The following is a 1,129,983-nucleotide window of genomic DNA, read 5'->3' on the forward strand; positions in this document are numbered from 1 at the left end:
TTGTTACAAAAAAATGTAGGATTAGCACTAAAAATGTTTTTAGTGATTTACTCTTCTTTGTTAATTAAATGTCACGACTGGAAAATCTCTCATACCATGGTGAGGTTTCCCTTTAAATCAGGCTGGTTCCATCACCCCTGGCGTTGACTGAGATGGTGAGGTCATTCCACATGGTGATTTGCGGCTGGAGAAACCATTTTCAGCAGCACACCTCCATTTTTCTTGGAGCATTTCTCCATTATACTTAGCAGCACGGCGGAGGCAAAGCACCATTTAACTTGTCACATTGCTCACCTCCTTGGTAAGGGGACATCAATAATGAACCTGCACTGGAATTAGTTAGCTCTAAACTCAGTGAGCTCTCTGTTAACTAATGCAGCGTTATGACAAAAAGTCATCCAGCAACATCATGCAATTCACCATGCTTTTGTGTCAGGTCATTTTTGTGGGAGTTCGTGCACAGTTAGGAAATACATTACAGCATCACTTATTAGGGAATGAGGAAACTCTGGGGCATTGCTTAATATGAGAGCGATAGTATTGTATTTATTATTATTATTAATACAATTGTAAAGGTGGCATGTGGCTTTACAGACAAATGAAATACACTGTCCCTTCCCTGAAAGGCTTACAATCTAGAAATAATATAGGGAAACATGGCAACAGCTCTAGAGGAAACTTTTGAGTCTAAGGGCATAAAACTACCACTTGAGCTAAAGAACCAGGTGCATTAGCAGACTCAAATGACTACACAGGGTCTAAAAGACACACTGTGTTGGCATAGGCTACACATGAACAACCCTGACCCTTCCTCTGTGTTCTCACTTGCTGAGCTTTGCATCACCTCCCTGGTGGCCCTACACTGCAACCCTCATCTGCTCTTTGTGAGCTTACACAATTGCCCCATCCCTCTTTCTGCACAATCCCCTATGCATAGCACCACCTCCCAGAGATCATCAGCAGAGCCCCTCTCCTGTCTACATTCAAGTCCCTCTTAGAAACCCACTTCTGCCATCGAGCTTGACCAGTCTGGAGCAGGCCAGGAACCAAAACCACACAGGCTGGTTCAGATTTGAAGGTTCAATTCAAAGCACTCTGGAGGCCCTTTAGCGGTACTAGTCAAGTCAGGGATGTGCTGGCCCCATGTGGGTTTGGAATGCTGAAGTCATCCTGGCCTCTCAGGGAAAATTTAGAATCATGCTCAGTCAGGGGAAATAAATACAGGTCATTCACCAGACGGGTAAAGAGTACAGTGGGGGATCTGCATTATGGAACAGGATGGCTGGGAAGATGGAGAGGGTGAGGGAAATCAGCATGGGTTGGGTATCTGTGCTCGGGGAATGAAGCTTTATTGACTCTGGCTTGTGCTTGTATCATGGCATCATGGCTAGTGACCAGCCAAGATGGTCCCCTCCCTCTGGTTGTTCTCCTTCTCTCATCTTTTTCCATGGTATTGTAGTTAGTAATGTATCAGAGCAGATACTTTCACTCTGGGGAGGGGGGGGGGGGCGGGGAGGGTACGTGTAACTTTGATACAGCAACTATTGAAACCGGGGCATTTCCAATGTGGTGAAGTGACTGCAGAAAAAAAGCCACTGCAGGAGAGCTCCAGCTTCAGTGGCATGGCTTCCTGAGGAAACAGTATGCACAATCCACATGCACGGGGAGCATCTCCTCTGCTGGCAGGCCCGGCCCTGCTTAATTTACACAGCTACAAAGATCTAATGAGACGTTTTGGAAAGTCATTAATACTATGGGGCTTTCACATTGTCATAAGGCATTGGATTTGCTAACATGTGATGAGAGTGTGGATTAGCGGATGGTGCATCCCATTAACCATCTCACCGGAATAAGTGAGCCATATCTGGCTGACTGCCAGGGGCCTCTTCTCCCAGCCTGGGCTCTGCCACCCTAATTAATTGCTTTAGACAGGCTCCGAAGCCACAAGGAAGTTTTAACTTCTCTCAGAAGCAACTTAGAGTTTGAATGGTCATGAGAAGTCCAAGTAATGATTCCAAACCAACAAGCAGTAGATAGACCTTTCTCTTTCCCCTTTAGGGTCCTCCCTTTCCAGGCCTATTCTTGCCCCCCTCTTCTCCTGAAGTGACCCTGTCTGAAAAGTCCTCCCATGCCACCCTGCCTCCCCTTCTGCCAAGCAGGCAGAGAGCCCCTTGATTCCTACCCTATTCTCATTGCCTGCCTGCCACACCTGGTTCCATACCTGCCCTTCTTCCACGTCCCCCTGTCTGCCATCTTGATGAAGGGATTAGGAGCTAGCCGTGGGAGGTGGGGAAAGATAAATCACTTAGATAGCATAGTCAGGGGTTGAAGGATAGAGCAGAGACAAGTTAGGATTAGCCCCTTTTAAGAGCATCTCCACGCTGCAGTCATGGGGTGTGACCGCAGCTCAGGCAGACATACCCCAACTAGCTTTAATCTAGCTTGCTCGGGTCCCGGAGGAGTGAAGCTGCAGCAGTATGCATGGTATTGTAATTACCCCTCCTCGTAATTACCAGGGTTATTGGTGGGCTTGTACAGCCCGTGCTGCCACAGCTTGACTCCTCTTGTACCTGAGCTAGTTCCTTCATGTACGTGTACCGGAGCTGCAATCACATCCCATGACTGTGGTGTCGACACGCCTTAAGACTCCCAACTTACTCCCACCACTTGAAAGCCAGAAACCTTGCCTTCTGCTCAGAACGATGCATCTATATGTCAGAGACAGACACTCGGGGGATAATTTGACTCTGAACAAAATACCACGATGCAGTCTTCCCTTGTAGAAGTGCAAAGTATTACCGTCTAGCACAGTGCACTGGTGGCTTACCTGCTTCCACTGGGCCTTACGGAGAATAAGGCAACGTTCAACAGTACTGCCTAGGACAGGTGTCCATTCTGACTGCTGCATTAGGGTTTCTAAAGTAAACAGGCTCCTTTGGGACAGGCTTCGTCACAATCACTGGGCTTATAAAGGATAACTGACATGTCTCTGTAACACATCACAAATTACTGAGTCCTATAGAAACATGTATGCAAACACACACAGCATGTATGCTATAAACATACTAAAGCTGGTTGAAATTTTCCACTGAAGTGTTTTTTGATGAAAAATGGCTCCCCCCCAAAAAAACCAAATAATTTGCTATTTTATTTCTGCATTTTCGACAAAAAATGTTCAGATTGTTATTTGAAAATATTGCCCCCAGTTTTGTCAACTGAAAACAATGTTTTGGTTTTCAGAACAATATTTCTAATGCTGAAACCCCTCTGTCTCCCTGCAAAAAAAAAAACGCATCAGTTTTTGGGATGCAGGGGATCTGCCATAAACAAAAATTTAAGAAAATTTTGACAAAAATGCAAATGTTTGTTTTCATTGCATTTTTTTGTGGGTAAAAAATAATCCTACTGACCCGCTCCAAAACACAATACACCTTAATTAATGTTTTCACCACACATATGAGCCGTTGCTGGGACAAAAGGCAGCCACAAATTAATATCATTTAATCTTCATGCCACAACAAAAAGTGAAGACTACTCAACACAAATTCTCCACATTAACCATTGAAAATCCAGGGAACTGTAGGAGTTACAGTGTGTCTGCATTCCTTCATGGACACTTGATTGGACTCACTTCCCATATCTTTTTTAAAAGTTCCATTTGATCTTTAATGAGCCAAATCTGAAGGATGACCCTTCCAGCAGCCTGCAACTTTGCACCTGGGACATCGGTTCCACAATGGAAGACCACTTACCTTTTGACTCACCAGGATCACTTTGTTTGGCATGCAGGTGTCCCGTTGAGGGCTTCCATCCAGTCTGAGGTGGCCTGATGCTGCTTAACGTGAATGAGGATGGAAAGCAATCAGAGCTCAAGGTGATATATCTGCAAGTGAAATTCACCTTCCTAGAGGAAGTGTTGGATGTTCCACCATGTCTTCAAACTTCTTGCCTTCCTTCAAACCCCAGGGGCGCAGATCTTTCTAGTTACACTCTAAACTCCTTGCTGTGCTGCCTGCTGATTTACAAAGACAAAGCTTGATGTTAGGATTTAATGAGACATTTGACATAAAGTTTCTAACTTAATTAAGCCATTAAGATTTTTTTAGGGGGTTTTAAGTACAGGCAATTTGAATGTATAATTCAGCTTGCACACTAGCTCGCCTTGTGCTTCGCTCATTCTGTTGTGAAACAGATTGCGAGGGGGGGAAGACAGCTGCGACGGCACCCTGTAGCGTCTGACTGAGCCTGTTCCTCATTTACATTGTGGCCTCCGAGATGAATTAATGAGGCTTTCGCAGCTTGAAGCTGCCATTAAACTCACAGCCCCATGCTGGGCAGGTGCATCTCCTTTGTCCAAGGACTGGCCCTAGAGGTCATGATCTATCGATAGGCTTGCTCAGGATTGCCCTGATTACAGAGAGATTGGAAAATATTGCCTGCAATTAACTGATCCACTGGGACGCACCATGATGTTTGGGCTGTTTTTTAATTTTTTAACTGAAGTTCTCTTTGTTTAGGAAAAAACAGATCAGCAGAACCTACAGAATGCTTGACTCATCATTACTTTAAGTAAAGTTCAGATGGGAGATTGAATGACTAGGGGATCAAGAACTGAATATGAAGCTTGCATCTTACCATGTCATCAATCTGAAACCAGCCCAGGCTTGCAATGCTCAAAAGTAGGTTTTCCGACGGCTATTTGGTGGCTTTCTATTAACTATGCAAGTGATCTCAGTGCAGTTGCAGGTCCCATAACAACCAGTGTATGCTGACATTCTGCTGAGACTAAGGAGTGGAAGCATATGGGGAAAATTTCCTTTTCACTGCTAGAACCATCTCCTGAAATTAAGAGAGGAGGCAAATGGGTAGTTGGAATTAGACCAAAAATCTACACAGATGTTTTTCCCTTTAAAAAACAAAGGAAATAAAAAATGTTTTTTGATTAAATGGAATTTTTTGCTGAAATCTCTTGCACTGTCCATTGTCAGAGACAGGCCATTGGGGTTTGGGTCGGGGCCTGTGTTCCTACATAAAACAATCTCCATGTTCAGCTTGCAGAAGAAAAAAAAAAAAGGAAAACAAAAATTTCAGGTGCTGAAAACGGGTTTTGCTTTGTTTGACAAAAATCACACACATTTAAAAGAATACAGGGTGACAATGAATTCTGTTTTGTTTTTGTTGAAAAGGGAAAAAATATATTTGCCCAGTCACTCGTGGGGTGCTGTGATGCCTGGGAAGTTTGTCCATCTGATGCCTACATTGTGGATAAAGGTGTTTGGTTGTCAGGGCTGTAATGTCGGCACATTTCATCAACACTAAACAACGAAATGCTTTCACTCCTGCTTCAGTGCATCATCAGATGCATTTAAGTAGGTCTAAAAATGATAGTGTCCTTTAAAAGACTAACAGACATTTCTTCAAATCTTTTAAAAAGAAGAAGAGATTTGCCAATTCTGTTCTGCTTCCCATCAGTCAAACCCTGACCTGCCTCATCTCTGTCTTCTGTGCCGGCCTCACAAAGTACAGAAATAAGGGCAAATATTCACTCCAAAGTTCGTCTTGCTCACCAAAAGAAGTTGGTCCATTAAAAGATATACCTCACCCACCTTGTCTCTCTAACACACACACATTATTGGGCTCCATGCAGGAGTAAACTGGATGAAATTCTCTGGCCTGTGTTGTACAGGAGGTCAGACTAGATTATCATAATGGTCTTTTCTGGCCTTAAACTCTAAAGCTCTGAGCCAGCATGTCACACAAGGGATGGGCAAACCAGCTTAGATAAAGCAAGCTTCCTAGCTGCTTTCTGCTCCGAACTTCACCATGATCCTTCAGCCAAAGTCAGCATTCCAGTTCTGTGCAGCCAAAAAAGTGTATTTTATTTCATTCTTTCTATTTTTTATTTTTATTTATTATTGGTATTTATTTTAATTTTATTTTTCTAATGTATTTATTTATTTTTATTTATGTATTATTTTTATTTATTTTATTTATTCTTATTTTATTTATTTGTTTCATTTGTTTCATGGCCAGTAACAAAATTAGTTCCTTTTTAAAAGGACACCCTCTACCAATTTTTTGTTCCAAGGTAATTGCTGAACTCATCAGGGGCTTCAACCCCTGGGAAGCGCCCAGGCTGGTGTGCTCAGTGATGGATAGCAACAGCAACTGGTTGTTCTGAGGCATCTGGCCAAATGGTTTCCATTCACAAGCTTAGAGATACTCAACTCTAATTATTTTGCCACACACATCTCTCGGAAATAGCTGTGTGGGTAAGGCATGCGGTGTGTGTGTGTGTGTGGGGGGGGATATTGAAGGAGAAGAGGTTATAAAGTCAAGCATATTAGATTTCCACTGTTTTCCTTTGAAGAAATCTATGAATGCCAGCAGTTGGACTGGAGCTCAGGGAGTCAGACTGAAGTGGCCTCCTAGGGCATTCTGGTAGTTGGCGAGGTCATTAAGCTTTTAAAGCTTGATGTCCGTTGCCTTGAAGATGTAATGCTAACAGACTCTGGTTGTCGGTGAGCAGCATTGAACCTGCAACTTCTGGAGCTAAGTGCATGAGCCTCTACTGCATGAGCTAAAAGCCATCTGGCTCTTAGCCAAGGCTGCTGCACACTCATCAATTGCTAGCTGAATTAGATGCCACTAGAAGGGGACATTGCACCACACTGCACAGGCCTGGGTTACAAAAGCAGAATTCAAATGACCAAGCTGCTTGAGATGAAAAGAACATCTGTCTCTTCATTTCCTCCAGTCAGCGCTGTCCAGAAGCTTTGAATATGCTGGATGTAACCAGGTCTCAGCAAGAGGGAAGAATTCTGCAGCTCTCAATATAATAAGCTGGTGGGTTCACTATATCTAGGAGAATAGGATCCCAAGGGCAGGGGAAGTTCTTCTGGTTAAAGTATTTGCCATTTCAACCCTGAGCATAACCCTCCAAAACCTCTTCAACCAAAAGGAAAGTGATGTGATCAATGCAATTATTAGTATAAATATATTGCACTTCTGCAGTACAGTTAGTGAGGCAGGATGGGCTTGGCATTAATAACCTAGATCAGGGCTCAGGTGATCTGGGAGTCAATTCCTGGCTCTGCCATGAATGCCATATGTGACCTTGGGCAAGTTACTTCATTTCACCATGCCTGAATACCCACCTGTAAAATGCATAGAATACTTTCTTTCTCATACCCTTTATCTTGTGTATTTAGAATGTAAACTCTCCGAGGAAAGGATTGTCAGTGTCTATGTGTCTATACACTGCCTAGGGCCACGGAGTCCTGATCATGGTTGGGTGCCTCCAGATGTTGCACTTCTCCTAATGCCAGCTAGTGAATAGACTGTGCTCCTCAGATGAGGACCTTGTGTCAGGAGACGGGCTGTAGGCAGTCATACCTAGTGGTCAGAGCAAGTGTCAGGCCTTGTGGTGGAGTCAGAATGCCAGAGCCCAAGGTCAAGGCAGAGTCAGAACCAGGGATCAGAGCTAAAGGTCCGAACTGAAGACAGCGTCAGAACCAGGAGCCAAGGCTGAGTGGCAGAACCCTCGTCAGAGTCCGAATGCTCCAGCCAAGGGTCGAGACAGCGTCAGAGCAGGAATCAGGGCCAGAGATCAGAACCAGATTACCTGGAGTCAGAGAAGGCAGCAGCAGTGCTGGTTCCAAGGCAGGAGCGAGGCTGGCATGGGACTGGAACAAGAGAATCCCTGAATGAGTGCATTGAACAACCACTGATCCACTGCAGCTGCTGCGCTTAAGAGTGAGCTACCTGATTGCTGTAGCCAATCAGGTGGTTCTGCTGTGGCCCAGCTGCACTCATTGGCTGCCTGACGAGTGGGAAGCTGCAGCTGCAGACCCTCAGTCCTGACACCTTGCCATCTTCACAACCAGACTAGACCCATGAAAGATCTCCTATCTGGGCGTGTGTGAGAGCAACACGCAAAAGCTATAACTTATTCAGCACACACCTGCCTGCTTTTTAAACAAGAGCGAATGTGTATCACGTGTCACTGCTCCAGGCATGCCACTAAATCCCTCTTCACTTCCAGAGGAAGTCCAACATCCTGATACTAATCTTCAAGGCCCTAAACAGGTTAGGACCAGACTGTTTTAGAAGATGTATTGCCAGCCATGACTCATCCCCTCTACTCTTCATGAGGGGAGACCATGGTGCATCACAGGAGATGTAGTCTAACTTGGGAGCCTAACCAATGAAGGAGCATGGAAGCATAAGGCATGCAAATTGCAACTTCCCAGAGGCGCCACAATATTTCAGTCTAGTTTTGGGCTGAAATATTTAAGGTTTTCATTTTTTTACCGAAAAGTCAAAACTTTCTATGGGGGAAAAAAAATCCAATTTTCTGATCAGCTCTATTTTTTAGGCTGGGATTTCCAAAGGCAATGGAGGGAGATGATGAGAAATTCAATAAGAGTTGGGGAAATAAAAGCTGTAGGCTCTTTGAAAATCCCACCCAAAATGTCTAAAATTCCCTGATCCTCCTTGTCTGCTTTGTCTTTCTCAACTGCTGCTCCTCCCTCGGGTAGTTAAACCAATCTTAACTCATCTCACTGCTGGGACACTGCATCCAGAGTACAAAACACTCACAGCAAACTGCTCATGCTCAAGTCATAAAACACAAATGCACTAGCAAAAGAAAGAAAGAAATGAATTGTCTACATTTGAAATAAGAAATCTGAGAAAAATGCAATCTGCCCAAGGCTATTTTGAAATCAAGGAAACATATTCGCTGGTTGAAATTGCGAACCATAGCAAGAATTTTTTTTAAGTACAAAAATATTGGTTTTTGACCAGCTCTAGTTAAATTTATTTGCTAAATAACTAGGCTCTATTTAGAAGTCTAGAGGCCAAATTGCATCAGCCAGGATTTGAACTTGTATTTCCATTATAGTCCAGCTATTATAAACGTAGAGTGAAATCCTGGCTTTATTAAAATATACAGAAGTTTTGCCATCGGCTTCCATAGGGCCATGATTTCACCCCTGTTGCTTAGTTATGCATAGAAACAGCAACTGTGTGTTAATATAATATTTGTTTTCTTTAACAAGAAAATAAAAAAATTTTCTTTCATGAAGCCGGAGCATGAAATGCCACTTGTTAAATATAACAAATTAGACATAGAAGACCATCCATCATTGTGAAGGCTGCCAGTGGCTTGCTGGGCATAAAGAAACTCTACGCTTTTTGGCTTTGTTTGTCTCCGTACTTATTGAATTTTATTTTCTTAATAATCAAGTTACAGCTGCTGCAAACAAAGCTCCCCAGTGGCCACTCTGAAGCTATATTGCCACTCAACGACATATTGTACATAAATACTCATCTTCTGAATGATCTTTTATGGAAATGGGAATCTTACTCTGAGCACGAGCCAGGGAGCATGTGGACTCTTGGGAGTTTTTTAAACCAAAGTGTTGCAGGTTAATGATCCAGGGATTTTTTAAGTGGACAGTGCTGCTTTCTTTGAAGTCCCGGGTACTCGGGGATTGCACGCTTCCCCCTGGAGTCATATACCACGACTAGATTGGCCAATGGTCTGATCTAGATATGTGATTACACCTGTCATATGTCAGAATGTGGCCTCCTTAGAAAAGGAGTGAATTCTGGAAGACACTTCACATGGGGTAATATTAACTTTCCAGGGTAAACTGAAATCCTTTAATCATGATTTGAGGACTTCAGTAACTCAGGCAGAGGTTAGGGGGTCTATACAGGAGTGGGTAGGGGAGGTTCTGTTGCCTGCAATGTGCAGGAGGTCAGACTAGGTGATCATGGTGATCCGTTCTAACCTTAAAGTCTAAGAGACATTTTACAAAATCAGGGATGGTTTAAAGCCATCAAAAGCAATTCTGGCACATTGCAAAGGAATGTAGTAGATAGCATGTGAGAGGTTCTTCCCAACTTACAGACTGGATTCGGATACTCTTACTCGAGTTGAATAGTATCTTTCTGCACAAGCAGCTCACCAAAGTCAGCAGGGCTACTTGGAAAATAAGGTGCAATTCCATCGGAATAAGGAGTTCAGAATCTGGCCCTAAGTGGTCTCATGCTTCATTTCCTTTCTGGTTGATTTTAAATGATCCAACAACAAAGGACAGATGTATTTATTGGAAAGTATAACATGGGGTTTGAACCTTAACCTGATCAAGAAGCATTTAGTTGCTCCAAAATGAATCCTCGGTATAGAGCATGACTCTGGTTGCTGATTGTCCAAAGCCACATTCATAGATTCATAGATATTTAGGTCAGAAGGGACCATTATGATCATCTAGTCTGACCTCCTGAACAATGCAGTCCACTGAATTTCACCCACCACTCCTGGGAAAAACCTCTCACCTATGTCTCACCTAACTTGCTGCTTGGGGGTATTTTGTTGATGGCACATTCATGCACCAACACTTGCTACTGCACACCTGGGACCTCACCACTTACCTAAACATACAAAGTCTCACTGTCATTGTGCCAGGCTCTGATCTCTGGTGCCCTCCCAGCTGTAAATGCAGAATATCACTAGTGTCTTTAACAGAGTTTCCTTGGATTTAAGCCCATGAGACTGAGATCAAAAATTGTCCTGTAACCCTTTATAGGTGCAGGAAAGAGAAAACTCTCTCCATGCTCCCCTTTTTCCTCTGAGCCCTCGACTTCCTCTTTGCCCCCTCCTCTCCTCTCCTCTTTTACTCTTATTCAGTAAGCCTTAAACAGCTCTTAACATACGCCAGATTAAGTCAATGGAAGGACTCCCACTAAGTGTCCTGGGCTTTGGATCAGATCCATAGGGTTGGATCCTGCAAAGTACTGATCGCCCTCAGCTCTCACTGCCTTTGATAGGAATTGCAGATGCTCAGCAGCACCTTGCCGTGTCAGACTCTCATTTGAATCAGAAGGAGCCAAGCTCCTGGAAAGCAGGCTATAGAAAGCAACGGGAGCTAGAGAAAATAAGAGGTGGGTCAGGAGACCTGAGTGCTTGCTACTGAAGACAGAAGCGGCTCAATGCTAGATCATCCTAGTGAATATATCTCTCCAGGCTGTAATGCCTCCAAGGTCTTCAGCAGTTCAGGTATCAGTCATGTAGATTATACCTCCCCAGGACAAGTACGACACTGTGACTTGTACACTTGATGATGCAAATTGTATTATGGGTTCTTTGCCCAGACTGGCTTATTCTTAGCTAGTTTCATTCCGTTTCCTTCATCCCTGGTTCCCATTTGTTTGTAAGTTTCCCCTCCATCTCCACTCTTCATCCTTATCTCAACACTAAAAGAGGAAGGCTGGTCTGGAATTCAGGGCTTTAGTTTAGCACTTGGGAGACCTGCTCCACCCCAGACTTCCTCTCTTATGAAGGGGACTGCAGATAGACTGCCATAGGAGTTGGCTGTACCAACTCTAGTCTCAGTGGAGAACCTCTGAGATGCAGTAAACCGCCAGCAGGGAACATACATTTTGGAAAGGAGCTTTGTAAAGTTTAAGTAGGGTGCGATAGAGAAATCTGACACAGTTCCAGTTATTTTGGCAGAGGTTCTATGTTGAGCTTCTCAAAAAATGATCCCCATAATAAGGAACTGATTTATGTGGTGCCAGTCTATTGTAAATTAAAGCAAACTCACGAGGAAGCGGTTGTGCTTTGGATAGCTAAGAGAGTTTGCTAAGCCCATAAAACATGTAAATCTTTGCTTAAGTCTTGCGTATGTCCATTAATTAAACATTTTCATTGTGTGGCTGATAAAAATCTTCCATTAAGTTAACATAGCAATAAATAATGAATGGAGCATCCAGTTTCAGTGTGACATCAACAAATCTTCTAGTCAACTCTTACAGAAATACAGTGTATTGTTTTACTGCCTCTCATTAGAGCTACTTGCCAGAAACGGTGCTTTTGCACTGCAGTTTCAGCTTCAACATACTGAAAACAGGCAGGAAATAATGATTCCAGCAGGTTATGGTAAAGTCAGCTATTGCATTGGTTTGAGTCTTAGCAGACAGACCCCCAGCTGGGATAAATCAGTATCACTCCATTGCTTTGTGGTCATGAAAGTGAGGCATTAAAAGCATTTGCTAGAGCACGATCTGAGAGGAAGGTCTTGGGAAAACCTTTCTTTCACACTTATAGCAACACCTGTCAGTCTCCAAACTTCAGCAAACACATATTGCATTTAAAAAAACAAACAAACATCAGAAGCAGGAAGCTTGCCAAACAGGCAGTGGAGCAACTGGCCGATCAAGGCTAAGGGAGCACTCAAGGAAGACAAGGCCATTGCAGAGAAGCTAAATTAATTTTTTGCATTTGTCTCCACTAAAGAAGATGCGGGGGAGATCCTCACACCCCAGCCATACTTGTGAAGTGATATTTTGAGGAACTGTCCCAGGTGAGGTGGCTGTCGAGGAGGTTTTGAAACAAATTGATAAATGAAACAGTAAGAAGTCATCCAAGAGTTATGAAGGAACTCAAATATTCAACTGCAGAATAACTAACTGGTACATAACCTATCCCCTAAATCAGCCTCTGCACCAGAAGACTGGAGGGTAGCTAATGCAACTAAGGTTTTTTTTAAAAAGGCTCCAGAGTCAATCCTGGCAATTACATGCTAGTAAACCTATCCTCAGTACTAGGAAAAATGGTTGAAACTATAGTGAAGAACAGAATTATCAGACGCATAGATGAACACAATATGTTGGGGAAGAGTCAACACGGCTTTTGTAAAGGAAAATCATGCCTCACCAATCTACTAGAATTCTTTGAGGGTGTCAACAGGCGTGTAGACAAGGGTGATCCAGCTGATGTAGTGTATTTGGAATTTCAGAAGGCCTTTGACAAGATCCCTCACCAAAGGCTCTTAAGCGAAGTAAGCTTAAATAAGAAGGAAGGTCCTCTCCTGGATCTGTAACTGGTTAAAAGATAGGGAAAAAGGGATAGGAATAAATGGTCAGTTTTCACAATGGAGACAACTAAATAGTGGGATTCCCCCAGTAATCTGTACTGGGTCCTGTGCTGTTCAACATATTCATAAATGATCTGGAAAAGGAGGTGAACAGAAAGGCAGCAAAATTTGCTGACAATATAAAATTTATCAAAATAGTTAAGTCCAAAGGTGACTGTGAAGAGTTACAAAGTGATCTCACTAAACTGAGTTATTGGGAAAGAAGATGACAGATGAAATTCAATGTTAATAAGTGCAAAGTAATGAACATTGGAAAAAATCATCTCAATTATACATGGGAAATGATGGGATCTAAATTAGCTGCTGCCACTCAAGAAAGAGATCTTGGAGTCCTTGTGGATTGTTCTCTGGAAAAACAAATTAAAAGCCATTAGGAAAAGGATAGATCATAAGACAGAAAATATCATAATGCCACTGTATAAATCCATGGTATGCCCACACTTTGGATACTGTGTGCAGTTCTGCTCAACCCATCTCAAAAAATCTATGTTAGAATTGGAAAAGGTACAGAGAGGGGCCAAAACAATGATTAGGAGTCTGGAGCAGCTTCCAGATGAAGAGAGATTAAAAAGACTAGGACAGTTCAGCTTGGAAAAGCAATAACTAAAGAGAGAGATGATAGAGTCCTGAGCAGCGTGGAGAAAGCGAGTAGGGGAGTGTTATTTACCCCTTCGCATTACAGAAGAACTAGAGGGCACCCGATAAAAGTAATAGGCAGCAGATTTCAAACAAACAAAAGGAAGCACTTCTTTATACAATGCACAATCAACCTGTGGAATTCATTTCCATGGGATGTTGTGGAGGCCAAAAATATAACTGGGTTAGAAAAGAATTAGATAAATTCATGGAGAATAGGTTCATCAATGACTATTAGCCAAAATGGTCAGGGACACAACCCCCATGATGCTGGTGTCCCTAAACCTCCACCTGCCAAAAACTGGGACAGGATGATGGGACGGATTACTCAAAATTGCCCTGTTCTGATCATTCCTTCTGAAACATCTGGCACTAGCCACTGCTGGAAGACAGGATACTGGACTAGATGGACCATTGGTCTGATCCAGTATGGCCGTTCTTATGTGTACGTTTTTATTGGGGAAAATATTTAGCGGTCACAGAATACTTTTGGATATCTGGATACTGTGATGAGTTGTTTATCCCACACAAGTTACCAAAGGGTTAACAGGAGTCAGAAAGTTCAATTGCCTTGTCTGATTGGACCTGGAGGATGTGCCACATAGAATTGATGATGGAACCCAGCTGGGAAAGGGCTGGGTGGTGTTGCAAACAGAGGAAGTTTGGAGCAGAAGTCTGCAGGGAGAAGCTCTGTAGCCACTCTTCTAATAGCTGGAGTAAAGGAGCCTGTAGGGAACAGGAAAGCTCTTGCACTGTGAGGAGAAAGCCCAGGAGAAGGTGTAGAAGTATTCTGACTACTTTGGTCAGAAGTATTCCAGGGAGGTGGCTGCAAGGAATTGAGTGGAGTGAACCTTGATTGCCTGAGCTAGGGTCCCTGGACTGGAACCCAGTGTAGAGGGTAGGCCTGGGTTCTCCTACCAGCCACTGGAAAGGTGAAGCCCTTTAGAAGGTGACGTGGACCACTAGAAACCCTGAGAAAAGGTATGTGAATCTCTGGGCCAAGAACTGAGAGCAGCAGGCTGGCCAGAAGCATCAGACATTCGTGGCTGTTGTGTTTTTGGTTACTTCCCCCTGGACTTTCTGTTACCCTGGAAGGGGTGAAGACTAAAACACAGCCTGGCTGGAGGGCTGAGTCATAGGGGAAATGACAAAAGGCAAAACTACCATGGCACTGGAGCAACCATGAGCAGGGGGCATTACACTGGAAAGAACTGTGATGCCCACTCGTAAGGGGGCACTCTAGGCATTCTTCTATAGATGCTATGGTGATAGACACTGTGGAAGTATCTTAGACATACAAATAGACACAACTGTCATAACAAGGGCCTGATCTTGTTCCCATAGAAGCTAATGCCTAACCCCACCATTCCTTTCAGTAGTTACAGGATCAATCTTGAAATGAGCAATGTATATTCGGTGGTGGAGATCCTTATGTATTGTTGGTTCAGTGACTTGCAGATAGAACTGGTTGCAAGAGGAGGTGGTGGGTTTTTTTTTTTAATAGTAACAAAATTTCCTTTTTATTTTGCACTGAAATTTTGTTTTTACTGAAATCTTCAACTTGCTCTATTCATAAACTTGCAAAATGCAGCTGTTCTTTTAGCTCTAGGTGAAAATTAACAAAGTTCTTATAGCATTTTGAGTCCCTCCATTCTTCCTGATTCACCTTTGATGTGTTCTGCCATATCTAAAGAATATTTCTCCCTTTAGGGATAGTAGTGATGCTTAATATTATGCAACATTAAACTCATATTGTTTTCCAAACATACCATCTGCAGAATAATAATTTCCTATATGTGAAGCATGGAAGCCGATGCAGTGAGTTAAACAAATTGCTGAGGAAGTAGAATTGAACTGATCTCTTTATGTCTATTTCCTTCTTTCTATTATGGCCCCCCATGACTATTAAAATGTTTACTATATATGAACTGTAGCTGTTCCTCCTTTGACCTTGTTCAAGGTCAAGTGTCTGCAGCTGGACCAGGATGTGTGTGATAAGCTTTGTGATCACAACACAATTGATCTTGCCTCAACCAATATTGTTCTTGTGTAGCTCAAACTCGAATAAAAAAAATCTAAATATTGTAGTACTTCAAGGGCTATGTCTCATTTCTTTTAGAATGTATTAAAAGTAGGGTAGTTGACAGACCAAACTATGAGATCAGGGCCTAGAATGAGGTGAGTTTTCATAGTTTTTACATCTAATATGCAACAATGGCAGGCACCTTAGAAATACTGGACTCCACTAAATTCAGTAGAGTTACCCAGATTTACACCAGATGAAGATCTGATGCTGTAGCTGCATAGAATGGATAAACTGAACCAGAATCCACATAGTCAAGGCTTATCCTCCGCTCATATGCGGTGTAAGCTGGGTTTGCAATACCTCGGGCCTGATTCTCCTTTCACTTCCCCTGGTGTGAATCAGAAGTCACTCCACTGCAGCTGTCCCAGTGTACCGCCATTGTAAGGTGGAAGAGAATCAGGCTCATTAATAACTTTTAACACTTGTAACAGAACAGAAATAAGTGGAGTTCAGAAAAGACTGACAAACTTTTGTGCCCTGCGTTTGCTGTTGTTCTTAATTCCAGGACAATTTGTCTCTGTCCCTCTACAGGAGTCAGCCGCAAATGTCACTGCTTCAGCAGAACACCAGCCACTCTGCACGATCCCAATTATCACATCCCAGCTTTGGCTTCTTGGTCCTTGATGCAACTCAATACCAGACTGGTTGGCTTGCAAACAGAGCCCTGGAGACCTTCATGACATCTTGTCAGTAAACCACCTTCTCACTTAAAACTCTTGTGCACCTTGCATTTTTATTGGCTGTTTGCTAATTGCTTCCTTTCCACGTAGCTTCTGACCATAAAATATTGACCCTCAAGTTGTTTTTCCAGTGTGTGTGAAATGACTGATAATGACCTGTTATTGTAAGTTGCACCCAGTGAGCAGCAGGTGTTTTTTGTTCCTGGTGGTGGGTTTTTTTGTTTTTGTTTCTTTGTTTTTTGGGTAGTCTAAAGGTTTAAATTGGTTTTGTCATCTTTAGCCTTGAATGCTGTGTATATTTCCAGGCCTCATGGTTTGCCTTCATATGGACCAAATCTTGCACATATTCTTATGTGAGGAGTCCCAAATGACTTCAGTGGTGTCGGGTTACAAATAAAGTCAGCAGGATTTTGCTCAACAGTGGACCACATCCCCTGCTGGTGTAAATTGGTGTTGTTCTGTGGACTTCACAGAGCTTTAGGAATATCTGTCCCATACTCTTGACAATTTCTGTTTCTTAGGGAAAACTTGAATGTTTTCTCCTTGATCATAAGTGAGATCCAGATTCCCCTCTCACTTCACATGAGTTTTCCACTTTGTAACTCTATTTACTTCAATTCAATTACTCCTGATTTGCAGGGGTATCAGAGGAGAATCGGCAATGAGTAGTTTTCCCTTGAAATAAGAGAACGAACCAAACCAAACTCCAGGGGGGGAAAAACACTCTGACATTGGGAAACCCTTGGATCCAGAGCTGGATTCAAGCTTTGTAGGTTAGGTCTATCCTCCACTAAAATAGCCCGTTGAAGTCTTTTAATTCTTTAGATGAGGCCAATCATGCATAGTTACCAAAAAATCTAGAGAGTGAAACATTTAAATCTGGATTTAAACAATCCCAGATATTAAGTGTGGTTTGGGTCTTTTGTGGGTTAAGTGTGGGTTTTTTGGGGGTTAAGTGTGGGGTTTTTTGTTTCAGACCATTCTACAAGCAACACAACACTGTGGCTTTCCTACACAAGCTGTGATGGAGCCTACGGAAGCCACCTCAGTTGTCAAATATACTCCAAGCTGGATGGATACTCCAAAATAATTTCAGTGAATACTTGTGCACATTTAAAAACAACTTTCCATTTCCCCTGTTCATCCCCCTTCTGTGGGGACTTTTTGGGGCGTGTCACTCACATGAATGTTTAGGGTAAGTAGATTTTCAATTTGCTCACTTGAGTAAATGCCCCAGACATGGTATGTTTTTGATACTGGCTGGAACTGCATGATAAGAGTTCCCTTGCCTGAGCCCTCACTCCAGGTGAGGAGGTTTGGGATGTGTGGTTCAGAAATGAAAATCTTTACCATTTTCTAAGATTTCCTACTCAAGGTATCTTTCCCCAATTTTGTACAAGATTCTTGGGGTCAAATCTTCCTACCCTTACGGAGTAGTCCCTTAGAAGTCCCAATAGGCCAGATGTGAAATTTTACTCATCTTGGTGAGCACTTACTCATGAGGGCAGTGCCATTGATTTCAGTATGGGAATGATGTTCACTAATGTAAGGATTATTGAGTCCGGCCCATGGATTCAGTGGGGCCGTTTGCAAAGCAAGATACTCTATTGCATGAGCAAGGGTTGCAGAATGTATCCCCAAATGAAGGCAATCCATACCCTGAAAAATGTACAATCAAGTCCCTGATTGTGGGGTCCTTATTCACACTGGCAAGCACCAACTTATGCATGAAGTGCCATTGAAATCAGTGGGACTGGAGTGCACAATCTGTCCCCTTAAGGAATGCAAACTGCCAAGACAGGATGCACTGGAAAGCACAGAGGAAGGAGTAACTTGAGTCGTTTCTTGTAGGCAGATATTTTTTGGCTTGTTTTAGTGATATTTGGTTTGGATCAATTAATAACCATATGCACAAACATACTATACCACTGTATTTGTATTCCCTCCACGCCCCCAAAGACGGCACTACATAACATTCAAAAATACCCAAGATAAAATACAAAACTGTGACTCCACTACCCAGCTCACAGACCCAATAAGGCACACATGAGAATGTATCATCATTTCTTATAGCCAGCATCTGTTTGTTCATGTTTCCCTCTGGATCACACGACACCACTGCTCTTGGGCCTGTCTGCAAATGGATCAGAACCCTTCTGCAGGATTGGCAGCCAAAACAGGTTTGTTCAGCAAAAGGGATTCTTCTCTCTGCTCCAAGAGTTGCAAGGACAAGAACCCCTGAGAAGATAGTGATGTCTGACCAGTTCTACAAGTGCTCCACTCAGCTCTTTCTTTAGGCAGCATATAAAGGGTCACTTAGTTATTCTGTCCGTTTAAATAAACAAAATGAAACACCTGCATGGCTGCTGTAAGAAAGCTATTTCCTCGGCATTCTCCATTAGCTGGGCAGCTTCTTTAGGATCCTGATCAGCGGCATGGGAGGCACTGAGACTGTAGTTAGCTGGATAGAAGGGGAGAAAAATTGTCCATGTCAAATGTAAGTCTTTCCCAATGTGCCTACTTAGCAGGACTTATATCCTTTAAGATTTATCCACAAGCCCCATCAAAGGAGACACCAGCTTAATAGTTTAAAAGGCCTCATTAGTACCAGCTGTTTACTAGCTGGTTGTGCTTGGCTGACATCCCAGCCCTTCCCCCTTTGCACACAAAAACTGGGATAAAAGATCTGGGTTGATGAAGAATAGCCCTAAACCAGAGACAGACTGTAACTGTTTGGGGAGCATCAATCAAGCACTGACTTAAAAATCTATATACAACTAATAGGTAAGCAGTTTTACCCACCCCCTCCCAACAAAAAATAGCAGAAAGAATACAAGGAAGAGACTCCGGGGCAGATATTAGAGCTTCGCTGCCTGAGCCCCCCTCCTTTTGCTACTTTCCTTTCTACATTAACCTTCATGGGCTGCGGTGTTCAGTAGGGAGTATTTAATTGAATGACCTTCCACTGAACTATAGAACAATTTATTAATGAAAGTTGTTTTCCCAAAGACATGCCATATGTAGGAAGACACTACAGTAGTTTAAAGGCAGGAGACACAACCAAGTTGGGATGTGGGTTTTCTTTTTTTCCTTTTTAACTTTCTCTGCTGACATGAAATTAATTTATTATTTAAACAAGGCTTTTTAAAAAATGCCCCCTTTCATCCTCACTAACTGTAATCTTTCCCAGGGATCTGAATGCCTTGTCAATTGCCATTTAGCTCTCTGTAATGACTCCCTGTTTAACAGCAAGGCCCCCTCCTTTGCCAGCGACTGGGTGAACAAAGTACCGTTTCAGAGTAGCAGCCGTGTTAGTCTGTATCCGTAAAAAGAAAAGGCATCTTAGAGACTAATAAATTTATTTGAGCATAAGTTTTCGTGAGCTACAGCTCACTTCATCGGATGCATGCAGTTGAAAATACAGGGAGGAGATTTTATATTCACAGAGAACATGAAACAATGGGTGTTGCCATACACACTGTAAGGAGAGTGATCAGGTAAGGTGAGCTATTACCAGCAGGAGAGAGAAAAAAAAAAAAACTTTTGTAGTGATAATCAAGGTGGGCCATTTCCAGCAGTTGACAAGAACTTCTGAGGAACAGTGAGGGGAGGGGGAATAAACATGGGGAAATACTTTGTGTAATGACACATCCACTCCCAATCTTTATTCAAGCCAAAGTTAATGGTGTCCAGTTTGCAAATTAATTCCAATTCAGCAGTCTCTCATTGGAGTCTGTTTCTGAAGTTTTTTTTCTTGAAGAATTGCCACTTTCAGGTCTGTAATCGAGTGACCAGAGAGACTGAAGTGTTCTCCGACTGGTTTTTGAATGTTATAATTCTTGATATCTGATTTGTATCCATTTATTCTTTTACGTAGAGACTGTCTGGTTTGGCCAATGTACAGAGGGGCATTGCAGAGGGGCATTGCTGGCACATGATGGCATATATCACACTGGTAGATGTTGAACAAGGTGAACAAGGCTCTGGTGCCCCAAATTCAAACTGAATTTTTCAGGTTGGATTTAAGTAGCTAGATCTCCACCTGTCCTCACCATTTTGCCTCTGGGGCTGATGTGTAACACACAGAAGTTCAGTTCTGGACCTGGTTCAGATCCCAGTCACTAGGAGAGAAGCGGCAACCAGCCCTTCCTCCTGCCCAACAAGTTCCCCAAATTCCCCTCTCACTTCCCCAGTGGACAGGCACTAAGGGAAGGTCTACACTTAAAGATGCCGTGCACCACTGTAGTGCTTCAGTGAAGACACTACTATGCTGACGGGAGAGCTTCTCCTGTCAACGTAGTTAATCCACCTCCACGAGAGGCAGTAGCTACATTGACAGGAGAAGCTCCCCCATGGACCTAGCGCTGTCTAAACCGGGGGTTAGGTCGGTATAACTGCATCACGCACAGGTGTGGATTTTTCACACCCCTGAGAGACGTAGTTATGCTGATGTACGTTTGTAGTGTAGACCTAAAAAATCCCCCCAGATCCCTCAGCACCTCTGTTGTTACCCAGAAGAGGACTTCCTTACGGCAACAAGGTGAAGTGTATATATCTGTGACTACTTCGGGAGTCTTGGGCCATGCCTACACTGGAGAGCTTGCAGCGTCACAGCCGCACCGCTGTAAGATCGCTCGTGTAGCCGCTCTATGCCGATGGGAGAGAGCTCTCCCATTGACATAATAAAACCACCTCCATGAGCGGTGGTAGCTCTCCTACCACCATAGCGCTGCCCACACTGGCTCTTGTGTCAGCACACCTTATGTTGCTCAGAGATGTGTGGCGGGGGGGGGGGGGGGGTTAAACCCCTGAGTGACATAAGTTATATCAGCAAAAGAGGCAGCATACACGTGGCCTGGTGTACAATGTGCCAAAGGGCTAGCACTGAGGCTGAACAAGTTCTCTGGGGCAGCCTGTTGTGCTGGCCTACTTGGGAAAAGTGTTAGACACCTCACTGAAAGACCATAATGGAGAGCAATCAAGACCTCCGTCTGAGGGACTCTGAATTATTGTTAACTACTGGTCCCATCTCCATGGAACAATGGACTCTCTATACACGGGCCTCAGGCCTGCAAGGGAGGGAGAGGCAAGCAGGACCATTTGGCATGGGAAGTGACAATGCGGATTTGGCGTTTGAGTACATGGCACAGAGACAGGGGGCGTATTTAGGAGGGGGACCCTGCTTTGTCTGTGCTGAGTTGGCTAACCATTGTAAGAAGCACTTGCAGGAGGGATTCTACCCAGTCTGAAATGCTGACGAAGTTCAGACTGGAGAAAAGGGATGAGCTCAGATGAGGGGAGAGGGTGCCTCGGGTCTTCTGTTATTTTCAATGATCTGTAACTCTCAAGTGCTTGAATGCAAAGCCAGTGCTGTTAAGAATATCCTCTCCTGAGCCTCTGTTCCTTGCTTTCTTGTGTCTCTGAAAGGGTTAAACAAGAAGCCCAGAGTGACCATGGCAGGGATGGAGCTCTGACTGAGTGCGTTTAGAAGGAGGGGTCTCAGACGCTGTTTTCAGGGTCTACGGCAGGTGGATAGCAGCATCCCATGTCCCAAGGAAGGGTGTCAGGCAAGAGGTCTGCACCCAGACATGTACCTAAGGGTACGTCTACTCTGTGATAAAAATCCATGTCTCTGCGCTTGATCAGTTGACTCAGGATCATGGGGCTTGGGCTGTGGGGCTATAAAATTGCAGTGTAGATGTGTGGGGTCCGGCTGGAGCTCCGGCTCTGGGACCCTTCCTTATCACAGGGTCTCACAGTCATGGCTCCAGCCTGAGCCCAACCATCTACACTGAAATTCATAGAATCATAGAATATCAGGGTTGGAAGGGACCTCAGGCGGTCATCTAGTCCAACCCCCTGCTCAAAAGCAGGACCCATACCCAATTAAATCATCCCAGCCAGGGCTTTGTCAAGCCTGACCTTAAAAACCTCTAAGGAAGGAGATTCTACCACCTCCCTAGGTAACGCATTCCAGTATTTCACCACCCTCCTAGTGAAAAAGTTTTTCCTAATATCCAACCTGAACCTCCCCCACTGCAACTTGAGACCATTACTCCTTGTCCTGTCCTCTTCCACCACTGAGAATAGTCTAGAACCATCCTCTCTGGAACTACCTCTCAGGTAGTTGAAAGCAGCTATCAAATCCCCCCTCATTCTTCTCTTCTGCAGACTAAACAATCCCAGTTCCCTCAGCCTCTCCTCATAAGTCATGTGTTCCAGACCTCTAATCATTCTTGTTGCCCTTCGCTGGACTCTCTCCAATTTATCCACATCCTTCTTGTAGTGTGGGGCCCAAAACTGGACACAGTACTCCAGATGAGGCCTCACCAATGTCGAATAGAGGGGGACGATCACGTCCCTCGATCTGCTCGCTATGCCCCTACTTATACATCCCAAAATGCCATTGGCCTTCTTGGCAACAAGGGCACACTGCTGGCTTATATCCAGCTTCTCGTCCACTGTCACCCCTAGGTCCTTTTCCGCAGAACTGCTGCCTAGCCATTTGGTCCCTAGTCTGTAGCGGTGCATTGGGTTCTTCCGTCCTAAGTGCAGGACCCTGCACTTATCCTTATTGAACCTCGTCAGATTTCTTTTGGCCCAATCCTCCAATTTGTCTAGGTCCCTCTGTATCCTATCCCTGCCCTCCAGTGTATCTACCACTCCTCCCAGTTTAGTATCATCCGCAAATTTGCTGAGAGTGCAATCCACACCATCCTCCAGATCATTTATGAAGATATTGAACAAAACCGGCCCCAGGACCGACCCCTGGGGCACTCCACTTGACACCGGCTGCCAACTAGACATAGAGCCATTGATCACTACCCGTTGAGCCCGACAATCTAGCCAACTTTCTACCCACCTTATAGTGCATTCATCCAGCCCATACTTCCTTAACTTGCTGACAAAAATACTGTGGGAGACCGTGTCAAAAGCTTTGCTAAAGTCAAGATACAATACATCCATTGCTTTCCCTTCATCCACAGAACTAGTAATCTCATCATAGAAGGCGATTAGATTAGTCAGGCATGACCTTCCCTTGGTGAATCCATGCTGACTGTTCCTGATCACTTTCCTCTCATGTAAGTGCTTCAGGATTGATTCTTTGAGGACCTGCTCCATGATTTTTCCGGGGACTGAAGTGAGGCTGTCTGGCCTGTAGTTCCCAGGATCCTCCTTCTTCCCTTTTTTAAAGATTGGCACTACATTAGCCTTTTTCCAGTCATCCGGGACTTCCCCCGTTCGCCATGAGTTTTCAAAGATAATGGCCAATGGCTCTGCAATCACAGCCGCCAGTTCCTTTAGCACTGTCGGATGCAACTCATCTGGCCCCATGGACTTGTGCACGTCCAGTTTTTCTAAATTGTATAGCCCCTGCAGCCTGAGCCCTAGTCAGCTGACCCAGGCCAGCCACAGGCCTGTTACTGCAGTGTACGCATACCCATAGAGATCCAGAGCTGCAAACTTTAGACTAGACCAGTGGTGTCCAATACGTTCACCACGAGCCACATGTGGCTAATAGGCTATTGAATTGTGGCTAACGCATGTGCCTTTTTTATAATGTGGCTTAATGTGGCTTTTTTATAATGTGGTTAATAAGAAAAATTCAAAACCACAAGTGTGGCTAGCAGTGTGGCTAGCATCGAATTTCTATTGGACAGCTCTGGACTAGACACTGCCCAAGCTCAGTTGGCTTGGGACATGTGAGACTCTGCGATTGAGTCTGCTCACATCACACAGGTGACCATACAGAGGGATACCAGCCCAGTTTCCAAGGCTACCACAAAGTGCATTCCTAGCATTCCCCAACCCACCCTGGTTCCCCCTTAGCACTAAGACCCTAACCCTACAGTATCATCCCCTGGCTCCTCCAACCTCTTTCAACTCCCCATGCTTGTCCAGTCTTTCCAGCTACCCCATGAATCTTGGAGTTCCCTTTTCCCCTAATCACCCCTGACCTGAGCTACATATTTGCACTGCTGTCGGCTTTCGCAGTCCTCTTCCTCTCGCTAGCACTGAGGTCCTCACCCCTTAGATCTGTGACATATTCCGCTGGATTAAAGGCTTCATATGACCACAAGGCACAATTATTATTAGGTAACTCCTATTTGTTGAGCCCCATTATGTACAAAGAAGCATGTGGTGCCATCCCTAATGCATGACTTGGCTGCACCCCCAAACTTTCTGGCGCGCCCAAGTTCAGCCCTGGAAAAGTTCCTTAATGGCCTTAAGTGGTGGAGAAACATTCTTTTGTTTACATTTTGTTGTTTCTGTCACCTCCTCCTGCTCCAACAATGCTAAGCAGTTCAGCGTCTTGCCAAGAAATGGAATGGCAATGCTCCTATATTGAATATGCAGAAAATGCCCCGTTCTTACAAATCTCAATGGGAAATAAGATTTATCATGAGCCTTTTTAAGCCCAGTCAGTTTCATCAGCGACGGTCTTTATACAATATTTGTTTCACTGATGCTGTAGAATATGGATTTTCTGAACGCTGATGATGCTGGAACTAGGACCCAGGTCAGAGTCCTATCTCACTTTCTGGAGTGCAGTTGATTGTGAAGGTAGAAAATCAATATACAATAAAGGTGGTCCATGTTGAAACTAAATTGGAATGATTGATTTTTTTTTCCTCAGGATCACTTAGATTCCTCTCCAAAATCTCTGTCTGGTTATAGAGCAATGTTTACTCTTCATTTAAGGTTTTACAGTGTAGTAAAAAGAGATAAAAATCCAAATTTTATCTGAGGGAGGGGGAAAAAAACAAAATGCATCAAAACACTGCATTTTAGATGCACTTTAAGGGATCATTGCAGATACAATGTAATAAACTAAGGGTATTATTCTCTGCCCTTGTAACAACTAGAAGTCAATGTAAATCTCTAAAGACATTGGGCCAGATCCTCAGCTGGTGTAAATCAGCACAAACCCAGTCTGGCCCACGGAGGCTAAGCAACACAGCAGACTAGTGCAGCAACCTTTGACTTCAGGAAACCTGGGTGAAAATCCTTCTTTGAGTCTGTCAGACTGACCGTCTGGGAGAGTGAGATATTCTCTATCCACAGGACAAGTAGAGCACAGGAAGCCGCAATGCTGGGGATAAACAGCCTTTGCCACCCTGCCCTACTCATGTGCCTCAATATTCTGGTGGGGGGCCCCTCTTTTGGGGTAGGAGTGTAGTTAAATTTCCCATGGTCCATGAGGGCTAGGTTATGAGCTGGACTATTTTCCCTCAATTACAGCGCACATCATCTGCCTGTGTCACAGAATCATAGAATCATAGAATATCAGGGTTGGAAGAGACCTCAGGAGGTTGTCTAGTCCAACCCCCTGCTCAAAGCAGGACCAATCCCCAAGTAAATCATCATTTCCAAGTGTGAATTTAATTTGACTTGTAGTTATAGTATACTTGTTTACCTCAGAAAATTAATCCACTTTGCTGTCTTTTCCTTATCTAGTTTCATACTTGTTTTTCAAGGTACAAAGACATCTGTACAATAACATTCTAAGTGTTAGTGGACCAAAGCGTACAAATAGCATTAGACTGCAGTGACATGAACTGTTCTGTGCTAAAGGTACCCGACAATTCATATCTCACACTCTTAAGAAGAATATACATCTTGTTTCTGACGGTAGCTACATGTGCATGGAACAGGAGTTACCGATAGTTTACCTATTAGTATATATCCACAGTAAAGCGCAACATAAGCGCAAGGCATCCTGGGCATATGGTTCATAGTTATACAACTTAACATGCATACAAAGTCTTCAAAAAATATGATAGTGCCTTATGCCTTGATTGCCATAATCTTTGTCCTCTCTGGCCTCCCAGATTTGCCCTTCTTTATTCTATCCAAATCCATGCTCATGAAATCCTTTCTTTCACTAATTAAAACGAATCAGCCACTCTCAAATTAAGATTCCACAGACAACCTTAACTCTGGTCTCATTCAACACCCATCCTCTATCCAGTAAGTAACAATCCCATGGTACCAAAAATAACCCAACTTTCCATGCCTCATTCATTTTTTTCCATATAGTCCCTAAATCATCAACACAATACTGGAAATCAAACAGTCAATATTTTCTTATGACAAGGTTCTAATCATGTGGTTTTAATTTAACTAAAATCTATATGCAATCTTAATATTTTAAGTAACTTATGCTTTCCACCTACAAGTAAAAAAAAGTTACCAAGCCAAAGTCTGTAGTGGGTAAACCCTGTGTCACGCCATTGCAAAAGGTCCCTAGGTGTCCCGCTGATAATCAGAGGCGGTTGAAATTTTACCAACAAAAAGTCTTCTAATCCAAAGACGGCCTTTTAAAAAAACCCAATTTTCAGAAAAGCTTGTTTTTCAAAATGTTTTTGTTTTCAGTGAAGCACACTTCTCTTTCCATTTCTCTCTTTCCCCCCTCCCCTTTCCCTTCCTTTTTCAGTGGTAAAATGTGGAGAGAAGAAGAAATAATTATGGCAGAGAAGTGGCAGAGGGAGTGAAAACTAACTCCCCGCTCAAAAAAAATGCCCAAACTAATTCTTGGGGGAGGGGGGATTTGGTATAAAAAAAGTTGTGGGGGTGGCGGGGGGCAGGAATTAATGAACAAAAGTTTGACCATTTTCAAAACCTGCAGAATGGAAATTATGTTGAAAATGTCAACATTTTTCATGAAAAAGCTTTGATTTTTCCCCCCAGCCATCTCTATAGAATCAGCCACTCTATAGGTAGCAGCTGTCTTTGAAAACAAAAATGATGGATGGATACATGGATGTTTCCCTCTTTTAGTAACTCCGCAAAGAAGTCAGTAGCGTTGCACTGTGGTAACACAGCACAGCTTTCCAGACCACTGCCTCTTTGGCATATGGGAAGATTGAAAATAGAGGTTAGATTATTTTTTTTAAACTCTTTGTGTGTGTATTTCTCTAAAGAAAAAGATGGTCTCACAGTCGGTACGATCACAGCATGACCTGCAAAGAGGAAAAAATTGGAACAGGAGATGTTAACTCATTGAGCCAGATCCTTACCTGGTGTAACTCAGCATAGCTCTATTGAAATGCAAGTGAAGTCAACAGAGCTATGCAGATTTACACCAGTGAAGGATCTGGCTGTTGAAATGTAAAATGTTTGGAAATTTTCCATTTTATAGATTGGATGAAGTAAAAGGGTCTTCAAAAGTGCTCAGATGTAGTGTTTTGTTAGAATAACTTCTTGTTTAATGCCCTATAAATCATTTCAAGACAAACTTGACTGAGAATAATAACGTTATTTACTAAACAAAGTCCACCATGGCATCTCTCTTGCTGTGCTCTGTATTCCAAGAGATGTTTCAGGACAGTGGGGCCCAGTGGTTAGGGTACTAACAGGGGACTCAGAAGACCTGGATTCTATTCCCAGCTGTACATCTAACCTGCCATGTTATATCAGGCAAGTTACTCATTGTCTGTTTTCCTTTTTTCTGTCTTGTACATTAAGATTTGTCAGCTCTTTGGTACAAAATCTGTCTCTTACTATGTTTATACGACGTCTAGCAGAGTAGGGTCCTGATCTTGTTTTGTGATTCTAGCTGTAATTGTAAAATAAATAATATTTGATTCTGACTTCAGTTTGCCTAGAATATCAAGCATCTTTAGACACTGTTGTTTTATATTTGAGCAGTAGGAGGTAGTGTTCTCCAGTGATACTAACCTGGAACTGGGCATTGGTACCCATAGGTTCTCTCTTGGTCTGCCAGTGGCTCAGTGTATGACCCTGTACCAAGTCAGTAATCTCCCTCTGTTTCAGTCTATCCATCTTTGGAATGGGTATTTTAATACCTAACTACATCCTAAGGGTGTTATGATGCTGTGCTAATTAATGGTTGTAAAGTGCTTTCAGATTCCCAGAAGAAAGGAGCTTGATGACTTCCCAGCAGAATGCTAACAACCTACCACTGTGACAGAGCTCCCATGGTGTATGGCTTGGCAGAGAATGTATGATGATTATTTTAAGATAATTAGCTGATCAGATATCTAGCGCAGTTGGTAATTCTTATTTAACATGACCAATTTGCAAACATACACACTTCAGTGCATGCACAGCTCTAATTGAAACATGTCTAGAAGGAAGACTTCTGAAGCAGGAACACGGTAGTGGTGCTGAGATCGCTATGAAACAAACGCTAATTGATTAGAAATGAAATGATCCTGGGAAATAGAAAATTATCATTTGTTCGGTCCCAGAATGGCCTGACCATGAACCAAGAGAGGCGGGTAAAAACATATGTTCCCAAGAACTATGATCTGGATGTACAAATATGCAGAAAAGCAATAAATAAACCGTCCCACTAATTCTAGAGAAGGCCGTCGCTCCTTCACGCCTGGTGATCCAGCTATATAGAGCATAGCGTAAGACGCAGTTCAGACAAAATTGGAAGTAACTTCTGCATTAGGGCTTTTTTGAGGCTGTTTTTCTCCCATGAGTAATTATTTCAAATACATCTTTTTCCATTAAAGAGACATTGCCAAGCAGTTAAATAATGTAGTTCTAGTTCTCTTAAACCAAAAACTGGGACTGGGATGTTAAAAAGCCAAATGGGACTAGGAAGACATGATTCAGAAAAATCAGGACCCTACACTTTCAAAAGTCCTGATGGGCTTTGTATGCTCAACCTCCTGCACCGTACAGGCACACGATTCTCAGAAGGTGTTGTACACCCTCTCTCTGAAAACCAGGCCTCTTTAAGGAGTCTCGAGCTAGGCACCCCAAACTCACTAGTAGCTTTTTTAAAAATTAGGTCAGGGTTTTTTTTATAATTATTGGTATAGTTTAAAACATCCCCATGGAGTTACAGAAAGCAAGGCACAAAAGGAATCAAGCTAGTACATGAGAATGAGAAAATGAAAGTGACTAGAAATCAAAAGTGAAGCTGATCAATCTGATTTCATTGTGTAAACTGAGTGAAAGGCAAAAATGGTAAAAATTAAATTAGGTTCTCAAAATTCTTCCAATAACCTAAGGGATAGTTTTGGTAACAGAAAAGAGAAATATTAGTCTATATAAATAAATCACTTCCGTATGGAGAGAATCCCTAATTAAAATAATAGTAAAAATCCCATGGCATTAATGTTGGTGGATGATCCTGCTAGGGGGTCAGCGGGGAAACATGTGGTTGCTAACTCAGCTGGACCAGTTTCAAGCAGCCCAACTGGACCAGTGTCTGCTTTCCTTGGGCTGCTTACTACCAGCTCCTGCAGATGTTGTTCTGTCGCAGCTGGGCTCTGGCTCGCAGGCTCGCGGTCAGGTGGCCCTTCCTCCAGCCTCTCCTTGGAGTCTTCCGTTTCCTCAGGCAGTAGATTTTTGATCTTGTCTCTGTGGTGGGTTTCTGGACCTCCATGAGGGCTCAGCTCTCTGGGAGACACATCTGCCTCCTTCCCCAGTCCACCCACAATGGATTAGCTGGGCCTTACTCTTAAACTTCCTGCCCACCCCTGCGCTTCATGTGAGGTGGGCAGGGTGGGGGTTAGCTGTGTCTCCCAAGGGAAGTTAACCCCCTCTGCACTGGAGGGAGGCCACTTTGCTTTACTACAATGTGACAAATCAAAGGGTAAGAGACTAATTTTTAGTTCCTAGCCCAGTATTACCAAACCCAAATGTTCAAAAACCATGAGTCAGACCTGAAAAACTCAAGAGTTTTTTTTGATAAAAATATAATACATGTGGGGTTCTTCTTATTAGTCTTTGAGTCTTTGGCCCTCATGTTTTCTCTGCAATCATGAGGCTGGAAATGTCTTTTTGTTTAAATTAAAATTGTGATTCTCATGTAATTATGTCATTCCAATAGCAGGGGTTTTAAGAAAACACCAAATATTGAAAGTCACAAGAGTTAGCAACTCTGCTTGCTCCAGCCACATGATATGAATTAGAGTTAAAATACCCCCATCACACTGGAGTTCAGACCATTGTCAGCCCTTCTATTCACCCTTCAGGCAAGGATAACAAACACCTTATCTATCTATCTTAGGTACTTATATGGCCCCGATCACCACAGTATTTGAAGCACCTCATAATAAATAATGTATTTATCCTCCCAACATCCCTGTGAGGAAAGAAAGTGCATTATCCTCATTTTACAGATGGGGAACCAGGGAAGAGGGGGCAATTGTACTGGAGCCCCAAGCTCAGAAGCCCTCCCCCCCCCCAATGTCTGTGTAAATACAATGAAATGAGCAGGGATGGGGCCCCAGCAAGCATGATGTACTTGACCCTCAAATGTCTCAAGAGGAACACAAAGGTTAAGAGACTCATGCAAGATGTCACATGCAGTCTGTGGTGGAGCAGGGAATTGATGTTGGGTTTCTCAAGTCCTCAGCTAATACACAAACCGCTGGGCCATTCTTCTACTTACAGTCAGTTATGAACTAAACCACATTGTGTTTTTTGCAGTAGGTAAGTCTTGTCTTGTGGCTCAGCTAGAGATTATGGTATATGACCAGGAATTGGAGATTTGGGTTCTGTTTCCAGCTCTACCTCTGATTTCCCTGGAGTCTGTGACAAAGTCAGAATGGCTGGGGTCAATGAGATTCCCATCTACTGAGCTAATGCTATGCTTTTAAAAATAGACAGCATATTGGATGATTACCATTTTGACAGTGTCGTACAAGTACCTTCACAGCGGCGACATACCAGGCTCTTCAATCTTGCAAACAAATGCATAACAAGAACCAATGGCTAGAAATTAAAGCCAGACCAATTCAAATGAGACATGAGGCACAAAGTTCTACCAGTGAGGGTGATTAATCATTGGAACAGGAAGTGGTGGATTCTCCATCTCATGAAGTCTTCATATCAAGGCTAGGTGCCGTTTTGGTTGATATATTTTAGCCAAACTCAAGTTTTGGGGTAAATGGGTGAAATACTCTGGCCTGCATTACACAGGCAGTCAGACTAGATGATCTCATGGTTCCTTTTGGCCTTAGTGCCTCTATGAGGTTCATAGATTCTTTATGTGGTAGAGAAAAAAATAAATAATTTCTAGACAGTAAATATCCTTGTGGGCTGTGAATCAAAATAACACCTTCCTTTGCTTTCACAAGGGTCCTCCTCATGCAAAACCTTAATCACGTGAACCCTTTCACTTACCTCAATGCGAGCACTCATGTGAGGAAAACCTGTTTGTATGAATTATGAGGATTAATTATTTAGGACTCTTTCCCCTTTTCGGTGGACAAAGATTATCCCCTTTAAAATGAGAGACGAGTGTTACGTGCTGATTACAAGTCCACATGGCTGCCATGTGTGTGTACTTTGCTGCCCTTAAAAAGAGTTCTGCTTTTGCCATTGAAGGCCCATCTTTATATTCAAGGCATGGACTCAGAAAAGAAACATCATTGCCTGTGATGAAGGACTTCCAAGAACACCAATTCTGTTTTGATTGGTAGAATCTGAGCTGCAATTATTGATCCTACCAAGCCTCAGAGCTCCATCAAGTACAATATGACTAGGATAAATGGAGCCAGAAGTAAGAAATCTTAGCTCTAAACCAACGGTAAGCTCTGTACTGATCCAATGGTCATTTAGCAGAGATTTGCTTGTATCCCCTGTAATGAGTCTGTCTTTAAGGTTCCCTTTCATTGATCTAGGCTATGCCTTTCCTTATCAGAAACACAGCAAGAGGGAGGGCTCACACATATATAGCACAATTTATCTAAGGAGGTATTTTTTTTAATACAGAGAAGCAGAACAATCTGACTGATAACCAGATAGGGCTTCTAATCTTTCTTTTATGTGACCTTGGACAAGTCACTTCACTGCTTGACTAAGAGATGACTAATGGGGGGTGGGGATATGATAGAGGTCTATAAAATCAGGAGTGGTGTGGAGAAAGTAAATTAAGGAAGTTACTTCTTCTCATAACACAACAACTAGGGGTCACCAAATGAAATTAATAGGCAGCAGGTTTAAAACAAACAAAAGGAAGTCTTTTTTCATAACGCCAAGTCAATCTGTGGAACTCCTTGCCAGAGGATGTTGTGAAGGCCAAGACTATAACAGGGTTCAAAAAAGAACTAGATAAATTCATGGAGGATAGCTATGGCTATTAGCCAAATGGACAGGGATGGTGTCCCTAGCCTCTGTTTGCCAGAAGCTGGAAATGGGTGAAGGGATGGATCACTTGATGAATACCTGTTCTGTTCATTGCCTCTGGGGCACGAGGCATTGGCCACTGTTGGAAGACAGGATACTGGGCTAGATGGACTTTTGGTCTGACCCAATATGGCCGTTCTTATGTTCTCTCTCTACCTCTTTCCCCTTCACGCACTGAGTCTGTGCTGTCTATTTAGGCCTGGTCTACGCTCGGAAATTAGGTCAGTATAATCACGTTGCTCAGAGGTGTGAAAAATCCACCACACCTGAATGATGCCGTGAAACCAGCCTAACCTCCAGTGTAGACAGCGGTAGGTCAATGGGAGAATTCTGCTATTGATGTAGCGACTGCTCCTCAAGGAGGTGGATGACCTACGTTGACAGGAGAAATCTTCCTGTTGGCGTAGGTAATGTCGTCACTCAAGACAAGCCCTTACAGCTCTTAGCACAAAAACTCAATCTCAGCTGAGGCTTTTTTTGGTGCTACTACAATACAAATAACAAATATTTCACCCATTTTCATACTATTGTGTAGTCACTTGCACCGGTGCAACGTGAGTATAAAGCAGGTGCAAAAGCATAAGCGTTTTGATATAGTGGCATTACCGCCCGCTTTGCACTGGTGTAAATAACACAGGTTATAGAGCAGCAGTGAAACAGTGGCAGAGAAGTTGTCATTTGCCCAAACTCATACAGAAAGGGATGGTAGAACAAGAAATAGAATCCATGTGTTTTGACTAGCGGGGGAGGGGTGTAAATTCTGTGAAATTCTTCAGCTAATAGTTGATTTGATGAAAAATGCAGTTTGCAGCCTGAAGCTATTTGTGAATTTGACAAACATAGTTTTGTCCATTCACAAAACAGAGGAGGAGATGCTGGTGGTTCTTTTTGCCTTCCTACATTTAACTTTTAGCCCAGTGGTTTGGCTATTCAGCTAGGCTATGAAGACCCAGGTTCAAATCACCGTCCTCGAACAGACCCAGAAGGACTTTTTTAATTCACCGAAAATTCAGATTTAGTTCAATCCAAACTATTTCCCCCACCCCCAAGTTATAGGAACTGCCACTAAACCAAAAAATCAATTATTCATCCAGCTGTAGTCTTGACTTCCATTCTGTTACTTTCTTACCACTAGAATCGACACCCATGTGCCATCTCTAATGGCAGGGTCCTCCAGGTATAGGACATTTTGGAATCTGACCATATGTGCAATCATTACAAGTGATTTAAGGCAGTTGGGAGCCAAACTGGACATGAAAAATGGCGCCTCCAAAGTTTAGAGGCTGCATGTGGAAAGGTGGTCCTTAACCTAGGCTAAACAATTATTTTCAAGATCATTTGACCTTTTTAGGTGCCATTATCCCTCACTGTTCATGGCTTTCATCCTCCTCTGTCCTTTGCTAAACAGCGAAGTGACATCTTATGAATGTTCCAGCAGACCATGAAATATTAACTAACAGGAAAAGACACATGCCTGTAAAAGATGATATGGGAATTCAGCAGCTCCTGGAGAAGAACTAAGCATCGTTTGTCATCTTTTAAAGGCTGCTGAAAATCTCAGGCAGCCACCTGTTATTTTTGGAATTATCAGTGTACATTAGCAGGGCCAATTTTCAGTCTTTTAAAGTCATTTCACAGCTCTGACTTGTAGTGAATATTAATGCACTGACAGTAACTCATGAACATCAATGAGCCCTGAGCGTGGCAATGAAGGGTCAAAATTTGGAGTCCCTTTGAATTGTACCTGTTTCCAGGCTGGCTTTAGAGCATCCAGTGCACCATGAGAGAAAGGATTAATGGAATGAAGGGTGGAAGATGGTTTTTCAATGGGGATTTTCTATCTGAGATGGAAGAACTTGTTCCATCTAACTTTGCACCCATTGGAACATCATGAGCCAGATTGTGTTGCATCTTATAGCTAGCATAGTAGGGGCAGCCTAGGTTGGGGAGAGCAAAGGATGGTTTCTGCCACCATTATGCCCTCCAAATTATGGGTCTTGCCGAGACCTTGTTTACTGTCCAAGTAGAATCTAGAGCAGCCCCACAGGCTCCTTTCCTCTAGTCAGCCTTGCATGGCTGCCTCTGACTGTAGCCCAGAATAGCCTAAGTGCAAACCTCTCTTATGCCTCAACCTTCCAACGGTACCACTCCCTCTTTGTCATCTTCCTATGCCATGGGTTGCATAGGAAAGTGGCCTAGGGATTTCTATACTGCCAGGGAAAACCCTCTATGCCAAGTGAATTCCCCAGGGGGCCGTTTGGCACCCTTTCTCCTGGAGTGGCATAAAGGTGTTGTAGAGGGGCAAAACATCAGGACCAGTAGGTGTGGAAAGTTCAGCCATTACTGGGCTCCTATTAGAGCTGAGCAGGACATGGATTTTCTCTTTGGTGGAAAATTTGGTGAGTTAAAAACAAATTCTTTCTGCAACAGAACGAGACCAAGATTTTGAAATTTCTGAAAAACAAAATACTGTTTTGGATCAAAGTTTTTCATTCTAATTTGGGCTTTTTCATTTAAAAATGTATCATATCAAAGAAAAAGTTTTGAAACAAAAAGTCATTTTGAAACAAAATTGAAACATTCCATTCCAAAAATATCAAAACTCAGTGGCATTTTCACCCCCACCCACCCAATGCAGTTCTTGTGCTTGAGCAAGAACATCTCTTACAAAGACCTTCAATCTTGGTTTGAAGACTTGAAATGATGGAGAAGCCTCAGCATCCCGTGGGAAGTTGTTCATCTTGTATGTGGCTAAATAATGATGTGGTACCAGTGGGTAGGAGATTATATGGATTTAAGGGCCTAGAAGTGGCTTCAGGTTGGAAGCTCAATGGGCCTGTGAGAATGCCTAATGTGACACATCCCGAACTCCTCTCTCCTTCTCCAACACAAGTAGTTTCCCCATCATACAACAGTGAAATAAAAAGAAAACTGAAAGTCAATCCTTTTGGAAGCTGCTGGTAATTCTGAATGGGCATTGTGACCGCGTGTACCAGGCCCTTTTTCGCCCTCTCTGCTGGAGGCCTTATGGTCCTAGTACACCCCACCCAAGAAAAGGTGCAATAAAGGTGGGTCCTCCAGGCTTGCCTAGAAAGGCTGCAGAGAAGCAGGCAATCAGAGCCCATCAGGCTCAGATAAAAAGAGCTTCAGGGAATAAGCACATCAGTTCCTGGCAAGGACCAGAGAAGCAAGAAAGATGCTCCTTGCTGGAGCAAAAGGGAGAACCAGAAGATGGGTTATGGTGACATTGGCATTCCATGAGGAAGAACTTCAGCCCTGAGGACAGGGTGAAGCGGAAGGGGCTACGTGGGAAGTGGCCCAGGGAATAGCAGTAGTAATTATTAAAGAAAGTAGCTCATGGCTCTTATTTGTAGGGTCCCTGGATTGGGACCTGGAGTAGTGAGCAGCCCTGAATCCTTCCCCACTGGGGAAGTGGCCTATGCCCCAAGAAGGGGATAAGGCTTGTTTTGAGGCCCAAGTGAAGGGCAGGACTTAGAGTGTCCCGGGAGAAAGACCTGGGGGCAATGATCTATACTAGGGCAAAGAGGGACTTAAACCTAGCCCAAAAGGGGCTGAGAACTGAGCCCAGAGACAGGGCAGCAGACATTACCAAGGGCACAGGGACAGGCCCTGTTGGACCCTTTACCCTGGAAGGGGTTTGTTTGTTTGTTCACATATTGACTATGTGTAACCTGGCTGGAAGGCTGGGCCAATGAAGACCTAGCTGATGATTATAACAGCTAACAGGGGCATGGGGAGCAGAGAGAGAGAGAGTGCAGATTTGCACCCGACCAACAGGAGATACTCACAAAAGGGGAGTGGCCCCCGTCACAGGCACCATTGAAAAGTTCGATGGATCCAGAACTTTAGCTGGCTTTTAAACCAGAGTAGTTCCACTGAAATCAAAGGAGCAATGCTAATTTCCTGCAGATGATCTGGGGCCCATTGAAGTCCCATCTTTCGAATGATTTCATTATACCTTGGATCAGGTTCCTGGCGAGCTCCTGCGGAGTAGTAGGGGCAAAAAACCTACCTTGTTTGAAGACAGAGCTCAATAAGTTTATGGAAGGGACAGTACGATGAAATTGCCTACAATGGCATATGGCCTATCTGCAACTGCTATTAGCAAATATCCACAACAGCCAGAGATGAGACACTTGATGGGGAGGGCTCCGAGTTACTAGAGAGAATTCTTTCCCAAGTATCTGGCTGGTGGGTGTTGCCCACATGCTCAGGGTCTAACTGATCCCATATTTGTGGTCAGAAAGGAATTTTCCCCCAGGTCAGATTAGCAGAGACACTGTTTTGTTTTGGATTTTTTTTCCCCTCCCTCAGCAGCTTGGGGCACAGATCACTTGCTGATTTGAACTAGAGTAAATGGTGGATTGCCTTTAACCTAAAGTCTTTAAATCAAGAATTCAGGACATCAGCAACTCAGCTGGAGGTTCTGGGTCTATTGCAGGAGTGGGTGGGTGAGGTTCTGTAGCCTGCAATGAGAAGGAGCTCAGACTAAATGATCGTGATGGTCCCTGCTGACCTTGAAGTCTATCAGTAAGTCGGAACAACTATGGAAACATAAGAAAATATACTATAAAAACACAGGCATGATGCTGCACTGACACTGAATTGATCAGATGGGCTCATACGTTTTATCTTTCTTTATGTCCTATAAATATATATATATATATATGTATATATATATATATATATATATATATATATATATATATATAAAAACACAGTAAGGACTATTAATATTCTAATAAGACATTATTTTCCAGTTATGTGATAATCCATTTATGTTTATATAGCTGCAGAGCCTTTTCTTTGAAAGGCTCACAAGGCGCTTTACAAATTTGATAAACTGATGTACAGGGAGCGTTTCATCCACCACTGATATGCAGCAATCTCTGGATGAGAGGTGGCAGCTGTTTAACAACTCAATGTGACCTCACTAAATTTTAACAGAGCAACTGAAAGATGGTAGGCTGGATCCTCAGCTGGCATATACTGGTGTACTGCTAATAAAGTCATGAGAACTGCATTAATTGACAACAGCAGAGGATCTGGCCCAATGTAGGTAGGCAGAATGCAGAGGGGGAAGCCATGTGATCAACAGGACTTGTCTGGGAAGTGTGCGCATGTGCATGGGGGAGACTCGGAGTGAGATTCCTGCATCTTTGCAGCCATGCTCACAAATTGCCCCAAGTGGCTGGGACAACAATGCAGATGCACTTCCTGGAATTTGGCCACCAGCTCATGCATCATATCCCTTCTCTGCTGAAACATGCCCTGTGATCTTGATTAGCTACGCAGGGACAAGACAGCTTCTGCTTCATGCCTCATCCACACGACTGCACTCCAGCAGCCCAGTGCCCCTCAAGACATTATTTGATTCAGTACCAAAAAAAGGGAAAAGTGATATCCCGAGAGCTACCACCACTATTTTCTAAAGTGCCTGGATGTACCCGGTAGAGCTTCTCTCTCAGCACTCAGCTGCCCTGGCCCTATTGGGCTTGTTTCACTATCAGAGGGGTGTCTAGTGACAGGCAAATTAAGTTTGCAGGCTTGACAAGCTGATGGACACAACACCTTGGTGCAAGCACCCCAGCAATGCAAAGTGATCCAATACACATGGCACATGCTGTCACGACTGAACCAGGAACCCCTAGAACTAAAAGCATGAGCTGCCAATGCTCTATCGCTGGACTCCTCCTCTCCAGATCAGCACAGAGGGGAACCCCCTAATGCCCACTTTCCAGTGGGTTACACACTTCCTCTGCTCAAAGGAACCTCATCTCTAGCATCAGAGGCACACAGCAGTTTGAATTTCAACGGGGGATGGACCACGTGATGATTACCTTTTCTGTGGCAGTCATCTGATCATGGAGAAGCCTTAGGACCTTAATAAATTTTGGACAGCAGCCATATCTGGCCAGCACCCTTCACAGAGCTTCGTGACAAAAGCCTTTGTCAAATCAATGAAAGCCATGTACAAGTCCTGATTTTGCTCCCGAGACTTTTCCTGGATTTGGCGGGCAATGAAGATCATGTTGGTTGTTCCGTGGGATGGTCTAAAACTGCACTGAGATTCCGGCATGGTTCTCTGTACACGTTTTTCTGTAATAGCCTTGAGACGGAACCTTTCATCATCAAAACTGAGGTTAAGCAAGGATGCTTTACTGCCCCAACCCTGTTTTCCATCTATTTATCAGTCATTTTGGTCCTTGTTAAAGATCACTTCCCCAGTGGAGTTGACATTCAATATAGAATGGATGAGTGGCTCTTTAATCTTCAACGTGTCCGCTCAAAGTCAAAAGTCTTCAGGGTGTCCATTACTGATCTTCAGTATGCTGATGATTGTGTCATCCTCATACACACTGAGAGTGACCTTCAGTCCAAACTGGATTTTCTTGCACAAGCTTACCGAAGCCTAGGACTTTCACTCAATATTGAGAAGACAAAAGTGCTCCAGCAATGTGCTTCCACAAGCCACCACAAATCACCATCAAGTGTCAGTCTTTGGGGACAGTTGAGCACTTTTCCTACCTCGGTAGCCAACTTTCTCAAAATGCAAAAATCGACAATGAGATCCAGCACAGGATTCAGTGTGCAAGTGCTTCCTTTGGGAAATTGCTCTGACACGGTTTCAAGGACTGTGACCTATGGCAGAACACCAAGATCCAGGTCTATAAGACAATTGTTGTTCCTACACTCCTCAATGGATGTGAAAGCTGGGTGACCTATCAACAGCACCGCAAGAGTTTGGAGAGGTATCACCAACGTTGCCTCCGGAAGATCCTTCGCATCAAGTGGCAAGATCACCGCACTAACGCCAGCATCCTCACTGAAGCCAATAACACCAGCATTGAAGCAATGATGCTCATGCACCAACTTCGCTGGGCTGCACATTGTGCATGGATGCCCGAGTAGTGCTATCACAAAACAAGTCCTCTACTCTCAGCTCACCCGTGATCAGAGATCCCGTGGTGGTCAGAGGAAACGCTACAAAGACAAACTGAAAGCGTATTTTAAGACAACTGATGTGGACATCACAAGCTGGGAGGAGCAAGCCGTCAACCGCCCCGAATTGCGCCATATCCTCCATCAGGCAGTGGCCCACTTTGAGGAGAAGCGCCTTGCCCTCAAAGCTGAAAAGAGAGAGAGAAGGAAGGAAAAAGAAATAACTTTCTCCCAGCAGGCAGCTGGCCTGCCAAAAAATGTCTGTACCTACTGCAGGTGGATTTGTGGTTCCAGGATCGGATTCATGAGTCATCTCAGGACCCATATGTAAATCTGTGGTAGAGATCATCCTCGAATCGAGGGATCGCCAATCATCAATCACCTGTTCTGTTCATTCCCACTGAAGCACCTGGCACCAGCCACTGTCAGAAGACAGGATACTGAGCTAGATGGACCTTTGGTCTGACCCAGCATGGCTGTTCTTATGTTCCAGACAAGCTCCTGCTTGATGGATGTCCTTTTAGCTGCCACACCAGGTATGGAACCAGAGAAGTTAGCAGCTAAAAGGACAAGGTGCTGCAGTTTGAGTTAAAGAGCCAAACCTTTATAGGGGAGGTCTGTAACAACTTGTATCAGCTGTGGATTAGCACAGCAGGGGCCATGTCACACACTCCCAGTGGTAGCGTTCAACTCTTCAGGCCTCCTTCTGTCTCTGTGGCATTGGGTTCCTTTAGAATGCCTCCCCATCAAACCACCTGGCATTCTCCAAGGTATGCCCTAACTTCTTATCATTCATAATGTGGATTTATCTCCCGTCTCTTGTTTAATTTAACCTCTTGAAATAAACATAAATGAAAACAATGATGTGCCAGGAAGAGGACATTATTAAGAGATACCATATGTAACTGACTCAGCAGGCTCTTTCCAGTGCTTAGAAAAAAGGCTTGGGGCACCAAAAACCCTCCAGGATAATTATCTCAAGATAATCCTTAGTGCTCAGATGGATTATTACAATTGACAGGAGATGTTAAAATAAATAGACTTCTGAAAACTAAGTAGCCACTTTTCCTGTGCCGCTTTCAACAGCTGTGAGGCTTGTGCAGGTTTCCTCACTTACACTGGTGAAAAAACGAGGGATGGTAGGTGAGAGGAGACTCAAGCCTGGCAGCTTTTAAAGATCCTGGGACCAGATCCATAAATCGTGCAAACAGGTGTAACTTCACCTATTTTTAAACACAGACTAAGGGGGGCAGATTCTGCTCTGATTTAGCCTGCTTTAAATCAGAAGTAACTCCGCTGAAAGGACTCCTGATTTACAGGGGGTGGCTCCGCTGATTTCAATGGAGTTATGCTGATTTGCACTTGCGGATGATTAAATGCCTAGACAAATCCTGCACTCATTTTCACAGTGGTAACTCTTTAAATCAGCAGAGTCAGACCAGGTAAATCAGGAATAAGTTCAGTGGAATTACTCCTGATTTACACCAGTGTAAATGAAAGCAGAATACAGCCCCTTTAGTCTGTTTTAAAAATAATCAAAACAGCTGTAGTCCCCAAGCTGCATATCAAATCCCCTTCTTTCATTTTTAATCTCTCCTTTTAAAAAAAGAGTAAGAACATTGACAAGTAGTCAAATGTTCAAACACTGCTAGGGGAGAAAGGATCCTTCAGTCATGGTGAGCTCACCCTGATAAGCCTTTTTTAATTAGCCTGAGTGCGAACATTGTATAAAGCACGGAGGGGTGCATGTCTCCATGCTGCACATGTGGGGAGGAAATGTAGGAAAGGCAACAGAAAGCAGGACCCCAAACACAGCTTCTCTCTACCGCAGAAGGCAGTATATGATTATGAATTGGCTACATCCACAATAAGTAAAACGTAGGCTATGTTCCCCAGCACTTTATGACAATGTCTAAGCGGTAATAAACCGATACGGCAGGCATTTCCTGGCAGGCAATGACAGGGGCATTAGCAGCGATGGCCCTTCCATCAAAGCATTGCCTGACTCAGCAAAATGAGAAAATAAAATCAGCGTATAACAAATGTACCTTCTTCTTCATTTGAGGTGCCATTCACAGCTGTTAAGTTAACAGAACAGCTCTTCCACAGGAGGGGCTGATGCAGAGAAAGCAGTTCGGGGCACCAAGCTTGTATTTTCCACTGAAGGGTTGCCTTAGTGTTTGGACTACAACAGCACTCACAGTGTGTGTGCAGTTCCCATACTAAGGGCAGGGGAGCCATAGATGTAGCTGGATAGACAGAGAGCCAGCAACTCCTCATGTCTTATCCCTACATTGGGTCACTTCACGCATCTGTGGCTCAGTCTAGTTGCTTAATCTCTCTCTGATTCAGTTCCCCTATCACATACAGAGTTTAATTATAGCAGTATTGCCACCCCATAGTGTTCAAAAATAATTAATTATGCCCCCATTCAAATCATAAGATTGACTTAAAAAACATGCAATTTAAAAAAAATAATGTATTTGGGGTTTTCATTTTCCTTCTGATTTTTAACCTTTAAGGTTGGCATTTTCAAGCTTTCCTCCACAACCACAAGGACTAAAAGTGTATTTTTAAATGAAAACTGAGATTCTTAGAAAAATAACATGACTCCAGAAGCTGAAACTTCAGAAAAACTACCAAATATCATGAGACTCTTGATAAAATTGTGAGAGGTGGCAACACTGCAAGACCTCTTACACTTCACAGGGGTGGTGTTGTGATAACTGGGCTGACAAATGTACCCTAATTGTCAGCTCAGAGTCCGTAAGATATCACAACAAATGTTGATGGGAAAAGGTACACAAATAAGACAAACTGAATTAGCCTAAACAAAAAGGCTTACTACTATACCTCCAGGATTGTGTTAATCTCATGCTTGGTAAATGAGAAAATGTGGGTCCAGAAATCCAATATTGGTGTGTTGGAAATTAGGCCCAATGGGTGGACAAAATAATGAGGGGATAGGCTATTTCACCCACCCTTCCATTTGTGGCTCCTTAAAGAGACTTTTGCGGGGAAAGAATGGAAGAACAGACAGAGGCTACTGGAACAAGCTTCATCATCATGGCTGCCACCCTGACTGTCTCCTGGGACCCTGGACCTTCTTTGGCCGAATCCTGAGAGATGCCTTGACCAGCCTGGGCCGGAGAGAGGGATCCAGATGACATTGCCCGGCTCTAGCTGAATCCCGAATAGCACCTGGGATGAAATGGGATTGGACTTTTGCAGCAGCAGCAGCAGCTCCAACCCATCTCAGATATGTCTTCTCTTTCCCTTGAAAGGACACTTACTGCCATCTTTGCTGCCATCTAAGACTGTCAAACAAGGGAGGGTTTCCCTTCTAAATCTCTCTCCATCTAAAGAGAACAAGGGATGTTGTTAAAATGAACACCTTATTTAATACTTTAATTGTTTTCCCTTCTTTTCTGTATCTTTAACAAAAGGTTTAAAAGAGTTTTTAATGGTGTGTTTACCAGGGCACTAAGCAGATTGAGGTTTTGATATACCAAACCCCGAACCTTGTTTAACACTGTTTAATTTTGGACATATTCTGGGTTCTGATAACACCTTTGGCCCATATTTGCCATCTAAATTAATACAAGAGTGGGCAAAGGAACTAACAGGAGAAACAGCAGGATTCTTTGCTGGCGTAAATCTGCATAGCTCCATTGACTTTACTGGAGCTCCGCTGATTAACACAGCAGCTAAGGATGTGGCCAAGTTGTGTAATGGTCATAGGTATTGATGATAGGGGATCATGCTGTTTAGAAAGCTTTATCGTTTTTTAACATTAAATCCTTTCTACAGGGGTGAGGACATCAGTTGAAGTGATCCAGTCCATTATCTATCACTGACGGTGGGACTTAGCATCTTAGCATCCATCACATCTTTTGGTTACTAATTAATGGTCTTGGTAGTGTCTTTCATCTCTAAAGAAATCAGTGTGTTTAAGTTCTTCTTATTATTTTATACACAGGTTGTGCCTTCCGGGGGAGGAGGGCAAAGCATTTCACAGCATTTATTTTCTGAGCCTCACTCACAAGCCTGGGAGGATGTTACAGCACATGTTATTAGAGCTGGAATGATACTTCCCAGGAAAGAATAATCTGAGCATTCACCCACATTTTAAAATGGAGGTTCTTTGGGGTGGGCTCATGACCCTTTCATATTTATTCCGTCACATGGTTGAGCTTTGCTCATGCATAGCCATTTTTAAAATGATGTACTTGAGTATTTGTTCCAGAAAGGGTCTATTTTATAGTATTCAAACCAGAGGGATGGTTTTTTTGGAATACTGCATCCAATTCTCATGACCCATGTTCCTGACAGAGGAATTTAAATTGGGACAGGTGCAAATAAGGGCTGCTAGGGGGCTCAGGGGAACAGAGAGCCTGTCTTCTATGAGGAGATAAAAGAACGTGGGTTGTTTAGCCTAGCAAAATGGTGATCTGATTGCTTTCTGTAAGGACACGGGGTGTGTGTGTGTGGGGTAAACTCCAGGGAGAAGAGCTAACAAAGCAAAAGGACAGTGTTGGAACAAGGACAAATGGGTGTCAACTGGCCATGAATAAACTCTGGCTGACAATTAGAAGAAAGGCTTCTAATCATTACAGGAAAGAGGTTCTCGAACAACCTCCAGTCGGAGCAGTGCGGGCAAACAATCTAACAAGTTTCAACATGGAGCTTGGTAAATTTCTGAATGGGATTATGTGATGGGTTGCCTGGGTTAGCAGGGGACTGGATTTGATGACCTAGGAGGACTCTTTGTGATGCCTACACTGTGTCCTATCCTTATGCTTTACCATGTCCCAAATTTTATATGGGATGGGAGAAAAGCTTGACACAGCCTAGCAAAGGAATTCTCCAACCCCTTTCTAGAGCCCTGACACACAGACTGGTAAGCAAGCCAGACAAATATCTGATTGCACCCTTCACAGACAGGATCAGATGCTTTAACTTTGTGTCAATGACACCAGTGATTACAGACCAGTAAATGCACATGGCACATTTTATATGGGATGGGACACTGATGTCGCAGGAGCATGGGGTTCCCCAAACCTCTCACCAGAAGCCAGGCAAAAAAACATTTACATGAACAAGACAAGGATTGGACTGTACCCTTCTCAGCTAGGACAAAGCACACACATGTGGTTATTTTGTGTGTAGATGTGTCAAGAGAAAAATTTAAACCCTGTACTCAGTCTATGAATCCTACAGGAGTCTAAATTCTTTAGTTGTGATGTCTTTTGCATGGGCCTATATGGCCCTGTAGTGAGGCGGTGTGGCTCCCCGCCACCCCAGAGAGGGACGAGCCCTTCCAGATGCCAGAGTGGGCAGAGCGAGGGAACTCTGAGCCCGCCCCTCAGAGGGTCAAGCGGGGCCCCAGAAGTACAAAGGCTCAACCTCCAAACTCACTGGAGAGACAGCCGCCGGGGAGGCCAGACGCCTCCGTCCTAGCCCGCAACTGAGAAGTCCCTGTGGCCCTAGTTGCACCCAAGGACTGGCCTGACCTGCCCCACGCCAGCTACCCGGAGGAGTTGCCGGGCCTGTCCCGCGCCAGCTACCCGGAGGAACCCGTGGTGCTGGACCCCCCAGAGGACACCACCGGGACCCAGGTACTACCCGAGGGAGAGTTAGGAAGTAGCTCGGGGGCAGCCGACCCTAGTCTGGCTGTAACACGGCCAGTGCCTATGTCAGTGTGTTGCGGTCTTCTGCCACTGCTAGGGCCCCGGGCTGGGACGCAGTGGAGTGGGTGGGCCTGCGTCCCCCCTGCCACCCGACTCGTGGGTGGCCATCTCCCCCTCTCCCAGGGCTTTTGGGGGCCTGGGTTTAGGGCTACATTCGCACTGCTGCTACTCACCCCTGCCTGAGGGGCCTGAGGGCTGACCCATTGTTGCCACGCCCTGACCCAGGGCCTGGGCTTGTTTCTATTGCATTACTACTGCTCAGCCCCTGCCTGAGGGCCTGAGCGCCTGATTCACTGTTGCCCCGCCCCGCCCTGGGGCCCGGGCTTACGGTGCTTATTTCAGTTACCGCAAGGGCTGCCGAGGGAGACTCCCGTGGCCGAACTAATTCTCCAAACCTCAACTGTGTGTAGGGAGTCGGTGTGGCTCCCCGCCGCCCCGGAGAGGGTCGAGCCGCGGCTCGCCCCTTTACAGGCCCAAAAAGGAAAAGCTTTAAAACCTGCTAAAATTCCCTAATCCTTTGAATCCTTTACCTCCCACCGAATGCTTCCTCTCTCTGAGAAAGTCAAATCCACAGTTGTTCGTTCCAGCCTTCCTCCAGTTTATAAATATTAAACCAACCCAGCTCAAATTGTGGCTATGGAGGATCTGGTGCTGTAAACTGTTCACAATGGATCCACACAGCAGAAAACCTGTAACAAAATTCAGGGAGTAAATTGTGATCTACACACAAAGAAGAGGCTAATTTTATTGGGCCAAATTATTTGCTGGTGCAAACGGATACACTGGCACATTTACACTAGGGGAAAATGTGGCCTATTTCGTGAATTATTCACTCATCTTCGATGATTAAAATATAGTTTGATGACCTGATAAACAGAGAAGTTAAGGACCATAACTGGGACTAGAATCCAACGGTCCTTAGCTTCATGTTGCAACCAGTGGACAACACTTTTCTTCTCACACCTGCAACTGTTAGTTGGAGGAGCTGGTGCTTTTTAACAAAAATCCAAGTTGGTCCATACTTTGAAAATTCAGAAAGAATTACGGATCTGATTCTGAATTAAACTAAGGCTCCTTTACACTTTGGCAGTGTAATGAAATGAATACATGCACTTGATACCCATTACGTATGAGGGAGTAGTTGAAAAAAGAATCAAACCATGTATATCAGGCTGTTAAATGGAATTTTTAACAGCTATAGTAATGCCCCATGTTTTGAAACTTGACAGTGCTTGAGAAGAAAGAGTTGAAAGAAGATCATTTAATGCTTTTTTATACCTTCACAGCAACTGAGATGTCTTTTCTTCCCCCTTCTGGGTCATAACCTATTCTATTATCTTCATGCAGTTACACTTTAAGTTAATGACCTAGTTAATTAACATTGAATCGAAGCTGAAATTCTATAGAAGTACTTTTGACAACTACATGAATAACAGAGTGGTTCATCAGAATTAGTGTTATGACAGTACATACCAAGAAAAAGAACCATGATTAGGTCATTATTCTACATTGTCCCCCCTTCTGCATTCAGCTCTTCTAGACAGGAGTATTTCATGAGGAATAGGTATGTCGTTGCTTCATGACTTAAGATCTCACTGCCTTAGATTCTTTGAATCCCAGAAAACAATAAGGAAATGCTACAAGATAGGACTTAGTTTTCACTCAGACATTTTATCACCACAGAATCAGATGCGAGAGGGTGGTAAAAGATGTCTGGGTACATATATCCCTCATTTCCTTGTCTAACATATTTGTGAAAAGAGCTGAGCGAACAACAGATTTTTCAGTCACCAGCAATTAAAAAAAAAAAATTATTTGAGTCAAACCAAAAATCAAATTTTTGAACATGGCAGTGACTTAAATAATAATTTTAGTAATAATTTCAGGTTGAAAAAAACATGATTTGCCACAAAATAGTTTCATTTTTTAATGTTTTTTTAAAAAATAAAATGAAAGGAAATTCCCAAATGCATGATTTCAAATAAAAAATTCAAAATCTTTCACTTCCAAAATATCAAAATGAAATATTTCGATTTTCTTCAGAGTGAAACAATGTGGTGAAATCTACATGAATTCACAAAACATTTCAGTGTCGTTGGGTTTGCATTTTTCACCCCCAAAAAAGTTTGGGTCCAAAAGGGTCACCCAGCTCTGTCTGTGAATATTTTATTATTAATTATTTGTACTATGAAAGTGCCTATGGGCTCAAACATGGAGCAAGACCCCAATGTCCTTTGCACTGTACAAACTTATAGTAAGAGAGAGTTTCTGCCTGGAATAACTCACAGTCTAAATAGACAAAGGGTGGGAGGGAAAACAAAGGCACAAAGACATCAAGTGCGTTGCCTGCAATCACTCAACAGGTAATTCTAGGAATAGAACTTATGTCTTCTGCCTCTTGAGCCAATATTTCATCCGGTGCAGTTTGCTGCCTACTTGTGAGTCCCAATTTTGCCTTGTAGGGACCACTTTGCAGAATGAAAGGAGGACTCCCTGAGTTCTCTGAGTCTGCTAGGAAAAGGAGGCACGTAAAAATGACTGTGTTTTGTGATGTGAATACTGGATACTAGACTAAGGACCCGCGTTTTCTTTGCCAGCATGGTGAAATTTTATCATTTTAGGTGGATTTTTGAGGCAAAGAGGACTGACCCAAGCTTCAAAGTTCCCTAAAGAGATCAGACTGTGGGATCTGACAGACTGAGTGAGATGCAGTTCAGCAGGTCCATAAAATATAAGGACATCCATTAGAATAACCTTCCCCACAACACATATCAGTGCAACACCACCAGCAAGATGTCTGGAGACATCTTCATCAAAGCAAACTCATGAATTTGTAAATCCTTCTTTCCCCAGGGCAGCTTTGTGAACTTTCTACTCGCACAAAACCAAACACCCTTGCCCTGCCCCTCCTCCGGGGCCCTGACCCCTGCTCATTCCATCCTCCCTTCCTCTGTCACTTGCTGTCCCCATCCTCACTCACTCGCTTATTTTCACCTGTCTGGCTCAGGGTTTTGGGGAAGTGTGAGAGCTCTGGCTGGGGTGCAGGCTCTGGGGTGGGGCCAGGGATGAGGGGTTTGGGGTGCAGGAGGGGGCTCCAGGCTGGGGGGGTGGGGCCGAGGGGTTCAGAGCATGGGAGGGGGCTCCAGGCTGAGGCAGGGAGTTGGGGTATGGGAGGGATACAGGCTCTGGGCTGGGGGTGCGGGTTCTGGGATGGGGCCAGAAATGACGGGTCCAGGGTGTGGGGGGGCTCCAGGCTGGGGAAGGGGGTTGGGGTGCAGGGAGTGAGGGCTCCGGCTGGGGGTTGCAGGCTCTGGTGTGGGGCTGTGGATGAGGGATGAGGGATTTGGGGTGCAGGAGGGTGCTCCGGCCTCGGACCAAAGGGTTTGGTGGGCGGGAAGCAGTCAGGGGTGATGGTCTCTGGGCAGTGCTTACCTCAAGCAGCTCCCAGAAGCAGTGGCATGTCCCCCCTTCAGCTACTACACCAAGTCATGTCCAGGTGGCGCTGCGCACTGCCCTGACTGCAGGCCCTGCCCCCGCAGCTCTTATTGGCTGCAGTTCCTGGCCAATGGGAGCTGCAGGGCTGGCACTTGGGGTGGGGGCAGCATGCGGATCCCCAGGTTGCCCCTAAGTGTAGGAGCTAGAGGGGGGACATGCCGCTGCTTCCGGGAGCCACATGGAGCCACAGCAGACAGGAAGCCTGCCTTAGCCCTGCTGTGCCACCGACCAAACTTTTAATGGCATGGTCACCAATGCTGATTGGAATCACCAGGGTCCTCTTTTGACTGGGTGGTCTGGTCAAAAAACAGATACCTGGCAACCCTATCCCCAGAGCCGCTCACTTGCTGTCCCCCACTTCTCTAGCCTTTATTTAAAGTGTAAGGGCCAGATGGGGCAAGACTTCTTATCACAGGGTATACTCACCACTGGGCACCTTCTGTTGGCTCCCTTTGAGGATTAGCTCCACTCAGGTCTGTTGCCCCCCACCCGCAATGGTTGCTCACACTGAACACCCCCCTCCCAGAACTCACCGTGACTCAGCCCTCTGGTCAGCTCACTATGTTGTCTTCCCCTTCTGAGGTATGACATTCCCACTTGATTGATTTTCCTCATGCTTTTCCAGTCCAAGGCCATGTCCCATGCCATTTTCCCGGAAGCTGGTAGGGGAACCTGGGCCCACCCACTATCCCAGGTTCCAGTCCAGGTACCCTATATCCAGCAACTATGATTTGCTTGCTCCCAGATCCTGTGGCTATTTCATTTGACTCCTTACCTTCCTGTTTTATCCCCTGTTCCCCCCCCTCCTCCCGGCCCTTCTGGATTTTCCTGTCCAGACTCCATCCTCCTAGGGAGTAATTGCAGATGACTTAATTCATAACCCCAAACACACCTTCCTTCTCCCAGGGAGAGACTGCAGATTACTTCTCCTGCAGCCCTCTTTTCTCCTTTTTCTGGCAAAGCAGACTTGATAATAGTCTATCACTGCCACCAGCTATAATTCCTCAATACTTAGTGGTTTATATCCTCACACTCTTCCCTGTGATTTCAGGTAATGTAACAGCACTATTTAAATAACATTCCATTTCCCTGATGTTTTTACTAGCTAATAATGCAATTTCTTTTTTAGCTTAAGTTGTTTGAATGCCTCAAAAAGCTTTTCTCTTTCTTTATCAAAGCCCTTACATGCCCATAAAAGGTGATGAATTGTTTCTTCCACCTCACAGAGTGCACAAAGTTCATCTTTATGTCTATTTATTCAAAAAAGATATTTGGATATCCAAACAAAAGATATCCAAACAAAACTGCTTCCGTAGTCCTATCCAGGCCTTGAAGTATGTTGTAATCCTCAACTCTAGGGCCCAATTCAGAAAAATCTTCCTCTTTTTTCATTAATCCAAATTTGATGCCCTTCCTCTTTTAAATTCAACCTTTTTCTGTTCTCAGCTTGCTGGCTTTGTACAAGTTCAGCCTATCCCTGCCCAGCTGGGCTTCATCATTAGTTCAAGCCCTGGATCTCCCCATGGTGAAGCCTATTGGGGTAATTGACCAAATTAACCTGCACTTTATCACACTTCATCATATGTAAATCATTGTAGCTCTGGTGGCTTCACTGGAACTATGTAAATTTACCATCACTGAGAACCTGGTCCTTTCAGCACTATACACATAATACATATAATAAAATAATTATAATAAAATAATTGATAGTTAGTGTGACGTTCGCCTCTGGTGTTATATGGACCGGTGATCTGCTAGGTCACTCCAATCCTTGACTCTGGGAGCCAGCCTTACCTTGCTCTGCTGTGAGAACCCCCACTCCTGGGCTGTTCACGCACAGCCTCTGGCAAGTAAGCTGCTCCTTGGACTGTGCAACCAAACAACACTAGCGAATATCTCCGGTCCCAGACACAACCCTAGGAACCTCCGTCTTGCAGTGTCCAGTTGTATCCCAAGCAGGATCTCTGACATGCTTTAAACCAAACGCACTGCTTCAGGTAGAATAAAACAAATTTATTAACTATAAAAGATAGATTTTGAGTGATTATAAGTCAAAGCACAACAAGTCAAATGAAACAAAAGCAAAACACATTCTAAGCTTATCTTAACACTTTCAATGCTCTTACAAACTTAGATGCTTCTAACCACAGGCTGGCTGGCTGCCCGTCAGCCAGGCTCTCCCCTTTGATCAGTGCTTCAGTCGCTTGGTGGTGATGTCTGTAGATGGAGGTGGAAGAGAGAGGAAGAGCATGGCAAACGTCTCTCCCTTTTACCATGTCCTTTCTTCTCTCTTGGTTTTGTCCCCCACCCTTCAGAGTCAAGTGAGCATTACCTCATTACAGTCCCAAACTGACCAAAGAAAGGGGGGTGACTCACTCGAGAGTCCAACAGGTCCTTTGTTGTTGCCTAGGCCAGTGTCCTTTGTTCCTGTGAGGCTGGGCTGGGTTTGTCCTATACATGCCCTGATGAGGTGTGAACTGCCCCAATGCTTCTGGAGAGTTTTTGCCTGGGCTTGCTTTAAGCCATGAGGACATATTTTCAGCCTCATAACTATATACAAGAAGTTACAACCTATAACATTACTATAAGATTACTATAACAACGATTACTATAACATTACCATAACAACAATGCTCAGTACATTACGAGCCTTCCGAAGACACCCAACATGACAAACTTTGCATTAGATACCACACAAACATATTATAAGGATGAATATGGGGGTGTAGGGTGTTCTCCTGAGCTACAGAATGTCACAGTTCACACTTACAGGGTGCTTTAAATGTTCAATGTGCATACAAGTATTAATAATTAAGGTACAATTATACACCAAGGCAGAGGAAATTAACCAACTAAATATTAGTCCTTAGTGTAATGACATTGCGAAAAGGCCAGTGTATTTCATCTGTATAACCAAAAAAAAAAAAAGGCTCTGGTGATCAGTACAGCATAGATTTAGCATCACTGGATAAACCAGGTGTCAGGAATCAGGGCCTGTAAGAGAGCTAGTCTCCAGCAAGCCTCCCCTGTATAGCTAGCCTGCAGCCTGATTGGCCATGCCACCGAATTGAATGGAGGGATGAGTTTGACATACCGTGGTACAATCCAGTGCGGGCACTGTGTCACCCCTGCCCTGCAACCTTAGGTGCTTAACAATGCCTTTCTGGTAGTAGCTCCTACATGTGCTCCTCACAAACAGCCTTTCTGAATGCAACCCACACCCTGAGTGTCAGTGTGTAACTGCAATCTGCCAGCCACACTTGGGTTACATGCTGGCTTTTACCAGCCTGGGTTACTTCTGCAGAATGACCCCAGCACACTCCCAGTTCCAGATTTCCACCCCAAAATGTATCTCTTGTACTGCCCAGCCCTCCACACAACGGTTCAAATGTATTAAGTCCTTTAAGGGAATAACATACATGAGCTTGTTATCTCAAATAGTTACCCAGACAGTTTAACTTAAACACACTGGATTAATTAAAACATTAAAACAAGTTTATTAACTACAAAGAGATAGATGTCAAGTGAATCAGAGCCGGGCGCTAGGCATAAGCAGACTAAGCAATTGCTTAGAGCCAGGAGAAGCTCAAGGGGGCCCCCTATTCACTTTTTTAGAATGCCTGGGGCGGGAGCAAAAATATTGCTGCTTAGGGCCCCCACTGGGCTAGTACCAGCAATGAAGTGAGTACAAAGTAATGAGGCATTAAAGTCAGAAACGGTTAAAAGAAAAATAAAGATAAGACACTTTCTAGTGCCTGACTTAAATTAGATTAGATTCAAGCAAAATTTCTCACCACATGTTTCTAGCAGCATTACTGACCAAACTCTTCAGATCAGGCCCCCTCCTCCAGACTCTAACAACTGTTACCTTTGTGTTAGCTGGTGCGGAGAATGAGGTGGGCAGGGAGAAAGAGAGAGGGGTCACTTGAGCTGTTTGCCCCTCCTTTTTATAGTTTCAGTCCCCTTCTTGAGAAGCATTTCCAGCTGAGAACCAGGAAACAGGCAGTCTGCTGAAGGAAGGGTGTTCCTGCTGCATTTTTTCACCTGTGTGAGCTTTCTTTGTTTTCTCCCTTCCTCTTTTCTGCTTGATGACTTTGTTTACTGCTTAAATGCAAATTAAGACAAGCATACACTCCACTGTTCCAGACCAGTCAGGTTGGTGCTACATGAGTCTGAATCTGAACCTGTATTTTTAACATCATACAGGGGAAATGTAAAACTTTATACATTAAAGTTTCTATGCACGTTTTACCATGATATGATTGATCAGTAAGTTATGAGTTTTCAAATGACACCTCACAAGACATACTTTGTGCAAAGATTATTACAATAGTGTCTAGGGTGTGAATGTGGGTGTGTTCCGTCACAGCCGCAGGCTGGTTCTTAAGTCAGCAGCAGCAGTTCAGTGACTGCCAAATGCTCATGTCAACCTTTGTGACTGTTCCTGTGTTACCTTGTTCCTGCTGCTCCTGACTTGCACCCAACCTTGCCTTGGTCCTGCCCCTGCCTTGAACCCCTCCTTGCTCCAGTTCCTGACCTCTGGTGTGTCCCTTGGCTCCAGCTACTGACTCTGGCTCTGAGCCTAATCCCTGATTCCAATGCCTGGTTTCTGATGCCTGCTCTGACCACTAGAACAGACTGCCCTCATCCTTTTGCCTGACACCAGGGACTTAATAATTCTTCACTAAATAAGATGGACTACACTGAACATTGTACTCAGTTCTGCAATACAAGGAAGAGCAATGAGAATGGTACAAACTTAGAGGAGAAGACACATGAGGAGAGACTGAGGGAGCTAAATCTATATGGTGTGGAGGACTTGAGGGGACATGATCACAGTCTATATATGCCTTCATGGCAACAGCATAAATGAAGGAAATGAATTGTTCACAGCTTCAGAAGATGGTGGGAAAAAGAAGCAATGGCCTGGAGCTGAGTAAGGAAAAGTTTAGGCTAGACAATAGGAAAAATTCTTTGCACTCAGATATGAGAGGAGAGCGATGAAGGCACCTTCATCGCAGGGATATTAAGGAACTGGATATACACCATGAGCCAGCTTCTCAACAGTAGTAGATTCATGTCATTTCATTGACTTGAATGGAGCTATTCTGAATTACACCACTGGAGGATCTGACGTACAACCTCCACGAAAGTCAATGGAGCTACACTGGTCTACATCAGCTGAGAATCTGGGCCAGTAAGTAAGTCAATGGAGCTTCCCTGACTCACACCAGCTGAGGATTTATCTCGGTAGCTCTACTGAAATCCATGGAACAACCCTGATTTACATCAGCTGAGAATCTGCCCCACTACTGGTGGGTGGTGTAGGATGCAATTATTAAGCGATGAACTTTCCTGTGGTAGCCTGAGGCTGACCTTTTACCATCTTTGCAGAGCAATGTCTCCATTTGTTGTTTTTCCACCAGCAGAAATGGTTGAGGGGAACAGCTTGTCTGGGCTGCCCGATGCTACATTTGTCAATATCCTTCTTGGCTTAATCTGGGAAGCTGGAAGTGTACAGCAAAATATACCCAGGTTTTTGTATTTCTGAAAATAAATGCATAGACCATGACACTTTTCCCCATTATCTACTGGAGTGGCATGCAGATGAAAAAAGCTAATGTGTGAACTTACCAGTAATGGCCCTAAAGCCAAACATAACTCTCTAAATACATAACATGGATTAACTCTCTCTTGCCATTGTCCATTTCAAAACCAAAATAATGTCCTGTCCCTTTGAGGACTTGTCTCTGGCAGTGACTGTTGTTGACTAGTTACAACAAGGAACTAAATTTAGGCTATTTTTAATAAGCAATTGAGTTATATAATGTGGTCCAATAGGTAGTTGATTTAGTTGGGGATTGGTCCTGCTTTGAGCAGGGGGTTGGACAAGATGACCTCCTGAGGTCCCTTCCAACCCTGATATTCTATGATTCTATGTAGGACATTGGACTGGGAGCTGAAAGACCTTTTTTTTCATCCCCACTCTGCCACTCACTCCCTGCGTGACGGTGGCAATTCATTTAACCGGTCCATGCCTCCATTTACCTGTCTGTACAATGGGGATTGAAATACTTCTGTATCTCAGAGGGTGAGGAAGAGCTTTGATAAATCATTAACGTTCATAAAAATACTGTAAAATCCTCAAAAAAGAATACTGTCCATTGCAAAACACATTCCTGTGGGTGTCAAATTAATATGCCACAGTAAATGACTATGCTGTACATTTTTGGCATATGTCGTCTGTAAAATGATGTGCAGAGACTAAAATATTTTGTGAGGAATCTCTCTTTAGTAATGTCTATTAATTTTTTAAAAATGCTTTTGGGATGACATACGGAGAAAGCAGCCAATTTGCAGCTCTCCATTCTAACAATATAATTTCTTTGTCTTTGTTTCTTGCTGGATTGCCAAAGACAATGGGATCTCGTACTGTGATTTAACCTACAAAAATATGACACTCACCAGGATAGAGAATGGCAAAGTTGTTCCAAGAAATGCAAGATGTATATACACGCCTGTAGAAATACATGTCAAAAATCATCTTCAAATTGCCGGCAGAGCTACCAATATCAAAGTGACCTTTATATCTTAGTAATATGCTAAACCTCATAAATTGTCTGGTTGCCTTAAGAAAGAAAAGAAAAAGGAAAAAAAGGAACATGAGGGAAACTCCTTGTGCTGATTTTAAAAAAAATATTTCAAAAATGGTTAAGAGCCCTATGCTCAGCTGATGTAAACTGGCAGAGCTCCATTGCCTTCAATGGACATTGCCTTCAGTGGAGCTAACCTAGTTTCCATCAGGTAAATGGTACAATGGACTTTGGCAGCATGTCTCTATCTTTGCACCCTTGCCTTCAGTCATTTCGAGTTTTATCCTGGGAGTAGGCACTGGGCACCCTCACCCTTGAGCTTAGCACCTTGCAGGACTGAGCCCCTAAACGCTGAACTGAAATGACAGTGTTAATGTAGGGGGAATACCCATACAAAAAAGCACATCCAACATTTTCTGTCACTAGCCATGGGTTCAGAATGTTTCTTTGGGGCACATGGAGTTTCCATTGCCTTCTGCCTCACTGCTACAGGGAATGGCAACCCGTGTTTGATAGAAGCCCACATCCATGAATGTAAACCAGGCCAAGAGGAGATGAATCCATGTGCTGCGGACAACAGACACCATTACTTTGTACAACAACACCGGGGAGGTCACCCTTGTCCTTTTGCTTTCACATGAATGAAAGGAGAATACTCCTAGTTAAAAGTAGCAGCAGGTCTCTTGTTAACTTTGTTGTCCACCCATCGGGGTGTCAATGTCATACATATATATGCACCTGGTACAGGGGTGTGGATCAAAGTCTGCTCAGCAAGTGACATTTCAAGTTTCATTAGTGATTGTGGACCTGAGTCAAGTGACTTCAACTTGACTTAACAAGACTTTGGGTCACACCCTAGAGAAGCAAAGAAAACATCACTAAAATGGCTTCTATCTTTCCAGATTAACGGGTCTGCTACAGCCTTAGCTAAGAGCCATGTGGCTTGTAGCTAATGCAGAAGAGGCTCATGCATTTAGCTCCTCCCAGATTCAATCCCACCCGCCGATGCCCAGGGTCTGTCGGCGTTACATATAGAGGTGCACACCCTTTTTTTAGTTCAGTGCAGTGCAGCCATGTAATGTTTCATATCACAGTCAGCCTAACTATGAAAGAAATTAGTGTCTAGGAAGACTGTCTAATGCGAGAAAAGTTAATTCTCCAGAGGTAGAAATCAGATAAAGAAATGTAAATTGCTGGTTGGTACGGTATATACAGACTTGCCCTTTAAAAATCTTTCCTGTAAAAAGGGACTATCTTTATTTACAGGAACTCAGTGTTGTTAAATGCAAGACAAAAAGAATTTTGCAAGGTTAAGTCTGTTAGCCTAAGTGACTGTGTCTGTCTTGAAAAGATGTTTCTGCCATGTAAAGAAGTCCTGTAACACACTATTTTGGCTTGAACTGCATAGGAGATTGACCACACATGATGGAACAGGTGCATCACTTTCCTGAATTTCTCTGATTCCAGGTAGAGCGAATTATAATAGTCCAGTCTGGTGGTGATAGCCAGATGGCCCGCCATAGCCAGGTCACTGTTAGAGGGGAGTGGGTGCACCACCATTGACTCCTACTGGATGGAGTCAGAACTGTCATTGGCCCGTTTCTGCTCACAGTTGGGGTGAATCTCCTTCAGTTCAACTGACAGGAGGCCTTTCGTGATTTGGGAGCAGACAGGTCTAAATTCTAACCCCGCTGCTGACACAAAGTTCCGAGTTCCCTTGATGAGTAGTCCTGTGTGACTATGGATATGTTAAACCTAATTTTTCTGTTCCCTAGTTCACCCATCCATAATGTAGGGATGACACTTTCCACATAGGGTGTTCGGAGACTTGGTGTTTGTAAAGTTCCACCTGACCTTTGGTGCTATTGAGTTGTTGTTGTTTTAAAAAGTGCTTCTGCAAGTGTAAAAGGGCACTGTCATTCAAATCTCTGAGAATGGCGTTGTTTGGCTGTACCTGCCCCTCTGTGTATACTAATATCACGCAACAACCTTCCCAGTGGGTATGCTTCCAGTGTTGTCAGAGTAAGTGTCACTCCAAGAGATCATTGCTTGCTCCTTCTTTTCTAAGGCTTCTCCGGCCTGTCTGAAAATATCTCCAAACTCTCGCTCTGAAATCTGGGTCTAGTGAAAGATTTGCTTGTCTCAGCAACAACCAATGTCATTGTGACTCGAACAGCCCCACCAGGACAATATTATACTGAAATGCCTTTTCCTGCCATGCATCTTGTGAATGAAGTATTTTACTTCTAGATCACTGAGGGGTTTGTAATCTTGCGAAGACAGGGAAGAAGCCCCTGCTGGCTTCAGGAGATGAAACCCTGGATCTGAAGTTATGCACATCATGGTCTTTGGGTTCTTGTATTATTTCCCATGGCTGTTTGGATTGTTAAACTCTTAAGGGCCTGGATTAGTCTTCCTTGTCAGTCCAGGATCTGGATTGGTGATTAATATAGAAAAGCCAGGACAAGAAGGGGTTGTGTCCTTTGTGAACAAGAGATAAGAGAGGTTGTCATCAACGAAATAGCCAATGGCAGGACCCAGTGCCTCTTAGGGCTGGTGAATAAAGCTGTGTGGGAACTAAATTTTTGGTTTGGAGGGAATTTCTCAGTTCTGAAGTTTTTTCCATTCCGGCACGGAACAAAAACAAAGTTGTGACATTTCTTGCAAAATGAACTTCTGAAAAATGCCAAGACACTTTGGGTTGATCCATATGTTTCATTCTAATTTTCTTTTAAATTTAAAATGTTATAATATAATAAACAAATCAAATGAAACATTGTGATGGGGTGCCTGCCCCACACTGGGCTCTAAGGGGTTAATAGAGCCCTAGGGAGGCTGTGCAGAAGGCAGCCAGTCAGAGAAGGACTCAGGGGAACAGCCAATCAGGGCCTGGCAGACCCCTATAAGAAGAGCTGCAGGGCAGAGCAGGTTCACACCCTGAAGCTTGAGGAGGGAGGAGGACTGGCTGCCTTGCAGGCTGAAGGCAGATAGGACCCTGGACAGAGCAGTGCTGCAGGCAGAGACCTAGGGAGCTAAAGGCAGCTCCTGGAGGGCTGCAGGGATTGGCAGGCTGTGGCCCTGCAGCAAGGGCAAAGAGGGTGCCGGGGCCATGAGGAAGTGTCCCAGGGAAATGTACTGAGGAGTCGGAGTGGGGCGCGGCAAGCAGCTGCCTTCTACAGGGTCCCTGGGCTGGGACCCAGAGTAGTGGGCAGGCCTGGAGTCCCATCCCCCACGTGGAAGTGGCTAGACAGTAGACTGCAGTGGCCAGTGAGAGAAGTGGCTGGACAGGGATTGCAGAGACGTCCCCTGGAAGGGGGGAGCACCAAGTCTGGCACAGCCGAAGGGATAGGTCACTGAAGAGGACACTGCAGTCCTTGGAGGGACGTGGGTCCAGGAGCAGAAGAGGTGATGGGCGGAGCACCACCAGAGCAAGGCGCACTGGCTGCCTGAGCTAATTCCCGTATCGACCACGAGAAGGCGCCAGAGTGGTGAGTGAACCCATTTCCACCTTACCGAAGTGCTTTCTTCCCATTTTTGTTTCAAAACAAATTTTTGACAAAGGGGACACCTTTTCACAAAATGTTTTGCTTTCATCAAATTGGCATTTTCCGATGGAAAAATTCTGATCAGCTGTTCTAGTAAGGAAGGATCAAATATGAAAATATGGCCAGCAGTACTAATCCTGCATTATTTGTGGCTCTTCAAGCTGGGGGCAGGAGGTGACAATGGAAAAGGCACTCTCTCCCCTGTGTAATATGCAATGTTCTAGTGGCCAGATCATCCAGTAGCTGCAATAGCAGGCAAGAGACTTATGTCTGTAAACGCTACCGCAGATTGAATCAGAGATGGGAACGACCTATAGGGACAACTTGTCCTCCACCCCCACCACTGAAGGACTGTCCCATCCAATGCTTTTTCAGTGACTCGAATGATGGGGCTTCTACCACTTCCTCTGGGAAACTAATAGACCTTTCTGAGCCATTTAATTGAATCATGGAAATTAGTTCATCTAGTCTGTTCCCCTCTCTGGCACAGCATTACCTCCCACAGCAGCTTTCTTAGTGCTCTGTCTCCTCTTGTTTTGTATGTCTCAACCAAAGGTCAACCAACACTTTCCTTTGGAGACTAGGCCATAGGCTAAGAAGTTATGAGTCAAATAGAAGCATGAAGTGGTCAAAATCTTGGCCACACTAAGGACTGAACCAGGGACTTCTAAAGCTGAAATTATGAGCTGCTACATTTTGAGTTTAAAGAGCCAGCCTTTGTTGTGGGTGGCTGCAACAACCCCACATCCTCTGTGAGCTGGGCACTGTGTGGGGACACGTAATACATACAGGCCAGTGGATTACAATTACCTTGAGCTATCACTCCAAGCTGCAGGATGGAATATTCATTGTTTTGAATCATAGATCTTTATTGCTGACCTAAAGCTTGCTTAGCCTCACACTAACTCAATAAATAACCCATGTCACCACAGTGTCTTAACTCGGTCTGCCGCTCATTCATGAAGCAGAGTCAAGGCTGGTTCATCCCTTCTTTGAGCATAAGAAAAACTGTTGCCTATTAGATAGAATTAGATAGAAAACTCTGAGAATTCAACTGTGATGCTGGCAGACCAGATGCCAGCTCATACCAAGGTCCCCATATCCTCAACTGAACACTGACAAACACATGGCAGAAGACAATCTGGCTCACCTGTGTGTTAGCAGGTATTCGAATGATGAGAATGTGTTTAGACATTGTTGAACGTCTGTGAGTTGCTGCATGCATTGATCTCACTTAGATATCTGTAATCCACATTGTAAGGTCATATTTGAATGTTGGTATTGTAAGCCTCTGTAACTGTGTGTAACCAGAGAGGAGAGAGACATGAACTAGTGTGAAATGCCAATCTCTAACTGAAGGAGTCATGTCCTGTCCAGCAGCAAAGGTCTATCAATATCAGATGGACTATTGTGGAACATTAAAGAGAACAAAAGGCCTTGTTGTTCTACTCTTCCCCCTCATGAAGACAAGTCATGTGTAGCTCCCCCTCCCCTGTTCACTGGCCCCAGTATGAGGCTGTTTCAGAGAGGGGAAGCCTGCCTTGAGACTTTTTACACAACTTTGAGAAACTGGGCGTGAGGCTCCTTTGTGTGCTCTGCGTTGTATGTCAGTGTGTGTTCACCTCAGACCAGATCCTCTCAGACAAACCACCAGGAACAAGGCTTTATTCTGTAAAGAACATAGAACAGGATTACAGTCCAGCAGCTTCCTCTCTGCTTGCCTGCTACAAAAGTATAGGATTGGCTACAAGCCAGTTGTCTTTGGTGTGAGATCTAAAGTGCAATTGACCTGGGGTAAGTGACTGGTTTGGGGGGATTGGGATTAACCTGAATATTGCTGTGATTCTTGGTGTAAGGGACCATCTATCACAAAGATAGGCTCGCCAAGGTGGCAAGACAGATTGGAGTACCCCAAGGGATGTCTGTGAGTCCATGTTAAGGCTGTCCTAGTGCCTCAGGAGTTTTAATTGGTTGGTGAAATCTAAGTATAGAACTCACAACCCATTTTGGGTTTGTGCTCTGTTTCCTGATAGTCTGCCCTGAGGCTAGTACTCACGCTCTTGAGTCGCTGTAGACAGCTTGACATCAACTTTGCACTGTCAATAGTCAGCAGTGACTAGTAGGCCTGTTTCTACATGCCTGGAGACAAGAAACTGAGAAAGATACATTACAAATGCTGTAGAAATATGCACCTTCTGGGATAGATATTTCAGTCTAAAAGGCACATCAAATGATTAATTGCAAATCTCAAGCCTTTATGATGAACTTTGCTTAGAATATGGGTGTTATGAACAGAAGAATCCAACTGACAAAGGTGTTAGCTGAGCCATTAGCCATGATAACTGCTTGATTTCATTAGCCAACAGTACAAACAACCAGCAGTAATGTTTGTTTGAAATAAGAACAGGTCTTCAAGAAGTTCTGTTATCTTGAAGGCTGCTGCTTGGCTAATTAAGACCTTTTGACTTCAGCCTGGATGCAAGATGTGTGAGTAACCACTATAATTACACACACAAGTGCTTTGTTCTGTGTCATGTAACCTCGCCTGTTCTCCCCAGCTGGTCATACGCTATCTTATTATGTTTTAGCTAGGGGACATGAGTCTGGGGATGTGTTTTTGGATGTGAAGAGCACAGTTGGTGCCGTCTACTCCTATAAGCTCTGCACTAAATGATAGTGTCCCAGATGTGTGTGTTCCTGCAATTTAGTGGCCTGAATCTTTTAATTATGGCTTTGGAAATAGACAACTGGAGGGTAAATGAGGCTGAAATTGGTGTGGCCGTAGGGGTCAGTTCTCGGAATGTTTCTTTGTTTGTTCACTTCTGTGTTCTGGGAGCAGTTTTGCAATCAGAGAGCTCTGTCTGTATGGAACACGTCTCTCCTTTGTTCACACAGGTCCCTGCCATGAGGAAGATAAAGTAGCCATAATAATTAGTGGCTTGGTTTTTAAAAGAATTTAAGGAACAAAATAAACAAGCTTAACCCTCAACTCTCTCATGAGACTCTGGTGTCCTGAGGGCCGGATTTACACCTTACAGGGCCCTATGCAGAGCACATTCAGCGACCCTCGGCCTACAGCTGACCTTTATGTTTTCTGTAAAAGAAAAAAAATAATGAAAAGAAATATAAACATAGCCTTCCCGGGAAGGCATGAGACCCTCCACCACTCACGGTGCTCCCAGTCCGAGCCAGGACACAGCGCACCTGCCCCAGGCGGGGTGCAAGATGGGGGACTGTACCTCTTCCCATGGCGAGCGGTCCCTGGGTATCTTCCATTCCTTCCACAGCCCTTCCGGCTCTGCCCATGCATGTGAATGGGGCATCAGCCACGTCCCTCCCACTCCCTCCCCAGCATGGGGTGGAGGCAGCGGGGCGGCCAAGATTGGGAAGGGGCTGGGATACTCCCAGCTCCTTCAGCAACCACCCCACCAGGCCGTGGCTCATAGCGCCCCCAGGTGGCCTGACTCAGACGCTCCCCCTGCTCCAGCCACACATGCTGGGCAGCCAACCCACGCCAGGAGCCTGGCTGACCGTAGGGGAGCTGTATGTATTAACTTTTTAACTTTGAACCCACTTTTCACTTTTAGGCAACCCTAGAACACCAGCACCCCTAGGCATGAGCCTACTTGCCTAATTAGAAATCCGGCCCTGGCTGTCTTTAAAGGAGCATTGACCAGTAGTGAGAGCAGAGCAGTGGGACAGGGATGTGATCCTGATCATGGTTCTGACACTAATTCATTGCGATAGAGCCTCAGCTAGTGTAAACCACCAATGCTTCATTAAGGTCCCTGGAGTGATGACAGTATACACCGGCTGAGCAGACACTGCCCTGGGTCCACTGCTCGGTGCCCCCCTATAAAACTAGTCTAGTGATACTGATCTGCCTCCTGGGGAGGAATTGTGAGGGTTTAATGTATGTTTGCAAAGCAAAGGTGTAGGTTGGTTTCACTCGTGTCTCACAGAACGGTGCTACCTTGACAGCCCAAGAGAATGTGGTAGAACCCATGGGAGTTGGGCACCTCCTTTAGCACCTAAGGAATTGCCCTTCATGTCCTTTGATAGTCACAGAACTAGTGCAGTGTAGGTAAACGTCGGGTGAGCATACCCCACATTGCTCCACCCAACTGCCTCACGAGCATGGTCAAGATTGCCAGCAGGGGAGCTAACTTTGGTGGTGATGAATTCGCAACCTGGATAACTCACATCCACTGGGAACTTAGTTGAGTCCACAAATTCGTTTCATATGAGTCCACGAAAGGACCATCGAAAAGCAATGATTCTTTGCGACTCTTCACCTTCTCTGGGTATGTGAAGTTGCTGGCTTAGGCTTGGCCTTCTCCCTCCTCTGGGTCCCAACTAGTCCATCCCCTGTAACTACATTTCAGAAAATGATCTGGGCATATTTTATGAAAATCGTATCTAGCTACTGAAACCACCGTCACATTCGGCATTGACGTGCTTTACTGTGTACTTACCTTGTACAGCACTGTAACTGGGTTGTCCTGTTACGTGCATTGTGTGATGGTTTCAGGTTCTCCTTGGGAAAAGACTTCATAATTAATAAGCTGTCAAGCTTAACTGGGACATCATGTACATGTATCATTAAAAAATAACAAAGAACTCTTCCTCGTGACTTCACTGTACCATGTTATATGAAAGAGGAAGTAATCCAGTGAATTTAGGAGTTGGCTGTAGTAGCCTGGCATTTGGAGTTCAAGGCCTGGCTCTCATGAGAATCACAGTAAAACACAGAGCATTGATGCCTCGTGTGTCAGAAGGGCTTACGAGCCCCCAGGAGCGGTGGAACCAGGTGGGGGTGGAGAAGGCCAACAGCACCCTGCCAATGGCAATATCAAGGGGGTGGAATTATGTTTCCAACCCCACAACATCTGGTGAAGGTGAGAGCGGGACCTGGAGAAGAAGCTGGAGCAGCTGTCATAGGATGCAAAATCAGGTCAGCCGCCAGGGAGCAGGTAGGACTCCCCGGCCCAGCCTGATCCCACCTTCCAGTCACTGAGGTTCCCGGAGGGGCAGAAGCACCTGCACCAGCTGGCAGGGTGGGGTGGGGGGACAGAACAGGACACAGGCATTTGAATCTTAGCACACGGAAGCCATCTGCCAAGGGAAGGGGGAGAGGCTCACAGGTCACCAGCTGCCAAGGAATTGCCATAGGAATGACAGGAGGAACAACTAGGATTTCCCTCCCCAGGCAGGAACTGGTTCCCCCCCGAGTCTCAATAGCCCTCCTCCCTCCCCGTCCTATCCCTCCACCTCACATTCACAGGGAGCTTCCGCCCCACCCCGCAAGCACAAATGAGCCTGGGGCCACGTTGTGCTTAGTGATATACAAGCACATGGGAAAAGAACGTCCCCGCTCCAAAAAGCGTATAAACATCGCTAGGGCCAGGAAGGAGGAGCCAGTGGTTAAAGGAGCTGACTGAGGTTTCAGAAGATCTGGTTTCAATGCCCAGATTTCATCTCTCTGTGCCTTAGTGAGCCCTCTTTCAAATTCAAGGCGTGGATTAAAGCCAGAAGGGACCATTACATCACCAGGTCTGCTCTCCTGTATGCCGCAGGCCATAGAATAACCCTCAGTTACTCATGCACTGAGCCCAGTGATTTGTGGTTGTTTAATGATACATCTGCCTAGCATCTATTTAGACTATAAGCTTTTGAGGGATCAGATCTGTTGCTTGTTATGTGTTTGTACAGGGCCTAGCACAGTGGGGTCCTGATCTCAGTTGTGGCCTTTAGCAGCGAGTGTAATAGTACACAATAGTGACAGAGTGTGAGCCCCTCACTCACACTGAGCACCCGTTACTCACACCCATGGAGTCCCACTGTCTTCATTGATTTACAAGCTGTCCCTCACTATTTTAAGAACCGTCAGACCAGCAGCCCACGTGCATTTCTGCCTGCAGCCGTATTTCCTCGGGCTGTGATCTTCTCAGATTTCAGACACCAAGAAAGGTCAGGACTGGGAGAAGAGAACTCCCCGAGAACCTCAGGGTGCTGCCGGAATTGATATGAACTATTCACTCTTGTGAAGCAGGGTGGCAGTGATGCCTCGGCCTGCTGCTCAGGGGCACTCTGCTGGTGGATGGGCTGTCCCTCTGCCGATGGGGAAAAGCACAGGCCTAACTGGTCAAATCCAGTCAAATCCCAGTCTTGTGGTATTTCATTCCCCTGCTGGACATGGTACTCTTCTTCCCTTCTTCTCCTAACCCGTTCTCCAGGTGTGACTTTGGCCCATCTGGAAGAACTCAACCCAGGAGCGCTGGATCTAAAAGCATGAGCCTCGACGGCCAGGGCCAGCTCTAGGCACCAGCAAAACAAGCAGGTGCTTGGGGTGGCACGTTCCCGGGGCGGTGCTCTGGCGCCGGCCATGCCGCCCCTCGAAATGTGCCCCAGCTCGCCTCCGCCTGCTCCCCTGAGCGCGCCGTCGCCGCTCCGCTTCTCCCCCCTCCCTCCCAGCCACGAAACACTGATTCGCATGAGAGTTTGGCGGTTGCCTTCAGCGGGGCCAGGCTTTCACCCCATGCAGTAGCAGGCTCGTATCACGGACTAGGCCCTCGGAGGGAGACAAAAAGGGTTAGTGTTCCAGCGTGAGCTATGCAGAGTTTGCTGGCCAGTGTCCAGCAGGTGCTACATTCCATCCCAGAACTAGGTTCCTTTCCCTGGTGGATCAAGTGATCTCTACACAGAGCTCTATATAGAGCTAGGCTGTGACCCTTGGTGCCCTCAGGGGTGCTGAATGGCAGCACCATATTGCAGACAGAGTCCCCAGGAGGAATTCTGCTCAGCCTTCTCCCACAGGTAAGCCACCACCCCACCCCATCCCTTTCAGGTATCTAGCATCCATACAGGTGCTGTGAGGGGACAGGGAGTGAGTTCCCCTACCACACTGAGCATGTCTATACTGCACACTAAGCCCAGGTGTGTGGGACCTGGACTTGTGGGCTTGGTGTTCCCAGGCCCGAGCTAGAGAGGAAGTACAATTGCTGGACCCGGGTCTCACAGCCATGCTAATGTGTCCAGACTGCACCGTGCTGACTTTCTGACTCAGGTCTGTGGCTTGTTCTGTGTCCACACTGCAAAATGACAGGGCTTGGACCTAAGTCTCAATGAGACTTGGGCTCTGACCCATCCGACTTAGCAGAGTCCTGGGTCCTGAGTGCTTGCTGACCCAAGTCAGCCTGATTTGTGTGTGGATGGAAAACAGGGCTTAGGCTCAAACCTGAGTTAGAGCCTAGGCTTACTGTGCGATGTAGACATACCCATTTTGGCTGCTCGCTGTGCAAGGGGCGGGGTTGGAGGGGCCCTTCTTACCTCCCTCTCTTCCTCCCTTTGTGTATTTGCCCAGGGATTGGTCACTGTCAGGGGCAGAGCGCATCATCAGTGCAAAAGCCACTGCTTCAGTCCAGTCAGTCCCTTAGTTACAACCTTGTCAGGGTAGTTCTGAATGCCCAATGAGGCTGCCCTAACAGTGATGGGATGAGGATTTCAAATTCAATGGGCCAAGTGGCAGAAAACCTTGGCTGTCACTGTTGTAAAATTAGAACTTGGGTAAACTGAGTCACCAGTCAAACCCAGTCTTGGGAAACAGCTAAGGATACAAGGCAGAAGATGATGGGTTAAAGCAGAAAAGGGGCAGAGGTCAGCTAGATGATCATAACAGTCCCTCCAGGCCTTAAAATCTGCAAAACTATGAACTTGAGGAGTGGGGCGGGACATGCTGAGCCTCATTTTGAGCCCAAAGGTTTGAAAATTGAACTCAAATGTTTCTGGGTTTGCAGCCTGTTTAGGGGTTAATGGCACATGACCAGGGCATGGGCTGTCATGACTAGTGGTCAGAACAGGAGTCATGCCTAGTGGTTAGAGCAGGAAATGGTGCCCAGGGTCAGAGCCAGAGCCAAGGGTCAGAAGAAGGTTACCTACAGTGGGGCAGGACTGGGGCTAAGGCAAGCATGAGAGCTATTGCAGATTTGAGTAGGGTGACCAGATGTCCTGATTTTATAGGGATAGCCCCAATTTTGGGGTCTTTTTCTTGTAGAGGCTCCTGTCACCCCCACAACCCCGTCCCGATTTCTCACATTTGCTGTCTGGTCACCCAAGTTTTGAGCAGCCACTGAACTGCCGCTACTGCTGGATTTAAGAGCTGGCCTGCTGAGTCTTCCAGCCAATCACATGCCTACTGCTCATTAGGTAGCCCAGAGATTGGCTCTGCTGCAGGCTCTGATTCCTGACAGTCAGTGCACTATGGAAAGATACCCAGATAAAACACCAATGGGACTGTGCTAAGAACCAGACTAGAATAGAGGGAGGATGTTCTTTGTACAGCACCTAACACAATGGCGTCATGCTCCATGACAAAAGGTGCTACAGTAATATGAATAATTAGTAATAGTAATTAATAATGTGATTTATCCTATTCCCCGGTGCAAGTGAGAGGAGAATCAGGCCCAAGAATGCAAATTACAATGAATTTTTGAGCCTGGCTTAGGAGGATTTGCTAAAGCTCCCAGTCTTTGAGGTTCACTTTTCCTTTAAAAAGTCTTTCAGATCAATTTGAAATTGAGCAGAGCTAGCACAGAAGTTTTAACGTGGGAATGACTCGCTGGGACAGCGGCATCCTGGTGGGGATGGGAGCTGCTGCATTTCTAAATATACTAAAACCCTCCATTAGTAACAGTGAAAGGCCTGAGTGCAATGTGCAAATGCCTAGGACAGTGGGAGCAAAACCAAAAGATCTCAATGTGCAGGGCTTACATTACCTTCAAGCGGTAGAAAAAAAGGGATTTTAATCAGCAAAATATTTCTATTGTTGCAAAAGAGCCACATAACCATCCCAACTTAGTAAACATAAGGCCTCTTTTATCTCAAGGGCTGGTCTCTGTCAAATAAACGGGTCTGGAAAATTGTCAGGCCTGATCCTCCTCCTGGGGGATTTTGCCATTGATTGCAATGGGAAAAGGCTCAAGTCGTTTATTATTGCTCCTGTGAGTCTTTAATGCCTGTTTTGCTTCAGACCTCACTAAAAAGGTTAATAGTGACCAGATACTGAACACAATTAAGAACAAGGGCCGGAGCGTGCACGGGACCTGTGGCTGGAGAAGCAGACTCTCCCCAGCAATGGAGGACCTGGTTCTCCCCTACAGTACAGCTTCAGGGTAGTGGAGTTCACTCTCTCCCAGACAGCCGGAGGAGCTGGATCTCCTCCGTGTGGTCCCATGGCTGGAGGAACTGTCATTTCCTGGCCTGGCTCTCCTCGGCCCAGCCCCAGAGGAGTTCTGTGCCCCCACTGATGGAGGGGGCATGCCCCTGCTTCCCCTCCCCCCCCCTTCCCCCCGCATGTCCCTGAACAAGGGGAAAGAACACACAAGCCAAAATAAGGTCTAACTCAGGGAAACATACGGCATTTACTGTCTTTATTACTAAAAAAGAAAAGGAGTACTTGTGGCACCTTAGAGACTAATGAATTTATTTGAGCATGAGCTTTCGTGAGCTACAGCTCACTTCATCAGATGCATACCGTGGAAACTGCAGCAGTTTCCACGGTATGCATCTGATGAAGTGAGCTGTAGCTCACGAAAGCTCATGCTCAAATAAATTCGTTAGTCTCTAAGGTGCCACAAGTACTCCTTTTCTTTTTGCGAATACAGACTAACACGGCTGTTACTCTGAAACCTGTCTTTATTACTGGGGATGTTGAGCAAGGCAGGAAGAACCAACTTAATTTTAAGATCCCAGGGTGAGTTTCCAGGGCTAGGGGAAGAATAACATCATGTTTCCCTGTAAAATAAGCAAATTTGACCTGGAAACTACTGAGAGACAATCAACATGGAACTTGTAATAGCCTCATTTAAGTGTCATGTTTCAGAGCTTAATATATTGAAAAGGAGAAAGATGCAGGACGTGATTGGGCCAGATTCTCAACTGGCGTCAATCAGGGTAGCTCTACTGAATTACACCGGTGGAGAACCTGGCTTCAGTTGTGCATCATGCTTTCACCAGATTGAATCAAAGTTTTACCCTTACCCCTTAAACCCCCTTCCCCCCAACTCTTTGTAGATGGAATTGATTTCCCCGCTTCATCATGCAGAATATACCATGGTATTAAACCAAACACCCAGTGCATCTGTGATTGGCTAAGCCGCTCCTGCTTTCTCTACCTCTCCGATGTAGCAGTTTCATACAGAGCCAATTCTAGGTTTTCATTTTCTATCTGAAAAAGCTCAATTCACTTAAAATTGAAATAAATAAAACCTCACATAGTGTAAATTGCATTCAAAGAGTCCCCAGTGCCTGGACGGTGGCCAATATTGAGAGATTATTTTATCAACCTTGAAAGGAATATTCATCACCATTTTGGCAGCTTTGTCACTCAAATGGCAGAAGAATGCAGCTTGCCTTCAACAGGAGGCAATGAAGTGATATCAAATCCTCCGCATGGGGGGGAAAACATACATGCGGCACTTTCTCCCTTAACCTCTTAAATATAAACAATTGAACAGTTCTGACCTGAAAATGTCATGGCCAAGTTGTTATTTTGTGCCCTATAAACATGTGGGTGGTGACTGCATTTTTCCTTCAGGCAGGAGAGGGAAAATATCAGGTCAGAACTGTTAACAAAGTTGGGGACTAGCTGAATTTCTCACTTTAAACTCCCAGACTGCCAGCTCACATCTAGGAAGTTTTGCCCACGTTCCATTCCATTCTCCTGCATCAGCAACTTAGACTCCAACGGCTTTGGGTGTTAGGAGAATGAGACCTCTAAAGGCACATCTACCCTGCAATAAAAACACACACCAAAACGTGGCTCCAAGTCTCAGAGCCAGGTTAGACTGACTCAGGCTTGCAGAGCTCAGGCTGCAGGGCTAAAAACTGCAATTTGGGCAGGCTCTGAGACCCCCAACCCCTGGCACGATTTCGGAGCCCAGGCTCCCGCCCGAGCCCGTATGTTTACACTGCAATTATTAGCCCCGCAGCCCAAGCTCCCTGAGCCCCCTGGGTCAACCATGACCATCATGCAAGTCTTTATTGCAGTGTAGACATATCCAAAGAGGGACAAGGGTCGAATCTGACATAAAGGAGCATTGACTAAAGTGAGGGAGAATAAGTAGTCTCTTCAAAGGCCTGGCTACTGATGTTTTCATGATGTGCTATGTTTCTGCCTCCCATTAGAAGACCACAGGCATGGGGCATGTTTGCTGGCCAGGAAATCTCTCTGTGTTGGACTTAACAGCATGAGCATTTTGTTCTGAGTTCCAAAACAGTGCTGCCCTTTCAAATTCCTCCTGTGCTGCAGAGTCTCAGACACAGCAAATTCCATGGTGTAACAGGGTGTCTTGCCTCTTTAAGGGTTAGAGGCCTAGGGCCAGCCAACCCTAGATACTCAGGTGGCATACCTGAGCAGGGATCAGCTGACTCCCCTAGAAAGAGGAGCAGGAAGCTGCAGAAAGAGGATCTCCAGGGAGACCAGAATGGGGGATAGAGCAGGACAGAGAGTCTGCTGGGAGTTTGGAGGCTTCAGGAAAGGCCCGGGAGAGGCCTGGTAAGGAGGTGACCGGATGGACTTGAGAACTCTAGTTTGAATCTTTGTTAATTTACCCACTCAGAACTGGAAAGGGGCTGCGAATAGGCAAAAGGGTTTGTGAGTTATTGAAGAGGTCCCTTGAAGGGGGAAACTGAGGCAGGAGCTGCTTGAAGGGCCACCTGGAGGCCACAAGGGTGTGTTCCAGAGGAGGTCACACTATGACACACTCAAGAATGTGGAGCTTCTATGTGGAAAAGAAAGATACCTGATGTACAGGAAGAATTTGAAAGGGCCTGGTCTGTATCTGTGCTTCAACGTGATACACTGGGTATCTACCCACATCGGATATGGAGATGCACTCCAGGACTCCTAGGATAAGTTAATCCCCTAGCTCCAGAAATATGGGTGGGGAAAGTTTGTAAGCATGAATTAGCAAGTGTTGGGGGATGACAGAGTTAACATGAACCATACCAGCTTTCTGTCTGAGGAAGTATGTAGTACCCTGCCAGCAGAGATTCAGAAAGGGCCCATCCAAACTCAGAGCCCCTTACTTATCATGGAGGCTTGACTGATGAACATACCACCTCCTGTTAAATCGCCACATCCATGAATGTCATTACCAAAAGCAGCCACTCCATTTTGAACTATGCATGTGTTTGGATGAGTGGAACCCACAAATCTATGAAAGGCCCAACCGCTCCAGTGTGGGAGAGGTCAAAAAGTCCAGAATTTAACACATTACAGAGGACAAAAAAATGAAAAATCAGGGAGTAGGATGCAGGTCACTGGTGGATGGCTCTTAAGACTGAATTTTTCTATGCACAGAACAAGCATGTTTCCTCCATCCAAGAGGCACCTCCATCTGAGTATGCAGATTACTGCTGGGGATGAGATGATATCTCAGTCTTCCTTACCCCTTCAGGTCATGGCATCTCTGATGTAACCAACCCACAGCAATTTCTCTCATGAATTTTGCCATTTTTCTGTGATTTCAAATTGCCCATGAAGAGATCCAGAAATTCTCAAATTTGTTTCTCGTTCAAAAATTATTTGAGACTGGTTTTCTTCTAGAAATACTTGTACCTTGAGATCTTGTAAATTGTGACTATTACAATCAACTGGGTAATCTGCATTGCGCTTGTTAGTTACATAAACCACATGGTATTCTTTCTGTTCCCTGATTAGACAATGTATGTAGCTACCTAAGCAATACATAACAAACCCGAAACTATATCTATTCAGCTGTTAAATTCACAATACACATCCTTTTCACATCTGGAATTTACTAGAACTGATAAGAAATGTGACTTTTTGCTTGCAAAGAGTTCATCAAAATTTTTCCATCAGAATTTTGACAAAAATAGTTTTAAAACATTAAATGTTGACCGGCTCTAAAGTTTTCTCTCACTCACACACACACACACGTCATGTGCCCCAAACCTTTTAAAAGCACGCGCCAGCCAGTGCAAACACACAGATATTACAGAAAAAGATGCCATCTTTTAGATTTATTAGTAAGGCCCTAGCTCCTCTCTATTGCTCGTCCATCTTTGCTGGAAGAGATGCTTTCTGCATCTCTGATTGTTTTTCAGGACAACAGAGAGTCAAAGTGACAAAATTGTTCCTGAACTGACTCCCGTACACACACAATGATCTTTCCAGAGGATGACATTCAACAACATAGATTACTTCAGCACAATGAAGAGATGTGGCCAGATTGTCCGCTGATGTAAAATAGCATAGTTCGACTGACGGCGATGGAGCTATACCAGTTTAAACCAGCCACGAATCTGGCCTATGGAAATTAGAGTTGGAGAGCATACCAACAATTTTCCACAATTATTTGCTTGGAATTAAAAATGAAATTTGCTTTGGGCTGTGCATGTGAGCCCTGCCATCTTGGTCATTACTGAGGATGGAGCTGGGGACATCCTGACCTAAAAGAGCAGCGTGAGAGAAAAGAAAATCACCTGCAGCTGGGGCATGTAACAGTCTCCTATCCTTTGTTGGTGGGGCACAGAAGAGGATGCAAAACGCACAGAGATCAATGAGTTCCATACATACCCCATGTGTGTGTGCTTCCTGGAGTGACTGGAAGCTTATTCACGTGAGTGCTTGGGCAAAGTGAGTTGTAAGTTTTCTTGCTCAAGTATTTGACTTGGGAAGGGTAGGACTGGTTTATTTTGTATGGGATAATATAGCAGAGGGACAAGATTTCTCTGGCCCAAAGGGATTAAAACATGACAGAAAAGGATCTGACTGCACTGGAGTTGTTCACACACAAAGCTCCAATCTGTGTCAATAATGGTGATGACTGAAAACTACAGACTAATGGTTGCTGTGCGTTTGGAATATATTTATATTTATGCTTGACCCAACCCAAGCTCACGGCTCCCAAAGATCCATGCTTAGAACCATGGTACAGTGAGAACGAAGTGAGCCAGACAAATGACCTTACCACTTCCCCATGGGCATGTGCCATATTGAAAGTTTTGCAATTAGTGAACCTTGGGTAAACATGCCATAGTCCTGGCTTCACCAGAAAGGAGTTTGCTGCATCCTGCCAGCTTTTAATTTTGTTCCCAAAGCTGGGGCCATCGTTGCTGGTTGCGGATGAGCCCCAGAAGACAAATAGTATTCTGGGTGTCCATGTGCAAATGACTCTCCTTTAACAGAGCAGAGAAAAGCTGGTAAAACAAACAAACAAAAAAAGACTTTAAAATAAAAGATGAAAAGCAACTGCTATAAAATTTTAAGGTAGGATCTAAGCCTAAGGCAGATGAGTGTTTAGACTAATAATAGAGGTCTGTCTGTGAACAGACAAGCTCACTGTGGGAATTTCTTTTAACCTGATATTGATCGCTGTGACAAAGTTCTTCCTCTACCTTGGTGGGTCTTGTGCTTATTGGCAGATTTGCTCGCCTCAGAGATTCACAGCAGCCCTCAGTTTGGCCGTTTTCGTGAACCCACAGTCCAGGTCAACTTCTCCTGTGTCTGACCAGGAGTTGGGAGGTTTGGGGGGAACCCGGGCCCACCCTTTACTCCGGGTTCCAGCCCAGGGCCCTGTGGAATGCAGCTGTCTAGGGTGCCTGCTGGAACAGCTGTGCGACAGCTACAACTCCTTGGGTTACTTCCCCATGGCCTCCTCCAAACACCTTTTTTATCCTCACAATAGGAACTTCCTCCTGGTGTCTGATAATGCTTGTACTCCTCAGTCCTCCAACAGTCCGTGTTCTCACTCTCAGCTCCTAACGCCTCTTGCTCCCAGCTCCTTACACACGCACCACAAACTGAAGTGAACTCCTTTTTAAACACAGGTGCCTGATTAGCCTGCCTTAATTGATTCTAGCAGCTTCTTGATTGGCTGCAGGTGTTCTAATCAGCCTGTCTATCTTAATTGTTTCCAGAAGGTTCCTGATAGTTCGGAACCTTCCCTGTTACCTTACCCAGGGAAAGGGGACCTACTTAACCTGGGGCTAATATATCTGCCTTCTATCACTCTCCTGTAGCCATCTGGCCTGACCCTGTCACATAGCATTATTGATGGGGTTTTTTTAAAGGCATAGGTATGGAATGATTGAGAAACAGAGACACATCTCCCAGAGCTAGCACTTCAAAGCTACTTTCTTGTAAACTTTGCTGAGTAATCTTCAAGATCAGGAGCCATTTTGGATTCTAGAAATTATTAGTTAGATGCAGAAGACCAAATCATCTCTCTCAGCAAGCCATTGGTGATGTGGGACACTGGCTGGGTCAGAAGGTCATTAGACAACATCATTAGGCTTAACCCATTTCAGTCAAATCACATTGCCAATTTAGTCAGCTGGCAGTGCATCTGCAAAGTAGTTCCAGCTGACTAGATCAGGCTACAAAATGCCTTGCAGCATTCTCTTGGTCTTGCAGTCTCAGAGACATTGTGAGTAAATAGATGAAATAAAGCATCTTAAACGTGTTCACTAAAAGATGGCCCATGAAGTAAGGTAAATGGTAAAAACTCCCAGCAGCCATATCAGATGCTTACCAAAAAGGAGAATGGAGGAGAAGAAATTGCAATAATAACTCGAGATATGTGGAGACAGGAGATCCATTTCACAAAGGATTTTGAGATTTCAAAACTTGGCTTCGTTCCAAATATAAAAAAGGAAAATTTAGAAATTCTCTGCGAAGGAAACTCAGGGAAAAAATTGTTTGCGGTAATCTAAAATATTTTGCTTTGACATAATCAAAATGTTTCATTACTATTTAGAGGCAGATCAAATCACTTCTTGCAGCAATTTCTTTTCAAATTCAATTTTTGGTATTATATAAAATACAAAAAAATTCAAAACCAAAATGTATTTCTAAATGAAACATTGAAATGTTTTGTTCTGAAAATGTTGAAACAGGATGCTTCAACATTGTCAGATTCCTCCTCTCCCACTCCAGTTTTTCTCTGAAATGAAATTCCAGTGAAATCAACCCAATTTTGTTAAGTGTTCAGTTTCAATGGAACAGCACATTCCGATAGATCTGTCAAAGCTTCTCTGACCAGCTCTGCTAGCCACGCAGCAGTCAGTGGCTGGGATATGTATTGACAGCCATTGTGAATGTTGCTTTTTAAAGAAGATGAAAACTATGTTTAGCCATTAATAGAAAGCACCAAATGCAGCTGTACTATAAATAGATGTATTCCTTTTTGTTGCATGTCACAAATATCTGTTACACCCAGGTGCTGTCCAATACTAACAAGGCATATGCATAAATTCAGATAAACATTAAGGTGAAAACCAAAAATACGTGGGCCTAATGAAACCTCACGTCTAAAACCCTTTGAATTGTGAGTGGCGGGTTCTAGCACCCGCCATCCAAAAACCACACTATGCTTGTGGTTCAGATTGGGAGACCTATTCTGCATTTCAGGTTTAAAAAGAGTCAAAATCTAACTAGAATCTCTTTTGCAATTTCAAACTGAAATGGAAAAAATTGTATGAGATGGTTTATATCACATCATGGGTATGCGTGTGGCTTTTTGAACCAAAGGGTTTGTGCCTCAAAGAGTTTACAGTCTAAGGTCCTTTATCCTACACCTATTTGAGAGGTAAGATGGTTTAGTTGGAATCTAGGGTTCAGGTCTCTGCTCTCCTACAGACTGTCAGCAGACTGGGTGATAGGCAGTAATGCCCAGTGGTTGGAGTGGGAGTCAGGCGTAGTGGTTGGACTCTGAGTGCCAGATCCAGGGGTTGAGGAAGAGTCGGACTCAGGAGTCCAAGCTGAGGGTCGGAACTGGATTACAGGGAGTCAGGGAAGGCAGGAACAAGACTGGAACAGGATGGGAACAAGGCCTGCTGCAGGGCAGGATCTGGGCTGGAGCAGTAGAGGAGCAAATTAGGAGCAAGGGTTGGAGAGATGAGCACAGGGAGGCAAAGAGTGCGTGGGCATGGGCACTGAGCAGCCAGCGAGCTGCTGCCACTGCTAGGTTTAAGAACCAGCCTGCTGGCGTCCTCGGCCAATGAAGCAGGGTGGTCCAGCAGGCAGCCTAACTGGCTTGTTAGGGCACCAGAAGCACTGTGCAGGTGCAGCTGAGGGCCTTACTCCAGACACGGACTCCTGTGAACTTGGGCAAGACACTTCATTTCTCTGAGCCTCAACTCCCCGGTTGGAAAATAGAGATAACAGCACTGCCCTGCCTCACAGGGATAGTGTGAAAATAGATGCATTAGAGAGTGCAAAGTGCTCAGATACTATGGTGACGGAGATCGGATAAATACCTGAAATAAATTGAATTGTCTCCAGTAGTGCAGGTCCTTGTCCCTGTGCAGGGGAAGCCGCTCTGATCGCAGGGTCCGGAACTCAGTTAAGGCAAGAACAACAAACAGAAGGACACCATGACATATCCAGAGGTTAAATAGAAAGCAGTTGTTAAAAAAAGGGGTCATGTTTGTGTGGTGCCCCAGGAGATGTAGCCCAGAAGAGGGGAGACAAAGGTAGCTTTACACGACCTTTACGCTGTCTGGGTTTTGGACAGCTGTGGACCAAAATGGCCCTCTGGTCTAAGTCAGAGCAGTGTCGGCTTTAACTCACAGCATCCCACACTACACTGCCTATGGGCTGCAGTGCAGCCCAGAATTCTCATAGTGCTGTGTGCTACTGGCCTGCACGGGGTCACTTCCTACCCTGGGCTTGTGAAGAAAGATGGCCCGAAGCTGTGTCTGCACTGAGGGAGTTGTCCCTCAGTCAGCTGCATCTCAGACCCCTGTATGCCACCAGAGAAGCAAGTAGGGGCCAGAGCAGGCTAAAGCATCTGTCCAAATAGAACCCCTTTGGAAAGTCATTCCCATACCCTGGAGGTTATGTGGATTTGCTTCTATTTATTAGCCTATAGCTATCAGCCTCCTTCAAAATCTCTTCAGATTTTAGAGCTGTTGAATCCAAATCTGCAACCATCCTAGGAACACGAGCCCACATCCCAGACTAAACCTAATCTGGATGCTCCATCTCTTGTTATCATATATTTTTCAGATCCATAGAGCAAAATTAAAGTCCTCTGTTACTTCAGGTGGTTAATGTAATGTGTTACAACCCTGGCTGAGATCCCCCAGATGGGTACTCACCCAGCTGCTGAAATAAACTCAAACCTTGGTCCCATATGCTCATAGGCTAGCTCAGTTAGGACAGAGTCCAGGCACTGTTTCTGGACCTCTGGGCACAGTTGACACTTAGGGTGCAGATCCTCTATCTTGCATACCTTTCTGAGAGATTAGACTTCACAGTCCAACTGCCTACATCCTGAAATCAGTGCTGGCCCTCCCAAGGCTTCGGAGATGATGACAGTTAAAGGGGAAGGCACACTCTAACTTTGTAAAGGAATTTCCAAACCAACTCATAAGCAAAGTACAAGATATATATGGATCTATGGGAAATAATAAAGACCTGCACACAAAATGGTCCCTCTTGTGTCCTAATCGCTCTGAGAGTCCTTTGAGTGTTAGTCAGGTTCACAGGACTCTCCTTCTTCTTCTGCCCCATTTTGTATTCTTTTTTTTTCTCATTTATATGGCCAATGAGAGAGCCATAATGAGTCAGACCAATGGTCCATCTAGCCAGTATCCTGTCTTCCAACCATGTTCAATGCTAGATGCTTGAAAGGAAATGAACAGAACAGGGAAATTGTCTAGTAATCCATCCCCTGTCATCCAGTCCCAGCATCTGGCATTCAGAGGCTTAGGGACACCCAGAGCATGAGGTTCCATACCTGATCACCTTGGCTAATAGCCATCGATGGACCTGTCATCCGGGAACTTATTTAATTCTTTATTGAATGCACTTAAAGTTTTGGACTTCACAACATTGCCTGGAAACGAGTTCCACAGGTTGACTGTACTTTATTTATGTTCTGAATGTTCCATTTTCCCCTGTCAGGTGATGTCTCTGAGCAGCTTCAAGACCTTTGTCAGGTGATTCATTGCTTGGTTACAGCCCATCTGCAATCCAGAATGGGAAAACTGGTCCCCATCCACCCCCCACCTCCCCACCCCCTGCTGCAACCAGCTCATTATTCTAGGATTTTTCCATTTCAGTGGAAGATCACCCAAATTAATGACTCTTGATTACTCTCCATTGTTCTTCTAGGGCAGGGTTATTCAATTGTTGATAGAAAAGGAGTACTTGTGGCACCTTAGAGACTAACACATTTATTTGAGCATAAGCTTTCGTGAGCTACAGCTCACTTCATTGGATGCACTCAGATGAAGTGAGCTGTAGCTCACGAAAGCTCATGCTCAAATATATTGGTTAGTCTCTAAGGTGCCACAAGTACTCCTTTTCTTTTTGTGAATACAGACTAACACGGCTGCTACTCTGAAACCTGTCAATTGTTGATGTAACTTAATGACTGTTCCATTCACAGACAGATACCCAGCTGCCACTCCTCTTAAGAGGACTCAGGGAAAATGCATCAATCAAGGTATAAACATACAGAGAGTTCATAAAATCAAACTGGAAATCATAAATTCCCATAGACAGGTCCCCAAACTGCACAGCTGACTCTATAGGCTGCAGTAGCATTGGGCTTTAACACATTCCTGGTCTAGTCTTGCTGTTCTTATATTTGAATCTGCTTTGTTTGCGTCTCTCAGTGCTTAGAGGTGAAATATTTTTTTTCTTCTCCATCTCTGTGTGGGAGAGAGAGATCAAATACAAACTCAGCTTTCAGCGGTACTTGCATTGTGACGTATTTATTTTTTTTATGCCTGACACTTATACTTTAAAAACTCCATTGAGATTCCAGTGTCCCATCCATATTACAGACATTTACGTGGCTTTGCTTCTGTTTTCTTTTGGCTAATTAAGGCTCACCAATTTATCCTGGAAATTCTGTACATATGCCTGTGTCAAGAGATAATGGAACAGATGGAAACTGCACCTTCCATCTAATTTCACTCCAGATTTCAAGTAGCGACAAAAGATGGCTCCTACATATGTGTAATGCTCCCATAAGACTTTGGGATTTGGGAAGATCTAAGTACACAGATATTGGCAATGCGCTTTTGTTAGACTTTTAAGATAACCATTCACCTTTATTTTTTTCCCATTTAACTCTGATTTTCCCAGTTCTTTGACCATTATGGTATTATTTTGCCAGCCATTGTAACAAGAATTATAATCCAAAGGAATCATTTGAATGAGAGGTTTAATTAGGGTTACTATACGTCCAGGTTTTCCTGGACATCGTCTCTTTTTTGAGGTCTGTTCTCTGGCCGGGCAGATTTTTCAAATAACAGGAAATGTCCAGGATTTTTGCAGAGCCTACATTGCAGCTCAGAAAAAGCCCTGATTGGTCCGCTTCCCGATTAGTCCCTCCCCTGCATCCACAGCTGATTGGTCCATTCCCCTGCAGCCAAAGCTGCTGGATCCCTCTCACCCAGGCCCCAGCTCCCAACCCTGGGGAAGGGGTCCCACAGGGAGGCACTGACTAGTGGCTGTTGCTGCATCCTGGACTTCCGCCAGCCACCCCGCCGTCATGACAAGGAATAACACTGCTCCACCCCTCCAGTGAGTACCCCCACCACAGGTACTCCCTCCAGTACCCTCAACTGCACACACTCCCCTCCAGTTCCCCGCCCCCCTCTGGCAGTGTCCTCTTTTGGGGAACCTGAAATATGATAACGCTGGTGTAATTAACCTGTGGCAGTCACTACTGCAGAATAGTATTAAGGCAAATGTGTTGGTGAGGCTAAAAAAAGAAAAGAAAAGGTGAGGCTTATATATACAAACTAGACTAGCCTGTACAATTATGCTAGCCCAGGAGAGCAATGGACTAAGATGTATCAGAGAGGAAAGCTGGTCCAGTGATTAGGGTACTGGTCAGAGCTGTCGGGAGAACAGAGCGTGGTTTCAGAACTGGACTAACAGGGGGACTTCAGTTCTGGACCAGAGATGCATTTGCAGATGTGAGGGGCTCCAAGCTTGGAATAGATGGAAGTGCATTAGCAGGTCTGCAGAGGGAGCCAGGACTAGAATAGCACTGGGAGCTAAGGGTAGGAATGAGGCATATTAGCAGGGCTGCAGAAGGGACCAGGTCTGGGATAGTAGTTAGTGTTGTAATTTGGGATTAAAGTCAGCGCTGTCTGGGGGGCCCAGGTCTAGGACCAGAATGGAAGATGTGGATCAGGATTGGGGTTGCAATGCACAGCTGCAGTGAGGTCCAGAACACGGGCAGTCGCAGCTGTTACAGGGCAGGCATGAGCGAGCAGTTAGCCCCTCTTTTCCAGGAGAACTAACACTCACTCTCCAGTGCTTAGAGATGTGGAGAACATCCGATTGTTTTTAGCAGGGCAAGCGGTTTGATACTGGGTGACAGAGCTCTCTGCTGCTTCTACTTGCAGGCAGTATTTTAGAAATGAGCATTCCCAGGAGTGAATTGCTCAAAGCCCAAGAAGTATAATATTGATCTCTTCTCCTCATTTCTAGTTCCCAAGTTACTCTCAGGTCAAGCGAGTGATGAGGTTGGGTATTTTATAATGGTCAGAAATTAAACAGACCTGACTCAGTTCCAGGTTTCCCTCCAGATCATTGACGTTATCTGTGCTGTCTCCCAGCATTATCCTCTGCGCTGAACTTCCTGAGGGACCGTGTGAAACAATCTGAAAACAACCCAGACACCTTGAGCAGCTCCACACACACACAGCCTGCAGGAGAGCAACCCCAAAGGCAGCTGACAGGGCACGGCTGGCTGAGATTATGCACGCTCTCCCCAGATCCCAAAAGTAATAGGGCAAAACTGAAGGAAAGGCAGATTGTCACTTTGTGGGTGGGCTTGATAACATCTTATGGATCAAAAAATGCAATCTGCATTAAACACCTGCAATCTACCTCTGCTCCAGCCTTTTCCTCTCCCCTCTCCCTCAGCCCCAACAGTTCTGACTGAGTGAAAATCCCATTATTTTAAGACAAGAAGGAAACCCAGTCCACATACCAATGACTTGCTTATTTCACCATGCTTTTCTAAGCCCGGTTTCAGCCGTATGTTCAGGTTTCCCCATTACAAAGGTGAAGGGGATGAGCTTTTTCTGCTCTAGTCAGACTCTCAATTGCTGTGATACCTGTGTCCTGTCCAGCCATGGCAACTGGCCCTCTGTCTCCCAAAAGGACATGTGGTGCATTATAGCTATCTAAAATACTTACCACAGTATCTGAGCACCTCACAATATTTCATGCATTTATCCTCACAAGATCCCTGTGAGGTATGGCAGTGCTATAGCCCCCATTTTACAGATGGGGAACGGAGTGCCTAACTGATTTGCCAAGGTCACCCAAGACGTCTGCAGCAAAGCAGTGACTTGAACTCAGGTCTCCGGCTAGCGCTCTAACCACTAGGCCATCCATTCTCTCTAATAGCGTTACATCTCTGCAAGAGGCACTGCAGCCATGTGAAAGCCAGTGCTGTTCTCTTTGCTGTGTTGCCAGATTAATTCATGCTGGTCTCAGCCCAGCTGCCTGCAGCGGAACACGTCTACCTTCTGGGTTGGTACTGGAGTGGTAACTACATTCGTGTGGTGACCACTAGCGCAAATTTCCTCCGTGGCGGCCTGGCCTGAGTTTCTTGACCAGCATCTGTTGGTCTCTGTGGCCTAGATTCTGTTCTCAGTTACACTTGTGTACATCCATTATTATAAATGCTGTTTATTTCTATTATGCTCACAGGTGGAGGTCCCAAGCAAGGCCAGGTGCTCGGGGCTGTACAGACACCAAAGGAGAGACAGTCCCTGCCAAGGAGTTGACAATCCAAGCAGCTTAGAGTGGGAGATGAAAAAGATTCAGGAAACAAAGCACACAGAAATGAAATGATTTGCCCGGCTTCACACAGGGAGCCCGTGACATACCCAGTCATTGAACCCAGCTCACTGGAGTCTTAGCCTAGTGACTTAGCTTCAAGTCTGTCCTTTCCAGAGATGAATACTATTCAAATCAAGTCAATGGAGTTACTCTCTGCATGTACTGGTGTGTACACACTGGCTGGGACTGTGTCTATAGCCTGACGTTGGCGGCAGTATCTTGGCTGTGGTGTAGTGGGGTAGGAAGGGCCAGTTGTACTGCCTGTCTTTATAACGGCAAGAATGACTGTTTTGGGACTGGATCCAGAACCCACCGAAGCCAATGGACATACTCACCTTGACCTGAACGGATTTTGGATCAGGCTCTTAGCAGATACAGAATACCGTATGCTTGCAAGAAATAAAACATTCATCTCATCCCATTACAGTTAAGCAGCCTTCTCTCTCCCCTCCCACAGTGACGAACGCTTGATTGGTAGAGCCAAACCTGAATACTTTGTGTCTCACCCTGTCACACACCTTGTTTTCATCTCTCAGTAATACCTTAGTAGTTCCACTTGCTCTCCTCGCTAGCATTCGCTTTGGGGGGAAGATCGATATCTACATTTAAATGCCCAGACCCTTAGCATGGACACACACATCTCGTATCATAAATCTCACTTGTGCTAAACAAAATCCTTCTGGGTTTTTCTCGCCACTACTTCTTAGAGGTTTGAGAGTTTCTTGTGGAATTAGTCTTAATGCATTTCTGGAGAAGTGTTACAAATAATTACATTTGACATTTGTCGGCGGAAAGCACAGAACAGGGAGAGTTGAAGTCACTGAATGCAGAGAATATTAGGTGGGTTGTCATTCCCCACCCCTCCCCAGCTCTAAGTACAAACCAAGGTGGGATTTTCCCAAACCCTCTCTCTCTCTCTCTCTCTCTCTCTCTGTTCCTTGTGTCTCATTAAGTGCTGCTGCTCGTCATGTGGATTTGCCACATCTCATCTCAGCAGGTATATTTCACTTATTGAAACATTATTTGAGAACAACTTTATTAAAGATGCAAGAAGCCAATACAATATGACATGGTGTATAGAGGCTTGTATCCCAGACAGATTTACAGAATTAAATAATACTAGACAGCAGGCAGGGGATGGTGTGAATTACAGAAAGGAGCAGTGTAAAAATCATTCCTTAGTGAATAAATTAAAGCATTCAGTCATAGGGCTAGAAATGCAGGGAGACAGGAGCTGAAAGGCACAAGCAAAGCAGGAAAGCTGTGTTGGAAAAGAAGTGCAGAGTTGATGGGGCAGAGAGATCCAGGAAAGCTACTTTCAATTGGCAGGATTTGCAGAGAAGAAGGCTCTGATGAATGGAACCCATCACTATGTATGGTCAAATAATTGGTCCCACTTGTGGAGGGGCAAAGTGACTGTAGGTGCAGGGCTTCCCTTGGTAAATGAAGAAGCCACGATGTGGGGTGAAATCTGACAGCTGCTTTATTTTGCTGTTATAATTCTTCTAATGAATTATCACCCAGATCCTCAGTGTGTGTAAATTAGTGGAGCTACGTCATACACCAGCTGAGGATCTAGCCCTGACACACTTTTGAGACCTTAATCCAACCAAGCCCTCTAAGCGAGGATATCAACTGGCCATTAATAAATTTAGGCTGGCAATTAGAAGAAGGTTTCTAACCATCAGAGGAGAGAAGTTCTGGATCAGCCTCCCAACAGGTGAAGTGGGGGCAAAATCTTAACTGGTTTTAAGATATAGCTTGATGTTTATGAATGGGATTATATGACAGGAGGACTGGATTTGATGACTTTCCCAGTCCTATGTTCCCGGGCAGAGTTTGTTGAATAATGAGAAAAATATCCACAAATAATGTAGTTGATGATTAGTGGGGGGAAAATCCTGGATTATATATTTGGTGAAGAATGTCATTCGACTGTCTCCAGAGGTGACTGAATACTGGACAAATTTGTATGCAAAATTGAAAATTGTTTGAAGATTGTTGAGAATAAGTTTGTGCAAAGCACTAGTAACTGGAGCCAGTTGCAATTCTGGATTGCATTTCCCTGGGAAATGTCTATCTTCAAGTAATTTTTTCAAGATTTGGGGAAAAAAATATGGAAAATTTTAGGTGGTCAGCAACCAAAAACTGAACTGTCCTGGCTTTTAGCCTTTTTATTTTTTCAATTAAAAAGTTGCAGTTGATTTTCAATGAGAACCCAAACACTCTGAAGAAAAATTTCAATGAAAACAAAATTTGAACAATATTTACATGGGAACAAAAATTATTTCCTAATCAGCTCTATGAATCATGACTATTATTCTAACTAGGGCTGTCGATTAGTCTCAGTTAACTCACGTGATTAACTCAAAAAATTAATTGCGATTTAAAAAATTAATCGCGATTAATTGCACTGTTAAACAATAGAATGCCAATTGAAATGTATTAAATATTTTTGAATGTCTTTCTACATTTTCAAATATATTGATTTCTATTACAACACAGAATACAAAGTGTACAGTGCTCACTTTATATTATTATTTTTGATTACAAATATTTGCACTGTAAAAATGATAAACAAAAGAAATAGTATTTTTAATTCACCTCATATAAGTGCTTTATTGTGAAAGTGTAACTTAGAAATGTAGAATTTTTTTGTTACATAACTGCACTCAAAACCCAAACAGTGTAAAACTTTAGAGCCTACAAGTCCACTCAGTCCTACTTCTTGTTCAGCCAATCGCTACGACAATTTTGTTTACATTTACAGGAGATACTGGTACCTGCTTCTTATTTACCAGATCACCAGAAAGTGAGAACAGGCATTCACATGGCACTTTTGTAGCTGGCATTGCAAGGTATTTACATGCCAGATATGCTAAACATTTGTATGCCCCTTCATCCTTCGGCCACCATTCCAGAGGACATGCTTCCATGCTGATGATGCTTGTTAAAAAAAAATAGTGCATTAATTATATTTGTGATTGAACCCCAAGGGGGAGAACTGTATGTCTCCTGTTCTGATTTACCCACATTCTGCCATATGTTTCACGTTATAGCAGTACTCGGACGATGATTCAGCACATGTTCTTCATTTTAAGAACACTTTCACAGCAGATTTGACAAAACGCAAAAAAGGTACCAATCTGAGATTTCTAAAAATAGCTACAGCACTCAACCCAAGATTTAAGAATCTGAAGTGCATTCCAAAATCTGATCGGGACAGGGTGTGGAGCATCCTTTCAGAAGTCTTAAAAGAGCAACACTCCGATGCTGAAACTATAGAACCCAAACTATGAAAGAAAAGAAAATCAATCTTCTGTTGGTGGCATCTGACTCATATGACAAAAATGAACATACGTCAGTCCACTCTGCTTTGGATCATTATTGCGCAAACCCTGTCATCAACATGGATGCACGTCCTGGAATGGTGGTTGATGCATAAAGGGACACATGAATCTTTAGCACATCTAGCATGTAAATATCTTGTGACCCCAGCTACAACAGTGCCATGCGAATGCCTGTTCTCACTTTCAGGTGACATTTTGTAAACAAGAAGCAGGCAACATTATCTCCTGAAAATTATAACCAAACTTCTTTGTTAGAGCAGTTGGCTGAAGTAGGACTGAGTGGATTTGTAGGCTCTAAAGCTTTACATAGTTTTATTTTTGAATGCAGTTATCTTTTGTACATAATTCTATATTTGTAAGTTCAACTTTCATGATAAAGAGATTGCACTAAACTACTTGTATTAGATACATTGAAAAATACTATTTCTTTTGTTTTTTACTGTGAAAATATTTGTAATCAAAAATAAATATAAAGTGAGCAGTGTACACTTTGTATTCTGTGTTGTGATTGAAATCAATAGATTTGAAAATGTAGAAAACATCCAAAAATATTTCAATAAATAGTATTCTATTGTTGTTTAAGAGTGCAATTAATCAAGATTAATTTTTTTAATCACTTGACAGCTCTAATTCTAACAATCCCACTTCTAACTTTTCCATTTCCAGCTGTAGAGGATTTTTAACTGGTTCCTGATAACATGTGGAGCCAGGGCGGGTATCCGAAAATACATTGTGATCATCCTTCTCAGCATAGGCTTTTCCTCTATTTTGAATACTTTTAGGGTTACAGGTGTAAGATTCCCACCCCATTCCATAGGTCTGGGGCATGTGCATAGAGCTGTATGTTCAAAATGCTTTACAGCTATTGATCCATCAGTGCTATTAGTAAGTTAGTAACCATCATGCCTCTGGTGTTTAGGGCAGCGACAAGGCTCTTCCACTTCTTCTGTTTCTGGCAAGTCTTTCAATGGTTTCCCAGCTGTGCCCCAGGTTATTCAGCTCAGCTTCCACAGCTCTTCATCATGTTGTTTTCAGGTGGCCACATTTTCACTTGCCTTCAGGTGTCCATCTTATTGCTATTCTGGTAATGGAATCAATTTCCATCCAAAGCATATGGCCAATCCAACTCCAGCGCCACCTGGCAGTGCTGGTGCTCAGATCCTCTTGGCTGCACTGTGTCAATAGATCTTGGTTTGAGATTGTTCTGGGCCAAAAGATAGGTAGGATTTTTCTGAGGCAGGTTGTATGGAATGAAGACAGTTTGTACCCGTCATACTTTGTTACTCCCCAGGATTCTGCACTATAAAATAGTGTTGAAAGTATACAGCTCTGATAAATCTTCAGTTTGGTGTTGCATTTTGATGATTTCCAGACTGTATTTAAGCTCCTGCAACTGTTCCTGGCTTTATTGATTCTGTTCCGGATATCCTGGCTTGTTCCACCGTCCTGGCTGATGCTATGAGATACCACAAATTACTCCTCCTTGCACCAGTGGGGCCCGTTGCATTTCTGCTGGGATTCACCCCAGAGGATGGAGGGTGATGTTTCACCACCACTCCTCTGGGGAGGTGGGCTATGTCACAGGGAAGCAACTTACAAATTGATCAGGGGCTGCGATGGATTCCATCTGGCAAAAGCTGTTGAAGGTGACGTGCCCTCCCACCATGCCCCTCCCAGACTAGCACCAGACATTTCTTGGACATGTGCTGACTAATTGCAGAGCCACTTCCTCGCTGGGGCATAAAGGCACTTGCGGCCACAATCTGCTAATGCGACCTCCCCATCCCCTAGCGGATTCATCCCACAGGGAATCCTCTGTGCAGGGCCTGAGTGAACAGTCCCCAAGCTGCTGGGGGAAACTGTTCTAACCTAGGTGGCCCCAGCACACTTGCAGTTTGACTTTGATTTACAGCCTCATTGCCTGTGCAGCGCAGGCTCCTTCTTATCGCTCTTGCTTTTGTTTTCCATCAGTGATGCCCTCTCTGTGCATCTGAATCAAAGAGGAGATGTCAATGGTCTTTGCCTGGGAAGAGATGGGGAAATAAAGCTTGAGCATTCTCACAGAAAAGAACAACCCTGCTTTAAAGTGGCAGATCGCTGGTGGCACTTCTCTGTCACTCCAGTGTCTCCATCAGTCAGGTAGGCCATTGATGACTGGTTGTTGTTTTTTTATTCGTTTCCTCACTTCATTGCCAAACCTCTCATTCATAGCAAGTCTTTGTGTGTGTGAGTGTGGTGTACTGACGACTGGAATTGCAAGCTATCACTTTAAAAGTGTGGGGGAGGTGGGGAGGTCTGGGTCCCACTTACAGGCTAGGGGGCTCTGAAGGAAACCATGTGGTCTGGGTTGTCTGAGTCAGTCAGCAGATGATCAGTCTGAAAAAAGCCAGGTTAAAGCAAGGTGGGGTGTCTTTTTTTCAGAGCAGCCTGTTTTGTCTTGCTCTGTTTTGGGGGATTCTTTGATGTTCTAGATTCTAAGAAATAAGTAGTGTTACACTGCAACCTTCCTGCAAGAGTATGCATGTTTTTATCTAATTTCTGTTTGTATGGTGTGAAACATAACAGGGGGCAGACCAAACCTCACAAACTGCTCTGGAAGTACAAATGGCCTAACCTTAAATAAAGGGCATGACAGAGAAGGTGTTTAAAAAACAAGAAAGATAAATTTAATTGTTCCATTTCCAAGGGAATTACACTTGGGATGGCTGATCGGTTTCAGATAAAATATGAACTGAAGCCAAATTTTAATCCACAGCAACCAAATTGAATCAAACATGATGAATACACAACACCATTTTCAGGCCTCGGCATTCTGATTTGAGCTCAGGTCTACAAATAATGGTACCAAAACACTATGAAAGAAAGATTTGTTTATGCAGCTTTTCCTATTAAACTGGGATAAGAAAGCACCAGAAATCTGTTTTCTGTCAAATCTGAATCAAATCTGTGAAGATTCCCAACCTGTTTTGGAGACCAAAGGTGGATTCCTTCAATACTGGGCAAGCTTTAAGGAAGTATCTGAACTTTGGGGACCACCAAAGAGTCACCAGTTTGGAGAGTCACCAATCATTTACATTAAAAACAAGAGTCAATACAATCTTGCGTAGATACACATGTATTTAGATATAAGCTCCTAGGGGCCGTAATCATGCCTTCCTTTATACATACACAGTGTTCTCGGGTGCATTAGATATGGGCACAAGCTCAAGATGACCTGGGCATAAGTAGAGGAGGTGGTCAGCTAGCTTTCCACATCTCAGGAGACACTATAATAGCTTTGGGAACATGGAGGTCACTGATTGAAGAGTTTCTGCCCACTTGTTTGTCTCTTCACACTGCAAATAACTGAGCTAAAAAAGGGACACCCTACTGGAGTGGGAAACGATGCAGATAAAGGACGGGGTGGAACGCTGAGCTGGGTGGGAGAGAGTGCTGTCAGTTCTATCTATTCTCCTGGAGCATAGTTCCTTGGATCTGTCCTGGTTCAAAACAATGTCAAATCCAGACGACCCAATACTCTGTCTGCACCTCAAACTGCAATTTATATTACGGGCTTCATTGAAACCCGGAACTGAATAACCACAAATGCTTGGAAAGTTCAGCTCCAGGCCATGACCTTTGTGACTCGGGTCCATCTCTACTTTAACAGCCTTAGGAGATTCTTCTTTTGCCAAGGAGCTATGGATTGATTACACGTCCCTCCTGTCATGTCTGGATTAGGCTACTTCAGCCGAGACTTGCAGTTTTGAAAGCTGTTTATAGACAGGTGCTTGGCAAAGAGCAGCCCATTAGTTATAGTTCAGTATATTTGAAGGCCAGTTGAACAGGGTAACATCCCAGAGCTTCAACTGAGGATTCACGCATAGCAGACTGTTATGAACTAGAGAGAGTTCTCCTTACGTCCACAAGGTGGCACTGTGCCTGCCATTGCTCTACCAAGAGCTCTGTTTATGTTTTGTTTTCAGACCTGTACGGGAGAATATTATTTCCTTAGTTACAATGGTTTTCACAGACACATTCGTTTTGCACTTCACATAAACAACTCTGAGGAATTGCCCCCAAACAGATGCAGAGAGCTGACAAAGCCCCTAGGAAAATCTTCTTTCCCTAGGCCGAGTTACAGGAGCTGGGCTTCTTCAAAAATTAAGAACAACTTACCCCCCTGCATGAGCTGGTGCTGTAATCCAAGCCACATTTGAGATTCTGTCTGGGGAAGATGGCGTATTAGAAGCTTTCCTCGATTTTATTATTAGATTGCCTCTTGTTAAATAATAGCAAAACAGTGGGCCAGATTCTGATTTCAGTGACACCAGTGTAAATTGCAAGAGCTTTGCTAAAACCAATGGAATCGCTCCAGATTTGCACCGCTGTAGCTAAGTCTATTAGTATGATTTGTACTGTGTAGTGTCTAGGGGCCCCAATCAGGGATCGAGTCCTCACTGTGCCAGGTGCTGCACACGCATACTTCAAAGACCGTGCCTGCCCAAAAGAGCTCACAATCTAATGGCCAGATCCTCAGCTGCTGTAAATAGAGCTCCACTGAAATCAGTGGAGCTATGCACACCAGCTGAAGATGTGGCCTGAAGTATCTATGTGGTTAGAGTAGGCGGGGCTAATAGTCAGGATCCCAGGTCCTGTGGCCCTGCCATTGGCTAGCTTTGTGATCTTATGCAAACCACGAAATCCCAGCTTACACAGCTGTGAATTATACTGTGACTTCGCAGGTACCGCCCCTCCTGGGCAAGACAAGACACTGCCTTCTCTGATCACTTGACTGGGGGCCTTCACACTGCTATTCTGCGCTGGGGTTTTGTTTCCCTCTTTTGACAGTGGGAATGTGTGCGAGCGATGGATGTTCAATACTTAAAAAGGAAAAGGTGCAGTATTGCACATGTGACAGCATATGGCTCAGACAGCTGTTATCTGCTCCGGGGACCCGGAACACCTCCCCCACAGCCCACCATCCACTTGCTAATGTATCCAGTGCTGCAGGATGAACCCTGGTACTTTCCTACAGGAAGCAGATCTGGTTTGCACAATGAGCTGCTGCTCCTACCTGAATTTAAAGTCTTTTTTTCTGTTTCCTTTACTATCTCACTACCAGCTTGGACCCAGAAGGAAGGGAGAGTCCAGGTCCCTGATCACTCCCTCTGGCCTTACAGACACTCTGTTGCCTACTCCGAACACACACACACCCCCACCTCTAGCTGCTCCATGCCACCAAAAAAAAAAAAGAATAATTTTATATTTTGACTCATAAGGAGAGAAATATATTTAGCCTGGCCACATGAAGGCTAACAGGATGTGTAAACGACTGCAAGTATTTGCAGGAGTTGTGGTTGTTCATCAGGCAATGTGATGTGGAGGAATGAGTCAGGATTCTGGGTTTTATTCCTGACTTTACTGACTCACTATGTTCTTGGGCAGCTCACTTCACTTCTGTCTTGGTTTTCCCATCTGTAAACTGGAAAGGCCCTTATTTGTGTAGGTGGGATTGGTTAGTTACCGTCTGTATGGCACTTTGAACATACCAGGACATTTGGCTCCGCCGGCATATCTTTTCTTTGTGTCCTCCACATTTTGAATGTCTCCTTATCTGCCACTATGTACTATGAGGTCACATCTTTTATTGAACCAACTTCTGTTGGTGAAGGAGGCAAGCTTCTTCCCAGACCTGAAGAAGAGCTCTGTGTAACTCGACCGCTTGATTCTCTCACTAACAGAAGCTGGTCCAATAGAAGATATTACCTCACCCGCCTTGTCTCTAATATCCTGGGACCAACACAGCTACAACACTGCATATTATCTACTATGCTTGTATAAATTGCACAGCTATTAAATCAAGCACTGGGTGGCTTTTCTTGACTCTTACATAAACTGATAGACCACGCTAGGGAAAGGGGTGCGGGGTAGGTGTTTGTTTTTAGTGAATTAAGGTCAGTGATGTCTCTGCTTGTGACTGGAGTGCAGAGATTTATTGCTAGTCAGTTTTTCAACTTTGTTAGTAGAACCAGGCACAGGAGAACTTCAGAGGCTTTAGCTGATATAAAGACCTGCTGCTTTTACTTATGAATCTCCAGTGAGAGCTATTGCCTGCAGCCAGGCAAAAGATGCACATGCATTTCAGTACTAGAGCGGGTCAAAAATGGTGTGACTTTTGTTTTTCTAGAAGTTGGTCAAGAAGCAGTAACAATTCTCCTGATCGATCTAGCTATCTATCATTTTCCTCCACTATATATATATATATATATATATATATATATATATATATATATATAGTGGAGGAAAAAGTCTTCACATTTTTGAAAATTAACAACAGTGGTTGTAAGTCAGTGTGTGGGAGCAGAGAGACCGCTGTCCGGCACAGCGGGGGTTAAAGAAAACCTTTGGGTTCAGCTAGGCCCCACCCCCTACTATACCTGCAGCCAATGCCAGGCCTGGAGGGGAAGAAAAGAAGGGAGCCAGGCTCAGTTAGGGGCTGACTGGCAGAGAGTTAGGAGCTCTCTGTCTGCCTGCCTGCCTGAAGGGATGGATCAGTGACCTGCCAGCCAGTGCAGCCACTTGAGGCAAGTAAGGGCTCCCCTGCCAAGGGGAGGCTGCAAATAAACCCCAGCATTCACTGGACTAGCAGGGCCATGCCCCCAAACTGAGGAGACTTGTAGGAAGTAGCCTAGGGAAGTGGGTCTTGACTCTCTCGTGGGAGGGAGACCCCATCTTCTGTGTTTAGGGGTTGATCTACACAAGGCCCTGGGCTGGGACCTGGTAGAGAGGGATGGTCTGGGTCCCCCTACAATCCCTTCTGGCATTACAGATTAAAAAACCCAGTGATCTAGTTGCTAAGCTGCTCACAGAAGACCCTATCACAGTCAGCATGTGAGAAGCTCCCTGTAGCATTGGCTGACTCTGGAGTCTGATATAATGCAAGGCACTTTGGAAACAGTTAAAACTCTCTTTTGATCACTCAGGAAATGCCTGTTTTCATAAGTTACTTCTGTTTATTTTTGCTGGGATTTTAAAAGTAGCCTATGGAAATCAGGCAACCAAATCCCTTGAATTCCAGTGTAAATTGGGAACCTAACATCTTTAGGTTCCATTGAAAATCCAGCATTAAAATGACTGTTCAAGAGATAGTGTGATAGGTCTGACTAACTGGGACAACGGGCTTGTCTTCATGGGAAAATTAATTTGGTAATAAGGTAAGGTGAGAATTTAAAGTGGAATAGTTACTCCTGAATAACTCCTTGTATGGATGCTTTTATTCCAGAATCAGTGTCCACCCAGGGAGTTAATCCGGGATAGTTATTCTGGAATAATTCTCCATGTAGACAAGCCTTATGAGAGATCCTGCCCTCCGCTTTTCTTGTCCTCACAGGAAATTAAGCTCATTAAATAGAGATTGGTTTCTCACTGCAGTTCAGTTACTCAGAAACTTCTGCCAACAATTCCCTGGCTGCATGTTCTCTGCCTGCCCTCTGAAGGCTGAACATTGTGGAGTTTTGGAAAAAGCTGCCTTCGTAAAGGCCTTGGGGATTTTTAGACCTTGTAGCCTAGGAACATCTAAAACATGAGAGTGGAAAAGACCCATGGATCCTTCTAGAATTGGATGTACGCAGAAGAAAGGGTATAACCTCGAAACCTGACTTCAGTGTGAAATAGTCTCTCTCCTTCTCCACACATGCAGTGAGAAACAGCTGTGGCTCCTGGACATATTGACAATACAATGGCATGAGTGTGGGTGCCAACCCAGCCAACACCTGGGATGTTAGCAAACCTGCTGATCGCACTCTGTGCCAGCTACCTTCACTTTAACACATCCAGATGGCTTGGCACATCTGTGCATAATAGTGTCATTACAGAGGAATGGCCTGATTCGGTTGCTCAGGAAAGTGCCAGTGGGCTAATTCCACATAGCTAGGACCCCTCCGGGTGTACTCAAATGCCTGGATGCCATCATAAAGGAGCCTAAGTATTGGTGTACAATAAAACACATTCATGATCCTTTTCCCTTCTCCCTCTCTGCTCGCGCTATGTTTACTCGCAGGACATTTCCTTTTCTTTACGGCCATTTCCAGACTCTCCTCTATTTATTATTCGTTTCAGGCACACTAGCTTAATGAAGATAAACGATTCTGTAGCCCCCCAGAATACAAAGCTGCCTGGCAGCCTGCAGGAAATGGTTTGGTGGGTCTGCGTCCGGTTCCAAGTGGACAGATGTTCACATTGCAAGGGCTGCCACCAGAATTGTCACTCATTGTCACCCTTGTTGACAGCCTCAGCAAACAGGCCAAGGACTGAGTGGACTGAGTGGATCGTGGAAGATGAACGTACTCTTAGAGGTGGTCTTTCGAAGGGGATGCAGACATACGCTGGCAGGGAGTAGGATGAGGGAGGCTTGCAGAACAGCTGCATGTATTGTTCAGTGGATAAACAGAGGACCTTTCTTCAGTGTTATCAATATGACATTTCTCAGGAGCACCAGATCTGCTGTGCAGGGTCCGTCACCGGCTGCTCTTTCAAGAGCATGCTGCTTACTATTACTTGCATGGCTGAAAGGTGCCATGGGTAAAACTCTCCTCCCTTTCAGACTTGACTAGCCTGAGCTCCTGTGGTTTGTAGGGAAAATAGTCTCACGATTCTGGACTGACCATCGTGTGACCTCTCCCAGGTGTTGGAGGCTGCAGTCTGAATTGTCCCAGTACAGAAAAGGTTGAAAAGAAATGCACAGCTCAGAGGAAAGGTGACAAAGGTGTGGGATTATCGGGAGGGAACATTATACCTGTCTATGAATACATAGAAAAATATTGTCAAGTCAGGGGAAGAATAATTTCAGGTGGACAAAAGTGAGCTAGGGAGCCGTTGGTCATGTCTACAAAAGGGAAAATGTATGTTAAAGACTGGGAACCATTTCACAGAATGAGGTCAATGAGCCAGTGGAGGAATTCACTGAGTCAGCCTCTCCAGTGGTGTTAAAACATGTATTGGTTTAATCCATCCTGCACTAATGCAAATGGATGGGCTGGATAACTCAGGTGTATTTTATTGCATTCTATGCAGGGATGAGTGAGTCTCTGGACTTATGCTGGAGGAAGGGATATCGAAAAGATAGTTTAAATCCACGAATTCCCTCGCCCCTCACCTTCTTGTCTAATCTTTGTCTTCCCGAATGTCTCCCCATCCCTCATTGCCATTTCTCCTCCACCAATCTAAGTTCTCTTGCCCAGCCAATCTCAATCTCCCTTCCCCTACAGCTCCCAGTCCCATTCTCTACCTCACAGGCTCCTTTGCCCAAGCCATTCCCACTCCACCAACCCAGTCTGGTTCAGGTCTTATACCATCTGCATTCATGTTGGGCAGCTTTTCCCCCCACGCTGCCTGGACACCAGTTGGGGGATCACTGGTGGCAAAGAGAAGACAGTTTCCCTACTTTCAGTTCCAGTGCCCGGACCTGGACCTGGCATGGAGCATGGCAGCTGGGAGGAGCAATTGCCAGGAAAATATTGCTCAGCCCCTGTATCTCTGGGCTGGAGCATGCTCAGTGCAGATCGAGATGTTAGCTGCCATACTAACAAGTCTCTACTGAGCATGTGCAAACTGAGATTTTTCAAAAGTTTACCAGTGGGCCAAATTTGAGCATTTTTCCACAAGAACTTCAAAAGTACATTCCTGACATGAGGGTGACCCACTACCAAATTTCAGACCATTGCTTCAAACTATGAGGGTGCTAGAGGTTCTCAATTAAACAGTTGTAAGATTTTGTTAACGTGGCCCGAACAATGTTGTTTTCAGGAACAACGACACCATTTTTGCTGAAACTTTCCAAAAAGGCTCAGCATGAGGGAGACACACAGAATGGAAAGATCGAGCCAGAATGGGCAAAGTTCTAAGCAACTGAAAGCAGTTATAAGAAGACGTGTCAGGCAATCTTAGCTATATACAGAGCTACCAGCTCACCCTATAATATATGCTATATTAATTTTTTACTTTATAATTTTTCTCTCTCCTCTTCTCCACTTCCTTTCCCCCCAACAATCTCTCTCCATTTTGTTTCAGTCCACCTGTTCCATTTTTGCCCTCTTTTTTTTAATTGGATTTTTTTTCTTTGCGTGTCCTTCTTTCTCCTTATCTTTCTCCTAAATCAAAGGTGTTCCCCCGCCCCTTATTATTGAAGTGCAAATCAAGTTTTCCACCCCATGCAGATTGAGTGGATTCAAAAAAAAAAAAAGAAAAGAAAAAAAGAATTTGTCCATCCCCATTCTATAGTCCACATACCAAAGGAGCTTGGGATCCTCACTGGGAATAACTGGTCTTTAGGGTCAAAGGCACAAATGAATGCAAGCCAGTATACTTCAATGCAGAATCTTGCCTGTATTATTCCCCTCTTTTTACCACACACCTACCACCTACTGAAACGAATGAGTCCAGAAGTGAGTGTTTGTTCAAGGTAAGTAGCTAGTGCAGGGAAGTCATCATAATTATCAATATGTCTGTTGGAAAATAAAGGACTATTCCATACTGGCCTAACTCCCTAGCTTATAAAGATGGCACTTACTATGGCATTGAAGAGAAATGCAGTATGACAAGTGCTTTGTAATGATTTACAGGCTTTCCCTTAATTGAAAAATCAGTTGTTTGTTCCGGCTAATTGAGTTCCCTTCCAGTAATTATCCTTTGGAGTTCTTCATGCCACTGTGTTGCACACTTGACTCTTTTCACAGCTACACTGGCTCTATGACTTCCCTGGACCCTGCAGTCTTGATCAGCTGAAATAGAATCACCTTCCAAATTGCCCTGGAAGAGATGGTGGGTTTTTGCAGCCCGCATTCCACAATCACCAGGTGTCAGGCCCCGGTGAGGTCCTGGGAGTCATCACACTCCACTGTCTGTGAGCTGCCGGCACTGGGGTCCATGAAGCCCAACTGGGGCACAAAGCTATGCTCAGATTTGGAGAGCTCCAAGGCTCCTGATTGGGCCGCAGCCCCTATTTAAGCCAGAGGAGGAAACAGGAAGTTGTCTGAACAACTGCGCTTCACCCCACCATGGACTGCTTATCTGGTGTTTATCTGTTCCTGCCTTCTCATCCTGACTCTTGGTAACTGAGTCTTGAACCCTGCCCTCCAGTTTGCCTCTCAATTCTGGCATTCTAGCCCAGCCTGATGCCTGATAATTGGCTCCCAGCCCCATGGCCCATGCCTGACACTAACCCCAAGACTGAGCTGCCCACGCCCCAGCCCTGATACCAACCTTGCAAAGTGCTGAGATTTCTTCTCTACCCAACACCCCTGTTGTGGGGGTACCTCGCAGTAGGAACCCATGCAGGTTTCCATGCTTTTCAGCAAAATCCATCAATGCCTCAGGTTCTTTCAAACCTTGCTGTCCTATTGTTACCTAGGGCTACACAAAACAGGAGAGTGCAATTCTATTTTGCATAGCCTGACACCCTCCTCTCTTTGTAGTACCTTCAAAAGGCCCACTTCTGACATAATACCCACAAGAAATTGACCAATGTTTAATGATGGGACCAAGGGGCAGTTGGGGAAAGTGAATATTTATTTTTTGGATTATAAAACTAAAATTTTTAAGAAAAGTATGAATATAAAAATGCATGTATTTGATTGAAAGAACTATGGTGACTAGGGTGGGAGATTGGATATGAAGACAGATTCAATACCTGTTGCAACTATGTTCCGTGTACTTCCCCATAGCTTGTTACATTTTCAATAGGCTTCTCTTAACCTCTCCATTTTCATCTTGTTCACTGCATCTGCTGGAGTCTTCTGAGGATTAGCCCTTGCCCCACCTCTGCAACCATGGCGGGGGGATCCAGAGTACAATGGAGCCAATTTCAAGGCTACAAGACCCTGGGATCTTCCCCAGGGGGCCTGTGGAACACAGCTTCTTGGGAACTCCCTGAGTCTGAGCAATGCATGGGGATTTCAGACTTGGACTGAGATGCTTCTAGCTCCTGATTGCTGTCAGTCTGATAACCCAATAGGATGTATAGCAGGAGCATCCATACCAAGAAAACAGGTCCTGACTGTTGAGGGCTTGTGAAAGCACAAGAGAAACCAACACAATGTAAGACAAGGCAGTGTGGGTACAGAGCAGTGTATAGCCATTGGAGCGTGGAAGCTTCATGGTGCTTTATTTCGTGCTGAAAAGGAATATTAAATCTGAAAGGAGAGACATAAAAATTGACTCTGCACCAGGTTCCCTTCCAGTAAGTTTAATTCCTTAATTATTTTGGGGGGTTATTCCTTGGAGCTGCCAAGCCGTGACTCATTTCCACTGAAAAATCACTGAGCTGCCTAAGCAGTCATCATCAATAACCTTCAGCCATCCATTCCTTCCAGCTGAAATTGCGTCCGCTGCAAAGAACTCCATTGCTGTCGTAATGGTGACCAGGAAACTCACCCCTGCCATGCCAAGAAAGAGAGACCTTTCCTTTACCCCAGGCCATGAGCTCAGGAGCCTGGATGGCTGACGTCTAGGGATATGTCTGCACCCCATCTGGGAACAAGCTGCCCAGTCTGGGTTGACAGACTCACGCGAGCTGGGCTCGAGTTAGCACTGTGGACATTGCAGCTTGGGCAGCAGTCAGAATGCTCAAGCCCACCTAACTCTCTGGGTCTGAGCTCGGGTGGCGAACCCACGCCTCCACAGAGCCACAATGTCTATGCTGCTACTTTTAGCATGCTAGCTCAAGCCCCACTAGTGCTCGTCTGTTAACCCAGGCTGGGAGGTTCACTCCGAGCCACAGTGTGGACAAAACCTACATAGGAGACCTGCTATGGTGCTTGGGACCACTGCTTTGGAACATACCATCTTTGTGGTAAGACCCAAAACTGGGGACTCTTCAAGTCATAGTCATTTGCGATCTCAGGGCAGTTTTTGCAATAGTAGGAGGTGCTGGCCCTGCTGTCCTGGCCAAATTCCATTCTCCAGTTTCAACTGGACACAGAATCATCCACTTAGCCTAGCCTGTTGTAGTATCTGCTCCTAAACAGCTGTCATGTCCCACTCCAGGGGTGATTCCATTTCATTTCAGTGGTGGGTGAAATTATTCCTGTATAAACAGAGGGTTTTTAAAGTACTTTGGGCTAATTCAAGATAAAAGGATGCTTTAGAAATGCAGGATGATTTATTATTAGTCTCTCCATATAGCTTGAGGAAGTACAGAGAGAGACTCTGAGCAATGGCTGATTCAAGAACACTCTTAAGAATTTTAGAGCAATTTGGCCCTGTTCATTAAAGCTATTACATTATAAATTACCACTGAGATACAGTATATAGAATTCTAATGACCTCTGGTAAGGCTGGCACATTTATTTTCAGAGAATAGTTAAGAACATTTGCTTAGTCCTTATTAGCAGCAGCAAGTAAGAATTAACTGTTATGAAAACCCGGTTTGCTCTGTGTGTTTGCTGGGGGGAGACAAATGTGGGGACACGGGCCTTAAATGACGTATAAATATTAGCCAGTAAACCTTCTTGCTGCAACAAATTTCACAGGAAATGCTTCAGTGAATCTGTGCCATGTGTGGACAAATAGTGTTGCGGAAGCCCTGGATTCTCAATTCTTACAGCTGCAGTCCTAAGGTCAAGTCTGCATATCGCATCCTAGCTGCAATAGCCACTAAATTGCTCTCACTCTCACAGTTATCAAGGTGTCCTGGCCAAATTCCAGTGCCTTTGCTAAATTATCACCACTGTTTAAACTGGGCGATGGTGTCTGCTTTATCACCATCCAGTCCTGCATCAATCAGGGCAACAAAAATGATTAGGGGTCTAGAACACATGACTTATGAGGAGAGGCTGAGGGAGCTGGGATTGTTTAGTCTGCAGAAGAGAAGAATGAGGGGGGATTTGATAGCTGCTTTCAACTACCTGAAAGGGGGTTCCAAAGAGGATGGCTCTAGACTGTTCTCAATGGTAGCAGATGACAGAACGAGGAGTAATGGTCTCAAGTTGCAGTGAGGGAGGTTTAGATTGGATATTAGGAAAAACTTTTTCACTAAGAGGGTGGTGAAACACTGGAATGCGTTACCTAGGGAGGTGGTAGAATCTCCTTCCTTAGAGGTTTTTAAGGTCAGGCTTGACAAAGCCCTGGCTGGGATGATTTAACTGGGAATTGGTCCTGCTTCGAGCAGGGGGTTGGACTAGATGACCTTCAGGGGTCCCTTCCAACCCTGATATTCTATGATTCTATGATTCCTCTTGAACATTGCTGCGCACTGTTATATGGCAACTATGTTCCAACTCAGAAGTGGCTGCCACTCTTTGTACATGTGGAGTGTGATCCTTCAGGTATGTTAGTACAGGCATGTTGGGATCTGGGTGGCTTCAGATGAGCTCACAAGAACCAGACAGGTGAATGTAGGAATGATTTTATTAAATAAGTGAAGCTGTCCTGTGACTGTCTTCAACTGTGTGATACGCAGAACATGAAGTGTATGGAGTGGTCCTTCTAGGTGGCTTCTTAAAGATATCCCACACTCTGCTCTGGAGTGGAGCCTCTTTAACCTGCATTGGGGCATATATTTGAAGGCTTAGAAAATAACCTCTCTTCTGCATATTTGAAAAGGGGGTGAGGAGAAGGGGTCTTCTTCCAAAATGTCAGACTGGTCATCAGAAAAACATTCCTATCGACTGGGCTGGGGAATACGCTCCCAAGGGATGCAGTGAAAAAGCTTTAATACGTGCCCCTTGAAGTAGGCTGGCCAGCAATGGTTGTGTGGCTAAAGCATTGGCTTAGAACTCAGGAAATCTGAGGTCAAGTCCCACCCTTGCTACCGATTTACTCTGGGCAAGGGTTTGATTCTCTCCCCTACACCCTAGCAGTCTATAAGCGGGGAGTTGATAACATTTCTCTACCTCACAGGAGTGGTCTGAGGAAAAGTGGGCTCATGTCTGTGAGGTGCTTGGATCCAGCTGTCATGGGGGGTTAGGTAAGTAGATGCTAAAGCACAGAATGAAGAGTAGTTGGGGAATGTTCAAAATGCCAATGGGGAAAAAACAGAAACATTTTTGGGCAGGGAATATGTCAGGACCATCTCCCAGAACAACCCGTTTTATTTTGACTTGTTGGTCACCTTTGTTTCTTATATGGGGAGGCAGGTTTCTGTTCCACTGGGTGTGTCCATACTTTCCCATCAGCAGGGCCTGAGGTGAATTAGAACATCCTAAGCCAGTAAAACCTGCCGCTAGAACTGTGCGCTGGCCAGTGTGGAGGGATTAAAACCCCAATATTCTTTACCAATTCTGCAAAAAGTTTTTTTGTTCTGCTTTTAAAGTGCTTGCTTGGTTGCCCCTCCGCCCCCCATTTCTCTCAATGATCATTATAAGACTAATTTAGCTGCACTTGGATTTCATCAAGAAAAGTGCTTCCAAAAAAAATCACACCATAACTGCTCATTTAGGCTTCTTTCTATTGCAGAAATAAGCGCTTTGCAGTCTCTGTAGCCTGTGCTTTACTGGAGTCCCTCTGCTTTTTTCTGCGGAGCAACAAAGTTTCTTTGTGATAACAAAAAGCAGCATAAAGCAGAGATGCAGTGGAGTGGGATGAGATAGCATTAGCAGACCTGCTGCTCAGGTATTCTGACCCTATGAGAGTGAGCACAGCAGCAAGAGCTGTTAATGAGGCATTCCCTTCCCTTGGCAGGTGGCTTTCCCCTAGAGATTATCCGTACCTGCATTTGATCAGACTCTTGTTCATGGCTTTATACAGAGGCCTGATCAGTGATTACAGTAAGAGCCCTGCTTCCCTGGGTTTCTCTTTTCAGTTGCCCTTACCCACTTCTTTGCAGTGGAAATGTCTGTCTGTTTCAAGATACCACAGGCTGGTCTTGAAAGGAGAATTAGAAATACAGAGTACTGGAGCGTTCTGGCTAGGTTAGAAATTTCTAACCAGGTGATCCTCAAAGATCAAGAGCTCAGGTCCTCAGAGATGTAAAATGGAAAAGTATAAGAAGGCAGGCCAAGAAAGAATTTGAGAAGCAATTGCTAATGATGCAAAATTTTAACAGTATTTTTTAAAAGTTTATCAGAAGCAGGAAGCCTGCCTAACAGGTAGTGGGACCACTGGACAACAAAGGTGTTAAAGGAGCATGCCAGGAAGGCAAGGCTGTTGCAGAGAAGCTAAATGAATTCTTTGCATTGGTCTTCACTGCAGAGGATATAGGGGCAATATCCACATCAGAGACAGTCTTTTGGGGGCGACAAATCTGAAGTACTGTACCAAACTGATGTGTCAATGGAGAAAAGGTTTTAGAGTAAATCTAAACAGTAATAAGTCACCAAGACCAGCTGGTATTTACCCAAGAATTCTAAAGGAACTCAAATATGAATTTGCAGAACAACTAACTCTGGTCTGTAACCTATCTCTGAAATCAGCCTCTGTACCAGAAGCCTGGAAAATAGCTAATTTTTTAAAAAGGGCTCCAGATGAGATCCTGGCAGTTACAGTGCAGTGAGCCAAAGGATCTTAAGCAAAGTAAGCAGTCATGGGGCTCTAAGAGGGAAGGTCTCTCATGGATCAGTAACTGGTTGAAAGATAGGAATCAAAGAGCAGGAATAAGTGATCAGTTCTCACAAAAGAGAGGTGAGCACTGGGATCCCACAAGGATCTGTACTTGGAGATGTGCTGCTCAATGTATTCATTAATAATCTGGAAAAGAGGGTGAACAGTGAAGTGGAAAAGTTTGCAAGAAATAAAAAAAAAATTCAAGATAATTAACTCCAAAGTCGACTATGAGGAGTTGCAGAGGGATCTCACAAAACTCGATGACTGGGTAACAAAATGGCAGATGAAATGCAACATGGATAAATTAAAAGAAATGCACATTGGGGGGGAAAAATCCCAATTTTACATATAAAATAATGGGTTCTTGTCATAAATATAAAGGGAAGGGTAAACCCCTTTGAAATCCCTCCTGGCCAGGGGAAAGCTCCTCTCACCTGTAAAGGGTTAAGAAGCTAAAGGTAACCTCGCTGGCACCTGACCAAAATGACCAATGAGGAGACAAGATACTTTCAAAAGCTGGGAGGAGGGAGAGAAACAAAGGGTCTGTGTCTGTCTGTATGCTGGTCTTTGCCAGGGATAGACTAGGAATGGAGTCTTAGAACTTTTAGTAAGTAATCTAGCTAGGTATGTGTTAGATTATGATTTCTTTAAATGGCTGAGAAAAGAATTGTGCTGAATAGAATAACTATTTCTTGTCTGTGTATCTTTTTTGTAACTTAAGGTTTTGCCTAGAGGGGTTCTCTATGTTTTTTAATCTAATTACCCTGTAAGATATCTACCATCCTGATTTTACAGGGGGGATTTATTTATTTCTATTTACTTCTATTTTTTTATTAAAAGTCTTCTTGTAAAAAACTGAATGCTTTTTCATTGTTCTCAGATCCAAGGGTTTGGGTCTGTGGTCACCTATGCAAATTGGTGAGGCTTTTTATCCAACATTTCCCAGGAAAGGGGGGGTGCAAGTGTTGGGAGGATTATTCATTGTTCTTAAGATCCAAGGGTCTGGGTCTGTAGTCACCTAGGCAAATTGGTGAGGCTGTTTACCAAACCTTGTCCAGGAAGTGGGGTGCAAGGTTTTGGGAAGTATTTTGGGGGGAAGGACGCGTCCAAACAGCTCTTCCCCAGTAACCAGTATTAGTTTGGTGGTGGTAGCAGCCAGTCCAAGGACAACGGGTGGAATATTTTGTACCTTGGGGAAGTTTTGACCTAAGCTGGTAAAGATAAGCTTAGGAGGTTTTTCATGCAGGTCCCCACATCTGTACCCTAGAGTTCAGAGTGGGGGAGGAACCTTGACATGGTGGCATAGTGGTGGGATTAACCTGAAATCATTTTGAGATCCAGTTGAGATTTTTTGAACTAGAAATACAGATTTTAAAAAGGAAATTTTTTTTTCCTTTGGAAAGGAAGTCCAGAAAGCAGTTTGTTTTTTCTCTGCTTTGTGGCCAAGCAGAGATAAAAGGGGATTATCTTTGTGAATTGCAGGTTTTCTTTGCCTGGAGGCAGGGTACTTAACTCCTGCAGGGAAATTCACAGTCTTCCAACCCAGAGTTTTTTTTTCTTTCTTCCTAAAAGTAAATAGGGGGTGTGTGTTCTACCCATTTGCTTTTTCTTTGGGCTGGGTAAGCAGGTTTCCAAGTAGTTGGAGGTTTTTTGCTTTAATTTGGGCCCAGAGCAGAGACAAGGGAATTGTCTTTTTCTGTAGGCTGACAATCATTATCAGAGAATAGGTATTCTATTCCAGCACAGCAAAATTTTACAGCCAAGTTTTGATTGTTTATTTCTAAACCTCGGGTGTAAAGTTAGTTAAAAACAGAGAGGTTAGAATGACCAAATCCTCAGCTCGACTACAGCTGGAATTAGCCAAATTTCAGGCTGAGGAAAAACAAAGGGAACATGAAAGACAGATAGAACTCATGCGGCTGGAGAAGGAAGTACAGGAGGCTGCCCACAAGAGGGAAATGGAGGCAAGGAAGCATGTGGAGGAGGAGAAGGAAAAAGAGAGGAAGCATGTGGAGGAGGAGAAGGAAAAAGAGAGGAAGCATGTGAAGGAGGAGAAGGAAAAAGAGAGGAAGCATGTGGAGGAGGTGGAGAGGATAAAGGCCCAGCAGAATATACTAACAAACCCTAGCAATCCTTCTCCAGGTACCACTTCCCATCCCAGAAAGTTCCCCACCTACAAGGCAGGTGATGATACTGAGGCCTTCTTAGAAAACTTCGAAAGGGCCTGCCTTGGGTACAACATCTCTACTGACCAATACATGGTAGAGCTGAGGCTGCAGCTCAGTGGACCCTTAGCTGAGGTGGCAGCTGAAATGCCTAAAGAACACATGAACAAGTATGAACTGTTTAAATCCAAGGCGAGAGTCAGAATGGGGATAACACCCGAGCAGTCTCGTCGGAGGTTCAGAGCCCTAAGGTGGAAACCAGACACGTCATTTACCCGACATGCCTACCACATTGTGAAACATTGGGATGCCTGGATATCAGGAGCAAGTGTTGAATCTCCAGAAAATTTGCCCTTCCTAATGCAAATGGAACAATTCTTAGAGGGTGTTCCTGAGGAAATAGAAAGATACATCCTAGACGGGAAGCCCAAAACTGTAATCGAGGCAGGAGAGATTGGAGCCAGATGGGTGGAGGTGGCAGAGAAGAAGAAAACTGGTCGCAGTTGGAGCAGAGACCAGAAGGGACCACCCCAGACCACACCCTATTACTGGGGGCCGCCCAAAGCCCCACCTACCTCCCAAAGAACCCTCCAGACCCCTTATCGTCCCACCACCCCGTTCTCCAGCAACCCTCCTCGCCCCAGTGACCTGTCAGCTGGACGATGTTTTAAATGTAACGAGCTGGGGCATGTAAAGGCCAACTGCCACAAGAACCCCAACAGATTACAGTTCATTGCACCGGAATCACACCAGAGGTCCACAGGCCCAGATACCTCCCAGATACCCTTGGAGCGGAGGGAAACTGTGAGTGTGGGCGGGAAGAAGGTCACCGCGTGGAGGGACACCGGAGCACAAGTGTCAGCTATCCATGCTTCCTTAGTGGACCCCAATTTAATCAACCCAGAGATCCAAGTGACGATTCAACCCTTCAAGTCCAACTCTTTCAATTTGCCTACAGCCAAGTTGCCTGTCCAGTACAAGGGCTGGTCAGGAATGTGGACTTTTGCAGTCTATGATGATTATCCCATCCCCATGCTGTTGGGGGAAGACTTGGCCAAGCATGTGAAGCAGGCCAAGAGGGTGGGAACGGTCACCCGCAGCCAGGCTAAACAAGCCGTGAGGCCTAGCTCTGTTCCGGAAACTTCTATCAGGACCCGGTCAGAGGTGATGGATCCGGACCCCAGGGCAATGTCTGCAACAGCAGTGGTGGATCCAGTCCCAGAGACCCAGACGGAACCAGTCCCAGAACCGGAACCAGCCGAACAACCAACACCAGACCCCGTGTCAGCACTGAATCCAGTACTTGCAACCTCAACACCAGAGGGCCCCACCGAACCTGAACTGGCAGCAGCCGATAACCCTACACAAGAGGCTCAGCCGGAGCCTGAATCCCAACATAGTGCACCAGCGGAGAGCGGTTCACAGTCAACAGAAACAGCTCCATCCCCTATATCGCTTCCCGAGGGACCAAGCCTAGGTCCCCAATCCAATGAGGGACTGATGTCTCCAGCATCAAGGGAACAGTTCCAGACCGAACAGGAAGCAGATGAAAGCCTCCAGAGAGCTTGGACGGCGGCATGGAGCAACCCACCGCCTCTCAGCTCTTCTAATCGATCCAGGTTTGTTGTAGAAAGAGGACTTTTATACAAGGAAACTCTTTCTGGTGGACACCAGGAAGACTGGCATCCTCAGAGACAGTTGGTTGTTCCAACTAAATACCGGGCCAAGCTCTTGAGCTTAGCCCACGATCACCCTAGTGGCCATGCTGGGGTGAACAGGACCAAAGACCGTTTGGGGGGGGTCATTCCACTGGGAGGGAATGGGCAAGGATGTTTCTACCTATGTCCAGTCTTGTGAGGTGTGCCAAAGAGTGGGAAAACCCCAAGACCAGGTCAAAGCCCCTCTCCAGCCACTCCCCATCATTGAAGTTCCATTTCAGCGAGTAGCTGTGGATATTCTGGGTCCTTTTCTGGAAAAGACACCCAGAGGAAAGCAGTACATACTGACTTTCATGGATTTTGCCACCCGATGGCCGGAAGCAGTAGCCCTAAGCAACACCAGGGCTAAAAGTGTGTGCCAGGCACTAGCAGACATTTTTGCCAGGGTAGGTTGGCCCTCCGACATCCTCACAGATGCAGGGACTAATTTCCTGGCAAGAACTATGAAAAACCTTTGGGAAGCTCATGGGGTAAATCACTTGGTTGCCACTCCTTACCACCATCAAACAAATGGCATGGTGGAGAAGTTTAATGGAACTTTGGGGGCCATGATACGTAAATTCGTAAATGAGCACTCCAATGATTGGGACCTAGTGTTGCAGCAGTTGCTCTTTGCCTACAGAGCTGTACCACATCCCAGTTTAGGGTTTTCCCCATTTGAACTTGTATATGGCCGTGAGGTTAAGGGGCCATTGCAGTTGGTGAAGCAGCAATGGGAGGGATTTACACCTTCTCCAGGAACTAACATTCTGGACTTTGTAACCAACCTACAAAACACCCTCCGAACCTCTTTAGCCCTTGCTAGAGAAAACTTACAGGATGCTCAAAAAGAGCAAAAAGCCTGGTATGATAAACATGCCAGAGAGCGTTCCTTCAAAGTAGGAGACCAAGTCATGGTCTTAAGGGCGCTCCAGGCCCATAAAATGGAAGCATCGTGGGAAGGGCCATTCACGGTCCAGGAGCGCCTGGGAGCTGTTAATTATCTCATAGCATTCCCCACCTCCAACCGAAAGCCTAAGGTGTATCATATTAATTCTCTAAAGCCCTTTTATTCCAGAGAATTAAAGGTTTGTCAGTTTACAGCCCAGGGAGGAGACGACGCTGAATGGCCTGAAGGTGTCTACTACGAAGGGAAATGTGCTGGTGGTGTGGAAGAGGTGAACCTCTCCATGACCCTTGGGCGTATGCAGCGACAGCAGATCCAGGAGCTGTGCACTAGCTACGCGCCAACGTTCTCAGCCACCCCAGGACTGACTGAACGGGCATACCACTCCATTGACACAAGTAATGCTCACCCAATTAGGGTCCAACCTTACCGGGTGTCTCCTCAAGCTAAAACTGCTATAGAACGGGAGATCCAGAATATGTTACAGATGGGTGTAATCCGCCCCTCTGAAAGTGCATGGGCATCTCCAGTGGTTCTAGTTCCCAAACCAGATGGGGAAATACGTTTTTGCGTGGACTACCGTAAGCTAAATGCTGTAACTCGCCCAGACAACTATCCAATGCCCCGCACAGATGAACTATTAGAGAAACTGGGACGGGCCCAGTTCATCTCTACCTTGGACTTAACCAAGGGGTACTGGCAGGTACCACTAGATGGATCTGCCAAGGAAAGGTCAGCCTTCACCACACATCTCGGGCTGTATGAATTTAATGTACTCCCTTTCGGGCTGCGAAATGCACCCGCCACTTTCCAAAGACTTGTAGATGGTCTCCTAGCGGGATTAGGAGAACATGCAGTCGCCTACCTTGACGACGTGGCCATATTTTCGGATTCCTGGGCAGACCACCTGGAACATCTACACCAAGTCCTTGAGCGCATAAGGGAGGCAGGACTAACTGTTAAGGCTAAGAAGTGTCAAATAGGCCTAAACAGAGTGACTTACCTTGGACACTAGGTGGGTCAAGGAACTATCAGCCCCCTACAGGCCAAAGTGGATGCTATCCAAAAGTGGCCTGTCCCAAAGTCAAAGAAACAGGTTCAATCCTTCTTAGGCTTGGCCGGTTATTACAGACAATTTGTACCGCACTACAGCCAAATCGCCGCCCCACTGACAGACCTAACCAAAAAGAAACAGCCAAATGCTGTTCAGTGGACCGAAAAGTGTCAGAAGGCCTTTAACAAGCTTAAAGCGACACTCATGTCTGACCCTGTACTAAGAGCCCCAGACTTTGACAAACCGTTCCTAGTAACCACAGATGCGTCCGAGCGTGGTGTGGGAGCAGTTTTAATGCAGAAAGGACCTGATCAAGAATTCCACCCTGTAGTGTTTCTCAGCAAAAAACTGTCTGAGAGGGAAAGCAACTGGTCAGTCACTGAAAAAGAATGTTATGCCATTGTCTACGCTCTGGAAAAGCTACGCCCATATGTTTGGGGACGGCGTTTCCACCTGCAAACCGACCATGCTGCACTGAAGTGGCTTCACACTGTCAAGGAAACTAACAAAAAACTTCTTCGGTGGAGTTTAGCTCTCCAAGATTTTGATTTCGACATCCAACACATCTCAGGAGCGTCTAACAAAGTGGCTGATGCACTCTCCCGTGAAAGTTTCCCAGAATCAACTGGTTAAAATTGTCCTTGAGATGTGGAAAATATTGTTAGTCTTTATGTACTTGGTAGTATATTTAGAGATGCATGTGTCTTATTAACTCTGTTTTTCCTAGAGCTCCAGGAAGAAATCCCAGCCAGTGTTTCACCCTAGCTGAGATTTGGGGGGCGTGTCATAAATATAAAGGGAAGGGTAAACCCCTTTGAAATCCCTCCTGGCCAGGGGAAAGCTCCTCTCACCTGTAAAGGGTTAAGAAGCTAAAGGTAACCTCGCTGGCACCTGACCAAAATGACCAATGAGGAGACAAAATACTTTCAAAAGCTGGGAGGAGGGAGAGAAACAAAGGGTCTGTGTCTGTCTGTATGCTGGTCTTTGCCAGGGATAGACCAGGAATGGAGTCTTAGAACTTTTAGTAAGTAATCTAGCTAGGTATGTGTTAGATTATGATTTCTTTAAATGGCTGAGAAAAGAATTGTGCTGAATAGAATAACTATTTCTGTCTGTGTATCTTTTTTGTAACTTAAGGTTTTGCCTAGAGGGGTTCTCTGTGTTTTTTAATCTAATTACCCTGTAAGATATCTACCATCCTGATTTTACAGGGGGGATTTATTTATTTCTATTTACTTCTATTTTTTATTAAAAGTCTTCTTGTAAAAAACTGAATGCTTTTTCATTGTTCTCAGATCCAAGGGTTTGGGTCTGTGGTCACCTATGCAAATTGGTGAGGCTTTTTATCCAACATTTCCCAGGAAAGGGGGGGTGCAAGTGTTGGGAGGATTATTCATTGTTCTTAAGATCCAAGGGTCTGGGTCTGTAGTCACCTAGGCAAATTGGTGAGGCTGTTTACCAAACCTTGTCCAGGAAGTGGGGTGCAAGGTTTTGGGAAGTATTTTGGGGGGAAGGACGCGTCCAAACAGCTCTTCCCCAGTAACCAGTATTAGCTTGGTGGTGGTAGCGGCCAGTCCAAGGACAACGGGTGGAATATTTTGTACCTTGGGGAAGTTTTGACCTAAGCTGGTAAAGATAAGCTTAGGAGGTTTTTCATGCAGGTCCCCACATCTGTACCCTAGAGTTCAGAGTGGGGGAGGAACCTTGACAGTTCTAAATTAGCTGTTACCACCCAAGAAAGAGATTTGGAGTCACCACAGATAGTTCTCTGATAACTTCAGTGGTCAAAAAGGCTAAAAGTATGTTAGGGACTTTTAGGAAAGGGAAAGAAAATAAAACAGAAAATATCATAATGCCACTATATAAATCCATGGTGTGCCCAAACCTTGAATATGGTGTTCAGTTATGGTTGCCCAATCTCCAAAATGATCTAGTGGAACTGGAAAAGGACCAGAGAAGGGCAGCAAAGATGATCGAGGGTCTGGAACAGGTTCCATATGAGGAAAGGCTAAAAAGATTAAGGCTGTTCCGTTTGGAAAAGAGACAATTAAGGGGCAATATGATTGAGGTTTATAAAACCACGAATGGTGTGGAAAAAGTGAATAGAGAGGTGTTGTTTAGCCTTTCACACAACACAACAAACAGGAGTCACTCAATGACATTAATAGGCAGCAGGTTTAATACAAACAAGAGGAAGTGCTTTTTTACACAGTGCACAATTAACCCGTGGAACTCATTGCCATGGGATGTTGTGATGGCCAATAGTACAAGTGGGTTCAAAAAAGAACTAGATAAGTTCATGGTCCAGTAGTGTTATTAGCCAAGATGGCAAGGACACAACCCCATTCTCACGGTGACCTTAAGCCTCTGACTGCCAGAAGTCAGGTAGGGAAGACGGATAGGTTATTCCACAATTGCCCTATTCAGTACATTCCTCCTAAAGCTGTGGTATGGGTCACTGTCAGAGACAGGATACTGGGCTAAATGGATGATGGTTTGACCCAGTATGACAGCTGTGATGTCCTTATGTTTAGGCATCTAATTAATTCCTACTGAAGTCAATGGAAGTTAGACCCCTGCCCTGGTGGCACAAAGAGATACAGTTTGCACCTTTCTTGCCCACAATGCCAGCTGTGCCTCAAGCAGTCTTCACTCCCACAGAGGGAAAGCAGCTTTTCCAGCAGGGGAAAGGAGATTTCATTTCCACTGGCAGTGTCCACAGCTGTCCCAACGGCAGAGGCTGGTCTGAACTGGAACACCTGGGCCAGCACAGCCTGCTTTGGCGGGTCTCCAGTAGATGCTGTTAGACTTTCTTCCATGCTGGGAGCTCTCTGCCCCATTTTATATGGAAAGAAACCAGGTGTGCACATGTAGTGAAGAAATCTCTGAGCTGACCTCTAGCTAATTGGGAAACTCTAGGGGAGGAGGGCCTGATCCACAGCCTAGCCATAATCAAGGAAAGAGGGGCCTAGGATGCATCCATAAGGACTAACGCCCAGTGGGGGTGAAGGGAAGGGGCATAGCAGGGGATACAGTTTGAGACAGAAGAAAAGAACAAAACACTCTTGCCTGAAATGATTTCAGTTTGAGAAGCAAAAAACCCATCAAAGCAGCTCGCAAGAAAACAACTCATTCCCACCCACTAGGACTCTGCCGGCAGGTTGGAGCAATCGCTAGGAAAGTTGGCCGTCTCTCTAGCAAACCATTATCAGCCCATGCAATAATGTACAAATCTTAACTGAGAAGCTGAGTGACTGCCAAAAAAACAGCTGCAGGGGGGAGCGGGGAGGAGTAAGATGCTCAGAACTCCTGAATCATTTCCATGGGCATGGAGAATGCAGTGGCTTTGTCCTTGGCCTTTCCTGCTTGCCAGCTTCTCCTCTAGCACATGATCTCTTTTCTCCTTCCCCATGGGCCCCATATGTTCTTTCCTAGTAGCCCAGCCCTTAGTTCTGGCCCCTGATCTTTACCAGTCTCCTTCTCTTCCCCACTTAGCCTTTCTTCTCTTCCCCAGACTAGTCCCCCTCATGCCTCCTCCAGTGAGGACTGATCCACAGTTTTCTGTCACAGCTGTTTTTCTGTGGGAAATTTGATTTGTTTGTTTGTTTGTTTTTCAATCATGCTTTCAATGGAAAATTTCAGTTTTTCATCAAAAAACCCAAACTCCTTTGGCTGAAGACGGAAACATTTAAATTCTGACAGGTTGTCACAGTGCCTCGTGGAACTTCTAGTTCAGTTGTTTTTTTGTCACGTCCCAGTTCTCCTCTGTGTGCTGGGCTCCCCAGCTAGACTGCTTCTCCCATGAGGCACTGCCTATCCTCACCAAGAGGGAGGACCGCAGTTGAAGTTCACTTTTTTTTAACCGTGCTGCCACTGAAGGCCTCTCATCTGATTGAAGTTAAGCAAGTGCCTGCAGGCTCTCCTGAATCAAGGCCTTCCATCGAACTCAGTGGCAGCTAGATGCTTGTATACCTTTGAGGACCTGGGCCTAAGTAACTTACCCAAGGTCACCTGAGAGTCTGCAATAGAATGGGCTATTGCAAAAAAACCCAGGACTTTCCCTTTGAAGACAGGTCATCTAGCAACCCGAGAGGGCGCCCGCTGCCACTGCTGTGGTTGCTTGCGGTGCACAAAGGAACATTCCCTACCTCAGCCATTATTATTAAAATAATAGCTTTCTATTGTCAAATAACAAGCCTACTGGAAGGTGTTCATTCTGATTACAGTGGGACATAGCTGATCTATTGTGACAGCATCTAAAACTAAACGACCAATTAACCTTGAGGTGCAGCAGGATGTCTGTAGCTCTGTATTTATTTTTGCTGCACAGAACCTCCTCTTTCCCATCCCTCCCACATCCTCATATGCAGCAATGTCTGAAACCTTGCAAATGCACCACATCACAGTTCATGAAACACCCGATTCCAACCTCAGCTCTTCCAAGGGAAATCCAGAGTAACCCTACAGAAGTCAGCAGAGTCATTTCAGGGTCAGAGTGACCACATATCCCTAAAACTGGAACTGTCTGTTTGATGGTGTCCAGATTGGTTTTTATCAAAACTCATGTTTTATCTTGGTTTTGTGAATCCTGTAGACACTAGGAGTCATCAGCCAGCTGAGCTGGTGAAACAGAGAGCAGGTCTGGCTGATCACCACCCCGTCGGTTCTGATGCATTAGCACTTTGCTTTCTGTCCAGACAACTCCTCCAAGAACCCCTTCCTCTTGCATGTGTCCTGGAGTCAGCCCTCCACTTGCATGTCGAATCAAATCCAGGTAGTGGGAGAGACCCACGCTGATACTAGGCAGTGGTGAACTTCTAGCATCTCAGCTGCAATGCCACCATATACAGGTGGATATAGACCTGGGCTTCCACCGTAAGACACCCTTCCCTGCAGCCTCTGCCTCCCAGCCTTTGTCTACTGAAACAACAGAACTCTAGCGGAACCTTGTCTGAGGTTCTGGGAAATTTGACGTTAGTGGCAGGCCAATTTCAAACCCATTCAAACACTGGGGGTTCCAAAATCAACTTGGAAGTGAACATTACTGGGGGGGCTAAGGAGGTGGGGAGTTAAAATACAATAGAGGGAACTGCTCCAGGGCAAGCATGACAGAATGCCCCAGCTTCTAATGGCTGCCTCCGGATATTAAACCACTGAGATCAGATGGGTAGGGGGAGAAACACAAGATCTTGGAGAGCAAATCCCTCTTCCAGAGAAAAGAGACAGCTATCCTAAATGGTCACAACACTGAGAGGGGGAAAAGGGGCCAGATCCCAGCCCTGGCTCAGTCCATTTGGCAATATGTGGGGCAATCCTGAAGTCTCCATGGAGTAGGCCAATTCTCCTTTAACTTGGTAGAAGTCTTGCCTAGAAACCAGAGGGCAGGTACTCCCCCTCCTACTCATGCTCGGTCATCTACCATACTCTGAGTGAATGCTGTTGACATCAGTGGATGTCCTTGTGCAAAAAGAGTGGCCCATCCTGCCCCAAAGTGAGGGGTCTGCCGTGGGTCTCCTCTGATGACCAGACAGTTCACTTCCATGGTACAGCATGGTCTTTCCATTCCAAAGGAGAGCAACGGTTGAGAATGTTTGGTATTTGAGTGACAGTTGGCATTCCCATGCTGTTTGAAAAGAAGCGGGCTAAGGCCTCTGGGAAGGGCCTCAGAATGCAGCCCAGTGTGCTGAGTTACCACAGTCACACTGCATTGTATAGACATAGATACTCTTTGCAGTCATTGCTTCTGTAACACACAGGTTCTATATAGAACCTGCTATGGTTTGCAGCGAGGTGAAGATAATGGGCATCTATAGTGAATCTTCCCATTTCCAGTTAATCCCAAACACAGGATGCCATTGTGCAGCTCTGCGAACCTTTCCTACTCTTTATGATCTCAGGTTTCAGAGTAACAGCCGTGTTAGTCTGTATTACCCCTCAGACAGAGACAAACACCTACAAGATCTCTGTCAAGCTTTCTTACAACTACAATACCCACCTGCGGAAGTAAAGAAACAGATTGATAGAGCCAGAAGAGTTCCCAGAAGTTACCTACTACAGGACAGGCCTAACAAAGAAAATAACAGAACGCCACTAGCCGTCACCTTCAGCCCCCAACTAAAACCCCTCCAACGTATTATTAAGGATCTACAACCTATCCTAAAGGATGACCCAACACTCTCACAAATCTTGGGAGACAGGCCAGTCCTTGCCTACAGACAGCCCCGCAACCTGAAGCAAATACTCACCAACAACCACATACCACACAACAGAACCACTAACCCAGGAACTTATCCTTGCAACAAAGCCCGTTGCTAATTGTGCCCACATATCTATTCAGGGGACACCATCACAGGGCCTAATAACATCAGCCACACTATCAGAGGCTCGTTCACCTGCACATCCACCAATGTGATTTATGCCATCATGTGCCAGCAATGCCCCTCTGCCATGTACATTGGTCAAACTGGACAGTCTCTACGTAAAAGAATAAATGGACACAAATCAGATGTCAAGAATTATAACATTCATAAACCAGTCGGAGAACACTTCAATCTCTCTGGTCACGCAATCACAGACATGAAGGTCGCTATCTTAAAACAAAAAAACTTCAAATCCAGACTCCAGCGAGAAACTGCTGAATTGGAATTCATTTGCAAATTGGATACTATTAATTTAGGCTTAAATAGAGACTGGGAGTGGCTAAGTCATTATGCAAGGTAGCCTATTTCCTCTTGTTTTTTCCTCCCCCCCCCCCCAGATGTTCTGGTTTAACTTGGATTTAAACTTGGAGAGTGGTCAGTTTGGACGAGCTATTACCAGCAGGAGAGTGAGTCTGTGTGTGTATGGGGGTGGGTTTTTGGAGGGGGGTGAGGGAGTGAGAGAACCTGGATTTGTGCAGGAAATGGCCTAACTTCATTATCATACACATTGTGTAAAGAGTTGTCACTTTGGATGGGCTATCACCAGCAGGAGAGTGAATTTGTGTGGGGGGGTGGAGGGTGAGAAAACCTGGATTTGTGCTGGAAATGGCCTAACCTGACGATTACTTTAGATAAGCTATTACCAGCAGGACAGTGGGGTGGGAGGAGGTATTGTTTCATATTCTCTGTGTATATATAAAGTCTGCTGCAGTTTCCACGGTATGTATCTGATGAAGTGAGCTGTAGCTCACGAAAGCTCATGCTCAAATAAATTGGTTAGTCTCTAAGGTGCCACAAGTACTCCTTTTCTTTTTATGATCTCAGTGAAGCATTTTCTATCAATTTCCAGGTAAACGATCTCCACCTTTCAGAGTAGCAGCCGTGTTAGTCTGTATTGAAGTCTATTTTTATACATACACAAAAGGAAGATGCAAGGTGCAAAAAATCCAATCCAGATCCAAAATGTAGAGTTGTTCAAACCAAGGGGGAGTTTGCATTAGCACCGTCTGGAATAACAATTGCTATGACCTGATGCAAGCCCCCCCCATAGGGTTTGGATCAGCCCCTCTGTTGCACAAGACTGTGCTTGCAGCTTCATGTGTTATTGCAAAGTCTGATGCATACTGTGCAGAATCCAAGAAGGCATCAAAGTAAGTAAAACTGAAATGAAGGATTGTCCTTATTTATGAAGTTTGCATTCCAGCAAAACAGTGAATAAGGAGCTTCTGCATTGGAAGTCAGTAGGGCTACATGCTGAGCTGAAGTAGGATCTGTTTTTCCCTCACTCTTAGTACTGCTAACATTCTCTTTTAATCACCCAGCTGCGACCCCATAATTGTTTATTGGCTCCCATTCTTGATTCATCCAGGGTGTACCTGCTCTATCATTATCTTTGCTTGTTATATCTTTAGCTTGAGAATTGTTTAAATCGCTGCGCAGGGAAGAAGTGGGAAAGTTAGGGGGAGATGCTGCTGCAAAGGAAGGCTTTGCTGAATATTGCTCTTCCTAACAAAGCAAGGTTCCATGTTCCAAGGTCATACTTAGTAATTATGATGCATGGTAAGTACAGTTAATTAAAGTGTATCTTTTCAATGCCAATCTGAGTTTTTTCTCCCCAAATCAGCCCATTAGCTGTCATGATACTGGGCACTCACGGACTATTTCAGACCAATAACATATGTCTTGCTTGCAAACTCTTCACTTTGACTATTTATGGTGTGTCATTGGTCCCAGGGTACTGTGTCCACTCCCTGAAAAGAGGATGATGAACAGGAATTAATGAATAGTTGATGCAAACATGGTGCAAGTTCATGAAACTTGGGATTCAGGAACATCAGAACATTTACAAGAGTGCCCAGTAGTTGGTCATTTGAATAGTGTCAGATGCCCAGAATGATCCCATGAGTAGAACTGAATTACAGGTCATCTGTTCATTCACAAATATATTACTGAGTCAGTTTGTTTACTCTTCAGACAGCTTTATTAAGTCTTGCCAGGACTAGGACTCTTTGGACTTGTATTTCCTAATGGCTGCAGCTCCCATAAAGGTTAATCCCTAGCACTTTTATGTTCAAAGCACATCTGAACCCTGTGCAGACATTGACGAACCCTCACAACCCCCCTGCAAAGTAGATCAATGTGTATGATCCGCATTTACAAATTGAGACAGAAAGACACAGTGACTCACCCAAGCCCATGCAGTGAGTTGCAGAACTGGGAACAGAATTCCATGATACTGGCCAGGTATCAGATTCAGAAGATAAGAATTGCCATACTGGATCAGACCAGTGTGCCTATAACTTTGGAACTCAGTCCAGATTCTAGCTTGCATCTGAATATTGTGGCTTGGCCCCAGCTCAATAAGGGTGGAACAGAAACATCCATATTCAAAAAAAATTACCTTTGGGCTCAGAAATTGTAACATAACCCCACTGGTGAGTGAGTGTGTATGTGTTCCTCTGTGCCCAACCCTCAGAGAATATGGGTCTATTACAGTTTTGAGATTGAGCCGGCTTCTTTAGCTCAAGCTATAGGGAATCATGCCTAAGGGTGGTTGGTTCAATAATCAGTGTTGGCTTCCATGGCAGTAAATCACAAAGCAAATCATCCTGGGAAGGGAAGAAAGTTTTAAACTAAAATAAGGGTTTTGAATGCAAGCTCTATCTCAGTGGAGCGGCTACTACTGTCACCCTATAGAATTGATCCAGATCCATACTTCACATACACTGGCTATGTCAATCGTTGCAAGAGATCTATCAGATCTATGGTAAAGGTCTGATTTATTTTCCCCTAAGGCAGATATAACACCCGCCCCCCCGGGCAGAACCAACATTAATATCCTCCAGCTCATCAGATGATGAATTCAGAGACCGTGGGAGACCCCGTTGATGCTTTCAGTTCCGAGCCAGCTGCAAATGCACAAAAAAATAAGATGGGCTTTAAACTTTGCTTTATTCCTTCCCCACCAGGGTCAGACTCTGATTCATCCCCAGCCACTCCCAGCATCTTCTAAAATATGCAGTAGCTAAAACTGGGGGAGAGGGCGAGAGACTTAGTTGCAATGGTACTAACTACTACCAGAACCTTCACATACATCAGAGATGTTGCCTCTTTAAGACAAAAAATGATGCATGTAACTGGTCTTCCGCCCACCACTCTGTGCAAGGTTGCTTAGCAACCGCAAGACACAGAAGAGGGGAGGATACAAGAGTCAAATGCAGAAAGACAAGAGGAGTCATTAGCTCCAGAGACACTGAGCACGGTGGGTCTGATTCTGATCTCAACCCCGCTGGTACAAATCCAGAGCCACTCAGGGGACTTCATTGTGGATTTATCCAGACAGCACAAGATCCGTGCACCAGTGGAGTCCCTCGTAAGCCCTGAAAACAGGGACAAAGTGATGCGTAAGGGCCTGGCGTGTATACGGTGAATTACATGCTAAATGAGAGCAGAATTTGGCCCGCTCTCTGGGCCCTTTTCACCTTTTGACTTTGTTGATCTCTCTAGAAAAGACATTTGGGTCTTCAAGGCATTTTGCATCCCAATTCACCTCTCACTAAGGGCACGTCTACACTGCAATAAAACATCCGCAGCTGGCCAGGGTTGGTGACTTGGGCATGCAGGGCTCAGGCTGAGGGGCTATAAAATTGCTATATGTGGAAAGACAGCCCCCCAACCTGAAGCAAATACTCACCAGCAACCACATACCACACAACAGAACCACTAACCCAGGAACTTATCCTTGCAACAAAGCCCGTTGCCAACTGTGTCCACATATCTATTCAGAGGACACCATCATAGGGCCTAATCACATCAGCCACACTATCAGAGGCTCGTTCACCTGCACATCTACCAATGTGATATATGCCATCATGTGCCAGCAATGCCCTCTGCCATGTACATTGGCCGAAGCAGACAGTCTCTACGTAAAAGAATAAATGGACACAAATCAGATGTCAAGAATTATAACATTCAAAAACCAGTTGGAGAACACTTCAATCTCTTTGGTCACTCGATTACAGACCTAAAAGTGACAATTCTTCAACAAAAAAACTTCAAAAACAGACTCCAATGAGAGACTGCTGAATTGGAATTAATTTGCAAACTGGTTACAATTAATTTAGGCTTGAATAGAGACTGAGAGTGGATGGGTCATTACACAAAGTAAAACTATTTCCCCATGTTCATTCCCGCCCTCCACTGTTCCTCAGACGTGCTGGAAATGGCCCACCTTGATTATCACTATTTCCTCCCACCCCATCCCCGCTCTCCTGCTGGTAATAGCTCACCTTAAGTGATCACTCTCTCGTTACAGTGTGTATGGTAACACCCATTGTTTCATGTTCTCTATGTATATAAATCTCCCCACTGTATTTTCCACTGAATGCATCCGATGAAGTGAGCTGTAGCTCATGAAAGCTTATGCTCAAATAATTTTGTTAGTCTCTAAGGTGCCATAAGTACTCCTGTTCTTTTTAGTAAAGCTAATGTGATTCTTTCCACAGTCTGCAGTTGGCTCTGGATCACAACCCCACCTGTTTGTGTTCTTCTCCAGAACAAACCTGAACATCTAAGAGGAGTTCACCCACCACTAGCTCTAACTGTGGTTAACAGACCCTTTCTACCGCTGCATTATAATCACGGCAATTGGACGTGTGCTTCAGAAGCGAGGAGACCCGATTTCTCCAGAAATCCTTGCTGATTTCATTTCCTGCCTCACTTCACTCTATTCCCATCAAAAGAGGAAAGGATAGTTTCAAAAGGTTGGCCTTCATGAAACCACCAGTGACTTATTCCTTATTATTGGGTACCTCTCTTTCCATTGCTAGCGAGATGCACTGCCAGCAAATAGGAGGTGGACGTACGACCTCTGGGTGGGGATTGGCTGCTTCAGAATCCTTTCCCTCAGCATAGAAATGAGGAAGGAGTTGATGTCACCCCTTATTTACTGGGGCGAAACCGATCGGTCCAAAAGAAATGAAATGTACATTTTCATTCCAACAGTTTCATTAGCTGATCTGATTGTGTCCCAGATGTATCGCTTGCATCAATCTATGACTGGATGTCTTCGTGATGCAGGCCTGGAACTAAGGAGATCTGGATTCAGTTCCTGGCTCTGCTGAAGGCTTCCTGGGTGACCTTGGCTAAGTCACTTCATGTCTATCTGTGCCTCAGTTCCCCATCTGTAAAATGGGGATAATAATATTTCCTTTCTCCCACCTTGTCTCTGTCCTTTCTATTTACACTGCAAGCTCTATAGCTGGAACTATCTCTTCCTACATGTTTGTATAGCTCCTAGCAAAACAGGGCACCAACCTCATCTGAGTCCTCTAGGCACAACTGTAATATTAATGATAATAATCATAATGGAAATATTGTGATAACCATATTTGCCTACACGGGGCCAGCACTGGAGGGAAACAAAGAATCCCAGAGGTGATTGTCCATTATTGCACTGAGTTTACCACAAGTCCCCGATCTCTGTGTGTGTTTCCTCCAGCACATGGTGCCTGTAGCATAGCAAAAGAAGGAGCTCTAATATTCCCTCAGGAGGCATTGGTGTCTGCACACTAGCGCCATCCCTCACAGCATGGTCATCTCTGTGCTTTTGCAGTGCAGAAGGAGAAGACCACTGTGTTCTCCCATATCACAAGTGCATGACATTCTAGCTGTCTTTCCTCAGGGTCAGCCCTCTTAGCCTCCGGCAGAGGGGCCATAATTTCATCCTTTTATAGAAATCTGGCTTCAGGCAGAGGAGAACGTCAGTGTATCATTGTATAGGGTGGCAGTTGTACCTCTCTCAAGCACCTTGTAAATATAACTCAACTCAGTGAATCCTTGATACCATTCCTTACCTAAGGGAGACAAAGGAAACCCCATGAATGTCGGTCTCTTTGTCCCAGGGTCTAGAAGCAAGACACAGACAGCTTCTGGAAAGCTCAACTTATTGGTTACATTGTAGGAGCTGGCATGCTGAGTGTTCTTCATGATTCTAACAGGGTTCAAAAGAGAGCTGGATAAGTTCATGGAGGACAGGTCCATCAATGGCTATTAACCAGGATGGGTGGGGACGGTTTCCCTAGCCTCTGTTTGCCAGAAGCTGGCAGTGAGTGACAGGGAATGGATCACTTGATGATTATCTGTTCTGTTCATTCCCTCTGGGGCACCTGGCACTGGCTACTGTTGGAAGACGGGATACTGGGCTAGACGGACCTTTGGTCTGACCCAGTATGGCCATTCTTATGTTCTTAGATGTAGATTGAAGAGCTCTCCTTGCACTTCAATGAACACAATGCAAGGTGACAGCAGCACATTATACATGGACATTGTCCCCTATTGCCTTGTATCTTGAGGTCCGTACACACACAAACTCTCCACAATCAGCAAGCTATATTTGATGAGGGCAAATCCCTTTTCCCCAAGCAGGTAGCTGTTTGTGACAGTGACACAGAGAACTCTCTCTCTTATTGAGGCACAGGTATTCTCCCTGCTTCGCACTAGGTTAGATTCTGATCTTGCTTTCACTGGTGTAAATTCACACTAAATCCACAGTGCTTGAGATCAGAATCTGGCCTTCTGACCAGTGTTCCAGCCTGGTGCTAAGCCCCTGTCTTAACAGAAGTTCCACCTTACAGAAGGAACTGACAATCTGGTCCCCGGTTGTCTTTAAAGACTGCATGCTACATTTGGAAGAGTTTGCCCCAGCGTGCGGACACCCTTCCAGTTTGGGTTATATTTTACCTGCTCCAGAAGGTCCCTTCCTGCGTCTGTTGGCTACAAGGCCCTTCTTCACTTACTGCTGTGCAGCATTGCCACACAGTCAAAGAGCTGGTGCCTTTCACCCCCAGAGGAAGCTGACTTCAGCGGTAGTCAGAGCGATTATTATCTAGAGGGCCATATTGCAGCTGGCCTCTGCGTGGGTACAAAAGGAGGGAAGAGGGCACATACAGCTGCAAATGGAGCCACTGCATCACAGCTCTCCTGAGTTCCCTGCTAGCATCCTCTGCATCACTCAGTAAGAGAGAGAGCGGAGACTCAGGGATGTCCCCTGTTCCCCAGGCCCCTTCTCTGCACTAGCTTAAAGGGTAGCCTAAAGAGCGCACTCCACATGCATGCTACCGCAGAGCTCCAGCTAGTACCATTCCTGCCTGAGGCAGAGTGCTCCCCAAAGCTCTGCCTGGGGCGATACGGCTCCCCACCACCACCGAATCGGCCCTGTGCTTTAATGGTACAATCTAGCCCTTGTGAAAGCTTTCAGGGTGCTCTGGGGCCCTTCTGGTGCTCGTGCAGTGTATAAATCTGCCGTCGTCATTGCTGAGCCCTGGCATATTTTTCCCCCCATCATAAAATCAGATGCTATTTTGCAGGCTGGAGGATGCTGGCTTTCCCCAGATACTCACACCACTGGCTGGGTGGAATCTATCTACCTGATTTTCAGGTAGTGCCAGGCATGAAGGATGAGGCCCGTCACAGTGGTGCTAAAAGAACAATACATCACCTGTCCTAACTGATATCAACCAGATTAGAAATGGAGCTACCCCGCTCTTCAGCACATCTCTGTCGGGCTGCTGACAGCACTGTATTGTACGGGTGACATAACATCCCCCACAGCAACACGCTGATGCCCTTGACCTCTCTGAATCATCAATCAACCAGGCACCCTTTCTATACCAATGGGAGGGAGCTGATCCTTCTGAGGTTTTCCTTTGAATGACTTTTGTGCAGTGGAGGGCAGCGGAGTTGAAAGACAGCTGCTGCCAGCTCAGTGTCAGATACTAAAGAGCAAGTATTGCAAAAGCATCAACCAGCCTCTACATACAGTTAATAGTGATTTTTTTGAAAGGCAGCGACCATTCAGAGTGAACGGAAATAGCAATAAAGAGGTTAATGGTAGACAGTTGAGTTAAAAGAATAACGGCTAAAACATTAGAACGTAAGACTACAATCAACAGGCTGTGTGACTGCTGCCCTCTACGGGACTGAATCAGAACTGCTCAACTGTGTGTCGTAAGCCCCAACTGAGCTTGGGCATGTCAATTCTCTCCCTGTGCCTCAGTTACTCCATCTGTAAAATGGGGATAGTGATCCTGCCCCCTTTTGTAAAATGTTTAGCGATTTCTGGATGAAACGTGCTATAAAAGAGATAGGTAGTATTAGGGATTATTCGGCTACTAATAGCTATTCTACGTTAGCCTGACTAAGAGCCTGCACTTCAGGAACAGGTGCCTCTTGATTCTAGGCTTCACTGTAGTTGTAGAAATTTTGATTGCCCCTGGTGTACAGCCCAGTACATTTCCTAGAGAGCAGTTTGTTTGAGATAATGATTCTTATGCTGTAGGACATCTTTCACGCAATGATCTCAAAGTGCTGTATCATTAATGAATTAAGCCACACAATACACTTGTGTGATAGGTGTTATCCCCCTTTTACAGAAGGGAAAATTTGAAGCACAGAGAGGTGATGTGACTTGCCTAAGATTGTCTAACCCAGCTGTCCCTTCTTCTCCCCTGCATCACGTCACCCACAATCTATGGAGCAGAGGTTGAAAAGTGTCTGTGACTTTGGGTGTCCTCTTTTTACTCCTCAAAGGAGCCTGATCTTCAGAAATTACTGAAAATCAGGCTCCTTTACTGGGTCTCAGGTTGGGCCCCAAAAGCTAAGGTACCCCAAATTACTAGACACTTTTGAAAATATTGGCCCTAGATATTTGCTACTGCAGAGCTGAGGAATGTTCCATTCTCTCTAGTCCATCCTGTGCTTGACAGAGGCCCATTCTGGAGCCTTCAGTGCCATGGGCAATATTCCCCTCAATGAATTATGCAATGTCAGGCTTTGGGGGGGGGGGGAGGGATAGCTCAGTGGTTTGAGCAATGGCCTGCTAAACCCAGGGTTGTGAGTTCAATCCTCGAGGGGGCCATTTCGGGATCTGGGGCAAAAATTGGGGATTGGTCCTGCTTTGAGCAGGGGGTTGGACTAGATGATCTCCTGAGGTCCCTTCCAACTCTGTTATTCTATGAAAATATCTCCTGACCCAATCTGGTGATCAAGTCAGGTCCTGATGGATGAGGATTGACACCTGTTGTCATCTGCATCCTCATTAGTGTCACTGAGGTCATTACTCTTGTCTTAAATTCAGTGCCCTCCTGAGCCTTTTCCTCCAACAATATCCTGCAGCAGTGAGTTTCTTTCTGAAAACAAGCATGAATCTCCCAAATGTCCCTACAGCCATTAGCCCAGGACACTTCTTGTTATCCCCCATCAACTGCTCCACATGGTCTTTTGCAGTCCCCTTTTGCAGTCCCCATCCGGTCTCCCTGTGTTTTACCTTTCAACAGTTCTAGACACACACAACACCCTAGTGAACTAGCTGTTAGATGTTACTTACCGTAGCAAGTTGCTGTGAGGATTTTAAACCGTGATAGACAGATAACTGCTTTCAATATGGTCCCAGAAGACTCCAGAGTAAATGAAACAGGGATTTCAGACATTTTCCCCCATTCCCACTCGCTGTTTGCAGCCTGTCAACAGACTCCATGTAGTTATTCTTAAATATTAAAGCCGGGAGCGTGTCAGCTGGCACTGGCAGCTTGCCAACCTCAGTGTGACTTGGGGTATTTTAAATCAGCAAAGATCTGGGTGAGGTTCTTGCTGCTTTCCGTTGCCAGGCAGAAAACAATGACAGCCTCACGTTTTAACCTGATGCAGATGTTGGTCTTTTGGTGTTAACATCATTTGGTGATATATACCCGGCTGGGGAGAATATTATTAGTCCACAGCTGGACTGGAATATCCTTCCAGATGTCTCAGTGCGAACGCTAGCCCCCACAGCTCCACTCGAAGCTGAAAGGTGTGTGAGCAGTAAAATACCTAAAGCTGCATGCACTGCAGACAAATCTGCTCCTCTCAGGTAATCCGACCAGCAGCAAATTATATACAAGGCAGTCAAGTGCTCAGTGCATGAATGTAATGCTCATCAAATCTTTCCCCGGAAGGTATAGAGATTTCCATTTATTTCAGCAGCTGGTTTTGATAGAGAGAGAGATCTAGCAAGCCACGGAACTGATCGGGCCCCCTTTTACAGTTGCATCTGAGCACTTCACAGTCTTTCATAAATGTATGCTCACCACAAATCCTGCAGGGTAGGGCCATGCTATTATCCCCATTTCACAGATAGGGAACAAAGGCAAAAAGAGACTACACTGTAAATAATGCTCACCCTCTATCTGAACAGCATCATTACTAGTGTTATCATTAATTATTACAATCACGCAGTGCGGCTAGAATAAGCATTTCATCATTTACCCATATGCACTATCCCTGCCTCAGTCGTCTTCTGTATTCAATAACTAACAGCAAATAACTATACAAATCGCCTTTTGGCTATCAAAAAAAAATACTAATAATCCTGCTATGGTCTACACAGAAAAAGAGAAATCTAAAGAGTCTGCAGATTCATTGTTAAATGAATCCAGGCGTAATCCTTACATGGAGACAGCAGCATAGTTACTTGGGGCTATTTGCAGGGTGTTGTGTTTGTGGTTATTTGCATTTGAATTTGTTTGTGGGCTTTTTGCTGAATGCCTCTGGGAGTTGAAGTGATATATTGTATATTTAAAAGAAATGCAATCAAAACAATTTAATACCTTTTCCCTGCATCTGTGTTTGTTATTTGGCACTCGTAGGAGGGACTACATTGGAAAAAAATATAGATTTTTTTTTTTAAAATGGCAAAATTGGGACTTGCTGAGCTGGAGGCAAGAACATTGTCCTTAATGGTGAGAATTGTTCTCTCTGAGACAGGATTCACTAAGTTTAATACGGGTTGGGGATTGACTCCTGAAAGTGCAATGATGACCACCCCAAATGCTTTATCCCCTTGCAACATCCCCTCACATGCTGTTGCCCCATGAAAATTGCTTCTGCCGTATCTAGGGTTTCCAGGCATCAGGTTTTTGACCGGAATGCCTTGTCAAAAAGGCACTGCTGAGCGGGCCGTTAAAAATCTGGTCAGTGGTGCAGTGGGGCTAAGGCAGGCTCCCTGCCTGCCCTGGCTCCACGTGACACCCAGAAGCGGCCGGCATGTCTCTGGAGCCCCTAGGCGCAGGGGCATCAGGGAAGCTCCGTGTGCTGCCCCTCCCACCCCCAGTGCCAGCTCTGCAGCTCCCATTGGCCAGGAACCACAGCCAATGGGAGCTGCAGGGACGGCGCAAGTGGACACGGGCAGCACGCATCATACAGAGCCACATGGCCACACTTCCACCTAGGGGGCCAGACATGCCAGCCACTTCCGGGAGCAGCGCAGAGCCAGGGCAGTCAGGGAGCCTCCCTTAGCCCCACTGTGCTGCCAACTGTGAGCCGCCTCAGGTAAGCGCCGCCTGGCCGGAGCCCGTACCTTGAACCCCTTGCCCTAGGTCGGAACCCATCCCGCACCCTCACTCCCTCCCAGAACCCGTACCCCCAGCCAGAGCTTGCACCCCCCGCCTCCTGCACTCCAACCTCCTACCCCAGCCCGGAGCCCCCTCCCACACCCCCAACCCAACCCAGTGAGAGTGAGTGAGGGTGGGGAAGAGCAAGCAACAGAGGGAGGAGGGCTGGAGTGAGTTGGGGCAGGGGTGGAGCTTGGGGGCAGGGGGTGGGCAAGGGTGTTCAGTTTTGTGCAATCAGAAAGTTGGCAACCCTAGCCGTATAGCACAGGAGACTTTCATGGGGTGCAATTGTTGCAGCCGCCATCTTGTCCAATACACCTGGCATTGAACCAGGGACCTCCAGAGCTAAAAGGAGGGGCTGCTAAAGCACTGTAGACGGGGCTGTACCAGATTCATATTCTCTGTGGATTGGGCACTGTCATGGACCTGTAACACACACTCACCTGTGGGTTACACAGTAACCCGACACATCATGAAAATACCACAAGAAGTCCAGGTCCTGTATTATTTCTGTGCTCCCAGCACAGGCAGTGAAAACAAATCACAATGGTCTTCGGCTTTTGGCTAGGAGTTTAAATGGCACCATTTTTTAATGCCGGTTCCCCAATATAATAACTTGGGGCTTTAGTCGCGTTACTCTGGAACCTGAATGCACAACTCTGCATGCGCTACCTTCTTTCCGCTGGAGGTAGGAGAAGCTCTGCTTGTTGAAGTATTTCAGGGAATGGCTCTGAAAGCAGCAGTCCATTCAGCCCAGCAGAGGGCAGTGTTGTGCAAACATGAACCAGCCTATCACACCACAGATTCCTCACGGGCCCTCTCGATGTACCCGTGCAAACACCCCGCGCACTAGCAGGCTATCATTATGAGCCTGGGAGACAGGAAGGATAGTGGTGCAGATATAGAAAGGAGGGTCAATCATTAGGGTGACCAGATGTCCCGATTTTATAGGGACAGTCCCGATATTTGGGGCTTTTTCTTATAGAGGCGCCTATTCCTCCCCGCCCCCGTCCCAATTTTTCACACCTGCTGTCTGGTCAGCCTAGCAATCATTGCAGATTCTGAATGGGCCATTACTTTTGAATACCCGGGTATATTTTATAGGATACTTACCTGCTTCCTTGAGGGCCTTTCATTTCTGGAGAGCATCAATAGTAGCAGAATAGTCTATATGCGTTTTCTTATAGCTCTCCTAAAGTGGAAGAAAAAGGAAATGCAGAGTTTCCCTTTCTGATTGGCTAACCTGAGTAAAGTAAACAGTTGTGTAAAATTATGCTTCTGACCAAAAGTCGACGACCATACAGCTAGACTTCACTTCGTATGCTGGGATCATTGAAATAATAACAGATCTAGATTTCTTGTGATAATTCCATCATATACCATGTTACTGCACCCTATGAAAAGAACAATTTCAGATGCAATACAAATAATGGGAATAATCACTCTAGAGTGCATAGGCATTATAAACATTAAATTCATGTGTACAGCTGTCTCACTTCCCTAAACCAGGGGTGGCCAAACCATGACTCATAAGCCACATGTGGCTCTTTTACAGTTAAAGTGTGGCTCTTGGAGCCCCCCCATACCTCCCCCCATTCTCCACCTACCAGACTATCTGGGGGAGCTTGTGGCTTCTGCCCTGCAGCGGATGTGGGGCTAGGAGCTTCTGCCCAGAAGGCAGGGGTATTGGAACAGTTTTTGTAGTGGGGTGCTGAGAGCCATTGAACCAAACTGTAAACCCTGTATATAATGGAAACCACTTCAAGCCAGGGGGTGCGGCAGCACCCTCAGTTCCTCCGCCTATGCCAGCAGGGAGGGGGGTCTTGGGGCTTCAGCCCTGCAGGAGGCACCTGCTAGGGCTCGGGGCTTCAGCAGGAGTGGGGCTGAAGCCCTGAGCCGCAGTAGTTTTGCCCCATTAGGCTGAAGCCCTGAGACCCCTCTAGTCACACAGAGCAGAAGTCCCTACCGCACCACCCCATCACAGGGCTGAAACCCTGAGCCCCGGCAGGCACACCCCGGCTCTCGAACGTCTGAAGATTGTCGTGTGAGGCTCGGAGGGTCAGTGAGTTTGGCCACCCCTGCCCTAAACCACTGATTTTTGCTGAGCTCTCTAATTCCAGTCCTCGTAACAGCCTCAGATCTGAGCATCCTGCCTCATATTTCAGTCAGTGTCGGGGAGTAGTGAAATGTTGCCTCTCATAAACTAGCTTGAAGCTGACCAGTGAGAAATGAAATGAAAACGGTGGTTTAGCTGCATCACTTTCAGCCTGTAACATTGACTGATCTAACTGTGCTCAGAATCTATCACTCAGATCAATCTGTTGCCGGGGTGACCTTTTTATCAGCATAGTTTTAAGCCTCTCCAGTTCTCAAATTTAATGGGATTGTTTTAGCTTATCTGAAATTCAGCTCACAGAAATACTGCTGTTAGTCCACAAGACAAAAGGATTGTAGGTCTATATAAGTGAATGATTAGGAGGCTAAAGGAATGTAAATTTCTATAAAGGCATGTAAGAAACAATTTGCATAAAGGCATGTTACCCTCGGGTTCCACATTGGTAACAGGTGTTGATCCTTGTCATAAATATAAAGGGAAGGGTAAACCCCTTTGAAATCCCTCCTGGCCAGGGGAAAGCTCCTCTCACCTGTAAAGGGTTAAGAAGCTAAAGGTAACTTCGCTGGCACCTGACCAAAATGACCAATGAGGAGACAAGATACTTTCAAAAGCTGGGAGGAGGGAGAGAAACAAAGGGTCTGTGTCGGTCTGTATGCTGGTTTCTGCAGGGGATAGACCAGGAATGGAGTCTTAGAACTTTTAGTAAGTAATCTAGCTAGGTATGTGTTAGATTATGATTTCTTTAAATGGCTGAGAAAAGAATTGTGCTGAATAGAATAACTATTTCTGTCTGTGTATCTTTTTTGTAACTTAAGGTTTTGCCTAGAGGGGTTCTCTATGTTTTTTAATCTAATTACCCTGTAAGGTATCTACCATCCTGATTTTACAGGGGAGATTTCTTTATTTCTATTTACTTCTATTTTTTATTAAAAGTCTTCTTGTAAAAAACTGAATGCTTTTTCATTGTTCTCAGATCCAAGGGTTTGGGTCTGTGGTCACCTATACAAATTGGTGAGGCTTTTTATCAACATTTCCCAGGAAAGGGGGGGTGCAAGTGTTGGGAGGATTGTTCATTGTTCTTAAGATCCAAGGGTCTGGGTCTGTAGTCACCTAGGCAAATTGGTGAGGCTTTTTACCAAACCTTGTCCAGGAAGTGGGGTGCAGGGTTTTGGGAAGTATTTTGGGGGGAAAGACGCGTCCAAACAGCTCTTCCCCAGTAACCAGTATTAGTTTGGTGGTGGTAGCGGCCAGTCCAAGGACAACAGGGGGAATATTTTGTACCTTGGGGAAGTTTTGACCTAAGCTGGTAAAGATAAGCTTAGGAGGTTTTTCATGCAGGTCCCCACATCTGTACCCTAGAGTTCAGAGTGGGGGAGGAACCTTGACAATCCTGCTTGGAGAGGGTTAAATGGGGTCTGCTAATTCATGGAGGCAGGTGGTTTGTTACATCACCTGACGATAAAGGAGGTGGGAGTGGTTATCTAGAGATGATCTAGACTGTGGTCTGACTAGCATTGAAGGAGGAACCCTAGGACTAGCTAAGCAGAGTAAGAAGACATGCACTGAATTTAATTAATTTCTTTGTTAATAAAGCCAGCTTGCAGGAGGAAGATGAGTTTTGGAATCTAGAAGGAGAAAGTAGTTAAGGACATTGAGGTCAGTGGTAAATGGGACAAAATACAACATGGTTTTACAAAAGGTAGATCATGCCAAACCAACCTGATCTCCTTCTTTGAGAAAGTAACAGATTTTTTTAGACAAAGGAAATGCAGTGGATCTAATTTACCTAGATTTCAGTAAGGTGTTTGATATGGTGCCACATGGGGAATTATTAGTTAAATTGGAAAAGATGGGGATCAATATGAAAATTGACAGGTGGATAAGGAATTGGTTAAAGGGGAGACTACAGCGGGTCCTACTGAAAGGTGAACTGTCAGGCTGGAGGGAGGTTACCAGTGGAGTTCCTCAGGGATCGGTTATGGGACCAATTTTGTCTAATCTTTTTATTACTGACCTTGGCACAAAAAGTGGGAGTGTGCTAATAAAGTTTGCAGATGACACAAAGCTGAGAGGTATTGCCAATTCAGAGAAGGACCGGGATATCATACAGGAAGATCTGGATGACCTTGTAAACTGGAGTAATAGTAATAGGATTAAATTTAATAGTGAGAAGTGTAAGGTCATGCATTTAGGGATTAGTAACAAGAACTTTAGTTATAAGCTGGGGACACATCATTTGGAAGTAACGGAGGAGAAGGACCTTGGAATATTGGTTGACCACAGGATAACTATGAGCCGCCAATGTGATATGGTCGTGAAAAAGCTAATGTGGAATGCATCATGCGAAGATGATAAGGAGGTGTTAGTACCATTGTACAAGGCACTGGTGAGACCTCACCTGGAATACTGTGTGCCGTTCTGGTCTCCCATGTTTAAGAAGGATGCATTCAAACTGGAACAGGTACAGAGAAGGGCTACTAGGATGATCTGAGGAATGGAAAACCTGTCTTATGAAAGGAGACTCAAGGAGCTTGGCTTGTTTAGCCTAACCAAAAGAAGGCTGAGGGGAGATATGGTTGCTCTCCATAAATATATCAGAGGGATAAATACCATGGAGGGAGAGGAATTATTTCAGCTCAGTACCAATATGGACACAAGAACAAATGGATATAAACTTGCCATCAGGAAGTTTAGACTCGAAATTCGACGAAGGTTTTTAACCATCAGAGGAGTGAAGTTCTGGAACAGCCTTCCAAGGGAGGCAGTGGGGGCAAAAGACCTATCTGTCTTCAAGATTAAGCTCAATAACTTTATGGAGGAGATGGTATGATGTGATAACATGATTTTGGCAATTAATTGATCTTTGACTATTCGTGGTATATAGGCCCAATGGCCTGTGATGGGATGTTAGATGGGGTGGGATCTGAGTTACTACAGAGCATTCTTTCCTGTGTATCTGGCTGGTGAGTCTTGCCCACATGCTCATGATCACCATATTTGGAGTCGGGAAGGAATTTTCGTCCAGGGCAGATTGGAAGAGGCCCTGGGGGTTTTTCGCCTTCCTCTGCAGCGTGGGGCTCGGGTCACTTGCTGGAAGATTCTCTGCACCTTGAAGTCTTTAAACCATGATTTGAAGTCTTCAATAGCTCAAACATAGGTGAGAGATTTATTGCAGGAGTGAGCGGGTGAAATTCTGTGGCCTGAGTTGTGCACGAGGTCAGACTAGATGATCATAATGGTCCCTTCTGACCTTAAAATCTATCAGTCTATGAGACTCTTATTTGTTGTAGAGGCAAGGGGGGAAAGGCACCCGCTGACATGGTTCATTGGATTACTCAGCTGCTTTGCCTGCAATGGGTTGACAAATGTAAGTTTCTTTTGTGTTGGCAGCTGATTTGGCACTAGGATGGCCCTGTTCCAGCATAATTCAGATAGTTCCGCCAAGTGATGTACAGTAAAAGAATGTTACATTTTTATCACCAGGGAAAAAATGCATGGAAGTTGGTAAAGTAATTAAAGTAGAATCTTGCAACAATGGAAAAGAGAAGAAAGAAACCAGAGATCAAATATGAGATCCCAGGCCTGAGATGCCATTGTATGTCCTCTTCTGAGCATATAAAAACCCTTCTCACCAGGCACGTTAATAAGACAATAATATATGCAAGATAATAAGAGAATAATAAGAAGTGATTCAAAACTGGGATGTCAGATCTGAATTTTTTTCTCATTTAAGGAAGGCAGCGTTAGATTTGAATCTCTGGACCTAACCTGACTGGATCAGAACCTGAGCAGAGCCTCTCTGCATCCTGTATAAGAACAGCTTCATTATTCAGCCTTTTATTGCCAATATACTTTAAGGTAAAAATCAGATTTGAAACAAAAGTACAACTCACACAAAAAGACCCAAGGCTGCAACAAAGACCTGATTCAAAATCCCCTGCAGACAATACAAAGTATTCCATTGTCTTTGATGGGCTATGGATCGGGTTTCTAAACAGCCAGTCTTGTCACTCTGGTTTGAAGGTATAACCCACACTTGAACAGCAGGACACTAGGGCCCCGTCTAGTGGCTAGGTCACACATTGATGTTGACGAGTGTGCTACAGCCTTGCCACTAACAGATCTGGCTCTTCTACCCCATTCAGTAGAGGATTTGCTTTTAGATCCGGTAGTTCAGCATTCAACTCCCCACCGCCAATAACCCATCCAGAGGTGGTGCGTTATAAAAAGTTGTCATTCCTTGGGTTGCTTATCTGATGCAAACTGTCACCTCACTGTGCCTAAGTGGGTCACAGATATGTATCCCAAATTCAGGACAGCCTGTATAAAACAGGGCAGACACATCCCAAACGGGTGGCTATTTTATCATTAGAGTTTACCAAGCCAGTAACAAAGGTGAGCTTCTATATCACCACACTAGTCAACAAGAAGCTAAAAACACCATCCTGTTAGGCATTCCAGCCCTTGGCTCATCACCCAAACAACTGGAATTTATTATGAGAGGTTACTGAAAGCCTGATCCATCAGATATAAGGTTCTTCCAATCCCAAGGGATCAGCCACCTCACCTGGTCAATATATAACTTAGATCTTACTCAAAAAATCATTATGGTAGCCAATACTTTAGTAACTAAAAACTAAAGGTTTATTAATATAAAAAATAAAGAAAAGAAGAGAGTTATAAAATGATTAAAGAATCATATACAGTACAATTGATTTTCAGAGATTGCAGGTGAGGATCATAGCAGTGATGTAAATCAGCTAGCTTGTGAAAAGTCGCTCTCTGGGCTCCCAAACTGATGGGGAGTCATTCAGTCCTTTTGTTCAAAACTTCCTTGTTAGACATCCAGTCCAGAGAAATGAAGAGAAATAAATGATGTCACAGTCTCCCTTTTATACCTTCAGCCCAGGTGTATGGGAAGTTACTGGCAAAAGATGAAGTGTTAGGTCACATGTCCTTGTCACATGTCCTTACACACCATGAGGCCATTGTCTCAGTGTTTTCTGAAAGGTCTCCAAGAAAGGCTCATTGGGTGTGTTTAGTCTCTTCAATGGCCATTATGAGAGTTGAGTGTCCTTAATGGGCCATCCATACATAGTTGGCTAGCCCTGACGCAAATCTGTCTGGGGAGTGTCACCCAGAAACACAACACGTGTTTGAGATGCAAATACATAGCCAACATTCATTACTTCAGATACAAAGACGATACATGCATATAGACAGGATTATCATACTTAGCAAACCATAATTTTTCTATTGATATCTTCTATGGCATACTTTGTATCAGACTTAATGCAGTTTTGCAACAGTGCTAACACTAGTGATATGAATGGTCACCTTTCTTTTATACAGCATCACACAAACCAAGGTTCTTCTCCCTCTGGGTACCAGTAAGCCAATCCCTGCTTTTGGCTGTTAGCTCCTGACATCGTTGTTGGTCAGAGGTCCTACCTCGTCATACCTGTTCTTTCCTAGTCCTTGGGCTTGGGAAGCAGGGAAATGTAACACTGTGTCTGCATATACTAAAGCAGGGCCTTGTCCCTGTCACCCAATAGTAAAACTTGAATTCTTTGCAGAGTACGTTAATACAATAGGATGAACTTTGACCTTTGGTATCATTTCCTCGTGCATAATGAGAAGATGTAAGTGAGAAGGGGAATGTAAATAGACCAGTCAGTGGGGTGGAGAGGTGACAGGGAGTGGACAAGCTTCTGATGGAGTCTCCATAATATTTTGCTTAGACAGATGACTTATTCTCCAGCTACCTACAAAAAGACCCTTGGGGTAGAGAATCAGGGATGGAATAGATATGTAATTCTTCCATTAAGACAGGTGAGGAGAGCTTTGTTTCTCAAACCTTCTTACTCAGCTGTTACTTTGGATGTCTACAGCACCTTCCCTCCCATGTGTTCTATTCACTTTGCAAACACTGCCGAATTAGCCTGAGTATTATTATAGAGACAAGGTAATATCTCTCATGGGACCAACTTCTATAGGAGTATTATTATAGACATTTTTCGGAGAGTAAGCTGAGGCACAGTGAAGTATCTCCAAGCTGTTTTTCATACTGCCTCTTTGCCTGGAATTCCCTACTCTGGTTCTCTAATGTACTGCCCTCCCAAAAATTTACCTCATCTGTGTCTCTCATCTAAAAAAAGTTGCTATACAGGTTGGCAGCTAGGTTTGAACCTACCACCTTTAAGAACGACAGTGCAGACTGCAACCACTTGAGCTAAAGGGCTACCTGCTTTCAAGTTATCAAGGACAGCAGCTGTCTACCTGGAGTGACACTATGAGATGTAACTGCAAGACTGGATGGAACTGTGAAGCCTTCACTGGTTATGATACACGTTGGAGTCAATGATATGGTATCACATGAAACTACACACGTTATTGGAGACTTCAGGAACCTTGGAAGAGAGCTGAAGAAGAAGAAAGTCCGGGTAATCTTCTTTGAGTTCCTTCCAGTTCCCTTGGGACACTGGGCAACACCTCAGTGGGAAGGGGGGGGGGTTGTAAAAATGGGACATCTCATAGGTTGGGGAGGGAGTAATTTTCTGCGTTGGAGACAACACATCATCTCAAGAGGGAGGAGGGGATGAATACATCCCATTTATACACAGAGCTCTGCATCATCTCAGGAGGTGGGTGTTGGATATCTGTAACATGCTGCATTTGGGAAATGGTCCACAACTGAAAGTACATAAGATGTAATACTGGGGGACTGTATTAAGGCTGGTGGTACATATTTGAGTGGGGGAATATCGGGAAGGATCTGAGGATTTTCAATCCTTGGCCACTTCGTTAACTCATTTCCCTTCTTCTCGTATCTCTTTTTCTTTTGCCTTCTGCTTCACCGGTTTGACAGGGAAGAAGTGAGTTCCAGAACTCACAGGATTACACAAAACGGGCCTGCCACTTACAAACCAAGCCACCAGAGTCACCTCCCACCTTTCTCAGACCCTTCGCTAACCCTTTGATGCCAGCAAGTCAACTGGACCAAAGGCCACAGCCACATTAAAGAAGACTTGATCCTTCCCAGTATGGGACCCAGATTAATTTCACTGTGGTCCTTCCAAGCCTCTGGTTTAACCTTTAAATGCTATATTCTTCAACACTTCTAACACTGCGCTAGCCAAGCAGAATGGAAGCCCACTCTTTCCTAGTTGTACCTGAGATGATTTCCATCCCCACACCCTACTCTGAAGACGTTAGAGTGACTGTCAGTTAGGACCCCTTTTCCATGCTGTCTGCAAGGACATTGTATAGCTCCTGCATCTTCTAACTCCTCCTTTTTGAAGATTCTCTTGCTCAGTTACTCACTATATACCATACAGAGAAGTAGAAGGTTTTTAGATGATCTCTTCAGCTGGCACAGGACCTGGGGACCTTGTCATAATGCTTTGAATTTCTGTAGCACCTTTCAATCTAACATCATCATCACCCCTATGCAGTAGGATAGTATAACTACCCCCTCTCAGCATTAAGAAAATGGAGTTATGGAGCAAGAATTCTGAGTGGCTTGCCCACTTCAGCACCAGCTGGGATGAGAATGTAGGTATCCTGGCTCTCATTCTTCCCCTTTAAGCACTAGAAAACACAATTTTGTGGCATCTTCCCACAGTGGTCACCTATATTTTTAATTAACATTCTTCTTAAAATAAATAAAGTGGCAGACAGTCATATTTATTTTTTTTGTGGAATTGATGAATGATATTCTGTCAGCTGATAACAAATCAAAAGTGTATTAATACTTCCTACCCATGTTCCATACACAGATTCAAGAAATGAAATAAATGCACACATGATCACCTTTTCTTTGCTTTTCATCAAGTTGCCCTGAATCTCAAGTTCTTACCACAAAATCCATAAAAGGGCAAAAAGTGCAAAGGGAATCTGCATGTTGATGCATGAATTATTAGCCACACCAGCCAATACCCGCAGACAGAGACAAATGACAAAACAGATAGTTACTTCAGGAGATATATCCCAGGAAAAGCCACTTTCAACACAATATATTACACCATATAAGCAGTGACATGAATATCAAACAAACTACATGTTCAGTGGAAAGTAAGATGGTCAACCAGAGGCAGTCTGGTTTAGACCACTGGGTATCAAGAGTTCTATCCGCAAGTCTGCTACTGACTTTCTATGTGACTTTGGGCAAGTCACTTTATCTCTTTTTGATCTCCCATCCATTGCTTGCCTTATCTATATAGATTATAAACTCTTTGGTGCAGTGTCTGTCTCTCACTATGTGTTTGTACAGCACCTAGCACAATGGGGCCCTGACCTCAGTTGAGATCTTCAGGCACTAATGTAATACAAAATAATAATAATGTCATTTACATGATGAAACAATGCACAGAGATAAATGGTTCTGCAAGAGAATTCTTTCTGAATAGGTCCAAACACCGTTGCTCAGGCAAAGTGACCACCATAAGTTTTGCCTGGGAAGTAAGAAAGGTCTCCAGGATTGTGCCCAATGCCTATTATCATGTGATCTTCCACAGAAAACATGGCCATTCATGGAACAGCTGTTCAGCATGTGACGTCTTCTGTGTAATGCAAAGCCCTGTACATTTTCCATGATTCCCTAAAAGCTATTTCTGGTGAGCAAACTGCTATTTCAGGCTTTCAAAGCATCTCTTTTTAGTTCCTTGACAAAGAATTTATAGCCAGCTTTGATCATTCAAGCCTGAAGTGCTTTATATTTTGGCAAAACTTCACATCCTGCCGTATATGAGCTGTGTAAATAAAAGCACTGATTATACAGTAGGATGATGTAATGAATGTTCTGATTTGTACAGCAGGACAATGGAGTGAATGTTTCTGATTCCCCTGTTATTATTTTACATATCCAATTAATTGTTTTTATTTTAGCACAATGGGCTTTGACATTTTCTTCCCAAAGTAAGTGTGCTCACAAATTTGGTACCTCTCCAATCTACCTATTGGATTTTGCAGTCTACTGTTTTCATGCTGTGAAGCAATTAATTTTGTGAGCCTGTAATTAATGTTGTTGTTTTTCCAGTTTAATCTTTTATGTTCCACTCATTCCATTTTTCAGCACAATTGAAACTGAAGTCCTGAGCACTCATTGCTATTAAAGATCACAAGACCATCTTTCTTCACTAAAGATAGCAACCAAACCTTCATCCTTCTTAAATCTCACAGATAATGGCGATGGTACAGATGAAAATGTAAATACAATGATAATACTGCTGACTTGTTTCGTTCTCTTGAGATTGACTTTTTCATGTTTCTCTTCATTTGCTTCCTCTTTTGATTTTTGAAATATTCCTCCTCTGTTCCGTTTTGGGTATCTGATTCCGCAGGCCTGGCACATCTTATCTTTCCCCTTCTTTTCTCCAAATCCAACTCCCTGGTAGGGTGATATAAAATATCAGTTTGCAGGAGTCTTAATAAAATGAGAGAAAGGACTCCCTGATGCAGTTTACTTACATTCTTATTTTCATGTTTGCACAAAATGGAACAGAAATAAAACACATTGCATTTGGCTCCTGCTTCTTCTTACTATAGACAAAGGAATGGAGAACAAAAGTCTTCATTGCTGTCTATCTTTCAGACACATGCAATAAACCTTTCTATATGCAGAGACCCCACAGGTTGGGTTCCCCTTTCTGCTCTTTCTCTGCCAGTCAATGGAAATTACAGGACATGAAGATACTGGAAGTTGTGGGAAGCAATTCATGAGTTTTCCCAACTAGAGTTAGGTGACCTTTTTGCAAACTAAACATTTTTAGGTCAACCAAACCATTTTGCAAATTCATGTCAAATTCACCAAATAGTCTCAACCAACCCCCTTCCCCCCCAAAAAAACAACAACAACAAAAAAACCCCAAAACCATTCCCCAAATGTTTTGATTTTTTTTCAATTCAAGTGACTTTTCTTTTTGAATTTTTCTTAAATTTGTCGTTGGGTGTTTTTTTAAGTAAAAATCTCCCTAAAAAATGAAAGGAAACATTTTGTTTCTGGTTGCACTCAATGTTTTGTTTGACCCAAATTATTTTTTTTCCAATTTATTTCACTGAATTTTTTTGTTTTGCGTCGACCAGAAACTATTTTTTCCCAATTTTTATCGGCTATTGGCACAGAGCTCTCATCCCAGCTCACCGAAAGCACCCGTGATGGTGTCTGCACCTCTCCAAACTCAAATGCTGGCAAATTTGTGTTCAGCAAGCATTTTACAATCTAGAGGAGGAAAACATTTATTATGTTATGATAATGTTTTGTGGTGCAACACAGACCAGTGAGGGGTTGTATCATCACCTGTCCCATAACCCTGGGTAGCTCACAGCCCAAAAACCAACAGCCAACAGACCAGCATGCCATTCCCTGAATATTTGTGTGCTGTGCGGCCGGCACTCTCACCCCAGCAGTCTGCTTACAACACAATAGCCCCATCCTGGTCTCCAGAAGCCTTGCTTACTACTTGCAGGGTGACTCCAGCGCAGCCCCAGTCTTGAATTTTCCCCAATCCATCTGCCCTAAAGTGTCCAGCCTGCTGCTGGAACACTCAGAGAAGTAATAAGGTTCATTGCTCCTTTAAAGAGACAAAAACCTATTACAGCTTATTACTGGATCTGGAGCTAACAATCACTTCAGTTCAAACACAGCACTGGGTTGGTTTCGATTAAAAGTAAGACAAGTGTATCTCATCAAAAGGAGAGAGATTTTAAGTGTGTTCTGTTACAAAGTATAAAGACAAAAATGGTTACAAGAAAATAAAAGTAAAAATATGCTCTCTAATGGCTAAGATTGAATTTAACAGATACAGTCTTTGTCCAAGGTAGGTTTCTTTCCAATCGTTCTTTTCTCCAGCCATGGATGACTTTCTCTCTGTCAGGACCTTCCACAGAAGTACAGAGTGCTGGTTTGCTTGTCTTCCTAGGTGAAAGATGCTAAATGACTCCCCCCCACTTATATTTCTGAGAGTTCAGCCACCCAGTTCAAGAGACAAGATGACTCCACACTGTCCCTCCCTTCCCGTGGACTTCCCGTCTCCCTGTTGATCCATATATAAATGGGTCTGCCATTGTTTTGATTCCACGGTGCTACCTTCCTTCCTATCTGGGAGAAAACCTGTTTCTCCCTTTGTTTGGTGAGAGACTTTGAAGCATAATATCAATAGGTATCAATAATTTCTCATATAACGTTAATACATACATTTCACAACTATATTAATCACCAGTGTGTCACAGGCTTTTATACAAGACATTACTCAATACGTTTCGCATACGGTATTGCTGTATAATAAATCAGTTGATTGAATTGCTTATTCTTTGGGGTTCAGGCCCCCTGTCTTTATAAACCAGTAAACCCTTGAGAAGTATTTGTAGATAAAGTTATTTTTCTCCTGCTGGGAAGAGACGCCATGCGGTCTGGTGAAGTCTTCATGCTGGTTCCTCCTGCAGTGGTGATAGATGAATTGTTACCTCTTCCCCTTGTTAGCTTGATGGCTTGGTTTACCTTTTATGTAAATGGACTTTCATTGTCTCTGCCTAACAACCAGGCTGGTCAGACATGCAAATATACCCATTGCTTTGTCTAGGGCAGACTGCGCTTATGCATTGCTTCCCAAACCCATTTTAAGAACATAATTCTAGCACATATCCATCGATTACTTCAATATCGAGGTTTCTCCTTCCCATTGAATATCTGCGTTTTGCACAATGAACTGTGACCATTTTCTCCAAGTTGAATTTTGGCCCACATTTTTAACCTCTCTCTGTCCCTTTGTATTATTTCTCTGTATTATTTTTCATACACTCTGATATGGTACGGGCACATTGTGTTAGGACAAGATGAAATACATCTCATTACGGTGGAACACAAATATCTCTATGGGCTGCTGATCAGCTCCCTATTCAGGGACCCCGTCCCTGCCATGCAGAGGGTAGTGTTTGTTTGTGTTCTCTGATTAGAGCTCAAATGCAGATTTCCTTAGAACCAGCCGATGATGGGGTGTCAACATCACACAAGGCCTGAGGAGATAAAAAGGGCCAATTAACCTTACAGGCTATACCTGGAAGAGAGCCAGGGATGGATCAAGCCTAAGTGAAGATGAAGCCCAGCTGGGCAGGACAGTCTGGGCTTATATAAAGCCAAGAAGTTGAGTGCAAGAGGGGGACGAGCTGAGGCTTAGCTGAGGTTTGAGTCGGGCTGAGGTTTGAGTCCGGCTGAGTGCTGGTATCTTGCTGAAGAGGGTGGGACTGGGCTGCGACAAGCCCCGGCACCCAGCTGAAAGGAGGCTAAACATTGAAACTGGCAATGGAGGCAGAGGCAGACGAAAAGAGAAAGTTGCCTTGGACTATGAAGGAGAAGCACCAGGAGATGACCAATGGTCTCACTTCAGGAAAAAGTAAAGAACAGACTATCTGTATCAGGGTTTGCGGAAGGAAAAATTAAAAACAAAACCAGGGTAAATTCAACATTTCATAATTGTCCAATCAGTGACAGAAGAGGTAAAACTAGGAGATGTTAACCCCCTGAACTGGTGACATACAAAGAAGTAAAAGAATCCAGGGGGAGACCTCCTGAGAGCATGTACACATAAGGAGCGAGCTGAAAATCTTCTTAAAACTGTAGCCATAGGGAAAATGAAAGTTACTTGTCCACTGCCTAAATGCCTGACAGAAGCAAGAGGGACTGCCAGTGGGTCTGGGCATATCAGCTGTTGCAGACCTTGGCAAACAGTTATAACTCAACACCCCAGAAGTAAGAGGGATTCGGTATCGGGTGCTGCTAGGATTGTCTGAGGGTCATCTCAAAAACAGGATAGGTGAAGATAAAGTATTTTTTGTTAAACGGCTACTTAGTAGGAGAGAGGGGAAAATCCAGCTATCTATAACACCTTAAAAGTGGGACATTACCAGATAGGCTTCAAATAGGGTATCAAGCTTTCAGGCTTAAACCATATATTCCCTCTCTTTGAGAAGCTATAATTGTCAAAGGTTTGGACATGCAGCAGCCATTTGTAAGGAGGTGCAGTGAATGTGGAGGAAATCACTCAGATGAGAACTGTGTAGAAGGAACAGAACCTAAATGCAGCATATAAATGCAGCAGCAGAATGAGCTAGTGAAATACAAAAATTAAAATAATTCTAAAAGGATTTTATGCAGAGGCTACCAAAAAGTACCAGCTGCAAAAAACAGAAAAACAAATACTCCAGTCAGAGAAAAGATATACACGGGTAGCAGAACACATCTCTGGTCACGGAGGAGAATATGAGAGGAATGAGAGATGATATATTGCTTGTAGGTATGGAGAAGTTTATAGTGTTCATTATAGAAGTTAAGTGTCATTTGCCGACAGGAGAAAAAATGAAAAGATTAAAACCATAGCAAAAGCAGCAGAAAAAAAATCTAAAGATAAACTATCTCTTAGTAGACCAGAATCACACAATTTTAAATGAAGGGAATAATATAGCTTAAATAACATGGTCTTAATGATCCTTAGCTGGAATGCAGATCGCTTAATAATGGATAGACAGGAATTTAAGAAAGCCATCTTTGAAATGGGAAAAAAGTCTGATGTAATATGTTTGCAAGAAACATGGCTAATAAGTAAAACTTGTGTTCAATGTACCGGGATATGATATACTCACGATGGATTGAAGGGCTAGCAGAGGGGGAGTCATCTATAGTTATAAAAGAGGGGCTTAGTTACATTGAAATGTATGGGCAGAAACTAAGTTTTGAATATAATGCTATTGAGATTCCCATGTAGAACAAAACCACTTACATATGGATTTACAATCTTTATAACGCATGTACAAATTAATTATTTTAGAATTAGAAAAAAAACTAGTTAATGTCAAACCCATTCATAATTTGTGAGGAATTTCATAGTCATAATGAGCTATCAGGAAGTAAGAAAAGAGACCTACAGGGTAAACACTTAGAACAATTTATTGATATGCATAACCTGGTAATACTGAATGCATAAGCACTTACTAAATTTAATTCAGTAGATGGATCCTTTTCTGTTTCGGATTTGGTAACTGCAACAAATAATATCACTAGTAAACGCAGCTGGGAAAGTCATAAAGAAGGCAGAATGAGAAGTGATCGCTTCCCTATGGTCAGGGCCAGCTCTAGGTTTTTTGCCACCCCAAGCAAAAAAAAAAAAAAAAAAAGAAGAAGAAAGAGTCAGAGTGCCGTGGAAGCAAAAAAAAAAAAAAAAGGGGGGGGGGTGGAGTGTCGCCCCCATTGAAAAGTGCCACCCCCAAGCATGTGTTTGGTTTGCTGGTGCCTAGAGCCGGCCCTGCCTATGGTTATTGCGTACCAAGGCTGAGGAAATGTCAAAAACACAAAACAGAGTTCCTAGCTGGAATTTTTGAAAAGCTGACTGGGGCCTTTTCAAGACTAAATGTGGTGAATATTGATGCAGTAACTGTACAAGTGACAACCAAGAAGAATTCTATAACAATGTAATAAAAGGAATTATAGCAACAGCTGATCTGGCCGTCTACAAAACATCAAATTGCTCCCAACCTAGAAATCTGGTTCCTTGGTGAAATGAGGATAGCACTCAAGGAAAGAAATAGAGCATACAAGTAAGCAGAAGCACACAATAAATAGTAAATTTTTAATGAATTATAAAAGATGTAAGGTGGTATCACAAAGGATTATCAAAAGGACAAAGAAAGTTGGAGGAATTTCTGTGGGAAATTGAACTGACTGAAAGCTTTCAGAAATATATAAGGATAAGTAAAAGTAAATGTGTACCTGGTGTGACAAGGCTCTGTCCTTGCCTCTGTGAGTCCCGCATTTCCTGGCAGATTTCGCTAGCCTCAGAGGCTCATTGTGACCCTCCACATAACCCTTCTTTCTCTAGAGACAAGGGTCACAGTCTACTGAGCCATTTTCATCATAAGCCAGCAAGGGAGGTGAGGAGAACTTATCCTTCCTTGCACAGTCTCTGTTGTCTCCCAGTCTCAGTGATTAATCAGGAGGCAAAGGTCAGGGGGGGAGCCCGGGCCCACCCTTTACTCCGGGCTCCAGCCCAGGGACCCTAATAGTATCAGCTATGGTAGCTGACCTTTTAGAAACATGACATGTACAATTCCCTGGGCTACTTCCCCCACAGCAGCCCTCACTTCCTCAAGCTCCACTTCACCCTTACCTCAGGGCCTCCTTCCTTGTGCCTGATATGGTGTGTACTACTTAGCCTCTCCAACAGCACAACTTCCTCCCACAGCTCCTGACATGCACCCCCAACTGACTAACTGGGAGGCTTTTAACTCGTTTCAGCCAGTCCCTGATTGGCTTCAGGTGTCCCAATCCACCTAGCATTCTCCCTGCCTTCTAGAAAGTTCTTAATTGGCCCCTGGTGTCTTAATTGACCTGGAGCAGCTTCCATTTCACTTAACCTGGTACCAGGGATTTGTTTATATCTAATATATATATATATAATATATATCTATATCTAATATATATCTAATATATATATCTATATATATTATATCTATATCTATATATATATATATCTCCCACTACTTTTCTATAGCCGTCCGGCCTTGCCCCGTCACACTGGTCTTAATGTAAACAATGACATTGAGGGCTCCAACTTAGGAATGGCAGACATTTTAGGAAAAGAGTTCCAAAAAGTCAGCAGTCATAGGAATGAAAGCAATGAGTTTCATGAAAAAGGGGAGTAATTGAGGAAAACTGTGAACTATTAAGTGGCAGGAGAGAATATACACATGATGTGTTAAAAAAATTTAGTAGGCAGGAGCTAATTGCAGCTGCTAGAAAAAGTAAAAATACAGCTCCAGGTAGAGATGACATAAGTAACGAAATGCCCCAACATTCATCAGAAGAGAGTTTAAAGGTTTTATTTGGTTATATAATAATAGATGGTCGGGAGTGCGGGGCGGGGGGGGAAGGGAGGGAGAGGACTGCTGCCAGTAGAATGGAAACAAGCATTGGTGTTACTATTTAGGAAACCAGGCAAGCTACATACAAGACCTGATGCTAATAGGCCTATTGCCCTCCTATCGTGTGTGGGGAAAATCACGAAATAAATGATAAATGTCAGACAGGTAGAATACTGGGAGAAAAATGATATTCTAACTGAGGTACAAAGTGGTTTCAGAAAAGGAAGATGCACAGTTGACCATATAATGAGACTAGAAACAGAGGTACAGAAAAGCATAAAAACTAAGAACGTCATGATAAGTCTTTCTGGACATGGAAAAAGTACAGTAACTCCTCACTTAACATCCTCTCGCTTAATGTTGTTTCAATGTTACGTCCCTTCGCCAAGACAGAACATGCTCGTTTAAAATTGTGCAATGTTCCCCTGTAACGTCATTTGGCCACCTGCTTTGTCCACGGCTGGCAGCTGATTGCCGGAGGGATGGGGGGAGGCTGCGTGCTGCATCTTCGCTCCTCTCCCCAGCCTCCTGAAAGCCGCAAGACAGCTGATTGCTGTGGGCAGGAGGCAGGGGGAGCAGGGGGAAGGCGTTGATCTGCAGGGTTCGCCGGTGGGCAGGAGGCGCTGGGGGTATGTGTGTGTAGGAGAGCTGAGAGGGGGACTGCCAGCCTGTTTAATAGCTGTATTAAATTGCTTGTTTAAAATCTATATAATGCCTTTTTTGTCTCACAAAAAAAAATTCCCTGGACATGTGCAGACAGGAATAAGTATTTCCCTATTTTAAACGACTTTGCTATATGGACCAAGCATAAAGGACTTTAAGTAGCTATGGAAAAGACTAATGAGGCACTCTAGAGAATTTCCAAGTGGGCAAATTATTGGAGGTTTAAATTCTGACTTGCAAAAACTCAGGGAATGCTTTTAACTCGAAAGAAAATTAGGGGATTTATTTATTTCGTTAGGGTGGAAAAATCAGATAGTTCAAAAGTTTATGTTCCTAGGAGTAGTGTTGGATAATAAATTAATTTGGGATGGTCCTATAGATCAGTGGTTCTCAAAGCCGGTCCGCTGCTTATTCAGGGAAAGCCCCTGGCGAGCCGGACTGGTTTGTTTACCTGCCGTGTCCGCGGGTTTGGCCAATCGCGGCTCCCACTGGCCACAGTTTGCCGTTCTAGGCCAACGGGGGCTGCGGGAAGGGCGGCCAGTATGTCCCTTGGCCTGCGCCGTTTCCCGCTAGCGGACCGGCTTTGACAATCACTGCTATAGATAATACCATACAAAAGTGTAAAGAGAGGATGAACGTGACAGAGTAGCTGGAAACAAAAGGGGTACAGATGAGACTGTATTGAAGATGGACAGAGCATTGATAAGACCAGTTTTAGACCATGGATGCCAAGCTTTTGGTTCAGCCTCAAAAACAGCTCTTAGAAATTTGGAACTGTTCCAGGCCCAAGCTCAGTGATTGGAATGTAGCACAATGAGGATTGGTCCATCAATGACTATTAGCCAGGATGGGCAGATGGTAGCCTCTGTTTGCCAAAAGCTGGGAATGGGCAACAGAGGATGGATCACTTGACAATTACCGGTTCTGTTCATTCCCCCTGGGGCACCTGGCATTGGCCACTGTTAGAAGACAGGATACTGGGCTAGATGGACCATTGGTCTGACCCAGTATGGCCGTTCTTATGTTCTTATGATAACAATAACAGTCTGTGTGCTACAAATAGCCCCTGAAGAAGCACCTATAAATCTAACAATGAAACTATTAGATCTAACATTTTGGGAAAAGGTAAAAGGGAATCATGAAAACAGACATACACAACAGATTTATGAGGCTTGCTGGAAACTTAGTAGACAAAAATATATGGATTGCCACAGACTTCCTCATAGTATTAGGGCCAAATATGGGTAAAGGAGATATGAAAAAACAAAAATTGAGAGAAATAAAAAATTTTAGTCACAGGAAATTATAGCTGGACAGGAATTCCTCCATTTGTGGATCTGGAATTGTATGAAAAAAAAAACAAGGGAAGAAAAACTATACATTGTGACCAGTGAAATTTCTGAATGTATGTATGAACAATGAGGCCAGCTTTGCCGAGGCTATACACATGGATCAAAAGACAACAGCATGAATAGAGTGGGAAAGTCTTCTGCATTCTAGTCTTGGGATCCAGAAATCTAAAAAGCTGTCAAATTATTTGACTATTCTGACAGCCGAACTAATGGGGATAATCTTGGCGCTAACTTAAGTAAGAGACATGCAACTGACTACAGCTGTAATTTTATCTGATTCCTTGTCAGGCATTATGACAAGCAGGACAGGGACTTTGGAAAGAGAAATGACATAATAAGTAAAATAATGTCCCTAGCTAGAGAAATAATGCAAGCATGTATCTGTGTAACAATAGCATGGATTCCTGTGCATATCGGAATATCTGGAAATGAAATGGCTAACAAAGCAGCAAAACAAGCTCTTGAAAAAATGAGGAGGTGGATATTAAGATACATTTATGTTGACAAGAACTTAAAAGTGTGGTCACGAAGGAATGGCAGGAATGGCAAAAACTGTGGACTAAGGAAACAAAAGGACAGACGTATTATGGGGTATGCTCAAAAATTGAAGATACTATCATACTCCGCAGTCATGACAAAGTTAACGAGTCATTTTTAGAATCTTAGCAGGTCATTGTGCCTTAAATGATAAGCTAAACCTCTTTAAAAGACATAAAAATGGACTGTGTAATGTGTGCAAAACAAAACAAAACAAAAACTGTGATCAAGTTTTATGACATTGTGGGTAATTTTCTGTGGGGAAAAAAGAAAAGGAGGACTTGTGGCACCTTAGAGACTAACCAATGTATTTGAGCATAAGCGTTCGTGAGCTACAGCTCACTTCATTGGATGCAGCTGTAGCTCACGAAAGCTTATGCTCAAATAAATTGGTTAGTCTCTAAGGTGCCACAAGTCCTCCTTTTCTTTTTGCGAATACAGACTAACACGGCTGCTACTCTGAAACCTGTGGGGAAAAAGTTTCTTTATGAAAAACGGAGAGAGCTTGGAATCAAAGTTTCTTTCCCTAAGAGGACTAGTGAGAATGCCAGAAAAATGGAATAATGCAAGAAAAGGTCTTGTTTTCTTAAGGATATTCAACTGAGTGAAAGGATATGCTAAAAATGAATGAAAAAACTGGCGGTCATAGTCTCGTATGATTAGACTGCTGCACCAAAAAAACAAAGACAAAGAGGGTTGCAGGAAGGAGGTCACTCTCTAGACAGATTGGAGATGGCTGGGGACAGGAGCAGTTCTAGGGGCAGAGTAAACCCTGGGATCCTGCTCTGGACAACAGAGTCTGGCAAGACGCCGAGTGGAAGGAGTTGCCACTCGGAGTGGAACAAGCTTGGCCTGGTAAACCCAGACGTGGGCCAGGAACTAGAGAAGTGAGGTAGGACGGAGACCAGGAAAAACAGCAAGAGGATCTGAGATTAAGCAGACCAGAGTTGCTGGGCATACGGTCCCTGGGCTGAAAATTAGAGTAGTGGGCAGGCCCATGTTTCCCTGCCAGCCACTGTGAAAGCACTGGACCTGGACTTGGCCCGGAAGACTGCCTGACACGGCATGCAGACAGCTTGTCCAGTGGGACTTTGACACCCCCGAATGGGAGGACAAACTAGTGACCTGGCCAGACAGCTGAGTCATGTAGAGAGAGCACCCAAAGTCCCACAGAGAGAGAGAGAGAGAGAGAGAGGCCACAGTATGAGCAACCGGTGGAAAGGGGCACCTGATAAGGTGAGAACTAATCCCCAGACTCAGCCAGAAAGAGGTCCCCCAAGGGTGAGTGTACCCCATTATACACCCACCCCTATTAAAAACAAGGGAGAAGAATATCCAATGTGAGGGTATCAAGTAGTCATATCCACGAAGACCAGTAGTTCTCAACCCGTGGCCCATGGGCCGCTTGCAGTCCAATCAGTACCCAGCTGCAGTTCATGTGACATCCTCAGGGCCATACCAGTAGTATATATATTGTGTGGATGCGGCCCACATAACACAGAGAGAACCACCAACAAGGACACTGCATCAAGATTGGTGGTCATTAGTCAGGGTTATCACCCAAGCAGTGAGGGACCACATGTTGATTCTGATGTTCCTAAAGAAACAAATATATTTGAAGCTTTTTTTGTTTGTTTTTTAGCAATTTGTAAGCAGCAGAAACCAGAACTATAAAGAGGACAGTTGTCCTGCCAGACTCCTGCAGGAAAAAGTGAGTTAGAGAAATGCTAAGCAGAGAAATCATTAACTAATTAGAGAGCAGGAAGCTGCTTAAATGACCACAGTGACAACTTGTTTGCTATCTCAGAGAAAAAAGAAAAGGCGTACTTGTGGCATCTTAGAGACTAACCAATTTATTTGAGCGTAAGCTTTCGTGAGCTACAGCTCACTTCATCGGATGCATACTGTGGAAACTGCAGAAGACATTATATACACAGAGACCATGAAACAATACCTCCTCCCACCCCACTCTCCTGCTGGTAATAGCTTATCTAAAGTGATCACTCTCCTTACAATGTGTATGATAATCAAGTTGGGCCATTTCCAGCACAAATCCAGGTTTTCTCACCCTCTGCCCCCCCCCCCCCACCCACAAACTCACTCTCCTGCTGGTAATATCCCATTCAAAGTGACCACTCTCTTTACAATATGTATGATAATCAAGGTGGGCCATTTCCAGCACAAATCCAGGTTTTCTCACCTCCCCCCCCTTTTTTCCAAAAACCACACACACAAACTCACTCTCCTGCTGGTAATAACTTATCCAAAGTGACCACTCTCCTTACAATGTGTATGAAAATCAAGGTGGGCCATTTCCAGCACAAATCCAGGTTTTCTCACCCCCCCCCCCCCAACAAACTCACTCTCCTGCTGGTAATAGCTCATCCAAACTGACCACTCTCCTTACAATGTGTATGATAATCAAGGTGGGCCATTTCCAGCATAAATCCAAGTTTAACCAGAACGTCTGGGGGGGAGGGGGTGTAGGAAAAAACAAGGGGAAATAGGCTACCTTGCATAATGACTTAGCCACTCCCAGTCTCTATTTAAGCCTAAATTAATAGTATCTAATTTGCAAATGAATTCCAATTCAGCAGTTTCTCGCTGGAGTCTGGATTTGAAGTTTTTTTGTTTTAAGATAGCGACCTTCATGTCTGTAATTGCGTGACCAGAGAGATTGAAGTGTTCTCCGACTTCTGGGTGACGGCTAGTAGCGTTCTGTTATTTTCTTTGTTAGGCCTGTCCTGTAGTAGGTGACTTCTGGGAACTCTTCTGGCTCTATCAATCTGTTTCTTCACTTCCGCAGGTGGGTATTGTAGAGCCAGAAGAGTTCCCAGAAGTCACCTACTACAGGACAGGCCTAACAAAGAAAATAACAGAACGCCACTAGCCGTCACCTTCAGCCCCCAACTAAAACCCCTCCAACGCATTATTAAGGATCTACAACCTATCCTGAAGGATGACCCAAGACTCTCACAAATCTTGGGAGACAGGCCAGTCCTTGCCTACAGACAGCCCCCCAACCTGAAGCAAATACTCACCAGCAACCACATACCACACAACAAAACCACTAACCCAGGAACCTATCCTTGCAACAAAGCCCGTTGCCAACTGTGCCCACATATCTATTCAGGGGACACCATCACAGGGCCTAATAACATCAGCCACACCATCAGAGGCTCGTTCACCTGCACGTCCACCAATGTGATATATGCCATCATGTGCCAGCAATGCCCCTCTGCCATGTACATTGGTCAAACTGGACAGTCTCTACGTAAAAGAATAAATGGACACAAATCAGATGTCAAGAATTATAACATTCATAAACCAGTCGGAGAACACTTCAATCTCTCTGGTCACGCAATTACAGACATGAAGGTCGCTATCTTAAAACAAAAAAACTTCAAATCCAGACTCCAGCGAGAAACTGCTGAATTGGAATTCATTTGCAAATTGGATACTATTAATTTAGGCTTAAATAGAAACTGGGAGTGGCTAAGTCATTATGCAAGGTAGCCTATTTCCCCTTGTTTTTTCCTACACCCCCCCACCCCAGACGTTCTGGTTAAACTTGGATTTATGCTGGAAATGGCCCACCTTGATTATCATACACATTGTAAGGAGAGTGGTCAGTTTGGATGAGCTATTACCAGCAGGAGAGTGAGTTTGTGTGTTTATGGGGGTGGGGGCTGAGAAAACCTGGATTTGTGCTGGAAATGGCCCAGCTTGATTTTCATACACATTGTAAGGAGAGTGGTCACTTTGGATAAGCTATTACCAGCAGGAGAGTGAGTTTGTGTGTGTGGTTTTTGGAAAAAAGGGGGGGAGGTGAGAATACCTGGATTTGTGCTGGAAATGGCCCACCTTGATTATCATGCACATTGTAGGGAGATTTCAGAGTAACAGCCGTGTTAGTCTGTATTCGCAAAAAGAAAAGGAGTACTTGTGGCACCTTAGAGACTAACCAATTTATTTGAGCATGAGCTTTCGTGAGCTACAGCTCACTTCATCAGAGTGGTCACTTTGGATGAACTATTACCAGCAGGAGAGTGAGTTTGTGTGTTTATGGGGGTGGGGGCTGAGAAAACCTGGATTTGTGCTGGAAATGGCCCAGCTTGATTTTCATACACATTGTAAGGAGAGTGGTCACTTTGGATAAGCTATTACCAGCAGGAGAGTGAGTTTGTGTGTGTGGTTTTTGGAAAAAAGGGGGGAGGTGAGAATACCTGGATTTGTGCTGGAAATGGCCCACCTTGATTATCATACACATTGTAAAGGGAGTGGTCACTTTGGATGGGCTATTACCAGCAGGAGAGTGAGTTTGTGTGGGCGGGGGCGGGGGCGAGGGGGGGGGGGCGGAGGGTGAGAAAACCTGGATTTGTGCTGGAAATGGCCCAACTTGATTATCCTACACATTGTAAGGAGAGTGATCACTTTAGATAAGCTATTACCAGCAGGAGAGTGGGGTGGGAGGAGGTATTGTTTCATGGTCTCTGTGTATATAATTTCTTCTGCAGTTTCCACAGTATGCATCCGATGAAGTGAGCTGTAGCTCACGAAAGCTTATGCTCAAATAAATTGGTTAGTCTCTAAGGTTCCACAAATACTCCTTTTCTTTTTGCGAATACAGACTAACGCGGCTGTTACTCTGAAACCTATCTCCGAGAAGTAGCTGTTCTCTGAAGGGAGGCAGGCAGATGTGTGCAGACATTCTAGGACAACTTACAGAGAAAGAACGCCGGAGAGGGAAAGGGGAAACAAGGCCACCATCGGTGGAAGAGGCCCATACCACAGTCACTCCAACAACAGAGCCATGTGGTTTCTTCCCCATTGCTCCTTTCGCTGTTGTGTAGAGAACAAATACAATTATTGGAGAGTAGGATGAGTTAAGAACCAATTTTCATAATTTCCCTCTGGCGGGCATGGAGTCTCAGTGGACCAAATTTGTGTATGAGGTGTGTAAATTGTGTCCGTAAGCAGGACTTGAGTCTGAGGGAGTTGACTTTTATACAACAGATACTTTGAAGGGCACCAATAAAAGGTACAATGATAACTTGAACTCTCTCTAGAGTCAAGACTAACCTCTGAATTTGGCCCAGTCCCAAGCTTCCCTGCTGCATTTCTATAGACACCAAGTGCAGAACCCTCCGTGTTGGGAAATAAAGAAACACGCAGGCTGGTATCATGGTTCTGATCTTGTGTTCATTGAAGTCAATGGGAGTATCTCCGCTAACTTCATTGGGTATTGGACCTGGACTCACCTGTGTAGCAATGATAACCCAAAGCCATGTTTTTGCAAGCTCCCTCCAAGAAGTGTCATACAGCAACTGTTACCCCAGAAAATTCTATACACAGCACTCCGTAGCTTCCCAGGAGAGGCAAGAGGGTGATATGTATGCTTACACTGGTGGCTGGCATAGAGCGTTGGATTGAATTGTCCTTGCTATGGGCAGCTCCAACAATAACATTAACTATGTGACATTAACTGTGTGGCACAGAAAATTACAGCATTGTTTTACTGTTGTATCTGCTTGTTTTCTTACCCCTCATCCCCTATGCATCAGAATTCTAGGGCATCATTGTCCAAGAGCAATTCCTAGTCCTCTGCTTTCCTTACGACTCTTGGATTTTATTCTCAACCGTGCCATGGACTCAATTTGATACAGGGCAACTGCCCTCTCTGTGCCTCTGTTTCTCCTATTTTAAAGCTATTAGCTAACTATGGGTGTGTCTCCAGGGTGGGGTAATATACTCTACCAGGGTGTGATTTCTGATGCGCACTAATTCGTCCCTATAGACCAGGGGTTGGCAACCTATGGCATGTGTGCCAAAGACAGCCCGCGAGCCGATTTTTAATGGCACGCTGCTGCCTGCCAAGTCTCAGCCGCCAGCCCCGCTCAGCCCGCTGCTGAACCAAGGCTGGGACCCTGGCAGGGAGCAGCATGCTATTAAAACTCCTGCCTGCCCCGGCCCGGCCCGGCCCAGCCTGGCCTGCTCTTCTCTGCCCCCTCCCAGGCAGGATGAAGAAGCTTGGTCCTTCCGGCTGCTGCTGCAGGGCAGGCGAGGTCCCCCTCCCCAGCCTCTTCCCCCAGTGTGCTGCATTCTGGCACCTCCTCTCCCTGCCGCCGATCAGCTGATGGCCCTTGTGAGGGAGGGGGAGAGGCGGAGCCACAGAGCGCTCGCTGCTCCGGGGAGGAGGCGGAGAAGAGGTGGAGATGGGGTCTTGGGGAAGGGGGGTGGAATCAGGGCATATCCCCTCCAGCCCCCTGCCGTGAGCTGCTCTGAGCAGGGGCATGGGAGCACACCCATGACCCCAGCCCACACCCCCAGCCCCCTGCCCTGACCCCTGCAACCTCCCCCCACACACCCAGCCCTCTGCCCTGATCCCTGCACCCTCCTCGCACACACCCAGCCCTCTGCCCTGACGCCTGCTCCCCTCTCACACACACCCAGCCCTCTGCCCTGACCCCTGCATCCCCACACATACCCAGCCCCCTCACACCCCATGTCCTGACTCTTGCACCCCCCACATTCCCACCCCCACCCTAAGCACCAAACACCCTCTCACATTCCCACCTGCACCCCTCGCACCAAATGGGAGCTGCCCGGGTAAGCACTCCACACCCAAAGCTCCTGCCCCAACTCTGACCTCCCTCCCTTATTCTAGCTCCTGGCCAGACCCTGCACCTCAACCCCCAGCATGCTCCTTCACCCCCAGCCCTGTGCTCAGCACACTCCCACTCTCAGCTGAGTGCAGAGAGAGAGGAAGAGAATGGCCAGAACCAGGGAGAAGGTAGGTACCCGTTCTATGTGAGCAGGGCCGGGATCCCAGACCGGCAGCAGGCTGAGCGGGTCCGGCAGCCGGGACCCTGGCTGGCAGGACCCGGTGGACTGAACCCCAGACCAGCAGTGGGATGAGTGGCAGCCGGCTGAGCCACTCAGCCCACTGCCGATCTGGGGTCCCGGCCGCCAGCCCCGCTCAGCCCACTGCTGGTCTGGGGTCCTGGCCGCATCCCCCACTCAGCTTGCTGCCAGCCTAGGTGAACAGAACCCCAGGCTGGCAACGGGCTGAGCGGGCCGGCGGTGTAAGATCAGCATTTTAATTTAATTTTAAATGAAGCTTCTTAAACATTTTGAAAACCTTGTTTACTTTACATACAACAATAGTTTAGTTATATAATATATAGACTTATAGAGAGAGACCTTCTAAAAAACATTAACATGTATGACCGGCACGTGAAACCTTAAATTAAAGTGAATCAATGAAGACTCGGCACATCACTTCTGAAAGGGTGCTGACCCGTGCTATAGACTCTCCTGGTGCACACTAAAGGTTCCTCATTGCACTTTAATATCGTGCAGGTTCAGCCAGCACTTTATTAAAGTGCACCAGCCGGATCTACACAGACCAATGAATGAGCAGCAGGCTTAGAGCACTTTAAAATCATGCCCCTGTAGATTGCATTACTTCACCATGTAGACAAGATCTATGTTCTTATCACTCAACTAGCTTGTTTGGAATAAAAAAAGAAGCAATTGTTCTGCTTAACCAGGAGCTGGGGATTGGTTCACATCCACCTCCCAGTCTGCAATCCGACTATAATTCTATTTCGCATGTCCTTAGTACTTCCCATCCAAGGATCCCACAGAGCCCTACACACGGTGATGAATTTAACACCACAACATCTGTGTAAGATGGGGACCTGTTACCATGGCATTGCACAGATGGGAAAAGTGAGCAGTCAAGAGGTTTCGTGCCTCATCCAAAGTTCACATAGCAAGGCTGCTGCTGAGCCAGGAACAGGACCCCAGGTTCCCTGTCTTGTGCCTGAACCATAAGATCATCCATCTGTGATGTCAAACACGTGTAAATAATTAACAGCTGTGAGTAAGGTGAAAAAGGCACATTTAGTACAGTGCGTATAAATGATCTAGCAGCAGTCCATGGCAGCGCTTTAAAAGTTGCATGCACGACATTCAACTTTAACATATAACATGCTTTCGAATGAAGTATGAACCAGTTAGTACACAGTAACTTCTATGAATCTGATTCCCTCAGTAGGTTTTTTTTTTCTCCAATGGTTAAATATTTGTGCCTTATTTCTAAAGCCATTGGTTCTTGTTATGCCCTTCTCCACTACTCAGCCCTTTTCTCAGGAGGTGCTGGGTAGCGGTCTTTCCTCTTCCCTGGCCTGCCCACAAGTGAGCTGCTCTGTTTCCTTTTACCTCGTTCTCCAAGATGTGCATCTCTCGCAGGTGTGGCGTGGCGGGGCTGGCTTAGCTCAGATCAGATTGTTGCCGGCACCCAGTGCCGAGAGGCTGAACAACAGCTTGAGTTGGTTCGTTACCCGGTGTGCTACACCCAATAATCACAACGGGGTGGAGAAGCAGAAAAGTTTATTTGCAGCTGCAAAAAGGTACAGGGAGAATAAAATCTCAAATCCTGCACACAGAGCAGGAAGTTACACAGGCTTTTATACATCCTTTTTCCCAGCATACTTATCCAATAGCAAGCTGCCCCAAATATCCATATAGCCAGCCAATGCAGTTCCCAGCTAGTTCCCTGATTCTCTGTATCATTTGTTAAACTATACATAAAGCTGCTTTATTCAGCATTGTTCTTCCATATCTCCCCTGTTTGGCCTTGCTTAGTTTCAGGCAGTCTGACTCTGCAACATACTGTTGCAGATTCTCAGCATAACTGCTGTGTGTGCCTCCAGGCGAGGGGGCCAAGGACACTTGGACCTAGTACGCAGAGCTGCTGCGAGTGCCTCCAGGCAGGAGGGGGGGCCAAGGACACCTGGGCCTAGTGCGAGGGGGCTTCATCGACACTCGTGGTCTTCCATCCCCTCGAGTTACCTAGTGGCCATGCCCCAGTGTCCCCAACAAGATACTTAACTCCTTGTTGCAAAGTGTGGAGTTTGTATACCCTACACAGGCTCATGTTCTCAAGTGATCCAAATGTCTCTGTACAAGTGACCTGTCCTCCTCATTATTTACCACTCTGCCAATCTATGTCATCTGCACATTTTGTAAGTAGGTGATTTTGTATTTTCTTCCAGATCATTGATTAAAAATGCTCAATGTCTGGAATAGTACCAAGCCATGGAGGACCCATTAGAAACTAGAGCTGAGCAGAAAACAGCTTCCCATCCCGTGAAAATTTTCAAGATATATTTTAAAAAATCCCCTCCCAAATCAGGATTAAAAAGTCAAAACCTCAAATTTTCATGAACCAATTTATCTGAAAGGATTTTTTGGATCAGGTAAATCAAAAATTTTGTTTTGATGATTTCTATACATTTCATTTCAATTTTGACTTTTCACATTTTTAAAACTTTTTTTTAGTATAAATTAGCTGAAATGCCAAAATGAAAAGTAATTTTGAACCAAAACATCAAATGTTTTGTTTCAAAAATATTAAATCCCACATCAGCTTTTTCATTGTTTTCCCAGATTTGCGGCCTTACAGCCTATAATTATCTGGGTCTCCTGCTTGCCCTTTTTGAATAATGGCACAACATTATCACTCTTCCAGTGTTCTAGAATTTCTCTGGTATGCCAAGATTTATTAAAAATTAATGTCCGAAGGTCTGACATCTTCTCAGCCAACTCTTTTAGGATTTTCAGGTACAAATCATCCATGACAGCTGATTTTAAAAATATTTATCCTGCACAGATTCTGTTTAATATCTTCCTTAGTTACTCATGAACTGGAAAGTACCTCATTATTATCATATGATATAGGTACATCATACTACATCTTACCAAATATAAAAGAGAAATATTTATTCCACACCTCTGTCTTTTCTCCATCATTGTTAACAATTTTACCAGATCCATCTAGAAATGGTCCTGTAACATTGTTAGTATTATTTAGTTCCTAAGATAGTTGGAAAAAAAAACCCTCTTTCTTACTGTCCTTAGCCCTGCCAGCCATAGATTATTTCCTGATTTATTTATTTTTGCTTCCTTTATCAATTTTCTACACTTCACAGCTTCTAATTTATATTCATTGCTACCATCTTCCCATTATTATATATAGTTTGGGATTTTGAATTATTTTTAACTGCTACTGTCATTTCCCCCATTTAAAGCAGAATGGGCTTTTACCCAAAGTTGTCCTCCTCCTTGATTGTAGAATCATGGCTTTTTGGCCATCTAATACCTAATGAATCCCTAACTCTGTTTTCTGGAGCTTTTCATGGTTGTGTCCTATACAAGCACTGACCAAGCCAACTCTGCTTAACTTATGACAGTTGACAAAAATAGAGTGGGGGGTGGGGAAAGAGAATTTTGGCTAGTAATCATAGGACTGGAAGGGACCTCGAGAGATCATCTAATCCACTGCCCTGCACTCATGGCAGGACTAATTATCATCTAGACCAGAGGTTCTCAACCCACGGCCCACGTGTGGTCCAATTAGCATGCAGCTGCGGCCCAGCTCAGCTGTGTGCTAAAGGCAGCCTGAGTGCCCAGGTTCCTGGCTGCCCAGGGGAAGGCATCCAGGCTGCCCTGCTGCCTACTACATCGGGGTTGGGCTCCCAGCTGGCCCTGTGGGATCAGGGGTCCGGGACAGCCGTGCGGTGGGGGACTGGGGCATGGGCAGCTGGCCCATCCCGCATGGCGGGGGCCACGAGCTCTTGGGGCCTGGGCAGCTGTGTGGCAGGGGTCCTGGGATCCAGGGCAGCCACCCACCCCCATGGGGTCAGTCTGGGGTGGGCAGCCAACTAGCCCTGCATGGCGGGGGTCTGGGTTCCAGGGTCGGGATCCGGGCTGCCACTGCCATGTCACCTGGGCCCTACAGCCCAAGTCAATGTGTAATAAATTGAGAACCACTGATCTCGACAATCCCTGACAGGTGTTTGTCTAACCTGCTCTTAAATCTCCACTGACGGAGATTCCACAACATCCCTAGGCAATTTATTCCAGTGCTTAATCCCCCTGACAGGAAGCTTTTCCTAATGTCCAACCTAAACCGCCCTTGCTGCAATTTAAGCCCATTGCTTCTTGCCCTACCCTCAGAGGTTAAAGAGAAAAAAAAGTCTCTCTCCTCCTTCTCCTTCTTGTAACAACCTTTTATGTACTTGAAAACTGTTATCGTGTCCCCTTTCAGTCTTCTCTTCTCCAGACTAAACAAACCCAATTTTTTCAGTCTTCCCTCATAGGTCATGGTTTCCAGACCTTTAATCATTTTTGTTGCTCTTCTCTGGACTTTCTCCAATTTGTCCATATCTTTCCTGAAATGTGGCGCCCAGACCTGGACACAAAACTCCAGTTGAGGCCTAATCAGCACAGAGTAGAGCAGAAAAATTACTTCTCGTGTCTTGTTAACAACTCTCCCGCTAATACATCCCAGAAGGATGTTTTCTTTTTTTGCAACAGTGTTACACTCTTGACTCATATTCAGCTTGTGATCCACTATGACCCCCAGATCCTTTTCTGCAGCACTCATTACTACACCCCATCACACCAGCTTTCAGAAAGGTTTTAACCCTCGGAACAATACTGGTTTCCAGACTCAAAATGAAGTGGACAAACTAGAGAAATGGTCTGAAGTGAATAGGATGAAATTCAATAAGGACAAAAGGAAACTACTCTACTTAGGAAGGAACAATCAGTTGCACACGTACAAAATAGTGGAGGAGTTTCCTTTTGTCCTTATTGAATTTCATCCTATTCACTTCAGACCATTTCTCTAGTTTGTCCACTTCATTTTGAGTCTGGAAACCGGTATGGTTCCGAGGGTTAAAACCTTTCTGAAAGCTGGTGTGATGGGGTGTAGAAGCACCAACCTGGCAGTGACGGGACCAAGGAGAGCCGGGGAGCCCAGTTAGATCATTCTGTGGCACCTGAGGGGGAGACAGGTCGTTAAGAATTAGACCAAAAAACAGACCGGGTCGTTCCTATAATGGTAGCAGGGTTGGTGCTGTGAAAAGAGGCCACTATCACAGGGCCAGGCAGCTGTCTGGGGCTGGAGGAAACGAAGGCAGAGTCCCTGCAATGCCGCACCTGGTCAGTGCGTTCACTCCAGAACAGCTGACGTATCTCTTTCACCTCTGCACCATGCCAAGCTGGAAAAAAAATCATCCATCTCCTTTTTTTTTTTTTTTTTTCAATTCCCTCTTTAGTTCAACCAATTATAAATTTACAAGGGGAAATGCCAACACATTAGCAGTGATGACTGTATGTCACTAATTGGATACCTAACTTTCAGAACAGCAGCTCCGTTTCTAAATCAAACTGATAATTAAGGCTGTTAGCCACTCATCTGTGTGATAGCTGGGAGGAGGAAGGGGTTTATGAGTTTATGCAGCAGTATCTTGGCAAATCCATCCCAGAGACATCTTTCTCACGGACAGGTCAATAAAGCACATGTGTAACTAATTATGGGCTCTTGATGAGCTTTCCACTCGGTACTTCGCACAGTCCTGACATGGCGTACACCAGCCAGGCTTTCAGTAGTCTCTGTTACATCCAGAAAGAGGCTGCTGAGATATCAGGAATATAATCGCCAAAAACAAGGGGCCACATTCAACCAGGTGGTAATTCTATTGACTTCAATGGAGTTACGCACAGGGTGCTGGCTTCCTCCATGCCCAGGGGGTGCTCAACCCCTGCTTCACCCCAGGCCCCACCCCCACTCCACCCCTTCCCTCAAAGCCTCACCTCTGCCCCACGCCCACCCTGCTCCGCCCCTGGACCACCTCTTCCCACCCACTTTCGCCCCCCCCAGCACACCCCGTCCCTGCTCCTTCCCATCCCCCCAGCACCTCTTGCATGCTGCAGAACAGCTGATCGCAGCCGGCAGGAGGCCCTGGGAGGGCGGGGGAGGAGTTGAGGTCAGTGGGTCCGCCGGTGGGTGGGAGGCATTGGTGGGGAGGGGGAGGAGCTGGCTGCTGCTGGGTGCTAAGCACCCACTAATTTTTTTCCATGGGTGCTTCAGCAATGGCACCCATGAAGTCAGCCCCTTTGGCATTACGCCAGAGATGGAATTCTCTCAGGATGAAGAGGAATTACATAGCTAGCGTGGACTGGTCGTGAAGCACCAGCCCTGTGTCTTTAGGTTGCTTGTTTAAATCCAACTAGGATTAATAATGAAACAAAGTCTTTATCAGGAAATAAGTTTTGATAATTTTCCTCCAAATTCGGTTCACGGTGTGCCAGTGTCCACATCCTTGGCAGCGGTCTCAGCAGCACTGCGTTAAAGAGATGACTCCGAATACCCCACATATTTCTTGAGTATCCCTTGTGCGATTATTCATTGCAGGGAGGAATTTGCTCTCTGTTAGGATATCACTGTAGCATAAGGTTTTCAATCGATTGCATTCCACACTGAACACTTAAATTCACTGCTAAGCAGAAGACCAGTCAGAAGGTTACGGTTGAATTGTGAACATGAGCCAAAAATTGATGTCCCTATACTGAGACTGTCAATTCTATTGATGCCTGTTAACGCCATATAAATCTTAGTTAATGGGTTTTCTAATTCTTATTCCTTCCCCTCATGCTCCACTGTAAACTCAACCCACCATTAGCACTTTCCTCCATCAAGAGTAAAAAAGCCAATGGAGACATGTGAAGGGAATGGAGGGAAGCAAACCTGTAGTACAAGCAGCCCTATGATTCACATTATATAGCTTCACCAATTGGGTCCATGATGGGTTTGGATGGATAGTTTTTCATTAAGAATCAATAAACAGGTTCCCAAGTCAACACAAAGCACTGCTAGCAAAATTCCCACGTTCCCATTCATCATTGCTACAGCAGGACAAGAAACTCTATTTGTTTCCTCGGAGGCTGACAAATGTAATTTATGGGCTTTAAAGACCTAATCATCTTTTTGTCATACACAATTAAATACAAGTATTTTTTTTGAGGGGCGTGGGAGGAAGCATGAGTTTGGGTTTTTTGGTGCCGCCTACTTTGATGCAGTGTGTGCTTGTGAAAGTGGCTTCCATTTATTTTGGAGATTCTGCTTGGCCGTGCAAGTGCACCAGTTCCCCAACACAGAAAACCCGGGGCCTTTGACTATTTCAATGTCTGATTTGAAATCTATCATTCTAGGGGTAGGGAGGGAGATAATCTGATTGGAAACTAACTCTCGATCTTTGAAGTTGCCTTCAATTGACCTTAACGGTGCCAATTAAAATGAACTGAATCGATAATCCTAACCTGCCTGTTTTTTTCCATTCTGTAAATTCCTCGTGTTATTTAATTGGGAAGCACTTTACCTTGATTTCTTTTTGATACCAGATCAGCTCTATTGAACAAAGCAGAAGTAACAAATGAGTGTGCTAATTTAAGGTGGCAGGACACTGGAGATTTCATTAGAGGCCAACAGATAGACTCAAGCAAAATCAAACACTCTTCTCCCCCACCTCATCTCCTTTTCTTATCTGTAGAAAATGAGTCTGGTTAAATCCCTCTTTAGTTTTGTGGAATTTAAAAGCAGGTGGCAATGGTACAACATGTCAGATGCAATAATAAAGAGGTGATATATATTTATAGAAACTATAATATTAGAATAGGGGAAAGGAGCATTAGCAGGAAGGATCACTGAATGATTACATTATACTCAGCCAAAAACTACCCCAGAGCTCTCCAGTAAGGAAATTGAACTCTCAGCCTAAGAATATTTTTGCTCTTTTACAAATCTTCGGATAGTTCTGGGAGGGTTTGGTTTAGGCTCATCCCTACCTAGTTTTTCTTTTTAAGGGAAATTTTTGAGAGATCAGTCCCTATTGCCATGCAGGCTTTTCTCTTTTATTTAAATGTTAAAAAGAGAATTTTAAAACAAAAATGTTTAAAATGTTAAAAATTAACAAATGTTAAAATGTTAAAAATGTTAAAAAGACACGTTTAAAACAAATAAAAGGAAAAAGAAAAGGAGTACTTGTGACACCTTAGAGACTAACCAATTTATTTGAGCATAAGCTTTCGTGAGCTACAGCTCACTTCATCGGATGCGGTAGCTCATGAAAGCTTATGCTCAAATAAATTGGTTAGTCTCTAAGGTGCCACAAGTACTCCTTTTCTTTTTGCGAATACATACTAACACGGCTGTTACTCTGAAATAAAAGGAAGTTCTTCTTCACTTAGCGCACAGTCAACCTGTGGAACTCCTTGCCTGAGGAGGTTGTGAAGGCTAGGACTATAACAGGGTTTAAAAGAGAACTAAATAAATTCATGGAGGTTAAGTCCATTAATGTCTATTAGCCAGGATGGGTAAGGAATGGTGTCCCTAGCCTCTGTTTGTTAGAGATTGGAGATGGATGGCAGGAGAGAGATCACTTGATCATTACCTGTTAGGTTCACTCCCTCTGGGGCACCTGGCATTGGCCACTATCGGTAGACAGAATACTGGGCTGGATGGACCTTTGGTCTGACCCAGTATGGCCATTCTTATGTTATGTTCTTATGTTACGTTCTTATGTTTAAGTCAAGGCGAGCTATTAATTCTTCAAGTCCCTGGAAAATAAGATATTTATGTTATGAAAGGGCTGGCTCAAGATCAGAGAAGGTTTGGAATGCAGAATTAAGGCCGAAATTGGGCTTTAAACTGATCCAGTTGCAATCACTCACTTGGCTTTCTTCAGAGTGGCTGATGTTAGAGCACAGAAGATGCCATCTAAGTCCAGTATGGTGAATGTGACAGAATAAACAATCACATGGCAGGAGGAAAAAAATCCAAGCAGCTGACTTCAATTAACCTATCCTCTCAGAGGCTGCTGGGTAGGAGAGGTCTGGCATATAAATACAAGCCACATCCCACTAATTCCAGAGAGAAGAGGAGAAGTGGTAACACCCAAGAAGATTGGAAAGCTGAAGGAAGGCTGAGGTAAAAAAAACAGCTCCAGAAAGGGGCATGAGATGAGGCAATTACCTTGTCAGGGATGGTGGGAAGGGAAGATATGGAATTTGGAGAAAGTTGGACACCAACTGTGGCTGCCTCCCTAGGAAAGTTGGGACTTGTCTGGGAGGTAAGAAGACTTATGGGGAAATGGGCCTGAAGAGTTTGGGTGCAGATGATGATAAACAGTATGGATACACCACTTTTATAAGTATTCTTACATTCTCTCTGGAGTCCTTTCTTCTCCCCTTTCTGCAGTAGTTAGGTCATCCTGGCCCACCAGGCAATGGGTTGGTGACATTTGGGACTTACCCACAGGGCCAATTCACCTTTGTGATCATATGCTGGACTCCCTGTAGCTGGTCAGAATCCATCATTCACAGTGAATTAAGGAAAGAGCCTGCAGATAATCTGCTTCAGACTGTATCTTTAAAAGCTAAAGAGGGTCAAACTGGGTCGGTACATGGAAAGGAAAATCCAGTTACTGCTGGGAGTAGTGTTGTTCTTACAATATGTAGCCCTTTCCCCTTTAGTTCAGTATTGAACCACTGCTGGAGGTTTTCTTTCAGATGAGATGTAAAATGGAAGGCCAGAAAACTTTAAAGTCAACGGTGTTGCATCAGTGTAAGTCGGAAAAATATCAGGCCAATTCTTTTTTTCCAAGGGGATGTAGCAGACGTTGCCCCAGTGAGTGTAAACGTTGTTGTCTTCAAGATACATACATCATTCTTCCAGAGCAATATGAGGCACTCAAGGATAAAACGGGTTGAACAGGTTCTATCACTTTTCCTTTTTTTTAATAGAAAATGGCTGTTTGTCTAAAGGGAAAGTTCTGAATCACTGAAAATCTAAAAACCCAAACACTTTTTCCAGTTTCAAAAATTGAAAACTGAAAAAAAAAATTCTGGTTTGGGCTGCCAATTATATATCTATACATATACATAAAATGAAAACTTTCAATGACAAAATATTCCTTTTCATTTAATTATTTTTTCTGGGGAAAAAGAAACAAGCAGCTCTACTCATGGAATTTGCTTTGAAGAGTTAGTTAATACGTTAGCCAGAATAGAAGTCTGCTCAAGGATATCACTGAATATTGTAAAAAGAAAAGGAGGACTTTTGGCACCTTAGAGACTAACACATTTATTTGAGTATAAGTTTTCGTAAGCTACAGCTCACTTCATCGGATGCATGCCGTGGAAAATATAGTGAGGAGATTTATATACACAGAGAACATGAAACAATGGGTGTTCCATACAAGCAGGAAGGAGAGTGATCAGGTAAGGTGAGCTACTACCAGCAGGAGAGCAGGGGTGGGGGAGGACCTTTTGTAGTGATAATCAAGGTGGGCCATTTCCAGCAGTTGACAAGAACGTCTGAGGAACAGCGGGGGTGGCGGGGGGGGAGAATAAATCTTATGCTGAATTAATTTGTTAGTCTCTAAGGTGCCACAAGTCCTCCTTTTCTTTTTGCGGATACAGACTAACATGGCTGCTACTCTGAAACTGAATATTGGGGAAGTTCTGTGACCTCTGAATATTACTTTTGCTGCTTATACAGTAAAACCTCAGAGTCCCGAACACCTCGGGGCTGGAGGTTGTTCGTAACTCTGAACAAAACGCTATGGTAGTTCTTTCAAAAGTTTGCAACTGAACATTGATTTAATACAGCTTTGAAACTTTACTATGCAGAAGAAAAATGCTTCTTTTAACCATCTTCATTTAAATGAAACAAGTCCAGAAAAAGTTTCCTTACTTTGTGAAATCTTTTTTTTTTAAACTTTCCCTTTATTTTTTACTAGTTTGTGTATAACACAGTATAACACGGAGCTGCCCTACTGTATTTGCTTTCTTGCTTTCTTTTTTATTTTGTCTCTGCTACTGCCTGATTGCATACTTCCTTTAGGGAGCCAGGCTCCCCTCCAAACCAGAGGGTAAAGAGCCACCCTCTGGCCCTGAGTGGGCGGGGCCAGGCCAAGCTTCTGCCAATCCCCGGAAGGGGAAGGGTGGGACAGGAAGTACAAAGGGCGGGGCCCTCTGCCCAGTGAGGAGAGCACCAGGGAGGGAGACAGACACGGGCTGCTCCCTCGCGATCCTGCTGCTGACCCAGGCGAAGCCCTGGGCAAGGAGGAGCCTGACCGGGGGGAAGGCCTGTGGCAACCAGGGCTGCCGGCCGCTGAATACCCAGAGGACCTGGAGGGGCCTGACTGCAGCCCGGCCCAGCGTGAGTCCAATACCGAGGGGGGGTGGGGGTGGCCCGTAGCGGAATATCCGGAGCTGCCCGCAGCGGAATACCCGGAGGAGATGGAGGATCCGGAGCTGCCCGCAGCGGATTACCCGGAGGAGATGGAGGGACCGGAGCTGCCCGCAGCGGAATACCCGGAGGAGATGGAGGATCCGGAGCTGCCCGCAGCGGAATACCCGGAGGAGATGGAGGATCCGGAGCTGCCCGCAGCGGATTACCCGGAGGAGATGGAGGGACCCTAGCGGCCCGCAGTGGAATACCCGGAGGAGATGGAGGGACCCTAGCGGCCCGCAGCGGAATACCCGGAGGAGATGGAGGATCCGGAGCTGCCCGCAGCGGAATACCCGGAGGAGATGGAGGATCCGGAGCTGCCCGCAGCGGAATACCCGGAGGAGATGGAGGGACCCTAGCAGCCCGCAGAGGAATACCCGGAGGAGATGGAGGGACCCTAGCGGCCCGCAGTGGAATACCCGGAGGAGATGGAGGGACCCTAGCGGCCCGCAGCGGAATACCCGGAGGAGATGGAGGATCCGGAGCTGCCTGCAGCGGATTACCCGGAGGAGATGGAGGGACCGGAGCTGCCCGCAGCGGAATACCCGGAGGAGATGGAGGATCCGGAGCTGCCCGCAGCGGAATACCTGGAGGAGATGGAGGATCCGGAGCTGCCCGCAGCGGAATACCCGGAGGAGATGGAGGATCCGGAGCTGCCCGCAGCGGATTACCCGGAGGAGATGGAGGGACCCTAGCGGCCCGCAGTGGAATACCCGGAGGAGATGGAGGGACCCTAGCGGCCCGCAGCGGAATACCCGGAGGAGATGGAGGATCCGGAGCTGCCCGCAGCGGAATACCCGGAGGAGATGGAGGATCCGGAGCTGCCCGCAGCGGAATACCCGGAGGAGATGGAGGGACCCTAGCAGCCCGCAGAGGAATACCCGGAGGAGATGGAGGGACCCTAGCGGCCCGCAGTGGAATACCCGGAGGAGATGGAGGGACCCTAGCGGCCCGCAGCGGAATACCCGGAGGAGATGGAGGATCCGGAGCTGCCCGCAGCGGAATACCCGGAGGAGATGGAGGATCCGGAGCTGCCCGCAGCGGAATACCCGGAGGAGATGGAGGGACCCTAGCAGCCCTCCTGAGAGAGACCGGGTAGGAAGTAGCCCAGGGGCCCAACTGCACCGTGGAGTGGGTGTGTTTGGTCAGCGGGTGCAGATTGCCCCGCTGACCCAGCAGCGGGACCTTCGCCTCCCACCACTGTCAGGGCCCTGGGCTGGAACGCAGGGGAGTTGGGTGGGCCTGCGTTCCCCTACCCCGGCCAACCTGCCTGAGGGGCGCGCTGCGTGACTCTGGCCGGCACCCCTTCCCGCTAATTCCCCAACGCCCGGGAGGTGGGGCCGAGGCCTCCCATGGAGACCATTGCTCTCCATCGCCCCTAGGGGCTCGGAGGACCGACCGATGCCTGTCACACTTCCAATTCCAAGGTGTGTGGTTGTGACCGGTCAGTTTGTAACTCTGGTGTTCGTAACAGTGAGATTCTATGGTGCTGTGATTTGTTAGTTTTCCTTCTTTTTTGCATCCATTCTAGTTAATGGGGACTATAGCAAAATTTATTGAAAATGTTAATCATTATCTTTTCTTTTCCTTTATAAATATATCTCCTCTCTCTACTAACTAAAATGTGTAAAATTACTCTCTGAGCTGAGAGAAAAACCTCCCACAGACCAGCTCAGTACCATGGAAAATACCAGAAAATAGCCTACAATTACAGGCAAATCAAATACATAAGTGATCATGAAGAATTAACCCCATTCCCACATCTACCTCTGAACGGCCTTAATTGCGGACAGTATAAGATCATAAAATGAAACATCCCTAACAGTCCTGATTCAATAAAGCCTAACCATAAGCACATGGTTAAGTCCCTTCAGGGAATCTTAAGAAACCAGTAGCTTCTTTTTCACCTCTAAAAAGTTACAAGAAATATGGCCACTGTATTCATGAATATATAGTCCCTTTATTAATTCATAGGATTGTTTTGAATGCTGAATAGTAAAATGTGTTTCTACAATGATTTCAGGTAAAAACATGTTCACTTTATTTAACTGATCTGCTTTTTGGTGCATATGCAATGGAGCTGGTTGAATTCTTCATTGTGAGTAAGAGTTATTGTGATTTTAGCTCTTTTTTCTGCTTGTGGAGTGTTCAAAACCCAATCCAGCTTTCTGAGAATATATTGATTATTCCCCATTACTTGCCAAAGAGTTTGGATGAACAGGTTTCAGCCTCTAGGTTCTGAACTGTACACTCCAGCCATTTGATGTGCAATATTGATTGCCCGTGATGGGTTACCTGAATCTTAAACTTTCCGTTCCATGACTGGATAACTTTCAGAGTGAACAAACACTTTCTCAAATGATTTGTGACTTTGATTGAATACTGGTGTGTAAGCAGTTGCATACTGGTGTGTGAGCAGTTGCATAACCCCTGGGAAACAAAAAGCCTTAACATTTTTATTTTTGAAAATATTCATACGTGAGGGTTTTGTTTAATATTCAGTGAGGTCTAGTATTCAGATTCTCATCTACCTATTTCAGTGGAAAAAAAGCCATATATATTACTTCTGATAGACCTGCTATGGGAGAGTGAGTTGAATTCTATTTTGGCTCACACATTGTTGGATGAATTGTTAACTAAGCACCCACTGCTGGATCTCACATGACCCTCTCTTGAAGAAAACAGTTTCACAAGTGGAATTCGCAAAAAGAAAAGGAGTACTTGTGGCACCTTAGAGACTAACCAATTTATTTGAGCATAAGCTTTCCTGAGCTACAGCTCACTTCATCGGATGAAGCTTACGAAAGCTTATGCTCAAATAAATTGGTTAGTCTCTAAGGTGCCACAAGTCGTCCTGTTCTTTTTGCGGATACAGACTAACACGGCTGCTACTCTGAAACAAGTGGAACTGATAGCAAAATCTGAAGATGGAAGGTTGCACAGCTGTAATTTAGTGGAATTCCCCTGGGCAATCTCTTTCTTCCCAATGGTGTGAAGCATAAGACCCCAGTTCAGCTTTCCAATCCTTGGTGCAGTTTTCAGGGTTAGTAGTTTGGAAAAAAAAAAACCCTTTGTTGTAAATGGAGCAAGTTTGATTCGGAAGCTATTGAGAGTCCATAGATATAGAATCCCATCGTGGTATTTTTTCAGATTAGAACCACACTTAAATGAACTCAGTGCTAGGCAAACCAATCCACTGCTCATTAGAATTCTACTGCTGGATTTTCCTCCCAGAAAAGACGGAGCTGTTTGCCCCTCTATCTGAAAAATAGCTGCAGCTTTCCTCAGGCCCCTTCACAACCCCATTGCCCACCCTGGGTTCCCTTAGCGTGATAATGCCCAGCCACCTGTTAGCATGAAATTTAACGTCAGGTGGCAAACTTTTATTTCTTTAATTCAGTTTTGAAAGCTCCAAACTTTCCAAATCTGGTGGCAGATGCAGATTATCAAGTGTATGTCTATTTGGCCTGCTGTTCCCCAGTGAGCGGCCTGTATAACACGCTGATTATACATATGCAGCTAATTTGGTCCACAGTTAGGATAAGGTCATTGGTTTCACCGCCAACCATAGTTAAAGAGCAGCCTCGGAATTAATATAGTAGGAGGAATTTCCCCACAGTTACACACATTGTTCCTGCCAGCCAACCTGCTGAGGCAGACTGAATATTTCTTCAGCAGTAGACTGCCTTCTAAAATGAAGAAAGCTGCATGGGGAAAAGAATAACACCCTTACGGACAGGAAAGGATGGTTGTTACTGAATGTAAAACCTGCGTCACTGCTTTGTTTGCTTTCCATGAAGTGCAGAAGGCCTCTGGCTCTGTTTTAATGGTCCTTCTGCTGGAAGGAAAACAGCAAACTTTCTGCACATTGTGTAAGTCAGCTCATAGTTTATCAAAGCTCCTGGTCTCTGTGCTAAGTTTACTTAGAGGTAATGATGGGTGAGGTCCTTGTATCAGGAGCCAACTATTGGAACCTCTTTCTAGCCTTTTTGTAGCTGTCTTCTGTAAACTATGTGTGCATTAGTAAGGCAAGCAGCTTAGTAATTAAGGCATTAAAATATAAGAACAGCAGTAGCAATCACACCAGCCAGGACAAAATGTCTAGACTTGTCGGGCCTTTGTAGTAGGGGGACAATAAGCTGACCATCAGTCAGGGGTGAGAAGCCAAGAGGGACCACCAGATCATCTAGTTTGACCTCCTGTGTATCAGAGGCCACCAATACCCCCTCAGCACCCACACACTAAACCCAACAACAGACATTAGACCAAACTGTCACAGCCCACAGGAGACTAGAGTATTACGTACCACAGGCAGAGACTAGGACAGCCCGAGGAGCACCAGTGGCCAAGGCCCCGCAATAGCAGGGAAATGATTAAATGGGATATAGGCAGATAATTCTGGCAAATGACCATCACCCACACACTGCAGAGGAAGGTGGACACCCCTCAAAGTCACTGCCAATCTGACCAGACTGCACCACTAGCCTGTTGCACGGCCTTGAGCAAAGTTACTTCTTAGTTCTGCAAAAAGAAAAGGAGTACTTGTGGCACCTTAGAGACTAACAAATTTATTTGAGCATAAGCTTTCATGAGCTACAGCTCACTTCATCGGATGCTTATGCTCAAATAAATTTGTTAGTCTCTAAGGTGCCACAAGTACTCCTTCTCTTTTTGCGAATAGAGACTAACACGGCTGCTACTCTGAAACCTTTCTTTGTTCTGGAATATGGCGATTAACTGGCCCATCTCACAGAGTGGTTCTGAGAATTAATTAAGCAATGCTTGTAAAGTGCTTGTAGATCCTTGGGTGGAAGAAACTGTAGAAATGCAAAGATTATAATATACATTTCTTTGTTTTAGGGGACTCCAATAATCCACTCTATATTGGGTCTCCACTAACCTGCCTCACTATTTTAGCCAATGGCGTCACACTGCTTAGTCTGGGGATATTATGAAGCTGACTCAGGTAGATGTCTCTAGTAGTCATGTTTCAGAGTAGCAGCCGTGTTAGTCTGTATTTGCAAAAACAAAAGGAGTACTTGTGGCACCTTAGAGACTAACAAATTTATTTGAGCATGAGCTTTCGTGAGCTACAGCTCACTTCGTCGGATGCATAAAAGTGGAAAATGCAGTGAGGATGTTTTTATACACACAGACCATAAAAAAAATGGGTGTTTATCACTTCAAAAGGTTTTCTTTCCCCCCACCCCACTCTCCTGCTGGTAATAGCTTATCTAAAGTGATCATTGTACACATACACATTGTAAGGAGAGTGATCACTTTAGATAAGTTATTACCAGCAGGAGAGTGGGGTGGGGGGAAAGAAAACCTTTTGAAGTGATAAACACCCATTTTTTTATGGTCTGTGTGTATAAAAACATCCTCACTGCATTTTCCACTTTTATGCATCCGACGAAGTGAGCTGTAGCTCACGAAAGCTTATGCTCAAATAAATTGGTTAGTCTCTAAGGTGCCCAAGTACTCCTTCTCTAGTAGGCAAGGAAGGAGACCCATAGTTTGCGCTGAGTGTTACCCTTTGAATTCTGACCAGTTTGGTATATTTGTGTCTTTTTCCATTTCTATAGCAGCAGTAATAATTTGTGCTGCAGTTGGGCGGTAAAGTGAGGCGAGCACTGGTAGCCTATTTCCCCTTGTTTTTTCCTACCCCCTCCCCCCCGATGTTCTGATTTAACTTGGATTCAAACTTGGAGAGTGGTCAGTTTGGATGAATTATTACCAGCAGGAGAGTGAGTTTGTGTGTGTCGGGGGGTGAGAAAACCTGGATTTGTGCTGGAAATGGCCCACCTTGATTATCATGCACATTGTAGGGAGAGTGGTCACTTTGGATGAGCTATTACCAGCAGGATAGTGAGTTTGTGTGTGTGTTTTTGGGAGGGGGGTGAGGGGGTGAGAGAACCTGGATTTGTGCAGGAAATGGCCCAACTTGATTATCATGCACATTGTGTAGAGAGTTGTCACTTTGGATGGGCTATCACCAGCAGGAGAGTGAATTTGTGTGGAGGGGTGGAGGGTGAGAAAACCTGGATTTGTGCTGGAAATGGCCCAACTTGATGATCACTTTAGATAAGCTATTACCAGCAGGACAGTGGGGTGGGAGGAGGTATTGTTTCATATTCTCTGTGTGTATATAAAGTCTGCTGCAGTTTCCACGGTATGCATCCGATGAAGTGAGCTGTAGCTCACGAAAGCTCATGCTCAAATAAATTGGTTAGTCTCTAAGGTGCCACAAGTACTCCTTTTCTTTCCACTGGAACAAATGTGATTGATGGCACCACCTTTGTTTCTAACTATACTTCAAGCTGATGCGACACTCTGATGTTGTGTGTATAAAATTAACCCACTTTGCCACTGCCTCTCTTCGGACACTTTCAGCCCCTGGCCCCCTTCACTGCTTTCCATCCCCTTTTGCCCTCCTTCTACAACAAAGCCTGAATGCTTTGGATATATCCTTTAAACATGTGCATTGTGGATGATCAGAACAAACTCCTGCACAGGACTGTAAACCAAATGGGGAGATAAATCAAAGGCCAGTAAGGAATTCTCAAGAAGCTCAGGGCTGTGCAGAGACTGGAGAGCTGAGGTCAGAGGCTGAAAGTTCTGTTCCAGCATCTTTACATTAAGGGAGAAATTTTCTTTACCGCGCTGTCTCCAAGGCTCGTTAGTGAAGATGTAGCTCTGGTGAACTGCCTTTGCCCTTCTATTAATCTCAGATAATTAAACAATCCAAGCAGTTTTGTGTGACACTGCATTCCCTCCCCTCCCCCTCCTCCCACGGTATGTAGTATCTGCAAACCTGAGCAGTTTATTGTCAGGTAGGTGGAAATGCCTACTGGCTGGAGGGGATTGAAGCTGATGGGAAGGGATCACTCTCCAGGGCATGGATTTCCTCATCTTCTGTGATTGCATGGCAGCCACCCCAATGGTTCCTGATCCCACCTGGAGCCTGTGGTTAGTGGTAGCTCATTGGGCAGCCAGTATGTATTTAAAAGGATGCTTTTAAATCACTGCCTGGGCTATTTTATGATCAATAGAGATTTCATTGCTTCTTCACTGAGGTCCTGATTTGGCGCCCAACTCAGAAAAACATGATAGGGAAGTTCTTAAGCATATGCTTACAGTATGCACTGAAATGCTTTGCCGAATAGGGTCCTCCACAGTGTATTTAAGCATCTGCCTTATTGTTAGCATGTGAGTGGTCCCACTGGAGTCAATGGGACTCCCACTGGCCTCCAGGGATTCTCACTGGAGTTTCATGTGCTTCAAGTCAGGCTCGTGTTTAAGTACATTGCTGAATCAGGGCCCTTAGGTGGAAACCCATTTAAATAAAAAAGTCAAGTAAAGGCTAGTAGTTAGAACAGGGGCCAGAGAGCCAGGACTCCTGGTTTCAAGTTCCCAGCTCTGTTGCTGACTCACTTTGGAAAGTCACCTTAACCTTTCTGTGCTTCACTTTATCCATCTATACCAGATTTTAGGTTTCTTGGAGCAGGGATCCCTGTATTTATCTGTAAAGTGCTGTTTACACCCAGGGCGCTCTAGAGATAATGATCAATAGTAATAAAATAGGCACAATCATAATTACAGTACTTAGTGATTGTGAGGTTTAATTAATTAACATTTTAAAGACTTCTAAAGTTTTAGCTGATACCACTATAAAAACCTCAACAAAGTAGAAACTAGGAAGAGAAAATCACCACTTCAAAAAATTCTCATCTTTTCTCCCATTCAACTTGTTCTCTCTCTAAATCTGAGTGACTGTTTCCTTTTATTAAAGAAGCAAAAGAACTTACTTCCAAAATGTAGGTTTTGTGTTGTAAAAATTCAGCTCGGGGGAGAGAAGATCGAAATGTTTCCAAAACTCCCTCCCTACCTCAGTCACTTAAAACAGTTTGCTGACTGGCTCTTTTTTTCTGGTGAGTTAGTCCACAGTTTTACATCCCACCCAAAGTCTTTTCCTCAAGGGCAAATACTGATAGCAATAGATAAATATACGTAGTAGTGCATGAGAAGCAAAATCTGCGACCGATTAAAGAGACAGGCACTGTCATCAAATCACTAGCAGTGGTGAAAAGCAAACACAATTCCTAGCACTCTTTCAGGTTTTCACAGGCTAGGGCAGTGGTTCTCAAACTTTGTTAGGGCGACCCCTTTCACACAGCAAGCCTCTGAGTGCGACCCCTCCTAATAAATTAAAAAACACATTTTTTATATTTTAACACTATTTTAAAATGATATTTGCATGTTTGTTAATATCACTTATCACAGCAGACTTACTAGTGCAGACTTCACAGCAGACTTACTAGCTTGCTGGGAGGTATGTACTCGTGACCCCCACGTAATAACCTTGACCTCCTGGGGGGCCGTGACCCCCAGTTTGAGAATCCTTGGTCTAAGGCCCCAGTCCTGGAAGACACATACATGTGAGAACAGTCTCTCTGACTTCATAGATTTTTAAGGCCAGAAGAGACTGCTATGGTCATCTGCTCTGAGCTCTTGTGCAACACAGGCCAAAGAATTTCATCCAGTGACTTCAGCAGTTTAATTAGGCTACTTACTGGCTCAATCCTGCAAAAGAGCATAAGCTTTACTTTAAACATTAGCCAAGTTGACTCCTGCATAAAATTAAGCATAGACTTGTTGCATTGGCACCTAAGGTGGCCTTGGTAACATAGGGCCCAGTCCTGCATGATAGTAAGCAGCATGCCTAGCTTTATTATGCAGGATTGGACCCATAGGCAAGGAATTTGAATACACAGACATATGCAGACAAGTATATACACATACTTATTTATATACCTGATCAGAACCTTTTTAACTCAATGCATTTTGTGGAGAAATGCCATTGTGTCAAAACTGAGGTGTTTCATGGAGACATATCAATGTCAATGACATTTCCAATGGAAAGGTTTCTGAAGTCCAGGGTAGATCTGGTCAGTTCCAAGGAGGCAGAAGAAAAGGAGGAACTGAATCCTGACCTTTTTGATCTGAAAACGGACGATTTGACACAATTCTATTTCGTGAAAACATGTGAAAGGTGGAATTACCATTCCGACGCAGAACACAAGCAAACATTGAAACATCAAAAGTCTTTGCAAAATGGAATTGTCGGTCTCCGAATCATTGTTCTGACTTTTCTGGTTTGGATCCTTTTTTAAATAGGTCACTGTTTTCACTTTGAATTCTCTGGTACTGTATTCCATATAATGATTGTCATTTTCTTTGGAGCACGTTTACAACAACAAAATAAGTCAGAAAGGAAAAATGTTTGTTTTGCTTTAATCCTTCAGTTTAACAGACAAAGTCTCCACTTGGAGGAGTGTCAAACTGCTCTCATCCCCAAAACAAACAGTTTAATTTGCAAATCTTTCATTTTTATTTCGGTGTTTGTTTACTTTGGGTAGGTTAAAAATTCTCAGTACCTATCATATTTAGCATGAAAATACTTTGGCAGGGGAACTCGGAAGCACTTTTGTTGAATCACATTCTTAAACAGTTTTTCTCTGAGATAGAAGGATGATGAACAAAGCCCTCTGTCACTGCTCCATTAGATTTTGTTCATCTCTGGAATGTCTGTGGTGTTTCAAAGGAAGGGAAAGGAAAGCAGTGACTCAAACCGTCTACTGCTACCTTAGGCTCACCTCTGCACTCACATATATGCATTCAGCCCCCATTGGGGTCATTGGAGATTGCAGCCATCTGCCCTACACGGGAGCAGATTTATAAATCACTAGGAATTGTAGGTCTATTCTGAGCAAGGACATGAACAATGGATGAAGCATGAATTCACCGTAGCCTTGTGAATGTGTAGAGGAAATAGTTAATAGCAAAGAGCTAGTAGGATAGTATGCAATGTGTGATCGCTTGCAGCAGGGGCCTAGCATGTAGTGCAGCATATAAATAGCTCGTGATATAGATGGGGATTGACTACAAAAACAAGTGACCCAATCATAAAGCATGTGACACAATGTATTAGCCAACAGTATTGAGCATAAGTGTGTATATAAGTTGATCCGTGATTGTGCACATTGGATGATTGGTATATCCTGTTCCCAACCTCTACCCTTGAGCTTGATCAACTGAAGTGTACTTTCGTTGTATACCAATAAAGAAACCTCACTGACAAGTTCTGAGTTGAGCGGAGTTTTTGGGAACCAAGTGGATAAGCTCTCAGAAGCCACTCCAACATACTCCTGAGCGGATAAGGTCTCAAAGGCTACCCCAACACGAAGTTATTGTAGTGTCAACGGTCAGCTCCTGGTAGGCACTACCAAGAGAGCCCATCAACCACTGCTACTCCTGCTCTGCTGCCAGATCTCAACACTGTCTTCCCTTTCATCAGGCAGTAATTTAGAATGACCAAGGAATAGGAGCAGTCTTCCTGGTTCTTAACAAAATGTCTTGGAAGAGACATAAGACCAGATCCTCAGCTGGTATCTGTCGGTTGTAGCTGTCCGAAAAGTTTTCAGCAGAACAGCTTCCTATTGAAAAATGCAGTTTTGTCAACATTGAAACATTTCGTGGGAATATGTTGACTTCGTTTTAATTTTTGACGAGAAACAATCTGAACAAATTGTTTTTACTTTCTCGGTTTATTTCCATAATGTCAATGTTCACTTTCCTAAGGTAATTTTCAATTCATGTTGATTTATGTGATGTTATAATATTGATTCAAATGTAATATGTATAGATATACTTAATATTATATACACAGTAAATGTGTATTTTGTACTGATGTTATCAACACATTTTGATGGATCCAAATCAGAATTTTTGTTCCAGGGGAAATTTTGAAATTTCAGCTATTCCCTTAGGGTTGTTGTTTTGTTCATATCAGAATTTCCCCTGGAATGGAAGTTCTATTTTCTGACCAGCTCTACCGCTGGTCATGTTGTGTTGAGTTAGAGGAGCTATGTAGTCTTATACTAGCTGAGGATCTGGCCCCTTTGGTTTTGTACAAACAGATCTACCGAAGTAGCCCTCCACATATTAATACCAGAGAACTTCCTACTCATCAATGCATTTAACCATGCAACACTCCTGTGAGAGAGGGAAGGATTATCCCCATTTTACAGGTGGGGAACTGAGGAACAGGATAAATAAAATAACTTGCCCCAGATCATCCAGGAAGTGTATGGAAGAGGCAGGCTTTGAACCCATATTTCTGAAGTCCCAGTCTGGTGAAGTAACTATGAGACCATGCTTGCATCACGTAACACAGGTATCCATAGGTGCTGAGTCCACAGGTTATTCCTCATAAGAGCTATTTTCTAATGGTTGCTTAATGGTATGCCCCACCAGCTCTCTTCCCCCACCCCCTCGCTGCGGTTTCCTTTGGCTACAGCTCTGTCTCCCATCACATCTTCAAACGCCATAGGCCCTTTTTAGTCCAGAAACTGAAATGAACTCAAGAGGCAAGGTCTCAGACAGAAACCACTTTTCCAAGGGTTTGCATCCTCCTCTTGTAGATTTCAGTTGCTCCCCAGAGAGTGATTTTCTGGTCAGGAGCCTGTAGCTTCTTAACTTGGAAACCAAAAGACCCTTGTCATTCCCCTGAGACTCCGAAATCATTCTTCTCCTCAGTGGCTCATACTGCACTTCAGTAGCGTACGTGGCTCCACACTCAAGCACTTTGACTGGAATAGGTAGTTCGCTCCTGTAACTGTGCAAGAAAAATAGACACTCAGGAGAAGAGAGGGGCAATTCTCACAAGAACTGGGAGCTAGCTCAACTCCCTGCGGCACAGGGACCTGGGAGGGGCTGTGTTGACGGGCTCCAGTTTGAGCCAGGAAGCCATGTTGGTGTCATGGATGGGGCCGCAGTGGTGCTGGCTAGGCCAAGCCAAGCCCCCTCTGCCAATGACACTTTCTGAGGTGCGCTTGACTGCATGAGCCAAGATCTAATGTGATTCGTACTATTGTTACCACGCTAGGGAAGGTGGGCATGTCATTTCACATCAGTTGGAGACTTTTTGACGTTCCCAGGAGATCAAGCTGGGACAAGGGACCTTGCCCCAGAAATTGGCACAATCCTACAAAATTCAGGTTGGTTTACACCCCGGCAGGGCTACACATTGTTATATGGGACACCACAAATAAGCTCCTCAACATACACCATGTAGCCTGTGGGTCATAGGCTGTCTGGTATGGAGTGTAAATTCGCCACACTGGGCCAGGCCAGAAAGGGGTTAATGTTTCCGGCCTGCAGTCAGCTCTGCCCCCAGAAACGCCATGTCTGGCAGAAGGGACGATCAGCAGTAGAACAGGAGGAAGCAGATTGTAAAGGAGAGTTAGCTTGGTTGGGAGCAGGATTTCAGAGGCAGGGACACTGTGGCCTGCCCAGACTAGGAGCCGGGTTCTCTGAGGGAAGAGAAGCTCAGGGTGCAGACTCATCCTTCGCTCATCTATGGGGGGAATGACCCGGTCTCCCTCAGCTAAGGTGAGCCAGGCTGTGTTTGAGTTTTTGGTTTTCAGGAGGAACATCCGACCCCCTGCCCTCCCACACAAGGCTCACTCCGCACCCGATACAGGCTCCCTTGAAACTCTGATCACTGCCCAAGCACTCCAGGGCGCTTGGCACACACCTGAGGCCCCCTGCTGTGGTCCTAGCCACAGCCCAGAGAGGCAGTTGGCAGGAACTACCAGCAGAAGACCAAGAAGGCTTCCAAAACTCCTGCTGTCATGTCACTAATGTTCATGGATTTTCCTGACTTTACTTACCCACACTAGAGCTGTCTGCTGAGCTCAGGGGGCCCTCCTGCCACCATTCCTCTTTGGGCTCCTCTCCTTTCCCAAGCAGCACTGGCCTTTCCTTGCACAAAGAGTGGTATGGGGCCACTTTCTTCCCCCTCAGGAGCAGCAGCAGGGCACCCTATGGGAGCAGAAATGACAGCCCAGAAGTCCCCTCTTCACTGACAAGGCGGGAACAGCAGCAGGGGACTCTGCCAATCCTTTCCCCAGTAGTTGGGGTTTATGTGTTTGTATGGATGGATGGCCCCAATGCACTCTTCTCTTGCTACCCACAGAGTCCACTGCTGGATTGGGTTTGGCAGGAACTTCCAGGGCAGAGGATCTTGGAGTCAACACCTCATTAAGATGGATGAGGCCATTCCTACTTTTAGAGCTATTGTCTCAGGCTCTCTGAGACTCAGGCAGTAGGCACTGAATTCGTTATACTCAGGTCACATTTTCAAACTCTTTGTCAGAGCCACAAAGGCTTTTTAAAATAATAATATCTAGCTCTTCTGTAGCACCTTCCCTCAGTAGCTTTACAGAGGAGGGTGGTATCATTAGGCCCATTTTTCAGATGGAGAAACTGAGGCACAGAAGGGGAAGTGACTTGTCCAATGTCAGGAATGGAATACAGGTCTGCTGAGTCCTAGTCCAGTGCAAGATACTGATGTAACCCTATCACTCCAGGAGCTGGGTCTCTAGGCACAGATGCCTCTGCCTTAGTGTAACCCTGCTGACAAATCCCTCTTGCACCTCAACTCCACAGTGAGCTTCATTAAGGGTCTGTCTACACGGCCCATGGCAGCCAGCTTCTGAGTCTGGGTTGGCAGATGCGGGCTTGAACTGCAACACTAAAAACAACTGCGTAGACATTGCGGCTCAGGCTCTGAAGCCTGGGATGGGGTTGGGGTTAAAAGTTCCACCTACCAAGCTATTTTTGGCGGTACTGTGGGCCCCGCAACCCCAAATCTGTTGACCTGGGCTCGGAGGCTCGCTGCTGCAGGTTGCCACGGACTGTATAGATATTCCCTCCACCCCATTGACTTCAGTGGGACCTCAGCAAATACTTGGGTGGGTGCCATTCGGCACTGGGGCCTGCAGCACTGGAAACACCCACAAAAAACACAAATACCGGGCCACGCCTCTCCTGGCAGTTATGCACAACAAACCCTACAGCATCAGCAGGTCCCTGGAGCCCTAGGAGAAGCAGCTTCACCTGTTCAGAGTGACCATACTGAAGCAGTCTCCAGCCTGCCTTCCACCATGCCTGAGTGACTGGGCTCATCTTCAGCTTGTGACAATCACACGGATGCTGCGCTCCCTGCCAGCACCTGGCAGAGATAATACATCCTGGGTTCAAGATGTTTCTCTTCCCACAGGCACTTCCCACCCACTTGGTAATGAATGGCATTAATTTTGGCTTCAAGGGAGCAGCTTTTGCATATTGTATCTCATAAGGCTTTAAATGAAGAATGAATTGGATACGTGCTGTAGAGTGAGCATACGCAAGTAAATAAGGCAGATCTTATGCACGAAGGGAAATCCCATACGGAACTGGGAATTTGCACTAATGCTGGTTAATCTCTGGGGGGGTTTATTCACTGCAAAAGAATGGGGGGGGGAAGCATTTGATCACGTGTCCCAGCTGGTGGTGTAAGCTTTGCTTTGTGTACATATGAGCCCACGCGCAGACCTGATTTTGAGCACCCCATTCATCCCATTGAAGTTAATGTGCACTGCAGGTGCTGGAAATCTTTGACCATCAAGCCTGCCCGTGCTTATATTTGCATATAACCGTGTTTGTGTTCACTCTGAAACATTTCATTCTAATTGTGCTTTCAGGTACAAAATGTTTGCCGGAAATTATCTGTGCCCATGTAATTGTGGTGCAGAAAGGGAGACCAGGTTGCAGTTCCTAAAAGTGCTGGACCATTGAATAGGTGTATCTGTGTGTATATATATACACACACACACACAGGGCTTTAAAACAACCCCAGCCTCTATTTGTGTGTTGAAAACACAGAAGAAAAGGCACACAAAGAGCTATTTAAAATAGAGATTTTTTTTTACAGCCTCTTCATGTCTCTTCCAAATAGCTGTTGAACATTACCCTGTCAACTCTTCAAGTATTTAACTACAAAATACACTTTGTAAATAATGTAGGCAGATTAACTAAATGGTACATAATTAGTGAAAATGTAGAGTCCCATCGCAGAATTTGTTTTATCCATGATTACAGTGCTGAGAGACTTTCCAAACACACTTGCATATATTTGACAGTAAGCCACGGGAAAATTTCAGCAGCTGACAACTTCAATTCAGAATCTATAATAACCTAGATTAACATGTTATTAAAGACTTTGATTCAGGAAACACCTAATGTTTTCCTCCCTTTTCCTTCCCTCAAAAGTTGTTGTTTTTTTAAAAAATTTCTTGAGCTTGAGCTTGCAAACTGATAGTTTTCAAAGTTGATTGTAGGTTCACAGCTCTGTAACAAGGTACATCTCTTCCGGCATGGACTCAAACAAGACAATTAAGAGGAGCAATGAAGCAATACAAGGAGTGAGGAGGGTGGTTTTTTTCCTTCTTTTTTTAATTGGCGCTAGGGAAAGGCAAGGTCCCCTCTAGGCCGAAAAGAACGGAGCCTTTGGAGTAATTGCCCGAGTGTTTCTGTAAAAAGGCTTTGAAATTCCAGTGAAGCAAAATCTTGATCTTGGCATAGAAAGTGACTGAACGGCAAAGTTGTGATTCCTCAGCAGAAGCCCATGAGGGTTTGCATTGATTTTAAACTGGTTATTAAAAGGGACTGAAATAAATGGCCAAAGCGGAGCTAAGCTAGGGGTTTGATACTGCTCCTTGTTAAGGCTATGGGAAAATCCCCTTTCACTTCAATGAGAGCAGGATCTAGCTCTCTTAGGTACTTCCTCCACTCTGGGTTCACAGACATGAATCCTCTCCTGGAGTATTGCACCTAAGCGAGGTCAGCCCTTTCTTGCAAGAAACCCATGGTACAGCAACACTTCTGTATACTAGTGGTTAGCACACTCAGCTGGGCGATGAGAAAACCCAGCTTCAAATCCCCACTTGACCTGATCTGGAGCAGAGACTTGAATCCAGGTTTCCCTCTTTCTCCCAGCTGAGTGCACCAGGCTACAGGGTGCTTCTGGAGTGAGTCTTTCTCAGTCACTCCTGCTGAAGCTGTTCCACTTTGTACAAACAATCATATTCACGGGAGCAGGGACTGGAACTCGGAGCTCCCCAGTGACTGCCCTAACCACTAGTCTATAGAGTCACTCTGTCTCTGTCCCAATGAATATTTAAGTATATTATACAAAATAGACTGGATCCAAATCCCATTGAAGTCAATGGGCTTTAAATGAGGCTTGCTGGGAGTAACTCTTCATCTTCTATTCACAGTTAAGCTTCATAGGCTTCTTACCATAATAAAAACCAAACAAACAAACCCTTGAACATGGCGGATTGACATGAGGACACAAGCTAGACCATGTCTGTCACATAAATTAATTCAAGGCTAAGTGTTTATTAAAAGACATCAGGCTCTGAAAGATAAGTCGTTTGCATTTTGCTGAAAATGCTACCCCTACAGTTCCTGGGGCAGCCTCTCTGATGTACTGCAGGAGATTTTTTTTATTTTATTTTATTTTTTGAGGCACGTTGAGGGAAGATTTAGCCTGAAATTGGAATTTCACCCTCTGCTTGAGAGCAATCCAGATACAGCACGTAACAAAATTCATTGTGTGTTCACTATAGGGTCTGGTGTCTCTAAGGGTATGGCTACATGTTGAACTGAAGGTGTAAATCCCAGCTCAAGTAGACACACTCACATTGGCTCTGAGTCAGCTAGCATACTAAAAATAGCAGGGTAGATACAGCAACGGGAACAGCGGCAGCTACCCCGAATACGTACCCGGGGTTCTCAGGACCAATTTTCTGGTGGCCTCAGAGTGCGGCCATCAGCTCTTTTTGGTAGCCGTGCTCACACTTTTCCCTAAAATACTTAATTAGCTTTAGGAAAAACAAATACATATGCACATAGACACGTCCAAATCATTATAATTTATTTATTGATAGCGAGTAAGTCTGTTGTGAAAAGTGATATTAACAAACACGCATGTATCACTTTTCACAGCAGACTTGCTCAGCCCTGCGAAACCCGGGGACAAATTAAACCCCGGAAGGGGGGTCGGGGGAGGCAGCGGGGGCCTGGAGCAATGGGGGTTGGTGGGAGAGGGGCCGGGGGAGGCAGCAGGGGCTGGAGTCCGAAGCCGCGTGACTGGAGTCTGGGGCTGGCCGCTCCACAGCCAGAGCCCAGAGCTGGAGCCTGAAGTCCCTCTGCCAGAACCTGCTGCTCCACCACCCCGGAGCTGAGGCCCAAAGCCTGAGCCTCACTGCCGCGGGAAGGTGTGGAATTCACTGGCTGCCTTCTCCTCCAGCACCGTACCCCAGGTGTCTCCAGAGTGGGGCAGATCCCAACCCCTGCTGGCGATCCCAGCAATCAACACCAAGGTGACGCATCCAGGAACAACAGAGAGAGGGAGGGGCCATTATTTTTCCTCCCATCCCCACCCCATCACAGCCCAGAAGGCTGTGGCTGCAAGAAAAGCCCCTGGTGGCCGCATTTGAGAAACTCTGACCTAGGATCTAGGATGGGATTGTACTCGGGGCAGCTAGCCCTTCCCTCTGCTGGCACTACTGAGGCTACACTGCTATTTTTAGCACACTAGCTCACTCACAGCTAGGGTAAGTATGTCTGCTTGAGTTGGAAATTACGCCTTCCAGCTCCAGGCTAGGCATATCCTATGTATTTATACAGCGCCTAGCACAGTGGATCCCAGATCTCAGCTGGGGGGCCTTTAGGTGCTACCATAAAACAAATAAGAATAATACCACAACGGAACCCCGTCCTGCTGCTGTCAAACTCTTTAATTTAACTCCCCCATTGAATTCAGCAGGTGCCAGCTTCGTTTCTCCTTGACAAATATCCAGAAACTGATCATAGCGCCTGGTAATAAAAGCAACAATATCGAAGGCAATCACTCCCTTTATTTTAGCTGTGCCGTACATTTCACTTGCACCGACAACTCTAAATAACAAGTGATAATCTGAGCACTATATGTATTAAAATAGTTAGACCAGATCCACCCCACACAATGTTTAAGAAAACATCTTTTGCCCTTTGAGCATGGGCCTATGATAATTTCCTTTTTCCTTTTTGTTAGTGGTGAGTGGGTAGGGGAACTGCAGGGAAATAACTTTTAAAGTGCACCGGACCTTTAAAGTCAAAACAACGTTCTGCCATCAAAAGAGAGCAGGTTGGCTCTGCTTTGAGAGAGTCCCAAATTTCAAGCATGAATAATTATCGGGGGATGGTGGGGGCTGAACATCACAGTTCTACTCTGCTGCATTTTTCATTCCAATTTCTCCTCTATTGTAAATCAGAAAGGGCGTGCAATACATCCGGTCCACACACTGACCTGTGTCTGGGTTGAGTCTTAATAGCTGTCCAAAAATAATAATGCATGAAGGTATTAATTTTCTGACAGTGACATACCTTGGGGCTTCCTCATCTGCTGCATTGTAATAATTTGCTCTTTCAGGTAGAAGTTTTAGCTCATTTTATCCCACAGGATTTTAAAGAAGGAATGAATTACATAAGTACTGGAAAGTAAGCACATGCATGCAGACCTTCTGCCTGTAGTGATATCCCTCAGGAACTGCAAATTTTCCACTGATGCCAATTAATCACTCAGGTTATTGGCCAAAAAAGAATGGTGGGGGTGAAGCAGGAGAGAGAGCTAATCACCCATCCCAGTTTGGTCTTGGTTTTATAATCTTTGTTTTATGTTCCATAAAACCCCCAAAGCCTAGCCTGGAAAATGTCCCATCTCACTTTTTTTTACACTTCATCCAACACTCAGGTGAATTCCTACAGACTAGGGACCGAGCGGCTAGGCAGCATTCTGCAGAAAAGGACCTAGGTGTTACAGTGGACAGGAAGCTGGATATGAGTCAACAGTGTTGTCTTGTTGTCAAGAAGGCTAACAGCATTTTGGGCTAAGTATAAGTAGGAGCATTGCCAGCAGATCGAGGGACATGATCAGTCTTGATAAAGCCCTGGCTGGGATGATTTAGTTGGGGATTGGTCCTGCTTTGAGAAGGGGGTTGGACTAGGTGACCTCCTGAGGTCCCTTCCAACCCTGATATTCTATTATTCGATGATTCCCCTCTATTCGGCATTGGTGAGGCCTCATCTGGAGTACTGTGTCCAGTTTTGGGCCCCACACCACAAGAAGGATGTGGAAAAACTGGAAAGAGTCGAGCGGAGGGCAACAAAAATGATTATGGGGCTGGAGCACATGACTTATGAGGAGAGGCTGTGGGAACTGGGATTACTTAGTCTGCAGAAGAGAAGAATGGTCTCAAGTTGCAGTGAGGGAGGTTTAGGTTGGATATTAGGAAAAACTTTTTCACTAGGAGGGTGGGGAAGCACTGGAATGCGTTACCTAGGGAGGTGGTGGAATCTCCTTCCTTAGAGGTTTTTAAGGTCAGGCTTGACAAAGCCCTGGCTGGGATGATTTAGTTGGGGTTGGTCCTGCTTTGAGCAGGGGGTTGGACTAGATGACCTCCTGAGGTCCCTTCCAACCCTGATATTCTATGAGTCTATGAACCCACTGGAGTTTGTTTCAATAGGAATATCGGGTTTCACCCTATTTGTTTCAGTGCTTTCATTAGGGTACATTTTCCTGAGCTATCTGAGACCGCCAATTCCTCCTTCTTGCCTTCAAATCCCTGCACACCTCTGCCTTGGGTTTATGTCATAGAAATCATAGTAATGTAGGCTGGAAGGGACCTCAAGGGGTCTAGTCCATCCCCCTGCACTGATGCAGTATTAAGCTTTCTTAGACCATCCCTGTCATATATTTGTCTAACCTTCTCTTAAAAACTGACAGTATCCTATAGTATCTCTGATCTCATTCCCTGTTGGGTCCCCTCACTTCCTCTTTGCTCCATCAATGAGACCAGTCTTACAACTCTGTTCATTTCCATCTCCTTCTCTAACACCTACCTCCATGCTCTCTGTCATGCATTCGAACCCCACAACACCAAACCCCATTTCTACCACCCCGACCAAAGGCTCCCTTCCTCCATGTGGTCTAGCAAACATTAACTCATGTCAGTCAAACAGCCCTTGCACCCTAGAATGTTATTAGTGGAGGGTTAGAGAAGGCATCAAACTAACAAAAGTTTCTAAGTTAAAATCTTCCTCTGGTTCTCCTTATACCATGGGCCAACCCCTCGACCTGCATCAACCTATTCCTGGGAGTTTGCTAATAGTGAAACTCCAGTCTGAAAGACCTCTCTCCATTACTGATAAGAGGAGCAGGAATTACAAATTAGAGCTGTTTTGATGTTTATTACCACGCTATAAGATTTCTATGTTGGTGTCAATAACAAAACTGTGGCTTAGAACAATATCAGATTAACAACAAATGACTTTTCTATGACAGTGGTCTTCAGTTCCCACAATCCTCTTTTGCAAAAAATGTAAAGTTAAATTGAGTATTTTTCTTTTCTGGGATCAGTGTTGACCAGTTAATAATCTTTTATCAGCCAGGGCAAAAACCTACTTCTATTAAAGTCTATCTATCTCTGCTGCTCATGGATCTCTCATTACTGTAGCATCTAAGAGCATCGCAATCTTTTATTTAGCAGTACAAAATCCCTCTGAACTCCCGTTTTACAGATAGGGGACAGAGGCACAGAGACTGTGATTTGCAAGCACTCACACAGGAAGTATGTAGTGGCATTGAATGTTAGTATCCCACTGCTCCACTGGCATTCTCTCCATTGGATTAGCCTTCCCACATTTCCACAGCTATCTACTGCACTAACTGGCTTGCTTGTCGGCAATCTCGGCAGAGGTTGCCAGGGACTGAAAAGGCATAGGGAGTAAACTCCTAAGGTAGACATGGTCCCTTTCTGTCTCTGTTGAGGCACTTGTGTTTGAATCTTGTGCTGCTGATGCCACTATGGAGACAATCATGGACATAAATATAAGAAGTCAATAGCTGGAACTGAGCCCTCTGGCAAGGGGTGCGAAGGGTTCTTTACCTTTGTCTGTGTGACAGAAACAGAAGTCCTAAAGAAAGGGGGTAGTGTAAACAGGACTATACATTCTGTAGCCCAAATTGCATAGTTAATCCTGATGTTTACTAAGTGGCTTGTTATCAAAAAGACCCCATGACTGGTCAAATGTGACTATTTGTAATTGGTCAAAGATTGGAATTTCTGTCTTGCGGGAAATTCTGGTATTTCAATATTTGTTTGCATTCCAAATCAGGGCGAAAAGCCTAAGTACCACAATTTCCCCCAGAAATGGAAAGATCTGACACTTCGAAATCAAATTTTTCAGAACACTTCAGCTTGGTGTGACACTGAACTGTGTCTGCCTGAGTCCTGGTGGTGTCTTATGGGACTTGTAACTCAGATGTTTCATGCCTACATTGTCTTCTATGGAGTGGGTGCCCGGACTGGACTACCTTGCCCATGAAGTGCCATGGAGGTTCAATTATAGGAGAGACTGTGGTGCATCATGGAAGGTGTAGTCCAGCTAAAGGGCTCATACCATAGAGGAGAAGGTGGGCACGAGGCATCTGAACTACGGTTCCCATGAGGCACCATAGTAGCTCAGGCAAACACATATGCATGTCAAAGTGCTCTGATGTTTTATTTTGGTTCAACAAACCAAAATGTTTTGATTCGGATCATCTTAATCCCCAATTAAAATATTTTTGTTCTGATTTTCCCAGGGAAAGTTTGACTTAATGGAAACAGCAGCTTCTGTAGAAAATCCGCTGGTAACAGAAAATTCCCACCCAGTTCCAGTATTTATACACACACACACTTAGCCCTACAGGTCCCACTGCATTTCCTCATGAACTGCAGTCACTGAGGGGTCAATTTTGCCTCACAGGCATAGCCCTGAGTTGGATTCAGCAGATTCCTGGTTGACACGGGTGAAGTGAGACCAGAATTTGGCCTTAGAATGAAAAGGTTCCATATCTATTACCAATCCACTTCTATTCTAACGTAACACTTGTCCCACTAACTTCCTTCAGCTGTTGACTTCAGATTTTCTGTGGTTCAAATGAAAAATCTTTAACCACTGTAATTTATTGTAATTATTTAAAAGTCGTACTGTCACCTGTCCATCTGTGGTTGTCATGTTAATTGTTCTTACACTGCTCCACCCTTTAAAAGTTTGTTATATAAACCAATAAACAATAATATTGAAAACAATGGGAACTGGGAGGGGTGACTCTTTTTCTTTGAAAGCTTTGGGCACAGTGGGAAACAGAAAACAAGCAGACTGTGCAATAACTCACTGGTCATTCAGTCACTCATATACAGCACAGGACCAATTGGTTCTTAATGATGAGTGTGATGCTGGCTGTTAGGGGGCTTATTCGTTCACCCACATACTTCCCTGGTCCTTCTCGCATGAACAGAGAGCAACAATACTCGAAGTCCAAAGGTGCAAACAATTCAATGTTTATTGGGGTGAACTTCCAGCAAGCATGATTCCAGTTTCCTTCCTTAGTGTCCCCCTTCCCAGCTCTGACACCACAGAGCCTTACACCTGTGTCCCTGTTCCCATTCCTGCCCTTAGCCAAACATGATTCCAATTTCCCCACCCCCATTCCCTGTTCCCATTTCCCCCCCTTAGCGAAACATGATTCCAATTTCCCACCGCCATTCCCTGTTCCCATTTCCACCCCACCCACTTCCTGGTTGACTGCAGACTACATAGTAAAACTTGAGTTCTGCTTAGCTATATCTTAACCAATCATTTTACTGAAATTTAACTAACCAATCCTAACATATTGTCACATGATTATTTAACCAATTATATCCCACCACCTTAATTAGTTTACACCCAGCAAAATTAATTATTCAGCAGACAGAAACAATCACAGAACCAGACAGAGATTATGCAGATAAACAATAGAGAAATGGGGACTACAGTGATAGAACAACAAAGAAATGAGGATTTCACATCCCAGCTATTGATAAGTGAGTTCTTGCCAGACAGGATGCTATCAAACTAAGTTTCCTTTTACATCTTCTGGCTCTTCCCTTTCTCTGGAGGTGATCGGCATGATCAGGACAGGATTGTATTCCTAACAGCCCAATAGCACCTTCTTTCAGTGTGACTGGTGAGGACGTGACCATTCGCTTCCCAGCTTATGGCTGCCTCTGCTGCTTAATCAAAGGCCTTAGCCTAAGAACAAGGCCTCAGACTGTCACAGTAAGAGAAGAACCTTACACCGGCAGACAGTGAATTTGATTCTTTCTTTTATACCTCTAGAACTCGCTAAGTGATAAGAATACACCTAAATTCTTAGAGTATAGGCCTTTACAGACAGGCCTGAATATCTATATCCTAGCACGGGCACAGAAGGGAAACAGCTGCCTATGGGGAAAGTCAAAAGGAGAGCAACAGCTCAGAGTGATTAAGTGCCATGGCTATTAAGCTGCAATGAAAGAGGGCAAACGCTGTTTTTTTTTTCCTCTTGTGCACTTTATTTCAAAGCACCAGGAAGCATAATCTTTAGATTAATGTTCTCTTCCATAAAAACTAGTGTTTGGTTCTAATACGGTGCATTTCTGTTACTACAGAAACATTTTGAAATCGCTTTACCAAAACTGTAGCTTAAAACAAAAATAGTACATACAACAAAAGCCACTGAGTTACCCAGAGGCAAGCCGTCTGCAGCCAGACTGAGATCAAGCCAACGAGGGTAGCTTTAGCATGGGTTTATGGGCTCAGTTTACTCGCAGGAATCATGAAACTAGAGTGAGAGTGAGCCCACTTTAGGTGCTGTAATCTGGCACGCAGGGTTGTAGGGCCACGCAGGTTTGGCCCTGTTGCCAGGGCTGCAGTGCCAGGGAGAGGCTGGTGTCCCCTCAGCCGTTTCATATAGTGCAGCCGTTGAATCAGTAGGCTGCACCTGCCTCTGTGAGATGCACTGCACACATCCGATGAAGTGAGCTGTAGCTCATGAAAGCTTATGCTCAAATACACGTGTTAGTCTCTAGGGTGCCACAAGTCCTCCTGTCCTTTTTGCGGATACAGACTGACACGGCTGCTACTCTGACGCTAATCCTTTTGGTCATTAAATATCTCTGGAGTCTTCGTCAGAGAAGATGTGCTGCCACCGGTGTCCCGGCCAAATTCTAACTTGTGCACTTCTATTGTGACAACCTGCAGTTTCCCTCTCCAGTTTGATACGTCTCCAGGAGACTTTTTCTGGACTTTCCTAGGGAATCCTATTCATTGTCGCTCCCAGCTTATGGACTCAGTTCTGCATGATGCTGAGCATCCTTTGCTCCCCACAGACATCACTGTGAGTTGAAGATGTTCACTGCGTTGCCTTTACCGTGGTGAATTCATTCCCACAGGTGGGTCTGGGCTGTGATCTTGCTGGCATCCTACCCCTTGAGTTGAGACTCTTGCTTCCCTGGTAGGTCAGTTGGCTGTAGACATGTGCTCTCTTGCAGTTTTGGCCGCAATCAGTAAAAAGGTCCCATCTCCTTATAACCATATTCTGGAGGACTCTAGGAACCTTCATATCCCCCGGACAATACCACAAAAGTAGATGGGGAGACAAGACATGTCTCTTCCCAAAAGGAGCAGGCAAAGAGATGGTCTCTCACTTCTAGCTCATTGCTGCCTCTGAGTTGATATCCACATGAGGACTGTACCCAGCTGAGTGAACAAAGGACAGAAAATAAGTGTTTGTTGGCTAAAGCTAACAGCAGAAATGGCAGAAATGATGAAAGCTCAGCTCCTGTAACATGGGAAAGGAGTCCTTCCGAGACCTGCCCTTCCATCCACCAACTAGAGCTGGCTGGGAATTTTCTGGCTAAACATTTATTCATCTGAATAAGCTGATTTCTCAAAACCAAAACTTTTGGTGGGAACATACGCACGGGAAGGGGAGAGCAATCAAGAGTGAGTGCATACATTCCCTCTCAGATTAACCAACCGCCCAATGCTTAAGGTACTCCCTCTCAGGATTTGAGAAACCCAGGTTCAAGTCCCTCTTCTGGATCCTGAGGTAAGTTGATCTCTTGCCCCGCAACATTTCAAAAGATCTCAAGTTTGTCCCAAAGTGGAACAGGAATTTATTTATTTATTTATTTTGAAATCTCAGATTGTCACAAGACCAGGAAAACAGTTTCCTGTCCAGATCCACAACCAACAATCCGCCACCACCTTCCGGCCCCCTGAAGCCTCTACTTACCCCCCTCCAAGACCCCTTCCCCCTTATCACTCATGGTACCCTTGAAAAACCAGAAAAAAACTCAGAATCAAAAAGGGTTGTGGATACTGAAGCCCCCTCACTTTTGCCCTAAGAGTCTCTAGCACTTAATTTACCAATGGATAATAATCAATTCCCACCTCCAGCCCCTCCCCCTACAGTGGTCTCAAAGTCTGGTTCCTTGAAAGCTAATGGGCATTTTATTTATAGACATACAATATTTCTGTACCAACAATTCAACTCCTTAGCAAGGTCTGTTGACTGTGGTTCTCGTTATCAGCGAATGATATTCTGATGGCTGCAACCATCTAACCCGCTGAACTTACACGGCAGGTGTTTATGACTCCAGCTGATAGTTCTACTTCTTCTTTTATTCCGCCAAATGAAAACTTCATAGTTTGTGATTCAGCTCCAACTTTTCCCAGGAGATAGTTTATTAAACTGTTTGCCACGCCAGACACTTCTGGGCTTGAAGCAGAGCTTGTGGGAAAAGACAATAGATGGATGGGGTCTGATTGCTGGAAATGCTGAATGGCTCAGTGAGGTTGATATTGGGGAATGGGACCTTTCATGCCTAATTCACTGGTTTGACTCTAGCTTAGATCTGTAGTGACAAACTATGAATGAATTTTAAGAGGTTTGGGTCAGTTTAGACAAGCAATCAGGATGATTGCTTTAGGCTGCAGATCTCTTCAGGAAAAGGGCTTTTTCATGAGATTTCAGTGTTCCCAAGTTATGCCTTTCTATTGTATTTATATGCCCCATTGTCTTAGAATCTGAACACCTCACAGGCTTTGGTACGTTTAGAGTCACAACACTCCTGCAAGGTAGGGCAGTGTTATTAACCCCACGATACGGATGGGGAACTGAGGCACAGAGAGGCTAAGTGACTTGCTAGAGGTGACACAGGAAATCTGTAGCAGAGCAGAAAATTGTATCTGTCTCTCCTGGGCCCTGAAATCTCAGGGCAGCTTTTCTTTCTGTGTTTCAGCCCCAAGGGTCTCATTGCTGGTTACCACCAGAAATGCATAAATGTTTAAAAAGTGAAGCAAACCCTTCTTTACCTTGAAAAAGATTCACTTTGGCATCAGGAGACAATTTAGGTGGTTTCTGATCATATCTCAATTGGTCACCCATGCCTACCGATATTCATCCACCACTACTTTCCTCACTCCCCTCCTCATCTATGGAAACCCCCCCACACATCATCTACTTTAGCCTCATGGTAAATCTACAAACCAGTCTGGGGATGAGTAACATTTTTTCATGACTGGACAAGTCTGTTGTTCTTTCTGGGCTTGGTAAAGGTTCAGGGTTTTTTGAAAAGCTTGTGTGTGTGTGTGAAAGAGAGAGACTTGGATTTAAATATAAACCTGTTGTTGTTTTGCATTCAGAAAGGTATCCGACAAGCAGTATAATTATTTGAACAAGCCACATCTCACTGAAGATTCCCTCTATTCTTTTCAGAGTAACAGCCGTGTTAGTCTGTATTCGCAAAAAGAAAAGGAGTACTTGTGGCACCTTAGAGACTAACCAATTTATTTGAGTATAAGCTTTCGTGAGTTACGGCTCTGTAGCTCACGAAAGCTTATGCTCAAATAAATTGGTTAGCCTCTATTCTTTGCCCATTCCAAGTGACAGAGCCCTCACGAAGAGGGATGTTCAAAGCCATCACCTCTAGAACCTTTGCCAGAGGCGCACACAGTCGTTTGAAAGAAGGTTTTTATTTTCCCGGTCAGCTTTAATGTTGGACACACCCACTGAAAGCTGAATCCTGAGTATAAGGTCACTGCTCGGGAGCTTTCTAGCGACAGAGCTTGAAAAGAAATTGTCCCTGAATTTCATTTTCAGCTTTTGCTGACAGTGTAGTCATATGCTGTATTCACTAATTGCAGACCTCCTCTTATGCAGTAAGGGTCCTGGTCTCATTTGCACTGTTCCCCCGGTTTCATCTGTGCATTCTCCACTACAAACCTCCGAAGTTTAGTTTCTAGCTTAATTAGCACAACAGAGAGTCTCCTGGTTCACAATTTGGTAAAGTAGCATTTTGCCTGCTGAAAAATCACTCTTGGACCACAGGTAACTATGGACAGTCAATCAAAGGCATGTGAATCAGCTATAGATAGGTGTAACTTACCCACCTAAGCCAGATATACTTATTATTTATTTGTACTGCAGTAGCACCTGGGAGTAGGGTGACCAGATAGCAAGTGTGAAAAATCAGGGAGTGGGGGAATAATAAATGCCTATATAAGAAAAAAAACCCAAAATCGGGACTGTCCCTATAAAATCAGGACATCTGGTCACCCTACCTGGGAGCTCCAGTCTTAGATCAGGGCCCCCTTGTTCCAGGCGCTGTACAACTACACATCACAGAGACTGCCCCTGTCCCACAGAGTTTGCAAGCCAAGTATAAGGGCGTGTCTACACTGCAAATGCTACAGCAGCACAACTGTGCCACTGGGGCTGAGCCACCGTAGCGCTGCAGTGTAGACACTCCCTATGCCAAGGGAAGGGTTCTCCCTTTGGCATACGTAATCCACCTTCCCAAGAGGCATTAAAATTCTTCCACTGACCTAGCCGTGTCTACAACGGAGACTTATGTCAGCTTAACTACTCCACTCGGAGATGGATTTTTCACACCCCTAAGTAATGTACTTATGCTGACCTAATTTTCTAGTAAAAAGAAAAGGAGTACTTGTGGTACCTTAGAGACTAACCAATTTATTTGAGCATAAGCTTTCGTGAGCTGCTCATGAAAGCTTATGCTCAAATAAATTGGTTAGTCTCTAAGGTACCACAAGTACTCCTTTTCTTTTTGCGAATACAGACTAACACGGCTGTTACTCTGAAACCTAATTTTCTAGTGTAGACCTAAATCGAGGCACAACAGAGGGATGCAAGAAGCAGACAGTACAATGCAAAGTAATAATGAAACAATTACAGCACTTGACTTGAATGTTCTACCTAAAGGTGTGGGGGGGGGGAGGGGGCGGCGTTGGCTGGCTTTTCAGACAAATTCCACCTTAATTAGATTCGACCTGTTTGAGGGTCGGCTCTAAAGCTCTTTAGAATTAACAGAAAGACCCCCATGGACTCCAATCAGCCTTAGATTAGGCCCTAAATTCCCTCTGCAGTCGCAAATGTAGGAGGTATTTCTTCACTTCCTGTCCAAAACTATTGTGTGTTGCATTTCTGGGGACTGTTGTATAGCTTTTGCATTCTGCTCCAAAGGTTCCTGCATTTCAGTGGTGATTAAAGCGAATCTTGGTTACAATTTGGGTTGACAAGTGTCATATCAATGTAAAATATTTGTTTTCTTTTTCTTTCATCCATTACTGCACCAAGCCGGGTCTGTGTGGTGAGATCCTCAGGTCCTGGAAAGAGCTGTGAAGCTCTATAGCTTTGAAACAACAACAACAATTACATGTGTACCGTTCTTTAAAATATATCTGTGAATAAAATAGAAGTGCCCCAGTTCGTGATGCTTAGCGTACTAGTCCAGATCCTCAGAAGTATTTAGGCACCTGCTCTGATAGATTTCATGCATAAAAAGTGCCAGCCAGTCATTCTACTGTTCCTTCCATCTCAGAATCGGAAACTCAGGGTACAACTTTCAAGAGTGTCTAAGCGGCTTAGGCACCTAAATCTTACTTTCAAAAGAAAAGTCATTTTCATTGATGGAACTTCTTTTTCTAAAGTCACAAAGGCTGGATAGGAATATTGGATAGGATATTAGATAGGAAAAGGGGAAGCAGATTTTTCAAATTATTACCAGTTAATAATTTTTAAAAAATCATAAAAAAAGGACAGTTGTTTTAAGACAAAGTTGTACTTATGATTAAATTATTGATTGAATAATTCTTATAATGCCATGCTGTCTCCTTAAAACTCCTTGTCCTGAACAAAATAAATATTTTTTACAAATATTCAGTGTAAATCAGTACCGAATGGTAGACATTTTTAAAGGACAGAAATGTACATGTTCCCACCAAAAGAATCTGAAATGAAAATGTGTCATTAAGGTGGATCATGCTTATATATAACCAATACTTGACTTGAGAATATATACTACAATGTACAATGTAAATTCTACATTTCTGTGCCATGTTGCATGTTGTCAATATTAGCTCTATTTTTAAATAAAATAATAATAATAGTATCTATGGCATAATTTCAATTTTGGGCTATGAGATTTTTCCTGACTATAGATATTGTTAAAATGCGACCTGCCCCTTTAAAAAAAAAAAGGTGTTATCAATTACGCTTATGCAATTTGTCACTAAAAGAAAACCAGAAAAATGTCACTCTCTAATAAGTGTGCTGAAGATGCTTAAGCACAACCCTACAACAGCAAAACCCCGAAGGAAACTTCTTTCACTTGAGCACTTCCAAGACTCACAAGGAGGAAAATAGCTTGGCCAGGACCTTTGAAGACCAGCACCAGGAATAAAATTCCCATTTCCCTTTGATTTGATTTGCACAATCCTTGCCTTCAAAAGCTGGCTCTATTGCATTGTGACAGAGTGCTGGGCCTGCACCCTGGTCACTGTTTCACCAGTTATGCCGCCACAGAGGGCCTGTTTGAGGAGACGAGTTCCTGCTTACCAGAGGAGATTGGGGCAGCCAATAAGCTAATTAGTCCATTAGCAAGGAGCCTGGATGAAAAACAGGAAGGACAGAAGCAGGAGATAGAAAAGCCTAACAGGGCCTGACAAAAGGAGGTTCTCCGAGAGGAAACATCTCTCCCCCTCCATGGAGAAAGGGTAATAAAGCTTGATAATAATGTGACTGCACTAGTATGTAAAAGCTAATGGAGCAAAACACCGTCAATAAACTACACACAGCTATCTACAGGGGGGAAGGTGTCTGAGTAGTCTGTGAGAAGCACAAAAGGGATGGGAGCGGTGGGACACCATCAGATGGACCATGAGGATTTTGAGTGGAATCCTAACCCCATTGAAGTTAACAGGAGTTAGGTGCATAACAGGCTTAGGTGCCTTTGGAAATCCCACTGGGCCCATATCAATGACCTTAGGTGCTTAAAAAGCTCTGAAAATCTGGCCTTCAGTCCTTATTCAAGCAGCTAGGAAGTGGCCCAATCCATCTATGCTGGGAAGCAGTGACTCTGAAAAAAGACTTGAAAGATATGCTAGAAAATCAGCTGACAATGATCTCCCAGTGCAGCATGTGACGGGGGCACGACTCACCCCTGTGGCATCTCCTGCTGGTTCCTGGGGATTAGCTTTGTGTCCAGCTCCGGAGCACCCTCTGCAGGCCCATGTCCCGCTTGCCGCTGGCCCCATGTCCCTCCTGGACCCCAGTGCCCCTTTTACCTAGGGTGCTGCCCCCTGGCAGTACCCCCACAGTCTCTGGGTCTCCCCTCCCCGGGGACTCCCCACCCACTATCCCCACCTTGCCTCAGTATAGGGTGACTGCCAGTCACTATCTAGCCCCCATTCACTGGAACGGACTGCAGTATAATTGCCACTCGTCACAGCCAAGAGGGGTTTGGACCTGCTGCCTTTGCCTACCCGTGGGCTGCCCCCCGCAACCGTAGTACCTATTTGCCTTACTCTAGGCCTGCAGCCTGGGGGGGTTTCCAGGCCAGAGCTCCCCAGTTCCTCTGGCCTTCTCCCAGCCTTGTTCCACCTCAGGTACTCAGGTACGCTCCCCAGCAGCCAGGCCCTTCTCCCTCTAAAGGCAGAGAGAGAGTATCCTTTTTGGTTTCTGGCCCACTGCCCTCCTATAAGGGCCAGGTGGGCCTTAGTTAAGATGGCCACAGCTGTGGTCAGCTACTCACTCAGCTTTCCCAGATGTTCTTAATCCCCTTATTTCCAGCCACAGCCCTCTGCAGGGCTGCTTTAACCCCTTTCTCCAGAAATGGGACAATCACCCCACTACACAGCACTGTGGCCAAAACAGCTAATACGATCCTTGCATGTATAAACAGGGGAATCTCAAGCAGAAGTAGAGAAGTTATATTACCTGTGCATCTGGCACGGGTGTGACTGCTACTAGCATGTGTCCAGTTCTGGTACCCATAATTCAAGAAGGATGTTGATAAATTGGAGATAGTTCAGAGAAGAGCTACGGGAATGACTGAAGGATTGGAAAACATGCCTATGGTGACAGATTCAAAGAGCTCAATCTATTCAGTTTAACAAAGAGAAGGTTAAGGGGTGACTTGATCACAGTCTATAGGTATCTCCACGGGGAGCAAAAATTTGATAATTGGCTCTTGGGCTAGCTGACAATGTTATAATAAGATCCAATGGCTGAAGTTGAAGCTAGAAAAATTCTGACTGGAAATAAAATGTAAATTTTTGAGAGTGAGGGTAATTAGCTATTCGAACAATTTACCAATGGTTTTGATGAAGTCATCATCATCTGGCAATTTTTAAATCAAGTTTGGAGGTTTTTCTAAAATATATGGATAATCTCTAATTCAAACAGCTGTTAATTCATGGAAGTCAAATATTCATAGATCCCAAGGCCAGAAGGGACCATTGTGATCATATAGTGTGACCTCCTGTATAACACAGGCTGTAGAATTTCCCCAAAACAATTCCTAGAGCAAATCTTTCAGAAGATCTGCTGGCCATTAATTTCTTCTTGTGTCCCTTGGCTTCCCTTATCAATTTTCTACTATTCCTAACTTCTACTTTTATATTCATTACTATCAACTTCCCCTTTCTTCCATTTGTTATATATTATTTTTTATAACTGCCTTCATTTCTTCTCTAACCCAGGTCAGTTTTTTAACTAGCACAGCCTTCTTCCTCAATTGTGGGATTGTGGCTTTTTGAGCATCTATTAAGGTATTCTTAAATTATTCTGAATGATCATTCACACTGTTCTGATTACATTCTTCCTCCCAGCTGATTTGGTTCATAATTGTTTTTAGCTTTGTGAAGTTGGCCCTATTAAAGCACCAAGTGTATATATGTATATGTATCTATATATTCGTGGTCTGGACTTTATTGTGCTTTCACATTTATAATATGAAAGCAGAATAAAGTCATGATCATTTGTACCTAAGCTACCATTAATTTTGTAATTCTGTGATCAGTTCCTCTTTGTCTGTTAAATTAAGGTCTAATATAGAATTCCCCCATGTTAGCTGCAACTCTTTTTGAGTTAGGAAATTGTCATCTGTAATATTTAGAAAATCCAAGGATGTTTTAGTGCTGGCAGAATGACACCTCCAGTATATATCACTCAAATTGAAGTCCCCCATGATTACACAGTGTTGTTTTTTTCTACATATTATAGATAGGTGCATAAGGAGCTTGCCATATAGTTCTGTAGTGTGACTTGGTGGTCTGTAGCAGACATCAACTAATACCCCATCTTGTGCTTTATCTATTAGGACATTGATCCATAAACATTCCACATAATTTCCTTCTGAGTTATCTGTGATTCATAAACAGGTAATTCAATTTTTTACATAGAGTGCCACCCCGCCCCGCCCCTTTTGCCTACTTCATCCTTCCTAAGACCCATGTTATACAGGAGGTCAGACTAGATGATCCCAGTCTTCCCTTCTGGCCTTATAACTAGGGCCTACCAAGTTCACGGCCATGAAAAATGTGTCATGGACCATGAAATCTGGTCTCCCCCCATTGAAATCTGGTCTTTTGTGTGCTTTTACCCTATACTATACCGATTTCACAGGGGAGACCAGTGTTTCTCAAATTGAGGGGCCTGACTCAAAAGGGAGTTGCAGGGGGGTCACAGGGTTATTTTAGGGGGGTCAAACTTCCTTACTCCCACACTTACTTCTGCGCTATCTTCAGATCTGGGCAGCTGGAGAACAGCGGCTGATAGCCAGGCGCCCAGCTCTGAAGGCAGCGCCCCGCCAGCAGCAATGGAGAAGTAAGTGTGGCAATACCATACCATGCCACCCTTACTTCTGCACTGCTGCCTTCAGAGCTGGGCGGCCAGATAGTGGCGGCTGCTGACTGAAGGCCCAGTTCCGCAGGCAGCAGAACAGAAGTAAGAGTGGCAATACCATACCATGCCACCCTTACTTCTCCGCTGCTGCTGGCGACGGCTCTGCCTTCAGAGCTGGGCTCCCAGCCAGCAGCCGCCGCTCTCCAGCTGCCCAGCTCTGAAGGCAGCGCCGCCGTCAGCAGCAGAGCACAAGTAAGGGTGGCAGTACCGCAGCCCCCGGTACAATAACCTTGCGACCCCCCCCCCAAGCCTCGTCGACAACTCCTTTATGGGTCAGGACCCCTACAATTGCAACACTGTGCAATTTCAGATTTAAATAGCTGCAATAATGAAATTTACGATTTTTAAAATCTTAGGACCATGAAATTGACCAAAATGGACTGTGAATTTGGTAGGGCCCTACTTGTAAATGATGACTGTGCTATCCTTGCTTAGACCAGGATTTAGACTGCAGGATTTGGCTCATATGTAACAAGCAGTTGATTGTGATCTATATCTCTGCAGAGCAGGATCCCAGAGACAGAAATGTGCTACCTGCACCTCCCTTGGCTGCCACCACGTCTTTATGCTATAGCATGATACATGCATAATTCACATTGTCAAATGCATGCATGAAATGATTATTAAAATATATCATCGCTCCAGTAGCTTTGTGCCTGTACTGCTGCCGACAGCATGCAGAGCAGGCGTTTCATTTGTTTTCGCTGAAGAATGATTTGGGGTTTTATATGTGGGCGTTACAAGAAAGTACTGGGTAGCTATGAGGTTAAAGCCCCAGTCCCATAGCGATGATGGATTATACTGTGTGTCTGGGGATCATTTTTACAGGCTTATGAGTGTATTTTGACATTCATTGATCAGGGAAAGCACAGGAGGGAAACAGAGGCACTTAAAAGGTAGTGAGGATACGTGCTACATAAATGTGGATAGACAAAGATATAAGGTAGGAAGGCAAGGTTTTACCCCAGGCGCAATGTGCATCCACCAAAATCACGTCTACATTTTTTGTGTGTGTGCCTGCATACCGGCAGATACCGGAAGGACCGTGTAGATTGCTCAGTATCTGTGTGTGGACACCAGTAAAGTACATTGCCATCTAAGTCTGGGGTTTTCAGTCAGGTGCGTGTGATAGTGAGCATTCTGCCCTTCCCATGGAAGGAGAGTCCTAGCTAGGTCTGGACTAGATGAGAGAGGGTTCTGGTATGAAAGAAGTTGAGAAGCACTGATCTAAGTGATTGGGTTGGAACCCACAAAACGGGAGGCCGCTCTCTAACAATCCAGCCCATTATTAGAAAGTAGGGTGTAACAAACCTGTGGATTTGTTTAGCTAAAGGTTGAAGTTGGCTCCCTTTCCGCAACAGCATCTAGCCATCAAGTTTATGCCTCACTCTGTTACTTTTGCCAACTCTGCCTTCTCTCTTCACAGCACCAATAATGGCCACTGAAACCAAATCACTTTCTGAATCATGAACGTTGCACTGAATGACTGGTTTGGGGGAAACTTCTGTTTTTCCTGGATCGCCTGTCATGTGGATCATGCCCAGTTGTGTTGTTCTGAGTTTGAGCTTGTTCCTGCACTTAGCACCTGGTCCTCTGGCATTCAAGAAGTTTTGCCATTGAGTTCAGTGGAAGCAAGTTCAGTCCGCATTGGGCCAGATTCCATTCTTGGTCCATCAAATTAGTCTGGTATAAGTGAGGTTAGAACCAGGAACTACATATCCATCTGAACTTTCCTGTCTGCCACAGCGAAGGACTCAGACTTTATTCCCTGAATCCAGTGCATACGAGCCCGGATCCTGTGAAATGTAAGAGTAAAATATGAATACATCTTACTGTATCCTACTTGGTAGAAACATACACCATCATTACACTCACCATAAGCACTATAGGACCTATTTTGTAAGAAACACTCAGACATAACAGCCTGCCACAAAAGCATGTAATTGTGCTGTGCTTCTTAAGCAATGCAATCCTCTGAAATGATTAAGGGAGAACTTGTTTCATGTTATCTTTCTCCTTTTTGTGTGTTGGAGATTAGCAAACACCAATTCAAATGACGGTAGTATCTGAAATACAAATTACTGATAATTTCTTGATGAGGGTTTTTTTTGAAGCAAGTGCTAATGAAGCCAGCACTGAGTTCTTTATCACCAAGCTCCAGGTTGTATGTGTTTTTAATATGAGGAAAAATTAGAAGACACAAATTCATAAATACATGGATCTTGGGGACATGATTGCTCACTTAATAGAATATCAGATTATCTCCAAGAAAGGTTAGTTGGAGAATGAACATGCTCAGTTGTACTATTTTGGGTCTTTTCCCAGAGTTGTAGAAGCATTAGTAGTAGACTAGCTAGGCTGATCAGCAGATTTGGATGGAGCATGGTCTTTAGGAAAAAGCAAGTAGCTAGGACTCCTGGGTTTTAATTCTAGCTCTGCTACTAATTCAGGGTTTGTCTACCTTGAAACATTACAGCACCACAGCTGCAGTGCTGCCAAGGGGAGGAATTCTCCCACTGGCCTCTCCCCAAGAAGCAGTAGCTAGGCCGATGGAAGAATTCTTCCATCGGCATAGCACTGTTTACACCAGGGATTACGTCGGCTTAACTTTGCCACTTAGGGGTGTGTATGTTTCAGACCCCTGTGCAATGTAGCTGACTCGACCTAACTTTTTAGTCTAGACCAGGCCTCCCTCAGTGAGCCTGAGTAAGTCACGTAATATTCTCGGACCTCATTTGCCACAGAAAGTGGCTACAATAATACCTACCTCACAGAGGAATTCTGAGTCTGAATTTTTATGAACAACTCTGAGCTCCCTGGATAAAATATTTTTCTGCCCCTCCGTCGAGCAGTAGCAGATGTTGAGGCTTTGCAAGTTGGCATGCTGTGGAAGAAGAAATATTAGTGATGCAGAGGAATGGGTATAGTCTCAGTGCAACTTGATTTGTTTGTTTTTTGTTTGTTTTTTTACACTAAATACACCAGTCTTTGACTAGAGGTGAGCCTAAATGCCCAGTTCTCAGGAAGCAACTCTGCCTCAGGAATTGCCTCTCATTAGAGATTAAGGCAGATAGCAAACTCCCTAGCTACTTGCAACAGCTCCCCTAAAAAGAAATCAGCCTTGCAAAAACTCCTACAAAAACTTCTTCAAAAACTGAATAGTGTTGTACATCAAGAAAAGCAACTAGTAAGACTACATGAAACAATGACACTCAGTGGCTCCTGTTAGAACAATATTCAGTGAGTCCAAGCTATCAGATTGTTAATATTGGCCTCTGAACTTTGAAGCACCCAATCCTCTATGAATTAGATGCTCATTTCCAAACTTGCATGGACAGTATGGTGAGGATTCACCTGGAAACAATGGCAACTTCAACCAAGAAGGAATCAAGTGTTGTCCCATTGGGCAAAAAAATGTGTGGGAAATGTACTGCCTTATTTTGCTTAGAAAGGAGATACATGCTCAGGCATTTGGGCATTAAACCAAACTAACTGACGGGGAGCACTTCCCCTATAGCAGATTATTTCATAATTCTCCACTAAGAAAGCAGCTGGCACTGGCCATTATCTGAGGCAGGATACTGGACTACATGGACCATTGATATGATTTGGTATCCTGTGCTCCTAAAGCCAAAGGACCTTTCTTTTCACAATGGCCTACAAGGCAAAGCATGCATGGTTCCTTCTCAATTAGTATTTCTTGGCGTGTGTATGTGCTTATATGGATATCTAGGTAGGTGTGTATGTATATAAGGAACAAAGGGCCAAATAGCCTTCAGATATACTTGGCCCCAGGTCTCCAAAGATATTTAGGTTCCTAATTCCCATTGATTTCAATGGGAGTTAGGCACCTAAATAAGTCTGAGGGCCTGGGCCTTGATATATAGCAATTAGAAAAGCATTCAGACGCACAGAGCCCATAAAGACTGGGAGGGAAAACATGTTAGTGAAAATAGACACACAGCTAAAGCTCAAAGCTAAGTTGCAAAGTCTTTTAATAGCTGGGCTCTGATCAGGGGATGGGGGAAGGCTTATTTCTGAAATGCTGCATTTCCTGTAAAGACCTGCAAAGCAACTTCAAATGGTTCAACCGCTGAGTCTGTACAGCTTGAGAGGAACTGCTGCTCTAGTCTCTGCCATTCTGCAGGGACCTAGTCTTTTAAGCATGCAAAAATTGCAAGAGAGAATACCAAATGCCCTCATGTACACGCTCATTATTACTATGGGCTATGAATTCCCTCTGCATCTATCTCTAGGGTCTACATATGACATGGCAAATTCTCAGCTTGTATAATTTGGTGCAGCACTCAATGAGGCCCTAAGGATCAAATATTGCACTAACTTAGAGATGCAGGGCAAGGCAAAAGAGCTCCCCTAGGGATGAATTTGGCCCATGATGAGTTCTTTCTTCTTCACCAATTGAGGAGGATCAAACATGTCAGATATATTTCTATTCCTAGCAGTCACTGAGAAGAATGTAAGTACAACCATACACCCAGTCCTGTACAGCTCAAGCAGTTAATCGTGCAAAGCAGATACAAAAAAGGGCCATAAACGTACATGAGTTGCCTGTATTTCTCGGAAGAAGCAGGGGGAGGAGAAAAAAACCCAGATAATCAAGGGAACATGTTTTCTGTGTCTCTGAGCTTGACAAATAAAGATGATTTGTGTAAGTGATTTCAGCAACTAGAAACCTTTCTCGTGTCTGCTTTGCATGTTTACATGCCGGAGCGATGTGGGACTACGTGTAAAGCAATACCCTTGTTTCGTTCTTTAAGAGGTGATTCAGAGGTTGATCTTGCTTAAGCATGGAAAAGCACCTGCCATATTATGCATCTGTGATTTCAACACTCAAATGCTATTGGTGTGCAAGATGATAAGAATTCATCTAGGAATGCAGGCTATGCCAAGCATCAGTCTGACATCCTGCTGCTGCAGACCAGCAGAAGGTAACTCCCCACATCCACACCCACACACAGCCCCCTGCTAAGAAACTGACCAATTGTCTCACATTGTACCTGAGGGACATCCTTCCTTCCTGATCCCTGCAGTTATCACCTCCTGCCCTGAAGCATGAGGGTTAATTATCCAAACTGAGTAGCAATGAAGACAGGACCTACACTATGAAAGACCTTATGCAAAGTCAAACATCCAGTTATCACCCCCACCCCACAGCTTCTTCTCTGCAGAACAGAGGTGTATGTTGGTGGACTGTTTAGAGCCTGCATACCTTTACAAATCTGGGCATAAATGACTTGACCATGGTCACACAGGAAATCAGAAGCAGATGTGGGGACGGAACCCAAGTTTCCTAATGCTTAAGCCTGCACCTTAGTCACAAGATCTTTCCTCCTTCCTATTTACAATTACAGCAGTCCAGATTTTCAGCAACAGCCTTCATTGTGAAGGGTGTGTAGTTGCTGTGTAGACACACCCTTAATACTTATATGAATTGTGGATAAAAAAATACTGACACATAAAAGAGACCCAGGTTGCAGCCTAGTTGAAAATCTAGCTTTTTTACATATATACCTTTGTGTACAGAAATGTATTTGCCATCTCTCTCCGCACTGATTTATGGCACTGAGAGATACACAGATGGCTTGCTATAACCTGGCTGCACCTCTTGGAGAGTGGAAATACATCCCAGGTGTCCTTTCTCGGAGGGCAATGGATTACCATAGTTTTTGCTTCAGCGCCTTCCAAATGTATAATTCTTCTGAGAATGGGTGATCCAGTTCAGATAAAATGAGAAGGATTCCAGACCTTTTTAAAGTTTAAGTGAACTGTCCAGCGGAAGTGGTTTTAAGTGAAAGACTGCAGTTCTTGGAGATCTCTGCAGTAGTTGTCTTGCTTCAGAAGAACACTGTCAAAGTTCATCATCCATCCAGCAAAGAGGGTTATAAAGCCCTGGTAGATCTGGCCCCAGAGATGCAGTGACTGATCTGTAATTATCTCTTAACTTCAGTTATTTTAATGCTACAAAAGGTAAATGAATCAAGTTAATTAGAAACAATTTGGATCAACTTCACGTCTGGGATCCTTGGGAGAAGGGGGTGAAGGTACTGTAATTAGCTGTCTATCTCATCATAGCACCTACAGGCCTCAGCCAAGATTGGAGTCCCATGGTTCACAACCAGAGAGTCCCTGCTTTGAAGATTTTACCCCTGAACAAAAAGTGACAATTAAATGGTGAGAGAAAGGAAGTGCTACTATCCCCATTTTACAGACAGGGAATTGAGGTGCAGAGAGGCTTGCTAAGGTCATAGAGGTAGAGCCAGCAATTTAACCCGCATCTCCTGAGTCCTGCACTATTGCCATAACCACAAGCTCATTCTTCCACTCCTCTCTAAGTTGTTTCCCAAGAAGGAAAAAAATAGATTTTTTTTAAGGCTTTAATCTTTCCTAATGAGCTCAATATCCTTCCTCTGTCACCCTTCCACCTAATCTTCTTTCCAGTTGAACTTTAGGAGTTGAACTGCCGGAGTTGAACTGCCCAGACTAATCTGGTAGTCAGAGGTGGAAGTAAGCCGGTCCAGTCCGGCGTACCGGCAAGAGCTGGTACACAGCCGACCGTACTGGCAGGGGGCAGCTTCCCCAGGGTGGCGATTTTAAAGGGCCCGGGGCTCCCAGCAGCAGCCGGATCCCCAGGCCCTTTAAATCCCCGCCAGAGCCCCGTTGCTGGAACCCCCGGGTAGCGGCAGCAGTTGTGTAGTGGTGGTGGCTGGGAGCCCCGGGGCTCCGGTGGTGATTTAAAGGCCCCAATTCTTCAGGTTGAGGCCCTGCCCCTTTCTGGTTGAGGCCCCACCCCCCTGCTCAGGACTCCGGCGTACCAGTAAGTCCTTTAAGTTACTTTCACCCTGCCGGTAGTACCATGAAAAGCACACTTTGTAGTCTGAACAATTGTTTTATTGTTCTACAGTGGATCGGGTGGGATTGTGATACAAATGTATTGTTGTTTGTCAGTTGTCTGGCATCTGTTGTCAACATCTGCCAACAGTGATGATAAAAGACACGCATGCTTGCCTGGAATGTGCCTTCACCCCTCCAAGAGTTGCCTTGCAATGACCAAGCAACGACTGGACCGTTAAAGCTTGCAGGAAATTTCTATCACAGCTTCATAGCAATCCCCCTTCTCCATTAGACAACTTCTGTGTGGCATGTCTCCATTCCTCCTCCTGGCTACAAACAGAGACACATTTCTTTATAGGCTGGCCTTGGGCTTCAGACACCTTCGTGCTATAGAAATGATCACAGACTGATGGACCTTGTTGTCACATCCTGCTGTGCTTCACAAAACTACAGGTTTCAGAGTAACAGCCGTGTTAGTCTGTATTTGCAAAAAGAAAAGGAGTACTTGTGGCACCTTAGAGACTAACCAATTTATTTGCGCATGAGCTTTCGTGAGCTACAGCTCACTTCATCGGATGCATACTGTGGAAAATACAGACAATGTTTTTATACACACAAACCATGAAAAAATGGGTGATTATCACTACAAAAGGTTTTCCCTCCCCCCACCCCACTCTCCTGCTGGTAATAGCTTATGTAAAAGTGATCACTCTCCTTACAATAAGAAAAGGAGTACTTGTGGCACCTTAGAGACTAACCAATTTATCTGAGCATAAGCTCAAATAAGCATCCGATGAAGTGAGCTGTAGCTCACGAAAGCTTATGCTCAAATAAATTGGTCAGTCTCTAAGGTGCCACAAGTACTCCTTTTCTTTTTGCGAATACAGACTAACACAGTTGTTACTCTGAAATCTGCCTCCTTACAATGTGTATGATAATCAAGGTGGGCCATTTCCAGCACAAATCCAGGGTTTAACAAGAACGTCGGGGGGGGGGGGAGGAAGGGCGAGGGAGGTTTGTAGGAAAAAACAAGGGGAAGTAGGTTACCTTGCATAATGACTTAGCCACTCCCAGTCTCTATTCAAGCCTAAGTTAATTGTATCCAATTTGCAAATGAATTCCAATTCAGCAGTCTCTCGCCGGAATCTGGATTTGAAGTTTTTCTGTTGTAATATCGCAACTTTCATGTCTGTAATCGCGTGACCAGAGAGATTGAAGTGTTCTCCAACTGGTTTATGAATGTTATAGTTCTTGACGTCTGATTTGTGTCCATTTATTCTTTTACGTAGAGACTGTCCAGTTTGACCAATGTACATGGCAGAGGGGCATTGCTGGCACATGATGGCATATATCACATTGGTAGATGTGCAGGTGAACGAGCCTCTGATAGTGTAGCTGATGTTATTAGGCCCTGTGATGGTGTCCCCTGAATAGATATGTAGGCACAGTTGGCAACGGGCTTTGTTGCAAGGATATGTTCCTGGGTTAGTGGTTCTGTTGTGTGGTATGTGGTTGCTGGTGAGTATTCGCTTCAGGTTGGGGGGCTGTCTGTAGGCAAGGATTGGCCTGTCTCCCAAGATTTGTGAGAGTGTTGGGTCATCCTTCAGGAAAGGTTGTAAATCCTTGATGATGCGTTGGAGGGGTTTTAGTTGGGGGCTGAAGGTGACGGCTAGTGGCGTTCTGTTATTTTCTTTGTTGGGCCTGTCCTATAGTAGGTGACTTCTGGGAACTCTTCTGGCTCTACCAATCTGTTTCTTCACTTCTGCAGGTGGGTATTGTAGTTGTAAGAATGCTTGATAGAGATCTTGTAGGTGTTTGTCTCTGTCTGAGGGGTTGGAGCAAATGCAGTTCTATCGCAGAGCTTGGCTGTAGACAATGGATCGTGTGGTCAGGGTGAAAGCTGGAGGCATGTAGGTAGGAATAGCGATTAGTAGGTTTCCGGTATAAGGTGGTGTTTATGTGACCATCATATATTAGCACTGTAGTGTCCAGGAAGTGGATCTCTTGTGTGGACTGGACCAGGCTGAGGTTGATGGTGGGATGGAAATTGTTGAAATCATGGTGGAATTCCTCAAGGGCTTCTTTTCCATGTGTCCAGATGATGAAGATGTCATCAATATAGCGCAAGTAGAGTAGGGGTGTTAGGGGACGAGAGCTGAGGAAGCGTTGTTCTAAGTCAGCCATAAAAATGTTGGCATACTGTGGGGCCATGCGGGTACCCATAGCAGTGCCGCTGATCTGAAGGTATACATTGTCCCCAAATGTAAAATAGATATGGGTAAGGACAAAGTCACAAAGTTCAGCCACCAGGTTAGCCGTGACATTATCGGGGATAGTGTTCTTGACGGCTTGTAGTCCATCTTTGTGTGGAATGTTGGTGTAGAGGGCTTCTACATCCATAGTGGCCAGGATGGTGTTATCAGGAAGATCACCGATGGACTGTAGTTTCCTCAGGAAGTCAATAGTGTCTCGAAGGTAGCTGGGAGTGCTGGTAGCGTAGGGCCTGAGGAGGGAGTCTACATAGCCAGACAATCCTGCTGTCAGGGTGCCAATGCCTGAGATGATAGGGCGCCCAGGATTTCCAGGTTTATGGATCTTGGGTAGTAGATAGAATACCCCTGGTCGGGGTTCCAGGGGTGTGTCTGTGCCAATTTGATCTTGTGCTTTTTCAGGGAGTTTCTTGAGCAAATGCTCTAGTTTCTTTTGGTAACTCTCAGTGGGATCAGAGGGTAATGGCTTGTAGAAAGTGATGTTGGAGAGCTGCCGAGCAGCCTCTTGTTCATATTCCAACCTATTCATGATGACAACAGCACCTCCTATGTCAGCCTTTTTGATTATGATGTCAGAGTTGTTTCTGAGACTGTAGATGGCATTGTGTTCTGCACGGCTGAGGTTGTGGGGCAAGTGATGCTGCTTTTCCACAATTTGAGCCCATGCACGTCGGCGGAAGCACTCTGTGTAGAAGTCCAGTCTGCTGTCTCGACCTTCAGGAGGAGTCCACCTAGAATCCTTCTTTTTGTAGTGTTGGTAGGGAGGTCTCTGTGGATTAGTATGTTGTTCAGAGGTGTGTTGGAAATATTCCTTGAGTTGGAGACGTCAAAAATAGGATTCAAGGTCACCACAGAACTGTATCATGTTCGTGTGGGTGGAGGGGCAGAAGGAGAGGCCCCGAGATAGGACAGATTCTTCTGCTGGGCTATGAGTATAGTTGGATAGGTTAACAATATTGCTGGGTGGGTTGAGGGAACCATTGCTGTGGCCCCTTGTGGCATGTAGTAGTTTAGAAAGTTTAGTGTCCTTTTTATTTTGTAGAGAAGCAAAGTGTGTGTTGTAAATGGCTTGTCTAGTTTTAGTAAAGTCCAGCCACGAGGAAGTTTGTGTGGAAGGTTGTTTTTTTATGACAGTATCCATTTTTGAGAGCTCATTCTTTATCTTTCCCTGTTTGCTGTAGAGGATGTTGTGAATCAGGTGGTTCCGCAGTTTCTTTGAGAGCATGTGGCACAAGCTGTCAGCATAGTCTGTGTGGTATGTAGATTGCAATGGATTTTTTACCTTCAGTCCTTTTGGTACGATGTCCATCTGTTTGCATTTGGAAAGGAAGATGATGTCTGTCTGTATCTGTACAAGTTTTTTCATGCAGTTGATGGATTTGTGCTGGAAATGGCCCACCTTGATTATCATATACATTGTAAGGAGAGTGATCACTTTGCATAAGCTATTACCAGCAGGAGAGTGGGGGTGGGGGGAGAGAAAACCTTTTGTAGTGATAATCACCCATTTTTTCATGGTTTGTGTGTATAAAAACATTGTCTGTATTTTCCACAGTATGCATCCGATGAAGTGAGCTGTAGCTCACGAAAGCTTATGCTCAAATAAATTGGTTAGTCTCTAAGGTGCCACAGGTACTCCTTTTCTTTTCACAAAACTAAAGGATCTTGCTGAAAACAATCATGTTCATTATATAGTTCATTGCTAAGCCCCAGCCCCAGCCTGGGGTCATGCCAGCTTCTACCAGGACAAACCCAGAAAAGGGATCCTCAAGGAATAGCTCCTGAGGAATGGCAGATTTCAGAAGCAAAAAACAGCTGTCACTTCCCAAATGACAGGAACGCTCTAGGGGATCATCACAGCCCACAAAGTTGGCACTTACTAGCTGGGAAAGGGCATGGCCAGGAAAGCGTTGAGACAGTGCATCCATTCAGCAAAGGGCTTCCACCTACCACCCCTGGATGTAACTTATAGCCCAGCAACGATACCTCCAGGGGAATGAGAGATCAGACTTCCTGCCCTTCCAGGGGGGATCTGCCCTGGGGTTCAGTGGCTTAGTGGAGACTTTTGAAGAAATAATGTGGCACAAGTAACCAGCTGTAGAAGTGCTGAGATGAAAAAGTGGTGTGTGTCTCTAAGTGCTTTGCCCTGGTTTAGATTTAGCTTAGGTGTAATGGCATGTATTATAAACACCATCCAGGGCTTTGGCAAGGAAAAGGTTAACCCTTTCTTCCAGATTGAAGGCTATCCCAGTGTGACCCAAATGTAGGAATGGTCAGGGCTCAGACAGTTTCCTCAGCACGTTAGAATTCCGGTATTTGGGCTATACAGTGTTGTTGTAGCCATGTCGATCCAAGGATATTAGAGAGACAAGCTGGCTGAGATAATATCTTTGATTGGACCAAATTCTGTTGGTGAGAAAGGGAGAAGTTGGACAGAAGTTGTTCCAATATTAACTCAACCACCTTGTCTCTATTTAGGCTGACCGCTGGCATTACAAATTGAGGAAGGGAGAAAGGGAGGCATTGGTTTTGATTGATTCATCCCTGGGTTGAAAGAAGCCATGCTTTTTAATCAAGTTCATTTAGGGCCAAATTTTCAGAAGTGCTTAGCACGCAACAGCACTGAGAACCAAGGGGGCGTTTTTGAAAATCCAGTCCCAGGCTGGAAAAGGCCTCTTAAGCCCTAAAAGCTAAAGCTCTGGTTGACCTCACCAGCCTCCCAATGAGGGGGAATCAGGAATCAGGAACATTGAGTCCGTACATGAATGCAGCTTACCTAACCTGTTCAGCTTGGGTTTGAGACCACATTAAGGGTTAAAGTTTGGATTTGCTGCTGCTACAATCTCTCTAACTGGCCCCATGAAGGGAGAGGAAAAACCTCTCAAAGTTTCTGGCATTTTGATTGGTGCAAATCTTGCATAATCAATCATTCTTGGGAGATTTCAGCTTTGTCGAAAACAGAAAATGACACACTTCCAATTCTGGAGCCCATCACAACTGCTGGGGAAATCTTGGCGTCTAATCTGACCCCCAAATTTGAAAGAGTTTGGGTCTGAAATGCTGGTGTTTGACCCATCACTAGCGGAAAGCCTGAGAAACAAATACATTGGCTATAGGATAAATTGCTAAACAAAGGAATCATAGAATCATAGAATATCAGGGTTGGAAGGGACCTCAGGAGGTCATCTAGTCCAACCCCCTGCTCAAAGCAGGACCAATCCCCAATTAAATCATCCCAGCCAGGGCTTTGTCAAGCGTGACCTTAAAAACTTCCAAGGAAGGAGATTCTACCACCTCCCTAGGTAACGCATTCCAGTGTTTCACCACCCTCCTAGTGAAAAAGTTTTTCCTAATATCCAACCGAAACCTCCCCCACTGCAACTTGAGACCATTACTCCTTGTCCTGTCCTCTTTTACCACTGAGAATAGTCTAGAACCATCCCCTCTGGAACCACCTCTCAGGTAGTTGAAAGCAGCTATCAAATCCCCCCTCATTCTTCTCTTCTGCAGACTAAACAATCCCAGTTCCCTCAGCCTCTCCTCATAAGTCATGTGTTCCAGACCCCTAATCATTTTTGTTGCCCTTCGCTGGACTCTCTCCAATTTATCCACATCCTTCTTGTAGTGTGGGGCCCCAAACTGGACACAGTACTCCAGATGAGGCCTCACCAATGTCGAATAGAGGGGGATGATCACATCCCTCGATCTGCTCGCTATGCCCCTACTTATACATCCCAAAATGCCATTGGCCTTCTTGGCAACAAGGGCACACTGCTGACTCATATCCAGCTTCTCGTCCACTGTCACCCCTAGGTCCTTTTCCGCAGAAAAGGAGTCTTCAGATCAAGACTGGATGCCTTTCTTGAAGATATGCTTTAGTCAAAACCAAGTTGTTGGGCTCAGGCAGGGGTAGCTGGGTGAATTTTTATGGCCTGTGATATGCAGAAGGACAAACTAGATGATCTAATGGCCCCTTCTCACCTTAAGATCTATGATGACCAAAGGCTGCTAGTCCAAGAATAGTTCCACAGTAAATCATTAGTTCCAATGCATGTTCTGTGGAGGTAAAGCTGAGTCTCCTCCTGTTTTCATTCCAAGCTTTGACTGGAGCTCAATTAGGAGAACAGAAATAGGAAACTCAATTTTGCAGGAAGATTTGTTTCTAATCAGGCTAGAGGATCGTGTAAGTGGAGAGGAAGGGGGCTGCTTTATCAGCTCAGCTGGGGGACTCTGGAGACCTATCAAAGACTTTAATTTATTTGTATTTATTTTATATTTGTGCTCAGTGGGCTCAGCCTCTGGAGGGTAGCATCAAGTTTCCTGCATACTAAATCTCAGTCAAACGGATCCAGCCCACATTTGTCTCAGTTAGAAAACTTCTATGTGTACGCAATAAATGTGAAACCGCAAAAATGCATTAAATTAAAACATTATTAGTTAAAGCAGTTTGTGGGGACTGCTTATAAATAATCATCACGGCCTTACTCCAGGGAGGCCGCCATGAATATCTCAGGCAATTTGTTCCATGCAGCCCAGGGAACAGGCAAGCTTCATACACATACATTGTCTCATTTGTGTGTGTCTGTTCTAATAAGTGAAACTCCTGATTGTCTCGCTGTGCCAGAGCTGTAATTTGTTCCCTGTCTCATAGATCTCTCATTTTCCTAACTTTGGAGACATCTATGCAGATCTACTAGGTCATCTTGTCCTACACACCCATCCCTATCCCAGGCTTTGGGTAATTCAAGAAGCTGTGCAAGTATGAGACTTACTGCACAGGTTGGAGACTTAGGGCAGGTCTACACTACAGCCCGGATCAACGCTCTGAGATCGGTCCACCGGCAGTCGATTTAGCGGGTCTAGTGAAGACCCGCCAATCGACAGCAGATCGCGTTCCAGTTGATCTCTGTACTCTTCTCCGATGAGAAGAGTAAGGTAAGTCGACAGGAGAGTTTCTCCCATCGACCTCCCCACGGTGTAGACCCCGTCATTCACGTAGCTGGAGTTGCGTAGCGTAGGTCGACTTACCGCGGTAGTGTAGACATAGCCAAAGGAACCAAGCGATCTGGTCTCTGTGTTGGGTCCCTGGCCAGTAAAGGCTGGAAAAGAGGCTGGGGTGGGGGAGAGAAACCATCTTGAACTCAGACTGCATCTTGCTCGATTAAGTTTTAGACTTTTAGATGTTTGTTTTCACTCTTGTTTGCTTGTAACCATCTCTGCCTTTATCCTTTACTTGGCATCACTTAATCTGTGCTCTTGTTTTTACTTTTACTATAACCCAATTCAGAGCTGTGTTCGAAGGGAAGGGCGTATTTACCCTAGTATGATAAATAAGCTGTGATGTACTGACTCCAACACAGCGAGACCTTTAAGTCTTTTGTGGCTGCACAGTGACAGGGACTGTGCATTGCAGAGAAACATCTCTGAGGAGCACAGGGGCTGGAATTCATTGATGGTTACCTGCTCGGTGAGGTGTGCTGGGACAGTCCTAAGGAGTTTGCCAGTTAAGAAGACAGACTGGTGCGGCAGGGAGCTGACACATAGCCTAATCACCAGCAAAATCACTCTTGCTGAGGCAGAGTGGTGACACAGAGTCTCACCGCTCTGAGTATGCCCAGCAGTACGCTACAGTATTAGTCTGAGATTTGGAAACTGCAGCTCTATTGCCTTTTCTGCCACACATTTCCTGTGTGAACCTTAGATAATCACGTAGTTTCACTAGTCTAGATGTGCAAAGGTATTTAGGTTCCTAACATCCACTGAAATTATGGATCTATGCGTCAGATCCCCCTCTGTAAAATGTGGCCAGTTCCACATTCCTCCCTAGTAGGGGTGTTATGAAGATAAATATGTTCATGACTGTGCAACATTCAGATACAATGGTGATAGGGCCCACATAAGTACCATAGACAGATTCCTCCTATATCTTTCACCTCCAGTGAGGATGGATATTGTCTGAACGGCAACAGAGCACACCGTGAAAGACCTGAAGGAGGATATTTATTACAAGAACATCCTTTCCTAACCTTCCAGTGTTTCGTTCCTTAACCTATCCCCAAGAGGATGGAAATTGTGTGTATGCCAGTGAAGGAAGATAAGACTTAAATTATATATCTATGAAAATCAAGATACAACCTTAACTGTGGTGCTTCTGGCATTTCCCCACATTGTTTATTCGCACATATGTATTAATCCTGATCTTCTTTCACTTGAGATATTTCCCCTGCTGCCAGCTACTATTATGAATAGAACCGGTTGGTACTTTTCGTTAAAACATTATTTTTTTAATTAAAAATTTCACTGTTTTCTGAAATATTCAGTTTTTTCGACAAAATGAAAAAAAAATCATTTTTTGGTTGTTCAGGGTATTACTTTCTGCTCTTCTTTTTTCTTTTTTCCCCTTCTCCTTTTTAACTGGCAGAATGGAGGAAAGGGAGAAAAGGATGAAAACAGAAAGAAAGGGTGAAATGCTGCAAACCCGCACAACTGAAAAATGTTGCTTTTGAAAATTTATGAAGCCCAAGATTCTTGATAAAACATTTTTGTGAACATTTTCAAATAAAGGACAAATCATTCCTTTGGCTACGTGTGGACTAAAATTATTTTATTTTCAGAAAATATTTCCCATTTTCCAACCAGCTGCAATATTAAAGTCCTTAGATTGTGAGTTCTCTAGAACACAGATTGTCAATGTCTCTAGATTTGCCCAGCACCTTCCACAATGGGACCCCAATATCTGTTAGGGGCCCCTGGGTGCTTCTGCAATTTGAATATTAATAATAATTCCTAACTCTTAGACAATGCTTTTCATCAATAGACCTCAAAGCACTTTTAGTCAGTTACCTGTGACTGATGTGGATCAGATCAGTGGTCCATCTACTCCCATGTCCTATATCCAACACTGGCCAGGACCGGCTGCTCCCAGAAATGATGTAAGAAACTCCATGCAGTAGGCAGTTATGGAATAACCTGCCTAGAAGGAACATTCTTTTTTAACCCTTGTGATTAGTTATAAAGATCATAAAGAGCACATAACAAAGAACAGTCCCAATGGCTCTAAGATGGTTGCATAATAAAAGGTCTCATTTACGGAGCTCTCAGTGATCCGTGTTTGAGTGGAAGTGTTCAATTAAATATCAGGACATGCTGTAGAACTGACCGTAACACATTGTACTCTATCAGACAGCATGGTGGCTTCCCTTCCCATAAAGTCCTCACGAGCTTTGAGCAGGGGTTGGACTGGATGACCTCCTGAGGTCCCTTCCAACCCTGATAGTCTAGGATTCTATGAGTAACTCTGAACAGCTATGGTGTGTTGAAAGCAGAGAGTCATTTTATAGTCATCCAAGGGTTTCTATCTATTATGTTATATTTGGGGTCTCATATTTCACCTATCACCTAGGTACTGAGCACTTAGAATTCTTTGATGTCTAGGATTAATGGGATTGATAATCAGCAAAGGGAATATTTTAAGCTATCATGAGAATTTGTCGAACAGTGAGATTCATTAGACTGTGGAATAGTCTCCCAAAGAGTTAGAAGCCTCAATCAAATGCATCATTTAAAGGTAGGCTGGACAAATCATTGAACTGGGCAAAACCTCCATTTGTAAGAGAATAGACTACATGATCTCTCGGTCAGTACTATTATAGACATTTCAAACAGAGATGAGATGATCCCAGAAACTACATAGCAATCCTTGAGTGAGAGCTCTCGGGAGAAGGAGCTGACTGCTTCTTTCATTTGTAGAATGCCTCGCCCAATGTTGCCTACCCTTGATTCAGGTCTCTACGTGCTATTGCAATACAAATTACATATGATTTTTACATATGGTCTCTACTCTCATTCCCTGCTGGAATTGCTGGATCCCACTCTTTCCCATCCCATGCCATGCGGAAGCTGCTGGGTGTAATACATCTTTAACCTCAGCAAATGATCGTGCATAGCAGGAATGCTGGGCTGGCACAAATGTCATAGTTAGGGTCCTACCAAATTCACGGTCCATTTTGGTCAATTTCACGGTCACAGGATTTTTAAAATCGTAAATTTCATGATTTCAAATATTTAAATGTGGAATTTCAAAGTGTTATAACTTTAGGGGTCCTGACCCAAAAGGAGGTGGGGGGGGTTGCAAGGTTATTGTAGGGGGGGTCACAGTATTGCCACCCTTATTTCTGTGCTCCTGCTGGGGGCGGTGCTGCCTTCAGAGCTGGGCATCCAGAAAGAGGTAGCTGCCGGCTAGGGGACCAGCTGTGAAGGCAGCAGCAGCGCAGAAGTAAGGATGGCCTGGTATTGCTACCCTTACTTCTGCACCACTGCCTTCAGAGCTGGGCGCCCGGTCAGCAGCCGCCACTCTCCAGCCACCCAGCTCTGAAAGCAGTGCAGAAGTAAGGGTGGCAATACCACACTTCCCCTCCCCCTACAATAACCCTGCAACCCTCCCACAACCCTCTTTTGAGAAATGCCAGTTTGAGAAATGCTGGTCTCCCCTCATGAAGTTTGTATAGAACAGGGTAAAAATATACAAAAGACCAGATTTCATGGGGGAGACCAGATTTCACAGTCCGTGTCTCGTTTTTCATGGCCGTGAATTTGGTAGGGCTAGTTTTCACTGCTGACCTGTGATCTTTATGAACAGTCTCAGCTCATTTGTAGCGATATGGGCTCTGGTGAAAACAAATAAACATTACAAAGAGGCTGATGAAGGTCACTGGCTCACTCCCACTGGCCCATCTTTGACCCACCTCCCACTTTGTAGGTCAAATGTCTGAAGTTAGCTCATGACGGTAGTGTTTGAAAGTTGTTGCAGCTGGACTATTAAGTAACTTGATTTCACTCTGAAGGGCCCAGGATCTTATAGGGAATCCCTCCAGATCAAGGCTAATATAAATTAAGGTCCCAGGACAAAGCCTATTGAAGTCAATGGAAGGAATCCCACAAACTTCAAAAGGCTTTGGGTCAGGTCCCAAGGGAGCAGTATTGGCGACCCTACTGATTCCCTAGATGAGCCATGTCCATTCCATGGTTCAGTAAATGGTTTTGTTCTCCAAGCCTATGAACCTGGTACTTTTCACCAGCACTGAATTCATCTTCCGGGAAGAAATGCACTTTTGGAAATGGATCAGAATGTTGGAACGCTACAGATTCCCACTGTAATTACTTCTGAAAGGTCATAAAAACCACAGCAGGGCAACATAACTCCAGAGTGACTCACCACTGGAGCAGAAAGAGGCGCAGGAAGATGTGAGTGTAACTCATTATTTTCAGTGAAAGAAGCATAAAATACAGTACATAATTTTGGAAAAAAAAATCAGTTTCCTATTAGCAATAAATGACTTACTTCTTGTTCTTTCCAAGCTAGGTACTGGTTAGTTACCAAGGTGATAGATGCTTTAGAAATACCATAAATAGAGAGGCAATATCTAACCAGAGCATTAAGTGACCTTGGCTGTATCTTCACATCTGGGTCTTCAATATCGTACTTATTTCTTTCTTTTATATATATATATATATATACACACAGAGAGACAGGATTATGAGAAAGGAAAGTAAGGAATTCAGTACATAGCTTATCTGAAAACCAATCACACGTTTGTAATATCTGGGGATGCCAATCAGGGACTTATCTGTCCATCAAAGCATTTAACTTATCTGTTCTGGCAATTACACACTCCTCCTCCTCCCAGGAGGGAAGTTGGGAATCTGTATCCTGCCAATTAGGTGCTGCAGGGAATGGGCAAGTGGTGATGGCTATCAGTGATGGTCAAAGTAGCCACTAAACAGGCCACCACTCTGCACATGGTAATAAAACTTTCCATTGATAAAGCAGTAACACAGTGTCACCCTTACACTATGCGACACCTTGCTCTGCAACTAATCTTACTGAAATCCATAGGAGTCCTCGTAGAGTGGAAGGATCTCACCCTCAACAAGGACAATTTCCAGACATGTCACTAAACCCCACAGTTCCCTAATTCAGTTGTAAAATGCAAACAGGACGCCTTTTACAGGTAGCCGAGAGATGTGCTATTTCCATGAATGCTACTTTTTCTACAAGGTGGCCTCATGCGATATTCTTCAATGGAAGTTTTTCATCAGCGGAATAGAGCTATAAACATGCATGTGCGTTATATATCTAAAAAAAATTCTAATGATGGCTTTGAAAGGAAAGAGTAAGAACTTTGATTAGTTGCCAAACATGTCTGGCGTATTATGGATACTGGACGGTATTTTTTCATAGCAAATTGCATCATTTTATTGACTCTCAAGAAAAGAATTCAAATTTTAGGACCTCTCTTTGCTTCTTTCTATTCCTTTTCAGCCTCCTCTTTATCTGTGGCACTAAAATACATTCTCTTTCCAGAGCCATTATTCTGTTAATGCACTCCTATTCTGGTGCTACAGTGCTTTCCCTGCTTCTGACGCAATACCTTTCTTCAAGTCTCTTTCCCACATTTTGAAATTACAATACAAAAATGAAATAGAACAGATCTTGTATTTTTTTTAAATATAAAGAGGTGAGACAAAAAGTGTATGCGGGTATTTCTGTTTGAAACAATTGATATCATTATACAAAAGGAAATGGAATGAGATGAGTTTTATCCAGTTCCTTAGGGAAATCATTCACTATGCACTCTTATCAAAGTCTTATAATGGCCCGACTGTTCCTTGTTTGCATTGATGAAGCTGATAATAACAGAAATTTACAGTTATTTGCATTTTGTCCTCTAGAATTCACTGACACGTCTCTGAATATTTAAAGTATTAATTTAACATGTGTAGGGCTGTGAGTAGCACAAAATATTAAATAACAAGCGGTCAGGTAGAAACTAGCAAGACGGGGTTAGGTTTGGTGTGATGCTTAACCTCGCCTGACTTTATTATTTACTTGCGGCTAGAAGCCCCAGACGAAATCATGGCCTCATTGTGCTCAATGATGTACAAATGCATAGTAAGAGACAGTCTCTGCCCCCAAAGGATTTACAGTCTAAATAGATCTGACAGAGGGTGGGAAGAAGATGAAGTGACTCTCAAGTTTATACAACGAGGAGTCCTTGTGGCACCTTAGAGACTAACAAATTTATTTGGGCATAAGCTTTTGTGGGCTAGAACCCACTTCATCAGATGCATGGAGTGGAAAATACAGTAGCAGGTATAAATAGGCAGCATATGAAAAGATGGGAGTTTGCCTTACCCAGTGGGAGGTCAGTCTAATGAGACAATTTAATTAACAGTAGGCTACCAAGGGAGGAAAAATCACTTCTGTAGTGGTAATGAGAGTGGCCCATTTCAAACAGTTGACAAGAAGGTGTGAGTAACAGTAGGGGAAAATTAGGTTTTGTAATGACCCAACCACTCCCAGTCTTTATTCAGGTCATTGGCAAAGCCCATATCTCCGGAGTCGCAGGACGTTGCTCAATCCATTGGACCACAGCATCTCCTCTCACAAGGCATCTTCTTGAGGCTTTGCCCTTGATGTGTCCATTAAATTGCCTTCATATCACTGTCACTTCCCTTCTCTTGCAGCATTCTTCTACTGCCTGGGAAGCATAACTTCTCTTCCGCTAAACTGGCTTTATTCTGTACGCTGCCCCATGAAAAACACTAGTAAAATGAAATCATAGAATCATAGAATCATAGAATATCAGGGTTGGAAGGGACCCCTGGAGGTCATCTAGTCCAACCCCCTGCTCGAAGCAGGACCAATTCCCAGTTAAATCATCCCAGCCAGGGCTTTGTCAAGCCTGACCTTAAAAACCTCTAAGGAAGGAGATTCTACCACCTCCCTAGGTAACGCATTCCAGTGTTTCACCACCCTCTTAGTGAAAAAGTTTTTCCTAATATCCAATCTAAACCTCCCCCACTGCAACTTGAGACCATTACTCCTCGTTCTGTCATCTGCTACCATTGAGAACAGTCTAGAGCCATCCTCTTTGGAACCCCCTTTCAGGTAGTTGAAAGCAGCTATCAAATCACCCCTCATTCTTCTCTTCTGCAGGCTAAACAATCCCAGCTCTCTCAGCCTCTCCTCATAAGTCATGTGTTCTAGACCCCTAATCATTTTTGTTGCCCTTCGCTGGACTCTCTCCAATTTATCCACATCCTTCTTGTAGTGTGGGGCCCAAAACTGGACACAGTACTCCAGATGAGGCCTCACCAATGTCGAATAGAGGGGAACGATCACGTCCCTCGATCTGCTCGCTATGCCCCTACTTATACATCCCAAAATGCCATTGGCCTTCTTGGCAACAAGGGCACACTGCTGACTTATATCCAGCTTCTCGTCCGCTGTCACTCCTAGGTCCTTTTCCGCAGAACTGCTGCCTAGCCATTCGGTCCCTAGTCTGTAGCGGTGCATTGCATTCTTCCGTCCTAAGTGCAGGACCCTGCACTTATCCTTATTGAACCTCATCAGATTTCTTTTGGCCCAATCCTCCAATTTGTCTAGGTCCTTCTGTATCCTATCCCTCCCCTCCAGCGTATCTACCACTCCTCCCAGTTTAGTATCATCCGCAAATTTGCTGAGAGTGCAATCCACACCATCCTCCAGATCATTTATGAAGATATTGAACAAAACCAGCCCCAGGACCGACCCTTGGGGCACTCCACTTGATACCGGCTGCCAACTAGACATGGAGCCATTGATCACTACCCGTTGAGCCCGACAATCTAGCCAGCTTTCTACCCACCTTATAGTGCATTCATCCAGCCCATACTTCCTTAACTTGCTGACAAGAATACTGTGGGAGACTGTGTCAAAAGCTTTGCTAAAGTCAAGAAACAATACATCCACTGCTTTCCCTTCATCCACAAAACCAGTAATCTCATCATAAAAGGCAATTAGATTAGTCAGGCATGACCTTCCCTTGGTGAAAAGTGATCTCCTTCATTAGAGCCAGGCAGAGGAGCTCCAAATTGACCTTGAACTCTACCAAGCTGGGTTTCCAGTTACTCAAAGCCCACTTTTAAGTAGTAAGAGTGTCTTTAAGTTTGCCTGTTTGGATGAACTGGAGTTATGTATGAGTCAGGAAGTTCCGACCCAGATCTAATTCCAAGCTTCCTAAAGTTATGTGGAGAGGGAACATGGGTCTGGTTAATTTGGGAAGATGTTTCAGGCCCATGCCTGAACCACACAGTTCAGATTTGCTATCTGACACTCCCTCGCAGCTCTGGCATCAAACTTTGGAAGAGTTTAAATTCAGATTTCAGTGCTGATCCAGGCCCATTTCTACTAACAACTGACCTGAACCTTTGCAAAATCCCTAAAAAAACCTAAAGTAAATATTTATCCTCTTATCTTTCCCCCCACTCTTCATATACCTCTGAATCAACTTGTTTGGAAATGGAGGTACCTAAATATTGCAGTAAAACCTGATTTCATGGTATAACTGTCCTGACCCAAAAGATTAAATACCAGAAATCTCTTGAAAGATCATATCCGCACCAGATTTCTAAGAGGTTTGAATAGTTCCAATAGGATCTGGAAAAGCATTCAAGCCTCTTAAGGCTCACCCATACTGAACCTTGGAGCCTGTAAAAGTATATGCATCTCTAGTACTTTGGAGCCCACGGATATGTCATATCAATGCATTGCTCTTTCCAAAGGAACAAATATATCCTCTTTGCTCAGGTCCATGTACTGTGATTGTTGAGTCTTTCTTACATGTCTACTTTTCCTTCACTTACAACAAACCTTCACGAACCTCTCAGCTACTGCTGCTGCATGCAGCCAAAAGATGCTAATCGCAACTCAACCTGTTTTCTGTCGCCAGCCCAATAAGGGCCCTGTATTGACTTAGATCTGTCTCTCACAGGAGCAATAGGCAGCTTAATGTCCCCAGTGTGCCCATAATCTGAATCAGGGCCTGTGAAGCAAAACTGAAAATGAGCTCCCCAGGCTTTAGCTCCAGGCTGTTATCCGTAACAGGAGTTCTTTTTTATGCTCTTACTATTTACTAACATATGCACCAGTTTTAAAAGCTGAGCTTCTGAGTTTGAACCTGCAAATTGCAAGCTTGCATAGTGTGTCCACGATTCTTTGCAGGTACAACCAATGTCACTTTGTTAGCTAGGGCGTGAACTCCGTGGGTGCTCAGGGACTCAAACACCCATGGAGAAAAAATAAGGGGTGCTCAGCACCCACAGGACTGGCCGAGGCTGCTACTCTGGTGGCCTTGGGGCTAGCCACCAATCAGCTGTTCAGCTGCTGGCCCTAAGCTCCCAGCAGCTCTTCCGTGGCTGTCCCCATCAACTGCTGAGCAGGGCTGACCCACCACTCACTCCTCTCTGCCCCCTCCCACACTCACTGCCCTGAAGGCAGGAGGGGGCAGAAAGAAGTGAAGGAGGGAATGGGAGGTGCTCAAGGAAGGGGGTCTCAGGAGAGGGTGTCGAGCAGGGTGGGAAGAGGTGGAATGGGGGTGAGGGTCCAGGGACGGAGCCTTGGGGGAGGGGGTGGAGCCGGTGTGTGGCACCCACCAGCAAAACGAAAAGTCAGCGCTGATGGCTGAACATAAGCATTCATCAAGGACTTAGGTGCGCTAGAGGATGATGGTTCTAAACATATGAAATGACTTTGGATGGTATAATTTGTATGGCATAAATATAGCAGAGGGGAATAGCAGCTGGTAGGGTGAGCAAGCTTCCCCAGACAGAGAGAAAGTTTGCCTGATTAGTTGCATGTGGTGTAAAAAACAATACATACAGTTTTATGGCCTTATCAAGGTGTTTTCCAATAACATTATACTAGTCACAGTTAATCCATCAGCCAGAGCTAATGAAATCAGTTAGAAGCCGGTGAAGACAAATATATCTTAAGCTCATAAACAAAGCAAAGACGTTGGGCCAAAATCTGCTTTCAGTTACAGCCATGTAAGTCTGGAGTAAATTCACGGCCATCCATGAAGTCACTCCCTTAAACTGCATATGCAATCAGACCACTCCAAGCGCTTTGCCAGAGATTGATCTGGGCAGCGCTCAATTTGCACAGAGGTCATATCCCTTTGGGATTTGCCATGATGGTGATGATAATGATGAATGGAGTTACTCCCGATTTACACAGATATAGCTGAGCCAACCGGGTGTGGCCTGGGCTCATTCACACTCTGCATTATTATTTAGTAATATTACTCCTTGATTTATATAGGGCTCAGTTTTGCCATTGCCGGCCTCAGGAACAGCCCAGGAACCATACTGTGACCCAGACCATCGGTCTAGTGCCTGGTTTCATCTCTTTCTCCAGTGCTGGCAGAGGGGAAGTAATTGGCACTATGCCTATACTTAGTCCAGATTGCTTCCCTCTCACATGCCGGCTCAGCTGCATTAGCCAGCACATTGGGAATACAGAGCACAAAGAGAAGGCTCTGCCCACCTGTGTACAATGAAGATAAGCCACCCTACACCCCCAATACAGATAGCCAGTGCAGGGGAGTAAGGGACACCTGATGCAGCTTTAATTCTCCATGTTGTCATGTGGAACAAGTTACTAGCTCACCCTTATTTATTTAATAGCTGTTTGGTGACCCTTACATGAAAATAGTCATTTGTCTCAATCCAGTGGCTGGTGGGCAGGTGTCCACACAAACCACTATCACAGCTGGGAACGAACTAGAAACCTTAATAATCAATTGTCAGCAGAAAGGCTGACAACTGAAAGGACCACATTATTGTTAATTAATAATTGAATAATTTGCCATTCATCACTAACCAATTAATTGATAATACTTCATACATTTTAAAATTGAGACTATGTGTTTGTTGAGAGGAGTTTCCTAGATTAGTTTAATAACAACAACCTTGGATCAGTCAGCTTGATTGGATTTGTTGATTAATAGTTAGTAAAGACAGCACATTGCAAAGAGAGGCATATAACTACACACAGAGCTACGGAAGACCTTTGAATGTAGTTGTCTCTGACAGACTGCATGTAAGCTGCACGTGGTCTCCTTCCCCTTCATATATGCTTAGGGTGACCAGATGTCTCAATTTTATAGGGACGGTCCCAATATTTGGGGCTTTATCTTCTATAGGTGCCTATTACCCCCACGCCCTCTCCCGATTTTTCACACTTGCTGTTTAGTCATCCTACAAATGCTTAGAGACATTATATCTTTGTTTCCCCCTTTTGTTACCAAGGCAACCCTTATCTACTTCCTCCTTTTTGGTCCATACTTCTTCTTGTCCTAGGTTATGTTCTAACCCCTCTGTTCCCTTACAACCTTCCAATCGTCTCAACACCTCGTGGTTAGTGATTATTCCTTTACCTGGGAGCTTTTAGCCATTCTGCGTTTTGCTCCAATTTTGGAGCGAGTACAGGAACCAAAGGTTACAGCTTTCAGTAAAATTCCACTCTTTAAAGTTAGCTTACCTGCAAAGCATCATGGGACTTCTGCTCCCAGGCAAACCTTAGACACTTTATTCGCCCTGTTAAAAGTCAACAATATAGACCAAAACACCTTTTCACTGCAGAGACTGTCTCTCCAATGTAGGGCTCACATTTATGACTGGATGGTAATATGTGAAGAGCCTTTCAGCGTCATTTCTGTACATCAAGACAACACTCCAACAGCATTAAAGTCGTGAAAAAACTCTAACATTTTCTGGGTAAAGGAAGAACTTTTTTTTTAAAATGTGTTGTAGTCATAGTAAATGGCAAATTCACTCAGAACAGCAAAGAACCATTAAGAATCAATAGGCCAAATTCATGTCTGATGTAATTCTTGCAGTGAATGGACTTAAAATAAGATGAAGGAGGAGGATGCCTGTCTGTCTGTCTGTCTCATAAAGGGTTTCAGTGGAAAAAAATCACAGTTATATATTCTGTTTGGATTTTGTACTTCTCTATGAGTCAAGGAAAATCTCTAAAGCCATGTGCTCTTTGCCTGAGATCTACTATAACAAAGGTAAGTATGGAACGAACGTTATGGCTCAGATATAAATAGTTGAAGGAACTTAGTGATAGAAACAAAGAACAGAGAGGGTGTTGCCAGCTCCAGACAGAGCCACTAATAAATTTTTCAGTGGTTGGAGTTATTCATATTTAAAGGAAAGTGATTTAACGGCAACCAGAAATAGCCACACAGCACATCTTTGATTTCACTCTAGGCAGAATGTTAATGGAAATGTACACTGACTGTAATTTTGCTGCAGAAGTACGACAGCGGGAGATGAGGGGTTATATTAGTGATCCACAACAGACCTTTAGGGGAACTCAAAAGTACTGTCATCCCTACTTGTTGACACACATCATGTTCTTTTGCATTCATTTTTTCCCCATTTTTTCTAACTTCTCCTTCATTTCCCACTCAGATCACTCTAGGAAATATTTATGGGAATGTATAAACATTCTAGTTATTAAGGACATCATTATGAACCTAATGAAACATTGAATGAAGTCCTGCTTTACAATATTGGTTAATGTACCCACATGGGCTTACTAGGGAAAGCCTGCAAAAGGAATCTCTATTCCTGGACAGGAGTACACCATTTAGCCCGCAACTCTCCAGCAAATAAAATAAGATTGAGCTGGATAAGAATCAAACCCCAACATCTGAACACCCCCATACTTCCCATCCTAATCCAGATTAAATATCTCAGGCTCATTTTAAGAGTGGGTGGAACCAAAACCCCTGGTCCCAACACCCCAAAACTCTATGGTGTGGCCTTTCCCTTATAAAAAGTTAGTTACTTAATTATTTTTTCTTTATTGTCATGATGTATAATAGCAAGAAAGGCAGTTAATTGCTGACTGGGTCAAGGGCTTTGCCTCAGGTCCTCCAGCCAATCAGGAAATGGCAGGGAATATCCTTCATATTGTACTGCTTAAATGAGTTTGAAGAGGCCCAACATGAATACCCATTACCTTTACTGGAGTGAAAGGTGTGGGGGAGGGGATCTTCACATGCATGGGCACATTTTGCTTTGAAACTGCCTCCTTCTGAGGGAAGAATCTGACCTACCAAATTCTCAGAGTCCTAGGGAACTCCGAAACACCATCCCCTCACTTAGCAGAGTCTTTCTATACCGAAAGGTCATCACTTAATAAAGGGGGCCCCATTCTCACTCCCTTTTTAGAGGAGAGGATAGTTCTGTCTTCATGGCCTGTCAATAATATAGAGCCATTTGTGGATACCAACCCACCAAAAACTTCTCTGAAACCTTCAGACCATTGGGAAGCTGTGGTGCTTGACTGAGCAGTGAAACCTAAGTTCTACTCCTGATCAGTTCTGGAACCTTGGGCAAGTGACGTAATCTCTTAATCATCTGTAAAATGGGGATCAGAATGTCTGCTTAGTGTTTGTAAACTTTCTGAGATCCATGGAGGGCAAGTACAAGGATAAGCACCCTATGAATGCTGGGAATTTTCCGATTCTATCACAAATACTGAGACACCTGTGCTTAATATGGATCACCTCCTGAAACCACTGCTCACATTGGTGAGTTGTTACACCAAAGAGTAGCCCCGTCGATTTCATTTGGACTCCTCGTATTCCTATGTACTCCTCAATAGCATTGGTTGGAAAACATTTTTGGAGGGTTGTTTTGTTTTGTTTTGTTTTGTTTTCTCCCATAACAAATGTTGACTTTGGATCAAACAGCCAGAAACTGAAGAAGAAAAAAAGTCAGCTGAAAACAAAAAGGTTTTAGCCCATAATGTTCAGGTTTGGGGTTTCCAGTGAAGAAGCAAATATTTTGGTGGCAATTTTCCAAGCAATTTTTCATTTTGTCAAAAAGCCCAATTTTCCATTGAAAAGTTGAGAGGAATAATTGTTGCCCAAAGTGAGTAAGTGGCTTGAAACCAGTCCCTAAAGTTGCAGTCAGAGTTTCTCAACTTCTTACCTGTGATGGGCAGTCAAGAGACTGCAGTATCAAGGATTTAGGAACTCTGGATCGTAGGCATTATAAAGGGAATGTTTGCCTGCTAGACTTTATGTGCTTTGTGTTTTTTTTCCCCTCCATTAGACCCAATATGCTCAATTGCCTTTAAAAAAAAGAAAAAAAACCAACCCAAGTGGCTCTACCTCTTGATCATCTTCCATCAACACATCAATTAAAAGACTTATAGACTTTAAGGTCAGAAGGGGCCATCCAGAGGTGAAAGTAAGCCGGTCCGGTCTGGTACGGCGTACCAGTAAGAAAGTGGCTGCCGGGACACAGCCAACTGTACCGGCAGGGCGGCTGATGTGGGGGGGCAAAAGGGGCAGCTTCCCTGGGATCGGAAATTTAAAAGGGCCTGGGGCTCTGGCCACCGCAGCCGCTACCCTGGGTCTCCGGCAGCAATTTAAAGGGCCCGGGGCTCCCGGTGGCCGCTGCTGCTACCACGTCCTGGTAGCGGCCAGAGCCCCATGCCCTTTAAATTGCTGCCGGAGCCCCAGGCAGCGTGGGCCGGGCAGTGCTGAAGGGCTGGCTGGGGGAGTCCGGCCCCAGCCCTCCCCTTCCGCCCATGGCCCTACGTTTTCCGGGGACCCAGAGCCACCCCCATACCTGACCCAGGACCCCGACTGCCCTGCGGACCAGTAAGTCTGTTAAATTACTTTCACCTCTGGGACCATCATGACCATCTAGTCCAGCGGTCTCAAAGTCCCGGCCCGCGGGCCAGCTGCAACCCAAGAACCTCCCCACTGTGGCCCGCAGAGGAGAGACGCATGCAGACATGCTGCTGGCTCTGTCTGCTGCAGGCACCGGCCCCCGCAGTGCCCATTGGCTGGAGGAGAGGGACAGAGATACCATCACTAGTCACCGGGCAGAGTCAGCCATGGAGACAGAGTCACTTTTTCCCACAATGAATATAAACAAGTCAAAATACCAACTCTCTGATGCACACCTTGCTGCAATCCTGAAGGTTTCAACTGCTCAGTCACTGAGGCCAAACATCAACAAACCGACAGAACTGAAGCATTGCCAGGTGTCTTGCAAACACTAAAAACTCTCTGGCAGGTGAAGAATTTTCTAAAGTTGTATGACAGTTTTATTATTTCTAAGAAATTCGAAATAAAAAATGCGATGTGAACATTTTCTTTTCTGAATACCAACTTCAGTGATGTTATTGGCCCACTGGGAGGGTTTGAGGACTGGCACTGGCCATAAGGTCAATTGAGTTTGAGACCGCTGATCTAATCTGACATCCTGCACATTGCAGGCCACAGACCCTCACCCACCCAGCCACCCCTGTAATAGACCCCAACCTCTGGCTGAGTTACTGACATTCTCAAATCATGATTTAAAGACTTCAAATTAAAGAAAATCCTCTATTTACACTGGTTTAAACCAGCAAGTGACCCATGCCCCACCCTGCAGAGGAAGGCAAAAATCTGCCAATCTAACCCGAGTGGGAGGGGTGATTCCTTCCCGACCCCAAATATGGCAATCACTTAGACCCTGGGCATCTGGTAAAGACATACCAACCGGATGCCTGGGAAAAAAATCTCTGTAGTAACTCAGAGCCCTGTTGGTAAAGGCTTAGAAATCAATTTAACCATTTTCAGGTGCTATAGAGTTAAAAAGATACATACTTCCAGTCATAATGAAGTCTCTGTCTGTAATCACCTGCCTTCCTTTGGGGGCTGGAGGCAATGTGCTATCATACAGTACTGAAAAGTAATTTTTTTTTATTTGTATTGATTCGTCTCTTCTAAATCTGGCTTCCATTGCATATGGGTTAGCATGTCTCAACAGCCTTTGTCTGGCTTGGATATAAAGGTCTGATTGCTGCTTCAGCATTCTTTGGGCCAGATAGTCAGCTGGCATAAATTGGCCTCGCTCCATTGACTGCAGTGAAGCTATGCTGTTCACAAGCTGAGGATCTAAGCTTCTAAGTTTTGGACGTGGACCCATTTTTTTAAAAAAAGAAAAGGAGCAGAAACCAAGACAGGAGAAAATCACCTTTCTGAAAACCCGTTTACAAGGACAAACAGAAGAACAGTGATTGACTTATTCCCACAGAATCACTGGCTGGGGTAGATAAGATGTATTGAATTTTTAATTGTGTTCCATCATGAATACAGGTGTTTTGCATCAGCCACAATGTAACAGTCATTTAACAATTCTCTGCTAGTTTCCCGACAAGAGGAACCTCAAATTTAATTAGAATTGTGAGATGTAGCCAAGAGCTTGAAAACTAAGGGCCATTCTGATGGAACTAAAAACACCAAGAAGTTGGACAGCAAGAGATAAGATTTGTTTTAAAGAGACACAGTGAATGCATTTCAACCTTCAGGTCCCACAGAGGCAAAGGTAATAGAACCTTTACACACAATCCCCAGGTTAGGTTGCACAGGGGCAATACAGTGTCAGCTGTCTTATTGCCGTTTTTCTTCAAATGATTGACACATCAGAGAACCAGCTCTATTTGGATAGGTGAGTAAAGTATCAGCGGGCTGGATCTCACCAGGCACAGATACTCAGTGCTCTTAACACATTCAAAACCTGAAAAGCCTTAAATAAAACACAGATGCCCACCTAGTAGTGTTTATACTGACGTATCATGCTGCACAGATGTGGAGGATGGTGAAGGGGAGCATGGAATGGGAAAGTGTAGTGAAAAAGCTAGCAAAATAGTCAAAAGTGCATAGCTCTTATGTGAGATAACAAACCACTTTCAAAAATGTAATTAATTTCTGACCACGGTAATAAATATTTGTAACAACTGCGATCACAATAGCAAAAAAGTCTTAGTCAGTGGTTAGTTTAAGTGCACTGGGAAGTATGTACGAAAAGAACACCTCTTTATGGTGCTTAAGTTGGGACTCGCTCATGGAGGCAATTAACATCACCAGTGCCTTTTGAAAATGTCGGTCAAAAGATGGGCAGTAGTGTACAGGTGTTATCCTCACAGTTGAGTGATATTGCCGTCATAACTCAGTGGCGATGAAGAGAGAACTGCCCCTGCCTACGTACATGGGCTATAAATAAATGCCATCTACTTTAGTGTAAGTTAACACCTCTGATTTCTTTGATCCCTTTACCACTACAAAGCCCGCAGAAAGAACAGGAGGACTTGTGGCACCTTAGAGACTAACAAATTTATTTGAGCATAAGCTTCCGTGAGCTACAGCGCACTTCATCGGATGCATAGAGTGGAACATATAGTAATCAAGATGGCTCATTTCAGACAGTTGACAAGAGGCGTGAGGATGCTTAACATGGGGAAATAGATTCAATTTGTGTAATGACCCAGCCAATCCCAGTCTCTATTCAAGCCTGAGTTAATGGGATCTAGTTTGCAAATCAATTCAAGTTCAGCAGTTTCTCATTGGAGTCTGTTTCTGATGTTTTTCTGTTGCATCTTGATTATCACTACAAAAGTGTTTTTCTCCTGCTGATAATAGCTCATCTTAATTAATTAGCTTCTTAGAGTTGGTCTGGCAACTTCCACCTTTTCATATTCTCTGCACGTCTCCTCTTACTATATGTTCCATTCTATGCATCCGATGAAGTGAACTGTAGCCCATGAAAGCTTATGCTCAAATAAATGTGTTAGTCTCTAAGGTGCCACAAGTTCTCCTGTTCTTTTTGCGGATACAGACTAACACGGCTGCTACTCTAAAGCCCACAGAGTGCATGTAAGCTACCGTATGCTACATTTCTGAACTGACAGGGTCATTAATCTGAGTGGTATGCACCTTTTTCCCCTGATGATAACCCCAGGATCATTAATGTATAACCTTAGGGTTTTAGAAACCTTTTTTCCCTTGTTTTTAATTCCTATCTAACACGCCCAACCACCATGCAGCTAACATTGTGAGCAGCTCTGTTAAAGTTTGGTTATGCAATAATGCCCGCCAGCCATCTGTACCACTGTCCGAGTTGACATGTCTTAATAGCCTTTTTGCCAGAAGCACTTCATACTGTAGGTGCTGCTTGAGCTCTTCGAATGCCTCCTTCCCGCCTAGATGAGAATGCGAACTCCCGATTGTTTTAGGTAATAATGTTAGAGTGGCTTATTCCATAGCATCTGACAAATAAATAGGGGGTGCAGTTTGAGTGATGCATCCTTTTGCTTTTATACCTTCAGCAGATGCCTCAGGCCAAGTGGCCATTCATCTGTAGCTCTTTTCATTGCACTGTTATTCCTAATGAATTCTTTTCTACTGGATGTGGATATAAATACATTACAGTAACACAGACCTCTGCAGCTTTTTGCTAGGCACCATTACTATTGAAGTTTCTCTCTTTCCCATGGCCAAAAAAACACATACAAAGTTACCCAGTCGGCTTTGTTTCAAAGAATGGTTGGTAGGAAAATAAAAACCCCAGAGTGAATACCACTTTTTATCATGGATTTTCATAAAGGCAGTACCTCTGAGGGCAGAAACGAGAGGGAGACTGAGAAAGTGGAAGAAATAATAACATTTGGGGAGTTGCAATTAAGATTCTTAGACAAAAGAAATGGCTTTTTATGCCGGTGGATGGCATGATAACTCTTGATAGCCAAGGTGGGCCAGAGCTGGAACCAACTCAGAGTTGTGTGTGTGTGCAAGTGTTGTTATTGGTAGTTAGGATAAGGAAGGGGGACAAATAATTGCACTTCAGTCCCCAGCTCCAAAACATCTCCTATGTTTTTTCCAAGTTGAATCCAAAACTGGAAAGGGACTTTTTTCTTGATCTGATTTGCCATGAGGCCCAAATTGGCTAAAGTCTCATGAGAACAGCTGATTTTGTAAGGCTTCAACTATTTAAAAATGCCTGTTGCGGCCCGTTTCTGACACAAACAATTGGTAAAGTTGAGGCACGGTTGAATCTGAAAACTGAACCCCAGCCTTGATCTAACTGAGATCCAGAAAACTGCCTTTTCAATCTATCTTCATTACAAATACATTGGGCCCAGGTCAGCCTTGGCTTAGAAACAGCTGTGTCCCTGGACAGTTGTAGAACATTGGATGGATGTCGGTGAGGTAAAGATATGGTGGCACGTTTGAAATTTACTTGGAGAATATGTAGTCATCAACAAAACAGCGTTCACATTTCTCAATGAATAACAAAACCAAGCATTCAGTGTGCTCAACTGATGACTCAAATGGCTAAGAATACTGAAGGGCAGATTTGGAAGGATTTCTAGATATATTTTTGATGTAAAAAAGATGCCTAACAGGAATAAGTTTTTTATACCCATATATTTAACCGATAACCTTTATTTGATCTGAATGATGAGTTTAGATGACCTTTAGAGTAAGAACATGCCAGCTGGGTTTTGAGGCAATCTCAGCCATATTCCTGAAAAGAACCAATTGCAATCCAGAACATGGGACTGTTTCCATCACATCAGGAGGGCACAAATATCTTAAAGTTATCTGCTGAACTGGACTTGCAGTGATTTGGTTGGGAGAGATTCAAACATGGTTGGGTTGGGCAAGATCAGTGTTCTTTCCCAAATAATTCACCCGCACAATATGCACCTCATTGTTTATATTTGTTCAAGAGCAACAGCTGTGTCTCAGAAACAACATAGAAATCAGGGGACAAATTCAGCTATGGTATAAGGGATTCATATTACATGAGAACTGAATTTTACCCACAGACTTTCACATCGAGGAAGTGAATCCAAATTTTTCTCTGGCTGTTATTGACCAACAATTATTATATTCTTACTTCAGTAAAGCACTTAATCACGTATTTAAGTGCTTTGCTGAATCAGGACCTATGATCCAATGCCTCTTCAATAATCTGCTTTATTTAGAATGAGTTGCTGGTTCCTAGTGGGAAAGTGTCTATCCCAAAACCAGCAGCTGGTTTACTGTCCACTAGGCCACACTGCCTCCCTCCTAAGTATGGAAATTTATTCCACTAGGCTGTCTGTCCAGCACCTGTCACCAGAGCTGTATTACTTTGCTAAGAAATATCAACTCGGGCATGTAGATGTTTATCAGTGTGGGATACATTGCCATACTTACCCATGCTTTTCCATGTGGCTTCCTCTGACACAATGGTGGATGGCATGCACAATACAGAAGCAAATCATTCTTCCAAGAAGCATGTTCCTTGCTGACTTCCTTTTCCCTATACACTGTTCCCAGGACAGAGTTGCCCTCTTTTTTCCCCAGCATGCCTTTTTGAGGCTCAACTTTTAAATATGGCAGATCCGTGAAGCTATAGCCCTGAAAATGACCATTTCCAGGCTGCATTTCCCTCTCTTCCAGCTAATATATTTCCCTCAGCCTGATATACTGGTTTTTCCAAACTCCTGTGTGGTCTATTCATATGGTTCCCTTTTCACCTCACCCACAATAACATAGTCCTAGCACCTAATCAATATATAATCTCAAGTTCATGTCACCTAACAAATGTAACTCTGGGATGATGCACTGAAACCTGCTTCTTTCCCGATGGATGGAGGATATTTCTTTACAAAGCAGCCCAGTGTTTTCCATTTGAAAGTTAGTTGAACACATCAGCCGAATGCACTTCTGTTACTACATCTTGACACAGAGATGTGTGACATGCATTGCTAATATGTTCTGTCTGCTGCTGAAAGAATAAAATAGCGTGGGAATAAAGAGCATCTCAATAGGATGGGGTAGTTTTTGCACACGCAAAGGCGTGCATTTCCATTAGTGTTGTTGCTGCGTGTGTTATGGTAACACTTAGGCACACCTCCATCACAAGAAGAAACCTGCGGCATCGAATCTCAGAGCCTGGGTCAATTGACGCTTTCTCACAGGGCTTGGGCTGTGGTGCTGAAAATACCAGTGTAGAATTTTGGGGTAGGTCTATACTGTAATTTAAAATCCACAGCTGGCCCATGCCAGCGGACTCGGGCTTATGGGGCTGGGGATCAGGGACTGTTTAATTGTGGTGTAGATGTTTGGGCTTGGGCTGGAGCCCAGGATCTAGGTCTCTGCAAGGGTGGGAGAGTCCCAAAGCTCAGGCTGCAGCTCAAGCCCAAATGTCTACACGGCAATTAAACCGCCCCTTAGCTCAAGCCCAAGTCAGTTGTGATGGGCCAGCTGCAGGTATCTAATCACAGTGTAGACATGCTCTGGGATTTGGGCTGGAGCCCGGGGTCTCAGAGCCTGGGCTCCAGCCTGAGCCAGAATGTCTACACTGCTCATTTAGCCCGTAAGCCAGAGACCCATGAGCCCAAATCAGCTGACCCAGGCCAGCCATGGCTGTGCCATGGATCTTTTATTGCAGTATAGATTTACTTTTAGAGACCCCACGCAAAATCATGGCTCCATTGTGCTAGGGACTGTACAAACACACTCTGCCCTGTAAAGCTCACAATTGAAAAGAGACAATAAGTGGGAGGGGAAACAGAGGCAAAAACAAATGGAAATGAGTTACCCAAGGTCCCAGAGCTGGTTTGTGGAAGAGACAGAAACAGAAAACAGAGTCTCCTGACTCTCAGTCCAGGGACCTGTCCATTAGATTGCACTGCAGTCGAAAACAATTCCACCCACAAAACAAGCTCCTTTGCACATTCAGAATGCATGTGGGTGCACAGCCACCTGGGCCTTGTGTTCAAAGGACCATTTTCCTGGTGAGTGTTGTTGCAAATACAAGAGGCATCCATTCATTTCCCAACCTCTGCCCCCTTGAAAACTTGGCCCAGCATGTCAGCATTAAGTGTCTGCTTTCGAAGGCTCAATTTCACCCTTCACTGGCATCAGTCTAAGGAGGGTTGAGCTGTGCTTTCAGAGAAGGATTCGATTGGAGCTCTTGGGTCAGGTCTGGTGCATTTTGATATATTCCACCTAGTAAACAACTCTGTTATGAGAAGCACTGGGCAACGTTTGCATTGGAGAAAATAGAAGCATTTCTACTTAATTAGTCCTTTTAAAACCTTGCTGTTTGGTTGTCAAATAACGCTCAATGCAAGGAGCTTTTAGATACAATCTCATCAATTAGGTTGAAAAAAGGTTTCAATTATCCTTTACCCCCTGGAAGAAGTAATTTTAAGAGACTGTTCTCTCTCCTTTTCTGATCTTCACATTGTGACTTGTTTCTGAGGCTCTTTTTGTTTGTATTATTTGGTTGTTTGAAAAGTTGCTCTTTTGCTAAACTGAGATTGCATTCAAGCTCAATAGCTTTGAACTAAAATGAACCTTTCTGCTTTGATGTTGGGGCTAATAGGCTCTGGGTAGGATTTTGAAACCTTTCAGGATGGTTCACTGCAGCATTATAGTGACAGACCCTGTGACATAAAACCTCCTAATCCATCAGGAAGTATATTTCAGAGCCTTTGCATGCCTGGTTGGACAGCTGGTTGGTTTACAGCACTATATCTCAGCTGCAGTCTACTCTTCCTCCCCATATTCCAACCCCAGTACCCTCCCCTGAATCATGTACAGGTCCCTAATCATCCAAGCCAGAAGAGGTAGATATAAGTCTTCTTAATAGTCATCTGGATGATCCTCTTCTGATGGATTGGGACATGCATAGTGTCTGCTAAGCACTCAGAAGTCAGGTGTTTAGGGAAAGAAGGTGCAGTAATTTATTAATTACACAGGTATTCAGCTCAGCCTGAGTCTGCTCAGGCTTCTGCAAACATTTCATTCACACTGGGCATCTTCAGAGGCTGACTGGACATTACCCGTGCAATTCCCATTATGATGTTACATCCCTTCATTCCCATACTCACTCAGATACTTTTCTTTACAAGAGGCCAGGATGAGCTTGCTGCATGATATAAGAGTGGCTTCCTTAATCCTGAAAACAAGACAAAGCCAAGGAACTTTGGGCTTTAGTGGATGCTGTGCTTACATGTGGGAACCACAGTTAGCTTGGCACCTCCCCATTCCGTCTTTTAAGAAATATTGCTTCTTTGGGGTCTGATCTCCTGTGATTCTGAACTACAAGAAGCCTGTAGAAAACACTTGATCTGATTAAAAGTTGTGTGCTTTCAAGCAGTAGTTACACACAGGATCGTCTGTGTTATTTTGTACCAAGGTGGGTGCAGGTCCTTTAAAATTATGTTCTGTCCTGTATTTTTCATCCAGTTGATCTTTATCTGTCATACAGTTTTCTTGTAGGATATCTCCATAGCAGATGGGTCACTGTCATAACCACTGCCCTCTATTGGCAGGAATGTGTCAGTCACAGTCAAGCTATTTGCAACTGGCTCATCAACTGGTCTGAAAACAGGACATAAAATCCTATTCTATCAAAGAGGGTCATTAAATTTGATACCCTTAAGTCACATTGAATAGCACCCGTAATCACATAAATCCCCATTCATTTGTGGAGTAATGTGCTACAGTATGCAACCACAGTCACAGCTCACCTTCAGGGAATAGGCAGCTGCTATCAGAGAATGTCATGTGGGGTGAACTGGAGAGAAAATCCTGTCCTTTCCTCATGTTTTATCTGCTGTCCAGTGGATTTTCTGTGAAGAAAGTAACCCTACCCTTGCAGAAATACAAGCCCACCTTACATTCAGCCTATGCCCATGTAACACCAGAATAAGGAGCTCTCCCATTTGTAGTCCAGTCAGGTTCAGAATTAGTAAAATAGACACCATGACCTCCATTCTGTATCCGGCCACCTGAGAAGAAAACATTAAAGTTGCTATGACACGTGTCCCCAGTTCAAATACAGACACCTACCGTTTTATTCTGGGACCATTCATCTTCCACCCAGGCACCGTAGCTTCCGTGGCTCCAGCTGTTGCCACGTTCCCATTCTGAAGCAACCCAGCCAACAGGAGGCAAGACATTTGGGTGCAGGGGACTGTGAACACCTCTAGCTTTCAAATGGAGTTGTGTGGTGTTTAGCCCAGGGCATCTCACATTGGGCACGAAAAATTAGGGGACTCTTTTGAAAAATCCTAGCCTGAGTGACTTGTCCAAGATCACACGGCAAGTCCACAGCAGAGCTGGGATCAGAACCCGGCAGATTTGCCTCACCTCTTTTAACCACTATATTGTCTCAATATGCTTTAGAGGCCTGTCCAGCATGGATTCTCCTGAGGCTCTCAAACCATACTGGTATCCATGAGGGCTGACCTTCTGTTTTGTCATTAGCCTCCTCTCCCCAGACAGTAGCTTTCACAGACATAAGGGATTCCCTAGTGGCTGTCTGCAATGTTTACTCTCAGCAGAAGCTTTCACGGGGTTGTCAGGTTAGGACCCTCATTTGGTAATGCTAGATATCACTCTGGGGAGGCTTCTGTGGAGATGCAAGCTAGAGGAAGCAGAAGGTGCAGCATCCATATGAAGATTCGCACAGTTCTATGCCCAAAACAATAAGGACTTCGGGCCAGTTCCCCAGCTGGTGCAAGCCAATATTGTTCCATTCATGTCAGTGCTGCCATATCAATTTATACCAGCTGAGGATCTGCCCTTCATCCCTGAGTTTCCAGGTTTTTTTTATTGGATTATCACAGGGAAAAGAGACTGCTACTCTTTGAGAGGAAAGATGGCACGGATAGAAACCGCCCCTCTCCCAGTCTCTGGTTATGTCTACACTTCAATTGGAGATGTGATTCCAGCACATCTAGACATACCTGAGCGAGCATAAATTTTTAACAGTGAGAGTAAATAAACACTGGAACAATTTACCCAGGGTCTTGGTGGATTCTCCAACACTGACCATTGAAAAATGTTTTTCTAAAAGCTCTGCTCTCGGAATTATTCGGGGGCAGTTCTATATCTATATACAAGTGGCCAGATGACCACAGTGGTCCCTTCTGGCCTTGGACTCTATGACTCAAGCTACAGGGTTTAGAGAGTAGTGAAGCTGCAGCTGCTGGGATTTCAGCATGGGCTCCTGAATAGTTACCCAGCCTCCTGTGCAGGCCTGCACAGCCCACGCTTCTGTGGCTTCCCTGCTGTCTGTACTCATGCTAGTCAGATTAAAGCTAGCTCGCGTACATGTACATATGCTGCAATCACACCTGGGATTGCTGCGTAGATATCCTCAGTGTCTGAGCTCCTAAGCTACTGTGCTTCTGTCATCTTGCTCTCTTTTCTCCGCATTGCACTTTACACACTGGTGTGACAGGTTGCTGAGAGCAGTGGTTGATCAGAGGAAACTATTCTGCAGGCAGGAGTGAAATTATAACACCTGTGCTTTAGTTTATAAATAAAAGTGTCCCAGGTATCCTGCCCCTTTAAGACCCAAATGTAAATACAACAGAGCTTCCATCCGCTCAGTAAAAAAGGTTTAACTATGACACCCAAAGCCAGCTTCCAGAGCAAAAGAGCCTTCGTTTTTGCACTGCCTTCCCTGTGAGTTTATATCTCCTCCCCGGAAGCAGATACTGTAATTCCTCACTTAACGTCCGGTTAACGTTGTTTCCTTGTTGATCAATTAGGGAACATGCTCGTTGAAAGTTGCGCAATGCTCCCTTACAATGTTGTTTGGCAGCCGCCTGCTTTGTCCACTGCTTGGAGGAAGAGCAGCCCGTTGGAGCTGGCTGGTGGGGGCTTGGAACCAGGGTGGGCCGGCAGCCCCCCTTATCAGCTCCTCTAAGTTCCCTGTGCACCAGCGGCCCAGCAGGCTACCAATTACCGGGCAGTTGAGCTGTCCCTCCCCCACTGCCATGTTCTGCTCCTGCCCTCTGCCTCGGAGCTGCTCCTGGGAGCCTCCTGCTTCCTGTGCACAGGGGGAGGGAAGAGGAGTGCTAATGTCAGGGTGTCCCCCTCCCCCTGCTCCTGCCCCCCGTTCCTGTACCCCTTCTTCACAGAGCAGGGGGAGACAGGACATGGCTCAGGATTGAGGGAGCTTGCTAGCAGCAGCTGCTGTCTCAACTTGCTGATCTACTTTAAAAGGCAGTGTACTTAGAGTGGGGAAGCGTACTTAAAGGGGCAATGTGCATCTCTCTCTCACACACACGGTGTGTGTCTCTCTCTCTCACACACACACACACGGTGTGTGTCTTTTTCTCTCTCTGCCATGCTGTGTCTCCTCCCTCCATTTGTGCTGCCTTGTAGAGTGTGAGGCTACATTAACAACAATGTGTTAATCCTTAAGGTCTCGGCCGAGTGCTAGTTCATCATTTAGCAGCAAGGCATTCCCTGGGAAATATCCCACCCTTTTACTCCACCTCAACCGAGCTTCACAATCATCATCGCTGTGTACAGTATTAAATTATTTGTTTAAAACTTATACTGTGTATGTGTGTGTATCTAATCTATCTATCTATCAATCAAATATAGTCTTTTGTCTGGTGAAAAAAATTTCCCTCGAACCTAACCCCCCCATTTACATGAATTCTTATGGGGAAATTGTATTTGCTTAACATAGTTTCACTTAAAGTAGCATTTTTCAGGAACATAACTACAACAATAAGCAAGGAGTTACTGTATGAGCTGCCGGCATCTAATCACCCTCGTCATGATATGTACTGTACATAAAAAGACACATTTGGGGAGCGGATGCACATGGCAATTGGAGAGCAATGGGGACTGGCCACAGTTGCGGTCTTTGCCCTCTCTGAGTGCAACTATAGCTGACCCACTTGAGTCAGCAACAGGGTTTGAACTTGGAACCTTCAACACTAAAAGCATGAAACTCTGCTGGAGCCAAAGGACTGAAACCAGAAACAGCCTTATAAACCTCTTATGTGGATCAACCACGAGAGGAGACAAAGACTTCCCTAATGTGGGTAATACAAGGATTTCTTCCAGCTAGCAACACTGCATACATCTATGCACACATCCCTACCTGCACCCCAAAAACATAGCTTCTGAAATCATCTTTTAAACAGTGCACAGTTAAGAGCATGAGACAGAAAGTCAAGATTCTTACCCAGCTAAAACTACAAGGGGACTTTATTGTTGATCAAACAAAATCCAGTTATCTGATTGGGATCTGGCCAGGACACGGCTAATTCCAAAAGCTGAGAAGTAGAGGGGCAAGAATATTTTTTGGCATCCTTGAAAAGGCATTTACATAGGAGTTAGTGCTCCAAAAGCTCTGACCCTCTTGTGACAAATGTTATTTAGCCCTTTTAAGGGCTGTGAATTTGGATTTCTACAGCAAGTGTTCTCTCTGCTTCTGAAATAAGGATGCTGGAGTTTCTCCTCTCTTAAAATGCCCCTCAGAATTATTGTCATGCCATTGATCTGATATCAGAAATCTACCAATGCTGATGATCCGACGCCAGAGGAGTCTGACTAACACCGCGATCAGATAGACTGTTAGATCTAAAATGTGTTCTGGATTACTTGGATTGTTGGCATTGGTATGAGGGGCTCAATTGTCAGGAATTCTGATGTCCAAGGGAAACAGGAAGTCCACAAGAGGGTATGGTGGCAAGGCAATATGGATGAGGGGCCAGCTCTTAGCTTAGCTCTCAAAAGACTTGGTTTCTATTGTTAGGTCATCTGCTATGTGACCTGAGGTACTTCTGTTCTAGAATGTAAGCTCTTCCTTGTGCATTATAGTTAATACAACTGGTCCATGATCTAGGAGCCATTGGGTGCTACTGTGGTATAAATAAAATAATAGGCAGCTTTATTCAGTGATAGGTGAACCAGTAGGTGCAGGACAACTGAGAGCCCAGACGTCTTGCAAAGCTTTTTGGAACTGGAAATACCAGCTGTTGACTTTTTCCCGATGCTTCTATTGGGGAGGAGCCAAACTGCAGAATTTTTTCTTCCATTTCTTCCCCCTAAAATGTTTCACAGCATTTTCCACAATTTCATTCCACCTGGTTTGGCATCCCTTGAACTTTGACAAAATCATTTGAACAAAATCATTGGGCAAGGCACGGCAGAATGACATGTTTTCTTTGAGAAAACCGACATTGCTGAGAAATAGGCTGATTTCATTCCGATTTCAGGAAAAGTGGGTGAAAGGTGGAGACGATTTCAAATTTGCAATGAAATGTGGAAATGATCAATTTTTCAGTTTCATTGTGAATACTTGTCCCATTGTTGTTACATGTCTACAAGCCCAAACCAAATCAGGCACACATTGGGACAGGTACTGTACAGTCATAGAGTGAGAAACAATCCCTGCCCCTGAAAGTTCACGGTCTATATAAACAAGACAGATAAATGATGGGAGGGGAAATAAAGGCATAGAAAGGTGAAGTGACTTACCCAAGAACACCCAGCAGGTCAGTGGTAGAGCATAGGTAGGAACCCAGGGGTCCTGAATAGAGCTGGAAGGGAAATGGGTTTCCCATCCCACCAGTATTTTTCCCCATATTGAATTGGGATGACATGTCAAAATATTGAAATATTCGAGGCCCGAAACCCCCACAATTTTTTGTTTGCTTGTTTTGGGTCGACCAAAATGTTTCTGTAACCCATGTGCCTAATAGGGAGATATCTCTTTAAGACACCCATTGGCGGGAGGTAGGAGTGTGTTGTATCTGGGTCATTGTTGCTAGGCAGATTTAGCACTCCACGTCCAAAAGCTTCTGGGATTGGGTGTGATAGTTTTGGGTCTGCTCCAAGAGGTTCCCTGTTGCTAGAGTCAGACTCCATGAGGGCGGCAGTCACGGCAGCTGCTTTGCAGAAGGTCATGTGCCCTGTGTGAGCTGGGAGAAGCTGAGCCCAGGAGCAGAAAGCAGATTGTTGTCCCGGACTCTGAAGCATTTTGCAGCAGGTTATGATATTGTTAACCCTCTGACAGGGAAGCCTAGGCAATGCTAATTATAGCCAGGGGAAATTGGGAGGGAAAAATAACTTCTATTTTAATTGTATGCGTTGAATGTTGTTTTGATTTTAGCCAAACTGTTCTAGTTAAATTGTCTCAACTGCTGCGGTTCACCAACTTTTCTTTCAATGTAGCAGTGGGGGAAAAGTCATTTCTATTTTGCTATTCTCAGTTTTGTATTTTCTTGTAACAGGGTTTTCTTTAAATCTATGCATTTGTGACTTAACTGAGTGATTGGTTAATCAGTCAGCTGACTGGCTAGTATATGTCACCGGGAGGTCAGATTTCCAACCTCCAAGAAAGTTTTTGGTTGGCGATTTGGATGAAGGTTCAGGACAGTTCTTATTTTGTTAGAACCGGTTCACCCACCTCTTGTTTTATCCTGATGTTTGAACTGAGATTAGGGATTATCTAGCTGCAATAGTTCTCTTTCTCACCCTTTTCTTATTCACTTTGGGTTAGTAAAATTGGCGCCAAACCAGAGCTCCACTACGGTGAACATTCAGAAGACTTGGAATCCTCAGGCATTCAAGTGCTTTGGGCGGGCTAAACGCTCCTTAGTTCTTTAGATGCTACGCTGACAAAATTTGGCTAGCTGGCTTTTCCCTTTCTGTGTGAATTGCTCCATTCACAGTAAGCCACTCCACTGTCTCCACTGGTTGCTTTGATGTCAGGTGGTCAATACATACTCCATCTTCTTTGCGTATTAACAGAGTTCAGGCAACAACGTATAACTTTGCAGTGCTCCACAGACCCACACTTCCCAACAACGCTCTATACCAAAACCTGGAACAGCCACACATCCTGGTTTAACTAACTGTCTTCTCACCCTAGTGACTGGATTTTTATAAACATTATAACAGGTGCCCAATGTGTAGAATACCAGCATCCAGTTTGAGATTGGCTCTGTTGTGACGGCTCATTGCTGCCTGCCATTCTACATTCTGTGCAAAGGGACAGAGACCTTGGGACATTTTCCAGGAGCCTTTTTAAGAAAGAGCGTCACTAAATATTTCTAGTAATGACTATTGTTCCCCAGGCCAGGTCAGTAGCAGTAAATCCATGCACTCCTAGTGAATGCTAGTTACAGACAATAATCAGGTAGCAAGAGGATGGCAATTTCCCTTCTTATATTTTGGCTCGCCTGACTCTTCCCTCGCTCACCAGGGTCAACTGCATTCACTTCACTGGAGTTGCTCCTGATCTGTGCCGGTGCATGAGATCAAAACCAGGTGCTGTCTCTTAAATGCCTAGTTGAATGCTGCAACCCTGGAAATACACTCCTGGAGACAGATCCGAGATGCAATGCAGAGCAGCAGTATTTCTGAGCATGAGGCAAATCCACAGCCTCCCTAGCCACATTACTTCCTATCATACTGTGTTCCACATGAACTTTACAAGTAACATTAAGAGAGCGTTATTTTACATAGACACACCTTTGCAGGACTACAAAATAGCCAGGGCAAATGGAATTAGTTTAGGTGTTGTCATGGAGGCCCAGATCCTCCAAGGTATTTCGGCACCCAACTCCCACTGAAGTCAATGTGGGTTAGGCACCTAGGTTCCTTTGATTACCTGGGCTTGCGTATTAGCAGAATCATGATCACGGTTAACATAAGCACTTGCCATTAGAGCAGCTGCTTTTAGCAACAGCTTCAGCAGAACCTTCTGGAATTTTCCCATTTATGTTAAGATTGTGAAAAGTCAAAGGGCATGACTGTCTAACTCTGTAGAGGAGTCAGGTCTTCGAAGGGTATGTCTACTCTGCAAAGAACCCTCCCTTCCCAGAGGCAGCGAGTCTCAGAACCCGGGTCAGCTGACTCCGACTCACGAGGCTCATGCTAAAAACAGTGCAGACATTCCCACGTGGACTGGAGCCATGGTTCTGAGACCCTCCCCTGTTGCCAGCCAAAGTGGAACGTCTATGCTGCTATTCTTAGCTGCATAGCACAAGCCCCTCGACCCAAGTCAATCGAGCCAGGCTCTGAGACTTGCTGCCATGGTTGTTTTTTGGCCGTGTTGTGTAGATGTACCCACAGGTTTCAAGACCAGAAGGGACTACTGGCTCACCTAACCTGACTTCCTGTCAGCTAGTCTGACCTCCTCAATGGGTTCATTGATTGAAGGCTTGGACAACTAGTCCTTTATCACTAGGAAGTGGATGTGGACACTGTAGGGTATAGGACTAGGGTATTATACCTTTAGCGGCATGCACTGTGTTCTGTATTTCAGATGCCAGCCAGAGCAGCAGCATGTCTATGTAATGAGGCTTTGCATGTCATGAGTATTCACTAAACTTGGTTATTTGGACCCCTCTGTGCCTATGTAGTCCCTTCATATTATGTTTGTTGTATAAAGGGGTGGGGGGGGGCACACATAACAAGCACCAACTCATTTCACATAGACCATCTGTCAGAGAGTAGCTGGCTCTTTAAGGGGAGTTGGACCTAGCCCCATCTGTGACTTATCAGCTGCCTCCCAGCTGATGTTGTGAAGCCAGGGATTAAGTGATAGCTTGAAGATCACCTGGTCCTCATAAGAGCCAGCAAATAGTTCAGTTGCTGGGGACAACAGCAGGTGTATGTCCCTGGGTCTGGGTAGAGAACCCAGTTTGTATATCACACTCAGATGAATGGCCTGCAAGAGCAAGTTAGGAAAGAAAAGGGAGTGAAGGGGATTGCCTTGACTCCCAGGCTGTTGGTGTGTGTAGTGTAATCTTGTAGGGAGTACACAGGCCCCTGTAGGACAGCCAGGGCCAGGCAGAACAGACATGAGTGATGTATTGAATGTGAGTCATTTGAAGAAATAAAGCTGATGCCCTAAAGGGAAAGGAACTGAAATCCTGTGTCTGGAGAATTCTTTGGTGCGCGGGCCCGTGAGTTAGCCCACTTACTTACACCACTAAACAGCCATCGGATGGAGAAATTATTGACCTGAGCTGGAATTCAACCAGCAACCTACACCTCTGCTGCTCCGCGCTCAAATTGCTAGAGGAGAAAAATCTAGTGCATTAGCCCTACTGCGCTACCAGGGCTCTTGTTCAAACGTTTTTGAATCTTTTATATCTTCAATATTGGGAAGAAAGGGAATTAAAAACAACACTACTGCAGCACTGTTGAACTGAAGGCTCTGTAGAAATCTCCTTTGATGCAGCACTTACTGCCTTCTTGGCCAGAATCTTCCATGTGTAAAATGGATCACAAAATGCATTAGGAGATATTATGCCATACACTCCAATTAACATCAGTGCCATCCCGTTTTGGTAGCTGACTGTCCAAAAAATTAATTTTATTGCTTTCAAAACTTTGAACAAACTTAGATGATCTTTCAAGCAGGTGTATGAGCCATTAAAAACCACAATTACATTACTTTGAAGCCATAATTAAAAAATTTGGTACCGGTTCCAGTACTTAGCCATTGATTTGTAAGGGAAACACATTTTAGTCGTGATGTAAATCCCAATAAATCTGGGCTATGAGGGAAAAAATAAAGTTTAGCTTTCACCATAAAAAATATAATGCAGTTTTATTGGGGGTGGGGGGGGGAAGAAGACTAAATCATTGTAAATTTGTATTGCTTTTTTATAACTGCTTGTATTTGAAGTCAAGTATAATTTGACATTTTATTGATATTTCCAGTATTTAAAGCTGACAAGCAGTACATTAAATTTTACCATGTAAATCTGATGACAATAAAAAGCCTTTCGCACTCTGCATTGGAACTGTTGCAGTAAAATAAAATAAGAAGTGCCATGCGGGAAATGATTTTTTTCTTCTTCTGCCCAGTAATCCTTCTGAGCCCTCTACAGCACTTGCTAGTAGCTGCTATGACCCTCTAACAAAATATATAGGAATGACAGAGTAGGTCACACTGTGAAAACTGACCATTTTTCCCTGCTCTTTGACCTTTTAACCAGTTACTGATCCTTGAGAGGACCTTCCCTCTTATCCCATGACAGCCTACTTTGCTTAAGAGTCTTTGGTGAGGGACCATGTCAAAGGCTGTCTGAAAATCCAAGTACACTATATCAGCTGGATCACCCTTATCCACATGCTTGTTGACCCCCCTCAAAGAATTCTAATAGATTGATGAGGCATGAGCTCTCTTTACAAAAGCTGTGTTGACTCTTCCCCAACATATGTTTATCTACATGTCGGATAAGTCTGTTCTTTACTATAGTTTCAACCAATTTTGTCTGGTCTTGAATTTATGCTTACTGGCCTGTAACTGTGGGGATTGCCTCTGGAGCCTTTTTTAAAAAATGGTGTCACATAAGCTATCCTCCAGCCACCTGGTACAGAGACTGATGTAAGCACTAGGTTACTTACCGCAGTTAGTAGTTCTGCAATTTCACATTTGAGTTCCTTCAGAACTCTTGGGTGAATCCCATCTGGCCCTGGTCACTTGTTACTGTTTAATTTATCAATTTGTTCCAAAACCTTCCCTACTGACATCTCAATCTGGGACAGTTCTTCAGATTTGTCACCTCAAGAGAATGGCTCAGGCGTGGGAATCTCCCTCACATCCTCTGCAGTGAAGAGCAATGCAAAGAATTCATTTAGCTTCTCTATAATGCCCTCGCCTTCCTGGAGTGCTCCGTTGTCCCGTGGCCCCACTGATTGTTGGCAGGCTTCCTGCTTCTAATGTACTTTAAATTGCTGTTAGTTTTTGTGAATTTTGCTAGTTGTTCTTCAAATACTTTTACACTTGGCTTGCCAGAGTTTATGCTCCTTCCTATTTTCCTTAGTAGGATTTGACTTCCAACTTTTAAAAGATGCCTTTTTGTCTCTAACAGCCTCCATTAGACCATGTTTAGCCATGATGGCATTTTTTGGTACTCTTACTGTTGTTTCTTTTAATTTGAGGTATACATTAAGTCTAAGCCTCTATTAAGGTGGGTTTTTTTAATAGTTTCCAGCAGCTTGCAGACATTTCATCCTTGTGACTCTTCCTTCTAATTTCTGTTTAACGAGCTTCCTCATTATTTTGTAGTTCCCCTTTTTGAAGTTAAATACTACTGTGGTGGGTTTCTTTGGAATTCCTCCCCCCCATTATGTTAAATTTAATTACATTATTTATGGTTGCTAATTATTTATGCTAATAAACCTATTACCAAGCAGTGCAGCTATATTCACCTCTTGAACCAGATCCTGTGCTCCACTTAGGACTAAAATCAAGAATTGCCTCTCACCTTGTGAGTTTCAGAACTAGCTGCTCCAAGAAGCAGTCAAAATTTGTAGACACCATTAATATCCCTGCATTTCTTCTGACATGTACCCAGTCAATAAGGGAATAGCTGAAATCCCCCATTATTTATTGGGTTTTCTGGTTTTGTAATTTCTTTAATCTCCCTGAGCCACTCCCCCCCCCACCAATGTGACCTATTCTGTCATTCCTATATATTTTGTACTCTCCTGGGTGGGGGGAGGTATTTTTTCATGCTTTGTGTGTATAAAAAGATCTTCTACACTTTCCACAGTATGCATCCGATGAAGTGAGCTGTAGCTCACGAAAGCTTATGCTCAAATAAATTGGTTAGTCTCTAAGGTGCCACAAGTACTCCTTTCCTTTTAGCTTATCTAAAGTGATCACTCTCCTTACACTCCAGCCAGAGACTGCTGAATTGGAATTCATTTGCAAATTGGATACAATTAACTTAGGCTTGAATAGAGACTGGGAGTGACTAAGTCATTATGCAAGGTAACCTATTTCCCCTTGTCTTTTCCTACCCCCGCCCCAGATGTTCTTGTTAAACCCTGGATTTGTGCTGGAAATGGCCCACCTTGATTATCATACACATTGTAAGGAGAGTGGTCACTTTAGATAAGCTATTACTAGCAGGAGAGTGGGGTGGGGGGAGGTATTTTTTCCATGCTTTGTGTGTATAAAAAGATCTTCTACACTCTCCACAGTATGCATCCGATGAAGTGATCTGTAGCTCACGAAAGCTTATGCTCAAATAAATTGGTTAGTCTCTAAGGTCCCACAAGTACTCCTTTTCTTTTTGCAAAAAAAAGCAAACATCATTCTGGGATGTATTAGCAGGAGTGTTGTAAGCAAGACATGAGAAGTAATTTTTCTGCTCTACTCCACACTGATTAGGCCTCAACTGGAGTATTGTATCCAGTTCTGGGCACCACATTTCAGGAAGGATGTGGACAAATTGGAGAGAGTCCAGAGAAGAGCAACAAAAATGATTAAAGGTCTAGAAAACATGACCTAAGAGGGAAGATGGGACAAATTGAGTTTGTTTAGTCTGGAAAAGAGAAGACTGAGAGGGGGACACGATCACAATTTTCAAGTATGCAAAAGGTTGTTACAAGGAGGAGGAAGAAAATTTGTTTTTCCTTAACCTCTGAGGATAGGACAAGAAGCAATGGGCTTAAATTGCAGCAAGGGAGGTTTAGGTTGGCATTAGGAAAAACTTCCTAACTGTCAGGGTGGTTAAGCACTGGAATAAATTGCCTAGGGAGGTCGTGGAATCTCCATCATTGGAGACTTTTAAGAGCAGGATAGACAAACACCTGTCAGGAATGGTCTCGATAAATTAGTCCTGCATGAGTGCAGGGGATTGGACTAGATGACCTCTCAAGGTCCCTTCCAGTTCTATGATTCTATAGTCCCAACTACACATACAAAATGATGAGGCCTAAATTACCTGTTACCATTCAAGAAAGAGATTTTAGAGTCATCAGGGATAGGTCTCTGAAAACATCCTTGCAGCAGCAGCAGTCAAAAAAGCTAACAATGTTAGGAACCATTACTAAAGAGATAGATAATAGGATAGAAAATATCATGCCACTTTATAAATCCATGGTATGCTCACATCTTGAATACTGCCTGCAGTTCAGGCTGTCCCATCTGTAGTGGGGTGCCTGACCAACTCCAGCAAAACAGGGGATAAAAGCAGCCCTGGAGAGGGCTGCAGCTGGGGAAAAGAGTGAAAGCAGCTGAGGGAGTAGCTGACCACAGCTGTGGGCAGCTTAATTAGGGCCCAGCTGGCCCTGATAAGAGGGTTGGGGGCCAGGAGCTGAAGGAGTCTCACTCTAGCCTTAGAGTGGGAAGGGCTAGCTGCCTGGGAGCAAGGTACTGTTGCCGGCACCCAGTGCTGAGAGGCTAAACAACAGCTTGGGTTGGTTTGCTACCCGGTGTGCTACACCCAATAATCACAATGGGGTGGAGAAGCAGAAAAGTTTATTTGCAGCTGCAAAAAGGTACAGGGAGAATAAAATCTCAAATCCTGCACACAGAACAGGAAGTTACACAGGCTTTTATGCATCCTTTTTCCCAGCATACTTATCCAATAGCAAGCTGTCCTAAGTATCCATATAGCCAGCCAATCCAGTTCCCAGCTAGTTCCCTGATTCTCTGTATCATTTGTTAAACCATACATAAAGCTGCTTTATTCAGCATTGTTCTTCCATATCTGCCCTGTTTGGCCTTGCTTAGTTTCAGGCAGTCTGACTCTGCAACATATTGTTGCAGATCCTCAGCATAACTGCTGCGAGTGCCTCCAGGCGGGGGGGCCAAGGACACTTGGGCCTAGTACGCAGAGCTGCTGCGAGTGCCTCCAGGCAGGGGGGCCAAGGACACCTGGGCCTAGTGCGAGGGGGCTTCATTGACACTCGTGGTCTTCCATCCCCTTGAGTTACCTAGTGGCCATGCCCCAGTGTCCCCAACAGTGCCTAGAGTAGAGCAGTGCTGGGGAATAGGGCAAGGGAGCTGGGGAGCTCCAGCCTGGTAAACCCCCAGGCTGCAGACCTTGAGGAAAGCCTATGAAAAGGTACTGGTGCTGCAGAGGGGCAGCCGAAGGATAAGCAAAGGCAGCAGATCCTAACACCTTGCCAGTGATGAGTGGCCATTACAGACTGCAGTCTGCCCCAGTGAGAGGGGGCTAGATGATGACTGGCAGTAGCCACTGAGGCAAGGTGGGTTTAGAGAGTTGGGGGTTCCCCTGGGAGGGGAGATCCAGAGTGTGGGGGCACTTCCAGGGGGCAGAACCCCAAGGAAAAGGGCACTGGGGTCTGGGAGGGACACAGGGCCAGTGGCAGGTGAGACACCGGCCTGCAGAGGGCGCTCCGAAGGCTGGAAAGAGCTAATTCTCGAGACGACCAGCAGGAGGCGCCGCGGCGGTGAGTCGTCACCTTGCTACACCGTCTCAACAAAGATATATTAGAACTGGGAAAAGTACGGAGAAGGACAACGAATGATTAGGTGTAAGGAACAGCTTCCAAATAAGGAGAGATTAAAAAGACTGGGCCTGTTAGAAAAGAGACAATTAAGGACGGATATAATAGAGGCCTATACAATCATGAATGGTGTGGAGAAAGTGAATAAGGAAGTATTATTTACCCCTTAACATAACACAAAAAACAGGAGTTTCCCAATTAAATTAATAGGCAGTAAGTTTAAAACAAGCATAAGGAAATACTTCTGCATACAACTCAGAGTCAACCTGTAGAACTCATTCCCAGGGGATGTTGTGAAGGCCATAAGTATAACTGGGTTAAAAAAAGAATCAGATAAATTCATGGAAGATAAGTCCATCAATGGCTATTAGTCAAGATGGTCAGAGACACAAACCCATGCTTTGGGTGTCCTTAAACGTCTGACTACCAGAAGCTGGGACTGGACGACAGGGGATGGATCACTCAATAATTGCTCTGTTCTGGTCATTCCCTCTGAAGCACCTGGCATTGGCCACAGTCAGAAGACAAGATACTGGGCTAGATGGACCATTGGTCTGACCCAGTATGGCCATTCTTATGTTGCATAAATAGTAACAAGGGGGACAGACACTTAGGGGCATTGTGCAGATAGGGAAAGGGAGGGATGTAGGACATGATGGGTCTTCATCTTTCCCTCAGTATGCAAAGCAATTCCAATCTCAGTCCCTGCCCCACAATTTGGCTCTTCCCAAATACAGAAACAGTGGCCATGAACTGAAGGTGAGAAGTCACAAGTCATGCACTGAGAGGAACTTCCTATTCCAGCCTCAGAAACACGAGTGTCAAGAAGGAGATTCGCTCCCATCATTGGGAATTGTCAGAGGCATCTCACCAAAAAGCCATGAGGAAGAACTGCAACTGACCCTAGGGAGGGCAAAGATGGCACTGCACTAGTTAACCACCAGCCAGCAGCTCAGGAATGGATACGGAACCACATCCAGTGTGTAGCCTTATCCTGGGTCCATCATGGACACCTGTCTCTTGTTTACACTTTGGCAGGGCTTGTCAAGTCAACAAAGTCTCATTGAATGGTACCGAATTGAATCCCAGTCTGAGACAGTCTCTCCAGCGTGGTGATGAGGCTGTGTTCCTGCCCCCTAAGTAGAGCTGTGTCCTAAGGGGCACAATCTAGCCCACCAGTTATCCCCATGAGTGGTCCCATTTCATTCACCTATGCATGAGTAAATACTGCCACTGAACTGAAGGGGAATCTTGCCCATTGATTTCAAAGGAAGGTGGACTGGGCCGTCACTGTTCTTTCCATTTTTCTATCGCCATCTGTAACAGGCAAACCCACTGACTATTTAAAGCTATAAATAGCTTTACTTTTACACTTTTACTTTTACTTTGCACTTTTACTTTTCTTGCTATACTACTGACCTTTTTCGAGCTCTAATGGGGAAATGCACTGGGCTGGCTCAGTGCGTATGGGCAGTGGAGGTGAATAGAACAGCACCGTACAGCTGAGCAGCACATCTCTGCAAGTTAACTTCGCCTTTGGGTAACTGGTGACTCAGTTCCTGGGGGATGCACTATGAAGTCTCCCACTGCTTTGCCCCCAGTGCTACTAAATGGGCTCAGATAGTTACATCAATCCAGTGGCAGCCCCATGTGAAAACGTAAAGGCGATGTCAAAGAAAGAGACCCTGAGTTCTCAACCCACTGCTCCATTCTCCCCTCCCCGACACACCGCTAGTTCCTATCAGCACTATTGTGGCTGCCTGGCCTATTTATTTGGCATGTGCAATCTGCTCAAGCCAAGCCACAATGTTCTTATCAACAATGTTCACGGCACGAAGACTTCCAGGAAGTTGAGTCATTTTGCAGTCCTTGATCATCTGTGTCATGGTTTTGTGGCTGCCCACATTGACATAGTGGACTGTCTCTAGAACGCCACTGAAATTCTGCTGCAGCACAAATTCCATGTCTGGTATGAAAGCGGTTGAGAAGGCTCCATTGCCTTCATGGTAAATCAAACCCAGGTTGACGCTGAGTGGGGTCCGAGATAAGATAATTATTTGTCACTTCGTCTGCAGACCATGAAGCTAGCAACGTGTCCTCTACCGTGAATCCCTCGCCTGATAAACTTATCCACAATGGGCACCATGAGGGCAGATGACCATATGGTGGATTAAATAAGTCTTTAGTTAATGGAAGTTGTGGCATATCATGCAATTTCATTTTGACTTTTGCTATGCTTTCCTCTCTTTGAACACTTGGTGGAGCAATATTGCCGAGAACCAGTAACCATGGCAGAGGAGTAGATTTAAGGATGCCGGAAATAATAACGCGTGGTGAAATTAAGTTGTATGTCAGTCATCTTTGTGTGAGATGAGCTAGCCCATACTGGAGCGTAATACTCCACTGCTGAGTAACAGAGTGCCAAGGCCGAAGTGCATAACGCTTGGACGTTGGTGACCTATGTTGTTTCGGCCAATTTTCCAAGCAGGTTTTTGCATGTTTTGATCTTAGTCACTGTCTTTGTAAGATGGTCACGATATGTGAGAGTTCTATCCAACGTGACACCTAGATAGACAAAGTGTGAATCGTGTTTTATTTGCTGACCATTGAGAACTCTCTGCCCACTTGTGCATGATGTAAGTGGAAGACACTTGACATGCTCTTACTTCCACTTGGTATCAGGAGCCACCAATGACAATAATCAGCCAGAGCCGCCATATCTGCATTCAAAACGCTCTCAAAAAGTATGTCAAAGGAATGTGACTGAGTGCAGAGTCATATGTCGTCTGCATAATCAAACTTGCAAGACCCAGTATACAGTAGGTCAATCAAATATAAGTTGAATAACATTGGAGATAATACTGATCCTTGCGGGAGGCCATTCTCGTGCCTCCAAGCATTTGTTCTATCACCAATATGCACACAGAAATGATTTCTCAAAAACAGAGCCATTGCTGAAGCAAACCAATTTGGCATACTTCTAGACAATTTCACCAAAAGGCTCATATGCCAACCTGTATCGTATGCCATGGGCAGGTCATGAAAAAACTGAACCAGTCTTCAGCTTATGTTGGAATGCCTGAAAGAACCTATGTTTCCTTTGCAAAATTCCAAGCATTCCCATGCATGGATTTCTATTTCAGGAAGTTCGGGTGACTCTGACCCTGGGTGCAATGTCATTTTTGTCTGCAGATATGGGATGGCTTTTTTTTTTTTCAGAGTGATGAATGGAACTGCAATGGGCTGATGGAGAGAATACTGCAATGCAGGACGGCAAAGCGCTTTTCCCAACTCTGCCATTATCTGCTTGTGTGGACTCAAGCACATCATTTGACCGTTCAGTGCCTCAGTTTCCCCATCTGTAAAGTGAAGATAATGATACACGTACCCTCTTTTTATAAAGTGCTTTGGGATCGTCAGTATAGTTCCTCCTATTTCACCTCTCCATGTCTTTAAAAAGAGCTAGTTTCCTGGTGGTATCTACCTTAGAAATGACATGTTTCCTAAGGGTTAAAAGAATAGCTCCATTGACAACATTTTTCCTGTACTAGGTTTAAAAAAATCATATTTATGGAAATTCAGACAAGTCCTTTAGAAATGAATATCTGATGAAGGAATAAACTTGAAAAGACTCTAAACACCCAGCGGACCAAAAGATCGTATGCAACAGAAAACTGAACTGCTTAAAAGACTAAATCTGTTTAAATGAGGACATTTTTTCTCTAGCATCATATCAAAATACATTTCATAAAACAGCCGAGCCCTTTTAAATGAAGTCCTGTTAAAGGAAATTGAGAAATAAACCAGGAACAAGTCGTATTGGCGTGTCCAGGAGAGAGGAAAAATGCTTATCTTAACATCTAGTGATCTGTCTGGGATAAACCTCCTGAGAGCAGGGTTCACAAGCAGAGATCAGAAAAATGCCTTAGCTTCCCCAAAGATTGTCTGTTCTTAGCCCTCAGTTCATCTGTGTTACCAGGCTCTTATGAGAATGACACATTGCTGCAACAACGCAGTCTGTTTAGCCAGTTTCCACTGAGTTAGGAAATCTTGCTCTTTACTAGGTGTGCTAGAGAGAGCCTCAATGGTTGACAAATGCATCACCGCCTCCTCTGGCCCATGCTGGAAAGGGACCATCTCACAAGATCATTTGAATACTTTCACTCTTGGTGGAGAGAGCCAGAGGGAGATGTCTGCCCAGTTGTTAGAGCACTAGCCGGGGACTCAGCAGCCTCTGATTTAGTTCTCTGCTTCATCCCACAGAGTTCCTCTGTGAGGTTGGGCAAATCACTTAGGCCCAGCTCTTCAAAGGTATTTAGGATTCTAACTTGCATTGAAATCAATGGACATTAGTAGCCTACGTACTTCTGAGACTGTGGGCCCTAGTTTCAGTTCCCCATCTGTATGATAGGGATCATTGCACTTCCCTACCTCCCAGGAGCGATATGAGGATAAATACCTTAAGAATGTGAGGTGCTCAGATGCTGTGGTAATGGAGGTCATATAAGTGTCTAATCTAGATGGATAAACAGGATCTTTTCTGGTGTTCAGCAAAGTATGCTGGCAAATATAGGATGGCAAATATAGGACATTTGCAAATTTCAGCAGCACATCTGCAGTAGGCTTGCAGTGCTACTTTCTTGCAATGAGTGCCTTACTGGGCTGGATCAGTACTTGTGCTAGGGATCAGCCAGCTGCTGCAGGAGGCAGGGGCAGTGCTGGGGGGGAGCTTTCAGGGATGATAGCCACCCCAAAATTTACCTTAGCATCCCACCCTGCCCCTTTGCAGCCACCACTCTCCAGCCACCCAGCTCTGAAGGCAGTCCAGAGACGGCGGTAGCTACTCGCTGGCCAGGTGCCCAGATCTGAAGGTGTCAGCAGGAGCAACGCAAGAGTAAGCCCAGGCGGGCACTGGGAGGCCCGAGAGCAGTCCCCAGCCCATGTCCCTGCCCACCAGATGACACCACCCAGGGCAGGTGGAGAGTCCAGGGCTCCTCACAGCTGCCTGGACTCTCCCACTCCAGCCTGGGCTCCAGCGCCCTCCCCCCCCCGGCCCCCCAGCCACAGTCGCTGCTTCCCAAGGGCTCTGCCAGCCTCAGAGGTTAGGTAGCCCCACCCTAGAGGCTGTTACCAGCTGCGAGCGGTCAAAGGGCAGTGGGGAGCTGAGGAGCAGCAGCAGCTCTGGCCAGGAGGCAGGGCCTTAGAGGAGGAGGCAGGGCTGGAACTTTTCTGAGGTAGAGCGGAGGCAGGGCCATGAAGAGGGGCGGGGTCTTGTGGCGAAAGTGGGAATGCCTCATCTGGTGTACTGTGTCCAGTTTTGCCCCCCCCCCCACTACAGAAGGGATGTGGACAAATTGGAGAGAGTCCAGTGGAGGGCGATGAAAATGATTAGGGGCTGGGGCACATGACTAATGAGGAGAGGCTGAGGGAACTGGGCTTATTTAGTCTGCAGAAGAGAAGAATGAGGGGGGATTTGATAGCTGATTTTGATAGTCCTGGAGTTTGAGTTTGATACCTAGAGAGGTGGTGGAATCTCCTTCCTTAGAGGTTTTTAAGGTCAGGCTTGACAAAGCCCTGGCTGGGATGATTTAGTTGGGGATTGGTCCTGCTTTAAGCAGGGGGTTGGACTAGATGACCTCCTGAGGTACCTTCCAACCCTGATATTCTATGATTCTATGAACAGCCCACCTAATTCTCTGTCTAGCCCACCTCAGCCCCCTGCTGGGAAGAGGCTGGCACCACCACTGGCAGGAGGTGACACTGGTGTCACAGCAAATAGAAATTTTCCGCTCTCAGTGGAAGAGGATTCGGTAGGTGTGGCTGGGAGCTGCATCTTTATCATGACCCACAAAACCAAAGTCCTGATTCATAGCATTAGTTCAAGATCCCATTGAACTGTCTTTGGGACAAGATGCAGTTAGTCCTGGAGTCCAGGCTAGATTCCATCCGGGGTAATTACATCACAGATCTCTAAATACAAAGGTTATTTGCTCATTAGAAATTCATAAATAAATTATTTTTGAAATCTCAACTGGAATACAGAATTCTTCACTTTCTGTCCTAAACAGTAGTATGTAAGTATTGCAGTTCATTGTTAAAGAATTACCCCATTCCACCCCAGAGATTGGTGGGTGAAGCATATTCATTGGTGGGTGAAGCATGTTATTTTCTAGGGGTAAGATTTTCAACAGTACCTGCAGGAGTTCAGTGCCAAAATCCTATTGATTTTCAAGTCAGTCCCACCCTAAAGCATTTTAGGATCCTTGAAAAGGTGTTGCTTTTGCATATATGTAAGTAGCTGGTATTACCATGATTATTAAGCCCAAAACAATGATTGTATGAGGGAAAAAAACAAGAACAGGCTTAGACTTGTGGCAATATTGAAGTTATGAAATTCCAAATATCATATCAGCCTTGCATGTAAAGTTAACAAATACAAAGGTAAATCAAGCCTTGGAGAAATGTCAGGACCCAGCTGTGACGGGTTGGATCACAGAAACCCCTTTGGGACTGCCACCTGATGTGCCTAGACTACCTTTGAGCCCATTTTCCCTGCCAGCTTGGGACTTCAGTACCTTGCCTTGTTTGAGCCAGACACATTTGCCTGCTACAAACACAGATCCAAGTCTGAACCACGTCCCCCACAAGCTGCAGGCTTAACGGAAAACAGGTTAAGAAGTGCTCCTGTCTCCAGCACTCAGATATCCATCTCCCAATGGGGTCCAAACCCCAAATAAATCCGATTTACCCTGTATAAAGCTTATACAGGGTAAACTCATAAATTGTTTGCCCTCTATAACACTGATAGAGAGATATGTACAGCTGTTTCTCCCCCCCCCCCCCAGTATTAATACTTAATCTGCATTAATTAATAAGTAGAAAGTGATTTTATTAAATACAAAAAGTAGGATTTAAGTGGTTCCAAGTAATGACAGACAGAACAAAGTGAATTACCAAGCAAAATAAAATAAGACTTGCAAGTCTAAGCCTAATACAGTAAGAAAGTGATTACAGATGAAATCTCACCCTCAGAGATGTTCCAATAAGCTTCTTTGACAGACTAGACCCCTTTGTAGTCTGGGCCCAATCCTTTCCTCTGGTACAGTCCTTGTTCCAGCTCAGGTGATAGCTAGGGGCTTTCTCATGACTGCAGCCTCCTTTGTTCTGTTACCCCCCTCACCCTTATATATCTTTTGCACAAGGTGAGAATCCTTTGTCCCTCTCTGGGTTCCCACCTCTCCTTCTAAATGGAAAAGCACCAGGTTTAAGATGGATTCCAATACCAGGTGACATGGTCACACGTCCTGTGAGACCCCAAGGCTTCATTCTTCCCAGCCTGACTCACAGGAAGGCTTGCAAGTAAACAGAGCCATCCACAGTCAATTGTCCTGGTTGATGGGAGCCATCAAGATTCCAAACCACCGTTAATAGCCCACACTTTGCATAATTACAACAGAACCTCAGAGTTATATTTCATATTTCTAGTGTCAGATACAAGAATGATACACTTATACAAATAGGATGACCACACTCAGTATATAAGCTTTGTAATGATACCTTACAAGAGACCTTTTGCATGAAGTATATTCCAGTTACATAATATTCACACTCATTAGCATATTTTCATAAAATCATATGGAGTCATCACACCAATACCTTGCAATATTTGCCTTTAGCTTGATTCAATGGCAGCTAATGGAGGGCATCAATTAGTGGTGCCTAAACGAGTCTGATTTTCAAAGCTTCTGCTGAGCCTGTGTCGAACTTCATCTGAAATTAGGGGTTTTGCAAATCAAGCCATCTTGTCTCAAGCTGGGTTCCCAGAAAACTGAGTACCTAAGTACTATGGCATTCATTCATTGAAGGGCTGGTCAAAAAGTTTCGAATGAAACATTTTCCCATTGGAACATGAGATTTTGTCAAAACTGAAATGTTCTGTGGGAAACGCTTGATTTCAGCAAAATTTTTCATTGGAGGAATTGAAACAAATTGAGCTATTTCTGCATTGAAATGTTTTGGAGGTTTTCATTCTGTATGAAGTTCAGCTATTCCTGACGAAATGTCAAAATATCAGAATTCCCCTCAGAACGGAAATTCCATTTTTTGATTGGCTCTAATGAACAGGTTAGTGAAAAGAGACAGTTTTATTTATTGATTTTAGTATAATGAAAAGTGTAAAGTTAATATAAATGAGGGTATAAATCTAGTAAATACTGTCCCAATTGAGTGTCACTGTACTTACAGTACCAATACAGTATGTGTTTGATTCACTTTTAATTTCAATAGGAGTCTTGTCCTCCAAAAGCAGTTATACATGGGAAAGTGCCTGGATATGAAAACTAATTAAAATTTGGTGGTCTAATTAGTCATGCCATAGCTGAGCTCTATAACCCTTGCTTGATCTCTGCTCTGTAGGGAATTATATAAATAGAGCTTTGTAGGGAATTATATAAATAGAGCTTTGTGCTTCTCCATGTATAGTTAGATTTATAAAATAACATTCAAATCAGCTTTGCTAAGGGTGGCTTCTGTTTGATCATGGGCTACTACAACGCTCAGTACACAGACTGCAAAATCGATTTGGAATGTCCCTCTTTGCTGGTAATGAAGTTAGATGGAAAAGCCATCTTCAGAGGGGGTAGGCAGCAAATCTCCCCCAGATATTAAAGAGACAGGACTCAGAAACTGTAGTACTTTTCATTACATGCCTGTTGTCTGTTTGGTTTATATTCAACAAATCAAGTCAAATCCTACTGAGGCATACATAATGCTCTCAGTAACAGATGCAGACGAGTGCATTAATAAATCATCACCATCATTAGAATTCTTAAACCAATTTTCTGCAGTCAGGCATGCTGTTTATTGCCAGCCTTGTATTGTTGGGGGTAGGATGCGGAGGGGGGATTATTATTTAGTTAGCTATAAGATTTTTTTTCTTTTTTTATTAAATTAATAAAATGGCAGGAGCAGATTCATTTACAAAGGTCACTAACAACACAATGAAGGTGTGGAGCAGATGGTTGACGTAGTGACATGCAAGATGAATGTCAGGACCCTGGAGGTGATGATGATAAGGGTTACTGGTGAGATGCTGCCCATTGGCAGTTTAGCGTCAAGCGCAAACATAGACAGGATCTAGGCTGAGATAACCCTGAGAGATCTGGCTGAAATGGGCAGGAAGAATGGAATTAGGAATGAACCCAGGAGAAATTAGCGCATCTCGGAAAGTTAATTTGGCTTCAATGTTCTACACTGGGCAGCAGGGGCCAAAGATTTCTGTTCCTCTGCTGGTGTTCCTCCCATCCCTAAATAGTCCCTCTCCGCTGACACAGGAGTCCTCCCTCCAGCCCAGCCTGCATCATGCAAACTGGTCTGAGGCCACCCTTTTCTGGATAAAATGATGGCAACAAAGGTACCTTGCACTGAGCGGCCACCACTGGCCAACACGTGATTGGGGTTAGGAGGTGTAAGTGGTGGGCTCCCGGGACTCAAGCCATGTGCGTTGTCTCCTGAATATCCTTCATTGTCTCACGTCCTCGCAAGCCCCATTCAATGAGAGGAGGTTGGAAGCAGCCTTCACAGATAAATCACCACCAGCAGTGGTCTTGGAAAGGCTTCCATTTGCCTGATCCCCAGCGGCAGAAGAATGGGCTTGAGGCGTGGCCCTCATGGTCCAAGCCCATTCAAGTGGCTGAAGAAACAGGCCATCACCTCTTGCAGCTGTAGTAGAAAGAGAACCTGAGACAAGAGGCCTGGTATGAGGCCCTGTTCTTGCCAGGTTCTGTGAGCCTGCAAGCAGGCAGAGCCTGACATCTGCTTACAGCCTGAGTTTTGCTAACTTTGTTTTATATCAGCAAAACTTGCCCACTACTTTACCTCAGGCGTCAGGCTTCATACCAGGCCTCTCCTCTCAGGCTCTCTTTCTGCTACAACGGCCACCCCTATTAGTGAGGGAGCCACCGCGGAGGGGACAGCCGCCACTGGCAGCACAGAGCATTCTGCCTCAGCAAAGTTGCAATCTACTTAAGGCTCAGTCATGGGTCTGCTTATGAGCTTGCACATGGAAGTGAGGGGGCATTGATGGTCAGTATGCCGGGAAAGAAGCTGCACCACCACACTGCCTGTTCCTCAGGGGATCTGACCTTCTGGGTATCACACGCCATTAAACATCAGCCTGCCACCCCCCACACCAAGCTGAACAACCAGACTCAAGGAGCTCAGTCTAAGCAGCTTAACAAAGAGAAGGTTCAGGGGAGACGTGGACACAGTCTGTAAGTACCTACTTGAGGACCATACATTTGATAACACAGAGCTCTTCGATCTAGCAGACAAAAGTATAGCAAATTCCAATGGCTGGAAGATGACACTAAGCAAATTCAGACTGGAAATAAGACATACATTTTTAACGGTGAGGGTAATAAACCATCAGAACAATTGATCCCGGGTTGCGGTACATTCCACCCCACTGTCAATTTTTAAATAAAAATAGGTGTTTTTGTAAAAGAACTGATCTTGCTCAAGCAGAAGTTAATTCGTGGAAGTCCTATGGCCTGTGTTATAGAGGAGCTGAGACTAGGTGATCACAGTGGTCCCTTCCGGCCTTAAAATCTGTTGAAACTCCACCCAAAGCTCCGAGTGCCTTTGGCACATGCTTGCAAATACCGGAACTCCGTAGAAGTTGACTAGGGCGACCACATTTCTTCTTTCCCCAACCTTGTAACAAGGCTTGCAGCTCCTGGCACCTGTGAAAAGAAGATTGGTATTTCAAGTGCTGGTGTATTATCCCTCCAGAAAAAGGCAGGCCATAAATGGGCAAAGCTGAAACACTTCCCTGAGCTCTCCCTATTGTGCCCAGACTTTGCTGCTCATCTGATTTTTATGGGATGCTGCATGGTAAAGCAACGCAGCAGAAGGGAGGGGAAGATCCTTTCACCCGCTGGATTAAGCGAATATACGACATATTCCAGCAGTGTTTCCTCCTCATAACGCACATTTCTGAAATTATCTAAATATGCATATGTCTGACTAGGCTGGAAAGGCTCCATCTGGCTGGTGGAGATGCAGCTGAGGATTTCTTAGTACTTTTTTTTTTAACCTGATGGCCCTTATGGTCTGTCAAATAAATATGTATTTTGACCAACGTTGCAGCATGCATTATTTACTCTACTGACATTAACAGCTTTCTGGAGCTGCTCTCGGAGCTGTGACATGGCACCACTATCATTTAGAGCAGTAGGAAAATTAGCAAATGGATCTTTGACGTGATACCTCATAACAGCTTCCTTGTGTCAGCTCGTGGCTATGGAGTCTGGAGTGCATGGATAATAAGCAGGGTCTGATTTTCCAACGTACTTATAAAACTCTGTGATGCATGGAGCACTTGCCTCACTGTTGAAGACAATCAGAAGCTGCTGTTGTGTCGTGACTGAATAACTAAATGGAGCATGTCCTAGAAATAATTCCTTTTGAACAGCAAGCCTTGTGTATTAGATTTTGATATACATAAGAGGCCAGAGGTTCAAAAGGGCTCAGCACCAATCAGAACTACCCAACAGACAAGGAACTGAATGCTTCTAAAAGCCTGGCCCTAAATGAACTTAATTACCAGGATGGCTTTCTGAAACCTAAGTCTGAGTCCATCAAGAGAGAACTTCTCCAGCTAGTCTTCTCTGGCCTTTTCCATAGAGTTCAGTTTCTACTCCCAAGCAGCAACCCACTAGAATCCACAACCCATTGTGGGTACTGAGCACTTCTGAAAACTCTGGCCCAATGCTTTTACTGGACAATACGATACACTATGCACTTCTCTGCATGGTAGAATTGCCCCAGACTCATCCACAAGGCTCTCTGCTGTGCTGGCTCTGGGGAATCTGTATGTAAAATCTGATTTGTTGTTTCCCCATCCCTGATCTCTGTCTGGCTGTCCATCCATTCAATATGAGCTACTCAAGGCAAGGACTTCTTGGGTGCCACTGCCAATAATAATAATAAATATAATAGATTGCTGAGGTTGGTACAGTGTACAAGGTGCACACTACACAGCTAAAAGTCAGTGTGGTCTAGTGGATCGTTCCAGCCCAGTGCTCTTAGGAGAGGTGTGGTCTAATCCCAGTTCTCCAAGTGGCCTGCTGGGGGACCTTGAGCAAGTCACTCTCTGCGCTCAATTTCCCCATCTGTAAAATAGGGATAATAATACTGCCCTCCTTTGTAGAATGCTCTGAAATCTACTGATGAAAAGTGCCGTGGAAGGGCGAGAGATTATAATCAAGATGTGTGGCAGTGGTTGGTCAGCGTCAGGCTGATCAGCTCCACTTGCAGAGCGATTCCACTGTAACGGAGTCATCCCTCTGTTTTACTTCGCAAGTGATGCCCGGGGCCCTTGCCTTTTCATGGCATGACCCACAGCCAGAATCATCTGCAGAACTGGCCGGCGGCTCGTGCTAAGGGGTGTTTCCGCAACCTAAAAAGCCAAGTTTATGTTGTAAAAGCGAAAAAAAGATGCTGATTTTGTGCAGCATCTATTATTTTTAGGGTGAGATTGGCTCTGGCCCTTCAAGGATGGCCAAGGGAGCACAAAAGTGTCCTACCCTTGCCCTTCCGGCAGTCACCACTGCATTCCCCCCGAGTACAGGCAGTGCTTTTTCCTAACCCCTGGGAGGCAGTAGCCACCTCAGTAGGGTTGAGGGGTAGTAATGAGGACTAGATACGCTAGAGAGCACCTGACACCCTACTAATGGGTGACGTAGCGTGCAAATTTCCAACTCCAAGCACTGAAAAATGGTGAGTTGAGCCCCCTACCCAAAAAATCATGAGATTTGGCTTAAAATCTCAAAGACTTTACAAAAAATAAGATTTATGGGGGTTGTGTTTTGTTTTGTTTTTGCTATCTGGTATTGTAGCCCCATGGGGGAGTGTCATATTTTCAAGTTTTCCCCTGAAACCACAAGTGCTAGAAACTGACCTTTAAAACAAAAAGGACAGCTGAGTCTCATATCATCACATGACTCCAGGAGTTGGGGCTTTAAGAAAAGTAAGAAATATTACAAGACTCCCCATAAACTCATGAGAGCTGGCATCCCTGATGCTTCCCTGCCTTTGTAAAATTGGACTGGATTAGAAAATACACTGTTAGACAACCCAGTCCTGCTTTGACCCCTCAAAGGATGGACAAACTGATTTAACAGCAAAGACCCATTTCTACTGTGTTTGACTCCATAAAGGAATGACGGCCCAGTAGTCAGCAGCCCTAGTCTAGGACATGGGTCCCTGTGCTAGGATAGACTTCCTGTGTGACGTTTAGTTTCTCTGTGCCTCGGTTTCTCCATCTATAAAATGGGGATAATAGCACTTCCCTACCCCAGATAGTGGTGTTGTGAGGATAAATACATTAAAGATTGTGGGGTGCTTACATACTATGATGATGGCGGTCATACAGGGACCAAAGGTTCTGAAAGGTTACATTCATTTAGGAATAAACTTGGCCTCTCTACCCACAGGATAAGGAGTAAGAACCCTGCTTATATACCCATGTGGGCTACTTAGACCTTGAATGCAGAACCATGCACCTGCTTACTCCCTCAATGGAGAAGATGGACAGCAATTGGGTGACAGATGGTGGGGTATTGGCTCCAACCCCTCTACTTGCTGGTTGGTCTGGGGGCAGTAGTAATTTTTGCTGATTCATAGATTCATAGACATTTAGGTCAGAAGGGACCATTATGATCATCTAGTCTGACCTCCTGCACAACGCAGGCCACAGAATTTCACCCACCACTCCTGCAAAAAACCTCACACCTATATCTGTGCTATTGAAGTCCTCAAATCATAGTTTAAAGACTTCAAGGAGCAGAGAATCCTCCAGCAAGTGACCCGTGCCCCATGCTACCGAGGAAGGCGAAAAACCTCCAGGGCCTCTTCCAATCTGCCCTGGAGAAAAATTCCTTCCCGACCCCAAATATGGCGATCAGCTAAACCCTGAGCACATGGGCAAGATTCATCAACCAGATACTACAGAAAATTCTTTCCTGGGTAACTTGGATCCCGCCCCATCTAATATCCCATCACAGGCCATTGGGCCTATTTACCATGAATATTTAATTACCAAAACCATGTTATTCCATCATACCATCTCCTCCATAAACTTATCAAGTTTAATCTTAAAGCCAGATAGATCTTTTGCCCCCACTGCTTCCCTTGGAAGGCTATTCCAAAACTTCACTCCTCTGATGGTTAGAAACCTTCGTCTAATTTCTAGTCTAAATTTCCTGGTGGCCAGTTTATATCCATTTGTTCTTGTGTCCACACTGGTACTGAGCTTAAATAATTCCTCTCCCTCTCCAGTATTTATCCCTCTGATATATTTATAGAGAGCAATCATATCTCCCCTCAACCTTCTTTTAGTTAGGCTAAACAAGCCAAGCTCCTTGAGTCTCCTTTCAGAAGACAAATTTTCCATTCCTCGGATCATCTTAGTAGCCCTTCTCTGTACCTATTCCAGTTTGAATTCATCCTTCTTAAACATGGGAGACCAGAACTGCACACAGTATTCCAGGTGAGGTATCACCAGTGCCTTGTATAACGGTACTAAAACCTCCTTATCCCTACTGGAAATACCTCTCCTGATGCATCCCAAGACCGCATTAGCTTTTTTCATGGCCATATTACATTGGCAGCTCATAGTCATCCTATGATCAACCAATACTCCAAGGTCCTTTTCCTCCTCCGTTACTTCTAATTGATGCGTCCCTAGCTTATAACTAAAATTCTTGTTATTAATCCCAAAATGCATGACCTTACACTTCTCACTATTAAATTTCATCCTGTTACTATTACTTCAGTTTACAAGGTCATCCAGATCTTCCTGTAGGATATCCCTGTCCTTCTCTAAATTGGCAATACCTCCCAGCTTTGTATCATCCGCAAACTTGATTAGCACACTCCCACTTTTTGTGCCAAGGTCAGTAATAAAAAGATTAAATAAGATTGGTCCCAAAACCGATCCTTGAGGAACTCCACTGGTAACCTCCCTCCAGTCTGACAGTTCACCTTTCAGTAGGACCCGTTGTAGTCTCCCCTTTAACCAATTCCTTATCCACCTTTCAATTTTCCTATTGATCCCCATCTTACCCAATTTAACTAATAATTCCCCATGCGGCACGGTATCAAACGCCTTACTAAAATCTAGGTAAATTAGATCCACTGCGTTTCCTTTGTCTAAAAATCTGTTTCTTTCTCAAAGAAGGAGATCAGGTTGGTTTGGCATGATCTACCTTTTGTAAAAGCATGTTGTATTTTGTCCCATTTACCATTGACTTCAATGTCCTTAACTACCTTCTCCTTCAAAATTTTTTCCAAGTCCGTGCATACTACGGATGTCAAACTAACAGGCCTATAATTACCCGGATCACTTTTTTTCCCTTTCTTAAAAATAGGAACTATGTTAGTACATGCAGTACATTTCCACCCAATTGTGACTCTGAAATGTGTGTCTGAGATGGGGCTGTGTCCGGAGTGGTGGTGTTTACGTATCATTCTTTGCTGAGGATTGTGATTAAAGTGACAATCAAGTCCTTACCCAGAAATCTGGAAAACGCTAGCGCACAAAGAGGGTTTGTTTCTTCTGCCGTAAATCAACACAATGTTTTCTTTTCTTTTTATTTTCAGTTTATTAAAACATTTAAAATAGAATTCTAGGCAAATTTGAACAGAAATGATTTGACTCAGATCTACCTTCCATGGGTTCAAGAAAGAATGAATAATTGTTTTGGGGGTGCAGTTGTCTCGTTGAACTGTGAATAATTTCACACAATCCAGTTTTGTCAAGAGCGGGGATGAAAAAAGGAAGACATTTATATTGGCACCATGATGCTACATGTTTGGCAACAGCTAAAACAGTTTCTATTTCACAAAGGGCTCTCTTTGTACATTGCCATATTTATAGCTTTAAAAAATACTTAGAAGGCTGGAATTGATACTGATTGCCTTAAATTTCTACTTATTTTTGTGTCTTTATCCCAGCAAATCTCTCTCTAATTCATTTTAAGATTTGGATGATGGTCAAAATCAGTGAATGAGGTGAGTTTAAGCTTAGGCTGGTGTCACAAGCTGGGTCTTTAAGGGAAGATGGGTTCAGCCCCATGTCCAACATACTTTGCTCACCTGCCCAGGTGGTGAGAATGAGTAGTGTCATGTGACAGGTGGCTAAAATCAGGCCTCTGGACTGTAGATAAGAGAGGCTGTTGGAGAGTCAGGAGAGGTTCCAGGCTGGAAGTCCTGGGAGCTGTTGTTTGCTCGGGAGTGGCGTGAACACTTCTATACAAATAATCTTCTTAGCTCCAAGCCACAGGGGTGCAGAGAGCCAACACCTGCTAGAAATGCAAGAGTGTAGGGAGCTGGTAGGCTAAACGAAAACCATCATCTGGAAGCTTTGTTTTTTCCTTTTGAACTTTACGTTAATAAACCAGACCCCAAGCCTGGGTGTTATTGGACATGCGAAAGTCTTTGTGAGTTATTGAGGAGCCCAAGAGGGGAAACTGAGACATCAGTGAGATTGGACTCAGACCAGGTAAGGCAACATGGTGACATCTGGTTTGGATCCAAGTCCCACTTTATCTGACCTCCAAATGCTTTTTTTAAAACGTGAGTAAGTTATTATTAATTATCTGCATGCCAGTAGTGCCTCCAACAAAAATCAGGGCCACGTCATATTAGGTGCTGTACAAACACATAATAAGGGAGAGTCTCTGCTCCAATGAGTTTATGATCTAAATAGACAAGACAGAGTAAACGGCAGTTTGATTGTCCCCACTTTACAGGTGGGAAATAGAGATAGAGAAATCGGTTACATAAACTGCCCACGGTTGTGCAGGAAGTCAGTGTCAGACGTGGGAACCGAATGGCAGTCACATATGTCCCACTTCAGTGTATTAATCACAAGACCATTCTTTTTTGTTAAGAGGAAGGATGGTTCAGTGGTTAGGACAATAATGGGGCCTTGTGAAATGGGTGTCACTTCCCTTATCTGCCACAGACCTCCTGTGTGAGCTTGTACAAGTCACTTAAGGCTTGTCTACACCGGGGACGTGGCGGGTGTTAAACCAGATTGAGTTCATGTGCATTATTTAACTTTTGAGACGTAACCCTCAGTAACAGCGTGCACACGAGATGCTGTTTCTTCTTTCAGTTCACCTCATCGTGTAGGCATGGCAGTGACTCGCTGCCTATGAAGAGTGGGGCATTCCTGAAGGGTATCAATCGTCCTTTCCTCTGCTGCTCAGCAGAGTGCATTCTGCGATTTTTTTTTCCACTTTGCATTTTGGGATGCACAGCAGAAGCAAGGCGGGGTGACATATTTTAAAAATCCCATGGTTCCTTCCCAGGCCTGCTAGCACCCTAGTCAAATTGCGTCAGCCGGCATGGACCCAGGAATGCTGTACGCTGCTGTGCTAGCAACTGTGGATACGTACAGGCTGCTTGGGCTGTATTTCAGCACGCAAAGTCGGAAGAATTCAGCGTTGGACATCACAGGCACTGACTTACTTCTTTCCGGAGGGGTGGTGTACCCCTGCTCCGCCCCATGGCCACACCCTTGCTCCACCTCTTCCCGCCCCCATTGCACCCTCTCCCCTGGGGTCCCGCCCATGCCTCTACCTGCCCCCACCCCGCCCCCTTCCTTGAGTGCCCCCCAGCCTCGCTCCACCTCTTCCTGCCTCCACTCTGCACCCTTCCCCTAGTGCCTCCCACCCGCCACTGAACAGCTGATCGGTGGTGCTCACCGAACAACGGATTGGTGGGGATCGGCCTGGGTGGCTGGTGGGTGCTGAGCATCCACTATTTTTTTGTCCATGGGTGCTGCAGCCCCAGAACACCCACGGAGTCGGTGCCTATGTTGGACTTCACCCACCATATCTCCAAGTAGATGTTGTGGCAACAACTGCAGTAGCTCCACCAGCAGAGAAGGAGGAAGTGGGAGAAGCATGAGGAAAAGAAGAGGCTACTGAGCAACTGATACCAGAGGAGCAGGCTCTGCCACCGCTTCCCCCCGTGCCGTGTTGTTTCTGGGCTCCGGACACCAGTGTGGATTGGTGGGAAAGGCTCATTTCCAGAATGGCAAAGGCAAATGTTTGGAGAGATGTGGGGAGCTAGCCCCGTGGAGGAGCTAGCAGGCCTGTGGAGGAGTGGGTTGCCATGGCCATCTGGCCATGGCTGCGTTAATTTTGTTGAAATAAGTGGGCCCAAAGAGTCAAAGGTGCTAACATAACCATGAAACTGTCCAACATTAAATAGTTTTAAAGAAGGTTTTGTATACAGAGACTTCAACCTGCTTAGTACTATGACAAACGCACCATTAAACAGCACTTTAAGCTTTTCTTAAAAATACGGAATGAGAAGCAAAAACAGTTTTGAAGCGTTTGAAATGTAAAAGTACTAAGCAAGGCTTTCATTTTAACCACATCTCTTGTTCCCTTTCCCTGTAGCTGTAGAGAGGTTTTATAAGGAAAAACTCCTTGCTGGACCGTCTTTTAGACGGTAATAACTGTCTTTTGTTGGGAGAAAAGAGAAGATGGTTAGTTGAGATGTGTTGGATTGTTGTTATTGCTGCTGGAGTTCAGTCCTCTTTGCTAGAAGATGAGACAAGACAAACACACACAAAAGGGGAGAGAAAAGAACAGCAAAGATAGAACATCCAGCTTCTGTCTCTGTGGTTGACTCTCACTAGCAATCTCATTGCTGGAAAAACACAGGCCCACCACGTGGTCTTAGCAGCTACTCTGAAACCTGGCAAACTTGTACTAGCACCCGGTGGTTTAAGGGCGTTGCATTTAGCTGCCTCTTTCTGGTCAGAGGCTCACAGCAGTGTTGCAAAACATGAAGTCTTGGCCAGCTAAGCCAGAGTCTTATTAGACGGAATGAAAAAGGAGACAGATAAGGAGAGAGGAGAAATAAGGTGGGGAAGGAAAAGCAAACAAGGGACAGGAATGGGTTGGGGGCGACAAAATATTCAGGATTTAGCTGGAGACAATAAAAGTGGCGATGACATTTGGATCCTTCTTCCTGGTCCGGTCTGGTCAAGGTCACCACAAAGGCACATTTGTCTCACTTGATTCTAGGGCGCCAGGGGATGGTGGGGGTGGCATCTACAATGGGCACCCAGAACAGAAGCTAGGGCAGCAGAAGAGCACAATAATAATAATTAGGGCTGTCAATTAATCACAGTTAACTCAGACAATTAACTCAAAAAAATTAATCACGATTAGAAAAAATAATCACGATTAATTGCACTGTTAAACAATACAATACCAATTGGAATTTATTACATAGTTTTGCATGTTTTTCTACATTTTCAAATATATCTATTTCAATTACAACACAAAATACAAAATGTACAGTGCTCGTTTTATATTATTTTTATTACAAATATTTGCACTGTAAAAATGATAAAAGAAATAGTATTTTTCAGTTTACCTCAAACAAGTACTGTAGTGCAATCTCATCATCATGAAATTCAACTTACAAATGTAGGGTTTTTTTGTTACATAACTGCACTCAAAAACAAAACAATGGAAAACTTTAGAGCCTACAAGTCCACTCAGTCCTACTTCTTGTTCAGCCAATTGCTAAGATAAACAAGTTTGTTTACATTTACGGGAGTTAATGCTGCCCGCTTCTGAATTACAATGTCACCTGAAAGTGAGAACAGGCATTTGCATGGCACTTTTGTAGCTGGCATCGCAAGATATTTATGTGCCAGATGTGCTAAAGATTTGTATGTCTCTTCATGCTTCAGCCTTCATTCCAGAGGACATACTTCCATGCTGATGATGCTCGTTAAAAAAATGTGTTAATTAAATTTGTGACTGAACTCCTTGGGGGAGAATTGTATGTCTCCTGCTCTGTTTTACCCACATTCTGCCATACATTTCACGTTATAGTAGTCTCGGATGATGACCCAGCACACGTTTGTTTTAAGAACACTTTCACTGCAAATTTGACAAAATGCAAAGAAGATACCAATGTGAAATTTTTAAAGATAGTTACAGCACTTAACCCAAGATTTAAGAATCTGAAATGCCTTCCAAAATCTGAGGGGGACGAGGTGTGGAGCATGTTTTCAGAAGTCTTAAAAGAGCAACATTCTGATGCGGAAACTACAGAACCCAAACCACGAAAAAAGAAAATCAACCTTCTGCTGGTAGCATCTGACTCAGATGATGAAAATGAAAAGGCATCAGCCCGCACTGCTTTGGATCATTATCAAGCAGACGCATCATCAGAATGGAAGCATGTCCTCTGGAATGGTGGTTGAAGCATCAAAGAACATATGAATCTTTAGTGTATCTGGCATGTAAATATCTTGCGATGCCAGCTACAACAATGCTATGCAAACACCTGTTCTCACTTTCAGGTAACATTGTAAACAAGAAGCAGGCAGCATTATCTTCTGCAAATGTAAACAAAATTGTTTGTCTGAGCAACTGGCTGAACAAGAAGTAGGACTGATTGGAGTTGTAGGCTCTAAAGTTTTACATTGTTTTATTTTTGAATGCAGGGGAGAATTTTGTACATAATTCTACATTTGTAAGTTCAACTTTCATGATAAACAGATTGCACCACAGTACTTGTATTAGGTGAATTGAAAAATACTATTTCTTTTGTTTTTTACAGTGCGAATATTTGTAATAAAAATAAATATAAAGTGAGCACTGTACACTTTGTATTCTGTGTTGTAATTGAAATCAATATATTTGAAAATGTGGAAAACAAAAAATATTTACATAAATGGTATTCTGTTATTGTTTAACAGCTCGATTAATTGTGATTAATTTTTTTAATTGTGTGGCAGCCCTAATAATAATACTAAATTGTAAAGATAGATCCTTACATGCCAAAATCCCCTCAAGAGAATCTGCCTCCTCAGTCCCAGCCTGGGTTTCTGGCTGGGAATCAAGCTTGGCTGCTGCATAGTGGGAATTGGGCTCGCCTCCTATATGACTTTCTGCGGTCAACTCTTCCCTCCTCGTGCTCATCCTCCTTGCGCTCATCCTCTGAGTCTTGCTGAATGTCGTCAAGGTTCTATGAAATTCTGGCCCCATGCCAGTTCTTAAATGGGGTAGGAGACATCTGGGCAACTTGACACGAGAGAAGTGGAGGACTCACAGGTAAACAGACCAGTCAGTAATGGTCACCCACAAAGTAATATGGAATAGCAGCTAGAGGACCAACAAAGTAGCATGCAGCCGCATTATGAGCACTCAAAAAACAACCAAACTAATTCTATTTGCAGCAAACTTAGTTCACTCTGAAAGCAGACTCCAGAGTTCCCGATTAAATATGGAGTTTGTGCACGACAACCAATTTTGTCTTGTTTACATAAGTGTTTTTCAAACTGGTTTCACTCTACTTAAGCCTCCCCTTCACCCCCATGTAGACAAGCCCTTAGTCTCTCTGTGTCTCAGTTTCCTACCTGTAAAATGGAGCTAATAGCACTGCCCTACTTCACAGTGGTGTAAGGATGAATACTTTAAAGGCAGTGAGGGGCTCAGATACTATGGTGATGGCGGGGCGGGGGTGGGGGGGGAGATCAGTGCCTTAGATAGATGGAAGGGGAGTAGTTGGATGAAATGGTCTCACTTTTGGTCAATTTCTAACCCAGCCCTGGAGACCCAAGACAGTATCCACAAAGTTCAGCAGCTGTGCAGGCTTCCCTCAAGTTGCTTCCACCTTAGCCTGGAAGGTGAGGGATGTGGCAGTTGAGCCTCCATCCCATTCGGTGCTTAGATTCTTTATTAAGAATCAGACCTCACTGTGGTGACAAATGATTAACTTTCATGCGTCTTCAGTATTCTGTCCACACGTTACAATGTAAGGAAGCACTTCCAGTAGCCACAGAAACCTGACGGGTGGTTAGTAATGATATTTCTGTAAGGCAATGCTTTCTCTGTGATTATGTATTATATTAGCTCCTGTGCCCTGCTGAGAAAGAGTATTAAGTTTAGCATATGGCGAAAACAAATAGGTGGGCAAGTGCTAGCCTGAGGGTTAGAGGAGCTCTTAATTCCTTCCATTTCCTCCGGTCTTATTGATACCTGAGTTGGTTAGGGTGCACATGGGAGAACTGATATAAGATAAAGGGTGGCCAAAAGAAATGAACTTCTCAATTTCTGGATGGTGCAGTATTTCTATGTTTCTAGTATATTAAGAACAGCTATGCTAGAAGACACCAGTGGTCCTTCTAGCCTTGAATGGTATATGCCCACTGGGAAGGGGTTGAAAATGTTCAGCCATAGCATGAGCAGTAGCGGGAGCCCTCTCCACGCTGCCCCACCAGCATTCCTCAGCCCTGATATGGAGGAACCATCTCTAGGAGTCACAGGGAGTCCAATCCCAAAGGTCCATTTAGTCAACGTCCCTGCTACGCCTGCCATCAAGGGGCTGTGCTGTGTTTGGTGGTGCTGGTGACGTGGAGGCTCGTACCTGAGCAAGCCCCATTATCTATTCTTCCGTTACACTGTAATATCTCCTTCTCTCCTGCCCTTGTCTTGTGGCTTTTCCCAGCCTTACAGCTGTTCCACCTTGTGCTTTGATACTGCAGGACTGGGCTGGGTTGAATAGTTGAATAGGTGACTATAGAAATGCAAAGTATCCTTAGTCCCTTGAATACTATTTGCTGTTTTACTGAAGACCCTGGTTCAAGAGAGGCCTTGTGGTCCACTGGACAGGGTACTGGACATGGGGAACCGGGTTCTACTCCTGATTCAGCCATTGACCTGCTGTGTGATGTTGGGTATATGACCGCCCCTCTTTGTGCCTGTTTCCTGTCCCAGCCTTTGTCTGTCCTGTCCATCTAGACAGGACAGGAGCTCTCTCTCACAAGACGTATTCAAATGCCTATCACAATGCAGACCTGATCTAGAGGCCCCAGCCAAGGTACTCCTGTAATATAATTCAAAATATTTCCATCTATATGCTAGCTGCGCACAAGAGGTGGGTCTTACTCCTTAACAACACAGGGCATTAATAGGGACTCTAACCAAGACATCAGTTATCATGACACGGGAGAGCTGGCAACACTGAGAACCCTCTGGGGGTGCTAAGTGGTGGGGTGGAGGCTACTCCTGCCCTCTGCTCCCCCGTGTTTTGTGTTTTGCAGCCAGACAGGCTTCGACGGCATTCTAGATTGAAGAAACATAACTGAGGGGGAGCCCCAGATGAATGAGGCAAGTTAGCTTGTTTGCCTGGTTGCTTCAATGATTAAGGGTTTCAGACGGCTCACTACTGAGCCAGGTAATTATAATGCATAAAACAACCCAGCTAGAACGCAGCCGGTGCCAAGAAGGAACCGACTCGCAGCTCCTGCAAGTATCTCCGCTGCGTTATTCCAGGCATTTGAGGAGGCGTCAGCTGTCTGCGAGTGTTTCTTAAAATGGTGATAGGAGAATCTTTCCTTTTGCAAATGGCCTCCAAATGCATCAGGACAGCTGCCTGGGATACACCTCATTTAGCTGCAATTGTCTCTGCTATGTTTATGACCCTCCCAACACCGTGCAAGGTACAGCCATCACTTATAATCTCATTTGCCTAACACGGTGTTAAGATGCCCTTCCAGTGCTTCGCTGTGTTTCCTTCCCCTTCCTCTCTGCTGGGGTTGTCATCATATCTGCTAAAACCTATCTCTGAACAAGCTAAGCATCTGTGTCAAAGATTGCTTGCTGAAGGATGCTCTGTCTGCTGTTTACCCAGCAGCTTTCCCATCCTATTTAACGACACTGTTGGGATACAGGGTGTAATCTATAATGCCTGATTCATTATATTTAATAGCTGCAGATTTTGGACTCTGGAAAACTGGCCAAGCATATGGAGCACATTAATTTGCTAGTGCGACCTGCCCTTCTTAAACCATGAACACCACAGTCTGCTCAGCCAGAGGTGTGTTCAAAGCCCTAATCTGGAGATTTGTTCAGCAGTTGGGACTATCTCTGCAATGCATGCTGGGAGTCCCATGCCTGTGGTGCATCATGGGAGATGTAGGCTAGCCAAGGAATGCAGCCCATAGGGGAGAATGGGAGCACGAGGCAGTTGAACTCCAACTCCCATGAGGCACTGCAGCAGCTCAGAGAGGCAGAGATGGATGTTGAACTGACCCGAATTGAAATGTTTTGATTCAATTTTCCTGTTTTATCTCTAATGACATCCAAGTATGACCAACTTAATGGTTTCAAATTAATTTCTCCTTGAGCCGCTGTGTCTTTGATGTTCAAATGAACTCACCCTGAAGGGTTAAAAACCGACGTGATGCAAGGAGACAAATTTTCACGGAGCCGTGCAAATGGAGGACTCTGGAATATATATATCTCTAGAAATGGGCTGATTATTCATATTTCATAGTGGTCCTGAATGCTGTTTAAAGAGTTTATTGTACTGTCATGGTTTGTGTTTTAATGGGTATGTTGATTATGTCGTTAGAGAAATCAGAGCTTTGAAAATAGGTTGAGGGCACTTGGAGTGGGCCCATAAGCAGGTTTGGGTTGCTTTGCTGAGATCTGTCGGCACTTGGCATTGGGTGCCTGAAAGAAGCTCCTGAGAAAGGGTGCAAACTCAAACCCAGTTATCATCCATGAAACGAAAGCCTGATTAGTGAAGCTGTGAGACAGCTGAGCACCCCCTCCCCACCCAGCCCTCATTTACAAACCCCTGGAAAAAGACAATTCAAATGGAAAGTGATGACAATCCTATATATCCAGCTGGGAAACCTGCTGCTACTAAACACGAATCTCTTGTGGAAAGAGAAGCCTGCTTTGTTATCACAGGACACAGCTGATAATGACTTTTGGATCAATAGCTGGTGGACCTGTCTGTAACTTCCTCCTAGGCCAGAGGTGGGCAAACTACGGCCCGCGGGCCACATCCACTCCGCGGGACCGTCCTGCCTGGCCCCTGAGCTCCTGGCCGGGGAGGCTAGCCCCTGGCCCCTCCCCTGCTGTCCCCTCTCCCCCTCAGCCTCAGCTCGCCGTGCCGCCAGCGCTCTGGGCCGCAGGGCTGCAAGCTCCTGCCAGGCAGCGCGGCAGCGTGTCTGGCTCTGGCTGGGTGGCGCGGCTGCCAGTCCTGCTGCTCTGAGCGGCATGGTAAGGGGGTGGGGAGTGGGGTGGTTGGATAAGGGGCAGGAGGTCCCGGGGGGCAGTCAGGGGACAGGGAGCAGGGGAGGTTGGATAGGCGTGGGAGTCCCAGAGGGTGGGGAGTGGATAGGGATTGGGGCAGTCAGGGGACAGGGAAGAGGGGGGTTTGGATAGGCGTGGGAGTCCCGGGCGGCTTGTCAGGGGGCAGGGGTGTAGATAGGGGTCAGGGCAGTCAGGGGACAGGGAGCAGGTGGGGTTGCATAGGGGATGGGATCCTGGGGGGAGGGCGGTTAGGGGCAGAGGGGGTCCTGGGACAGAGAGCAGGCCAGGTTGGAAGGGTCGGAAGTTCTGAGGGGGGCAGTCAGGGGGCAGGAAGTGAGAGAGGGTGGATAAGGGGCAGGAGCCAGGCTATTTGGGGAGGCACAGCCTTCCCTACCTGGCCCTCCATACAGTTTAGGAACCCCGATGCAGCCCTCAGGCCAAAAAGTTTGCCCACCCCTGACCTAGACGGACAGACTCATTCAATCTAGATCCTTTATTGAGGGATTGATGGCCACTATGCAACTAACACTTTTGCTTGTTGTTTTCAGCTACATTCAGCTACTGGCCCCATGCTGTAGGTAACATTTTGTTCCTAGGCAAATACACTTATACTAAAACAAATTGTGGTATCGGAAATTATACACTTGGAGGTGGTTACCTATTATTTCTCTGTGTGTGTGTGTATGTAAGAGAGAGAGTTTTTGGGTATTTTCATGACTTTGTGGTGCCTAAGTGATTGCTGAGCCAAAGAAAGGCGAAGGGCAACGAAATAATCAAATGCTTCTTTATTATGACGGTGTCTTCATTACAGAGTGCTCTACTGTAACTGCTGTTGGCTAGAGCTCCTCAGTAAGTGCTTTACTGCTGTATGTCAAAAGGCTGTCTGCTGCTGAAAGGGTGGAGTTGCAGCCCATCTGAATCTCTTGCCTGCAGCAAGGTGTGGAAGGTGGGAAAACTGCAGAGCCTGTAAACTATACCACAGTGCAACAGTGTTAGGTGCGTTATTTGTACAGACAGACATCTCATTTTGAGCTGTTTACGGGGATAGCACATAAAGGGTCAGATGGAAAATGCTCTTAATTCAGTCAAGACACCCATTGACTGAAAGAGGCTTTACATCAGGCCCAAAATGAGAGACATCTGTGACTGTCAGTTGATAAAGCTCTGTGCTGGAGGTCTAACTGCGAAGAAGCTAGGACACTTAGTACAATCGCAGAAATAAAGTGGGCAGGGCTGAAACAATGGCAAATTGAGAGATTATAATGGTTAATTCCAGATCATAATGGTTTGTGGCTGACCATCAACTCCATGGTTTTAATAGAACCGGTCACAATCTTTTGTTTGAAAAAAAAAATCTGTGAAAAATAACCATTTTGGGAAACTTGTGGTTGTTTTTGGCTTTAAAGGTTTTCATTTTTGATTTCTGATTATTTTTCATTGGAAAACTGGATCACTCTGTAGGGGGGGAAGCAATTTTAATTAACTTTTTGTTCCTCTCCAGACTTATCACAGAAAATACTGTTTTCCACCCAGCTGTGACACATAAGCAGTAGGAGGAAGGTTGGTGTTCGGGGTTAGCAAGGCTAACTTTGGATTCATGAGACCTTGGTTCAATTCCAAGGAATTCCTATGTAAGTTTGTGCAAGACGCTTAGTCTCTTTGTGTCTCAGATCCCCATCTGTAAAAATAATAATAGATGTGTCCCATCTTACAGGGTGTGGTGAGGATAGATGTATTAAAGATTGTGGGGCACACAGATACCCTAGTAATGGGGGGCTATATAAATGGATAGATAGAAGTGGCAGAATCATGGCACCACGTCATGAGATGCTGCAGATTATTTGGTGGGCTGAGCTAATGGAATGTAGAACAGGATACCCACATTTCCTGACAACAGAGTTGAACTCAACCCTAAAGGACTTCAGTAGGATTTAGACACATACACAGACTGAGCCGCCAAGAGATGCGTACCATTCGATGTGTCAAAATGGGAGGTTACGCTCGGCCCAGAACACAAGAAGCAATCTGTCCGGGGAAGGGGAGCCATTTCAACAGGCCGCATTCCGCAGGACTTTCTCAAGAGAAGGCTGCTGATTGCTGAAAGTCAAGCAGGCTCTTTCCAAAGAGGCCAGTAGGCCAAAGTAGAGCCATTATTTTTAAGTCTAGAGAAATGGTAAGAAAACGTAACAGTGCTTTTTGGGAGAGTGCACTTAAAGTATTGCACTGAAAGACATGGGAAATGGAGGAGGATAAGAGGAGGGAGGAGGGAAAAGGAAGATATTAGCCCTTAAAAGGATGAGAAGGCTAAAGGGTAGATTTTCTCTGGTTAAGGAATAGAAAAGGGGCTCTTTAATCTCACAAAGAAGAAAAAGTGATAATCAGAGCCGGCGCTAGGCATAGGCAGACTAGACAATTTCTTAGGGTCCCAAGCAGCCCAAAGGGGCCCCCTATTTGATTTTTATTATGAGAACTTGCCTGTTTTTGTATTGGGGGAGCAAAAATATTCCTGCTTAGTGCCCCCAATGGGATAGCACTGGCGCTGGATATTGAGAGAAAAGATGGACATTTTTAATATCCACAAATAACTGATGATAAAAGGGTGGGAAGGAAGCAGGGATGGGAGTCATAAAATCTGGGGGGTTGGTGAGAACAGACACCCAGAAATTAGGGGCTAGATCCCCTGGGGAGATGCAGCTGCTCTGCTCTGTTCTGCAAGTGTCATCTGGCTGCAAACCTGGTTTACCTGAGACCGGGAGGATTGTCCCAGCATAGGACTGATGTACCAGTGGTGTGGAACCCGTGTAAGGTCTCTTGTACCACACATACTTGCTGCTGCTGGAGGAGCAGGGAAAAGGGGACATGGGTGGGTTTCCCTTGGTCCACGCTGAATGGTGGACCACAGTTTCAGCTCTTTGGGCTCCCAGCCGCTGGTATCTACTAGAGTAGCCCTCAGACTGCTCTCTCTTGTCATAGGATGGGATGTGCCAATTTTACAAGCCTACACTTTGGTGGGTTTGTCTGCTGTCGTGGTGAGTCAGGGACTGGATGACTTCAGCTGTCGCCCATTCTAAAGCACTAAGCCGTGAAAGCAGGGCTGGTCTTTTTGTCTAGTTTCACAACTGTCTGACCAACAGTGGTGTTAGGATATAGATATTCAGGCCTGTCTGTGAAGGCCTATACTCTAAGAATTTAGGTGTATTCTTATACTTGGCTAGTTTTAGAGGTATAAAAGAGAGAATCAAAATCACTCTCTGACTGTATAAGGCCTTTTCTCACTCTGACAGTCTGAGGCCCTATTCTTAGGCTAAGGCCTCTGGCTAAGCAGCAGAGGCAGCCATAAACTGGGAAGCGACCGGTCACCTCCTCACATTCTAAACTAGTCACATTGAAAGAAGGTGCTACTGGGCTTTTAGGAATACAATCCTGTCCTGATAATGCCTATCGCCTCCAGAGAAAGGGAAGTAAAAGGAAACTTAGTTTGATAGCATCCTGTCTGGCAAGAACTCACTTATCAATAGCTGGGATGTGAAATCCTCATTTCTGTGTTGTTCTGTCACTGTAGTCCCCATTTCCCTATTTGTCTGCATAATCTCTGTCTGGTTCTGTGATTGTGTCTGTTGTACAATTAATTTTGCTGGGTGTAAACTAATTAAGGTGGTGGGATATAATTGGTTACATAATCATGTTACAATATGTTATGGTTGGTTAGTTAAATTTCAGGACAATGATTGGTTACAGTATAGCTAAGCAGAAGTCACGTTTTACTATATAGTCTGCAGTCAATCAGGAAGTGTGTGTGTGGGTGGGGGAGATGGGAACAGGGAATGGGGGTGGGGAAATTGAAATCATATTTTGCTAAAGGGAGAAATGGGAACAGGGAATGGGGGTGGCAAAATTGGAATCATGTTTGGCTAAGGGCAGGAATGGGAACAGGGACACAGGTGTAAGGCTCTGTGGTGTCAGAGCTGGGAAAGGGGACACTAAGGAAGAAAACTGGAATCATGCTTGCTGGAAGTTCACCCCAATAAACATCAAATTGTTTGCGCCTTTGGACTTCGGGTATTGTTGCTCTCTGTTCATACGAGAAGGACCAGGGAAGTATGTGGGTGAAGGAATAAGCCCCCTAACAAGTGGTATTGGCCTCAGTGCATCAGCTGAATTTAGGGTGACCAGATAGCAAAGGCAAAAAATCAGGGGGGAGGGGATAATAGGTACCTATAGAAGACAAAGCCTTAAATATTGGGAGTGTCCTAGCACCGTCTGATCACCCTCGCTGAATGACGTTTACAAATGAATTTCAGTTTTTGGACTTTTATCCATCCAGCAGCCTGCTCCTGCAAACACTTAGATATGTTTTGCTCAGTGAGGACCAGTCGCATCCATGAAGTTACTCACATGAGTGTTTTCAGCCTCAGAGCCTGGGTTCTCCAAACGGCACCCATCACCCTAGTATCTGAGCATCTTCTAAGAGTTACGACCATTAAAAGCCACTCAATAAATCACTGAATAAAGAAAAGGAGTACTTGTGGCACCTTAGAGACTAACCAATTTACTTGAGCATAACCTTTCGTGAGCTACAGCTCACTTCATCGGATGCATACTGTGGAAACTGCAGAAGACATTATATACACAGAGACCATGAAACAATATCTCCTCCCACCCTACTCTCCTGCTGGTAATAGCTTATCTAAAGTGATCACTCTCCTTACAGTGTGTATGATAATCAAGTTGGGCCATTTCCAGCACAAATCCAGGTTTCTCATCCTCCGCCCCCCCCCCCCCCACACACACACACACAAACTCACTCTCCTGCTGGTAATAGCCCATCCAAAGTGACCACTCTCTTTACAATAGAAAAGGAGTACTTGTGGCACCTTAGAGACTAACCAATTTATTTGAGCATGAGCTTTCGTGAGCTACAGCTCACTTCATCGGATGCATACCGTGGAAACTGCAGCAGACTTTATATACACACAGAGAATATGAAACAATACCTCCTCCCACCCCACTGTCCTGCTGGTAATAGCTTATTTAAAGTGATCATCAAGTTGGGCCATTTCCAGCACAAATCCAGGTTTTCTCACCCTCCACCCCCCCACACACAAATTCACTCTCCTGCTGGTAATAGCCCATCCAAAGTGACAACTCTCTACACAATGTGCATGATAATCAAGTTGGGCCATTTCCTGCACAGATCCAGGTTCTCTCACCCCCTCACCCCCCTCCCAAAAACCACACACACAAACTCACTATCCTGCTGGTAATAGCTCATCCAAAGTGACCACTCTCCCTACAATGTGCATGATAATCAAGGTGGGCCATTTCCAGCACAAATTCAGGTTTTCTCACCCCCCCACCCCCATAGACACACAAACTCACTCTCCTGCTGGTAATAGCTCATCCAAAGTGACCACTCTCCCTACAATGTGCATGGTAATCAAGGTGGGCCATGTCTAGCACAAATCCAGGCTTTCTCACACACCCCCTTTTTTTTTTCTTTTTTTTTTTCCAGGGACACACACACACACACACAAACTCACTCTCCTGCTGGCAATAGCTCATCCAAACTGACCACTCTCCAAGTTTAAATCCAAGTTAAACCAGAACGTCTGGGGGCGGGGTAGGAAAAAACAAGGGGAAATAGGCTACCTTGCATAATGACTTAGCCACTCCCAGTCTCTATTTAAGCCTAAATTAATAGTATCCAATTTGCAAATGAGTTCCAATTCAGCAGTTTCTCGCTGGAGTCTGGATTTGAAGTTTTTTTGTTTTAAGATAGCGACCTTCATGTCTGTGATTGCGTGACCAGAGAGATTGAAGTGTTCTCCGACTGGTTTATGAATGTTATAATTCTTGACATCTGATTTGTGTCCATTTATTCTTTTACGTAGAGACTGTCCAGTTTGACCAATGTAAATGGCAGAGGGGCATTGCTGGCACATGATGGCATATATCACATTGGTGGATGTGCAGGTGAACGAGCCTCTGATAGTGTGGCTGATGTTATTAGGCCCTGTGATGGTGTCCCCTGAATAGATATGTGGGCACAGTTGGCAACGGGCTTTGTTGCAAGGATAAGTTCCTGGGTTAGTGGTTCTGTTGTGTGGTATGTGGTTGTTGGTGAGTATTTGCTTCAGGTTGGGGGGCTGTCTGTAGACAAGGACTGGCCTGTCTCCCAAGATTTGTGAGAGTGTTGGGTCATCCTTTAGGATAGGTTGTAGATCATTAATAATGCGTTGGAGGGGTTTTAGTTGGGGGCTGAAGGTGACGGCTAGTGGCGTTCTGTTATTTTCTTTGTTAGGCCTGTCCTGTAGTAGGTAACTTCTGGGAACTCTTCTGGCACTATCAATCTGTTTCTTTACTTCCGCAGGTGGGTATTGTAGTTGTAAGAAAGCTTGACAGAGATCTTGTAGGTGTTTGTCTCTGTCTGAGGGGTTGGAGCAAATGCGGTTGTATCGCAGAGCTTGGCTGTAGACGATGGATTGTGTGGTGTGGTCAGGGTGAAAGCTGGAGGCATGTAGGTAGGAATAGCGGTCAGTAAGTTTCCGGTATAGGGTGGTGTTTATGTGACCATTGTTTATTAGCACTGTAGTGTCTAGGAAGTGGATCTCTTGTGTGGACTGGACCAGGCTGAGGTTGATGGTGGGATGGAAGTTGTTGAAATCATGGTGGAATTCCTCAAGGGCTTCTTTTCCATGGGTCCAGATGATGAAGATGTCATCAATATAGCGCAAGTAGAGTAGGGGCTTTAGGGGACGAGAGCTGAGGAAGCGTTGTTCTAAATCAGCCATAAAAATGTTGGCATACTGTGGGGCCATGCGGGTCCCCTTACAATGTGTATGAAAATCAAGGTGGGCCATTTCCAGCACAAATCCAGGTTTTCTCACCCCCCACCCCCATACACACACAAACTCACTCTCCTGCTGGTAATAGTTCATCCAAACTGACCACTCTCCTTACAATGTGTATGATAATCAAGGTGGGCCATTTCCAGCATAAATCCAAGTTTAACCAGAACGTCTGGGGGTGGGGGGGTAGGAAAAAACAAGGGGAAATAGTCTACCTTGCATAATGACTTAGCCACTCCCAGTCTCTATTTAAGCCTAAATTAATAGTATCCAATTTGCAAATGAATTCCATTTCAGCAGTTTCTCGCTGGAGTCTGGATTTGAAGTTTTTTTTGTTTTAAGATAGCGACCTTCATGTCTGTAATTGCGTGACCAGAGAGATTGAAGTGTTCTTCGACTGGTTTATGAATGTTATAATTCTTGACATCTGATTGCGAATACAGACTAACACGGCTGTTACTCTGAAACCTGTCACTGAATAAAGAGATTGTTCTTAATGCCATTTTGCCAAACTCATCTTAGTTTCCTAGGCTTGTATAGCCTCACAATCTCACTTAGTCTAGCTTATGACTTGGTAACCTAAAAGTTAGGTGAATCCAGGATTAGGAATCCTACAGGTTCAATATTTTAAAGTAATTTTAATGAATAAATAACATGTTCTTTTTAAAAAACTGTGAATTATACTGTCTGGTAATCCCAAAGTGGAAGATGAATCCCACTTGGAAGATGACAGGTTTCAGAGTAGCAGCCGTGTTAGTCTGTATTTGCAAAAAGAACAGGAGTACTTGTGGCACCTTAGAGACTAACAAATTTATTTGAGGATAAGCTTTCGTGAGCTACAGCTCACTTCATCGGAAGATGGTATCTGAAAGCCTTCGCAAGGCTTGCAGTTCAGAATTTCAATGAAGCTGTGCAATCCACTTCATCTAATGGAAATCTTGTGCAAGCGAAAGTTCCCAGAGATCCTGCTTAAAAGTGAATCCAATATTCTTAGGAAATTATCTTCCTAGGCAGTTATGTATATGAGAGGACTGCTGAGCACAGCAAGGGCTGGTTTGATGGCTGGTATATTATACAGGAGAAAGAGGAGGAGAAGAAAATAATGTATTTCATCAGTTGCCAGTTGCTGGGATTTCATACACAGCAACTTAAGGATGCTTCCCTGGTTTCCCTCATTTTTACCTTCAGAATGGGTTCACCGTGCCTTAACAAAAGCCTGGTCAGTATTCAGGAAGCTACAGATTTAAATATACACTTCTGTCTCCAGGAATGATCTGTGCCCTATGGACTCATCTCGTATGAATTATTTATCTTTCAGTTCCAACTTTTCAGCATGACTCAATGTTGGTTGGCTGTTCTCTTGTTTATCTTTTTTTCTGGTTGTTTTTGGCTGGTGGCTGGGATGGCCCAAGCAACTGCACCAGCCTTCACCTTGGTCATTGCCTGAGATTCAACGCGGGATCTCTAGTGATACGGCGTGAACTACCGCAGCTTGAGTGAAGGACTAGGAGCTGCAGCCAATGCTCACGTGTTCAGTGGGTCAGACATAGGGGGAGAGTGTGCAATACAAGCTGAACAGAGGGTTACAGAAGAGTCAGGTCTTTGTTTATTGAGATACAAATTGTGACCTGAATAGTTTTAAGATGAACTGCAGATTTTACTGGACTCCCCTGTACAAGGTCTGTGCAGCAGTTGAGCCCTCAAAATAGAAATTAAGTGGGGCTTAAGTGGCTGATAAGCCTTGTGAAGTTTCTCTATACATGGGTGAATTTCACCCTTGCCGAATATGGTTTGGGAATTCCAAGAAATGGGGTGAAGAGAGTAAAATAATGTACCACTTATCAAAGGGTTGCTGAAAGATGATACAGAGCCTTGATGCTGCAGTGACTTGAACTATATGGATACCTTGACCCTGCAGAGTCACACTTCTTGTACAAGAAACTCTCTCTAATGCAAACTCAACTCACAGTCAGTTCAGGACTTGATCTAAAGCTCATTGGAGTCAATGGGAGTTTTTCAATGGGCTTTGGATCAAGGTCTTACTGAACTGCGTGTTGTGGCAAAGACACAGTCTGAAACTTCTTGATATATTACTAGGAGTTATAGTTGATATAGCTGGGAAAGAATCACTACAGCTTGGCTTAAAATACCATGAGCAGGTGCTTATATGCCCCCAATTCAGCAAAACACGTAAGTGCGTACTTTATCATTAAGAATGTAAGTAATCCTATCCCCATTCAGCAAAGCATGTAGCCATGTCAATGGGACTTAAACACAAACACAAGCAGGACCTTTGTGAAGAATTTAGGCAACCAACTTCCCCTGGTCTCCACTGAGAGGGAGCTACCAGAGCCGACTTACGCTGTGGTTCCCACCGCTCCTAACACTGGTTCCATACTGCTGGGTACATACTTTCTTCCTCCCTTGATTATCCCTTTTATTCTTTCCTTCCTTTTCCCCACTCCCTGACCTTACTTCCCAGTACCTATTACTCCCCCTTTGTCCCATCACCACGCTAAAGAAAAACACCAGCTGTGGCACTAAAAGCCACATGTGCTATTCTGCCCTGATCACTGTTTGTATGTGCAGCCCGTTCCCCCCTCTTTGGCTGTTTCAGACCGTGAGCTCCTCTGGGCAGGGACTGGGCTTTCCTCTGTGCTTGGGAAGTGCACAAGGGGCGACATGATCACACCTGCTTGGGGAACAAATATTTGATAATGGACACTGCAGTCTAGAAGACAAAGGTCTTAACAAGATCCAGCGGCTGGAAACTGAAGCTAAATAAATTCAGCGTGGGAATAGGGGACAAACTTTTAACAGTGAGGGCCATTAACCCTTGGAGCCATCTGCCAAGGGTCATGGTGGATTCCTCAGCACTGAATTTTCAAATCACAATTAGATTGAAAAAATGCTCTAGTTCAAACAGGATTTATCTGGGGGAGGTTCTGTGGCCTGAGTTACACAGGAGCTCAGACTAGATGATTATAGTGGGCTTTACTTCACTATAGAACAGGGGTGGGCAAACTTTTTGGCCCTAGGGCCACATCTGGGTGGGGAAATTGTATGCAGGGCCGTGAATGTAGGGCTGCAGCAGGGGGTTGGGGTACGGGAGGGAGTGTGGGGTGTGGGAGAGGGTGCTGTGTGCAGGAAGGGGCTCAGGGCAAGGGGTTGGGGTACAGGGTGCAGGAGGGGTTCAGCGTGTGGACTCCAGCCCAGCGCTGCTTACCTTGAGCAACTCTAGTGTGGCAGCGGCATGCAGCGGGGCTAAGGCAGGCTCCCTGCCTGCCCTGGCCCTGCGCTGCTCCCGGAAGTGGCCAGCATGTCTGGCAGTGGCTCCTGGGGGTGGGGTGGGGCAGGCGGCTCCGCTGCGTGCTGCCCTCGTCTGCAGGATCCACCCCCAGAAGCCCCCAATGGCCGCGGTTCCCTGTTCCCAGCCAATGGGAGCTTCCGGGGGCGGTGTCTGCAGGGGAGGGCAGCACCACAGGGCTGGCAATCCCACAGGCCTGATTGAAAGTCCTGATGGGCCAGATCTGGCCCACGGGCCGTAGTTTGCCCTCCCCTGCCGTAGAAAATAATAACTAATAATAAAAGGTTCAGGGATGGATACTTTCAGCTTTGGCTAAAGAGTCAAGCTGGTCCTTATTGCACCCAAGTCAAGTCTTCTGTCTGACTTCAAAACCCATCACCTCACCCCCCTGGGATCACCAAACAGAGACAGAAGTCAATGGGGGCCTCCTTGAGAATGAACACATGTATTTTAAGAGTTTTTCCTAGGACAATGGCTCTTCCCCTTATCGGCAAACATCCCAGACACCTTTTCACTGTTGCACAGATCCCATGGCCTTTCCTGTCTATCTGCTGCGTCTAACGATGTGCTTACCTGGTGTCAATCATCGTAACAGAGTCTTCTCTGTGACAGCTTGGGAGGCAGGTGGTACTGCAGCTACCTAGCAAGCAACACTGCACACAAAAGCACTCTAAAATCAACCAACCAGGAGTAAAACACGAAACAACTTACATTCAGACCTGAATGACATTCCTCAGCAAGGAACAATCATGCAAACATTAAACCAGAGGCCCACACAATCCTGGTTATTGTTTTACTTTAAATGAGTTGTGGGAGCAAAGGAAAGCTTCAAAAATGTCTGCTGTTGTAATGGTGGGGACAGCAACAAAGAAGGCTTACTTCGTGGAGGCGGCGGGAGTATTTAAAGAGACACAGTTTGGAGATGTTTGAGAGCTAAAGGGACCACTGCTGCATGCCGTCAGCAATCAAGAGAAAAATGTTTTCATGATCGTTTTGTGAGTCATTCATAAATTATTGACTCTAGAAATGGGGAAAGTCTGATTGAAATAAAATGCTTATGTCTGTCTGTCTATGTACGGGTTTTCGATAGTATCCTTTACTAAGTGTAACGCTGACAGACCCCGGTCATCAGCGGGCAGGACTGAACCGGGGATCTCAGTGCATAAGCCTCTATTGCATGAGCTAAAAGCCAGCTGATTATTAGCTCAGGCTGAAGAGCAGACTCATTTAACTCTCTCTCAGTGCCACTAGACGGGACACAACACCACCCAAAAGGTGTGTGGGTTACATAAGCACTTCCCAAGTAGATTAACTATGCACAAGGGGGTCCCTAGTGTGACTTCTTGTAGCTTTTTCTTTTGTCTGCTACTGGTTAGAGGAGGCTGTGGTTTGGGGGGAGAATTATAGAGAGTCAGGAAATGTTTTTTATTCCTGGAAAATGTTTCATTTTCAGGTTATCTTTGAAAAACTAAAACCAAAAATTAATTTGTTTTTTGGCAACTGAAAATTGAAGTATCTTTGATTTTCAGGTGTGTGTTTGGACAAAAACCTGACAAGTTTAGTCAAAATTGGACAGTTTCTGCAGAATTTTTTTGTCCAAAAAACGTAGAATGAAAAATGTCAGTTAGCTCTAGGGTATCCACAGCTAGGTGATATGTCATTGTTGTGCTGGCTATGGTGAAAATGCTTTGTCAAAGGGGAAGGGGACTTAAAGATGCCCTGAAGGTGGTCAGAATGTATTAATCTGGTGCCATCTATAAACCCATTCCACAGCTGAGCCTTTCAACCAAGAACGTTTTCCTCCAGCTCTGCTGGGCTGCATCCTGGGGTTTGTAAGCAGCATAGTTGCAGAGGGACAGAACTAGGCTAGGTGGTTATGGATGGAGATGAGATCACTGATGGCACTAGGCTTTGACCCACTGACAACATCTCAGGCCCTGTAATCTCCTTAAAAAGTGACTCTCACTCCGTTATCTTCATTCCGCTGAACGACCAAGGAGATCCTCCCTTGAACCACACATTGGTGATACTAATGGGACTGTCCAACCTGCTATTCCATCCCAGAATGCGCTCTGATCAAACTGTAAACTTGTCTGATGGTTTGCCATACACTTGTTGTTGTTATTTATTATTGTACATAGCTTGAAAGCCACTGTGGTTTACGTGCAAGCAGGAGGAGATCATAGCTTCCAGATGGTGGTTGGACAGAATTGAAAGATTTCATTTGTGCAAAGACTGTCAAGGGATGTGCACTAATTTTTAATGGGAGTTATCTGCTGTTCATGTCAAAGTAACAGTAATGACTGGTAGTTTCTTTAAGACAGAAGTAAGTTTGCAAGGGGATTATATGATGCTGTTCCCTTCTATATCTCTAGCAGAATATACTCCAGGTGGGCACAGAATTAGATTTCTGGTTACATTTCCCTTCATGCCACTAAAGTGCAGAAGCACTTTTAGTTTGGTAGCAAGTCAATTCTTGGTCAGACAATATCTGCTCCAAAGCTCACTGCCATCAATGAAAGTTTTTAATGGGCTTTGGATCAGGCCCCTGGTGAAAATAATCCAACAGAGAAGAAGAGCAGTCATTGGTTAGAATAGGGCATCAGGACTCCTAGATCCTATTCCCATCTCAACACTTTCTTTGTGGCCAAGGATTAAGTCATAACCACATTGTGCCTATTCATCTCTACCTGCCTTGCAAGGAAGCCATTAGCGCTCCTAAAATACTTTGAGATTCTCAAATAAAGACACTATCATAAATTCATACATATTAATATCAGAAGAGACTGTTACACTAATTTAGACTGACCTCCTGCTTAACACAAGTCCAGATTTCATTCAGTAGTTCCCTCATCAAGCATAAAAACTTTTGGTTGAACTAGAGCACATGTTTTAGAAAGATGTTTGGCCTTGCTGTAAGGACTCCAAGTGGTGCAACTTTTGCCACCTCCTGTGGCAATTAGTTCCAATAGTTAATTACTCCCCTTGTTAAAAATTTGTATCTTATTTCCCATTGGAACTTTGTTGGCTTCCGGGTCCAGCCATTGGATCTTTAAATGATTAAATATTATGCTGATTCACCTGGACATTTTGCAGGTAAATTTGCCTAGATGTTAGGGAAGGCATGTTTCTGAACACCCATTCACAATTATCACGGTTCCACAAGCACACTGACTGTATCTGCATGCCTAAGCAGTCAAAAATCTACCCTGCTAGGTTCTGCCCTATACTAAGAGGCAATTAAATTTTATTTGTAATACACTGACTTAGTGTGTGGGGTCATGTCTTCCTCTACTGGCTGGGCCCAGTGACTTTACCAGTCTATTACTTACAGCTAGTAAGGTTGTTGTTTTTTTCAGATCAAGCATTTGATAGGTGCTTTTGAGGCAGAAAATCTTGGGGTTGATGCCTATCAGTGATGATAGTGCCTGTATGTATGAACCCACGGTTCATTACATAAAAAAAAAAAAAAAAGGATCAGAAGTGTGCGATTAATTATTTTTCTGCTTACACTGAAAGAAGATTTTTTTTTTTTTACTAGATTTGTTTTCCCATCATATGTATCTGGGGGCGTATAAGAATATACTGTCTGCAAGGGTTGCCATAATTTCCACTGCACGGGAAGCAGCATTTCAGTTCATTCTGCTAACTCTCAGCTAAGTATCACATTGTGCATAACACATTCAACCATGGCAGGAAAAGGGAAACAACACCATCAGACATGCCCACCCCAATCTGTTCTTCCTGTTCAGTTCACTGCGGTACAGATAAATACAGGCTGAGGAGTGTGGCCTTTCCTAGTACATGGATTTGTATGGATAAGGTGGCCATGGACTCATCCCCAGAGTCCAGGACTTCCCCATAGTCGTCCCTACCCCCACCTGCATGACCCTGCCCCCAACAGTGTGCCCTCTCACACACAGGGCATGCAAGATCATGGTGCACAGAGGATACCATTTTGCAGAGTATGCCACCACATTCCCACGGGCGTCACCTCACACGCTCTATGCGGGAAAAGTCGAACCGGTGGTGTGGGGGAGGAGGGAGCAGCATGCTCTGCAAAATCATGTCCTCGGTGCATCCATGACAATACCAGATTAAACTACGTCCAGTTTTACATCACTACCAGACAGGGGCACACCTTACCAAACCAGGAGTGCCTATCTTAAAACCAGACGAATGGCATGCCTTGGTATGGCAGATCTCAATCTGGAAAAAACATAGAAATTTCCTTTCTGGATCAGAAGCCCATTTGGTCCAGTATCCTGTTTCTGACAATGGCCATTAGATGGAAGGTATAAGCAACCCTACAGCAGGCTCAGAGGGAGTTGTTGGCTAAATCTCATCTTAAACCCTGAATTGTGTAAGTTCATATCCCTTCCAAAACTCTTGGCCTAATTTAATCCACACTATTGCAACTTTGGCTATTCTTTTTATCCAGAGAAAGTTCCCATCCGGTTTTGAATCTTGCCAGACTCTAAGAACAAAAACATTTTGCTTTCCCCCCAAACTATTAACATATTTTGGTTTTTTGCCGTAGAAGAAGGATTTTTTTTCACATCACTTTACAAGTCATGCAAAATAAAATCCATCAAAGACCACCCACATTTGTTCAAAGACTCTGCCATTGCGATGCATGCTGATCAAGAGCAGACATTTCATGCTGGAAAAAGTGCTTAACAAGTAAACATGAATAATTCATGAACTGGGATTAAAAACAACAATAAAACTAACAAGGTGGGTGTCAAATAATGTTTGTTATTGTGAGTTTTATTATTATTTGTAACCCCAGTTCAGTTGCTGGGTTTAGCATCAGGGTGTCTAGTTGTGTGGGTGGCCTGTGATACACAGGTCAGACTAGATGATCAGGTCTTAAATTCCATGACTCTGCTATGACTCTGTTTGTGGACATACGTTTCCTCACGTCATGTCACAGACTAAAGATGTATATAAAGACTGCACCATGTATATATATAAGCCTTTTGGGCCTGGCCTATAGAACATGGTTAGGAATTTAGCTTTAAGCAGGGCTGGATTAGATATAAGATAATTAGCTCATCTGCCTTCCCAATGGCATCTCTGAAATACTTGCCTTTCTGTAGTCACCATACACTGGGTATCTGAGGCTGTAATGTCCCAGCTGGAAGTATCACCCTTAATAGTACTAGTTTCTGAGTGAGACAAGGTGAGTGAAGTAAAAACAGTTATTGGACCAACTTCTGTTGGTGAAAGAGGCAAGCACAGATTCTTTGGGTCTGGAAAAGCTTGGAGTGTCAAAGCTAAATACAAGGTGGAACAGATTGTTAAGTGTAAGGAGTTAACGCATGTTGCAAGAAACCATTCAAAATGAAATGGGCAATTAGCAGCTATGCAGTCATCAGAAAAAGGAGGGTTAGTGGGTTACAGGTTGTTGTAATGAGACATCAAACCAGTGTCTCTATTGAGCCCATGTTTTTGGTATTAAGTCAAGAGTTATGAATTTAAGCTCCCAAGCTCATCTTTTGAAGGAGTTCTGTGCAGGTTTCCTTTGATGATGAAGACTGAGAGATCAGATATAGAGTGATCCCTTTATGAAAAAGTGGTCACCCACTGTCGATACAGTGGTTTTGTCTTTTATCGTTTTTCTGTGTGAATTCATTTGAGGGCATAGTGATTGTCTGGTTTCACTCACATTATTGTTGGGACATTTGATGCACTGGATGAGGTACACCACATCTTATAATGATCACGCGTAGGACCGATAGATCTTGAAAGGTGTGTTGGGGGAGGAGGGTATGGGCCAGTGTAGCACTGGAGATACATCTGCCGGTTTTGCATGTGTTGGGATGGCACAGTCTGGTGCTGCTTTGAGTTGGTGTGTGCTGGTGTGTGCTGAGTGACATTTATGCGCCTACCTGCAAATATATGGGACTTGTGGCCCCATATTTACAGTTGGTTGAACTGCTTCAGTCCACCTCTGCCATTAAATAGCTCCAGCCATGCCCCACTTTGCTGCAGGTCCAGGGAGTCATTCCTTAACCTTTAAGAGGGAAAGTTCCCACTGACCTCAATGGAAGTAAGGTGAGGTCAATGCTGTTTGCTTTAGAAAATCCCACCCTTAGTGACATCAGCAAGTAGGTAATATCATTGCAGACCCAGGGGATCTTTATTTGCTGTTTCTCCTGGCTAAAGATGTCCATCAACATATGTTCAGGTTTCAGATCTCTGCCCCGACAACCCCATCACCCTCCTTCATTAAAAAGAATTGGGGGCATCACCGAGGGGGAACTGTTTTTCCAGATTGCTTCCATCTAAGGTGTTTCATTGAAACGCCCACCTGCAGAAGTCAATATCAGGACCTGATGACAGTTCATCTTTTAACAATGCATTTGGTAATGAAATCCTAAGAATCAAAAACACACAGAGAGAGAGAGAGAGAGAGAGATCACTTGCACAATCTCTGAATGATACTGTCTGCAGCAGACTGAGATAAAAGGAGTATGCAGAGGTGAATGGATAGCAATATGGTGCAATCAATCCCCCGTAATATGCTTCAAAGATCCTAATGTGTCCAAGCATACCCTGTGTGATTTGTTGTGGCTGGGGCTGCTTTGTCATAAATCCAGTGCAGAAAAGAAGCAAAGAAACCAAACAAATTGCTACACTTCAGAGAACCAGCATAACTGGAAACTGTTATACCCGATAGATTTCCTACCATGTGCTTGGTCAGTTCCCATGGTATTAACATTGCCTTTTCACTTACTTGCTACCTTGTGATTTAACAACAAAAATACCCCTCTAAGCTATCCTTTTATCGCTCAGACACAATAAAGAGTGTCCTTATCTAGCTTGTAACACACCACAGTTTCCAGCTTTCTTTATACATCTAGGGCATAGTGAACATGCTGAATCAGCCACGCATGCTGTACTTTCCTGGTCACCTGTTCATACTCCCAATTCTCTCGGCAAACCAATGCACAACATTGTCAAAAGCTGAACTCCCTGCCTGGTGCTCTCAGACACCAATTAATTTTAAAGGGATGCTGTCCAGAGTGATGGGTTGAAACATGCAATGGTGTCCATCACCAGATGTCCTGTTTCTTTTAATGCAAATGCACTTCTCATGGGATGTTAAGAGTAACAAGAAGGGTTTCTTCAGGTATGTTAGCAACAAGAAGGAAGTCAAGGGAAGTGTGGGCCCCTTACTGAATGAGGGAGGCAAACTAGTGACAGAGGATGTGGAAAAAGCTATTGTACTCAATGCTTTTTTTGCCTCTGTCTTCACGAACAAAGTCAGCTCCCAGACTACTGCACTGGGCAGCACAGCATGGGGAGGAGGTGACTAGCCCTCTGTGGAGAAAGAAGTGGTTCGGGACTATTTAGAAAAGCTGGACGAGCACAAGTCCATGGGGCCGGATGTGCTGCATCCGAGAGTGCTAAAGGAGTTGGAGGATGTGATTGCAGAGCCATTGGCCATTATCTTTGAAAACTCATGGCGATCGGGGGAGGTCCTGGACGACTGGAAAAAGGCTAATGTAGTCCCCATCTTTAAAAAAGGGAAGAAGGAGGACCCTGGGAACTACAGGCCAGTCAGACTCACCTCAGTCCCTGGAAAAATCATGGAGCAGGTCCTCAAGGAATCAATTCTGAAGCACTTAGAGGAGAGGAAAGTGATCAGGAACAGTCAGCTTGGATTCATCAAGGGCAAGTCATGCCTGACTAATCTAATTGCCTTCTATGACAAGACAACTCGCTCTGTGGATGAGGGAAAAACAGTGGACGTGTTGTTCCTTGACTTTAGCAAAGCTTTTGACACGGTCTTCCACAGTATTCTTGCCAGCAAGTTAAAGAAGTAAGGGCTGGATGAATGGACTATAAGGTGGATAGCAAGCTGGCTAGATTGTCGGGCTCAACGGGTAGTGATCAATGGCTCCATATCTAGTTGGCAGCTGGTATCAAGTGGAGTGCCGCAAGGGTCGGTCCTTGGGCCAGTTTTGTTCAATATCTTCATTAATGATCTGAAGGATGGTGTGGATTGCACCCTCAGCAAGTTTGCAGATGGCACTAAACTGTGAGGAGAGGTAGATACGCTGGAGGGTAGGAATAGGATACAGAGGGACCTAGACAAATTAGAGGATTGGGCCAAAAGAAATCTGATGAGGTTCAACAAGGACAAGTGCAGAGTCCTACACTTAGGACGGAAGAATCCCACACACCGCTACAGACTAGGGACCGAATGGCTAGGCAGCAGTTCTGCAGAAAAGGACCTTGGGGTTACAGTGGACGAGAAGCTGGATATGAGTCAACAGTGTGCCCTTGTTGCCAAGAAGGCCAATGGCATTTTGGGCTGTATAAGGAGGGGCATTGCCAGTAGATCGAGGGACGTGATCATTCCCCTCTATTCGACATTGGTGAGGCCTCATCTGGAGTACTGTGTCCAGTTTTGGGCCCCACACTACAAGAAGGATGTGGAAAAATTGGAAAGCGTCCAGCGAAGGGCAACAAAAATGATTAGGGGTCTGGAACACGTGACTTATGAGGAGAGGCTGAGGGAATTGGGATTGTTTAGCCTGCAGAAGAGAAGAATGAGGGGGGATTTGATAGCTGCTTTCATCTACCTGAAGGGGGGTTCCAAAGAGGATGGATCTAGACTGTTCTCAGTGATAGAAGAGGACAGAACGAGGAGTAATGGTCTCAAGTTGCAGTGTGGGAGGTTTAGGCTGGATATTAGGAAAAGCTTTTTCACTAAGAGGGTGGTGAAACACTGGAATGGGTTACCTAGGGACATGGTGGAATCTCCTTCCTTAGAAGTTTTTAACGTCAGGCTTGACAAAGCCCTGGCTGGGATAATTTAGTTGGGGATCGGTCCTGCTTTGAGCAGGGGGTTGGACTATATGACCTCCTGAGGTCCCTTCCAACCCTGATAGTCTATGATTCTATGAAAAGGAGACAATGGAGTATGAAGCTGTGTACTTAGTCAGGGTGCTTTAGCTGTGAGTTTCCATACTTGCAACTGTTTTTTTTCCAAGTTAGTCTTCACTCTCAGTTTCCTGGTTTCCTAATGGTGACACTTTTTTATAGTTACAACATTCTTCCAAGCTTCTTTTTTTATGCTTCTGTTACTAATATGTCCTCAACTTAACAAAGCCTTTTTGGGGGGTGGGTCTGGGAATTTCCTTTGGTTTTTTGTTTGTTTGTTTTTTAAATGTTGGAAATGTTTATGGCCCCAGGTGTGGAGCAGAGCAGGGTTTCTTCACTGCCCTGTGACACCTGCATGGGACCTGGGGAGCTACAGGATGTGGCAGGGAGAGCGGGGCAATGGGTTTGTAATTCCCAGGGAACCTATTCTCCTCCCACAACCTCAACAAACCTTCTGGCTACTCAGCCACCCAGTGAGCCTAACTAGGAACATCAGCCATTTATGCTCAACCAGCATCTGAGGAGCCCACAAAAGATTGTGTTGGAGGTGAGGGATCAGAAAGGCAGAGTCTCATGGGGATACGCAAGGGAAGTAGGGGAGGGAATCTTTTCTCCCCTGACATCCTCTGTAGGGTCTTGGGGAGCAACTACAAGAGGACAGCATGAGCAGAGAGGGTTTCCCTCACCATTCCCCATCTTCTCCTTCCCTTATGCTCCCCTACCCAGAGTTCCACTCTCCAGTCCCCTTTTCTTTTTCTTCCCCTGCTTCTCCCCAGATTCCTCTCTTTTGTTTCCCCTTGCTCAGACCTTCTGCTCTTCCACAGTCCCCCATCTCCAGTACCACCTCCTCCTCCTTCCACCTCAAGTCCTTTCCTTCAGTCTTCACCTTCTCCCTATCATGCTCCCACTGCCTACCTTCCCACCTCTCCCTCCTGGTGTCCCTTTCTCCAACACTCACTATCCCCTCCCATCTCCAAGATCACCAAAAGATATAAATATCTGCCAGAGGTTTTCCAGAGGGATCTGGCATGCATTAGGGCAGAAGTGAGGGAGGTGCTCAGATACCATGCAGATGAAGGCCAGATAAGCAGTGCATTCATCAGATAGACGTGAGAGATGGAGACACTTCTCCAACTGTTGACAGAAAACCTGAAATACATAGGGATCCAGCTGAGATTGCTTTATTTACTTTTTGTGACTGAAAAGGAGTTGTGATGAGATACAAAATATTGTCTGATTTAGAAGCAGTTGAAGCATGTCATAGTGCCTCTAATTCTGTGGTCATACAGACAGTGTCAGATAAGTTGAAAGAGTTGGGAAAATATTATTTACTTCTGTAAGGGCCTCGTGTCCTCTACACACAAAAAATATTTGCAAAGACTTTGGAATCAAGCTACACCAGGGCTTAAAGCTATTGCAATTTCCAAATCTGTGGCATTTTCTAGAATTACACTTAATAGGGTCTGTAATGTTCAAACACGTGGTTGATTTCAGACATACAGTCATGGGACATTATTCAAATAAGCAAGCAAATTAAAGCACAGGTGCTTTGCTGTTCGCTGGGGTCTAAATGGAATTCCAAAAGTGACTCCTGCTGTGACTCAAAGTTGGTGGCACTCAATTATTGAAGCAAATGATGGGCTTTTTGGCTGTCCAGTGCCCCCTTCAATATGTTCTTGCTTCACAAGAAACCTACTGGGGCAAATGTTAATCAGAACAGAGAAAAAAATAACATGATTTATTTGTATTGCCAACTGAGATTTATGGTGGATTTTTCTTTTTGGTCATGTTTTATACAAAGGTTCCATTTCTGAATAATCTATAAAGATTTAATAAATGATTAATGATTAATTGTTATAGAGGCCACTACGTCAATAGGTTGCTCATAACCATGGCCTACTGTCATCTATAACACCTTCTACTGATGTGCATATAACATAATGTGCAATATGCAAGCCTGTAACATATTTATAACTAGAGCTACTTGGAGTTGTGATTTCATCTGCCTCATGCTCCCAGTCTTCTTTATAGGCCAGGTTTCCTGGTCAAACTACATCTCCCATAGTGCACCGTGATCTCCCGTCTTGAAGAGGGGAGAGAATGTATAATGGGAATCCCTGGCCATGGTGCATCAGGGGAGTCATAGTGAAGGAGAGGAGCACAAACAATACATGTGAGTGGAGATATGAGGCAAAGAAACTTCTACTCCCATAAAGCACTCTGGCAGCATATAAAAATCAAAATATTTTGCTTTTCTGGTCTTTTCAATTAAACACCTAAATTTTTGTAGACTTTTTATGAAAAATTTTGTTTTGTTGATAACCTGTTTTCCATCATAAAACAGGTTGGATGGAAAATGTACCTGCTTATAAAAACTATGAATAATCTTTATAAACTAGTTATAAATGGAGCCTTAATATAAAGAGTGACTAAAAATAATCTCAGAAATTGATTAAATAAAAGAGTGGGAATCTGAAAAAGATCTGTATCCACCAGCTGATTTTGCCAAATAAGGAATGGACTTGAGCATATGCTTAAATGCTTCGCTTAATCAGGGCCTAGAAGACAAGTAGTTGCAGGCGGGTGAAGCAAACAAACAGATGGGTGATAACAGTAACAGTGGGAGGTTTTAGCATAGACTAGCTGTGTGCACAATGTGCAGTCACGCAAAAGCAGCAACAATCACATAACCATCCCTTCTGGATGACGAAGGAGCACTGGTTGGCTTCAAAGGGGTATGCCATGCATATGCATTTGATCTTCGCCCACCACCCCCTCTCTGCTGTAACTCCATATCCTCTCCGGGGGGGTGGGTTCTTTTAACTGCTGCTGTTCAGTGTTTCAGGAAGGAAAAAGTTCAGTTTCTCAAATGGTTTCACTGTTATGAATTTTGTATAAAAGCTAAAAGGGGTGCATTTTCAATAGCGAAAACCCCAAAGGGAGAAACTAAAGTTTGTATTATGTCTCTGAACTATTTCTTTCTGCTTGACCAAGAAACAGGCTCAGTGGAGCATGCAGGCTATAAGTAGGAAATTTCAATACTGGCCTCCCAAAGGACATCTCTAAAATAAACTGTCTCTGGCCTGCGTTCACCACAGGCTCTGGAGGGAGTGTTGAACTCTTCAGTCATCTCCGTGGATGGCGCCGGAGATTCTGAAGCCCGTGTTCTGTTGCCTTTCCCTTCAGAGCACTCATGATCTGTTCTTTTGCCGGTAGAACGCACATGCAAGTGATTGGAGGGAGAGCACGTGCTGCAACCCTCGTCAGGCCTTCTGTACAACCAGCAGTCTCATCTCAAGAGTGCTCACTGTGTTGTGCAAAGTGTTGTCACATAGGACAAGTCTGAGAATTGGTTTGAGACATTCAAGCAAATCGCTAAGCTACCTGCGTTGCGTTTTTTTTTTCATAAATGGTTAGATTCCTCGAGTGACATTTCCAGGAATTTGAAGGATCTGGCCATTCTGTAAAACGCTCTTCACCCTCCACTGAGCAGAGCTACGTCCCAAATAAAAATAAATTAATTAAGCTTAACAAAAACTACTGAGCAATTGGTTTGTATTTTTATCCCCATTTTAAAGCTGGGGAATCTTGGCACATAGAAGTGAAGAGATTTTATTTGTGGTTGGAAAATAGATCAATGATATAGATATAGAACTAGATATAGAGACCAAGAGTCCTGACTTCCGTTCATTATTCAGGGTGTGCGATTGGTAGAATAATTAGCTGTTATGTCTTAAGTCTTGGATCTCAGCTCTGGTCCAGTTGTTGGTTGATTTGTCCATAGGCATTTCGTTGACCTCTGTGTCTGTGAGGCTTCCTCCCCCTTCTATAGGAAAAGGCCGTTCTTCCTGCTCCTCTTCCAGCAATCAAAATAGACAGGCCTCTGCCACCCACACAAATTGTGGGTGCTTAGCACTTGAAAATCTGGCCCTAAATGCACTGCGTTCTTTAAGGTGGAAAAATAATTCTTCTAGAGAATCTTCAAGTTTCCTGGAGTAGGATTTTCTCTGCGGAACATGGCTAACTCGTTGCTATTTATTGTCCCGAGTGCCGGTTTTTGTGCAGAATCTCCAAGAGTGGCAAAGTCACGTATTAAAAAAAAAAAAAAAAAAAGGAGAGAGACACAAATTATGGCTCTCAGCAGATCAAGCAGCCTGGAGAACAGCTTACAGGAGGGCGACTGTCACTGAACGCCCAGCCGGTGTCGTACAAATTCAGATATATCAATATTTTCCTTCATGGAGACACTGGTGGGAGTGTTTAGGGAAAAAAAGGCAGTAAACAGGCTGTGCTAGTTTGTGTGGCTGCCCGTGAAGAGCTAAATTGCTCAGATATTGTAGCAGGGTCCCCTTCTTGACACAGGGCCTTTGGGAGCCCATTCAGCCTGTCTGTCTCCCTCTCTGTGTATGGATATGATACATTTTCATAAATGCAGTATTGCCAAGCATAAGTGTACCAAAAATATGAATCAGCCCCCACTTCCAAATCATGTGACTGGCTTAAAAATCATGCAATTTTTTTTTAATGATAAATTTTGAGTTCTTTTTGTCTCCTGTTTCATGACCCTTTAGGGTAGACTTGTTCTAGCTTTTCTCCACAGCCATAAAGGGGGTAGAAACTTACTCCCCCCCGCCCCCCGTGAAAGCTGAGATTCTCTCCAGGAACGTGAGACTCGTGATACAACTGCAAGAGCTGGCAACACAGGATATGTATTTTACTGTTGAACATCAATAAATGATATCATGGATAGTTGTTTGAGTAACAGTCTGCTTTGGAGTTTATTAGCATTCATAACAGTCTCAGCTTTTTGTTCTGTGGTAGCAGAACATGACGTAAAGCAGATGTAAAGGCTGCAAAAAGGGATCAAGACCCGATTTATGGATTTTAAAACCAATAGGATGCATTGCGATTATCTAGTCTGACCCAATGTATAACCCAGGCCATAAAATTTCACTCAGTGTTTCCTTCATCAAACCCAATGGCTCTTGGTTGAACTAGACCATTTCTCTTTCGAGAAATATTTCCTGAGCTTTACTACTGTTAATAATTTGATGTATCAAACTTTTTTTCCCACTTTGCTATTTCTTGGTATTTGAGAGGGAAAACACCTGGTGCAATATGATGGGTGGATGATGGAAAGATATGTAGGCTGACCGATAGAATTGCACTTTCATTCTTTAAGGAGGATAAGAAGATAAAATACCACCTAAGGAGGGAAATGCAATCAGAACGAGTATTTCTGTTAATATCAGATTGCACAGACTGTGTGGTGTATTTTATTCTTAAAACTGTACCTGTGAAAAATCGTTCAGCGCCTTCCTCTCAAGGAGAGAACAGGATGTGTCACAGGCTGTGTAAATGAAGGCAATATTTGCTTTCATTAGGGTTTATTTTACATTATGCTTTGTTTCACATTATGCTTTTTTTGTCACACAACTTGTTAAAATGACGGGGACAGTGTTGGGTTTTTTTTTTCCCCCCTAGCATAAAATATTTTTACTGCTTGTGTTTCATAAAACTCGGCAGGGAAATGCAAGGTGCTATTTCTGCACTAATCAGAGTGCACCTATGAAACTTAAACTCCAGGAAGAATGTTTATTTTTCTTGATTTTAACCTATTAATCTAACAAGCATAAACAGGCCATACCAATCAAATCTAGCTCCTAAACTGAATTATTGTCTGTCATGTAGCAATGGTAAAGTGTCGCTGTCTTCCAACACTGAACAGGGAACTTTATTATTCATTTCCCTAGAATAAGGAAAACACTGTTATCCCTAAAGTTACTCTGTCTCTCTGCTTTCATTGCAGTGTCTGGTCAGAAATTCCCAGCTCCCAAAATGTTCTCATAAAAAAAAAAAGTGTTTTTGCTTAACATCAAAAAAGTATAAGGGTCCTGTGCTAGACTGAGGTGAAATGCCATATATTTATAGGGATCATATTTTAAAATTAAAAATAGAGAAATATTTGGGACATTTTTAGGGTAGAAAAATACACAAAAGATAAAAGTACACTCTTAAACTCTGTGGGTTGATGTTGCTACTGCCAGCTTTTGACTCAACATCAATACATAGATATTTTTCAGAGTGGAAGATTTTTTCCAGTTTCTTAGTGTTCTGAATGAGTTTATCATGAAACACTGAACAAGTGCCCTTCATGTTCATTCTGAGCAAAAAGGACAGGGTTGTTAGCATCAGCTCTGATTCAGCTTTTCACTCCAAATGTCGTTCATTCCCGTGAACACTCCTTCTGCTAGAGTTCTTGGTTGTTTTGTCTTTGGTCAGACTGCTCAGAGGAATGGCAATCCACGCAGGGTAGATAAATCTAAACAGAGTTTTTATGAACAAGACTTTTCCAGTACACACTCTGCTGTCAGCAGCACAACTCAACACAGAGCCAGAGTGAGTGAGAGAGGGAGACAGAGAGAGTATATCCAAATCACTTCATCTCTTAAAAGGGCAAGTGCTCCAGTTACATAGGTAACCCTTCTGCCAGGTGGAGCCAGCAGCAACAAGGGCTGGGTTCAGTATTTAGGGGTTCCTTTTCAACAATACAACACAAAACCAGCTCAAGCCCCCATCCGGTGAATTACACACCACTCCCTTGGCATCTCTAAGAGGCAATACTTCCCCTCTCGCAAGCACAGAGTCTGAGTGTAGCAAACACTTTTAATAAAAGGAGGGAAGTAACAGCATTAATTTGGGAAAACACTGCAACTCACAGTTGCTGTCCTTGGCCAGTGCAGCCCCAGAGTTCAGAGGTTCAATCACAGAGTTCACCTCCCACCCTGAGTGGATTGGGGGGTAAGGAGGCACCTTACACTGCTGCTCAGGCACTCGCTTGTTGCCCCAACAGCCAATTGCCGCACCTCTCTGCGGGTCTCTGCTCTGGCCCTCCGCCCTGCTGGTCACTCACCGCGCCTCTCCGCCAGCCTCCCTGCTGGCCACTTGCCAAGCTTCTCTTCCAGCTGCCTGCTGGCTGCTTGCCACGCCTATCTGCCAGCCACTCTGCTGGCCGCTGGCCACGTCTCTCTACCAGCCACCTGGCTGGCCACTCACCAAGATGTCTTCAGGGCCCCCCACTTAACACAGCTCTCAGTGATTTCAGCTGTTAGTGGGGGGGGAGCCTCACTGCTGGTGCACACTGGGCAGTCTTTTGCAATAGAGACATTGTCCCAAAGTAGGTGTAATACTTAGACCTACATATCAGTGATTTCAGATCTTTAGCATGTAACAAGACTTTCAACTGAGTCTAAATTAGCTATTTTATTATACCGTGCAGAGAGGAAGGGTCAGATGTTGTCTAGGACCCTTAAACTGGACCCACACCAGCAAGTGCAAGTACCAGTCCCCACCCCCTCTCAACTCATTGGGCTTTGGAACCCATGTCCCCTGCCTAGTGAGTGCCTTTCAGTTATGGGTAAGTCCCTCCATCAGGGCATGCCAGGTACAGTTCTGCTGCCCTCCATTCACACAAGAAGGATAACAACCCTTTATTGCTCCTGCCTCAATAACAAGGAGACTGGGCATCCAACACCAGCCACAAGTGACCGTTTGGGCAGGCAATAATCTTTGATTAGAACATACAGAGCTGCTCTACCCACATGCTGTGTTATGTCCCCCCATGCACAAAAATCAACCCTGTTCTTCCCGTCTTCCATTTTCAATTAAGGGAAACAATAAGTCAAGAAAGGACAAAAGTAAAGTCTCCATGACACAGCACAGCACGTACATCTATTCTGTAACATGCTTTGCCTCACAAAATGGCAGCTGCCCCCATGGACAGAAAGACTCCTTTGAAATTTTAAGATGCAGTACAGAGAAAACAACCCCATAACAGCGACATGGCTACAGAAAAATGTGGCTGTGAGAAAATATTGCACAAGTAGGTCAATTATGGGGAGTCTCCGGGGCTGGTTATGCCTTCCTTGGAAGCATCTTTCCTGAATCACTGCCAGAGAAAGGATTAAATGGACCATTGGTGTGATCCTCTACAGAAATTCCAATGAGAACACAAAGTGAGCATGAAGCCCAGTTGTGAACCAAGATCTCTTTAACATCCAGCAGTTAAAGAGGGAGGGGGAGGAGAGAGCCCCTAAAAGCAGTGGGGAGATCCCTCTCTCCTTGGCTTGGGAAAGCAGTTGAACCTCACAGCCCCCCATTTACTTGGTGAAGTCTGCCCCTTACTGTTTCAGGCTACTCTAAGCGCCATTAACATATACACATGGGATTTGAGGCAATTTTATTTTTTCCAAGTTTGCCTTCTTTTTATGGAGCATATTTGGGTCCCTTGGCAAGAACCTGGGGTTGATTCACAGTTATTCTATGTGGGAATGCCCCCCTGAGAATATCCCCCCTGCCCCCACTGATGCAGGAAGCCTCCCTGCCCACTGTAGAATTTCTCTACATTGGCTCTCAGCCCCTCAGCACAGAGCCCTGCAGAATGGCTATTCAGAGGTTCCCATGGCCTCAGGCCAGAGACCGTATGTTAGAGCAGCCCTAAGGGCTGCTGTAGCTTACACTAGGGGTTGAATGGTCCTTCTGCACAGCCCCCTATGCAGGGAGCAGAATGCTGTCTTAAAGCTACTTTTTACTTTCACCCCCTTCCATCCTTGCCCTAAGCACATGTAAGCAGTGTCAGGATGAGCTCCACCCTGACATCTGGTGGTGAGGTGTGGCAAGTTGTGGAAAAGAACTTCAGGGGCTGATCTCATTTGCATAGGCACACCCACCACGCCTAGAATGAGACCATAGCTGCCCAAATGGTCACTTTGGCTGCTGTGGGATCCCCAGTGTCTCTGTTATTGGGGCAGGACGAATAAATTGTTATTACCCTGATTATGGGAACTGTGCTTGGAACTGTACGTGGCCTTTTGTTATGATGGAGGGATTCACCATCAACTAAGTAGCACTCGCTAGGCAAGGGTCATGGGTTCCAAAACTGTGTGAAGGGAGAGAGGCTGGGGACAAGTATTAATACTTGGTGGCATGGGCCCCTTGGTGGGGGCCTTACATGCTAATTGCACTTCCTCCTCTCTCCACTGTAGAATATCAGAGTTAATTTTGATTTCATTAGAAGTCTAGTTATAGGCTGCTGAGCTCACTTTGGGCTGACAGTGCACCAGCACTGGGGCTCCCCTACTACAAGCTGAATTTACCTAAGAGCTGAAATCACTGAGTGTTGTGTTAAGTAGTGGGGGAGCCTGAAGATATATTGTGGAGCAGTTTGCGGGACGGCTGGTGAAGCAGTTCGACGCGGAGCAGTTTGTGGATGGCAGGAGCTGCTTGTGGGCTGTGGAGCTGAGCGAAGGAGTTCGTGGGGCGGCTGGCGGAGCGGAGCGCGGCTGAGCGAAGGAGTTCGTGGGGCGGCTGGCGGAGCGGAGCGCGGCTGAGCGAAGGAGTTCGTGGGGCGGCTGGCGGAGCGGAGCGGAGCTGAGCGAAGGAGTTCGTGGGGCGGCTGGCGGAGCGGAGCGCCGCTATGGAGCTATGGGGCGGTCAGCTTCAGATCATGTAAGGTGTCTCTTACCCCCGTCCCATTTCCACCCAGGTTGGGAGGTAAAGCTCCGCAGATAAACTTTCGAACTCTGGGGCTGCCCTGACCAGGGACAGAGACTTTTTGGGGCATTGGACTTTTGGGACTTTGAGTGATTTGGGGTTGCTGGACTCAAGAACCAAGGGGAAAAGGGCATGCCCCAATTTGCTTGGGGTGGGTTTTTTTTTGCTCATGGGTTGTGTTATGAATCCTGTTGGTGGTGTTTCCCCAACATAATGCCACATTGTTTCTCTCTGTTATTAAAAGGCTTTTGCTACACTCAGACTATGTGCTTGCGAGAGGGGAAGTATTGCCTCTTGGAGGCGCCCAGCGGGGGTGGTATATATTTGTCCCAGGTCACTGGGTGGGGGCTCGAGCCGGTTTGCATTGTGTTATTGGAATGGATCCCCTAGATATTGAACCCGGCCCTTGTTGCTGCCAACTCTGATGGGCAGAAGGGTTACACACACAAACGGAATAATGGAAAATCAAGCCCTATGAGTCTAATTCCCCACCCCCATCCTCCACTCTAACTGGCTGCTCCAGATTATCTGGCTGTGTTTATCTAACTCATTCATTAATGTGGTCTGAATGTAGCATTCGTGTCTTACATTAGTTACTTTGCCTTCATTAGGATCATGGCCAAAGCTTCCTCCATTTTCTAGAGAGAGATACCCCATCTCTTGCATCCCCTTCAAGTGGTACGAAACATGCTCTCCCAAAGGATAACAAAGATTTAGATTCTTCCTCCCCTAGACATATTATTTGCCTTAACGATTCCCCAGAGCAAGCAAACATATATATATATATTTGTTTGCTTAATTTCTAATAACACTTTCCACTATGATTTTATTTTGTTAGCCTCTTGTTACATTTTATTTGGCTCTGGCCCAGTTGAAACGCTGCCCTGTTTATGCTTTTCAGCAAGTGGCTCTAGCTTTGAATACTTAACATTTAATTTGTGGTTATTTGTTCTTGCATTTAGTACACATCCATCTTGTCAGCTGTGTAATTTCCTAATGAGAATATTATAGATGCCGGGAGGCTCGTTAAATGTTGGGCTTTTCCCCCTCTCTTTTTTAATTCAAATGCGAGATGCTTTTTTAATATTTCATCCATTTGAGTCAATGAGTTACCCACACACATTATGGCTAATGAACTGCAAATATCTCCTCTCCATTAGGATCTTGGTGTGGGGGGAGGATGGGAGAGGGTGCAGGTTCGCCAAGCTCTGTCATTTTAAATAGCGGACTGGTACTGTCACAGGCACCCCTGGAGTAAACCGCTCCAGCTGAGAAGCTGCAGCTCTCCAAGAACAGGATATGCTGAATTCATTCACAGTGGGCCACAATAAGCTATGGGCTTGTTGCAAAAACTGGAGCGAAAGTCTATGGCCTGTGTTATTCAGTAGCTGAAACTAGATGGTTATGAAGGTCCTCTCTGTCCTCAAATTCCATTAATCTATTAAATCTGGCACCCTCGCTAACATGGAGCTGTACACGTCTCCACCAGGAGTTCCATTAGTTTCATTAAGGTACTAACCAACATGAGCAGCAGTGGAAGAACCAAGCCCAAAGTGTTGAAGATTTGATTCTGCCACCCTTTCTCACCGTGAGTAGGACTGTACTCTGAGAACATCCCCATTGTAATAGGAGAAGTTGAAGAGTGGGGTTCTACTTGACATTACTTGGGTAATAAAGGAGCTGTTATTGGGGTAATTCAGAGAGTAAAAAATGTCTAACTGCTTTAGTTATCCAGCCCTTCCTTGGGTCAGTGAGGGGAAGATGTGGCAAATGGCCACGTCTCCGCAGACAAATTGCCACTTAATGCTAAAAAATCCTAGGAGTGCTGCTGAGGATGGTTGTATATTTTTGTACCGTGCAATCCCAGGGATTAGATATATTAAGGTCATCTCTCCCTTTGTATCCAGCACTGGTGAGACTAATGCTGGAATACTGTGGACAGTGCTGGTGCCCAGATTTAAAAAGGATGTTAAAAAATTGGAGAGGACGCCCACCAAAATGGGCTGGAGACAATGCCCTAGAGTGAGAGATTTAAACAGCTCAGTCAGGTTTGATTATCAAAAAGTTCAATAGGCGACTTAATCATTGTGTGTAAGTATGAGGGAAAAACACTGGATACTCAAGCCCTCCGTAATCTAGCAGAGAAAAGTATAACAAGAACCAATGGCTGGAAGCTGTAGCCAGACAAATTCAGATGAGAAAATCATCGGAACAAGCTACCAAAGGAAGTGGTGGATTCTCCGTCCATTGGTGTCTTCAAATAAAAACTGGATGCCTTTCTGGAAGATATGCTGAGCCAAACACCAGTGCTGGTTTTTATACAGGGGTAGCTGGGTGAAATGTAATGGCCTGTGATATTCAGGAGTTCAGACTAGATGATCTAATAATCCCTTCTGCCTTCAAATCTAGGAAGTTTACCTAACTCCTTCCTCCACTCCCAGTCAATACAATCTTAGTCCTTACAGCATATTTCCCAGCCCTTTGTGCTGATTAGTTTTATATGTCTCTAGTGTTGAGGTCTCCAACAATACCTGTGAAAATCTATTCAGCTGTCGAATAGACTTGATTGGAGGGAAAAAATTCCTATAGAGCTTAGGGGAAAAAACAAAAACAGGAAAACAACTTCATAAACTTTCAAAATTGTTCCTATTTCCCAGGGTCCAAAATGGAGCCATTTTAGGTGATGTTTCCCATAATATTTTTTTACCCAAATGCCTATTGAAACCGTTCTCAAAATCATTATTGAAATGTTTGTTTTATTGAAAACCCAGTTTTTGGAAAGATAAAAATGGTGTCCATGACATGAAAAATTACAAGAAAATTGCCAAAATGATTTCAATAAATTTCTGAAACAGCTTGGTAAGAAACTGTGGGAAATTTTGCAAAACCTGGAAAAATTCAATAAAGTTGACAATTTGTCATGGCCAGTTTTGTTTTTCGAAAAAAGTCATTTTTCATTGAAAAACCTTGCTATGCAAAAGTTCCAAACCCCTCTAGTTTCATCCCCTTCTTAGCAATCACCTTCCACACTTCCTCTACCTCCTTGCTACTCCAAATAGTTGTAGACAGTCACCATTTCCCCTTTCACCACCGTGTAGCCAAGCCACAAGAAACAAGTTCAGCTCTTTGAATCTTCCCTAAAGTCCATCATTCATGCCCCTTAATCATTTGTACTGATCACTTTTGAAGTCTGATATATGGGTCTGATCCTACAAAAGGAGCAGTGTGGCTGGAGGCTTATGCAAGGGCAGGGGCGTGTGGCAGGACTGGGGATTACGGTAGCAAACCACTCTAGGGTTAAGATGCCTGTTGCGCAATACTCTAGGTGAGTTTCATCAGGTCCATACAGGAAGAGAGGCATCCGCCTTCTGTTCTGTGATATGATATAGCTTAACATGCAGTCCAATACTGCATTCGGCCACCGAGTTTTATCTGCAAGCTGTTGTCATGTCTTTGCAAGCTCCTTCACAGCTTCCTGACAATCCACCTTGGAGGCACTGAGAAGTCTCCTGCAATCGTTTTCTGCACTAATAAACCAGCAGGGTGTTTCTATTTTCACAGGAGAGTCAATGGTTTTGACTTACTTTGTTAACTGCAAATAAATCAATACAAATATTAATTTTCTTATTGGGTAATCAATGTGATGGATATAGTTCACTAACTGTATCGTGCGGTTAGATCTCATGGTGCCTTTCACAAGAGCTGGTATCTGAGGGTACGTCTACATTAGAGCTGGGAGGTATGATTCCAGCTCGCATAGACATACCCATGCTAGATCTAGCATGCTAAAAATAGTGTATCCAGGGTAGCATGGGTGAAGTTGCCAGAGTACCTACCCAGGAGGTCCAGGTAGACATGCATTGGGCAGTTAGCCTGAGCTATTGCTTATGCTATCCTGGCTACACTTCTGTGTTTAGCACACTAGTGCAGGTACCTCTATCTGACCTGGAAATCACACCTGCCAGCTCAAATGTAGAGGTACCCTTAGTCCCATTGTTCTGGGTCAGTTTCATTTTTGGTAATTTATATTGTGCTTTCTGAAAATCCCTCTGCAATTAGAAATACCTCACTTCCCATCCTAACCTGTCATGCCCTGATGACATCAAAGTTTGCTGTTAACAACTATCTCTTTCCAACTTGTCCGTGTTTGCACTAGAGGTGGTCAGGAAATTTTTGATGAAACGTTTTATCATAGAAAAATATCGCTTTGTCAAAACCAAAACTGTTGGCGAAACAGGTTTGGATTAGACAAATCTCCCAACTCAAAAAATGTAAAAAAAGAACCCCAAGTTTTGAAATTGTCAGAATGTTGTGTTTTGACATTTTCATAACAAAAAATTTTAGTTTTCTGCTTTAAAATGACCTTTAATTTAGAAATGTAAGTTAATTAAAGTAAAAAAAAGAATAAATGAAATAAATGAAACATTTTGATGGGCCTATACTAAAATTTGTTTTTGATTTTTTAGTTCATGAATATTTTCAAGATTTTGACTTTTCCTCTCAATTCGAGATGGGGGGAAATTTCAAACTTTTGAAAATAAGTAAGATGGGAAAACCATTTCCTGAACAGCTGTAAATTGCACATAAACAACATCTGGAATTCTTTCTGAATCTACATGGCACGTCAAGATTTTGCATTTGTTGTTTCTGGTTTTGTAGGTTTCTGGAAACCTAAAGCATTCATGATGACAGGGCATATTGCCCTATTAGCTGAAGCAACATTATACAGGAAACAATTGTTTGCAGTGGGCAAATATGAGGTCTCCAGGATACATATGGCAACCTAAAAGTCTTTTCCCATCTCAGATGTCTTTGGTCATTTAAAAATGTTGCTGTGAGAAGCAGAAGTTTTGCTCTGGTGTATGACTTTGAAAGCCTTTTAAAAATTCACTGGTGTTGATTCAGTAGAGATTCCAAACACACCAGCTACTTCCTTTCAGGTCCAGTGGTAGCCACTTCAGTGCACAATGTCAAAAGTCATAAAACTCTGGTGCTCCCTGTTCTTCAAACATCCGGTGTAGAAACCAAGAGAATGAGCTTTCCATCACTGAATAGAGCTTGTTCCCCAGTTGGGCATTGACCATGCAGCTTTTTTGCCCTGGACCCATGACATAGAAACTAAGCAACAAAGAGGAGGTTTTCCAAAATGGTTGACAAATACATGGCACAATAAAGAGGCATTAAACAAAGATCCACAGGCTGGACATCTGTTTTGACTTGTCCAGCTGGGACCACTGCCCCAAAACAACCCAATATTCAATGCTTGGATGTGGTCTCTGGCCTGCTAATGCTCATGCCCATCTGCTTGGAGGGCAAGGTGCCCACTTGTAAGTTGCTCAGATGGTTGGCAGTGCTCTTGGGCAGCTGAAGGTTTGTGAGGGCAGCCTACACAGCCCAGCTAAATTGCATCTGTTCTGCCAGATGTCCCACCCCTGTGTCTATTGGCTATGCCAGTGTGGCTGCTGCATATCTCTTATTTACATCACATCTGCCTACACTACCTGCCAAGTCAACCCAACAACACTTAGACAGGCTCAGTGCCAGGAGGGGCAAACTAAACTGCATTATGCTGAGTCCCCATGCACTGGGCACTGAGGCAGAGATAAACTTGACAACAAATGCGGCCTGTATATAGGGCAAAGGTAGCATGGGAACGCTAGACCTGAGGAAACCCTCCGAACCTCCGTTCAAAGCAGACTCACCCAGCATTGATGCTCATGTGGATTTGTAGGCCCTGCTGTTCAGGAAGTTTAGGATGTTGATTTCCAGTTCAAAGTGCTGGCTTTAATCTACAAAGACCTAAATGGTTTAGCACAGGGATAGGCAACCTATGGCACGCGTGTCAAAGGCGGCACACAAGCCGATTTTCAGTGGCACTCACACGACCCGGGTCCTCGCCGCCGGTTTGAGGGCTCTACATTTTAATTTAATTTTAAATGAAGCTTCTTAAACATTTTAAAACCCTTATTTACTTTACATACAGCAATAGTTTAGTTATATATTATAGACTTATAGAAAGAGACCTTCTAAAAACGTTAAAATGTATTACCGGCACGCGAAAACTTAAATTAGAGTGAATAAATGAAGACTCGGCACACCGCTTCTGAAAGGTTGCCGGCCCCTGGTTTAGGACTTGGTTAACTGAGGGATCATCCTTCTCCATTATATATGACTGAGATTGTTGTAGTACTTACGGGCCTGAGCCCTGGACCAGGACCCCATTGGGGTAGGTGCTGTACAAGCACAGAAGAAAATGACTGTTCCTGCCCCTAAGAGTTTACAATGTATTATTATTTGGATTACACTAGCACCTCGAAGTTTCATCTGGTCAACGCTGTACATGCATCTCAGCCCCTGCACCAAGGAGCTTCCATGCAATGTAGAAAAGACCAGTGAAGGATTTATTATTTCTATTTTATGGATGGAAAACTGAGGTCTAGAGATTTTAAGTGACTTGCCCAAGGTCACACAAAGCCTGTGATGGTACCAGGAATTGAAACCAGATCTCCCCTATCCCAGTCTATCAAGCCCATCCTACCTGAAGCAGATGTGACTAATGAAGAAGGAACTTAAGAACGAGGCTTGTCGGGAGCATAGGAGAAGAGGGGAGACAGCAAGAGAAGTGTGTGTTTTGTACAAGACGGAGATGAGGACAAGGAACTTCAACTTGATGTGGATAAAGACAGAAAACCACTGAATGCATTTGATGTCAGAAGGGTGACAAAGGAAGATGACTTTGGTAACACCATTTTGGATAGACTGGATGGAGAGCAAGAGGTAGAGGCCAAAAAAGAGGATACAGCAATTCCCTACTGACCTCTGCCAGTGATGTTCTTCTGCCCTGAAGCATGAGGATTTGGTAACCTTCGGTGAAAACAGAGCCATGCTAATTAACTTAATCATCATGAATGATCCCAAAATAGAGAAACCAATTAAGAAACAGGGAGAGGAAGAAAAAGACTCCAAACTTGTATGAGCATTGCCATCTAGAGAGATTGGTGACCATTTGCATGGAGAAGAAGCCTTTGGAGTGGCTGAACACGCTATGGGGTTCCTCCAGCAGATAAAACAAACTGATCCCTGCACGGATATTGTGGGCCCCTTAGCCAGTCTCCTGTGTTTCTCAGTAGCAGAGCCATAAACAGATGTCTGAACTACTAAACTAAAAGAGAAGGGGGAAGAATCACAGACTTACCTGCAAAGCAGTTTTTCCCCTCATGTTTCACGCCCTGATGTATTTTCACCTCTGTTATTGTATAAGCCACGTTCCAAAGTCTCTTTCCTGTCAACATGGCCAAGATATATTCAGCCTCCCAGCTTCTTATGACAAAACTAGTTTGATAGTGAAAGAAAAAATAGCTCTTGTTTGTTTGTTTTTGTTTTCCTCCCTCTGAACAATTTATCTTATGGATCTTACTCAAATTACCCTCTAACTGCAATTTCATTTTCAGTGTTGACTTTTTAGACAGGCCTTCAATTCCACCCACTGGACCAGTAAATGAAAGCCGGGACTCAGGACTGGAATTGGCAGGCACAGTTTGGCTGAGACCCATTGCTCCTGCCAAATAGCAGCCCTTTGCGAATGCTAAACTTTGCTTACGAGTAAAAGACTCACAATAATCTAGCCTAAAGAAAATTACTGTACAATAAATGAAATAGACTGAAAAGTGTCTGGGGGGAGTTGGGCCTTACCTTGCCGGGGTTCTGTTCTACTGTGGAAGGACTGATCTCCCATCATGTTATTGGTGGACACATTTCCTTTTCAGTCTCTTAGCAAGCTGTTTCTGTTGTTATTATCTGTATTAAAGTAGCACATAGAGGCCCACCTGAAATCAGAACTAGGCAATTTCGAAACACATAGTGAGAGAAAGTCCCTGACTCAAAGAGCTTACAATCCAAATAGACAAAGCAGACAAAGATTGGGAGGGGAAAACACAGCAGGAAGAGCTGAAGCAACTTGCCCAAGGTCATAGAGAAGATCAGTGGCACAGGTAAGAGGGCTAGTCTGCTACTTTAAGCACCAAGAAGCCCTGGAGGCTGGCTCAGCCTGTTTAATTAGACCCATCTACCACACCTGAGCTGGGTGTAGAGCTTAAAAAGAGTGGAAGCCCAGCAGTTAGGGGCTAGGTTTTTGCTGGAGAGCTAAGCCCCCTGAGTGGAGCTAACTGCTGTGGTGGGCCTCTGGAACAACTGGCCAGGCTGCAGGGAGGCAGTCTGGGGACTAGTGTTTCACAAGAGGAAGAGGGAGCTGAAGAGTTGAGCCCAGGAGAGGTGTAAAAGTAACCCAGACATCTCCTGGGGATGGTGCTCAGTCCCATCTAGTGGCACCAAGACCACTTAGAAAGATATTAATGAGTCTGCTCTACAGCCTTAGCTAAGACGCATATGGCTTTTAGCTCATACAGTAGAGGCTCATGCATTAAGCTCCAGAGGTCCCAGGTTCGATCCCCCCTGCTGACGACCGGGGTCTGTCGGTGTTACACAAGACCTTTCATTTATTTTAACTTGAAACTCTTGTTGATTTGGGGACTTTGAATATCCCGGAAGGGGGTTGAACTTTTAAGTGATCTGGCCATACCTGGGCCACAGAAGACCCAGATGGAGGTGACCAATAGGTGGAGGTGACCAAAGGAAAGGCCCAGCAACCCTGCACCCAGCCACAATGGGGTGGCAGCTGATAAGTTGCTTCTGTGAACATGGGGCTCACTCGGGGGTGTGACCCCCTAATTGAGAACCAGGAACAGAACCCAGGTCTCTGGACACCCAGTGCTTTGCCCCATCCAATAGAGAGGCACCATGAAATTCTGCAGAAGGGATGTTCTGAATCTGAAATAATGAGATCTGAAATAATGTCCTAGCCTCTGTGTGTGGGCAAGAGATAGAGAAATAGCCCTAACAGATGGGAAGTGACCTGTAACTACCACTGCCATCTAGGTAGCCACCTTTAACTGAGGTGCTAACGCATGCATTTAGCGTAGGGATTGGTCCTGCTTTGAGCAGGGGTTTGGGCTAGATGACCTCCTGAGGTTCCTTCCAACCCTGATAGTCTATGATTCTATGCACTTTTGGAGTCAAAAACCCAGCACTCTAGTCCCAGCTCCCAAGTGGTGTATGTACCTATGAATATCTAGCGATCGTGTGTCTCTTTGCCTGGAACACACTGATTCACTACAGTAATGGACTCTTTAATAATAATTCTCCAGGACATTAAGGCAATGGAGCAGCAGATGACTGGGAAATTCTAGGCCCTTATTCCACCAGCTCTTACTGTGAATGGTGACATGGAAAGAACCGGAAAAGACCATTGTGGCATATATGAGTGTATCATGTGCCATGTAGAGCTGGTCAACATTTGTTACCACTAATCATTTTTTATCGAAAAATGCCAATTCATCAGTGTGCCGAACCTGTTCGTGAAACGGGGTCACGTTTGCTGAATAGCCTGATTCGAAAAAAATGTAAAAGGGGAAAAAAAGATTCAGATTATGGAAACATTTCATGTGGGCAGTTTCAAAATGAACGTGTTCCAATTTTCCTGTTCAAAATGACTCTGCGTTTTGAAATTTCAGCTAAGTAGACAGAAAAAAATCAGTGGGAAAAAAAATCTGCGGAAACAAAATGTTTCAACTGAGCTGACCCCAAACCATGGTTTGGTTTTTCGGTTCATTAAGAGTTTTACTTTTTTGTCTTGATTCAAGACAGGGAAAGAATTCAAACTCTCAGACCTATTTGAAGTGTGGAAAAGAATTTCCTGGCCCGCTCTAGTACTGTGATTGTGAAGTCTCTGGCGTAATAGAGCAAATCCACCTCGACCCTAACAGTTCTTTTAGTGATGAATCTCCGGCACTGCTTTACGGAGCACTTACAGCCCACAGATGCGACACATTGAGCCAGAGAATCAAATCTGGGTGGCATGTAAGGCAATACAGAGTACTCTAAGGCATTGCTAACCCCAACCCCTTGCTAAAAGAATCCCAGCCAGGTCTAATACAGGGCGGTGGGGAGTACAACACAATCCCAACATTGCTCTTTGGCATTCTTATTGCCTTTGTGCATTCCTCACAGCTGACCATTTTCTAAAAGTTTGCTTAAGATAGAAATTAAAGATCTAAGAACAGCAGATAAAGAGATTGAGCCTCCCGGGACCGTTAATAATTAGACGACTGAGGTTTTTTTTAAAAAAAGAGGAAGCAAGCACTAGATTTGAATGGGACAGTCTTGCTGAGACACCTGCCCAGTTGTTGGGTTTCAAATGCCAGCAACATCTGAAGTGCACCAAGACCCCTTTTCTGCAAGGGAAGGGGACTAGAGCATTTTTCTGGCACATTTCCCCCTGATGGTTCATATTCTGCACCAGAGGCTCCCCAGTCATTCAAATTACAGCACCATCGTTTATTTATTTATTTATTTTATGTTCCATTTCCCTCTCCTCCTCCCCACCCCTTCTTTGAATGATCTCATAAAGTTTGCACTATGCTCTGGGGGGAGAAAAAGAAACACCCAGAAGCATGCAAACAACAGACACAGGCAGCACAAAAACAATCCAGACAAAGAGGAATTCTTCTTTTTTTAATTGGGGGGGGGGAATATATTGTATTAAGGTTTCCAAATAGGAATCCAAAAAACCAAGAAGAAATAATAATATTTTAAAAATGCAATTATGTTCTATTTTCCCAGGAACAGAGTAAGCAATTTCAGTACTGCACAGATTAAATTCTCTTATGGGGTTGCTCAGAAATGTCAGAGATTTAACTAAGGACACTGCAGGAAAAGTCCATTATAACACAGTGGGTGGCAGAGACTATCTTTTGCATTTTTGCCCTATTTTTCCAAGTTTGTTGTTATTAGATAAAGGGGAGTGTGTCCATAGGTGAAGATCGGAGCTGAGCAAAGGTAATTTACCCAGTGAAAGTTGACTCTTTTACTCTTAGATAATTTTCCCCCAAATGATTGCAGTTTTATTGGATTTATCCATCATTCAAAATTATCTGCCAATTGATTTCTGTGAATAATTCAAGCTGTTCATTGATAATAAGAATACTCGAAATGTGAACTGATTTGACTGGACACATGGGTCATGTGGTTTGTTTCTGCTGTCTGCCTGGAGAAGCATCAGCTCTCTAGAGAAAATACTGATAATGATGAATATGCGATTCTCTTTCTGGAAATATTCTGCAGTGTTTATTCAAAACTGGCTGGTTGGGTGCTCTTTTGAGATAGAAAAATCATTTGATAGAATATTAGCAGAAAGCTGGAGCCATCATAAGCAGGACAAAGGGGCTCACACTCAGACCTCTGGCTTGGCACTCAGTAGATCTTGGTTTGATTCCCAGCTCTGCCACAGTCCTCCTATGGTACTTGAGGCCTGATTTTTTAAAGGGATTTAGGCACACAATTCCTATTGAAATCAATGGTCGTTAGGTACCTAAATACCTTTAAAAATCTGGCCCTTAACTTCTTTGGGCCTCAATTTTCCCATCCGTGAAATGTGGGAAATAAGGTAATGAGCATGCGGTGATGACAACTCCATTATTGTGGGTGAGCTGCTTGTTTTGTTAGCAATGGGTGATTTTCTCATGGAAAATTAAAACGTTGCTAAAAGTGACTTTTCCACTGGAAAATTATTCTGATGTAAAATTCCCAATCAGCTCTAGTTATAAGGCACGAGGCTGTATTAAACGTTCCGAGAGGCCAGTGTTACATGCTGAGGCTTTGCTGTTTGTACATCAGCAGCCAGCTACTGGCTTGCATTCTCGACTCTCTAGTCACTCACCCATCTGGATCTCTCCTGAAACCTGATCGTCTTTCTCCAGTTCCATTCATCACACTAGTGACGCAGGGCCAATACAAGAGTTGGAGAATGAGAGCAGACTCCAAGGGATACGAAATGGGAATGTGTGGGTTTATTTTATTTTACTGGAGCAGATGAAGTCTCCAACACTGTGCTTTTCATAATGGGTTTTGACTCTCAGACTTATGGGCTGTCAGGGCTGCAATAAGCAAAATGCTTTGATCATCTGTTTGATAAAATTGAGCAGCTCTAAGGTGCAGTTAAAAGCACAAAAGAAGGCATTGTCTGAATCACTGACAGTAAACAGAGATAGGCTGAGGTTCTTGCTCTGGCCCATTCTCGCATCTTTTGTTTTAAATGAGCACGTTTGGCAGGGTTTTTGCTGTACAGTTTCCACTCTGCTTGCATTCCCAGCAGCTTGCATTAGGTATTAGTTGGAAAGAGAATGGGGTCTCATGGTCAGAGTGAGGCATAGGAGTCTGGATTTCTACAGTCTCTTCCCATTTCTGCTGCTCACTCACTATTGCCTACCCCCTCTGTTCATCAACATTCCCAAATAAAACCTGGCGTCTGGCCCGCCCCCCGCCAATTCTGAAGGAGCAGGTCAGACTCAGATCTGAATGTATTATTTGAGCACACCTATCATAATGTATTAACCCATGTGAGACACGAGGAAAGCACACGGGGTGGGTTGGAGGCAGGGGTGCAAGAGAAAGGGTTTGGGGTGCATCAGACACAGGGATACATGGGACCGTACATGGGGTGCATCGTGCATTGGAAATGAGGGTATGTGTATTATAGCAGGCATAGGAAAGAACATGGGACGGTGGAGCCAGAAACCTCTGGGTTCTCAACCCGGTTCTCATTCCCTCTGTGGCCGGTGGAAAGCCAAATAACTAAAGATGGACCCGAGCTGTAAAACTTCCCCCAAATTTGTGTGCTGGGGATTGGACCTAAAGTTTTGCTTTGATTCCAGCTCTACACTTAATCTCCCAGGGTCTCAGTGCCCACCTATGTAATATGGGGCTAATAGCCTTTACCCACCTCACAGAGATGTTGAGAAGCTTAATGTGTGTCGTATGCTTTGAAAGTAGAAGGTGTTATGAATTATTATCATTTGGGAGCATCAGGATTAGGATGTTGTGGGAGACTGGATACCACACTAGAATGCATCCGATGAAGTGAGCTGTAGCTCACGAAAGCTTATGCTCAAATAAATTGGTTAGTCTCTAAGGTGCCACAAGTCCTCCTGTTCTTTTTGCGAATACAGACTAACACGGCTGCTACTCTGAAACCATACTAGAAGGGCCATTGATCTTCTCTGACAGGACAGTTCCTCTGCTCCCCGGTACATGAAGATAAAAAAAAATAAAAACATGTTTATCCATGGTAGAGATAGACCAGGTGACCCATATCTATGTGGCACTATAGCAAACTTAATAGTTTGTGAAAATGAGAAAGTGTCACCACCAAATGTTAAATGATGGTTGCTTGAGATACATAGAGAGGAACACAAAACCACTCATGATGTGTTGCAGGTATCAAGCTGCCTATCCAAATGCCAAGTACAGCTGAGTTAGTGCTGTACATGGAAACAAGACACACATAAAGCTGTATGGGAAGCTAAGCAGGGTAGCTGGGGGTGTTACTTCAGTGTCAGACCTCACAATCTGAAATCTAAACCCCAAATGTCCTGTCTCATTGTTATTATTTCCCATGATGGGCTAATGATGGAACGAATTAGGGAAGTGGGGGCGGGGGCATTCAGATTAGAAGCATTGTCGAAATCAAACTCTGCTTGTTTAAAACAATGCATAACAACTGTGAGTGATTCTCTGCCCCCCCGCCCCTTGCCTCCCTCTTACAGGCTGCATGGATTTATTGACTATTTTCCTTTTGAATGTCAAGGCTATATTCAATTTTGCCAACAACAATGTATTGTGATTGGATTGAATTGAATTTTCTTTTCCATTCAAAAATGATTAGATGTGTACTGTAGAGCTGAATAAATAAGCAACTGGCCATAAATGTTACGTGCATGGCTATATTGTATCCTATGCCTTCAAGGTTACTATACATGAAAGATGACGTACAAGAAATAAATTGTATTGACCAAATGGTCATTTCTGATCAGTTGTATCAAATCCTACATCAATTCTGTGATCCTAGGGTAAAATTCCTTTTCTGCTCCCTAATAAGAGTTCCTAAAGAGTAGAATGCTACTATTCACATTTGCAAAATGGATTAAGATTACACTGGGATTTGGTCCCTGTAGTGGGGCAGCTGGCTTCTAGCATGGAAGGGGTTACAACAAGCCAGAGAGGCTGCACAGAGCTCCAGCCAATCCTGGAAGGGCTTATTGGGATCCAATCAAGTGGAGGCTTGAAAGCAGCCAATCAGGGCCAGGCTGGGCCCTATAAGAAGGCCGCAGGTAAAAGGGAGAAGAACTGGCTCTTAGAGAGAGAAGCACCTAAGATGTCGCAGGGCTGGGCATGGTCAACAGAGGCTGGGGGAGCTCTAGCCTGATGACTGCCAGGCTGGGCCCTGACGCAAAGGGGCAGAGAAGGTGCTGGGCTACAGGGAAGTGGCCCAGGGACGCAGGCAGTAGAGGAGAGTTGGAAGAGGGCAATAAGTGGCTGCCACTAGAGGGTCCCTGGGTTGGGGCCCAGAGTAGCGGGTGGGCCTGGGCGCTCCTCTCCTTCCCCCCAGTTGCCAGTGATGAGAGTAGCTAAGCCAGACTGCAGTTTGCCCTTGGAGGACGGGGCCAGACTGAGGATGGCAGTGAGCCACCGAGGAGAATGATAGAACCAGAAGCTGCCGGTCCCCCAGAAGTGGGGGAGAGCCAGCAGAGCGGGCACAGCCGGAGGGCAGTGTCCAGAAGTGGACGCCGCGGTGTGTGTGACGGGGGTCCAACGGTCGGGACAGTGGAGACCGAAAAAGTAAAGGAAAGCGAGACACCACTAGCAAAGGCATGCTGCTGAAAGAGCTAATTCCCTAACCAACCAGCAGGAGGCGCCGTTGTGGTGAGTCTGGCACCGTTACAGTCCCATCCCAGTACTCTATTTCCCCAGCCCTACAAAGATATAGGTGGACATGTTCAAATGTAGGAGGCCAACATTAAGCTCCAAAATCTATAGTTAGGCATGAAGGAACTGATTGGAAACTTGCTGAAGTCAATGGAAGCCTATTGACTTTAGTGGGTTTTAGATTCAGTCCCTAAATGAGTGTCCTGATTTTCAAAGGCACCAAGCACTTTTCAGCATCAGACCAGTGATTTAGGTGCTGAACTATAGATATCCAAATCTGAACATTTTTGCCACAGCTCCCACCCCAGGCAGACATTAGGGTGTGCCAAAAAAGCCAGCATATCCTATTTCTACATTGCAATTAAAGAGCTGTCTCTAAGACCTTGCAATGTGTGAGGATCCCTGGCAGTCTACATTAAAATTAAATATCCCCTTAGCCCAAGCCCTGTGAGCCCAAGTCAGCTACCACAGGCCAGCCCCGGGTATCTAATTGTAGCATAGACATATCCTGAGTTAGAGTCATATGACTTCCAGATGCTGCTGATCCTCTTCCATCTTGTTATGGTGACAACCTAGCAAGAAGTGAGTACTCAGTGGGTATCTCCTCCTTCTTCAGGTGCTGCTCAAGGAGCAGGTGGCCTTCCAGTAGCCATCAGCTGACCCACCTGCTGCTCACTGATTCACTGCTGCGTTGTGCACCTCTTCTCATTGTGAGGGTTTGATCCCAAGGGTGTTGGCCTAACCTGCCCCTCACATGTAGAAGCTCTGTGTGACCTAGGCACACTTAGTCTTCTGACACTTCTGAGACTGGGTCCTTAGGTTTGGGTGATGGTTGGAATCAGCCGATTTTCCCTTAGTGAACCCGAAATCAGCTGTAAGGTTTGATAGAGGAGAGTGGAAAAACATTCCGTTGATTCTCAGGGCTTCTGCACAATTCTAATGATTTTGGTACCATTCTCATTACAAAAGTGACAAAAAGAACCTAATCACACTTAGCATGGCCAGAGTCCTCGGGAAAGCATGTTACCTTAGCTGGCTAGGAGAAGTCAGTGTTTGACACCAGTGTACCAGCTCCAGTCATGCCTCTGGCACACAGAGACGTCTGCTCAGATCCAGCTGCAGGGTTGGGGCCAAAGTGGGTTACCATCTCTTTAAAAACTTGTCCTGCATCTGTGTGCAACGATGCATGTTTAAGAGCAGTGCAAAAATAATCCTATGGGGGCAAACCCGGGGCTATGGGAACCTTGATATTATCATCTCTGGATATTTTGGTGTGTTTGTGGCATTACATTCTCCATCTTGACATTTCATTGACATGATGTGGCAGGGGGAGGGGGTTAGGAGCCGCATTGACTGACATTTTAAAAGTAGTAATGTAACCCCGCGGCCAGTTAATTCCGCTCCTTCTCTGCCCCCCTTCCCCCCCCCCCCCCAGTTCAAAGTAGTGTGGAAGCTGTGCATCCAAGTGGTCTGGATTGGGATTAGGACCCAGAACTCCACAGTTCTGTTTACAGCCATGCCCCTGACTTGTTGCATAAACTCAGGCAATTCCCTTCATGTTTATGCGCCTCAATTTCCCCAGCTGCAAAATGGGTATAGTAATATTTACTGATGTCACAGGGGTACTGTAAGGAGTAATGCACTTAAACTGCTGTGTGCTCCTAAAGGGCTATATGCATGCAAAGTATGATAGTGCTCCCTAGATGGGAGAGGTTGAAATTCTCCCTAGAAGTGCAGTGAAACAATGTTATTCTTCATTTTGACACTCCCTGCTGTCAAACTTCCTTTAAATCACCGTGTAATCAGCTGGGAGCAAAGAAATACAAAAGCAGTAAATCCGAGATGTTTGAAGAGGAAATTAGGCTGTTCACTTTATTATTCTTGATTAACAGCAAATTATTCCCCTAACATTTACTGTTCTTTTCATTTATTTGAAAGTGATTAGATACAACTAGTGGTTAAAAACATCGGAGCTTTTTAATAATAGTTTTATTTATGGTTGTAATTGCTTCTGTTGCTCCTCTGCAGTCAGACACACCTCCTCCTGACACGCACACACTTAAACAGACAGCCCCCACTGCTTTCTGTCTCACTCACACACTCACACAATATGTCTACGTGGAAGCTGGCAATGCAGACATACCTGCGGCCGCTAAAAAGAGCAGTGTCGCCAGAGCGGCGGGGGAGCTGGATGATCCTGTCCAAGACTGTAGCCCCATACTTGGGTGGCTAGTCTCTCCCGCTGCTCCTGCCACTGTTGAGCACACTAGCTCGATCAGAATTAGCCATGGGTACGTCTATATACAGGGCCGGCTCCAAGCACCAGCGTTCCAAGCAGGTGCCTGGGGTGGCAATCTGAAAGGGGCAGCAGTCCGCGCGTCGTTAGGGTGGCATGGGTTTTTTCGCCGCGGCGGCAATTTGGCATCAGCTTATATCTTCACAGTCCCGTGGCGGCAATTCGGCGGCAGCCCCCTTCTTCAGGCAGCAATTCGGCGCGCTGCTTGGGGTGGCAAAAAGTGTAGAGCCGGCCCTGTCTATATAAGCTGGAAATTACACCTCTGGCTCCAGACATAGCCACAGTCTCATTCAGAAGACACGCTAAAGGGCAGCTCATGGACCCGCTGAAAGCAAGAGCAAAATACCCATTGACTTCAATAGGATCAAGATTTGCCTGGGTGGATGAGGTATCCACTTATCCCAACTTCCCCTTCCATTACACAGCAAAGAAACCCCCTCCCAAGGGGATGTCTGCACAGCAGTCGGGAGGCATAACTGCAGCACACACAGATGCACCCCGGCTAGCTTTGATCGCTAGGAACAGTGATGAAGCCACAGTGGCCCAGGCAAGCCAGCCTGGGAAGGAGAGTATGTATTCATGGGGCTAGGCCATGCTGCTGCCTGCACCATCACCAGTAACTAGATCGCGGCTAGCTTGGGCATGCCTGCATGTGCTGTAATCAGACCTCCCAATTGCTAGCTAGCCATACCCTTAGACAAACATCACACATGCTTTTTAGAGACACACTCCACTTCCAAAAAAACATCACTCACTAAGGGCCGGACTGTGAACCCCTGACTCCAACTGGGGAGCAGTTACATAAGTACTAAAGTAAATGGGATAAGTCATGTGAGTAACTCAGTGTTCACCAATAGGAGTGTTATTTTTTACTCCACTCGGAGGCCCGTTATGCTAAGTGCTGTACAATCATATAGCCCTTAAGATCTTAGGGCCAGATTTGTAAAGGGATTTAGGTGTTACTTGGCTGAGCAGATCAATGCCTAACCCCGAGGTTACCCATCACCTAGGGGGATTTTCAGGCCTGAGTTAGCCAGCTCCCTTCTGCATAGGCTTCCTATAAAGTGCAGGGGAATAGCTAAACCCCAAAGAAAGAGATTCTCATAAGCTTGCCAGTTGGGCAGGGAATCAGCTAACCTCACCAAGAGGAAGGTGAGACCCATACACGGCAACCTGGAAGCAAAGATGACACAGGGCAGCTCCAAGCATGGTGGCTGGCAGAGACAAGTGCCCCAGTCAAGCTCAGCTCTGAGAAGTTGCTGTTGTTGCAAGTACAAGGACATATTGCCATCTAGTGAAATGCTGAGAGAAACGTGCGGGGTGAAGTGGGGGGAAGGAGAGGAGAGAGACTTAGGTGCCTAAGGAGCTGACCTGGTGCAACCTGACTGATAAGCCAATGATAAACAGTTCCTCCTGCTATGGACGCTTCAGCCACAAACCCTCTCCTGGAGTTAGGCACTGAAGCCAGGTCAGCTCATGACTTGTCTCTCTGCTGACTCCCCCAAACCATCTCTCTCTCTCCTCTCTCAGTCTCTCTGTCAGGCTCATCCTGCATTTCCCGGTGCCCCTGACTGGTTTGAGAGGCGGGGGGTTGTGCTGTCCCTGCTCCTATCTGTGGCCTGCATCTAGCCCCATTGCTGCGGGGTCTGGCAGGTGTTCGACTTACAAAAAGAGGCTGGATAGTCATCTGCCTTGGACAGGTTAGACACAACAAATCCTGCCACTTGGCAGGGGGTTAGACTAGATCCTTGTGATCTGTTTTAACCCTATGGTTCTGTGATTCTATACTCAGAGGACTCCTACAGGATTGAGCCCTGCTGGTGAGGTAGGGCTTTCCAGAGACCCCAAAGTGGAATTTTTAGACTATAGAGGGGGATTTGGCTTAAGATAGGGCTTAGAGCATCTCATTACTAGTGGGGTGGGTGCAGGACGCAGGCAGATTAGAACATGCTCACTGGTGGAAACTTGAGCATCTGAGGACTCAAGCCTTTATGGGGTTAAGTGGCAGGTTTGGAAATGTCCATGGTGCCTGAGATTACACAAAGTGAAATAGATTCAGCAGGAGAGATTGAGCAAGCTGCTCCAGAACACCCGACAGCCCAGGGGTTTGAGGCCTCACCTGTAGGGTAGAAGACCTGGGTTCCAGTCCCTGCACTGAGTCAGGCGGAGTGGGGGCTTGAACCTGGATGTCCCAAGCATGGGTGAGTGCTCTAACCATTGGGCTATTGGGTATAAGGAGGCTACTGCCACCACCCCCACCTTGTTGGCTGTGATTAGGGGGGTGGCAAGCAGGTCAATGTGGTCTTAGGCAGCCTCTGAGAACACCTACTAAATTGGGCCCCACAGGTAAAATAGGCCTAGTTTTAGAATCCTGCAAGTGCTTAGGCACTGAGCATATTGGCAATGTCAGGACATGGGCAGCTGTACGCATGCCCACTAGCAGAAATTTAGATGCCCAGGGGACTTTACTGACAGAAACTTAGGCACCTAGGGACTTACAGGTTTAGGTGGCAGCTGAGCAGGAGTTTTGAAGATCTAAATTTTGGTCTTAAATGCCTAAAGTTGCACGTACACATCTAAATCCCTTTGTGGATTTTGTCCAAAGTGTCTGTTGTCTCTTAGATCAAATTTTGTTCCATGTAGAATTTATTTGCTTCTAACTGCCAGTTCTGCAAATCTCCCAGGATATCAGGGTCTGTTTAGACTACATAGGCCTCCAACAGAACTTTCCTTTCCTTTGCACAAGCAACGTGCACCCCCACACACATTTTCTCCCATTTATGCTTTTCTGGACATCCCTCAGTGCAAGTTCTCCTACTTGCTTTCTGATATAAATTTACATCAGTGGAAGCTTCATCGTCATAGTGGCAAGCTAGACACCACCCACTTCCAGGGTAGCACAACTGATACAAATGATCTTTTTATTCTGGGAGTCGAACTGAGGACTTTCTGTCTTGTGCATCATTCCCAGAAAGGCTTCTGCAGCTGAAATTCTGCTCTGTGTGTACATCTGTGCAACCTCATGGTCTCCAAAGGTCTAAACGAGGAATTTCTCCCTGCAACTGGAACTCATTTAACAGTCCTGTTGACAAAAAGGATTGAATTTACAAAGAGCAGTAAAAAGCAGTGAAAATGTCTTAAAGCAAATGGTGGTCCGCTGAGGGTGCCCAGGGAGTAGATGTGTTCAATAAGAAGGTGCTAGTTTTACAGAGTCACTTTCTGGTTTAGAACCTTACTTTTAAACAAACTTAATTAAAATTCAGATCCAGTTATGGAGAGGTACAGTGCTCCCTTAACAAGCACAGCCTGGCTGGAGGCAGTGAATCTGTCTTTGTTGCTAATGATGTTTGGATTATTTTACCATAACAGATTTAAGAGATTTTGGCATACGAAACCAGACTACACGTTTTTGCAGTCAGTTCTCTGTCAGGAATTCCAGCAGGCACGGACTTTTAGGCTGCGTGCATCAAGAGGGCTAAAAAACACCTAAAACTTTAGGTTTCAGAGTAACAGCCGTGTTAGTCTGTATTCGCAAAAAGAAAAGGAGTACTTGTGGCACCTTAGAGACTAACCAATTTATTTGAGCATGAGCTTTCGTGAGCTACAGCTCACTTCATCAGATGCATACTGTGGAAACTGCAGCAGACTTTATATATACACAGAGAATATGAAACAATACCTCCTCCCACCCCACTGTCCTGCTGGTAATAGCTTATCTAAAGTAATCATCAGGTTAGGCCATTTCCAGCACAAATCCTATTTCCTATTTCCTCTTGTTTTTTCGTACACCCCCCCCCCCCCCAGATGTTCTGGTTTAACTTGGATTTAAACTTGGAGAGTGGTCAGTTTGGATGAGCTATTACCAGCAGGAGAGTGAGTTTGTGTGTGTATGGGGGTGGGTTTTTGGAGGGGGGTGAGGGAGTGAGAGAACCTGGATTTGTGCAGGAAATGGCCTAACTTGATTATCATGCACATTATGTAAAGAGTTGTCACTTTGGATGGGCTATCACCAGCAGGAGAGTGAATTTGTGTGTGGGGGGGTGGAGGGTGAGAAAACCTGGATTTGTGCTGGAAATGGCCTAACCTGATGATTACTTTAGATAAGCTATTACCAGCAGGACAGTGGGGTGGGAGGAGGTATTGTTTCATATTCTCTGTGTATATATAAAGTCTGCTGCAGTTTCCACGGTATGCATCTGATGAAGTGAGCTGTAGCTCACGAAAGCTCATGCTCAAATAAATTGGTTAGTCTCTAAGGTGCCACAAGTACTCCTTTTCTTTTTGCTAAAACTTTAGGACAATGAAATCCTCCAGGTAAGGAGTCTGGGGAGTTTAACAAAATAGTCAATTATTTTAATAGCTGGAAAACACGGTGTTTTACACTTCAGCTGCCGTAACCCAGTTTATTTTAAAAATAATAGTCTCTGACAACCAGATTGTTAAGTAACCTGCATCTTTTCACTCTAATGAGTGTGACATACAGAAGGGTAGCTTTATAACACCCTCACTCGAGATATATGATTTTTAATTGCAAAGTTGACGGCAATGCTTTTGAAAGTGAAGGATTCATAACAAAGGTTAGATCCAGGCAGAGAGAGAGCACATGCACTGGGAAAACTTCCCCTATATGTAGCTCAAACAGTTCCCCTAAAGCCTTTCTTTTCTTTTTTAGTGAATTAAGCCCCTGTCTAATGTCCCAGATTTTATCCACTGAGTACTAAGGGGCAGAGACCATGTGAGCTTTTCCCCACAGTGCTCTGCCAGTAGGTCTCAACCCTGAGCTGTGTAGACCATCTCTAGGGATGAATTAGCCTTTTTGCTACCTACGATGCACACCAGTACTGCAGTGGGCATTAAAAGGTAGGGAGGCTTCTTGGAAGACTATTGTACCTTGTCATTGTGATATAGTACAGGGATATTGCCTAATCAGCTGTCCCCATCCTCTCGCCCTCATAATCAGGGGGATGGTTCTAAGAGTGGCTGCTTGGGAGACAGAGTAGGGAGCGAATGCCTGGAGAAGGAATCCTAGGACTGGTCTGAACCCTTTGTTGAATGGAGGGAGTTCCACTTGCTTGGTGACTAAGCTTACTTGAGATAGGACCAGATTGTAAGATCCTTACACTGGATATTGAAAGGTATGTGCTGTTTAGGAAAGACAGAAATAACCACAAACGTGGTGGAGTAGCATTGTATATCAATGATGAAGTAGAATGTAAAGAAATAAGAAGTGATGGAATAGATAAGACAGAGTCCATCTGGGCAAAAATTACATTGGGGAAGAAAACTACTAGAGCCTCCCCTGGGATAGTGCTTGGGGTGTGCTATAGACCGCCGGGATCTAATTTGGATATGGATAGAGCCCTCTGTAGTGTTTTTAATGAAGTAAATATTAATGGAAACTGTGTGATCGTGGGAGACTTTAACTTCCCAGATATAGATTGGAGGACAAGTGCTAGTAATAATAATAGGGCTCAGATTTTCCTAGATGCGATAGCTGATGGATTCCTTCATCAAGTAGTTGCTGAACCGACAAGAGAGGATGCCATTTTAGATTTGGTTTTGGTGAGTAGTGAGGACCTCATAGAAGAAATGGTTGTAGGGGACAACCTTGGTTTGAGTGATCATGAGCTAATTCAGTTAAAACTGAACGGAAGGATAAACAAAAATAAATCTGCAACTAGGGTTTTTGATTTCAAAAGGGCTGACTTTAAAAAATTAAGGAAATTAGTTAGGGAAGTGGATGGGACTGAAGAATTTATGGATCTAAAGGCAGAGGAGGCCTGGGATTACTTTAAATCAAAGCTGCAGAAGCTATTGGAAGTTTGCATCCCAAGAAAGGGGAAAAAATTCATAGGCAGGAGTTGTAGACCAAGCTGGATGAGCAAGCATCTCAGAGAGGTGATTAAGAAAAAGCAGAAAGCATACAAGGAGTGGAAGATGGGAGGGATCAGCAAGGAAAGCTACCTTATTGAGGTCAGAACATGTAGGGATAAAGTGAGACACACTAAAAGTCAAGTAGAGTTGGACCTTGCAAAGGGAATTGAAACCAGTAGTAAAAGGTTCTATAGCCATATAAATAAGAAGAAAACAAAGAAAGAAGTGGGACCGCTAAACACTGAGGATGGAGTGGAGGTCAAGGATAATCTAGGAAAGGCCCAATATCTAAACAGATACTTTGCCTCAGTCTTTAATAAGTCTAAAGAGGATCTTAGGGATAATGGTAGCATGACAAATGGGAATGAGGATATGGAGGTAGATATTACCATATCTGAGGTAGAAGCGAAACTTGAACAGCTTAATGGGACTAAATCGGGGGGTCCAGATAATCTTCATCCAAGAATATTAAAGGAATTGGCACATGAAATTGCAAGCCCATTACCAAGAATTTTTAATGAATCGGTAAACTCAGGGGTTGTACCGTATGATTGGAGAATTGCTAACATAGTTCCTATTTTTAAGAAAGGAAAAAAAGGTGATCTGGGTGACTACAGGCCTGTTAGTTTGACATGTGTAGTATGCAAGGTCCTGGAAAAAATTTTGAAGGAGAAAGTAGTTAAGGACATTGAGGTCAATGGTAAATGGGACAAAATACAACATGGTTTTACAAAAGGTAGATCATGCCAAACCAACCTGATCTCCTTCTTTGAGAAAGTAACAGATTTTTTAGACAAAGGAAACGCAGTGGATCTAATTTACCTAGATTTCAGTAAGGCGTTTGATACCATGCCACATGGGGAATTATTAGTTAAATTGGAAAAGATGGGGATCAATATAAAAATTGAAAGGTGGATAAAGAATTGGTTAACAGGGAGACTACAGTGGGTCCTACTGAAAGGTGAACTTTCAGGCTGGAGGGAGGTTACCAGTGGAGTTCCTCAAGGATCGGTTTTGGGACCAATCTTATTTCATCTTTTTATTAATGACCTTGGCACAAAAAGTGGGAGTGTGCTAATAAAGGTTGCGGATGATACAAAACTGGGAGGTATTGCCAATTTAGAGAGAGACCGGGAAATCATACAGGAAGATCTGGATGACCTTGTAAACTGGAGTAATAGTAATAGGATGAAATTTAATAGTGAGAAGTGTAAGGTCATGCATTTAGGGATTAATAACAAGAATTTTAGTTATAAACTGGGGACACATCAATTAGAAGTAATGGAGGAGGAGAAGGACCTTGAAATATTGGTTGATCATAGGATGACTATGAGCCGTCAATGTGATATGGCCATGAAAAAAGCTAATGTGGTCTTGGGATGCATCAGGTGAGGTATTTCCAGTAGAGATAAGGAGGTTTTAGTACCATTATACAAGGCACTGGTGAGACCTCACCTGGAATACTGTGTGCAGTTCTGGTCTCCCATGTTTAAGAACGATGAATTCAAACTGGAACAGGTACAGAGAAGGGCTACTAGGATGATCCGAGGAATGGAAAATTTGTCTTCTGAAAGGAGACTCAAGGAGCTTGGCTTGTTTAGCCTAACTAAAAGAAGGTTGAGGGGAGATATGATTGCTCTCTATAAATATATCAGAGGGATAAATACCGGAGAGGGAGAGGAATGATTTAAGTTCAGTACCAATGTGGACACAAGAACAAATGGATATAAACTGGTCATTGGGAAGTGTAGACTTGAAATTAGATGAAGGTTTCTAACCATCAAAGGAGTGAAGTTTTGGAATAGCCTTCCAAGGGAAGCAGTGGGGGCAAAAGATCTATCTGGCTTTAAGATTAAACTTGATAAGTTTATGGAGGAGATAGGATGATGGGATAACATGATTTTGGTAATTAATTGATCTTTAAATATTCATGGTAAATAGGTCCAATGGCCTGTGATGGGATGTTAGATGGGGTGGGATCTGAGTTACTACAGAAAATTCTTTTCTGGGTATCTGGCTGGTGAATCTTGCCCATATGCTCAGGGTATAGTTGATCACCATATTTGGGGTCAGGAAGGAATTTTCCTCCAGGGCAGATTGGAAGAGGCCCTGGAGGTTTTTCGCCTTCCTCTGTGGCATGGGCACGGGTCACTTGGTGGAGGATTCTCTGCTCCTTGAAGTCTTTAAACCATGATTTGAGGACTTGAATAGCTCAGACATATGTGAGAGGTTTTTCGCAGGAGTGGGTGAGTGAGATTCTGTGGCCTGTGTTGTGCAGGAGGTCGGACTAGATGATCGTAATGGTCCTTTCTGACCTTAGTATCTATGAATTTGAGAGCAGCTACCCAAGTAGTCTCACAGGGCAGAACTAGAAATAGAACTCTGAACTCCCAACTGCCAATGGGAACTTCAGTGGGACAACTCTCATGAGGAAGTGCTACCAGATTTGCCCATAAATACAAAGCTTTAAGGAAAAGATCTTGCTGACCAAACCTGTGGTGTATTCACTGCTGAATAACTTCATCAGCTTTCTCTAATAAACATTACCACTAGGAAACCGGTCCAGATATCTAGCCTCAAAAGTCAACAGCTAGTGTTCCCAAGGTATTTTTCAGTCCACACCAGTGCTTAATTTGTGCCAAGGCTTGCCAGGCATAGCTCCAGCACCTCTGGGCTTGCTGCATCCATTATGAATGTAAAAAAAAAAAATCGCTTGAGCCCCAGCCCCTCTTTCATTACAAATTAAACGGTGGTCCACACGTGAATTGAGCCTTGCAGTATCTGTGCCTCTGTTGGAAGAAACAATCTCATTTATCTTCAGAGAGGAAATTATTTCATCCTTTTAATCCCGAAGTCAAAATGTCGTCATTATCACCTCAGACTAAGCGCTTCACGTGCTCAGGTATTAAAGGTTTGGAGGAATTAGTTTTTTTAAAAGAGTGGAGGGGGAAAACAAGAGGGCATAATAGAAAAAAGGAATTCTTGGTCTTTATACTTTCATTATCTGGCTCAGCCTTCTTGGCAGCTCAACTTCAGAATATTTCATGTGTGCACATTTATGAGTTCTACATAAATTGAGCGATTAATTAAGGTGCTTATCTAAAACTTCAAGTACAGATTAAAAATAATCCCATTTGAGGATTGAATGGGAAAGACATGAAGGAGGGGGCCCTAAATCTTTCACAGGTGACTACTGAATTTGGGCGTCCTGGTGAAGTTTGATTGTCAGAAATTGCTGAGCACCCACCCTCTGGAAATCAAGCCCATTTAAGGTGACTCCGGTTGGCATCCAACATCAGAAATCACAGGTGAAAATTTAGGCCAGAGTATCTGCTCCATTCTAAGGCTCTGAACCTGTAGCTGTGTGTGCAGAACAGTCAATGGAGAATCCACCACTTCCCTTGGTAGTTTGTTCCAGGGATAAATCACCCTCACTGTTAAAAATTTGAGTCTAATTTCCAATTTGACTTTTTCTGGCTACAGCTTCCAGCCATTGGTGCCTGGTCTGCCTTTCTCTGCTAGATTAAAGAGTGCTTTAGTACCTAGTATTTTCTCCCCATGAAGGTACTTAGACACTGTTATCAAGTCACCTCTGTCTTGTTTTTGATAAGCTAAACAGATTGAGTTGTGTAGGCCTTTCACTGTGCCATTTTCGCCAGCCCCGAATCGCTTTTGGGGCTCTTTCTGCGCTCTCTTCACTTTTTCAATGTCCCTTTTAAGATGTGGACACCAGAGCTGTACACAGCATTCTAGTAGCGACCCCACCGATACTGCATACAGAGCTTAGCTCGCCTCCAGACTTGACTGCTGCAGCACACTGTACTTGAGAATGAATCCACGGACCTATCCGTGCGTGCAAAGTGCTGCAACTCACCTGCAGAGTAACAGACTTACAAGAGCACCTCACTTCAGAGCATGGATCACTGCACCCATTAACTAGCCAACAAATACAGGGGCAGCTTACTGTAGTGGCTTCGCTCTTCAAAGCTTTCAATGGGATGGGCCCTGCCTCTTTCCAGGGCTACAACTCACACCACAACCAGAAGCTACTGTGGTAGCTGTGGTCCTCAGGAATAATGGACTTTTCAGTGAAACCAGTAGGAGCTAGAGCTGGAATTCTTTTGGCAGCCGATCCATAGCTGTGGAACCTCCTTCAGTTAAGAATGGCCATAATTTGGCTGACAACAGGACAAAATGCAAGACCCATGTCTTTGCTGCAGCTCCCCCAAACAACTTCCTCCTGCCCTTGGAAAGGAGGCAAGCAGAGAATACCTAAGTCCCTGTATAACCCATTGACTTGGGCCAATGTAAATTGGTAAGGGATTCATATACCACAGCAGGGAGTGTGTTAGAAATGCCTGAGTCAATGCAGAGACAGATAGATGAATGCTACTAAAGGTCACGTTTCAGAGTAGCAACCGTGTTAATCTGTATTCGCAAAAAGAAAAGGAGGACTTGTGGCACCTTAGAGACTACCAAATTTATTTGAGCATGAGCTCACAAAAACTTATGCTCAAATAAATTGGTTAGTCTCTAAGGTGCCACAAGTACTCCTTTTCTTTTTGCAAATACAGACTAACATGGCTGCTACTCTGAAACCTGTCATTATGCAAGGCACTGAATTTAGCTGTATGGAGTGGAAATCTATCAAAGCCACTGAGTGCATCCGATGAAGTGAGCTGTAGCTCACGAAAAATTATGCTCAAATAAATGTGTTAGTCTCTAAGGTGCCACAAATACTCCTTTTCTTTTTACTAAAGGTCATGAAATTATTCAGTCCTTGTCTTGCTGCCTTCCTTCACCAGTGAACTATAGAGGTTGATTCTCTATTGTGTGAAGAAATATTTCTTTATTGGTTGCCCTCCTTTAAAATGTAGCGGTGAGAGGGGAGGGAATTATTCACAATAAAAACCAGAGGCACTGTAGATTTAATAGATGGTCTTCTCTTGTGCTTCATGAAACATTAACTGATGGCGCAGTATGTAGTATTATCCCAGATCCCAGTGAATTTGAATGTCACAAATGCAGCTTTAATAGACAAATCTGATTTATCTTGTGGGAACCGTTAGAGGGGTTTTCTGAGCTATGCTCTGATTTCCTTTCCCAGCCAAAGGATGGGCTTGTTGTCCGAATGACATGGCTATCTGGACCCCATTCCTGGCTCTGTGTGACTGGCCAGTGGTTCATTAGCAGTAAGTGATATCGCAGGCAGGCAGAGTTGTAAGAAAAAGATCATTGTGGAGTATGTTGAGAGGCCAGGGTTACTTGTTGAGTAGAGGTTGTGAGGTAGCAAGCAGGCCCCAGCTTAAATTCCTAGGGCCACATCTAACTGGGTCCCTGCTGAAACTTGACCCTCTTTCTCCAGTTCCACTCATCACATGACAGCCAAGTTATGTAATCTGTCAGTAACTCACTTTTCCATCTGCAGAAAGCCTGCTAAACAACCAGTGGGGCCCCTGGACGATCAAGATACAAAAAGAGCACTTAAAGATGATAAAGTAATTGCAGAGAAACTAAATGAATTCTTTGTTTCAGTCTTCACAGCTGAGGATGTTAGGGAGATTCCCAAACCTGAGCCATCTTTTGTAGTTGACAAATCTGAGGAATTGTCACAGATTGAAGTGTCACTAGAGGAGATTTTGGAATTAATTGAGAAACTTAACAGTAACAAGTCACCGGGACCAGATGGCATTCACCCAAGAGCTCTGAAAGAACTCCAATGTGAAATTGTGGAACTATTAACTGTGGTTTGTAACCTGTCCTTTAAATCAGCTACTGTACTCAATGACTGGAAGATAGCTAATGTAACGCCAATATTTAAGAAGGGCTCTAGAGGTAATTTCGGCAATTACAGACCGTTAAGTTTAATGTCAGCACCGGGCAAATTAGTTGAAACAATAGTAAAGAATAAAATTGTCAGACACATAGAAGAACATACATTGTTGCGCAAAAGTCAACATGGTTTCTGTAAAGGGAGATCACGTCTTACTAATTTATTAGTTCTTTGAGTGGGTCAACAAACATGTGGACAAGGGGGATCCAGTTGACATAGTGTACTTAGACTTCCAGAAAGCCTTTGACAAGGTCCCTCACCAAAGGCTCTTACGTAAATTAAGTTGTCATGGGAAAAGAGGGAAGATCCTTTCATGGATTGAGAACTGGTTAAAAGACAGGGAACAAAGGGTAGGAATAAATGGTAAATTTTCAGAATGGAGAGGGATAACTAGTGGTGTTCCCCAAGGGTCAGTGCTAGGACCAATCCTATTCAACTTATGCATAAATGATCTGAAGAAAGTGAGGACCCTGGACTTCAGGAAAGCAGACTTCGACTCCCTCAGGGAACGGATGGGTAGGATCCCCTGGGGGACTAACATGAAGGGGAAAGGAGTCCAGGAGAGCTGTCTGTATTTCAAGGAATCCCTGTTGAGGTTACAGGGACAGACCATCCCGATGTGTCGAAAGAATAGTAAGTATGGCAGGCAACCAGCTTGTCTTAACAGTGAAATCCTAGCAGATCTTAAGCATAAAAAAGAAGCTTACAAGAAGTGGAAGGTTGGACATATGACCAGGGAAGAGTATAAAAATATTGCTCGGGCATGTAGGAAAGAAATTAGGAGGGCCAAATCGCACCTGGAGCTGCAGCTAGCGAGAGATGTTAAGAGTAACAAGAAGGGTTTCTTCAGGTATGTTGGCAACAAGAAGAAAGCCATGGAAAGTGTGGGCCCCTTAATGAATGAGGGAGGCAACCTAGTGACGGAGGATGTGGAAAAAGCTAATGTACTCAATGCTTTTTTTGCCTCTGTATTCACGAACAAGGTCAGCTCCCAGACTGCTGTGCTGGGCATCACAACATGGGGAATAGATGGCCAGCCCTCTGTGGAGAAAGAGGTGGTTAGGGACTATTTAGAAAAACTGGACGTGCACAAGTCCATGGGGCCAGATGAGTTGCATCCGAGAGTGCTAAAGGAACTGGCGGCTGTGATTGCAGAGCCATTGGCCATTATCTTTGAAAACTCGTGGCGAACGGGGGAAGTCCCGGATGACTGGAAAAAGCCTAATGTAGTGCCAATCTTTAAAAAAGGGAAGAAGGAGGATCCTGGGAACTACAGGCCAGTAAGCCTCACTTCAGTCCCTGGAAAAATCATGGAGCAGGTCCTCAAAGAATCAATTCTGAAGCACTTACATGAGAGGAAAGTGATCAGGAACAGTCAGCATGGATTCACCAAGGGAAGGTCATGCCTGACTAATCTAATCGCCTTCTGTGATGAGATTACTGGTTCTGTGGATGAAGGGAAAGCAGTGGATGTATTGTATCTTGACTTTAGCAAAGCTTTTGACACGGTCTCCCACAGTATCCTTGTCAGCAAGTTAAGGAAGTATGGGCTGGATGAATGCACTATAAGGTGGGTAGAAAGTTGGCTAGATTGTCGGGCTCAACGGGTAGTGATCAATGGCTCCATGTCTAGTTGGCAGCCGGTGTCAAGTGGAGTGCCCCAAGGGTCGGTCCTGCGGCCGGTTTTGTTCAATATCTTCATAAATGATCTGGAGGATGGTGTGGATTGCACTCTCAGCAAATTTGCGAATGATACTACACTGGGAGGAGTGGTAGATACGCTGGAGGGCAGGGATAGGATACAGAGGGACCTAGACAAATTGGAGGATTGGGCCAAAAGAAATCTGATGAGGTTCAATAAGGATAAGTGCAGGGTCCTGCACTTAGGACGGAAGAACCCAATGCACCGCTACAGACTAGGGACCGAATGGCTAGGCAGCAGTTCTGCAGAAAAGAACCTAGGGGTGACAGTGGACGAGAAGCTGGATATGAGCCAGCAGTGTGCCCTTGTTGCCAAGAAGGCCAATGGCATTTTGGGATGAATAAGTAGGGGCATAGCGAGCAGATCGAGGGACGTGATCGTCCTCCTCTATTCGACATTGGTGAGGCCTCATCTGGAGTACTGTGTCCTGTTTTGGGCCCCACACTACAAGAAGGATGTGGATAAATTGGAGAGAGTCCAGCGAAGGGCAACAAGAATGATTAGGGGTCTGGAACACATGAGTTATGAGGAGAGGCTGAGGGAACTGGGATTGTTTAGTCTGCAGAAGAGAAGAATGAGGGGGGATTTGATAGCTGCTTTCAACTACCTGAGAGGTAGTTCCAGAGAGGATGGTTCTAGACTATTCTCAGTGGTGGAAGAGGACAGGACAAGGAGTAATGGTCTCAAGTTGCAGTGGGGGAGATTTAGGTTGGATATTAGGAAAAACTTTTTCACTAGAAGGGTGGTGAAACACTGGAATGCGGTGCCTAGGGAGGTGGTGGAATCTCCTTCCTTAGAAGTTTTCAAGGTAAGGCTTTACAAAGCCCTGGCTGGGATGATTTAATTGGGTATGGGTCCTGCTTTTGAGCAGGGGGTTGGACTAGATGACCTCCTGAGGTCCCTTCCAATCCTGATATTCTATGATTCTATGATAGGTGGCAAAGTTTGCAGACGATACTAAACTGCTCAGGTAGTTAAGACCAAAGCAGACTGTGAAGAACTTCAAAAAGGTCTCACAAAATAAGTGATTGGGCAACAAAATGGCATATGAAATTTAATGTGGATAAATGTAAAGTAATGCACATTGGAAAAAATAACCCCAACTATACATACAATATGATGTGGGCTAATTTAGCTACAACTAATCAGGAGAAAGATCGTGGAGTCATCATGGATAGTTCTCTGAAGACGTCCATGCAGTGTGGAGCAGCAATCATAAAGCAAATGGGATGTTAGGAATCATTAAAAAAGAATAAGACAGAGAATATCTTATTGCCCTTATAAATCCATGGTACGCCCACATCTTGAATACTGTGTAAAGATGTGGCCCCCTCAGCTCAAAAATAATATACTGGCATTAGAAAAGGTTCAGAAAAGGGCAACTAAAATGATTAGGGGTTTGGAATGGGTCCCATATGAGGAGACATTAAAGAGGCTAGGCCTTTTCATCTTGGAAAAGAGGAGACTAAGGGGAGGATATGATAGAGGTCTATAAAATCATGAGTGATGTGGAGAAAGTGAATAAGGAAAAGTTATTTACTTGTTCCCATAATATAAGAACTAGGGGACACCCAAATGAAATTAATGTGTAGCAGGTTTAAAACAAATAAAAGGAAGTTCTTCACTCAGCGCACAGTCAACCTGTGGAACTCCTTGCCTGAGGAGGTTGTGAAGGCTCGGACTATAACAGGGTTTAAAAGAGAACAGGATAAATTCATGAGGAGGTTAAGTCCATTAATGGCTATTAGCCAGGATGGGTAAGGAATGGTGTCCCTAGCCTCTGCTTTTCAGGTGGTGGAGATGGATGGAAGGAGAGAGATCACTAGATCATTACCTGTTAGGTTCACTCCCTCTGGGGCACCTGGCATTGGCCACTGTTGGTAGACAGGATACTGGGCTGGATGGACCTTTAGTCTGACCCAGTATGGCCATTCTTATGACGATAAAGTAAACCTTATCTACCTCTCAAGAATGGGAGGCTGAATTCATTATAACCCCCCTGCATGGAAGGTACAATAGAGATGCACTGTATTGCTGGTGACAGATACATGCTGACGTCTGGTCCCCGGGTTTCTGGTAATAGGTATGCATTAACTGGTTAGGAAGTTTTGCCTGCAGCAGGCCATTTCTCCATCTTTGTGTAGCATTGCTTTTTCCTGCTCTCTTAGATACTCATATGCCCCCCACTACTGTAATATGCAAGTGCCTCACAGTCATTTGTGCATGTGTCCTGCTTAGGGTTACCATCTTTGAAATACAAAAAAATAGCAACCCCCCCCCCCACCGCCACATAAGGCAAACCTGCTGCAATCCCAACCACAAGACAACTCTGAAACCACCACCACCCTGAACAGCTACTCACAGTATCTAGAGAGAGAAAACATTATAGGTAAGATTGATAACATCATTAAAACAAATGCCAGTTTGTTATCATCAGCACATTTTGCCAGCTAGTCTTTGTAGTCTCTTTTGTTTAGCCACTTGTCATTGAATGTGTAGTTTCTAATGAAAGCTTTCCCCCCCCCCCCCAGCGGTGTAGTAGGATCACTCACACCATCACCCTGATCTTCCATTATCTAATATGCCTCGCACTTCTCCTCACTCATGCATGACAAGCCTTTCACACACACGCACACGTGTTGGTGGGCAAACAGCTGCTGTATTTTCATAGAATCATAGACTATCAGGGTTGGAAGGGACCTCAGGAGGTCATCTAGTCCAACCCCCTGCTCAAAGCAGGACCAATCCCCAACTAAATCATCCCAGCCAGGGCTTTGTCAAGCCTGACAGTAAAAACTTCTAAGGAAGGAGATTCCACCACCTCCCTAGGTAACGCATTCCAATGTTTCACCACCCTCCTAATGAAAAAGTTTTTCCCAATATCCAACCTAAACATCCTCCACTGCAACTTGAGACCAGTACTCCTTGTTCTGTCGCCTGCTACCACTGAGAAAAGTCTAGATCCATCCTCTTTGGAAACCCCTTTCACGTAGTTGAAAGCAGCTATCAAATCCCCCTTCATTCTTCTCTTCCGCAGACTAAACAATCCCAGTTCCCTCAGCCTCTCCTCATAAGTCATGTGCCCCAGCCCCCTAATTATTTTTGTTGCCCTCCGCTGGACGTTTTCCAATTTCTCCACATCCTTCTTATAGTGCGGGGCCCAAAACTGGACACAGTACCCAGATGAGGCCTCACCAATGTCGAATAGAGGGGAATTATCACTTCCCTCGATCTGCTGGCAATGCCCCTCCTTATACATCCCAAAATGCCATTGGCCTTCTTGGCAACAAGGGCACACTGTTGACTCATATCCAGCTTCTCATCCACTGTAACCCCTAGGTCCTCTTCTGCAGAACTGCTGCCGAGCCATTCGGTCCCTAGTCTGTAGCGGTGCATGGGATTCTTCCATCAGAAGTGCAGGACTCTGCACTTATACTTGTTGAACCTCATCAGATTTCTTTTGGCCCAATCCTCTAATTTGTCTAGGGCCCTCTGTATCCTATCTCTGCCCTCCAGCGTATCTACCACTCCTCCCAGTTTAGTGTCCTCTGCAAACTAGCTGAGGATGCAATCCACACCATCCTCCAGATCATATATGAAGATACTGAACAAAACCAGCCCGAGGGCTCAAATACAGCACCACTGGGGCACTCCACTTGATACCGGCTGCCAACTAGACATGGAGCCATTGATCACTACCCGTTGAGCCCGACAATCTAGCCAGGTTGCTATCCACCTTATAGTCCATTCATCCAGCCCATACTTCTTTAACTTGCTGGCAAGAATACTGTGGGAGACCGTGTCAAAAGTTTTGCTAAAGTCAAGGAACAATACGTCCACTGCTTTCCCCTCATCCACAGAGCCAGTTATCTCATCATCGAAGGCAATTAGATTAGTCAGGTATGACTTGCCCTTGGTGAATCCATGCTGACTGTTCCTGATCACTTTCCTCTCATGTAAGTGCTTCAGAATTGATTCCTTGAGGACCTGCTCCATGATTTTTCCAGGGACTGAGGTGAGTCTGACTGGCCTGTAGCTCCCAGGATCGTCCTCCTTCCCTTTTTTAAAGATGGGCACTACATTAGCCTTTTTCCAGTCGTCCAGGACCTCCTCGGATCGCCATGAGTTTTCAAAGATAATGGCCAATGGATCTGCAATCACCTCCGCCAACTCCTTTGGCACTCTCAGATGCAGCGCATCTGGCCCCATGGACTTGTGCTCGTCCAGCTTTTCTAAATAGTCCCGAACCACTTCTTTCTCCACATTTTCAGCAGTTTTGATCTGTTACCACTTAAACTGCAGAAGTGGGAACACTGTAGCATTTTTAGCTGGACAGAGAAACTTTTGACATTAAGTATCCCAGTGTATTGTGATAGTCATGCAAATCTTTAGACCCATTGGGGAAAAAATGGCAGATTACATTATTTTTCTGGCAACTGGCAAATCCATAAAAAAATCCAGCTACACCGGTCAAATACCAGGCAGATGGTAACTGTAGTCCTGTTTGGAAGTGAAGTGCTCTTATCCTCATTTTAGCAGTTGGGGATCTGAGGCTAAGTGACTTGCCTTAGTTCATGCAAGAAAATTGTGGCAGAGCAGGGACTCAAACTCAGGTCTCTACCCACTGGATCATGTGCATTGCTAGATGTAGGGTCCACTCTCTGTCATGCCAGATCTGGCACGGTAATTCACTCTCCATTGTAATAGTTACTATACGTATCTTCTCCAAAGGTTTGAGTGCTGGTCACTGAGCAGTGTTAATGTTAATCAGCCATTAGACTTGCTGTAGGGCTGGGGGGCTCTCTGAAGAAAGGGAGAGGTTTGATGGATAATTTTAGACTGACTCAGAAAGGAACTACAGCACCTCAGGTTATGGGACTGCCACATCTCATAAGTTAAACTGTTTCGTTTGCGGAGGACAGTCCCAAAAGAAAACCCACAGGGAGTGGCGTGTGCTGGTGATTCAATAAATGGCAGTGGTCCCTCTATGCTAATGATGCAATGGTGCTGTATTTCACATAGGATGGAAACCTTCTGAACTCTTGTCCCTTTCACTTTTCATCCCTAGTGTCAGAGCCAAAATCCACCTAGAGTAGCTTATTCTACCTATCCAAAATTCCTCTCTCTCTTTCATACAAAGCAGGTATCTCTCTTCACTTCCTGTCCTAAACTCTTGAGTTGTTTCTGTGCATTGTTTAACAGCTGCTGTGTTCCACTTCAGAGGCTATTTCATGTTAGGGATGAGTTGGTGACACATCCGACCTGAGACTGAGTATTGCCACATCAGGCTGTGGAGTGATTGGCTCTCACACCGTCGCTGATGCTAGCTCTGACTTACTTTGGTAGTCTCTCCTGGGCTGCTGGAGGGACAGAGAGTAGGAAACCATGGTCATGATTATACCCTTTCAATCCCCATTACCAATTGATGTTGCTGGGGAACGGATTATGAAAATGGAGGAGAATTTAAAGCCTTTTTTGCCATGGTCTGCCTGCTCTACCATTGGCTTCAGCAGGGGGCAAGATCAGGGCCTTCCAATAGAAGTGATCCAGAAAGCTAGATCATGTGGCCATCACTCCCTGGAGGAGGTTTGCCACACTGGGCTCCAAATCCCACACAGAGAGCCATGCCCTCTCGAACTCTAGCAGCAAAGAGCTGAGAGCTGCCATCTGGTAGACCGCAGCTTGTGTCCCCTGATCCACACTGAGAGGAGGGGTGGCTGGAGCAATTGATTTTTATTTTGATTATAAAAGCTGTTTTGTTTCATGGCCAGATGACAAAAGACACTTAAAACCTGGGCTTTGTTAGGAAATGTTTCTCAGCAGACATGGATCTGCTAGGTTTAGACAATGGGCTGGCCACCTGCTTGTACTTAACATCCTATAGAAATTAAAGAGCCAGTTCCAACCATCATGACTATACTTTGGAACCTGAGAAATATGGCAAATGGCTAATATGAAAAATGGCCCGTGTCTTGTTCCATGAGCTATGCTGCAATCTGTGAGCAAGGAGAGAAGTGTAAACTAACCCAGGATAAAGGAGCAAAGAAACTACCTGACTTATGAATTCTCCTAGCACTTATCGCTTAAAACATTTTCCGATCCATAAAGTTAATAACAAATATATTACCCAGGAACAGCTTCAGCACTTGAGATAAAACTTCACAGCTTTGCAAAAGGAAAGAGAGAGGGGAAAACATTCGCTCTCGCAGACCATTAATGTGGGGGGTTTTTTGTTGCAATTAAATAAATTGAACGTAACGAAATTTCTTCGTGTCAGAATCGCAAGGCTGTGTGCAGTTCTGCTGCCCTGGGTGTGGGAATAAGGGGTCCCTGGGGCATTCGCAACTATCCCAGACTCTCCTCGGAACCAGGAACAGTCAAATTGTCCCCCTTTGCTTGTCCTTACTGCAACAGCTAGCTCCACTCCAGCTGTGGGCCACGCTGCGAAACAACACTCAAGCTAGGTAGAGTGACTTGATGAGCAGCCCAGGAGTTGTAACTTGAGCTGCTGCATCCCCTTTTATTACAAGATTGAGGGGATGTCTGCACTGTAAGGAGAGGTGTGACTGCAGCTTGAGCTGACATTCCAGAGCTAGCTTTAGTCTAGCTAGCTTGGGCCCCAGAGCAGTGAAGCCACAGCAGCAGCCACTTCCGCATAGGCTAGCGCAGAGGTGGGCAAAACATCTGGCCCACGAGACCGTCCTGCCCGGCCCCTGAGCTCCTGGCCCAGGAGGCTAGCCCCCAGCCCCTCCCCCGCAGCCATGCGGGCAGCGCTCTGGGCGGTGGGGCTGCGTGCTCCCGCAGGGCAGCCCAGCAGCGTGTCTGGCTTTGGCCAGGCGGCGCAGCTGCCAGACATGCTGCTCTGAGCAGCATGGTAAGGGGATGGGGCATTGGATAAGGGGCAGGGAGTCCCGGGGGGCAGTCAGGGGACAGGGAACAGGGGGTAGTTGGATGGGGCAGAGGTTCTGGGGGGGCAGTCAGGAGACAGGGAGCGGTTGGATAGGTGTGGGAGTCCTGGGGGGGCCTGTCAGGGGGTGGGGGTGTGGATAGGAGTCAGGGCAGTCAGGGGACAGGGAGCCGGGGGGGCTTGGATAGGGGGTGGGGTCTCGGGGGGCAGTTAGGGGCACGGGGTCCCGGGAGGGGACGGTCAGGGGACAAGGAGCAGGGGGGGTTGGATGGGTCGGGGTTCTGAGGTGGGCAGTCAGGGGGTGAAAAGTGGGACAGGGCGGATAGGGGACGGGGGCCAGGCTGTTTGGGGAGGCACAGCCTTCCCTACCCAGCCCTCCATAGAGTTTTGGAACCCCGATGTGGCCCTTGGGCCAAAAAGTTTGCCCACCCCTGGGCTAGCGGCTAGTCTCACAAGTCATTACCCAGGGTTCTGGGCAGGTACGCTGCTGCAGGTTCTCTCCTCAAGTACTCAGGGTAGCTGAGGTGTGTCTGCTGCAGCTGCAATCACACACAGTGACTGATGTCTAGACATCCCCTAGGTGTCAGTTGCACTTGAGCGTCAGTCCCCACACACCCACCCAGTGGGCCAGCTAGCTCAAGTTTAAATCGCCACTTAACTTGCGCTAGAGAATTGTGTGTGCGGAGTGGGGGTCAGGTTAGGGGTAACACTCGAGGTGTAGTTTGAGCTCACACTGCAGTGAAGACAAGCCCTGGAGAGGTTTGCAGAGGGGTTTGAAATAACACCCAAAGCAGCTTTGGATCCACACAGATGTATCCTTGATTTCTGCACAAGCCTTTTGTCTTCAGGAGGCTCTGTGTAGGTATGGGGGGTCCTCCCACAATGCATTCCTGCTCAAGCTGATGGGAGGCCGGGTATGCTCCTTCAGAGCAGGTTGCAGGATTTGAGCCCAGATCTGGCTGGACAGTTGAGCTGGGCAAATAGCAAGAATGATTTTTTTTGTGGCTAACTACAAACCAAATTTCCATCCAACTATGGTCACACCCTTTCATGATCATCTTGGTGTGATGTTCTCCCCCCCCGCCCATGCAGAGAGCCATCCCAAACCCCATGCATCACTTGAATGTGATAAAAGAAAAGTGTCCTTTTAACTCTCACCCCATCCTTTGCTATTACAAGTATTCATTCTTGTAGCCGAGGCCTCAAGCAAAACCAGCTTCAAATGACCCAGAAACAACAAGGTTTAAGACCCAAATCCTCTCATCTTAGCTCCTTCTAATTCCAGAAGCTGCCCCCAACTTCACCCCAAGAAAATCAAAGGACATAGGGTCTTGATGATGATTTTTATTTCAATTCCTCAGGAAGTAGATCCAATGCTGTGTGAGTAAGGTAACCAAGCACACCTCATAGTTAAAGCGTAGTGAATGCACATCACAAATCTCACTCTCGAGCAATCAGTGGACTGACATTGATTTGCACCAAACATTATTTGAATTACTTGCAGAGTGATAGCACCCACAAATACTATTGAACTTGGTGGTGTACAAACACATGGTCCCTGGTCCAAAGAGCTTAAGAAAAAATGCAATAAGCTACCGTGACACAAGAACAGGAAGAGATGATGATAACAGTAATGATATCACAGTTACATAGGACTGCAGTGCTAAGAGCACACAGTTATATAGGATAGCAGGGCACATGATTGAAATAGTCTGTTTGGAAGTGGTAGGCTATGAAAATTGATCTGTTATTGTGGGCTCCTTATACTGTGCTGTATACACTAGTTTGCAGCATTGCTAATGGAAATTTTTCCTCTTCAAAAAACAAAAACAAAAAGGGTGACTTTATTTAAACAGACACAATATTTATCTGGAGTTTAACAGATAGAGGATTAAAAAATAGATCCAATTTCCCAACCAACTGTCCCATTTTTTAATTGAATCCATATTGTATAGCTAGACTTTTTAATTACTTTCCCATTATTTAATGAGTGGCTGCAGTCCACAGCAAGCAGAGATTTCCCCTGAGATTGTTCCAGCTTCCCTACTGGTTATACTAGAAAGGTTGGCTCTAGCGTCTAACTCAAAGGCTGAGCATCAAACAACATAAAAGCCTATTCCTGACAATGAAGCCTGCAGAAGCAAAGGGCTTGTATCATTACAGCTATGGCTGGCCCAGCACCACTTCCACAGGCTCAGCCTGGTCAGAGGGAAAGAAGTCTCAGAGTATGCTGGAACTTCCAGGCCAGTCTTTGGCTGCAGACTTCCTTCTCTCTGACCAGAGACTCATTCCTGTAAAAGGAAAATATTCAAAAGCTGGTTTGGCCAAACCATTCAGATGTTCCGTTTTTTACCCACTTATTGCTGTGACCTCCTTGCTATCAGTGATGGCCAATGAGGAGCTTTGATGCTTCTCCCAATGACCAAAACACCCGTGGATTTCAGGGGAAGTAGGATTGGGCCTTAAGAAGCCAGAGCCCTGTTTATAGTAGGCCTCATCCTGTCAGGTGCGAAGCTTCTTCAAATCTGATTGGCCTCATTGGGAGCATGATCGGGGTGTGAGGTGCCAGAGCCCTTTCCATACAGGACCCACTGTGATGCACTCAACATAAGGATCTAGACAAAGATTTCAAACAGCCAGACTGTGTTGGTGGGCAGGGGAGAGGAGATGCTCTGATTTAGTGGGTCCCACTAAAAAGATGAAGTCCATCTGCACAGTTCAAATGCTGGTTCAGATTTCAAATAGACATCAGAGAAGACTGAAATCAAGTTTGCTTGGCGTTTTTTTTAATACAGGCTTTTTGTTGGCTCTCACCTCCATAGTATCTGAGCCCATTGCATACATGAATTAATTAACCCTTGGAGGTAGGGAAGGATTGATATCCATTTGATATAGAGGAAACTGAGGCACAAGGAGACTCCCTTGGTCACAAGGGAAGTTCATGGCAGAGCTAGGACTAGAACCCCCATCTCTCGACTCCTGCTCCGGAGCCTTCGTGAGAATCCAGTCCAATCTTTGGTCTGTCTTTTCTCTGGGTATACACACGCACACTAAACTATGTCTTTGATACTCAACACTGAGCTTTTGTCTGGAAATCTGACACAGTGGGAGCTCAAGTTTACCACTTGCTTGGTTTCACTTGTCATTTGCAGATGTAGAATAGGCTATAACAATTGGCAAATGTTGAAATTTCAAGTTTACTTATAGGCTCCATTAAGCTCTCCTTGTCTATTTCGAGAACGATAAGGTAAAAGCTATAAGACTTTTACATTTCTTTATTATGCCTTGATGCTTATTGCTACAGGACAGCCAAAAAAATCCCGCTCCTGAAATGCTTCTATCTCCGAAAAGCCCTCTGGCCTATTAGTTACATTACAATTAGCCAGGCCATCTTAACTGTGAATCATTGTCTAAACACAGGCTAAAAAGAATTAATCGGCAATGCACAAGCCTAGGGAAATTAAATCCACCAGTAAAATTAAAATCAAAGCTGAGGCATCTGTACTCAAAATGGGAGAACAGAGGAGAAAAGGAGGAAGTGAAAGGGGAAGAAAGGGGGAGAGAGAAGCAAATAGGTAGCAGCCCAGAAAATGAAAGAACTGTAGAAACCAGGACAAGAGCAAGAGTGCAAGACTAAAAGGTAGAAAGATAAATAAAATACAGAAGGATAAAAAACAGAACGAGAGGTGCAGGTGGGAGAGACGGAGAGAAGCTCTGAAGGAATATAGATGCAAGAAACAACAGGTGGAAATAAGGATGGTAACGGGAGGAAGTGTAAATAACTGATTTCAAATTATCCACTGGGCAAAGCAGGATTCTGTGTTTATGAGCTAACTCCTGCCTCCCGTACTCAGTCCATTGACGGCAATAGGAGATTTGCTGAAGTGAAGATTGAGGGCTCAGTTGTGGCGCTTCACCCACAGCCAGGGTTGCACCGTACCAGCCGAAGATCTGAGAACCATTGTGGCTCAGGTAGCGCAATTCTCAAGGATGCCTCAGTCACACCCTTGTGCACTGGGCTAGCTCTGCCATGACCTTCCCTGCCCCCAGTGGGCTGTGAAACATGAGGACTCTGTCCAGCCCATATGCAGGAGAACAATAGATTGGGCAGGTTCCTTGCGTCCTCTAGCCCAGGAATAACCAAGCCCTGATCTAGGCTGCAGTGCCACAAATCACTGACCTTAAGCATGTCCTTAAGTTCCATTGAGGTCAATGGGACTTAAGCGTTTCTTTAAAGTTAAGTACGTGGTTAAGGGTATGTCTACACTACGAAATTAGGTCGAATTTATAGAAGTTGGTTTTTTAGAAATCGTTTTTTATATAGTCGATTGTGTGTGTCCCCACACAAAATGCTCTAAGTGCATTAACTTGGCCTCCACAGTACTGAGGCTAGCGTAGACTTTCGGAGCGTTGCACTGTGGGTAGCTATCCCACAGTTCCTGCAGTCTCCGCTGCCCATTGGAATTCTGGGTTGAGATCCCAATGCCTGATGGGGCAAAAAACATTGTTACGGCTGGTTCTGGGTACATATCATCAGGCCCTCCCTCCGTGAAAGCAACGGCAGACAATCGTTTCACACCTTTTTTCCTGAGTTACCTGTGCAGACGCCATACCACGGCAAGCATAGAGCCCGCTCAGCTCACTGTCACTGTATGTCTCTGGGTTCTGGCAGACGCGGTTCTGCATTGCTACACAGCAGCAGCAACCCATTGCCTTGTGGAAGCAGATAGTGCAATAGGGCTGAAAACCATCATCATCGTGTTCGAGGTGCTCCTGGCCACCTTGGTAAGGCCGGTCAGGAGCGCCTGGGCAGAAACGGGTGCAGGGACTAAATTAGGAGTGACTCGACCGGTCATTCTCCTTAGTTCCTGCAAGCAGTCCTATTGTACCATCTTATGGTGAGCAGGCAGGAGATGAGGATGGCTAGCAGTCCTATTGCACCATCTTCTGCCAGCCAAAGATGTAAAAGATAGATGGAGTGGATCAAAACAAGAAATAGACCAGGTTTGTTTTGTATTAATTTTCCGTGAAATCATAGAATCATAGAATATCAGGGTTGGAAGGGACCTCAGGAGGTCATCTAGTCCAACCCCCCTGCTCAAAGCAGGACCAATCCCCAACTAAATCATCACAGCCAGGGCTTTGTCAAGCCTGACTTTAAAAATATCTAAGGAAGGAGATTCCACCACGTCCCTAGGTAACCCATTCCAGTGTTTCACCACCCTCTTAGTGAAAAAGTTTTTCCTAATATCCAGCCTAAACCTCCCACACTGCAACTTGAGACCATTACTCCTCGTTCTGTCCTCTTCTACCACTGAGAAGAGTCTAGATCCATACCTCTCCTTTCAGGTAGTTGAAAACAGCTATCAAATCTCCCCTCATTCTTCTCTTCCGCAGACTAAACAATACCAGTTCCCTCAGCCTCTCCACATAAGTCATGTGTTCCAGTCCCCTAATCATTTTTGCTGCCCTCCGCTGGAATCTTTCCAATTTTTCCACATCCTTCTTGTAGTGTGGGGCCCCAAACTGGACACAGTACTCCAGATGAGGTCTCATCAATGTCGAATACAGGGGAATTATCACTTCCCTCAATCTGCTTGCAATGCCCCTACCTATACATCCCAAAATGCCATTTGCCTTCTTGGCAACAACGGCACACTGTTGACTCATATCCAGTGTCTTGTCCACTGTAACCCCTAGGTCCTTTTCTGCAGAACTGCTGCCAAGCCATTCGGTCCCTAGTCTGTAGCAGTGCATGGGATTCTTCCGTCCGAAGTGCAGGACTCTGCACTTGTACTTCTTGAACCTCATCAGATTTCTTTTGGCCCAATCCTCCAATTTGTCTAGGGCCCTCTGTATCCTATCCCTACCCTCCAGCGTATCTACCTCTCCTCCCAGTTTAGTGTCATCTGCAAACTTGCTGAGGGTACAATCCACACCATCCTCCAGATCATTTATGGAGATATTGAACAAAACCGGCCCCAGGACCGACCCTTGAGGCACTCCACTTGATACCGGCTGCCAACTAGACATGGAGCCATTGATCACTACCCGTTGAGCCCGACAATCTAGCCAGCTTTCTATCCACCTTATAGTCCATTCATCCAGCCCATACTTCTTTAACTTGCTGGCAAGAATACTGTGAGAGACCATGTCAAAAGCTTTCCTAAAGTCAAGGAACAACACGTCCACCACTTTTCCCTCATCCACAGAGCCAGTTCTCTCATCATAGGAGGCAATTAGATTAGTCAGGCATGACTTGCCCTTGGTGAATCCATGCTGACTGTTCCTGATCACTTTCCTCTCGTCTAAGTGCTTCAGAATTGATTCCTTGAGGACCTGCTCCATGATTTTTCCAGGGACTGAGGTGAGTCTGACTGGCCTATAGTTCCCAGTATTCTCCTCTTCCCTTTTTTAAAGATGGGCACTACATTAGCCTTTTTCCAGTCGTCCGGGACTTCCCCGGATCGCCATGAGTTTTCAAAGCTAATAGCCAATGGATCTGCAATCACATCCGCCAACTCCTTTAGCTCTCTCAGATGCAGCGCATCTGGCCCCATGGACTTGTGCTCGTCAAGCTTTTCTAAATAGTCCTGAACCACTTCTTTCTCCACAGAGGGCTGGTCACCTCCTCCCCATGCTGTGCTGCCCAGTGCAGTAGTCTGGGAACTGACCTTGATAATCGTTTTGGTGAGGTCTGTCAGGGGCAACTTGAAAACTTTAATGGAGATTCAGTCCTGTCTGAAATGGCAGAGGGAGGGATAGCTTAGTGGGTTGAGCATAGGCCTGCTAAACCCAGGGTTCTGAGTTCAGTCCTTGAGGGGGTCATTCTGTGTGACAGTTGTTTTTGTTTCTCTTTGATGTAAAGCCACCCCCTTTGTTGATTTTAATTCCCTGTAAGCCAACCCTGTAAGCCATGTCATCAGTCGCCCCTTCCTCCGTCAGAGCAATGGCAGACAATCGTTCCACGCCTATTTTCTGTGCAGACACCATACCACAGCAAGCATGGAGCCCGCTCAGATCACTTTGGTAATTAGAACCACATTAAACACCACACCCATTATCCAGCAGTATATGCAGCACCAGAACCTGGCAAAGCGAAACCGGGCAAGTAGGCAACGTCAGCGCGGTGACAAGAGTGATGAGGACATGGACACAGACTTCTCTCGAAGCACGGGCCCTGGAAATGTGGGCATCATGGTGCTAATGGGGCAAGTACATGTGGTGGAATGCCACTTCTGGGCCTGGGAAACAAGCACAGGCTGGTGGGACCACATAGTGTTGCAGGTCTGGGATGATTCCCAGTGGCTGCGAAACTTTCGCAGGCCTAAGGGCACTTTCATGGAACTTTGTGACTTGCTTTCCCCTGCCCTGAGGCGCAAGAATACCAAGATGAGAGCAGCCCTCACAGTTGAGAAGTGAGTGGCAATAGCCCTGTGGAAGCTTGCAATGCCAGACAGCTACTGGTCAGTCAGGAATCAATTTGGAGTGGGCACATCTACTGAGGGGGCTGCTGTGATGCAAGTAGCCAATGCAATCAAAGATCTGCTGATATCAAGGGTAGTGACCCTGGGAAATGTGCAGGTCATAGTGGATGGCTTTGCTGCAATGGGATTCTCTAACTGTGGTGGGGCCATAGATGGAACCCATATCCCTATCGTGGCACCGGAGCACCAAGCCGATGAGTACATAAACTGCAAGGGTACTTTTCAATAGTTCTGCAAGCACTGGTGGATCACCAGGGACGTTTCACCAACATCAACGTGGGATGGACGGGAAAGGTACCTGACGCTTGCATCTTCAGGAACTCTGGTCTGTTTCAAAAGCTGCAGGAAGGGACTTTATTCCCAGACGAGAAAATAACCATTGGGGATGTTGAAATGCCTATAGTTATCCTTGAGGACCCAGCCTACCCCTTAATGCCATGGCTCATGAAGCCATACACAGGCAGCCTGTTCAACTACAGGCTAAGCAAGTGCAGAATGGTGGTAGAATGTGCATATGGACGTTTAAAAGCACGCTGGCGCAGTGTACTGACTCGCTTAGACCTCAGCGAAACCAATCTTCTACATAGAGTACTTCCGCCGACGTGCACGGGCTGAAATTGTGGAAAAGCAGCATCACTTGCCCCATAACCTCAGCCATGCGGAACGCAATGCCATCCACAGCCTCAGAAACAACTCTGACATCATAATCAAAAAGGCTGACAAAGGAGGTGCTGTTGTCATCATGAATAGGTCGGAATATGAACAAGAGGCTGCTCGTCAGCTCTCCAACACGAGTTTCTACAAGCCATTACCCTATGATCCCACTGAGAGTTACCAAAAGCAACTACAGCATTTGCTCAAGAAACTTCCTGAAAAAGCACAAGATCAAATCCGCACAGACACACCCCTGGAACCCCGACCTGGGATATTCTATCTACTACCCAAGATCCATAAACCTGGAAATCCTGGGCGCCCCATCATTTCAGGCATTGGCCCCTGACAGCAGGATTGTCTGGCTATGTAGACTCCCTCCTCAGGCCCTACGCTACCAGCACTCCCAGCTACCTTCGAGACACCACTGACTTCTTGAGGAAACTTCAATCCATCGGTGATCTTCCTGATAACACCATCCTGGCCACTATGGATGTAGAAGCCCTCTACACCAACATTCCACACAAAGATGGACTACAAGCCGTCAGGAACACTATCCCCGATAATGTCACGGCTAACCTGGTGGCTGAACTTTGTGACTTTGTCCTTACCCATAACTATTTCACATTTGGGGACAATGTATACCTTCAGATCAGCGGCACTGCTATGGGTACCCGCATGGCCCCACAGTATGCCAACATTTTTATGGCTGATTTAGAACAACGCTTCCTCAGCTCTTGTCCCCTAAAGCCCCTACTCTACTTGTGCTATATTGATGACATCTTCATCATCTGGACCCATGGAAAAGAAGCCCTTGAGGAATTCCACCATGATTTCAACAATTTCCATCCCACCACCAACCTCAGCCTGGTCCAGTCCACACAAGAGATCCACTTCCTGGACACTACAGTGCTAATAAACAATGGTCACATAAACACCACCCTATACCGGAAACCTACTGACCGCTATTCCTACCTGCATGCCTCCAGCTTTCACCCTGACCACACCACACGATCCATTGTCTACAGCCAAGCTCTGCGATACAACCGCATTTGCTCCAACCCCTCAGACAGAGACAAACACCTACAAGATCTCTGTCAAGCTTTCTTACAACTACAATACCCACCTGCAGAAGTAAAGAAACAGATTGATAGAGCCAGAAGAGTTCCCAGAAGTTACCTACTACAGGACAGGCCTAACAAAGAATATAACAGAACGCCACTAGCCGTCACCTTCAGCCCCCAACTAAAACCCCTCCAACGCATTATTAAGGATCTACAACCTATCCTAAAGGATGACCCAACACTCTCACAAATCTTGGGAGACAGGCCAGTCCTTGCCTACAGACAGCCCCGCAACCTGAAGCAAATACTCACCAACAACCACATACCACACAACAGAACCACTAACCCAGGAACTTATCCTTGCAACAAAGCCCGTTGCCAATTGTGCCCACATATCTATTCAGGGGACACCATCACAGGGCCTAATAACATCAGCCACACTATCAGAGGCTCATTCACCTGCACATCCACCAATGTGATATATGCCATCATGTGCCAGCAATGCCCCTCTGCCATGTACATTGGTCAAACTGGACAGTCTCTACGTAAAAGAATAAATGGACACAAATCAGATGTCAAGAATTATAACATTCATAAACCAGTCGGAGAACACTTCAATCTCTCTGGCCACGCAATCACAGACATGAAGGTCGCTATCTTAAAACAAAAAAACTTCAAATCCAGACTCCAGCGAGAAACTGCTGAATTGGAATTCATTTGCAAATTGGATACTATTAATTTAGGCTTAAATAGAGACTGGGAGTGGCTAAGTCATTATGCAAGGTAGCCTATTTCCTCTTGTTTTTTCCTACCCCCCCCCCCCAGATGTTCTGGTTTAACTTGGATTTAAACTTGGAGAGTGGTCAGTTTGGATGAGCTATTACCAGCAGGAGAGTGAGTTTGTGTGTGTATGGGGATGGATTTTTGGAGGGGGGTGAGGGAGTGAGAGAACCTGGATTTGTGCAGGAAATGGCCCAACTTGATTATCATGCACATTGTGTAAAGAGTTGTCACTTTGGATGGGCTATCACCAGCAGGAGAGTGAATTTGTGTGGGGGGGTGGAGGGTGAGAAAACCTGGATTTGTGCTGGAAATGGCCTAACCTGATGATCACTTTAGATAAGCTATTACCAGCAGGACAGTGGGGTGGGAGGAGGTATTGTTTCATATTCTCTATGTATATATAAAGTCTGCTGCAGTTTCCACGGTATGCATCCGATGAAGTGAGCTGTAGCTCACGAAAGCTCATGCTCAAATAAATTGGTTAGTCTCTAAGGTGCCACTAGTACTCCTTTTCTTTTTGCGAATACAGACTAACACAGCTGTTACTCTGAAATATTCCCACTGTTATTACTGCTTGCTGTGCGCTCCACAATATCTGTGAGAGTAAGGGGGAGACGTTTATGGTGGGGTGGGAGGTTGAGGCAAATTGCCTGGCTGCTGGTTATGCACAACCAGACACCAGGGCGGTTAGAAGAGCACAGGAGGGTGCGGTGCACATCAGAGAAGCTTTGAAAACCAGTTTCATGACTGGCTAGGCTACGGTGTGAAAGTTCTGTTTGTTTCTCCTTGATGAAACCCCCCACCCTTGGTTCACTCTACTTCCTGTAAGCTAACCACCCTCCCCTCCTCCCTTTGATCACCGCTTGCAGAGGCAATAAAGTCATTGTTGCTTCACATTCATGCATTCTTTATTAATTCATCACACAAATAGGGGGATAACTGCCAAGGTAGCCCGGGAGGGGTGGCGGAGGAGAGAAGCACCGGGAGGGGTGGTGGAGGAGGGAAGGACAAGGGCACACAGCACTTTAAAATTTTAAAACTTTTAAACTTATTGAATGCCAGCCTTCTCTTGCTTGGGCAATCCTCTGGGGTGGAGCGGCTGGGTGGCCGGAGGCCCCCCCACCGCGTTCTTGGGCGTCTGGGTGAGAAGGCTGTGGAACTTGGGGAGGAGGGCAGTGGGTTACAAAGGGGCTGTAGAGGTGGTCTGTGCTCCAGCTGCCTTTCCTGCAGCTCAACCATATGCTGGAGCATATTAGTTTGATCCTCCAGGAGCCTCAGCATTGAATCCTGCCTCCTCTCATCACGCTGCCACCACCTTTCAGCTTCAGCCCTCTCTTCACCCGCTACTTGCTCTCTTCAGCCCGCCACCTCTCCTCCCAGTCATTTTGTGCTTTTCTGCTCTCTGACATTCTCTGCCTCCACGCATTCGTCTGTGCTCTGTCAGTGTGGGAGGACAGCATGAGCTCGGAGAACATTTCATCATGAGTGCGTTTTTTTCGCCTTCTAATCTTCACTAGCCTCTGGGAAGGAGAAGATCCTGTGATCCTTGAAACACATGCAGCTGGTGGAGGAGAAAAAAGGGACAGTGGTATTTAAAAAGACACATTTTATAGAACAATGGGTACACTCTTTCACGCTAAACCTTGCTGTTAACATTACATACATAGCACATGTGCTTTCGTTCCAAGGTCGCGTTTTGCCTCCCCATACCGCGCGGCTAGCCCCTCACCCCTCCCCATGGCTAACAGCGGGGAACATTTCTGTTCAGGCACAGGCAAACAGCCCAGCAGAAACAGGCACCTCTGAATGTCCCCTTAAGAAAAGCACCCTATTTCAACCAGGTGACCATGAATGATATTCTGAGGATAACACAGAGAGATAAAGAACAAATGTTGTTTGAACGCCAGCAAACGTACACTGCAATGCTTTGTTCTACAATGATTCCCGAGTACGTGCTACTGGCCTGGAGTGGTAAAGTGTCCTACCATGGTGGATGGAATAAGGCTGCCTTCCCCAGAAACCTTTTGCAAAGGCTTTGGGAGTACATCCAGGACAGCCGCGAATGCCAGGGCAAATTAATCATTAAACATGCTTGCTTTTAAACCATGTATACTATTTTAAAAGGTACACTCACCGGAGGTCCCTTCTCCACCTGGAGGGTCTGGGAGGCAACCTTGGGTGGGTTCGGGGGATACTGGCTCCAGGTCCAGGGCGAGAAACAGTTCCTGGCTGTCGGGAAAGCTGGTTTCTCTGCTTGCTTGCTGTGAGCTATCTTCCTCGTCCCCAAAACCTGCTTCCATGTTGCCTCCATCTCCATCAAAGGAGTCAAACAACACAGCTGGGGTAGTGGCGGCTGAACCCTCTAAAATGGCACGCAGCTCATCATAGAAGTGGCATGTTTGGGGCTCTGACCCAGAGCGGCTGTTTGCCTCTCTGGTTTTCTGGTAGGCTTGCCTCAGCTCCTTAAGTTTCATGCGGCACTGCTTTGGGTCCCTGCTATGGCCTCTGTTCTTCATGCCATGGGAGATTTTGACAAAGGTTTTGGCATTTCGAAAACTGGAATGTAGTTCTGATAGCATGGCTTCCTCTCCCCATACAGCGATCAGATCCCGTACCTCCCATTCGGTCCATGCTGGAGCTCTTTTGCGATTCTGGGACTCCACCATGGTCACCTCTGCTGATGAGCTCTGCATGGTCACCTCTCTGCTGATGAGCTCTGCACTCACCTGCAGCTTGCCACGCTGGCCAAACAGGAAATTGACATTCAAAAGTTGGCAGGCCTTTTCCTGTCTACCTGGCCAGTGCATCTGAGTTGAGAGTGCTGTCCAGAGCAGTCACAATGGAGCACTCTGGGATAGCTCCTGGAGGCCAATACCATCTAATTGCATCCACAGTACTCCATATTCAACCAGGCAAGGCTGATTTCAGCGCTAATCCCCTTGTCTTGGGTGGAGTAAGGAAATCGATTTTAAGAGCCCTTTAAGTCGAAAAAAAGGGCTTCATCGTGTGGATGGGTGCAGGGTTAAATCGATTTAACGCTGCTAAATTCGATCTCAACTCCTAGTGTAGACCAAGGCTAAGTGCTTTCCTGAATCTGGGCCTACGCCTTTCTGTTTATGACGCAAACTGGAAATGTTTGATGTCTCCAGAACTAATCAGGCGCCCAGCCACAGGGGAAAGATCCAAACCCCTGTTAACCTGGCCGCTGCTAAAATGTCAGCGGGTATAATTCATGAGGTGGGAGAAATCACAAACTCCGTTGTCACTGGCTAAGGGGAACCTTTTATTAGTAATATTCTTATTTTATCATTAAAGATGGAAATTTACCCACACAGCAGGAAATTCACTGCTCTAATACAGACACAGCCAGCATCTGAAAATAATCCTGTTCCATTAACTATCTCCGCTCATGCTGCTATTGCTCATATCACTCCATTTAACAAGATTAACAAATGAACAGCCATTTATATTTATTTCCCCCTCTCTTTTTAACATGTTTGAAGGGGGCATTTCTCTTTCCTCTCTTTCTCTTTTTTCCAGATTATGAAAGGGGTTTACGATCCTTTGTGTTTCAGAACCTTCTCTTCCAAAACTGTCTGAGGCCGTCGTTCTGGGTTAGTGACATCACCACGACTCAGAGTAATCCTTCTAGAGATATTAACCCCGATCATGATGTTTAAATCTGGATCCAAACTCCCTCCAGCTTTGGGGGTATGCAAAATCCAGGGGAGGGGGGGTCGTTCCCAGGCACTCAATCAAGTCACCAGCAGTTCTCATCCCGACTGCACCAGCGGCAAAGTTGTGGGTTGGGAGAGCTCCTGCAGCGCCCACAAGAAATGAGCCATCTCCCATTCCCAAACCTTTAATTGCGTGAAGGAAGCTTCATTGGTGCCTCGGCTTCTTGGGCACCATCTAGAGGTTGGGCTGATGTGAACAGAGAAAACCTGGGTTACATAGGTAATCACGGAATCTTCTTAATGCCGCCTCATCCATCTCTACTGTTTGCTCCCCCTGCTACTCCAAAGAGCTGGTAAGCTCTCCAGGGCAGTGACCATATTTATGCTAATAAAGCATCCCGCACAATTTGAGGCTCAAATAATAATGTTCAGATGTATGGTGCAGCCCACCCTCCCATCCCCTCCCCTCTACCCACTCCGAACATCTCTCTGGCTCTAGAATCTGATCTCTGCATTCCTAAAGTGCCATCCTCCCCAGTTCTCTAGGCTCCAGGGAGCCAGTTTGGAATTGCATTAAAATGGCAGATTTGGGCAACAAAATCAGAGGTTCCAGTGAGCAGGGAGGAGAGTTTATATTTTCCAAGCCAATTCGGCTGCATCAACTTTCATGAGCACAATTTTCTCTTCTCACTTAGTTGAAATTTGCCAGAGGAAATCCACAATTAAAAACAAAAAAAATCCCTTTTGCAGTGCATCTCTTATTGAGATTTCCTCTACTCCGTTTACAGAACGGAAAACCACATTAACAGCTTTAATGGGCAAAATCTCCTTCCAGTCATTGCACCATGCAATCGAAGCCACGTTATCTCCCAGAAACAAAAGCAAGCACTCTTTGCTTCCATCCTCTCCAGAATGAAAAGCACAAGAGAATAAGGTTGAGGGTAGCTGGGCATGTCAGAGGCTGCTAGATTTCAGACAGCATATGCTGGTAAGCGCTTAATTGGCTCACCTGTTCTGTTACTCATCAGATCTGTACACTGTTTGGAGCAAAGAGCCAGCATTCCTGTCTCCTGGACACCAACATCAGCCTTGCAAATGCAATTAAACGGAGTTTTGACATGTTCTGTGCCATAACTACACTGTATTTACTAGACTTTTCTGCAGCTGGAGCGTGAACTAAATCTACATACTCTTGCAACAATTCTGTTTTTGACAAAAGAAATCAGATGTGGCCCATCAATAATAAACATTTTACCACAGGTCTATTCACAAGAGAAAGATGATATTCAGGCCAAATCATAGCTCTGCAATTCAGGTACTGTGAGTTCAAACCCTGGCTTTGCCATGGACACATTCTGTAAACAGGGACACGTCACTTAATCTTCTTGCCTCTGTTCCGCCATCCGTAAAATGGAAACAACACTTCTTGCCTATTGTCCTTACATCTTGTGAGGCCGCACCGGTGTTTGCAAAGTGCTTAGGGATCCCTGGGTGGAAGTCGCTGTAGCTGTGCAAAATCCACTTCCTGGAAACTACAGTGGTAATAAGCAATGGTCACATAAACACCACCCTATACCGGAAACCTACTGACCACTATTCCTACCTACATGCCTCCAGCTTTCACCCTGACCACACCACACGATCCATTGTTGACAGCCAAGCTCTACGATACAACCGCATTTGCTCCAACCCCCCAGACAAACACCTACAAGATCTCTATCAAGCATTCTTACAACTACAATACCCACATGCTGAAGTGAAGAAACAGATTGACAGAGCCAGAGGAGTACCCAGAAGTCACCTACTACAGGACAGGCCTAACAAAGAAAATAACAGAACGCCACTGGCCATCACCTTCAGCCCCTAATTAAAACCCCTCCAACTCATTATTAAGGATCTACAACCTCTCCTGAAGGATAACCCAACATTCTCACAAATCTTGGGAGGCAGGCCAGTCCTTGCTTACAGACAGCTCCCCAACCTGAAGCAAATACTCACCAGCAACCACACACCACATAACAGAACCACTAACCCAGGAACCTATCCTTGCAACAAAGCCCGTTGCCAACTGTGTCCACATATCTATTCAGGGGACACCATCATAGGGCCTAATCACATCAGCCACACTATCAGAGGCTCATTCACCTGCACATCTACCAATGTGATGCATGCCATCATGTGCCAGCAATGCCCCTCTGCCATGTACATTGGTCAAACTGGACAGTCTCTATGTAAAAGAATAAATGGGCACAAATCCAATGTCAAGAATTATAACATTCAAACACCAGTCGGAGAACACTTCAATCTCTTTGGTCACTCGATTACAGACCTAAAAGTTGCAATTCTTCAACAAAAAACTTCAAAAGCACACTCCAAGGAGAGACTGCTGAACTGGAATTAATTTGCAAACTGGATACAATTAATTTAGGCTTGAATAGAGATTGGGAGTGGATGGGTCATTACACAAAGTAAAACTATTTCCCCATGTTTATTCCCCCCCTCCACCCTCCACTGTTCCTCAGACATTCTTGTCAACTGCTGGAAATGGCCCACCTTGATTATCACTACAAAAGGTTCCCACCGCCCCCAGCTCTCCTGCTGGTAATAGCTCACCTTAAGTGATTATTCTCTTGTTACAGTGTCTATGGTAACACCCATTGTTTCATGTTCTCTATGTATATAAATCTCCCCACTGTATTTTCCACTGCATGCATCCAATGAAGTGAGCTGTAGTTCACGAAAGCTTAGGCTCAAATAAATTTGTTAGTCTCTAAGGTGCCACAAGTCCTCCTTTTCTTTTTGCGAATACAGACTAACACGGCTGCTACTCTCTAACCAGAAAGAGTTTCAAGATTTTTTTTTTAAGTTTAAAGAATGAAGAAAAGTTTGAAAGAGAAAGTTATCTCAAATAGAAAAATCAAAACATTTTGTTTAGAATGTGACAATGTTTTGATTTTTTTGTTGTTGCAAAATTGACCCCCAATTCACAAAATGTTTTATTCCACCCAAATCTGCATTTTTAGCTTAAAAAAAAGTTCTGTCCAAAAAATTCACCAGCTCTAATTGCAAACTATATTTAGGGCTCCCTTCTTCCAATCCTGCCTCTTCTAAGGCAGCAGCTGCTTAAAAGTTTTCAGGAGCCCAGCACAGTCTAGGACAAGACATGAGGAAGAATACTGGAGACAACTGAAACTGCAGGGGAATTTAGATAGGCGAAATGTAATCACCCAAACTGGAATTTGGCTAGGATATGGCAGCTTATTCTACTGCTGAAGCAAATGGCCTGGGACAGAGGTTCTGCCGCACCCCTGGTTTGAAGTGGTTTCCATTATATACAGAGTTTATAGTTTGGTTCAATGGCTCTCAGCACCTGGGCCTGGGATTTTTAACTGTTTCACGTGATCAGGGCTTCAGTTTTAGTCATAGATTCTCAGAAGGGAACATTCTGATCACTGTACTCTGTATACAGGGTATACAATTTCACCCAGTAAGCCCTACATTAAGCCCATAATTGGGCTTGTGCTATGGCATGTCTTTTAGATAGACAGCCAGTCTTAATTTCAAGTTTCTAAGTGATCTAGAATCCACTATATTCCTAGGTAAATTGTTCCAATAATTGATTACCCTCGCTGTTAAAAACTTGTGCCTTATTTCTAGTCTGAACTTGTTTAGCTTCAGCTTCCTGCCATCAGCTCTAGTGCTGCCTTGGTCTGCCAGATTAAAGAACCGTCTGCTGTCAGCAGTCTTCTCTGCATGGAGGTACTTATGTCTCTTCCGAAATCAACAGAAGCTCCAGTAGCACATTGGCTCAGAGCTGGCTGTGAATGACAAATACCCCATCCCAAGAGACCAGCATCACTTCTCACAGTTCCTTGAAGGGGCCCCATCTGAATTTTGAACAAGCCCAGGGCTGCTTAGCAGTTGAGATCTGATGCATAGGGTGTGAGGAATATTGTCGTCCCAAGACCTCTCTTCTAAGAGGCTCTGCAGCATTCGAATGGGAACCCTCAGACAGTTGGCTCTCTGAATATTTGACTGCACCCACTCTTTCTTGTATGCAAACGTTTCTATTTTTTAAAAAAAATTTTTAGCAAAGGATCATTGTCTCATCAAGCAGACGGTAATTGCAATTATTCACCAAGTATTGTGAATGGCAAGTGAGGATTGCAAAGTCAATTGGGAAACAATTTGTCTATAAATACATGGATTAGAAAGCCTAATGAAATCCGTATTGCTTTAGAAACTTCCACCCTTGTTTTCATCAAGGGTTCTGTAGCAGTACAAATCTTGATAAATTATCCCTGTCTCTGCAACATGGAGACAAAAGGAGTGCTGTACCATACCTAACAATGTTCCATTGGCTGCTGAGGATTTATATTGGTGGTGGGGGCGGGGGGTGTCATGTCTCCCTCAGTACACAAAACAGCGACCTCCCGCTTTTCTGGCACTTCAGAACCTCTGAGCCTACATGCTTGGCGCTACCATTCAAGTTAGGCTATGAATGCTTAAGAATTGGAGAATGATCAGAAGGGGAGGTGCAGGGGGAGGCATCTGCGAGGAACAAGAGCTTACCTTCCCTGGAAAAGCAAAGGAGTAAATCGTATTGATCCTGGCTTATCTTGCTCTGGTAGGTACGGTTTGGCATCATGGCATCAGATTCTGCTTTAACAGCCTCTTCTGCGGTTGTAACTCCACTGACTTGAATGAAGCTGCTCCTGATTTGCATCCATGTGAGATCAGCTTCAGCTGGCTGGGCCCTGTGTCTCCCCAGCTTTGCATTTCATGTATTCTGGCCCACCTGTGCCAAATGGGTGCGAATGCTCCCACCGGTGGGAGGGAACGTGGAATTCTGCAGTGGTAACATTTCACACTCGTGGGACACAGGTGTATGTCAGGGCATCAGGTGCAGGGCCATGGAGAATCTCACTTAGGCCACTCAGAAGACCACATGCTTTTCATGGAGTCTTTGATGGGGAATGAAACCATAGAGATTCCATTTGGTGTGTGGGAAACACCCTAGCTAGCAGCAACCCTCCCATCTGTGTAGGGCCAGACCTGGATATGTGCTGGAGGGGTGACCCAGGCACATGCCCTGACAGCACACCCGACTCAGATACCTACATCCTCCCTCACTCTTTCTCTGCCCTGCTAGGACCAACTCCCTGCCTCCCCCCGCCACAAGTACCTCAGGCTAGCCCTCTGTGGTGAATTTGGAGCTGCTCTGTTATAACTTGTTAACACTGTAGTTTGGCCTGAGTCTGGCCTGGTGATTTCTGTATCAATATTTTGGTTTAAGTGTTTCTCAACAGAGGATTGTCTGAGATGGGACCAGTGGGAAAGAGGAGATGGCTGAAGGTGGTCACCCATCAAAAAACCTAAACCAAGGTTGAAAAGTGTGGGATCTTTTAAGTCAAACTTTGAAAACTTTCAAGGAAAGTAGATGCTCTCAGGGGAAAATCTTCATTTTCTCAACCGCCCAGTTTTCATTTTGGGGAAAAGAGATGTTTTGATGGAAAATTTTTGACCAGACTTAGGACGTATTTTAGGTAGGCTGGTAAATGGGATTATTTTCTCGTGGGGGTTCTGTGAGGAGCAAAGGATCTATTCTGCCTACATGTGTTTGATTACAGTAAACAAAAAGGATGCTTGCAAGCAGCAGCCATTGCCACCTGGGTGGTCAACATTTATGTTCTGGATGCTACAGGAAGCCTGTCTTAGCCTGAGGAGATGGTAGGAGGCAGAGCTCGGGGGCTATGGATCTATTCTGCAATGGCATCTAGTAGATGTCAGTAGATACTAGTAGAACCCATAAACACATACAATAAGAACAGTTATCGGGGGGTGGGGGAGGAAGAGGAATGGAAGCCCTAGCCTATATCTGAAGTCCATGGATCCACACAATGTGTTTGAGAGAGAAGACGACAAACTGTGGTGTACAAATAAAAATGCTCCATCTAATGAGGGATGTAGGACAGCTGTCTGTTTCCTCTTCAGAATCAAACAGAGGCTATGAACTTCATTCTGAGGCAGTCACTAGTGAGGGAGGTTAACTCAGGGCGCTGGTAGTCAGGACTTCTAGGTTGTCTTCTCAGCTCTTCCCCTAAATTGCTTCATGATCTTGGGGAAATTGCTCAGCTTCCCTGTGTAGCAGTTTCCTTCTTTGCTCAATGGATGGAATTATATGAATGTGCCTCAATGGGGTGTTGAGAGGGTTAATGTGGGGAGGTTTGCAGAGTGCTTGGAGATCCGTGGGTGCAAGGTGGTATGAAGGGCAAAGTCTGAAGAAAAAGCGAGCTCGTTAAATGGATCTTCAAATGACTGACTGCCGCAGGGAAGGGATCGCTCACCTCAGCTTCATTTAAAGGGTTTTTTCTGATGCGTAGGGAGTCTTATTCTTTCAAATGTGTGTGCACTTCTAATGCATAGAAATGAAGTTAAATGTGGAGCACTTTGCAACTGACGAGAAAATATTAAACATAAACTAGTTGCATTGCGTTGGGAAGGAAAGCAAATCAGTGCTGCTAACCGCAGGGTTGAACAGAAACGTGTGGCTCAAGATGCCGTTAATATGCTAGGAAGATGTAAAATATAGAGATGGGAATCAGTATGAGGTAAAAGATGCCATTAAACTATCAGAGAGAAAATGGGGATAGAGAAGCAGTGGAGGGGAAAACTACCTATGTCTCTTGGCTGGAAGTGTTAGATGCATAATATGACCATCGAGCTACGTCAGAGGATGGTGCTCCAGTGGCTACGGCGCTTGGGTTTTAGTCCCTGACCTGCTGTGTGGCCTTGGACATGTCACTCGTCTCTCTGACTCTGTTTCCCCTCACAGCATTTGTCTGTCTTCCCAAGTTAGATTGTAAACTCTTTGAGGTGGGAAATGTCTCTTGCCGTGTGTCTATACAGCATCTAGCACAATGTGGCCCTAATCTCAGCTGGAACAGCTGTTTGGAACTGGAATCTAAATCATAATGACATAAAAGAACACCAAAATTACAAATGCAAGCCCTCAACAGGTAGGAAATGCCAGGAGTAAGGTTGCCCCTAATGCGGGAGCGTTATGGTTAGAGCGGGGTGAATAACCGATTTTTTATTTTTATTTTTTTGGTTTGGCCAACAAACCAATACATCAGAAAAAAATATTTGGTTTGATTCTGAAAATCTTGAGCATTTGTCAGCCAATTAGAAAAGGCCGGATAAAACATTTCATTTTGGTCTGCTTAGAAAAGTGTCTGTCCCTTATAAGGTTTACCCCAGTGGTTAGCACACTTGCCTGGGACATAGGAGATCAGGTATGAATCTCCCCTCTGAAATGGGGCTGGAGCGTGGATTTCAACTCAGATCCTTCCTAAGGGAGTGCTCTAACCCCCAGCCCCGTCTAGGGTGAGTTACCCTCAGTCTCTCCTACTGAAGCCGTTCCACTTTATATAAATATTCAGTAGGCCAAAGAGAGCGTGAAAGCAACTCTATAGCATGGTGATCACCTGAGAGATAGGAGATGTGATTTCAAATTTTCCCTCTGCCTGATTCAGAGGAGCATTAACATGTAATCTGTTCTCATCTAATTCAAACAAAGTAATAACACGTTTGCATGCACTCTGTGTTGTGAAGGCTTCTGTCAAACTTTTGTCTGGCTCATTTCATGGCACTTGTGCCAGGTCTCTGGCTGGAGGTTTAGGGAGAACCCTACTCCTTCTATTTCAAGCAGGGGCCAGTCCACTGCAGTCCAGGTGCATTGAAGCCATGTAACTGCAATATATCATTACTATACTCATGGACACAAAGTAACTGCATGTGCAGATGAAGTCCTAGCGGCCAAAGCTGCAGTAATGTGTTTTGTTCCCCAGGGTGCTAGGGTCTTGCGAAGGGATTTAAGAGACCCGTTCCCCTTCTTCACTAGGCAATACCAACATCAGTGCAAATGTGTGTGTACAAGCCTCAACCTTGTCCTGGTAGGACCATCTTTACAGGTATCCGGTCATTTTACTGGTTTCAGAGTAGCAGCTGTGTTAGTTAGTAATCGCAAAAAGAAGAAAAGGACTTGTGGCACCTTAGAGACTAACAAATTTATTTGAGCATAAGCTTTCGTGAGCTACGGCTCACTTCATCAGATGCATTCAGTGGAAAATACAGTGGGGAGATTTATATACACAGAACATGAAACAATGGGTGTTACCATACACACTGTAAGGACAGTGATCAGATAAGGTGAGCTATTACCAGCAGGAGAGTGGGTGGGTGGGGGAGACCTTTTGGAGTGATAATCAAGGTGGGCCATTTCCAGCAGTTGACAAGAATGTCTGAGGAACAGTGGAGGGGGGAATAAACATGGGGAAATAGTTTTACTTTGTGTAATGACCCATCCACTCCCAGTCTCTATTCAAGCCTAAGTTAATTGTATCCAGTTTGCAAATTAATTCCAGTTCAGCAGTCTCTCCTTGGAGTGTGCTTTTGAAGTTTTTTTGTTGAAGAATTGCAACTTTTAGGTCTATAATCGAGTGACCAAAGAGATTGAAGTGTTCTCCAATTGGTGTTTGAATGTTATAATTCTTGACATCAGATTTGTGTCCATTTATTCTTTTATGTAGAGACTGTCCAGTTTGATCAATGTACATGGCAGAGGGGCATTGCTGGCACATGATGTCATATATCACATTGGTGGATGTGCAAGTGAACGAGCCTCTGATAGTGTGGCTGATGTGATTAGGCCCTATGATGGTGTCCCCTGAATAGATATGTGGACACAGTTGGCAACGGGCTTTGTTGCAAGGATAGGTTCCTGGGTTAGTGGTTCTGTTATGTGGTGTGTGGTTGCTGGTGAGTATTTGCTTCAGGCTGGGGAGCTGTCTGTAAGCAAGGACTGGCCTGTCTCCCAAGATCTGTGAGAGTGATGGGTCGTCCTTCAGGAGAGGTTGTAGATCCTTGATGATGCGTTGGAGAGGTTTTAGTTGGGGGCTGAAGGTGACGGCTAGTGGCGTTCTGTTATTTTCTTTGTTGGGCCTGTCCTGTAGTAGGTGACTTCTGGGTACTCTTCTGGCTGTGTCAATCTGTTTCTTCACTTCAGCAGGTAGGTATTGTAGTTTTAAGAATGCTTGACAGAGATCTTGTAGGTGTTTGTCTCTGTCTGAGGGGTTGGAGCAAATGTGGTTGTATCGTAGAGTTTGGCTGTCGACAATGGATCGTGTGGTGTGGTCTGGATGAAAGCTGGAGGCATGTAGGTAGGAATAGCGGTCAGTAGGTTTCCGGTATAGGGTGGTGTTTATGTGACCATTGCTTATTAGCACCGTAGCGTCCAGGAAGTGGATCTCTTGTGTGGACTGGTCTGGGCTGAGGTTGATGGTGGGATGGAAATTGTTGAAATCGTGGTGGAATTCCTCAAGGGCTTCTTTTCCATGGGTCCAGATGATGATGATGTCATCAATGTAGCACAAGGAGAGGAGGGGCGCTAAGGGACGAGAGCTGAGGAAGCGTTCTAAGTCAGCCATAAAAGTTTTGGCTCATCCAGTGTTTACTGTTCATGGCTCATCCAGTGCTTGGTCTTTCTGTTGAGACTGTCAGCCAGCGAGTCAGTTGTGAAGGTCGGTTTTATGATGTGGATAAATTCAGCTGTGGTGTAGGCATGCATAACTTCATGGATTTGCCCCAGGGCTAGGGATTGGATCTGATGCTCATTCAAGCCAATGGAGGAACTTCTGTCAACTTAAGTAGGCTTTGGATCCAGTCCTGCGTTTGGTCTTGATGTCCACAAGGAACTGGAGACAGACATCATCTCTCTCCCCAGGCAGTAGGGCACTGATTGTTGTCAGAAGGTAATGGCTTTGGTCCCTATGGGGTTCCCGACCCCACTACCCTAGTTGTGAGGCAAACCTGCAACCAGACTAGCCACTAAGCCTCACCCCTCCTGCAGAGCCTGCAGTGACCCAGCCTTCAGGCATGCTGCAGCAGCCTGTCCTATGCAGGGCCCGTGGCAGATGAACCCCAGGCAGAGGTATTTCATGGATCCTGTCCAAGCTGCAGATTAGTCTGAGCAACAGCACAACACAGCCAGGAACCCTTCTGCTGCCTCGCAGGGTTACAAACTGCCTAGGCTCGCAGCCTGCTCTTGATCCAGTTCCTGTTCTTGTCCCAGCGCTCTTCAGTCTTCTCTGTGCCCTACCCTGACCCAGCCATCTCCCTCCTGGGCCCCAGACCCTGGGGCTGACTCCAGCCCTGCTTCAACTTGCTTCCTTACTCTGACTACAGTCCTGAGTTGGCTCATCCATGGACCCTGACTCTGGCTCTGACCCAGGGCCTGTGTCCAGATCCCAGTTTCAGCACTGCCCTCCGCCTGGGCCCGACCCTACATCTGGCTTCAACCACCACTTCAACCATCAGGCTTGACCACCTAGAATCCAGTGCCTGACACCAGTCCCTTTCCAATCTTCCAAGCACAGTGTCCTTTGGCAGGTGAATACGGCCAGGAGTGGGCTATCAGTGGAGCACTGGGTATCACTTCTGGGTTAGCCAAGAAATCCTCCATTCATCACACAATGGCAGCATGTTGGAGAATTGTTGAGTTGGAAAATGTTAGCTTCATTTAGTGATTGTTTATAAACCCTTGCTGAGAGAGGAGACGGCTAGTTCACATTCCAGGCCTATTTTGGGAAACAATTAGCGATTAATTGGGCTGTTTTTGCTTTGAGCTCTCAGGGTTTCTCTTATGCCAACTGCCTTGGATCACCAAACAAGCAACTGAACCTCACGTGGAATCGCAGAGCCTGGCTCAACAATCGAGTGGTTATATAAAGAACGACTGTGCGAGGCTGGGGGAATCTAGGTTCACCTGTGAACATCCTGTCGTGTTCAGCTCAGGCCTTAAAGCCAATTTTTCAAAAAATGGCTACTGATTCTGTCTGCCGCTGTGTTTTGGCCTATCCTGAAGTGCTTTGGTCCTGACTTTTCAGATGTGCTGACCACCCACCACTCTCGGGGAAGTCAGGGGGAGCGGTGGGTGCTCAGCACCTCTCAAAATCAGCCCCCAGATGGCTCAAGCTGGGGACCCCAAAAGCAATGGCAACTTCTAAGCTAATTTTAGCTGAACTCACACCCCTTCCCCAGGCTGACAGGTTGAGTGGCACTGAGGGAAAGCTGGTCCCAGCTCTCCTTACCCGAAGGATGGGTTGCCTGAAAGGTGGTTTCCCTATAAATTCCCCAGGCAGCTTCAAGTGGAGAAATTATTCTCCAGTCCCCCTCCTAAAAGTCCTGTCACATAACTGCAAGCAGGCCTGCAGATTATGATCATCTCTGTTAGGTGCTCAGCTATATTGATGAGCATCGTATAAACGCTTCTATTTATCTATCCGTACAAAGACTCGAGAGAGGCAGTTTTGCTGATGTAGTCATGGCTGCATTTTAGTACTGGGTATGTATTCTGACTCCTAGAAATGCTTAGCCACTCTCTGGTGCAGATAACCTGGCACCACCACCTGCACTGTTGCTGCAATGAGTGCTCATTGATGCATGTTCTTCCCAAGTGAATTAAAAAGATAGGTCCTCTTTTTCCCCCCCACAAGACTGTTTAAGTGCCCCAAGTCCACCTGGAATTGAACTGGCCTCAAGGATTCACTGCAACACGTGTGTTAATCTAGCAACCCTTTTTGAGAGAGATCATGTCCCTGTTCCTATCATCACTGTTAGGTCCTATCCCGATGCCCCTTACTATAAAACATGGTTGTATTGCCTAGTGACTGGAGTCAGTCTCCCTTCCACACAGGGCTGCGTGGCCCAATGGCTAGAGTCAATAGAGTAGCCCTTCCACGCTGCCCTGGGTGGCCTAATGGCCAGAGTCAATAAAGGCACCCACTGCTGGGGTACCGTGTGGCCTACTGGCTCTTTGGGGAAGTGGAGCACCACCTAGGGGTATATGGCACCTAGGGTAGGGAGATTCAGGCCCTCCCTGTTCCTTCGAGTCCCTGCCCAGAGCCCTGGCAATGATGGGGGTGCTCACCACTGAATCAGCGGGGATCCTCCCAAAACACCCTGACTGGTTCCCCAGTTCACTCACCGGAAAAAGTCTAAGTCCCCTGGGCTGCTTTCTACCTTTTCTCCCTTGGTGATGCTCCACGGTTCCCCGGGTCTTTGAGGTCCTCAAGTGGCCTAGCCCTTGCCAGCGTGGTTTCTTCTCTGGGCTCATCAGGCAGTCTGCAGTCTGTCTGGAGCTCTGCGTGCCATGGCTCTGTAGTCAGGGCCTGTAGCCGCTCCCTGGAGAGAGCCTGCATCCTCCTGCTTCAGTAGCCTGCCCAGAATGAGATGGGCTGCTTCATTTTATACTCTGCCTCCGGGGTGAGCATGCCTGACAGAGTTGGAGGGGCGGGGCTTCCTCAGCCTGCAAAGCTCAGTTAACCCTTTTGGGACTGGTGCAGGGTAGGTGCACCCCATCACACAGAGTCAGAACAGAATTAGGACATGTAGCAAATTATGAGCAGAATCTAGAGCACTAGATGCTGCTATGAGCACTAGACTGCACTTCCTCTGAGTTTTCCTCCCCAACAGAGGTAGTGTAACATTAATACAACCAGAGGACTACAACGAAATGGCCCCAGGGGGAGAGGGGGCTCATTTGCCATGATTTCTGAAAGAAACCTGTTACTTTAATTTCTCCCTACAGTCAAGATCTTGGTTCTCCCTTAAAGATGTTTATAGAGAGCAATCCCTTTGATTTCTCAGGAAAAAAGTGAACCTATTCAACAATGAAGTATGTAAATTGGAAAGGTAGAAAAGCCTATTTCATAGATTGCTATCTGAAAAGCATCTTCTTGGATAACCAGCTGAGATATGTCTTCTCCCTCCACCTGCCCACCCGCCTATCCTCCCCGCTCCCACTACAATAGCATGAAATATTGCAGTGTAGAAACTGAAAACTCACTGATGAGGACTGAAGAGATTTAAGAGCCATTAAATTGTTATACTAATGGGTACTGCAAGTGGTTCTAGGGAAACAAATAGACTACAAGAGGCAGGAGAAAGGGAAAGCCGTCTGAATGAAGTTAGGTTAAACCAGGAAATGTACCTTGGCCCTGGCAGAAATATAAGGTACTGGAAATAACAAGCAGTGAGGGATTGAATGGGTCCAGGGAATATGGAGCCTTTCACCTCTAGGGGGCCTGAGTCTGATCTTACTTAATGGTATAAAGCGCAAATAACTGCACTGAGTTAAACAGATACACCAGCATTTGGGCAGAGTAATTGGTCTCAGAATCAGATCCTCAGCTGGTGTAAATCAGTGTAGCTGCACTGAAATCAACAGGGTTACACAGATTTACACCAACTGAGGATCTGTCCCTGGATATGTGTGTTATTTCCTAAAGGTCTTTACAACCTTATGTAGGTTTAGCATTTCTAGAGTGATTTGGTGGGATCAATAAGGTTCCTAGTGGAGAGGTGTCCTGGGGACGGGGGAGGGGTTCGCCTTCTTCAGCAGCATGGGGCACAGGACACTTGCAGGTTTAAACTAGTATAAATGGTGGATTCTTTGTAACTTGAAGTTTTTAAACCGTGATTTGAGGATGTCAGTAACTCAGCCAGAGGTTAGGGGGTCTATTACAGGAGCGGATAGGTGAGGTTCTGTGGCCTGCGAGATGCAGGAGGTCAGACTAGAAGATCATGATGGTCCCTTCTGGCCTTCAAGTCTGAGTCTGCAAGTCTATGAATCATCCCTATTGGTCCCCTTGTTCTCAGATTTATCAGAGATGTCAATGAGCATCTGGATTATGGAACTTAAACATCTTTCTCATTGCTAGGGAATGTTCTTTCATGTCAGAGATGATGCACAGTGATGGGTTATAGATGGCTTGACCCCTCCCAGAAAGTCTATCAACTGGCAACTTTCAACAGGAGAACATTCCCTCCAGATCTTAATCCTCATTGTTCACTTAATCTTGCCCATTTTCCCTTCCAGTTTGATACTGCACTGCAGTCATCCTGCCAGTGTTGTGACCATGTAACCCATGGCACTAGAGACAAGGACAATGACTTCACTGCCTCCTCTGAAGCTCACACAGAAATTCCTTACTCTAGAGAAGGGCGTAAAGAGTCTGATCATTTCCCACATTAACTGTGTACTTTGCCTACCCACTTCTGTTTTGTTCTCTCAGTCCATCCACGTATTGGGTATTGATGGTTTCTTACCCTGTTTATCTGTGACCTGCCCTCAGGTCAAAGGGACCTGTTCTGTGCCCATACCCCATTTGGAATTTAGCGAGAACATGAAGTAACGCAGGGAAAGCCCAGTACAACTCAAATAGTCTGAACACAATTGGTCTTTCTTTTTCCTTCCTGCTACATTTTATTTACATAAGTTCTTTTTTCCTTTTCCTTCTCCCAATACTTTTTCACCCTGAACCATCTAATGTTTCCCACTCACTTCAGTGGGAGCAGTTTGGGCTGGGTTCTTTATTACTCCCAGTTGCTATTTCTCCAAGAAAGTGAAGAGTGTTAAAAGCAATAAGATTAAACGCACTTTCAGTGTTGCTATTGTTGTGATTTTATCAGGAGTCTTGTGATATTTTTCTTGTTTTTTGTTTTCCCTTAAAGCCCCAGCTCCTGGGTTTATGTGATTATGAGAATCTATGCTTTATAAATAATGTAAGTTTCTAGTCCTCATGGTTGCTTGAAAATGTGAACCCTAATGGCTCAAAGCCAAAGGCGTGTGTGTGTATATATGTATATATTGGCCAATCTCTTCATTTGGAGGGGGCGTCCTGACTCATGGTTTTTGAGCATTTGGGGTTAGCAATATCACTTTCATTTGCCACCAGCCCCCACTGCCAGAAAGCAGGTAGCTATAAAATACCTCTTCTACTTGGAACTGGTTGAAATGCTGCAGATCTCTTTAAAAGGAGCTGCACAGAGACAGCTCTAGCATGGTGATAATCCATTTAGCAGGGATTTTATGCAACTTTTAAATATTGATATGAGAAACCTCCTTACCTCCTTGAGCTAGCTTATGTCAGCAGATACTGAACACCTTGTTAGACATGCGATTACCAATAAGTAATGTGTAATTCCACTGCTCTTGAAAACCCCACAAGGCATGTTACGTGACATAATGGGATTTGATTTAACCCCTTCTCCGCCTTCTGCCCCTCCAATATGTCTAGGCAAATTTGTTTCTTATGCAAATCCCCTTCCTTTTTCTTTGAACTAGTTTCCCAAACTCTAACACATTTTATGGTATATCACCAAAGAGAGAGAAGATAGCATCAGTGTCTAGGAGGAGAAAGGGGTAGGGAGGACAGCTGATTTATGTGCTTCTTAGGGTATGTCTACACTATGAAATTAGGTCGAATTTATAGAAGTCGTTTTTTTAGAAATCGGTTTTATATATTCGAGTGTGTGTGTCCCCACAGAAAATGCTCTAAATGCATTAAGTGAATTAACTCAGCGGAGCGTTTCCACAGTACCGAGGCTAGAGTCAACTTCCGGAGCGTTGCACTGTGGGTAGCTATCCCACAGTTCCCGCAGTCTCCGCTGCCCATTGGAATTCTGGGTTGAGGTCCCAATGCCTGATGGGGCTAAAACATTGTCGCGGGTGGTTCTGCGTACATATTGTCAGGCCCCCGTTCCCTCCCTCCCTTCCTCCGTGAAAGCAAGGGCAGACAATTGTTTCGCGCCTTTTTTCCTGAGTTACCTGTGCAGACGTCATACCACAGCAAGCATGGAGCCCGCTCAGGTAACCATCACCGTATGTCTCCTGGGTGCTGGCAGACGCGGTTCTGCATTGCTACACAGTAGCAGCAACCCATTGCCTTGTGGCAGCAGACGGTACAGTACAACTGGTAGCCGTCATCGTCATGTCCGAGGTGCTCCTGGCCATGTCGGCCAGGAGCGCCTGGGCAGACATGGGCGCAGGGACTAAATTTGGAGTGACTTGATCAAGTCATTCTCTTTAGTCCTGCAGTCAGTCCTATTGAACCATCTTATGGTGAGCAGGCAGGCAATATGGATTGCTAGCAGTCGTATTGTACCAACTTCTGCCAGGTAGGCAAGAGATGAGGATGGCTAGCAGTCGTATTGTACCATCTTCTGCCGAGCAGCCCTGAGATGTGGATGGCATGCAGTCCTTCTGCACCATCTGCTGCCAGACAAAGATGTAAAAGATAGATGGAGTGTATCAAAACAAGAAATAGACCAGATTTGTTTTGTACTCATTTGCTTCCCCCCCCCCCCCCCCCCGTCTAGGGGACTCATTCCTCTAGGTCACACTGCAGTCACTCACAGAGAAGGTGCAGCGAGGTAAATCTAGCCATATATCAATCAGAGGCCAGACTAACCTCCTTGTTCAAATAAGAACAATAACTTAGGTGCACCATTTCTTATTGGAACCCTCCGTGAAGTCCTGCCTGAAATACTCCTTGATGTAAAGCCACCCCCTTTGTTGATTTTAGCTCCCTGAAGCCAACCCTGTAAGCCATGTCGTCAGTCGCCCCTCCCTCCCTCAGAGCAACGGCAGACAATCATTTCGCGCCTTTTTTCTGAGCAGACGCCATACCAAGGCAAGCATGGAGGCCGCTCAGCTCACTTTAGCAATTAGGAGCACATTAAACACCACACACATTATCCAGCAGTATATGCAGCACCAGAACCTGGCAGAGCGATACCGGGCGAGTAGGCGATGTCAGCGCGGTCGCGTGAGTGATCAGGACATGGACACAGATTTCTCTGAAAGCATGGGCCCTGCCAATGCATGCATCATGGTGCTAATGGGGCAGGTTCATGCTGTGGAACGCCAATTCTGGGCTCAGGAAACAAGCACAGACTGGTGGGACCGCACAGTGTTGCAGGTCTAGGACGATTCCCAGTGGCTGCGAAACTTTCGCATGCGTAAGGGCACTTTCATGGAACTTTGTGACTTGCTTTCCCCTGCCCTGAAGCGCATGAATACCAAGATGAGAGCAGCCCTCACAGTTGAGAAGTGAGTGGCGATAGCCCTGTGGAAGCTTGCAACGCCAGACAGCTACCGGTCAGTTGGGAATCAATTTGGAGTGGGCAAATCTACTGTGGGGGCTGCTGTGATGCAAGTAGCCCACACAATCAAAGATCTGCTGATATCAAGGGTAGTGACCCTGGGAAATGTGCAGGTCATAGTGGATGGCTTTGCTGCAATGGGATTCCCTAACTGTGGTGGGGCCATAGACGGAACCCATATCCCTATCTTGGCACTGGAGCACCAAGCTGGCGAGTACATAAACCGCAAGGGGTACTTTTCAATAGTGCTGCAAGCTCTGGTGGATCACAAGGGACGTTTCACCAACATCAAAGTGGGATGGCCGGGAAAGGTACATGACGCTCGCATCTTCAGGAACTCTGGTCTGTTTCAAAAGCTGCAGGAAGGGACTTTATTCCCAGACCAGAAAATAACTGTTGGGGACGTTGAAATGCCTATATGTATCTTTGGGGACCCAACCTACCCCTTAATGCCATGGCTTATGAAGCCGTACACAGGCAGCCTGGACAGTAGTCAGGAACTGTTCAACTACAGGCTGAGCAAGTGCAGAATGGTGGTAGAATGTGTATTTGGACGTTTAAAGGTGCGTTGGCGCAGTTTACTGACTCGCTTAGACCTCAGCGAAACCAATATTCCCACTGTTATTACTGCTTGCTGTGTGCTCCACAATATCTGTGAGAGTAAGGGGGAGACGTTTATGGCGGGGTGGGAGGTTGAGGCAAATCGCCTGGCTGCTGGTTACACGCAGCCAGACACCAGGGTGGTTAGAAGAGCACAGGAGGGCACGGTACGCATCAGAGAAGCTTTGAAAACCAGTTTCATGACTAGCCAGGCTACGGTGTGAAAGTTCTGTTTGTTTCTCCTTGATGAACCCCCCCGCCCTTGGCTCACTCTACTTCCCTGTAAGCTAATCACCCTGCTCTCCTCCCTTCGATCACTGCTTCCAGAGGCAATAAAGTCATTGTTGCTTCACATTCATGCATTCTTTATTCATTCATCACACAAATAGGGGGATGACTACCAAGGTAGCCCAGGAGGGGTGGTGGAGGAGGGAAGGAAAATGCCACACAGCACTTTAAAAGTTTACCACTTTAAAATTTATTGAATGCCAGCCTTCTTTTTTTTGGGCAATCCTCTGTGGCGGAGTGGCTGGTTGGCCGGTGGCCCCCCCACCACATTCTTGGGCGTCTGGGTGGGGAGGCTATGGAACATGGGGAGGAGGGCGGTTGGTTACACAGGGGCTGTAGTGGCAGTCTGTGCTCCAGCTGCCTTTGCTGCAGCTCAACCATACACTGGAGCATACTGGTTTGATCCTCCAGCAGCCTCAGCATTGAATCCTGCCTCCTCTCCTCATGCTGCCGCCACATTTGAGCTTCAGCCCTGTCTTCAGCCCGCCACTTACTCTCTTCAGCCCACCACCTCTCCTCTCGGTCATTTTGTGCTTTCCTGCACTCTGACATTATTTGCCTCCATGCATTCGTCTGCGCTCTGTCAGTGTGGGAGGACAGCATGAGCTCAGAGAACATTTCATCACGAGTGTGTTTTTTTTTCTTTCTAATCTTCACTAGCCTCTGGGAAGGAGAAGATCCTGTGATCATTGAAACACATGCAGCTGGTGGAGAAAAAAAAAAGGACAGCGGTATTTAAAAAGACACATTTTATAAAACAGTGGCTACAGTCTTTCAGGGTAAACCTTGCTGTTAACATTACATACGTAGCACATGTGCTTTCATTACAAGGTCGCATTTTGCCTCCCCCCACCGCGTGGCTACCCCCTCAACCCTCCCCGTGGCTAACAGTGCAGGAAAGAACGGATGTTGTTTGAACGCCAGCAAACATACACTGCAATGCTTTGTTGTACAATCATTCCCGAGTACGTGTTACTGGCCTGGAGTGGTAAAGTGTCCTACCATGAAGGACGCAATAAGGCTGCCCTCCCCAGAAACCTTTTGCAAAGGCTTTGGGAGTACATCCAGGAGAATGCCAGGGCAAATTAATCCTTTCACATGCTTGCTTTTAAACCATGTACAGTATTTTAAAAGGTACACTCACCAGAGGTCCCTTCTCCGCCTGCCGGGTCCAGGAGGCAGCCTTGGGTGGGTTTGGGGGGTACTGGCTCCAGGTCCAGGGTGAGAAACAGTTCCTGGCTGTCGGGAAAACCGGTTTCTCCGCTTACTTGCTGTGCGCTATCTACAACCTCATCATCATCTTCTTCGTCCCCAAAACCTGCTTCCATGTTGCCTCCATCTCCATCGAAGGAGTCAAACAACACGGCTGACGTAGTGGTGGCTGAACCCCCTAAAATGGCATGCAGCTCATCATAGAAGCGGCATGTTTGGGGCTCTGACCCGGAGCGTACGTTCGCCCCTCTGGTTTTCTGGTAGGTTTGCCTCAGCTCCTTAAGTTTCACGCGGCACTGCTTCAGGTCCCTGTTATGGCCTCTGTCCTTCATGCCCTGGGAGATTTTGACAAGGTTTTGGCATTTTGAAAACTGGAATGGAGTTCTGATAGCACGGATTCCTCTCCCCATACAGCGATCAGATCCCGAACCTCCTGTTCAGTCCATGCTGGAATTCTTTTGCGATTCTGGGACTCCATCATGGTCACCTCTGCTGATGAGCTCTGCATGGTCACCTGCAGCTTGCCACGCTGGCCAAACAGGAAATGAGATTCAAAAGTTCGCAGTTCTTTTCCTGTCTACCTGGCCAGTGCATCGGAGTTGAGAGTGCTGTCCAGAGCGGTCACAATGGAGCACTCTGGGATAGCTCCCAGAGGCCAATACCGTTGAATTGTGTCCACAGTACCCCAAATTCGACCCGGCAAGGCCAATTTAAGCGCTAATCCACTTGTCAGGGGTGGAGTAAGGAAATCGATTTTAAGAGCCCTTTAGGTTGAAATAAAGGGCTTTATCGTGTGGACGGGTGCAGGTTTACATCGATTTAATGCTGCTAAATTCGACCTAAAGTCCTATTGTAGACCAGGGCTTAGTCATTAGAGAGGTGCAAAGGACATAGGTAAATAAGGCCTCTTGGCCACATTCACAGTTCATGTCAATGGGCACAGCCCCATCGGTTCCAGTATATCTGCACCCACCGACACCAGCTGAGGATCTTTTTCTTTTAAGTCAAATAGTCCATACCTCTACCGCAGAGTCAGAATGTAACTCGCTGATGAGTAGCTCTGCCCCTGATAAACCAGGGGGACTTACCGTTGCTCAGGAACACTGGAGTATAGAGGAGGCTAAGTCTGTGATATGGCATGCTTTGGTTTGACTAACTGGTTCAGACATGGTTACCTAACTGCTCCCCTGACTTCATTCCTAAGGGGAAACTCAGTCCGTAAGATTAAATGAATCCTGGGCTTTGGAAAAGTCAAGCAGTTATGCATGCAGCACGGGAGAGCCTTGTATCTAGTCTCTTTGAGTTGAAAACAAAATCTGAGTGAGAAATACATGCCTAACGATGGCTGGAGATTGAGCAAACAATGGAGTTAGAAAGCCTAAAACTTCCCTATGTGCTTAGGAATAGGGATGATCTTCTCAAAGGAAGTGATTGCAGGAAAGAACACCCATTCTTCTAATCATGCTGTCTAATGCATCATGCTTATGTCTTATCTCTCATTCAGATGACCAAATTTCAAAGGCCTTTATACATTGCGGGTCAGATTTTCAAGAAGTTATTTGTTATTAAAGTATATTTAATCCTGCCTCAGTACCGGGGACAGACTAGAAGAACTCTTGACGTTGCTTCCAGCCCTACATTTCTATGATTCCTTGAGTCTGTGATTATGCCCACCCAGGATTAGAGACCCATTGTGCAATGCTGTGGCCAACGGGGCTAATGCAATCCTCGGATGCATAAACAGGGGAACCTCAAGTAGGAAGAGAGAGGTTATTTTACTGATGTATTTGCAACTGGTGCAACCGCTGCTAGAATACTGTGTTCTGGTGTCCACAGTTCAAGAAGGATGTTGACAAATTGGAGAGGGTTCAGAGAAGAGCCTCTAGAATGATTAAAGAATTAGAAAACCTGCCTTATAGTGATAGACTCAAGGAGATTACTCAGTTTAGCTTAACCAAGAGAATGTTAAGCAGTGGCTTGATTGCAGTCTATAAGTACCTACATGGGGAAGAAATATTTAATATTGGGCTCTTTGTTCGAGCAGCAAAAGGCACAACCCGGTGGCTGGAGGTTGAAGCTAGACAATTCAGACTAGAAATAAGGTGTAAATTTTTAACGGTGAGAGTAATTAGCCATTGGAACAATTTACCCAGGGTTGTGATGGATTCTCCATCCCTGACCATTTTTAAATCAAGATGGAATGTTTTTCTAAAAGCTCTGCTCTAGAAATTATTCTGTTGAAGTTCTGTGGCCTGGAGGTTGGACTATGATCACAATGGCCCCTTCTGGCCTTGGAATCTATGAATTGATATATTAGGTGCTGTACAAACGCATAGTAAGAGTTTCTGCCCCAAGGAGCTTACAATGTAGGTACACAAACGGGGGGAAGGGGAAACATGTGAAATGACTTGCCCAAGGTCATGCAGAAGGCCAGTGGCAGATCCAGGAGCAGGGTTAGGGCTGCCAAGAAAACGAGAATTCCGTTTCATGAGAAAATGTCAAGGTTTGGACATGTGTTGCCATTCCAGTGTGGAACGACACCAAGACCATTTGAAATTATTCACAAAAACAAAACAAACCATGAGAGAGAGACCTGATTGCCCACTGTAGACTGGCGAACAGCTCAGTGGTTAGGGCACTGCTGCGGGAAATCCCGTTTCAGGTCCCTGCTATGGCTAATTTAGAGTCACTCTGGCCCAATGAACTTTAAATGACTTACGGACAGTGGAACAGTTTCAGAAGGAGAGATTGGTGAGGGATACTGAGTCTATAGCCGGACCATTAGGGCTCTTGGTGTGCACTCAAGTATTAAGGAGGATTGTGGTTTCACAATTCATCTGAAGTAATAGCAGAATCTTTCCTCATGCCGTGTTGGCACTATCTCTGAGGGAAGATTAGTATCACCTGAATCAAAAAACCCATTCCTCCAGCTCTTCAGTCAGAGCCTCAGATGATGTGAACCAACATAGCTCCACTGACATCAATGGGGCTATGCTCATTTACACCCAATGGGGAGCTGTCTCCTGGAGTTTTCCTTGGTGACTTCTCTCTGACCGGACCTGATTAACATAGGAAGTGTGATACGTCCACAGTTCAAGGTGTCATGGCTACAAGTTCTCCAGTTTGCTAGCACTGTATTATCATGCCATGCATAAATATTTTACTGCTACCTATCAAATTATATGAGTTTTTATAATATGCTTTATAATAACTAAATTCATGCATGAAAGAGGCATTTAAATTGTTATAACAATATCTACCTCCTATAATCTACTTTATGGCAGCATGTTATGGCTTTATCTGCTAAAAATGTGTTAGCTTTTTTTAACAGGAGGATTTACAGTATAGCACTTTAGCAAAAGAAGTCACTGCCCATTTGGCTGACAAAAACAGTTCTGTGGCAAGACAGTTGACTGTAGGATATTCATCCCAATTCTTCCATCCAAGAGCATCTATCAAAAGGAAGGGTGGTAACCCCATTGGTCTGCAGGGGATTTTTAATGTTCTTTTAAGGGGAATAGCTTGGACCAAACAATAATCAACACTTTTGTGCTCTTTGGACTAAACTCTGCCGTGAAGTGCCTCGGTGGACTAGATGGGAAAGAGGGTGTGGTGTGTTCCTGAGCAGAAACCAAAATCTCTTCTGGAGCTGGATACAAACATTGTCGTGTGTGTGTGTGTGTGTGCGTGTGTGTATAATCAGGTCCATCTTTTTGTTCTGTGTTTTTACAGCACCTAGCACAATGAAGTCCTAGTCTGGCTAGGACACCTAGGCGTTACCACAGTACAAACTCTACATAAAATAGTGAATAACATGTCAGCAATGGGTCATATGCTCAGACCCCTACTTTGGCTGAAAGCTTCAACAACTAGAGTTGAGTAGAGAATTGATTGATTGCCCTTCTGGCTAGGGTTGCCAATTTTAGTTGGGATATAATCTTTAATTGAAAATCAATCTTTAATTCCTGGAGACTCCAGGATAATCCTGGAGGGTTGGCAACCCTGCTTCTGGCTGGTCGCATTGTGTCTTTTCTAAGGTTTCGAAAATGCTTAGACACTACAGACAGAGGATCTGTAGGAAGACAGACAGATGGCTTGGTGTACCCTGTGCTGCATGCCATTGCTACTCGGAACTGCCTGGAGAAAGCAGGGACAAACCACAGAGCCTTTGCTTCAAAACAATAAGCTCCTACCTTTTGAATCTCTGTTAGCAGTACAGGGTCTAAGACCCATAGTTGAGGAATTCTAAACCTATCCAGCAGTGGGCAGCAACATGTATATGTAGCTACATGTACACATGGGATAACATTTGCAAACATGCCTAAGTCACTAGGAACCTAAGTAGACTAAGGGTACACCTATGCTTCAAGCTGGGGTGTCTCTACTGCTCGAGGAGCCAGACCTGTTCTAGCTCTGATCAAGCTACCAAGCTAGAAATGGAACTGCTGCATTGTGACCTGCGGAAGCAGCTAGCTGCCTGAGAACCTACCAAACATCTCAGATGGGACTCTATGAAGGTGGTTAGGCTCTCCTGCTGCTTGCACCACTGTGACTACACTCCTCTTTTAAGCATGCTAGCCCACCCAGAGCTAGTGTTGGTATGTCTCCTCAAGCTGGACTTTACACCTCTGGCTCCAAGTGTAGACGTAGGCTCCTGAGGGACTTAAGTGGTGTTGAAAACTTTATCCCCACACTCTCCAATTCATTAGAGCATCTCTATTCATACGGATATTTGGTTCTTCTTTGAAACTTGCTCAATTAATTTTAACAGACAATGGAGCTGTGTACTATCAGTATTGAATACGTGTTAGTAAAACACATTTATAAACAGGTTTTTTTCTATCAAGGGGCTTTCTCTAGCTTCCCAAGAACACAGCCACAGTCCCATTCAAAATCTTTCACTGTTGGCTTTTCAAAATACTTTTGTTTGTATTTCTTTGAACAGGCCTTTTACTGAGATTAGAAATACTTCTCTGGGTTACTCCCAAAAGGCGAGCCCAGACACCTGAAAGAGTTTCAGTGATAGAAACCCTGACTCTTTTGTTACAGCATCTTTGATTGTACTCTGTGCCAAGTTTCCAGAAGCTTTCAGAGAAGGTGCTTGAAGCAGATAAGAATGACAGAGGCACCAAACGTGGCCATGACAATTTCCACAGTTGTACACTGGGAGATGTACTTTTGGGTGATTTTTCCAGTGCATGTTTTTGTATGGAATGAAAGAACAGTTAGGAAGGAGTGGGGGAAAATACAAGGCGTCATTCTTGCTTTATTATACCGAAAGCCGGAGAAACACAAATTAATGAGCAGTAACAACAACACACATCGGTGATATTCCGCCAACACAAAGGGTTTCCTCCATGGCCAATGTGAGACGCGTGTTTGGGATGATAAAAATGAATGCAAGCAGGTTCGCACAAGGATTGCTCTGTTGGGTTTGTAACTGGAAGTGGCCTTTCCAATCTGGGGGGGTCATGTGCTAAATCGGAGCCAAACAAAAAGCATTTGATTTCGGTTTAACAGGATGACTGTAGGTTAAATGAATGGAATAGGAAAGCAAATGTATTGCCCTGATAGTACTCATGGGCCTGATCCTCAACTGGTGTCAGTCGGTGTAATTCCATTAACGTCAAGGGAGCTACACCAGTTTTCAGCAGCTGGGGATCTGTACTTATTTCCCCAGGTGTTTTATTAAACCTATCGTCATGGTTCAGAACTAAGTGTACCTCTGTTCCCTCTTCTTGTCCCGCTGAGAGCTCTTCCCCTCACCCTCCCCCCCTACCCTCTTTACCCCTCACTTGCAGGCATTAGGCCTTCTGGCTTCACCAGTCCTGGAGAGGGGAGGGATCCCATGATTCTCCCGCTCTCAGCATACCTTTACATGGGAATTAGGGTCTGAGCATAGTGCGATTAGACATACCTGCACTAGCTTTCATTTAATATGTGCCAAGGGACCCGGCATGCTTGTATAGGGATAGCTAGCTCATGCTGAAGACCACTCAGCCACGTCTTCACTATTACTGTTGCCTGTACTAGCTACATTAAAGATCATGCAGGTATGCCTGCCTGCCCATGCCACCATTATACCTTAATTTGTGGTGTAGACATACCCTTAGACTGAGTCACCGGGCTATAGCCCCCTGGGTACCAACCGTGATTGCTCAGCAGGTCTGGCTGTGATTCTTCCCTTCTCCTGCAGTGAGCACGGTGCCCCAAACCAGCCTTTCCCAAATGAAGCATTGTTTAATCTCAATGGTAGAGACGGGTTTTTAACACAGAAAAGGTCTACTCACCTATCTGCCTTACCTAAAGCTCAGGTAGGCCTCGCTTTTCCCAGCTACCCCCGCCTCTGGAGGCTAAGGGCCAGTCTGTTCCCCCACAGTCATCTCTGCCACTCCCTCAGACTTCCTCCCTTAGGGAGTGCGTCCCTATATAAAACCCGTCAATTCCTTTGTCTTCTTCTCTGCCCCTGGAGTGTGGTCCCACAGGGTTGAGGATAGACAGCAAAGCAGCTGGTTTTCTGCGCTGTCCCTTAAGTATTGGTCTATGGTGTGATCTAAAGCTGCTGTCTCTTCCTGTGACCCTGCAAGTCATCCCCTGCTGGAAATGAGCCCTCACAGGTAATCATCTAGCAAATACTAAGCATCAGGCAAATGGACAGAACGTGTAATCAGAAAATATAACAGGCGGCTCCCACACCCTTCACATCCACGTTCATGTACTAAAACTGATTTTGCAGGCTTTTTGCCTTTCCCTTTTGAAAATTAAACTAGATAGTGCAGATTGCTTGTTGTTTCTAGTCACTTTCACATTCTGTTCTCCTGCTCTTCAGGGCCTGATCAGTGGAAGGGGAAGCATCTTGTGCGCTTCCCTGACTCTTTGGTGCATGCCCCTTATGGTAGGAGACTCTTGTTTGCACTGACAACACAATCTGCGCCTGCAGGGACACAGTTTAACATCAGACTGATCCACAACAAAACATTTAGACATTTGCAAACAAAAAAAAATGTCAGAAAATCTGTTCTGTGAACAATATGAATCTCTTCGTCCTGGGTTGGGATGAAAAATTTTGGAACAAAGGGATTTCCTGCAGGATGGAAACTCTGACTTTCAACCAGCTCTAGTTTTCATGGACATCTAAGGAAAAATGTTGGAAAATATTTCTGTTCTTCCAAGATAAGACAGTTTCTCTTTTGTTTTTATAGAATCTCTATATATTTTATATAGGAGTTTTCCAAAATACCTAAGTCCCATTTTCAAAAGTCACTTAGGCGGCTAGGTCTCATTGACTTTCAGTTGAACTTAGGCCCCTAAGTCACTTAGGTCCAGATCCTCAAAGGCATTTAGGCACCTGATTCCCATTGAAATCAATGGGTGTCAAGAACCTAAATATCTCTGAGAATCTGGGCTTTAGGTACTTTTGAAAATGTTACCTCTGGACAGCTTGTCCCTTGTTATACACTAGCTAATTTGTAGATACCAAACCTCACTAAAGACATGTCTGGTAATTAGGTGCTATTTATTAGGAGATGAAGGAGTCAGTCTCGAAAGGTGTTGAGCATTCTCTCTCCCTGATTCAGCAAAGCACTAGAAAATGTGCTTAACCTCAAGCACATCAACACTCCCAATGAAGGCAACACTCACGCTAAAAGTTAAGCATGTACTTCACTGCTGTCCTGGGTCAGAGATGGAGCCAGAGTACTTCGCAGGACTGAGCTCTAATTTGCTTATGAAATTTAACCCTTCAGATTTAATAGTCCAGTTATTATTATGCACCAGAATAAACATCTGACAGCTGGTCTTTAATTAGATGGAGCCAGATCACTCCTTCTAGACCAGCATCTGGAGGGGAGAGACAGTGTTAGGCTTAAGGTCAGGGTGATGAGCATCATGTCCAGGCCACAAGTGTTAAATCTGTTGACGTTTTTCAGTTTCAGGGTGCATTAACCTTGTCGCACCTGCCTGCAGCTCTTCCCCAAGCTGCAGGCATTAGCTAAGAACTGACAAACTCACAGCTGAAGACCAGACCAGTTCACTTATGTCCTAGTGTTGCTCAAAATAGGTATTAGTTTTTGTCACTGTACCTCAGTGGGTGAATGTCAGATTCAGGACAAACAGCCGAGAAATAGAGCAGACTCACCCTACACTGGTGGTAATTCTATCATTCGAGTTTACCAAGCTGGTAACAAAAGTAAACTTCTGTCTCACCACACTGGTTACCAAGAAGTCAAAAATGCCGTCCCCTTAGGCATTCCAGCTCTTGTCTCACCCCCAGACACTGGACTCTAGGATAAGTAGTTACTGAAATATACTATTTAGTCCTGCCATGAGTGCAGGGGACTGGACTAGATGACCTCTCGAGGTCCCTTCCAGGCCTATGATTCTATGAAAACTAATTTAATCAAATATAGGGCCCTTCCAATCTCAAGAGATCAGCCACTTAGCCTGGGCTAAATATAACTCAGATCTTACTCAATAATCAAGCTGTTGCCAATCCTTAGGAACTAAAATCTAAAGGTTTATTAATAAAAGAAAAGAAGAAGAGAGTTAAAATGGTTAATAGATCATATACATACAATAATTGCAATATCCTTATACCAGGTTTGTAGCAGTGAATTTACAGATGGCTGGCTTGTAAAGTCTCTCTGGTAACTTCCAAAAGATTGGAAGGTCCTCGGTCCATAGTTCAATATGCTCCTTTTAGTTGTAAATCCACAGTCCAGAGAATCAGGGCAGGAAAGAAGCAAAATGGAGTCATTCCAGCCATCTTTTATACCCTTTGTCATGTGCCTGGAAATTTTCTCTTTCAAGCAAAGCTCAGTCCTGTTGGTGGAAAGTTACGGACCCAAGATGGAGTCCAGGGTCACATGAACATATCACATGTTCTTACATGGTTTGATTACTCACAGGAGGTCGCCATTGGCCGCTTGGAGCCTGAGGTATCCGCCAGAAGATCTATCTGGGCAGAATGAGTTTCTTCTCTGGCCCATTGTGACAGCTAAGTGTCTTTGATGGGCCATCAAGCTTGAATAGTCCATTCACAATGACTGGCTAGACTGGATATAAACTACCTTGTGGGTGTTACACCAGGAGTAAACACATCTGAGGTACAGAAACATAGCCAGTATTCATTACTTCACATACTGTGATGGCACATTTAATCTTATTTAGCAAATCATAATTTTTCCATTGACACCTTACATGACATACTTTGTGAAAGATTTGTTGCCATTGTCTAACAGTGGCAATATCAATGATATACATGATCATATTTCCGTCATAAAGTATCACCGTTTTATTAAAATGTGGGTGAATGCCCGAAAGCTTATGCTCCAATATGTCTGTTAGTCTATAAGGTGCCACAGAAGTCTTTGCCGCTCTTATAGATCCAGACTAACACGACTACCCCTCTGATATTTAATTCAAAGGCTTTTATGAGGATTAATTGATGAATGTTTGCAATGTGTTTTGAGGTAGTAAGATGGAAGATGCTCCTGGGTGCATATTATTATTGTATCATAATCTTCTCTGTGCTGTGTGTGTCAGCAACAGGCCTTTTTCCCTAAGATTTGTAGCCTTGTGTTCTTCAGATTCAGCAAGCAAAAGCCTGCCTTGTGCTGCTGAATTTCAGCACCTGTGCTTTCACTTTAGCAAGGAACTGCAGTAACAGGTGAAATTTCACATTAACCACACTTCTTTGAGCCTCCATACAGAATGAGAGCCAATTTCTCCGCTGAAGCCACAGAGATGTTCACCACTTTACATCAGCTGCAGATCTGACTCTCAGCAGGTTGATCTAGCCTTGAGTTCAAAGAAAGGCAAGAGTTTGAGCATGAAAAACAGGGATGAGGGTGGGTGGTGATGAGATGGTGGGGGAATCTGCTACTTTTAATCCACTGTGCCAGACTTTCAGCTGGTGGAAATCAGCGTAGCGTAAGGTTCACAAGGGTTCAGATTTTCAGCCAATGTGGCATGCTCCAACTCTGCATCAGTTTTATTATTTCTTTAAGCCAGCCCCATGTATTCACACCGGTTCAAAGCCTCAATCGGATCCATAGGTCTGAAGCCAAATTTTTGCTTTTAAAAATCCAGCCTTCTGGATTCTTCCATGGTCGGTTTAAATCTAAGCCACTGCCGCACTGGGGCAAAGACACAGAGAATCCCTAAAATAATCTACTGGGAAGATACCAGTCTTCCACCCTCACTTAACCTCCCCTGTTAGACTCCATTATCCTCCCGTGCTCTTCTTGACTCCAATCGCCCAGGCCCAGAAAAGAGGCGGGGAGACAGTGGTGACCTTGCCATCTATAATAACCGTCCGCTCTCGTGGTGGTTTTAATCATCATCTATTGCGTGATGTCAAGATGAAAGAGATGTGACATTTGATTTGTTGGGGTTATGAAGAATCCCTGAACAAAGGATCACCAATTAAACTGCAAATTGCAACCCTGGCATGAAGCGTAATGAACTTGTGTTGCTCTCTGTGATCTGATTCGTAGCCATCACAGCTCTTCGGGATGACTTGATTTGACATCAATTAGTTGGTGTTCACAAGGGAAAGTCCCTTTTTACCAGTAGCCCACCCTCATCAATGGGATTTCCTCCTAAAACATGACCAGGAACACACATCTTGCTGCCTGGGTTGAAACTCATCACTGTTGGCGTTTAGAATAGGGTGAGTGGCGGGGAGCAGAAAACCTTCACAGGAGAGGGTTGAAGGGCCGAAATTAGGCTTGCAAGCCCCACCTCCCGTGCACCATTCTCCCATTTATCAAATTCCAACTGAAATAATGAGAAATGTCTGGAGTGATTTAACTTCCCAAAAATTAACACTAAAATTACAAACCCAGTCCTGTCCTCCCAGACTGTGCTCTTTCTCAGTGGGCTTGCCTACCTTATTGTCATGCTACATGGAGTCAGCGTTCACCTTAAACACGTGGTGTTCACTGAAAAAAGCAGCTATGGGTACAGGCACAAGAAGGGCAGCTTCCACACGGCACAAGTCCCAGCTCTGTCTCCTTTGTTTACCATCTCCTGCCTTGAGTTCTGCACAGCACACAGAACCACCTAGTGGCTGTATAATAAAGTGCAGGTAAATAGATCATCACATTCAAAACATTCTGGCTCAGGGCACTAGGGTGCTGCACTCCCAAGAAAGTAGACATGAGGGGGCAGATTACCAGCTTCCAGGGGTTAAAGCAGATCACAATAAAAAGTAGCAAGGATGCTACCAATTTTGTTGGCCACCATGACACTTCTTGATACCACACACATTGCATCATCTTGTGCTGATAGGATGCAACAAGGGGAAGAGGAATGTAGCCGAATGGTGAGCCCTCACCATCCAAGGAGTGGGGGAGCAGTGCTCCCGAAGCCAGGGAGAGGAAGGGGAGCTCTCATCCTGTTTTAGTAAAGGGGAATGAACTGCACTGTCCCTTACCTCTGTTAGCTTTGCCTATGATAGAGGGTCCTAGTTACAACAGTGGTCCCTATTTCTTAGCTGCAGCCTTAATAATAACACTTTGCACTCCAGTGGCACTCCCCTCAAGGTGTGTTGATCCACAGCCACCCTATGGCAGTATCATTATCCTGGGGTGAAGTGACCTGCCCAAGTCCACACAGCGATTCAGTGGCAGAACAGGTGTTAAGACCCCGTGGTGATGGTTGCAATATAAATACCTGGAAAGAGTAGAAGAACACTTGGGGAGGGATAACTCAGTGGTTTGAGCACTGGCCTGCTAAACCCAGGGTTGTGAGTTCAATCCTTGAGGGGGGCCATTTAGGGATCTGGGGCAAAAATTGGGGATTTGTCCTGCTTTGAGCAGGGGGTTGGACTAGATGACCTCCTGAGGTCCCTTCCAACCCTGATATTCTATGAGCGCACATCTCACATTCAAGCCATTTGGAAAGACAGAGGTGTCTAATAAACAAACCCAGGGTTGTTTTGAGGCCTGCTGCAGGTCTAGAAATTTTTTTACCTGCAGCCTTCTCTGCAGAACACTGGGCGCTGTTGTATTTTTGACACCTTCCCTATATCCCACCCTCTGCAGCATTGCCTCAGTAGTGTCGAAATACCAGCAACCCTAATTGACGACTGCTTCTTAAACGAAATACAGCTTGTAGGAGAAATGAAAGGGTAAGCTCTGCAAGCCAGAGATGTGTCCCTTTAGGTCTCTGTAACGGGCCATGCACACATGGTGCTGCATAATGTACCAGCTCGGGCTGACTGAAGATTTTCCACCAAAGCTGTATTTTGATGGGAAAACTCGTTTTCATGAGAACTCCCTTCCTGTGGAAAATTATGATTTTTTTCCATTGAAAAGTGAAATATTTCAATTCTGAAATGCTGCAATGGTGCCTCATGGGAGTTGTAGTTCGGGTGCCTCTTTCCAGGTTCTCAAACTGGGGGTCGTGACCCCTCAGGGTGTCATGAGGTTATTATGTGGGGGTTGTGAGCTGTCAGCCTCCACTCTCAACCGCCTCTTTGCCTCCAGCATTTATAATAGTGTTAAATATTTTTAAATGTGGTTTTCATTTATAAGCAGGGCCAGATTTACATCTTACGCGCCCCTAGATACAGCATCTTCAGAACTGCCCTGCCTACAACTGAGCTTCATGTTTTCTGTAAAAAATGAAACTTTTAACCCACTTTTAACGATTAGGTGCTCCTAGAATGCTGGTGCCCGATGGCACGTGCTTACTTTGCCTAATTGGAAATCCAGCTCTGTTTACAGGAGGGTCACACTCAGAGACTAGCTGTGTGAAAGGGGTCATCAATACAAAAGCTTGAGAACCACTGCTCTTGTCTATGTGCCAAACTCCCCAGCTGGACTGATCTCCTATTAGAGCACTATGGTCATATGACTGCCATGATGCCTTACCTCCCTCTTCTAAGAGGGGAGACCATGGTGCATCATGGGAGATGTAGTCAGACCAGGGAGCTTGTCCTATAGAGGAAAATGAGAACATGAGGCCCTGGAACTACAACTCCCATGAGGTACTGCTGTAACATTTCCAAATCATTTCCAAACATTTTTGTGCCAAAAACTCAAAATTTTCCACAGAATCACCCCACCCTCCCCGCATTTTCCAACCAGCTATAGTAGCAAGCTGTTATTTAAGCTATTAGAGCAGAGGAGCATACTGTGATGTGCAATTGATATCTATGATATTGGGATACGTAAGAAAATAGGGACTAAGGGATAAGCAGGGGCATTAAAGTAAATGAAATGTTACATTCTTTTCATAAAAAGAAAAGGAGGACTTGTGGCACCTTAGAGACTAACAAATTTATTTGAGCATAAGCTTTCATGAGCTACAGCTCACTTCATGGGATGCATTCAGTGGAAAATACAGTGGGGAGATTTATATACATACAGAACATGACAATGTATACCTTCAAATCAGCGGCACTGCTATGGGTACCCGCATGGTCCCACAGTATGCCAACATTTTTATGGATGACTTAGAACAACGCTTCCTCAGTTCTCGTCCCCTAATGCCCCTACTCTACCTGCACTACACTGACGACATCTTCATCATCTGGACCCATGGAAAAGAAGCCCTTGAGGAATTCCACCACGATTTCAACAATTTCCATCCCACCATCAACCTCAGCCTGGACCAGTCCACACAAGAGATCCACTTCCTGGACATTACGGTGCTAATAAGCGATGGTCACATAAACACCACCCTATACCGGAAACCTACTGACTGCTATTCCTACCTACATGCCTCCAGCTTTCATTCAGACCACACCACACGATCCCTGTTCTACAGCCAAGCTCTGCGATACAACCGCATTTGCTCCAAACCCTCAGACAGAGACAGACACCTACAAGATCTCTATCAAGCATTCTTACAACTACAATACCCACCTGCTGAAGTGAAGAAACAGACTGACAGAGCCAGAAGAGTACCCAGAAGTCACCTACTACAGGACAGGCCCAACAGAGAAAATAACAGAATGCCACTAGCCATCACCTTCAGCCCCCAACTAAAACCTCTCCAACGCATCATCAAGGATCTACAACCTCTCTTGAAGGACGACCCATCACTCTCACAGATCTTGGGAGACAGGCCAGTCCTTGCTTACAGACAGCCCCCCAACCTGAAGCAAATACTCACCAGCAACCACACAACAGAACCACTAACCCAGGAATCTATCCTTGCAACAAAGCCCGTTGCCAACTGTGCCCACATATCTATTCAGGGGACACCATCATAGGGCCTAATCACATCAGCCACACTATCAGAGGCTCGTTCACCTGCACATCTACCAATGTGATATATGCCATCATGTGCCAGCAATGCCCCTCTGTCATGTACATTGGTCAAACTGGACAGTCTCTATGTAAAAGAATAAATGGACACAAATCAGACATCAAGAATTATAACATTCAAAAACCAGTCGGAGAATACTTCAATCTCTCTGGTCACTTGATTAGAGACCTAAAAGTGACAATTCTTCAACAGAAAAACTTCAAAAACAGACTCCAACAAGAGACTGCTGAATTGGAATTAATTTGCAAACTGTGTACAATTAACTTAGGCTTGAATAGAGACTGGGAGTGGATGGGTCATTACACAAAGTAAAACTATTTCCCCATGTTTATTCCCCCCCTCCACCCTCCACTGTTCCTCAGATGTTCTTATCAACTGCTGGAAATGGCCCACCTTGATTATCACTACAAAAGGTCCCCGCCCCCCGCTCTTCTGCTAGTAATAGCTCACCTTAAGTGATCACTCTCTTGTTACAGTGTCTATGGTAACACCCACTGTTTCATGTTCTCTATGTATATAAATCTCCCCACTGTATTTTCCACAGAATGCATCCGATGAAGTGAGCTGTAGCTCACAAAAGCTTATGCTCAAATAAATTTGTTAGTTTCTAAGGTGCCACAAGTCCTCCTTTTCTTTTTGCGAATACAGACTAATACGGCTGCTACTCTGAAACCATTCTTTTCACAGGGATTTATTCTGGCATCCAAGCTGGATCTTTATATACTGTAGAGAGAAAGGGAAGTATTGCAAAGTACAGCCTTCTGGCTATAACATCACAATGTGTCTCATTAGCCCCCACACTCATCACGAGTATCTGGGGAACATACCTGCAAGCCCCAGGAGGCAGAGAGTAATTTGATTTTGAATCCTTGTCTAGGAACCTGAATAACGCAGCTACAGACTGCTTTAGGACTCCCGCGTCTTTGGCAATAGCATGCACGTCCACAGCCAATACAGAACGTTTTAAATGGAGCTGGCTGGGAATTGTCCTCTGAAATGTTTTGTGTGTTGGAAAATGCAAATTCGTCCACACCAAAACGTTTCATGGTCAGCTTTTGCCAAATGTTTTCAATATGAAAAAAGTTTTGGAAAAAAAAAAAATGAGTGGAAACGTTTCAACGTGCTATGCCTGAAATGGAAAGTTCTGTTTTTCTGGCTTTAAACAATGTTTTCTTTCACAACATAAGCTAATTAGAGTACCAAAAAGCCCCATTCAAAATCCAGACGATCAGAATTGAAATGAAATATTTTGAAATTATCAGAAATGAAAGATTTTAATGAACCTGAAGTGATTTTTTTTTTCCAGATTTTTAGTTCATGAACATTTTCAGGATTTTATATTTTCTTCCTGATTTAGGATGAAAAGCATTTTCAGCAACTCAAAGGTGGTCAGAGGTCGGGAAAACCATTTCCAGCCCATGTTTAGTTTTAGAGGCAGGGGAGGAGAAGGTTTCCATCTTGATGATGGACCATTTAATCGGCAAGCCCATTGAAACAAACCAAACCCTCTGAGTAGAGGTACAACCACCTACTGGCCTGCCACAAATGACCAATGTGTTCTCAAAATGGTACCCAGGTATGCTCCACAAAGACAAGAGGAAGCCATTGCTGCCTAAGGGGTAGACAATTCATTGATTCTAAGGTCAGAAGGGACCACGCTGAACATCTAATCTGATGGGCTGCATAACACGGGCACATAGAACATTCCCAAAATAATTCCTGTTGAATTAGAACATATCTACAGTGAGGACAGTAGTCATGGGAAGAGGAGTTTGCTGCAGTCCAAGCGACCACTATCCATCAAATAAGAGAAGGGTTGGAGCAGCAGGGTGCATATCTCCACCAGTGGGAGGTGTTGTGTCTTCCTGAACACCCAGTTTATCTGGAGAATTGTCCTGGGCAGGGAGATGTTTAATAGTGGCATGTTCCATATGAAGTTCAGATCTGGATCTAAAACTCACAGCAAGCCCCGGCAGTATTTCTATGTTCTGGGCTGAGCCAAATCCCCATCCCTGAACAGCAGGAAAGTTTGGATGAGGATCCGGAGCTGAGCTGTCAATCACAGACCTATTTTTCAGCACCACCTGGAAGCAGAAGAGTTTCACGTGGTTGCGGGATCTGTGGTGATGATTTCACGTCTCTGTCTAATAGGTCTTTTCCATCCCTAATGTCTGTGATTGGACTCTGCATATAAGTAATGTGCTAAGCATGTACTAGCAGTTAATAAAAATAGATCTCTTAAAGCATTTTGCCTGCTGTTAAAGGTTCGACTGACTGGACAGGCCTGTACAGTGTGATCCCAACCTGGTATTTCTAAGAGAAATAGCATCTCTTTGCTAATAATAAAGGAGCTGCAATATAAAGTAAATGGTTAGAATGAGACTCTTCTAATAACCGTGATTCAGTGAAATGCACAAAAATATCCACGTGATTGTCGAGGCTGTACAGCCGACCCGGGTCCCACTGATAGGGACCATAGCAACAGAGTTTCTCGTGGTGCAGCAGCATCCATGTAGAATCTCTATATGAAAATGAGCCTGGATTTGATTCAGGTAATGATACTCTCTACATACGGCCCACTCCTAACCTCGACCAGTCAATTATCACACAGTGCATTGGGTGTAAGGCAATTTGTCAGGAGGCCACTCCATGATCGATAGATAAGTAAAAGATGGTTAATGTAAATTGCATTTCCAAAATCCATTACACCAAGTGACAGGCAGCCAGGTCCTTGAGATTGCAATTGAAAGACTGCAGTGAGAGCAGGGAAAGTTTGGGCCATTTTCCACTTTTCTTAACGTTTTCTTCCTAAGAACACATTTAATGTGTCCTACTTACTCTTCTCATTACCATTGCCACTGAAAAGCATTGTGGGAATTTGCCCACTGTATTCTGCGCCCACATTATTACTGGTAGATGATCCCCAATTTTGAATGCTGTCATTATAATGTCACTGCCACCTGAGCTCTCAGTTTTTCTGGTGATCCTCGGAGGAGCAGCATAGCACGGGGCAGTTTTCTAGTTCTAGTACATAATTCCCAGTGATCCCAGTATTAAAGATATTTCCTGGAATTGTCTATCCATCCAGCTTTGGGTTTTATACTGGCATTCAGCACCACGGTGTCTCTAACTTTAGAAGAAGAGGGTTCAATGTACATTGACAACATGGTATTATTATTCCCATTTTACAGATGGACAACCGACATACAGAGAGACGAAAGGATTTGCAAGGTCACAGAGGATACCTGTGGCAAAATCCAGAGCCTTAACCACAAAACCATCCTTTGTCCATGGGATTTTGATGGGATTCTAACCACGGAGCTGGGGAACAGCAACATCAGCATTAACAAAAAAGGAAATTCAGTAGCAAGTCGTAAACCCTGGTGGTGCACCAGCAATAACATTAGCATGATACAGCTTTACAAGGTAAAAATACTGTCCCATCAAGAGGATAAATGGCGGAGTCTTAAGCTTCATCTTGCCCACTCAGGGACTGGATGAGTGCCTTGCCGTAAAACGAAGCCACCATCCCATCCCTGCAGGGTTGGGTTTTTTTTTTTTTCTGCCTGATGTAGTCATTCCTCTTAATAAATTCTTGTTTATTGCATGTTATATCTGGAGTATTCCTGGCTGGTTGATATGCTGCATGGTTTGTGGTGTACATCAAACAGGCAGAGGTGCTAAATAAACCAGTCCAGGACCGTCTTCTTCATTACCCCTGAAATTTTCACTGTCCTGACTTTGCTCTTTTTTTAATCGGGTGTTACCACTGGAGATTAATAATGGGCTTGGGGGTCTTTTACCACTGGCTCCCCTGTACATGTGCCATCTGATTGTTTGTGACAATGAGCTTTGCCATGGGATGACTCTTTGATGGCCTATATATTCGCAGCTTCCAGGCAGTCTCTAGGACCTGATCCAAAGTTCACTGAAGTCAGTGGGAGCTTTTCCTCTGTGGGGTCTAGAAGAGGATCCCAGCAAATATTACTGATGTTCACTGGCCCCCTGGTTGGCAGTGTGGGCAGCACAGCCATACACGGCTTGAGAATGAGGTCCATCTGGGGCAGCTTTGAGATACGCTGCTGAGACAGTGTCAGGAAACTTTCCCTGCCTGTGCGGTTCCTATTTGGGGGCTGCAGGGAGAAAGAGATGGAGTGCCACCAATTTACACCCACTGAGGATTTGCCTCACAGCCCCACTGGTCCTATAGCAGCTATTAAGTAAAACATTCAAACAAGATAAAATTAATGGGGCACTTTTTAAATCTCATTTGCACTGATGTAAATCCAGAGTCACTCCAGTGCAGGAAGGGACTGTACTGGTAGTGGAGGATCACCTCCAACTATCAGCTTTCCATCCCCATTCCCTACACTGAAGGGCAGGAAGCTGGGGGCACATAGGAGCCACTACACATCCCTATAGACTTTGTGGATTTCCCTACCCCACGGGTGTTAAGCATGAGTTACTCCTGGACATACGGCAAGCAGGGAATGAAAGGCAGGAGTCCTGACTCACTCCATGCCTCTGACCATTGGACCACACTCCCTCCAATGAAACAAGCCTACTGTTAAGGGGCTTATTCCTTCAGCCACTTACTTCCCTGGTCCTTCTCGCATGAACAGAGAGCAACAATACGCAAAGTCCAAAGGTGCAAACAATTCGATGTTTATTGGGGTGAACTTCCAGCAAGCATGATTCCAGTTTCCTTCCTTAGTATCCTCCTTCCCAGCTCTGACACCACAGAGCCTTACACCTGTGTCCCTGTTCCTGTTCCCCCCTTAGCAAAACATGATTCCAATTTCCTTACCCCCATTCCCTGTTCCCATCTCCCCCACCCACACGCCCACCCCCTCACTTCCTGATTGACTGCAGACTATGTAGTAAAACTTGAGTTCTGCTTAGCTATACTGTAACCAATCATTGTCCTGAAATTTAACTAACCAATCATAACATATTGTAACATGATTATGTAACCAATTATATCCCACCACCTGAATAAGTTTACACCCAGCAAAATTAATTATACAGCAGACAGGAACAATTACAGACCCAGACAGAGATTATACAGACAAACAATAGCAAAGTGGGAACTATAATGACAAAACAATACAGAAGTGAGGATTTCACATCCCAGCTATTGATAAGTGAGTTCTTGCCAGACAGGATGCTATCAACTGAGTTTCCTTTTACATTTTCTAGGCACTTCCCTTTCTCCGGAGGTGATAGGCACTATCAGGACAGGATTGTATTCCTAACAGCCCAATAGCACCTTCTTTCAATGTGGCTAGTTTGGAATGTGAGGATGTGACCGATCGCTTCCCAGTTTATGGCTGCCTCTGCTGCTTAGCCAAAGGCCTTAGCCTAAGAACAGGGCCTCAGACTGTCACAGTAGGAGAAGGCCCTTACACTGGCAGACAGTGATTTTGATTCTCTCTTTTATACCTCTGGAACTAGCCAAGTGATAAGAATACATCTAAATTCTTAGAGTACAGGCCTTTACCGACAGGCCTGAATATCTATATCCTAACACCTACCTTCAGTCCGGATGTTGTTGTTGCCCTCGGAGCTCTGGCTGTGGGAGAATAAAAGAGCCATCACCTTCTTTGTCAATTAAGAAAAGCAAATAAGAAGCTGTCAAGGTTCCTCCCCCACTCTGAACTCTAGGGTACAGATGTGGGGACCTGCATGGAAAACCTCCTAAGCTTATCTTTACCAGCTTAGGTCAAAAACTTCCCCAAGGTACAAAATATTCCCCCCCCCCCCGTTGTCCTTGGACTGGCCGCTACCACCACCAAACTAATACTGGTTACTGGGGAAGAGCTGTTTGGACGCGTCTTTCCCCCCAAAATACTTCCCAAAACCCTGCACCCCACTTCCTGGACAAGGTTTGGTAAAAAGCCTCACCAATTTGCCTAGGTGACTACAGACCCAGACCCTTGGATCTTAAGAACAATGAACAATCCTCCCAACACTTGCACCCCCCCTTTCCTGGGAAATGTTGGATAAAAAGCCTCACCAATTTACATAGGTGACCACAGAACCAAACCCTTGGATCTGAGAACAATGAAAAAGCATTCAGTTTTTTACAAGAAGACTTTTAATAAAAAATAGAAGTAAATAGAAATAAAGAAATCCCCCCTGTAAAATCAGGATGGTAGATATCTTACAGGGTAATTAGATTCAAAAACATAGAGAACCCCTCTAGGCAAAACCTTAAGTTACAAAAAAGGTACACAGACAGAAATAGTTATTCTATTCAGCACAATTCTTTTCCCAGCCATTTAAAGAAATCATAATCTAACACATACCTAGCTAGATTACTTACTAAAAGTTCTAAGACTCCATTCCTGGTCTATCCCTGGCAAAGACCAGCATACAGACAGACACAGACCCTTTGTTTCTCTCCCTCCTCCCAGCTTTTGAAAGTATCTTGTCTCCTCATTGGTCATTTTGGTCAGGTGCCAGCGAGGTTACCTTTAGCTTCTTAACCCTTTACAGGTGAGAGGAGCTTTCCCCTGGCCAGGAGGGATTTCAAAGGGGTTTACCCTTCCCTTTATATTTATGACACGCCCCCCAAATCTCAGCTAGGGTGAAACACTGGCTGGGATTTCTTCCTGGAGCTCTAGGAAAAACAGAGTTAATAAGACACATGCATCTCTAAATATACTGCCAAGTACATAAAGACTAACAATATTTTCCACATCTCAAGGACGATTTTAACCAGTTGATTCTGGGAAACTTTCACGGGAGAGTGCATCAGCCACTTTGTTAGAAGCTCCTGAGATGTGTTGGATGTCGAAATCAAAATCTTGGAGAGCTAAACTCCACCGAAGAAGTTTTTTGTTAGTTTCCTTGACGGTGTGAAGCCACTTCAGTACAGCATGGTCGGTTTGCAGGTGGAAACGCCGTCCCCAAACATATGGGCGTAGCTTTTCCAGAGCATAGACAATGGCGTAACATTCTTTTTCAGTGACTGACCAGTTGCTTTCCCTCTCAGACAGTTTTTTGCTGAGAAACACTACAGGGTGGAATTCTTGATCAGGTCCTTTCTGCATTAAAACTGCTCCCACACCACGCTCGGACGCATCTGTGGTTACTAGGAACGGTTTGTCAAAGTCTGGGGCCCTTAGTACAGGGTCAGACATGAGTGTCGCTTTAAGCTTGTTAAAGGCCTTCTGACACTTTCCGGTCCACTGAACAGCATTTGGCTGTTTCTTTTTGGTTAGGTCTGTCAGTGGGGCAGCGATTTGGCTGTAGTGCGGTACAAATCGTCTGTAATAACCAGCCAAGCCTAAGAAGGATTGAACCTGTTTCTTTGACTTTGGGACAGGCCACTTTTGGATAGCATCCACTTTGGCCTGTAGGGGGCTGATAGTTCCTTGACCCACCTGGTGTCCAAGGTAAGTCACTCTGTTTAGGCCTATTTGACACTTCTTAGCCTTAACAGTTAGTCCTGCCTCCCTTATACGCTCAAGGACTTTTTGTAGATGTTCCAGGTGGTCTGCCCAGGAATCCGAAAATATGGCCACGTCGTCAAGGTAGGCGACTGCATATTCTCCTAATCCCGCTAGGAGACCATCTACAAGTCTTTGGAAAGTGGTGGGTGCATTTCGCAGCCCGAAAGGGAGTACATTAAATTCATACAGCCCGAGATGTGTGATGAAGGCTGACCTTTCCTTGGCAGATTCATCTAGCGGTACCTGCCAGTACCCCTTGGTTAAGTCCAAGGTAGAGATGAACTGGGCCCGTCCCAGTTTCTCTAATAGTTCATCTGTGCGGGGCATTGGATAGTTGTCTGGGCTAGTTACAGCATTTAGCTTATGGTAGTCCACGCAAAAACGTATTTCCCCATCTGGTTTGGGAACTAGAACCACTGGAGATGCCCATGCACTTTCAGAGGGGCGGATTACACCCATCTGTAACATATCCTGGATCTCCAGTTCTATAGCAGTTTTAGCTTGAGGAGACACCCGGTAAGGTTGGACCCTAATTGGGTGAGCATTACCTGTGTCAATGTAGTGGTATGCCCGTTCAGTCAGTCCTGGGGTGGCTGAGAACGTTGGCGCGTAGCTAGTGCACAGCTCCTGGATCTGCTGTCGCTGCATACGCCCAAGGGTCATGGAGAGGTTCACCTCTTCCACACCACCAGCACATTTCCCTTCATAGTAGACACCTTCAGGCCACTGAGCATCATCTTCTCCCTGGGCTGTAAACTGACAAACCTTTAATTCTCTGGAATAAAAGGGCTTTAGAGAATTAATATGGTACACCTTAGGCTTTCGGTTGGAGGTGGGGAATGCTATGAGATAATTAACAGCTCCCAGGCGCTCCTGGACCATGAATGGCCCTTCCCACGATGCTTCCATTTTATGGGCCTGGAGTGCCCTTAAGACCATGACCTGGTCTCCTACTTTGAAGGAACGCTCTCTGGCATGTTTATCATACCAGGCTTTTTGCTCTTTTTGAGCATCCTGTAAGTTTTCTCTAGCAAGGGCTAAAGAGGTTCGGAGGGTGTTTTGTAGGTTGGTTACAAAGTCCAGAATGTTAGTTCCTGGAGAAGGTGTAAATCCCTCCCATTGCTGCTTCACCAACTGCAATGGCCCCTTAACCTCACGGCCATATACAAGTTCAAATGGGGAAAACCCTAAACTGGGATGTGGTACAGCTCTGTAGGCAAAGAGCAACTGCTGCAACACTAGGTCCCAATCATTGGAGTGCTCATTTACAAATTTACGTATCATGGCCCCCAAAGTTCCATTAAACTTCTCCACCATGCCATTTGTTTGATGGTGGTAAGGAGTGGCAACCAAGTGATTTACCCCATGAGCTTCCCAAAGGTTTTTCATAGTTCCTGCCAGGAAATTAGTCCCTGCATCTGTGAGGATGTCAGAGGGCCAACCTACCCTGGCAAAAATGTCTGCTAGTGCCTGGCACACACTTTTAGCCCTGGTGTTGCTTAGAGCTACTGCTTCCGGCCATCGGGTGGCAAAATCCATGAAAGTCAGTATGTACTGCTTTCCTCTGGGTATCTTTTCCGGAAAAGGACCCAGAGTATCCACAGCTACTCACTGAAATGGAACTTCAATGATGGGGAGTGGCTGGAGAGGGGCTTTGACCTGGTCTTGGGGTTTTCCCACTCTTTGGCACACCTCACAAGACTGGACATAGGTAGAAACATCCTTGCCCATTCCCTCCCAGTGGAATGACCCCCCCAAACGGTCTTTGGTCCTGTTCACCCCAGCATGGCCACTAGGGTGATCATGGGCTAAGCTCAAGAGCTTGGTCCGGTATTTAGTTGGAACTACCAACTGTCTCTGAGGATGCCAGTCTTCCTGGTGTCCACCAGAAAGAGTTTCCTTGTATAAAAGTCCTCTTTCTACAACAAACCTGGATCGATTAGAAGAGCTGAGAGGCGGTGGGTTGCTCCGTGCCGCCGTCCAAGCTCTCTGGAGGCTTTCATCTGCTTCCTGTTCGGTCTGGAACTGTTCCCTTGATGCTGGAGACATCAGTTCCTCATTGGATTGTGGACCTAGGCTTGCTTCCAGAGGGACCGATATAGGGGATGGAGCTGTTTCTGTTGACTGTGAACCGCTCTCCGCTGGTGCACTATGTTGGGATTCAGGCTCCGGCTGAGCCTCTTGTGTAGGGTTATCGGCTACTGCCAGTTCAGGTTCAGTGGGGCCCTCTGGTGTTGAGGTTGCAAGTACTGGATTCAGTGCTGGCACGGGGTCTGGTGTTGGTTGTTTGGCTGGTTCCGGTTCTGGGACTGGCTCCGTCTGGGTCTCTGGGACTGGATCCACTACTGCTGTTGCAGACATTGGCCTGGGGTCCGGGTCCATCACCTCTGACTGGGTCCTGATAGAAGTTTCCGGAACAGAGCTAGGCCTCACGGCTTGTTTAGCCCGGCTGCGGGTGACCATTCCCACCCTCTTGGCCTGCTTCACATGATTGGCCAAGTCTTCCCCCAACAGCATGGGGATGGGATAATCATCATAGACTGCAAAAGTCCACATTCCTGACCAGCCCTTGTACTGGACAGGCAACTTGGCTGTAGGCAAATTGAAAGAGTTGGACTTGAAGGGTTGAATCGTCACTTGGATCTCTGGGTTGATCAAACTGGGGTCCATTAAGGAAGCATGGATAGCTGACACTTGTGCCCCGGTGTCCCTCCACGCGGTGACCTTCTTCCCGCCCACACTCAGTTTCCCTCCGCTCCAAGGGTATCTGGGAGGTATCTGGGCCTATGGACCTCTGGTGTGATTCCGGTGCAATGAACTGTAATCTGTTGGGGTTCTTGGGGCAGTTGGCCTTTACATGCCCCAGCTCGTTACATTTAAAACATCGTTCAGCTGACGGGTCACTGGGGCGAGGAGGGTTGCTGGAGAACGGGGTGGCAGGACGATAAGGGGTCTGGAGAGTTCTTTGGGAGGTAGGTGGGGCTTTGGGCAGCCCCCGGTAATAGGGTGTGGTCTGGGGTGGTCCCTTCTGGTCTCTGCTCCAACTGCGACCAGTTTTCTTCTTCTCTGCCACTTCCACCCATCTGGCTCCAATCTCTCCTGCCTCAATTACAGTTTTGAGTTTCCCATCTAGGATGTATCTTTCTATTTCCTCAGGAACACCCTCTAAGAATTGTTCCATTTGCATTAGGAAGGGCAAATTTACTGGAGATTCAACACTTGCTCCTGATATCCAGGCATCCCAATGTTTCACAATGTGGTAGGCATGTCGGGTAAATGACATGTCTGGTTTCCACCTTAGGGCTCTGAACCTCCGACGAGACTGCTCGGGTGTTATCCCCATTCTGACTCTCGCCTTGGATTTAAACAGTTCATACTTGTTCATGTGTTCTTTAGGCATTTCAGCTGCCACCTCAGCTAAGGGTCCACTGAGCTGCGGCCTCAGCTCTACCATGTATTGGTCAGTAGAGATGTTGTACCCAAGGCAGGCCCTTTCGAAGTTTTCTAGGAAGGCCTCAGTATCATCGCCTGCCTTGTAGGTGGGGAACTTTCTGGGATGGGAAGTGGTACTTGGAGAAGGAGTACTAGGGTTTGTTGGGACATTCTGCTGAGCCTTTATCTTCTCCATCTCCTCCACATACTTCCTCTCTTTTTCCTTCTCCTCCAGTTCTTTGTCCCTCGCTTCCATAGCTCTCCTGTGAGCAGCCGCTTGGTGTTGTTCTGCCTCCCTTTCTTGTTCCTTCTTCAGCTGCATGAGTTCTATCTGTCTTTCATGTTCCCTTTGTCTTTCCTCAGCCTGAAATTTGGCTAATTCCAGCTGTAGTCGAGCTGAGGATTTGGTCATTCTAACCTCTCTGTTTTTAACTAACTTGGCTGTAAAACTTTGCTGTGCTGGAATAGAATACCTATTCTCTGATAGTGATTGTCAGCCTACAGAAAGAGACAATTCCCTTGTCTCTGCTCTGGGCCCAACTTAAAGCAAAAAACCTCCAACTACTTGGAAACCTGCTTACCCAGCCCAAAGAAAAAGCAAATGGGTAGAACACACACCCCCTATTTACTTTTAGGAAGAAACGAAAAAAAAAACCTCTGGGTTGGAAGACTGAATTTCCCTGCAGGAGTTAAGTTCCCTGCCTCCAGGCAAAGAAAACCTGCAATTCACAAGATAATCCCCTTTTGTCTCTGCTTGGCCACAAAGCAGAGAAAAAACAATCTGCTTTCAGTTTCAACTGCTTTCTGGACTTCCTTTCCACAGAAAAAAAAATTCCTTTTTAAAATCTGTATTTCTAGTTCAAAAAATCTCAACTGGATCTCAAAATGATTTCAGGTTAATCCCACCACTATGCCACCATGTCAAGGTTCCTCCCCCACTCTGAACTCTAGGGTACAGATGTGGGGACCTGCATGAAAAACCTCCTAAGCTTATCTTTACCAGCTTAGGTCTAAAACTTCCTCAAGGTACAAAATATTCCCCCCCCCCGTTGTCCTTGGACTGGCCGCTACCACCACCAAACTAATACTGGTTACTGGGGAAGAGCTGTTTGGACGCGTCTTTCCCCCCAAAATACTTCCCAAAACCCTGCACCCCACTTCCTGGACAAGGTTTGGTAAAAAGCCTCACCAATTTGCCTAGGTGACTACAGACCCAGACCCTTGGATCTGAGAACAATGAAAAAGCATTCAGTTTTTTACAAGAAGACTTTTAATAAAAAATAGAAGTAAATAGAAATAAAGAAATCCCCCCTGTAAAATCAGGATGGTAGATATCTTACAGGGTAATTAGATTCAAAAACATAGAGAACCCCTCTAGGCAAAACCTTAAGTTACAAAAAAGGTACACAGACAGAAATAGTTATTCTATTCAGCACAATTCTTTTCCCAGCCATTTAAAGAAATCATAATCTAACACATACCTAGCTAGATTACTTACTAAAAGTTCTAAGACTCCATTCCTGGTCTATCCCTGGCAAAGACCAGCATACAGACAGACACACAGACCCTTTGTTTCTCTCCCTCCTCCCAGCTTTTGAAAGTATCTTGTCTCCTCATTGGTCATTTTGGTCAGGTGCCAGCGAGGTTACCTTTAGCTTCTTAACCCTTTACAGGTGAGAGGAGTTTTCCCCTGGCCAGGAGGGATTTCAAAGGGGTTTACCCTTCCCTTTATATTTATGACAGAAGCTCATGCATTTCATCTAGCTCTACTCTTGCTGAATGTACTTTGTTTCAGGGGAAGCAGTTCCCACTTCTGTCCTCCCCCTCCTCCGCCTCTTCCCACCCCATCCTATTTGAACCGCAGCAGCTGGCTAATAAGAAAAAGGCTTATTAGACTTTGTTTCTCCCATGTAACTCGTGTCTTGGAAATAATATTGAAGATTACAAGATGCCAACATGCTCTACAAATATTTGCATTTTATAATTGTTTCTCCAAAGAGTGGAGCAGGCAGGACCACGCTGGAGGGACTGTGACTTCCCACCCACCAGCCTGGGAGATGCGGTGGAATTTTAACAAACATCACTTCCACTCCCTCAGCAGCTAATTTAGTACTTTGCTTTCTCTTTGCGTCTCTCCCAGCACATTGCCTGCTTCCAAATAAATTGCTCAGAGCACACACCAGGAAATCACTGGAGGGAGGTGATTGCAAAGACGAGCAATGTAAATGGGAGGTGCACAGAAGGCAGGAGCAGAGAGGGCGAGTCTGCCCAGAGAAGGGGAAGAGTATATGAATCTTTTTGCTGATGGGCCTGAACCAAAACAATGGATCTGCCCCCACACTTGGGGAAATTCACTTTCTAAGCTGAACTTTGGATCCCACTGAGCTGCACTTGGGGTACAAGATGAGGGGATCCAATTCTGGAGCCAGCTGGGAGCCACAATATAGAGCAACCTCAAGGCTGCTGTAAGCTGCAAGAGTCCCCTATAAATGTTATACCAGACAGGGAATACTGGATTGCAAGGTATTCTGGCCATGCCTGTGCAGTCCCCAGAGAGCCACCAACATGCTGCCTATGCCAGGTAGTGGCCAGGAGAAGTGGCTGAAGGAGAGGGAATCCCCAGGTGCCACCCTAGAACAACTTTATGGCTGCACTGCACTGTCTGAGCAGTGCAAGGTCGCAGGAAAGAGGGATGGGGAAAAGAGGATCTCACCTGTCCTGTAAACACCTGACCTGACCCATCATCATTAAAATACCATTGTAGGGCAAGTTTCAGGGTCTCAGACTTACCAATTATCAGTGGCTCCCAGAGCAAAATGGCTCTGCTTTGCAAGTTAAAAGCAGATGGTGTTTCTAACTAACTGTAAAGCTGAAAATCAAGCTGGGTGCTTGCTAGCTTAGCAGTTGAGACATGTGTTGAATTCTCTGCCCAACTCCCTGTGTGACTTTGAACAAGTCACTTTGCCATCCTGTGCCTCAGTTTCCCCATATGTACAATGGGATTAACAGCACTGCCCTGCCTCACAGAGGTGTTGTGAGGATGAGTACGTTGAAGATTGTGAGGGACTCAGGTATCACAGTAATGGGGGCCATATAAGTATCTGAGATAGATTTGATAATGAAACCTTGGCTGCACTGTATTGTTGGCGTGATAGAATCCAGCTCCCACCCTGAGCTGCGTTGGCTCTGCAGAGCTAACAGGACCATGAGAAGATTTGTCTCGGAGACACACAGGGAGCAGAGTCGTTAAGTGATCATTTGCCATTTTTAGACAGGGACTGGGAAGAGTCACATGACTGGGGAATCACATGATTCAGCTAGTGCTCAAGAGGCAGCAGATCTTAGCCAGAGGGGCCGCCGTCTGCTTGACAGGTTCTTCCACTGAGCAGAGGCATTGGCTGGAAGAACTTGCCAGAGGCTTCTCCATGGAGATGAAGCCTGAAAAGAGGTCTAGGAGGAGATGGCCTGTGTAGGAAGTGGCCCAGGGAAGACTGAAGTAGGGTGGGGATTTTAGTGAAAGAGGCAGGTACCTCACAGCTTTGGGGTATCTGGGGTAGAGGGAGGCTCCTTCTCAGCTGCCCCTGTTAGAGGAGGGTAAGCTGACACCCCTGTCAATAGTAGCCAAGGGCTACTGAGCTGCGGAGGGCTGGGAAAGGAGGCATGAGGTCAGAAAGGGAGCAGAAAGGCTGTTGTTTAGTGGGCTGTTTGCCATAAGGGAGGACTCTTACTGATGTTTGGCCCAAGGGCTAACCCTCAAGTCGACCAAATGCCCATGGAACCGTGGGGAAACTGAGGCAGCGGATGTCTTTCCATGATAGGGAGAGGTGAGCTGCTGTTTCAGGGTCTCTGGGCACTATTGCACTACAAGATTCCCTGATCTCCAGCCCTGAGTTCAGTTCACCACAGTTCACAACTGCCCTCCGTGAATGGGAGCTCGGAACTTTCATTTTAGACCACCCTGGCTCAAGCCACCAAATTTCGGTCTGGATGCTGCTGATTGCATCCTACACCCTCTCTGCATTCATGATGACTCCAGGTGCAGGGCAGTGGAGAATGGAGCCATGAGGCACAAAAGGTGAATACCCAACACTCCTCCAGCTTCTATTTGGATCCCTCATGCTGGCCTTCCAAATGTTTTTTTTTTAAAGGTATCTTGGTGTATTTCAGAATTTCCCCCCATGTTGCAGAATCTACTTTCCGTGGGTGCTGGGATCACATACACTGAACACAGACAAAGGATATGAGAAATGTCACATGGCTAGTAGGGAGATCCAATCAGGATCCCTCTGAAGAATATAAAAAGAGGCCACTGCACAAAGATAAAGAATAGTAGCTGTGGAGGAGGGTGGTAATGGGGAATCTGTATTGGTTAGAAGAGAGCTGATGAGTAAGAAGCATCCAGAAGTGGCAAAGGTAGCCAGAGCTGGGCAGTCAGGTACAGCAGTTGCCATCTTGGACTGTCTGTGGGAAGAGTTTAGATTGTAGAGCATTCCTTGGCTCTTGATTTCAGCTTTAAGTAGGAAGCTAGGCCAAAATAGAGCCTGGATCCCTAGGTGGGAGATTCTGAGGCAGGGATAGAAAAATTCTTGTCTATACAACTTCATGGCCCTGCAGACAGAACATCTAAGAAAGCTAATCAACCTACAGCCCTATGCTGAAAACCTAGATGCTCTCTAGGGAGTTTATGGTTCTCCATATATAGGGCATTTCTGCACAGTGCTCATACATTCTGGGTAACAGGTTGCAGCCCAAGGCTAATAAGGACATTGCTACCAACAGAGACGCTACACCCGCTAGTGCTTTTCAGCATGCATAGGTGACTAGCAACAAAGGGGAATCGGGCTAACTGGAAATTTGCCTCGTCCAGGTGCAGAAGGGAAATTGATGGTTTGAGAGTAGAATTTTTTTGGTGGAGGTTTAGCTCTTTAAGCAGGCAAAAAGATGGCAAACGGTGCTTGGAGGAGCATCCTCAAACCTTTGGCACACATACCATGAGTAGAGGGATTATTTGTGATGTCCCATGCTGCTGACAATAGAATTTGGCCCTGTATGTTTTCATCTTTTCACCCCACAGCTTCCAAGTGCCCAGTTGTAAGTGCACGTTCAGGTTCCTGAAAAGCTTGACAGCTCCGAATGCAGAAGTCCTCTGTTTGCCCACAGAAAAGGTGCAGCGCAGGGAGTGACAGCTCAAGCTTCCTCCTTGCTGCCAAGTGCATCGGCCCTAACCCAGAGGTGACATAGGGAGTCCGTTCTCTCTGTGGCCATCATGGGCTTGTCCGCACGGTGCGTGCGTTTGTACTAGAAGGGTGTGAATTCTAGTGCTCACTAGTGTGCTTTGCACTAACTGGCCCATATGGACCCTGCTGGCATGCACCGAAAGTTCCTTGGAGCTCATTAATGAAGCCCCATTTCGAACAGTACAACTTGAATGAGCTAGGTAACTCTTAGGGTGCACCAGCAGGGTCCCTGTGAGCCAGTTAGTACACAACACACTAGCGTGCACTAGAAGTTACCCCCCTCTAGTGCAGACCGACATGCTGTGTAGACAAGCCCTCGGTTTCTGTCTTGATGGCCATTGTAGGACCTGAAGCTACTCTTAAACTCACACTCTGAAACTGACCAGTCTTCAGGTTCCTGGTGTCCCTCTAAATTGCAGCTTATGTGTTTTATGTGGCACTAGTAGTAGGCCGGTTGTTTTACAGACTATCTGGGATGCTGGATCTCCTTGTCTTGAGGCGCTTACAATATAAGGCCCTGATCCTGCTGTGACGCTGTGTAGAAGAAAGATGACCATTTGTGTCATTGTTGCTACCAGTGTTATACAATTGCAACAAATCTTGTACAAAGCATGTCATGTGTGGAGTCAGTGGAAAAGTTATGATTTTCTAGCTGTGATGATCATGTTTATATGCATGCATCATCTTTGCATCTGAAGTTATGAATATTGGCTATGTACTTGTACCGTGAACATGTGTTGTATTCCTGGGTGACACCCGTCAGATAGGATTAACACGAGGGCTAGACAGCTGTGTGTTGATGGCCTATCAAAGACACTCCGCTCTCACAGCGGGTCCCTCTCTCTCTCCCACTCCCCGTTGCCTCTTTCCTGCTCTAATTCTTTGGACTGTAGGTTTACAAGTTGCATCTTGAACTAAGGATCAAGGACCCTCCAATCTTTTGGAAGTTAATAGAGAGACAGTACAAGCCAGCCATCTGTAGCATCACGGCTGCAAACCTGATATAAGGACTTTGCAATCATATGTATGTATATGAGCTATTAATCATTTATAACTCCCTTCTTTTCTTTCATTAATAAATCTTTAGTTGGTTTACTAAGGATTGCCTAACAGTGGGTATTTGGGTAAGAGCTGAGATTCATATTGAGCTGGGGATATATGTCTGGTCCTTTGGGATTAGAAAGAACCTCACATATGGTGAAATGGATTTTCAGTAATCTCCCACTATATTAGCCTTGGCTGCTGGGTGGGAGCCGAGGGCTGGGATGCCTAACGGGGACAGTGTTTGGTATCCGGTTAACCAGTGTGATACTGCAGAAGCTCTTGCCTTACTGATTTGGTGGATCTAATTATAGAGTAAATCACCAGCTTTGGGGATTGTCTGCCCTATTTCGTGCAGCCTGCCTCGAGTGTGGCATTATCAGTGTGGTCTATCCCAGGCACCTGGTCACACCGGTGATGAATCTGCAAACCTACAAAGTCTCCCTGCCTCAAAGGTATCCAAAAGGTAAAGGATAGCAGTCAGGAGGCTGGTTCTGGGTGGAGTGGGAGGATTTGATGTTACAGCAGCGGAAGATCTCTAGATGGAAGATTGGGGTGCTGGTGGAAAGATCTTGTCTGTTTTACTCTTGGGTAAAACTCACCCCTGTGGAGAAACACAGCATAAAATTTATGCAGCTGTTTAGAACTGACCTATGAGAACTGAGCAAAATAAGCTGATGAACTTAGTCCCTTTTTCTGTTTGTGGAGATTTCCTCAGACATATGCGTCATTCCAAACTCAGACCATTTGGGGAATCATTTTAAATGGCTGGATCGCAAAGAAATCTTGGTGTTTGAGCTTCAGTCAGCAGTTGTGATTGGTCGGACAATGTAAGTCACGTGGTATTGCGTCTGCCCACTGACTGGATGAATGTGCAAGCGGTTCTCGTGCAAATGTTTGGTTTTTGTGTGAAACTTGCCTGCCAGAGAAACTCAAATCTTCATGGAAATTGTCCCAAAGGGTCAGGATGTGAATTCATTTAACACTTCAGGTAAACATTTGCTGAGTTTTTCTTACACTAGCCACCTAGCAGTGCTCATTAATCCAATCTGTTTCCAACACTCTCTGTTTCCTCAGACAAATTTTGTCTTTTTTGCTACAAAGTATCTTTTAATCTGTCAAAAATCCTCATCTGTTACATAGCTCACACTATAAACTGCCGTCTAGTGAAGCAGCTCTGATTGTCTGATATATCAAAGCAACAGGATGATCCCACAAGGACTTGTTTAGAGTGTGTGCAAAAGAGATTTATAATGAAGGGACGAGTGCAGAGAAGTGCTAGGATTCAGATTTCTCCTTGGGGAATGATGTCCACAAATTAAATTGACCGCTGCGGTGGATTATTAATTGCTGAAGAGCGCATTCTTGAGCATGATGCAGGTTGAATATACCACCTGGATCCATGCACAAATGGAAAGACATTAGGGATTCGCTTGTAGATACAGCGTGTTACATATACTGCAAAGGGACCAGAGGTAATTCAGCCGCTTTTCGCATTGTTTGCCTTTGGGATGTGGATTTAAACCCAGTGCTCTGAGACACTCTTAAAATCCAGGCACGCTTGGAAGTCTCAAACATTTCAGACAGCTTGCCTGGATTTTAATTCTGTTGCAGCGAGAGCTCTAACCATGAGTTGATGCTAGCCCAGCCGTCTCCTGAAGCCACCCAGCAAAAGCACTGCACCAGCGGGGCCAGCTGCTTCATCAAAGTGGGTTAAAATGATTTAGCATCAAGATATCATCTTAGTGAGGTTTTGCTCTAAGATTCATTACACTGTGAACTGGTTGCTATAGCACGGCATTAAATGCATTAGACTACTGTTAAGAAGTAAAGACCCTCAGGTTTTCTACAGAACAATAAAGCAACGCTAGAAACGGCAAATGGAGCTCCTTTTGTCTTGCATTTGTGCGGGGCCATTCCTTCATTCCTATAGTACATATTGCCAGTACATCATATATCCATATAATACATTTATAATAGAGCAGCTTGCGTCCCTAAGGTGTCTTTCCAAAGTACTTCACAAATTCTGAGCCAGATCAACTCACGCAATCACAGTGATCTTCACTGAAATTGTGAAGGGTATAAATAGAATATGGCACTTCCAAGTTTACGGCTATGTTATTTTCCGTACCACCACCACTGAAGTGCAGGCTAACTTGGATGGAATGTTCACCCCTTTCTACTGGCTCATATCAACACTAAGGAATACTTTAAGATCAGAGCTGGCTTACAAAAGAGATTGCAATCTCTTTGGAGCAGGCACTGGTCTTCGTCCTGCGTTTGTACAGCACCTACCACGATGGCCTTGTGGTCCATGATTTGGGGCATCTAGGCTCCCCTGTATGACAAAAAATAGTAATAAAAAGAGAAAAATTAAAAATTGTTTCCGTTTCCCCTGGTTTGAAGGAGAACCACTTCAGTTTGCGGGTTTGAAAACTATTTTTGATAAACATTTTGTGGTTGAAAATAATAATAAAAAAATATTTATCAAAAGCTGAGATTTTGGTAAATGGGACATTTTGCTTTTGATAAAAATGATGCCAAAATCAAAATTTTGAAAAAGTGAACAGTTGGGGGGGGAGGGGTTGTTCCACAATGTGTCTTTTTAAAAGATGGCTTTTCAGTAGAAACCACTTCATTTAAAGAATTCTTAGTGGCCCTATTTAAGATGGGAAGAACATCTCTTTCAACTGAAATGACAAGGAGAATTTCAACTCAATCCAACCTCTAGCATGAGAAAGTAAAAATAAAGTTGGCCACCACGAAGGGCAATTTTTTTTTTGTGGGGGGGTGCTTTTGTTTTGACACCATGGTGGGTCTGAGTGTTAACACAATTTAGTTGGGGCTAGGTCCTGCTCTGAGCAGGAGGTTGGACTAGATGACCTCCTGAGGACGCTTCCAACCCTGATATTCTATGATTCTATGAATTGTCCCCCACTCTCCTGTGAAAAGCATTATTTCCTGGCATTGTTCTGTTACTTGCATGGAAGGACAATATGGGAGTTGTGGGAATGGATATTTGTGTCTGCTTCTGTCAGGCACGCTCAGCGGTACCTTGCTGCATTGAAACCAGCAGGGCTATTTGCAGAATAGAGCACTGCTCAGTGTGAGGCTGGAAGAATCAAGTCCACAATGAGTGAAAACTGTGGAGAGGGTCCTCTCCCCCCCAACCCCCACTAAGGATTTTTAAATCCACTCAAGTGCAATGTTGCTAATTTCCGGGGAAAATTTTGCCAGTCACTCTTTTGCGGGGAGGGAGACAGGAATTCTAGGAAAGCTTAATCCAACTATTTCCTGGGCAACTGTATCAAACGTCATCAAAAAGTGTATGAATTTCCAACAGGAAAAAATAGTGTCTCTCCACACTGAAAAAACTTCATTTCTCTTGTGGTGCTGTTCCACCCCACAGAGCCTGCTATGAAACGAATGGCCAGAGGAACTGCAGTCAGAAAAAGAACTGCTTTTTACTTTCTTGCCCACAAGGGGAATTAAGCAAAATTTCAGAGGCCCACACATTCCTGCTGTCCTCTTCACCTGCCAAACAGCTGTTTTCACACAAATCCAACTGCTTCTTGGGATCGGGGGAGGGGTTTTGTTTTCAAAATGTCTGATGGGACAGTCAGGACTCCTATCCCCTTCCTTCCAAAAAGTGGGGAAAAGAGGGGATGCTCCTAGCTGGGAATCCTTGTGACACTGTGGGGTCCACCCAGACTGGTAATGGGTTCTGTCTCTGCCTGCTCTTTAACATTGGGGGCCTTTGTTCTGTGCAGCTATGGTACATTTCCCTGATGCCAGTAGCCTGCCCACAAGCATAAGTTCTCCCCCTGGCTCTTACCAGCCTAGTTACACTTTGCAGGGTGATGCCAAAGGCCCTTTCATTCCCAGGTCTCCCCAAATACATCTTCCCCAATTTCTGAAATACCCGACACTTGGACTGTTCTTCTCTGGTTTGTCATGCCCGAAGGCATGAAACCAGCCTCCCCTCCCAGTTACCGCCTTACTTCAGTATACGCACGTCACACAGTTTGCCCATCAGAGACTTGCTTGGGCTAAAGATAAACAATGTTTATGTAATAGGAAAGCCACAGTAAGGGGAAACAAACATATGCAAGTTGCAAAGAAAATAACCAAGAAGACGTAACCTCAGGCTTTATGCTTTCACATTAGCTAAAATTCCTTTTCTAAGAAGAGTTACATATTGTCTTTTATAACAGCTTCCCATCACACTCCTGCCCCGGCTAAGAGGCGGGGGGTCCAGTGTTCCCAGACAGCTTCCTGTCTCTAGATTGTCCCCCAAGTTTTGGATGATCTTCAGTTCAAACCCCTTCCATTTTAAAAGGGTTTGCAGGATATATTCCCCCTTTCAGTCCCCATAGATATTCCAAGTGAGGAAAACTCCCTTCTTTCTTAGTTTTAAAAGATGGGGTTTCTTGTCAGTTTCAAGCTGTTCCCATTTGCTTTGATTCGATTTCCTGGGCTGGATAACTGCTATGTGCCTGAAGTCAGGCTCCTCTGATTGAGCAGGTCGCCCCTCTCTGCCTGATTGCTTCACTGCTTTGTTATGAGATGATGCTGAAGTCAAACCATAGTACAATTCAATTTTCTATAGCTACACATACATCCGTTTAACCTGTATCCATATCTCATCATAACTCCTGAGTTCAGTGTATTACAAGCTTTCATAATGTGTTGCTGGAAATATTCTTATGGTAAAATAATATAGTATGTAATCTGTTGGTGGTTTAGCTGAGGGGGAGAGGGGGGGTTAAACTTTCTGTTCTCCCCTTGGAGCATCTGGACTCTTGTTGGCACAGTCTTTATGGGAGATCTGCTTCCTTCTGGCTGGAGACTCTTCTCAAGGAGGTGAATTTACAGGCTCCCTTTCCAAAGAGTTGTTTCCACTTGTATTTTGCCATGTCAATTGGCATGGTAGTCCCATGAAAGCTGAGAGCAATGTTCTTTCCTAACAGTTAATACTGTGCCCTGTTCCATCTCCCTGCCTGGGTTTGCCAGGTGATGCAATGGTGGCGGTTAGCTTCCTTCTGAAAGTTAAGGTCTCAAGGGTACAAAGAAAAGGTGTTTCAGAGAAGGCCTTTGGAATCCAGGTCTAATCACGACCTCACCCTCTACAAATATTTGAAGGGGATGCTCATCGAGAAGGGAGAGGGCTGAGGCTTTGAAATCGCTGCTGCAAGGATCTCAGGGCATGCTGAATGTGCTGAACCCTGTGGAAGTATGCTCAGTACCTGTAGTGCAGCCTGTGATCCTAAGCCCCTCCATGTACAGGGATCCACCCCATGCAGCAGAAGACAGGCCCCCATAGTGATGTAGCCGAGCAGCACAGGGTTTTTCAACAGTACAGGGAGGAAGATTATTAGGGTTCACCTCTCACATGAGTTGAGGTGGGGCACCATAGGCTGGTGCCTTCACACGTGCCCCAGCTCCAGCAGGGCTGCCTGTCTTTAGGATCCTGGTGCCGCTGCCAGGTCCCTGAAGTTCATGGTCTAATCCCTGTCTGCGTGGATGGCTGCTGTGCTTGGGTGGTGTGCTAGGTATAGGGGTGTGCATGCATGCATGTGCATGTGCACATCCATAGATTGCATGTCCGCAGGGGGTGTAGTGCCTTCCCCTCCCTCATGCATGGCCCTGGCCTTTCTGCCCTCTGCACACTCCTGCAGAGCTGGGGGCAGGACATCCTGTGTTACGGGGCACCCATGTCAGGTAATAGGACCTGTCAACATTTCGTTGTTGTTGCGGCAACTGGTTTTTTTTTAATGGAAAACTTGGGTTTTCCACCAAACTTTTTTTTAAGTGTCTGGTTCCCATGGAAACTGTTCCCTTAAATCTTGCAATTGTATTTGCGAGAGAAACAACCCCATCTCCATAACCACCTCTTTCTGATCAGCCTCCGTGCATCTCTCTGTGTGTCAGCTGCAATGAAAGATACACACCAGGAGGTTGCCATGCTATGCACTGAGTAGCCTACCTGCACAATAGTGCTAATCTGTGTGCCCCCGAAAAGACACTGTGCTTATCTAAAGTGGTGCAAGGAGACTTAACTCGGTGTCTCTAAATCACAAGGGAGTGCCTCTATGGAAGGTATACTGTAGTCAAGCACAAGTTATGGAGTTCAATACTGGAGTAACTAGATGAAAGTTTACAGCCTGTGTTAGACAGGAGGTCAGATTAGAAGATCTAATGGTTCCTTCAGCGCTTAAAACCTGTGAATACAAGATGAGAAAATTAGGGTGAACTGAAGGAAAAATTTCATAGTATGTACAGTGTGATAATAGGGTCCTAGTGGAACTAATGGAGGTTGCAATTCATTAATCATCTATAAGAGGGCAAGTTATAGCAGTGGAGAACTTAGGGAGCAATCTTGCTGTGCTAGCAGGAAGGTCTAAAGTTGGGTTTGGGGGGGTTTGGTTTTTTTCCCCATCTTTGATTTCTAGAAGTCAGTCAATTCCATCCACCACTTGTGGTAGGAAACTGACCTTTTTGGCAGCTCTTGGCTGGAGAAAGCAACTGGGGTACAGAGCTGGCCTGCCCTTTGATGAGTTAACATAACAAATTTCATTCGATCCCTCCACCTTTGCTAAAGCTGTGCTGTGCAAAATAAAAAATAATAAAAAACAAACAAACAGAAGCCTGCAATAGAGAGAGATGGAAACCTGGGCTATTTAAAGAATGAAGGTATTGACTTTGACAAAGCTGATTTGTAATGTATCATCCTCAACAGAATACTATTGAATAGGAGCACTTTAAGGGGAGGCCAGGACTGTGACCTTTTTTAATAGTCTATTTGCCAATTCATCATTTGTTTAAAATCATATGCTTCAGTTATTTTGCAAAGAAGAAACGTAGGTCTCATACATTCCCCATAAGCAATGCCGACGAGCAACCCTGCAATCAACAGGAAACAGCTGCAGAGGTTCTTTCACCTGAGAACCAATGTCAGGAAGTTTCATGTTGTGCCACTCTTTCACATAGCTCTCGACAGCAGAGAACAATTCCATGCAAGCTGTTAATGACTTGTACTATAATTGCCATCACCTTTTAATTTAAAGAAATGTTTTAGCCAGTTTCCGAGAAAGTGAGAGAAGGGAGGAGGTACACTTTTCATAAGGACCGGTTTCAGAGTAGCAGCCATGTTAGTCCGTATCCGCAAAAAGCAAAGGAGGTGGCATCTGATGAAGTGAGCTGTAGCTCCCGAAAGCTTATGCTCAAATAAATGTGTTAGTCTGTAAGGTGCCACAAGTCCTCCTGTTCTTTTTGCAGATACGGACTAACCCGGCTGCTACTCTGAAACCTGTAAATAAACAAGTTGCATTTCGAAAACACCCAGACTCCATGTCATTGATTTTCTCTTTCAATCAGAAAATGACGTGCAAGGCCCTGAAATCTCCCTCCATACAGCACCGGAGTGACACTGATTATAGCATGGGATAATGTGGTGGGTTTTTTGCTTCCTAATTGCCTTTTATTCTGCCTGTATCATCAAGCTGAGGCAACTGAGCCGGGTAGGCTTTTTGAGAGAAGAAACAGGAATTGTGCCTAGCCATGGCTTCCCTTTCCCACCCACAAGTTCTCTCTGCTCAGATAAATGAAACTCTTGCAACGGACAGTATCACATTTTCCATCTTTTCTTGTTCCTTTCCACTTCACTGATTTCCATGGAAATTTCTTGATCCTCTTTTTATTTCTGCTGGGACTAATTCTACATACCAGTTCATTGCTATAATTATGGTAAATTACTACGCTGGTTTATCTTTTTGATCCTTTAAATAAAGTACCATTTATTGCCATGGGATAAAACCATCATATCTGTATTTATGGCTGAAATGAATGAGTGTCTTTATTATAGCTTTGTCTTTGTCTTTGTCTTATAGCTATGTCTTTATTATGAGCTCATGAAAGCTCATGCTCAAATAAATTGGTTAGTCTCTAAGGTGCCACAAGTACTCCTTTTCTTTTTTTTATTATAGACAGTGATAGAATGAAAGGTGAAAAGGAGGCATAATCCAGTTGGAAAGTGACAAAGGCAAATAAATTGTGGCCCATTTAGAAATGTTCAAAAAAGTGTCAGTGTTTCTTAAAGAGACTGGTTTCAAGAAGTAATTTCTCACCCTACATGTTATTTTAGGCAAGTTGCAGAGTTTCTGTAACTTAGAGTTCCAGTTATTTCTTCTTACAGCCTGGACCCTTATCTCAGTCTGGACTCACCCTTGCCTTTCCCTTCAGGTTAGTTCCTTTGTCCTGCCAGGTACTTTCAGCAGTCTTTCTTCTTGGGTATGCAATGGAGGAGAGTACAGATTAACCCACTCCCCAGCCTTAAAAAGGATTCACCTAAGGTGGCAAACCTTTGTTTGATCCCCATCTCCCTACAGAGGAAAAGTATCAGCATGTCCAAGGTGATGTTTTGTGTCAGGTTTCAGAGTAACAGCCGTGTTAGTCTGTATTCGCAAAAAGAAAAGGAGTACTTGTGGCACCTTAGAGACTAACCAATTTATTTGAGCATGAGCTTTCGTGAGCTACAGCTCACTTCATCGGATGCATACCGTGGAAACTGCAGCAGACTTTGTATACACATGTGTGTATATAAAGTCTGCTGCAGTTTCCACGGTATGCATCCGAGGAAGTGAGCTGTAGCTCACGAAAGCTCATGCTCAAATAAATTGGTTAGTATTTGTGCTGGAAATGGCCCAACTTGATGATCACTTTAGATAAGCTATTACCAGCAGGACAGTGGGGTGGGAGGAGGTATTGTTTTATGATCTCTGTGTGTATATAAAGTCTGCTGCAGTTTCCACGGTATGCATCCGATGAAGTGAGCTGTAGCTCACGAAAGCTCATGCTCAAATAAATTGGTTAGTCTCTAAGGTGCCACAAGTACTCCTTTTCTTTCGTTTTGTGTCAGGTGATCTTATCACATGACCTTGCAGTGTCAATACAGAATCCCAGGAAACTCCTCAGGAAGGCAGGAGATTAGTATCTTCAGAATTCTATTATCCTTAGATGCTCATTCAGGATGACTGCCTACTGTCTGGTGGGTGTTTCCCCAAGTACACACACAGCTGTAATTGTTACATAGTCAATATTCCTATAATTCCTGCCCAGCAAGCTAAGATCAGAGGGGTGCTGCATCCGTACCGACAGCTGGACTCACTAATCTGACTGTCCACTGGGTGCAGAAAGGATCACATCCGCCGATAAGATGCTCCCCCTTCCGAGTCACAGGGAAAACTGCTCAGGACCTGGAAAGGCAGGGTCAGGAACTCATAGAGCCCCAGAGGGGTGATAAAGGCCGATTTCAGCCGGGCATCTGCATCCAGCGGCACTTGCCAGTATCCCTTTGTAAGATCCATGGTGGTAAGGTATCGAGCTCCTCCCAATTTGTCTAGAAGCTCATCAGGCCTGGGCATGGGGTAGGCATCAGATACAGTGATGGCACTGAGCTTCCGATAGTCCACACAGATCCGGATCCTTTTTGGGGACTAGCACCACCGGTGAGGCCCCAGGGCTGGCAGATGGCTGGATCACCCCCAAAGACAGGCTTATGCTCAAATAAATTTGTTAGTCTCTAAGGTGCCACAAGTACTCCTTTTCTTTTTGCGAATACAGACTAACACGGCTGCTACTCTGAAACCAGAAATGATACATGCATACATATTGGATAATCACAATCCAGTAAATCATAGCCTTTCCAATAATATCTTATATGAGCCATCTTGCATAAAGTATATCTTAGTTATGCCCTATTCATATTATAACCATATTTCTATGAAGAATATGTGGTGTAATGTCACATCTTGGTCATTAGTACTTTGAAGCATCTTTCCTCCCAAATTTCCAAATTCTTTACAAATGCATCTTTTCTAAACCCCGTCGCACCGTTATGATGGAAGTATGATAAACATGTACAGATGGAGACAGAGACGTTAAGTGAGTTACCACAGTCACACAACCAGTTCATTTCATGGGTGAGAACAGAACCCGTGACTCTGCTGTCCAATTCCCTTGTTAAAATCCACCCACGCCAACTCAGTGAGTTGTTTTAGAACACTTTCATAGCATTTAAGGCCAGAAGCACCCATCAGATCATCTAGTCTGACCAATATCACAGGTCACTACATGAAAAGGAGGACTTGTGGCACCTTAGAGACTAACAAATTTATTTGAGCTACAGCTGTAGCTCACGAAAGCTTATGCTCAGATAAATTGGTTAGTCTCTAAGGTGCCACAAGTCCTCCTGTTCTTTTTGCGAATACAGACTAACACAGCTGCTACTCTGAAACAGGTCACTAAATTTCACCCAGCTACCCCTGTATTGAGCTCAATAATTTGTGTTTGGCATCTCTTCCAGAAAGGCAGCCAGTCTTCATATGAAGACTTCAGGAGATGGAGACCTCACCACCGCCCTTGGTCCAGTGCCTAGTCACCCTTATTGTTTCAAAACTTGCACCTTTATTTCCAATTTTGAATTTGTCTGGCTTCAACTTCCAGTCACTGATTCTTCTTCTTCTGCCTTTCTCAGTTAGATTTAAAGAGACCCGTAATACCTGGCATTTTCTCTCCATGAAGGTACTAATGTACCTTGTCATATGATACTAATGTCTTCAATGAATGCTGTGCCCTGGGCTGGGAGGTGGAGGTAGCTGATCATTGATGAAAACTTCTCTCATGGAGCTCTGCTTTTGAACATCCAGCTCCTTCGCGAGTGTAGTTCGTTCGTTATACTCACTTATCATCCTGAGAGTTTCCTTGCAGACACCCTCACCTGGGAATACTATTTTGCTTAATTTAAACAATTTCTTTCTTAAATGCACCATCTTTTACACCCTTCAAGGAAGACTTAATTAATACTAACCTCTGGTCACTCCTAGCTAGAGGCTTTTTACTGAAGCTATGGATTTTCCTTCTTAGTAGTCCAAGCACGACCTCTTGCCTGTTAATCTAGCCTATTCGCCTTGGGTAACATCTGCATCTTTACTGACGTTGCAGAGGATGCAGTGGTGTAAACAGAAAACATTTAGCGCTGGGCAACACACTGATCATTGATCTGAGGAATTTACGCCTCTTTTCTGTTTGCAACCAGACTTTGTTTTCTGAAATCAGTTTTAATTATTTGATCTACCCACTGGATGCTGTGGATTGAGAGGACATTTTCCAAGAGTCTAGACACCAGCAGTTCTTCAGACCTGTCAAGCAGTACAATACTATTTTTTTAAATGAAGGGGGGTTTTTGTTTTTGTTTTTTACTAGCCTAGCTGCACAGGACTGGAAGATTCACATGCTGGCTGCATACAAGTGATACATGTGATTTGCTGATCATTTGTTCTTCTAGATTCATGGATTCCAAGGCCAAAAGGGACCATTATGATTATCTAGTCTGTCCTCCTGCATAAAATATGCCGAAGAACTTCTCCAGAATAATTTTCAGAGCAGATCTTCTAGAAAAAACACTCATTCTTGATTTGTAAACTCATCAGAGGTGGAGAATCCACCATAACCCTTGATAAATTGTTCCAATGGTTTATTTCGCTCACTGTTAAAAAATGATGCCTTATTTGTAGTCAGAATTTGTCTAGCTTCAACTTCCAGCCATGGGACTGTGTTAGACCTTTCTCTGTCAGAGGATCCCATGATTAAATATTTGTTCCCCGGGTAGGTACTGAGACTGTGATCAAATCACCCTGAACCTTCTCTTTGTTAAGATAAATAGATTGAGCTTCTTGTGTCTGCCACTATACAGCATGTTGTCTAATCCTTTAATTGTTCTCACGGCTCTTCTCTGAACACTCTCCAATTTTTCAGCATCCTTCTTGATTTTTGGGCACCAGAACTGGACACAGGGATCCAGCAGTTGTCGCACCAGTGCCAAATACAGAGAGAAAATAAACTCTCTATTCCTGCTCGAAATTCCCCTGTTCATGCATCCCAGGATCACAGTAGCTCTCTTGGACACAGTGTCGCACTGGGAGCTCATGTTCCGTTGACTATTCATCGCAAACCTCAAATCTTTTTTTCACAGTGATCTGGACCTGCTGATTTTCAAAATGTCTAACTTCAGTAGCTCCTGTTAGCATGCTCCAGGGATACTAATGGAATGGAAAGAGTGTTTGTTTGAAGTCTTCTGTCCCCGAGTAGATGACAAATAAGAATCAAGTCACTCATTTCCAAAGAATAGAATAGCCACCGATGAACACTTCTTTCCATGCACAAAGGCCTTTGTCCCTGTGTGAATACAGTCAGAAGCAACATTACTTATACAGGTGTTTGTCATCTGACCATTTATGGAAAAAGAAAGTGGTACCAGGGCAGTCAAATGGTCCTACAGGAGTAGGTCCCAGCCGAGTAGGATAGCAGGCATTTCTCATTGCTGTTACCTGTGTCTTGGAACAGTAATTAATCTAACGTCACTATTAGACTGAACTATACAGGTGAAGGGAGGTAGGCTGCCCATGATGGAGGCTAGTGTCAGTTTGTATGGGTTTGGCTTTGCTCATCTGCATGACTATCTCTTCCAAGAGCTGAGTCATCCACATGGCAGCATTTGTTGCATTGCATTAGTGAGAAGACTGTATCAAGCTGGTGTCATCTCTGCAATGGTGACAATTGAGCCATGGAGTTTTAGAGACTCTCCCAAAGGCTTAATGTGTCTGGAGGAGAAGCACTGTGTACACATCACTGAAGCCAGGAACTTTCACTTGTGAGTCTATTCTGTTCTATATAAGGTCTGATACCAGCTTCACGCTATAATATCTGAGCACCTTCCAGTAGGGCATTAAAACACATGACCAACATTGGTTACATCTGTCTCTCTCTCATCTCTTCTCCAAGGGGAGAATTGTGTGTGTAGTGTAGTGTGATCTACAGCACTGAATGCAACATTTGCCTCCTCCAGGGTTCTCCTATTTCAAATATAGGCAGACACTTCTCTTCATGCAAGAACCAGAGAGGGTGACCTTTGAAATTCTTATGATCTCCACTGCAGATACATTGCAAGTCTCAAACTGAAAGGCACCAACGCCTTCAATTGGAGCTCAGATATACATTTCTTCTATGGCAGTTAAAGTGTCCAGGCAGGTGTCTATGCAGCACCCAGCAAGCTGGAGCTCTGATCCTGACTGGGGTCTTTGAATTATTATGATAGTGTCCATTCATAATTCCTCTCCTCACTATGGGAGCGGAGCTGGTTTTGAGAGGGAAAAACTTCAGGAGTAACCCATTCTGTCATGCCGGTGGAGAGCCCCCACCCCTCCAGCTGTGCTTTTCTCAAAGATCCATTTATTCCTGGTTTACTCCTGGTTTTCACTTGCCCAGAAAATGATGATGGTATGGGATGCTAGTGATCATGTTAGTAAAATAGCTTTGGGTTTTCAAGCAGAACTACAAACTCTTAAACATGCACCGTCAACCACAATGCTGTCTCTTAACATGAATTATAAAGATCTATTATTTATAAAGCTTTGTGGGGTCAAAGAGAGATTCCTTGTGCAATTACATCTGATCATAAAAGGTCACTGGGATTGTATGTTTACTTAGGTGGGGTGGCTTTTGTGTCTTGCTGTTCATCATAACCCTCTGAATGCTTGAAATGGAAACTGTTTCCTTTCTTAATTGTATTTCCTCCATTGTGCCTGGAGTGGTTTGCTGAAGGGATTCTTGCTGGACCAGATTTGCAGGTGGTGTAAATCATTGTGGCTCCATTATGGAGCAGTTCTGTTCTCCGCCAGGGGAAAATCTGGCCTACTGCCTCACTGTAAAGTTGCTCAGGTGAGGAGCACTAGGAAAGTCTGCTGGTATGCTGAGTTTTTGAGGAAGCCTGAGTTCCTATTTAAAATCAAAAGGTTTAACAGGTCTCATTTGAAGACAGAATTTGGCCAGATTAATCTAGTATCTCAGTTATAAATGGCTTCATACTACACAGTATTTGGAGCTGAGTTTCTCAAAGGTTTAGCGGTGTCTGGAAGTCTTGGTTCAGGCCCATCTCTGCTGTCAGTTGAAGGGTAGTGGCTAGTTCCTTTGCACCTAATACTGAATAGTATTCAGTCTTTGATACCTTACACTGATTGTACAGGGCTAGATCCTAAATGCCTGCTCTGTTTCTGCGTGCAGTCCTTGATGTGCAAATAGGCCTGGGCCCGTGAATGCCGGCTTGCGCACCGAGCCCCGGGTGCTTCAAACGCAAATTTTGTTTCCTGATTGAATTTATGTCCTCCATCATGCCAGAGCTGTTTCGTTGTCGGGCTGCTCCTGTATGCGTAGCTCAAGCCATGTGCCCGCAGAACTGCAAGCCTAGCCGTGTGCGTGTGTGCACACTTAAACATCTGCCCCCATGCTTCTTCCTTAAGCCAATTTCAGGGCTCTCGCTTTCCAGTGTGCATCACCACTGCTACTTGGGACCTTCTTCTGAGGGTATGTCTGCACTACGGAATAAGGTCGAATTTATAGAAGTCGTTTTTTTAGAAATCGGTTTGATATATTCGAGTGTGTGTGTCCCCACAGAAAATGCTCTAAGTGCATTAACTCAGCGGAGCGTTTCCACAGTACCGAGGCTAGCGTCGACTTCCGGAGCGTTGCACTGTGGGTAGCTATCCCACAGTTCCCGCAGTCTCTGCTGCCCATTGGAATTCTGGGTTGAGATCCCAATGCCTGATGGGGCTAAAACATTGTCGCGGGTGGTTCTGGGTACATATCGTCAGGCCCCCGTTCCCTCCCTCCCTCCGTGAAAGCAAGGGCAGACAATCGTTTCGCGCCTTTTTTCCTGAGTTACCTGTGCAGACGCCATACCACGGCAAGCATGGAGCCCGCTCAGGTAACCGTCACCCTATGTCTCCTGGGTGCTGGCAGATGCGGTACGGCTTTGCTACACAGTAGCAGCAACCCCTTGCCTTGTGGCAGCAGACGGTACAGTACGACTGGTAGCCGTCATCGTCATGTCCGAGGTGCTCCTGGCCACATTGGCTGGGAGCGCCTGGACAGACATGGGCGCAGGGACTTAATTTAGAGTGACTTGACCAGGTCATTCTCTTTAGTCCTGCAGTCAGTCCTATTGAACCGTCTTATGGTGAGCAGGCAGGCGATACGGATTGCTAGCAGTCGTACTGTACCATCTTCTGCCGGGCAGGCAAGAGATGAGGATTGCTAGCAGTCATATTGTACCATCTTCTGCCAGGCAGGCAAGAGATGAGGATGGCTAGCAGTCGTACTGTACCATCTTCTGCTGAGCAGCCAGGAGATGTGGATGGCATGCAGTCCTTCTGCACCGTCTGCTGCCAGTCAAAGATGTAAAAGATAGATGGAGTGGATCAAAACAAGAAATAGACCAGATTTGTTTTGTACTCATTTGCCTCCTCCCCTGTCTAGGGGACTCATTCCTCTAGGTCACACTGCTGTCACTCACAGAGAAGGTGCAGCGAGGTAAATCTAGCCATGTATCAATCAGAGGCCAGGCTAACCTCCTTGTTCCAATAAGAACAATAACATAGGTGCACCATTTCTTATTGGAACCCTCCGTGAAGTCCTGCCTGAAATACTCCTTGATGTAAAGACACCCCCTTTGTTGATTTTAGCTCCCTGAAGCCAACCCTGTAAGCCGTGTCGTCAGTTGCCCCTCCCTCCATCAGAGCAACGGCAGACAATCGTTCCGCGCCGTTTTTCTGTGCGGACGCCATACCAAGGCAAGCATGGAGGCCGCTCAGCTCACTTTGGCAATTAAGAGCACATTAAACACCACACGCATTATCCAGCAGTATATGCAGCACCAGAACCTGGCAAAGCGATAACGGGAGAGTAGGCGACGTCAGCACGGTCGCGTGAGTGATCAGGACATGGACATAGATTTCTCTGAAAGCATGGGCCCTGCCAATGCATGCCTCATGGTGCTAATGGGGCAGGTTCATGCTGTGGAACGCCGATTCTGGGCTCGGGAAACAAGCACAGACTGGTGGGACCGCATAGTGTTGCAGGTCTGGGACGATTCCCAGTGGCTGCGAAACTTTCGCATGCGTAAGGGCACTTTCATGGAACTTTGTGACTTGCTTTCCCCTGCCCTGAGGCGCATGAATACCAAGATGAGAGCAGCCCTCACAGTTGAGAAGCGAGTGGCGATAGCCCTGTGGAAGCTTGCAATGCTAGACAGCTACCGGTCAGTTGGGAATCAATTTGGAGTGGGCAAATCTACTATGGGGGCTGCTGTAATGCAAGTAGCCCACACAATCAAAGATCTGCTGATATCAAGGGTAGTGACCCTGCGAAATGTGCAGGTCATAGTGGATGGCTTTGCTGCAATGGGATTCCCTAACTGTGGTGGGGCCATAGACGGAACCCATATCCCTATCTTGGCACCGGAGCACCAAGCCGCCGAGTACATAAACCGCAAGGGGTACTTTTTGATAGTGCTGCAAGCTCTGGTGGATCACAAGGGACGTTTCACCAACATCAACGTGGGATGGCCGGGAAAGGTACATGACGCTCGCATCTTCAGGAACTCTGGTCTGTTTCAAAAGCTGCAGGAAGGGACTTTATTCCCAGACCAGAAAATAACTGTTGGGGATGTTGAAATGCCTATATGTATCCTTGGGGACCCAGCCTACCCCTTAATGCCATGGCTCATGAAGCCGTACACAGGCAGCCTGGACAGTAGTCAGGAGCTGTTCAACTACAGGCTGAGCAAGTGCAGAATGGTGGTAGAATGTAGATTTGGACGTTTAAAGGCGCGCTGGCGCAGTGTACTGACTCGCTTAGACCTCAGCGAAACCAATATTCCCACTGTTATTACTGCTTGCTGTGTGCTCCACAATATCTGTGAGAGTAAGGGGGAGACGTTTATGGCGGGGTGGGAGGTTGAGGCAAATCGCCTGGCTGCTGGTTACATGCAGCCAGACACCAGGGAGGTTAGAAGAGCACAGGAGGGCGCGGTACGCATAAGAGAAGCTTTGAAAACCAGTTTCATGACTGGCCAGGCTACGGTATGAAAGTTCTGTTTGTTTCTCCTTGATGAAACCCCCCGCCCCTTGGTTCACTCTACTTCCCTGTAAGCTAACCACCCGCCCCTCCTCCCTTCAATCACCGCTTGCAGAGGCAATAAAGTCATTGTTGCTTCACATTCATGCATTCTTTATTCATTCATCACACAAATAGGGGGATGACTACCTAGGTAGCCCAGGAGGGGTGGTGGAGGAGGGAAGGAAAATGCCACACAGCACTTTAAGCACAGCACTTTAAAAGTTTACCACTTTAAAATTTATTGAATGACAGCCTTCTTTTTTTTGGGCAATCCTCTGTGGCGGAATGGCTGGTTGGCCGGAGGCCCCCCCCACCGCGTTCTTGGGCGTCTGGGTGTGGAGGCTATGGAACTTGGGGAGGAGGGCGGTTGGTTACACAGGGGCTGTAGTGGCAGTCTGTGCTCCAGCTGCCTTTGCTGCAGCTCAACCATACACTGGAGCATACTGGTTTGATCCTCCAGCAGCCTCAGCATTGAATCCTGCCTCCTCTCATCACGCTGCTGCCACATTTGAGCTTCAGCCCTGTCTTCAGCCCGCCACTTACTCTCTTCAGCCCGTCACCTCTCCTCCCGGTCATTTTGTGCTTTTCTGCACTCTGACATTATTTGCCTCCACGCATTCGTCTGTGCTCTGTCAGTGTGGGAGGACAGCATGAGCTCGGAGAACATTTCATCGCGAGTGCGTTTTTTTTTCTTTCTAAGCTTCACTAGCCTCTGGGAAGGAGAAGATCCTGTGATCATTGAAACACATGCAGCTGGTGGAGAAAAAAAAAGGGACAGCGGTATTTAAAAAGACACATTTTATAAAACAGTGGCTACACTCTTTCAGGGTAAACCTTGCTGTTAACATTACATACATAGCACATGTGCTTTCGTTACAAGGTCGCATTTTGCCTCCCCGCACCGCGTGGCTACCCCCTCAACCTTCCCCCCTCCCTGTGGCTAACAGCGGGGAACATTTCTGTTTAGTCACAGGCATACAGCCCAGCAGGAATGGGCTCCTCTGAGTGTCCCCTGAAGAAAAGCACTCTATTTCAACCAGGTGACCATGAATTATATCTCACTCTCCTGAGGATAACACAGAGAGATAAAGAACGGATGTTGTTTGAACGCCAGCAAACATACACTGCAATGCTTTGTTCTACAATGATTCCCGAGTACGTGTTACTGGCCTGGAGTGGTAAAGTGTCCTACCATGAAGGACGCAATAAGGCTGCCCTCCCCAGAAACCTTTTGCAAAGGCTTTAGGAGTACATCTAGGAGAACCGCGAATGCCAGGGCAAAGTAATCCTTTCACATGCTTGCTTTTAAACCATGTATAGTATTTTAAAAGGTACACTCACCAGAGGTCCCTTTTCCGCCTGCTGGGTCCAGAAGGCAGCCTTGGGTGGGTTCGGGGGGTACTGGCTCCAGGTCCAGGGTGAGAAACAGTTCCTGGCTGTCAGGAAAACCGGTTTCTTCGCTTGCTTGCTGTGAGCTATCTACAACTTCATCATCATCATCATCTTCTTCGTCCCGAAAACCTGCTTCCGTATTGCCTCCATCTCCATTGAAGGAGTCAAACAACACGGCTGGGGTAGTGGTGGCTGAACCCCCTAAAATGGCATGCAGCTCATCATAGAAGCGGCATGTTTGGGGCTCTGACCCGGAGCGGCCGTTCGCCTCTCTGGTTTTCTGGTAGGCTTGCCTCAGCTCCTTCAGTTTCACGCAGCACTGCTTCGGGTCCCTGTTATGGCCTCTGTCCTTCATGCCCTGGGAGATTTTGACAAAGGTTTTGGCATTTCAAAAACTGGAACGGAGTTCTGATAGCACGGATTCCTCTCCCCAAACAGCGATCAGATCCCGTATCTCCCGTTCGGTCCATGCTGGAGCTCTTTTGCGATTCTGGGACTCCATCATGGTCACCTGTGCTGATGAGCTCTGCATGGTCACCTGCAGCTTGCCACGCTGGCCAAACAGGAAATGAGATTCAAAAGTTCGCGGGCCTTTTCCTGTCTACCTGGCCAGTGCATCTGAGTTGAGAGTGCTGTCCAGAGCGGTCACAATGGAGCACTCTGGGATAGCTCCCGGAGGCTAATACCATTGAATTGTGTCCACAGTACCCCAAATTCGAGCTGGCAAGGCCAATTTAAGCACTAATCCACTTGTCAGGGGTGGAGTAAGGAAATCGATTTTAAGAGCCCTTTAAGTCGAAAAAAAGGGCTTCATCGTGTGGACGGGTGCAGGTTTACATCGATTTAATGCTGCTAAATTCGACCTAAAGTCCTAGTGTAGACCAGGGCAGAGGCCGCTTATCCCTTGCAACGAGGCTGTTAGGAAACATGGCTGCTGTCAGGCCTGTGATGAGATACAGATGTTCTGTCAGCAGCATCCAGCCAACTATCCATATTGCGAGGGGAGGGGAATGCAATAAATAAATACATAAGCTGGTGCCATTGAGGTCAATGGGAAGTTTGCCATGGCCTTTAATAGGTAAAAAATCCTGGTCCTGTTGAAACTGAAAGGAGATTTGATAGTAACCTCAATGGGACCAGGATTTGACTCTGTGGTGAATCTCACCTAGCTTATGTCGCATTTAGAGATGCTTGAGCAAAAGAATTCTCTCACATGGCCCCCTTAGAACTCACATCCTAGCTAATATAATCTCAGACACACTTGTATTTCATTAGAAGGATGGTTCTGTGGTTAAGGTGGTAGCCTTGGGAGCTGGTGACCCTGGTTTAAATCTCAGCTCTACCAGGCTTTGTGTATGACCTTTGCTAAGTTATATAGCCTCTCTGTGCTTTGGTTCCTCATGCTTAATAGCACTGCCCCATCTCGTGGGTGTGTTGAGAGGCTAAGTATGTTGACAACTAAAGATGGTGCAGTGTTCAGATACTGTGGGGGTATTGTAAGTACCTGAAATACATATTTTTATCTATGCCTTGCTCAGCTGTCTACTCCCAAAAACACTGTTACAGTGTATGTCTTGCCCTCCTGCCAGCTCCATTAAGAATCTGCTCGCTGAAGGAATGATCCCACAGGTCACTGCATCTTCATTTATGAGGAGAAAAGCATGTCCTTATTTCAGCATCCTATGGCCAAAACATAAACATCAAATGATATAGATCAGAATTTTGCACTCTGGGCCCCATCTCTAATAGACTGATTCATTTTATTGGCCATTGCATCCTCTCTAGGCCCAGTTCTCTTACACCATTTAAAAAAAAAAATATTGAAGTCAATTTCATCCAGGAAGTCTTACACTGAAAGAATATTTAAAATAAAGAATCCTATCAAAACCAAGCCAACCTTCAAGAGCATCCTCTACCTGCCAGAGAGAGATGCAGGGAGGTCTGTCCACAGATTATGTACAGCGAGGGAGAAAGCCTGACATTTTGCCTTAGGCTCTGGCTGCACGTATTTGGGAGTTGGTGATACTCGTGTCATTCTGATAAACAAGTGAGCACCATCTCTCGAGCGGCAGGAATGCTAACCTTTCTGCGCTGTCAGCTTGTTGCTTCTAAAGAGCCGGCACCACCTCCTTCCTCATCCCTGACCTTTCCTCAGTGTCTCTCCGTTTCTTGCCGCTGTCCTTTTTAAAAAGCTCCTTATTGATGTTTTAAAGTAATGGGGGAACATAAACAAGCAATAAAGAAAGGTTAACAATACCGAATCGATACTGTGGCAAGGGATGGCAGTGAGGGGAGTGGGGCATAAAGCAAAAGGCCAAATTGAATCACAGTTCTATTGGCAGTCAGATTGCATGTAGACTTTTTTTCTTTTCTTTTAAAGCAAGTACTAATAAAAGGTCTGTCTGGCATTGGGCTGTTTTCTTAAGATGAAGCCTGATGCCTGAATGGAAACTCCGGAAAATGTTGTCTCCCGTCTTTTTTTTAGAAAGAGTGGAATTTGTCCAGATTCCTTTTTCTGAGTTGGGAAGGAAGGAGGTTGATGTTAAAGCAGGGGATTGGGAGATCTGTCCTTGGATAAATCACCTTTGCAGAGACTCACTGTGTCCTTGGGAAGGGTGCTGCCTCAGTTTCCCATCCTGTAAATTGAGGGTGGTATTTTCTTCCTTCATGAGGGTTTAGTGTTCGGAGGTCCCTGGCTGGCAGGTGCTGGGGAAGAGCAAAGGGTATTATGAAAGGTTTTAATTCAAAGTCTGAGGCCATGATTTTCAAAAGTGACTTTTAATAAATGTCCCAACTTGAGTCATCTTTAAAGCATCCTGATGTGTGTGTCTGTGTATGTTAGAAAGTGCTAAGCTCTGACCCCCCTGGAAATCAGATCATTTTAAGACCTCTCAAGTTAGGGACTGAAGAGCTGAGGTTCTTCTTGAAAATCTTAGCCAGAAAAATCTCTCAATGTGGAGTTGGGACATCTCTGCACCTGAGTTTAATGTGACGTCTGAGGAATCCATGCAGCTCATTGACCTCAAATGTGCATCTCTTGGGCTTTGTGTGAAGTCCCATAGCGTGTTGTACCCCAATGAAAGACATGGGTACCTAAATGCATTCACATCTGCAGTAAGGTGTTCAAATTGACAGATGGTTACATAAGAACATAAGTACGGCCATACTGGGTCAGACCAATGGTCCGTCTAGCCCAGTACCCTGTCTTCCAACAGTGCCCAATGCCAGGTGCCCTAGAGGGAATTAACAGAACAGGTAATCATCAAGTGATCCATCCCCTGTCACCCATTACCCAGCTTCTGGCAAACAGAGGCTAGGGACACCATCCCTGCCCATCCTGGCTAATAGCCATGGATGGCTCTATCCTCCATGAACTTATCTAGTTCTTTTTTGAACCCTGTTTTAATCTTGGCCTTCACAACATCCTCTGGCAAAGAGTTCCACAGGTTGACTGTACATTGTGTGAAGAAATACTTCCTTTTGTTTGTTTTAAACCTGCTGCCTATGAATTTCATTTGGTGACCCCTAGTTCTTGTGTTGTGAGAAGGAGCAAATAACACTTCCTTATTTACTTTCTCCACACCAGTCATGATTTTGTAGACCTCTATCCTATCTCCCCTTAGTTGCCTCTTTTCCAAGCTGAAGAGTCCCAGTCTTCTTAATCTCTCCTCATATGGCAGCCATTCCATACCCCTAATCATTATTGTTGCCCTTTTCTGAACCTTTTCCAATTCCGATATATCTTTTTTGAGATGTGGCGACCACATCTGCACGCAGTATTCAAGATGTGGCATACCATGGATTTCTATAGAGGCAATATGATATTTTCTGTCTTATTATCTATCCCTTTCTTAATGATTCCCAGCATTCTGTTCAATTTTTTGATTGCCACTGCACATTGAGTGGATGTTTTCAGAGAACTATCTACAATGACTCCGAGTTCTCTTGCTTGAATGGTAACAGCTAATTTAGACCCCCCTCATTTTATATGTATAGTTGGGATTATGTTTTCCAATGTGCATTACTTTGCATTTATCAACGCTGAATTTCATCTGCCATTTTGTTGCCCAGTCACCCAGTTTTGTGAGATCCCTTTGTAACTCTTCAGAGTGTGCTTTGGACTTAACTAGCTTGGGTAGTTTTGTATCATCTGCAAACTTTGCCATCTCACTGTTTACCCCTTTTCCCAGATCATTTATGAATATGTTGAATAGGACTGGGACCAGGACAGACCCCTGTGGGACACCACTATTTACCTCTCTCCATTCTGAAAACTGGCCATTTATTCCTACCCTTTTTTTGATGAAGGGCTGGTCTATGGGGTGCTTTAGTCTGCACCAGGGAGGCATAAATTCTAATGCACATCAGTGTGTCCTGTGTGTGCAGAGTTTGCTGCCATGCACTAAACATTCCCTAGTGTGCATTAACATAATCCCCTTCCGACAGTACTGCGTTAAAGTGCATTAAGACCCTTTCAGCGCATGTCAGCAGGAGCCGCACTGGCCAGTTAGTATGCCACATGCTAGTGTAGACTAAAACTTCCAGCCTTGTGGTGCGGACTAAAGCACTATGGAGACAAGTCCTTAAGATATGTTTACACAGCCAGAAAATCTTGTGGCTGCTGGCCTGTGCACAGGGCTGTTTTATTGCTGTGGAACTTGGATGTGAAATTGTCACTCAGGGCATATCTACACAATTAAAAAAAATACCCTGGGCTGGCCCGTGCCAGCTGGCTTGGGCGCGCAGGGCCGTTTCATTGTGAGGTGGGAGGAGCCTGGAAGTCTACACAGCAATAAAACAGCCCTGCAACCCTGAGTCAACTGACATAGGTCAGCCGCAGGCTTTTCTTTGTCGTAAGGACAGACCTTGAGTGACCATTTCACATCCAAGTTGCTTAAGCACATGCGTAAGTCTACTAGTATTACCAACTCCAAGGCTTCCAAAATCATGAGTGAGGCTGCAAGAAATTACGAGACTGGCTTAAAAATCATGAAACTTAAATTTGAGGGGTTCATATTTTCAAGCTTTTCTCCATAGTCGTGAGAACTAGACATTTTTATCTAATGCAAGCTGAGATTCTCATATAGTTGGCTGACTGCAGTAGGTGGGATTTCATGGAAAAACCCACCATTATTCACAAGACGTGTAGTAAAATCACAAGAGTTGGCATACCTGTTGAGTTCAGTGGGACTAACCATGTGCTTGAAGTTGGGCTGGTGTAACAATATCTTAATTAATCAGGGCTTAATGGTGGAATTCAGATCTCCTTTGAAAACTGAATGGTGTGAAGAGAAATTAGGGATAAACTTCACGCACGGTGTAAAAACTCCATCAGAAAAACACAGCACGTAACTGGCAATACTTGGGAAGATTGGCTTGGTCTTTATTCTTTATTTTAAATGTTCTTTCAGTGTAAGACTTCCTGGGTGAAATTTGACTTTATTTGTTTTCTAACAGTGTAAGAGAACTGGGCCTAGAGAGGATACAATGGCCAATAAAATAAAGCAGTCTATTAAGAGATGAGACCCACACTGCAAAATTTGGATCTATATCATTTGGTGTTTTGGCCACAGTGTTTTGGTTCAGGCCCTCCCCTGCATTATATACCCATGCACAAATGCAAAAAACATCTTGTGTATTAGGCTGCGTACTTAGACTGAAAGTGGGACCCTGGCCTCTTTTTCATGGAGTCATGATGCTCTCTTCATGATGCCTGCTAGTTATATATGCACCATTCCTGTTTCAGGAAACACTGTTTCATATGATGGTTAATGTGGCAAAAAATAACCCAAGGGTGACTGATATTGCTTTCGCTTGTACCTTTCATCCCAAAAGATTGTATTCTACATAGGCCCCTACACTGCCCTCATCACCAAAGTAACTGAGTCTTCTAGTTGTGTATAAAGCAGCCCTGATAAGCAATGAATTATTCTCTGACCAACAGCCAATGTTGGCCTTAAGAAATGCAAAAGAGGCACAGAACCACTTTTGAACCTCACCCCCTTGAATTCAGTGGTGTGGTTTTTAATGTCTCAGCTAAAGTACTCTCTTATAGGAAGAGCTTCCTTGGTAATCAATCTTTCCCTTGTTTTAAGAATGAAAAGCTGGGTTGACTGTGATGGGATTTAATCCTGTGGTAGTTCATACCTGTGGTTTAGGAAACAAAGTAATATGATGGTGTTTAAATTCATACCTGATATAGGGAGTTTGGCTCTATCTGTACAGAGGGGATGGGTCTATCCATCTGGCTGCTGTATCATGAAGTTGTGCCGATCTACACCAGCATATAGATGATACTCAGCTGGTGTAAACTGGCGTAACTTCATTAACCTCATTAGAGCTATGTTGCTTTACATCAGCTGAGAGTCTTGTGTGTGTGTCCCCACAGAGTATTGTTATAGCTGACATTTTGCTTCTGTTTTCAGCCATACACTTGATTTAGGTTTCTAGCCATCCAGTTTAGATTTCATTATTGTTGAGGGACAGGGGGTTTTTTGGTTTGATTTTTGTTTTCTTTTGTTTTTTACTTTTACACTAGTTTAGGAAGACTTCTCCCACAGTGCCACCTGGGGGCTCCAGGGTGTATAATGACCGTCATGGATTGGTCACTATCTGAGAAAGGAGACCAGACCATTGGACCTGGTGGATCACTGCTTCAGAAGAAATCACATCACCATTGAGCTTAAGCTAGAACTGAGAGCAGACATACGTTGCCAGTACTTTAGCAATGCTTGGCTTTATAGGCACGTCACTTGACTCCTGGTGCATGCTACAGCCACTTTATTTCCTACCAGAGTAGGGTAATCTACTAGACACACATAGATCATAAACCAAATGCTACTGCTGGGTCTGATGCTCTTTTATGGCAAAGGAGGTGCTCACATACTCCATTGAGTACCGAGGCAGTGATAGGCAGGGGCGATGGTGGGGGAGGATGCTTTTATGTTTGGTCTGTTTCCAAAGGAAAATGTTCCATTCCCATGACAGACATCAGCCTTCACCAACTCCTGCCTCTGTTACAGGGTAGATGTATGCAACTCCTTTAAATATTTAATCACCATAATCCATGCCATAATGACGCATTATTACTTTTTAACCACCATTAAAGTTTAAAAACGGAATAAAAGCTTTGCTTTGTGCCAGAAGCAATTGTCCTTCAGAGAGACATATCACTTGTTTAAAAGAACCTTAAAGTTTCACTTACCGAAAATAGGATTAAGGCCCTCTTTGCAGGGTTCACTTTAATTTCAAATCAGGGCTTTTCTTTTAGCTTTGGAAATCTTTTCTCTTGTTTCTGCTGGTGGGTTTGGTTATTAATGGAGAGCTTGGACCACCTGTCTGTGCAAGGAAGCAAAATTCCTCCCCTGTCCCCTGACATGCCTGTATGGGCTACTCAGACTCCTTGCTTGCTTGCTTGTTGCTCAGAGCAGGTAGATGGGCTCCATCTCCCTGCATGCTAGCCAATATAGCTGATACAGCATGGTCAAGGGATGGGTCAGTAATTTATCACTGGTATAGATCTCCAGCAATAAGGAAGAAGCAGTGCAGGTATTCTGACTCAGCAGAGTGTCTCTGGATTACAGTGTCTCCTGGGCCAGTGTTACTCAATGCCGTATGATCAGGGCTGGGCCTAATGTCACAATCTAGCCCTTGGGCTGGGACAGAATGAAGCTGCTTAGCCCAAAGTAGTGCTACTAATAATACAGTGTCCTTAGCTGGTCCTCTCAAGTGATCCCCAAATGCTTTATAAACTGAAAACAGAGGAGATATGTCACCCGCCATTGCACTGCAACCAGTTCTGGGGTGGATTAAGGCAGATGTTTGTCTTAGAATAATAACATTACAAAACAATTTAGGGTAAGATGAAGATTAGCATCGCCAAGTGAAACTGTCTCCAGGCAGAATATTGTTACTGCAGCTTGTTGAAAAGCAAAATGGTTTAATAAATGACAGCACCAGGTTTGTTTTCTTTGATCATGTTCACGAATATTCCGGGATTTGTAATCAGAGATTCACGAAAACATTTGCAAGTCACAGGTTTCACCAACTGAAAGGCATGCTGTCTTGGTGGATAATTCATCCCATAAAGGTGCCATTTGCTCCTTCTCGTTCTCCTGTGTTGCCCAACTAAGGAGCACAAAGTCCTGTGACTGACCACACACCATGCATGGTAAATCGAGAATTGGAAACTGCCAAAGCCAACAGTCCAGATCGGTACCTTACCCACCACTGGGGCTGCTCTGCCACAGCTCCTTTCTCTTCAATAGCACTATGCCAATTCACACCAGCTGAGGACCTTGCCCGTGGTTTGCACTGGACGGTTCAAACTCCTCTAATTACGCAAACAGGAATCTTTCTGGGCTACTGGGAATAATGCCATCTGTCCTTAATATTCACAGTTGTTGGTCAGAACCTGGGTTTGATATGTTGTCTGGACAACAAAGCCCTCAGCGAGCAGTATGTGCAACACACACCACGTCCTGAAGTGTGTGGGTTCTACTCATACAAGTGTGTACTAAGCCCTACTCTAATTTAGCTCATGAAATGGGATGAGATAATGATTCCAGCTCAATAATAAAGTCTTTTCCCCTTCCTGTGAAAATTTTCAAAGGTTTGAACATTTTTCCTGAGGTGAAAAATTGAAATCTTGATCAAACTTCACAAACTGAAGAATTTTCTCCTTACGCTCGACCCCCCCGCCCCAGTTCAGGTCAATTGAAACCTTCTGGTTTGATTTTTGACTCTTTTAACTTTTTTTTAGTCTAATGAGCTTAAATTTCTAAACCAAGTTGTTTCATGCAGTTTCCACTTTTTTTAAAATGTACTTCCAATGTCAAAAACTAAACATCTTATAATTTTGAAACTTTTTTCAGTACTGCTTTGAGATTCAGCAAAGCACCCCTGGTTTGCAAACTCTTTTGGGTTTGACAAATGTTTTTTTCAGTGGAAAAAATATTTTATCAAAAAATTTCCAACCAGATCTAAGCATGACCCACAGTGGATAAATGTTGTCGAACGGTTGTCACTGGAGTCGTACTGCCCCAGATGGAGAAGGTCCTGTGGAAATGGCACCTCCAACTTTATATTCGAAATCATTTGGATTTTGCTTACGCTCAGAGTGGCATTCTGTCTCTCCAGAGCTTCCTGCATTGCATGGTTGTTTCTCCACATCAGTACAAGGACAGTGGTTTCCAATGTGGATTCTGTTTATCTGTCACCGATAGGGAAAGTAAGAATGGCTCATTTTAAATCAATTCTATGGAATAAGCTGACAGCTCTTGGCAATGTCACTGGCTAAAATGAATGGATCATTCAAATACGTTGTGGTCACTATCCATATGTGATTGAGTTAGGGCATGCCTAGGGTTGGGTTTTTTTGTTTTGCATCATTTTTAAAAAGTGTTTTTTTTTATTGTGGCTGCCGTTAAAATTTGAAGCATTGTCCTAGTGTAAAAGAAAAGAAAGCAACGCCTGCTGGTCCCAAGGCTCGGTGTAATTCAATATGAAGAAGCAGTACCGTTCTACTGATGGCTTTTCACACTTCTGCGATCCATAAGATCTTGTGGGGTAAGGGAAAAATTGGAATTTCCCTACTTTGAAATTTTGGATTCTTCAAAAAAAATCTCATCACAGGTTGGAGAAGAGTTGAGCCACCCAGGGAACATGGGACCTTCCATTGCCTGATGGCAAATCAGCATTGCCAACAAAATTGGAATTTTCCCACAGAAAATTTTAGTTTTGTGGAAACTTCACTTTTCGTTGCTTCTAATGGAAAACTCCTGACCAGCTCCTGTGTTGAGTGAATATCTAATAAGACACCAGTCCAGGCATCATCCTTTGCTGAAGACCTTATGGCTCCTCTTGGTTCCAGTTGTTGGATTTGTAATTTAACTACCACAAAACTGTATCCTTTCTGCCCAGAAAATTAATTCTGATCTAATATCTAGAAGTCACTAAAGTCAAACATCTCACCGGGACTAAACCCACCAGACTGGAAATAGATACTTTGCTAATTAAGGATTTGAGCATCCCCCACACAAGCAAAAGGTTGGCTTCAAATTTAAAAGCACATACTAGTACATTTCTGGCTTGTGTTTGGATATGATCAAGGAGTCGATGGCCCACATTTATAAAGGGAGATGGTGTGCTTTGATTGATACTCATTATACCACACTCAGGCATATCACTATTTCCTTGTCCTCTCCTGTTTGTTACTATTCTTCACCTCTTACCTCTTCTCATATGCTTAGGGCCATCATTTCTTTATATGTGTGTATAACACTTACCACAACAGGGTCCTCCTCATCCCTGAATGGGTCTTCTAGGCATTGGTACAAAAGTAATAACAGGTATTTGTTTCTCATGCTGGGGAGACATGCAATATCAGGTTACCCCGATGTAAAGGAATAACTTGTAGATATCTATTTTAAGAGGATTTTTAAATTATTCCAATAGTTCTGTCCTCTGAGGCCTGTGTGTAGTGCGAAAGGTTATAAAGGCAGAGTGAGAAGGACTATGAGAAATGGTCACAATAAAATGTTTCTGAAAAATGATTGGAAATAGCTTTGCTCTATAATATGGCATCAGGAAAATACATGATGCTGTGGCATAAAGATTTTATTGGCAGGCGTTTGGGATGAGCCGCATAAGTCACTCGTTATTTCACTGCACATGAGTTATGCAACCTTCGCGAATGCCAGCACAGCCCAGCATCAGAAATCCAAATCTTTCTCCTTCCAAAGGGGAACAGCCTCCTCTGTCTTAGGAAAACAACCATGGACGTGTGGAAAAGGCTCTGGGCTGGGACTCAGGAGACTGGGGTTTACTTCCCCATTTGACGACAACCTTCCTATGTGAGTCCAGGCAAATCACTTAATCTCTGTGCCTAGAGCTTCTGCTATTTAGACGCTAAGCTCTTTGGCCTAGGCACTGTGTCTCACTGTGGGTATAAAGTGCCTAGCACAATGGGATCCGATCTCAGCTGTGATACAAATAAACAATAACCGTGGTGCCCATCTGAACACTTTCCAGTGCCTATTCTGTAACCCTAAACTGCTCCTCCTCATGTGAGGACTCTGATTATTCAGCACGGGTAAGGTGTATAGAATGTTGCAGGATCATTTCAAATGTGAGTGATCACTTTTATTCTGCTGTCGCCAATGGCAGCCTAGCAGCTCTTTATCTTCCTCTACGGGTAATTAATCAGCAAGCAAATTTCCATGCGCTGTCTAACTCCAATGGAGGATTTATGGTAGTGACAGAATAAGTGTAACAAAAACACACTTGCAGTTTCCTATATCTACTATGTCAGTGTTAACAGCAGTATAATGGGAGATTTGTAATTTCTGCAGCAGAAGCTTGTTTTCTTAAAAGAAAAACCCATAAAACCCACCAACACAGGCATTCAAGCTGCCATTTCGATTGGACACCTGACACAATACTGACGCTATAATTGTCCTGCAGTGCAATAAAAATATGTTTATAGGAAACTGATTCGAATTGCCAGAGTAAACGAGGCTTTTAGAAAAACGGCTGGGAAACCATCAGGCTTCAGATGAACAGCGAAGGTTTATTGCTTCTGGGGGTAAGGCAGGGGGGAAAATTGGAGATCACGCAGCTTAGAGGAAGGATGTTCATATATTCTCAGGAAACTAGCACAGAGATGTAGGCAAGGGATGAGCTGGGCTATTGGACAGTTTTTCAAGAGAGCTAAGCTGTTTGGACACCCAGACTAAAGGTCTTGTCTGCATAGGTGCCGGCTCCGTGGGTGCTCCGGGACTCAAGCAACCACCTAAAAGAAATCGGGGGTGCTCAGCATCCACAAGCCACCAGTAGGTGGCAGGAGTATGTACATGGTGCACAGTGAAAGCGGAAGCCAGAAAGCACCCACCCGCAAAAACGCACGTCAGTGCGTGTGCTTGTCTGCCTGGAGACTTTGTGTGCAGCATGTTTGTGCACTGTGCGTTCACAGCCTGGATTTCTGCACACGAAGTCACCGCGTGGACTCTACTCCTGCGCAGTAAATGTTCCATAGAGCCCATTGATCTGCTGCCGTTTGAAATGGGAGTATGCCGAAACGCGCAATGGAACATCTCGGGCATGTCTTTGCTGCGTTTGATAACCCACAGCAGCAAGTCTGAGCCCAGGTCTACAGACTCGGGCTCATAGGTGTGTGTGCTACCGTGCTCAGAAAGGCTGTGTAGACAGGGGGACGGGGACGGGAGGCACTTACCATAACTGCAGTAGTTGGGTATCAACACAATTAGTTCATTAACATGTGTGTGTCCTGACGGAGTAATTAAGAGTGGCGACGTACATTCGGTTTCTGTTCTGATTTGGTTTTTTCCTCCACGTGTCAAATACTGACTCAGAGGATGGAGTTCAAGGGAGCCGTCATTTTAGCTTGGCTTGGCTGGGGCTGTACTGCTTGGAAAGCATTCAGAGACGGACCTGGTTGGATCGGCCGACTGAGCAGCTGCAGGCTGCTGGTTTGAACCTTAGTCGAGGTTAGAAGGAAGTGACGCTCTTACTGGCCATGGGAGTTCGAGTTCCGCAACCACGTCATAACTTTCCATTTGAGCCACAGCTAGCACTCTGGCATGGGGTAGGGTGACCAGATGTCCTGATATTATCGGGACCATCCCAATAGTAGAGGCTTTGTCTTATATAGGACCCTGTGATTCCCCTCCCCCCGCCCCCATGTTTTCACATTTGCTATCTGGTCACCCTAGCTGTGGGGGCGGAACACGCTACCAATTTTCCTTTACTGCTGGTTCATTTACACATTTGATTCCGCAAGCCAGGAACCGCTGGTTACACTTTACAATGAAAGCCACTTGCTCTTTGGGGAGGGCCTGATTCAGCTCTTGCTTTCGGGGATGTTACAACAGTGCTACCCCAGTGGAGTCCCTGGATTGAGTGAGAACAGAGTGTGGCCCTCCATATTCTGCAATTAAAAACGGGGCTAGATGCTCACCACTCCTCTGCCCCCTTGGTGGTGCAAGCAAGAGGGAGAATTGCTCTGTCAGGACAGCAGGGATGTCTGGTCATCCCCTGCATAGTGTAAAGCTGGTGTAGCTGACTCTATGCTACCAGTGTCCATCTCAGGCTCTCCTTGGAGGGTCAGCGGTGTGGCTGGGGATAAGCATGTGCCTACCATATTTGGAGCCTCGCATGCGCATAAGCAAGTTGAAAGGCCAGAAGGATACATAATATGTAAGTGCTCAGCAGCAGCATGGACCAATAGATAGAGCACTGGTGTGGGCAGCAGGAGGTCTAGGTTGTGTCCCAGTTTTGCCTGCTCTGTGACCTTGAGCAAGTCTGTTCACTTCTATTTCCTCTTCTCGGCCCTTGTCTAGTGAGACTGTAATCTCTGCTGTGCAGGGGCTTTATCCTGCTGTATGTATGTGCAGCATCGGTCACAATGAGACCCTAATCGTGGGTTGGGGCTCTGGGTGATGCCCTAATTCTGGCCATTCCTACGCACATATTTTAATGTGTCGCAATATGCGTACTAGAGCTGGGTGAAGATTTTTCATCAAAAAAGCACTTTGGGGGTCCCCAAAACTATGTCGAATTTCAACAACTCTGAAACATTTCAATGTTTTGATTCAAAACAGGGTTTCAAATTGACATTTGGGTGGGGAAGAAGGAAATGCCCCAAAAGGGGGGGAAACACCCACAAACCTTGATGTCCCTTCTAGTCCTACCATTCTCAGTCATCATGTTCAGCCCCTAAGCTGTTACAGGGCCTAGTAAACCAAGACCATCCCTGCCAGGTGTTTACCCAACCTGTTCTTGAAAGCTTCCAGTAATGGAATTCCACAACCTTCCTTGGAAGCCTATTCCAGAGCTTAATTACTCATAAATAGCTATGAGGAAAAACTGTCTAACCAACATCTCCCTTGCTGCAGATTAAGCCCATGCCTTCTTGTTCTACCTTCAGTGGACATGGAGAACAATTGATCACCACCTTCTTTATAACAGCCCTTAACATATTTCGAGACTGTTATCAGGTCCCCCCTCAGTCTTCTTCCCTCAAGGTTGAACATACCTGGGTGTTTTTTTTTTTAACCTTTCCTTATAGGTGAGGTTTTCTAAACCTTTTATCATTTCTGTTCTCTTCTCTGGACTCTCTCCAATTTGTCCACAGCTTTTCTAAAGTGTGTCGCCCAGAACTGCACACAGTAGTGCAGCTGAGGCCTTATCAGTGCTGAGTAGAACAGGACAATTACCGCCCATGGCTTCAGTACAACACTTCTGTTGACACACCCCAGAATGATATTAGCCTCTGTGGCAGCTGCATCCTTGTTGACCCATATAAGCCAGAGATCCTTTTCAGCAGTTTTACCACCCAGCCAGGTTTCCCCATGGTGTAGTTTGCACATTTGATTTTTTTTTCTTCCCAAATGAAGCACTTTGCACTTGAATTTCATCTTGTTGAATTCAGACCAGTTCTCCAAAATTTGTCAAGGTCCCTTTGCATGCTGATCCTGACCTCCAAAGCACTTGTGATCCCTCTGTCATCTGCACATTTTATAACCATACACTCCACTCCATTATCCAACTCCTTAATGAAAATATTGAATGGTACCAGATCCAGGACTGAACCCTGCAGGACCCTGCCCGCTCGACAGTGAACCATTGGTAACTACACTTTGAGTATGGTCTTTCAGCCAGTTGTGCACCCACCTTTCACAGTCATGTCATGTAGAGCATACTTCCCTAGTTGGCTTATGAGAATGCCACGTGGGACTGTGTTAGAAGCATGACTCAAATCAAGTTATAGCCCATCTACAGTAAAAGCTGTTTTATCTGGCATGTTGGGGGAATAGGGAGGTGCCAGTAAGTGAAACATGCCAGTTAACTAAGAGGGAGGGGGTTGGGGTGCAGGGCGCGGGCGCTGGGAGGGAGTTTGGGTGTGGGAGGTGGCTTGGGGCAGCGGGTTGGGGCACAGGAGGAGGTGCAGGGGTCTGGATCTGGGAGGCGCTCACCTTGGGCTGCTCCCCACAAGTGGCGACCTGTCCCGTCTGCTTCTAGGTAGACGTGCGGCAGGTGGCTCTGCGCACTGCTTCTGCCTGCAGGCGCCGCCTCCGCAGCTCCCATTGGCCGCGGTTCCCAGCCAATGGAAGCTGCGTTGTTAATGCCTGGGGTGGGATGCGGGGGCAGCATGCAGAGCCGCCTGCTACGCCTCCCCCTAGGAGCAGTGGGGACAGGTCACCACTTGCAGGGAGCCGCCCAAGATGAGTGGCTCCCAGATCCAGCACCCCGCACCACTTCCCACACCCCAAGTCCCCTCCAGCACCCAAACTCCCTCCTAGAGCCTGCGCTCCACACCCCCCTCCTGGCCCCACGCCAACCAGACTATAAACTGGCATTTCAATGAGGATCAGAAATGCCGGTTTATAGAGCTTTCCAGTTGATGAAATGCCGCATAAAATGGCTTTTACTACTCCTTTTCCCCATCCATTAGGCCAGTGACCCTGTCAAGGAAGGAAGTTAGGATGGTTTGGCTTGATTTGTTCTTGACAAATCCATGCCGGTTATTCTTATAACCCTATTGTTCTCCAGATGCTTACAAGTTCATTGTTTAGTAATTTGTTCCAGTATCTTTCCTGGTACCAAAGTTAGGCTGACTGGTCTCTACTTTCTTGGGTCCTCATTGCTCCCCTTTTTAATGGCCGCTTAAAATGAAAACCCAGAAGAAATTCATTTAGAGTTGACTTGATCGATTTTTTTTTTTTCTATTTTGACAAAAAACTTTTTTTTGGTGGGGTTGGTTCTAATCAAACTGGAATATTTTTTTCTTTATTTTAACCGAAAAATCCATTATTCACTCAGTCCTGATGTGTACATGATGATATGAATGCCCTTAAACATGGTACCTAGAGTGCGACCGTTGGACTAAATTTCCCATAATCCTTAGCATACATTTGAGTATGCTTGTATATGGAAGGTGCAAAATAAAGCATGGCTAGATTGTCACCATCAATCTCCGCTTCTCCTTCCAAACCCCAATAACAGGGCCAACCTGTGGATTTATGGAGCCCTGTGCAGTATTATTAAACTGGTGCCCCTATGCCCGACGGCTCTCATGTGTATTTTAGATAAGGGTGGTCTTTTGAAGGATTTATTTAAAAACTATATGTCTGAAGGTCCAAGCATTTCAGGCTAAAGATGAATACTCAGACTGTCAAGTATCAGGGGATAGCCATGTTAGTCTTTAAGGTGCCACCGGACTCCTTGTTGTTTTTGTGGATACAGACTAACAGATTTATTTGGGCATAAGCTTTCAGGGGTAAAAAACCCCACTTCTTCAGATGGAGGCATTATTATACTGACACATGAAGAGAATGGAGTTACCTCCCAAGTGGAGAGCCAGTTTGTGCATCTAAACATCCATGCAAGGATTTTTTAGAGATGTGATTTTATAATATTCAGCAACACACTAATGAAATATTTTTAAAGAAAAGTTTAAACTAAGATCCTGTAGACTAACATGTTCGGAGAAAATATTACAGTAACGCACAACTGGTTTTGTCAGTAAATTCAGAAACTGACAGTATATACCTGAGGGTTGGCAAATGCCTGTTAAATGGCTCCATTACCACTTGAATGGCTCTTTAACAGTTTCAGTGTTGTGCTAATAGGTCTGACAGGCTGGGAGGCTTTTTCACTTTTAAGTACTAGATCGCCACAGGAGGAAGACTCACCAGGCTGCAGCAGCCAGCCATGGTGGGAGCCTGCAGGAAGGGCCAGAACAGGGATAGGAAGAGGCGGGAGGGTGGACACTAAGATCCAGGGGTGCCCCAAATTTTCGGGTGCCCTACACAGCTGCGTATGCCTAAGGACCCGCTGCCCAATGTGACAAAGTTCCTCCTCTGCCTTGGTGGGTCCTGAGCTTATTGGCAGATTTGCTCACCTCAGAGGTTCACGGCAGTCCTCAGTTGGGCCACTTTTGCTAGTGGCTCAAACCTGCTGTTCACTCAGCTAACCTCATCACTGACCAGCATGGGGGGAATGGAGAACAATCCCTGCAGTCTCTGTGTCCCACCTAGTGCGTCGGGGGACAGGCCAGGGACCTTCCCCTCCTGTATCCAATAGGGAGTTGGGGGGGTGTGATGTTATTGACTTGAACTGGGACTGTATAGAACATTGTTGCAACCAAGGTCCTGTAGTGGCACCAAATCTTGTATAAAGGGGGTCAAATAAGGTGTCTAAGGCGAGGTTATGGTTTGCTGCTTAGGATTATGCTATCTGTTTGCATGTATCATTTTTGTATTCAAAGACATAAGTATTGGCTTTATACTGTCTGTATTCCAAACTTATGCTATGCTTCTTGGTGACACCCCAGACAAGTTGGTGTCAGCTCTGCCTAGCCTGCTTGATGGCCCATTAAGGACCATCAGCTCTACAACTGACCCACTGAGAGACGGTAGACACGCCTCATGACTCAGCAAGGTATGCAGGGACCAGCCTATGGCAGAACTCTGAGGTTTTTCCAGGCCATGTGGTGGACAGCGTGTCTTTGGGACAAAGACAGACCGACCACACGGCAATAGAATATAAAAAGCTGCTGCAGCTCCTCCATCTTGTCTTCAATCCTGCTTCTTATCTCTGGAGGGACTTTGCTACCCTGAAGCTTTGAACGAAGGACTGAAAGACCCATCCCAGCTGTGGATGTTCTTCAGAGACTTGATTTGAACCTGCAGTTTATTCTGTCACTGCTGCAAGCCTGAACCAAGAACTTTGCCGTTACTGTATGTCATTGATTCCATTTAACCAGTTCTTGCTCTCATCTATATTTCTTTCCTTTTATGAATAAACCTTTAGCTTTTAGATTCTAAAGGATTGGCAACAGCGTGATTTGTGGGTAAGATCTGATTTGTATATTGACCTGGGTCTGGGGCTTGGTCCTTTGGGATCGAGAGAACCTTTTTTCTTTTACTGGGGTATTAGTTTTCATAACCACTTGTTTCCATAACAAGTGGCACTGGTGGGGATCCTGGGAAACTGGAGTGGCTAAGGGAATCGCTTGTGTGACTTGTGGTTAGCCAGTGGGGTAAAATCAAAGTCTTCTCTGTTTGGCTGGTTTGGTTTGCCTTGGTGTGCATAGAAACCTCAGCCTTGGGCTGTAACTGCCCTGCTTTAAGCAATTTGTCCAGAATTGGCACTCTCAGTTGGGTCCCGCCAGAACCAGCACCATTACAGGAGGATGGGGGGAACCTGGGCTCGCCCTCTACTCTGGGTTCCAGCCCAGGGCCCTGCGGATTGCAGCTGTCTACAGTGGCTCCTGTAACAGCTGCGTGACAACTACAACTCCCTGGACTACTTCCCCCTGGCCTCCTCCCAACACCTTCTGTATCCTCACCACAGGACCTTCCTCCTGATGCCAGATAGTGTTTGTACTCCTCAGTCCTCCAGCAGCACGCCCTCTCACTTCCCACTCCTTGCATGCCCCTCACTGACTGAAGTAAGGTCCTTTTTAAACCAGGTCCCCTGATTAGCCTGCCTGTCTTGATGGATTTTAGCAGCTTCTTAATTGGCTCCAGGTGTCCTAATTAGCCTGCCTGCCTTAATTGGTTCCAGCAAGTTCCTGATTGTTCTGGAACTGCCCCTGTTACTTTACCCAGGGAAAGGGACCTGCTTAATCTGGGGCTAATATATCTGCCTCCTATCACTCTCCTGTAGCCATCTGGCCTGACCCTGTCACATCACTAACATCTCTTGTTAAAAAGCCAGCTCCTCTGGTATTTCACTTGAAACTATCTCTCCTATTAACACTGAGTACTGTTAGGAGATGCTTAGCCAGGAAGCCATGCACATCACATAACAACTTTACTGGACAATGTGGTCTTGCTATTATCTATCTACCTGTACAGGTGTGTGTTTTTTCCCATTGCATTCCCAGAATGAATAAGAACAGGTGAATAGATAAAACGTAACGGAGACAGCGAAAGCACGCAAACGAAAACAAAAAAGCTTCACAGAACAAAAAAATAGCAGGCTAATGGGATGAAAATGTGGTCGATAATGCCTAGCTCCATAGACTGCTTCAATCTATTCTTTAATTTTAACATGTGTTTAACACCCAGCTATTAGCTACAGTAGCAAGCAAAGTCAATATTTTTGTCCTTATTAAAAGGAGCCACGTTGCTATTTAATTGCATGGGATGCTGTGTGCAAGTACCATCTAATTAACACTAGCTGAACAATGTTGCATTTTAAGTAGGTGCACAGGAGTCTAGACACCCAGAGCACTTTTCATCAGTTGATTTCAAAGCTCTTTACAAAGGAGGTTAATATCATTATCCCCATTTTACAGATGGGGAAACTGAGGCATAAAGAGGCAGTGACTTGGCCACGTTCACCAGAAGGTTAGTGGTAGAGGTGGGAATAAAACCCAGGCCTCCTAAGTCACTGGCCAGGGCCTTTATCCACTAGGTGACATACACTTCTCATTACAGAAAAGGCTCTCATGGAATGGTTTGTAGGTTAAATCCTTGCTCGCTCCAAAGAGCGCAGTTTGTACTATCAGGTAGTGATCTTCAAATATACAATGCGAATGCACCAGAGGGAAAAGGAGAAACAGGGATTCCATTCCCGCTGCCAATCTTCCCATTAAACAGCCATTTCCAAGAACATGCCGCTCATGCGGAACAAGAGTCTCTGCATTCAGAGGGGAATGAGAACACAAGTCAACTTGTAAAACAAAGGCAGCTGCTAAAGGACTTGCTCACTGTTGGCCTGGGATAAGTTGCTTTGAGACTCCAGGGGCCAGATCCCTAGCTGGAGTAAATCTGTGGAGCTCCATTGAAGTCAAAGGAGCTCCTGACTTACACCTGCTGTAGATCTGGCCCCACTTCGCTTGTAACTCAACAGATGACTTTTGCAACCCTTTGTTGCTGCCAATGACCTTCCAAGATACATGCCCCCTGAGACCTTAGAGCCTTCCATATCTCCTATAAGTTAAGTGGCTTACTCTGAATTTTCTGGGCATTTACCATACCGTTTACGGTCCCACTAACATGCCTGTATTGTGCCTCGACCCCATTGTTGAGGACAGTGGTTCAGAAATTAGATGGACCTCGACCTTATTTACATTGGAGCCCAGGTCTGATAATCATAGAATCATAGGAGTGGAAGGGATCTTGAGAGGTCATCTGCTCCTGTCCCCTGCACTCATGGCATGACTAAATATTATCTAGACCATCCCTGACAGGTGTTTGTCTAACCCACTCTTAAAAACCTTCAATGATGGAGATTCCACAACCTCCCTAGGCAATTGATTCCAGTGCTTAACCATCCTGATAGTTCGGAAGTCGGTCTGCTTGCAGGATTCTACCATTTTGCCCTTATTAACTAGACATCTGTCAGGTTTAGACCCATTGCAAAATCAACCATTCCCCCCACCCCCATGATTCTCACCAGAAAGCTGCCTTTTATGAACGGAGTTGGGGGTCACCCAGTGGGTAGAGTGTTGCCATCACAGGAACCATCATCACAGTTGTCTCCAGTTATCTGCTGAAACAGGCAATGGGGATGGCTAAGCCAAGGACTGGATAGGCCATGTAGACTGAATTCTCTTTGAATCCTTGCAAGTGGCCCCTTGGGGTCAGAGTAGAGATGCATTAGTGGGGATGAAACTCACTCTGTTCTTCAGCCTTCAGCTTTCACCAAGCAAACCAGGTCCCTGTTCTCACCATGGATGGGATGTTTCTGAGTGTAAGGCACTGGATTTGTATTGTAATGTAGCCTCTACAAAGTGATCATATTAAGTATCCGGTGCACTGGGCAAAAGATCTCGGATCAATCTGGTGTATGGGAAAACTACCGTCTTTCCTTCCTGATCTGTGGTTATGCTCCAGAACAACTGCCAATAGCTGGGAGCTGAAGCCCAGGCAAATGCAAATGGAGAATAAGGCTTGCGTGCTTTTAACAGTGAAGGTGATTAATCAGTGGAGCAAGTTACCAAAGGGAGTGATGTATTCTCCCTCTCTTCTTGACTTCAGATCAAAGCTGGATGCCTTTCTGGAAGAGATGAATTAGCCACACAAAAGTTACTGGGCTCCATCCAGGCATAACTGAGTGAAATAGAATGGCTTGTGTTGTACAGAAGGTCAGACCAGCTGACCTAGCTGCCCCCTTCTGCCCTTAAACTCTATGAAGCTATGAAAAAAATTGAAAACACATTAGAAAAAATTAATCATTGATACAAATCCTGCCTCTGGGCAGTGGGTTAGACTAGATGACTGTTGCAGTCCCTCCTAACCCTATGGTTCTATGATCTCAGTGGAGTTACACCACAGATGAATATGGCTCTCTGTTAGGATGTAACTCCACAGAGCCAAGTCTCAATCTCAAAAGCTTGAGTATATCAACGACCCTTACATTGAGCCCTGGGCATCACACCTGGGCTGGGTCAGACTGTTGCAAATCCTGCTGCAAATCTTAATCCACGACACCATGGTGGCAAACTTACTGTAATATAAATGAAAAGAAAGACATTGGTACCATATGCCATAGGTTTATAGCCCCTCAGGGTGAAGAACACATCTTTTTTTTTATTGAGTCACTCTGTTCCTCAGGTCTCCTTCGGTAATAAGGGGATACTAACATTGGCCCATCTTCTGGGGACGTTGAGGATAAATGCATTAAAAGATCGTGAGGTGCTCATGTGGTATAGAAATGGTGGGCCATATAAGTAATAGATAGGTAGGCATAGCTCTTCATTGGTCACTTGGTCCATTGGTGAAGCAGGGATAATACTACCTGCCTTTGCTGTAAGATGTAAGCCATTAACAATTTTGATGCCTTCAAACAGAAGGTGCAAAAAGACAGTAACAGCACCATACAACAGTGAGCTGAAAGTGCAAAAAAGACAGCAGCCCCATTAAAACTACAGGGGCGATTTAATTCGGCAGAATATGACTACCAAACAATTACAGACTACAGCCACAACACGAGTAAAGAAAAGACTGAAGTTATGTGGGTGACTCGCATGGAACCAAAACAGATGACGACCAACAGCAAGAGCCGCTGCACAAAACAGGTTTCTGCACTGAAGGGATGGTTAGCAGCAAATAGAAAAAGTGACAACAAGCAAGACCGCTGAGCCGTGGGGTGTCTGGCGCAAGGCACGTGGAGTAATTTATGGCTTCCCAGACTACTTAAGGGACAACTCGATAAAACCATGGGAAGACCAGCTCTTCTGCATGGAGCAGAGACATGGGAGCCCAAAGAGAGGCACTTGAGAAGACCTGAAGCCATTGATAGGAGATGTTTGAGGACAGTGAGAGGGGAGACATTGTCAGACCACATGTGGAATGATTTCATCAGAAGTGAGACAACGTCTGTGGCATCAGAGAAAAGCTGCAAGAGAGGAGGCTGCGGTGGTATGGGCACGTACAAAGGATGGCTTGAGGGAGGCATTTGAGATGAGAGTTTGTGCATGGAAGACAAGAAGATGGGCAAGAAAATGGCAGATAGACTGCTTATGGGACGACAGAGGGGATAAGGAGTGAACATTGGGCTCGCAAGCCTGGAAAAGACTGCTCCAGTGACCCAACTCCAGCTAGCTGGAGAAAAGGGGAAGAAGAATATTGCTCCCCAAATGGGTCTGCACAGGACAATGAGCCATCAGGGTAAGATCATCAGTTCATCTGAACTGGTGTATCTCCATTGATTTCCCTTTTACTCGCTTAGAGAGTACAATGAGAGCTTGGAGGTTTTAAAGCCCAGTTTCCCTTTTTGGACTTAAAAATAAACACAGGGGCAAATTTGCAGGCACTGTTGATTGTGGGCCCTGTCTTGTTGTTCCTCATTTGCATTTGCAAACATGTAAAGGACGTCTGGGTTAAGTCCCCTTTAAAAAAAGGCCTCCAAAACAGAGTCCAGTTCATACCATTTGAAATGAAAACAACTTCAAATTTTGTTGGTCAGCCAGTGCTAACACATTTTGTTAACCAGCATGAATGAGTCTAACTAATTATGGTTTTAGTCTTAGCTCGCCTCATTTCAGATTCATGCCACATGGCCTTGGCAAGTCATTGCTTAGCCCTGCTCAAACGTTTACCTTTCCGTTTTTCCCATCAAACCCATGTTGCTGCAGAGTGATGGGCAGCTCAGGGCTGACTATCTAACATGTCCCCTCTCCCGGTGTGGAAACCGGGCTGACGGGTGCCCCAGACGCCTGCCGTAATGCTGCAAAGAGCAATGCACTTGTGGAGGATTATTAATGACGCTGCTGTGACAACTGGGTGCAATATATGAGGAAGTCCGCTTGAAAAATGGGTACATTATAGCGCTTAGTTTAAGTGATGATGAAATAATCTCTGTTAATCCCTTTTCACTCACAAAGCAGTCTGTATCCATGGAGCTGAAAGTACTTTACACAGCTGGAGGAAAGGTATCCCTCTTGTTTAGAAAAAACAAAACAACCTCCCCCCGCCGCCCCGAATCTTGGGCTGAGATGCTGTGCTGGGCCTTTAGGAGGTGCAGGACTTGAACTCAGCTCCTGGCAGCAAGGTCTAAGGTGCTGCTCCAGATCCCTCAGCATAATTTATCCCTGAGGCCCTGTCGCCATTCAGCCAGGCTCCCCAGAGTTGCCTTGTGGCCCTCAGCACTTCCTGGAATCTCCACAGTGCCACATGCTGCCATTCCCAGCATCCCGATAGGACACGGCCGGCAAAAGGGCTGTGGGAAGGTAGCCTTAAAGCAGTCTTCGAACATGCCTGCACAGGAAAAATACTCCCCCAGTTGTTCTGGGGCTTTTAGGGCCTGTTTATACCAGTCTGGTCCTCTTACACACCTTAGAGGGGTTGGAGTGGGCATGAAGATCTCATCCATGGATTTTAAGGTCGGAAGGGACCATTATGATCATCTTCTCTGGCCTCCTACATATCTCAGGCTGGAGAATTCCACCTACTGGTTTCTGCACCAAGTCTAAAACCCAGTTTGATTGGGGCAACTGAGATGCAGTGTGGTTGAGTGGCCCAATCCAAGTTCACCCAGCATGCCAATGGAAGAGTCAGGAAGGCACCCCAGTTACAGATCAGGGCATCACGGTGTGAGAAGCTGTACAGAGCATTATCAGTGAATTTCTGCTGTAGGCGTCAGGCAGCAGGTGACAGGTGTAGGTCACAGCTAAAGAGGGATTGGGAAGCACTTGGGGGGGAAAGAGGTAACAAACAGTTTGGAAAAGAGCAAAAGTCTCCATTCCCCACTTGCCTAACCAGTGCCAAATGGGGGTGATGTATAGCTTTACTTAGATGGTAAGCTCTATGGGGCAGGGAGCCACCTTTTTAATTTGTACAGCACCTAGCGCAAGGGAGCCCCGGGCCATGACTGGGGTCCCCAGGTGCTGAGGTGGTACACATAATAAATCATGATAGCTTGTGAGCGTCCCAGCAAAGCCAGGTTTTACAGAGGGCTCTGAAAAAGGCCAAGTCTCTGTCTTTACAGCTCTAGCAATAGCAGCCAATTGTCCTGACACCCAACAATTGACTCAGTCCATACCCGGCCCTGCGGCACTGAGGACACCTGGCTTCTGTTTTCCGGCATCTTTATCCTTTGCATCAACGACGTTTGTAGCTGTGGGTTGAATCACCGCCTCACTAGTGTGGCAGTGCAGGGGCCCAAGGCATCCCTTTTGCCCAGCACCAGCTAAATGCATGACAGTTGGCAGGGCAGGGTGGACTAAAGGCACTGCAGCACCATTATAGTACACTGCTAATCGTGTCGTTCTGCACCTCCCCACATGCTCAGTTCCACAGCAGCACCAGCGCACTGGGCAGTGTCCATTGCACCAGGAATAGGCGGGTCATAGTCTACTCTCTCGCTGGAGTAGCGGAGAGATTGAGCGGGAGAGTAGGCCTACTTCCTGTCACACACACACACACACACACACACCCCTTGGCGTTTACCTGGCCCTGGCATGCCAGGCTGAGCCTAGGGGGTTCTACACAGGGGACTACAATTGTAATGACTGTCAGAGCCCCCTGCCATCAGTGTGGCTGGAGTTAGGCAAGAGGACAGACTGGACTAGAAATGCCTGCTGAGGCCAGTATGGAGGCTTCTGTGTGGAATGCTCTGCTCAGCCCCGCCATGGGAGAGCACAGCCGGCCAGAGACAAGGTTTTGTTTCAGGGTTGAGTCTAGGAGCTGAGAGAGAAGCCGAGCGGCTCAGGGAGTCTCTGATGAATGCCCCCCTCCCCACAATTGAGCCTTTGAACTGCTGTGGGGGGGTCTAGTGCCTAGGTCAGACAGTTCCTGCCCTTCAGAGAATGGCCTCCAGAGTTGTGGAGATGCCACCCAGTGCTGGCTACCAAGAGCCAGCCAAGACCACAGCAGAACTGCAGACCAGGGAGCTAGCAAGCCTGGTAGGAGCCAGGAGAGGACCCTGCCCCACCCAGGGGCGAAAGCACAGTCAGGTGGCCAACATTCTCAGTGCTGCAGGATTCATTCTCCACGTACCACCTGCCTGAGAAGGAGCTGGGGGTTGGGAAGAGTTGTGAGTGGAGAATTGGTTGATTTCTTACTGTTTAGTACTTATTAGTTAACCCTTTCCTTCCTCAGATCCTCCCCCTGCAGCCCCGTTATATTGTTGTTCTTGGGTGTGTCAGTCCACTGCTAGGATTTGTGCTGATTGACTTTGTTTCTTGTGCCCTGGGTCTTATACTCCTTGCCTGTGGTAGCACTATACCCTTCTGGCTCGGGCACAGTGAGGGGTCACCTTGGGTGGAGGCACCAGCCATCAGAAAAATAACCTGGGGCCCAATTCATGACAGGAGAGGGGAGAAGCTGCTCCAAGTAGGAAGCACCAGGAAGGAGGCATATGCCACACCTTGCGGGCAGGAGGAGTTACATTTCCACGGTGCTCAGGGGCAGCACACCACCAACCTGCCCCTTACACAGTGCGGACATTATGCCTCTAACCTTCAGTCTCTGTCTATCATGTGCAATTCTCTTCTCCCACGCAAGGCACTCAGTCACAGGCGCTGGAGAATGTTCTGTTTTTTTAGGGAGGAAAAAAGGGCTGCTGGAACTTTTACTCTCAAGTAGGTCTCTTAATCCCCAAGGGTAACGTTCTCAAATGACAAAGCTGCTCTCTCTTTTTGGCAAAGGTCTTTTATCAAGTGATACAGGAGCACATTTTCAATCATCTCCGTATCACAATGAAGAGACAAACCCTGTTAGGGCTGTTCTCCGAAAATCATAAAATGCACTGGTTCAGTACACCTAGGGACAAGATGGGGCTTTGAGCATCCATGAATCTTAGCAGCAGTGGGAGAAGTGTAATTCAATCTTTTTAACTTGGTGATATATATTCATGTCAGTGGCTTTAAGATAAGGAAAAGACTTTAACTGAAGAATGAAACTTTTGATGAATAACCCAGAGTCCAATGAATAATGTACACATATTCCTTTCCTCTCAGTCAAAATGATTTCAGATCCTTTCTCATTCTAAGCCCTGTCATATTCTTAATTTTTTTTTCCTTAAAGAAAGGAGGGGAAATATTTTGTGTGTGTGAAGCGTGTTGCAGTCTAAATACAAGAAACCTATTTAAAAAAAACCTTCCCCCAGAACTCCTCCACACTCAAAGACTGGTGTGATAATGAGGGGCTATCTCACAAAACCCTCAGCCTGTCTGTGTAACTTGTTGTTATAAAGAAAATGAGGGATTCATCCGAGAAGAATTGTTACATTTAGCTGCCAGGCATTCCTCACTAAAGAAAAAATGGATCTGTATGGGGAGCGTCTCTCTCCATTGCAATTTCATTCCTAATTCTGTCCTTGTAAAAGTGATTGGTATGGGTGCTTGCTAAAGAGAGGCAACAAAAGAAACAGGTGTAAACATCAGGTTTTGTTTGTTTCCCGAGGGAGGGAGAGAGACTGAATTAAATGAGAGCCCTGAGATATTAAAATGCAGGGAGGGTGGGGAGAGGTGTTGCAGAAGCATAGGCAGGAGGCTGAAATTGACATGCCTGATTAAATGATGTGGAGACATGTTTATCAGCCCACTTAGTATGGGGAGATTCACCTTAAGAGCACATTGGTAGATACTGGTATCATGAATAATGTTAAAGCCAGACAAATTCAAATACGAAATAAGGCACACTGGTTTTTTTTAAACAGTGAGGGCGATTACACATTGGAACACGCTACGACAGGAAGTGGTGGGTTCTCCATGTGGTGATCAGGCTTCAGCTCAAGGCTGGATGCCTTTCTAGAAGAAAAGCTTTAGCCAAAACACAAGTTGTTGGGCTCAATGCAGGGGCAACTACATTAAATTCTCTAGCCTGTGTTACACAGGAGGTCAGACTGGGGAGGGGGGGATCTAATGGTCCCTTCTGGCCATAAAATCTCTGAATACTCCGATTTAGTGCTGCTGGGTAACAAAATATGACCGTTCTCTGTGTTCCAGTAACATGTAGCGTCTCCCCTCCCGTCCTGTCAAATCAACAAGGGTGGATTTTATCTCTAGGCCGCAGCCAAAAGCAAACATATTCCTGAGATGGAATATAAGAGGTGAATTTCAATCTAAAAGTATAACCAAGGGAAGGGGCTGCATTTTCAAGGTACGTTGGAATAAATACAACAGGTAGAAGGCAGAGCCATGGCTTCGGGTGGCGCAAGGGAGAATAGGGTGAGGTGGAGCAAAGGGATTTTTTTTTTTTAGGCTGAAAATCAGGAAAAGCTGAGCTCTGTTACTATGGCAACGTGTTGCCAGGAATGCGGCGGAAGCTCGGTAGCATAAGCCATTTAAAAAAAAAAACCGCTAAAATACTGTCCTAGAGAACTCCCCTGAGGATCTGTGCTTAGGAAAAGTGGTGGAATGAAGTGCTGGCGGAGATGGAACATGCTCGTTCGGCTGGATTGACACTCAGCCCTGTTCCCACTGGAGATGCAGGGTCACAGCAGGTATCTCAGGGTTGAGCTCACCGCATCCGAGGCACAAACCCACCAGCCGTGAGCTGTCACCCTGCAGCTACGCTGGGAAAAGGTTGAGTTTAACTAGCACATTAGCTCAGTGCCATCTAGAGGCCAGCACTTTTCCTGGTCAAAACCAAGCCTGTAACATCCGGGCCACACCGTTCAGGCTCTGCACTGTCCGAACGCTCAGGCGTGTTGCATCCAGTCCCTTCTCGCCCTGATAAATCTCCTCTTTCTCTGACTTGGGTGGCTTGTGGGCAGCGGGATTATGGGGGCTGATCGATTAAGCAGAAAATGAGCACCAGTAGAAATGGGCTGAAGTGACCCGCTGGGAACACACATAACACTGGCTGAGTACGGTATGGTTTTCTCCAAACATTCCAGTGGTTGAAGTTAGCCGCTGGGGGTGAAAGTCACTCATTAAAATTGAAGGACTCCAACCCAATGCTGGGGAAATGCATTTTGCATAGGAGGATCCAAAGAGGTGACATCACACTTTCAGGCCTTGTAAGGATAGACTGGGGCACTGGGGCCTTTGAATCCTAAAGTAAATGTAAAGAGGGTAGAAGAAGTTACCATTCTGCTCTGGCATTAGATGACCTCTTGTGGTCCCTTCCACACGATGCAGGGCAATGGAGAAGCAGGGTGGACATGCATGTCCAAAATGAACTGGAGAGAGACAAGCAACATAGTTCACACAGACACCACAAAAGGTTTCAGAGAGTGAGGACATTCGGTCTCAAATGATCTGGGACACACTCGCTGGTCTGGAGGTAAAAGGTGAAGGCCATAGAATCATAGGACTGGAAGGGACCTCAAGAGGTCATCCAGTCCAGTCCCCTGCACTCATGGCAGGACTAAATATTATGCCTCATTGCCAACCGATTAAGCCATCCAATCTCCCTGGGAGGTTTCCAACGTAGCAGCACAAGGCATAGCAGAGGGAGCTTATCGTGTGATGCACACGCTGGCTGGCGTCTCTCTGTTACTGTCACTGGAGGCCTGGTGATGTGTTCTCCTAAACCGTGCGGGAGCTGACATTGGCCATCAAAAATGAGCAACGTGTCAAGCAGAACCATGCCACTGACAGAGACCAATTTATCCCCCATCCCGCCCGCCCTTTTAAGGACCGGTGCAGGCACAGCAGGGGAGAACCCAACCCATCCATAATAGAGCGCTGAGCCTTAGGAAGGGCACCGCGAGTTAGTGCTTCCGTGAAAGGAGCGGGTGGTGTTGGCTGAGGAATTCACTGGTTGTCCAGCCAAGGCAGCTGCAAGATAGGAGAATTAGCAAGGAAAACTGGCCCAACACTCAGTGAGCCTCTTATGAGCAGGCTCCACCCGCTCAACAGCTCTACCTGGCCCCAAACAACCCCCGCCTACAGCCGCACGCGGGTGTGAAGAGCACAGGCTACTGGCTGCATAAAGGCTGACAACAAGTTTGGGTCTGAAAATAGCCCCTTCGAACGTGTGCACTAGCCGGACGGGGTCAGGCTCCAGCGGTCTCTGTCTGTGGTACTATTCAGCAGGGTGGGATCACTCTGGAAATGGGATTGCACAACTGAAAGGTGGTTGCGGGCCAGCACCAGAGAAGTAGCAGCAGAGCAACCCTTCGTTGGGAGCGGGGACGCCAGAGATCATAGAATCATAGAATATCAGGGTTGGAAGGGCCCTCAGGAGGCCATCCAGTCCAACCCCCTGCTCAAAGCAGGACCGATCCCCAATTAAATCATCCCAGTCAGGGCTTTGTCAAGCCTGACCTTAAAAACTTCTAAGGAAGGAGATTCTACCACCTCCCTAGGTAATGCATTCCAGTGTTTCACCACCCTCCTAGTGAAAAAGTTTTTCCTAATATCCAACCTAAATCTCCCCCACTGCAACTTGAGACCATTACTCCTTGTCCTGTCCTCTTCCACCACTGAGAATAGTCTAGAACCATCCTCTCTGGAACCACCTCTCAGGTAGTTGAAAGCAGCTATCAAATTCCCCCTCATTCTTCTCTTCTGCAGACTAAACAATCCCAGTTCCCTCAGCCTCTCCCCATAAGTCATGTGTTCCAGACCCCTAATCATTTTTGTTGCCCTTCGGCATTCCACTGGTGCTGGGGGCGTAGCGATTAGCACCTAGCTGGCGACTGCCTTAGAGCCTTGGGGGTGGCTGCTTTAGAAATACAGAGAGGGAGAAAAGTCAGAGTTTTGAGGTTCTCAGTGGGAACGATGGATCTCCAGCACCCCTGAAACTCAGGCCAAGGGTTGTCTCTCAAGTTGGGCACCAAACGCAATGGCCACGCTTGCAAATTTGTACCTTAAGCTCTCCGGGCCATATTCTGCTTTTATTTGCACCAGAGGATGGCACATCCATTGAGGTCTTTTCTATCTGCTCTACCCCATCAGCACAAAGGCTGAAGCAAAATCCTGGTGGGACATGTACCCAGGAAGATCAGTGCTCGAGGATAACAGTTCAACTGTCTGAGTCCTCCTACCTCCATCCCGTTCAGGTCTAGGGTTGCCCATTTTGGCTGGATGCATTCCTGGAGGGGTCATCCCATGACATAATCTTTAATTAATCTTTAATTCCTGGAGACTCCAGGACAAGCCTGGAGGGTTGGCAAACCCTATCCAGGTCGTCAGGTGAGCAGTGACTGAACAAGCCGGCTCCCACACAGCATCATTTTGTGTGTCTGTTTAAAAGCGAGACAGAACAAGCCAGCCACAATGACATGGCCGTTCCCTTGAGCTCTATTTCATGCCACGCACCAGATAACAAAGCGCAAGATGAGAAGAGGGTGATTGCTAAGCTTTCTAGCTGCCTGAAAAAGCGAAGCAAAGAGGACAGGTGTTTTAATTGGCTCATTTACTAGTCCACAACGGTCATGTTCCCCTTAATCGAGACTGAAAGAAGAAGTGAGGCGGTGGCAGGGCAACAGAAGGAATAAACATAAACAAGCAATCCGGGCCCAGGCAAGCCACAGGCAGCTGCTGAAAAAAATTGAAATGCAAGAATTCTTTGCTTGCATCCTAACACGTCAGTAAAGTCTCATTACATGTTAGAGAAGTGTGTGAGGGGGCGGGGCTTCTGGGCCAGCTGTGCTGAATACTTTAAAGCTGCATCGACTCCCACCTCTGTCTACACTGCTGAGCATCTTACATGTATAAGTCTATATGAGACCCTGATATTGCCTCTCTCCCCAAGACTATGGGTCCCTGAGCGTAGATGAAGGGCTCATACAGCTGTGAATGGCTGTTCCAAGCATCTGAACGGGGCCTGAGAAACCTTGTGGGGTTACGGGCAGGCCACAACGTTCACACCTCTGCGAAAAATACAGCCATCTCCCAGGGCTTTGTAATTGGTGGGGGGAGGGGGTGTCAAAATAAGGAGTTTCAGCAGCTAGAACAATGTTTTTCCTCTTTGCCACCAAAACAACAGAGCCATTGCAAGGTCCGAAATGGCAATATTCTGGGCTAGGGTAATTGTGAATTTGCAGTGAGTAATGTTAGTGTCATGCATGCAGGCTCAGAGCAAGGATGGGGGCCCCAGTGTAACACCAACAGACCCTGGCCGTGGGATCGAACCTGGGGCCTCTGGAGCTTAGAGCAGGAGCCTCTATCACATGAGCTAAAAGTCAACTTTTTGGCCTGAGAGCCACACCGGGGAATAGAACTTGTACGGTGGGCCATGAATGCTCTGAAAATTGGGGTTGGGGTGTGGGAGGAGGTGAGGGCTCCGTCTGGGGGGTGCAGGCTCTGGGGTGGGGCTGGGGATGAGGAGATTGGGGTGTAGGAGGGTGCTCTGGGCTGGGACCGAGGGGTTGGGGGGGATCACAGCGGGGGCAGGGGTTTGTGGGGAGGCTCAGGAGTGCAGGCTCCAACCTCAAGTGGCTCCGGAAACAGTGGCATGTCCCATCTCTGGCTTCTATGCGGAGGCGCCCAGGCACACTGCCCTGTACGCAGGCACCGCCCCTGCAGCTCCCATTGACTGCGGTTCCCGGCTAATGGGAGCTGTGGGGGCAGCACTTGGGGCGGGGGCAGTGTGCAGAGCAGAGCCCCCTGGCTGCCCCTACGTGTAGGAGCTGGAGAAGGGCCATGCCACTGCTTCTGGGAGCCCTTTGTCCCCACCCCGAACAGCTGATGCTCTATATAAACAGGCTAGGAGGAGAAACTGAGGCACTGAGCGGTGACTTGCCCCAGTGGCAAAGCTGGGTTCTGTTGCAAGTGTCCTGGCCACTAGCCCATCCTGCAGTACCGGAAACCTTCCAAGACAACCTGTGTTCTGGCCCAGATGGAGCCATTCAAATAACTACCTAAACTCCTTGCTGGTGGTTTGACCCAAACCTCTGCGCCTTTTGGGCTTTTTTGCATGTCACGACTCTGCCCAGCTTTGGAAGGTGAGGGAGCAAGAAAGCAATTAAGTGATCTGACTGGCTGAACAGCTGTGAAGCCTTAATAACTGTTATAGCTGCTGTTCCTGAACAGACATTAATTCTGATTAAAAACGAGAGACAGGATAATACCAGAACTGCTGAGCCCTGGCTTGGCCTCAGTTCCAAATCCCAGCCTACCTAAAATCTGGATCCCAGCCCACAGACCCTGGCCTCATGCAGACTTCAGTGTTATCTTAGGCTCCAGCATGCGAGGCTGGACGTTAAACGGGTGATGACCGGGAGGGAGGTGGCAATCCAGTGAGCTGCACCCAGAAGCCAGAGTTAGCAACTGAGAAGCTGCGCCCCTAAATTCTAGTGCTGGGACCGTGGGCAAATCATTTAAGCCCAGCTCCTCAGAGGTGTTTAGGCTCCTAACACCCATTGATTTCAGTTGGAGTTTAGCACCTATATACCTGCGAGGACCCTAGGCTTTAATGGCTGATTCTGACTGCAATTAAAAATCTGCACTGGAGGAGTTAAGCTGTTGCTATACAGAATGTAACGCTGTGTGTCAGAATCCCTACCATCAAAACTGGGACGGATCAAATGTAGGATTAGGTGTACTATTCCCAGGGGAGTTTACCTTGCATCCTGGAGGGTGCACGAAGGGTTAATTTGTTGTGTGACCCTGAGGCCCAGCCCCTTAAAGGGATTTTGGTGCCCAACTCCCACTGAAATCACCAGGACTTAGCTGGCTAAATACCTTTAAGGATTTGAGCCTAAGTTACAAAAGCGACCTCCACTGATCCTGGCTATGAGCATTTAAATAAACATGGCACCCAACCCCGTGTCTCAGGAACCCAGTGGGTGAGTAGGGCCAGGGCTGGCTGTAACATGGCACTAATGAGATGCCCGGCACTGAACGGTTTGGCTCCCTGTGCTGTGTTAGCTCCCGCTGGCAGAGTAGCATGTTGCGGTCCCAAATGCAGTGATTTGCTGCAAGGTTTGTGTCACGCCAGCCAGCAGTGGGGCCCAGTTAGCCACATCCCCCTGCATGCATATAATTGTGTAACAGGCTACAAAAATGCAAGCGGCACTTTAATGACTCGGAAGGTGGAGGGAGAAGCGGCTCTCCCTCCCCAAGAAATAGCCCCATTTTGATAACGGTGGCGTATTCCACACCTCCGCTTCTCAGCTGGTGTCAAGAGGCATAGGGCCATCGACGTCAATGGAGCTGCCCTGATTTACACGAACTGCAGGGCTGGCCCGGTGACACCTATGTCCTAGGGAGTCGGCCATATGACGCCAGTCTGCTGCCCGAGGGGAAAGCCCAGCCCCTATGTAAGAACCAGAAAACAAGGGAAATCCGCCTCACGCCCCAAGGGTAGCAGTACCCTTGCCATCATCACGACTCCAGCTGCCGCCGCACAGTTACGTTAGTCCTGCCCTACAAGGCGTTCTGAGCCGGGCAACTCGCTCCACGCGCACACCCCTGGTCTATGCATCAGTGTCTCGTCTGGCTTAGCCCCACGCCCTTGCTCAAGACTGGGATGGACTGTATGGAGGCAGCCATTTGCAGGGTATGGCAGCCACAGGCTACTTGAGCTGTGTATTCATGAGTGCCATCAACTGGCTTTTTATCTTTTAACTCACAATTTGTATGTGTGCAGACATCGAGCACTCTCCCCATGCCTGATATTCAGTGGTATTATAATACTAATGCTCTCGTTCTCTTTACCCAGCATGCATCAGCAGTAGAGCACAAAGCCTGTGAGTAACATTAATCCCCATTTTACAGATGGGGACACTGAGGCGCAGGGTAGTTCACTGACTTACCCAAGGTCACCCAGCAGCACAGTAACAGAGCTAGGAACAGGACACACACACCCCCGTCCCAATCCAGTCCTATATCCACGAGGCCATACTATGAGAGAAAAAGGAGGACCTCACTGGTGAGACTACATGGATTATAACTGATCGGGTAACGCCCCATACACGTCTCTGCTCACATGTAATTAAACAACCCCTGTGCTTAAAGACACACGCAGCACCAGCCATGAGTGAACATCCCCAAGACCCGGGGTCAGCGTGGATTCTGGGCGAAACTGCAGTTCCTATTTCATCCAAACCAGTTCACTGGGCCCTAGTTGGTTTAGTCCCTATGGTTATTCAACAAGTTCCTCACTGAAAGAGCTACATTCTCAGCTCCATCCCCACAATCTATTAACACTCAGAGCCTGACATAAATGCCCAGAATGGCGGTCACGCCCATTGCCCCTGAACTCACCCTGCAGTCGTGCCGGGTGACGGTGAGCCCCCATGCCGAATGTGCTGCAATGCCTAGGGACCGTGAAGGAGGCCAGCAGATTTAACCCTGGCTAGTTTTGCGTTCGTGGAGTCCAGTGAATATCTCGGGGCGGAGGGAGGTTGCATCCTTTTCATTATTTTTTTTAAAATATCGGGACCAATCCTGCATTACACCCCAAGTGGTGGGCAGAGAGAAGTGATGGTCAGAGCAGGAATTTGGCCCATAGTCAAGGAAGGGAAGCGAAGATGATGAAAGTCCCACAACATCTTTTAATAGGGTTCAGAGCTGTTGGAACCAGTAGACTGTCAGTTATAGAGCCACTGTCAAGGTAAAGAATCAGGTGGTTAAACATGGCCTCATCTGTATTCCTAGCACTATGCAGGCTCATTGCAAGGGAAGGGAATAGTGTTCTCGGGGGCTGGGAAAGGCTTTCCATGCTCTGGGTGAAGTTGCCAGTTGCCAGTAAAATGGGGCCACCGGCATCAGTTTCACATTTTGGTTGCAAATCAGTTTTGCTTTCTGGTAACAGGGGTACCTGAACAAGTTGCCGTTGTGGCTTTCGTGACCAACACAGATTTATCATGACAGTTTAAAAAGCATGTGACATGAAAATATTTCTAGCCTGGTTCATAACCAGCCACCTCCGTCTTTTCCCCTCACCCTGGTTTTTATTGAATTTAATTTGTTTGGTTACAAACTGCTCCAAATGTTGACCCTACAACGCCTTGCGATGCCCAGCTAGCACTAAAGGGGATTGAGTCTTGCCTTGAAGTGGGCACGTAAATGACTCACATGGTGCTCATGCTCGTGTAAATCAGGAGTAACTTCACTGAAGATGCACAAGTGCAACTGGCATAAGCAAACAGTGAATCAGACCCTTTTGTGTGTATTAAGGGCAACCCCACCCCCCGCCATCTCCCTGCCCCTGCCCCTTCCCCTCCCTGATAGGTTCCTACACACTCATTTGCAAAATGTAGCTGGCCCAAGACACAATGAAGCATCTGAAATTGGGCAGGATTGTAATTGACACTGGCAAATCTGGGGAGCACTTTTTCTGCCTCTCTCTCACATAAACACTGCACCGATAGTTGTGTGCCAAATAGCAGCTGAATAAGCTTGAGTGAAGGGCTAACTCCCCTTCCACCCCTACCCACGGGTTTCTGATGGAAACATCGGCAGCCCTGTTAATTATAACACCAGAGCCAACCTCATACATAATCTAGATTTAAAGGCTTTGAAAACTCAATGGCAGCTCTCCAGCACTGCCCTCCTTGTGTTCTTTACTTTCCACCTGCCAAACTAACCTCTCTCCTTAAAGGCAAAGCAGCGCTGGAAAACGTCCCAGCTGCGATCCGTCACTGGAACGTGGGTGCTTGTCAGCTGCCAGTCTGCTGATGTAGGAGTACCATGATACATGACAAGAGAATAGCACTCAGATGCTGTATTACAATAATATGTCAGCGGTGGAATGGGGCTTTGATAGGGCTTAATAACCATAGTACTTCGCTGGGGAGAGGGAAAAAGAAGAGAGAGCATGAGGGAAACCCAACAGAAGTCCCGACGCTCATTCTTTCCATCGCCAGCTCGCAGGTCCCAGGAAGATTCCTGTCTGCATTGGTGCTCTGTGCATGTGACGTGTAAATTCCACAGCGCCTCACTAGAACAACGATGTGGCAGGAAAGCTGGTTTGAAAGGCAGATGGTGAACTGGATGGCGTGTCTGTGGGTTCTGCCTTCTCAGAATAAACGAGGAGCCTGGAACTGACCAACACACGGCATTTCTATTACGCAAGAACTATTTGGATATTTGGTTTTGTCCCAAATTGGGATGAAATTTGAACTATCCAAACACAAAAATAAAAGTTCTCAACAATTTCAGTTTGGGACTTTCAAAAGATTTCATTTATGGTCAACATTAATGGCTCTGTTTGAGCAGCCGGGGTACCTTATGAAAGTTGTATTTCTGGGTCTCTTTCCCCACCCTCCGCGCTATGGGTCCTGTTTTCTAGCCTGACTATCTCCCATGATGCACTGTGGTGTCAGTTTGTGGCTGAGCTACTGTAATGGCTCATGGGAGTGGAAACCACGACTCCCAGGAGGTACCCATAAGACAGAGATTAACATTAATTTGATTTGGGTCACCCCCCAAACAAAACATTTCATTTTGCTTTTTCCCAATGGACAAGTAGATGAATCGTAGAATCACAGAAATGTAGGCCTGTAAGGGCACACGATAGGTCATCTAGTCCAGCCCCCTGCACTGAGTATTAGAAATAAATCTTTCCTCATAGCAAATGTTGATGGTAACACGACGCCAAAGGGCAAATGTGTCATTTCAAATTTTAATCAGCTTTACCAATGGCACAGACAGGATACTACAAAGAGCCTTTGTCAGGGTAGCATGTGGCTTTATGGAGAGTTAGCTTAATAAAGCACGGCTAACGGCATAGCAGCAGCAGATAGGCAAGGCAAATAGCAAGAGCCAAGATTCAGCACTACTGGGAACAAAAGCTAGCTGCCTGGCCCCCTGAGTGGGCTATTAAGCAGATCAGTAATTGGCAAGGAGGGCTGTTTTTTGGTGACGTTCTGATCTGGTCCCTTGCCCCACTGTGGGAAGGATACCTCTTTTGTTTGAGCATGAGCTTTCGTGAGCTACAGCTCACTTCATCGGATGCATACCGTGGAAACTGCAGCACACTTTATATATACACAGAGAATATGAAACAATACCTCCTCCCACCCCACTCTCCTGCTGGTAATAGCTTATCTAAAGTGATCATCAGGTTAGGCCATTTCCAGCACAAATCCAGGTTTTCTCACCCTCCACCCCCCCACACAAATTCACTCTCCTGCTGGTGATAGCCCATCCAAAGTGACATCACTTTAGATAAGCTATTACCAGCAGGACAGTGGGGTGGGAGGAGGTATTGTTTCATATTCTCTGTGTATATATAAAGTCTGCTGCAGTTTCCACGGTATGCATCCGATGAAGTGAGCTGTAGCTCACGAAAGCTCATGCTCAAATAAACTGGTTAGTCTCTAAGGTGCCACAAGTCCTCCTTTTCCTTTTGCGAATACAGACTAACACGGCTGTTACTCTGAAACCTCTCTTTTGTTTAATTCATATTTTTCCACCCTAACTGATTTAAAGGCCTCCTCTCCCAATGGACACACACAGCACTTCCCCCATTTGGCTTTACATGCCACACTAGTACACTGCTGATGTTATGGTTAACAAGTCAGATACATATAAAGGGGCCTCATTCCCATACGGTGCCATTCAACCAAAAACTAAGAATTGCAGCCAGACTGATAAGGTGCGGCTAAGGGCTAGATTTTTTTTTCTTTGCTTTAGAGTGCAACATTTTCAATGCCTCATAACTCGCCCCCGTGCAGGGGTGATGACCAACCCATTTAGAAACGCTGTCCTAGGGCAAGCAAACACTCCGGCGGCTCAGCAGAGGGAGAAGAGCAGAAGCAGCCAGGGCTGCACTGGAAGAGTGAACAACAAGGACGAGCAGTGAAAGAGCAGCCATGGGTAGATCTGATGTACAAAAATACATTTATTTTCAACAATTTCAAAACCACTGCCTTTTTTACAGTAGAAATATTCAAATGGAACAAGAAAACCAAGAACAGTATTTATATATATGTATATATATATGACATGCATTTGTATTACCGTGTTTAACAGAAGTATTGCAATTGTCTGCCCCATTTAATCCTTATAATATAAAAGGAGGGATTTTTTTTAACTCTTCAAAACAAACCAGAGTTTCTGACCTTGCTCCTCAAGTGTGATACAGGCAGGCGCCAAAGGGAAGCATGAGGATTTGTGCCACCTTTGCACTCCCCTCGCCTACCATCCCCAGGACTAAGCAGGGGCTGGTGGGGCTCCTGGAGCAATTTAGAGCGGCCTCAGGGCTGCTTAACTGATGGTGGCTGCAACCAGGGATTCACGGAGTACGAATGTGCTCTGGCCACGCCCCTTAACACAGCCACACCCCCTTCCACGGCAGCTGTGAGGAAGGGTAGTATGGAGCTGCTAGTTTCAGCCAGCATTATGGCCCAGATGGGCCACAGGGCTTCAAATTTCTTGGCATTCTTTCTCCATTGTTCTATTATTTTAATAAAAAGCAATTGGGACAGGCTGAACTGAGAGCCCAATCCCACCCACGCTGCTATATTTAGGAGCTTGGCTGAGCAGAGCTAGCATGTGTATGTCTACCCAAGCGGAGAGTTACACCTCCCAGAGCCTGGGTGATGGACTCTAAGAGAGGAAGAGTGCGAGCATGCAGTCTCAGGGACTGATCCAAAGCTCACGGAAGTCAGTGGCAAAACGCCCATTGGTTTCAGCAGGCTCCGGATCAAACCCCCGGTTCCTGCTGAGTCCCACGGAAGCTGAGTTTTGCTCAGGATTAGAGATGGGTGAAACGTTCCCTCAACACAAACATGGCTTTGTGACTGATACAGCATTTTTGGTGCCAAATCTTTGCATCATTCAAAAAGGGTCCTATTTTCCAGCTCTCCCCACGAGCAAAACTACTCATTTTTTGTGGGTTCCCCTCCCTTCTCATGATCCCCACCCCCACCCCCAATGTGCATGGGAAAAAGGCAGAAAAAGGCAAAGGGGGGAGGAACCCCACGAGATTTTTTTTTTGTACTGAATCAATTCCAAATTTAATTTCACTGGGAAAAAAATCCCTGTAAAATTCTCTGAAAATGTTCAAAGTGAAAATCATTTGGAACAATGTTTTGGTAGGAACCAAGTGCCATTTCTCTGCTCAGCAGCTCACAAAGCCTTCGCCTAAAGTCTGAGTAGGGCAAATCACATACACACATGCACACACCCCCATATAAATGGGATGCTATTTGAAAATAATGGCCCTGCTGTGACAGTATTATCAGCAGATTGGCCCATTACTGTAAAACATTTGGGGTTTCAGTAGCAAGGATAGCATAACAGAACGAGGGTATGCACATGTGATGGATGGAAGCACAAGGTCAGAGAGGAAAGCATAGCCATCAGTCTCCTGTTTGTATCAGGAACTAGAGCAGAAGTGACAGGGTGAGGGAAATTATTTTTAAACCGATGGAAAGGACTTCAAGCGTGTTAAGTGGCAGATTAGACTGGGAGCAGCAGTGGTTTGAGGTTGTTTTGCTTTAATGTTTCACACAATGCCATTTCCCTAAATTTGCCTGGTTTGATTGAATCTTGACATAGGGGCCGCTTTTTTCTTTGCACAAGGATCTTCCCAGCCTTTCTCCCTGTAAAGATCTTTGAACCACCTTCCATCTGATGAACAGAGCCCCAGGCATGTGATACTAGTAACACTTCCAGTGACCTTTAAAGCCTAGCCTCCTGCTCAGCTCTGCGGGCAGATGACCTGGAACACTGAATCCAAACACCCCAAACTTCGGGGAGTCTTGGAGCTGGCGTCAACTTGGAACCCATCTCCGCTTTCTATAATCCTGCAAGAGGCTGAGCAGCTCCTAAAGGTGCCCCAGCCAGGCACTCTCCGCTCCCTTTGGACCCTTGCAGGACTGGGCCCATTTTTAGCATCTTCCCCATTTCCTCCTGTTCGGATAACTCCCCCAGTTCGGAACCGGAACGGAAGAGGTCAGAAGGCTCTAAAACCTTCAGAGAACTTCGCATCCTCTGACCCTGTTTTCATGCTGCCTTTCCTGAGGCCATGTTTTGACCAGGCAGCACCAACCATCAAAAGGTATTCTTGCAGCACTTCCAGCCAGGCCTACAAGCAGTTGCCCTGCAAGGCTGGTAAGGAAGCCTTGGAGAACCCCAGCTCAGTTTTGCAGACTCAAGAGGTTTGGAGAAAATGCCGATTCAGCTTTGCACCAGGCTTGAGACTGCAACCCTTATTCCCCCACACAGTCCCTAAATACATGCGTCAGGCCCCCTTCCGATACCTTTACTCACACAGAAGTTCCCTTTACTCTGGAGCATGACTTCAGAGAGACTACTCAAAGGTACTCCGCAGTGCGAATAAGGATATCAGAATCTGGCCCATTACGAGCAGGGGTTGTAGGGATCAGGACCAGCTTTCGGAAGCCTGTTCAAAGCCAACTACTTTGAGGTTTGCCCGTCATTGAGAACAAGATCCTTTCTCCTCGCTTCCATCATGTTCTCTACTCAGCGTCACCAGATTCTGCACTGGAAGTCTACGAGCATTGGCTTAGCTCTAGAACTGGGGTGAAAAACCAATGCGCATTGTTAAAGTGTGTTACGAAATCCTCACTCCTGCCTCTTAAAATCACTCCCCCCGCTAAAAAAAATCCTTCCCGTTATGCAAAAAGAAAAACCACCATGTAACACAGACAGAGCTGAAAGAGTTAAATACGACAGACAACTGGAATATATTGAGAACCCATGTGTTGCACAAGAACTCACATGGGGTCCTTGGTGGCCTGGTTGGTGTGTTTGTGTGGGGTTGTTTTTTTTTAAACTTTTCTTTTACTAAACATTAAATTATTTCCCAAGAAATAAAAAGCTATTTACACTGGAATTATCTACAGTATGCCATCGGTATCCTCGCTAGTCAGATGCACAGGTTGGAGCCTCATTCATAAACTTGTGCACGCTTCTTGGTAGCTACTTGTGCATCCCGCCCGCCAGCTTTGGAGCCCAAACGGTTAACGCCACTCAGTTTGTTTCCCCATCAAAGGACAAGGAGAGTCAATTGAGTGGGCATGATCCGGCTAAGACCTGCAAGTCATTGGGAGCTGAGGGCACTCAACACATTGCAGAGTCAACTCCAGTGTCTTAGGCTGTTGATTTGCTGCGGGGTGTGGAGACGGGAAGTGGATCATTTGCCTGCAACAGTTCCGCTGAGACGTTCAGATCCACCTAGGAGATTTAGACACATGGTTCCCAGTCATTTTAATGCAAACCGGGCACTCAAATCACTTAGCCCTGTAGTCTCGGCCTACAATCGTTATTTGTAACCAATGGGAATTTTCCAAATGCTGAGCATCTATCTGCCGTTTATGAATGTGGCCCTGGTAAACAAAACACCTCTCCCCAGCCCCCCACAAATGATGATAATGACGTATCATTTTCTTTTTTTAATAATAATAATAATAATAACAATAATAATAATAATTACAAATAAAAAGCCAGAAATGCTGTAGACCAAGTGGATTCTCGCTATTAAACACTAGTGCAGTTGGGGATTTCCTTTGTGCTTTCGCTGTTAGCAATTGTCGAGATGCTTCCTGCAGAAGATAAGAGGGAGAAAAGGGTCAGGGAAGCTCATGAAACAGCCCAGCCTGTCGCCTCTCGCCCACGGGCAATGGGTACAGATGAGCCACAGTGCAGCAGGACACAGGCCGAGTCTAGGGAGAGAAGTCGGGTGGTGGTGGGGGAATGTACCCCATACTTCTTGCAATAGCAGGAAACGGATCACATGGGATAAGCCCGCCTGAACCTACCTGGGCCTTGCTCTAGGGTTCCCAAGCTTGGGCTGCATCCCCCAGCCAAACATCATGGGAGTCAAGGCTCCCATGGCTAACACCACACACACACACAGAGCCATCACACATTGATAAATGGCAGTGGGGTCCCAGCTAGCTGGGAAGGGGGAATCCCAGTATGGAAAAGGCCAAGAACAGAGGAAAGTGCAACGTAACCCAAGCTCCCCACTCTGGAGGGGAAATTCTTCCTGACCCAAGATGTGGCTATCAGTTCAACATATGGAAGGCTAACACCACACACACACACAGAGCCATCACACATTGATAAATGGCAGTGGGGTCCCAGCTAGCCGGGAAGGGGGAATCCCAGTATGGAAAAGGCCAAGAACAGAGGAAAGTGCAACGTAACCCAAGCTCCCCACTCTGGAGGGGAAATTCTTCCTGACCCAAGATGTGGCTATCAGTTCAACTCTGTGCATGTGAATACAACCCCTCCGCAGTGAGGTGTCCCATCCCATTCACACCCTGAGATGTCTTTGTTACCCAGGCCAGTGTTCATTTGCTTTCCTGAACCCTGGTAACATGGACTCTGCCAGTATCTCCAGGGCCAGTGTGCTCTCCGGGTTGATGACTGCTCACCAAGAGGGAGTCATGCCTTACCTATAACCCGAGTATCCAGTTCTTTCTCCATTAGCTCCTCAGGGTCAGTGAACTCACTCAGCGTGATCTTGGGGGCACTTTCACTTTGGCTCACGGAACCAATCATCTCCTGTTCCTTGTCGTGCTGGACTTGAGCGTAGATGTTAACCCATGGGATTTTCCTGCCCAAGGAAGGAAAGCAAGAGGCCTTTTTCAGGCAGTGGCCTTTGGCATTGCAGAACTGAGCTCATTAGAGCAATTAAACCATAAGAACATAAGAATGGCCATACTGGGTCTGGAGGCTGCTTTCCCAACCAATACAGGCCAGAGTCTCCACCGCCACCACCAGTGACAGCTTAGGGTCTGGAGAATGAAACAACAGCCACCAACTATAACCAAGAATTTTTGCCAATAGTAATGGACAGAGAATGTACCAAGCAGGGTAAACAGGCAGGGCAGGGGAAGAATCGAACAGACCCAACCAGGTGTATGGGGTGCAAGGAAGTCCAGCAAAGGATGAAGGGGAAGAGTACACCAGGAAGATGGTGCAAAACTCTCCAGCAATGGATAAGGGGTAGGAGAAGGCTCTGTCCACCAGGTGAAGGGAACCAGACCCTAAAAGGGGCCTGAACAGTCCAATCAAGGTTTGAGAGTGAACAGGAAAGCTCCACTTAGGATCAAAGGGCCCAGAACTGTCCAGATGAGCCTGTAGATCAAGGGAATCTCAGCTCTGTTTTCAGAAGAAGCAGCAGTAGGAAAGTTACTGTCTTAAGCTGTGAGCAGTGTGTGTGTGGAGGGGAGGGGGGGAATGAAAAAGAGTTCTCTGATGCTGTGTGGAACAGAGCCTCCAGCTGTCTCTGGGAACCAGGGAGAAAACAAATCCACACACACAAACACACACCCCCCCCCGCATTATCCCATCACACATCTGTCCTCGGAGTCCCCCAAAGGTGCAAATATAGTGCCAATCTATAAGAAAAGGACAACCCAGGGAATCACAGACCAGTCAGCTTAACTTCAGTACCCAGAAAGATAATGGATCAAATAATGAAGCAATAAATTTGCAAACACCTAGAAGATAATAAGGTGATAAATAAGAGTCGGCATGGATTTGTCAAGAACAAAATGATGTCAAAGCAACCTGATAGCTTTCTTTGACAGGGTAACAAGCCTTGTGGATACAGTCTCGCTTAACCTTCTCATAAATAAAATAGGGAAATACAACCTAGATGGATCTACTATACAGTGGGTGCCTAACTGGTTGGAAAACCGTTCCCAGAGAGTACTTATCAATGGTTCACAGTCATGCTGGAAGGACATAACGAGTGGGGTCCCGCAGGGATCAGTTCTGGGTCTGTTCAATATCTTCATCAGTGATTTAGATAATGGCATACAGAGTACACTTATAAAGTTTGCTGACGATACCAAGCTGGGAGGGGTTGCAAGTGCTTTGGAGGATAGGATTAAAATTCAAAATGATCTGGACAAACTGGAGAAATGGTCTGAAGTAAATAGGATGAAATTCAATAAGGACTAATGCAAAGTACTGCACTTAGGAAGGAACAATCAATTGCACACATACAAAATGGGAAATGACTGCCTAGGAAGGAACAGCGCAAAAAGGGATCTGGGGGTCACAGTGGATCACAAGCTAAATATGAGTCAACAGTGTAACACTGTTGCAAAAAAAGTGAACATCATTCTGGGATGTATTAGCAGGAGTGTTGTAAGCAAGACACAAGAAGTAATTCTTCTGTGCTGATATGGCCTCGACTGGAGTATTGGAGCAGGTCCTCAAAGAATCAATCCTGAAGCACTTACATGAGAGGAAAGTGATCAGGAACAGTCAGCATGGATTCACCAAGGGAAGGTCATGCCTGACTAATCTAATCGCCTTCTATGATGAGATTACTGGTTCTGTGGATGAAGGGAAAGCAGTGGATGTATTGTTTCTTGACTTTAGCAAAGCTTTTGACATGGTCTCCCACAGTATTCTTGTCAGCAAGTTAAAGAAGTATGGGCTGGATGAATGCACTATAAGGTGGGTAGAAAGTTGGTTAGATTGTCGGGCTCAACGGGTAGTGATCAATGGCTCCATGTCTAGTTGGCAACCGGTGTCAAGTGGAGTGCCCCAGGGGTCGGTCCTGGGGCCGGTTTTGTTCAATATCTTCATAAATGATCTGGAGGATGGTGTGGATTGCAGTCTCAGCAAATTTGCGGATGATACTAAACTGGGAGGAGTGGTAGATACGCTGGAGGGCAGGGATAGGATACAGAGGGACCTAGACAAATTGGAGGATTGGGCCAAAAGAAATCTGATGAGGTTCAATAAGGATAAGTGCAGGGTCCTGCACTTAGGACGGAAGAACCCAGTGCACCGCTACAGACTAGGGACCGAATGGCTAGGCAGCAGTTCTGCAGAAAAGGACCTAGGGGTGACAGTGGACGAGAAGCTGGATATGAGTCAGCAGCGTGCCCTTGTTGCCAAGAAGGCCAATGGCCTTTTGGGATGTATAAGTAGGGGCATAGCGAGCAGATCGAGGGACGTGATCGTCCCCCTCTATTTGACATTGGTGAAGCCTCATCTGGAGTACTGTGTCCAGTTTTGGGCCCCACACTACAAGAAGGATGTGGATAAATTGGAGAGAATCCAGCGAAGGGCAACAAAAATGATTAGGGGTCTGGAACACATGACTTATGAGGAGAGGCTGAGGGAACTGGGATTGTTTAGTCTGCAGAAGAGAAGAATGAGGGGGGATTTGATAGCTGCTTTCAACTACCTGAGAGGTGGTTCCAGAGAGGATGGTTCTAGACTATTCTCAGTGGTAGAAGAGGACAGGACAAGGAGGAATGGTCTCAAGTTGCAGTGGGGGAGGTTTAGGTTGGATATTAGGAAAAACTTTTTCACTAGAAGGGTGGTGAAACACTGGAATGCGTTACCTAGGGAGGTGGTAGAATCTCCTTCCTTAGAAGTTTTTAAGGTCAGGCTTGACAAAGCCCTGGCTGGGATGATTTAATTGGGGATTGGTCCTGCTTTGAGCAGGGGGTTGGACTAGATGACCTCCTGAGGTCCCTTCCAACCCTGATATTCTATGATTCTATGATTCTATTGTGTCCAGTTCTGTTAGCCACATTTCAGGAAAGATGTGGACAAAGTGGAGAACAGAAGAGCAACAAAAATGATTAAAGGTCTAGAAAACATGACCTATGAGGGAAGACTGAAAAAATTGGATTTGTTTAGTCTGGAGAAGAGCAGACTGAGAGGGGCCATGATAACAGTTTTCACCTTCATAAAAGATGGATACAAGGAGGAGGGGAAAAATTGTTCTCCTTAACCTCTGAGAATAGGACAAGAACCAAGGGGCTTAAATTGCAGCAAGGGCAGTTTAGGTTGGATATTAGGAAAAAGTTCCCAACTGTCAGAGTGGTTAAGCACTGGAATAAATTGCCCAGGGAGGTTGTGGAATCTCCATCATTGGAGATTTTTAAGAGCAGGTTAGACAAACACCTGTCAGTGATGGTCTGATAATACTTAGTCCTGCCTTGAGTGCAGGGGACTGGACTAGACGACCTCTTGAGGTCCCTTCCAGTCCTATGATTCTCTGATCCCTGTAATGAGTGACCTCCACATACACACACTTCTTTCACATCCAGAGGGGTTCCAAGCTGGGAGAACAGGTTGCAGCAGGGACCTCTAACGCATCGGCTGAGTCTCTTACATACAGACTCATAATAAGGAGGCTGTGTGGAAGCCAGCAGCGTGCCAATTCTATAAATTTGCAGAATTAAACATTTATGCAGCCACATGCTCCCCCTTTCTCTAAACAGAAACTTGGTATTCAGACAGTGATTCTAGCTAATCATAAAAGTACACACTGCCAGTGGACCGACAGCTCGGAGGAAGTGGGAGATGAGCGTTTACTTTATGCCCATTTCTCTATTGAGAGCTGTTGCATGCTATAATTTCTAATCCAAAGAGGCAGCAGGCTTGGGGTTTAAGCATGTTTTCTGCTCCGTGACCCTGCCGTTAGGCATTTGGGGTTCCGGATTTCACCCCAACCTTTGTCATTTGCAGTGGCGTGTGTTGGTTTGGACAAAGCAGCTAAGAATGTAGTCCTCTACAGCCCAGACCTGTCCTGCCCCACATCTTTGGAGAGAGTGTAGGGTCTGGGCTCTCCATCCCTGGGTCACAGCAAAGTCATACCAGGCACCTGTAATGATCCCGCCTGGGGAGGTGGGAGGGGTGCATAAGGTGGGGAGCACTTTTCGGGGGGTTGCGAGGTTCAGAGAGGCTGCATTTAGGATGCCGTCGATGCTGCAGCATAGGGGCTATCTTTCAAGGGGCTGCACACACTGGTTTGCCAAGCTGCCTGGTACCGACTTTCCTCTTTCTAGGTGGGTACTCCACACCTGCTCTGCTTCGAGGCCCCAGCCCCACTCCACCCCTTTTCCCCAAGGCCCTGCCCACCTCTTCCACCCCTGCTCCGCCCCCTCCTCCCAGTGCCTCCCACCCACCGAGGAACAGTTGATCAGTGGGACCCACCAAACAGCTGATCGGCAGGTGGCTGGTGGGTGCTGAGTACCCACTCTTTTTTTCCAGGGGTGCTCCAGCCCTGAAGCACTGACTCCTCTTTACTAGCCCATTCCCCTTGTACCAAGCCCCAGACACAACTCGATTAGAAAGCCTCATGTGGGGCCACGGGCAAGGGAGGAAAGATTTGGGATTTTGCATCACTCCAAAAGGAAGGTTCCTATAGAAGTCCAGCCTCTGGTCCCCACATTCTAGGGCAGAGGTGTCTTCTCCATCTCACTGGGCCTCCTGTCCTCGGAATAGCATCCCATGCTCAGGAGCAGGGCCGGCACTCCTTTGGCAAGCTGCATTTCATCACAGCGCGGGAGCAGAGAGCAACAGTGAAGTGGCTTTGTGCTATCGACCTGACAAGCGTAGGAGGCTGAAACGCTGCATCTGAGCCGATGAAAATCCTGGGCACTCAGGGCTTGATCCTATTCTCCTGAAACCAATGGAAGCTTTCCCACTCACTTCAGTGGCCGTAGGATCAGAGCACTCAATTCCCACTGACTTCAGTGGGCTTCGGATCAAGCCCTTAGGCAATGGTACCAGCCAATTTCAATGTAAAAAGTTCAGAAATGAGCGGCCTTTCCTTTTTATAAGTACAATGATATTGATTTCAACTTGGAGCATAGAGCCCAGGCCCCTCTGAGTGACTGCCTTCCACTCTCGAGACCCCAGGCTGTCTGCAACCCGAGAATGCCTTAGGAGGCACAGCCTTACATCCTCCTGAAGAAGAGTCAGAGAGAGACGCGTACGGCTGGGACTTGTCGGGGAAAGGCTCTGGTTTGGGAGTTAGAAACTTAAAACGTATTCATGCCTGGAATCAAAAATCAGATCCAACCTGTATTTCCAGTACAGTACAATACAGCTGCGGGGCTGGATCTGGGCATGCAGCCCATTTAACACGGCAGGAACCTTACTGGATGCAAAGATTACACTAAGAAGAGTTCTGTCTGCCTAAGAAACATGCCCATTAGGCAGCCATTCAGCAAACAAAGCACACTTGTCCCATAGTTTTCTTTGACAACTTGAGGCAGCAGAGTATAATGGACACAATGCACGTCCTGACCGCTGCTCGGGAACGGGGTGTTTATATTAAAGTCTGGTAATGGCACCTTCGCACTTAACATGGAAGTATCTGTTCTCTGCATGTCAGACACAGACAAGCTCCCTGTCGGGTCACAACAGCTGCAGGTTCCATGATATGTATGGATACCGAACGATCTGCTGAATTTGGATTTTGAACAGCCCCCTCTACACTTTGACTCAGGTCCTGGTTCAAGCCCATCTCTAGTGCTGTTGCAAGACACAGCTTGATTTTTCAGGTCCCAGGGAGCATTCACAACGAGTTACGTGGGGAAAAAAATCGTCTGTTGATTTGAGAGCAGGGCAGACGTGATGGGGAAGTAACAGAGAGTGATTAACACTGGCTCCTAAGACATCATTTGTACACTGCTCAATGGAGGGCTTCTGCGTTCTGATGCTAGCACTCAGCAGTCTGAGTACAGGGTTTACCTGTGGTGAGCAACACGTGGAGACAAAACTCATCTCCTGGGACCAGGCAGCAACAGGAATCAAATATCGAGGGCCTGATTCTCCTGTGCCCCACCTGTGCAAAGCGGCTGTAAAACGCTACCCCTTGGGAGATGCTTGCTTTACCCTTGCTTTTTGTAAGTGTAAACGACAATGCAAAGTGCAAAGCAGTGCAGAACTGAGCTGGCCAAACCTCAGGTGATCCTTTGCCCCCTCCCTTCCCCCGTTATGTAAATCATTGTCCATCGTAGCTAAGGTAAGAAAACGCCACTAGGTCCCAGCTGTCCAAACACAGCAGAACACTGCAGGTCCGTAACCCTAATGGGCGGCCACATTTTGGATGTACTGTACGTGCACCTTGTACCCGTGTAACACACTGTCCACTTGGCAGTATCTTCGACTGCCTGGCCGCCTGGAAACGTGGCAGCCAGTCCAGTGTCTGTCACAGCCCTTACAGGCAAGCACATTTCATCGTTTTGGCTAGGGAAGAGTAATTACATTACTGACATCCTAAATCAGTCCAAAGCAAGGACTAGCTTCTCAGCTGGGATAAGAGGTGGAGCACCACTGAACGTAGTGGATCACATACTCGGTTGATGTAAATCAGGATAGCTGTATTGAAGCCAAGAGGCTGGATTTGCAGCTGATGGAAACTGGCACAGCTCCACGGAAGACAAGGGAACTATATAAGTCAAGGGAGGTTCTGGCCGCAAATCCCTTATGTTATTCAATCCTAGACCCCCCATATCAGGGAGCGCGGCTCTCCTGCTCTAAACTCTGGATTTTCAGCATCTCTTTGCCAGGCTTCCTTGGAAACAGCCACCTCCCCGGCTAGCTTCTCAACATACCTTTTAAATTTGTAGATTAAAAAAACAGCCAAGCCGACAAAGACCACAGACAACAACATCAACATCGCTGAACTGCTGTGTCCGGTGCTGGAGTCCACGAGAGGCGCTGCAAAGAGAAAGGGCAGACAGTTATATTGGGAAGCCATTAACCAGGGGGGTCGGGCACCAGGCAGCCGAACCTGATTCTCTCTTTGCAGCATCTGCTTTCCTATCATCGCTGTGTGGGACATGCTGTTTGAGCAGAGCCAGCTGGTATGAGACAAATCAATTCCCCTGCCTTCGAAAGAGAAGCTCCTATTTGAGTTGGCGATGCCCTGTAACAGCTCCTGATAAAAACGCAGAATCAGGCTGCGCTGAGACAAACTCACTGTTCCCCTGTTAACTCTTCGGGCTGTCTCGTTTGAAGCTTTCACTGGAGCTGGAGCAGAAGCATAAAGAATTTGAAGGGTGATTCGATAAGACTGGTGCCGAGATGTTTTTATTTTGTTAGCTTATGCTGGAGATAAGCCCAAAGCAAAACCCTCCAACCAAACAGCCCCCTGCTGCTTCCCAAATTCCACAGCAGTTTGCAGCGCCGACCCACCTCTATTGATATGGTTTGGGTGGTTTATAATAGAGTGTATGTAATGCCTTGTGTGGGTAGCTGCTCCCACCGCTGGTCTGGGGCAGAATTCTCATGGCCTAGTGGTCAGTGTGCAAGACTGGGACTGAGAACTCAGAACTCCTGAGTTTAATCCCAGCACTGACCCTCTAGGTTCTTGCAAATGATTTTAAGTAGCAGCTGAACTTTCCTGAACCTGCAAAGAACATTTGATCCAGGTTCATTATTACAACTCTCCATTGCTTATATAGCACAGTAGACATGGAGGAGTCTACACCAACCAAGCCACTCCTGGTCCCTGCCCTGATTCTTGCAATCCAAGAGGCGGATACTGCCAGCACCCTGTTCTCAGAACTCCCACGGAAGCACCCAGCCTGCAGAAAGCTTGGCTCAGACTCTCATTGCTGGAAAGGGCTGGACCTCCTGAATCTAAACACTGTAGAGGGAAGGACCTGAAGCAAAAGCTCAGACCCAAACTGCCCTAGACTGTGGGAGGCCGGAAGGCTTTCCAGAATCTTCACCTGGATCTGAATTTTGGCAGTTGCAGTATTTATAACAAATACTGAGTCCTGAACTTGGGGATCTGGGTACAGATTTGACACTTCAATTCTAATCGGCTGTCCACCCCTGACCATCAGGGTCTATCATTCTCCCCCAGAGGTAACAGTCTGTGAGGGGCTTTTTGTTATTGTGGAGCCTGATGTTTATACCACCGGTAAGGAATTTGCTTCCTAATAAAAGCAATCTCAACGACTTAAATTAACCAGCGTCAGGCTGCCCCTGCCACCTATGGCCTGAGCAAAGGCAGTAGCTGGGAGAGAGGTCAGGAGCCATGGTCTAAGCTAGTTCTTGGCTTTGAATGTTTCACGAATGAGGAATGTGAATCCCATTATTCTATGAGACAAACTCAACGGGAACCAGAACCCCCATTTCCTTTAATGGGATCATTGAAATATTGCACGGCGGACCTGGCCAGGTACTTGCAAAGGGTGGTCAGCAAGAGCAAAAGCTAAAAGCTCTCCGGCCTCTCATCTCTCGCTAAGAGCACCACGTCAGGGTGGGCTGCAGGGCTGCCAAAGATTGGAGGGGATGTATTATGATGAGTGAAGATGGAGATGGAGAGCTGGTGCTTAATCTTAGTCAGGGCTCATTTGTAGAGTTGGGTCACTCTCAGGCAAGTGTTCCTCCGGCAGATGCCTACATTTCCCTCTCATAAGTTCCATGCTCACTGAAAGAGCAGCAGCTGCTTGTATAGGACTGTTATAGCGACAATGGAGACGGCTGGGAATTTTGGGGGGGGAAATGTTTTCTTGTCGGAAAATAAGGATTCATCGCAATCTCAACTTTTCACGCGAATGTATCAGCCTCGATGGAACTTCCATTGGGAAGGTTTCTCAGGTCCAGGATGGAATTTCTGGACAAAGCCAAAAAGTGAGACTCCAATTGTTAGAGCACTCGTCTGGGGCATGGGAGCCCCATGTTGAAGTCCCTGGTCTGAATCAAGCAGAGCAGGGACTGGAACCTGAATCTCTCACACCCTACGCAAGTGCCCCGAACCACAGAGTCTATGGGCTATTCTTGGGTGGCTTGGTCTCTCTCCCCCTCCCCAGTGCCCCTACTTCTAATTAGCAATAAGGGCTTGATCCTCACCCAGCTCTAATGAGCAATAAGGGTTTGATTCAATGCCCATGGAAGTCAATGTAAATGCTCCCACTGATTTCCCTGGGCACTGGATCAGGGCCTTATAAAAGATCTTTCATCTGAGTGTCTCAAAAAACTTTACAGATATTAATGCATTAACTAAGCCTTACAATGATGGTATTTTTATAAGTGGGTAAACTGAGGCACAGAGCAGCTACGTCTCACATTTTCAAAAGCGGCAGCAGACTTCGTGTCTCAGATTTTGGGCACCCAACTGAAGATACCTTGGGGCTGATTTTCAGAAGCACAGAAAACTCCAGCTCCTACTGGCTATGATTGAAGTTGTCGGTGTTCAGCGCTTCTGGAAATCAGACCCAAAAGGTGTCCAGTTAGGGGTGCAAAAGTTTTGGCCAAGGTGACCCACCCATGGTCATGCAGAGAGTCAGTGACAGAGCTAAGATTACAGCCCAGGAGGAACCCAGTCCTCTGTTCCATCCACCGGACTACGCTGTTTCCCTGACCGATGTCAATAAGTGGTGCAGATGCTTCAAGAACGGAGAGTGGGCAAATACCTTCCAATCTGACAAAAGAACAAGGGCCAGTGAACCATCTGCAGAAGGTTAAATTCAGGATCTAACCACGAAGACCAGGGAATCATTCCTTGAGCCCCAGCAGCTTCTTGTCACAGTGTGGGGTATCTTCACCTAACCAAGCCATTTGCCTAAAGCGAGGTTTAATCAGCCCTTTCTCTTCTTCAGCTGAGCTACCTAGAGACATGGGAGAGGGTTGGGCTGGTGGAAGCAAGCTCTGAAGCTGGTCAGGCACCTCTGAAGAACATCCCCCTTCCAACGTTGAATGCCTCTCCTTTAAACCATCTCCCCCCTCAAAGCTTAAGCGAACACACTTCCGGCCAAGGAGCGAGAGCTTCACTGATCTAGCTCCTCCTTTGGCTGGGACGGTATTAGCTTATCGTGGGAAGCTTTGAGAAAGGAACCAATTTAAAAGGGGGGGGATAAACATTACAAAGGGGATGTTTTTTGGAGGTTCTGATTAGATGTGGGCCTGAACCCATGATCCCACATTGCAGCACCCCAAACTCTCCGACAATTCGAGTCCTAATCTGGAGCCAAATGGTGTGGATCTGGCCCTTCTCTAGGGCTGACTGGCTAGTGGAGGGTCCCGTGCAGGGAGGGAGAATGCCGGGTAATGGGGAGCATACCTTTGCATTAGGAAACAGACCCCAGTGCCACCCAATTTCGATTGGGTTCTTTTGCTCACAGTGTGGGCTCCTCCTTAAATTCTGGGATGGAGCTAGGATGCAATTGCCAGCCTCTGTTCTCCCTCTGCCACAGCTTGAATGACTAAGAGACTCTCCGCTTTCCCCAGGGTCCATCTATCTATATGCCAGTAGCATGCTGCGGTGTGTCCCTGCTCCTGTGAGAGGTAACGGGGGAAGCACAACTTAAGTGGGACTCCACACCTACCTAACGTCAGCTGCGTGACGTACACGATGACTTCGACGCCGGGCTTCAGCTCAAACTGGACCAGGTTCTGGTTGAGAGCACTGAAGAGGATTTCAACGACCTGGTGAACCAATCAGAGATATGTGGGGTCAAAATGGACAATAGTACCAGCAACACAGAACCTCTTGGGATGCATGCAGTCTCTGAAAGCTAAAAGCTAACCCGTCCCGCAGCAGGGGGAGCGGGTGTAAGAGCGGTGGGAGGCATTTGCAGGAACTCAGTGTTGTTCCATGTGATTCTCCTGGCACAAAAGGTGAAATTTTAAGACCCCAGGAGTGTGCTATGATGTTTTTACTGGAAGGGAAACCAAGACCTGTAGAGGCCCAGAGTTTAAGACCAGAAGGGAACTCCAGATCATCTGATCTGCTCTCCTATGTATCACAAGAAAGCTAGACTTGGGTAGGAAGAAGATCCTTTGGGATCCCCCTCATTTTCTCCCAATCAACATTCTTGGGGCCTGATCCAGTGCCCGATGGAGTCATTGGGAACCTTCCCACTGAGCTCACTGGAGGTTGGATCAGACCATGGGTCAACAGACCAGTGGGCCAGCCTGGAGACACTCCTTCCCCTGCTGTTTCCAGGCCTGCAGCTCCTGTTAAAGTAGGGGTGGGATCTAGTCCTGAAGGCTGTTTAACTCCCAGCCCACTCCCTCTGCTCAAATGATGGGGGACCTGGAGGGCAGGCTCCTTGTGGGATGGCAGTCCAGCATGCTGCACAGTGATGTTTCCATGGCGGGGTCACAGCGCACGGATCATTGTGTTGCAATGGAAGCAGAACTCACAGAAACCTGGGATCGCTGCAGCAATGCACTTGTCCCTACCCTCTATGATAAAATTCAACCGAAGTCAGAAGGATCCCCACACACGGCCTTCCAAACCCACCTTCGTGGATCCCTTAGGGACACCGAGCTACACATTTAAGAGACCGACCTTGCTGGCTTTCAATCGGCTAGTGTCATCTCAAGGGGATGACTTTGCTTAGCAGGTAACAAGAGCTTCTAAAGATTCTCTGTGGTCCTCCACCTTTCTTAATGCCTAGTTGCACCAGAGAGAGAAAGCTGTGGGATGCCTCCCACGAAGCTTGTGCTGTGTATCTCGTACACCAGTGGTGCACTGGAGAACACTAGCCAGTGCTAAGCTGCTTTCTCCTGCCGCATTTCACTCCGGGTGCTTTTGTAAAGCTGATTTAATCACTTAGAAATCCTGGTGTGAACATTGTAGCAGCCTGGTGCTGCTGTTTCTAACTCTCCTCTTGCCTGAACATTGCAGTCCCTATTCATCACCGTAATTACCTATTTATCTAAATGGATGGATATGGTAACTTCCAAATATAGTTTGCATGCGCTGATTGCTATTGCAGAATAAAGAGGTCTCCTACCAGTCATACACAAGCAGAAGAGCCTGATTTATTTGTAGTGAGCCTCAGTTCGTTATCTCATTGCTCTGTCCTCTCTCCTTCCATTACTGTCAGGCGTGTAGGGTATTGTCCTCAGGCCACAATGGAGAGGGTACGACCTAGAGGCAGGCACTACTGTAACAGGGTCTCGCCACTGGGGGCGCTATGGATCATGGCATGAGAAAGGTTACGCAGCTCAGCTTCCTTAGAATCCCTCAATAAGCCATTGGGAAAGGCTATTTTTCTTTTTAAAATGGCCTTGCTTAATGAGAAATGTATGGGTCTCCAGCCCTGAAACATGCCCAGTTCCCCAAGCTCGCTCGAAGTGGCTTCCAATGCTGCCCAGACTCCACATCTGGGCTAGGGTCTATCTGAACGTGGGATAGGCTTCAAGTTAATAGCTGCAGTTGAACAGGAGCACTTCTTTTAGAGAAACGTAAAAGCCCCAGGAGGATTCTGCGTGCAGTGTGTGTCCACGCAAGGTGTTCTTTGAGCGTAGCTGCATTCTGTGCTGCGACCCCCGTTGCTTACCTGCTCCAGATCGCCTTCGGGGCCTTTCCTCCTCTCCGTCGTGTTTTTGCGGGGTAGGATGAAGAGCTCAGCGGAGGTAGGCAGGCCAGGAAATACCGCCACCAAAATCTGCTCGTCGGGGACACCAGTCACCTAGGAAGAAGAGACGGCAGCGGCATTCGAAGGTCACTCAGTGCCTTTTGGTCCTGCCCTCTGTTCTTTCAACCTGTTCCCTTCCGAAGAGCTAATTAAGTGGGGGACAGCGAGCTGCTACCCATTGTCTGGGGAGCTCAGGTTCTGTTATAGGTAACATAGCTCTAGTGAGCTGCGATGTCCACTCAGTAGGACCTGTGACGGAAGCTCTTGTACAGAACCACTCCTCCTCCTTAACCTGTAGAGCAAAGGAGGGGCCTGACCATACCCACGGATCCAAAGAACCCAACGTCTGCGAGGTTTAAATACAGACCTACAGTAGAGCCCGATTTTTGTACATCTCCTATTTTTATAAAAAGCTGACTCAAAACCCCAGATCCCAGCAGCCTGTTTCAGCACACCCACTGCTGCACACACAATTGATGGTACCTGAAAAGGAGGGTATGAACCCATTATGCACTTACGGATCAGGTTTCTGGCCACCCCGATGCCTACTTTTCATGCATAGATGGCTGTCTAGCTGTGTCAGCTGGGTGCGCCCTCACTTTTGTAGGCACCACCAGTTGCATGAGTGTAGCTCAGAGGTTGTAGCTGAATATTTGGTCCCAAGAGGACGCAGAGACAAGTATTCTTAGATTATTTCTATTTTACTTTGCACCTTCTGGTGCTTGCGATACCAGAAAACAGTCAGACTGTCTTTTTTTTTTTTTTTTTTTGCAAAGTGACTCTAAATTTGGTAAAGGGGTAAAATGTTCCTGTTTCGTCAGATGAACCACGTTTTCTCACAGTGTGAAAATTAAATTGCTGAAATTCCACCAATGGCCAATTTTCCATGTAGTTTTGCTGCCTGCGAGAACCGGCAAATAGGAATGTTAAAATGTAAAAAAAATCACATTCTGTTTCCAAGAACAGCAGAAAATAAAGGTGAAGGAAAAGTACATGATGTTTCTCTTGCTTCGAGCCCATTACAATCAGGAATTTTTGCTTTGATCTATCACCTGATGCGACATAAAAACAGAGTCCCTGGCAGCTTGATAGCATTAATTATTCCATGCCACTTTTATTGTTTTTGCAAGAATTCATGAGTGTTAGCTCAGAATGTCCTGGTAAAATCCAAATGAGGGTTAGTTACATGCTGTCTCAATGAGGTCCCTCCACCTCCTGCTGTTTTAATAGGATGAGATATTCTTCACTTCCTGTCTCAACCAGTTATGTAGGGTGGATATGTGCTCCACTCCACAGGAGGCTAAATAGCAGTTGAAAAGACATCTCTCTCATTCCAGTACAGATATAAGATAGATAAGATCAGTGGTGAGCTGGAACCGGTTGTTAAATTTAGAAGCCCTTTTAGAACTGGTTGTTCCGCAAGGGACAACTGGTTCTAAAAGGGCTTCAAATTAAACAACCAGCCAAAAGTGGCGCCTTAGACGCTGACTCCCTGGGTGCTCCGGGGCTGGAGCCCCCATGGGGAGAATTTGGTGGGTGCGGAGCCCCCACCGGCAGCTCCTCGCCCCTGCCCGGCCCCAGCTCACCTCCGCCCCGCCTCCGCCTCCTCCCCTGAACACGCTGCCCTGCTCTGCTTCTCCGCCCCCACCCCCCGGATTCCCGGGGGGGGCGCAAGGAGGGCCACCTGCACTGCAGCAGGTAACCCTGGGGTAGGGGGCGCGCAGGGGAACCGTTCCCTGCCCCAGCTCACCTCCGCCTTCCTGGGCCTGAGCGTGAAGCCACTGCCTGCTTCTCAGCTGCTGAACAGCTGATTCACGGGAAGCCGGGGGGTGGGGCGCGGAGAAGCAGGACAGGGCGGCGCGTTCAGGGGAGGAGGCGGAGGCGGAGCAGAGGTGAGCTGGGGTCGGGCGCAGGGCGGGAAGCTGCCAGTGGGGGCTCTGCACCCACCAAATTCTCCCCATTGGGGCTCCAGCCCCAGAGCACCCAGGGAGTCAGCGCCTAAGGTGCCACTTTTGATGTGATCAGTGGGGGGAGCAGTCACTCCCCCTGCTCCCCCCCTAGCTACGCTCCCCCGCCCCTAGGAGCCAGAGGTGCTAGGAGCTGCCCCAGGTAAGCACCACCGGGACTCCCCACCTCGCCCCCCGGCAGGTCCCTCTGGCTCTTAGGGGTGGGGTGGGCACCCACTACGGTGGCCCACGAGACCCTCCTGCCCGGTTCCGGGGGCAGTCAGGGGATGGGGGTGGGGCAGAGGTCCCGGGGGGGCGGGGCGTCAAGGATTGCAGGTGGTCGGATGGGGCAGGAGTCCCAGGGGGTGGGAGTGAGCAACGACCCCCTCGTCGGGTGAGGAGGGAATCCGTTGTTAAAATTTTGGCAGCTCATCACTGGATAAGATAGGTCTTTTGACCTACCACTGATACGCAGCTTCCTGTGGAGTGGAACACAACAGCACATAGCAACATTACACAACTGTATGGGACCTGCTGTGATAGCCTGGCCTATCAATTTACCCTAAGTATGAGCTCAGCTGTAAAAGTGAGTGTAAGTTCATAAAGTGTCACAAGAACCTATAACAACAAACGTTGAGGGGAACAGGTGCAAAGGCAAGGCAGGCTGAATGAGTGCGAACTAAAAGGCCTACTCTTGTAACCCAAGGATTGTGCTAAGATCATGCTTGGTAAACAGGAAAAGTGTTGAGCCAGGAATCAATGAACCAACATTGGTCTGTCGGAAAGTAGGCCTAATAAGTGGAAAAAATAATGAGGGGATGGGACTAGTCCACCCACCGCTTCCCCTTGGCGTCCTCAGAGATTGGCTACTGGAGCAAGCTTTGCCATCACGGTCGCCACCCCCACCATCCCCTGGGACTGTGGGCCTTCATCATCCTAAGAGCCGTCTTAACCAGACCAGGCCAGAGAGAGAGACCCAGATGATCACCTCCGCCAGCTTCAGCTGAATCCTAAACGCCACCTAAAATATGAGCTTTTGGGCCCCTACCTCCCCAGGTCTCCTTTTCTTTGCCTACCTTATTTCTTCCCTTTCCTCTGTCTTTCCCTCTTCCTTCTCGCTAATAGGAGTCTGGTTTAACCCACCAAGCGTGCATATTTTGCAACACTGCTGTAAGCTTGTGACCAGAAAGAGGCAGCTAAAAGTAATGCCCCACGCAGCCTGATGCTGGTACAAGTTCGTCAGGTCTCAGAGCGGCTGACAAGACCATGTACTGGGCTTGTGTTTTTTCCAGCAGTGAGCTTGCAAGTCAGAGTCAACACCAGAGACAGAAGCTGCTTTTGCTATCTTTGGTGTTCTTTGCTCTCCCACTTTTGCGCGTTTGTCTTGTTTTATCTTCTAGGAAACGGGATCGGACTTTAACAACAACAGCTTCAGCCCATCACAACTATCTTCCTTTTTCCTCGACAGGACAGCTACTACCCTCTTTAATACCATCTAAGAGACTGTCAGACATGTTTTTTTTTTTTTCCTTCCAAAGATTTTCTCTAACTAAAGGGAAGTAGAGCCAGGGACATTGTTAAAATAACAGCCTTATTTAATACTTCATATTTCCAACGCTTTTAAGTGTTTTTCCTTCTTTTCTGTGTCTTCAATAAAAGGTGAAAGGGCTTTTTAATGGTGTGTTTGCCAAGCAGCTTGAGGTCTCTGTATGCCAGTCCCCGAACCTTGTTTAAAACAATTTTATGTTGGACAGGGTCTGGGTCATGTTAACATCTTTGATTCTTTGGGCCCATATATCCCACCTAAATGAATACAACAGACAGGAAATAAGGAATATCTTATTCTATTAGCCACTTTACAAATACATTGGGTTTGTAAAGTGCTTTGGGATACTTAAGGTTGAAAAACGCTGAGTACAAATCCCCTAATGAATTTGTTTTACAATTGCTCAGCGCATTAACAGCCTGCTGGTGACAACTCCAGAACGATGGCTTCATTATGTCTGTTCTTTCCCATCCTTTGTTTTCTTTAGCTATTCTGCTATGAAACTCTCTGCATTTTAATTGCCTTTCCATAGTTTGGGAAGGAGAATGGGAACCAGGCACTCACCTGCACTAGAGTTTGCTTGACCACTTTGCTCATGTCTTGTCTCCACTCAGGGATGTCAGGATTGTGGTAATCCAGATTGGGGGAAAATGACAAGAGCTGAGACTGGAAATACTCTGTGGATAGAGAGAGAATAATAATAATATTTGGACAGTACATAGGGCCTGATCCAACACCCAGAGAAGTCAGTAAAAGACTCCCATTGTCATCAATGGCTTTGGATTAGGACCACAGTTCCTTTAGTCAAAGGATCTTAAAGCCAAAGAGACAGACCAACACACTGCAGGACAGAGATACACAGACAGAAGAACACACTGCACTTATAGAGGACCTTTCATCCCAGTAGCATCCCATGGCACTTTACAGAGGAAAGGGAAAAGGAAAGAAAGGAGAACAGAAAGCGCTAAGAGAGGGGGGTCCATGCTCCCTTCATCGTGCTTTGGGTTTGCAGTTTGAACATCTAACCCTATGGCCTGCCGCTTGCAAAGCTGCCGCCCGGTAAATAAAGCAGGGTCAGGATGAAATTTGGAGCCAGTGCCTCAAAATGGGTTTGTTCGCTTGCACTTGTCATGCAATGTGCTCTGCAGAGCAAACACTGACTGTCAGGAACGCTTTTTTCCAGACGCAGGCATGAGCTGTTTGGTCTCCTGGAAGGTTGCCAGGAATGGTTAATACCCCAGTAAATCAGATACCAATAGTGCTAATGACACACAAATCCAGGGAAGGCTATTCACAAGACGCTGCCAAAGTACCTCCCAATTAATTGATAGCTAAAGTGGGGGCATCCCAGGCTGGTTTCAGTGACAATTTTTTTTTAAAGTACCCAAGCCCAGACCGGTCCTCTGGCCTGCACTGTAATCTCCCCACTGTTGGCACAATCGCCTGCCTCTGGACCTGCCTCCCTGTATCTCTCTGACTCATCCTCTCTTTTTAAGTCTCGTCTAAGGTGTATTGCTCCTTCCTTTCCCACAACCCCCTAATGCCTCCCTCAGTGTGCTATCACGTGGCTCTGTAATTCTGATGCAGCACCACAAAGTCTAACAGGTTGCACTCTGATGCCATCATTTTGGCTTTCCACCATCAACAGCAGAGCTCCCTCAGTTGCAGATGTAATGACTCCCTGGATGTGTTTGGACTTGGGGCCTTCTCCATCACAGCCTAGATGTCTACCACTTGAGCTAAAGGGATAACTCCACTGGGTGGTAGCAGCAGTAGGTTGTTATCCTCTAGAGGACCAGCCACTGCCAGAGGACACAACACAAGCTCTTCCAGTACGTTAGGGAGTCAGGTTTCCACCATACCTAGAGCTTGTGCCCCTGAGGCCAGCGTCGGAGGAACCGTTAGCCATGCTGCAAGGCATTCCTCAGTGTGAATTTTTAGGGGGCTATTTTGTTTTCTTTTGAGGTTTTGGTTTCCAGGTTGGCTTGTTGACTCTGGGCATTTCAGACCAGCGTTCTTATGGAGGGTGGGATGGTTTTGAGCCATTATGATGTCTGGAGGTTTCAATAATTAGCATACAGAACCCAGGTGAAGCGGCCAACATTAAACATAAACTCTTTCTGGAGCAGGAATTTCTGGGGCATTTTGTGATTCATGTGTGTACTGTGAGAGCATCACGGAGTCCTGAGCTCTGGTCAGCAACTCTAGGCACTGCCGCAATACAAGTAAAAGAATGCCAATAATAATTTCCCAGGGTGGCCTCAGGGCTTGGACATGGACTGGGACTTGGAAGACATGCATTCTATTCCTTGCTCTGCCACTGGACTGCTGGGTGACCTTGGGCAAGTCACATCCCTGTTCTGTAACATCCCTCAGTTTCCCCCTTGGTAAAATGGGGACAATTATGTTGACCTCCTCTGTAAAATGCTTTGAGATGTACAGATGCAAAGCCTATAAAAGAGCTAGGTATTATAATAGGCAGGTAAAATTAACTTGACAATAGCATCAATGAGGAATTGAGGAATGCCACAAATGTTGCCATAAAAACCACAGGTCTTGTCGTGCTTTTAATGGCAAGGGCTGTCCTTTCTTTTTAGGTGCCATAGCATTATTAAATAAAACACATGTGATAGAAAAACAAAAGGCAAACAAAGGCCAGGCCTGCACTACAAACCTCGGTATGACTACATCACTCAAGGGCGTGAAAAATCTACACCCCTGAGAGATGCAGTTATACCGACCTAAGCCCTGGTGTAGACACCACTCTGCTGACGGGAGGGCTTCTCCTGCTGACATAGCAGCATCTTCACTGGGCTGCTGCAGCTTTTTAAGTGTAGACCTGCCCAAAGTGAAACCGACTTTTGTATGGTGAACTCAACCCAGCCTCCAAGTCTTCTGTGCTTAACCCTGCACCAACATGCATAGTGTAGCGTTTCCAACCATCCATCCGAAACCAGACAGCAGGTTCATATATGACATCTTCCACCGTGGCTCACAGACAAGGGATCAAACTGGTGATCGCCAGCACTAAACGTATGGGTACTACAGCTTGACTTTAGGAGCTCCACTTTGCTAGATACTGCTCTACAAGACTCATATTTTGTGTATTGGGCACAGAGGAGCACCTCTAACATATTCTCCCCAGTGGGCTGCAGATACTCAGCACGTGTTCAAGCTCTGTTGGATTCGTTTCCTGAAGAAACTTATTTCCCAGTTCCAAAGACAACGATTTCCCAGAAATTTACAATGCCTCTGACCACACTTGAAATGAGGCTGATTAAATACAGATTTACTTACATAGGCTAATAGTAACTGTGTGCTATTAAATCATGTTAGCAGATTATTAAAATCCACTGCATTTCCCCAGCTACACAGCTGATAAATACATATTTATCTGCTTGTTAAATCTCAACAGCTAGCTTTCTAGTATCCACATGAGCATTTATTCAACAGGTACTCGTTGGAACGAGACAAACCTTCAGTGCAACCTCCATCATCTGACGTGCACATATAGCAAAACCTTGCTGTCCGAGCAGGGCCATGTTCCTCACATTAGCTGGTGAGAACTGGTTAATGGAAGCAGAGGGCGGCACAGGGAGAGAAGTCTATGATGTTCTGGGGGTATCCCCTCCATATGCCTGACCAGGACTCTGGAATGGCCCCGCTGTGAATCCAGTCCAGGATTTGTATTGTGCCCAGTCCAAGCAGGAACTGCTGAGGTCCAGTAAGTGCTGTGTGGATTCCCACGCAGTGCAGATATGAGCTATAAACTCAGAGTTATGTATCTTACTGTGAAGTCCTATGCCCAGATCCTCATAAGAACGTAAGAACAGCCATACTGGGTCAGACCAAAGGTCCATCAAGCCCAGTATCCTGTCCTCTGACAGTGGCCAATGGCAGGTGCCCCAAAGGGAATGAACAGACAGGTTATGAAGTGATCCATGCCCTGTCACCCAATCCCAGCTTCTGGCAAACAGAGACTAAGGACACCATTCCTGCCATTGATGGACCTATCTTCCATGAATCTATCTAGCTCCCTTTTGAACCCCATTATAGTATTGGCCTTCACAATACCCTCTAGCAAGTAGTTCCAGAGGTTGACAGTGCATTGCCTGAAAAAATACTTTCTTGTGTTTGTTTTAAACCTGCTACCTATTAATTTCATTTGGTGGTCATTTCAAAGGTAGTAAGGTACCTAACTCCCATTGATTTCAAATACCCCCTTGATTACAATGGGAATTAGAGGATCTGGAGCTCAGTGCCTTGTTTTTTTTGAAGTTCCCAGTAACCTGGGAAATAACAGAGACCAGGGCGGAGTCCCAGACCCAGAGGAAGCAGTATAGCAATTTAACTAAAGAGCTTTGCTAGATGGATTTTGTTAATGTGCTTTAACCAGATCGCTCTCTCTTGGGATCCTCGCTCAATCAAACCTGCTCTCTGGTCTCATTTACAATTGGGGAAGCTAGCTAATGGGCCCCGGAGTCAGAGGATCCTCCAAACAGTTCAAGCCCTGATAATCCAGGACCCTGTCCCTGGGGTAATCAGGCTTATCCTGTACTGAGATTCAATAGGGAAGCCACTGCCCGCTGTCTTCCGCTGGACTCTGGAAGACGCTTGGGTTCTGCCTGCCCCCTGCTTGAGCTTTGCTTGCAACTGGTGGAGCATACCATGCACTGCGATGTCCTTGGTGTCCTGGAGGAGGGCACTCCCAGCAGAGACTTGCACCGTGATGGTGTTCGTCCCCTCGGTGGCGAAGGTGTAGGAGACGCTGCTTTCTAGGGTGATGAGGGGCTGCAAAAGCCAAACACAAGCAATGATGACAGAACCGCATTCTAGGACTGGGGTTACAGTCTCTTCTTGGACTCGCAGAAATGACACATGGAACTGCCCTGTGGAGCCATTTTATCCATCCCACCACCAGCTAATACAGCATTGCTCCTCAGGGCTTTCTGCGTTGATACATGTCTCAAGTCACGGCCCTTCCCAAACGTCCCTTATGGAGACTCTCCCGCAGCCAGGTACATCTCTGACTATTGCAAATGGTTCCTGAAATTCAGCCTAAAAGTTTCCTTTTGCTGAACTGCATCCCCTTCCTCCTAGTTATACCCAAGTAGAGCACAATGAGCAACTCCCCAGTTGGAGTGACAATATCTGCAGAATGCAGTATTCCTCCCTCCCGCCCCACAGCTCTTGGTTAGCCAAGCGATATACAGAGATGGCCTTGAACGAGAGTTTGGAGCCAGGTCGGACCCCCGCTTACTTCCCCCAAAATATCCAGACCCAAGCTATGGCAGTCATGCCTAACTCAAGCTAGATGTTTAACTCTGTCTATCTATCTCAGTAGCTCTGTGGCCCTCATCACTGTCGTTCCCGAGGACTTGACATTAATACATGGATCATCACAGCATCCCTGTGAGGGAGCCAGGATGGTGCAGTGGCTGGAGTGCAGTAGTGGGCCTCAGGAGACTTGCATTCTACTCCCTGCTCCGCTAGTGGGTGACCTTGGGCAGGCTGCTTTGCCTCTGTGCCTCAGTTTCCCCAACTGTAAAATGGGATTAATGACACTGATCTCCTTTGTGAAGTGCTTTGAGATCTACTGATGAAAAGTAAGAGGCATTATTATTATCCTAAATAGAGATGAGAGCTGAATCACAGAGAGGTTAAGTGACAGCCAAAGTCACAAGGGGAATCTGTGGCAGAGCCAGGAATCTGAACCCTTTGTCCCACTCCAGTGCCTTGGCCACAAAACCAGCCCCTTCCTCGTAAATAAATCCACCCAGACCCTTACCCCTTTCCTTCACATCCCTCACATTTTATTCCCATCAGAGGGTCAGTTTGCCTGCGTGGGATGAGGTTAATCCTTTATTTCACAGCAGTGGATGAGTCATGCCATTTGACTAGTCAAATCTGAGTTTTACTTGGCATGGCTCAGGCTAGCAGTGTTTGCTCTCCTTGGGGAACGCAACCTTCCTTTGCTCAAGACACCTGGGCATCACCAAGCAACGGCAGGCAGATCCCCTTAGCCCAGATGTTCTGGTCATACGGGACTCAGAGACCGAGTGAGTGAACTTGTCTGGTCACTCTAGCCCTATAGTGTTTATGCCTAGTGAGCTATACACTCACTACATGGGAGCAGAAGAACAGGGTGCTTCGAAACCGCGGGGAACATTAGCAATTGTCCGACAGGTTACCAGCCACGATTCCAGTCCAAAATAACAGCAGCGAATGTTGTCTTCAAAACTGCCTTTTTCGTGTGTGTGCCTGAAGTGGATGCTGTATTATTAAGGCTGATTTCACCTGCATCATGGTGTTTTAACATTCAGCCAATTCCTTCCATTTAATTCAAGCGTCAAGGCCTGGGAACTAACTCTAAATTAAATCAAGTCGTTTAAGGTTCATTTGCACAAACATATTATTAGATAGCCGGACACATTTATTAAACCGAACCTGTGTTAATCCAAGCAAACTGGCCTTTGGTTATATTGCAAAAGCAACAGACCAGCAATTCACTACAGTGGCTCTGTCTGGTGTTGGGGGGTGGGGGGGAGAATGTGCCTTGTCCAGGGTGTGCTTAATATGGAAGTTGCTCTGCAGTGGGTCTCTTTAAAGAATGGTTTGCGTGTGGGGCAAAGTTTGCCGTGCACTGATGGGATTGCAAAGCTGCATGAGAGGTGTTAGGTGCTGTGACACCTTGGGGCCTAGATTCACCCTTAGATCTTCTCGAAATGGCACGTGGCCCGAGCAGGGAAGGGATGTGTGAGTTTGCGCGCACAGGGGTGTCTCTGGAACTCCCAGCAGAATCCCTGGGTAGCGCAACCCGTCCTTCCTTGGCTTTCGCCTCCAGCCCCAACAGGGAGCAGCTGGTACACGGACGGATAAATTACCCCCAACTCTAAGACAGCAGGCGTGTATCCCAGGTGCAGCCCGCAGCTGTACTTTGAGCCAATTTGTTCCTAAGAAAAGCAGCCCTTTTGCCTTGAATTAGCTGCAGATCCCTGACCCACAGCTGTGCACATTAAGCAAGGACTGGAGCAGGATCCCACATGCCCCGTGACATGACTTGGTGTAACCCACACACCTCCTGGCTGTGGTGTTCTGTCCCATCCAGTGGCAGCGAGACCACTTAAGAGAGAGATCTAAAATGAGTCTGCTTTATAGCCTTAGCTAACAGCTAGTTGGCTTTTGGCTCACGTGGTAGAGGCTCATGCACTAAGCTCCCAAGGTCCCAGGTTCGATCCCGCCTGCCGATGACCGGGGTCTGTTGGCATTACATTAGCATAACCCTGCAGTGGCAGGCACTAATGAGACGGAGGCTGGAAAGCCTGTAGGCAGGAAGTGTTTTACCCAGAGAGTGCAGCAGGAGCCAGCACGGCCATGGTGTTGCAGCAGAGCCGAAGGGCTGCGCTGGAGGGCAGAGGGCAGTTCTGGAGCGTGCCAGGATTTGCATATCTGGGAGCCAAATGGGCTCAGCAATGCAAAATGGCTCGTGCTGCCATTGGCTGCCTCCCTCTTGGTAGCATTCACGAGAGGATCCAGATAATGCTGCTCAAGCTTGAATATCCATGGAGCTAGAAGGGATTGGTGCTGCAGAGAGGCGCTAAACCCCATGCTCCTCTCCCTTCTGCCCCCACCCCTCCGAGAGCCCCTTCCCATGCAAAGGTTGCTAAAGAGGGGGGGGATACTGCTGCAGAGAGGCAGATTCCCCCTTCTGAAGAGAGGGGCCCCAAGCTTTGATCCCAGGAAGAAATGGATGGTAATAGGGTCAGCTGCCCCCCCACCATCCAGACCCTCCCGCCAGGAGTCTGTCCTTCTGCATAGGCCTGGTGGCTTCCCCCCTGCTGACTCTGGCCCTGCAGGAGTCTTGCACGCCCTCTGCAGTCTCTCTACAATCTCCTGAGCTTCCCCTCTCCATCACATCCTCCTGGGGCTCTCTGTAGGGCCATCGCCCTGATCTCTGCCAGGTGTGCCTCATTCTGTCATCAGGATTGGCGACCTCCAGCCCCTAATGGCCGAGCCACCCTGGTACAAGGACATAGAGAAGAATAAAAAGATGAGTCATCCTTGTAAAACATTCACCATTTCCGTCAGGAAGAGTCAGCAAATGCATGATCCCTGAGTGCGAAAATCCATTGTGCAACCATGATCAGTTCTTTGCATTCTCCCCGGTAACACCCTATTATTACCCCTGTAGCTGTTGCCGCGCAAGACCTAAACAAACACACCGGGGTTGTGCTAAGGCTGCAATTCTCCGAGTCACCCCTCGGCATGCAGAATGCCCTGCTCATTTACTATCACACGTCAGAGTTTGGGAGAGAGACAGAGCCAGTGCCACATCCCTGTATTCCCGTTGCCATCCGTAAGCCGAGTGCTGTGAAGCAACAGGGCACGATTCTGGGGCGTGGGTATATTTGTACCATATCCTGCTTTCAGGGCGAGGATGTAGGCAACAGCTGGCAATGGATTAAAGTCTACAGGCAGTTCTGGATCCCTGGGTTGACACAGGTGAAAATGACACAAAATGACACCTTCTTCAGAAAGCCAACCCCAATTTCCTTAACAGAATCTGATGAGACTAGAGAGATGACTGATCATCTTGCTGTATTGCTAGCATTAACTATTTTTACTCCGTGCATTTCTGAAGTATTCCTTGCCATGGCATCTATATCGGCCTATACTGTCCATGGGTTCGAGGTTACACCGAATGGCACAGGATTCCACTGGAAACCAGTCGCTTACAGATCTGAGACTCTGCAAACAAACTGCAGAACTGTTAGAGCTGAGAAGAGATCTTCAGCCACTTAACTCCACTTTCCCATCCTTATCTGATTTTTAAAGGCTCAAATGTTCATACCCCATTCTTAACGTGCCCTCCAGTTTTGCAGGCACAAATGACTGCAGGCACAATTTTCCACCTGCAATTTATACTGCTTTGATGTCTAAGGTTATGTCTTCCCAGCAAAAATAGGTGTATTTTTACATCAAGATAGCTAACTTGAGCACTTGCCTTGATGTAGCTAGTCAAGATCAATCCCAGTGGGGGAGTATAGCTATCTCAAAGTAAAAACCACACTTTCTTTGCCGTGAAAACATAGGCTTAGTTCCTGACTGCACTTGTGAATCAGGGATGCAGATACTGAAGTGACCAAGAACACCTTCATATGTACTGGTGGACACAAAATTGCAACAACATTATTTCTCTTTGCAGTTTACACCTGCATAAAAGGAGGGCAGTGTCTGAAACTGTAGCCCACAGGTCTCTCAAACAATGGAACCTGCATTAAAGAGCATCTCCAGTCGGCAGTCTCCTGACTTATTCCTTTAGAAACATCTCCAAAATCTCCTGTAGAATTCATTCCAACTTTTCAAAAAGAGATCCTTTGTAGTAGACAACTGATTTTTGCCAATCCCTTTGCTTAAGAGAGGTTTCGCTTTTATCTTTAATTGTGCTCATGGCTCTGAATAATAGGCATGGTCAGGCAGGAACAGTTCACTGGGAGCCTCGTTTGACTTTCTAGACAGCGATAGTTATTTGAATACCAGCAGCTTTAAAGTACTGTGTTGGAATCCAGCATTATACACTGTATACTGGTATATAATGGAAACACCGATGGTTACTTGAACACCAGCAGCTGTTAAATGCTGTGTTGAAACCCAGCATTATCCAGTATATAGTGGTATATAATTTTGTTAAGTTGCAAGCAAACTCTGGTAATAACAATGGTTAATAAGCAGCGGCAAAAATGTAATGACTCCTGCAACACCCCCACAAGGGGGAAAATAAATCACAATGGGCAAAGTTCAGATACCGAACAAACTTTTTTAGATCCAGGGGAAAAAACCCAGCAAGAGCAGCATCTTTTCATTGGTGCTCAAACAATATTCTGCCCTGCCAAGCCACTGAAGTAAGTACAATATAATAAAAAGGGACCGTACCTTGGTGCTGTTACCAAACCACCAGAAGTAGGTAAGGGTGCCCGATTGACTCGGCCATACCACCGCAGTAAGGTTGACTTCCTTATTCCTAATGGCAACGAAGGGTACGTTCAGATGGACATGCTCCACTGGACCTGCAGGAGGTGATCTCATTATTACAGGCATCTCAGTAAGTCCTCCCTGAGCAACATTCTACAACGACGTAAAGCAAAATGCTCTCCTTTTTGAAGTCAATGGAGTTCCACCAGCATAAATGTGGTGCAATGGAGAAGATTACTTAATGACAGAAGATGGTACCAGATTAACAGCCCTGTAGACTCAAATTCTTTGTTGAGCTTTTATAGGGTTGCATCATAGGAGGCCGATGTGCAAGCTTCCCCCATGCAGCCTAACCACTGTGTCTCAGACTTGGAGCTGGGATGCACAAGCTGTTAGGGTTTTACAAAGAGGTTTAGACTCTCTACCCATTAAAACCTTGGCCTGTTGGAGCCAGCTGGAATGATGCTTTTTATAACGTGGACATCTGTCTGCTAGGAACCAAACTGAAACCTACCAACTCATTGCACAGGTCACCAAACAGCTCTCAAATAGCTAAGGATTTCAGTCTCACCAGCTAAGCTGGGTACTGTAGGTGAAAGGGCCCATAACCCATTACCAACTGTCCAAGCCATGTCGGATGGACAAATTTCCACCCTTGATTAAACAAACCTACATACCAGGGATGTGCAAAATCAGTCCAGCTAGGGTTTTATATGGTTGTTCATCATCATTGTATCTGAGCACCAAGACACATCAGAAAAGACCCTCCAGACACTCTTTAAACTGAAAACAGCCCTCTTTCTTCATGATTTGAAACCAAAATCCCAAACATTTTCAATATTATTAATAATAGTATTCCAGAAGTGGCCAATATCCACAGTTATGGTCCAGCGCCACCTTGTGCTAGGCGCTGTACAAACAGAACAGAAAGATGGGCCCACCCCAAAGAGCTTACAATCTAAGACAAGACAAGAGGTAACAGGTAGCTACAGACAGATAGACAAAGGAGCACAAGGAAACTATGATACAGTACTAGTCAGCATAATAGCCAGTGGTCAGAGTTTTTTGTGGGTGTCACAGCGAAGGATGGTTTTAAGGAGGGATTTGAAGGAAGAGAATGAGGTAGTTTTGCAGAGATCTATGGGGAGCTTTTCCCAAGTGCAAGGGGCAGAAAGCACAAAGATACTAATTTGAAAAACTAGTGAGTGATTAATATTAATAATATTGGACAAGCCTCTGAACTTGGTATTAACTGTGTCATGAAGCAGAAATACCAAAACGTTCCAAGAACATTTATGCTGGAGGTATTCATGACCTGATCAAAGCCAGGTACTAATAAGAGTCTTCTGAGAGTGTTTGGTCTCATGAGATTTCCAGAGCAAAGAAGTTTGAATAAGTCTGGCCAAGCATCTAAACTTCTTGCTCCTTTTTGATCAAGAGCTACAGCTGGGAACTTTTGGGGGTCAGCTGTCATTGGTAGTATTTTATTCTCTACTTTTGGTAATTGGGCCATCTTTATCTTTCTATAGTAAGGGTTCTGAGAAGAAGCAAGAGCCGAGAGTTAACCAGATAACCTCCCTTGCTTCTGGAATGGTCGAAAAGGTGACGATGCAGCAGGAAATCTTGTCACAGCAGCAAACGACCAGAAATAACTCTAGTGATCCCTCCCAGTGCATGACAATTGAGAATTCAGTTCCTCGCCACAGAAATAAAAAGAACAAGAGGAAAAAAACAGATGGAGAAAACGCTAACGTTATTGGTTGGAACTTCAGCTTTTTCTCCATCTGTTTCCCCCCCCCCACCTCTTGCTTTATTTTTTTGTGGGGGATTGAATTTAAATTGATAATTGAGATGCACTAGGCATACTGGCATGTTGCTGATTATGTCTTATAGGTGATGCTCAGATCTGGTAGTCAGATGGACCACTACTGTTAGAGAAGAAAGGTGGGTTTGTAGATTACGCTTGGCGTGGGGCTGTATAGAGCTAGGTCTGATTCCCAGTCTGCTGCAGTTTCCACGGTATGCATCTGATGAAGTGAGCTGTAGCTCACGAAAGCTCATGCTCAAATAAATTGGTTAGTCTCTAAGGTGCCACAAGTCCTCCTTTTCTTTTTGCGAATACAGACTAACACGGCTGTTACTCTGAAGTTCTGCCACAGACTCCCTATGTGACCCTGGGCAAATCATTATATCTCTCTGCCTCACTTTCTCCTCTCTCCTTCATCTACTTGGCTTGTAAACTCTTTGCAGGGCAGGGCCTGACTCCTACTATGTGTATGTACACACCTAACACAATGGGACCCCAGGCTTGGTTGAGGCCTTGGGTGCTGCAGTTCTCTCCTTTTGAGAGGGAAAACAAGGTAGCCAGACATCAGACACATGCACTAGCTTTCCAGGAGTGAAGGAGTTGCCCCAGTCTCTCAGATGCTCAGAGAACACAGGTTTCAGGCCTCAATATACCCCGAGCTGGGGTGGAGTGAGGAGGTGAGTGGCAGGTGGGGGTGACAAAGGGGGGCCTGGCAGAGGAGTAAGGAGGTGAGCGGCGAGCCAGCAGCAGGATGAGGAGGGCAGGTGCGGGTCTGGCTCTGAGTGGGGGAGTGAGGAGGCAAGCAGGGGTGTGTGTGATGAGGCGGGAGGCGAGTGCGGGGAGCGAGGAGGCGGGAAGCAAGCGAGGGTGGGGAGAGGAGGTGGACGGGGGGGAAGGGGGTGAGCAGCGAGGCGAGTGGGGGGGAGGGACCCCTGGCGGAGGAGTAAGGAGGTGAGCAGTGAGTGGGGGAGAGAGGAGGGACACAGGAGGCGGGCGGGGGCTGAGGAGGTGAGCGGTGGGTGCATGGGCAGCAGGTAGAGCCCCCCCTTTGTGGAGGCTAGCCCCCGACCCCACCCCTTCTGCCCACGCTCCCCTGCAAAAAAACCCAAAACCTTACATAAAAATAAAAATTTTTAGAAAAAAGTGACAGTGCGGCCTCCAGCCAGAGTTGGTGGCTGCACTCTGAGGCCACCAAAAAAATTGTTGCGAGAATGCCGGGTCTAAACTGTCTTTCAGCCAGTGGGTCGTGACCCCGGAGCTTATGAAAGGCAATCGGGGGGTCGTGAGGCAGTGAAAATTGTATTGTAATCTTAGGCAAAGAAAATCTCATTCCCCCACACCCCATCCACCTTTTACCCTTCAAGATCAAGTGCTCTTTGTCAATCTCTTAAAACATACACACACATACAAGTTGTATAGGTTTAACATTAATAGTGTTGATACATTTTTTGGTCTTATTTTGATAGCAAACATAAAGGGGTTATGCTAGCTTGAGAAACGCTGGTCTGTAACCCATAGGGCTAGCTTTAGCCTTTATTTTATTCAGCTGTAATGCAAGTAACCTACAGGCCCGTATCCTATAAGACACTTAGCTTCTGCAGTTAGCATAAGGCTTGAGGCCTATAAACTTTGGCACAAATAAATGGCCTAATGGTCACCCCTAAGTTTTGGGGAACTGGAAATAGTGTGTGTAAGAGGAAATTTTGTCCATAACAACACCATAACAGCCAACCACAGGAACATGAGCTAACATTGGCTTACACTGGCGTTTAACCTTTCCAGACTACTGTACCCCTTTCACGAGTCTGATTTGTCTTGTGTACCCCCAAGTTTCACCTCACATAAAAACTACTAGCTTAAAAAATCAGACACAAAAATGAAAAAAATATACACTATTCTTGAAAATTTGCTTACTTTCTCATTTTTTCCATATAATTATAAAATAAATCAATTTGAATACAAATATTGAACTTACTTTTCAGTGTATAGTATATAGGGAAGTATAAACAAGTCATTGTCTGTATGAAATTGTAGTTTGCACGGACTTTGCTAGTGCTTTTTATTTAGCTTATTGTCAAACTAGGCAAATATCGACATGAGTTGATGTACCCTCTGGAAGACCTCTGTGTATGCACAGGGGTACGTGTACCCCTGGTTGGGAACCACTGGGATATGACATCTGCAGATATCTTGACCACAAGAGTGCCATGAGAACAAACTGACGTATATGATAATAAGTTGAGATCATGAATATACTGACCTATAGGAGAAGACCACCCCAACATTAGTAGGGTGAGGAAATACAAACAAGGAAGAGGGGAGAAGTCGCTACTGAATATGCATTAGACATAGTGGCATCAGCGTAACATGTATAAAAAGTTCTATCCCAGCCTGCGGGCTGGAGGAGAGAGAGATGTAACCCTTGGGAGGTGCCAGAATGGTGCCCACTGGTGATGAGCAGGAAGGTGATGGTGATGGAGAAGATAATGGCTAACATTTCAGGTTGCTCTGCAAGGGATGGCGTGAGTATATGGATGTTCAGATGTATGTTTTGTATTGTCTCTACCTACCTTGCTGGGTGAGAGTATTTGTGACTTTGCTAAAGGTAATAATAAACTATTATAAGTACAGAAGGGTTCCTAAAGTGTGAGTATTGCAACTGTGCACATAGGGGTTCCCAACTGAACAGTAATTTTAATAATACTGGGCCTGATCTTGGGACAAGAACCTGTCAATCCTCAAAGTGATAACTGGGAATTTTAAGTAATCAATATAATTAACGCATAATCTTTAGATCAAGCTACATGTCTTAAGGCACAGTGATGGGGTCTAAGAGGACAAGGGAGAAGAAGACAGAGTGGCTCAACAGGGCTACGTGAGTCCCCGGCTTTAGAATCTCAATATCGAACAGCAAATCCAATAATAAAATTAAATAATCCCTGAGCAATGGGTTGCTATTACTGGCTAACAACTACTTTTGTTAGCTAATGGCCCAAGGTGATGCCAAGAGCAGTTAACGCTCCAATAACTGGATGTTAAATGCAGTTGTGCTTGATTTTGAGGGAATTACAAGCATGATTCGAGGGACATTTTTCTCTTTCACACACCTAGCTCGGAGTTTAAAATCGATCCTCTCCACAGGCTCTTGGCCATTTGGAAACTTTAGATAAGGGTACCCCTCGGGGAGCACAGCAGGAGGGAGAGAAGGTGTATTTGCTGGCTGAGGGTGAAGATAATGGAGTTTTATGAACTTCCATCAGGAACTTGGATTGAAGGGTATAGCCGTGACTGCAGTAGGAGCTCTCAGACTAGGTGGTCTAATGGTCCAAGCACAGGGCAGAACGCTCCGATCTCCTGAATTCTTATCCTGGGTGCTACACTCATTCACTCTCTTCTGTAGCATTAAGAAAGTCACTGAACTACTCTGGATCTCGACTGCCCAATGTGTAAAATGGGGTTAATGATTGTGACCTCCTTCACTCACATTTGAGAGGATAAAATAGCTAATGTTTGTCAAATACATTAAATATGGGAAGCACTATACAAGTACTCCCATATTATTAATGCCCCAGAAAATGTTACAGGCCTAATGGCTTTGCGATATTTAAGCAACATCGCCAATCCCAAACAGTCAAAAATCATGGCACAGACCCAAAAATCAGGATAATAAAAAAGAACAATACATTTGGAGTTTGTTTTATTTTTCTTCTGATTTCTGAGCCTTTAGAATATGCTTGGATCCCATTTTCAAGCTTTTCTTGAAGCCATGAGGCCTAGAAATTTACTTGGTTTCAAAATGAAAGCTGAGATTTTAACATAGTCACATGACCTTAGGAACTGGGGCTTTCAGAAAAGAGCAAATATCAAGAGCAGAGGTTCACAGAAATCAGGATTTCTGTCCCATTGAAAAGTCCAATATTTCTGTATTTGTTTTCGTCCCATATTGAGACATACTAAAATAACAAAACTTTTTCTAACGTGAAAAGTTCCAAACAATTTTGATTCAGAAATGTTGAAATGCTTTGTTTCGAGTCAGTTCAACTTTAAACTGTATCTGCCTCTTTATCTGTTAAATCAGTTTTTAAACCAGTTCAGTTAAACTGTTGCAAACCCCTGTTAGTTTGGTCTCAGGGGGTATGTTTTCACTGAACAACTAACCCTGGTGATCCGCACCTGGGTCTGAGCAGCCAGGTTAGCGTAGCTCAGGTGTGAACATGCCCACAAAAAAGCCCTACCCATATTACTGCATCCTCACTGTTTCTACACTCACCCACGTGTGTCTGGGGGGACATATCCCATGGTTCTTTGTGCTGAGAGGCTCTAGGATTTCTTCCCAGACAACAGTGTCAATTGTGGGAGAACTTGTGTGCCCTTTGGGAGGAACTGTGGGAAAGGGCATTGGAGGACTATCAGCATTCAATTGATTTTGCCTCATTCTTCTCTCAGTGCCAGGCACCCTGGGTGGACCACATATCCCATGGCTCAATGAAGTGAGACTGAGGTGCATCCTGGGAGATGCAGATCAGTGAAGGAGTCCACAGGAGAGAATGGAGGCACAAAGCACCCGAACTGCAACTCCCATAGGCACCACAACATCGTATGTTGATGCAGTTTAATGTTGAACTGACTTGAAACCAAATGTTTTAGTGCAGTTTAACAAACTGAAAGGTTTCAACTCACGTTGAAGGAATTCGTTTCAACATATTTCATTTTGATTTGCCTGATGGAAAATCAAAAAATGTTGTCCACGGAACATTTTGAGTTTGTGGAAACCACATTTTCTGTCAAAAAATCATTCTGATGGAAATTTTCCAACTAGCTCTAATCCTGAGATTTGCAATAAAATCACGAGAGGTGGTAACATTATTTATTTCCTGCAGTGTTTTTTTATGGATCTGTTTCATAACAGCAATAAGCCAAGCCAAGGCAGTGTGTATTTCTGGGCATTTATATTGCTCCTTCAGAAACTTGTCTGCCTCTCTTTGGTCTAGAAACTGATGGGAAGACTGGTGAAACCAGGTTCACTTGTGAGCTATGTAGCATTTTCTGCAAAGTTGGAAATACTGATGGAATAAACCAATCCTGAGGTGTTTTATCATTTTCAGAGCTGTCCAGAACCACAAAGTGAAGCAGCACATGAGAATGAAATATAAACATCACAAACAGCAGCTGAAACGACCTCAAGTTTTTCAAACCCTAAGGAAACGTTTGTGGAAAAACTGGACAGCGTCCAGCGGAGGGCAACAAAAATGATTAGGGGGCTGGAGCACATGACTTATGAGGAGAGGCTGAGGGAACTGGGATTGTTTAGTTGCAGAAGAGAAGAATGAGGGGGGATTTGATAGCTGCTGTCAACTACCTGAAAGGGGGTTCCAAAGAGAATGGACCTAGACTGCTCTCAGTGGTAGCAGATGACAGAACGAGGAGTAATGGTCTCAAGTTGCAGTGGGGGCGGTTTAGGTTGGATATTAGGAAAAACGTTTGCACTGGGAAGGTGGTGAAGCACTGGAACGGGTTACCTAGGGAGGTGGTGGAATCTCCTTCCTTTGAGGTTTTTAAGGTCAGGCTTGACAAAGCCCTGGCTGGGATGATTTAGTTGGGGATTGGCCCCACCTTTGAGCAGGGGGTGGGACTAGATGACCTCCTGAGGTCCCTCCCAACCCAGATAGTCTATGATTCTATGAAAGTTTGAGTTGTGTTTTGCAGGATTGATTCATGCTGTCTGAAGTATGTTCACCAATCCCCTGCATGCAGAGCTGGCCCTTTAAAACCCCTCATTGCATGTATGGAAGGAGAATCTTCTTTGACAAGGCAGTGAAATTCATCCTGCAGGTCAGGAGGCTGCTTAAAGGGCCAGGAGTGCATGAGCTCCGAGCCATGTATACAGGCCGGGATGAGATAAATCCTCGGGTGACCAGCCTCACTGAAGTAAATGGGAGTTTTTCTATTGGCCTCAGTGAGGCCAGAATTTCACCCCTAGAGTTTAGCGCCCACATCTACTTACAGACCACGTGCAGGAAGAGGACAGCAGTGTCAGAGCCCAGGCTGTTTTCGGCGTAGGCCGTCACCTGAAAGATCCCAGCGCTCTTATAAACGTGCCTGATGCCCTCCTCTATGGGGCTGAAATTAGCATAAGACATGGCAATACCATCTCCGAAATCCAGCTGGATGTTTGTCCTCTGGAGATCGCCCTGCAACGGAGAGCACAGTGGTTAGGAACTCAGCTGAGAGGGGTGATTGATGTTCCACTCCATCCCGCTGCTCAGCTTCACTTTGTTGGTGCGAAGACAACCCCGGCACATGGCAAAACGATCTCCGCCAAGTGCTGCAATGCCCCAAACACAACCAGCACCAGCTCCAGCTCGTACATTATATCTATTATATATCAGAATGCCCAGAACAACCTGGACATTAAGAGGTCTGAGCAGGTGCTATCCTCCTACCCCTGATCCAGTGGTTCAAGGGGGGAGAATGCCACTACAGTGCTGCTTATGTGTCGCCTGATATGTGTCTATATTGGGGGCAGTTGAGATGGGAGGAGCTGCGTAGATGACAGGTTATGTCTTTGCTGGAGGATTAGCTAGGAGCGCCTTCCAGGTGCTGCTGGAGTGCACTGCATACATGAAGAGGAGGGCGTACAAATGAGTGAATAGTTGCAGACAAGAAATCCCAGAGGTTTAGGCCTTGTCTACTTGCAGAAGCTGCAATGGTTTCATTTAAATCAGTTTTTAAACCAGTTCAGTTAAACAATTATATCAGAGGATATGTTTTCACTGAACAGTTAACCCAGGTGATCAGCACCTGGGGCTGAGAAGCCAGGTTAGCCTAACCCAGGCAGGATGCGGTCACAGCAAAGCCCTTTCCATGTTACTGCATCCTCACTGTTCCTGTACTCGCCCGTGTGTATCTGGGGAGGCATATCCCATGGTTCTTTGTGCTGAGATACTCTAGGATTCTTTCCCAGTCAACTGTGTCAGTTGTGGGAGAACCTGTCTGCCCTTTGCAGGGAATTGTAGGGAGGGCATTGGAGGACTGTCAGCCCTTGAGTGACCTAGCCTGCATCCTCGCTGCAAAGTGGGCAGGTTCCAGCCTCAGTTAAACCAGGGCCCCGGGCTCTAACCTATGCCCCCAGTGGGGTGAGCTTGCCTGAAATTAGAGCACTTCCAAACCCAGGTCAAAGGTTTTGCTGTGTGGATGGTAGGGAGGTTTGGGCTAAAACGCAGGTAAGCGCCTGAGTTAACTGCAGTGAAGACAGGCCCAAAGTGGTTTATTTTTACATTTGTTTCCAGTTGGCTAAATCAAAATAAGTCTGCTTTAAACCAAAATAAAAGCGTCCACGTGGCCTTCTTCACTGATTTAAGTAAGTCAGTTTAAAATCACCCCTTACTTTAAATCTGTGTAGCTCTCTGTGCAGATAAGCACTCACAACCCAAAATCCTTTCTTTAAGGTGATAAGGATTCCAATCACATCCAGTTTGGACTGGGAAAGTGGGTAAAAGAGAGAGAATGTTTGAGTACATCCCTGGGATGCTCCACTCCAGAAATCAAACAGATTCTATCTCTATGTATATTCAGAGAGAGGAGAGAAATTCCAGCTCAAGACCAACCACTGCTCCTGAGTTTAACATGCTCTCATGAGCTGCTGTGAACAGCCTGCTCCCATGCAAGACAACAGCAAAACTCCCACAAGCTACAATTTGCAGGCTCAGGATCAAGGCTAATGATGTCGATCCACTACATGCTGGTCTAATTAGTGGAGGGAAACTACCATGCAGCTCAGACCCAGTTAATGCTTCTCCACCTCCCTCCCTCGGACTTCACTGGAATAAACTACCATACTCACAGGGCTGCATTAAACCCCAAAGGGGCCAGGTGATTAAAAGCACCATTTTGCCTTTGCTATGCAAAACAGGGATAGCTTCCCACAATAACAACCAAATTTAGGGGTAGATTCTCTGCTCTGATCTGCTCTCTCTGCACAGGTCAAGTGGCACAAAGGGAACAGAAGCCTTCTATAATTCCATGCTTGGGATGCCCCCCAATAGGATAGCATCCTCAACAGCCTTAAAGCTGAGAGAGCTGGCTCCCTCCCTGCAACCCTCAAGGTACGTTGGGGGCAGAGAAGAGGATTGGCTGGAGGTTGTAGGTGGTCCTTTGGAGACCATAACTATCTGAATTTACAAGCAACAGCCAATCAACTGGAAAGTGGCTTAGGAAACGCAACAGAATTTCCAAAGGTGGACAAAGCCGATGACACAGCAGCATGTCCACTCAGGCTCCGGGACAAATCTTTCCCTCCCTTTACAACTTACTTCTGCTTAGTGACTTTCAGAGCTGGACTGACAGCGCCGGGGAGTGGAATCTCTTCTTCCACAGCTCAGAGAATGACTGTGTTAGCTTCTTCCCTGCCAATGTATCTTTGCCTTGAGCCATAGGGATTGTATCACTTAACCCCCAGGTCCATTCCATCCATGGCCTCTCTGCTGGGACTACGAGCCAGGGTGCTGTGCATGCATGTAGCTTTTGTGAGGACGACACTTGGGTGAAATCCTGGCGCCATTGAAATCAAAGGGGAGTTTTGCCATTGACTTCAATGGGGCTTGCATTTCGCCTTTGTTCTCTTGGAATATGGAAAAGTTCTATAGAATTTGACAGGGAGGAAGCCAACAGGCTTCTATAGAAATGTAACTGAGTGCTATAAAACCCAGAGGATTTAGTAGAGGGTGAAGATGCTTTTTAACCATCCTATAGAATTCTTTAGCAAGGACCGAATGCTCTACTGTACTCACCTGGACAGTTCAAACATTGGATAGAAAGGTTACTAATGGAAGGTTTTGAATCAAGGTTGGATTGCTTTTCTAAACAATCTGCTCTAGGAATTATTCTGGGGAAGTTCTCCGGCCTCCTATACAGGAGGTCAGACTAGATGATCGCAGTGTCCCCTTATGGACCTGGGAATCTATGAATTCACTACTGCCTGTTAAATGCCACAGGACTTTTCTGTGAGGGCCTGCACTGAGCCCACAAACTCATTCTATTGGGAGGCCGCTGAATATATGGTAAAAACACAGCTGGTCTGGATTCAGTCCTGGTGACCTCAGGGTGAAAACTCCATCTCTGGTGTTCCAAGCTCGTGCCATGTCATTTTCTTTTTGTTTTCCTTATTGTTTGGTGGCCGGGTTTTCGGTTTGTTGGTTGGTTTTTTCCCCTCCCCTTTATATAAAGGGAAGGTTTTGACATGGAGATTAGGGAACAGATTTCTAATAGCTGAACAGTAGCAGATGATCCTTCCACCCAATTACTGGCTCTTTAATGCAGACCCAGCAATAGTGCTAATCCGCCATTCCCCATTTCCTTAGCTGCGGACTGGTATTTGAAATATCGAAAGGTGGCTGCTTGCCCCATGTACAATGGGTTTATGAATATAAATTAAAGTGGAAACAAAGAGGAGGCATTTCAAACAGATAAAAATCATTGCTCTCCAGATTTATTCAAGAGGCACTTTCTACAGCTTTGGTCCTGTAAACAACTCAATGGGAATGTGGTAGAGGCCTGCCGTAAAGCTTGCAGCTCTGTCAATGGAATGCTAGGGGCAGCTGATGGGCAGCGGGAATCGGTGGAGATGGGTGTTACCTATAGGATACCTTGGCAGCTCTTCCCCATTGGAGCTCAGCTGGGAAAGTTTTCCAAACCGAGGGCTGCACTGGCAATTTGTCAGAAGCCCACAAGGGTGAAAGAGAATGGGTGAAATCTTGGCCTCACTGAAATCAATACTAAACTCCCATTGATTTCAACTGGGCCAGGATTTCCACCCATATCTTTATATATTTACATATTTTTACCACCTAGGAATAAATATGCAGAGTCCTAAGATTTGCTCAGGCTTGTTCTTGTTTTTTCAGTTCGCTAGCAATAAAATCCTGCTGTTGAGCAGCTTTGTCCTCGCCTTGCAGTACCAGAGCGAAGGCTGCAACGTTAGGGACCTGATTTCAGCGGTGCAGCTCCCACCTGGTGCAGAGTGGCAGAGGGAGCCAGGGGCTCACTTACTCCATTCCCACCTACTTCAGCAAAACAATAAAGAGACTCATACCTATGCTTCCTTGTGTCTGCCCGGACCCTACGTCCAGGGAGCTCATGTGAGAGTGCATTCTTATTCCTTCTTACTCCATTGCTTAACTGCACAATCTAAGTCACAATCCAGAGCTAAATTAATGAAATTATAACAAAGCTATATATACCTTCAATATATAAAACCCACCACCATGTGCTTATTGTAGGATTACCAGCATGGAGATCTTTTAACAGCCAGCTACGCCATATGGTAAAATCCAAGATCCACCATAAATCTAGGGAAAATTACCTTTCTGAAGAACATATGGCACAACCTTCAGCTCCTCATGGATGAGCTCAGGTTCAGCCATTCATACTTGTGTGTTCAGGACACCCAGAAATAGACAAAATAACAGTTACTTGTAACTGCGCACAGAGCCATCGGACCAGATCATCAGCTTGTGTCATCCACCAACTTGAACAGAGCTACACACTAATCCCATCTCAGGGTCTGGCACACTGTTCGAATGCTATGAAGCCAAGCACATAACTAACACACACAACCACACACACACACACACACAGAGGTGCATTAGTATTTTTTTAAAGCCCGGTCAGACATAGTTCTGGCACAAAAACTAGAGGGAAGCAGGGATTTTACTATATTTCCTCAAGTTTTGTAATAATCAGAGCTGAGGAAAATGAACATTTCTTTGTTTTCTCTGAATTTTTTTCCTAAGGTTTTCAGGTTTGTTTCAAAAAAGCAATTCCCTCTCTCGTCTGAAAATTGATTTTGTTTGTTTAAAACTGAAAACTTTTTGATTTTACCTAAAAAAAACCCACCAAAAATTCTCCATAACAGAATTTTTGTCATGAAAATTTCCATTTAATTGAAAAATCCATTTTCTATTATTAAAATGCTTCAATGGACACATTTTGACCACCTCTAGTAACAATAGATAACATTTTAGGCACAGGGCACTGCAGCTATCATATCTGATCCCCTTTCAACATCTTAACCCTGCCTATCTGTTTATTCACCGGAGCCTTCAATTCCTGAAACCTTGTGCCAACACAACTCTTCAACTACCTTGCTTGCAACCTTATTCCTGTCTGTTTATCATTCTTTGTCTGCAGCTGTTCCGCTTGAGTTCCCTAATACATTGCTACTAGATTCCTAATTTTTAGATTGTCTGTTCTTTTCTGAACTCCCACTCAATAATGTCTCTACAAATCTTTATACCTTGTCAAATCTAAACAGATAAAAGAATCAGCCAGGTAGACGAGAAATTCCCATTGTGCAGAAGCAGGAGGAATATGAACCTATGCAAAGAGACACCGTCATCTCAGACTGGTTACAATGAATCATTTCATTGCATTATATTTTTAATGAAAAATATGTGGATGCTTAAAAAAACCCTCAGGTTAGAGAAAAGTATTAGAAGACAGCATGATACCATAGCTAGGTCACTAAACTGGGAGTCAGGAGAGATGGCTTCTGGTCCCAGATCTCACAGTGACACCAGCTTTGTGACTTTGGGCAAATCATTTCACCTCCCTAATACTGTTTCCCCTCCTACCCCTGCTCTGCCTTTTCTGTGAAGACTGTGAATGATTTGGGGCCAGGATGGTCTCTTTTTGTGTGTTTGTCCAGCACCTAGCTCAATGGGTCCTGATCTTGGTTGGGGTCTTTAGAAGATACCATAATGCACATAATTCATAATCATGGTATTTAGGTTAAAAGAAATCAATGACAAAAGTTTTACTTTTAAAAATATTAAAGCATCCCCTCTGTCCTTTGGGAACCTAAACACACCTCCATTGAATTAGAGTAGGAAAAATAGACCAGAAACAGACAATGAAGCTGACCAACGTGGTTTTATTGTCTGAGCTGACTGAAATGCACAAAGATAAACAAACAGAACACAGAATGCCAAGTAAACCTGATTTCTCAAATTCTCTCTTTCTTTTTACCATGGATGATTTAACACTTCTATTCTGATCCCATTTACACAATCTGCCCTGTTTATTGCGACCCAGGGAAGGCATTTGATAATTTCCCATGTTTCTTTCTTGCGTGCACATTCAGTGTCTGCCGGGAGATTTTTAACAAGGAAATTATGTTTTATTAAAGGTATCCACAAAATGGCAGTGTCCAAAATGGATACAGCTGGGATTTTTAAAGAAGCCTGATGGATTTAGGCCCCTAAATACCATTTACGTGGGATTTGGGTGCCTGATGTCCTTACACATGCCTTTGAAAATCGTCCTGAGAGCGTACCAAGAATCAGCGATCTGTTAAGGCTTTATGTCAATCCACTGCATGGTGGTGAAGTTTTCTGGACAAATGCACCCCAAACGAAGGCCTCCTTGCTGAATACAGAGAGGTATTAGGGGGAAAGCCACAGCAATCGATTATCCATGGGAGGTTGGCAAAGGGGATCAGAACAAAGGTCTGTGATTTCCAAAAGATCCTGACAAATCATGTGCCAAAGGCTCATGGCAACTACACGGTGGTTCAAGATGCCGCTCTGAGTGCCCTGGGGACTGGATCACTCAGGCATAATCCTCAGCCACATCAAGCTCTCCCTGGGTGCATCTGAATGAGGGAGGTGAAAGTGGTGCTAAGTCGCACCTCAACCTTCCCTGATCCCAAGGGCCAGCCCGTTAGGGGCTTTATACTGATGGGGACTGGCTAGGGGGCAGTGATCTCTGGCCCTGCCCCCTCTTACCCCCAGTCATGACCCAAGCCCAGGCGTGTTGGGGGCAGATTGGATGGCGCACAGCCAGCTGCAGTGGCTTTACCCCAGACCAGAGGAGTCCCAGCTGCCCTTCTGTAGCTGCCTGAGCAGTGTAACCACCCAGAAACAGGGCAGTGAGCTGGCCCCTCTACTTTGCCACAGATCATGAGCAGTGAAACCCACCCAGACACAGATTTCTCCATTGTGTCCTCAACTCTGACCTCCAGGGAGCTCCTCTGGGGGGAGAGAGTTGCTGAGCCTCTTGTGTTCTATTCGGCCATTGCCCTCTAAGCTGAGACTGTCAGACAGGAAACTAGGTAGTTGAAACCATAATGGGGATTTTTGCAACATGGTGAATTATCTCTCTAAGGTCCTCAATAGAGGCCATCAGGCAAAAGGTCCTTTTATTGCAACTGCTGTCAAGGACCCAGAAAAAGGCCTTATCCAGCAGATGTGGGGTTGGCCACAGAATCTGCCACCAGCTGCAGAACTGTGCAGCAAGACCTAAGCTAGCATTGTCCATTGATCTCTTGCACAGCACCTAGCACCATGGTCCATGACTAAGGCTCCTCAGCACTATTGCAATACAATACATGGCCATCATCACTTCCTATAGTATCAGAGGGGACTAGCAGCTAGCCAGAGGTATACTTACTTATTCAGGGCTTGCATCAATAGTGCAGAGGTCTAGAAGGGGAGTACCAGCATCACTCTGGCTTGGGACTTCCTTATGACCGTGACAGACAGAAGTGTTGCCTGGGTGCTATCTGTACTAACCACAAACTGGGCTAGTGTTTCAGAAGAAGGAAGAGGAGGGAGATGGTCTCAGCTGGATTTCTAAGCCCATCTGAAACGGCTGGATTTTCAAAGAGTCATACAGAAGTAAGGAGCCCAATTCCCATTGAAAGAATCAATGAGATTTGGGCATCTCACTGCTCTTTGTGTCTCCGAAAATCTTCCCCTACAATTATGCCCTATCCCGGAGTGACTTTCTACAGGCTTGGGCTAGCCAGCCCCGAGGCTGCTCCAGCCTTTTCATGATCCTAGCAGAGCTTTGCAGCCCTCCATGCATTAGGACATTCGTCATTCCATCCACCTTCTGTGAAAGGCTTGAAGTGTGGCCACCTGAATGCCATTCTCCTAATGAAGCCGGTAAATTAAAGGAAGGGGGCAGCCCACACTTCAGCGGTCCAATGAGCCCAGAGACCTACCTCTTCCATAAGGATGATGAAGGTGGTGTTGTGCCCTTGCTGGGCAAGCAGCTTGCCGTCGGTGGTGAGGACGTGCAGCCCACGCGGGGCTTTGCCCGGGCATTGCTCTGCTTTGGCCACATATTTCTCCCGCAGCCCGTCCGTGCAATTGTTAGAGACAATCCTCCGATACCTGGGGAACATGGACAATTCGGGTAGGGCTCGGGAGAGTAGGTTTTATTTTTATAATGTACGCATTTCAAAGAGCTGCCCCAGGCTGACAGCCCACACACTCCTGCTAGTGCTCCCCTCACATCAAAGAAAATCAAAGGCTTTATTAATTTGCAGAAGCCAAACAAATCACGATCCAGCCTTCTCTGGAGACCCCGGCTCCACCCATGAGAACAGATTCGTATTGTTGAGCCGAATCTCTACGTACCACTGAAAGCTGGAGAAGGCCTATTCAACTCCCTGTTCTGTCTCCTGCATTATAGCATTTCATTATGGTTTTGTTACACTGTGTCTGCTCCTATTCTGCTCCAAGGCACCCTGAATGATTTGGCAGGAGTTTTGTCCAGCTCAGTTTTAAATGATTCAAGGAGCAGGTTTCTCTTGGCTCCATTCAGAAGCAAAGCAAAGAGATTAGCTGCCTGTGAGGACACTTGGCAATTTGTTGCCTTGTTCCGGGAGATTAACCCTCCTAGTCATTGCCTCATAGAACTGGGGAAGGTGGGCAGGACTTCAGCAGCTCTTCCCACTCCAGTGCAGCCTTGCTGTCAGGGGCTCCCCCGGCTGCAGCCAGCCCACTTTAATGACAATCTTTCACCACGGAGTGGTTTCCTGAGAACTGTGAAGACGGCCTTACAGTAGCCCAATTTTCATTGGCAACCCTTCAGTAAACATCCGGCACTTGTGAGCAAATTGGTGAGCAGGGCATGGCACTCATAAGCAACCCTACAACCGACCTCCAAGTAAACATCTTCTGAGGCACACAAAGAATGTAAAAATGACAAACCAGCATCTTCAGCCCACTATTCCAGAGCAACCCTACCAAAACAAACCAGCATCTGCAGCCCAGCATGCCGGAGCGACCCTACCAAAACAAACCAGCATCTGCAGCCCAACGTGCCGGAGCGACCCTACCAAAACAAACCAGCATCTGCAGCCCAGCGTTCCAGAGCGACCCTACCAAAACAAACCAGTATCTGCAGCCCAGCGTGCCGGAGTGACCCTACCAAAACAAACCAGCATCTGCAGCCCAGCATTCCAGAGCGACCCTACCAAAACAAACCAGTATCTGCAGCCCAACGTGCCGGAGTGACCCTACCAAAACAAACCAGCATCTGCAGCCCTGCGTTCCAGAAAAACCCTATCAAAACAAACCAGCATTTTCAGCCTAACATTCTGGAGCCACCGTATCAAAACGAACCATTGGGCAGAGCCTGGTACTCATAAGCAACCTTGCGTCAGCCCTCAAAGCACACACAGCCTAAGAATATGAGGAATGTCATAGTAACAAACCAGTATGTGCAGACCTAGTGCTATGGGAACCCTACAATAACAAACTACTAAATACCCACAGTGAAGGCGGGAAAAATTGGTTAAGAATGCACAGCATAAATCCAAACTTCCTTAGGAGTTGTTATAAATACGAACAGTAAGAAAGAAACAAATTATATGAAAAATCACAGAAAACACCCTGAGCGTGTCCATTTACATGTTCTGCAGCTGCTCAGGTGGATATTTTGATTCGTACTTTAATTTTGCAGCAGTGGTGGCCTGAAGTGTGGGCTCCCAGGATCATATATCACTAGATAGCAATGTAATATCTACATGTCACTTATGTTAATGGACTTCTCTCAGTGGCTGAGGAGTGAGGCACAGTTCCATATAGATGATGCTGCAAAAAAGCAACTCGCAAATAAGGCTGGAAAACCGCCAGGCAGGGTAGAGATAACGCTAATGGTCCAGACTTACTGTAAATACAAAAAGGTCACCAAAAGCGAGAGCCAGCTGGACTTACCCAGTGCTGTTCAGGTAGCTCTGGCCGAGACTGCAGTCTTTTGGCAAGGAGGACGGGTTGAACCAGAAAGCTGGGATGCACTGGTTGTTACTGTGCCTTTCATAGCCATAGTCACTATGGAAACAGAAAGGTAACGAGGAGCATAATCAGATCATAATAGTTAAGCCCTGGAACAGGTTACCTGAGGAGGCTGTGGAATCCCCAACATTGGTGGTTAAGAACAGATCAGACAAGCACTTGTCAGGGATGGTCCAGGTACACTTAATCATGCCCTCGTGCATTGGGATGGACTAGATGACCTCTTGAGGTCCCGGCCAGCCCTACAAGTTCTAAGATTCTATGTGCCATGGGTAACCACAATCTCCGGGAATCACTTATTTACTAGAGCTGGCTAGGAAATTTGAGCTAACTTCCTTTTCCCCAACAAAAACAAGCTTTACTTTTAATTATGATAACTTTTGTGAAAGAGAAAATGCAGGGGTTTTGACAAGCCATGCTATTTATTGGGGAACAGGCTGTTCTTTCTACTCATGCTGCCTTATAGTCCATCAATAGGTATCCAAACTTGGAGTCCTTGTTCCGATTTCACTGTGTCCTTTCTTGATCAAAACTCCCAGGGGTGTCAGAAGGAGTCTTGACTCACAGCAAAGTAAAACCAGAGTAACTGATTCAGCAAAGCTCTTAAATATATCCTTAACTTTAAATGCATGCTTAAGTCCATCCAGATTCAGCAGCACACATGCTTAAGCCCCATTGACTTTGTTTTGGGCATTAAGCATATTGGAATGGATTTAAACACATGATTAAGTGATTTGCTGATCTGGACCCCAGTGAGTGCCCAAATTAGGGAGGCTAATACTATGCTAAGCAGCACTGAACACTGAACCTGGAAGCATGGAACACCCAGTCGATGGGCTTTGCTACAGAATGTGGAAGAATGTAGCCCCAGAAAGCTTTGCTGAATGGCAAGCATTGCAGAACTTCGGAAGATTGTTGTTCCATGTGGTGGCAAGAGAGGAAGAAAATCTGATTCACTTCTAGCTTTCTTTAAAATAAGTAAACCTATAGCCTTTTAATTTTTTGCATTTTCTTTGGTTCCATGAACCAAACCACATTCCAGGATCTCGCCACATTCATGACAGGGAAGCGTTTCACAAGGCACAAAATGCCAGGAGCTGATCTTGAATGATTAGCAGAGGGATAAAGATTAACAGCATGCCTGAACAGTGACAGGTTAACTCAGCAAACAAGGACATGATTGATGCCTGTCCAAAACAGCACTTACAACAAACAGTGGAGCTGCCCTAGTAATCTAATGGTTACACAACAGAAGGTTCCCTGCAGCTGGGAGCGTACCCCCAGAGCTCAGACTCCCAGGGTCAGGCAAGCTTGAACTCTGGTGACTGGCTTGAGAGCTGCCACATCCACACTGCTATTTTTACCATGCTAGCTTGAGCCCTGCTACAGTGAGTCTGTCTACCCAGGCTGGGAGGCTCACTCCCAGCTCCAGTGTAGACATACCTTTACTGTCATGCACAGGGGGAGGAATCCAGCTCACCGATCCCTCCCTGTGTATGACAGTAAAGGGGATGGAAACACACCCAGCTGTCCTCCCAAATGATGAAGTCACAGGGCTGATCAGAAGCAGAATGAAGTCAATGGGAGTCTTTTCATTAGTTTTGGTGGGCTTTGGATCAGATCCTCTAGGCCTCCCTCTGTGGCTAGCTGCAGCTAACGTGGGGATTTTTAGATAAAGATGAGGAATAAAAAAAAATGATCACGAAGTTCATCTCACAACAAGCCAACCAACTCCAGCACTATGGGAACCACAGACGTCACGAAAGCTCCACATGCCCTGTTATGCTCTTGGTTTTATCCAGGAGCATGCTAGAGTCAGAACGGAAAGCTTCAGAGAAGGGTTTTAGTAAGATAAATTCACTGTGCAGCCTCACGGTTGCCAGTATTCTTTGGAGGACAGAGATTTCCGAGCTGCATAAAAAGGTTCAGAAATTCCCTAATGCTCTTTGTCGCAACGTTCCATTTAATCATTCTCAGAGGGTCAGCCTGGCACAGTAAAGAATGCCTGGCAGTGACTGCGTAATTAAAGATGTTCAGGAGGAGCCGTACTTTGCCCAAAAGACTAAAAGAGCTGCATAAATATTTAATAAAATTAAAGACAACATTGCTGTATGCCCCGAAGACTGTGGGCTCATTCATTAACTTCTGGTAATTGTATATTAAAATCTCACATGCTGCCCACCTTCCCTCTTGCAAGCCCCAGGGTTTGCATAAGTTAGGGAAATAATCACATCCAGCTGCTTCTCTGTCTTTCCTTTCTTGACAGAGTAAGTAAAGAACGGGGGTGGGGGGGAATACCAGCACATATTTTAATAACATTTCTCAGTTCCATTGTTTCTGCACAAGGCAAGAGTTTGATTTTTAAAATGATTATGTCTGTGTGTGTCTGCAGCCACAGCTATGCCCTCACTGTATCTATCCACCCGCTTCGCACCAGGTTAGCAAACCCATGTGGTTTCATCTATAATTGGGGTCTTGCCCTGAAAAGTGACTAAGCCATAAGGACACGGTGGAGTTCCACGTGTCTTGCCCTTCAATGACTCCCAATGAGAGCTCTTCAGCTTACTTGTTAAATAAGGACTGGCCAAGATTTCCAAAACGGACTGGTGACTTTGGGTGCCCAACTTGAGATGTCCGGAAGGACCATGTTTTTCAGAATGTGTTCAGTGCCATCCTATGAAAATCAGGCCCCTTAAAATATCGCCGGTTGGGCATCCAAAATGGAGGTGCCCCAAATCACTAGCCACTGTTGAAACTCTTTGCTGCATTCTCCCCCCCCTCCCCCCAGTAACTGTCAGCCCTGCAAACTCAACCTAGGATTGGAACGTGAACTGGTTCTTTCTGGCCCGTGCATCACCATCAATGAAGATTCAGCACTCAGAAGCCAGTTATGGATTCTGTTGAGGCTGTACAAGCTGGACTAGAATCCAGCTGTCTCCACTATAGTTATGTTGGCTCTGCAGGGTAACAGGAGAATAAGGCAGTAAAACCTTATTTTAGTGTGTAAGGTAGGTGGAAATGATACTGACTAGATACAGGAAGTGGGTCCAATAAGAAGGTGCCATTTTTACGGTCACTTTCCCAGGTACAACTGCATTTTAAGGCCAAATAAGCTAGAGTAGCTTTGCACTTCAGCCTTAAAAATACACCAATCTGAACTCTGGAATGAGAAAGCAGGAACGCTTCAAAGCAGTAACCAACCAGACAAACACAAAAGCATCTGTGCAGATCAGTGACAGGCTGAGCACAGTGGCGGAAGCAAATTATGTGGTATGGGTAAATGATGCAGGGACGTTCGGTGCTTATTGTAAAATGTTAGCTTTTCTCGTTAAGAGTGAGAACAGAACCCAACGTGCCACATCTCTCGGGATAATCCAGAAGAGTCTTAGATTTCATTGCTGCATTAGGAATAAGTGAACAATTGGTTCAGCAAAAATGAAAAAAAATCTACCTGATGTCCCTGAACCTTTGTTCAGACCAACCACCACTGATATTCAGAAAAAGGCAGCTACCTTTCTTCACATTATTTCTCATTTTGGTCGCACCTGGTGCATGTCCAGATCCCAGCCAAGGCTGTACCAGGAAGTCTTGAAAAAAAACTATGGATCAGATCCTCAGCTAGCGTATATTGGCATAGCTGCACAGATGTCATGCAGGAGACATGAATGGAATCCAGCCTAAGAAGTCATCAGTGAATTTAGTTGACTTTCACCAGCTGAGGATTTGGTCCTGCCTACTTAACTGGAAGCAGGAAATGAAAACACCTTCCCAAGACAACCTCTTCTTGTTGCATTCTCAGCCCAGTTTAGCTGTCCAAGAGGTGCAGGCAGTTAGGTGTGACAAAGTTCCTGCTCTACCTTGGTGGGTCTTGCACTTATTGGCGGATATGCTCGCCTTGGAGCTTCACGGCAGCCCTCAGCTTGTCCGTTTTTCTGAATTCACAGTCCAGGTCGACTCCTCCTGTGTCTGACCAGGAGTTGGGAGGATTTGGGGGGAACCCAGGCCTGCCCTCTACTCCGGGTTCCAGCCCAGGGCCCTGTGGAATGCAGCTGTCGAGAGTGCCTCCTGGAACAGCTGTGCGACAGCTACAACTCCCTGGGTTACTTCCCCATGGCCTCCTCCCAACACCTTCTTTATCCTCACCATAGGACCGTCCTCCTGGTGTCTGATAATGCTTGTACTCCTCAGTCCTCCAACAGTCCGTGTTCTCACTCTCAGCTCCTAGTGCCTCTTGCTCCCAGCTCTTTACATGCACACCACAAACTGAAGTGAGCTCCTTTTTAAAACCCAGGTACCCTGATTAGCCTGCCTTAATTGATTCTAGCAGCTTCTTGATTGGCTGCAGGTGTTCTAATCAGCCTGTCTTAATTGTCTCCAGAAGGTTCCTGATTGTTCTGGAACCTTCCTGGTTACCTTACCCAGGGAAAAGGGACCTACTTAGCCTGGGGCTAATATATCTGCCTTCTATTACTCTTCTATAGCCATCTGGCCTGACCCTGTCACATAGGGCATTCATCCGAACTGCTGGGTATTTGTGCCTGCCCCCCGAAACCTTGTGTGTACCCCCACCCTTTTGAGAATCATCTGTTGTTAGTCACCCCTTAGCATCCTCCTGCAGAAATTCCAGACACGGACACTTTCCCAAAATTTAAGAGCAACATCAGGGTTTTTTTAAAAACCTCAAAGCAGTTTGGAATTTTACAATGCCATTAACTTGAAACATCAGTATTTATGCAAAGCAGCCTGTGACTTCTGACAGGCCCACGCTGCACGGGGGTGTGAAAGAAGCCGATCTGGCTTTTGCTGTTGACATTTCTTAATAAAGTCTCACTGAAAAGCAATAACAATTTCCCAGGCTAAAATGAAAAACATTGCCCTGTTTTGCACGATGCGGCTTCAAGTGGCTACAGAAGTCAAGTGAGGCTGAAATTCCTTCCCTGTAGGGGCACCCTTTGGAGGGGAAACTCTCCCTTCAAGGTACAACTCATGCAGTCCTTTGTTAGAATGATCTGCAAAAAAATGTCCCTTAGCACCTTACAGCCCACTCTTGGAATTCCATATACATCGAGCCAGCTGGTTCGGATCAGGCACAGAACCAGCAGCAGCAGGAGCACTAGTTATAACGGGTCAGAATACTTACCACTCGAAGTCCCATTCAGAACAGATGCAAGGCTCCGATACAACAGTTCTGGAGTAGTCTCGACCCAGGGCACACTGGGCTCCAGGCTTGCGTTTCTTATAGATCTTCCTCTCTCCCATGACACAAGGCTCAACCTTTGGCAGCGAAACCATCATGGATTAGAAAGAGAAGAACATGGAGGATTTCTAGTCTTTGCCCAACCACTGTTACTATACAGCAGGATATCAAAGCATCGTGGGGGATGATTTCCAAAGGGCAGTTAAGCACTCTTTGAAAATTAGGAGGGGTTCATGCTTAATTCCCATTTACACCTTTAAAAAGTTCCTCTGTACAAACTTCAGATCAAGTCTCCCAGACTCCTAACTCCCATTTACACCTTCATGAACCTCCCCCTACACTAACTTCATCAAACTCTCCCACCGTCCGCCCCCTTGTGCCTCACCCGTTATTGAAACAGAACCAATTATTTCTGTTTTGCGTATGGCAAAAGTCATGCATCATCGAGTGCATCGTCTAAGGTCAAGCAGAGTCAGCGACAAAGCTCAGAGTAGAACCCAGGAGTCCTGACTCCTCCTCCTCTTCCCAGTACCCCTTACTGCCTTGTAGCACTCGGTCATTTTCTTCTAGTGCTATGTAGGGGCTTAAGGCTGAGGTTTTCTAAAGCACTACGAGAGGAAGTTTGAAGGAAAGTTTGACCAGATACAGATTATTTAAGTGAATTACCATAAATCATCTTTTCTCTTAAGTTGAAACAACTTGTTTGGGCCCCCCCACCCCAAAAACCGAATCAACCCAAACCAAAATGCACAATTACATTCCTTATCTTTCTCATGATTATAGATTGCCAAGATGATCCCATGGTATGAAGAATGAGGGAGTTATTATACGCATTACTTTTTATAAAGATCAAGTTTTACCTGTTTGCTATTATCCTGCCTGACTGCACAGAGCTAAATTAAAGGAGGCTGTTGCTGGAGATGAAGCTCAGGCAGAAAGATACAGAAACTGCAGCAAGCCAGCCATCTCTCCCAAGTTACAGAGGAGGTAACCAGGCTGAATGGAACTTACAAGAATTTGCAAGGGAAGATTGCTGTGTAGGTCAGACCCACGCATATAGACTTTCTCTGTCGTCTCCCTTTGCACTGCGTGCTACGTTCCTTTGGGTGAATACATAATGCTTTGTTTTGAAGAAGCTGGGTTTGAGACACTTTGATCAGAAGCTGTCACAGGAACCCAGAGGAAAAGGGCTTCCAGGTACCAAACACAGTTGACCCTGTCGTGTTAAGGCGGCGGGTAAGAAGAAAAGAGGAGGGGGGCAGCCCAGAGATGCAGTCTAAGAAAGGTAGGATGAAGATAGTGAAACCTGAGGTGAACCTCAGAGGGACTAGAAGGGGTCCAAGTAGTTTGCCCAGACAGATTAGCAGATGCTTTCCCCTTACTTCATTTTATTTATTCTGTGTTGTGGCTCTATCCACATGGTATATTCCAGGTTCCATGATGCTCATTTCTAATGCATCTTCTCTTGCTGATTTCGTTCAGTGACATCACAGTTTCAGTGTTTGTAATGTCACTTCATCACCATGGAAAGGACTGTGACATCACAGTGTAGTCATTTTGCCAAGGACCCCAACCCTACAAACAACTCCCCGAAGGACAGGACTGCATTAACTCCCAGTGGCTTCCCAAGGCCCCAAATGAACCTAATGTGATAATAAGCCAGGTGATTACAGAAGAGAAAGTGTATATACATGTAATAAAATAATAATTTGGTCTTCTCTGTCCTCTTCCAGTAAAGGGCTCCCGAGAATTTTCCAAACTTCTGTGAGATAAGTAGATACTTTTATATCCATTTTACAGATTGGGAAACTGAGGCACGGAGACAGGAAATGACTTGCCTGAGTCAATGGTAGAGCCAAAAATAGACTCCAGATCTCTTAGATTTAACTCCAAGACCTTACTTTAAATCAGCAATGAGGAACAGCACATGCTAGTGGAAGGGAACTTTTAAACATTGTTACATGTTTAAAAGTACACTGGCATGGAGCTGAAGTTCTTTACCCTTTTTTCTGGGTTCAAAACTATCAGGTGACAGAATTCCTCTGTTGGAGTCTCCCTAGTGACTGATCCAATGATTTTAGGTTAGTTTATGTAAGTGGGCCAGATTCCTGTTTACACTAAGGCCCCTTTATACTTCTCTGGCAGTGTCAAGGGGCCGTAACATGGGAGTACATTACGTTACAGGCCCCTATTACACTGTGAGAGTGGTGGAAAGGGACCTTAGGGCAAATGAGACTCTAGCTCAGTGTGTTTCACTATGATCTCCTTGCATTCCAAAGCACAAGTTGCATCTAACCTAGATTTAATGCCATTCTGGAAAAGCAGCAGGAGGAACGATTTGAAATATGCAATAGCTATAGGTCAGAATCGCCTCACTGATTTGATGAATGCTAGATCCTTCCCTTTCTAAACAACAGAGCAGGCTCCTGCCCCCGAACACTCTGCGCTTGAAAGGCAGTGTTGTGCCCCATAAAAGACTGCGTAGAGAGTCAATAGTACCTGATTGTGCAGGTGCCAGGTCTGGTAGTCCTCTTTGTTGCACCTCCTGCTGAAGATGGATTTGTAGTCCACTTTGACCAGCTGCCATTCAGAGCGGAGACTGAAGTGGCCAAAAATTCTGAGCATTGGAAAAGAGAGAAAGGCATACACACCGTCAGCCATGGAAATACAGAGCCTCCATACAAAAGTGAACCCAAGGGTGGAAACCGACACAGAATCCTAGAACTCATTACAAGAAAAGAACGTAAGACCAGCCATACTGGATCAGACCAAAGGTCCATCTAGCCCAGTATCCTTCCGACAGTGGCCAATGCCAGATGCCCCAGAGGGAATGAACAGAACAGGTAACCGTAAAGTGATCCATTCCCTGTCGCCCATTCACAGCTCCTGGCAAACAGAGGCTAGGGACACCATCCCTGCCCAACCTGGCTAATAGCTATTGATGAATTTGTCCTCCATGAATTTATCTAGTTCTTTTTGGAACCCTGAGCCTTAACCTTCCTGTGCCTCAGTTTCCAATCATCTGTTTGTACGTGGCATCCTGTTCTCGGTTCCTTTGTGTATCCTGTCTTATTAGAGTGTAATGGATACACAATGGACATACTCCTCCTGTATATCTGTATAGCACCTGGCATAATGGGGTCCTGATGTGAGCTGTGGCTTTTAGACACTCCTGTCATACATATAATTATAATAAGGAGTAGCCCTATTAAAGCCAATGGAATTACTCAACTGAATACAGTTATACGTGTATTTATAGGATCAGGTCCTTTCTGAGTTGACACATTCTCACTGGTGTTAAATATTCTGATTGTACAAAAAGGAGAGAAAACCCAAATGTTAAAAAAATCACTACGCAGCGAAGAATCAAATGAAAACAGAGACCAACGTGATGAAGGTGCTTAGAACATAAGAACGGCCATACTGGATCAGACTAATGGTCCATCCACCCCAGTATGCTGTCTTCCACCAGTGGCTATTGCCAGATTCTTCAAAGGGAATGAACAGAACAGGGAAATCATCAAGTGATCCATCCCCTGTCGTTCAATCCCAGCTTCTGGCAGTCGGGCTTGGTAAACATGATGCAAGATGAGGGCCTGCAAAGACTGCAAACTACCATCTCCTAATTAGTTCAACTTTGCTGGAGTGAGGTCATGTCATGTGACAATTGTTTTCCACCACAGGGCAGGAACTTCCTTTTTTGGCAATTCTTTTGAGCAGGCTGATCATTGCCAATAATTCAGTGACCCACGTGTATGGCCCATCTGGCCAAGTAAGGAGATGTCTCTTCCATGATATGCCCCCAAGCTAGTGGATTGCTGCTAGAGGCCCCAACCAACACTGGGGCCTGTTTGTGCCAGATGCTGCCCAGGCACATGGAAGGAGCAGAAGAGCTTGCATTCTAGATAGACAGGACAGACAATGGGATACAGCACAGGATTGGGGACTGAGGCACAGGGATGTGAGGGCTGGGATTGTCAGGAAGACCAATGAACATTAAACCCCAGACTAAGCGCTTTGCCCAAGGCAATACCAGATGTCTGTAGGCGGCTTGAATTGGAAGACAGGTTTCTTGAAGCCCAGTGCAGTAACTTCCCCACACGGCCATCCTTCCTCATGCCCATAAAATCTTGCACATGCCTAAGTGTTTGCAAGACTAGGGCCTATGTGAAGCTGACCGTCTTGATGTTACACATTCCGTGCTTTCATCTCATGTGATAAACACTAAGAGAGTTTACTTGGCAGATGCTCACATCTTTTACAAAGAAATAACTCACAACAAAACTGCCTTTAATTAATAAATAACATCAGGTATCTACACAAAAGGCTCCGTTCATCTGGAATCATTCAGCTAGCTGCAGGGAACCTGCTTTTCAATCAAGCAACTACTTCTTATTCCTCACGCCAATGGTTCTTTTCTCCGTAAGAAGAGGCTTTTCAATCAGCTGGAGCCATATTTCCAAAGGGGTGCATGGTGCAAGGAGACAGGGGCGTAGACATTGGCTGACCACTTTAAAAGCCATAAACAAAGCTACAGTCTCACAGAGGGGAGGCGAAATAAAATGAAATAAACGTGATGGAACAAATCAATGCATCATCAGAACAAGCCAATATGAGCAGCTTGTTTTCCCCAAAGTTGAGAGTCTCAGATGAAGAAGAAAAAAGATCTTAAAAATCAGCAAAATAATTCTTTAACGGAGGTTTTTAAATACATATTGTGACAGTGAGGCCAGATGACTACAAGAGAGTGGTCGAAGGTAGATACATTAGTTCCAGGTTAAGCAGGTCCCTTCTCCCTGGGTAAAATAACATGGACTATTCCAGAACACTCAGGAACTTTCTAGAACTAATTAAGGCAGGCAGGCTAATTAGGACACCTGTAGCCAATTGGGAAGCTGCTAGAATTAATTAAGGCTAATCAGGACACCTGGTTTAAAAAGGCTGTCACTCCAGTTAATGAGGTGTGCGGGTAAGGAGCTGGGAGTGAGAGGATGTGCTGCTGGAGGACTGAGGAGTACAAGTGTTATCAGACATCAGGAGGAAGGTCCTGTGGTGAGGACAAAGAAGGTGTTGGGAGGAGGTCATGGGAAAGTAGCCCAGGGAGTTGTAGCTGTCACACAGCTGTTCCAGAAGGCACTCTAGACAGCTGCAGTCCACAGGGCCCTGGGCTGGAACCCAGGGTAGAGGGTGGCCTGGGTTCCCCACAAACCTCCCAACTCCTGACCCAACACAGGAGCTTCCACCAGAGGGGAAAGTCTCTGAGCTGGTCCCCGACCCACATCCGCAGAAACTGCGGGGATTGTTCTTACTCTTTTTTCCCCATGCTGGCCAGTGATGAGGTTATCTGAGTGAACGGCAGATTTGAGCCACGAAAGTGGCCAAACTGAAGGCTACTCTGAATCTCTGAGGTGAGCAAAATCCACCAGTAAGCGCAGGACCCACCAAGGTAGAGGAGGAACTTTGTCACAATATATATATATGATTTGTTAAATCTACATCATTTCCAACGTTCAACTAGAAGCAGGTGTCACTGTATCACCTTAGCTAGAGGGTTGATAGGTATTTTTCCAACACACCACACTTTTCGCCAACCTAAAATTCAACCAGGTTATTCATGAGCTTAGGGGGTTTTAAAATTCTTTTAGATACAAAAAAGTGGGGGAATTGCAAGACGGTTTGCAAGCCTCACAGTGAGAGGGGAAGAAAAACAAAGATCAAGAGAGTGCAACCCTCAAGACACAAACATCTCTAACCTACACAGCACTGTAACCTTATAGCTGTAACCCTCATCCCAACCTCTCCAGCGTTTGCCAACATCCCTTGCTCTGCCTCCTCTTACCCTAGACTGTAAACTGCTAAAGGCTCAAGGCTTTGCCTCTCCTCTGACTGCAAAGTACTATGCAAGCTTACAGTGCTGTGGAAATGCAAATGTACTGAGCGGTGCAAGACACAGGATTAGTGGCATTGATGAAGGGCCAGATAGGGACAGAGACCCCTATAACAGGGAGGGAGGAGCTGCACTGCCCCGGGGGCAGCTTCGGAAGGGACTGCGCCATTGGATATATACAGTCCTTCCCCCAGTACCTCGACATGCAGGGCAAGTGCATGTGCTGTACCTGCCCTTTGGGTGGTGCCTTCCTACTCCCACCTGCTCAGTTCTGCAGACCTGTGTGGCGTCTCGATGAATGTGGGGCAATGATCTCCCCTCATTCACCTCCGCTTTGGTGACGTGGGCTAGAGTCAGGCACAGCCGGAGCCTGAGGCAGGTGGGGGAGCCCCTAGGCTCTGGGGAACTCTCACCTTTTTAAGCTGACTGCATTTTGACGCCCAGCAGGTTAGTTTTATTTCCCTCACTGGATGCCGTAAAACCAGCTTCACGCCCATGAATGGCAACATCGGACGCATACTCAGTAGCTCCGGCAGCAACAGCTTCATACCCACCAGCTCTGCATTCAGTAACCGCGTCCTCTGTATGTGCCTAGCTAGTGGCTAAGATATTCCACTGAGTCACGGTGTCGCTTCTCCTCGAAACCTGGGTCCCGCTGGATTTGAATCAGGTGATTTAAACGAGGGCAAAGGGAGGTTAGATGATGTGAATGTCACTCCGTTTAGTGAGCCAGGTGGTATAAAGCGGCCTAGTCCCATTGACTCCAACAAAGCAATGCTGATTTAGATCAGCTGAGGGTCTGGCCCAGGGTGTCTATTTAACTGAATTGTAGCTCCCTCCCCCCAGGAGCTTACCTTGGTTCCTGGGTCTCTGTGTGCTAGTAACTCAGGGAGAGGCATGCTGCCCCTAGGAGGAAGGGGGACCAAGGGCAGGCTCAGAGGCTGCTAGGTAACGAAGTGGGGGAGAGAGGGGAGTCATTATTTCGAGTGATAGGGCCCCAGAGCTCAGGGGCGTGACAGCCAGGCGCCTGGATGGCCACCAGTGTGCCTGTTCAGAGGAGGAGCAGTGTCGGAGAGAAAGGAGGGGGTTGGAGTCAAGTGATTGACAAGCAAAAGCCCGAGAGCACCGTGAGAGGGCAAAAGCTATTTTGAAAGGCTTGGGAGCCAGTCACTGAAAGAGCAGGGCCATAAGCGCTGACTGGATGGGCTCGAGGAAGGGGATGGGAAGAAGAGGGGTGGAGGTGGGGCCTTGGAGGAAGGGGTGGAGCGGGAGCAGGGGTGGAGCCGGGGCACGAAAAGGCGGGGTGGGGGCAGGGCCTGGGGCGGAGCGGGGGTTGAGCACCCCCAGGCGGAAATTAGAAGCTGGCAGCTGGGAGGGCTTGCTGTGGGTGAGTCCGAGGCCTGCATGCAGGGTCTCCATGAGAACTGGCCTCTGGGAACATGGTAGCAATATCCCTAAACTTCTTCCTTTCCCTCTTCCAAGCAAATCCCAGTTTAGAGAGTTTTGCTAGGAAAACGCCGTACCCAGGCAGGCTGAGTTAGTCTTTCAGCTCCCTTGATAAAATCAGTTACCACAAGGCAGGTACTGCTTGTGCGGCTAGTTCAGGGCTGCCTGCCTGCTGCGATTGTATCTGAGCTCTGTAGGAGGAGATCAGGAGTTAGGATTTTCAGGATAGTTATAATCTGCACCTGATCCCTGCATCCCTTTATGGTGAGGGAAATCTTGGGAACAGAAGCAGCCTGATTCCTGTATGAAGAGGACACCTGCCAACTGTGATTGCCAGCTGCTATATAGTTGCTGAGGAGTATGGATTCATCTCTGAACCTGCGGATCATCTGTGGCGTGGTGAATGCACCATATTTTAGTTAGACCATCAGGGAAACTGTCTGGAGTCCCCCTATTCCCTGAACTGTGTCCTCAAGCCAGGGAATAAGGGTTTGGTGATTTTATTACCTGCTGCCTATTTAACCCGTAGAGGGACTTACCATCTTATCCAACATGCACATCTTTGGGGCCAGATTGAACCCAGGCAGCCAAGTTGCTTATTGCTGCTACAGGAGATACATTGTCACAGGTCCTCAAGGGCCACCGCCAACCAACAGGACCACACATTTTTCTCTTGCTATATCAGGTCACGTGACTGGAGAAGGTCATGGGTATTATCAGCATGGGCACTGGTGACCCTGAAATTCGTGTTTTACCTTGTTCTGTTCTATTTGTTTCCCGTTTAATACGATTATTCTGTTGACTATATTGTGTGTTTGTGTTATTTCTTGGGAGTTGCCAACTATCTGGCACATAAGTGGGGGTTGCCCTGTGCTTAGAATTTTCCTTCCAAGCTGCCCTGGAAGCAGCAAGGGAGGGGGAGACACCACCAAATAAATTCATATGGGAAGAAAATAAGGGAAGTTACATTACACCCTGTTGAGCTAGAGGTGGTTTCCAGATGAATCCAGGCCTGTCCATCACAGCCTGTAAGGAGACTAGCATTAAAGGAGTTAGCCGGGTCAACAGGATGCTACAACATCATCAACAGAGAAATAAACATTTTCTTGAACCCAACAGACAACACGGCTAGAGAAACCAAGAAATAGTGACTGGCCAGGACAGGGGCGTAAGAGTCGTCTCAAGATGAGCCACCGGGGTCTCCCTCTGCACTAACATTAGCGGACTATACAGCAGAGAAAGCAGAAAGCTGCATTGACCTTTCATCAGCAACAAAACTCACCAGAGCCACTTGCTTTTTGAACAAAAAGAAAAACATTGAAATGCTTGCATGGTAATGACAATTAATGGGAAAAACAAGGTTTCCTAAGTGGAAGGGAATATATTAGCATTCCAAAAGCACGAAGTGTTAGCTACTCTTTAATTAAATGATTTCAAAGAAGATCTTTGTATATAATTGCTGTAATTTAGATGGAAACAATACTATGCTAAATGCAATTAGAGCAATATGAACTGTAAGGGATGTTTCCCTCTGTGCTGCTGACATGGTTCTGGGTCACCTGATTCTTATAAGAAGTGTTTTGGATTTTTTTTAATAAGAAGTTTCTTAATGCTGATAAGCTATCATGATCCAGCCTTCGGTGCTAAGAGCTGCAAGCAGGCAAGCAAAGCTGTTGTATCTCCACTCTGGATATACAGTCACCAATAATCTGTCCCACCAAGATACCTATAGCCCTTTTCTGATGTACAAACTCATCAACCCAGTGAAGGCTGCATTTCTAGATACACGTGGTCCTGCCTCAGCATGGGGGGATGGACTAGGTGACCTCTCAAAGTCCCATCCAGCCCTACATTTCTGTGATTCATTTGAAGGTAGAGGGCATGGACTTTTTAAGAGTAATTAAGGAAAAGGAATGGTACGAGACTATTAAAAGAATATATTCCCAAGGGAAGTGGAGAAAGCCCCATCCAAGTTGGACGTGTGAAAGTAAGCTTAAGAGAACATTGTAGGGAACAGACCCTGCTCTGACAGGGGATGCAGGGGGTGACCACCCCTACCAGGTACTCTAGCATGTGAGGTTCTGTAGTGGGGTCATAAAATAGCTCAATTTGGGATCAGAAAGGCTAAGCATTTATTTTAAAGTATGGTTATGGCCAGGAAAGCAACCATGGTACTGGGACAGCATTTAACGATGCTGTGGTACGTAATCGGTTACCATGTACCTGTCTATCATGTGGCTGATCTAAGTGGGGTTATGAAAGGAAGGTAATCAGAGGTGAATGGGAGGTTATCATTAGGGAAGGGGCATGTCCTCTCCTCTCCCAGTTGTCTGACACTGGAAAGGTCCCAGTCATTGGAGTTGACTTGTTATTGTTCTGAGTTTGTATTTTTGGAAATAAAGCTAGGCCTCAGGAAAGGGATATGAAAAGACGTAGCTGGGGGGTTATTTTTCTGTCTCCAGCGTGGGCGTCTGTACACTGACATGCCTCAGGGCATGTCTACACTACAAACTTAAGTCAACCTATATTAGATCGAATTACAGCCACAGCAGTTACTACAGTGGTTCATGTCCACGCTACCCCTCTTTTTGTCACTGGTGCACATCCTCACCAAGAGCGCTTCTAGCAACTTACGAGGAGCAGTGTGGGGGGCTGAAAGCCCAGGCTCTCAGCTCCACACGCAGCTCTCTGCTGGGAGCCCAGCTGCCCCCCACCCCCAGCTCTTGGCTCCCTGCTGCCCCCGGGTTCCTGGTGGGGAGCTTCACTGCCAGAGTCTCGGTGGCTGCCAGGTTCCCAGTGAAGAGCCTGGAGCCTGGGCGGTAGGCCAGCTCGAAGCCGGGAGCTGGGAGCATGGGCAGCAGCCCAGCTCAGAGCAGGAAGCCAGGACCCTGCAGGGCATCCCAGCTGGGAGCGGGGAGCCCGGGCCGCAACCCAGATGGGAGCCAGGAGCCCAGGCAGCAGCCCAGCTGGGAGTGAGGAGCTGGGAGTCTGAGCGGCAGCCTGGCTGAGAGCAGGGAGCAGGGAGCCAGGAGCCTGGGTGGAGTGGGGAGCTGGGAACAGCTAGGCTGTAGCTGGAGCCCCTATCACCTTTCCCCCTTTCCCGGGATGACAGCCTTAGCTGTGCGCCTGGCCTGGAAGCCTACCAACCTTTGTTCTCAATTTCATGGCTCCAGCAGGGAGCCGTGAAATTGACAAGAATGACAACCAACAGCCAATGTAAGTAATGGAATTGCAGTGTCTACCTGGACATAAGTCCCATGCCTCTCGAGGGCATGCAGTTATTATGTTGGTGTAGCAAGGCACTTACATTTGTGGGAGTAAGGCTGTGGTAGACACTGATATAATTAGGTTGACGTAAGATACCTTATGTCGACCTAATAGACCAGACCTGAGTTACCTGTACCTTTCCATTCAGCATAGCAGCTCCATGAATCATAGAATCATAGAATATCAGGGTTGGAAGGGACCCCTGAAGGTCATCTAGTCCAACCCCCTGCTCGAAGCAGGACCAATTCCCAGTTAAATCATCCCAGCCAGGGCTTTGTCAAGCCTGACCTTAAAAACCTCTAAGGAAGGAGATTCTACCACCTCCCTAGGTAACGCATTCCAGTGTTTCACCACCCTCTTAGTGAAAAAGTTTTTCCTAATATCCAATCTAAACCTCCCCCACTGCAACTTGAGACCATTACTCCTCGTTCTGTCATCTGCTACCATTGAGAACAGTCTAGAGCCATCCTCTTTGGAACCCCCTTTCAGGTAGTTGAAAGCAGCTATCAAATCCCCCCTCATTCTTCTCTTCTGCAGACTAAACAATCCCAGCTCCCTCAGCCTCTCCTCATAAGTCATGTGTTCTAGACCTCTAATCATCTTTGTTACCCTTCGCTGGACTCTCTCCAATTTATCCACATCCTTCTTGTAGTGTGGGGCCCAAAACTGGACACAGTACTCCAGATGAGGCCTCACCAATGTCGAATAGAGGGGAACGATCATGTCCCTCGATCTGCTCGCTATGCCCCTACTTATACATCCCAAAATGCCATTGGCCTTCTTGGCAACAAGGGCACACTGCTTACTCATATCCAGCTTCTCGTCCACTGTCACCCCTAGGTCCTTTTCCGCAGAACTGCTGCCTAGCCATTCGGTCCCTAGTCTGTAGCGGTGCATTGGATTCTTCCATCCTAAGTGCAGGACCCTGCACTTATCCTTATTGAACCTCATCAGATTTCTTTTGGCCCAATCCTCCAATTTGTCTAGGTCCTTCTGTATCCTATCCCTCCCCTACAGCGTATCTACCACTCCTCCCAGTTTAGTATCATCCGCAAATTTGCTGAGAGTGCAATCCACACCATCCTCCAGATCATTTATGAAGATATTGAACAAAACCGGCCCCAGGACCGACCCTTGGGGCACTCCACTTGATACCGGCTGCCAACTAGACATGGAGCCATTGATCACTACCCGTTGAGCCCGACAATCTAGCCAGCTTTCTACCCACCTTATAGTGCATTCATCCAGCCCATACTTCCTTAACTTGCTGACAAGAATACTGTGGGAGACCGTGTCAAAAGCTTTGCTAAAGTCAAGAAACAATACATCCACTACTTTCCCTTCATCCACAGAACCAGTAATCTCATCATAAAAGGCGATTAGATTAGTCAGGCATGACCTTCCCTTGGTGAATCCATGCTGGCTGTTCCTGATGACTTTCCTCTCATGCAAGTACTTCAAGATTGATTCTTTGAGGACCTGCTCCATGATTTTTCCAGGGACTGAGGTGAGACTGACTGGCCTGTAGTTCCCAGGATCCTCCTTCTTCCCTTTTTTAAAGATTGGCACTACATTAGCCTTTTTCCAGTCATCCGGGACTTCCTCCGTTCGCCACGAGTTTTCAAAGATAATGGCCAATGGCTCTGCAATCACAGCTGCCAATTCCTTCAGCACTCTCGGATGCAACTCATCCGGCCCCATGGACTTGTGCACGTCCAGCTTTTCTAAATAGTCCCTAACCACCTCTATCTCCACAGAGGGCTGGCCATCTCTTCCCCATTTTGTGATGCCCAGCGCAGCAGTCTGGGAGCTGACCTTGTTAGTGAAAACAGAGGCAAAAAAAGCATTGAGTACATTAGCTTTTTCCACATCCTCTGTCACTAGGTTGCCTCCCTCATTCAGTAAGGGGCCCACACTTTCCTTGGCTTTCTTCTTGTTGCCAACATACCTGAAAAAACCATTCTTGTTACTCTTGACATCTCTCGCTAGCTGCAGCTCCAGGTGCGATTTGGCCCTCCTGATTTCATTCCTACATGCCCGAGCAATATTTTTATACTCTTCCCTGGTCATATGTCCAACCTTCCACTTCTTGTAAGCTTCTTTTTTATGTTTAAGATCCGCTAGGATTTCACCATTAAGCCAAGCTGGTCGCCTGCCATATTTACTATTCTTTCGACTCATAGGGATGGTTTGTCCCTGTAACCTCAACAGGGATTCCTTGAAATACAGCCAGCTCTCCTGGACTCCTTTCCCCTTCAAGTTAGTCCCCCAGGGGATCCTGGCCAACCGTTCCCTGAGGGAGTCGAAGTCTGCTTTCCTGAAGTCCAGGGTCCGTATCCTGCTGCTTACCTTTCTTCCCTGCGTCAGGATCCTGAACTCAACCAACTCATGGTCACTGCCTCCCAGATTCCCATCCACTTTTGCTTCTCCCACTAATTCTACCCGGTTTGTGAGCAGCAGGTCAAGAAAAGCGCCCCCCCTAGTTGGCTCCTCTAGCACTTGCGCCAGGAAATTGTCCCCTACGCTTTCCAAAAACTTCCTGGATTGTCTATGCACCGCTGTATTGCTCTCCCAGCAGATATCAGGAAAATTAAAGTCACCAATGAGAATCAGGGCATGCGATCTAGTAGCTTCCGTGAGTGGACTTGTCTACACTACAGGGGAAATTTGACTTGTCTACACTACAGGGGAAATTTGATCTCAGCTACGCAATTTGACTTACATGAATAGCATAACTCAAATCGATGTAGCTTAGATCTACTTTACTTACCGTGGGGTCCACACTATGTGATGTCAATGGGATACGCTCTCCCATTGACTCCCCTTACTCTTTTCGATCAGGTGGAGTACAGGAGTCGACGGGAGAGCGATCGACAGTCAGTTTAGTGGGTCTTCACTAGACCCGCTAAATTGACCACCGATGCATCGATTGCCGCTTGTCGATCGCCCAGTAAGCGTAGACAAGCCCTGAGTCTATCTTGTATCTGATTACTTTACTCACTAATTTAGGGAATCCCCCCCCCCCCAAATATTGCTAACTGTCTGGAAGCAATACAGATAAAGCAGAACAAGGTGAACTCTTAATTCTGTCTCACACAACCTCAGTAACATTGTCAATCAGGATGTAACTGCAGCACCTTAACTGCTAGCTGTGTCGGAAGAAGATGAAAGATGAGTGCTTGGTTTTCAAGAGCCTACTTTGGAAAGTCAATACGAAAAGCCATCTTTAGATTTCCCATCTGAGCAGGTCTTATCTGGATGTCATTGAGAAGCAATAAATATGGGAGGGCAGATGGCATTGAGACAGAGACACTTTTCTGACTAAGTACACTTTAACAAGTATTTTCCATTCTGGGCCATAAAACGATAATTTACTGTCCATAGACATGACAGATTTAATTTTCATTCCTCAGAGTAAACAGTTAAAATTCGTGTGAATTCCCAGAGAACACAAGAGCGTCGACTCAACCACCTTCATTCTCAGCTCTCAATTAAGCCATTGCTAAGGAACCACAAATCCCATCCCAATCCCTTCAGTTACAAAAATTAGGTTATGCTTTTATTGCAGGGCTGAATGTCATTAATTTGCAAGCAAATTATTAGAAACCCAGAAAACAGTTCTGAAACGCCTGCAGATTTACGATGAAGTCATTTCGGAAAAGGTCAGTGGCAACACTGCTATAATTAAATCTTTCATTCATTTTTTAAATACACAACAACTTACAAATGCAGTATAAATTGACCAGACGACCTTGCTGGAAATTATTACAGCACTCTTTCATGTTGTACAATAATCTAGCTGTCCAAAGATTGCATTTCCTCTCCTTCCTTGTTTTAATTGACGATGGAATTTCATGTTTGTTGCGTAGCAATATTTAGTAGTGGTGGGTCAGGATGGCTTGGGGGTTATGAAACACCAACTTTTTGCCCTCCATCGCTTCAAAACCCACTCCAGCTTGGTAAGTGAGAAAAAGTTCTAACATTGTCACAGCCAATGAGTTCCCTAGACAAAAGGTCTTAGTGGTAACAGTCTGGGTCCATTGCTGCTGGTGGCTGGGGATGACACTAGATAGGGAGGACTCTGAGTTACAACAGAGTGTTCTTTCCCAGGTGTCTGGCTGGTGGGTCTTGCTCACATGCTCAGGATCTAACTGATTGCCATATTTGGGGTCAGGAAGGAATTTTCCTCCGGGTCAGATTAGCAGAGATGCTGGGGGGGCAGAGGGGTTCACCTTTCTCTGCAGCATGGGGCATGGGTCACTTGCAGGTTTAAACTAGTGTAAATAGCAAATTCTCTGCAACTTGAAGCCTTTAAACCATGGTTTGAGGACCTCAGTAACTCAGCCAGAGGTTAGGGGTTTATGACAGGAGTGGGTGGGTGACGTTTTGTGGCCTGCAATGTGCAGAAGCTCGGATCATGATAGCTCCTTCTGACCTTTAAGTCTATGAGTTTAAGAAAAGCCAATGGCTACCCAGGCATGGAAATGCAAGTGCCTCCTCAGTCCTAAATCAAGCCCCTTTATATCATGTTTGAAATAACCTGACAATATACCGGGCAAACATGCGGGGCTGCTGTCTGTATTTGGTTGGACCTGTTCTCTGGATATATAAAGGCCTTTGATCTCCAGAGTTGCCCATCTAACTCGTAATGGAAGCTAGAGCACTGGGGCATTTGCAATGCATCATATTGTTGACTGAGTCTTACAAACCCCTCATTGATAATACAAGATTTGACGGAGCCTGAAGATGTCAAGCGGAAAGTGAGCACTAAGAACATCGCGCAGAGACCCTGATCTCACAGAGACAGCAAGCATCTTCATTCGTTCCGCAAATATTAGTACTTTCCTTCAATTGCTAACATCAAGGTTGGTGAGATAACAATTTGGCTCACTTTGTTTCTTGTACAGGCCACAACACAATCCCCTTTGAAGTTAGATATTGTCAGAATTCGGCCCAATACAATATATGGTTTATTTACAAAATACTTTAAAGTTTATTTTTCTTCTATAAATACATTAACTAATTCATTAAAATCCTAGCAATCTAGCCCCTTTGTAATGTACCCTGTGGCGTGACACTCCATATTCTTCATAGAAATATTTCAGAGTAACAGCCGTGTTAGTCTGTATTCGCAAAAAGAAAAGGAGTACTTGTGGCACCTTAGAGACTAACCAATTTATTTGAGCATGAGCTTTCGTGAGCTACAGCTCACTTCATCCGGATCAAGTGAGCTGTATTCATTGGATGAAGTGAGCTGTAGCTCACGAAAGCTCATGCTCAAATAAATTGGTTAGTCTCTAAGGTGCCACAAGTACTCCTTTTCTTTTTTCATAGAAATATTGTTATGATATGAATATGGCCTAACTAAGACATAGATTTATGCAAGATGGGTCTTGTAAGGTACCAGTGGAAAGGATATAATTTACTAAATGTGATTATCCAATTTGTATGCATGTATCCTTTCTGTATCTAAAGTTAGGAATATGGACTATGTAACAATTACAACTGGGTGTATATTTGGGAGACACCCACCAGACAACCGGCCATCACACCCTCGATGGGCCATTAGGAAGAAACAATAAGACTTTAAAGATACTAATCTCTCTCCTTCCTGAGAGGCATCCTGGGACATAGCTATGACACCACCAGGTCAGGTGGTCCTGTCACCTGGTACTAAGCACCATCTTGGACTTCTAGTAATTTTCCACTAAAAGGAGGGGGAGGTCAAGACTGGGAAACAAACGATTCCTGCCTTATGTAAATCTTAAAGGCTGGGCAGTAAGGCAAACAGGACTCTCCTCCATTGCCTACCCAAGAAGAAAGTGCTGAAAGTACCCGAAGGGACAAAGGAACTAACCTGAGGGAAAAGGCAGGAGTGAGTCCAGACTGAGACAGGGGTCCAGTCTGTAAGAAGAAATAACTGGAACTCTAAGCTACAGAAACTCTGCAACTTGCCTAAAATAACATTAAGTGTGATAAATTACTTCTTGAAACCAGTCTCTTTAAGATCTTAAACTTAGTATGCGTGTTTTGTTTTATTTGCTCGTAATCTGCTTTGTTCTCTTTGCTATCCCTTATAATCACTTAAAATCTGCCTTTTATAGTTAATACATTTGTTTTGTTTATTATTAAATCCAGTGTGTGCAATTTATGACTGGCAAGAAGTTGTGCATATCTCTCTTCACATTGAGGGAGAGGGAAAATTTTTATGAGCTTGCACTGTGTAGATCTTTCTATACAGTGCAAGACAGTATTGTTTTGTGTTTATTCCCCAAAGGGGGTATGCACGTAAGTGCTGGGTGAATCCTCTCACACAGAGCTGACTTCAGTCTGTGTTTGCAGCTGGGTGTGGCCCTACCTGTGTGTGTGTGTGCTGCAAGAGGCCAGAGAGCCTAATTCAGCAAAACAGGGAGAGGGAATCCAGGCTGGTGGAGTAGGTGGGCTCAGTGAAATCCCAGAAAATCAGGTGGCATCCCAGAAAGGGGGTCCAACCCGTCACCTACTCAAGCAATGTGAATGTGTCCACACAACACTGAGACATTTATCGATAGGGGAACCTATTTTACATTCAGGTTCCAAAGGTGGAAACATGATTATAAACAGTGAATATGAAATAAATAAATTAAATAAATGAACGATGGATGAGTGACTCCATCTTAATTTGTAGGATAGCGTTCACAAAGCCTTGGGCATGTCTCTGAAGCAAATGCCTCCTACAACTTGGGTGGCCTAGCCACTGGTATTTAATGGAAGGGTCAGAGAACTATTGCAGCTTTGAAGAAAAACCTAGGGGCATGTGGACACATTCTCCCCTATTAGCAAAGAGTGGGGAGTATTCTATGTCCGTCGATCAAAATTCCAGAAGCATGGGATGTAAAATCCACTGTAATTGTGTGATCAACTCAAATTTGCTATAAAATAATTACAATGTTCACTTCTGCAGCATCGATTTCAAAGTTCTTCCTGAGAGTTAATTAAGCACTGCAGCATCCCTGTGAGTTAGACAAGTATTATCGTTTCCATTTCCAAGATGGGTGAAATGAGGCAGAGAGGGGAAGGGGTGTGGTCAATGCTACTGTCAAGGTTCCTCCCCCACTCTGAACTCTAGGGTACAGATGTGGGGACCTGCATGAAAAACCTCCTAAGCTTATCTTTACCAGCTTAGGTCAAAACTTCCCCAAGGTACAAAGTATTCCACCCGTTGTCCTTGGAATGGCCGCTACCACCACCAAACTAATACTGGTTACTGGGGAAGAGCTGTTTGGACGCGTCTTTCCCCCCAAAATACTTCCCAAAACCTTGCACCCCACTTCCTGGACAAGGTTTGGTAAAAAAGCCTCACCAATTTGCCTAGGTGACTACAGACCCAGACCCTTGGATCTTAAGAACAATGAACAATCCTCCCAACACTTGCACCCCCCCTTTCCTGGGAAATGTTGGATAAAAAGCCTCACCAATTTGCATAGGTGACCACAGACCCAAACCCTTGGATCTGAGAACAATGAAAAAGCATTCAGTTTTTTACAAGAAGACTTTTAATAGAAAATAGAAGTAAAGAAATCCCCCCTGTAAAATCAGGATGGTAGATATCTTACAGGGTAAATAGATTCAAAAACATAGAGAACCCCTCTAGGCAAAACCTTAAGTTACAAAAAAGATACACAGACAGAAATAGTTATTCTATTCAGCACAATTCTTTTCTCAGCCATTTAAAGAAATCATAATCTAACACATACCTAGCTAGATTACTTACTAAAAGTTCTAAGACTCCATTCCTGGTCTATCCCTGGCAAAGACCAGCATACAGACAGACACAGACCCTTTGTTTCTCTCCCTCCTCCCAGCTTTTGAAAGTATCTTGTCTCCTCATTGGTCATTTTGGTCAGGTGCCAGCGAGGTTACCTTTAGCTTCTTAACCCTTTACAGGTGAGAGGAGCTTTCCCCTGGCCAGGAGGGATTTCAAAGGGGTTTACCCTTCCCTTTATATTAATGACACGCCCCCCAAATCTCAGCTAGGGTGAAACACTGGCTGGGATTTCTTCCTGGAGCTCTAGGAAAAACAGAGTTAATAAGACACATGCATCTCTAAATATACTACCAAGTACATAAAGACTAACAATATTTTCCACATCTCAAGGACGATTTTAACCAGTTGATTCTGGGAAACTTTCACAGGAGAGTGCATCAGCCACTTTGTTAGAAGCTCCTGAGATGTGTTGGATGTCGAAATCAAAATCTTGGAGAGCTAAACTCCACCGAAGAAGTTTTTTGTTAGTTTCCTTGACGGTGTGAAGCCACTTTAGTGCAGCATGGTCGGTTTGCAGGTGGAAACGCCGTCCCCAAACATATGGGCGTAGCTTTTCCAGAGCGTAGACAATGGCATAACATTCTTTTTCAGTGACTGACCAGTTGCTTTCCCTCTCAGACAGTTTTTTGCTGAGAAACACTACAGGGTGGAATTCTTGATCAGGTCCTTTCTGCATTAAAACTGCTCCCACACCACGCTCGGATGCATCTGTGGTTACTAGGAACGGTTTGTCAAAGTCTGGGGCCCTTAGTACAGGGTCAGACATGAGTGTCGCTTTAAGCTTGTTAAAGGCCTTCTGACACTTTCCGGTCCACTGAACAGCATTTGGCTGTTTCTTTTTGGTTAGGTCTGTCAGTGGGGCAGCGATTTGGCTGTAGTGCGGTACAAATCGTCTGTAATAACCGGCCAAGCCTAAGAAGGATTGAACCTGTTTCTTTGACTTTGGGACAGGCCACTTTTGGATAGCATCCACCTTGGCCTGTAGGGCGCTGATAGTTCCTTGACCCACCTGGTATCCAAGGTAAGTCACTCTGTTTAGGCCTATTTGACACTTCTTAGCCTTAACAGTTAGTCCTGCCTCCCTTATGCGCTCAAGGACTTTTTGTAGATGTTCCAGGTGGTCTGCCCAGGAATCCGAAAATATGGCCACATCGTCAAGGTAGGCGATTGCATATTCTCCTAATCCCGCTAGGAGACCATCTACAAGTCTTTGGAAAGTGGCGGGTGCATTTCGCAGCCCGAAAGGGAGTACATTAAATTCATACAGCCCGAGATGTGTGATGAAGGCTGACTTTTCCTTGGCAGATTCATCTAGTGGTACCTGCCAGTACCCCTTGGTTAAGTCCAAGGTAGAGATGAACTGGGCCCGTCCCAGTTTCTCTAATAGTTCATCTGTGCGGGGCATTGGATAGTTGTCTGGGCGAGTTACAGCATTTAGCTTACGGTAGTCCACGCAAAAACATATTTCCCCATCTGGTTTGGGAACTAGAACCACTGGAGATGCCCATGCACTTTCAGAGGGGCGGATTACACCCATCTGTAACATATTCTGGATCTCCCGTTCTATAGCAGTTTTAGCTTGAGGAGACACCCGGTAAGGTTGGACCCTAATTGGGTGAGCATTACTTGTGTCAATGGAGTGGTATGCCCGTTCAGTCAGTCCTGGGGTGGCTGAGAACGTTGGCGCGTAGCTAGTGCACAGCTCCTGGATCTGCTGTCGCTGCATACGCCCAAGGGTCATGGAGAGGTTCACCTCTTCCACACCACCAGCACATTTCCCTTCGTAGTAGACACCTTCAGGCCACTCAGCATCATCTTCTCCCTGGGCTGTAAACTGACAAACCTTTAATTCTCTGGAATAAAAGGGCTTTAGAGAATTAATATGGTACACCTTAGGCTTTCGGTTGGAGGTGGGGAATGCTATGAGATAATTAACAGCTCCCAGGCGCTCCTGGACCATGAATGGCCCTTCCCACGATGCTTCCATTTTATGGGCCTGGAGCGCCCTTAAGACCATGACCTGGTCTCCTACTTTGAAGGAACGCTCTCTGGCATGTTTATCATACCAGGCTTTTTGCTCTTTTTGAACATCCTGTAAGTTTTCTCTAGCAAGGGCTAAAGAGGTTCGGAGGGTGTTTTGTAGGTTGGTTACAAAGTCCAGAATGTTAGTTCCTGGAGAAGGTGTAAATCCCTCCCATTGCTGCTTCACCAACTGCAATGGCCCCTTAACCTCACGGCCATATACAAGTTCAAATGGGGAAAACCCTAAACTGGGATGTGGTACAGCTCTGTAGGCAAAGAGCAACTGCTGCAACACTAGGTCCCAATCATTGGAGTGCTCATTTACAAATTTACGTATCATGGCCCCCAAAGTTCCATTAAACTTCTCCACCATGCCATTTGTTTGATGGTGGTAAGGAGTGGCAACCAAGTGATTTACCCCATGAGCTTCCCAAAGGTTTTTCATAGTTCCTGCCAGGAAATTAGTCCCTGCATCGGTGAGGATGTCGGAGGGCCAACCTACCCTGGCAAAAATGTCTGCTAGTGCCTGGCACACACTTTTAGCCCTGGTGTTGCTTAGAGCTACTGCTTCCGGCCATCGGGTGGCAAAATCCATGGAAGTCAGTATGTACTGCTTTCCTCTGGGTGTCTTTTTCGGAAAAGGACCCAGAATATCCAGAGCTACTCGCTGAAATGGAACTTCAATGATGGGGAGTGGCTGGAGAGGGGCTTTGACCTGGTCTTGGGGTTTTCCCCACTCTTTGGCACACCTCACAAGACTGGACATAGGTAGAAACATCCTTGCCCATTCCCTCCCAGTGGAATGACCCCCCCAAACGGTCTTTGGTCCTGTTCACCCCAGCATGGCCACTAGGGTGATCGTGGGCTAAGCTCAAGAGCTTGGCCCGGTATTTAGTTGGAACTACCAACTGTCTCTGAGGATGCCAGTCTTCCTGGTGTCCCCCAGAAAGAGTTTCCTTGTATAAAAGTCCTCTTTCTACAACAAACCTGGATCGATTAGAAGAGCTGAGAGGCGGTGGGTTGCTCCGTGCCGCCGTCCAAGCTCTCTGGAGGCTTTCATCTGCTTCCTGTTCGGTCTGGAACTGTTCCCTTGATGCTGGGGACATCAGTTCCTCATTGGATTGTGGACCTAGGCTTGGTCCCTCTGGAAGCGATATAGGGGATGGAGCTGTTTCTGTTGACTGTGAACTGCTCTCCACTGGTGCACTATGTTGGGATTCAGGCTCCGGCTGAGCCTCTTGTGTTGGGTTATCGGCTGCTGCCAGTTCAGGGTCGGTGGGGCCCTCTGGTGTTGAGGTTGCAAGTACTGGATTCAGTGCTGACACTGGGTCTGGTGTTGGTTGTTCGGCTGGTTCCGGTTCTGGGACTGGTTCCGTCTGGGTCTCTGGGACTGGATCCACTACTGCTGTTGCAGACATTGGCCTGGGGTCCAGGTCCATCACCTCTGACCGGGTCCTGATAGAAGTTTCCGGAACAGAGCTAGGCCTCACGGCTTGTTTAGCCTGGCTGCGGGTGACCGTTCCCACCCTCTTGGCCTGCTTCACATGATTGGCCAAGTCTTCCCCCAACAGCATGGGGATGGGATAATCATCATAGACTGCAAAAGTCCATGTTCCTGACCAGCCCTTGTACTGGACAGGCAACTTGGCTGTAGGCAAATTGAAAGAGTTGGACTTGAAGGGTTGAATCGTCACTTGGATCTCTGGGTTGATCAAACTGGGGTCCATTAAGGAAGCATGGATAGCTGACACTTGTGCTCCGGTGTCCCTTCTTCCCGCCCACACTCACAGTTTCCCTCCGCTCCAAGGGTATCTGGGAGGTATCTGGGCCTGTGGACCTCTGGTGTGATTCCGGTGCAATGAACTGTAATCTGTTGGGGTTCTTGGGGCAGTTGGCCTTTACATGCCCCAGCTCGTTACATTTAAAACATCGTCCAGCTGACGGGTCACTGGGGCGAGGAGGGTTGCTGGAGAACGGGGTGGTGGGACGATAAGGGGTCTGGAGGGTTCTTTGGGAGGTAGGTGGGGCTTTGGGCGGCCCCCGGGAATAGGGTGTGGTCTGGGGTGGTCCCTTCTGGTCTCCGCTCCAACTGCGACCAGTTTTCTTCTTCTCTGCCACCTCCACCCATCTGGCTCCAATCTCTCCTGCCTCGATTACAGTTTTGGGTTTCCTGTCTAGGATGTATCTTTCTATTTCCTCAGGAACACCCTCTAAGAATTGTTCCATTTGCATTAGGAAGGGCAAATTTTCTGGAGATTCAACACTTGCTCCTGATATCCAGGCATCCCAATGTTTCACAATGTGGTAGGCATGTCGGGTAAATGACATGTCTGGTTTCCACCTTAGGGCTCTGAACCTCCGACGAGACTGCTCGGGTGTTATCCCCATTCTGACTCTCGCCTTGGATTTAAACAGTTCATACTTGTTCATGTGTTCTTTAGGCATTTCAGCTGCCACCTCAGCTAAGGGTCCACTGAGCTGCGGCCTCAGCTCTACCATGTATTGGTCAGTAGAGATGTTGTACCCAAGGCAGGCCCTTTCGAAGTTTTCTAAGAAGGCCTCAGTATCATCACCTGCCTTGTAGGTGGGGAACTTTCTGGGATGGGAAGTGGTACCTGGAGAAGGATTGCTAGGGTTTGTTGGTATATTCTGCTGGGCCTTTATCCTCTCCACCTCCTCCACATGCTTCCTCTCTTTTTCCTTCTCCTCCTCCACATGCTTCCTCTCTTTTTCCTTCTCCTCCTCCACATGCTTCCTTGCCTCCATTTCCCTCTTGTGGGCAGCCTCCTGTACCTCCTTCTCCAGCCGCATGAGTTCTATCTGTCTTTCATGTTGCCTTTGTTTTTCCTCAGCCTGAAATTTGGCTAATTCCAGCTGTAGTCGAGCTGCGGATTTGGTCATTCTAACCTCCCTGTTTTTAACTAACTTTACACCCGAGGTTTAGAAATAAACAAACAAAACTTGGCTGTAAAATTTTGCTGTGCTGGAATAGAATACCTATTCTCTGATAGTGATTGTCAGCCTACAGAAAAAGACAATTCCCTTGTCTCTGCTCTGGGCCCAAATTAAAGCAAAAAACCTCCAACTACTTGGAAACCTGCTTACCCAGCCCAAAGAAAAAGCAAATGGGTAGAACACACACCCCCTATTTACTTTTAGGAAGAAAAGAAAAAAAAACCTCTGGGTTGGAAGACTGTGAATTTCCCTGCAGGAGTTAAGTACCCTGCCTCCAGGCAAAGAAAACCTGCAATTCACAAAGATAATCCCCTTTTGTCTCTGCTTGGCCACAGTTTCAGCTTTCAGTTTCAGCTGCTTTCCAAAGGAAAAAAAAAATTCCTTTTTAAAATCTGTATTTCTAGTTCAAAAAATCTCAACTGGATCTCAAAATGATTTCAGGTTAATCCCACCACTATGCCACCATGTCAAGGTTCCTCCCCCACTCTGAACTCTAGGGTACAGATGTGGGGACCTGCATGAAAAACCTCCTAAGCTTATCTTTACCAGCTTAGGTCAAAACTTCCAAGGACAACGGGTGGAATACTTTGTACCTTGGGGAATGGCCGCTACCACCACCAAACTAATACTGGTTACTGGGGAAGAGCTGTTTGGACGCGTCTTTCCCCCCAAAATACTTCCCAAAACCTTGCACCCCACTTCCTGGACAAGGTTTGGTAAAAAAGCCTCACCAATTTGCCTAGGTGACTACAGACCCAGACCCTTGGATCTTAAGAACAATGAACAATCCTCCCAACACTTGCACCCCCCCTTTCCTGGGAAATGTTGGATAAAAAGCCTCACCAATTTGCATAGGTGACCACAGACCCAAACCCTTGGATCTGAGAACAATGAAAAAGCATTCAGTTTTTTACAAGAAGACTTTTAATAGAAAATAGAAGTAAAGAAATCCCCCCTGTAAAATCAGGATGGTAGATATCTTACAGGGTAAATAGATTCAAAAACATAGAGAACCCCTCTAGGCAAAACCTTAAGTTACAAAAAAGATACACAGACAGAAATAGTTATTCTATTCAGCACAATTCTTTTCTCAGCCATTTAAAGAAATCATAATCTAACACATACCTAGCTAGATTACTTACTAAAAGTTCTAAGACTCCATTCCTGGTCTATCCCTGGCAAAGACCAGCATACAGACAGACACAGACCCTTTGTTTCTCTCCCTCCTCCCAGCTTTTGAAAGTATCTTGTCTCCTCATTGGTCATTTTGGTCAGGTGCCAGCGAGGTTACCTTTAGCTTCTTAACCCTTTACAGGTGAGAGGAGCTTTCCCCTGGCCAGGAGGGATTTCAAAGGGGTTTACCCTTCCCTTTATATTTATGACAGCTACCAAGGAGTCAGTAGCTCTGCACACATTGGAACCAAGCAGTAAAAGTGTCTCCCAGTCCTGTCTTCTAACCACTATACTGCTGGTTCCAGCCCTTTCACTAAAGATGTCTCTGTAGCATAGTCTCAACAGAAATATATGTGGATCCCCACCAGCTATGGAAGGAGGTAGGAGATCCTCTGTAATGCGCAGATAGACTTAATAGATTTTAAGGCCAGAAGAGACCATTCGGTCACTTAGTCTGACCTCCTGCATAGCACAGGCCAGAGAATTTCACCCAGTTACCCCTGCAAATAGCCCAATGACTTCCGAGCAAATATTTCAAAACACCAACAACTGCACCCAGAATGCAGTGTGTGTTCATGCTACAAAAATCTGGACCTGGTGTGCCTAAAATGGCTGCAGCAAAGGGGCACTGGCTCCCGAACGCAGGCTTAGCATTTAGGGCTCCACACATATAAGCAATGGTGGAACAATTACGAACTGAGCCAGTGGGGTGAGCGGTTATTAATGAAGAGCCAGAGCCGAGCCGTTCCCCATGAATTAAACATAAATTATGACTTTGAAGACAAGCAAATGGGCTGTGTAACCTTCTGATTATTTTTTATTAGGGTTTAGATGGAATTGGGGTGAAAGGAGGTCACTGGTTACACAGAAACTGGATGGAATGAGAGTGAGACAAAGAACCAGAACCTAATTGAGAGAGACACAGACCAGCAATTAGGGAGAGTGGAAGAGGAGCCCGAGTGATATTATCTAATGATTGGCAAGATGATGCAGGCAGCGAGAGACTGGAAAGGAAGTATAAAAGATGAAAGATGACAGTTTAAAGGAAGGCAATCGCCGATGAAAAACATTCTATAATTTTTCTCCAAACAATAAATAGGGTCTTTAAAAGCCACTTTGAAGCTTTTAATTCAGTTCATTTCACCTGACCGCTGGGTCAGAAACGGTTGCTTCAGGGCAACTGGATGACATAAGTCAAAGCTGCCTGCACTTCTCTCTGTGGGTGGGAAAAGATGAGATGAAATGGCAATCCTTTTTGGAAAGGGGGAGACAAGATCTGGAAGGGGTGAGAAGACAGAAACCTTTTATTACCCAATCAAACATATGGTCCATTCAGAAAGGAATGGGGCCAAATCCTCTGCTGGACTAGATCAGCACAGCTCCATCAGGTTCAATAAAGCTATCCCGATTTACCCCTGCTGTGGATCTGGCCCGTGGTGTCAAGAACAGTCTGACAACCTGAACCCCATTTTTATGATTGTCGCCGAGCTCTGACCTTGTCCCCATGGTCCCGTGCTTCCAGGTGGTGCAGAAGTAAGGATGGCCTGGTATGGTGTTGCCACCCTTACTTCTGCGCTGCTGCCTGCAGAGCTGGGCCCTCAGTCAGCCGCCGCCGCTCTCTGGCTTCCCAGCTCTGAAGGCAGCAATGCAGAAGTAAGGGTGGCATGGTATGGTATTGCCACCTTTACTTCTGCGCTACTGGTAGCAAGGGGCTGCCTTCAGAACTGGGCGTCTGGACAGCGGCCACCGCCCTCCGGCCACCCAGCTCTGAAGGCTGAATCGGATTACCCTGTAAGGTATTTACCATCCTGATTTTACAGAGGTGATTCTTTTACTTTTTCTTTAATTACAATTCTTCTTTTAAGAACCTGATTGCTTTTTCATTGTTCTTAAGATCCAACGGTTTGGGTCTGTGTTCACCTATGCAAATTGGTGAGGATTTTTTTATCAAGCCTTCCCCAGGAAAGGGGGTGTAGGGCTTGGGGGGATTTGGGGGGAAAGACGTTTCCAAGTAGGCTCTTTCCCTGTCATATTTGTTAGACGCTTGGTGATGGCAGCAATAAGGTCCAGGGACAAAAGGTTAAAATAGTTTGTACCTTGGGGAAGTTTTAACCTAAGCTGGTAAAAATAAGCCTAGGGGGTTTTTCATGCACGTCCCCACATCTGTACCCTAGAGTTCAGAGTGGGGAAGGAACCTTGACAACTGGTCTTCCCCGTGAAATCTGTAGAGTATAGGGTAAAAGCTCACAAAAGGCCAGATTTCACGGTCCTTGATGTGCTTTTCATGGCTGTGAATTTGGTAGGCCCTATATATAGTAAAGTCAGGCACTGATATTGGCTGGGGCCTTTAGGATCTGCCATCTACAAATAACAAGATGGCTTCCTTATCGGCAAGCTCCATAGACAGCGCTTGACCAAATGTTCTTGGAGGGGGATGCCACTACCGCAATAGGTCAGAAGTGGGGTATGGTGGAGGTGATGGAGTGAGAGGGGAAGTCCCACCATCCAATGCCGTAGACTTTCCGTGATGATAGAGAAGATCCAAGCACCCAACGCTGTCGGTATAGCCCCTTTCACCCATGCTATGGTCTCTTTAAAAAATGGCCACACATTTACTTATCCATTCAATGGGCATGTTCTTTACAGTGTTGCGATGAGAGTGAAACCCCTGCCAATTATACAGTGAGATGCGATCCTCAAGTTAGCGAGCGACGCCAAGTGCAATTAGCAAGTAATCTGCAGAACACAAAGACAAAGTGGCTCTACGGCTCGAGCTGGATTTATGAATTAGTCGCACGGCTCCACATGCGAAAGGGGACGGGGGGGGGGACAAAAAAATTAAGCGATATCAGAATAAGAGTTTACTGAACAACAAATCCAGGCTTTTGAAACTTATGAAATTTATTTCCGATGTTTCCAAACCACTTTACATGACAACTGCCTCAAAAGAGATCCCAGACACGTGAAAGGGAGCCTGAGAAACGGGGAGTGTGAATTTTTAATGCTGGTTTTCAGAAGCGCTTTCTTTCTTTTCTCCTTTGTGGTGCTCATGAAAGGCAACTGGCCTGACAGCTTAGGGGACTTGAGTCTTCATTCTTCCCCAGAACAGGCATACTGCGGCGGGAGTTTCCCCACACCACACCACGACTGGGTCTGCAGGCACTGTCCCCCGGGGAAAGCAGCGCAACTCAATCTCTTTAGCCCACTCTTCCCTTATTGTCGCTTCAGAGACGCCTGCCAGTGTGTGCCATCTCTTGTGGGGGAAGGCACTGGTCTGAGACCCCTCCACTATGCATCTCACACAGGCCAGCGAACAGGTATAAATTATTATTCTTATTATTTGTACTGTGGTAGCACCTCGGTGCTCCTATCTGGGATTAGGGCCTCTTCGTGCTACGTCCTGTGCAACAAAAAGACGGAGCCTGCCGCGGAGGGCTTGGGTACTGCCAGTGAGCGCTGCTGGACAATGGACCGACTGTCAGCTGGCATGCACAGGGTGAACCTGTGCCCTGCAAAACGCTGCTGAGCACACTCCTCAGGGGGGCTAGAACTCCACAAACGCTCAGCTGAGAGTTCAGGGCATACCGCACTCAGCGCTGCACAGGGACAGGCCCTGCGGACGCAGACAGGCTGCTGCTGTGGAAGCTGGTGGCCAGACCCACCCACTGGGGGGAAGTGAAATCATCCTCCTGACAACATTCCAGTTCCTTTGCTCAGGGCTTTTCTTTAGCCACTTGGAAACAATGACTGAGAACAATACAACTTAGAACTGTCTTCTCCACCCCGGGCCTTGCCCTAGCTCCTCTTCACGAGGACTTCACAGCCCTTCTCCGCTCAGGCCCCTTCCTTCTCAGGCCTTCTTGCTTGAGAGGTGCAGCAAGCTCCCCTTCCCTAGACCTCCCCCATCTGAGTCTGTGCCTAAAGTGGCAGGAAGACAAGTGACTAAATACTAGACTAGGACTCTGGTAGACCTCGGTTCTATTCCCTGCTCAGCCAGGGGGTGACCTTAGGCAAATCATTTCACTGCTTTGTGCCTCAGTTTTCCCACCTGTAAAATGGGGCTCATGCGCTTGACCTCCTTTGTGAAGTGTTTTGAGAGCTGCTGATGACGAATGCTGTAGAAAAGGTAAGGATTATTATATATGATTTTCCTGTAGGCCACATGACTAGGAATGAACACATGACCTCAACTACAGCTCCCACCTTTAAAGGGCCAGAACAGGTGCACTGGGACATGCTGCAAGGCCCAGTGCCCTCTGTTAGGGGGTTGTCAAGTTCTCTAGGAACTCCTGTAGGCTCACACACATGCTCTTTCCTTCTCTCCTTTCCTGAGACGCAATAAATAAATGCTTTATGGCATGAGACTCACCTGATTGGCCTATTCAAACGACCTAGAAGGGCAGCATGCACCACTGGCATAATCAATGCAATGCTCTTTCAGTCCAACCAGCTGAATTCATGCAGCAAGCCACAGGTTTAACAATTATACAGCTGCTGGAGAAGAAAACAGATGGGGGTAGGATACTGGTTACATTAATGACCACTAGTAATATTTGTGGTCATTGAAAGCTAAGAAAATGACACAGCCAATCAAATGTCATGGTTCCAGGTATAGGCTGATCGGGAACAGGGATAGACCAGGAATCCCTATACGCACACCCATTTTCTAGCATGGCATAAAATTGACTATCAGTATTAGCGGGATGCTCATTTTCCATGGAAGCATCCAGTACAGGCTATTTCCAGAGATGGTTTGAACCCAGATCAGATGAGCCAATGGCTTGGCTCACTATGATAAAGGCTAATATCTCAAAAAAATCTTTGCTTCCCAAACTCAATATTCTTATTTTCAGTCTTTGTTCTCCAGCCAAGTTACATAATCTTGATGCAGGATTTTTCGTTTGTTGGTTTGTTTCCCTTTCTTTCGTTCAAAGATGACTTCTCTGTTTTCTCACGACTCATTTTGATTCCACATCAGCTAGCTGAAGAGGAGTCCATATAGCGATACATTTTAAGTTAAAGACCTTTGCTTCTCTCCTCTTGAAGGCTTCCACTGTATTTTCCATTATGCCCTCAAAGCAGTCCACAGTTGCTGCTGCAGTTTTCACAGTTTCATAACCGCAGGATTGTGCAGTGAATCAGAAGGACAGAGGTCATAATACTGCCGATAAAACCCACTTTAGAAACTAGTCCACCACCAATAATAAAGCCAGTTGCATTTCAAACAGATAATGCAGTTGTAAAGCAGACTCCAAGTAAGATAGGAAGGAAAACATCATGGCAGGATAAAACTAGTCTAAGGAGAAAAAAACCCAGAGCCGTTTCTGGATAACACCACTAGACAAGTTGGATAAAACAGGGGTTTGAGACAATCCAACAATCTCTACAGTGCATTCGCCCCCCAGAATAATGACATTTTTATGAGACTTGAGAGCTTATGGCAATCTGCCTACTGGATGAGCTCTACACCCCCCCGAAAGCAATGGATGGGAGTAATAGCAGAGCTCAGAGTTCCCTAAGCCCGCAAGCCCCCCCCCACATTTCCCCTTCACTAAGTTGTATGCTGGAAGCTGCCAATCCCATTTGGCCTTCTACAGATCTAGGGTCGACGTCTAGAACCAGGGCTCCTTTCCCCTGGATTCCCTCTCCCTTTTCATTGCTCTCCTCGGCTTACTAGCAGCAGTGGCTGAATCACTCAGAGCCTCAGTTTCCCCATCTGGCTTGTCAATACAAAATTTTTGTCCTAGTATAACTACAGATTAGAAATCGATACAACCCTCTAGTGGAGACTCAGAGTAGTATGAAGGTGCTTATACTGGTATAGTTTATTCCCATATTGTTATATCAGTATAACTGTGCACACTGGGGCTTTTACTGGTTTAAATATATTGCCATAAAAATCACAACCCCAAGGAAATAATTAAATCAGTATAAAATCCGTTTATAGACTCGACTTTATGTTGTAAATTCTTTGGGGGCAAGGACTGTCTCCTCACGTGTATGAATTTAACACCGAGCACAAAGCTCCCAACTCAGAGGAGCCCTCAGGGCACTACTGTAATACAAATAAATAATAATAGTCAGCATAAAAACAAGTCATAAATTATGAATTCCCCCAGGAAATTAGCCGTGGCGCCATGCAATCTGGTGCATGTCAATGGCAACAGGGTTACTTTTCTGAAGTCCCAGGCACTGGCTGTGATTTCTGGCAGGAACGTTCTAGCAGTTTCCAGGAAGGGGCAGGGGACTCCAGAAAATCAACTCAACCCTTGTTTTGGTTTCATGGCATTTGAATACTGGGCCCACGGGAGCCCCTCTAGCATACCACTGCCCCTGTCTGGCAGCCTCAGATTCCCCAGCAGCCCTACGCACCACTGAGGAATGGAAGCTCCCCGTCCTGCAAGCTGTTCTTTGTTGGAGGATCCCTGAAATCCATGGAAGTGCTGCATGGCCACACAGGTCCAACCTGCTTGCAGCAGGTTGCAGGATTGAGCCCTAAAATGGCTCAGATCACAGCCAACAGAGTTAAAGCCTCACGAAGGCATTTAGTTCTTCTGACTCGGGGTCCCCATAAGCCCAGAATGACCTGACTTTGCCCTTATGGATCAGTTCTCTACAATTCCTCTTCAGCGAAATACTTAGCAAAGCTGCATGAGAACCATTTTCTAGATAGGTTATAAATGAGTTCTTTTACCATTCAGCACCTGTGAAAGTGTGGGTAGGAGTCTCTATACACATTTCTGGCAAGCAAGGGGCAAAATTTCTTTTACAGCTTTTATAAACTCCTATGAATATTATTATACTGGCCTCAATAATTAAAAAAAAATGCCTATGAAGATTTCAAAAGGAAAACAAACCAATTCTCAGTAAAGCTGGCATTGAATGGCCAGCAGCACTGGCTTCCTACATTCTCCATGGAAATACTGGAAGGATAAATAATAATACTCTTAGATTTGAAAAGCATGTTTCATCTCAAAGGAAACCACACTGTACCTGGGCCACATCCTTGGCTAGTGTAAACTGGTTTAGCTCCATTGACTACAGTGGAGATACCGATGTACTGATTTACACAAGTGAAGGATCTGGCTGTCTATTTGGGTTTGAGTGAATGCAACGGCTTCACCCACTACTGTATTTGGAAAACAGCAGATGCATAACAACAGTGCACAATATAACAATGCAGAGAAACCACTATATTGACCAGGACCCATTGAGGAAAATGTGGTAACCAGAATTGGTTACCCAGAGTGAACAGCTAAGGATCCAGCTCTTCATTCAGAGCTGCCTACGTACCGCCGACCCCCAAAATGACATTTACACCATTTTCATGAAATGTTAAGTATTTACCCATATTACTTCTTATTGTGTTTTGCTCTTTTCAGGTAGTATTTGCACATGACAAACGAGCACACACACACACGCTTCACAAAAGCTGGTTTCCCTGCAAAGATGGCAAACTGTCCCATTGATCAAAATATCAAATTCTCATGGAAACTCACAAAACTCACAGTTATTGCCTATGAAGCAAAAAAAAAAAAAAGAAAAAAAGAAAAAAGAAAAAGGAGAGTTTTGCGAGGGTGCATCCTTGTTGCCAGTTGGAACGTCACTATCTGATGGACAAACTACGAGACACCATCACCAACAATGTAGTTCAGAGATTGAGCGATTATAAAGCTAGACGTGACCATCGTGATAAGCTAAACTGACCTCCTGTGTAACACAAGCCATAGGACTTCCCTGCATTTATTCCTGTTGGAACGAGAAAAAACATGCAACCTTGACTTAAAATAACAAAGAAGCTAAGTGCATTGCTCTCTCTCAAATGTGAAGTAGCCCTACCAGAATAAAGTTTCATGGATAGGCTCTTCTGGGCCAGATTCTGAAGCTGGGTTATGACTCTTTGCCCCAGCTAAGTGGCCTAAAGGAGCCATCATCCAACTGCACATGCCTAGAAGAGAATGCCACTTGTGTAGGAGAACACTTTGCTGGTGCAACTGCACTGCAGCTCGGCCTGGTGCCCTTCCCAGCACAGGGGACATGTGGGGAGGTCTGGCACACAGAGAATCAAGCCCCTTATTGAATACCCTGGACTAGATCTCCTGCAGTGAGTTCCCTTTGGCACAGGAGAATTGGAGGAAGGGCTGTCAGGGAGTCAGTGACACCTCCTGATTCTCAAGCTGCCAAGGCCCCAGCCCTGACACACCCCATATGCCAAGCCAGGAGGTGTGGTTGGCATAGAAGCTGGCTCCACTGACTTTCTGCCAGCTGAGAGATTCAGCCCCCTCCCTGGGAATTCTCAGCTTGGCAGCTAAATTCTCAGCTAATTCTCAGCTTGGCAGATTCCAGTCCCTTGGGTAAGAAATTGATAGGCTCTATGTACTAGAGACCTCTAATACCTTGGTACCCGTACGGCTACAACACCACTGCATAGGCTCTCCGTCCAGTACTCTCCCTACAGTACGGTTATTACGCTCGGCGTAAGATTGCTGTATCTGCATTATTTTTGGAGGAGACACCATGGTGAATCACAAAATCCAATTCCACCGAAATCACATTGCAACTCCCAAAGCCCTTATCCGATTCCAAACTTCTCAAGAAATGGGTGGCTTTCCTGTCTTGTATTCCACTCCAGATTGACGATTAATAGCAATGCTACCAGTGGCTACACCCACCCCTTCCTGAAATACAAGCATGCAGGAATGATGGAGACTAGAGCAAAAGATAGTGGGCCCGATCCGTCTCCCTCTTGGAATGGGCGTAAATCAGGAGTAACCCCACTGCTCAGGGCGCAGTCACACTGGTGTCAAAGGGGTCAGCGACAGCAGAATCAGACCCCTTACAAAGTGAAATTGAGAGCAGCAGTAACAGCCAGAGCCGCAGGAGGCTTCTGTGTTTGCAATGAAGTGTTACTGCAGCATAATCTCCTTCCTGTTGTGATTAATGGAGGGCACTTACTCACATCACAGGAACACTCCTGAAGCAGCACTACACAGCTGTATCACACAGTAAGTGCAGAGTGTGTGGATAGTACACTGTTAACTGTACAGCTCTCTGGGAACCTGATCTCTTACCCAGAGCCAGACTTTCCTCTTGCGGCACCCGGCCCCTGGAGGAAGAGTAGATAATGAAGTGGTCCCTGGAAGCCACTACCTCTGTGTCTATGGGCAATTGCAACCCACTGGTGAGTCCACTTCCTAGACACTACAGTGCTATAAGCGATGGTCACATAAACACCACCCTATACCGGAAACCTACTGACCGCTATTCCTACCTCCATGCCTCCAGCTTTCACCCAGACCACACCACACACCACACCACACAATCCATTGTATACAGCCAAGCTCTAAGACACAACCGCATTTGCTCCGATCCCTCAGACAGAGAGAAACACCTACAGGATCTCTTATCAAGCATTCTGAAAACTGCAATACCGACCTGGGGAAGTGAAGAAACAGACTGACAGAGCCAGAAGGGTACCGAGAAGTCACCTACGACAAGACAGGCCCAACAAAGAAAGTAACAGAACGCCACTAGCCGTCACCTTCAGCCCCCAACTAAAACCTCTCCAGCGCATCCTCAAGGATCTACAATCTATCTTGAAAGACGACCCCTCACTCTCAAAGACCTTGAGAGACAGGCCAGTCCTCGCTTACAGACAGCCCCCCAACCTGAAGCAAATACTCACCAGCAACTACACACCACACAACAAAAACACCAACCCAGGGACCAAACCCTGCTACAAACCCCGGTGCCAACTGTGCCCACATATCTATTCAGGGGACACCATCATAGGGCCTAATCACATCAGCCACACTATCAGAGGCTCGTTCACCTGCACATCTACTAATGTGATATATACCATCATATGCCAGCAATGCCCCTCTGCCATGTACATTGGCCAAACCGGACAGTCTCTAGGCAAAAGAATAAATGGACACAAATCTGATGTCAGGAATCATAACATTCAAAAACCAGTAGGAGAACACTTCAACCTCTCTGGTCTCTCAATAACAGACCTCAAAGTGACAATTCTTCAACAAAAAAACTTCAGAAACAGACTCCAACGTGAAGCTGCAGAACTGGAATTAATTTGCAAACTAGATACCATCAGATTAGGCCTGAATAAAGACTGGGAGTGGTTGCGTCATTACAAAACCTAAACTTAATTTGCCCAATACTAATTTCTCCATACTGTTACTCACACCTTCTTGTCAACTGTCTATAAAGGGCCACTCTCTTACCATTTCAAAAGTGATTTCTCCTCCCTTGGTATCCTGCTGTTAATTGATTTATCTCGTTAGACTGACATAACACTTGGTAAAGCAACCCACATCCTTTCATGTATTTATACCTACTGCTATATCTTTTACTTCATACATCTGATGAAGTGGGTTCTAGTCCACGAAAGCTTATGCCCAAATAAGTGTGTTAGTCTCTAGGGTGCCACAAGTACTCCTCGGTGTTTTTTTTTTGTTTTTGTTTTTTGCTGATACAGACTAACACGGCGACCACTGAAACCTGCCACTGGTGAGTGTGTTTCAAGCCACCAGCTGTGCCAATCCAGAAGATATAAGTGGTTACAGCAAGCAGGTATCAAGGATTGGCTCTTTAGCTCAAGCTGTAGCAAAGCCTACATTTAGTTCTGGGGGTCCATGGTTCAATCCCCAATGTGTCAGTCAAGAGGGTGCCTATTGCTTAGTTCTAAACACCTGCAGCTTATTGCAACATTCTACAGCTTGTTTATTCTCTCGCCGACGTTGGACAGGCGGTCTAATAGTCCCTTCTGACCTTAAAATCTACGAATAGTCCAAAAGCTCTGTAAATCCTAAAAGGTAGCTGAGAGAACTGTCTCCTGGATCAGAGCTTCTAGGCGGCCCTCCAGTCTCTACAGAGTAACGTATTCACACACAGTGGAGCAGGTCTGATGGTCACACCTGGCAGAGGGCTGAAGTGAGTGACATACACATATAGCGCCGTACGCTTGATCTCAACACAGCTCGTTTGGGACTTACGTCATTAGCTGTGTCTCTATGCCTGGCTCCACAAGGGACCCATCCACAAAAAGCGGTGTCGATGTGAAGGCATATTTACTCCAGGATCTTCCTTCATCAAAACTCACCCTGGAATTGAAACAGACAAAATAAATAAATGTAAACGCATGGCTCTGGAACAATTACCTAGGCAATTAAACAACTTCTAAGGCTTGCGAGCCACAGCTGCTGGATTTGTAAACAAGCGTCAATCTTTGCCATCTCCTCATATTATTAATTAATGTTCTCAGAGTGCTCTGAAGTAGCAAAGCAGCAAGTATTATTATCAAAGTCATTAAGGGCCTGTGTTAGGGTTGTCAACCCTCCAGAAGTGTCCTGGAGCCGCCAGGAATTAAATATTAATCTTTAATTAAAGTTTATGTCTTGTGAGGACACATCCAGGAATACATCCAACTAACATTGGCAACCCAAGTCTGTGTTTGCTATGTCAATCAACAGGTCAGATCCAAGACAGCAGGCGGTATTGCTAACACCTAAGACAGGACATGTAGTCCCTCAGTTCGTGTCTATGTTCAAGACATTAATTTCAGCAGAGGAAACTACACAGCCTCAAATATGGTGCAGTGCTTAGGGGGAGCTGGGTTCTTTCACCAACTCTGCCACAGACCCATGGTGAATCACAGCCTTTCTGTGCCTCAGTTTCCCCCTCAATAAAATGAGGCTCTGAATACTTATCCCTCTCACAGGGCCTTTTGGGAATTTAATTCATTAATATTAGCAATGTGCTTTGAGATGAGCAGAAGAAGTGGGCTAAACGCTGAACAAAATTCTCTGCTACATCCTCTCAACTCCACTCACATCAATGGGGCTGCATGGGAATACCTGAGAGCAGAATCTGACCTTTATCCACTAGAAAATGGAATGTGCCTAACTAATTTCAACCAACAGCCAGCATGGACAGCAATCACATTCAGTCACTGCTGCCGTGGGACGCAACAGGTCCGTGGCTCTGTAGCCTATATCAAATTGCGTGAGCCATGGAGTGGCATGGAGTAGTGTGGTGATGTTCAGCTTACAAACAGTTCAGGAAACCAGACAGTTTTCCATTGCTCCTGGAGTCTTTACACAACCGTTCCAGGAGGCTTTCTGCTTGGAGAGTTACCCCAGAATCCTGTCTGCAAAGAACAACAAACAGGGGAACCCAAGGGCTTACTGGCCCCTGAATGATGAGGTCCCATTCCAGCTGGGTCATTTCAGCACTCGTGCTCTGTAATTGCGGCAGGTGCCTGAGCTGTGAAAGCTGATAGATAACCCCCCGTGGGCATCGCCAAAGGGGGGAAGAGGCACAATTTCTCCTGTGGTCAACGGGAAATGTTTTTCACTTCAAAAGAGAAGAGAAACTGATTCTCTGGTCAGTGGGGGCTTTGGGGCGGGGAGAGAGATTGTTCTGCAGAACTCTGATTCCCGCAGGGCTGAGTCAGCAGCATTTTAAAAGGGTAAATTGATGCTTCTCAAGACAGGCAGATGTAACCAACTGGTCAGTGCAGGAGATTTGTGTCCCTTGGTGCCCAATCCAGAGACGATAAGGGTCTCATCTACAGAGCCCAGCTTTTTAGCACCCATTCTACAGACTGGAGCTCTTAGCAGAGGAGGACACTGGTTTAAACCCCAGCATCGGCAAACCCAGCAGCCATCACACCGATTACTTTGAAGGGGGATATAATATTTGAGATAGAGAAGGGGGTGAAATGCTCCATTTAGGTCTTTCAGTCCATAACGGACAGTGTCAAACCCTGTGTTTCCTGCTCAACATCGAGCCAAACTCCCGGTGGAACCAGCACATGATCTCCAACAGGTGAGTAAGGAGGATACGGACAGCCCCCAGCTCCTGCTCCGCCTGAGTTGCGGGCTTTGGTGGAAGGGGTTCGGCAGGGGTTAGGCTCCTTCCCACTGAAGCCAGGGAAGAGCAGGACAGGTGATTAACGATTTGTATTTCAGTCGCTCCTCGGAGCCCAGTCACAGGCCGGGATCCCATCATGGTAGGTGCTGTGCAGCTGCATCGACAAGCAGGTGGACTTCACTCAGGCCTCCCCTTCTTACATGTAAGCCCAGGGCTGGGGAATCCCACCACATCCCAAATCCCTGCCCTGAAGATGGCACGTTGGGCCTGATCCAAAGCCAATGGGTCTTTCCATTGATTCCAAAAGGTGAGGCCGACAGGCCCCCACCCTCAGGAACCATAGCCTCACAGTACACAGAGCTCCCAACTTGAGCGCCTCAGCTCCCGCCCCCCCCCCAACATACAGTGGAACCACACTGGTCCCAAGGAAACCAGGACCCTGTGCAAACATGGAGGAATGGACTGGATTTACCCCATGAGGTGTACTACTGAGATCTTCCCCTTAGCGCAGTGGCCTCCAAACTGTGGGGTGCAGCCCCATAGGGGAATGCGGAGGAATGTTCAGGGGGTGCGTGGTGGACCCAGGACAGCCTCCACAGGGGGCAAGGAGGGAGCAGCACCCAGCCCTGCTCCACCCCCAGCTCTACTCTGGTCCCTCCCGCAGCCACGGCCCCAGTCCCACCCCCAGATGCAGCTCCCGGCTGGGGCTTCACTCCTGGCCCCGGCCCCAGACCTGGCCCCAGCCTCAGCCCCTGGCCCCAGCTCCGTTCTCGGCCCCAGCCCCAGCTCTGCCCTCAGCTATGGCCCCAGCCTCAGACTCCTTATCCCTCTCCGGGGGGGGGGGGGGGCAGAGGCACGGCCAGGAGTAAGGGGGGCATGACCCTGAAAAGTTTGGGGACCATTGCCTTAGCGCTACCGATACTGTTTTGTGTACAGCTGCCATTTTGTGTGTCTGGCACAGGAGAAAGCGCTGCAGACCAAAGAGAAAATGTTATGGGAGAATTGCATGCAAAGAGCTTATCCTTCGAAATCTATTTATTTAAAAGGTATGTATCTCCCCATACCCCTGTGCATTTGTATGCTGTTCAGTCTGCATGCTTATCTAACTAGCATTTCAATTTCGGGGGAACAGCAGGCCTCATTAAAGTTCTCTCAGCTTTTCAATTATCAAACCCTCTTTTCTCCGGGATGAAACTTATTGTACTCTGTCCCAGCTTGAGAACTAACAGATTTCCACGTATTCTTTAATCAAGATGGCTCTTTTCTTGCAGCAGGTGCCTATTGAGACAAGACGATGCAAGTTCAAAAGCCCCTAAAGGTATAATTTGGAAGGACCGGTGTGAGTTTATCAGCGACAACCCTAAATAACTATGCAATAGATTGGGCCAGATGTTCACAGGCAGTTGCACGAGCCAAACGTCAATGTGGAAATGCTTGTGGGGGGAATTTTCAAAGGCAGAAAGGGCATTTTGGCAGGCAGACCCTCTGGATCCCCAGCGTGTGCCCCAAACTCCTTTGATGAATCTGTGCACAAAGCAAATGTTTGCCCACGCGCACAGCCATAGGAAGGCAGGACTGGAAGGGACTTCCTGGGTCATCAAGTCCTGTCCCCTGCTATGGCATATCATCCAGTTCAGGCAGGATGATACACACTCCATCTTAAAATTAGTGAGGTTGTTTCCACCACTCTTCCTGGTGGGAGGCTGTTCCAGAACCTCACTCCTCCTACGGTTAGAAACCTTCTTCTAATTTCCAGCCGAAATTTATTTATGGCCGGTTCATCCCCATTTGTTCTTGTGCCAGCATTGTCCTTTAGTCTCCAAAGCTCTTCCCCCAGTAGCCTAGGGCCAGAATCTGATCGCGTCTCTCTCACTGAGTACACTCCCTCAGCAAGTCAAAAGGAGCGTTCGTGGAGTTAGGTGCCGTTCAGCTTGAGGGTTACGCTGTCTAGGAAGGGGTTAACAGATTTATAAGGGGTTAACAAATTACTAGCAGAAGCATAGGCATGGGAACTTGGGGTGAGGGGAAGCGCTGAAGCACCCCCAGGTTTTACGTAGGGCTCCGCTCCTGGCCCCCCCACGTGGGGTCCTGGCTGTTGGCCCAGCTCCTGGGGTCCTGGCTGTCGGCCCCACACCCGCTGCCGGGGTCCCCACTGCCATCCCAGCACCCGGGACTCCACTCCTGGCCCTGCACCCCAAACCTGGCCCCGCCCCTAGCCTCAGCCCCGGCCACGGCTCTGTTCCCGGCCCCAGACCTGACCCCAGCTGTGGCCCCAGCCTTGGCCCCTTACCCCTGTCTGGGTCACCCCCTCCCGGAGACACGGCCCTGCTCCCAGCCCCAGCTCGGGGGCGGAGGTGCAGACAGGAGTAAGGGGGCTGGCTTTCAGCACCCCCTCTATTAAAAGTGTTCCAGCACCACTGAGCAGAAGTTTCATAAAGAGCCAGCCACTAAGTATAGATTGTCATTGAATCCAGCAGCTCAACAGGTCCCGTAGAACCATCTACTGGTGTCCTTAGCACCTTCCAGAACACAGGCTGCTCCTGCCTGTGGCTTGTAATGGCAATCGCTCACTGAGGAATCCTTTATCAACCACCCTTTATGGAAAGCGTGGCCAGCGTGAGTGAGCATGTCAGAATCTGGCCTCTAACGGGCCATGAACACATGCAAATGCTCCGGCCCCGATCCTGCAGCGAGCCCTGCGTCCACATGGCGCTCCACTGCCTTCACAGGGGTTCTGTGCAGACAGATTGGAGATCACGGGTATGGCAGCACCCTGGCTGTTTGACTGCATAATGTATTCCTCATCTAGTGCTGTCACAAAGCACCTGTGAGAGGCTGAGGGAGCACTGGGTGTGAGTTAGGGTGACCAGATGTCCCGATTTTATAGGGACAGTCCCGATTTTGGGGTCTTTGTCTCACATAGGCACCTATTACTCGCCACCCCCATCCTGATTTTTGACACTTGCTATCTGGTCAGCCTAGTGTGAGTGAACAAGAGATTAACTCCAGCTCAGCTCCCCCAGCCCTGCCCCATATACAGGTGCTCCAGGGAGGGCAATAAAAGTGGCAGATGGGGAGGGAAAAGCTGGGCTGCACAGAGAAGGTAAGTGTATTGGGTCATAAGCCTGGTCATTTATTTTACTTTCTGGTCACAAACACCAACCCCAGAAGGAACGGCCTTGCTTGCTGCAGCCATTTTTGTGCCGATGCGGTATTCCAGCTGCTTACAGCGCATTACAAAGGAGGGCAATGTTCAGCGCCCCCCATTTTACAAATGGGAAAACCAAGGCACAACCAGATTAAATGACTCGCTCGTGGTCACACAGTGAGTCGGTGGCAAAACCTGGATTAGGACCTGGTTGGGGGGGGTTGATTTCGGCTTAACCCACTGGACCATCCTACTCCTTATGCTAACAAGATCTCAGACAAATTCTAGCGCCTTCAGAATATTTTGCTTGTTACTAGCCAGAAAGAAAAGGAAAAACGGAATTGAATCTGAGCCAATTGCATCCTGTCTTCTCTGTGTGGTAGAAATTTAACTTGCTTGTAAAGTGTGTGTTGCATCCATCTCTTGTGGCTAACTCATAGTGACAAATACAGTCTGCTACTGCTGTGAAGCTAATGGAGTTACTCCTTTAGTTCAAGCGGTAGAAGTGTGTGCTTTGATGGAGAAGGTTCAAACCCTACTGGAAACCCCTAGTGGAAGTTATTATAGAGCCATTTGCCTGGCTGTGTCAAGGAAGGATGTAAGGCTTTGAGGTGAAGAGGCAACCATCAATGATCTTAATAAAGTGCATTCCTAAAACATCATGATATGAAGGACAACAGCTTAGCCTGAGCCTTGAATCCCCTGGCTTCTGCCTGGATGTTACTTAACTGAAGGATTCTGTGTATTAATGAATCAAGTGGGAGAGACCTTAGCATCTCATTACTGTGGCCAAACACCATTACTTTCTTCTTTTATTTGACTGAAAGCTCTATTTCCTTTTACGTTTGTGTTGCGTGTGGAGACAAGAGTGCTGGTCAGCGATCAGAAGAGAGGGGTCTCTCATTCACAGAAGAATATGAACCTCAGCTCTGAAGATGATTTCTGTTAAATTTCCTCCGTAACAACTTCAAAAGTTGGGCAGGTCAGTTCATTAGCCGTGCTCCGACGTCACCCAAGATACAAGACTGAAGGTGATGCTAATTTAGGCATCTGTCAGCAATTCCACTTATCTACTGCAGGCACTGAGCCTGCTGCCCCCACACATCTATAGAGCAAGTGCACTCTGTAATGTGTAATGCATGTAATTATTGCATGTTTGTTCAATTAAAAGTTCAGAAGGGCTCCAGCTTCAAAAGGAGACATTCAGGCTCATGGCTTGAAAATACATCAACCCTGACATCTCTTTGTCATCTCTTTGGTTGAAAAATAGGGCGGCTTTGAAGTTCCGAACCATATCCCACTCACCCAAATTCTGGTGGAGGTTCTGCGCCAGGGGTCTGGTTTGCCTCACCGTAGGTTCCATGCACTGAGATGCTCAGCGCCGTGAACTCCTGTTAATCTCAGCGGAAGCGGAGAAAGCTCAGCCCATAACAGCGTGAAGTCCTGTAGTCATGAGGGCCAACTGTGAAGTTTAGACCTACATCCCAACTCCCGCAAAGTTCAGCAGGTGGAGGAGATGGTTTGAGCAGTGTTTCGAGTGCACAGGCTTCTCAAATGACTTCAGAGTAAGAACTACATCTTGAACAAAGCGAGCATCTCAAAACCCACCCTGAGCTCCCGATCCCATTTGTGCTCACCAATCTCTCTCTGGCAAACTGCAGCGGGATCTTAAATGGGGCAAGTAACATTAGCAAAGTATCTCTGTATTTCTGTCAGTCTTTTGTGAGATGAATGTGTTGTCCTTTTCGCATCCAGTCAATCACCCTGTCTCCTTCTGTTCTTCACTCCATCTCCTTGTCCCATCTGGTCCCCTCCCGCTTTGCTCCTCCACCATCTGGTAATCCTTCCTTCCCTCCCTTGCTCCCATACACATTTTATCCATCCTCTTGCTCCTCTTTATTGTCACCCGCAAACCCCTCTTCCTGGCTCCAGTGCCGACACACACTCACACCAATAAAAAGGTATCCTTTTCAGTAATCCCCTGCAACTGCTGGCCAAATGATGCGTGGACTTTGCAACCAACACTCGTTGTAATCAACGAGGCTGTGCAGGATGTCACTCAGGGAAGAACGTTCATAAGAGCCTGGCTTTGTTTTTTTAAAATCTGGTCACTGACTTTGCTACCTAATGGAGAGCCAAACTTGTCGGAAAATCTGACCCAAATTGTGTAACTCAGGAGGCCTCAACCTTAAACACCTGTGGAAAGCAGCTAGTGACAAGATGAAGGACCAGAATCATGTGATTTCCCCAGACTTCTGTGGGCCACCACAAAGTGCTCTGCAGATGATCACAGTTGGAGAATTACTTCTCTAGTAGCTGAGTAAGAGATTATTTGATCTGCTCCTTAGTGTTCTGGGTACCTATATTGCATAACCAGCAGGAGGGAGAAGGATCCACTCCAGAACTAAGAGATCTTAATTATATTTAGGACAATTCCAGTTTAGACCCCTCCCCACACCAGAGAACATTCTCAAAGCAAGGGAAACAGCCTTACCACAAATGCCGGATGGGCATTGACGTGTGCTTCATGGCCACAAGTGCACCACCCCAGTCGAGATACCACACATTGTATTCTTCCTCAAAGATCTGGAAACAAGTCAGGTATAGTGTGAGCTTTTCAAGCCATTTGAGGCCCAGAGAGCAGCTGGAAAGGTTTGCAAAAGGCCCACAGCTCCCTTTCCCCACATATGACTGTACCTGTCTCCACGAGTTTCCGGCATCAGAAGATATAAACGTGCTGATATCGGTATATGAGAGTTCAGAGCCAATGTTGCCTGAAACACAAGTGGATTCCGTAAGTTCTTGTGTGGCAGGAGGGGGGAAATCACATTTTTGCAGGAAATCAGGGGTAACTGGTTTAACCAAAGTTTTTTGTTGTCTTAATTCCAGGATTATATGACAACACCCTGGGACAGGTGGGAGGATTAAGATAGGAGAATGTTGCAAACATGAGATACACATGATTGGACTGCTCTGTGTTAAGGCCTACATTTTCAGGAAAGCACAAATACAACCACATGTCTATTGTCTGCCATGGTTGCAATCATGACAACTGTGTATGCAAATCAGTAATTTTTTCTGAAAATTTTGCACCAAAGCGCGTCTCTGCATTCACCTAGTGTTTGCAGTATTTTGTCATGAAAACATTTAATTCTTCCTATCACCATATCTCATGCAAATTCAAGCAAAAAGACAAATTCACACGACCCAAATCAAATTATTCATACTGTCTTCACTTCATCAGAGCTGGAGTTCAAGGGTGAAATCCTGGTCCCACTGGTGTCAATGATGAAACACTCAATGATTTCAGTGAGGATCAGATTTCACCGCAGGATTCTTCCAAAAAACAAATGGACCAACGTACTGATCTCAGAAGCAGTGCACCTAGCAAACAGCACCTCCTACTGCGTTCACTTGTGGCTTGCAGTGAAGCCTAACAGATGAGGCTTATGGTGAAATTACCAAGTCTCTCTGTCAAGGGTTGGCCTGTTTCTCATATGAACTACATCTTGGTGGAGCTAGGGTGTAAAGAATGACCCAGGACCAAATGAGCTGGCAATAAAAGCGATAAAGAGGGAGAGATAGCTCAGTGGTTTGAGCGTTAGTCCTGGAGACTGAAGTCTTCTGCTTGTGCAAAGTAGCAGTGTGTAAGTCACCCTACCTCCCCATTACCCTGGAGGAGCCATCTTCCAGAGTAAACTTTCTATTCGGACTCCACGCAGTTAACTGGTTTTCCTGACAAGTCTGCCAACAAGATTGCTAATCTGTGCCAGTTGGGGGGTTCTATAGCATGGATGTCTGTACCCTACAAAGTAGACTAAGGGAACTAACTCAGTCACATATACCACTGAAAGGCCCTCAAATGGTAATGACTCACAGACAATATGAACACTGTTGGGGGTTGAACCAATGGATGAAAGACTCCACAGCACATTCCATATCCACTGATCCATAAAATTCCCTCTCCCGACAGCTAAGATATTTTTAAACTAGGGTATAATTTTCCTGATATTTTTCCTCTAAAAACAGTAAGAAGGGAAGATTCACTCCTACACATCTGTAGACTCAATAGGAGCACAATAAAAACAGATTAATGAAAATGTTAATTGCGCTCCTGGCATTTAACGATGGAAAATGAGGAATTAAAGCCCAGATGCATCTTGACAAGCTCCCATCAGGATCAGAGATGATAAAACTAGCCAAGTTGTTGTGACACTCCTGTTTCCAAAAATAAAACCTGAGGAACAGGGTGGCACCCGCTATGAGGTGATTCAAGAAAGGTTTTGGTATCAGTATCAGGAACACAGGTATTACCACACTCCCTTAGTCCTTTAGTCCATCTACTCCAGGGGTTCTCAAACTTCATTGCTCTGTGACCCCCTTCTGACAACAAAATTTACTACTTGATCCCAGGACAGGGGAAGGAAGCCAGAGCCTGCCCAAGCCCTGCCAAATCCCAAGCCCCACCACCTCAGGCAAGGGGACAAAGCCAATGCCCAAGAGTTTCATCCTCAGGTGAGGGGGCCTGTAACCTGTCCCCATCACCCGGGGTTGAAGCCCTGGGGCTTCGGCTTCAGCCCTGGGCCGTGGGGCTCAGGCTTCAGCTTCTGCCCCAACAAGTCTAATGCCACCCCTGGTGACCCCATTAAAATGGGGTCACAGCCCACAGTTTGAGAACACTGATCTACTCCATTGTCCTGTGACCACCAAGCGTGGCCAGTGCTAGCTGCTTCAGCTGAAAGTAGAAGAAACCCTGCAACAGGTAGTTTTGGGTTGACCTGCCCGTAGGGGAAAGTTTCCTCTTCACCCCAAAGAGTCAGAGGTTGGCTTATGCCCTGAAGCTTGACTTTCAGATGCCTTCTTTATAGGAACTGCCATACTGAATCAGGTTTTCCTTTGGATATTTTCGTCTCTAAGCCTCAAGGTCTGGAAACCAACTGTCCAACTGGGGTTTATGGCTGGTAGCAAGGAGAAGCGAGTTCTTGCTTGCTGGAACTCCATCACTACCATTTCCAGATGTTTTTGTCTCTATAGCCCTGATTTATGAATCCCTTCCTTTCTCCCTTTTAGCCTCATTTGGACCACTGAAGTCAACTGAAAGACTTCCATTGACTTTAATACGATTTGGATCAGGTCCTTGGTCCTGACAAGCGTGGATCGAGAGGCTGATATGTGCCTTTTCTCTGCTAAAGAGTCAGACCAGCGATCTTCTATCTAGGCTACCGCTCCCACCATTATTACTCCTGGCGGAGCTGTCGCACTGGCCGTGAAAAAGTGGAAACTTTCCCAGGGAAGCAGAGCAAAGACAAGACCTATGAGAATAAGTTTGTGATGGGTAATTTGGATTGTCTGTGCTGATGCAGTGCAGCTGTTGACCGTGGTTAACAGAAACAGATGTGCCAATTCCCACCAGGTTAAGCCTTTTATTGCACAAGGCAGCAACACAGAAATGATGGTTCTGCCTTTTAAAGGTTAATTGTTAAACAAATGAAGCTTTCATCCTGTGCAGTGACAGCTTGAAAAGAAACTTATTGTCTAATAATCTAGACCATTGCCTAGGACCTCATTCTCTTGCTGCCTCTGGCATCTTATCTGCTTCCTAGAGAATTCAGTAAGAATAAAGGCCACTGTAAGAACTGTATCATGAGCCATGACCGTTTATACACACTCGCTGTGGGGAGGAGTGAGCTGCCAGCACCTGAAAGTTTAGTTTGGATAAACTTTGCAAAGTTGGGACATTTAACCCAAATAACCTGAACCTCTTCGATCTGGAACATTGAGCTAGAACTCTTGAGGAGAGGATCTTTTGCAAAACATACAGTACCTTCCTTGCTAAAAGCCAGGCCATAAATATTGCAAGAGCATGCTCTCTCTCAGGATTTTGGTTCAATTTCCAGTGCCGGCTGGAATACAGAAGAACAGAAGTGCATGAGAATGGAAACAAACCGTAGAAAGAGAAGAGATGGATCTGAGCTAGCATTCTGCAACTGAACTTCCTGGAATTTTGGGGTGTTTAGATGAAATTGTGAATTGTATGGATTGACCCAATCTAACTAAAGGTCAGTTCAGTTTGAATTTGGACTAATGCTTGAGTACAATAAGGCTCTGATTTTATCCAACAGCTGGTGTACACAACCCTCGTCTGCCCCAGCTCCCACCAACAGATTGAATGGGAAACCCCAGGGGTAAAACAAGAGCCCAGACACACTTTCTTGGATTACCATTAATAGGAAAAATATGCCCTTGATAGAAAGAGATGGGGGCAAATTGTGAAAGCAGCCACAGATCTCCATGGTTGTAGTGCTGGGGAGGGAGCGAGTAGGACACACTGCTTACCCCAGTGCAAATTCACACTGATGACGTGCTAAAATGAAACAACTGCAAGCTAAAGCTACAATTAACAACATAAAACCTGCTCAGCGTGTAACTGCCAGAAACAACTAGGACTCAACTACATTATGAACAGAATGTTTCAGCTATTGCAATTCACTGTAGTATGACTGCTTTGGGCCTTTACTCCCTTACTCATCTAAGCAATCCCATCACAGGCAACAGGACTACTCAAGTGAGTAAGTATTGGCCAGAAGAGGGAGGGTTCCGCTATGGGTCCCTAGGTAAAAAAAAAAAAAGGATATTAAACTGCTAGCATGTGTGTGAAATTACACATTTCTACTGCATTTGCAAGCTCTCCCCAGTGACAGTCATTCCGAAAGCGCTTTGTTACCCCCAAACAGTTCCCACAGAGCTAAGCATTGTGGGAGCTTCAAGTCACGCCAAGTTACTATGTCCATCCTGATTAGGCTGCTTACTGTGAGCAGGCAAATGAAGCAAAACAGGGCTGCGATGGTTGTCAGATTAATTACAATGGATCGGCCTATCGGTGGCATTCAAGATTCCAACAGGCTGTCATGAAAGCATTGCAACCTGCCAAAGCAAGGCGTCACAGACCGGCCCAGAGCAACCACACATAATGCACCGTCCAGGGCCAAGGTGGTTCATTAAGTGAGAAGAAAGCTAGAAAGTCACTGTAAACCTCTAACTTGATAAAAATAGCCTCTCAGTTACACTGGGCCAGATCCTCTGGCCCAGCGTGCGAGCCTGATTCCCCTCTCGCTCACCTGGGCGTAAATGAAGAACAACTCCTCTAAAGCCAGTGGAGTGGCACCAGTGTAAAACTGGTGCAAACAAGAGAAGAATGAGGCCCGGTGTACATATTTATACACTCACACAAGCACACATACACATCACACATGGACAGACATATGCATGTCACACATAGGACGCCGATACCCACCTGGAAAACGTCACAGCTCTGTGACAAATACATTTGTCAGGTTTCCTTGTCAGCCTCACCTGCCCTCTGCTCACTAATCCACACCGCTCACCCAGCCAAGATAAGCTTTGACATTGCAAACCACTGAACAGCTAAAAGAAGCAGTAGTTTAGTAGCTCCCCTGAAGGAGTCTAGGTAAGGCATGGCTGAACAGGGTGAAAGCACAAACAAAATTGATACCTGTAGCCACCACAAGCCCGGGAGCTGTCTCCTTGCTGGAGATACTTCCTGATGTATATGGATTCTCTGAGATTTGCAAATGCAGGTGCAAGGAACAAAAAGGCTGCCAAGGGGAGGAAGTGGAGAGAATAATCTTTAATACACAAAAACCATGATCAGAGAAACAGCAAGCGATCCGCTTCTGAGTGCTGGCTAGTTATGCCGAGATCCTTCCAAAAATGTTCCCCTCAGCCATGAGAGGTCTAATAGTCTTACAGAAAGGTGTGTATGTTGTGGTATATTTTCCCACTCCCCACCCCTAAAAATGAATTGCATGAAAAAGAGGAACAGTTCTGCTGAATCATGGGAAGGGGAGTTCATGCTTGGGTTTTGTTGCTGTTGTTTTTTAAAATCAATAGGGTGGTCTCATGCAGTTCCCTGTCAGATCTTTTCAAATATCAAATTTTCCAGCCTGTGTGATCCAGGAGGTCAGACAACAGGCTAATGATGATCCTGTCTGGCTTTAAAATCTATGTATTTATAAGAACAGAAACGGACTTAACTTCCTCAGTACCCAGCAGTCCAAAACCGGACAGGAAACAAACAGGGAAACATTGGGACCCAATTCCTTTTAAATATGTAGGGCCAGATCCTCAGCTTGTGCAAAGCGATGTAGGTTCACTGACTGCAGTGGAGCGACATCAGTTTACACCAGTTGAGGATGCAGCTCACAAACTGGGTTCTATTTTGGAGCACTTGATCCTGCAGTCCTCATGCTGGCCAGAAGGCCACAGGCTTCAGTAGGGGCTTAGCCTGCATGAGGGCTAAAGGATGAAGCCCTGAATGGTTTGTCAATTCCACATTGGAAAAGTTATGCCACTGACCAGCTGGCAGTGCAGAGGACCCCCTCTCAGATCGGTGTCAGGAGCCTGCAGCAAGCGCCAGTCTCTGCCCTTGTTGTAGGTGATGTAGGTCTTTATCTGGTCCTCTGTCTTCTTGTTAGCCAGGAATATGCCTTTGATCCCTGCTACCTAGGAAAAATGGAGAGAGATGGAAAAGCACATCGGGCGAACAGGCAAGAACAAGGCTCCATTCGGGACCCTCAGGAGGGCGAGCTCTCTGCAAAAGAGTCCGTGCAACCCATGCAGCCACTAGAGGAACAGGGGGGCGGGGGGGGGAAACTACTTGCATTATTTCTAATGAGGGCAAGTCTGGAAGGTGTCTACATGGCTGCTAAAGGACTGTTGCAATCTCAGTATGCAAGAGGAAGGCGGGGTTAGGGATGCTGAGGAGGTACACGCCCCTTGCAAGCTGTCCATTTCTGTTGGATCTCCCTGCATGGCAGCAGAGAGGGTGGCAGGACGGGCAGGCTATAGAGGAAGATGAGCAGGCTTGGGGGTCTGTGGGTATGTCCGCAGATGTGCTGAGGCGAGGGATGGAGTGAGGGGGAATACACCACCCAGACCACACTGCTAACAGCTGGGGGAGCCTGCAGGGCCCCTTACACAGGATACGTCTACATGGTAAAAGCTGTGCCCCAACTCACGTAGCTGAGCTAGTTTGACTCCAGCTTAGCAGCGGCAAAAATAGCGCAGCACTGGCTAGTGAGTCCAGCACCTCAGCTGCGCACCAACAAATGTAGCTGAGTCCAGCACATTCCCAAGGGCCGTGCTGCGCTTACACAACCCACGCTGAAACCTGCTCCGTGCAGTCTTCGCTGCTATCGTTACCAGGGCTAGCGGGAGTCAAGCCACCTCGTCTACGCGAGCCCATACAGAGCATTAGGGATGTAGAAAGGGGACACAATGGCTATTCCAGCCGCTAGTTCTGTGTCCTGGGAGCTGTATTCCATTACTTTGCTTGTCAGCCCCCTGGGGGCTAGGGCTGTCTTTGTTCTGTGTTTGTACAGCGCCTGGCACAATGGGCTCCTGGTCTGTTCCCGGGGCTCCTGGGTGCTCTGGCAATACAAATAATACACAAGAACAGCAGCACTCTACCCCCCGCACCAGCACCTGGGCAGGTTTTGGAATTCCCCTCCAATATAAAGGAAACAATTCTTCTGATTAGACAGGCTTGGGAGCGGATGTCCTCTCTGTATTCACAGGGCAGTTACGGCACAAGCAGCAGCCATGCAAGATTCCCCGCACGGCACTGCCAACGTGCCTCACAGCGATACTGACCATCGTGAGTGGGGAAAGGATCTTTGAGAGCGAGACTGGGACCATAGGCTCAGCCTTGCACAAAGTACGGTGTGCAGGCTGTAAACAGGGCAAGGCTGTTGGGGGGAGGACTTCTTAGAAAAAACCTCTCTCCAGGAACTTTCCACCAACAGGAATGCGAAGGTAGCACACCAATGTAATCTACACTGCTATCAGATGACTGAATTCCTTATAAACAGCCTCTCTTCCATGAATGAGGAGGAGAAATATATCTCTCACAAGGAAAAATATCTCAATGAAACCTAGAAGAGTGACTGCCTGGCAGAGCGGCCAACATCATCTGATGAAAGATAGAGACCTGTTTTGAAAATCCACAGGGGAATTCAATACTATCCTATCAAATCCTATACAAAATTGATGCTTGCAAGACTCCTCACTGAATTTTTATCTCATCTCCTGAGGAATGCTTCCTCAGCAGATGAATTTAGGATCTTTTTTTTTTAAATCATAGTAATTTAAAAGCCTGAGATTTTGCCACTTTTGCTCATATGGAGTGGTCCCTTTCTCTGGCTCCAATTCAGGAAAGCCTCCCTGGTCACAAAGGTGCTTAAGCACATCCTCAACTTTAAGGACATGCTTAAATCCCATCAAAGTTGCAATGCTCAAATACGTGCTGAAGTGTTTTCCTGCACCAAGGCTTCTGTGGGCAGGTCAAAGGGATTGCTCAAGAGAGTAAAGTTAGGCATGTGTGCAAGTGTCTGAAGGATCAAGCCCTTGTCTTGCACGGTACCAAGGAGAATGATTCTGATTGGAGCCTCTGGGCACCGCTGCAATCCTTTGTCGTGAGGCTTACCAACAACTTGAGAACGGTCAGGCAGTTGGTGCACTGAGAACTGCTTATCACGCTGGCCGGCACTGCCGTATTGCTGCCTTATTCTCTCCTCTGTCTCTCATCTTCGCTCTGCCACCTCATGCTCCCAGTATCCACCTGCCGCCTCTCATCGAATACTGAGACTGCCAGCTTTCGGGGCCAGAGACCATCTTTTTGTTATGTGTTTCTACCTAGCAGCAGGAGCGGCGGACATGCCCTAAAAGTGTGGGGGGAAGGGGCTTGGACTGTGGCCCTGCACTGCACTGCCCCCGAGGCTCCCCCTCCCCCGCACCACCCCTTCTCCCTGAGCCTCCGCCCTCATGCCACCCATTCCTCCACAGGGCCCACCCTCCCACTGCCCCTTCCCCCAAGACCCCACTGCCTTTTCCCCTGAGACTCCGCTCCTGTGCTGCCTCTTCCTCCCCCAAGACCCCGCCTCCCACTCGCTCCTCTCCACCCCCTCTTCCGGTAAAAAGTGGGAGGGCCATGACCTCCTGGTCCCCCCAGTCCAGCGCCCCTGCCTAGCACAATGGGATCCCGGTCACAGAAAATGCAGGTAATAAACAGAAATAACAGCTACTAATAACACCGTGTGATTTGACAAGATTAAAAGAAAAAGTGCCTCTTGCTGCCCATCCTGAGTTAAATTCAGATTTCAGAATCTTTTGGGCAGGATTTTCCAAGATGCTCAGGGTTGGCCTAACTCTGCTCCCATTGTAGTCAAAGGGAGCTCAAGTTAGGCCAAGGCTAAGTACTTACGAAAATATAGCCTTTTATTTTAGACTCGAATCTGTGCTTGACGGGACAGAGAATCGGGGGGAAATATGAACCTTGTACTTCACATGAATAAACTGTTTTGTTCCTCATTTGCAACGTAACATGCTTGAGGAAGCAACAAACTCCTAAAATTCCCTGCCCACATCTATCCCAGCATGCATTTAATCTATCCCAGCATGCACTGGTCCAGCATAAAACACTGATTTCTTCAGGGACCAGCTCCATTTTAGTACACAAGGAGGATCTTGTGAGGGTAGAACATGTGTTCATTCTGGGGGATATTCCCAAAATAACTGAAGGTCCTGGAAGGATGCTAAGAGGTTTACACACTCATCTGTACTGGCAGATGGCTCCTGTCTTATGCAGGGGTGGTGCTACAAGGTGACCTTGACTACATACCTCATAAAGGTCTATGATGATGTTTCCCTCCAGTCCCCGGCTGCTCTTCACATTCTCCAAGGCCAGCGTGAAGTAGACACCTCGGGTGTCAGATATATAAAGGTTGTACGTATCGTTCTGGTTCCACTCCTGCACAGCTGCAAACACCTGATTCTCATCCGTGCTAATAATATGCATGTCCTGTTAGAGGAAGACAAAAGGCCTATTACCATGGATCTTTATATGTCTTTGCCCTTTGGGACACACAGTAATTACTGTGACTTATGAAAGAGTCGAGAAGGAGCATGAGTTATAGAAGACGTTAAACAATTTTCCGTTAGACCAAGCCAATAAATTACCACCAACGTGACTTTGCTGGGGGGTTTTCAATGGCCACAGGGTGGGTTAAGGGTCTCTGCAGTCCTTGTTCTCAGTAGCTTCAAGGAGTTCCATCCAGCTTCATTTTTTATTTATGAATTTGAAAGTCAATTTTATCATGCCTGAAAGATTCATGAGCTGGAGCCTGAAATCCTATCTTTGTCCACCGAGTAAGGTATAGTAAGAGTAGTAGGAGTGCTAGCTTCCCTCACACTACAGAAGCCTGAGTCCTGAGCAGGAGGAGAACCACTTGCAGGAGGATGGAATGAGATCAAATCTCCACCACCTCTCTCCTGAGACTGCCAACCTTGGTAGCGCTTTTTGCTAATGGCCAGGATGATTTTAGCAACCGGACACTTGTCTGCTGAGAACTGGATTGGGATCCACTAGCTTACTTACCGTGGGCCACCAACCAGCTGTCATCTGAGCTGGATTGCAGCTAGTGGCCAAGACCTTAACAGCTTCATGGCCCAACATCAGTCTCCCTCTTTTAGTTTAATACTAAGACATTTTCCAAACACCACTGATGTTGCTTAATATTCTCTTGGAGAGGGCTCGTTTCCACATTTCAGGGGGCAGATCAGGCTCTAGGCCCATTGAACCCTTGACATCTCTGGTGACTCAGCCAAAGTTGGGGTCACTTAGGGTTCATCTAAACAAACAGTGTGGGGCAAGCTGGGATGTAAATCTACAGCACATTAGTGTGCCATGCACTAATTGTCCATGTGGACTCAGGTACCATGCACGACATTTTCCCAGTGCACACTGATCTACTCCCATTTCAAAGCAGGCAAATTAAAGTACACCAGGGAAATTCTAGTGCATGGCATTTGGGTCCACAGGGACAGGGTATGGCACACTAGTGCACTGTAGGTTTACACCCCAGCTTGCCACAAACTCAACTGGTGGGCTAGACAAAGCCTTAGCAATGACGGTGTTTTTCGGTTGCCAACAGCATTTTGGCAAAGTAAGGATCCTAATGTATCTATTTTAAATCTCTGGGAAGTGAATTCCCCAGGATCCCAAGGAATCTCAATTAATCCCTTTTCTAATTCTGCACCAAGGAACTTTTAAGACCGGCTCGTCCACAGATATTGTGGGACTTTATCTTTGTCCACAAACAAACTGTATTTAACCGATGCCCAAAGAGGCGGGAGAGACTATAAGGTAATTTATCTGAGTGAATGTCTACACTGCAGTCAAATGTGAGAGTGCAGCTCAGGTCAGCACACCTGTGCTAGCATCCCAGATGGCTTATCGTAAAATAAGGTTGGGGAGAGTGTTTGGGGGAAACTGTCAATCCAACATACCCTTCCTATACAGAATGCACCTGAATCTTCTGTGCTATCCTACATGGATCGTTTAGGAAGATTAGATAGAGCTGTTACAGGGTAACCTCAGACAGCCCCTCAAAGTGACACCAGGAGGGAACCTTTCAGAGCCTCTGCCCTAACAGGTCTGAGCCTGCACCTGTGAAATTGATGGGAGCTTTGCCACTGACCTCAATGGGGGCAAGATCTGAATCAGGATGCCTGGTTCATCCCGAACCTTTTTTTTTTAATTCCTTGAACCCTAAAAATGTATTAAATTCACTCTGGCAATGGACTGATGAAGAAATGTAAGAATAAAGCAAATCACCCCAGCAACTCAATCTACTTGACCAGTGACAGTGGAGATGTTGCATTATCCATAGTGCTAGCCTAACAAATATCCAACTCTGGCAGGGTTCATTAATCAACAGCTGACAGGACAGTTATTACTGCAAGAGATGATTGTACTGGCGACCAAAGGCAGAGTAAACAAGGATCCTTTATGCTTCTAAAAAGACTTGACTTTGACACCTTGCTTACAAGCAGTTTCCATTTTTAAAATGACAAAAAGCAGTCATGGTTTTATACGGCGTATCAGAACTAGAGGGCTGCCCCACACCCTTTTCCACAGAGGCCAACAATCCCTGATAACATCAGACAATAAAGTCCATTGATAGCGATGCAGCTACTGTCTCATGCCTCCTGTCATAGCATGGGGCATCTTCTGACGGCAATCCATGAAGTGGCTGCCTAGACGCTGCTGCTCTAGGATAGAGAGCTGGATGGTTCCCAGTTTTTAATGGGGCATCCCAGTGATGGGACAGCTGTCTCCAGAAACTGTTTGTTCCAATCTACTGAAGAACAGCCACGAGAAAATACGTTTGCATGGTGATGGCAGCCAAACACAGCGCCCCGTGGTTGGATCTAGTGTGGAGTCCAGTGTGGGTTTGTTCAGATTCAGTATGCGGCAGACAAGGAGCAAATCCTCCACTGCTGCTGAGATGAGGCATGTGCCCTTTCTGCCCCAGGACCAAGAGTGCACTTCCTAATCTGTCAGCCCGTCCCAGCAAGTGGTGCACGAAAGAATCCTATTACACCCTGAGGACTGATTGGATGCATTTAGTGCTGGTGAAAGAGCTGGCAAGGCCCATCCAGGAACAGTGCTGCTACCAGAACCACCAGCTTCCCTGACATACAATGCCACCCCTAACTCTTCAGTTCTAGGCATCTCCTGAGCAGTGACTATCAGCCATGCAGCGGTTTTGTGTGCTCTAAGCATTCCAAGGGCGAGATTATCTTATACACAGCTTCCTTTGTAGAGGGGCTGGAGGCTCTTAGGGAGCCAATCATACCTCCTTGAGTCCTTGCCCCATTCCAGGCACAGATAAAAAGGGGACTAAGGGGACGTCTACACTACAAAGTAGGGGTGTGACTCCCCAGCTTGCACACAGAGCGTTAAGTATAAACAGTAGCGTAGCCACGGTAGAATGCGCCATGACAGCAAGTAGGTACCCAGTCGTTCCAAGAACAGTTGTACTCTACGCAGCTAAGCCATGCCACTGCTGGCTATCCTGTCACAGCGACACCCCTCTTTACACTCATGCTAGTTCTCATCGAGTTTCTATGAGTAGTGAATGTGAGCTGATCACAGCCCTGCCTTGTAGGGTAGACATAACCTAAGGGTGCTCTACATTGCACTAGATGGCTATGTTCCCTCAGGGACCACACACCTGCTGGGGATTGCTGAAGTACATGGTATTCTGGCCTTTCCCCCTGTCCCTCTCTGTTCTTATATTACAGAATCATAGAAATGAATGTAGGGCTGGAAGGGACCTCAGGAGGTCATCTAGTCCCTCCCCCCATGCTGAGGCAGGACGAAAACCATCCCTGATCAGTGTTTGTCGAGCCTGTTCTTAACACCCTCTAATGATGGGGATTCCACAACCTCCCTAGGTAACCTGTTCCAGGCCTTAACTACCCTTAGACGTAGGAAGTTTGTCCTAATATCTAACCTAAATCTCCCTTGCTGCAGATCAAGCTGATTACTTCTTGCCATACCTTCAGCAGACATGGAAAACAATCGATCACCATCCTCTTTATAATAACTTCTTACATATTTGAAGCCTGTTTCCCCTCAGACTTCTCTTTTCAAGACTAAATATGCCCCATTCTCTCCTCATGGGTCATGCTTTCTAAATGTCTTAGGTACGGCCCATGAAACACAGAGCTTCATAAGGCATGTGCAAGAGGCAAAATCTCCACCTTAGGAGAACAGAGCAAGATTTGTCAGAGGTGTTAGATGCAGGCTGGTCAGGTTATAATTGGCTCTAACTGGCACTCACCACTAGCTGTAACATTCTCTGAGTTCAGGTGGGTGAATTCACTTCAGTGTATTCCTCCCTGCCCTTCTAAGTATCACCGAAAGGCAAGAAAATGTTCACAACCTGTTCCTTTTTTCCCAGAGCCCTATCGGTCAATGTAAGTGAGGGGCAAACACACCAGCATGTACTTTTGGGGACTAGCTTTTGGGTCGATCCTCAAAACCTGAGTGACTATAGCAAATGGCAATCAGCAGAAGTGAATTCCCCTGTAGCTCTGGTCCATGTCACAACAAACCACAGCTCCTCCACTGCGCTGTTTAAGATGCTGCACATCTCAAGACTATGTTGATAACAGGTTCATTTACCTTTGGTAGTGAGTATTTGGGCAATTTAATTTGAGCGAAGGGTTCCCTTTTGTATGACACATAGTAATTCGCTCTTCCACCAGCTGTCACCTGTATAAAGACAAAAGACAGACACTGAATACCCCTCTGAATACACACCATGCTGACACCCCCCAACAGGGCTCAGTCGCTTGTCTTTCAGCTCAGAGATGCCTACTGGGGCTGCAAAAATTTGTATAGCATTTCCAGACCTGGAAGGCCTGAGATCTGACTTACTAAAATCATGTTATTCCAGATTTCATCTAGTTTCCCCACACTTCAATTCTGCCATGATTTTAACAACGGATATGCGGCCGGCCATGGATGAGGGGCAGGAGAGTTTGGTAGTGAAGGACTGGGCCCAAGGACATAATCCAGGTTCTCTACCACAGACTCCTGTGTGACCTTGGACATATCATTTAATCTCTCCGTGCCTCAGTTCCCCCGGTAAAGTGGAGGTAGTAATACCTGCTGCTCTTGTCTATTTGCACGGTAAGCTCTTTGAGACACGGACTCTCTTCTAAGGCTACATCTACACTGCAAGTGCCCCGCAGCAGCTGTGCCCCGGGAGCACGTCTGGTGAAGACGGTCTAAGCCTACAGGAGAGAGCTCTCCTCTAGAGTTAATCACGCCACTTCCCATGAGAGGCGGTCGCTATGTCAGCAGGAGACGCTCGCCCACCAACATAGCGCTGTCTACACCAGCGTTTAGGTCGGTATAATTTACGTCACTCGGGGCGGGTGGAGGGATTATTCACACCCCTGAGTGACGAAAGTTATACCGAAGTAAGTTCTCGTGTAGACAAGGTCTTACTATAGGCATGCCTACATTGTAATCAGGAGGCACAATGGCAGCACATGGAGACCTAACTGAGCTAGCTTTGATCTAGGTAGAGCAAGTAGAAAAGGAGGACTTGTGGCACCTTAGAGACTAACCAATTTATTTGAGCATGAGCTTTCGTGAGCTACAGCTCACTTCATCAGATGCCCAGTGTCCTGGACAGGCAGGGCCAGCAGCCCATGCAGCCACCCTACCGCCACAGCTTCGCTGCTCTTGTTACTCGAGCTAGCTCCGGTATGTCTACTTGTGCTGCAATCACACCTCCAGAAAACATCCTGTGGATCTGGGCAGTGCCTAGCAGAATAGCTCCATGATCTTGGAGCAATCTGCAGTGCCGCCAGAGGGCACTGCTATCATGCAAATAATAAACAAGACGCATGAATTCTTTTACCATCTGGAAACTGGGTTCAAAGCTTACAGATGCTTGATATAGCTAAAAGAGTGGTTTCTCAGAAATAACATTGCCTTTGAGATAAGGCCGGGGGGTTGGGGAGAGATGAAAGTAATCAGAATGATGTGATCTTATGACTGAATGCTCACTATCTGTCAAGGCTAGGTATAAATGCCATACACTGATGAGAAGTAAGAGTCTCAGCTTTCCAATCTTATGTTACATTCATGCCTAGCCCCTGATCATTTGTGAGATACTGGATTTTATACTGTCATTAATCCCTCAGTCTTCCGGGGAAGGTTCTTTTTGGCACTAGTCCAGGGCTGACGATGCCACGTCTCTGACTGGTGCAATTTCCATTCTCTGATGCTTTGGCAAGCTTACAGATTTTCAGATAATACAATACACAACACTCCTTTTATTACACAAAACATGATTTACTGGCTTTTTAAGCTTCCAGTAAGCAAACAGAAAGGACATAGATTCTCCCACAGGTAATTTTTCTTCATATCTGGCAGTGATATTTCAGAATGGACTTATACAGTACATTGCTATAGCATCAATTATAATCTCAGCAATGATATCATCTGTAGACGGTGGCATTTTCCCCTAGAAGAGCTGCCACTCAAAGGTCCTGGTAATACTGGTTGCATGCATCACGAATTTGTTATCTGATCACCTCAGGACGAGGCGTTTCCATTGACAACTTAAGAAAATAAGTTGGAAATACAGCAAAACACAGCTAAGTAGAATTCTTCCCTTTAAGTGTTTGTTGTTGTTATTAATAATAGCCTCGTACCTAGAGGCCCAAACCAAGACAAAAGAATGATCACTGTGCAAACACATAGTGAGAGACAGACAAGAGACAGAAGATATGGGAGGGTAAACACAGACACAGAGCAGTAAAGTGATGTGGGCACTGGTGCACCTCAGTGGCACCTGTTCTCTGCCTGTAGCACTTAATAGTTTAATCTCCTGGGGATATGTTGGTCTAATTCTGGCTGCTGGGCTTGGTATGGGGGTGACTGGCTGGTGTTTAATGGCCTGGGAGAGAGAGAAGGGCAGACTCGACAGTCTTTGTCCCTTCTGGTCGTAAATTCTATGAATTCCCCAAGGCCATTGGCAGATTTAGTAACAGACACTGGCCATTCCAGATAAACTCAAGAGTGGTCAAGTAACATCTCCAGGGCATAACCTCCTGATGTGATGATGGTGCAAATGCTGTGAGGGTTATTTCAGGAGGACAACCTTGCTGTCTGGCCATCACCCGATCACAACAAGGATTACCCTGGAGAAAGCAGGGTGGGTGTTCACTCAACTCTCCATTTGTATTTTAGAAGCAAAATTCAAACTTATACTAACTATAAGCTCATCTTGTATCAACTACATACAGCCAACCTAATACAGTCTTTCTCATTATTCCTCAGGCCACAGTAGACTTTCTCCTCCTATCCTTTCTCGTGCTGTTGCCTTCTACCGCGTGAGCCAGATCCCCAACTGGTGTAAATCAGCATAGTCCCACTGAAGTAAATCAAGTTACACCATCTGAGGGTCTGGCCTAGGATTATAACACCAGCTAGTGACCACGGAGCACAGAACAAAGGGAATGAATGCATTCCGAAACAGGGGGACCACTAGTCAGGACTTCTGGGTTCAATTCCCAGCTCTTCTGAACAGCTGTGACACAGCATAAGCAAGTAATTAAAGTGTTTTGAAGTGAGGATAACAATATGTATGTACCTCACAGGGGGGTTGTGAGGCTCAATCAGCGCTTGTGAGCACTTTAAGGTCTTCAGATCAATGCTATACAGGTGCAAAATATAATAATTATTCACTAGGGTATCTGCCACAATAATTGATGACCAGATGCAAAACTGGGGCTTGAACAACTAGGGTAGTTCTCTCTGCATTAGCTAGACTCCTTTTGAATTTTGTATCTGATGCTTCATTTTGGTGAAAACTTGAACTAGAGCCCACTGTGGTCTGTAGGTAGCAGCCCTACAAAGACAACTAATGGGAAGTCTCCCGCCATCTCCACCGGCAAGAGCTATATAAAGCTTATCTCAGCTGGGACCTGATTTTTGCATGATTTATACCCATGCTAATAGAGTCCCAAAAATGATCAGCATTCATGAAGTCTGGTAGGGTGGGAGGGAATGAATTTAGGGAGGCCCCTTTTCATAGACTCATAGAACTGAAAGAGACCTCGAGAGGTCGTCTAGTCCAGTCCCCTGCACTCATGGCAGGACTAAGTATTATCTAGACCATCCCTGACAGGTGTTTGTCTAACCTGTTCTTAAAAATCTCCAATGATGGAGATTCCACAACCTCCCTAGGCAATTTATTCCAGTGCTTAACCACCCTCAAAGTTAGAAGTTTTTCCTAATGTCCAACCTAAACCTCCCTTGCTGCAATTTAAGCCCATTGCTTCTTGTTCTGTCCCCAGAGGTTAAGAAAAACAAATTTTCTTCCTCCTCCTTGTAACAACCTTTTACATACTTGAAAACTGTTATCATGTCCCCTCTCAGTCTTCTCTTTTCTAGACTAAACAAACCCAATTTTTTTCAATCTTCCTTCATAGGTCATGTTTTCTAGACCTTTAATTATTTTTGTTGCTCTTCTCAGAACTCTCTCCAATTTGTCCACATCCTTCCTGAAATGTGGCACCCAGAATTGGACACAATATGCCAGTTGAGGCCTAATCAGTGCAGAGTAGAGCGGAAGAATTACTTCTAGTGTCTTGCTTACAACACTCTGGCTAATACATCCCAGAAGGATGTTCACTTTTTTTGCCACAGCATTACACTGTGGACTCATATTAAGCTTGTCCTCAACTATGACTCCCAGATCCCTTTCTGCAGTACTCCTTCCTAGGCAGTCATTTCCCATTTTGTATGTGTGCAACTGATTGTTCCTTCCTAAGTGCAGTACTTTGCATTAGTCTTTATTGAATATCATCCTATTTACTTCAGACCATTTCTCCAGTTTGTCCAGATCACTTTGAATTTTAATCCTATCCTCCAAAGAGCTTTCAACCCCTCCCAGCTTGGTATCGTCCACAAACTTGATAAGTGTACTCTCTATGCCAGTATCTAAATCATTGATGAAGATATTGAACAGAACCAGACCTAGAAATTTTTCCTAGAAACAAACTTGCTGGCATTGTAAATCCAGGAGATTATTATACCTTTTCCCACCAACACTGCTTTTTACTTCACATTTGATGAATGTCACCCAATTATTTGCTCTATGCTCATCAGTCATGCTCAGCACAGAATTAGCTGGGTTTGTCTTTTTCCTTCTCCTTTGCTAATGACTGGCTCATTAATCTAATTTTCTGGATTTCTATTTTACAGGTTTAATTGTGATGCTGGCCAGTGGAAAGGATTCCTTCGAAGAAATGTGTTTGCTATTAAACACCTCAGTCTTTCCTGACTTGTGTTCTCTTTCCAGGGCTGGCTCTACCTCCTCTTCAAATCTGTTCTCACTTGTGTTTCTAGAGTAGGCTGGGTTTGCTCTTGGTTTTATTTACTTTGGTAGCCACATGAGAACATGGGAAACTTCCATAGAAAGAAGAAATTACATATGCTGGCCCATCACACATCATGACTCACTTGATAGTTCTATAGCTTCTATCAGAAATGGATGACAACTGGCAGGCTTTCATGCACGTAAACAGAATTATGCAATAATTACTACGGAATCCAATCAGCTCCGAATTTTCTGTGGTGTGAAAAGAACAACGCTCAACTCCTGCACCCTAATGCTCTATTGAAGGAAATGGTTTTTCATCCCTTTTTCTTAAGCCTAAGGCAGAAGAAACTTTGCTTAACCAAAAATTACATAGGCCATTTGACAGGAGCCTAGGGACTGAAAAAAAATATGCCACTGCCTTTGGTATCCAGAGTCCCACTGTGATCCAAGCAGCCAGAAGTGGCCCTCAAAGACTAGAGATCCCAGCATGCAGTGCTCTATTTTTTTCTCAACTGTAGTCTTTGGTAGCCACCCCTCTTTGTGGTCACAAGTGGCGTTTTAGAACAACCTGAGGTCCATAGCGCTAAGCTGGCTTGTAACCACTGTCCTAAGGAGTATCTATCCTCTTCCCGATGCTCAGATAATTTGCAGAAATGCTGAAGGAACACACACGTGCTAGTAGCCAAGCAATGGTTGGAGCTGGGCATAGAACAGGCAAAGGAGCGGTCACACTGCTTTGCCAAGGGCCTGTTTCCTGAGCTTAAGGCATGTAAGGAGCTGCAGGACTAGATTCCAGGTCTGCAGGACTCTGAATGACTGATGCTTCCACACTGCCAACCTGCAGCAACAGCAGAGCTGTGATACATCCCCTATAAACCGTGTTGGGGGACGAAGCACCACAGGAAATGCCAACCACAGAAGATCCAATTGACTGCACTCCCCAAAAACTCTGATTGGCCCCAGCACACTATTTAAGCATGGAGGGAGTTCCAGGAAGCTATCTGGGCAACCTGGAAGTACTTGGCCTGTTACTGGAACAGACCCTGCGGTCGTTCCCTGCTTCGGACTCTGTCTCTGTTCTTTAGCTCCGATTCCTGACTTGACTCCACTTTGACCCTTGGCTTGACTCCTGATCCCTGACTCGGGCTTGAACCCCTGACTCGACTTCTGGCTCCTACTCCTGCTTTGACCTCTAGGCCTGACTCCTGGTCTCGTCTACTAAGCCAGACCTTCCACATGCCAATCGTGACAGGGCAGCCCCAGTACTCTATACTCTGGCCTCCCTTCTGCACAGATCTTGGAGTTGAATGGTTCATGACAATGGGGAAGGGACACGTGTCTAGCAGAGAAGCGGGACTGAAGTGACCAACGGATGGTGTGTTCGGAAGGACAAAGAATCTAGTCCAGACATGGCATTGGCCAGCAGGCTAAGCATTTAGGTATTTAGGTATTTAAGATTTCACTGGGAGTTAGGCAGTGGAATAGCTTTGAGGATTTGTGTCTAAGGTACTATTCCTCTGACTAAACATAACACAAAACTAGTATTTTACCAGCCAAAATGGGATAGTTTCCTATGGCCCAACTTTTTCATCGTTTCTTTTTCTTCGGTGCAGTGAATGGGGACAACTGCTATATTATAAAAGTAAACTCCCAGCTTCCTTCTGTCAGTCATTCTTTGGATAGTAGTTTAGAATAAGGCACTAGGCACCTGTTTACTGAGAATTATTGCCTTCAGCGAACCCCCTTGCTTTTTGATCACAGGGAGCCAGCCCTTCCCAGTAATGAAATTACGCTATAATGAGAGGGCAGAAGCCCAAAGCGCAGAAGCAGTGGTAGAATGCCACAGCATTCTCTGTATTGAATTTGGAAATGTAGCATAGTAGGATCATGCCCTATTAAGCCTACAGGTTGCTATGTTGCCTACTTTAGTATGGAATTGTGTTTTCATGGCATGTAGGTGTCTATATATGCTATACATTAGCTATGTATCTGTCTAGGTTTTTGAGGCCTGGCCTGACAAAGCCCTGGCTGGGATGATTTAGTTGGGGTTGGTCCTGTTTTGAGCAGGAGGTTGGACCAGATGACTTCCTGAGGTCTTCTTCCAACCTTGATATCCTATGATTCTATAGGGTAGACACATAAAGGGCTTAATGTTTCTAGGTTCTGAGCAGCCTACTACAGCAGTCAGTCAGGTAAATGAAGTTAGCACACAGTCACATTACCCGAGATGCTGTCCTCTCCGCTTTGAATAAGATACACTGTGGTAGCTCAGATACATCTATGCAGTATATAGGGGTAAAATACTCGACTTTTTAATGACAACTCGTGTAGTAAACGTGCACAGAGTTACACCCAAGACATCAAACAGACAACACAGGCAGCATTACAGCTGGAAATCATGCAATTTCCCTGCCCAGAAACCGACTCGAAACGCACATGATTGTACACATTAAATCTCTTTTTGAAGGATTTTCAGAGGAAACATTTTTCAGTCTGCCAAGCACTTTACATCTCCTGCTGCAAATGCAGCTGATGTCTCAGACAACCTGTCGAGGGAGGAGTGGGGTGGGGACAAAGAGAGAAATAAAAGAAACGATGGAATAAAAGCCTCCTAGAAACAAAATAAAAGACCAAAAAAAAGGGAAAAGTTCATCAATTTTTACCAACAGCTGTTGAGCTTTGAGTTCCAAATTCAATAATATTTGCCATGGTAAAGATGAAATAGTTCCAGGAACGGGGAAAGTAGTCGGGCCACCAAATAGGAAAGCACCTAACTACACATTCCTTTATGGCACTGCCTTATAAAAGGTTTTAACTAGCATTTCTCTAGGATTCTTGTCTCCCCCATCGGAGCTTCGTTTTGTATTTTAAATGGGTGTAGCAGAAGATCAGCTGTGGCAGGCATTATTCACCAGTAACACAGGAGTAAACATGTCAATCATTTAAAAGTCTTCATCCTATTAGTTTCATAATCAGTTTTTAATAATGTCTTCAATAGAAGTCTCAAGGACCAGCAGACCCAATAAGTTAAAGAGAACTCCACTGTCCCACCAAGCCACTCTCTTTGCCATTGATTGTGAAGATAAAAATCAATCCCAGCTAAGGAGGGAGAAGTTAAAAATAAATTGTGTGGATTGATTTCTGTTAAGACCTTTTGTCTCTTAGTTAAAAAAAAATGGAGGAAAAAAGTATATCTATTTGAACATGGTGTATTTAACTTCCATGAAAATAGAGAGAATGATCCAAGCTGGAGAAATCAAAAGTTTAACCCTCACCATATCTAGTTTCATTGCTGTGAGATTTCATGGTCAAAAAAATCCCTCTCTCTCCTAGGTGGAAGGCTAGTCCTGTTGGTCTTCAAGTGAATTCGTTGCTTGTTGAAGTTGTTACATTGACAGTCCTAGGAGATGACATCAAGTAGCCACATAACAGGTGCAGCCTGTGTCAATTATACTTGGGACCAATGTCTGCTCACCTGACAACACTGGCTTAGATTCAGAAAAGCATACCTATTCAGCAGAGTATTAAGCACATGCTTAACTTGAAGCACATGCTTAAGTCCTGTTGAAGTCATGTGATGAAGTGCTTTCCTGAATTGAAGTCAGAGCCTGTAAGACACACAATGATATTAATAGGCCAGTTTTATTAGTTATTTTTGATATGTTAAATTTATAGGGCGAGTTGAGAAACGGTCATTTTCCCCTCATGAAAAGGTTTCAGCATGCATTCTTCTTGTTTTTGTTGAAAGACTGTCCACATTTTTTAGGTTTTCATTGTACATCTGACAAACAAAATTGTTTTGGTTTTCAATAGAAACCCCCAAATTTTGGACAAAAATTGGAATTTTTCACTAAAATTTCCATTTAGTCAAACAAGCCCTTTTCCAAGGAAAAAACATTTCAACTGAAAGTTTGTGACCAGCTCTATTAATTTGATTCCTATGCTGGTAGTCATTAAAAAGCCAATATTTATGCCAGAAGGAGCTATCAGAGGTCCCACCGTGCATGAGCCACATTCATTTGGGGGCAGGAATAATTCCATGGAATTTCAGCTGTGGAATTTCTAGGGCTAACTGCTCTCACTGATACCAATGGAAGTAACTCCATGTAAGTCAATGGAATTGCAATGGTATAAAACTATTTTAAGTAAGTCAGGCCTTTTGCTTGCAAAATAAGTTCAGGTCTCAAAGCATTTCACAATCTTCTTTAATGGGTTTATGCTTACAGCGCCTCTGTGAGACAGGGAAGTGCTATTAATCCCCCAAGATAGGGAACTGAGACAGAGAGAGAGACTAAGTGACTTCCCCACTTAGTATGTGCAGGAAGTATGGGCAGGGATGGTGTCCCTAGCCTCTGTTTGCCATAAGATGGGAATGGACGACAGGGATGGATCGCTTGATGATTACCTGTTCTGTTCAGTCTCTCTGAAGCATCTGGCATTGGCCACTGTCGGAAGACAGGATACTGGGCTAGGTGGACCTTTGATCTGACCCAGCATAGCTGTTCTTATGTGGCAGAGCAGAGAATTGAACCCAGGTCTCTCAAATCCTAGGCTAGGACCCTAACCACCATCCTTCTAGACAAGTGACTGGTGGTGCAGATAGGGGAGGAGAATTTTGCCCTAAACTTCCCAGAATCCAGTCATCTAGAAGAACACCAGTTGACAGAGCATTTTGCTCTCACACCACCTTACAGCCAGCCTGTTAATGACAAAGTGACTGCTCCCTGCTCACACATGATAATCCCACAGACACAGCCTGAATCAGGAAGAATGCAAGCCACAGTCATATTGCCCCCCTGCCCCTAACATCTCTGTCTTAACTCCCTTATCATCTCCATCTGCAACAAGAGCGGGCAATACAGCAGCGGTTCTCAAGTCATGCTGCTATCACAGCAACAGCGATTGATTAGAGGGAGTCACTGATCCGGTAGGTGAACACAGGTGCTCAGAGCAGCCACTGATCCGAGAATCACTTGATTTGCGGGAAACCGGAGTCAAGAGAGAAAAGCCCAGTTTTAAAGGTGCTCAGGAAACTGAATAACAAATGGAATACCATAGAAGGTGCCCAGATATGAGGAGGAATGGCAAGAGAGACAGAGTGATAGATATTAACAATTAACTAGGCAGTGTCTGTGCACTTCGGGGCTAGCCACACAGCCCTCATTAGAATTACATCCTGAATGCTCCTGAGCAGCTGAATAAATATGCCACATGGGCTGCAGGAGGAAAGGGAGTCTATGGTCCAGCTCTTTAAAAAGAACTGGGATAATGATTATTTATTGGTCTCCATCATGTGTCCCTTTGGTTAATGGTGCAGGGAGCTTCCAATTTGAAGTGGAAATGAAGCAGATCCTGAGGCAAACAGCAATCCCTACTGATCGAGGATTGAGGAGGGAGGGTCGCTACCACATTCAGATCCAAGTTCTTCTCACGGTGGAAGGGGTTCAGCTCCAAAGGGCTGGTTTGGCCCACTGGAGAGAACGGAAACCAGCCACAAAGTTCAGATCAGGAGCCAAGCTTCCCCAAGGTTCAGAGAGGGTTGGATCTGGGGATTTGGTATGGATTCATCTCTAGTTTTTAATCCAAAATAACACCCACCTATTTGCTCACTCTGCTGCCCTGTAGAACCCTGTCTAAACTAGAGTTCAGACCATGTTAGCCTGCATTGTGTTTGGGGCTATCCAACCCACACCACGCCCTACCATCCTAAAACGACCCAATTCACATGCAGTTGCCTTGCCCCATCTCTGTCCTTCAACGCTCACGGATTACAGTTGGTTCAAAGAGAATGGCCAAGTTCTGGTCCAAAGTTCTAAATAGACCCCATCCCCTCCAGGCTCCTGCAGATCTTAATAGACGTGGGAGCATAGGGGTATTAACTAGATGATGAGCTAAACTAGCAGCCCATCTGATATGCCAGCAGCACTTCATCAAGGAAAACTAGAATCTTCAGGCTACACATCCCGGAATACTTTAATATTATTGTTTTTATAGCGGGTAGGTGATTTTTCATTGAGGGTTTTTTTTTGGGGGGAGGAACAAGAGGGGAGCCAAAATGCCTCTTCAGCCAAGTGGACATTGTCATGAGAAAAATCTCCATTTTAAAGTCTTTTGGGGCTTTACTGAAAGAACAAACATGTTTCAGTTTTTGGAAAACTGAAAACTTTGGTTCTTGACCACCTGAAAAAGTCTCTGAAAAACAGGGAGGAAAATGAATAGCTACCTTCAAAATGTTTCCCTGGAAATAAAACACATTTCCAACCAGCTCTGTAATGTGGAAATCCCCAGAGATCTGAAACAGGGATCAGGACCCCATTCTGCTAGGCACCGTGCACAGGTATAACAAAAAGACTGTCCCCGCCCAAAAGAGTTTACAATGTAAACTTTACCCAAGAGAATACAGCAGCAGCTCAAGTAATTATCAGCAATCCACATCTGATAGGCAGCTGTGGATCAGCTCCAAGGCTGGATTCAGAAAGTGAAACCATTTTGGTCACAAGTAGACCCACGCAGGATGGGCACTGCACTACAGCTACAGAGAAAACTATGGGCCATCCTGTTTATCACTACAAAAAAGCTTTTTTTTCTCCTGCTGATAATAGCCCACCTTAATCAATTAGTCTCATTAGAGTTGGTATGGCAACACCCATTTTTTCATGTTCTCTCTCTCTTTATATATATATCTTCCTACTGTGTTTTCCACTGCATGCATCTGATGAAGTGGGCTTTAGCTCACGAAAGCTTATGGTCAAATAAATTGGTTCATCTCTAAGGTGCCACAAGGACTCCTCAGTTTTTTTGCTGATACTGACTAACACGGCTACCACTCTGAAACCAGAGAAAACTACTTGATGAAAATGTAGTGGAAAAAATTACACTGATTTTAATGGTGATGTTGCAGCTGAATGACTCACAGACCCCCTTGAAAGTAGTTATTCGAAAGCATGTTAAAATAATAATATATTTTGGGGTTATTTTTGCAAATGGCATTTTTTTGCAAAGGGCAATTTTTAGATGATGTTCGCAGTCATACAATACAGACCCAGTTCCGGCTTCAGCAACAGCACAGTAAACTCATTAATTTAAATGAGATTCGACAGGTGTAACTGAGGGTGGGATTTTGTCTTAAATATGTAACTTATGCATTATTGTCCAAGCTCAGACATGACTGTGCTAGGCACCTTAGAAATAACAGATCAATCTGATAGCTATTCAATGTGTGATGAGTTTAATTCATAGAATCATAGGTCTCGAAGGGACCTCGAGAGGTCATCTAGTCCAGTCCCTTGCACTCATGGCAGGACTAAGTATTACCTAGTATTATCATTCATATGAATGACAACCGGAATGTGGCCATTCCTTCTTTAATTGAGTCAATCATAATATATATTTATTGTGTCCTCTCTTATTCATCTTCTTGCCATGTGAAACAATCCCAAATATTTCAATCTCTCCTCATATTAAAATTTTCCAAACCTCTAATCATTCTCATCCCCCTTCTCTGCACCTCTTCTAATTCTGCAAAAACTTTTTAAGGTGGTCACTACTGCACGCAGCATTCCAGAGGAGGGCTAGGGAAGGTCATGCCTGACTAATCTAATCACCTTTTATGATGAGATTACTGGTTCTGTGGATGAAGGGAAAGCAGTGGATGTATTGTTTCTTGACTATAGCAAAGCTTTTGACACGGTCTCCCACAGTATTCTTGTCAGCAAGTTAAGGAAGTATGGGCTGGATGAATGCACTATAAGGTGGGTAGAAAGCTGGCTAGATTGTTGGGCTCAACGGGTAGTGATCAATGGCTCCATGTCTAGTTGGCAGCCGGTGTCAAGTGGAGTGCCCCAGGGGTCGGTCCTGGGGCCGGTTTTGTTCAATATCTTCATAAATGATCTGGAGGATGGTGTAGATTGCACTCTCAGCAAATTTGCGGATGATACTAAACTGGGAGGAGTGGTAGATACGCTGGAGGGGAGGGATAGGATACAGAAAGACCTAGACAAATTGGAGGATTGGGCCAAAAGAAATCTGATGAGGTTCAATAAGGATAAGTGCAGGGTCCTGCACTTAGGACGGAAGAATCCAATGCACCGCTACAGACTAGGGGCCGAATGGCTAGGCAGCAGTTCTGCGGAAAAGGACCTAGGGGTGACAGTGGATGAGAAGCTGGATATGAGTCAGCAGTGTGCCCTTGTTGCCAAGAAGGCCAATGGCATTTTGGGATGTATAAGTAGGGGCATAGCGAGCAGATCGAGGGACGTGATCGTTCCCCTCTATTTGACATTGGTGAGGTCTCATCTGGAGTACTGTGTCCAGTTTTGGGCCCCAAACTACAAGAAGGATGTGGATAAATTGGAGAGAGTCCAGCGAAGGGCAACAAAAATGATTAGGGGTCTAGAACACATGACTTATGAGGAGAGGCTGAGGGAACTGGGATTGTTTAGTCTGCAGAAGAGAAGAATGAGGGGGGATTTGATAGCTGCTTTCAACTACCTGAAAGGGGGTTCCAAAGAGGATGGCTCTAGACTGTTCTCAATGGTAGCAGATGACAGAACGAGGAGTAATGGTCTCAAGTTGCAGTGGGGGAGGTTTAGATTGGATATTAGGAAAAACTTTTTCACTATGAGGGTGGTGAAACACTGGAATGCGTTACCTAGGGAGGTGGTAGAATCTCCTTCCTTAGAGGTTTTTAAGGTCAGGCTTGACAAAGCCCTGGCTGGGATGATTTAACTGGGAATTGGTCTTGCTTCGAGCAGGGGGTTGGACTAGATGACCTTCTGGGGTCCCTTCCAACCCTGATATTCTGTGATTCTATGATTCTATGATTCATTGTAATATTTCCCCATATTATTCTCCTTATTATGCACCCTAACATCTGATTAGCTTTGTTTGGAGGTAAACTGAGCCACACAGCTTAACTCCTGCTGCGGATCTGACCTTGTTAGCCTCATGATGAACTCAGTTAAACTGGATATACACTGGTGGATATCTAGATAGATGTATACACTAGCTGATATCTATATCTCCAGATTCATTCTGGGGGTAGAGTGAGATCAGAATCAAAGCCTGTGCACAGATCTCTAATGCAGCTGTTAAAGCTCAACACGGTCTTAAACGGTAATTTGTAAGTTATTTAACGTTCAAAATAATATTAAAAAAATCTGCCAATTAAGTCTAAATGAAATGCAGAGTGAAGTACTTTAAGACACCTCATTTAAAGTGTTGCCAAATATTTTTACTTGGAGTAATTAGTGACTATTAATTTGAGCCCCAAGCACTCCATTTCCATTGGTTGCCAATTTAAGGCAGACATATGCTCACACCACGCAGGGTTCCCCAACACCCATACAAACAGTTCAACATCCCATGCCTTGTTCTAGTGCAGTGGAGAGCTATGGAATGATAAACTCTTATCAGACGTGCTGTAAGCCATAAAGGGACACAAAAGCCTGGGAAGTCTCTAGGCTGCCGAGATAAAAAGCCAATTTAATGCAGGCTCTCTCAGAGGTCTGGTGTACAGTAGATGTTTACCAAAATATGTATGGGTGTCTCCAGTTGCAGACACATAGGTTACTAAGATTCGCTAGTATATTTTCTAGAGGCAGAAGTGCTAATTACATCAAAGGACCTCTACCCCGCCCCTGGCATGGAGCTAGTGATCTTCCCAGTTAAACAGTCACCTAGAAAAGCATTTTTTTTCCCAATGGAAGAAGCGATTTTGCATAATTTTTCTGTGGAAAGAAAACAAAAGAACAAAAAGCAAAAATAGAGAGCTCTTGAAGGGCTGAGCCTCTTTCTTTGTTATCCACTCTGTCATAAATATAAAGGGAAGGGTAAACCCCTTTGAAATCCCTCCTGGCCAGGGGAAAGCTCCTCTCACCTGTAAAGGGTTAAGAAGCTAAAGGTAACCTCGCTGGCACCTGACCAAAATGACCAATGAGGAGACAAGATACTTTCAAAAGCTGGGAGGAGGGAGAGAAACAAAGGGTCTGTGTGTCTGTCTTTGTCGGGGATAGACCAGGAATGGAGTCTTAGAACTTTTAGTAAGTAATCTAGCTAGGTATGTGTTAGATTATGATTTCTTTAAATGGCTGAGAAAAGAATTGTGCTGAATAGAATAACTATTTCTGTCTGTGTATCTTTTTTGTAACTTAAGGTTTTGCCTAGAGGGGTTCTCTATGTTTTTGAATCTAATTACCCTGTAAGATATCTACCATCCTGATTTTACAGGGGGGATTTCTTCTATTTTTATTAAAAGTCTTCTTGTAAGAAACTGAATGCTTTTTCATTGTTCTCAGATCCAAGGGTTTGGGTCTGTGGTCACCTATGCAAATTGGTGAGGCTTTTTACCAAACCTTGTCCAGGAAGTGGGGTGCAAGGTTTTGGGAAGTATTTTGGGGGGAAGGACGCGTCCAAACAGCTCTTCCCCAGTAACCAGTATTAGTTTGGTGGTGGTAGCGGCCAGTCCAAGGACAACGGGTGGAATATTTTGTACCTTGGGGAAGTTTTGACCTAAGCTGGTAAAGATAAGCTTAGGAGGTTTTTCATGGAGGTCCCCACATCTCTACCCTAGAGTTCAGAGTGGGGGAGGAACCTTGACATGGTGGCATAGTGGTGGGATTAACCTGAAATCATTTTGAGATCCAGTTGAGATTTTTTGAACTAGAAATACAGATTTTAAAAAGGAAATTTTTTTTCCTTTGGAAAGGAAGTCCAGAAAGCAGCTGAAACTGAAAGCAGCTTGTTTTTTCTCTGCTTTGTGGCCAAGCAGAGACAAAAGGGGATTATCTTTGTGAATTGCAGGTTTTCTTTGCCTGGAGGCAGGGTACTTAACTCCTGCAGGGAAATTCACAGTCTTCCAACCCAGAGTTTTTTTTTTTCTTTTCTTCCTAAAATATGGGGTGTGTGTTCTACCCATTTGCTTTTTCTTTGGGCTGGGTAAGCAGGTTTCCAAGGAGTTGGAGGTTTTTTGCTTTAATTTGGGCCCAGAGCAGAGACAAGGGAATTGTCTTTTTCTGTAGGCTGACAGTCACTATCAGAGAATAGGTATTCTATTCCAGCACAGCAAAATTTTACAGCCAAGTTTTGTTTGTTTATTTCTAAACCTCGGGTGTAAAGTTAGTTAAAAACAGAGAGGTTAGAATGACCAAATCCGCAGCTCGACTACAGCTGGAATTAGCCAAATTTCAGGCTGAGGAAAAACAAAGGGAACATGAAAGACAGATAGAACTCATGCGGCTGGAGAAAGAGGTACAGGAGGCTGCCCACAAGAGGGAAATGGAGGCAAGGAAGCATGTGGAGGAGGAGAGGGAATAAGAGAGGAAGCATGTGGAGGAGGAGAGGGAAAAAGAGAGGAAGCATGTGGAGGAGGTGGAGAGGATAAAGGCCCGGCAGAATATACCAACAAACCCTAGCAATCCTTCTCCAGGTACCACTTCCCATCCCAGAAAGTTCCCCACCTACAAGGCAGGTGATGATACTGAGGCCTTCTTAGAAAACTTCGAAAGGGCCTGCCTTGGGTACAACATCTCTACTGACCAATACATGGTAGAGCTGAGGCCGCAGCTCAGTGGACCCTTAGCTGAGGTGGCAGCTGAAATGCCTAAAGAACACATGAACAAGTATGAACTGTTTAAATCCAAGGCGAGAGTCAGAATGGGGATAACCCCCGAGCAGTCTCGTCGGAGGTTCAGAGCCCTAAGGTGGAAACCAGACATGTCATTTACCCGACATGCCTACCACATTGTGAAACATTGGGATGCCTGGATATCAGGAGCAAGTGTTGAATCTCCAGAAAATTTGCCCTTCCTAATGCAAATGGAACAATTCTTAGAGGGTGTTCCTGCGGAAATAGAAAGATACATCCTAGATGGGAAACCCAAAACTGTAATCGAGGCAGGAGAGATTGGAGCCAGATGGGTGGAGGTGGCAGAGAAGAAGAAAACTCGTCGCAGTTGGAGCGGAGACCAGAAGGGACCACCCCAGACCACACCCTATTACCGGGGGCCGCCCAAGGCCCCACCTACCTCCCAAAGAACCCTCCAGACCCCTTATCGTCCCGCCACCCCGTTCTCCAGCAACCCTCCTCGCCCCAGTGACCCGTCAGCTGGACGATGTTTTAAATGTAACGAGCTGGGGCATGTAAAGGCCAACTGCCCCAAGAACCCCAACAGATTACAGTTCATTGCACCGGAATCACACCAGAGGTCCACAGGCCCAGATACCTCCCAGATACCCTTGGAGCTGAGGGAAACTGTGAGTGTGGGCGGGAAGAAGGTCACCGCGTGGAGGGACACCGGAGCACAAGTGTCAGCTATCCATGCTTCCTTAGTGGACCCCAATTTAATCAACCCAGAGATCCAAGTGACGATTCAACCCTTCAAGTCCAACTCTTTCAATTTGCCTACAGCCAAGTTGCCTGTCCAGTACAAGGGCTGGTCAGGAATGTGGACTTTTGCAGTCTATGATGATTATCCCATCCCCATGCTGTTGGGGGAAGACTTGGCCAATCATGTGAAGCAGGCCAAGAGGGTGGGAACGGTCACCCGCAGCCAGGCTAAACAAGCCGTGAGGCCTAGCTCTGTTCTGGAAACTTCTATCAGGACCCGGTCAGAGGTGATGGACCCGGACCCCAGGCCAATGTCTGCAACAGCAGTAGTGGATCCAGTCCCAGAGACCCAGACGGAACCAGTCCCAGAACCGGAACCAGCCGAACAACCAACACCAGACCCCGTGTCAGCACTGAATCCAGTACTTGCAACCTCAACACCAGAGGGCCCCACCGAACCTGAACTGGCAGCAGCCGATAACCCTACACAAGAGGCTCAGCCGGAGCCTGAATCCCAACATAGTGCACCAGCGGAGAGCGGTTCACAGTCAACAGAAACAGCTCCCTCCTCTATATCGCTTCCAGAGGGACCAAGCCTAGGTCCACAATCCAATGAGGAACTGATGTCTCCAGCATCAAGGGAACAGTTCCAGACCGAACAGGAAGCAGATGAAAGCCTCCAGAGAGCTTGGACGGCAGCACGGAGCAACCCACCGCCCCTCAGCTCTTCTAATCGATCCAGGTTTGTTGTAGAAAGAGGACTTTTATACAAGGAAACTCTTTCTGGGGGACACCAGGAAGACTGGCATCCTCAGAGACAGTTGGTAGTTCCAACTAAATACCGGGCCAAGCTCTTGAGCTTAGCCCATGATCACCCTAGTGGCCATGCTGGGGTGAACAGGACCAAAGACCGTTTTGGAGGGTCATTCCACTGGGAGAGAATGGGCAAGGATGTTTCTACCTATGTCCAGTCTTGTGAGGTGTGCCAAAGAGTGGGAAAACCCCAAGACCAGGTCAAAGCCCCTCTCCAGCCACTCCCCATCATTGAAGTTCCATTTCAGCGAGAAGCTGTGGATATTCTGGGTCCTTTTCCGAAAAAGACAGCCAGAGGAAAGCAGTACATACTGACTTTCATGGATTTTGCCACCCGATGGCTGGAAGCAGTAGCTCTAAGCAACACCAGGGCTAAAAGTGTGTGCCAGGCACTAGCAGACATTTTTGCCAGGGTAGGTTGGCCCTCCGACATCCTCACAGATGCAGGGACTAATTTCCTGGCAGGAACTATGAAAAACCTTTGGGAAGCTCATGGGGTAAATCACTTGGTTGCCACTCCTTACCACCATCAAACAAATGGCATGGTGGAGAAGTTTAATGGAACTTTGGGAGCCATGATACGTAAATTCGTAAATGAGCACTCCAATGATTGGGACCTAGTGTTGCAGCAGTTGCTCTTTGCCTACAGAGCTGTACCACATCCCAGTTTAGGGTTTTCCCCATTTGAACTTGTATATGGCCGTGAGGTTAAGGGGCATTGCAGTTGGTGAAGCAGCAATGGGAGGGATTTACACCTTCTCCAGGAACTAACATTCTGGACTTTGTAACCAACCTACAAAACACCCTCCGAACCTCTTTAGCCCTTGCTAGAGAAAACTTACAGGATGCTCAAAAAGAGCAAAAAGCCTGGTATGATAAACATGCCAGAGAGCGTTCCTTCAAAGTAGGAGTCCAGGTCATGGTCTTAAAGGCGCTCCAGGCCCATAAAATGGAAGCATCGTGGGAAGGGCCATTCACGGTCCAGGAGCACCTGGGAGCTGTTAATTATCTCATAGCATTCCCCACCTCCAACCGAAAGCCTAAGGTATACCATATTAATTCTCTAAAGCCCTTTTATTCCAGAGAATTAAAGGTTTGTCAGTTTACAGCCCACGGAGGAGACGACGCTGAGTGGCCCGAAGGTGTCTACTACGAAGGGAAATGTGGTGGTGGTGTTGAAGAGGTGAACCTCTCCATGACCCTTGGGCGTATGCAGCGACAGCAGATCCAGGAGCTGTGCACTAGCTACGCGCCAACGTTCTCAGCCACCCCAGGACTGACTGAACGGGCATACCACTCCATTGACACAGGTAATGCTCACCCAATTAGGGTCCACCCTTACCGGGTGTCTCCTCAAGCTAAAACTGCTATAGAACGGGAGATCCAGGATATGTTACAGATGGGTGTAATCCGCCCCTCTGAAAGTGCATGGGCATCTCCAGTGGTTCTAGTTCCCAAACCAGATGGGGAAATACATTTTTGCGTGGACTACCGTAAGCTAAATGCTGTAACTCGCCCAGACAACTACCCAATGCCACGCACAGATGAACTATTAGAGAAACTGGGACGGGCCCAGTTCATCTCTACCTTGGACTTAACCAAGGGGTACTGGCAGGTACCGCTAGATGAATCTGCCAAGGAAAGGTCAGCCTTCATCACACATCTCGGGCTGTATGAATTTAATGTACTCCCTTTCGGGCTGCGAAATGCACCCGCCACTTTCCAAAGACTTGTAGATGGTCTCCTAGCGGGATTAGGAGAATATGCAGTCGCCTACCTTGACGACATGGCCATATTTTCGGATTCGTGGGCAGACCACCTGGAACATCTACACAAAGTCCTTGAGCGCATAAGGGAGGCAGGACAAACTGTTAAGGCTAAGAAGTGTCAAATAGGCCTAAACAGAGTGACTTACCTTGGACACCAGGTGGGTCAAGGAACTATCAGCGCCCTACAGGCCAAAGTGGATGCTATCCAAAAGTGGCCTGTCCCAAAGTCAAAGAAACAGGTTCAATCCTTCTTAGGCTTGGCCGGTTATTACAGACGATTTGTATCGCACTACAGCCAAATCGCCGCCCCACTGACAGACCTAACCAAAAAGAAACAGCCAAATGCTGTTCAGTGGACCGAAAAGTGTCAGAAGGCCTTTAACAAGCTTAAAGCGACACTCATGTCTGACCCTGTACTAAGGGCCCCAGACTTTGACAAACCATTCCTAGTAACCACAGATGCGTCCGAGCATGGTGTGGGAGCAGTTTTAATGCAGAAAGGACCTGATCAAGAATTCCACCCTGTAGTGTTTCTCAGCAAAAAACTGTCTGAGAGGGAAAGCAACTGGTCAGTTACTGAAAAAGAATGTTATGCCATTGTCTACGCTCTGGAAAAGCTACGCCCATATGTTTGGGGACGGCGTTTCCACCTGCAAACCGACCATGCTGCACTGAAGTGGCTTCACACCGTCAAGGAAACTAACAAAAAACTTCTTCGGTGGAGTTTAGCTCTCCAAGATTTTGATTTCGACATCTCAGGAGCTTCTAACAAAGTGGCTGATGCACTCTCCCTTGAAAGTTTCCCAGAATCAACTGGTTAAAATCGTCCTTGAGATGTGGAAAATATTGTTAGTCTTTATGTACTTGGTAGTATATTTTAGAGATGCATGTGTCTTATTAACTCTGTTTTTCCTAGAGCTCCAGGAAGAAATCCCAGCCAGTGTTTCACCCTAGCTAAGATTTGGGGGGCGTGTCATAAATATAAAGGGAAGGGTAAACCCCTTTGAAATCCCTCCTGGCCAGGGGAAAGCTCCTCTCACCTGTAAAGGGTTAAGAAGCTAAAGGTAACCTTGCTGGCACCTGACCAAAATGACCAATGAGGAGACAAGATACTTTCAAAAGCTGAGAGGAGGGAGAGAAACAAAGGGTCTGTGTGTCTGTCTTTGTCGGGGATAGACCAGGAATGGAGTCTTAGAACTTTTAGTAAGTAATCTAGCTAGGTATGTGTTAGATTATGATTTCTTTAAATGGCTGAGAAAAGAATTGTGCTGAATAGAATAACTATTTCTGTCTGTGTATCTTTTTTGTAACTTAAGGTTTTGCCTAGAGGGGTTCTCTATGTTTTTGAATCTAATTACCCTGTAAGATATCTACCATCCTGATTTTACAGGGGGGATTTCTTCTATTTTTATTAAAAGTCTTCTTGTAAGAAACTGAATGCTTTTTCATTGTTCTCAGATCCAAGGGTTTGGGTCTGTGGTCACCTATGCAAATTGGTGAGGCTTTTTATCCAGCATTTCCCAGGAAAGGGGGGTGCAAGTGTTGGGAGGATTGTTCATTGTTCTTAAGATCCAAGGGTCTGGGTCTGTAGTCACCTAGGCAAATTGGTGAGGCTTTTTACCAAACCTTGTCCAGGAAGTGGGGTGCAAGGTTTTGGGAAGTATTTTGGGGGGAAGGACGCGTCCAAACAGCTCTTCCCCAGTAACCAGTATTAGTTTGGTGGTGGTAGCGGCCAGTCCAAGGACAACGGGTGGAATATTTTGTACCTTGGGGAAGTTTTGACCTAAGCTGGTAAAGATAAGCTTAGGAGGTTTTTCATGCAGGTCCCCACATCTGTACCCTAGAGTTCAGAGTGGGGGAGGAACCTTGACACACTCCCATTCCCGCTCCACTCCCCCCCCCCAAACATCAGCATCATCTCTGTCAAGACTTGCTTGGATCATCTGGGTCCATCTCTCACCAAATCATTTCTCTGCCATTGCAGGGCTCTCGGGTGCTGCTGCACCTGGGTACCTCCTGTTCTCTGCTTGTGGCACATCATAGTTGAGCCTCCTGAGGGCTGTAGTACTATGGTCTAATTCTGGTTGGTGGCATGGGTGTGAGAGTGGCTGCGTGGTGATGAAGGCCTGCGTTATGCCGGAGATCAGCCAGATGATCTGGTCATCCCTTTTGGCTTTGAACTCTAAGATCACCACCATCCTCAATGTCTTCATTGCTCAATCCTCTCCCATTCACAAAAACCTGGATCCTGGTCTCCTCCTGGGTGAAACTTTCTCTGCAGCTTCTCTCTCATAGGGTGGCCATTTTCTCACAAACACCCTTGATTTGTCCCCAAGGAATATGATGGGGAGCGGTTGGGCTGTTCCATCCAGCCCCTCGCCTTCTCGGGCAGTTTCCTCCTTCATATTCTCCCCTCCCCATCCACAGAGTGGTCATCCGTCCCCCACCTCCCACAACCTCCTTTCCCTTTGATTCTGCCTTATATCTTCCTCTCTTCCCAAATCCCCCTGCCTTCCTCTCTAGTAACTTTGCCTTCCAAGCTGATCTCCTGTCTGACCCATTAGCTTTCTGCCTCCTTGTTTGACTGTCAAGCCTGGATCAACTCTTCTATTTTCCTCAACGGCCGCTCACTCAACATTGTCTTCACTGGACACTGCTTCTCTGCTCTCGCGATCAAGGCTATGGTTTGCTAACAGGTGCTCCGTGGCATTTTCCAGACAACCATAACAACAGTCTGCACCTCCACAGTGGCTTCCATTTGAGGAATTACAATCTGCCCTGTAAGGTGGGTAAGAATCATCATATCAGATAAGGAAGCTAAAGCACTGAGAGATCAGTCAACTTACCCAAGGCCAGGCAGTAAGTCTGTGGCAGTCAGGTATTGTTCCCAGGCCTTTTGACTTCCAATCCCGTGCCTTACCTCAAAACTATCCTTCCTCCCTCCGGGAAGAAGAAAACATGCCCTATAGCGCAGCATCTACCTAGCCCCAGCCTGCCACGCCACGCCCCACCTCCCCCAGATAGTGTGTCGATGTACCTGAATAAAGACATATTCATCCTGGACAACAAGTGAGTTGGTGTCGATGGAGCGCAAAAATGGTCCGCTTCTGGTAGTCTCCGAGCATTCCTGGATCCGACAGGTTATATAGTGGGCATCTGTAACAGGAGCATAGGCACACATGAGAAATTCCTGCCCAGGAGCTCGTGGTCCCAAAACTTTATAAGCAGCTCAGAAGAAGGGCACAGAATGGAAATGTCAGCCTAGGCTACGGTATCCTGGATATTAAAGTTAAATGGGTTTGCCATCCTCATCAGATGATCACCTGATTAGGTCAGGAAGGAATTCCACCCCCTATGTAAACCACTGCACCCATTTCTATCCAGGGTCTAAACTCTGTGTACTCCTTATAAACACATCAAAAATTTATTAGGCCCCCAAGGCGTAGAAAAAGATTTCCCACCCGCCCAGACTGCTCTTCTTCTATCCACTACATACGCCTATTCAAACCCTCTCCCAAAATCATCCAAGATCTGGGGAGATAGATGAGCCCTGCAGCATACCCCAAATGTCAGCAGATCTGGCCCGTGATGGCCGAGGAAGGAAATCAGTTCCAGGGTCTAGCCTCTCCTATGAAATGTGCTGCCACCTTCTGTTCAACCCAGGAAGTCATTAGCCTTAAGCCTCTTGGCTGACCCCAGCTTTTGTGGTATCCCACGGAGAGAGAAAGCCAGCAGCCAATCGGGATCAGATTTGGTCATGACAAATCTTACAAATTCCTCCAGAAGTTAATCGACAGCTAGCGCAGATCACAGAGCTCATGCAAGACATGCCCTTGGCACGAAGCACCATGGTATTCTACGCCAGCTGGAGTGTCCCAGGAGCTTTAGGACACAGCTCCTTGTGCACTGACTGCAGGGGTCGAATGCCAAGAGGACAAAGACATGGGAAACTATCGGACAAAACAAAAGGCTGCCACACCTTTTTGGCAAGGACACTTGATACAAAGCACTACCTGGGCACCTGCGAGTGGCTGCGGGTCTAAGAAGACCCTCATGCTGCTGACTCCAAGGAGATCAATTCATTAAGTCCTTTGGGTGACTGTGTCCAAAGAACAAATGTAATTGTGATTTGGGAAGTGCTGATGATTCATTTAATGCTGCATAGTATATGCATATAGAGACAATTCTTCCCCAGAGAGCATACAGTCTAGAAGACATAAGACTAGATCCACAGAAAGGAGTTGTTTTAGGTAAAGGCCCCAAATCTATCTCTCCTCACCCCCGCCCCCGCAAACACACACTTTCACTTCTGTGTACCTCATTGAGTAATCACTTTAGCTCTATTGACTTCAACAGAGCTATCCTGATTAACTAGCTCGGGATCTGTCCAGAGCCTTTAGGAGGCAGCTCTAGGAGAAGGTGGTGGGGCCATCACACTGGGGCCGGAACACCATTCCATGACTTGGGGGCTGCTTCTGAGAAGGCCTGGGAGCAGGAGGAGGACATGAATAAGTATTATAGGGAAGGACCCAGCTCAGCAGGTAGATTAATAACCAGGCACTACGGTGGGGAGAGGGGGGAGAATTCAAAGGAGACTGACCCAAGATGTAGGCAAGTCAATATGGAGCCATGCAGGGCATGGTAGTTATGGACAAGAGTCTTAAACTTGATGCAAGTAGAACTGGGTCAGTCAATTAAGAGAAGGCAACAATGTGGTCTGGTCAGTGGCACTCTGCCTACTTTCTATTACTTCAAAACTATTCATAGACATTAAGCCTCCCAACACCCTCATGATGTGGGTAAGTATATTACATCAGTGTGTCACATGGGAAAACTGAGGCCCGGTCCAAGGTTGCACAGCAGGTCAAGCAGCAGCGCTGGAAATATAGGGCAGGAGGCCACAGTCTCTTCCTCAACAGCAAGACTTCAAAAGGAAAGCTCTTCATAAGCTACCTGTTTTGTCCTACGAACGCTGTGGAGAGCTAAGTTGATGGCCCCTAGCCATTAGTATTCAGGCACAGCCCATCCAGTGCAATGGAAAAGGAAAAAATCAAGTAATGATTAATGCTGTAGGAAACCTTCCAGGCCACACAAACCATTACTCTGATCCCTTGACAGCTCTGCTCTCGCCCCTGAAGATCACATTTACCAGCTTGCTAAGCTTGGGAGGAACAGGGGAGGGAAAAGAAAGGAACATGAGGTCAAACAAGAAGGGTTTTCATCTTGGACCCAGAAACTGTATTCACATTCCATGATCGAAATGCTTGCTCAAGACAGCGGAAAATGCTGACACGCAGGGATGCTCAAAAAAGCATCACAACTTTGTTGATAGAGGCACTCAGCAATCCAGAGCACACGAGGTGAGGAAAAAACAAACTTGCTAACCTTTCGTTGGAGCTGCTGCTGCGAATGGGCCTGCCCGCCAGTAGGCTCAGACCAACGACTCCCTTGAGAGCTGGCTGCATTAATGCAGCACCATGGCTCTCTCAACGACGTGCTGCCCGTAACACGGGTCTGCCCTGCAAAGTGAGTTGGGCAAAGTCATCGCAATTTTGACCAAAGAAGAAATGGAACTCAACAGGTAATTGAAACAAAATGGCTGCATCAGGATACTAGCCAGACGGAGGTTAGCCTTCTCCAGGGTACTGCTATGAGTTGGTGTGCTATTAGCTATTAGTTATGTGCTATTGTGTTATTATGAGTAGTCTAAAAGAGAAATTGCTGCTGGGACAGAATGAGATTCTTCCTCTGCGGAAGCATGTGGTTGAGAGGAAGGATGGTCTCATGTTGAAGTCACCAGACTGGCAGGCGGGGGTTTTCTTCAAGACTCTGACACAAGGGTACAGAGAAGGGCAATACTTGTGATTAGGGGTATGGAACAACTTCCATACAAGGAGAGATTAAACAGACTGGGCCTGTTAGAAGAGAGATAGTTAAGGGAGGTCTACAAAATCATGAAGTGTGGAGAAAGTGAGATTAGGGAAAGTGATTAGGGAAGTGTTATTTACCCTTTCACATAACCACAAGAACCAAGGGTCACCTGATGAAATTAATAGGCAGCAGGTTTAAGACAAACATAAGGAAGCATTTCTTCACACAACACACAGCCAACCTGTGGAAACTCTTGCAATGGGATATTGTGAAGGCCAAAAGTATAACTTGGTTCAAAAAAGAACGAGATAAGTTCATGGAGGATAGATCCATCAATGGCTATTAGCAAAGATGGTCATGGATGCAACCCCGTGCCCTCAGTGTCCCTAAACATCCACCTGCCAGAAGCTGGGGCTGGACGACAGGGGATGGAGCACTCAGAATTGCCCTGTTCTGTTCATTCCCTCTGAAGCATCTGGCACTGGCCACTGTCGGAACACAGGATACTGGGCTAGATGTACCATTGGTCTGACCCAGTATGGCCGTTCTTATCTTTGTGTCACTTTGGGTAATTCACTTAACCTCTTTTTGCTTCCGTTTCTCAACATGTAAAAAAGTGGCCAAGCAGGGAGACAGATGAGGCTGAATTCTTTAGTAGGATTTGAGATCCTTGGCTAGAAAGTGTCCTAGAAAGTCACAGTGTTATTTATGTCATGTGTGTCTAAATGGGTGTGTATCAGATAGGACAGAATTTGATTATACACAGTGTCATTGTAGTCGGAGCACTAGAGAGGGTTTTACAAAGCAAGAATTGCACCAGCCATGTAAGTAAACTTGACAGTCAGGTAGCCAGCCAGTGGTGCTGGGACTAGGGGTGCTGCCACGCTCCCTGGCTTTAAATAGTAATAACAATAGGAATAACAAACACCAAATACATGGTTTCCATCATCAGCACTCCCACAAAAACAATTATTCCAGCACCTCTGCCCCCAGCGACCCTCACCTGCCAGGGACCAAACCTGGAACGCTGGCCTTTACACTGCTTTACCAAAACCCCAGTTGAGGGACAAAATGAAAACAGCACTGGGAGGACACCTGCCATGATGGCACATTTCTTCTTGACAGAGGACGTTTTCTGCACCCTCAAGTTTCAAGTACTTGTAGACTTCTCTACAAAATGCCAGGACACTTAAAATGGGAGAAAACAGAGAGTTTCCAAGGAGTGAGGTGAACAAGATGCCATGATTTTGGTTCACACCACGTGAAGCCACTTCACAGCCCTTAAGATTCATTCAGAAAGTCCAGCTGGCTAGAACCCAAAACGGCAAAGGGGAAGCTCAAATAAAACCATAACATTGGGTTAAGCTCCAAATATTGCACATAGGATCTTTTGGCCCTGAAAGCCTGCTTCCAGCCTCAGAATCTGGGACTCTCCAGAGTCAGCAAAAGGTTTTGCTCTGTGTTTCGATGGAAGATTCTTGGGACCCCACTAATGTTTCTATTAAACTTAACTAATTGTGTTTCCATGCTCAAGCCCAAGACTGGACGGGTTTTGCAAGGTTCCAGGTTCTATAGTACAGCTCTACTGAAAGCATCTGGCAGGAAGGAAAGGAGCCCCTGGGAAATGAAAGGGAGAATATAAAGCAGCATTGCCTACAAAAGATGAAAAATGGGCCCTGAAGGTAGCAGAAATTCCTCTATTAGAGGTTCGTTCTGGGAAGCGTCGCTAAAGGCTTCAGAGTAACAGGCTCTAGCATGGGTTTTGGGCAGAGGTATTTCAAGAGAATTTCAAGGTGGCGGAGACTACAATGCTGGTTCTGAGCAGTTGCACCGGGAACTTAAGTGCAATGGGAAACGCACGGTTAGTTCCGGGCAGTGCCGCTGATAAATAAACTGTAACAGAAACTACCACACTCACTCCAGTCCCAGCACGGAGAATTTCATCGTAATAAAGCATGTCGCGCTACATTTCCACTCCAGCAATGTGCATTCATCGCAAGTGCGCGTCCCTCCTGTCTAGACCCAGAAAACTAGCTCTAGCCGCATTAGGAGCGCCCTTCTGCTCTCTGCTCCCTTTGCGCTAGTCTCTCTTTCGGTAACGTGCTTGTTTCTGGGTTTCCCACAGGAGCCTCCACTCTACTCCCCATGGCTACTTCACCCGCTCTTGTCTCTTGCTAGACTCCTTACTCCAGGGCAGGATCTCAGGGCTTATTCTCCCGCTGGACTTCTGTCATAAATATAAAGGGAAGGGTAACCACCTTTCTGTATACAGTGCTATAAAATCCCTCCTGGCCAGAGGCAAAACCCTTTCACCTGTAAAGGGTTAAGAAGCTCAGGTCACCTAGCTGGCACCTGACCCAAAATGACCAATGAGAAGACAAGATACTTTCAAATCTGGAGGGGGGAAAAAGGGTTTTTCTGTCTGTGTGATACCTTTGCCGGGAACAGATCAAGGATGCAAGCCCTCCAACTCCTGTAAAGTTAGTAAGTAATCTAACTAGAAAATATATTAGGTTTTCTTTGTTTTGGCATGTGAAATTCACTGTGCTGGAGGAAATGTGTATTCCTGTTTTTGTGTCTTTCTGTAACTTAAGGTTTTGCCTAGAGGGATTCTCTATGTTTTGAATCTGACTGCCTGTAAGATTATCTTCCATTCTGATCTTACAGAGTTGTTCTCTTATCTTTTTTTGTTCTTCTAATAAAGTTCTGTTTTTTAAGAATCTGATTGGGTTTTTTGGGTCTTAAAAATCCAAGGCTGGTTTGTGCTCATCTTGTTTATTCTCAATCCTCCCCAGGAAAGGAGATGTAAGGGCATGGGGGGATATTTTGGGGAAATAGGAACTCCAAGTGGTCCTTTCTCTGTTCTTTGCCTAAATCACTTCGTGGTGGCAGCATACTGTTTAAGGACAAGATGAAATTTGTGCCTTGGGAAAGTTTTTAACCTAAGCTGGCAAAAATAAGCTTGGGGGTCTTTCATGCGGGTCCCCACGTCTGTACCCTAGAGTTCAGAGTGGGGAGGGAACCTTGACAACTTCCTTCTTCTCCTTGATAACCTACGATATCCCAGGGAGTGACTGCCGCCCCCTTTCGGCTTTCCATCTCCTGGCTTTATAGTGCTTTCCCAGCCCTTCCCCAGCTGGGCTTCACTGTTAATGAACCCTGGCCCTCTTGCTCACAGGTGATGCCTGGTAATCTAATTGGCCTCTCAGGCCCTCACTAACTTTAGCAGGGCTGGAGTGGGGTGCACACCCCAGCACACACTCTCCTGCTCAAGACTGTCCCCCATGTGGGCATGGATGCCTTCCGCCCTGGAGTTGCTGGAGCTGGGCCTTCTCCAGGCTACCCAGCAGGAGCACCAGTCGGCCCTTTTCTTCCATACCATCCCGGTTCTTCTCCCCCAGGAACTCTTGGTCCTCTGCAGCTGCTCACAAGCCCAGCTCTGCAGCTACTTAGCATCTCCTGTATTATTTTTGCTTGCTCCAGCAAATCCCACAGTGCCCTTCCCGTCATGGTCTGTGTTCCTGTCGGGGACTATTTCCTTTCTGGGCTTGTCCCTGTTTCTGTCTGGTTCTTCTCCCTGCCAATCTTTTAACTCTGTGCAACCCCCTACCAAGTGCATGGATTCAATGTCTGCAACGTTCACAGTCACCACCACTTCTACTTTGCCTGCCTCCTGCATACTCCAGATACAGGACACACTCGCCTTTTTTTCTACATTACTGGGGCTGATGCCTTCCTTTTTGCTACCCTACAATTTCCTGAGAGGGCAGTGCCTTTTTATATGGCCAGCTTCTCAGCACCCAAAACAAATCCTCATCCTTGCCTTGTCAGTAGGCCATGCTTCTGCATCCTTCTGTCGAGCCCCTCCTCTCCTGGGATAACCTTCTCCTCACAGTTCATATAAGGGTTTGCTCTTCTTATGTGCCCTTGTCGGCCACAGGCAAAACATACCCCAGGTTGTGCCTCTGGTCTCCTGGCCCCCGTATACCTTTCCCTTCCCTGCTTCCTCTGACCCCTAGTGGTTTCCTTTCTCAGGATTTCTATAAGCTACCTCTGTTACCACACCAAGGTCACCAGCTGCCTTCTCAGTTCAGCTTGCTCCTCCTTCTGCCTTGGTTGGGTCTCCCAAAGTTGCTGGAGGACTGCCTCCACAGCCCCTGGAGCTCCCAAGGGAACTCGGGTAACCACGTCTGCCCCTCCATATGCCAGCTTGGGAGTATAGACCTGAAGGGTTCCACGCACTGTGGTTCCATTTTCTTACCTGAACGACCCCACCTTCCCCTTGTGTCTAGGGGGGATAGTCTGTCCGCATTTCCCCGCCAATTGTAACAGGTTCCCCACTCACTGCTAGTGTGTCTCCTTGTGTCTAGATCTGGGTGGTATTGCGTGTCATCGTTGTCCTCCCCGTCCCTCAGGTGTCTCTTTTCTGGTAACTTGCCTGTTTCTGGGTTTACCACAGAAGCCTACTCTACTCCCCATGGCGACTTCCCCCCTGCCTAGACTCCTTACTCCAGGGCACAATCTCAGGGCTTACTCTCCCCCTGGACTTCCTCTTTGTCCCTGACAACTGCCCTCACCCCAGGGAACGACTGTCGCCTCCTTCTCCTGAAGCCCTCTTATCGTTTTCAGCCTCCTGGCTTTATAGTGTTGGCCTTCCCCAGCTGGGCTTCACTCTTAATGAACCTGGCCCTCACTCTTGTAGTTGATGCCAGGTAACCTAATTGGCCTCTCAGGCCCTTGTTAACCCTATCAGGGCTGGTGTGCAGTGCACACCCCAACACAGGTGGATAAAAACAAACTTCGAAGGTACATATAGTCACCACAGATGGTAACATCCCAGCGTGCATGGCACGACTCTCTGCAGATCTTTTCTGCACCGAGCATGGGAAGAGCAAAGGGAATGGTGGTATTTTTAGAAGCCCTTTACCACAGTACAGTCACCCACACAGTCGGTTGGATATTCTTATCCCCACACACACTGGGTAATTTGCTGATGATAAGTCACAAAAAAGAAGGAAGGGAAGGGGGAAAGCGCAAGTGTTGACATGACAACCAGCTTTCTGCCTACTGGGAAATGTGTCATTTTGAGTGTGTTACACTAGTAATCAAATTTATACAAAGAAGGGCACCTGCTTAACATTCACAGAAAGGTAGGGGCTTTTTCCCCCTCTGCCTATGTTCCATTTTGTTTCTTATTTAGTTTTATTTAACACAATGAAGTGCATGAAATAAAACAAATCTTCAAATCTGACAGATGCTGGATACAATAATGAGCTCGTCTCCCTTCCTGGGGCAGACATTCTATCCATGGCCTGACAGGAAATGAAAAGATAATTTACTAAATATTGAGGATTAAACATGACTGGCTATACTAAGAAATAGCCCCATTCAAGCAGGAGGTAAAATGATGACATTCACTGCAATAAGGCCGGAAACAGATATTTCACAATGCAAAAGGATCAGATTAAAGACACACCTGAACCAAAAGCTCAGATCTGAACGTGCTCAGACTTTGGGGAAGTCCAGTATCCAAGAACTCCAAGGCCAGAAGGGACCATTATAATGGTGTAGGCTAACCTCCCACCTACCACAGGCCAAAGAGTCTGGGAGCAGGACTCCAACCTGGGTGTCCCACCTAGCAGGGCAGAGCACGAACCACTAAGCTGTTGGGCGAAAGGAGGAGTCTGGAGCTATCTGAGGATGGTTTTGACCCTCTGATCTCTGGGTTTGGGGCCTGGCACATGCCTGCTTCACTCACCCCTCTATTTCTGGGGATATTTGCAGACTGGGCTCACCTCTGTATCAGAAAGTGCATGAAATGTAAATACAGTGGGACAGGGTTGGTGGAAGGTCAAACTGTAAACCTCCCATGGGATTTGGGGGTGAAAGGGTTCAAAAGGTTTCCAGCAGCTTGGGGGCTCAGCGAGTCTCATCTCTAGTCTGAAAGAATACCTCTCCACACTGACTCCATGTTGCTAGAAGACCTCTCCATGCAACTGGTTCTCAACCCACACCTCAAGGCAAAGTTAGGAGGCTTTCTGGGGACAAGCAGGGAGGAAGGCAGCCTGGAGAGGGCCAGCCCTCTTGTCAGGGAGAAGGAAGGATCGGAAGTTAATGGAAGGTTTGAATGGCTTGGGGCAGGTTTGCCACACTCTGGTCTGACACTGTCCTAAATCTTGCTGCGTGCTTGCAGTAGGTGCTTTCATTGCAACGCGAGAGAGGAGGAGAACTGGCACAGACCACAGATGTGGGTCCCATTCTGCAAAATCTGGCTCTGGACTTTGTCTAAGGGTATGTCTATACTGCAAACTCGGGGTATGATTGCAGCTCGTGTAGATAGACCTGAGCTGGCTTTAATCCTGCTAGCTCAGGTCCCAGAGCAGTGCAGACATGGCAACCGGGACTGGACAAGCTCACCTGGAACCCTGGGTAATCATTCGTGGCACTAGTTCACACTGAAACCGACGCTGCTGCAGCACCCGAGCTACCTCTATTCAAGTTAGCCCATGCTGCAATCACACCCCACACCGGCACTGCAGACATCCCCTTAGTCTCGGCTGCTGTGGTTTGCATCGAGGCTTATCTCTACCCATTCATTTTAAACTAGGTTAATAAACAGGCTTGTTCTAGGGCTGCGACAAGAGCCAGAAAGGACAGCTGAGACACCGACCCCTTTCTTGTCCTGGAGGTAGGATATACACAAATCTCAGGAGATTTCCAGTCCAGTTGTGCAAAGCCAAGAGGCTAGGAGACATTTGGATACACATACGGGTGCTTGTGCTCAAACTATATCACAGAACCTTTAAAGATTCGGCGGTCATTAGTTGTGATGTGCTTGTGTTAACAGGAGGTTAGCTCCTGGGGTCCGGTTTCGTTACGTCATTGCTCGAGGTGACACATCTCACTACAAATGGGACACAAGAACTGCAGCTGCAAATAACATTGCAAAAAAAGGTTTCACCCAGCCCCAACTGGAAGACTGAGCCAATCAAGGATTTGGGCAAAATGTTTCACCCAGCCCCAACTGGAAGACTGAGCCAATCAAGGATTTGGGCTGCCTTAAAATGTGCATGGCCTTTATAATGCACTACACTGCTACTTTCTCAGTTCATTTGTCTGTGAAGCAACGTGGACACCTAGTGGCTTGGAGGGATTGTGACAGCCTTGCATTTTCTATTTTCATTGCCTTGTGAAAAAATTCTCCTACCAACTTTTCTTACTTAGGATTCCAGAGGACCCATGCACCTTATGGGTACAGGATAGCAGGACTCCTTGTAAATGCCTGCTAAGCATATGTAGCATCTTACAATGGAGGATCTCAAAGCACTTTACAGACATTAATTAATATGGCTTCACAATACACTTGGGAAGTGGGTAGGTTTTCACCCCATTTGACAGATGGAAAGATAGGTACAGAGAAGTGAAGCGATTTCCCCTGAGCCAGTGGCAGAGCTAGGGAAGGAGTCCTGCCTCACTGCTCCTTGCGCTAACAGCCTAGAAGATCCGTAGGGGCTTGCAGGGGAAATAAACAGAATGAGATAAACTGAAGATCTTTCTCCCGTAGGTGGGTCCCCCTCGGATGGGAGGGATGATCAATTGAACCTGTCAATGCACAGAAAGCTGAATAGGTCAGACCTACGTGGCAGGTGAACATCAGTCATGAGAGATACTTGACATCAAGACTCCTAGTGACTTCCACTGCAAACCAAAGGGAAAAGGGAGGAAAAGATTCAGTCTCTCCCCTGCGAGAATATGAAGTGAGAAAGAAAGCAGAGTTCTTCTCAAAAGGCCCCAGAGCCCCCTTTGATAGCTTTAGTTAGATATCCTGAGGGCTCTGTTCAGAGACTTTCGTGAACCCAGTTTATCCCCAGGCCTGACACATTTTGGAAAAGCCTCACCAGCACCTTACTGTCTGCATCTGTCTCAGGATCCCACCCATGCCAAACACTGTCTGCACCTTATTGGAAGGCAGCAGAATTGCTGCACTAAAGAAGATATTACCAGTCTAAAGCCAACCCACAAGAAAGGGGAGCCCACAGGGGCGGCACTGAACAGTCTGTGCGGGGTCTACGAACTGCCACCATGCATTGTACTCCTGCAGCTGGTTAGAAACCCTTATGCTATTGGGACAGGTAACTGGTCCCTGCTTTTTTGAATGTAGTCAATGTACCCACAATGCATTTCTCCAGCAGGGCCCCATTGGCTCAGCAGGGCCATTGCCAGAATAATGGGCCAGGCCCTGCATAGCAGCACCAGGAGCCTGACCCTCTCTCTATATATGCCTCTGCTCAGGGGATAACTAGCATCCCAGTGGAGATCTGAGTCCCTGCTCCCTCGGAGACTGAGCACTTGGTGAGGGAAGAGAGGGGCTTGGGGAGGTCAAGGATATGGCTCTCCCTAGGAGACAGAAGAATTGGCTGGACACAGAGGGAAGTATACTGCAGCCTCTTCAAGGCTGGTGCAGCAGCCCTGCCATTGTGTGCTGCCCGGTTGCCTCACTCGTGTTAATACACCCAGAATGATATTAGCCTTTTTTGCAACCATATCATTGTAACAGGGTTCTCACTCCCTGCTAGTGCCCCGCCTCGTGTCTAGGTCTGACACCGTAGCTCTCGCTGCATCGGGTGCCCCTTGCTGCCTATTGCTTGCTCTGTGATAGTCTTTCTTCTGGCCAGGCCACCATTTAGTCCCAATGGACAAGCTCTCTGTATGCGGTCTCAGGCAATTTTCAGTTCCAACTCCAGGTGCTGTGCCACCTTGCCAGTGGCTACTACGGGAACCCAGCCCCACCTGCTACTCCAGGTTTCAGCCCAGGGACCCTATGGCTAGCAACCTAGGTCTGCTCAGTCTCAGACCCTGTTGCTGTTTCTCTGAGCTCCTTCCTACCACATCCCTCTATCTCCTTGCCTATTTCTGGGTTTTACCACGGGAGCATCCTCTGCGGTGTAGCTCCCAGTAGCTCCCTGTGGCTACTTCACCCTCTCAGCCTCTTGTAAGACTCCCTAGCTCAGGGCAGGACCCCAGGGCCTATCTCCCCTTAGCTTTCCTCCTTGTCCCCACCAGAGCTCTTTTTCTCTCGGAACTGACTGCAGACCCGCTCCCTGAAGCCTCTTCCTGCTCTCACTTCCTGGCTTATTCTCCTACCCCAATTCTTCCCCCAGCTGGGTTTCATCTGCCATTAGTATTTACCAATCTCTGACTTCCCTCCAGGTGCCACATATAAGGTTAATTGGCCCCTTCTGGCCCACGTGAACCTGGTCAGGGCTTGTGTGGAGTGGACACCCCATCACAATCCCATTGTTGACTCCTAGTCAGTTTGTGATCACCCATAACCCCAGACCCTCTTCAGCAGTGCTGCCGCCCCACCTTACTCCGCATTTTGTAGATGTGCGTTCGATTCTCCCTCCCTATGTGTAGTACTTTGCACTTGTCTTTATTGAATTCAACCTTGCTAAGCAATTCTCCAATTTGCCAAAGCCGCTCTGAATTCTAATCCTGTCTCCAAAGTGCTAACAAACCCCGTCCAATTTAATGTCATTGGCAAATCTCATGCCCATACTCTCCACTCCATTAACCAAGTCATGAATGAAAATACTGAATGGCACTGGACCCAGGACAGACCCCTGCCGGATCCCAATAAATACATCCCCCCCCCCCCCGTTTAACAGCAAACCGTTGACAACTACTCTCTGAGCAGGGTCTTTCAACCTCATTTGCACCCACCTCACAGTAATTTCATCTATCCCACAGTTTCCTAGTTCGCTTATGAGAATGTCATGTGGGACTGTGTTAAAAGCCTGAGTAAAATCAAGATGATTATATCAAGTCCACTTCTCCCCCCTACCCACTAGACCAGTAGTTGTGTCAAAGAAGAAAATTAGAGTGCTTTGGCATGATTTGTTCTTGACAAATCCACGCTGGCTCTTATTTATAATCCTATGATCCTCAAGGGGCTTACAAATTGATTGTTTAATAATTTGTTCCAGTATCTTTCCTGGTACAAAGTTAGAAGGGCTGGTCTGTAATTCCCTGGATCCTCTTTGTTCCCCCTTTTTTAAGGATCGGTACCATGTTTGCCCTTCCCCAGTTCTCTGCAACCTCACCCATCCTCCATGAGTTCTCAAAGATCATTGCTAACAGGTCTGAGGTTGCTTCAGCTTGTTCCATACCTGCCCTAGCATGAATTTCGTCAGGCCCTGATTTCATCAAGGAGTCGGTCTAGCAGAACTGGGGTGCTATACACAGAAGTACAGCAAGGAGGTCTCACCGAAACTCATCCCCCCCACCCTGCTTCAGTTCCTTGGGGCAGGGACTGCCTTTTCATTCTGTATTTGTACAGCGCCTAGCGCAAAGAGATCCCAATCCGGGACTTGGACACCTGGGTACTATGGTAATACACATAACATCTCCTATGGGTTTGTCTCTCAGAAGAGGATCCCTGAACCACTCCGCATCTACAAGAAGCTCTACAAAGGTCTCCTTAGAGAAAGCGTTCTTGCACGGTGCTCTAGAGATGGAAAGGCTTGGAATCAACCAGGCCTATCATTCACAGAACCTCATGAACATTTACAGAGACTGAACACGGTGATAGACAGTCCTTGTGTCATAGGTCTGACACTTTACATAGACAAGAGAGACAAAAGGTGGGAGCGGAAACAGCAGGAAGATGTCTTGACCCAGGTCACACAGCAGATCAGTGGCAGAGTCACAGACAGACCCTAGATCTCTCATCTCCATCATAACACCATCCTCAGCAGATGTCCCGTGTCTCATTTCCATGGGAAGAATGCAGGAGATCTTAGCCACGTTCCTAGAACCACTCCCGTCCACATTACACATTTAACCAGGCTGTAGCTGGGTCAGGACACAACTGTATTTTCACTCACTCGGTTGCGGCTCTAGCATTAGATCGGCACCTGGTGCATATCAGTGTAGCCCCACTGTCTTCACAGAAGGGAACACTGGGATCACCTAACCTGCCTTCTGCATCATGCTGGATGGGGAATGTCACCCAGACATTCCAGGATAAGTGGCGCTAAGCCAGCTCACACCAACAGAGGCTCTGCCATGTAGTCTAGATGGGGATTGTATTGTTTCCCTGGAGTGCAATTGCTGGGAAGTCCATGGCTATTAAACACACAAGCTAACATTAAAAATCACACTTACAGCAACACAGCCGCCTTTGTAATGGGCTCCGCGGCTTTGGATAGCCTTACGCACCATCCCCCATTGGGACCCACGAGAAGAACTCCCATCATAACCCATTATCTCCTGATAACGCCTGCAGTTCTTGGGGACTACTGTTTGCCATGACCCCATTTTGCTGGCTCTGCTGTTCAAGCCTGTCTTGCTGGAGAGTATTCAATACCATCGATGGCCAAGCTCAAAATGCTGAATTTCTACATTACAAATAAAGCAAGAAAGCAAGACGTGGAGGAAGATCACTGTCTACAGCGCAACAGAGACATGAGGACACCTACTTCCCCAACACGCGGTGTCCAAATCGCTGGGTAAGCAAGCTTAGAGTGAGTTTGAATCCATGCTCCATTAGCAGTTTGATTCCCCACACAAACACACTTCTATCTGTGTGTGCAATAGAAAATGCACAAAAGAGAGAACCTGGCTGCTTCACCAGCATGCTGCCCCATTTTACTGTATTGTTGATGTGGAGCTTTTATTGCCTGGTGATTTTTTCAGAAGGGGATGGTACCGATCTCCTTGCTGAAGGGCAGAGCGATGCCAACGGGAAGTTTCAGAAGAAGTGTCACTTTAAGGAAATCACAGTGGATTTAAACAGCATGAGACCTGTAGTGTAGCACATTCAAATGTAAGAGGGTCTGCATCCAACAAAATGTAACTCCCGTTCCCCCTGAAAAAACCTGCCCAAATCAACCACTTACAAAGGAACCCTCTCTGAGTGGACCTTGGGGGCTGAATTCCCCATCCACCACCCCACAGTAACTGCTGCAAAAGGTGTGTGTTGTCCCCACGTGCTCCCTTGTGGCCTGGAGCACTGCTGGTCTGTCCATCTTAATTTCTCCATGTGGGGTGTCAGTAAGTTGACTGTAAAAGGATCTGGACCAGAGGAAGCCAAAACCAAACTAACAAAAAGTCTGTCCCCTTTAGCAAAGTGTTGGGAAAGGCACAACGTAACAAGAGTTCATGAAGCCATCACTCAGGACTCTGTTTCAGGGCTCCCAGACTTAAAGTCCACAAACCAAGTCTCGAAGCATGGTCAGGCTAGTCTCTGGAGCCTGAGATAGCCCATTACAGCCTACACAGCGTCTAGTCGCCCGTCCAGCTTCCTGCTCCAGTTTAAACATGCCAGCCTTAGGGCACCGCATGGAGCCTCTTTGATTATACCCAAGCTGTTTCACTTGTGAGCTCCTGGCTGTCCCTAAAAGGGGTAGTACACTCCTTCCTATGCAGTCTGCCTTTCTAATCCCTCCCCCGCCAAAGGGACACAGCATTCTATTTGTTGCATAGCATTGCACTGAGCTGTTAAGCAGATGCCAAGCTCCACCCCAGAGGTGGTTGCATTGCAGCACTGTGATTCCTGGACATGATTTGTAAAGCCTTTGAGAGATCCTTACGAAAGAAAAATGCTATGGAAATGTAACTTTACTTGTTTGCAATACAGCCTCTCCAGCTGGTTAGCAACTAATTATGCACGAATCCAGTCCACTCCAGAAGCGGCTGGATGCATTTCAGCGACGGAGGTAAGTGATTATCGTTTTCCTCTTTAAGTCAGAGTGCCAGGACTGCACCTGCTGAGGCTTGCAAGGAAGTGCCCGCCACCATGTGCTTCACAAACAGAAAAGAGCCACTGAGTGAGAGTGTGTTTTGGTGGGGGGAAGGGTTCCTTTGTGAATGTATATGGGGATCCAGTTCTCAGAGACAAGTAGGATTATAAGCAATTTGTAACATGTTGTTATCCATTATGAGCCAGATTTACCGACACAGTCCAGCTGCTTTGTGCCACTCTGCAGATGCAAAGAAGCCATCCAGCATGATGCTGGTGAATTTTCCCCTATGTTATTCATGGAATGTAATTGATAATGACACTTATTATCAGCAGTGGGCTCAAGCACTCACGTCCATCAGCTGTCCGGGCTTCCATGTGCACAAGGTCAGGCTCCTTATCCAAACCCATTACGGACCTGGGGAAGAGAAGGAAAGAGAAGGCGACCAGTTAGATTAAAAGCTGTGACCGCATGTGAAGAGGGCCGGTAATGCCAAAGCAGCTGCCATTGCCCCCATTATAACAGGCTGCCTTGGAGCACAAGTAGATTGAACACATGAAGACTCCGCATAAGCAGCAAGCTGCAGGAACCATGTCGAGTCTGTCTGCATAGGAGCTGGAAGGCACAGTTCCCAGCTCACGGAGACTCACTTGAGCTAACCCGCGAAAAACAGAAGTGTTGGGAGGAGCTAGCTGTCCCAAGGATGATCCCATCGAGACTCTGGGCACATACTCAGGTGGCGAGCCCTGCCTGCCGCTCGCACCACCATGGCTACACATCTGGTTTTAGCACACTAGCTCGATCACCCTGAGCTGGAAATTACACCAGCCAGCTCCAGTGCAGACATTCCCTTAGTCTAAGACAAGGGTGATCATCTCTCATCCTTCGGAGTGCGCACTGATCACCACAAAAGTCAGAGAGGACCTTCCTCTGGAGTGCAAAGCACTCACAATTGGTTACGTGCCTCAGGGTTTTCTTGCCTTCATCTGAGGCAGAAGGATGCTGGCTACTGCTGGAGGCCAGGGCACCCACCTGCATGGACCTTCATTCTGACCCATTATATCAAAGCCTACACTTCACACAGGGATGGGCCCAAGATGGCCACAGCTTCCTGCAGCTCCCATTAGCCGGGAATGGCGAACCACAGCCACTGGGACCTGCAGGCGGCCGTGTAAATGTAAAGAACTGTCTGGCGGCCCGCATGCGGCCCATGGGCAACAGGTTGCCCACCACTGCTGTAAACCCTGCATATGATGGAAACCACTTCAAGCCAGGGGTTATGGCAGCACCCCCAGTTCCAGCACCTATGAACTCACATATTCCCACAGTTGGTTAGATGCTGATCAGTGCTGGTGGTGCAGAAGCAATTATGTTATAAGACCTAATATGGAGCTGCAATAGATGAATTTGTCATTGTTTGTAAACAAAAGCAGCCATGTCAATTTCAGCTCCATTCAGAACATGTGGTCTTGAGGCAAACTATATATATATATATATATATATATATATATATATATATATATATATATATATATAAGCAGAGTCAGGATGAGCTCCACCCTGACATCTGGTGGTGAGTTGTGGCAAGTTGTGGAAAAGAACTTCAGGGGCTGATCTCATTTGCATAGGCACACCCACCCCACCTATCATGAGCCCATAGCTGCCCAAATGGTCACTTTGGTTGTTGTGGGATCCCCAGTTTCTCTGTTATTGGGGCAGGAAGAATAAATTGTTATTACCATGATTATGGGAATCAAGGACAGTGGAATTGTACTTGGCCTTTTGTTATGATGGAGGGACTCTCCATCAACTAAGTAGCACTCGCTAGGCAAGGGACATGGGTTCCAAAACTCACTGAATGGACAGAGAGTGGGTACAGGTATTAGTATCTGGGGGGTATGGACCTCCTAGTGAGGGCCTTACATGCTAATTGCACTGTCTCCTCTCTCTACTGTGGAATATCAGAGCTAATTTTTATTCCATGGGCCAATAGTGCACCAGCACTGAGGTTCCCCTACTATAAGCTGAAATCACAAAACAGTTAAACTTACAAAAAGCTGAAATCACTGAGTGTTGTGTTAAGTAGTGGGGGGAGCCTGAAAATATATTGAGGAGCAGTTTGCGGGATGCCTGGAGCAGCTCATGGGGGCAGCTGGCAGAATGGAGTGATTCGTGGGACGGCTGGTGGAGCGGACCAGAGCCCCATGGAGAGGTGGGGCACTTGGCTTTGGACCACGTAAGGAGCCCCTTAACCCCCTCCTCCCCCCGCCATCTCCACCCAGGTTGGGAGGTAAAACTCTGCAGATAAACTTTCGAACTCTGGTGCTGCACTGACCAGGGACAGAGGCTTTTGGGTTGTTGGACTTGTGGGACGTTGGGTGACTTTGGGTTGCTGGACTCAAGAACCAAAGGGAAAGGATGTGCCCCAATTTGCTTGGGGTGGGTTTTTTGCTCATGGGTTGTGTTATGAATCCTGTTGGTGGTGTTTCCCCAACATAATGCCACATTGTTTCTCTCTGTTATTAAAAGGTTTTTGCGACACTCAGACTCCGTGCTTGCGAGAGGGGAAGTATTGCCTCTTAGAAGCGCCCAGCAGGGGTGGTATATATTTGTCCCAGGTCATTGGGTGGGGGCTCGAGCCGGTTTTGCATTGTGTTATTGGAATGGAACTAGATACTGAACCTGGCCCTTGTTGCTGCCAACTCTGACGGGCAGAAGGGTTACATATATAGAGAGAGAAAAGATTTTCACCACCCTCCTCACATTAATTATTTTCTCAAGCAGCACCACTGATTTCAATAGGACTATTTGAGAAGTAAGGTACTAAGTGTACCTATCAGATTTTAGCCTTGTGTGATCATATAATTAAGCACTGTATCAAAATGCGACACACATTGGTGCAGAGTTAAGGTTACACTAGAGATGGTGGGAAAAAATTGAAATTTTAACCCCCAAAATGTGATTTTTTCTTTTTTTGCAAAAATCTGGGGTTTTTTAGACAAACTTAGAGTGGTTGAAATCTGTCAAGATATCAGCAAAAGAACTTTCAAAACTTTTCTGCACCTTTCTCTCTAGCTGGCACATGCAACCTTAGCAGTGTCATTTCCTGACCACCGATTGCTCCACTTAGCTACCTTGATGTTCTTGTATTGTAGTTTTTGATCTGGAATGTGCTTATGGTTTAGGGAACAAAGTCATGAGTAGTCAGACTTGAACGCCTTCTAGACAATGAAGGGCCAGATCCCGCAGCTGGTGTAAGGCTTGCGCATCTCCATTTACTTCAGTGGCACTATGCTGACTAACAGTAGCTGAGGATCTGGCCCCAAGAGCTGACAATTGTGCTATATATCATTCAAGCAGTAATTTCACATAGGTTTGCAATAACATCTCAAATTTTATCTGCAGCATGGAGGTCAAGAGCTACTGTAGCAGGAGTCAGTGAATTCAGCCCCTGATCTCATAACAGAGGGTAGCAAGCTTCTGTAACCCTCCCCTATGGCATGTCACTATGGCCAAGAAATAAAGATAATGCTCTTCCCAATGTACCTGTGCATCACACCTTTACCCAAGGTATTAGTGATTGTAGAAGCACTTACCTTATCTGGCATCAGACCCTGCCTCAGTTTCCCCTTAATAATAGATCTTCCTTCAGGCTAACAATCCTTTATCAGGGCTTCTCATCCAACAGCTTCCTGCTCCCTGCAGGTCACTCTCCCTGGCCATCTGCCTGGGAGGTCTGGAGAGCTGTCAACTTCCTGCCTCCCAGCTGGCCTCCTCTCTGAACTCCAGCCTTCTTAGCTGGCTGCTGTATTCTTCAGGCCTTCCGCCTGGGAGCTAAGAATAGCGTCTCTAGTCACAAAGCCCTCCTACTCCTCTGAGACATTCCCTGAGTGAACCCAAGCTGCCGTCCCTTCCTCCCAACAGGTTTGGTTCTGAGTCTCCAGCTTCTACCACATGACTCATTCCCTTCACCTGGGGAGGTGGGCTGAGCCTGACCCAGGTGCAGCTGAGCCCACCCCTTTAAAGGGCCGGCTCACCTATGACTCTGATCTCTGTACAGAAAACATAGGGCTAATTTCTGCAGGCTCACTAGAATTTTATGTATTTTAAAAGGATAAAACCTGATTTAGTAGAATCTGATCATTCCTAAAACATAACACTGATTATACCCACTGACAGCTGGGGAGTGCCCCAATTGGAGTTATAATGCACATTACACTAGCGAGAAGAACAAGTCTTCTGAAACATGCCAGTCTCTCCTGGATTTGCTATTATATGGGATCTAGTTGTTTCCTTAATTAGCTTTGACATCTCTGATGGTTCTATTCATAACAACAAAAAAGAGCAGTTGGTATAGCAGCTCCTAATTATCCATCCATTCCTTTAATGCCATGCTGCAAACTCAAACGCTCCCGAAGCGATGCCAGGCAACCCTGAAATTGTGAGAACCCCCCCCCCCACACACACACACTGTCTGCGAGAGGGTAACAAAAACTGAATAGGAGAGCCGCGCTCCCTTGGGAAATCATCCCTATCCACCCACCCCGAACCCAAGTCCTCCTCTTGCCTCAAAACCGCTGATGGCAGCAAAAGTTGACAGAGTCCATACCATTTTGCTGGTTTCCCTGAGTATGTTCCCAATGGCAAGGCAGCTGTTACAGCTCTGCCATGGTGCCAGTTCATGAGTGCTGGTATTTCCACCAAATGGTCTCCACTCATTTTTTTGGAGAAGCTTTAAGCCAACAGTGTAGCAAATTTGTCACAAACCCATGGACTGTTGAGCTTGGCAGTTGTCACCTGTACTGCGTAGCTTGGACGCTCAGAACTCCACGGACACAGCAGGGATAGAACCCACATCCTCCGGCTCCGAAAATACTAGCTGCTGACAAGAGGGGAATCACCACTAGCTGAGAGCAATGTAGGACCTATGACACACCACCAAGCAGTTCTAATTCCACCCAGTAGGGAGCAGTAGATTCTCTCTCTCTCTCTCACCCACCCCCACCCACCCCGAGCCATTCATCACAACATTTTCCTTTTTCGGCATGTATAAAATGGCTCCCCCGCTCCCCTCTCATGCCCTGGTCTGTCTGAAGGAGAGGCTCGGGTCTGGCAATGAAAGAAATGCCACATCAACAGCATCTGCAGGCACCTGTTCGTTTCCCTTATCGTCCATTTCTTTTCTCTCTACCTGTCATACCTGGGCTGGGGAACTAGAGCCTAGACAGGTTTCCGTATCCCGTGACCTACCTTCTACCAGTGTAGTTCTGTGGAACCTGGTGTGACCCACAATGCAGGGTTTCCAATGCTCTTGAGCCAATGGCCTTCTGCCTTTCAGATGCATACAGAGAGGAGGAGGATTTAATTAAACTCAAAAGCAAGAGCCTGGCTTGGAAGAATGATAGCGTACCCCACCTTTGTATTCCTGGCAAGCGTTTCCACATCCTGCTCTAGGCGTAGCTCTGGTCCATGCCTTGTGCACAAAGAGAATTGGTGCTACAGGTTAAGAACCAGCAATGCCCTATAACCCCAGAGGGGCACTTCCACCAGGGCTAGTCGTCCTACCCTCTTTGCTCATTTATCGCAACCCATCTGAAAAAGAGCTGGGGAAAGAGGCTGTAGCCAGAAATGATGGTAGTCACATTCCTGACTGCCGCTGATGCAGGCTTCAGAACTGGGAGCCCGCAGCTAGTATTGCAGATGGATCAGGATTATTAGCCAATTAATAACTCAAACTGACTTAAAATCCCATTAGAAGGGACATGGTGGTTGCCTTTTTTTCTTTTCAGCCCTGACAGCTCATGGCTTTCCAGAGTCTTCACTCCCCTGTAGTTTCCTTTGGGTATTGAATTAAGTGTTCTTGACGGCTGAAGGACTGATAGTACCCAAAGCCATCTCCCTATCAGTATCTAGAGGGCAGAGCACTGTGCTTGGATGCACATTTACTAGGTTATTTGCTAACATTTCAACCCTGACCGGAAGGGACAGGGAGTGAGGGTGGGCCACAGCTGTTAAACCTCTTAGTTTCACACTTTTCTCTAAACTTCTGCTCCCAAGAAGCTTCCAAATGAACCGTGCTCAGAGCACGTACAACATGGTTCAGACCAGAATGTGAAACAAGTCATATATATGACACACGGAATGAAGAAACAGAGGACCAAATCCTCAAATGTGCCTGAGGAGAACTTGCCTTCTTGGCCTATATCTATTTAAAAGGCCACATGTCCGTCAGGCGAAATGCCATGGAAGTGATCAGTGTGGTATGTATCATTATACCCATTTTACAGACATGAGGCACATGAGGGTTAAGAGACCTATCTACAGTGATACAAGGAGTCAGAGTCAAGAACAGAACTCAAGACTTCTCAATGTCCAGTGCTACCGTGCAGCTACTATATCATTGGCCATACTAATAAGATTTGGAGACATTTGGTTGAGGAACCACGCTCATAGCTAATACCTTCTAGACTCCAGAAAAGGACAGCACCTGCTAATAGCGGAGAATGAAGCAGGTGGGAAATCCAGTTCCTCATTGGCCTCCTACAGTTACAGTACACAGAACACTTTTAGGTAGTTGGTGGGGTTGGGCAAGCAGCTCAGGTGAGTACACAATCACATTCTGAACCCAAACTTCTCAAAGTTATTATTCTGCAGACATGTGATGTCACAAAATGCCATGAGAGGGCCTTGTACCCAGGTGATCCACTGCACTCAGAGATGCTAGAGGATTTGTCACTGGCTGGACAAACTTTGGGTTTAGAAGCTCAAGGTGGACTTCTTTAAGGTCAACCTCCCATCGTCTTTATTTTGCCTGCTAGCTAACTAAAAAGGGTCACATCAGGAAATGTTTTCTCAGGTAGGAAGGCACAGAGGCAGCTAAAAGGTAGGTCAAGCAGACAAATCGAAGAAGCAGGAAGAGAGATTGGAACGATGCCCTTTCCACTTTTGAATCCATAAGGAAAAGTCTAACACAGAACAGCACAAATCTCTCCACTGTCACTGGGCAGGGGTTTGCATGAATATTTCCTCCAGCTGCAGTCTCTGGGAGTCTGCTCTCCCCTTAAGTTTCATGGGTATCTCAGGGTCAACAGAAACTCATCAAGAATCAAAAACAAATTTCACCTCAGTTTGCATCAGTTCCATAAATCAGGCCGTGAGCGCTTGGAACGGTGGCCCAGGCCAGCAAACCTCAGAGACCCACCTGGTTAGGAGTCAGGTGCCAGGTGAGAGTTTTACCAGTTATCTGCCTGGTATCGGAACCATTGAGGTTCCTTGGCACAGCACTAGTCTAAAAAGAAATAGATTGTGAAAATGGTAATGAGACTTCGACAAGATGCAGCCTTAGAAACTCAGCCAGCGTAGGCTGTGATGTCAGAGTGGAGGAACTAATCGCCATAATGGAAAGGAACACGAGGAGTGGATGTGGACTACTCAGATGGATGTTTTGCAGTAGATTAGGACTACAAAGGAAAAGGAAAAATGTACATGTATAGTGCAACCATGTGTGTGGTGGAGGGGAGAAACATATCCCATTTTTTAGGCAATCCCAATCAAATTAATGGCTGTTGGCAATTGGTCTGCTGATATTGGAACAATATGCTGCCACAGAAGCGAGTAAACACTCAGACATTTGCAGGTGGTACAAGGCAGACAGCATGTGTGTCTAATCCAACCAAGATACGGACCAGACGCACGGACACAGCCAGGCATGGGTGAAGCTGCATGCTAGAAACTGAGGATTTTCTGGACAAAAGTCAGGATATGCTTCTACGGGCACAAAGCTCTAAAGATTTAGAGCAGGTTGCACAGTGGAGCCAAGAGGCCAGTGAAGAAGCTTGGCAACATGTGACCTTCAGAAGAAGAAGGGGGAATGTCCGGGTTCCAGCAACGTGGACACAAGTAACTAACCGCTTTCATGTTCTCTCCACAGGTACCTTTGCAGAGAGTGGACCAGATGATATGTCTGGGGGGAGAAAGCAGAAGGAGACTCCGCTGGTTGGAAGGCATGAGATGCACTGTCCTGAGATGGGGGGTTCCACGACCACCACTCCCAAGAGAAGGAGGCGGGTGGTGGTGGTCGGGGACTATCTCCTCAGGGGGACTGAGTCATCTATCTGCCACCCTGACCGGGAAAACCGAGAAGTCTGCTGCTTGCCAGGGGCTAAGATTCGCGATGTGACGGAGAGACTGCCGAGACTCATCAAGCCCTCGGATCGCTACCCCTTCCTGCTTCTCCACGTGGGCACCAATGATACTGCCAAGAATGACCTTGAGCGGATCACTGCGGACTACGTGGCTCTGGGAAGAAGGATAAAGGAGTTTGAGGCGCAAGTGGTGTTCTCGTCCATCCTCCCCGTGGAAGGAAAAGGCCGGGGCAGGGACCGTCGAATCGTGGAAGTCAACGAATGGCTACGCAGGTGGTGTTGGAGAGAAGGCTTTGGATTCTTTGACCATGGGATGGTGTTCCATGAAGGAGGAGTGCTGGGCAGAGACGGGCTCCATCTTACGAAGAGAGGGAAGAGCATCTTTGCCAGCAGGCTGGCTAACCTAGTGAGGAGGGCTTTAAACTAGGTTCACCGGGGGAAGGAGACCAAAGCCCTGAGGTAAGTGGGAAAGCGGGATACCGGGTGGAAGCACAGGCAGGAACGTGTGGGAGGGGAGGGCTCCTGCCTCAAACTGAGAATGAGGGGTGATCAGCAGGTATCTCAAGTGCTTATATATGAATGCACAAAGCCTTGGAAACAAGCAGGGAGAACTGGAGGTCCTGGTGATGTCAAGGAATTATGACGTGATTGGAATAACAGAGACTTGGTGGGATAACTCACATGACTGGAGTACTGTCATGGATGGTTATAAACTGTTCAGGAAGGACAGACAGGGCAGAAAAGGTGGGGGAGTAGCACTGTATGTAAGGGAGCAGTATGACTGCTCAGAGCTCCAGTACAAAACTGCAGAAAAACCTGAGTGTCTCTGGATTAAGTTTAGAAGTGTGAGCAACAAGAGTGATGTAGTGGTGGGAGTCTGCTATAGACCACCGGACCAGGGGGATGAGGTGGACGAGGCTTTCTTCCCGCAACTCGCAGAAGCTACTAGATCGCACGCCCTGGTTCTCATGGGTGACTTTAATCTTCCTGATATCTGCCGGGAGAGCAATACAGCGGTGCATAGACAATCCAGGAAGTTTTTGGAAAGCATAGGGAACAATTTCCTGGTGTAAGTGCTAGAGGAGCCAACTGGGGGGAGCTCTTCTTGACCTGCTGCTCACAAACCGGGAAGAATTAGTGGGGGAAGCAAAAGTGGACAGGAATCTGGGAGGCAGTGACCATGAGTTGGTTGAGTTCAAGATCCTGACACAGGGAAGAAAGGTAAGCAGCAGGATACGGACCCTGGACTTCAGAAAAGTAGACTTTGACTCCATCAGGGAACGGATGGGTAGGATCCCCTGGGGGACTAACATGAAGGGGAAAGGAGTCCAGGAGAGCTGGCTGTATTTCAAGGAATCCCTGTTGAGGTTACAGGGACAAACCATCCCTATGAGTCGAAAGAATAGTAAATATGGCAGGCGACCAGCTTGGCTTAACGGTGAAATCCTAGCGGATCTTAAACATAAAAAAGAAGCTTACAAGAAGTGGAAGGTTGGACATATGACCAGGGAAGAGTATAAAAATATTGCTCGGGCATGTAGGAATGAAATCAGGAGGGCCAAATCGCACCTGGAGCTACAGCTAGCGAGAGATGTCAAGAGTAACAAGAAGGGTTTCTTCAGGTATGTTGGCAACAAGAAGAAAGCCAAGGAAAGTGTGGGCCCCTTACTGAATGAGGGAGGCAACCTAGTGACAGAGAATGTGGAAAAAGCTAATGTGCTCAATGCTTTTTTTGCCTCTGTCTTCACTAACAAGGACAGCTCCCAGACTGCTGCGCTGGGCATCACAACATGGGGAGTAGCATGGCCAGCCCTCTGTGGAGAAAGAGGTGGTTAGGGACTATTTAGAAAAGCTGGACGTGCACAAATCCATGGGGCCAGACGAGTTGCATCCGAGAGTGCTAAAGGAATTGGCGGCTGTGATTGCAGAGCCATTGGCCATTATCTTTGAAAACTCGTGGTGAAGGGGGAAAGTCCCAGATGACTGGAAAAAGGCTAATGTAGTGCCAATCTTTAAAAAAGGGAAGAAGGAGGATCCTGGGAACTACAGGCCAGTCAGCCTCACCTCAGTCCCCGGAAAAATCATGGAGCAGGTCCTCAAGGAATCAATCCTGAAGCACTTACATGAGAGGAAAGTGATCAGGAACAGTCAGCATGGATTCACCAAGGGAAGCTCATGCCTGACTAATCTAATCGCCTTTTATGATGAGATTACTGGTTCTGTGGATGAAGGGAAAGCAGTGGATGTATTGTTTCTTGACTTCAGCAAAGCTTTTGACACGGTCTCCCACAGTATTCTTGTCAGCAAGTTAAAGAAGTACGGGCTGGATGAATGCACTATAAGGTGGGTAGAAAGTTGGGCTAGATTGTCTGGCTCAACGGGTAGTGATCAATGGCTCCATGTCTAGTTGGCAGCCGGTGTCAAGTGGAGTGCCCCAAGGGTCGGTCCTGGGGCCGGTTTTGTTCAATATCTTCATAAATGATCTGGAGGATGGTATGGATTGCACTCTCAGCAAATTTGCGGATGATACTAAACTGGAAGGAGTGGTTGATACACTGGAGGGCAGGGATAGGATACAGAGGGACCTAAACAAATTGGAGGATTGGGCCAAAAGAAATCTGATGAGATTTAATAAGGATAAGTGCAGGGTCCTGCACTTAGGACGGAAGAACCCAATGCACATAGAATGCTACAGACTAGGGACCGAATAGCTAGGCAGCAGTTCTGCGGAAAAGGACCTAGGGGTGACAGTGGATGAGAAGCTGGATATGAGTCAGCAGTGTGCCCTTGTTGCCAAGAAGGCCAATGGCATTTTGGGATGTATAAGTAGGGGCATAGCGAGCAGATCAAGGGATGTGATCGTTCTCCTCTATTCGACATTGGTGAGGCCTCATCTGGAGTACTGTGTCCAGTTTTGGGCCCTGCACTACAAGAAGGATGTGGATAAATTGGAGAGAGTCCCGCGAAGGGCAACAAAAATGATTAGGGGTCTGGAACACATGACTTATGAGGAGAGGCTGAGGGAACTGGGATTGTTTAGTCTGCAGAAGAGAAGAATGAGGGGGGATTTGATAGCTGCTTTCAACTACCTGAGAGGTGGTTCCAGAGAGGATGGTTCTAGACTATTCTCAGTGGTAGAAGAGGACAGGACAAGGAGTAATGGTCTCAAGTTGCAGTGGGGGAGGTTTAGGTTGGATATTAGGAAAAACTTCTTCACTAGGAGGGTGGTGAAGCACTGGAACGGGTTACCTAGTGAGGTGGTAGAATCTCCTTCCTTAGAAGTTTTTAAGGTCAGGCTTGACAAAGCCCTGGCTGGGATGATTTAATTGGGGATTGGTCCTGCTTTGAGCAGGGGGTTGGACTAGATGACCTCCTGAGGTCCCTTCCAACCCTGATATTCTATGATTCTAAGCTGCTCCACATGCTAATCCAAACACTTCCTGCTATGTTAGACTACACAGATCTTACTGCAGGCCAGCTGGTGAACTATACCTCCAACCCCCTCACAGACTGGGCCACTTCCTCCACACCACCTTGTGTCGCCACCTACACATCTGCACAGTGGCTGCACGGTGCCACCGTTTTGATTTAGTAGCATGTTTTGCATAAGGGCAAATAACTTCATATGTGGCAAGGCAATGTCAAATCGGACCTTCTGTATGTTTTACTAGTATTAACTTCAGTCAGATCCATAACAGGCTCTAGCCTACAGAAAACAGGACATTACCCTCTGCGGCTGAATAACAGGAGACATTCTCGTAACAGTGTGAGACTGTGGTATGGTCTCCCAAAGGATAAGGCAGAAGCCCCATTACTTGGTGCATTTCAAATCAAGCTTGAAAAAAGCACATGGGAACATGCTGGAAGGAGCTATCTTGCATTCGTCTCCAGGGAATGGGTTTATAGTTTTCTTCAAGCTCTAATTTCTAAGATTCTACAATTCTGGACGTCTGCAGGAATAATCACTGGGACGGTGAATCTGCAAGATAAGGCAGGGAGTTGTCAGGTGTCTACACTCAGCTAATTTTTTCACATCTGAACAGAGCCAACACGAGCTTGCTTGTTCAAAGCTTCCAAGGAATCTGGGTTTTTCTCTCCCCATAGTATTAATGAAAAAGGCACTGTACTTCACAGAAACTAAACAGCAATTTAAAGGACTGTAGACGATTCGAAGAAATCTCTGAGAAGTGTTCTCTTACCAAACAAATCTGCTGATGTGTTTTTCCTCAGTTTCCTAATTCTTTATTACCAGGGAACTAAGAAACTGCATGAAAATATTCATAATGATTTATCTGCTTATTTCCCATCTGCAGTCACCAGGATAGATTACAGTCTTCACCCTTTCAAATTCCTCCTGCCTACATTGCATTTATATTTCTTAACCTGCAGGGTGAATTCTGATGAATATCACCGAGTTCTTGTAAAAAAAGGAAGGGGAAAAATCCCTTCTTCCAACACAGGAGGTATTTTAAAGGACCAGGTTTGTAGATGTAGCCTCATAATTTCCCAGCTGTAGTATGGACTGAGATGATTGCAGGTGAGGAGTAAGAACTGCAAACACACAAGCATTTTAAAACTATGATGAGAGCTAATAAAAAGTTCACTAAGGACTTTGCTATTGCACTTCAATTTTGCATGGAAGCCGCAAAATCCAGATCCTCTAAGGCACTTGACGCCAATTGCTTTCATAGAGAGTTAGAAGCTTAAATATGTTTGAGGGTCTGGGCCTCTGACATTACAGTGATGGATGACAGTAACAGATAGATTAGAGAGATCAAGATTTTTGTGAAAAAATTTTCACTTTTCCCTTGAAAAAATTGTAAAAGTCAAAGTTTTCTGACCAGCTCTATATTTGGCCAAAAAATGGGCAATTTTTAACAAAAATTTTTGTGAAAAATGTGACCCTTTTTTGTCAAAAATGTTCATTTTTCAATGAGCTCTAGTGCTAAGGGAATATGGCAGACTCTTAAAGGACAGATCTGCTCGCTGTGTGAATTCACAAAAAGAAAAGGAGTACTTGTGGCACCTTAGAGACTAACAAATTTATAAAGCTTACTTTACAGACAAGCTAATCTGTTTTTTCACTCCCATTTGGTCTGCTGCTCCTAGGTGTTGAGGGAAAGATTGGACTGAGGTCATTTAAAAGCCAACCCAGATGGATTCATCCACTAGAACAACGAAGCCTCAGCGGGTATATCTACACTGCAATTAAAAACCCACAGCTGGCCCAGACTCGGGCTAAGGAGATGTTTAAATGTGGTGGAGACATTCAGGCTCAGGCCAGAGAAAGGAAAGGGGAATTTTTGCAGAAAATTTGTGTTGCCGTCTAAATTTTCAATACATTAAAATGTTGGTTTCAGTTCACTTTTTGAAAAATGAAAATGAATGGTTTTCATTCTTCATTTCTCCTCAACCCCCTTTTCTCTCCCTTTGGGGAAAAAAAACAAAAAAAAAAACAAACTGAGAGGGCTTTTGGATGAATTGGAATTCATTTGCAAATTGGATACTATTAATTTAGGCTTAAATAGAGACTGGGAGTGGCTAAGTCATTATGCAAGGTAGCCTATTTTCCCTTGTTTTTTCCTACCCCCCCCCCCAGACGTTCTGGTTAAACTTGGATTTATGCTGGAAATGGCCCACCTTGATTATCATACACGTTGTAAGGAGAGTGGTCAGTTTGGATGAGCTATTGCCAGCGGAAGAGTGAGTTTGTGTGTGTTGGGGGATGGGGGGGTGAGAAAACCTGGATTTGTGCTGGAAATGGTCCACCTTGATTATCATGCACATTGTAGGGAGAGTGGTCACTTTGGATGAACTATTACCAGCAGAAGAGTGAGTTTGTGTGTGTATGGGGGTGGGGGGTGAGAAAACCTGGATTTGTGCTGGAAATGCCCACCTTGATTATCATACACATTGTAGGGAGAGTGGTCACTTTGGATAAGCTATTACCAGCAGGAGAGTGAGTTTGTGTGTGTGCGTGTTTTTTTTGGGGGGGGGAGTGAGAAAACCTGGATTTGTGCTGGAAATGGCCCACCTTGTTTTTCATACGCATTTAAGGAGAGTGGTCACTTTGGATGGGCTATTACCAGCAGGAGAGTGAGTTTGTGTGTGTGGTTTTTGGGAAAAAAAAAAGGGGGGGGGGTGAAAAAACCTGGATTTGTGCTGGAAATGGCCCACCTTGATTATCATGCACATTGTAAAGAGAATGGTCACTTTGGATGGGCTATTACCAGCAGGAGAGTGAGTTTGTGTATGGGGGGGCGGAGGATGAGAAAACCTGGATTTGTGCTGGAAATGGCCCAACTTGATTGTCATGCACATTGTGAGGAGGGTGATCGCTTTGGATGGGCTATTGCCAGCAGGGGAGTGGGGTGGGAGGTGGTGTTGTTTCGTGGTCTCTGTGTGTGTGGAGTCTTCTGCAGTTTCCACAGTGTGCATCCGATGGAGTGGGCTGTAGCTCACGAAGGCTTGTGCTCAGATGGATTGGTTGGTCTCTGGGGTGCCACAAGTACTCCTTTTCACTTTGCTATTGTTTGTCTGTATAATCTCTGTCTGGTTCTGTGATTGTTTCTGTCTGTTGTATAAAAATAATTTTGCTGGGTGTAAACTAATTAAGGTGGCAGGATATAATTGGTTACATAATCATGTTACAATATGTTAGGATTGGTTAGTTAAATTTCAGGAAAATGATTGGTTAAGGTATAGCTAAGTAGAACTCAAGTTTTACTATGTAGTCTGCAGTCAGTCAGGAAGTGAGTGGGTGGGAGTGGGAGTGGGGAAATGGGAACAGGGAATGGGGATAAGGAAATTGGAATCATGTTTTGCTAAGGGCAGGAATGGGAACCGGGACACAGGTGTAAGGCTCTGGTGTCAGAGCTGGGAAGGAGGATACTAAAGAAGGAAACTGGAATCATGCTTGCTGGAAGTTCACCCCAATAAACATTGAATTGTTTGCACCTTTGAACTTTGGGTATTGTTGTTTTCTGTTCATGCGAGAAGGACCAGAGAAGTAAGTGGGTGAAGGAATAAGCCATCTAACAGCAAGGATAGGTTCCTCAATTAGTGTTTTTGTTGTGTGGTTGCTGGTGAGTATTTGCTTCAGGTTAAGGGGCTGTCTATAAGTGAGGAGTGGCTTGTTTCCCCAAGATCAGGCCAGTCCTCGCTTATAGACAGCCCCCCCCCCCCCAACACCCCACATGTCAGGTATGCCTACACTAGAATTCATGAGCATTAACCAAATAAGTCAGTCACGATCAGTAAAAGGTGAAGTGCAGAATATGTTTAATGCTCTTTCTTGTAGGACAGAAGTTGAGAAAGATAAACATTGATCATGCTTTTCTGCAAGAGTATAGGCAATCTTAAAAATACAGTAGGTAGAAAATTGGTCTCTTGCTCACTGTTAGACTAACATGAGTAGATCCAGCTGGAGTCACTCAGTTAGCAAAGGTTTCAGAGTAACAGCCGTGTTAGTCTGTATTCGCAAAAAGAAAAGGAGTACTTGTGGCACCTTAGAGACTAGCCAGTTTATTTGAGCGTAGGCTTTCGTGGGCTACGGCTCACTTCGTCGGATGCGTGCTGTGGAGGCTGCGGAGGACATTGTATGCACAGAGACTATGGGGCAGTGCCTCCTCCCACCCCACTCTCCTGCTGGTGGTGGCTTGTCTGGAGTGATCGCTCTCCTTGCAATGTGTATGATGATCAAGTTGGGCCATTTCCAGCTTTCAGTTAGCAAAGCACTTAAGGGTGGTCTTCACAAGGATATTTACTAGTATCATTATAGCACAATAGTTATACCAGAACAACTTCCTTTGTAGAAATGGCCTCCCCCCCACAAAGTTTAGCTTATGTTCCACCCAAGGAGTTATACCTGTATAATTATACTACTATAGTTATACCAGGTGAGTTATACCTTTTGTTCCCCCCGCCCCCCCCGCTCTCCTGCTGGTGGTGGCTCGTCTTAAGTGATCACTCTCCTTACAGTGTGTGTGATAACACCCATTTTCTCATGTTCTGTGTGTATATAAATCTCCTCACTGTATTTTCCACTGAATGCATCCGATGAAGTGAGCTGTAGCTCACGAAAGCTTATGCTCAAAGAAATTGGTTAGTCTCTAAGGTGCCACAAGTACTCTTTTTCTTTTTGCGAATACAGACTAACACGGCTGTTACTCTGAAACCTGTCAAAATGAAACAGACAAACAAACTAAACCATTTCAAAATTGAACTCATATTTGTTTTGTTTCATAGAAAAACTGGACATTTCCATGGAAAATTTCAAAGAAAACAGAAATATTTGATTTTTGTTGTTGTTGAGGAAATACCGTTTTTCAACCAACTTTACCTTGCAGTCAACAGCAGAGCTCAAGCCCAGATTTTTTGGATCGATTACCAGCTACAGCATGGATTTATTGAGGGACTGTAGACCACCTCTCTGTGGCTCAGCTGGTCCATCACTAAAACGAGCATAATGCTTAATGTACTGTTATGAGGCCCATTTAGTTAATGTTTGTAAAGCTCGTGGAATCCCTATTTGAAAGGCCCTGTAGAAGTGGAATTGCTGTTGCATTACTACCCTGGCTATTCAGGAACCATAAGCAACCCTTGTTTCAGAACAGTTTAGAATAGTGCAGCAAATGTTGTGTGCTCTAAGTACATAACTATAATTCCATCCGTCCTCGCTCCACATCCAGGGATTCAACTCAGTCTCTACTTTCTCTCCATGCAAAGGAATATTTGGAAAGCTCATTAAATCCAACAGGTTTTTTAGTTTGGCACAAAGCATTCCAAATCGGAGCCACTACACTTTAGAATACAGTCATCTAAAGATGCTCCCTTGCCTGTGTGTTTAATTCCCTTCATTTGTTGGAACATTTTCTGATTGCAAATAGAACATGGCTGATACGCTAAGGCTCAGTGATCCAGCTACTAACCGAGTCCAAGACAGAGCAGGGTGTCCCTGAAAAGCTTTGGAGTGGGAACATCATTTAATAAATTAGTGCAGTGGTATAGGAATAAAAATAAAGCTTAAATTGTCCAAAGAGAGGATGCCAGCATGCCACTTGGCACAGATGGAATGTATAGGATAAGTTGCAAGATGAGCCCATATGCTTATGGGTAAAGCGTTGTACTTTATTAATTAAGGAAGGATGGCTTGCCACATTCCCTGGTGCAGAATATCACAGAGAATCAGCCTGGGACAATGTCAAACTAGCTGGAAATTAATTCACACATCAATTTATGCATTTCAGAGCGAGGCAATGTGAAGTCAGATTTGTGACTCGTCTCTTCTGGTGGCTGTTTCTCTGAGCTTCAGCCACTAACCCTAAAAGAACAATAGATTATTTCATTGTTTAAACCTTTAATCAGCAACCAAATGAAAGAGAGAGAATAAACTACTCTGCTCCAAGATGTGCCAGAAAGTGTAAATGCATCAATGTGTCTCCTTGCCCCAAATCACGCTCAATTACCAGTTTATGCCAAGTTAAGAGTGAGACACTCATTTGTCCTGACAGCCTTAAGAGGAAAGGCAAAGGAGCCATAAACAAACAAAAAGGATTCTGGCAGTGAAGAGGGAACAGCAGAGACAGGGTCTCTTCTTAGAAACAGCTAATCAGTGCAGCAGTGATGGGTAAGAGTAAATATTACTGGGGGGAGGGGTTGCAGAGCATCACACATCCTACAGCAAGAAGGTTGATCAATCAAGGCGGGAGACAAACCCCCAAATATCGGTGATGGACATGGGATGGAAACATGCACAGCCTGGCTTAAGCCATCTCTTCCTGAGATGGACAATGATAGGAGCAAGGAGCTTGCTGAAGGAGAGATGCAAGGCATAGAATCATAGACTATCAGGGTTGGAAGGGACCTCAGGAGGTCATCTGGTCCAATGCCCCGCTCAAAGCAGGACCAATCTCAACTAAATCATCCCAGCCAGGGCTTTGTCAAGCTGGACCTTAAAAACCTCTAAGGATGGAGATTCCACCACCTCCCTAGGTAACCCATCCAGTGCTTCACCACCCTCCCAGTGAAACAGTGTTCCCTAATATCCAACCTAGACCTCCCCCACTGCAACTTGAGACCATTGCTTCTTGTTCTGTCATCTGCCACCACTGAGAACAGCCGAGCTCCATCCTCTTTGGAACCCCCCTTCAGGTAATTGAAGGCTGCTATCAAATCCCCCCTCACTCTTCTCTTCTGCAGACTAAATAACCCCAGTTCCCTCAGCCTCTCCTCGTAAGTCATGTGCTCCAGCCCCCTAATCATTTTCATGACTCTCCACTGGACTCTCTCCAGTTTGTCCACATCCCTTCTGTAGTGGGGCGGGGGGACCAAAACTGGAGGCAGTACGTAAGTGCACCTGTGTACATAGTTGCGGTGCAAGCAAGCGGTGAAAAAGACATTGGTTCAGGCTGTGTGGGAGGCCAGCGGTAGGCAGACCACCATGCACGGGGATCTGAGATCAAAGACACACTCCTCAGTTCTGCATGGCTGGCAGAGGCCAGCATTCTTTGGAGGCAAGCAGCTGCTTGGACAGAGAGCAGAGGGAAATCACCTGTCAGCATTCAGTAGTAACCTCACCTGAGAGCTCGTTCAGGAGAAGTGTAACTAGGCCTACAAGCGAGCTTCATCCAGTGCGCCTCAAGCCAAGAGGGAGGACATTGCCCTACAGCCTGGGTAGGTGCAAGGAGAGTAATAGATGACACAAACAGGATTTGTGGGGCTGCAGAGCACCCTGGGTGGAGAGAGCAGCAGACTGGGTGTATATCTACACTGCAATTAGACACCCGCCACTGGCCCGTGCCAGCTGACTCAGGGTTGTTTAATTGTGGAGTAGATTTTGGGCTCAGGCTGCAGTCTGAGCTCTGGGACCCTCGAATCCAGACTCTAGCCTGAGCATGAATGTCTACACTGCAGTTAAACAGCCCCTTGGCCCAAACCCAGCTGGCATGGCCAGATGTGGGTTTTTAATTACAGTGTAGACTGTCCAGTCTATCTAGGAGCTTACATGCCCCTCCTTAATGTAGGATCTCACAAGCATTAACCAATTTCATCAACACAACACCCATGTGAAGTATTATCCCAGTCACACACAAATGGGGAATGGAAGCACAGCATAGATGAAAGGTCCATTAAAGTCTAGGGGAGTTTTTCCTTGCCCAAGGTCATACAAGGAGTCTGCAGTTAAGCTAAGAGTTGAACTCAGGTCTGCTGGAGTCCTAGGCTAGTACCCTATCCACTAAGCCATCCTCCCAACCTGAGCAGGCCCATGGCCTATGTGCTATGAGTTGGGGAGCTCAATGCCATGATTACAGCTTATCTAAACTGCCTACAAGCCTAGGCCATGAACCTTGTCAGAAGCAGGTCTTTGGTTCCATGCTACAGATTTCCTTAAACTCAGTTACATGCATTCAGCTTCACCTCTGAACATAACCCAAGCCATACAGGGCACATGTCTGCCTAGTGCCTATAAACCCATGGCTCATTATCTCCTACCCATACTACAGCTTCTATGGTATAATTAAATAGCTCTGATGATCCACCATCTGCTAATCCAATTACTGCTGTACAATCATGCGGGTACAATAGCAAAAGCCACTGGCTTCCCCACCTTGTTCTAAATAACAACCTGCTAAGGGGAATAATTGAAGGAAACTCATCTAACCTAAATTACTTAAAGGAACCTGCAGTGTAGCTAATAGGATACTCCTTCCTCATCTTAAATTCTCATGTAGTTTCATGCAGGCTACACTTAACAGTGGAAGGATTAAACTAAGCTCATTCTATAGAGGAGGCTCTGGGGAATACCAAGGGAATGAAAGGACGGGACTTTCAATTTCTTCTCTTGGTGAGAATGAATTCTGCCACATATCGCTTCTGATGAATCGTCATTTTAGAGAGTTTGTTAATTTCCAACAGGCAGAATTCATAAAGAAGGATCTCCTTATCTTTCACGGCCGTTACTGAATGACACAAATGGATTGCATCTAAATGAGTTTAGGGACATTTTGTCTGTTTGGCCCTGATAAGAAACTGCTTACTACACAGCATGGGTCCAACTCGGTCTGTTAAATAGAAGAACTGTTGTCTAACTTAGTGATGGGCAAACTTCAGTGAGTTCAGAAAAGCTAATCAAAATCTATCTGAACCTTCTTGGTCTAGAAATCTCGTACGGGAAATGTCTCTTGTGATATTCTGGCCACTTCCTAGTTATAGTCAAACTGGAAACATCGCAAGAAGAGCCATGGCTTGTGGTTATGACTGAGGCTCTGATTTCAACCTAAAATCACCTCTGGGGTATTTATATGTTCTGATTATTAAGGGCTGATTCTCCATTACCACCAGTGCAAAATGAGTGTAACAAAGCTATCGGGCCAGAACTTCTGCAAGGAAAAGAATTGCCAGGAGAACACTGAAAAGGGAATTTGTTTACAAATCTAAGCACATGTTCTGGGATGGGGTTGGTGGGGGTAATGTTTGCCCAGTTCCAGTAAAAAGTAAGCCAAGATTTCCAAAAAATAGGAGCCTACCATTAGAACTCTAAATCCTTATTTTATGTTGGATGTTCAAAAGTTCTTGGTAGCGGCCTAGCTCTGCTCCGATTGAAGTTGAAGGGAGTTTTACCAGTTGGAGCAACACTGCTCACTTATGAAAATTCCACTCCTAAAACAAATGAAAAGAACTGAGAATCCAGGAACTCCCCTGGAAGTCAACTGGAAGCCAACTGGAAGCTACAGGGTGTTCACCGCTTGTGAAAATCGGCCCACTTGGGGCTTGTCAACACTGCATTACTCTGCACTAGAGAGGTTAAATTCTAGTGCTCGCCAGCATGTTGCACACTGACTGGCTCATGTGGACCTTGCTGGCATACATTAAAAGTTCCCCGGTGCGTGTTAATGGAGAACTGTTTGAAATGGGACTACATTAATATGCACTAGAGAACTTTTAATGTGTGCCAGCAAGGTCTACATGGGCCAGCTAGTGCACAACACACTACTGTGCACTAAAATCTACTCCCTTCTAGTACAAAGGCACCATGCAGACAAGCCCTTATTTAGGAGCCTAAATGGGCATTTCGGAGACTCTCTTTAGACTCCATTTTTGAAAATCTAGGCCATAAACCTACCACACAATGACACGTATGAGAAACACACCAAAGCCACTGCTCTGGGCCCGGTCTCCATGGGGCCAGCTGGCCTGTGTGTTTCTAAACTGCATCACGTCTCCTGCTTAGAATGCACACTCCCAGGTAGCAGCTGACATGCGTCCCCCTTTGCCCGTGCAGACCTCAACGAGGTCATCCATCAAATAAGAGTAGTGGGACATGCTTGGACCACTTGGACTCAGAAACAGAGCAATTAACAGAGTGCAGCACAAAGTAAAGTAAAGCGAAATCAGGCAAAACAAGGAATACGCCTAGATCTTGCCACCCAATGGAAGGTGTGGACTGTGCTGCTATAGACACTCCAGCAGAACGGCCTTTGCTTTGCTCCGTCAAGCTCTGATGATCCCCATCTGCCTGAGGCAGAGGCATTAATCAATGTATTAATTAAGGAGGGTCGGCTCTCCGTGCCTCCTACTACAAAATATCACCAAAGATCATCCTGGGACAGTAACTGACACACTGGAAATTAATTTGTGCTTGAGTTTGTGTGCGTCGGAGAGAGGCCAAGTGGAGTCAAACACTGCAGGGAATGGGGGGAAAGGGCCTCAGCCCAGCAGGTGCAATTTTCAGGCTCCAGGCTCTAAATTTTGGACCCTGATGATGCCAGTGTGATCCGACGTGGAGGGGACCCTCCACAGCCAAATCGTTGTCTCTCATGTAGAAGCTGCCTCCATGCCAATATTTACCGCTGACCCAGCACTCTGTGGTCTACAGAGCTACCCAGGGAAAAGGATTGGCGGGGGAAGGCATAGATCAGCCTCCCATTGCTCCCGCATGGCTCAGGGCAGAAGGGCTCCCTCTAGGGCAGTGAGCTGCCCCTCCCCGTGCAGCAGCTGCAGACAGGAGAATCCCTGGCCCATGCGGCTATTGGGCCTGCACTGCCCAATCTCTCCCAAGGAGAACCCCTTGGAGATTTCCTCCCCAGGGTCTTCCCACAGGACGGACTCATCAGGCCCTCTGTTTTCAGACACATGGGTGTCCACACAGAGAGGATCTTCTATGGGTGAGCAGAGTTACTCTAGGTTACCACAGGGGCGAATAGAGCAGAACCTGGCCCCAGGAGCATGAAGGCCTGTAACAGATATGAGAAGGTAATGCATTTCTGGGGCCGCAATTCTTAGCCAGGGCAGAACCTGGGTCATTCAATGGAAGGCAGCAAATTTAAAACCAATAAAAGGAAATATTTCCCACCCCCACCCACCACACCACAGACTATCAATATGTGGAACTCAATGCCACAATATACCTCAACCAAGAGTTTAGCCGAATTATAAACCAAGGATTGGATGTCTATATGGATGAGAAGATCCAGAGTTACGTTAGTATGGATTTAATAGAAAGGATATAAACGCTCATGCTTCAAGAAATAAGTGAGGATTTAGGAAGAAAATTTCCTTATGGGGAAGTTAGTCCAAAATCTCCCACTTCAGGTTTTATTGCATCTTCCTCTGAAGTAGCTGGTACTAGCCATTTTTGGAGACAGGATATTGGAGGAAATGGACCACAGAGCTGATACCATATTGCCATCCCTATGTTCCTTTTAGGAATTACATATGATTTGTACCATGGAGACTTATTTAAATGTATTTCCCCTAGCAATCACACTTGTTTCTTGTGGCCATTCTGCTTTCTTTGGTAAAACAGCTTTAAAACAAAAAACCTATAACACTTCCAACGGTGTGGAGTACATGAGACCTTGTGAAAAAAAGTTCTAAATGGGATTTAAAACACACAATATTTATCCCAGAGACCTCACATAATGCATTTAAGAAGAACATCATAAAACTACATATTTATGCAACGAAAACCTTTGAGTACTTTTTCAGTGCATCAGCTGCTACTCAGAGCTTGAACTGTTAGTGACTAACTCACATACCAAATTCCTTTTATTCTTAGGTTCTTATGTTCCTTTTATAAATTGAAGCTGCTATTCATCTGAGGGGATAAAAATGCACCAGAAACCAGCAAACATCTTTGATTTTGGCCCCTACATAAACTGCAAACAACTTTGGTGTATTATCCAACCAATGTTGTTGAGTTGTTGTGGATTGGTAGCTGGTTTTTGGTTTGTTTTGGCGGGAGGGAGGAAGGTTTTTTTGTTTGTTTTTGTCTGTTTTTTTCCAGGCTTCCCAGATGAAACTATTTCTGTCAAGATTCTGCCCTGGGCCAAATTGGTTACAAAACCCTGGACCACATTTGCAAAATGGGAAATGTAGCAAAGACATAATCTTAACTGAAACTGACAACTTGACGTTCATGTCCAAGCAGTCTCTCCATAGCAGCCCCTGGATGGTTTCTCAGGCACAAAAAGTGAAGTTGTTTCCTTTTCAGAGAAGCATGGAGTTCTCCTGGGTTATCTCCCGCTGCTCTCCCTCAACTGCTGATTCATCATTACAGCAGTCACATGCCCTGACAGTCTAGACCCTACGTAAACAGGGGGCAGCCCCTCAGCTTGAGTAAACTGGCATAGCTGCATTGATGGAGCTATGCTGATTTACACCATCTAGAGGATCTGCCCCAGGGCTTCTGCCACATCCCAAGCTTTCCTGGAAAGGGTGTCTCTCTTCCAGTGTTTGGCTATATAGCGGATTATTAATGAGGGCACACCTCCCATCAACAAACGCAGATGTCCACCATTTCCCAGCATGCTCACATCGGACTCAGTAATATCAATGTTTGTAATCCTATCACGCTTTACCAAGAACAACCCTTACAAGTTGGGGGGTGCGGGGGGGGGGGGGAAGCAGGAGGAGGAAAATGGCAAGTCTGTGAAAAAATGTGTATGGCCAAAAGGAAAATATAAAATAAATCTTCCTCCAAGGTTACCCCAAATATGCCAGGCACCATCATAAACATCTGATCAAAATAATGCAAGAGTATTGGTTATGCTGTCTATACTGTATATCATATAAACCAGAGACTGGGAGGCAATGTTTGCCCTGTGCTGACTATGGCAGAGCAAGAGAATTAGGAGTCTGAATACGTTGGTTTGATTCCCGCCTCTGCCACTGACATACAAGGCAACTTTAGACAAGTCTGTTTGGGCCAGATTCTCTGAGACACTAAGTCAAATAAGCTCTGAAAATCAGGCCCCAACTCTCAGTGACTCAGTTTTCCCACCTTTAAAATGGGAAGAATAATTTGAAAGCTTTCTGCTGTGAGGTTTAATTCATTCCTGTGTCCTTAGAAGTAATCATAGGAACAGAGAAATGTAGGACTGGAAGGGATCCCAAGAGGTCATCTAGTCCAACCCTCCTCCCCAGGCTGAAGCAGGATTAAGTATACCTAGACCATCCCTCTCAGTACATGCCAGGTGCTGTTAAGGAAACACTGCCATAAATGCAGGTAGAGTTAAAAATATCTCCCCAAACCCAGAGCTACCTTTGCAGAAACTAAGGACAACTTAGGCTAAAAATTTCACATTAGGGCTCTAGTGGGTTGAACCCAGCACTTCAGGTTTATGATAGCACCCGTCCTGTGATGGAAACACAGCCATACTATGCATAAATGCAGTGATGGAATTATTCCATTTATCATGTAGCATGAGGACAAAGTTATTTTAACCCAGAAATTTCTAATGCAGGATTATTTAGTAGTCAATTGACATTTATAAAACTATGTTTTCTTAACGCTAGAATTGGCTGTAAAAACTCAAGTGATGTTTTCCCAGCACTATATAACGACACCATCTGGTAGTTAGCGATTAGTGGGTTTGTAAGAGACACACAATTTTGAAATGATCATTTTATTGCCGGCTAACGTATCAGGCATGCCAAGAAAAGCTCACCTTTGGTATGTTCAATAGGCCCTCCTTGGACAATAAAACTGACACATTCCCAGGGCTGTCCTCCTTGGAGCTGGGACATTTCCAAGCCCCATTGGACACTACAGAGAGAACTGAGAAGTGATCCACCAACATTTGCTTATTTCTAGATCCGAACCCAGATCATAAATTTTAGAAGCATTCAGGTAATGCTCCCCCGCCCCCCAGTTATCTTCCTCATTCACACTACTCAGTCAGTATTTTCCTGATGGACTCGGGCTACAAGCTCAAAAATACAGCAAAAAGGGCCCTTGCCACTATTTCTGCCTCAGCACAAGCAAAACAAGGACTGAAAATCTCACAATAAAGCCAGTTCTCATGAGACCATCTGACAAGCATCCACACTCTTGGGCGTTTGTCTCAAACAACCGTGAACTCCCAATCTCGGGAACCTCTGCACAGCCTCTGGCCAACCACAGTTCCCTTCTTCTCACCCCAGAGGCCATGTTAACACCACAATGAGCTGGCCTGTGTATTTGTGCTCTGCTTCCCTCTGCTGGATGGGCTCAGAGCTGCTCATCTGTGTGTCACAGACCCTACACTGCCCAGAGATTCTCCTTTAGCTCAAGCGGCAGGGGCCAGTTTCACCCCTGCTGCAGAGTTAAAAATGACTGTGGGGTGGGGTGAGTGAGTGACAACCACAAAGTTCCAAGGTGGCTCGAGATTTATTTCAATGCCACAGAAAGAAGAGAAAGTAAAATCCGACGGAGGGAGAATGAGCAAAACAGCTGGTGCCTTTAGCACCATTTGTTATAAATTCAATACCGTTTTCCCTACTGCTTGTTAAAAACAAAGCGAAATCTAAGATAAGCGAGATCTGAAATGTTGCTCTTCGAAAAGAGAAGCGTGTCCTATTTTCCTCCTCTCCCCATCCCTCCCCCCTCTTCCCTGCTGGCCTTTTCCATTCAGTTCCTTTGTCACGAGTGTACACTTCAGTGTCCTTTACAGACTGGGCGTGTTCCACCTTCTCAGTGCTTCAAATCTCCCTGTATCCATCGGAAATGCTGCACATGCTAAATCCAGTCCCCCCCACCATCCCCCTGGAGCCTCTTCCGGTAGTTCCTGGCTCCAGTTTGACAGTTTCACCCAAATTATTTGATGGCATCTCTTAAGACCGCAGAACAGAGGGAGGGTGGCAAATGACTAAATATGACAGGTGAAGGGGGGAAGGAATCCCTGCAACAGCCTCCTATTCCTTGCTGTTCCCCGAGGTGGAGAGTGGCAGAAACGAATGGGCCCACAGGTGAAGCGAACGCTGGGGCAGTGCCGAGAAAGTTTGCTACTTCAGACATAGACTGTGCCTTCCACAAAGAGTGTTTACTGCTCTGTGTGTGCTCTGAAAATATAAGCAGGCCCTCCAGGGATGGCTGGATGGGAAAACAATACGTACAACTGTTCAGCTGACCAGCCAGTAAATGCAGGATACCATAAGGAATTCCCTCTTTTAGGGACTTAAGTGCCAACAGGATGAAGGAATTTATAATCCACTGAAATGTCTCTTAACCCTTTACTGACTGATTTGTTTTTAGTCTCGCTGATGTCCCAGTATGGCCCCGTTATTGTAGTGTTTGAGCACCACACCACCTTGAATGTATTTTTATCTCACAAAACCCCTCTGAGTCAGGGCAGAGCTATTGGCCCCATTGTGCAGATGGAAACAGGAGGCCCAGAGAGGCTAAGTGACTTGCCAGAGGTCACACGGGAAGGCTATGGTCACGCACAGACTTGAAGCCAGGCCTCCCAAGTCCTAGGCTAGTGGACAACCATCGGACAATCTGGCTTCGCCACCTTTTTGGTACCAAGGCACCAATTCAGCACAGCACTTAAGCGGGCACTTACTTTTAAGCACAGGTTTAAGTCCCATTGACTTCAAGTGCTCAGCTGACTAGGGATGGGATTACTTAGTACTGTATAAACCACATGTTTTACTGAAGAAACTATTTCCCCAATATTTTGCAGTGTACAAAACATAATGTGGGAATGGTTTTTGTATCCCTCAATCTGGAAAGGCAGGTGCCTTAGTTACCATGAATTCAACAGAACAAGGCTCAGAAGTAGCCATGAAAACTTATAAAACTGAACTCAAATAGTCTCTCTTTACCTAAAAATGGCACAGATTTAAAGGTGATTATCTTGGGCTGTTCCAGGGATAGGGCCACAATGGAATATGGGAAACTCTGCTACCCATTGCTACCAGCTCCCATTTTTAGCCCCATTGGGGTCCTGAGACATTAAAGACTTTCAAGCCATAAGGACATATGGAGGTCACATGTGGATACCTTTCCTCATGCTGAGGACCACCTTCCTTCCCAAGTTGTGCTAATCAATTCAATGAGACAACACGTATGATAAATTGCTACTACATGAGTTAGGGTATCAAAATCTAGTCCTTTATAACGCAATAGCCCAGACCTGAACTCAGCCCCAAACCTATGGGCTTGTGAAATTCTAGAGCTTGTGTTACACAGGAAGCCAATTCAGATAATCAAAATAGTCCCTTCTGGCCTTAAAATCTATCAGTATGGAAACTCCTGGGCATGGGACAGGTGTAATTATTTGGGAAGATATCACACAGTAGATGGGAGAAAGATGAAACCTCTCTGGGTTAGGGTGATTTATTCTATACAACAGCAGGTTATAGTTTTGCAAATGTGCGGTGGCTCTGGACAGTTGAAAGTGTCTTGACAAAGCTGCTGAAGATTTCACCATCTGATGTAAGAGGCTTATCCAAGCCCTGTTAATAAAAGATTCTGAGGAACCCAAATTTGCAACTACTGCTAAGGACTAACTTAGGCATCTCTTTGTTGCTGTTATTTCACGTCTCCTGGAAGCTTCAAGTAACACAATCTGGTGACTTGGCTTTTTACCCGACAGTGGAACCCAAAGAGCCGCGGCTTATGTTCCTCTGAAACTTAAAAGGTCCTTTATATTCATGTTCTACCCACTGCATGTAGTAATAAAAAAACCGCACAAGCTCCCAAAGCTCCTTTCGTTTTTTCTTCTTCCCCACACACAGCTTACAAGCTCAGAACAACAATCACAGCTTGCAGCATAATAAAAAAGAACTCAAACAGCCAAGAGGAGTTATTATATTGCAGGGTTTCAATATCCCTGACCCTGGCATTACGATAAGGTGGTTCAAATCTTGCCCACTGTGCGAACAACCTAATTTGTTCTCTTGGAAAGTTTATCGTCACTGGGATTCTGCTGCCTGTGAGTGGAAAAAAGCTTTCTCGCCACTCTTTCCAGTAACCAGTGACCCTCTGTATTTCTGAAAAAGGAGGAGACATCTGAAATGGGAATTCCATATAATGCACCTGCTCACGTTTTGGGGTTAGGTGCCTTTTATTGCTCTGATAAGGTTGTCACCTTTATCTATAATGCTGCCACTAATTAGGGTGGTGGACTTTACCTGGTCCTCTCTAATAAAACTCATAGTGCAGCTACACTTTTATGAAGGTGATGGCTTCCTCTTTGATGAGAGACACCCACAACTCGCTCCTATCCAGAACCAAGCCAAAAAGCAAACCCTATTCCCTCTAAACTGTCTGTACACACTCCCCGTCCCGACCTTTCTTGTCAGCCTCCAACTCCCATGGTCCTTCTGGACTACAAGTCCCAAGATCCCCTTCGGGTAGGCTGAACAAGGCCATGATTTAAAAGGACAGTACACCTATCACAGACAGTATTTATTAAAGATGATTAAAAATTAAGATAAAAACATGTTTTGTTTTGTTTTTAATTTCAAAGTTATTTCCAATTGTCAGGGTTTCAACTGGAATGGTTTTAAAAAAATTTGAAAAGCAAAATCTAACCAAAAATGTTATTGATAGGGCTGATCAAAAATTATCCCGCTGAACTGTTTTTTTATTTTAAAAAAAATGGGGTTTTCACCAAAATGAAAATCTTTCTGGAAGGTGTCTGCTTCCTACAGAAAATGTTGACTTCTGTTTGAAAAAAACCATTTTTTATTATTTTTTATTTTTTATTATTTTGGCTGAATAATTTTCAATTTTTTGGTTTTTCAACAAAAAAGTAGACCCTTTCTGTGGAAACTTTTAACAAAAATAAATGTTTTTGTTTTCATTTTTTGAAATATTCTCCACAGCAAAATAACGGTTCTCAACCACCTCTAGTTATTGAAACATTTCCTTTACTGGCTATAACCGAGAGATATCCACTATCTTGGCCAACGCTGGGGATTGAACCAGTGACTCCAGAGATAAAAGCCTGAACATCTTCATTTTAAGATTAAAAGCTAGCCTCTGCACTTGGGGGCTGTCAGAGTCACATCCTCAGGAGTGTAACACATACACTGGCCGGTAGGTTACATAAACATCAACAGAACAGAGCAGGAGTGGAGGAGATGAAGTGGAATTTTGAAATTGAAGCAGTTAAGATATAGGCTTACGTGAAGGTTAATTGGGGCAGGGTGAAGGCAGGAGAACCCCCAGGTTTGGGGGCCAAATAAATGGAGACAAGGAGCTGTTTTCAACTAGAGATCATTACATTAAATTGAAAGGGCTTCTTCCTTTGGTCCTGGGGCCAGTCTTGTTCCCAGATCAGCTTCAAAAAGCCTCTCAACAGCTTAATCCTCCCTTGATGGAAATACTAGACTCAGGGAGTAAGAGGGCACCCCGTCCACCATCATCCCAAGGCAGGTTAACCTTGAGAAAAAGGGATATTTTTCAAGAGAGTCTATGTGATTTAGAAGCCTAAATCTCATTTTCAAAAGTGACATAGGGCCAGATAGCATTTAGGCACCTAAAGATGCCAATATGTGCTTAGTGGATTTTTCAAAAGCTCCCAAATGCCTATCTGCATCTTTAGGCACCCAAATGCCATTAAAAACTGATCCAGCTAGTTCCACTGGGAATTCAGCACCTAACCTGCATAAGTGCTTTTGAAATTCCCAATAGACACCTATCTGCATCTTTGGATACCTAAATACAGTACCTCTGAAATGGTACTTCGGCAGCTCGGTCCCATTGATTTTCAGTGAGACTCAGGCTTTGATGTACATAATTCTCTTTTGAAACTGGGACTTAAGCTCCTAGGTCACCTAATGACAGGTTTCAGAGTAGCAGCCATGTTAGTCTGTATCCGCAAAAAGAAAAGGAGGACTAGTGGCACCTTAGAGACTAACACATTTATTTGAGCATAAGCTTTCGTGAGCTACAGTTCACTTCATCCGGATGCTCACAAAAGCTTATGCTCAAATAAATTTGTTAGTCTCTAAGGTGCCACAAGTCCTCCTTTATTTAGGTCACCTAAGTGCTTTTAAATTTTTTTACCCCTCACCACCAAACCCCTCAGCCACTTAGGGTTTGTCTACACTGCAAAGAAAAAACCCATGGCACTGAGTCTCAGAGCCAAGGTCAGCTGACTCGGGCTCCTGGGCCTCGAGCTGTGGGGCTAAAAATAGCTGTGTAGACATTTCCTCTTGGGCTGGAGCCCCAGCTCTGAAACCTGGAGATGGGGGAGTCTCCCAGAGCCCAGGCTCCCGCATGTCTACACTGATATTTTTAGCCCCGCAACCTGAACCCCATGAGCCAGAGTCAATCGACCCAGGCTCTGAGACTAGGTGACATGGGTTTTAATTTGCGGTGTAGATGTATCCTTATTCCCCAGTTATATGATGATAAAAATACATTCTAACACAGAATAAAAACCTAGCATGCTCTTTAATTAGCACATTGATTCTGTTTAAAACCCCCTCCCCCCAGTCACCCAGCACACAACAGAATGGAAGGACTCAATAACAGCGTTATTCACAAGTTTCACTAGAATTGGTGTTTTTTTTCATTGAAGCACCTGCTCCTGGAGTCAGGTGATTATGTGAGACTCTCAGCACTCTTTTTTTTTTTAAATAATTTTCTAACTCTCGAAGTTGTGGCTTTAAAGGCTTGAAAATGTGATCCTTCCCCCATGCTAAGGCTATGACACCAGAAGATGCATTAAAAACTCCAAACTTTTAAAAAAGAAACTCCTAAGTCAATCTCAGGATTTTTAGGACCAAACTCATGAATTTTGATACCTGGGTTTGGCAGAACAGCAATAATTCTCGATCCTGGGCCCCTCAGAGCCTTCTTCAGCGTGTGATGAACACAAACATGCGATATTGTCTGCACAACACAAGAGGAGCTTGATGGACCACTCACCAGTAAAACCTGTTTGGAGTGATCCGCTCATGCATTAGCTGCCAGCGTCTTCCAAAATCCATAGAGCTATACATCTGAAAGACAAAATGAAAGGAACAAGGGTATAAATAGCAGGAAAAGGAGAGTGATTGTTGCCCCAACAGGGATTAAAATCATCTCCGAGCTCCCCAAGGTCACAGGATAGCTGGATTGATAATGCAGGGCTACATCGTTAACTAAGGAGTACTGCAGAAAGGGATCTGGGGTTTACAGTGGATCAAAAACTAAATATGAGTCAACAATGTAATACAGTTGCAAACAAAAGAGAACATCATTCTGGGATGTATTAGCAGGAGCATTGTTAGCAAGACACAAGTAATAATTCTTCCGCTCTACGCAGCACTGACAAGGCCTCAACTGCAGTACTGTGTCCAATTCTTGGCACCACACTTCAGGAAAGTGGACAAATTGGAGAGCAACAAAAAATGACTGACAGTTTAGAAAACATGATCTATGAGGAAAGATTGAAAAAACCTGTGTGTGTTTAGTTTGGAGAAGAGAAGACTGATGGGAGACATGATAACAGTCTTCAAGTGCACAAAAGATTGTTATAAAAAGGAGTGTGATAAATTGTTCTCCTTAACCGCTGAGGACAGGACAAGAAGCAATGGGCTTAAATTGTAGCAAAGGCAATTTAGGTTAAACATTAGGAAAAATGTCCTAACTATTAGGGTAGTTAAGCCCTAGAACAAATTACCTAGGGAGGTTGCAGTTGTTGGAGGTTTCTAAAAACAGGTTAGTCAGGGATGGTCTAGCTAATACTTAGTCCTGCCTCAGTGCAGGGGACTAGACTAGATGATCTATCAAGATCCCTTCCAGTCCTATATTTCTATTAACTGCACGGCTAGAGACAAATTAAGACACTATGCCCTCTTCTCAAATTTTACCTTTGAGGTTCACAACCAGTGTTAACTTTCTTCCTCCCTTTAGTCCCCACAACACCCTCTTCACACATCTCTGTGCTTCCTGATTTCAGCTGTCAACACACTCACTCATATTGCAATACCAAAAAGCAGGTGGTTCCCATGTTTTTTTCAGCCTACAGAAAGCATCTGAAATCTCACCCCAAAACGCCTATTCTTTAAAGATTTCCAGCTGGATTTTGCCTACTCCTCAGGGACAGGTTAGGAGCGTGAAAAGCCCATTTATTTTTGCATGGAGCAATATACTTTTTTGTTTTATATACAGCCTGAAATACTACGGTGACTGATTACATATAAATTCCTAAAATTAAATTAGATTAAAAATAGATTAGATAGCTCAACTCTGGAGGCATAGGTAGCAATGAAAGCTGAAGTCACATTGTGAGTTGTATATAGGTAGGAATTCAGTCCTTTCCTTATGTATGAAATACAATGTGTAATAGCCCCAAATTTACAACTCTTAGGGCAAGGCCTACATCTTTAGAAAAGCTAGAAGTCAATCTAGTCAGTAGTTTACGTCTTAGAGGCAGCTAACAATGGCTCCTTTTAAAATTTAAACTTGCAGTCTAATGTTTCTTTATCACAGCTAACAAATGGCTGAGTTGTAATAAGTCCAAAGTTTCTATCTAGTTCTAGACTAAATGTCAGATGTAGGTTAGTTTTATAAACATCCTACCCACCATCACAATCTATTCCCTTTCTATACAAGTCTACAACCACCCACCATCCAATTACTTAAAACTTACAGAACACAGGCAAGCTTTACTCCAGCCTTAAATTACTCAGGTTTGTAGGAAATACATCTGATTTTAAGAACTATCTATTAGCTTTAGTGTAAAGTAGATAAGTAAGAAACAGCAGACTCTTTTGAACAGGGAGAAAATAATAAATTCTGTTTGAATAGAACACAACTATGTTGAACTTTGATTACAGAGAACGTGTGCACGGATAAGAAGTGTTAGGGAATTGTTTGTATGACAGGCGGAAGAGGGAAATATTATAGAGATGGAGAGACTATATGTTGGTAATCTCGAAATTGTAGATCCTTAATGGAAAAATTATATGGTTGGAGTTAAGGTTGTGTGTCTGAGCTCTGTTTTTGAGTAATTGGATTTGTGGACTGGAGGCAGGTCCAGCTTCATAGCGGAAGGAATTACATCCCGGTGATGGGTAGGACAGAATTGTTAGGGTGACAAGATAGCAAGTGCGAAAAATCGGGATGGGGTGGGGGGTAATAGGCACCTCTATAAGAAAAAGCCCCAAAAATCAGGACTGTCCCTATAAAATTGGGACATCTGCTCACCCTAAGAATTGTTACTATGTATTGTTATATATGATTGCGACGATAAGTAATATGCAGGAGCAGCAAAAGGTCCCTAAAAGTGGGGAGGCCATCGGAGTGGGAAGAGGCGGGCGGAGCAGGTTGAGAGAAGGGGTTGAGTGGGGGCAGGACCTGGGGTGGAGTATGGGTCGAGCACCCCCCTGGAACTCAAGAAGTTGGCACCTCTGGAGGTTTGGCAAACACATTGATTCCCTTGGAGTCTCTATTTTCCTTTTTGTCCACAAGCACTTCTTTTCTTGCACGGTTCCATCCCAGCCTGGCTACGGACAGCTCAGTGGCAATAAGCACCTCTCATTGGCACTATTCATCTGCCCTACAGTGACTCCGTCAAAGAGCTTCTTTCTGTCTATTAACCCAAGAGCCACAGACCAGCTGCTGAGTATTTTCTCCTCCTTTGAATTAGATCTCAGATTGACTGGTGGTAGAAGGATTACATTGAATTTGTAGCCTTGAGGCTGATTCAGATAAGAGATCAGAAGGATACTATTCATTTGGGGCTCTTTGGATTATTTATTTCTCTCTTTATGTTTAGGGTCCACCATGAATGTTAACCAAGAGTAAATCATTGAGACGAGGGACTGTCTAATAGTGGAAGAGACACAGCAAGCCACCAAAAGGTCTCTTTGATCCACTTCGCTTCCTCACAGCTTGTGTGCCATTATTTATTGATGCAAATATAAAGGTTAATGTTGAATTACTGAATAAAACACAGTAAAATAAAGGGTTTTTGCAAGCATAAAAAAAAATCACACAGGCTTGTGTCTTCTGTTCACCTTGTTTTGGGAGATCAGAGGTGCACTTTAGAAGGGATGACAAATTAAGTGGCAATGACAATAGATTACAATAGAGATTAATTTGCCCTGAGGTTTTATGCAGGGTAATGAAAGAAAATCAGGTCTGTTTGGTGCAAACGTCTGTATATACACGTTTTCCCACGTCCCTTTAACAACTAATAATAGTTGACACTTGCACCACCCCTTTCATCCAAAGAGCTTGGGTCATTTTAAAGACAATGATTAAACCTCAAAGCATTGTGGCCCAGATGCTCAAAGCTACTGAGGCACCTACCTGCCATTGAGCCCCCATCCATCCATCCATCCAACCCATGCTGAACCTTAAGTGCTTTGTTGAATAGGGATAGACCTGAGCACGGGTCTACACGGTTCTCTGAACTGGGACCTTTGTGAGGTAGGGCAGTACCATTCTCCCAGTTTTACACACTGGTTTTGACTCATCTGACACAGGGGCTCAGAGCGGTTAAATGACTTGACCAAGGTCCCACACTGACTCAGGGTGAGACCCTGAAACAGAAGGCAGGAGTCCTGATTCCCAGTCATGTGATCTAAGGCTCAGATTTTAAAAACAAACCAACTCAGCACTGAGCAGCCAGCATTCCGGGCAAAATGTTCGGTGTCGGCCAATATGGCCCCTCAGCGGGCCACCTCCTCAGCTGGTGTCGATTTACTCATCTGGTACCAATTCTACTCAAGTAAGTATATTTGGTACACCAACAGTCAGACGGGTATTCTGCTCCCTGGGAGTAGGGAGTTTTGGCTGGCATACCCAGAGAAGGGGGAGAGCCAGGAAGGTAGGAAAGACTCGGGAGAAAAGCCGCAAGGGATAGGAAAGGGCAGACCTTGGCTGATGTGTAGAGGGTCCCTGAGCTGGAGCCCGAGTAGAAGGTGGACCCTGGTTCCCCAACAGCCACTGGGGAAGTGGCACAGACCAGACAGTAGAGAGCAGACTGCCTGGGACAGTTTGCCCTGAAAGACTATGATACCGGGAGGGCCATAGTGACCTGGTCAGAAGGCCAAGTCACAAAAAAAGGAAGCTGAAACTCCTGGAGCAAGTAGGGCCACAGGGCGAGGCAGGACAGGTGAAGAGACCACAAGAGGAGGGTGCAGGAGATAATTCCCAGAGCGGCCAGGAGGAGGCTCCACTTGCGGTGAGTGAACCCCACGACAAGGGGGCGTTATCCTCTGTGTTTCGTAGCACACCTTGCACACTGGCGGTGCTCTGTAAATAACCATGTCAGCCGTTTCAAAGGAAGGAGGGATTGCTGTTTTCCTCCAGCCAAATTCCACCTGAAAAGTGTCACCCAGCACAATTTAACAAAGCTGAGTTTCAGGGCACAAGTCGTTTCCTTTTTGTTTTGTTTTTGTTTTCCCCATTAAATCATACAAAATTACGAGAAGCTGATTTTGTTCATAATGGGCTCACCAGCTTCAGAGCGGAAGTGGGATGCTCAGACACTTCGGAAATTCTTCTCCTGGAGAGAGGATGGGAGAGTGAACAATGAGAAAAAAACCATATTTACCTGCGTATGTGCCTCCTTCCCCTATAGACACATATGTTCTTTGTGTGCTGGGAGGAGGAGGAGAGCAGAATAGCAAAATGGAGGCTGCAGATGTAACTGAAGATGGAGGAAAGAAAAGCAAAGAAGCCATGGCTTAGATGTACTTTACCTTGGTTATCACAGTACGAGATGCATTGGAAATGCCATAGATAGACTGAATAGGAGTGGCGTTTTCAGCATCCTACTAAATACACAGGATGTGGGAATAAAGATAGCTATGGTATATGTAGGCATTCTTGCCCAAACACAAGGGTAGAATCAGGATCAGAAAGCCTAAGCACATGGGAGGAATATGTTTCCAAATAAAATCGGATGTTCTTTCATACTAGGAAACCAGGTGATGAAGTGGCCAGTGTAAACATCTGGAGAGAATCCATTCAAAAGTGTTCTGGACAGCTGCCAACTCTGGAGCACAATCAGATCTGGCAACTCCTGATATCAGATAAAGCATGCAAGAACAGCAGGACTATGTGTACTTCAAGTAATAATTTATGTATTATACACATAATTAGGCTTCCCACTAGATGTAAATACAATCAGCTGATTGCAGAAAGCTGAGCTCATATCAGTCCACTAGGTTCTTTCTAGAAGGAGTCGGCTTTACAATTAACATCAGAGCAAGGGAGAGAGTACTGGAGGCTGGGGATAAAGATAGAAGAGGAGGGACGTCTTTGCTGACAATGAAAAGACTGGAACAATGTTTTGCTGATACTATTTTTGAACCTTATACTGCTGTGGTGTTCCTCCTGCAAGTGACTGTGCAGCATGTCCCATTAAGATGCAGGTTTGAGTTCTCTAGCTTCGCTCCTGGTAGCATTAGGGGCTGCCACTTTTCTGACTCTGTCCACCTCTGTCAAAGTAATTATGCCATAATGGAATGCCATTGGTATCATGATCCTGAGATGGTGTAAAACAAATTTGCACCATGTTTTAATAACTGAGGCCTAGAAGGCCTACTTTAGTTGGTTCGCCTAACTGGTAACAAAGTGGGTAAAGGTTCATGGATTGTTACAGGGTTTGTTATATAAAACTGTTTAAGAGAAGATATGAGGCGAGACAGAAAGCTTGAATTAATTTGAACGGAAAGGATTTGCTGGTACGCCTCTTGTTAAGATTATGACCGGTCAATAAGAGGAGTAAAGGATCAGAAACCAAGTGAACCGAAATTGTATCTCAGAAATTAGGGCTAATTGAAGGACAAAATAACAGGAGGATGGATTATTCCACCCATTGCCTTTGTGGGCCCCTTAATAAAGAGACTTTGAAAAGAAAAAAAAAAGTTTGCCAGCACTGTGAGGGCAACAGAAGGATTGTTGCCGTGACACCAGAGCTTGATGCTCCAGCGGAGAGGTAACCCACACACTGCCTGGGTGTGGTGTTCTGTCCCCTCGAGTGGCACTGAGACCACTGAGAGGGAGAGAGAGATATTAAGGAGTTTGTTCTACAGCCTTAGCTAAATATGGCTTTTTGCTCCTGCAGTAGAGGCTCATGCATTTAGCTCCAGAGGTCCCAGGTTCAAACCCATCTGCTGGCAACCAGGGTCTGTTGATGTTACAGAGACACTTGACCATCATCGCTGCACTAGCAAGGACCCCAACATGATACAGGTGAAATCTTGCTCAGTCTTCCCCTCCCTTGTTTGCTCCTTTCTGCCCCTCCTATTCTCCTTCTCTCTCTCTCAGCTCTTCACCTAATCCTGAAATCACCTGTACTGCACATGGTGAGATGAGATGACCCATCCAGCTCTGGCTAGCCTCAGAATCAGGGAACGAGAGGGACCTGACCAGACCAACCAGATGATGTCTCTGGACCAGCGAGGTGAGCCAGGTTCCAGAGCACCAGTTAGCAGGGCTGGTTAGTCAGTGCAAAGCATCCATCTGTGACTGACCAGCCACCCTGTGTCCTGAGAACATCAACAAAAGCCATATTTCCCCCATCTTTACTATCCTCTCTTCTGTGCCTGTCTATTTCATCTAAAGCAGGAAAGTGACAGTTATTCCCGATTCAGAATTGAACACCAGAATTAACCCTTTCTTCCCCACCAAGAAGGACTGTTTCACAGAATAAGAGATGTTAACTAATATCCACTGTATCCAAAAAGTGACTTTGATAGGTTTTGATTATGCTCGTTTTGCACAATCAATTTCAGTTTCAATGCTCTTGCCTCATTTTGATTCTTTTCCTGTAGTGTGTTTCAATCAATACATTTCTAACCTTTGGCATGAATTTTATAGTGTGTTTGCCATGGTACTAAGCAGGCTGAGGACTCCATATACCAGATCCCAGACCTTGCTTAACACTGTTTAATGCTGGACAGTGACTGGGTTATGTTAACACCTTTAGCACATATATTACGTCTAAATTAATACCACTATACTTAATTTTCCTACAAATTAGGATATGAGACAGAGCATTGGAAAACAAGAGCCATAGGTATGCAGCCATCTTAGATAGGGTGTACCAAGGGAGAATCCTTTGAGATTAATGCCTGGAAATGCACTTCTATGGTTTCTTTTCAACCAAATAGCATGAGATGAAGAGAGTGTCACCAAGCAAAGGACAACATAGGCCAAAGCTCAGCATTTAGCAGTACTTTGCACTTCTATTCCATGTTCTATCCAAGAACTACTAGTCCCCTATAAGGAAGAGTATTACTATCCCCGTTTACAGGCGGTAATTATATGATTGCCCAAGCCTACATAATAATTCAGTGGATGTCACCAGTGTGGCATTCCACCTCTTGATAGCCTATGTCTCATTTCAACACACAAACACTGAAATTCAAGGTAATCTAGGCAAGTAAAAATACTTGTTTTCCACTGTAAAGCTCCCCCATAATATCTGCATCAACCTAGGGGGGGCTGTATCGATATAGTGGAGAAAATCTCAGAATAACACAAAAACAAACTAATTCATTTGTAGCCAGAACTGGTGGGAGCAAAAAAAATCAAAACTTAGGGGTTTGGTGTGATTTTTTTGTTTTGTTTTTTAACCAAAGTTTCAAATTCTGATGAAGAAAATAGGTCAACTTTTCCTTGGAGCTTTCCCTTTCCTTTCCTTGGAAACTTGCAAAAGTTTCGCCCTGTTTCTGGGTTAATAGCTAAAAGGATGAAATTAGGAAAGTGGAGGGATCAAGGCTGTCTGCTAACACACTATAAAGTCCATCCCTGGAAAGCATCTGAAAACCCAAATGTTATGAGCATCAAAAAAATCACAAACACTTTGTAAGTGTGAGAATACAGAGTACAGACATCTGTGTAATGTAACTGCAGGAGGCAACATGGTATCTGGAGAGAAAGGAGCATTGCATGATAAATTCAAATCGCAGTGAAAAGGGTTCAATAGATGACAGAGAGGAGCTGCCGCGAAAGGCGGATGCACCTGTTGGATACCGCAATAGAAGCATTTTGCAGTGTCTTAGAACTCTATTCTATGCATTGATAAATGGAAGTTCCCTGCTCTGTCCACTGCAAAGGCAGAGTGGATTTTTTTTTCCATAAAAACTAGACATAGAAAAGCTCTATTAAAGTCTCCATTCGTCAAGAAATTTAGGACTGGGTAAAACATAGCAGAATATACTGCAGGAAATAACTGTGCTCTAGCAGGTAGATGGATGTAATGAACCAACTGGGTTTCTTTTTCCATCTTTGATTTCTACCATGTGGTTATAACATAATATCTATCCCATCCCCTGCCGGTGCAGGATTGCTTCCCAGAGACTGGTTTTCCCTGCAATTCCCCAGCCACTGAATCCACTGCTAGTTTACCATCATTGCCAGCTTCCAAAGAATCCTTTTCTCTCTTTTCTGCATTTCCAATACCAACAGTGCTCCCCTCCAAGACAGAAGCTCCTGTAACCCAGGGACAAAAGGACTAAGCAGAGAAGGGAAGAGGGAAGGAATTGAAACTGTGCTGCTTAGGGAGAGACCTGCTCACACCTGAGAGGACCAAGAGAGCTGTTTCTCTCTCACAGCGTTTTAATAAACTAGACTCTTAAGAGAGGGAATGTTACCCAAAACACATGTATGTGTACATTCATCAGCAGGTCAGAAGGGACACTGAGGCCCAGATACCATAGACCAACCTTCTTCCAGGCAGTAGCAACTGATTATTGACTTGTCTCACAAACTAGCATATTGTCCAGGCATGTTCCTTCCAGTCCCACTCATGGAAATATTTGTTCACGCTATCCTGCCTTGTTGATTCTAGATCTGAAATTTTAACATGCCTCCTGACCTGATGAGGAGCAAGATGAAAGCTCCCAGCTCCGCTAATATCTTCTCTAGCCTCGTTGCCACTGCAAATTACTGTTTAGGTAGAGCTTCTTTGACTGGCTTCCCTGCTTAAGAACAAACAAAGCCCATAAAAAAATCCTACTTCCAAAGAATTCAAGTCAAGAGATTCTTGTGACAGCAGCTGGCAGAGATGAAAGTTGAGAATAAGCAAATCTACAAGTGTCCTACTTATGGTCTTTGTTTACATGGAATGATTAAAAAAACTAGTAACTGTGATGAAAACAAGTGGACCAATTTCTCTCTCCACTTTGAATTGTTTTTCAGTTGATTAAGGACAATGTCAAGAGTCTTTGTTATAGCCAAAGTTGTCTCCCCTTATTGCAGAGCAGCCAGCTTGCTTTAGGAAGGGACTTTCAAAGGAGAGAGAAGGTTTGTACAGGCTAGATCATGTTGGAATGCCACCTACTTCCTGGGTTTGTTACACACTTGAGAGTCAGAGTCTCTTTGCTGAAAAGGGTTTTACAAACTTTCTGAGCAGAGATTGGCACAGATGGAACAAGTGGATGAAATTCTATGTCCTGTGTTACACAGGAGGTCAGGCTTGATGATCAAATGGTCTCTTCTGGCCTTAAAAAGCTATGATTTGAATATCCCTAACTTGGAGGGAGGATGTTTTGATTTGAATCCAGCTCTGAACTCGACAGCTCTGGACCAATCTCTGTTAAAGCCTGAAGCCTTAGAAGATCCCCGATACCCTCACCAGAACTTTAGGGGAGTTTGTTCCATATTTGAATTGCAGGGATCAAACCCAGCTCTACTTTCCAGGGAAAAGGGATTGGTTTAAGGTGATGCATTGATGTGTCTGTGAAAGAAAGAAAGAAAGAAAGAAAGAAAGAAAGAAAGAAAGAAAGAAAGAAAGAAAGAAAGAAAGAAGATTTGGAGTTTGTTTGAACCTGAAAATTCAAAGCAACACCTGGTCAGGAAGCAGAGACAGGAAGAATGGATTCAGGACTCATGTGGATTCAGGCTGGAGAGAAATGTTCATACAAATGCCTGCACACCTCAATATCTCTTAACTCTAACTAGGACTGAGTATAACACCCAGCCAGAAATCTGCTGTGTTTCTCCTGACTTGATTGTAATGTCTTTGTCTTTCTACAAATGGATCCATTTTTGTTGGAATAAGAGATGTAGCCTCACCAAGCCCCTCGCTCTGCCTGAATCCTGCAGTGATATCAGACTTACAATGCTACAATGATGTGTGCTATAGAAAACCCTATGTGGAGATGGATGGATAAACAGAGCATTCCTCCAGGTGACCCTTCGCAGTCTTGCCTTACACCAGCAGATTGGCCCAGGAACCTTCAATGTAGCTGGCTGTGTTCCATGCAGCCTTTCCTTGCACTATGAGCTCTCAATCTGGACCCCTCACTGCCACCCCCAAGGCTGTGAGTGTCATGAACAGGCCCAAGAGTTTGCAGGTGAAACCATTCTCCCTTGCTTAATAGCAGGTGAAACCATTCTCCCTTGCTTAATAGCTGGACAGGAGTTGGGGTCCTGAACATTTTTTTCTGGTGCAACACAGGGTGGGTCAGAATATGGAAAAGGTCAAAAATCACTGCCGCCCAGTTTAGCAAGGGTAGTTGTTTGTTCTGAAGCAGTCACAAACTTAAGGGTGATACTGCTGTGTCCAATCGCATGAAAACCCATATTTAACACCTCGCCATCCCCGTGAAGGTCAGGCTCTCCTGATTCCACATGTCGGATCAATGTAAGTGCATTTGAGAGGCTCCTTCAGCAGACACATTGTTACCCCGCTGCGGTACAGCACAGAAGTTGTATTCTGCCAGAATCAGGCGGCCATATAGCCTTCCACAAAGATTGGGGCTGCTGCTCCCATTCCCAAAGCAAAAAAAAGAAAAACCTCTCTTTGTCGGATTTCAGGGCACAGCTACATTGCGATCAGAGGTGGGACTGCAGCACACGTAGACATACTCGAGGTAGAGCTAGCGGCTCAAGTACGTACCCCGTGTCCCAGGAAGGCTTGTACAGTCTGGGCTGCTGCAGCTTCACGGCTATTGTTACAGATCAAAGCTAGCTCCTGTGCACCCAGAGGGACTGCAGTCACACCTCTGATTGCTGTGCATGCTTTCCACTGACGCCCATCCAGGGAGAATTCACCATCAGCACCATCGCTGTCCGACAGAAAAGGATGGCGTCTAGCACATACGTACCCACGCATCCACGCACTCACATAGGATCAACAAAACTAGTAAAGGGAGAACCTTAAATATTTCAGTCGTTCTGTTCAGATGACAATCCAAACATCTGGACACTTCTCCAAAGCTTATCTGAGCCTTTTGGCATTGAAATTTGGACTGGAAAGCGCCCAGGGTTTCCAGTATTTCTTGGTCCCGATCAAGGGGAGTTTACCGAAGAAAGGAAGAATGGTTCAGTGTTTAAGGCACTAGCCTCAGGTGATTCGGGTTCAAGTCTGTGTTCTACTGCAAGTTCTCCATGTGATCTTAAGCAAGTCATTTAGCCTCTCTTGTGGCTTGGTTCCTCATCAATAAACTGGATAATAGCAGTGCTCCACCTCACAGGGGTGTTGTGACAATAAATACATTAACAATTGAGGCACTGTGGTAAAAGGAGCCACATAAACACCATTGAGCGAGACCACAAAACTAGCCTCTCTCACTGATATTTTGTTGCTTTTACTTCTGTCTGAAACCAGAGATTGTATGGAAACTAAAAAAAAAACAAAAACCCAGACCCATCAATAACAAAATGAATGTACTTGAGTTTTTAAGTTGCCATTATAAAAGCTTTGGGCCATTTTGAGTTGTGGGCAAAGCTTTAGATTGGACTCTGCTCCTACTTTACCATAACTGATACGCCCATCCCTCAGTGGCACTAACTGGCGCAAGGCGTTTCATACCACACACAAAACTTGTGGGTCTACATGTGTGCATGAATGTTTCTCCAGAATGACTCCCAGTTAGTATAGCAGATTGCAGCATGGGAGATCGGTATGTTCATCCCATCTCATTCTTCAGGTCTTCATTGACAGAAAGTACCACATCCTTTACCTGCTCCAGCATCTGGAGACAACTGGATGCTGGGTATTCACAGCAGGATCATTACTGCATGACAATGTCAATAGCGGAAAAAGTGAACAAATTTCAGCAGATGTTTATGGAGGCCCTGCCCCAGTTTCCAGGAGGGTTGTTTGAGAGAGAAAAGAACCTCACAAATTCCCTGATGATGGTGGCAAGGCAAAGCCAGCAAAGAACAAGAAAAGGTAAAGCCAGATGATTTCCATGGCTGACATGAGCAAAGCCCAGGAACACGGAGTAATTCCAGCTGCAGGCAACACCACACAGAGCTTCCCACATCCAGAACAGGGAGTGAGGTGTCAACCAAGCAAAGAGCTTCTGAGATCCAGAATCTAGAAAAGGGAGTGAGCTGACAAGACACAGAACTTCAGGGATCGAGAACAGCAATGTACAGAAGGTCAGGGATCCAGAATACAGAGTGAGATAGCAGTATGTAGCACCTTCCAGATCAAGGATCCAGGAGAAAGGGAAGTAAAAACAACTGTTAGTAAAACTTCACCCTTTGACAGGCCAGAACTCCTGGAACAATACATCCAGTTACACGTAGCAAAGAGCTGTGTCACGCTGCTATCCCCCACAGCAACCGCTTCAGTTTCTCTTTTCTGCACAATCAGCATGTTAAACGAGAGGCCAAGGACTGAATCGTCTTTGAAGGCTGCTAATTCTTCTTCCTCCCCCCCCAGCCCCGAACCAGCTCTTCCCAGTTTACACTACCAGGAGGCAGAGTTTGGGGCAAGGGCTATGTTTAATCAATTTCAGTGACTGTTCATCAGCCTGCCAAAAAACGCACGCTCTCCAAGCCAGGCAGAAGGGCCCTAAGATTTCCCTTGGGGATCTGCCCCCTTGCCTCCTTCCATTGCCCTCTCCTGTTTAAACATCCAAAAGCTTAACAAAGACAGGAAAGAAATAGAAATATATATCTAATGGTAAGATTGTCCATTTAAATGTGCTTTATTCTATGATGTATTCTTTTAATTAAAGTGTGAGCATCTGGGTGCATTGGTTACCATTATAGAGCCATTCTTCATGTTTATTGAGAGTAAGTCTGGATGGAGCAGAGCAAGGTGAGCTTACGCATTAGCCGGAGTGGGACATAAAGCTACAGTAGTGTTGCTTGGGAATATCACAACATTTTTCACTCCGCTGGTGGGATCATCAGCAGGGTAACCGCTGTACACGCTGGGCTAAGGTTCACCTGGCATGAACTGGCCCACGGGGACTGGAAAATGTTCCGGGGTGGGGGAGGGAGGTGTTGTGGGTGCTCAATGCTGTCAAAACCTCCCCTCTGCCAAGGATCCTCCTATGTGAGCAGCACAGCATGGAAACTGTGTATTGCTGGCCTGCAAGTGGTCGTGACCAAGGCCATCAGAGATGCACTGATTCCACATGTCCAGTCCGCAGTGTCCATGGTAGGGATGCTGTGGAGAACCCAGCAGAAAGTAGAGCTGCTCTCAGACAACGTAACCCCAGAGGCAGGGTACGGTCCCCTCCCTGGGAGGCAAATCTCGTGCAACCTATTTCAGTGGTATATACATTAACTTATGGCAGCAGCTGCTTACAAGCTGTAACACTTAATACTATGGCCAACCCCTCTCATACATCTAACATCCCCTACACTGGGGGCTGACGGGGTGAGGGGGCAGTGTCTAGACATGTCTGCTGCACAGCTCTTGTGTTTTCTAATGAATTCTTCTTGGACTACTGTGGCCCCTTATGGTCCCTGTACGCAATCAGAATGGCGATTAGCATCTGAGGTAGAGGCCAGGAACTGAATCAGCAGTTTTAAGGAGAAGATCCAAGGCCCCTTGACGTTAATGGGAGTCTTGTGCTGGCCACGGTAGACCAGGCGGATTTGCCAGGAGGCAGTTTGTGCTAGTGAAATAACTTCCTTTGTACTCAGTGAAGATAGTTAAAAAAAAAAAAAAAAAGACCTTGGCTAATTAATCAGCTATTTGGCTTCCCATGAAACTGATGAAAATGGGTCTTTATATCAGCTGCAGTGATTGGCCTCAGAAAATAGCCCTGGCACCATCTTCTAAAATTCATTCCTTTAGCTCTTTATCTTAACTTTGCCATGTCCCTTCCATTAACATCAGAGAAGCTAAAGATTAAAGAGAATCTCCCTTACTCGCAAAATTTGGATTCAATGGACAGGTCCACTCACCAAAGCAAACTGCCTTCTTCAGCTCAAATTCTCCCTTCGTTCCAGGATGAGTCCGGCCTCCAGCAGGGACTATACAAACTGAAAAAGAGGTTCTCCAAAGCTCTCCTTATTACTGTCCTTGTTTATCCTCCTAATGGGGCAATTCAATCAGTAAGCTCAGCCAAATTGCCCCTTTGCAAGATTCCTTGGCAATCCATGCATTGATGATAGACGCCTATGGAAGGCAAATGCTCTTGTCTACACGTAGTCTCTCATTCGCACACATGTGCAAAGCCAGGCCAGATCTCACATTTAGGACGGATATGCAGCTCTGGGAAAGCTAGGGAAGATGTCATTTCCTAAGCCCTGGTCGCTGCCTAGTATCCCGGAGGGCAAGAGTTGGTGTTATCGTCATACGTGTGGCACATTTTTATAACTATTCTGGTTACCAGAAACCAGCTATGCACCGGAGACTGACACCACCCTTTGTAAGCGGTGTTTACACAAGGAACCCAAATGAGCAATGTAAGGCTGCAAGGGCCAGACACTATCAGAAACAATTTAGGTTGACAGCTGGAGCAGGAACTGTCACTGCATGGAGGCATCATTGCCAGAAAAATCACCAGCTGAGAAACTAACTTGTTTCAAGGATCCCCTTGGGCTACCTCTAAACACCATTTACACTGTCATCCTGGATTCATCCATCAGCAGCTCCCTGCAACCAAACAATGGGACGTCACACCTTCAAAGTAAATCTCGACCATGCAGATCATGCAAGTAAAATGAGGCTCCTATCTAAGTTCACACTGCGTCTCTCCAGGCATTTATTCTGTGCGCGTGACTGGGGTGTCTAAATTTAAACTGGTCTGCTCCATCAAGTTCAATTTCTAACCCCAAATCCTACACAACATCTATGGCAAGGACTATTATAGACTATGTCGCCAAACCTGATATAATGTAACCCTCGCTGGTTGAAGTTAATCAGTGCACATGTTCCTGTGCACGTAGGTGTGAAAAGAGAAGGCAGCACCGGGAGAATAAGTAGGTCTGGTCATACTGCCTTTAGAGACGTAGGCTATTATGTTTCATAGGGCGTGCTGGGGCTAATCTGGGAGTGCTCAGTCTTTCAGGCTTGCCAGATTCTGCCCTTACATACACATGTGCAACTCTCATGGACTTACGCACATATCCGAGCTATGGATCTGGTCCCATGCCAATGCCCTGTTACGCCAGTTCAGAGGGAATTGAGAGAAAGACGACAAAAATGACTGGAAAAGGAAGATTCTGAGAGTTGAATGCATGTAGGACCAGAGTCCTGATCGTCTACAGAAACTTCTTGTGACGCTGCTGTGATTCCACCAACTGGGAGAAGAGAGATATCCTGGATGCACTGTTACTAGAGGAGACCAGCGTTACGATTCTTCACGGACGGTTGCCATCTATGCCTGTGCCCAGCATGTCTAAAATGCTACCAGATCAGGTTACGGTGACCACCCGTCCCTAATTGGGCAGGACAATCCTGAAATGTACATTTCAAGTCCTGGTCCGGGGGTTAATGACTCCAAGACAGCATTTGTCCCAGATTCCCTGCAGTACCCCTCCATGCCTGCCTGAGGCTCAGGGGTGGTGCCAGCCTCTTCTGTGGGGGAGGGAGGGGGGCAAAAGTGAACCTTATCCCCCCCGCCACCATGAGACCCTGCCCCCTGTTCCTCCTCATGCCCGCAAGGCCCCACCCCTGTCCACGCCAGAAGCTGGGCAGTAGTAAGAGCCGCCCAAGGAGCCTGGGCCGCTGTGGGGTGCCCCAGCTGCTGTGGGGAGCCCCCGAGTCCTGGACTCTCCACCTGCCCTGGGTGGCACACCCTGGGAGACAGGGACAAGGGACAAGGTCTGCTCTTGGGCACTCCGGCTCCCCACCCAGGGCAGGTGGGGGGGTCCAGGGCTCCCCACAGCAGCCCGAGTTCCCTGGGCAGCTCTTTCCATTATCTAGCTCCCCACAGCAGCCCGAGTTCCCTGGGAAGCTCTTTCTATTATCTAGCTCCGGTTTCCAGCCAGGCCAGGGAGCAGGGCCTCAGGGAGAAGAGGAGGAGTAGGGGGCAGGGCCACAGAGGGGGGCAGGGCTCCTGCATATGCCCTGTTTTTGCATTTTGAAAAGATGGTCACCCTAGATCAGGATGGTGACATATTGTGTCCACTTTGCACAGATGGAAACGACTGCACAAGGTACAGGGCAGTGGAAAATCAGCTCCCCCAAAAGTCCCTCCCGTTGCTGTAACAAAACCTGAGGATTTTACAGAGCACTCAAAGGAAGTTCTCAGTGATTTTTTAAAATTGTCCCTGTTGTAAATAAGCTCTTCCCTCAGAATCACCATGGCTTCAGCTTCTGTAGCTTCTCCTTTTGTGCATGCCCATGACAGTTCAGATGTACTGAAAGCTTACTGCACATGCCCTAACTTTCATTTTACAGCTGTCCACAGTCCTATAAAAATCAGCTGAATGCAAACCCAGGGAATGTTATTGCACTGGGAAAACTTATTTTAATTGCCACAAAAGCATTAATGACGCTTACACTCTGAACAACTGCCTGGGAAATTTGGTTGCGATATGGGTGGAAACGACGATGCCGTGTAACCCTCTGATTTACACGCAGATTTCTTGGGTGGGTAAATGTTTCTGTCACCCCAGCGGACAGGTGCCTGGTGTAGACAGCAGAGTGCTGCTTAATCAGGCCCTAATCCTACAAACAGGTGTATTAGTCCATTAGCCCTGCCCAAGTAGAGCTAGTCAGGGATTATTCAACCAAACACTTTTCCATTGGAAAATGCTGATACATGAAAATCCTTTGAGGAGGAAGGGTCAGTTTTGACCATTTTTTTCACTTGATGTTTTTTTGGAAGGAAAAAAAAAAATATTCCAAGTCGTTATGTGTTGACATTTTCAAAACAAAAAATTGTGACTTTCAGGTTTGAATTGACCTTTCATTTTGTATTTTAATTATACTGTTAACAGAATGAGAAAGAAAGGGGGGTCAAACCGGGAACAAAACATGCCCTGATTATCAAAACATCATATCCTGATGATCCTAAACTGATCTTTTTTTTTCAGATTTTTGGTTCACAAAAATTGTTGAGATTTCACCTTTTCATCCTGATTTTTAGACAGGGAAAATGATTGGTATCTCAAAAACTTTCACAGGAAGGAAAAACCTTTTTCTGCCCTGCTCTAGCCCCATGTACATTCCTACTGAAGAGATGAATCGGAATTAAAGCAGGATGGAGATTAATTTACATACAGTCTCATATAAAGGGGCAGGGTTCCATACAGATGCGGATATTAACCTTCATTTTCTGCAAGATGGATCTACACCAATTTATACCAGCTGGACATCTGGCACCATGTGGCTTTTGTATACTAGCTTGGGTGTGCTGTTAGATTAGAACAATGTTTATTTGGCTGCCATAACTTCCTTCATGGGAGCAAGAACCACTGGACATAGGAATTACCTGAATAGAACCCAAAAGAGCAAAAATAGGCCTATTTTGCGTGCAAAGGTGGGTTTGCAACACAAATACACCAAATACCGGTTTTCAGTGGAAAAATTCCATTTTGCAAAATAGAAAGATCTTGCAGCCACCTGCAACAAAAGTCCCAAAAGTTTCACAATGTTCCACAGCCCTAAAATATACACACGTTACAATTTTCTAACTGCAATGTGCATCGATAGAACATATTCTGCATTTGAACCACAAGTGGAATTTCCATTGGCCCCAGCAGAAGTTCCTTAAGCAGAACATATGAGATTGACAGAGTAGATGGGAAAGAAGTTTACTCGTGGCTGAAGATCCTGCAATGTGGTGTGCACAAGTGGATTTTGGAAGGTTAGGAAACTAACAAGGAGTTGAGATATCTGAGCAAAATCCCAGGCTCTGCCAATAGCCTACTGTGTGAATTTGAGCAAATTACTTCTCCTCTCTGGGCCTCTATTTCCCTTATAGATTCATAGATTCCAAGGCCAGAAGGGACCACTGTGATCATCTAGTCTCAGCTCTTGTATAACACAGGTCATAGAACTTCCCCTAGACTATATCTTTCCAGTCTTGATTTTAAAATTGCCTGTGGTAGACAATTCACTACAACCCTTGGTAAATTGTCCCAGTGGTTAATTACTCTCACTCCCATCACACCCTTTGTTTGTCTTGTCTATTCAAACTGTGAGTTCTGTGGGTCATGGACTATGTATCATAGAAATCAAAGAAGTGTAGGACGGGAAGGAACCTAAGGCAGGACTAAGTATTAGCTAGACCATCCCTGACAGGTGTTTGTTCAACCTGCTTTTAAAAACCTCCAGTGACAGAGATTCCAAAAGCTCTCTAGGTTATTTGTTCCAATGCTTAACTACCCTGACAGTTAGGAAGTTTTTCTTAATATCCAACCTAAACTGCCCTTGCTCCAATATAAGCCTATTACTTCTTGTCCTGTCTTCAGTGGATAAGGAGAACAATTGATCACACTCCTCTTTATAACATCCTTTTGGGTACTTGTAGACTGTTATCATGTTCCCTCTCAGTCTTCTCTTCACCAGACTAGACAAATTTTTTGGATCTTTCCTTGTAGGTCATGTTTTCTAGACCTTTAATCATTTTTGTTGATCTCCTCTGAACTTTCTTCAATCTGTCCACATCTTTCCCACAGTTTGGTGCCCAGAACTGGACACAGTACTCCAGCTGAGGCCTTATCAGTGCTGAGTAGTCTTCCCGTGTCTTGCTTACAACGCTCCTGCTAATAGATACCAGAATGATATTCACTTTTTTTGCAACAGTATTACACTGTTGACTCATCTTTAATTTGTGATCCATTATAACCCCCCCCCCTCGATCCTTTTCTGCAGTACTCCTTCCTAGGCACTCGTTTCCCATTTTGTATATGTACAGTTGATTATTCATGCCTAAGTGTAGTACTTTGCACTTGTACTGCTCCTACCACAACTAGGCCTCTCGATTCTACTCGAATAATAATGGAGCCTCACTGAAATCCATTTGCCTCCATATAGGCACAGGAGGTGGCCCATATGGATCCCATTGCAGGATTGTGGCAATAGTCTGTAAAGTGCTTTGGAAGTCTTTGGGGTGGAAGAGTTATAGAAATGGTTATATGGAAACTACATATATTTAAAGATCTTTGCCATTTGTATTGCTGAATAGCCTTCGTCTGACCCCTGGAAAATGCATTCTCTTAAGAAATATTTTTGCTCTGCTGGATCTTGGGTGCTCAAGTGGTTCCAGGTGTGCAAGTCATCCCTGCTAACATTTTAATTTTTAAGGTGTTTGGTTAACCCAAAACCAACACAGCTAGGAAATTGCTTGGCTTCTTGTAGTTTAATGTGAGTGTGTGTGTGCGATATCACAGAATCATAGACTATCAGGGTTGGAAGGGACCTCAGGAGGTCATCTAGTCCAACCCCCTGCTCAAAGCAGGACCAATCCCCAATTAAATCATCCCAGCCAGGGCTTTGTCAAGCCTGACCTTAAAAACCTCAAAGGAAGGAGATTCCACCACCTCCCTAGGTAACCCATTCCAGTGCTTCACCACTCTCCTAATGAAAAAGTTTTTCCTAATATCCAACCTAAACCTCTCCCACTGCAACTTGAGACCATTATTCCTTGTTTTGTCATCTGCTACCACTGAGAACAGTATTGATCCATCCTCTTTGGAACCCCCTTTCAGATAGTTGAAAGCAGCTATCAAATTCCCCCTCACTCTCCTCTTCTGCAGACTAAATAATCCCAGTTCCCTCAGTCTCTCCTCATAAGTCATGTGTTCCAGTCCCCTAATCATTTTTGTTGCTCTCCGCTAGACGCTTTCCAATTTTTCCACATCCTTCTTGTCGTGTGGGGCCCAAAACTGGACACGTACTCCAGATGAGTAGAATAGAGGGGAACAATCACATCCCTTGATCTGCTGGCAATGCCCCTACTTATACAGCCCAAAATGCCATTAGCCTTCTTAGCGACAAGGGCACATTGTTGACTCACATCCAGCTTCTCGTCCACTGTAACCCCTAGGTTTTCTTTTCTCCTTAATCTCTTTCAGGAACTGTCTACCTTCCAGAAATGCCTGCATCAAAGCCACCGGTCTTCTATTCAATCATCTTTGATGGGATTAAGGTATTGCTGTACAGAACTGGCCTGCTGCCATATAGCAGCAGAATAAATGTGCAGTGGTACTATACAGCAGGGTTTTATATTTATAAAGTGATGTGCAAATGTTAATTAACACCAGACATTATTATTCAGGAAAGGTTGTCCCCATGGGGCAGATCTTCACAAGATCTCAGCCCCCAGGGGTCCCCATTGATCTGAATGATGCCGGCTGCTAAGCCATTTTGAAAACCTGGCCCTATGTGTTAGCAAAGCACAAGGCAATTTCTCAGCTGCATCCCTCCAAAAAGCTCTCTTGGACCAATGGAATTAAATGGGGCCTCCCTCTATTCCTGTATGTCCTTGGTTATAACTTTCAGATGTCAGTGGGTACTTCTTCCCTCTGGCTGTGCCTAAAGCCTGATGCTTCAGTGAAAGAATCAAAAAAGCCTCCTATGGAACTATCTAAAGCCCCAGTCCTGAAAGCCGTTCTGCACATGCTTTTCTCCCATTATGCATGTGAGTTCCATGTTTGCAGGAGTAAGGCCTGGCAGTGCAATACTGTGAATGGAGAGGGGAGGAAGAGGGGGAGAGGGGAGGTTATTTTCTGTCATTCTTGTCCATATTTGATCATTTTGCACCCTGAAGCATAGGACTGGATCTGTTTAATGCCCTAATTCAGCAGAGCATTTAAGCTCGGGCTTAAAATTAAGCCTGTGCTTAACTGTTTAGCTGGATCAAGGGCAGGATTATCCCACCTATAATGAATATTGTATTTTATAGGCAGGGCAATTTGATGACAAGTTTCTATGACAATGAATATGATTTTTAGTTATAGATTTACTGTAACACTCTCCCTTTCTCCTGCCCCGTCCCTGCAGTGGCTGGTAAATTTGCAGAATTAATCCTGTTCTTTGTTCCATTTGGGCCAGTGATAATCAATCAGCAGATTTCTAAACCCTAACACCGAGTCAAGTCCATTGAACGCCAGCAGCAAGGGCAAAAGCCTCTGAAACTCCGAGTGGTCAGCATCAATAGGCACCACAGAGCAGAGTCAGCAGCTGAACTGTGCTCTTCCTCACTGTGGTGAAGGTGACCGTGTGTGTAACATTGCACGGTGGGTTTCAGAGAACACAGTCAATGGTGCCATCAGGCCAAGCAAGACTCAGTGCAGAGCTTGGAATCCAATGAGCAGGACAATGAAAAATAAATAAAACAAGAGGGGACAGCAGAAAACATATGGGATTCATTTTGTAATCCAGAAGCAGCCTGGAAACTGACCCATCTGCTTAAGGGATGAATTCTGTTGGGGATTATAAACATTCTTCTAACTCAGCAGAATCCTGCTTACAGGAAAGCAAGGAACAAACAGACTATTACGGCAGCTGGAAAACACCACCGGGATGAGACATTTAACCCTGCTGATATTTATTCACATGCAGCCGTTGAACTGTTCACCAGAGTCGGGAATGCCTATTCCTCCAGGGCACTCTGACAACAACCTGGGCTCTTTTGTGCCCTCTGTGTTGCACTGATCATATTAGGACCACCACCCAAATGATCTGTTTTCCACAGCTCCAGTCATCTGGGAACATCATGGACCTCATTCCTTCCCTCCTTCTGTTGCTTTCTATCGTACTTGTAATTTGCCCAGCACCCTAACATCTGGGTACCAAATAAACCAGTCACTGGGAATCATTTATTATGGTCCATGAATAAACTGGTATCTCCACTCCAACCACTGGTGGAAAAGAACTTAATGGAACATGTTTAACTAACTAATTAACTGTTAGTTAGTGGCAGAGGGTGGTTAAGTCTTAAATGAGTTACATTGGATATACCTCTACGTTGTCCTTTACAGAACAAAAGCCTGCGGATCAAGGTACTACATAATAAATAAATAAGCAGGAGGAAAGACAATATATTCTATCTAATTCAAGTTTCACAGTCAGTTACTTTAGTTTTCAATCACAGACTATCACTCAACCTGAACTTCACTATTTGCCAGGGCAAAAGGCATCAGGGTGCTTCTACAGTTGAGTCAGTGTTGCGTAATTCAAGTTCTCATCTCCTATTTAAACTGCCATCCTAACCACAATCCGAAAGATAAATGCAGACCCATCGTTCTTCTTCCCAACATTAATATCCATCAGTGCTCCAAACGCAAACAATTGTGACGTTCAACTTTATACAAATCACCAGTGCCCCAACTCCGCTTAATTAAACTATTTTAAAGTTGTTTTTGTTACACATAATGAATGATACATTAAACTGCAGTGAAACATGCAGCAAACAAATATTCCACAATGCTAACAATTAAGACTCACTTCACTTATGGCAATTGACAACACAAGTGCTCCACACTTCATTCAGCTTGTGCATTCTAAATGAACTGGTTAGTGAGAAGGGTGCTTCTTTCCTAATGAGTTTTGTAATCAAGGCATCTATTTTAATTTCAGATTGGCTAGATTGGGGGAAATTGCTAGACTAAATGACTGGTGCTAATTAGGATTATAAAAATATTCATCATGCCACAAAAGTAATGTAGGGTCTTGATTTCCCTACATTTGCATATGGCTTTAGTTTAAGGGCGGGGGGAACTCTTGATAAATTATCTCCTTTTTAATTAATTGAACAAACACTATATATATATATATATATTAGTCATCCTTTCATTTAAAGGGCCTGATAGATATTCATGGTTTGTAAATGAAGTTAAGTGATTTCAAATCCTCACTTGATTACTATATTGAAGAAGAGGCTTCGGTAAGGTGTCTTTAAATATTCTGGATCTCTGGGGTTTCTTTTTACACAACGAACAGTTTGATTTGTCTGTTTTATTAACTCCGTGGGCTAAGCCCCAGAAGAGCTGGTGGCAAGTACCATGTGCAGCCAAGGACACACATTGTTGTCATAGAACATGATGTTCTCAGAAGAGTACAACGCATAGAGAGGAAGGATAGTCTTGCAGTTAAGGCGGAGGAAGTCAACTCATATCTGGGATCAATTCCTGGATTTAACACAGCTTTCCCATGCAGTCTTGGGTAAATCACTTAATCTCTCTGTGCTTCCACACCTCATTTGCACTGCGGGGATGATACTTCTTTGTGTCCATTTTGATTGTAAGCTCTCTGGGGCCAAGGCTACTTCTTACTAGGTACAGCGCCTATCACAATGGGGCCCTGATCCTGGCTGGGGTCTTGAGGTGTTGTAATCTAAACAATACTAAGAGGGCAATTCTTACTGTTCCTCTTAGCAAAGAAATATGCATATGTTATTTTACTCTAGACAGGATGGTGACTACAGGATTGATTATGGAGGCTGAAAGTCAATACATCTCCTCCATTTTCCCCCTTGACAGCTAAAATCTATTCCCCCACCACATACATAAATGTGGAAACTCTAGCAGTGAGATGTGTTTTCTCCCCTTACCTGACACACTCTTCCATACCATTTTCTTCATGTGCCAGACTCCCCAGAGGCCTGCAGAACTTTACAGATGACATGATTCAAATCCACTTCCCTACCTACCTGGGTGTTCTCCAAACATAAACATCTGGCTGTGATGATCCTTTTTAAATACAAACCATCTGTCGCCGCCCACATTTTGTGAAGACCCCCTGGGATAATCTGAGATATGGCTGCACTCTTACGTTTCTCGTAAACTCATTAACTTTCCCTTTTAAGATGCCTTTAACTTAACTATGCCTTCCTATTGACATCAATGGGAGTTGGACAGGGCCCTAAATTTAGACACAAGGTGTACTGTGTAGCAACATTGGGGAAAGCCACAAAAACAGGGGCAGAGAGAGAGGAAGAGGTTGTCAACTTCCAGGGAAGCAATGGGCATGTAGCACCTTTAAAATTAGGCCATTTTTATATAGTTTTAAGTGCCTAATTCTAGGAACCCACATCTAAAAATATTGGCCTTCAAGTGTTTAAAATGAAAGTTGGCAGACTGAAACTGCAAAATATAACGGGGGCACCAGAGCAGGGCTGATAGTGCTCATTGGGCTGGCCTGACTCAATCCGACCCCAAATGGCTCCTTGTGTGAATGAAAGTGGTTACCATCAAAAGAAGCGTGTGCTCCATCCCTTCTGATGCCAGAGTTCTGGAGACAATTGATATCCAAGAATTTAAAACAAAATTGACAGGGCCAGATCTTCAGCTGGAGCAAACTGACTTAACTCTGTGGAAGTAAGCGAAATTACACTGACTTGCACCACTATTTCCTTCTCTGGAGGGAACAAAACACCAACCACTTCCATTGACCCAACTTCCAAATGGCTCCAGCAATCGTTCACGAGGAAGGTACTACTCATAATGGGTGCTACTGCCATCCTTGAGATTGGGAAGGGAGAGAAGAGTGCAGAGGATGTGGTTTATTTGTCTTCTCTGGAAGGTGCTCAGAGGCTATGGGTGATGGGCATAGTATAAACCTTGGACTAGGCTAGGCTAGGCTATTTATCTGTAAGGCCAGGAACCAAGAGTACAATGGTCCTCTGGATGTCAATGAACTATGATTAAAACGAGCCCTGGTGCATACCACCTTCCCACACACTACTTCCCGGGGGACTCCAACACTAACTGAGATGAATTACAAAAGAATCAGCACTTGTCTCCCCACCAGTTGGCTCACCCCACCATACAATCAATAATTCCGCTGTTGGGATCCACGCAGAGGCAGAAAGAGCTTCTTATCTTTCTTATTAACTAAACAACACGCACAACTAATTATGATGAAATGAGTTTGACTTCAGCTGCTACTTTGCCCCACAGGGCAACCTTCTGTCTGTCTCCTGAATGTCCCCAGGGCTGTACTGCTGATGTAAGGGGCTGGGGGGGGTTCTTGTTTACCCTCCGGTGACTTTGTGTTTAGATTATTAAAAGTATCCCACTGTACCGCTGTCCTTTTAAATGAATTCAGCCCTGTCTAACCTAGGGAGCCAGGATCCTGCCATGCGCTGTGTTAGACTTGTGGATCGTAGTCTGAGGTTACGGGGAACTCCTAACTCAGTTGGAAATTGACTGCCAGGTGCATCTTGATGACACGGCAGTGTATTAGCTTGATCATCTAATTGAGCTGCTCGTACGTGATGATATGAAGATACCCACTTTGTTGTTTTGCTTCATGATGAAGATTAAGGCCTGTGGAGGCAGCAGCCCTTGATTACGGAGCTCTTTATTTATAAAATTCTCTCACATTAATAATGCGTTGACAGGTGAATTTGAGATGGGCTGTTATCGAACCATTCTCACTAACTATTTATCATCTGCTTTTCTCTCCAGCTTTTCCTGTCGGGCTCATCACTGGATATGTAAGGACCTTATATGTTTAAAGTTTCTTTTTTCTAGCAATTATGATTTTAAATCTTTTAAGTGTCTCTCCCTGCTTCCCTACAGGGTAGTGGGGAGAGATTGGCGCTCGGTGCTTCCCCCTCTCCACACAGGTGACATACTTAAGGTCTGCCCGCGCTGCAGCTGGAGGTGTGTTTGCCAGCATGCGTAACTTTGATCCAGTTAGCAAGCTAAAAATAGCAGCGTAGCCACAGCAGCCTGGGCTAGCGGCCAGCGTACAAGCCTGGCTGAGTCCCTCAGTTGACTAGCCCATGCCGCCGCAGCTCCACGGCTATTTTCAGGGCTCTGCTCGATCACAGCTAGCGCGTGTACGTCTCCCCAAACCGGAAGTTACCCCTCCAGCTGCAGTGTCGACGTACTCATGGACTGTAAGCTCTTTGGTGCTGGACTGGTTTTCTAGTCCGTGTTTGTACAGCGCCTAGTACCCCGGGATCCCCTACAGCTGCATTTGTACAGCGCCTCGTACCCCGGGATCCCCTACAGCTGCATTTGTACAGCGCCTCGTACCCCGGGATCCTCGGTGCTACATTAGAACAAAGAATTGATAAACACTAAATAGTAACGATAGGTGCCTTGACTCAGCCCCACGTAATGCATTAGTCAGCACAGCTGAGCCAATGTGGCAGAGGGTAGCAATGGGCTATAAGGAGGGGCTAGTGGCAAACTGCAGTGCCTTGAGAGCAAGTGGTGGAAGGGGGTGGGCGGAAAGGAACCGTGCCTCTTAAAGACACAATTACTTCCCTGGGCTCCTTGTGGGTTGGAGCCTCTGTACACTGCCTCGTATTCTGGGCTAGAGGGGATAATCTAGCCCACAGACTGCTGGGGCCATTGGCCCAGTTCCTCAGATGTATTGAGGTGTGTTAGCCAATACATATATGCTAGCCATAGTATTAACATAAGTATTGGGAAGTTATGTTAACTGAATGTACTATAGTCTCCCGACAATTGTGTCAACGCTTGTCAAATATCCCATAATACCGTGCAGGAGCTGAAGTAAACTTTGGCTTAAGTAGTTAGGAAATTTGTCAAGATCAGGACATAGGAGTGTTTTACCCTAGAGCCGGTAGGGAGTTACTCTCACAGGCTAATACTGGAAGGCTCCAAAGGAAAAGGACAAGGTATATGAATGTTCTACCCTGGTACAAGCCGAGGCCCTACACGCCCTTTGGTACCTGGAATGCCTGTGTTCAGACCAAAGATGAGAAGCACACCACAGTACCAGATAAGGTAGAAAACTGATTGGTTAAATCTAGTTTCAACTGACGTGCACGGTACTTGGTAAACCTGGCAAAAAGATGGTTTTAGAGGTGTGACTTTGGGAACACACCTTCTGCATAAGGCGAAAGTAACAACGTTGCACAGGACGGCTTCCCGGAGACCGGTATCGTATTGAACCTCTTCCCTGCACTATATTATTATTGCTTTTTAGCAATAAATCTGACTGATATTGGTTATTAGGTTTCTTTCATAACAAACCAAAGAGTAGTCAGGCAACTGCGTATACAATTATCAACAGGTGCCTAACTCCCACTGAAATCAAATCCCTTTGAAGACCTGGGTCACGATTCTTGTTGTTTCATCTGGCCCTTGGAGGGGGACTGGGGTACAGACTGTCCTATGGGGGTGTTAATATTTGATTGAAACTTCTGCTTGGTAGAAGGCTTAGCTGATTGCACTACGTTTTTGGATTTGTCACTGACTAATTTTCAGGGTTCTCAGAGCCAGCGTCCAGCACCTTGTTTTTATGCTAAACTGAAAGAAAATTAAAAAAATAAAATATTAATCTGAATGGGGTTTAAAATGGAATTTGCAGACTCATTGACATGTGCCCAGTTCTAAGCAGTTGGATTAAATCTCCCCTTTGCAGCTCCTGCTGCTGGGAGTCGGATTGCATGCATTTGGTTTGTTTTCCAATGACCATCTAATGCATCTTTAATCCGCCACTGATACTCAGTCATTGCAAATAAATCTGCAAAGGTCAAACACGCTTTGACAGCCTAGAGAGAGGCCTGAGGATTAAGGACTCAAACTGAGAGTGTAGGTATCCCCCGTGTGTGCAACAGACCGCCGAGTTCTTATCCATGGCTTCCTTCTTGTGTTAGCTACAGATGAATAGTCGTAGGAGGATGCATGTTAACAACAAGCTCACCAGTCCACCAGCCCTCATACATTTAAACCAAAGGGCCCCTGGATAACTGTAAGAGATGAGCAACCAGCACAAAGGCCAAATGTTCAATTCAGACCTAGCTCACCCAGGGTCTGGTTGCGTATTTGAACCTGATAAACTGGTTTGTGATCCTGCAGCACCCAGATGGAGGCCTTGGGGAAGGCACAAACCTCCTCATTTTCCTCACACACAAGAGGTGTTTGCAGCCTGCACCCTCACTTGGCTACTCTCCAGTGCATGCCTGGGCCACAGAGCGGGCTAGTGCAGCGGGTCTGGTTAGCCATGGTCCCATCTCCTCCCTGGCTCTCTCAAAGCAATTTACACCATGGGGGTGTAAGGAAGAGGCAGGGACTGAGTCCAGGGGCTGTGACTGCTCCTGGTTGTTGCATGGGATTTCCACTTAGAATCATAGAAATGTAGGGCTGGAAGGGATTTCGAGAGATCACTTAGTCCATTCACCTGCGCTGAGGTAGGAGCAAGTAAACCTAGACCATCTCTGGCTGGTGTTTGTTCTTAAAAACAGGGATTCCACAGCATCCCTAAAGTAACCTGTTCCAGAGCTTCCCTATCCAGAGCATTAGAAAGTTTTTCCTAATACACAACCTAAATCTCCCTTGCTCCAAACTAAGCCAATTTTTCTTGTCCTATCCTCGGTGGACATGGAGAACAATTGATTACTATCCTCTTTATAACAACTTTTTACACATTTGAAGACTGTTACTATGTCCCTCCCCCAGCCTTCTCTTCTCTAGCCTTAAAGGTGCTCTGTTTTTCCAACCTTTCCTCATGGGTGGGAGGCTCCTTGACCCCAGCACCTCCACACAAGGGGGTGGCAAAATCTGGCCCTAAAGAAGTCCAGATTCCTTTCCACCTGATTTGGGGCCCAGTCCTATTCCCGTTGCAGTCAATGGCTGAATGCCAATTTCCTTTCATTCTTTGGAAGATTTAGTGGGAAGCTTTCCCCACTTTGTTTCCAAAGTTGCTTGGAATGAATTTCCGGTTTTATTTGTTGGGGTGGAGGAGGTTCCTTCCACCTTGAGGTTTTCCATAGCATGCACCCCATAGTATCCCATCAGTGCCTCTCCATTTGTACTGTCCAAGATATCACCACTGGACACAGGTGTCTACACTGCAGTTAGACATCCGCAGCTGGTCCGTGCCAGCTGACTCAGGCTCGCGGGGCTCACGGTAAGAGGCTGTTTAATTGCAGTGTAGACATATTGGCATGGGCTGGAGCCCAGGCTCCAGGACCCTGCAAGGTGGGAGGGTCCCAGAACTTGGGGTGCAGCCCCAGGCTGAACATCTACACCACAATTAAACAACCTCTTAGCCCAAGACCTGAAAGCCCAAGTCAGCTGGCATGGGCCAGCCACAGGTGTCTACTTACAGTATAGACATCCCCTCGGAGTAGAATCTGATTGTTAACTGCTGCTGCAATGATCCCAGGGAGAGCACTGGAGAACTTGATGTTATTTTTCCCTATAGCTACCCAATTTTGGGCTCTTTTAAAATGCTTTTTTAAAACCAGGATGTGGTAGATTTCATAGTTAATGGAATATACGTGTTAAGAAATAAAGATATATTAACTATTTATCTCAAATAATCTAGAAAAAAATTCCCCAGCAGATAGTAATATATTTTAGGATAATCAAATCTCTGATTTTTAGTAACTTGAGAAATTCCCTTTAAATATCATAACAATGGGACCATCTGTAAATGCCCTTTGTTTTTAAGATTGCCAAACGTCTATTTCAGATACAGTGTGTGCTGTGCATTCCACGAAAGGTAATCTGTGTTTCTCCCTGGGTGGTTAACCCCTCTCTTGGATTATACAACTGTATTTTTACTAAAAACGGGCCTGGACCAAATTCATGGAACCAAAATCATTAGTCTGAGCCAAATGCACGATCCCACTCCCACAGCTCCCACTGCCTGCAGAAATTAGAGGACGTTCACTTCCAGGGGGTCAGATTCAGCCCAAAGTCTATGGCAGCTTCTGCAGATTTAGGGCCAGTGCATTCATTCAGGGTCTTTCCACCGACTGCCCACAGGAGTTGGATCAGGCCCACAGAGATTCGCAGCAGCAAATCTGCTGCAGAAAGGTGGAGGCAGCAGACAGCAAGTGCAACCTCCCATCCACTGTGGAGCCTGTAAGAGGCGACCCTGGCCGCAATTGCAGGCACTGCTGGCCAGGAAGAAGGCAGGGCCAGGGCTGATGGGGAATGCACTGAGCAGAATCTGCCAGCCAGGCTCCCCTGGAGTCCTGACTGCAATTCAAAGCTACCTTTCCCCAGAAGAAAACTCTCATGGAGCAATACCAACCTGAGTTAACCATGGCCTAGGATACAGGCGACCAAACCGGCTCAAGGAGGAGTAAATGTACCTGTCCCTCTGCTGGTTTGGGAGAATCTGGTTTATGAAGTTTGCACAGTCTGATTTGATCCACTTTCGTTTTTCCTTAAAGAAAGGTAGTGCATGTTTGCTCGGTCAGATCTTCAGCAGGTGTGAACTGGCATAGCTTCCCTGGATTATCTGGCCCTCCATCTTTAATCTGATTCCAACAATACAACCATCAGTTGCCCAGATGATGACTCTTGCATTTCAAACCTCAAACTGTATATATATTTTGCTCTGTGCAAGCCAATCTTTACACATAAAGAGGTGAAAATTGTGCAAATGGTAGCTGAAAAATTCAGTTCTGGCCATTAGCAGCCTCCTTGGCGAGGTGCCCGTACAAGGCTTAGTCGAGTTGACAACTCTCCGTCGCCAGGCTAGTTTATGCCAATTGTCAACAAAAAAAGAGTGCCGAGGAACAGTGGCTCCCCCGAAGGTCTGCTTTCTGATTAGGAAAAGCCCTCGGTGCTCAGTGCTATAATTCCTAATGCTTTACACTAAGCAAAATGTAATCCCCAAGTGGAGACATATGCGACATATATCTTGCAAATACACAGAGCCTGATTCTCAGTGACCCCTCTCCTGAACTTAGGGCAAGCTGGGAGGTCGGGGATGGAGGGAGGTGGCATTTAGTCAGCTTTACACTACTTGTATTCTGGGGCTGTGCAGAGATCTGCTCAGCCCCTGAGGTAAATTAGAGCAACCTCAGGAATGCTCTAACCCATATTCAGCTTCCAATGGTTCCCAGTGAGCCGTGGGAAGTGGAGACTAGCTGTAGTGCTGTACACTCCGACCACACCACTTAAGGCAGGTGGTGAGAGCAGGGATGGCATTGAGCCCATGTGCCAGTTCTACACCAGCTGGAAAAGCCCCATGCACAGAACATATTCTAGGGGGCCTTTTTCACCTATTTTGAGCCCCTTTACCCTGCTAGCGTGGCACAAAGGAGCCTTACTGAAAGAGAAAAGCAGGCCCCCTGTGTGAACCAAGGAGCAAATGGTTCCCTGGTTTCATAGTTGAGCCTCCGTGCAGACACACGCCTGACACATTAAATTCAGTTTATCCCATCCTGTGTACCTCATCAGCTGTCTCTTTCTTACAGGGCTGTCTCTGTGTGAAAAGAAGCGCCGTTTAACAACCTTTACCTCTAGCTTAAAAGCGGCATCAAACCATGCAGGGACATCAAACGAGTCTATTGGTCTTTCAATCCAGCTTCAACGTTTCTGGTTACGTTGAACGTCTGAGCTCACAAGATATTTGACATTTGGCTAAGTCTTCCATACAATAACACTCTGGTACTATGAAAGAAGTCTATTTACAATGGCTTTGAGCCTGTAAATGTCACTCAGGCCACTCAGAGGAGAAACAACATACACCTGGCAACGGCCATTGCATTCTGCTAACAAGGGGATATAGAGGTTATGTTCTAGTTACTGTTTGAAGGTGCTGCTGTGGTAGGGTATGTGACTTATTTCAGTGTATACTAAATAGCTCCCAGGGCAAGCTGACTGGGAGGAAGAGGCTAGAAAGAGCTGACGCACCAGTATTTGAAAAGAAATGCTGCCAAATAGCTTTGGCCCAGTATCTAGTATTGGCCCCTAGCGCGAGAACCCAGGAACTGAAACAAACGAGCAGAGTGAACTGCACAGCAGCCGAGTGAATGGTAAAAATTAAATGCCATAAGGAGGGGAAAGTAAAGTGGATCTTTAAAGTTCTTTCCATTTCAACAATCTATCATTAGACATTGACGGTAGCAAAGGTAAGGATTTTGTTTTCATTGCAGTTCCACTCTGAAAAGCGACCGTAAGAAGGGCATGATGGGGTTTCAAGTGTATTGCTGCTGAGTGATTTCCAGATCAAACGTGTTTGGTTTCCAAACAGAAAGAATCCCCCACCCTCCCAAAAAAACAGCCCTTGCAAATGCAATTCGGGCTCCAAGTGCCAGATTTTCAGAAGAGCTCAGGAACCATTTAGGCCCCTAAATAAGTGGCTAGATCTTTAGCACATCCTGTCAAATCTGGCTCTAGGATTCCTTTCATCTCTCTTATCAGCACCATTAATACCCTTCCACAGGCAAAACTGTGTTCTCAATAAGAACGGCGCAACATCCCTGCCTTTGGTGGGTTTGCACAGGAGTGACTGGTTGGAATCACAGAATCATAGACTATCAGGGTTGGGAGGAACCTCAGGAGGTCATCTAGTCCAACCCCCTGCTCAAAGCGGGACCAATCCCCAACTAAATCATCCCTTAGCAAGCGATTCGGTTGAGGATGCCCAAGGAGGAACAGAATACAGCTTTGCTGCCATGGAGCTATTTTGGCTCTGAAAGGCTAATGCAGCAAAAACTAAACTATGTCACCAAAGTCAGCAGGTCTGCCTCAGAATCAACCCAGAAAGCAGGTCTGCTGAGTGTAATAGTGCCACATAGTCACTTTCTAAAGATATGGTTGTTCTTCTTGACAATGTCTCTGTCACCGGACTCTGGGAAATAATCACTTGAATCTGAAATGAGTTGGTCACCTTTTGATCGAGACTGTAGGCCAGAATCCAGTCCTCCTGCTTGGGATGGAACAGCAGGCTCTGGATGTAAAAGTTCAGCCGGTACTTTTGATAGGTGGCCCCTTCATCGGAGCTGATCAATATGCTGCTCTCAATCTCCGGGTCACCCAGGAGCATTATCTAAATAGGACAATTGAGAGAGAGAGAGAAGGAAACAGAACAGGGTTAATGGGAAAGTCAGAATCCATGTAACCTGAAACATATTTATATAAGAATGAACTGGCAACACTGCCTTAAATAAGATGGAATCAGAAACTGCTCAGCATTTCATTATCGGCCTTAGACTGCAAACAGCTCATCAGGATTCCCTAGGGTTTTTGTTTAAAAAATTGGAAAATTTTGACTAAAATGAACATTTTTGTTTTGATCCAAAAGCCAATTTTGGTTGAATTTTTTTTCCAGTGAAAAATTTTTGACCAGCTGTAGTTAATGTAACATATATGGCATATACAGAATATCTTATACTGAGATGGGCTATAAAAGATTCACTGGCACTCACTGGAGATGATCTGGATAGCTTACTTGTGGCTTCATCACCTAGGAGGACTCTGGTCATTTCAAACTCCAGCTGACAAAACCATTATACCACAGCACACTATATTTTACACACCTCCACCACGTATATAGAGAAAATAGAATAAATCATAGAACCATGGGACACGTATAGTCTAAAAGAGTTGTGAAGTTTAACATGGACTTTTGACTTCCCTCACCTGCTCTTCGCCCACTAATCCATCTCTAGCAGGACTACTTCCAATATCCCAAACCCCTGAGTTGCTTCAAACAGCCACCAGGTTTATTTGTTTCCAACCTGCCAGAGAAGTGTCCCCCACTTTCTCCCCAAATGTCAAATTCGCTTTCCAAATGTACAGTCTCAAGTTCCAAGATGGGCAGCATTTGGATTTAAGGTCCCATATCTTGCTACCTTGCGGAGCTAGAAGTGAAAGTTTTATGCCATTGGAAAGGGGAGATTTCCCAGCCTGGCTGTCTGTGTCAGCTGTGCGGTCAGAATTTAGGCACCAGTTTGTGTGTGCGTCATACTTAACATCCCTACTACAGTGATTGTTCACATAACATTTAATGAAGCCATTTTTCCCCAGTGCAGGACAATGAAATTGTTCTATTTCTGCAAGTAGGGAGATAATTCATGCCTCTGGATTTAATTAGAACGTAAGATGAGTATCATAAAATGTCTTTCTTCTATATTATCTTTTACCATTCCCTATGTCAAAGTAACCAAGAAAACCCTTTGGAAAACCTTAACTCAGCTTGCCATCTTACTAACATCTTGAGAAAAACAAAGCACATTACAGCCAATGTAATACAATGAAATAAAACAAACAGTGGGGGCTAAACTACATATATGCTAAACACAGCAGGTTATTGATACAGTAGAAGATTCAAAAAACACTACTTCCTTGTCCATTGGAAATCAAACCTAGGATCCACCTCTTAGCTGCAGACCTGAGACTCAATACAACTTTGTTCTGTATAGTGTCTCCATATAAACATTGCTCCAGAAAGCTTTACCGAGTTAAACAATACAAGACAATTTAGGGACACAGACGAACATCTAACCAGAGACCATTTAATCATACAAGTTCCATTAGAAAGACCGGCAAGAATCTGTATTAGGCCCCAATCAAGCATAGCACTTGAGCAGGCCTTTAATTTTAAACATGCAATAAATCCCACCTGAAACATAAAGTGAAACTGACTTGAAATCAGAAGTGTAATTGCATAGCGTCCCTTTTCACTGCATAGAGCTCTGTGAGATGCAGAAAGGGGGTAATCAGGAAAAATGATTAAAATTAAACTATTTTTTTAAATTCATTCTGATTTAATTAACCAATTTTGATTAACAGAGGAAAGGACTTTTCTGCGGAAGGGTTGTTGTTGTTTTTAAATAAGTATATGATCTTTAATCTGAAAGTTTCCATTTTAAAGGCAATTTTTAAAACTACTATCCATCATCAGCCAGTTTGAATGGAAAACAAGTGCTCTGCAGAAAAGTCCCTCACCAAGCTCAGAAATCCACTATCCTGAGATGCTGTTGACCTTCATGGCACATCTCTTTTGGGATCCACAGAAGAATATTCTACTTGCACAACATCATAAAGCAATCTTTACCTACTGGTACTTTGCTGGCAACAGAAGGGTACTTAGTACTGTAATCTGCTTGCCACCATGGGCAGCTGGCTAACAGAAGACATCAATAAATTGGTAATGGAAGCTCAAGAACCTGAGGCCACCAACGAGGAAAAGGAACAGGTCAGCTCTTAATCTTGGATTTTCCCCCTTTCTAATCAAATTAAAACACATGCCTCCTTTCCTCTGGACAAGAAAGGCTTTGCTCTGGACAAGAAAGGTTTATTCCCCATTTTGGAAAAAAAGCTTTTGCTATCACCTATAGCTTCCACTGGGAAGTACTGTGCTCCAAGCTATATCTCTTTGCATTCAAAGGGTATTGCATGTGTAAGAAAGATATTTGTAGTGTGCATTAGTAACATTTGCTTGCATCTGCAGACTGGTAAGCGAGCAAGGTACTCCAGGTGGACCTTACATTTAAAGGCAGGATACTTGGGGAATAAAGAGATTTTCCATAATGATGTCACTAAAGGTTACCAAGCTAACAAAGCCATATATTAAAAGTTCACTTGCAAAGTCTTGTCCTGAGCTCTCGAGATAGAAAGCTCAGGGCAGCTAGATATAGTCTGGACGAGAGTTTTCAACATGGTAGACATACAACAGGATGCACAGGGGTCCTGATCCTGTTACTTATAAGTGCTGTCACAGTGATGTCAATGGGGCTATTCATGGGGGCCAGGGCTGCAGAATGGGGTCCGAAATGCAGGTACAATTGTGGATTTGATTTGCATGTGCCTTTGCCATGATTGCACATAGAGCAGCATTATCATAATGGCATAACCAGAATAGCCAAAGCAACAATGGAGATATTGAGACGGGCTTTGCCGTAACATAAACCTCAAAGTTCTAGGGAGATCAGTGGGACTCTTTCTCCTGATATCAATGGACTTTGGATCAGGAAAACAGAATGTGGGAGGAACAAGGAAAAGAACTGTGTGCATCCACAAGAAACACCTCTGTCCTTCAAATTCACCCTCAGATCAAGTCCTAGTTCCACTCTTTCAGTTCCTAGCAGTTTGTAGGCAGCACCTGAACATTGGGAACATACAGAAGGATTATTTGTGGCTTGTGTATTCCCTCTTTGCCCTACCACATTGTGGAATGTCTCCGGAACGGTAACTCTTCTCCTGGCTCACTGTGCTGGCTTGAGCAAGCTCCTTAATCTCCCTGCCACATCGAAGATAATAAAAATGAGCCCATTGTCACTCATTGGCAGGTGACAAGATCGCATTGCTTCCTAATGAAAACAGCAGTGCTTGAGATTTTGTCTGGAGATAAACCAAATGCTGTCTCAAAACATGCACAATCTCAACCGCTCCTATGTTTTCGTGCAAACCACGTCATCTTAGAAAAAGGAAAATTTCTGGAGTGCAAAATGGCCAGCACAAAATTACAAACCATGTCTCCCTAAGCACAGATGCTCAATAGTCACACAGAGGGGTTAAACCTTGGACCTACAATACAAAACTCATCACCTCTACCACTTAAGCTGAAGGAGACATGTTTACTATGGGTAAGTATGGTCCCTGGGACCAGGTACTAGAGGGAGACGAGATCATATCCACTCCCCCACTGGGTCACACATCAAATCCTTCCCTATCCAATCCTTCACCAATCCAATGCCCACTGAAGTCAAACACTCTTATAATCGTCAGTTTGTTCGGATGAGATCCCAAATCCCCACTGTCTCCACATTCAAGCCCCATCTGAAGTCTCACTTCCTCCCACAAGAAATGAATTATAAAAATAAACCATCCAAAGACTGTTCTCCTCCTCTGGGTTTCCCAGTGCACCTTGCCCCCCCCCACCCCCCCGAGCCTCCTTGACTCCAAGCTCTTTGGTCAGAGACCGTCTTCATCTGTACAGCCCCAAGCATATTGCCAGCACTTAATTGTCAGCAGGGGAGGAGAGACAGCTTGCTTACATTGGAGGGGGCACAAATCAATGCTCTGAGCACCCCACGTCTTGCAGCAGGGGACATAACAAAGCCACCAAAGAGTGGAAACTTAACTGGCAACCTTAGTGAGAAAGAGGAGGCAAATAAGAGCTGCAAGAGAGACTGCTGACAGCTGGCCTTGCTAAGGGCTCGTTACATCGGCTGCTCTCTCCCCTCCTTCACCCTCCTGCTTCTGCAAAAGACTATATCATCCTTTCTATTAAAAGGGGTGGGGATCGCACTGAAGTATCAATATTACTACTCAGGGTACCGTCATTATAATCCATCATTCCATGCAACACTGGCCACAAACAAAGCAGCTCAGAAGAAATAGGAAGTGTGATAATGGTCGCAAATAAAAGGCCGTTCTGTGTTTTTGCAGCTGGGGCCGGTTCAGTTTGATGGTGCTTTAACTGGGGGCGGGGGGAGGTGGGCTGATAAGGAGGAAACAGTGAGTGGGTGATTTGGGGTTTATTTTATTAGTATTTTTCCACCGCAAACAAAAACAAAAACAAAACAAAACAAAAAACAACCCACCAAATAAAAACACTTTTGTTAGAGGGAAATAGCAGCACATTTGTCAAAGGGCAAAACTGCCACTTCTCATTATGGGGCCCTGACAAAGGATCCACCCCACTAGCGATTTAGATTAATCGCTTTTCATTAAGAGCCAATAAACAAACTCCAGCCAGAACCAACTCCTCTGTCACTTCCTGGTGTTGCCATTTATACTTGCTATAAGGAACGGCAAAGGAGCACCAGCGAGTTGTCAGATGTAATTTATAGGTTTTTAAGATCTAATCATTTTCTATAATATTAGATTAAATGGCACCCTTTATTAAAGAGGAAATTACGTTTCACCTTGCTGCATTCTAGAGTATATATTTTTGTGCCTTCTGTGGCTTTGAAATGGGACTGGACGGGAGGAGTTGATTACTGTGAAGGGGAAGTCCTTGAAAAAGTACTTGAGCCGAGGATTGCTACGACATGGCATTCCTCCTGATGCTGCAGCTCCAAAGCTTATCCTCGCCTGAACGGCGAAGTCCCGGTCTCAGGGGCTGCAGCGGGAAGGCAGGTGCAATAAGCACAGAGGTTACTGGTATGGAGGGGGTCCTCTCTTGTGAACCCCTTCAGCTGGATAATCATATATGGGTGAAATTCGAGACCCTACAGCACGTGAGTCCCCTTTAGGGGTTAACTGGGCTTCAGATACTGTTTAGGGTCCTGTGCTGGCCCTGTGCCCAGTGTGAATTTCACCCACGTAACACTCCAACAGATCTGGAAGACAGTCAAGTCCTAACTGCCTGGTTCATTTTGGACAGCAGTGCTTGTTTACAAGCCTGGAGAGCTCGTGAATAAAGCCAGCCAAAGCTGGAGCGGTGGGTGGATGTGATTATTCTGTTCAGAGCATCTCTGCATAAACACCAGATGAGAAAGGCTCATGCTTTCAGAGCAGGAACCAAAGAACAGGGAGTCTCATCCGGGACCACAGGATCCCTTCCAAGGGCAATGTTGGGCTTATGCCTGTGGGCTGAGATTTTCAGAGCCCATCAGCAGAGTTAGCCGCACAACTTCTACAGAAGTTAATGGGAGTCGTAGGGCTAAATCCTCATGTCGGCAACAAAAACCCAACCGAGGGGCTATATTGTTCAAAGTAACCGCTGGCTTGCATGGGAAGCAGGGAGGCACTCTACACCTGGCATGGAGGATGGAGCAGGGACAAATGCCTCCATGGGCAATGGGGGAAGCTACAGCTGCTGCACCTTTTACAAGGGCGAGCCCAGGAGTCTCCCTACTGAGCCACAGTGGGCTTGGAAGTGGGAGGCAGTCACATCATGTCACCAGGGCCACTGAAATATTGAGTGTCAAGTATCAGGGGTAGCGGTGCTAGTCTGTATCCATAAAAACAACAAGGAGTCTGGTGGCACCTTAAAGACTAACAGATTTATTTGAGCATAAGCTTTCATGGATAAAACCCCCACTTCTTCAGATGAAATATTGAGTGCCACTGATGACGCTAATGTAATAATACCCTTAGGTGGGACTGGAACCTACGGAGCTGAGGGTCTGAAAGCATGAGCCTCTAACACTTGAGCTCAAAGCCTAGCTGCAGTGGGAGACTCATAAACCTCTTTACAAGCGCTAACCACTAGAGGGGGACAAAGCGTCACACGGCATTAGTACGGCTTTCACTAATACTCCACTACGCCTAGCATTTGGAGTCCCCATTGGCTCCCATCACCTTCCACGGTGCAGGAGTGAACCCTCAGTGCATGGAAGCGCCAAACTGTGGCTCCCTCTCACCTGCCCTGCACATAAATCCAGCTCCGTATCTCTCTTAAACCGTATTATCCATGTCACTCATCGCACAGCAGAGCATTCAGACTGAAAGCCATACCGTCCCCTCTTCATCCGGCTCTCCCTCCCTATAGAAGGCAATGAGTCTGCTTTGCACACAGTGGAATCTTTGATTAAAATGCCTTTTGACTGCAATTGAAACAACCTGCCATAAAAGGCATTTTTATTAATATCAGGTTTTGTGAAACCCTTTTATTTTATTTCCCAACCAAACATACATTTTGACTGTAAATTACCAGATCACGTCTCTTTAAATGGGCACAGAGAAGTTTTATAGGTGCAATATCTTCAGCAATAGCACCACTGAGTTACATTAGCAGGAAGCATCCTACTAAATGAATAAAGAAGACAGGCTCAAAATAAATGCCTTTTGTTCCCAGAAATAAATACATGGCACTAAACTATTATTTACAGCCTTCTGATTTTCCTGTTCACTTGTAATATGCTTTTCATGAACTGTGTCTATTTCAGAATCTCCAGCCTCACTTTTATTTCCCAACATAAAATGGTGTTGAAAAAAAAAAACCCACAAGACTTCCAAACCTGCTGAGCTAAAGAAGAGCTCTGTTCCTTGGCATAACGTCAGTAACTTCATCATTAGCCGTGCATTGCACTGGTTTGTGATTAAAAATGAGGTTTGTTTTGAGAAGTGACTGTAAAAATAGCACCCTGTTTATTGCCTCTGATATTTCCATATCAAATGTGCTCATCTTACGAGTGAAAAGATGATTTTCTACCTGCTAAACCTTCAGGCTCAAAGTCAAGCCTGGCTCTTTCTGGAGCTTGCTGGAATTTTTCATGCAGACAGTTTTACTGCTGAAAAAAATGCGGTTTTATCGAAGGTGAAAATGGGGAAATGTCCATTCCAATTGAAAGGTTTGTTTAATTTTGGCTTAAAATGCAGTTTTGTTTCAGCTTCTCAGTTAAGAAAAACAAACAAGATCAAATGATGTTTTAATGTCAAAACGTTAATTCAAACCAAAGATTAGTTTTGTTGCAATATTAAAAAAATCATTTTTGTTTATAGAAACCAAAACAAAACAGAATGGAACAACATTGTAAGTCAAAGCGATACAATGTTGTTTTTTCTTTCACAATGTTGATTCAAACCAAAAACTTTCAGTTCTCATCCCTTCAAAACCTCCCAAGGAAAACCAATATTTTTCAGCCAAAACATTTCAAATGACAATTAGTCTTTTGAAAATGTTGGTTTTCCGACCAGTTCTTCCTTTCCTTTCCCTCCAGCATCACCGGTATATAAAGATCCTGCAAGCCAATGTCTTCAGTTATACCATGGCAACCTTCCTGTCTTTGGAACTGCCTTCAATAGGGGTTGCACAGATGTAACACATTGCACCTAAGGTCGCATCTGTACAAACATTTTGAATCAGGGTTAGGGTTAGGGTTCTAAATCAGTTCTATTTAAAAACCAATTTTAGTCCATTTAAATAAACCAGTACAAAGCCCCGAGGGGGCGCACACAGTGGTTTAAATGGGTCTGTAAATTTACGACACAAGCTACATCAACAGAAACCAGCTTCTTTAATTGAATTGAGAGAGTCCACACAGGCTTTCTGCACCATTTAAAAGCACCCCTTCACTCAAGCTGGTGAACGTCCGTGTTGAGACCAGCCCTTAGTTAAAACATCTATTGAAGTTGTCCAAGAAGAAATAGACTCCTGCAGGAGTAACAGGAGAATAAAGAAGCAACAGCTTACAGTTCTTTAATCCCTAAAATCAGCAGATCTGATGCTGAATACACACAGGGAGCCAATCTGCCAAGTAAGAAAGCACCATAGTTACAAGATCACTTTCCAAAGAAGACCTGCACGGTGTTTGTGAAAAGGGCGACATTGCACCAAAGTGCTGTTTATCCCAGGTCAGGTAAAGGGCTAATAAACCTTCGCTTGTAGCCCTGGCAGTGTTATCCCAACCCTGGCTAGGAATGGGTGAGAAGGTATTTCGGAAATTCCATCTCTTTGTCCGTTCAGTCTTTGCCTCTTCCCTGAGGATAACAACCGTAGCGATGTGTTTGACATAGGCCACCAAACAGGACAGCCTTCAGATAGTAACAGCTTCTACTCAGCTACTAACCTGGGCTGGACTCCAAGCAGCAATCTAGAGGTAATAGAGTGGGGATTTTGCAAATCGGAAGGGTAAACACCAGGGAGGGAGAAGAGCTAAAGCTAAAGGACTATGTTGGCACCAGAACAAATGAATATAAATTGGTTGTGAATAAATTTAGGCTGAAAATTAGGAGATTTCTAACCATCAGAGGAATGAGGTTCTGGAGCAGCCTCCCAGCAGGAATAGTGGAGGCAAAAGCTTGGCACTAGACTCAGTGATCCAGGAAGTCTTTTCCAGTCCTCTGTTCCTAGATGAATCATTATTGAAATTTGTGATGCTATTTTCTTTATCATGAGACAGCCCCAGCCCCATTTCTTGGGCTCAATATCTTGCTTGAAGTTGAGACAGGGATTTCCCCAGCAACTTGTGGACATCAATCTCCTGGTACAGATTTGCTGAGGTTTCCGGAGAGCTAATGATTCTGGACCTACGCTAGTCTAGCTTCTTGTAGCTTCACTTCTTATTGCTTGAACATTACCATTAATAAGAGATTTAATTAATGAGAATAGCATCAGATCACTAGCTCTGCGAACTATAACACTGGAACCTGAAAGGATGAAGTGCACTTCACTCACTTTATAAGGTTTTATGGAGCATGTGTTATAAAAGTACCTCAACCGTAAGGCTTTTTTATACCTTGGCACTCACTTCGATACAATCCCATAAAATCCAAGCAATCTTTAAGTATTAAAGGTGACTTTCACCACTGTATTTATTATTGAAAAATGAAAAATGGGACAGACACACGTACAAATTGAGCAATGAAACACAGTGAAACCAGTTTCCAAGGCTTCAGCAAGGGGTTTACGCTATACGAACCATGAAGAAACAACCAAACAAGCCTCTCAAAATCCATTTAGGTCTCCAGACGAAGCTCTCACCAGAAGCCTCCTTTCCATGCAGGCTTTTTGTTTTAATTGCACACCAGCAAACTCTGCAGGATCACACAGCTCTGGGGTTCAATGCCGTACCTCAAGTGTATCAGGGTATCTGCCCCAATGGGTCTCACACCACCGACTGAGCTTGAAGCCTTTCACAATCGGGGCTTCAGTATGGGCATTCGGGCAGAGCCCACGGTTCTCCGCCTATGCTAACGGCAAAAGGGAGCCCATACACACACAGAGTCTCCTTTCCTTGGCTTGGGTAAGCAGTTCTAACCTGGGGGGAGTGGTGAGAGCAACCCCTGCTGTTCACACTCCTTGGGCAACTGCCCATAATCCAGTCTCCACATCTTCCCTGTGGCAATTAAGGTGCTTGAACATATGAGAGAGGGGAACACTGGGACAGTGCGATAGCGGTTGTGTGTCCCCCCTGACCTCCCTGGTAAATAGGTGTTTCCCCAACCCTCGGTGCCAACCATGGCTCTGCAGAGACCTATCTCGGTTTCCCTTTCTCTCCAAGCACCCACACAGGCTTTCTCCAGGCTCACACCATTTCATGCCCGGGGCTGGCTGAATAACAAACAGTTCAAAACAATCCTCAAAAGTCCCAAAGTAAATTCTGTCACCACAGCATCCGAGTTCATAATCAGCTCTGGCATCCTCAGCCAGTCCTGGAGCACTTCTGTCCGGTCTGCTCTTCGCCCACCAGGCACTCAGCCTCCTTCGGCTCTCTTGCTCTCATTCTTGAGGCAAACAAATCCCTCCTGCTGCTCTCCTGGCCCTACTCTGGTTACTTGGGATCTCCTGCTCTCTGCAGCCTCTGCCACAGCTCCCACTACCAGCACCCTTACCTCCCTGAGCTGAGAGAGGTCGGTGAGTAGCCTTCCTTCCCCAGTGGCTGTCTCCCCCTTTATAAGGCCCAGGTGCCTTCCCTTAAGCCCAACTGGGCACTGGGTAATCAATCACAAGAGCACCAGACCCCGCTTCCTGTTAAATGGGCCAGTCACTCTGTGACACCCTCCTTTGTTCTATGGCCATAAACCTCTTATAAGGCCCGACCACTGGATAGGGACAAAGACCCATGTTCTCCTAGCATGTGTTACCCAGAGTTGGGGCACACCTGGGTATTCTGAGACCATGGCAGCTCACTTTTCATGTGTTTGGTGCAGATATTCAATAGGATGGAGGAGTGGGCAGAGCCTTTTGGGATTCCAGGGGTGACAGGTTTGCTGGCAAAAGAGCCATCGCCCATCACTCTTCTGTGGGAGTGGTTTCAGGGGAAGGAGTGATACCATCTCAATGCTTTTCCCCTGTATCCTGTTACTTGTCTGAGGAGAGCTCAGTCAAGGCTAGTCAAATGAAGATGGATGCCTTCCCGCTATCCAGTGGCTAGGAGGCCATCCGTCAGCCCAATCCTTGTTCCCATTCATGTGCTGAATTAAGCCTTGCAATACCCTTGTAAAGTAGGTCACCATGGTGGCCTCCCTTTTCTTTCTGGTTATTTGTTTAGATGTGTACAGAAGCAATAGGGGGCCTGTCCAAGGCTCCAGGCACCCAACCCATAAATTAAAAAAAAGAATCAAAAGTAAGCTGCCCACACAACACAAACCTCACCCCCTCACACACCCATCAGACCTAACGCCTGGCAAAACCCCATTAAACCTCACCCTCTGCAGCAGTGCATACACAAAGATGCACCTTGTGGCATGCCCTGAAGATCAGCAAATCAAAGCTAGTTCGGGCCAAGTGAGAGCGCCGGACCCCCATGGAAGGCATGATACCTCCTCTATGCAGATGGGGAAACTGAGGCATAAGATACCATGGCTTAGGTGAGATCAGAGGCAGGAATAGAACTGAGGGATTTCAGGTCCCTCTTCCAACCTTCACATGAAGCCAAATCCCACACTAGATCTAATTTGTACAATATAAACATTTGGGGAAAAGACTCAAACTAGACATGCTGCAAACCAGAAACCTTCGGTATTGTTTTATTGTTAGGCAGGTCAGAACGACATGTCTCCCTGCTTTCTCTTGTCTTCTTGGCACTGGACACGTGTACTTTTCCTGTTTAATTACAAGGCACAGCAAGCATTTGCTTGTTAAATTTCGGATGCCGGTGGGGATGGAAGTCATCCAAGAAGCATGTATCTGACCTGGCAAAGAGTCACTTATTGGCACTGGGCATGTGATTGGTTGTAAAACCTTTTTACTGCTAGCCACATAACAGATCCTACCCAACATCAATTGCTCTCATTTTATATTAATGCAAGTGGCCCATCCCTCCACCTGAAAAAGAATAGTGACAAATAGGAATTTTCTCCATGTGTTCATAGAGCATCATAGAAAGGAACTTTTCTGTTACACAACTTGATCTTTCTTCTCTTTTTCCCCACCTTTAGTGGTCATACGGTTCTGGGGTGCTTAGAAATAGGGATCCTTCTTCTCCACAAACAAAGTCCCTTTTCACAATCCCGAAAGGCTGTGCCCAGTAACTGGTTGTATTTGGCAGGTCCTCTCTAGAAACTGAGGCACTGGTTGCTGGGGATGACAGCCTACTGCTGCAGTGTAACTCAACAGCCCCTTCCATGACTGTGCTGAGGCCCAGCCAGGATATAGAGGGAGACCCTGTGTGATGACATTACACGGCACAGGTTGTGTTTGGATGTGGGAGCTAGACAGCCAGAGAGAATTCCAGGGTCTGTTTGTGTCCAGCAGCCTCACTAAAGAATCCCTTTAGAGCTGAGTCCAGTGTCTTCTCCACTATAGCATGACCCAAAAGTTGAGAAGTCCCTTCTGAGTTCAGCATGAGAGATGACCGGAAAGTAAAGATGTCAGAACTCACAGATGTTCAGCGATTCCATTTAAATGAGCAACCTAACATCCCAAACTATCCAGCCCTCTAGTCTGCATGAAACTGGGCTGGAATTTCATGACATTAGCATCAGCCTGTATATACCACGCACAGAGTCTAGCTTATGGTATTTTAGCTCTTCTGGTCTTTGCTGAATTAGGAAGAGCAGAGAAAATGAAAATCAATTCCTCCAAAAGAAAATTAATTGGAACCTTGGAGAAAAGATTCAGTTCAAGTTTTGGGCAGACTTTGATGCTTGTTGTCTCCAACCTGGGCCAGCTTTTGCATACAAATTAACATGTGGACACCCTCATTCCTGCTCAGAGACGCCTTCTAATCAATGGGAAGCAGTCTTTAAGACAGACTGGGAGAGCTGAAAATCTAGAAAGAGCTATGCTAGACCTTTCTTCTTTTTACTTTTCCATTTAGCATCAAATCATTTAGCACTGAACTATTGGTACAGTAAAACCACTGCATGAAGTGCTGTATAAAGACAGACATTTACATTTGCCAAAAGTGATTTCCAGGTGATACGTCTTCCCTGGTCCCAGCGCAGAGGATGAACTCTTTCAAAGCACTGGCATCCAGGCTATTCTTTTAGTTACCAGATGTTTTGTGTCATTGAATGTGTCTCCTCTGAAAGCCCTGTGGATGACAGGTTTTCCCTGATATTGGCAGTGAGATGCCCAGGAGTGGCTAACCTCAAGTGGACTGGGCTTGCACTTTAGCAAGTGAGTGATACTTAAACAACCACGTGTGCTTACGTGTAACTGTGCATTAGCCAGAAGAAGAGATTTCTAAAGTTTCTAATCAATGTTTTGCCTTGATCTGCAGACTGGTGCGTTGCACGAGCTAGATCAGTGGGGTTCTTTTGTCACTCTCTGCGTTTTTACGGGCAGAAGCCTTAATTGCTGTAAAATCCCAAATATGGTTTTGCATAATGCAGAATCACCAGCCTTCTCTAACAGTAGCATTGTTTCCATGCTGTGGGTATAAGGGAATAGGTAGCTTTTGTAGTTATAACATATATATTATTTGAATCAATGCACATTTGTGCTATTCTCCACAGAACACGAGAGCAATTATCGTTGTTGCAGTAATTTACCAAGGTAAGCAGAGAAGCTTGTAGAAAATATGGGGTAAGCAAAGCCTATGTGCACTAAAATTCATGGACGGGAAGGTACATTGAAAACAACATTTATATAACAAAACTTCTGTGGCTACAGGCCTGGATCTTGCAAACACTTATGCATGTGAATAACTTTACTCATTCTAGGTGCTCCATTAAAGTCAAAGCTATTTGTGTGAATAAAACTACTCCTGCGTGTACGTGTCTGTAAGATGGGGCTCATATATAGTAGAGTATTTCATCTGAGGATTGCATAATGTTTCACAACCATTAAATTGATATATTTTAAGAAAATAAAAATTGCATTACGGGTCATCCCAGAAACTATTAAACCTGAATATATCTGTAAATACCTCCATGCTTTTCACTGTTTATTTCCTTTTTGCATTTTATTCAGTTTGGAGAGTGAACATAAACAGTAGTATGTGTCATCTGCGGTCACCGATTATTAGAACCTGACTATCTGTCTTCGGGCATGTCTCCCAATATGGGCAGAGACACATGCTAGTTCTGCTCAGGCCAACAGGCTATAAAGTGGACGCGGCAGGGCAAGCTAGCCACCCAAGTGCAATCCCATCCTCAAAGGTATTTAGACACCTAACTCCATCTGAAGTCAATGGTAGTTAAGCACCTAAGTACCTTTGAGGATCTCAGCCTACATGCCGTGCCCAAGGTCACACAGCAAGTCTGTGATGGAGCAGAGGGTCAAACACAGGTCTCCCGTGTTCTAGGCTAGTGTCTTAGCACCTTCCTCTCGGGAATTAACAGGATGCTGTTATGTTTTGGTTGCAAACATTGAAGGAAAATGTTATTTATTTAAAGAATATGGAAAATTTCTATTAACCTTAGGCCTTGTAAAATCTTTTAACCCAATCTATGTTTTAAGTCAATCTTGACCTGACATTGTCGAAGTCAGTCAGGCTACGCAACATCCTAGTGAGGTAAATATGAAACCCATTTTTTTACAGATAGGTAAATCAGAGATAAAGAAAGGAAGTAAAGTGACTTGACCAAGGTCACAAAAAGAGTCAATGACAGCATTGGAAATAGGACATAAAAACCTAACTTCGAGTCCCTTACTGTAATCCCACCACATCTCTCCCATATTCTAGTGTATTAACAAATTATATATTGGCTAGAGTCCAAAATCTACTGACTTTGGCGGCAAAACCTTGAAAGCCAAGCAGATACAATTCTGCCTATATGAATACATCATATATTTTCTGTTTCTCCAATTCTTGCATTGTTTAACTAATAAGGGACACATGCACAGAAACATCAGAAACATACTGTTTGGATTTTCATAATGTTCCCTTTCCTCCATTACTCACACCATTGTGGTGTTTGTGTTTATTCTTCAACACTGGAGTAGGGGCTATGTTATAGAGCAACTTGGAAAATTATTTCATGAACATTTTCAAAACTGGTTAGATTTCTCAGTGTTTCCTCTGGACCCACATTTCATTTCTTGTAAAATTTTGGGTGATAATTTGTGGTCAAATTTTAATGGACGTTGTTTCCCAAATGTTTTGTTTACTGAAAAGCAAATTTTCTTACTGAAACTGGATTTTTGGTAAAGGAAAAATTTAGAAAGTGATTTAGACAAATTTCACTTTAAAGAGCATGGGAGAAAATTTCACAAACAAAGGAAAACTTAAATCATTTCCACAAGTTTTATTTCTGACAAAAATACCCTTTTTTAAACCAAAAAACGCCTTTTTCTTGTGAAAAATATTGACCAGTTCTGCCATGTTGTTGTGACATACTCTTCGTGTTCCGCATTTTCAGTTTTTACCAATTTTCACCAATAAATTACCAGTTTTTCTTAATTAAAGGAGTTAGCTTTTTACTAATTTACACCCTTTTATCAGTCTACTCAATATTTTTTCAGGCACTTGTTTTTGTAAAACTCAACGCTTTACACGATTGTTGTGTCCTGAAGCCCTGAGACTGAAGCAGCTGCATAGTGTAAAACACAGCACACACACCCGGCGGAGGTCGGAAAATCAAATGATAGTTAATATCGCGCTATGATTGGCTCACCAGGAGACGCTGCCCACCTATTCCTTTGCGTCTGTTTAGTGCGGTGCTGAATTGAAACGATCAATCCTCCATAGATAAAGATAAGGCAAACCGGGGGCGAAAACGCAAATCTATGCCTGAATACCAACAAGAAAACCAGTGCTTAGAAACTCTGAAGTACAGTAAAGACAGGAGTGAAGAGGATCCGTTGTGTTGTAACTACTGCAGCATTGAGGTCAGCGCTCGCGCTCGGGCTGGCAGAATAAAGGAGCACGTCGAAAGCAAATGACGCAAGGAGTTAAAAGAAGAAAGTGAGCTTCAGGATAAACGGTCAATATCAGGAGCTTTCACCAGGACTTTAACCACCGAGAGGACACAGCACAACTGTGTCAATGAATTTGTGCGCGCTCTTTGTTTCGCCAGACAATTGCTGTTAATTGCAGAGGGGCCTACTCGTGACTTTGTGCGACAACCCCGTCCAGCAGCAAACCCCCTTCCTAATTCAGACAACCTCACTCGTACGTATCTGAAAGCCAATGACGATGCTTTAGTATCTAAACAGACGGAACGAATTGATGGAAATGTGGTGTCTAGTCTGATTTTTGACAAGTCTCCTTTTTGGACCGTCCAATTCTTTATCGTTTTTTGATTTCAAAGCAAATAAACCCGCATTGTTTTGGGCTGATGTGACCTTCATCCCCTCTGCTGACAGCCCTTCTGTCGATGCAGCAATAATGGACATGTCTGAGATGTACCAACTCGCTTGGGAAGACGTGGACACAACGAACACAGATTCTGCTTCCTACTTGGCTACATTTGCACAGGAGACTAAACTCAATCAGAAACTGGAGCTGTCCCTGTTCATCTGATTAATGTTGTGCTGTTAGCAGCTACTCCTACAGAAGCAATGAAAGACGTGACCTCTTGCATCATTGCATTCGGAGCCGTTTTCAAGCATGTGAAAAAGTTGCAGGCTTTGTTTTGCACAGTGTGAGGCAAGTGCAGGGCCGACTGCTGATTACCTAGCCCAGTTGTGCCACATCGGTGGACGAGCTTGGGCTTCGCTGCCTGTCATGTAAATCAGTCGTTCTCAACTAGGGGTCCGCGGCCCTCTGGGGGTCTGCAAGCCCTTTCAAGGGGGCCATGGAGCCCCGCAGCTGAAATCCGGTGCCCCAAGCCCTCCCCCCGGGGACTGAAGCTGAGAGTCCCAAACCCTGGCGTCCCCCCACTGAAGCCAGGAGCGGCGGTGATGAAGCCAGCCCCAACACAGACAGAAGCCCTGAGCCCATGGGCAGAGTTGAGGGGGCACGAAGGTGTTGCCCCCCCAACTGCAGTGCCTTACCCAGAGTGGGGCAGTCCCGGGGACAGCTCAACCCCCAACCTCCTCCCTTCGCTCAGCCCCCTCAGGCCCCACCCTCTGGCCAGGTCATAGACAGAGGGGAAGCCGGAGCCCGGCAGTGCAGGGCAGCTGCTCCTCTGGCGGGTGGTGCCATGGAGTGGGCAGCTGTGGCATTTCCCCATCTGCTGCTGATGCCCAGGGTTGCAGCTGCTCCTCAGCTCCCAGCCCCCTTTGATTGCTCACGCAGCTGGTCAGAGCAGCCTGGGCGGGGGACCCGGCTCCAGGGCCAACAGAGCCCTCGGGGTGTAGCCACCGGCAGGAGAGCCCTCCCGGCACACAGCCCCTAGCCACACCTTTCCCTGCACTTTGAGCTCCCTCCTGCCCGGACACAGCCCCTAGCTACACCTTTCCCTGCACCTTGAGCTCCCTCCTGCCCGGACACAGCCCCTAGCTACCCCGTCCCTGCACCTTGAGCTCCCTGCTGCCCGGACACAGCCCCTAGCTGCCCCGTCCCTGCACCCTATGCTGTTTTCAGACTTTTTGAGCTGAGTCCCCCCTTTGAGTTATATTTTTTGGTTGCATCCCCCCACGACCCAGACAGGTTGGGTGGCCTGCTGACGTATGTCAGGGCGGGAAGGTGGCATTTCCTCTCTGGACCCTGCCTGCCCTTAGTCCCCCAAAATAGAAGTCAAACTGCACCTATACCCAGGGGCCTCACTCCTGGCCCAGAGCCCCGAGTGCCCCCCTCCCCACCAGGCCCCAGAGTTTTTATAGCATGTTGGGGGGGGGTGTCTCAGAAGGAAAAAGGTTGAGACCCCCCCTGATGTAAATAATGCCTGGACTGTGCTAATGCATCTCCTGGTTTGTTGGTTCAAAGCAGAAACTCTGACAAGGCTGGCAAATAATCAAAATGACCGCCAGATTCTGCGCACCAAGGTAATGTCCATTGTTGAAAACCTGGAGTCCCTATGGGACCCACAGAAAACACTGGCGTTTTCTTCAGCTGCTGCCAACACGTTTGCCTATAGAGATGTTTACCAGACCCTGACAACCAAAATCTCTGCTGAACTGAGCACAAAAGCTACAGGAGAAACATAGGGTCAGAAATGAGCTGCTTCCAGAAATCCCTTCAACCCCAGAACACCAGAGAATCAACAAAGCATTCAAAACTTTCATCACAAGACTCAGCGAGGAATAGGAGTCTACTGTGGCCCGTAATTGGAATCCCGAAGTGTTTGGTGCCAAAGATTGTTTTTGGAATGTCATCCAAGTATGGCACCCCTTCCTCAAGGTGATTTTTTCTGCAGACTACGACCATTATGCCAGATTGTTTCAACCATTTGCCAGTAAAAATGAAATTTCAACTCAGAAAGGGGGATTTGCTATTTACATGAACACGCCTAACCCTGACGATTAGAGCCCTGCGTGGATACAAATTTATATCCACGGATAGAAATCTGTACCTGTTGAACCGCAGGGCTCTCCCGGGAACCGCCGCAGTGAAAGGAGCAGAACGTGGGGCCGCTGCTCCCAGGAGCCTGTGCCCCAGGCCGGCAGCTCCTCCTGTGCGGCTGTACCGCCCCCAGCCCCATCCCCTGCCCCGGTTGCTCGTTACCGAAGATGTCGGAGTTGAAAACGAGAGGTGTGGCCTCCCATTCCATCTGGTCCCTCCCCAAGGTTGCGGCACTGAGTCTGTGGGATTGCATACCTGCTCAGAAGCATCAGTCCATAAACACAGGCTCATGACATCACTGCAGGCACTCAGGAACCGATGGGCCAGGAGAAGGCCAGCTGGCATCACTGCTCTCTGCTTCTGAATTTGCTATAGCCTGGCCCAGTTCACACACCACAACCCTAGGGAGGCAACCAGTGCTATTTTCCTAGCTGACTCTTCGTGTGTGGTGCCACGTGGAGTGGGAAAGAAGTTGCTTTTTGCTGTCAAAAACCCAAGCCAAGCATAAGATTGATGCCTTTCTTCATTTTATTTTTCTTCCGCTGGGAAATGTGGCGGCTTTCCGCACCTCCCGCTGTTTAACTGGAAATCTTATTGATTAATTACTTACAGTACAGTAATGCCTAATATTTCCCAGTCAAGAATCAGGGCCCCATTTGGTAGGCACTGTACAGACAAGTAACCACGCCATCCCTCACTCATAGAGCTCACGGGCTAAGCGGATGGAACTGATCAAAGGGGTAGGAATGGATTAGGAGGAGAAGGTAACGACTGCAATACACCAAACAGAGGCTGGCAGAAAAGCAGATGACCTAGCTCGCCATTTGCCTACCTGGAGCCGGAGGGGAGTGAACTGGAGGGGTGACAGTAGAGAGAAGTCTGAAGGGAGGTGGCAGCTTTAAAAATTGTGAAGTGGTGATTCCCTCCATGCAGAGGGGATGACATGGGAGAAAGTGCCATGATGGTGGAAGGAGGAGAAGACAGGCAAGCAAAGGGGACTGGCACTAGACCAGGTCAGGAAATATTTTTCCCCGTGTGAAAAATGTTGATGAAAATGAAAGTGTCTTTGTTTTCCTCCATGTGAAAATCTCCATTTTGATGGAAAACGTCTGACCAGCTTTCGCTGGCCTCGTTGGCAGAGTGAAGGCAGGGGGAGGTGAGTGAGGTAGCTCGGTAGGTTCGCAGATCTGAGAGCCAGGTTAGGCGAAACAGTGAAGGCCTTATCGGCAAAGACAAAAATGTGGTGGAGGAAGGGGAGCCTCTGGAGGCACATAAAGGGATAACGAGGGTCATGGGGTCAGATTCCCTTAACTCCCTCTATAAACACAACCCATTTCTGGATATATTTCTCCCTGCTACTCCCAAGGGCACTGAGCCCACCAAACCTACCTGGCATAGGGGCAGATTAGGGGGAGTGGGGAGGAAGGAAAGGGTCACAGCAGATCCTGTAAAGCCTCAGTCCCAAGCGAATGGTTTTGCAGGAAGTCCCAGATGTCACACCAAACCCTGGTGTGACGTTCCCCTCTGATGATCTGCTAAGTAACTACAGTCCTTGACTCTGGGAGCTAGCCTTACCCTGCTCTGCGGTGAGAACCCCTGTACGGGGAGACTTTGGCAAACCAGTAAAGTGCCTGAAACCACTATGGCTTATTGCTAAAAGCAGCCAAGTCAGCAAGCTGTAAATTGGCCATTCAGCAGTCTCAATTTAACCAAGGCGGGGGGGGGGGGGGAGGTCTTTGGGTGCCACAGAGAGGGCAGCTTGACCCCACATCCTTTCTGATAAGAATTGTGTTGAAGCTGCTGATACATGCATCTTAGAAGAGCAGGATGTGCCCCAGGAATGTCTATTGGGGCCTCAAGGCTGCAAACTCTGGAAAAACCTACACCTGGTTAATCAATAATCAGAATAAAGCCCTCTTGCTTGACCACTGAAACTGCCTGCTTAAGGGTTTTCTTTAGGGGACATGTCATTCTATTACTAATGTATAAATAAGGGGGGAAAGTTTGAGGTTGGGGGGGACTCTGCAGGACTGGACTCTCCCCCTGGATGCAGCTTGTGTTCCCCACCAGCAGATGGGCTGCCGCTGTGCCACTCGAGAGCCACACTCAGCTTTGGTAATTATCAAGGGTTGGGGGTGTTTTACTAACCTGTTGCAGACGTGTGTGTAAGTGCTTGAGACTAAGTAAAATTTAGCTTTAAGTGAAAGCACCCTTGTGTTGTCCTGTTTGTGCCAGCCATCTATCGGTCGGACGGCCGTGTCTCCCCTGATTTATTTCCTGACACCACCTCGCACAGAGTAAAAGTTACCAAGAGCTTTGGGTTGAAAGAACCCCGGGTAACACTCCCACTCCTGGGTTGTTCACACACAGCCTCTAGCATGTAAACTGCTTCTTGGATTGTGCAACTGAATGACGCTAGCCAATATCTCCGGTCCCAGACACAACCCTAGGAACCTCCGTCTTGCAGTGTCCAGTTGTGCCCGTTTCTCCTGGCTCTATCCATGCATCACTTGAAAAATAATCTCTCTCCTCCTCTGGATGCAGTAATGTCCATTTGTGTACAGAGGAGCGGGGCATTTCAAGACAGATGGTGCTCACGGAGCTCTGACTAGTGCAAAAAGAAACAAAGCAGGTTTCTAAGTCCTGGAAAGGTTCTTCTCTGAGATCCAAACCAGGATTTTGGAACAAAATCAAATAGAGCCTGCCCCCAACACATCCATCTCAGGTATTCCAGGAGACCCAATGCATGCTGGGATAGAGCATTTTCGAACAATTAAAGGGCTGATAATAGCCGTGCTGATGTAAAACGACTGCAGCTGCATCTTAAAAAGGTGTCAGGCGCACAGGTGAGGTGGAAGGGAAATAGCTTGTCAAGTGCACATCAATTGCTCAGTAACAGCTCTTTAAGACACACTGCCCCTTTATTAATATTGCTGTAGCTATCAATTTAACTCCGAGAGGATCCCGCTGAGATCTGGGACCCAGTGTGCTAGACTCCGTTTATACAAATGGTAAGACACATTCCCCACCCCGACACACAAAGCTCTGTCTGCATTTTAAAGAGGGGGAACTGAAGCACAGAGTAAGCAAATTGCTCAAGGTCACACAGGAAGCCTGTGTCAGAGATGGGGGACATAGTCCAGACCTCCTGAATCCCAGCCCAGTTCCTTATCCTCCCAGGCCATCCTTCCTCCCTTATGCTGCAGTCTTTGCTACACTCCGCACTTTTAGTTAATTCCAGGAGGCCATCTAGCAAGAGTGAATATGTTTCGTTAAAGATGAGAATTTTTGTATGAACAATACTGAGTTTCTCTGGTTTATTGCATTGTTTCTGAAAAAGAATTAAATAGAAAGATGGTTTTGGGGGGTTGTTGTTTTTTTTAAGAAACATAATTGTGCCCTAGTGTATTAATTTCAGTCTTCAGAAATCTAGGGCACAACAGTGCTCAAATCCCCCAAGGACCGACATCCCTGTTCCCAGAGCTGCTCTTCCCCCTTGCCCCCCCCCAGTCTGCTATTTTTCCCTCCTTTTTAATAACAGAACATGCTGACTCGTTATTATTGATTGATTACTCTGCTGACTGCAAAGCACCACTTCCCCTCCTGGTTAATTCAAAACTACCTCATTTTTCAGACTTCATAAATTAATACAGTATTGGAGCTGAAGCAGTAAAGGAGAAAGCTGCATTTCAGGGGGAAACAGAAGGTGGGGGAGGAAATCTTCTAAACCTGCCCTGCGTTAAGAATCTGCCTCTGAGTTAGACCCCACTAATAAGCTGGGTAATAAAGCACAGCCACACTGGTATTTACTGGCATTTCAGCTTTGTCACTGTAACCATGATAACTCTTAAGCCTCAATCAAGGCAGCGCTGGCCCATCCCAATCATCAAAGCAACGGCCAGACTAAGTGTCAAGTTGCAGCTTTCTTGACTCCTGCAACAAATGTGGGAAGTTTCTCCAAGAGCTTTATGAACCATATGCCTCTCATCATCACACTTTGTGTTGTTATGCATCAGAGGCAGAGGGGTTAAAGTGTTTCTCCTGGAACAGAGCCGGAGGCATTAGGTGTATGGGTCAAGGTGGCCATCTGGGGTGGTATTAATGTGCCATCAAAAGCTGGGCTGGAATCAACACATTTCAATGGAAAACCCTACGGAGACAACGGGAACCCCAAGGAACGAAGATTAACACCTAGGTGCAGATGGGAAAGAGAGCTCTGTGTGACTCGAAAGCTTGCTTCTCTCCCTCACTGAAGTGGGTCCAATAAAAGAGATCACCTCACCTGCTTTGTCTCTCTACCTAGCTGCAGAGCCAGCGGAATGTGTGGATGCAGCAGGGCTGTGCCTGGAGAACAATGATGCAAGATGCCAGGGGCTGCATTAAGAACTGGACTCCCAGAGTTGTCACCTGGGGCTCAGAGGCAAAGGGACAGAGAAAGAGAGAGCCAAGGATGGATTCGAGAGCAGACCGGCTTGGTGGAGTCCTGGCTTCGGCCCCAATGAATGGTCTTAACCTTTGCTTCACTGCGCTACCCTAAGGGCTTCCCAGTGCTGCATTCCAGTCGGCCATTTGTTTTTGAAGAGGCTGCTTGGTGTCACTGCAGATATTTACTGAAGAGCTCTGCACCTCGAAGGAGGGAAAAGGTCTCTTGAAGGAGTCTGGCTTGGCTGGACTAGCTGCAGGGAACCATGGACAGAGACAGGGCCTGCTGAAGCCCAAAGGCCCTGTTTTTAAGTGGTGGAGGCCACGGGTCTACCTTGCAGCACAGTGGGAATCCTTGGGGTCTAGCACAATGGAGTACTCCCAGGAGACTGGTAAAAGGCCAAGGCACAAACCAGACTAAGTCATTTGACCTGGGCTCTGAGACTTGGTGCCATGGGATTTTTATTGCAGTGTGGACGTATCACCAGAGTCCCATAAACAAGAAAGGATGTCTGACCAGGGCTGCCAGGAATACGTAGCGCAGTTGCCCCAGACACAATGACTGCAACAGCTCCAAAATCAGAGAGAGAAACCCAGCACACCCAGGGCCCAGCGCAGCTCCGACGGGCAGTCCTGCGTGGCAGCATGAAGGTGGGGGTCCTGAGGCCAAAGTGCAAGCCTTGCAGCTGTCTTGGTCAGACCCATCCCCGTGGCCCCTCTGGGGGCTGGCCACTCCCAAGACTCCACCTGCTGCGGCTACCACCGGCCCCCTTGCCAGCACCAGGCTCCTTCCCAGCCCAGCTCTCGGCCTTTCAGTCCCAGCTGCCAAGCTCCCCAACCTTTCCTCCACAGCCGGCTCTGAGCCAGGGGCCCTCTGATCTTTAGCCCTTCTTCCCTTGCCTGAGCTGGAGGGATTCTGGTGCCTTTGACTGGCTGGTAACACAGTGCTCAGCAATGAGCCGATGATTTGCTGACAATAAATACCTACCTCACAGGAGTGTAGAGAGGATGAAAATCCCTGAACGACTATGAAGTGCTTCAATGCGACAGTCACAAATGCAGTATAATTAGCTATCTAGAACACAACAGCAAGAACCATCACTCTCCTCTGCCTCTCCGACCCAGGGGTGACCCATTTGTGGTTGGCTATCACGAGTTGTCCCACTGACATCAAGTTACTTGGGTGTGTAAGTGGTTGCAGGATTGGGCCCTAAACCATGCTCCTCTGCACTTGGGGCGAAATCCACCCCTGTGCACCACTCACACCCTCAAAACAGCTCACCAGGTATTTAATTTTTGCTGCTAAACGGGTGGTTCTTTTGCATCAAGCACTCCCAGTGCATTTCAGTGTCGCCTGCAACTTTGCCAACCTCTCGCACTTCCCAGGGAGCTGCCAGTTTTCCGCTCTCATTTGGGTTTGATCTTTATTGGATTATTTTTATTTCCTTTGGCATTTTTTGCACAGAAAGAAAATTCTGTGGAAGAGGCGAGAGTTGTGTGTAAAACAGAAGGAGGGAGCAAATCTCTGTAACCTTGCAGAGTGCAAGCTGACACAGAGGGAGCATGAATGTGTCTCACCTGTGCCATTTATTACAGGAATAGATACATTTCAAATCACCATTTTAGAGGTTGGCTCTACATTTGATTCCCTCTTTCAAGAGGAATCAAATGGAAGAAAACAGAACGAAAGGAACAGGTATAGGAAGATGTAGACAGAGCAGAGAGGCAGGGTGGCCCAGTGGCTTGGGACTCAGAAGACCTGGGTTCTATTCTTGCTTCTGATCTATTGTGTCACTTCACCTCTTCTTTGTGTGTCTTTTCCCCCACCCTTTGACTGTCTTGTCTACTTGGTCTGTCAGCTCTTTGGGGCAGGGAATGTCTCTTGCTACGTGTTTGTACAGCACAGTAGGGCTCTGATTGCAGGTGGAGCCTCTAGGACCTCCTGTGGTGTAAATAATATTAGAGCTTCACAGGTGAGAAGTGACCCTGGTTTTAATGGGACTACTCATGGCCATTATAGTGCAATTGTATTACTGCATATTGAATCCTGAACAAAAATTCCAGATCCAAACAACTCCAAATGCCGAGATGATGTTTGGATCAGGGCTCTAGCCGGCCTCTGATTTTTATTAACATGTATTGTAAACTGTAGCAGGGGTCTCTGGATCTAAAAGCATGAACTTTTACTGCCTGGGCAGACAGACTTGGATGTATTAGCTCAAGGCTATAATAGACCCATAAGCTTCAAGGCATGGCTCAAAAGAAGAGGGGGACAGAGCCTCATATTGTAAATCACCTGGCCAGGGAAGCTCATCTTGAACTTCCGAGGTTCACTCAGCTCAAATCTCCACATGGACTACTACATGGCACCTCTGGGGAAGTCCTCGCCAGCAAGGATACAAACATTGACCTCTAGCTCTAAAAGCATGACACTATGCTGCCTGAGCTAAAGGATCATCAGCCAAGGCTGCAGCAGGCTCATAACTGCTACCTGGCCCAGCCACAAGACAGGGACAGAAAGCTACACGGTATCAGCATGGGTTAACATGCACTGATCGTCTGAGCCTTAGGCGCATGGGACCCCAGTAACAAGCGAGTGCTGAGAGAATGTGGAATCAGTCAACATCACGCTCGGCTGATGCGGTAACTCATGGTGTCGGACACCATCAGGTGGTCAAGGGACATCTACATAGAACACATCACTGGACATCGGCAATACCAGGAGGGATGAGCTGGAATGCCAATGAGAAACTCAGTCAGGAAAGTAACTGAAATACTTTCCTCGTGGATTGTATTTTCTAAATGGACAACCAACCTAATTCTCAATCACTGAGGGACAATCTCCACTCATTGATATATTTTGCTTTCCACAACCAAATCACAGTACAACTTTTCATGAGTGATGTACCCGAGTATTCGGATTCTAATATCTAAACTGCATTGTTAAATCTATTCACCTAAATTTGGGTTACTGCTGATTATGCACTATATTTATCTTACGACTTTAAAAAGAAACTTTGTATTTGTGAATAATCTAAGCACTATACCCAGATGTACAGATACTCTTTTCTCAACCTGTGTATTAGAAAATTTTTCTAACATTAGCTTTAATAAAATTTTACATGCATATCAAATGAAGTACTTAAGTTCAACCTATACAGTTTGTTAAACACACACTCAAAAACTACACTGAAAGAATATTAAAGTTGGAAAGTCCAGCCCTCCTTAGGAGTTGGAAAATGCCAGAATTAAAAGCATTCCTTGCTCCTAGATGTATACCTTTGCATTGACTCTATTAAAAAGCATTTTATTTGAATGAGATCAGCTCACCAAGCGATCCACATTGCTCTGTACAGCTGCCCTGTCCTCATCATTATTTACCACTTCACCAATCTTGCCATCACCTAAAAATTTGAATCAGCAGAGATTTTATATTTACTTCCAGATCATTGATAAAAATGTTGATCAGTGTCGGACCTACTACCAGTCCCTGCAGAATCCCCTAGAAACACTCCCATTCAATGAGGATTCCCCGTTGATGACTAGTTTTTGAGAGCTGTCAGTTAGCCATTTAATGTGTGCTTAATTGACACTTCACAGTGCTACTTTTCTTAATCGGAATGTTGTAAAGCATAAGGCAAACACCTTGCAAAAGTCTAAATATAATATGTCTACCTTTTAGTATATTATAGTTACCTTTATCAAACAAACTTGTAATCTACTCTAAGAATGAAATCAGGTTTGCTTGACAAGACCTGTTTTCCATAAAACCATGTTGATTGACATTGATTATATTCCTATCCTTAAATTCTTTAGCAATTAAAACCATATCAGCTTTTCCATGATTTTCCCCAGGATTTATATCAGGCTAACTGACCTATAGTTACCTGGATCATCCCGTTTGTCCTTTTTGAATATTGGCACAACATTCCAGTCTTCTTGAATTTCCCAGTATTCCAAGATTTATTAAAAATGAATATCAGTAGGCCAGAAAACTCCTCAGCCAGCTCTTTTAGGACTCTTGGTGCAAGTTATTCAGGCCTGCTGATTTAAAAATATTTATACATACCAGATGTTTAACATCCAGCATGGTTACAGTTGGACTGGAAAGTACTTCAACATTCTCAATTAATACAACCACTCATCCTACTCTTTTCCAAATATAGAACAGAAATACTTACTGAACACTTCTGCCTTTTCTGCATCATTATTAAAAAACGTTACCATCTCCATCTAATAATGGGACTACACCATTGCTAGAATTTCTTTTGCTTCTCATGTACTTAAACTCCTCATTGTCCTTAATCCTGCCAGCCATGGATTTTTCCCTAATGCCTTTAGGTTTCCTTATCAATTTTGTACACTTCATAGTCAAGGCTGTTTAGTAAATGTGGCTGCCTCTAGGATCCCCTGCCTCACTTGTGGCAGAAGTTTGAAAGCACATAGTGACTGAGACAGAGGATGGCAGGAAGAGAAAGGATGATCTCCTGGTTAATGTAATAGAATGCTACACTGTGAAACTGGATTCTACCCCTGCCTTTGCCACAGAGTTCCCATGTGATTCTGGGCAAGTCACTTATACCAGGATTTTCAGAGGTGGTTATCAATTTTGTGTTCCTCATTTTCTGTGTACCAAACTTGAGCCTCCAGGACTCAGCACTCACAGCTGCAACTAAAGTCTGTTGTTGTGCAGCTATGCTTTGAACACAAAGTAGCATAAAATCTAAGGATGCTAAAATAATGAATGCCACAGAAGTGCCTATGAAAAAATTAAAAATTCTGTCTTCAGAGCAGGGTTTGGGCTAGTGGGGTCACTGTATAATCGAGGTGCTAAAGGAGCACTCAAGGAAGATAAAGCCATTGCAGAGAAACTAAATGAATTATTTGCTTCAGTCTTCACTGCAGAAGATGTGAGACAGATTCCCACACCTGAGACATTCTTTTTAGGTGACAAATCTGATGAACTGTCCCAGACTGAGGTGTCATTACAGGAGGTTTTGGAACAAATTGATAAGTTAAACAGTAATAAAGTACCAGGACCAGATGGGATTCACCCAAGAGTACTGAAGGAACTCAAATGTGAAATTGCAGAACTACTAACTGTGGTATATAACCTATAATTTAAATCAGCTTCTGTACCAGATGATGGGAGGAGAGCTAATATGACACCATTTTTTAAAAAAAGGCTTCAGAGTTTATCCTGGCAATTACGGGCCAGTAAGCATAACTTCAGTGCCATGCAAATTGGTTGAAATTATAATAAATAACAAAATTATCAGACACAGAGAAGAACACAATTAGTTGGGGAAGAGTCAACATTGTTTTTGTAAAGGGAAATCATGCCTCACCAATCTACTAGAATTCTTTGAGGGGGTCAACAAACATGTGGATAAGGGTGATCCAGTGGATATAATGTACTTAGACTTTCAGAAAGCCTTTGACAAGGTCCCTCACCAAAGGCTCTTAAGCAAAGTAAGCCATCATGGGATAAGAGGGAAGGTCATTTCATGGGTCAGTAACTGGTTAAAGACAAGAAACAAAGGGTTACAATAAATGGTCAGTTTTTAGAATGGAGAGAGGTAAAAGGTGGTGTCCCCCAATTGTCTTTACCGGAACCAGAGTTATTCAACATATTCATAAATGATCTGGAAAAAGAGGTAGACAGTGAAGTGGCAAAATTTGCAGACAATACAAAATTACTCAAGATAGTGAAGTCCAAAGCAGACTGTGAAGAGTTACAAAGGGATCTCACAAAACTAGGTGACTGGGCAAAAAAATGTCAGATGAAATTCAATGTTGATAAATACAAAGTAATGCACATTGGAAAACATAATCCCAACTATACATACAAAATGATGGGGTCTAAATTAGCTGTTACCACTCAAGAAAGAGATCTTGGAGTCATTTAGATAGTTTCTCTGAAAACATCCACTCAATGTGCAGCAGCAGTCAAAAAAGCTAACAGTGTGAGGAACCATTAGACAAGAGATAGATAACAAGGCAGAAAGTACCATAATGCCTCTATATAAATCCATGGTATGCCCACATCTTGAATACTGTATGCAGATCTGGTCACCCCATCTCAAGAAAAAAAGATATATTGGAATTGGAAAAGGTACAGAAAAGGGAAACTAAAATGAGTAGGAGTATGGAACAGCTTCTATATGAGGAGAGATTAAAAAGACTCAGTTTTTTCATCTTGGAAAAGAAACAACTAAAAGGGGATGTGATAGAGGTCTATAAAATCATGACTAGTGTAGAGAAAGTGAATAAGGAAATGTTATTTACTCCTTCACATAAGAACTAGGGGTCACCAAATGAAATTAATAGGCAGCAGGTTTAAAACACACAAAAGGAAGTATTTCTTCACACAACACACAGTCAATCTGTGGAACTCTTTGCCAAGGGATGTAGTGAAGGCCAAAACTATAACAGGGTTCAAAAAGGAACTAGATAAATAATTCATGGAGGATAGGTCCATCAATGGCTATTAGCCAGGATGGGCAAGGGTGCAACACCATGTGGACACATGTGGACTGAGGGCTTGTCTCCACTACCAGGGCGATCCACACTGTTGCAATCGATGCAGCAGGGATCGATTTAGCAGGTCTAGTGAAGACCTGCTAGATCGATGGCAGAGCACTCTCCGGTCAACCCTGGTACGCTAGCTCTCCGAGAAGAGTAAGAGAAGGCGACCGGAGAGCATCTCCCGTCGTCTCAGTGCAGTGAAGACACCCGGGTAAGTTGACCTAAGCTACATCAACTCCAGCTAAGTTATTCACATAGCTGGAGTAGCGTAATTTAGGTTGACTTACCCTGGTAATGAAAACAAGTCCTGCGCGACCCTAGCCTCTGTTTGCCAGAAGCTGGGAGCGGGCGACAGGGGATGGATCACTCAATGATTCCCTGTTCTGTCCATTCCCTCTGGGGCACCTGGCACTGGCCACTGTCATCAGACAGGATACTGGGCTAAATGGGCCATTGGTCTGACCCAGTGTGGCCATTCTTACGTTCTTGAATAGTGTACAGTAAATCAGGTCTGGTGCACACACTGAACAAAGAGGATAAGAAAAAAATATTGAATAGCTTCTCATTCAGTGAGCACCCCCATCCTGTGCACTGAATGAGGCAGGGGTCCTGTGGAAAAAATAGTATGTGATCATGTAATTAAAAATGATCATAATACATATGCACAAGGAGGCTGAATTAAGGTTGTACCAACAACCTTAATTCTGGATTTTCCTAACTACCAAGGGTTGCAACCATAAATGTTCTTTTAATGTAATTTTGTGGATGTACCTGCAAATACACACACTTCTTCTGTCTCTCTCTAGAGATAGATAGATAGATAGATATGAGAGAGAGAGACACACACACAACATAATTAACAAAACTTTCACATATGGCACCATGTGAAAGGGAGATGATTATATATATATATATATATATATATATATATATGCTTTTTCAACTCCCGCTTTTACATGGTGTCATATGTTAATTATGTTTAAAAATAAATACAGAAGAGATAAGTGACTGACTTGTTTAACACTGTTTGTTCTTCCAAAGAAAGATGCTATGAGAATCTGTGTTCTTCCATGTTTAATGTACACCAAGTAATACCTCACTCTGGCACCTCTCTCAGCTCTGGGGTTACAATGACCAGTTTGGAGAGGATGGAAATTTGGGGTTAAGGTGTAACATTAACTTGGGTCCCAATCCTGCACTGAGAGCTGTGTGAGTGGTGCCCAGTCAGGTGTATAGGATGATTGAAGCCAAAGCAGGACCTCTCAGGGGCAGGGATCCACCTTCACAGCTCTCAGTGCAGGATCAGGGAGTAAATGGCAATAAAATTAAAATCTGCCTCAGAGACAGAAAGGATGCCAGAGATCACAAATCAAGGAGGTGCCTAGAAATCACAGCGATGGAATAAAATAGAACAGATGAGACAATAGAAAAACAGATGTTATTTAAATAATAATAAACAGTCCTTAGCATTTCTAACATATTATTCTTACTTATTTATTGGTTGTGTATGCCTTCCAGCCAAGGATCTCAAAAGAGCTTTACAATCATTAATGAATTTAATCTCCAAGGCTTAATTTACACACAAAAAATGTTTAAAGTATTCATTAATATAACATAATAATAAAAACAAAGCGATTTAAGGCGTACCAAAAATAAATCCATATTTTAAGAGAGTGTTCTAATAACTTTACTGCTTTGTTTTTACACAGCAACTTCCACATGAGGGTCTCAAAGCATTTTACAAACTCTAAAGAATTAAGGCTACCAACATCCTGGTCAGACAAAGAAGTTATATCTCCTGTTTCTAGAGGGTCAAACTGAGGCAGAGAGAGTGACGGTCCAGATCCGAAATGGATTTAGGTATCTAACTTCCCTGTAAAAAGAAAAGGAGTACTTGTGGCACCTTAGAGACTAACCAATTTATTTGAGCATGAGCTTTCGTGAGCTACAGCTCACTTCATCGGATGCATACCGTGGAAACTGCAGCAGACTTTATATACACACAGAGATCATAAAACAATACCTCCTCCCACCCCCCTGTCCTGCTGGTAATAGCTTATCTAAAGTGATCATCAAGTTGGGCCATTTCCAGCACAAATCCAGGTTTTCTCACCCTCCACCCCCCCACACACAAACTCACTCTCCTGCTGGTAATAGCCCATCCAAAGTGACAACTCTTTACACAATGTGCATGATAATCAAGGTGGGCCATTTCCTGCACAAATCCAGGTTCTCTCACCCCCTCACCCCCCTCCAAAAAACACACACACAAACTCACTATCCTGCTGGTAATAGCTCATCCAAAGTGACCACTCTCCCTACAATGTGCATGATAATCAAGGTGGGCCATTTCCAGCACAAATCCAGGTTTTCTCACCCCCCCACCTCCATACACACACAATCTCACTCTCCTGCTGGTAATAGCTCATCCAAAGTGACCACTTTCCCTACAATGTGCATGGTAATCAAGGCGGGCCATGTCCAGCACAAATCCAGGCTTTCTCACCCCCCCCCTCCTTTCCCCCCCTCCCCCGGGGACACACACACACATACACAAACTCACTCTCCTGCTGGCAATAGCTCATCCAAACTGACCACTCTCCAAGTTTAAATCCAAGTTTAACCAGAACGTCTGGGGGCGGGGGGGGGGGGGTAGGAAAAAACAAGAGGAAATAGGCTACCTTGCATAATGACTTAGCCACTCCCAGTCTCTATTTAAGCCTAAATTAATAGTATCCAATTTGCAAATGAATTCCAATTCAGCAGTTTCTCGCTGGAGTCTGGATTTGAAGTTTTTTTGTTTTAAGATAGCGACCTTCATGTCTGTGATTGCGTGACCAGAGAGATTGAAGTGTTCTCCGACTGGTTTCTGAATGTTATAATTCTTGACATCTGATTTGTGTCCATTTATTCTTTTACGTAGAGACTGTCCAGTTTGACCAATGTACATGGCAGAGGGGCATTGCTGGCACATGATGGCATTTATCACATTGGTGGATGTGCAGGTGAACGAGCCTCTGATAGTGTGGCTGATGTTATTAGGCCCTGTGATGGTGTCCCCTGAATAGATATGTGGGCACAATTGGCAACGGGCTTTGTTGCAAGGATAAGTTCTGGGTTAGTGGTTCTGAGGATCTGGGCTGAAAGTGACTTGCCCAATCTCACAAAGCAAGAGGCTGAGAAGAGAACTCAGGAGTCCTGGATTCTTTCCAGTTTCCTGCTCCAGCTACTACTTTACAATTACATTGCCAAAAAGCCTCAGGGCCTCATTCCTCAAGCATATAAGACCAGGTTTACACTAAATCATTAGGTGAACCCAACTATATCGCTCAGTGGTGTGAAAAATCCACCCCTCTAAGCGACATAATTAAGCCAACCTAACCCCAGATGACAGAGTGCAAGTTTGACAGAACCTACTCATATGAGTAAAGTGACCTACTCCTATGGGGACCTACTCATATGAGTAAAGCAAGTCTTAAGCTTAAGTGGTTGCAGGGTTGGCCCTTAAGAGACCTTGAAGAAAGAAGGATGTTCTTGTGGTTAAGGCCCAACATACCTAAATTTAATCCCCAGCTCTGCCACAGACTCCTTATGTGACTTGGGGCACGTCACTTTGTTTCTCTTTCCTCAGTTCCCCATCTGTAAAGAGCGGGTAACACCGCTTCCTTCCTCCCGATCTTGGGGCTTGTCTTAACAAAGAATTAGTGCGAGGCAAGCTGGGGTGTAAAACGACCCTGCACCAGCCTGTCATGCACTACCCGGCCGGAGGGGCCTTGCTGCCGCGTACTAAAGCTTCCATGGTGTACTTTGATCCAACCTGCTTTGAGACGGGAGTAGGGCAATACGCACTGGGGAACTTTTTGTGCATGGCAGCAGGATCCATTCAGACAACACACAAGGGGGCCCTGATCACAGTCAGGGCTTCTGGCGTTGCACTCAGCTGACCGTATTAAGGCTACAATTTCAATCCTACAGCAAAGGACAGACTCTCCCCATTGGAGGCTCTTACTGGAGACGCACTTTTTTCAGAGCGCTGCCGCATGAAGAAACGTTCCAAGGGGCGTAATGGATGCAGCAAAGGAGTGCACAGAGGGAGGACAACAACTCAATTTGGATCCCAGGTAATGTAACCTCCCTGCACACCCACAGGCCATTCAGTAAATATATTTCACTCGGCCAAAGGAAAAGATTAGAAATAAAAGACAGTGAAAGAAATGGTTCTATTTCTTCCCTGTGGCTCCAACTTACCCATTGCCTTTCTGTTATAAATACGTTCTCTTCAAGATCACAACAGTGCGTGTCAGTCACGGCACACACACGGTTTATCACAGTGTCAATATAATAAGGAAAAAGGGTCTAAGGAAACCTCCCATCTGCCAGATGGTTTTAGGACTCTGCAGAGCTCAGCTCTCCACCAACTGCTCAGGAAGCAAACGTCAGAAAAACGAACAGGTCATACATGACTAATGGGCGCGCTGGCAGGGGATGGCAGCAAACCTCGGGCTGGGTTAGTGAGCACCGAACCCGCATTTGGAACCACAGCCTCGGCATCCTATCGACCAGCTAGGACGCTGGGGGCAGGGGGAGAGGAAATAAGGCAGCCCATGGAATTTCCACTGGGGACAGAGTGGGGGAACAGAGCCAAGATTCAAAAGCAAAAGTGTGATGTTGTTATTTATTATTTGTATGGCAGTCGCACCTAGATGCTCCAGTCAGCGATCCAGAATCCACGGTGCTAGGGGCTGTACATGCACCAACAGAAAGATGGGGCCTTCTCCAAAGAGCTTACGATGTAAGAATGTAATGAGCAATAAAACTGAGGTCCAGCTCTCCGCCATTCAAGGTCTCTTGCCACTGCTAAAAGAGGAGAGTTGTTAGCCCTGGACAAATCCCAGTTGGGTACCTATTTATTCTACCTCCCTAAATTTCTTTCTGAAGTTTTCATCACATACAGTAACAGTATTCTGCTTCTCTGATTACCCTGAACTGCTGTATTCAATGTTGTTGTGTGCTAGCTGTTAAAAAACATACCTTATTCCACCCGAGAGGGCTGCTTTTCAGTGGTGGGTTAAAAAAATATAGCCCACGGGCTTTTAGCCAGTGATAACTTTCTGGGCTTCTGTCTTCCTAAATACAAGTGAACATTTCGAGGTCTGATAAGATGGGGCTGTGGGACCCAGACATTTACAGGGGCGGGAGAGAGGTTCTCTCTTCCTCTACTGCCCCAGTGCTGTGGGTTACTTTGCCAGAGAGGCTTAGTATCACTCTCTCACACTGGAGTTCTGTTATAAGAATCACTTTGGGACAACCCTCATTTTGATCATTGTAGCTGAATACTTTCTGCAGGTGAAATTCCCCAGGGTGCTGTCCAAGGCCTATGTGCCACTTAAATCCTCAGGACAGAGCTAAGAGCTGTGTCCAACTGAAACTGCCAGGAGCATTCAAGGAGGCAGAATCTAGTTACCGAAGTGGAATCCAGCCAGAACACTAGAATTATCACCCCCACTTTTAATAGGGCGCAGTGGACTATTAAATGGCCCTGAGTAATCAAGACCTCAGGTTTATTCACTTTTTATCTGAACAATATCTATGGTTGGTTTGTTTTTTACTGTTTTCTCCTTCTATCCAATCTCATCTGAAGCCCAAGGGTCAGTGCTGGTGGAAAGTTTTCCATCTCAGCTTTTTCAGTGGAAAACTGGGTTTTCAGCTAAAGGAAATCTCTCACAAGAACGGTCCGCTTTCCAAGGAAAATGTTATTTTGTTGAAAAAAGGAACACTTGAAAAGCCAAAGTATTCTGATTCAAAATGGCACCAGGATGCCTTATGGGAGCTGTAGTTCAGGCACCTTAGGCTCCAACTCTCCCTGTGAGCTGGGTTTTCTGGACAGACTATATCTCCCATAATGCACCACAATGAGGAACTCCTCTGATGTACTCCTTGCACCAAGAGGGGTGAAAGCCAAGAGCTCCATGATCCCTCCAGTGCCAATCACTAAGGATGCCTATTAGGGGTTACATTGCCACACAGCCCCAAGGGATTCACTAGCTACAACTCAAACAATTTATTGTAATGTTTCTTGCAGTCCATCCCTCCTTCTATGCCCATCCACATAACCACGGTGTTTGAATCCCTCCATTCCTTCCTTGTGCATGTTCTCGCTTACACATAAATGCTTCTCAATATTCAGCCTTACAACAGTCTCTAACACTAGCTGTAGATCCCCACACAAGGAAAATCCCTGCAAGCTGCCAAAAATGCCTGGTTAAAAAAACAAACAAACCAAGTACAATTTTTATTTGGAAACAGATGATTGAATTCTAAACTCCACAACAATTCTGCCCCAGCACAGACCAATTCATCCCGCTTCCCGCACCACTCACCACAACCCAGTCATGTCTACTTTCCAACAACAATTGTCCCAGCCACAAACCCCCTGCACCCCAGCCCTTGATTCTGCCACACACATCCATGCACATCAAAGAGCGGGTGGCATAAAGTGATGGAACCCCACTGAAGTCATCAGAGCTATTCCAGTTTACTCCAGCTAAGGGTCTGGCCCTAAGTCTCATGCTCAGATGCAACAGTGTCAAGGTCCGTAACACAGCTGACAATTTCCCCCCCTGTGCATTGCATTAGAAAGAGCAAACAACTGCAACCCCTGTTCCCACAACTGCAGTAATTATCCGCCTATAATAACGCGTAACTACAGCCCAGAATCCATCACACACACAAAAAGAAAAGGAGTACTTGTGGCACCTTAGAGACTAACAAATTTATTTGAGTATAAGCTTTCATGAGCTACTGTAACTCATGAACCTTAGCTCACTTAGCTACTGTAGCTCACCCAGCAACCTTATCCCCACAGATGGGCCCATGGAACAGCAAATCCAAGGAAGGCAATGCCTATTTGAGGGAAAACCTTTGGTTTTTCACAGTGCGGGCCTGTGTTTCCTTTGAATCATATTCATCTGCAGCAAAGGCTTCTGTGAGATAATTCTCGAGTCTTTTGGAAAATTATCAGAGAGTCATAAGGCCCATTTCAACCTGTATGTAATTGATGCTGAGCCAGGTGCCTCCTATTGTGGGCTCTCCTGCAAATAACGGGGTGGGTGTACATATTGGAGTGAAGGATGTGTCCTAGAATACGCTCTGCTAATTACAGCCTCTTAACGGGGGTGGAAATCTCACAGCAACAGGCATTGTGCCTTCCCATCATGACTGGAAATAATAATTATGTAAGAAAACCATAGCTACTGAGGACTTCACAGCTGTCCATGGGCTGTGCATCACGACCACCTGGAATTCCACGGTGACAAAGGGAACAGATCTCATTGCAAATGCACAGGACGCGACCACTTGAGCAAACGGAGAAATCGTCTGAGTTCTGACCAATACAGGGACTATGATACAACAGCCAAGCAGTTCTGACTCCAGCCAGGGGAGGGCAGCAGTGCATGCATACCAGCCAATTGTTGATATCATTTCTCAGCTTCAAAGCACCATGAAAACATGTATCAATCCATCCCCACAACTCCTCCCTAAGCAGGGTAAGTAGCAGTATTCCCACTTCACAGGTGAGGCAAAGAGAGAGTCATTGCTCAAGGTGGGATTAGAATTTAGTAGCTCCTGGTTTCCAGTCCTGCGCTCAGACCACTACCTCTACCCTCTAGTTTTATTTAACACTGGCTGTCTGTTCATCTGTGACACTACTAAGCAATGGTAGGGTGTATTTTCCAAATACCCATTTCAGTTTCTAGAAAACGTCCCCCCCAAAACACTGCCGCATCCCACTCCTTTGAAGTATGAGACACAGCAGCAAGCAGCACTGTGGTCCAGAAGACAGAGCACGGGACTCGTGGATTCTAACCCGATTGCCAATGACTGAGTGTATAGACTTGGGCAAGTCACTTAACCCCTCTGGTGCCTTCGATTTCCGATCTGTAAAACAAAACTGTCCTAAATTTACAGATTGGAAAACTGAGGCATTGTCAACTGTACACTTACCTGAGTGTGCCCAAGATCACACACTCAGGTAAGTGTATAGTAGACAATGCTGTAAGGCGGTAGTGGATCCAGGGCCTTGGGAAAGTCACTTAACCTCTCTATGCCTAAGTTTAGGCATCTGTGGATATAATTTAGGTATACAATTACAGAGGGCGCCATTTAGAGATTAACAACAGACAAATTAATATAGAGTATCTTCTTCTACTTAGAAACACTCTGATACAGCAATCACTGGAAAGCAGCAAATGTGGAGAGTTTAAACAGTTATGGGCCATTGATCAAACACCAGTAAGTTAACTTCCACACTCCCCCAGTAAATTAGGTACAGTAAGGATCACTATTCACCACTTTACCAATGAGGGAAACTGAGGAGGAGAAGCCAAGTCCTAATTCACAGTGACACTGGGAATTATTTGTCACATTCTGAGTCAAGGTCCACTAGCCATTTAGTGGCTATATTTTGAGTCAATGACAGAGCCAGGAATAGGACTCACGTCTTCTAAGATACATAACTGCTTGATCATTCTTCCCTCACACACCAGCTCCTGCTGGCACCATCCGTTGTACACTTAGGTGTTTAAATACCTTTGAGGATCATAGCCTACCTCCCACTGAAATCAATGGGCATCAGATGCCTTAATAGCTTTGAGGATCTGGGCCTTACTCACTTGTGTGACCTTGGGCAAGTCATTTCCCCTCTCTGTGCCTCAGTTTCCCTACCTGCAAAATGGAGATAACGTTATTTACCTACCTTTAAGCTTTACGGATGAAATATGCTACATGGCTGCAAGCAGAGTTGGCTGAAATTATCTGACAATTTGAAATTTTTGTACATTTTTTTTGTGATGAAAAATATTCACAATTGTTCAACTGGGTCTAGAAGAAAATGTTACTCTGGGATAATGCAGATCGCAAAGCAGGTAAGAGCTGAAGACAAAACATTCTCAGTCAGGGATCTCCCTAGGGTATGAACTTGCAAAGGACGAGAGCTGAATCCAGAGTCTGACTCTCTTTAGGAAATACTGCAAAACCTTCCTCTTCAGAAAGCCCCTCCCAGCACAAGAATGACGCTCACAACATTGGTACTCCCCTCTACCCCAAAAAACCCAGTCAACCAAAAGCCCCTGAAATGAATCAACCTAAACAAAAGGAAATTAAAATGCATATCATAAATATATAATTATATTTACAAATAATTAAAAGCAAAATTCCTACCCCAAGCAGACATTTTACCCCAAAAGGGGAGAAATGCCAAAGACCCCATGAAGTTCATTAGGGACTTTGCGATTGGTTTTACGTGGAAGGTGCTGAGATGTTATGGTAATGGGTGACAGGATAAAATCCTAGGATAGATAGATAGAATTTTTAAGGGCAGGAAAGACCGTTACACCATCTGGTTTGATCGCCTGTATAGCACAGGCCAGAGAATTCCATCCAATTACTCCCATACTGAGCCCCATAACTTGTGATTGACTAAAGAATATTTTCCAAAAAAAAAAAAAAAAAGGCATCCAATCTTAATGAGTGGATGGATGGATGGATAGAAAGCATAATTGATTATTGCACGTAAAGCTCTTGGAGGTTGAAAGGTGCCATGTAGTTGCAAAGTATTGCTAATATTAATCATTAGTATGGGAGATAGGGGGAAGCCTGATATTAGGAGCCCAGCACCTCCTATGGCCTGTCAGCATAACAGTTCTAGACACTATGGAATAATGCAACTGAATTCAATAACTTGCCAGGAACATCACCAAAACTGGGGACAAGAGCTCTGCTTTAAAATAAAAAGAGGGGGGTTGATCTTCTTGCCTTGTACTTTAGTTAAGCCCAGGGATACGTTGCCGATTCAGGTAAATGATGTTTATATACCTGGCATTCAGCTGAATGCATAATTCCTATTTAGCAGTTGAACAGAAGTATTTTTAGGCTTCAAAGGAATCTGACAGGTAATTCCCACTCTAGTTCTACAGGGCAGCCGAGAAGTGATTATCCTTCTCCCTAGTAAATCAATTAGGAATGAATGTAGGTAACAGGGTTCTCCTCCTCCAAGTAACTATTAATCGTCTAAGCACTAATGAGCAGACAGCATTAGCAGCAGCGTGCAAGCTAATCAATAATCGACAGAAAGTGTGAGTATCAACTCAGGGAGAAACTGATATACACTGTAAAAACATTTCACCTGGGAATGGAGAGAGAGAGAGAGAGAGAGAGACACAGAGAGAGAGTGTGAGTGTTCATGTTGCCCTCTTGAGACAGGTAAACAAAGAGGTTGTAAGATTTACATCCAATGCACATGGGAAGCCATTGCCTATAGCTCAGATGGTTAAGGTTGTGTTTTCATATTGCAGTAGTGCCTACTGGCCCCAGTCAGAGACAAGTTCACCATTGTGCTAGGTATTGTATGAACATTTAACAACAACAAAAATGCTCCCTGCGCAGAAAAAAATACAGTCTAAGTACTTGGGACTGCTTCCTATAACATACATGGTGCTGTCGTCATCATGAATAAGTTGGAATATGAACAAGAGGCTGCTAGGCAGCTCTCTAACTCCACATTCTACAGGCCATTATCCTCTGATCCCACTGAGGATTACCAAAAGAAACTACACCATCTGCTCAAGAAACTCCCTGAAAAAGCACAGGAACAGATCTGTGCAGACACATGCCTAGAACCCCGACCAGGGGTATTCTGTCTGCTTCCCAAGATCCATAAACCTGGAAATCCTGGACGCCCCATCATCTCAGGCATTGGCACCCTGACAGCAGGATTGTCTGGCTATGTGGACTCTCTCCTCAGGCCCTATGCTACCAGCACTCCCAGCTTTCTTCGAGACACCACTGATTTCCTGAGGAAGCTACAATCCATCGGTGATCTTCCAGAAAACACCATCTTGGCCACTATGGATGCAGAAGCCCTCTACACCAACATTCCACACAAAGATGGAGTACAAGCTATCAGGAACAGTATCCCCAATAATGTCAAGGCAAACCTGGTGGCTGAACTTTGTGACTTTGTCCTCACCCACAACTATTTCACATTTGGGGACAATGTATACCTTCAAGTCAGCGGCACTGCTATGGGTACCTGCATGGCCCCACAGCATGCCAACACTTTTATGGCTGACTTAGAACAACGCTTCCTCAGCTCTCGTCCCCTAATGCCCCTACTCTACTTGCGCTACATTGATGACATCTTCATCATCTGGACCCATGGAAAAGAAGCCCTTGAGGAATTCCACCATGATTTCAACAATTTCCATCCCACCATCAACCTCAGCCTGGACCAGTGTTTCCCAAACTTGGGACGCCGCTTGTTCATGGAAAGACCCTGGCGGGCCGGGCCGGTTTGTTTATCTGCCGCATCCACAGGTTTGGCCGATCGCGGCTCCCACTGGCTGCGGTTCGCCGCTGCAGGCCAATGGGGGCTGCGGGAAGTGGCGCGGGCTGAGGGACAGACCAATCCACACAAGCGGACCATTTCCTGGACACTACAGTGCTAATAAGCGATGGTCACATAAACACCACCCTATACCGGAAACCTACTGACCACTATGCTTACTTCCATGCCTCCAGCTTTCATCCAGACCCCACCACATTGTCTACAGCCAACCTCTACGATACAACCGTATTTGCTCCAACCCCTCAGACAGAGACAAACACCTACAAGATCTCTATCAAGCATTCTTACAACTACAGTACCCACCTGCTGAAGTGAAAAAACAGACTGACAGAGCCAGAAAAGTACCCAGAAGTCACCTACTACAGGACAGGCCCAACAAAGAAAATAACTGCATGCCACTAGCTGTCACCTTCAGCCCCCAACTAAAACCTCTCCAGTGCATCATTAAAGATCTACAACCTATCCTGAAAAATGATCCCTCACTCTCACAGATCTTGGGAGACAGACCAGTCCTCGCTTACAGACAAGGCCCCCAACCAGAAGCAAATACTCTCCAGCAACCACACACCACACAAGAAACACACTAACCCAGGAACCTATCCTTGCAACAAAGCCCGATGCCAACTCTGTCCACATACTTATTCAAGTGACACCATCATAGGACCTAATCACATTAGCCATGCCATCAGGGGCTTGTTCACCTGCACATCTACCAATGAGATATATGCCACCATGTGCCAGCAATTCCCCTCTGCCATGTACATTGGCCAAACCAGACAGTCTCTATGCAAAAGAATAAATGGACACAAAATCTGACATCAGGAAACATAACATTCAAAAACCAGAAGGAGAACACTTCAACCTCTCTGGCCACTCAGTAACAGACTTAAAGGTGGCAATTTTGCAACAGAAAAGCTTCAAAAACAGACTCCAATGAGAAACTGCTGAGCTTGAATTAATATACAAACTGGATACCATTAACTTGGGTTTGAATAGAGACTGGGAGAGGTTGGGTCATTATACATATTGAATCTATTTCCCCATGTTAGGTATCCTCACACCTTCTTGTCAACTGTCTAAATGGGCCATCTTGATTGTTATTACAAAAGTTTTTTTCTCCTGCTGATAATAGCTCATCTTAATTAATTAGCCTCTTACTCTACTTTTTCATGTTCTCTGTCTATATATATATATATATATATATATCTTCTTACTATATGTTCCATTCTATGATTCCGATGAAGTGGGCTGTAGCCCACAAAAGCTTATGCTCAAATAAATTTGTTAGTCTCTAAGGTGCCACAAGTCCTCCTGTTCTTTTTGCGGATACAGACTAACACGGCTGCTACTCTGAAACCATACATTCATCTGTCTCTCATTCTTGGACAATGCAAAGGAGAGAGTGGCTCATGGTGACATGATCCTGGGAAATGACAAATCCAAGACAGTCTAATACAGCAACTGAGATTCTCAGAGCACTTTACAAATTCTGTACATAGAAATCACTTTGTCTTCCACTGATGTGGAGAGAATTTGGGGTTGACACAAGGCAGCTGTTTAACCTTGTGCAGCAACAATGCACTACCATTTAGAACAGGATTTAACTGAAACAGCAAAGAGTGAGTGACTGGATGGTGGGATATAAATGTCACCAAGGAAGGACTACCGGGGTGGCCATCCTGTGGCTCCGGAGACACAAGCGGCTCTTCAGAGGTTAATATGTGGCTCCTTGTACAGGTGCTGACTCCGAAGTGGAGCTACAGATGCTAACTTTCCAATGCTCACTGCTCAACCCCCTGCTCTGCCCCAGGTCCTGCCACCGCTCCACCCCTTCCCCCAAGGCCCCTGTCCCTTCCCCCGAGCCTGCCGTGCCCTTGCTCCTTCCCCCTCCCCACCAGAGCCTCCTGCACACTGCAAAACAGCTGACTATGGCAGGCGGGAGGTGCTGATTGGTGGGGCTGCCGGTGGGCGGGAGGCACTGGGGGCTGGAGGGGGATAGTGGATTGGGGTGCTGCTGACATATTACTGTGGCTCTTTGGCAATGTTCATTGGTAAATTCTGGCTCCTTCTCAGGCTGGCCACCCCTGGACTAAGCTGTAAATCCAGAAGGGTTTCCAAAGTTGTTAGAAAACGGTGTATCCCAAGGCTGTGATTAGCCAATGAGATAACTCTGATGATGTAATACAGTAGATTCTGCTTAATAGCAACCCCAGTATTAACAACTTTTGCTTACTCGCAACATTTTACCGGCAAATGATCCTGTCCCATGGACTTTGATATTAATGGGATATGGATATTGGCAACAGGCATGCCAGGCTGCCTGTGAACTTTATTAGAAGAGATGTCCTACCTGTAATCAGTTTGCTGGCTCCAAACATGTGCATTCAAGTACTTCTGTTACATGTCATGGTTTCCAAACATGTTGACCATCTCTCACTGCCAAAGTTAGGGCTCTGGGGGTCCTACATGGGCCAGGCGCTAAGCAAATGCAAGTAGCTGAGAAGTTGGGTGTCTCGAGAGCCGCTGTTTGGTGCATTAAGAATAGTGGTAACATTTCACAGGATCATGCGCTCAGCACAACCCAGGGCGACAAGCAGCAGTGTGCTGGCAAGGATGGCTTTTTATATATCAACACTATCGTCAAATTGTGCGCTGCTGCACTGGGTGTCCCACAGGTGGAGCATCCACGCTAAGGACATACCGCACAGCAGGCTAAGATCTAAAATCGCTCTCCTCGTTACAGTGGACCAATTATGGCAGGTTTTGACGGGGCCTTTTTTTCATCTTATTTTTCAACATTGCATCAAGCAGATTGAATAAACAGTCGCTCATCGCTGCGATGCACTAACACACCTGAAAACACAGGAATCCGCTTCCTGGAAACTGCCAGATAATGGCACCATTTTGCTGGGAAACAAGCGGTTGCTAATAATAAGCAAAGTGTACTGTATCTGCAACCTGATATCTTGCTTCAGATCTTCGGTGGGTGACGTTGCTCTGGAAACAGAACGAACTGGAATCAGCTCTCCAGCTTGCTTCATAGAGCCATCGCTTTTAAGGCCAGAAGAGATCATTGTGATCCTCTAGTCTGAGCTTGCTGTATAGCACAGGCCAGAGAATTTCACCCAGTACCAACAGACTGCCTCCATATCAATCCTGTGCACTAGATCTCGCCAACCAGTTTTGAATCAACCTTATCTGATGCTTGTGTGGTTTCAATTACACTCAGTTGAATTAAGTCTCTTAATGAGGCCGGTTGTCATTTTTCTGACTTGCCTTTGGACTCTCAAGAACCTACTCCTCCGAGGACAACAGATGGGACCTTGTGGGGGCAAGCAGCGAGAAAAATCTATCCAGCAAAACGCAACCAACTTTATCCCATTTCACTCAGAACATTGACCAGGTGAAGACAATTTTCAGGAGAATTCAGCCTCTGCTTTGGAAAAAAATTAAAAAGCTGCCATATACATATCAGTACGGTAGTTCTGGCTGATTGCTATAGAAATGTGCCTGCGATAAAGATTCCAGACAGAGAAATAAACATCAGTCCTGAAACCTCTGTGGCCTGACCAGTGATGGAAAAACAATAGTAAATAATAATAACAACAAAATACAACTCTGGAAAGCTATAGAGAGAGACATGATCAAATGTAATAGTCTCCGAGCCTGCCTAACGTGCAGCACAGATACAAGCATTTAGCTAGAGCAATCTTGGTCTGACTTCCAGGGGCAGCTAAAAGTGCCAAAGCTCTGCTAGCTCCTTGAACCACCACAACGACGACTTCAAATCAAAAAGCACCCAGCCGTCTCTCTCGGTCTGTGTTCTGTGAGTCAGCTGCAGCTCTAATTGCATCACGTGGGAAGCCTGGGCAGAGGGCTTGAAAGCGATGACATCGTGTTCTCTCCCACGAGTTCCACCCAAAGCTTAGGTCCCGGCCCACAGCCCCACACGCACGCATATCAGCCCTCTGACATGACGTAACCAGCCACAGGTGTCAGTTACATCGTTTCCTCCAACTCTTTTTGCTAAATTAAGGAAACATAAAAGGAAGCAGCATCCAATGCAAGGAAGGGATGTCTTTTACCTGGTGTTTCCAATACTAAGTGGCTGATTATAAGGCAAGGAGAGGTGTATTAGTTGAAATCAGCAGAGGCAAGGGTCTCACAAACATGTGTGTGAATTCAGCTTATTTGGAGGTAGAACAATCAGCAACAAGTGAATTTACCTCCCTTATTTCTCTAACAATAGACTAGACACTTTCTGCGTGAGATTAAAGGCTTGATTCTGCTGTGTAAATCAAGAGTAATTCCACTGAACTTCACGGAGTTACACCAGTGTAAATTAGGCCAGATTCACGTCCTTGAGTGTATGGCTGGATTTTGCTGGATTTTGGCTGGATTTACGGCTGGATTTTGCTTTAGGATCAGAATTCTTTTTAAAATGAAGAGAGCATGGTAATTTTGTTTCTATGGCTACCAGATCAACGGCTCTCCCTTACCTTCCTCTTGTTCGTAGGACTCACATAAAGGTAGCTCAGCACAGTCTTCAGGCCCACTTTGTCATTTAGCTTTTCATAGGTAGTGCCATAGTCCGTGGACCTGCAGGGAAGAAAAGACAAGAAGAAAACATAAGGTTATTCAAATGTCGAGGAGGAAAATTAGCAAATGAACAGATGCCTGAGGCTGCAGCCTGCACATTCTTGTTCCTAAACCTGAGGTTTCATGTTTCATTCCAGGGGGAGGATGGACAGGAGAGGAGAAAGTCCTTGAGCCCTTTGGGACAGAGACTGTGTCTACATCTGCTTCCCATTCTGCACTGAGAATCACACAGGCAAACCTCTGTGCCCAGGCAGAGCCCCACTGATTCCGGTGCACCCAGGTGGTTTTCAATGGAGGACCAGGACTGTTTGTAGGTTCCTAAGCATTTAATGATACCCTGATCCCATGCAGTACCCCAGGCACTCCTGCATGGCATGTATTTAAAACAAATAGAACAGATGAGTCCACTGGAGAAACCTTGACCACGTTTTTTTTTTCTCCCAAGAGATTGGGATCAAAATCCATATCCAAACTGTAGCAATTGAGCTCATGTCTAAATCAAATGTATCCATACTGCCAGTTCTAAAACTCTGTTACCCCCGTGCTAATCTGTGCCAGGTGTTTTATTTTTTCTGTGTTAGGTAGAGAGATTCAGGCAGATCCCACAAGAGACAGCAGATGATCTGGGGGCGACGCTGCCCGTTCGTGACTGGCAAAAAGCACTGTTTCCTTCACTGCAGCTTTCTCCTCCTCCCCTCTGGGGGCATTTGGAATCGTTTCCCCTTCTTTGTTGCTTCTCTGTGTTTTCACCCCACCCCACCCCCGCCCCAAACCAATGTCCATGTAGTCTGCTATCCTCTCTCCAACAGCGACCAATGCCAGATGCTTCAAGGGAAGATGTAAAATCCTCACTATGCACCTAACTGTTTAACAGTAATGGCTTGGGGAGAAATTGCCTCCTGACCCTTTATCGTGATCACTGCTCAGTTTATGCCCTGAAGCATGAGGATTTGTGGCCTTGGAATGTTCTCCTGTCCCTTTCCTCCCACCTCTTCCCCTTCATCCTCCTCATTATACATTTGAATAGAAAATATTTAGGAACTGTAGTGGGGCCGCTACCCCAGTCCCGCAGAACAGGGGTTGAAAGTAGCCCTGGAGAGGGATGCGACGGGAAAAAAAAGAGTGAAAGGCTAGGCTGATTGGGGAAGCAGCCACAGCTGGGGCCACACCCAATCAGGGCCCAGCTGGCCTGATAAGAGGGCTGGGGGCCAGGAGCTGAGGGAGTCTCACCTGGGAGCATGGTACCCGAGGCAGAGCAGTGCTGGGGAAGGGCACAGGAAGCTGGGGCGCTCCAGCCTGGTAAACCCCCAGGCTGCAGGCCTTGTTGAAGGCCTACAATAGGTACAGGGGCTGCAAAGGCAGCAGGTCTGACCCCTTGCCAATGATGAGCGGCCATGATAAACTGAATTTTGCCCCAGTGAGAGGGGGCTAGATGACGACTGGCAGTAGCCACTGAGGCGAGGTGGCGATAGAGGGTTGGGGGTTCCCCTGGGAGGGGAGACCCAGAGCGAGGGGGTACTGCAGGAGCAGAACCCTGAGGTAAAGGGCACTGGGGTCCGGGAGGGGCCAGCAGCAGCCGAGACACTGGCCTGCAGAGGGCGCTCGGTACACTGGAAAAGAGCTAATTCCCAGACGACCAGGAGGAGGCGCCACACCGGTGAGTCTTTGCTTTGCTACATGAACTTGCTAGATGTACGCTCCCTCTGATACCAGCTGTAACATAGGTCTTCGTTATCATGGTTTTAGCGTCACTGGTTTTGAAGTGTCAGGGGGGTGCTGTGATCAGTACTCTGATCCCTAAGCATCTGCTGCAGGAATTGGCCATGCACCTCTCCCAATGCCAAAGTGAACAGCATTGCTCCCCTAAAGGGTATAATAGAGCTGCTACAGATTCCCTCCCAACTGGCTGTGGAGTCTGATTCCACAGTCTGTCCTCAGCCTGCCTTTTTTACTGCTTCAGTGTGGATAATACACCCCAGCATCTCATAGAAAGAGTCCAGTGTTGGTGTTCATAGAATCATAGAATATCAGGGTTGGACGGGACCTCAGGAGGTCATCCAGTCCAACCCCCTGCTCAAAGCAGGACCGATCCCCGATTAAATCATCCCAGCCAGGGCTTTGTCAAGCCTGACCTTAAAAACCTCTAAGGAAGAAGACTCCACCACCTCCCTAGGTAACGTATTCCAGTGTTTCACCACCCTCCTAGTGAAAAAGTTTTTCCTAATATCCAACCTAAATCTCCCCCACTGCAACTTGAGACCATTACTCCTTGTCCTGTCATCCGCTACCACTGAGAATAGTCTAGATCCATCCTCTTTGGAACCACCTTTCAGGTAGTTGAAAGCACATGTTGTCCACTGCAAAGCATCAAAACAGGATGTCTGGGGCCAGACTCCAAAGTAAATCGATGGTGGAATCCATAAGGTGGGAAGCCCAGTTACAGCCCCATTGGTAACAATGACATCTCATCATGCCTTTGTTCCCAATTTTTGCAGTTGGTCCCATCTTAAAATGAGCTAAACCAACCCTCATAACTTGAACACCCACAGCTCATGGGATGTTTGGAAGCTTAATCAGATTCCAGTTTGTATGGCTTGAGCTCACCTGTACTAAATCTACCAAGATATCACTACCCAGATCATCACCGAAGTAGCTGACTGACTTCTCTCTCCCAGCAAAGGTTGAAACTAAAGGAGTCTGATGGATAAAACTAAATAATCCAAGAGCAATTAGTTGAGCTGTATGGGGCACCCAGTACATGCACATTCACTGGGTCAGGAATCTTCACCCTATGCTAAAGCTTTGTAATGGGAATAGGATGAACACTGATGTATCTCTTTGGTCTAGCCCCCGCCAGCAGGGCTGAAGCTCTGAACAAGCCAGATCCATAATTATGAAAGGGAAATATACAATATCTCATGTAGTGGAAACCTGACGATGGAAGAAATTACTATTTGCATTCTATTTGAACACTGATTGAAAATAGTGGTTTAATATTCCCACAGGGCCAGTTTGGTTTTGTTCCCATCGTGACTTGCAGGTCTCCCAAAACGCTTTGCACTTGTAAAGATGTCCTAATGACCCTTTTTCATTAGCCCAGTATCAGTCACTTGACTTGCCCTTTCAAAGAATAGGTAGAGAGAAAGTATGACTCTCTCCCCCCCTTGTCCCAGCTTGTCCTCCCTTGCCCATTTGCCCCCCCCTTGCCCAGAACTGATTAAAAAAAAAAAAAAGCAACAAGCTACAAGCCAAAAACTAGCCAACAAGCAACCCACAAGCCAATTAAGCCAAACACAAACCCAATTTCTGCATTTTTTCCCCAAGGGTTTGGCATGTCTGCTCAGAACACCTCATGATCAGTTTGCACTGCCGTGGCCAGTTTATCCACTCGCCACACAATGCTTTTGGGGAGAGCACCAGCGACAAAGCAAAATGGTGCCGGAGGTAAGAGAGAAGACGGACAACCAGGCCCTCACGCATGTGCACGCTACAGTTCTGGTTGGGATATGCTACCAAAGCAGAGCTTTATATAACCTCCAGAGAGGGAAAGGCCGGGGTCTCCATGGAGTCCATTTGGCTCTTATTAACCTATTTTATATGGAAGATGCTCAGATACTATGATGACGAGCAGCAGTACAAAACCCTAAGACAGACAGACAGACTGATCTGTGGGGAGCAGCTGTCATTGTCATATAAGGATGGGGAGGGGGGCCTGACGAGAACAAAGGTCAACCTCCATTTTGGAAGATGGAGTCTGGCCTGCAAGGGGCAGTATTGGCTGCAAGCTCCAACAGGCTCTTATTGCTGTATTATGGGAAGCCGACATAAAAATAAGTGACTTGTTCAATACAAGCCCTTGTGTTGCTTTAGCGTGTAACCCCTTGGGGTTTAGAGAGCATGGCCCCTTTAAATCTTTTTCCTAGAGGGGAGAGGGAGCAGTGAGGGAAAGGAGGGAAACCTGGGGGTGTGGTTCTGGAGCCTGGGGAGAGAAGGGCTGCAGCAGGGTGGCCCTGGACAAAGTGTAGGAGAGAGAACCTGAGTGAAGCCTGGGAAGGACAGGGCGGCCGATCGAGGACACCCCAGGACAGGAGGCAGCAGGAGCACTGTGCCACGGGGGAATCACCCAAGAAGGACAGGCCGGAGCTGGACCCAGTATCACTGCTGCCCAGAGCTGCATGGGGCTGTCAGTACTGGGGCTTGTGCCTCTGCATTGGGAATAAGGAGGGAGGCTGTAGCTAGTTAAGTGGGGAGGTGGTCTCTCTCTGGCTTTGCAGAGAGCGGCAGAATAGGGTTTGTTGGGGAAAGTTCACTGGCGCCGAAGACAACCAGGAGCACCCAAGACTCAGCACTGGACTGGAACTTTGCTCAGGACTCGTGAACTCTGTGTGCAGACACATTGCTCAGTCTCTGCCCTTTCAGACTGTTCTACCACTGGGCCTGTGGGGCCTTGGTTTGGATGCAACCCTGTTCTACTGCTCCCCCTACATTTCCCCTTGTTGTTTTCTCCTCTCATCCCTCTGTAGATAAATATCTCCCTTTGTTATGTCCATGATACTTTTCCTGTGGGTGGGTGTGTCCACTCTGGGGGGTTGGAACAGGTGCCCCTGGGGTGGAGGGAATTTTTCCTGCTGCATTCCTGCGTGCGCCGTCTCTTGACCAGAGATGCCTGCAGAGCAGACTCCATCTTGGCCACGAGGGTGCTAAAGTTACAAATGCAAAGCACAGTGTGTCCATTCACCCTTGTATACACCATGCCCTATGCCACCTGTCTGGCTGAAGCAAATTACATTGAAGGAAGAATATTGACTGCTTTCAAGGGACGACGATTGCATCGATCCAGTCCAAGAGAGGCATATGATCCCTCTATTCAAATCAATCAAAGCTTTCCTTGAAGCTACAGTGGCACTGAAACCACTTTACTCCCCCTGGAAAAAGCAGATTTATAAGGTAAGTCACTTATTTGGAGCTTGTGGATTTTCCTGTAACCACATGGTAGTCAAAATGCAAGAGAGAGAAAATTACTGGCTTGATTCAACTGCCCTGACAAGCTATTAAGCATTTAAACCATGATGCACCTGCTCCCAAACTGTGTTAGAGCAGGGCTTGTGGACCTAACATGGAGTGAGAAAGTTCCCTCTGGCAAGCCCCGTCATAACTCAGTGTAACGAGCACCTAAGGAAATCAATCCAATTCCCACATTTATAGGAGCCTGGGCTTCCTCACAAACCCTACAGACAAATGGGCCTGAGCCAGCACCTTCTAATATTGCAATAACAAGCACTCGTCCTGGGGAAATGAAATGGAGGTGGGGAGAGAATATTAGAGCAGACAATGACCCACCTGGGACAGCCAGGAAGGAGCCGTGTGATATGAGCCTGTCTTCAGAAAGGACACGGTTACGCCAGCTGACTCTTGTCAGCAGAGCTGTCCCAGCAGCTGGGTCTCCCACCCCGCCCCGCCTATGCTCTGGCAGGGAGAGAAAAGGAAAACAGAGGGGTTTCATTTGTTTGCATCTTGAACCATTCGGCGGAGGAAACCGGCTATAAAATATGGATCAGCCCCTTGGGGATGGATGAGTTGCAAACACTGTGACTTGTTTAGCTGGGCGTGTGCGTGTGTCTGAGTCTCCCCGTAAACAGAGGCCTTCTCTCTCCCTCGGGGTGAGTCACAGTGTACTTGTGCATTTTCTGTCTCCCATTCCCTTACTGTCCCCTCTGAATGTGCCTCTGTCTCTGTCTGAAATGAAGGAATGTCTGGGGCCATGGTGAAATGTGGAACGATCCCTGCAGAGCTTGACTCCAACACTCGGGGATAGCCCCAGTTCGCCCATCGGTGGCCGTGCAATCCCTGTAGCTACACCAGCGTGGCCCTCGAAGCACAGAGAAGAGCAGGAGCAATGCAAACCCTGCTGTCTCTTGTCTATATGCAGGGATCAGCAATGGTTTGCACCCATTGCCAGCCTTCAGTGGCTAAATCGGGGTTACACCAGAGCATAGTCCAGGCCTTAATTTCAGAGAACATGAGGGATGGAAACGCTGGCTCCAGACTTACAAGTCATAGAAACCCTCTGTGAAAGTCACCAGCTTCCCACCCAGTTGGGGAGGCTGAGACGCTGAGGGCTGCATGTAAACTTGTGCATTTAAAATGAAGAGTAAATGCGCAGAACCTGGTGCTTTAGACAGCTGACCCACTGCCCCATTTCACAATGCTGCTTGTTCCCACCAGCCCTTGTATGTCCCTCCTGCTCTGTCTCACAGTGGCTGTGGGCTGTTGGCACTCTACTTGTCCTACCCTGGTGATATTTCCCCCTGCACCGCTTAAGACTCACTTGGGATTGGAGAGGTGCATATTCCTCGTGCTGCTCCACTGCCCAGAGGTGAATTTCACCCTGCTCAAGCCCTCTGGGTCACTGTTACTGCAGGGGAGAGAATTTGTTCAATGTCCCAATCAATGCTCTGTGACTTGGCAGTCAATAGGACCCAGGCCACTTTGGATTGTGGAGTGCAATGGTTCACTCTGCTTCGTCCTTGATGCCACTTGGTTTGTTCCTCTGATGTTCCAGTGTGTCCTGTGATGTGCTGCTGAGCATCCCTATGCAGGTGGCATGCAAATTAGGGGAGTGGTAAATATTCAAGAGAACATATCACTGATTCAGGGCAGTCTGGATCGCTAGGTAAACTGGGCACAAGCAAACCCTTTTAATACAGCTAATTGTAAATTTATACATCTAGGAATAAAGAATGCAGGCCATATTTATGGGATGGAGGACTCTATCCTGGGAAAGAGGTGACTCTGAAAAAGATTTGGGGTTGTGGTGGATTATCAGCTGAATATGAGCTCCCAATGTGGCCAGAAGAGTTAATGCCATCCTAGGATGACCAAACAGGGGAATCTCAAGTATGAGAAGAGAGGTTATTTTACCTCTGTATTTGGCACTCATTTGACCGCTGCTGGAATCCTGTGTCCAGTTCTGATGCCCACAATTCAAGAAGGATGTTGATAAATTGCAGAGGTCAGAGAAGAACCAAAAGAATGATTAAAGTATTAGAAAACATGTCTTACTGTCCTAGATTCAAAGAGCTCAATCTATTTACCTTAACAAAGACAGGGCACAGTCTACCAGTATCTACAAGGGGAACAAATATTTAATAATGGGCTCTTCAGTCTAGCGGAAAAATCTAAACACGATCCATTGGCTGGAAGTTGAAGCTAGACAATTTCAGACTGGAAATAAGGCGTAAATTTTTAACAGCTAGAGTAATGAACTATTGGAACAGTTTACCAAGGGCTGTGGTGGATTCTCCATCACTGACGTTTTAAAATCAAGATTGGGTGGTTTTCTAAAAGATCTGCTCTAGGAATTATCTTGGGGAAGTTCTATGGCCTGACAGGAAGTCAGACTAGATGATTCCAATGGTCCCTTATGGCCTTGGAAACTATGAATCCCCTGCACCCACGGGGACCTGGGAGTTCTTTTCCCCACTTCAACATATCAAGGATGCCACATGTTGCCTCTCCTCCTTCTGTTGGATGACTTCTTGGATGACCCAGTCATGTGTAATGGGAGCTTTTTCAGCCCTTAGCTGCAGCAGGTACATGGAGCCAACTCCTTAGCAGGGAGAGCTTTCCCCCAAGCATTTTAGCTAAATAGGTGTTATTCGGAAAAAAAATCAGTGAGTCGAACTGTCTGAATAAAACCCATTTCCCTCTCGATTCATCCGGTTTCACTTCCTTGGTATCTCAGATATCGCAATTCTACCAGTTCTCACAATACTTTCCAGGGTGGGCAAGACCTGAATTTCTAATGTCAAAAACCAAACAGGTCACCTTTAAGTCTTTTGGTGAGCTCTTATTTGTCCTCAATGCCATTGATTTAAAATTTTTCACTTTAATGTGCATGGTCTCCAACCAAAACCCTGCAACAATTTCCTCCCAAGCAACTGGTTCATGATACCAAAGCAATTTTTTTCCCTTAATGACAGCTTCAATCACCAAAGGTTTGCAAGATTTGAAGATGACCTCTGCTGATAAGCTTCAATTTATACAGTGCAGCGGAGATCGGTAAGGCAAAACTGGCTGTCATTGTGTATTAGTCATTATGATTCACAGTTCAAACTGAAGAAGATATGAGCCGTCTGGGAGCATTGGGTTTTTGTTTTGTTCTGGGGGTTTTTTTGACAGCAAAGGTATCCTCTGTGCTCCTTCAGTCTGTATCTTTGCAAGGAGACTAGATGGCTCATGGGATTGGCAATAGGTTACAGAGCCTTCTACCACTAGGCTAATGATTAAAGCCGTACCACAAGCTAGCAGTGACCAAAATTTGTTCTGTTTGATGGTTCTTCGGGGTTGGTTGTGACAACTAGGCCGATGAATTTACCTGAACTGCAAACTCAACTGTATTATCCTGATGCTTAGAGGTGACCTGACGAGAATGGGGCAGAGAGAGAAACCCAGATAACCTCACCCCTCACCACCCCACCGGCTCCACATGAGTCCCAGACTCCATCTGGAAAGACAGTTATTACCGTCTTTGGTACCATCTAAGAGACCATCAAACAAGGGGACTTTTCCTAATGTAAGCAGTGTCAGGATGAGCTCCACCCTGACATCTGGTGGTGAGGTGTGGCAAGTTGTGGAAAAGAACTTCAGGGGCTGATCTCATTTGCATAGGCACACCCACCCCGCCTAGAATGAGGCCATGGCTGCCCAAATGGTCACTTTGGCTGCTGTGGGATCCCCAGTGTCTCTGTTATTGGGGCAGGAAGAATAACTTGCTATTACCCTGATTATGGGAACTGTGCTTGGAACTGTACTTGGCCTTTTGTTATGATGGAGGGATTCACCATCAACTAAGTAGCACTTGCTAGGCAAGGGTCATGGGTTCCAAAACTCTGTGAATTAAGAGAGGCTGGGGACAAGTATTAATACTTGGTGGCATGGGCCCCTGGGTGAGGGCCTTACATGCTAATTGCACTTCCTCCTCTCTCCACTGTAGAATATCAAGAGCTAATTTTGATTCTATTAGGAGTCTAGTTACAGGCTGCTGAGCTCACTTTGGGCTAATGGTGCACCAGCACTGAGGCTCCCCTACTACAAGCTGAATTCACCAAAGAGCTGAACTGACTAAGAGCTGAAATCACTGAGCGTTGTGTTAAGTAGTGGGGGAGCCTGAAGATATATTGTGGAGCAGTTTGCAGGACGGCTGGAGTGCCTTGTGGACAGGCTGGTGGAGCAGTTCGTAGGACGGCGGGAGCTGCTGGTGGGACGCGGAGCAGTTTGTGGACCGGCTGGTGGAGCATTTCGTGGGACGGCGGGAGCTGCTTGTGGGCCGCGGAGCGGAGCTGAGCGAAGGAGTTCATGGGACGGCTGGCAGAGTGGAGCGAAGCGAAGGCCTATGGAGCTGTGGGGCAGTCAGCTTCAGATCATGTAAGGTGCCTCTTACCCCCGTCCCGTCTCCACCCAGGTTGGGAGGTAAAGCTCCGCAGATAAACTTTTGAACTCTGGGGCTGCCCTGACCAGGGACAGAGACTTTTGGGTCATTGGACTTTTGAGATTTTGGGGTTGCTGGACTCAAGAACCAAAGGGAAAGGGGCATGCCCCAGTTTGCTTGGGGTGGGTTTTTTGCTCATGGGTTGTGTTATGAATCCTGTTGGTGGTGTTTCCCCAACATAATGCCACATTGTTTCTCTCTGTTATTAAAAGGCTTTTTGCTACACTCAGACTCTGTGCTTGCGAGAGGGGAAGTACTGCCTCTTGGAGGCGCCCAGCGGGGGTAGTATATATTTGTCCCAGGTCACTGGGTGGGGGCTCAAGCCGGTTTGCATTGTGTTATTGGAATGGATCGCCTAGATATTGAACCCGGCCCTTGTTGCTGCCAACTCTGACGGGCAGAAGGGTTACATTAATAAGACTGGACTTTAACAATGTTCCCTCTAATTTTTTACATCCATGTGCGGAATGAATTTTGTTATGTGCACCAATGATGTGTGATGGGGGTGGGGCCAAGAGGTTCAGAACGTGGGCAGGGGCACCGGGGGGTGAGGGCTCTGGCTGGGATGTGGGCTCCGGGGTGAGGCCAAAGATGAGGGGTTTGGGGTGAGAGAGGGGGCTCAGGGCAAGGGCAGAGGGTTGGGGTGCAGGAGGGTGAGGGCTCTGGCTGGGGGTGCAGGCTCTGGGGTGGGGCCAGGGACGAGGGGTTTGGGGTGTGGGAGGGGGCTTAGGGCTAGTGCAGAGTGTTAATGCTGGACAGTGACAGTGGTATATTAACACCTGTAGCCCATTTATTTCCTCTAAATTAATACAACAGGTCTCCGTGGTCACAATTCTGATCCCATTTGACAACTGTCCACATCACAGTGGGCACTAATTGGCAACCTTAGTTTGATCAAATTGGCAAGGAGTCTGACTCTGAGAAGTTTCAGGGTGGTAGCTGTGTTAGTCTGTATCAGCAAAAACAATGAGGAGTCCTTGTGGCACCTTAGAGACTAACAAATTTATTGGCCAAACCGGATAGTCTCTATGCAAAAGAATAAATGGACATAAATATGACATCAGAAATTATAACATTCAAAAGCCAGTAGGAGAACACTTCCATCTCCCTGGTCGCTCAATAACAGACTTAAAAGTGGCAATTCTTCAACAACAAAAAACTTCAAAAACAGACTCCAATGAGAAACTGCAGAACTGGAATTAATTTGAAAACGGGACACCATCAAATTAGGTCTGACTAGAGACAGGGAGTGGATGGGTCATTACAAAAACTAATTTCCCCCTACTGTTACTCACACCTTCTTGTCAACTGTTTGAAATGGGCCACCCTCACTACCACTACAAAAGTGATTTTTTTCCTCCCTTGGTATTCTACTGTTAATTGAATTGTCTCGTTAGCACTGACCCCCCACTTGGTAAGGCAACTCCCATCTTTTCATGTACTGTGTTTATATACCTGCTACTGTATTTTCCACTCCATGCATCTGATGAAGTGAGTTTTAGCCCACAAAAGCTTATGCCCAAATACATTTGTTAGTCTCTAAGGTGGCACAAGGACCCCTTGTTGCTTTTGCTGAGAAGTGGTCTCTACAGGCCAGGGTTGAGCAGTGTCGCTCGTACCACCCTGTGTCTTCTTGTCCTCTGGGAAAATAGGGGACCCTCTGGATAAATCCAGTGATGTGATTATTCAGAACGTCCCTCAGCAATGGGCTGCCTGAATGGCTTTGGACCCACCCTCTGTAAGTGGCTCAGAAGCTGTGCTCAGCTTTGTCCCAGAAAAGGAACTGCAACATTTCCCATGTCCCATCTGAAGCAGAGATGGGCATGAACTGAAAGTCCAGCTCTAAACACATCAGATCTTGAGGAAAGTTTGAATCCTGAGCTGGATCTGAGCTATGAAGCTTCAGCGTGGCCCCAGTAGTAAGGGTGGTTTAACTTTTACAGAAGCTGTTGCTGATGCTTAAGAGAAAACCATGACCGCCTGGAGTCTGTGTATATCCTGCCAGAAGAATATCTCCATGCTCTCATTCATCTGCAGTAGGCCATTATCTGGAAAACGACCCGAGCCAGAGGCAGCAAAGAATACAGGTGACACTCTACTCTTCCTAAGAGTATGATGCTGTTCACCGGTTGTGACCAAAGCAGGAGCTAGAGGAGACATTTTCTCTCCATTCCACTCAGGTTTATCTCTGGGCCACCTATGGTCTACAGAGAAGAGATGGGGGTGTCAGAGGAACGAAGCGGTGACAGCTTCCCAAGTGATCTTTTTGGTAGCATTTTGTATGAAGGTATTTTCCTGATGTCCTCCATGTGCTACTTTGAGAAAATAAAGTCATGAAAATAAATACATGCCCTTCCCATCCAAGGTTATCAATCCACTCTACAAACATAAATTAATTAAGCCTCATGCCACCCCTGAGAGGTAGGTGATATTATACACCCATTTTACACCTGGGGAAACCGAGGCACAGAAAGATTAAGGGCTGGATTTTAAAAGATATTTAGGAGCCTAAGGTGAAAGATGAGTGCCTTGTGAGGTTTTTAAAAATGCCTCGGTATGTAACTCCCATTGATCTCAATGCAGGTTAAGCATCTTTCTTCATCTTTAGGTGTGTAAATGCCTTTAAAAATCTGGCCCTAAGTGACTTACCCAAGGTTGCGCTGTGGTAAAGTGAGGCATAGAAACTCAGGTCCCCTGACTCCCAGTGCTGAGTGTTAACACAAGATCGTCCTTTCTTGGAATTTACTGATGCTCTAATGTAGGTAAAGATGTTACACTTAAAATTAGTCTCCATTCCAAGCAATGTGCTGGAAGTATGCTTGAATGCAAGAGATAAAGATGACCCCACTGCATTATTGTTATTAGAGTAGCACCCAGAGGCCACAGTTGAAATCAGGACTCCATTGTGCTAGGCGCTGTACGCACACATGCTGATAGATTGTCCTTACCTCCAAAGAGTTTACAGTGTAAACAGAGGCAGACAGAAGTGAAGCGATTCTCCTAGCGTCACAAAACAAGTTAGTGACAGAATTTGGATTAGAACTAAGGTCTCCAGAGCCACAGTCCATCACCATATCCACTAAGCCACATTGCCTCTCCGTTCAGAGTATGCTGGCTTTACACATGAGATAGCCTGGGTTCTAAGCTCCTTTGAACTTCCGCCCCTACAAAAGGCCTGAATGGATTCACCAGGAGGGGGAAAAAATCAGTATGCCCCAGGAAAAACACCTCCAGCCAAGATGGCTACTAAAGAGAGAGCAACTTATTTCCCCTGCATTGTGCAGTAAAGAGCGAGAGAATCTGCCAGGTTATAAAACTGAATTGATCTGAGCGTGTAAAACAAACTGGAAGAAAAGCTGGAGGTGGGGAATGGAAGGTAGAGTGCACAGAAGTTCATGGCAACCACCATGGAAATGGCTCAGTGCATGAGCAGCAGGAATAATGAAAAGACAGAGACAATGGGGTTTTGAAGAGACAAAGGCAAAGGAAGTGTATCACTGGGAAGGTAGGCACCACAAAGGGATGAAATAAATTTGTCACCTTGATATGTTCACAGAGATGAGGACAGAGAACCGATGCTGAGGAGAGAAAGAAATTTCCTCAAGAGTGAAGGGGAGCAGAAGAGGAGGAAATATGGGAAGAAAATCTGAGGCTCACACTCCAACACAGCCGAGCAGGAAACTAGAGCATTTCGGACAAGCCCAGGGGCAGTGCTCGCTTCCCTCACTCTTCTCCCAATGGACAATCAGAGTAGTAAGGTTTCAGAGTAGCAGCCGTGTTAGTCTGTATCCACAAAAAGAAAAGGAGGACTTGTGGCACCTTAGAGACTAACAAATTTATTTGAGCATGAGCTTTTGTGAACTACAGCTCACTTCATCAGATGCATGCAGTGGAAAATACAGTGGGGAGATTTTATATACACAAAGAACATGAAACAATGGGTGTTACTAGACACACTGTAACAAGAGTGATCAGGTCAGGTGAGCTATTACCAGCAGGAGAGCGGGGCGGGAAAAAACGTTTTGTAGTGATAATCAAGGGTGGGCCATTTCCAGCAGTTGACAAGAACGTGTGAGGAACAACGGTGGTGGGGGGGGAAATAAACATGGGGAAATAGTTTTACTTTGTGTAATGACACATCCACTCCCAGTCTTTATTCAAGCATAAGTTAATTGTATCCAGTTTGCAAATTAATTCCAATTCAGCAGTCTCTTGTTGGAGTCTGTTTTTGAAGTTTTTTCATTGAAGAATTGCCACTTTTAGGTCTGTAATCGAGTGACCAGAGAGATTGAAGTGTTCTCCGACTAGTTTTTGAATGTAGTAAGAGCAACCCGGGGCCCAATGTTAGGGCAAAAGAGATTTGGCTTTGGCTTCTCTGCTGAGCCTGCTGGGTAGCACATTTGGCATAGAGAGGCTGCTCGATTAGGAGTTGGACTGAGACCTTACCCTCACTGGGCATTTGCCCCATGGCAGCCATTGGTGACCGGCTGCAAATCCCTAGTGTGGCCATGCAAGGCTGCCCCATGCATCAGTGGAGCTTACACCTTCCCTGAAACTTCTGCATGCTGCAGCTGTGCTCTCTTCCAGCGGTCTGCTCTGACTACACTGGGGCTTTGAGCCTGTCAACCCCATGGATAAGAACAGCCAGACTGGGTCAGACCAATGGTCCATCTAGCTCAGTATCCTGTCTTCCAACAGTGGCCTGTGCCAGGTGCTTCAGAGCGAATGAACAGAACAGATAATCGTCAAGTGATCCATCCCCGATGGCTGTAATCAGTGCAAATTCTCACTCAGACAACACCGGAGACATCCGCTCATTTCCCACTAGCCACAGAAACACTGCTGGATGGTAATGACTGTCATTCTCTATAGACCGGTGGCATGGGGTATTTGAACCAAAGACCTAGAGTTAGGAAGTTCCAAATCCTATTGCTATTATGGTAGGATCCTTTCCTCCGTTTCTTCTGGCCAATATTATTACTCAGATATGAATGACGACAGTTCATCATTACTCACTCCCTGTCTATTTGGTTTTAAAAGTTTGATATGTTTATGCTCCTTGCAATTCAGATGTGTTTTAATTTTTGAGGGCATGTGTTGCGCATCCTTGGGAAGACAGCATTAGTGATTTGATTCCAAACACACTATTGATTTCAGCACATAAGTGACATGATGGCACACTAAGGATATTTGTTCTAGAGGATGCTTTATAATTGAATAGTCCTGCAGCATAAAAGGAAACTTTCATGACAACCCTCTATTAATTAATCAGATATTAATTAGGTAATTAATTAGAAGCATTGTCCCTCCAAGGGCTTTTTTCCCCCTCTTTTTATCACTACTGTATTTTTGAAAATGCTGTTCTAATGATTCCCTTAGCTAATTTATCATTTAAATCTGAAATATTTTGGCGTGAGAGAATTGCTTTAAATGTGGTCATGGAAGGAGACTCCATTGTAGCACCGATGAAAGACCATCAGATAAAGGGTATCTAAATCCAAACTCCCTGAAAGTGGGGCTGAGAGAGGAGGGACAGGGGCATAGCGATAGGCACAACCTCAGGCATTCTGTAGGTTCAGAGCTGAGAAATTGCCAGATAAGGAAATTTAGTGCTGGTGAAACATGATTCAGTCACCACCCTAGAAGCTAGAGATCTCCATTTATCCCCAGGACAGGTAGAGTCCAAGCAACAGCAGTGCAAGCTGCCCTGACAATGTGCTACAGACCTAGAGAGATCACCAGCTAAAGAAGATAGTTCATTCAAACTTTGGCTTCCCTGCAGAGGCTGCTAATGGGTGTCAATTACTTCCACTGCTGAAGTAGCTTTGGTGAGGAGGACGCTAGGGACTTGTACCATGTGACTGTGGCTCACTGGGCATACAACTTGGACCTGAGTTTCTTCTAGGTGGCGTTGAGCTCCCTCTGCTGATCTCAATACCATGGAGACAGGAACATTAGAAATACCTGGCATTAGATGAGGTTAGGTCCCAGGATGAGGGGAGGGTGAGGTATTCTGTCACCCAAGTTTTTGATGCTCATCAGCAAACTGACACAGACATACGTATCACAGACTTTGGGCAAGTCTCTTCATCTCTCTGTACCTCAGTTCCCCATCTATAAAATGGGGATCATAATCCTTCCTTTGACTATTTTATCTGTTTAGATTATTAGCTTTCTGGGGCAGGGACCCTCTTTTACTCCATTTATGTATATCTCCTAGCACAACTAGGCCCTGATCTCAGTTGGGGCCTGTATGTGCCACTGTATTCCAACAAACAATAAAGACCCAGATCACCAGTTGATTTAAGTCAGAGTAGCTCCACCGAATTCAAGGGAATGGCACCAGTGAACCTATTGCAATTTACGCCAGCAGAGTTTCTGTCCCATTACACCCTGGGGCAACACGCGTTTGCAGAGAGTCCTACATTCACAAGGGACTGTCCGGACTTTGTGAACGTTCTGAAACACATATAACACTTTGCAGAAGTTTAAGCCTACAAGTGAAAGAGGAGGCCCAACTTTTGAATCTGGAGCTGTGAACACCCATAGATGCATCCCAGGCCAGTGTAGCCCCAAGCAGGGTGCAATTCATAAATTTTCCACACAATGTTTTCCCAGTGAAACAGAGTCTGTGGCAAAAGACCAGTCTTGGTACGAAAAAACGTATGTATAAAATTGGCCCGTCTCTGAATCCCTCAGAGTCATCAGTTGCAATTACTGTTGAAGAGCATGTGTCCATTTATCCTGTCATGGAAGCTTGGGGCCCAATGTGTCTATCTACCCCACCATGGGAGTTTGAAGCAGAGCTATCTCAGACTGAATTTCCCTCTTGTAAAGCTTTCCCTGTCATCTTTCACGCACAGCACTCGGAGACTCATCTAACACAAAATGCCTCGTCCGGGAGAATAAACTTGTTGGATTTTTTTTCCCCAGACAGAAGATCAATAAGTGGGAACAGCTTGAAAAGTCAATCAGGCTCAGGAGGATCCCCAAGGAGACAGCTGGAGACTTGTCATTGTAATGAAGGAATCACAAGAGGCACATAAGGATATGTAAGAGCCTTTCCCTGCTCATTAGGGAGGGAAGCCGAGGCTTAGTAGCACCAGGACAGGAAATGCTAGACAGGAACAGCCTGATATACTGTCTCCAGCAGTGGTCAATCCTGGGTACCGGAGGGGATGGTTTAAAACTCCCAGAATTGAATTAACGACAATGCTGCACTATGGGGAGAAATGACTCCCTGTCACTCTCTGAAGCATGAGGACCGATAACCCGGGATTTTTTTAGGCTAGCTAGTGTAACTACAAACAATTCCTCTTCTTAGTCATGCCCGAGCTCAGCCGAAGCAGGATCAATCTTCTTGGGGACAGACTGGTTAGAATAGTCAGGAGGGGGTTAAACTAATAACACAAGGGGAGGAAAAAAGAGGGAAGATATGAGCACTCAGCACAAAACTGAGATGCCAAGAACAAAATTAATCAAGGAACCAAAGGACACGAAAAGAAGAAATTCTTTAACTGCCTATACACAATTCTAGGAGCATGGGTAAAAAACAAGAGGAGTTGAAATTGCTCATTATGAGCATGAATTTGATCGAGTTGGTATTACTGAAACCTGGGACGACATGATTCCTGTGACTGGAATTTTAAAATCAATGGTTATAACCCATTTAAGAAGGCTCAACTGGGTAAAAGAGGTGGCACTCTATGTCAAAAATTACCCTCTTTCTGAGCCTCAGACAATTCAGAAGAAAGTGATCTGGAATGCCTGCAGATCCATGTCCTAACAGATAAAGTGCAAGATGGGGTATTAGTTGGGGTCTGCTACAGATCACCAATGCCAGGGAACAGCCACAATCCCACAACTGAGGAAAAAGGCTATATGGGTTAAAAAAAAAACAACCCTGACCTGGTTTAGAGGGGAAGTGAAGGCAGCTATAAAAAATTAATTAATTAAATGGAAGAAAAGGGATGTTGATAGTAATATCTATACATCAAAAGCTAGCGATTGAAGAAAACTGATAAGTGAAGCAAAGGGACACAGGGAAAAATCTATGGCCAGCAGAGGTAAGGAAAAGAAGATTTTTTTAAAGTATATTAGGAACAAAAAGATTCCATTACTAGATGGAAACTGTAGCATTATCAGTAATAATGAAGAAAAGGTAGAAACGTTTAATAAATATTTCTGTTCTGTATCTGGGAAAAAACAGATGATGTAGTAATATCATATGATATTTTTTTTCCATTTCAGCTCAGGAGGATGTTAAACAGAAGCTACTAGAATTAGAAATTAAATGAGCAGGTTTAGATAACCTGCATCCAAAAGTTTTAAAAGCATAGGCTATGGAGCTCACTGTACCATTAATGGTATTTTCAATAAGTCTTGGAACACGGAAGTTCCAGAAGACCGGAAGAAAGCTAATGTTGTGCCAATATTTAAAAAGAGTAAACGGGGTGACTTATAGGCCTGTCAGTCTGACACAGATCCCAGGCAAGATAATGGAGTAACTAATCTGGGACTTGATTAATAAATAATTAAAGGAGTGTACTATAATCAATGCCAGTCAATATGGGTTTATGGAAAATAGATCCTATCAAACTAACTTAATATCTTTTTTGAAGTTATGGCAAGTTTGGTTGATAGAGGTCATTGTGTTGGTGTAATATACTTAAACTTCTGTAAGGCATTTGACTTGGTATTGGAAGACATTTTGATTAAAAAACTAGAAAAATATAAAATTAACACAGCACACCTTAAACGGGTTAAAAGGTGGCTAACTGATAGGTCTCAGAATTTAACTGTCAGTGGGGAATCATCATTACAGGTGGGTTTCTAGTGGGGTCCACAGGGATCTGTTCTTAGCCTTATGCTATTTATCAATGAGCTGGAAAAAACAAAGTCATCACTGATGAAGTTTGCAGATGACACAAAAATTGGGGGAGTGGTAAATAATGAAGAGCACAGGTCACTGATTCATAGCTCTCTGGATTGCTTGGTAAGCTGGAATCAAGCAAAGAATATGTGTGGTAATACGGCTAACTGTAAATCTAGGAAGAAAGAATGTAGGGTATACTTACACAATGGAGGACACTATGATTCTGAAAAAGATTTGGTGGGGCGTGATGGATAATCATCTGAACATGAGCTCCCAGTGTGGTGCTGTGGCTAAAAAGGCTAATGTGATCCTTTAATAATAGGGGAATCTCAAGTAGGAGTAGAGAGGTTATTTTACCTCTGTATTTGGCACAGGTGCGACCACTGCTGGAATCCTGTATCCCGTTCTGGTGTCCACAATTCAAGAAGGATGCTGATAAATTGAACAAGAGAAGAGTCACGGAAGAGTTACAAGAATGATTAAAGGATTAGAAAATGTGATGTATAGTGATAAGCTAAATAGACTGAGCTCTTTGAGTCTAACAAAGCGAAGGTAAATGGGTTACTTGAATACAGTCTATAGGTATCTATATGGGAAACAAATATTTAATACTGGGCTCTTCAATCTTGCCGACAAAAGTCTAACACGATCCAATGGCTGAAAGCTGAAGCTAGACAGATTTAGACTAGAAATAAGGTGTAATTTTTTAGAGGGAGTGTAATTAATCATTGGAACAATTTACCAGAGGTCATGCTGGATTCTCCATCACTGACCATTTAAAATCAAGATTGGATGTTTTTGAAAAGATCTGCTGTAGGAATTATTTTGGAAATTCTATGGCTTTTGTCATAGAGGAGGTCAAACTAGATGATCACAATGGTCCCTTCTGGAAATGGTATGAATCTATGAATGTGATCTTGAACTAGTTATTTAGTTATTCCATGCCTCAATTTACCCATCTGTAAAATGTACCTTCCTCAACGTGGGGATGGGGAGGATTAAAGGAATGGTCTTGTATTTAAAACACGGGACCCTGGGATCTGGGTTAAATCCCTGGCTTTGCTACAGACTTCCTGTGTGACGTCTGGCAAATCCCTTAATCTACTTTGTGCCTCAATTCCCCACCTGTACAATGGATGGAATCATTCGCCACATCTCCAACCCTTTAGCCCCAGGGCTGCAAGGATTTATGCCTGTGCTTAATTTTCAGCATGTGAGTAGTACCATTCAGGCCAACAAGACTACTTGGGACTCTAGCTCAATCCCAAGGTATGGACAGGAATCCCTAGGGGAGATTCTCTCACCGCTTTTATGTTGGAGGTCAGACTACATGATCGTAATAGTTTTTTCCAGCGATAAAACCTGAGAATCTTTGCACGAGTCGAGCGTTTGTCTACGTGGTCTCTTTAGACTGTAAGGTTTTTGGTGGAGGGTCTCTCCTACTAGGAGTGTGTACAGCACCTAGATTAATCTCACTTGGGACATCTAGGTGCTATTGAAATAGAATAATTAATAGTGTCATTTGGTTCTGGCAGCACCCTCACTGGAGAGCAAGTTTAAGAATTAGTACCTTTCCTGAAATAGCGGTTTAATCTTATTGCAACCCAGCATGATTCGGTCACAGCCTCTTGATAGGTTTAACACCGAGACAAGTCAAGTTCCCCCACTGATTTTACTCTGCATGAAAAAGAAGGAATTTAATTTACCCAGTCCAGCCCAGGCCATCGTAAGCAATCAAGACAATGAGACTGTGTGAAGCGTCTTTAAGGTGCCATTAAGAACCATGGAATAGTGCCTGCATCAGGAGGTTGACTGACTGTCCCTTTGCAAGCGGGATGCAATGGCCTGTGATTCATTTGGAAAAAAGTGGCAGCTCATCCATTTCCTTCTCCTCATAGGATCATAGAATATCAGGGTTTGAAGGAGCCTCAGGAGGTCATCTAGTCCAACCCCCTGCTCAAAGCAGGACCAATCCCCAATTGTTGCCCTAGATTTGTAAATGGCCTCCTCAAGGATTGAACTCGCAACCCTGAGTTTAGCAGACCAATGCGCAAACCACTGAGCTATCCCTCCTCCTTACCTGCCTTACCAGAAGGCATGAGTCTCGTTTTTAAGTTAGCTTTCAAATGCAGGGAATGAATTTTCCTTCTTCTTCTTCTTCAGGCTGGATTGCAGTGCAAGTAGATGAGCCTGGCGCCCTCTCTGTCAGCCAGTCCAAGGCATGGTGCAGCAGGATGCCTTGCTTTTCATGTGTTCACCCCATGGGCTGGGTTGAGGAACGGAGAGAAAAAGAAGGGCAGACATGCAAGGAGAGGGAAGGAATTGCACACTGCAATGCCTTCTAAGGAACCTACGTAGAGATGGGTCCAAGGAGGTGTTACTAATCAAAGGTAAGAGGATGAGCACGAGACAGGGGAACTTTCTCAGCCCAATCCCACCCCCACTCAGTGGATGTAGTAGGGGAAAATGATGTACAGGGAGGTCAACGCAATATAGACCACCTAGAGAGGGAGCATTGGGTTTCCATGGCTCGACGTGGAGGGGGAGGGGAAATGAGGGCTGCCCAATGGGTCCATGCACACAGTAGATCCACTGGGCCACAAATGGTGGGGGAGAGGGTGCAACAGGCAATGCTTGTTCCTCTTCGTTGATGGCTGGAACAGTGGCTGTAGGGCAGCTGCGTGGGCACCCAGAGGGTGAGGATCCCTGCATACTGGCCCTTTAAACCAGTGTTCTGTTCGTTATGCACTGCCCATGGCTCGTTCACACACCGTACTCCAGGAAGCAGACTTAACCGCCCTGAACTAGCAGGGTAACTGCACCAGCAAGCGTATTTACCCTAAATGAAGGGCAGGCACCACTCCCCTCCCCCAGGGGTTCTTCCCCAGGAAAGCAGTCCAACTGCAGTGAGCCTCCCCTCCCCTTGCTGGTGACGCGGTGACAGCTGTGTTTCTGTATAGCTTCACAGAGAGGCCCACAATTGCACTGGTCCTTTTATGGCTCCCAGATGACACTGCAAACACTGGTCTAATTTGCCGCCAGCTATCACCCCGAGGTCCCTTCACAGAGCCGAAGTCTTGTCTTCAGAAATGGCGGTGTCCTTTTTCCAGCCTGCACCCCAGTGAGGAAAGATTTCAGTTGCTTCCTTGAGCAACGTATGGCATTTCTTCAGGTCGCGGGTCATTTATTTCTGTCTGACAGCTGTCCAGTGGCTTTCACAAGACAAAGCATCCGTCTCAGTCCAGCGCTGTGTGGCCATGTAGCCACATCACAATAGCCCGCACAGCCCTGAGCCGTATTGTCAGCTTCTTCAGAGAAGCCCACAACTGAATGAGCCACGAATAACACCATTCACGTCCTCAAGAACGCTGGCAGAGAGGTCCAGGTGGAGGAATCCTGATGGGCTCCACGGAGAAAGATTACACTGCTGCTGCTACCTTTGGGCCAGTTTGGTGGAATAACCGAGGTCTTCAAGGCTGCCAGTCGAGTACTAAAGTCACTTTAGCTCCAGTTATTCAGGAAAAGCAAACAAAGCACAAGCAGTTTTGGTCACCAGGCTAGATCTTCAGCTTGTGTAAATCGATGCCACAAAAGAGCTCCATTAACTTAGACCAGCTGAGGCTCCAACCCATGAAAATCGTAGAGAGTCTGTTAACAGTATTGACAGTGTGACTTCTCAGCTTTTATCCGATGGTTCCACTTCACCCTCCACCTCCAGCCCCTCTGGATTTTGTCTCTGTGGCTGATTTTAATCACTAAGTTAAATTTTCCACCAGGTCAATCAAATATCAGCCTTCCTATCACAAACTAGAGCTCCATGCAATCAAAAGCATCTTTCCCAGGAATGCTTTAAAAAGGTCCCTCTCCCAGAGGTGCGAGATTCAGACATCAAGGGGCACTTGCATATTAATGAGCTACAATTATTGATCAATAAAATAGGTATTGCGATTGAACTGCTGTGTGTACAGACAAAGAGAAAGGAGAAGAGATATTACAAAATGTTTACATGTCTATTACACAGCTGCTAAACTTCAAACAATGTGTTTGTACTAATCAGCGTGGTGAAATAACAGCTGTCTTCTTAAGCGCACGCTAAATGCGTGCTAGAGAGTGTTATCTGAAAAAGTTTTTTCTTTTCTTGGGTTTTACTGCATAACTGACTTTGAAGATGGAGCAAATAAATAATGATGGGTTTTCATGACAAGTCATTCTTTTGCAGCGATTACACATTAATAACGCGAGCACATGGTATTTTCAGGTATTTCACGTAGTAATCTCCCTTCCCCCTGCGCATGAGGGCAAATGATAAACATGTTGCTTTTGTAATCCCATTGTGCCACCACTTATCGGCATCCCTGCAGCCAAAAAAAAAAAAATGGATTGCTGGAAATGGGATCTCAACCTTAATGACACCATCAATAATTGCTGTCACTGCCTAATATCCATGTTGCAACCTTACAGGGAAGATAAAGAGGCAGAGTTCTCCATAATGTGGCTTCCAGACAGTCCCCCAAAGTGATTTCTTAACATGCTCTTAAAGACTACCTGCATATCTCATTGATGGGGAGTGACTAAAAGCCATCAGAACAGGCAAGGATAACTGGGCTATGATTTCCCCCTGACCATCACAGGTAAACAGTCTCAAATGCAGACACCAGAATAGAAAGCAAAAGAGAAGAGAGCTCCCTGCAGCATCTTATTCTGTTGGAATATTTCATTGAGCTACTGGGTTAGCGCATATTGCTGCAGCTTCATGCATCAAATGGATCGAGTTATTCCCTTGACTCATCGATACAAAATGTCCTGAGGTGTCTTTGGTCTTTCCCAAGACGAGGGTGTATTCTAAAACACCGCAGAATAGTTACGGTACATCTGAGACAGTCTAGACATTGTTAGCAGAATTTATACCTACAGCATCTTCTAAAAAGAGCCCATGCTATACATCGCCTTGATCCTGACCCAATTTGTACCTGTGCCTGGATACTCAGGATTTATAGTCCCCGAAACATAGTTGCATATTATCTGGGAGGCTGGATGCAAACAGTATCCTGGAAGAGCTTGCTCCCATATTAATGAAGTGAAGTAACCTATTGGACTTCAAGGCCCTGGGAACTTTTAACTGATCCCCTAAAAGCCAACTTAGCACCATTGGTATGTATTTGTACAAGACCAGCAGCGTGTTCAGAGTTGTATAGCCAAGGCCCCTGCCCGTAAGAACTTCCAACCCAGACGAGTTCTGCCTTCATCTGCACAGTGGGAGCAATGCCAGTATTTTGCCCCTAATTCACAGTGGGTTCACTGACCGCATCCGCTCTTGGCATCGCATCACTAAAATGAACAAAACCTGCTGAAGTATTGCGTCTCACCATTTGTATTACAGCAATGCCTACGACTATGTCTACACAGCCCAGAGCAACGAGCCTCCCAGCTCGGTCAACAGACTTGGGCTAGCACTGTAAAAATCGCTGTGTAGACAGTGCTTTAAAGTCATGGCTGGGGCTCTGAAACCCACCCCCTGCCCTAGCCTTCAGAGCCTGAGCTCCAGCCCGAGTTGCAACTTCTGAGTGCTGTGTACACAGTTATTTTTTGAGATCTATCCGTAGTCCCGCAAGCCCGCGTCTGTCGACCTGGGCTGCGAGGCTCGCTGCTGCAGGCTGTGTAGAATATACCTCCTCGGGCCTGATCGAGATTGGAGCCTGTCATAAATATAAAGGGAAGGGTAAACACCTTTAAATCCCTCCTGGCCAGAGGAAAAACCCTCTCACCTGTAAAGGGTTAAGAAGCTAAAGATAACCTCCCTGGCACCTGACCAAAATGACCAATGAGGAGACAAGATACTTTCAACGCTGGAGGGGGGGAAACAAAGGGTTCTCTCTGTCTCTGTGTTGTTTTTGCCAGGACCAGAGCAGGAATGCAGGTTAGAACTCCTGTAAAGGGCTAATAAGCAATCTAGTTAGATATGCGTTAGATTCTGTTTTGATTAAATGGCTGATGAAATAAATTGTGCTGAATGGAATGTATATTCCTGTTTTATGTCTTTTTGTAACTTAAGGTTTAGCCTAGAGGGATTCTCTATGTTTTGAATCGGATTACCCTGTAATGTATTTACCATCTTGATTTTACAGAGGTGATTCTTTTACTTTTTCTTTAATTAAAGTTTTCTTCTTTTAAGAACCTGATTGCTTTTTCATTTTTCTTAAGATCCAAGGGTTTGGGTCTGTGTTCACCTATGCAAACTGGTGAGGATTTTTATCAAGCCTTCCCCAGGAAAGGGGATGTAGTGCTTGGGGGAATTTTGGGGGGAAAAGACGTTTCCAAGTGGGCTCTTTCCCTGTTATATTTGTTAGACGCTTGGTGGTGGCAGCAATAAAGTCCAGGGACAAGAGGTAAAATAGTTTGGTAAGAATAAGCTTAGGGGGGTTTTCATGCAGGTCCCCACATCTGTACCCTAGAGTTCAGAGTGGGGAAGGAACCTTGACATGGTGGCAAAGCGGTGGGTGAACACAGAATAAGAGACCATCTCTGCCTTGAGAAAGCGAGGCGAAGGTGGAGGAAAGGAAGTATTATTAGTCCCATTTATTACAGGTAAGGAGTTGAGGCACAGAAAGGCTAAGGCCCAGATTATGAGATGTAGTTAGGCATTGCTGTGTTCAGCGTCGCAAGGCCTATCTGATCTAGGAGTCTTAGTTTAATTTCAAAAAGGGATTAATCCTAAATCCCACTGACTGTCAATAGGATATAGGCTCCTAAGTGCCTAAATGCCTTTGGAAAATGAGACTTAGGCTTTTAAATCAGGTGTTGCTGCACTCAGCCTTGCATCAACACTTCTGAATCAGGCATTGCGACACTGAGCACAGCAACGCCTTAAATACCTTTAACAACCTGGGCCTAGGGAGCCTGTGGCAGACCTGGGAAATGAGCCCAAATCTCTGGAGTCCCAGGCCAGTGCCCCACCCCTAAGACCATCCTCCTTCTCCAACCTGTATGACAACGTTGAGGAGCAGTTGTATTGATTCCAAACTGCTGTCCCGTCCATCTGTGGACATAACCGCAAATGGGCTTTTGTTTGCACGGATGTTTAGGAAACAGCTGCTCTTCCTACCACCCCCCCATATTCTCCTGAGCGCAAGGTGCTTTGCACACCAACCACACAACCCAGCAGTCACTATGCTCCTGTTTAATTAGCATCGGCCCTACCATCAGAGAGCAGAAACAATAGTGACTGCTGACATGTCTAGGGCTCTCGGGTGACTGCTCCATTGCCACCTGACTATTTCACAGGATCAGAACCTTGAGTTGTATTAAAAGCAACCAAGCAGCCTAGGGTAACTGACCCGCCAATACTTCACTCAGACAAAGGAAAAGGTGTAAACTGTTCTCCTTTAATTTCACATTTTCATGTTTCCATGTCTGAAAGGGAGGAAGTTCCCCGTTAAATTTCCTATATCAGCCTCTCACTTACAGAGAGCCCCTTTCCAGCAAGGAGCTGAAAGCACCTTACAGACTTTAATTCACTTAAGACTCCAGATCTGCCTGAGAGAGAGGCAAGTGTTATTACACCAGCTGGGAACAGAAGCCAGAAATCCTGACTTCCTGTGCCCTGCTCTAACCATTAGACAGCACCATCTCCTTCCACAAACACTCTTGATTTTGCACCAGCACTGGATAAACTCTTGGGTGGGATACCATGGAATGAGGGACCCTTTCTCAGTACTGCAGATTGAGGCCTGGTCTACCCTGAAAAATGAGATCGACCGACCAACGTCGCTCAGGTCTGTGAAAAATGTGCACTCTGAGGGGGGTGGTTAAGTAACCCTGACCCCCAGTGTAGGCGCGGTTAGGTCTATGCAAGATTTCCTCCATTAAGCTAGCTACAACCTCTCAGAGAGATGGCTTGACGACATCGACAGAAAACCCCTTCCCGTCCTTGGAGGAAGCATCTGTATATTATGATGCTACAGTGACACAGCTGCAACACCACACCTGTGCCGTTGTATCATCTGGAATGTAGACGTGTCCTCAAGAGTCACTCCCTGGGTGAATTGAGGTCTGAGGGTCCTGATGTGTCACCACACCCCGTTGTCACCGGTATCGCCCCATCCATCCAGATCACGCTCAGCAAACACACTGCACCCTAGATGCACTATCCTCTCCTGAGCCGCACGAGCAAGACCAATCTTCCCACTTCCACAGGAAAACGGAGAGGGGGGAAAAAAAGCAGTCCAGATAAGCACGGCACACTTTCAAGGATTCTTTTGCTCGTGTATACGCAAGGTAAAGCTTCCCACACAGCGTTAACCCCACCACGGCTGCGAATTTCCAATGCAAATCAGCCATCAAGCGACATTTGTATTACAATAACAACTTGGAAGAACTTGTTTCATATCAGAAGACTTAGTGAAGCAGATGAATAGCTCCGACATGATATCCAAGGGATAGAAATTCAATTAAAAACTGCAAGCAGCCCAGGAGTGGTAGTTATTGTTCAACAGATACCATGGGGCCTTTGCTGAAATTCAGCCATTAGCGGCGCTGGTTGAAAAATTCTGTTTTCCTTTATAGCAATCTGTTAGCTTGTATAAAAGTTCAATTAATAAAAACACAGAGCTGCTCTCGCACTCAGGAAACATAATGAAGCCAAGGGCTAGTTGCATATTTTATAATTACGGATTGAGTGCGTGGAGCAGCGGAAATTAGAGAGATGCCACAATCAGAATAAAAATGAAAGATCACTCTTTGCTAAATACTGAGGGTGCAACTATTGCATCCAAAACGCAGAGCCTGGACCACGCCTCGTCCACGTCACTGCTCGAGGGGATGTTTAAAACAATTCCGTATGCTGTGAGCTAAATCCATCCCAGTGTAAGCCTTTGGTGGAGAAGCACCGACCTGGAAGGGACACCAGGGGAAGAGGTTGCAGCAGCAGAAAGCAGTCGTGACCTCTCTCTACGGCCATGGAGGTTGGTGCTGACCCAAAATTGGTTAACGCTGGTGGGAGGGAGGGGCCTGGGAGGGAGTGTGGCCAGGAGTGGAATAGGTTGATTTCATCACACCCTCCTCAGCAGCTACTGGAACTCCCCGTGGTAGAACCTCCCCAGAAGAAGCCCCAAGGCAGCGTAGGCTTTTTGCCCTGCCTGAACCTCCATTGACAGCGCGCAGGGCCAGAAGCAGTTAATCTGGCCCTGTGTTTAGGTCTAGTGGTGCATCAGGGATGCATTTGCGTACAGGATGACATTTGCGTACAGCTTGGGCCCACCTCTCAGTGACCTCCACCTCCCCAACCACACACCACAGTTGCTAACGCCGGTGGGAGCCAGTCAATCAGAGAGGTCCAGCTGCATGTGGACAAAAGGCCTGAGGGAAAATAAATAACCCTGCCAGAACCCTAAGGAAAGCTGCCCCCAGGGAATTCAACACAACACATGGAGGCATATGCCTCTGGCCTTCTCCCCGTGGCACTCTTACTAACTGTTCCCTGGCCTTAGAGGATATTTGCCAAACTGATCACCTGCAGGGATTAGGAAGGCATTTGAATAAGTCACAGAAACAAAAAGATGGCTGGCTTGGAAGAACTGGTGCTTCCCAGCCCCACACATAGCCCTAGGCATCACCGTTCTTTTCGGGCTTTCTAAGATTCCCAGGAGCCCAGTGAAATCGCATTTGGGATTGCTCCTGCTGCTGGGATTCAATTCACTGCGAGTAAGATGAAGTTGAAATGGGGGTCAGTGATGGGACAGGGCCTATTTCACTGCTCCTGGAGGTTGACAGTTCTCATGCAGTCCAGCACAGCAGTGAACCAAAGCTTGTTCCCAGCTAATGACTTTTGGTGGACAGTGGGAAACAAGGGGCTGGAACTTAGCCCAGGTCCCAGTTGACATCGACAGAGTAGTTGTAGCTGTGTCAGTCCCAGCATATTAGACCTCAAGAAGAGCTCTGTGTGCCTCAAAAGCTCGTCTCTCTCTCCAACAGAAGTTGGTCCAACGAAATATTACACCCCCTTCCCGCCAGCATGTCTCAGTCATAGCCATAGGGTATGTCTACACTCTACCTGGGAGCATGTTTCCCAGCCTGGGCAGACAGATGTGCCCATTCCACTCAAGCTAGTGTGCTAAAACTAGCAGTGTAGCTGGGGGTAACATGGGGGGCAGGTTGGGCAACTGAGTACAAAGCCAGCTGGACCCAAAGCTAGCTGCAACGAAGACAAACTCACACTGGATAAGGCCAACCTCACAGCACCTCACGGGTGTCCATGTGACAGAAAACACTGCCATAGTTGGCAGAGCCGTCTCAGCAGGAAAGTGAAGGAGTGAACGGGCCCAAGAGACCGAACTTGCTCTCTGAGAGGTGGCTGCTGCAGGTGAGGGTGGAAGCATAGGACACGAACTCAGTCATTCCACCAGCACTACATTGACACACGCAAGAAACCATTTTCTTTCATCTCCTCCTCACACTTCAGTGTAGACAGCAAAGACTTTTGGGGACAGAATGGCCCAATATTTCTCCCAGCCCGAAATCACTGACCTCTGACTTCTGCTGTAGATTGGCCTAATGTGCCCATCTGACCCCAAAATACGAAGACTCTGCCTACAAAATGTCTTGTTCTGAGCCCCCATCTGTATGACCTTTCTCAGAGATCATCCCCTCTACTCTTCACGAGACCATGGTCCAGATTTCTGAGCTGGCAGACTGGGGATGATGAGAATTCCTGCTAGAGGGAAGAGAATAGGTCTGGATCAAAGGATAACTGACCAAACACTTTTCCCAAATCTTGAAGTGAACTTCATTTACAATGCACTTTGCCATTTTTTCATGGTTCTGAGATCCATGGGTCCACGTGGAAGAAAGAAATACTCCTGCATCCCTTATGTAACACCAACAGACCCCATTTGTCGGTGGGTGAGATCAAGCCTGGGACCTTTGAAATTTAGTGTCTGAGCCACTACTGCATGGGCTAAAAGCCACATGGCTCTTAGCCAAGGTGTAGCAGACTCATCAATCTCTAGGTGGTCTAAGTCACCACTAGAGGGGGACGGAGTGTCACCCCAAACAGGCCTGGGTTACATTTACTCAGACAGAACTCCCACTGAAGTCAGCAGAAGTTTTGCCCAAGTAAGGGCTGAGTAAGGGTCTCAGGGTTTGGCCCCTCTGGAAGAAAGGCTGCTCTCACAAGACTTGTGGCTCAATTTCTCCGACTCAAACAATCGGTAGAAGAATCCAAGCGGTTGACTGTTCAGATTCCCTCCCTTACCATCTAAGCCCTGCACCATCTCCAGCGTGCCTCACCACGCAGCTGCAAGGCAGGGGAGAGACAATCCAAGTGTTATATGGCCACAGCACTTTTCTGAAGAGGCGGCGGAAACAGACTTTAAATAAGTCTACACTTGAAGTTGGAGGCGTAAACTCCAGTTCAAGGAGACATACTCACGCTAACTCTGATCTGGCCCAGGTGCTAAAAATAGCAGTGCAGCTGCAGTGGAACAAGTAGCAGGATGGGCTCTCTGCCTCGAGTACCGATTTAGCCTCTGGGATGGGATCCTGTCGCTCATACGGCTGCGGCTCCCTTTCTCTTTTTAGTGCGCTAGCTCAAGCAGACTCGTGTGGGTACGTCTCCCTGAGGTGGAATTTACACTCCCGCTCAAAGGGTAGCTGTACCCGGACTAACCCAGGCCTCTGGAAAAGCAGGGAACCGAATTCAGACCCCCCTAACCGCTGAACCACACTTCCTGCGTATGTCCACCAAACTTTTTGATCTTTTTGTTTCTTGACTTTAGCAAAGCTTTTGACACGGTCTCCCACAGTATTCTTGTCAGCAAGTTAAGGAAGTATGGGCTGGATGAATGCACTATAGGGTGGGTAGAAAGCTGGCTAGATTGTCGGGCTCAACGGGTAGTGATCAATGGCTCCATGTCTAGTTGGCAGCCGGTGTCAAGTGGAGTGCCCCAGGGGTCGGTCCTGGGGCCGGTTTTGTTCAATATCTTCATAAATGATCTGGAGGATGGTGTGGATTGCACTCTCAGCAAATTTGCGGACGATACTAAACTGGGAGGAGTGGTAGATACGCTGGAGGGGAGGGATAGGATACAGAAGGACCTAGACAAATTGGAGGATTGGGCCAAAAGAAATCTGATGAGGTTCAATAAGGATAAGTGCAGGGTCCTGCACTTAGGACGGAAGAATCCAATGCACCGCTACAGACTGGGACCGAATGGCTAGGCAGCAGTTCTGCGGAAAAGGACCTAGGGGTGACAGTGGACGAGAAGCTGGATATGAGTCAGCAGTGTGCCCTTGTTGCCAAGAAGGCCAATGGCATTTTGGGATGTATACGTAGGGGCATAGCGAGCAGATCGAGGGACGTGATCGTCCCCCTCTATTCGACATTGGTGAGGCCTCATCTGGAGTACTGTGTCCAGTTTTGGGCCCCACACTACAAGAAGGATGTGGATAAATTGGAGAGAGTCCAGCGAAGGGCAACAAAAATGATTAGGGGTCTAGAACACATGACTTATGAGGAGAGGCTGAGGGAGCTGGGATTGTTTAGCCTGCAGAAGAGAAGAATGAGGGGGGATTTGATAGCTGCTTTCAACTACCTGAAAGGGGGTTCCAAAGAGGATGGCTCTAGACTGTTCTCAATGGTAGCAGATGACAGAACGAGGAGTAATGGTCTCAAGTTGCAGTGGGGGAGGTTTAGATTGGATATTAGGAAAAACTTTTTCACTAAGAGGGTGGTGAAACACTGGAATGCGTTGCCTAGGGAGGTGGTGGAATCTCCTTCCTTGGAAGTTTTTAAGGTCAGGCTTGACAAAGCCCTGGCTGGGATGATTTAACTGGGAATTGGTCCTGCTTCAAGCAGGGGGTTGGACTAGATGACCTTCAGGGGTCCCTTCCAACCCTGATATTCTATGATTCTATGATTCTATACCCAGCTGAACTGCTGCATTTTTCCGACTGCCACTCTCCTCTCATCCCTTCCCCAGATTTTCCCCATTGGGTCTTCCACAGACACAAAGGCTGCTCGGATCTGACTGTTCTCCCATTGTATAGGCAGCCATCACAACCACCTCAGCTCTGAGCCACGAGAAGTGTTGTCAATATTGTGGCACAGATGCTGAGAAAGCAGAACATCGTGATCCCCACCAGCTGCCAGAGAGAGTCTCTGGGATCTATTTGCCTTTTTAATTTCTAATAGGCAGCTGAGGAGCAGAGGAAATGTCAGAGTTTATGGAGTAAACTTCAAACCGCAGGCAGTTGCAACGTTTCTTCGGTATTTATCAGCACCATTTCTGAAGTTTTTCAGAGGGATGATCTGGGTTTTTGTTTGTTTGACCGTAAGTATAAATGAGTGAAATCGCCCATTTGGAAGTCTTATAACCAGAATCCATCAGATCCTTCTCCCAGTACCTTCTGCTTCAAGGACTGCCTGCAACTCAGACAGAACCATGGTCCAAAGCACAACAGAGGGGTTTTGCTGTACCTGTGGTGGGGACCCTAGATAAGAGATATGGACCCAACAGGTTGCCTTCTATACATAGGACCACAAGCAAGTCATGGACTCTTTAGGGCTGAGTTTCTCTGAAAGAGGGTGAATTGTTTTCAAACTTTTCAGGAGAGTTTGGATACCAGGTTGAGGAATGCCTCAATTTACCCACAGAACACACATCTATCTAAATTAGTCCCCCATTACCTGAGCACCTCAGGCTCCTTTAATGTGCTCAGCCGCGCATTACCCCGTGAAGCAGGGAAGAGCAGCTACCCACGTTTTACAGATGGGGAAACTGAGGCATATAGATGCTAAGGATTTGCCCAGGGAGTCTGAGCAAGGAATTGAACTGGGGTCTTGCATATACCAGGCTAGCACCCTAACCACTAGACCAACCATGCCTTACTGTTATAGAACAGGGTGAACAAGCTGCCCCCCCAGCTGCCCCAACCCACACCACAAGACCCCTCCTCAATGGGTTTCAGACCCATTCACTCCTCACCCTCTGTGCCGAGACTACCAGCAAGGGATAATTGGCACTTAGGGCCAATTGCACTGGAGGTTTTTTGTGACAGGACACCTTGGGAGTGGCAACTGGGCTGAGATCCACCAACCCATCTCACATGTTGGGCAACACCTAGTCAGAGAGGCGAGGCTTGGAGCTTGGCTGGCTTCTCAGTGGGGCCCCATGTCACATGTCGCCATTTTGTAATGATCTGTTTTTGTTCCTCTGTGCAGGGGTAGTGCAGACTGCAGGGAGTCCTGGACCGCTCCGTGCTGAGGATCTGTGCTCCATGAGAGACCCGTCTGCCCCATGGACTTAATTGTCAATATCTGTGCAGGGATAGGGGTGCGGCTAATGCAGAAATTACTACAGCTTTCCAAAGCCAGAGGGGAGGATTCCTCCACCACCATCACCCCAATCTTCCGGTGTACAGGCCATGCACATTTAACTCAATTAAGATTGAAGTGAACTGGTGAGAGTTGCCCAGCTCACTACTCTGAGCCTGCCCCCCACAGACTCAATATAGCATGGGCAGCATCAGTAGGAAAACTCTCCCGCCCCATCCCACCATCGTGTCTTGGCCTTGTTCTGAATGGGGCCATCTCCAGTTCAGTCTACAGGACCTGTTCAACTCTTTGGCATCTCTGCAGAAGCTACTAGTACATGGAGGGTTTCATGAGATAGATCTCCCCCGGTCAAAGATAATGTGACCCCCTTTTGAGCTCTACCCTGTCAACGGCAAAACTCCCAAAGGCAGCAAAAATCATGCCTTCTAACTCAATCCTTCCAATGTTGCATTGTGCTATGGTTATCTAGTAGGCCAACGGTCTCTCCCCTACATTCCTGACTTCATGACCATCCTCCCATATCATGTCCAGCAAAGTTCAGGGCAGATCTGCATCTTCCTTTCCTCTGCAGCTCAGAAAGCATGAATTGTTAATCTCCCTCTGTGCTCTTTTCTTCACATAGTTGCTGGTGTGTGCGTGAGACAGAGAGTGGAATTATGAAATTTCTGTCTGCAAATGGAATATAAGCCTGGCAGCCATAACCTTTCATAGAATCCTAGAACTGGAAGGGACCTCGAGAGGTCGTCTAGTCCAGTCCCCTGCACTCATGGCAGGGCTAAGTATTATCTATTCTAGACCATCCCTGGCAGGCGTTTGTCTAACCTGCACTTAAAAATCTCCAATGATGGAGATTCCACAACCTCCCTAGGTGCTCCAGTGCTTGACCACCCTGATAGTTAGGAAGTTTTTCCTAATGTCCAACCTAAACCTCCCTTGCTACAATTTAGGTCCATTGCTTTTTGCCCTACCCTCAGAGGTTAGGGAGAACAATTTTTCTCCCTCCTCCTTGTAACAACCTTTTATGTACTTGAAAACTGTTATCATGTCCCCTCTCAGTCTTCTCTTTTCCAGACTAAACAAACCCAATTTCTTCAATCTTCCCTCATAGGTCATAGAGCCTTAATTATTTTTGTTGCTCTTCTCTGGACTCTCTCCAATTTGTCCACATCCTTCCTGAAATGTGTTGCCCAGAACTGGACACAATTCTCCAGTTGAGGACTAATCAGAGCAGAAGAATCACTTCTCATGTCTTGCTTACAACACTCCTGCTAATACAGCGCAGACTGATGTTCACTTTTTTTGCAACAGCGTTCCACTGTTGACTCATATTTAGCTTGTGGTCCATTATGACCCCCAGATCCCTTTCCGCAGTGCACTTTCCTAGGCAGTCATTTCCCATTTTGTACATGTCATGGATGGCAAAGAACCATGGCTCAATAGCACAACACAATTTTCTCCCTGCCACATGTTGGGCATATTGTGCCTCAAGGAAAAAATAAAAAATCTTCTCTGCCCATGTTTGCAATATCATGTGACAAGAATGACGGCCACCATCCTGGCCAGCAACAGACTGAACCTGGGACCTCCAGAGGTAAGTACATGAGTCTTCACAACGTGAGCTCACAGGCTGAGAGATATAACAGACTCGCACCTTCTGTGGATCAGGCACAGCAGGGGACAAGTTCAGAGGAATGGAGAGCTTATTTTCTGAGAGCAGACTCAGTCTATGTCTACGCTACAATCTAGGGTTGTGATTCCCCAAATCATGTATATGTTCTCACCCGAGTTTTCATCAAGCTTCCACGAGTATAAATAGCAATGTCATCACAGTAGCACTGGCAGCAGCTGGGTAAACACCAGGGAGGAAGAAAAGCTATTTAAGCCAACGGACAACATAGGCACAAGAACAAATGGGACTAAACTGGTCATGAGTAGGGAGGTCCCTTCTAGTCCTCTGCTCTTAACTTTCACACACTGACCAGTGGGTCACCTGAACAAAGGCAGCAGAAAACAACCAGAGCTGATGGGAGAGGAAGAGCTGCTGATCTCTAGGAGCCAGCTGTGCTGCAAGATTATAATTGTTTTGTTTTTTCTTCTTCGTTCTTTTTCACAGTTTTCTTCTTTGTTCTTTTTCACATTCAGCCCAGAAACTTGTCCAGATTGCACCCAGGGTCATGAAATAAACAAGGAAGTGGAAGTGGTAGGCCTTCATCTCATGGGAGCAGCTGGAATGAGTTCCTCCAGCACCAGGATCACTGGAGTCTAGAGCGGCTACTGCTTCTAGACTCCCCAGAGGGAGTAGGGAGGGGACAGGGTTTTACACCCATTTGCCCTTCCAAGCAGACCAGCGGAGCTGGCCCCACACCAAGGGCGAGGGGGAAGCACATTGTTACAGGAGTGCTCTACAAAAGAGTTGTTTGTATCTAGTTAGTTAATAAACAGCATGCCAGGAAATGGTGCTCAAGAACGTGCAGCACAGAACATAGGCAATGGAGGTCCTATAAAGGTCATGGTGGTTGTGCCCTGCAAATGGCTCCGTTCATGCACACTGAGCCCAAAACCCCATAATGTTGTAGCAATTGAAGGAACTCCCCTCCTCCTGCTTAGGTAGGTATTGTCCGTGGCTGACGCTCTCACCAGGGCCGTGCAGCAATTTCACCCTCAGCCTCTCCACTTCAGTCTCCCCATGTAACAAGAGGAGGGGACCTTCTAGTAATTAACCTTTGCAGAAATCATAGAATCATAGAATATCAGGGTTGGAAGTGTTAGGTGAGAAAAGCTAAACAGGAAGCAGTTATGCCAACCAAACCAAAGTCAGGCTAAGAGAGGCTGCTGGGAAAGTCTCTGAAAGTAGAATGAAGGAATATTTGTTCAAGTTACAAAGAGTGAAAAAAAGGGGAGGCCTGCATTCCTGCATTTTTGTACCAGATGTGCTGGGAACAGTCCTTGAAATACAGAGGCGCTGTTTTCAACTCCCTGCTCTTGTGTTATGTCTGTTTTAACTCCTCGTCTCCTAGTTGACACCCATACCAATAAACAAGTTAGGGAAGCACTACGATTTGCTAAAAGTTATCTACAGCAAGGGGCGTAAATGTGCAGGCATATAGAGAAAGAGGATTTTAACTAATATAGGGGAGGGCTGGGCTGCTTTATGAATAAATCTGTGATGCGATGGGATTGTCTATAAAAACCTATGAGTTTTACTTAGAGGCTGGCTGGTTCTCTTTGGAGATGGGCTGCTCTCTATTGTTGTGTGCACTCTTCAATAAAGAGCTTTGTGTTCGGACCTTGCTGGTGTTGCCTGTCTCTCTCCGGTCAGACAACGAACCGTTCCATTTGGGGTTCAAATCCTTGACAGAAGAGACCTCAGGAGGTCATCTAGTCCAACCCCCTGCTCAAAGCAGGACCAATCCCCAACTAAATCATCCCAGCCACGGCTTTGTCAAGCCTGACCTTAAAAACCTCAAAGGAAGGAGATTCCAATACCTCCCTAGGTAACGCATTCCAGTGTTTCACCACCCTCCTAGTGAAAAAGTTTTCCCTAATATCCAACCTAAACCTCCCCCTCTGCAACTTGAGACCATTACTCCTTGTTCTGTCATCTGCTACCACTGAGAACAGTCCAGATCCATCCTCTTTGGAACCCCCTTTCAGGTAGTTGAAAGCAGCTATCAGATCCCCCCATCATTCTTCTCTTCTGCAGACTAAACAATCCCAGTTCCCTCAGCCTCTCCTCATAAGTCATGTGTTCCAGTCCCCTAATCATTTTTGTTGCCCTCCGCTGGACGCTTTCCAATTTTTCCACATCCTTCTTGTAGTGTGGGGCCCAAAACTGGACACAGTACTCCAGATGAGGCCTCACCAATGTCGAATAGAGGGGAACGATCATGTCCCTCGATCTGCTGGCAATGCCCCTACTTATACAGCCCAAAATGCCCTTATCCTTCTTGGCAACAAGGGCACACTGTTGACTCATATCCAGCTTCTCGTCCACTGTAACCCCTAGGTCCTTTTCTGCAGAACTGCTGCCTAGTCATTTGGTCCCTAGTCTGTAGCGGTGCATTGGATTCTTCTGTCCTAAGTGCAGGCCTCTGCACTTGTCCTTGTTGAACCTCATCCGATTTCTTTTGGCCCAATCCTCTAATTTGCTATACAGAATTATTCGTATTTAATAAGACTCCCTTCTGGAGCAAAAGATAGGACTGAAAAAAAAAAAAAAAGCAGAGGAGAGAGATATGTGGAATTCAAGCTATTTCCCAAGACCAGAGCTCTAAAGTGAGCTTTGGTTGACATTCTCCCATCTTCCAATGCTAGCAACAGCGGGAGCCTAGCAGAGATCAGCTGCTGACATTTTCACCCCCCGTGTTGGCTAGACATGCTCAAGAGCAATGTGAATAAAGAAAGATATAGCAACTGCTCTTGTCATCCTCTCCACTCGCCAGCCATCCACACCCCCGAGGCTCTCCACGCGGGCTCGACGGCACCTTAACAGGGGGAAATAAAAGAAACCTTGAGCTCTGTTTCAATCGCCTGCCCATCTCTCCTTCAATCCCCAAACATTGATAGAAAGGATTAAAGAAAGGGTTGCTAACATAAAATGAATCCAGGATTCAAAACCAATTACCAAAGCATAATCTTGCTCAGATGGGCATGCTAAGAATAATTACTATCCACAAGATGAATGCCTGTTCTAGACACATTACAGAAGACTGCATAATTAAATATAGCAACTGATCCTCATTTATCTCCCAAGCAATTCACATTTAAAGGTTCACCTGCATGGGCTGGCAAGACACAGCATTTGTGCAAAGCCACATGGGAATTTGGAGGCAGTGCAAAGTTTGTGAAATAGCAAAAAAAAAAAAAAATCCCCCTAGCAAAGGGGAAAAACATTGGGGAAACAAACATTGGGAAAAACAAAGGGGAAAAACATTGAGCATTACGTGTCCTTTAAAATAATAACTGTCCTCAGAGAGGCAGAACGGGGCTTCAATGACAGCTTACACTTGGTCCAAATAAGGATTATTTCAAGGAAGAAAAACTGATGCTGAAGCAAAAGGGGGCACCGTGCCAGATCTGTCTGTGGAAATCTGCCATCCACAGCATCCAAAGTCAGGATGAAAACAGCTGTTGGGGAAAAAATTGGACCGGCAATTGCCACACGTCAGCACCCCTTATTCCCTCTTAACAACGTCTCCATATGGGTTCGACTGATCGTGTTCCGATACAGCATAGATCTGAGGAGTGGTAGATACAGTGAGGACAATAAGACACCTTTGTTTCTGTGCACCTCCCTGCTAAACTCCTAAAAGCGCTGCCTGTTTGTAGATACAGCAGCTATGTTGTTGTCAGAGGCTGTGCACCCGCTGCCCTTTCTCATGGAGACATTACTTTTGTTCTTTCTTCTTGAACTTTTCCGTAATCTAAGTTTCACATTGAAACTACCCAGTTGGCTTTTGTGTATGGAAAAGCATGACATGCGAACCCAGGCCCCACGTGCCTACAGGCTAGAGAGGCCGCCTGGATTTAAAGAAAACAAAACACTACTCCTGCTTCTACATGCCACTCTGACAACACAGAGCATCCACAGAGCCAAATTAACCAGATCCCTGGCAAATCCCCAGTTGGAAATCCCCTCTAGGGTAGCAGGTCCTATGTCTCCTCCTCCCATTCTCGGCCCCTGGGGAAGAGGGCTGGTAGCTGAGGAGCTGGCGTGTCCAGCTGTGTACTGGCTGCTGCCATGGTCCCATTGGCGCCATAGAAGCCAGCACATCATAGACCTCTAAGGGGCACCAGCCAAGCAGCCCCAGGATCGAGGAAGAATAAAGCCAATCTTTGTGCCTTCCACTCCTTGCAGAAGAGCTGGACCTGAGGATTTGGCCCATACATTTTATCTGAGCCAGTGCTACTCAGGAGCTCCATGTCGGGTGGGGCATTATATGCCAAATAAGGGACATCACTTAAAATACAGGATAGGTGGTCACTTTGCCACAGGTCAAAGCATTTGCAACATGGCACATCTATATGCCTGGCAAATCCGGAGGGAGTTTTAGCAAGGGCAATTCTGGCCCTAATCCTTGAAGTCAATCAAGTTTTACAGAAGGGCGATCCCTCATCTGAGGTCTGGAGCCAAATGAATAATGATGGAAATGATTTGTGAACTTGCTTGTGAAATTGCTTGTTTCAGTTTTCTCTGGTGAGGCCCGTTCCAGTTGCCTTTCCACAGACATTTGTGAGACATTAGTGTGAATGTCTGTTTAGGCACCTATATCTATGAGAACACAGATGTCTTGGTTTGCAAATGAGAATATTTGTGTGACAAGGGCTCACCTGGCCTCCTGTTATATGCAAACAATTACTGGTGTGAATATGACAAGGGGAAATTGATTGCAAAATCTGCTAGATAACAAATAAACCTGGTTTATATCTGTCTCTCTCTGTCAAGAAGGAACCCAGTTATTGTTTAATTTGGAGCCTGTGTGTGTAGCTAAGTATAAAGCTCTTTCTTGTGCGAAAGAGGAAAGAAAAAGATTTAAAGGTTGAGATTTTCAAAGCCACCTAAGTAATTTGGATGCCCTATTAAATTTAATGGGAAGCAGGTCTCCAGCCTCCCTTCAGCTTTGAAAAATGCAAACAAACTGTCCTCAGATTTCCTAGGCTTGTTTATGTCCTGAAACATCTCTCTTCTTAAAATGCACCTCCCCAACTACAGGAGCGATTCAATGTCCCAATGGCACCTTTAAGAAACTCCTCTTGAGTACTGAGCACCATGTGACTAAAGTGACCGATCGTGCAGCTTGAGGGCAAACTCTGACCATCAATCACATTCAAAGGAGCTCTCACCATTGACAGTGGTGAAAAACCCCCAGGCTCTTTTGTGAAAACTCTTTGTCATGCAATTGTATGTTAAAAACAAAAACAAAAGCAGAAATCATTATCAGTTTGCGGACAATTCACAAATAGAATAAACGCCTAGCCCAATCAATAAATTATTTGCAACAAAGACTTTGACCAGCTCAATGTTTAAAGACGCTATCCAGAAAAATACGAGCATGAAGAAGTCTTGCTAATAAGAGAGCTTTGATGCTTGAAGTAATAATACAGTACTTTGGCACTTACATAATACTTTGCATACAATGATCAACCAGAGCTTTGCAAAGGCGAGTGAACATTATGATTGCTATGTTACCAATGAGAAAACCAAAGTATAGAAATACTGGCTTGTATTTCCGGCTGTGCCGCTGACCTGCAAAGGCAGACAACATATTTCTACTATAATGTGTGCACATTTAGGCTCAAATTTTAAAATGTTCACTCATTTTAGGTGCTTCAGACTTGATTGTCCAACTTGATACAGCTGGATAGAGACACCAACACTTAAGGCAACCCAGAATTCGTAGAAAACTTTCAGAATCTGGGTCGTAACTTCTTTCGGTCTCAGTTTCCCAACCACATATAGACTCGAGGAAGAAACACTTATCTACCTCATGGGGTTAATTCAAAAGTGTGCGTACAGGGCCTCTGAGATCCATTGATGAATTGCCCTATAGAGACACAGATTATTTTCATGTTGGGCTTGCTCTTACAATCAATGGCAGACTCCACAGACCTTCAAATAGAAGCAGGATATGGACTATTATAATATCACATGGAAATCATTGACAGAGAAAAAGCACAGATCCGTGAGAACATGGTCTACAGTTTCATCGATTCGAAGGCCAGATGGGACCACTGTGATCATCTAGTCTGACCTCCTGTATAGCACAGGCCAGAGAACTTCCCCAAAATAATTCCTAGAGCACATCTTTTAGAAAAACATCCCATCTTGATTTAAAAATAGCCAGTGATGGAGAATCCACCATGACCCTTGGTAAGTTGTTCCAATGGTTACTTACTCTCACTGTAAAACTGTTTGCCTTTATTTCCAATCTGAATTTGTCTAGCTTCAACTTCCAGCCAGTGGATTGTGTTATACCTTTCTCTGATAGATGAAAGAGCCCATTATTAAGTATTTGTTCCCCATGTAGGTACTGATAGACTAACCAAGTCACCCCTTAACCTTTTCTTTGTTAAGCTAAATAAAGTGAGGTCCTTGAACCTGTCATCTTTAGGCTGTTTTCTAATCCTTTAGTCATTCTCATGGCTCTTCTCTGAACCTTTTCTAATTTATCAACATCTTTCTTGAGTTGTAGGCACGAGAACTGGACACAGTATTCCAGCAGTGGTCATGCCAGTGCCAAATATAGAGGTAAAATAATCTCTCTACTACGGCTTGAGATACCCCTGTTTACGCTTCCCAGGATTGCATTAGCTCCTTTGGCCACAGCGTCACACTGGGAGCTCATGTTCAGCTGATTATCCATCATAGCCCCCAAATCTTATTCAGAAACACTATTTCCCAGAATACACTCCCGTCCCCCCATCCCCCATCCTGTAAGTATGGCCTACATTCATTGTTCCTGAATGTTTCAATAGACTGGTGGTAATATTTGGCAGGACACCTGTATTCTAACCAAAAGAATGAAATCAGAAGGGATAAAAACATACTGGCAACTCAAGACTCCATTTAACCTTCTTTAAATACATTGTCAGAAACCATACATGAACTGCGAATAGAATTACTTCTTTTCATGATGGACACAACCTCTCTTTGTGATGCAAGGTAGCAGAGGTCACCTACTTCCGCAAGAGGCCCCCTCAAGATCTAGGTTATCAATTTTTTAGCATGAAGTAAACTGAAAACATTTAAGCAACACCTTGGAAGTCTCCATCACTCCACCCTTCACTTAACAGGCAAGTTCTTAAGCAGTAAATCTTAAAAGCAAATGGTCTTTATATTTGATAGAGGGCCTCTCTAGTCAGCACTAGTGAAATCACAGCTAGAAGACTGACTCTGATTCTGATCTTAGTTACACCAGGTTAGCAATCTGAAGTGACTTCAGTAGAGTTATTCCCAATGTACAGAGGAGAATCAGGGCCACCGTGTTTAGTTCTCTGTACCTCTGTACCAGGAAGGTGTCAACAAGTTAGAGGGAAATTAAAGAACAGCAACAAAAATGTTTATACATTGGGAAGGAAGGGGGAATTTGTGTGGAAAAAGTAAAAGAACTGAGTGCATATTTGGCAAAACAATGAGTGAAGAGATGGAATAATAGCCTATAGGTGCATGAAAGTTCTAAGGAGTGTGATCCACTCCTACTGAGATCAGAAAGACTTCTATTGGCCTCCACAGGAGATGAATCCAGGAACTGGAAAGTTTGATTGAATGTCTTGGAGGGTTTTAATGCCTTGGAGGATTATTAGTAGAGCTGGTCAGAAAATGTCTGTCAAAATATTTTTTCCAGTGGAAAATGTAGTTCCTACTAAATCAAAATTTTCAACAAGAAAATTTAGATTTTAATGAATTATTTTTTTATTTTCCATTGGGAAATATATACATATTTTATTTCAGGTCAGTGTGACCCAAAGAGAAGATATTTTGGTTTGTCAAACTAAATATAAACATTTCAGTTTGGATCAATCTGGCAGTAATCCAGTTGAGCTTCCACAATGTCTCATGGGAGATAAGTTAGTGTGCCTCGGGCCCCCATCCTCCTCTATGGCTCCCTGGCTGGACTACATCTCCCAGGATTAATAGTGATCTCCCCTCTGGTTGAACTATCATAACGTAAAAATTTCTGAGGGTGTCAACAAATGTGGCCAAGGGTGATTCAGTGGATATAGTGTATTTGAACTTTCCTTCATCAAAGGCTGTTAAGTAAAGTGAGCAGTCATGGGATACGAGAGAAGGTCCTCTCATGGATCAGCAACTGATTAAAAGATAGGAAGCAAAGGTAGCAGTAAATGGTCGGTTTTCAGAATGGAGAGAGGTAAATGGCTGGGTCCCCCACAGATCGGTACTGGGACCAATGCTGTTCAAAATATTCCTCGATGATCGGGAAAAAGGGGTAAATGGAGAGATGGCAAAGTGTGCAGATGATTCAAAATTACTCAAAATAGTTAAGTCCAAAGCAGACTGCAAGAAGTTACAAAAGGATCTCATAAAACTGGATGACTGGGGGGAAAAAATGGCAGATGAAATTCAGTTTTGATAAATACAAAGTAATGCATTGGAAAACATAATCCCAACTACACATATAAAATGATGGGGTCTAGATTAACTGTTACCACTCAAGAAAGAGACCTTGGAGTCATTGTGGACAGTTTTCTGAAAACATCTGCTCAATGTGCAGCAGCAATCAAAAAAAGCTAACAGAAAGTTAGGAATCATTAGGAAAGGGACAGATAACAAGACAGAAAATATCACAGTGTCACTATATAGATCCATGGTACACCCACACCTTGAATACCACAGGCAGTTCTGGTGGCCCCATCTCAAAAAAGATATATTAGAATTGGAAAAAGCACAGAGAAGAGCAACAAAAATGATTAGCGGAGGGAATATCTTTTATATGAGGAAAGATTAAAAAGACGGGGATTGTTCAGCTTGGAAAAGAGATGACTGAAAGGGGTATGGCAGAGGTCTATAAAATCATGACTGGTGTGGAGAAAGTGAATAAGGAAGTGTTATTTACCGCTTCACATATACACAAGAACCAGGGTCACCCAATGAAATTAAGAAGCAGCAGCATGTTTAAAACAAACATAAGGAAATACTTCTTCACACAACACACAGTCAAACTGTGTAACTCATTGCCAGGGGATGCTGTGAAGACCACAAGTATAACGGGGTTCACAAAAGAATGAGATAAGTTTATGGAGGCTAGTAGCCATGATGGTCAGCGTTGCAACCCCATGCACTGGGTGTCCCTAAACCTATGAGTATTTGAAGCGGGGACCAGATGATGCGGGATGGATTACTCAGTAAACTGCCCTGTTCTGGTCACTCCCTCTGAAGCAGCTGGCACTGGCCACTGTCAGGATTCTGGGCTAGATGGACCATTGGTCTGACCAAGTATGGCTGTTCTTACATTCTTATCATGTCAGTTGTAGTCCAGTCGGGAAGCCCAACGACAGAGGAGAATGGGGGAAGGAGGCACCAAACTACAGATCCCATGAGGCACTGCAGGAGCTCAGGGGGACACAAATTGATGTTGCACTGACCCAAAATGAAAGTTTTAGATCCACCAATCTGAAAACAAAACGTCTAAATTAAAAATATGGAACATTTCAACACTTCCAAAGCAAGACATTTTGAGAACGTTCCCTATTGTGAAAAAATTGTGAGATATTTCAACCTTTTGTCATCATTCAGGATGAAAACAAGTGTTGAAATATCAGAATTTCCTGCAAGATGGACATTCTGATTTTTCAACTCACTCTAATGATTAGACCATGGAATTCTCTCCCACAAGATGTGGTGGAAGCCCAACTACTTGAGTGAACCAGAACTGGACAGGACAAATTTGACTTCTTTAGCACAAAGAGAGCAGGCATATGCAGGGGAAATGGCTATATTTATGTAGTAACTTTTCAGATTATAACCCTCTCTGGAACATCCCCTAGTGTGCAACCTAGAGATGCTAACCCACAACATCAAATCTAGCTCATGCGGCAGGAGCACTCACATACAGGCATAATACCATTATTTCAATGAAATAAATGGAAATCAGTGACCTCTTACATTTACTTAATAAAAAGGCTCATGCAGAATAGAGATGTTTGCAGAATATAAACATATTTCATAGCACCAAGTCTTTATGTTTATCACATTGGGTAGCTTTTCTTTTCTAAAGGGAACGCAGAGAAAGGAAAACTATGGGTTGCAAGAGTTACTACAGCGTTGGGTTTATGACCGCAAACCATTTTTTAAACTACTTGCAACAAAATGTTGCAAGCAGACAGAAGCCAATAAAAAACACTTGTAAATGCCCTACTGAGAGACAGAGACAGAAGGAGAGAGACAGAGTCTGGTACTGGAAGTAATATATGGGAGCTGGATTTTTAAAACCCCAGAAATGACATAACCAGTTTTTAACAGCGGTGAATTAAAGGTGGTCTTTTCAGCTTAATGCTTTGTGGCAGGGCGGGGGCGGGGGTTTACAATCCAGTACAAATACAATCCAAATACCTTATTGTGTATGGTGGGCAGCATTTTAGGGTGCCACCTGCACCCTAAAATGCATTACAGAAGCAAAATAAAACAGTTACAAAACTAAAATAAAATATAAGAGCCAGGTAAAAGACATTAAGACCTACAGACAAAGGGAGAAGAGAGCAGTTTTCAGAACTAATCAATAGGGCCAGGATATACATGCAGGCTGTTCCAGACCGTAGGAACAGCAAAGAAGGGTCTTGGGCCAAAAGCAGCAAGATTGGCCTTGTAAAATATGGAATTTGGGGTTTTGGCTTATGCAGTTGCCTGGTCTCTGCACTGGAGGAAAAAACAACAACTGTCTCCCATGTAAATCTATTGCTCTCAGCAGTTTGCAGAGTCCCCGTTCACGCAAGGGTTGAGGGGCAAACACGAGAGGTTTGTGAATTTTGATCCTGCGCCCACTGAAGACAATAGGATTCTTTCCATTAACATCACTGGGCCAGGATTAGGCAATGAAGGATGATTGTGGGCCATTCTGGTCACCGAATTTTAATGAACACGGCAGCTCCTCTAGGCCTGATCCGATCCCACTGAAATCAATCGGAGATTTGCCATCTGTTTCACCGGCAGCAAAAAAGGTCCTTCTCATTGCTGCACTCATGCAACTCGCTGAGGATCTGGTTTTCAGGGTGTTGAATTCCCTCAACTTCAGCAGACATCGACGGGCGCTGAGAGCACACAGCACAACTTCTCATTTCACAATAGCTCGCTCTTTCCTAGCATGTCCCATGGGAGCGCTTTACAGACATTAAGGAACTGTGTGTGGGGAAGCCCTTGTGAAGTTGGTCAGTGTTGTTATCTCTGATTTACAGATGGGGAAACAAATATAGAGCCGTTAAGTGTCTTCTGTTGGTACTACTGAGGACCTCAGATCCTCTTAAACACATAGACATACAGACTAAGGTCAGCAAAGAAGTTTGTGGCAGAGATAAGAAGAAGGATGGGGTTTTCAGACCTGTTGGACAATTTTGTGGGGTCCTTTAGAGAGGGAGAGAAGCCCAGAAAAAGAGGCCCAGTCAAGATTTATTCCATCCCTCAACTCTGTGCTATCAGCTCCTTCCCTGACATTCTTTATGCAAATCTTTTTTAATGCCATTGAGGGGAAAGAGAAATAAAATGGAGAGAGAAGAGAGTCTAGACTTCCTTTTACAATCAGCTGAACTGCAGCTGCAATTAGAGACTTAGTGGGTGTCAGGGATTGTCTTGCAAGTTATCATGAACAGTTAGCGAACAGGGGACCGCAAACAGGGGAATTTGGGAGGGAGTTGTAATATACCCATCGCCAGTGCTGCTCCTGTCTCCTCCGCCTGCACCTACATCCAGAGAGACAACCTGGATGCCTTTACCCAGATCCTGGTGTGGAATTGCAGAGACTGTGGCCTGCATTTCCCACTCACAGAAAGCCAGGCTGTGGGGACCATCCCGTGTGAGAGATGCCTGCTGGTGGAATCTCTCAGAAAGCAGGTGGGAGAGCTACAGGAGGTGTCCAGGCTGAGGAGCATCCATACCCACGAGGAATTCCTCGAGGGTATTCACATGGAGACATCCAAGGCTGAGGACACTATCCAGCTACAGAGGACTGCTGTCACACCACCGGGGGAGGAGGATATGGCTCTGTCACAGGGAGGACACTGACTGCTGGTTACTTCTGGCAGCAGGCAGTGCTCCACCCCTACTCCCAACCCACCCAGAATGGTGATAGAAAACCGTTATGCTGCCCTGTCAACGAGCGATGAGGAATCACCCCCAAAGGAGGAGGAGGAGGAACCATGTACCCCCAAGGCTGGGAGGATCACAGCCACCATTCCCAGGAGGAATCTTAGGTTAGTGGTAGTTGGTGACTCTCCTCTGAGGGGGACAGAGACAACCATCTGTCACCCTGACATGGCATCCCAGGAGGCATAGGCACTGACTTCCCCGCTTTCCCCAGGTGCTCGACCTCCCCCTTCTGCCCCCGGCCCCACTCCACCTCTTCCCACCCCTACCCCGCCCTCATTCCAACCCCTTCCCCCAAAGTCCCCGCCCCACCTCTGCCCCCTTCCTGCCCCTATTCCAACTCCTTCCCCGTCTCCTCCCCTGAGCATGCCACATTCCCGCTCCTCCCCCTCCCTCCCAGCATGCTGCCAAACAGTTGTTTGGTGGCAGCTAGGGGGAAGCACTGAGAAGTAGGCGGAGAAGTGGGGACGCACCGTGCTGGGGGGGGGGGAGCAGAGTAGGAAGAGATGGTGGGGCAGGGAGGGAGGGGAGGTTGACTGCCGGTGGGTGCAGAGCACCGACTAATTTTTCCCCGTGGGTGCTCCAGCCCCGGAGCACCCACAAAGTCAGCACCTATGCCAGAAGATATGCTGCCTAACAGGGGCCCATATCCGCAACGTTACAGAGGGATTGTCGAGGATCATCCAGCCCTCCTCTGTACTACCCCATGTTACTCATCTATGTGGGAACGAATGATACTGCGAGGTATGACCCTCAGCAGATCACAAGTGACTACAGGGCTCTTGGAATATAGGTGAAGGAGTTCAGAGTGCAAGTGGTCTTCGCTTTGATCCTTCCAGTCAACGTTAGGGGCCCAGGCAGAGACACATGCATATTGGAGGTGTATGCCTGGCTGCAAGAATGGTGTCGCCAGAAGGGCTTCGGCTCCCTTGACCATGGGATGCTGTTCCAGGAAGAAGGACTGGTAAGCAAAGATGTGATCCACCTATCGAGAAAGGGGAAGAGCATATGGATACAGACCGGCTAACCTAGTGAGGAGGGCTTTAAACTAGATTCGAAGGGGACAGGTGACCAAAGCCCACAGGTAAGTCAAGAACATGGAGACCTGGGAGAAGGGTCAGAATTTGGGGGGAGCGTGGGCTGTTATAGCAGGGATAAAGGAGAGACAAGACAGAACTGGGGGGAGAAGGGAATCAAATCAGTATCTTAGATGTCTGTATACTAATGCGAGAAGTATGGGAAATAAGCAGGAAGAACTGAAAATGCTAGTAAATAAACACAACTATGACATAGTTGGCATCATGGAGACTTGGTGGGATAATACACATGACTGGAATATTGGTAGAGAAGGATACAGCTTGCTGAGGAAGGACAGGCAGGGAAAAAAGGGAGGAGGTGTTGCCTTACATATTAAAAAAGTATAGAGTTGGACTGAGGTTGAGATGGAAATAGGAGACAGACTTGTTGAAAGTCTCTGGGTAAGGATAAAAGGGGTAGAAAACAAGGGTGATGTCATGGCAGGGGTCTACTACAGACCACCTAACCAGGAAGAAGAGGGTGGATGAGGCTTTTTTAAACAGCTAACAAAATCATCCAAAGCACAGGAATTGGTGATGTTGGGGGACTTCAGCTACCCTGACATCTGTTGGGAAAACAACACAGCAGGGCACAGATTTTCAGACAAGTTCTTGGAATGTATTGGAGACCATTTTTTATTTCAGAAGCTGGAGAAAGCTACTAGGGGAGAGGCTGTTCTAGATTTGATTTTGACAAATAGGGATGAACTGGTTGAGAATTTGAAAGTGGAAGGCAGCTTGAGTGAAAGTGATCATGAAATGTTAGAGTTCATGACTCGAGGGAATGGTAGGAGGGAGAAAAGCACAATAAAGATAATGGATTTCAAGAAATCAGATTTTAGCAAACTCAGTGAGTTGGTAGGTAAAATCCCATGGGAAGCAAGTCTATGGGGAAAAACAATAGAAGAGAGCTGGCAGTTTTTCAAAGAGACATTATTAAGGGCACAAGATCAAACTATCCCACTGCATAGGAAAGATAGGAAGTCTGGCAAGAGACCACCTTGGCTTAACCAGGAGATCTTCTGTGATCTAAAAATCAAAAAAGAGTCCTACAAAAAGTGGTTAAATTACAAAGGATGAATATAAACAAATAACAAAATTAGAAAGGCCAAGGCACAAAATGAGATCAAACTAGCTAGAGACATAAAGGGTAACAAGAAAATATTCTACAAATACATTCGAAGCAAGAGGAAGACCAAGGACAGAGTAGGCCCGTTACTCAATGAGGGGAGAAAAATAACAACAGAAAATGTGGAAATGGTAGAAGTGCTTAATGACTTATTTGTTTCGGTTTTCACTAAGAAGGTTGGTGATCGGACGTCTAACATAGTGAATGCCAGTGAAAATGAGGTAGGATCAGAAGAGGCTAAAATAGGGAAAGAACAAGTTAAAAATTACTTGGACAAATTAGATGTCTTCAAGTTATCAGGGCCTGATGAAATGCATCCTAGAATACTCAAGGAGCTATCTGAGCCATTAGCGATTATCTTTGAAAAGTCATGGAAGATGGGAGAGATTCCAAAAGACTGGAAAAGGGCAAATATAGTGCCAATCTAGAAAAAGGGAAATAAGGACAATCCAGGAAATTACAGACCAGTCAGCTTAAATTCTCTACCGGGAAAGATAATGGAGCAAATAATTAAGCAATCAATTTGCAAACATCTAGAAAATAATAAGGTGATAAGTAACAGTCAGCATGGATTTGTCAAAAACAAATCATGTCAAACCAACCTGATAGCTTTCTTTGACAAGGTAACACGCCTTGTGGATAGGGAAGAAGCAGTAGGATGTGGTATATCTGGACTTCATTAAAGCTTTTGATACTGTCTCACATGACCTTCCCATAAACAAACTAGGCAAATGCAACCTAGATGGAGCTACTATAAGGTGGGTGCAAAACTGGTTGGGAAACCATTCCCAAAGAGTAGTTATCAGTGGTTCACAGTCGTGCTGGAAGGGCATAACGAGTGGGGTCACGCAGTGATCAGTTCTGGGTCTGGTTCTGTTCAATATCTTCATCAATGATTTAGATAATGGCATACAGAGTACACTTATAAAGTTTGCAGGTGATATCAAGCTGGGAGGGGTTGCAAGTGTTTTGGAGGATAGGATTAAAATTCAGAATGATTTGGACAAACTGGAGAAGTAAATAGGATGAAATTCAATAAGGACAAATGCAAAGTACTCCACTTAGGAAGGAACAATCAGTTGCACACATATAAAATGGGAAATTACTGCCTAGGAAGGAGTACTGCAGAAAGGGATCTGGGGATCACAGTGGATCACAAGCTAAATATGAGTCAAACATGTAACACTGTTGAAAAAAAAGCAAACATCATTCTGGGATGTATTAGCAGGAGTGATTTAATTGGGGATTGGTCCTGCTTTGAGCAGGGGGTTGGACTAGATGACCTCCTGAGGTCCCTTTCAACCCTGATAGTCTATAATTCTATGAGTGTTGTAAGCAAGACACATGAAGTAATTCTTCTGGTCTACTCTGCACTGATTAGGCCTCAACTGGAGTATCTTGTCCAGTTCTGGGCGCCACGTTTCAGGAAGGATATGGACAAGTTGGAGAGAGTCCAGGGAAGAGCAACAAAAATGATTAAAGGTCTAGAAAACATGACCTATGAGGGAAGATTGAAAAACAACTGGGTTTGTTTAGTCTGGAAAAGAAAAGACTATGAGGGGACATGATAACAGTTTTCAAGTATGTAAAAGGTTGTTACAAGGAAGAGGGAGAAAAATTGTTTTTCTTAACCTCTGAGCATAGGACAAGAAGCCATGGGCTTAAATTGCAGCAAGGGAGATTTAGGTTGGACATTAGGAAAAACTTCTTGTCAGGGTGGTGAAGCACTGGAATAAATTGCCTAGGGAGATTGTGGAATCTCCGTCATTGGAGATTTTTAAGAGCAGGTTAGAAAACACCTGTCCAGGATGGTCTAGATAATACTTAGTCCTGCCCTGAGTGCAGGGGACTGGACTAGACGACCTCTCGAGGTCCCTTCCGGTTCTATGAGTCTATGATGAAGGCAGCAAACCTGCTTATACTCTAGTGATGTCATATTCAGCTAATCCAGCCAAGAATCCCTCTGGTACATGGGTGAGATGAAAGATGAGTCAATTGTAGCAAAAATTGCTGACATTACCATCACTTGCAGTCTTTAAGTCAGGTGGGATATCTTTATAAATGATATGCAGTAGTTCAAACAGATGTTATGTGCTTGATGCAGAAATTATTGTGTGAGGCTCTCTGGTCTATGTTACATAGGAGGTCAGACTAGACGATCACACTTGTCCCTTCTGGCCTTTAAACAGGATGTTTAGAGGATTTAAACCTCTGTTCCTCTATTTCAAACAGGAACACAGGAATTGCCATTGTGGGATCAGTTCATTATTATTCAGTGGTTCATCTACAGTTGCTTCTTGAACCAAATCCCGTGTGTTAACTAGGATTAAACTGAGAGTCACCTCACTTCGTGGATTCTCTAAACCAGCTGTTCCAAAAAGCATTCCTGCAAAAGGTGTCAAGAAACTGCTTCTCCAAACCTTGTCCCATTGTGGCATTTGCCCAGTTTACATGCAAGTACCTAAAGCCATGCACACTTTTACTATTTTATTAGACTTAGTGGTTATACATATATTATATTCTAGTCAACCAGGACACCACAAGTGTTCCCGTTGCAACATAACCCCTCCATCTCCCAACAACGTGGGCTAATTAAAACCACATTCTGGCCCCACACCATCCCTTCTTCCATTCTGTTTATGCTTCATCATCAAATATTCCATTGTCCATTGTTTACATAAAAAAACACAGAGTTTGGGATGGAGTTCTGATCTTAGCAGAGCTTTTTGCTTCCCAAAGAAACTAAACCCCAGAACCCCGAACTGCTCTGGACTGGCTACATTTCATACTCACCCTTTTTATCCCCAAGAGTGGTTCAGTTAACATGATGCTTGCCTTAAATCAGCAGCTCTGACATCAGCATGTTTCTTGCACTGTTCTGACATCAGCTTGCTTAATTCTGCCCTATGCAGTCTCATATTTAGCCCGGAAACAGGTCAGAAATGTCAGATGACCACATTTCACACTCTCAAGCCATTAGACTCACCCATTCCACCCAAATGGAAAGCGCATTTCTGCAATACCAGATGTTTGCTGATGGGCTCTAAATGGAGTTAATGCACTCCAGAGATTACGTGAACCCAGTCTCAGGTCAACACTCGTTATGCTGCTGCACGCAGCACAATCAGTTACCAAGTTGGCTTCTACATTGCATTTGCATAATGTACTAACATGCATATACCAAAAAGATGTAAGACAGGGCCTCAACCAGCAAGGTTATGAGCATCCTCAGTAGAGAGTTCCATTAACTCTCAGGAAGTGCTCAACTTCCACAATCAACTTCAGACATGGAGACAGCTGTGCTGTCCCATCTTCAGCATATGGCTGGCCTGCCCTTCGTTTTCAGTTTTTATTTTAATTTTCCTGGGAATTTATCAGTGTTTACTACCGCAACAACAAAAACAGGTGAAAATCAGTGCAAAAAACTATTAATTTTTCTGGGTAAATATCGGGTTTATTTTGGTGGACGGAAAGACGGGGGGGGAAGTATTCAGTAGATTAATGGTTTGATGAATGGAATTCAATGTGGTTTGCTGCAGAACTGAACCAGAACTCAAACTACAATGCCATCTCTGAGTTTTAAAAAAAAGTATCTCTCTCTAATCCCCAAATAAAAAACTTTTCATTTGAATAAACAGTTTACCATTGTAGACAGAGAACTATTAGCCTATAAATATCTACATTTAATAATAATTGCCAGCTACGGCCCATATGAGATGTCTCCAAGAAAGTCACCCCCATCATCACATTTGGCCAGTTGTGGAATACTGTAATTGGGGAAAAGTCCCTTCCTGACCCCTGCAGCACACAGCCCATGCCCAGACACAGGAGATATGGCCACCCCTGTCCTAGCACAAATGATCCAACAACGGCTTTTAACCATGCCCTCTTATGGCAGTGAATTCCACAGATCCAACTATTGTCTTTGAATCAGTGGATTTCTCAGGCTGCATACTGGTGCACAAAGAGATATTTCCTTTTGTTGCTTGCACAAGGCCTGATCCAAAAACTACAGAAGCCATGCAAAGACTCCCATTGATTTTAGTGGACTTTGGATTTGGCCCACAGTTATATCATCGCATTATGTCCCTGTTCTCCTTCTGGGGATGACCTCTTCAGACCCTTATACAACTCAATGGCATCCTCTGTCTCTCTCTCTCTCTCTTCTGCCTTCCAGGTTGCAATAATTTGCTGTGCGCAAGTCCTGCCGAGATCCTCTAAATAACTTTGTTTGCCCTTCTCAGGACCATTTCCAGCTTAGCTGTATCTTCATAGAATCATAGAATAATAGAATATCAGGGTTGGAAGGGACCTCAGGAGGTCATCTAGTCCAACCCCCTGCTCAAAGCAGGACCAATCCCCAACTGATCCCCAGCCAGGGCTTTGTCAAGCCTGACCTTAAAAACTTCTAGGGAAGGAGATTCCACCACCTCCCTAAGTAACGCATTCCAGTGTTTCACCACCCTCCTAGTGAAAAAGTTTTTCCTAATATCCAACCTAAATCTCCCCCACTGCAACTTGAGACCATTACTCCTTGTTCTGTCATCTGCTACCACTGAGAATAGTCTAGATCCATCCTCTTTGGAGCCCCCTTTCAGGTAGCTGAAAGCAGCTATCAAATCCCCCCTCATTCTTCTCTTCTGAAGACTAAACATCCCCAGTTCCCTCAGCCTCTCCTCATAAGTCATGTGTTCCAGTCCCCTAATCATTTTTGTTGCCCTCCACTGGACGCTTTCCAATTTTTCCACATCCTTCTTGTAGTGTGGGGCCCAAAACTGGACACAGTACTCCAGATGAGGCCTCACCAATGTTGAATAGAGGGGAACGATCATGTCCCTCGATCTGCTGGCAATGCCCCTACTTATACATCCCAAAATGCCATTGGCCTTCTTGGCAACAAGGGCACACTATTGACTCATATCCAACTTCTCGTCCACTGTAACCCCTAGGTTCTTTTCTGCAGAACTGCTGCCGAGCCATTCGGACCCTAGTCTGTAGCGGTGCGTTGGATTCTTCCATCCTAAGTGCAGGACTCTGCACTTGTCCTTGTTGAACCTCATCAGATTTCTTTTGGCCCAATCCTCCAATTTGTCTAGGTCCCTCTGTATCCTATCCCTGCCCTCCAGTGTATCTACCACTCCTCCCAGTTTAGTGTGATCTGCAAACTTGCTGAGGGTGCAATCCACACCATCCTCCAGATCATTCATGAAGATATTGAACAAAACCGGCCCCAGGACCGACCCCTGGGGCACTCCACTTGATACCGGCTGCCAACTAGACATGGAGCCATTGATCACTACCCATTGAGCCCAACAGTCTAGCCAGCTTTCTATCCACCTTTTAGTCCATTCATCCAGCCCATACTTCTTTAACTTGCTGGCAAGAATACCGTGGGAGACCGTGTAAAAAGTTTTTCTAAAGTCAAGGAATAACACGTCCACTGCTTCCCCTTCATCCACAGAGCCAGTTATCTCGTCATAGAAGGCAATTAGATTAGTCAGGCATGACTTGCCCTTGGTGAATCCATGCTGACTGTTCCTGATCACTTTCCTCTCCTCTAAGTGCTTCAGAATTGATTCCTTCAGGACCTGCTCCATGATTTTTCCAGGGACTGAGGTGAGGCTGACTGGCCTGTAGTTCCCAGGATCCTCCTTCTTCCCTTTTTTAAAGATGGGCACTACATTAGCCTTTTTCCAGTCATCTGGGACCTTCCCCGATTGTCATGAGTTTTCAAAGATAATGGCCAATGGCTTTACAATCACATCCGCCAACTCCTTTAGCACTCTCGGATGCAACGCATCCGGCCCTGTAGGATTCATACAAGGTTCATGCGCTTGGCAACATTCAGGGCACACCCGGAGTGTTGTATAGGAGCTGTGCACACACAGCTCTTCTCAAGGACATGAACCTTGGAATCTCGCCCAGATGACATGAACCGTGGGAAGCCTCCCAGGACTGGGCTCAAGGCCCGAGAGCAAGGAATGCGGTAGATAGAAATTGGTAAATAAGAATGTTAAACAAAGCCAGTGTATTCCTTTTATCTGTTGGAGAATGTAATGCGCGGGGGGAGAGAAAGAATAAAGGAGAAGGTGGAAAGCTGACAGGCAGAAGTCGGTTGGCAGACCAGCTCGCTTGCTTGCTAAAAGCTCTGTGCTGTCTTATATTTGAACAGCCACACGGTCCCATGAACTTGTGCTCGTCCAGCTTTTCTAAATGGTCCCGAACCACTTCTTTCTCCACAGAGGGCTGGTCACCTCCTCCCCATGCTGTGCTGCCCAGTGCAGTAGTCTGGGAGCTGACCTTGTTCGTGAAGACAGAGGCAAAAAAAGCATTGAGTACATTAGCTTTTTCCACATCCTCTGTCACTAGGTTGCCTCCCTCATTCAGTAAGGGGCCCACACTTGATTTTCTTCTTGTTGCTAACATACCTGAAGAAACCCTTCCTGTTACTCTTAACATCTCTTGCTAGCTGCAACTCCAGGTGTGATTTGGCCTTCCTGATTTCACTCCTGCAAGCCCAAGCAATATTTTTATACTCATCCCTGGTCATTTGTCCAATCTTCCACTTCTTGTAAGCTTCTTTTTTGTATTTAAGAGCAGCAAGGATTTCACTGTTAAGCCAAGCTGGTCGCCTGCCATATTTACTATTCTTTCTACACATCGGGATGGTTTGTCCTTGTAACCTCAATAAGGATTCTTTAAAATACAGCCAGCTCTCCTGGACTCCTTTTCCCCCTCATGTTATTCTCCCAGGGGATCTTGCCCATCAGTTCCCTGAGGGAGTCAAAGTCTGCTTTTCTGAAGTCCAGGGTCTGTATTCTGCTCCTCTCCTTTCTTCCTTGTGTTAGGATCTTGAACTCGACCATTTCATGGTCACTGCATCCCAGATTCCCATCCACTTTTGCTTCCCCTACTAATTCTTCCCGGTTTGTGAGCAGCAGGCCAAGAATAGCTCTGCCCCTAGTTGGTTCCTCCAGCACTTGCACCAGGAAATTGTCCCCTACGTTTTCCAAAAACTTCCTGGATTGCCTGTGCACCGCTGTATTGCTCTCCCAGCAGATATCAGGGTGATTGAAGTCTCCCATGAAAACCAGGGCCTGTGATCTAGTAACTTCTGCAAGTTGCCGGAAGAAAGCCTCGTCCACCTCATCCCCCTGGTCCGGTGGTCTATAGCAGACTCCCACCACGATATCCACCCTTGTTGCTCACACTTCTAAACTTAATCCAGAGACTCTCAGGTTTTTCTGCAGTTTCATACTTGAGCTCTGAGCAGTCATACTGCTCTCTTACATACAGTGCAACTCCCCCACCTTTTCTGCCCTTCCTGAACAGCTTATATCCATTATCTTATCCAGCCTGCTCATTGATGGGCATCAAATACCAAGGCATTAACCTTACAATACCAGCATTCTCCAGACTGTCAGCCAAGGACCTGATCCAAAGCTCATGGAAGCCAACAAAATGATTCTTTGTCTCAGCCCCCTGATGAACACATATGAAGACGTGCATAATATATATCTGCACTTCTGAAGGGATTAACATGAAAAATACATGCAGCCCTGTCTGCATTCCCTTCATGCACCACGAGGCTACATTGGTCAGAGTCGGGGTGTCTATTTGCAGCATCACTGGGCCAAGCTGCATGTGCTCTCACAGCTAAGTTCCAGGGGAGCAGAGGAAAAAACTCTGGGCTCATGCCTAAGCCTGGATCCCCGTGCATATAAGCTGCTCCTGTAGCCAACTGCATTCGGGGCAGGGAATGAAGGCAAGTAACTTTTTTAATGGAAACAGGTCTACTGACTGGCCCAAAGTTTTGCAAGGAGTTGGGGCCAAAGTTGACCTTATAACATTTTTTTCCCTGGGATCCTCTCTGCTTGCAGATTCCAGCCAACAGCAGAGGTACAGACACGTGGACAGAAAGACTATCAATGTATTTCTAGCTGCAGTCGGCAGAAAAAGTATTCTCTCTGGAGATTTCCATTGCATAGAGGTAAAGATGCATTTGGAAGCATCCAAGCTTTGGGATCCTTATCTGACCATTTTCAACATAATGCCCATCAGTAATTTGTTCCCCAAAATAAGCAGCAGGAATGAAAGCGAGATTAAAAAAAAGTAACAAAATAATCATGGTGCTTCATTCATCCTCACGCTTGATGGCTGGAGACAGCAGGCCAAATTCTATAGGGATCTAAGAAGGTGCAATTCACAGTCTTCAGGCCCCTCCAGTGGGTATAAGCACAGACTCCCTTTGACTTTCTCACAATTGTGTGGGCTGATGCTCACTTTTCAATGTGCAACTGAAAACATTCCCATTCTCTCTCTCTCTCACACACACACACACTCCTTATGCATCATCTCTGAATTTGATTTTAAAGAAATTTATGGAGGTGCAAACCAGTCGTTAACAGGCTAGAGGAGAGGACTGCAGCAGGAAAAGCAACTACCAGGCACACGTAAGGTGTAAGTTACAACAGCCCCCACACTACACTAATTTACACCTTCTACGAGCTCCTAGATTCGTTAGCTATCCCAGCTCAGTCTCATTTTGGAAAGTAGGCACCAGTGGGTTTAAGGGCGTTCACATGAGCATAAGAGACTCTAAGCCTGATTCTCCATTGCACTTTGTGCCATCGTTTAAATGGCTGCAAAGGAAAGTGCAGAGCAAACCAAAAGTTACCCATCAGGAAAAACAGGGGTTTACACCCACTTTGCACTGCTGGGAATGTCCAAGGTTCAAGGCTCTGGAGAGTGATTGTATGAGATTCTGAAGTTAGTGTAAGGGACTCATCAGATTTACACCACCACCTCCAATCGTAGCCCTCTGTATCCATGACTTGCTTGTGGCTTGCTGACATTGTGGGTTGTTGATCTCTGATTCTATGCAAGGAATAAAAAGTAAAATAAATGCCTACCCCCGCAGCTGTCCATTGGGAAGTATCAAACTGCCATATTAACTGGGATTCAATGGGGCCATTAAGTTAACATGCTTCCCAAAGCCAGTCTTTGCCTTAGACCTTTCCCCATGTTTCAGTGACAGAGAGAGTCAATAAAACACCACAGAAGCTTGTTGTCAGAAGAATTACAGCTGTGCACCTGGGAGAAGCTATTTGTTCTGAAAAGGGGGATAGGGCTTTCGGTCAAGACCAATTTAAGTGCACGCTTCAACAGCAATTTTGTAGCATCCCTCCATTGTGATCAGGAGCCAGACGCTGGCTCCTGGAAACAATGGCCACCATTGTCTTCTCAAGCCTACCCCTTGTAAAGGCTCCTTATGCTAACTTTAGAGCAGCATTTTCTGAGCTCAGTGGTAATTGGCTGATTAAGTAGCCTAATGCTGCCAGTGTGAGAGCTGATTGCATAATGGTGCTAATTAGTAACTGCCAGAGCTCATTCCAGTTATCAGCCTTTATGAATGTCATTTATAAAGGTAAGAGGCCCCACCACTGCTTTCTGCAGCATTAGTAATGGCTTCTGTCACCCCGAGCAAGAAGCAGCCAGCCTCCCACTAGGGCTGTGCAAAGGGTAGCACAAAGGAAGCCCAAGTGGCGGAGACTTTTTCATCTTTCACTCCCTGCGCTCGTAAAATGTCTCACCTGGGGTGTGGTGTTGCTCACGGTGAGAACTGAGTTATGCAGTGAGATTGCACCTAGTCATTCTGGAAAAGACAGGAGCTCCAATAGCCCTTTCCGCCAATGCTGAAATGAAAGTGAGTGTGTACCTTCAGCTGGGGGTCTTCTCACAATACACCCTCTCTCAGCCAAGCTCTGGAGGGGAACAGAGAAGAGGTAGACATCTTCCAGACGGCTGAAGCATTGCATTGGGTAGCAGAGGGAGAGCAAAGTGCCCAATGTCCACTCTGACTCAGGCCTATTGTCACCTCAGTCGCTTCTCTAGGTTGTGCCAGTCCACGGTGCATTTTTCAGACATATTCTCACTCTTCGGAAGTTTACGATGGGTTGCACTGTTGCGGTCCTTTGAGTCCAATCTGACTATGTTTGCCATACGTGGCACATTTGCACATAGCTGACCCTGTGTGCACGAATGTGCAAGGCTGGCGTTGCTGTGTTAACTTTAGTTTGTATTCCTTGTAGGCATTACTTTTCCTTTGCCGGTTATAGCTGATAGAACTGATGGTACCTTAATTTTTCCTGGGACTTTTATTCTCTACGCTACTGGAGGCATGCTGAATGATGTAACATGGTCCACTGTGACTTACTGTGTAGCTTTAACTATTGTATGGCAATAAATCAGTGTAGCTTAAGCATTCCATTTCACTGGTAGAGCCTGTCCATCTTAGCCATACTGCAGCTGGCAATATACTGAGGGAAAGACAACAAGCCCCAGTGCACGGTCCTCGCGGTGTCCTATACAAGGCATTCTGGAAATGTAATGCTTGTAGGAAGAGCGCGCAGATTCGCAGCGTATGGCTTCCGAAATATTTTCTTGATGCCCATGTCACAGTTACCAGGCTAACTGCACCTCTGGCCCTTCCTGGTCCCAGGCCTCAAACCCTCACCTTTCTTGGGCTGGAATCATGTGATTCTCCCACTCTCAGACCAGGCCCTGGGCTGGAATCCCCTATATACCAACTGTGATCATATCAGCAGGCCTGACCTACGTTCAGTCCCTTCTGGTCACTTCCCTCTGGCAGCAAGGAGTCTCCAGAGACCAGACAGCCTTCATCAAGTAAATTTGCTTATTTAGAACTAAGGCATTTCAGAGAAAATGATCTTCAAACAATAAACAGGCTATACACTGTGACAAAGTTCCTCCTCTGCCTTGGTGGGTCCTGCGCTTTCTGGTGGATTTGCTCGCCTCCGAGGTTCACGGCAGCCCTCAGTATGGCCACGTTTGCCACTGGCTCAAACCTGCCGTTCACTCAGCTAACCTCATCACTGGCCAGCATGGGGGAAATGGAGAACAATCCCCGCAGTCTCTGTTGTCCCACCTAGTGGGTCAGGGACAGGCCAGAGACCTTCCCCTCTGATATGACTCACAATCCAGGTCAACTTCTCTTGTGTCAAATAGGGAGTTGGGGGGATGGGGGGAACCCAGGCCCGCCCTCTGCTCTGGGTTCCAGCCCAGGGCCCTGTGCATCGCAGCTGTCTACAATGTCTCCTGTAACAACTGTGTGATAACTACAACTCCCTGGGCCACTTCCTCATGACCTCCCACCAGCACCTTCTTTGTCCTCACCGCAGGACCTTCTTCCTGATGGCGTTTGTATTCCTCAGTCCTCCAGCAGCACGTCCTCTCACTCCCAGCTCCTTACGGGTCTCTCCCTAACTGAAGGGAGGTGTTCCATTTAATCAGGTGCCCTGATTAGCCTACCTGCCTTAATTGGTTCTAGTAGCTTCCTAATTGGCTCCAGGTGTCCTAATTAGCCTGCCTGCCTTAATTGGTTCTAACAGGTTCCTGATTGTTCTGGAATAGTCCCTGTTATTTTACCCAGGGAAAGGGGACCTGCTTAATCTGGAGCTAATGTATCTACCTTCCATCACTCTTCTGTAGCCATCTGGCCTGACCCTGTCACAACACATTCAAATCTTTCCCCTGAGAGATGGGGAAGGCCCTAACTGTTTAGACCTTTTCACATGACCTGTACCTGTGCCCCACGTCAGTCTGGTCTTCCCCCAACCATCCCTGAGAGTTTTGGAACCATTCAGTGTCCCTTTGTTCTCTAGGCTCCTGGCCTTGGCTAACCAGCTGTCTGACTTCAGGCTGGAGCCTGGAAGTAGCATCCTCACTGGTAGCAGCTCGGCCACTGTCTTGTAATCGCCCCACAATTGGCAGGTTGTTTACCTAGTACCATTGTGTTACCTTCCTCCTTGTTCTTCCAACCATCCTGTATCAAGCTAGATATTCATACGGAAAGTCTAATAACCCAACATAGCTATAATAGTGACTCTACCTCCACAAATACAGAACATGCAGTATTCATACAATTATTCTAATTCCTTATTCTTACATTATTACTTAGCAGCTTTACATCTACCACTCCCAATCCTGTAGGTGTGCAGCACTTTCAACTTCTGCTGGAATCACTTGGCAGCATTCAGGCCCGAGGGCCGTAAACATCAGGCATGTTTGGGTGATAATAACTGTTCACATTTACAGACGCTGTTCTGCAAAGTAATTAGTCATCAAAGGCCCAGAAACAAGCTGTGATAGCCTGCCTATAAAAGAGCTGCTCTAATCTTTACAATCTTTACATATAAGCAGGCATCCTGAATGTAAAAATATATTATCCTCCTATTATCTGGGCATTTTATGGGCGATAGCTTGCTTCTTTTTTTCCCCCTCTTAGTTAGGAACACATTCAAAAAGGACAACCAGCCATATTTTGCAGAGGGGAACATCTGGCAGATAAATAAACCAAGGGCTACCTTCAAAGCTGGGGGAATACAAGCTGTCTGTAAATATTATTTGGAGAAGTGACCATTTGAAGCTGTTCAGTTATTAACTTCATTAGGAGCGCTAATGAAAGTACTGCAGAGAAAATGACAGAGACCAGGATGAGAGAAAGGTGGAAGGATTTAAAAAAAAATAACATTTCTCCATTCTCCATATTATTTATGATCATTATAAATGGCAGTGCACTTGGGGAAAAAAATAACCACAACGTAATAAAACACAAATGTAAGCAGACATAATCCATGTTAAAGCCCTAGATTCTACTGAACAAAGAAACAAAGTTTTACAATTTTGGGCCCAGCCTAATTGGGAGGGAAGAAAAAAAGAAGTTAGGACCAGAAAAAGGACTCTCTCTCTCTCAAAAAAAAAAATCATATAGTCTATGAGCCATAGTCCTGGTTAGGGCCCCTGGTTATTCCATGGAATTTTGACTCATTTTTAAAAATACCTTTCTAAGGGCTTGGCTACACTTGCAAGTTAGAGCTCATTAAATCAGCCCCGGGCACCCTAATTCCTGAGGTGTCCACACTGGCAAGGCACTTAAAGCGCCTGGACTCTGCAGCTGGAGCACTCCTGGTAATCCACCTCCACGACAAGCATAATGCTTGCTGCACCCCAGTTGACACGCCTGGATGTCAAGTGTGGACGACGTGTTGCATTACTGCACTGTGATTGGCCTCCAGAAACGTTCCATAATCCCCTAAAGTCAAGTGGCCATTCTTGTCATTGTTTTGAACTCAGCTGCAGGCATGCGGATATCCCTTTTCAAAGCCCCATTTCTGACAGCCGTCATGCTTATCTGCTCCAGGGCAAAGCAAACCATTACTGTGGAATGCTGCTGCTGTGAGTGTGTGTGAGAGAGAGGCGGAGGGGAGGGGGGGTCTGCTGCTGTCTGAACTTACAAGACATGCTGACACACTCTCTGTCCCCCAAAACACACTGTCTCTCCCCCCACATACACACAACACACTCCCTGTCACACTCCACCACCCCGCATTTGAAAAGCACGCTGCAGCCACTTGGACACTGGGATAGCTACCACAATGCACTGCTCTCTGTGGCATTGCAAGAGCTGCTAATCTGGCCACGCCAGTGCACTTGCAGCTGACAGTGTAAACACACGGTAGCATTTTCCCTGCTGCGGTCTCTGAAGGCTTGTTTAACTCCCAGCGCTCTACATCTGCAAGTGTAGCCAAGCCCTAAATCTTATGGCAGTGTAAACCAATACAGGGCTGAGTGCCTGAGTCTGCAGACAGCCCGAAATAATAGCACTGAGAGGTGTGAACTACACCATTCATCTCAGTTAGGCCCCCCCTTGGATTGCTGTAGAATATGGCATTTTTCTGCAGCTCAGTGTGGAATTTTGTTTTCAGCATCTACACTGTAAAGTGAGTATCAAGAGACTGAAGGACCAGGGAGTGGATCCAGGCCACCCTGACAGCAGAGCGAAAAAACACATCCTCAAAAATTCATGGATCCATAGATTATAAAGCCAGAAGGGACCATTCTGATTCTGATAATCTAGTCTGACCTCCTGTACAACACAGGCCATAGGACTTCCCTGTATTAATTCCTGTTTCAACTAGAGAATATATTTCAGAAAAACATCTAATCTTGATTTTAAAGTGTTCAGTGATGTAGACTCTGCCACAATCCTTGTCAAATTGTTCCAGTAGTTAATTACACTGACATTTAAAAATTTGGACCTTATTTCCAGTCTGAATTTGCCTTGCTTCAACTTCCAGCCATTGGATCAGGTTGCACCTTTGTCTGCGGGATTGAAGAGCCCTCTATTATCAAATTTCTGTGCCCCATGTAGGTACTTTTAGACACTGACCAAATCCTTCCTTACCCTTCTCTTTGATAAGCTAAATAGATTGAGCTTCTTGAGTCTATGCTCGGAGGCATTCCAATCCTTTAATCGCTCTCATGGCTCTTTTCTGTACCCCACTCTAATTTATCTTTCTTGAATTGCAGATATCAGAACTGGCCACAGTATTTCAGCAATGGTCACACCAGTGCCCAAAACAGAGGTAAAATAACCCATCTACTCCTACCTGAGATTCCCCAGTTTACACATCGGAGAATCATATTAGCTCTTTAGGCCACAGGGTCACACTATGAGCTCATGTTCAGCTGATTAATCACCATGACCCCCGACTCGTGTCCAGGTTCACTGTTTCCCAGGATAGAGTCCCTCAGCCAGTAAGTATGGCCTTCATTCTTTTTGCCTATGACTTTACATTTGGCTGTATTAAATCACATATTGTTTGCTTGCAACCAGTCATCAGCTCTGGGCCAAAGATCTGTCCTCTTCATTATTTAACACTCCCCCAATGTTTGTATGATCCATATATTTAATCGATATTGATTTTATGTTTTCCTCCAGGTCATTGATAAAAATATTAAATAGCATAAGGCTAAGAACCAAATCCTGAAGGACCTCACTAGAAACACACTCACTCCATGGAGATTCCCCATTTAACAATTACATTTTGAGACCTATCAGTTAGCCAGTTTTGAATCCATTAAAGGTGTCAAATTGATTTTTATCATTCTAGCCTCTTAATCAAAATGTAGTGGGGTACAAAGTCAAATGCCTTACGAATCCCTATGTTCCTGTTTGTAATATGGGAACAGATATCTAAAGATTTTCATAGGCACACGACACTGAAAGTTCATAGATCTGAAGAACAGAAGGAACCATCCTGGTCCTAGAATCATACGATCAGGAGAGACTGCAAGGGTCATCTGGTGCACTCCCTGCCAAGATGCAGGATTTGTTGTGTCTAAACCATCCAAGACAGATGGTTCCAGCCTCCTTTTGAAAACCTCCAGTGAAGAAGCTTCCACAACCTCCCTAGGCAGTCTGTTCCTTTGTCCTACTGTTCTTACAGTTAGGACATTTTTCCTGAGATTTAATCTGTATCTGCTACGCTGCAGTTTGAACCCATTGCCTCTTGTCCTGGCCTCTGTAGCAAAAGACAACAACTTTTCTCCATCTTTTTTTATAGCAGTCTTTCAAGTATCTGAAAACCACTATCATATCCCCCCTTTGTCTCCTCTTTTCCAAACTAAACATACCCAGTTCCTTCAGCCTTTGCTCATATGGCTTGCTTTCCATCCCTTTCATCATCTTTGTCACTCACCTCTGGATCCTTTCCAGTTGCTGCACATCCTTTCTATACATTGGTGACCAAAATTGGACACAGTTCTCCAGCTGAGGCCTACCCAGCGCCGAGTAGAGTGGTACTATCACCTCCTGTGACCAGCATGCCAAGCCACTGTTAATGCAAGCTCAAATTGCATTTGCTCTTTTTGCAACAGCAGCACATTGCTGACTCAGGTTGAGACTGTGATCCACCACAACTCCCAGTTTTCCCCCATTCTGTATTTGTGCATATGGTTTTTCTTCCCTAAATGTAGCACCTTACATTTCTTTTTTGGATTTCATTGTGTTGTCTATAGCCCAGTTCTCCAATTTATCAAGTTCCCTGTGGATTTTAACTCTATCCTCCAAAGTATTGGCAACCCCCCTAGCTTTGTGTCATCTGCAAACTCGATGAGTAGGCTCTCTCTACTGTCATCCAGGTCATTAACAAAGATGTTAAACAATATCAGACCCAGAACAGATCCTGGTGGAACTCCACTTGAGACCTCCCTCCAATCCAACATCATTCCATTAATAGTTATTCTTTGTTTGGGCTTGGTTAACCCCTTCAGCTCCTTTTCTTCCTAACTGGTCTTTCCATGGGCCCTTGCCTACTATTTCTCAGAGTTGGTTGAAATCGTGTCCTTTTCTCAGAGTTGCTTTTTTGAAGTCGTGTCCTTGTTTTGCTGTTCTCGTTTCCTCCTTTTCATAGGATCTTGAATTCTATCAGATCACGATCACTTCCTCCCAAGTTTCCAATCACCTTCATGTTCGCAACAAGTTTCATCCCTGTTGGTCAAAATGAGATCCAAAATGGGAGACCCTCTAGTTGTTTCCACAACTTTCTGAATCGGAAAGCTGTCCCCTACACACACTAAGAATTTGCAGGATGTATTATGTTTTGCTGCAAGTCTTTCAACAGATATCAGGGAAGTTAAAATCCCCCATTAATACTAGCTCATGTGTGTTAGCTAATCTTGTTACCTAACTGTAGAATGACTCATCCACTTCCTTTTCCTGATTTCGATTTCCTGATTTCCCTCACCATAACATTACTATTGTTCTTTTCCTTTGGTATCCTCACCCAAAGTAGGTCTGTTGCTCACTTCCTCTTGGACCTCGGACCAAGTGGATAAATTCTTGACATACATCCCAATATCTTCTCCTTTTTTCCCAAACCTATACTTTTGGAACATCCCTCAGTGCTGTTTCACCAGTCATGGGAGTTGTCCCACCAAGTCTCTATGATGCCAATTATGTCATAATTTTCTTCATCTACCATGACTTCCAGTTCATCTTGCTTGTTCCCCATACTCCTTGCATTTGTATACAGGCATCGAAGATATTTGGCAAACTGCCCCGTTGCTTTTCTTCTTGCCTTTTTAATGAAGTTGTTATTTGTAGACCTTTCTCAAGAAATGAGCCCCTTTCCCTTGTCTTCTTTATTTGAGCCTAGATGCGCATTGGCCAGATTTTTGTCACCATCCCCCACAGGACCTAGTTTAAAACTCTCCTTATCAGGTTAGCCAGACTATGTCCAAAGATGCTCTGCCCAGTATTTGGTAGATGGAGCCCATCCCAGCACAGTAATCCTCTTTTCTGGAACATCAACTCATTGTCAAAGAAGCCAAAGCCCTCTCACTGACACTACCTGCGTAGAGTTGCATTTACTTCCATGACTTGATGGTCCCTGCCCGGGCCTTTTCCTTCAACAGGGAGGATGGACGAGAACACCACTTGTGCTCCAAACTCTTTTATCCTTCTTCCCAGAGACACCGTCTACAGTGATCCACTCAAGTTCATTCTTGGCATTATCCCTGGTGCCCATGTGGATAAATAGGAAGGGGTAGTGGTCTGACAGCTTGATGAGTCTTGACAGACTCTCAGTCATGTACTGAATTCTAGCTCCAGGCAAGCACACTTCTCGGGATTTCCAATCTGAACGGCAGATGGATGACTCTGCCTCCTCGGAGAGAGTCCCCGACCACTACCACCCTTCTCCTTCTCTTGGGACTGGTGGTCGTGTTACCCCCATCCTTAGGACAATGCATTCCATGCCTTCTGGTCAGTGGGATCTCCTTCTGATCCCTTCCCTCAGATGACCCTTCCAAGGCATTCTCAGTCGTAGTACCTGTGCAGAGAGCATGAAAGCAGTTGCTTACCTCCATCTGTGTTGGGGGTATATTGGTTTTCCTCCTCCTTCTTCTGGAGGACACATGCTGCCAAATTTCTTCCATGTTCTTCAGTCCCCCCTGAACTGCCTTCTCCAATTCTTAGGCATGCTGTGCCCTCAGTACCAAATCCTGACTTCTATCCAGGAAGTCTTCATTTTCTCTGATGCAACACAGGGTCGTTACTTGGGTCTCTCGTCTTCATTTTCTCAAGTGCAATGCGGGGTCATTACTTGAGTCTCTAGTCCTTTAACCTTTTCTTCCAGTATGGAGACCAACTTGCACTTTGTACAGAAAAAGTCACTTCTATCCTCTGGGAGAAAGACAAACATGGCACATCCTATGCAGGTCATGACAGATGATCATTCACTATCCATATTCTCTATTCATATGCACTATCCATATTATCCCTCACTATCATCTATTCTAACCTCTTGCATAACACAGGCCAGAGAACCTCACTTAATAATTCTTGCATCAAGCCCATAATATCTATGTGAGCTATTTCACAGCTTTTAGATATCCAGTCTTGACCATAAGTGATGGTAATGTCAGCACATTTGTGTCACCTCTAGAACTAACTCACCTTTCCCCTTGCCCATGTAGCAAACAGAGGGATTCTTGGCTGGATTGCCCGAATGCAACGTTGCTAGAATACAGGCAGGTTTGCTGCCTGCATGATAATTTACAAGGCAATCCCCAACACCCATTAAGCTTCTAATTTTAGCTGCAATTCAGCTGATTACAAAAGGAAACTTAGAAGCTATTCTCTCTCCATTTTATATCTCTTTCCCCTCAATGGCATTAAAAGGATTTGCAAAAGACTGTCAGGGAAGGAGTTGATAGCACAGAGTTGAGCAATGGAATAAATCTTGACTGAATCACGTGTGTGTGTGTGTGTCTCTCTCTCTCTCTCTCTCAAGGACCCTATAAGAGAGGAAGAACTGTTTAAAAGGACAGAGAATCAGGAGGCCTCATCTCTCTTCCTAACTCTGCCAAAGACTTCTTGGCTGACCTTAGTCTGACTGCCTATGTACTTATATGGGCCTCCATCATCACCATGGTATCCAAGAGCCTTCATAGCATCCTACAGAAGATACTTAACCCCTCTGTGTCTGTTTCCCTGTCTGTAAATCAGAGACAACAACACTGACCAACTCCACAGTGGCTTCCCCACACACAGGTTCATTAATGTCTGTAAAGCACTCACATGGAAAGCGCTAGAGAAGAGCATGCTACTACACAGTCAGGAGCGGTGTTGAGTGCTCTCAGCTCCTCTAGATGCCAGCTGCAGTGGAGGGCCCTTAGCACCTTGAGAACCAGGTCCTCAGCAAATTGCACGAGCGCAGCAATGAAAACATCCAATCTCACCACTGATTAAATGGATGGCAAACCTCCAACAAACTTCAATAGGCAAGATCAGATCCAGAATAAGGAGCCGCAGCGCTCATGAAAATCCAGCGACCAAAACATCCTGCCTCCCTCCTTCATTGCCTAATCCTGCCCCACTGAAGTTAATGGCAAAAATTCTATTGTCTTCAGTGGGAGCTGGATCAAAATTCACAAACCTCTTGTGTTTGCCCCTCAACACTGGCATGAACTGGGAGTCTGCAAGCTGCTGAGAGCAATAGATTTATATCGGAGTCGGTTGTATTTTTCTGGGAATGCAGTGACCTGGCAGGAGGAAAGCGAGCAGCTTTATAAGCCAAGAACCAAAATGCCACATTTTAAATGCATGCTTAAGGCCAATTTTTGGCACAAGATCCTTCTCCTCTGCTCCCCCTGTTGTCTGGAACATTGTGCTTGGATCTCCCCATCATACTGATTTGCTCTGAAAACAGCTCCCTTTTCCCTTTGCCTGTATGTCTTAATGTCTCTTCCCCTGCTATTATATTTTATTTTAGCTTTGCAACTGTTTTATTTGCTTCTGTAATACATTTTAGGGTGCCACTATGCACAATAAGGCCTTGAATTGTATTTGTACTGGATTGCAGAGCCCCATGCATTAACATGAAAAGATCTTCTTCGATTCCCTGCTGTTAAAATCTAGCTATGTCATTTTTGGGTGGTTAAAATCCACGCTCCACATCTTCTTGCTGGCATTGGACAAGATGAGGAGTCCCAGTCACAATAACATGTTGGGACCCATCAGTTAGGCAGTTTTTAATCTATTTAATGTGGGGCATGTTGTATTTATATATGTTTAGTTTCTTAAGCAATATGTTGTGTGGTACCAAGTCAAATGTGTTACAGAAGTTGAGGTATATCATATTGACACCGGATTTGGGGTTCAGGAGGAATTTTCCCGAGGTCAGATTGGCTGGAACCTCCTCCTTCCTCTGCAGCATGGGGTGTAGATGGCTTCTGGGATCATCCAAACATATCTAATCAATTACCAACCATTGCAGGGGCTTCAGACTCTGACCATCTCAGTCTCTCCAATTATCTGCCTGTGGCACATAAAAGTTTAGACTCCTGAGTATTGAAATGCTTTAGTTTATCTCAATACAGGGGTATCTGGGTGAAATTTAATGGCCTGTGTTATACCAGATGATCTAATGGCACCTTAGAGACTAACAAATTTATTTGAGCATAAGCTTTCATGAGCTACAGCTCACTTCATCGGATGCTCACGAAAGCTTATGCTCAAATAAACTGATTAGTCTCTAAAGTGCTACAAGTCCTTTTCTTTTTGCGGATACAGACTAACACGGCTGCTGCTCTGAAACCTAGAAGATCTAATGCTTCCTTCTCTCCCTAAACTCTATGAAGCAGTTTAACAACAAAACTTGTAATCTCATTAAAAAAAATAGATATCAAGTAGGTTGACAAGATCCATTTTTCATAACCCCCTGCTGATTGGCATTAATTTTATTACCCTAATCGTGGTTCATGAATTTTATGTCAATTCTCATTTCCAGCCACAAGCCACATAGGTATGTGTGAGGGGATAGAAGGATCAGAAAGAAGGCTATTTTATGATGACTGAATGAGGATAATTAGCCACTGGAACGAATTACCATAGGACACAGAAAATTCTCTGTCATTCAGTCTTTAAATCATGATTGGACATCTTCCTAATGACGCCACCAGTTGAAGAGTTTCATGCAGCAACTACTGGGGAATGTCCTAGGGCAGTGGCTCTCAACCTTTCCAGACTACTGTACCCCTTTCAGGAGTCTAATTTGCCTTGCGTACCTCCAACTTTCACCTCCCTTAACTTATTGCTTACAAAACCAGACATACAAATTAAAAAAAGTATCACAGCACACTATTACTGAAAAATTGCTTCCTTTCTCACGGTTTCCATATAATTATAAATCAATTGGAATATAATCTTGTACTTATGTTTCAGTGTATAGTACATAGAGCGGTACAGACAAGTCATTTTCTGCATGAAATTTTAGTTTGCACTGACTTCGCTACTGCTTTTTACGTAGCCTTTTGTAAAATTAGGCCAATATTGACATGAGTGGACGTACCCCCCAGAAGACTTCTGTGTACAGTGACACTTTGGGGCCTTAAAATGGACACAACAGAATTAAGTTTAACACTGCCGTGGGATTTAGGGGTCGTTGCCATGGTATTTGGTGCCCTACGTAGTATATAGAGTCTTGGTCTATCTGCACATACAGCCTGGTGATGGGTGTCAGAAGAAAACCCTGCCCTGATAGAGTAACCAAACCAGAGTTCTTACGACAAACAAGAAGCCAGATAAGGAAATGCAATAACATTGTTTTTTTAAAAAAAAGCAGGGTTATTAACAAATCTGTCTCCAGTATACTGGCTTAGCGTGTCTGGTCTATTCTAGGCTATAGAAGTTTGTGTACCACCCTCATCACCATAGCATCTGAGAGGCTCCTAGTTGTACACTGAGCAACACGAGTAATATCTGTCATGTGTGGCTAATTCTCTGTCTTTGAGCCTTTTTCCAGGGGAAGCAGTGTGTTCTCAGCAGCATGTTTGGTTTAGGTAGGGGTTGGTTTATGTACACACTGAATATCTACATTAGAGAAGGAAGAGTCGGGAAGTGCACTTAGAGCAGAAGGTACGGGGTTTTGTGATGGCCCTGCGTTCCTGGGGGAGTTTGTTCCACAGTCTCAGCCCAGCCCCAGAGAAAGCTCTGTCTCCCGCAAAGATGAGCTTTAGCCTTCCCGTAAACAGCTCCATTATGCCCGAGGAGCAGAACTGTGGATCACAGTCCTCACACCAGTCCTTTAGACTCCTTTAAGATATCGTTGGTGCAAACTATTAAGCCCCTTGAAGATAAGGACAGAGGCCTTCACCATGACTAAATATTCTATGAGAAGCCAGTGGTGGAAGTAGAGGACAGGTATGATGTGTTGCAAGTAGCCTGTGTTGCTGAGGAGAAATACTAGTGTTCTGTACTAACTAGAGTTTCCCAAGAGCTGATGGCTTCATGGCTATGTATGCTGCATTGTTACAGATGGGAGGTTACCAAAATACATATAACCTAGACCAGGTCATCATCCATGAGGATGGGATGGAGTCTCCTGTCTGACAAGAGATGGCAGAAAGTGTTATTTGCAGATGCTGCTATGTGAAAGCTTACAGTCTGTGAGAAATTCAGGAACACTCCTCAACTATGGACTGGATTGACCGAGCGTGGGTGTGTACCTCAAATCGAAGGACAGGGCACTGTACATGCAAACTCTCCAAAGTACTTTCCCATGCCCATCAGCATAAGCTCTATCTTGCTTGGGTTCAGCTTCAACCAGCTGTTCTTCATCCATGAGCTCATCCTGTCCAATCACCAGGCCATCAGTCCTCTTTCTACTGACTGAGCCCAGCGAGGGTAAGAACCTGCAACTTACATAGACCGAACGGAGTTGCTGCTATAGCACCATTAGATGTGACGCTCCTGTATTCAGACAACTGTGGTATCTGTACATATGTAGCCACAATTTGTGACGCAGATCTACACAACAGTTCTACCGGTCCATGCAGAAATGCTTTCTTATAACTTGCATTTAGTCTGCCTCTCTAAATTCCTCTTGCTGTTTCAGTTGGATACAATATTTTTCTCCAAGGAATTCTTTATTCCCCCCTCTAAGCTTGCGCACAGCATTGCTGTGTGTGCTGTTAAGAAGTCACTTTCCATCCCAGACAGGGTGACCAGAGGTCCCGTCGGGACAGTCCCGATTTTGGGGGCTTTTCCTTATATAGGCACCTATTCCCCCCCCACTCCCATCCCGATTTTTTACACTTGCTATCTGGTCACCCTAAACCCAGCTGTGGCTCCAGTAACTAAAGATTCACTGATCAAGCTGTATTTAGTTGGGATTGTTCAGATCAGTCACATGGTATTATTTACACTGTGCACGCACTCCCTTCCAGGACACTTGCATATGTCAATTTAACATGGGGTTTGCATAACTACTTGTACGTATACCTTTGCCACACACTCTCTGCACACACTAATGCTGATAGAAAAGGAGGACTTGTGGCACCTTAGAGACTAACCAATTTATTTGAGCATGAGCTTTCGTGAGCTACAGCTCACTTCATCGGATGCATACCGTGGAAACTGCAGCAGACTTTATATACACACGGAGAATATGAAACAATACCTCCTCCCACCCCACTGTCCTGCTGGTAATAGCTTATCTAAAGTGATCATCAAGTTGGGCCATGGTAGAGCTGAGGCCGCAGCTCAGTGGACCCTTAGCTGAGGTGGCAGCGGAAATGCCTAAAGAACACATGAACAAGTATGAACTGTTTAAATCCAAGGCGAGAGTCAGAATGGGGATAACACCCGAGAAGTCTCGTCGGAGGTTCAGAGCCCTAAGGTGGAAACCAGACATGTCATTTACCCGACACGTCTACCACATTGTGAAACATTGGGATGCCTGGGAGCTGTTAATTATCTCATAGCATTCCCCACCTCCAACCGAAAGCCTAAGGTGTATCATATTAATTAACTAAAGCCCTTTTATTCCAGAGAATTAAAGGTTTGTCAGTTTACCGCCCAGGGAGGAGACGACGCTGAGTGGCCTGAAGGTGTCTACTACGAAGGGAAATGTGCTGGTGGTGTGGAAGAGGTGAACCTCTCCATGACACCTTGGGCGTATGCAGCGACAGCAGATCCAGGAGCTGTGCACTAGCTACGCGCCAACGTTCTCAGCCACCCCAGGACTGACTGAACGGGCATACCACTCCATTGACATAGGTAATGCTCACCCAATTAGGGTTATTGTTTCATATTCTCTGTGTGTATATAAAGTCTGCTGCAGTTTCCACGGTATGCATCCGATGAAGTGAGCTGTAGCTCACGAAAGCTCATGCTCAAATAAATTGGTTAGTCTCTAAGGTGCCACAAGTCCTCCTTTTCTTTTTGCGAATACAGACTGACACGGCTGTTACTCTGAAACTAATGCTGATGCAATTCCACTGCACACAAAGGACATCAGCATGGTCAAAACAAATTCATCTTAAATGTGTCTATTTGCAGAAAGTTTTGCAGTCTCTGTTCAGCTCTAATGATCATGTAAGATGAGGCAACTCGAAGCAGAGCGCTCTAAAGGCAGCAATGGAATTACCATTCCAAAGGATAAAAAAAAAAAAGAGAGAGAGAGATGGGCCTAACCAACTCCTGTTAACAGATTCAGCACTGCTGAAACAGCAACAGTAGCAACACCCAAAGGATCTGCAACAGCAGGTTTCTGGCTGCAAATTCCCTTCTGAATGCATCTTGCTGCTTCTTTTCAGAAACAAGCAGACAAAGCACGACACACATGCCGTACCTGAAATATCTGGCAAGGGGAATTCAGAGGGGGTGGGATGCTTCAAAATATACCATCTTTTGCCATAATGTTGGGAAGTTCTGGGGACTGCGAACTGGGGACTAAGTCAAACTTTACATATCCACAAGGGGCTCCCAGTGACCTCTTTGGGAGTTGTGAAGTTACAACCAAGAGTACCCATGCTAGAGTCTATTAACAAAAACAGAACATTGCATTAAATGTAGCACATTTCATAGCATGGTTTAAAAGCTCTGGCCTTCCACTGTCCTAGCTGTAAAATGAGGATAACAATACCATTCTGGACCTTTAAAATAGAGCTGAGTGAATAACTGATTTTCCAGTTCAGCCCCCAACTCACTATATCTGGGGGGAAGGGAGGGAAATTGATTAGTTTCAAACCAAAACTTATTTTTTTTCAGTTTTTTTCCCACCGAATTTATTTTTTGATTATTCATTAATTTAGGGCCCAAAGAAACCCAAAATGAAAGGGAAAAAATCAACACAAAAATGAACTTTTTCAGGCTTTTGCTTCATTTCATTTGGAGCTGTATTTTGATGCAAAGTGAATTTTTTCCATTTTTTGTTTCATTTATGGGTGTTTTGAACCTTTTAAAAATAAATATAGCTAAATTTCTAAATAAAACATTTTGAAATGAAAAGTCAAAACATTTCATTTCAAAGTGAACAAGCCATTTTGACTTTGCTGACAAAAATCCATTTTTTTAATCCAAAACTATTCACCGAATCAACCTAAATTTACGAATAGTTTTGGTGTCCTGGAAAATGCATTTTTCAATTAATTTATCATTCACTGAAAAAGACCATTGAGCTCTATTTCAAAATTACATCTTGTCAGCGGGGCATTCCGTTCTTTGCAGAGCAAATTCTGGTGAAGAGCATTGAGATCTTGTAAGACAGGACTCTCTCCCTTCCTACAGGGCAGGAGGAATGTTAAAGGTTGAGGGCTACTTTTACTAACTTTTGACAAATATGTTGAGATTCCCAGGTGAAACTTATTTTGGCATTGAGTCGCTCACATCGGTCACTTCCTCCTGTCATATGGAGTGGGTATATGAATAGGAAAGCTGAATATTTACCTTCACAGTTTGAGACCCAGATTTTCTAAATTGTGCAGGCATTTTGCATGCCTGATATGCACACACAAACAACCCTATTATACATGTACTTGTGATTAACACACGTACAACTGGCCATTTGCATGTCCATTTTATGTGTAAATTAGTCAAGAAAAATGTATGTATAATACCCATCACCAGGAACTGAAGTCGGGTTTTCCAGGCCTGAAAGCTCCAGGATCAATAGCTTGACCTAAAGAGACAGGTTCACAAGTGGAGGGCTGTAACTGACCCACATTGTTTGGGGTTCAGGCACAGAGCGGGACATGTAACACCCACTGACCAGCAAGTTACACATAAATGCACATAGGAGCTGAGTGTATTAGGAACAAAATAACCCAAGCATACTGTGACACCTCTATACCCCAAAGCAACACCCTGGCACCCCAATACTTACCATGGTGAAAGAATTATGATATATTTTGTACAAAATATGCCTTGTGAGGTATCATTCTAAAAGTCTTGACCTGCTGAACGTTAATATCCTGTTGGATTGTATATGTTGCCATAGTATGTGAAGTCATGAGGTTTTGCTACATGTGTGTTACTGAAATATGTTGTGAAGTTGGAAACACCCACTACTAGCATTTCAGGTACAACAATGGAGAGGCCAGACAGTGTTGATGGTCCATTAAGGGGAATACACACACTCACAAGGATTACCCCAGAAACTGTGTACAATGGAAACCTCTCAGAGAGAGCACGTACACAATGGAGACTGTTTGACTCACATCACAGCAAAACATCTTTCCAGCAAGCTGGAAGAAGCTATTAAAGGGGGAAGTGACATCATAATTTGGCCTTACTCCCCCCACAACTCAACACCTGGAAGCATGTCCAGAGGACAAAGACTGAACAGGGGAGGTGGTCCCAGGTGGAAGGGATTTCTAGCCTATGTATGGAAGATCTGTTACCTGCCTGTACTGTCTATCAGGGTGAGATTTCTCTTAATGCAAATCCTGTCTAGTCTGTGGAACTCAGATTGCAGTTTTACTTTTTATTTCTTAGGTAACCAACTTTGATCTGTATGCTTACTACTTATAATCACTTAAAATCTATCTTTCCGCAGTTAATAAATCTGTTTTATATTTTACCTAAAACAGTGTGTTGCTTAAAGTGCAAGGGAAATCTGCTCAGGAACAAGGGTTGGTGCATGTGCTCTCCACATTGATGGAAGGTTGGACTGGATGATAAACTTACACTGGTCAGGCTTCTGACCAGGGCAAGATGGTACAGTTCTGGTATTCTAGGCTGGGGAGCTGGGGGGAATTGCTAGAGCCTCTCTATCATTGGTTCATGAGTGGCTGGCAAAAGCATTCATGTCATCAGCTGGGTGTGTCCCTGTCTGTAGATGGCTGTGTGAGTGCAGGACCTGGAGGGATTTGCAGCTTGTCACAGCATCACAGTGTGATAGGGAGCCCAGGCTGGTATGCCAGAGGGCTCAGCAGTACCCCAGTTCCAGGATGCACCCCGGGGAACCCGTCACACATACCCTTACTATATTGAGATTCTCATGCAGAACTTGATTGCAGCCCAGACCCACCTGTCTTCAGAGACTAACAGATACAAAAAAAGCAGAGTGAATAGGAGCGGAAAGCTTTTAATTAACAGCTTAACTAAAATGCCATTACAATACGCAGTTTTGTTTTTATTAATTCGCTCGGATTCAGCAGGAATTCCACCAAGGAATAGAAATGAGCAGATGCAAAGGGAAGCACATTAATAAATCATGAGTGTCATTAAAATTTGTAAACTAATATCTTCTGGGAAGTCTTGGCAATTAGTCTCGAAGCTTTCTTGGCAAACAAAATATTAATAAATCCAAAAGGTCCATGTTTTATAAAACCACCATCCTGTGGAAAGGTCACTGATAGAACAATTAGGCGACAAAACAAATGGACCAGCCGGCAGCTTGACTTGTGGAAGACAAAGGAGTTTCCTGGAACGGGATGGCTGAGGTATCCTAACAGAGGAAGGAGGCCAGTGTTGGAACGCAGGTCTGTGCGCCAGCACTTTACAACATGCAGATGGGAATGATGTAATTAGCATGTCCACTGGGTCACCTTTTCTTGAGTGATAAAACAACTGCTGAGTTTGCACTGTGTCATTGTGACCCTCCATCCAGCTGTGACACAACATTAGCCTTACTGCTTGCTGAAAGAAGAAAGCTCCAGAAAGGATAGGTATGAGCCTGCCTGTTCCCTTATAGAATGTCATAGGGAGAGAACCAATAGAACTCCATAGAAGTCTATCTAAATCCTAGAGAACACAACAGAAAATGTGATGATTAATTATTATTATTATTATTATTAGTGTTTCAGTATCATTTAGAGACCCCAACACAGTATTGGTACTGTATGCACAAATAGTCTGAGTGGGTCCCTGCCCCAAAAAGTATGCCAACTAAATAGGCAAGACAGATGAATGGTGGGAGGGAAACAGAGGCATGCAGGAAGAAACCGACTTTCCCAAGTGATGGCAGTGGCAGAGCTGCGAATAGAATCCAGGTTTCCTGGCTCCTAGTTGAATGAATGATCTATCCACTAGCCCATGCTACCTTTCTATAGATATTTTTAAACCATCCTTGAGAATTTTACAGTAGCGGTAGAATTCCCTATTACATTCAATAGGATGGGTCCAAAAACCCATAGAAAGGTTTTCTATTAAACTTGGTCACACTTTATATTAAGGTTACATTTATGCACAGTATACAAAGGGTTAATAAATGATTCATAGATGTTATAAGCATGTGACAGACAGGACTGGTATATGTTATGGATAGTTATAAGCAACCTATTGACCTGTTGGACTCTATAATAATCAATTCACCATTTAGTAAAACATTGATTCATCACTTATTAACCCTTTATAAACGGAACCTTAATATAACGCATGATTTACATATGATAGTCAACACTTAGGAAAAATCCTAATGAGGAAACAGCAAAAGAGCTAAATATGTCCAGCATGGCTAGAAGATGGGGAGACAAAGTGGGGGTGCAAGTACATCCTTCAAAGCTTCCCAGGATGATAACACCAAGGAGGGAGAGGAAATATTCGGCATGACACATAATAGGGGGGTATGTTGTAAGTAGGAATAATACTACAAAATGGAGAAAAGAAATATTGAGGCTGAATGCCAGGAGAGTGGGATGTGCTATGTAGCCTGTGGCATAGTCTGTCCAGAAAAGTGGTAGAAGTTCCATCTCTTAGGACTCAAACTAGACTGGCAAAAGCATGAAAAATCGTCTTGTGCAGAACCATCCTCTCCTGACAAAGAGATGGATTGGGTGGTGTCAAAGTTCCTTCCCCACTCTGAACTCTAGGGTACAGATGTGGGGACCTGCATGAAAACCTCCTAAGTTTACTTTTACCAGCTTAGGTTAAAACTTCCCCAATGTACAAACTATTTTACCTTTTGCCCTTGTACTTTATCGCTGCCACCACCAAACGTCTAACGGGTATATAACTGGGAAAGAGCCCGTTTGGAAATGTCTTTCCCCCCAAAATCCTCCCAAACCTTACACCCCCTTTCCTGGGGAAGGTTTGATAAAAATCCTCACCAATTTGCATAGGTGAACACAGAGCCAAACCTTTGGATCTTAAGAACAATGAAAAAGCATTCACATTCTTAAAAGAAGAATTTTAATAGAAGAAAATGTAAAAGAATCACCTCTGTAAAATCAGGATGGTAAATACCTTACAGGGTAATCCGATTCAAAACATAGAGAATCCCTCTAGGCAAAACCTTAAGTTACAAAAAGACACAAAAACAGGAATCTACATTCCATTCAGCACAGCTTATTTTCTCAGGCATTTAAAGAAAACAGAATCTAACGCCTATCTAGCTAGATTACTTACTAAGTTCTAAGACTCCATTCCTGTTCTGTCCCCGGCAAAAGCATCACACAGACCGAGAGAGACTTTGTTTCTCCCCCTCTCCAGCTTTTGAAAGTATCTTGTCTCCTCATTGGTCATTTTGGTCAGGTGCCAGCAAGGTTCCCTAGCTTCTTAACCCTTTACAGGTGAAAGGGTTTTTCCTCTGGCCAGTAGGGATTTTAAAGGTGTTTACCCTTCCCTTTATATTTATGACAGGTGGTCTAATAGATCTTTGCTCTGGCATATGTCTGTGGACTCATAAGATATAGCACTAGACTTCTTGGGTCAATAGCTAACTGAAAGCTCGTTCTCCCAGCCAAGGATAACCTGATGGTAGCCAGTCAGATGAGGAATGAGAGATCTCAGAAGCTGAGAGTCAAATTACTTTACAAGTATGCAATCTTTACCCAGATGTGAGGGGTTAGCACTACAGTGCAGGAAGGTGATGGGGGCTTTGAAGGGAGACAGCAGTGATCATCCTTGCACGAACTGTCACAGTCCTCCAAATGCCCATCCTCTTGGTTAGAGCTTTCACCCAGCTAGTCTGTTCCCTAGTGTAATACTCAGCACTCTTCTCTCCAATCTTTGCTGGTGCAGCTGTCCCCTTCCGCTCCACCTTCTTGATGAGGAACCAAATTTCTGATGCATACTGTAACAAATCCATGGTCAAATAAACACAGATGCTAATGGTCATCACCTAAACTGCCCGCATGTAGCATGGGGAATAGAACTTGACCCTTTGTCCCCAAACCAGATTTTGAATGACTAGAACTAAAAGAGGACCCCAACTGGCTAGTAGCAGTATTAGAACACTTTGCTGAACTGGCTGCCAGAAGGCGACTCATAGCCTTTAAGGCCAGAAGGGACTGTCATGATCATCTAGTCTGACCTTCTGCACATTGCAGGCCATGGACCCTCACTCTTGTACTAGGCACCTAATCTCTGGCTGAGTTACTGAAGTCCGCAAATCTTGATTTTAAAGACCGCAAGTTACAGAGAATCCACCATTTACTCTAATTCAAACCAGCAAGTGACCCATGCCCCAGGCTGCAGAGGAAGGCAAAAAAAAAACCTCTCTGCCAATCTGACCTGGGGGAAAATTATTTCTGATCCCAAATATGGTGACGAGTTAGACCCTGAGCATGTGGGTGAAACCCACCAGCCAGACACCATGGAAAGAATTCTCTGAAGTCACTCAAACCCCTCTCCATCTAGTTTTCCATCTCCGGCTGTTGGAGATATTTGCTAACAGAGTCATGGATGGGCCATATGCCATTGTACGAAATTTCATCATACCATCCCCTTCATAAACTAATCAAGTTCTGTCTTAAAACAAGTTAGGTTTTTTGCCCCCACTACTCCCTTTGGGGTGCTGTTCACAACTTCGTTTCTCTGATTGTTAGAAACCTTCATCTAATTTCAAGCCTAGATGTATCGATGGCTAACATTGGCCCTTAACTTAAATCTCTCTTCTCCCTCCCTGGTATTTATCCCAGTGAAGTATTTATAGAGAGAAACCATATGTCCCCTCATCCATTGTTCTGTTAAGGAGCTTGGCTTGTTTAGCCTAAGTCTCCTCTTGTGCGGTAGGCTCTCCATGCTGATCATCCTAGTTGCCTTTTTCTGCATCTGTTCCAGTCTGAGTTCATTGTTCTTAAACAAGGATGAAGCCACATTATTTGATGTGTGAATATAATTCTCTGGAAAACGATGTGTATTGGAAAGTGGCAACGTAATATACGTTATGAGTCTGATAATAAAAAAGTATATAACATTACATCCCCTGGCATTATTATAATCTTGTCATGACTTCAGTCCACAAGTTTCATTTCAATACAGCAAATTAAAGCAAAACTGCAATATTGTAGTCAGAAATATGTAAGCATTATGTGCTATACTTCATAGCCCAAAAGAGGGAGGGAGAGAGATTGAGATCTATCTTTTTCTGCGTTTTATATTAAGGCCCAATTCTGCCATCGTTGCATGAGCTAAGTAGCACCTTACTGCCACAAGGACAGCTGGCCCTTTAAGGGAGCTGAGGGCTCAGTCTCACCTGGGTCAAGTTTAATCTACCTCCCAGATAATAGGGATGAAAATCCAGGGATCAGGTGGCAATCACATGATCAGCCTCCTGATCCTTGGACTCTTATTCCCAACATACCAGCTCGCCTTATGACACCTTGCAAGCAGTCCTACTGAAATCACGCTGTGTATTTAGTATATTTATTAATGATCTGGAAAAGGGTGTGAGCAGTGAGGTGGCAACATTTGCAGAAGAAACAAAATTACTCTTATTCTGAAAGGACCTAATGACTGCCATTCGGGGGAGGCCTCTATGAACCAAAGACAACCGCAGACCTTGCTAAAACCAATGAATGTGCCATGCATTCTCTTTTAGACTCAGTGGAAGGAACAGTTAAGCCCCTTTCTGTGGTAAAAAGGGATACAAACAATGGAAGAACTGCCCAAGACACTTGGCAGGTCAGAGCTAAGCCATGAGGGCTGAATGTTTCCTGTTTATTGGTTTTATAGCCCATAGGCTTCTCTATACTATGGAGAATATACTGGTATAGTTACATTGCCATAGCTACGCTGGGATAACCTGGTGGTGTAGACACGGCCTACACCTACAGTCTTCCATCAACACTGCGGCATCCACACAGGGGCGTTGGGTCAGCATACTATGTCGGGCATGGATGTGGGTTTTTCACTCCCACCACCACATAGTTATGAGGACCCTACCTTTAAATTAGCCTCTGTGCATTATGGGACAGAAAGCCTGTAGAACCAGTTATGAGCATGACCTTGAGAATAAGCAGACAGACAGGGCTTCTTGGGCACAAAGCTCACCAGAGTGGTAGACACTCTAAGTCCAAATCAGACTGCGAAGAGTTCCAAAGGGATCTCACAAAACTGGGTGACTGGGCCAAAAAAAAAAAAAAAGGCAGATGAGATTCAATGTTGATAAGTACAAACTAATGCACATTAGAAAACATAATCCCTACTACCCATACAAAACGATGGGGTCTAAATTAGCTGTTACCGTTCAAGAAAGAGATAGTATATAGTTCTCTGAAAACACCTGTTCAATGTGCAGCAGAAGTCAAACACGCTAAACAGAATGTTAAGAACCATTAGGAAAGGGATAGATAATAAGACAGAAAACATCATAACGCCACTGTAAAAATCCATGGTACGCCCACACCTTGAATACTGTGCACAGTTCTGATCACCCCATATCAAAAAAAGATACATTAGAACTGGGAAAACTACAGAGAAGGCAACCAAAATTATTAGGGGGTATGGAACAGCTTCCATATGAGGAGGGATTAAGACGACTGGGACGTTCAGCTTGGAAAACAAATGACTGAAGGGGATCGAGCTCTATAAAATCACCAATGATGTGGAGATAGTGACCAAGAAACTGTTATTTACCCTTTCATGGACCACAAAAACCAGGGGTCACCCAATGTAATTAATGGGCACAGGTTTAAAACAAAAGGAAGTGCTTTTTCACCTAATGCACAGTCACCCCATGGAACCCGTTGCCAGGCCAAAAGTATAACTGGGTTCAAAAAAAGAATGAAATACGTTCATGTAGGATAGGTCCATCAATGGCTATTAGTCAAGATGGTCAGGGATGCACCTCCATGCTCTGGGTGTTCCTAAACCTCTGACTGCATGAAACTGGAAGAGGGTGACGGGGGAAATCACTGCATAAAGTGCCCTGTTCTGCTCACTCCCTCTGAAGCATCTGGCACCAGTCACTGTCGGAAGACAGGATAGTGGGCTAGATGGACCATTGGTCTGACCCAGTTCGGCCATTCTAATGTAGACGTGAGGATTTCTCAGAGAGGAAGCTGCTGTTTGTTTCTAACATGTTCATGAAAACAGAATTTGATGGCTTCTTTTTGGAAACAAACAAGGTTATACCAAAGAATATACCCAACTTGTATCATTAATTTCTCCTTGTAATGGAAATAACCCTACAAAGCCCCAAATACAAGCTAACTACATGGGTCAAAGGGACAACATTATTTATATTAATCATGACCAAAGAAGGATGTGAAGAACTCCGGGAGGACCTAAACAAGCTAAGTAACAGGCAACATGACAGCAGATGAAATTCAGTTTTGACATATGCAAAATCACGCTTATTGGAAGGAAGAATCTGAGCTACTCCCTCTGGCTTAAAAAAGCTGGTGTGTTGTGGTCACTGCTTATCATGCTGATCATATAGATCTCAGTGCTACCTTGTGATTCCCAGGTCAGTTCTCTGTTCTTGTATCACACGGATGTCTCTTGTCTTATATTTGGATTGTAAACTTTTTGGGTCAGGAACAGTCTTTTTCTCTACCACTGTACAAAGAACTCCTAGGTTCTAAAGTAACAATTCAGAACAGAGATATGGCTGACATTACAGCAAACTCAATAGACATCTCTATTCAATCTGTAGCCTTAGACCGAAAAAATGGGAGGCTGTATAAAGAATGGGATAGAAAATACTGAAATTATCATCATGGCCCTGGTACACCCTCATCTGGAATGTTATGTTCACCTCTAGTCACCCTATCTCAAAAATAATCTAGCAGAAATAGAACAGGCCCATAAATGAGCAATGAATGTGGCTAGAAGATTAGAAGCTTCTATATAAAGAAGAACGGGAAAGACTGAGAGTGTTTAGTTGAGAGAGGAGACAAATAAAAAAGGGGACATGATAGAGTTATAGAATATAACTAATGGAATCGGGTGCTCCTGTTTACCCAATCTCTCAATACAAGAACAAGGGCATATGCAATGAAACTGAAAGGCAACAGACTTAAAACTGATGAAAGGATTTCTTTTTTCCATAATACATAGTTAACCTGTGGAACTCCATGCCATAAGATATATCTGAGGCCAAGATTAACAAAAAAAGAGAGACATTCATGTAGATAATTTAAATTCCCACCTTTGTACTAGACAGAGGGGGAAAAAACTAGAAGTGAAAACTAGAAGTGAAGTGCTATGAACCACCAGGCTTAAAGATATAAATCAACCACTGGTCAGATTCTCCCTACCCTCAACAGAAAAGTACAAATTTCCAAAGAGAAACAGAAAAGCAAAATGTTTTGATTCTGAAAAGTTGCTGCAATGCTCCCTGGGTGTTGTAGTTCATGCACCTCATGCTTCCATACTCCTCTGTGGGCCAGGCTCCCTGATTGGACTCCATCTCCCATCATCACTGTTTCCCCTTCTAGTAGGGGAGGTGGTGCATTCTGACAGTGGCATGGCCACAGTGTATCATGGGAGCTGAAGTCTGACTAGCAGCCTCGCCCGTAGGGGAGAATGAGAGCATGAGGTTCTACAGCAGCTGTCATAAATATAAAGGGAAGGCTAACCACCTTTAAATCCCTCCTGGCCAGAGGAAAAACCCTTTCAGTTGTAAAGGGTTAAGAAGCTAAAGATAACCTCGCTGGCACCTGACCAAAATGACCAATGAGGAGACAAGATACTTTCAAAGCTCGGGGAGGAGGGAAACAAAGGGTCCTCTCTGTCTGTGTGATGCGTTTGCCGGGACCAGAGCAGGAATGCAGGTCAGAACTCCTGTAAAAAGTCAGTAAGCAATCTAGTTAGATATGCGTTAGATTCTGTTTTGTTTAAATGGCTGTTGAAATAAGTTGTGCTGAATGGAATGTATATTCCTGTTTTTGTGTCTTTTTGTAACTTAAGGTTTTGCCTAGAGGGATTCTCTATGTTTTGAATCTGATTACCCTGTAAGGTGTTTCCCTTCCTGATTTTACAGAGGTGATTCTTTTACTTTTTCTTTAATTAAAATTCTACTTTTAAGAACCTGATTGCTTTTCATTGTTCTTAAGATCCAAGGTTTGGGTCTGCGTTCATCTATGCAAATTGGTGAGGATTTTTATCAAGCCTTCCCCAGGAAAGGGGGTGGAGGGCTTGGGGGGATTTTGGGGGGGAAAGACGTTTCCAAGCGGGCTCTTTCCCTGTTCTTTGTGTAACACTTTGGTGGTGGCAGCTTTTAAGCTAAGCTGGTAAGAATAAGCTTAGGGGGTCTTTCATGCAGGTCCCCACATCTGTACCCTAGAGTTCAGAGTGGGGAAGGAACCCTGACAGCAGCATTTCAGAGTAAATTTTTGATTAAGTTTTTTGAGTTTTTTTATGAAAAAAAAATCTATGGAAAGCAAAACCTTTCCATGAGGAAAGGAGTGAGGACGCGCTCGGGAGAGGGCTGGGAAAAGGCGGGGCGGGGTTGGAGTGGGGGCAGGAAGAGGCAGAGCGGGGGTGGGGCCTGGGAGTCGAGCACCCCCCAGCACTTTGGAAAGTCGGCACCTGTGCTTGAAATGCTGCTGTCGCGTTTCAGTGTGGACACTACCTTTGCCAATGGGAGGGGTTCTCAACGTAAGCTAGCCATCTCTCCAAGAGGCAGTGGCTATGTCAAAGGAAGAATTCTTCCATCGACCTAGCCTATCTACACGGGGACTTAGCTGGCTTAACTGTGTTGCTCAGGGGATGGATTTTTCACACTCTTGAGCAACACTGCTGGGTCGATCTAATTTTCTAGTGTAGACCAGTCCTGAGAGGGTTAGGTCCAGGGTGGTGTTTTCTTGCACTTTCCTCTGAAGTAATTGGTACTGGCCAGAGAACCAGATGTTGGAGTAGGGGACCCCTAGACCAATCTGTTATAGCAAGGCCAAGAGCCCAGTGTTTTTCACAAATACAATATAACACAACATAAAACCAGAAACAACATATAAAACAAAATTTAAAAAAACCCTCACCCTGCAGCAGCAGCTCCTCTGGCTTCTGTCCCGCAGGGCTAGGCCCGGCTCCACGGTCTGGGTGGTGCAGCCTAGCATATAGGGGCACAGTGTCGTTCAGGTTTGGCCATCCCTCCGTCGTGAAGTGGGGGAGTAGGAGTGACCAGGCCAAATCTGAGTTCGTGGCATTGCAACCTGGCACACTGGGTCACAGTACCACTCACTCAAATTTGGCCTCGCACCCCTACATCATCATGATGAGGAAGCAGCCAGGCCAAAGCTCAGTGGTGCTGCAACCCCATGCGCTTGATCACAACACCCAGAGCAGAGGCCTGGGCCCAGCCTTGCGGGACAGGATCAGCCACTGCAGGGCGAATGAGGGGCAGGCTCGCTCTGCATCACACCTCCCCCAGCACAGTCCTCCCAGGACCTGACCCGACCCCTTTCAACTCCCTTCTGCATTGCTAAAATCGCTAAGATGGATAAAACTTTAAAAAAAAAAAAAGCCACACCACCATATTCCCAAAATAATATGAAAAATGACATAAGAAAATAAAAACATTCACAGGGCTTCAGCAATGCCTCTATGCCTTCGTTTGAATGCTGAGTAGCATTTCCTCTGACTTAACCGACATCAGACAGTTAGCAGAGCAGCATCCAATATGGCTGTTAATTCTTTTTTTTTTTTTCTTTTTAATTACACTCAGGACATTTTCCTATTGATTTACTTGTCTTTGTATTTAGATGCAGGGTTCAGAATAGCTTTTCTATTGCCGTGCAGTTTTTCATTAAAAGCAGCCTCTCATTTTAGTCTCCCAAGGACCACGAGGGAATTCAGTGGCAGTTTCTGATGCGTGAGGAATGAAGGATGAAGCCCAAATTTGGAGACAATACTGCATGGTTTCCTATTCCCACCTCCTCTGAAGCTTTAGTACATGGTTTACTGCTGTCTGCCATAAGAGTCCTTCTCTTCTGGAAACCGACCTGTTTGCTGACTATTCAGAGCCAGGATCAAGAAGTGCTATTGTTTAGGAGAGCAGAACTATTGTGTAGTTGCAAGAACATGCCTTAACCCCAGAAAACAGAAAAATCCAGGAGTCCCTGTACATACTTGTGATTATTTTAAACCACACAGGAGCTCAGATATCATGTTGTATGTGAGTATTTATCAGCTCATTCTTACCATTGAATATGCCATTATTAATAAAGATCATGCATTACTGTAACACCTTCCATTAGAGGAACTCAAAGCACTTTACAAGCCTTCATGAAACCTTTTTATTCTGCATTTTTCAGATGAGAAAACTGAGGCACAGGGGCTTACCCAGGATCATCAGGCAAATCAACTGGTATTAGAACCCAGGAGTCTTGACTCCCAGTCCCCTGCTCTAATCACTAGAGTTCACTCCTGACCAGAACTTGGAACAGAACCCATGACTCCTAATCCCTTGATTTAGCCACAAGAACCCACTCCATGTCATTTTTTATCCGCAAAAAGAAAAGGAGGACTTGTGGTACCTTAGAGACTAACAAATTTATTTGAGCATAAGCTTTCGTGAACTTGAAATGAATCCACTGAATGCATCCGATGAAGTGAGCTGTAGCTCAGGAAAGCTTATGCTCAAATAAATTTGTTAGTCTCTAAGGTGCCACAAGTATTCCTTTTCTTTTTCCATGTCATTATTTACCACTCTGTAATCTCTGCTGCAAACTAGATGGACAATACTAAAATGGGTTTCACAAAGCTGTCTACGTTTTTAGCATATCTTCTTTATGAGCTATAAGACATTCTTGGAAACATTTAGTTTGAGCTGATGGCTAATCTCCACCTTCCTCTCTCTGAAAAAGAAAAAACTCCAAGAGGAATGTCACTATCACCTTTTTGCACAGCTCAAATGCGGCTGCAATTTCTTGGCATTAAGACAGGATTTGCTGGCTCGTTACATTATTTATGCAGAGCAGATTGCGTGGTAATTATGCTTAAAGTATAATTACTGTGTCATTTGTACTTGTTAGGTGCAAGGCAAAAGTTGTCAAGGCTTAAAGACCCTGAAAAGTACGAGGTAAGTGAAAACGGCTGTGTTCCTTCTTAGTTTCATGATTATTTATACATTTGCAGATTACCATGGTATAGTGCAATTAGGCTTTAGAGTTGCCAGGCAAGTCAAGAAGTTTCAAGAGCTATTATGAACAATTAACTCCTAATGCATTAACTGACTCTGCTGTATGGTTAGCCCCCATCCGGTAATGCTCCTGAAACTGTCTTGCAAAAGTGACTTTCAAGTTAATAGGAGAACAAAGACATCAAAAAGTCTGGGTGGAAAGCAGGGCAACAGAGTGTCTGTGCAGAAGTGACACAGCCAGTAACAGAGTTTTACCACGGACTGACTGGCAGACTCACTAATAATTCTTGCTGCAAGTTAACAATAAACGCACTATAATAGGTATAACAGTGAAGTATAGTCCCAGCCCTGGAAAATTTATTTTGCCCTGTATGGTGCATACCATTGAAAAACCATTTCGCTCGGTTTAAGACTCTGCCTTTCTGCAGAACAGGCGGAAATACAAATGTCAAGATCCCCAGCTGGTGTAAATTGTCTTGAATGGAGCTAAGCTAATTTACACGAGCTAAGGATATGGCCCACATATTTATATGCTGTCTGTAAACCTGTGTATATATGTTATTAACACACACTTATAATTGTGTGACACTCATACACACCCACCCATTTGTACATGGCATATATATAAAACATCCACGTTGTAGTTCCATGAGCCGAAAGATATTGTGTGCCTATTTAAATCCCCCTGTAATTTCGTAGCAGGACTGCAGCTCAGTCTCTGCAATTTGAATCTGTTGAGAGAATTCAAATGCTTGCATAAAACACGGTCATTAAATGGCCACAGAAGAAACAAAGTACAACCAGTAAACTCACTGTATATTGGCTAATCTATCCAAGTCAGTAATGGCACAACACATGGGAGGTGTGAACTGAGCCTGGAACTCCTGATTCTAATTCCAATTTGGATACTGATTCCCCTGTGAGACTTCAGACACGCCTCTGCTCACCTCCACCTATGTGCCGAATCGTGATACCACCTGCCTGCCTTCCAGAGGGGCTCAAAGGTGGAGGAGAGGATTGGTTGGGATGGTAAGTTAGCTGTTTGCACTGTAAACATGCTTTGCAAATAAAAGTTCTCCACCTGTAACAAGAATTCCTGAGCCCAATCCTAATCAATGGAAGTTTTGCTGTAAGTATCCGTGGGTCCAGGATTTGGGCCACTATATGAGAAATACAGGACAGGATTGGATGCAAGGGGAAAGCTTGTTGGGTCAGGGACCACCTTTTAGTTTTATGTCTGTACAGCGCCTAGCACAGTGAGGCCCCGATCCATGTCTAGGGCTCCTATGGTAAGACAAATAATAATACAACAGCTGTATGCAGAAGTTAGGTGGGCTTTTTCACTTAGCCAAGACCAGTCTCTTTGGCATCAAGTTTTTACTGGTCTGAATTGGTTTTCTTTTTTTTTTTTTTTTTTTAAATGTCATTCCCCGATGTACTCTCTCTAACAGACTTTTCTTCTGGCCATCTTTCTTATTTGCATTACATCAGTGCCTAGAGTTCCTAGCTCATATCAGACCCCATTGTGCTAGGCACTGTACACAAGCAGAATAAGAGACAATCCCTGCCCTGAAGAGTTAGTGATCTAAATAACGTAAGGCAGCCAAAAAAAAAAAAGAGGATTATTGTCCCCATTTAACCGATGGGTAACTGAGGGTCAGCCAGGTGCGTGAAGGCCTACGGTGAATTTATGGCAGACGTAGGACCAACACCCAGATCTCTTAGGTCCCAGTCAGGTATCTTAATCAGAACACCACCTATCCATCCACCTCTTACTGGCGTACAATTAGTGAGCTCACAAACAAAGACTGTTTTCCCAGAGTAGCTCACAAGCTCATTCTGATTCCCCCACCTTTCCCTGATCATCCAATTCAGGTTCTCTTGGTCTCAGCAGCCCATTTGACATGAGGCCCAGCAAACCGCTCCCTGCCATTCACTGTGATTTCCGCAAACCACTTACCTCCACAGCGAGCTTTCAGTAACGCTCCCCAAGTTGAAGTCGTAGAGCTTTGTTAGAATGAGAATCACCTGCAGGGGAGAAAGAAAAAGAAAAGAATCTTCCTTTAAGATTTTGTAACTATGTACTTAATGCATCTGAAATCACCCAAAGGAGAGCTTAGCATTTATCCATTAAATTTGGGTTATTATAGGATCAAGTAGGTAAAAAGAAAATCATTAGCTCAATGCATCCATGTAACTAGTAACATTTATTTTAATCCGTGGGATGTTTTGCATTTGAAATAAAACATGCCAACAAGAATTCCTTTAACATTGTTAGCTAGCTTCTCCACAGCTGTAGTTATTCAAGGTCAGGGATGGAACGAGATGGGCCTTGTTATCCAAGTAGCCCGACCAGAAATCACACTCGACTACTCCTCTCTTTATTCCCCAAGGTGCTTGACAACGAAAGTCCTCAGACACAATGAAGATCCATGGAGAAAGGATTCATGCGCAGGCCCTGAACCAGTCTGCACACCTGTGCTAAGCGCCATTCTTTTTTATGAGACTTTCCCTAGGCATAAGAGTTCACACTCCCAACTAGGATCAGACTGCTGGACTGGGGTCAAAATCTGCCTTGCTCGCATACAAAGGGCTTCAAAATCAATCATGGGCAAAACCTCAGCGTTTCAGGTAAAGAAACATTACCTGAACCATACATAAAAGAAACAAAGCCAAAGCTTTATCCCAACCCTTGGGAAAATGGGACGGCCATAATCCCGAGCAATTTCCAGGACTATTTACCTTTAGCAGAGATGTGTTCAAAGCACAAAATGCAGATTCAGATTTTGAACATGCCAAAATTCAAGCTAAGGTTTTGTTTCACCCCCTTTTATAGTCAGTACGTAGGGCCCATGAAAGTCAATGGGACTTACATAGAATCATAGGACTGGAAGGGACCTGAGAGGTCATCTAGTCCAGAGTCCTGCTCTCATGGCAGGACTAAGTATTATCAGACCATCCCTGACAGGTGTTTGTCTAACCTGCTTTTAAAAATCTCCAGCGATGGAGATTCCACAACCTCCCTAGGCAATTTATTCCAGAGACAGTTAGGAAGTTTTTACTAATGTCCAAGCTAAACCTCCCTTGCTGCAATTTAAGCCCCTTGCTTCTTGTCCTATCCTCAGAGGTTAAGAAGAACAATTCTTCTCCCTCCTCCTTGTAACAACCTTTTATGTACTTGAAAACTGTTATCATGTCCCCCCTCAGTCTTCTCTTCTGCAGACTAAACAAACCCAGTTTTTTCAATCTTCCCTCATAGGTCATGTTTTCTAGACCTTTAATCATTGTTGTTGCTCTTCTCTGGAAGAGAAGCGTGCTTAAAGTTAAGCACATGCTTGAGTACTTGGCTGAATCAAGGCCTTGGTCAGCTGTGCTGGAAGGGAAGTTAAAAGGTGTAACGGGTTGCTGGTGAGCTCACACCCCTCAGCACACCTAGAGATATTATGCCAGCTGTACTTGCCCCCTCCCATAAGACCTCCACATAACATTACTCAGAGTGCCAATAATGATGCTTTCTCCCACTTCTTCTTTCCCCTGCACACGTAGCTCTACAGGTAGGACACTCCTGCCAACATCAGATTATGAAAGGTATCTAGGCATTGCTTGGCTCACCACGGCGACACTTAACTAATTTAAAAGGTAACACCATACACTCCAGGGAGAGATGGTAGCAATGTTGAAGGAAGAATTTTTCCACCAATCCAGAGGCTTCTACCGTGGGGCTTACGCTGGCTTAACTACGTCTCAGGAGTGTGATATTTTCACATCCCTAGGTGACGTAGCTATGCCGTCTTAAGTTTTAGGTGTAGACTAAGTCTTGGGCTCCTAAGTCTTGTAGGTGTTGAAATGCTGAACAGAGCCTAAATACCTTTACAAATCTAGGCTTTGCAGCCTAATACAGTACTTACAATGTGATTCATCCAACTGACGTTAATGGGACCCAACAGGGGAAAGTCTACACTACAGAGCTACATCTCCCGCTTTGAGCAGGGGGTTGGACTAGATGACCTCCAGAGGTCCCTTCCAACCCTGATATTCTATGATTCTATTCTATGACACATCAGCACAGCATCTGGTGAAGACACTCTGTGCCAACAGGAGAGCACTCTCCCGTCAGCATAATTACTCCACCTTAGTGAGAGGCGGAAGCTATGTCAGCAGAAGAGCGTCTGCCACCGATAAAGTGCCTGTTTGGACAGTGCAAAATTTGCATCACTCAGGGGAGGGGCCTTTTCCACGCCCCAGAGCGACGTAACTTAGATTGACTGAAGTGACAGTGTAGACCTGCCCCATGCCCTTATTGGGGTTTTGGGTTGTTTTTCAATTTTGCAAAATTTTGAAATCTCACCCTTGTTTCTATGTTTTCCAGGGCTCAAAATAGGCCCTTTTTTAAAAAAAAATTGGCATTTTTTTAAAAAATGAAAATATTTAGACCATTTTTCAAAAACCTGGTTGGTGCACTACACTCCATGGCATTTGCAGGGCCAGGCCTTTAATTTGGCCTTTCCCTGCTTAACAGCCACCTGGGGCAATGAGTTAAAGGCTGAAGGTAGGGTGACCAGATGTCCCACTTTTATAGGGACAGTCCCGATATTTGGGGCTTTTTTTTTTTTTTAATATGGGCTCCTATTACCCCCCACCCCCGTCCCGATTTTTCACACTTGCTATCTGGTCATCCTAGCTGAAGGGAAAAGTGCAAATGTGTTAATCACTGTCACAAAACCCAGGTTGCAGTACCGTCTTATTGACAGCATATCAGAGGGAAGAGATCTATGGGAACTATAAAAGACCCTGGGGCACCTGCTTCTGCCTAGGTTAATAGATGGGATGTCTGTTTCAAGCATTCATTCATCTTTATACTGTGGTTACTGTTCTCTCTCTTGCTCTTGTTTGGCTCCATTATTTCCTCCAGGGTAGAACTTAAGTGGGGGAGGGGGGAAATATAAGTTAAGCAGCTTTTGGCAGGGAACGTGAAGGAACAGTTGCTGGACAGATTTGAGTCAGGGTAGGTCACTCTATAAATCAACGTGATGCAGGAGGGAAATAAGAAAAATACCTTCATGCTATAAATTAAAAGCTTCTACACAGCCTTCCGCACAAGATGAGGAACTATCAGCAAGAAATGGTGACCCAGTCACCTGGCTGCTGCACAAGTTTGCCTTTCCTGATTAACATCCCACAATCCATCACTACATGCTGGGTGATGGATGCAATGGGGCTGGATTCCCACTGTCTCAAGGATACCCTGGTTAGAGTGGCTTAGTTTTAGGATGCTTCCTATTGCCCCGCGGCAATGCTCTTGTCAGATCTGAGAAGCAACGCCACCAGTACCCTTCAAGGGTAGTGCTCTTAGTCACTCAGGAGGTGGCGCTCTTCCCTCTGACTCCTGAATCAATGCCCCACACAAATCTAGGGGGCGCTGTGGTACTGGAAGGGTAATCTTTCGCCTGAGACGTAAAGCCACTCGAAGGTTTGATTTTTCTTATAGTGACATGGTGCTTGTTTTCCAGTTTAGGAACCCAATCCAGCTTCCATTGAACTCAATGGGAGCTGGATCAGATCTTAGATGTATGAGATATATTGGGTCCCAGCATCCTGGACAGATTCCAACAGGGTAATTACATTCTGCCTATTTAATTTCCCCTGTAATTTCCAGTGGATGCTGTGTTCATATTCTCTCTGTAAGGCCTCGGTTCCTTACACAGCCCTGGCTGCGTTTCATGCTCATTGTCATTGTACCTTACAGCATGTAATTTATCATTAGCAAAACTTGCGAATACTAGGCCAATGCTGACTATGCACTAATGGGCCAAATCCAGCTCTGTCATCCTGGTTTAAATCTGGAGTAAAGCCATCAACTTTGGGGGAGCTCTTCTGGATTGACACCAGCATAACAAAGCAGAATCCAGGCCTACTACTGCCTTTAGTGTCTGGAAACCATGCTGAAAATGAGAGCAAAGCAGAAATGTAAGCAGCCCTTAGCAGATAAACCTCACAAAGGGTCCTAGAAAATAACAGGAGTTGCTTGAAGCATTAGTGATCTACAACAGAGTCCCTACAACGTATCACACAAACAAATCACAATCACACACACACACACACACACACACACGCCCAATGCTGGAGGCATGCTCATACTACAACCACAAACGGAGTGGCTTCTGCCAGCACAAAACACAGCTCTCGCTTATGAAACAAGCCACTTCAGAGTCAATACGTGTAACATGTACAACAGGTTGGGGAGTTTAAAAACCAGGGAGGATTGCAGGGAGTCTTAATATCAAACCTTTGTGATTAAAGCTGTGAAAGTCCCTTTCTTCATGACATTGCCTTGTGATACTAAGGGAGCAAACGAAACTACCAAAGCAATGTCATACATACAGCCAAGACATACATCACAGACTGAAAGAAACAGCCAAGGTCCCAGTTTGTTTTCAGACAGGCTTTTAAATGGCACGGTACTTAGCAGTTATCTTCAAGAAACTTCAGGGCCTGTTTAAGATTTTGCACAGCCACCACCGTCCTAGGCAAAGAGGGCTGGACAACACATTTCTGAAATAACTTATCTGCCAGGAAAGTTACCATAAGAATGGCCATACTGGGTCAGGCCAAAGGCCCATCTAGCCCAGTATCCTGTCTTCTGACAGTGGCCACTGCCAGGTGCCCCAGAGGGAATTTACAGAACAGGTAATCATCAAGTGATCCATCCCCTGTTGCCCATTCCCAGCTTCTGGCAAACAGAGGCTAGGGACACCATTCCTGTCCATCCTGGCTAATCACCATTGATGGACCTATCCTCCATGAACTTATCTAGTTCTTTTTTTGAACCCTTTTATAGACTTGGCCTTCACAACATCCTCTGGCAAGGAGTGCCACAGGTTGACTGTGCATTAATTTGAAAAAAATACTTCCTTTTGTTTGTGTTAAATGTGCTGCCTATTAATTTAATTTGGTGACCCCTAATTCTTGTGTTATGAGAAGGAGTAAATAATACTTCCTTATTTACTTTCTCCACACCAGTCATGATTTTATAGACCTCTATCATGTCCCCCCTCAGTTATCTCTTTTCCAAGCTAAAAAGTTAGCGTTTGGCAATAAGGCATTTCCAACCCTGCTTTGGGAGGAATTCCATGTACTACCCCAACACTATGCTCAACAGTACCCAACAACCTGAGAAGCAGAAGGCAACAGAGAGAGTTTCCACCGGGGTCTCCCAGAGAGTGCTGTGACCAAAGGATGTTTGGTGCCCTATGCAAGATACAGCTGGCACACTTAATCCATTCGCTACCGGGTAAGTGTTGGAGCTGAGCAAAAATGGGAACTTCCATCCTGCGCAAAATTTTGATATTGAAATTATATATATTTTTTGATGAAAAGTTGAAATATCAAAATTTTTCACCAAACACAATTCTCCAAGTAATATTGGGTTGGAAATGGAGAGACATTTCATTCTGGCATTTTCAATCAAAATGAAAAATTTCTATATGCCTGAATTGAAAGGTTTAATTTCTGTTTATTGAACTGGGTGTTGGCGTTCATTTACTTGATGCCCCCATTCTCCCCTGGGGGCTGGGCTCTGTGGCCAAAGTAATTTCCCATGATGCCCCCTAGTCATGTGACTTCTATGAGGCACCAGGCAGCTCAGTCAGAGGGGAGACCACATTGCATCATAGGAGATTGTAGTCCAGGCAGGGAGCCCAGCCCATAGGACAGAACAGGGACACGAGACAGCCAAACTACAACTCCCATGAGGCAATGCAATCTCATGTGAAAACGCCGTTTAACGTTGAATTAACTCAAAATTAAATTATCTGAAGTGAAATCGTTCATTTCGGTTTTCCTAATGGAAAATTTGAAAAAAATTCAGCAAAATCATTTTTTTTTCCAGAAACTGCATTATCTGTTGAAAAATCATTTTGAAGAAAAAAATCCCAACTGGCTCTAGCAAGCAGCCACACCACAAAAAACTCCTACCACTATAGTTAATTATCTGTAGTGCAGTAGCATCTAGGGGCCTCAATCATGGACCAGGACCCTGTTGTCCAAACACAGAACCAAAACGACAGTTCCTGATCCAAAGAGTTTCCATTCTAAGGGCATGTCTACCCTACAGCTGCTATTGCGCCACAGCAAAGATGCTTCCTGCCTCGATGGAAGGGGTTTTTCCATCAGTGCAGTTCATTTACCTCTCCGAGAGGTGAAAGCTTGGTCAACGGAAGAATTCTTCCATCAGCCTAGCTGCATCTACAGTAGGGATTATGTCGACCTAACTACAGAGCTCAGGTCACAATATTTTTCACAGCCCTGGGAGACATAGCTAAGTCAACCTAACTTTTAAGTGTAGACCAGGCCTAAGTATCAGCCTCTGCTTTTGTCCACTAGAGGTTGCTCCTCCAGGTCAGGGTGAAAGCGTGGGGACAGCAGGGACAGCATGAGGAAGCTTGCACTGCTGCATACATGGCAAGCATAATGTACTTCTCCTCAAGACAGAGGCTTTCAGTCTCCAAGACCGGTCGATCTGGCAGCTTTTACTTTGAGCAAAAAGAAAAAGAACACACAGAGAAAGAACCTGCAAATGGACCTAGATCTGCCACAGCCGCCTCAGTTTTGGTCCATATGGAAAACACCAAGCACAGGGGAATTCCTGTTGTATGGAAGAAATATTAGGAATCCTTGAAAACATAAATTACAGAAGGGCTCACGAGCCCCTGAGCACCTTCAGGGGCGTAAGAACCTTTCCTGGCCACACAATTTTACTATGAAGGAAAATAACTTTAGTTCATTAAATCTTTCCCCAGATCTTGCCACCTCTAAATTGGTGAAGTGCTTTGCATATACCCCCACATAGAAGTATGGCTCTTTACAGTGTAAATGCATTTGATTCCTTCAGCGGCTTGATAAAGAACTTCCAAACAACTGAGAAGTGTCAAGTCAAAGGCAGTTACTCTCATGTATCAAGGAGACATCCTCATTAGAGAGATATGTGTGATCACTTTAGGTAGAGAAGCTGAGAAGCCAGCCTTGAACCGCAGCATGCAATTCATCCCTATCCTCAGCAATCGGCTTTATCAGCAGAGAGATTAACATAGCTCATCAGTAGCCCTGTCCACATATTTGAAGAGTGTAATTAATAAGGAGCAAAGGAAGGCGTGTTGTGCAGGCAGTGTCTTGTTGTAAAAAAGAGAGAGAAGGGATAGCTTTAGCTATGAAAAATGAGAGCTCTCCCTCTCACACTCTTAAACGCTGGAGTGCATTTTTTCATTTCCAAGCTAAATACTCATTTTCCATCACATTTGTAACCTTTTCCCTCAATGCTAGCTGAGGAAAGCTTGTCCACTATTGGAATTTGCATTTCCTGGACTCTGATGAAAGCAGCTGCACTGATGGGGCTGATGAAAACATAGGCCAACGGGCAGTGCTCCCCATGGACCTTCTGCAATTGAGGGGAGACCAGCACCAGTGTTTCTGAGAGCCAACAAAAAAGGGCAGATGCAGTTCCTGGCTGTTTGATTGCTTGCACTATAGTCTTAAAGAAAAAAAAAAGTCAAGCCAATTTATCCACTGGACTTCAATGTAGTTTCATCGGGAATTAATTTGGTCATTAAGCCAGTCTCTACCACCAACAGGAAACTGCACAGTATACGGTCCACAGCCTGATCTAGCAAGACAAAAACATCTGCTTAACTTTAGTCCTATTAATGTCAATTACTTCCATGGGACTCCTCACACACTCAAAGTTAAGGTTGTGCAAAAGAGTTTTGCTAAATCAGGGCCCCAGCATGGAGAAAAGCACTCAGAGTCCAATCCCACACCACACAAATCTCATCTGTTGTTGGGTCACTTAACAGACTCCAAATTAAGGGCTGCAGAGCTTTGAAATGAATTTGATCTCATTTTATGGGTTTGCATCAAGATCAAGGGAAATTCATGTTTTTTTTGAGGGGGGTGGGTAGGGTTATGCAAAAACAGCTGAAATGGGGAGGCTCCCGCTGAGATTTGATTTGTGATTTTTTTTCTTCCTTCCTCAAAAATAATGTTCACACAACCCTTTCTAGACAGGACCATGACGTTCCTCCTAGCCCCACACATATCCCCAGTCATATACACCTGCCATATGCAATGACACTGCACTCGCTTATCCCAGCTGCTTGGGTGTAGTGGTTAACATCTTAACAATACAGTTTCCTCCTGGGAAGAGAGGACAGAGGTGCTAAATATTATGATGGTACCTTCCACCTGAGGAATTCAAAGCACTTTGCACAACATTAATTGGGGCACAGCCCATACCACCACTGTAAGAAAGACAAGAAATAGCCTTGTTTCACTGATGAGGAAAACTGAGGTGGAGAAAGATTAAGTTATAATTTGCTCAGAGTAACTGACACAGCAAGTCTGGGCACAACGGGCAAGAGAAACGGAATCTCTCAGAACACCAGCCCAATGCTCTCACCACAAACCAACCCTCCCTCACTGGCTTTGGTGAGCCTACTCGCAGAAGCTGGTGTCTGAGAACTCTATTGGTTGAGGGGTTTCATTTCACAAGAACGAAAGGCACTGATAACACCTGAGGGGCCAGTTCCTTTCCTGGTGTAAATCACCCTGGCTCCAGTTGACCAAACCAATCTACAGCCGCAGAGGATCTGCTCCTATAAAAATATGTAAGAAAAAAAAATCAGAATATGGCTTCAGGCAGGGCTGGCAAAAGAAACCCCTGAAAATGAAAGAAACGAGTCCAGAGATCAGATACAAAAGCTAAATATGTTCAAGAGCCCCTGCGATCACCAAATTGCTGAGACTGTCAAATGTGTCCTCAAAACAAAAACAAATAAAAGAACTGAAGAAAAATGCCCTCTTTTAATCCTCTTTGGCCTGGGCTGCTTTTCATTTTTTGGTTGGAAAACAAGTACTTGGGGCTGGATCCAACGCCCACTGAAGCCAATGGGAGTCTTTTCACTGTCAATGGAGACTTCTGGGTGGAAAATGTAGCTTGAAATTCCCGTTTCTGAAATGCAGAACAAACGAGCAAAATTTGCTGTTGTAAACAGAGAGAGAGAGAGCATGTTTTTTTAAACTTCTCCTGAAAAGCGCCAACTCTGTGGAGTGCAGTCCCCATCTGCATCCACAGGACAGGTACATTAATGATCTGGAGGATGGCATGGACTGCACCCTCAGCAAGTTTGCAGATGACACTAAACTGGGAGGCGTGGTAGATACACTGAAGGGTAGGGATAGGATACAGAGGGACCTAGACAAATTCGAGGATTGGGCCAAAAGAAATCGGATGAGGTTCAACAAGGACAAGTGCAGAGGCCTGCACTTAGGATGGAAGAATCCCATGCACTGCTACAGACTAGGGACCGAATGGCTAGACAGCAGTTCTGCAGAAAAGGACCTAGGGGTTAGGGTGGACGAGAAGCTAGATATGAGTCAACAGTGTGCCCTTGTTGCCAAGAAGGCCAATGGCCTTTTGGGCTGTATAAGTAGGGGCATTGCCAGCAGATCGAGGGACGTGATCGTTCCCATCTATTCAACATTGGTGAGGCCTCATCTGGAGTACTGTGTCCAGTTTTGGGCCCCACCCTACAAGAAGGATATGGAAAAATTGGAAAGCATCCAACAAAAATGATTAGGGGACTGGAACACATGACTTAGGAGGAGAGGCTGAGGGAACTGGGATTGTTTAGTCTGCGGAAGAGAAGAATGAGGGGGGATTTGATAGCTGCTTTCAACTACCTGAAGGGCGGTTCCAAAGAGGATGGATGTAGACTGTTCTCAGTGGTAGCAGATGACAGAATGAGGAGTAATGGTCTCAAGTTGCAGTGGGGAAGGTTTAGGTTGGATATTAGGAAAAACTTTTTCACTAGGAGGGTGGTGAAGCACTGGAATGGGTTACCTAGGGAGATGGTGGAATCTCCGTCCTTTGAGGTTTTTAAGGTCAGGCTTGACAAAGCCCTGGCTGGGATGATTTAACTGGGGATTGGTCCTGCTTTGAGCAGGGGGTTGGACTAGATGACCTTCTGAGGTTTTCTATGGTTCTAAGGTTTTCACACATCTATTCGCACCTCTAGGGCATTAGAGGGCGTTTGTCAGGCCTATCCATCCAGGCCCTGTATGCAGACAACAAAGGTGTTCACTAGTGCAACTGTGATATGGACCAGTCTCAACTTCAAAAAGAAAAGGAGTACTTGTGGTACCTTAGAGACTAACAAATTTATTTGAGCATAAGCTTTCGTGAGCTACAGCTCATTTCATCAGATTGCATTCAGTGGACTATTCACTGACCTATTCGCTTTTGTCCTATAGGCTAAACACTCCAATAGTCATAACTGCAGTCACTTTTGACCAGGGCTGGTGACCCAGATGTGAAATGCTCTGTTGCCTGTCATTCTGTATGCTCTTTGGGACTGTCATTTATTAGGTGTTTGTACAATGCCTAGCACAAGTGGGCCATGACCTGGTTGTGGTCTTTAGGCTCTAATGCAATATAAATGTTAAATAATAATGAAACCATTACTCACGCCTTGAGGACCTGACAATAGTCCTTATGGCTGGATGTCATAGGCCCTGAGACATTCACCACAGTATGGGGAGAGAAGTCAGATTCTCCTGCTTCGGAAGCACAGGGCCCTTAGGTTACTCTGTTAGCAGTACAGAGTCATTCACACAGTGTTAACCGCTGTGATTCTCCCTAGCCCAGACTAGTGGTGCACAATATCTGATTCAATACGGCATGAGCACAGTGAGATAGCTGGGTTTGTTGCCTCCTTAGCAAGAGGTCTCTGGCTTTCCTGTTTACTCCGGTTCCAATACCATGCCTAGTTCTGTGGAAGCTTCTGCAACCATTTGGGGGTCTTTTTCTGCTACTAATATCTTGATGCCAAAGAGCATAAACCCTTTCAATTTCTTCTACACAGAAGGGTACTGTGAGAAAGCTCCTCCATATCATTTGGCCTGCTGATGCACCAACAGGGGTTTGTGATTACAAAGGTGAGGCAGGGCCAGGCCTGGTCAGTGATGACTGGCAAATAGGCCAAAAGTCAAAGGTTGAGGTCTTAATAGTCAGACCCTATAATGGTGTTCCCCGCTAGTATCCCTCCTCGGGCCTAGATCTGGGAAAGAAGCTCTTGTGACATTGGGTGACCCTTCTGCTCTCTGCTTGGTCTGTGACAGTCTCTCTTCCGGCCAAACTGCCACCAGGTCCCCATTTAGTCCACCCCTGCCAGGGGTACAAAGTCCAAAATTGTCCAAATGCCTTCTCCTTACAATGTTCAGCCCCAGCTCAGGGCTCTGTGCCCCTATACAAGTGGCTGTCAGGCTACACCAGGTTCTGGCCCAGGGACCCTATAAGCAGCAGTTCAGGTCTGCTTAGTTCCCATCCCTGTTTGGCTGGGCTCCTTCCTACCAGCCTCTCTCTTCCCTTGCTTGTTTCTGAGTTTGCCACAGGAGCCTGCTCTACTCCCCATGGCTACTTCACCCCCTCCAAGCCTCTTGCTAGCCTCCTTCCTCTAGGGCAGCATCTGAGGGCTTATCTCCCCCGGACTTCCTCATTCTCCCTCACGACTTCCTACATCCCTGGGAGTGGCTGCAGCCTCCTTCCCCTTCAGCCCGCTTTCAGCTTTCAACTTCCTGGCTTTATAGTGCTGTCCCAGCCCTTCCGCAGCGAGCCCTGGCCCTTCTGCTCCCAGGTGGCACCAGGTAATCTAATTGGACTGCCAGGCCCTCATTCACCCTATCAGGGTGCACACCCCACCACAGATTCCCCCACCCCATCCAATTCTGAATATCACCCTCAGCTGCCCCCTTATTACTCTGGGCTCCCCTTGCCCATCTGACCTGGAGCTCCCTTCCACTTAACCAGAGCACCCCACTCTGTACAGGAGCATCCTGTGGCCTTTTCCACCTCTTAGTGTTTTTGTGAATGGCCAGCTGCCCTCTTCACTTCGCGGTGGGCTTACCTGGCCCCCTCCTTCAGCGAGCAGTCCGCTAGCCCTCTCTCCCAGTCATTATTCATCAGGGACTGGTATCGTCACCCAGTTCTTCCCCAATGCACCGCTAAGTGTCCGCAGAGAGCAAAACAGCCTGTCCTCCACCAATTCTGCAGCAGCAGGACTGGGAAACCTTCCTCCACCAGCCCTTAATGCTGCAAGGCAGAAGCAACCCAGAATATATTTGGCTATTGAAGTATGGCCCAAAAGCCAAAACATTAAAGGGTCAGTACAACAGAGCTGGTAGGAGGATCACCCAAATCTGCTGCTGAGGTAGGATATTTGCTCCTGCATGATGTCAGGATGCACCATGCTATCTTTGGGGCAGGATATTGGGGTGGGGGGGGGGAGAAAAAAAGAGGCCCTTATTCTTTCTAGTCATTAAAGGGTCCATAGCATTATTTGTGAGAAGATTATTAATTAATACTGGTATCCTGATCAAATTGCAGAAGCATATCCTTCCTTCCGCCCTGTAGCTTCAATTGGTGCTATTGCCCACCATTAACTAGCTGTTGCGTTAACACCCCAGAGGCTGGGCTGGATCCCTGAGCATAGCTGGTAGGTTGGTTTGTAAAGGATTTTGGCATCCCTCTAGATGAAAAGCACTCCATAAAAGCTAAATATTATTCTAATTGTTGGGCATGAGTCAGGGTAAGCTCGTCTTTGGGGAAGGCATGGTGTATTAATCAGTCTTTTAAAGCTACCAGCAAAACACGGGGGATAGTTGGGCAGGATCCCAAACCAATATAAACAAACACACGGGGGGAGGGGGTAAGGGGAAGGGAACACAACAGCTCACAAGTAGCACAAATCACAGAAGTCAGAGATGGAAAAGACCTATTAGGTTATCTAAGCCATTTCTCTGACAAGGCATGATTTTCACCCGTAGTATCTTTGCTGCTGCTTCTAGATGGCCCGGCTGTGAGCAAACAAGCATTCCCACAAGAAAAGACATCTAGATGGCTTAAAATAACAGAAGCCCGTGCTTTATCTTTGTGTAACTCAGTTAAACATAAATACAATCTCTACTGGCTGGTGGAGATATGATTTAAGGGTCCTCTGTCACGCATAAAAGGAGGCAATGGCAAAGAACTCATAATTTATTTTTATTGATTCAGCAGCCCACACTGGATCATCCGTCCCCTCTGCTAAGATATCATGGCCAAAGTCTTGGGCACCTTAATTTTTTTTTTTTTACTTCTTTTTCTTCTTCCCAAAGCTGTGATATGTATCTCAGTCCCTAAGTTCAAGCAGGAAACCTGACAGGAAAAAAAAGGGGCTCTTATTCCAATTATCTTTCAATACCCTCTGTGAGCAGGCAGAGCTTGTGCTCCAATTTAACTCTGTGGAACCACATCCCAGCTCGAAGGGTAATTTAACAGTTCCCAGTGCCAGGACCTGAGCTGGGAAATGGGCTGAACTCAAAGTTTGGGGGCACAAGCTTCAGAGTAGAGCTCTCGTTAAAAAGAAAAATGGTTGATACAAGGCGAGAGAGCGAGCGGCACTTGAGATGTGATGATGAACTGCCAGGGCAAGTTTCAGAGTAACAGCCGTGTTAATCTGTATTCACAAAAAGAAAAGTAAAAGGAGTACTTGTGGCACCTTAGAGACTAACCAATTTATTTGAGCATAAGCTTTTGTGAGCTACAGCTCACTTCATCCTATGAAGTGAGCTGTAGCTCATGAAAGCTTATGCTCAAATTGTTTAGTCTCTAAGGTGCCACAAGTACTCCTTTTCCTTTTCTTTTTGCCAGGGCAAGTAAGGGTCTGAAGACCAGCCTCATTTCAAAGCAGCAACCAAAGCTTGTTAGGAATTTTCCATCTAAGTGATTTTTTGATGAAAATATGTAGTTTCCCCTAAATTGATTTTTCAAAAAAATAAGAAAAAATTGCTTTTTGTCAGGAAAATCTATGTGAAATATTTTGTTCTGGATAATTTAGAACTGAATTGAAATATTTCATTATGCTGAACTAAACTGAAAGATTTTTGTTCTGAATCAGTTCAACATTAAACAGTATCTGCCTATGGTGCCACAATACTTCATGGAAATTGTAGTTTGAATGTTTCCTGCCCCCATCCTCCCCCAGGGGCGGGACTCCTTAATTGGACTACATCTCCCATGATCCACTGTGGTCTCCCCTTTGACTAAGCCATATAGTGCATCATGGGAGATGTAGTCTGGCCAGGGAGCCTGTCCCATACAGAGGAATGAGGGCATGACCAGCTGAACTAAAATTCCTAAGAGGCACCATGGCATCATAGATACATGCAGTGCAATGTGAAAATAATTCAAAGCAAAATGTTTCTATTCACTTCAGCAAACCAAAACAAAAAATGTGTTTTGACATTGCTGAATAGAAATGTTTCTGAACTTTTTGTTATGCAAAAATGATTTGGTATTTCAACATTTCATCCCAATTCGAGATGAAAACAAATGTCTAAATATCAGAACTTCCAGTGAGATGGAAATACTGAGTTTTGCTCAGCTCTAACTGTAAGTCCTCATTGTCCTGATCTGATTTAAGTCAGTTTAGGTCTTTAAAAAAAGAAGGAAAAAAACCTGCTTCACTAGAACCACCAAGGAAGCCAGTGCCCTCTTCCTAACTGAGTTGCTGAGTTCATACTCCATCCTCATCCTCTCCTGTGCCTTCCACCACCCACTAGTTATTCCCCCTTCCTCAACACATTCTTCCTCCTATGGTTTTCTGTCTGTCTGTCTGTCTTTGTGGCTGCTCTTTCAGCATTTCCTTCAATAGTTCTTTCTATCGCTTTTGCTATCTGCAGGAATCTCACAGAGCACAGTCCCTTGGTCTCCTCTTCCATCTTTGCGTTAGAGCTGGTCAGGCAACGCTTTTGGTTCCCATGAAAAATACATATGAAAACAGAAAAGTTGGCTGTCATCAACATTTTTCCTTCAAAGATTTTAGGTTGTCCTTAAAAAAAAAAATGAAAACCTTTTCCCGCACCCCCTCTCATTTTTGGCAACTGAGAATCTAAAAATTTCAGCCAAAACACGGAACATGTTTTTCAGTTGGTCAATGGAAAAAAGAAAATCCAAATTTCTTTTTGTCAAAATTGGACGTGACCCATGGAAATCTCCATTTTGATGCAAGAGCCATTTTTTGTCAAAAAAATGTTTTAAATGAAAAATTTACACCAGCTCTACACCTTATCTTTGGTGGCCTCATGCACTTTCGTGGCTTCAGTTGCCATATCTGCACTGACTACTCAAATATTTCTCCACATCCAGCCTGTTGTATTTCTGACAGCTCCTTTTGGGTGCCTCACAATCAGCTCAAGCTCAACAAGCTCAACACTTTCAACTACCCCGGTCCTTTACTATCATCATATTTCCTGTCATCCAGACTCTCAACCCAAGAGTCATCCTTGTATTCCTCTCTCTCTTTAGGTTCTCACATCCAGAGACTTATCAGATTTTATGGTTCCCTCTTCCACAACATCTCAAAATGTGACCTTTCCTCAGAAAGAGTGAGTGAAAGAGAAAGGGGAAAGAATGGGGCTTTCGGTTTTTCACAACAGCATCATTTCAAACCTGTTCTGTCCCCACACACTGAAGTATGGAAGCAAATCCTGGCATCCTTACTCAGGCAAAAGTCTTGTCAGTTTAAATGGGAATGTAACAGATTGTTAGGTGGTAGGACCCTGCATAAAATTTACACATTCTTGCATTTATTCATGCCAGCAGCCAGAACAGACATGCTCTGTTAACTCCAATTCAGTACTTGAATGGGTTTGTGTGTTTCCATCTGGTGCAGCAGGAATTAGGGGCCGGATCAGAGGATACCTGCACATACCAACAATCCTAGAACAGGCAAACTCTGGCAGCAAGTGGATGTTTGTTGTTGAAGTTAACAAAAAAGGAAACCCCAGGAAGGGGACAAGTTTGGATCCCTACTTTGGATGGGTGGGTGGCAGGACTCTGTTAGGAGCAACATGGGATGCCACCTGCTCATGGGGAGGTTGGCCAGAGTAAGGACTACTTCAAGCTCCAGTTTTGAATAATGTGGCAGCTTTGTTCAAATTCCCCAGTGTTTATTCCCTGATCTACCCCAAACACCTTGGGGAAAACAGGCCCCATGTATTTCTAAGCAGCTCTTTACCTCAACAGCAAAACTCATCTGATGAAGAGCTGGGATCAGTACAGAAAACACAATACTTCATGCAATTTGAGGGTGAAGTATCTGGATTAGGGACCTATTTACAGCTCTCTGGAGGCTCAAATTAACATCAGCCACAGTCTGCAGGCACCAGCTGTGCTGCACAATGCCATTCAGTTTTATTTTTCATAACATCTATTATAAAAAAGTGTCCCAAAATGCATTTACAATGTTACTATAAATAACACAATTACCAAGTTAAATAATAAACAGCAGCAGAGAGAGGTAGAGGCAGGAGAAAGAAGGGCCGTTCACAGACAAGATTGGACGTGAAATGGAGAGCTGATGAGGCAGAGAGACACAGGAAGGCTCCTGAAGCTTCTGACTGCCAGGCGCTGGGACTAGACAACAGGAGGTGGATCACTTGATAATTGCCCTGTTCTGTTCATTTCCTTTGAAGCATCTGGCACTGGCCACTGATGGAAGACAGGATACGGAGGTAGATGGACCATTGGTCTGACCCAGTGTGGCCCTTCTTATGATCAGAGAAGGCTCTGCCACTTACAGTGGCTGCACTGTGTGACGTCACAGAGAAGAGACCAGTGCTAGGTAAGCAGAGGTAGTGGGAGCAGAAGGAAAGGTCAGATATGTGATGTAGGCTGGAGCAAGTCCATGGAGGGACTGAACACCAAAGAGGGCAATTTGGAAACACATTCTGAGATATGGGTGATGAGGTTGGGCAACTTACCCCCATATGGGTCATTAGCCTGGTGGGAAACCTGGGTCTTCAGCACTAGAGGGCCTGACTCCAAGCCCACTGAAGTCAATGGAAAGACTTCCATGGACTGCATTGGTTCAGACCCTAAAAGCAGGGGCATTTACAGGTTGAGCTAAAAAAAAAACAGTCTGGATTTTCAAAGATATTTAGGTGCCTAGAGATGCAGATAGACGTCTAGTGGGGATTTATAAATGCATCTAAGCAGGCCAAACATCTCTCTCCCATTGACTGATTGATTTTGTAAATTCCACTGAATGCCTGTCCACATCTCTAGGAGCCTAACAACCTTTGCAAATCTGGCCCTAACACTATTAGCAACTAGCAGTAGTAGGTTGTTATCGTCTAACTGCTCAGCCACTAGAGCAGGACAACACAATTTTCCAGGATGTTATATATTGCCCCTGTTAGAAGGTGCTCATTCTGAGTGTCCGAAGCCTTCCACAGTTCTAATGTTATGTTAGGTGCCACTTTTACAATGACCTCCTGCAAGGGTTATCAGCAAGGTTTGAGCCCAGGACCTTTAGCTCTGAAAGCACTTGAGCTAGAAGGAGCAAATCCATTAGCTGACAGCAAAAGGAGGCTGTTATCTAATAGGCCAACCAGTAGAGGGGGACACTACACACACGGTCAGTTGCACTTCTCTATACATGAGAGAGAGGCAGAGAGTCTGATTGGGCACATTCTAGCACTTTGACAGCTAGCACTTGAAGCCAGAAAGAAAGATGTTGCAATACTCAAATCACACATCTCTATCAAATTGGATGGAGATAGCCATTTGGCCACTGGTGTACAACTGACATCATAACTCAGATTTTAAAAGAATGCCTCTTTATTACACAAGAGCATAGAATGGCTATATTGGGTCAGATCAATGGTCCACCTAGTCCAGTATCCTATCTTCAGACAGTGGCCAGTGCCAGATGCTTGAGAAGGAATGAACAGTGATCAATTTTCAAGTGATCCATCCCCTGTCATCCAGTCCCAGCAACTGCAGTCAGAGTCTTAGGAACACCTAGATCATGGGGTTGCATTTCTGACAATCTTGACTAAAAGCTATTGATGGACCTGCCCTCCATGAACTTATCTAATTCTGTGATATTTTGGCCTTCACAACATCCCATGGCTATGAGTTCCACAGGTTGACAGTGTGTTGTGTGTAGAAGTACTTCCTTATGCTTGTATTAAACCCGCTGCCTGTTAATTTAATTGGGTGGCCCCTGGTTCTTGTGTTACATGAAGGAGTAAATAACACTTCCCTATTCACTTTCTCCACACCAGTCATGATTTTATAGACCTCTATCTTTACCCTCCCCGCCTTAGTGGTCTCTTTTCTAAGCTGACCAGTCCCAGTCATTTTAATCTCTCCTCCTCCTTTAATCTCCCATTTTAATCTCTCTAGGGGTATGGAAGTTGTTCCATACCCCTAGTAATTTTTGTTGTCCTTCTCTGTACATTATATTGTTGCTAGCATCTGAGAAGATCTCACTTAGATATCATAACTACCGAGGAGAGCTGTTTAATTGAAAAGAACTCTTCCTACTCACCACTGAATCATCTCCAGAAGTAGGACCAATGAGAGGCAGGGATAGTTCAGTAATAATTTTAGGCCTGATTCATTTAAGTAACTTTGGTGACCGAAAAAACATTCTGATACAAAAAAAATCAAATACCCCATGTCATAAATATAAAGGGAAGGGTAAACCCCTTTAAAATCCCTACTGGCCAGAGGAAAAACCCTCTCACCTGTAAGGGGTTAAGAAGCTAGGATAACCTCACTGGCACATGACCAAAATGACCAATGAGGAGACAAGATACTTTCAAAGCTGGAGGGGGGAGAAACAAAGGCTCTGTCTGTCTGTCTGTGTGATGCTTTTGCCGGGAACAGAACAGGAATGGAGTCTTAGAACTTAGTAAGTAATCTAGCTTGATTTGCGTTAGATTCTGTTCTGTTTAAATGGCTGATAAAATAGCTGTGCTGAATGGAATGGATATTCCTGTTTTTGTGTCTTTTTGTAACTTAAGGTTTTGCCTAGAGGGATTCTCTATGTTTTGAATCGGTTTACCCTGTAAGGTATTTACCATCCTGATTTTACAGAGGTGATTCTTTTACTTTTTCTTCTATTAAAATTCTTCTTTTAAGAACCTGATTGCTTTTTCATTGTTCTTAAGATCCAAGGGTTTGGGTCTGTGTTCACCTATGCAGATTGGTGAGGATTTTTATCAAACCTTCTTCAGGAAAACGGGTGTAGGGTTTGGCGGGGATTTTGGGGGGAAAGACGTTTCCAAGCGGGCTCTTTCCCGGTTATATATCTGTTAGACACTTGGTGGTGGCAGCAATAAAGTCCAAGGGAAAAAGGAAAATAGTTTGTACCTTGGGAAAGTTTTAACCTAAGCTGGTAAAAATAAGCTTAGGAGGTTTTCATGCAGGTCCCCACATCTGTACCCTAGAGTTCAGAGTGGGGAAGGAACCTTGACACCCCATATATGATTTCAGCTGCTTTTTGCTTGGTGGCTCCCTTGCCTCATCCAACAGAAAAGGTGCTTACACAATCGGGGGCTAAATTAAACAGCGAACGCCTCGGGTACTCACACCAACTCCAAGCGATGACAATCATCACAGACGAAAACGTGAATGTAACTCGAAAGCCAGAGATTGAAATCCAGCTCTCACAGGAGTTTTTTAATGCTCCTGTCACTGTCAAGCGTGAAATGAGAAGCCTATTTATATTTTAAGAAGTCATTCTTCTGATTAACTGCTCAAGCCAGTGGTGGTGAGTACAGTGTGTACAAATGGCATCCGCTCATTTTCCGGGGCTTCGCTTTGTCCACGTGGCACTGTATCACTTCTACCCCAATAGGCCAAAGTGGAATAGCTGCATTGTAATTCATCATGAAACTCATCTTTATTATACTCCCCCGAAAGCAGAGTCCTGCATTTAATGGCAAGAAGTGCAACATGAGATATGGGGGAGTCCCAATTTTCAGAGAAGCAAGCTGGGTAAAAGTCTAACAACCAGAGTAGAGGAGTGGGAATTGAGGCTCCTGGCTTCTATTACCTGCTCCAATGCAGACTCACTGTGTGCCTCAGTTTACACACCCACTGGGATATTAATTTATGTTTGTGAAGACATATAAAAGCAAAAATGTTATTCTAAGGAAATGTCATTACCCCTCCACCACAGCCAGTCAGAGCTGGGAACTCACAGAGGTTATGAAGAAAGAAGAGACATACCTGTTGGAAATAAACCGCTTGCAGTTGCTTTGACTGCCTGGTTAAAGAGATCTCAGTTTCCACTCTCAGTGTTGTCTGTACGGCCCCGTTGCCATAGTGTCTGAGTGCCTTAGTCTTTAATGTATTTTTCCTCACAACACACCATTGCGAAGCGGGCATTACCTCCATTTCACAGATGGGGATCTGGGGCACAGAAAGACACAGCCCGTGTTTACACTTGGCGCCGGGGGTGCGATTCTCAACTCGAGTGCCATACTGGCCCGGCTGCTCATCATGCGAATGTGCTAAAAAGAGTCGTTTAGCTATGAAAGCACAGGCCGTGGCAGTTCAGACTAGCTGCCCCAAGTATGTGCCCACAGGATCCGGAGAGTTTGTACTCATGCCGCTGATCTCCACTGCCTGGGCTACCATGACTGCACTACTCATTGAGCTAGTGCAACCCACACACCTCCTGGGTGTGGTGCTCTGGCCTATCTAGTGGCACTGAGACCACTTAAAGAGAGATGTAGGAGTCTGCTACAGCCTTAGTAAATAGCCATATGGCTTTTAGCTCATGCAGAAGAGGCTCATGCATTTCGCTCCAGAAGTCCTGGGTTTGATCCCGCCTGCCGACGACTGGGGTCTGTTGGTGTTACACTAGCTCCAAGTGTTGATATAACCCAAGTGACTTGACCAGAGTCTCAGTGGTTGACCAGAGAATTGAATGTGGGTCTCCCCAAGTGCCAGACTAGCATCCAAACCAGTACCCCATCTTTCCTCTCCTCTCCACACATCCAACTGCCCGTTCCTCATGGGACAAGCAAGCGGTGCTTCTGGAAGGACAGAGACAGTACAGTGTACTGGCAGAGGTTCCGGCTGGATGTTGTCTGCCAGAAATTACTAGACGCTGTGTAGAACGACCAATTTTTTACTTGAGTACTTGCTAAAGGAAAGGGAGGGGAAAAAAAGATACTTGCATAACTACATGCAAATCTGACCTTGCGTGAAAGACACGCTTTCATAGATTTGTCCTTAGAAGGAAATACAGCATTTTCTCAGGAAAAATGAGATTTTTTTTCTTTTTTTTTTTGCAACAAAATGATAGATTTTGGTCTCAGCCCAAAGTTGCATTTTGGGAGGGGAGGGGGCAAATTTGAGCAAAATTCATTCATCAGTTTCTAAGCTCAGTAAGACGAAAAATAAATTTTTCCCCATTTTGAAAATCTCTTGTGTTAATATCTGTGCCGGGAGATGTGGAACGGCACAGTTAAAGCTGTCAAGGGCAATTTTTCTTACAGACTTAAGTACGCTGTTATTTAAAAATAAAATGGTGAGAAAAAACAGAAGAAGTTGAATTCCAGTCTGCATTAATGCAACATTATGGCTGAGACTTTCAAAGTCATAAAAGTCAGGAAATTCTAGAAGTGCAGGCTCCCATGCTATGCACACGGATTGCAGAAAGGGACACTGGAGAAGACACATCACAGGATAAAGTCAAATGATGGCGCAGGCCAGATTCACTGCTGTCCTGCAGCCTTATAGTCCCAGCTGGGCTGGTTCAAAGGAGCAGTCGGATCATAGGAACGGATGGGACCTCCTGAGTCATTGAGACCAGTCCCTGGGTGCAACACGCAAACACATCATATAATTCCATTCATAAACTTAACAAGCTCCAACTTCAAACTAGTTAGATTGTTTGCCCCCCCTTATGCCTGTTGCGAGGCTGTTCCAGAACCTCACTCCTCTGATGGTTAGAAGCTTTCTTCTAGTTCCCAGCCTAAATTAATTCGTCGCCAGTTTATCCCCATTCGACCTGGCGTCAACATCGTTCTTTAGCTTAAGTTGCTCTTCTCCCTCCCTGGTGTTGACCTCCTCCCCCAGGAGCAATCAGATCCCCCCTCAAAAGGCTCATTTTACTAAGCTAACCAAGCCAAGCTCATTTAGTCTGCTCTCTAGGGTAGGCTCTCTGTTTCCCTGATCGTCCCAATAGCCCCTTTCAGCTCCTGTGGAATTAATTTTTATTCTTTCCCAGGTATAAACGAAGCCCTCGCCCGATTGTTGCAGACCTGCTCAACCTGAAAGTGCCGGAGACAGGGGTGAAAGTCGGCCGGTACGGTGCACTAGCAAGAATCCGGTACCAGCCCGTACTCAGCTGATGTTTAAGGACTGCTGCTTTTGCCGCTGCCCTGTTTGCCGACCCTACTGGAAGTGCCGCCGCCGGGGGAGGGGGGGCCCACAAAAGGGGCAGCTGCCCCAGGGCCGTCGATTTAAAAGGGCCCGGGGCTCCTGGCTGCTGCCACGGAAGCAGCCAGAGCCCTGGGCCCTTTTAAATCGCCACCAGAGCCCTGGGCGACTGGGGGAGGCTGACCCCCGAGCCCTGCCCCTTCCGCCCGAGGCCCCGCCCCTTCTGGGGGCCCAGAGTCAGGCCCCCGTACCGGTAAGTGTTTAATATTACTTTCACCCCTGACCAGAGAACTTGCAAGAGTTCATGATCTCGTGACATTTTTTTCCTCCAGACCTAATAGACCCTGATCTTGCAAACCAATTCATTGGTTCAATTCAGCAAAGTGCATAAGCACAGGCTTAACTTTAAGCAAGTGCCTAAGTCCATCCTCATTCAGCAAAGCACTCAACCATGTATTTAACTTTAAGAATGGGCCTAAGTCCCTCTGGGACTCAAACACATGCTCAACCCAAAAGTAGGTGCTGAATAAAGTTGGACATAGGCACCTGCTGAAATGTTTTGCTGTGCCAGGACCTACGTGGGTGGCCTCCTTCATCCACGGGCATGGACAGGACCCCACACAGATGTAAGGATATAGCCATACAGTTCACACTGCAAGAGAAAGGCCACTGCTTTGGATGAACCAATTGGAAGGACAGGTTTTCAGTCCCTAGGGCTGGCAAGCTGGCTCCACTGATCCATCCCACTTATAAAATAGACTAGGACCTTTCACCATAACCAAACTGCCTTTAAAAAAAAAAAATAGAAAGTTATAAGTTTAAGGCCAGGAGGTACCGTTAGCTCAGCTAGTCTGCCTACTTGTATAACACACGCCATAGAATTTCACCCAATGACCCCTGTACTGAGCCTAGCAGCTTGTCCCACACTGAAGCATATCTTTCAGGAAGGCAACCAGGCTGGATTTGAAGACTAAGCTCACAAAGTGAGGCACTGAGAAGAAGATCACGTGAACTCTTTGATCTCTGGTGCTGCAGGCCCATGGCCCACTCCCCATGTGATAGGATTTGCAGATCCTCAGGGATGACCAGATTCCACGGGACATTTAAAAAACACTAACGTTTGTATTTTAAAGACAAGAACCCATTATCTCCTAGAAGTACTTGACACATGCCTAGTCTTCCATGCACACATTCTAAAGAACTTTATGAAATGAGGTCACTGTCATCGCCCCCAGTTTAGAGAGCAGAAGATGAAGGAAGAGAGCAAATCAGCTCCAACAGCTGGCAGGACTAGAACCCAGGTCTCTTCATTAGCAAGCCTCAGCTTAACCCACTAGAGCCCAGCTATCCCTCCCTGAAAGCCAGCTGTTAGGATGCATCTGAAATTTGCTAACAATTAGCAGCTCAGTTCTCCATGGTAAGTATACAGCAGTGGGGGCAGACACAGGGCACCGTCTTGTCTCATTATCTCTAATGGAAACCTGCACTGACAGCTAAATCAGCAAACTCCATGCATACCAACAACGCCTTTTGCATCAAAAAAGGGAGGGGATGGCCAGCTCAGAGCTGTCAGGGGTCCAGAATCGAAGCAGCTGCTCTCCATGCAGACAGGTGGAAGCGGTCTATAAAGTGAACAATCCATCTCTCCTTTAACCCTTTTACTGCCGGCCCTACCTCGCGTCTCCTCCGACGCCGTTGCCATCGTGTCGGCACAAGGCGGCAACATGACGAGTGGTTGTGGGGTGTGTGGGCCCTTCGGCGTTTCCTGGGCAGACCTGGCACGCTCAGTGGTGCGGTGGCACCTAGTACATTCGCAGGACTGCAGGTACGTACCACACGGGCTAAGCAGCAGCAGACAGAAAGCCCAAAAGGCTGACACACCAACATCTGACCTACTTTGAGGAAATGGCCAGCAGCCTGCAGCCAGGGGCAGTGAAGAGGCACCTGCAGAACTGCCTTCCTACCCACCCGTGGGTCTCTTCTTTATCCTTCAAAAAGCAAAGGCAGTAGCCCCCTTATGCATGGCACCACCTAGAAGCTCACCTGTCCATGTTATGCTACTGAACAGCAATGTGTTGCTGGCAAAGGAGGTAGTAAGGTCTAGGGGTTAAAGCGAGTGGTGGGGCTTCAGGACTCCTGGCTCTCCAATTCTGGCTCTACCAGCTGCCTGATTTCCATCTCTCTGCTTCCCAATCTGTAACACTGGGGTACCACCTACCTCCTGGATTCAATCAAGGCTTATAAAGTTCTTGAGGATGAAAGGCCCTTGTGATGTGCAAAACCCAGTCCAGGCTCTGCTTCAGCCTCACAGTATCCCATCCTAGAGAAATAAACCAGCTAGCTCCCGCAATTTCAACTTTTACCCCAAGAGTAGGGTGACCCTACATCTCATTTTGGCCAGGACAGCCCCTTCTTTGAGCCCTGTCCTGGCGATGCCAACATTTTTGGCAAAAGTGGGTGTTTGGGCCTGCTGATTTGATTAGTTGGCAAGAGCAAACGGGACAAATGCCCACTTTTGTCAAAAATAGTGGGGTGCAGGACAGAGGGGGCTGCAGTGCCAGCCTCTTGCAGAGAGGGAGGCGGGGTTCGGGGGGGGGAGGGGGGTGGGAGAAAGGGAAGGACAGGCAGGGTTCCAGAGACCAGCGACCCCATCCTCACGGGGCCTGGGGACTCAGGCAAGTGGCCCTGTGCAGGGGTGCAGGAGGACTCAGGCCAGCCCCGCATGGTGTCCCATTTTCCCTTTGGGAAATATGGTCACCCTACCCAAGAGCTGGTCTCCAGAGTACCATCTGGATCACGCTGGCCAAGGCCATTAACACGTCCCCACTCACCATGGGGCCTTTTCTCCTTCCCTCCCTCAGATAACCCCACCATGGCTGTGGACACAATAGCTTTCAAACATGAAGCACCGGTGGAGTCCGTTAAGTCCTAACACAGCTTCAGGAGCTTCTCCATGACAGCTGTGAGATACACGCCGGTGCCATTAACAGGAGACCTGCCAAGGTGGTGCCAGATTTGAAGCGAGAAATCAGCAAGGGCACATCGGAGACCCTGTAGATGTACTAGGCAAACAATTCGCTGTCAAAGGTGCGTAAGGCTGGATGGGACAGGGTTGTCGGTGAGGGGGTCTGGCTGGGAATCAGTCACACCATTTTATTTAAGGACCTAATTTTGACACTTTGGATGCACAATCTGGCTGTGGAACTCCTTCCCACAATGTACCTCTGAGGCCAAGGTCTTAGTCAGATGCCAAACAAGTGTGCGCATTTAGATGAACAATGAGACTATCCAGAGTTCTAATTGGAAAAACCAAACGAGAGCCTTTGGAAGCAATATAAACCCTCATGCCTCAGGGCTTAAACCAACCTCTAACTATTGGGAGACCCCCTTAGAAGGCCCTATTATCCCACATCTGCCTGCAGTGTGGTTTCTTGCATCTTCCTCTAAAGCAGTTGATGCTGTCTGCTGCTGGAGACAGGATACAGATTGAGATTGACCACACTGACCCACTCTGGCAACTCTTCTGTTCCAGACAGAATCCAGCAAACCATTAGCTTTCTCTAGAGAGCACAGAAGGGAATGGACGTGCAGCGAGACGAGTTGCGGGGAAGCATACTGGCTAAGCAGAGAGTCTTACCTGCTTCCTATTAAAACCGATAGAAGCCCTGATAGCTTCACCCATCTCCTGCCCATTACCGGCATAGGTAATGAACAGCTGGGCACAAGGGATGCTGCTAATAGCCATAAGTTGCAGTTCACAGTCAGGTGTCTTGAAGGCACCAACATAAAAAGGCAGCAACCTCCCTGACGATGACGACAATGCTGATGAAAATATCAGAGAGCGAGAGGCAGGAATCAAACTCAGAGGAGGCTATGTGCATTTGTTAGGGATGGCTGTAAGCACCGTTTCCAAGCCACAGATATATCCATGTACCTTGCCCAGATCTGTAGAGAAAGTCACTCTCAAGAGTTAACATCCCCTCACTATTGTAGCTCACCTAATCTGGCATTTCTAAAGCACCATACAGGCTCGCACGAAGGGTTACTGCACTTGTTCTATATTCCACTGGAACTAGTGAGCAGTGGGCAAAGGGTCTACGGGAGGGTGTGGCAGAGGTCTATAAAAATCACAAATGGTGTGGAATAAAGTATTATTTACCCTTCCACACAATGCAAAAAACAGGGGTTACCCAATGAAATGAATAGGCAGCAGGTTAATACAAACAAAAGGGAGTACTTTTTCAGAGACACACAATTAGCTGTGGAACTCATTGCCCTGGGATGCTGTTATGGTCAAAAGTATAACTGGGTTCAAACAAGAATTGGATAAGCTCATGGAAGATAGGTCAATCAATGGCTATTAGCCAAGAGGGTCAGGGTTGCCACCCCATGCTTGGGGCAACCCTAAACCTCTGACTACCAGAAGCAGATCACTCCATAATTGCCATTCCGTACACTCTCCCTAAAGCTCTGGTACACTGTCAAAGACAGGATAAACCACAATAAACCACAGTCTGATCCCATCTGGCAACTCTTACGTTCTTATTTCTAATACGGAGCATCTTGAAGCACAACCCTTTCCCCAAACCAAACTCATTCTTTCTTTGGCTGAATTTCCTCCCACCAACTTTTTGATAAACCATAGGCTAGTCACTGCTCCAGGTTCTCTATAAGATCCAAACTAGTTTATTTATCACCCTACGTCTTACCCTAAAGGGGTGAGAAGTCTACAAGACTGAGTTTGCAAAGGGAACCCTGCAATCTGTTTTCTGAAGGGCTTGTGATGGACACAAACTTCCAAGGATGAAATCTCCTTTCCACAAATCACCAGCCACCACTGCAGGGCTCTCCAAAGACTTGGTGGTGTTGGCTGAAGTGGATGGAGCAGGTATTTTATTGCCTAATATAATCCAGTGCAATACAGACTCCCTAGCTTCTGGAAGTTCTCCATCAAAGCTGCACAATGCACGGTGAGGTGTCATGAGTGGGGAAGTCGAAGGGTGGCACTGGATTTGAAATGAAAATCTAGTCTGTGTATCTGCTGGGTCTGCAAATTCTTGTTCAAAGGAGCCTGGACTGGATAGAAAGAGCGGTTATCTCCAGGTCAGTCCAGATGGCAGTGGGGACAGACCTAGCTTACAAGATTTGTCTGGCGATGACGGTTCAACATCATGTTGTGTGAGCAGAAAGACTCCAGGTGCTTAAGCAGAGAACTAGAAAATGGCCTCCTAGTAGGAAGTTCCTTGCTTTTCTAAGGCCATGTCTACACTGCCACTTAGGTGCTCAGGGTGTGAAAAAAACACCCCCCTAAGCAACATAAGTTTCCCCAGCACAAGTGGAAGCAGGCAGAGCGCGATGTCAGCGGGAGAGCTGCCGCTGCTCATTGGGGGTGGTTCGATTATGTCAACGGGAGAGCTCTCGCCCGTCGGCATCGAGCGGCTCCACGGGAGATCTCACAGCGGCACAGCTGCAAGAGCACAGCTATGGTGCTGTAAAGTCTCTAGCGTAGACATAGCCTTAGTTCCTCCTACAGCACTTCTCGGTGCCCTCTGGGAACTGAGCGACCAAGAACTCAACTCCACCAGCGGCCATTCAGAGTCTACAAGTTGGGATGCTTTATTGAACCTCCTAAGCTTTTGATGTCCAGCTAGCAGTCGGAATAACCCTGCCACTCATGAAAGCTCCCAGGAGATCGGTCTCTAGCACGAGCCCCCCCAGGTCATCCTCTGCCTTACAATCGGCTTTAATGGTTGCTGTGTAACCTCTGTGCAACATGGGTGGATTGGCCAAAACGAAATGGAGATCAAAGGCAAATGGGAGCAAAGAGCAGCTCCCCTTTTTAAAGTCAACTTTGCCCTGAGGAAGGAAAGGCGCCAACATGCCTCACGGGCCAAAGCCTTGTCTTTATCCACAGAGCAGATACAGGAAGGGCAGTGGCAACCCAGACCTCCAGCTCTCCCCGTAGCGTGCCCCAGGCCTAATCAGGTGGGATCCCTCTAAAGCAGCAAACTATGGGGCATGTCTCCCCAGGGAGGTGTGGGAACGTATCAAGGGAGGTACAAGTTGTGTGCTGCTTTTAAAAAAAATTTAAAAAAAAGCCCTCTGGCTGTTAGTCCCGGGCGGCTGGGGCTCATGCAGAAGGGCTGTGCAAACCTGGAAGGCAGGGATAAAAGGGACAGCTGGAGCCCCACCACCCGGGCTTCAGGTCTCCTTCCCCCACCCCCATTCCTTTACTGGGAGGCAGTCCAGGCTCAGGCTCTCCTTCTCTCACAGGGAGGTGGTGGGGCTCCGGCTGTCAGCCCTAGGGCAGCACCCACTGCTGCTCTCTGCTCTGCCCTCAGAGCTCGGTGACAGTAGATGTACTTGGGGGAGGGGGGGAAGACGCAAAGAAGGGGGGCCCGCTCAAATATGTTTGTGAGCCACTGCTCTAAAGCAGTACCATGTGCTTGCTCATAGACAGTGTCGGTCATGGGGGCGCTTCGTCGAATACCGTGGCTCTCAGCGTCCTTCTGCCTGTGCTATGTATTGTGATGCAAATGTTCCTACAGTCTTTCTGCAGCTGAAATGAGCTGAACCGTGCATTCAAATACCAGTGTTGCCATCGTGTCCCTTAGCTGTTTTATAAAACTCTCCGCTCCTGGGGTGTTTTAAGAAGGACACCAAAAGACTGAATTAGTTTAAAACAGAGAGGGCCTACTGTGTTAAGGTTATGATGGGTAAACAAGAGGGGTAGGGGAATCAGAAATTAATGAACCAAAATTGGTGTGTTGGAAGTTAGGCTTAGCTGGTGGGCAAAAAAAACAACAACAGGGTGGGTCCCTTAAAAAGAAGCTTGGTGGAGAAAAGAGGAACTTAGACCACCACCACAGCCCTGCAGAAGAAGGAATTTTACTGCGATACTCCAGTGGGGCCGCTTGACCATCAGCGCTGCACCAGCAAGGACCCCAGCCTGATACTTGTCAGAGCCTGCTCGGCACCCGCACAGTGAGATCAGATGGCCCATCCAGTTCTGTTTGGTCTGAGGAGGACTACTGAAGGAGAGAGACCTGACCAGACCAAATGATGTCCCTGACGAGGGAGGCAAGCCGGGATCCAGAGAAACAGCTGCCAGCCTAAGGCTTCTGTCCATGACCGACACGTAGGGTTGCCAACCCTCCCGGTTTTGCCGGGAGTCTCCCTGAATCGCCTTTATCTCCCGGATGCTACTGAAGCTCTGATTGAGCTAGGGGGCTACAAAACAAAATTGAACCTGGAGCTGTGTTAGGGGCTAGCTGCCCCGAGTATGTGCCCAGGGTTTCAGACGGGGTCATACTCCAGCTGGCTGGCCCCTCCTGCCACTCATGCCGCTGAGGGTACACTTCTTCTGAAGTGTGCTAGGTCAGGCAGAGTTGGCCCAGGTATGTCTACATGAGCTGGAAACGTCTCCTTTCAGCTCCAGAGCAGACAGACCCTGATCAGCTGCACCTAACTCTTGCAGGTGCTTCACATTCAAGAACACTGGATTTACATGATAATGTGAAGAGAAAAAAACCCCAAATTGACTCAAGAGTGCTACAGCCCCAGAAGGGCGCGGGATATTTTTAGGTCCATGGCTTAGCAGTCGCATTCCATAGGCGAGGCGGATCGGATTAAATGAGAGATCCTCGTGAACATCAGAAACCCGTCATTTTATTGGCCGAGCTCTATGAACAATGTAAAATACACAGACAGCAGTGCTAAGCAAACCACGGTCCATGTGCAACGCTCGTGAATTACAGGGACTTGGCAAAGAGCTTAGTTGCTTGCCACAGCTTTTTAATCATCAGCAGCAGCAGCAGCAGCAGCATCCTCACAGCACAATAGATATTAGAGATGGAAAAGGCCAATTACTTCACCCTGAAAATGCCGGGTTCTTTCCTAGAGGGCAGTTTGTAAACTAGCTTTCAAAGGCCTGAGTGCCGGGGCTCCCACCAATTCCCTCAAGTCTACTCCGGAGCCTAACACAGTCGTACTCTCTCTGGACATGTCTCCGGCTGTTCAGTCTAAATGCCCCCTTTCTTAGTTTCTTCTAAATGTGGTTCTCAATAGCAATACCCCCAAGGATCACAACAGACCATCTCTTCTGTCAACAGCGGTTGCAGCCTTCAGATATTCGTAGATTTCTGTCCCCATGTCTCCTTACAAGTCACTTGGCCTGATATGTATTTAGCTCTTCAATTATCGCCACATTAAATCACACTTCCCAGCCCCCTGTGCATTTCTGCTGCTCGTCCCTGAACTCCCTGCAGTTTGTATCTTCTCAGTGATGCAATGCCCAGCATTTGACACAATATAGCAGGTGCACAATTATACCTGGCACTTCTATAGTGCCATCTGAGGATTAGAAAGTAGATTACAGAGCTGAGGATCTGCCACTTTTGCCATCAATTAAGCCTCACAAGATCCCTGGGTGGAAGGAATTACTAGGGGGACAGAATTTACAAATAGGGAAACTGAGGCACAGAGCACTTAAGAAACATTCTCAAGGTCCCACAAGAAATCAGTGGTGGAGCCAGGAATAGAAGACAGATTTCCTGACTCCCAAGACTATGCCTTAACCACAGCATCATCTTCTTCCCCTCTTTCTCAGAGTAGCTAGAGGAGCTGAAGTTGGGAATCACATTGCTGGCAAGGAGAAGCTGTGGGAGCGGAAGCTGTTCCGGCAATTGTGGGAGAAGAGCAGAGGATGTAGCCGCTCAGCTGGAGCCATCTGAGTATGAGGGGCAACGGGAAGATAGCTGTGGGCTGAAGATAGATGCTCTGACGGAATTTCTGCTAGCTTGTGGATCTGGCCAGGCGGGGAATAAGTCTCGACTGTTATTTTAGTACTTCAGCTCCTAGTTAACCCGAGGGAGTAGACAGCCACCGAAAAATGGAGAAAGGACGAACCAAAAACAATTAACCAAACTTCATAAAAACCTCAGAAAAGTTTTGGGTGGATTCTTTGTTTATCCAAACCAGTTCTTCCAGCAAGACTCTTATTGTGTTGGAGGGATTTTAAAGTGTAATGACAGCTTCCGCAAGAGCCACTTGTGACTAGAGAAAGCTTTTCCAAATACCAGCGTCTCTGTTTCCAGTAGCGAAGGCCTCATAAAAAGAAGAGCATCTCTGGCCTGTATTTGCACTGAAGCATCAGGATGTGGTTGATCAACTAAACTCCACCTAGATGCGCATGTTTTTGTGTCTCCCTGTCTGATAAATGCTGTACCGTGGTCAGTCTGGCCCACACTGAGCTGCTGGATATAATTGGAGAGCTCCATCTCAGACAGAGTTAAGTGGAGCCATAAAATTAAAAGTGAACACTGGGTATAACATACTCCCACTTTACGAGGGATCCCTGCTTTCCTGGTACCTCTGTCTCCAGGGAGCAAATCAGGAAGGGCCAACAGGTGAGTTTGGAGGTGGTTACTAGGCAAAGACCACAGCTGGGCTAGGCTTTGATTAAGCCTGCAACTTCAGTGAGCCCCCAACAGCTCCATGAGAGATAATAGTCTCCCTTAAAATGCAGTTGTACGGGGGGTGTGCTTACACAACACCTGAATCTTAGGAGAGTAAGGTGTCCAAGAAACCCAGTCAACACTGAATCTGCAAGTAGCCAATGGTATGTCTCTCTCATTTGAGGTATCAGCTATTCATCACAGATAGAATGGAAAGGTTGGCAAGGCGTAGAAGGGGAGCTGAGTCCCATTGGAGTTTTGCCTGAGCTAGGAGTGGAGGATCTGCCCCATTCATTGGCGCCACAGTGAGACCGTTACATATTTTATATTGTTTTGTGCTTTAAAAATAAAAACACTAGGGTCCGTCTTTTAAATGCCATTATAGAGCTAAATGTCTCCAAATGGACCAAAAAGAACAGAACCGTCCCTAATGAAACAGAGATGCCAGGTAGGGTGACCAGATGTCCCAATTTTATAGGGACAGTTCCAATTTTGGGGTCTTTTTCTTATATAGGCTCCTATTACACCCCACCCCGATTTTTCACATTTGCTGTCAGGGTGTGTCAGAGAAGCCAGCAATGAAAAACCTGCTCCGACACTCTGAAACCGAAGCATTAAGATGCAGCTCGTGGCAGCGGGCTGATTCTGCGCTGATTGACTCTCATTCGGCTCGAGAAGGAGACAAACAGAACTAGAGGCAATGAGCAGTAATACGTTTAGCCTTTGTTTCTATGGCATCCCGCAGTGACACCCTCCTGACCGTGCCCCCCAGGGACAATCTTTCCAAGCCCAGCCTATGTTGTTAAACACCCTTGATACACAGAATGCCAGACACAGCTTTGGATGCCAAGCTATATTTAGGTTTCAGAGTAGCAGCCATGTTAGTCTGTATCTCAAAGCTATATTTAGTTTGTTTATTAAAACTCCACTCGCTGCATTAGCCCTATGGAGCTGCTGAAATCAGCTGGCGTGCAAGGAGAGCTCAGATTTGTGCACGGAGGGAGGAAGGACTGGGAGATTTGCAGGCACGTGCCAGAAACATATAGAGGGGAACAATGCAACCCACAATGAAAGCAAGATTCCAGGACACGTGTATGTACAGCTCCTGCCACAGCAGGGCCCAGTTCTCTAGGTGCTGTCTCTTGGTGCTACCTCGGTAAATAATAATCAGAAGAACAACAACAACTTCCTCTTGTGTCAGGCTTTTCATCACTAGGTCTCTAACTGCTTTACAAACAAGATCAGTATGATAGCCTTCATTTCACAGATGTGGAAACTGAGGCACAGAGAGGGGAAATGACTTATCAGGCTAGCGACAGAGCCAGGAATGGAACATAATCCTGAGTCCCAGTCCAGTGCACTATCCACTAAGCCATACTGCCTCCCTCGGTAAGTAATTACAACTGTGTATAGCAGCTATATTGGCAGCCTTTAGCACTGCCAACCCTCAGAGCAATGCCACAAAATGTTAGCTAATACATCCATAGCACACACCTATTGAGTCAGTGAATAGAGTTACCCACATTGTATAAGTGGGGAAACAGAGGCAGGGAGAGGTAAAGTGACTTCTTAAAACGCCACACATGCAGTGAGTTAGACCTGGGATTAGAACTCAGGAAAGCCTGGCTGCCAGACCTAACCACGAGACAACACCCTCTTGCCAGTTGTGTCTGGATCCTGATTTCTATGAATGTCTCCAACATGTGTAAGTATTTGGCTAATAGTTATGTGAACAGACTTTCAGACAATCGTTTACTTACATACTGCTCACTTCAGCTATGCATTATTCAGAGTGTGTGAGAAAAATCACATGGTATTGTTTCTGTTCTGTGGCTAGACGGGATTTTTTTTTAAAATAGGAGAAAGAATGCTAAACACATTTCTTAATATGAAATTTTCATGCTATAGTCTGAAAATTTGGGATTTTGTGAACATTTTCTTGTATGAGCTACAGGCATCCAAATACACACAACAAATAAGGAGACCCCCCTGAAAAGCTGAACTAACTATACTCCTCCCCAGAAGTGACTTCACTTCCAGGAACCTACTCTATCCAGTATGGTTCTATAAGATTCCCTTTGGAAGAAAACTTACTGTATAGAAGTGAGAGGTTATTTTGGTACCAGAAAGACCATGAAGAAAGTTCTTTTTGACCTGACTCCTTTCCTTCTGGGAAAAACGAACCACCAATAAATACAGAGGAAATTCTTTGGGGGCAGTCGTAGCAAAAGTCATTACAGATGACAGCTGCCATGTCAGGGGCACTACGCTGCAGGGCAAAGGAAGAATGGGCAGATAATGAAATTACAGGGCACTGAAAAGGGCAAAGAATGACAGTACACGGCCATCATTCACCAATTAGATGAGGCATTAACATGCTGATACCCCATTCCAATGACAAAGATGGCAACAAGAACAGTAAATAGTCCAAAAGGAATCTGTGCATGAGATCAGGGGCTTAATGAAACTGGCGGAAAATTAACCCTGCTCATGGTGTAATCTTAAAACCAAAAACTGCTGGGCCTTTTGCAGGGATAGAAATTGCTTAGGTTCTTTATTTCACCTCCCTTTGCTGGGATACACTACAGACATGTCCTGTAATGGCAAAAGGCCATTTTGAGCATAGCCATCCTCAAGGAATCTCATCACCACCGCCCAGGAGCGCATTTTTCAGCCAGCAACAAAGAGGCAGGAATAATGACTACTGGCAAAGCCACACAAGGGATAAAGCTGATCATAACATGACCCACTTGACCGGTTTCTCCCCATCATCTGCTCCTGGGTCTGCAGAACCCGGTGGGAGTTGTCCAAACTGCATAAAGGAATCAGACTCCATAATGTATTTGCTATGAAAAGAGACAACTTGGCTAACTGGCTAGGACATTGCAGATCCAATATCCGGTCTGCATGGGTTCCCTTTGTCATCGACTATGGCTCTCTCTCTCTGAACCAGGTCAGCACAACTAAAAGTTATGAGCACTGGATGGCGGCTCAGCAGCCTGTGTGAAAGAGGTGGTTTCAATCCAGTTCCTCCTGGAGAAGAATTTTCCACTTCAAGAAACTCAGCACAACTGACATGAATTGCCAACCTCGCTGGCAGGCTCATGTGAAAGAACAAGGGCTGAATAAGCCACATGGACTCACTCTCTAGCTGGACTTTGGAGGGATGATTTCTTCAAGCCCCTTTTGGAGAACATCATAAGGTAAAGGAAGAAAGACCTCTTTAACAAACATGTAAGGCAAAATTCAAACCTCAGGTGGGCAGAGGCAGTTCCACTGGAAATCCCATAGTTGGCCAGATCAGTGTATTTCAGGCCACAAATTGCTCCCAGCTCTGAAGCACTAATCTCTATCGCACCTACTTTGCTACGGAAGGTGAGCATAGGTGGGGGATGCTTAGAATAGACTATACACATGCAAATACCGATGAGAAAGGAAATCAGGCAGCAGTGAAATCCACGCATGATTATAGCCTGATTTAATCAAACCTGTCTGTCTCTTCCATACACAATGGGGGGTTGGGTTTTTTTTGTTTTCCTTTAAGCTAAAACCTAGCAAACTGGAAGCACAAGGAGGACCAGCTGAAGAGCAAGTACTGTGAAAGAGACAATGTACTGGTCACGAAGTCTTCTTATACCCACTCTGGGTTCGCAAAAAGAGTACTTGTGGCACCTTAGAGACTAACCAATTTATTTGAGCATAAGCTTTCATGAGCTACAGCTCACTTCATCGGATGCATTCAATGGAAAATACAGTGGAGAGATTTATATACATAGAGAACATGAAACAATGGGTGTTACCATACACACTGAAAGGAGAGTGATCACTTAAGATGAGCTAATACCAGCAGGAGAGCAGGGGGCCGCGGGGAGAAAACCTTTTGTAGTGATAATCAAGGTGGGCCATTTCCAGCAGTTAACAAGAATGTCTGACGAACAGTGGGGGGTGGGAGGGGGTGGGAAAATAAACATGGGGAAATAGTTTTACTTTGTGTAATGATCCATCCACTCCCAGTCTCTATTCAAGCCTAAATTAATTGTATCCAGTTTGCAAATTAATTCCAATTCAGCAGTCTCTCGTTGGAGTCTGTTTTTGAAGTTTTTTTGTTGAAGAATTGGTCACTTTTAGGTCTCTAATCAAGTGACCAGAGAGACTGAAGTGTTCGCTGACTAGTTTTTGAATGTTCTAATTCTTGACGTCTGATTTGTGTCCATTTACACGATCCATTATCTACAGCCAAACTCTACGATACAACTGAATTTGCTCCAACCCCTCAGACAGAGACAAACACCTACAGGATCTCTATCAAGCATTCTTACAACTACAATACCCACCTGTTGAAGTGAAGAAACAGATTGACAGAGCCAGAAGAGTACCCAGAAGTCATCTACTACAGGACAGGCCCAACAAAGAAAATAACAGAACGCCACTAGCCGTCACCTTCAGCCCCCAACTAAAACCCCTCCAACGCATTATTAAGGATCTACAACCTATCCTGAAGGACAACCCGTCACTCTCACAAATCTTGGGAGACAGGCCAGCCCTTGCTTACAGACAGCCCCCAAACCTGAAGCAAATACTCACCAGCAACCACACACCACACAACAGAACCACTAACCCAGGAACCTATCCTTGCAACAAAGCCCGTTGCCAACTGTGTCCACATATCTATTCAGGGGAAACCATCATAGGGCCTAATCACATCAGCCACACTATCAGAGGCTCGTTCACCTACACATCTACCAGTGTGATATATGCCATAATGTGCCAGCAATGCCCCTCTGCCATGTACATTGGTCAAACTGGACAGTCTCTACATAAAAGAATACATGGACACAAATCAGACGTCAAGAATTATAACATTCAAAAACCAGTTGGAGAACACTTCAATCTCTCTAGTCATTCGATTACAGACCTAAAAGTGGCAATTCTTCAAGAAAAAAACTTCAAACAGACTCCAATGAGAGACTGCTGAATTGGAATTAATTTGCAAACTGGATTCAATTAACTTAGGCTTGAATAGAGACGGGGAGTGGATGGGTCATTACACAAAGTAAAACTATTTCCCCATGTTTATTTCCCCCCCACACACACCCCACTGTTCCTCAGACATTCTTGTCAACTGCTGGAAATGGCCCACCTTGATTATCACTACAAAAGGTTTTCTCCCCGCCCTGCTCTCCTGCTGGTATTAGCTCATCTTAAGTGATCACTCTCCTTACAGTGTGTATGGTAACACCCATTGTTTCATGTTCTCTATCCCCCCTGTATTTTCCACTGAATGCCTCCAATGAAGTGAGCTGTAGCTCACGAAAGCTTATGCTCAAATAAATTGGTTAGTCTCTAAGGTGCCACAAGTCCTCCTTTTCTTACTGTATACTATGTTTTAGAAGCTGCCATAATCTAACAAGAGCAGCAGTGTGTATATGTAGCTAAGCACTGCATGTTGTGTTTGTTCACTAAATAATGGACTATTTGGTCACCACAATCCACATGTGGTTCCTTCATATTATGTTTGTCATGAAATGATAAAAAGACAAACACTGCCATTAACTTCAGTGGGGTCAGAATTTCACCCCAGGTCTTTGCCAGTCACCCTGATTATAAGCAGGGTAACAATTTACCTTATCCAGCCAACAAATCAAAGCAATAGAAAAGTCTCTTTCACCTGCAACCCTGGGATGGACCTTCAACCTTTCCCCAAAGCCTGCCCAACAAATGGCTTTTGCAGCACCCAGAATCATGACAATATAGGAAAGGACCTCAACAGATCATCAAGTCCAGCTCCCTGTGCTGAGGCAGGACCAATTAAACCTAGATCATCCCTGACAGGTGTTTGTCCAGCCAACATATTCCCGAGCTTAACCACCCTAAGAGATAGAAAGTTTCTCCTAATAACTAACCCAAATCTCCCTTGCTGAAGATTTAGCTCTTTTCTTGTTCTCCCATCAGTGGACACGGAGAACAATTGATCACCCTTCTGTTAATAAAAGCCCTTAACGTATCTGAAGATTATTATCAGGTCCCCTCTCGGAAGGTCATTAAGTTTGGCCTATATCATACCAAGGCTGGCAGCAAAATCCAGAATCCTGGGACATTCACAGAGAACAAACAGCCACTATCTTTCATAACCAGGGGAATCAAGCTCTGGTGTCTCTGCTGACCAGAGCTGTGGCAGGGATCACTGGGACCACAGGCAGCTGTCTCTCAGGTTGGCAGATCTCAAGCCATGTAGGGCTGCATTGGTCGTGGCCAACACTTTGAACTCCACCTGGAGACCAATGGGCAGGTAGTGCAGATCCTGAAGCTCCTCTTTGGTCCCAAAGCCCCACCACCTTGGTAGAATGAGTCAATGATGGATGGCTGGTCTGAAGCTGCTGCCCATGTTCCCAATTAAGTCTGAGGGGCTTCCTTTGTCAGGATCAGAGAGGGGCTGAGATCGCGCTTCCCTACCAAAAGCCACATACACTGTACCTGGCACACAGGCTCTGACACCTCAGTGCAATTACATCTCCCCCCTCTGCCACAGACCTGGGAACTTCCTCTGAACAGGAACTGCCTCTGTCTCCAGAAAGAGAACACAGTGATTTGTGTGCGTGCTGTTTTTGCAGAGTACATGGACGGATTACCCAGACTGAATAATGCATGAGGAACAGGATCTTTATCAGGGTGGAATAAGCTAAATTACTTCACTTTCGAGAGTCAAATCAAGCCCATTCCATCAGTCTGTATGTAGATAATCAAAGAGCTGCACAGTGCATAGCTTGCTCTGGTGCGGTCTCTTTGGGAATGCAACATCTGGCGCTGAAGACTTGCAGTTTTCAAATGCTTGCATAAAAAAAAGGGAATAGAGGGTGGGCACCCATGTAGCTCACACAGCTCCAACATTACAAGTGGGGGCACAAAGTCAGCTGTGCCACAAGACCTAATCCCCGCTCTCAATATGATGGACATGCCATGCTGGATGATTTTTAAAACGGACGTTTTTCTAAAGGTTATATTCTAGGAATTATTCTGGGGAAGCTCTCTGGCCTGTGTTATCCAGGAGGTCAGACCAGATGATCACAATGACCCCTTCTGGCCTTGGAATCTATGAAGCTCACCAGGATATAAAGGGAGATGGGAGCTAGGGACTAGAATAGAGAGGGCTTTTCAGGGAAACCTTGGGAACACCAGTCTGGGCAGAAAGCTGAGACTATTGGGTGATGTTATTGTTATTTCAACTTCCACTAAAACTAAACCTCAGGAAAGAGCTAAGGCCCAGACCCTTGACAGGCACCTGACTCCCACTGATTTCAATGGAAGGCAGGTGCCTAAATACCTTTGAGGATCTGGGCCTAAATTTGGACTATATGCTGACTGAACATATTGTGGTGAGAGTAGGGTGGGAACCCCAGCTGCTCACCTTTGGGGTCATAGGAATTATCCTGCCCCCAAAGGAACTAACCACCAGTACAGTGAGGTTGCTGCATCAGATATATTCCCATCTGGTCTCATCCCTCAGATCTCTGCTCAGAGTGAGTGTTGTGCTCAGTTCAGTGTCACTGAACAACTGGCTTGGGCTCTGCTCCACAGCGCAGCCTCAGAAATAAAAGGAGCTTTCCTGCTCTCCCATTTCTGCACGCTGGTGTCGCCTTACCCTGCAGCCTTACACAATAGCAATTCCTGGTTCCCCACACTCTTGGAGAAGGCACCTCGTTCCAATTTGCACTGCTGCTCTCCCAGCCCAGCCTACCTGTTTGCCTCCTCATTCTTCCACCCTCTGAAGCACAGATGTAATCACTGTCATCTCAGTGTTATCCTCTAGAAATTAACTTGATCATGAAACGAAGTGTAAAAATACAATCATCAGCGTTAGCTACACTGATTTAGAGGTGCCCAGTCATGAAAGAGATTTGTATATTCTGGGGAAAGCCTGAAAACACACACCTATAAACATGTATGGCTCTGTGAAAGCGGCAGGGTTGTTACTTAAAGAACAGCTGTGAAATGGAGACTAGCGCTTATCTGCCAGAACTATACAGCACGTCTGTCTCCAAAGCCGACATGCCTGCGTGTCAGAAATAAGTCACAAATGACCACGCAGACTCCTGTTACTTGACCAAGCGTGAAGGGAAGGATTGAAGGAATCATGAGCTGACACCCACATGCATAGTGCCACAAAATCGGGATGCCACTGAAATATTTGAGCAAATGCACCTGGCATTGGGGAAAAGAAAACCCCATCGTTAGTGCAACCAGGTTTGGAGGTTCAGTTTGGTTTGGAATAAGCACCCGGGGATTTGCTTGTCTAAAACCCTCTGCGCCTACAAAACCCATTGTCCCCAATGCACAAGGGAGATTATTAAGAAAGAGCAGGGACATGTTGAAGGACAGCACAATGGGAGCAAAAGAGGAAAGGGCTGGAGCAGAGATTCATTAAGAGTTAGTGCGCAGAGCTCTTCCTGGAGGTCTGCACAACACAACATAGGGGTTTTGGGGTGCTGGGAAGGGAGGTGGTTCCATGTAAGGATCTCTTACGATGCGGTTCCTAGAGTGAATGTGGCCGGGGGGGGAGGGCGGGGAGAGGCAGGAGAACCTCTGAGTTAGGACAAAAGAGCACACCCTAAGAGACAGGGGCAGAAAAAGAAAAATCCACCTCAAAAGGGAAGTGAGCGCCAAGGCAGGTCACTGAGCCGGGCCTGATTCTGCTGTAAGTTACACAGGTGTCACTCAGGAATAACTCCACCAGCTGCATCCCATATGAAGCTGCTATAAGGAAGGGGGAAAATTAAGCCCACTGAGACTATAATGCAGAGGGGCCGAGCCATACGTTACAGTGTATGTGCCAAACTTCCCTCGTGCTCAGTGCTATTGGGATCTGAGGTTCTGCTTCTGATCCATCCCTAATACAAAGAGACTGAACTGATGCCTGTCCTGTGCTTAATCCAAAGAAATGAGCCAAAGTCTGTTCTCATTTTTTTAAATCCAGAGTAACACCACTGAACGTAGGGCTCTTATTACTGGGTTTGCATTGGGGAGGCTGAGAGCAGAGCTGAGCCCCATATTGCTCCCCTCCGCTCTGCCTAGGAGCATACTCTTGTCCTCAAGACAGTAATTAGCTAGATCTTAGTAAGCAGTAAATAGGTTTGTGGGTGACATGAACTGGGCATTCTGATAGCGTGGGGTGGAGAGTGGGAATCCCAACTACCAATGTCGGATGCTCTTACAGAGCAGAAGAGAGGACCATGCAAGGGGACCAGCAGCAGGAGACAAAAGGTGGAAACGTGGCCAAACACAAAAAAACCACCAAACCCTGTAAGAATGGGGCTCGGGTCCACGAGAGGGTGAGCAAGGCAATGAGCAGAGAAAAAGGTGGGATTGTGGTCCAATGAGCCATGCCCGCTTCACAGCTAGGATTGGGCTGAGGCAATTCTGTCATTAGCAGAGAAGTCAGGGCTTTCTGATATACAGCACCTAACAAACTGGTGGCGAATAAATGCAATTTATGGGGATTATAATGTAGTCAATTTATCCCCATAAATGAAGGCGACACAGTAACTCACCAGACAGGTTCTGGTTCTTACTGTCATTTGCCATGATAAATGTAACAAAATAGCACAAGTTCCTGTACATGACATTTCATTTCTGGGTAGCTTAGGCTAGTCAGACGTAAACCACAAGGCAAAAGTCTCCTTGGCGATCCAGAAATGACACATTTCCAATCACTTCTATTTGTATTGCTGCTATTCTTCATTTTTCTGTGTTTGTACGTGGTGCACATGAAAAGTAAACAACTGACAGCCATAGAGACTGAACCGTCTGGTTGCCTTCAGAACCCATGCACACAACGTGTGGGCAGCTTTCCTCAACATCCGGCCCTGCCAATATGCATCATCCCGGCCCTAGAAGGACCTATCTCCATGGGGTAGAGCATAATTCACTCGTGCCAACTATGGGGATGTGTTCTGCCGTAGGAATACCTATCCTCTGGGAAACGATCTAAGACCATCCAACTCAGCTGATCTAAGGTTGCCTCAAATTTGGTGTTCCACAAAACCCTCCTGTAGAGCTGGCATTTGCTCCTCCTGCTTGGGGGCTCTCTGTCTCACCTTAGGCCCAATGGCTGGGATAATCCAAGGCACACAAGGGAGGGAGGCACCCAACTCCTACCTTATTTCAATGACATTTGGAAACCTATCTCCCTGAGGCTCGTTTGAAAAATCCAACCTACTTACCTTGGAATTCTGGATGCCTCTTTTGGGCATGGTCCAGCTCCCACGGAGGCTGGAAGAAATAAATGCAGTGACTTGAATGAAAACTGGATCCTTCCTGCCCCGTCCAGTTTCTATGGTTCCCCCTATGTCTGGGGCATCTCTCTCAACTCCCACCTGCCAAGCCTCCTCCCTCAAGTACCTTATCAAAACCCAGGTGGCTTAGCAAATAAATTAAAATAAAACAAACAAGAAAACCAGCTTTTGTTCCCTTGCGGACATATGGATTAGCCTCCCTTCAACTTTGCTTCTCTGTGCTCCATGACACCTTGTTATCTCTGCAGTCCCTAAATAACCAAAACTCCCTCTGACTTCCAAAGGGCCTGATTCCATGCCCACCAAAGCCATGAGGTGACATCCTAACCCCACCAAAGCCAACAGGTGCGTTGTCATTGACTTCATTGAGTAAAATCCTGGTCCCACTGGAGTGTCTTTCCCTGGACTCCAGTGGGCAAGGAATCAGACCCTTGGACTGTAAGTATCTGCCTTTGGGACAGACAATCCAGTGTAATCAGGCACTTTAGGGTTCATCTGTATGGAAGACGCTGCACCACAGCGGTTGCACGGTGTTGTATTTTCTGGACTAGCCATCCATTTGCACACGCCCCTTGGCTGGCAAGCCCTGGCCATGGAGAGGAAAGTCATGCTGATGGAATTACAGAACCTGGGAGAAGAGGGCAGGGGAAAAAATTAAAAAGTCAAAAGGAGTAGTTTGCAGTTATCTTTTTCTGGGATACAGGTGGCATTAAAGTCTTGACAAAAGATTATAACCTTTTTCATGAAAAAGGTTATAACGAACCTAGGGAACGGCATCCTACAAATCCATCATTGTGACAAGCCTGAAAAAAAATGCAACCTGTTCTTATTACATATGTAAGAGTAATTCTGTGATTTCTCTCTCTCTTTCCTTGTGTTGTAACTTCCCCGGAGGCATAGGATGGAGGAAGAGGTGGTCGAGAAACCACTTCTGCCTCTGATCAGCCAGCTTACTTTTACCTTGTACAGAATCCTTTTTAAGGTTAAAGACTGACCTTATCAGAGCTGAAAAACACAGGCAAGATCCTCAGCTGGCACAAATCAAATGCACAGTTATCTATCATTTGTATTACAGCTAAAGGACCTAATTGAGATGGGGAGCCCATTGTGTTAGGAGCTGTATGCGCAAGCCGTGAAAGACAGTCCGTGCCCCCCATTTAAATAGAGAAGAGTGACAAAAGCTGAGAAGAGAAACAATTTGCCCAAGCTTATATTGGCTGTCAAAGCTCAGAAGAGAACCCACATCTCCTGACTCCCAGTCCAACGCCCATTCTATTAAACCATACATTTTCCATTGGGCTCAGTGGACCACATGTATTTATACCAGCTGAAGATCTCACCCATGTTATAAAAAGGTGAATGGGAACAGGAGATAAGGCAAGAAATAGAAGATGTGGATGGGTCAGTTAAGTGGATCATTTGAGACGATAAGGTAAATGAGGTAATATCTTTTATTGGACCAACTTCTGTCGGTGGAAGGGACACCAGAAGAAGTTGGTCCAATAGAAGATATTACCTTATCTAACCTGTCTCATATCCTGGGACAAACATGGCTACACCACTACGAACATTTACAATGATAGACTGTTTACTTCCCTGCTGTTCACAAAACATTCTCGGTAGACCCTTCATTTCCCTTCATAGATAAAGGGCTACATTCTGCTCTCTGATACATCAGTGTAAATCTGAAGGAACTCCACTGCCTTCCCTTTACCTCTTTCCAAGAATAGAGGCCTAAATCTTTACTCCCATTAGACCTTGCAGGACCAATATTGCCACAGGAAAGCAAACTGAATTCTATTCTCCTTTGTGCATCATCAACAGAATTTGTTTTGTTGCAGAATCTTTATTCCTGGGGATGATGTAAAGTAATGGACAGGAAGAACACAACTTTCTGATCAGATCAGAGATTGATTTTGTAGTCCTGACTACTAGGGGGGAAATGTTTGGTTTACAAAGTGAACAAATTTAGTGCATCAGATTAGATAAGGACGGGTGGAGGGAGGGAGAGAAGTAGAACATACAAGGTGGTACTTGGTCATACACTGACCAGAGAAAATCATCTACATTCATAGAGTCAGCAGCAGAAGAGGGTCTTGGGGAAAGGGTACAGGTTTTGTGGATGAGCTCAGGGAGGTCATAGCATGCTGCAGGGATAGCACAGAACCATGGAAACAATTATGGGAGAAGCTGACCACTGGATGGATGAGGCTGGTAGTATTAATGGAGTCAGTGAGGTGGCAGGCAAGACAAGGTCACACAAGTATGGAGATGCAGAGCTACGTAGGGCATTGAAAGTAGTGAAAAGAAGCATGAGTGTGATGCCATAGAAGGAGAGCCGGTAGATAATTTCAGAGTGATGGCAAGATGACTGGAGTGATAGGCAAGGAGAATAATTTTTGTACAGACTGGAGCAGGATGGAGGCAGATAATGTGAGGCCAGGAAGAGGAAGTTGAAGCAGCTGAGTCAGGCACCAATGAGGGAAGAAAAGAAAACAGACAGCTCCGAGATGTTGTGCAGGAAGAAATGGCAAAACTTGGACACGGTTTGAGTGCGTGGGTCGAGGGCAAGGAAGGAGTCTAGGTTAACCCCAGCTCACAGTCCAGAATGAGGAAGGATGACAGCATTGTCAGCTGCAGTAGGGAAAGGGTGGGGGGGAAAGGAGAAGGCTGGGGAGGGAAGATACGAAGTTGGGTTTTGACTACACTAACTTAAGTTGATGGTGGGTCGAGAGAGATGGGTGTCTGGTAGAGAGATGACAAGCAGGATGGGAATTTTACAATCACATTCGAGACTGCAGCCACGCTTTGTAACATAGACACACCGATTGAATGAGAATAGGAGAGGCTTCCACTTTTTCCTCCCTTTCTGGATAGTTTCTGACAGGAAAAGCACAGCTGAATCTTTCACATGCAGCAAAAGACCTGACATTCTCCAATTTCATTTACTGCAAGAATCCACGGGGAAGTGTAGACTAGTAGATCAGCCAGTGGCGTGGGAGTCAGAGATCTTAGGTTCTTTGCCCAGTTCTGTCACTGACCCACTATATGACCTTGGCCAAGTCATAGAATATCAGGGTTGGAAGGGACCTCAGGAGGTCATCTAGTCCAACCCCCTGCTCAAAGCAGGACCAATCCCCAGCTAAATTATCCCAGCCAGGGCTTTGGCAAGCCTGACCTTAAAAACTTCAAAGGAAGGAGATTCCACCACCTCCCTAGTAATGCATTCCAGTGCTTCACCACCCTTCTAGTGAAAAAGTTTTTCCTAATATCCAACCTAAACCTCCCCCACTGCAACTTGAGACCATTATTCCTCATTCTGTCATCTGCTACGACTGAGACTAGTCTAGATCCATCCTCTTTGGAACCCCCTTTCAGGTAGTTGAAAGCAGCTATCAAATCCCCCCTCATTCTTCTCTTCCACAGACTAAACAATCCCGGTTCCCTCAGCCTCTCCTCATAAGTCATGTGTTCCAGTCCCCTAATCATTTTTGTTGCCCTCCGCTGGACGCTTTCCAATTTTTCCACATCCTTCTTGTAGTGTGGGGCCCAAAACTGGATACAGTACTCCAGATGAGGCCTCACCAATGTCAAATAGAGGGGAATGATCACGTCCCTCAATCTGCTCGCAATGCCCCTACTTATACAGCCCAAAATGCCATTGGCCTTCTTGGCAACAAGGGCACACTGTTGACTCATATCCAGCTTCTCGTTCACTGTAACCCCTAGGTCCTTTTCTGCAGAACTGCTGCCTAGCCATTCGGTCCCTAGTCTGTAGCAGTGCATGGGATTCTTCCATCCTAAGTGCAGGACTCTGCACTTGTCCTTGTTGAACCTCATCAGATTTCTTTTGGCCCAATCCTCCAATTTGTCTAGGGCCCTCTGTATCCTATCCCTACCCTCCAGCGTATCTACCTCTCTTCCCAGTTTAGTGTGATCTGCAAACTTGCTGAGGGTGCAATCCACGCCATCCTCCAGATCATTAATGAAGATATTGAACAAAACTGGCCCCAGGACTGACCCTTGGGGCACTCCGCTTGATACCAGCTGCCAACTAGACATGGAGCCATTGATCACTACCCGTTGAGCCCAACAATTTAGCCAGCTTTCTATCCACCTTATAGTCCATTCATCCAGCCCATACTTCTTGCCAGCAAGTTAAAGAATACTGTGGGAGACCATGTCAAAAGCTTTGCTAAAGTCACTTTCTATGCCTCTGTAAAATAGGGATGATGATACATTGTCTGTCTTTTCTACTTAGACTGTAAGCTCTTCAAATCAAGGATGGTCTCTCACTATGCATCTGTGCAGCTACTAGGCCTGGGGCCTTAGAGCAACAACAAACACAAATAATTGTAACTAGCGCTGGGCAAATAATGGATTTTCTCGCTTCACTGGCAATTCTGGAAAAATAATAAATAAAATTGTTTCAGATCAAACCAAAACACACACGTTTGGCAAATCCAAAAGAAAAATAGTAATTTGGGGTTGACCTAAACTTGATGGACCATTGATGGACCCATCCTCCACTTCTGAAAGCCCCCACACCCCCACACCACCGCACTTGCTTCCACTGTGCCCTGTCTGCACAGGATCTTGCCAATTTCTTCCACAAGAAAAAAAAATGGACAGACCCTGATGTGACTTTCTGCATCCACTCAGCTTGCATTCCCTTTCCTCTCTGTAACTCCTACGACTATGGCTGGGGAGAAGGCGGCAGAAGTTTCTTGTCTCCTCTCCTCCCTGCACTTGCCCCAGTGGCCCTGTCCCATCTCCTTGTCCGCCTCCTGTCCACTCTCATGCCCCTCCCTTACTCTTCTCCTTAACCACTCGCTCTCCTCTGGCACTTTCCCCTATTGATAAAAGCATGCTCTCTGATCTGAAACAATTCATGCTTGGCCACGCTTCCCTCACCAGCTACTGCGCCATCTCCCCTCCCATTTTCCTAGCCTGTCATTTTGACCACGTCACCTCTCTCTTTGCATCCCTCCACTGGCTCCCACCTCTGCACTGCATCAACTATAAGTTGCTCGCCTTCACTTTCAAGGTCCTGCCTGGCCTCTCTTTCATTTACTGATCACTATCAAAAGGTCAGCTCCCACCTCTGATCAGCTAATAACTCCAGCCTCCTAACGACCACTTGCTACATTTTCAGACAAGTGCCTTTGTGTGGTCTCCCATTCTGTCTCTCACACTTAGGAGGTGCTCCCCAGAACTATCCACAAAACCAACTCATTACTTCAAATCCCACCTTAAAACTCCCCTTTGCCACGATACCTACCCAAAAATTGAGAATAATTAGACCGCTAGTGTACGGAGATCACTGCCTGTCATGGTGACCAATATTATTTCTTTGCTTCCTTATACTCCCCTGTCTGTCTCTATTTGCTGTCTTGTCTTACATGGAGATTGTAAGCTCTTTGGAGCAGGGACCACCTTTTTGCTCTGTGTTTGTACAGTGCCTAGCACAATGGGATCCTAGGTGCGATGGGAATACAGATCATATACGAGTCATATCCATCACAGGACTCTATAACCCATGTGATGACAAAACAGGGAGAAGCTGATGAGGAGCCAATTGCTACAATAAATCTGAGGGCTTTTTTTTTTTGAAGGGGAAGCTCATTGTTAGCCAATTGGGTGCATCACTTTGATTGAGTCTATCGGGGGCAGATAGCCTGTTGCCTCTGAGCAGTTTATATGCTGCACCTTTACTTGGGGAACTTTAAAACCATTGGCCCATGACAATAATCATACCACCTCTCACATAGCGCTTTCTGTCCATAGATCAAAAAGTGCCTTACAAAGGAACTCAGCAGCACCCCCATTTTACAGGTGAGGAAATTGAGGCACAGGGAGGTGAAGTAACCTGCCCAAGGTCACAGAGTCCTCACCACCACTTTGAAGCTACTTTAGGCAGGTCCCCAATTGCAAAGAGACCATTAACTTAGCAATCCAAGCAATAGCAGATTCCCCTTCTACAGGAAACTTTGGGGCCCACTTCTTCCCAGTCCCCAGCACAGTGATGTGGCCAGAGTGCCATTGCATAGACAAAGGCAAGCCACCCAGACTTTTGGAACAGCACTGGTTTCACTCCTGGTTCTGTTGGAGTCCATGGCAAAACTCCCACGGACTTAAATGGGGCCAGGATTTCACTAGGGGTATGTAAATTAACACACTGCGTGCGACACTCCTGAGCAGCTGGACAGTGACGACAAAAAGATTGTAACAAAAAATGAGCTCACCTGAACCCTTCCTGATTTATGAGCATCTGCTCACGCTTCACTTTATGGAGAGAGAGAGAGAGAGAGAAATAATAATAAACTTAAAAACCAGGTTGCCCAGGAAAACAGCTGTTTTTTGACAGCAAGAGAGTTTGCGCAGCTCCAGGGCTGGCAAGGTAACAAGCAGAATTGTGACAATGCCTGCTCGTGAAGAATACCGTGCAGTAGATTAAGGAAATAAAGGCAGATTCTCTGCCTACTGTGAAATTTAACCAACATTGGAGTCTTCAGTTCCAGAATATGAAATGGAGAAATGCCAGTGGTTCAAAGAGCTACTGGCCCCAGCTGTCCTACATGCTCCTGACTGGAATTGCACGGAAAGTGGAGGTGCAGGGACCAAATGCTGAGGACTCTGCCACAGTCTTCACAATTAGCTGGATTCTGAAGGCACTTCTGAGACTACGCTCTTACTTCTGGGCTGGTGTGTTTTCCCCCCTAGATAAAGTGGGCTGGCAGTTCCTGGTTAACAGGTGTGTCAATCTTCATCTCACTGTCCTTCCCTTTGTCTCTTGAAGCAGAAAGGAAAAATAAAGCCCTTTTCTTCCAGATGGCTGCCTCTATGAGACTAACTCCCCTCCATTCCTGTGTAAAGGATAAATATATATTCCACCTTAATACATTTCAGGGATTTGGAGAGCATTAGTTTCCTGAAATGTTCAGCCATACCCAAGACATCTGATTGTCTTCGGTCAGTCGTTTAAAATTTGCCTAGAATGAGGAAAGATTTTCTAGCGAGTCCTACTCAGACTCTAGGGCTCCTATTTGTTTCTAGCATTCGTGATCTGTATTAGAGTCCTTCCATTTGTTAAACATGTCTCTCTTTCCCTTTCCATATTCCTCAGGCACTCAGCAGCTTGACAACGCAACATTCCTTCTAGCAGTTAAAATAATCCATCTCTGGAAAAGCTTTAGGCTTAACTGGCATTGGCACATGAACATGGATTTACCGTGCTGCCAACTCTTACAATTTTATCAGGAGTCTTGTAATATCTGGGGGTGGGGGGTAGCAAAGCCCCAGCTCCTGGACTCATGTGACCATGTACGAATTGAACTTTAAAAAAAGGAGGTTTCCAGACTTCATGGTTCCAGAGAAGAACCCTGAAGGTTAAAAATCCAGCAAGTAGATAAAGAGAACCCCATATGTATTATTTTTTTAAATCTCATGACTTAAGCCAATCATTATTTTTGAATACTCAGAGGTGGCAATATTAGATCCAGGAGAGATCAGACATGCAAATTTAAAGCAACAGCACACTGTGCAAACAAGAACCCCCATATATGCTGTAGCAAGACAGACCAAATTCTATGGCAAGGTCCCTGGATTCTGTGGCAGCTTCATTTACATAATTTAAATAAGTTGTGATTTAATTATATATGTAAGTGAGCAATACAATCTGTGCAGCAGAAGCCCGTGTGATGTTTATTTTGATTGCACGTTACGTTTGTTTTACTCTCCTGCCACATTTTCTGGTTTCCATATCCGACCAATTTTTGTATTGATGTAGAAGTTGATGGGAGAAGCTGGAACCTCAGGGAGCTGGGAAGGCATGAGAGGCAGTTTGGGATAAGCACATTGGCGGGGTGTTTCCACTAAAACTATCGCAGTGAAACAGTTAACCTTTTGGTGTTTAAATGGTCATCTATAGGTTTTAAGGTTAACGTCTTATTGAAATAAATGGAGCAGATCAGACATCTTATAACTAATATTTCAGGCTGCCTGTATTCTCAGATGCAGTTTATTCTCAGTTCACATTCTGAAGTTATCTTCACAACCAATAAGGGCTAGAATTTTTTTTTTTTTTTTTTTAAAAGACGAAGCTTGGATTCTGGAACACCAATTGATGGCAATGGATTCTGCGGATCCAGTGGAATGGATAGATACTTGAGGCCTTGATTATTACGTCAACTCTGTACCTAAGGCAAAGAAATTCTTGTCAATCATTCCCCCTAAATAAAGTCTACCACCACCCTGACGCATGCCCGATAGAAGTATCTGCTATTACTACAGAGGCCATACACAAGACACAGGGGACCCAATTGTTGTGGTCCAGTCATTCTGCCAAGTCCCTTCACAGAGCCTCATGCTGAATACGTTCTGCAAGACATACGCACACACAGACACCAGCCCTTCTGATGTCAGCCTCCACGAATGTATGACAAGAGCAGCGTTGTATTGTCAATCTGTACCATGTAGCAACTCGAGCGTTTGCTCTTCCATGTGTAGAACGCCTGCCCAGAGCATGCTCAGTGCAGGCATGCAGCATTAACAAGTCCACTGCACTTCTGGGTCTGATCGGAAGCTCCTGAGGCACCTGCTGTGGCTTTTTCATGGAGGTTCAAAGTATGGATTTTTCCCATCCTTCTTCCCTTCCTCCAGGTTTTTGATTCCCTTTTGCAGTCGAGCTTCTTGGGAAAAGCCAGCTCCCCATCCCTCCCGGAGAACGTCACCACCTCCAAAGCAGAGAGCCGCAAACCATCAGGGACGATCAAGGAGGCTGGCCAGGATATTAAATCCCAAAGTAAAAGGGGCTTGCCAGTTCCTGACAGAGGCCCCTTTGGAAACAGGTGGAGGAATGAAATAGTTCCATTCCAACATTAGGGGTGACGGCAGAAAGATCCAGGAAGCTTATCATCAGGAAGGACGCTGCTTAAAAGGCTTTTTTTCTGGAGACGGAACATTCACACTCGCCAGCTCTACAGACAAGAGGAAGGATGGTCCAGTCAGTAAAGCAGCAGGGGTAGGTCAATTCCCAGCTCTGCCACTTGTGACCTTGGGCAAGTCACTCGGGACCAGATGTTCACAAGGTATTCAGGCACCTCAAGATGTCCAGTGGGATTTGTTTCAAAATCATCTAATGGCCACTGATTTCAACTGCAGCTAGGTACCTAACCCACATAGACTGGTTTCCAAACCCCCTAGATCCCCAAAGGTATTCAGGCACCTAACTTTCTAAATACCTTTAAGGATCTGGGCCTAGGTGCCTGTAGGCACCTAAATAGCTTTAAAAATCTAGCCCCTCATCCTCTCTGTGCCTTAGGTCCCCATCCATGCAAGGAGGATAATATCACTGGCCTGCCTCACAGGGGTGCTGCAGATAAATCTATTAAGGAACGTGAGGTGCCCAGACACTATGGTGATGGGGGCAATATAAATAGATGTCTAGAAAGGAAAAGCATTTACATGACACAATGAGACCAGGGTAAATCCCAACGCTGACAATCCCTGCTGGTGGCCTGCAGCGCTTATGAAAAGGCACCTTGTTCCAAAGCCTTTAATCTCATGGCAGGGATGTGGACGGTGGATTCATAGCACATCTTACGTCCATTCAGCAGGACTCCTCAACGATGCATCAATGCTGCACGCATGGCGTAATAAGAGCCTGGATTGTTCAGCGATGCGGAGCCATGCAGCTCCTGAGACTTCAAGCTCGTGTTAATGGCTGCTCAGTGTCTCTAGAAATCAGGCCTTGGTATTGATCGTAAGAACCACCTCACAGCCAAATTGCACATCAGAGGCAGATGTCTAATAATTAGACAGAGACCAAAACACTCTATAGTTGGAGCTCTGCATTTATGACAGTCATAACCTGGTTTGTTTGCATATGGAGACGAAAATGTAGTCCTAGTCATACGTAAAGGGCCGGGTGGGGAGAGAGGGATCTAATTTATCATCCTCCTACCTAGCTTCTCCTTCCTTCCTCTTTCTGCTTCTGTAGACCTCAGGGCAATCTCTGAAACGGAGATGGTTTCAGGAACATTTATAATAATAAAATAATAATAATAATAAACAGGCTTGCTCACAAATTCTCCAGATGCCTTCTTGGTTCAGCATGGGTGCCACTCATCCTACAGTTACCCTAGTGCCAACTTCTCCTGTGCTGCTCCTAGATTTGTTCAGTTTCAAGCCCGTTTTCCCTACGCCATTTCCCCGATCACTTGCCAAACCCTCCCCCATCCTGCAGCAAACGGCAGCATGACTGAGGTTAACACACCTGTCCAACTCGACTGTGATGAATGACACATTAATGATGTGCCTGTCTGTTTAAACAATTCAAAATTCTAATAGTGATGTGCCTCGGCGCTTGCCCTAACTGCATTAGCCAGTGCGGAGAGAACTCGGCATTCCTGGAGTCACTCTTGTATAGGTCACTCGCGCTCTAATCAGATGCCAATGGAGAAGAAGAGCTTAGACCCAGCCAGTGCTAAGAAAGTAAAGAGGATGGCTGAGCTCTGGCTCTTCCCACTCTTGCACTGCGATCAGACAAGGAGTACGGAGGCTGGTGTTCCTCAAGAGAGATCAGTGAGGGACATTACTGGGACCTCGTGGACGTGTGCAAACAAGACATCAGTCTGATAGGCATTGCATCAAAATGTTGGACTCCAAAGGAGAAGCAGAGTTATGCCCACTGAAGATTAGTTCCCACTACAGTTCAAAAGACATTTGGCATGAAGGAGCAAGCTAGCATCCCACATCCCAGAAGGTCTAAATATTGTTCACTTCTGGGGGGACCTAACTAGCTGCTTCTCTCTCTGACCCATAGCGTGCTCAGCTTTGGGAGAAGCACCTCTGCAGAGACGGCTGCTTTCCCCACAGCTGTGGCAGCCATTTGAATTTATTTGATGGATGTTTTGTGCCACCCAATTTCAGCCTCTATGCTGCTCATGAACTGCTGGTTGTGAATATTCAAATGACATGCAGGGTCTCCTCAAGCCATATGGTGGTGTTTCTATTCCCTGACTGGATGACTACACATGTTATAAACTGGGTGATAGCCTAGAGAAGTCACTGTGCTTAGATTTGCTCTAGGAATGGGAGATCAGTATGTGCTGGGAATTTTATACCTTATCTTTCCACAAGAGCATTATATTCTGGCCTCCTACCCACAGTCACTTATACGTTCTTCTCTCTCTAAGTTATGTGCATGGCCTCCATTGCCATCCTATCTGAGCACCTCACAATCTTTAGTGTATTCATCCTCACAACACCCCTGTGAGGCAGGGCAATGCTGTTGTCCCCATTGTAAAGATGGGCAACTATGGCACAGAAGGGCTAAGTGACTTGCCCAGGGTTACACAGGAAGTCTGTGCCAGAACAGGGAATGGAACCCACATCTCCGAGGTCACGAGTTTTGTCCTAACCACTCAAGGAGAGGACTTGAGTAACAACTGCATGATCACTTCTTTTAGCACTAATACAGGTCTCAGTGTAAACAGGAGCTTCCCCCTACCCCGAACACCCATGTGAACAAAACCTCAAATTACATGAAAGGTCATTGACAGGAGTTTCACCCAGTTCAATCAAACGTGATACAGAATTCAATGCAATTCCCTCTGAACTCGTTTCCCCACCACTCTTCACCCAACTCACCTTCCTCTCTAGCCAGCCACCACTGGGTACTGCACAAGGCTACTGAAAACTGTTCCCCTTTGGGCAGGAGCGAGGGAGGCATCTGCGGATGCCAACTAAAACTCAGGCAGGTCATGAAGCTGATCCATCCAGGTATTTCTAATGAAGCTTCATGTTAGTGTCTGAGCACCTGTCCCCAGCAGGAGGACTTTTTTGGAAGATCAGCATAGGTCCTTCTTAGGTGGACCATATTAGGATGGAAGACCAAGGAACTATGAACCATGTCTACCAAGGAATGCCACTGCAGTCAGTGTTCATTTGGGCACCAAAAACTTCAGTGGCACAATAAGACTGCCAGTGATGGACACAGGCTAAATATCCAGCCAGGCCACCTTAAGGCCCCAGCTAGATATCAGTTACTCACTCAATCTGCATGGAGACTATGTCCCTTTGGGATTCGCCTTGACAATGATAAAGATGATCGGCCTCACCTGACCAAAGGAGACTCATTAATTTCATTGGGGGCTTCCAAATGGAACCTGCTGGGGTGGTGTTGGCAGGATGGGAAAAAAAAATTTTTTTCAGGCTCTTCTAAACCATAGTTGGCTCCTTTCACATTGAGACGCAGATCAGGAATGCCCTTCTTATTCATTTCTACTAAGGAAGAAGTCTGGGGTTGCTCCTACTTGGACCCCACCATAATGACTAGCTTTCCGTTGTATCAGGACACAGATGAAAAGTTATCCTTCAAAGCGGTCATGTTACTCTGCTGCAATCATAAGAACAGCCATACTGGGTCAGATCAAAGGTCCATCTAGCCCAGTATCCTGTCCTCTGACAGTGGCCAATGGCAGATGCCCCAAAGGGAATGAACAGACGGGTTATCATCAAGTGATCCATGACCTGTCACCCAATCCCAGCTTCTGGCAAAACAGAGGCTAGGGACACCAATCAAAGCAAGCCCATCAGACCAAAGGGCACAGTGCTCGTGAGCTCTGAAGTTGTTTGCTCCCATTGCAAGGGAGCTCTCAGGTCTTGATTTCACTGTGTCGCAAAGGCTGTAAAATGGTTTTCACTATGGATTATGACATGAGTTATTATAGCGGCGGGTTTCAGAAGGTTTACATTGCTGCCTTGCAGGGATCGCAGCAAAGGGAAAAAAAGCAACGCATGTAAGTGCTCGGGGAATGGCATTATTGATTCAGTGTGGCAACAGTAGATAGGCAGGTCTGACAGACAGAAACGGGGGCCTTTCAAAGCTATTCTGTTATCATGGCCCTTCACAATGCTATTTCAAACAGCCATATCCTGCAGTACGTTCTAGGATCCCCCTCAGTTGTTGTTTCAGAAAGTTAGCTTTGTTCGATTCATTGGTGCAATAAATCCTCTCAGCAGACAGTCAACAGGAAGGTTGGTTTTTAGACGTCTAACTATTATTGACCACTTAGCCTCATAGCTGCTAAATACACCATCCTGATTATTGTTTATGGTCCTCTATCCAGAGAATATGCAACATCAATACAACCTGTCCTTCTGCCTCAATGTATCTCAACCCTGACCTGTAGGAACCATATCTAGACCTAGTTCCCTTATCAGTTCATAGATGGTCATTCAGTTTCCACTGTCCCTGAGTTCTGCTGAGAATGGCTTCAAGGGTGCCAATTACATGACATGGTGCTGATGATTTGGGCATTATGGATGCCTAGGAACATGAGAGGTTCAACCACCTGGTCTCTAACCAATCCTGACCATTCCACCCAGAGACACAGTTTGCCCTAGAGCGTGAAGCCGGCTGTTTAATGCTGCCGCATACCAGTTGCTGCCTTCCACCCTAGAGACCGCTGCCACCCTTTAAAAGGTTGTGCTAATGCAGCAACCCTCCCAAGAGACGAATCAAACTCAGACCCTAGCAGAGATGGTCTCCAAAGGTCAAAGTAAGTCATAACTACTTCATTAATAATTCATCACCAGCATAGGCACAGTGTAGTGGAAATGAGAGGCATACGTTAAAGTCAGTGCTTGGCACAGGGGAGCTGGGTCAGAGCTGGTTGCCAGCACAGCGTTCTCTGCATGAAGTCTGTAAAGCATTTTTTTCAGATCCAGCTGGAAGGATCAGTCTTCCCACCCTCGCTCAGCCCTGTGCAGAGAGCCAGTAGAAGACCTCAGTCCCACTTAAGTCCTTAAGATAGGGCTTAAGCCGTGTGTCAGGCCCTGGGGCTAGCCATCTGCACTCGGAGGAATTTCAACCAGGAGTAGTTGAACGGATTTCAGAAGAACACCTTGCACACGTAATTGCAATGGCCACCCTCTTAGCTGATGCCTGAGAGATTGAGCCAGGGACCTCCAGAGCCAATGGCATTAGCTGCTACAGCATGAGCTAAACCTCTCTAGCAGAACACTGTAACAAGTCCTGTCCCCTAGGAATCAAGCACACAGCCCCTAAGACACACTCAGCAGGTTACATGGAGTGAGCAGGATTTAGTTCTCAATTTACTACTCCATTCAGAGTAACAGCCGTGTTAGTCTGTATTCGCAAAAAGAAAAGGAGTCCTTGTGGCACCTTAGAGACTAACCAATTTATTTGAGCATGAGCTTTCGTGAGCTACAGCTCACTTCATCAGATGCATACCGTGGAAGAATACTAAATTATTTTGGTTCAGAGCAAAAACTAAGATCTATTTATTTTTTTAAAGCGGGCATCTCCCCAAGCTCCCCTGACACACTCCATCCTCCCAAATCAGGGGCAGCGGCCAAGCGACTGGCATGTTTGCGTGATACTGCGCCTGAGGGCCAGGGCCCAGGCCCGGCTGGGTAAGCTACGTAAGAGTTGCTTTTTCACGTCACCTTACAAGGAAGAAACAGGAGAAGGTCTTAGTGCTGAATAAAGAGGATAACAAAAAAGGAAAAAACGAACCACTGCCTTCATTTCAAGGCTCATCCAAAAAGGTTTCTCCAGCCCTGAGTCACGATGATATTGAGATCACCTCCTACACTACAAGTTTTGAGAGATGGCTTACCTGGTGATTCAGCCCTCCTCCCCCACTTTGCCAGCATAAGGACAGTGAGGGGGTCGTGTAGGCAAGAGTGCTTGTTCATGTGGGCTTTTAAAAGCAATTCTTAGTAACTTGGCAAGCTAGTAAACGGAGCTGATGACAAATGCAGGAAGCACCAAGCTCCAGCTTCACATGAAACTGACTATTGTGAATTATATGGCAAGAATGTCGAGCAAAACCCAGGAGAAAAAAATCACGTGATTTTCAGGCTTGTGATGCTGAAATCTTTATTGACCGTATGGGCCATGATGTCAAAAATTGGTATCTACCCTGGCGCCCATAATATTCATGCTTGTGCAAAAAAGTAACTGGGCAAGCTAGTACTTTGTTCACACACGTGTGTGCAATGCCATGTTTGCACATGAGCATGCTTCACGGGTGCATAGTTATCACACACTAATGGCTGAGAAAGTGCAGCTATTTCCAATTCCAAGGATAGGATGATGGGGTGATCTGTCAGTATCTATCTAGGCACTTATACCATCCTCATTCACCATCACCTCTGAACCCCTGCCACGTGGGTATGCACTTATCCTCACAACAGCCCTGGGAGGTACAAAAGTATCAGAGTCCCTGTTTTACAGGTGGGAAACTGAAGCACAGAAGGACTAACACTGGTGTTATCAAAGGAGCCTACAGGGTTTAGGTGCCCCACTCTCTCTAAATGTTGATTGCATTTCAGTGCCTAGCTCCCTTAGGCTCCTTTGAACAGCCTGGCCAAGTGACTTTTCCAACGAGACCCAGGAAGTCAGCAGCAGAGCAGAACGTCAGGCCCTTGTGAGCAAGGCAAGAGAAACGTTTTAGGTTGGAGCTCGTTAAATCTCCCCCTCTGTGGAGGGTCCAAGCCTGCAAGATGCCCAGGGAGTAGATGGAAGTTGGGGAATGCTCAGCTGTTGGCAGGACTGAACCCTGAACCATCCACAGAATCCACTTTGCTTCATGTTCTGCATTCCCAGGAACCTTACCCCATAAAAGTCGGCAGCTTGCAGGTCTTTGCACAGCATTTGAAATGCAGTGCTTGCTTCCTGCTAGCAAAGAAAGCCCCTGCCAGCCAACAGATCAGCCGCAACTTCGGACTGTGTGGTAACATTGCCGCTTCTACTTTGCATCTTAACTGTGTAGAATAATAGAATTATTCTACATTATTATTATTATTCCATAGAATAATCCTGAAACACAGTACGGGGAAGGGGTTGTGCCCCAGACTTGAAGGTTGTGAGCCTCAATTGCTATTTGGTCTCCAGGGCTGGCTTTAATTGAGTCTGGTAAGCCATCCCCTCAGAGAACACAATGCAAGGAAAAACACTTTGCCAGTATTGGCAGTTCAATTGCAGAATTTTTGCAGAGGAGCAGTAGATAGGTAGCTGCGAGGGATTCTCAGAAACTTTAATTTTCTTCCCGTTCCCTTTTGGATATTAAGGTTAAAAGACGCTTGTGGTTTCTGGGCCTTTGTATTTGCTCTATTTTTTTTTTAAACAAACATTGGCCTTAACTAGAGAAAGTCCGTGCTCAGACGCCGACCTTAACTAGAGAAAGCCTGTGTACTGTCACTCTGCCAATACACCGGGAAGGACTGGAGCATGTTCTTGTTATTTCCCTTCAGTGACTCAGACTGACCCATATCGCTAGAGCCCAGCAGTTAGAGCAGAGACGTTGGAGCTTATTGTTATTATTTGCCTTGTTGCAAAAGCAGCTAAAGGCCTCAACCAAGATCAAGACCTCCCTGTGCTAGGTCCTATAGAAACACATAGCAAGACCCTGCCCTGAAGAGCTTACAGTGTAAACAGAAAAGATACACAGTGGGAGCTTTGTTATTCCCAGTTGAGGGGTGGGGCTCCAAGGCACAGAAAGAGATTGAGGAGAAATTGACCAGCATAACTATTCTGGAATAACGCCCTATGTGGACACTTGTATTCTGGGATAGCTCTAGCATTTTAAATCCACACCCTATCTTACTCCAGAATACCTTTTCCATGCAGACATGCCCTAAGGGACTAGCCCACAGTTACACAGGAAGTCTGTAGCAGGGCCAGAAATTGAACCCAGATCTCTTATAACCCAGTCCAGTGCCTTAACCAAAAGGCCCTTCTTGTCTGGGGCTTGCATTTGCATTTCCTTGCTAAATCTTTACACTGGTATCCATGCCTGGACAGTTTGCATTCCCCATAGATGTGCAAAGGAACCCTTGATTGAAAAGTTAATTGACTTTTGGTAACAATGTTATATCGACATCTCTTTCATCCTGAGCATTTTATAAACTCCAATTGATGTGCAAACTGTATGCAGGGGTTCAATTCATCTGCCACTGAGATGCAGCTATCTGTAGGGTGAAATGTGGCAGCTGTTTAACAGAGCACAGCATTCCTACAAAACAGTTTAAAACAGGGAGTGAAGAAGAATAATGACACCCAATTGAGACTGTAGAGGAAATTTAGACAGGCCCATGTTGGAATCTGGCCAGAACACCAGCGCGAAGAGTCCCACTAGTCAATGCCAGAGTCTCTTTAATGATTGCCTGTCTAGCTAGGTTTTCAGGCAGAACTCTTCACATTTGCACCTGAGTGCCCCTGAGGAACACACAAAGATTTATTCAGCTTTCTCTTCCCTAGAGTCAGCAGGGTCTGGACCTTGTTTATTTCTTAGTTTCTTCAGTTTTTCTGTGATGGGAAGGCGCGACGGAAGAATGGATTTTACACAAGTGGTCAGGGCCTTGGTTTAGCATCAAACCCAAAAGATGCAGTCCAGCAGCACCCTTTACTGCTGACTCAGAAAGGCACCTGTGTGACGGAACAACAATATCCTATACGAGCCTTATGGAATTAAGATAAACATTGGGGAATTACCTTTCGTTTCTTTGGGGTCCATTATATTAAAAATTCAACTGGATGGGTGTTGTGGAAGTGTTTGCATGTACCTTCTCTAGGAGAGTGACTGATGCAATTTTGGGATGGTCAATGAACTTTTTGGAGCAATACTTGTGAAATGGATATCCTAGGGGAATACCTGGGGAATGCAAATGACCCACCTGGAATCCACCCTTTCAAAGCTGTGCTCTGGGAAGGAAAACCCATTGTCTACCAATTACTTGCTCCTGGAAACTCCAGATCAAAGACCCCTGAACTGTATAAAGGATGGACTAAACATGTTATGCGTGTGCTTGTTCTGAACTGAAGCTGTGATGAATGTGTGACCACAAGGAACCCCCCTTGGGTGGGGATTTGAAGGACTGCTCCTGCCAGAGCCCATGAGGGAGAAGGATTAATACTGGTAAGCTTCTTAGCGTCTGTGTAGGTTCTTTTACTGTTTTTAATAGGTTCTCTCTCATGCTTTTTACCTTAGGAACAAACTAAGCTTACATAGGAAGTGCACCAAGGTACCTTATAACCATTGACAAATCACTCTATCAGTCTCTGAAGAGAACGCTAGCAGGTGTCTTTGGGCAACCTGGCTGTGCTGGGAAAGGCAGGGAACAGTGCAGCTTAGAAATAATCCACTCAGCACAAGTGGGAGGGGAATATGGGTGCAACTGCCCTGAACTATGACAGTCCCACCTACTGAAACACCAGCACCTCTTCCTATCACACCCTGGGATTTCCTCAGTATCCTCCCATGCAAGAATTAGCCTCACCCTCCTTAACTGGTGGAATCCACTGGGAATGGATTTCCAGAAGGTTGTTCCTCCAACTGGTGAGAGATTTGAAGGGCCTGATTTTCAAAGCTCCAGGCACATGTCTGTGCTTAAATTTGTGCATGCCATTACTATGGCTTCACGCACAAGCAAGGCAACTGCACGTGCAAATGACTAGGTAGGCATCTAACTGGTCCTCTGTGCATACAAGTGCTCACTTTTGCACACACAAGCATGGCAACCACTCATGCAACTTTGGTGCTCAGTGGTGGAAAGTTTTGAAATTCAAACCCAGCTTACTCTCAGCAGCATAGATTTGCTGCTGAATATTCTAATGGAAATAGAACAGTCCCTCCTTTTGATGAAAGAGGAGGAGTATTGGAGGTACCTTAGAGACTAACAAATTTATTAGAGCATAAGCTTTCATGGGCTACAGCCCACTTCATTAGATGCATGCAGTGGAAAATACAATAGGAAGATTTTATATACACAGAGAATATGAAACAATGGGTGTTACCATACACACTATAACGAGAGTGATGGTAACACCCATTGTTTCGTGTTCTCTGTGTATATAAAATCTTCCTATTGTATTTCCCCACTGCATGCATCCGATGAAGTGGGCTGTAGCCCACAAAAGCTTATGCTCAAATAAATTTGTTAGTCTCTAAGGTACCGCAAGTACTCCTTTTCTTTTTGCGGATACAGAGTAACACGGCTGCTACTCTGAAACCTGTCCTTTTGAGGAGGTCATGGAACAAAAAGAACTAGGGGTGACCCCATGAAATTAATGGCTGGTAAATTTATAAGAAGGAGGCGGCTTTAAAAAGAGCTGGTTAATTTTATTGCCAATAAATATTTGCAGTTGCTAAGATAAGGGTAATCAAATCTCATGTTTCAGGATGTGAGCTAATTTCCAGAAGAATCAGAAATAAGTCTCTACCCCTCCACGCCATGAACAGCACTGCACAACCACTACAGGGGATTACTGGGTTGAAGTGACACCGTCTCCGATTGTTGATCAGTGCCACAGGCAGGATACTGGATTTCAAGGACAAGTACAATGAACTAGCTAATGCTCTGTCCCTAGCAATTTTTTTTTTTGCATGTATTTCCATTATTTCTTTCTCCCCACCCACCTTCCTTATAGCCTGATTTTGCTCCTCAGAAGGTCAAGTTTTGTTTTCCTAGCTGTAATCCAACAAAGTTGCACTGAATTATCTAAGGGCACTTCAAACACACTTTGATAATTTTGGTTTTAATTAGCCTGGCTATCTATTATCGATGCTAATGCAGAGAGACTACTGAAAACTACAGCTAAAATGTTGATTTAGCTGTTATACTGGCTCTTAATTCCCTAGGAATAGCCAAGAGAGCAGAAATTTCCTTTAAACCCAACCTTCCCGCTATGCCCTGAAGCCACAGTGGAGCCAGGCAAGGGGAAATTAGGAATTAATTGGGTCTTTTTAAAAAATAAAATTGTGAGTAAATTATTTAATCCACGTGCAAATTAATCACCCCAGCTAGAGACCAGCAGAGGGTACGTGGTGTCTGCTTTGTCATGCAGCTCTCTAGCGCTCCCTGGTGTTCCACTCCAGAGCTGCCCACACAGCTTCAAACTTCTGTCCCCATCCTGCTTTAGTCCAGAGGCCCCGCCCCCCCTCACAAATTGCACTTCCAAAGTGGCACAGTCCTGACTCTTAACATCAACTCCCCCGTGGGGAGCGCTGATTACCAATCTCACTGAAACCTGCCAGTGTTTTTGTCAGGTTTCAATTATGTGCTCAAAAGCGGGGGGCGGGGGACAAAAACCATAAATTATTGGACATGTGGGAACTTAGCCAGGTTTGAGCTCCTGACATAAGAGGTTTCCTCTGAAATTAATGCCCAAAGGAGGAAGGATTAGCCACTGATTAGGATGCTAGCCTAGGACTCAGGAGACCTGAGCCAACAGCAAGTGATTGGACTTAATGACCTAGGAAATCACATCCAGTTTTAAATTCTTATACGCTTAATTCCCTGCTCTGTCACAGGCTCTCTCTGAACATGGAGAAGTCACCTAGCCTCTACGGGTACGTCTACACTGCAAAATACCTCACGTCAGCGAGTCTCAGAGCCCAAGTCCATAGCCTTGAGCTTGCAGGGCTTGTGCTATGTGTAGCAAAGTGAAGACTCACTGGCACAGTGCCTCCTGCTGGTCATCTTGGGAATTAGCTTAACTCCAGTTCTGGAGTGCCCTCTGCTGGCCAGTGTCTCACCTGCCTCAGGCCCCGTGTCCCTCCCGGTGACCCTTTACCTCGGGGTTCTGCCCCAGCAGTACCCCCACACGCTGGGTCTCCCCTCCCAGGGGAACCCCCAACCCTCTAAGCCCACCTTGCCTCAGTGGCTACTGCCAGTCATCATCTAGCCCCTTTTCACTGGGGCAGACTGCAGTCTGTAATGGCCACTCATCAGCAAGGGGGTTGGACCAGCTGCCTTTGCCTATCCTCAGGCTGCCCCTCTCCAGCCCCAGTACCTTTGTAGGCCTTCAGCAAGGCCTCAGCCTGGGGAGTTGCCAGGCTGGAGCTCCCCAACTCCTCCTGCCCTTTTCCCCAGTACTGCTCTGCTTCAGGCACCCTGTGCTCCCAGGCAGCTAGGTCCTTCCCACTCCAAGACTGGAGTGAGACTCTTTCAGCTCCTGGCCCCCAACCCTCTTATCAGGGCCAGCTAGGCCCTGACTGGGCATGGCCCCAGCTGTGGTTGCTTTTAACCCCTGTTCTCCAGGAGTGGGGGCAGCCACCCCACTACACTAGGGCACTGAAAATAGCTATGTGGAAGTTCCCATTCAGGCTGGAGCTGGGCTCTGAAACCAATTCTCCTTCCCAGGCTTCAGTGCCCGAGCATCTACATAGCTTTTTTAGCTCCATAGCGTGAACCCAAAGTCTCTAGACCCAGGCTGAGAGAGTCATTACGGTGTTTTTTCTTTTTGGCCATGTAGACAAAATCTCTGTGCCTCGGGTCCCCCATCTGTACAATGGGACTAAGAGCACTGCCCTGGCTCACAGGGGTGTTGTGGTGTTAAATACATTAAAGGTTATGAGGTGCTAGAATACGATGGGGTCTATATAAAGTATCTAAGAGATAGAAACCCTGCCCCACTTCATATCCAGAAACCAGGAATGTGGTAATCCCACTCTATATTGGGCAGATGTCTACTACAAGCTACATTTTCCCTTTGGCTACAGAGTCAGTGAAGTCCTGGTTATCCAGTAATGATACGTGCTAATGGGATGTTTTATGCAGAGCATAAAGTCTCCTTCCAGCCACAGAGGTGTCAAAGTACAGGGGTCAGCTCAACCAGCTGGATGGCCCCTAGCATCTCCAAGACTCTCCTTGGCCTTAGAAGGGCAGATGTAGAACGGTCTGCCCCATTGGAACACATTAAACCAATGCTGAACACTGCTACGATATCAGCTCTGCTCGGCTACTGCGGGGCAGCTTGCTCTGCCCAGACCAAGCACATCCCAGCAGACCGGGCTGGGTGACCTGGGGTCCACTGCCAATCTGCCACTGACCCACTGGGCATCTGTTAACTGCTCCACTCCACATCTTTCCCAGATGTAATATGGGCAGAATGACACAGGCCAGCTCTTGTCAAGGGCTTTGAGATCTACGGATGGAAGGCAGTAGACAAGAGACAATTGCTACTATGGTAATACTGCGAGCGGCTGCGGTTTTCCCCTGGCCGGGCCAGAGACAGGAGGAAGGTTGGTCTAGAGGATAGGACACTGGCCTGAGAGTCATGAGAGACTTGTGTTCAGTTGCAGACTCCGGGTGTGACCTTGAGCAAGTCACTTACCTTACCCTGTCCCGAGGGCCCCCACCTATAAAATGGTGATAGTACATACTGGCCTCAGAGAGGTTGTGAGGGTAAAACCCATTCATGATTGACTGTGGTGATGAGAGCGCCATCTAGAGACAGAACAAGAATTGTAATTCAAGTCCATAGAGAGCTCATGAGGCTGCAGCCAAACATGCCAAGCTAGGAACCTGACCATGGAGAGCATTCTTCAGCCCTGCCTAAAGGAGGATCCAAGCTAACCTCTGGCTTCATACACACCATTAACTCAACAGGCTGAGCTCCAATTGCAAATACTGCCCACCTCCACCAAGACAGCCAGGTCAGGGGCTCTTGCTGGATACCAGCTCTCACTCTCTGCTAAGGGCGTAGGCAGGGATAAAAAACATTAGGGAGCAGAGGAGAATGAAGAAGTCAAACTAGTGGTCATGATATTACCCTGAAAGATGGCACAGCAAGATTGCTCTCACCTCAGTAAATCACTCTGGATTCCGTTTGCACAGTCGCTAAAAACCATCACCAACCCACCTTATGGGGCATGATCTTCCCCAAGCACCTCACCCCCACCCTCCCACAAATGGTGTACGCCTTCCCAGGTTGGATCTGCTAGAGAGCCAATTATAACTCTGAGTGCTTCCAGTTAGACAAAGACAACATACCCCTTTTGCACTCCAATTCCTCTTGGAAGAGGCTGAGCACATACTTGAATTACGGTAGATTCCAACATTTCTTATAAATGGCAAATTCCTTTCACTTCTTGGAATGTACTTGACTGTATAAGAAGGGGATGGAGGAACAACCAGGCTTCTCACCCCCTCCGTTAGAATTTAACTCACCAGCCACAGGAAGAAGGTTCTTGGGGCTTTACAGAAGCTCTCTAATTCAGGCTGCCAAAACTTATGTGGGTAGGCTGGAACCTGGCTATTAGTGAAGGGTACACATGAGAGTGTTTCTCAAAATTAGGAGGCAGTTAAAGATTGCAACGCTTTTTCAGATCTGTGCTGGGAAATCTAAATTCTCCTCTAGAGAAGGAGGGATGGTCAGTTAGGGCTCCTAGCTTCTATTCCTGGCCACTGGCTTCCTATGGGACCTTGGCCAAGAAATTTTTAGAAGTGAGTGCCTGATGCTAGGCTCTTGGATCCATATTTATACACCTTTGCCTGATTTTCAGAAGTGCAAAGCACCCAAGAGATCCCACGGGAGCCAATCCTTGGAAGATGGGGGCTACATAACAAGACTTGTGTTATAAATCTGCACACGCTCCTTACAGTGTACACAACTTTCCCCAACTCTCACCTCTGCGAATGCCCATTAGTCTTGGCCTGCTGCAGCTCCTGCTGCGGCAGTTGGCGTTGTGCGATATAGGAAGACACCCAGCTGGAGGGATGAGATCATCAGATTCATTCACCCTCTTGGCCTCTCGTCAAGCTTGGCACTAAGGCGGTGGGAGAGGACTGCTCTAATCCCATCACAGGCTTTCCCATGGGCACTCGCAATGGGACTGCGGAAACGCTACAAGCCACTTCTCCCACCACTGGAGTCAATGCTTTGTGGCTGAGATGACGCACGGCATGCCAGAGGCAAGCTCTGGTAGCAGGAGTGAGTCCTTCCTCCAGTCACTGCTGCAGACAGCTCATCAGCATCACCCCACCCCCGGAGCGGTATTAATGTTCTGAACAACAGAAGTGCAACTTCAAGTGCATCCTCCTGCAGCTTGTTATTTCTTAAAACAGAACCAGAGCCCTTCTAAAAAATAAAAGGGCATTGACTCCGCTCAGTGACTTCTGACATGATCCGCTCGGCATCTCTCTCTCTGCTTTATTGCTGGACCTAGAGCTAGCCCTGTGTGATTTACTGCCATGCTTTCATTTGCACAATGCACAGTAGCACAGTCGCTTGTCTGCTCCCCATCACCCACCCCCACGGTTGCCCACCAACAAGGAAAGCGATCACTGTAATCATACACACTTAACCAAACTTCAGACCTGTCAGGCACAATCCTAATGAACTGTGCTCAGGGCTGATCACAAAGGAATACTATTTAAGCTAATGAAAAGTGAGCTTCCCCCTCCGCCCCCCCACCTACCTCCTTCACACTACTATGAAAAGCAATAACAGGCACCGGTTTACTTTGAAACATGAGTAACAGCACGCAGAGTGCAAAAAGACATATTCCGAGGGATGGCAATCTGGTCAGAGGATTAATGACTCATGTCTGGATAATCAGATTCTGTAACAATAAAGCACCAGAGTCTTTGATACAAGCAAAATAGCTGCTACTTCAGATTCAGGCAGTCAGTCGCTACATTCAGTTACTTTGCTTTTTCCTGGAGCGGAAACATGCATGAAATTAAAGAAACAACCCGAAATTGAGTGTGTGAGGAATGCATTCCTTGAAAGTTACAACTCATCCCCCCACCCCGTCCCTCTAGAGTAGGTCACATTCTGCTGTTTGTAAATCCATTGTAAATCTTGAATAATTCTATCAACTTCAGTCAAATCATCCGGTTTTAATACTGGTGGCCCTCACAGCAGAACTTGGTCAGGCGGGTTCAAACACAGAGAACTGAGTCTGTTGGGAGCTCAAGTCCTAGGGTGACCAGATGATTTGGAAGAGGAGTTATGGAGTCATTTACTAAGTCACTAAACAAAAGACCTGGTTAAAAAAAAAAATCCTATGTTATTGTTGCAAAAAATATTTGATTAAAAGAATTTCATTTGAAATTTCACAGGAAAAAAAATTATGAACGTTTCTAAATAAAAGTTGTAGCCATGTTGGGCCCCAGGTGATGAGAGACACAAGGTGGGTTTAGTATCTTTTATTGGAACAACTTCTCTTGGGGGAAGAGACATGTTATCTAGCCATACAGAGCTCTTCGTCAGGTCTGGGGAAAAAAAAAAAAAACCTGAAAAAAAGAGCTTTTTGTGTAGCTCGAAAACTCATCTCTTCCACCAAACAGAAGTTGATTAAATAAAAGTTTTCACTTGAAAACCAAAAACAAAAAACATATACGTTTCATTTCAAATGGAAATTTTTGTTTCAAATATTTTTCATCGGGAAAAAAAAAAAATCAGCCAAGTTGTCTTTGAGAAACATTTAATGTTTACTGAAACTGCATTGTTTCTACTAAAAGAATTTCAGATGAACAATTTCAACCAGCTCACCTAACAACGTGAGCCCTGCTATGGTAGAAGTCTGGGATGGAAGAGACCTAATAGATAGGGCCCTACCAAATTCAGAGTCCATTTTGGTCAATTTCAGTGTTATAGGATTTTTTTTAAATCGTAAATTTCATGATTTCAGCTATTTAAATCTGAAATTTCACGGTCTTGTAACTTTAGGGGTCCTGACTCATAAAGGAGTTGTGTGTGGGGGTCGCAAGGTTATTGGGGGGGGAGGCTGCGGTACTGCGACCCTTACTTCTGCGCTGCTGCTGGCCGTGGCGCTGCCTTCGGAGCTGGGCGGCTGGAGAGCAGCGGCTGCTGGCCGGGAGCCCAGCTCTGACGGCAGCGCCGGCGGCAGCAGCAGAGAAATAAGGGTGGCCTGGTAGGATATTGCCACTCTTATTTCTACGCTGCTGCTGGTGGGGCGCTGCCTTCACAGCTGGGCTCCCGGCCAGCAGCCGCCGCTCTCCAGCCACCCAGAGCTGAAAGCAGTGCAGGAGTAAGGGTGGCAATCCCACAACCCCCCCAAAATAACCTTGTGACTCCCCCTGCAACTCCCTGTGAAATCTGTATAGTATAGGGTAAAAGCACACAAAAGACCAAAATTTCACTGGGGGAGGGACCAGATTTCATGGTCCGTGATGCATTTTTTATGGCCATGAATTTGGTAGGGCCCTACTAATAGATGATATAGGAATCACACTCTATTGTCAAGTGCTTTTTTCTGTTCTGTTTTAAGGACTCCAGTGATGGGGCATCTACAGGTCCGTCATTAATGCTCCCATCACCCTGGCATCTGAGCTCTGTATGGCTCCTTTCAGAAGCTATCCCACTGTCTGTCTAATAGGATTCACCATTCCCAATACTCAGCCTCAATATCCCTTTGTTTAAGTCTCCACGCACTGCTCCTAGTTATGCACCTCCTGGGGCACCCTAAACAGTTATACCTCCTTATTAAGTGCTTCTTCCAATGCGTGGAGAGACGCAGACCAGCTGGAGACTGGGTTTCCTATGCAGGACGCAGGGACAGTATGCATCCGCTGAAGTAAGCTGTAGCTCACGAAAGCTTATGCTCAAATAAATGGGTTAGTCTCTAAGGTGCCACAAATCCTCTTTTTCTTTTTGCTTATGCACTGTGATCCTTTCTTGCCTGGTTTCAGAGTAGCGGCCGTGTTAGTCTGTATTCGCAAAAAGAAAAGGAGTACTTTAAGGTGCCACAAGTACTCCTTTTCTTTTTTCTTGCCAGTACAGACCAGCTCCTTCCAAGCTGCTGCACTGCCAAGGCCAGAGGTGGGATGGTAGTAGAGAGTGGGCACACGCACCAAGCTCAATCACAGTGACGGAGATTAATAAGAACTGTGGGACTATTAGCACCAGAACTGCTGAGTGTGTGAATCCCAAGGAGAAGCTGCAAGCGAGATTCCCCCGCAGAATATCCATAAGCAGCAGCAACAACACTGAGCTCAGCAGCAGCCTCTCCTCCATTCCCTCACCCAGGAAAAATGTCAGCCATGAGACCAAAAGGTGTAATTCTTTATTAGATGCATTAAAATTAATTAGCTGCATTGGCCTCTGCAGCAGCAGCTTTCCACACTCATGAGCGTGGCAACGGTTGGATTCCATCTGATGCCCATTCCCTTCCTCCCCCACACACCTTGTTTTCTTTATTTCTCTTGAGGTAGTTCAGGTTTACTTGACCATGGATGGGGCAGGGTGGGAGACTGAGCCTGCGCCTTTCTGAGAATGTTGCCATTGCAAGAAAGGCACTAAAAAAAAAGGGATACCTAGACTTTCCCCATTTCTTAAGGGTCTTATGATGAAATCTAGAGAACAAAAAAAGGTCTCAAGGGCAAAACAAAGGTGGAGGTGGAACGACATGATAGGAAAAAATGAGATGTAGAAAAAAAATGAAAGATGGTAGAGCGGATGGCTCAAAGGACAGGTAAGGGAATATGGAGCTTTTCACCTCCCTGTTGGTAGTGACCAAAAGCACTCGCCCTCTGAAGGTCATCTGGTGGCCAGAGTGGAATGAAGCAGTAGGGTTCAGTCTGTTTTTTCCTGGACAGATGAATATATCACTGGGAGTCTACCAAAACTGGTCCCTGCCTTAGCAGGGCCAGCAGGAAAGCCAAGAAGTGAATAGGCTATGGGGGCTAAATTCCCATCTCATGCCATGCTGAGGGGGAGAGATAACTCAATGGTTTGAGCGTAGGCCTGCTAAACCCAGGGTTGTGAGTTCAATCCTTGAGGGGGCCATCTGGGGCACAAATTAGGGATTGGTCCTGCTTTGAGCAGTGGGGTGGATGAGATGATCTCGAGGTCCCTTCCAACCCTTATATTCTATGATCTGGAGCCATCACCTGTTGGATTCACAGTGGCCACATTGCCAAGTGCTGCATCCACTCAATGGTCAGAGTAGGGACTTCAGCCTCCAGGGCTGTCCGTCTGGTAGGTTTCACCAGCATTAGCTGTTTGAACGTGCAATAGCTGATAATGCATCGTATTATCCTGCAGGAGATCCAGCATCATAAACAACCTTTGGTCTCTCACTCCCAGGTAGGGGACAATCAGTTATACCACAGAGGTGCCCTTCTTAACATCTAGGACTTGTGGTGCTACCAACAATGTCACATCCCCTATTGACTTACCTATGGAATGGCGCATACTTGTACCTACATATCATACCACACAGCACAAAGCATCCCCCTATGAGGCTTGTAGTTTATAGGAATTGGGTGGTATCCCTATAAACAGCTTGTGCGCCCTCTGGTGGCCCTCATTATTCATACTATGTTTGTTGTGTAAAAAGCAAAATGCACAAGATGGCACACAGGCCGAGATACGACCATAGCTAGAGAGTAGCCCACAACATGCAGGACACAGAACAAATCGGGCTCTCTGGTTCCAAAAACAAAAGGCTCTGAGTTCCAGTGATCGAGTTAAACATAGACAGTAGAAGGAATCTTAAACATGTCTGACATCCCATCCAGTAGAGAATAGTGGAGCAAATACCACAGACATACAGTAACCAGCTCACATTGCAATACTAAGATGCTAATTTAGCATCCTGTGCAGCCTTCATTCCCCATTTATGCAAGCTAAAGACGTCTGGCCAAATTCTGCTCTGTTACTCTTGGGCAACCGGAGTAAGTCCTACCCTGAAAAGTGACAGTTAAAACAGGATTTTAAGGTCCCATATTTATCGACTCCCAGTGAGCCTCTGATCTGCTCAGTTAAGCTCACAAGTAAAAGGTGGGAAGTTTTCCAGTTGCCAGGCCTGCAAGTTGCACCTGGCATCTGAGAGTCAAACTGGTTTCTTTGCTTCTCATGTACCTTTAACGAAGGGTATGAAGGCCAAATTCTGCTCTTGCTTGCATGTGTGTAACCCCATTGTCCACAGATTATACCCTCAGGGGAAACCATGCAGCCCTGGTGTGTTCAGTGGGGCTTCCATAGGTGAAGCTGACTGGAATTTGATAAAATTCTGATGTTACACAGGAAGGCCTAGAATCCCAGTTCACTCCTTGAGCTGGGTCAGCCCTGCAGGGCTAATAGGTGTGTACTGAATAGTCACCTATCATCGACTCAGACGGGAGCATCATGATCATCTAGTCTTCCCCCCTGCACATCACAGGCCACAGAACCTCAACCACTCCAGTAACTCAGCTGTAGGTTATGGCTCTATTACAGAAGTCCTCAAATCTTGAATTAAAGACTGCAAGTTACAGAGAATCCACCATTTATTCAAGTTCAAGCTAGCATGTGACATATACCCCAGGCTTCAGAGGAAGGAGAAAACCCTGCAGGGTTTCGGTCAATCTGACCTAGCGGAAAATAACCTTCAAGACTCCAAATGCAGTGATCACTTAGACCCTGAGCATGTGGGTGACACCCACCAGCCAGACATCTGAGAAAGAATTCTCTGTACTAACTCAGAGCCCTCCCCTTCTAGTGCCCCATCACCAGCCATTGGAGAGATTTGCTAACAGCAGTCACAGATGGGCCACACGCCATTATATGCAATCTCCTCATACCATCCCCTCCATAAACATACAAGCTCAGTCTTAAAACAAGTTAGGCTTTTTGCTCCCACTGCTCCCCTTGGAAGGCTGTTCCAGAACTTCACTTCTCTGATGGTCAGGAACCTTTTTCTAATTTCAAGCCTAAATTTACTGATGGCCAGTTTATATCCATTTGTCCTTGTGCTAACATTGGCTCTTAATTTAAATAACTCCTCTCCCTGCCTGGCATTTATCCCTCTGATGTATTACAGAGAGCAATCATCTCTCCCCTCAGCCTTCCTTTGGTTAGGCTAAACAAGCCAAGCCCTCGGAGTCTCCTCTCCTAATGCAGTGTCTTCTTTCCTCTGATCATCTTAGTCCCTCTCTGCACCTGTTCCAGTTTGAATTCATCCTTCTTAAACATGGGAGACCAGAACTGCGCACAGTATTCCAGTTGAGGTCTCACCAGTGCCTAGTATAATGGTACCACCACTTCCTTAGCTCTCTATTGGAAATAACCAGCCTGATGCATCCTAGGATTGCATTAGCCTTTTTCACAGCCCTATCACATTGGCAGCTCATAGTTGTCCTGTGACTGACCAGTCCACCCAGACCTCTCTCATCCTCTGTTGCTTCCAACAGATATGTCCCCATCTTACAGCAAAACCTGTCGCTGTTAGTCACTAAGCATATGTCTTTGCACTATTCAATTTCATCCCATTTATATTAGTCCAGTACTCAAGGTCATCCAAATCATCTTAGGATATTTCAGTCCTCCTCCCCATTGGCAGTACCTCCCGACTGTGTGTCATCTGCAAATCTGATGAGCATACTCCCACTTTTTGTGCCAAGATCATTAATGAAAATGTTAAATAAGATTTGTCCCAAGACTCTGAGCCTTGAGGAACTCTAGTAGTAACTTCCCTCCAGCCTGACAGTTCACCTTTCAGCATGACCTGTTGTAGTCTCCCCGTTAACTAGTTTCTTACCCACTTTTCAATTCTCCGAGTAATCACCATCGTCTCCAATTTAACTAATAATTTCCCCATGTGGAACTGTATCAAATGCTTTATTGAAATCCAGGTTGATTAGATCTACTGCATTTCCCTTGTCAAAAAAAAAAAAAAAAAAAAAAACACTCTTATTTTCTCAAAGAACACATCAGGCTGGTCTGGCACAATCTCCCTTTTGTAAATCCATATGGTATTTTATCCCAATTACTGTCTAACACTATGTCTTTAATTACTCTCTTTCTAAATGTTTTAGGACCTTGCATACAAATGAGGTCAAACTAACTGGCCTTTAGTTTCCTTGATCATATTTTTTCCCTTTCTTAAATATAGGTACCATATTTGCAATTCTCCAGTCAGAATACAGCCTCCAAGTTTATGGATTCATAAAGAATCCTTGCTGTTGTTCTTGCAATTTCCTATAATATTCTTGGATGGAGATTACCAGGCTTTGGTCCCATTAAGCTGTTTGAATTTGGCTTCAGCCTCAGATATGGTAATTTTTACTTCCATATCCTTGTTCCCATTAGTCACCCCGACCCAAACTCCTCCTTACCCTTAATAACTGAGGCAAAGTAATCCTTTAGGTGTTGGGCCAGACTTAGATTATGTTTAATCTCCACCCCATCAGTAGTGTTTAATGGTCCCACCTCTTCTTTCCTTGTTTTCTTCTAGTTTATGTGGCTAAAGAACCTATTACTATTGGTTTTAATTCCCTGTGCAAGGTCCAATTGTTCTTGGCTTTTAGCAGTTCACTTTTCCCCCTATAGTTCCTGTCCTCCAAGCGGTAGATCTCCTTGTCGAGCCATCTCTTCTTCCATACCCTGCAGGGAGATGCAGGCTTCCTCTGTTGACAACATCCTGACCTCAGGTGTCTGAGCTTAACATATGGATGGTCAAATACTGCTCGCTTGCAGCAGCAGGTGCATCTTGTTAATAACAGCCAGGGGCTGGGACAGAGGCGGTCCTGCAGGGAAAACTGTGGGAAGAAGAGTTAGGGACACAAGATGGGTGAGGTAATCTCTTTTAATGGACCAACTTCTATTGGCAAGAGACACACGCTTTCAAGCTTATACAGAGCCCTAGAAGATCAAACACCTGAGGTCAGGACGACTTCTGGAGCTATGTGTAAGCTCAAAAGCTTGTCTTGAGTGCCAACAGAAATGGGTGCATTAAAAGGAGATTACCTCACCCACCTTCTCTCTCTAATATATTAGACTAGCATGGCTACAAATACCACTGCATACAACAGGAAGAAAAATTAGGGGGAGGTATAGGGTTTTTTTGTTGTTCTGAGTTATCAACCCCCCCAGAAGGGAGTAAGCGTGGGTTATGTACAAAGAGTCTATATTGTTTTCAGAGAAGGATAGGAGCTCTTCCTGTTTAGAAGTCAATGGGGTTGCAAAGGAATGTAGAATGTGGTCTTTGATATATTCAGTTCCAAGGAATCCAGTGTTGCAATACTCATTTCTACCTACAGTCTCCTAGGCGCTTAGGGAGAAGCAGCCTTTCCTGCAACTTTCGGGGGTGGAGGGAAGTTAGAAGGTGGATAGAAAGCTGGCTAGATATCGGGCTCAAAGGGTAGTGATCAATGGCTCCATGTCTAGTTGGCAGCTGGTATCAAGCGGAGTGCCCCAAGGGTTGGTCCTCAGGCCAGTTTTGTTCAATAATTTCATTAATGATCTGGAGGATGGTGTGGATTGCACCCTCAGCAAGTTTGCAGATCACACTAAATTGGGAGGAGAAGTAGATACGCTGGAGGGTAGGGATAGGATACAGAGGGACCTAGACAAATTAGAGGATTGGGCCAAAAGAAATCTGATGAGGTTCAACAAGGACAAGTGCAGAGTTCGGAAGAACCCCATGCACCACTACAGACTAGGGACCAAATGACTAGGCAGCAGTTCTGCAGAAAAGGACCTAGGGGTGACAGTGGACGAGAAGCTGGATATGAGTCAGCGTGCCCTTGTTGCCAAGAAGGCCAATGGCATTTTGGACTGTATAAGTAGGGGCATTGCCAGCAGATTGAGGGACGTGATCGTTCCCCTCTATTCGACATTGGTGAGGCCTCATCTGGAGTACTGTGTCCAGTTTTGGGTCCCACACTACAAGAAGGATATGGAAAAATTGGAAAGCGTCCAGCGGAGGGCAACAAAAATGATTAGGGGACTGGAAACATGACTTCTGAGGAGAGGCTGAGGGAACTGGGATTGTTTAGTCTGCAGAAGAGAAGAATGAGGGGGGGGGATTTGATAGCTGCTTTCAATTACTTGAAAGGGGGTTTCAAAGAGGATGGATCTAGACTGTTCTCAGTGGTAGCAGATGACAGAACGAGGAGTAATGGTCTCAAGTTGCAGTGAGGGAGGTTTAGGGTGGATATTAGGAAAAACTTTCACTAGGAGGGTGATGAAACACTGGAATGTGTTACCTAGGAAGGTGGTGGAATCTCCTTCCTTAGAAGTTTTTAAGGTCAGGCTTGACAAAACCCTGGCTGGGATGATTTAGTTGGGGATTGGTCCTGCTTTGAGCAGGGGGTTGGACTAGATGACCTCCTGAGGTCCCTTCCAACCCTGAGAATCATAGAATATATGAAGAGACTTTGCATCAAAGACTCATTCTGCATTCAGATAAGGAGGATGCACTGCACACTGTTACTGTTTGAGACCTAGACAACTGCAGACACAGGATCGAACGTGGACCAGGATAAAAAAGGATAAAGGGAAAGCAGGAATATCTTGTTACTCTCTCCAAAAAAGGTCAAAGTTAGTCCCGCTGGCAAAGTTACAGGTGCTATTTCCATATGCTTCATGTAGCCTGAGGACCAGCTATGGAAGCTTTCAACCATTTGTATGAGAAAAGGGGAGGGGGCGGGGGGGGGGGGGGAGGGAGAGAGACAGAATTCATGAATATTTCCTGTGTTGCCTGAGCTTACTTGCAAGTTTCTGGAAAACTATTAAAGTTCAAACATAATATTGTCGTCGTTCACTTGTCATCTTCCACCTCGCTGGCTGTGAAGAGAAGGAAAATGAGACTATCTAGGCTCCGATCCCACAGTCAGAAGAAACCCGATGCCCATTGTTTTAATAAAGAAATCAAGAGATGTCACAACAGAGTTTGGAGAAAGTCTGTCCGGAGGCTGATGAAGAATGAAATTTGGGGCATTTATTTTATTTCCAAGGAGCTTTTCTGCTCCTCACAGCCTACTGCAAAAGAGATAGTTTTGTGCCATCAACAAATTTTGCTCGGCATGGGTGGAAAGGTGGGGCCCCCTCAGCTCAGAGCTGCTCCTTCACCAGTGAGAGGTTTATACACCCCCCTCCACCTAGGATAGAATTTCTGATCTGGAAAGAGACTCCAGGGACTTCAATGGGGGTTGCACTGGGCCCAGATGGAAGTCAATAGCCTAGCTCTCCTTGATTTCAACAGGAAACTGGACAGGATCATACTTGGTGACTGCTACTCACAGTGGCTCAACCACATTTACTCCTTGCACTACTTAGGATCTTTTCAAGAGGCTGAGCACCCTTAACTCCAAGGCAGCAAGAGGGCACAGCAACTCAGGAGGGGTTTTGCACTTTACAGGATCAGTCCAGGTTAGCCTGCCCTCTAGTACGCCCCAGAGCCAGTTTTCCCAAGAAGCAGTCACTGACAATACAGAGAAACTGTTTCTCCAAACTATACCGTCATACAACAATTCAAACTTCAGATGCTCCAACCACTGCAGGAATAAACGAGACAACCACAGCCAAGCAGCTGAAATAAAGAGCTAATATAACCTAGAAGCTCAATCCATCTCTAAAGTGCATTCACCAACATCAATATTCAACAAGAAGAATTCAAGAGATGGAAGAATCAGACACATAACAGAGATTTGATTCAAGAGTCAGACTTCTCTCACAGCAAATTATTACACTGACTTCACACTGACATAATTTGAGACTGAGAAATCTCCTTAGAAATCAGAGATTGAAAATAAAATACTCCCAACCTTAAGTCCCAAAAACAGGAGGGGAAGAAAATTAAAGAAGAAAAGATCCAGCCGAGAAGCAGGATTTAAAAACAAAAAATACCACAACCTTGATTCCACTGACGATAAAGCTTCAAGTCCACATCAGAGAAGTTTGGTATGAACAACAACACCACCACCCAAGGGATTTTATCTCAAACTAGTATTTGTTTGAGAAGGGCCATGAGGAGTCTCAAGGGACAGAGTCAAACTGTGCTGGCCCCATGATCAAACCCTTTTCTTAGTCTCCGCCGATATGGACAACTCGCTGGCTACTTGCCAAGGAGGTGGCTATTGGCAGTGGTGCTGGAACACTTAATAATGGAGGTGCTGAAAGCCAGCCCCCTTACCCCTGTCTGCACCCCACCCCCGGAGTTGAGGCCAGGAGCAGGGCCGTGTCTCCAGGAGGGGAGGACCCGGACAAGAGAAAGGGGGCCAAGGCTAGGGCCACAGCTGGGGGTGGGTGCGGGGCCAGGAGTGGAGCCCCACATAAAACCTGGGGGTGCTGCAGCACCCCCTGCACCCTTAGTTCTTGCAGCTATGGCTACTGGAGCGACTTCACCCAGCTGAATGGGAAGAGGGAGAGGAAGTAGTTAATATTAGAGGGGGGAAACAAACATTCTAGCAGAGCGAGTGAATTCAACTCTTGCCAGGTGAGTGAGGATCACAACCAGTTCGCAAACTCTAATTGAGCAGCGGGCTTGTCGGCACAGAGACCTAGTGCGCGGCAAGCCAAGGTGGGAACGTGCAGTCCACTAACTTGGTACGTGGACCCTGCGGCCATGAGATGAAAGTTCTGCTGTGTGCTGTAGCACGTGTCAGCAGGCTCCACGCAGAAATTGTGGCATGCTAGCGTGCTGTAGATTTGTACCCCAGCTTCCATGCACTAAGTCATCACATAGACAAGCCCTGAGGCACCGATATGGCCCTCATTACGTTGCGTCTGAGCATCACACAATACTACGGGGAGGCAGAGGAATGCTATTATCCCCTTGTTTGACAGATGGGGAACAGTGAGCCAAAGGGCTAGATTTTTAAAGGGAGTTAGGCACCTAAATGACTTGCCCAAGGTCACGCTGTGGCAAATGGGGGAACAGAGCCCTGGACCATCCCTCCTCTTAACAGGGAAGCGAGCTCTGCAGATGCTATTTCTCTCCCTTCTTGGTGTTTACACATGTCAATAAGAAATTATTTAATACTTTGCACCTTCACACTGTCCCAAACATTAAGTAAGGCTCACATCAGCCCTGCACAGTAGTTACCGGTAGGTGCTGTTATATCCGTAATTAAAGGCCCGGAAAGGGTAAATAAAACATCCAAAAAGTTTCACATCGAGGCAGTAGCAACACCAGGAATCCTGCCTCCTGCTAACTATTACAGTAGGGGTTCTCAAACTGGGGGTCGGGACCCCTCAGGGGGTCACAAGGTTATTACATGGGGGGTTGCGAGCAGTCAGCCTCCACCCCAAGCCCCACTTTGCCTCCAGCATTTATAATGGTGTAAAATATATAAACAAGTGTTTTTAATTTATGGAGGGGGGGGTCGCACCCAGAGGCTTGCTGTGTGAAAGGGGTCACCAGTACAATAGTTTGAGAACCACTGTATTGCAAGATTAGAAGCACCCTTTTGTTCCCAGTTGGGACCAAAGCCCCATTGGGCTAGGGAGCAAACATACACCATCTCTTCCATGAACTTACAATCTGATAGAACAGGAAAGGGAAACAGGCAAAGAAAAGGGAAGCAACCTGCCTAAGGTCACTGAGAAGACCAGGAATAGAGATGGGGCTAGAACCCAAGTCTGAGTCCCAGCTGAGCAGCCCACCCACCAGATCAAGCTGCCTCTGTAGGCAGCTTCCCTTATTTGACGTAACTGGGGTATCTACATAATCTATGGCACTGCAGGTCTTACAAAGCCTCTGTTTGTTTTCCAGCTGTTCTAGATGGATCGAGACAGAGACATACGTGTGCCTTTATTCTCGTCTCTCGTCCCTTTCCAGGCGACAGCAGTAAATTAAACTGGGTGAGCATTAAGCACTGATCTCATCCACAAGAGAGCTAGTTTCCCAGCATACCTTCTGTAATTTAACAGTTGTTCTGCACTCAACCCCCCCCACCTCGCACACACCACACACACAGCTCCTGTTCTCCACCTGGATTATTTCAGCGTGTGGGGAAGATACACATTAAGACCACAGTTGGCAAGGCTGGAGGGAAATGCCAGGTCTGAAATCGCCTCATTTAAAAGGGAAGGAATACATCTTTATCAATGTTAATAAACACCATGCTAATGCTTGCGTATCAAGTTACTTTGTGCTGCTTTGGCAGGGCGAGCAAAGGGAGAAAGATTTCTATAATCAGGTCCAATGCCCAATGCAATTTCACAAGGAAATTTCCATCCACTGGTACAGAGGGGAAGGAATCATAGAATATCAGGGTTGGGAGGGACCCTCAGGAGATCATCTAGTCCAACCCCCTGCTCAAAGCAGGGCCAGTCCCCAATTTTTGCCCTAGATCCCTAAATGGCCCCCTCAAAGATTGAACCCACAACCCTGAGTTTAAGAGGTCAATGCTCAGACCACTGAGGTATCCCTCCCCCCTTGAAGGAAGAGATGCCACAGCCCTGGACAATGTTAGAGGGCTATCTCCTAAGGGGCTATGCCCCAATTATGGTTGCCCCCGCATAGCGCACCAGAGGGTAGGTAGGGCATAAAGAACAGACAATTTGGCATCAAGGAGTGGTATCTTGCTAGCATTGCTCGACAGGTGGGCACAGCCATAGAGGCCACAGCTCCACCCACTCCTCCACACATCAAAAATGGAACCAATCAACAATTACCCACAGAAACGTTTGTTTCAACAGAAAATGGCTTTTGGCCTCACCGGAGATTTTCCTGAAAATCATCCGTTTTTAGTTGACATTTTGGTGGTTTACATTGAAAGTGAGAAACAAACAAAACAAAAAACACACATTTATCAGACTTTGGCAAGTGACAGCCAAAAAATATGTAGGGTTTGGGTTTTCAGATTTTGGACTAAAAACTTGAAAAATTTCAACAAGACATTTTTCATAGGGGCAAGGAGGAAAAACCCCATTTCCTGACCAGCTCTAGCAGCTCAGATGGGGCTGGAGAAGGGCAGTTTCCCAGGGCCCTCCATGCACCGTCAGCAGAGGAACCATGCCTTCTAACCCTCAGGCGACACTGCTCATGGGGTTGTTACTGTGTTGTGATAAGGTCCAGGAGCCTGGGCATGGAGCAAGACCCATGCTGCCAGACACTGTACAAAAAACAAACAGTACCTGCCCCCCAAGAGAGCTTACAATCCAAATCAAGACTGAACTCTGTTCCCATAGGGTAGCACTACACTGCATACTAAGCCCGGCTCGGACTCAGGTTTGAGCCCAAGCCCCACTTCTGTCCACATACAAATCAGACAGACTTGGGTCAGCAAGCCCTCAGGTCCTACAACCCAGCTTGGGTGGGGAGGTGGGGGTTAGAGCCAGAGTCTCACTGTGACTCGGGTGCAAGCCCTGTCATCTTGCAGTATAAATGCAGCTCAGACCAAATCAGGAAGTCTGCATAGTGCAGTATGGACCTGTTAGCGTGGCTGTAAGACCAGGGTCCAGCAATTGTAAAACCCAGGTTTACATTACAATGCAGTATGGATGCTCAAGCACCCCCTTGCAAGCACTGAGTTCACAAGCCCAGGTCCCACAGATCTGGATTTCCATTTAGTGTAGACATACCTTAAGAGGCATCATTTTGCCATTGGTTTTCTGGAGGGAGGCAAGAATATGCCAACTTTCCAGCCATTTTGAATTCCGAGAGGAGAAAAACTTCTCTCAAACTCACATATTAGTACTTCAGGGCTTAGAATCATAGAAGATTAGGGTTGGAAGAGACCTCAGGAGGTCATCTAGTCAAATTCCCTGCTCAAAGCAGGGCCAACCCCCAACTAAATCATCCCAGCCAGGGCTTTGTTACAGGAGTGAAAAATTGTATTTCCTCAGCAAAGGAAAAGGGCTCGAGGCCACATATGGGGAGCATGTGTGTTGAATAAGAAGGTGCAGTTTACAAGGTCCGTTAGCAGGCTAGAGCCAAAACTAAATTATGTGAGAAAGCTAGAAATCTCATGGAATGGGCATTGGGTAGGGAATCAGGAGACCTGGGTTCAATTCCCAGCTCTGACACTGATGTGCTGTGTAAACTCAGACAAACTCAGACTCATTCCCACCCTCCATCTTGTCTGTCTAAATTGTAAACTCTCCAGGGCAGGGATGGTCTCTTACTATGCAGTAATACAGTGTAGCTAGAACAATGGGGCCCTGATCTGGTAATGCAAATACCACCATTGTACAAATAACTTGACACAGGGTCCTCTGCAGACTTCGCAATATAAGAGAAGATAAGATGAACAGAGTCAGCATGGATGCCCACAGCCAAATCAAACAAACCTCTAAAAATAAAGAACCAGACAAACTCAAGAGGGGAAAAAAGCTAAACACATCTGGAGTGATTTCTCTGGAGTGACCTGAGCCCATGCCAGATTAGTAAACAAGATCTGTCCAGGTGCTGCACCTAATTAGAAGCAGCCCCATCGATGAGAGCAGCAGATACACTTCGGTACAATTGTCTAATTACTGCAGGGAGTTTAATGAAGTTTCAGAAGGCCTAACCCCTTGTTCCTATTAATTAGAAGATAGGTCCGTTACATGCTCACATTATTCAATTAGGGGAACTGCTGACACGGCTACTTTTGGTGGCATCTTAATTCACGGCGGAACCACCCGGGCTATTTGCCTCTTAGACATAAAATGGCCCTTCAGCTCTTAAGAAGAAAGAGTTGAATTAGTCCCAAATGCTGCCACAGCACTATTACTGCTGTGTCATCTCGGCACAGTTCTGTAGACTGCCGCGGTCCGGTTTTAGACGGGGAAGCTCGATGTTATATGTTGGATCGCTTTCTTTCCTTTTTAACAAAGCAAGTTTAATGAATTTAGTGCTGGTGGAAGGAGACCGGTTTCTAGAGCTATCAATCTCTGTCCTCAATTCACGGCCATGAAAAACACGTCATAGACCGTGAAACCGGGTCTCTCTCATGAATTTGGGTCTTGTGTACTTTTACCCCATACTATTCAGACTTTACGGGACAGAGCCAGCGTTTCTCAAACTGGGGGTCCTGACCCAAAGGGGGGGGGGTCGTCTCAGAGGTGTCACTAGGATATTGTAGGGGGGGCGTGGTATTGCCACCCTTACTTTTGCGCTGCCTTCAGAGCTGGGTGCCCGAAGACTGGTAGCTGCTGGCGGAGCGTCCAGCTCTGCAGACAGCAGCATAGCAGTTAGGGTAGCAACACCATGCCAGGCCATTCTTACTTCTGGGCTGCTGCTGACAATGGGCTCCTGGCCAGCAGCTGCCACTCTCCAGACCCATACAGTGACAATGCTGAAATTTCAGATGTAAATATCTGAAATCATGAAATTTAAGATTTTTAAAATCCTACGACCATGAAATTGGTAGGGCCCTAACTATAGCATTAGCAGCAGCATCGGGCCCTGTGAATGTGCCTCAAGCCAGACCTAGAGGGACAATCTTTAAGGGTAAGAGGGTTGCTCAATGCCTTGAGCATCTTCCCAGCCCCACCTCTGAGCAAGTTTGCATTTGACTCAGACTCCTTTCCCTCCCACTTCCTTTTCCACCAGGATGAAATATTCAAATCAATGCATAATCTGTCTTTCACCCACACAAACACACACCGGAAGCCACACTCATGTAATTATAGCAGCTCCCCTTAGCATCATAAGAGAGAAGAATCCAGTCATAGTGTTTCCATTGTAAACCTCTATTCCTCCCCACCCCCAAGACTTTATACTTTAGTCATAATTTGCTTCAGGAGAAATTTGATTTCACAAGCTTTCAGCCCAACAATGAAAAATGTGGTTTTTTTTTTAAAGTTGATTTAGATCTGTTCAGTCCCATCAGCTTAGAAATGTAAATGAATGCATCAGAACCTAGAACTCAGACTCAATTCACAATCCAGACTGATGCTTTTGGAAACTGACAAAAAAAAGTGTGAAACCAAATAATTTTCTGCATTTAAAATCTCTTTAACATGTAGCACTAGCATATGTTGATTGTATAGGGCACTGATACTTAAATACATAGTTTCAGTTCACATTGCACGCCGTTTTGATCCCACTTACAGTCCAACATATGAAAGTTCTAGGAGCACTGGATACATTAAAAGTTCTAGGATCCAGAAACGTCTGACGTTTTCTTTGTGAACTGAAAAAAAAAAAAATCTTACATTCCCTTTCCTTTGATCCTGAAGTTACTCACATTTTACTTGCTGTGCAGCTACTTCTGGGATAGAACAAGGAAGCTGTTTAGCCACACACAGCAACAATACACAAGCAATGGGAAAAGGTGAAGAAAAAGAAAATGAACTTTTTCCATATAGAATACAACAAAACCTGGTAGGGAAAGAAATGTTCTTCTCAAGCCCTCAGCCTATTGCAGAGAGAAAGAAAGAAATTAAAAGCAATAAATATGTCCATTTAAACCTTAAAAGGCAGGCCTCATATATCCAACATGAACATTAACTACGGCTGCATTACCTAGGCTGCTATTAAACAACCGGCCCCCGGGAGCCTGCCTATCACGCCGTATTAGCCTTGTGACAAAACGTTGTTGCAGAGCTGAGGTTACCCACCAGGACATTAAGAAAAGTCTGGCAGAAGCAGACGGGACACAATTTCAGGTTCCCCCTTGGAAAATTATGAATTACGCAAGATGCCATTATTATTTCCAAGATGGAAACTATAAGCCACAAAGCACTTTTTGCTGGGAGCCCTTGGTCACCCAGTGATTGGGCCCAGGACTGGGAGTTGAGAGAGACAGATCTTGCATTATGCAGCTAAGTTCTTTTTATTTAGACTTTACACAGCACAGCAATGGGAGCCTACTGTAAGCTGCAGCCAGCCCTGTGTGCTCCCCTCTCCAGTGTGAGCCCCACCATCTAAAACCAGAGGGTGAGCTTTGCCAAACCCCACATCCTCCCACCAGAATGGCACATGGGTTCTGTTCCTGACTCTGCCGCTGACCAGCTGTGTGACACCACGCTAGTCAATGCCCCATGCCTCAGTTTCCCTCTCTGTAAAATGCAGATCCCTTCCTTTGTAAAGTACTTTGAGATCCACAGATGAAAGTAGCAACAGCAGCGGTATTGCTGGCTGCTTCTTTCCTCATTTCTCAGCCGTAAGGGCTGAGGCCTGGGCTCCCCTGTTGCACCTGCAGTTTTGCAATCGCAAAAGGAGTCGCAAGTGCAATCCAGAGTAGTTGCTGTGACAGTTCTCAGTTGAGTTCCCAGACAGTTCCCAGGACTGAGTGTCTTCCTGTTACACCTTCCTTCTGCAAGAAGGTGTCTTGCCTGTGGTAGCTGGCTGTTTGCTTGCATGGCTAACAGGTGCCTTCTCCTCCGGGCTAGGAATCACCTAGGGGCAGCATGCTCCAGCCATGCCCCCTGCTTTCTTCAGCACTCCTGGGAGGTGGGGGGGTAGAAAGACAGCTATGCCCACTAACTACCACTGCCTCCTAAACCCAGGGAATCCCTAGTTTACTTGGGGCAGCTTTAATGTGGTTTTGCACTGATAGATTAGGACTAAGCTGTGGGACCCCTGGATGGTGAGTTGAGTGGGTCTCAGTTCCACCCAGAAAGCCAACAGTTAAAGGATACCATGTAGGGTGACCAGATGTCCCGATTTTATAGGGACAGTCCCGATATTTGGGGCTTTTTCCTACATAAGTGCCTATTACCCCCACTCCTTGTCCTGATTTGTCACACTTGCTATCTGGTCACCCTAATACCATGAGTCTGAGTGCTGAGCTAGGAGAACAGCCCTTCACCGGGGAAGGAAAATGTCTTGATATGCAAATCATTTGAAAAATGAAGGAGGATTAACATGAGAAAGAAGATTTTGAATATTCACTGTTTTGTGACAGCATAATATGGTCATTCACGGATTGAGTCCCAGCACATTTAACAAGCTTTTAGCAGTCAATGTCCCAGTGCTCAGCCATTATGTGCAAGGACCTTCCATCATTAGAAAACCCATCCCGGTCAGCAAGTCCGTCGTGTTCACTGAGCTGGAGGTGTACGACAAGCAAGCTCGCAGCAAGATCCAAGGTGTATCCCAGGGACAGAGACACACTACTGTGAGATCAGGAAAACCACCAACCTCTCATGAAGCCACTGCTCATGCTCAAATAAATTCGTTAGTCTCTAAGGTGCCACAAGTACTCCTTTTCTTTTTGCGAATACAGACTAACACGGCTGTTACTCTGAAACCTGCAAAATTACTGCATTTTAACCAAATAGCCCAATACTGCTGGGTTGGACGCATGCAGGAATCACTGGGTGAGATTCTATGGCTTGTGTGTATAGATCACAAGAGACAATCGCGATGGTTTGAAATCAACCTACTGTAGATCCAGGCTGTTTTTGTCCATTTCCCTCTTTCCCCCCACTGTTTTCAATGGGCAGCAGAGAAAAGGAGAGCATGATGTAAGCACACCTGATATGAGCGCCAACTTAAATGACATCTTCGCAGGGCTTTCCTTCTTACACGTTAACATTACCCTGTGCTAAATGAACTGCAGGCTTGGAAACCATCTGGGGTGATTAACCCAGGGTACAGTTATTACTGATTTCACAGGGCTCGCCCTCAAGTTATTCATTACTCTATTTTTTCACCTTCTCCTCACTGCCAGCTAGGAAATCCATGAACAGGGGCACTTAGGGATGCATTGCTGACCATTTTGGGAAATGCACTGGGAGAGCCCTTTGGAAGGGCAGAGTGACAGCGATCTTGCTAAATAACAGGGACCGGCTGCTATCTGGAGAACTCTCCATGCACATGTTAAAACATGCACGTGTGTGCACCCCTAGTGCAAGTCTTTCCTCTACTGCCTCACTGCTTCTCCTTGTCCCTTGAGCAAGGCCTGGTCTATGTGCACAATTGTATCTAGCTGCTAGAGCACTAGCCTGGGACTCAGGAGACCTGGGTTCTATTACTGGCTCAACCACGGGCCTTCTGCATGACCGTGGGCAAGTGACTTCACTGTGGTGGGCCTCAGTTTCCCCATCTGTAAAATGGGGATAATGGTACTAACCTCCTTAGTTTAGTGCTTTGAGATTTACTGATGAAAAGAGCTGTGTGGTGGTGTTGTTGTAGCAGTGTTGGTCCCAGGATATTAGGGAGTGAAGGAATCTCTTTTATTGGACGAACTTCTTTTGAGCTCTGTGCAAGCTAGAAAGCTTGTCTCTTCCATTGTCTGTCCAGTGTACTACCTCACCCACCTCGTCTCATGCATGGTTATTAAAATCCTGTTGGTCAGGGGGTGAATTTTCCCCTCTATGTCATTACACCAGCATAAAGGCGACATATTTAAGTAGCCCACTTAAATAGCTGTGCATTAATGCCCTTTCTAGATCATCAATCGCTGTGGTGGTCAGAGGGCGCTGATCTGATCAGCGGTGGGAGACCATCTCGCTATTCAGATGCGGTCCGAGCTCTGAAAAAGTTGGGGAACCCCCGCTCTGGAGGCAATCTTCAGTGAGCTGCTATTGCCGGGCACCTCAAATCCCCATCACTCCCCAACATTTTGGTTTTCTAATTTTAAGCTGAACTTTCTAAACAAACTGTAACCGATCCTAATTGAGGTTAATCATTTCCTGATTCCTCTGGCATTCATTGTAATAGCACTAATTACAATAAACACGTTTGAAATTAATGTGCATGTCATATGCATATATCAATTCCATTCTAATTTACCACTGATTAATGTCCACAGGCTGAACGTGTTTTCAATAATAAAACGTGCCTACGTGACTTACCCACCTTTGCCGGCAAGGCTGTTCCCACTGAAGGGTGGAAAGATTAGACAGATATGGAGGAAAAAGCAAGCAAAGAACAACCACCACCCAGGGTTGGAAGATGAAAGCACTATCAGAGACTGGGGCATGTTCTAGTGATGAAAGACAGGGCATCCCATCTATCTTCAGGTTTCTATAGTATTCATCACAAGTGCTTAGCATAATAATACTGTGCATACTGATTTAAGAGCTCCAAATGGAAAAATACTGTAGAAGTGTGGACAGGAATGCTCTAAGCTTCACAATGAGATCTGAGCAAATCTCAACTAATTTTGTGAATGGCTGTTAAAAATAATCTGAAGACCAAGCCTTCTCTGCTAGTGTATATTTCCCCAGCTGAAAATGTGGCCCTGAATTTGCTTGGTTTATTTGTTCACCTTTGAGTTCCCTTTCTGCAAATATTCCAGCAAACCAGTTTAGTGGCAGGAAGTTAACAAACAGCCTATTTCAAGAGAGTATTAGAGAATATTCATGGAAAAGCTCATTTGAACTGAATGTGAGGAACCAGATTCTAAAGAACTACAGTCATCCAATCAGGGAACAAAAGCCTTGTGATTTATGCATCCAATCAAAATTAACCAGCATGGCTCCAATACTGAATGGCTCAAAAATCATTTACAGACTAAGAATTGTCCTTAGAAATTATTCTGAGAATAATTTTGAAGAACGAGTAAATCTGAGAAAATCCCAAGCTACGAACGAACAAGATGCGAGTAGAAAGGCAGGCTAAATTTGTGGAATAAATTTATCGCTATGAACTAGCTGCTCAGCTCTATTCACATACACCTTATGTATGGTAGGTAGCAGTTACGATACCCGTTTTACAGATGGGCAAACTGAGTCAGAGAGCCTAAAGCTTCTTCTGACCTAAGTGATCTGTGCAGGCAATTTGTTGCAATAAAGCTGCTTAGCCAACACAGCAGAACCTCAGAGGTAAAGTCCATAGCATCAAAGATTAAGCTACACATGTTATGCTATATCAGACTCTTCTGTACAAAAGATCATTTCATCCTGAGCAACTTGCCACAGCCACACAAAGTCAACAGCAGAGCCTAAAACAGAACCAATGAGTCCTGCTTCCCAGATTCTCCTCTCTAACCACCAACTCTTTTACCACAGGAAGAGACTAAAAGCAACAAGGCCACTACAGTGTATGCAAGACCGTCTCAGTTCCTCCATCAGATGGACTGAATTAGAAACCCTTGGATCCTAATGTCTCTGGGAAATTCTGATCCAGATTCAAGCTTTACTGCTCCTTCCCATTTCTGCTTTCAGCATGTGATGGGGGTGGACTAGGCCCAGAGACCCCCTGTTGGAGGCTTCAAGGTGCTGCTACACCCCATCCCAGAGAGGAGCAGAAGAGAAGTCCTCCAAGCGACCTAGAATGGCTGCAGGGAAAAAACAGCCAATCAGAAGGGCTGCAGGATCAGCCAGTCGGGGGCTAGGAAGGCCATATAAAAAGGAGCAGCAAAGATAAAGTCAGTCAGTTGCCGTCTGGAGCTGGAAGAGGGAGAATTGTGTTCCTGGATGGCTGAAAGAGCAGCAGGACCACAGACAGCTGAATGTGGGCAGGGACTGAGGGAGCTAAGGAGGAGATCCTGGCTGGCTGCTGGGACTGAGTAAGGATTGAACCCAGGGAGGGCTCCAGGAAGACAGTGTCTCTAGGAAGGAAACCCTGGGGATACAGTCCCATACCAGGGCTGGGTGAAGGTAAAGACTGTATACCCCAGGAGAGGTTTGTTCCGTTCTACCTACAGACAGTGTCTGAGAGTTGGCCAGAGGGCTGAGTCACTTAAGACCTACTGAAGAAACCATCTGCTGGGGGGAGGGGGCGCTCATGAGAGGCAGGTGCTGACCCTGTTACACAACAGAAAAAACAGGTGAAACTGGGAATCAGGTTCACCGAGGTGTTGGATATGTTCCACTGAGAAAGGTTTCAGAGTAACAGCCGTGTTAATCTGTATTCGCAAAAAGAAAAGGAGTACTTGTGGCACCTTAGAGACTAACCAATTTATTTGAGCATGAGCTTTCGTGAGCTCATGATCCAGCTTGAGCTATGCCTCTGTGTTCCGTTCACACACAATGTATATGTGAAAGAGAAAAATGGATGATAGGGCAGGCTAGCTGCTATAATGCAGCTGCTGCATTCAAAGCCACCAGTATCCTCTGGGAGCATTGCTTTGTGCTCATCAACACCCAGAAGATGCACAAGGCATTGTAATAATCCCACAAAGCGGACATACTGTGCCATCAAACCCAGGCTCAGTATGTGGAGGAGAGAACTGAACTGCGACTGCTACCCGCAGCCTTGGCTGCCCTGAGGGCATTAGTGCTAAGACTGGCTGCTCCCATTCAGTCATGTGGGGTCTATTATTAATGGTATTTTTCCTTCATTAAGATTTCTACTTCAGCAGGAAGGGAAAGCCTTTTAGAAAGACCATAAATTACTCTGTCCTTTAAGGCTCTACACTAGCTCCAGTAAAAACAGAAGAGGTTTTCTCGGCCCCGTGACTATGAGAGCCTAGGAAGAACCAAGAAGGGTGTATATGAAAACTGATTTTAAAAAAAAAAAAAAAAAAAGTGGTTAAATACATAAAATAAGACCAGGGAAACTTGTACCTTAAAACCACAATAGAATCCAGGTTCCAGCATATTCCTATCTTACCTTCAGCAGTGCCTGAGTGCTACTGAACTATCCTGGCTGTCCACTCTATATATGAGGAGATTACCCACAATTCCCCTCCACCTGCCAGAACTAAAATCTTCCTCTGCATTTTTAAGAAACCCCTAATTAACTGTCATGTGACTCAACCAGCCACCACCATCTTGTAATGCAACAAATTATTCTTAAACCACATTCCTTAACTTAACTACATCACAGAGGAACAAGTCTGCCACTCAGATCCTGAAGGAGATTTCCCTGAATGCCCCAAGACTAACGTCATAGCTCATCCTGCCTTAGGTAGCAAACACCCTTACATGCCTCAAACAGAAGTTTGTAAGTACATAGAGGGGAATCAACTAACAGCATCTCACTGGCATCCTGCTGTATAAGCACACACCCACACCGGTTCACAACAAAATAAGGTATCTTTTAACAATCAGCACATACCTGTAACTTACCTCCTCCCAGGAGGGTGCTAAGAAGTCTGCGATATGGGTGGTTAGACTCAGGCCACAGACACTGATACCCCAGATTGGGACCAACGGTTCAACAATTCCTAACCTGGGGTTATAAATGAGTGTAGATGCTCAATCCCTAGGTTAACACAGCTGGGGTCTAACTCAAGTTCTACTAACCATACGCTTTCATTGCAGTGTAGATGCACACTGGGTCTTTAAACATCCCTGTTACTCCCCAATATAAATCCTGTCAGAGTAAAATGTGCATATTTTGTGGATTCCTGCAGGTCTCAAAGCAAAACAGAAAAAAAAAAAAAATCTCCTGTCCAGGAAATGAAAGTGAAATAAAACCACTCACACTAACACCTTCACACACAGCAGCAGTGACCTATGTCTCCTGTACAAGTCATCTAAACCGCCAGTTATTGGGCACAATATTTATAGCAAGCTTTTAAATCCCAGGTGAATACCAAGCCAAATAGCTACAGGTTCCCATAATTCACAAGTACAAAATGTAGTCTGAAGCCAAATATACTACATCTATGAACCAGCATAATGGATCCATTTTGCATAACCTGATTTCATGGGGCTATTTTAATGCAAGCATTTAACTAATCAGTACTGTCAAGGCCTATGCTGCACACCCAGCCCCAAGGAACTTCTTACGGCCAGCAGGAAAAGAACTTCATTGTTCCTGAGCCAGCTGCCCACATCCTCTACCATTTGAGGTAAAGCGGACTCTTTAGGCTGTTGGTTGTTGAGTTGTTGTGGGTGTGTCAGTCCCACCATATGACAGACAGAGAAGGTGGGTGAGGCAATTTTTTTCACTGGACCAACTTATGTTGGTGAGAGGGACAAGCTTTTGAACTTCACAGAGCTCTTCCTCAAGTCTGGAGAAGGTAACCAGAGAGTCTAGGTAGGTATGCTATGTGGGACAGATTTTAAGCATAAGGGGTTCACATGTTGTAGGAGACCACTTAACAGAGTGGGCAATTTTAGCTGTTGGCAGTGCAAAGGCCATGATACATCATTATGAGCCAGCCAGGACAGTGGTAGTCAGCCAGCTGGACAGCAGTCTGAAGTGGGTCATGAGGGGGCATGTAGTGCATTGCTGTGAAAGCAAAATCCCTGGGTCACCGGGAACCAGTGGAAGCTAAGGCAGGGGAAAGAGCAGCTCACTCCCCCTCCATCAAAGGGGACAAAAAGAGCAGACTCAAATAAATTACCCAAGTATAAATGCAGACAAACTATTGGAGTCAAGGGAGATACTCCACATTTGTAGCGGACGTTGGAATCAGGCCCCATAGACTGCAAACTTAGAACAACTGCTACCATAAGTAAACGTACACCCTAGGGAAAGCCAGTCCTACAATGGAACAGTAGATTAGAGTTCTGAGGCTTGTTTAAACAGCAATTCTCAAACGCCACCTATGGTGCCCTGAATCCCAAGGAATAACTTCCAGTCTCTTTGTAGACCAATTTTCACCAGTACCAAACACTCTGAGTGAATGCCTGTGACCATACAACAGCATGGCTTCTGCTGGAGAGAAGCCAGCTCCTACCAGCCACTCTCCAGAACTGCATGAGTTAAAAGCAGTGGGAAAACTTTCCCCTTTTTGTTTAGGGCTTTGGATCCCAGCAGCTCTTGACCAGTTCTGAATTTGCCTGTTGCTGACTCAAACAGTTCGACCTCAAGAGGGAAAGAAAAAAAACAAAACACCACAACAATCACTGATTTTTTCCTTCAATTGATGTTTTATAACAGGCTTCTGTGGTGCCGAGAAGTTGAATCACAGCATATCCCCAAACGCTGGGAATTATGGTAAAATTACAGAATGCACCAGCTAAGCCGTTTGATGGGATGATCAGTATGAAAATAAACTTGACTTTCCTTTTTAAAAAAATTCCTTCCCCTTATGGAATCTTGTATCACTGCATGGTTTGCCAAGAACATCGCAGAATGCATCACTAAGATTGCAGTTATTATCCACATGCAACCAATAGGCGTAGAGATGATCCCAGACCAAAACCCAGGATTCGCAGTGTCCCCAAGCTTTGATGAAAGCTCAGGGCTGGGTAAGAACTTTGTGGCTCGGGTTCATCTCCAAATGCAATGGGGTGTGAGGATACAAAACAATTTATTTGGTCATCATGTCCTTCACGCAGTGCTTTATGGACACAATTTGATCATAACCCAAGAAGAGAGGTTTTAAATAGAGAATTTCAAAACAAAGGCAGTGGATTTGCATTGCAAGATACACAGAAGTGATCAGCTTGGATAAAGCACAAGCAATCCACAACAGTGAAGAGTCATGGAGCAGGAGGCACTTGCGCTACTAAGGTGCTTAAATATTAGAGGTGGTCAAAAAAATTCCATCCAAACACCTTTTCTAGTGGAAAGTGCCATTTGGACCAAAATGAAAAAGCTTCTCTGTTCTTTTGACCCAAAGCTTTCATCCCTTTTCCAGTGGAGAAAAGCAAAAAGTGGGACAAAAGTGATCTTTTCCCACTAAAACTGGGGAGGGAAAGGATTTTTTTTTTGGAGGAGGGGAGAGGGGGAATCTTGAATTTTTTTTGCAAAATACATTTCCATTTCCCCCACCACCACCAGTTCTCCCCAATTATGGGGAGAGGCAGAGACAAAAGCCAAAGATGTAGGAACAGTGAGTGGGTAGACAAATGGGTAGATAAACCAATCCAGCCCTTTGAATTTCCTCCTGTGCTGCAGGATAAGAATTTTTTTCTCCATACATTTTAAGGCCAGGAACTCAGTGGAATTCACCAAGCAAGGCAGAAAAGCAGCTGCAGGACAGGACAAACAGTAACAAATCAGGGGCTAGAGCATCACAAGTGTAACATGATACAATCATAAAAGCTTCCCATCGAGGACTTTGTGCTTCTTGGAATGATATGCCAGGATCACTCCTGGCTGACTGTACATGGATGCTGTTCAAACACACAGTTCTTCCTACTGGCTAGCTTACATGATCCTTTTTATTTCTTCCTTTGCAAAGGGGAAGCCGGGTGGAAGGAAGAGACCTGCTCTTTGTTGCAATGTGTGCACTGAAGACCAAGGTTTCCCAGCAGTGCCAAGGTGATATGCAAAACAAATGAATCTTCCCAAGTATTAAAGAACTAGCTCAGGTCCCCCGCTGCTGCCATTCCAGGTCAGTGCATGCCGCTGAGACTATGCAGAGGGTAGCTATATAAACATCCTTTCCCCAGGAGCTTCGTACATGGAGTCCTCCTGACACCAAGTAGAGTTCTCACATGATTGGTTCCTCGAATCAGTATCTGGGGCATGCTACACAGCCAGCTTCTCCGCTCCATTCGGAATAGTACAAATTTGTACAACAGCCTTATCGCTCTGACTGCACACGGTTTGTTCAAAATGTGATATCTGAGCTGGGACCAAACCAATCTGCAGGTGATAATACCCATGGCTGAGAGCCCCTTTTATAGCCTGCTAGTTCCTGCAAGAGATCAGCATTCCCATCTCATAGACAGTCACTTCCCTTCAGGTTTGTTGTTTTCCTAAAGACTCTCCCCTCCCTGCTATACACTGAGAGGCTGGGATTATAGTTTTCAGAGTAGCAGCCGTGTTAGTCTGTATTCGCAAAAAGAAAAAAAGTACTTGTGGCACCTTAGAGACTAACCAATTTATTTGAGCATAAGCTTTCGTGAGCTACAGCTCACTTCATTGGATGCAACTGTAACTCATGAAAGCTTATGCTCAAATTAGTCTGCAAGGTGCCACAAGTACTCCTTTTCTTTTTGGGATTATAGTGTCCTCCAACAGACAACCATGGAGTCTGTCTAGTGGAGTACAATCTCAGTGATTTCATTTTTCTGCCATCACTCCATGGGACAGGGATGATTTAGCCCCACAGCCTTACCTCCCTGATAAAGGATAAAACTCAGCTGTGTAAATGAAGAACCAGGATAATGAAGAATGATCAGTTCTAGTCCCTAACTGGCATGTGCCCAAGAATACACTGAGAAGGTCATTGGTATTCCCCACAACTGTCTAGTATGGAGACCCAAAGCAGAGAATCCAGCCTCTCTTTAAACCCATACTCAGTATAGTGGGAGGGAAGCTGTAAATCATACGGTGCCATTATGGTGTGGGAGTTATTCATCCCATTAAGAAGTATGGATTTTATCTGAAAAAGAGGGACAGTGGTAAGTCCCCAAAGCGGCTTCTTCCAGAGGAAAGCTATGTGATTTGGTACATGAAAGACAACATTTTCAAATGCAGACAACTAAAGTTAGGTGCCTAAGTCCCTATTTAACCACTACCTAGCTGAAAGTGACGTCCAACTCAAGAGATCTAGGTTCGAAGGCTGCTTAGATCACAGGAGAGAGGAGTGTGGTGACCTCATTCTAGTCCCCAGTGTTCAGATGTCTGAATCAGAGTCCCCGCTGCAGATCAGGTAGTCTCTGCTTATGGGAGAGCTAGCCCAGGAATGGCTAAAGGGCACATCACAGTGTGCCCAGCTCAAACCTGGGCTTCCAATCTCTCATTCTAAGGAGAATCAAATTTTTTTTTTTTTTTTTTTTCCCCTGAAGGGCAAAAGAGAGAGAGACCTCTCAACACTACATGGACCTGAATGTAAAGTGTGTATGCAGAGAATAAAGGGAGATCAAAAAATAAAAATCAAAGGAGAGGAGAAGGGATCTGAGTAAGACTGTCATGTTCTTTTTCCCAGCAAAACCAAAAGGAGAGAGAGAACCACAAAAGCCAAGAACATTCAGCTCAGAGAAGTGAGAAGAAAGTCTTTTCACCACCATTGCAGTCACTGTGCAGAGACTGCAGGAGTTTGAAAACTCAAGCTCAGCTTCCACTGCCCCACGCTGTCTTCTCCTCCTGGTACAACATTCGGAACAAGGAAGTCTATGCTGCCTGAATAGAACACTTGGTCTTCAGTCCTGGAATCATACAGGTCAGAAAGTCTGAAGCCTGGTTCTCAATTGCCCTGCAACTTGTGCACCCGAGCAAAGCAAATGCACAGCTTGGAGGAGAGGGGGACTTTGGTATGTGGAGCAAGAGTGAGTGTAGAATTTGTGAAATCCCAGGCAATCTACATGGGTCACAACGAATAAGCATCTCATTATGGTTTTAAGAATCACTAATCCCGATGAAAGACAAGGCCAACAAGGTTCCTGTCAATACCAGTCGTTTGGCAAACAGGAGCTCAGTCACAGCAAATTCACCAAGATCAGCAATCTCAAGACATGCCTGGGAAAACTGGTGCTCCTGTTAGAATGCCTGCCTGCTTTCCTGTTCCTTCCCCTGGATAGTGCAGAAGGGATTACAATACATTTTAACTACATCACTGCGGGGCTATAGTCCTGATCCACAGCCCATTGAAATGAATGGAAAGATTTCCACTGAATTCAGGCAGCTTTGGATCAGACCCTGCACGAGAGACCATTTGATGCAGATTCTTCCACCCATATTTGAAATTAAATGGGTCTCATCAGCTCAGGCTGAGTGCCCTAATGAGCTGCTCATGGGACGTGCAGCCAGAACTCACGCATTCTAAGCCCGGCTCTGCCACTCACGTGCTGGGAGGCCTTCTTGGGCAAATCCTTCCATGACTCAGTTTCACCAGCTGCAAAACGGGGATCTGATCTCCCAACCTCACCTGGATGTTGGAGGGGTGTGGACCTGGTTGAAAGACTGTTGAAGTTAATGGGCAGTCCTGGGTCTAGCTGCGACTAACATTTCTATAGCACTTTGAAGCCATCAAGATTAGGGCTCAATTCCCTGTCCCCACCTGTCACCCCAGGCTCCATATGTGACCTGGACAAGTCACTTGCCTCTGTGCTTCAGCTCCCCACCTGTAAAATAGGAACAATACCAGTGCCCTTCTTCACAGATGACTATATTAAAGACGGAAGTGCTCAGATACTCCAGGGATGGAGGCCATATTATAAATACCTCAGATAAACAGGAATTCCTCAAAAAGGACTAATTATTATTATTGCATTGATCTGCTACCTCTTTGTGCAACGGGAACAGCCAGCAACATCATCAGGGATTTCGTAACAGTTCCCAGGGAGAAAAAAAATCCCCCTCACTTTTGCCCTCCCCCCAGTTTTTATTAAAGGAATGATCGTCCCGCTCATGAAAGGTCTCACAACTGAGAGCCTTAGAGACTCCGCCATCTTCAGCATGGTTACACCAGGGATGCTGTTGGTCCTCTGGGGAGCAAGGAAGAGCTGCATCTCCTACGCCCTCAGTAACGAAAGCAAGACGACATTAAAAGAAAGCGTCTTTCGCCAACAGAAGTTGGTTCAATAAAAGGGGCTCCTCAGCCACCTTGTCTCCCTCCTCAAGAGGAGCACAGAAGCATTTCTGATACCGCAGTAGCATTATTCCTAAAATGAAGTTTTCCCAGCATTCCCTGCCCCCTCCAGGCAGTTAGTTTAATGGTAAACTGTGTCAATACCTACTCCTGCTTTTGGAATTCCAGGCCACCAGGCTCTCTGGGAGAGGTCTTCGGCAGCTTTAATTGTGAACCTGTTGGCTGCCATAGCCTCTAGGAAAAGACTGTGGCTCTATCACACCCCAAAGGGGAAAAGGAATCACTTTTTTTTTTTTTTTTTTGCGCTAAGGACAGCTTCCTCCCATGCCTACTCAGCCTGGTAATGTCTGAGCTCAGCTAAAGTCTTCCCAGCTCTCAGCTTTATCTTCACTAGGATTTTACCCTGAGTTAGCTAACTCGAATTGGGAACACATCTCTTTTCCTAATGAAAATAAAGCCTCAGTCTCCCAGATTTAGACAAATTCTTTGCCTATCCGGAACTAAGCAAGTTATCCTGTCCCTGGGAAACTATTACAATAAAACTGGCTACGGTGTATGTGTGTCAATGCCCTTCACTGGATGGAATCAGAACCACTCAGTGGGGCGTCAGGGCTGTTAGTAGGGTTGCCAATTTTGGTTTGACGTATTCCTGGAGGTTTCATCACATGACAATCTTTCATTCCTGGAGACTCCAGGACAATCAGGAGGGTTGGCAATCCTAGCTATTACATGGACTCTGGAGATTTTTCATTAGTTCAAGTGGCAGGCACCTCTCCTTTTTACAGCCATTTGATCCCTGTGGTTGCAACTGAGTCACAGCGGTGCATGATATAATGTAATCATAGATGCTGCAACAAATTGGTGACCGTTAACATGTACAACTCATTACCTGCAAGAAGATGAAAAATACAGCGGCATTCTGCACATTTTGCTATTTTTAATTGCAGCAGCAACAGGGTCACATGGTCAGGCTGGCACTAGCCTTTAGGAGAGTGATAGAACCTGGCTTGACACCAACGCCTTAAACAGAGCAATTAAGGAACATTTTGAAAAACCAGGAAAATAAGATTAGTGCCTTGGAGAATCAATCTTCAAACAGCAGCAAGACAGATACATCAGAATAATGAACTGACATCACAGCCCTATATATCAAAGGCATCCTGGCACAGGGACTAATCGCACAGGCAGACAAGGGTTTAGATCATTCTCTCTCTCTCTCACACACACACGGCTGGGGGAGGGGAGGGAGGTGGCCACCCCAGCAAGAGCCATGGAACGGGTTGGCGTAGGAGAAGAGGACCTATCAAACTCTTCCCCCTGGAATGGACATCTGAGCCCTGGGTGAGGTCCCTCAGCATTTAGCAAATTTTCTCTCATCTCAGAGAAGCAGGCCAATGCTACGGTGATGTGGGCTATAAAAATACTTAGATGAGTGGGTTGGATAGGAAGGATGGATGCTGGGCTAAAGCCTGAGCCACCTAAACCACCCTTGCACTAACAGCTCTGCAGTCCAGTGCACAAAAATGGACCCTACCTACCACCTTATAATGGTGCCCATCCCCATAGTACCGGGCCTTCAGATGGCTCTCTTCCTTTCAGTGCCGGCACAGAGTAGTGGGCCTTTATGACAAGATGCTGGGCACCTAGATATAGACTGGATCAGGCCAGAGCTACAGAAGTGTAGTTATTCTACAATGGGAGAGCATTTCTCCAAGGGTTGGGAGTGGGATTGAACAGCCTTATTCTGTTCCCACCTCTCAGTTTGTCAGAGGGGCAGTGCGGTGCCTTACCAGGAAAGGAAGGTAAAAATAATTCCTGTCCTAGCCACTGTGCATAAAAATAACCCATGGGCAGCAAAGTGTGCACCACTGACAACTTTCAGTGACCAGCACAAAACAGGCTGGGAGCACAACTGTGGAGAGAATCACAAAACTCCCTTTCCTAGAAAGCCGGCGCACTAGCCTATAGCACCCAGAATCCACCTGCCCTTCCCCGTAAGGACAATCCCTAGGTGTGTTCCCCTTTGCTATGCTAACCACATTATAGCCTATTCTTTTGCACACATCACCTTCACTTTGCACACCGTTCATAACCTGGATGGGATGCTCATATCCTGAGAAAGCTGTTTCCTAGGCCACACCAGTCACACACTGTTTTAGCCTGGCGAGTTACCCAGGAGGCAGAGCCATGAGAAGCCAGCCATCCCAGACCCAGTTCTGGGCCACATTTATGGCTTGGATTCGATTCTGCCTGTCAAGCAGGTTCAGCCACATTTCATCTCTCCATAAAAACATTAAAAAGAGTTGCAACAAAATTAATTTGTTCATCACAGGGGAAATTAAGATGCTTGTTGAACTACATTTCTACCTGCAGCTCCACTGGAGCTGGGAAACAAAGCAGATGCTGCCACCAGGAGAACTCAGAGTGGGAAGATTTCACAAACAAAACAGTTTGGAGAAGGGGAAGGCATTGGGTTTTTTCCTTCAGGTAAAAAAGAAAAAAGCATTTTATCAAACTAACCATACTGCTTTAATACTGGGATCTACAGCCCCAGAGAATGAAGGCCTCTATGCACAGAGTGGCAGGACAAGCTGCTTCTTCCTTCTCCCCCTGTCCTCCTGCAGAGCATTGCCCATGTGTCTCACCAGTGGTGGTTCCTCCAGGGCAGGTCTGATGGGTAGACAGTTCAGTCCTTCACAGTCCAATCAGTCCTTCAATTCTCTGCCCACCATCAAAAGGTATGTTTTGGTGGTGTGCACTAGAAAGTGGAACGAGACCATTTGATATGGTAGTATTCCACATTTGTTTAAAAAAAAAACGTCAGGGGAATTTTAGTGTTTATTTTCCATACATTAAAACCAGGATGAAAAAAAATTGGGTTAAATAAATTAGGGGAAAAAAACACTTTCATAATATACACATTGTACTACAGTATCATAACTTTATGTACAAAGGTATTTTTTCATCTGAGTAATTTTTCTGGAAATCCTGCTTTGTGGATGCTTGCATAAATTTTCTTCAAAGTATCCTCACTCATGCTGAGCCTCTTGCTATCTTGGAGATATTTTCAAAGTTGGACTAAGGGCTCTGCATCAATAGATGTAGGGGGTACACTCAAAGCTCACCGTGCCACTGTGCTCAAGTTCAGAAGTGGTGTCTTGAGGACTGTTCCAAAAAGCCGGCACATTCAGTTTCACATGGTAAGGATTAGGCATATTCATGTAACTAGGAAATTCCCCTTTCAGATTTGGAATTTCCTTTGTAGTGGCAAATGGTTGAAACACTCCAGCGTACGTAGTCTGTGGATAAATTCACCTTAAGGAAGGGGTGCAACACCTGGACGACATTCCCAAAAGAATCTTCGGCACCAAACACTTTGGGTTCAGCTTATGGGCCTCGGTAGTTTCCTATTTCTTGCATTGTGTTGAAGGTTTTAAACTTTTTTTTTTTTTTTTTTTGCAGGGGGTGGAAGGATTTCCTCTCATGTTCTGGGGGCTGAAAGGTTTCCAGAAACAGCTGGGTCTTCTTGCCGTATGTTTCTACTGCAGCTTGTGTGTTCAATTCAGCTGAGATTTTGGTTGTCAGGATCCAGTAAACATCTCTATTGGCAAATGTGTTGGCAGTAGCTGGAGAAAACTCCACTGTTTTCCGTGTGTCATACAGGGACTCCAAGTTTTCAACAATGAACATTACCTTGGTGTGTAGAATCAGGCAGTCATTTTGGTTATTTGCCAGTCTCAGAGTTTCTACTTTAGAACCAATGAACTCAGGGATGATCTAGGAGGTGCATTAGCACACTCCACATGTTATTTACATGACAAGCAGCAAAGTACAAGCTCATCCAGTGATGTGGCACAACAGGGCTAGATAATCAGCAGTCGGCGCTGCACTGGCCTCGCACCGTGCAAAACAAAGCCTTCAACTTGTTCACATGCTTGAAAACAGCTCCGAATCCAGTGATGCAAGATGTCATGTCTTTAAGATGAGCAGGACAGGCAATATATAGCAGCTCCAGTTTCTGATTGAGTTTAAGCTCCCATGCAAACTTAGCCATGTATAAGCAGAATCTGTGTTCGCTGTGGCCACATCTTCCCAAAGCAAGTTGGTACATCTCAAACATTTTGGTTATTGCTGCATCAACGAAAGGGCTGTCAGCAGAGGGGATGAAGGTCACATCAGCACAAAACAATCTGGGTTTATTTGTTTTGAAAAAAATCAAAAAAACAAAAGGCTAAGAATCAGAGACTGTCCAAAGCATCAGGAGACTCGTCAAAAATTAAACTAGACACCACATTTCCATCAATTCGTTCCGTCCATTTAGATACTAAAGCATCGTCATTTGCTTTCAAATATGTACAAGTGAGGTTGTCTGAATTAGGAAGGGGTTTTGCTGCTGGACGGGGTTGTCGCACAAAGTCACAAGTAGGCCCCTCTGCAATTAACAGCAATTGTCCGGCGAAACAAAGAGCGCGCACAAATTCATTGACACAGTTGTGCTGTGTCCTCTCAGTGGTTAAAGTCCTGGTGAAAGCTCCTAATATTGACCGTTTATCCTGAAGCTCACTTTCTTCTTTAAGCTCCTTGCGTCATTTGCTTTCAACGTGCTTCTTTATTCTGCCAGCCCGAGCGCGAGCGCTGACCTCAATGCTGCAGTACTTACAACACAACGGATCCTCTTCACTCCTGTCTTTACTGTACTTCAGAGTTTCTAAGCACTGGTTTCCTTGTTGGTATTCAGGCATAGATTTGCGTTTTTGCCCCAGGTTTGCCTTGCCTTATCTACCTTCATCTGTGGAGGGCTCATTGTTTCAATTCAGCACCGCACTAAACAGACAAAAAAAACAAGAGGGCAACGTCTCCTTGCGAGCCAATCATAGTGCGATATTAAAGTTGTCTGGTTTTCTGACCTCTGCTGTGTTTGTGTGTTCTGTGTTTTACACTATGCAACTGCTTCACTCTCAGAGCTTCAGGACACAATCACATACGGAGGGTTGCTCGGTGGTTTGAGCATTGGCCTACTAAACCCAGGGTTGTGAGCTCAATCCTTGAGGGGGCCATTTAGGAAACTGGGGCAAAAATTGGGGATTGGTCCTGCTTTGAGTAGGGGGTTGGACTAGGTGACCTCCTGAGGTCCCTTCCAACCCTGATAGTCAATGCATTAGTGTTGAACAAAAATAAGTACACTAAAAAATATTGAGTTGATTGATAAATGGGTGTAAACTAGTCAAAACCTAACCCCTTTGATTAAAAAAACTGGTAGTTTATTGGTGAAATTGGTAAAAGCTGAAAAAGGCGGAACACTAGATCAGCAGCATCTGACAGTCCCTAACATGGGAACCATTTTCAGCCGCTAGAGACTTAGGCTAGATTTGAACTAGTTTGAACTAGTGACTCCAAGATGAAAGACTTTGGCTCCCATTTTCAATCCCTTAGGCCAGCCAGAGAAAGATGCTTCTCAAGTAAGGAGACAAGTTGAGTTAGGTAATATCTTTTATTGAACCAACTTCTGTTGGTGAAACAGACCAGCTTTTGAGCTACACTGAGCTCTCCTTTGGGTCTCAAGTGAAGAAATTAAGATGAAGGGGCACCTAAAGCCATCAGGTACACTCTCCAATTCTAGAATTTTCCTCCCAGTCCAGCTTTCAGGCCCATTGGTTCCTGGCCTTCTGCTCTTCCATCATCTCCCAATGGCAGCAGCCCCACCCACGCAGCAGGCAGCTATCACACAGCGATCAGCACTTCTGCTGCAGCCTGCCTTTGACTCACTATTCCAAAAACCCAGACCCATCTGATGGCCAAGCCCAGAGCCCAAGGATCCTGCACTCAGAGTAGGGCTGAGATAAGCAATTCAGATAAAACTAAGAACCAACCGGAACCAAAAGAGGTTTCGTTTTTTTGAGGATGAGAACAGTTCAGTTAAACTTTGCAAGGCTATTTGCAACTGGGATCAGACATACCATGAGATTCTCCAACTCTGCACAGGCTCCAGTCCTCAGCTGATTTACATTAGCATGTCTCCACCGACTTCAATGAAGCGATGCAGATTTACTGAGGATCTGGTCTTAGGTTTTCCCGTCAGGGCAAAAGTCCTCACACTCTCGGAGGATGCCATTTACCTTTTAACATCCAGCTGGATTTCTGGGACCACAGTGGCTTGAAGAAGCATCCAAACTTTTGGATCTAGCTCTGTCAAATACTGGATCCTGTGAATGTGTTGAGGTTCACCCATCACTGGTTCAGAGAACACCCTGCCTTCAGAAACAGAACCCCCTTGATGCTCACTAGAAAGTGGAATTTTGCTATTTGTTTAAAGAAAACAGTTTTCCTTGTCTGCTGCAGAAAAATAATAAAAAAACCAAAGGATGCAGAGGTACCTATAATTATTCCTTCCCCAGGTGATTAATCTTGGAGAAAGCTTGAAAGTGTGCATTTTTCTCAGAGTAAGTGTATGGATCTCCCAAGCTTGACATCAGATGAGACTTACAACCTATACTGCTTCCAGCAAACTACCTCAAAAGGATTTCATAATGTGCGGGAAGTGAACGTAACTGCACAATGCATGGTTTCAGGACTAAAGTAACTAGAAGGGTGCAGGAAATCATGGAATTTCAGCACACCTTGCACTGTTAATCCCAACGGGGGAAAACGCATCAGGTGTTATATGGGAAATAGAACCCCATATAGAATCCATCACCAAGTAACCTTCAGCCATTGACCTGCTCCAGTCTGGTTGTGATGCAGGCTGGAGAAGAGCAGAGCAGAGCAGAGAAGCACACGTGGTGGGAACACAGACTTAAATTCTTGAAGGTGATACAGCTTGTCTGCACGACTGCTGGATACAGGGAGACCCAGAAGATTAACTCTTCAAGTGCCTTCCCCTGCACACTTCCCATTCCAGCTTCATGCTGAGTCCATGGTGATAAAAGCTATTTAAATAAACAGACAAGTGACCTCAGTTAAGGTCTTTGATCTCTGACCTATGGGGTATGTCTACACTGACTAACAGACCGGGGGATGGCCCAGGTCAGCTGACTTGGGTTTATGGGGCTAAAAATTGCTGTGTAGATGTTCAGGCTCGGGCGGGAGCCCCCCCCCGGCAATTTTACAGCCCAACAGCCCAAACCAGAGTCAGCTGACCTGGGCCAGCTGCAGGGGTTTAATTGCTATGTAGACATACCTTAAGGGGTGCTGCTTTGGAGACAGAAATTCTGCCCTGATTTATGCCAATGCAACCCAACTGAAATCAGCTCAGATCTTCTGCTGGAGGACAACGGCTCAAGTTAAAGTTATGCCACAATAAAAAAAAGGCAAGTGCTGCTTCTGTGCAGCGTGGACCACAAGGTGACAGGCCATCAGCTATGCTAGAGAGCAAGAGCGAGAAGTTTCCGGGATTTTGTTTAATGCTCAGTGGACATTTCCCCAGGAAGTCACTTTTCAGACCCACGGTCTGTGCATGGTCTGTTTATCCTCTGCTCTAATGTTCAGATAATAGTGCAGGGGGTGTTATTTCAGTGCTAATAGCTTATCAATCCCTTGCTACTATCTGGACACAGGCTTATGGCCCGATCCTGAATGCTGCTCAACTGATTGGCTTTCACACAATTTGCAGGGGTTCAGCATCTTTCAGAATCAGGCCCCTGGTGCAGACAAGTCCTGAGCCAAGGTGCTTCTGTGGCCTCCCATCACTGCATGCTCTGAGCACTTCACCATCTTTAAGGGATTTGTCCTCACAAAAAGCCCTGTGTGGCAGGGCAGAGCTATAGGCCTCTGTGCCTCAGTTCCCCCATCTGTGCAATGGGACTAAGTGACTTGCCCAAGCTCCAAAGGAAAGCCAGGACTTGGACCCAAGTCTCAGGCTAGTTCCCCAATCACCAAGACATCCCTCTTAAACTCACCATCATGCTCTGCCAGTGCATATGGGACTCACCCCACAAGGTGTGAACACTCCTCCAAAGCTTTGAGTGCCCTCAAAGCCCATTGCAGTCAGTGGGAATTGAAGGCGCTCAGCACCACACAAGACAAAGCTCTTAAACTTATCACTATTCTCTGCCCATTTAAGACAAACCGAGACCCAGATCCACCAACATTCTGCCCTTCCATCCCCTGACAGACCCTTCCTCACAACCTGGTAGTCCCCTGTCCCAAACCAACACCCTTCATTCCACCTGCATGCTGTTCAGCATGTGCTGCATGTCCCCTGGCTAGTGGCAGGTCCACAGAAGATAAGATTACTACTATCAGCAGCAAGATGAATTATTCCTTCAGCTCAAGTGCCAGAGAGAGTCACACTTTAGCACTGGAGGTCCCAGCCTCTATCCCCAGCAATGACCCATGAATGCAGTCATGACCGCAACGTGCTTCTCTTCATCCCCTGGTACCTTGGATTCACCATTAAATTTGATTACTGGCCCTTGGTCTTCCTGACAAGGAAATCTGGATGAGATTGTTTAATGGCTTTTGTCCCTCTGGACAAACCTCTCCATAATGGCACTAGGAGGAGCAACCATCAAACTCCGTTTTATTTACAACCTTTACACTGGAATTTCAGCTGAGTTAGTCTCTGCCGAGGTGGAAGGCTAGGAAGCACTAACCCTTCTGAGCCACCAAATTGCCAAGAGTTTGTTAATTTTCACCAACAAAGGGAAGAAAAAAAATATACAAAGGATGCTCACTCAGAAGTGTTGAAATGTACATGGACTGCACAGCATTGCTTTGATAAAATCCCATTTGTCTCTCCTGGTTCTGTTCCCAAATGCCTTTGTTAGCCAAACACAGGGGCGGAGGCATATCTTTCTTCATTTGTCGTCTCCTACCAAGATGTACAATGCAGAAGTCGGAATTCAGACAGAACTGGCAATCACTGAACATGGACCACGACTGACCGTCCCCTTTCTCTGAGCTGTGCTATCAAACCACTCCCCTCCTGCCCTGTGAATTTTGGGGTCGGGGAGAGGTTCCACATTACATGGCCAGATTCCGAGCTCTGTGACATTGGCACCTCCAGTGGAGTGACTCCGGATTTATGCCGGCGTCACTGCCATCAGAATCTGGCCCACAACACCTCTGAGTTCAATGGATTTTTAGGGCAGAATCAATGCATTCCAGTAAAAGTAACTGGGAGTTCAGGCTCCCGGAAGCCTGCTGTGAGCCGGGGGTTGGACTAGATGACCTCCTGAGGTCCCTTCCAACCCGGATATTCTATGATTCTAAGCCTAGTGACCGATTGCACCATGACAAAAGGCAGGAATGACAGTATCTGCTAAGGACAAGGTTTGACGGTTTCCAGTGACAGGTATAAAAAATGGAATCCAGATCCTGGGTATAAACATGCAGTGGGGACTGGAGAAGACAGGAGCCAGGGCTCGGACAAGGGATGAGGCTATGGCTCTGCAGTGTGCCAGGTGGCCAGCTATCCTAGTGCTAGAATGAACGGCTCTGCTGGAAGCGCAGAAATAAGGGCAATGCTGGAGGGGGTAACTGGTTTAGGCACCAGGTCAGCCAGGTAAATAAGCCTGGCAATAGCCCCAGTGAAGTCAATAGGATTTCGCACGTGCTTAACATCAGAAGTGTACCTAAGCGCCCTTCTGAATCAGGGCTGTAAGCATTCAGTTTGAAACACCCAGGCTCCTTGGGCCTCAGTTTTGCCAATCAGATCCACATGGAGAAGGGAACCCTCTGCTCATGGCTCTCATTACCCCTTCAGAAAGGGATCATTCATCTTTGCTGACTTTTCCTGCATGGCCAGGGATCCGTATAAGGACACAGCGGGGGCAGTGCTGGGTGTGCTATACACAACCTGAACAAAGTAGGGAATCCACTGGCAGAAAAAAAAAAAAAAAAAAATCAATGCACCTCTGGAAGGCAGAAACCCCAGTTAGCAAGAATTCTAGGGCCAGCAAAAGCTAGGGGAGCCCCTAGTACCATGGTGAAAATAGAGGAGAACACCATAGGGTGGTGCACCAGAGCCAGTGACTTAGCTCTAAAAATAGATTTAATGGGATTATCCCAAAGCCCCTTCCAAGAAAATAAGCAAAAAAAAATAATCAAGGCCTCCCACTGAGCTCTCAAGTCCCCCAGCATTGCCTGTGCGCACGTGGATAAATCCAAGTTACTATTTTCTCTCTGCCTGCGTAAGACAGCATCTCAACTTGCATCCTCCTACACAGCTATTTTTGCCTGCTACTAATCAACATGTTTTCCAATACCCAGAGGCTCGGCGACAAAGGGTTCAATTCCTTGTGAACATGGCCCACTATGGCAGGAATAAACTAAGCTGCCTAACGTCTTTGCGGCAGCCCTCCCCCGCATCCACCTTGGCACACTGTGACCTCTGACCACCATGGGAATGGCTCAAGAGGGCTCTCTGCTCCAGAGGATCTTTTCAGGGTGTCTTATCGCTCCCATGGTTTAGAATTCAACTGTCAGCTCTTTGGGGCAGGGACCATCTGTTCATTGTGTGTTTGTACAGCACCTAGCGCAACAGAATCCTGGGTCCATGACTGGGGCTCCTATGTGCTACCGCAAGATTATTAATATAAAGAGTGCAGCAACCACTGTAACTGGGAGAGCTGGTCAATGTTTTTCCATTAAAAAATTGTTTTCCCTGATGAAAAGCACCATTTTGTCAAAAAAAATTTCCATGGTCAATGTCCAATTTCAACGTTTTGGGTTTTTGTTAAAGAAAAAAAAGTTGCTGAAAATTGGGGGAAAAACTTTTTTTGATCAAAACCTTTGGAAAAAAATTTGATGAGAACACAAGTGTAATTGCTTTCATTGGTTCCCCCCATCCAGGAATGAAAAGCATGTCCCCACTAACTAATCTGCAGTTTCCTTTGAAGGCCCATCCAGTCACCAGCGGTCAAATGCCATTGCAGAAGGAGCTGCTCTTCTTTACTCTCTCTGCATCTGAGGGCACAAAGTTGGATCCGAACCAGGATCCTCATTTCCATCTATTTTGAATTAATATAGCACAGCAATTGAGATCAGGGCTGCATGGTGCTAGGCATTGAACATACGCATAGTAAGAGATGTTCCCTGCCCCGAAGAGTTTATGATCCAATCAGACAAAACAGCCAAAGGGAGGAGACAAGCAGTATTATTAGTTCCATTTTACAAATGGAGAACATAATCTCTCTGCCTAGTGACTTGCCCCATTCACACAAGCAGTTTGTGGAATCAGTCTGACTACTTCAGTACAAGAGCATCCTTCTCTTCCTCTTCCAGCATCTTCCTCTCCCAGTTCCAGGACTGGAGCGGACAGAATCAAGGGGTCCAATTCCAGCTCATCCCTACTGTAGAGCCTGAGAAAAGAGCCCTCAAGAACAGGCACGATCGGTGGTCAGGATTCTGCAGCCTGGGTTTGATATTAATAGATTGAAAATGTTCTCCACGTAAAACCTTTATAGTATTTAAGAGGGTAACTGAGGTCCAAACGACTGCCTGCCTGCTCTGTGCTGTTCTTCCCACAGACTGGATTCCCTGCAAACAGACCCTAGAGATTTCAACCATGCATGTGTGTAGGAGTCTGTTGGAAATTTGCATTGACAAGAGCAGCAAGAGAGTCTGCTGGAAGTCTGTGTTGACAACACTTCCCCCCGCAAAAAAAAATATTAAAAACCTCCAAATGGCTGAAGAGCTGGAATTTGCATTTACTTTCCGTAACTTGCAAAGTCACCTCTCACTATGACCATATCCAGCACCTGTCCCAGTAGCACACCAGTCCTGATTTGAATGTCAGGGTGCTCCAGACCATAATTAATAGTTACACAGTACCGAAAGTCACACCTGAATCTTTACTGGATACTCATGCTATAAAGTCATTCAAGTGCCCCTGCTGTCAAACACAGCTGATTTCAGGATTATAAATCTGGAGAAAATTCCTCAGCATTCTGAACTTTAAAGAGTTCTAGCAACAGAAGCAGAGTATAGCTACCTCAAATGAAAGCTTTCATGAGCTGGTAAAGGCTCTAGATCTTGTGAAGGGATTCGATTTTACAGTGAGAGGAGATTTAGAAATCCTGACTGGATTATATTAAATCCTGCTCCGAGTGAAGTCAGTGGCCAAACTCTCATTGATGTCGATGGGATTCTTCTCACAGCCACAATCCTTTCGGTTCACCTGTGCACCTAAATCAACTGTCCAATAAAAAGAACAGGAGGACTTGTGGCACCTTAGAGACTAACAAATTTATTAGAGCATAAGCTTTCGTGGGCTACGGCCCACTTCATCGGATGCATAGAATGGAACATATGTAAAAAAATATACATATACATACAGAGAACATGTAAAGGTGAAGTAAGAGGCTAATTAATTAAGATGAGCTATTATCAGCAGGAGAAAAAAAAATTTGCAGTGATAATCAAGATGGCCCATTTGGACAATTGACAAGAAGGTGTGAGGATACTTAACATGGGGAAATAGATTCAATATGTGTAATGACCCAGCCACTCCCAGTCTCTATTCAAACCCAAGTTAATGGTATCTAGTTTGATTATTAATTCAAGCTCAGCAGTTTCTCATTGGAGTCTGTTTTTGAAGCTTTTCTGTTGCAAAATTGCCACCTTTAAATCTGTTACTGAGTGGCCAGAGAGGTTGAAGTGTTCTACTGGTTTTTGAATGTTATGATTCCTGATGTCAGATTTGTGTCCATTTATTCTTTTGCATTGAGACTATCCGGTTTGGCCAGTGTACACGGCAGACGGGCATTGCTGGCACAAGATGGCATATATCTCATTGGTAGATGTGCAGGTGAACGAGCCCCTGATGGCATGGCTAATGTGATTAGCTCCTATGATGGTGTCACTTGAATAAATATGTGGACAGAGTTGGCATCGGGCTTGCAAGGATAGGTTCCTGGGTTAGCATTTTTGTTGTGTGGTTGCTGGAGAGTATTTGCTTCAGGTTGGGGGGCTGTCTGTAAGCGAGGACTGGTCCGTCTCCCAAGATCTGTGAGAGAGGGATCATTTTTCAGGATAGGTTGTAGATCTTTGATGATGCGCTGGAGAAGTTTTAGTTGGGGGCTGAAGGTGATGGCTAGTGGCATTCTGTTATTTTCCTTGTTGGGCCTGTCCTGTAGTAGGTGACTTCTGGGTACTCTTCTTGCTCCAATGACACCAACTCTAATGAACATTCAAGCAATCTGGGTGAAAAGACTTGTGGGCATGGGTTTAAAAATTGATTTTCCAATGAAATGTGTGTGCTCCTGGTTGAAGTTTGTTCTTTGTGAATGATTAAGCCAGTGAAAAACACAAACAGGGCACAAGCACAGCCCAGGCAAACTCATTTCAGTAAATACTCATAAAAGTCATTTTTCAGGATTTTCCCAGCTCAGATTGAACGTTGGCTTTAGTCAAAAGGAACCCTGCCTTTATACAAATGACTTTTCTGCATGAGCTCACTTTTTCCTGCACCGAAATGTGCATGTATTTAGAGATCCCTTTGTAATGCTATTAAATTACCTTTGGCATAACTCATGGCAGGCTGACATCATTGAAACGGGATGCTTAGTTTCCCTAGCACAATAGATCAGGTGGGGGGTGTCACTCCCAGATCCTTGGTCATATTTTCAGATTTACTGTTCACATTGAACCATTCTCCAACCTCTGCGTTTACACATTTGTAACCTAGGTTCCTAAACATTAACTAACGAGTACCACTTATTCATTAATCCATTCATGCCCTGTGTGTATTTTTAATATATATATATATATATATATATATATATATATATATATATATTAAAATGTACACACACACAAATAAGCTGTTCTTTAGAAACTGCAGATGAACTCAGTGATGCCTCTATCAATCAGCTGATAAACACATAGCTCCTAAGTCTACCATAAGAATGCAGAGGGGAGAGAGAGAGAGAGAGGACAGACCAACTTGTCACCCTTATTTATATTTTTAATAAACAGGGCTTTAGAAAAAGCCTTCAGCTGGCTTCAGTTACAACTGAGCCTCTTGCACTGATAACAATCCATTTCCCAGCAAATAGAAAGGGTGTCAGAATCGGACAGTAAAAAAAAAAAAAAAACACACGAACAAGTACTGGATAAACATCACAAAAACATCACCCAGCTTCAGAAGAGGGGCAATTAGAAGTGATCGGAGAAGATGCATTTCCTCAACATCTTTCCTCCAAACAGGAGCCTTTGATTTTAGTCCAGATTTGTTAATTGAATTTAAACTTAAGTATTTTAAACAACTTATTTATTGCTAGCCATTCTCTCTCTCACACACACCCTCCCCATGGCAATCACAGGTGCACTCCCACAGGTTTTGTTATCACAGTAAAGCATATGTTATGCTGCTTTGTATTAAAAAGATTTTCTTCTTATGTATAAGAAAAATGTCACAGTACAAGTATACGGTATATTGTGATTGCAAAAATGGGGACGTTGATCTAGATGGTGCCCCCCCCGCGCAAAAAGTGTGCCCCAATCCATCTGCACAGTTTTGCATTAGTGTGTGGTTTCATTGTAACTGCAGGTTTCCATTTGGTGATTCAAAGGGTGGGGTCTCTTGGCAGCAAGGCTAAGATTAACCACCCAGATGGGTTTACAAAGGAATGGTGCTGGATGGGATTCCCAGCCGCGGCAGGTTTCAGAGATGGACAAAGACGCCATTCCCCAAGGATTAATCACCACTTCACCTTCTGTACTGTTGGCTGGGTGGAAATTCTTGAACTCAGGGCCATGTTCACTGGTCTTCATAGCACAGCAGCTTGCCTGGAATGACAGCTCTATCTTGGACATGGAATTAGGACCAGGTAGGACACATCACGTCCCAGTGGCAGGCGCACACTGGCAACGGGCAGGGCTGCTGTTCCTCCACCTCTTTCACCTGCTTTCAAATTAGAAGAGGGCATCACTTTGTTAGTAGAATGAAACTGACACACAGGGCTGTTCACAAGTTTTCTGGGATCCCCACTAAATGAAGTTTTTTGTGATCAGTTGACGTTTTAAGCAGAGTGAAGACACTTCTCAATCAAAAATCTGAATGCCCAATCTTTGAAACGTTTCTGGGTTTTGGACAAGACAAGTACCTGGTTCAGAAACATCACCACAGTGCCCCATGGGAGTTGTGGTTCAGCTGCCTTATATTCCCACTCCCCTCTTACGGGCCAGGCTCGTCAGCTGGACTTCTCCCAGGATGTGCTACAGTCTTGAGGCACTGCTTCCCGTAACCGAAAGGGGAGACGGTGGTGCCTTGTGGGAGACGTAACCCAACAAGGAAGCCCTGACTAGAGAGAAGAATGGGAGCATAAAGTAACTAAACTACGATGCTCACAAGCCACTGGGGCAGCATTTCCAAGTTAAAATATTTCAGTTGCAATTCTTTACCATAGAACTGATGCCACTGATGATTGCCAAAGCCCTCATCCTTGCCAATAGCGGATGTCCTGCAGATCCAACTTCCAGGGACTTGAGAGCATGACCTACCCTGCCCATGAGCAGAACTGCAGAGGCGGGCTGACTAGTTAGAGAGGAAAATTTACAACCCAACTTCTCCATGTGCCACAGAGAAGGCTCCAGTTCAGCTTTGGGAAGACATGGTTGGGTTTGTTTCAGCCAAGAGAGGGCTCCATCTGAATGCTACAGAAAGGCCTCATTGCCAAGCAGGAGCTGCACAGAAGACATGGGATCCAGCCAGTCCCTCAGCTCCTGTCAATGTGCAGCTAGTAACTAAGTTTCTCAACCTTAATACACCACCTTCCCAAGAGTTCCCAGATAGGAAGGCAAGGATGCCTGTGCCTGAAGCCAGACTGGGTGGGAGAGTAGCTTTCAGATCCTGAGCACTGCATTTACCTGAATAGCAAGGTCCATCTTGCTTTTCATAAATAGTTAATATGATGATCACTGTATTTATAAAGCCCTCCCCTCAGCCTCAGAACGGGACCTTCTACAAAATAATCACAGGTTATAGCATAGGGCTGGCAATCAGGAGAACTCCACTCTGCCACAGACTTGCTGTGTGACCTTGGGCAAGTCACTTCATTTCAGTTCCTCAGTCCCACAACCCATGTGGAGTTAATGGGTTAAATTCAAAGGTCCTTTCTTAGTGGTCCCTCTAGCCAGCCCCAAGCCAACAGGGATACCTCGGAGTAGGAACTAGAGCATGAATTTCAAGATTCATTTGTTATTGATAGGAAAGCAAAGCAAGCTCCCAGGCTCTGTGGTAATGCTTGCTTTAGAGATGTCCATTAGACAGGTCAGAGAGACAGATAAAAGAACAGTGAAAACACCAGCCCCTTCAGCAGATGAGTGGCTCCAACTCACAAAGGGGAGAGGGAATGATAAATACTCGTCATCATTGTTTATATTGCCGTAGCGCCTAGAAGCCCCAAAACCAAGGTTGTGCCCCTATTGTGTCAGGTGCTGTACAAACATACAGGGTCACAAACGTCCCACTGCTGCTGCATCGAGTTCCTTGATGCATCTTTTTCAACCCTAGGAGTGCAGCATGCTGCCCATTCATCCTGTACTCCCTGTTGGCTAGAGGCAGATAAAGTCCTCTACAAAAAGGATTCAGACAGCCCATTCTGCAATGTTGCTCCTTGCACTCTGCTGGAAAAACCCACACATCATTGCTGTATTCTCCAGTTGGCTATGAAAGCCATTTCTCCCAGGACAAACAGCCCGGTAACCTCTCCACAACTTGAGTGCAGCTGGGTAGCCAGTGAGCAAGCACCACCTACTCCTTCAATTTCAGTTTTACAAAGCAACCTGCAATTACTGTTCTTTTGCAAATGGTCGAAAGCACAGGGGCTGTGCCAGAACGCTGGTATCATGCAACAGACAGGCTGGCTTTCAGAAGGGGGCACAGCAAAGGAGCCAGACTCCACTTCCCATAAGCCCCTAATGACCATAGCTAAGGAATAGGTAAAGTCCTACAGCTGTGCCAATAATGGATTTTTCAATTCACTGGGAGTTTAAAAAAAATGGAAAAAATTCATATCCAATTGAACCAAAAATGAAACTTTTTGGCAAATCAAAAAAAATTTAAATAAAATCATTTTGGGTCAAACAGAAATGTTTTGAGAAAAATCAAAAAACCCTTTCATTTCAGTTTTGACCATTTTTTTAAATTTTGAAACAAAGCTGTCTCGAACTGAAAAAAGAAATCAAAGCAGTTCATTTTGAAAGTGTCAGAATTTTTTTTAGGTTTCTTTCAGACAAAGAAATTTGGCAAAACAGATAGGAATTCACAAAATGCAAATCCACATTTTTCACTTTAAAAAGATCCAGAGGGGAAATGGGGGTGGGGGGGGAAAAACAAAAAACTTTGCCCAGTTCTAACATGGTCTATCCAAGAGCTCTTAGCTCTGCATCCAAGTTGGATTTGCACTCTTTCCCCTCCATCTGTCCATTTTCCAGTGTATTTCTCCATGCACCCCAATTACCCTTATATGTGAAGGCCTCAATATCTTTCGTCGACCTGTGAGACATGGAAGAATTATTCCCATGAGGAACTGAGGCACAGAGAAGCTAAGTGACTAGTTCAAGTTCACAGAAGGAGTATGTGGCAGAGCAAGGAGTTAAACCCAGTTCTCCTAACTCCCTAGCCACTATACCATCCTTCCAGTTTGGTCACAACACTCTCCTGCCAAGCTCTGGTCCTGGGGGTGAGAAGAGGGCAGATTAATTGTATGAAGGGCTTCAGAGACCCAGCTAGTGTGCCTCAGAGCCTCTAAGAAGGAACAACAAAAAACTTAAGGGAACTATGTAGCCCCTGCAGCTTGATTTGAACCAGCAACCTAGAGGCAAATGACTAATCCCACCATCCCTCAGAAATCCTCCTTTGAAACAGACTGACACCATGAGTCCCCAGGTGGCAGCAGCTGCACCAGCCCCAGAAAAGACTGCACAGTATCTAGCAGGTGGAATGATAGCTGGGGTTTATTCCCATCAAGCCTTTAAGTAAACCAGGGCCTTTGCAATCTGCTGCCTTTGGATCCTTTGCCGTCTGCTCCCCTCACCTCCAGCTGCAGCTTCCAAACAGCCTCATTCCCCTTGACTGGAACCTGTCCCGCAGGCAGAGGAAGAGAAGTGGACGGTAAGCTGACACAAACTGCATTTCCGAACCATTCACGATTTCCCCTCAGTGGCTCATCCCGGAGGAGATGAGCTGTTTTCCCTTTGTGTTTTCACTACAAGAGAGGGGCTGTCTAAGCCGAGGCCTAAAGGTTAAATAAAAGATTGGATTTTCTTCAAGCCATTTTCTTCAATGGAATGGTTCTCATTCCACACTGTTCTTCCCTCCCCCTTGCTCCACCTGGGAGTGGAGACAGGCACATCTCAAAGTGTCAAGCAAGAATTTCCAGCCAGTTCCATTGCTTTGGCGAGGCCTAGCACCCTGCTGTCCTGCACACCCACAGTTCTCAGTGACACCCGTGTAAATCAGGAGCAATACAGTTGATACCAGTGGGGTTACTCCAGATTTACAGTAGCATCACGAGCATTACACTTTCCCAGGAGGCAAGTAAAACATAGGTGGGATTTTCATCCAAGAGAATAAAAATAAAAATAAATAAATAAGTTTATGGTTCCCAATTGTGCGGGGCCATTTGCACAGAAGCCGCTACACCAGAAGATGTGGAATCACTCACTTAGAAAAGAAATACCATGCTGTTTCATGATCCTTTATTTTCCAATAGCCATAGAAAATCACTCAGACTTGTGCAATGGCAGGAAGAGTGTCTAGGTTCTTATCCTGTGCCCATCACTGTGGTTTAGGGGCACAGCCAGCAGGGCTGTGCAAAATATGTGTACTGAAATCCCAAAGCCTCAAAAATGGAGATTTCTACATTTCATTTTAATTTCCTCAGACTGGCTCAGGTTCACTCAAAACCACGACCTGTTTCTTCAAAGCTTGGCCTTGTTTGAGGGGACTCCTGGGCTTTATTGAAACTCAAAATTCTGTGGTGGCACAGATCACTTTGCACCATGAAATGTCCCTCACCTGTCTGCGAAAAGCACAATTCTGGAGAAACCAGAGAGCTCTGAAGGAAGCTGGAAATATTTTTTCCATGAAATTTCATCGACAACATTCCCCTTTTCTCCAAAGCCCTAATTGTTCATTTCGTTTCATGGTAGCAAGTCTGCCAAAGTAGTACCCTGACATAGCACTTGTGATCATGTCTCCCTCTCAGGGTTGATCCCACTGACTACAACAGCCTACTGCTAATTAACAGTTAGTGGAGCTGCTCTTTTGGGTAAGGAGCTGTGTGTTTTGTGCTGAAGGCTGCCAGTTCAAACCCTACCAACAGCTGTGGTCTGCGTGTAGTAGCCAAGATTTCTCACACACACACGAGAGGGTGAACTTTAATCTCTATGCATGTGGGATTCAGGCTCCCTTCTTGCAGACTCCATTTATCATTAGCACATCTCCTTCAAGCTGCTGTGGGGGGGGGTGGGGGGTGGTGGAGATATTAAGGTGCTTCATTCCCATGAAGTGAAGGTAACTCCAGCTGCATTCCCTGGGGGCCTGCTAGGATTCACTGCACTGGGATTTGCCTGTAACTGAGAAATCTGTCCCAGGTGGAAGGTGCTAAATAATGAACTAGTGCGGAAGACAGGCCTGGAATAACCTCAGCCTCCGAATTCATCTGGAAAGAGTCACAAAGTAACAAGCTTGCAATAACAAATTGCTCTCACCAACCCTGCCATCCCCAACAGGCTCTGGGGTTGCCCCAGAGTGCTCCTGAAATCTGTATACTTCCCAAGCTAAGGAAGCCAACTAATGTTCCTGAGGACTATATGCAGGTCACGTGTCAGACAGACAAGCACGGTATCAATTTCCCACTGGGCCTGTGGCTCAGAAATGATGAGAGCATCTGGGAGCCCAATGACAGGTTTCAGAGTAGCAGCCATGTTAGTCTGTATTCGCAAAAAGAACAGGAGTACTTGTGGCACCTTAGAGACTAACACATTTATTTAAGCATAAGTTTTCGTGAGCTACAGCTCACTTCATCAGATGGGCTCAGAAAATGTAGCAATTTGGGATGAAATTGAATGCAACACATAGCCTGTATGAAAGAGCAAGCAGAGGGCCATTTGCTGTTTGGGAAAACGCATACCTGGATTCTCATTGTTAAGCACAAGAGGTTGCAGGTTCAGACTCCAGAAATTGGGTCTCTTGAAAGCTGTAGGGTGGGAAGCCTTTGGGAAAGTCCTGATTCAGGGCTCGTCATCACACGCCCTTCTCTGGCCTGCTTCAGTTTCCCAGTGACACCACAATTTAGTCTCTCCAGCATCACCAATGCAATAAGCTGTGGCATCTCCAGAACTGGATGAAGATGTCATTGTTTGACTAAGACAACTCATGTGCAGGCTCCTCAGGAAGGGGAATGCTCCTGCATACATAAACCTAACATAGGACAACAGGCTTTGCTCAGGCAAAACTCCCACTACAGTAATTAGGAGCTGCAGCTCCTAGTTAAGCTAACCTTAGGCACCCAGATTTGAAAATGTTAGCCTTAACCTTTGTCACAGCTTCCCCACCTACAAATGGAGACTGTAATAATGTGCTTAATTGCAATGCGTTATTTAGCCACTAGATGTCTGTATGCTGTCCACAGTTCCAGAGCCTGGCCCCTGGTAAACAAAGTAGAGTGAGCCGGAACTCAAGCTATGTAGAAGCCTCATTGTTTGTGTCTGTAGCTGTGTTTCTTTACAAGCGCCTCTTGTTTCAGAAGACCTGTGATTCCATAGAGCATGGCAGGGTCAATACAATGCCCTCCCAGAGGGGCTGAATAAATGAATGCTTGTATAGTGCTCTGAGTATGCAATTTCATCTTTCCAGCACAATGTATGGGACATACATATAACAAGGCACATCTTGGGACTCACACAGCAAACTATACCCTTTTAAGCCTCCTTTTCCAGGCTATCAAACCTTAGTCTCTGTAGATCAGCTCTATTTCCTGCTGAATTTTGGACAGAGGACAAGATAGTTTGGATTTAATGAGGAGAATCGGGCGAAGGATTTCTTTTCATCCAGATTACATGGAATAAGGGGTTATCTGCAGGCGAAGGAGGAAGACTGAGGAGTCATTCCCACCTGAACAGGTTTCAACTGTAGCTTTACTATAATTATTATTGCTATAGCTGGGTACAGATATGTGGAACACTCAGTTCCAAAGCTAGTATAAAACCAGCTCCATACCAGTTTAGGATCTATGCGCCAAAAGGTCAGGAGAAGGGATGTTATTCCTTTCCTTTTTCAAGCCTGAAATGAAGGGAAAGGAATAAGTGATCATTCTTCTTTCCTAGGATTTATTTACACCTGCAAAGATCCAGTTCTGTCCTCAGTTACACTGGGGTGATGCTAGGGTAACTCCATTGCTTTCAACAGTTACTCCTGATTTACATCTAGAGCCCATGGGATCAGAATGAGGCCCAGTCACCCTGATATCTAGATGGCTTTGTGATTGTAACTGATTTTTGGGGGAATGTCCCTAATGCATTCACTCCCAGTTGGGTCACCCTTAAATCCTTCCCATTCTGAGATCATAGAATCATAGACTTTAAGGTCAGAAGGGACCATTATGATCTAGTCTGACCTCCTGCACAATGCAGGCCATGGAATCTCACCCATCAACTTCCGTAACAAGCCTCTCACCTATGTCTGAGCTAGTGAAGTCCTCAAATCGTGGTTTAAAGACTTCAAGGTGCAGAGAATCCTCCAGCAAGTGACCCATGCCCCACGCTGCAGAGGAAGGTGAAAATCCCCCAGGGCCTCTGTCAATCTGCCTTGGGGAAAAATTCCTTCCCGACCCCAAATATGGCAATCAGCTAAACCCTGAACATGTGGGCAAGACTCACCAGACAGACACCCAGGAAAGAATTATCTGTAGTAACTCAGATCCCACCCCATCTAACATCCCATCACAGGCCATTGGGCATATCTACCGCTAGTAGTCGAAGATCAATTAATTGCCAAAATTAGGCTATCATCTCCTCCATATCAAGCTTTGTCTTGAAGCCAGATATGTCATTTGCCCCCACTGCTTCCCTTGGAAGGCTGTTCCAGAACTTCACTCCTCTGATGGTTAGAAACCTTTGTCTAATTTCAAGTCTAAACTTCCTGATGGCCAATTTATATCCATTTGTTCCTGTGTTCACATTGGTACGGAGCTTAAATAATTCTTCTCCCTCCATGGTATTTATCCCTCTGATATATTTATAGATAGCAATCATATGTCCTCTCAGCCTTCTTTTGGTTAGGCTAAACAAGCCAAGCTCATTGAGTCTCCTTTCATAAGGCAGGTTTTCCATTCCTCAGATCATCCTAGTAGCCCCTCTCTGTACCTGTTCCGGTTTGAATTCATCCTTCTTAAACATGGGAGACCAGAACTGCACACAGTATTCCAGATGAGGTCTCACCAGTGCCTTGTATAATGGTACTAACACCTCCTTATCTCTACTGGAAATACCTCGCCTGATGCATCCCAAGACCGCATTCGCTTTTTTGACGGCCATATCACGTTGGCGGCTCATAGTCATCCTGTGATCGACCAGTACTCCGAGGTCCTTCTCCTCCTCCGTTACTTCCACGTAATGCGTTCCCAGTTTATAACAGAAATTGTTGTTATTAATCCCTAAATGCATAACCTTGCACTTTTCACTATTAAATTTCATCCTATTACTATTAGTCCAGTTTACAAGGTCATCCAGATATTCCTGTAGGATATCCCGGTCCTTCTCTGTACTGGCAATACTTCCCAGCTTTGTGTCACCCGCAAACTTTATTCGCACATTCCCACTTTTTGTGCCAAGGTCAGTAATAAAAAGATTAAATAAGATTGGTCCCAAAACTCATCCCTGAGGAACTCCACTAGTAACCTCCTTCCAGTCTGACAGTTCACCTGGAAGTGCGACCTGCCATAGTCTCCCCTTTAACCAGTTCCTTATCCACCTTTCAATTTTCATATTGACCCCCCCATCTTTTCCAATTTAGCTAATAATTCTCCATGTAGAACCGTATCAAATGCCTTACTGAAATAGAGGCAAATTAGATCTACTGCATTCCCTTTGTCTAAAAAAAAAATCTGTTACCTTCTCAAAGGAGATCAGGTTGGTTTGACACGATCTACCTTTTGTACAGCCATGTTGTATTTTGTCCCAATTACCATTGACCTCAATGTCCTTAACTACTTTCTCCTTCAAAAATTTTTCCAAGAGCTTGCACACTACAGATGTCAAACTAACAGGCCTGTAGTTACCCGGATCACTTTCTTTTCCAGTCTTAAAAATGGGAACTGTGTTAACAATTCTCCAGTCATATGGTATAACCCCTGAGTTTACAGATTCATTAAAAATTCTTGCTAATGGACTTGCAATTTTATGTGCCAGTTCCTTGAATATTCTTGGATGAAGATTATCCGGGCCCCCCAGTTTAGTCCCATTAAGCTGTTCAAGTTTGGCTTCTACCTTGAATGTGGTAATATCTACCTCCATATCCTCATTCCCATTTGTTGTTCTACCATTATCCCTAAGGTCCTCATTAAAGACTAAGGCAAAGTATTTGTTTAGATATTGGGCCATGCCTAGATTATCCTTCACCTCCACTCCAACCGCAGTGTTAAGCGGTCCCAGTTCTTCTTTGTTTTCTTTTTATATGGCTATAGAATGTTTTACTATTGCTTTTAATGCCCTTTGCAAGGTCCAACTCTACATGGCTTTTGGCCTCTCTCACTTTATCCCTGCATGTTCTTACCTCAGTAAGGTAGCTTTCCTTGCTAATCCCTCCCATCTTCCACTCCTTGTAGACTTTCTGCTTTTTCTTAATCACCTCTCTGAGATGCTTGCTTATCCAGCTTGGTCTACAACTCCTGCCTATGAATTTTTTCCCCTTTCTTGGGATGCAGGCTTCTGATAGCTTCTGCAACTTTGACTTGAAGTAGTTCCAGGCCTCCTCTGCCTTTAGATCCACAAGTTTTTCAATCCAATCCACTTCCCTGACTAATTTCCTAATTTTTTAAAGTTAGCCTTTTTGAAATCAAAAACCCCTAGTCACAGATTTATTTTTGTTTATCCTTTCATTTAGTTTGAACTGAATTAGCTCATGATCGCTCGAACCAAGGTTGTCCCCTACAATCATTTCTTCTATGAGGTCCTCACTGCTCACCAAAACCAAATCTAAAATGGCATCCTCTCTTGTCGGTTCAGCAACTACTTGGTGAAGGAATCCATCAGCTACTGTATCCAGGAAAATCTGAGCCCTATTATTAGTACTAGCACTTGTCCCCCAGTCTATATCTGGGAAGTTAAAGTCTCCCATGATCACAGAATTCCCATTAGTATTTACTTCTTTAAAAACATTACAGAGGTCTCTATCCATATCCACATCGGATCCTGGCGGTCTATAGCACACCCCAAGCACTATCCCAGGGCAGGCTCTAGTAGCTTTCTTCCCCTATGTGATTTTTGCCCAGATAGACTCTGTTATTCATTCCATCACTTCTTATTTCTTTACACTCTGCCTCATCATTGATATGCAATGCTCCTCCACCATGTTTGCGGTTATTTCTGTCTTTCCTAAAGAGCACATACCCTTCATTACCCGTACTCCAGTCATGAGTACTATAATAACAGGTTTCAGAGTAGCAGCCGTGTTAGTCTGTATCCGCAAAAAGAACAGGAGGACTTGTGGCACCTTAGAGACTAAAATCTATTAGAGAATAAGTTTTCATGAGCTACAGCTCACTTCATCAGATACAAAGAATGGAACATACAGTGAGAGAGAGAGAGAGAGATACACACACATACAGATAAGTTGGAAGTTACCCTACAGACTGTGAGAGGCTAATTAGTTAAGATGAGCTATTATCAGCAGGAGAAAAAAAACTTTTGTAGTGATAATCAAGATGGCCCATTTGGACAGTTGACAAGAAGGTGTGAGGATACTTAACATGGGGAAATAGATTCAATGTGTAATGACCCAGCCACTCCCAGTCTCTATTCAAACCCAAGTTAATGGTATCCAGTTTGCATATTAATTCAAGCTCAGCAGTTTCTCTTTGGAGTCTGTTTTTGAAGCTTTTCTGTTGCAAAATTGCAGCCTCTCACAGTTTGTATGATAACTTCCAACTTATCTGTATATATCTCACTATATGTTCCATTCTATGCATCCGATGAAGTGGGCTGTAGCCCACGAAAGCTTATGCTCTAATAAATTTGTTAGTCTCTAAGGTGCCACAAATCCTCCTGTTCTTATTTCACTATGTTTCTGTTATCCCTATAATATCTGGTTTCACTTCCTGCACCAGTAGCTCTAGTTCCTCCATTTTATTACCTAGGCTCCTCCATTAGAAGCCTGGTTAGAGATTTTTAACCCTTGTCCAAGACACTCCGATGATGGTTTTTCCTTCCTACTCAGTCATCCTTATAGGGCTCTTAATTTATCAGGCAGCATGGGTGTGCATCCAAACATCTCAAACACCAGGAAAAAAAACAGAAGAGACTCTTTGGACTTTGGGTTGATCATCTTAATTGTAAAATTAACTAAAGCAGGAAAGGAGAAAGCAGAAGAAAGAAAACAGTGGTTGCTAATAACAAATATGCCCACCTAGCAATCCTTTCCCAGTTGCCTGGCAACCCACAGAAGGCCTACCAGAAAGCAAGGGGGTAATTGGACAAGTGCATTAATTGGGGGCTCCAGAGCAATGTCATTAGATGACTGAGGGGAGAGTCGATAGCTCACCCACTGCCACCATCCTGTACTGATATGACAAATCAAGAATTAGGGGGCTTCTCATAAGCTTACTACTTCATTTGAAAGGGTTGGGGGCGGAAGGAATCACTGGAATCAAAAGATACTTTTTCCTCAGTGTTGCTTTATCTCTGCATTAGTCATTCACATGGGTGGGCTTGTTGGGAGGGTGCAGACCTGGGCATCAGGAGAGCTGGTTCTCATGTGCCCTAGCGAACTCCTTAGAAGGCTCTGAGACTAGACCGCAAGAGAAGAAGCTGAGCTTTACTGATCTCACATATGCACTGCATGAACATTTGCCTAGTCCCGCCTAAGTGCCTAAAGTCCCACCCCAGTATGTGTGGGGCTCCATGTACAATTTGAGATGGATTCTCTAGGGACAGGCCCTTGGGGCATTCCAAAACCCTGGTCAGGTGACTGAGATGATGTCCCCATGAGATTGCAGGTTCTAGCTCCCACTCTGCCCAGGCTTCCTGGACAAGCTACCGAGGCCAAAAGTGGCCACTGACTTTGGGTGACTCATTTTTTAAGGTGTCCAACTTTAGACACTTAAGGCCCCACAATTCCAGCTAAAGGCAATGAGAGCCATGGGGGCTCAGGAGAATTAGCTCAAGTTGGGCACCCAAAACCTGTAGTTGCCCAAATCACTGGCTACTTTTGAAAACGTAGCTGCAGAGTCCCTCGTGCCTCAGTTTCCTCTTCTGTAAAATGGGAGGGAGATACCACCAACCTAGCTCTGAGCACTGTGGTGAGGCTCGATGGACAGCTCCATAGAATTATTTAGAATGAACAAAAATCACAGGGTCTTGACTGAGTCCATAGGATACTGTAGCATGCAATTTTGAAGGTCACGTTTTAATTGGTTTTAAAATATCATTATTTTCCTTACTCCTGTGCAGGGAAAGTGTCAGAACCACCTCCTGATGGGCACACCCACCAGCTGCAAAAGTAGCATTTCTGTGAGCTGGCATCCTCCCTGACCTACGCACAGCCCCCAGCCAGAAGCAGAAACAATCTGCACTGCAGGTCTGGCTCAGAACTCGGACACAACCCCACCCTCGTCTCGAGATTTCCCCCACAGCAGCACCTCTCTCACATAGGGCTTGTAGCCTGGGTTTCCAGGGGACAAGAACAGGATGTGCCTGTCAGAATTTGGCTGACAATCTCTACCTGCTGCAGCAGCTTTTATTATTTATGTGGGTGGTGTTTCGGTACAATCATCAAGCGTATTCAGGTACAACGTAAGTGCACATTAATGAATGAATAGAAAGCAAAACCAGACACATCTCCCCTCTCCCCCCCCAAAAAGCCCAGCTGATCTAAGTCACCAGAATGGGGCACAAAGAGACTGGCAGCCTCCAAAGTTACCAGGATCTACACCAACTAATGCCCCACAAATCCAGCCCCTAGGATTGAACCCGGGGACCAGCTAGAAGCTAGTGCAGGTTGCAGAGCACAGGTGCAACAGGCTCCAGGAGGGAAACACCACAGAGCAGGTGGGCGGCTCTGTTCTTCACTGAGCACAGTCACATTAACTCAGCAAGGCTCTGGGGAGCTGGGCAAAAGCAAAGCAGTGAGTTACCCTCTCTCCTGGTCCACAGAGCTGGAGCTAACTAAGCTTCTCCAACCTGTCTGGGTTTCCTCTGGCAACCCTTACCACGGCATCTAACCCTTAGGACTGGAGTAAACCTTATGGCCCAAGTACCTGCCTCCAGCCACACCTGCTGCATGTACCATCCTCCCTAGAGCTGCACCCCCCTGCTCCACCAAGAGCTGAGATGCACCAGGCACAAGGGATCTCCCCCCAGTGTACAGCAGAACCCTGCTGGTTCCTGTGGGTTGGGACCAACCACAGTCATGGAAGGCAGCCGGGGGGGAGGGAGCATAATTTGGAACTAAGGGACTGATCTGGAGATATGATGTGAAACCCACTACAACTCCCACTGCCTTTAGGGGCAGGCACAAGGAGAAAATTCCACTCCATAGGGCACGCTCTGGCCTAGCTCATTGCTCATGCTCCCTGCCAGGTTACCCACCCACTGCACAGAACACCGCAGGGCAATTCACTGAGATGCCATCATACCATGACGCCTCGCCCCACTTTATGGTTTTGCTCTGGCACCAGTCTCAGTAGTGTCTGAGCATCCTTCCCACTCAGGCTGGCAATGTCGGGTCCCTAGTGGACTTAGGTGACCTAGCACAGCTCATTCTGTGCTAGGTCTTAAATCCTAAGAAACAAAGATCCCATTTATGTAGATACAATTGTAGAAGTGTAGGGAAGGGACCTCAAGAAGTCATCTCGTCCTTCCCTCCGGTGCTGGGGGAGTCTGGATTAGGAAAAAACCTGGAAATGAGAGTTGCCGCTGGAAATGAGAGGATGTAGGGCCAAACTCTCCCAGCTGCCCCCGTGAAATCCTGCTAAGATCAATGGAGTCATTCATTTTCACCAGTGTAAATCAGAGCAAGAGAGTTGGCCCATCTTGAGCCCCCAGTGCTTTACAGTGTTTTGAGGTCTCAGCTGCCTTTTAAAGCCACTGCATCCCTCTTATTACTTCTTTCCTGCTAAAAAGTGAGGCACATCACCACAACACACCTTCTTTCCCCAAAACTTACACACCTGCATCATGCAGCCGTGAATGGGGGAGGAGGAGGCAGTGCTGTTGTAAGCCCTGTGGGCAGGGACCATGTTTTTGTTCTGTGTTTGTACAGCACCTAGCACAATTGGGTCCTGGTTCACCACTGGCCTGTAGGTGCTCCAGGAATACAAATAAATTTAATAAATAAAATAATAATAATAATGTTCCCCTTAGGATGTGACTCAGTTTTAATACTGGAATCAGAGGGCCAGATTCTGATACCTTTTGCTCATGGTGAATAGCACCTTACTCCACAAGTGGCCCCATCAAATTCAGTCAGACCTCTCAGAGTAAGGTACTTCCATGGTGAGTAATAGTGTCAGAATCACAGATTCTGAGATTCCCAGGCCAGAAGGCACCATCGTGATCATCGGGTCTGACCTCCTGTATAACACAGGCCAAAGAACTTCCCCAAAGTAATTCCTAGAGAAGATCTTGTAAACAACCAGTCTAGGTTCAGAAGTTGTCAGCGATGTACGATCTACCACAATCCTCAGTAAATTGTTCCACTGGTTAATTACTCTTGCTGTTAATCCAAGCTAAATTAGTCTAGCTTCAACTTCCACCCATTGGCCAGTGTTCTACCTCTCTCTGCTAGCTTGAGGAGTGCATTATTAAATATTTATCCTCCATGTAGATACTAGTAGACTGTAACCAAGTCATTGACCTCTTCTTTGTCAACAGATTGAGCTTCCCGAGTCTATCACTCTGAGACAGGTTGTCTAATCCTTTAATCATTCTTGTGGCTCTTCTCTGAGCCCACTCCAGTTTACATCCAAGTTCCAGCTCGTAGAATGAAGGCAACCTTGCCCTTTCTCAGAATTGTTCCCTACAATATAGCTGGTGCCCGTCTCTAAATGACCCGAGTGATGGGACGTCTGCTCCCAGTAGCAACCAAGGGTTCCCAATCAAGGGTCAGGTTCCCATTAGGTTTCACACTGGTCAAAAAAGTCATGAAAAGACAGTCCTTCTCCCAGAAAGCCCCAACTCTCTTTTGATGGCAGAAAGCCACAGGTGAAGATCAGCCACAGGAGTACAAGCTAACAACAAAACAATCAGCGTTTTGTTTAATTAGCTGTAGTCTCTGCTAGCCTATGCTGTACCATTGCACTACCGCGTCACAGACTGGGACGCACACACAGCAGCACAGACCCCACACACTGCCTCTTTGTAACGTAGCAGTAGCCCCACCACTGAGCAAGGAAGATAAAGGAGTGTGGGGGGGTAGGGTTGCCAATTTTGGCGGGATGTATTCCTGGAGGTTTCATCATAGGACAATCTTTACACTCCAGGACACTCCGGGAGGGTTGGCAACCCTAGTGCGGGGGGACGGGGACGCGGACTGCTCCTTCGGAGCATTACCGATTCTTGTTTTGCAATCAGATTTAGCTGCAGTAGAGAAAGAGGAATAGCATTGCGGCAAGCAGCCCCTTTTAATTGTATCTTAGGCCTTTTTAGGGTGGGGTGAGGGTGGCAGAAGGGAGAAGGCAGGTGAAAAAAAAAAAAAACACCAATATCAGGTTGCCAGCACTTATTTTGTCCTTGCTTTAAAACAAAGCAACAAAAACCACCCACACAACAAACCCTGACAGAACACCACGTTCCCCTCCCAAAACAAAAAGCAATTTTGAAATCCGTCACCTATGTACTGCTGCCGGCACGACGCCCATTAATAATTCATCAAAATATTACAGTCATTACTACATTTTGCAACAGCACAACAGAACACACTTCTGCAGAGCTCCCCGCAAATCTCCTTGCAAAGCCATTAATAAATAAAATGCAATTCACCATATATTCAATTTGTTGTTTAAAGGCTAAATATTTCATCAGAGCTAATTCATTTTAAACAACCAGAGAGGACTCCCCCTCCAAAAAAATCCCCAGTCCTGCACTTTGCCCAGGCTTGAGATTAAATTACACTTTAAATATTGTATCAGAAATTGAGTTCTCACTGTAATGTTTATGTAGCAGCTATTAGACCACAAATCCCTGTGGGCTGAGTAGCCACCGGCTGGCTAGGGACATTCAGAACTTTGTTATGCTGCGGTGACCAGACCTGGGGAAAGATTAGGAATGTAGAATCTAAGAACAGATCACAGCATTGCCTGCATCCAACAGTGGCCAAGTCCTGATTCACCACAGAAGGATTAGAAAGAAAAAGCATCTTAGTACAAGAGGTAACATCAACACCAACCTCTTATAGAGTGTTTTTCCATCAGGAGGTAACCAGCATTATCCCCAGGTAAAGGTGTGCGTACTGTCCCCAATGAGGTCCTTCTTGGGAGTTCTCCTGCTCTGTTTTTCCAAGGGCTCTTTCCCTGAGAAGCCTCCTCTCTCCAGAAGCATTCTCCCCTGAAATCTGGGAACAGATTATTGGGCTCAGGTGCTCATTAGTTAACTGCCAAACAGCAGCCTAGGCAGTTAATAACTTACAGGTGGGCCAAAATGGGCTCATTCTCCTTAAAGAAGCCCATCATGTGTAAATGGGGCCCTGTCAAGGTTCTTCCCCCACTCTGAATGCTAGGGTACAGATGTGGGGACCTGCATGAAAACCTCCTAACCTCAGCTTAGGTCAAAACTTCCCCAAGGTACAAAATATTTCACCCTTTGTCTTTGGATTGGCTGCTACCACCAAACAAATACTGGTTACTGGGGAAGAGCTGTTTGGAAACGTCTTTCCCCCCAAATACTTCCCAAAACCTTACACCCCACTTCCTGGACAAGGGTTGGTAAAAAGCCTCACCAAATTGCCTAGGTGACTACAGACCCAGACCCTTTGATCTAAAGAACAATGAACAATCCTCCCAACACTTGCACCCCCCCCCCTTTCCTGGGAAATGTTGGATAAAAAGCCTCACCAATTTGCATAGGTGACCACAGACCCAAACCCTTGGATCTGAGAACAATGAAAAAGCATTCAGTTTTCTTACAAGAAGACTTTTAATAGAAATAGGAGTAAATAGAAGTAAAGAAATCCCCTCTGTAAAATCAGGATGGTAGATACCTTACAGGGTAATTAGATTCAAAACATAGAGAACCCCTCTAGGCAAAACCTTAAGTTACAAAAAAGATACACAGACAGAAATAGTCATTCTATTCAGCACAGTTCTTTTCTCAGCCATTTAAAGAAATCATAATCCAACGCATACCTAGCTAGATTACTTACTAAAAGTTCTAAGACTCCATTCCTGGTCTATCCCCAACAAAAGCAGCATATAGACAGAGACCCTTTGTTTCTCTCCCTCCTCCCAGCTTTTGAAAGTATCTTGTCTCCTCATTGGTCATTTTGGTCAGGTGCCAGCGAGGTTACCTTTAGCTTCTTAACCCTTTACAGGTGAGAGGAGCTTTTCCCTGGCCAGGAGGGATTTTAAAGGGGTTTACCCTTCCCTTTATATTTATGACATGCCCTGACTCACCTTACAGGTGGGGCAATTGCACCATGATGCCCCATTTTACAGATAGAGAAACTGAGGCATAGGACGGTCAAGTGACTTGCCCTAGGTCACCCAGCAAGCCACTCACCAAGATAGAAATAGAACCCAAATCTGCTGTGTCCCAGGCCAGTGGTCTATCTATTATGCCACACAGCCTCCTCTGCACAGTGATCCAATGCCCATTGAAGACAATGGTAGGACTCCCTCTGATTTCAAAGGACCTTCCGGCCCCATTTTAACAAGGTTATTTAACACAACTGGTTGACCGTTTTTCACTGAAATTTATTTTGGGGTGAAAAATGGCTTTGAGGAAAAAAAATTACAGAATTTGTTTTCATCAAAATTTTCCCATTTCAAAGTGAAAAAGTGAATTTTGCTAAAAATAGTCTGTTTACATTTTTAAAAATTTCACTTTTCAAACCCTCAACATTTTTACAGAAAAAAAAATGTTGAAAAGAACTTGGGTTTTCAGAACTGGTTTTCAGTTTACGTTTAGTTTTGGCTTTTCATAAAAACTGAAAAATTTTCAAAATTTCTTGTAAAAAAATGAATTGGCAATTTTTTCCCAGGCCTAGTACTTAAGCCCATGCCGAACTTTAAGTGACTAAACAGATCCATTGAAGTCAATGAGAACTCATGTACTTAATGCCAAGCCTGCATGATCTTGCTAATTTTGGCCCTGCATCAGGCCCTATATATTGCTTTCTCCCCATAGATCTCAGTGCCCTGAAAAAAGAGTATGTAAACATTTTCAACCCCATTATACAGACAAGGAAACTGAGGCAGAGTGATGAATGGACTCATTCGCTGTCACACAGGGAAGTCTATGGTAGAGATAAGGAATAGATTCCCTGTCCATTCCCCCAGCTCGACTACCTATCCAAATATGCATTGCAACTACCCCATCACCACCACCAAAAGTGGAAAAAACAATATTTCCCGACACCCTCACTACCACCCACTGATCAGTGTGGACTCTGAAGCGTGAGACTTGATAATGGGCTCATTTGGGAGCAAAGCCAGTCATGTAGTGACTCTCTTATGTGTTTTATTGTGCAGTCTGCATTTGCATGTGTACTTCCTAAATTACACTATATACCTGTAATAGAACATATTAGAATTGAACTATATGGGCCTGAATCCAAAACCCACGGAAGTCAATGTAAAGACTCCCATAGATTTAACTGGACTTTGGATCAGGCCCCAGATGACAAGCAGTAGCATAAAGTAGGGATACTTAAAGAGGAAGGAGAATAATTAAAAGGGATTTACAATAAGACACACACACCTTAACAGCACCTTCTAGCCAGGGATCTCTGTGCACTCCACTCACTTTAACTCATTCACACTCAGTAGCTAAGGATACTAAATCCATTCAGGATCAAAGCCCATTGAAATCAATGGAGAAACTCCCATTGTGAAGGCTGACCAAAGCCCATGGAATTCAGAGGTGTAGCGGGAGCAGGATTTGCTGCTCAGGGAAGCAAGCAGATGGGTAGTTGGGCTGGGGTTGGGAAAGGAGTGTCCTACCAGCCCAGCTATGACCAGATGCCAGGATGAGCATAGCCAGAGCCAATCAGTGCTGCAGTCAAATCCCAGCAAACAAGATGCTGTTCAGAGCCAAGGAAGCCACTTGACACCACCAGTCAGCATCATAGCCTCAGACCATCATCGAGATGCAGGGCTGCAAGGGACCTCAAGAGGTCATCTACTTACTCCATCCCCCTGCGGTGAGGCAGGACCAAGTAAACCTAAACCATCCATGACAGGTGTTTGTCTAATCTGTTCTTTAAAAACTCCAGTGACAGAGATTCCACCATCTCCCTAGGTAACCTGATCCCACCTTTAACTATCCTTATAGTTAGAAAGGATTTTCATAATATCTAACCTAGCTCTCCCTTGCTGCAGATTAAGCGAATGACTTCTCATCCTACCTTCAGTGGACATGGAGAACGACTGACCACTATCATCTCTAAAACAGCCCTTAACATGTTTGAAGATTGTTCCCAGCCCACCCCCTTCAGGTTTTTCTCAAGACTAAATATGCCCAGTTTAACCTTTCCTCAGAGGTCAGGTTTTGATGACAGCATAAAGTGAGGCCCAAGAGCCATTTTTGCCTTCCACGCTGTCTGGACACTGCCCAGCTGAAGCACTGGTTCTCAGAACTCTGAATGCTGTTTAAACAATTGCTGTCTCCTTGGGTTGCTAAGTCCCTTTCAGGGGACAGTTTTCTGATGTACAGGCACCTCAGTAGACTGTAATGTTTACTCTGGTTAATTTAAAGTGACCAGATGTCCCGATATTAGGGGCTTTGTCTTATATAGGCAACTATTACCCGCTCCCAGTCCCGATTGGTCACACTTGCTATCTGGTCACCCTAGGTTAGTTACCAGTGTCTTTTTTTCTGACTCTTGCCAACTTTTAGAGCTGTTTGGAAACATTTTGTCTAAACAGTTTTCCACTGGAAAATGCCGTTCTGACAAAATGAAAATTTTTCAAACAGAAGGTAGTCAAAATTGATATGGTTTTGTGGAAGACATCTGGAAAGAGGATTTTGATTTCCCATTTCGAAACAACTTTTCATTTCAAATTTTTATATACAAAGTTTAACAAAGAAGGGTCAAAAATTAAAATGTAATGTTCTGAATGAATTTTGTTTTAAATTTCATCTCACCAAAAAAATCCTTTCAAAATGTTGGTATTTTGGCTCAATTTTAGGTTGAATTTTTTTTTTTAAATCTGTTTTTTGTGGGATGGAAAATTTTTTCTAATCAGCTCTACCTACTATGAAACACTGAGATTCAACCAGCAACTGAATGATGGGGAGCAGCTCATTCAGTCCCCAGCCTACCTGAGCCATCTAGCATGCCTGAAAAAGACCCTAGGGTCTGAGTCTGATCTCACCAACTTTTCATTGTCATTGACTGGAGGAATTATTTTGAGTTTACCCTGGTGTCAATGAGATCACAACCAAGCTCCTGGATCTTGGCTTCACCAAATTATGGTTCTGTCTAGGCAAATTTTCGAGGACAACACTGAGGAGATAGTACAGGTGCTGCAGATTCATAATGAAGAACAAACTCCAAAAAATTGGCAAGGCAAGCCCTAGACCATCAGCAACTTTAGTGCTTCAGAACAATTATCCCCATGTATAGAACCGTGAGGGTGCTGGTCGCACTATCCTACGAGAGGAAGAAGATTTAGAGGGAGTGCCCCGATAGGGCTCACAGGGCCTGGGTTAGCCCTGAGGGAAGGGCTAGGCCGAAAACAAGCAGTCTTAGGGCCGTGGCAGCAGGAAGCCACCAGGAGTGCTTCCACTGCCACACCAAGGGCCGCATAAGAGGCGCAGGCCCCTGAGGCAGAAAGAGGGAGTGCCAGAAAAACAGGCTCAGTCGGGGACTAGCCACCAGAAAGGGGTAGTGCAGGCCAAGGTCCCCAGAGAGAAGGAGGCTGGGGCAGAGAGGCCCCACCTTAACCAGGGAACCCACCCTAGTGCCAGGCGGGCTATGGTGGGAACCCAAACTGAGAAGCAAACCCACATAGGACTGGAGCAGTATACAGTGGGGATCAAGACCATGGAAGAGGGAAGTAGGTTGCTCCAGTTGGTGGAGAGCCTGCGATAGGAAAGAAATTCCCTGAGGGCCCAGCTGCGAGGAGCACAAGGGCGATAGGGGATTTCTCCCTCCCCGCCCCTTGAGAGCGTTCTTAAGGGGGAGGGTGCGTAGTGGGGTGGCTGCCCCACTCCTATACTAGATGGGGCTTCAGCAGGCCAGAGAGGTTGTGCAGATGGGCAGCCAATCAGAGAAGGCCTGCTAGGGAGCCAATCAGAGGCTGAGTAAGAGGCAGCCAATCAGGGCCAGGCTCAGCCCTATATAAAGGCTGCCCAGGAAGGGAGCTGGAGTCTCTTCCAGGCCTTCAGAGGGTGAAGGTCTGTCTCCTGTGTGAGGGGACTAACACCAGGGACAGGCGAGGGGAGCAGAAGGGAACTCCAGACTGGTATATGCCAGGCTGCAGGCCCTGAGGGAAGGGCCTAGGCGATGCAAAGGGGAAGTGGCCCAGGGAGGAGAGGTGGATAAGGGGAGAGAAGGAGGGCAGGAAGGCTGCCGCCAAAGTAGACCCAGAGTAGAGGGCGGGCCTAGGTCCCCCCCCTCCCCTTGCACATACATGCAGCCACTGGATGTGGCAATAGTGGACTGCACCAGAACCCTGGCACAAGGGGTTAGACTTTGGGGTGCAGGTGGCTGCTGTGGCTGGGTGAAGTGGAAGGCTGTTGATAACCCCCCCCCCCCAGAAGGGGGTGAGTAAGGACTAAGGGCACTGCTAGAGGGCAGTATCTTAAAGAGGACGCCACAAGAAGGGAGCAATGTGGGTCCAGGTGCCAAGGGAGGGTGAGAGATGGATGGGACACCACCAGTGGAGGGCACTCCATGCTGGACTGAGCTAATTCCCTGACGAGCCAGCAGGGGGCACTGCAATGGTGAGTCCCAACCCTATCACAGTGCTGAACAGAAATCCTGAGACAATGCTTTCCCCATCCCCTGCTCCAAGAAATCCACCTTTAGCAATAGTTTATATGTGTTAACAGCCTCCACTCAAGGTCAGCATGATGAATGATTTTTAAAAGGAACGATTTTTTTAAAAATCTGCCTGCTTTCTTTTTTTAAGAACCCCAGGAATAATACTCTAATTTCTTATTAGGCACCTGGTGGGCGAAGGTGGCATCCTCAAGAACCCTTCCCTGTGAATCTAGGTGTGTCTGGAGGCCCTTGACTGGCACTGTGTACAGGAGGAAACTCTGCCTGTCTCCACACAGAGCACTGACCTACACGGTGACTTTGAGGCAGCTTTTCAACATTTAAGGTTTTGCTTTAACAAAGGAACGGTTTTGACACAACCCACTAGGAAAAGACATCTGGCAGCAAAGCGGCTCCTAAACCATGGTGCCTGGAGAGCTGAATGGTCACCTGGGGCTGACTGTGCTTGTTTTCAGCTAGCTAAGCAGAACCCCTGGGCAGGGGGAGGCGCAATGGAGAGCAACCCTGCCTAGCACAGTTGCAATTTATCTATGGGATAAAAACCACTTATTAAAGCACAATTACATATAGATGAGCTGCTTGCCTAATCTGACGTGGCCACATAAGCAATGGCCGTAGCTGTCAATGGGCTGTTAATCTGTTGTAGATGGGGTAGATGGGGGGGGGGGGGTCCACACAACAATCTCATTCTCATTTTATGCTTGACACTAAAAAGTTTTCGCAAAACGAAAAGGAGGACTTGGGGCACCTCAGAGACTAACAAATTTAGGTGCCCCAAGTCCTCCTTTTCATTTTGCAAATGCAGACTAACATGACTGCTACTCTGAAATGTATAAAAAGTTTGACAACCTCCAGCAGACTCTACATTACATGCTGGCTCGACGGGCAGCAATCAAGCCAGCAGGGGTTGATTTATCGCATCTAGTCTAGATGCGATGGATCAACTGCCAAGCACTTGCCCGTTGACTCCAGTACTCCACCAGGGCGAGAGGCGCAGGTGGAATTGATGGGAGTGTCAGCCATCGACTTACCGCAGTGAAGACACTGCGGTAAGTAGATCTAAGTATGTAGACTTCAGCTACGTTATTCACGCCCCCAGTGTAGACCAGGCCTCAGATGAGCACAGGTTTAGGAGCCGGGAACTTCTGAAGTTTAAGCCTAGCTCTGACAATAACTGGCTGCATGGCTTAGGACAAATTGCTTAGGCCTCAGTTCTGCAATGCGTTTAAGCACATATTTATTTCCCCTAATAAAGCACTTAAGCACGTGCTTAAGCCCCATTAAAGCCAATGGACTAAAATGTGGCCTTAAATGCTTGGCTGAATCAGGGCCTTAAACCTATTCACGCTTCAATTTCCCGTGTAAAATGGGAACAACGCTCACTTACATTATAGCCCCGTGTACAGCATAATCCAGTTGGATTTAGAGTGCAGCACAATATTTGTACTTCAAAAATATGGAGAAACAGGTAATATTATAAATGTGACACTGGCAGTCCAGTTCACCTGTGGGTTGGTATAGTTAAAATACATATTGGTGTTAAGAATAGGTCGTGTTTAGACGCTATGGAATGCTTGTAGGATGCAGCATGTGTGCACCATGAGTGCAGGGGACTGGACTAGATGACCTCTTGAGGTCCCTTCCAGTCCTATGATTCTATGTATTAATCCTACTTATAATATCTGTATCCCACGCTAGAAAGGAAATACTTAAGTGTTTGTTCTGAATTTATGTAACTCAAAACCCGGGGCGGGGGGGGAAGACACCAAAACTTCACCAAATGCTAGATGCCTACAGAAGGTGTTCTCCTGCCTATTAGGAAGGGCTATTGAATCCAAATGGGCCATTGTGGAACACAGACTTTGTCAGTTGCTCTCCACACTCACCCACAAAGAATTTACATGCAAAAGGCTTGTCCCCTCACCTTGGGCTCTAGGGAGAAGAGGATAAAAATCATTGACCAGAAGGATTTGGGGTCCTTCGATGTTGTTTGGACTCTAAGAGGCAAATATTCCTAAACGGAAGCAGGAGAATAGAGCTGGTATATTTCAGAAGCTCTGTCACCCTCTGAAGCATAAGACTGCAACTCATTTGGGTGTGGATGTTTATCAGTTTTAACCTTGGAAATAACTCCTCTTTTTCCTGGTTAATAAGCCTTTACTTGGTTTATTACAGCATTGACTTCACGTGTGGTCTTTGGTGTGAGATCTAAGGTGCAAAATGACCTGTGACAACACTTTTTTAAAATGTTTATTAGACACTTTTGAGGAACAGGGCTGAAAGGAAGAGGAGAGCAAAACCTGCTCCAGTTTTAAGTTAAACCCAAACATGTACCATTCTGCTAGTGGATGCAATGTGGCAGTGAAACGGACCAGTCTAGTTTCAGTGGCCCAGGCTCATTATCAGTGAAATGCAAAAAACCTAAATAGCATGACCAGTGCAAAGTAAAAAAGGCTTTTAAAATATGGTCACTCTTTCAAACCTAAGGTGCTATTAGTAGCGAGGAGGTGAAATTATTTAGATTACATATGGTGAGTCATTAGGATACAATTTACACCAGGGTGGATTGGGACCCAGTGGAGCAACACCAGGGCAAAACCATTACAAGAGACACTGGATTTTGGCCTGTGAGTCTCATCCTGACAGCATCCCTTTAAAGGGAAATGCAGCTGTGCTGGCATCCGTTTCCCCTCTGTCTACAGTTCATGGCAGGATCGATTACTTAACCAGCGGTCTAAAACTTTAGTTAATCCAGCAGCCTGGCAGGTACAGATGACCCATTCAACTCCATTGATCCAAATAAGTAGGATAGAATTCTCCGAATACCACCATGTCCAATCTTTGCATGTGAGAGTTCAGGAGAGCTTGCCCCAGACTTCAGCACTGCTGATCCCACCGTCACATTCCTCCACCTCGGCTCCTGGCTGGGATTCAACTCCAGGTGCTCAAGGAACTGATGTGAAATGTTACCCAGGAATAAGAAGCGTCAGATTCCCTGGTGGTTGTCGCCACCTTGATTTGGGGTTGGGATTTGTTTGATTAAACACATTCATCATTTCCTACCTAGTCCCTTCCCCACCCCTGGTAGGAGCTGGCAAAGCCCAAGTGCTCAAGGAAAATGAGCCAGTACAAGTCAAGCTCAAGCATCACCCTGGAGGGAGACTGTTTAAATACATTAACCTAAAATCTCTGTCGGCTTCCTCACGGCCTCTCCATGAGAATTCCCAACCCACTGAGGAGCTTGTGGAAGGGAAACTGCCACTGGTCCTGTGCCCACCAAGGAGAAAATGAGCAAACTTGACTGGTACCCTGCCCAGTGGAGACTCAGACACACCCCAATATCAGAGAAACAGAAAATACCAGAGGGGAAGTGTGAAACTACACCCCATATTCTTCATAGAAATATTGTTAGAATGTGATTATAGAGTACCTATGATACATTTTATGCAAGATAAGGCATGTGAGATATCATTGGAAAGGTTTGATTTGCTGAATAGTTATCCTATTTGTAAGCATATATCATTTTTGTATCTAAAGTTAAGAATATTGACTATACATCTGTATTACAAAAGTGTTTGCACCTGGGGAACACCCACCAGACCGAATGCAATCAGTCTGGCTGGCTGGCAACAAGTCAATAGACCATTAGGGAGAACAACAGGTCTTTGAAGAGGCTAATCTCCCACTTTCCTGGGATGCTACACACGGCCTTTGACTCATGGCTGCTTTGATACTGCAGGGTCATGTGATATGTCACCTGGTATTGGACTCTAAGATAGAATACCAGTATTTTTCCGGGGGGCAGGGGCGGAAGAAGAGGGAGGAGGAACCATACTGGAAAACAAAGGATTCCCACCATATCTAAAACCTATTTAAGACAGGGAAGTGACATAATGAGCGGTCATTCCTCACTGAATCCCCACCAGGATGGCTGCTTGGAACTTCTGAGAAACAAAGACAAATATGGGGAGAAGGATTGAGCCCAGGCTGGGAAGATGTCTGGACTGTGAAAAATACCTGGAGTTTTAAGTTGCAAGCAAGAGCAGCTTGCCTTTAAGAACCTCTGCAATCTGCCTAAAACAACATTTAGGATGAGAAATTGCTAGTTATAACCACTTCTTTAGTGTATTAAGCTTAGCTTATGTCAAATATAAAGGGAAGGGTAAACACCTTTAAATCCCTCCTGGCCAGAGCAAAAACCCTTTCACCTGCAAAGGGTTAAGAAGCTAAGACAAACTCACTGGCACCTGACCAAAATGACCAATGAGGAGACAAGATACTTTCAAAGCTGGGGGGGAACAAAGCCTCTCTCTGTCTGTTGCTTTTTGCTGGGACCATCATAGGAATGTGTTAGGACATAGATATTCAGGCCTGCCTGTAAAGGCCTGTACTTTAAGAATTTAGGTGTATTCTTATCACTTGGCTAGTTAGAGGTATAAAAGAAAGAATCAAAATCACTGTCTGCCAATGTAAGGTCCTTCTCTTACTGTGACAGTCTGGGGCCCTGTTCTTAGGCTAAGGCCTTTGGCTAAGCAGCAGAGGCAGCCATAAGCTGGGAAGCGAACGGTCACATCCTCACATTCCAACCTAGTCACATTGAAAAAAGGTGCGATTGGGCTGTTAGGCACTATCAGGACAGGATTGTATTCCTATCACCTCCAGAGAAAGGGAAGTGCCTAGAAAATGTAAAAGAAAACTTAGTTTGATAGCATCCTGTCTGGCAAGAACTCACTTATCAATACTGGGATGTGAAATCCTCACTTCTGTATTGTCTTGCCATTATAGTTCCCACTTTGTTATTGTTTGTCTGTATAATCTCTGTCTGGTTCTGTGATTGTTCCTGTCTGCTGTATAATTAATTTTGCTGGGTGTAAACTAATTAAGGTGGTGGGATATAATTGGTTACATAATCATGTTACAATATGTTAGGATTGGTTAGTTAAATTTTAGTAGAATGATTGGTTAAGGTATAGCTAAGAATATTACTATATAAATTAGGGGCAAACAGGAAGTAAGTTGGGATTCGGAAATAAGGAAAAGGAACTTGTATTTAAGCTTGCTGGAAGTTCACCCCAATAAACATCGAATTGTTTGCACCTTCGGACTTCGGGTATTGTTGCTCTCTGTTCATGTGAGAACGACCAGGGAAGTGGGAGAGTGAAGGAATAAGCTCTCTAACAGAATGCAGGTCAGAACTCCTGTAAAAAGTCAGTAAGCAATCTAGTTAGATATGCATTTGATTCTGTTTTGTTTAAATGGCTGATAAAATAGCTGTGCTGAATGGAATGGATATTCCTGTGTGTGTCTTTTTGTAACTTAAGGTTTTGCCTAGAGGGATTCTCTATGTTTTGAATCTGATTACCCTGTAAGGTATTTCTCTTCCTGATTTTACAGAGGTGATTCTTTTACTTTTTCTTCAATTAAAATTCTTCTTTTAAGAACCTGATTGCTTTTTCATTGTTCTTAAGATCCAAGGGTTTGGGTCTGTGTTCACCTATGCAAATTGGTGAGAATTTTATCAAGCCTTCCCAAGGAAAGGGGGTTTGTGGGGATTTGGGGGGGGAGGACGGGAGAAGTTTCCAAGCAGGCTCTTTCACTCTTATTTTTGTTAGACGCTTGGTGGTGGCAGCAATAAAATCCAGGGACAAAAACAGTTTGTCCCTTGGGGAAGTTTTAGCCTCAGCTGGTAAAAATAAGCTTAGGGGGTTTTTCATGCAGGTCCCCACATCTGTACCCTAGATTTCAGAGTGGGAAAGGAACCTTGACAGCTTATGTTTGTTTCATTTGCTAGGTAATTGTTTGCTATCCCTTATATTCACTTAAGGAGTGTCTTTTGTAGCTAATGACCTTGTTTGTTTTCTCTAAAATCAGTTTCTTGAATTTATAACTGTGGGGACAAAAGGCTGTGCAGGTCTTCCTCCACATTGAGGGAGGGAGCGAATTTCACGAGCTTATGCTGCACAGTTCTCTGTGCAAGACTAGACAATTGTGGGTTTGCACTCCAGAGGGGTGTGTGCATTCAAGTACTGGGTAGCTCCTTAGCGGAGTCTTCCCATGCAGAGCTGACTTCAGTGTCTGTGTGTTTCTGCAGTTGGGTGTGTTCCTACCAGGGTGTGCTGGAGGAGGTTTGAGGGCCTGGCTCAGAAGGACAGCGTAAGGGAGCCCAGGCTGGTGGAACAGGCAGGCTCAGTGGTACCCCATTATCAGGTGGTGCCCGAGAGTGAGGGGTAACCCATCACAGGAAGGATCCCAGCCATCTGATCCTTGCAGATCTCTCTGATCTTTGATCCATGGGAGAGTGTGGGGGGAGCAGGGACTGCGCAGTGTTGCTGGTAATGTGCTGCCTTCAAACTCAGTGCATGTGAACAAGAATCTCCACAGTTACATGGTGATTATTATTTGCAGAGCTGGTGCTAGGTGTAAGCATACTAAACAATTGCTTAGGGCTCCAAGCAGCTCAAAGGGGCCCTCATTCACTTTTTATTATGTGGGGGGGGAATATTCCTCTTAGGGCCCCCAATGGGCTAGCACTGCCTCTGATTATTTGTAATTCAGTAGCACTTAAGAGGTCCCCACCAGGGATCCGAGTTAAGCACTGCACACACATATAAAGAAACGACAAACCCTGCTCCAAAGAGCTTACAATTAGTTATTTCCTTCTACTTATAGCCCTAAATGCCAATGCTATCCAGAGACCTGCTCCCACTGGCCATCCCCAGGCAAGCCTTTGGCTCACATGAGCCAAGGCTGTGGCATCAGACCAATCACCAAATTATTTTGCACTTCTCTACCCTCTTTGCTCCCTCTCCTCCCCCCCTCATTTCTTGTCATCTTTCTTGGTTCAACAGCATATTGTATTCCCGTTGGCCGAAATTTAAATGAGTTAGCCAAGGAGCTAGAAGATAGAGGAGCCAGAGAGACACAGGGACCAGATTCTTCTCAGCTGCATGGGTATCACTAGGGGTAAAAGTTAGCCTACTAGCGGTCACTATTATATAGCCTAGAATTAGCCATATATTTTATAATGGATTTCTACACATCTTTAAAATAAAGACACATTGTAACTTTATTGCTGATAAGCTGCTTAACTTCTAGTAGTCACCAAAACATCACCCTTCTCACCACCTGAAAAGGCAGGTTTCTCCACTTGTGTCAACACAAGAATGACCAAGGACAATCTTAAATTAAGATAGACCAGAGTAAATTTGGGGCCTGGAACAAAGAGATCCATAGTACATGAAAATTGAAAGTGTGACATTGGCAGCAATCGTGACTTGACTAAAGCAGCAGAGTGTCCAATGAAGGCTGATGAAAATACAGCCTTGAAAACGATCAAGTCAACTGAGTCCTGCTCCATAGTGGTCTTTTAATTGTATTTATTCATATCAATCTTTTGGAGGTTGGGTGGACATTTTGTGACAGATCATCAAGTGCTCCACACCAAACAGTCGGGAGAGAGTTTCAGAACAGCTCAGCAGCCCCTACTGTAAAAGCATGGCCAGAACTGTTACAAAAGTCACCCAATGTCTGAGCTCTTCTGCAACTATGGACTTATCTACACAGGAAAGTTATACTAGTCTAACTGGTATAATTATACTGGTATCGTTAAGCTGTTCTAGTTATACTGGTATAACTCGATGTGTTGACACTCTTATTTCAGAGCCAGAGTGGGTTTTGGGGAGTTAACTTAAACCCCTTCAAAAGTGACATGAATTAATCAGAATAAGAGTGTCCAGATGGGGAGTGTCACAGGCATGGGTGGGGAGTATAATAGGGCAGGGGAGGCTAAGCCACCTCAATCCCAGACCATAGCACCACCCAAACTCTGCCCCAAGGCCCCACCCTCACTCCCCCAAAGCCGGCAGAGGCTCAGCTGGAGTGAGCAGGCCAATGCTTTGGCCAGCCAGGGCAGGGTCCTCCAGCCACGGGCAGGGGGCTCCCCTCAGGGCTCCAGCAGGCAAAGGGGGAGGTAGAAGGAGCAGGGCCAGGGGCTAGCCTCATCAAAGTGGGGGGTTTCATGCACTGCCCCTGGTCACAGGATGCTCTACTCACCACTGGGCGGCACCACCTTCTGGCCACATTCCAGAATTAGCTCTGCCAGGTGAATACCTCTTCCTGTGGTTGAACTCCATCAGTGAGAACTCAACTGCTCCTGCTTTGTGCCTTGGTTCTCCAGGCAGGCCCTGTATTCCTCCCCTTCCAGGGTATCAAAGTTTTCCCTTACCAGTAAGCTCAGGCAGTCTTCTCATTCACTGCCCCAACAGTGCTACTTTCCCAGCGGCTGGTAGGGGAACTCAGGTGGGACTTCTGCTCCAGCTCAGGAACCCTCAAATCAGGAGCCAAATCTGCACCATCCTAACCCTTATTGCTGCATCCCTGGGCTACTTTGTCTTCTCTCATCCTGAGAGTGATTGCAGCCTTATTCTCTGAAGCCCTTAGCTACTCTCAGCTACTGACCTTTATACAAACCCCTCCTGTTCCTGCCCAGCTAAACCTCATCCCGAACTAGTCCTTGCTCCCTGGCTCATCCTCCAGGTGCAGTCCAGGCAGTTAATTGGCCCACATGGCCACCTTAACCCCTTCAAGCCTTGGGTGGGGTGCACAATCCATCACAGGGAGTTATACCGGTATAACTAGAGTGGTTTAAATTCACACCTTAGCTCACAGCAGCATAATGTTCCCTTGTAGACAAGCCCTTTGAGTTCTTTTGAAAAACTGGCCCCAACACTGAGTGGTGAAGCTTGTGGCCTGCCGCTCAATCTAAGGCCTGGTCTACTTTAGGAAATTAGGTGACTATAACTATGTCGCTCAGGGGTGTGAAAAATCCACACCCCTGAGTGATGCTGTTAAACAAACCTAGCGCCCTGTGTAGACAGCACCCATCAACAGGAGAATTCTCCCGTTGACCTAGCTACTGCAGAGTACCTCCCGTTAACACAGGTAGCGTCTTCACAGAAGCACTACAGCATTTTAGGTGCAGACAAGCCCTAAGTGCTCATAGGGCCTTCACCAGCACAGCACTCCTGAGAGGTAGGGAAGGATCTGTAAAATGGGGATAACGCAGGGAAAGTGTCGCTGAGCTAGAAAGCGAACTCAGGTCTTCCCAAGTCTCAGGCCAGTGCCCTATTCGCTTGTACACCCTTCCAATCCTATAGATGGGGTGGGGGGATTATTAGGCCAGGGCACTGGGAAGCAGACCTTAGGTGATCTATTCCTGCCATCGACTTGCTGTATGTCCGTGGGCAAACCACTTACAGCCAGAGTCTGCCCTGCATGCTGGGTGTGAAGTCAGTCCACATTCCTCTGGGGATGAAAAAGCCAGCGCAGCAGCTCCATCACCTTTGGAGAGGGTCCAGTCTGTCAGCCAGATGGTGGGGAGGGGACAGAGTCCCCCACACCTTCCCTTTGCAGACAGCAGGTACACAGAGAGGGGCATGCTAGAAGGGAGCAGGTACAGTGCTCCCCAGTGGATTCTGTCCAGCCCCAGCACAAAGATACAAGAAATAAGGAAGTTCTTCACACTGCCTCCCCAGCCCTTGTGCCCAGAGACAATCTGACCTTTGAGCCCCGCATTGCCTCAGTTGGCCAGTCACATGGGCGCAATGATACCTCCCTACGTCAAAGGCCTGTTGTGAGGCTGGATCAGTTGACATTCACCCAGCACCTGGAGTGGAAACACACACACTGCCTGTGGGAAAAGCCTCACAAATTATTTTGTGGGCTCACAAAACCAGTTTGAGTCCATTCAACTTTATTTCCTGTAACTTAAGCCCCTGGGATTTCCATGTGCCCACGGAATTTCCATTACTTTCAAAATCACTAGCTAACAAGCATCCTGTTTAGAGGAACCTCCTATAGGCTCAGTTCTCATACAAGTAGATGACCCCTCTACTGTGAGTATGTTTCCTCTGGACGCTCTGCTTTCTACCTACCTGCTCCCTTTTCCACAGTCTCTCTGCGTATCCTTGTCCACACCAGAAAATGGCACCCATTTAACTAACTTGATTTGAAAAGTGATTTAGCTGAAAGGATGCCAGCCTCTGACGCAGATGCACTTACATCAGTTTTAAGTCGGGGTTCGCACCAATTTAACTAGATCAATTTTAAAATTATTTTAGTTGAAGCAGTGCAACTTTCTAGTACAGACAGTCTTATTCTGCCCACTCTTGGTTCCACTTTTCATCCTAGTTTTCCCCTCCTTCCTTCTCCCCTTTTCACTCAATCTCTTGTAAGTGGAACACAAGCTCAACACTTGAGTGAGTTTAAAACTGTATTAGAATAAGCTATATTTTTCTGGGAAGTAGTGAGGTCCAGTGGGTAAGGAACTGGTGTGGGAGACCTGGGTTCTGTTGCTGGCTCTGCCATTGGCCAGCGAGGTGAGGCTTGGGCAAGTCACTTTGCCACAGTGCGCCTGTTTCCCAATCTGTAAAATGCGGGAAAATGCCACTGACTTTCCTTTGTAACGAGTTTTGAGATCTGTGGATGAAAAGGACCATAAAAGAGCTAAATTTTATTTCTGCAGTATTTTCTATCACCTCTAAAGTGCTGGACTGGCAGCCAAGACCAACCGGGAGTGGTTCAAAGGGACCTCACCCCCGCATTAGAGGCACCCTTTGTGAAGTGTGCCTTTAAATGTTTATCTTTGTGTTCAAGGAGCCCCACAAAAACCCCTTCGGTGCATGTGGCAAGCATGGGTACAGATGACAATGGTTCTCGGTGCTTTCGCTATTGCTTAAAGCCCTGTTGGAGCCTCCCTTCAGACACAGCTGATGTCAAGTGGCCAGTTCCATCCGTTGCTTTCTTTTCCCTTAGGCAATGAGATGTTCCAAGGGCTCCACCATGTCTGAGCATCAGCAACCGCGCAGCACTGTTTCCAAGAGTAATACGATAATGCTTTATATTCATACAGCCCCTTCCATCTGACACTCTCACGTTGCTTTACAAACAATAGGAAACTAATTCATTTCAGTCTGGCAAGAGCGCTGTAAGGGAGGGAATTATCATCCTTTTGCAGAGGGGGAACTGGGCCACCAGAGACGGAGTGACTGGAATTGAACGCAGATCTCCCACCGCCCACACCAGTGTTTTAACCACAAGGCCCAGCCTGAGTTAGTAGTAGTATTCCCCTGGTAGAATTACGATGAGGTAATGAGCTTCTGCCTCTCCGGATTCCCTCTGCAGTTTCAAGTGGATGTGAGTAATTCCAGTCTTAGTCCTTGATCCCATCCCAACCCCCACCCTGGCCTGGTCTACACTGGCAATGGCATGTAGGGTATGGGTAGCTACATGCCACAGTGAAAGGCAGGCTGTGTCCACACTGCTGCATGTAATCACATGTGCCAGTGAACGGCAGCAGGGAAAGGCTCTGGCAGCAAGAGCAGCTGGAGTCTCTCCCCCTGGTGGTCAAAGGCTTCGGCAGCAGGGAAGCAGCGGGAAACTACCCTGCTAAAAATAGCGGTGTGGATGGGAGATGAACCACTTGGGTGCACAGTGAGCCATGGAAGGTACGTATCCTATGGACCTACGCAGTGCCTTACCATCTACGCTGCTATTTATACCCGTGCTAGGGGGGCGGGCAGCATCCGTACTCAACATGCCGCTGCCAGTGTAGACCTGCCCTCAGAGGGAAGGGGAGCGGAATGCTACAGACAGGAGAGGCTTGTGTAATGACCCCATCTTGGCCAGCATACTGGGGATTGAACCAGAGTCCTCCAGAGCTAAAAGCATGAGTAGCTACAGCGTGAGCTGAAGTCCCCTGACTCCTAGGCTGTGTGGACCAGGAACAGAGGCAGACCTATAACACACACTCACCAGTGGGTTACACTTGCACAGAAGAGGGGCTAGACCAGGAGTGATGGGAAGTGCAGAGGAAGTGACCAGCAGTGACACTCAGCAAAGAAGCGAGGGTGAAGGTTAAGAATCTTTCTGCCTGCCGGGAAGAGACAAAGGAGTACATTTCAGGGAGCCAGGAGAGTATGTGGGTCAGAGGGTCCTCACTTGATTGATAGCAGGGGGAGGAGGGTTACAGGCTGGCATGAAGGAGTGAGAATGAGCTGACTTCACTGCTCCAGTCTAGGACTGGGAGATTTGCCTCCCCTGCTCCAAGAGTTAACCGCATCCCTTTTCCAATCCAATCACAGGCAGCTGCTGTGGAGATGCTAGGGATTTTGCAGGCAGAGGGTTCAGGCTAGAGGTGAGGGTTGTGGTCAGCAGCAGCAGATGAGCCTCCCAAGCAACCAAGATCCTATCTCCAGGCTCAGGCAGTAATTAAAGAGAAACCAAAGGGGAAAAGAGAGCAGAAGCAACAGTAGAATGGGTCCTAGATGGAAGCATAAAGCATGCGATTATGGCGTGGGCTAAGACTATTCACCTCACTGTGTAAAGGAAGCTTCTTACAGCTGGAGTTGCACTGAGTCAACGATGCCAAGTGAATTTCCAGTATTAATATTTTAGCAACATCCATCTTCCATAATGTATTTTACAGCCCCCTCTGGCCCCCTCCCCATTTGTGCAGCATTTCACTTTATTTTATTAAATGTCCACACTCCCTCTAGTGTTAGACTCCCCACTGGATGTGCTTTCAAGCTGCAGATCCGAGATCTCTCATTTCCAAAGCTTTTGCCCCGAGGTTATATGGGGTCATGTTAGAGCTAATTAAGAGCAATGCTATTTTGGGCGACGAAGCCCCGTGATGCTTTTAAGATCTGTCTGGCTGGTGTTTCTGTTTCATATCAAGGGATAAAGGAGAAAACACCCGCAACACTCTTTGGATGTCACTGACCAGGATCATGCTCCAGTTGATTTCAATGGGAGAAGTATCATGTCCTCAGACATTTCCGACTAAAAAATTACAAGTGCTGTAATTATTTAACTTCTGCTTTTCCTGGATTCCTTTGTATTCTGGAAGTTTGTTGGCCTATTAAACGGGGAATTGCCCCTAACTTTAGCGTGAACCATTCATCATAGTGATATTTAGCACCCACAGCACCCTTTGGACCCGTGTTACAAACATTAGCCAATTAATTAATCCTCACATTATCCCTGACTATAATATTAATATCCCCCTTTTTCTAGATGGGGAAACTGAAGCAGAAAGAAAGGCTGGGATTTTCAAAAGAACCGAAGGGAGTTAGGGTTTGGGTACTTATGTCCCTGGAATATCCTCAGAAAATCCCAGATTCAAAGTCAGTGCCTGCATTAGATCCCAGCGACCGGGTTCCCAGTTCTCTGATCAAGCCACTATAATTTCATTATTCCCTGGTAGACTAGTGCATTAAGGTAAAGTGTGGTTCAGTATTTTATTAAAGGGATGCTATCAAACCTTTAAAAGCAAATGTTAAAACAGGGCCCTGACATGCTATGATCCCACACACGACCCTGTTGTGACACTGCAGGAGAATCAAAAAGTAAAAGGGACTATAAACTAAACGTGAGACTGACCAGGCTAGTTTCACCATCCCAGCTGAAAAAGTAATCAATCGGATAAAATCATGACAAGTAAAATAGGACAACATAGACAAGGATTATTTTAAAATCACAGTTATGTAATCACATCCTCTTTGTACAGGTTCTCTGCATGTATTTTTCTTCCCAGTTGCACTGTTTGTTTCTGCAACACTAAAGCCATAGAGCAAAACAAAATCTAACTACTGTGAGAGGATTTTCTTTTTATTAAAATCATCTCTCCGATGCATCCAGTTGTTATTTGGTTGATCTGTGTCAGCAACAGGGAACCTAATGCCAGATGATGCTGAACCAGCTGTCAGTTTGGGACCTCGAGTGGCGATTTGGACTTTGTGAAAGTCAGAGTCAGCTCTGGTGGGATGGGGGCATATTAGAAGAGAGATCCTGGACAGGGAAGAGGAGTAAAAGGGGAGAATGCCATACACCCTTACAGTGCTGTACATCAGCTGGTTACCTGACATGGGAGTTGAGCACACTCCGTACTCGCGGGATCGGGGCTCTAAGTAATTAATAACGTAGGGCCAAATTCTCCAGCAAAGCTAAATGTCTCCAGCAAAGCTAAAGTTAAAGGAAAGTGCCGTGCTTGGAAGGGAACAGAATCCTTCCCTACCCACAATATAGGGCACAGGACACCTGTGCAATTTGACCTCAGCTACCACTACTGATACATCCTCTTGCATTCAACCCCTCTGTGGAGTTGCAATCCAGTGGACCTGGAAAGTTCACAAACCCACTTGCCATGTGTCCCTTCCCCTGCCCACCCAGGAACCCCTGCAGAGAAAGCCACTGCAGAACTCAGCTGCACAGCCTCCAGTGATCCTCGGGTTCTCTCCCTCATCTTCAGCTTCACTGCTATGAACTATCCCAGGCCAGATCCTCAGCCGGTGTAAACTGGCCTAGCTCCAACAACTTCAATGGAGGTATTTCTGCCACACTGTGGATCTGCTACAGTCACAGGATTTGACCCATAATGCTTTCCGACCCACAATCACTGCGAGTTAACTAATCCTGACAACTCAAGGCAGGCCTAACCTGGATCTTTAAACCCAAACACGACTAATTTTAAACCTGACCAGATCCCAACCTGCCCCTACAATTTGGGCTTAGATCTAAAACCAGAACTGGCCTGGTATCAGTTTGAGATCCTTATGCACTTTCTTGTCATTTTACCACCCCCATACCAGAAGCCAACCTCTAGCTTGGCTTCAAACCCAAACCTACTCCAGATCTACTTCCACATGCTACCTCCACTTACAACAGACACTTCCATCCCCCATTTTACAGATGAGTCAGCTGAGGCACAAAGATCTTACATGGCCTGATCCTGCAAATCTCCCACTGACTGCCAGATTGGGTCCCATGTACTTTACTCAAAGTCATACAATAAGTAACTGGGTAGAGCCAGGATTAGAACTCAGGATCCTTTGTTCCTCATGCTTCATTCTAACCGTTAGATTTCAACACTTCCCAGATGTTACTGCAGTATTATTACCCAAAATCTCTACCCATTAATCCAGTTATAATCCTGATCACTTGATCTGATTTATTTTCCCGTTGCCTAGAATATGGGATATACCTGCCTCCACCTCACTGCCTGGGGAGAACTCCCCTGCGTACCATCCATTCTCTACCCAACTTAAACCAACTTCCAAGTCTTCTTTTCTTGCAAGTAGATGACTCTTCTCCTTAAACACACAGTTGGTTTGGTTTCCATTTAAATTGGTGCAAAATCTTGGGTACAAATCATAGTCCCCATCCTGCATTCCTTGTGCACCCAAAACTTTTGGGCTATACCCTGAAACTTACTGCAACCAGAAAACTGAAAACGATCGGTTCACTCTTCAACCGTGAGCTGTGATAGCAACTGTGGCCTGTGACTTTTAGCAGGGTTGTGGGGCAAGAGCATCTGCAGTCTTGAATGGGTTCAGAGGCAACACATAAGGAATGCAGCAGCAAACCCCTTAAAGTTTCTTTCCATGAGATATCAATCCAATTTTTCAAGGAAACCAGCCTGGAGATAAGTAATTGGAAAGAAGTATCCTCAGGCTCTTTTCTCATGCCCTGGCAACATAACACAAACCTCAAAAACAATTACACCATGTCAGCATTCCATTTTTAGTTCTCCACCCCCCTTGAAATATTAATTAAAAACTTATTTTTTTCTGGCAAAGTCCCAGAGAATGATTTTTGTGCCAGACTTCATTATTAGGCATGGTAGGGAAGGGAAATGCATTAAGATATTGTGACACAGAAGCTGATTCCAGTTGTGATGAGACTACCATCTATAGCCAAAAACTATTTAAAAAAAAAATCTGGGTAGCACAGCAATTAAAATATCTCCCAAGTGCAGTACAATTAATCTGGCCACTCCGTCACTATCTTGCATGTTATAAGTAAATATTTTAGAATGCAACCCAAGTGGAGCACTTGCCAGCCAAAGCCTGCATTTCCTGACTAAAAATCCTTTCTCAGCAGAGCTATCCATTTGGAATTATAAATATTTCTCTCTCATGTTCTCCCCACCACATAATGCATTGTTAGGCACCTTAATTAAAAGCCACCTGGCACATATTACAGCCACCGGGCTCCCCCTGCTTGTAATTCACCATTGTGAAGGTGAGCAATATCTCGATGACAAACAATTTGTATGTTAGCAGTTTGGCAATCTCATCAGATTATTGCCAAAGGCATTTGTTAGAGTCACTCCCGAGAAAGGGCTGACAGCAATGCAAGTTTTTATACCACTTTCCTTTCACTGAGTCATTTGTCAGCCCACTGAGCAGGAGGCTTCATTTGCACAAGGAGAGGGAAAGAATTCTGGTGCTTCTGTGTATACACATGATCCAAAGGGGTCTGTTCTCCCCCTGCCTCCAGATCTTTTTGTGGAACTTGCATCTACATGAGCCAGAGAAGACAAAGAATTAAAAGGACTTCTGGGCCATTTACTCCAATCACTTGCAGTAGTTTCCGCTACACTAACCCCCCAAACAGGGCCTGCTACCAGTAAGGACAGCTATATTTTGTGCTATAGCATGAAGTCAGGGTGTCTCAATGGATAATTGATATTTGTAATGTTTTCTGAGAAAAAAAAGAAAAAATACTTTAAAATATTAAGTTTCCAATTCTTCTGTTTGTGAAGAAAACCCCTTCTGAACATGAACTGCTGCAGTGCAGTCTTTGTTAGTCTGCAAATGAAATGAAAAAGTAACTCTAAAGGAGGTGTAAACTGCCACATTCATCTCAGACTGGGTGTTAACTCTGAAACCTAGTGGTGGAAGTCCCAGCAACTATTTCAATTGTGATAATTTCAGGAGAGACATCCACTGAGGTTTATTTTATTCAGCATGGCCGGTTGGAATAATCTCAAAGGCTCCTCCATAGAACTAAGGTGGCAAGGTTTAAAGACTCAAATCATCAAACTTTCTGTGGAACAGTTGAGCTCCCCAGAATAGAACTCTGGGTGGGGTGAGGAGAGTTAGAAAAATCCAGCAGATAAAGTGATTTCCACAGGTAGGAGGAAGTTTGTAGGGAGTGGAAACTCTGGAGCAATGAAAACTCTCAGGCAGATGGGGAGTAGTTAAAAAAAGAGAGAGAGAGAGAAAAGATGGAGCGACATAATGAGTTTAAAGGATACAAATACTCAACTAACAACATATCCGTGTCCTGTTTATGTTCCCAGTGGATTTCCTTTAAAATAAAAAGCCTGTGGATTTTCCAAAAACGATCCCAACAGATTTTGGCAAAATTTCTCCTAAGTTTCCAAAAGCCTTTCCAATGAGCTTTTTCTTCCGGTCTACAGCTGCATTACTCATCCCTACAGTGAGGCAGCCTCAGTAACTTCTCTCAATAAATTGTTCTCTAGGGTAACCCAATTTACCGATAGAAGTGTCTGCCTTATGTCCAATATAAAATCCTCCCTTTTTTTAAGTTCAGTCACTTATGTCACGCCAAGCAACTCTTAATGGATGTGCGTAGAGAGTCTGCAAACCCCCCTTTGCATCAATAATGTTTTGCATTTCCACAGCAATTGCCATCAAAGGATCTCTGTGTTTTATAAACAGAAATTAATTCTGCTCCACAACACCTCTTTTGTGGGAGGTAAGTAGCATGACCCGGATTCTACAGGGAAGGTGAGTCAGAGAAATGTTAATAGTCTTGCCTAAGGTCACACGAGGCAGGGGCAAGAACAAAACCCAGATCTCCTGACTCCCAGCCCTTTACTTCTATCTCAAGGCCACCCTTTCTGAATCATATACATATGCCCTCCTCACTGCCCCAAGACTTCCAGCATAATGATGGGTCATGAGTTAATATCCTCCATGTATTTCTAATTTCCTTTCCTGCGGTTCTACTTCTACTGCCAGTTAAGAAAATATGTGATTCAAGGTTTTAGATTGGGCATCATTGTAGTCTTGGTGATCAGAGATATCATAACCCTTAGCCCTAATCTCAGCCAAACCACTGTTTCATTGTGTGACCTTGGGAAAATTGCTTGACCTCCTCGTACCAGATTCAACCCAACTGGAAAATTGGGTAAACGCAGGACTGCAGTACAATATCAGGCACGGCATCTGCCTCTCCCAGATAATACATGAAAGTACCTCCATACACTGTCAAGTTCAAGCATGTAACTTTCCTTGTAGACTCGCACAATACACTGCCTTAAAAACAAATAATAATGAATGACAAACTACAGTATGTATTCTCCAAAAGGGACAGTGAAGAAAACCGAGTCTCTAAGTACCAAACCTCAGATTTGACAAATCATGGCATGAGAACACTATTATTTATTAGCATGCTTGCTTGTCACTCCCACATATACCACTCAGTTATTCTCTTCAATAAATACAGCCACAAAAGTAGCCAAAAGGTTTCCATACACAGTGTCATGACAGAGGCAAAACCTTAGTGAAAAGCCCTGAACAATCTGACAGTCTTTAATTTATTAGCCTTATCAGTGACGTGAATTTAAAACATAAATAAAGCTGCTTTTTTAAATGACACATTTCTACAAAAGAGAGATATAAGCAAAGGAGATTTTTAAAATCCCTTTCTGAAATGCACCTTGAAAAAACCTTTATTTCCAGAGTGTCTGGAGAATGAGTCCCCTTTGCTAGTTTAATAAGAATTACAAATAACTATTAGGAATCCATATGCTAGCTCCTTTTCCTGAGTCTCCTTCAATTCAGCACTGAAATGAAAACAAGAAACAGGGCTTATAGACTCTTTTTTTTTCACTACATTCCTCCATACATTTTTAAAGAAACATACAGACAATGTAATGCTAAAATATACCATATGCAGCTTTCAATGAATATTTGTTTTCATCTTAAGTGATTGTGGAATTCATGTCTAGCAAACACAGCTACCTTTAAAAACTGAATAAATCTAGGTAACATCTAGATAGCTGTCAGCATGATTAGGTAAGTAAAAATAAATAACAATGAGATAAAACTTCCATTCAGAAAAGCATAGAGAGATGGCTGAATTGTACATTGCCTAGATAGGCAGGCCCCAAATGATCATTCAACCCCAGGTGTAATACAATTTTCAGATCTGGACATTCCACTTTATACTTCTAATTGCGTCATGCACATTTCCAATATAGGCAAAACAGTACAAGAGGTATTTTCAAGGCAGCGACGAGCTGTAATAATCAGAATAATGGGCACATTGTCACCCTACATCAGGGTTTCCTGAACCCTTGAAATTATGCCCGCTTTCAGGCTTTATGGCGCAGTGGAAATAGTATGTCTTATATCAGGTTAAAATAAAATTGAAATTCCCTTATGGCTGTCCTGGGAGTATAATAAAGCATGGAGCTAGATAGGGTAGCAGTTGCTAACATAACAATGTTCCTTTCACCGCTCTATCCAGCAGGCAGACGCTGGGCACAGATGCTCTTCAAGAGCGCCGCCTTTTGACACAAACCGGGCCCAGCAAGTCTCCAGCACAAACTTTCACTGGTGCCTGAACTAATTTTTAAATTGGTCGTTTATTGACTTGGGGGAAGGAATGATATGCAATTGATTTTTTTTTAATTCTGCTTCACCTTCTTTGCTCCTCTTTCGAACCCATTAAGCAGCGTGTGTTTCTACTGCTTAATGAATGAATATGAGCTGCCTTGCCTCTAACAGGCAGAGCACACAACCTCAGAGGTTTTGTTTTGGGGGTTGTTTTTTTTTACTGCACATCATTCATTTTCCCGCACAGACCCACTGAGGCATTTCAAGGTACATATTATATATATAAAGAGAAACAGCAGAAGGAGAATCAATGGACAGATGCCGGGGAAGCCACGCAAAGGAGGAGTCTCTCTCTCCTCCCTGTGGAGAGGGGAGGGAAATTGGGTTCAAAACAAATCCTCCGGTCTAACTTCCCGGAGCTCAGACCCGGTGCTTTTCGTGCTGTCTAGTCAGGATGAACACTGGGTGTCTCTCTTTTCTCCCCACTCCCTTGCGCGAGGGAGGCCGCAGCTTTTTCAGACAAACTCCCCGGGACGCGCCTGAACCCAGAGCAGAGCCGGAGCAGCCGAGCTCTGTGCAAAAACACAGACACATTCCCCTGCCCGGCCCCGCATCGCCCCCGCGTACTCACGCTGCTGTTGTGGCCCGACCAGTGCACCATGGCTTGGTTGTGCGCCGAGTCCCCGGTCAGGGCGAAGGTGGTGCTGGTCAATTTCAGCTCCTCGCCTGCGCGCATCTTGGTCACTTTCCCTTCCTCCTTGGAGCCTCTGGCTTGAGCCCGAGTCACTTTCTGTCCGTCCGCCCAAGGGCTGCCCCCTCCTGCCTGGCCACGGCCAGGGGCGAAAAGTTGGGGGGCCCCGCTGCTCCTCCTCGCCCTGGGCAGCAGGGGGTGGGAGCTCGTCACTTTGCCCACCGAGCCGCCTGCCTCCTGGGCATCTCCGGGCGGCAGCAGGAGCGTCTCCTCCCGGCCATAGGCTCCGCTCCCCTTCGCCATCCCCAAGCGCTGCGGAGCCGGGGGATTCCCGGGCGCCTCCCCAGCCCAGCCATCCCCCTTCGCCCCGCTCCGGCGAGCCTCCCCGGCGCCCCGCGACCCCTCCGCCGCTCCCGCTGCCGGCTGGCCCCTTCCCCAGCCCCGATCCTCTTCCAGCACCACAACCGGCGCCTCGTCCTCTTCGTCCGCGGCCCCCCATCCTCCGCCGGGCTGCCCCTCCGGCAGGGCTGCTTCCCTGGCGAGTCCCCCGTCCCTGCCCCCCGGCCAGCGCAACAATCCCCGCGGCGGCAGCTCCGGCTGCTGTTCCACCCGCGAGGAGGGCGAAGAAGGAGCAGAGGATGAGGAGGAGCAGGACCTGCAAGTTATTTCGGCGCCGGTGAGACAGCAAGCGAAGAGCAAAAGCCATGTCCAGGCGAGCAGCGCGATGGAGCAGGCTGGGTACCAGCCAGTGCCCCTCTCCATGCCTCGCCGACGGAGTTGGGGAGTTTGGGGCGGGGGGGGTTTCTTAAGGGGAGGGGGACTGGGTTAGCCGTAGTAGGATTTGTAAAGGCTCCTCTCTTTCCCCTTCTCAGCCTCGGAGACGGTGACCAGGAGGGAGGGGAAAAAAAACCCCAACTCTCTCCCCGGTAGTTGGATCTTGTTCTTTACTGTTGGTGGGATTTTTTTTTTTTTTTTTTTTTTTTGAAAAGTGCTTTTCAGTGAAACTGTTCACGTTCAAGGATTTGATCAAGTGAGAGGGTTACACCACACGGGGGAGGAGCCGAGGCGCCCTCGCCAAGTGCCGCGGCTGAAATATACTAGCCATTCACCAACCACGCTGCTGCGTTTCCACGGGAATGGGGGGGCGCAGAATATTGGGGGGGGGAGACGCCTAGAATAAAATAACTAGAGAAGGACTGCCTAGCAGTTCTCCGTGTGTGTATTTGTGTGTGTGTGCGTAAAACACACAAACACTCACAGGTCAGGGGAAATGCTGGGAGATCCTTCCCTAGCTATTCTGTACGTACACACACAGACAACCAACATTGTTATAGAAGGATCACCCAGTGTAGCTCCACGGACAGGCAGACAGACATCGGGACACAGGGACAGACCGAGAGCGAGCGAATCTGTGTAGCAGCACAACACAAAAGAGCTACAGAACGATCCATCCGGATTGCTCCTGACGTGAGTGTGTGTGTCCATCTCCACACACACAAAATAGTTACAGAAAGATCGCCCGGTATTTTTCCATGGATAGACCCACAGACTGTGCGTGTGAGAGAGAGACAGACACACATCAGGTCACACACACACACACGACACACACGGTCTGTCAGTCTACCTATGGAGAAATATACAGCAGAATACCTGGGGGCATAACGCAACACATCTGTCGGGGGATCACCCCAGTTTAGTATTTCCCCAAACCTCTGTGTCTGTGCGTGTAAGAAAAAGCCATAGGAAGATCAACCCAAGTATTTCTCCTGACATACAACAGAGGGTGAAACAAAATACCTTTGTCTGCGTGTGTCCAGGATAACCTGATGTGTGCGTGCCAGAACACCTCTGTGTGGACACGAAGATCAGCCAGTATCGCTTCTGAGGCGTGAGTGAGAGAGAGAGCCGGTATTTCTTGAGAAAGGTACGGACCCTGTGTGTGTAAATCAAAAACAGCTTTGGGAAGATAAGCCAGCCTTACTCCTGAAATACTGGGGCGGCAGGGAGCAGGGGAGGGAATTATTTTGATCAGAAAGCAAGAGAGCCGCAGAAAGCCCAGAGTCGCATTCCCCTCGGCTTGTGCCGGGCAGGCCGGGGGAAGACAAATCCTCGGCCCTAGCCAGGACGCCCACTTTCTGTGTCTCTCTCCGGGAATTCAAAGCGATGGCTCACGGCAGCAGCCTCGCAAACTGGGCACCGCGTGCGCCCTTGGGGCCTGCTGGGGGGGGGGGTTGGTTTTCGTTTCCCCCCCATCCCCAAGTCAACTCAGGTGGCAGGGTGGGGTGCTACCGGGGGTCCGGCCCGATCGGCTGGGCTTCTGCGAGAGTGTGGTGGGAAGGGAAGCCGAGGGAGGGACGTCTCGGCTGTCCACACGCATTTGCGGGTCACTACGGTCACATTCACACGTCTCCAGGTCCGCTCGGGGCAGTTAAGAACACGATGGACTCCAAAGACAGGTGGACACTTTCCGCTCCGATTTCCTCCCTGATCTCCCCCTCCCGCTTTTCTCTGTATTTACTAGGATGGTGTCAATCCGTTTTGTGATAATCACTGCATCCCGCTGCAGATCGGAGCCTTCCTTTGCCCATCCCTCTCTCTCTTTTGATCCCGGGATCGCTTATTCCGCATGTCGCTGCTGTCTGCCCCCGTACACGGGGCAGGCAGCCACCGGCAGCCGCTGTCCCGCCGCAAGGAGGGGAAGCATAAGTTTTCTTTTGATCGCCTGACATCTGGAGTCAAACAGGAGAGTGGACGGGGCCGAGAGGAAGGGAGGGGAATTGTGGGGAAGGGGGAATCTGGGGAGGAAGAAGGATCTGGGGAAGGCTCTGTGGTTGCTGGATTTTGACTAACTGAAAAGGGCTTGGAGCTGGGAGGGGGATTTGGGGGTCTCCCTCGGGCTGACACCAACACAGGAAAGACACAGGGAAGCCAAGCAACTAATCTGGATGCCACCGGTTTCTAATGGCAGTGTAGACAAACCCTCAGGCTCTGGAGCTGCGGATGGGGGGGGGGTTGCTTTCCCCCCTCCCCGCCCCCCTTGCTTTGCAATTTCCAGGAGAACTACTCCGGCCGGGGAGCGGGGGCAGAGGGAGAGAACCATTAACTTTTGCAATAGAAAAAGAAAAGGAGGACTTGTGGCACCTTAGAGACTAACAAATTTATCTGAGCATAAGCTTTCGTGAGCTGGAGCTCACTGAATGCATCCGATGAAGTGAGCTGTAGCTCAGGAAAGCTCATGCTCAAATAAATGGGTTAGTCTCTAAGGTGCCACAAGTCCTCCTGTTCTTTTCGCGAATACAGGCTGCTACTCTGAAACCTGTCAACAGAAAAAGAGAGACATTAAGGTCTGGCTCCTGCCAATGGGGATGCAGGACTGTGCCTCTAGTGGTTAAAATCACACGACACAACTCCCTACCTCCCCTAGCCAGTCCCATTACCCGGGCTGCCCGCCGCAGTCGTGTAACACAACGACTCCTCTTGGACAGGGTAGCAACATGCCCCTACTGGGAGCAAGGAGGGAAAGGCTCCGTGACTGTGGATTTCCCTGTTTGCAGCGTTGGCGGAGCCACCTTGTCTCTCTGAACATTTCCCCTGCCAGAGACGTGTAATCTGTGGAGGAAGAGGAAACCTGGCAACGCTAATGAGATTATTTCACTGTTGCCAATCTCTGGCCTCTGGAACTGGCCACCGGGGTGAAGAGGGAAACTCGTGGGGCATGGGTGAAATTGACAGTTGTATCCACTGGTTACCCAGCCTGGTTAGTCTCTAAGTTGCCACAAGTACTCCTTTTCTTCCAGCCTATTAAGACTCCCTGCTGTCAGCCTTGGAAACAACAACTCTGGAAACATTACATATATATTTGTAAACACAGTGACAGTTATTTTAATTAATGTGGAATCCGAATAAGTGGGAGTTGGGGGTGAGGCGGTAGTCAAACAAATCAACTTCCAACCCTGCTATTTTGGGTTTGGGTTCTATTAGGTTTCAAAGCTCAGAGCCAAAATGTTTAGGAGCTGACACTTTACTTGAGTGGGAGCAGAGAGATACCAAAGCAATAGGTGCCTTAGATGGAATTTATATATAAGCACACACAGGACATTGTATATGTGGGATCACATATCTATACACTCCCTACACACTCTTTTGTGAGATCTCAAAAGATGCTACAGCAGGAGGAAAAGGAGCTCTCTAAAAATCAATCGATCATTTCCAGGTGCAATGGGTGAGTAGTATATCAGCAGTCTGTTCCATGTGGTATCATAGAATATCAGGGTTGGAAGGGACCTCAGGAGGTCATCTAGTCCAACCCCCTGCTCAAAGCAGGACCAATCCCCAAGAGATCCGTACACATGATTATGTGAATTTCCCTGTTCTCCCGTTCCTCCCATTTCTGGTAGAAATTAACTCTGCCACTCACATTAGTTCCAAACCAAAAAGGAACAATGCAGGGAACCATCACCACCACAAAGGGAAATGGGGCTAACACCCTGGAATGGGGACACAGATCAGTCATGCAGTCAGAGAATCAGGGGGGAGGGATAGCTCAGTGGTTTGAGCATTGGCCTGCTAAACCCAGGGTTGTGAGTTCAATCCTTGAGGGGGCCATTGAGGGATCTGGGGCAAAAATTGGGGATTGGTCCTGCTTTGAGCAGGGGGTTGGACTAGATGACCTCCTGAGGTCCCTTCCAACCCTGATATTCTATGATTGCCTCGGGGTTTTGCAAATTCTTTTGGGCCAATGCTTGCTTCTTCCTCTCTGCTTCTTTTGCATTGTGCACTAAATTAAAGACCCCTGTCAACATAAATATCTTCCTCCCAGAGACTATGAACAGAAAATTCAAAAGCCACCATTAGAGCTTGGTTAGCTACTTACAGCCCATAGATCATCCCTTTTACCCTGTTCGAGAATTATCCAGGAACAGAATTTGATTTAATTTATTACAGACTTGCTCATCATTTTAAACTGTTAAACAAAATGGTCATAAAATCTATTCCTCATTCATGTTATGACTGATCTGACATGGGCCCGGATGCTCAAAGGTATTTAGCTACCTAATTCCCATTGAACTGCATGGGCCTTGGGTGCCTAAATACCTTTGAAGATCTGGGCCCAACTGCTCCCTAACTTGATGATGAACATTCATAAACCGGAGGGAAAGGTGTTCAGAACCTGAGACAAGTAGATGGTTCCGACACAAAACCTTGTGAAAAGGTGTTTCCTCAAGTATCCAAGAGATCTTCACTGTCTAGGAGCATTCTTGCAGATTAAAATGTTACTTGTACAAATGTTGTGAGACATGAATTAGACGGGATGTGAACACCGTCAAGGTGAATCTGTAGTTTTCATTCAAATAAGTGCTCAAATACTTTTTTTTTTTTGCACATTCTCCCAGCTCTGGTAACCGTTCTCTGTTACTGCTCAAGCCCCAGTGAGGTTAATTAAATAGAAACCACAGCTCACATAAGGCTAGATTTTCAGAGCTCAGAGCCCGATTTTTCAAGTGGTCAGAGCTCATCAGTTGGTAGAGTTTCAAGAGAGCTCAACTCCCATTTAGGCACCTAGATAAGGGCCAGATTTTCGAAATAAAATCTGGAAAATGTGGTCTCTAGTGTCTCTTCTGCCGCTGTTAAATCACACACATTGACACAGGGATGCTCTGTTGGGGACCTTGTGACTATACAGAACCTCATTAAAATCACCTCTTTGTCAACTCCCTAATCCCTTGACTCTGAAGAAGAGCATAATAATAACTCCACTGTGAGAGAAAGAAAAAGTGATTGCGTGCTCTTGAGTTTTAGGACTGTATGAACAAGGGAGAGTATGTGTGTGACATTGCTCTCTACTGGATGGATTGAGAACTGCTTAATTGTGTACTTCCGTACTGCTAAGAAAGATTCTCTGTTAGCTCAAGTGGCAGAATTTTGCTTTAGGAGCAAGAGTATCTGGGTTCTAACCCTGCTGCTGTTTGAAGTTCTGAGTGGCCATAGTGCACAGCATAGCAACTACGAAGTGCTTAGACAGCCATAGATTTGTCCTAATATATTTCCAAGAATAGAAACTGAATAATCCTACCCAATATCCATTACTATCTTATTTAATCCCTGGAATAATCCATTATAATGTGGTTTAATCCCCAACCGGCTGCAAATATCCATTCAAAGAAGCAGGAGCTGGTGCTAAGATTCTGTTAGACCATGTTGATTTTTAATTGATCGCTTAGCGTTGTAAGGCTCCCAGATGCTGTGGCAACAGGCACCAACACTGATTTCTAAGTGTGCGTGTGTTCTGAAAGGCAAATGAAAAGCACAGATTCATGAGAGTGGAACATGCCTATAAACAAGTGGGATCTGAGTTCCATTAAGGAAATCCTAAAGAAAGTTGAGGTTTTTGTTTTTTGGTGAGGGGAGTTTCAGGAAAGGAAAGGGAGATTCGAGTGATGCCTCCTGGTTCAAAGTAAGTAATAAATAAAGAGACACCTATGCTGCGTCATGACCTAGCCCTAATCAACCATATTCCATGACTTCACTGTATTGCTTGTGTCTGAAGTAGGGTCAGATTCTACTGCAGTAAGGTCACTAAAAGTTTTGCCATTTCTTCAATAGAAGCAGCAGCATATACTTGGACTGTAAAATGTGTGGAGAAAGGATTATATATGCCCCTCTGCTTCACAGAGCACAGCACATGCTCAAAGGCCAGATATTTTCAAGTATTCAGCATCAACAGTTTGGGGCAGATTATTTATTTATTTGTTTGTTTATTTATTTATTTATTAGAAAGAAAACTCAGCTCCTAATTAGGAACCCAAAGCAATGGGGCCACATTTTCAAGAGCTCACCATGGTTTTGTAAACCTAGCCCTGAGGGTCACCAAGGAAGCTGCTGAGTTCTGAGTGTTCCAAGATCCAGGCCGTATTTAGGTCCCTAAATGGGAGCAGAGCTCCTTTGAAAAGTTGGCACCAAGTGTGCCAGGTATAATGGAGAGAGACATAATCATGGCTTAAAATTTATAATATCCAGGAATATGACAAGTAATGAAATGTTCCCTCTGGAGAAAAATCGGATTGCCTATCTAGTATGAATTTTCATTTAACACTGGGCGTGAAGCACTTCTGCAGTATTTAGGTGGACTGTATCATTTTATGGATAATTTAAGATTAAAAGCCTGACATTCAAAGGGTCCGCTCATAGCTGACTGTGGGAATGGGACTGAGTGGTTTAGTAAATACGTCATGTTCTATTAAATCACCTACATGTTTCTGATCACTTAAAGTCAGATTCTGCTACTCTGACATATGGCCAGCAGTACCTTACTATGCAGGAAGTTCTAGTGAAACCGAGCTCTTGAAACCAGTGTGCCATTCATTACACTACTTCCCCACAGAACAGAGAGTCACATTCAAGGTTTCAGTCCCCGTCTTCAAGGTGCTCAATGGTAGGAGCCAAGAGTACCTAAAAGGTCACCCGACCCTCAGGAAAAGGATTGTGGCACAGCCCATCTCCAGGGTAAAATTCATCGGGACAGGAGATAGAACTTTCTCAGGGTCCAGTCCCAGACTGTGGAATGAACTCCCCTAGGAGCTAAGGACCATCCAAAACCTCAGCACCTTCAGAGCTAAGTGGACTTCTTCAACTTGAAGTTCTTATATCAAGACTGGATGTCTCTGTCTAAAAACAATACTCTAACTCAGCCAGAAGTTATGGGCTTGATACAGAAATCACTGGGTGAAGTTTTATGGCCTGTGTTATGCAGAATATCAGATTTTTCTGGCTTGAAAATCTATCTATCCATGGTGGCCTTAAATGGTTTCATAATGTGGACCACATTTTAATGGATAATCTCAGAGGTCCATCTCCCCTCCCATTCACAATCACACAACAGCTCTGTGGCAAGCAAACTCAGTGGCAAAGTTATAGGAGGAAGGTAATGTCATTTTAGCTGTCTTTTAATGCAACTTCACACCTGCCGACAAGATATTACAAGGATAACAGAAACATGGTGGAAGAGTAGTCATGACTGGCGTATAGTATTGAAGGGTATGTGCTGTTCAGGACAGACAGAAATAAAGGCAAAGGTGGTGGAGTAACTTTGTATATTAATGATGAGGAAGACTAAAGATATTAGAAGTGACAGAATGTATAAGACAGAGTCTGTTTGGGCCAAAATCACTTTGGGGAAGAAAGCTACTAGAGGCTCCCCTGGGATAGTGCTTGGGGTGTGCTACAGACCACCAGGATCCAATTTGAATAGGGATAGAGACCACCCTAATGTTTTTAAAGAAATAAATACTACTGGGAATTGTGTAATTATGAGAGACTTTAACTTCCCAGATATGGTTTGGAGGACAAATGCTACTAATAATAGTAGTGCCCAGATTTTTCTGGGTGGGATAGCTGACAGATTTCTTCACCAAATAGTTGCTGAAGCAACAAGAGGTAAAGCCATTTTAGATTTGGTATTAGTGAGTAGTGAGGACCCCATAAAAGAACTGGTTGTAGAGAACAACCTTAGTTCGAGCTATTTCAGTTAAACTAAATGGAAGGATAAACAAAACTAGATCTTCAACCAGGGTCCTTGATTTCAAAAGCGTTAACTTTAACTTTAAAAAAATTAAAGGAATTAGTTGAGTTGGAAGTCAAACTCAAACATCTTAATAGGACTAAATCAGGGGGCCCAGATAATCTCCATCCAAGAATATTAAAGGAAATAGCACATGAAATTGCACATTCAAATAGCAAGGATTTTTAATGAAGCTGTAAACTCAGGGGTTGTACCCTATGATTGGAGAATTGCTAAATATAGTTCCTATTTTTAAAAAAAGGGAAAAAAACGTGATCTGGGAAACTACAGGCCTGTTAGTTCGACCTCAATTGTATGCAAGGTCTTGGAACAAATTTTGAAAGAGAAAGTAGTTAAGGACATAGAGGTGAATGGTAATTAGGATAAAATACAACATGGTTTTACAAAAGGTATATCATGCAAGACCAACCTGATCTCCTTCTTTAAGAAGATAACTGATTTTTTAGACAAAAGAAATGCAGTAGATCTAATTTACCTGGACTTCAGTAAGGTATTTTATACAGTTCCACATGGGAAATTATTTGTTAAATTGGAGAAGGTGGGGTTTAATAAGAGAATTGAAAGGTGGATAAGGAACTGGTTAAAGGGGAGACTACAACAGGTCATACTGAAAGGTGAACTGTCAGGCTGGAGGGAGGTTACTAGTGGAGTTCCTCAGGGATCTATCTTGGGGTCAGTCTTATTTAACATTTTTATTACTGACCTTGGCACAAAAAGTACAAAAGCACAAAAAAGTAGGAGTGCGCTAATAAAATTTGCAGATGACCCAAAGTTGGGAGGTATTGCCAATACGGAGGAAGACAGGAATATCATACGAGAAGATCTGGGTGACCTTGTAAACTGGAGTAATAGAAATTGGGTGAAATTTAATAGTGGAAAGTACAAGGTCATGCATTTAGGGACTAACAACAAGAATTTTTGCTATAAACTGGGGATTTATCTGTTGGAGTGACAGAGGAGGAGAAAGACCTCGCTGTATTGGTTGATCACAGAATGTTTATGAGCCATCAGTGTGATGCAGCCGTGAAAAAAGGTTATTGCAATCCTAGGATGCATCAAGCCAATTATTTCCAGTAGAGATAGGGAAGTGTTAGTACCATTATGCAAGGCACTGGTGAGACCTCAGCTGGAATACTGTGTGCAATTCTGCTCTCCCATGTTTAAGAAAGATGACTTCAAACTGGAACAGATGCAGAGAAGGGCTACTAGGATGATCTGAGGAATGGAAAACCTACCTTATGAGAGGAGACTCAAAGAGCTTGGCTTGTTTAGCCTAACCAAAAGAAGGCTGAGGGGAAGTATGATTGCTCTCTATAAATATATCAGAGGGATAAATACCCAGGAGGGAGAGGAGTTATTTAAGTTAAGCGCCTATGTGGACACCAGAACAAATGGCTATAAACTGGTCATCAACAAGTTTAAGCTTGAAATTAGGCGAAGCTTTCTAGCCATCTGAGGAGTGAAGCTCTGGAGCAGCCTTCCAAGGGGATCAGTGGGGGCAAAAAACTTAACTGGCTTCAAGATGAGTTTAATACATTTATGGAGGGAATGGTATGATGGGACTGCCTATGACGGCATGTGGCCCATCGGTGACCGCCAGTAGAAAAAATCCCCAGTGGCCGGTGATGGGACACTAGATGGGACTCTGAGTTACTACAGAGAATTCTTTCCCAGGTGTCTGCCTAGTGGGTCTTGCCCACATGCTCAGGGGCGCTATGGCTAAGGGGGGTGCTGTGTGGCAGCACAGAGGGGTGCACTGCTGGTATAGAGTGAGAAACTGTTCCCAGCTGGCGAGAGAGTGCTGCATAGGGGGGCGCCCCGATTTCACCCTGCTTCCTCCCGGTGGAGGAATATGGGGCAGGGGGACAAGTGGTGACTCACAGATACTGCTCACACACACCCCAATGTTCCTCCATGCCCCCTAGGGGGCTATAAGGGGGGGAATAATGGGGGAGCAAGGAGCAACACCAAGCGCTCCATGCATCCAGGTCACTTTCCCCACCTGGGCTGTGCTGTGAGGTGAGCATCAGGAGCTGCTGCTCTGCTGCACTCCCCTTATGCAGCCCAGGTGGGGAACGTGACCCAGATGCAGGGAGCCCTGACATCGCTCCTCGCTCCTCCTCTCACATCCCCCTGAGGGGGGAGGAGCAGCGTTCGAAGGGTGGAGTGAGCAGCAATGCCAGCAGCTCCATGCATCCAGGCCAGTGTCCCCACGTGGGTGCAGGAGGGAGGTGCAGGGGTTAGGGGTGCAGGAGCACGGCAGAGAGGTTAGGGGTGCAGGGGTTGGGTGGCAGGGGTTAGAGGCACAGAGGGCACAGTGCAGCGGTTGGAGCAAAGTGGAGTGGGGAGCCTGGGGAGGCACTCACAGGGGCCAGGGTCAATGCGGACAGTGCCGTCCTCATGGGGGCCAGAGGCACCAAAATACAAATTCGCTCAGGGTTCCATTTTCCCTCGGGCCAGCCCTGGTCTAACTCATCACCATGTTTGGGCTCAGGAAGGAATTTCCCCCTGGGTCAGACTGGCAGAAACCTTGGAGGTTTTTCACCTTCTCTGCGGCATGGGGTAGGGTTGCACTTGCAGGTTTAAACTAGTATAAATGTGAATTCTCTGTAACTTGCAGCCTTTAAACCATGATTTGAGGACCTCAGTAACTCAGCCAGAGGTTAGCACATACTACAGGAGTGGGAGGGTGAAACTCTGTTGCCTGCGATGTGCAGGAGATCCGACTAGATGATCACGATTGTCCCGTCTGACAAAGCCTCTGAGGAGGAGCCCGCTGTTCACAGTCCACCCCAAGTGGAATTCTAGTGACCCACAGATCACAGGGAACCTCTTCTCTGATCCATCTGTCAGGCAACAAGACACCACAGTAGGCAGAGAGAAAAGGAGCTAAAGACAGGAAAGGAAGGAAAAACCCCCCATGAGATGCATTTTTCAAGTCCACAGCCACCGTGCACAACCAGAAAGATGGTTTTGAGAGGATGGAGCTGCTGTGACCACTGAAGCACCTCATTACAGGTGAGTAAAGCATTTTCACGGCTCCAAATCCTCATCCACTTTCCCCGCCTCATTATCCCCACTGAAGAAAGTCTTTCCCCTGCCCCCACACAACCTAAGATGGGCTTAAAAGGGAAACAACAAGTTGTTTTGTTTCCTAGTCTCTAGTGTAGCTAAATTCAAAGCAACGGTTCTCTGTGAAAGCAGAATTACTTAATAAATTAGAGAGAAACACATCCAGCTGGGACCCCTGCTTGTGATGGTGGAGTCTGCCAAGCGACCGCACTCGGCCTGCCACTGCTCTGTGCTCTTTTGTCTCATGCAATAAACACAGCCTTTTAAGACTCTCACCTAAAGTTATTTCTTTTCTGGATCTTAAGAATAGCACCATAGAAAAGACACGTTGCACTCCAGCAGGTCAGGACTTTGTACCTGTCAGTTAGAGCAGCGGGGAGCATGTTTACTGGGGAGAAAGAAAAGAAAAGGAATTAATTAAAAAAACATAGCAACAGGCTGCTGACCGGAGGCAGGAGTCATGTCCCCTGCCAAACCCCAATCCCCATTGCTCCCGGGGTCAGATTCGATAGCAACAAAACCAATAAAGTCTCAGACATGCTCCTCACAGGGGTCTGGTTTAATTAAGCCCCACACAAATGGTTTTCAAACAATTCTAGAGGAAACTCTTCCCACTCCAACTAGTAGAGAGGGTTGGGAATTTTTTGACAACTTTTTTGTGGCAACATGGACATCACAGAGCACTGCAACCCCGGTGGATGCAGATTGCTTGAGCTCTGGAGAGGCCCATGGGGAAACCTTAAACATTGTCCCTTAAACCCCAACATCCAACACCAAGAAATATTGCAGCTGATTACTGAAACCCCCATGTTGCCCTCTAGCTCACATCTTACTCTCCAAATCCAAAACCATCAACAAAACAGAGGAGATCTGCCTCCCCCACCTGTACAACAAACCGGTGCTTGAGCCTGATGGAACACAGCTGTCGGCTGTACTACAGGTCATAGATACTGCTGAAATTAAATCTACCGTTCCCAGCCTACAGACCACCATGATTGAGATTCAGAGCGCACTACAGGCTCTACCCGGACAGCTGGGTGAAGCAGAACACAGCATTTCTGAGGTGGAAGATGATTTCAAAGAAAGCGAAGCACAGGTTATGAAGAACTGTAATGATATCAAGACTATGAAGGCCAACCTAATTGATCTAGAAAGCCACTCACGATGATCAGGACGCAGACAGTCTGGTTTTTGGCTTCTATGACCTGGTGCCATTTAGGCTTGCCAGGTGCCTGGTTTTTGACCAGAAAGTCTGGTTGAAAAGGGGACCTGGCAACCCTATACGATACCCGAACCAAAAGTCCAGTTACCACTGCGTGGGAGGAGGCATTGGGTCATTAACCTGGGCCAGCACCAGTTCAGCAGGGCTGCCTCCTACCTGCAGGCAAGTTCTTTGAGACAATGCAGCAAGTGACAGAGGGAGAAGGAGAGAGGAGCGAGTGATGGGGACGGGGTCTTGGGGAAAAGAGGTGGAGAAGGGGTGGGGCCTCAAGCGAAGCGTTAGAACAGGGACAAGGCTTTAGGGAGAAGAAGCAGGCCCGGGGGTGGGGCCTTGAGGGAAGAGGTGGGGTAGGGGTGGGGCTTTGGAGTCCAGTTACTAGCAATTAGAAAGGTGGCAGCCTTGACAATGTAACATCAGGATTGTGGGTATCTCTGAGGGAATAGAGAAAGGGAAACCCTCTGAATTTGTCCCTAAACTGCTAAGTTGTTGGATCTGCCAGTAGATTTTTGTTTTGATATAGAACGGGCAGTCCAGGCCCTTGTCCCCACACCCAGCTGCAGGAGTTGGGCCTAGAGCCTTGATTGTGAAGTTCCTGAAGTTTACCACCTAAGGAGCTTATGCTGCAGAAGTCCAGAGAGAAAGAAGGAGCTGTTATGGGGAGACTCAGCAATTAAAATACTGCTTTTAAGATTATGCCTGTGATGTGGTTGCATTGAGGTTGCAACCAAGCAAAGCAATTGGCCAGGAAGACAGACTTGGAGTATTTTATTAAACACCCAGCAAGGCTTCATATTAAGAATAGTGAGAAGATATACTCATTTGGCTCCCTGCCGAAGGCAGAAAAATACTTCAAAAATCTGCAAACTCCTTCCTTGCAAGAGGAGACACCTATGGAATGATCCGATCGCATGGCTTTTATGTACTGCTCTCGAAGATCTAACATGGCTGCTCTAAACAAGTTGATGGGTGCTAGCTGGTAATGACATGTTAGTTCCTTTTGTTTTTGTTTGTTTCCCTCTCTCTCTCTCTTTCTCATTGGGATTGAAAGGTTAAAAGGTTATTATCAATTTATTTCCGATTGTCTTAATTCATGGTAAAGGAGCATCAATGTCAACTCTTTCAATTAGTAATATTTATCTCATTGCTTTATTAGATGATGCTTCCTTATGGATTAGGGTTGCAAACTGTCTAATCACACAAACTCAAACACTGTTGCCCTGCCCCCACCAGCCCCTTCTCCAAGGCCCCGCCCTGCTCCCTCCATCCCCCCTCCCTCCATCGCTTGCTCTCCCCAACCCTCACTCACTTTCACCAGGCTGGGGCAGGGGGTTGGGGTGCAGGCTCTGGGCTGGGGTTAAGGGGTTCAGGGTGTGGGAGGGGGCCCTGGGCTGAGCCTGGGGCAGGGTGTCGGGGTGCAGGAGGGGTTGTGGGGTGAAAGCTCTGGGAGGAAGTTTGGGTGCAGGAGGGGGCTCTGGGCTGGGGTAGGGGGTTGCAATGCAGGAGGGTGTGAGGGGTGTGGGCTCTGGGAGGGAGTTTGGGTGTAGGAGGGGGTTCAGGGCTGGGGTGCGGCGTTGGGGTGTGGGAGGGGGTGCAATCTTTGGGAGGGAGTTTGGGTGTGTGAGGGGGCTCAGGGCTGGGGCAGTGGGTTGGGCTGCGGAAGGTGTTTGGGCTCCGGCCCGGAGGCACTTACCTCAGACTGTACATGGAGATGTCAGCAAACCAATAAAGTGCCTGAAACCACTATGGCTTATTGCTAAAAGCAGCCAAGTCAGCAGGCCGTAAAGTGCCATGCAGCAAACTCAGCTTGACCAAGGAAGGGGGGGGAGGGGGTTTTGAGTGCCACAGAAAGGGCAGCTTGACCCCGCGTCCTTCCTGATCAGAATTGTGTTGAAGTGACTGATACACGCATTTTAGAAGAGCAGGATGTGCCCCAGGGGGGCCTCAAGGCTGCAAACTCTGGAAAAACACTAATCAGAAGAAAGCCTCTTGCTTGACCATTGGAATTGCTTGCTTAACAAGTTTTCTTTAAGGGACATGTCATTCTATTATTAAATGTAATGTATAAATAAGGGGGGAAAGTTTGAGGTTGGGGGGACTCTGCAGGTCTGGACTCTCCCCCTGGATGCAGCTTGTGTTCCCCACCAGCAGATGGGCTGCTGCTGTGCCACTCGAGAGCCACACTCAGCTTTGGTAATTGTCAAGGGTTGGGGGTGTTTTACTAACCTGTTGTGGACGTGTGTATAAGTGCTTGAGACTAAGTAAAGTTTAGCTTTAAATGAAAGCACTCGTGTGTTGTCCTGTTTGTGCCAGCCATCTATGGTCCGACGACCATGTCTCCCCTGATTTATTTCCTGACACCGCCTCTCACAGAGTAAACGTTACTGAGAGCTTTGGGTTGAAAGAACCCCGGGTAATAAGGTGGCTCCCGAGCAGCAGCGCAGCAGGGCTCAAGCAGGCTCCCTGCCTACCATGGCCCCGTGCCACTCCCGGAAGCGGCCGGCATGTCCCTGCAGCTCCATGGGAGGCCAGAGGGCTCCGCATGCTGCCTGCACCCACAGGCACCACCCCCAGAGCTCCCATTGGCTGCAGTTCCTGGCCAATGGGAGCTGCAGAGTTGGTGCTCTGGGCAGGGGCCGCATGCAGAGACCCCCATGCCCCTCTTAGGGGCCACAGGGACATTCTGGCCGCTTCCAGGAGCGGCGTGGAGCCAGGTCAGGCAGGGAGCCTGCCTTTGCCCTGCTGCACCGCCGGACTTTCAGCGACCTAAAATCTCCCACTTGGGCTTCAGTAGCCCTCCGGGAGACAGGGTCTGATTCCAGGAAACTCTTGGCAAAACCGGGAGCATTGGCAACCCTATTATGGACTAATGTATCAAGGTTCTGTTAGGAATAGTTGATTACTGTAGTTGTAATGTTTGGGGTCTCAGGGGCTGAGGATCTCCAAGTTTCACCTGATCCAGCTGCCCTCTCTGGGTGTCAATTGTGTATTTTTTTGACAGTTGAAACAGATTCCTCTTTTTAATTGTATGGTACTAATGTGTATTTCTCTCTCCACTATCTTTTGCATTTTGTTTTATCACTTATTTAATTCCTCCTTCTGCCCCCCTCCTCTTACCTTCCCGTGATGAGAATTTCTTTCTCACTCCTGTAGAATACACACTGGGAAGCAACACACTACCCCCGGCTTATATAACTTTTGCTGCTTAGATATGCAAGAACTGTATGCTGCTCAGGAAAATTTGCTATTTCTCATTTATTCACAAAGCAACTTTATAGTTTATCCAGTGTATTTTAACAATGATGGCTCCGATAATTAAATGTGTCTCCTGGAATTGAAAGAGTCTTAATAACCTTATTAAAAGAAAAAAAGATTTAAAAAAAACAGAAAAACAAACCAAAAAAAACAGTTGACATTGTAATGCTCCAGCAGACACATCTGACAGACCTTGAAGCTTGTAAACTGAATAGAGCTTGGGTAGGCCTCTCAATTTCTAGCTGCTTTAATTCTAGAGTGAGGGATGGTACGATACTAATACATAAAAAGTTCAATGTGAATATTCTGAGCACAAAGGATGACAAGACAGATTTACTGTCTTCAAGGCTGAAACTTGCAATTCTATAATCATCTTTGCCAATCTCTACAGGCCAAATCAGGATGATCCCCAATTTTTAATAAGTGTAAATGACATGGGACACCACCCTATGGCTGGAGACTTTAACAAAGCTGTAGACCCCGTCCTTGATAAATCTTCGCCTCCATACAAACCCAGCTGATCTAGATTTACAAGATGCATGAAGACTGGGTAATCCTATGCCCAGAGACTATAGACTTTTTTTCTGCAACTCATTCAATATATTTAAGATTCGACCAGGGGTGCGGGAACAATTTGTAGAGTGGGGGTGCTGAGAGCTATTGAACCAAACTATAAACCCAGTATATAATGGAATCCACTTCAAGCCAGGGGCTGAGGAAGCACCTCCAGAACCCCTGGTTCCAGCACCTCTGGATCGGACTATTTCTTAGTGTCACAATACTCAATCAGTTCTGTCACTGATTATAGTATTGATATTATTGTTATCTCTGACCATGCACCTACACATATATCTTTTAGGCCCGCAGTATGCACCCCCAACTAAAATGTGGAGATTAAATACCTCGCTACTGTTTGATACATCACTATTAACTCTACCCAGCAGGAGTTAGAACTTTGTTAAAGAACAAATGCCCCCACCGCTTCATCAGCTGCCACACTTTGGGAATCCTTTAAATCCTTCATCAGAGGCTGTATCATCTCTTATGCCAGAAATAGAGAGAACCTAGAATTGATACCCTTGCGAAGGAACTTAAGACCTTGGAGGTAGACTATGTTTCTCTCCCTACCCCAGAGAAACTCAGAACCCTCATCAATCTCAGATATGAAATCAACAAACTTCTGTCCCAGAAGGCTGAGTGTGCTTCAAACAGAATAAAGCAAAATGACTGGGAATCTGGCGAGAAAGCTGGCAAGCTGTTGGCATAGAGACTTAAGCAAAAGGCTAACAGAACTAAGTCTGCTACTGTATGTGATACAAGCAATAAATTATATACAACACAGTCTGATATTAATAAACAATTGCAACAGCTTTATTCAAAAACTATATTTAGCTGAAGAGGGAATCAGTAAAGATGGCCTAGATAACTTTTTTAGTGGATTGTCTCTACCACAGATCTCTGACTCTCAGAAGGAACTTTTAGGTGCCCCTTTAGAAATCGCAGAACTGACTCAGACTATAAAAGATATGAAGGTTGGCAAGACGCCTGGCGCAGATGGATTCCCCACTGAATTTTAAAAATAGTTCTCTGAAACTTTAATACTAGATTACCGAATATGTTTAATGAGGCCAAGAATGAGCAAATTCCCACCTACTCTAAGAGAAGCTATCAACGCCCCACACTGACAGTTCAATTGGTGCAAGGATGCGCACCACCGACAGGAACACAGCGTGGACACACAAAACCAATTTAATTACTGCAGTGGCTGTACGCTGACGTAATTTAAGTCGACTTAATTTTGTAGTGTAGATTTGCCCTTCATTGTATTTTGTTAAATTTTTGTGTTTCTAAATCTCTCTTCCCTCTGTATTCCAGCTACTTGGATTCCCGCTCAGTGCTGCGTCTGTAAGAACATAACATTGTGTGTTTGAATTTAATAACTATTTGAGATTGTCAAATAACAGGCTCAAATGGAATTATTTAATCCAAGATTATCAATCACAGATTAGTACAGCACTATACAGAGTACAAAAAGAACAAATGCATTACCATCCTTGGTGTAAGGTAAAGAGCTGGCCGCTGTCGCTCTCTTTTCTGTAGCTGGTGTGACACCAGCAGTTTGCACACCCGATCTAATTCCCAAAACTGCTGTCTTTTTATGGGGTATGAGACCAAAAAAACCCTTCTTGGAAGGAAAAATACTTTTGCACGATGAATTTCACTATATGTCCTGTTTTGACAGCTTCCTCTTACCTCATTACTGATGGAATTTCTTTTATGGTATCTTTAGTTTACGTGATCAATAAGCTAAAGGGAATTTTAATCCGGTCATTATTATTTGTTTCATTCCTTATAGAACCATCTGCACTAACAATTACCCCTTATCGACCACCCAGTCCATTACAGAAAACACATAACACATATTCCTTATCCATCATCCAACTTTGTTTATACTTTTCCTAGTTTGAGGGTTCTTTTCCCTGGACATCTACACACCCACAGACTTGAAGGCACCAGCCATAAAGAAGTACAGTTCAATATTTGAATTACATAAAGTTTCTGAACACAGATCACTCAATGGTTAAAAACCAATACTCTGGGCCTTAGAATTCAAACACACACTTTGCTAATACCATGAAGATTTGGGGAGAACAGTTCATATGTAAATAAGTTTAATATACAAGAAAAACTGAAAGGGTTAATATTTCCTAACAGGTACTAACAATAAGAACAGCCATATTGGCTCAGACCAATGGTCCATCTAGCCCACTATCCTGTCTTCTGACAGCAGCCAGTGCCAGATGCTTCAGAGGGAGTGAACAGAACAGGGCAATTTCAAGTGATACATCCTCTGTCATCCAGTCCCAACTTCTGGCAGCTGATGGTTTAGGGACACATTGTGCATGGAATTGTGTCCCTGACCATCTTGGGCTAACAGCCATTGATAGACCTGTCCCCCATGAACTTAGCTAAATCTTTTTTGAACCGAGTTATAATTTCAGCCTTCACAACATCCTCTGGCAAAGAGTTCCACAGTTTGACTGTGTGTTGTGTGAAGCAATACTTCCTTATGTTTGTTTTAAACCTGCTGCCTATTAATTTCATTGGGTGACCATTGTGTATTGTAAAGGGGCAAATAACATTTTCCTATTCGCTTTCTCCACACCATTCATGATTTGTCATTTCTTTTCAAAGCTCTTTTCATTTGCTTTTATAGATTGATTAGGCTCATCGTCATTTTACTTCTAGTAGGTGGCCTGATGACAGTCCCCAAGGGTTAAAATGAGGGAAAGTGAAATCTTAATACTCCTGCTCTGTAAAAATCCTTGAGCTTTTAAAGCAATCAGCAATGCTGAACATTCTTCCTGCGTGTACTGTACTCGATTACTGCAATAATGAATCGTAATACACTTTGCAATGATTCACCACAAGGTACATGTACTACATCCGCAAGCTACGAGGGAAAATGACGGAGGCTCTCTCTTTGAAAGGCCACAATTGCTTAATTGTCTAAGAAAACAGCCACACACGTTTACCAGTGTGTAGAGGGGACAGGGCTGACCCACCTAGTTTCATAGTTCAAGCAGACCAACACTCCTGGACTACATTACATTAATGCAAAGCTGGTTCTCCCACTTTGTTGTTATTAATTACCCTGGCTCCTTGCACCACGGCTTAGAGGCACCCGTAGCTATCCTCACTATTAATAAATTATTTGGACGGAACATGCCAGCTGCAGGAGAAAACAACCTCTGTAAATAAATGGCAGCTCTTCAAAAGGGCCGCAGTTTTGTGCGGAGTCAAAGAGAACAAAACGTCGGCATCACTGCAGAGTAAATGGAGATCTAGAGCAATAAACTGATAGCGGCCAAAACACAGCACGTAGGAAAAGAGAAAAAGATCAAATCAGACAGACAAGGTAAAGGGGAGCATAGGGCCCAGAGGATCAGTATTGGAAGACAGGCCTTTCCCTCTCCGACCAGTGGGTCAAATCCAGACCAGGTTGACAGTAGCCAAAGGAGGTTCGTATGACCAGGTGATGACTGGCTGTGGTCTGAACATAGCACTGGGACACAACAACTTCACAGGTCTAATCCCAGCTCTGACAATTCCTGCTGTAACTTAGAGCAAATCGCTTCCCGTCTTCCTCGGCGCTGCGACAGACTTCCCATGTGAACTAGGGCAGGTCACTGAGCCACTCTACAACTCAGTGCCTCGTCTGTAAAATAGGGACAGTCCTACTTAGCTACCTCACAGGTGTGTTGTGCAATGTTCGTAAAGCACTTTAGCTGTTCCTGTTTTATACGTCCCATTTGTATGATAATGTACCTTGCCATGAAAGTCCAATCCACTACTCCTTACAACAGTCATAGCTCGACTATTACTGTAAAACGCGCTCTCATTTTTCCTTTGTAGGGAAGTGCTCAGTGTTATTGTGCCTGATCCCAGCCCAGTTCATAGTGGACAAGTGACCAGGCCCACAAACAGGCAGCCCTAACTTGCATTGTGCATGGCACGCCCAGCCAAGCATGGGGGTGGGGAAAACACATAGGCGCCAACTCTGGGGATGCTCTGGGACTGGAGCACCCATGGGGGAAAAAAATGGTAGGTGCTGAGCACCCACCGTCATCCCCCCTATCAGCTCCCCCCTAGGGCCTCCCACCCACCGGAGGGCCCCATGGATCAGCGCCTCCCCCTCCCTCCCAGCACCTCCTGCCAGCCATGATCAGCTGTTTTGCAGCATGCAGGTAGGAGGTTCTGGGGGGGGAAGGGGCGGAGCGAGGATGCAGCACGCTCAGGGGAGGGGGCAGAACTGGGTGGGAAGAGTCAGGGCGGGGGTATAGCAGGGGCAAGAAGAGGCGGGACAGGGGTGGGACCTTGGGGGAAGGGGTGGAGTGGGGGCGGGGCCTGGGGCAGAGCTGGGGGTCGAGCACCCCCTGGCACTTTGGAAAGTCGGCGCCTATAGGGGAAAACAGTTTTGGGGGGGGGAAAAACATGGAAGCCCTTTTTACTCTGAAATGCAACCATTTTAGATATCCTGAATTTTTTCACAAAACTTTTCCTGAAAAATTTCAAACTAAACAAAATTGCACATTTTAATGTCGCGGGGGGGGGGGGGTGCGTTGTTCCCCTTTTCCTTCCTCTTCTCTCTCTCTCACCCCACTCCCAGCCCCTCACACACTTTCTATCATTTTTGCCATGCATCTGAATGCTGTCCAGGGTTTTGCTACACTGAGCCTATTTAAAACTTCCCCATCTTTTGCAATGGAAATGCACAGCAAAAGTGACAATGAAAAAAGGGCAGGTGGGGGGGGGAAATGTGGTTCTCATTCATTCTATTGTAGCAGTGGCAGAAAGATTAAAGCAAAAAAAGGACGAGAAAGGGCTTAAAAACAGAATATTTGGCATTCTGAAAAACTATGATCTCTCGGTTTGGTGAAAAACTGGAAAATTCCAAAAAACAGACATTTTGTCACCACAATCTCTCCTTGCACAATTGTTTCTTAATTTAAAAACATTTCCTCAGAAAAATATTTCAAGCTAAAAATGTTGAACTGCTGTAGCCTGAATGGGCTGTGGAGAACTAACTCCTTCTATTCTACAGATTCATGAGATTTCAAGGCAGAAGAGACAATTGTGATCATCTTCCGACCTCCTGCAAAATGCAGACCATAGAACTTCCCCAAAATAACTTCTAGTGCAGATCTTTTAGAAAAAAATCCAATCTTGATTTTAAAATTGTCAATGATGGAGACTCTAAGTTGTTCCAGCGGTTAATTATTCTCACTATTAAAAATTTACACCTTCTTTCCAGTCTGAATTTGTCTAGCTTCAATTTCCAGCCATTGGAATATGTTGTATCTTTCTCTGCTAGAGTGAAGAGCCTATTATTGAATAGTTGTTCCCCATCATGTAGGTACTTACAGACTGTGATCAAATCACCCTGTAACCTTCTCTTTGTTGAGCTAAATCAATTGAGATGTTTAAGTATCACTATGAGACAGGCTTTCTATCCTGCAATCAGTCTTCTGGCTCTTCTCTGAACCCTCTGCAATTTGGCAACATCCTTCTTGAATCGGGGGCATCCGAACCAGACTAAAAGAACTGGTAGGGGGTAGAGCCCTGCAGCAGGACTGGGATCCCATGGGTCCCAAGCACCCGCTGCCATAATAGCAGGAGCGAAAAAAAAATTCTACAAACAATGCGGGAGCAGGCAAGAGTGGGTATTGCGGGGTGGGACAGGAATGGGATTAAACAAATTTTAAAAATAATCCCCCGCAGGGCTCTAATAGGGGGTACAAATATACTTGCTTGCCCTACGCATTAAAATGCCTAGTTCCAGCACTGGCATCTAACAAAGGGTTCTTAAACTAAACCCAATCATCACTCACATTTTTCTATTACATTTTTCCTCCCAGCTGATCTGGCTCATAATTGTTTTCAGCTTTGTGAAATTGGCCCTTTTAAAACATCAACTGTATGTAGGATAGGTCTGGGCTTTGTTCTTTTGCACATTATGATACCATTAATTTTTGGTTCTGTGATCAGTTCCTCTCTATCTGTCAAGGCAAGGTCTGATATAGAATCCCCCTGTGCTGGGTGCTACACTTTTTGAGTTAGCAAATTGCCATCTATAATATTTAGAAATTCTAAGGATGTTTTAATATGAGATCATTCTAACTGAAGTCCCACACGATCATGGCAGATTTGCGCTAAACATAGGCGTGTAAGGAGCCAGTCCTCCTTGTTAGGAGTATGTACTGTGCCTTCAAGAGCAGAGAACATATTCAAGAGAAGGGGATTTGTCTAGGAAGAACCAGCTGGAATCAATCCAGAGTCAGCTTCGCCAGTTGCACTGCCCGAAGCACATAAGAATGGCCAGACTGGGTCAGACCAAAGGTCCGTCTAGCCCAGTGTCCTGTCTTCCAACAGTGGCTCATGCCAGGTGCCCCAGAGGGAATAAACAGAACAGGGAATCATCAAGTGATCCATCCCCTGTCACCCATTCTCAGCTTCTGGCAAACAGAGGCTAGGGACACCATCCCTGCTAATAGCCTTTGATGGATCTATCCTCCATGGCTCTCCTTTGTCTTATGTAACTCTCTTTTAGTTCTACTACAGCCTAACTGCTCAGAGTCTTGACTGTGCCTCCTCCTTATCAATCCACAAAACAACACAAGGTACCAGAGTGAGGTGGAAGTGAGGGCAGAGCAAAGACCACTGTGGTGAAGGAGCAGAGGAGTCATCTTGGAGATGGAGCAACTAAAAGCCCCCAAGCAGTCGAAACTCTCAGGTAATGCAGCAGACCATGGGCACCAAAACACCGGGGGGGGCTGGGGGGGAACGACAGGAGGTCATGGCCCCATCACTTTTGAAAGTGAGAAGGCTATGCCTGGCAGCTTTTTACCGGCCGTAAGGGTAAGCAACAAGGGGGTATTGGGGATGGAAAGGAGCGAACGGCGGGGTGGGGTTTTGGGAAGGAAGAGGCAGCACAGGAGCGGGGCCTCAGGGGAAGAGGAGGCATGAGGGCAGGGCCTCAGGGGGAATGGACGGGGCCACAGGGGAAGGGGCAGGTCAAGGCCATGATTCAGGTGCTCATAGCCCCCCGCCCCCCCTGCAAACACACACTTTTAGGAAGCTTCGTCACTCCTCCAGCCAACTCCTGGAAGACTTTCAAACAGAGTTTTGATAGATTAGATAGATAGATATGCAAGCAGCTGGCTTTGGTGAGAAAGACCAGCAGAAAACAGCAATCTTCTTAAACATCGCAGGTCTTGAGGCAGTGGATGTCTGTAATAGCATGCAGCTAAGTCGGGTAGAAAGAGCAAGTTATGACACAATTTTGCAGAAATTTGGAAGGTACTGCACACCTAAGAAGGGTGAAACGTTAGAGGTATAAGTTTCACTTTAGAAGACAAAAGGAAGGCAAGTCCTTTGAAGAATTCCTAACATAGCTGAAGCTAATGAGCCAAACCTGTAGCTATGGACAGTTAACATATTCAGTTATAAGCAATCAAACAGTAACTGGAGTCAGAGATCCAAAGCTGCAAAAAGGATGATTGGAAAACATGAACTTACTGCTTTATCCAATGTGAAATCCATGTCAGGCAGCAGAAAACACTCTCAATAGAATAAAAATAGCGGAAGGAAACAGGACACTGCCACTCTGGATAGAGCAGTGGTCCCCAAACTTTTTTGTTCATGTCCCCACTTACTGGGTCCGAGCGTCCCCGGGAGCCAGGGCTGTGAGCAGGGCCACGGATGGGGCCAGGATCCGTGGTTGGGAGTGGGGCCAGTGCTGCAGCTGGGGCCGCAGCTGGGAATGGGGCCAGGGTCAGAGCTGGGAGCTAAGGGCTGTGGCAGGCAGTGGAGCTGTGGCCAGGAGCCGGGCCGAGAGCAAGTGGCCAAGGCTGGGACCGGACCTACAGCTGCAGCTGGGGGCCTTGGTGAGGCCAGAGTGGAGATGGTCAAGATGGCCACCCACCAGTCCAGAAGAAGGAAGCTGAATGGGCAGCGAGAAGGGATTCTCTGAAACTTTGTGACCTTTTTCTGTTCCTTTGTCCATGCATGTATGTGGCACAGAGTATCTCTAGACGGCATCCACTGACTCCTGGGACTCCTGCTCAAAGCAGTAGGAATTATCCAGGGTTCTCTAGCTTCCTATCATAGAATATCAGGGTTGGCAGGGACCTCAGGAGGTCTTCTAGTCCAACCCCCTGCTCAAAGCAGGACCAATCCCCAACTAAATCATCCCAGTCAGGGCTTTGTCAAGCCTAACCCTAAAAACCTCAAAGGAAGGAGATTCCACCACCTCCCTAGGTAACCCGTTCCAGTGCTTCACCACCCTCCTAGCGAAAAAATTTTTCCTAATATCCAACCTAAACCTCCCTCATTGCAACTTGAGACCATTACTCCTCGTTCTGTCATCTGCTACCACTGAGAGCAGTCTAGATCCATCCTCTTTGGAACCCCCTTTCAGGTAATTAAAAGCAGCTATCAAATCCCCCCTCATTCTTCTCTTCCGCAGTCTAAACAATCCCAGTTCCCTCAGCCTCTCCTCATAAGTCATGTGTTCCAGTCCCCTAATCATTTTTGTTGCCCTCCGCTGGACGCTTTCCAATTTCTCCACATCCTTCTTGTAGTGTGGGGCCCAAAACTGGACACAATACTCCAGATGAAGTCTCACCAATGTCGAATAGAGGGGAACGATCACGTTCCTCGATCTATTGGCAATGCCCCTACTTATACAGCCCAAAATACAGTTAGCCTTCTTGGCAACAAGGGCACACTGTTGACTCATATCCAGCTTGTCGTCCACTGTAAGCCCTAGGTCCTTTTCTGCAGAACTGCTGCCTAGCCATTCGGTCCCTAGTCTGTAGCGGTGCATGGGATTCTTCCGTACTAAGTGCAGGACTCTGCACTTGTCCTTGTTGAACCTCATCAGATTTCTTTTGGCCCAATCCTCTAATTTGTCTAGGGCCCTCTGTATCCTATCCCTACCCTCCAGCATATCTACCACTCCTTCCAGTTTAGTGTCATCTGCAAACTTGCTGAGGGTGCAATCCACACCATCCTCCAGATCATTAATGAAGATATTGAACAAAACCGGCCCCAGGACCGACCCTTGGGGCACTCCGCTTGATACTGGCTACCAACTAGACATGAAGCCATTGATCACTACCCGTTGAGCCTGATGATTTAGCCAGCTTTCTATCCACCTTATAGTCTATTCATCCAATCCATACTTTTTTAACTTGTGGCAAGAATAATGTGGGAGACCGTATCAAAAGCATTGCTAAAGTCAAGGAATAACACCTCCACTGCTTTCCCCTCATCCACAAAGCCAGTTATCTCGTCATAGAAAGCAATTAGATAAGTCAGGCATGATTTGCCCTTGGTGAATCCATGCTGACTGTTCCTGATGACTTTCCTCTCCTCTAAGTGCTTCAGAATGGATTCCCTGCTCCATGATTTTTCCAGGGACTGAGGTGAGTCTGACTGGACCAGATCCTCCTTCTTCCCTTTTTTAAAGATGGGCACTACATTAGCCTTTTTCCAGTTGTCCGGGACCTCCCCCGATCGCCATGAGTTTTCAAAGATAATGGCCAATGGCTCTGCAATCATATCCTCCAACTCCTTTAGCACTCTTGGATGCAGCACATCCGGCCCCATGGACTTGTGCTTGTCCAGCTTTTCTAAATAGTCCCGAACCACTTCTTTCTCCACAGAGGGCTGGTCACCTCCTGCCCATGCTGTGCTACCCAGTGCAGCAGTCTGGGAGCTGACCTTGTTCGTGAAGACAGAGGCAAAAAAAAGCATTGAGTACATTAGCTTTTTCCACATCCTCTGTCACTAGGTTGCCTCCCTCATTCAGTAAGGGGCCCACACTTTCCTTGACTTTCTTCTTGTTGCTAACATACCTGAAGAAACCCTTCTTGTTGCTCTTAACATCTCTTGCTAGCTGCAACTCCAAGTGTGATTTGACCTTCCTGATTTCACTCCTGCATGCTTTAGAAATATTTTTATACTCCTTCCTGATCATTTGTCCAAACTTCCACTTCTTGTAAGCTTCTTTTTTGTGTTTAAGATCAGCAAGGATTTTACTGTTAAGCCAAGCTGGTTGCCTGCCATATTTACTATTCTTTCTACACATCGGGATGGTTTGTCCCTGTAACCTCAATAAGGATTCTTTAAAATACAGCCAGCTCTCCTGGACTCCTTTCCCCCTCATGTTATTCTCCCAGGGGATCCTGCCCATCAGTTCCCTGAGGGAGTCAAAGTCTGCTTTTCTGAAGTCCAGGGTCCATATTCTGCTGCTCTCCTTTCTTCCTTGTGTCAGGATCCTGAACTCGACCATCTCATGTTCACTGCCTCCCAGGTTCCCATCTACTTTGCTTCCCCTACTAATTCTTCCCGGTTTGTGAGCAGCAGGTCAAGAAGAGCTCTGCCCCTAGTTGGTTCCTCCAGCACTTGCACCAGGAAATTGTCCCCTACAGTTTCCAAAAACTTCTTGGATTGTCTGTGCCCCACTGTATTGCTCTCCCAGCAGATATCAGGGTGACATGGACAAAGGAACAGAAAAAGATCACAAAGTTTCAGAGAATCCCTTCTCACTGCCCATCCAGCTTCCTCCTTCTGAACTGGTGGGTGGCCATCTTGGCCATCTCCATTCTGGCCTCACCAAGGCCCCCAGCTGCAGCTGCAGGTCCGGCCCCAGCCTCAGCCACTTGCTCATGGGAGTACCAGGGACTACGATCTAGTAACTTCTGTTTGTTGCCGGAAGAAAGCCTTGTCCACTTCATCCCCCTGGTCCGGTGGTCTATAGCAGACTCCCACCATGACATCACCCTTGTTGCTCACACTTCTAAACTTAATGCAGAGACTCAGGTTTTTCTGCAGTTTCATACCGGAGCTCTAAGCAGTCATACTGCTCTCTTACATACAATGCAACTCCCCCACCTTTTCTGCCCTGTCTGTCCTTCCTGAACATTTTATATCCATCCATGACAGTACTCCAGTCATGTGAGTTATCCCACCAAGTCTCTGTTATTCCAATCACATCATAATTCCTTGACTGTGCCAGGACTTCCAATTCTCCCTGCTTGTTTCCCAGGCTTCTTGCATTTGTGTATAGGCACTTAAGATAACTCGCTGATCGTCCGGCTTTCTCAGTATGAAGCAGGAGCCCTCCCCTCTTGCGCTCTCCTGCTAGTGCTTTCTCCCGGTATCCCACTTCCCCACTTACCTCAGGGCTTTGGTCTCCTTCCCCCGGTGAACCTAGTTTAAAGCCTTCCTCACTAGGTTAGCCAGCCTGCTTGCGAAGATGCTCTTCCCTCTCTTCGTCAGGTGGAGCCCGTCTCTGCCTAGCACTCCTCCTTCTTGGAACACCATTCCATTGTCGAAGAATCCAAAGCCTTCTCTCCCACACCACCTGCGTAGCCATTCGTTGACTTCCACAATTCGACAGTCTCTACCCAGGCCTTTTCCTTCCACAGGGAGGATGAACAAGAACACCACTTGCGCCTCAAACTCCTTTATCCTCCTTCCCAGAGCCACTTTATTCCTTTCTGATTCTCTCAGTTTGACCCTATACTCTCTGCCCACCAATCCCAATCCAATACACTAGGACATTTCACAAGCAGTAACTTCTCCCGCCACTTTCACCCCTTAAGGATGGCTTTGAAAGCTGCAAAAGGACAGGTTTGTTGATCTGTTGGTTGCTTACACCACTGCGAACCGTAATGCACTTCAACTGAAATTGGCAAGAATTTTGAGAAATAGAAAGATGGTCCGGGTTATCCCCTCCCTGCTCGAGAATCAACATTTCTTTGTTGAGATGGATGGTCAGAAAAGGCACTGGCACATCCGACAGAAAGGATTTGCCCCAAGAGTCAGTGCTATCACTCTTGCTGTTTAATATCTACATGAATGATCATCCAGGATTTCCCAATGTGCAGATTCATTTATGCAGATGATCTTTGCATTGCCACTCAATCAGAAAGATTTGAGAACACGGAGCCCGTTTTAACTGGCTCCTGCGTGTACTTGGAAAATATTATCACACATGGTTCCTGAATGCCAATTCTAGTAAGACACAAGCGTGCACCTTCCACTTCAAACACCACCATCAAGCCCAGCAAATACTCCATGTATCGTGGGATGGTACAATCCTTGAGCATTCTAAACATCTGGTGTACCTTGGGTCACATTAGAACAAACACTGACATTCAAAGAGCACGGGAACTTTGAAACTGACTCCCACACGGTCACTTTAGTATCTCAGGGGACTGCAGCACCATCCATGAGGCTGGATGCCTTCCATAAAAAGGAGACACAAAAACAGGTGCATGATCTAAGACATCCACCGTGTAGACTCATTCCACCACGTAAGAGGCTGAAGTCCAGAAAGAGTTTTGCCTGTGAAAATCCCTTACCTCACCATATCAACGCCAGGCTACAGAATAACAAAATGGTGGGAAATGCCGATGACCTTGGAGAATCTGGTTCCTTGAGAATAACTCCCTCCAGTCACTGACCTCAAATGAAAACACAGGAATACTCTAAGTCGAGTGAGAGCTAGGTTAGCAAAGACTGGTGACAGTATGACCAAGTGGAAGCTGGAGATGTGGATGTGGAGAGTGTAGGCAAACACCTGAACATTGCCTCATCCAGAGCCCATGTCAAACTACTGAACTCCTGAGGAACTATTTGAGAGTCATAACACCAGGTCTTGGCTGCAGTTCTGGAGTGACATGCTTTGAGGACCTCTCTAAGCCCTGGTCTACACTAGGACTTTAGGTCGAATTTAGCAGCGTTAAATCGATGTAAACCTGCACCCGTCCACACGATGAAGCCCTTTATTTCGACTTAAAGGGCTCTTAAAATCGATTTCCGTACTCCACCCCTGACAAGTGGATTAGCGCTTAAATCGGCCTTGCCGGGTCGAATTTGGGGTACTGTGGACACAGTTCGACGGTATTGGCCTCCGGGAGCTATCCCAGAGTGCTCCATTGTGACAGCTCTGGACAGCACTCTCAACTCAGATGCACTGGCCAGGTAGACAGGAAAAGAACTGCGAACTTTTGAATCTCATTTCCTGTTTGGCCAGCGTGGCAAACTGCAGGTGACCATGCAGAGCTCATCAGCAGAGGTGACCATGATGGAGTCTCAGAATCGCAAAAGAGCTCCAGCATGGACTGAACGGGAGGTACAGGATCTGATCGCTGTATGGGGAGAGGAATCCGTGCTATCAGAACTCCGTTCCAGTTTTCGAAATGCCAAAACCTTTGTCAAAATCTCCCAGGGCATGAAGGACAGAGGCCATAACAGGGATCCGAAGCAGTGCCGCGTGAAACTTAAGGAGCTGAGGCAAGCCTACCAGAAAACCAGAGGGGCGAACGGCCGCTCCAGGTCAGAGCCCCAAACATGCCGCTTCTATGAAGAGCTGCATGCCATTTTAGGGGGTTCAGCCACCACTACCCCAGCCATGTTGTTTGACTCCTTCAATGGAGATGGAGGCAACACGAAAGCAGGTTTTGGGAATGAAGAAGAAGATGATGAGGAGGAGGAGGAGGTTGTAGATAGCTCACAGCAAGCAAGCGGAGAAACCGGTTTTCCCGACAGCCAGGAACTGTTTCTCACCCTGGATCTGGAGCCAGTACCCCCCAAACCCACCCAAGGCTGCCTCCTGGACCCGGCAGGCGGAGAAGGGACCTCCGGTGAGTGTACCTTTTAAAATACTATACATGGTTTAAAAGCAAGCATGTGAAAGGATTAATTTGCCCTGGCATTTGCGGCTCTCCTGGATGTACTCCCAAAGCCTTTGCAAAAGGTTTCTGGGGAGGGCAGCCTTACTGCGTCCTTCATGGTAGGACACTTTACCACTCCAGGCCAGTAACACGTACTCGGGAATCATTGTAGAACAAAACATTGCAGTGTATGTTTGCTGGCGTTCAAACAACATCCGTTCTTTATCTCTCTGTGTTATCCTCAGGAGAGTGAGATATCATTCATGGTCACCTGGTTGAAATAGGGTGCTTTTCTTCAGGGGACACTTAGAGGAGCCCGTTCCTGCTGGGCTGTTTGCCTGCAGCTGAACAGAAATGTTCCCTGCTGTTAGCCACGGGGAGGGGGGAGGGTTGAGGGGGTAGCCACGCGGTGGGGGGAGGCAAAATGCGTCCTTGTAACGAAAGCACATGTGCTATGTATGTAATGTTAACAGCAAGGTTTACCCTGAAAGAGTGTAGCCACTGTTTTATAAAATGTGTCTTTTTAAATACCGCTGTCCCTTTTTTTTTCTCCACCAGCTGCATGTGTTTCAATGATCACAGGATCTTCTCCTTCCCAGAGGCTAGTGAAGATTAGAAAGAAAAAAAAACACACTCGTGATGAAATGTTCTCTGAGCTCATGCTGTCCTCCCACACTGACAGAGCACAAAATGACCGGGAGGAGAGGTGGCTGGCTGAAGAGAGTAAGTGGCGGGCTGAAGACAGGGCTGAAGCTCAAATGTGGCGGCAGCATGAGGAGAGGAGGCAGGATTCAATGCTGAGGCTGCTGGAGGATCAAACCAGTATGCTCCAGTGTATGGCTGAGCTGCAGCAAAGGCAGCTGGAGCACAGACTGCCACTACAGCCCCTGTGTAACCAACCGCCCTCCTCCCCAAGTTCCATAGCCTCCACACCCAGACGCCCAAGAACGCAGTGGGGGGGCCACCGGCCAACCAGCCACTCCGCCACAGAGGATTGCCCAAAAAAAAGAAGGCTGGCATTCAATAAATTTTAAAGTTGTAAACTTTTAAAGTGCTGTGTGGCATTTTCCTTCCCTCCTCCACCACCCCTCCTGGGCTACCTTGGTAGTCATCCCCCTATTTGTGTGATGAATGAATAAAGAATGCATGAATGTGAAGCAACAATGACTTTATTGCCTCTGCAAGCAATGATTGAAGGGAGGAGGGGAGGGTGGTTAGCTTACAGGGAAGTAGATTGAACCAAGGGGCGGGGGGGATTCATCAAGGAGAAACAAACAGAACTTTCACACCGTAGCCTGGCCAGTCATGAAACTGGTTTTCAAAGCTTCTCTGATGCGTACCGCACCCTCCTGTGCTCTTCTAACCGCACTGGTGTCTGGCTGCGCGTAACCAGCAGCCAGGCGATTTGCCTCAACCTCCCACCCGCCATAAACGTCTCCCCCTTACTCTCACAGATATTGTGGCGCACACAGCAAGCAGTAATAACAGTGGGAATATTGGTTTCACTGAGGTCTAAGCGAGTCAGTAAACTGCGCCAGCGCGCCTTTAAACGTCCAAATGCACATTCTACCACCATTCTGCACTTGCTCAGCCTGTAGTTGAGCAGCTCCTGACTACTGTCCAGGCTGCCTTCGTACGGCTTCATGAGCCATGGCATTAAGGGGTAGGCTGGGTCCCCAAGGATACATATAGGCATTTCAACGTCCCCAACAGTTATTTTCTGGTCTGGGAATAAAGTCCCTTCCTGCAGCTTTTGAAACAGACCAGAGTTCCTGAAGATGCGAGCGTCATGTACCTTTCCCGGCCATCCCACGTTAATGTTGGTGAAACGTCCCTTGAGATCCACCAGAACTTGCAGCACTATTGAAAAGTATCCCTTGCGGTTTATGTACTTGCCGGCTTGGTGCTCCGGTGCCAAGATAGGGATATGGGTTCCGTCTATGGCCCCACCACAGTTAGGGAATCCCTTTGCAGCAAAGCCATCCACTATGACCTGCACATTTCCCAGGGTCACTACCCTTGATATCAGCAGATCTTTGATTGCGTGGGCTACTTGCATCATAGCAGCCCCCACAGTAGATTTGCCCACTCCAAATTGATTCCCAACTGACCGGTAGCTGTCTGGCGTTGCAAGCTTCCACAGGGCTATCGCCACTCGCTTCTCAACTGTGAGGGCTGCTTTCATCTTGGTATTCATGCGCTTCAGGGCAGGGGAAAGCAAGTCACAAGGTTCCATGAAAGTGCCCTTACGCATGCGAAAGTTTCGCAGCCACTGGAAATCATTCCAGACCTGCAACACCATGTGGTCCCACCAGTCTGTGCTTGTTTCCCGAGCCCAGAATCGGTGTTCCACAGCATGAACCTGCCTCATTAGCACCCTGATGCATGCATTGGCAGGGCCCATGCTTTCAGAGAAATCTGTGTCCATGTCCTGATCACTTACGTGACCGCGCTGACGTCGCCTCCTCGCCCAGTATCGCTCTGCCAGGTTCCGATGCTGCATATACTGCTGGATAATGCGTGTGGTGTTTAATGTGCTCCTAATTGCCAAAGTGAGCTGAGCGGCCTCCATGTTTGCCTTGGTATGGCGTCCGCACAGAAAAAAGGCGCGGAACGATTGTATGCCGTTGCTCTGACGGAGGGAGGGGCGACTGACGACACGGCTTACAGGGTTGGCTTCAGGGAGCTAAAATCAACAAAGGGGGTGGCTTTACATCAAGGAGTATTTCAGGCAGGACTTCACGGAGGGTTCCAATAAGAAATGGTGCACCTAAGTTATTGTTCTTATTGGAACAAGGAGGTTAGTCTGGCCTCTGATTGATACATGGCTAGATTTACCTCGCTGCACCTTCTCTGTGAGTGACTCCAGTGTGACCTAGAGGAATGAGTCTCCTAGACAGGGGAGGGGGGGAAGCAAATGAGTACAAAACAAATCTGGTCTATTTCTTGTTTTGATCCACTCCATCTATCTTTTACATCTTTGGCTGGCAGCAGATGGTGCAGAAGGACTGCATGCCATCCACATCTCATGGCTGCTCGGCAGAAGATGGTACAGTACGACTGTTAGCCATCCTCATCTCTTGCCTGCCCAGCAAAAGATGGTACAATACGACTGCTAGCCATCCTCATCTCTTGCCTGCCCGGCAAAAGATGGTACAATACGACTGCTAGCCATCCTCATCTCTTGCCTGCCCGGCAAAAGATGGTACAATACGACTGCTAGCCATCCTCATCTCTTGCCTGCCCGGCAGAAGATGGTACAGTACGACTGCTAGCAATCCGTATCGCCTGCCTGCTCACCATAAGATGGTTCAATAGGACTGACTGCAGGACTAAAGAGAATGACCTGGTCAAGTCACTCCAAATTTAGTCCCTGCGCCCATGTCTGCCCAGGCGCTCCCGGCCGACATGGCCAGGAGCACCTCGGACATGACGATGACGGCTACCAGTCCTATTGCACCGTCTGCTGCCAGAAGGCAATGGGTTGCTGCTACTGTGTAGCAATGCAGTACTGCGTCCGCCAGCACCCAGGAGACATACTGTGACGGGTACCTGAGCGGGCTCCATGCTTGCCGTGGTATGGCGTCTGCACAGGTAACTCAGGAAAAAAGGCGCGAAACGATTGTCTGCCCTTGCTTTCACGGAGGGAGGGAGGGAACAGGGGCCTGACGATATGTACTCAGAACCACCCGCGACAATGTTTTAGCCCCATCAGGCATTGGGATCTCAACCCAGAATTCCAATGGGCAGCGGAGACTGTGGGAACTGTGGGATAGCCACCCACAGTGCAACGCTCCGGAAGTCGACTCTAGCCTCGGTCCTGTGGAAGCGCTCCACCGAGTTAACGCACTTAGAGCATTTTCTGTGGGGACACACACACTCGAATATATCAAACCGATTTCTAAAAAAACGACTTCTATAAATTCGACCTAATTCCGTAGTGCAGACATACCCTCAGGGGTCACATCTAAACCCTATAAATTCATCCAAGTTTACTATCATTGTTAAGACTAATGCAGACCAGTGCTCTATTCACAGACCATCAGCATGCACTAATGATTCTTAGGGACACGACGTGGCATGGGATACAGTTTAGAATTAAATTCTGGTCATATGTTGGAAGAGGTTTCTCCTCAGTAATGCCTCAATATCCCATGGAAAATAGAGGCCCCAATTCTTAGAATCAACGTTATTCAGAACAGAGTTCAAGCAAGTGCTTATCTTTTAGTACTGAAACCAGTAAGCCTTAAGCACACACATAAGTTAAGCATTTTCATAAGTGCTTTGCTGAACTGGGGCCTGAGAGAGCAGCTCCCTGTACTCCTAAAGATACATTAAGTAAAACTGAGGGAGGCTTGTAATCTGATCCACGAGGTCAGGGGTTGTTGTTTTTTCCAATGCTGTTCATTAAACTTGGATGGATGAAACAAAAGGGTTTTTACTGGAATGGTTGGCAAGAGCTCTTTGGGGCAGGGACAATCATTTGTTATGTTTGTACAGCCCCTAGCACAATGAGGCCCAATCTATTTGTGACCTTTCACCACTATTCCAGCTTAAATACTACATCACAAGAGAGATCAGGGTGTGCTTTGAATTTTCAGCAGAAGCTTGTGTCCCGCAGGAGGACTTAATTAAACACAATGAAGATTTCAGTCTGTCAAGTCTCCTCTTTCCTGTTCTAATTTCCAGTGCACATGACTGGCATATGAATTCATTTATTAGTGGCCATCTTGCAGAACAGCACCAATTTGCCTGGATGTCCTTTTTCCAATGAAGTCCACAGAGGAACCTCAGACTGGTGTAACATCTTGCAAACTGAATATGATTTGCATTGAGGCTGGTGAATTTAACCTTTACTTGAGAGTTTAAAATCTGTTGGTTTTTTTTCTCTGTTTTGTATTTATTTATTGAGGTCATTTCTACCAGTAGCTGTCACTCATGAAATTTAGTTGCCCGAGTTACAACCCTGGAGACTGAAGGTTTGTTTGTTTTTTTAAATACCCACAAAACAGACACAACATATGCCTCCAGACTGCAGATTTCTCACACAGAAAGTCCACTACTTTGCCTCATTCCTGATACCCAACAGAGGGTAGGTCAGTCTCCATGATCATTCAGTCCCTGGTCTCTCAGCTGAGGCAGTTGACGCAAGAGCTAGTTGCCTTCCATTGCACTTATCTCATGCCTTCCAGGGGATCTCAAAGTGCTTCACAAGCATAAATGAATGAAAACCCATCACCCCAAATGGTGATTTTGGAGAAGGGTTAATGAGGCACAGATAGATTAGGCTGAGCTACAAGAGCTCAGTCAGCCAGTGGCAGAGCCAAGAATATAAACCAAGAGTCCTGACCGTCAATGCTCCAGCTACTGAAGATACTCACACCCGTGTGTGTGATTATTTTTTGTGATGCTGACACCCATCGACCGCACTAAGACCCACCAACTCCTTCCATTCATTACACCAAACAGCAGTCAGACGTCCAGGACTTTCCATTCACTACCACCCAGGACTGCATTTGAACTAGGTATTCAAGGGTGAGTAGCTCCTTATCAACCTATTCTACTCCCCACTTCAGAAGAGGAGCCTGCAAGCTTCCAAAGGTGGGCAAAGGCCACTCGTTCATTCTTAGTCCCGCATATTCATTCCTTGGAATTCACCCAGTGAAATGAATAGGCAGCAGGTTTAAAACAAACACTCGGAAGTACATCTTCATACAGTGCACAGTCAGTCCCTGGAACTCATTGCCAGAAAATGGTGTGAAGGCCAAAAGTATAACTGGGTTAAAAAAAGATGAGGTAAGATCATGGAGGATAGGTCCATCCGTGGCTATTAGCCAAGATGGTTAGGGATGCAACCCCATTCTCTGGGTGTCCCTAAACCTCTGACTGCTGGAAGCTGGGACTGGACGACAAAGTAGATCACTTGATAAAGTGTGCTGTTCTGTTCACTCCCCTGGCATCAGTCACTGTCAGAAGACAGGAAACTGGGCTAGACAGACCATTGGTCTGACCTAGTATGGCCATTGTTATGTTCTTAGTCTTCCACAACCTGTCTCATCTTGCCTGGTGCATTGAGCTCTTCCTTGCCAGAACCGCAGGGCACAAAGTCCTCCACCATTAATGCAGTTCTGAGTATCAGCCCATTACAGGGGCTGCTCAGGAGGATGCATAATCAACAGCCTCCCCCTCAACACCTCCCAAAAGATGGCACGTTAAAGCCTGCACGAGCAGCAGTGGAAAGGGCTGCTGTTTTACTAGCGTGCTTGCTAATAAGAGGGCCTGATCCTGCAAGCTACTGAGGCCCTCCTTTAAAAGGCTCAGACCATCAGCTCCCATTGAAATCAACAAGAGTGACCACAGGTCCAGGTTTATGGTCTGCCTGTAAGATGTACCGTGCTGGTGTAGAGCCAGAAGCAACAGGCAATAAATAGGCAATACCCCTCACTGGGCCAACAAAAAGCCAGCGAGACGAGCTTTGGAAAACCACAAATTGACTGATTCCCCATTTATCCCACTCCCTGTCTATTTATTTATGCCCCTGCAAGGTGGATACAAAATGGCCGGGTAGCATTTCACACTCACTGTGCTGTGGCATAAATGACTGCCCAAGGAGCAGGGCAATGAAGAATCAGGCCTCCTACCTTCCTCAGGAGTGCGGAATTACAGACAGAAAGAGCGACCTGTGGGAGAATCGCCATAAAAGGGCAGGCTCCCTCTAGTCTAATGTCCTGATGCCAATAGCGGCCCATTCACGATGCTGCCGAGGAACCTCCATCAAGCAGTTATGCCCGGAGCCGAGAGTACTTGGTCAGGCAAAACTGCCATTGGCTTCCTCCTGCGCCCACCTCCTAGGAGAGTGGATTTGATGCATGGACATCAAAACACTCCGTCTCAGTGTGACTACCAGGAGGAAAGATTATGTATTTCAGATTCAATTTCACACAAACTCCACCGCAACAGGCTCCCATTCATAGCTCCAGGTGCCCTTGACACACATTTAGAGACACAAGCACACAGAAGATGCAGAGTAAAAATCCAGCAAAGTGGCAGGAAGAAGTGCTTATCATCTTACCACTCCGCATTTGTCACACGGACATTACAGCTGAGTCACTCCCCTCCACGTACTTCACCACCAAACCCACCCTGCACTCATCTGCCTCAGCCCTTTGCCAAGGCTCACTCCCAGACGAACTTTGCAGCATGCCTAAAGGGACAAGAAATTCAGGCTGTTTCAGACCTTGGGATGTGGAGGTAGAGCTGTCCAGAGGAAAGGAGGCTTCCCATAGAACACTTTGCCAAGAGTAGTTTCAAATACAAATTCAGCTAAAAAAGTTTTGCCCCAGACACCTTCACCCTTGGAAGAGAAAAGAAAATCAAACAGATTCATCTCTAGGAAACACCGAGCTCTCAGATAGGAAAGAAACCGTGGTGGGCGACAGTAAGGAGGAATTCTGGCTGACAGACCAGCTTTCTTGGGGACTTGTCCTGCTGCTGGCACTAACATGGGACAGCAGCTCCAATGCCCCAGATTGTGACTGCCCCACAAGGAAGTGAATTGTCCTTGCATCCTCTTCCCCACCCATTATAACCCGAGCAGAGACAGACCATTCATTTCCTCAGTGTAAGTTCAGTGAGGTCCCTGCATTTGCTTATATATTATTAGGTGTTTGCATAGCACCATCAAAGCTTAAGAGGATCACAATGGCTGTCATCTCATTTTTACAGCTAATCACAGCATATCTCCTGCCTTGGGCTTGACTGGTTTCTGCTTGTGGGGTGCGGGTGATGTGAAGGGGCTCCAGGATTGCGGTAGGTGGAAAGAGACGTTTTACAGCTTGCTTTGTCTTCTCGATTTGCATTTGGTTACGCGGGCCAGTTGCACCTTAATCACATTGGTAACTAGGCCTGGTCCAAAAGTGATCCATCAAAACTTTTACCTCCTGTGACCAAATGCATCCCTGTATTCAGACTCTCGACACTCGTGTAATAAGGTGACGCCTCCCCAACAGAAAGTCAGGTTTTGGACCAAATGAAAATGTGCACAGAAAGTATCTCCTTTTTTCCCTCAATTTTCCCTTTTTCCCTCAATTTTCCCTTTTTTTCTTTTTTTTTTATAAACTAAACATTTTAAAACTGAAAAATTTAATCAAAATAATGAGCATTTTTCAGGTTTTGGACAAAAAAGGTTGTTAACAAAAGTTGAGATTTTCCATTGGTGGGGGGAGGGGTGACATTTTCTGATCAGCTGTTTGTGAAAAGCCTTCATGGCAAGCCGGCACACTAAGTCTGCAACTGCACCAGAGACTTAAAGGGTACAAATTTAAGATCTAATCCTAAAGCCCTTAACATGAGCAGTTCCATTAAAGGCCAAATAAATTTAAATCTCTCATAGATTTATATTAGTCATCAATGTAAGCAAACAAATCCAGAAGACATATTAAGCCGAGTTCTGCTCCCAGAGACAACAAGGTACAGTCAAAGTAATTCTCCAGGAGTCAAAGGAGCTGCATCTAAGTTACACCAGTCACTGAGAACACAATCAGTACGAAGGTGCCATTTTTACACACCAACTTCTCTGATTGTAATATCATATTTTAAAGACAAAAAGCAGGATACCCCTTCCACCCACCTTCTGATGAGTGCAATTGAGATGGCTGGACTCTCCCTTCATTAGCTGCTGGGGCTCAAACAAAACGCTTCTCAAACCAACTCCATCTGAATGTTGCATTTTGTAATCCCTGCATCTCCATGATATATCCACGCAAGCACACCATGGCAATGATTGATCGATTCTCAATATTCCATCACTTATGATATTTCCAAGGTAAACAACTTCCTTCTCCATTGGGAAATAATATCCAAGCTAAATCAGATTGCAGGGTACTAAAGTCAGAACCAAGAAAGTTCGCCTCCCCGTATTAATCTTAAACTGTTTATGATAGATCGAGATATTGATTCTCTGAATCTAATGAGAATAGTGTGGTCTGAATAACTTTAATTGATAAGGGAGGAGATAAAAGAACCAGCCCCTTGGAGATATGTATTTTATAAAGAAACAAAATACTCAGCAGTAACGCATTTCAAACCCATGTTGGGGTGGAAGAAATCTTGGCTCGTACTCTGAATGTTAAGGAGCATATATGGGGGCTCTGCCCCATTTTGACACCAAGATAAGCAGCTGGGTTTTAAAAACCAAAACCCACAACCTCTGCACATTGAGAGCATTGTGGAAAGCCCAGCCATGAATGAGATGCAATGGGAGATGTTGAGCCTGACAAACCACTCTGGCCATGTAAAGGGGCCTTAAGGGGTAGCGAGTTCCGGTTACACTGTAACTGCCAGAGCAGTCTATAGGGACCTGTTGGGTACTCGGCTCTTTTGAGACTCTGACCTTTAGAAACAATAAAGAGGTGACAGGCCGAAGAACTGGATGGCTCAGGAACTGGTAATGGAGTTACACAGCCACTCAGTCTAGGATACAAGAATGAATACAGCCCATGGGACCATAAGTTGTAACCGATCTGTTGACCTGCCTGAAGCAAGTTTATAGCCTCCTTCCAGTTTCCAGTGGATGGTGGCCCACATCAAAGAGGCATTAACCAGTCCCTTCTCAGCATCCTCAGCTGGAGGCCAAGGAACAAACGGAGTTGGAAATGCCATTATGTCCGCTCCTCCTAAACGTGACCCATGCAGATCAGGATTGGAGCTCTGCATGGCTGCTGCGTGCACTATGCACACGTGAATGATTTCCAGCCTCCTCCAGGGCTGTCACTCTGGCACCACTGCTAACGTGCAATTTGTTGGGGACCAACTCCCCCTTTGGGTTGAGGGCAAGGTGCACTCTCCACACATCTGCTTCTATTCCTCCTCCTGCGAAGGCTCTGTCTGTAGAACGATGAGTGGAACTAGAAACAGGTTCAGAAGGGGACCTAAGCTTGGTGGGACACCACAGGCTCAGAAATGCAAGTTGGGGCCAGGGGTTTCTATCACACAAACTCTAGAACCTCAACATGTAACCCTAGCCTCTCAGCATGCACCATAAGGATCTGCCTCCTGCAACTCTGCCTGCTATGGCACTCCCAGTCCAGAAACACGTACCGCGGCCACCATACCTCCAACCTGAGGGAAATCTCACCTGAGCCCATTGTAACGTGGGTGGCAGGACAGAGGAGTGGTTTGCTTCTTCCGCATTCCCATCCCCGTGCTGTGAGCAGGAAAGCAGGGCTGAGAATTCAGTTCTCCTAGATACTAGACTACATGGTCCATTTCTGTCCCTGCTTGGACACGGTCTAGCTGACTCCACAAACCTTGCATCTCTACTCCACTCCACTCCCTTCAGGTTAGCACTCTCCATTTAAAACTACATTTGTAAACACCTCTCTCTGCCTTGCCAATATTGCAATTTCCATCCCCCTTATTCATCCCAAGCCTGCACCAGTGAATGGCAATGTTCCCTTTGACTTAACCTCAAGCAGCATAGGATCTAGTGCCCTCTGGATTTTCAAGAATTTCAAAAGCCAAATTCTGCTCCCACTGAAGTCAGCGGTAAAACTCCCATGGACATCTGTTGTATGGAGTATTGTTCTGGCCATATAGGTCCCAGGATATGAGAGAGACAAGGTGGGTGAGGTAATAACTTTAATCCAATAAAAGATATTACCTCACCCACCTTGTCTCTTTAATATCCTGGGACCAAGATACCTACAACACTTCATACAACAATGGAAGATATCAAATTTTGCCATCTGAAATGGAAACTACATAACATGAAGAAAAAGGAATCAAAACCTAACAGCAACACCAACTTCCAAAGCAAATTCAAGAAACAAAACATCATCCCCAGATGCTTCACCATCTATAGCCCTGACTACTGACATACAACCCCTCTGACTACTACATGCAACTCTAAATATGCTGAACAACCCTGCAGAAGGACTTCAGGAAAAAAAACTGAGGAACCACTTACTGCACCTAAAATAAGAACATAAGAATGGCCACACTGGATCAGACCAAAGATCAATCTAGCCTAGTATCCTGTCTTCTAACAGTGGTCAATGTCAGGTGCCCCAGAGGGAATGAACAGAACAGGTAATCGTCAAGTGATCCATCCTCTGTCGCCCATTCCCAGCTTCTGGCAAACATAGGCTAGGGACACCTGGCTAATAGCCATTGATGGACCTGTCTTCCATGAATTTATCTAGTTCTTTTTGAACCCTATTATAGTCTTGGTACTCCAAGTATTCCAGAAGGGACCATCTCAAACAAGAAATGACCAGGAAACCTACCTGGAAATCATGCAAGAAACCCAAAACAACTGTCAAAGTGGAAGTTGGTCCAATACATTACCTCACCCACCTTGCCCACCCACACATAGACATCCGTGAGAGCTGAGTTAGGTTAAGACCAAAGTGCTTTAGAATATCCCAGCCTGAGTCTTTAATTACATTATTTCACCCTGCATTGCTTTTCTCAATGCTCTTGGCAGAAAAGATGCTACGTAGATTATTAGTCATAGCAAGGCATGAGTTCCAAAAAAATCCCTTTGAAAAAAACAAGGCAGTTGAATTATATGGAAGACATTAATTCACCTAGAAAGAACAGTGATGCTTTTTTGACTAGCTATGGCTTGCTCATGAACTCTGATTAATTCCTGTCCTTTTAAGTCACAATCTTCTAAATCTGCTCCCTCTTGCCTTCCTCCATCCCTCAACCACAAAAAAAATTGTTGCTCAAAGGTTTTCGGATTTTTTTAAAAAAAGATCAGTGAGGAAAAACTGTTTCTCAGTGGTTGGGAGAAAGGCGCATGTTTCGTTGGAGACAAGAGAGATAACAAGGTTCTCATAATGTTTGCTGACCTGAAAAGAAAACACTGCATTTACAGTAGTGTGAAGGGAATCTGTTCAACTAATTCATTTTCATTTTATTCCCCTGTAACGTTAAGAATGTACCCCTTTATGTGTCCCAGATCAGATGCCATTCCACATAAGAGACATGCTGAGGCACAAAGGGCATTGTCACGCCCCATTAAGTGTTAGTGGACTTTTCTCAACCAATTCAAGTATTTAAAAACTCCATGGAAAACACATTAATCAAGCAGATCCTCAGTTGTATAAAATGATGACATTTTTAAATGTACCATATTTAATATGAAATGGGCTGTCAAGCAGCCCAGACATGCTAGATTGGCATAGTCCATTGAACTTCTAGCCTTATGAATAATAGCTGAAAGCACTGACTTTTATGTGTGAGTGTGTATATACACACACACACACACACGTTCCTGTCTCTATAAAAAAATTAAAAGATAAGACTTAAATATAGCACCGATTGCTGAATTCAGCATAGATTGTAATCCGAGCAACCTCATAAAGCCTGTTTCAGAACAGAATAAGACTGATTTGCCTATGTGAGAAAGCCAATATATATATTTACACGCTTCATAAAATTTATGGTGCATATTTTAAAATAGATGTGACAAAGGCATTTGCAATTTACAAAGGGGGCTACTTTTCATGATCTTGCAAAGATATAAGCGGCAGGAGGTGTTCCAGTTATGAATTAAACAGCACAGATCCACTGGCGGACGGGAATGGGGAATGATTCGCTTTGAACGTCGGGTCCATGCGGGGATGGATAATGTGAAACAACACAGTGCCACAAACATCTTTCAAGTGTGTATAAGTAATCAAGATTGAGGTGGAAGGCATTAGGTGCAAATTAATGACTAGCCTAAAACTTAACTGTCCTTTTCTGTGTCGTGCTCCATCGTCCTCTCCCTGCTGGTCATTAATCCCTACAGAAGCTCCCTTCTCTTCCTTGATTGCTACTGCTGGAAGCTAATATGGAAATCAGCTATTTCTGGATGATCCTCAGTATGTGTTAGATATATGCACACATCAGGATCCCAGGGGAACCCCCCCCCCCCCCAGTCTGATCTCCTCAGAGCTCAGATGGGAAACACGGATAGGAAACTAGTAAGGAATATCCTGAAGCCGCACAAAGTTGTGCTGGTTTTTTCATAGTGGGGGACTCTCCCTTCCAAGTTAGGACCTCAGCATGTGTATGTACACAAGGTCAGATTCTGATCTCAGTTATACAGGTGTAAATCCATTGCACTGACTCCACATTTACACCCACATAACAAAGCAGAATTTGGCCCATCCTCTGCCCAGGGAAGTTCTAAAGCTAATGATATGCCTTCCAGTTTATGACTCACACACGCCAGGGTAACAGGTAACTCCCTGCAGGGCATCAACGGAGTTAGCCCTGCAAAAATTCTCCCCACTGAAGTCAAGGCAATTATTCCAGATGTACACCAGCGGGAGTTCAGAATCTGGATCCAGCAAGACAAGGCTAGCTTGTATGCTAGGCTAGGAAGGAGTGAGCTTAGCTGAGGGGAAGGTAAATAAGGAAAAGTCAGCAACTGGAGGGTTCAAGATAAAGCAGCCCCCCAAGCTTATCTGACCCCCTCCTGCCCCCACGGTGGGCACATTAAGCTTTTGCACACCAGCTGACAGTGACGCTGCCTTCCATGTCCACCCGTTGTTATACCAGCTTCCATCCAACAGCGATCTCGTGCACCACCACTGCTGAGCAAAGCATTTCACAAAACCAACATGTGAAACCAGCATTTCTTTTCATGGGGCTTGCAGGCCCTTCAGCGTTTCAAACCCCTCGGGGTGCTCTCATTTTAAAGGTACAGAACAGACGCTGACTACGAGGAAGCTTGTCTGGTGAGCCCAACTTGCTGCAAAGATAAAATACATGTAGGCTTTCGGGAAACTAGTGCCACTTTCAGACTGCTCAGGGATGGAGGGAACATGATGGAATATCTGCTCTTCTCTCCCTTCACTACAGCTGAATACCAGATCAGCCTGCGGCCCAGCTACCAACCTGGCCAACACATCCCAGACGAAGAGATCTTGCAGAAGCGTGAAGCTATGAAGAGCAGCAGACAAAACACATAGGTACTGTACCAGAGCAGTAGCTCAGTGAAGGCCTCTCAGGCACGAGAGACATCGCTCGATGGATTGATGAGCTGAGCAGAGACAGAAAGAACGTTTGGAGGCTACCAAGGTCTGCGTCTCTCCACACTGGCATCACAGGAGCATGGGATTTGCCATGTGAGATCAAGACAGTTGGGCCATCAACATCACTACCTTGCCCCCAGTAATGGCCAATGCCAGATGCGTTAGAAGATGATGAGCCCCGTCTCGTAATGCAGCAAATCAGTTGTGCAATGCTGTATACGGAAAAGAATATTTCTTCAGGTCCCCGTGACAATCAGCTAACACCAGATTCCCCCTATGTTAGCCTGCCTGATTATAAATGTCCTGGGTTGTAGAAGGATGCAACCATTTGAAGTCCAGATGCAGTGTTTCCCCCCCAGTGTCCTGCACCAGTGAATACTGCAAGCTGAAAACACACCCTCTCTTCTTACAGACAGTGGTGAAGATCATGAGTGATGCCTGTGAAATCAAGGGAGCTACACTGGTGTAAAACCCAGGGACTGATTCTCTCTTGCTCTGCACCTTGTGTATTCATTGACACCAGTGCAAAGTGAGTGTGACATGCCACTCTTCTGATCAAGTGGCGTTTTCCACTCAGTGGTATAAATGACTGCACAACCAAAGAACCATTCCCCACATGGATAGAAGAGGAGAATTAGGCCACCGTCGGAAGGAGAAGTGATTTGCCTACAGTTTCACTGGATGATACTTATTCTATTCTGGGACAGAGTCAACAGGATAAAAAACTAAGAGATCATCCTCTCTGACCAGACCACAGCCTCCCAAAAAGCCAGTCCCCATGAAATCAAACCAGGCTCCAGCCTGATGTTTATTTCTGTTTAGGCTTTTTTTTTTTTTTTTCTTAAGTTGTGATCCTGGTGCCTCTCCCTTCTACAAAAGGCCTTTATTCACTGCTGTCCCTCTTTAGTGCTGGCGGAGCTCATTCTGCTGCTATCCTTCAAGCTAAATCATGGGACTCTGCTCTTTCAAGGTGGGGAGGAGAGGAGATTGTTTGATTTAGGAAATTGGGCCCCTTACTCAAATTGCAGGGGCTACATGCAGGATTTTCCTATTGGCTGGGGGAAACAAGAAGTCAAGTTAGAGAGAGAGAGAGAGAGAGAGAGAGAAACTCCTTCTAGTACAGATATAGAACACAGCACCATTAGGCAAATGATTATTACAGTTAGTGTTCGGTAGCATCTGGAAATCACAACTGGGGCCCCACTGTGCTAGGTGCGGTACAAACCCATTGTTAGAGACAATTCTTCCCCCAAAAAGCTCACAAACAAAACAGAGACAACAAATGGTAAGAGGAGAAACAAAGGTGGGATGACTTGCCCAAGGTTACACAGCAGGACAGTGGCAAGGCTAGGAACAGAGCCCAGGTGCTCTGTGTTAGTATATAGGTCTGTTTGTTAGCCTGGGATAGAATTTTGGGTTTGACTTTGTGAGACTCATCTACCAAACTGTGTAAACAAGGGACAAAGACACTGTGATGTTGCTTCTGCCTCATCAGCTGGATTTGTTAGTACAATGGGAACAGATAAGAGCAGTTAAAGTGTTACTTTAAGATTGCCTCAACCCTTGTGTAACGACAGCTTCACTTGCCCTCACACAAAGCAGTCAGAGACCTCCTCCAAGTGCAATCAGGAGTGCTTCTTTTATTCACAGTGTCAGCTCCCACCACCTTCCATTTACAGACCGTTCTGGACCAGAGGGACAGTAAGCTTCTCCAGCCAGCAGGGATGCACAGCCTGGGATGACTCCCTTTCCTTCTTGCCAGCTTTATATAGCCCCCTGGCTAATAAGGCCCGCAGGTGCTCCTCTTTCACCAATTAAGCATGGCATACTCAGCCAGCCCCAAGTAATCCTCCTTAATTGGAGCTGGGTTAACAGGGGCCTGGCTCAGAGCCTCCTGGCCAGCACTCTGTTACATGCCTCCCCCTTAAGAGCCACAAGGTCTGGCCAACCTCAGCCCCTCTGCCCGGGGGCTTCTCTGGGTAAGTTCCCTGCTCTTGGCCAGGTGATCCCCGGCATCCTCTCCTTGGGTTTTCTCCATCTCCCTCCTGCAAAATGTACGCTGGTCGGGGAGTGGCTGCCCCCATAGCCTCTCCCGCAGGTCATCACACCAGCCACACACCAGCAGGTGTTCCTTCCCCTGTTCCCCCTTCCCTTTTGGTAGGGGATCAGGCTCCATCCCTGTGCCTCAGTTTCCCCCGCACCACCCAGTGGGTTCTGAGTCCCTTCCCTGGGGAGCAGTGTTGTGGGGTGCTCCAGTTGCCCCCGTTACCCTTCTAAGGGGCTCAGACTGGCTGGCTCCCCCATACGCCCTTCCCGCAGGTCTGCCTGCTTTGGGCTCTGTTGTCTAGGAGTCTCCTCTTTGCTATTTGTGGGACTTGGCTTGTCTTCCCCATTTGGGACCCTCAGTTTAGGGATATCTGCCCCCTCCTTCGGGGCACCCCTCTGCTTTCTTCTAGGTAGTGGGCCCCAGGCCCTACCTAACACGACCGGGTATGGTAGCCCCTCTAGTACCCCAACCCACTTCCATTTGAAACGGCCCCTTACTTCAAGGGGTATCTGGGCCACCAGGCAAAATCTCTTGTCCCCATGAATACATTTTAGGGCCATCCTTGCCCCTGCGATCAGCCAGTGCGGCTTCATCATCCCCCTCGGTACCAGCGAACAGGCTGATGCAGTATCTGTCAGGCCTTTTTTGGGGGTTCCTCCCAATCCTCACTGGGATGGTGGACAGTTTCTGCCCCCCTTTCTACCCCCAAACTTGAGTCCGGCCACAAAACTCTGCCCTGATAATGGAGCGTGGGTGGACTATCACATTTTGTGTGTCCAGATCTCCCACACTACCAGCAAACAAGCTTGGCGGGCCTCTTGGGTGCTCTTCGGGGCTCCCCCTTTCTCTCTAGGCCTTTCCCGGGAAAAGGTTCTGCCAGTCTCTTCCCCGACTTCTTGTCTTTCCGGGGTCGGTCGTCCCTCCGGGGACCCTCTGCCTCGATATACTCCTCGGTCAGCCTGACAGCTGCCTCGACAGTGCCAGGCTGGTGACGCCTCACCCAGACGCAGATGTTCTCGGGGAGGCTTTGCAGCGACTGTTCTAGGACCAATGTGTCTATCGTTTCTCCCACTGTGCGTGTCTCCGGCCTCAGCCAGTGGGCGGCCCAGTCCATTAGTCTCTGGGCGTATGCCCGGGGCCACACCCCCACCATCCATCGGGCCACCCAGAACTTTTGGTGGTATCACTCCATCGACAGGCCCGCCCGGTCCAGAATGGCCACCCTCACCGCCTCTTAGTTCTGGGCTTGCTCGTCGCTCAAGGCCACACAGGCCGCTTGAGCCTCTCCCATCGGGTATGGAGCCAGTCGGGGGGCCCAGATTGCCCTCTCCCACCCAGCGCCAGTGGCTACCCACTCGAAGGGTCCCGAGAAAGGCATCCAGATCATCCGCCAGGCTCACTTTACAGAGTCCCCAGCCTGGCGGCCGGGTGCTTCCCCTGCCACAGGATTCACCACTCGTTGCAGGAGCTGCTGTTGCATGCCGGTCTGCTCCCATATGAAGTCCTGCAGACTCTTCTGTTGCTCGGCTTGCCAGGTCAGTAAGGCCTGTCTCTCAGCCTGGGGGGACTGCTGAAAACTTTGCAGGGCCTTCTGCCTCTGCTCCTGCTGTTTGACCAGCCATTGCAGGGTCTCTTCCGTGACCGGGCCGCCAACCACATTCACTGGCTCTTGGATCCCGGACGAGCCCCCACTTGTAACAAGGCCTTCGCTTGCCCTCGCACCAATCAGAGACCTCCTCCAAGTGCAATCAGGAGTGCTTTTTTATTAACCTTGTCAGCTCCCACCACTTTCCATTTACAGACAGGTGTAAACCAGCAACCTGGGGGACAGCTAGTTTCTCCAGCCAGCAGGGATGCACAGCCTCTGACCCAACCCTTTCCTGCCTGTCTGCCAGCTTTATATAGCCCCCTGGATAATAAGACCCACAGGGGCTCCTCTTTCACCAATTAGGCATGGCATACTCAGCCAGCCCCAATTAATCCTCCTTAATTGGAGCTAGGTTAACAGGGGCCTGGTTCAGGGCCTTCTGGCCAGGACCCTGTTACACCCTATCTCAAGGCAAAGTCAAGCAACCAGTCGCGAGTGGCAAACGGGCTTGTGGGGGAGGTATAAAACACAAAGACCAAAGAAATGCCCATCCCTAACCGCAGCATAACCTCACCCCTCCCATGGAGTACAAAAGGGGTGGGATGAAGACCCCAGACCCAAAATAGAACATGATCCTAAATTGTAAGGGGTGGGGCTATGGGTGTACATTGCAGGTATATTTGCTAAGAAGGAGGAGGGAGGAATAGGGAAAATGGGAAATGAGAATGGGGAAGGAGGAAGAGGGACATAGGCAAGGCTCTGCAGCATCAGAGTTGGGAAGGGGGACATGGAGTAAATGCTCTGTGGTGTCAGAGCTGGGAAGGGAACACTGGGAAACAGATTCTGCCGGTGTGTAGAACTCTGGATATGCTTGTTTGGAACTAACCCCAATAAACTTTGCCTTGCCTGCACTTCAGACTTGCTGTTAGTGTAATCCTACAGGTATTATGGATGCCAAGCTGGAAAAATCCTGATCTAAGCTGGCCACAGCCTGGAGCCAGGAATATCCCCTGATGGGCGAACGTGTGGTAGCCACTGCGGGAGCAGGTGCAACCAGCGCTTTTCAATGTGTCCTTTCAGTCCATTACATGGGTGATAGACCCCAGAGAACGGTGGGTGGACCAGCTACACCCCAATTGCAGTACAAACATAGAAGGGCTGAAGCAACAATTTAGTTAGTGGGTGAGGGGACATGCATGGAATTGTCGCTGGAAAAGGGATTTGTGGGGAGCAGGAACCAAAGGGTTGGGAGTACGGAACCTGGGGGACAGTTGGGTAACCAAGCAATTGATAAGCCAAAATGTGAAATTGCAGCAGCAAATCAATGAGCTCCTGGCACAACAGCTGTCTGCAATTGCAACGGGGTGGAAGAGGACAGCAGAGGTGAGCCTGCGGCTAATGCAATGGACAGGGAACCTCATGATGTGGGTGGGGGATGGCTTCAGAAGGCTAACTTTGGGGGGGGGGGGAAGAAGGTGTGTATGGGAATGCAAAATGCTTAACTGTGGGGCTAGCACGAGTGTAATAGATACTGTGGTACCTTGGAACAGGATGGCAACTAAGGTGGTCCCCATAAATCCTATGGGAATAATGAGACAGGGAAGGGCTTGCTGGGAACCACCGGGGGATAGATGGGGAGGATGGAATGGTGTAATTTGGAAAATAATTCAGTTAAACAATTGTTTATCCAGAGAAAATATTTGAATGTGTCCCTCCTCAATGGCCATGGAGGAGCAGAATTAATGGCCTGTTGCAAATGGGGGCCATTAGCGGTGATCTATTTATGGGGTATAGGGTGTTTTCTGGGAGCATACACAACACTTGGAGTACAAGTACATCAGCATCTGGCAGTTACACCTATCTACACGCTGCCAGCAGGACTCTGGTGCATGAATGGATCTGTGGAACTCATTGCTGTGGGCAATCAAACCACTGCCTACTATCTGATTCCATACCAAGTGGTCAAGCTGGTTTGTACAATACCCCATTTCTCGGTGGACGCTCAACAGACTCATGATGTAGACAAAAGCATGCAAAACCTGCAGGAGCAGCTAGATGCAACTGCCAACAATTGGACACATTTAAAATATATTCTCCAGAATGGCGTTAAAAGGATCTTAACCCTGTCAAAAGAGGAGAAGTAGCGTTTCCGGATGTTGGACTATATTACATTGGTCAGGGCTGACAATATTTCTGTGGATTATTTTGTATGGACTTAGGCATGCTCAGACCACATCTACAGGATCAGGCCCACCCATCTTCCCCCAATTTGAGGGTTCTGCTGGGGCTTAGGGCAGGGATTGGCACTGGGGTGCCTGCCTAGGGCAGCACACGTGACCAGAGGCAGAAACTTAAACAGCTTGGGGACTTTTAGAGGAAAAATGGAGGCCCCAAGTGAATTTAGGCACCTACAGGGTTAGACAGCAGCTGAGTGGTGCTTTGTGGATCACAGTGGTGCCTAAAATTGGGACTTAGGGCCCAGCTCCACGAAGGGATTTGGCATCTAAGTCTCACTGAAAGTCAATGGAATTTCAGCTCCGTAGGCCTTGTCTGCATACAATTGCTCGGTTTTCATGACACTGGCTTAGCTAAAGCAGTTTAACACCCCCTCCCCTCCATCTGTGGACACAGTTATACCACTATAAAGGTCCTTACAGGAGTACAGCTTATTCCCATAAAGCCCAGGAACAAGACACACCAACATAAAGCGCCTTTAGTCCAACCTAACTGCATCCATACTAGGGCCATGTCTACATTAGGAGCTAGCCTACATCAGAAAGGCTCTGAGAGTTCAGCTCTACTGGTCGAGGCCCCAGTAGAGCTGCAGCTTATATCAGCATAAGGAGACTTTTGTCAGTATAATTAAATCACCCCTCTGAACAACAAAAATTGTACCAGCAAGAGTTTTTATGCCTGAATAAACTGTCTCTCCACTTGGGGGTTCTGCGGGTATGGGGCAGCTACATGGCAGGGCAGGGTTTGCCGGCCTAGCTATGTCAGGCAAGGGTGTGATATTTTTTCATACCCCGACCGACATAGCTAGGCCAGCAAAATATTGTATGCAGACCTGTAAGAGCACTTTGCTGGTATAGCTGTACCAATATACTGTAGAGTTTGAGAGGCTGTGCCCTCCCACCCCCCACTTTTCTTATTATTTTTAACAATAACTATGGCTGGTTGAAAAACAATTCCATTTTCAACAACAACAAAAATTCGAAAAACATTTTTTATTTTCCTTCAAAATTTGTCATGGTGGTTTGTTTATTTCATGAAAACTCAAAACTAAAAATTTGGAAAAAAAAGTTTCAGATTATTTTTGTTTGGTGTGAATATTTATTTATCTATTTTTCAAGTTTTGTGAAGATTTTGGTTTATTTCCCCCCACACTTTCTCTCGTTTATTTCTATGTATTCCAGGAAGAAAAATAATTAAAACTGGGAAAATGCAAAATCCCCAACCTTACAAGTAAAAACCAAAAGATTGAAAGTTTTTCAAAATAAAACCAAAACTTCATTCGAACTTTTGTTGAAAAGATTAAAAACTTTTGACCAACACAAAACGATCACAAATTTTCTCATTTTAGTCAAAAAAGCCCTTTTATTTTGGTCAAAAACACTTTTCAACAAAACAATTTCAATCAGGGCTAGTACAACGGTCAAGATGCTTTTTGCATACTGGCTGCTTCTTATGTTTAAAGAAATGTGAGCTCGTCACCAGGCTAGTTATTGCCGTCGCGCTGGGCTACACTCAGCTCACTGCACAGGAACTGAGAGCCGCATGTAAGGTAACTTGGCTATAAATATGACTTATTCTTAGAAGTTTTTATTGCACTTACAAGACACAATATGGGGAAAAATTACCCATCAGTGTCAATCTTCTCCAGCAACTGCTGAGAGATTTTTTTTTTTTTTTTTAATTTGCACTGTAAGAAAAGCCCATTGACTGGTTACTGGTTTCCTTGTAACAAAGTCCTGTCTGCATCAACCAGTTCTCTGCAGTGTGACTGTGGCATGAGCCAGGGGAAGAGAAAGGCTATATTTAAATTAACCCGAGTCCTGACACAGATTTTTTAATTCCATGCGGAGCAAGGTTTATAACTCTGTGGTACTCCTAGAAAGGGAAGTGAGAGATGACTTCAAACGAAGGGCAAGATTTCCTGGGTGCTTTTCAACAATCAGACTGTGTATATTGTCTGGTTCTCTGATGGCTTGTCTACACGACAGGTTGTGTCAGTATAACTTATGACACCCACGGGTGTGAACAAGCCACCCCCGGAGCGACGTAAGTTACAGTCACGTAAGCGCCGGTGTGGACGGTGCTACGTTGGCGGGAGAGCTTCTGCCGACACAGCTATCGCCTCTCGCAGACGTGGTGTCCTGCCGATGGGAGAGCACTCAGCCAGAGAGCGTCTTCACCCGATGTGCTACAGCAACAAAGCTGTATCAGCACAGCGGTGCCGCTTCTAGTGTAGACTAGCCCTACATCTTCCTCCGGTGCAGGTCAGACCCCACATCGCCTCCCTCCCCAAATCCCTGTGCTAGGAGCTTGTCTCCTTCCACACCAAGATCAAGCTCTCTGCCCCTGCCTTCCACCACTCTCCACCTTTTCACTGCTGTCTACATCTCCCCGCAGTCATCCCTTCCTCTCTTTGCTTCATGCTGTTCTCTCTCCATAAAACCGCCTCCCAAAGCTGATCCATCGTACATGCTGCTCTGTCCTCCTCCTAAGAACTCGCTCCTTTGGTAAAGCCTAGCACTGATGGCCATGCAGACATTATTCAGCCACCCGTGTGTGCGTGACTTGTTCATCTGCATATTCCATTTGCCCACCCAGATAGACCGTAAGCTTCTGCAACCAGAGACCCTGTGTGTGTGTGTTTGGAAAGCACTGTGAACACTTACAGTATCCCTCAGATAATACAGGATTAGCTGAGGGCTTAAACACATGGCAAGAGGTAATCAGTAAAGCATGGGCCAGTTGTGGTTAGTCAGTATGTTAACTCATTCCTATTCAGGACATTTCAAGAGTCCTGACAATTTGTGTGTGTTGGAGCCTTCCACCTGCATGGTGTGAATTTTATCATGAGCGGAGAACAACCATACTTAAGGAAAAAAAGGTTCATCTGTTTCTTCCAGCAGTAGGGACAGGTATGGAGGAAGAACAGATCTCTGGCTTTGCTAAGGAAACTCTGGTATGTCGTATAAAGTAAGCAAACAGCCACCCCAGCGAGCATCCACGTATAATACCTAGCTCTTACACAGCATTTTTCATCGGTAGACCACAAAGCCCTTTACCAAGGACAGAAGTAATATTATCCCCATTTTACACATGGGGGAAACTGAGGCACAGAGCAGTGACTTGCTTGAGCTCACCCAGCAGCAGAGCCAGGAACAGAACCTAGGACTCCTGTGGCTAAGGCTAATGTGTTATCCGCTAGGCCTAGCTGCCTCCCCAGCTGTAGGGTGGACTCTTTTACTTACATAGTGGAGGAGAATAATTCCCTCCCCTAGTGAAAGTCTATTCTGGAGGTCTGAGTAGCTGATCATACCAATCCCTTCTGGTCTTAGAAAAACTATTTCCCCTTTGTGGTTGACTTCTGCACTTCAGGGTTCAGGCTAGACGAACCAAACCACTGTAAGAAGCATCAAGGGAAGAGAGGAAGGCAGTGGCCAGTGGCTTCAGAAGGTAAAGTGAGGAGTGATGGGTTACAAGGAGTAAAGAGGAAATGCTTAACCTGGAGGTTTGCAAATCTAGAATAGCCTTCCAGATAAATCATCCAGGAGACATGGCTCTGCCGCTTTGAGAGTAGATGCCACAAAACCTTTGGTCAATCGTGCAGGGGACAATCCTGCAGTGGACAGAGGAAGGAGCTCATAGCTCATTTACTGCTCCAGGTTCCATGATCAGCCAATGGTGCTGTTGGCCCTGTAGGCAGAGTTCTGCACTCATATCAGAGCAGTGACGTGTGACCTCCTAGTATCATTCTCTGGCTTGAGGGGCCATCCTCATCCCTCGCGCCGGGAAAGGGACTTGAATGGTGCTCGAGGGAATGTGTCGAAACAACCACGCAATTTCCCTGAAAGGAAGCCAAAAGCCGAGCTAGAGGGAGCCCTATACATGGGCTCCTCCGGGGCTCGCACCACTTCCTCTCATGGATGTTGCAAGAGCATCATAGCTCTCAGCTGCGTGATTCACCAGTGAAGTGTGAACTTCCGGGCAGAATTTTCCATCTGGTTGGCATTTGTCAAGCTCCTGTGCAGCGTGACAAATGGAGCCAGATGGGCAATCTTCCACAGGCAAGTCATTCCTAGTGGGCGACACACACATGGATAAATTAGGAGGATGAGCCGTCTGCAAATGAAAGGAGCCAAATTAGTGATGCTGGCAGCGTCTAACATTTTCTTCCAGGTGTCTGCGACTGATGCTGTGGAATTCAGCTGATGGGTACTTAGAAAATTAGAGCTGCTTTTTTTTTGAATCCACTGGCGGCAGGGGAATCAGGGGATACAGTCTGAGTCTCTCTTTTGCCAACCCTGCCATGCAGAAAACAAGCCAGAGTTGCAGCCTCAATCCAGGCTCTTTTTTAAAACAAAACCTAATAATACCATGGTTTAACACCCTACGTAAATGTCAAAGAGAATGAATTTAAAATAATTTAAACCTACCTCAGTGCTTTAGTGCAGGGGAGTCAGACAGAGAGAGGTAATCAACATACATGAGATTGACCAGTCGAGGCCCTGAATCTGCAAACACTCACACATGTGAATAACTTTACCCATCCATGTAGTCCTGTGGAACTCCTTGGGACTGCTCACATGAGTAAGCGTTTGCTGAGTCAAGGCCATCCTTTCAACAGCTAAGCCAGTGTTTTCCTAATGTTGAAAGTTGAGGGTCCCTCCCACCACTCCACAAACCTAGAAGAAGAAATTAGCTACAGCCCCCAGCAACATCCACCATGTGGTGTTAAAGGCCCACCCAGAATGATTAGTCACTCCAAATCCATTGTGCAGATCTTCATGATATGCCCTCTCCTTTGTTACATGTTTGGATGAGCAGTGAAGGAGTTAACAATGTTGCAATTTAAAGTATCACCATTGGTATTTTTATGGCATGCACTGAAAGGAATGAGTCAAGTCAGTTCACACTTCGGTGCTATTGTTTCAGGCTCTCTGCAAACTCAGACACCCAACACTGCATCAGTGACACTTTAATCATGTTTTTAAGTTTTTCTTTGCAACCACAACAACTAGAGACTTAGGCCTTGTCTACATCCAGGTTTGGTCCATATAACTATTTTGGTTAAGAGTGTGATTTTTCTACTGAAATAGTTAAATTGGTACAACCCCAAGTGTGGATGCAGTTATTTATTCATAAATTATAAGGCCAGACGGGACCATTGTGATCACCCAGTCTGACCTCCTACTCTGACTTCTAGGAATTGTTTTGAAGATGTTCTATGGCCTGTGTTATACAGGAAGTCAGACTAGATGATCACAATGGTCTCTTCTGGCCTTGGAATCTACGATGGGCTAAACGGCTTACTTGAATTAATTACTGTTGGAACTAGAACAGGGGTTCCCAAACTTGGTTCATGGCTTGTTCAGGGTAAGCCTCTGGTGGGCCGCGAGATGCTTTGTTTACCTGAGCGTCCGCAGGTACGGCTGCTCACAGCTCCCAGTGGTCCCGGTTCGCCGTTCCCGGCCAATGGGAGCTGCGGGAAGTGATGCGGGCCGGGCCACCGCTTCCCGCAGCTCCCACTGGCCAGGAACAGTGAACCAGGGCCACAGGGAGCTGCGAGCGGCAGTCTCTGCGGACGCTCAAAGCCGTGAACCAAGTTTGGGAACCCCTGAACTAGAGTGCATCTTTTAGAAAAACATCCAACCTTCTTTAAAAATTCAAGGGATGAAGAATCCACCGCAGCTCCTGGTAACATTGTTCAATGGTTAATTACCCTTTCGGTTAAAAATGTGTGCCTTATTTCTAATCTGAGTTTGTCCGGCTTTAATTTCCAGACATTGGATCTTTTTATACCTTTGTCTGCTATACTGAAGTGCCCACTGTTAAATATTGGTTCCCCGTTATTATCTGTGATCAAGGCACCCCTTAACCTTGTCTTTGTTAAATTAGGCTGCGTGAGCTCTTTTAGCCTTTCATTATAACGCATGTTTTCCAATCCTTTAATCGTTCTCACGTCTTCCCTCCATGTTATCAACATCCTTCTTGAATTGTGGACACTAGACCTGGACACAGTATCCCAGCAGCATTTGTGTACAGGGAGACTTTGGCAAACCAGTAAAGTGCCTGAAACCACTATGGCTTATTGTTAAAAGCAGCCAAGTCAGCAGGCTGTAAATTAGCCAAGGCAGCAGGCTTAGCTTAACCAAGACAGGAGGGGAGGGGGGGCTTTGGGTGCCACAGAGAGGACAGCTTGACCCCGCGTCCTTCCTGATAAGAATTGTGTTGAAGTGGCTCGTGCATGCATTTTAGAAGAGCAGGATGTGCCCCAGGAATGTCTATTGGGGGCCTCAAGGCTGCAAACTCTGGAAAAACCCACACCTGGTTAATCACTAATCAGAAGGAACCTTTTGATGGACCACTGAAACTGCTTGTAACAAGTTTTGTTTAAGGGACATGTCTAATGTGTAAATAAGGGGGGAAATTTGGAGGTAGTTGGACTCTTTTTGGACTCTCTCTCTGTATACATCTTGCAGTCCCCCGGCAGACGGAAGATTTGGCCACCAGAAGCCTGCCGCTGTGCCACTCCAGAGCCACACTCAGCTTTGGTAATTATCAAGGTTTGGGGGTGTTTTACTAACCTTTTGCGGACATGTGTAAGTGCTTGAGACTAAGTAAAATTTAGCTTTAAGTGAAAGCACCCTTGTGTTGTCCTGTTTGTGCCAGCCATCTATAGTCGGACAGCCGTGTCTCCCCTGATTTATTTCCTGACACCACCTCACACAGAGTAAAAGTTACCAAGAGCTTTGGGTTGAAAGAACCCCGGGTAACAGTTGCACTAGTGCCAAATACAGAGGTAAAATAACCTACTTACTCAAGATTCTCCTAATTATATATCCAAGGATCACATTAGCCCTTTAGACCACAGCATTACACTGGAGGTCATGTTCAGCTGATTATCCACCTCAACCCCAAGTCCCTTTCAGAGTCATTGCTTCCCACAATAGAGTTCCCTGTCCTGTAAGTATGGCCTGCAGTCTTTGCTTCTAGATGTATGACTTTACATTTGGCCATACTAAAAACGCATGTTTGCTTGTGCACAGCTTGCCAAGCAATCCAGATCGCTATGTATAAGTGACCTGTCCTCTTCATTATTTACCACTCCCCCAATCTTTGTATCATCTGCCAACTTCATAAGTAATAATTTTATGATTTCTTCCAGGTAATTGATAAAAATGTTAACTCGTATCGGGCCAAGAACTGGTCCCTGTGGGATCTCACCCGAAACACACCCATGCAGTGATGATTCTCAGTTTACAATTACATTTTGAGACCTATCAGCCAGTTTTTAATCCATTTAATGGATGCCATGTTGATTTTGTTTCATTCTAGCTTCTTAATCAAAACAGCATGCAGTGCCAAATCAAATGCCTTACAGAAATCTATTACATCAATAACCTTTATGAAGCAAACTTGTAATCTCATCAAAAAAGATATCAAGTTAATTTGACAAGATCTATTTTCCATAAACCCACACTGATTGGCATTAATTATATTTCCCCCCCTTTAATTCTTTATTAATCAAGTCTCATGTCAGCCATTTCATTGTGCCCAGGATTGACGTCAGGCTGACAAGCCTGTAACTACCCAGGTCATCCTGTTAACCCTTTTCAAATATCGACACACATTAGCTTTCTTCCAGTCCTCTGGAACTTCCCCAGTTTTCCCTGACTTCCTGGAAGTTAATATTAACAGTCGAGAGAGCTCTTCAGCCAGCTTGGATGCAAGCTATCTAGACTGCCTTACACCAGTATAGTTTATTTACCTTCCCTACAGGTATATAAAGCACCGTTTTTACCAGCATAACTGCATCCACACTGCAGGGTTGTACCTCTTTAACTATACTGCTCTTGTTAAAAGCAGTAAAATTTTTGGGTGCAGACAAGGCCTTTCATTTTAAAAAGTAAAAAGAAAAAAAAAAAAAGCTGAAACTCTGAAGAATGATTGGGAAGTCTGTCCAGGCACCCTCCCACTATGGGTCAGGCCCCACACTTTAAGACAAGCTGATCTAAGCTCAGTTGCCAACTTTCACATGGAAAATAAGCACACCAACTTTCACAATAAACCAGAAATCAAGCTAATCCCATTTGAAAACAAGGCCAAAACAAGCCAATCCCTAAGAACCCCAATACTCTGTGACTAGATCCCCCTGCGTGTAATCTGGGACTGTGGTGGGCACGAAGTGCACCCCTGACTCTCTCCCCCCTTTTGCCCCTGCTTGCCAGGAGCCAATCAAAAAAAAAAAGAAGCAACAAGCTACAAACAAACAAGCTACAAGCCAAAAACTAGCCAACAAGCAACTCACAAGCCAATTAAGCCAAAATCAAGCCCAATTTCTGTGTTTTTTTCCACAGGTTTGGCATGTTTTTTTCCCCCACGGTTTTTCTAAACTGAGAAACCCAGAAGGAAACCAGCATCAGTGGCACAAAAGAAGGGGGGTTTTTTAAGGTTCATTTTTAAATGAACTCAGGTTTTATTAGTAACACAGGTAAGGCCGTTTTAAATATCATTTTCCAAACAGTGATTTTATTTATGAAGTAAATTCCTCTTCCCCCAGAGCAACTCCCTTCCCCTCCTCCCCCCCACAGTCACCTGGGGACGCAGGACAAGTTACAGATCCATTAAAGTATCATCAAGACAGAATTCTGCTTTTATGTTCTATCCCTTTTCCCTTACCCCCAGCCTGTCCTATCTATTTAGACTGTAAGCTGTTCAAGGCAGGGACTGTCTATTGGCCCTGGCACACTGGGGGCTCAATCCCGACTGGTCCCTAGGCACAACTGTAATTACTCTGCAAGTCCTTATAAATAAAAAAACTTTACACAGCCAGCACTAAAGCTGGTTGAGTATAACACCTTTCTTCCCCTTAGTCATGAGTGGACTGCTATTTGCAAAAGTTTTCATTCCTTTTAACTTTTCAAGGAGTTCATGCAGAGACAATTTCAGCCTCTGGGTTGTTCATGAATTGTTTGCTTAGACTATTTGCTATCTATGGTGCATGATTGGTCATCTAAATCACTTTTGGGTAGATGGGTCTTCCGTTATGTCTACTCTGACACATAGAGGCTATTACAGCCCTTAGCTCTAGCATTTGCTCTTTAGCTCAAGTGCTATCAACTCGTGCTTTTTTGTTCTGACGGTTCCTGGTTCAACGCCTGGAGTGTTAACCATGATGGTAGCCATCACACAAACATGATCAAACCAAATACCCATTGAGAATTCAAATAAGCTTGGACCCAGACTAGTTAGGTGCTGTTAGACCAGATAGAGATGATTCTCAGTGGAGAATGAGGCCCCTAGTCTGCTGACTTCCAGGTTCCCCCCTGGTTTAATGCTGAATTAACCGAGTATAACCCTTTAACGCAGAAATTGGGAAGGACTGAGGTTCCTCATTTCCTGTCCCTGGCCTGCACCAACAGCAAATGGAGTGTGTTTCGGGGGAGCCCCACCCTTTCACTCCTAGAGCAAAACGAAACAGAAAGAACTTCTCACAACAAGCAGGAAGTCAGGGGGAAGTTTACGAGAAATCAAGACTCTACAGTGATTCTGGTACATTGCCATAGGGAAGCTAGCAGGGAAACGCAATACATATTTCCTTACATTCATGACTTTAGACAGCTCATCTCTCTCCTCAAATATTTATCTCCTCCTCGACCTTTCTTGGCCCATAAAGGCCCTCTCTGGCAGTAGTGGAGTTGACATTCTTCTGAAAAATGTCTCCTGCCATTGTTATGCTGAAGCTGGCATTAGCAGGAGGCGGTAGGGACTGCAAGGCTCTGCCTTTGAAACATCACAGAACAGACCTCTGTTTTAAGTGCTGAATCTCCCAGCTTCCCATTCATTTTTGTCTACTGATGTAGCTAGGTCTGCGCAAACTCCTCCTCAGACAAGGGGAAACTTTTTATGCCTGTGCAAAGTACCTTCAGCAGGTCTTTGCATTGGTGCACGCACAACGGCATAGCTAAACCTGTGACTAAAACCCCGGTACAGATATGCGTCAACACTGTGCCCATTTCATGCAACTACAGTCCAGGAAGTATCAAAAGGAGGTGCCTTTCCCCTAAGCGACTACATAATTCAGACTCATTTCCTCTGTCTCTGCACTAGTTTGAAATGCATGTTCGGGAATGGTATTTTTGTGATGTTCAGCATTGTTATTTAGTCATTAAGCACCAAATATATGCTTATTGTTGTACCAAAGGAAGATCATCCTTCGTTCTATCTAAATAGAAAGCCCTTTGTTCTTTAATATAAGCCTCCTTCGTCCAAAAGGATCCCAACACACTTAACCATACCAAAAAAGTTTAACAGTCAGACATGCAGCTGCTTGGGGGGTGGAATGCAACAGCTCTTTAGAATATACCCCCTACTGAAACGGCATGCAGGACCTTTACACTACTCCTTGGAGTGGAACTTGACTAAGCCTGCAGTGTTAACACTCTTACTAATACCATCATGAGATTACGACTTGCCTAGCCTCACATAGGGCATCTACAGGAGAGCAGGAAATTGAACTTGGGTCTCCCAAGTCACACACTAGCACCCTAACCACTGGACCAGGCTTCCTTTTATGACAAAAAGATTGGTGCTGGAATACATTGCAATGGCACCAGGTGGCCCAGTATGGCATCACTAGTGTGGTTCCCTAATTTCTTTAACTTTAAGGAAGGATTCAGTGTGGGAAAATTCACTCCACCCCCTCCCTTTTCTCTCTCTCTCTCTTCTCTCCTTCCTCATATCTTCCCCCTCTCCTGTCCCCCATTCCTGTCTTGTCTTCAAAAACCCCACGGCTTTGCACTCAAAAATGTTATAATTCACGGGTGACACATCCCAGCCTGAGTTATGGCAGCTGAGTCATCTCACAGCTCTGAGCGAGGTGCTATGGTGACAGGCACCTTCGAACTGCAAGCTCCTTTTTTGGCCACGACAGCGCGTTATCTGTGTTCTGTCGAAAGGCAGGGGTGGGAGGGCAGGGTGGAGGTGTGCATTAAAGAGATTGACAGGGAAAATAGGTAGCCTCAGAGACTAAATTACATCTGAAAATGCTGTCAAGCACTCAAGGATACCTGGAGAGCCATAAATGCAGGCTGAGGCAGGGGGAGAGGCAAAGGACATGATGAGCCAGATCCTCACTTGCTGTAAATTAGTTAAAGCCAGTGGAGCGCTGTTGAATTACTCCAGCTGAAGATCTGGCCCAGTAGTTGCCCACAGGTACTGACCCTCTTGCTTATGAGAAGAGGGTAAAATCAGAAGGACGCTGCCTCAGACACTACGGTCGAATCTCCCATGTGGCGCGATCATGCAGACAGAGGCATAAGCACTGAATAGTTGTAGTAAGTGTTGTAAGCAAGGCACATGAAGTAATTCTTCCGCTCTACTCTGCGCTGATTAAGCCTCAACTGGAGTATGGTGTCCAGTTCTGGGGGGCCACGTTTCAGGAAAGATCTGGACAAATTGGAGAGAGTCCAGAGAAGAGCAACAATAATGATTAATTTCAGAGTAACAGCCGTGTTAGTCTGTCTTCGCAAAAAGAAAAGGAGTACTTGTGGCACCTTAGAGACTAATAAATTGGTTAGTCTCTAAGGTGCCACAAGTACTCCTTTTCTTTTTAATAAAGATTAAAGGTCTAGAAAACATGACCTATGAGGGAAGATTGAAAAAATTGGATTTGTTTAGTCTGGAGAAGAGAAGACTGAGAGGGGACATGATAACAGTTTTCAAGTACATAAAGGTTGTTACAAGGTGGAGGGAGAAAAATTGTTCTAGTTAACCTCTGAGCATAGGACAAGAAGCAATGGGCTTAAACTGCAGCATGGGCGGTTTAGGTTGGACATTAGGAAAAACTTCCTGTCAGGGTGGTTAAGCACTGGAATGAATTGCCTAGGGAGGTTGTGGAATCTCCATCGGAGATTTTTAAGAACAGGTTAGACAAACACCTGTCAGGGATGGTCTGGATAATACTTAATGCTGCCCTGAGTGCAGGGGACTGGACTAGACGACCTCTCGAGGTCCCTTCCAGTCCTATGATTCCATGATTCTAATATCAGTGCAGTTGAGGCCATGTAACATGGAAGGAGAGCTAAGGTATGTGACTGCAGCACGTGGACATATACCTATAGAGTCCAACGGAACCTGTGATATTGGGGACAGAGTACAATGGTATTTATGATCAAGACTATTTCTCCCCGAGACCAGTGTGTGATGGGCAAAGCTCACGTGGCGGAGGTGCATGGGATAAGCACGCAAAATTCACAAGCTTTTTTGCCTGCAAAACAGGGAGGGAAATATCACAAGATAAGGCTGGCCCGTCAGCTCCCTAGTACATCCTACTTCCTTTCAGACCACGACAGCGGCCTCTGATGGAATCTTCACCCTTCTTCCAGCCCAAGCTGTGACCCAGAAGTTCAGAGACTTTTCAAAGAAAGACATTGAAAAATGAAGCAGTTACCTGGAATTTTCTAAATCTCCCAAACAGTGTGGGCCTAACTGGAAAGGGTAATTCCTTCCTACACAGATAGTCCCACTGCAGCCAAGATTTTCGCCCTCAGCTAAGGGATTACTGAGTATTAGGACCACAAAATCAGGCTCTCTGTATTAAGCCAGACTCCGAGGAGTGGGTGGAAGGTGGAGGAATGTTTATTTTACCCAAACTGGTTTGTTCACGCCTACAGGTGTCCATCACCCCCCACCCCTTCTGCTTTTTTGCAGACGCAAGCATTATGCTTATCTGAAACAAACCTCCAGCACATCCGCTTCACCAATCTCTGTTAAGTCTCTTTGCAAGAAATTGCCTTGATCATAAACATATGCTTCCAGGTCCCACTGCACTCCAGCCCCTTTCACGTCTGTGGGGACTCAAAGTAGGTGCATCTGCACTGGGGGAATGTCATCCCCACCCTAAGGCTCCCTCTCCCCTTCCTTTGGGGACCGCAGAAGTTCCTCTGCTACCATGCCAAGGGTCCAGGGTTCTGCTGGTAATTGGTGGATAAAGCCAAGGGCATGAATCTGAGGAGCAGTCACTCTCTGCACAGCCCTACCCTCCAGACTGCACAGACACCCCCCTCCATGGATCTTAGGGGATATCCAGCATCTTAGAGGGAGGACTCCCCATGCTGTACCAGGGGCAGGGGAGGGCAAACCTCACCCCCTTTCCAAAGGGATCCCCATTGTCACGCTTGGGACTTGGGGGGTCAGGACCGCTGCCAGAGTCATGGGGCCTCGGTCCGGGGTCAGAACTGGAGCTGGAGCCTATAAGCAGTAGTCTGAATTCAGGACCAGGGTCAGAGTCCTGGTACGGACGCCGGGAAGCAGGAATGGAGCCAGGTTTCAAGGGGCAAAGCCAGGGCCCCCAGCCAGAGACAGAGTCCCAATATCAAAGTCAGGGGGTCAAAGCCGATGCCAGAGGTGAAGCCAGGGCCTGGAACAGGGAGTCCAAGTTCAAGGATGGAAAATGAGGGTCCAAGCAGGGTTGGGTGTCCAAAAGCCAGCCAAGACACAGGTCTATCACTACAGCTATCAGGGGAGGCCACCTCACTGGACAGACACTTCCTAGAACAGCTCCGGCGCTTAAACAGGGTGCCGGCAGCAATCAAGGGCAGTTGGCTGTCCAGCCTTCTGAGGCAATACTTCCTGGGATGTTTATCTCCGAGAACAGCATGGAGGCGTCAGCCACCCCACGGCTCTGCGTTCGAGTCTTGGCCCTGCAGAACCTCACACCTGCGACCAGACACTCCATTTCCTGGCTCCTGTGGGAGGTTTCCCCGCACAGGGGAGGTTTCCCTTTCCCCAGCCTCAGGATAAATACAGCTATCATTCAGTTCACAGACTGGCATGAGCAGGGGCGGAGGGCAAGTGGCTCAAGGCAATGGGCCATAGCCTGTATTTTTGCTGGAAATGTTGCTGCCTAACCACACAAACAAATAGAAAAGGGGTGGAGGAAGCAGCCAGAAGCAGCTTACACCAGAAGCTTGATTCTCCGTCTGAAGTCTCCCGGCCAAGAGCGGTCTCACACGAAATGGGTACGTCTACACTGCAGTTGGGAGGTGTCTCTGCAGCACGGGTAGCCAGATCCAAGCTGCTTTTGATCTAGGTAGTTACACGGGCCAGCCACTCACCGGCAATCACACAGCCCGATCGCAGTTCTGACACTTCCGAGCCCTGTCTCTCTCCAAACAGCCTCAAGCAGCAAATGCCATCAGACCTGCTGGTGCAAGCTTTGCTACTGAGTGTCTATTACCTGGGCTAATATCCTGCACTGCTGCTCCTGCATGACATTCCCGCAGGCCTGGAATAGGAAAGACCCCGCCGCATGGCTGTTTACTCATTAGCTCCTTCTTTTGCTTGAGAGGCTGCCAATTACCCCATTGATCAACTCTGATTGAGAAGCTCAGTGACAAACTTCTCGTCTGAGCAGGTGAGGCGAGGATTAAATCCGCTACCCAGCCACTTCGCTGGTGCTTTCACATACCTGGGCCTGCAAGGACTGATGCAATTTCAAGGCGTATGCAGCAAAGCATAGGATTGCTTTTATCCCCTCCATTGCAATAACCCCTGGGCTCGAGTCTTCATTGCATTTGCACCTGTGTAAAGGGGACGTAAAACATTCTCATTCTGACATGGTAGCGTTTTGCACTCACTTTGCACAGGTGTAAATGATCGTGCAAGGAGAAGGGCGATGAGAAAACAACCCTGTGCATGTAACTTGCAGGCCACTCATTTAATGAAGAGCCACTGGGCTAGTATAACCCCCACACCTGATTCATGTCGCACTCGGTCCCCCTCTAGGGGTGATTGGGTCACACTGAGAGGTTCACAGGCCTGCTCATCCTTATGTAACAGAGCTGGGCCTTCTGGCTCAGGCAATATTGGCTCGTGTTGGGGTCCGAAGTTTAATCCCTGTTGCTCTCAACCCACACGATGGCATTACACTGCAGAAAGCTCATTTAACCAAGAGCTGGTGTGCTTCTATGATGTTTGGATTCAACATACACACCACATCATACCTGGCTTTCAGATATCACAGCTATGGGCATGTTAGACTTGCCCCATTGTTCCCGTACATGTGAAGCCTATTAACCTATTCTGTTAATAACCAAGGGAATTAGCATGTCCAACTTCTCCTGTCCTAACACCATGAACAGAAACATTCAGATAGATCAATTTTCAAGAGTTGGCCTAAGAACAAAGTGCAACCAGTTATTACTCCCTCCTCCTCCTTAATTTCATAATTACCATTTTGCAAGGTTTAGAATTCTAGCAGCTAGGCTTCCTGGTGATTTTAATGGTTTACATGGAGTATATTATTCAGCCACTAGTTGTGTCCGTTTTCTAGGCTGGTTAACAAAGGAGACACAGCTGGAACTCAAACTGTGTGGAAACCTGTTTTTGCATATAGTTGTAGCTTTTTTCCTTTAAATAAGGATGCACTTAAGGAGAACAGTTAATCCTATATAGATGGTATCATGACCAGTCCCAAGATATCTGTCCTCTGAACACGGCTGAGGTTTTCTTAGAGCAGGTGAACACTTAAAATGCTGCATCGGTGCAGCTGCACCAGTGAGCTGTGCTGCTGTAGGGCTTTAATGAAGATGCTCTATGCTGACGCAAGAGAGTTCTCCCGTCAGCTTAGTTAATTTACTTCCACAAGAGGCGGCAGCTACATCAGTGGGAGAAGCTCTCCTCCCAACATCGCGCTGTCTACACCAGCACTGAGGTCAATAAAACTATGTCACTCGGGGGTGTGGATTATTCACAGCTCTGAGTGACATAGTTCTACCACAGTAATTCTCTAGTGCAGACTAGGGCTTAGCCTGTGCATTGAAAGATGTATTTCTCCCCCACCCCCAGCACTGCACTCACCAAGTGACCTGCACTTCTTTTAATCTCATAGTTACAACTGCCTAATGGACAGAGGGCCCACTAGCAAGTCTAGTGCTGCTCAAAGAGACATGACACAAAAAGCCTAGAAGTTCTTTAGTGTTTACTATTTAATTATAGGTAATTTACCATGCCATGATGGTCAGAAAAATCACTCACCATGAGAAATTAAATGCATGATTATTTCAGTCTTCTTCACCGTGGTGCCAGTTACCTAGAAATCAATTCTGCGTGCTTCAAGAGATAAATTCTCCATGTGGATCGGATTGTGGCTCTGGAGGATAAGGCAGTTGCTTAGCACTTCTGGTAGACAAATCTTACTCCACAGCCTATTCTAATGTACGCATGACCTACCTGGCCCATATGCACCCTCTCTCTTCTACCGCACGCATTAGGTGAAAAATGAACAGGATAGAGAGTGTTTAGGCTTCAATGCCTCCATCTAGAAGTGCCATGACTGCATACAAGGGAAGTCATCCTATAAAGAGATCACATTTCCAGGCCAGTGTACCTTTCAGTAGCATAAGAAGAGCTGATACATCATCATTCATACACCACGGTGCCTTCCACACCTTTGGCTGATGGCATGAGGAAGCGCTCAGTGAGAAATATAAAGCCTGAAAAGCTAGACGAGTATTCCTACAAGGTTAAAAGTTACACTGTATTCCTATTAAAATGTCTCCTAAGCCTCAATAAATTTTAACAATGGGTCAATACAGATAGCGGCAGAGTGATAGCTGGAGGGGCCTTGAACATCAGAACCAGGAAGACGGATTGGCAGGACACTAAGTACAGTGATACCATGCCAGGTAAGTGAGGAAAAAAAAAAATCTATGGCAAGGTAATTGCCTCTCTGAAGCACACTGCCAGCCACATGGCTTTCTACTCTGCAGCTTGTACTGTTCTAAGCCGTCTTTAATAGGGGTCTGCCCCTTTAAGGGCCAGGGAGCCAGGCAGCAGCCAGCCCTGTTCTGGAGCAAAGCCCAGTGGCAGGTACCGGGAATCACTCTGATCCATCTGAATAGCACCTAGTGACTGGGTCTGATGACTCCCAGGTAGGGGATGTCTAGGAGGCCCCCAGCGTGTGTGTAAAAATAAACAGAGCCCCCCGAGGAAAGGGCTACAAACTGAACTGGGTGTGTCCCACTTTTTGTCCCAGCCTGGTTATTAGGTCCACCAGCCTGCACGGCCCAAAGCAGCCACTTTATTTTGCGTGGATCAGTGTACGTGGAGGGCGGGCTGGGATGCTTTGGGGGAGCTGCAGTTGCAGCAGCCACGTTCCCATGAAGGCAGTTTCGCGGCACTGGAGACTTGCCCGGGTGTTGCTGCACCGTATGTGTTGCTGACACAAATTACTCCAGAGACGCATAACAAAATACGCAACGGCTTCTCCCAGCTGGTACTCATGAGTTACACGCGAACACCACCGAAGCCTCGCCGTGACTGCTGCCATCACCAAATAACCATAAGATGTCACAGCCATAGTGATGTCAACCTATGTGACCCACCAATGTCACATGTACTGGCTGTGGCAGGAGCTGAAGAGGCAGATTCATGCCCTAACAGTCAGCTAAGTCCCATGCAGGGGTCCATCTCAAGCCCAAAAGTGCCTACCGCGTTGGCACATGTGCTATATTGCCGTACTCACATGTCTCTGCAAATTAAGGGCTCACATCTGCCTTGATGCTGCTCCAGAATGGGATCTGACCATGCCGCTACATGGAGCGGCCATTTGAAGCCAGCCTTCAAAGCTCAGGCAAAGAACATCAAGCTAGCAGGTGCACTAGAGAATCGCACCGTTGCAGCACATCCACGCAAGTTAGCCTTTTGGGGCACACCCAATGCACTGCACTGCCACGCAGCACCACCTGCAGGACCTGTGGGTTGGTGCACTTCCCCCACAATGCAATGCAGTAGAGACATCATGGCAGTGAAGTAGAGTATACGATCCAGGCCTTAGCATCCGGCCATGTACTGTAAGGGGCAGAGGCTGAACCCTGCAACATCCTTGCACTGATCAAAGTCACGGAAGAGAGTCACCAACCTCCACCACACCAGCTGCCAGACTGACTGTGGGCCTGGAGTCATTGCAGGGCAGGCAGCGCTGCTCCCAGAGATAAGGAAATGGAGTTCAGGATTTTTTATGATTTTGTCTTTAAGGGTTTGGTTTTGGTAGGTTTCCCAATCTTCTTTTATAGCAGGACTCTGATTATTACAAATCTCTTGACTTTTTTGTGAGGCTTTTTCGGCCCACACAGGGGTTTCCCTCCCCCTGAATTTTTAAAAGAAAAGTTTTCCTCTCTGTAGAGCTGATCCTCTGCCATTGCACTCAATGGGATTTTTACTACCGACACCGAGGGAAACAGGATCAGGCCCCGAGACAGTTCCCTAGCTAATCTCACAGAAAAGGTGAAACAGTAACAGTCCTAAGCAACTGATAAGTAGTTTTGGCACAAGAGGGCTACACTTGGGTGTGTGATGGAGCACCAGAAATATGTAAATACTCGTGGGTTGGGGCGGCTCTTTCACTCTGCAGAGTTCCATAGCAGCCTAGGCTTTTGTCAGGGCTGTTGTGGAAGCAGACCATGCAGCTAGGAGAGGGATTAAAACATTAGTCCTGTTTCCGTTCTTTAATCCCTGTCCCTGCTTTTTGCACAGACATTACATGTGGAAATTGAGTATCAACGCAACATTAGCATTATACTCTTCGTAGAGTCTGGACCAGATCGGCTATTGCTGTAAAGAGATTAAATCAGTGGAACCATCCCCATTTACACCAGCTGAGGACCCAGTGCGGCTTTCCACTGCCTTGCCCCTTCTGTAAGTGGTTACCCTGAGAAAAGGAGGTGTAGCGTGGCAGTGATTGACGTGCCTTTTGCTGAGGGGCAAATGCCTATAGAAGGGGCAACACAGTGAAGAGTTGAATTTTGAAGGCCAGGTCCTCAGCTGTTACAAATCAGGACAGAGCAAGGCAGTGGAGCCTATTCACTAACCTGGGTTTCAAACGTAAACCGTTCTAGCATACCCAAGCGTCCTGCTTTCATAAACTGGAACGTGTGCCGACACAGCAGCCTATTGTGCTGAACGTGGTATTAGCGTGTATGTTCACTACCGCCCTCTGTTGGCGGGAATGATCATGGCTCTAGGCTTTCTGCTGCTGCCGCCAAGTTCTCTTTGGGTTCAAGTGATGGCAGGCTGTGGCCTTCAGAGCAGGGAGAACTGATTTCCTTCCCTACTGTTGCTAGGATGTTCTAAGAGGCCTTGGCGTGCAGAGTGAATGACAAACATGACATTCTAACGTGGCTACAGATTTGCTACTGACATTACATCCGTCTTGCAGCTGTAACCATCTGCAGCAAGGGCTTGGTCACAAAGGACTTGCTAGTTAAAAAAAAACAAAAGTGACCATGTTGATATAAGGGGCAGTGTAGTAACAAAGAACAATATTGATATAGCTGCACCACTCCAAAGCCCTCAGACGTCTGTACAAAAACCACCAGATACCAAGGATCCATTTACCAAACATGACACACAGTCTTAAAGCTGACCTGAAGTGGGGAGCAGGGAGGAGGAAATGGTCTGGAGCCCTTTTCCTTTTATTTAGGATGGATAAAGAAAGCCCATAAACTGGCAGATACTAGTCATATCACTTAATGCTCTCCTGGAAGGAGCTCACATACTATGTTGATGAGGGCAGTATAACAACCTACGTAGAACAGAGTAACATTTTCCCCTGTTTAAATAAAATGCATTAGAAGTTAGGTCTCATCTACCCTGGATGATTCTGTGATGACTAAAGATCTAAGGACATGACATCACAAGAGTGAAAGCTGAGCAACTGAGAGGGGGCAGATTTATTTTCAAGTCACAATTTTTAAAATGGGCTCCAGAGGTGACCCCAGCAATTACAAGCCGGTAAACCTGACTTCAGTACCGGGCAAACTGGTTGAAACTATAGTAAAGAACAAAATTGTCAGACACATAGATGAACATAATTTGTTGGTGAATAATCAACATGGGTTTTTGTAAAAGGAAATCATGCCTCACCAATCTACTAGAAATCTTTGAGGGGGTCAACAAGCATGTGGACAAGGGGGGGGCGTCCAGTGGATATAGTGTATTTAGATTTTCAGAAAGTCTTTGACAAGGTCCCTCACCAAAGGCTCTTAAGCAAAGTAAGCAGTCATGGGATAAGAGGGAAGGTTCTCTATGGATTGGTAACTGGTTAAGAGATAGGAAACAAAGAGTAGGAATAAATGGTCAGTTTTCAGAATGGAGAGAGGTAAACAGTGGTGTCCCCCAGGCGTCTGTTTTGGGACCAGTACTATTTAACATATTCATAAATGATCTGGGAAAAGGGGTAAACAATGAGGTGGCGAAATTTGCAGATGATACAAAACTACTCAAGATAGTTAAGTCCCAGGCAGACTGTGAATTGTTACAAAGGGATCTCACAAAACTGGGTGACTGGGCAACAAAATGGCAGATGAAATTCAATGTTGATAAATACAAAGTAATGCACATTGGAAAACATAATCCCAACTATACATCTAAAACAATGGGGTCTAAATTAGCTGTTACCACTCAAGAAAGAGATCTTGGAGTCATTGTGGATAGTTCTCTGAAATCATCCACTCAATGTGCAGCGGCAGACATAAAAGCTAACAGAATGTTGGGAATCATTAAAAAGGGATAGATACTAAGACAGAAAATATCATATTGCCTAAATATAAATCCATGGTATGCCCACATCTTGAATACAGTGTGCAGATGTGGTCACCCCATCTCAAAAAAAAAAGATATTGAAAAGATTCAGAAAAGGAAAACAAAAATTATTAGGGGTATGGAATGGCTGCCGTATGAGGAGAGATTAATAAGACTGGGACTTTTCAGCTTGGAAAAGAGATAACTAAAGGGTGATATGATAGAGATCTATAAAATCATGACTGGTGTAAAGAAGTAAATAAGGAAGTGTTATTTACTCCTTCTCATAACACAAGAGAAGGGGCCACCAAATGAAATTAATAGGCAGTAGGTTTTAACTAACAAAAGGAAGTATTTTTTCACATAATGCACAGTCAACCTGTGGAACTCCTTGCCAGAGGATGTTGTGAAGGCCAAGACTATAACAGGGTTCAAAAAAGAACTAGATACATTAATGGAGGATAGGTCCATGAATTGTCATTAGCCAGGATGCTAGCATCCTAGCCTCTGTTTGCCAGAAGCTGGGAATGGGTGACAGGGGATGGATCACTTAATGATTACCTGTTCTGTTCATTCCCTCTGGGGCACCTGGCGTTGGCCACTGTTGGAAGACAGGATACTGGGCTAGATGGACCTTTGGTCTGACCCAGTACAGCCGTACTTATGTTCACATTGCATATAACTATTTGTTTTGGTCAGTGCTAGCTAGGCACTTATATGGCCCACTATCAACTGAGCCCTTCATAACAATTAATGAACCTATTCTCCCCTATTTTACTCCAATGACTAATTGACATTTTGGATAAATGAAGTCTTTGCTAAATATTTAAACCCCTCTCCCTTTAAGTAGTGGGTGAGCACTCCCAATGCACTTTCTCCAATACACCCAAATGGTCTCTTCAGCAAAACCGGGACATCCAGACTGGATATTCCGGATATTTCTAAGATAAAAGTCAAGCAAAAAGAGCCGACCACCCCCTTTTACTAAAGGAGGAGAACCCTTCCCCTTGTGCACCACCTGACATATTTCAGACCCTCTTTATACAGCCTAAAGAAGGGCACACGCCCAGTTTTTCGCAGCCCCTTGGAAGCCACTTGTAAAGCACAAAGACTTGGAAGCAAGCAAGGTGATTGCTCCATATGCCTGTCCTTTAGGGTGACCAGATGTCCTGATTTTATAGGGACAGTCCCAATTTTGGAGTCTCTCTCTTATATAGGCTCCTATTCCCCCTCCCACCCCATCCCGATTTTTCACATTTGCTGTCTGGTCACCCTATTGTCTCTAGATCAGTTCAGCTGGCTAGCGGCAGGAAAAGTTTTCACCGACCTTTTTAAAAGGTGTCTCAATTTAGTTTCCAGAGTAGACTGTCACAAACTATCCTCAGGCCACATTTAAGAGCATGACTAATGCCACCCATCTTGCTCTTTGCTTCCCCCTTTAAAATTCACAGGGGCAAGGCGGAAAGGGATAATCTCTAACTTGGGATCTCCCTCAAGTGTTCCAGTAGCACCAGACGCCTTGCTCTCTCCTTTCCTCCCTGTCCATTTTAGAGGCCCAGTTGTCCTCTTCCTCACACAAGCAGAGTCACTCCTGACTTTGGGCCTGAACCAAAACAGAGACTGTTATTGATGGCAACTGGCTTTGAAGCAGGCTGTCATGGCAGGTGGGAGTGAGTCAGAATCAGGCCATGGCTTCCAAGAGCAGGAGTTGAGTGGAAGTGAAACAATGGATTTTGATCATCTAACTCAGCACTTCTATCCTCCACTCAGACACAAGGGCTGCTTTTGGTTTGCTCTTGTTGCTGCTTCAGGCTCACCAGTCACTGATCAACTTTATGTATTTTTTTCCTCTTCAAAGTAATAGGAAACTCTTTGGTGCTCCCTTGTGTTCATGTTTAGTTAGCAAGCTGGGAAGGAGAGGAAAAGAAGTGAGAAAGACAGTCAGGTCACGAGAAGATACTGAAAGTGGTTTTCAGGAAGACGTCACATAAAGGCACACACGTCACACTCCCAGATAGCGGCAACAAGATCTGGGAAGGAGAAGAATGAACGGTGGAATGAGGGAAGGGTAAGAAGAGGTTCCACCAGAAACAGAACTAAAGTCCACTACTGGTGGGTACAGAAATCCACTCCAGGTTATTTTTCCTCATTCCATTTGATTTGCTGGGCCAAGGCAATCTTCGTTTTCATCCAGCATATGGTTATGTAAAGGGGGACAGTTGAAAGGAAGATCATAGCCTAAAAAAAATTTTATTTTCCTCTGTGGCTTATTGAAAAAAAACAGTGTTTGTAAAAACGGAATGGTCTTTGCCCCATTTGTGCTGGTCACTTTCCTGCTGCTCTTCACTCAGTTTGCATAGCCCATGGATGAACAAGTGTTACAGGTTCCACTTCATGCCCGACCCACAGAGGATATGAATGCGTCACCACAGCAGCTAAAGAACTTTGGCTCCAGGGGTGGCAACTCATGAGTTTAGCTCTGCCAGTCCCCAGTTCAGTCTCTGGTGTGTCATTCAAAAGGGCGGCAGTCACACTTGGAGAGTGGACCTGGATGGGTTTCCTGTCCAAGATCAGAGGCGTTGCACTGGAGAGCTCTAGCTCTATACATCATTAGGAGGGTGCAAGTTACACACGGAGGGGGCAGCCGTAACAATAAAGCAAGACCATGAAAACCCTTCCTCTTAAATCCTCATGTTGGCTGCATTTCCCATTACAACCCCTCCTGCTCAACCACTTGGTGGGCAATTTACACCCACTTACCAGTGGGCAGGTTAATAAGTTGTAGCTGAATCTAGATTTCAATTTCCTGTCTGTTTCGCTTTGGATTTGATGCACTCGCACCATGCTGTCTGTAATTCTGGTACTGTAGGCAAATGTTTAAATATTTAAACAAAAGAAACCCTGCTGCCAATGAATTTTTAACTCAAAATGAAACATTTCCATTGCTGTTTGTTTTGAAGAGCTTTACATATGAAAAATCCTAAATGTGGCTCTTTAATTCCACTCGACACAGGGGGATCCACAATTGGATACCCATGGTCAAAAGATTCTGGCTACAGCAAAATCACTTAGTTGAAAACTGTTTGCCATTACACTGACACTTTACTAGCGGCTTTCACAGACTTGTTTCTGCCTCAGATCTGAACCACCTGAGAGGGCCAGGCAATGTGTGTGTTAACAGGGTGTCTTGCAAGGAAGACTTGTGTGGAAGGCTCTCTTCTCATTAGACCTCAGATCCCGGAGTATGAGATTTCCCAACGTGCAGCCACTGGAGTATTCATTTTCCTAATATACACATACCAATTAATTACAAATGAAACTCTAGATTGGGGATGAGGAATAAATTCGAGAAATTGAATGAAGCTGCTGGTTTCTCCTTCTGTATGAACCAGTAAAGTAACAGGAAAGCTGCTGGTCCAGCCACAGTTCTATGAACTATCTGGAATATCCCAGCTAAGGACTTGCTCCTAAAGCCTTTTGAAGTAAATGAACGGACTCCCACTGACGACAGGCCCTAGGTCTTTCCTAGCTTCACTCTTAGCCTCTTTCCCTAACTCCTTCCCAGAGAGGATCTGATACGCGAGTCAGCAACAAGATCAGGGAGGCATTTTCTGCAGGCATTGTGCATCCATTTTCACAGACACACCAAGACATTAGCTTGCTGCAAAACTCTGTCCCTGCTGCTGAAATCACTGCTGCCTTAGAAAACCAATTTGGCACAGGGCAATTTCGATGATTTTGTTTTTGTTTGTTTTGCGCGTCCCTGCAAAAGCTGCAATCGATCACATCTAGAAACCATCAAATTGTAATGCACAAGGATTATTGAACAGCACGTCATTAGCGGATCAATAGTGGTTGACTGGGCCATGGGCGTGTAAATGTTGCATTGATTTCTTAAATGCTGTATTGGTGCAAGTGACCTGCTTAGCAGCCTTCTCGTCAGATCCATCTATGGAAGGGTTCCAGTGACTTTCCCATTCTACTTTTGACAACAGCTTTATGTCCAAGTCTTATATGTGCATCCCCGTCCCGTTCCCCTATCGCCCTCCACACACACTCTCCACATCTTGTTGATCTCCATCCACTGTAGAGGAAATAGGACTGGTAAGAGGGTAGAGCAGTGGTTCCCAAACTGGGGTTCGTGAACGCCTGGGGGTTCGTGAAATGTTACAGGGAGTTCTCGGGAAAAAATTCCCTGATGGTGGACAGAGCTGTCCCTAGGGACTCCGGGCAGCACGGGGCCAGCAGCCCAGAGACCCTGGACTTCCAAGAGCTAAGTAGATCAAAGCAAGCCTATCTATCACACTGAGGAGATTTAAACTTCAAGACTCCTTATAAGAAATGGAAAGGGAGGTGGATATTTTTTGCTGTTTTTAAATAGGCAGCTAGTGTTGTTTTTAAAATTATTATGAAGTACAAGTTTAAGCTTTGTGGGAACGTGCATTGTTTGCCTGGACTGCTCAAGACCTGAATGCTTGTGTAGGAGGAACTCCGAGTTGGCTTTTCAAATCAGTTCATGCTGTTTCACCTCTGATACTCCTTGATGAAACCTAGGAGCCTTGTCTTATAACAGGCTTATTCAAAGTGATACAAGCTATGAAACTGAGATCTTGGAAGAGTAATAGTAATAGTATTGGAAGAGTGCTGCCGTTTTCGTAATGTAATAAAAATACTGTAATGATAAATAATAATAATTAACAAGTAGTGTGTAATAAGCTTGTCATAAAAACAAATTTTATATTTCCAAGATCACTGCTTTTATAATTTATACTCAGGTAAAGGAGAAAATCCCTGGAAATATTCATTTTTAGGAGGGGTTCACGAGACTTGACATTTTAGTGAAAGGGGTTCACAGATCATTAAAGTTTGGGAACCACTGGGGTAGAGGAAGGCAGATGTTTGGGGAAGTATAGAGAAATCTTGAACCAGATCAGCAAAGGAAGGCAAAAATGCTAGGATTTATTCTCATATCAGGTAGAGCCAAAAAGGCTCAAGTAAAGACAAGGGTGGGGAAAAGAGGGAAAGCAGTGACCAGAAGTGAGCTCATTAGTAGCACTGAATGAACCTCTCTGGCAAGAATCCCACGGCTTTCCACTGGAGCAAGATCAGAGCTGCAGTTTGAAGGTCTGGTTTGAGCAGGTACCAGGTAGTTTGAGTGTTTATTCAAACATCTTGTTTCTGCAAAACTATGTTGGAAGAATCACAAGAAAATGCTTTAGTGAGATCAAGTGGAGAAATATCATCCTACAAGAGCTGCTTGTAGGTATTTAAGCACTTACAAATTCTGTCCTGAATAGGACCTGGAAGAAGAGAGGCATAGGGGACAGTGAATTACAGTAGAATGAAGAGTTACTGAGCACTTTTCAGAAGTTTGAGCTAAGTTCCAACTGGTTATTTTAGCCCAGTTGGTTTACCCATTCCTATGGGGTAGCCAGACATGGGACATGATGAACCTAAGATAATTTGGATATATTTATCACATTTCATACTCAACGTATCTTGTAGCACAATGTGTTAGATGCTTGCAGTGAATATGTACAGCGAACTAACAATCACCATGATGCTCCAACACAAACATCAGAAACTAAGTCAGATGCTTATTTCCAGACATCCCTGGGAAGCTTCTGCTTCCACTGAGAAAGCTTATAGAGATGTACAAAGGAGATCTTGCTTAACATCTCCTCTGAAGGATGGCACCCTACCCAGTATATTGCAAGTCCCCGTATGGGAGTGAGACTATTACTATTAGGAGTAGGAAGGAGGGTCTAGTGGATCAGATACTGGTCTGGGACTCAGTTGATTTGTTGGGATTTTTCTCAACCAGCTCTATCGAAGGGCTTATAAGTGCAGAGCTCATTGGAAGTTTTCCAGAGATATTGTTTCCCCTCTCTCCTGTTACTCCACCCACCTACCAAAAATGCAGTTTCTGGAAATTTTCAATTTTTCATGGAAAAGTTTCTATTTACTGAAAGTTTTTTTTTTATTTTCTATTGGGAAAACTGAAATGAGATATTTTGTTTCAGATCAGGTCTGCATTAATCTGTGTTCCCCTGAGCTGCTGCAGTGCTCCAACGAAGTTGTAGGTTAAATGCCTTATACTTCTAGTCTCCTCTCTCAGCCAAGGTCTCTTGCTGGTCTATATCTCCCATGATAGGTCATGATCTCCTCACTCGCTGAACAGGTGCAGTGCATCATGGGAGTCACATGGCCATGGTGCATCATAGGAGATGTAGTCTAGTTGGGAAGCACTGGTTTGTAGAGAAGAATGGAGGCCTGAGGCACCCAAACTACAGCTCCCATGAGGCACTGCAGCAGCTCAGGGGGACACAGATCAGGGTCCACTCATACATGTCCACTCATACATGGAGCCATTGAGTATTGCAGCCCCAGGATGCAACCATTATGGTTTGCCACCATGAGGGTTTGCTAATTCTCGGCTGTGTCCATGTTGAGCCACAATATAAAGGTCCAGGACCGATCAGATGTTGTTGGAGCTGCTCATCACTGGGATTAAATCCCTTTTATTTTCCACCATGGCAAGATTAAAGGAGCTTTTCCACTGAAACTTTTGCAGTGTGCAGCTCGTAAAATGAACCAAAGAAGGAAAAACAAAACAATAGCACAGCAGATATCAGTATGCAGAATAATAAGAAGAGAGTTCAGTATATAAACAGATCTGGCTATTAAGATGCAGCATGCAGATAGGGAGCATGACAGCAAAAAGCAGCCATGGCAAGGTCCGGAAATAAAGGCCAATTCATGCAGGAAAGTTATGTCACCAGCCCAAGAGTGGCATCAGATATTCCAGTGGTACCACTTCAAATTGGACCCCTGGGTCATATCAGAGTGCTTATCAGGAGTGGTATTGTTGTTTCTAGGCAGAGCACGGGCCTGGGACAAGCAGGAGAACCATATGTGCCAGGAAAGCAAAACCACCTTGCCAACTCTCTCTGCTCTACAAGGAGGATTGTGTTGCCATTCTGCTGCTTGGGATTTCTTTTTTTAAACACAAATACCCTCCATAATTTGGGGATAGAGCAGCTCAATCCTTAGAGCAGCTAATAAAAGAAACTTTAAAAAAAAAAAAAAAGAGCAATTGCACTTGTAGGTAAAAAAGCAGCAGCAGTTGGACGAGTGGGAATCCTGCTGGCTGGGAGGAATCCCAGATAAATGAATTTTACCGCACCAAACTCAGGATCCAGGATATCGTAGGCAAACTGGTTCATTTCTCCCTTCTCCTCCAACTAAACCTTCCAGTAAGCACTGTATCAATACAAGGCTAGGCTAATGAGCTAACAGCCATAAGCACTACAAAATACAGTGAAGCTCCACAAGTGGATCTTGTCCAAGCACGGAGCCATATTGGTGGTACTGATATGGTTGCATGTGGTGAAGGATAAGGTGTTTAAAATGCTGCCCATCAGTGTAATGTGAGCACCTCCCAAAGGTTCAAGCAAGAATACTTACCTGGACAAGGTGCAAGTTTCACTGCACCCAGTAAGCAATGCAAATATTCTTCAGATCTCACCTGAAGTAACGTTCTTGCTATACACACTGGAAATCAGTTGCATCAGCCCATCAGTCATGCTCTGTGCTGCCCAGATGGGAAACTTCATCCCACTGACATAGCTAGCAGAGCTGTTGAGCTCCTGAGTGAGGAATGGCAGCGTCCTGTCAGACCGGTGAAGGAGCTGTATTGATACCCTCTGCAGACTCCCCCAGGCCTTGGACAAGCGAATGGCATTTCCTACACAGAAGCTTTGCGGATGAAGAGAGTAGAGATGCAAAAGCCCAGCCCGTAACTGTCCAGTTAATTAATGTTGGAAAAGGTGAAATGTCATCATAAGGGCAAAGAAAACAAGTTTTGCAACTAGCTGGGAAATCAACAAGGGTTCGGTATATTGCTTGTCACTAAGGAGAGATTTCTTAGTGCAGTGGGATGGTAGCAGCATAGCAGCTGGTGGAACCAGCAACAACCCCAGGGTCCAGGATAACATTAAACTAAAAGCAAGAATGAAGCGGAGCATTGGTCTTCAGGAGAAAATACAGTGGGAGAAGGGTTCAGTGTCACAGCCCACACTGTTTGAGCCTGGCTTCCCCACTCGCAAACCATCAATAAACCTTCTTGCATCCAAAGGGAAGATTCCAAGATTAGCTCTCGTGCATATTAAACACATTGCCTCACATTCCCCTCCCTCCTTTACCTGCAACTTTGTTTTCAAAACAGAACCAGTTGCCGTCTGGCGAGATTGCTGCTGGGATAAAAAGGATCATAATGGTACAATAATGAGGAACCCGCGGGAGTCTGGCTGCTGGAGAGCACAGTGTAAAAAATGGTACTGTCAAGGCTGGTGGGCCCTACCATTAACCTGCTTTGAGAGCTGTCCCATTTTTTAGCTCTTACCTTAAAGCGCCACCACCATGAGATTTGTTTTGCTAAACGGAGCTATTTTTCAGTGCTGAATTCAAAATCAACTCACCACCCACAGAAACCCACCTGCATACTCACCTACCTGTACCACAATCACTGCTGACTTTCATGTCATCACATCATGCGTGTGCTTAAGGGGCTTCAGTTTAAAAAAATATTGTAACACATCTGTAGCATACACATTTCAGCCACTTATGCCTCCACAGTGACCACAAAGGGTAGACCCTGACAGTCCTGCTGTAAAAGTGCAGGCCTCTACCACTCAAGCTACAGGAGAATCTTTTCTTGTTTTAAGTAGTATAGGGTCTATGACACAGTTGAACAGTTCTCATTCCATCCAGTAGAGGGCAGTGGTATCTGTACATACCCACTAGCTAGTTCATTTTTAAAAATGCAGGGATGTATTTTGTAAAGGTAAGAATGCTCGGGGCAGGGAAGTGTTCAAAGATGCCTCAAGCTGGTCTCTGAACTCCTGATCGGGACCTGGATCTCCAGCTACAATTTGACATGCACAGTAAGGGCCACAACTTTAATGTTAATGTCAAACTGCCTGATCAGTGAGTTGAAAAAACAGGCAGACATCACACTCTTATTGTTTCTGATAGTGTTTGCAGAATTGCAGGCATGAATTTACAGCCTGGTTTTCAAAATGTTGCCCTCAAAATAGGGCAGCTGTCACGGTAGATCAGCTGAACAATTTGTAGCGTCTCTCGAGAGTGGTTAAAGGAGAGGGCTGGGTGTAATGCAGACAGATAGGTAGATGTGTGATATGCTCACAACAAGCAGCTGTTCACTCATCCTACTACATGCAACTAGGTAATACCTACCCTGAGAAGCCTCCACTGACTAGTAGTCAGTGCTTGTAGGGTGTCATATCAGCTCTGCCTCCGACTTTCTGTGTGACCATGGGCAAATCACTTCGCCACTGTGTGCCTCAGTTTCTCCAAGCTGCAAAATGGAGATAAGAAGCCAATATTAATTGTTGACACAAGTACCAAAGGGCATTAGAGAGGAGGGAAGATCCAGTGATTCGGGCACTACCTCAGGACTTGGGAGACCTGGTCCCTGCTCGGTCACAGTGCTCCTAAGCATATCACTTAGTTTCTCTGTGCCTCAGCTCCCCATCTGTGCTGTGGGGATAATACCCTGCCACCGAGGGGTGTTGTGAGCATAAACACATTACTGCAGTAATGGGGAGGGCCACATATACATAAGTTAGGCCCATGAAATAAATATTGACGGAGGAACATTTATATAAAGGCATAATGCTGTGGTCACTGCAATCGTTTCATATATTGCTGCATGCACAACAAAAATTCTTCATTAGGAAAACCTCAGAATCTCTCCTCTGTGGCCAGCAATTTCACAAGTGTTAGTTTCCCTCTGAACTAGGATTAAAAGCAATAATGTTGTATAGAATTTACTTTCAAGAACCTCAAATGATCGAATATCGAGGCTCCATGTATAAGTAGTCTATAAAGGGTTAATAAATTATTAATGGATGTTATAAGCACATTACAGACAAGAGTGGTAGGTGTTATAGATGGGTACCATATAAACACATCAGTAGAAGGTATGATACATGGTTATAAGCGTGGTTATAGACTACTGACCTGACAGACGCTAAGAATTTGATAACCATTTTATTAAAACATAAATGATTTATAAACTATTTATAAGTAGAACCACAACATAAAGTGTGACTGAATAATGGAGAATGAAATCCCTTCTCTCGAATTCTAGAGCACAGCTTTACAGTAAATTCTATAGGATAGTTAAAAAAAAAAATTAACACACACAGTAGGGATCATTTCATTCTCTATTAAATTCCATGGGTACGTAGAATTTATTATTTCCACAGCACCCTATTGTCTTAATCCCTATTTGGATTTGTTAGGACTTTTCCATTAAGGAGATGGACTAAAGTTACAGAAAACTATTTCTGTAGTCTTCTGGGAGCATTCCTAGGATGCACTCCTTTGTAAAATGCCATTTCATTGGTTAATGCCATTTCAATGGTTCCTAGCCTCTGATGAGGTCAACGATTAAAACCAGATGGCTATATAGGCATGATTGTTTTCAGACAATCCAGGATTTTTGTCCTGTACATGACAACAACATTTATGCCCCTCTCAGGGCTGGGAGAGGCGATTAATGGGTGTATAGTGCTTTGAGATCCCTGGAAAGTTAAATCAATTAAACCCAGTAAGTCATGAATGAAATCAATTCCATTGCTTAGCTACTTAGCCACAAAGCAAGTGAGACGCAGAAGCTACATAAGAATAGAGCCCAGGAGATGCTCTGCTCTAGACTCTATTCCTTCTAACTGAGCAGGATCCACAACTAAAAGACCACACTCCCCCTTCTCTATAATGAAAAGTGAGCTATTAACTAGTGAGCACCTACCACTTCCCACTGAAGTCAATGGCAAGTGAAGGGGCTCATTTATAATGCAAGGGGTGTTTATTTTCTCCCAGGATTAGGCCCTATGCTGTTGGGGATGTGACAGATACAGACCCCTGTCCAGTGTTGGCCTTTCTTTCTTAGCAATACCAGCTGAGTGGAAACAACAGTGCACTGGATTTCCCTGTGCCCTTGCCACTTATTTATCACAGATCTTCTCAATTAGACCAAATATTTCATTGCTGATGGAGAGAATATTCATCAAAATTCCATCTTCCCTTTGATGCCTATCGCTGCCATTAAAAAAAAATCCCCATGGAAAGAATTTCGTATTAGAGGGGAAAAGTCCACTTTAACTCCTAACAACAGCAAGCCTGTTAATAATTGAAGGATTTCCAATATGATACTCTCTCATTGCTCCAGAGCTACTTGATTGACTGTCTTCTGAAGGTGGCAGGGAATTTGCTGCACTAAGATCTCGTCCTTGTGGCCCAGAGGGTTGCTCTTGCACATGCTCAGAGGAGAAAAGGTGAATCCTGCCTCAAGGGAAGGTCATGCAAGTCTTGAAATAGGCCAATTATGCTGCAGAGAGTTGTCTCCTTTGGGGAGGGGCTGAATGGAATGTCCTGAGAGCAGAAGCGTGGCTCCTTATATTGGCCCCGTCAGCATAAGACGTGCAAGGTTTCTTCTTAATGGGGTTATGTAACTGGAGATCACTAGTGAACCAGCTTGGGGCTTTTGTGAGGAGTTCCCATGTTATAAATGCTTCCCAGCCACTACTTCCCCTGCAGACACAGCTGGGCAGATCCTCAGCTGGTATAAATCAGCATAGCTACATTGACTTCCATGGAGCTACACCAGCTGAGGACACAGTTCAAAGAAGTCTGTGAGCAGTTAAGTCCTCCATATTCTTCACCATGCGACAATGCTGCTATGAACTTCCAAAAAGCAATAAGGACAGAATTCAGATCCTCCCTTTCCAAAAGCACTAACCCCTAGCATTTGAGGTACCGTATGAGGGAATCTCCTTTTTATGAGACACAGTCAAGCAGTTCTAACTCTATCCAGTGGAGGGCTGTGATAAACACATACTAGCCGGTTCCTTATGTGATGTTAAAACTGCAAGCCCCTTCCTTTTTAGAAGGCTGTCTTCCACCAGCTGCAGGAGGATTGTCCATTTAAAGATGAGGGGAAGGGTGGTGAGAAGAGTTTTAATATGTCCAAATAAGTTTATTACTTTCCTGAGCAAACTGCCAGAAATCAGCCACACACTTCCCTATATCTCTGGCCCACACTGTATAATTTACTCTCAGGACTCTTTGGCAGCTCGTATGACAGCAAAGCTCTGCCTTTCTTGCATTCTGCTGGGGACCATGTATTATTCAGTGCATTTCTACAAGAGAGGAACACAGTGAAAATGGAAGAAAGAAACTATATTCTTAGTTGGGGGTGGGGCGGGAAGAGGTACTTTTGATTTAGTACCTAAATAAAACTTTCAGAAACAGCTACACTTTCTAAATGCCAGGGCCCAAATATATATAATTATTTATTGGTTGGGTGGCCCCCGGAAAGCTTGTCTGTGATCTGTGGGCAATCAAACCACCTCATTGAAGCTGTTGAGTATGCTAGCCATCTTCCATTCAGGCTAAAGGAGGGAACAATAAAGTGCCTGTGTTTAGTGATAGCTGAAACAATGGAAGCCACAGCCCAAAGACTATAGATGGGGGGTTAATCTTTTATTTTAGGGTGTGAGCAAGAGACAGAATGCCTAGGCCAGCTAAAGAGCAGACAGTGAAAGAAGCAAAAAGCCAAGGAGACAGCAAGAGAAGCACTGGTGATGTGGCTCTGATAAACAGCCAAGAGAACACTTTTTGGGCAGAATGGTGGCTGGAAAGAGGCTTGGAATTGCGAGTGAAGAAACTGCCTCCTGTCTTTTGATTTCTATTGCATTCAGGGAAGCAGGACTTAGTGTGAATTCTTTGTATATAAACAGGATTGCCAAAGAAACAACTGACTACCATCAGTTTCTCCTAACAGAAACAACCCGCAAGATTGCAAACATTGGCTGACTGCTCAGGCCAAGAAGAGGTAACACTATATGCAGGCCAATAAGAAACATACAAACCCCAAACAACTGAAAAATAAGCACAAAATATCCCTCCTCACATACAAAATAGTCTGTCTGGGTCTTCCTTTAAATCTGCATTTTCATGCCAAGAGTGATAAATGAAACAAACTAATTTTATAAATGAAGCTCCATCACTCAAGGAAAATATTTAATTAAGTCACTGGTGGTCAAGTCTCCTTTGTGTGCAAGTTACACACACATTTTATTTCTATCTGATGGGAGTCTGGTTTATTTAAAATAATGGGGAAGACCGTAGAGAATGATGGTAATGGCCTATTAGGTCATTTAGGCTGGGATTTTCAAAGGAGCCTAAGGTATTTAGGTGCCTAAATACCAGGGGAGTTGGGGCAGCTTTGGATTATTTTGAAGATTCCAGCCAGAAAAAACCTATTAGGTCATCTAGTTGTTACCTCTGATAATTCAGGACTGTTCTCTGTAGTACGGTAATGAACTGACTAGTTCATTAAGTGCCAGGCAATTCACAGGGACTATTCATGTGAGTAACTGCTCACCGACGGGAGTTAGGGGTTCAGAATCTGGCTGTTCGGTTGGCAGGCATTAGCCCCATTTTACAGATAAGTAAACTGAGGCACACTGTGGTTGGGCAAAGATCACCTGACAAGACAGTGACACCTGGCAACCTAGACTCTGGGTCCTGGGCTTTAACCAGGCTCGCTCGCTCGCTCTCTCTCTCTCTCTGTCAGCAGCAACACAAAGCACCAAACACTTGATTATTCCCTTTTAAATTTTTAGTTCAAACTCCAAACTCCTTAGATGCAGAGAAAATTCAGAGGCCTCATCATCTCCCCCCCAACAGCCCTCACCATAGCCAGAGGGGAGGAACCACATCACTGAAGGTGACTGAGAATAAGCCACCTGTTGGCAAGAGGGACATCTGCAAAGTGTCAAAACCAAGAGATTTGTGTTTTGTTTTGCTTCATTTGAAGTCTGGGATTTGATGTCAGTGCTTTGAAAAAATGTCTCTTCTCCCCCAGCAGCTAGTGCCAGCTTGATAAGGGTCTCATCAGCTAAGAAAGTCTAGATATAGTTCACTGGCTAAGATGCTCTGAAAGAGGAGGGGAAGGAAAGGGAGTTTTAAAGGATGCTCTGCGGAAGCAGTAAGTAACTGGAAGAAAAACAGAGTTCTGTGTATGGATAACTGACTTTAGACTGGTCTGATCTGTGTTTTGTGAGCATCGTCCAGCCCTTTAAATGTCAAAATAAAACACGCTGCACTATTAAAATAGAAACATACCACACAGACCATTATGAACTGAGTGAATCAATACATAGAACAGGCCATGGGGAAATTAAATTTTCTTCAAAACGTAGAAGCGACTGGTTCCCAGTCACTAGAAAAAAACCTGCCTGTCCTTTGTGCTTTAATTCAGACAACCCCAAAGACGCAGGGCAAAGACCTTTACCACGAATTTTTCACTCCCCCACCATTCTGCTCACCGGCTATTTCACAGGTCAAAGTCTCACCACCCACTGACGAGGGTCACAGCGTAATGGAGCTGCTTGAAGATTTTCAGTCAAAATTTTTTGGACAGGCGGTAGCCCTTACCAGCTTGAGGCACCAGGGATGCAGCTCCCGCAGGAAGCAGCAATCAAGCAAAGACGGTAACTGTCCCAGAGACCGCCTTCCTGCCTGTGCTTGAGGGACACATCCAGGAACTTGATTGGCATGGTGGGCTGGCTCCTGAGGGGCTCTATCAGTGGGACCACCGGGCCAGGGAGACAGCACTTAAGGGGAAGGAGGTTGGTGGGTTGTTCTCCTCAGCAGCAAAGGAACCATCTTTGGCTCTCCAGACTATAGGGCCTAAGACTGACCTAGACCCCACTGGTTCTAAGGGAGGCTGAAGAGCAGGGTTGCCAGGCGTCCCGTTTTCGACCAGAACACCCGGTCGAAAAGGGACCTTGGTGCTGACCAGGCCATTAAAAGTCCGGTTGGTGGCACAGTGGGGCTAGGGCAGGGTCCCTGCCTACCCTGGTTCCGCTTGGTTCCTGTAAGCGGCTGGCATCTCCCTGCAGCCCAGAGGTGCAGGAGCAGCCAGGGATGCTCCATGCGCTGTCCCCGCCCTGTGCACCAGCTCTGCAGCTCCCATTGGCTGGGAACGGCAGCCAATGGGAGCGGCAGGGGCAGTGCCTGAGGGCACAGGCAGCGCGTGGAGCCTCCCTGGCTGCCCCTGTCCCTAGGGTCCAAAGAGAGGTAAGCGCCGCCTGGAGCCCGCACCCCTTCCTGCACCCCAAACCCCCACCCCCACCCTCAGCGACCTCCTGCACCCAAACTCCCTCCCAGCGCCCGCAGCCCCTCCTGCACTCCAAATCTCTCATCCCCAGCCCCACCCCAGAGCCTGCACCCCGAGCCGGAGCCCTCACCCCCTCCTGCACCTCAACCCCCTGCCCCAGCCTGTTGAAAATGAGTGAGTGATGGAGGGAGGGGGGATGGAATGAGCAAGGGGCCGGGGCAGAGCAAGGATGTTCTGCAATCAGAAAGTTGGCAACCTTATTGGAGAGTCCCTCAGGAGGAAAGAACAAGAGATTTCAGCCACCCTTGGGACTGAGGTGCCCCAGGAGGGGACTACATAAAAAACTGAGTTTTTGACTAAATGAACAGTTTCACAGCCAACAAGTGATTTCCTAAATATATATATATATTGTTTTTTGTCACACACAAAAAATGACATTTTTTCAGTTTTCAGCCAAATTTTTTTCCTTTTTTGAACATTTTTTGTTGTCAATAAATACTGGTTTTTCAACCCATTTCTGACTAGCTCTGTTGTGTAGTTCTATGGCCCAATAATGTGTGTGCCCAACTACAACAAAAAATGTTCCCAGTCATTTTTAAAGCTGGGTCTCCACCCCACAAAGGAAACATTTCCAAGATGGCCCCTGTATCACTTCTGCAGTCAAATGACTGGCAAGTGCAGGATTTCAGGCTCAACTGGCTCACAGCGATCTTTCTCGGTGCCAATCTATAGGTAAGAAATAACCTGGGAAGAAACTGCTGAAAAGTAGGGAAGTACATAAAAAAAAATTCAATTTATTTATTTTTGCAAACTACCAGTCTTGAGGCAACTCAGTTCAGCTCTTTCCCAGGGCTTTTCTTGTAGGGCAATGTCATTCTGTTGCGATGCCGAAATGAGAAAGTTCCTACTTCAGCTTGCACCTTCCGTTGTGTAGCTCTTGATGCAGTGCCTATGTGCCCAGTTTGTGCCTCTGAGGAGGTCAGGCAGCGAAGACCCTTATCAGTAAAATGCTGTGTTGGCAAACAGCAGAGGCTACAGACATGATGCATTGCATGATCTGTTGCTAGTTCCTCCATAGGAACGTGTACAAAGATTCATATTCCGTGACCGGCGCATTGGATTAGATTCATCTAACACCTCAGAGCTCTCAGCTTGCTCTCCTTGGGGGAGAGGGGGGCGGCTCATTTTTAAAGACAGCCTAGTTTGGGCTGACAGGAAATTATTCTGGTTTTATGAGGCCTTTAATCCTCACAGGTGATCTTTCACTTACTGCCAGCACCAAGATCCCAGAGCTGGGGTAGGAGGGGAAGGAGTTATAAGGGGAATTAATTATGGCCACCGCAGACCAAGCTCAGATAAAGTCTCCCTGAATCCAGACAGATAAGGGGAGTGGGAAACAAAGCAGCGCAACTGGATTTTCTTCCAGTAAGGAAATGAGCTGCAGCAGCACAGAGCCTATGAAGTACACTGTATCACACACTCAAAAACACATGCTGTAGAAACCAGCCAAGCAGGGGCAACAATGGGAAGAAATCCTCGCTCTCTCTCAGTCTGCACAGACAGCAGTCTGCAAAAGGCCAGGCCGTTGGGACCCAATTTTGATCTCATAAATAAGTAGTTACTCCACTGAAGTCAATGGAGTTACACCAGCATAATAGAGACTGGAATCAGCAGCCCCTGATCAGAATGCTCAGCCAGGCCTGTCCTAGCTCCTCCAGATAATGCTGCGCTCTTCAGTGCCCTGACATTTCTCTCCAGGCAGTTTATATTTCCATACGGATTCCTCCTACAGTGCCGTCGGCTCCCACCTGCTCCTGACCCTTTTCAGGACACACAGCCTCATCCTCTCCACACGCTTGGAGAAGCCACCTTTTTCCAATCAAACTCTTAAGGTTTTCTCTTAACAAAAAAGAATGGAATGAATGTAGTATTTGACCCAGAGAGATCAAACGGGAGGCTTCCTCTTTGCCTCGCCTCTCCTCTCCTCTGCCTATGCCATCGCAATCAGGACAAAGTCAGACTGGAAATAAGGTGTAAATTTTTAACGGTGAGTGTAATCAACCATTGGAACGACTTACCAAGGATTCCCCAGTACTTTTAAATCAAGACTGGATATTTTTCTAAAAGCTCTGCTCTAGGAATTATTCTGGGGAAGTTCTATGTCCTGCATTATACAGGAGGGCCAACCAGATGATCACAACAGTCCCCTCTGACCTTGAAATCTGTGAATGACTTGCAACACATTCATCTACTCCATCAAGGCTTGTTCCTTCACATTTGAAGACAAGTGGAGTTTTGTTACTGACTCAAATGTGATCAGAGTTTTTACAAGGCCTTTGTTGACAGAGATAAGTTACTCTGTGGTTTTGTGCTATTCACAAATAGAAAGTAGGGTAATAAACCCTGTGGTCTCCTCTCACACTACCATAACTCTGACTGAAGGGGATTGACACGAGTGAATCAGGAGCACAATCAGCTGGTTAGCACTTTCCACCTCAAGGATCAAAGCATGATGACCTCCATTTTCCAAATGGGGAAAACCAGACAGAGGTTAAATGACATGGGAAACTTCACATAGGGAAGGTCATTAGCAAAGTTACTTAAACGCATTTTCATCTACACGAGGGCTTGAACCCAGGTCTTCACCCACACTGACTCACTGAGATGCACAATATCCAGATTTTTGAGTGTCTTCTTGAGCAGCTTTTTACCAGTTTTCATTTCCTTCACTGTTACATTGCTTATGGTTTGACTCGACATCATAGTCCCAGAATGAAGTCCTTGCAGGTCCAGAGTTCTTTTCAACAGAAGTCAAAACAACGTAAGAACAGCTATACTGGGTCAGACCAAAGGTCCATCTAGCCCAGTATCCTGTCTTCCGACAGTGGCTGATGCCAGGTGCCCCAGAAGGAATGAACAGAACAGGCAATCATCAAGTGATCCATCCCTTGTCGCCCATTCCCAGCTTCTGGCAAACAGAGGCTAGGGACACCATCCCTGCCCATCCTGGCTAATAGCCATTGGTGGACCTATCCTCCATGAAGTTATCTAGTTCTTTTTTAACCCTCTTATAGTCTTGGTCTTCACAACATCCTCTGGCAAGAAGTTCCACAGGCTGACTGTGTATTGTGTGAAAAAATACTTTTCCTTTTGTTTTAAACTTGCTGCCTATTAATTTCATTTGGTGACCCCTAGTTCTTGTGTTATGAGGCGTAAATAACACTTCCTTATTTACTTTCTTCATACCAGTCATGATTTTATTGACCTCTATCATATCCCCCCTTAGTCATCTCTTTTCCAAGCTAAAAAGTCCCAATTTGATTTATCTCTCCTCATACGGAAGCTGTTCCTTACCCACTAATCATTTTTCTTGCCCTTTTCTGAACCTTTTTCAATTCTAATATTTCTTTTTTGAGAGGGGGCAACCCATCTGCACGAAGTATTCAAGATGTGGGCATACCAGGGATTTATATAGGGGCAATATGATATTTTCTGTCTTATTATCTATCCCTTTCTTAATGATTCCCAACATCTGTTAGCTTTTTTGCCTGCCACTGCACATTGAGTGGATGTTTTCAGAGAACTATCCACAGTGACTCTAAGATCTCTTTCTTGAATGGTAACAGCTAATTTAGACCCCATCATTTCATATGTATAGTTGGGATTATGTTTTCCAATGTTTTTCCATTACTTTGCATTTATCAACATTGAATTTCATCTGCCATTTTGTTGCCCAGTCACCCAGTTTTGTGAGATCCCTTTGTAACAATTTGCAGTCTGCTTTGGACTTAACTATGTTGAGTAGTTTTGTACCATCTGCAAACGTTGCCACCTGTTTACCCCTTTTTCCAGATCATTTATGAATATGTTGAATAGGACTGTCCCAGTACAGACCCCTGGGGGACACCATTATTTACCTCTCTCCGTTCTGAAAACTGACCATTTATTCCTACCCTCCGTTTCCTAGCTTTTAACAAGTTACCAATCCATCAGAGGACCTTTCCTCTTATCCCATGACAGAAATAGAAGTAATTGCTTGATTTTCTCCATATTAAAACAGTCCCATGTTAAGGGGTCTTCTCCCCAGGAGTCAGAATTGGTTCCCTAGTGGTAGAAGTCTCCACAAGTGAATCCAGAACAGACTGCTAGTGGGTTAGAGGTGCTGTAATCAAAAATGGTTGGAAGGAAAGAACCCTAGTTGCAAATGGGAGCCAGAGTTAGAAGCGCATTGAGCTCTCTTAGCTATTCTTTAATGTGCTAACACGTGCATACATTCTCAGCCATGCTCAAATAGCCTAGAGGTGCCATTCCATGTCTCTTTAGATCACCATATACTTTAACATATTCTAAGTGGGTCAATTTAAGTGGGTCAAAAGCTTAGGATTCAACTCAACCAGTGTCATGCATATTAGCTTATACAGCACTTGGTCTGCACTAGACTTTTAGATCTAGTTAGGCAGCATGTTCCAACAGCATACCTTTAAATACTAATCTAGACAAAGGTTCTGTGATGAGCATCACTTTAGCAGGATCCTATTTTAGCAGGGCTTCTCTATGAACAGTGTAGGTAGGGGTCGCATAGGCGTTAGTTAGAGGCTGCCAAAGTTGATGCAAACTCCAAAACATCAACAGTGCAAGGGTGCAAGACCAAGCCCTGATTTCATTTCCTGTCTCAGGGCTCCACTGTGCCTGGGTCTGGATGAGGTTGGACGAAGGAGATGCCACTCGCAGAGTTTACTTCCTTTGTGCCATGATAGGACAGGAGCAGCAATGCAATAAGTGCATAGCTACAACACTGGAAAGCTTCATTACTCTATAAACAGTCCCACTAAAAATCAGTGAGACTACTGAGGAAGTAAGATACTACTCAATGTGAGTGGGACCCCGTACTCACATCCTACACACTACTGCAATAATATCTGTACAAAATATGCCTTGTGAGGTATCATATGAAAGGTAATAACACACTGGTAATCCAAATCATTGCAGAATGCATATGTTAATCTTATAAGTGAAGTTATGAAGTCCCTCTGTACGATGTTATTAGAACATGTTTAAGACCAGACAGGCTAGCCTCGGTAAAGGTGATGAACAGGTCTGTCCTGGACAAAGTAATACGGGTTTACTTCCATTTACATCTTAGTAGTAAGCAAAACTATTGCGCTAAGCCCGTGGGGGTTATCCTGATCTGAACTTGAGACACAGAGAATTAGTATGGTTTCTGCAACCCAGAGAGAGACAGGGGACTGAATCCCTAAGGGGCCTTCCTGACTTGTCAGACAAAGACGTCCCTTTGGGGATATAAGGAACGGAGAGAGACTCCATTCACCTTAGGAGACAAAGAAACCAAGCGATCTGATCTCTGTGATGGATCCTGGCCAGGCCAGCAGTAAAGGCTGGAAAGAAGGCTGTGGGTGAGAGAAACCATCTTGAACAAAGACTGTATCTTGCTAGATTAAGTTTTAGACTCTCAGATGCGTGTTTTCATTTTTCTTGGCTTGTAAACATCTCTGCCTTTATCCTTTTACTTGGTATCACTTAATCCCTGCTCTTTCGTTAATAAAACTGTTTTACTTTCATTAGATGTCTCCAGTGATGTGTAAGTTCAGTAAAAGTGTGCTTCAAGAAAGAGGAGAGTGGAGTGTTTGACTGCCTCTGTAAAGTCAGCAAATTTAACACTTTCTCTGGGGGGGGTCTAGTGGGAGGGACTGGTCCCTGCAGCAGGACAATTTTGGGGGAAATTTAAGGTTGGAAGAGTACCAAGGTTAGCCTACAAGGAGTGACCAAGATGAGGCTTGGGGACTGCTTCAGTCAGAGCTCTGGACCAAATCTGCACACCCACAAGAAACCCAGGATTACAAGGCAGACAGTGATCTAACCCCTTACTGGCCTGGGTGAACCTCAAAATGTCACAGTGAGTAAGGGTGGTAGAATCAGGCCTTTCATGATAAACAAACTTGGAATGGTTCAGTTGAGACGAACCCCAAAAGGTTAGGTCCTCCCCCACAGCTCTTGGACCTGCAGAGTTAGGCTGGAACCCCAGGGGTACTGGCTCTCTGGGGAGAGTCCTAGCACATCCCAGTTCCAAAGCAGTCAAGAGTCTTCAGCTAACAACCTCCATCACAACCATGAACCAGAGTGCATGGGTTCTGTTCTCAGCTTGGCCACTTACTTGCTATGTGACCTTGGGCAAGTAACCTTCCTGATGCTGCACTTTCTTTTTTTTCCCGCAATCTGTAAAATAAGCCCTATAGCTCAGAGATTTTTGGGAGCTCTGACTGATGTTTGTCAAGCGCTTTGCAAACCTCATATGAAAGGATATAAGAGCAAATTATTACTAATTCCATTATCCCAATGCATTTCTCTTGTTTCTTCAGTGAAGGCCATTCGGGTACCTTTTTTCAAGCTCTCTCGACTACCCCATGCCCTTCTTGCCCAGATGAACAGAGCTCACCTGCCCTGCAAGGCTTTCCCAGAAGAGATAATACCCTCAAGAGCTCTGTTGCCTTTTCCACTCCCACACCCTGAGGTCAGCTGTGGCAAGAGAAGTCCCTGATAGCACAGCTCTATTGACGTATAGTTGCCTATATGAGACAAAACCCCTAATATGGGATGGTCCCAATAATATCAGGACTTCAAGTCACCCTATGCTACCAGGACCAAGGTGCCAATTAGGGGCACAGAGCTTCCATATGGGTTCTCATGGCCTCTCACAGATCTCTGGGGATCGTCTAGCTTCAGAGATAATGCCATTGCAGCTTGTTCCACCTCCTGGAACCGGTCACATCTTACAAGCAGGATCAGAACTATATCCAGTGCTGCCAGTGATTCAGGATGAGACGTCTGCCTCTGAACCAATACCCCAACATTTTGGTATGGGGCATTAATTCCACTGAAGGTTCTGTCCATCAAATAATATGTAAACCTAAAATCACGATCACTGATGGTCATCAAAGACCTCATAGTATTTTTTGCAAGAGTACAAGAGTTTGATTGGAATTTGGCCAGAATATTGAGTCTAAGGGCATGTCTACACTTACTTCCGAAGCGATCGATCCAGCAGGGGTCGATTTATCGTGTCTAGTGAAGACGTGATAAATCGACCGCCAAGCCCTCTCCCGTCGACTCCGGTACTCCACCAGAGCAAGAGGCACAGACGGACTCAACGGGGGAGCAGCAGCGGTCGACTCACCGCAGTGAAGACACCATGGTAAGTCGATCTAAGTACGTTGACTTCAGCTACGTTATTCACGTAGCTGAAGTTCCATAACTTAGGCCTGGCCTACACTGGGGGGGATCGATCTAAGTTACGCAACTTCAGCTACGTGAACAACATAGCTGAAGTTGACGTACTTAGATCGACTTACCACGGTGAGTCGACTTCACTGTGGTGAGTCGACTGCTGCTGCTCCCCCGTCGACTCCGTCTGCGCCTCTCGTGGAGCTGGAGTACAGGAGTCAACGGAAGAGCGCTCAGGGTTCGATTTATCGCATCTAGACTAGACGCGATAAAATCGATCCCTGCTGGATCGATCGCTGCCCGCCGATCCAGCGGGTAGTATAGGCATACGCTTAGATCAGAGGTGGGAAAACTACGGCCCACGGGACCCTCCTGCCAGGCCCCTGAGCTCCTGGCCCGGGGGGCTAGCCCCCGGCCCCTCCCCCACTGCCCCCCCTTCCCCGCAGCCTCAGCTCACTGCGCCGCTCTGGGCGGGGGGGCTGCGAGCTCCTTGGGGCAGCTGCAGAGCCCGGCCTGACCCAGGGCTCTGTGCTGCGCGGTGGCAGGGCGGCACGGCTGTAGAACTGCCAGCCACCCGTGCTCCAGGCAGCGCGGTAAGGGGGGGGAAGGGAGCAGGGGGGGTTGGATAGAGGGCTGGGGAGTTCGGGGTGTGGAATACCATTAACTTGGGTTTGAATAGAGACTGGGAGTGGCTGGGTCATTACACACATTGAATCTATTTCCTTAAGTTAAGTATCCTCACACCTTCGTGTCAACTGTCTAAATGGGCCATCTTGATTATCACTGCAAAAGGTTTTTTCTCCTGCTGATAATAGCTCATCTTAACCATGAGTCTCTCTCAGTTTGTAGGGTAACTTCCAACTTATCTGTGTATATCTATATCTATATATATATATATATATATCTCTTCTTACTATATGTTCCATTCTATGCATCCGATGAAGTGGGCCATAGCCCACGAAAGCTTATGCTCTAATAAATTTGTTGGTCTCTAAGGTGCCACAAGTCCTCCTGTTCTTTCTCCTAGAGAGGCAAATTCTAAACTCACTGGCAGCACATCTCAGTGCTATAACTTGTCTGTAGGAGACAAGTTAGCCTAATGGTATGAACGATCAGTGCTGTTCTGTGTTCATGAATCACAGAGTGTATATTCCAACTTTTAAAACATACATTACTTAACTTGAAGTGTTATTTTTAGATTTTAATTGTAAGTTAAAAAAATAAACAGAGCTGCGTCCGTGAGGAATGGGTGAACTGGTTTGGAAAATCTAAGCATCCCCTCTTATTACCACCGCCTCCTCATTAACCGTCATGATATATGGAATCATAGAACTTCTAAAAAATCATTTAAAACCACCAGATACAGACATACAAAGAGGCTTCTGCAAAGCTTGAGTTCCAGCTTCCTTGTTTACCAGGTAGTGACTAAATAATATACCGCAAGCAAATATATCATTACATTAACCCCCTACCAAAAGAGGACCTCTAGACAGTTGCAGCACCAAACTTACACCAAATAGTTTATTAAGAATCTGAAATATTCAGGTATGTTAATACTTTTCTACTGTTGGTGCCTGATCTAAACACTCCTGAACTTCAGGGGTATTTGGAGCCCGATCTGAATTTGGAGGCTTGGGATATATTCTATTTTGTTTCTTTCCTATATTTCAAATGGACCCAGAACTGCTCAATTGCATCACTTCACAGAACTCAATAGAGCAGCATCAATTTACACCAGCTGAGGATCAACATCTAATCTTTAGGTCACCTAACTGAACTCAAATCTTGTGGACATTCACACGCCACTAGTACCAGTTTCCCCTTTATCAGATCATGTGTGCCAGGTCTCCAGAGTGGTGGAAAATGCCTTACTTTTGCTTCATACTCCTCGGAACCCAAGTGTGGGAATATGACCCAGGCTATGCGAAACAACAAAATTTACAACAGATGTCCATCTGCTCAGAGACACGAAGCTCATCGGCTGGTATGTAAAGCAGGGAACCCCAAGGCCAGAGGAGAAACTTAGACGCTCATCACAACATCCAAAACAGAACAACTGGAATCCTAATCAGATGCACCATTTACACAGTGCTCTTCCCAAAGAGGAGAGGAAACACTGAGCAAGACTAACATCTCCCCTTCCACGAGTCTTTCATGTGCTGGGTAATTATTCATTTGTAGTTTATCAGCTAATTATACATGTGACTTGGCATTTGAAGAAGTAGGATCACTCCTTTTTTTTCCCATGACTAGTAATTATACTGGCCTCTTCTGATCCCTCTGCTTTAACAGGAGGGCTCATTGTTTACGCCAGCATGCTGTCATCTCCAGAGGTTAAACAGCATTGGATTATTGGTTGTTATCTTGTTTAATACAGAGGGCAGGCATCTGTAGCCATGGCAATACAGGGCTCTCTAGTAACCAGAGCTGGCCAAATACTACCTGCTATTTTCCTAAATGTTAAATATTTAAAGCAATTTGCTTTGAGCATGTGCATGGTTCTTCCTGGGTGAAATTCACCCCAGTGCAACAAGGACTATAAGAAGGCCGATGCACCACTTGCATCCCACTGGATGTAAAAGGGAAATAAATGGATGCATAATCCTTGCACTTAGTTTTACCGTCTACTGGTGGAGCTTGCTGGCAGGAACAAATATTGAGAAATTGCTTCTTGGTTCAGCTATTTACAATGGCTCTTAACACCAGGGTGCAAAACAGAGCTGTGTGAAGGACAGAAGTTCCATTTCATGACAGATTTTGAGATTTCAAAATTTGGCTTCATTACAAAACTGAAAATTTTGAAATTCGATGTGAAGGAAAATTCAAAACATTTTTGTTTCACATGAAAGGCTTTCATTTTGATTTTGCCTTTATTTTCTATATTATATTACAACCTTTTAAAAATTTCAAAGTGAAAAGTTGTTCCAAAATGAAAAATCTGCACATTTCGTTCAAAAATCTCAAAATGGGACTCTGACAGTGTCAGAACATTTGGTTGTTTTTGGTTTTTCTTCAGAACAAATTTTTTAGCAAATCAACCCAATTTTGAAAATCATTTCAATTTCAACAGAACCACATACTTGTCGGAATATGGTTCCACTAAGTTTTCTCTGATCAGCTGCAGTTCAAACCATACTGATGACCTGTAATGTGTGCTGTTATATAAATCTGCTCTTTAACCTCACCATGGCACATGTCTTAACATAAGACCAGTCAAGCATGCAAATATGCCCTCATTGGGAATGAGAGACTCACTGGCTCCATTCTCATGGAAAGTCAAAAATAATGTCAGCAGCAGGAGCGGGGAGAGAGCAGACAAATGAGAACTGATGAAGTCTGGATTCCTGGAGTTATCAGACCAGGTTGCTGAGCTATGGAGGTGTGAGTTTCCACAGAAGCCTCAAACTGCATATTAAATCTATCCCTTGGTGCGATGTGTTAGGAAGGGGAGGGAGAAGAGAGTGTTTTAAAGTAAAGCTGTAATAGGTCTGCAATAAAAGTTTACCAGCTTTTATATCAGTTCCCAATAATGAGTAGAGATGTTTCAGTAGCTCAAAGCTCACTGTGATGGGAAAAGCAATTTGTGGGGATAGGTTATTAAGGGTCCTATTCTGCCTTCACTTACATGGCTCGTAACTCTGAATCGTCTCTGTACTTGAAACGACGCTGTCAAGACTGAGCTCGTATATTAAATATTAACACACACACAAAATGCCATGCATAGCAAATCCCTTCCATTATTAAAAATGAAAGAGCTTAAGGAAATCCAGTTTACTTTACACCATTTATGAGGCTTATCCAAGAGCAGTGAAGTTCAGAGTGTAAATACTTAATCAAGACCGGTCAGTTTCATTTTCTTTTACTAGTCCATTTCATTTTCTGTTACTACTACATTTCACTTGCTGGCTCTCACTCACTCACCTGAGGATATTGATTCAACATTCCCACTGCTGCAGTATAACGTTTAACTCAACCAAAACTGTTTGAATTGATCTTTTTTTTTCTCTTTCTTTCTTTAAGGCAAGAAAACATTTCTAGTCCGATTCATTTTTTTTTTATAACCATCCTCCTTCCCGCTCATTCTTTTGGCTTGCTTTAATAGCCAGTTGTGGCCTGACCTCAGGAGCGGGGCATAGTGCTAATGGCAGCTATGGAGGACACTAGAGGGAAAAGGGTCCGTTTTTATCCTGTTGACTTTGACAGCACTGCTGAGAGCCAGTTTTCTAACTCAGGGCCAAACCTCGACGTCTTTAATCAGGGGAAAGGGTGGAGTGAGGAATTCCGAAGCAAGGGCCACAGCAGGGAGCCTGATTACCAATGTTATAGTTATGGCAGGTTTGACCCACCAAAGAAACAATCCGAGGGACCTATGATTACTATAGTATCTGAGCACCTCACAATCTTTCGTGCATTTATCCACACCAAAGCCCTGGGAGGTAGGGCAGTGCTATTCTCCCACTGCAGCTAGTAGCGTGCCTCCCAGTCCAGGTAGACAGAAATGCACAAGCACCCTGAGAGTACCAGTGTGGACATTCTAGCACAAGCTAGCCACCTGAGTACGGACCCAGGGGGCCAGCCAGGCTTGTGCTTGGGCAGCTTGCCTGTGCAGCAACCTTCACACACCTATTTTGATCACGCTAGCTCACACAGAGCTAGCACATGCCTGTCTCCTCTAGATGGGAGGCACGCTCCCAGCTGCAGTGTAGACATACGCTAAGTGACTGGCCCGAGGATTGAATCCCCAAGTCCCAGGCTGCTTCCCTAACCACCTTCCTCCCTGGGGAATGGCTACCCAAGCAACTCTCTCTGTAAATCTTTCATTTCCCTTCCCCCACCGCCCCCTCACACACACTTAAGGGGCTCCCCAGCATTCATGCAGCTGTGTTACGTTTTGTACACACTCCCATGGGCTTTGCGGATGGGGAAACAACTCATGAGCTACCCAATTGCTGGTGGATCTGGAAGAGCAGTCAAAGTGATGTCCATGGGGTCAAATCACCTCTCGTCAGACGGAAAGGGAGACAATTCTGTCACGGACCCACAAGATCAGTGCTGTGATCCCAACTTTGGGCCAGTCTCTAGGAGGAGCCCCTCACTGAGCCAGATCCCCTAGGGGTCTCTCTCTTCCCCTCCAGGGCAAGCCATGCAGCTTCACCGCCTCCTTCAGCTGGACATCTGGTCCTCCAGCACCCCTGCTTCACACCATGAGCTCCGTTCAGCGAGTTCTGGTGAAGCAGACCCCTGAGGGAGACATGTACAATCTCAGGGAGTGGCACACCTCGTCGGTCAGCAACTGCAGGGACACTCAGCCAGCACAGTCAAACAGAAGAGTTTGTCAGTCGACTGGAACATGGCATAGGAAGTCCTTGGTTAGCCTAGAGAAAGGAAAGTTACAGTACTATCCATCTCGGTCAGCACAGAGCCCAAAGCCCTGTCCCTCTGACCTCTCTCTCTTTCTCTCTTTCTCCCAGCTCAGGTGTGCCTCCATTGCTTCCAGGGGCCAGCTCTTAACTTCCAACTCACCCCCCCCACACCCCCGCCCAGTCCTTTGTTCTCCATCTGGGGCGATGGTGGCTCAAGGTTGGTAGGTAGCCACATCCCGGTGATTGGATTTACCATTGTCTTTTCAGAGGCCACAGCAATATGGGGACCAAGATCCACTTAGTCTGAGCCATCCCCACCTGCATCTCTGAGCCTCTGCAGACAGAAAACAGACTCTCCCCCACACTCACACTTTGTAACTATGCAGCATACAGGGGAAACTGAGGCACACACAAGTTTCCCAGAAATATTACAGAAAATCCCCACTTTGTGACAAGTTCTACTTGGCAAGGGTGTCTGGATGCCAACAATGCTGCCACTACAAAGGGGTCCAGCACACGTGGCACACATCTTGGATTTGCATAGACCACTGTCTAACTAACCGCTTGGTTTGAATTGGAACAGAATCTTTGGAGACACGAGAAGCTGCCAGGGGGACTGATGAGTGAATCCAAGATGGGGTGCGGATTTGGCAGATGCTAAAGGACTCTGGAAAACACATCTAAGGTTGTTATGTGGGTTCATTTGATAGCACTATCCATGTACAATTTACACAGGCACCTTCTTCTTTCTGGATACCGGGCTGCCTTCCATCGCCTCCACTGTGATTCCAGTTGCCATGCAGTGATCAGCATTAGCATTTCGACACAGATGGGCAATGCAGGTATTGCCTTAGTATCTTCATGTAGCACTGGCTCAGCCCTTCGGCACATGTGAGCTCCCATGATCAGAACACAGCCTCAGCTCACGACAGGTCATTGAGCAGAGGTGCATTACAGTGACAATGCCCTCAACAGGGTGGGAGGTGGATGCAAGCCAGCGGCCAGCTCATCCTTAGAGCCCGTTCCTCTCTCTACCCGCTTGTCTAGAATGTGACACTGACAGCAGTCCCAGGGAGTCAGAAAACAGCTGGAGCACACCAGTCCCTCTGGCCCCTAGGACTCCAAGGTTTATCTGCCTCCCCTTAATGATACAGCTTCTTCTCTCCACTACACAAAGTGACCCTACAGTGTTTTCTGGTAAGGGAAATTATAGCTCGGCATCTGTTCTTCTCCCTGCCAGAATCAGATTGCTCATCTCGTTATATCTTACAAAATTGCTCCAGACCAGCAAGGAGGAAATTGATTTTCAATATGGCCTTTTCTTTCTAATAGGCACTCTTATGTTCGTGCGAAGCTGTAATTCCTGTTTCACGCACCCTAGCTATTGCAAGAACATTTGGAGTAAGGCTGGGATACCTCTAAGTATAGACCTATAGATGCTAACACTGGAGATCTGCAAGGATTTCTTCCCCATTATCCTTCCAGTTTTCTACACTGGGTTATCCAGTCTCCGTTCAACTGAGAACATTTCCACTACCTACCTGGAGAGGAGCATTGCTGATTAAGTGAACTGATCATGACCAGCCCAGTAAGTACCACCCCTCAAAGCCAGATAAGCTTCCAGCACAGTGGGTGCACAGGTTCAGATCAGGAAGTATTTACAGGCAGATGTCGCCAATAGGTTTCTGATCCCATGCTCCTGCGATCTAGCCTGTGGGCCCACCCCCCCCAGAAGCAATTCAGAAAGCCAGGGATGCCTGGGCTCAGAAGAAAAGGCCTTCGCTGGAAACCAGCTTCCCCTTCCCCATTTATTTTTTATCTATGGTGTTTTGTTTTTTTTAAAACAGATTCCAGTCAAAGGAGGGAAAAAACACGCAATCTGGAACCAGACAGCAAATCTGAATTAAGACAAGTCATGCATATTTTATTTCCCTCCTTCAAATGCAAATGCATGTCTAATGTATTTAAAGTTTCATCTATTGCCATGCTGTTTTGCCAGCAGAGGTACAAAGGGAAAGGGACAGCGGAAGGCTATGACAACACAGCCGCCCCAGCACGTGAGACCCTGGATAAAGCAGAATCATAACTGCATGTACGCTATCGGTATCCCAGATGGTATAGAAAAGGGAGCCAGAAAGGGGGAGGGGAAACAACCACTGCTTCATCATTACTGGACAAAAATCAGAAAGTCAGATTCTCTCGTCCTGTCTGGCTACACTTGAATCAAAACCAGATTTGGGGCTGTCAAGGTTCCTCCCCCACTCTGAACTCTAGGGTACAGATGTGGGGACCTGCATGAAAAACCTCCTAAGCTTATCTTTACCAGCTTAGGTCAAAACTTCCCCAAGGTACAAAATATTCCACCCTTTGTCCATGGATTGGCTGCTACCACCATCAAACTAATACTGGGGAAGAGCTGTTTGGACGCGTCTTTCCCCCCTAAATACTTCCCAAAACCTTTCACCCCACTTCCTGGACAGGGTTTGGTAAAAAGCCTCACCAATTTGCCTAGGTGACTACAGACCCAGACCCTTGGATCTTAAGAACAATGAACAATCCTCCCAACACTTGCACCCCCCCCCCTTTCCTGGGAAATGTTGGATAAAATTTGCATAAGTGACCACAGACCCAAACCCTTGGATCTGAGAACAATGAAAAAGCATTCAGTTTTCTTACAAGAAGACTTTTAATAAAAATAGAAGTAAATAGAAATAAAGAAATCCCCCCTGTAAAATCAGGATGGTAGATACCTTACAGGGTAATTAGATTCAAAACATAGAGAATCCCTCTAGGCAAAACCTTAAGTTACAAAAAAGATACACAGACAGAAATAGTTATTCTATTCAGCACAGTTCTTTTCTCAGCCATTTAAAGAAATCATAATCTAACACATACCTAGCTAGATTACTTACTAAAAGTTCTAAGACTCCATTCCTGGTCTATCCCTGACAAAGACAGAATATAGACAGACACACAGACCCTTTGTTTCTCTCCCTCCTCCCAGCTTTTGAAAGTATCTTGTCTCCTCATTGGCCATTTTGGTCAGGTGCCAGCGAGGTTACCTTTAGCTTCTTAACCCTTTACAGGTGAGAGGAGCTTTCCCCTGGCCAGGAGGGATTTCAAAGGGGTTTACCCTTCCCTTTATATTTATGACAGGGGCAAAAGTGGCTTTAAGCATCCCCAATTCTGGGTCTGGTCTGGTGTCTCTGGTACACTTTGAACAGCCAGAAGGCTCCTCTAATGAACGCCAGCTTCCCACAGTGACAGGGAGGCTTTTCCAACAGCTACGGGTTGCCAGGGCATTGGGGCATCACCGCCCTGTCCCCTTCCCCACACCATGCTGCTTGAACCAGGTGGGTGCGGGAGGGGGTTGCTGGTAGAGCCAAAACAGAGGAGCCACTCGATGCTGCCTCTGCCGGGAGAACCCTGACGGGGCCAGATCCACAAGCTTTGCACCATCGGGGGACATAAGCGGCGAGAGCAGAGCCCAGGCCCTGACAGAGCGACTGCTTTGTGCCTCCTGCCGTGGGCAGCATTGGGCGATAGGGCAGTAGAGCTGCTAGAACCGGCCAATGTCTGGAACTAGTGGTGAAAGAATGGAACTGCAGCCAAGTAAAGCCCCGCTCTGCCGTGTGGCTTGGGATCATGACTCCCAGATTTGCACCTTGAGATGGATCCCTGGATTAAAACAATCCTTTGCACAGAATCTTGTGGAAATTAGAATGGGAAGAGACCTTGCCCACTGCAGGGTGCCAGGCCAGGCCAGCCCAGCCCAGCTGTCATTCTGCACTGGTGCTTTCCCCTTCATTGGGGCTCACAGGAACTAGATGGCTAACTCTGGACAGATCAGTGCAATGCTAATGAGAGTTTCTGCTATGGTTTTCCTTTCATCTTAGCTGCATCCCTGATGACAAGAAGCTGCTGCTGTCAGAACCATAGGCAGTCACGAGCAAGAGGACCTATTAGACCACTAATCCTTCGCTTGCCAGAAATACACTCTAAAAGTGTATTTTCTACTCACTCGTCCAGTATACTTTTAAACAACTCAAGCAATGGAGCTTCTGCCGCTTCCTTGGGGAGATTAGTCCAATTTAGTAAAGATCACACTCCCAGGAAGATTTCAAGTCTCTTCTGCCTACGTTTTCCCCTCTTCATTTTATCCTTTCCTTCTTCATTATAACCCTACATTTGGCATGTTCTCTTGATGGTTACCAGGCTGCCCACTCTACACACACAGTCTTCATCTTCCCTGGGCCATGGTTAGTTCTTTCATCCTTTATCTTTCTATCCCATCAGTTATTTTTGTGGCTCTTCTCTGAACTTCCCTCCAATTTGTCTACCCATTCTGCTGCTCTGTTTTACATGAAAGCAGCACACTGACTAGGGCACTGATCTACCGAAAGGAAAAGAATAAAGTGACACATCGCCCTCTTGAATGATATAAATTGCTCCAAATTTCCCCTCTGGGATGAATTCAAGTTTGCCCTTCTTTGAAGAAGTTTCACAAGATTTTCTCTCTCTCCTCTGCAATGGCTGCCCTCCGAGTGCACCTTCACAAGCTCACCGAGTGGTGTGGGGGGAGGTTTGGAATAACCTCGGATAAAGAAAAAGATGATGAATGTGCTACTGATTGCTACTGCATGTAGCAAAGAAAAGCACTCCAGACATTTCTCCAGGCTGGATATTCTGCCCTACCCCAAGTGTCAGGGTTTTTCTCGGAACATCCAAACACAATTCCAGGCAGCGGGCCAAATTCTGATCGGTCACACCAGTATAAACCCCGAGTAAGTGAATTGTTCATTTGTATTGCAGTAGCCCCTGGAGGCAGGAGTTATGGATCAAGGCCTCCTGGTGCTAAGCACTGAACAAGCATAACAAAAAGACAATCCCAGCCCTCAAGAGTTTACTGTCCAAGATGTCAGTGGAATTACTCTGGAGTAACTGCTCATGCTCCAGTCCCGAGGGTGGGTCTAGGGGAGATTGGCGAGGTAACATATGATAATAATACTTGGCATTTACATAGTGCTTTTCATCAGACGATCTCAAAGCCCTTCAAAATCTTTAATGTATTTAACCTTACAACACTTCTGAAGTGCTAAGATTCCCATTGTACAGATGGGAAACCGAGGCCCAGAGACGCTAAGTGACTTGCCCAAAGACACCCAGGAAGTCTGTGCCGGAGCAGGGAATTGAACCCAATTCTACAAAGTTCTAGGACAGCATCCCTGCATGCTGCAGAGGAAGGTGAAAAAAACCCCTAAAATGGAATAACCTGCCCTGAGAGGAGTTTTATTTCTCATTAACACATCTTTAAAATGGTCCCTTTATGGTCACTTTAACTGGTGCACCCTTTTGATAACAGCCTGAACTTCGCCTGCCCCTCTAATTAAAGAAGGGGGAATGTGAGTGAATAGACAGTATTACAGAACCTCTGGATGTTCATCGAGAGTCAAATCCTGAAGTTCTTACCCAGGCAGATCCACCTCCCACTAACTTCAAAGGGAGTCATTTGCTTAAGGGCCAGACCCTCAGCTGGACTAAACGCAAATATAGCCTCATTGAAGTCAGTGAAGCTACACTGACTTACACCAGCTGAGGATCTGGCCCAAGGATTCCCAACTGTGCAGCCTTTTACTCACCTGGTCGAGCACGTACCGTTGCAGTTCCATTGACTTCACTCAGTGCTCAGCCAGGTGAGCAAGGACCGCACAGCGAATGCACAACTGAAATTAAGTTCCCGTGTCTGTCTGCTGGAGGCAAGTTTGTTCAACTGAAAAAACCTCCAAGCAGCTGGAAGCACATTTATCGGGAGAGAGATGCTGCGGCTTTCCAAAAGCAGGAGTCCAGTTGTGGCCCTCTCTCAGCTTGCGCTTTTTGCGGAGGGAACTGGAAGTAGAGTAACTGCTGCCTCATTGCTGCACTAGTTGGATGGAGTTTGTGACGATCGTGGGCAGGAAAAATCTTCCCCACACGACTCTGTCTCTGCGAGGGCTGGAAAAATCTTCCCCATTAACACACTATTTTCACACTGCACTATCTTAATCTTTCTTGACTTCCAACTGCTTTCAGCTACAGCCACACACCTTGAAGAGCCAAGCTTTTGGCATGCATGATAAACTCAACTTTAAACTGATTATTAAAATACACAAATTGTTAATCTAATGACTGCCAACTGAAGCCACATTCTCTCCACTGTTTAATCTTCACTTACAATGTCAGAATTCATTTGTTCTTTCCCGCTGCACTCATTGCTCCCTATTGTGTGTTCCCTAGACGTCTCACACACACACACTCCAATTCATACATATCTGAAAACAGATAATTCTGGGAAGGGCTTCTTGAAGGTTTGTTTCAGACAATAAGCTACAGCAACCAAAAGGAACTGCTCAATCACTATGAACTTAAGGACAAAAAGGCAACACATATTCACTCTTTATTAGGTACTTTTTGTGAATTGGAATAAGGATTTTCTAGTGGATGTAAGGGTCTTCTTCATTTCCTGCTCTCAAATGTTATATAACATTGCTATTCGGTGTCAATCAGCTGCTGCGTTCCACCTCAGAGGTAGTTGCATTGTAATAGTGGGTTGTGACACAGGAGTCCATATGGAGAGGGTAATTATCACAGAGCTCAGAAGATACAAAATATGTTGGCTAGCTAACAGAGTCCTAGTCCCTCTACAGCCAAACAAACCAGCTTTCCCAGCCTGTAGTTCCAAGCAACATGTGGCTTCCCTCAACTGAGATCCCATGGAGAGATCGAGTGCTTCTAAGATCTCAGTCATGTCAGGGGTGCAAAGAAATGTTTAGCTCCCTTCAGGCAAGCTCTTAAGGAAAGCAAATGAAGAACCACTCCTACCAGGCAGCCTCCTGGTTTCCATGCTCAGCCCACCTGAGAGCACTAGCACCTGTTCTAATTCAGAGCTCCCAATCAGGAGCACCCCTCACCTGCCCCCAGCAACTTCCTCCTAAGGTGCAAAGAGAAGGGTCTTTCCCTCTCCACAGTTGTCTGTACTCCCTTCTGGGTAGCCTTTTACTGCGAGCAGGTAGCTATGGCCTTTCTAAAGGAAAGAGTTATTTGCTTCCCCGCCATGCAAGGAATGAGGTCCAGCTCCCTCTATCACACAAGAGAAGCTATTCTCCTGTCTGTGTGATGTTTGCATCATGCTTTGGAAGTGACCAATGTAAATATGGGGCTAGAAACAGATTAGCTACATTAAAGTCAATGGAGCTATATCACTTTATACCAGCTGATGATCTGGCCCCATTTTATATTAATAATTAGAGATGAGCACCAGAGACATGAAGCAAGTTGCCCAAGGTCACGCAGGGTGTCTGTGGCATTGAAGCAAGCTCTCCCGAGTGCACATCCAGGGTCTTAACCACAAGACCATCCTTCTGCTCACACAGCAAAGATCTCCCATGTAAACGCAGTTTAAGGTACTTTCTGATATTATGCTGTCATTGCAATAGCTGGAAAATTGGCCAACCTGTTAAACCGTGTGTGAGATCTTTGCAGATGGGTCAGATATACAGAACAGGATGTACAGCAAGGGCCAAACGCCACTTTCAAATAAGTATGTGGTGCAAGCATTGAGGCCAATAGGAGCTGTGAAGGCAGATGCCCCCCCAGGCAGAATTTGGCCAAAGTTGCCTCTTTTCCTACTTTGCTTCCACTGCTCCAACAGAACAATACATTTCCAAGATCATAAGGTTTTCCCATACAAAGTGCTGTGTCTGGCATGCTACCTTATTTTCTGCAGCATTAAACATTTAGGGTCTGATCTGCAACCCTCACGTACATGAGTAGCTTATTGAACACAGTGGGACTACTCCCATGGGAGTTGCGGATGATATCTTATATCTTATACCTGATACCTGATACCTTATATCTGTAGTGTGAAGTTACAGAGCGTAAAGGGAGAATGAATGGGGAAAATGAGTAATTTTAAAACAAAAAGGGACCTTGATTATCCAGTCTGCCTTCTCGCATAACACAAGCCAAAGAACTTCACCCAGTGATGCCTGCAGTGAGCCTATCACCTTATGGCTGAAGGACGACATATTTTGGGACGAATTCCAGGCTTGATTTAAAGACCACAAGTAAACGAGAATTTGACACACCCCTGGGTAATTCCAATGGTTAAATTACCTTCACTGTTAAAAACTTCCAGTTGGAATTGATGTAACTCCAATTTCTAGCCATTGTATTTTTATGTCTTTGTCTGTTAGATTAAAAAGCCCTCTAGTGTCTAATATTTCCTTTCATAGACTGCAATCAAGTAGCCTAAATAGTTTTACCTTTATCAATAAATATCCCAGTAATCCCCCAATACCTGCACGATCACTAGTGCAAGCTGGAGCATGGTGGGGCAATGAAGGTAGAACACACCAATCCTTTTCAGCTAAGAGTTTCCATGTGGGTTCCTGTTCAGCGACTCCATTGCCTCGTTTAATGGCCTGCCAGCATTTTTCAAAAGCTCTGCCCTCCTCATCAATGATTCACACAGACTCTTAGAACTATGCAGAGATTAAAGAGGCCGCTGTGCCCCCATCTCGCTTCAAACCAAAGCGTTTTTAAATATTTCATCTTGCCGCAGAACTGTTCTGCACACATCTTGAGGGCCTTTGGAACAGCTCTCGCTGGGGCTGAGCTTTATCTACAGCGGACATGGTGTTGCTGGCACGGCAGCTGATGTCACAAGCCCTGCCTGTCTGTATTTACCTTATTTAATGAGTTCAGCGGTAGCAACCTAGTGTGAGGTCAAGAGTCGCTGGAGCTGCTGATGGCCCCTCTAACGAGAGGGGTCCTAACTGCTCCGAGAGGAGGAAGTTGAGAGAGTGTTCAGAAGCTGCAGCCTACAAGGAGTAACAACCTGATCCAAAGCCCATTGAGGGTTTTGACTAGGAAAGCAGTGTTTTCTAGTAGGAAGTACACTAGACTGGGACTCAGGGAAGCTGGGTTCAAGTCCTACTCGCTGATGTTGGACAAGTCACGTCCCTCCCTGTGCCTCAGTTTCCCAATCTGTCAAATGACCTCCTTTGGAAAACACCGAGATCTGCTGATGAAGAGTGCTGTACATGTGCCAGGTATTATTACTGGTTCTTGTTCATGTCCTAAACGACAAACATAGCAGGGAAACAGGAAGAACATTGAAATGCAGCTGGATTTTCAAAGGTGCTGAGCCCTGTCAGCACCTGTTGACTTCAGTGGGATCTGTGGATGCTCGGCACTACTGAAAATTAGGCTAGGAATTCACACTTCCTAGGAAAGACCAGGTGCCTTCAACTTTCCTGGGTGCCCATCTCCTCTGGGACACGCAAAATAAAGTCTCTGTAAAGCTAAATTGACCGGTGCCAACACATTAACGCTCTTGTAGCAAGATGTTTCTGGTCCTATATGAAAAGATTTCACAGAGTCATAGAAAATGGAGATGGAAGAACCAATCACGGAATCTATTATCCCCCAGCAAAGACAGGATTGTGGCCTGTGGTGCAGTCTGGGCTGTTTTGTGTAGCTCCATTATAAATACTTGCAGAGGAGAGTAGCCCAATGGACCAGCCCCAGCCTGTAAGTCTAGAAATCATGGTTCTGACCTCAGCGTCGCCACTGTGGTAAATCACTTAACCCTTGGTGTGCCTCAGTTTCTCCATCTGTGAAACAGGAATGATAATTCTTCCCTATCTGCGCAAAGCACTTTGAAATCTACATGTCTATAAGGGCTGAGCACTATTATTAAAAAGCACATGACTATCTTGTCTACACCTCCACACATGACTCTCATTCTCTGAAGAAGGATTAGAGTTAGAACTACCACTAGAGAGCATGCAAAACACTACGGGACAAAACTTTTCACTCTGTTCTTGATGCAACTTCCACTGAAGCTGGCTAGCACATATTCCTGCATTTTTTTAAATTGAAATTTCCCCTGCCACCCCTTCCCCCATCAAATGTAAGATGGGGGAGGGGGGGAGAGACAGAAGAACAGGAAGATAAAGGAAAGGAAGATGAGCGGAAGGAAAGGAGAGTGAAATCTCAGTTTCCATCTGCTAGGAATGAATCAAAGTTTTCTAAAAAGTTACATTCTTGCATTCTAATCTAAGTTCTTCCTAATAGAGTCATTTTATGTGTCTGGTAGCTTGGGTTTCTATTTTAAATAAAACAAAACGTAACTGAAAAAAACCCAATACAATATGTTGATCACAGAAATGTAATACAGAGCCATTTTTACCACAGCAGACTCCAAGGTGATACAGCTAGCTAAAGAACAGAGGGCTAGACCTAGCTCTTTGCGTGGTACAGCTACAGAGTGCAGGATCAGACTCAGAGCGTGTTATCATCTCTTGCACTAACCTTTCTGTTCGCTATCCTCACTACTATAGCTGGCCAGCTGATGTTTACAAATACCGTCTTAAAACTCCCATCAACGGGTGACTAATTCACTGATGAATCTATTTTCTAGTGATTTGGCCAGTCCTACGGGCAGTCGAACAACATTCTTCAGATAAACAATGATTTTTGTCCCCTCTGATCCACAAATTTTTTTTCAGCTGATTGACCTGCTCTGAACACAGAGATAAAGACATACGCAAATAGACACACACAGAGTTTTCTTTGCAGCTGTTGTAGCTTTTAAACCCTTTGCAAAGATGGATTTCACCCTCCTGGGGTTTTTTTTCCCCCCTTACGTTTCTTTTGTCCTGTATTTGCAGAGTTACCCACCGGGCTGCCTTGGAACAGGTGAGGAGCAAAGGCATGTCACAGCCACTTGAACACTTGTGCCTTCGCTTCCCTTCAGCGAGGAGTCATTTGATTTCACAGCCTGTAGGAAGTGGCAGACAGCCAACATTTCCCAGTCTTTTGCAAAGTGAATTCACTGCTGGCGAAAGATGCCGAGCGAAAAGCTAGGAATCGAAGCCCTCGAACGCAGCCCAGGTACGGCACGGGCAGCAGCTAGGCAAGCTTAGCCCACGCTGCCCCTCAGCTCTGACCTGGAGGGACAAGCATCAGCGCCCATGGCCCTGTCCTTCCCAGATCGCTCTGCCAAGCGCGCCCGCCAGGGAGCCCGTTAGTGGGTTGTAGACACTCACCCCAAGGATTTGCACTGGGGCCACACTGGCTGCACAACCACCGTTAGAGCATTCTGACTTTTGGTCCCTAACAACCCAGACTAGACACGAACCAGCGATCCAAGGGGTCTGTAGCTCATTACCAACCTGCGGCATCCATTGTCCCATCATGTCTCCACTACACAGCAGCTCCCAGTCTTCAGCTTGTGGGGCAGCATTTATCCCCCTCGTGGTACTCAGACACAATATGTGCACATGGCTGAGTGTTGGCCTTTGGCTTCTGCTGCTCTTATAGTTACACAGGGCCCCGATCATCCAGAGGCTAGTGCAGACAGACACGCACGCACCGGGTCAGATTCTGTGCAGTGACAGGCGCCCCCCCTTTGCACCACTTTGAATCCGGGCTGCTGCAGGGGCTGCAATTGCCCCTGGTGTAAGTTAGAGCAGCCCCCAGGACTGATCTACATTACAGGCCCTCCCCATGACTGCCCATTATCTATTGTCCGGCCCAGAATACCCACAGCACTGAGCACTAAGGTACGCACCCCTCCTGCCGCGATCCACTCTAAACCCCGCCTCCAGCATGCCCCCACACTGGGACTGATGTGGAAGTGAGGTATCAGGATTCTTACATCACCCCTACACTGCCCCTGAGCCCGGGGGAATTCTCTCCCAGCCCTTACGGCTACTTACAGCTACAGCTGTCTGGAAATTCTCCAGCTGAATATTTTTCCAGTGGAGAATGCCTATTCTTCGAGAGCCAAATATTTCACAGAGACAGTTCACTTTTGACTACGTTGTCAAAACCTACTTGGTTTCCTGCTGGCTTACCTGCCTAGCTTCCCGGCAGTTCGCCGGGCAGACTGATGGAAAGCCACGCACCTGGAAGCGCTGGAGACTCCAGCTCACACGCTCCTCAGCTCCCAGGCTCTTCGGCGGCTCGCCTGATGGGCTTCCCTGGAGTGGAGCTCCCTGGGCTTCCAGCTCTTCTTCAGCTCACCTGGCAGGGAGCCTGGAAGCCATGAATCTCCCGTTGATGACAGCTCCTGAGCTGAGGACCCCAAGGCTTCCAGGCTGCACAGATCCAGGAAGGCCTACCGGACAGCCTGTCTCAGTCAGAGATCGCAGAGCTTCTAGGATCCATTGCTCCAGAGCGGCCTGCCATGTGGACTGGCTGGGATGCCCTGGCTTCTGGGCTCCGCAGGGAGGGGGCTGCCCATCAGGCAGACTGTCCTGGGGCTGGGGCTCCGTTCCCTTTCATGGAGAATTTTGAAATGTTTGAGTTTTGTTCCAAATTAGAACGAAACCAATTTTCAAAACAGCAAAATCCTCAATGAAGCGGCATTACATTCCTCCGCTCAGCTCTGTTTACAGCCCTCGTACAGAGCCTTGTGCAGGAGCCACGCCAGGGACCAAAATCCTCTCCCTAGCTCCCCAGCGACAATGCAACTACCAGCACATGGTCACCTCTAGCTGTTCTCTTCTCTTGTTCCCACAGGCAGAGGTCAGCAGAGGCCATCAATCACTTCTAGCAGGGGAGGGGTGGGGCTGCAACAGGCCATGGCAGATGTCCTCAAATTTTATTTTTGTTTTTTGTTTTAATAAAGCCTGAGATTCTCCTTTGCACTTCAAGCTCTCCTAAATCAGAAGGAGCAGGAGCCAGAGCAAAGAGCTCCATGGGCCTGCAAAGGCTGGCCCTCCCTGGAGGAGTCTTCAGGGATTGCTTTAGTTAGTGCAAAATCAAATAGAAAGCAAGCAATAAAGCAGGTCAAAAAATGAGTAGGCAAGTACCTACATTTTATCCTCAGTCAATACCTTTTCTGCATGGCTGACTACTGCAATCAGATTTAATGTCATACTATAGAACACCGAGGGAAAACCCCAGACACCTTGGAGTGGTTGCATGTCATACACAGTATTCCTGAGCATAGACCTTCAGATCATCTGCCCAGGAAGCTGTAATGTGCCCATCATAATGGTAGCTGGGCAAGATTAAATAAAAGCATAATTAGTCTTCAGAGGATAGCTAGGCTCCACTAATCCGTTTTACCTGCTGTTGCCCGTTATTTTCTGGGATTTGTTTTGTTCCGTGACATATGTCACCATTCTATTTCCATTCCTGTGCATTAAAAGGGTCTTGTACTGCACCTCATAGACTCATCCCGATGTTACTCATCATGATCCCTCAGGCTTATCCTGCTCTCTTGCCAGAATGAGAAGGTCCATATTAGAGGGCCCTTTGCCAAAGCCACCCCACCAGCCACAGAGAGAGTCCCCACCATTCTTCATCATCCCCGTAGGACAAAGCTGTCACAATGGGTTGGAGAAGGAGGGGTCACCTCTAGCTTACATGCTAAAAAATGTGAAGCAGGACCTTGAGGTGGACCCAGCAATCAAATGGTGAGACAATGAAACATCCACAGCACTGGTGCGCTCTCATGTCAGTCTTCCTGGCCTGTGATGCCATGGTTCAAGGCATTCAAGAATAATCCAAACAGTTCAGTGCAGCTCAGCTTCCACAGACAAAAGTCTTGAGCTTCCCCCTTTCGCTTGTCCCAAAGACACATGTGCCAAGAGGTAATAATCATAATAATTTACTTGTAGAGTATACAGCACCATTTACACAGCAGGCTCCAAAAGCACTTCAGAAGCAAGTGTGGGTACACACGCACGCAATTGTGCAGTTGCTCGTGGCCATTATGGGACTGTGAATGGGATGGAAAGTGGGTCCATGAGAACCCCTATGTTAAAATGGGGTAAACACCATGAGAAAATTTGAGAACTTTAAAGATACACTGTAAGTCAGCCTGGCCTTTGTACTTTGCAGGGGGGGTGTAACCTATGGTACTTCGCAATGCCATGGCAATGACCCCTCCAGGAATGCCATGCAGCCCTCTCGGATCTAGTAAAACTCTGTGATGGAACAGAATGAAAACATGCAACTTTGCATTACTGCCTCATAGTGTGCACCATGCAGTCTGAAAATGAGTGAAACCTCTCCATTTCCTCTGTAAGCGCGGAGAGTGGAGGGGACACGGACACACAACTTCACTGGAAGACCCGCTGCATGACCAGGATTATCCTGGAGACTACGCAACAATGATGCTGGAGTGGACAGATGGGGGGGAAATATCAATGTCTTCTAAAACGATTAACCACAAGTCCTCACTCAAGAACTGCAGTCGCAGGTGTCCTTGTTAATGCCCAAGGAAATACGCAGTTACTAAAATCTTAAACACACAGTGTATTTGATGCCTATGAGTTTATTGGTTGGCAAACATGGAGGAACAGATGAATCCCTGGTGTGACTGAATTGATTTCAGAGAAGTTACCCCAGGGAAGAATTTGGGTGGACGTGTTTAAAATCAGTATGAAAGCATCATCCATTAGATAGGATAGTGTTGTGCTACCTCTTAGTTAATTGCATTTACACATTAAAGTTCGTAGCACAGATTCTGGGCTGCTGTCAATCACCTTAGCCCCACTGGAGCCAGGGCTAGCTACACTGTTTTACATCAATTGAGTAGCTGGCCTAGGAACTTAGGGGACGACTATAAAAGGAATCAAATTTAGAAGCAGCAAAAGAACAATTTTCCTTAGCCGAGGTAGATCTTCATTTACAAGTGTGGATTTCTCCATGGATTTTCGTGCTTAGAGGTGCCGTACTGGCTGATAGAGTCATAAAGTCTAAGGCCAGAATGGACCATCCGATCAGCTAGTGGGACCTCCTTTATATCCCAGGCCACCAGCACCCCCACGCTAAACTCAACAACCAAAATTAGACCAAAGTGTTACAGCCCACAGGAGACTGGACTGTTCTGTGCCACAGGCAGAGAATAGGAGGGACCGAGGTGCACCAGTGCCCAAGGCCCCTGCAATAGCAGGGAAAGGATTGAGATAATCCTGGTAAGTAACCCGCACTCAGACTCTGCAGAGGAAAGTGAAAACCTCCCAAAGTCTTTGCCAATCTGACCTGGAGGAAAATTCCTTCCTGATATGGCAATCAGTTAGACCCTGAGCATGTGAGCAAGAACCAGCCAGCCAGCCAGCCATCTCAGAGACAGAATGCTCAGTGCCACCTCAGAGCCCAATGTAACATCTCCAGCCACAGCCATCCCTGATGCTTCAGAGGAAGGAGACAAAAAAAAACCACTCAGAATACGTGTGCGTGGGCGTGGGCATCGTGTGCGTGGAGAGTCTCTTCCTGACCCCTACAGGCGGCCAGCTAACACCCTGAAGCATGAGCTTTAGGAAAATAAGATATAAACCAGGGCTGCTGAGCCCTGCCCCCTACCATCACAACCAACCCTGTCACACATACATACCCCATCTGAGGAGAAGCATAGACCATAAAGAGACAGGGAAACATGGGCACTAGAAGATTATTCTAGTGGGCAGTTCCCCCACTGTAGCTGCCCCACTAGGGTACATCAAACACAATCTAAATACAGATGGATCCAGAGCCCTCACCTCCATAGCCCTTTGTTTAATTTTTTTTTTTAATTTTTTCTCATATGAAAAGCAGCATTGTCTAGTGGCTATAGCACTGGATGGGACTTGCGTTGATCACAGCTGCCCTTGGGCAAGGCACTTACTCTCTGTGTGCCTTGGTTCCCCAGCTGTAAAATGGGGATAACAATCTTTATTCCCCCTCCCGCCATCCCGTGTCTGACTTAAACTATTTAAATTATCAGCTCTTTGGGACAAAGATGGATTCGTACTCTGTGTTTGTACAATGCCTAGCACAGAGGTCCCCAGACTGTGGTGCGCGGCCCCCTAGGGGGGCATGGAGGAACGTCCGGAGGGGGGCATGGAGGGGCCCCCACCAGCCCCCATGAGGGGGGAGGGAGCACCACCCAGCCCCTCCCCCCCCAGCTCTGCTCTGGTCCCACCCCCAGTCCTGTCCCCGGCTCCAGACCTGTCCCTGTCCCCAGCCTCGGCATGACTCCGCTCCCGGTCCTGTGCCAGGCCCCAGCCTCGGCCGCAGCTCCATTCCTGGCCTGGGTATGAGGCCGGGAGCAGCGCCGCACCTAGTGGTCGGGGCCCAGCTGCCAGTCCCCACCACAGCCCTGCTGCAGCTCCATACCCACTCCCGCACGCAGCCTCGGCCCCCAGCTGCAGCCTCAGCCCCCATACCTCTGTCCGCATCCCACCCCCGTGAGCCGCGTCCCTGCTCCAGGCCCCAGCTCCGGAGGGACTGGGAGGCATGGACAAAGGTAAGGGGGGGAACGTGACCCTCAAACGTTTGGGGGCCACTGGCCTAGCACAACAAAGCCCTGGTCTTTGTCAGTGCCACTAGATGCTACCGGAATGCTAATGAGAACAATAGCAACTTTTTCCAAAATGAATTTTCCTAAAGCCCCGGGGTACTATCCATTAGCCCATGCCCCCAGCGAGGGATGGATGGCTCCCTATCGCTCACTCCCTCCTGCATTCTCCAGCTCAGCTTTAAACAATTCAAGCTACCGGGTCTTCCACCATTTCCCTTGGGGCACCCTTGCACTTTGCAATGGAGCTCTTGCAGCAAGGTGGGATACTTGGATGGACCTGCCTCACATTGCTGGGCTCTTGCTTTCTGCCGCTGATCGGATTTGCATATTAATCCAATCGCCCTTCACAATTAAATAAGATGGTGGGCAGGGGAGAGGAATAAGACAAAGCCCTCTGCAGATGTTGCCTTTCCCATATGGCCACGACTCACTGCTGCTCTGGTTTACAGGAGCTTTCTCTCCTCAGATGGCAACTCCAGCCCTTTCTGTGCCCCAGCCAAGTGATTGATTAGGAAACAGCTAATTTTGCAAGGTGCTCTGTCATTTCGGATAGAAATGCTGAGCAGCCATTGGTAAATTACAGATATCAGTCTCCCAGGCTATGCATAGACACCGTCATTATTTCTTTCCTTCTCCATACAGACAGATACTTCCCGTTTTCTCAGCACATGCTGTGGGGATCATGAAGCCAGCCTGGCATCTTTGCGACTGTTTTAATGTCTTTATTACTCAGCTGTCATCTTTCTATTTCTAATAACCTCTGCAGGGAGGCAATACTTCTACTTAGCGCTTACGCTCTGTTGGGCTTTTCATCCTCCCAAATTAGTTCATTTACCCTCAAAGCCTGCTGTGAGGTTGGTATGTATTATCCCCATTTTACAGTGGGGGACCTGTGGCACGGAGGAGTGACATGATTTGCGAATGAGAACGTAGATAGCCAGTGGCAGAGGGAGGAACATGTAGATTCCATTGTGATGGGTGCTATAGAAACCCCTAAGGTAGATCGAACCTAGCTCCCGGACCTGCGTGCAGACACTGTGCCAAAGCCATTTTAAATCAACAAGAGTCGTGGGTTTTGGATCAGGCCCAGGTTGCTTCCCCCCACTCCCCAATGTTTGAAGTTAACTGGAGGAGGATCCAGAGAGTGTGTGATTGTACATGGAGAGGATGAATCTGTTCATGCTGTACAGTGCCCTAAATAAGTAATGTGTTATGTGCTAATTATGAATATAATAAATAAGAAGAACGAACAACAATAAATGAACCTGAGCCACTTGCCTCCAGAGGGGATCTGAATAGCTACAGAAAGCCCATCAGTGTGGGTACTGGCCACTCAAGCACTCTCTAGGTTACCTGGGGCTCTGTGGCTACAGGTAAATGAAAGAAGACTGATCAGTTATGGGGATTTTCCATCAAAAACGCTTCCTGTAGGGTCCAACATCCTGGTAGAAAAGTACCTGGAGATGTGACCGTCCATTGGCTATACAGATGCTTTTTTCTATCTATCCACTTCTCCAGGCAGAGCAGAATGGGCAGTTTACAATAACATTTTCCTTTTATGTCCCAATTCCACTTCATTATACCAATAAGATCTTCTATCTGGAGGGTGTACTTCTCGGGTGATTAAGGACAAGAGCCTTGGCCCTTGTGCCTTATCAGCACTGTCCCAGACACACCAAAACCACCCAGATACGATCTGTCTGTCCTCTCTCATTACTTAAGAACTTTGCCAGCAGACGTACTGCAACAGAATTATGAAGCAAAATGATTGCATTCAGTTCAGTAAATCTAGGGGCAAAGTCTGTTTAAACAAAAAATCTAATTGCAGAAACACAGAGTGTTATGAAGAGATCCTGTCGGTTCAGCTAGAGTGTATAACCCGCAGGGGCTCACTGGTTCTAACATCAAGTGGAGTGAGCTAGGGTCAGAGCACTATGGGAAGTCCTCCTTTGCCCCAGGAGGCACTGGTGTTGTTGCTCTGATCCTGCTCTCAGGCCTTGCTGCAATGGGAAGACACCCCAATTCCAGCCACTGGTGGCCCAACCACTGTGCAAACCCCCTGCCATAGACAGAGTGAACCAGTATAATCAGTGATTTGTTCACTTCTTTGAATTCACCCCAGTTTCCTGCAGAGGTTAGCTCTACTGGTGCAAATTGTGTCTACACTAGGGGGTCTGCATTGGGGCACATACACCAGTGGCTGTAACTGGAGGAAACACCCAGTGGAGACAAGGACTCCATGACACTGGCCTGAGTCGGGAACTACCTTGGTATAGTCAATGGAGTCACTCTGGATTTAGACTGTATAAAAGGGGGATCATAGTCTGGTCCTGGATCTCTGTAGAGAGCTTATTTCACTGTATGTGTGTCTGTCGAAGCATCTGCAAACCAAACTTCAACCAGTGTTTAATTTATCCTGAAGATTCCTTACGGTTAAGGCAAGCAATGGCACGCAGCCAGCAATATCTGCACCATGGGGAAAGGTCTCCCTCTCTTTGTCTAACGCCTGCTCCCTCTCCCCTTTCCGCATTCAGATTGGGGAACGGTTTGTTTCTCCTTTAAGAAAATAACTTCGGCTCCTCCACGTTTGTGGTTTACATGAGTGGGGAACAGAAGAGGATTGCCATGGTTACAGGCCTCATTCAAGGACTTGGGGGACATGGAGACAAGCACAGAGTGAAAGCTCAAAAGCTTCTTGTATACATCAGGCGGCCGTAATCAGAGAAGTATTTACATCGGAAGGGAACAAATATTTCTCCAATGGCAGGAAAAAAAAAAAAAAACGAGGTTTGGTCAGATAGAAACAGCACCTTGGGTATTCAAGGTTGCATTAAAATCAGGATTTTGAGAACACAGGACCAAAATTTCTCTTGGAAATGGTCCACAGTGGCCCTGGACTAGCGTGGACAAAAGGTTGCTATCTATAAAACTTTCTCCTTTGGTCAAAGGTAGATCACTCTTTTATAAGCGTAAACTCCTTCACGAAAATGACTTCCTCCTTGTTTTGTACAGACCCAAGCACTGCACCAATGCCAGGCAGTCATGCAGTAGTAAAACGTAATATAGAAACACTTCAGTCACGACATCTTGGCTCACTGCAGTCCAAAGGTAGCCACAAGCAGAATCCATGATACAATGAAGATAGCCTGAAATGCTTTTGGGGCTAGCCTATTTTCTTTCACCGTCCTATATCCTGCAAGTGTGGAAGAGCACCATCACTATGGCAGGTTGGATATGCTCAGTGTCCTCATCATGGGTTTAGCAGTAAGAGGCACCATGGTCCAATATGCAGAGTATGGGCCTAGGAGATAGGAAGCCAGTTCTGCTTTCAGACGGGTCATTGGCTCACTGTGTTACCTGTGGCAAGTCACTTCTTTTCTCTGGGCACCATTCATTGTTGCCTTGTACCCTGCATAGTCGTTTACACCAATGCAAGTTCACATGTGTCTGAGGGCCAAATTCAGCTTACAGTCATATTTCCACTAGCGTCAATGACTATACAAGGTATGAAGGCAACAATGAATTAGGCCTTCTATGACTCAGCTACATTCATAACCTATCCACACACTTTGAGAGCCATAGTTAAAAAGCACTAGATAAGTGTAACACTGAGCGTCAGGCAGTAGGGATTGAACCTGTGGCCTTTAAAGCATGAGATTCTACTACCTGAGCAACAAGACCCACCTCTGTTAACGAATTATGTAGCAAGCTCCTCAGCCTCTCTGTGGCCTACCCGCCAGTAGCTAGGGAGAGAGCATCATGCTGGTCAGGTGTTGATTACATAAGCCCTTCTTTTTTAAAAAACTTACATGGATTATTTTTAATTTGTAATAAAAAAAATAGCTTCCTCCTGACTCTGACATACCTGAGACTCTAAGTTAGAAGTTGAGATGGGCAGGAAACAGTTTTCCCATCCTGGGAAAATTTTCAAGATTGAAAAATGCTCCCAGTCCAAACCAGAACAATAAAAGTCAAAATCTCAAAAAAATCATGCACTGAAAAATCTGGGGGGAAAAAAGTCAGTCCAGGTCAATTGAAATGTTTAATTTCAATAATTCTGAAATGCTTTGCTTTGATTTCAAGCATTGTTTTTAAAAAGTTTCATTACTGTAATTAAATTTCAAAATGAAAAATCATTTTGAATTGGAGCAGCAGATTGTTGTTTGTTTTGAGATCAAAACATGTTACAGCAATTAAAACTTTTTTTTTCCAGGTTTGTTTGTTTTTGAGTAAAAAAATTTGTCAAAACTGAGCCTTTCCTGCAAAAAGTTTCAGTTTCAATGAATCAGTAATTTTTGACACAAAAAAAGTTTAATAAAAAAATTCCTAACTGGCTCTGGTTAGAAGCCTCCAGGTTCTCAATCATTATAAGATCACACAAGTTAAGAACAAGGGAATGATTTTACTGATTAACACTGTAACTTACAAAGTGTCTTACATTGTAGACCTGTACTATTACTGACTCTGCTAGAGGTTGAAACACATAACCGTTTACCCCTCCTGCTTCCTAAAATACAGGATGGAAAAAAAAAAGAGGGTCCCTTGCTTATGTCTCAGTAGGAGACAAACAAGTATAAATACATGTGAACCAAATCATCATACCGTGTAAACTGACATAGCTCCGTCAAAGTCAGTAGGCCAGATCCTCAGCAGATGTAATTCAGTTTATTTCCACAGAAGTCAATGGATCAGATCTTCAGCTGGCGTAAGTCAGCATAGCTCCTTTGACTTCAATTCTTAGGATCTTGGCTGAACTGTGGATCTGGCCCAAGACACAAACAATGCTAATGGCACAACAACCTAGATGCTCATTGCCAGATCTTCAGATGGTGTTAATTGGTGTAGCTCCATTGAAGTCAATGGATTTACAGTGCTAATCTATACCTGCTCAGGATCTGGCCCCAGGACCATATTGCTATAAGAATATTAGTGTTATCATAACATGGCACAGTTAGTGGAAAAACATTTTTATAGCAATTATCTGAATCCTTTAAAAGCTGCTTATGGCCTTGAGCAAACAAGCACAAAATTTAATTGATGCTCCCTTGCTCAAGACGGGTAAATCCATTTTGTGATTTCCTATTTTGCACTACATTTTATATATTTATATCCATTCTGTACAACCATACATAACATTCCCAAGCTGGCCCCTTGCATGGAACTCACTGGTCACTTACAACTCCTGAGCAACTGGGGGCCTGGACTATAATTTACACCAATGCAATAGCCAAACCCTATTGAAGTCAATAGGAGTGTTTCCGTGGACTTCAGTGGATGCTGGATCAGGCCCTGAATGCTGAATAACTGCACTGAAGTCGTCAATGGAGTTACTGCAGATTGACACTGGTGTATCCAAGTTCAGAATCTGGCCACAGGGGTTTATGTAACCTGCACGCTTAAACGTTACATTTACACAAGCAGCGTCAACACATAAGAGTGACAAAGGGGCCTCTCTGACCAATGAGGTGCACTATTGGATTTTGAATGTCCCGGTGTCGCACTGAGAACAAGCGTCATGGGACAGAAGAGGTCACACAACCTGCTCCAGGGCTATATCTTGGACTGGAGAATTCCAGCCTCATTCCTCTCTCTTTCTCCCTCCCCCAAGAACTCCAAAGTCCACCATGAATTTCCTTCCACACCACCCGCCCCTCTCCTTCTCTTCCTCTTAATTAGGCCATAGAGGCTTGTTTTCAAAACTGTCTGGATCCCAACAGAAGCTTTTAAGTCTCAGACATCAAATGGCAGGCATTTTACTATGGTTAATTATGGTAATTCTTGCTCAGTAGTATCCAGTCCCCAAAGAGTTGAAGCTATTTAGAAAAAGCCCCAGCCCTGGGCATGAATTTCTGAGGACGTATTTCTTGTGATTTATTATTTCTCAGAGTTAAGTAGTAGAATAAAAATAAACCCAGAAGGAAAAGCTGCCAGTGCTGTTCTGAGATGAAGTGTCATCGGGCCTCGTCCTTGACTTAGCCAAACGTCAGCCACGGCTCGTCCAAGAAACATTGCGAGAGGCACCCAACCACTTTGGAGTCATGGAACTGTGGCTTACCCTGCCCTATGGCCCAGAACCAGAGCCTGAAGATGCTTGAACTCACACCAGGAGGCAAGCAAGCCTCCAGCTCACTCCACCATAGAGGAAGCTCAAAGGTACCTTAAAACCTCCATGCCCCCAGCTCCTGGGCCAAGCACACCTTGGGACAAATGGAGAATCTAATGTAGAATGTGTCTATTTATATACCTCTCCAGCCAGCACTAGTCCAGTGTTTAACCTTATTTGGGGGGGTCTGGTTTCCTTTGGCTGAGAGGCAGTATATAACGCAATGGGTTAAACACCTTAATCCCTAGATTCAGGCTTCAAGAGAGTGCAGCAGGTCAGTCTGACAGCCAGCCGGCGTAGTGGCCAGGCAGTTCTCTTCAGCCTGCTTATTCTGGAGGGGACCCTGCCCTGTCATACCTGATGGGCCTTAGTCCCTAGCCTGTACCCCTTCTACTCACCTCAGGGTTCTGTCACAACAGAGGGACTTGGGAGCAGCCGCCCCCACTCCAGAGGATCCCAACCCAGGGCCCTAAAGGGGTGTGGCAGCATCTGGCAGCGCTTGTCAGTCCACCCCAAGATACAGTCTCCCCGTTCATTTCCTATGGGGCAATGGTGCCTTCATTTGGGGCATGGTCACATGGTCTGTCAGCGAGACATCCTCCTATTCTTTGGGGCCTCTCATGGGTTTCTAAGTCCAAAAGGAGGAGGAGATATGGATCACCACTTCTAGATGGCCTTACTAATGCTGTGGTTACTCTTCCCACGGTTCCAGGTGCAGCCTGTAACTCCTTTCCCACCAGCCTCTGGTGTTCTTTTAAACTGTCCTTCCACCTGGAACGTGCCCAGCAGCTGCTGACGGGCAGTGCCTGCCTAGCTCAGGATTGCCTGATGCCTTGCTCTGGTTTAGTGTGGAGTCTGTGAACCCTGTCATGGGGACATACTGTGCTACCTGTATGTTTAGAGACGAGAAGAGAAAGAAGATAAGGTAAAACCCTGCTGAGCAGATAGGACCTAGAGTAAGAACCTGAAGTAGCTTGCAAGTGGGCCATTTCCAAAGGACAGCACTGATTTCAAAAACAGCCAAGATCTGTTTGGTATTTAATATAGTAAGTGGCTGAGCAAGACCACCACTCACTCTGAAATTTAAAAAAAAGGCCAGAGTAAATTACACCCAGAGTAATGGCTGGATTGCTGACTATCCCAGGTCACAGATCTCCTGGGACCCTGATTTGTTTTCCCTTTCACATACAGTGAGAAATAATCAGTGGCCTTACTCTGCAGTTCTGCTCTGGGTTCATGTGCTTTGTCTGATGGTGGGTCAATGCCTTCTAGTGCCAAACCACATCTGATCCCCTACCCATGCATTTGTGCTATGCAAACCTTCCATCCAAGCTGCAGCCCTGCATGGGTCAACATGTTGGAGGAGTCATAACAGACATCTCAGTTTGGGTACTTCCAAAAATGATTTTGCTTTCAAGGGAAGGGGGGGATTCGTGCATGGGAACAAACATCTTGCACAGCGAAAAGAGAGGCCATATGTAATTATGTCTTAATGAAATGACAAGCTTGGTGGAGGTGGAGTTAAGTGAAGGAGCAAGAGCTACTCCCCCTGAGTCTGAGCTCTGCCACCAAGTAACTTATTTGGACTTGGGCAAAACACTTGGCAAGGTAACAGAGGCAAAAGGCAGGCTTAGACAAATGGAGGGTTATTAATATTTACCTGCTTCACAGGCTCCGTTCCAGTAAGTGCTGCCAATCTTGTAATGAGAGGCTCCCACAAAAATACTTCCCTTTAGCCGGAGATGAGCCCAGCATCCCAGAGGTGTGGGGGATACAGGGGGAAATGTTTTGCCATTGATTTCATTGGCTGCAGAATCAGCCCAGATGATCTGAGCTTTAATATTCTCTCACAGGTAGAGTCTTAGCTCTGAAGAGTCTGAGAATGTGGTGCTTTTATGAATTATTGCAATATTTAATGTTCAGTCTGTCTTTGCTGCTGCAGAGCTCATTTCATCTTCAGGGCTCCTCTTTTCTTAGGCAATTTTGTGATTCGCTTGGGAATCTATAAACCATTTGGAGCAGTTTGAATAAAACTTTAAAATATTTATTACAAGGTGGGTTCAGAGGTGAGCATGAGAATTTGAAAGGCAACTTCAAACCCTCCCACGTTCCACCAACTTGAAGCTGGAAGAAGAAAGAATTCTGTATTTCTAATTTAATCAAAGACAAGTGTCTAAATCCTTTCCGGAAGCTCTCATACTTAGGCTGATGTAGCTGTTTGTTTGCAGAGTAGTTTGAACAACTTACAAGCATTGTTTTGTGTAAAAAAAAATAATTGATTTTTGAAAGTTGACAAAGAACCATCCAGGTGGGATATTTCAGTGTTGAGAAAGCCATGTGCATTTGTGAGAACGCCTACTTTAAATGCAGTTTACTTACCTCCGACTAAACAGATTCATGTCTTTGGACCCTTGTTTGGCTCTCAAGTGTTATATTTCCTCTACCCAACTTTTAGCAGGGTTGTCTACACACAAGAGCGCGTCAATACAAGTGCTGAGGGAAGCTGTTAATACAAAGAAAGGGAGGTTAGAAAAAAAAAAAAAGTATTTGGCTACTCCACAGGAGTTTGAAGGCCAGCAAAAGAGTGAAAGGCACAAATTGGTGTTGAGGTACTGATCCAGCAATGCACTTAAGCACATGAGTAACTTTAAGTGCATGGGTAGTCTCAATGAATCACGTGCAAAACTTTGAGCAGTCGCTGAAGTCAGTGGGATTGCTCATGTGCTAAAAATTACACATGTGCCTAAGTGCTTTGCTGAATCAGGGCCATAGAGCAGAGGCAAAAGAAGAAGGTTGCTCACAAGCAGGACCCAAACAACAATTATTCAATTACCCACAGGCAGTTTCATTGATTTTAAGGCCACATGGGACCATTAGATCATCTAGCCTGACCTCCTGTATACCACAGGCCAGAGAATTTCACTCTGTTACTCCAGTATTGAGCCCAGTAAAGCATGACTAACGATCATATGGCTTTGGAGCAAAACACATTTCAGTACATGTTTGTACAGTGCCTAGAACAATGGGGCCTTACTGTTGACTAGGACCCCTAGGCACTTCCACAATGTGGAGGACGACGGACCAGCAAGAGGGTATTTTAGCCCCAATCATTCAAAGCAGGGTGTTGCTGACCAGCAAATATGTCCTGCTGGCAGCACGCTTGATTCCATGTCTATTGAAGTCAATGAAAGGACATCAGTTCAGTTTAGATATCCGCCAAGAACAGCATGTTCACGGTGACCTGGTCCTTTACTGAGTGAAAGACCATGCAGCGTCAACGGCGGTTTGCACTGAGATTCTAAAAGTACAAGGCTCAAGCTCAGACGGATCTGCAGAAGCAGGGCTATTCCATAGCCAGGGGACGTCCACTAAAAGTCTCTTGCTCCTGGGGGTTGCACCTTGGATTCTCTCAGTCACAATGTCCATAGCATTTTTGGTGGAGTGCAGTGATGAAGGCGGGGGAACCCCTGAGGCAGCTAAGCCCTAGTCTATTAAAGGTTTTGAAGAGGATCAGAACTGGATGGGACGGGGGGCTAAGGAGCACAGAACAAAGATGCAAGCTATATGCTTTTGCTATGCCATGCCCCTGGGTGCAGAGATCAAGCTGGGACCTCTGGATCTAAATGCATGAGCCTCTACTGCCTGAGCTAAAATACCTAGCTCTGTCAGCTGCAGCAGGCTCCTCAGCCTATCTGTAGCCCAATCACCACTAAAGGGAGACAGAGGTCCTCACTGAGGGGCTGTAGGTTACACTTGCATCAACCTGTCCCCTTAAGAAGGCAAGATGTGGAACAATATTAATAGCAGTGAGGTCAGTTTACCCAAAGCCATAATGACTGCTTCCCCTGACTGCAGTCCCACACAGAACAATGCTCAATCCAGGCATAAACTGACCACAGGCTTGTATTTCCAATACAGAGTAAGCAGAGCCCTGAGAGGACGGCCATCTGAACTCCTTCTGATGTCACACCAGTCTGCTGCAGCTCATGCTGTGTTTTGGCTACATTTTATTCAGGTTCACTGGGAAGCATGTTGACCAAAATTGGAAGTAAAAGAAAACCAGTTTATAGCAGAGCAGCCCAGAGTGAGAGAAAGAGTCTACACGCGCGTGCATGGACACATACATACGGACACACACTTAGGAACCGGCATTCTGAAATGTACTCCTGCCCCATCTCTGCCTGCTGTTCTCTCATGTGACCAAGCTAAGCCAGGGATAAAAGCTGTATCAGCTAAACCATCAGATCTGCAGGTGCCAGGAGGCCATGGGGCAGCAGCTGGAGATATTCGCTAAACACCATCTTCCCACTTTATTACTCATAGAAACTCAGGCAACACTTACCTGATGAAATAAGCCCAAGCATAAATGAGCCCCTGGAAATGTGATAAACTTGTATTGCATGAAGTGGATTCTTTTTGTGAAGAGACCAGAACAAAAGGCAGGCTGATGACACACCACCACCAATTCTAGGGCTGCCCATTTCCCACCTGCACAAGTGGGATTGTTATGGCAACTATGTGTCCAAAATCCAGGGCAGCAATTCGAAATGGTGGCGCTAAATGCCACAACTCATGCCACTCCCTGCATCAGCAACCGTTGTTCAAGGACGACATGGCCAGAAGCGAAGCTCTCCGCTACCCCATGGCAGATCTTGGATGTTACAGCATTCCTATGTCCCACAATGGCATCCAGTGGTTTTGCACAGATATCATCTCTGGAATGGAATAATTCACACCAGGTGTCCTCAGCAAGTTAATAAAGCCACATGGCAAGCCTTGTGTGTATAAGTACAGCTGAGAGCATCAGTGAAAGATTAGCTACTAACCACAGCCCTATGGTAACCAGTGATGGGGGAACCTTGGAAGGCCTGTAAGTTCACGCCAGGGTAAACATCTTGAAGTCCATACATCTTCTGAACCTCCTGGGCTTGCAGAACAGGGCTCTAATTCCTGCAATACAGCCTCTCTCTTGGCTTTTCAAACCTTCCACATCAGAGCTAGAAGATCAAGGTGGGCAAAAATGACTTAAACGGAGCCACAACCCCGCTTTGGATGGTCCTTATAGTCAGCAGACAAATCTGAGTACTACAGCCAGATTCTTACTCTATCGGGTGCAGCTCTCCCATGTTCAGTTCATGTTCCAATTTCCAGTTCCCAGGGGTTCAGCAGCCAATGTTTAAGCATGGCTGGATCAGGATAAGATGACGGACACTGCATGCAAAAGGCCTGAGTTTAACTTTCTGTAGAATCCACCCCAGAGCTCCAAATGGCTTCATGACCAAAATACACAAGGAATGACATGAGTGAGCCCTCTTCTTCTGGGTTGGCATCAACAGCCTCTCTCTCTACCTCACCACAGTCAGGGCTTCCCTCTGTGTCACAGCCCAGCGGAGCAAACCACCAATATAGTATGATGAAACAGAACATTCTTCTCTTCCCGTGTATCAGCCTGATCTAAAGGGACTCCTCTCCACTCTGCAGCTGAGATAACACCCAGCCAAGAAAGGGAAAAGTTTCTCTTCCCGTGAGTTCAACAGAGGATATTTCCCCCCTTTTGGGCAAACACTGCCCCAAATGCCCCTTGCGACAAAGTAGGGAGGACCTCCACAAGCCCTAGCATATGAGGGGTTAACCGGTCACACGGGTGATAGGGGATGTGGTTATAAAGGATAAAGGATATCCCCCTTTCCCTCCCACCTGCCCAGGTCTCTGCCAATCGGAATCTACTGCTCTGGGGGTGGGGGGTCGTCTGAAAACCTTGGTTCATAAATCAGGGACTAAAAGCCCTGCGGAAAGGGACTGAAATTCTGCTGCTGGTGAGAATGCTGTTCGTCTTCCCGTCGTTCTGCACCCAGCCTACCCCTGCTTGCAGGCCTGTGCGATATTCAGAGATCTGGTGGTAGTACAGGATGGCCATTAGTTAGGAACACATGACCTCCGTTTTCTCCTGCTCCTGCCCACCCCGAGCAGTTCCAGCAGCAGCTGAAAGCTCTCCTTATATTGAGTCTTGGAATGATAAATGACAACCAGGCAATTGCTAAACGTATTCACACTTCCTAGGCTGGGGGGGGGGGGGTTAGTTTTACTATGCGAAAATTCTATTAGCTTGCCAAACTCCAGTGAATTATAGCCATTGGTTTCACCATCTATTTTAGTATTACTGCCTTTATATCAGTCTCCGTAACTATTTTCAGCATTGCATTCTTTTTCTTTCCCCCCTCTTGCAGGCAGGCAGTAAGAAGCTAGCTTTTATGCCCAGAGCTGAGTGACTATAGTTCCTGAGGAGTGTTTGTATACCGAACCATAGGCCATTTGAGTCAATTGACAGCACTTATGCTAATGCCGTGCCCTCCTTCAGCTTGTTAGGAACTCGAGTTAGGAAGAGCTCCCAACTGCCAAGAATTCAACTGGAGTAGGCAATGGATGTAGAAAACACCAAAGGGATCGACTTCAGTTGATTGTTAAGTTGGGGTAGGGGCCCTGGGAGCTGCTGCCCCATTGTAACAGGGTAACTCAGAGCTGGTGGGAAAATGGAATTTCTGTTCCATGGGAAACTCCGATATTTTGAAATTTGTTTTTGTTCTGAACTGGAAATGACCCAGAGTTTAGTATATGAAATGTCCTAGGGTTTGGTATATGAACAGCAATCACTCACCTATGGACATAATATAATGGCAAAAATATTAGAATATAAAAGTTTAAGCAAAATTAAATGAAATGATAAAAACATTTTGCCTTGACTTTATCTGACCGAAAGGTTTCAGCGTTATCAAAACAAAACAATGGTTTCCCGAAAGCCTGACCAGCAGGCAGGCTTCCCACCCCAGACATTTTCATAACATCTCATTCCACAGAAAATTTCACATTTCCAAGTTCTCAACCCAATTCAGAACAGTGAGAGGAAAAAACCCCTCAGAAATGCAAACATTTCCATGGGATAGAAATTCCAGTTCCCTCACAGCTCTAGTTCTAACCTGAGTTCTGCTGCCAACTTCCTGTACATGATCAGTCAAGTCACTTGACCTCTCTGTACCTCAATTAACAATCTGTCAAATGAGGATAATATCTTGCTGGATTGCAGTGAGGCTTAATTAATTATTCGAAAGCACTTGAGGATTCTTGCAAGGAAAGGTGTTATATATCTGTGTGTGCAAAACATTAATATTTCAGTGGGTGTTAGGTTTGAGAATGAGCATGTGTAGGAGGCCTTAGCAGTGGACAGGTGGTTAGCAAGTAGTAAAATACCAGAACTATTAGTGGACAGACGGCAAATCTCCATCTTCACCAGTACCCTCCCTCTATTTTGGAAATAGTTTGCCCATCTTTAATCAGTAACCATCTGGCCTACAAGTGAAAGCTTATTCTGTCAATGCCAAAAGATAGTTCTCCTGCACAATATAAATTAACCAATTACGCTGTTGCAACAACATATTCCCTTTTATGTGCATCTCTAAATGATTATTGCTGCTGCATGCAGAATGGGTTCTAGTTAAATGGGATTTTTATTTAGTTCGTGTTTGGTTAGAATGCTTGTCCATGAAGAAAATGCAGAAAGCTCTAGGTAGTTATTGTCAAAAATACAGTTTGCAAGGAGAAAGGTATTTGTGGCTGGGGAAAGAAGGCTAATTTGAATAACAAAAAAAACCCACTTTGTTATGAGCTATTTATTCATTCCCTGGAGGAAAGGGGGGGAAAAGAAGAATTTGTCAGTTAAACGTATTTTAAACAGATGATAATATCGACGAGAAAAGTTCCATTTTAGCAAGGTACAATGAGAAGCACATCAGGATATTTCTGGCTAGGAAATTATAAGACAATTTAATGAGGCATAAAAATATGGTGAAAAATGGTTTGTAACTTTTTTTTTTTTTGTAAATAAATGTTACATTTCAACCCGCTTCCAACATTAATATAAAACCATTTGACTTTATTCAGCCAAACACCGGTGGCTGTTAGAAAGAAGAAAGATGTGGAAAATTAGATACTGTTTATCCACTTTTACCAAGGCCTGGGCTACACTTAAAACTCATACTGGCATAGCAAGGTTGGCTAAGGGGTGATTATTTTTACCAACACAGCTATGTTAGTGTAAGCCCTAGCATAGGTGCATTTATACCTGCATAACAGTGCTATTTTCAGTATAGCTTGTGTCTCGGGGAACTGGTGTGAGCACGTTTATGTTATGTCTCCACATTTATGTTTGTGTAGACAAAGCTTAAGAATTCCAGGGAATTAAAGTCCTAATCTGGCAAATATGCTTCACTTTAAGTATGGGAGTAGCTCCATTGAAATCAGGGGGTCTTATTCTCATTTACACTGATTATTATTGTACTGGAGTAGAGCGTACATGGCAGGGCCCCGGCCTGCTAGGTGCTGTATAAACATAACAAAGAGATGGTTCCTGCCCTATAAAATTTACAAATATAAGGTAAGAGAAAATGGGTTGGTACCACAAACAGAGGAGGGGAACACAAAAAACAATGAGACATGACTGGTCAGCATGCTAAGTGGCTGCCACCTTTACAGTACACTGGCTGTGTAAAGGCACCTTACAGTGGCTGGAGCTGCAGTTTATTTCCACTTTAAGGCCCCTTTACATTGCCAAAGCAGCACAAAGAGATCAGAGTAAGTGAGAATAAGGCTGATAGATCTCAGTGAAAAGGAGACTGGGTTCTATGTGTGGCTCTCCCGCAGATCCGTGTGTCCTTATCACTAAATCTCGGTGCCTCAGTTTCCTACCTCTGGGGGTAATACTTCCCTACCTGACAGGGATATTGTGAGGATAAATTCAGTCATGTTTATGAGGTGCTCAGATATTACATGATTGGGTTCCATGGAAAGAGATAGGCAGAGATGACTGAAAAGCATGAATCCTGTGAGCAGACATTACAATCTTGTGCATTTCAGCCTGGGTTCCATCTTGTTGATCCAATTCAAGACAGCTCATATAAAAATTACAACAGCTGAACAGTCTGAACTGCCATCTACTATAAATTTTGGAGTTAAAAATAAAAAAGGCAAACTTTTTTCATAAAGAAAACACACCCACCAGAAGGTAATTTATTTGCAAATGAGTGTTATAAACAAATCAGTGTTTTTCCCCCAAAGTTGAAATCTGTTAATTATCAACATGCTAATCCCTTACAAAGACTGCTGCATTCAACAGCAAGATGTTAAGTCATCTACCTTTGCAATTTCTCTTAGTTGATAAAGACTGCATCGGGACTGGGAAGCTGGGATGGAGAACAGCCTGTCCTGTCCTCTTTGCAAACTATCAAATCTTTGCTACAGTCATCTTCCCTGCCCATCTCTCTTACCTCTCTCTTTGGATCCCTCCACTGGCTGTCATCACATCAGGCTTCATCTTATCTTCACCTTCTAGGCCCTTCCCAGCTCTGCTTGCCACGCCACACCCCACCCACCACTTATTGTGTCTGTTGCTTTTTACTCCTGGGGGAATTCTGCACCACTGCACACATGCATAATTAATAAGCCAAGCATATTTATATTTTTGTGCAGAAAAAAAGCTTCTGCTGGAAAGTTGCTGCAGTTCTGCCTTTTGCCCACCAGGGGGTACTAGAACAGAGCAGCAGCTCCAGGCCAGCTCCGGAAGAGAAAAAGCCTGGCTTTTTCACAGTGCCTGCTGGGCCAGGTCAGGAAACAGGAGCTAAAGGGAGACAGACAGCGTGGGACTACTGGGGAAGTCAGACAGGGGCTCGTTGGGGAGGATAGACTGGGACAGGGGCTGAATGGGAATGGAGATGCAGGGTCAGGCTGAGTGGGGTCACAGACACATGGGGACAGTGGGAGGGGTGCAGGGTCACATGGGGATGGGGGAGTGTCCCTCCACCCCCACATGTGGACAGGGCATGCAAGGTCATATGGGGACAGGCAGATATGCTGACTGAATGGGAGAGGCTAGAGGCCAGCCAGGATCTGCATGGGGGAAGCCCCTAACAATCCCTCCCCATCCCCCCAAAAAATCCTGCTCCATGCTTTTCCCACCCATACCCAACAACCCTCCAAGTTCACACCTGGCTCCTTCCCAGCAATTACTTCCCTCTCCCTCAGCTTCCCCATAACCCCAACTCCTCCAAGCTTTTGCACTGCTTCTGAGGGGTGCAGGAAATATGGTTCTGGAGTGTACTTTAAAATTAATTACTCAGACTTCTGTATTAATATGCCAAGTAAGCAATCCATTTGTCAAAAAACATTTCCTGAATATTGTTTGTCTGTATTGTTACAGATGTACTTGCTGACAGGTGTTTTGAAATAAATGATCAAAAATAACTGAAACTGGTATGATGATATTGTGTTATTTTGACAACTAAAATATGCAGAATTTTACAGAATTTGAAAATTTTGCACGCAGAATTTTTAATTTTTTTGTTGCAGAATTCCCCCAGGAATACCTCTTTTATACAATGATAACCACCATTCAGTTGGACTCCAAGTAACCATGTTTACTAAGGTTTCAGAGTAACAGCCGTGTTAGTCTGTATTCGCAAAAAGAAAAGGAGTACTTGTGGCACCTTAGAGACTAACCAATTTATTTTAGCATGAGCTTTCGTGAGCTACAGCTCACTTCATCAGATACTAACTATCCACAAACATGTAAGACCTTGCTATATACAGCCAGCTGCTTTGGCTGGTTAATGGTGGCTTCTAAAACACAGGACTCAGTTAGCACCACTACATGGCTCACAAACTAATTAAAGGGACCACTACCCCACTCATCTCATGTTGCCTCACCTCCACTCCACCACCAGTAATTGCATCCTTAGCAGTCTGTCTGTTTCTCCCACAATTATCCTTGTGCTTTCTTCTATTACTTCCTATTGCACATAGGATGACATCATTGAATTGTTCTGCCCTCTCCTTCAAATCCCTCCTCAAGATCCACTTCTACCCTGATGCCTACAGAAAATTAGCCAACTAACGATTACTGGATAGAGGGGCAGATAGAGAGAGTGAATACTTATTTAATTGTTGTGCATGTATATGAGCTGGTAGAAAAACAAGTATTTTACATGAAACATTTTTAAATTGATTTTATTAACTGATTTTCATGGAAGTTTCCAATGAAATGAAAATAAAAATTTTATTTTGTTTCAGTTTTCAAAAGCCAGTACATTTTCTATTTTCAATTATTGATTTTCTTTTCCCTTTTCTTTCCCTTTGTTCTTCTTCCAGTGGGAAAAAAAGGAGATTAAAAAGAACCTGCAAAACTGAAAAGCAAAAATATCTGCTTGGTTGGTTTTTTTTTGTTCTGTTTTTGAAAACTGAAAGGAAACACATTTCCTATTTGAAATTAAATGAAAATATTTTGAATCACTGGGGGTGATCAGAAAATGTCACTGGAAACAAAAGTTTGTTGTGAACATTTTCATTCTCTTCTCAAAGACTTTCATCAAAAAAATGTTCAGAGAAAAAAAGTTTTGACCACATCTAGTTTGTGCTCTTCTCCCACCGCCCTCCTTCATCTGTTGCTGGTCTTTTGAGTTTGTGAGCTCAATGGAGCAGGAACTGCATCTTCCTTTCTGTGCGCAAAACTCCTAAATCCTTGCAGGCACTTCTGTAACCTGTATAATAATGATATTAACATAAAAGGAGGTTCTTGAGAGATCCCCATAGTCCCAGACTGGCTATACCAATTTGTATGTGGAGCAGTTGCTGTTATGTAATGATGTGGAGTGTGGCTACAAAACCATCCTCCATTTTTGTATAATTGTAGGGCCTAAAAATCCCAGTCTTGGACCAGGACCCCAATGCACTAGACGCTGTACAAGCACAGAACAAAGACAGTCCCTGCCCCCAAAGAACTCACAAGACTTCTAAGAAGGCAGGACTCTATCAATCTAGGGTACATAGATAGCCCCCAGTACCAGAGCACCTCACACAGTCTCTAACACCCTTATGAGGTAGGGATAAGGTATTATCCCCATTTTTCAGATCAGGAACTGAGGCACAGAGAGGTTAAGTGACATGCCCAAGGTCACACAGGAAGTCCCTGGGATAGAGCAGGGATTTGAACCCATGTCTCCCAAATCATAGGCTATTGCCTTAATCCCCTCCTTCCTCTCCAGCCTCCAGTGGCACATCAAGCAGTGGCAAGCCACAGCTTACATCAGGCTCTCATGTGTTATGTAATGCTGGAATAAAAGACAGTATCCATGTTAAATACAAGCGCTCATTGTTTTAGTGCTCAGAACAGCATGTCACGTCTTGTGCTCCATTCTCAATCCCAAGGTCAAAGAGGACTGGGGAAGGAAGAGGTTTAAAGTGATAAGGTTGAACTCAAGGACCTGGCACAAAATGTGACAATCCAGCAATGCCGGGACTTTAAGAGATAAAGAATAAACTGCCGAGGTGTCAATCAGACTCTGTGCCCACTTAATCAAAAAGCAATATAAAGCCTTAGCTCATCCATCTTGCTGTTTTATATAAAGACTTCAGAGTTATAATTAGAACACGGATGAAAAGTTAAGAAAAATTTCTAGACTCAAACTTCTACAGTGACCTCTCCCCCCTCCAGAGCATGTTCCCTGCCACAAGGAACAGCTATCTTGTGATTAATTCCCCAGACTGGGACTCAGGAGGACAGCTGGGTGAATTTTTTTGACCGAAACCTTTTTGGGGTGAAAAATGCAGGTTCAGGTCAACCAAAAAGTTTCATAAAATTTGTGTTGATTTCAAATTGTTTCAGTAAAAAACAAAACAAACAAAAAAACACAAAAAAAACCCCCAACACTAATAAAATTCCCCCCAAAAGTCAATACATTTCATGACCTTTTCTAAACAAAAACTAATTTTTAGAAATGTCCTTGATTTTATTAAGGAGGAAATCATAATGAGAATGCTCAAAATATAAACAAAACATTTCTTTTGGGCCCCAAATTAGTTTTTATTCAACTCTTCAATTCCCCAAAATTTTTTTAAAAATTTATATTCAGGTCAACCCGAAGTGATATTTTTTTGTGGGGGGAGGGGGGCAGGGAGGGCAGAATTGCCAGCAAACTAGAAGACCAATTATTCACCCAGCTTGTGTTCAGGATAGCTAACTGCATTTCCAGTTCTGCCTCAAGCCTACTATGTGATTTTGGGCCAGTCAACTCCTCTCTAGCCCCACACTTAAGCACCCACTTAAATCCATACCTATTTAGCACAACCTTCAAGCACGTGCTTAACTTTAGGTCCATTGACGATAATGGGGCCTGAACATGGACTTAAGCACTTTGCTGAATATAGAAGGGACTGCAGCGTCGGTGAACTGAGGTATGCAGGCTCTGTCTGTACAATCAGGACACTACTACAACCTGACAGGGATGGGTATCTTGTCTACCCAGGACATTAGTGCCTAGCAAGCCGGGGTGTGAATCTACAGCGCACTAGCTTCCTGCACACTAAACATCCCATGTGGACACTGCTAAATGCACTGCAGAACTTTTAGTGCACTGTAGCAATGTCCATGTGGAACACCACTGCACGGCAAGCTAGCGTGCAGTAGATTCACACCCTGGCTTGCTGTGGACCAACGTCCTGTGTAGGGAAGCCCTAAAATACGTGGGCTGTAATGCTAACCCCATTGAAGTCATTGGAAGTTTTACCATTGACATAATTAGGGCCAGGATTTCACCCAAGGTATTGTTTGTTTATCAGCTAAAGAAAGACTTTAATAATTGATCTCTGGGGCAAGGACAATCTTGGTGTTACATGTTTATATAATGCACAGCACAATGGGACCCTGATCCAGGACTGGGGCTCCTAAGCTAGGTAATAAACAATCATTTTTGTAGCTGTCCTCTACCCCGGGGTGCGTGTGCTTGCTTTGTTCTCCCCCAATAAGACACATTATTGCAATAGCAACAGCTGGTGTATGTCACCAAGAGGATTAAATAAACTTCATATAGAAACTACATGACATATTCCACCTCATTACCCGAAAGTGGCCTGTGCATCCGGTCCTCTGGGTGGTACCAGCTCTGCTTTTGCACAATTGTAAATCTGGAGCAATCTGGAAACAGATCAGTGCTAATCACGAAATGTTACAGCTCCTACACTATTACCGTTAAAAATGAGGTGTCCTGATGCGGATCATTTCAGGAGGTGGGGGGGGGGGAAGAGGGGTAAGGATGGGGGTTAAGAAGAAAGCCGTATGCCATTATAGGTTATTTTTATCTGACATTTCCTTGCAGCTGTCATTAGTTAATTGATGACACAGCCTGTTATTATTATGTCTGTCTTCAATATTTATAGTTCGTCAATTACTGTGGTATCAAAGTGCTAACGGATGAAGCTAGGCTTGAGGGCCAGATCCTTAACTGCTGTGAATCCCCGTGTAAGTCCACTGAAGTCAACAGTTACATCGTTTTACCCCAGCTCAGGATCTGCCCACAAGCTCTCAACTTTACTGGTGATGAAGCCTGATGCCCCAGTTCATCATATCTCTGGATGCAACAAGAGGATGAAGAAAATAAATCGATCTGCAATGCAACTCCAGCCAGTTTTCTGTCGATCTGAGATGTTTCTACTATGCCCGTCACTATTAAGATCTATAGTCATGTTGTATAGTACAAATACCCCTGCTGGGGGAAATCCTGGCTCTGCTGAAATCAATACGCATTTTGCCATTTGGGGCCAGGATTTCACCCTATGAGACTCCCTATGCAGCACAGGTGAATCGAAGCAGAAGGGTCCTGGCCCTAATTGCAGATTCCTTGTCTGAAACAGAAGAGGAATTTCCTTATCCTCCTGTCAATGCACAGAGGAAATGTTAGGGATCTATCTACAGCAGCCGGCGCCTTTCTTTAAAATGGGGGGAATTCAAAAGCAGGCAGCCCCAACCCATCTAGTTTTTTGCTAGATGTGTTCCCATAGCGCCTCCCATCCCAGGGATGTTGAAATGCTTTGCAAACCGTAGAGATTGCTTTTAATTGCATTGTTACAGTGTTTGTACCCTTCTGCCTACAAGGCCAGCTACCTCAGCTCCACAAGTCCAACCCTCCTGGGCTCAGAGGTTGAGGAAGGAACATAGAGCAGGCATTTTTTCATAAACTTAAATGTGACCTTAGAGGACTTTAGTGTTGACAATCTCACTGCTTTGGCGCAATGGAACTCTCTGCAATGAGGGTCAAGCTCGTCTGTCCAGCAGACGGAACTTTTCAGGGGGCTGGTCCCAGACTGTGGAATGAACTCCAGGAACTAAGGACCATCAAAAACTCACCACGTTCTGCTCCAAGTGCCAGGTGCATTTGCCTTCTCCAACATAACTACATAGCAACAGGTACATTTTCAAAAACCTGAACAAAATAAGACTCAAATGCACACACTTCTTGCCCTAGTGAGAGGATGAGACCCCAAATCACACATGGCAGACATGTAGACATGTTGCTCAATGCACTACTGGAAAGCACTCAGATACCATGGGGATGAGCATGGTATAAGAACCTATATGGAACAGAACAGAATAGATTTAATATGCAATCCTCTCAGCATGCTCTGGTGCTCTGTGTTGCATTGGAAGCTGGGGATCTAGAAAGGATTAAAAAGTCTCACCCTTTGGCCTGAGAAGAAATTCTCGAAAACACAAACCAGTCTAGGGTTGAAAGGAAAAAGCAGCAAAGCTTTATCTTCCTTATTTAAGGACCGATCACTGGAAATAAAAGCTTGTGGACAAAGATCTAGGGCCCATCTCCCCTCCTTTTCTGATTTTCCTCCTCCTTAGAAGGCTCACAACAAATACAGCTGGGCAAAGAATCTCTGGCCACAGAGTTGAAGCAAGCACATGAAGATAGGGATTAAAGAAATACAGAAGGTCCAACCTCATTTACACTCCCAGCAATGGCATTTCACCGCACAGAAGGGGTTATGTATGAAGGGGAACTATTTCCCCACCACTCTTAAAGTTTAATGCTGGAGTGAGCCAGCGCCATGTTGCACTGTATCAGCTCCCCTCCGCTGGCCATGTGCATTCCTGCAGAGGCTTCTGGGAGAGAAGGTCTCATGGTGAACATGACCCAGTGCAGCACTGAGTTATTCTGCCTGGGTGCAAAAGACAAACCCAAGAATTTCTGAAGTGAGTGTCTAAAGTTAGGGAGCAGAGATGTAGCTAGCAGCCTATCCTGTCTCTGTGAGAACATCCCTAAAGGTGTTTGGCCTCTTGCCCTTACCTGTCTCAGAGTAGAATCTCACAATTCTCCTACTCTTAAGCCAGGGCCAGAGTATGCCATCCTGTGTGCCAGCTGCTATCACCCAGGCACCTGGTCCACAGCAGGTAGCCTGATAGGCCTCCTGGCTGAACCAAGGACAGGAAGTCCAAGATCCTTAGCAGCCCACCAGACCGGGCCCATGATTTGTTCAAACCCAAACCATTTCCATGAAACATTTCTGATTCTATGAACTGGCATTTTCATTGGGGGGGGGGGGGGGGGAGAGAGAGAGCGCGCGCATGCCTCCAACCAGCTCTACTCAGGAGATCTGGGTTCAAACCCTGACTTTGCCACAGACTTCCTCTGTGACCTTGGGCCAGTCACTTATGGCATGTCCCTCTCTGCAGAGAGTTGACTTGGGTGAGTAGCTACATTGCAAAGTCCTATCCAAACTACCGTGCCTCACTGGTGCTGCACTATCCTGCATGTGTCGCTTGGATTGCTGGGGGCCAAGCCCAGGGTTTTCAGCTTTGTAGTAACCTGAGCCACTCTAACATTCTTTCCCAGCAAATAACGGGAGAATTTCAGTCCTTCTGGGCACGTGGGTGGAGGAGACAATGCGAAGGCCCTGGTGGACGATCAACACTCAGGTGGGCGTGGCTGCATTCTCCAGAAAAGTCGGCAGGTTACCAGCCTGAGTGAAAGCAGCATCTGGACTCAAACTCACACCCCCAAACAGGCCATCTGGCCTGAGGTTAAACACAGGAGAAAGGGTTTGTGTGCGGTGAGACAGGACTTGGGGACAACACCCGAGTTAATGCTGCAGTAAAGACAACCTTAGGAACTGAGTTTTCTGGAAATCTGTCCCCAACTGCGGGTGCTGAGCACTTCTTAAAATCTAGCCATTAATGTCTCCGCACTTTAGTCCTCTATCTGGGAACCCTAATAATCCCTGTACCCCACCCGTATCTGTTTTGTCTATTTAGATTAAGAACCTTTTGGAAAGGGGACTATTTCTTAGTATGTGTCTGTACAGCATCCAGTACAATGGGGCCCTGATCTCATCAGAGGCATGTCCGTGCCACTGGAATACAAACGATAACGAATAGCCTATCACCCCTATTTCATGCAGCACTGGTTAGTGATAGAGGCTACAATACTGATGTGCCAGTAAACACCCAGGACATCTGAATGTCAAGTTAACGGATGACGATGATGGATCTGTGCCGTATGACTCAGGCTAGAACTTATCACTCCTGAGCTGTGGTCCCAGCCAAAACCTATGCTCGTCTGCATGCTAATTTCTCCCTCCCCTTTGCCATTGAGTCAGAATAGTGAGTACAAGTGCTCATCAGTTCATCCCTAGGTTTCCTAATGACGCTGCAGTTTCCACGGTATGCATCCGATGAAGTGAGCTGTAGCTCACGAAAGCTTATGCTCAAATAAATTGGTTAGTCTCTAAGGTGCCACTAGTACTTCTTTTCTTTTTGCAAATACAGACTAACACGGCTGCTACTCTGAACTCCTGTTGAGGAGCCCACTGTCTACTGGAGTTGACGGTGCTCAGCACCCTGGTCAGGGTCTCTCTGAACCTAGCAGGATCAGGCCTCTGGAGAAGCAGCATCTACTCCCAGCTGATCTTGGTGCTGTTGAATAGGTTGGGTGATCAACAAATAAAAGGGCAATTTTCTTCTAATTGTAAACAGCCGATGGCCATGGATTTAATTCCTGCCTTTGCTGTGTAAGCCAAAGAAAAAAAGGGAACCCCTGGAGAACACTTGAACTTTTATGGTAGAGGTTAAATGCTCTATATAATGTTAACAAATCAAAAAACCTTACTTACTGGGCAGCAAATGCCAGGCCATTTACTTTAGCCATGCTCAGATTCCTGCTGTGACTAGTGTGTAATTGTCCACAAGCAAAGAACACTCTCTCAAAATTACAAGTTTCAGAGTAACAGCTGTGTTAGTCTGTATTCGCAAAAAGAAAAGGAGTACTTGTGGCACCTTAGAGACTAACCAATTTATTTGAGCATAAGCTTTCGTGAGCTACAGCTCACTTCATCGGATGCATACTGTGCAAAGTGTAGAAGATCTTTTTATACAAACAAAGCATGAAAAAATGTGTCTTCTACACTTTCCACAGTATGCATCCGATGAAGTGAGCGGTAGCTCACGAAAGCTTATGCTCAAATAAATTGGTTAGTCTCTAAGGTGCCACAAGTACTCCTTTTCTTCTCTCAAAATTAGTGTGTGTCACCGAGCTCCAGACTGCCAAGAGTAGCACCTACCAGGGCTGAGAGTGGTGATGTACTGAAATCCAGTACTGACCCAAATCAAAGAATCCCCACACCCTTCTTCCACAAATGGACTCATTTTGGCCTTCAGTGTTATAGAAGCTGGAAAATTAAACTACCACTAGCAATGGTCTGCTGTGTGTTGTCCACCCGCAAGCCCTAGGTTCCAGGGATTAATAGCAGGAGGACATAATATTACCCTAGGACAGGAATAGTATGGAATAAACAGAAAGCACCAGGCAGGATTGAAGATCGATTCAGTTTTCGGTGGAAAATTCTTACATTTGTGAAGCATTTTAGTTAGGTGGAATGTGACCACCGAGAAGAGTTCATTTGCATCCAGACGGCAATTCTTCATCAGCAGCTTCTAGGCCAGAAAAACAATAGCCTATGTTTTAAAAAGTAGAGGAAGACTTTTTAAAAAGGTAGAGGAAGTCACAACATAGAAGCCTCTGGGGGGATGGGGAGAAAGCCAGCACAGCTAGGTCCTGTGCAGACACAGGTGCAATCAGTTTAAAAAAAAAAAAAAAAAAACACAGTACACATACCCGCCCCCCGCCCCCCCCACAACTGGGCTGCTCCAAAAAAGATATTTAACATTAGGGAAATTTTGGCCATCTTTGGACCCAGGTTCATTGGTTGTTTCCGTAACATGTATAAGAAAAGACGACTATAAAGGCTGACAGTGCACTCAATTCAGGCTGACACCTCCAGCTGGGGTGGGTGGGGGGAACTGACCTGCAAATCAGGATCCAAGCTTTAGGCCAGGGGTTCTCCAACTGGGGGTCATGACCCCCTTAGGGGATCACCAGGTTATTACGTGGAGGGTTGCAAGTTGTGAGCCTCCACCCCCAAACCCCACTTTGCCTCCTGCATTTATAATAGTGTTAAATATTTTTTAAAAGTGTTTAATTTATATGGGGGGGAGGGGGAAATCGGACTCAGAGACTTGCTGTGTGAGAGGGGCCACTAGTACAAAAAAAAGTTTGAGAACCACTACTTTAGGCTGAGTAAGGCACAGGCGCAATCAAAGGGGAGTTTGTAATGCTACGTCTCAGGAGAGCGAACTGGGAAATAACTCCAGAGGTAGACGGGTAGCGGGGACAACAGCTGTTGTATGGAGGAGAGAGACCACTTTGCTTCCTTACCCATGTGACTCACCTCAAACATTACACAGCTGAAATGCAGATGTAGCCTTGATCCACCCACCATAATGAATTCTGTCACACATTTAACATCAAAAGGACTATAGAGGACTTGGATTTCAAGGAGCAGGGAGATTGATACTGGTCTTGAGATTAGAGGCAGTTCGTCACATTCTCCATGGCTTGGCACCTTGTTGTAGGTTTTTTTGTTTGTTTGTTTTTTTAATAGCTTTCCAAGGTCAGTATGAACTGGAGTAAAATAGAGCATCCTTGAGGCTGCTCTAACTTGCATCTTGCTCCCTGTGGCCGTAAGAGAGTTGTTGCACTAAGTGTATGTCTACACTGCAGTTAAACACCCACAGTTGTCCAGCATCAGCTAACTTAGGCTCATGGGGCTCAGAATACGGGTCTATTTAATTGCCATGTAGATGTTTGGGCTCGAGCTGGAGCCTGGACTCTGGGACCCTCCCCCATCTTGGGGTCTCAGAGCCCAAACGTCTACACTGCAAATAAACAGTCCCCCATAGCCTAAGCCCCACAAACCTGAGTCTGCTGACATGGGCCAGCTGACTGTGTTTTACTGCAGTGTAGACATACCCAAAGATGCTCTGGCCAGACCCACTTTTGTTTGGGAACATCCACCCAGAACTGTGAGGCTGGGAAAGTGAGGAAGAGGAGGAGCTAAGATGCACAGGGAATTCCCCAAGAGCCAGATTGGTTGGGTTTATGACCCCTTGGCTGTGGCAGGGATGGAACAAAGGCATCTCCTTGCCTGTACTCAGGTGTAAATGATTCACACATTTATTTATTTTTTTAAGGATCATCTGGTCTGACCTCCTGCATACCAAAGCCAGAGAACCTCAGCCTGTAGTTTCTGCATCAAGCCCACAACTTCTGTTGGAGTGAGAGCATCTCTTTTACAAAGAGTCACTCAGCCTGGATTGAGAGATTAGAGTGATTTACTACCCAAGGTGCCAGGCAATGGAGGATCAAGCCCTGTGGCTGACAGACTGCCCAAGGTCCAAAGAAAAGGGAGAGAGATAAGGGGAAGCCACGGAGAAATGTAAGATAATTATTTCCTTAGTGACATGGATTGCACCGATCTGGACTGGCTTTCACAGTTTGTCAGACAAGATATGTACTGAGAAGCATCTCTTTCCTCAGATTTCACCTCCTCACAGTTCATTCCTTTTTCCAGATCATGAATAAGTATCTCAAATAAACCCTGCCCTAATATGCGTCCATGGAGCAGCCCACTATTAACTACGTTCCATGTGGAAAGAAGAAAACACAGAGCAGGGGTGATTGGTCAATCTGATCCATGACAGTTCCTTGGGGTTCCCCATGATTACTTGCATTTGATTAAAACAGATCTTCCAGCAGGACATCCAGTCTTGATCTCAAGACACTAGGACACATTGGCCTTGGTAGTTTGTTCCAACGGTTAAGCAGCCTCACTGGTAAAATGTAGGCCTTATTTCTAGCTTGAACGTGTCTGACTAACTTCTAGACATTGGCTCGTTACGCTTTTCTCCACTAAACTGAACAGCCCCTTAGTACTCCACATTTCCTGCGAAGATGCTTATACACCATAACCCTATCACTGCATGATCTTTTTGCTAAAGCTAATCTAATTGACCTCCTTAAATTTCTCACTGTAAGACACTTTCTCCAGCCTTTGATCATTTTTGTGGCTCTTCTCTGCACCTTCTCCAATTTTTTGGACATCCTTCTTAAAATGTTGACACGAGTTCTGGACTTAGTATTCTAGTATCAGTCTCACCAATGCCATATATTTGGACTCACTACTCCCGTCTTTATACATCCAAGGGCTGTGCAGATCTCAACAGACCTTCAAAAGCCTTGAGCCTTTGCATTACTTTTTGACTTGACCTTGGCTTCCAGGACACACATCTTTGGTCCATATCTGCAAGGCTACCCTGGAGTCAGCTAGGCCAGATCTGAGAGCGGGGGCTATTGTGCTTATGAATTGAACAGGAGGTCCTTTCTCAGAGCAGGCCTCAGCAATGTCATTCTGCAAAGACTTCAGCCTGCTAGTAAAAAAAGCTATGCACATACATTACGCCTCCTCCCTACACACACACACCCCCTGTGTGGGTGAAATAATTACTTTCCTCATTCGTGCCTTTTTTCATCTCAGGAGTAAAAAAAATAGGTTGGAAGTTAACTGAGAACTACTAGAAGCTGGAACCTTGGTGATGAACCGGAGTCTTATCAACAGAATCACACTGGTTAGCAAATCTGCCACTGGAATCAGCAGAAAAATTATTAAGAGGGACAGCGAGAAAAAATAAGGGAAGACTTCAATGCGAAGCAGTTTAACCCAGCAAAGAAGGCAGCTTCCTTTTGGGAAGCCTCGGATAAAAGTAAAAGGAGCCAGGGCTTGTATCTCAGAGGGGCTGAACATCTGCAGCTGGTGTTCACCCCAGTGGAATTGTGGGTGCTTCACCCCCTTCGAAATCAAGCCTTCTGTGTTTAAAGTAAAAAACCATGTGACTTTCAGTGTTGCTGAAAGATGCTGGTTGGAGTAATTTCTATTCCCCTCCCATGGGTGGAATTCTCATTGGGCCTGATCCAAAGCCCACTGAGGTCAACAGAAGTCCAGTGGGTTTTAGGGTAGATCTTTCTCAAGCTAGACACTGCAGCCATGAGCCACCACCCTGTTCTGGAGTGAACCACCTCTAGGGCTCAGACAGGAGCCTGGAACACTCAGACCTTGGTCTCTCTCCTGAGACTGCAAACAAGTGTGTGTGTGTGGGGGGGCGGGGGTTAAGGTCAGTGGGGTGGTGAAGTGAATGCCTGCGTTATGGGGCCTAGATGAAGCCCTCGAAGCTCATCTCACACAAAGAATGCAAACAACTTTCAGTGAGAACCAAGCTGGGTTAGAGCCACACCAGTGACCTCGAGGTAAGCAGCTCCGTTACCAATTCCCTGAACCATCCAGGCCCCAAGAAGAGCGGTTTCCTTTTGATGAAAAATGCTATACAAGAGAGTTGTAACTTAAAAGGAATGTTAACTAAAAGGAAAAAGCGAGTGGTGAGGCTGTATCAGTTCATTAAACTAAGACATTGAATTAGCAGCTTAGGATGCTCTACGCTTAGACAGTAGAAATGCTACATGCGCGTGAACTGACGATCTAGAGTCCCATCCGAGTTGTCTGTCTGATGACAAGCCCCTGTCCTGCAATCAGATGTGTGCACTGGGACGCCACAGGCACCCACGGCATTGCAGGACCGGGGCTACAACGTGTCGCGCCCAAGTGAGCCAGCTGTGTCTACAGAACTAAGCAGCAGGCTGAGTCATGAGACTGTGATCCTATCACCAGCTCTGCTACTTTGGGAAAGTCACCTCACCTTTCCCCATGCCTCAGTTTCCCCCATCTATAAAATTATGGCATCAAGACCTGACTAATCCTCCTTATCGCTAGTTTGGATAGCGAGAGATAGAAAGCACTATAAAAGCAAAGTGTGACGGATTTCCTTCTGCTGCGAGCATGGAGTGGGAAGAACAAGGCTTCTTTCTAGCCCTGCTTAAATGAGGAGACAAAATCATTTCTTAAATCCTTCTCTCCCCACTTCCCCTTTCATCTTCATTCCCTCTCTTTCACCCCTGCTGTTTCCCCCTTCAGCTCTTCCTGTTCTCCCTTTTCCCCCCCATCTTACCCCCCTGCCCTTCACTCCTCTCTTGCCCTCTGTCCCGTCCCCGGACTCTTTCCTCCCTGGCTGATGCCTTTTCAGCAGTGCCAACACAGCTAACCAGGCTTTATTGTACATTAAAAATGCGGAGCCGTCCAAGTACGAAGTGCTGAGCCCTGCTCCAAAATGAAGGAATAAAAGCAACCTCTCTCGAATAAAAGGAAAGCAGACAGACCACACATAATGCTGACAGTGATGCTTTCCCTCTGAGTTATGCGGTGTAATATCGTGAAAGCTGCTAAAAGCTTATGACTAAAAGCTGCTCGATGTTTATTATTAGAAGGAATGATCACTACCGTAGGCCAAGTTTGTCTCATCACAAATCAGATGTTAATAACAGCACAGCGGCTATATGCATGGATCCATAGATTCCCAGCATCTGTCAAGATAATGGCACTTGAGCACTGGCATGGAGATCCTGATGTCTGATCTCAGTTTATGACCCTACAGCCAGAGCTTTAGGCCTTTGCCCTAATAGAAATCTATTCTTGATGAGCTACAGAAAATGACCCAGGCAATGCTAAAATGTCATTAGCTTTAGCAGCCAACTCAGGTCTGGTTTTCTCTCTTTCACTCAAAATCAAGGGGCTAGTTTTCTGGGGAGGGAGAGGTGAAAATGGCAGGTCTGCAGTGATGCAAGCCAGCTGGCACAATTCAATTAAGTCTTTGCTGGGGATCAGAAAAGTACAGGGAAGTGGGAATTCCGAACTTAGCTTTTTGTAGCTGAGGTGACTTGGTTCAGGACCAACACAAGGTTGTACATGGGAAGGACTCGGTATCTGTATGAACATTCAACTCATCTCACACAGTAACGTATCATCTGAGTACCTCCTCCAGGACACAGGATGTCCTCCTGGGCTCTTCTCCACATAATCTTTGAAGATCTCCATAATCTATACTGTCATGTGTAGGCTGCTTCTTTGTCACATAGCGTGACAGGGTGCATGTCTTGCCAGCGATGGCATGGAGAGGTAAAGGGGATTATCACACACTTTACCTAGCAAAGGATGGCAGACAGATGCTGCCACTTTCAGGCTGTGGCTGGAAATAGCCCAGCATCTATGCACAGTGAGTCAACAGGAGCCACAGAGAAGGACATGGATGGATTTAAAAGACAGCAAAGGCCTGTTCCTTTGGGGGTGGATATGCAGCAGAAGGGGCAGTCTTGGGAGAACAAACAGGCATCTTTCTGATTATGCTCTCATCTGGGCTTCAGAGCTTCTTCCTAGATCTTGGGCTTTCGCTTCAGGAAATCTTTGCCTTGTATGTTTGGGACTCTGGCTTCAGGAAGCTGTTTTACACTTTCCTGTAGGCTGCAGGAATCCTGTTCTAGTTCTCTTCAGAATGTGATCACCAAAGGGTAAACCGTGCTTCCTCCTTGTGACAGTGCCCTCTACTCACCCCAGGAGGACACCTCCTCCTGGCCGTTCGCGGGCTACCTCTGCCAGGCCAGCACCCCTGCCAGCAGTTACACTCTGCCACCCTCTCAGCCTGTGGCCCCTCTCTCGCTCCAGGAACTGCAGTATCTTCTTAGTGACTCGGCCCTCCGGCCAGGTCACTGTGTGATTTCCCTTTTGCAGGGAAGGAAGTGTAACAAAATCCCTGCTCACCAGCAATCTCAGGCTCACCCTCCCATTCACTGCCCCAGGTGCCACTCCCTCAGTGGCTCAGATCCCTCAGGGGATCCCAGGCCCAACCTCTACTCTGGGTTCCAGCTACGAGACCCTCTAATCAGCAGCCCTGGTGTGGTTTTCTCCTGCACTTGAGTCTCTTCCTTACCTCCTGGCCCTCTGCACGCCTCTGGGTTTGCCAGCCCCACAACTCCCTCCTCTCAGGAAGTAACCGTTGGCTACTTGTCTCCATAGCCCCCCAAATGCACTTCTCCACTCGCAGGGAGTGTCCACAGACTACCTCCCTGAAGTCTTCGCTGCCTCCAATTTCCTGGATTTATATAAACCCCGCTTGTTCCCACACAGGTGAACTTCCCCTAGTTAGGGCTTTCCTCCCAGGCTTAATTCTCCCACATACTGGCTCAATTCATCTCTTGCAGGGCCAGTGTGGGGAGTACACCCCATCACACAAATCAAATTCCATACGTGGATGAGCGGTTTTTACCTCTAGCAGCCAATCACTTCAACAATGTAGCACTGGGTACAGGCAAACAGCAGGGCTTTGGTGTGGCACTGAAATGTGTGGAAACAAAGCAGAGTCCCGCCCATCTTGCATGTAGCTTAAAACACAATCCCTGCCTCAGATACCCACAATAGCCCTGCGATCTTCCTATAGCATGGAATGAATGAGAGAGAAGGATGAATGGGTGGATGGAGAAATACACAAGACGAGGGAGGGGAAAGAATAAAATGGAAGAGGTTTTGCTCGTGTGTTTTAAACTTGAACTCTGGCATTTGTTCCACACATTGTGTGTAGGGGGGGAGGGGAGTGGGGAATGACAGGGGACATTGGCATTTGTTCCACACATTGTGTGTGTGTGGGGGGGGGGGAATGACAGGGGACATTGGAACAAATATGCATAATGAGGCTCTGGTTCTGTGCCTTTTTGTTGCCTAGTCCTAGCTCAGTGTTTCTCAATGACCAGTCCATGGACCAGCGCCGGTCCCAGAGATCTCCCTGACACAGTCTAGGAAGGCAGCAAGCCAGTCCCTGGTATCAAAAATGTTGAGAAGCACTGTGGCTGATTTGCTAACTATGCACAACGTATTGCAACAAACTGGCCCATGTTTAACCTGTTCACAAACAGACTGTGAGCTTTATTATTTTGTTCACTATTCTTCCTAAGTGTTTGTACAGCACTGAGCATAATGGGGCCCTGACTGGGAGAGGGCCTCTGTGCTACTATGATAGAAATGTTACATAAATAAAAATATTCACAACTTTTCAACAAACATGAAGTTCAGCTTTGGGGTTACTGGCCAGCTGTTCTTTCCCAGATTCATTCAATAGGTTTTCTTCAATCTGTGTGATCCAAGACATGGGGTAGTTTTTCTGCTCACTGACTGGAACTCACAGATCAGTGGTTCCCAAACTTTAACAACCTGTGAACCCCTTTCACTAAAATGTCAAGTCTCACAAACCCCCTCCTAAAAATGAATATTTCCAGGGATTTTCTCCTTTACCCAAGTATAAAAGCAGTGATCTTCAAAATATAAAATTTGTTTTTATGCCATGCTTTACACACTAATTATTAATTACAGTATTTTTATTACATTATGAAAACGGCAGCACTCTTCCAAGATCTCACTTTCGTAGCTTGTATCACTTTGAATAAGCCTGTTCTAAGACAAGGCTCCTAGGTTTCATCAAGGAGTATCAGATGTGAAACAGCATGAAGATATTTAAGAAGCCAACTCCAAGAGTTCCTCCTACACAAGCATTCAGGTCTTGAGCAGTCCAGGCAAACAATGCACGTTCCAACAAAGCTTAAACTTGTTCTTCATAATAATTTTAAAAACAATACTAGCTGCCTATTTACGTTTAAAACCAGCAAAAAATATCCACCTCCCTTTCCATATAAGGAGTTTTGAAGTTTAAATTTCCTCACTGTGATAGATATGCTTGCTTTGATCTGCTTAGCTCTTGGAATTCTAGGGGCTCTGGGCTGCTGGCCCCGTGTTGCCCGGTATCCCTAGTCAGAGCTCGGTCCACCATTAGGGAATTCCGCACACCCCCCCCCCCAAGAACCCCCTCCCTGTAACATTTCACGAACCCCAGTTTGGGAACCACAGTCACAAGGTGGGGCTTCTCATGAAGATTCTCATTTGTTTGCCAGCAAATATGTCTGCCAGTAAAATCTCCCCCTGACTTTGAATGAACAAAACCTGGCCTACGCAAATGATCACAGACAGTGAACAAAATGGACTCATTAATTCACTGGTTTTTATATGCATAGAAGTGCTTGGATAATTCTGCAGCATTTGCCTAGCTCTATGGTGGAGTTTTAGCACTTGGATTTAAGGAGCTCTCAGTTACCTGGGACGACACCTGCACAAACACACAGCTTCCGATACCCTAAATCATGCCGAGTGGCACCTTACTCCACTGACTTCATTAGAAGTACTTCTGCAATAAGGAACTATTCAGTGTGAAGCAAAATAATCAGAATCTGGCCCTGGGGCCCTGTTCCAAAGCCTATTGACAACAACAGGCTTTGGATCGAGCCCCTATAGAGCTAAATATGGGCTCATAGAGGCCCCAGCTCTCCAGACCATTTAAGCACATAACTCAGCCCATGCCTATTTAGAAAAGCACTTAAGCACATGCTTAAGTCCCTATGAAAAGTAATTGAGGAGAAGAAGGATGGTCCTGTGGTTAGGGCCCTCACCTAGCAGTTGAGAGAGCTGTGTTCAAGTCCTAGCTTCACCACAAACTTCCCATATGACTGTGGGTAAATCCAAGTATCTCTGTAACTCAGTTCCACAGCTATCATAATGGGACAATAGCACAGCCCTACCCTACAGGCAGATCCCAGGGTGATGTAAAATCCATTGATTTCAATGGGACTGATGTACGCACATTTTGCTGACTCGGGATGCATTACTGAACTGGGGCCAGCAAGTCAATATGCTCTACCCCTGACATGTGTTTCACCAGTAGGCCCTTATATACAGAAAATCTTGGCTGCAGTGTACCACTAGTCTTTCAATGCTATAGGTGCCTCTTAAATATGTACCACACATACCTGTGCTGTACGTCCACCAGAAATGGCTTAAGTGCTTAAAAGTTAATCACTTACGCCATTTACTGCAGGCCTCAAAAATAAATCACACTGCAGTACCTGCGTCAAATCGTAAGGGAAGATGGTTCTATATGGTAAAGCAGCACTTTTGAAATTGCTTATGCCGGCAGTATTAAAAAGAAAAAAAAAACCTACACAGTATTTCAAAATAGTCATGTGTTTGTTTTTTAAAATGAATTGGATATATAGCCCCTGAGGGGATAATTGCAAAATATAGCAAAATAAAAAAAATTTTTTTTAAAAAGTGTAACTCCAGCTTCATAATTCTGGGGGTATTTCCCATTCCAAACATGAAACAATGCTGACAAGCCATTTGCCTGGAACAGCTGTGCTGTTTTTCTTAGCATCTTGGTGCCACTTTCGGCTTAAAGAAAGGAGGACGTCTGGAGTAAATGGCAGGTTTCAGAGTAACAGCCGTGTTAGTCTGTCTTTGCAAAAAGAAAAGGAGTACTTGTGGCACCTTAGAGACTAACCAATTTATTTGAGCATAAGCTTTCGTGAGCTACAGCTCACTTCATCGGATGCATACTGTGGAAACTGCAGTAGACATTATATACACACAGAGACCATGAAACAATACCCCCTCCCACCCCACTGTCCTGCTGGTAATAGCTTATCTAAAGTGATCATCAAGTTGGGCCATTTCCAGCACAAATCCAGGTTTTCTCGCCCTCTGCCCCCCCCCCACCAGCAGGAGAGTGAGTTTGGGGGGGGGGGGGGAGTGAGAAAACCTGGATTTGTGCTGGAAATGGCCCACCTTGATTATCATACACATTGTGAAGAGAGTGGTCACTTTGGATGGGCTATTACCAGCAGGAGAGTGAGTTTGTGTGGGGGGGGGGGGCGGAGGGTGAGAAAACCTGGATTTGTGCTGGAAATGGCCCAACTTGATGATCACTTTAGATAAGCTATTACCAGCAGGACAGTGGGGAGGGAGGGGGTATTGTTTCATGGTCTCTGTGTGTATATAATGTCTACTGCAGTTTCCACGGTATGCATCCGATGAAGTGAGCTGTAGCTCACGAAAGCTCATGCTCAAATAAATTGGTTAGTCTCTAAGGTGCCACAAGTCCTCCTTTTCTTTTTGGAGTAAACGGCATTCTTCACACCTGCGTGAGATCCTTGGGATGGGGATCCCCTTGGGTTGTTAAAGATGAGAAGAGATGTAATAATGTAACAAGTCCTTGGGTACCATGTAACCCCCACCGAGAACATATAAGGGGGGGGGGACTAGAACTTGTCACTTTCTGCTCCTATGGTACAGGTCCCTGCCACCTGAGCTAAAGGTATGTTGCTAGTAAGCCTGATGGTAAAGGCTGATGCTATTCTTCCCTCCCCAAAGAGTAGACAAGTGGCTTTTATGTTCCCCTAACCTATCATCTGATTTATCCAGAGTGTGAGGCAACCTGTAGAGGACAATCATGGACTTGCCAAGTGATACAGGCACATTGATCCTCAGCTACAGCAGAATGCAGGATCATCTCCGAGACTCCCCTCGTGCTACTCGCTCTCCGGGGTATATGAAACACAGCAGAGCAGTTCCGATTCCATCCAGTAGGGAGCAGTACTTCATGTGCAAGTTTATTGCAATAAATAGCTCCAAACTTACTACAGAAACGAGACCCAGTTTTTGAGCTTACCGCTTCTAGCTTAGCTATTTACACAGCTCCCACTACTATAGCATCTAAGCCCCTCACAATCTTTAATATATGTATCCAGACTATTTTCCCCATTTTGCAGATGGGGAATGGACACATACAGTCTATGCATCTCATCCAAGGTCACACAGCATACCTGACTTTCCCAAAGCTGAGCCTTGCACCAAACCACCAGACCAGCCTTCCTCTCTGCTTTTGAAGAGCATTTTTTCCTGTACAGGCAGGCACAGCAATCTTATACCCCAGCCAGCCAAAGCAGAGCTAGATGGAGGAGGCCAGTGCAGCAATGTGCTGATGGGGAGTTTGGGACCCTCCCAAAGGTCCCCTGGTTAAAACCAAAGGGAAGGTTGGGGGAATTTCACAGCCTCTGATTAACTCCCCCCATCTCTGAATAGTGAGAACTCACCCTGGACAGAGGGGACAGATCTCTGGGGCCTGTATAAATAGTTCTTCAGAAGTCTACAAACACTTGACAATGTTTAGACAGCAGGTGTGATGTGAGGTCTGCTTATTCCACCCTTCACACCTGTATCACTGTTCCCTTGCTCCCGCAGCTGCTGGTCATATCCCCCGGTTGTCTCTCCTCCTAAACATAGATAGTCCCCGCACTGAAGAGCGTACACTCCCCTTCTTATGGGTTTGTACAGCGCCCAGCTCAACGTGGCTGGATCTCTAGGCACTACCGTAATAGCGAGCATAAAAAAAAATGATTCTGTCTTTGCAATGGTACAGCTCACCACACATGGCAGGGACTGTCAACAAATCTCCCAGGGCAGGGCCGGATCTTCGCCCCCTGCATACTCCACATTATACATGAGACCTGGCGCTCTATTAGAAACACACTCAGCATATTCTTCAACAATGAGGCTGGCTTGGTAAGGGCTCAGAGCACCACCTCCATCCTTGGCTGCACTTCACACACACGCGTGCATTTTGGATGCCATAGGGCGATGAATAGATTCCTCAGTCCCTTGGCCATCTCCTCCACAACGCCCATGCCCTGGGTACAGAGGGCTTATCACAGCTAACCAGGGGGGCGGGGAGGGGCAATGCTATTGTGGCAGCCCATCACTGTATGAGGGAGAGCCAAGTCTGTTTACTAGGCATCTAGAACCCAGGCTTGGCACACCACGGGACCTTTCCTGGGGCAGGAGCATTTTGTTTCTGGCTCTGGGGCCAGAGCCCTTTCGCTCCAGGGGAGAAGGGCTCCTCTTTGGCCAGCTGTCAGGTGAGCCAAGGACACAGAAGAGAGGCTTGGAGGTGGCAGCCAGTGTCTCGGGAGACAGGCCCCTTTTGTTCTCCCTCAGGAACACCAGTGCCCGTGCGAATGAGACTGAGCTCCTGCTTGAAACAGCCCACTCTGCGCAGTTCTGGAAGGGCGGCACGGAGCCTGTGCGGTAGCACACGAGACACAAACTGCTCGTCCGTCCCTTGGGCCTGTGGAGCTGGCTGCCACCCCTACGTGGATGGGAGATGCTCCAGAACGGGCTGGGGATAGAGTTCACATCTGCTTTTACCCTTCACAGCTCCCCAGCCAGTGCCCCGAAAAGTCCTTGGCATTTAGCCCAGCAGCACTTGTCAGCTTGTGTAACTTCCCCCTGCTTCCAAGCCCAGTCACTAGTATAGATGCCAGGTAGCCAAGTTCATGGGATGGGGGACTAGCAAGCAAACTGCCACTACAGGAATCTCCTCTCCATCCAGTTGTACCAGACTCCTCAGCAGAGCATCTGAGAGTCATTTGTGTATTTTCTCCTCACATCACCCCCAGGAGCTAGGCAGGTATTATTCCTATTCTACAGACGGGAACTGAGGCACATGGTAGATGAAGTGACACAAGGGAATCCCAGTTGACAGCCCTATCCACTAGGCAGGCATGCGTACACACACAAATATCTAATGCCCTTTACAAGGTATTGTTGAATCCTGATCTACCACTGGGGCTTCTGGTATAACAATTCCATCAGTTCTGTTGACCAGCCACTATGGGAGAAAAGGTAACTCACACTGGACAGCATGTTACACCCTTCCCCTACTTGGGGAAGCTTGTCCTGCGTATCCGAGGCCCACACCAGTTCAAATCCTAGAGAAGTCCCTGCCTGTAACAAGCTACTTCATGGATCGGCACTGGGCTGAAACTAGACTTAATTGATGCGTAGGCCGCCTGCTGGCCGTTTGCACAGGAGTGAAAATGCCACTTTCTGCAGACACAGGCAGACAGGAATAAATGGCGCAGTAACTGGCTGAGGTGGGAGGTTTGTTCTGAAGAAGAGCAGGAACAGATGCATTATGTTAACAAGCCCGTGCCTGCAATTGACTCTAGCTTGCGTCCGGAGGTAAAGCTGTGTCAGGCTCAGCGCTTCAGCCCACGGCACCCGCTTCCTGCGGCACTTCAATGGTCTGATTCCCCAAGAGTGCTGTGAACCAGAGCCATAGTAATTAGCAGCAGGGAATGACCTGGGCACACCCCACTGGATCAATGGCTGGGGCGGTGCTGTCTGGACAGCTGCAATCATGCCATGGTTGCACTAGACCTGGAAAGGCAGCAGAAAGCAGCCAATTCCCTTATACAAGCCTGGTGTTACTTCACTATGGGAATGCTAACAAAGGAAACTGCACACATGCGATGGGGGGGGGGGGGGAAGCATTGTGATTTATTGCAGTGTTTAGAGAAAGGAATCTGAGAAGGTTTTAAGAGGGAGACTACAGCGATTCAGGCAGAAGGAAGATGTTAAGATTACACAAAATGCTCCCAAGAACCTCCCAAATTCTTCCTCTAACAAGGTCCTCCCCATTAGTATAGCTCTATCCTATCTCTCAACAAGCAAACCTAGACGTCATCTTACTTTCTAAGTCTGAGTCACCCCACAGAGGGAAAAAAGCAGGTTCCCGTCTCTCAGCACAAGCGGCTCACTCTCTTTCCCTGCCAGTGAGACGGATGGCAGATTTGCCCTTCTCATTTCCTAGTTTAGTTTCCCTTCTTTGCATTGTTTGATAGGTTTTCTTATTCCCATCGTTACTTCTCAAATGTGCATGAGCCGCGTCCTCACCACAAATCCTACTAGCCAGTACTCTGGGTTAGTACTCACCACACACCAACATTGCGAGTACTCTGAATGAGTACTTGCACCAAAGATATGCTGAACAGTACTCTAAATAAATCCTCCTCTCAAAAACCTGCTGGACAACTTTCCAGATGAGTACTCACTAGAAAAAGCTTGCTGGACAGTACTCTGAGGGCCACATCCTGCTCTCAGAAATGCCAATGGCAAGATTCCCTCTCATTGGGATGCTCTACTCACCAATGGTCTGGCACCTCCTGCTGGTCACCCTGGGGATTAGCTCCTGAGTTAAACAACCCCGTCCACCGTTTGCACACCGTCGCTCCAACTCTGGTCTGCAGCTCCTCTCGCTCCAGAGCCCCCAGCATCTCCTGTGTGATTTAGTCCTCTAGTAAGGTCACTCAGCGTTCCCCCTTCCGGGGTACAGTCCCTCCACAGGCCTAGGCAGTCTGCCCATTAGCTCAGTTCTACACCAAGCCCTCAGTAGCCGGTAGAGGAACCCAGGCCATCCTTTGCTCTGGGCTCCAGCCTACAGACCCTCAGCTCAACAGTTCGGGGCTTCCTCTCTCTGCTCCTTCCCTAGATTGTTTCCTACTCTCTGGTTCCCCTTCTCTCTCTGTGTGTACCAGCTCCAAAAACCCTCTTCCCAGGAAATGACTACTACCTGCAGCATTTCCCAGCAGCCCCCAAACACTCCTCCCTCTTTCCAGGGAATGACTGTCCTTTCTCAGCAGCAGCCCAGGCCTGCTTCATAGGCCCCACCTGTTCCAGCACAGGTGAACTTGTTCCTAATCATCCTCCTGCTCCCTGGCTCCTGGTCCAGGTGCAGCCTGTGGAGTTAATTGACCTACCCGGCCACCTTAACCCCTCAGTCCTGTGTGGGGTGGACACCCCATCACACTCCTGTTGACTTCAATGGACTAAGATTTGGCCCTGAATAAGTACTCATCACCACACAAACACATGCTGGACAGTACTCCAGATTAGTACTCACCACACAAAAACATACCGGACTAATCTAAATCACAGAGACATGAGTATTTCCAATTATTCCACCTTCGCTCTCCCTTCCTTTGTTCCATACCAAACTCCTAGTCACTGAATCCCAAGTACCTGGGACCACGTCATGGCCCACAGCTGGACAGCAAATGAGAACACAAACAAACAAACTTCTCCCTACCCTCCCGCAGGCCTGGGCCAGCCCACAGCAGTCAATGGCAGTGCCGGTGTATGCCTGAGCAGAATTTTGCCCCTGGTCTTTCATTTTCTCATGTCTCCTTCATTCCCCCTTTTTCTCTCTAATCACTTTCCTTCTGCTAGCCTCCCTGTGGCTCTTCCTCGACTCTGGCTAACTTCCTGCCCCGTTTCTCTCCCTCCCTCCAACCCACATGGCATGCTTGGCCCCCTCCCTCTCTTTCTCCCATTTGGCTCCCAATTGTCTTTTTCCCTTCTCCCTCCCAGTTCACCAAGCCCTCTTCTCCCATCCCAAGAGATCGGGGGGTGTAGGCAGGAGGCGTGCTGGGCAGGATGACCAGAACTGAGAACAAAGGAGAGGGAACTTCCCCCCCACCCACCGTGAGGGTGCCAGGCAGAAGGCCAAAGCTGTTCACGGTGGAGGCCCAGTGCCCCCTGTTCTCTATGTGCTGGCTCCAATGCACGCCCCCCCCCGTCAGCCCTACGATCACACTGGACTGCTCCCTCTGCATTTTGGAGGACTCCACATTGCACCGGGGACACGAGGGCCCCTAACCCATGGCAAGCTGCACTAGTCCGTTGCAGGGCTGCTGGGTGTTGGCAACACACTGGATCCTGGCATGGCCATAGGTGAGACCTGAATTCCTCATGCAGGTTGGGAGAGGGGCACCAGAACCTCCTGCTCTGCACTTTGCAACCTTCCTCCACCCTCTCCCTGTGAGAGGCAAGAGCTCCCACATAGGCCACTGACATGGCAGCTCACAAGAGTCCAGGACCATAGGTGCCTTAATGTTCTCATTACACTGTATAAATCAAGCCTACAGTGCTCCTCCTGAGGCATTGCTCTTCTAAATAAAGAGTGTAGAGGGGAAGGAGCAGAGCAACTGTGACCAAGAAACACAGACAGACTTCTCTTCAAGCCTTCAGGATGCCTTTCAAGAAGAGATCCACGTTAATGGGCTCCATATAGGCATAACTGGGTGAAATTCTATGGCCTGTGTTACACAGGAGGTCAGACCACATGATCTAATGGTCCCTTCTCATCTTAAAATCTAAGAAAGAAAAAGAAAACAAACCCTCTTTCTGACAAGCTCTGCACAGTACAGTAGTCTTCAGCCAGTGGTGTGCAGACTATGTCTAAGATTGCAAAGGCGTCCTCAGCTCCATTTGACAGTTTTTCGGGGTCCACAAATGAAAAAAGGTTGAAAACCACTGGCCTAGTATATCACATAAGAAAAAGAGAGAGAGCACAGATGTAAGCAGAGTCAGGATGGGCTCCACCCTGACATCTGGTGGTGAGGTGTGGCAAGTTGTGGAAAAGAACTTCAGGGGCTGATCTCATTTGCATAGGCACACCCACCCTGCCTAGAATGAGGCCATAACTGCCCAAATGGTCACTTTGGCTGTTGTGGGATCCCCAGTGTCTCCGTTATTGGGGCGGGAAGAATAAATTGTTATTACCCTGATTATGGGAACTGTGCTTGGAACTGTACTTGGCCTTTTGTTATGATGGAGGGACTCACCATCAACTTAGTAGCACTCGCTAGGCAAGGGACATGGGTTCCAAAACTCTGTGAATGGAGAGAGACTTGAGACAGGTATTAGTATGTGGTGGTGTGGGTCCCTTTGTGAGGGCCTGAAGCACCAATTGCACCTCTGTCTCTCTCCACTGTAGAATGTCAGAGCTCATTTTGGGTCTATTAAGAGTCTTGCTACAGGTACTGTGCTGCATTCACTTTGGCCTTATGGTACACCAGCACTAAGGCTCCCACTACTATGAGCTGAAATCACTGAGAGCTGTGTCAAGTAGTGGGGAGCCGGAAGATCTAGAGTGCAGCGGTGCTGTTCGTGGATAGGCTGGCGGAGTGTTCGTGAGATGGCGAGCTGTGCAGAGCGGAGCCGGTCGTGGTGGAGCGGAGCTGTTCATGAGACAGCGGTGTGTTCGTGAGACGGCAAGCTGAGCAGAGCTGTTCGTGAGACAGCGAGCTGAGCGGAGCCAGTCGTGGTAGAGCGGAGCCGTTCGTGAGACAGCGGTGTGTTCATGAGATGGCGAGGTGTGCAGAGCGGAGCCGGTCGTGGTGGAGCAGAGCCGTTCGTGAGACAGCGTAGCAGAGCAGAGCCCTGTGGGGCAGTCAGCTTCAGGACACGTAAGGTGCCCCTTACCTCTTTCCCCCACACACAGGCACATTTTAGCCAGAGTGGGGAGTAACACTCTGCAGATGAACTTTTGAACTCTGGGGCTGGACTTTTTTGGACTTTGAGTGATTTGTGGATTGCTGGACTCGAGACGTTTGGGTTCTGGGACTCAAGAACCCGAGGGAAAGGATGTGGCCCAATTTGCTAGGGTGGGTCTTTGCTCATGGTTTGGTTAATGAACACTAGTTGTGGCGTTTCCCCAATTTAATGCTGATGTCGTTTACCTCATGTTATTAAAGATTCTCTACTACACCGAGACTCTGTGCTTGCGAGAGGGGAAGTATTGCCTCTTTGAGGCGCCCAGGGGGTGTGTAAGATTTTCCCAGGTCACTGGGTGGGGGCTCGAGCCAGTTTTGCATTTGCTTTGATGAGAGGGAGCCCCTGTGTACTGAACCCGGCCCTTGCTGCTATCAACTTGGCCTGGCAGAAGGGTTACACATAAAACAGCTATAAATCCCATGCAATGATTTATATGTCCTTCCCCCCACCCCTCCCAGCTCTGCACTGCAGGAACAACCACGTGACTAGGCTGGCTGCCATTTATTGTACTGACCTCTGCAAAATTAGGCTTCGACCCCGGTGAACCACTTTCTCAGATTACTCCGTGTGTTTCTAGGATCGTTGCCTTTCCATCCCGTCCGGGGAGGGGAAGACTCCCCGGCTCTGTTTGACTCCGCTGAATGGGTGGGATGTTCAATCTTGTCGTCTGCGTGACTTGTGGGTTGTTTTTAAGATGCACGTTTTAGAAGAGATTTTAAAACAGCATGGCGCCGGATGGAGCGGGTCTGAATGGGCTCGCTCTGCTACCACAGCCCCTATGTCCGCTCTGCCTTATAAGCAGACTCCTAAGATGTTCTGGCCTTGGAGCCTTCTTCGAAAAAAAGGTTCCAGCGTGTGAGGAGCACAGAACAAATGGCAAAAGAAGTCTCTTAGGTACAACAGGACACCTAACGCAGATTGAGCTCCTCAGGACCAGAGTCAGGCTGTGCTTCTGTTTCCCCTCCACCCTTTATCTGTCTTGCCTATTTAGAATATACTCTCCTCGAAGCAGGGACTGTCTCTTACTAGGTATTTGTGCTGCACCATGTACAATGGGGCCTTTGGGCTCAATATAAGCCTGTGGGCGCTACTGTAATACAAATAAAATAATAAACTCCAGCAGTAATAATAAACAATTGCTCTTTGACCTGGATGTCAGATTCCCCCCAGCAGAAAGGGACAGATGGTTTGCTGAATGTCAAGCAGAAAAAGGAACTTTGGCCCAGGTCCATAAAAGTATTTAGGCTCCTAACTTCCACTGAAATCGCTAAATATGGTGGGCTTTTGAATGCACAAACTATGCTGATATGTGGTATTCAGTAATCACTCAGAACAAGGTATTTGTCAGATCTGCTTCCTTCAGTGTCTTGGCTCGACTGTCTCTGCATAACACAACCCGGGCTTCTGCAGTGCCGCTTCCCAGACTTCCCGTCTCCCAAGCTAAGCCACTTAAAGGTACAGTTTCCCACAACATGTAACCACACAAGGGTTGCCAGTTTTGGTTGGACTTATTCCAGGAGGTTTCATCACATAACATAATCTTTAAACTTTCATTAATCTTTAATTCCTGGAGACTCCAGGACAATCCTGGAAGGCTGGCAACCCTAAACCACATGCCTAGGTCTAGTTGAACCTGGACCACCATGTTTGTGGAGTGTGGGTATGCAGACCCCTCCCAGAGTGAGATCAGCACCTTGGGAATAGACATCTTTAGTATGAAATGGTTTGATCACAGGTGTGCAGCCTTCACACCACTTATGAGACCAGCAGCAAAGCTGGAAAATGTGTAAAATCTAATTAATTAATAATACTGAACCAGATTCTCAACTCACAGGCACACCAGTGTAAATCCATTGAGTTAAATGGAACCCCTCTAGTTTTATGGGATCAGTAAGTGGGATCAGAATCGGACCAATATGATTGCTGAGGAATCCATTTACTAAGGACACCCCAGTAGGCAGTCTATTTTCCTGCTTAAGTCAGGGTCTTGATTGAAAGAAAAACAAAACAAAAAATATATAAAACAGCACTGAATAAAAATACAAGAATGAGATTGATACTCACTGTGTTTCAGCTTTATTTCTTCTTCCTTTCCACCTCGGTATGACAGCCTCCAAATGAAGAGGCTGGAACACGAAATTTCATGTGTTTAAATTTAAATCCATGTGCTTAAGCATATGGATCCACGGATATGTGTCCCTTTCATAAAATAATCAGAGCTACCCCTGACTCAATCAAGCAGTGTAGTCCAGTAGTAGGTACCTGGCCTGGCAGTCAGGGGATCTGCACTCTAACATTATTGGGCATTACTAGGTTGTCACTATTACAGATGGCATCGCAGATACCCTTTTTTAAAAAATCTGAATGTGAGGCCATTTGAAAAAAATGCCAGTTGTCAGCTGTGGTGCAGTTTCTTTTAGAAACTGAGCATGTGCCCAGTAAAGGAATCCAATTTTAGAAGGGGCTCAGGACATGCCAATAACAATGTCACGCGATGAAACCTCCAGAAATATGTCCAACCAAAACTGGCAACCCTGGTTGAGACGGCCGCAGGCAGGGACAACAAACTATGGTTCTAGCAGCAGGTGCTGCTTTAGGGACTCCTGATGGGAGCCTAGGAGCCAAAGAGGGTCAGGAAAATAAGAAGAGGGCTGCAGAACTTGGCGCAATTCTGTTGCAAGTTGTTGAAGCTAAGCAGAAATCAAGAGGCTGCAGGGAGAGGGAGAGGCATGTATCGTTCGGCACAGGGCTTGCTTAGCTTGCTGCCAGCTGATGATAAAGGCTGACAGAAAACCAGTTATCCCTCAGCACTGAAGTAAATTACGAGACACATCCCTGGAGAGCACAAGGTGAAGCCCTTGAGCAGACAAGCAAAGCTGGAGCGTAATTCCCTTTGATATTGCCTGATTTGAATGTGAGTGCTTGTGAAGGGTGCAGGATTGACAGCTCTGGAATCTGCAGAGAGCATGCAGGCCTTGCCAGTACCCACTTCCCCCAACCTGGCCCCACCAATGCCACATCTCAACTGTCTTATGAAGGAGCTACTGCTGGGGGAGAAGGTTGAATGGCACATCTGGCACTTGGGTTCTCTGCTGGCGTAGACAACACAGAGGTCAGCTGGTGCCAGCCGTACTGGTGGGTTTTGTGGGTGTGGACACCTGGCAGTTAAAGTGACAGAGAATGATAGTGTCACATGGGCCACTGAATCTCTTGAAGTTTACAGATCACATTAACCTGAGGCTCATTTGACAGTGTAAAACAAACTGACTGTCAAACATTTTCTTCACCTAGAAGTTCTTTCTTGCAAAGGCTCAGCCAGAGAGGTATCATAGAATCATAGAATCATAGAATATCAGGGTTGGAAGGGACCCCTGAAGGTCATCTAGTCCAACCCCCTGCTCGAAGCAGGACCAATTCCCAGTTAAATCATCCCAGCCAGGGCTTTGTCAAGCCTGACCTTAAAAACTTCCAAGGAAGGAGATTCCACCACCTCCCTAGGCAACGCATTCCAGTGTTTCACCACCCTCTTAGTGAAAAAGTTTTTCCTAATATCCAATCTAAACCTCCCCCACTGCAACTTGAAGCCATTACTCCTCGTTCTGTCATCTGCTACCATTGAGAACAGTCTAGAGCCATCCTCTTTGGAACCCCCTTTCAGGTAGTTGAAAGCAGCTATCAAATCCCCCCTCATTCTTCTCTTCTGCAGGCTAAACAATCCCAGCTCCCTCAGCCTCTCCTCATAAGTCATGTGTTCTAGACCCCTAATCATTTTTGTTGCCCTTCGCTGGACTCTCTCCAATTTATCCACATCCTTCTTGTAGTGTGGGGCCCAAAACTGGACACAGTACTCCAGATGAGGCCTCACCAATGTCGAATAGAGGGGGACGATCACGTCCCTCGATCTGCTCGCTATGCCCCTACGTATACATCCCAAAATGCCATTGGCCTTCTTGGCAACAAGGGCACACTGCTGACTCATATCCAGCTTCTCGTCCACTGTCACCCCTAGGTCCTTTTCCGCAGAACTGCTGCCTAGCCATTCGGTCCCTAGTCTGTAGCGGTGCATTGGATTCTTCCGTCCTAAGTGCAGGACCCTGCACTTATCCTTATTGAACCTCATCAGATTTCTTTTGGCCCAATCCTCCAATTTGTCTAGGTCCTTCTGTATCCTATCCCTCCCCTCCAGCGTATCTACCACTCCTCCCAGTTTAGTATCGTCCGCAAATTTGCTGAGAGTGCAATCCACACCATCCTCCAGATCATTTATGAAGATATTGAACAAAACCGGCCCCAGGACCGACCCCTGGGGCACTCCACTTGACACCGGCTGCCAACTAGACATGGAGCCATTGATCACTACCCGTTGAGCCCGACAATCTAGCCAGCTTTCTACCCACCCTATAGTGCATTCATCCAGCCCATACTTCCTTAACTTGCTGACAAGAATACTGTGGGAGACCGTGTCAAAAGCTTTGCTAAAGTCAAGAAACAATACATCCACTGCTTTCCCTTCATCCACAGAACCAGTAATCTCATGATAAAAGGCGATTAGATTAGTCAGGCATGACCTTCCCTTGGTGAATCCATGCTGGCTGTTCCTGATCACTTTCCTTTCATGCAAGTACTTCAAGATTGATTCTTTGAGGACCTGCTCCATGATTTTTCCAGGGACTGAGGTGAGGCTGACTGGCCTGTAGTTCCCAGGATCCTCCTTCTTCCCTTTTTTAAAGATTGGCACTACATTAGCCTTTTTCCAGTCATCCGGGACTTCCCCGGTTCGCCACGAGTTTTCAAAGATAATGGCCAATGGCTCTGCAATCACAGCCGCCAATTCCTTCAGCACTCTCGGATGCAACTCGTCCGGCCCCATGGACTTGTGCACGTCCAGCTTTTCTAAATAGTCCCTAACCACCTCTATCTCCACAGAGGGCTGGCCATCTCTTCCCCATTTTGTGATGCCCAGCGTAGCAGTCTGGGAGCTGTCCTTGTTAGTGAAAACAGAGGCAAAAAAAGCATTGAGTACATTAGCTTTTTCCACATCCTCTGTCACTAGGTTGCCTCCCTCATTCAGTAAGGGTCCCACACTTTCCTTGGCTTTCTTCTTGTTGCCAACATACCTGAAGAAACCCTTCTTGTTACTCTTGACATCTCTCGCTAGCTGCAGCTCCAGGTGCGATTTGGCCCTCCTGATTTCATTCCTACATGCCCGAGCAATATTTTTATACTCTTCCCTGGTCATATGTCCAACCTTCCACTTCTTGTAAGCTTCTTTTTTATGTTTAAGATCCGCTAGGATTTCACCGTTAAGCCAAGCCGGATGCCTGCCATATTTACTATTCTTTCGACTCATCGGGATGGTTTGTCCCTGTAACCTCAACAGGGATTCCTTGAAATACAGCCAGCTCTCCTGGACTCCTTTCCCCTTCAAGTTAGTCCCCCAGGGGATCCTGGCCATCCATTCCCTGAGGGAGTCGAAGTCTGCTTTCCTGAAGTCCAGGGTCCGTATCCTGCTGCTTACCTTTCTTCCCTGCGTCAGGATCCTGAACTCAACCAACTCATGGTCACTGCCTCCCAGATTCCCATCCACTTTTGCTTCCCCCACTAATTCTACCTGGTTTGTGAGCAGCAGGTCAAGAAAAGCGCCCCCCCTAGTTGGCTCCTCTAGCACTTGCACCAGGAAATTGTCCCCTACGCTTTCCAAAAACTTCCTGGATTGTCTATGCACCGCAGTATTGCTCTCCCAACAGATATCAGGAAAATTAAAGTCACCCATGAGAATCAGGGCATGCGATCTAGTAGCTTCCGTGAGCTGCCAGAAGAAAGCCTCATCTACCTCATCCCCCTGGTCCGGTGGTCTATAGCAGACTCCCACCACTACATCACTCTTGTTGCACACACTTCTAAACTTAATCCAGAGACACTCAGGTTTTTCTACAGTTTCGTACCGGAGCTCTGAGCAGTCATACTGCTCCCTTACATACAGTACAAAGGAAGGGTAGGACCTAATGAACAGGGAATCTGATCTGTGACTCCTCTGCACAAGCCAGAAATTATTATCACCTGTTTATATTATATGCCGTGTTGTTGTAGCCTTTTTGGTCCAAGTTCTATCAGAGAGACAAGGTCGGGGAGGTAATATCTTCTATGGGACCCATTTCTGTTGGCAAGAAAGAGAAGCTTCTGAGCTTATGCAGAGCCCTTCATCAGGTCTGGGAAAGGCACTCCAAGTGTCCCAGCTAGACACAAGGTGGAACAGATGGTTTAGCAGAAGGAGTTAACATATTTCAAGGGAAAGTTCAAGGTGAAGCGGCTGCAGCACCCAAAGGCTTTGGCCACTGTCAGGGCCCCATTGTGCTACATGCTGCACTAATATCCAGGGAGACAAGGCCAAATCCTCAGCTGGAGTAAATGGATGGGGGTCCATTGATGTCAACGGAGGGTAACTGACACCAGCTGAGGGGCTGACCCCATCATTGCCCCACCCGACAGTCATTTTCATCTGAGCAGCTCGAAGAACTTTCCAAGCATTAAATACAGCTTCCAGCACTGCTGTGTGGAGGCAGATCATGCCTGTTTTACTGAAGGGGAAACTGAGGCACACCCAGATGAAAAGCAAGCTGACAGCAGAGCTGGGGCTGGGACTTGGATCTCCTGACTCCCATGCTCACCAAAGCCAGTTTTCTTTCCTAAGATCTGATATTGCTCTTTCATTTGTTACCCTATTGACATGGCTCCACCTATCAGTGCTCACCGTATCTGCACGGCCAAAGAAGGGGTAACATTTTCAAAAATGCCGGCGCAACTTAGGAGCCTACTTCACATTTTCCAAAGTGACTTCAACACCAATGAGCTCAGTCCCATTGAGACAAATTCCCAGGTCGCTTTCGAAAATAGGAGATAGGGTCAAAAAACACCCGTGTGCTTCTGAAAATGTTACCATGGTCCCCATCCTGAAGACAGGAACTAATATCTAGCTTGCATAATGAGACAATGGCTTGAAACGCCAAGGTGAGAAAAAGACAGCTGAAGTTTATGTATCACATATGTTTTTGACATTAACAATGAAGATGACCCACCGGAAATGGCAAATTTGAACTAACATCCAGTGTACAGACACCATATTAGGAACAAATTTGGAATGCCATCTAATTAGATGTAAACACTATAGACCTGGTCGTCAGCTGATGTAAATTGGTACAGCTGTGCTGGACATAGATCCACGGACATCACCAGAGCGGTGCCTGTGTAGACCAGCTGAGGATCTAGCCCCATGCATATCTATTCGTAATGTGCATGCTGCATTGTCTAAAGATTGAAATACTCTACTTCAAAACAATGTACAACAATCAGTAAACAGGTTGTTTTAAAGAATTTAGGAGGTAATTTTTGGGCAGCGAAATGTTATGCTCTTGATACTGAGCCAGTTTCAGGCGTGGTACAAACGTGGATTTATCCAAGAGCTCCCAACTAAACAAATAAAGAAATGCAGCACCAATCCAGAAGGGTGGAATTAAATGCATTTCAAGTTTCTCTCTTTCCTCCACTGCACCGGAAACAGCAAGGGAGTTGGTCATTTTTGGAAGACTCATGCACTATCAGTTTAAATAAAAACTCCAATCATGAGATTTCCTAAGTTGTCAATAGGGAATATGTCCAGTTACTAACCCTGAAATATCAGGGGATGGGGAGGGAGGATGGAACAAACCAAATAGTGACAGGGAAACCATAACAGTTATTAAAACACCTTGCTGTGACATTCCAACAAGTCTTGCATCTAGGTGCACATGTATTGGAAAGAGTCTGAGAAAAGATTCAGTGTAACTTTTAAAAAACTGACATAGGCAACGCAGCTAAATCCTTCTAGTGTACTGAGGCCTGATCATTGGAGCTGATCAAAAAAAAGGTATCAAAACTTTATTTTGATAAAATGTTAATTTTTGCCAAAACAAAACATTTCAGGGTTTTTAAGTGTTTTTTTTTTTGGCAAACAGCCAATATCTTCCGGGGCAGAGACAATCTCCCAAGCAATGGAACGTGCTATTTCCTTACTATTATTTGTATTACCCTAGCAACTACAGGCTGCAACCAAGATCACATCTTCATTGTGCTAGGCACTGTACAAACGCATAGGGTATGTCTACACCGCAATTGGTGGCGGTGCTTTGATCCAACTAGAGCAGCTAAAGTAGCAGTGAAGAGATGGCAGCATGGACCCTGACATGGGCTAGCAGTGCAGGGACGTCAGCAAGGTCCCAGACAGGCTTGCACAGCCCATGCAGAAGCCCATGGCTGCAGCACCTTTACTGCTATTTGTAGCTGCACTAGCTACACTAAAGCTAATGCAGGTTTGCCTACGCATGCTGCGATCACACCTCTGACTGTAGCATAGACAGAAACAATCCTTGTCCTGAAGAGTGTGCACTTGAAACAGACAAAACCAACAATGGAACTATTCTTATGCCCATATCACAGATAGCAAGAGGAGGCACAGGGAGATTATACTGACCGAGGTCACAGAGAGTCTGTTGCAAGAGCAGGACTTGAACTCAGAGTGGCTGAGATGAGCCAGGCCAGCATTCCCCCACAAAACCATCCTGCCTCGCAAAACTGCTTCCTGGATCAATGTAATACTGCACGGTGTTCTTTTTTCCCCCCAGGCATTAGCTAAACTGGCTTTATTTCACCCATTGTCCAGGCTGCAAAAAATGAAAGTTACAGGTTTGTTTTTTATATGAAACTAGATGGGATCACACACACAGTTTGGGGCACATGGTCAGGTTACTCAGGATTAAAAGGCAGGAGATTCTAACTGACTGGATCTGACCAGGTCAGTCAGTCACTGTCACAGAAGACCCTATCCTGTGACTAGTGGCACGGTTGACTTCCCTGGGAGTTGAAGTCACTCATTACCTTGCCAAAGACACTCAGCATAGTGTAGGAATGGGGCCCCAAATTGGGTGCACAGAAAACCTGCATACATGCCCTGGTTCAGCGAAGCACTTAGGCCAGATCCTCAAAGGTATTTAGGTGCCTAACTCTCATTGAAATCAATCGGAGTCAGGCACTTAATTACCTTTGAGGATCTGGACTGTAAACACTTGAATTGTCAATGGGACTACTCATGTGCTTAAAGTTAAGCACGTACTTAAGTGCTTTACAGGTCTGGGCCCTGGGTGATGATGCTGCCATGCCAACACAATCAGTTAGCTAGCCTGGGATCAGGAAAGTGGTTTGAGATTTTGCCTGGGCGCACGGTCTCTCATAAAAGACGCAGGTGAGAATCATGCTAGCTGACAGATGATCTGATTCCATACCTCCCAGCCTCAGCCTAGCAAGCTAGAGAGCCACTGGGGTAAGCAATCAACTGAATAGAGAATATGATAATGCAATGTTATCACTAGGGCTACATTTTGAAGCAAGAGAGTCTTTCACAAAGGTACATGTGTAAGAATGTCCGATTTTTCATTTACTCACCCAGATCAGGATTTTGCAGCATGCCTAGTTTTGGGCACAGGGCCAGAGGCTGTTTTGGAAAAGGTGACCCAAAGGGACCAACAACTCCAAAGCTACAACAACAAAGGCTAAGGCTACATCTTGTCTTCACAGTGCAGCAACTAGATTTGGCAGCACAGAAGAGAAGCTCTCTCTAGCAAAGACTCTGGCGCAGGAAAAGAGTTCAAGTGTGAAGCCCTGCAATCTGGAAAGAAAGACAAGGCTGAACTGTTCCGTAAGTAACAGCCCACCTCCCCACCTGGAAAAAACAACACCACCATCATCCCCAGGAATCCTGTGTGGGGTCAATCATTACCCAATTAACTCCCAGTCAAGGAGCACATCTGCCCTGGCAACGTCCTTAGATCACTGGCATATAGCTCTTAACCCCCTGGAGGTGCCTATATTCTGACAAGAACTCAACATCTGACGCCCGCTACTCAACCAAATCATGCCAGGGTGAGCTAAGGACAGGATTTCAGCTCCATCTCTAAATGGGTCTGTTTCTGTGGCTGTAAGCATGTGATCATGCGTGGTGCAGAGAGCCTCTTGGGACACGACTCAGCCCCTTGAACACCATGGAAGTTACTGTTTGCCTAAGGATCATTGTTAGAAGCTCAGCACATTGCATGTGGGTCGGTTTCAAATATATGGTCAGTCTCCGTGACACCCTTCCTCATGCTAGATAGTACTTTACTGCACGAGTAGTCCTGCTGAAGCCAATGGGACTGCCCGGGGAATGAGATGCTACTGAGAGTGAGAAAAGAAAAGGAGTACTTGTGGCACCTTAGAGACTAACCAATTTATTTGAGCATAAGCCTTCGTGAGCTACAGCTCGCTTCATCGGATGCATTCAGTGGAAAATACAGTGGGGAGATTTATATACATAGAGAACATGAAACAATGGGTGTTACCATACACACTGTAACAAGAGAATGATCACTTAAGGTGAGCTATTACTAGCAGGAGAGTGGCCGCCCCTGACAACCTTTTGTAGTGATAATCAAGGTGGGCCATTTCCAGCAGTTGACAATAATGTGCACTACAAAAGGTTCCTCCCCACCCCTGCCCCCGCTATCCTGCTGGTAATAGCTCACCTTAAGTGATCACTCTCGTTACAGTGTGTATGGTAACACCCATTGTTTCATGTTCTCTATGTATATAAATCTCCCGACTGTATTTTCCACTGAATGCATCTGACGAAGTGAGCTGTAGCTCACAAAAGCTTATGCTCAAATAAATTGGTTAGTCTCTAAGGTGCCACAAGTACTCCTTTTCTTTTTGCAAATATAGACTAACACGGCTGCTACTCTGAAACCTGAGAGTGAGAAAAGGCATTAAAATCTGACCCAGAGAGTCCAATACACCACTTCAGATTTGAATAGGAGGGGGCAAGTTTCTGCAGGTGTCCAGGGGCCACTTAGGCCCCTGAAAGTTCTTGGATTTACAGAGGATAAAATGTAAAAATCAGTCTATTTCAGGAGCATGTGTTGTGATTATTTCCTTTACTTCTAATAATTCATATAGGTTTACTACAACAAAATTACCAACACCACACCCCCTCAGCTGGGTTGTCAGTAGGATTTGAAGTGGGGACCATCAGAGCTAATACCACACATTTTTTATGGCTTGAGAGAAGGGAGCAGCTCCTCTAACAAGTAGCTTTAGTAGGTTTTTATTCTCTCCTGTGGAGCAGCTGCTAGAGGGGGAACAGAAACATACTGAGCTAGACAGGAGCAAAGACACTGTGCTAAGTGGGTTAGCGTGTTAGTAGATTGAGAAGTGCCTAATTTAGCAACAACCCATGGGCCTAGCAATGGGAGGCCAGGTATATCCCCTGGTCCCACTGACATCCATTCACTCTCTCTCCTGAGAATACTAAAGGGGGAGGTGCCAACATAGCTTCTCCCCCTCAAAGGTGCCGAGCCCTGTTGACCCATCCTCTCCCACTCTCCCCTCTCCAGGCCGAAGCACAAAGCTGCAGTCGTATACGTGCACCTGCATCTAGCTGACCCTGCACGGGAAGAAGAGGCTGGTTGCCGTGGAGGTGCGCCATGAGCTCGCCTTCCCTAGCTGTAGCAAGAATTGGGATAGATTTGTGCTTTGTGGGCCAAGATGAAGAACCAAGGAACCCCTGCGGATCCCAGCTGCCCAGCAGGGTGGAAAAGGCCTGCTTTCTCCAACCCCCAGACCTGCCACTCCAAGGACTTGGAAACAACTCCCACCCACCGCCGCACCCTACCTAAATGTTTCCTCTGGTGGCAACGTGCTCAGCACCTCCTGAGAGGTTCTAGGCAATCACAATTCCCATTGACTTCAAGGGGAGTTGAGGGTCCTCAGTCCTTCAAACAATCTGGACTCTAAACTGCTCCTAAACTGCATCCATCAAATGCACTTGCACAGGCCAACAGTCAATTGCACCTGATTAAAATATGCAGCTATCTGTGCATATTTGACAGGCACAACTTAGGCACTGCTTTTTGAAGATAGGATCCTTAACCCCAGCTCCTGGGTCAAGCTTCTGTCTTACACTTGTTGGGTAACCCCTTATTCCACCAAGAGCCCTGTTGACTTGAATGGGACCATTCATAGAGGAAAGAGCTATTCCATGGAAAAGCTTCACCAACTCTCCTGATAGTTTTTGGAAACAAACTGAAAACATCCTCCCCTGGAAGGGGTGACCCATCAGCGACATCACCCACTGAGTAACTACTACTCATTTATTAAAGTCCCTAAATTCAAATTAACCTAATCTGGAGCCTCCGCTCTGAGAGGGTAAATGCTGAGCCTGATGGGCTTAGTGTGAGCCGGTGAATAGGGAACCAGGTTAGGAACCACAATTCCTGCCTGGTGTTCCAGGCTTTGCCACTGACTCATCCTCCTGTAACTTAAGATTTAAAATAAAACGTTCAAAGAGATCCTTTTCACCCTGCCACCTCTCTCCAAATTTGCTTGTGGCATAGTTAATTCAGCCCTGGTGTAAGAGGGGGTGGAATACTGCTCAGTGATCTGAGAACTGGCATACTACACACCAGCTCGAAATTTGTATGGCTAAATTATAAAGCTCTGATAATAGTGTTTACAGTGCAAATGTTGACAGACCTACCTGACAGCCAGTGTATCCAGAGGGAGGGTATATATGCTGTGATGCTTTGTTCAGTGTTATCTCACAGTGATGTCTCATTCCTTCTTCCCCAGGCTGCTAACACCTTGGTTAGCTTTCCTGTAAACTACTGCAGCCTCTTCCTTGCTGGCCACACTGTGTCTCACCTCTCACTCTTCTAGGCCATTTAGAACATATTGCTAAAATCATATTCCTCTCCTGCTGATCCAGCCACAGCTTCCTCCACGCACACATCACATCTTCTTCAGTGATTCTTGGAAAAGCACCCATTCATGAGCACCCCCGTCCCTTCTTATTATGTGTTTGCAATACTGACCTCCCCACAGGTGGGTCCTGGTTGTGATCTGCCTTACACCAGCGAAACCCCATGGACTTCAGGGGAGCGGTTCCTGATTTACACTGGTAGGAGATGACAATAAGGCACGTTGTGTGTGCTGCTATCTATTATTCACACTCCAGTAGTGCCTACAGGTCCCATCTATGGATCGGGGCCGCCTGGTGCTAGGGACTCTGTACACGTGTAGCAAACAGATGGTCCCTCCCCCAGAGAGCTCACACTTCTGTGGCTGAATTTGTTATATCATGTGTGTTGTCTGAGCGAGGCCCTGCTCCTGCAATGTGATGCAGACAGACCCCTCTGCACCAATTGACCTCAGCTTAAAGGGTTAGGGCCTTAGATAGTAAGCTTCTTCAGGGAAGCTACCCTGTCTTTAAAGTAGTGTGTCTCCCCCTCCGGAGCTCTGAAATCAAACACTCAAAGTATCACACCCACCATAAGAAAAGTTCCTTAGAATCCATGATAGACTCACCAGCAAGACTGCTATGGACCCAATCCAACACCTGTTGCAGTGAGTGGAAAGGCTCCCATTGACTTCAGCTGGCCTGGATCGAGCCCTACATCTCCATCTTTTCACGTGCTTTTACAGCAACCAAAAGGTGAAGTGTGCCTATTCCTTCTGGTTTACATCTCGCCCAGTGTTGGATTCAATTATCATTATTCAGCGACGGGACCTAAATGAGTACTTCAGAAATGCTGCCTGCCACGCAGGGCTAAGTGAACAAATGATGCTACCATTAAAGTTCTGTCGTTTCCTGCTGTGTAAGTCAAATCTTCAAG

At 45.6% G+C, this 1,129,983-nt stretch overlaps 1 protein-coding gene across 1 annotated transcript; it reads right to left on the minus strand.

Moving 5' to 3' along the window:
* Positions 1 to 463,320: 463,320 nt before the first annotated feature.
* Positions 463,321 to 959,697, minus strand: SORCS3 (sortilin related VPS10 domain containing receptor 3). The gene is made up of 27 exons (XM_077821813.1): positions 958,876 to 959,697; positions 806,732 to 806,799; positions 717,561 to 717,660; positions 672,425 to 672,583; positions 639,694 to 639,767; positions 608,756 to 608,820; positions 592,827 to 592,945; positions 570,160 to 570,249; positions 565,807 to 565,986; positions 562,485 to 562,631; positions 561,622 to 561,724; positions 556,806 to 556,882; positions 556,603 to 556,694; positions 549,082 to 549,189; positions 516,012 to 516,129; positions 513,456 to 513,589; positions 508,238 to 508,351; positions 506,236 to 506,407; positions 498,238 to 498,424; positions 490,388 to 490,521; positions 485,122 to 485,245; positions 481,019 to 481,131; positions 476,885 to 477,016; positions 474,920 to 475,019; positions 471,194 to 471,299; positions 464,261 to 464,421; positions 463,321 to 463,402 (listed from the first exon to the last, which is right to left on the minus strand). Exons 1-27 carry the CDS (start codon positions 959,695 to 959,697, stop codon positions 463,338 to 463,340), a joined length of 3,864 nt encoding a protein of 1,287 aa, XP_077677939.1. The 3' UTR covers positions 463,321 to 463,337.
* Between the last annotated feature and the right edge of the window lie 170,286 nt (positions 959,698 to 1,129,983).

Source organism: Eretmochelys imbricata, chromosome 7 (genome assembly GCF_965152235.1).
Source record: "Eretmochelys imbricata isolate rEreImb1 chromosome 7, rEreImb1.hap1, whole genome shotgun sequence".
NCBI lineage: Eukaryota > Metazoa > Chordata > Testudines > Cheloniidae > Eretmochelys > Eretmochelys imbricata.

What these genes read in the sequence shown, in the direction of transcription:
- SORCS3 (XM_077821813.1), bottom strand. Translation starts at nt 959,697, where the DNA reads ATGGAGAGGGGCACTGGCTGGTACCCAGCCTGCTCCATCGCGCTGCTC. An exon ending in TCATCATAGACCTTTATGAG is followed by an intron (nt 562,632 to 565,806) that starts GTATGTAGTCAA and finishes CATTTTTCCTAG; the next exon opens with GTAGCAGGGATCAAAGGCAT. An exon ending in CCGGAAACTCGTGGAGACAG is followed by an intron (nt 556,695 to 556,805) that starts GTACAGTCATAT and finishes ACTTGTTTCCAG; the next exon opens with ATCTTTGAGGAAGAATACAA.